This window comes from Emys orbicularis, chromosome 3 (assembly GCF_028017835.1).
Source record: "Emys orbicularis isolate rEmyOrb1 chromosome 3, rEmyOrb1.hap1, whole genome shotgun sequence".
In the NCBI taxonomy this organism is placed as follows: Eukaryota; Metazoa; Chordata; order Testudines; family Emydidae; genus Emys; species Emys orbicularis.
The window spans coordinates 138553937-139707369 of record NC_088685.1 but is presented as its reverse complement, the minus strand read 5'-3'; the positions used below and the strand labels follow the sequence as shown (position 1 = coordinate 139707369).

At 41.1% G+C, this 1153433-nt stretch overlaps 1 protein-coding gene and 1 pseudogene across 1 annotated transcript; one reads left to right on the top strand and one right to left on the bottom strand.

Annotated features, from left to right (window-relative positions):
• Window positions 1–599423: 599423 nt before the first annotated feature.
• On the bottom strand, window positions 599424–1126601 carry RYR2 (ryanodine receptor 2). The gene is made up of 107 exons (XM_065401458.1): window positions 1126593–1126601; window positions 1123973–1124092; window positions 1087555–1087659; window positions 1058200–1058220; window positions 1042676–1042690; window positions 1037667–1037741; window positions 1036770–1036848; window positions 1034828–1034940; window positions 1021836–1021935; window positions 1017928–1018024; window positions 991138–991212; window positions 985940–986096; window positions 968937–969101; window positions 966624–966745; window positions 962944–963127; window positions 961801–961936; window positions 955181–955276; window positions 927950–928068; window positions 927598–927731; window positions 925376–925617; window positions 919266–919458; window positions 917019–917235; window positions 913691–913795; window positions 908312–908415; window positions 902372–902455; window positions 890877–891036; window positions 887743–887838; window positions 879456–879603; window positions 871893–872101; window positions 869152–869326; window positions 859945–860153; window positions 857872–858224; window positions 856736–856850; window positions 855695–855855; window positions 853984–854143; window positions 853627–853713; window positions 851017–851243; window positions 848310–849111; window positions 845541–845741; window positions 844398–844503; window positions 841559–841702; window positions 836468–836741; window positions 829930–830044; window positions 829017–829149; window positions 826408–826511; window positions 824255–824390; window positions 823045–823231; window positions 821767–821869; window positions 819929–820049; window positions 814220–814389; window positions 811329–811549; window positions 809283–809373; window positions 803564–803704; window positions 801938–802101; window positions 797561–797639; window positions 796695–796784; window positions 795027–795164; window positions 790226–790303; window positions 788350–788425; window positions 781319–781445; window positions 778926–779041; window positions 771780–771844; window positions 770377–770498; window positions 767122–767171; window positions 758966–759026; window positions 757067–757305; window positions 753324–753405; window positions 749294–749424; window positions 747460–747780; window positions 744934–745174; window positions 744417–744504; window positions 738333–738425; window positions 735084–735254; window positions 731643–731702; window positions 728644–728778; window positions 719591–719647; window positions 718308–718420; window positions 716516–716612; window positions 709120–709223; window positions 708329–708380; window positions 708127–708180; window positions 707347–707370; window positions 695073–695172; window positions 693317–693396; window positions 687174–687250; window positions 682393–682466; window positions 669624–669704; window positions 668557–668645; window positions 665791–665919; window positions 662908–663012; window positions 660035–660116; window positions 656026–657329; window positions 653992–654059; window positions 650539–650686; window positions 648303–648389; window positions 646045–646263; window positions 642502–642632; window positions 635596–635638; window positions 633747–633880; window positions 625177–625237; window positions 622921–623067; window positions 619346–619480; window positions 614372–614528; window positions 606175–606239; window positions 604393–604493; window positions 602923–602974; window positions 599424–599519 (listed from the first exon to the last, which is right to left on the bottom strand). Exons 1-107 carry the CDS (start codon window positions 1126599–1126601, stop codon window positions 599424–599426), a joined length of 15009 nt encoding a protein of 5002 aa, XP_065257530.1.
• LOC135875647 (adipose-secreted signaling protein-like) lies at window positions 1101317–1101867 on the top strand (annotated as a pseudogene).
• Window positions 1126602–1153433: the final 26832 nt, after the last annotated feature.

The following is a 1153433-nucleotide window of genomic DNA, read 5'->3' as shown; positions in this document are numbered from 1 at the left end:
ATGTGATTATCAGCTTGCTCAGGCTTGGAGGAAGGATATAAATTAGGAATGGGAAGGATCCTTGAATTTATTCCCACCACATCACAAGTGCCAGGCACAATCTAGCCTAGGTGAATGGCAACATCCAGTAGTTATGTGCAGAGAATAAGGATACACAGATGATGTTTCTGAAAACTGTATCATTTTCTGTCACTTAGTAATTTGTTTTTCTACAACTTAATTATGCCAGGCTCTGGAATCACTGAAGATACTGGTTGCAATATACATTTGAATCTACATTAAATCTTACCTGCTTGCCAGATTTAGCTTTATGCTGGAGGCCTCAGGGTCCTGCCACATCCATCCCAAAGAGGAGCAGAAGAGACATCCTCCAAGCGGAAGCAGCCAATGAGGGAGGCTGCAGGGAGCAGCCAATCAGGACCCAGAAGACTCACATAAAAGGAGTTGCAGGGCCAGAATCAGTCAGTTGCTGCCTGTAGATGGAGGAATGAGGATTTGTGTTCCTGGCTGATTGACTGACTGATTAAAGGACAGATCAGTTGCTGGCAGGGACTGGGGGGAAGCAAGAAGAATCTCTTGCCTGGCTGCTGGGATTGAATAAGGACTGAGCCCAGGGAGGGCTGCAGGAAGACAGTAACATCAAGGAGAAAGCCCGGGTGGTATGGTACTATACTAGGGATGGGGCTATTTAAAGACTGAGCCTGAGGAGAGCTACAGAGAAACCAACAGAGGACTACTGGGATAGGCCCCTGGAGGACTGTATACACCAGAAGGTCAGACTGTGTGTGACTTGGCTGGAGGGCTGAGTCACTGAAGACCCACCTGAGAAACCACTGACGGGGGTCACCCAAAACAGAATGACATGCACATGCACCTGACCAGAAAGGGGTGTTTGTGAGAGATGGGAGCCACCCTATTACAATGTAACACAAAGAACAAACTTCCTTGATGGATATAAAACAGCAGTTTTGCCCTCTTATAGGAACTTTTTTCACAGCATGGGGGAAGAGGGGAGGAAGAGCTGTCCCTTTAAACTGGGCAGAGACACATAACTGCAGCCCTAAAGTGACTATGTTATAGGCAGTTGCTGTACCCTCGTCCTTGTGGAAGGAGCTTTTTTTTTTTTTTTCTGTTTTTCTTGTCTGATCCTGAGGAAAGGGCACATTAACACAGCACTGTTGTATCCTAGGTAGCCTGCAAGTGGAGGAAAGCTGTTTTGTTTTTAAACTTCTCATGGGCTGACAGTTTGGTGGAGGGTACAACACTTTTACTCTCTGGCAAAAGAAAAAGTTAATTCATCACTACACATCCGTTTGATTTTTATGAATGTTGTATGACCAAATGTCCCATAAATGCAATACATACTCCTAAGATATAAAAAGATAACTTGAAAGAAAGAAGCAAAGTAGGGTTTGAGCAATGTGTTATTCAGAAATGCATATGTGACTGTTTTTAAATTTACCATTGACCTAGGACTGCTGAGGATAGTGAATCACTGAGTAAGTTGTGATGGCTCACTCAGATTATCTTGTCTAACTTCTCTATACTATATTCAGGACAGGGTGTCTTTCTCCTTGAATAAATATATCTAAGATTCCAAGGCCAGAAAGGGCCATTGTGCTAGTCTAATCTGACCTCCTGCATAACACACGGCATAGAACACCCCCAAAACCATTCCTAGAGCAGATCTTTTAAAAAATTTTCAATCCTGATTTAAAAACTGTCAGTAATGGAGACTCCTCTATGACCCTTGGTAAATTGTTCCAATGATTAATTACACTCATGGTTAAAAATGTATGCCTTATTTTCAGTCTGAATTTGTCTAGCTTCAACTACCAGTCATTAGACCAGTCATTGTCTAGCTTCAACTACCAGTCATTATACCTTTCTCTGCTCTATTGAAGAGCCCATTATTAAATATTTGTTCCACATGCAGATACTTATAGACAGTATTCAAGTCACCCCTTAACCGTCTCTTTGTTAAACAAAATAGATGGCTCTCTTTGATTTTGTCACTATAAATCTTACTTTCTAATCTTCTTCTACTTCTCTGAAACCTCTTCAATTAATCAACATTCTTCCTGAATTGTGGGTACCAGAACTGGACACAGTATTTCAGCAGTGGTTGCACCAGTGCCAAAAATATAGGCAAAATAATCTCTCTCCTCCTACTTGAGTTTGCCCTGTTTATGCATCCCAGGGTTGCATTTGCCCTTTTGGCCAGAGCCAGACTAACGGCCCAGAGTAGGGGATAGTTAAGGCAATCGGTCCTGTAGTTCCTGTGGTAGCAATTTGTGCTGAAGTGCTTAGGGTTCAAACCTTGATGATGATGTGTTGTTTTTTACAGTTTTATAAAATTTATTTTTAACTTCTTAAAAAAAAAAGCAAAATTACATAAACTCCCCATCCCCTAATTTAAAAGAACATTATTTGGGGTACAAAGTCAAACACTTGAAAGTTAGGAAATGATTTGTTCCTCTGTCTCTTTGCCCCATTATGATACAGTCTTTAATTATATGATCCCATACTATTATTTCCACAGGACCCCTGCCTTCCTGAGCACACATGCTGGATACGCGAGGATCAATATACTTCCACTGAAGTCAATGGAACTTTGCTGATTTATACTAGCTGAGGGATCTGGCACATAATAGGCAAAAAATACTACCCTCCTTGTATGACTGTGTTGGTCATTGAGAGTGAGAAACACTGCTGGGAGAGTTTGGGGAAAGGTATAAAATCCCCGGGGAAGCTCACTCAACTATCATCACTCCCTGGCTTCAAGGATGGATGGTCAACTTTTTGGGAGCCTTCTTTCAAATTGTAGTAGGCAGCAGACACTACTTTTTGCAGCAACATAGATCTCCACAGAGCAAATGCATCCCGGGCACTTCCCATTCCACCTCCTTCAGTCTACCTTGGAGAAGCCAGGGTATGGTTTTTGTCATTGAGGCTTAGATATTTTTCCTGATAGTTTACTCATAATCCACGTGCAACCGGGGAGAAGGACCTTTGTCTTTCAGTGAATATAAGTGGTTCTTAATCTGGGGTGCACGCACCTCCTGGGAGTGCGAGATGCCCTTTCTGGGGATGCGAGACATGCCAGATTTTTTTAGAAGGTAAATCATCGAAAACACAAATTAAGCACAGGCACGTAAGTACAACTACACCTCTACCCCAATATAACGTGACCCGATATAACACGAATTCGGATATAACGCGGTAAAGCAGTGCTCTGGGGGGGCGGGGCTGCGCACTCCAGTGGATCAAAGCAAGTTCAATATAGCGTGGTTTCACCTATAACACAGTAAGATTTTTTGGCTCCCGAGGACAGCATTATATCAAGGTAGAGGTGTACTTTGTTTCATCAAACCTATGTATTTATTAACATTATACATTTATTAACGTTTACTGTAATATACAAACAAAAAATATATCTAGGTTTAAAGAACTGACCTACTTCAACAATTTTTGATAAGGGATGCGAGAACATATTTTGATTTTTGATAAGGGATGCGAGAACATATTTTGAGAACCAAAGGGGTGCAGGCTGCAGTAAAGATTAAGAACCACTGACTTAGACCAATAATGCCTATTTCCAAGATACATTCAGCTAGTGTAATGATCTTGCACTTTTAGCTTTTCTTTTGTCAGAATGCTCCAAGTCCATATGTGTCAGACAGAATTTAAACAAAAATTCAGAATATCAAATTAGCACAGCACAGGCTCTAAGGAGGGAAATTAGAAAATAACAAACCTATCCTGTCTCAGAATACCTATTACTGATATTGTAGATTAAGAAACAATTATATAGTTGCAGAAGAATCCACCACTCCATTTACACTTGACACTCCCAACTTTCACAAGCTCTTGACTTTTTTCAAAATACAGAACTAATTTTAATTCAGATTCAGTTTAGATTTTCCATCTATTTCTCTTCATGTGCAAAGTTTGAGGTTGTTTTGCCATGTACTTTATAAAAGGAGGCTAAACAGTTTTAAAGTTTTCCAATTTGATTTGAAAACATTAAGTTCAGTTTGATTTCTTTTTTCAAACTTCTGTTATTTTGAATTCACTACTTTAGTATTATTTATTTGAATGTACCCTAATAAAAGCTATATTATGGAGGAAAAAAGATAATATTGCATTTCCTCATAATGACATTCAACAAAACTAATTTCATTGTAATAAACTATATAAAGTTTTATTTGAATGTCTGCTATGCATAACAGTACAGAAATGTATCAGCTATTTCCTCCCTTTCCCTTTAAATAATTGAATACAATCAAGTAAACATATGCATCCCTGAAAACCACATACAAGAATCCAACAACATATCCCACTGGAAAAAAATTAGATGTAGTGTGGAAGAATCCTGAATTATAGGAGTTAAGACTGTAATGTTTGTCATAGAAGTCATGGATTCTTTGGTTTTCATGTTTTTTAAAAACATCTGACATTTGATCTTTTTGTGGCTCTTCTGTTTTCCCTACACAAATACAAAAACTCGTACACTATTTCTAGCTGACTTTTATTCTAGATAAAACAACAATCACATTCTAGATAAAACAAAAGCTGACTTTTGTTCTAGATTCTAAGGGAAACAACAGACATACAAAGAACAAATATATGATTTCCATGAGAAAGAAAGCAGAGTATCTCTGTCTGTCTGTAAGATTCTCCATCTTGGGCCCTTTCTCAGCCCTGCCTCTTGGTCGACAGGCAGAAGAATAGAGAAAATCCATTAGCAAAAAGTAGTAATTTCTGTCCAAAGACTTTTTAAACAAACTTGCAACGACTTATCACCGTACGCAGAGCAGGATGTGTGATTCCCTCTCATTAGCCATGATAGTGTCCTGCTAGCAGTTGAACAAGTGACTGCTGCTGCATAGTCCCATGGGTCTGGCTGCTTTTTCCGAATGGAATAGGAAATTTATGAACATAAATAATACAAGCTTCCTCAAATTGTTTTGCCACTTAGAAACTTATAGAAACTGTCTGTTCTCCCCAGAGGCAGTCAGGGCATTAACCTTTCATCATCTAGGGATTTCCACACAGCTGATTGGCAGTCTGGCTTATAAAGCTTTGCTAAACAAAATGTGCACTTTAAACTTGTTTATCATATATGAGAGTACCTCTAAAAAATACTCAAGATCAATGTCAGCAACATTCTTACTGACCCCTTGGAGTCTGATCCTATGAGGTGCTGGTTCCCATTGAAACATCTCCCAGGACTGTACCCTTCATGTAATTTCAGCTACTTTTTCTGTTTTTTCAGTCTGCCATAATGTACATGGATGGTACACATCACAGTCCACAGATCTCAAAGTTTAAATGCAGGTAATGGGTGGCTATAGACTATATATAAACCTCTTTGTCAGTTGTAACCTCTCTCTCCTTGCGCTGCATTGCATTAATACGGGAGGGATGGACTGCACATTCTTGATTCAGAGTTCTTTCCAATATTTAGTGCAATGATTTGCTTTCAACGCACTCTTCCTAAATGAGACTTTGCTGTGAAAATATGCATAATTTATGATCCTACCTTACATCTCTACAGAGTACCTCTATTTTACCATATTATTTAATTTGGGAAGAAAGTTGAAGATGGGAGAAAATTGCCTTTGAATAGGAAAAAGAATTTTTGTGACATTTCTCTTTGAGAGCTAAGATGCAGCTTCCACTTATTTAGCTTGAAGCAATTCTACACTTAGAAACATTACACCTGCAAAGTCATTAGCAAGTCAATGGTACGTCTGGGGAAATGAAAACCCCTGGGAGGTTTAAAATACCATTTTCTGGCAAGAAAATCTCAGTCTTACTTTTTTTGTTTTCAACTTACTTTTTTCCAAAATTAATATTAGACTAGAGTTGCATGGTAGCAACCCAACAAATGAATGCTTTGGCTTCCTGCAGCACAAAAGCAGAAATGCCCTTTCTGGCCAGTCCTGGATTCCTGTTGTACGTTGTGTCTATATGTTACTTTTATTTTCTAAACTGTCTGAAATATATTCTTTAAATTTCACTTTTGTAAGATTCCTAGCATGCATTAGGCTCTTCTGAGTCAAAGGATCTTAGGCCTTTCTCAAACTTCTAGTATAGTAGTTTATAGTGCAAAGGCTGTAAATCAGATGCATTGTTTCCTGGATGTAGGTCATGTTGGTTGGTCCCCTTGGCTGGTCATACCCAAAACTCCCATTAAAATTAGTGGGATATTGGGGTGTTAAGGAATGCAGAATAGTTTTCATCTTAGCCACAGATCCAATCAATGATCTTTTCCCCAAGGCTAATTTATGATAGTATTGTGGAAATTAGGAACTAATCCCTGATTTATGAAGCTTGTTATTCCATGAAAAATATTTTTTCTTCCTGTATAGGTAAAAAAAAAAATGTTTGAATGTTTATCATAGTTCAGGTAAAATTAAAAATAGAATTCTGTGCACGGACTTTTTTTATTTGGGTGAGCCTGGAAATGACAGTAAGCTTTCCAAACACTGACTTTCATAAACACGTTCATACAGTACACTGAAAATTACTTCATTTCTTTGAAATGCTTGAGCATCATCAAAAATGTGCAGACAAATGGAAGTTTTGACAGTCAGGAAAATTTTGGGGTACATGTAGTGGATAGCTCTGATCAGGAATTATTTTATGAAAAGGCTTTGTCAGAAAAAGCCAATTCATTGACACCAAAACTTATTATGGAAATGTATCAGTTTCGATGAAACTTTTGTTGGGAAAGTTTCTTGAGTTCAATATGGAATTTCTGGTGAGTGACTGAGAGAGACCCCAAAATAGATATATGGTTCGGGAACTCAGCCTGATTCAACTAGGGTGACCAGATGTCCCGATTTTATAGGGACAGTCCCGATTTTTGGGTCTTTATCTTATACAGACTCCTATTACCCCCCACTCCTGTCCCGATTTTTCACATTTGCTGTCTGGTCACCATAGATTCAACTGATTGAACTTCATGTGAGTTCTATAACCACTGGGATGATCTCTTGTTTTTCCACAAAAATTTTCAAGAGGTCAGTTTTGTTCCGTTGCTGAACCCGAAAAAAAGAAAGAAAAAGAAATCCATTTCCTGCCCAGGTCTAATACTAGATGTGTGGTAGAACTTGGGACTTAGATCAAACCAGCTAACCTTGGTTTAGTGTTCATATAGCTACATTATTGTAAGAAAATACAGCAATGCTGTCATTGTGCTGCCTTTTCTCTAGGTTTCTTTTGTGAGTATTTTCTATGATAACCTATAGTTTAATGTCATCTAACATTTTGATTTATCCTTTCCTGTATGTGATTGTATGGTACAGCACAGCCTTAGGGTGTTTGTTATTGATCTCATCTTGAAAGGAAATTGTACATTTGCTAAATAGTCTCTTATGCAGTGCATGCCTTTGGATCTAATATCTTGTGCAACCTTGTGCAATAACACTACTCTAACTGGAACTAAATGGGACCTTGATTGGCAGTATCAGCAGGAAGACCAAGGACTGAATATGTATAGAAATTAACCTTCTGGTGTTGTGGCTCATTGGGGGACAATTGTGAAGAATCTTGTGCTGATGTCAGTGGTGGATACTAGAAGGATTTTGCTTAAAGTTTAGCATCTTTTACAAGTACTAAACCGTCTGAAAAGCAATACATGAGCTTTGTAAGGAAGTTTCCCTTGTACATTTATCTTACTGTGAAAACATTGTTTAAATAAAGCAATGCAGTTATTAAAGGCAGAATTAATTAAAACAAAAGTATTTGTGATTGATGCCAAGTACTGTGCCATGTCTCTGTGTGTTTGTAGTTGCTTTTTTCTGCTGCTGCTGTTCTTTCTCCTGTTTTCAATTTTCTTTATCTAAAAATATGTGTAGCTCAAAGAATGAGTGAGGGAAAAGAAAGGAAGAACTTGGAAAGACCAAAAAAAGGCTCCTATTTGTTTTTAAATTAAGGCCAACCACTTTGCTTTTGTTTAAGGCCTCTTTGATTAGAGGAAGTTGAAAGGCACATTTAAAAACATAAAACAGGGACATGTGTACAAAAATATTTTGTGAAAAGTATTTCACCCAATTCTGATACTTAATTACTGAGGTACAGAACCTTTCGTTGTTAAATAATCTGTTGAAATGCACATATGGTCTTCATTACTATAGTATCTTGCATCCCACTATCTTTTAATGTACTGGAATACCACTGTGAGGCAAGGAAGTGCTATTATACCCCTTTTACAGATGGGGGACCTGAGGCATAGAGAGATTCATTGACTTGCCCCAAGTCACATAGGAAGTGCATGGCACAATAGGGAATTAAAGCCAGGTCTCCCAACTCCCAGAGTAGTTCCCTAATCATTGCACCATTTTTATTATAGTTATACGGACAGTGTAATATGATGCAGCGGGCATTTCAAACACTTAGTCCCTCTGTTACAACTCAGGGTCCATCTCTGGATGATGACATTCCCCCCCCCAAAATGTACCTAATGGTGCCATAAGCATACTTCCTGTGATGCTTTGATAAAGATCACATTTTATAAATTATGGTCCTGATCTCCCTTCCCCATTAAAAAAAAAAAATCCTATTAACTCCAATAGAAGCATGATCCTACCGTATGAAGAGAGAGTTTAATACTTGAAGTTATAATCATATTTTTCCAGAATCTTACAAGGGTGACCCAGCTTAGGCCACGTTGAAGTTAATGAGCCTTGCATTTTCAAACACAAAAGCAAAGATATCCATATTTTTATTTGAAAAGGAGTTAATTTCATGTATATAGGGTAAATGTTAGCCTTTTCACATTTTTTAATAATTCAGGTAAAACTATCATGATCATATTTTTACTATATTCGGATTTCTGTTGTATAAAGACTTTATTATCTGTGTAGATTTAAATAATATTAATAAAATAAAATCATCTTATTAATGCTATGAAATGCAATAGGAGAGGAAACAATAAGTCGTGGACTGGGGCTTAATTGAGTGAAGCATCCTTCTACTCACAGTTGTCACATTCAAGTTTACATATAGCACATGAAAATTGTAGCTTTTGTTAGTCTATATCCTGAAGCCATGTATGTCCCCAATAGAATTCTCAAAACTCTTGTACAGTTTGACTGTCTCCTTCCCTCCTCCCACTTCCCCTATGCTGGGCACGGTTCATGGGTCTACGCTGCTTTAAAATAATGCTTTCCCACACATAGAGCATGTGGATCATCTCCTGAAATGCTTCAACAACGAGCTGTTGAAATTTCTCAGACAGGAGATCAATGAAAGGGCACAACATGAAAAGCTGATCATACTGTGCATGGTGCCTGGGGAGACTTATAGAAGCACTACTATTGTAATAGGAATCACAGTAGGAGAAGATATCTCTTCACATTTGTTACAGGAAGAAAGAGTTATAAGAAGAATGGGTTAAACCAGTATTTGGGGGGGGGGGGCGGGGAATGACTATTTCTATCAGTTAGGGATCCACGTCTGAGATACAATTCCTTTCTCTGTGCTTCATCTAAGTATGCAATGGACTCATTATGTGGAAGTAATTTAAAAATGTCCAGAAATAAAGGAGCTAATCTTGAGAGAGTGGGTGGGAGTTTTAGGGACTCAGCAGGTTCTCAGCACCACTCAGGTTCTGTATCCATAGCTTGTAGAGCCTACAATAGTAGTGCAGTAGACCGTGGTAATGCAGTAAGAAAACCTTTATTTGTGGTGTGGCATTACTGTGTCAGTCCAATGATACCATCCAAATGAACTGCTCATGGGTTCAGATTTACTCTTTCCATCAGTTCACGAGACAAGCTCTGGATCCACCCTCATTTGAAATGCTCACATTATTCATATGAACAATTGTTTCCTCTTGGAGCTTATTGATATATATAGAGCTGTGTGAGTAAAAAAAGAATGCAACAGCCATGGCAAAGACTGGTTACTGAATCATTTTGAAATCAGAGGATGAGTAGCTATGTTCTACGCTAAGCATTCCGATTACAGATCACTATTTCCAGACAAAAAATTTAAGGGCATAATTTTCCCTTACACAAGAGAAGTGCGTGTGGGAGAATGAAAACTGCAAGTTTTAACTCATGACATTTTTCTGCCTCTTATGGAGGAGGCCGAGAATTCCACCCTAAAGATCTCTGGGGGTGCACTTGAGGCAACTCCTTTGTTGCTCAGCCATATCCCATCTCCTCTTGCTGCAGTACTGCTTGTGGAGGAGCCATGCTTCCAGAGCCTCCCCGAGAGCTGGCTGCTCCATGACCTCCTCCCTCCCTCCCTCCCACAAAGAGGGTGTTTTTTCAGATCAAAGAAATGGAAATGGTGTAAGTTACATAAGAAGTCTGCTGTACTTTATTCTAGCTTTCCTGTGTGTCTAGCCACTGGGTGTCGGCTGGAGGCCTTCCAGTCCTTTGAAACCCATAGAGAACAAACCCTCTGAGGTTCCTAAAGGGATGCTTCTATATAGCTGTAAGAAAGTAGGCAGCATGGATCAGAGGCAGCATTCTCCCTCCATCCTGCTTCCTCATGAACCCAGGGAAGATCAGTATGTGTAGAACTCCCTCTGTGTGCAGATCTTCTCTATTATTTAATCATCGTTCTCACCTAAAGGCCTCAGCAAGGTCAGGATTCCATTGTGCTAGCGCATAATTATAGTTAATCACTGTCACTGTCCCAAAGAGCTTCTAAAAAATGTAAAGTTGAGACTATACTGCCTTAACAAACAAAACTTCTCCTAAATGCTAGAAACTCATGAGTGCTCCAGTATAGGCTGAGTGGAGGAGGTAGATGGGGCTTTTATATCAATAACTGTATGGTGGATAAGGAAGGCTGTGAGCTCTTGATTACTTATTAAGGATTTTTGGACTCCACAGGTTTCAGAGACTGAGGGGAGGGCTGGCGGGTTTCCATCCAGATATATTTGGTCTCTGGTTTATAGAAGGACTTTAATTGGAGGAGGACTATCTCTATTCCCCTCCTGCCAGCACATGGATTTCACCCAGTCTTTGTTTAAAGGCAATGGTTATATAAAAGTACTGTTTTTGCTACCATGATATTCAGTTAATACAGAAGATTGGCAAGAAAATAATGATACTGAATATAAAGTTAATATCATACAAATAATGTCTTTGTTCACACCAAGATCTATAGCCTTCTTAAATTTCATGGAAGTTAGATTTAATATTGTTCATATTTGATATTATTGTTTCAATAAAAGTAAGAATTTTCCTACAATTTAGCTGTAAAGTTCCCCCTAAAGGATACCTATTCACTAACATCACAGGTAAAAAATCATTTTGGGCTGTGGTCTGTACTTGGATAGGAGACTTCTAATAAAAAACATATGGGCCAGGAAGTAGTGGTAGTGATTTGGTAGGTGTCACTCTTGTCTCTGAGTCAGTAGTGAATGAATATTTCTGTAACATATTAGAGGATACTGTGCTGGTTTCGATTTATTTTTTTCACATGGATATCTTGATCATTTGTGCTGACTGGTAGTCACTAAAAATCTTAAGGTATTTTCTGGAAGAGTGTGTGAATTAGTCCTGGTGTCCTGGCCAATTACATTCCACCTCTCAAATTCTCCATGTTTCAATAGGACATAAACATTTGTATTAGTGGTGCAGTTAGCTACTAAAAGCAGCTGCCATGTTGCACCACATTGCAGTGGATAAAGTGATTCCACTGTAATGATAACTATATGCTGTATAACATTTCTGGATTCTTCTGGGTAAGAAGCTATATATGAATGTAAATCTGTCATCATGACTATTTCCGAAGATACACACAGATGCTCTTCACCAGCAGTCTGATAAGGAGTCCTGAGAAAGATGACAAATGGGGTATGTCAGTTAGGGGATGACAGTTCCTCTAACAGGCACGGAACCCAGAAGTAGAGGGTAAAATAAGCACTACTGGATCAACACTTCATGGGATTTTTTCTTTATAAAAGCAAATAAGGACATACATTATCAAAGATCTACATTGTACTGTTCATTTTAAAACTAAATACAATACGAGTAATTGCCCCCTGAAATGGCAGCATTACTAATCTAAGATGTGTCTTGGAGCATTAGTGAAGAATATCGTAGTATTCTAGTAAGAGTGGAGATGCAATAAAGCTTGATGTACATGGCTCATCAGTGTATCCAGCATGAATTGAAGATATACTCATCTTTTAAATTTGTAAGGTTAATAGTTTGTATAAGCTCTTTGAGTACAGTACAGATGTCGGCATATATATATTAATATATTCAAATTAAAGCTTTAAATTTAAATATATTGTGCACACAGAGAGAGCAGTTCAAGGCACAATACAAGGCCTGGTAGCTGTGGAGGACTCTCACTTCATTTTTCATTTTCTCTGACCAACTACAGCTCAGGCATGAGGCAATAAACCTTGACTGTATGGGAGATATAAGATACAAAGGACCAGTAGGTTGATGTTTTGCAAGGTTTAAATTATGATTTTTAAGACAGGAGATAGGTTACATTCTTCTATACAAATAAAATAAAGTATAGGCCGTCTTTTGAAACTATTCCCAATAGTTGCTACCTGTGTCATCCTGATCCCCTCAACCATTCGGTAGCATAACAGGGTACTGGTATGGAGTAACTAACCCTGATTGGCCTTTATATCTGTATATTGCTAAAGGGATTCAGGGGGAATGAATTAGATCAGATTACTGTTTTCTCTAGTTTGGTATCATGCCTCCAATATTATAACTAACTCTCAACAGAAGGCAAACACTTAGTCAATGAAATTCCATGTGTACATTGTGCTGCCCAAACTTCCAATCAGTTTGAATTCCAGGGCAGCTGAAATAACGTACCATATTTGGTAAACCACCATTGTGCTGTTGACAAGAAAGCTTCTGTCAAGTCATTGACAAGAAATCTTTTGCTTTGAATCACAGCAGCTTAGACACAAATTAGTGTGTGTGTTGTGGGAAAGAGTTGTGAAGATACCAATCATTGGGCTGAGGCAAAGGAATAGGACATTTGAAAGACGTACATGCTTATGTGAACCAATCATACTCCACGTGATAGTCAATTTTATTCTATTTCTTCATGAGAAAATATAGGTAGCCTTAAAAACTTCCTACTCTGTTAAGATGCTACTGTGGAAATCTGCTGTGAAGCCAAATAGCATGACGGAGACGGTGACATATTAAAAGATGGATATGATTGTCATCCAGGTATATTAAGGGGAAAATATCAGTGAAAATGAACATGAAAATAATACTATGCAGAAAACGGAGGGAAGAATGATTCAATGAAAAAAGCCAGAAAGGTAGAAATATTCTGAATACAAATGGAGCAGAAAAATATATTCAAGATGATTTTTTTGCAGAAGGAATAATCAAAAAACTAAGAGGCATAAACAGTGCACAGGCAATTTTAGCCTGAAAGCCATCATATTTTAAAATCTATTTGGAAAAAGAGAGTGATGTATGTCTTACTATGGCAATATCCTCTGGTCACTTCAGCTGTTTCTTTCTGGCTATTCTGCAGAGATTTCTGTTTAAAGATCCCTCTAACTCTCATTTGGTTTATCAAAATCGTTACTTTCACATAAAAGCAGTGATTCTTTTTATAGAATCACAGAATCATAGAATATCAGGGTTGGAAGGGACCTCAGGAGGTCATCTAGTCCAACCCCCTGCTCAAAGCAGGACCAATCCCCAACTAAATCATCCCAGCCAGGGCTTTGTCAAGCCTGACCTTAAAAACCTCTAAGGAAGGAGATTCCACCACCTCTCTAGGTAACCCATTCCAGTGCTTCATCACCCTGCTAGTGAAAAAGTTTTTCCTAATATCCAACCTAAATCTCCCCCACTGCAACTTGAGACCATTACTCCTTGTTCTGTCATCTGGTACCACTGAGAACAGTCTAGATCCATCCTCTTTGGAACCCCCTTTCAGGTAGTTGAAAGCAGCTATCAAATCCCCCCTCATTCTTTTCTTCTGCAGACTAAACAATCACAGTTCCCTCAGCCTCTCCTCATAAGTCATGTGCTCCAGCCCCCTAATCATTTTTGTTGCCCTCCGCTGGACTCTTTCTAATTTTTCCACATCCTTCTTGTAGTGTGGGGCCCAAAACTGGACACAGTACTCCAGATGAGGCCTCACCAATGCCGAATAGAGGGGAATGATCTCTCGATCTGCTGGCAATGCCCCACTTATACAGCCCAAAATGCCGTTAGCCTTCTTGGCAACAAGGGCACACTGTCAACTCATATCCAGCTTTTCGTCCACTGTAACCCCTAGGTCCTTTTCTGCAGAACTGCTACCTAGCCATTCGGTCCCTAGTCTGTAGCAGTGCATGGGATTCTTCCGTCCTAAGTGCAGGACTCTGCACTTGTCCTTGTTGATCCTCATTAGATTTTTACCTAGTTATCACTAAACTGTACTGAAGGGTTCTTAAAATGTTATCTATCTTCAAGATAGTCTTTTCCATGCCTTTGTAAAAGAAAATCATGTATATTAGACACTGGATAGTACAGTAATATTTTGCAAGGAGTTATCGTGTGGATTTTCTAGTGACCATTTAAGGTTTTCTTTCCCGTAACTCCTTCCAGTGTTGAAGGTGGTAATTCCCGTGACTACTGAATCCCCAGAGGCATTAGATGGCACTATACCCATATGACTAATGTCCTGCCCATCTAATGGCAATTATTTCACTAGATTCTGCATTAAAGACATATGCCAGAGGATAGAGGATCCCTTAAGGGGATAGTATGGGTGAATTTTATGAGGAGCACTGGAATGAGAAACCACTAAACAGTTAAACATGGTTCAGGGTTTCAAGTACAGAGGCCTCAGCCTGCTTAGTTCCATGGCAACAATCACCGTTAACAATATTTTAAATCTTTTATTAAAGCTATAGTCAAAAGTTAAAAAACATTTAAAATGGAAAGTATTACGTAAAGCTTTTAGTTTTACAATATTCTTCTTTCCCTTTAAGTGTAGAGAGGTTTATAGGGAGCCCTTTCTCTCTCCCCCCTCTTCCCTGTTTGGCAGTTTTATAGGTGGTAATAACTGTCAGTTGTTGGGAAAAGAGAGCATGTTAGCTCTGGGTTGGAGCTGGCATTGCTATTAAGGCCTGATCCCGTTTTCTTAAAGACAAAATCAGGCAAACACATGCAAAAGGGGAAAGAAAAGAACAGCACAGATAGAAAATGAAGTTTCTGTCTCTGGTGCTGATACTTGCTTGCAACCTCACTACTGGAAAGACCCTGGCACAGCACATACTTTTATTTGCCACACTGGATATGTATACACTGAAACTTAAGCCCAGGGTTAGTGGGACTTGAATCAGCTGACCTGTATTAGGGAACAAGCCATGTCCCAAAGCAACCATATCCCAGGGTCCGTATTCCCCTCCCACCCAAAAATGTGGCCACTGTAGCCCTAGGACTGTGGTGCTCTGTGGGAAAACTTTTCTGCCCGCCTTGCACATTACCAGGAAACAGCTCACTTTGCAAAAGGCTTGATCATTTGCTCTCCATTGCAAACCCAGGAGGCTGTCTCATAGTGAGCTTGCAGATTGTTGATCAGAAGAGAATGGGTTAACGCTAACCTAAGCTGCTGCCATTCTGAAAAGGGCTGGTTTCCATTTTCAATAGAGCAGATTGTTGGGATAGAGAGGACTAAGAAAGTTGTCTCAAGGAATTGTGGGATACTTCCGGATGACTCCTGGGCCCCTGGGTCAAGCGGGGCTGTGTTTCCACTGCAGCTTAACTTGAGCTCAGACCCTCCAGGCCTGCAGGGTCTTGGGACCCTGAGTCTGAGCCCTGGGTTAGCATAATTGCAATATAGACATAAGGGGGGGTTAGAATCTATGATGTTCTGGCTAAGATGCAAAAATACCATCAACTGTACTATACATTTGTACTACACTTGAAAATTAATTTGGATTAAGGTAGGTTGTTTTAGGGAACCCTGGCCTGATCTAGTCAGGATCTCTCTCAGGATCAGGACAAGGAAGGTGCAGTGGTGTCATGCTGGATCCTAGGTTTGGGATATATGGGTTGGGAGGTAACAGCTATTACTCTACCTGTCCCATCATTTTGATCTCCACCCCAAGTCTTTTATTAAGGACCCCAAAAGGGGGCAATGATTGGAATAGCCCATTGCCTCATTATTTTATCCACCAGTTTTCGTCCATTGATTGTATTCTTTTGTTTACCAGTCACTTGAGCTGTACAAATAAAAGTTTTTTTGGTTTTCTGTCAATCCCAAAAAAACGAGAAAAAATTCCATTTGGGGTTGAACTGTAAATAAACTTTTGAAATGTTTGGCAAATTGAAAAGTTGAAAAAGTTTGTTCTGCTCAAAATGAGACTTTTATTTTTGATTTAAAGAAATAAAATCAAAGGAAATCTTGAGACTAAAAGTTGTTTAGGATTTAAAAAATATATAAACATTTTGTTTTGAAAATGTCAAAATGAAACCCTAAACAATTACAAAAATATTGACATTTATTTTCAACTGAAACAATTGGCAAAATCAACACAAATTCATGGAATATTTTGTTATAACTGAATCTAAAAAAGTTTTGGACAAAAAAATTTGCCCAGCTCTACCAAACATGATCTTGAGACCTTGGGTGATATCTGTAGGCCTTTTTGTTTCAACTAATCCAGTCTTCCTGCTTTTAATTTTTTGTTGACTTTTTATAAACAACTTACTGCACGGTCCTCTGCGCAACATGCTCATCTGTGAACATTTTGGTTTAAGTGACTTGCCCAGCATCCAGGAAAATTTCTCTTCCTGCAATCCCATGCTTCATTCACTACACATCTTCCAATTTCCATGAGACGGGGTACTACAGACAACACCAACTCTGTTTCATCTCCACAGCAGGTACATCATGTGCACATCTGCCTATAGTAGTGGTTTTTGCACTTTTCATTGAAGCATCTAGTGCTTGCCACTGTGCAAGATAGGACAGTGAAACTCTCAGGCAATTTTTGTCCATGTACGTAATGCAAAAAGCACACTTGCTCAAAAAGTACTAATTTTCACAATTTTTTGCTCATAGATGAACCCATTTATGCTTAGTGAAATTTTCTGCATATATGGACTTATTTTCCACTTTAATATGAAATCTATGGTAACTTGGATTTCAAGCAGTTGTGCATTTTTCTAAATGCATATTTCACCCACTTATAGGTCTCAATCCTGCAAGTGTGCTCACTGCAACTGAATGCAGTTACTCCTTGCCTGGTTACAAAAAGAAAGAAGGTGGGGACAATATAGGGAGCTGCACTCAAAGGAGTTCTAAGAGGAACTCACCTGAACAGAATCAGGGAGGAAAGGGAAGCAGCAGGACAAGGTATGGGGAAACACTTGCACAACATGAGCTTGGCAGAGGTATTTTTATACCCCATGCAACATGGGAGGAATTCTCTCTTTCTACCTTGGGCCAGCAGCACCAACCTGCCAACCGATGGAATCAGAGTAGGACCGGGTTTCTGGGGTTAGATGTGGGTATTATGCTGGTTCCCTTGTTCCTTTGGGGGTGGGAAGAAATTTTTCATGCCCTGCCAGAAGGGGTGTTTGTTTGTTTTTCACCTTCCCCATAGCTGGTCAGTGACCCAGTGGAAATAGGGACTGCTGTTAGGTCAGAAATGTCACAATAGGTAACAAGTTTGACTGATGTCCCATGAAGGCATTTGTTACAGAAGGGATATGGTTCACAGATAAACAGGAGTTGGAAAGGAGTTTGGGGAGAGGCATCCTCTCAGAAAATTGGAGAAAAAAGAGGATTTGGACTCTGAATGTCTGATAAAGTAGAGGGACAATTGCTTCCCTTTTTCCAGTCCCCCCCTTAACCCTCATATGAGGGGAGGGAGATGGGGTCTCAACAATCAGCTTCTGGGACCAGGATGGAAAGGGTAAGGACTGATGACAGCCCTCCAAAATATGTGTAAATGATGAAGGAAAAAATGACCTGCGTGGTATGATTTATTGCTGGTAAAGATATTTTAAGTGAATAGGGTCGCACTCCAATTAAAGCACATCCGTTGTGTCTAGTTTTTCTTTCTGCACAGCAAGGTCAATGCATGTGAGTAACTTTATTTTCATGACTGCAGGAGCAGGATCTTAGTTGGAATATTCATGGTAAACTAGTCAGTTCATTCAAGTTTTGCTGGAATAGTAAAATATGGATTACTGACTAGGAAGCAAGTGCCATCAGCAAATATTACTCCCTTCCATTCTTTTTCTCCATCTGTATTTTTATATTGATGTTTTTTTGTCTTATTCCAGTTGCTAGGAGCTCAGTACTAATGTCAAAAATAAGGGAAGACAATAAGCATCCTTTTCTTGTGCTGCTATTCAGAGGGGAATTGTCTTAAACAATTCTTTCAGACGTTACAGATAACAGCTGCTTCTGTGCTTACATATGATAATTTGAACCATTTGTAAAAATTGGCTTAGAACCCAAACTTAGTGAATATAATAAAAAGGTAACTGCAAATGACTTTATGAAGCACTCTTTCAGCATCCAGTCAAATCATTCTGAATTTCATTTCTATGCTGCATTATATTAGCTAGGTTGAGGAAGAGTTTTATATTAACACTTAACCTTTTTTAATGTCACTTCAGTTAAATCACTGGAAAAATGGTGAATACCCCCAACCAATACAAAATAAACAAAATTTGAAGCACTGATCACCATTCCAGAAGGCTCTTTATTCCTCTACCTAACATTAGTGAAATTTCATATGCCATGGTCAGAATGTTTCTAAATAAATATTAGCCTAATACTTTATCAATTCTTCCTCAAAATCACAGAAATGGAAATCCCATGCACCTACAGCTCCTGAATCTAGATAACTATATAACAACTAGTCCACAGGGCAATTTTTCTTGCTGAAGTATGTAAAACAAGAGGAAAGCCAAATTACTTCTGAATGTCAAAACCTGAATGAAAGAAATCATTGGAGAGGGCTCCAGACTATGAATTCATATGTACTTTTCTACTACTCATCGAAGAAACTGAAGGCATTGCTTCAAACATGTCTAAGGTATGTACAGTTATAACTGGATTGTTCCTTTATATAATTTCTTTATTAAAGGTGACCAGTAAAGAAATGAGAATGCCAGACTTGACATTCCTGACATTTCTAAAGTAAAAATCAACAAGCAGAAAATAATTTGGAGAGAGGAGGGAATCTATGCATTCATTGCATCCTAAAGAAGCAATAGTAAGTCCATTTAAAAAAAAAATCTTTTTGCTGCTCACCTTTAATGTTTCAAAGGATGAGACCCAAGAAACATCTAGCACTTTGTTCTGCCTAGAAATGAGCCTCCAAGAACACAAATGTTTCAGAAGGGAAGAACATTTTGCTGCTCAGTGGAGTTGCAAGCTGTATGTGTGAGTGGAGAGATTCATTCAAGTTCTGCAACTTGTAGACCAATAACATTTGAAATTCCTCTGGGCCAAAAAAAGGCTAATGAATTTTATCTTCCTACTTGATTTTAAGCTTAGCTGAGAAAATAACACAGAATGTCAAATTTAGTTCAAGTTTAGTTCTTGAAATCTTTTTTCCTTCTTTTTAACTTTTTAACTTCCTTAATAAAATCTTGGAAAATTGGCTCCTTTGTCATCTTTCCCTAGGGTAATTTGATTTATCCCCACTTTGCCAATTGCACTGCTTCCTCCTTTCTTAACTCTGTTGCCAGCCTAAAAGGGCCCGAGGAGGCAAACAGCGAGGTTCGTTGCCCGGTGTGCTTTGCACCAATAAAGACACCGAGGTGGAGAAACAAAGCAAATTTATTCGAGATCTCTGAATAGGCACTAGGAGACCAACATATCTCAAATCAAGTGCCGCACATACAAACAAATTTTCCCTTTTATATTCCAAGCAGTTTCTGTGCAAGCCTTTGTCTATTTTACTCTTACCCCTCCCTTCCAGACAACAGTTACAGCAGGTACACATTGTGCATGTTAGAAACTTTCCCATTCACATGCTTATCTATGGCCTTGCAAGGCCTGTGCAGCAGTCTTCCCCCGTCTTATCTCTACTGTTTGAGAGTGAGCAAAACAGCAGCTGTCTGCTAGAAAAGCTGACCATCACATATTTTGCTTTTTAGGCTGTCAGCACTTTAGGCTGGTTAATGTTCCCAAGATGGAGTCACTGTGGCTCATTTAGACCCAGAGCAGAAGAGCTTCATCGGCACTTCTGGCCTTCCACTCTCCTGAGTTACCTGGTAGCTATGCCTAGTGACACCAACAACTCCCTTTGCAATTTCACCAGAAAGGGTTGTGATTTCTGGTCAGTTGAAGACTGACCAGACTCTGGCATTGTGCTCACTCAGTTTTCTAAAGGAAGACATTCAGTTGGCATATTAAAGTCGTTTTCTAAGTGTGTTGTCTATTGACGTAATTGAATTGCTTTTTCCTACATCTTCTGGGAATCCTAAACTTACAGCATTATTTTGTCTTGATCTATTTTCTACAGCTAATCATTTTCTGAATGTAGACGATTTTTTTTCTTGGAATTTTCCACAGTAGATTTAATATTTTCTGTATCATCCTTCTCATTCATTGGCCTTATGTACACCGGTGGTGGTGTGTAGGGTACAAGTAGCTACATGCCACAGTGAAAGGCTCTGGCAGTGGAGAGGTAGCAGGGAAATGCTTGGATAGTAGGGGGCCGCCAGAGCCTTTCCCCACTGCCTGAGTCTGTCTCAGGGAAAGGCTCCGGCAGCAAGGAGGCAGCAGGACACTACACTGCTAAAAATAGTAGTGTAGACGTGGGAAACACTGCTTGGGCATGCAGACAGCTGTTTCGAGTATATAATTAGGGTTCAGGTGAATCTTCACTCTACTCTCCTATGTAGTCCCTCACTGTCTACGCTGTGATCTATACCCCTGATAGGGGGAGCCTGCTGCATCTGTACTCTACATCCCGCCATAAACGTAGACATTGAGACACTTCCGTTGTTCTGGTTATCAGATTTTATAGAGAGTTTTCAAATAGCTGAACTTTCAGTATCCCTTTTTGATGCATCTCCAATTATCATCTTTGTCTTTAATTTTTCAAGACAAACTTTGTTTTGTGGGTGGGTCCTTGCCCAGGGGAGTGACATTCTCCTTCATTGTGTCACGGTATACCCAATGTGGAGGGAAAGAAGTATGGTCTAGTTGTGCATTTCTTGCAAGTAGCTCTGCAAAAAGACTGTAGTTTTCCTATAGTGTCATAACTATACTTAAATGTGAATTCTGTCCTCCCACACCCAAATATTTAGTTTAATTCCATTTAATTAAGGGGAAGTGTGTCAAACAATTAAATTTGGAAGGCGCAATCAGGACTCCTGGGTTCTTTTCCGGGCTTTGTTACACAGTTAATATGTTGCATTGGACAAGTAATTTCAGTCAAAATTTTAAATATCACCATTCAGACAAGGCCTAAGAAATGAGCTGCACGATAAACATACTTTGGGCCCCCAGAAGTCCTCTAGTGAGAGCAGACGAGCAGCTCAGAAAAGTTTCTTATACATGTAAAGAAGCAATAAAAGGCATAAGCCCAATTTAAAAACAAAAAAACAACAACCTTTAGTACAGGTAACTATCTAATAACATTTAAACAGAATTAAACATTGTAAGATTGGAGATTTGTGCGTGGGGGAAGAGGGGGGAGAATCTCATACATGCACTGTTGCCGGCTCTCATGATTTCATCACAATATTTCATTGCAATATTTTTTTCTTTAAGCTTTCACTCTTGGAAATAAATTATGTTGTGAGAATTTCAGCTTTAATATATTAAAGTATGGTTTTGGTCTTCATAGTTGCAGCAGAAAGCCTGAAGAATAGATCTGGTTGAAAAAAAAAGTTGTCTGAACCATTTTGCATCAGAAAGTGCAGTTCTATAAAAATAAAAATACTTCTCCAAATCATATTGATTGTGCCAAAATTTGGGTTAGGAGAAAAAGCTGGAAAAGATTCTGAAAAGTCTAAATCTCCTATTTGATATTTTTTGGAATGAAATGTTTTGATTGTTTTGAAATGACTTTTTTAATATAATTTTTTATTTTAGAATTATAAAATCAAAATTGAAACAAAATGACTTTATCAATATAAAACATTTAGATGGAGCTGAAATAAACAAACAAAAGTTCAGAATTTTCTTTGGCAGAGAGCTTCAACATTTTTCAGTGTTGTTTCAAATTGGAATGAAGCAACATTTCAGTCTTTACATCCTTCACAAAAAGGCATTTCCATCTTCTGCTTAGTACTACTGCAGACACGAGTGTATCCCAAAAGTAAAAAACCCGGAAGGTGTTTATAAATAACCCCACATTTATTATTCTTTTAAATCTGATGATTTTTAACCCAATCCATGATAACTGTTGGTGGTATGACTCATGAGTTTTGAACATTTAGGTTTGAGAATTACAGGCATGTTTCACTGAATTACTATATACATCTTTGTGATTATAGATTCTAAATAGATTTTAAAATGTGTTGTTTTAAAAAAAAACACTTCACCTTTAAATCACTCTATTTTAAAGAAGCTGTTGGTATGATTTTTTTTTTTTTTTTGGAACAGTAAGATTTATTTTTTTATTTAGAACAGAAGCTTTGTCTATGAAGAATGACTCCAAATTTAAGATATAAATAATGAGGAAGGACAGTTTGCTGAACATCTGCCAGTAATTTTATACCTGACAAAAAACAAATTTGTTGCTCCTGCAAAATCTGGTGAATATGCTTCAAAATACACATACTGGAATTAATGTTATGTTTGTCTGGAGGAAATAAGTTCTGTCTCCATTACAAATGGGATGGAGAGATTTCTAGGTATTACATAAATGCATTCTGTGTACAAGGATGTTCTTTTTAATAGGCACAGCTGCTGCTCCTGGGACTTTCCATACCACTCACATTTTTCAGTGGGTTCTGATTTTGGAGGAGTGGGGCAGTATAAGCGGCTCTCCTCATGGATACACTAACTGCTGCTGTTGTTGCTTCCAAACGCAGCCAGTCTACCTAGCTGAAGGCATTGTGTTTATGCTTCGGAATGATCACAGGCACACACAAACATACGCTTGCTGTATTGGCTGCTGCTCTTAGTCCAGGCCAGGTATGGCAGGTAGGAAATTTGGCTCCAAATCAGGGATCAGGTTACAAAAGCAGTACAGCATTAATAACTGTTTAGTGTTTGAATACTCTATAGGAAGGAATGGAGGAGTATTAACAGCACTCTTCTTCCTCCTCTGGCTCCTGGCCTTTTCTGCTTTTACCACCTCTCTTCATACTGTTGCTGGTGAGATTGCAGCTACTGCTACTTTCTGGGTCACCCACATTGAAAGATGATGATAGGGTAGAAAGTGTTAAAATCCCCTCCTCCCCCATGCGTGCACACACACACACACTCATGTTCAAAGGCCAGCTCTGTTTCCTGCATCTCCAACTTCCACAGTCCCTCCAGATGATGTAAGAGGTGATGGTAATTAAAACAAAAGCTCAGTCCTTTGAAGACGCAGCTGCTTCTTTGGGGCTGCAGACTGTCCTGTCCTCAGAAAGGACATCAGGGGGATGAGGATTTGAATCTTCAAGCTTCCTTGAAGAGGCTGCTTCCAGCATTGAACATATTCAGCAGAGCGAGAGATTAAAAATTGCTGGTTGTTGAACAGGCTGCTATTACTACTGATGTGTGGTCTTTGCAAACACTCTTTTTTTCTTTCTGGGGTGTTGTATTTATCAGTGACATGGCTAAAGTGGGAAATATCTTCTTGACTTTGTTTCTTCTCTGGTCTGTAGAGTAAAGTTGATAGATATTCTATGACAACTAGCAAGTTTCATAACGAATGATTTCTTGAGCTTTTGTTCTCTCTCTCTCTGATTGTGTTGAACTGTTAATTTTTTAGATGATTCTCAAGACACCAGTCAAATAAAAAAGAGACTAGTATGGGAAGGGGGAAATTGGCATTTTGATCGTGCACATGTGTGTGTGTTTGTGTATGTGTGTGGGGATGTGTGTGTGTACACATATGTAAATAAAAATGTGGAGAGGAAAAGACATACAGTAGAACCTCAGTTTCGAACACTTAAGGAATGGAGGTTATTCATAACTCTGAAATGTTTGTAACTCTGAACAAAATGTTATGGTTCTTCTTTCAAATGTTTACAACTGAACATTGACTTAATACAAATTTGAAACTTTATTAAGCAGAAGACACGTGCTGCTATTAACCATCTTAATTTAAATGAAACATGCACAGAAACAGTTTCCTTACCTTGTCAAATCTTTTATTTTAAACTTTCGCTTTATCTTTTTAGTAGTTTACATTTAACACAGTACTATATATATATATATATATATTTTTGGTCTGCTGCTGCTGCTGCCTGATTGTGTACTTCCAGTTCCAAATGAGGTGTGTGGTTGACCAGACAGTTCGTAACTCTGAGGTTCTATTGTAGTTTACATGTGGAAGTGTTATGAAATACTGAAGCTTGACATAGGAGCAAGGTTGTGGCAGTGACAGGATTCGCAGGGCGGGTTATAAAGCCCTGCTCATTTTGAGCATCTCTTTAGCCCAGTGTTTCCCAAACTTGGGACGCTGCTTGTGTAGGGAAAGCCCCTTGCGGGCTGGGCAGGTCTGTGTACCTACCGCGTCCGCAGGTCCGGCCGATCGCGGCTCCCATTGGCCGCGGTTCGTTTCTCCAGGCCAATGGGAGCTGCTGAAAGTGACGCAGGCCGAGGGATGTACTGGCCGCCACTTCCAGCAGCTCCCATTGGCCTGGAGCAGCGAACCGCGGCCAGACCTGCGGACGCGGCAGGTACACAAACCTGCCCAGCCCGCCAGGGGCTTTCCCTACACAAGTGGCGTCCCAAGTTTGGGAAACACTGCTTTAGCCTATATACACACACATCTGGCACCTAAAACAAACTTTACTTGCTTCTTATCTTAATAATCACTTACCACTCTCATGAGAGTATTTTTTTTTAAATCTCTATTCTTAATCATGTTTATTGCATTAGTGCCTAGGGCCCAAGTGAAAACAGGACCCTATTATGCTGGGCACTGTAAACCCTCTGTATCTCTACTTCTTCCCCTCTTTATACCTCTTACCAGCCTTTGAAGGCCTTTGTTTTCACTGCTGTTCTTCTAGATGCAAAGGACTGAATGTTATTCACATTGGAGTCCGTGAGCATTGCTCCTCACATGGCTGGAAGATTCACTACTGAACAGCTTTCCCCCCCATCTTCCCTGCAAAGAGGAAAAAGTTCCCTTCACGCATTCCCGACCCCTGGCAGACCAAACTGTATAACCACTGTGGCTTTGTCTTGATTGGGGAAAAAGTTGTAGTTGGCATCATGTTAGGGGAGAACCTAGGTTCACCAGGACCAGCTAACATTTATTAAAAGTTGTTAACCTCTGTCTATACGAGGGATAAAGTCATGCTAGCTAGGATGTCAGTCACAACCTCTATTCTCAACTTAGATAAGACCTATGAGCGGTAAATCAAGACAGGTGTATATAGTATAAGCAACAGCTACTTCATTGTGTTTTTAAAATCACTTTAGTAAAGAATATTTTTACCACAAATATTTTCAATTATATATCCAAATAAAAGAGTTAAGGAAAGAAGTAGCAAAGTTTTATTGGTATTTTCCATGTACCTAATACAGGATGTTATGGCTGAATGTAAATGGTATAGGTACCCTTTTCGATACATGTATATTTTGCCATAAATGACACATCCCAGAACTTATCAAGTAATTTTATTAGTAGGAATATTATTTAAAGATTTTCCTTCCAGATGCAAGAAGAAGCTGATTCATTCCAGGACCAAGAATCAATGGATCTAGATCATCCTTACCAGACAGTAAAGTGAAGTTGATTTATTCCTCAAAAAGTTTGTAACTGTGAAACATACCTCCTCCAAAATTATTCCCGAATAGAACATTTGCACAATATAGGATCAAAGTTGCTTATTCTATCATTGTGACTCCAATATATGAGTCTGTTACCCAAAATATAGGCCTTTATTCTCTTCAAATTGAGATAAACAAACTCACATTGTGTTTAGAGACTTGGGTTTTTGTGAAGTTTAATCTTAACTCTTGAATTTCCTGTGTTTCTAATATTAACATTCTTGAAAGTTGGTGGATAAATCCTGGCTCGATTGAAGTCAGTGGCAAATCTCCCATTGATTTCAGTAAGGTCGGGATTTCACCCAATACTTAGTCAAACCACTGATCTACCCTTGAAACCTTTAACAAAGGTGTGGTGTGGGAATAGGTATAAGGGCTTGTCTACTCAGTATAAAGGAAAATCTTCCTTAAGCGTAAATGAGATATGTCTAAGGCTGAAAAAATTGAGAGTTCTGTTACAGCCCAGCGCTGTTGAGCTGAGTATTTTCAGCTGTAGCAATCTAGTAAGTCTGAGCAGAAAAGTAATAAGTCTTATGAGGGTGCAACTCCACTATTTTGGTCTGGTATAGGTACTCTCTACAAGATTTTGGATGTTTAATTAACCAAATACAGTCTGTACCCAGCTTAGTTAATTTTGTTTTAAAACACACACATTTGGGTAATAAAACAGAGTTAATTCTTGACAGAAATAGAATCTGGCTAATGTTCATTTTCAGAACAGTTATGCTGGTGAGGCAAGAAATAAACAGACTTCCATCTGTCTAAAACCTCCTCAGTATTTTGTGATGATGGGGCATACTTCTATTTGTAAAGGTTAGGGATTTGATCTGTGGTTCTTTTTGAACACCCAAATCCTTCATAAATGACTTTTCCCACTGGAGTACAAAAGAATCAGGTAACGTGTTTTTAACAGACTGAAAAGTAGAAGTAATTGAATCTTCTGTTTTATAATTAATTTTGAAACTAGAAATTTGCCCAAAGCTATTACATAAGTTAAATAGTATTGGGATCAGTAGTGGGCCACATTTTATTATTTGACACCTATAAATATTCCTGTTATTTCCTTGTGGGAAAATGGTTCCACTGAAATCATAAACTGTAGTCTGAAAATAGACTGTCTGTATTATCTGCACCAAACTACTTGATGACCTGAGCTGTTCTGCTTGTTGTGTCACCATGACCAAGTTTTTCTTTTAATGACACAAAAACAAACCCCATATTGCTTGTCTATTAATTCTACAAACCTTTTAAATACAGTAGTTATTTTCACTTCCAGGAGCCAACTGGGGAAAATGACTGTCTACAACTAAAGCTCCAGCTTGACCCTACTAAAATCTGCCAACATCCTAATGCCAAAGTTTTTGTCTCTGGGTGACCCATCCTGTTCTTTAACATCTTAGTAGCATGTGGACCCAGTTTTGAACCCTCTTTCCTCCCTGATTCCCCACAAATTATGAAGAAGTTCTGACTGTGCAGGACAGAGTGCCACCATTTGAGAAAGAGCCTGTGATAGGCTTGCATCAAGCCCATAAAATACTAAAGCAGATATCAAAAAAACAGATCCTGTTTAGGAAAATATCACCGCATATCTCTGAAATTAAAGTAATGACCAGGTTATTTTGCAGGGGCTATCCTCCATGATTACTGAGGCAGAAACTCCACTTTAGATGACAACGTAGGCTCTGTTAGGATCACTACAGATGAATGTCTGATCCAAAAGCTACAAGATAGAATTAATGATCTGGAAGGCTAGTTTACAAGAAATAGTTTCAGAGTGGTTGGGTTCCCTGAGGAATTGGCATATCTTTCAAATGTCCCACATGTTGTGGGACATCCTGCATCTTGTCCTGGTTTTTAAAGTTGTCCTGTCGTCTCACATTGCTATTGCAAACTCCCAGGCTGTTGCTGAGCGCTGGGCTTGTCTGCCATTCTCCTCAATATATTATTTTCTACTCCCTGTATCCTTTTCTTCCATCTCTGTAACACCCACCATTTCCAAACCATAGAGCAGGCAGGATCAAACACATGCAGCATACACTTCTTCTTTCGATTTGCCACTTAATTACTCCTGCCACCTTTTTCAGGGCTGCCCATGCACACTGGCTTTTACTTTTCAATTCTCCAGATCTCTCGCTGATGGCACTAAGTGTACTTCCCAAGTACAAGTATCAGAGGGGTAGCCGTGTTAGTCTGGATCTGTAAAAAGTGACAAAGAGTCCTGTGGCACCTTATAGACTAACAGACGTATTGGAGCATAAGCTTTCGTGGGTGAATACGTAATGACGAAGTGGGTATTCACCCACGAAAGCTAATGCTCCAATACGTCTGTTAGTCTATAAGGTGCCACAGGACTCTTTGTCGCTTTTCCCAAGTACACAAATTCTTTCTTCTGCTTCAGCTTCTCTCCTGAAACGTCAATCAACAGCTCTTGGTATACCTTCCATACTTGCATAACTTCACTTTATGTGTGTTACATAACTTCAAACCATGGTCTTCAAACACATATGCTCACTCTGATACCATATTTACCAATTCCTCTTTGCTCTCAGCCAAAAGGGCCAGATCATCAGTCTACATTAGTTTTCTCTGTGTCTCCACAGGCTTGGTTCTCCTGCTAATTAACTCTATAACTAGGATGAAGAGACCTGCAATCAGCATACTGCCTTGTCTCAATCTCACTGTCACCTCAAAACTCTCTGAAATTCCATGTATTGTTACCAACTTAGCTTTTGACCCTTGAAATAGCTCCTCTAACATCTCCACTTCTATAAGTCCCCGTCCCATCCATCTCAATACTCCAAACACCAGTGCGCACAGAAACAAGTCATATGCTTTCTCAAGGTTAAGAAACGCTATGTAGCACTTATGCCCTCTACTTATCATTCTTTCAAACATCTGTCTTATTGCAAATACTGTATCTACAGTACTCCCTCCCTTCCTAAAATCATAAACAACAAGGAGTCTGGTAGCACCTTAAAGACTAACAGATTTATTTGGGCATAAGCTTTCGTGGGTAAAAACCTCACTTCTTCGGATGCATAGAGTGAAAGTTACAGATGCAGGCATTATATACTGACACATGGAGTGTCATGGGAGTTACTTCGCAAGTGGAGAACCAGTGTTGACAGGGTCAATTCAATCAGGGTGGATGTAGTCCACTCCCAATAATAGTTGAGGAGGTGTCAATTCCAGGAGAGGAAAAGCTGCTTCTGTAATGAGCCAGCCACTCCCAGTCCCTATTCAAGCCCAGATTAATGGTGTTAAATTTGCAAATGAATTTTAGTTCTGCTGTTTCTCTTTGAAGTCTGTTTCTGAAGTTTTTTTGTTCAATGATAGTGACTTTTAAATCTGTAATAGAATGACCAGGGAGATTGAAGTGTTCACTTACTGGCTTATGTATGTTACCATTCCTGATGTCCGATTTGTGTCCATTTATTCTTTTGCGGAGGGACTGTCCGGTTTGGCCAATGTACATGGCAGAGGGGTATTGCTGGCACATGATGGCATATATAATATTAGTGGATGTGCAGGTGAATGAGCCCTTGATGGTGTGGCTGATGTGGTTGGGTCCTCTGACGGTGTCGCCAGAGTAGATATGGGGACAGAGTAGGCAACGAGGTTTGCTACAGGGATTGGTTCCTGGGTTGGTGTTTCTGTGGTGTGGTGTGTAGTTGCTGGTGAGTATTTGCTTCAGGTTGGGGGGTTGTCTGTAAGCGAGGACTGGCCTGCCTCCCAAGGTCTGTGAGAGTGAAGGATCATTTTCCAGGATAGGTTGTAGATCGTGGATAATGCGCTGTAGAGGTTTTAGCTGGGGGCTGTATGTGATGGCAAGTGGTGTTCTGTTATTGTCCTTGTTGGGCCTGTCCTGTAGTAGGTGATTTCTGGGTACCCGTCTTGCTCTGTCAATCTGTTTCCTCACTTCCCCAGGTGGGTATTGTAGTTTTACGAATGCTTGATAAAGATCTTGTAGGTGTTTGTCTCTGTCTGAGGGGTTGGAGCAAATTCGGTTGTATCTTAGGGCTTGGCTGTAGACAATGGATCGTGTGATGTGTCTTGGATGGAAGCTGGAGGCACTGGTTCTCCACTTGCGAAGTAACTCCCTGCTCTCCATGTGTCAGTATATAATGCCTGCATCTGTAACTTTCACTCTATGCATCCGAAGAAGTGAGGTTTTTACCCATGAAAGCTTATGCCCCAATAAATCTGTTAGTCTTTAAGGTGCCACCAGACTCCTTGTTGTTTTTGTAGATACAGACTAACACGGCTACCCCCTTATACTTGATTCCTAAAATCATGTTGCTCCTCTCCTCTCCACCATTCTGCACCTCAACCTTAACTTCAAAACTCTCCAAGGGACTTTGAAAGGCTGACTTAACAGGGTGATACCCCAATAAGTGTTTGGATCATTTGCATCATGCTTACACTTCCAAAGAGGCACAATGAAGTCCATTCTCCAGTCATTGGGTGTCCTTGCTTGATCCCAGCAAACACATGGTAATCTATGACACCACTTTATTCAGTATCTCCAACTGCATTGATCATATCAACAGTTCTCTCATCTTCACCACCTGCTTTACCATTCTTCATCTTATTCAGTGCTTCTTCTGCCTCCTCTCCAGAGATTGAGAGCTGTTGAGGCTTTCCCGTAATTGTTGGTGGTACTTTCATTTGCAACTCTCTTCTCATTTAACACCCTTTGAAACTGTTTTTCCCCTACTCTACTGTCTCTTTAGGGTTAGTCAACACATAGTTCCCATCCTTCACACATAGCGATGTCTTCATATCTGGACTTTACCTGTGTTTTGTAATTTCTCTTCTTCCACAAATCGGAACCAAATGAAAGTAGGCTGAGGGGACGCAGCATGAAATGGGGGACAAAGAACACTGGTTGAAATGGAGCACCCTGACATGGTTGTATTTTTGTTAATGTAGGCAAGGCCTTTCTTAAAGATGCTGGTGTTTTCTTATAAAATTCAAAAGATGTTTTTCTTAGAAAATGCAACTATATTTGTCCAGGTTTTGGAAAGCGAAGTCATCCTCCAAAGCTAGATGCCCAAATGCCCTGGGAATTTATTGAAAAAGAGGTGGTTGAGGATACCCAATATCTATCCTCCTTAATGTGCCATAGAACCATCTGTTACTCACCTCTCCAAAATCTGGCTTTAATGTAGTCCAGTGATTATTGTTAGGACCAAGTAATTTAACATTATACAGTAAGTAGAGCATTAGCACATAGTACAATCAAATATAGCAATATGCTATCCTTTATCAAAGGGAAATTTAACATGTCCAGTGTTTAGGAACTGCACCTTCAGGTATTTTATTTTATTTTTTTTACTTGGAAAATGGAATCTTATCTTACCTAATTGTGTTTATTCTAAATCATTGGCTTGGGATTTTTTTTTATATACTTTGCATGATCCATGTACAAAGTGCATGCACATGTACACTGTAGTAATCAGCTTACTACAGGTGTTTATCATAGAGAGGAGGACTCATGATTTTCTGCTACAATGACATTGTCATCTACCCTTGGTGTTGAAGGATCTTTCTCTATTCTTTGGTTTTACTTCCTCCTTTTGATTTCCAGAATTAGAGGATCATAAAGTGAATAAGTTGTTTCCCATCCTGTAGACAGCAGTAGTGATTCAGTACACACATATACAACTCAGTACTTAGAGCTTTCGTCCTTTCCATCTCCATTACTGTTCTACTTTACCATGTAATAATAATAGTGCTTTTCACATTTGTACATCTTTTACAAGACTCTCAAGGCACTTTACAACCAATTAATTAATAATCAACATCTCCCTATCAGGTAGGAGAGTAGTTCTATACCCATTTTATAAACTGAGGTACAGAGAGGTTAAATGACTTACTCCCAGGACCAGTGGCAGAGCCAGAAGCTGAGCCTAGGAGTCCTGATTCCTAGTCCCTAGTTCTAACCAGAAGCACAGTAAGGGTAAATATACAGTATGTATGCTCAGGAACGCATATTGATGAATAACAGCCTTTGTTTGTTTGTTTGTTTACCATCAGAGAAACAAGCTGTATAACTTCTTTTCCTGTGTAGTATGATGAAAGCCATGGAAGGAAAAAACTGTATCTACTATTCTTTAATTAGAGCTCCAAAGTCTTGTATTTCTTATAACAGTCATGATTTAGAAGCTCTAGGTTCAGTCTCTTTCACAACATGATTAACAACTCTCTAGGGTGCACAATATATGTAAACTTCTCTCCTTTTTCAGTCCAAATCTGAGTGAGACTGAATTTTGGTAAAGAAGGAAATTGAATTTAAAAAGTGGTTATAAATACGACTAGTAGAAATTCAGCAGCAATACAATATAATTTAAATTGTGTGATAATGTAGTATATAATAAAATTCATAATAAATACTTCAGGAATCTCTGTTAAAGCTGAAAATAAAATTTAAGAAAATGTAAAATGTGTTTTGTAAAAAACATGCGTATTTGAAGGATAAAATGACAATAGTTTTATTAGGAATCCATTTTCCACTTGATTACGTCCACCCTACAACAATGGTAACGGAAGTAGGAAAACATGAAATCAAGAATCTCTTTACATTGGCAACATTGATGAGAAAACCAACTATTTTTTTAACAGTGACTGATCAACCTCAAAGGATCTTCAGCAGGGCGCATAAAAAATTAGATACATATCCAAATGTGTTAGGTCTCTTTCTATGCTTCTTGCTTTGTCCAGGTTGCTTCCTTTTCACTCCTGTCTTCAAATTCAACCTAATTCTTCACTTAGCTATATTATTCCTTTTTTACTATTTCCCTCTTCTTTAAAATTAGAGATGGTTAAAAAAATGGGAATTTCTTTTGCCAAAAACAAACAAAAACTTTTTTTTCATTAAACAAATAAAAAAAAAAGGTGGATTTTCCCCCACCAGCTCTAATTAACAGAACACCCATTTTTCAAAAAAACAAAACAAAAAACCTTTCCCCACCCACCTCCTCGTACCCAATTCTCTAACAATGTCTCCTAGTGACAGACTTCCATATTGGGCCCATCATTCTGACAGGCCAGTTACAGCATGGGCCATAGGACAGATTATAAGAATGGGAGTGAGAAGACCTGGATTTTATTCCCAGTCTTACCAATGATTTGGAGTGTCACCTCATGCAGGTCACTTAACTTGTCTCATGTTTTATCAAGTACAGTAATGACACTTACTCCCTTTTGTAAAGAAATTTGAAATCTATAGATGAATAGTGCTACCTAGGTGGTAAGTGCTTCTACTTCAGTGCTATTGCTTCCTGCTCTCCCGATTGTGGAGAACTGTGGGCTGAATTTTTGCAGGAAACTATAGATGTCATGGAAGAAACTGTGCAGATTCCTATTTACATAGCACTTTATTTCTTGAGCACTTTCCTTATTTTGTTCTTAATCTCTTAGCTCATCCTGATAAGAATGAACCTTAATATTATGAAATGTGTTAAGCTATATACTATTTAACAATGGATATAAAAATGATTGAGTAACTTGAAAAACAATCATTAAAACTAGAGATCAATCAGTGGATTAAATTCTCTGTTGTTCAAATTGGAATTGTCTAAAGGCTTTAAAGTTTACAAACCCTCACCCCCTAAATAATAAATAATTTTGTTTATGATCGTTTCAAGAAAGAGCCACCTGCAAGTTTTTGTAACCATATTTTTCACTATTAAAACAAACTTAATATGGCAAAAATGTTGTGTACTGGATCAACATTTGTACTTCAGTTGTGAATTGTTTATAGGAAGAGACAAAGAAATGCAGTTGGTTCCACTGTATGTAACAGTGACTACGGTCATTGGTGACTGGCACATACACTAAGTGGCAGCTGCTCTTCACAGTTCTGAACTCTCTCCAACCCAACACTCCCTGCTCGGAATACACCCTCCCACCCCCCGCTCCCACACAATGCAGGCTCACAAAACTCATCCCCAGACCTCTTCCTCCTCCCTGACACCCAAAATTACCAGATTCAGAATCCCCTTCTTCCAGCCCCTACCTAGCTTGTTGCTGGGTATGGAGGTGCAGGAACTAGAGGCATCAGGGAGTATGTGCTTGTGATCCAAAATAGCCCATAAAAGGCTGTTTTCCTTGCTCAGTCCATGCTTTGTAAGGACTCCAAAGGCTGGAGGATGCAGTAAGTACCTGCAGACAGTCCTATATTCTGTGACTGTAGGGCTAGCCCTGCTAAAGGCTGTGTGACTCCTTCCTCTGCTACCTGCAGCCTGTGCTGCAAGGCCTGAAATCCGCTGATGGCAGTCAGTTGTACTGCAACCTCCGGAGGCTGGGATAACTCCAGCTCCGCCAGATATCCCCCACTGGCAGAAGATAGTACAGCGGCCTGCAGTACATCAGCCAAATTGCTGTGACGTTACTGGCAGAGCTTAGTCCCATTACCCTCTGATGACTAGCCACTCTGGCTGTTTTCCTGTGTCTAGCTTACTATTATTCACATCCTTTTCTGTAGCTCTACTGGCAATTGGCATCATAGTTCTTATTGCAACAAAAATATGTCATACATGAAAGGTGAAATAAAATGTATTTTTGCTGTAACTAAATGCATACATACACTGAGACTGATGTGTAATATGCTACCTAATCCTGTTCACATGGAATTTTTATATTAACTTCAATGCAAGAAGGATCAGTCCCATAGTTTCTTATGTAGTATATATGCTGGATGGAATTAGACCTGCTAAAATGTTGCATTGTATAGATGATGCATTTTTTTGGAAGTCAGTGTGTGTCAAAACATAGCAGCTTTTTGTTCTTGTACAGTGTGCATAGATTCATACAGCTAGTGATGGTAGGGTCTCGTGTTAACTAGCAATTGCTTATGCTAACAGAGTGCTTCAGACAGAACATATGGAGGAGAGAAGTTGGTAGGGAACTTGATCAACAGCAAGTCTCTTTAGTCAAAACAAACCCCAGGATTTGTTCAGTCAAAGCCTTCTGAACAAATCCAAAGGAAGAATGTAAACAGGTCAAATGCCAAGCTCAATTTTCAAACATGACATCTGTGCCCAGTGTTAGCTCTTCTCCATATGGCAGTGTTGCTAATGACTGCTGGTCTCTATCAGGACCAGTTTGCCAGGACTTAGAGAGAGAGAAAAGAGGAGGTACATAGTTGCCAAGTCAATTTAGGGTGTTCTCAAGTAGCACAACAGATTTGTAACATCCCAGCATTCTTTGCTTTCCATTCACTGAGATGGGGAGAGTGTCAGGGGCTGAAGCCAGAACTCCCAGGTCTACGCTGTCACAAATGCAGAAGAACTTTTATTTTTGGACAATGGCCATCTGTAGTCCCATTTGTGAAAACAACAAAGGAGTTGAGGGATGAAGGGAATGAGAGAGGCTGGCTCTGAGACAGAGAGCCTGAGCAGAAGCTGAAGCACATCAGGCTAGGTCTAGCTAATTATCCATAGCACAACTGAGAAGATCATTCAGAGAGGTCACCCACAGAAACCTACTCCCCTGAAAAGAGTGACTTGGGGTTGCCATGCCAGAAACAGCATGTAGTATAATTAACATGGGTATAATTAACATGTGTATTTATAGTGCATATATACGATTGCTAGTGAATGTATGACAGTGTGTTCACCAAAGTTAAGACTGCAAAATAGCTTCCATTATAACCTTCCATTTTCATGGGCTCATAACCTTCTACTTTTGGCGCTGACATTTTCCATGCTTTGTCTTCACCTCAAAGGTGAATGATTTTGGAAAGTTTGTGGAAAATGCCTTTATCTATACTTGAGTATTTACAAGGGTAATCGTGATAATTCAGTTCTAACATTACCTATTTTTTCCTAATTTTTTTTTCTTTAAAATGTAATAAATATTTTCTATAAAAAGATGAAATACAACTATATTAAATATAGTCTTAGGGTTGCAGATTATTCAAAATCACAAAAAAATCAGGAAATGCTTACGATTCCAACAGCAATGTTAACTGGGCTGTATTGCATATAGGTAGTATTTTCTGCTCCTCTTTTCTGGCTAAATGTGTATTTCAAAATATTGCTGTTTCTCATCAAATGTATGCCATGAATTATACAGGATGTTAAGTGCTGCTGAATTAACATTGCTATTGGGACTTCAGCTTTTTAGCATTTTCTGACTTTTTTGTCATTTGAACTATCCTACTTTAATACTGCCTTACCACAGATTTTTATATTCAGCAGTGTGTATTAGAACTGGGTGAAAACAATAAAAACATTTTTTCCCATGAATATTCATTTTAATTTCGAAGTGAATTTGTTCCACTCGTTATCAGGGATCTTTTGTGTTAGCTTCCTGTGACTACTCATGTGATTGAATTTTACAAGCACAAATGTTCACAAAAAGAGAATGTCCAAGTCACATGAATGACTATTCATTGACAATGCATTTTAAATTTGCATGCACGAGTGTTTGTGCTGGGAATGCTTGATCACTCATCCAGTCAGGGAACAGAAACAATATTTCAAGATGAGAGAGATCCCAGATGGAGTGAGAGGCAGTGACAGAGTGAGCACAAGGGAGTCAGGAATTAGAGGAATTTTAGCACTGAGGGTAATAGGCTTCTAAATGAGTTGTTAAGAGACTAAAGCAAAGAAAATCTGTTAAATAAATTTAATAAGTAAATAACCTCAGCATCTACAACAAGATAAAAAACTTGATCTGCCTAATGTCCAATTACAGAGTGAAGAAAACCAATAGAGCTAAAAGACAAGCAACAGTAAAAGCAGCCTGTGGTCCTCACAACTCAGGTAATGCATCCTGAGAGCAGAGCAGCTCAACTAGAAGAGCACAGAGAGAGTGAGAGAGAGATAAAATTATTTATAGAGATCATAAGACCCACCTTAAAAATGGCTGCCTCAATTCTCCAACTGAGGAAGCTGGTCTCATTACGGGTGGGAGGGGGGGGTCGCAAAAAAAAGAGACAAAACTCTCTTACGAGAGAAGCACCTCCAGATGGGAACACAGTGATAATATATAGGTTGTGGAGACAGGGGAGTCATTCACTAGAAATCCTGATAGATGGGTAAGATTTGGTGATTTGCCTGCCATATGCAAAGTTGGTGGCTCCCACCAGACAGACAAATTACTGAAAAGTGCTGGTGAAGAGGCTGTAGTTGTGGTATGTTATGGGCTTGATGAATGATTACTAGGCGAGATTCTCTGGCCTGTGTTAGGCAGCAGGTCAGAAACGATGATCATAATGGTCCTGTTGCAGGGCAGGGCTTCTCTCCAACTTCCAAACACACACTGATCCACACCGTCTCCTTTAAATAGATTTATGTTTCAAATGTAAGCAAAGCAAACCAAACACAAGCAGTTTCTCAGCCAGCTCCCTTTTCCTTCTGGAACACCAGCCCCAGGGCTGCCTCCCTGAGTTCCAGGGCCCCACCTCAGGAGTTATCTCCACTCCTCTGTAGCCTCATTTTGAAGCACAGTTTGCCCCATTCACTCTTTCCCTTCCTGTTCTCTGATAGACCCTTATAACCCCACATGTAGCACTGTCCCCTTCCATTGGCTCAACTTGTCCTAGCTGCTTGGACACAGGGACGCTGGGGCTGGTCTATTCACAGGGACCAGCTACCCTGTGACAGCTCCCTTCGACCCTTAAAATTGATGAATCTATCACATTGGTACTGATGAGTTAGGAAGGTGTAAAACAGTCCCTGGAAATAAAATAAAATCATTAGGAAAAAAAGTTTAAAAAAACCAACAAAAAACCCAAATAAACTATCATTACACTGAATATATGTAAAACAACTTTTATCCAAACTCATCTTATCTGAAAATGACCATTTCCAGGAATACCATGTGAACTGAAAAATAAATTCTTTTAAAAGGTTGTGAGCAAGACACGAGAAGTCATTCTTCTTCTCTACTCTGCTCTGGTTAGGCCTCAACTGGAGTATTGTGTCCAGTTCTGGGCACCGCATTTCAAGAAAGATGTAGAGAAATTGGAGAGGGTCCAGAGAAGAGCAACAAGAATGATTAAAGGTCTTGAGAAGATGACCTATGAAGGAAGGCTGAAAGAATTGGGTTTTTTTAGTTTGGAAAAGAGAAGACTGAGAGAGGACATGATAGCAGTTTTCAGGTATCTAAAAGGGTGTCATAAGGAGGAGGGAGAAAACTTGTTCACCTTAGCCTCTAAGTTTAGAACAAGAAGCAATGGGCTTAAACTGCAGCAAGGGAGGTTTAGGTTGGACATTAGGAAAAAGTTCCTAACTGTCAGGGTGGTTAAACACTGGAATAAACTGCCTAGGGAGGTTGTGGGATCTCCATCTCTGGAGATATTTAAGAGTAGGTTAGATAAATGTCTATCTGGGATGGTCTAGACAGTATTTGGTCCTGCCATGAGGGCGGGGGACTGGACTCGATGACCTCTCGAGGTCCCTTCCAGTCCTAGAATCTATGAAACTATGAAATGTAGGATCCTCAAGTTAGGCTCCTTAGTCCATATTTAGACATCTGAATCAATGGATTTGTTTTTAAAATTGCTGAGCACCAAGCAGCCTCCATTGAATTCAATGGGAGCTGTTGCATGCTCAGAACTTTTGAAAATCAGGCAATAATTTAGCTGCATAAATATAAATGTAGTGGTCTACCTTTTAGACTCCTATTTTTGAAAAATATTTCCCTTATCTGAAAACCATGTATCAAATAAATTCTAACATTTTGCTTTATATTTCAATAAAAAAGTCTATAAAAGATATAAGGATTTTGTACAGAGCATTGTTGCACTAGTATTCTCTATTACTAATCATTCAGTATTTTCTAGTTCTTACATTGAGGGTGTACATAGTGATAAAAGGTTCAGAAATTCTTATTTAGTTTTACTTTAAAGGTTTTAAACACTATCTCAGTAGGAGGGAAATTACATTAATTAAATGGATACATTTTCCCGCCAATTTGATATATAATGGTTGTATTAAAATCTTTCTCCTAGCAGAAAAGGAAAACCTTCAAATATTTCACAAAGGGATATTAATTCAAGCTGGCAATTCCCTTTTATTCAGACTTTAATAAATCCATATTCTGTTAATCCTGAACTAGGGGAGGGCTTAGGCAAGGATTTTGGAAGCATTTGAATCTGATTTGAGATTCAGGGGTAGGAAAAGTTTGTATCAATCAGCATTAAGGTCCAACAGATGAAAAGGAAATTGAAAAAAATCTTCTCTCAGAGGAATAAATTTTTGATTATCCCAATGACCATTATCAAGCCATAATTAAATCTCTCCAAGCATATAATGTGCTACTGCTCTAAATTAGTAAGTGCAGACACCATCGTGCACTTTCACTTGCCACCATTAGCTTAAAGAGGATTTTCCTGGGAAACGTAATATGTGTTAAATTACTTAGTGTCAGTCTTACATGAAGCAACGCTTGCACATTTCTGACATTAATGTTTCAATAGGTCATAAATATTTAGTAGCAATTTTTTTCTTTCCTTTTACCTTTTGTGAAACTAATTAGTTATTTTGAGGGGAAGGGTACATTTAGCCATAGATAATGGTTTGCATTGTTACATTGTCTTTTGATGTGATATTAGCACTAGATGACTGAAGTAGAGGCTTGGTATAGAGAGGATATGGAGCCTTTCACCTCCAGGTCCACAGATTTGAATCATAAGTGACCAAAAGTTGTTACATCTGGCAGCTGTTTGATAGTTTATATGCAATGTGTTGTTTATCTGTGGTATACAAACCACCAACTTTATTAGCTTTCATGAACATCCTACTTCAATTGATGGGTTTGACAGAGAAAAAAATTGATATATAGACTGAGCTGTCCTGTGACTTCTGGAAGTGATCATTCCAAAGCAGCAGCAGGGTAGCTGGAATTAGTATGTCTCTATAACAGAGACAGTGTAGTTGTAGCCATGTCAATCCCAGGATAGAGAGACAAGGCGGGTGAGGTAATATCTTTGATTGGCCCAACTTCTGTTGGCTAGAGAGACAAGCTTTTAAGCCACACAGAGCTTGTTGGAAGGCCAGAAGTGGGGGTTCAGGAAAGATTTTTTTCAAGATGGCATCCCCATCAAGTGTGAGTTATTTGATGATACCCGTAGGTGCTCCACTGTGGGGTGGTAGATGACAACTAGGGGTCTGCAGTCAGAGCGGAGTTTATTTCTATACTGAAGCAGGTTCTCTTGGGGTATTTGGAGGCCTGTTCCATTATCTACTTCTCTGGTTGAGTGTCCTTTTTAGTGAAGGCAGTCTTATTTGTGTTAAACTATATATCCCAGACTTTCTCCATGGAGCATATTCCGTGGTATCTGAGTGCCTGGCTGTAGAAAACAGATTTCTTGGTGTGCTTGGGGTGGTTACTGTGAAGGTAGGTGTAGTGATCCATGGGTTTCTTGTATATAGTTGTCCGTAGGGTTCCATTGTTGAAGCTGATTGTGGTGTTCAAGAAGTTGATGCCAGTGTGGGAGTGTTCCAGAGAAAATGTAAAGGATGGGTGGTGCTTGTTGAAGTTGTGGAATCTATGGGGGAGTTTAACATTTTTAAAGACGAACCTGGGAGCTTAAATTCATTACTCTGCTAGACACTAAAAATCATAGACTGAACAGAGACACTGGATTTATTGCTTACTACAACAATCTGTAACCCACTAACCTCCTCTTTTTGTCATATGACTGCAGAGGTGTTAATTGGCCACTCTACCTTGAATGATCCCTTACAATAAGTGCTAATTATTTCTGCTAAGCAATCTATTCTATCTTGCATTTTGCTGTAATGGTGGGAGTACGTTTTCCAGACCTGAAGAAGACCTCTGTGTGGCTTGAAAGCTTGTCTCTCTCTCACCAACAGAAGGAAATAAACCCAGTAGCACCATAGTTTAGAGCCAGATTTTTACAGGTTTTAGGTGCCTAAAGATGAAGATAAGCACCTAATCAATGGGACTTAGTTGTTTAGGTGCTTTTGAAAAATCCCACTAAGTGCCTAGTTGGTCCAAAGATATTACCTCACTATAATTAATTTTGTACAAAGTATGTCTTCTGAGGTATAATTTGAAAACTCAAAATTTGCTGATCATTATTGTCCCGGTAAAATATGTGTGGCAACATTTCACATAAAATTATAAGATTCTACTGTATAATATTACTGAGACATGTTCTAAGTTTAGAAAAGCAGGCACAAACCAGTTACTCAAAGACAAATGGCAAACTGATGCCTCAGCCAGGTGTCAACAGAATCAAATGGACTATCTCCTGGTTAAGTGGCCATTCTTTGGCAGGAAAAAGGGTGTAAGTGAGAAATCTACATTTTGGTAAACAAACAGCTGGAGGTTCCCACTCCCCCAGACCTTCTGTCTCCTGAACCTCAGCTGGAGGTCATTTTCAAAGAAAAAGGGAACTATAAGAAAGGGGAAGAGATGCCCCAAAATACTCCTCCCTTTCTCCCTGCCCATAGCATCAACAACACCTAAGGGACAAGGAAATTAACACTGAACTGGGGTAGGGGTCCTGGCTGAAAGGAAGCCAGCCAGTATGTGGTGAGAGAAACCTTCGCTTTGAATTCATTTAGCTTGTTAAGTTAGATATTACTTGTGTTTTACCTTTTATTTATTTGCAACCAATTCTCACTTTTATGTCTCATTACTTGTAATCACTTAAAAACTATCTTTCTGTAGTTAATAAACTTTTTTATCTAAACCAGTGTGCTTGGACTGAAGTGTTTGGGAAACTCCATTTGAGATAACAGGATTTGTGCATATCATTTTCTATTAATGAAATGATGGACTTTATATGAGCTTGTATTGTCCAGAAGGGTGCTGGACAGTACAAGATGCACATTTCTGGTGGAAAGTCTGGGACTGGGAGTTTGTTGGTGTTACCCTGTAATGTAATTCATGAGTGCCTGCCTATAACACTTATAAGATATAGCTGGGAGTGAATTACATGCTGGAGGCTGTGTGTGAGCAGACCAGGAGTGGTTGCTGTCACAGTAAAGCAGTGTAAAGAGGCAACCCAGGTTGGTGAATTAAGGGGACATAGCTGTCCATTAGTCCAGACTGAACACTGGGTAATGTCACACTCACCCATCTTGTCTCTCTAATATCCTGGGATCAACACGGCTACAACTACACAGCATATAAAATGTTATAAAGACATACTAATTTCAGCTATCCTACTACTACTCTGAAATGATCACTTCCAGAAGTGAAAGAATACCTTAGTCTATTTGCCAATTTTATTCTCTGCCAAACCAATCAACTGCCTAACATTTTGATCATTCAGAATCTCAGTGTTTTTATAAACCTTAGTAAATTAACTAAGTCTCACAGCATCCATGTACCACTAATGAGACTAGAACTCAGGCTATATACTTTGGATTGGTACTTTCACCTGTTAGGAAGAACTAAGGTTTCTGGTTCAGATCCATTATACAGAGAAGGATGAATCACAAAGTTCAAACACAGCTCTGGACTTTCCTAAAGAAAAGAAAGTTCTGCTCCACTATTCAAGTTTGGTCCCCTTCTTGTCTGCAGAAGAAAATTGTGCCAACTGTGCAGAATGCATGCAATTTTCTATTCAGTTAAACAGTCATGGCCTTTGTCCTTCAGCTTAATGAACAAATCAACCGACACGACCACTTTTGTTTCATGCAAAGAAAACAAAAAAACTGGATTAAGAAGAGAAAGCTAAATACAGCATTGCAAAATGGTAAAACATAGCAACAACTAATCAGCTGTTCTGACCTGACTAACCAGTGTCATTAAAGAAGAATTTTATACTCTGTAAAAATAAAAACTTTATTTCCTTATGTATGCTTTGTTACATTTATATAGATCCTCCCAGGCTATTTACACTGGCACAAAGAATACTCACTCTTCAGGATATGTCACTATCCCTGGGAGAATTCTCTATTTTGGTCTTTTCCAAAAGCCAGACAACTGCTTCCTTTTCCCAGAATGTGGTTGTCAAGAATAGCACTTAGTTTGGCGGAATACTGAGCAGGAAGAAAGAGACCAATGAACTGGAAGAGAGAAGTTAAAAGCAGTGATCCAGTGGGACTACAGAAACCACTGCCGAGATTGGGGAGAGACTGATAAGAACTGCTTTGTGGTCTGTTGAGTGGAGGCAGGATTTCTGTATTTGAAAATTCTGCATAGCATGGGGATTGTGACTGACAGAGACTGTGACTCATTGTTGATACCAAGGGCTGAATAGCTCTGGAAGATATTTGAATATGCAAACTCTGTGTGCAACAAACAGGCAAGTACTGACATAGTTCCCTCAGGAGGCTCTAAGAGGGAGAAACAGAAGCGTTGGGTCACTGACAAGGTCAAGCAATTGAAGACTCATGAAACAATGGGATAACAGAATGGATACCAAAGGAACCAAGGTAATTCAAAGTTATGTGCTGTTCCCTTTCCTGAATGAAAGGTGAGCTACATGAAGGGTGAGCCGACTTCATTTCTGGAGGAGAAGCAGCAGGAGCTCAAACAGTTGATATTCACAGTTGAAGTCACTGGGAAAAACCAAGGAAGTCCTATTAGACAGAATACAGGGTAACAGTCAGAGACATTACAGGCTGAGACCGTAGATTGTTATAGAGGAACAAGATGGAAGAATGCAGCAACGGGGAAGTGTAGCTGGAAGTGCAAATGACAAACATCTTTTGAGCCCTTCAATCTATTCAGCAAATATTCTATTCTGGAGAGGAACAAGATGATGGCAGTAGTTCTTTCAGTAACCCAAATAATAATATCAGTAGATCTCAAAGAATGTCAATATCATTATGGCCATTTTACAGATGGGGAAACTGAGGCACGGGCAGGGAAGTAACTCTTCCAAGATCACAAGGGCAACCAGAGGCAGAGCCAGTAATAGAACCCACCTCTTTTAAGTCCCCGTCTAATGATCTATCAGCTAGGCCACACTGCCTCCCTAGGAAGTGCTTAGAGAAAGGGAGAAGGAAATAAGCCCAGTGGCACCGTAGTTTAGAGCCAGATTTTTAAAGGTTTTAGATGCCTAAAGATGAAGATAAGCACCTAATCAATGGGACTTAGTTTTTTAGGTGCTTTTGAAAAATCCCACTAAGTGCCTAGTTGCATCTTTGCGCACCTAATACCTTTAAAATTGTGGCCCTAAGTGCGTTTTTGGATACTATGATGACTAACTGTTGAATGAGACTAATGCTATATTAATAGCAGAGTGACCTCTTTTCCTACATCATTCCCGCAGATCACTTTGGTTCACCACGGAATTACACCAGAGTGTGAAGGCAAAAGGTCAGAACAGTTCTTGCACAAATCCCAATCAGCCCAGTGAGATAACTTGACAGACAAATAGTATAGTAGTCAAGAAAGCAAAACAAATCTCCTTCTCAGCTTCATCTCAATGAGCCTACTCAAATGCTTAATGTTAAGCATGTTCACAAATTGTTGTAGGATCTGGGCCTTACAACAGAGAGACATAATCAGGCAATATTCTGTGGTGGTTACACCTGGGGACCAAAAGCTATGACTCAAGGCTTCTGTTCTTGATTCTGAGACTGACTTCTGGCCTTAGGCAAGTTTCTTGTCACTAGGTATAGCACAGCCTACCTCACTTGGCTGTTGTATGGCTTTATGTTTGTAAAGGGCTTGTAGCTCTTCAGAGCTCCAAAAGAGCAAAATATTATGATTAAATGAGTTAAAACCCACCTAAATCAGCATGTGGGACTTGTAGGGAGGTCCCCTTGGGGTGGGGTGACTCTGCTGCCCTTCCAGCATGAGCCAGGATCAGTAAGACACAGATGACCCCCATTTTAACATATAGGAGGCTGTCAATTCAGTTTAATGAAATTATTCTTTGCTGTTTATCATTATCTTTTGCTTACAGTCCTTCACCAGATTTCAGTCCATAAGAGAATGTTTATATCAAAGATTATTTGAATTATTTAGATTTTTTATATTAGATTATTTAGATTATATATATAATCTTTTGTGAGACTCTGCATCAATACTTTATTGATACCCAAATATATTATGTTCATTATTTCCCTTATGCAGTTCATTTTAAGAGCATGATGCTTTTAAAACGATCTTAAAATTAATCCAAACGGAAGAGGTCTTCCTCCAAATGAATGAAACTTGGCAGGTGTGCCCGGTAGGGGAAAAAATCATGAAAGTGATCTGAAGTCAAGGAAGCTTAATGAAAATTAATAAATTGAAGCAAGTATTATGTGACATTTGATATTCCTAAAAATATATTAATATCCATTTTTAAATTAAATATTTTTATTCAAAGTGCTCTTTTCCATCGTTATTAGTTCCAAAAGAATGTGGCTTACATTTAATGTGTGATACAGTGTACTGTGCGGTTCAAAATTTCTGACTTGTGGAAGAGAGAAGGCTGTGAGAAATGCTATATTTAATTTGAAGGTCTAGAAAATTCGAAAGTCCTGAAGTCAAAATGTTCAATAGAAGGCCACTAATTTTGAGTTTCTTGTTTGGCACTCCTAGGTATCTTCAGCTGGGCATTCAAAAACTGAAGCACCCAGAATTAGTGTTCTGTTCCTGAAAATGTTGGCCTTGGTGACTTTAGAGCTCGGAGAGATCTTAAGCTAACGATTCACAGGTATTCAAATTTTCTCCTATTTTTTGTTCTAAACTTTATCTGCCATTTGGCATCATAGGAGATAAGTAAAAACCTGAAGGAGTTTTAATCAGAGCCATATGAAATGGTGTTGGGGGTTCAAAGGGTTCCAATGAAACCAGGCCCATCAGAGGCCCATAACAACCACACCCCAACATTTTTTTTTTACATTTTTTACTTCTTCCTCTCGTCTTTTGTCATGGGACCCTCGCCTTCGCTGTAACTACTCCCTTCACTTGACCTTGATCGACCTTATTCCTGAGCTGTTCTCCTGATATAGCCCTGAATTTCACAAGATATTCTGTCCTTTCACCTAATATCTCTTAGAGTTTCACAGAGATATTAGTTAGATCTTCTCACACTAACCCCTACCTAGTGAGGATATTGATTTGAGTTTGTCAGGCTTGTTGGGTGCCACAGTCTCTGATTCGGGGACAAAAAGCTATCAGTTGTTTGCTACATTATTGTTATGGATGTGGCTGCTGGAATTGGTCTGATTATTGAAAGACTTGGCAGAACTTTGACTATAACAAAGGCAGATCTGGCTACTTGGACGCTAGTGATGGATTCTGTTTGTTGTTTTTTGGTAAAAAACTGTCCTGTTAATTTAGAGCAAGCCTTTTCCCCTAATGAATGCAAAGGAAGATAAGTATTAAAATTGTGGTTCTTTGTCAAAACTCCTAATGGGGAGTTATGCCAGCAATCTTAGTCTGACTCACTCTTGCCTCCTTTATTAGTTTGCTTGTTTGCTTTTCCACCCAAACTCCTCATCGTCCTTTGCAAACTGTAAAATAGGATTCGTGAACTTTGTCCACTTTAGTGAGTGAGTGAGTATGCCAATACAAACATTTGAAGGAATGATTGGAGGCAATTGCTCACTGGATGGAACCTGTAGAATGGTTGTAAAGGATTGGAGAACTGATGAAGGTATACAACCCTGCTACCAGATGCAGAAAGACATTTGGCACAGTATTTTGCATTGTCTCTTGGATATTTTGCAATACTTAGGTGAGAGATGTTTAGCTCTGAGAAGTTCAGCAAGGCTAGAGGAAATCCATTCAATACAAAATGAGGTGGAGGGTGTTCTTGACACTTTAAACAATAGCAAGGTTTCACACAATCTTACACCAGAATTTAAGTTGGAAGCTGATAGCTTGCAAACATTTCAGAGTTTTCATGTCTTGTTTTGGCCAAAATATGATATATTATCTTATCCAAAAGTAACATTGTGAGCAAAAAATTGTAGAGTCTAGATCTTGACATTCAAATGGTTCATGGTTTATTTAGTGGCCTTCAAGACACTTTATCAGAATTACAGTCTCCTGGGTTCATTGCATGTAAGGAAGCTGCTGCTACAGGCTGAAATATTAGGAATATCCATGCAGTTCAAAGAGAGAGGATCTCAAAGAAGGAACGTAATGCCAAGCGAACTTGCAAAGGACAAAAGGTCATCAGATCCCAACAAAGTTTCTGAAGAAGTTCTCAACCCCATCTTAAAACACATTAGAAACACAATTGGACAATAGGATGTGTAAGTATGAGGAGTCAGAGAAAGGTTTGCTTTTATGATGGTTGAGAAACTGAAAAGTCTCAGCAGCAAAGACCTAAAGATTCACACTCTAAACTTAGCAAGCAGCTAGCTTAAGGATTAAAATTTGAAAGTTTTGAGAACGAGACTTAGCTGTTTGCCAGTTTTTGCAAGTAAATTTGTCAGGATGACTTGGAAATGAAAGTGCTATGCCCATTGATCTCCTTAAATACATTCACAAAGATCTTTAGCTGTGTGTTTCCCTGACACAGAAACAGCACAGCATATTTTTTGCTGTCTTCCTGTAACCATGGCTGCTAATGAAAGGAGTTTCAGCAAACTGAAATTAATCAAGACATATCTGGGAATGTCCATAGGGTAGGAAACGTCAAGCAATCTGGCAGTTCTATAGAGAACTTGGAAGTAAGGCAGATAGACCAAGATGAGCTAATGAATGAAATTGTTTCAGAGAAGGCTAAGAAGGTCCCTTTGTAAAAGTACTTTGTGGTAATTGCTTGTTGTGTTGTTCTTTTTTGAGGGGAGAGGAAGTTTTGAGGCCCAGAGGAACAGATTTAAGTCTTTGAACCAGCTCAGAGCATCCTTGGCATGGCACTGACTTTAATGCAATGTATTTAGAATTTCAGATTGGGTTGGACACTTGGTGGAAGACACAAGGTGTTTTTTGGTGGTCTCTGATTAACTGAGCAGATTAATCTCCCATGATCAGAATGGTTAAAGAACTTTTCACCCAGTTTCTTGAATGGAGATATGGTGTTCATAATGCATTTTTTTTGTCTGTTAGTCTTGAGTATAAACAGAAACAAAAGATAACATTCCAACCCTTCTCTACTGTTTGGTTGTTCCACTCTGGCAGGCAGTGGCCTAATATCTGTTATTTTCTTATAACTCCCTAGTTAGCATTGATATTAGTAGTGTTAGTGATAGATATTTCTCATCTTATTATAGACTCTGCTCTGGCTGCTTTGTGCTACTCTGGCAGCACAAATCAGCTGGAAAGACAGCTCACTGGCCACCTGTTGACACCACAAGTTCCAAAGCCATGAAGAATAAGGCCCATTACCCTGCAGAGGCCTATTCTACCCTTGAGTAATCTCTAGTAACCTCTTAAAATCCATCTGTTATTAATGCCAGGTAAATTATTTATATTTTGAAGTATTTGACATTTCTATGCCTCATATTACAGTATTACAGTCTCAGCTTTACAAGGCAACACTCCCCTCAGAAGGAAATCTTTGTTGCATGATCCTAGACCTTCTTCCAACTGAATCCAGTGGGAGCTGGCCTTTGACTTGAACTGGAGCAGGTTCTGGTCGCTTGGTGGTAGAGGCCTAGTTCATAGATTCCCAATGGTAGAATGAGCATGCACAAATACTGTACCCCTAAAAAGCCTTTAAATAAGGCTACTGAACTTGAAGTTATTGTTTACTTCCCACTCTCTCAAAGAAAATTAAAACTCTGTTCACTCACTGTGACTTCTCAGTGTTGTCAAGCAAGAATAAATAAGTCAATGCATTTAAATGTGCTTCTTCCATGAAGTTATGCTTGCCAATACATTTAATGATTAACCACTTTGAAAGTATAATCTCCTTTTATATTAGAAGGATTGACAGAGAGTAATTCCCAGTTATATGGGAATTGAAAAGTTTATATATATATACTGTCTATAATATTAGAGGAAGCCAATGTAATCATGCACAAGGTCTAAGCTTTTGTTAAGATTCTTTTGGATAAGTCAAATTAACTCCAAATACTGGAGTTAACTGGATATAAACTGGTGCAGAAATATGCAGGACCACATACAAATATAGAGTATAGGCCAAATTCTGGCTAGCCCACCTCACATTCCTATAAAATTCCCACAGACAAGGAATAATTTGAATGAAAATTGTATGTGGGGCCCATTTCTTTATCTGGGAGGCTGCATATACATACATGTAAATCACACCCATTACTTCCTTGGCAATGCCTTGGTTTGCACCTTAACAAAGTCAGTGGAGGTGGCCCAGCTGGGCAATCTCTCAGAACATAGTTAAAAATCTCAGATACTTTTTAGAGGGGGGAGAATTGGAGCTGCCAACTTCAACTATTCATTCATGTTGCTGGCTGCGAGGCTTTCTATTGTGTGAGTAGGCTGAACAATACTCAGGGAGGTTGTGGAATCTCCATCATTGGAGATTTTTAAGAGCAGGTTAGACAAACACCTGTCAGGGATGGTCTAGATAATATTAGTCCTTCCATGAGTGCAGGGGACTGGACTAGTTGATCTCTCAAGGTCCCTTCCAGTCCTACGATTCTATAATTCTATGATCAGCCAGGATTAAGTCATAGAGTAGCATGTATTCTTTTATTTAGCAGTTCATTACCAGCAGGCAGACTTTTTACAGTTGTGGATGCCTCCAGCTGTGGCAGAAGAATTAGGACAACCCCTTCTCTGCCAATCCATTAACCCCTCTCTCATGGATTGGTGTTTGAGCCGTAACTTTCAACAGTGAGTATCTATTGAATTGTTCCGTTCTCATCCCCCTTTGCAAGGAAGTGAAAGATTTGTGGGTGGTCAAGTGCAGTTAATGTAATGTCAAGAAGCTCTGCATTTAACATGCACTAATTCTTTGCTTGTTGCTTTTTCTTGACGTGACAGAGTAGTTGGCCCCTTAAATGAAACAAAGCTCAGCTCTCCTGTTCCAGTGCTGGTGTGGTGGTGTAATGGGAAGGAAATGAGAGGTAGCCCAAAGGCAAAAATGAGTTAAAGCACCCAGAAGAAGAGCAGAATTTTGTTGAGAGCTTCAGGGAAGGGACACCCCTGAAAGAGGAAACAGTGAGAGTTCCTGAGTTTAGCAGTAGAACCGGGTCAGGCTGGTGCAAGCAAAAGGCAGTCAGGGGTTACCTACAATTTTCCCCAGGCTAGAGAGCAATGGCCAGAAAAGGCTAGTGAGGAATAAAGGCTGAGAGCAAAAGAGGCAGATGCTTGCTGGCTCTCTGAACTGGAGCGCTGAAGCCAGATGGCCGGAGAGGACTAAGACTGGGGAATGATGGAGGGGTGATCCCTCTGATCTCTCAAGGTGAGAGCTAGAACCAGACCTGAGGACGAAACAGGGTGGAGAAACACCCTAGCTAGTGGGGCTGAGATAAGACCTGAGCGATGCTGGAGCCGTACCTAAGGTGTGAAATATGGTGAGATGTTAGAGCAGTACGTGGTATGTAAGTGGACGGGTGGGACTTGAAGGATTGAATGTACTCTTTGAACTATGCTGGGGGATTCTGGACTATGGTTGTGTGGCTTTTTTATAAAATAACCTTGAAAAAGGCTTGCACGGGGTTAGTGAGACTCCAGAAGAGGGAACTTGAGGCAGAAAGCCACTTGCAGGGTCACCCTGAGGCCATGAGGGGACACCCTGGAGGCTGCCATGCTATGACACTTGGTTTTGGTCTTTCACCATTTTCCTTACCCGGAAAGCTGGAAGAGAAGAAAACCTTCTGCCATTAATAAGTATAACTAGTTTTCTCAGGCTGTTTAAGAGTACTGCAATATTCTTCTTCAGGGAATGTTTTGCTACATATTACCCTAATGACACTGGGTTAATGGATGAACAGTTATAGAAGTAGAAGCAACAGTGTATCTGACTAACCTTTGGTACAGAATCTGAAGGCGATCTGACTCGAGGTGATGGGTGTGGTCTCATTTTTCATTTAGTCTTTTTTTAAATATGTTTAAAAGTTTTGTTATGGAGGAGTAGCCTTTGGCTGTGAGTCACAAAAGAGACTTTCAATGAGAACAGAGCACAAAAAATATCTATCTCTTGTATAGCTATGACTAGGTGGTTTTGCTAATTTCTGAAATTCTGTAGGATAGTTCTCCACGTTAATTTCAGTGTAACCGAAATTGGGAACAGATTCAGTATATTTGGAAGTGTATGTTATGATCCGGGAGTAGGAGTAAGTTCAATAATTTTGCATGGGATGCCCCAAGAGATTCCACAAACTTGATAAGGATGTGTGATGAAGTTGGATTTTTTTTTTGTAATATTTTTGAGTCCTGTTTGTGCCTCAGTTTCCCCTATATGCTGCATTGTTATCCAATGGGTGGGAAAGGACTGTTTGCTCTCAGCTAGGCTAACAGACATAGGTGTGGGTGTCATTTAGCTGTATAGCCTTCAGTTGAGTATTTGAGAAGACAAAGGCAAACCTAATCACCCAGACATGGACACCTAGCATCCAAAGGCTTAGAGGGATATAGTTTTTCCCACCTCTCATCAAAGAAGTTGAGCAACATTTCCCACATGGAGAACAAAGGACAGGGAAGGTGTGAGGTGTGGGAATAAGTGTTGGCTTCTGGAAGGAGTCAGGGCCTTTACCTGGACTCTGACAAAAGAGGTCAGATGAGAGTCAGTCCTTGAACAAAGGAGTTCACTATAGCTTGGATGGGCTCTGGGCTAACCAGTATGCACTATGCTTTATCTTTCAGTTCTGTATACTCCCCTAAGCACTTCCTATGCCGTGTTACCTCTTAGTTCATGAGCAGTCATCCAATAGGGGAAGCACATGGACTGAGATGTATGTGAGGCTCTAAGAAATTTGGCAAAGAGCAATTCCAGCCACACTTTGGTTCCTGATCTGTTTTATAGTCATATTAGTGTGCTCAGCTCCTTCTTGGCTCCTGTCAAGCCGGGAATGTCTTGTTTTCATGGTGGAGTCAAGATCTGTTGTCCAAACCACAGAGCCTCTGTTCTGTTAAGATTGACCTAACAGAGCAGAGAATCAATCTGAGGCAACACTAATATAACCTCCATTAGTGATATGTGAGTCTTTCTGTCCACCAGAAAGACTGAAGCCCTGATTCTGTGCTATGCTTCTTAACAGGTGCAACCCGGGGGGGAGGGGGGTTGGCCTGCTCTCAGATTTCATTACAAAAATGTTGCACACAGGATTCTGGGTTGATCTATTCCCTAAGAATGGCTGCTCTAACTTACAGTTGATGCCCACAGCTCTACTGCCGAGAATAGCTGCAGTACAGCGATTTCTGTGCATGGTTCTGCATGTACACCAAAGAATTTCCTGCATCGCTCTTATGCCAGTGATATTCCCTGGCGGCCACAGCAGAACCTGCAGTTGGGCCCTGAGATTTAAGTGCTAACTCTCACTGTGAATGTGGAATGTGCATCTTCAGAGTCCATTCTTACTTCATTTGAAGACAGTGGGCAAAACTCATGGAGTGCAGTGGCAGAAGGGTTGAATCCTCAAGCAGCAAGTGTCAGTTTCTTATGACATTTTGAACTAAACCCATAGCGCTAATGTGTTTTAGTGCATTAATAGGATAAATGTGCACATCCTTTCCATGAATAACATGTACATTTTTACTTTTTGCATTAATAGTTCAAGACATTGTAAATATTGGTACCTTGTTCGCTCTCTCTCTGATAAAAAGAGTATGTGGTCACCACATTCTCTGGAGCTCAGTGAGGTCTGGATTATTAGTGGTACTCCTTTGGACCCAACTGGCTAGCTATAGTCTAAAGGAGTGGATAAAATGCACCCTGATTTAGGGATTCTCCCTTGCATGCATATTTCAAGGGTTACACTTGCCTCAGTTTCAGATTTGTAGCAAAACCCAAAGCAAGGAAAGCTTGGCCTGCTCTCAGGTTTCACGATGAAAATACTGCAGAGCTGTTTTGGAGCCTGTTGCTACAACGAGGTAAGCACAGAAGATTAACACATTACCAAAAAAGTTTCAGCCTGCAGCATCTCGCCCTCTTTGACAGATTGCTAGATATAGTTGCTTTTGAAACCTCCATAATTTATAGCTATTTATGTGTTAGTTCATTCAGTTGCTGCTATCTTGTCTCAGCTACCAACTGCTTAACCTGGAGGATAATATGTGCTATGACTGTCTCCAGTCATAATATTCTGAATATCACAATTAATGGGGTTTTTTCCTGTTATACAAAGGAGTTCATAATCTCTTTAATTCTTTTGTAAATAGAATAAAAATTGTTTTGCAAATTTAAAGAAATCTACTGTTGTTCAAGTGTCTTAATGTCTTTCTGTCAAGCTATAATTCATGTAGATGCTTATTCATTTTTGAAAAGATGTAAAAAATGATAAAAGAAAATAATAAAGAGGTCATGGGTATGATCGTGACCATTATAAAGATGGCCAAGTGAGATAATGTGTTCTGCAGAAGTTTTCTAGGTCAGTAGATTGAAATTCTAGATAAATTTAAGTAAATTAATCTCTCTCACTTTCTCAAAAAATGGAGAAAGGGACCGTACATACAAAAGGAGGCTGCAAGTAGCCCACAGGCAAATTTCTATGGCATTGGGCTATGCTCAGTTCTGTGACCCAATAGCCCACTTCAATCTTTTCTGCTGCACACATTCCCTCCTGCCTTATACCCCCATTCAGCAAAACACATGAGTAATTCCATCTCTATTCAGCAAATCATTTAAGCATGTGAAGTCAGTGGGACATAAGCACATGCTTAAAGTCAAACAAGTAATTAAATGCTTTTCTGAACAGGGATTACCAACTTGCAGAGCCTGTGCTTAACTATTTGCTGAATCAGGGCCTTAAAGGGATAGATACAGTGTTGGAGTAGTCAGCAAAAAGAGAGAACTTTGTTCTACTTCCTATAAAAATGACAATGAAATGGTGTCTCTTCTGATGATTCTATGATGTGAGATTACTGGAGGGGGAAATGGTCATGTTTTGAATCATGTGAGGAAAAGTGTTGCAACTATGGTACCAAAGAGATGGAAAAAACTCATCGTTTCTAAATCCTACTCTACCACTTTTCCAAATGTCTTCAGTTTGGGCATAAAATTAAGCTCTAACAGTACTGTAATGGTAACATTATCAGAGGGAGAGCACAAAAGGGAAACTTTTGTCGCTCTTAAGATAATTAAGAAAAAATGAAGGTCATTTGGTATAGAAAGGCTCATTAATCAATAGGCTGGAAATCACAGTTTGTTGCCAGATTTTAAGTTCTTCCATATTAGAAAAAACTAAATAAAAATAATGAGTAAAATGGAAATAAAAGAATATAGAAAGCACATTAGTGAACAGACCCTTTAAATACAGAGAAAAGAATCAGGGGTCCAGATTCAGCCATGTTTATTCACATTGATTAGTACCAGACTATAGTCTCACTGACATTAATGGGACTATCCATGGACTACTCAGCACAAGTATTGGTGGGAGAATTTGTCCTTCTATTAGTAATAATACCTAATTCAATAATATGCAGTAACAAATATCCTATTAAATCCACCTTTTTGAATAACTTTCTACAAAGTACTCTCTTCTTTTTCTAATTCAAAACTCAGTCTAGTCATTGAACATATATTTTCTTCCCCATCAAAACTATCTATAATTTAACAGGAGAGTCAGCTGCCATTTCTGCACAAATGTGAATTCTCTAACTTCTAAGTGGTAAGAATTTATGTCTTCAAGCTTAAGCTCCCCAGAAATATATGGATTGCTTCTGCAAAAAGGAGATGAGCATCTTTGTTCCAGCCTTCGTAAGTAACATGTACCTTTTCCCAGTTTTGTTGATGTCCCACGGTATATGGCAACAAATGTTACATCAAATATGAGCAGCCGAAAGCATTGAGAGGGATTTCAAAGAGTTTAACTGACTTAAGAACAAGGTACTTACGCTCCTAAATTAAGCATTTTTGAAAATCCCACTGTTAATAATTTTAATAGTAAGAACTGAAGTATATGGAAACTGATGGGAAGGCAACATATGGCCTTTACAAAAGAGCGATGGATTCAATTGAGCTGGGTACTTGCAACAGTATGAGCTAATGAATTTCACAATACAGATGGCACATTAGTAGAGCTGTATAGCATATGGAAAGGCTATTTTGCACAGGATTTTGAAATTTTTCATTCTGATTTATATTAAAAGCCCGTAATTTTGAAAATCTCTGTGAAGGAAAATTCTGAAAAAAGGTAGCTTTGGACTGACCAAAAAGTTTCATTTAGGCAAACTCAAATGTTTCATTTTGACGTCCTTGTTCGTATATAATATAATAAAAATCAAAATTCAAAATGACAAATAAAAATGTTTCATTCCAAAGATGTTTTGACATTTAGAACTTTTTTCTGTTTTTTCTCCAAAATGAATTAAAAAAAAAAAATCAATGAGTTCACGTAGCATTTTGATTTTGACAATCCACATTTTATTGGAAAACAAAGACCTCATTTATTTTTCCCAACCAATCCTAATTATTAGCAATGAAATATGCCAGCAGAATGGAAACTCTGGGCCAAACCCTACACTTTGATTTATTGGGCAATTTCCACTAACTTCTTTTAGGTGGAATTATCAAGTATGAAAATAAAAGCCATCATATACAGTATTGCAGTGTTGTATATGAAGAAAAACCCTTTCTGACCCCTGCAGCAAACAGTTTATGCCCAGAAGCATGAGATTATCATAGCATACATAACTACAAAGCATTATTCAGTTGTTTTTAAAATCTAGCATTTGATTGTATGACTACCTGCACCTACTAATTTCTATAGGTTTCATTGCCTGCTAACATATACTGAGAGGAAGAAGTCTTATTTCTTGCCCCCAAAACATGAACTGTAAGCAGAGAAGGATTATGATATACTTTTATTTGCATTTTGGTTCCTGAGCTGGCCCTCAAAATTCAGAACTTTATCGTGAGGCAGGCCCTATGTCATTGACTAGGGACAATATCAAGGCAATATATAAATTAGTATTGCACAAAATTAGTGCATGAATTGATATTTAGAATTGTAAATTATCTGAAGCATAACTACATGACAAAAGATCAATACCAACTGAAAAATGTACTGTCAATGGGAAAAAGAATGATTAGTGCACCTGGCTTTCCCGCCAGAACTAGAACATCATTGGGACTAATCCTGTGAGTAAGCGCTTGCCCACACGAGTTAAAATTGTAGAATCAGGCCCATAGAGTATTCTGGAGAACATCATCTCGTACAGACCAGCCGGATAAGGGTACCACTTTCTACACAGGAGTGAAACCATTGATCCCTTCTTCCGGTGACTTAGCCATTCCTGAACTTGCAATATTATTAAGCTATAACTACAGACGGCATTAGGCAGTGAATTTTATGACCTTGAAACTTTATCTGGATTTTCCAAGTGTATTCATTTTTTAAAATCTCTGTTTTTATTCTCTTATTTAAATCTCTTATTACTGGTTAAGTATATACCCAATATGGCTCAGTAGGTGCGGGGTTAATTTGTGTATGGCCTTCATTTATTGCCTCTTAAACTGAATCCCAACTTCATTACTAACTCAAGCTTCAGCAGCACTCAAGCGCTAGCCCTCCTCATCCCCTTGGCCCCTCGCCCCGCCAGGCTATCTATTGCCAGCTTAAAGCTCCAGTTGCCTCCAGCTAGACATTTTTGTGGGTGAGCAGAAGTCAGATGAGGGGGAGGACTCGAGTTATACCTCGAGGCAAACATGCAGTGAAGACAAGCCCATGGAGAAGAAAAAATCAATAATCTGTGTTTAATTTTCTCTGATGTCTTTTGCATGGTAGTCTAAGATATGACAGTTTAGTTTTATGACCTCATGGTGCCAGACACTGGAAAAGAAACAATGACTATTTTCCATGTATGACACTCAGTTGCCCTATATCATGTTTCTCATTAGGCTGGACCAGGTTCCCAAGTCTTTAACTGTAAATTCCCACTTAGGCCATTAAACACAGGGAATGTTTTCCTGCGATGCTTAAAAATGCATAATTCATATCCTATATTGGGGTAAACTGGACTGATGAGTAATGAGGTAGAACACATTTATTGTTATGTCCTAATTCATATATATTCATATATTTCGTCAAGCACTGGCAGTCACAGGAAAGTTGCTAGTTTTGTTTCTTTTTTTAAGTGATTATGTACTCCTGCTGGTTGAGTAAAAGTAAATAAACTAGTTTGTGTGTGTGTGTGTGGTGTGTGTGTGTATGCGCACATATGCACACATCTTAGAGATTTAAGGGAAATATAAATCCTGAATATTTTGCTAATCAGTGAATAACTGTCTAGAGATGTTCTGCTCTTGAATATGCTATTTCTCTGTGCTTTGTCTCACAGCCACAGATTTAGTTTTCTTTCTGCACAAATGACTACCAATTAGAGAGAGCGATCCAAGATCTTTTAACATATTTCCTCACCAAAAGGAGCTGCATATTTCTTCTCTCAAGTGAGCCACGTCCGACAGTTTTCCTGCACACTGCCTATCAGCTTGGAAAATATTATGGAGATGCAACATCAAGAAATCTATCCAAGGTAGAGAAATACCACCCTGCTTCTGTTATTCCACAAAGAAATAATCAGAAAATTTGAATATTATAGATTTAAGACTCCATGAACACTGGATAACAGGCTATTCACCAACCAGTTATTTATCTGCTCAAAACTATTAGCTTTATGCTATCTCAAAACACTGATGTATTAGTCTAAGAATCACTAGCTATGAAACTGTTTACAGCTAGAAAAATGGGAATTAATAATTTATCTTACACACATATAATAAATAATACATTTCCAAAACAGGAAACAGATTATGCAATGGTAACAAAATACTGCTCACTTGCAAGGTAACTCGGTCCTTTAAAAAATAAAATTGACAGGACTCTGTTCTCTAGTGTGCATTAAGTGATAACATTTAAGTATTAATTGTTAGCTATTATGAGGTATTGGAGGTTCTACTTCACCAGCAAAAGAAGAGTCAAAGTTTTCATCAGCTTAACTTAAGCTCCATTATAACTGTAGTCAGTGTTCCCAAACAAGGAAAGAGAAGTGTGTGTAAATCAGTCAGTTTAATTAACAGTCTTTGTGGTTGGCAGGATCGAAGAGAAAAGAATTTTAATCATAGTGAACCTAATGGGGTATTAGGTTTTGATATAATTTGCACTTCCGAAGGAGGTTTCTTCATAATGCATCTTTAATTAATGTGCTATTATTTGTAAATATTACCAAACACCTATAAAAAGTCAATTTTGTTTTATTTAAGTTAATTAAAGAGTGATACTGTTTTCAAATGCTCCATTTCCAGCTTCCACTTTGACAATCAGGCATTGTTCACATATTGCCTTGGTTCTTTTCATTACACATACAAATGTACTGGTAAAGGGGTATGTGTGTGTTTGTTTGATTTTAGTGAATTTAAGGCTGAGGAAACAGACTGGACTGAGTGCCCTAGAGAACTGAATTCTTTGATTATCCATGAAACAAGAATAGAATGAGCATTGGCAGTGCAAACTTCCCTTCATTTGTGCTCTGGGTTGAACATCTATAGGGGTAAGAGAGATTACTGTTCATGCTTCTGCAGAGATTGCCAATGACAGTGTCTGATGGGAGATTGTGTTTTTTATTGCAGGGAAACTTTGCCAGTAGGAAGAGGACTGAGACTCAGGATTCAAGCTGGGGGGAGGGAGAGGGGGCAAAAAGTAGTTATAATCTCCCAAACTTCTCCTACAAGGCAAACTCTGCTTACCTGAGATGTCAATATAGAGTGCCACTTGCAGTAGATTGTGCAGATATTGAATTGTATATGTTCTGCTGGGGTCCTCAGGCTGTACTCTCCACAAGTGAGGTTCAAACACACCATGATCCTTAAACTCTCCAGGGCTCCTTTGGTTTAGCTTCCCTGTGGTGGTAATGGGATGCCCTGCTGGGATCTTCACCAAGGGCAAGTCATGCCTGACCAACCTGATTGCCTTCTATGATGAGATAGTTAGCTCTGTGGATATGGGGAAAGTGGTGGATGTGATATATCTTGACTTTCGCAAAGCTTTTGATACGGTCTCCCACCGTATTCTTGCCAGCAAGTTAAAACAATATGGATTGGATGAATGGACTATAAGGTGGACAGAAAGCTGGCTAGATTGTCAGGTTCAATGGGTAGTGATCAATGGCTCGATGTCTAGTTGGCAGCCGGTATCAAGCGGAGCGCCCCAGGGGTCAGTCCTGGGGCCAGTTTTGTTCAACATCTTCATTTATGTGGATGACACTAAGCTGGGGGGAGAGGTAGATACACTGGAGGGTAGGGATAGGGTCCAGAGTCACATAGACAAATTGGAGCATTGGCCCAAAAGAAATCTGATGAGGTTCAACAAGGACAAGTGCAGAGTCCTGCACTTAGGACGGAAGAATCCCATGCACTGCTACAGGCTGGAGAGCTACTGGCTAAGTGGCAGTTCTGCAGAAAATGACCTGGGGATTATAAAAGCTGGATATGAGTCAACAGTGTGCCCTTGTTGCCAAGAAGGCTAATGGCATATTGGGCTGCATTAGTAGGAGCATTGCCAGTAGATCGAGGGAAGTGATTATTACCCTCTATTCGGCACTGGTGAGGCCACATCTGGAATATTGTGTCCAGTTTGGGGCCCCCAACTACAGAAAGGATGTGGACAAATTGGAGAGAGTTCAGTGGAGGGCAAAGAAAATTATTAGGGGGCTAGGGCACATAACTTATGAGGAGAGGCTTAGGGAATTGGGCTTATTTAGTCTGCAGAGGAGAGGAGTGAGGGGGGATTTAATAGCAGCCTTCAACTATCTAAAGGGGGGGTTCCAAAGAGGATGGAGCTAGGCTGTTCTCAGTGGTGGCAGATGATAGAACAAGCAGTAATGGTCTAAAGTTGCAGTGGGGGAGGTCTATTGGATATTAGGAAAAACTATTTCACTAGGAGGGTGGTGAAGCACTGGAATGGGTTACCTAGGGAGGTGGTGAAATCTCCATCCTTAGAGGTTTTTAAGGCCCGGCTTGACAAAGCCCTGGCTGGGATGATTTAGTTGGGGTTGGTCCTGCTTTGAGCAGGGGGTTGGGCTAGATGACCTCCTGAGGTCTCTTCCAACCCTGATCGTCTATGAGTATATTTGATTTGGGAGAAATGAAGTAACAGCTGCCCGAATTGAGCTTGACCACTCCTGAATTTTGAGGGTGTTCAAATCTGGAAGGCAGGTGCTAGATTCCCTTTCTGAATATTAGCTATATCTGGAAAGGAAAAGTCAATTTCTGCTTCCATGGCTCAGAAGTGGAAATCCTCCTAAATGCCTGGTACTGTATCTAAAGCTGCCCAGGTCCAGAGCCTCCCCTCTCTTACTTTTCATTTTAAATTCTAGTGGGATCCATGTACCTCCCTTGTTAGGCTTCAGATAGAGAGGGGCACTGTCCATTTAGTCCACCCAATTCCTTCTTTGGGGGCTGCAAGGTGAGGTCACACCAGTATCCCTAATCCAGTCTGGGGAAGTCTTCTGAAGGGGATATCTGGGGCAAAGCCTTCTACTCCTTGGGCACACTTGTTCCCCATTCACAGTGCCACCCCTTTCAACTCACAGCAAGCTGCAGCATGGCTCAGCTACCTCACTCCCTACCCCTCCCTTTCCTGTTGATAGCTGCCAAGGGATTGCTGGGAAATGTAGTTCTTTACCTGCTCCAGGGCTGGCTCTCTAGGCAGAGAGCTGGCCAAGGAACTACATCTCCCAGGGTCCAGTGGGTTCTCAGCTCCCATGCTGGATCCCCAGCTGCTCCGTGGCTCCACTTCTGCAGGGTTGTGAGAGGGGAGGAAGTGAGTAAAAAAAAAAGGATGGCCCGAATGCCGCCCCCTGCAAATGTGCCGCCCCAAGCATCTGCTTGTTTTGCTGGTGCCTAGAGCCGGCCCTGGGTAAGGGCGGCGGGAGCTCAGGCCTTGAGTCCAGCCCCTGTGAGCCGGGCACCCCCCAAACCAGAGCCCAGCTCCCCACCCAGCCCTGGGCAACAGCAGCACCACCCCCAGGCAGCGATAGCCCATTGACACCAACCATCACCATCACCCAGCAACAGCCCATTATGTAATGGCAAATGTATACATACCATTAAAGCATTTAATGTTTTTAAATAATGTATTTAGTGTATTTTCAAATTATTACAAATTAATTTTTGAATGTATTTCACTAGTTATTTTTTACATTTCCAAATACATGTTACTATAGTATTGCAACTTTTTTTTATGGAAGGGCCCCCCAAAATTACTTTGCCCCAGGCCCCCTGAATCCTCTGGGTGGCCCTGAAAACGGACCCTGCCAAACAGGAACAAATTCAAAATTTCAAATGTTTTCAGCAAATGATGTTCTCTCTCTCTCTCTCTCTCCCTCCCTCTGTTTGCCATGCTCTACCTCCAAGTATGTTGTTCTTCTTATTATTTATTTGTATTACCATAGTGTCTAGGAGCCCTAGTCATGGACCAGGACCCATTGTGTTAGGCACTGCACAGAACAAAGACAGTCCCTGCCCATTCAACAAGCACAACATACAACAACCCACAACTCCAGAATGTATCAGTTCTCTCTGATGGAATTTCTCCCAGTTCAGTGTGATCCATGCTGAGATAACAAACACATTTGTTGGCAGTGGGGTTGGGGGGGATGATATCCAGCCTCAATCCAGAGCCAGGGCACAAGACGACTGGGCAGCTCCACCTTAGTCAATATTTCAGCCAGTGGGCTAGGACAATGGCAGCATATCCTCTGTGTCATTTGTGCAGGGTATCTAGGAGACTTACACTGTATAAATATTAATCATCTGGTCTCTGCCCAGCATACCTCCTCTTGCCTTCGATGCTGGCCTACATTGGACTCGCGTGGAGATTCTTTCTCTGGTGCAAGTGTGAAGGCACCACTGCATCTTTGCTGTACCTGCTGTGCCTCAGTGTATCTCAGTGCAGGATGTGTGCCACCGGTGGGTTGATCACATTGTAACTGTGCCCATTGCCTTCTTTTATTAGGCCAGTTTATTAAGCAGCCAATGGAGCTGCTCAAAATTAGAACTGGTTAGGAACATTTCACAAACCTAGTTTTTGACGATTCACACAAACACTTTTTAAAAAAAATTTTTTTTTTTTTGGAAAAGCACAGATACTAGAACCAGTGGTTAGATGACCTTAGTTTCCATTTCCTGAGTTTAGAGAAGCTGTCTGTAAATATTGGAAGAGTTAGCTGAATACCATATGTTCTCTCCACCCTCACTGTGTCAATCTGCTTCTTTTGGGAAAATACTTTAGGGAGTTCCACAGCTCACCAACATTGAGATACCATCCAATTACACTAATTTTATACCATAGCAAATGAGGGTAATCTTCATCACTAGTTGACTGACATTTAATTATTTCCCTGTTCTGCTGAAGCAGAACTTCGCATTTCCCAGCTCTCTAACTCCATAGGATATTTTAACACTGTGTGAGGCAAGTAGGAAACACCGAAAACAAATATTTCCCCCTCCCAGATAGCCATCAATCAACCCACAGACACAGATGCAGATACAACATTGTATTATGGAAGGTCTCATTTAATGGGAAGGTTTGGTACCCTAAACTGTTTTGCTTGCAGCTCAGACTGTTTGATTTTTCACTGACTGATGCTCACTTTATGTGAATATCATTTGCTATCCACTCACTAGGAAAACAAAATATATGTTACAGCCAGAACACATTCTGGTATTACACTGTGGGATTTTAGCCCTAAGAATATCTAGCTGTCTCCATAGATTCAATAGACAAATTAAGTTATCATGGGTGAAAGTGAGCAAATTTCATGCTTTCCTGGCAGATAATTGACATTTATTTTCCACTAGTCTTACTTGCAGATAAAATAGATTTTCTCCAGTTTGCCTTTTAACACACAGCTATGGTAAATGTGGGAGACTCCAGATTCTTATTTGAACTGAAAGGTCAGAACTCTTTGAAGTCAAAAGAAGAATTATATAAAGCTCAGACTGCTATTGAAACAGATTAGAGGTAGACTGGCACGCAGGATATATATCCGCAAAGATTTCAACAATGCACATGGGGAAAACACTTCCCCATGTATTAAGATCTAGTGTTAAGGAACAAGGAGTGGTTTCTTTTGGCCCAGTCCAAAGCCCATTGAAGTACCCCCTGTACTTGTTGCTTCTTTCAGCCCAATAGAGGTACCTCATTCTTAGCAAGGAGGCCAAAGACTAGTCAATGAGAATGAAATACCCTTTTTCCTTAAATGTAGTCCCACCAAAGTCAAGCTGAAAAACATTGGTAGGATAGGAAAGCTGGAAGAGCCATCGGCAGTGCTATATCTTTTTTTCAGTAGATAAACAAAAATCTTCATGAGTTAGGGCTGTCCAGCCACCATCTTCCACAAATGATAACATTCACAGACAGGGCCTGGCAGGAGGAAAATCCCACCTTCTATTCAAAACTGCAGCCTGGACTTATACTTGAACATCTATTGCAATTGAGCATTCTGAGGTGTATCACATTACTTCGATTCAGTTACTTGAAGCCATGTAACAGAAAGTTATGGATCTCCCCTTGCGCAAAAAAATAAAATAATAATAATTAAGAAGGGTCAAGTGTTCACAAAGTGTTGCCCATTTGTGTGTGCACAACTTGATATGTGCACACACCCGGTGAATGTCCCTTTCAAACATTGACACCTGTCTAAATGGGTGACAGTCTACTACCTGAGGGCAAAGGTGATACATATGCACAACACATTTGGATAGTGGACCTTCAGGATATTGCTTATGAAGGCAACTTTTTCCAGCATTCTTAAACTAATGCTTGCCCAGGCCTGAATTGTAACCCTAAAATCCAGACTGATAAACCCTTTTGTTGAGGAAGATGACTTCCCCCTCTGCACTGGTGCTGGTGTGTTGGCTGTCTTGGAGGGCCCTGCTTGCCCACCTACATAACAGCCCATCAGCAGCTGCTCTCCCCACTGCACAGACCCCAATAATGTGGATAGCTCACACATGGGGAGTAAGGAAACTCCTTGTGCCCTTTAACTCCCCTGTCCAGGCTCACATCCGGGCTCATAATTCTCCCTATATAGGGAGAAACTGAGGAGGTGCATAATTTATCCTTAAATTGAGAGAATTTTGTAGAATTTGTTCCAGGTCCGGCAGAGTCTGATCACTGCCTTCTATATACAAAGTTTTGGAACAGTTCAGGGAATAAAGTAGTATAGACCTAAACCAAACAAGTCCAATGAAGCTAAATGTAGCTATGTGAGAAACCGTAGCTGTAATCCATCAATACAAGAAATGGAGCTTTCATTGTTAAAGTAAATTAAATTCTATTCTAGCAGAGGTAAAAGAATTATGGGAGGAATATATCAAATTCCTAATATTATGAAAGAGATACATACAATGAAGTAAAATATAAATATAAAAACAAATAACTAATACACATAGTGAAGTAATATGAAGTTTAAAGCATATTCTTATTTCTAAGTAGTTACGAAAAAATGGAAATAGACTTTTTATAGCAACCTATGCATTTTCCAGACCTTGAAGATGGAGTGATAACTCTATTGCCACAGTTCTTAAAGCTCCGTACACCACACATTGCACTTATACAACACCCAAGGAGGCACAAATGTTCTTGGAATCCATGGCTGAACCAGAGAAAGCCAAAGCAGAAAATAGTAAATCCCATCCCCCAGTAAAATGAGATGTGGAGCTTTAAGATCTGGTGCTGATTTAGGGTTGCCACCTCTCCAGATTTTCTCAGGAGTGTCTTTTATTTATTATTATTTATTTATTTTTGAGGTAGCTGTCCTGGGAAATCTGAACAGGTGCTTAGTACACACTGCCAGCAGTCCAGTTTTATGTGCTCAGGATCATCCCAAGTGCCCTGTTACTTTGGGCAATGCTACAATAACTGTCAGTCATTATGGTCCTCTAAGGTCTGGAACATTCTGAAGGGAAAGGTTCAAAACACTTCTCAGGTCTCAGTCAGTTACAGCTGGTGTCAGATGGAAACTGAACACAAGAATCAAATGGATAGGATGTACCTTTACTCAGTACCAAACAGATTCATTTTTGCTGACCCTCTCTCAAGCTGCTTTTTGCCCATCCTTCTCTCCGCAACCAGCATCTAGGCTGCAGCATCCAGTATGATGTTCCTGCTGTCTCATGAGCCTGATGTCCTCTGACCTCAGGTTATTTCCTTTTCCTGTTTTCTAGATATTACAGAGTCCTTTAGGGCAAGATACTGAAGTGAATAGAACAGAGCTTTCTATTGTCACAATTCTTTCCCTCCATCTTATTTGTGTTTGGGGGGAGGAACCAAGTAACAGGCCAGCAGGTTCATCACAAAAGAGTTCAGCTTTTATCCACAGAAATTTCAAGGGCATTTCTACCTTCTTCAAACCCTTGTTGGAGGTTGGTATTGTCCAATGTCATCCGTCCAGCTCGAGGCTGATCAAGCCAATATGCTTCCCTAGGCAAAATTTCAGTAAGCTGCCCCACCTAATCCTTTAGAAGTTTGTGTCAAGGATACATTCCCTATCTACCTCCTGCAACCCTCCCCAGCCTGCTCCATCCCCCAGGACCGAGCACCTTCTCCCCATCAACCCCCTGCAGCCCTCCCCTAGCCTCCCACACACACCCCTGGCCATCTACCCTTCCTTTTTCCTGGAGATAGCTCAATCACAAAGGGACCAGGACATCCTCCACCCAGACCCCCACACTCTGCATCCCCACCCTGTACCTCCCACCTGGCCCCATACACTCTGCACCCCCAGCTGATTCCAGTCCACACTACCCCTGCCCATCCTCCATCAACTCCTCACCCTACCTTCTGCACCTTTCCAGCAAAGTTCTTCACTGTTGGACTAGTAGCTTGGGCCACCCACATTGTGAGTCCAAGGTAGCAGTCTGGGCAGGGGTCTGGAGCTGCTTGGGTAGCAGGGTCCATGTGGTCCAGACATGGACATTCATAGATTCATAAATTCCAAGGCCAGCAGGAACCACTGTGATACAATTCCACATGGGAAATCATTAGTTAAATTGGAAAATATGGGGATTAATATGAGAATCGAAAGGTAGATAAGGAACAGGTTAAAGGAGAGATTACACTGGGTCATACTGAAAGTTGAACTGACAAGCTGGAGGAAGGTTACCAGTGGAGTTCCTAAGGGATCAGTCTAGGGACCAATCTTATTTAACATTTTTCTTAATATCTGGGCACAAAAAGTGGAAATGTGTTAATAAAATTTGCAGATGACATAAAGTTGGGAGGTATTGCCAATATGGAGGAAGACTGGAATACCATAAAAGAATATCTGGAGGACCCTGAAAACTGGAGTAAAATAAATGGGATAAAATTCAATAATGCAAAGGGCAAAATCATGCACTTAGAGACTAACAACAAGAGTTTTTGCTTTAAGCTGAGGACATATCAGTTGGAAGTGACAGAGGAGGAGAAAGACCTGGGTGTATTGGTTGATCAAAGGATGTTTATCAGCTGCCGTTCTGATATGGCCATGAAAAAGGCTAATGAAATTCTAGGATTTATCAGGCAAGGTATTTCCAGAAAAGATAGGAAAGTGTTATTATCATTATTCAAGGCACTGGTGAGACCTCATCTGGAATATTGTGTGTAATTTTGGTCTCCCATGTTGAAGAAAGATTCATTCAAACTGGAACAGATGCAGAAAAGGGCTATTAGGATGATCAAAAGAATGGAAAACTTATCTTATGAGAGGAGACTTAAAGAGCTTGGCTTGTTTAGCTTAACTAAATAAAATCTAAAGGGAGATATGATTACTCCTTATAAATACATCAGAGGGATAAACACTAGGGAGAGAGAGGAGTTGTTTAAGTTAAAGGCCAATGCTGGCAGAAGAACAAATGAATATAAACTGGCCATCAATAAATTTAGCCTATAAATTAAATGAAGGTTTCTAACCATCAGAGGAGTAAAGTTCTGGACAGCATTCCAAGGGAGTAGAGGGAGAAAAAAAATCTAACTTGTTTTAAGACTGATCTTAATAAGTTTATGGAGGGGATTGTATGGATGAGAGTGCCTCTAATGGCATACAGCCCATCCAGGACTGCTTTAAGCAAATATCTCCAACAGCCAGAGATGGGACATTAGATGGGGAGGGCTCTGAGTTACTATAGAGAATTCTTTCCCAGGTGTTTGGCTGGCATGTCCATGCTCAGGTTCTAACTGATCGCCATATTTGGGACCAGGAAGGAATTTCCCCCCAGGTCAGATTGGCAGAGACCATGGGGAGTTTTCACAGTCCTCGGAAGCATGATGATCATGATGGTCCCTTAAAGTCTGTGAATCTAAGAGCATGGACCACTGTGATCATCTAATCTGACCTCCTGTATAACATAGGCCATAGAATTTTCCCAAAATAATTCCTAGTGCATATTTCCAAGAAAAAACATACAATCTTATTGACTTAAAGGTGTAGCCAATTATTTGACTACACTTTCAGTTCGTTCTTAAAAATGATCAAAGACCAAATAACCAAACTTAGCCAAATTTATTGTCTAAAGACAAAGCAGAATACAAAAAAGAAGTATACATACCCTGCTTCTGGGAAGCAAATTCTCCCAGCATTTTCACTTTACACATTTCAGCTAGAGTCCTCCATTGTGTAAGTATGTCCCACATTTTTTGTTCCTAAATGTATACATTTACATTTAGCCGTATTAAAACTCAAACCATTTGCTTGTGCCCAGTTTACCAGGCAAGTGTGATCACCCTGGATCAGTGACCTGTCCTCTTCATTATTTACTACTCCCCCAAGTTTTGTACAAACTTTGTCAGTGGTTATTGTATGTTTTCTTCCAGGTCATTAATAAAAATATTAAATAGTGCAGGGCCAAGAACAAATCCCTGTGCAATATGAAGCTGGGCGGGTCATTCCATTTGTGGCCAAAACCTCAACAACACTCAGTACTACCACCAGAACCCCGGCCACTCAGTGCCTGAGCCCTGGCTGCAATCTTACCCAAACTGGAGGCAGGGAGCATCTGGGCTGGGAAATGGAGCCTTTCCCCAGTAGCACTGCATTGTGTCACTTTCTGCTCCTTGGAGCCTCAGCTGGCAGCTGCTCCCTGTCCTGGACAGTCCCTCCAGCCTAATACCCCACTGCCCATGGTCCCCTGCCACTCATTGAAGAAAGTGGGAGAGGTCCCAAAATCTATCACCCTAGGCAGCTGCCTAGCTTGCTTATAGCTAGAGTGGCCTCTGCCTTCAGTGTATCACATTGTGTAGACTTTTCCTCCATTGAAATGAGAACGGTAAGGATAGCTTGAAGGTGATTTTAGGCACTACTTTCACTCAGGGACTAGGGGTATTGCCTCCTCATTTATCTCACCCCTTGTCAAGTACTGTCTATTTTACAGGCACAGTAACACACACATGCAATAAACATACTTTCAACAAGAGGCTTTTAAGTGATTTGACAACATATATGTGTCATGGCAAAGTTGGGAGCTTAACATCTGAATATGTTTTCCTCCATATATAAACCTTCTACTAAAATATATATTCAAGATCTATAATCTTCATGCAACAATACCTAAGCATTTGCACACTTACAGTACATTTCCACATGCAATTATTGCAATTTTCCATGTAAATGTAGGTGGATAAAAGCACATGCATTTTTGCAAATGTACTTCATAAGTTTTGTCTTTTTTAATCTGGCCTTCATTATTACAGCTTTACTTTTGAGAGTGTTATTGCTTATCACATAAAAAGCACTGCATAAAAACTTAATTTCCACTCCTGTGAAACAGAAACACTCTTGTAGTTTAAAAAAAATCCACATAAAAGATTGAGTCTGCTCATAAAAAGTTTTGATTTAAAAAGTTATCTGAGAGAAAACAATTAGTTGAGAACATTTTTTCCACTGGTTTTCAACTTCAAGCTTGTGAATATTTATACTATAGATTCAAACCACTTTTTGAATTAACATTTTTATTGGTTTTGTCAATTACAGTTTCATGAAAGCAGATTATATCAAGTTCAGAGGCAAGAATATAACAACATTAATAGGTGATGCATACACTGGGAGAACATAGTGAACCAGGCAGGATAATGAAATATATTATATGAACAGTGGGTCCTGAAATGCATCATCATCCTCCAAATTAACATACCATATATGAATATTATCCATAACGATCAAGAATGGGAGTGGATATCATGAAATTTTGACAGCTCATCATCCATCAGAAGTAGACAGATATACTACTTTACAGAACTTCAATAGGAAGAAGTAATAATAATTTGAATAACAGTAAAATAATGTGAAGAATATATTACAGCAGGCAATAGTTGTACATGTTATAGTTAGGGGAGAACAACTTGAGTTCTAGTGTACTTTTTCCACTTGCTCATAACTTTCTCAGACTAATCCTTTTTTGGCTGAAATTTTCTATGCTTGATCTCAGCTCTGAGGTGAAATTTAGTTGGAATGGTTCACCAAAACCACTTAAGTCACTTTTGAATTGTGTTGGGGTGAAAAAACATGACTCAAACACATTTGCAGATATAACTGTAAACTTGGCTTCTTTTTTTAATCTCTTTGAAATCCAAAAAATAAGCAAATGTAAGTCTGCAAAATAATAGTTCATTGGTTTGACAGTTTTAAGTGTTTAAATTGGTAGATTTCACACATTGCTTAATACAATTTGCTTTTACAGGGATTAGGGTTTTTATCATATAAAGAAGAGCACTTTAAAATTAAGGGGACACTGTCACATAGTTTAACTTTGGATTTCTCTCTTCTTTGAGGTGGTCTAAATTTTGGCATAGGTGAGATGCTGAAGCCTTTGTCAAATGCAGCAGGGCTCCAGAAGTATAAAGACAAACAAAGACCTCCGTGTCAAGGAATTTTCAACATACGTAGGTAATTTGTTTCTTTTTCTTGCACTAATTTCTGGACCATCCAGACAACAAAAATGTTCAAAGGACATACCATGCAATAAACCCCCTAATATTAATAAAATATTTAGGTTGCAAATAAAGCACGTTGTAGCTGGGAAATGCCGAGGTACAAGTTGAAAGTTCAGCCATATCTTAGATCCCTCAGGCTTGTGACTTAAAACAAGGTCACTTTTTGCATGAGTTTAGCTGGACTTGACCATATTTTTCATATATGCAGCATAATAGCGAATGGAATTTGTTATATAACCTTACACTAAGTTGCAATAGAGTGAATACATTCTTCAGACTTGGTTTGACTTTATAAGTTTGAAAGAGAACCATAAAGAAAATTGCTTCAGTTGTTTTAAAGAAAATTATCATTTAAATTGATTAATGTTAATTAATGTGGGAGATCTCCTCCCTGTTCCCTTTTCCACCTGATTGTTCATTTCCACCTGAGTACAGTTTAAAACATTATGGGTTGTGAAGTAACTTCAGCTTTGCCCTGTGGCGTGTGTCCACCACGTCAAAGTTTAAGGAGAGGAAGCATTGGCTGATGGATAAAGCAGAGTAGTAGACAATCTGGGTTTCATATTTGGACCTGCAACTGACTTGAGTTGACCTTGCATAAATAACCTCTCTGTGCTATAGGTTACCTCATTGACTCAGTGTGGCTAGTGGTGATTTGTGGGCAGGAAAAAGCACAGATTGACTCTCAGATCCAAAGTTGAGGCCCCAAGGCTCAGAATCGGGGGGGAGGGGAAAACATCCTTTTACATAAAAAAAGAAGAAATTTGATCTGGAAGTCAGTGAGAGACAAGAAGTATGGAACTCCATTATTGTATTTTTACAGTCATGTTTCAATAGAACCATACTTCACACTGGTAGTGTTTGTGATTTTAATAGATCACATGAGAACTCTGAAGTTTTCATCTTTTTAACAAGGGTGCATTTTTCTATAATTTACTTTGTACTGGTGGCAAAACTTACATGACTTCAGTTATACATCACTGCTTTCACTAAAAATTGCAATGAATTAGTTATATTCTCACACTGCTTTTTACATCAGCAACAGCACTGGTTCCTCTTAGTCTTGTACAGAAATTGTTTTCTCATTATAGTATCACAAGTAATCTTTTTCCTGTATTGTAATGATCATAAGTCACTTATGATGTCAGGATCAGGCAGTCCAAATGATACAGATGGTGATTTTTGAAGCACATTGTCAGATTTCAATAGCAACCATGCTGTGGTGGGGCGGTTGCCCCACGCCCGGAGAGTGTGGGCTGCGGCAGGCCCGGGTGCCTGCATATCCCGGCAGCCAATAAGAGAAGGGCTTGTTGCGAGCCAATCAGAGCCCAGATTGGGGACAGCCAATCAGGGCCAAGCTTAGCCATATAAAAGACTGCTCAGGGAGAGAGCGGTCAGTCTGTCCCAGGCCTTCAGAGGGGAAGGTCTGTCTCCAGAGCTGGGAGGCCAGCACCACAGACAGCGCAGTGCAGGCCAGCCTTGGAGAGCGGGAGAAGGTCCTACTCCGTAGTCTGCCCGGCGGCAGGCCTTGAAGGAAAGGGCCTAGTGGGAATAAGGGCCATTGGGGAAGCGGTCCAGAGGAACAGACAGAGGAGGAAGGAGAAGGAGGACAGCGAGGCTGTCGCTAGAGGGCCTCTGGACCGGGACTCAGAGTAGTGGGCGGGCCTGGGTCCCCCCCCCCCCCCTTTTTCCCCTGGTCAGTACACCCAGCCATAGGCCGCAGGGAGCAGCCAGCAGAAACTACACCAGATCCTGGGCTGTAGGGATCGGACTTGGAGGTGTAGGACTGTTGATCATCCAGCCCCGGAAGGGGGTGTGAATGGACAAAGGGACACTGTCGGAGGGCAGTGTTCCAGAAGAGGACACCGTGCATCGGGAGCAACGCGGGTCCACACGCCAACCAAAGGCGGGACAACAGACGGGACACCACCAGAAGGGGCGCTCTACTGGATCAAACCAATTCCCCGAGACGACCAGTAGGAGGCACCGCGGTGGTGAGCCCCAACCTTGTCACATGTGGTGGAGAATGTGGGCATTGATCCGGACCTGTTAAAGGGTCCAGAGTGTGGGGGTTGAATCGGGAGTACCCCGCTGACCCCCAAGATGGAGGCCGAGAAGCTCCTGAAGTGGATGCTGGAAAAGCAACAGGAGCAGTCGGCCCAGCAGCAACAGCAGCAGGTACAAATGCTGCAACAGATGACTAGCCAACAGCAACTGCTGATGACTCAGCACCAAGAGCACCAGCAGCAGCTCCTCCGGGAGTTGGCCGCCCAGCAGCAGGCGCAGCAGGAACACCTGGTACAGCAGATGGCTGCGCTATTACACCCGGCAGGAGTCACCCCTGCCACACCCATGGGGACCGGACATGGGGATACTTTGGGGGCACTACCGGTACACCTCACTAAGATGGGGCCTGAAGACGACCCAGAAGCATTCTTGGTGACATTCGAGCGGGTAGCGACGGCTGCCCGGTGGCCACCTTGCTAGCCCCCTATTTGACGGGACAGGCTCAGGCCGCCTACTGTAGCCTCGACCCCCGGGAAGCCCTTGAGTACGCCCGAGTGAAGGCGGCCATCTTGGATCATACCGGCATTAGCCCGGAAACCTACTACCAGCGCCTCCGCAAGGAACAGTACCCCCATGGGGCCCGACCCCGCGCCGTGGCCCAACGCATCCGAGACCACTGCTGGAAGTGGTTGAATCCGGAGGGCTTGACGGGCCCCCAGGTGGTGGAGATGGTGGCCCTAGAACAGTTCACCCAGATCCTGCCCCCGGGAGGAAGGGCCTGGGTGCGATGACATCGAGCAGCTACCTTGTCAGCAGCGGTGGCCTTGATGGAGGACTACTTATCTGCCGAGGGGGCTGAGGCACCACCCCGAGCGGCAGGGAACCTTGGTCGCAAGGGCGGGACAGAAAAGGGGAATCTCCACGGGTTGGGACCCCCCAAACTGTCGGCGGGCACCCGGCATGCGCCTCCGAGGCCTCCCAACCCTGAGCCCAGACACAAGACACCCCAGGTGATGGCTCAGAGGGAGCATCAGCCCCAGGAGCGAGCAGGCCCCCTTGGGGGAGGCCCAGGGCCGGCCGAGACTTGAGAGAGATGCTGGGGTTGCGGACAAGAAGGACATTTTCAACGGGATTGCCCTTTCATAGACTGCAGATATGGGCAAGCCTGGGTGGCCGGACGAAGGGCCCGGAGGAGAGGGATAGGAAAGCTGGTGGTCCCTGTCCGGGTAGAGGTGACCCCCACAAACACCTTCGTGGACTCGGGGTGCAGTCAAACCCTCATACGGGAGGGGCTGGTCCTGAACCTTAATCTTTCGGGGCCCCTGATCCACCTACGGTGTGTACATGGGGACATCCGCCCATACCCCACAGCCTGGGTGAAAATAGAAGAAGGCTGCCGAGAGGAGGGTCTCCGGGTGGGAGTGGCCCCCAGGCTGGCCTACCCGGTGGTGCTGGAATGGGATTTTCCGGGCTTCGGGGAGGTTCTCCTGAAGTACCAGCCGCCCGAACCCCGACCAGACAGGACTAAGGCGCCTAGAGCGGGACTGCTCGGGCGCAGACCACGGAGTGACCCCGGCGAGGGGACCTCCGCAACCCAGGAGGCCCCCGCGGATCACCCCGGAGACAGGCCCCGTTCAGTGGAGGACGCCCAAGCAGAACTAGAGCGGGATGGGGACTTCTTACAGGAACAGCGAGAAGACCCAACCCTAAGCAGAGCCTGGGAGCAGGCCACCAACCTGGATACCGAGGGGGATCTGACGCCACGGCCTCCACAGGGCCCCCGCTTTGAAATATGGCGGGACCGCCTGTATCGCATAGTGCAGGAACCCCAGACACAAGAGACGTTCCATCAGCTGTTGGTGCCCCGGAGACTGCAGTTCGGCCTCCTCCAACTAGCCCATGCAAACCCTTGGGCAGGACACCTGGGGAGCGAGAAGACCCTACAGAGGGTGGCTCACCGATTCTTCTGGCCGGATATACACCGAGAGGTGAGGGACTATTGCGCATCTTGCCCAGAATGCCAGCGAGCCGGGCCGAAAGGGGTAGCCCGCGCGCCCCTGGTACCCATGCCGGTCGTTGTACCCTTCGAGCAGATTGGGTGTACCCTTCGAGCAGATTGGGATGGACCTCGTCGGCCGCCTCGAAAGGAGTAGGACGGGGAACCGCTTTATCCTAGTGGTGGTGGATTATGCAACACGCTATCCCAAAGCCGTTCCCCTAAAGACGGCGACAGCGCCGACTATTGCGAATGAATTATTAAAGATTTTCGCCCGGGTTGGGATACCCGGGGAAATATTGACTGAACAGGGTACGAACGTGTCCTCCAAATTAATAGCAGAGCTGTGTCGCCTCCTCCACATACGAACACTCCAGACATCGGTGTACCATCCGCAGACCGATGGCCTGGTAGAACGTTTCAATGGCACTCTAAAAGCTATGCTGCGGAAGTTTGTAGAGGAGGACCCTTCGCATTGGGATGCCTTGTTGCCAGCCTTATTATTCGCCATAAGAGAGATACCACAGGCCTCAACGGGGTTCTCGCCCGTCGAGCTCTTATACGGGAGGCAGCCCAGGGGGATCTTGGACCTCCTGAAGGAGGAGTGGGAAGCCCAGCAGACGCGGGTCCTCGGGACCACACAATATGTGTTACACCTCCGGGAACGACTCCAAACATTAGGGGCCTTCGCCCGGGAGAACTTGGAACGGGCCCAGGCATGCCAGGAACGCCTCTATAACCGCGGGACTAGAGGGAGGAAATTCGGCCCAGGTGATCGGGTGCTGCTCTTACTGCCCTCAGCGGAGTCGAAACTCCTGGCCAAATGGCAGGGCCCCTACGAAGCAATCCGACGAGTGGGGCCGGTTGACTACAAAGTCAGACTACCAGGGCGCCGTAAGGAGACTCGCATCAATCTTCTGAAGGCCTGGAAAACTCGGGAAGCCCTGTTCATTGGCCTGTCCACCCCAAACTCGGACCCCTAGCGGGAGCTACTCCCGACCCAAGGCCGGCCATGTTGGGGTCAGGCCTCAACCCCAGACAGCGAGAACTCTTACAACGATTAGTGGAGGAATTCCCGGATGTTTTATCTGCCCGTCCGGGCCGAACGACTCTGAGTCATCATATTGCCACCGACCCCGGGAAGAGGGTGAGAGACAATCACCGACCGTTACCCAAGAAAATGTGGGATACTGTCTGGCAGGAATTAGAGACGATGCTGGAGATGGGGGTGGTGGAAGAATCGACGAGTGAGTGGCGCAGCCCTATCGTCTTAGTCCCGAAGCCAGATGGGACTACCCGGTTTTGCATCGACTTCAGAAAGGTCAACGCCATCTCCCGCTTTGATGCATACCCAATGCCAAGGGTGGACGAATTGTTGGAGCGGCTCGGGGGAGCCAGGTATCTGTCAACCATAGATCTAACTAAAGGATACTGGCAGATCCCCCTCACGCCAAACTCCCATGCGAAGACGGCCTTCCCTACCCTTTTCGGACTCTTCCAATTCATAACCATGCCATTCGGGTTACACGGAGCAGCGGCTACATTCCAACGCTTGATGAACAAGGTCCTCCAACCCCACAACCAATATGCGGCGGCCTATATAGATGATATTGTGATTTACAGCCTCAACTGGGAGAGCCACCTACACCACCTGGCAGGGGTGTTACAGGCCCTCACAGCGGCCGGCCTTACGGCTAACCCGGCAAAATGCCACCTAGGGCAAGAAGAAGTGACATACCTGGGATACACGGTAGGAGGGGGGAAGCTAACACCCCTGATTAGCATGGTGCAAGCACTCAAAGACGTACCCATACCCAAGACAAAGAAGCAAGTGCGTCAGTTTTTAGGATTGGCTGGGTATTACCACCGTTTCGTGCCAGATTTTGCATCCATAGCCGCCCCCCTATCAGACCTGACAAAGAACTCTCCGCCTCAACAGGTACAGTGATCCGAACAATGCGAGAGAGCCTTTGCAACACTAAAGGAACGGCTCACTCGAGAACCTGTCCTACAACACCCGGACTTCACGAAGGAATTTATACTTCAAACAGACGCATCCGAAGCGGGCTTGGGCGCAGTGCTATCCCAAGAAATAGACGGGAAAGAACATCCAGTACTATTCCTAAGTCGTAAGCTGTTCCCCCGGGAGAGATATTATTCGACGATAGAGAAAGAGGCCCTAGCGGTACAGTGGACCATCGACGCCCTACGTTACTACCTGCTGGGGAATAGTTTTAAGTTGATCACAGACCACGCACCCTTACGATGGATCCACAGTATGAAGGACACAAACCCTAGAATTATGCGGTGGTACCTCTCCCTCCAGCCTTACGACTTCCGCGTGTTCCATCGCCCGGGTAAGGCCCATGCTAATGCAGATTTCTTCTCCAGGCCGGGGGAGGAGGGCGAGGAAACGGACTGATACGGGGGATCCTTAGTAAAGGGGGAGGTCTGCGACGGGGCAGCCATGCCCCACCCCAACTCCAGCGGCACCAGGCAGGTAGCCCTGACGGTGGAGGACTCGTCCCACTCGTACTGGGTATGCTCCAAGTGCACAGAGAGTATGAAGGGAGAGAGAGTAGCCCAGCCTAGGCAGGCAGCCATAGGAGAAGGACCTATCCGGGAAGCTCCGGTGGAGGACCAGCCCACACTCCTGAAGCCGCCAGGAACCGAGACTTCTCCAGGTCGGGGTGGAGCCTCACTGTGAGAGGAACCAGAAGAGGCAGCGGACCTCGAGCCCTGCGGAGAATCAGGAGACCTGTGGGATACCCCAGCGTCCGAACTAGTAGTAAGCAACCCGAGGGGAGTGATGGACTGGTACGTCGGACCCGGTAAGCCTCAGCATGTTTCGGTGGGACCGCTGAGACAGTGACTAGGTCGTGTTGCCCTGTGATGAGGGCTAATTCTCTAGACTTTGGCCCATAGGCCGTGTTGCCCTGGGACGAGGGCTAATTTCTTAGACTTTGGCCAGTAGGCCGTGTTGCCCTGGGACGAGGGCTATCTTCCTGGTTCTAGGCCACTAGGCCGATCAGAACCCCCCAGGGAGGGTTATTAAGGGGGAGGGTGTGTGGTGGGGTGGCTGCCCCACGCCCGGAGAGTGTGGGCTGCGGCAGGCCCGGGTGCCTGCATAGCCCGGCAGCCAATAAGAGAAGGGCTTGTTGCGAGCCAATCAGAGCCCAGATTGGGGACAGCCAATCAGGGCCAAGCTTAGCCATATAAAAGACTGCTCAGGGAGAGAGCGGTCAGTCTGTCCCAGGCCTTCAGAGGGGAAGGTGTGTCTCCAGACCTAGGAGGCCAGCACCATGGACAGCACAGTGCAGGCCAGCCTTGGAGAGCGGGAGAAGGTCCTACTCCATAGTCTGCCCGGCGGCAGGCCTTGAAGGAAAGGGCCTAGTGGGAAGAAGGGCCATTGGGGAAGCGGTCCAGAGGAACAGACAGAGGAGGAAGGAGAAGGAGGACAGCGAGGCTGTCGCTAGAGGGCCTCTGGACCGGGACTCAGAGTAGTGGGCGGGCCTGGGTCCCCCCCCCCCTTTTTCCCCTTGGCAGTACACCCAGCCATAGGCCTCAGGGAGCGGCGAGCAGAAACTACACCAGATCCTGGGCTGTAGGGATCGGACTTGGAGGTGTAGGACTGTTGATCATCCAGCCCCGGAAGGGGGTGTGAATGAACAAAGGGACACTGTCGGAGGGCAGTGTTCCAGAAGAGGACACCGTGCGTCGGGAGCAACGCGGGTCCACACGCCAACCAAAGGCAGGACGACAGACGGGACACCACCAGAAGGGGGCGCTCTACTGGATCAAACCAATTCCCTGAGACGACCAGTAGGAGGCGCCGCGGTGGTGAGCCCCAACCTTGTCACACATACCATTTGCAGCAATCTTCTTATAAGCAAGTAATACAGAAATACAGACTGAATTCCTTTAAACAACAAGAAATATGTAAGCTAATAAAACAGTTGCAAATGAACAAGTAAGTATTGCCTCAGGTAAGCAACTGATGCTATACCGATGACATTGTTTTTGACTGACATTTAACAACTTGGTAGTACAGCATGTAGAATATATTCTTGTGATAAGCTCACAATTTCAGTAACCTGACTCCTGTAGTAAAATCTTCATTATATTTGGTCATGGAATAACATGGGAATGATAATGTGCCCCAATAAAGTAAATTCATTAGAGATGTAGTATTCACTATGGAATCAGTTCCAGAACAAACGTGGTTTTGTGCCCAATGAGAGTATATTTTGACCTTGACTTTTAAAAGGGAATCAATTCACTCTCCAATTTTTTTGTCTAAAATTTTAATATAAAGGTCATTGGCAGGCACATTCAGACAGGTAGATACCTGTGAGCTTTAGAAAGTGCTCAAAGCTGTTTGCACCTGCAAAACTGTGGGTGTAATTATTTACAAAATAGGGTCCTTTAATTCTCATTAACAAAACTGTTAAAGTCTCAGAGCAGCAAAGATATCCAATGCCATATCTGATAATTTCTTCCTAGTTGAGTAAGAGATACCGTGATAATACACTCTGCAATAAACAAATATTGTGACAAAGTTCTGTCCTTGACTCTGTGGGTCCTGCATTTCCTGACGGATTTTGCTAGCCTCAGAGGCTCACTGTGACCCTCCACATAGCCCTTCTCTCTCTAGAGGCAAGGGTCACAGTCTACTGAGTCATTTACATCATAAACCAGCAAGGGAGGTGAGGAGAAACAACCCTCCCTCACACAGTCTCTGTTGTCTCCCAGTATCAGTGATTAATCAGGGAGGAGAAGGGGGAGCCCGGGCCTGCCCTCTACTCTGGGCTCCAGCCCAGGGACCCTAAACTTAGCAGCTATGGAAGCTGACTTTTTGGAAATAGGGTGTGTACAATTCCCTGGGCTACTTCCCCACAGCAGCCCCCACTCAATATCTTCTTCACAATTACCTCAGGGCCTCCTTCCTTGCACCTGATATGGATTCATACTACTTCGTTCCTCCAACAGCACAGCTCTCTCCTATAGCTCCTCACACCCAGACCGCACTGACTAACTGGGAGGCTTTTAACTAGTTCCAGACAGTCCTTGATTGGCTTCAGGTGTCCCAATCAATCTAGCTGTCTCTCCTGCCTTCTAGAAGGATCTTAATTGGCCCTTAATTGATTAACCTGGAGCAACTGCCATTTGGTTACCATGGTACCAGGGATTTGTTTAGCCTGGGGCTAACATACCTGTTCCTCACTACTTTACTGTAGCCATCTGGCCTTGCCCCATCACAATATGTATTTTTGAATGTCTATATTGTAACCTAGAATCAATTTATTTGTTTCCTATCTGTTGAGTCAGATATTGATTCATTACTACAGATATAATATAAATAATCAGATCACTATATTTAAGAGTTGCCCTTCATAATTTAACCTCCCTAATTTGCAATTCTTATGGGAAGAGTCAACGTAGCTTTTGAAAAGGGAAATTATGCCTCACCAGTTTATTAGAATTCTTTGAGAGAGTCAACAGGCATGTGGACAAGAGTGATCCAGTGGATATAGTGTACTGAGACTTTCAGAAAGCTTTTGACAAGGTCCTTCATCAAAGACTTTGAAGCAAAGTAAGCAGTCAAGGGACAAGAGGGAAGGTCCTATTGTGGATCAGTAATTGGTTAAAAGATAGGAAACAAAGGGTAGGAATAAATAGTCAGTTTTCACAATGAAGAGAGGTAAATAGTGGGGTCCCCCAAGGATCTGTACAGGGACCAGTATTGTTCATCATATTCATAAATGATCTGGAAAAGGGGGTGAACAGTGAGGTGGCAAAATTTGCAGAGGATACAAAATTACTCAAGACAGTTAAGTCCAAAGATCACTGTGAAGAGTTACAAAGGGATCTCACTAAATTGAATGACTGGACAACAAATGGCAGATGAAATCAATGTTGATGAGTACAAAGTAATGCACACTGGAAAACACAATCCCAACTATACATGCAAAATGATGTGTTTTAAATTAGCTGTTACCACTCAAGAAAGAGATCTTAGAGTCATCATGGATAGTTCTCTGCTCAATGTGCAGTGGCAGTCAAAAAAGCTAACAGAATGTTAGGAGCCTTAGGAAAGGGATAGATGATGTGGCACAAAATATCATAATGCCACTCTATAAATTAATGGGACTCCCACACTTGAATACCATATACAGTTCTAGTCGCTCTATCTCAAAAGAGAGATTAGAATTGGAAAAGATATGGAGAAAGACAACAAAAAGTATTAGGTATCAGAGGGGTAGCCGTGTTAGTCTGTATCCACAAAAACAACAAGGGAGTCCGGTGGCACGTTAACGACTAACAGATTAGTCTGTTAAAAAGTATTAGGAGGATGGAACCGCTTCCATATGAGGAGAAAGGCTGGGGCTGTTCATTTTAGGATTAGTGACTAAGGGAGACTGAGAGATCTATACAACCACAAATAGTACAGAGAAAGTGAATTAGGAAGTGTTATTTACCCAGTCACAGAACACACAAACTAAGGAATACCCAATGAAATTAATCGGCAGCAAGTTTAAAACAGACAAAAGGGAAGTACTTTTTCACCCATAGCACAGTCAACCTGTGGCACTCATTGCCATTGGATGTTGTGGAAGCCAAAAGTATAACTGGGTTCAAAAAAAGAACTAGATAAGTTCCTGGAGTACAGGTCCATCAAGTCAAGATGGTCAGGGACGCAACCCCATGCTCTGGGTGTCCCTAAATCTCCAACTGCCAAAAGCATCTGGTATTGGCCACTGTCAGGGACAGGATACTGGGCTAGATGGATCATTGCTCTGACCAAGGATGACCATCCTTATGATCTTAAGTTGTTATGAATATATATATGACTTTGAAAATAAATCTCAAAGGTCACACACTGAAATTAAAAGCTTAATTTTTCAACTAAAACTCATGTTTTTGAGGCTCTGAGTTCAGGGAACTTCTGTGAACCTGTGTGGTCAGGTTCTGGGGTGCAGCGTGGCAGCTTTGTACTGCACGGCTGGTGAAATCTGGCCACGTAGCCAATGTAACTGGTGCTGATAGGATCATTCCAGCATGGGCAATCTTTTATGGTGTAGAGCCAGTGTAATGACTTCCTTCTTCCCACTCCCAATTGCCAGTTTATGGAGCAGGCCCAGACTGTGGCTTCCCTATTCATTGCCAATATCTGGCTGCTGTTTCAGTTCCTCGGCGAAGTTCGTGGCTCAAGTAACTTATGGCAGTCTTTATGCTCCTTTGGGGACCAAATTGGCACACTGCCATTTTATAAACACATTGGGCCACATTCTGGTGGTTCTGAAAATCCACTCTCACTCCACTAATGTCAATCTCCACTGCAGATTTACAATGAAGTAACAAAATGTAAAATATGGCCTAGTTCATCCATGGTGTATCTCTCCTGAAGGAAATACACTTCCACAAGGCCTCAATGTAGTTCAATAATTTTTTTTCTTGTTAAGGTGCTCTTGTCTTATATAAAAAAGATAATTTATATTATAAAGTAGGAATCAAAATAACGCACATTCAAAAATATATAGAGCCTTTCTTTTGTATGGATTTGTGTAAACTCAAGGTCACAGTTAATGACAGTACGATAAAGATAAGTGTTACAATACTTTAAAAATCATGACTCCATATCAAGTTGACTGAACTAGAGTCACATGGGAGAAGGAAATGAAGTACTGATAAATTTCATAGTTAACATTTGAGAAAAGATTTATGAGCCATGAATATTACATCATATTTTACTAAGCAAATGGAATAACTAATAGCGCAGGAAAGAAATCACTGAAGCTTTAAATGGATGATAGTTTGCACAAAGCAAATAATCCATCTTTTTGATAAAGAAGCACTCTGACATCACCTTTTACTGTTTTCCTGAATGTACACAGGCATATCATGATTTTTTCACTGTTAACTATACCATAACGTATATAAAGTGGCAAAAATACAGTCTACAATCATTTCATAAAGCTAAGCTTCAGTTTCTTTTTTAAATGATAGAATATACACATTATTGAAATTTGGTATTGGATCCATAGTAAAAGTGCTATCACAGTTTTCCACTTCTCTAGCCCCCTCACATTTGTTCGGAAAAACAAAAAAATAGAATTGTTCCTTACAATGTCTGTGAATTTTTGAGGGTACTTTGGATAATTTGTCCTTTGCATTTTGCATGGTATTTCACCCAGTTTTGTACCTATTTATTGACTGCCATGTAAGCCACTATGTTGAAACTCTAGACACACATTCACACACTTCAGTCTGCTGGCTTTCCACTAAGACATTTCAGTCTCTCCAGTTAAATTAAAACACCAAAATAAAATGTTCAGAACATATGATAAATGAAAAGACTCACCCATTTAAAAAATCCTTGTTCAAAGTGGATTTTACTGAAAAATTCCATATATCATGGAAGACTCAGCAAAAGGAATTTGTCTGAGAAAGTTATGAACAACTGAAAAAGGGAAGTTATAGGATTTGCATTACAACACTAGTACTGCTTCAACTATACTAATGAGTTCTTAAAAAAAAAATCTAGTTTTGCCACGACTATTAAACTTTGCAAGCCTTCAGGCTCTCTGGCTAGATAAAAATTGTTATGCTGGAAAGGAAAAAAATACAAAAGTACTAACATGGAAAAGATAAGAATAGAATATCAAGGATCTGTCGCAATCCTGAATCATTAGCAAAGTTGTGAAACTATCTCATAACTTATAAGTATTTGAAAGTGGTTCATGTATATAGAGCCTGTGAGTCACCTCTCTGCCTCAAATATATAGCTTATCAATTTAATAATTAGCATGTAAAATGTTCAACTATATTTTTTGCAAAGTATCTGTTGATTAGCAATTCATAATGCTATAAATTGGTTCATTATTTTAGTTTCACTGGTCTCCTGCCATTAGAATACTTCTATTTTAGTAAATTCTCTAAGTCAAGAGGAAAGGTTAACCTCAATGTATTTACAAAATGTATGTCTATTACAGTTGTCATCATAACACAAGTACACTTAATTGATTCAGTTGTACACCTCTACCTCAATATAACGGTGTCCTCGGGAGCCAAAAAATCTTACCACGTTATAGGTGAAACTGCGTTATATCGAACTTGCTTTGATCTACCGGAGAGCGCAGCCCCGCCCCTCCGGAGCACTGCTTTACCGCGTTATATCTGAATTCATGTTATATCGGGTCGCGTTATATCGGGGTAGAGGTGTATTTGTATTTAAAATTTTGATATTTGCAGTATGAGCACCATTAAACATTCTGCCTTAGAGCTGAGAACTGAAAAGTTCAAAAAATCTTGTCACATACACAAGTAAAAAAGTAATGCTAATTGCCTTTAAGAATTGTTCTTGCCTAGAGTGAGTAAAACCCATCCTATTAGACTGGTCATTGATTGATAATTAATGTTCTGAGGTGTGGTTATTAGTATAAATAAAGACATCAAGGAAGAATGGGGCACTATTTAAAGATGACAAGACATGGGAGACCAGTAGATAGATATAAGTCAAAGACATTGAATCTGATCCACTGTAAAGTCCATAATTGTGTAAGTCATAATAAGTCATAGATGTAGATGTGGTCACTGATGTATCAGGAGCCTAACCCACTCATGGATTTGAAGATCAGAAGTGGTAGTAAGCATGGTATAAACACACATGTTATCTAAGCACCTTTCAACTTTTAAAGTTTAAAAGATATCTATCTATCTATCTATCTATCTATCTATCTATCTATCTATCTATCTATCTATCTATCTATCTATCTATCTATCTAACTTCCTCTTCCTCCTTTACTTACTGTTAGGATCCTAGTATGTCTCATTGTCCTCCTCCATTTTTTTTTTTTTTTTTTTTTGGTTATTGTTGTAGGAAAACTCGGCTGAAAAGATGAGTTTGCACTTTGTTAGTAAGGCAGTGAGGTTGGTCAACTGTTCTCTTGTGGAGGTTGTGACCCTGGCAGACCAGGTGTCAGCTCATGCCAAAGCCCCTAGGCCTCACTGAATACTGACAGATGCATAGCTGGAAACCAGTCTGGTTCACCTGTGCATTTGAATTGTTAAAACAAATGCTAAGTTTATAAGAATGTATTTAGTGTTTAGACTTTATGAAATGCTTGTAGGATGCTGCATATATTAATCTTCTTCCTTATAACATCTGTACCCCATGTTAAACACTTATATAAAGTGTTTACATTGTAATCCTCCATAATTGTGAAAGTCATCAAACAGTTAAGGAGAATTAATTAATCTTGAAATGCTGGGTTCTTAGAGAAGGTGTTAGGTCCTGCCCAACAGAAGGCCCATTGAAACTGAATGAGCCATTATAGAACATTAAAGAACAAAGACTTTGTTGATTTCAACCCCCTCTCCCAGCCCATGAAAGAAAACATGAAGGTGGGCTCGTCCCATCAGCTTTGAACTCTGGGGGAAGGGTATAAAAATCCCTGACAAGCAGGAACTGAATCTCTATGCTGCTTGAACACTGAGGGGTGAAGATTTCTAAGCATAAGCAAGGGATCCCCAGCTGTTTGGCCTGGGTTAGCTTTAGAGGACTTAGAGCTTTCATATTACAGCAACTTCTATTGCTCTTTTGGAACCTAAGACTGTAAGTCATTTGTGTGTGTATGTTTATCTGCTTAAACCTTGTCAATAACTCTCATTACTTTTTCTTAGTTAACTTATTATAGGATTGGCTACAAGCATTGTCTTTGGTGTAGATTCTAAGATGAAATTGACCTGGGGTAAGTGACTGGCCCTTTGGGGCTGGGAGTAACTGAACATTGTTATGATTTTTGGTGTAAGGGACCATCTATGACAAAGGCAAGCTTGCCTAGGTGGCAAGATAGATCAGAATACCCAAGAGAATTGTCTGTGACTATGTTCAGGCTGTTATAGTGCTTCAGAAGTTCACACTTGATACATGGTGAAATCTAAGTATAGAATTCACAACCAGTTTGGGGGTTGTGTCTTGCTTCTTCAGTCTGTCCTGTGGTTGGTACACTTGTGAGCCACTCCAGACAGCTTGACAGAGGTGAGATCCACAATCTTGGATCAGCTGCTGAAAATACTCTCTCTTGCACTCGTGAGCCTCAGCCTTGTGGTTGACAGTTCCACTGTTCCTGAGGAACACAGCTGTTTTAGGAGGTATGGTCATATAGCTTGATTCAAACCCATGGAGGACTTTGAAGAATAGGACCAAAACCTTAAACCTGACTCATTGACATTGGAGCCAGTCCACAGAGTTTAATGTGGACTGGCTTAATGTGATCAAGACTATCTGTGTTGCTCAGTGAATCACTGAGTTTTCAACCAATTGCAGGTTTTTCAGATTTGGTGAGTTGACTCCTAATTATAATGAAATCCAAGCCTGAAGGTTACAAGAGTATGGATCACCATCCTATGTCCAAATTTGATAGGAAGGGACAGAGTTTTCTGATCCTCCATAGACAGAAATAGCTCTTTTTAGCAGCCACAGTAATGTGAGTGCTACACAGCTGTGAGGATTTCAGAAAGTCCCCCAAAGCAGAAGATCAACCTGATGATTGAAGGGCAGATGCCCTTAATGGAGGGAGCTACTATGAAAGTTGAAAGTTCTCTGATGGACTTTTCAAAGTTAGCAGAAGAGTCTAATGTTAGACTTGATGGTATTCTGAGATACCATTTACAGGCATTGTATGATCATGAATTTCAGATGGGTCTAATAAATAATAAATATGAGAATAGGTGTAACAGGATTCTCTACACATCAAGTAGAGCTTGCTATTCATCAAAAGGAGCACATTCTTTACTTCTTTCTGCAAATTCTTGCCATAGTGCTCTCTTTCAGCAATGTTGGTCCATACTGCCCCTTACTTTGGACAGTGCTTTTTTGGTATAATTGAGCCTTAAATGATATTCAGAGCCTGGGAGCAGATAGTTTAAAAAAGAAAAACTTTCCTGGTTTTTCTTACAAATAAATCACTAATCCCTACTTGTTCTATGTTGCAGTTGGTGGCGATGGGCCATTGACATCATTTATATTAAAACTGTTCCTACACAGGAATATTTGCTGAATGAAGGCACTGATTAGCTGGAATTCGGATGTAATTCTTACAAGCCCTGTTTTCTCAGATTTCTTCTATTCTGTGGGTGACCAGTGGTACTAATAGGAATTTCTATTCTGGTTCATGTGTAGTTTTCAAAAGGATGAGAATGTATTATTGACACTGCACAAAAGACCATGTAGCTACACAGAATATAAATTACATTGGATTGTACTTCATTTAGAATCTTTAGAATCCTTATCTCTCAGATAATATATTGTGTGGATAATGTATTGTTGAAAATGAACTTTTCTGCATCTGTTATAAGGGTTTGATCCAGATAAGGCTATAGAAACTAATGCTATATTTTGTCTACTACGCTTGCCACTGGGAATTTCATATGAAATAGCCTTGAAAATTATGATAAAGTAGCTTCACCCTGTATAATTTTGTTCAGTAGAAACTTTAACTCAATCAGTGCAAAATTTCTTGACTCCATAAGAAAAAAGAGGAGACCATTATTGATTCATTTGGTTACTTCAAGGTACTCTATTTACTGGCAGCCTAAAAAAACAATAATTTGGGAGTTGACAATAGACACCACTGTCTCACAGATACAGCATGCCTTTCACTGCCTATCATAATCATAAGCAATATTCAAATGAAAGCAGGTGGCTAGTAATTAATCCCCCTAATTTTCAATAAATACATAACTCAATAAATAATAAACCTAGAGTCTTTATAAATACTTTAAAATGGCAGTAAGTGTCAATCACTATGATGAGACTCAAAATGAATATATCGTCTCCATTTAGTTGTTAATATTACTAAATGGTGAATATTGTGTATTTGACTAGATATAATCTGGTGTTAAAATCTGATAGCAAATATATACAAATATATCTGCAGGCCAAGAAGCCTTTCTTATCCTTTGAGGCCTCTGTGAAAGCTCTTTGGAGATGGTGGGGGTCAGCAGTTCAAGTTTCATACCAAACTCTGTGCTCAGATATGCCTGCACAACTCTCCTTAGCTTCAGTAGTTTTCAGTTCAAGGGAATCTGTGGGGACATATCTCAAGGCAGAATTTGTGTTTTGGAGAAGATAGCTAGAACCGTAAAAAATGACCTTCATTCGATCATCTGCAGATTCATACATTTTTCAAGCCACAAGGAGCCATCAGAACATCTAGTCTGACATCCTGTATATCACAGGCCATATAATTTCATCTATTTACACTGGTAGTGAGCTCAGTATCTTGTGCCTGACCAGAGCAAAAAGTTCTAAAAAGGCATCCAGTCTTGATCTGAAGACATGAAAAATCCACCACTTCTTTCGGTAATTTGTTTTAATGGTTAATCACCCTCACTACTTTAAAAAAAGTGTCTTGTTTCTAATTTAAATTTATCTGGCTTTAATTTCCAAAAAATGGCTCTTATTATGCCTTTTTTTAAAGTTCTGGGATGCTTACTAGTGTTGATGCGTTGGCAGATGGTACTTTAACCTTACAATGCCACAATACTTTCAATAAGGAAGTGCCTTTGCACAGTAGCTTAGTGTTATGAAATGACACTATGTAGAGCATGTGGAATTTTAAGTCTGCCAGTTACATGTAGGCTGGCAATAGATATTTTCTAATCTAGGGAACAAACTTTGATTATCAATTTTTCATTAGTTAGTGCTCTGCCAACGTATGAAACATTATGATAAATTGCCTCCTCTTAATAACTGCTAATAAATCTAATGACTAAATAAAGAATTTTGTCTGCCTTGTCCACATAACTTTTCTGAAATGAGCCAGAAACCATTGTAATTGGAAAAAATGTATACGGGAAAGCACTGAAAGAAAAACAAAACAAGAATAACAGGGTTTGGGGGAAGGGGAAAGTGGATATATTTTGGGAAGGAAACATTCTCAAATTTGCATGAAAAAGTTAGTTGCTGGAGTAGGACGCATCATGAAAAAGATGGAGAGAAATATAGAAACGTCAGAGGCTTTAAAGCAGCAGAAAACAAATAGCTAAATACACAAGAGACATACATACTAGAGGACAACATTGGTAATCAAATTAGAGAGAGAACTGTAAATAAAGATTATTTGAAATACAGTTGAAGGACATGAATGGAGTATAAAATATACTTTGAATATATGGATTCTAACCAAGAACATTAAAGAAAAACAAAGAATAAAAGGGAGGATAACACCTTAGAAAGACAGAGAAAAAGAGAATGAATACAAGATAGAAGGAAGATAAAATATTCCAGGTGATTGGGCAATGGCCTCTATTAATTTGGACTAGAGTAGTCAGAAGAGCCCAAGGGAGTTAGATACCCAAATCCCATTGAATTTCAAGTGGACAAGATGAGTGCCTAACTTCCTTAGGCTATTTTGAAAATACCAGCCTTATACTCTAGTTTAAGGTCTTGATCCAGTGCCCATTGAAGTTAATGGGAGACCCTCCCGTGACTTTCACTAGGCATTGACTCAGGCCTACAAGCTTATTCTGTATAGAAACGTCAGAGGCTTTAAAGCAGCAGAAAAAAAATAGCTAAATACACAAGAGACATACATACTAGAGGACAACATTGGTAATCAAATTAGAGAGAGAACTGTAAATAAAGATTATTTGAAATACAGTTGAAGGACATGAATGGAGTATAAAATATACTTTGAATATATGGATTCTAACCAAGAACATTAAAGAAAAACAAAGAATAAAAGGGAGGATAACACCTTAGAAAGACAGAGAAAAAGAGAATGAATACAAGATAGAAGGAAGATAAAATATTCCAGGTGATTGGGCAATGGCCTCTATTAATTTGGACTAGAGTAGTCAGAAGAGCCCAAGGGAGTTAGATACCCAAATCCCATTGAATTTCAAGTGGACAATATGAGTGCCTAACTTCCTTAGGCTATTTTGAAAATACCAGCCTTATACTCTAGTTTAAGGTCTTGATCCAGTGCCCATTGAAGTTAATGGGAGACCCTCCCGTGACTTTCACTAGGCATTGACTCAGGCCTACAAGCTTATTCTGTATTAAAAATAAATTGTAAATGTGCAATAGCCTGTAAATGGGAAATGGAAGAAGCCAAATCACTTATGATATTTAAAACTAGGCTGGCTAAACTGACCTAGGAGGCATTTGTAGAGCCCTTTACCAGGAAAAGAAAGTCCATCTATTAAAGGAATCAACACATCATCATCAAGTGACATACTCTTTATTTTTATGGACATAGTTTTATGGACATCCCCTTCATGTGGTATATGTGACCAGCAATGAGGCATAGAGCTCTTCATTTCTAGATCACCAGTTCAAATTCAGTCCTACATTGGCAAATGTCATCAGTGGGTTCCTTAATTATCATATTAAGAAGAGCAGCCATTCCAGCCTGAAAAATCCATGGACATGGGTGTCCCTGGTCTATGAGACATCATGGCTCCGTGGACAGGGTACTGGACTAAGACTTAGGAGATCTTGGTTCCATTACCGGCTCTCACACTGGCCTGCAAGGCACTTCACCTTTCAGGGCCTCAGTGTTCCCCTCTGTAAAATAGGGACAATGATATATACCTACTCTGTGCAGTGCTTTGAGATGTCTGGAAGAAAAGAGCTACATTAGAACTGAGCTATTATTGTTGTTATTACAAATGTCCAGAGAAACCCAGTTTCCATATAAAACCCGTGTGAAATAGCCTTGTCAATATACAGTAAACTGGTGTAAACCCAGCACTGGGTTGAAAAGTTGCAACTGATTTTTTCTGAAGACCACGGTTTCCCCGCCCCCATCGCCAGCCTCTCAGGCATGACATTTGAATCTGTGAAAACAGCGGCCACAAGTGGCTGAGACAGCTCCCCTGCTAAAACAGCCAATGTGACCTCTTAGTTGACTCAACAAGCTCAGGCATTCTAATCCCAGCTCTAACACTGACTCCCTCTGGATCCATTATCAAATCACAGCCTTTCTGTCTTAGCTTCCCAATCCATAAAAGGGGAATAACAACACTTCCTTACCTAACAGCTGGAGGTTGGGATTAATAGATTTTAAGGCCAGAAGGGACCATGAGATTATCTAGTCTGATCTCCGGTATCAAAGGCCATTAGAATTTCACCCAGTTGCCTTCATAGCAAGTCCAATAACTTGTGTCTGACTAAAGCATATCTTCTAGAAAGGCATTCAGTCTTCATGTGATGATATCAAGAGATGGAGAACTCACCACTTCTCTTGTTCCAATGGTTACCATTAATCACCCTCAGGTTTTTTTTAAGTGTTTTATTTCTAATTTGAATATGTCAGGCTTCAGGTTCCACCCATGGCTTCTTGTTATGCCTTTCTCCACTTTATTACCTGGTATTTTCTCCACATGAAGGTATTTAAATACTGTAATCAAGTCACCTCGCAATCTTCTTTTTGATAAGATAAACCAAAGGAGTTCTTTAGTGTCTCCCTGTAAGGCCATTTTCTCAAATGCTCCAAACACTTTTGTGGCTTTTTTCTGTACCCTCTCCAATTTTCAAACATCCTTGTTAATATGTGGACACCAGAACTGTATATAGTGTGACAGGTTCGATTGTGATCAATGATTTGAGATGTCAGATAACCAGGCTCAATCAGTTTATTAAACAATATTAAACAGCACCATGCAGAAAGGTTAATACATTACCCATCCAGGAAATGGCCTAACAACCACATTCCTTATTTGTCCTTTCTGGCACAGTACTTGGTTGCACATACACCACACTGGTAATTTCCTATACTTAACATAGCTGCAAAGTTTCATGGGACTCTAGTTCAGGTTTGGTATCTAACTCAGTTCCTCCAATTATATTACAATACTTGGTTATGTGGTTAAATTGCCCTATACAGCTGCAAATATCCATCATGCCCTTGGTATATTTCCATTCCCTTTAAGGGCATGTCTTATATAAGTTAATATGCTCAGAGTTACGTACTCTTTTCAGTTCCTCTTGTCACAACCGTGGGGGATGCTGGGAGCTATAAGCCTATATGGCAACAGCAGCATCCCTGCATTGGTTTCACCAATGATGTATACGGAGGTAAAAATCACCATGATGAGGTAGATAATGTTTGCAAATCGCTATACTTGTCTTGAAATTCATCTAAATACACACACCACCTGGCTGGGATCCAAGTGGCCTACAGAGCCCCAGTTTATCTGAATCCTCTTACTTATTGGTTCAGCCGGAGGATAGAACATCTGTCTCTCTTTATGTATCACCACTTAAATGTTCTCATTGTGTGTGTGGGCTCAGCTGATTGCAAAGGAAAATTTCAGATTAAAACCATGGGGGTGCAGCAAATAGAGATCTAAATTGATTTGTGTGTTACAATGCACAGCTGAGTAATTCTTATAGCTTACAAAATTCCAGCAGGCAAAACAAATTCTTTTCACCTCAGATCAATGAAAAGGCAAATTCTGTAGTGGTTAGTATATCTGTATAATTCTTTTAAATTCAGCTGTAGTCAAAACAGAGGTGTTTTTTATGTATGAAGATACAACTGTTTTAGATGAACCAGATTTTAGACTTCTGAAAACCCCCAGTATCACCTCTCTTTTAGTAAACACATCATCCACTATCAAAAGGAAACTGATATGAATTCACAATAAAAGAAACCCTAGAGTCAGCATGTACTATTATTAAGAAAGATATTTGCATTTCCTTGTCTTCATGCAGGCTGATGGAAATAGCATGTGAATAAATAAATTAATTAATTAATAAATTAATAATAATAATAATAATAAAATCCTGTAATGTATTACATGAACTTTTGAATTTGCTCTAATGTATCCAAAGCTTCCTGGATGCGATTAGCAGAGTAGAATTAGGCTTTGCCCAACATCTATTATTAAGGGTATGTCAGCAACAAGTGCCTGCTTTTAATAAAACTTCAGAGCCTCATAAATATTGGAGATGTGCTGTTAGAATTAACTACAGATAAATTCAGTTTCCTCTTAGAGATCTGTTTTGTTAAAAGGCCATCAAAACTTAATATTGAATGCTGGACCATGTAGGCAATCTAAAATATTTTCCTTGTAATCCATAAGGGAAAATATTCTACAATATTATTTAGTTACATGGCGCTCCTGTCCTGTTCCGCACAGAATTATAAGGCAGAAATCTAAACCCATTGTCTTTCATCCTCATAGTTTGTGTACATATATTAATTAGGTCACATCTCTGAAGATAATGCAGGAAGCACTACCAATTCCATGCAATAGCCTAATCCTAATAGAAATTGAAGTAGTTTAAAAAATAAAATACACCTTTTATATCCGGTAGGTCCTATCAGTTTGGGAGCATAAGGGGTTGACATAATTTGATATGATTTTACTGAAGTGGAAAGAAAACCCAATGAAGATCAAATATTTTCCCCTGCATCAAGCCCAAATATTACAGGCAGAGAGAAGGAATCCAACCCACTCAGGCTGTGAAGTGGTAGGAGACACACTTCACAGCTATTCTTGCAGCCCAAGCCTGCTGTAACCCTTAGTACTGCTACACCTATGCTCCTGCTCTGTGGATGTCAGTGACAATTGATATTGGTATAGCTCACCAAATCCTCCCTCACCCCAGTGGTCCACATTGCAGGGAAAGAAGGATCAGTGTTTGCATATGAGTGTGTAAATATATTCAGATAAATCACATGTGATCTACTGACTACAGGATTGGGATCCAGTAATTCCTATCTTCTAGCTCTGACAATTATTTCCTCTGTAATTATGAGCAAGTTGCTTAACATGTCTGTGCCCTAATTCCTCAGTTGTAAAATGGAGATAAAACCATATTTACAAAGTCACAGTGATATTGTGAGGATTGATTAGTTATGTTTGTGACGCACTTTGACTATAAAAAAAGCCAATAGTTTGTTTTACTAGTATCAACCATTTTATTGACAAGCATCTCAGCCAGCGAACAGAACTTTTAACAAATGGAATAGGCTCAAGTACGGGGTATAGATTTCTGACTAGATTTACTTTATCAAACAAAAGAGCCTGATTCTTGGCTTGCAATACAAGGCCCTGGGGTGAGAGTGGGGAGAAAAAAAAAAAAAACTTGGATGGATAATTGAATGCACCGTGACTGACCCAGTGTTCATGACCCCATTTGAGATTCATTGGATGTAAAAAATGCTGCTCTCAGGTGAATCAAATGCTTTGTTGGAGTTTGCAGCTCAAGGACTCAACCTATCACTACAGGAATATTATTGATTAACTCCTATAAGCCCTTGAGTGCTGAGACCTACTGTTCAATCAGGGACTGAATTATTTTAATCTATTTTCAATCATTTCAAACGAACATAAGGATGTCTGACATATGTTGATAGAGCCATAGAGGGATAGGTTTGTGGGATATCAGCTGTAAACCCATTGAGTACTGCAGCTGTTGCTTAGCAGAATAGATTCCAAAACTTTACCACATAGGAATATGTTTTCTTCCACTATTTTTACTGGCTTCTCCTCTTTGCAAAATAATTATTTTATGCTCAGTTTTGTTGGCATGGCCTATTCTTTATGGACCGCAAGTCCAGGATATTTGGCTTTTGCTTATGATATCTCAGACTGTTCTAAGAAAGACTTATTTTTTATAAATTAATTACAAATACAAAAGGGGGAAATTATTATATATTGGTTGAAAACTTCAAGATCCATCATTTGGGGTCCAGCCCTGCACTCAGGGAAATGCACTGCTCTTAAGTTGGGCAAGTCATTGTTCTGCTGTTTTCTATCATATAGTTCCACTTTATATAATTTCTTTTTTGTATCACTTTCTTTTCAGAAATTCCCTTTTTAAAAAAGAATGTTAATGCAAGATGATCCCCTCATGTTTATGAATTATAATTTGGGGCCTGATTCACCCCAGATTCAGTGAAGTTACATCAGCCTACAAATGCAGTAATCATACCCACAGTCTTTAGTTATTTTATGTAATAACATTATTCTTCCATGGTTTCCCCCTACTAACTCATTCACTATCTATCCCTTTCTCATCCACTGTATAATCTCCAATCTGCACAATGAGTGAGGCTGGGTTTCTGAGGGAAAAGAATAGTATAAAATATTGTAATGAAAGATTGTATCAGAATAACTACTCACAACTGGACAGAACTAACGTTACCTAGGCAGTCTTAACTTTAGACTTTCCTGGTTTTTGAATGTTTCACTTTGCAATCTTCCTATTCTTCAGTATAAGTTGTTTATTTCTGATTTAATTTCTTAGGGATTGGTTTGGTTTTTTAGAGAAACTGATAGAGAAAATAAGCTCTATACTGTGACACTATTTATTAGATAGCAATAAAATATTCTGTCTTGCAAAAGATCTGGCCCACTGCATAAACACACAATAAAACTGAAATAAAAGGAAATGGGAACACCAAACTGCACATGGCTACAAACAGAGTTTTTTAACCCCCTGACAAAATTCTGAATTGTAGCACACATGGAAAAAATGTAGTAGGTGCTCAACACCCACTGGCAGCCCCGACGATCAGCTCCTTAACCTTCTCCCCAGTATGTCCCACCCGCCAGCAGGCCCCAACGATCAGTTCCTTTGCCTCCCTCTCAGTGCCTCCTGGCTGCCGGTGATCAGCTGTTCAGCGGCATGCAGGAGGTGCTGGGAGGGTTGGGGGAGCAGTGGGGGTGATAACAGGTGGGGGGAGGGCAGGGCATGCTCAGGGGAGGGGGTAAAATGGGGTCAGGAAGAGGCAGGGTGGGGGGTAGGAGCTTGGGGCAAGGGGTGGAGTGTGGGTGGGGCCTGAGGCAGAGCAGGGGTTGAGCACCCCCTTGGGAACTCAGAAAGTTGGCGCCTCTGGTTTCAGCAACACATTTTATTTGCTTTAATAGCTGTTTAATCAACAGTGCACATTTCAAGCTTTGCTGTCTGTCAATTTTTTTACTCAACTCATTACTCATTTTGTCCTATGAGTGACAGATTGGAGACCATGTAGAGGAGGCAGAGAGGTTCTTCTTGCTCAGAAGATCCATGAAAAAAATCTAGCTCTAACCCCATGGAGCCCAATGCATGCCACACTGCTCTGCTCCCACGGCCACATCCCTCTGGCAGCCACTGCATGGCTCACTCCAAAGCCATGCTGCCTTCGGCTGTCTCCCAGGGAATGAATTCTCCTGGCCCCAGTGAGTGGGGTAGAAGACAATGGAGTGGCAGTAACATTAACTTCTGCTGATTTGGCTCCTAGAAAGGCTTCTTGCTTCCTTGGGGGACATAATGTGCAGAGTTGCTGTGATGTATCTCTGTCTGTGCTTTCTGATTCCCACGGAGTCCTAACATAACAAATGTTCACATATATGATACAAGCCACTGGAACCATGAGAATATTTAGTGACTCTTTAAAAAGTAATGTGGGCTCTTAGTCCATCTTCAGGGGCACTCCCTGTGAGTTAGTCCAAGATGGCTATTACAGAGATCCTTCATGTAGACTCTATATTTGCTCTTTTCTTAACTTGCTGTCATCTAAATTAAGTCATCCAGAGAGAAAGTACTTTTGCTCATTGTCTGTGGAAATATACAGTGACAGGGAGAGTTTCTAATGGCTCAGGGTGGGGGAGAGGTGAGCATGCAGTGTATTCATTTTTCTCCTCCTCTTATGTTTGTTTTCACACATTTAGGGTTCTGATTCTCCACTGCCTTGCACCTGGATAAGCCATCACACTTATGCAATTTCATCTGGTTGTAATTTACATCCTCTGCATGTTTGCTTTAGTAAGTGACCCCCAACGCAGTAAAGAATCAGACCCTTACTCTTCTCTGCAATATGTAACTGAGGCATGATTCTGACCCTCGGCCATGAATATCCATTGGAAAGGCAGCCCTTGGTTAGGTCTGAACACTGAGTGGGTGTTGCTGCACATAATTTAATGCATATAATAAGGTGTGATGCCAAAATCTGACACTAATTTAAAATCTTAGAGACATTGATTACTTTGCTCCAAGACTGGTTTTGTTTGTTGTTTTTTCTCCATAATCACTTCTGTTCCTGAGTGACAAGGCTCATCAATTTGATTACTTTCTGACAGTGAAGTGACAGCATGCCAGTCAGGCAGCTGCAAGCAGCTAGCTGGCCCTTTTGTCACTGTTGTCATTTGACTTGAAGCTGCTCAGATGCTAGATTTTTGACAAGATTTCAAGGAGGTACAGAACCCATTCTTGACACATCTAATATGCCATCTCTCAGCCAAAATGCATAGAAAGGGAGCTCTTTTCTAAAGCACTGTTGAATGTGTGTGTGTGTGTGTATACGTGTGTGCGTGCCAACTAGGAAACAGTATTTGGATGCAAAGAGTGTAGATGCCAGGTTAGTATGTGACATAATTTCTGATCAGAAGGGAAAATAGTTAAGTTAAATATTTAGAAGAGCCAAAAAACTGTTTTTACTTTGGAGCCATTTGAATAGAACTCAGAAGGATTTGGCATTGAGCTTTTAATTATTATTAAATACAAATGAAAACTAAGTCACATGTTCTGGCACTAGCTAAGAGACAATGTAATCTAAGGAGCATATGCTTGTATTCCATGAGTGCAGATAGTTATTTCACAACCCATCCAAGCATTATCTCACTACAGTGATGCTCCTGTAAATGTAATTAATACAATTAAAAAGATAGAATTACCACTGATCAAATTTATTTTTTTCAGCCAGCCTCCCAATCTTATTCCCAGCCACAGGTGAAGAAATATGTAATAGTTTTCTTTAAAATAAGCTGAAACAAATCGTTCATTGAATGAATAGGGTCAGTAGCTCAATCACCATGACACAGGTTTATTTGTTTTGTGGTGTTGGAAAATGACCGTAAATATCACACTGAGCTCTAGCATTTACAATTTAAAAGATTTTCATGCTGATAAATGGAGCCAAATGAGTTATCTGTAGCAGTTTATTTAACAAAGTTCATCCCTTATTTTTCTGTTCTCTAACAGAGTTGAATAATTTCAAATAAATTAATAAGAATCCAGACACAAAGCACAGCCTTCATTTTATATCTTTGATCTGAACTAAGATTGCAAAGTTAAAGTATATATTCTGTTTCCGTTCAACAGGAGGCAAAGCTTTCTGAATTTATTTTGAAAACATAAGACCTAATAGTTTTAAAGATGAAAAACAATGCCTGGTTTCTGACAGATTACCTCAAAAATACATTTGGATGTCTTATGAAAGCACGTTCTCTCATTATGTGGCTATCATTTCCTGCTTGTAGTTTCATAAGAAGTACCCCCGGAGCAGAGTTTTTAGCATCTTCTTACAGTTCGGGTGCTTTTTAAGGGTGTTTGGGTCCAAGGCAAAATCTGGAAGTAAAGAGATTTATCATAATTATGTTTATCTTAATTCCATACAATTTGTTCAAGACATTGCAGGATATTGGCAGTTTGTCACACTCGCTGTCCAGCTGCTTAGCCCCTGTAGGTGCACCACTGACTCTTCAGACTCCCCAACACAGCCTTCTTCCCCCGAGCTCCACCCCAGCTCCACCCGAAGGCATGAAGCTTCTGGTTTACAGTTTAACTTCCTCAGGGGCATGCAGCAGTTGTGAAGCAGTCAACACACATGCACACCTTGTATAGGCTAACACTTTTATGCACTTTATATTTAATCATGTAAAGCACCTAAGAGCACAGATCACACAAAACAATAAAACTTCCTAAAAACGTCCTTCCCTTGAGTCCCTGGGGATCATTTGTGTTCTGTCAGGCACTCAGGCAGGGTCCTCTGCCCCTTCCCTACTACGCCCATGCAGCAGGCTCCCTCATAGTAATCTGGTGCAAAACGGCTCTCTCTCCAGTTCCTGACTGTGAGTCCCTGTATAGACTCCTGCTATATAGACCCATCTGCTTCTTTCGTTCTCCTCCATTACTCCCAAACCCCCATCATTCCAGACAAGAAGAGGAAGTATGGTCTCCCAGCTAGAGCAAACCTATTGTCCCAAGGTGCTTTACTTTGAATAGAGGATTTTTGAATGCTGAGCTGGCCTGGCAGAGACATGACACAACCCTGGAAACTCAGAGTGGATCCACACACATATAGACTTCCCACGGCACATTATTTTCCTGATACAATTTGAGAAAGTCATCCATTATGCAGAAGTGGTAAAGACAGAACCACCCACCTACAAGTCCTTAAATTGTTAGTAAAATAAAACATACATAACTCCCCCCCAACACACAAACATTTGATATATTCCGAAGACTGATAATATATAATAGTAAAATTCTACATGTTAAATAGTCTCCGACAGAATCCAAACACTCTTTTCAATATCAGTATTACACCTCCGATAGATATTTAACATACTTTCAAGCTAAGTCTCTCTCAATGTTACACTTGCTCTTCCCTTGGTTGGCATTGGTAACCTGATTAAACACACACACAGAACCACCATCCCACCTTACAAAATTGTTTGGCTTAATAGCAAGCTAAAAAAAATAATTAAGCCTTAAATTAGACACAAAAGTACATCATTACAATGACCAGATGTACGCTCTAATTAAGCCTCAATTTCGAGCAACATATTTATGAGCTGATTTAAATACTAATGGCTTGGCAAGAATTCTGTGGCAGAATGGAAGAACAAAAACAATTATCAGAATTTTACCTGTGCTGTGAGGTTTCTTTAATCTAACAAGACTCCCGCCATGCTGGAGGTTAAATAGTAGCCAGAAACAGCAGAAAATCTGCCTCCCCACACAGCTTGATGAGACTGCATTAAATTTTCTCTCAACTAGGGACAGATGGGATTGGTCGGGCCAGGTTAACACTTGAATGGGAGGGTCACTGTGAAATACTCTGGGGGAGGGACACTGTAGGGAGTGCTTCTAATCATTCTGCCCTCTGAGTCAGCACTGAGCCAGTGCCCCATCACGGTGGTAGAGGACACTGTGTTGCTGCATTTTGGATAAGATGTAATACCAAGGACTTGGGCAGTTCAGTCCATTAAAGATCCTATGGCACTTGTCAAGGTGTAGAGGTGTTAACGTCAGTGTATTCCTAATTGGGTAATTTCATTCTTATTTCAATTCCCCTTGCATTTTCAATAAAATAACTTTCATTTTCTCTCCTAAACTCTTTTGTGCATTTATGTGCTATTAAACGGTTGTCAAGTTTTATCACATTGGTGACTGCACTTCAGTGCTGAGAAATGGGATTCATATGTGTGAAGTTTGCATAGTCACATAGGGCTTCTTCTCTACACAGTGCATTAATCTGCAGTAGAAGGGTGTAAACTCTAGTAAACACTAGTGTAACTGGTCCGTGTGAAACTTGCTGGCCCACACTAAAAATTCCCTACTGCACATTAATGTAGTAAATAGGACTACATTAACGCACACTAGAGAACTTTTAGTATATGACATCAGGGTCCACACGGGTCAGCTAGTGTGCAACACACTAGTGCCCCCTAGAATTTACACCCCCCTAGTGCGGCCTAATGCACCATGTAGACAAGCCCTTAGTAAAGTTTGCAAAGTGCATTAGAAGCGGTGTGGATGAAAAGAGCTATATAAATGCAAGATCATCATTTTTCCTTTTTTATTTTAATTCGACAAGATTTCAGAATTAAGGGATCATGGCACAAGTTTGAAGTTTGAATTCTCACTGTACATTTAATATATTCCTTCCCTATGAATAAAACAGATCTTTAAATGGGCTCATGTAGACAACGACTGGGTGGTTGGGATATCTGTTTATGTGCTTGCTAACATGTTCTTGTGTATTCCACTGAGATTAACACATGGCTAGGATCTTCTCTTGAGTACTTTTTATAGCAAATATTTACTAACTGTTATTATTCAAGATGACATCTCTTTTGATACCATTGCAACACCTTAGGTGGCAGCTGTATCCCTTACAAGTCTGAGAGCAATAAGCCAAGCCACAAAACAATCACTTCTAGTGTTTATATCTAGTCTATGACAGAGCTCAAATGTAATGTCTGACTTTTAGCAAGAGTTCCAAAAAAAAAAAAAAAAAAAAAAGAAGACGACAATTTTGTGCTCTCTAACTGAGTCTGAATCAAACCCCTGAATCCAATTATTTCTGAACTTTGTTGGAGTTTTGAATCTGGATCTGAACTCTGCAGCTTGGACTCATTTCTATTCAAACATTTATTGCAACAGCTTCTATGTTCAGTAAATATTCATGAGAGGATTCATACATGTCTCTCTCACTTATCAACTGCGTACAAATCAGCCCTCTGAATTGGTGATACACATTTTGAATACCACTTGTGAATTTAATCCTTTTTTTCTGCATCTGAAAACTTCATGTAGTGATCCTGATTAGTTATTTGTAAGTAGCTGCTGAATAGTTCATACAAGCAAATGACAAGTAACAAATATTCATTCTAAATGCTAAAATCTGTGAAACTTTCGGGGTTCACAACCATTTTTATGACCAACTGGTGTCTAAATACTCATGAACAATACTGTGATTTAGGATGTCCTATTATGCAAATAGAACTTGCTGCTTTTATTCACAAAAATATTCACTTTTTTTCATATTATTCAACCATCTCTGGCCCTGATAACCTTTTGTGCACAGAGGACACAAAAATAAAAGATGAGCTGAAAATGTACAGCTGTTGCCCCATGAAACTAGCACAAGGCCTTCAAATTGAAAATTGTACACTGCCAACATATTTCCATCAACGGAAGGAGTCCAGCCGATGGTTCTATGGCCATATAAGGTAACAGAACTGTTGATGGAAATGCCATGACAAGGCATGTATACATGGCAGGAGGTAATACTTTCAGGGGTGGGAAGTGTCCAGTGAAATAACCAGGGCTTTTAGCTAAGAACAAAAAGCAGGAGGGAGAATGGCACACACGGAATGGTGAAGATTTGGTTGTTAATAGCCATAATTAGGTGGCTGAAAATGCGGCACAGAGAAGGAGCAGGATGGTTATGGAGAGTGTGAAGCAGGAAGGATTCAGGATTGAAATGGTTTAGAAGGCCAGTTACCACAACTGGCCAGACACAAGCTAATACAGCAACAGTGACTGTTCTCCAGCAAATACCTGGAGGGGTTTGGGGGAATGACAACAAGTGCATAAAGCCAGGTGGTATGACGTCAGGCCAGATCCTTAGTTCTGGCTGAGCTGCACTCTAAGCAGAATCCTGGGGGAAGAGAAAAAGAGTTGAATATAATCCACCTTTCTCATTTCTTGATCCTGGGGTTGACTACAAGCAAAACTGGCCCCCAGCTTAACTAAAGCCTGCTTTAAATTATGCCAGTTAGAATGGTTGTTTAGAGGCCATTATGCCATCTGAAGATTGCCAGAGCCTACTCCACTGTGGCCAGGCTCCTGTGCTGTAGGGATGCAAGTAAACTACAACCAGCTGTATACCTTTCACAGTGAGGATAGTTAATCATAGGTACAGATTACCACAGGGTGTGATAAATTCACCTTCATTTGAAATTTTTAAATCTAGATGGGATGCCTTCATAAGAACTCATGGATGCTACATTGTTCCAGGAATCAGGTGAAGAGGACCAAGACTGGAAATGTAGCATCTCAGAGCCCAACCAGAGCTCAGATTCACCACCAATGCAGCAGACAAATGGAGGAGTTTCAAACAGCTATTCAGGCTCTCCACGCTGGCAAATGGAGCCACTGAGAAGGAAGATAAACAAAAGGTAGCTATTTACCTTAATATACCTGGTCCGGAAGCACTAGACGTATAGAATAGTGTTAAGCCAGGAAGAGGAAACTACTTATGAGATAGTGCCACAAAAATTGGAGAAGTCCCGAACTCCCAGAAAGCATGAGATTTTTGAAAGACACAACTTATATATGGGAACTCAAAAGGAGGGAGAAACTTTAGAGGAATTTGTGACTGATCTCAGGCTGCTCGTCCAATCTGTAATTATTGAAAGCTCACATATTCCCTAACTAGAGACCAGATTTTTATGGGGATCAGAGACAAAGCCCAGAAAGAGACCACTGGAAAATCCAGACTTGAATTTAGAAAGGCAATCAGAATTTGCCAGGCATCTGACACTACTCAGGCCAGATGGAAGCTGTTGGAGGGAAAACAATACACTGAAGAAGTGGACAGGATTACCTGTAAGCTACAGAAAAGTACAGAGGAAAATAGATTTGAAAGATCTAAAGAGAAATCTGAAAAAAAAATCAGAATGAACTTCCAGAAGGCAGCACAATTGTTGTACATGAGCTGCAGCAATGTCCTGCTTTTGGAAAAATGACGCAACAATTGCAAAAGTCTTAACCACTTTGTAAGAGTTTGCAAGCAGGGCAACATGGGCTCAAACAGAAACAAAGTGCGCACACCCTGTACCATGAAGAGAACAATACAAGCACCCATAAAGAAGATTTCATCATAGAAACAATACATGAAACAGTAGCACCAAGTGACTGTACTATTCCATTAGTTTCTAAAGTAACCTCTGGGCCTTTTAAATTGGACACAGGTGCACAAGGAAATGTGGTGCCAGAATCTATTATACAGAAATCAAAGAAAAAAACAAAGTACACTGGGGGGAAAAGAGGTAAAGCTCAGAGCTAACAGTGGGGAGCTGATTCCAACTCTTGATATTGTGAGCTTGAAGTAAAGGTAAAACACAGTGTGACAAGGATAATGTTTGTAATTGTGAAAGGGGAAAAAAAGTACCGATACTAGGTTGAAAACATGTCAGGCTGGGACTTACACAGAGAGTGTGTTCTTTAGAAGGGCAAGAGATCACATACACTGAGGACCAGTTTCAAGATGTCTTTAAAGAGACTGGAAAGCCTGTCAACAGACTATAAGGTAGAGTTGACTGAGCCCAATAATCCCACTATACATTTCCCTAGGAATGTACCTCTTGTCCTTAAGCAGAAATTCAAAGAAGAGTTGAACAAGTTAGTTATCCTAGACATCATAGAGAAAGTAGAAGAATCGACAGAGTTGATCCATTCGTTAGTAACTGTTGAAAAGAAAGATGGAACCATTTGTTTATGTCTAGATGCTAAGCAGCTTAATCAGTATGTAGAAAGGGAATATTTTCCTATACCTACAAAAGAAGAAATCTTTGGAGAAATGGCTGATGCCAAATGTTTATTCACACTAGATGCATCAGCTGGATTTTGGCAGGTTCCCTTCGAAAAAAGGAGCACATGTTTGTACACTTTTCGCACGTCCTTTAGGAGATACTGCTTTTGCAGACTACGTTTTGGGTTATGTTCTGCTCCAAGGTGTGCTCGAAAGGACTCATTCAGCAGGGCTGTAGCTAAATCAACAAAAACGTAAATTTATGGCCAGAGAAATAACATACCTGGGAGAAAGCTTGATGGAACAAGGGGTTCAGATTGACCCCAGAAGCATACATGTGATTACAAATATGCTGGCCCCAACAGAGGGGTACAACAAAGAAGGGGTACAAAAATTCCTACGAATAGTAAATTTTGTAGGGAAATTTGTACCCAAATGTGCAGATAAAATCAGTAACATGAGAGTCCCTCTGTGTAAAAATGCCCAATGGACATAGGAGGCCAATCATAATAAGAAGTTTGAAAACCTGAAAAAAGTAACTAAAGGAGGCTCTACTCCTTAGCTATTATGAACTAACCACTTGATGATGATGTATACAGATGCCTCCAAGGAAGGCATTGGAACAGCACTTATGCAAAGGTATGGTGAACAATTGAGACCTGCGGCATATTCTTCCAAGACACTAACAAAAACAGAGTTTCAATATGCTCAGATAGAAAGGAGGCCATAGCCTTGGTTCATGGATATAAAAGTTTCATGTTTTTATTATGGGAAACTGATAATAGCAGAAACAGATCACAAGCCACTAGTAGCTGTAGCAAACAATGGGTTAGCAGACATTCGACACTCCCCCTGGGATACAAGAGATTATTCTTTCAGTTACATGATTTACACATAGTATACAGGCTTGGAAAAGACCTTGTGGCAGACACATTTTCCAGACCTTTTGATAGAACTGTAGAGGAACAAAATCTTGATTTGGATATTGTGCATGGGAATATCATAGGAAAAACATGTCCAGTCTCAGACAAAATGTGGACTGTAATTGCTGAAGCCACAGCTGAGGATGAGATATTGCAAAGAGTCATCCAAGCTATATGCGCAATGTGGCCTGGGCTACCTACCTCATCCTTACGATCAGTTTAAAGGAGAAGTTTCTATACTGGATGGGATTCAAGGGCACATGACTAATTGTTCCAAAAGCATTACAGGGAGATACGCTAAATAGGATACACGAAGAACACTTGGGGATGGAAAAATGCAAAAGATGTTTTATAGCAGCCTCAAATGAGTGCAGACACAGAAGAAACCATTAGAGGTTTTTTAAACGTCAGAAATACAGACCTAGTTAAGCAAAGGAGCCCATGATGATTACTCAGCAGACTTTAGCTCTGCGGTATAAAGTAGGCATTGATTTGTTCACATATGCTGGGCGGGGGGGAGAGGGAAACTATGCACTGGGTTTGGATTATTTATTGCACTTTTGAGAAATAGCATTGCTAGAAGACACTACTGCAAAAAATGTAATTATGTGCATAAAGTCCATTTTTGCTAGATACCAAAAGTGGTTATCAGATAATGGACCACAATTTGATGGATATGAGTTGAGACAATTTGCTAACAAATATGCATTTAAACGTATTACATCTCATACTAGATATCCACAGTCTAATGGCTTAGTGGAAAATGGTGTAAAGATAATCAAAAGGCTGCTTAAAAATGCAGAGGAGTCTAACTTGTACCATTACTTAGCATTGCTGAATTATAGGGCTCTGCCCATAAAGCACAGGTTGTCACCAGCAGAGGTTGAGTTCAGTGGAAACCTACAAACAAAAATGCCTAATTTTGTAGAGATTGATGTAACAAACAAAAAAATGTATAAGAAAACTGACAAAAGATAAACAAAAAGTTTATTTGGACAGAGGATCATGAAAACTTGAGCCTTTACAGCAACATGATTATGTACATATATATGATGAAAATATTTGGTCACAAAAAGCAGTGGTCTCTCACAAAGTGGCTCCTAGGTCCTACGAGGTCCCAACTCCTGAGGGACTGATGTATAGATAGAATAAGGGACACCTTCAACAAATCCCAGGACAAGAGGAGGACAAGGAAACAAGAAATGAAACAGCAAGGGAGGTTGGAGCACTTGCCTGAGAAGTCATCTTCACCTGGTTCATGGATTTCAAGTGGAGATAGATGCTGAACTCTTTGAGAGAGGCAGAGCTTAGGACACACTCCTCTCCTTAGCATTTCCATTGGTTAGCTTAGGTGGCTCCCAACCTAGCATCCTGGCTTTTGTGGATCCCATTCTTAGGTGCCAATTTCTCCCCATTCATTGTATAGGGATCCTAGGCACCTAACTCAGGCTTTGTGGAGGGCATTGTTGTTCCTGTGATTTTCTAGGCATCTAAAAGTTAGGCATTATAATGCTTGGCATTGCAACTGCTAAGTCTGTGTGTGAATCCAGACCTGGGGGCCAGGATGTAACCCATCAAGTGTATTAGAAGGGAAAAACAGTAAACCACATAGCATTACTCTTCTAACACATTTCTCACACATCCCACAAAAAATGCATGACTGGCTAAGAGTGCTTGATTATGCTGACAACAGCCCAAAGAGTGGCATCTCCATAATGGGACAAGATGATGGTATGAGTGCCTCAGCATAGCCTAGATTCACCTATATTTGCCATGGCCTACATCCCTCTTTTACTATAACAGTTGTGTGTGCTACGAACAGCGTTCTTGATTTTGTCTGTGGTAGCTTCATATTGTATACTCCTTCTACTTTCTCTGTTCATGTGCCATCCAGGGGAGCATACTGTGCAGCTGTAGGTCATGGCCAAAAGCAGTCTGTGTCTTTGGCATGTCACTATGGCTATGCAGCATTAATTTACACCCTTCCCATTTAACATTCTGAAGGTACAGTAAATTTCACAGACTGAGCTTCGGTGCCCACCCTGAGATGAAAAACCTCTGTTGGTGCTTTCTGACTTGAGACCTCCGACCTGAAAAAAAATGAACTCGATGTGCAGAAGTGATGTCAACATGTATTTCTGGTGGGCACAAAACCAAACTAGATTTACCTATGACTGTAGCAGATTAATTGAACTAGAAGTTAGAGGTTCTGTCTCATAGTCACTGGATGAATGATAAAAAAACAAGTCTGTCAAATAACTTTTGAGCATTGACTTCAGGAATGGCAGTATTTAGCTGGCTCAGTAGTATGGGCAACGTGGTAACTGACATGGATAATGGTGTTGTCCCTTGGACAACTATTGCAACATCATTGTGTTAAATGTTACTCAAAATAACTGTGGTGCAAAAGAGCACTTGATCCAGATACAACAGATAGGAAGTCTGCACTAGTTTTATACGTGTAAAGCATTCTCTTAGCTTAGTTCACTTGGGACAGAGAGAGAAATAACTGCCAACCTGAAAGGAACTTACCTCAGAATTGGTTGGCTTTACTCTCACCTTTATTTCAGTTGCACATGGCTGAACTAGAACAAGAAAGTTGAAATGAGAAAGGTGACAAAAGAAGTGTCACTTTCATTTTGTTTTTCTCTTTTGATCTTTCTTTGGAATGTTAGTATCATGAAGGCAATGACTGAGTCTATATTACCTTGATGTGTAATATGTCTTGTTATACTTGCTGAAAAGCAAGCAGCAACAGACACAGAACGACTTGTCTGTGAAAACAAGATTTCCAGTTAATCCTTTTACAAACCCCTGGTAAAACCATATTCAGTGATGGACATCGGGTATTTTATGTTGGGAATGCAAAACTGTAATTCAAACTATTTGTGAGGCCTTAATTTAGAATCTCTTTATGGTTATACAGATCCAACCAGGGGTAGTCACAAAATATGACCACATCATCAATACTGACATACAATATAATTCTCAGAAGTACCACATTTCTGGGCAAAGATCCCAGCATTTTCTTCATAGGTAATATATTCAGTGGGGCAGGTATATCCATGTTCCCTCTGGGGTAAAAATACAAACCCAAATTATCCTGGAGGTGTGTGTGTCTTCCACAGCTACAGTCATAACCACAATAGTAACCTCAGTTTGAATCATGCAATACCTAGACAAGGCACATTGAGCCAGTTTTGTTTCTGGAATATAAGTACAGGCCTATTACTCAATAAATAGCTCATGTATTTTAATGAGTCTTCCTGGAACTTGGAGCCTTGAATGGAAAGAGATAACCCAGTTGCAAAGCCTTGTACCTTGTGCTCACAGTATAAATGAGTTAGAATTTAAGTAATTAGTCTGTGCATTAGATTACATAAATCAACATTTAGTAATATGGTTACAGGGAATGTTCTGAATATTGCTATGTATAATGTAATATAAGTTGTCCATCCTGAAGCACATAACTCTAGAAGCTTAGTGGAGTACTTCATTTACATATTGAAAACACTGACCGAGATCAAACATATATTCTTGGCAGCACAGATAAATGATGTGGAATTTGTAGCATATTCCATACTATCACTTGAAAATTAAATCATCACGACTGGCTTCTGAATCACTTCCACTAAGAGAAGGCTTTAGATATAGACACAGAGAGGTTCTGTTCCAGCGGAGCTACAAAGCAGATTTAGGGCCAGATTATCAGTCCCTATTTCCAGCTGCTTAGGCCTTGTCTTCTTTACAGAGTTGTACCAGTATAGTTACAGTGGTACAACCCCTAGCCCCACCTGGCCCCAGTGTGGATGCGGTTATACTAGTATGAAAGCACCTTATACGAGTATAACTATTTCCATTCAGGAAGGAGAATAAGCTATATGGTAGAAGGCGCATTTATACAAATATAACTGCATCCATGCTAGAGTATAACTTGTACCAATATAATGATATCAGTAAAAAAAAAATCACACACTAACTGATATATCAGTAAAACTTTTAAAGGTAGACTAGGGGCTTGTCTAGACTGGCAAGTTTCTGCACAGTAAAGCAGCTTTTTGCGCTCAAACTGCAGACGTGTACACACTGCCAAGCCACTTTGTGCGCAGAAACTCCTCAGTTGCAGCGCTGCAAAAAACCAACCTCAATGAGAGTTGTAAAGCTATTTGCACGGAGGGTCCAGCGCTCTATTGCTCCATTTCTGATAGCCCTTCTGTGCTGTTCTGATTTGCTCTGGGATACAAAGAGATTGCTGTGCAGAGAGCCCAGGGATGGAGGGGGAGCTGATGTTGGGGTTTCCCCCTGCCTCAGGACTGGTTTTGTCCTGCCACTGTCTGAACTTACAAGCCAGCATGCTGACACACTCTCTGTCCCCCAAAACATACTGTCTTTCCTCCCCTCCTCCATACGCACACACACACTCCCTGACACACAATCTGCCACCCTGCACTTCAGTTGAAAAGCAGCTGGCAATGTAGTAGGATGCCCATGGAAAAATGGGATTGGGAAACCTGCATCCTGTGATGCTATGCCTGCCCCATGAGGCATTGCAAATCCTTCCCAAAGCACCCTGCGGCCAGATGCACAGTGGGTCTTTGCCGTTGCAAGAGCTGCTAACGTGGATGCGTTCCAGTGTCACAAGGACCACAGTGTGGACAAGCAACAGCGGTTTAATTCCAGTGGTTTAATAAAAGTGGTATAACTTGTGGCGCAGAAACTTGCCAGTGTAGACATACCCTAGGCCTAGACAGCACAAAGCAGCTGGAAAGGATTCCCAGAGATAGCTGACACTCAATCTTCCCTTCCTTATAATGGTCATTGAGGAGGTGAGATTGCTTTATGTGGTATGATTTAGAGCAGCCCTTTGCATCTGTTAGCTCCAGATTCAAGGGAGTGTGAACTCAGCCCAGCTGAGGTTTTGACCCTTTCTGATTTAGAGCTTGATTCTCATCCACTCATACTGGTTTTATTCTAGTGTAATTCCACTGATTTAAATCGAGCTCCTCTTGCTTTACACCATTGTAAAAGTCACATCAGAATCAGACCTGATCAGATCCCAAAAGTAAAGAGCCTGCTCTGCCCCTCAGTTGTAATGATTTTACACTGATGGGACATCACTGAAGTCAGTAGAGTTATATCACCATAAAAAGATTATAACAGAGGAGAATTAGAGCCATATTGTGCATATTCCCTGTGTATTTTGTGTGTGTGTGAGTGTGAGTGATAGGCTGGGCCTTTCTCTGGGATCACGCTCAGGCAGTTTCAGAGTCTCTTCACCTTCCAAAGTCCTTTCCCTGCTTGGGAAACTTACTCTAGCCTTTCTGGGTTCTCAAGTGTGGGACTGTTCCATTTCTGAGTTGTCTATAAAGGTCTGGTTTGCTTATGACAGTCCGTCACGGCTGGACCCCAGGTTGTGGTTTATCTTCGATCCCTGGCTATGGTGACCATCTTGTCCTAGATCTGTTAAGGCCTGTGGGTGGCAGAGGCTTGCTAGCTGTTTCTTTCTTGGCGGCTCTGTAGCAAGAGTCAACTCCTTCTCAAGCACAACAAGCTTTCCTTCTGGTTGCCAACTCTTCATTCTTCTTCTTCTTATGCTTTATGGTGAATTATATTCATCTACTGAGTAACCACCACCTACTATATTCCTTGTACATTCATGCTCTCTTACCCTGTTCTATATTCTTTAAAAAACATAGTAGAGCTTTTCAAATGTTACCTTACTTTCCCGATACTCTCACTGAATCCCTCTTGGTATATTTTGTCACCTTAAAGCATCTGAATTCTTCATAAAGACCCTGTCTTTCCTGGGAACATTCTATATCAGGTAATCAACTGTTTCTTTTCCAACTCCTTTCTGTAAGAAGCTCTCCTTTTTAAGTTGCCTTCCTCCTGCAGGTGTGCCTATTTAGTATTGGTTGAGCCCAGAGGAGCTCATTAGTCTTCTCCTGACTGGGATGTGGGCATGCCTCATCCCAATGTGTAAAACCAAAAATATACTAAAAAAAAACCCCTACTATGGGCTACACTCAGCTTTCAGTCACACCGGTGTACAGCTAGAACAACTCCATAGACTTCAGTGCAATTACGATGCATGTTGTCATAACTATAAAGGGAAGGGTAACAGCTCTCCTGTGGGAATAGCCCTCCAAGATGGTGGGAATAGTCACCCGCAGTTGCTTTTTGCCTACAGGGCTGTACCACATCCCAGTTTAGGGTTTTCACCATTTGAACTTCTCCAGGAACTAACATTCTAGACTTTGTAAGCAACCTACAAAGCACCCTCCGACACTCTTTAGCCCTTGCTAAAGAAAACCTAAAGGATGCTCAGGAAGACCAAAAGTCCTGGTATGATAAACATTCCCGAGAACGGTCCTTCAAAGTAGGAGACCAAGTCATGGTCTTAAAGGCGCTCCAGGCCCATAAAATGGAAGCGTCGTGGGAAGGACCATTCACGGTCCAGGAGCACCTAGGAGCTGTTAACTATCTCATAGCATCCCCCACCTCCAACATAAAGCCTAAGGTATACCATGTTAATTCTCTTAAGCCCTTTTATTCCAGAGAATTAAAGGTTTCCCAGTTTACAGCCCAGGAAACAGATGACGCGGAGTGGCCTGAAGGTGTCTACTACGAAGGAAAAAGTGATGGTGGCGTGGAAGAGGTGAACCTCTCCGCGACCCTTGGACATCTGCAGCGACAGCAGATCAAGGAGCTGTGCACAAGCTTTGCACCAATTTTCTCAGCCACTCCAGGATGGACCAAACGGGCATACCACTCCATTGACACAGGTAATGCTCACCCAATTAGAACCCCACCCTACCGGGAGTCACCTCATGCCCAAACTGCTATACAAAGGGAGATCCAGGACATGCTACAGATGGGTATAATCCGCCCCTCTAACAGTGCATGGGCATCTCCAGTGGTTCTAGTTCCCAAACCAGATGGGGAAATACGCTTTTGCGTGGACTACCGTAAGCTAAATGCTGTAACTCATCCTGACAACTATCCAATGCCACGCACAGATGAGCTATTGGAGAAATTGGGACATGCCCAATTCATCTCTACTTTAGACTTAACCAAAGGGTACTGGCAAGTACCACTAGATGAACCCGCTAAAGAAAGGTCAGCCTTTGTCACCCAGGCAGGGGTGTATGAATTCAATGTACTCCCTTTCGGGTTGCGAAATGCACCCGCCACCTTCCAAAGACTTGTAGATGGTCTCCTAGCGGGATTGGGAGAATCTGCAGTTGCCTACCTCGATGATGTGGCCATTTTTTCTGATTCATGGACAGAACACCTGGAGCACCTGGAAAAAGTATTTGAGCGCATCCGGCAGGCAGGACTAACTGTTAAGGCTAAAAAGTGTCAAATAGGCCAAAACAGAGTGACTTACCTGGGGCACCAGGTGGGTCAAGGAACTATAAATCCCCTACAGGCCAAAGTGGATGCTATCCAAAGGTGGCCAGTTCCAAAGTCAAAGAAACAGGTCCAATCCTTCTTAGGCTTGGCCGGATATTATAGGCGATTTGTACCACACTACAGCCAAATCGCCGCCCCGCTGACAGACCTAACCAGAAAGAAACAGCCAAATGCAGTTCAGTGGACTGACGAGTGTCAAAAGGCCTTTAACCAGCTTAAGGCGACACTCATGTCTGACCCTGTGCTAAGGGCCCCAGACTTTGACAAACCATTCCTAGTAACCACAGATGCGTCTGAGCGGGGCGTGGGAGCAGTTTTAATGCAGGAAGGACCGGATCAAGAATTCCATCCTGTCGTGTTTCTCAGCAAGAAGCTGTCTGAGAGGGAAAGCCACTGGTCAATCAGCGAAAAGGAATGCTACGCCATTGTATACGCGCTGGAAAAGCTACGCCCATATGTTTGGGGACGGCGTTTCCAACTACAAACAGACCATGCTGCGCTACAGTGGCTTCATACTGCCAAGGGGAATAACAAAAAGCTTCTTCGGTGGAGTTTAGCTCTCCAAGATTTTGATTTTGAAATACAACACATTTCAGGGGCTTCTAACGAAGTGGCTGATGCACTCTCCCGGGAAAGTTTTCCAGAATCAACTGGTTAAAAATTGTTCTTGGAATGTGGAACATATTGTTAGTTTTTATATAATCAGTAGTATGTCTAAAGGTGCATGTGTCTAATTAACTCTGTTTTCTCCTAGAGCTCCAGGAAGAAATCACAGCCAGTGTGGAACCGGCTGTCCAACACTATCTGTGATTTGGGGGGCGTGTCATAACTATAAAGGGAAGGGTAACAGCTCTCCTGTGTACAGTACTATAAAATCCCTCCTGGCCAGAGACTCCAAAATCCTTTTACCTCTAAAGGGTTAAGAAGCTCAGGTAACCTGGCTGACACCTGACCCAAAGGACCAATAAGGGGACAAGATACTTTCAAATCTTGGGGGGGGGGAAAGGCTTTTGTTTGTGCTCTTTGTTTTGGGGGTTGTTCGCTCTTGGGACTGAGAGGGACCAGACATCAATCCAGGTTCTCCACATCTTTCTGAACAAGTCTCTCATATTTCAAACTTGTAAGTAAACAGCCAGGCAAGGCGTGTTAGTTTATCTTTGTTTTCTCAACTTGTAAATGTACCTTTTACTAGAGTGTTTATCTCTGTTTGCTGTACTTTGAACCTAAGGCTAGAGGGGGGTCCTATGAGCTCTTTAAGTTTGATTACCCTGTAAAGTTATTTTCCATCCTGATTTTACAGAGATGATTTTTACCTTTTTCTTTAATTAAAAGCCTTCTTTTTAAGAACCTGATTGATTTTTCCTTGTTTTTAGATCCAAGGGGGTTGGATCTGTATTCACCAGGGAATTGGTGAAAAGTTTCTCAAGGCTTCCCAGGGAAGGGAATTAGCTTTGGGAATGGTGGCAGCGGACCAGATCTAAGCTGGTAGTTAAGCTTAGAAGTTTTCATGCAGGCCCCCACATTTGTACCCTAAAGTTCAGAGTGGGGAAGCAGCCTTGACACATGTACACCAAGAAATGAGAGAGCAGAGTCTGTCCCTATATACTTGGTGTTTATCAAAATGTTTAACTTCATAAAGCTTATGCTGTTCCAGCCAAACAAACAAAATTATCACATACATATTGCAGTAACACACCAGCATTAATGACCACAGCTTTTTAATAAGATAATCAGTGGTATTAGCTTTTAGATTATATCTTCCAAATAATAATATTTAGCACTTCTACTGTGCTTTTTATCTTCAAAATCCTTTACTATTATTCATGCCACTGTAATAAATAAATATTATGTATCTCTGTGACATTTTTTGGATCACCCTGACCAATGAGGCATTCTGTCAATGCCTGCCTTGTAACTTTGGGTGAATTGAAAGTGAACCCAAACAGTTCAGTTCCTCAGAAAGATAATACCATTGAGCCAGAATACATACATTTACTAAAAAAAAATCATCCCCTAGTTATGCAGCCTCCCTAAAGTTTTTTGTTTACTATGACTCAAACTGACAAATGTGTAAATCAGTCATTTATTAAGTATGAATTGTTAAAATATTTAGGAAAAAGTCATTGATTGTATTTTTATCAAAATTACCTTGAGAAGAAGAAATAACCTCAACTGACATTCCTCTTTCATTTTCCATTGAAATACTATAGAATAAATGTAAGCATTGCCTCTTGGTGCCTCAGTTCCCAATCTGTAAAAATGGGGATAGTAGCACTTCCCCACCTCACAGGAGTTTGGGGAGGATAAATGCATTACAGATTGTGATGTACTTTGAGATCTACTAGGAAAAGCATGATATAAGAGCTAGGTATTCGTTACTATTATTGTGCATTACTGAAGGACATTTACACCATAAATAAGATGAATTTGGTTCAGTTACAAATCTGTAAAGGAGGAAATTGTGGCAGCAAACAGACAAATGTCCCAAGGCTCTGACTTTTAGAATGAAATGACAATTAATAATAAGCAGCGATAAATTTGTCAGGTCTAGGATTCCAGTGAAGCATCTCAAATTGTCAAATGCCAAGATAAATATCAATCTTGCGAATCAAGACAAAAATTAATGAAGTACATCACACAAAAAGGAGATGTCTGCGCTGAATGATATATAGGGCCCCTTTGACACCCTTCATAAATTTTAATTCAGTGGGGAAAAAATGAATCAATCAGGAAATTTGAAAAGCCAGACTGAACCACTTCAGGGAGAAAAGTAGAATTGACTGCAGAGAATTGTGTGAAAGGGAGTAGAAGAATGCTATAAAAGTGTATAGAATCTCAGCAATTGTATTTCGATTTTAACATAGTAAGCCATGAAACTGATAGTAGAGATGTGTGAGGAACTTGACTAAATAACTCCGAAACATGTTTCACTTGCTTTGGGTTTCATTACCAACCTGAAACTTGATTCAGGCTTACCAAATGGTTCAAAGGACATGCAGGCAAACGAAGACCAGATTTTAAGTCAGAATGGGCTGTTTTATGACTTCCTGTAGAAATATTGTGCATCTCAGTGTTGAAACCAGACACACTTGGTGATTTTGACTGGGTTTTTTATTTAGTTTTTTGACTTTCAAAGTCTTCTCTAATTTGCATCAGTTGGCAATGGTCTCAAGGTACTGTGCATGAAGATGCCCTGGCCACACCCCTTTTCCCAAGCCATGCCCCATATGTCATCTCTATACTATCAGTTGCTGACTTTGTGAAGCAGGGTTGGTTTGCAAAGTGGCTGCAGTGTAACCCAGAACCTGAGCCTTTAATTGGCATGCGTAGTTTGTTGCAATGTATTCTAAAGGCTAGCCACTGCCTTCCATTGGTAATTAAGGTGTCTGCTGTCAAGAAAGGGAGGATATTTTAATTGTTAAGGTACTGGCCTCAGATTCAGTTGAATTCTCTGCTCTGTCCTAGGCTTCCTGTAGCATCTTTGGTAATTCACTCAGTCTCTCTGTGCCTCTGTTCCCAATGTGTAAAATGGGGCTACTCGTACCTGCCTTCCTCAGGAGGGGTGTTGTGGGGATAACATTAAAGATAGTGAGGTGCGCAGTTGCTGTAGCAATGGAGGCCATTGTAAATAGATAATATGTATCTAGCCATCCCTCTGTGCTCGCAGCTCCCATGTGCTGCATTCAACTGTGTGGGAAGCTAACAGTGCGCAGAGCTTTTATTTCAGTAGCTTTACAAATTATTCAGCATTCATTATTCAACACAAGTTGAAGTGAAGAGGATCCTTTCCGCACTGTGTCACAAAATGCACCAATCATAAGCTAAAGAGAAAGGGCAAATTTTAAGATGAGATGTTAGAAGTAGATAATCATACGGGTCACTCTGATCTGGTAAATGATCCAGACAATACTTCAGTTTTATTCAACTGTAATTTTCAGCCTCTGAATTTCACATAAAATAAAACTACTCACATTGATAATAGTTTGCAGTTATATAGACAGAGCTGGTTAGAATTTTTTGATTAATTTTTTTTTCAGCAGAAAATGCTGATTTGTCAAAACTGAAATGTTTTGGTTTTACCAAATCATATTCAGGTCCAGGATAGAATTACAGAGCGAGTCCCTCCCACCCTAGAATAGACACTAGCCTGGTGGTTTGGGCACTCGTTGGGATATAGCAGACCCAGGTTCCATTCTGTGATCTGAATCAGGCAGAGCGGGGATTTGAATTTGGGCCTGCTACAGCCCTGCTGAATACCCAAGCTATTGTCCATTTAAAGAGGGGGTCTCTGATTACCAAATGGAATGTTTCTAGCGCAGGTGTGTGCATCTTTTGAACACTGCTTTTCTTTCTGCAGCTCCATTGGAATACTTGCATTCCCTCTTCTCCCACGGACCCCAGTCTTATTTCTTTGTAGTGTTTGTGGGTGGGGAGAAAGACTATGTAAACTGAGGAATTTCAAACAGTGAAATGAAAATAAATGCAGCTGGTCTTTGGTCATCTCTAATTTGTCATTCAGGAAAAGCCTCATGCCACCTGATAAGATCAGTGCAGAAATAAAAGGAGTCACTTTAGAAATAAATGAAGAAAGGAGCTCACATTGTGATAGGCTGCCACTGAACTATTTAATGGCACAAGGAAACAACCTATCAAGATTAGCATCAAACAGGAAATCAGTGTTATTGTAAGGGAAAACAAGAATGGTTGGATTACAGAGCTACTCAAGTCTGGATGACAACAGCAGGTAAAATGAACAAAATGCATTAGCTTCAAGAAAATGGAAATGCTTAGCAGCCACAGAACACCTGCCCAGATCAATTAACTGAGACACCAATGAAGGTCTTTGACTAAGAAAGATGTTTGAGGACCCAATGATTCAATCAGTAAATCACCTCAATCTGTTGGGGTGATAATACAGGCAGATAAAAGTTTATGCAATATTTTCTCCTTTGTGACCAGGTCTGGGTGCAATTACTTTGCAGCTGAGGTTGGAGCTATGAGAAGAAGTGAACAATGGCATTTTGAATGCTGCTATCTGCTTTTGATAAGGAAAAGTCAGATTTTCAATCAGCTCTTTGGCTCTTCTGAATATGGTAGTAGAAATCCAATCACAAGATTGCATCCAGCATAAAAGAATCAAATTGATACTGCAAGAAAGGTGGTGGAACAGGGATCCAACAGAATGCATCTGTAAGGCCTGTGCAAACTAAAGGAAATATGAAGGCTTTTTAAATGTATTTATTTTTACAATACAATCAGGAAAACTCCCAAAATTACTTGCCACTATAATGCATATTATATTTTTGACAAAATTGGTGATTAACTGAGACATTTTTCTAACCTACCCTTAATTTGTTCAGTGCCAGATATGAAATATTTGCTCCTACCTGCTAAGAGTGGAAAGGAGTGCAACTGGAATCTATTTTGGGTGGCACAGGAATTCGGTTCAGGTTCTTGTGAATTTGATTGAAAGCTCTTGTTTTAATAATGGCCGGATCCTCAACTGGTGTAAATCACCATAGCACCTTTGACTTCAAAAGTAAAATGCTTCCAGGAAACCAAAAGTTTGTACTCTAAAGCTGAAACTCAGGGAATTTGTTTGAAAAGATAATGGCAGACTGCTATTTGATTTGGAGGGATATAATATAATTGTGGTGTGATGCAAAAGTAGTTGGGTTCTATAGAAAGTTTTCTTCTGTCTTTTGTGTTCTTCATCCACTGAACAAGGTATTAATTCTACATCTTTCACCTGTGAAAATGACAGGCAAAAGAATGGATTTAAATTTTGCCCACCTACATGGCTTTCTTGGTAAAGGAGGTGGTGCTGCCTAGTGGTCAGAGCAAAGGAACTGGCATCAGGATGGCTGGTTTTTATTTATTATTGCTTTTGTCACTGGATTACTGATAGATTTGAGCAAATCACTTAAGGTAGTAATGTACTGACTGTTACTGTTAAAACATGTCTTTAAAAAACATGACTGAGGCCTGGTCTACTTTACAAAGTTAGGTCGATGTAAACATCCTTGCATTCACCTAGTTGTGCATGTGTCTACGGTTAAATTTGTTTCCCACCGATGTAAATGCTCCATTACTCTAACATATTAACACCACCTCCCTGAGTGGTGCTGAGCCATGATCGATGTATTGAGGTCGACACAACACAGATGTAGACACTGTGTTACCTATATTGGCCCAAACAATTCTCTAGAAGCTATCCCACGATGCCCAACTCTGACTGCTTTGGTCGCAGCTGTGAACCCTGCTGCCCAGAAACTGGAAGCCTCCCCCCTTTTAAAACGCTGTTTATTTTTGAAATGCCTTTTCCTGATTGTCTAGTGTGGTGTGCACACCTAGCAGCCCTCCATTGTTGTGCGCTCCTGCCCAGCTGACCATGCCAGCTATATGCTCCAGACACACTCTGTCTAGGAGTAGATAGGAAATATTTGATCTCCTGAGCCTGTGGGGAGAAGAGGCTTTCCAAGCGCAGGTGTGGAGCAGAAGTGTCAAGAAGCATGTCTTGTTTAAAACTATAGGGGAGCAAGGGAAGGGAGTTCTGAAGCTTAACTTTCACTGTTCATTGTGACTATTCTGACAGTGGTATGTCTGTGTGTTTTATCTGCAACTGCTGCCATTGTGGCCTTGAGAGATTCCCCCTCCACACACCACACAATAGATGAGCCAGATGAGGAGAAAGAAGAGGACTCGGGAGGACATGTTCAGCGAGATCCTGCAAACCAGTGCTGCATTGGACCATGAGCAGAGAGCCTGAAGAGAGAACACTGCAGACTGTATGGAGAAGGAAGGAGCGGATAGGAGAAAGGCCTAGCAGGAAAAGAAAAGGGACATGCACCAGAGCATAAAGGGGCTCCTCTGGCAGCAAACACTGATGCTGCAGACTCTTGTGGACATACATGTTCTGCAATCCTGGGCTCACCTCCCTTTGCCGTCCATGGAGAATTCCACTGCAGTACCTCCCAACACAGCGCCCCATCACTCTACCCCATGGGACATTAAGGACAATCACAGCTACACATACACTGACATGTGAGAGTCACAGTTAATGTATGTGCAGCTAAAATGGACATGAACATTCTTTTCCCTCCTTTAAGTTCTGTCCCATACATTGATTAAGGTTGTAATGTATTTGCTTTTAACTTGCACAAATTTTTTAGGGTTTTTGTTATTAAAACCCAAAAATATTTTGTTTGGAAAATAATTCATATTTATTAGTTCATAACATATGATTCACACTGACTAGTGGTAGTGAAAGCACCCACCTCTTGTTATTATACAGTGTGACACAACTTGTAGGATCAGTGACAGTGTAATAATCATAAATGTACAGCAAGCACTACACAATTAATAGGTGCTTTGCCAGGGTTATATTCGTAGCTGTACACCAAGCACCACACATTTGCTAACAGGCCTCCAAACTGCAGGGCCAGGTAGAGCTCAGTATGCCGCTGTTCACTACAGTGGGTCACTATTTAAGTGCTCTTTCAGAGCTTCACTGAGTCGTGTAACTCCAGGTTGAGCTCTCCTAATAGCCTTTGAGTCTGGCTGATCAAACTCATCTGCTCCACTTCTGCCCTCTACCCCGGCAGCACCTTTCCTGCCTTTGCTACGCACAGGACACAGCAGGCAGCTATAACCACTGGGATATTTTTCTCATAGAGATCTAATCGTGTTATTTAATCTACCAAAAGCACATTCAAATCTTCCCTTGGTACTGTTGAAGTGGCTGGTGTACAGCTTCATGAGCAAGGGGCAGGCTGGGTCCCCCAAGATCATTATTGGAATTTCAACATTGCCAATGGCAATCTGCCAGTTGGGAAAGAAAGTCCTGGCTTGTAGCTTTCTGAACAGTCCTGTATTCTTAAAGATTCAAGCATCGTGCACTTTTCCTTACCAGCCAATATTGATATTGGTGAAGTGTCCCTGGTAATCCACCAAGGCTCGTATAACCCTAGAAAAATAGCCCTTTCTGCTGATATATTCTGGGGCAAGGTGGTCTTGGGCCCAGAAGTGACGCTCCACCATCTGCTGATGCTCGGTGAACACCAACAACTTTCACTTGGTTCTTGCTATATCCCACAGAAATCAGTCCTCCAGGAAATCGTCACGTTCCCTATGGCTCTTCTTGTGGCTCTGCAACTACCAGTGGATTGTGCAGCCTGTACTTGCAACAGTCGTGACACTAGTGCAGTGCTGTGCAGGATCCATGCTTCAGGCAAAGTCAAGTCCCCTGTGGGTTATTGGGATTTTACAAGTAGCTTCAAAAATTATACGCTAGGGATGGCATTATGGAGAAAGGTCTTTGGAAACGTGACCTCACAGTCCCAGTCATCCCAGCACAGCTCGCTTCTGCCCCACCATGCATTGTCAAAACTTACCAAAAGACAATGTGCTGGAAGGTGACAGGTTGAACACGGGGATACAGGGTGTACTGCACCGTGCATCAATACAAGCACTTCTGGTGAATATGAGCAGAGCCGATGCAAGGAGCCCAAAATGCACACGTGTAAGCAATAGATTAACTGCGGCGTCTTTATACCGACGTAACTTGTGTCAGCAAAAGTTTGTAGTGTAGGTGTGGCCTAAAAAATAGAAGTTCTAAAACAACCTGCATTTTGAGAAGGATGCATTTGCAACATTTTCTTGTTGATAGAATGCATAATAAATTATGTGTCCTTTTGGCTCATTCAATAAACTAGAAAATTTTATACTGGCTGGAAAATATAAAAAATGAAGTTACATAAATCTGCTTTAAAGGGAAAAATCTTTTAGGTTTTTTTTTAATTAATCAGAACTCCACGGCATTTATAAAACAGTTCAGCTCAAGGATTGTCTACCTTTTTTTTTTAATTAACTCCTTTGTTGTTGAGGTTTTTTCATTTCCTTCATAAGCATCAGTACAGTGTGCTATAAGACTTTTGATCTAAGTTCATTCAGACCTCAGTGACTGAATGTTCCCTGAGGGACAACATAACATACTATGTCTCTATTGTCTTCTTACAACCTGTACATCTAATTTAAAGCGTGACATGTACATGGTCACGTAACTGCAAAACTAGAAGCAAAATGTAAGAAAATAGACTTTCAGGTTGCTCTGTAGAAACAAAATAATCACTCAGGCCTACATTTTCAAAAGTTTCTAGTGATTTGGGGGCAGGTGCTTAACATTTTCTGATAAGCATGCCACTCTAAGGTATCTGAAGATGGGGACCTAAAATCATTAATCACTTGAAAATAGAGCCCACAATACTTTTTTAAGAAGCTGCATGGAAACCTACATGTAGCCAAAATCTCTGTCTTTATAAAAGTGCCACAAATAGTACTATGGTTGCGCTGTCATGGCCCTCTAAATAAAGCTGTGTTAGTTGTTCCAAGTATCAGAGGGGTAGCATTCATCTGACGAAGTGTATATTCACCCACGAAAGCTTATGCTCCAATACGTCTGTTAGTCTATAAGGTGCCACAGGACTCTTTGTCGCTTTTTAGTTGTTCCAGGTGCACATGGAGCTCTTTGGAGGGTCACCAAGAAGGCATGGATTAGTGTTTACAATAAACTGATGCCATCCAGCTCTATCTCACCTTTATGTATGACCTGGAGGGTGCACTGGTGCATCTCTCACAATCTGTGTCAGCAGTGTAGGCCTAGATGAGAGCAAGCTGACTGACATTCGTCGCAGAAAAACCTGAGGTTTGGTTGATATGGTAGATTGGGCAAAGGCAGAGATTTTTATAGGTCCCTCTGATTAAGTGCCTGCCATTTGTCACTAAGCGGGTTTGTTGGACTTCTAGCTGCTGGTTTTGATGATCTAATGCAGCAGTGACCAAAACAGCATTTTTTTTCCTAACTGCATCTAGTCAGGAGGTTGTTGTTACCATTTCTGATGCAAATCTTGCTACTATTAAGACTTTGTCCCTTCAAGATAAGACTATTGCAATTCTGTCTACATGCAGTGGCAAATTAAATCCACTCAAACTGAAGCCGATGCTGAAAGCAGCATATGTTGCAGTGAACACATAATTTAGAACCCCTGTAAAATGTGGAATCACCAGTATCAGCTCAGGAAAAGGTCTGGGAAGCTCAATGAAGGCTTCTGCTCAATGTGCAGCTGCAATCAAAAGTGCAAACTGTGTTAGGGTGCAGGATAGAGAATAATATGGAAAATATTGTAATGCCATTATAAAGTAGTGATTTGCCTTCATTTTAAAATAGCCTGTGCCATACTGGTTAGCCCATCTTAAAAAGGATATTGCAGAAGCTGAGAGAAGGACAACAAGAAGGATTAGATCATGACAAACTTCTATATGAAAAATTGAAAAGGTTGGGATTCTTTATTTAGAAAGGAGATAAATAAGAGGGGACACGATAAAAGTATATAAAATAATGAATGGTATAGCACAGGTGGATTAGGAACTTCTGTTTGACCAGTGTCATTACACAAGAACCAGGTGACATTCAATGAAATTAAAAAGTGGTAAATTCAAATTTGATAAGAGGAAATATTTTTTCATTCGATGCATAATTAGACTATGGAACTCATTGCCACGTGAAACCATTAAGGCCAAGAGTTTAGATTTAAAGAGCAACTGGACATTTATATTGATAACAAGAATAGTCAGAGTTAATTATTTAATGTTAAAAGGGTTTTGGAAATGTTGCAAAACTTCATGCTTCAGGATTTAAGATACCCACTAACTGTTAGAAGTCAGGATGAGACCTCACAAGAGGCAGATTATCCCATCTTTGCCGGCTGTGGAATTCTGAAGCATGTGGTGCTGGCCACGGTTGGAGCAAATATACTGGACTAGATGGATGTCAGGTCTGATCCAGTATGGCAATCTATATGTTCTTATTCTAGTGCCCTGGAATCTGTGCTGCCTGCCTATTAGTTCTGACCAAATCAGGTTGGAACACTTCTTACTAATTTGGGAGATTAGGGTTTTTCTTCGCTTCTGACCAGAGAGCCTTGAAGCCATGACAGAATAAGAGAGTGATTCTCTCTAACCTGGTGGTTAGGGCGCGAGCCTGGTATGTTAGAGACTCAGATTCTGTTTGATTCAGAATGATCTAGGTTGAGAAAATCTCTATCCAAATCAGGCAGAGCAGGGACTTGAACCTGGTGTGACATACCAGGGTACAATCCAGACCAATGAGTAGCTATGTCACCCCTGCCCTCTAACCTGGGGCATCCTTTACAATACTTTGCTGCTCACAAACAGCCTCTCCTGTGTAAGTCACTCTGAGCTCTGTCTGTCTGTGTGTGCTGCAGCTCGCCAGCCACACCTTGGCTCTAACCAGCCTTAAAGTTTACCATACAGTGACCCCAACACACTCCCAATCTCAGATTTCCCCCCAGAAATGTATGTCCTGTACTGCCCAGCCCTCTCCTGGTCAGTGCAAATATATTGAGTCTGTTATTCCTTTAAGGGAATAATATGCACCCAATTTGTTACCCCAAATGGAGTTACCCAGATATTTCAACTTGAATATACTGGATTAGATAAAACAGTAAAACACATGTATTAACTACAAGGAGCTAGATTTTACTAGTACATGACAAGTAATGAGGCATAAACGTCATAAATAGTTAGAAGAAAAGTAAAGATAAAATGTTTACTAATATCTAACTATATTAGATTCAAGCACAGTTTTTCACCACATGCTCCAGCAGATTACTGACCAAACTCTGAGATCAGGGCCCTTCCCCTGGAGTCTAATGCCTGCTTCTTTTGTCTCTTCAGGTTCAGTTATTGTGATAGGCAGAGAGAGAGAGAAGGGTGCCCTGGGATGTTTGTCCCTCCTTTTTATAGTTTCAGTCCCCCTCTTGAAAAACATTTCCAGCTGAGAACCGGGAGCCACAGAGTCTATGTGGAAGGATGTTCCCTGCTGTTTTTTTCAGCTGTTTGAACTTCCTTTGTCTTCCTTCCTGCTTGATGACTCTGTTTACTACTTAAATGCAAATTAAGCAGAGCACACATTCCTTTGCTTAGGGCAGACTCGTTTGTCAACTTATGTTTGGGCAGGGCTGTGAGGTTTGGAACATGCGTACCGGGGAATTGAATAACTTCATGTTTACAATGTTGCCAACATATTTTACAAGACAATACTGACCATCAAATTGAGTTTTCAAATGATACCTCACAAGCCATATTTTGTACAAAGATTATTACAATAGCATGTAGAGTGTGAACACGAAGATGTATCCTGTCACACTTGGCACCAGGCTATCTAGTGTGTTTCTCTTGTGACTTTTAACCAGAGAGCCATGGACCATGGACCCAAAACAACTTCCCAAATCAAAAACCTCGGGTTTTGATCCAAAAATGAACATTTTGACAAAATTCCCTTTTGGTGAAAACATTAGAAATGTTGAAAGTTGCTGCAAAATGGAATTATTGTTCTCTGGACAACTCTAATTTTTACCTACAAACTTGCTTGTTTGAGTGACTGCCTCTCTCAGTGAGATTCTGTCACAGTTGAGATCTGCAAAGATGGTCAAACTGGAGTTCCCTTGGTTTATAAGAAAGGGAGCAGCTGGAAAGGTATGCTCTGTGAGGGCCTCTCAAATTACTCCTGGCCTTGGTACAAAATAATTGACAATTTGGGCATTCTGCAAAGACTATTTCTTTGCATAGCTGTTTGTGGAAGCATGAGGCTTGGTGAGGGAGGGTGGCTATTTATTTGGGGGGATTAGGGGTCTCTTTTATTACTTGCTTTGTCTCAAAGTGGCTGTTAGTAACTGCAACACTGGTTAGTTTGTTGGTGCTACTGGCCAAAACACAAATGTACACAATTACATGAACAGCTCACAAATAATTGTTCTTAATGCCTGAAAAAACTTGTATTGTAAGAAGTGAACAAAGTAGATTACAGTTGAAGGATGTTTGGATTAGGAATCATCCCCTAGTCCCCCTAGGAGTCATTTTCATTGCAAACCAATCTTTATAATGTCAGAATCTCAAGCTCCACAGTGTCACCAATTACAGCTTTCTGCAATAGTGGAACAGTGGACTCTCAAGGGATGTCAGTGAATATTTGTCTCTGTTGGCTACAGTGCTTTGTTTAACAAGTTCAAGGAGGCACTAGGAACAGCAACTGTGGAAGCCTAGCTTTCTCCCCAGGGCAATTCCAAAATTAGTGCTCACATTAGAGGTAGATATGACTCCCTACTGTGTGTGTTCTCTTGAGGTTTAATCACAGCATGGCAATACTAGTAAATCTGCTGCTGCCATTTTCTCTGGGGCACTTTCATTAGGTAGTATAACCCAGATCCTTGAACTCTTCCCTAGCAAAACAGCTTTACTAGTTTCCTTTCATTCATTTTAACACAGCTTTAACTTTCATCATCACCCCGAGCAAAACCTTGTAGTCAAAATTGAAATATGGATGTAATTGGATTATATGGATTGTAACTGGACTAAACACTTGCACTGAGGTTGAGATAGGAGTGGAGGCAGACCTGTTGAAAGTCTATAGGTAACAGCAAAATGGGTAAAAAAACAGGGTAATGTCATGGTAGGGGTCTAACTACAGACCACCTAACCAAGAAGAGATGGATGAGGCTTTTTCTGAACAACTAACAAAATCATCCAAAGCACAAGACTTGATGGTGATGGTGGAATTCAGCTGAGCAGACATCTGTTGGGAAAATAATACAGCAAGGCACAGATTATCCAACAAGTTCTTGGAATGCAATGAAGACAACTTTTTCTTGAAGAAGGTGGTGAAAGGGGAGAGGCTGGTCTAGATATGATTCTGATAAATAGGGAGGAACTGGTTGATATTTGGAAGGTGGAAGGCAGCTTGGGTAAGTGATCACAAAATGATAGAGCCCATGTTTCTAAGGACTGGTAGGAGGGAAAACAGCAGAATAAAAACAATGGACTTCAAGAAGGCAGACTTTAGCAAACTCTGAGATTTGGTAGGTAAGACACTGTGGGAAATAAGTCTAAGGGGAAAAAATGTTCAGGAGAATTGGCAATTTTTTTTAAAAGAAACATTATTAAGAGCAAAAGATCACACTACCCCAATGCATAAGAAAGATAGGAAGTATAAGAGACCATCTGTTTTAACTAGGAGATTTTTGAATGACCTGAAACTCAAAAAAGAGTCATACACAAAGTGGAAACTAGCTCAAATTACAAGTAACGAATATCTAAAAAACAACAAAAGCATGCAAGGACAATTGGAAAGGCCCAGCACAAAACGAGATTAAACTAGCTAGGTATGAAAAGGGTAACAAGAAAACATTTTACAAATACATTAGAAGCAAAAGGAAGACCAAGGATAGAGTAGGCCCATTACTTAATGTGGAGGAGGCGGGAAAGACAATAACAGAGAACACAGTAATGGCTGAAGTGTTAAATGCCCTTTTTGCTTCAGATTTCACCAAAAAGATTAGCAGTGATTGGACAATTAGCATAGTGAACATCAGTGTAAATGGAGTAGGATTTGAGTCTAAAATAGGAAAAGAACAAGTTAAGAATTATTTAGACAAGTTAGATGTTTTCAAGTCAGCAAGGCCTAATGAAATACTTCTTTGAATACTTAAGGAACTAGCTGAAGACATCTATGAGCCAGTAGTGATTATCTCTGAGATAATCGTGGAGGATGGGAGACATCTCAGAGTACTGGAACAGGGCAAATATACTACCTATCTATAAAAAGGGAATAAGGAACACCCAGGGATTTATAGATCAGTCATCTTAACTTCAGTATCCAGAAAGATAATGCAGAAAATAATCAAGCAATCAATTTGTAAGCACGTAGAAGAACATGGATTTGTCAAAAACCAATAATGTCAAAACAACCTAATATCCTTCTTTGACATGGTAACAAGCCTAGTGGATGGGGGGAAGTAGTAGATCTTAGTGAGGCTTTTGATACTGTCTCATATGACCTTCTCATAAGCAACTAAGGAAATATAGCCTAGATGAACATGCTATAAGGTGGGTGTACAACTGGTTGGAAAATCATATCCAGAGAGTAATTATAAATGGTTCACAGTGAAGCTGGAAGGGCATATCATGTGGTGTCCCATGGGGTTCTGTTCTGGGTCCTGTTCTTCATAAATGATTTGTATAATGGCATAGAGAGTACACTTATAAAGTTTGCAGATGATATCAAGCCGGGAGAGGTTGCAAGTCTATTGGAGGACAGAAATAGAATTCAAAATGATCTTGACAAACTGGAGAAATGGTCTGAAATAAATAGGATGAAATTCAATAGGGACAAATGCAAAGTACTCCACTTCGGAAGGAATAGCCGACTGTTCAAATACAAAATGAGAAATGACTGCCTAGGAAGGAGTAATGCAGAAAAGGATCTGGGATTTATAGTGGATCACAAACTAAATATGAGTCAACAATATAATACTGTTGCAAAAAAAGAAAAAAAACCAACAACCCCTAACATAATTCTGGAGTGTATTAGCAGGAGTGTCGTAAGCAAGACATAGGAAGTAATTCTTCTGCTCCACTTGGAACTGATAACACCTCAGCTGGAGCACTGTGTCCAGTTCTTGGCATCACACTTTGGGAAAAATGTGGAAAAATTGGAGAAAGTCCAGAGGAGAACAAAAAAAAAATGATTAAAAGTCTAGAAAACATGACCTATGAGGAAAGATTGAAAAAAAAAAACTGGGCTTGTTTAGTCTGGAGAAGAGAAGACTGGGGGGAGGCATGACAACAATAAAGAAGAGTGTGATAAATTGTTCTCCTTATCCACTGAGGACAGGACAAGAGGTAATGGAGTTAAATAGCAGCAAGGGATATTTAGGTTAGACGTTAGGAAAAACTTCCTAACTGTAAGGGTAGTTAATGACTGGAATAAATTGCCTAGGGAGGATGTAGAATCTCTGTTGCTGGAGATTTTTAAGAACAGGTTAGACAAACACCTGTCAGAGATGGCCTAGATCAGGGGTGGGCAAACATACGGCCCTCCAGACATTTTAATCAGGCCCTCGAGCTCTCGCCAGGAAGCTTTCCCCGCTCCGGTGCTCCAGCCGTGGAGCTGGGTCAGGGTCTCACCCCACTCTGCATGGCTCCCGGAAGCAGCAGTATGTCCCCACTCTGGCTCCTATGCACAGGGGCAGCCAAGGGGCTCTGCATGCTGCCCCTGCCCCAAGCACCACCCCCACAACTCCCATTGACTGGGAACTGCAGTTTAAATGCCAAAATCCATGTAGAGTTGGACCTTGCAAAGGGAATTAAAACTAATAGTAAAAGGTTCTATAGCCATATAAATAAGAAGAAAATAAAGAAAGAAGAAGTGGGACCGCTAAACACTGAGGATGAAGTGGAGGTTAAGGATAATCTAGGCATGGCCCAATATCTAAACAAATACTTTGCCTCAGTCTTTAGTGAGGCTAATGAGGAGCTTAGGGATAATGGCAGGATGACACATGGGAATGAGGATATGGAGGTAGATATTACCACATCCGAGGTAGAAGCCAAAGTCGAACAGCTTAATGGGACTAAATTGGGGGGCCCAGATAATCTTCATCCAAGAATATTAAAGGAACTGGCACATGAAATTGCAAACCCATTAGCAAGAATTTTTAATGAATCTGTAAACTCAGGGGTTGTACCATATGACTGGAGAATTGTTAACATAGTTCCTGTTTTTAAGAAAGGGAAAAAAAGTGATCCGGGTAACTACAGGCCTGTTAGTTTGACATCTGTAGTATGCAAGGTCTTAGGAAAAAATTTGAAGGAGAAAGTAGTTAAGGACATTGAGGTCAATGGTAACTGGGACAAAATACAACATGATTTTACAAAAGGTAGATCATGCCAAACCAACCTGATCTCCTTCTTTGAGAAGGTAACAGGTTTTTTAGACAAAGGAAATGCAGCGGATCTAATTTACCTCGATTTCAGTAAGGCATTTGATATGGTTCCACAAGGGGAATTATTAGTTAAATTGGAAAAGATGGGGATCAATATGAAAATTGAAAAGTGGGTAAGGAACTGGTTAAAGGGGAGACTACAACGGGTCATACTGAAAAGTGAACTGTCAGGCTGGAGGGAGGTTACTATTGGAGTTCCTCAGGGATCAGTTTTGGGACCAATCTCGCCGCCCAGCCTCGAACCCCTCGGTCCCAACCCGGAGACCCTTCTGCACCCCCAGCCCCTCATCCCCAGCCCCATACCAGAGCCCGCATCCCCAGCCAGAACCCTCCCGCACTCCAATCCCCAATTTCATGAGCATTCATGGCCTGCCATACAATTTCCATACCCAGATGTGGCCCTCGGGCCAAAAATTTTGCCCACCCCTGGTCTGGATAATACTTAGGACTGCTTCAGTGCAGGGAACTGGGAAAGATAATGTATCAAGGTCCCTTCCAGACCTACATTTATATAATTCAATGAACTAGCAGAACTACAAATCTTTGTGCTTGACTCTGCATGGTATCCTCCCAGGCCTCACCAAAATTTAATATTTTCTGCTGCTTATCCAAGTCTCTGGCCTTCACTGCCCACCTTATGATGTTGTCAGATACTTCTCCTGCTGTTTCCCGCTGAAAGACCCCAGTCCAATCTCTGACCCTCCCCCACATTCTCTGTTCTCTTCCACTTTCCAACCCTTTTCTACTGCTGCCCACCTACACTTGATCCCTGAGACTTCTCAGGTCCCTGACCTTCTGACACAGCTCTCTGAATGGATCTATATCCAAGATTACATCCTTTGTTGCACCTTCTGCTGGCTCTTTCCTTAGTTTTGAAGGTTCCCCATTTTTTCTAGTACCTGCACATGGAGAAAGGAAAGATTCTGTGCAACCATGCTTTTAATTTCTGCTGCTGTGCTCCCTCTGCTGGTGTTAAATGATCAAGCTCTGTGTCTCCTGTGTGTACAGAATGTAGATTTAATCAAATGTATTAAATAATACTTTATATTCATAGCACAATGCATCAGAGGTTCTCAAGAAGCCTTAGAAATGTTTGTGAAATCAAGTCTCACAACATCCTCATAAGTACCAATAATTACATTCTGCAGGAGAAGTTTTTGGCACAGAGTTCACCGCTGCTCCTCGGTCCCTCCTATTCTCTTCCTGTGACATGTAATAGTTTAGTCTCCTTTGGGCTATAATTCTTTGGTCTAATGTCAGTTGTTGGGTTTAGTGTGCAGGTGCTGGGTGAGCTGGTGGTGATGATGTACAGGGGGGCAGACTAGACGATCTAGTGGTTCCTTCTGGCCTTAAACTCTATGACACTAAAGGTATGTCTACAATACAATAAAAGACCTGTGGTTGGCCCCTGTCAGCTGACTCTGGCTTTCCAGGCTCGGGCTGCGGGGCTATAAAACTGTACTGTAGACTTTTGGGTTTGAGCTGAAGCCTTGGCTCTGAGAACCCGGGGGTGGAGGTCCCAAGAGCCTGGGCTCCAGCCCAACCTGAACTTCTACACAGCAAATTAACAGCACTGCAGCCTGAAACCCTGAAGAATGTTCATAGCAATTTTGTTGCCCACCAGCCTGAATCAGCTCACCTGGGAGGTCTTTTATCACAGTATTGATATACCCTAAATCACTTATTGAAGGTCACACAGGAAATCTGTGCCAGAAGCAGGAATAGAACACAGCTCTTCTGGCTAGCAATCCTGTGCCATAAGAATCAAACTATCTTTCCTCCCACCATAACATTAGGATAAGCAGACTAATACTCACAGCAAAATGATATAGGGCTGGGTTAAATATGTGCATCAAATAACTTATTTACCAGATTAGTCTTTCATATTTTTTCTGTTCACTTAGTTAACAATGAGCAAAGTTTGTTTTTTCCCCCCCATGAATGCTGGCTTTTTGGCATGTCACCTGCATTGAACTGGTTTTCCCCCTTCCCATTAGTACTGGTTACATATGCTTAATGGATATTCCCAAAGTAGGAGTCAAGAAAATGGATTTCTAACTAAGATACATCTATATATAGTATTTTCATGTGTCAATATTCTGTGAAAAATTATGCTTATAATTATATCTGTCCATTTTGTGTATGCATGTTACAACTTCTGCTGTGAGAATTTTTCTGTTCCTCCACAGTGTACACATTGTTCCTTTTCTTGTGAATGATATTCATCTGAAGCCGAAAATACCCACAAGAAACATGTTGACTTCCTCCTTTGCTACAGTACTCTGAGATGTCAGAAGAAAACAATTAAGGTAATGAGAGCTAAAAGGGGGATGTATATAGAGCTCATGTTTATGGAGTGTTACACCAGAGATGTGCTAAACCATCTGTGGAAAGAATTTAGTTGCCTAATGATACAGTGCAGAGCATCACCCAGTTCAGTTACTCATATGCTAAGCTTCTGTCTCCCACAGTACATTTAAATTAGACACAATGCAAATAATTTCAGCAATCAGACACGGAAGGAATGGTTTGCTTCAAACTCCTTATTCCTCAGTTTGGGTTACATCCAATAACATGTTATCTTGCATTAAAAACAGGCAATATTTAGTGTGAGACATTGGGCCAACAATATGGGCCATACAGAAAATATGTCTGGAAGATGATTAGCAAAAGTTATTCACTGATAATGGACATACAAGGTGGGTGAGGTAATATCTTTTATTGGACCAGCTTCTGTTATTGAGAGAGTTTTTCAAACTACACAGAGCTCTTCTTTAGGTCTGGGAAACTCAGGGCATGGCTACACTTGCAGATGTAGAGTGCTGTGAGTTAAACCAGCTGCAGGGAGCGGGGGTGTGGTAGTGCTCCGCCTGCATGGCTACGAGCGCCTGGATCGAGTCCGCTTGGTGCTCCATAATGCTTATCAGCTGCTCCGTGCTTTGGTGCTGGCGCTCCACATTCTGCTGGCAGAACCTCCTTTCACTCTCCCTTCACTCCTGCGCTTTTTAATTTTCATGAGGGGACTGCAACATTACTTCATGCAGCATGTCTTCTTTGCTTCTACGTGGCCTCTTCCTAATTCTTTGGAGTCTTTCGGATGGTGATAACACGGACGGTTGAGATCTCAAGGTTGCATCTGTAAAGGCAAAATGCAACACTTAACAGAGGCAGCATTGTTCACACCAGACAGAGCAATGATTCCCCCGTACTTAAAGACAAGCACAGGCTACACAATAGCAGAATTTGCCCATCCTAAAGCGAGTGCACATAACTCACAGGAGCCCCAAAATGGTGAGTAAGCACAGGGTCAAGGGGGACTGATTGTTTCACTGCCATACTGTCCTCTGGGTTTCTGTGCCTTGGGTAGAGCCAACAGTGGCAGGGGGCCCCTATACTGAACACTGTTCCCACATTTTCCACAGGAGTTCATCCTAGAAGATATCTCGCTGATGAGGGTGACCTGGGAAGCAAGAGAGGGTCTTCTACTACAATGCGGCTTCCGCCCTGGCCCATACGCAGCTTGCCCAATGGTCCCCCCGCCCGTCACGGCACCATGGCGCGGACATGTTAGCCTTACTGGGACAAGGACCACAGTAGTGCTCCCAAGGAACCTGCGCAAGCACATTGCACAGCTTCTGGATGAGACCTTTGAAGAGATCACTGAGGCCGATTACCGTGATGTGAGTGAGCACATCAACGCCCTATTCCACATCTAGGCATGAATGCAGTCCTAATCCTCCTTGCCCCAAGAGCCCACACCGAATAACTTCTTTCCCAAAATAAAAGCCGCTTACCAGGCACGTCCTCTGGAGTTTGTCCTTTCCCAAGCACCGGCCGCTGCGACGGGCTACCATCCTCCTGGCTTGAGAACAGCTCCTGGCTGCATGCATCTAGGGATGCCGGGGTGTCTTCCTCCTCCTCAGCACCCTCGGTCCCACTTTCCTCCTCCTCCTTGCTTGTTGAACTGAGCTCTGAAGTGTCCATGGTGGTCCTTGGAGTGGAGGTGAGGTCACTCCCCAGTATTGCATCCAGCTCTTTGTAGAAACGGCAGGTTGCGGGGGCAGCACCGGAGTGGCGGTTTGCCTCCCGGGCTTTGCGGTAGGCATTCCACAGCTCCTTCACTTTAACCCTGCACTGCAGTGCGCCCCAGTAATGGCCCCTTTCCATCATGTCCCTTGATATCTGCCCGAAGGTATCGTAATTCTGACGGCTGAAGCGCAGCTGGGACTGGACAGCTTCCTCCCCCCAAACACTAATGAGGTCCAGCACCTCACCATTGCTCCATACGGGGGATCGCCTGGCACATGGAGGCATGGTCACCTGGAAAGATTTGCTGAGAGCACTCCATGCCTGGCTGAGCAAACAGGAAGGGGATTTTCAAAATTCCCAGAGAACTTAAAGGGCAGGTCTGACTGTTGGTCACCTGAGGGCAGGGCAGTAGAGTTCAAAGTGATGACCAGAGTGGCAAGAACAGGCATTGTGGGACACTTCTGGAGGCTGATCAGAGCGCACTAACAGACCAGGGTGTCCCAGCCAGGGCGTACCAAGCGTTATGCCTCTCATGGAGGTGGAGTACCAGGAGTGGCTCAGCTGCGGAGTCAGAGCGCTCTATGTGCCTTGCCAGTGTGGACGCATTGTGAGTTAGAGCGCATGGGGCTGCTTTAATGAGCTCTAACTCGCAAGTGTAGCCATGCCCTTATTCAGAGTGTCACAGCTAAATACAAGATGAAGCAGATTGTTTAGCATAAGTAGTTAACATATATTTCAAGGGACTAGTCAAGGTGAAGTAGCCTTTTAACGCCCCTCCAGTCATAGGGAGAAAAGGAGCAGGGTGGGGAGGGGGGAGGAGGGAGGAAAGGGAGAAACTGGTGAGGGGGTGTTGTTAGTGGGTTATAGATTGTTTGTTTGTAATAAGCCATAAATTCAATCTCTATTCAGACAGATTCACACAGGAAGATTATTAAAGAAAAAAACACCATATCACCTGTGCATGAACAGTTTTCACAAAGCGATCACTGATATCTGACTTATCAGTCCTTGTCCTCAAAGGAAACCTGCACAACACTTTTAAAAGACAAGCCTATGAGCTTAAATTCATAACTTTGCTAGACACTAAAAATCATGGACTGAATAGAGACACTGGATTTATGGATTTTTACTAAAGCTATGAGTCAGTCGGAGAGGTCACAGATGCCATGATTTTGCATGATCTCTGTGACTTCAGCCCTGGGCAGTGGGGCTCGGGCTTCCATGATTTATTGTTTATTGCCCATGTCCTGTGCATGACTTTTAGTAAAAGTACAATGCCAAAATCTTAGCCTTACTTATTACAACAATCTATAAACTACTAACAACTCCCACAGCTGCTTTCTCCCCTCACCCCTATGATTGGAGGGGTGTTAATGGGCCTCTTCACCTAAAATGGTCCCTTGAAATATGTGTTAACTACTTATTTCAGTGGTTTTCAACCTTTTTTTTTCATTTGCGGACTCCTACAAAATTTCAAATGGAGGTGTGGACTCCTCTGGAAATCTTAGACATAGTCTGCAGACCCCACGTGGTCCCCAGACCATAGATTGAAAACCACTAACATGCTAAACCAGGGGTTGGCAACCTTTCAGAAGTGGTGCGCCGAGTCTTCATTTATTCACTCTAATTTAAGGTTTCTTGTGCCAGTAATACATTTTAACATTTTTAGACGGTCTCTTTCTATAAGTCTATAATATATAACTAAACTATTGTTGTATGTAAAGTAAATAAGGTTTTTAAAATGTTTAAGAAGCTTCATTTAAAATTAAATTAAAATGCAGAGCCCCCCTGACCGGTGTGAGTGCCACTGAAAATCAGCTCGCGTGCCGCCTTTGGCACACGTGCCATAGGTTGCCTACCCCTGTGCTAAACCATCTGTTCCACCTTGTATTTAGCTGTGACATTCTGAGTACATTTCCCAGACCTGAAGAAGAGCTCTGTGTAAGCTCGAAAGCTTGTCTATCTCAAAAACAGAAGTTAGTTCAATAAAGATATTACCTCACCCACCAGGTCTTTCTAATATCCTAGAACTGATACAGCTACAACACAGCATACAGTCACTGAAAATGGGTCATTTATGAGCAGATAATTACAACCTGTGGCTAATTTAGTATCTGCTTCCCTCTCCTCACATCTTCCCCCTTATGCTTCTATTTGTTTCTCAGTCCGTACAGAGGTGGAAATTCTTGTCATCCAGTACTAGCAAAAATACCAAGCTGCTTTAAAGTGATGCACCTTTTATATCCTACCCTGTGGAGCAATCAACAGAGACATATGCCTGACTCTGTGGGAGTGCAAGATACGTTGGCCAACAAGTTCTTTCATCTTAAAACACAGTGTGACATACAGGTGCTCATACAGCAGCTATTCTTAAGGGACCAGGCAACCTTTAAAACCACAGACAGGGTAAGCAGTTTTAACTGACAGATCACTGAAAGGAAGACTATGAATTATTTCAACAGTACTAAATCAGATGAATGATCAATCGAGATGGTTAAGTGAGGTCTTTAAAGACTCACTAAAGAAACACAAAAGAATTGGAAATCTAACAGCTGTGTGCGGTATTCTGAATATTGCAAAAATAGATTTCTTTAAATAAAAATCTGCCTTGATCATTTTTTTTCTAAAACAAGAAATGTAAAGAAGCATTAATTTTCACTACAACATCTTGATTTAAGACATGCTTTGTTCAGGAATGGTAGATTTTTCATGCTTTATTCTGCTAACTGGATGGTGTGAAATAAAAACTATCAGCATTTTTCAGATCCATATGTTTCCATATTTATTTTATTTTAATTCACAGAATACATCTGTAGCGGGGTGGACACCCACTCCTGCCCTAGGAAAGGGCTGTGGCAGGAGAAAACAGTCACTGGGCTGATTGGGGGAAGCAGGCGGAGCTGCGGCCATGCCCCAAACAGAGCCCAGCTGGCCCCTATATAAGAGGCTGGGAGCAAGGAGCTCAACAGTCTTTCTCTAAAGGGAGATTGGCCTGGCTGCAGCAAGCTAGAGACAGGGTACCTGAGTGGAGCAGGGCTGGGGAAAGGCAGAGGAGCTGGGGAGCTCCAGCCTGGAAAGCCCCAGGCTGCGGCCTAGCATAAGGCTAATAGGTACTGGGGGTTGCAGAGGGCAGCCCACAGGTAGGCAAAGGCAGCAGGTCCAAACCCAACCTTGCCTGTGTTGAGTGGCTTATAGTGAAGTCTGCCCCAGGGGTGAGTCCCGCGTCACTACAACATCCAATCAGTTTGTTCATATTAAAGATAGGGATTAGTAACTAGAGACACATACAGAACAGGAGTACTTGTGGCACCTTAGAGACTAACAAATTTATTGTAGTATAGACATCCAGGATGCTTATAGTGCCCTCCTAGTGCTTTAAAATTATTTATGTCCTGCAGAAAATGTTTCACTTGAATAGGAACACCATGATAGTCAATGGTCAGCCCCTTACAATCAGGAAACTCCCTGCTGAGCAGATGGGATTTTTTCATGGCACAGAATGGTTTCAATGTTTGCAGTAAAATCTAAAAAAGTTTAATTAACTTTTTTGTCTTTTAATTGTTTTCTTTATGATAAGTCAGCTGGTGCCTAATCCTGCAAACCACTACAAGCAAGTTTAATGCACAGGATGTGGTTAGCAAGAAGATCTAGAGGGCACACACCATTTCTTTTTGGAACAGCACAAAGATGTGCTCTGGAATGCCTCTGTACCCAGACACTATGTTACACTGTCCTGTCCCATCTAACTTTAAAGTGACCCTCTTCCTTTGTGAAACATTAAAGTGAGCCTTTGAGATGCCCAGTGCAAGTTCCTTGAATTGCTCTCCCTCTTCCCTGATTTCATTAACTCTTATACTTGTAAAAGAGGCAACAGTCTTCAGAAATATTTTTTCCTTGTGCTTAAATACAAATCCATGGATTTGATGTGATTGGAATAATAATGTTTTGCAGGAGAGACTCATAAGAGAAGCCCACTTTAATCATTAATGTAGAGACTAGGTATATACATCTGCAGCCTTTCAAAGTGAGTTAAATTATATCATTTGAAACAAGGGATGATTAGCTGATCCTGCCCTTGAATATTAAGTTGCCCTAACTTTCAATAAAGACTAGTTACTTAAATATAACTCAGCACACTGTGCTGTATTCATATTTTACATACTCGGTCAGCCTGCTCTGAAAAGATTATTGTCACAGTGTGGCTGGCTCTGTGCCAGAGCAGTGGCTCCAGTTAAGGGGGCAAGGGCTACACCTGGGCTATTAAGGGTCAGAGGGAGTTCAGCGAGTGCTAAGCTATAAGAGCACCGGTAGAGCGAAGCTGTAGGGAGAGAGACTCCTGTTGTTCCTGAGGAAGGGAGTTAGGGCTGCATAAGACGAGCCAGCTGAAAGTTTTGTTTTCCTTTGAAGAAGGTAGGCCAAGCAGGCTAGGCCTTGCATCTTCTCCAGGTGCTCTGAGAGCAGGGTGGGATAGCAGCTGAGGGAGGAGGAATTGTGCCCAGGTTAAGGCTGGGTGGAAGGTTTGTTTTTGTGCTTGATTATTTTTTTTTTTTTAAACTTTGTGTTAATAAAGAAACCAGATCCCAAGAAGGGTTGTGAGTGGATGAACAAGACTATGTGGAACTTTGCTTAACTAACCTGAAGAAGGGGAAAACTGGGCAGGGCACTGCAGAGGCACCCCTGGCCATGAAGTGGCATTTGAGTGGACCACCATGTTAACAAGACAGATTTCAGTGGTAACAAGTCAGAAAAAAATGGCACTTTACATGTGTAAATGTATTGTACCTCTACTAATACTTACCAATGTTCAGTTACTCTGCTGCTCTGACTAGATATAATATCTCCTCAAGTTGTTGTTCTTGTTCTTATTTGCAGATAATAGGTTCCTAAATGTGCTAGTCTGAGATCTCATTTCCATTGTGCTAGGCTCTGTACAAATACAAAGTATGAGATGATCTCTACCCCAAAGCACTTGCAATCTAAATAGGCAAAGGCCAAAGCGAAGAGAAGTGACTTACCCAAGGTCACACACAACAAATCAGTGATGGACCCAGGAACAGAACTTAGGTCTCTGGAGGTTGGTCTAATAAACTGTCTGCTGGACCACGCACTTTCTTTTTCTTTGCAGAGGGGACATGAGGGAAATTGGAGGGTTTAGACTATGAGAGCACATTATGGGGAAAAAATCATGCTGCTACTTCTGTAGGAAACCTGGGGGGGTGGGAGCAGAGAGGGAAGGAATCAAATATAGGCCAAGATCACTTGTACTGGAGTCTATTATTCCCTTACATTTTGGCCTGTCTGCAAGAAACAGTGGCCCTGGCTTCTGGCTGATCCATTCCAACAATCCATGTCAAGCACAGGAAGATACACAAAAATAAACACTGGACAAACTGAGGGTCATATCCTCAATGTGGAAGAGGAGGACAGTTCTGCAGAACTGGTTGCTGGTGTTGTGTTGTATTTCATCTTTTTATCTGTATTTCATCTGTGTGTGCGGGAGGTTGGAGGGGGTCGGGGTTGGGAGGTGTGTGTCCACATTTGTATAAATTTAGCATGTATTAATACTTAACTGGTATTTGCATAGCCTCTTCCCTGTTCAAAGCACTGCAGGCCTAATCCACAGTCCACTGAAGTGAGTGGAGACACACTCATTGACTTCAATGGGCTTGGGATCAAGACCTAAATAACTAAACTTCACAGCTCTCTGATACGTGTGACCCTAAGCATGTCTGTATTCACACTGTACACATTATTGTAATAGTCTTTGAACAAAATATGCCTTGTGAGGCAGCATTTGAAAACTAATAACTCACTGATCATTATTCATATATATTCTCGCATGATGTATGCATACAGTCGATATTAAGAGTTTATGGATAGATGCTGAAATTACGACTAAAGTGTGTTTAAACCAGGCATGTCGGGGGATTTGGTAAACAGGTCTGCTTTAGACAAAGGAATATATATTTGATTTTCTGACCAATCTAATTTTCCGTCAAAGACAATGAAGGTCCATTTTTACATATTAGGTAAACAAAGCTACTAAGCTAACAAGTTGGGGAAGAAAGAGCATGGAGCTTCCTTCACCACCCAACTCCTTGTCACCTTCCTTACTGCTTGAATGAACTTTACCTTGAGGGGTAAACTTCAGAAGAATCCATTTTAAAGGATAACTGGTCTATGAAGACAGGGAATCTGAACCTCAAGTGGTAAGCAATTGAATCAACCGATTGTATACAATATCACTGTATGATAAGAGTGTATATCTTGAGGTCTTTTCTGAAAGCAAATGACACAGTGGTGATTAATAGTATTGTGAAATGCATGTATTAGCACTATATGAGGAAATATGGGTACTTAATGATATTATGCTTTAAAATCTGTGACCAAACAGTGAGAAGCATGTTCCCTCCCAGACAGGGCAGAGAGAGGGCAGCTATTTTCCTGTCCTCTATCTAAACTAAGCATGGTGGCATCGAAACATACTGGGGGATGGGAAGCTCAGGAGGGGGTCATCTGCTTCTTGAAGCAAAGTCACTGAACTTTGGAAGAAATAATCAAAGACAGAAGCTATCTTTGGCATCAATCACTAGCCAGACATGAGGGACCAGAGCTCTTGCAAGCTGAAAGATGTGTCCTTCAACCAAACAGGGGTTGAAGTCTCTGGAAACTGAATAGAGGTGAGAAACCATCTTGACCAAAGCTTTTACCTTGATTAAATTTTAGACTTTTAGATGCATGTTTTCACTTTTATTTGCTTGTAACCCTTTCTAACTTCATTCCTTTTATGTGGTATCACTTAAGCTATGTCCTATTGTTAATAAATTTTGTTTTATTTTTACTATAACCAGCTCAACACCAACCAGAACTCCACTGGCCATCACCTACAGTCCTCAGCTTAAACCTCTCCAACGCATCATCAGTGATCTACAACCCATCCTGGACAATGATCCCTCACTTTCACAGACCTTGGGAGGCAGGCCAGTCCTCGCCCACAGACAACCCGCCAACCTTAAGCATATTCTCACCAGCAACCACGCACCGCACCATAACAACTCTAACTCAGGAACCAACCCATGCAACAAACCTCGATGCCAACTCTGCCCACATATCTACACCAGCAACACCATCACGGGACCTAACCAGATCAGCTACAACATCACCGGCTCATTCACCTGCATGTCCACCAATGTTATATATGCCATCATATGCCAGCAATGCCCCTCTGCTATGTACATTGGCCAAACTGGACAGTCACTACGCAAGAGGATAAATGGACACAAGTCAGATATCAGGAATGGCAATATACAAAAACCTGTAGGAGAACACTTCAACCTCCCTGGCCACACAATAGCAGATGTAAAGGTAGCCATCTTACAGCAAAAAAACTTCAGGACCAGACTCCAAAGAGAAACTGCTGAGCTCCAGTTCATTTGCAAATTTGACACCATCAGATCAGGATTAAACAAAGACTGTGAATGGCTATCCAACTACAGAAGCAGTTTCTCCTCCCTTGGTGTTCACACCTCAACTGCTAGCAGAGCACCTCACCCTCCCTGATTGAACTAACCTCGTTATCTCCATACTGATTTATACCTGCCTCTGGAGATTTCCATTACTTGCATCTGAAGAAGTGAGGTTCTTACCCACGAAAGCTTATGCTCCCAATACTTCTGTTAGTCTTAAAGGTGCCACAGGACCCTCTGTTGCTTTTTACAGCTCAACACCTTTCCCTTCAAACACAGTATTAAATTAAGTTAACTCAAGTTAATAAGCTGTGATGTGTTTTTGTGTCTCTAAAGGAACAAACAAACCTTATTACTTCTCTGAACTGTCCAGGGAAGGGCTGGAACTTAAAAATCCGGGACTGGAAGTGTGTTGGTGTCACTCTGCATGTCATAATAAAGGCTTGGGGTCACTCTGCATGTCGTAATAAAGGAAGCCAGACTGGGGATGTGGGGCTGTAGACAGGCTGCTGGGGTCAGAACTACTCAGCCAGGGCTGTCTAGCACTAATACTCAGGGTGTGACCTGCATGCTGGTAGGCTGGCTGTAAGCATCCCCGTCTGGGAGTTGCAGCAGCAAAACATTGTGAGACATGTTGAGAACAAAGTAGTAGATGATGATTACAAATAAATGCAAAAAAGCTGTACAATGTATTTTTTTCTATAATACCTTGCTGCGTTATAGGGGCATTGCAAGAGTTAGTTAGTTAGGTGTTTGAAAAGTGCACTGAGCTCCACAGGTGGAAATTGTGTTAGAAGTGCAACGTGTCCTTCATTATTAATAATAATGATAATTAATAATTCAGGATAGGATTTTCAAGGGGGCTTAAGACACAAAACTCTCATTGCATTTCAATAGGAGCTGGGCACCTACATAGCTCAGTTTTACATAGCTGGGCACCTACATAGCTCTGCCCTAAACAATACTATTCTATCTACATCCATGACCCCCTTCACTGTAATATTTGAGCATACCTGAAGAAATACAAAAGCTAAGTTTAGGCACATACAGTTAGTAAGTAGACATTCTAATTATGTAAACATTTCAACTCCATGCTGAGACCCATCCAACTATTGTGCTTGCATTTAGGCATGTGAACAATTTCATTGCCCTTAAGCATCACCTGTTAAAAATGTTGTTGTACATGCAAGTGCAATAGCATGACCTCCAAGAATGTAATTGCCAAACACAAGGGCATCCATTTGAATACTTTTAAGCCCATTATGTTCCAGTGTTATCAGTGCTATTTACATTTTCTATGCTAGAAAAAGGTTTCCAAATTTAATATTTGAAAGACAGTAAATTATGACTGTGTTTAATTTCTGTTCTGAACAGGGACACAGCTATTTTTACAAAGCAGACACTGTTTCTTTATTCACAGGCATGAATCATGAATCTATATATTTCATGGCTTGAAAAATTCTTTTTCAGATCTTGTTTTTTGTTTTCTGATCTGCAGTTCTTGTGGTTTTTTTTCCCCCCGAACCAAACAATCCAGTATCTCTAGCTATCACTGGACAGTATATTGAGCTCTTCTGATTCTCTTTTTTCCCAAAGAGAGAAAACCATGCATATGAATTAGGCTTTTCTTCTGCATTGGGGATACTGTTTGCCCCCAAGCTACTCTGATAGTCCTTATGTTAGCATTTGTGGAAACCAATAGGCCAGATTTTTCCTGTTATTTCTTGAGAACTGATTCATGTGTCTATGAGTGGCCTTCTGCTTGAAAAAGTCCCATAAATTTCAGGTGGCATTGCTTCCTTCATATTCATTCCAAAATAATTTGAGTCTTGAATTAATGATTACCTCTCCCTTAGTCAGTACTGAGCACAAAACGGGTACTTCCACTGTCCAGTGTTTATTACTTACAACTTATATTCCCCAGAGACTCAGGGTGAGAATATTTCAATGTGACTAACATTCAGCTTTGCCTCCTGGTGTCAGGGCTCTGTTTGATGTAGATGACAGACTATCAGAGGGGTGCTGTCTATGGTTTTGTCAGAAGATGTTGTCTTAAAAGCTAGGGGCCAAACAGTGGCATTAACGTAAGAATGTGGTGGTGTTACACAACTGCCCCGCCCTGAGCAGGCGCTACCATCTTGGTACAGCTTGGTACCTCTGTGCCCTCTAGGCTGGGGTGTAGGGTTCCATGGCCATGACTCCTCTCTGCCCCTCAGTTAGCATCAAGGGAACAGTCTTGCACTCCCTGGTTGCAGTGTCTGCAATTGCAACAGACCTTTGCAGGCTGAAGAAGGCAGGGAGAGGCTCCCCATGTGCTCCTTCTGTGCACAAACCTGTTATAATCTGGCCCTAGAAGTCTGTCACAAATAAATCTAAGGTGGTGAACTGCTAGGGTTGCTAAATGTGAATTGGCATAGCAGCTGTTGCACTGTCAGCCTTTTGGGCCAGTTTGCAGTTCTAGGCTTTGTGGAAATTAACTGGTGACCTACCAGGAACATGTTATTTCCTCATAGTTTCCCAGATGTGTTATTTAATAAAGCTGAAGCCTAATTAAACCACTTTCCTGGTATCTTGTATTTCTTCCTGCAGTGCCCAAGACAGTGTATGCATTTACTTTTATACTCTGCCCTGTGTTGTATGTGTATAGTATAAAATACATACAATCTTGTAAAACTGATCTACATTGAAATAAATGTATTTACAGTATTAGGTTTCTTTTTGGAACAAAGAAACCTTATTATCATTGCATCCTCCAGGTTATCTCCAGACTCAGCCTCAAATCAGGAATAAAGACATAGATCACTATTGTATCAAGTACGACTGCCATATTGAATGAATGTGATAGCTTCAATCTTAAAGCCTACACTGCTCAGGAGAACTAAGGCCTAAGAATTTATTCTTTGCTTCTTGATTCCGTTGTGTTTCTGCTGAGTTCTTTTCATGTCTATATATCCATGCTGTCAGAGTGCTCGGCAGGAGGATGAAAAGCACAGCATTTCCCTTGTGGTGGGAGTTTTAAAAGAAAGTAAAGCATTGTGAATCATCTGAAACAGGAAAGTATATAAAATGCAATTCTTGGCCTTTGTAGTTTAGCTGGTGATCCAACTCGGGGGCTATTTGAATACTTTCTGGAATGATGCCTAAAAAACCTTAATGCAATATTTGGTTATTTCTTTGTGACACTTTGGCTTTTTAAAATATTTTTTTATGATCTTCCTTCAAATAATATGTGTGGCAAAACATCAGCCATTTTCTGTTGCATACTATTTTGTGCACATGTGGATTTTTGTTTGTTTGTTCATTTTAAACAGTACTATAACAATTGTTTTCCAGGTGCCTTCAGGTCAGCTCTGGAGCTAAAGAATAAACCAGGTACTGTGACTACTTTCTTCCTTGCTCTCTCTGAAACTTTCATTGTCAATTACTGTGATCAAGGTAAAAACAAAACAAATAGGGTTTTCAAATGTTAAAGCTGCCCAAAGCTGCTATATTTCTTCCATTCATTTTCCATAATAGATAAGAAAAGAGATAATCACTATTTATATATGACTGATCATCTTCAGTACCACAGTTGCCAACTTTCATGCGGTAAATAAACACCCCGACTTTCACAATAAGCCAAAAATCAAGCTAATCCCATTTCAAAACAAGGCTGAAACAAGCCAATCCCTAAGAACCCCAACACTCTATGTGACTAGATCCCCTCAGCGTGCAGTCTGGGACTGTGGTGGGCCCGCTGTGCACCCCCGACTCTCTCCCCTAGTTGCCCCTGCGCGCCCACCCCTTGCCCCTGCTTGCTGGGAGCCAATCAAAAAAAAAAAAAAAGAAGATGAAACAAGCTGCAAGCCCAACAAGCAACTCACAAGCCAATTAAGCCAAAAAAAAGCCCAATTTCTGTGGTGTTTTTGTTTGTTTGTTTGTTTTTTTGGCGGGTTTGGCATGTCTGTTCAGTACCTGGTTGTTCCAGAGCCAGTCATCCCATTGCAGAGAGCACACATTAATAAAATACCTTCTTCCCAGAGCTTTGCTGAAATGTTAACATCCTTCATGGTAAGGTGTTTATGGATTATTTTAATCACCAAAGCAATATACATGTTAATTCCATTGAATTAAAACATGAGGAAAATGTGAGTGATCTAGATTGTTACCCAGGAATCTACATGCCAACAGGCTAGATCTTCTCCTAGCTAAGAAAGGTGGCAGGGGCCAGTGTCATGTCCAGAGTGTCATCCCTACCATCCCATGGACACTATATGCAGAAGGTGCCCTGCATAATACTGAGGGTAAATAAAAGGCAGAAATGGAGGTCAAGGAGCTGCTGGCATTGTGTCTCACAGTCCCACCACATTTCCATGTGAAAATCCAGCTGGGTGTTAAAACAGCACAAAGCTGTATTAATTTCTCCTGGGTCCCCTCAGGCATAGGTGCCAACTCCGTGGGTGCTCCAGGGCTGGAGCACCCACAGAAAAAAATTGTGGGTGCTCAGCACCCACCAGCAGCCCTGCTGATCAGCTCCTCCCTCTTCTCCCCCCCCCCCCAGTGCCTCCTGCCCGCTGGTGAGCCCTGCCGATCAGCTCCTCCACCTCCCCGACAGCATCTCCCGCTGGCCGCAGTCAGGTGTTCAGCGGCGTGAAGGAGACACTGTAGGGGAAGGGGAGGAGTGGGGGCAGAAAGAGGCACGGGAGGGGCAGAGCGGGGGTGGGACAAGGGCAGGGGGGGTTGAAGGAAGGGGTGGAGTGGGGGCAGTGTCTGGGGCACAGCAGGGGCCAAGCACCCCCAGGGAAATCACAAAGTTAGTGATTTCCAAGCAGGGGCCAAGCACCCCCTCTGCCCTCAGGGGCGTCCATGGAGCACATTCACTTTCTGTGTGGTTTTACTGTGAAAGTTTCTCACAAAGCACAAGTGAAGATCTTGTAGTTTCAAGTCTCTAGAGCAGGGTTTCTCAACCTGAGGGTCAGAAACAGCTGTCAGGAGATTGTGACCATCCTGCCCTTCCCACATTGCTAAATGGGTGGGAGATCCTAGCTAGATGGGGAGGGCTTCCAGGCATGGGGAACGTTGCGGTGAAAAAGTTGAGAATCACTGTTCTGATGTTTCCATAGATCCATAAAACAATCATGGGCAACAGTTAACAAGTTGACAGTTCCCCCTCTATACACTAAAACAAAATTGAGTTAAACAAACCAACACTGAATAAAACAAATTTTGATGATTTTTCTATTTTTCTAATTAAATGCTAACTGTGCAATTACTCTAGTGTGCAGTTAACATGAAAACTTACCTTAGGATTTCAGCAAAATTTAGCTTTCAGTAAGTAATTACTAGAGTCAGAGTTTTATTCTGAAGCATGTTTGCTTTACTAGGCAGTTTTCAAGTTCAAAGAATTTTTCAGCAGTTCTGCACAATGAAGTATGTAATTACTGATGGTAACATTGTCAATCTTGCTATCTCTTTACAGAACATACACCCAATGAAATGTGCGTCAGGAAACTGTATGCAGCTTTGGTTGTTGTTGGGTTTTGTTTGTGTGTTTGCAAACCCCCTGCAACAGCCTACCTGTTCTCAGCATGGTGACTGTGAACTAGCAGAATGAACTGGCCTTAAATGATTTATAAGAAGGAGCCTGGCTTCCTCGGGAATTGTTTTGCATGATGTAACACCGCACTTGTGATGCAATGTATTTGAGTTACACAACAGCAGCACATTGGTACAAATCCTGCTTTCATTTTTACATGGGTGTAAGTTCCACTGACTTCAATAGGAATTTCCCCATAGAAGGACAGATTTTGGCTCTCTAATTAGTCATCAAACTCGTAGCAGAAACTGCTCCACGTGACTTAGGTGACCAATCACACAACATGAGGTTTAATAAATATTCAAAACAAGCAGCCCACAGACAACCAATAGGCACATTACTTGTCCACATTATTCAGTGAAATTCATATGAATTATATGTTCATTTGCAGGAACTGGGACTGGTTGATGGACAATTTGCTAGCCAACAAGGGTCTAAATTTGTAATGATTATTGTAACAAGTAATATGACCAACTCTCACCATCATTATGCTGGTGTAAGCACCATTTACTTTTTTTTATTGTCGATTGTGTCAAAACATGTTGTAAATATTGCAGCTAGCAGATGATGTCCCCCTTTTAATTTGTTTTGTACCACCATTATCTAAAGTCAAAGATTGTTTTTGACTGATAATTTTATTGTTAAAGAATAAATCAAGATTAACTTCTGTATAGTAACAATAATCTACACAGTAGGTTGATCATTGGGTAGTGAAAACATGCAGAATGAATGCTTTTATAGATATGAAAAGTTTTCTGAAAGCAGCAAATGCTTCCAAAATGCATCAGTTCCTTTAGGTCAATGGTATAAGACATTCTTGCTATGCCCATTCAACCCACTACATCCCTGCACTGACTCCAGCTTGAAACGTAAGCATCTGCTCTGCACAGCTGTTCATAACTCTGAGGAATGCTATTAATCAAGTTATATTTTTCAGTTCCAAATAAAAATATTGAACTGTGAAATGGTCAATCATAGCTCAATAAACAAAATGACTGGGAGCCAACAGCATCTGACTGTATCCCTTCATTGTTCTTCCCTACGGTATCAAATACTCTGGGAGGAGTGTATTATGGCAGGATAACAATCTGATTCAAGAGAGAATGTTCTCACCTGGTTGAATGATTTAATCCTGAACTTTTAAGAACTCACTTACACAATTATAATGGCCCATGAGCACCTTGTTTGATAGGCTCTTTTTAATGTCTACATTTGTCTGTTTTACTGAAGTCATAGAAATTCACCCAAGCAGGAGAAACCTAAACTGGGGAGAGAGGTTGCAAAGCTTGGAGACCGAACCCTCTTTGAATATAAGGGCAGGTCTACACTAGAAGTGCTACATTCCACCAATGCAGGGTCTTTTTCACACCCCTGAGTGACGTAAATTAGATCAACTTAAGCGGTATTATAGATCTGCCCTAAGTAAGTACGCACAACAGGACAAACTGCATTCATGCAATCTCATACACCTATGCAATCCCATTGTCATCACTGAAGTGGTACTTTAAGTCCTGAGGCATAGTTCCCCATTCCAAAAAGTCGAGTGTTATCTACTGCTAAGTGAACAGAAGAGTGGTTAAGTGCAATGCACAGTGTAGAACACTAGAGTAAGATAAGAGAAGTCAGGAAGAGAGATTAACTTACATTGGCTGAATTAGCTATAGTATACTATTCATGTAATCGTACTTTATCGCTGTCAAAATACATCAGGGCAAACAGGAAAATGGCCTATAGCTGCATAAATAAAAGTAAAGAGGCACTATACATTCAAAGAGGGAGCTCAAGGGTATCAGATATGATAATATGCGGCAATGTCCTGGACAAACCTTATGGAATTAAGTTAAATGTGATTTAATTCAGTTTAATACTTTTGGGATCCATCATATCCCAAATAGTATTGTTTATATTATTGTGCAATTATATGGAACTTGTTTAGGAGACATGACTAATATGATCTCTGGGAAGTATTAGGAACTTCAAAGGATTTTTTGGATAATACGTCTGAAGTGGATTTCCTAGGAAATACTTGAGGTGAGGGGAATGGAAATGACCCACCTATGAGTCCTTCTTTTTGAAGCTGTACCTTGAGTAGAAATCTATTGTCTGGCTGATTACCTATACAAGGTCTCACAAACCCATGGGCATTCCTGTTCTGGGCAAAGGCTATTTATGAACATGAAACCAAATCCCTGTGGGGGTTTTGAAGGACTCTTCACCTGCTAGAGCTCATGCTGGAGTTGGGGTGTTCTCTGTTAAGTTTAATAGCATGCATGTAGGCTCTTCTATTGTTTAAATAAATTTTCTCTGTAATGCTTTTACCTTGAGACTAAAATGTGCTTGCTTAGAAAGAGATGTGTGGTAACTTATACCTGTGGCAATTACACTGTGTACCGTCTCTGAAGAGAAGGTGAAAAAAGCCTGTTTAGGCAACCTGTCTTTTTGTGATGTGCATTAATTAAAAACATTTGCATTTTATTTAGACTATTTGCTATTTATTTTAGTATTTTTTAACTTTAAAAAAATTTATTTTAAGGCTAGGTCACACTGACTATTCTGCTGTTTTCCACTCGCTTTTGATGTGAGCCCTGCTTCTACAGGTCTCGTGATATTAAGCTAAGACTTAGTTCAACAGTTGTTCTGTCTCTGACCCTTAAATGGCTCCACTTAAACCCTCTCTTTTTTTTCCTGCTTCCCCAGAAGAATGGCCACTTTTAAGTCTGTTACTGAGTGTCCAGGGAGATTGAAGTGTTCTCCTACTGGTTTTGGAATGTTACAATTCTTGATGTCTGATTTGTGTCCATTTATTCTTTTCCATAGAGACTGTCTGGTCTGGTCAATGTACATGGCAGAGGGGCATTGCTGGCACATGGTGGCATATATCACATTGGTAGATGTGCAGGTGAATGATCCCCTGATGGTTTGGCTGATGTGGTTAGGTCCTATGATGGTGTCCCTTGAATAAATATGCGGACAGAGTTGGCAACAGGGTTTGTTGCAGGGATTGGTTCCTGGGTTAATGTTTTTGTTGTGTGGTGTGTAGTTGCTGGTGAGTATTTGCTTCAGGTCTGTAAGCGAGGACTGGCCTGTCTCCCAAGGTCTGTGAGAGTGAGGGATCGTCCTTTAGGATAGGTTGTAGATCCTTGATGATGCGCTGGAGAGGTTTTAGTTGGGGGCTATAGGTGATGGCTAGTGGCGTTCTGTTACTTTCTTTGTTGGGCCTGTCCTGTAGTAGGTGACTTCTGGGTACCCTTCTGATTCTTATGTCAATCTGATTCTTATGGTAGATTCTCTGCTATGGTTACTCCTATAACAAAATCATTTTTCATGTACAACTTCACTCTAAGTAGAGGATTACTCAGTCCAAAATGCAGTCTGCACAAAAGGAAGCATAAACACCAGGAGTTCAATTTGGCTGATACTCAATGGTGTTGCATAACAGTACTTTGTGGATAGCCTTTCATATTTTTTAAATATCAAGGATTAGATTCTCTATTGAGAATACCCAGTGGTCCAGCCCTCAGGATCAAGGGGCTGTATTGGCTCCCTGACAACTTCACACCCTCCCTTTTGCACTGAGCAGAGATCAGACACAGGAAAAAATAGTGTTTGATGTTTCTTATGTTTCTGAAGAAAACTTTCCAATGCAGAGTTGTCATACTGAGTTCTACAGATAAATGCACTAATAGGTCTAAAGGAAAACCGAACAGCTTCCATTTATCTCAAAGGAATGGTGACTCTGAAGCCTAATTACAACACTTAAAATGTCAGTGTTGTTTACCATTTTACTGCTGATTATTTTAGCAGAAACCTCTACCTGCCCTAAGATTGTGGGAGGAACTACTCCTGACTCCTTTTGTTCTAATCAGATTCCTGATTGAAACAGCTTGGGATTTCCATTATACATCACTCTGCCCTGAAATACGTTACATATTAATTCACTGCAAGTGGTTTTCCTTGGATGAGGGGCTATTAGTTTAGTTTCAAATGTTCTGAAAGCTTTTCAAGTCCCCTGTATTGGAAAATGTCTCGGTTTGATCATAAATTATCGCGTTAGGGGACGAGAGCTAAGGAAGCGTTGTTCTAAGTCAGCCATAAAAATGTTGGCATAATGTGGGGCCATGCAGGTACCCATAGCAGTGCCACTGACTTGAAGGTATATATTGTCCCCAAATGTGAAATAGTTGTGGGTGAGGACAAAGTCACAAAGTTCAGCCACCAGGTTAGCTGTGACATTATCGGTGATACTGTTCCTGATAGCTTGTAGTCCATCTTTGTGTGGAATATTGGTGTAGAGGGCTTCTACGTCCATAGAGGCCAGGATGGTGTTTTCTGGAAGATCACCGATGGATTGTAGTTTCCTCAGGAAGTCAGTGGTGTCTCGAAGATAGCTGGGAGTGCTGGTAGCATAGGGCCTGAGGAGAGAGTCCACATAACCAGACAAGCCTGATGTTAGGGTGCCAATGCCTGAGATGATGGGGTGTCCAGGATTTCCAGGTTTATGGATCTTGGGTATCAAATAGAATACCCCTGGTCGGGGTTCTAGGCATGTGTCTGTACAGATTTGTTCCTGTGCTTTGTCAGGGAGTTTTTTTAGCAGATGGTGTAGTTTCTTTAGGTAATCCTCAGTGGGATCAGAGGATAATGGCCCCACTGAGGATAATGATACCACTGAGGGTAATGATCCAATTGAGGATTACCTAAACGCCCCTACTCTACTTGCGCTACATTGATGACATCTTCATCATCTGGACCCATGGAAAAGAAGCCCTTGAGGAATTCCACCATGATTTCAATAATTTCCATCCCATCATCAACCTCAGCCTAGATCAATCCACACAAGCGGTCCATTTCCTGGACACTACTGTGCTAATAAGCGATGGTCACATAAATACCACCCTATACCGGAAACCTACTGACCGCTACACTTACCTACATGCCTCCAGCTTCCATCCAGGACACACCACACGATCCATTGTCTACAGCCAAGCTCTAAGATATAACCGCATTTGCTCCAATCCCTCAGACAGAGACAAGCACCTACAAGATCTCTATCAAGCATTCTTAAAACTACAATATCCACCTGCTGAAGTGAAAAAACAGATTGACAGAGCCAGACGAGTACCCAGAAGTCACCTCCTACAAGACAGGCCCAACAAAGAAAATAACAGAACACCACTAGCTGTCACCTTCAGCCCCCAACTAAAACCTCTCCAGCGCATCATCAAAGAACTACAACCGATCCTGAAAGATGATCCCTCACTCTCACAGATTTTGGGAGACAGACCTGTCCTCGCTTACAGACAACCCCCCAACCTAAAGCAAATACTCACCTGCACATCTACCAATGTGATATATGCCATCATGTGCCAGCAATGCCCCTCTGCCATGTACATTGGCCAAAACGGACAGTCTCTACGCAAAAGAATTAATGGACACAAATCTGACATCAGGAATCATAATACTCAAAAACCAGTGGGAGAACACTTTAACCTGTCTGGTCATTCAATGACAGACCTGCGGGTGGCTATTTTACAACAGAAAAACTTCAAAAACAGACTCCAACGAGAGACTGCTGAGCTGGAATTGATATGCAAACTAAATACAATCAATTTAGGATTGAATAAGGACTGGGAATGGCTGAGCCACTACAAACATTGAATCTATCTCCCCTTGTAAGTATTCTCACACTTGTTATCAAACTGTCCGTACTGGGCTATCTTGATTATCACTTCAAAAGTTTTTTTTCTCTTACTTAATTGGCCTCTCAGACTTGGTAAGACAAGTCCCACCTGTTCATGCTCTCTGTATGTGTGTATATATATCTCCTCAATATATGTTCCATTCTATATGCATCCGAAGAAGTGGGCTGTAGCCCACGAAAGCTTATGCTCTAATAAATTTGTTAGTCTCTAAGGTGCCACAAGTACTCCTGTTCTTTTTGCGGATACAGACTAACACGGCTGCTACTCTGAAATATGTGGACATTGCAACACCAGTGGAGGCTTGGGTTAGCCACCTGAATTCAGGCTCATCTTATCCCCTGCCTCTGAGCTCAGGTGGCTAGCCCGAGCCTCCGCCAATGCCGCAACATCTACACGGCTATTTTTTAGCATGCTAGCACAAGTCTGTCTACCTGAGCTGGGAGACTCTCTCCCAGCAGCAGTGGACCCAGACTCTTAATAAAACTTATCTGCATTAAATGAAATTTAGTAAACTTTTTGTTATGCTTGAAATTACTTCTGCCTAAGGCCTTCGGCACATACTCACCAGACTTAATATTTTCTAATTTGCTCAAGCTAAGATCCAAAGTTAACTTTACCAAAGGAAAAGATTACAGTGGGTGAGTGAAAGGTATCTGTGTGTGCACAACCGAAGCACAAAGACAATAATTAGAGGCAATCAGTTCCGCCGACATTCCAAGTGGATCACAAGGTTGAGATGCTGATATCCAGAGGTTCTCAGGTTATCTTATAATTGCTGGTTTTGGTTGTAACAGCACTTGGAGGATCAAAAACCTAGCTATACGTATGCGCCTACCCCTGTGACATCAAAGCCTGTGCACTTTGGAGTAGTGATGGTCAAATTCATGTAGTTAATTTGATCCCCTTTGAAAGGGCATGGATTAAAATGAGTTTTAACAAACCTTGAAAGTACTTGTAATCTCTTATTTTTCCATTGCAAAATGCCACAAGAACTAGCAGAACTACTTCAGCTGCTACTATGGCATATTTAATAGAAAATGAAAGAGTGCATATATAGATGTATTCATAATTCCAGACTCTGGCTTCACACCAATATATATCAGGAGTAACTCCTTAGAAATCAATAAAGTTACATTGTTGTAAAGCCAGTGTGACATCAGAATCAGGCTCCTAATATTGTAAAGAGGAACTGCTCTGGAATGCATGAGATGAAAGTAAAATGCTGGTGTAGGGTCAATTAATGATGTGTTTGAATAAAGTACCATGCAAAAGAAATTGTCAACTTGAATAAAGCATAGAACAAGAGTTTCTAGGAGGGGATATTTAGACCAGGTTGGAAGGGAAGAAAAGGAGGAAATGGATAAAGCAAACGGAAAGAGAGGGGCCTCAACAGAGTAGATAAGAAAGGAAAGCTTGACAAAGAATAGCACATTTTAAAAACAGCACAAGATGAATACCAAAGGGACCAGGGTCAGATCTAAGAGTCATACTGTATGTTCATACTGGATCCTTGAGGCCTTAAAATCTAATTACCAGTGGTAGTAAAGTCAGCAAACGCTGATTGTTCAATCTGCCTGCAACCTGGTCTGTGACCAACGGGTTTGTTAAGCATCAGATGCTTCCCTCATAACATTTAGCCCAGAGGTTAGGGTAGTCACATGGGATGTGGGAGACCCACTATCCAAATCTCCCCTCTGCCTGATGTGGAGAAGAGATTTGAACTATCTATTGTGATTCATTGTGGCAATTCACAGTCACTCATTATAACAATGAATAATCCTTGGGTCAGGAAAAGAGAGCGTGAATTTTCTCTAGCCTGGTCGTGAGGGCACTCACCTAGGATGCTGGAATCCCAAATGCAAGAATATTAATTATTTATAAAAAGTGGAACAGCTTAAATAGGAGAAATTGAAGGAGAAACATATATGTTAATATTCCGTGGTTCAAGGCACACATGTTAAAGTTGGGAAACTCCTATTCAAATCCCTTCTCCTCATCAGGCAGAAGGAAAATTTGAACCCAGGCCTAGGATTGCCAGTCCTCCCAGTTTTTCCAGGAGACTCTTGGAAACAGTCCCTATCTCCCAGAGGCTACTAATTTTAGGTGCTAAAAGTCTGGCAGTGCAGCAGGGCTAAGGCAGGCTCCCTGCCTGCCCTGGCCCCGTGCCACTCCCGGGAGTGGCTGGCACATCCCTGCACTATGCGGGGCGGGGGGTCTCCAAGCATTGACTCTGCATCTCCCTGCCTTAGCCCTGCTGTGCCAACAACTGAGAGCCGCCCAAGGTAAGCGCCTCCCGGCCAGAGCATGCACCCCACACCCCCTCCTGCACCCCAACCCTCTATCCCAGCCCGGATCCCCCTCCTGCACCCAAACTCCCTCCCAGAGCCTGCACCTTTCACCCCCTCCCACACCCAATCCCCTTCCCCAGCCCTAAGCCCCCTCCTGCACCCAAATTCCCCCCCAAAGCTTGCACTCGCGCAGCCCTTCCTGCACCCCAACTCCCTGCCAAAGGCTCAGCCACCTCCCACACTCCGAAGCCCTCGGCCCCAGCTCAGAGCCTGCACCCCATCCCTCACCGCAAACCACTGCCCCAGTTGAGGGGGGAGAGCTAGCGATGGAGGGAGGGGGAATGGAGTGAGCAGGATGGGACCTCGGAGAAGGGGTGGGGCGGGGAAGGGGGCAGGCAAGGGTGTTTGGGTTTGTGTGATTAGGCAGCTGGAAACCCTACACAGGCCTCCTACATCCTAAGTGAATTCTCTAAAGACTGGGCTAAAGGTTATGAGGGAGTTCTCCTCCTTCCGATGGCTGTTTTGTTAAACTAGCCCTCCTTTGCTTCTCCCCCCCACCTTAAATTGAAACTAAGTATCGGGGGGTAGCCGTGTTAGTCTGTATCCTCAAAAACAACGAGGAGTCCGGTGGCACCTTAAAGACTAACCGATTTATTTGGGCATAAGCTTTCGTGCGTAAAACACCCACTTCTTCAGATGCATGGAATGAAAATTACAGATACAGTCATAAATATGCTGGCACATGAAGAGAAGGGAATTACCTTACAAGTCGAGAACCAGTGTTAACAAGGCTAATTCAGTCAGGGTGGATGTGGTCCACTCCCAAAAATTGCCAAAAAACAAAACAAAAAATCAGTCTGCTGTACCGCAAGTAGGGTGACCAGATAGCAAGTGTGAAAAATCGGGACATCTGGTCACCCTAACTGCAAAGCTTTTGATCAAGGAGAGCCTGTCTTAACTAGCTTCTTCACACTGCACCAATGGCTGTTCTCCTGCCTGGTAGATCAGGCAGGCTCCCTCTCACTCCTGCCTAACATCAGCCCTGAATGGATCTGCCCATGAACTGAGGCTAATGAAGAAGGGGCCCTTGTCCACAAGGGTTGTGGCCCTACCAAATGGAGGAGAGAGCAGGGAACCCTCCTGCTACAAGAAAAGGAATTAATGGGGGGAGGAGCCTAAGAGAGAGCAGGAAGGTCCCTGCTTGCCCTGAGCAGTGAGAGTAGAGTGAGAGGGGTTGAGAAAGGGAATAGGGACCCCTACCCGGGGAAGGGGCTTGGAGGGAAGCAGCGAGATTCCTTGCTGGAGGTTGGAGAGAGAAGAGAAGCCCAGGGAGCTATTACATGAGGCTGGGGGGAGAAGAGGAGCAGAAGGAGGTGGACCCTTCCATTGAGGAGGGGTGAAAAGGGAGCCAGGTGCTTGCTTAGGAGGGCATGAGTCAATGGATGGGATGTGTTGGAATGGAAGATGAGAGAAGAAATAGTTACCCTGCTACGTATAAGGGAATTACCTGCCTTAGATGAAGTGGTGAGGAGTAAAGTGGGGAGTGCCACTGGCAGGAAAAGAAAAGAAAAGAGAGGAGCTGGGGGAAGAGGAAAGGAGTGTATATGGGGGGAGGGGTAGATGCACAGGCTGCTAGGGAAGAGAGATTCATCTACCAAAGAGAAGAAAGGGGAATGGAATTCCACATCAGCTGGGAGTGGGGGAAGGGGGAGACATTAGGAAGCAGAGAGAGCAGGAGGGAAATGGAGAGGAAGACCCTGAGAAAAAAGACAATGAAAGCCCCAAAGGCCCCTGGGAATAAGAGGCAGAGAGAGAGGAGATGGAAACTCCCCTCAACCACAGCCTTTGAAAATTCTTAGATTCTGTGTCTTAAATGTTCTGTACCTGCTGCACAGCGGTTTTGTAAGGATTCCTTAGTTACTGATGATTTACTGGTTAACGTTTGTGCAGCACTTTGAAAATGTGCTGTGCTAGGGAAGTGTCAAGCATTACTAAAAGAACAATGGCGGGGGAAAGCTAATGATCCTGTAGCAAAAGAAAGGTGAATGTGGAGAGGTTTGATAGAGTGAGAGGAGGAGGGGAAGCTTGAGTAGGAGGAGATCAGAGAGGACTGAGTGATTGTAAAGAAATAGATCCTGGCAATGAAATAATCCTTGAAAGGTCATAGGACAAGGTTAGTGGGATAGATAAAAGCAATTATGCAGCAAGAAAAAGTACACAAGACGACAAAGCCGATTGAGAGCCCAGCAGAAGAATAGACTAGCAAAAAAATAAGCAGAACCAGCAAGAATGGAGATAGAAAATAAGGACAAAATTATCATATCTGTGTTGCTTCCTCAAGATCATGTTGCTGGTGGTGGAAGTTATATGGCATAATTATATAGTGTATGATATGACTATTGATTCAGTATGCATAGCATAATTTCAGAGGTTTATATCTTTCAAATCATGCTGGGCTGAAGTTTGCATAAATGCCTTAAGCTGTTTTTCTGTAAACCTCCCTCTCACATTTTCCTAGGCTTTAGATGAGATTTTTGTTGTTGTTGTTTGTTGCTGCAACATTTAAAGCTCCCTTTTCTTTCAAACTTACATTTTCCAGTCTGGTGGTCCTTCAGTGTGGATTAATTTATTTTGAAATTCTGGAAAAGATGGAATTTAAAACAGTTACTATTTATGTTTAAGCTATGCTCTCCAGGCTACTTTTTATAACACTTTAAAGCTACAAGGAATAATTCCCCATTCTCTTAGTGTCCCACTGTCCTGGCCAGACTCCAGCTTGTGTAATGACATAATGCCTTCTAATATTTAAACTTCAACCCTTTGTAGTCTCAACTGGAGAAGCTGTTCTTCACTTCCTCTTGTAAATCAACTGCTGTGTATTTTGGCTGACTTAGACTAGCATCTGACTTTCCACCATTACAAGTAGCTTGTTTATTTAATGGATTCTGCCTGGATCTTCTTAAATGAGTGAGCAGTGTGGAGGAAGGGACTTTGGAACTGTGTAGTGGCTGAGCAGAATTGCCCCTGTATTCAAGGGAAAGCAGAGGCATCTCCCTCACTACTATCCTTACATTTATAATAGGTGCATCCACCCCTGATTTAGGGTTACCACCTTTGAAATGCAAAAATAAAACCCGGTACATGCTCCTGCCTCAACGGCAGCCTCACTGCAACTCCAACCAGAAGGCAACTTGGCAACTCCCCCTAAATGACCACTTACGGTATCTAGAGAGAGAGAACACATACCGATAAGATTGATAACATCATTGATAACAAATGGGCGTTTGTTTTATCAGCACATTTTGCCAGCCAATCTTTGTAGTCTGTTTCCTTTAGCCAGTTGTCATTGAATGTGCAGTTTCTGATGTAAGCTTTTTTCTTTTTTTTTTTTCTGGCGTAGTAGTAGGATCACTCCCACCATCACCTCGCACATTTCCTCTCTTGTGCATGACTCAAACCCTCTCTCACACATGTGGTGCTCTTGGGTGTTGTTGGGCAGACAGCTGCTGTATTTTCAACAGTTTTGATCTGTTATCGCTTAAACTGCGGAAGTGGGAACACCGTGGGAGCATCTTTAGCTGGACACAGAAACTTTAAAAATTAGATATCCCAATGTATTGTGAAAATAATGCAAATCTTTAGACCCACATAAAAAAACTGCACAAATTAAATTATTTTTCTGGCAACTGGCAAATCCATTTTAAAAAAACCTGGCCGAGCCAGTCAAATACTGGCCACATGGTAACCTACTCTGACTCCAGTCCCATGTACGATAAACATATTACAGATCTTACCAAATACATAAATCATGACACCTCTTCACCCAACCAAGGTTTCCAAATTAGCAAAAATCATAGCACTGTAACTGAACCCACCTACGGGTGTTGCTTTGTGTGCTGTGCTACAACACCCTGCTAGATGCTTGATAGTGTGCTAGGTGTAACAAATGCTCAGAGTCAAGTGCTGTAGTGCTCCCAGCGCTCGGCCCTCAGGCTCCAGCTCTCAGTGGATCCCCCTAAACTTTCAGTCCAATGAACAAGAAAGGGCTGCTTCACTAGGGCTGCCAGAAGTAAACATTGCAGTTACCCTCGGCATGATGGCCTTAAATTATGAACAAAAGATCAACCAACAGTTCCTCACTCAGCCATTAGGGGCAGTGCTGTACAACGTATGGAGGGGGGGGAGGTCATCCAACCTGCTGCTAGGGATACTTGCTCCAAGCCACCCCTCTCCCAGAGGCAATCACGACCTGGCCTGCAGATCCCCCAGCCAGAGCCCCATCCTTTCTATCTCATGGTCCTCAGATCTGTCCTCAGGGTCCTCTTGTTTGCAGGCCACTCCCAAGTATCCATCTGTAATGGTTACCACTGACCCCTTTGCCAGCTCGAAGCTGATTTCCAGCCTGGCTCTTGACCTTTCAAGCTCCCAAACTGCCCAGCCTTCTCTCCACAGCCAGTTCCATGGCTGCTGCCTCCTGGCTACTTCTCCTATTCTTACATGGCCTCCAGCTCCCTCCTGAACCAAGTCCCCGCTAGCAGTACTTCCCTTTCCTTTACTGGATGGATTATGGAGCACCTGGCCAGCTGCATGTCACTCCGGGGATTAACAAAGAGTCCAATAATGAGCTAGCAGGTTCATTATACATAGCCCCCACCCTCAGCCCTACAGCAGAGACTCGTAAGAGAATTGGTCTCTTACCGCTATTCTATTTCTGCTGTGTGATTGGTCTATAACAATCGTCTTTGACACAAGGGGAAAAAAGTTGAATGCATCTCCAAATTAGAGCTCAAATGATAAAACCTATAAGCTTGAATTTCTGCACACTGAAAATCCTTCAGCTTTGTGGAGGCACTTATTGTATTGCACAGTGTCTAAACCCAGATATCTGAAAGGATTTCTGCGTTACAACAGCCATTTTGTGTGCACTGTAAAAACTCACACACCATTTTAAAGGGATAGGGTTGGTCTTGATGGTATAAATATTGCATTCCGCTCAAGAGAATTGTTTTAAATTAAAATGTTCTCCTTTTTTTCAGTAGACTATTCTTTTCTCTCTCTCTCTTTCTCTTTTTTTTTTTTTTCCTTTTCAAGGTGCGAAATGAGGGAATCTATAAAAATTAATGAAATCGCAGTACAAAGTGGCTGCCATTTAACAGCATTTGGAATACATGATGTGTCTGAAATATAAATAATTGATCTCAACCTGACACTTTGTAAAGTGACTAGTGATTTTGGGCAATTCAGTTTTTGGGATGCCAGCTTGGAACACCATAAAGGGGCCCTGCTTTTTCAGAAAGTGCCAAGCGCTGTGTGTCTGAAAATCATGCCCTTTCACAAGGTCTCAAATTGGGCACTCAAAATCAGTACTCACCTTTGAAAATATAGGACAGCTGACTTTTAAACAATGTGTAATGGAAAACGTGGTTCTAAATCGTACATAGGGAGAATCCATAATTAAAGTAATTTAGGAAAAGGCTAATGATCCTGCATGCTCCAAGTCCAATGAATTTAATGGGATTTTTTTTCATTTTCCTTCAGCAAACTTTGGATCAGGCACTAATTGTTTAGGATCTGAATGCCACAGACATTTGGGCAAAAAACATTCAGGGCCAGACTGCTCTGCTCTGCAAAGGGAAGAGTGAAAGGAGCTCCCTTCTTAACACAGCTGCACAGAATTTGTATGCACTTCCCTGAGCATAAGGAATGTTCTTGACTGGCCTCCATCAAATGGGTGGGAAGAAGGCAGGGTCACTGTTCCATCCTTTCTTGCCCTGATTGGAGCAGCTGGTTGGGCTCAGAGGTAAGCACATGCTGCAACCTCTAAAAAGTTAGTACACTTGTTGACTCTGGGAGACATTGTGCCTGTCCAGAGGCAAAATTCCTTCCTAAGCTCCAGCACCATCTCCAATATTTTAAAATCACAAGGGAATCCTCAATTCTTCAAACACCACTTGAGGGGTAAACTGCACAGGGAGAGACTCTTTCTTCCTCATCAAAGACTCAACAGTTTGCAGCGAGTTCACAATTCGCTACCCTTATCCACCCACCACCACTTCCCTCCTCTGCAATGCTTTTTCTTGTCAAGGAAAAAGGGCTTGGGGAACATTGTCTATATTTTAAAAACTAGCAGTTAAAGAATTAATGCATTGCCACACTGCACTGTGGTCTGGGTACACTAGGGACTCAGAAATGTGACTGTCCTCCCAAACACAGGGATAGCCACACAACTCTGTGCAGAAGTCATCCTCAGCTAGTGCTGGATTCTGACTTTAGGCACAGCCCCGAGCAAGGCATGATATGTAAGTTCCATTAACCCAGGTACAGCTGCGGGAAGCACTGTGACTCAGAGAAACCTCCAACTCTCACTTTATTCCTCATGCTCGCCTTGCTCCCAAGATAGTAATTTAGCAGTGATCTCCCTCTGACTAGTAAATGTTTGCATATGTGGTGATGGGGGGTCTGCTTTGGGGAGGGAGTAAGTGGATGGGAAGCCCTGCTTACTCCCAAATGCCAGGGGCCTGTGCAAAGACTGGAGTCTCCAGAGGTGCAAAGACAAGACATACAGTTTGAATCAGAATCTAATCCTTATCAACTTTCCTAATTTACCATGTGATCCAGAAGGGAAGGTCATTCGTTCAATGTAATGGAAACTGCACTTGTTTTGAGGCTGCCTTTGATTTAAAGCCACAAGGGAAGAAACAAAACTGAATTTAAAGCCGTGGCTTCCAAACAAAGATGTATGATGTATTATCTTTTCAAAAACACAGGGACTAAATAATCTCTACTGGTTTTGAGCCTCTTTGAGTTTAGGTAGGTATGTTTTGAGAAGTCTTGAGTGCTTATTTTCATGGATGAATTGATGCTATCAAGATCAGCCAGGTTGTGCAGTCTCTGCCGCTGAAAGAAGTGCAGATTTTCTGAGCTTTCCTGTATTTGGAAAGGTTGTGAACCCTATAGATACCATCAGTGAAAAAGGCATGGGTTCCTACTCAGAAGTTTGTGGATTTCTTAGTAAAATCCTACAATATTCTGTGGGTGATGGTAGGAGCAAGTCTGCAAAACTAAACACTAGCTATGCTCAGGGCCGGCGCTTCCATTTAGGCAACCCTGGCGATCGCCTAGGGCGCCAGGATTTGGGGGGGCGGCATTTTGCCTCCCTCAGCAGCAATTCGGCGGCGGGGGGTCCTTCTGCGCTCCGGGTCTTCGGCGGCAGTTCTGCAGCGGGTCCTTCACTCGCTCCGGGACCCGCCGCTGAAGTGCCCCGAAGACCGGGAGCATGGAAGGACCTCCCCGCCGCAGAATTGCCGACGACGACCGGGAGCACGGAAAGACCCCCGCCTAGGGTGCCAAAAACCCTGGCGCTGCTCCTGGCTATGCTTTGGCTGATGCAGCATCAGGGCTTTAGATGATAAACTCCAAGAAGAAGTGAGTTTATTATTCAATTACGTGAGTTACATGTGGCAATTTCTCTGTCTCTCTATAAGGTATAATTGGCCCAAGTCTGTGATATTGACAAGGGTTAGTGGAACAATACCCTTTTAATTTAACTTCCCATATTATTTTAATTCAACCTCAAATTGAATTGTCTTGGACCTAGCTGTTGTTAGAAATGAGGGGCCTTTTCAAAACGTCTCTCTCAGTCTTTTAACTGTCTTTTCAACAACTTGATAGCAAAGATTTCTTTTGGACAGCCTTTCAAACAGATTTTTCTTTTCTCCTTTCTGGCCATCTATATGGTTTCTTCTTTAAAAACTCTTGTCGTTGCTAAGCTATTTTAATACAAATAAAAATGTAATTTAAAAAGTTAATCTTTGAAGAGGTTACAGATGAGAATTCCATGAAAAAGCAGATGTTTGTTTTTAAATATTGGTGCATCCCAGCTGTGGGGAATTGAGTGCAGTGAAAAGCAGCAGGCATCATGCAAACAATTAGAGGATACACAGATGTAAACAGACAGCTATCAAGAGTAATCTCCTGGGAAATATTTCATTTGAAAATCTCAGGGAAGCAGAAGCTAGGCAATACAGGATGAAAAAAAAATCTTTATATAGATATATATGTCATCCAACCAGTCCTTTCTTGAGGATTGCACCTTGACATGTTGGGAAGGCTTTCCTGTTCCAATGACCCTGAGAGCTCTGCCCAGGGGAATTTAGTTCCTGATAGGGCCACCCAAGCCAGACAGGTCAAAGAACAGGGACCAGACAAAAAACAGTCCACTCACCCTTCAGATTAGGGTTTGAGCAATAGGCCACCAACCTATCCTCATAAAAAAACTGTCATAGAAACACAACAATGTAGGCATTCAGGCATGATAGACAGGGAATTTGGAGACTTGTTCATGCCCTGATGGCATGGGAAGGACTCAGATTCAGATGTCTAATAGGTCAGATTGTGCCTCGTTGCCTTATAGGAGAGTAAGGTCAAAAGATTTCTTATTTCTGAGTTCCCTTTTTGTCTTTTTTTAGTTGTGAATATCAGCTATTTTTATATGCTATATTTACTCTTACTTTGAATATCATAGCTACCCTCAATACACTTGGGTAATCAAGGTTTAAGATGTTCAGGGGTTACAGGGCATTTTTAATGCACTTAAATGATATTGGGGGATACTGCTCTGTTTAGGCTGTTAACAAGTCTGGGATAATTTAGATTTTGAATCTAGCTCAGGTATATATATATATAATATATATTTATACCTGTTAGTATTTGTGTATTAATCTGGTTCAAAATAGAAAAAAAGCCCTTCCCTCATCCCCTCCCCAAAAAGGGATTTTCAAGTTTGTTCTCTTTTAGTCTTTCACTCAATGTGTGAAGTGAGAGAGAGACTTGCCTGATCAGTAGCATTGGGAGCACATAACTGTAATATTAAAGAAATTCTTACTACAACAAAAATTGATAGATACATTGAAGGGCAAGTAAGAAAGATTTTGTTTGTTTTGTTACAAAGAAAATTCAGGAGGAAAGAGACTATGGAGGAGGGAGAGAAAATCCAAAACAAATATGGGAAAGGTGATGAGAAGAATCAATGAAGTTTGCTTGTTAGTTCCTAAAGAGAGCAGGCAAATGGAACCTTTTAGTAGATGAAAGATGAAGTAGGAAATATATATGTTTTGCTCAACAAAAGGTTTTTAAACTCTAGAAGATCTGGTGTGCAAGTTCCCATTCTGTTTAGTGAGCTCCCATTCTGTGTTCTGTAAAGAAACCTAGCAAGCATGTTTTGTGTGTGTTTGCATGGGTTTCTCCTCAGGTATAACTAAAGAGATGAATTGGGCCTTCGGAGTTTTGTCATGAATATAATTGCACAGCTCTGAGTACTACTGAATTTAAAAAAAAGAGGCAGAGAAAACAGTGGTATATTAATGTCAATAAAAGAAAATCAACAAACCCTCAAAGCTACAGCTCATCCCAACGTCTCAGCAATTCCAAACAACTTGATTATTTATTACTCTTCTTTGACTTTAGCTCTCACAGTGGCACCATCCAGACTGGTGAACCAAGTTTGAACACCAAAATCTAGCATCCAAGCAATGGGTGGAAACTGAGGGGAGAAGTCCAAGGTGTTTTGCACATGCATTGCATTCCTAGGATGAAGGGTCTGAGGCTCCTCTCACCTTGTGAAACAGGCATTGGTCAAGTGCCTCAACTTCTCAGCTGCTGTTTGCTGTTTTTCCTTCTCTTGGATATTCCCTATACAAAACTTATGTAAATAGCGTGTACATCTGTACGATAATTCACAGATAACATCTACAATAGCCCAGATCACTTACCGCTTTCGACCTGACTCTGAATTTCTTACCAATGAGAAGTTAAAGTAATCTGTTGCATTACATTAGCATATGCTTTTGTTTGTCTGTACCAAATTGTTTATTCTGTTTTCCTGTTGAGCCCGGAGCAATCTGTTAGATGCACTTTAAATAGAAAGTTTGCAAAAGAAATGTTTAAATCCTCATCATTAGGCCAGGGAAGCCAGTTGCAGGTACTCAAGAGAGAAGTCACATTCAGTGAAAGATCACTCCACTAAGAGCTCCCTCTGTAAAGTGAACTCTTACAACAATTTGAAATTACATAGTGCTCTATCATGTCAAGCCGTCTTAAGGTGCTTTACAAAAGATGTACAACTATTTAATAACACAGTTTGCAATGAAAAGCTGACAGTTGAAAGTAGAGGGGAAACAACTGGGTCTTCAGTTTTATATGAAGAATGAAAGTGGAAACTTCTTTAACATCTCTGTGGGTAAGGAGTTCTAGAAAGAGTGTTGATACTAAATAAGAACACGTGTACCGGTTTGGAAAGAAATAAGAACTGCACTGGTATATTCAAAAACTTTCAACCATTTCTGGAACCAAATCTTTATGAAGATTTAAAATGTTCAAATATATTTTTCAATTGTCCAAATTGCAGCCAAGAACCCAAATAACACACGAGAGAACTAGTCTCCTGGCACTTCCAGCCCAATTCTGCAGTCCTAAGACTTTTGGGTAAGCAAACAAAAATGATGATGTCCAACACTGTTAAATAGCAAGGTGTGTGAGCTTATTCAGACTAAGAAGTACTCAGTTTAAAAGTGGAAATTGGTCCAGGTGAAGCCAAGAGAAAAGCACATAAGCTGTAGAAGATTAAATTGAAATTAGGAAGGATCAATGGGAAATAAAAAATTGAATAGCCAAAGACCTAAAAATAACAGGTGAAATCCTGGTGCTTCTGAAAATTGCATGAGGCATCTACATGCATCTTTAGGTGCCTAAATACCTTTTAAAAATCTGGCCCATTGCCAAAAAGCTAATTGATTTATATGCACAATTTCTGCTTTTAAAAATAATTCTACATTTTATTTCTGACTTTGTGATAGGGACCCGGAGACCTTTCAGTATGAGGAAGTATCTGAATACGTATTGTTTTCTTTTTTCTGAAGTGGTTTTTCAAATATATTTTAGATGAGATGCTGTTGCTTGTCAAGTTCCAGTCTGCAGTGAATAATTGCTTGTCACTTTTAAGCCCCTGAGTCCTGACACAATCTTAATTATAGTTAAAGAAATGCTAATTATATCATAATAGCATATTTTCTCTCAGATGTGTAAAAATATATCTGATTTTCTTGTGTGACAAACTCTGATTCTAAAATAAGACTTCTAAGAACAGGAAACCCGTAAAACTTTGATATCACTTCCTAGCACCATTTTTGAGAGTCTCCTTTTTTTTTCATCACATAAGGAGGAACAGGAAGAGTTTTTTTGATTATTTCCCAGTCTATTTTAAGCACTGAGAACCCCTGTTAAACATTATGAAGATGCTTTACAGTGTTAAATCAGAGATTACACAACTGGAAAACAAATGTTTCGTTAAAAGCTGCCATTATTTGAATATATTAAAATAACTCTTTTGAACAAATAAAGATAAGAATGATCAGTCCACTGATATTTTCAGAGGGATGTTTCTGAATCTATGTTTCTGAGACTAACTCCTCCCTGATTAGCTGATAAAATGCTTTCCACAAAAACACAGGAAATCATACCAGATCATAATCCTCCTACTCTGGCAATTAGTCTGGTGTCCTACTCTCTGCCTCATGCTTGAAAGTAAGATGTTAAACCCTCTCATTGAACTGAACAGCAGTTCACAATCCAATGTAATGGCTAAGGGCTTGTCTACACTAGAAACTTGCATCGGCACCGATGCAGCTGCGCCGCTGTAGTGCTTCTGGTGAAGACGCTTTAAGCTGATGGTAAAAAGCTCTCCTGTTGTCTTAATAACTCCACCTCCATGAGAGGCGGTAGTTATGTCTCCCACCGACATAGCACTGTCTACACCAGCACTGAGGTCAGTATAACGACATTTCTCAGGGATGTGAATTATTCACACATTTGAGTGGCATAGTTCTACTACAGTAATTCTGTAGTGTAGATCGGGCTCAGAGATCAAATGCTATCCTTGGATGTATAAGGAAGGGAATTTAGAGTAGAAAATTAGAGAGGTGTTGTTACCACTTTCCACAGCATTAGTGAGACCATTACTGGAATATTGTGTTCAGTTCTGGTGTCCAAACTTTCAATAGGATGTTGACAAACTGGAGAAGGTTCAGAGAAGAGCTACAAGAATAACTGGAGGACTGGAAAACATGCCTTATAGTGAAAGACTAAAGAAGCTCAGACTATTTTGTTTAGCTTTACAAAGAGAAAGTAAGAAGTGAGTGGATCACAGCCCATTAGTACCTGGGGAGAAAAGTTTTGATAGTAGTAGAGGTCTCTTTAATCTAGTAGACAAAGACATAACAAGATCCAATGGCTGGAAGCTGAAGCTAGACAAATTTAGACTAGAAATAAGCTGCATTATTACTGTCCTCAGGAGCCAAAAAATCTTACTGTGTTATCGATGAAACCGCGTTATATCGAACTTGCTTTGATCCACCGGAGTGCGCAGCCCCGCCCCCCCGGAGCACTGCTTTACCACGTTATATTCGAATTCGTGTTACATCGGGTCGCTTTATATCGGGGTAGAGGTGTATTTATTATTATTTTTACAGTGAGGGTAATTAACCATTGAAACATTAACTGGGATGTGGTAGATTTTCCATCACTTGAAGTATTTAAATGAAGACTGGATGTCTTTCTAAAATACATGCTTTATTTCATCCAGAAGTTATGGGCTTGATGCAGGAATTACTTGGTTGAATTCTATGGGGTGTGTTATGCAGGAGGTCAGACAAGATGATCATAATGGCCCTGCTGGCCTTAAAATCTGTGACTTTATGAATGTATATTTGACAATTATGCAATCCCATGCCTATCAGGAAAGTTTCTTCCTACCCGAAGCACTTAGTGGTTAGCTTATGTTTGATCCTGAAGCGTGAGTGCTGATATCCATTATACATTTTAGCTTAGCTAGTGTAATTATATATATTACAATTAGTCATATAAATCTCTAAGGTTTTTGACAATATCTTCTGTCAGTGAATTTCCAAGGCTATTTATCTTACTGGGCAAAATATCTATTTTTTTTTATCATTTTTAAATTTGGTGCCTTTTAATTTCATTGTGTCCACTTGCTCTCATAAAACAATTTTTATTCCATTTCAATATTATCTGTTTAAAGTTTTAGGGCAACATTCTATATTTTACTGAATAATCTTATTGGTGAATGGTAGAAATAGCATCCCTGGAACACCTGATGTACGTTATAGATGATAAGAAAGCCAAATTTAGTGAGATTGACGTGTCCAACATTTTCCTACACTATTAACCCCCTAATTGTACCAATACAAGAAGACCAGTCAGTGCTGCAGTGAGGTGAAATTTTTCAATCAGAAAGCAATTTTTGAGACCAATATATTCAAAGAAAAAGAAAAACCACAAAAAGCATATAGATAACAGCAACTGTATCTATCCCTTACCAATTTGACAGTGTTACAAGTTAAGGAGCAATACAAGATTCAAAAAAGCTTGTTGCATCAATGATTATAAAATAGCAATGCACAATATGTGAACGCTTTACCTATATCTGAAATGTAGGTCAAAATAAAATAATAATATTAGATCTTGTCCAGTGCTTTCTATCTGTAGCTCTCTCAATTTACAAGAGAGGCCAAGTACCATTATCTCCATTTTACACGTGAGGAAAAATGAGGCACATAGAAGTAAAGCGACTTGCCCAAGGTCTCTCTCACTTCTATAGCCAGGACCAAATCCCTAGGTCTCACAATCCAGTGCCCTATCCATGTTGATCTACTATTTCAACACTAGCCCTATATTCTCAAATCCTTCTTTGTAACATGTTCCTGAAAATTCAGTGCATAGGAATCATAAAAATGTAGGGCCGGAAAGGACCTCAAGCAGTCCTCTAGTCCAATCCCCTGCACTAAGGCAGGACCAAGTAAACCTAGATCATCCCTTATTGGTGTTTTTCCAACTTGTTTTTAAAAGCCTCCAGTGATGGGGATTTCACAACCGGCCCTGGAAGCCTATTTCCAGTGCTTAACTACCCTGATAACTGAAAGATTTTTCCTCATAGCTAACCTAAATTTTCCTTGCTGCAGATTAAGCCCATAGCTTCTTGTCCTACCTTCAGTGGACTTGGAGAACAATTCCTCTATATAACAGCTCTTAACATATTTGAGGTTATTATCAGGTTCCCCTTCAGTCTTCTTTTCTGAAGACTAAACATCCCCAATTTTTTTAACCTCTCCTCATCGGTCATGTTTGCTAAACCTTTTATCATTTTTTGTAGTCCCTCCTCTGCCTGATGTAAAGCAAGGACTTGAACACAGATCTCCCATAACCCAGGAGCGGGCCCTAACCACTGGCCTATTGGGTATTCTGGGACTGTTCAGGTTTTTCCACTTTGTATAAATACTAATTCATTGGCCTGGGGGGCGGAGGGGGAAAGGTGGTTAGGACACTCACCTGGGGTCCAGTCCCTGCCCACAGCTGGGGTGAGTTCTCTAACTATTGGGCTATTGGGTAAAAAGAGGGCACTTCCTTCTCCCTTAACAGCAGTAAAGTCCCCTTATGAATCTAGGCCCTACCCCAAAATAATTTAAGCCAAAACTATCTGACAAATTCAATATGAGTTCAGAAATAGTTTCAGGTTGAGCAAAACTGTATTTTTCAGTGAATAAAATATTTTTCTGAAAATTTCACGCAGTTCTACTCTCAGTGGTGTTACTCAAAATTTACACTTGTGCAAATGAGAGCAGAATTTGGCCTTCAAAATCCCATAACCAAGCTAAAGATAATTGGGGACAGAATTGTATTAATTAGAATATATTCTTAATGGCAACTTTGCTAGTTCATGGAAGGCACAAGATATTTCAATACACCAGAAATTGGCTTGACAAAAATACCAGAGAAGGAAAACTGGGATAAGACAAAATCTATCAGAATAATAGAGAAATTATTTAAAAAAGGCTGGGTAAAATTATTGTAAGTATAATAATTTTCTCCTAGGGATAAAATAATTTTCAGTGGCTTTGCTTATAAATGTCCTAAGAAAGAAATGTCTTATTTCAGTTTGTCTAGAAAAGAAAAGAAAAGAAAAGAAAAGAAAAGAAAAGAAAAGCCAAACCAGTGGCATATATTAACTTTTTTATCTCTGATGCAACTTCTTTTCCTTTGATTACACAGTAAGACACAAGAATGTGCTAACTGTAAAACATAAAAATGAGGAATGTAGCTCTGTTAGTGTTCAGTCCTACAAATCATATACGCCATACTTATATGATTAGTCCCATTCATTTAGCAGGATTTGGAATTGAGGCCGTAACCTTAAACATTTAGGGCCTAATTCTCATTTACACTAAAACTCTCTACACCATTTTACCAGTGTAAAGCGGCCTTAAAGTGAGTTTAAATGCAATGCATACCCACTTTAAGGCTATTTTACACTCCCAAAGTGGTGTAAAGGGGCCTTAATGTAAAAGGACATTACTATGAATAAGAAAAGGCTTATTTGAATACCTAAACTATGCCCAAAATAATACACCAAAGCCTTACTTCACCTGTGGGAAATGTAACAAAAATTTATTGAAAAGAGTTAATTTTGTGACAAAAGAAGCTTGAATGGGATTTACATAAAATTACTTGTAGGCAGATTCTTCAACAATAGCATATCTCCTCATGTAGACTATTCAAATGAATCCAAAGCTGGAGACTTGTATTTATTTTGTTTATTTCAAATCAGGCATGGTGTTTTACTGTCTTTAGATGCTATGGCATCAATGCGAGGCATTGAGTCTTATGCACCACTATTGTGAAATAGCTGCTTTTCCATAAGAAATCCTGTGTTCAGGTTGGAGGTCATAGACTGTATGCTGTAAGCATATGTTCGAAGCTTAGGTGCTATTGTGGTGTGGATAATTTAAATACCTAGATAGATAAATGGATTCATGAACACTTACTGTATGTGTGTTTAACTTAAACATTAATATATTAGACCAAAATACAACAAACCCAGATATAATGAAATGCCTCAACATCTTGGAAATTCCTCAGGGGTTTATTTACTTTTCTGTAAGACTGTACGACTCCCATTGACATTCCTTTGTGTACCAAAATTGAAGAGTTCTGGAGTATTCGAAATGGAGATATCTTTCTGGATTTATTTCACCTATTTAGTGTAGGATAGTGCCCCATTAATAGGATTTAGAATTTTCCAAAAGTCCACCAGCTAAGGCCTGGTCTACACTACATAGTTAGGTCAACATAAGGCAGCTTACATCAACCTAATTATGTCAGTGTACACACTACAGCCTTGTCCCACCGATGTAAGTGCCCTACTATACTGACATAGTAACTCCACCTCCACAAGAGGCATAAGGCTTAGGTCAGCATAGTTAGGGCAATGCAGTGTCTGTGACAAGAAAGCCAGGCAGCTACGGTCTGGCTGCCCTGGGCTCCTTGCTCCCAGTGGGGCTGTTGCCTGGAGGCTCTCCACTCCCTTTCATGGAGAAGCCCGGGCGGCTGCCCCCCACGCCCAGCTGGGAGGGGGGAGCTGAGAGCTGGGGTTGGGGGACAGCTGGACTCCCACAGGGAGGGCTCTCAGCCTCCGCCCTTCTCCCCCCCCCCCACTGCCCCTCTTCAGTCGGTGGAACTGCTCCTGGTAAGGACGCGCACCACCAACAGAAGGAGGGTAGTGTGGACATCAGCCACCACCGTAATTACTGCCGTGGCTGTAAGATGACCTATCATAGGTCGACTTAGGGCTATAGTGTAGACATGCCCTTAGGAAGTGTTGGGGGGCGGGGTGTAGGCTGAGGGGAGAGAGAGAGCGTGCACATGAACAAAACACTCAGATTTATAAACATGCTTAACACGCCAGAAGTTGAGAGGTGATGAGAATCTCCCGTTGAAGTCAGTAGGAGGTGTTAGTACTTGGCAACTTTCACAGTCACACCCAAAAATGAGAAAATAGGTCAAAGTTTTGAAAATATTAAGAATTCAAGATGCCATAAAATGAGCAGGGTTGGGCTGAGTCAAGAGTTTTGAAAACATATTTCTAAGGAAAACCTTAGTGCTGTCAGAAATGTTTTGGGTAATTTGGTAGCTCACGGTGGCATTCTTTCCCTGAGTTGATACTATTGTATTGAACCAATGCCCTAGAGTAGTGTAGAAGAGGTCATATTGCAAAAGGCGTTATATCAGCTCCCGAATGGTGTTTAAAACTGGAATAATAAAGTAGCAAATCTGGCCCAATATGTATAAACAAAGATTCTTATTCACAGTATCATTCTTGTGGGAGTTAAAAGAAATAGATGTGAAAACTTCTTTTTTTTTTTTTGGTTAAGATTAAGAGAATCACTAAACAGGAAAATACAAAAGTCAAAAGTCAAATCTCCATGTGTCATAACTATAAAGGGAAGGGTGACAGCTCTCCTGTGTACAATGCTATGGAATCCCTCCTAGCCAGAGACTCCAAATCCTTTTACCTGTAAAGGGTTAAGAAGCTCGGGTAACCTGGCTGACACCTGACCCCAAGGACCAATAAGGGGACAAGATACTTTCAAATCTTGGGGGGGGGGAAAGGCTTTTGTGTGTGTCCTTTGTTTAAGGGGTTGTTCGCTCTTGGGACTGAGAGGGACCAGACATCAATCCAGGTTCTCCCCATCTTTCTAAACAAGTCTCTCTTATTTCAAAATTGTAAGTAAAAGCCAGGCAAGGCGTCTTAGATTTACTTTGTTTTCTCAACTTGTAAATGTACCTTTTACCAGAGTGTTTATTTTTTGTTTGCTGTACTTTGAACCTAAGACAGAAGAGGGGGGTCCTCTGAGCTCTTTAAGTTTGATTACCCTGTAAAGTTATTTTCCATACTGATTTTACAGAGATGATTTTTACCTTTTTCTTTAATTAAAAGCCTTCTTTTTAAGAACCTGATTGATTTCTCCTTGTTTTAAGATCCGAAGGGGGTTTGGATCTGTATTCACCAGGAGTTGGTGAAAGGAAAGAGGGGGGAAGGGTCAATTTCTCCTTGTTTTAAGATCTAAAAGGGGTTTGGATCTGTATTCACCAGGAGTTGGTGAAAGGAAGGAGGGGGGAAGGGTCAATTTCTCCTCATTTAAGATCCAAGGTGTTTGGATCTGTATTCACCAGGGAATTGGTGAAGGTCTCTCAAAGCTACCCAGGAAAGGGAATTAGCTTTGGGATGGTGGCAGCGGACCAGAACTAAGCTGGTAGTTAAGCTTAAAAGTCTTCATGCAGGCCCCTACATTTGTACCCTAAAGTTCAAAGTAGGGATACAGCCTTGACACCATGAGAAAGCACAGTGTAAGTCTCTTGTCTTACAATCTGTCCTGATGTGAATATTAAATGACTTCCAGTCACTGTAAGCAGCAGAGCTCTTAAGAGATTTTAAAGGCAAACTACACAGAAAAGGAGTCGTAGCTACATTATTATTTCACATTTACCATTCAATAATTCAAAGAGGCCCCAATCAAGTTTAGAGGCATGTACAAACATGTACCAATGCATGAGAAATTCACCATGTTGATGACGTTTTAAAATATACTGTCCCTTTTGTGTGTGTGTGTGTGTGTGTGTGTGTGTGTGTGTGTGTGTGTGTGTGTGTGTGTGTGTGTGGTCTCTCAGGCTCTTTCTGGTGTATGCTAGGAGATTTTCAAAGAAGGAAAACCTATGGTTGCAAATCAAGCCCCTTGGTGAAGGACTAATTTATTAGCAAAAGGGAAAACTCCTTTGCCAGCTTAGTTTATGGTCCAAACCTGTGTCTCTTATTCCGCATTCAGCTGAATTACTAACGTTAAATAGCAAAGGAAGGGGGGGAAAAACTAGATTTTTTTCTGCACTGCTGGATTTAGCTGACACCTCAAGACTGACAGTTCAGCAGATGGGCATGGAAATTCAAAGGATGTTGAAAACAAGTGTTATTCCCAGAAAAGTGTTTCTTTGGATAGAGGCTCTTTTATAAACTATCATTAGGAAACTGTGAGTGTGTGCATATCTGTACACACACACACATATTGGACCAGGGTAATGCAGAGTAACTTCATTGGATTTAATGGGAATAATCCAGATTTATACCAGTTTAACTGAGAACAGAGTCTGGCCAATTATGCATATACTTATTTGCTTAATGGGGACAAGTTTGGTCCTTTGATGCATTTTCAGCAATGCAAAGAGGCCAGTAACTGAGCAAATCTTGCCATGTGAGAATTCACCAACATGGAGAAGTCCTCAGATGACAGAATCAGTATAGCTCATTTCTATGTCCTTTCCCATGTAAATGGTGTGCCTGGCAGAATGATGTGGGCTGGAAAACTACCATGTCCTAGCTATTCTCAGCTGATGGATGGTCCCTTGGGGGCCATTATCAGGTGGCATAGGATACAGCAGCCCCTGGCATAGAACTAACCTGAGAATCAGGTAACCTGATGTAACACCTTCACTTTGAATACTCTGAGGAGTTCTGACTGCCTCATCCAGAGACAATGCATAACTGTTTTATTTTTGTTTTAGATGGGGCCAGAAGTGACATGTTGGGGGCACATGACCCCACTTTCCCCCCTCCATGCATTATCTCTGGCCCTATCTAAAACAAGAACAAAAAAATGTACGGCATAGCAGAAATAGAAGCAATCCAGAGATAGTAAATAAAAATTCTGAAAGGCCTTTCTCTTCTTTGCTACACTGCATTGTAAAAATACTGGATGCACTCTCTTTGAAGTCTGCCTATACATTAATTTCCATGGAAATTTACCCAATTTAGTGGACTTCCATAGTGCAGACATTTTTTGAATTTTCATGAAAAGAATTGATTTTGCTGTGAAATTCACCAAGAAAAATCAGCATATTCCATACAACACTCTTCATAGCGCACAATGAAGGTCAGATTTTCATTTTTTCCATTCATTCATGTAGGAGACTATTAAAATATAACCCCCACTGTAAAGAAAGTAACATGTAACATCTTCATCGACTGCAGAATACTGGCAATGGGAAAAATTGATTTAGAACAGATTCCTTGACTGTACTGGCTCACTTTCTATTGTAATTACCTTTTTGGCACAGTAGAAATTAATTCTTTTAAGTGTATTATTTCTTTTAAAGTTGAATGGAAAAACTCAGCACAGTAGTAAGTAATGCAAGTGAACTTATTTTTAAAGTCAACACATTCCACTGATGGTATTAGTTTTCAGGTTTTTTACTAAAATTTTGCAGTTCACCTTTTGTCTTATTTCATAATTCAAAAGATAATTCTGACATAGATCCTCTAAAAATTTCAGGATTAACTAATTACGATTACTTAGCTCTTTCTCAGATACAGTATTTGCACCTTCTTCCATTAACTTGGATGAGATAGGGTACTAAAAGCATCACTTATCAATATGCATGAAAACTTAATGTCCAATACCTTCTGCAGAGTATAATTAATTTCATAATTTAATCTAATTTCTGGTAAAGTTTACACATTATACGCTTACCAAAGATAATTCCATATGCCTATTGGTGAGTTTGGTTACATCATAAGAAGGATCCCTTATCCATTCTTTCACCTTTGCACTCCAATTAATGAGCACGCAATTTACATTTAGATTAATATATATTAATGGGGATTTAAATGGTTGGCCAAGTGGTGAAATATGAATGTATAACTGAACACATATACACCTCTAAAATGCTGAGGTTTTCAAAGTGCTTTACAAATATTACCAAACTAAGCCTCAGACCCACCCTCCTGAGGGACGGAAGTAATATTGTCCCTATTTGGGTGAAGAAGCTGAGGATAAGTGATTTACCACCCATATGTTGTGCCTAAGTAATACATTGAAAGGGCTTTTTTGTTTGTTTGTTTTTCAATTAGAAAGAAATAAGGCTATTTAAAAAAGAGAGGTTTTTCTTATTTGAAAATATGACCTTAAGTATACACAGTGCCAAATATCAGAGGGGTAGCCATGTTAGTCTGGATCTGTAAAAAGCAACAGAGAGTCCTGTGGCACCTTTAAGACTAACAGATGTATTGGAGCATAAGCTTTTGTGGGTGAACGCCCACTTCGTCGGATGTGGCACTGGGCTTTTATAGGACCCAGTTCTCCAACGCCATGGGACTTGAGGGTGCTCAGTATCTCACACATTCTCTAGTAAATTGGAATATTAGAACCATTTTTACTGTTTGTCCTTACAACTCAAATTGTATCAAAAACTTTCATCTTTCACTATCAATCCGTGTGGGGGAGCAGTTTGTAGATCTCCTCATGGAAGAGTCCTATAGAATTTAACAGGGATGAAACCAAGAGGGTTCTATAGACATTAATCTAAAAATCTATAGGAGTTAATAGAGGATGTGCTCCTTTCTGTAGGATTTTTGACCAGGGGTATGATTTCTTTTGTTTGATTGTTTTACAAAGAGCCTGTGGAAACTATATCATTTTCCATAAAGGTTTCCTGTGTGTATCTATACCACCGTACTTTCTTCCCCTTTCTATTAGAAGAATTGTCCTGTCCAATTCTGATTTAGACTTTCATGCTCTGTTTTTGAGTAATAATTCTCTTTGAATAGAAGCATTTTGCAGTTAGCTTTACATAAATATTTCATAACCTCTTTTTCTTTTAATGGGATTGTTCAAGTCTCTGACATTCCATGTAATTATGTTTGCACCTTCCGTATTAAGGGAATACTGAACAAAATCCCCAGAATATTAGCTTTCCACAGTCTTCTCTTTACCAATTCGTCATTATCAAAACCTTTCATAAAAATCTAAAAAATCTATTCTAAAATGTTTACATTTATTGTTTTCTATCCTATTTTCCACATTAACCTGGCTTTTCCCATGTAGTAAACTTTAGCTGGCAGCTAATATTGCACATAAGCTACAACATTAAAAGTGCCTTCCAAGCAGCATTAGCTCCACCTGTGCACTGAGGGTATGTATACACTGCTGTGTAAGGCCAGGGTTAGTAGAACTCAAGTTAGCAGATGCTGCGTTTGTTAATCTAGAGCTTGAGCATCTACACTCACTTGTAACCCCAGGTTAGAAATTGTTGAAACCTGGGTCCCAACCTGGGACCCCCAGCATCTACACTGCATTGTGCAGGCCAGAATTCAACCACCCATATCCCAGACTTCCTAGCTCTGGCTCAAAATGTGGCTGCTCTAGCCCTTTGTTCATGGGGAGGGTGATAAAACTTGACTATTCATCAAATCTGTCTGTCCTCAGAGGACAAAGAAAGTTGTCCCATGGGATTGTGGAATACTTTTGGCAGACTGCTGGAGCACAAGTCCAGTGTGGCCGTGTGATTCTATATGACTAAAATATGACCATTGATACCATTAATATTGCTACCGGTAAACAATTGCAACCAATCTTGTAAAAAGCATCTCATGTAAGGAGTCAATGGAAAAGTTATGGTTTGCTAAGTATGATTATCCTGTTTATATGCATGTATCATTTTTGTATCTGAAGTTATGAATATGAATATTGGCTCTGCACTGGTATCTTACGTATGTACTGTAACACCCACCAGATAAGATTTACATCAAGGATAGACACTTAGCTCTCACAATGGGCCATAGAAGAAACTTATTCCACCCAGATAGATCTTATTTCAGATGCCTCAGCCTCCAAGCGGCCAGTGGCTACCGCCTGTGAGTCATCAAGCCATATAAGGGCATATAAGATGCTCATGTGACCCTGGACTCCATCTTGTGCCAGTAACTTTCCACAAACTGGGCTGTGAGCTTTGTTTGAAACAGAAAATTTCCAAACACATGGCAAAGGATATAAAAGAGCTTTGGGGTGACTCCATTTTATCTCTTTCCTGCCCTGATTCTCTGGACTGTGAATTTACAACTGAAAGGAGCATATTGAACTATGGACTGAGGCCCTCCCAATCTTATGGAAGTTGCCAGAGAGACTTTATAAGCCAGCAGTCTATCATATCACTGCTGCAAACCTCATATAAGGATATTGCAATTATTGTATGTATATGATCTATTAACCATTTTAACTCCCTTATTCATTTCTTTTATTAGTAAACCTTTAGCTTTTAGTTACTAAAGGATTGGTACCAGTATGATTATTGGGTAAGATCTGAGTTATATATTGACCTGGCTATGTGGATGATCTCTTGAGATTAGAAGGATCCTATATGTGATTAAATTGGTTTTCAATAACCACTCATCATAAAGTCCAGTGTCTGGGTGGTGAGATAAGGACTGGAATGCCTAAGATGACTGCATATCCAACTTTTTGTTAACTAGTGTGGTGAAATAGAAGTTTATTTTTGTTACTGGCTTAATATATCTAATGATAGGGCAGATCACCCCCAAACTAGTGGTTATTCTATTTCTCAGCTATTTGTCCTGAATATGGTAGTCTCAGATGTGACCCACTAAGGTACGGTGATGGGCTATGTCTACATTGCAAAGCAATAAGGCTTGAGCCCTGGGTCCTGGCTTGATTCAGGCTCATACCCTCCATCCCTGTGCGGTCCTGGGACTCTGGGTCTGAGCCATGGCTTAGCACTATTTGTGTGTGGATGGAAGGAGGGGTGTGGTGTTAGGCTTGAGCCTAAGTTCCAAACCTGGGTTTACGTTGCAGTGTAGACATATCCAGAGGATCAAAGAATTGCAGCTTTTATATAGTGTAAAATTCACTACTACGCAGAGAGACAGCACAAGTCCTAGGCAGGCCTGATGTCACAATTAAGCCATGCATAGACTTGAGATACACAGGCCTTGCACTTGCCCTCTGCACAGGGAAGAATTCATCTATAGGGTCAGTCACCATGTAATCTATGGTGTTCTTGCAAATGGCTTCCATGTTGTGATGCCACTGACAGCCAAACTTGTCATTTTAAAATCCCCCTTCTGTAGCAATGGGCCTGTTTCCAATGTGGTATAATGGAAACATATAGGACACCATTACTTATTTAAATAAATAAAAGTACAGCTAGTAAACATTATAGGTAAACATTCTTATCAGCAAGGTCTACCGCTACACATACACAAATTAAAAATGCATGAGATGCACAAAACATTCCATATCCCCAGATATAATAATGTTTCCCTTTCCTTTCATTAAGGGTTAGATTGTGTCCTAGGACCCAGCCCACAGTAAAAGGTGGTACATTGTTGCATATGTCCAGGAGCATCCAAGGGAAGGCTTTGTGGCTCCGAAAATCACAGATACCTGATCTCTCCCCAGGCCCCCCATCATCCCCTTCTTGCTGCAGGGGAGTAGTGATTTGCTGCTGGCTTATACCAGCAACAAATTACTGCCCCTGTCCCCATTGCTGACTCAGCTCTGCCGGCTGGGATGTTGGTGGAGAGGAGCCTGGACTCTGCCCATTCCCCACACACCTGCTCTGGGGGCAGCATGTGCAGAGGTGTAAGGGTGAGAGGGGATTCTTTCTCCCCCTTACCTCCTGGTGCAGGCACACAAGCCAAGGGACAAACTAGCACTAAAACAAATTACTACTCAATGAAAACCAATTAGGAAAAAGAAAACTATGGAGCTCTGATATATGCTAATATAGCCTGGGACTTATTTTGCCTTTAAATCTTTTTTTGTATAATGAAATAAATGTCATTATTGTGTTTACTTGTCACGGAAAGTTCTCAGATACAACAGTGATGGGTGATCTTATAAAAACCTAGCTGGATAAATATAATTCTTTCTATATCTATCCAACACAGAACACAGCAAGGAGGCAGCATTAAGATTGGCTGGGGAATTGTACTGTCATAGGGTGAAGAAGTGAAAGTGAAGAAGGGATATACAGATTGAGGGAAGAGGCTGCATCTCTTACCTGTTCATTTCCAGACTTTCATATTTTGAAAAAAAAAATGGAAGTAGAAGAATTAGTCTGTGGAAAATCTAATACATTTTCTGTGTGTTAGGAAGACATCAATGATGCACACTTTAATCAATTATTGCCTAATGAGTTTTTGGTTTCTAGATAGACAAATATCTAAATGCTACCATTGGCTGGCTCACTAAGTAGTTCTGCTCCTTTTGCTATTAATTTTGCATCTGTAGCAAGGATAGGAAGTTCAAATCCTACTGACTCCAGTTGCTATGATGTTAATGTAATTGGAACCAGAATTTATCATTGCTCAAGTTGAGTTTCTTAAATATATAGGAAAGTTTGCATTTTGAAAAGAAAGTTGGGCAGCCATGACTGTGAAGCAAATGCCCTCAGAGCTCTGCCATTTTAAATCACAAGCCTACTGGTTTCCAGAATTTTATTTATTCCTAAAAGCACTGATCTCAAGATGTTTTTCCATGTGCAAACTATCCCAGACTAGTTTTCATTGTCTTTGCTGATCAAAGGATATTAGAAACTGCTCCAATTACTACAGTTCCTATTATTGAATTTCTTTGCAAGGAAAACAGAAATAAATTGAAATGGTAAAATAGTAAAATAACCATATTATAGAAGCCATTTTCTTCCAAACTGTGCTGTGCTGCATTAAGATTGCCGAGGAAGCATGATGGTATACTTTATATAGTTTTAATGACCTGGTTTCAAAGTGTTTCCCAGAATGCAAAAAGAATTAAAGAAAATCCTCACGATACCTTCCTCTTACATAGCACTTTTCATCCATAGAACCCAACGTGCTATCTCAAGGAGGGTAAATGTCTATCCCCCATTTTGCGGACAGAGACGGTGAAGCATGTGAGATGAAGTCACTTGCTCACTATCATATAGCAGGTCACTGGCAGAAACAAGAACAGAAACCAGTGGTAAAATGGCGCCAGAAATTTTACTTCAGGTCTCCTGATTCCTAGTCCAATCCCCTATCTAATATCCAAGAAATATTTTCTGAGGAAATCAACCACTAAAGTGACAATGAGCAATAATAAATAAATAAATAAAGAGAGAGAGAAAAAGAAAAAAAGAACCACGATCCTCAGTTGTTCATATGCAACCACACTGACTTATGGGGTTATACCGAATGAGAGCAAAATATGGCCCAACATACCCTTTATTTGGTTATGTTCACATCTAAAATAAAATGAAATTCAGATAGAGCAGTAAGAATAGAATTGATCACAATGGTATAATCTTCTGTCATGCCTCCTCCTCACCTCTCTAATTATAATCAATTTATGATCTCAAACCTGCTGGATCTCTGGCAAAGATAAATGAGGTAATTTATAATGGCTTGATTGTAACTGTATCTATCCATCCTGTGACCCATAGAAAAATGTAGTTTGTTTATTCTCTGCCTCACAATCACCATTCTGATGGTTCTTTTGTCTCCTGAACTTTTCAAGCATTTAAGAATGTCTGGGCCAAATCCAGCAGTCACCACCTTTTTTCAGGCAGAAAGTCCAATTGACTTCTATGTGTCAGCTATTAATTACATTAATTTTATTTGTTTACCAACTTAAATGAAGTCAATATTTCACCACTTCCAATGGAAAAAATAACTTTTTGAGATCAAATCTAATTCTAATTTTTTAAGACCAAATAATGAATTGACATAAATATCTATAAGTCATGTATCATTTTCACAGAGCTATCTCATCCTTTTCCTAGTGACATGTGCAAAGCTGGCAATCTATTTTCACAGCTCATCTGGAGACCGAAGTAGTTATGTGTAGAATTTTTAACAAATATCATATGGTTACCTGGGTGATATCCTGCCTGAATGCACAGAATTAATTCAAAGGAGCCTTAAGGGAGGAACCAACAGAAAATGAAACAATGGCAAACATAAGATAATAAAGTTTGGCAAGAGTCCATGAGGAAACAATGGGGAAACCATTCACTGGGGGAATACACCCTGTCTGCATTCAGCTAGTCTGGCAAGGTGTCTTCATCCCAGACCAAAAGCCCAGGATTAAAGGGAATACTAAAACTTTAAAGATGGGGGCATAAAGAAGAGGGGCAGGTTATCCTCAGATGGAGCCTGACACCTAGACTGGCTGAGGTCCATGCAGGGCAGAGAGCCTGAGCAGGACTGCTCTGCTTCTCCCATCCAGAGATGGGGGTTAGCTGGGTTGGGGGGAACTTGTAAATGCTTGCAAGGAAAGAGTGAGGTGTAGGTAATGTGTATAGGATGTTTTGCTGTTTTAACCCTTTGCTCTGCCTGCTTTGTACCTTTGGGTGAAAGAATACATAGTGCTTTGTTTTGAAGAAGCTGGTTTTCAGTCCCCAATCAGTTGTTGTCACAGGTTCCTGGGTGTAAAGGCTTACAGGTGCCAAACGCAGGGCCTGTCACATTAACACACTTGGGAAATAAGGAGATGGAGGCTTTGGCCCAGAGATCTTGTCCTGGAGTGACTAAACTGTGTGATTCCACCCAGAGTGAGCTGGAGAAAGGCAGGCATATAACCTGAGAGGTGCAACTGAGAGGGCCAAAAAGGGGTCTAAGGCGTGGTTCACCCATTAACCATCACAGGTCTATGGTGGTCACAACTTTGAGCTGTGGTAAATATATGAGCATCCTCTCTTTCTTTGTGCCGTGTTACAGACTTATATTCACTTTTCCTTCAGAGTAAGGGAGCAGGTGGATCATTTGCTTATCTATCCAGCTGCTAGAAAGCAGACTAATGGAGACTGAAAGGCTTTGCAGATTTATATTGGGTAAAAGAGCTCTTATCTGTAAGACATTGGTTCACAGGCTGCCATAGTCAGTAGTGATGAAAAGCTAGGGCTGTTCACAGGCCTACGGGGACTGAATACAATATTCTTAATGCAGTTCCTAGCGGATATATCCACATTCTTTATGCCAATATTCCCCAAATTTCTGAAATCTGAACACCTGCTTTATGGATAATCTGAGAGCTTCAGTTTCCAGTGCTCCATTCCAGCATTTTTCCCAAACAATAAAATCATACACATAAACATTGAGAGAGGGAAACAAATCCTAAACATACAACAGATAGATGAATGTCCTGGGGAAAACATTGCTCACTCCTCAATCTCATTTTCAGCTGTTTGTGAGATGTACACTTGGGAAGTTGTTGGCAATGCATTTAATGATAATTTGGAAGGCTCCTACAGTCACAGCTACTCAAGTATCTGAGTTCACTCATGTAAGCTTTTTCCTGTATATTTTTGTTCCAATGTCACATAGACTTTCATGGCCTCATGTAAGTATTTTAATAGCATACTACTAGATGTATGTATTCAAACAGAACCAAATGCTATGTTTTGTACTTTTTTAAAGTAAAAGCAATTTGTTATACTTGCCAGTAACTGATTACTAATTCTACAGTTAATTACCTATGTGGACCTCACTTAAAAAAAGTACTTCAGGTCTTTCAGCAAATTGAAATCTGATTCTTTGAATCAGAATGATATTACATTAAATCTTTTCTAGACATTGTACATTTAAAATTATTTTACTAGTGCTACACAATACAGTGATCTATTTTTTAATCTTGCTCACCAGGAAAGCCTTGGGGGTAGAACTGGCCAATTTTTTTCACCAAAAATGCCTTTTTGACAAAATGGAAACTATTTCACTAAAATTTCTTTTGTTGAAATTGTTCAGGTTTTCATCAAAAAAACTCAAACCAAAAGAAAATTAAATTCATTTCCCAACCAGCTCTAACTGTACAATGTTCAGTTCACTTTTTCTAGTATTCCACCAGAGTATGCTGATGGCATTGAACTGGTGCAATCCTCTACAATACCTGGACAACTGTGATTTGTGCCAATCAGCTTACCTCCCTCTTGAAAGGTCTGCACTAGGAATTTACATTTGTCTAGCTAAGCCAATGACTAAAAACTGTAGTAGAGATAATGCCTTAACTCTCCTCTCTCTCCTACAGGTAGCCCCTGTGGGTCATTATAGAAACACAGTGGGGGACAGTAAGTGAAACTTGTAGTTCTGCTTCCTATGCTGTATCACTTATGCGGACAGATGTCAGTCTCCACATCTGCATATCTGAGGCCTTTTATATTGCTATAAAAATGTAATGATTCTTGGGGTCAGAATTAGAGTACACCACATTTCCCCCTGCACTCCCCTTCTCTTCCTGTAAATGTTAGACTTAGATTAAATATATTTAAGTCTCAATGAGTCAAATCCTCAATTCTTTACAAAGGGCCTGTTTCTGTATTACATGCAGGGTACTATTCAACCAGAGAATGGGAAGCAGAATCAGGCTGTGGCGTTGCACTCTATATGATTTTATGAAAAATATGCTAATGAGTGTGAATATAATGTAACTGGAATATGCTTCATGCAAAAGGTCTCTTGTAAGGTATCATTACAAATCTTATAATCTACTGAGTGTAGTAATCCTATTTGTATGTATGTAACATTCTTGTATCTGAAACTAGAAATATGAAATATAACTCTGAGGGCCTATTGTAATTATGCAGAGTGTGGGCCATTAATGCTGGTTTGGAATCTTGATGGCTCCCATCAACCAGGACAATTGACTGTGGATGGCTCTGTTTGCTTGCAGGCTTTCCTGTGAGTCAGGCTGGGAGGAATGAAAGCTTGGAGTCTTACAGTGACATGTGATCATGTCACCTGAACTGGAATCCATCTTTAACCTGGTGCTTTTCCATTTAGAAGGAGGGGTGGGAACCCAGAGAGGGACAAAGGATTCCCGCCTTGTGCAAAGTTATATAAGGAGGTGGAACAGAACAAAGGATGGTGCAATCATGAGAAATCCCCTAGCTACCACCTGAGCTGGAACAAGGGCTGTACCGGGGAAAGGATTGTGCCCAGACTAGGAAGGTGTCCAGTCTGTGATAGAAGCTTATTGAAACATCTGAGGGTGAGATTTTATCTGTATTCAGTTTTCTTACTGTACTAGGCTTAGACTTGAGTGTTTTATTTTATTTTGCTTGGTAATTCACTTTGTTCTGTCTGTTATTACTTGGAACCACTTAAATCCTACTTTTTGTATTTAATAAAATCAGTTTTTACTTATTAATTAACCCAGAGTATGTATTAATATCTGGGGGGCAGGGGGGCAAACAGCTGTGCATATCTCTCTATCAGTGTTATACAGGGCAATCAATTTATGAGTTTATCCTGTATAAGCTTTATACAGGGTAAAACGGATTGATTTGGGGTTTGGACCCCATTGGGAGCTGGGCATCTGAGTGTTGGAGACAGGAACACTTCTTAAGCTGTTTTCAGTTAAGCTGCAGCTTTTGGGGGATGTTGTTCAGACCTGGGTCTGGGTTTGTAGCAGGCTAGTGTGTCTGGCTCAAACAGGCAAGGTTCTGGAATCCCAAGCTGGCAGGGAAAATGGGTTAGAAGTAGTCTCAGCACATCAGTTGGCAGTCCCAAGGGGATTTCTGTGATCCAACCCGTCACACAGGCCCTTAGTTCTTACTCAATAAAAACAAACACCCCCCCCCCCCAAAAAAAAAGTACTGAGTAAAAACACTGTAAGGATTCCAGGATATGGCCCAATAGTAATATAGAAAAAAGGTTGATTGGAACAAGCAGAAAAATCCACAATGACTACATGGACTGATAATTGTACATGGTGCATCATCTGTTCCAGAGAAGCCCAGTGTAAAACCTGGAACAGGAAATTGAAATGAATCTTATTTCAACACCTGATTTCCAATTCTCAGCTGAGCTTGGAAAGAAACAACATGTCCCTTAAGACTAGCATTGTCCCTAAGAAGCAGGCATATTTATTGAAGCAATGAGCCACTTGATGGCTGAATGAACAGCAGAAAATCCTGCAGATGTTCTTCTCAGCTGCAGCATACAGACGAAGGTCATGGGATTACAAGTTTCAGGGGAGATCAATAATGAATTTTTTGCCATCTTCTATTCTGGCTCTACAGCCAAATGAGTATTTTTTTCTGTTTTGTTTTGTTTGTTTTCTCTTCTATTCACAAATGCTGTTATTAGGACAGTTACTGCATAATTAGTATTAAAATTATTTGTACTAAGCTTTTGATTCGGCAGTAAGATTAGTGGGCGAGAATGGACTAACCTATAAATTCTTATCCTGAAAAATACTAATCTACGCAGGAGTAGGTCTTCAGAATTACACTGTAACACAGTAGATTTTATGCAATATCGTACTATACAAAAGAACCCAAAAGTATCAGATACATTTAACAGTCTAGTAAAATAAATATGACTCATAATGTTTATTTACAAGGATTCTTTAAGTTAGTGGATAACTGTGGCTACAGTGACAATTATTTGCACTTCCATAGTGCTTTCAATCGCAGACACTTCAGAAATACTAATAAAGTAATCTTCATAATACCCCTTTATGGTAGATACTATTATCCCAGTTTTGTAGAGGTGGAAACTGAGGCACCAAAAGATTAATGTCAATATTTTCACACTTGGTTGTCTAAGATCAGCTACCTAAATCCATATTTAGGTTCCTAAATAAGTGGCCTAGTGTCGAGAGATGCTGAACCTCTCTGAATTACTATTGAATTTAATAGTTGCTAATGGTCAGCCCTCCTGAAAATCAGACCATGTCTAAATATGGATATATGGGCCTGTATTTATGATCACAGATGTGAACATTTTGGCCTAAGTGATTTGCCCAAGATCATAAAGAGTAGCATGGCATGGTCTTTGCAGTAACATCACAATTACCTGTTTGATGCCCAAGACCATCTTTCTCTCATGCCTGTGCTGGCATCCTGTCCACAAAACGATTATGGTAATTGATTCAAGAGATGGCTGTATATAATTAGAATGACATTGATATGCAAAACTGGAAAAACTTCTTTTTAAAATATTTTTTCTAAAGAATCCATAGGCTACATGTTTAAACATCACACATCATTGTCAGTATTGCCCTACACAATCTGTTGTCTCTAAACTCTTGTGAGCCCTTGCTAGTGGAAGCTCTTTACATCAGACTATTGAGTTGCTGGTAAAATACCTAACTATGAGCTTTACTGAATTGCCTATGATGTAAAAATATCTACAACATTGACTATTGATAAAGATCTATTCCAGCATGCACTGGACAAGGTGTAAAATTTAGGATTGATTCTATGGAGCAGTGTCTTCTTCAGTTGTTCCAGTTACTAGGTCAGGAATCTGGGGAGGATGGCCTCATGTGGAAGGCCTAATCACCCAATGTAGCTATAGCAGTGTTGCGCACTGCAAAATAGTGCTGAGTAATTCAAATCATTGGCTCCATTTTAGGGAGATGAAATGCCACTAGGTACTATAAACAGAGATAGTGAGACACAATAAAGTGACCACTAGCAAGATCTTGCAGAAGCTGGGCAGTTTATATGACACTATTACTGTGACGTTGCACCCCATAATGCTTTATACAAATATGCTTATGAGTATAAATATGACATAACTGGAATATGTTTTATGCTAGATATGCCATGTAACATATCTCTGCAAAGGTTATGATCTACTGTATATATCCATCCTATTTGCATGCATGTATCATTTTTGTATTGGAAGTTGTGAATATTGGCTATGTACTTGTTTGATTTTAAGTAGCCTCAGTGAAGCAGTTGGTCAGCTTCTTGAGAAAAGACTATTCTCAGTAAGTGCCCGATCAAGAAACTCTTAAGCTAACAATGAACATTGAGAGACGCCAGTCCACATCTGAGCTTTCCTGGGAATGTAGCTCAGCCTGTAAAGTTCTGAGTCATGCATGGACATGTGACGTGCCCATGTGGCTCCGAAACTCCATCTTGCAGCTGGATTCTGCATAGGAGAGGGGAAGGGGTTTCCACCCACCAGAGAGAGTCTATTTAAGCCCCTCCATTTGAGCTTCATCTGGCTCAAGAGATAGCGTCTCCACCCCAAAGGATACCTGAAAGAAACCGGAACAAAGGACAGTAACTACAGGGGTGTGAGTGATTGCTGGACCCAGACTAGAAGGAGGCTAGTCTGTAAAAGACGCTTACTGGAACATCTCTGAGGGTGAGATTTGATCTGTAATCACTTTCTTACTGTATTAGGCTTAGACTTGTGTATTTTATTTTATTTTGCTTGGTAATTCACTTTGTTCAGTCTGTTATTACTTGGAAACACTTAAATCCTATTTTTTGTATTTAATAAAATCACTTTTTACTTATTAATTAACCCAGAGCATGTATTAATACCTGTGCGGGAGGGGGGAACAGCTGTGCATATCTCTCTATCAGTGTTATAGAGGGCGAACAATTTATGAGTTTACCCTGTATAACGGATTTATTTGGGGTTTGGACCACATTGGGAGTTGGGTATCTGAGTGCTGGAGACAGGAGCACTTCTTAAGCTGTTTTCAGTTAAGCCTGCAGCTTTTGGGGGACGTAGTTCAGACCTGGATCTGTGTTTGTAGCAGGCTAGCATGTCTGGCTCAAACCAGGCAGGGCACTGAAGTCCCAAGCTGGCAGGGAAAACAGGCTCAGGTAGTCTAAGAACACCAGTTTTGTTAAGTTTGCAATGTAACATTCCATAAAAAGTAGCATTCCTACCCATTCTAAAATTAAATCAGTCACTTATAGCAAATAAGCAGCTTCTCAGAATGTCCCCATTGGTTACGCCCATGAAACAGTGGCATCAGACAAATCCAGTAGGGCCAGGTAAACCAAAACTGGTGCAAGTTATGCACATGTATCTTTCCCAGCAAGGTGTCCATACTTCAATGGGTGTAGCCATAGTCACTGTCAGTTACTACAAATTGTTTTCTCTTCAGGACAATATGGCATTCGATTCATCTTCTTGGACAGCACTTGCAGTGTAAATATATAGATATGCAAACAAATGCAGCACTTAAAACTACCAGAAGTAAAAGAGATTAATATTTACTAGTTCCTATTTTTGCATCCATTTTTGTCATGTTTACTTTTAATTGAAATACAAGCTCTCCCCTAGAAGAAAATTAAAAAAACGTTTGGCTGTTAAATTTCAGGTTCTGCTTTTCAGCAGCCAAAGGCATCAGTTACTGAGGCAGCAAAAAGTCTTACATAATGCAAATAGTCAGACCCTTAAATACTACACAAAAATATGTAAACTCTCAAACAGAGCCCAATGGGACGGAATGAAAAGCTCGTGTTAATAGGGATAGTGAGAGCACAGTTAGATCACAATTATGCTTTCAGGTAAATGACTGGTCAATTAACCTATGTGATTGTGCTGTGACTGATGGAACTGACAGGATTGTGGAAAGTCACTGAGATGCTAGGAGGCATTGAACTTGAGGTCAGAAACAGCAACCTTCTGTCAAAGCATAGGCATTCCTAGAGTTACATTTCCAGTGGACTAAGAAGTCAGTCACAGGTCACTCCTTACAGTCTGCAAGGTGAATTAACAGAGTGAACACAATTATACTTGTTTGACACTAGTGCAGAGTTTGCAAGCCACAGTAGTTCTTTTCAACTGTGACAACTCCCAGATGGTCTATGTACATTCTTCGGCAGCAATGCTTTATTTTATTATATGCCATAAGCTTTACTGTATTTATTATGTGCCATAAACTCAAATACCCATTTTGTTAGAGCTTCAAAAATAACAGGCAGGGAAATGTTTGGTGTCCCTTTGGTCAGTTTTAAAATACTGTATAGTATGACCATGACCTGAGAGGGACACACTACAGGAAGTCTGTGCGAGAGCAATATCCAAAGTCAGTACTTACAGTTTTCTGAATGCCTTTGCAGGACAGTGAAAGCTTTCCCTGGATAAATGCATACTGGATGTCCTGTTGCATGTCAGTTTCAGGCCTGGTTCTGGAATTGTCCCACATTGACTCTGTTTGATGGGATCTGCTTATACTTGGGTTCTCCCAAGAAAAATAAGCTGGAACAGGGAATGTTACGGTATATCCGTTAAAGTTGGCTTGGCCGCTCTCAGATCAATCACATTGGCAAGGCGCATAATAAATAAGGGCTTTGGATACTTCCCTATAAATTGCACTGATGCTTTACAGGAAAAGTGGAATGAAATATTACCAATTATGCACTCAAGGGAGCCAGGTGCTTTTGTAATCCCTTTAGGGCAGGTATTCAAAGAACTCTGTCTTCCTGCTACTTGAAAAACATCAGTTAAATGTCAGAAAGAAGAGAGTGTCCATGTCACCAGGAGAGGAGTGCTGACAGGCTCCCCAGCACCCTACCAAGGGCTTTTCTGTGCGTGGTACCTGCCACCCAGACCACTGCGATCAGGGGGTATGGGCCACAGAAGCAGGCCCATGTAGGGCTTTGCCTAAAGCTCCAGATTGCCTTAATCCAGCCATAGCGAATCTCGAGGAGTTACCTTGGACTGTCAGCTTGCACCTGAATCTCCAGTAAAGCACTGCACTGCAGGTTGCCCCTTTCTTGCTTCCTCTACGCCAGAGGTTCTCAGCCTTTTTCTTGATGTTAGATAAATATCTGGGATGTTCTAAACCTATTGTTTATGTTTGTGTGTGCTTAAATCTAATAAACTGCAGTGTTCGACAAGAGAATGCTTACTTGGATGAATCTTATCAGATGGAATTGCTGTGTTCCTGTTGATTTATTCCTTACATCACCTGGAGTGAAATAGTTGCCCCTGTTGTGGGTTCTGAAAACCCCGGGTAACAAATACACCACACCTCCCCAGCTTCTATAGATTTCCCCCCTTTCACACCTGAAAAGAAATTGAAGAATGCTGGCATTAATAAACAGAGGGTTTTGCCACTATTATCCATATATTACGGATATAAACACAAGGGAGGGGTTAAGGAACTTACCCAAGGTCACACATAAGAGATCTGTGGCAACGTAGGGACAAGAACTTACGTGTGCTGACTAGCAGGGCTGTTTTAAATAGGAGACAGTCACCCTTTATTGTTTTAATGATGTAAATGCAAGATTAAGCATGGAGACACAAACTGGTATGAATCTTATATGAAGCAGGAGTGGCACAGGGAGCAATATATTCTGTAGGTAGAAAAGCCAGCTGTACTGGTTTTTAAAACTACTTTTTCAGAGGTGGAAAACAGGAGGGAAATTGTCAGTTCAAGCCAACCAGAACCATCCATATTATAGCTAGATTCCTCTGTCTGTTAAACAAATGTTTTGATTAAGAAGAAAAATTCAGATAAATGTTATAAGAGTCTCATTAATCACTGAAACCACTGCTATGCAGCAATCCATAGTGAAATGCAAGACACCAAAATCAAAGTCCACAAATGCCAACAGTCCAGCTATTAAATAGAATGCAAGGCTATTTTCAGACCCCGAAAGGAAATAATAAAACTTGTCATCTTGTTTATAAGTCGAAAAGTCTCTCTTTCCCCCGCTTCACTCTTCTGTGTGTGATCCAAGCCAGAACATGCACTTTAACATCCACTGCATTAAAATGAGCTGTAGAATCCCTCAGATTGACTGACTGTGTATGAATTGGGTTCTTCTGAAAAAGCGGTAGGTTTACTATAACATAAATAATTATAAATATCCTTTCTAAAGTTTTCCATTGTGTTTGAAATAGTTGGTAGAAAATATACACGAGCTAGCCTGCTTTAAAGCCTGGATATGGTGAAACTGCTCTAACACCAAGGCATTTCTGTTAAAAGCCTGCTCCATTACTGCCACATACTGCTGAGGTAGGATGATGCTTCAATCAGCACATTAAATCATGAATGGGCACAGCAGGCTTATGAGTAGCTTTTTTTCTAAGCTGCTGAAGAAGAGGGAAGAAATAACAGAGTCCAAGCAATCTCAAACCCATTGAACCATGCTGTGTGCTACTGGAGTAATGCCCTGCATGCTTCTGCTGTAGTGGAGATATTGAGCATATGTTATTCTCTGTCTTTGTTTCACATGTTTCATAAACTATTCATCTCTATCCTATTGTCATGAGCCAGCAACGAAGAGTGACTCAGACATTCAGGTATTGGAAAATGCACACTTTGTAGTCACATTATTTAAACAGAATTCCCAAGTAAAAAATAAAGCTCCCCAATGTTATCCAGGGCCTAAGTTGTTCAGTCTTCCTCTGTCCCAATGATTTAGTCATAGATCCCCCATGTCCGGGGATTCACCCTTCCATTCTCCTCTCTCTGAACTTCTTACGAGCTGATACCAATATGAGACCGCTGTATGGTGCCACCACCACAGTGGAACTAGACAAACTAGGAAAGAGCAGCTGCAATTACAGTACATTTGAATGCAAGAAAAGCCAGAGGTTAATTGAATCAAAGTGCAAAAGGAAGGTGGGCAGAGGGTGGGGGTAAGAATTTTGTCTAAAAACAGTCAGTTAATTATTTATTTTGTACATTTATAAGTCACCATAATGTCTGGACATATTTTACATAATTAGATGAGAATCCCAACCTGTTGACTCAAAACAGGGGACACCAGAATTTCTTTTAGTGGAACATTGAAACAGATGCATGTTATGGCATGACCCACCATTTACAATGACCTCCTTCTGGAACCCTGGTGGTCCACCCTTGAAGTAGACAGTGAAAGCTTTCTTACTTCCTGCAGGTGGGTCACAGAAAGATGTGTGTTCTGAGATAACTAGGATACAGATTATTTAGTGCTCTGGTGAACTTCAGGGTGTTGAAATTCAATCAGAAAATAGGTAGCCACTTCAGAATAGGGAACTCAGTTGTTGTTTGTTCTGCACTACTTAAAAGGCAAACATCTGCCCTCCTCAGTAGCTGAGATGATTGGGGTGGCCTCAAGTAGCCTTTAAAGAATGAAGGCATTAGGCATGGATAACTTTGGTTAGGTCCACATGTGAGGAGAAAGGATGCAATCTGTTGGCCAACTGGATGAGACTGTGATAGGGTGAGTACCTCATCACATTGGAGGTACTCCAACCTTCTACAGGGGTGGAAGTTAAGAATCAGGCCTGGTCTACACTACAGAGTTAGATTGAAGGAAGCCGCCTTAAGTCGACCTGTTAATGTATGTGTCTACACTACTGGGTACTTTACGTCGACCTAAGTCGCCTCTGATGTAGACTTCTGTAATATACCTCTGTGAGAGGCATAGTGCTTAGTTCGATTTTCATGGGCCAACTGCGAGGCAGTGCAGACTCAGCGTTGTGTAATTCGACTTAATTGGCCTTCAGGTGGTGTCCCACAATGCTCATCCAGCAATGCCAGCAATGCCCCTCTGCCATGTTCATTGGCCAAACTACACAGTCTCTACATAAAAGGCTAATGGACACAAATCAGACATCAGGAATGGTAACATACAAAAGCCAGTAGGAGAACACTTCAATCTCCCTGGACATTCAATAACAGATTTAAAAGTAGCCATTCTTCAACAAAAAAAACCTTCAAAAACAGACTTCAAAGAGAAACTGAAGAGCTACAATTCATTTGCAAACTTAACACCATCAATTTGGGCTTGAATAGGGACTGGGAGTGGCTGGCTCACTACAAAAGCAATTTTCCCTCTTTTGGTATTGACACCGCCCCATAAATTATTGGGAATGGACCAGAACCACCCTGACTGAATTGGCCTTCAACACTGGTTTTCCACTTCTAAGTTAACTCCCTTCTCTTTGTGTGCCAATATATATTTATAGCTGTATCTGTAATTTTCACTCCATGCATCTGAAGAAGTGGGTTTTTTACCCACGAAAGCTTATGCTCAAATAAATCTGTTAGTCTTTAAGGTGCTACCGGACTCCTCGTTGTTTTTGTGGATACAGACTAACACGGCTAGCTCTCTGATACATTTTTAACCAATTTCTTTAGTGAAACTAGCTTAGATTGCGTGTTTGGTTTCATTTGCTTAGTAATCTGCTTTGTTCTGTCTGTTATCTCTTATATTCACTTAAAATCCACCTTTGGTGATTAATAAACTTATTTCTTGTTTATAATAAAACCCAGTTTATGCAATTTCTAACTGGGGGGGCAGGGCAAGAAGTGTGCACATCTCTCTTCACATTGAGGAAGAGGGTGTATTTTTATGAGCTTGAGCTGTGCAGATTTTTCTATACAGCATAAGACAGTATTATTTTGGATTTATCTCCCAAAAAGGGGTGAGCACATGAGTGCTGGGGGAGGGAGTCCTCTCAGCCAGAGCTGACTTCAGTCTGTGTCTGCAGCGGGACGTGGCTGTACTTGTGTGTGTGTGCTGCAAGAGGCCGGAGAGCCTAATTCAGCAAAGCAGGGAGAGGGAACCCAGGCTGACTGAGCAGGGGAGGCTCAGTGAAATCCCAGTACATCAGGTGGCATCCCAGAAGGGGGGTCCAACCCATCACACTCTGCATTTACCCTTAGTGTAAATAAGAGCATATTTGATTGTATTGATCCAATTTCTTATGAAAACAATGAGGAGTCCGGAATTTTTACCCACAAAAGTTTATGCCCAAATAAATCTGTTAGTATTTAAGGTGCCACTGGACTCCTCGTTTTTGTGGCTACAGACTAACACTGCTACCCCTCTGATACTCAATTTCTTATGAAACAGCTTTTTGAAAAATAAATCATTTAAACTCTGTGGGGCTGATTGTCTTCTCACTGGCACTATTGTAAAGCAGCTGTAACTTCATGAATGTTAATGGAATTACAAGTATGAACTCATATTTGCTCACAGTTTTATCATTGTAAATCCAGAATAACTCCATGAGAGTAATCCGAGCATTCTGGATTTAAACAGATGTGAATGAAAGCAGAATTTGGCCCATTGTGTTTATGTGAGTGATAACATTTTAAGGCTTTCTCTCTATTTATGTAGAAAGTTCAGTGCTGTGTGTCAGTTTTTCTCTCGAGCTGACTCCTATTTCGCTTGCATGGATATCTGACATTAAGATATACACAACCTTTTCATTTGCATTTGGATGCTGATAAAGATAATTGGAAGTTATGGTATTATACATTTAACAGCATATGCCAAGCATACAATAGTAATATAAAAATACAGCTGTTAATTAACATTATGGCAAGGCTTCCACTATGGATAAAGGATAAAAATATTTAAATCAACTATGCTAATAAAATGTATAAGTACAGGAACAGAACAAAAATTAAAAAAACAATCTTATGGAAATTGTCACTATGGTGTGGCATAAAGAAATGCAGAGTATATACGTTGTAGATCTGTTTTGAGATTCAAGGTGAATGTGTTGGATTTGTTTTCAATATGCTGCTATGAGCTTTATCCTATAATGTTTCACATTTCTGTACAGAAATTAGAGACATTACATATAAATATCAAGCATATTAAAAAGGCCTAAGTGTGGGACACTTTCTGCAGAAGGTGTGAAAAAGACTTAACATTCTGTTAGTAGTGTCTGGCATGATGTGATACAACTTAAATGAACCACAAAATTCTAGTTGGCACTTGTTCTCAGCTTATCTTACTGTTTTCTAAGACTGGGGAAAATCCACCTGGTTTAAGTTTCATATATAGTCCAAACTTGGTTAGATTTGTATCATGCTCAGTGGAACTGGAGCCAGAGGGCTCATGCTCCCTGAAGGGACTGTAATCAAGGAGACGCCAGCAGAACAGGAAGTGTGGGCAGTTAGGCTGGAAGCAACTCAGCCACATGGGCAAAGAAGTGTGGGGAGGCAGTGAGACACTACACTACTGTTTTTAGCAGTGTAGACAGGGGAGGCACTGCTTGAGCACATAGAGAGCCCATGTATATACCCTGAGGGTTCAGGGTTGTAGGCACACTACTCTACTTAACTACATTGAGCCTTACAGTCTACACTGCTATTTACACCCGTGCTAGCTGGGCATGCAGTGTCCGTACTCCACATGCTGCCATAAGTGTACATGTACCTTTTGTTGCTCGTGCTCTGCTGGCAGTGTGAGCCATGGAACTATATCTGAAGTCCATCAGAGCCCTGCATTTTGCAGATACAAACCAAGCCGAGAGATGGATCCCATGGAAGGAGAAGTTTGAGGTGTACACAGACCTGGCTATGCAGGACAATGATGACGACAAACGATGATAACAACAGCAGGAAAGTAAAACTATTATTCTACTTTATCGGGGGACAAGGCAGAGAGGTCTGCAGCAGTCTGAATCTCACCACTGCCTCAAGCCTCACGGCAGTCCTTGGAGTCCTATTGTGCCCAAAACCAGAGAAAAGCTAGAGTGACAGATTTTTCACTACAGACCAATCTGAAGTGGAAGGGATAGACCGATGTTGGTGCCTGATGCACGTTGGCTGCTACATGCAGTTTTGGGGACTTGACAGACTCACTAATTCTGGATAGGATAGTCTGTGGCACTTGGGATCACCACCTGCAGGAGCAGCTGCTCTGGGAAGGTGATCTCACATTAGACAGATGCTTAGTCATGGGGTGTGCAGCAGAAGCCTCCAGAGAAAGGAGTCACAACACGCACAGAAGTATATACAGTGAGACAGCAGCACAGGAAAGCAGGAGGCCAGGGTTCCCTACCCATAGTGAGATGCATTTACTGTGGGAGACAGCATGAGTGTGTAAAGAAGTGCCCTGCACAGGATGCATTATAAGGCATGTTGAATCATTTTAGCAGCACGAGCAAAAGAAGGACTCAAAAAAATTCAGTCAGACTTGTACAAAGGGGGAGGGCACATCAGACAGTGGTGACGACATCATGATTCTCATCTTAAGAGCATTTCAGGTTCAGGCTGTCCAGACAGGAAAGCAGCAAGGGACAATACCTACCTCCGTGCAGGGAAACATCCTGTGTGATTTCAGCTGAGTAGCAGAGCTGAGATTCCTCTGTGTGAATTGGACTTCAACACACTTATTAAAGAGCAAATGCAGTCTAATAATGGACAATGAGTGCATAATGCCGCCTATAGGAAAATGTGACCTCACAGTAACTAACCCGAAAGTTAACAGATGGTATCAATTGAAATTTGTGGTGGTGGGTGATAAGCACCACATATCCCATTTAGGGAATACAGCCATGCAGCCTTGGATCTGATCAGGGTGCAGAATCAGAATTTTACAGCTGAAGTGTAAGATACAAAAGGGAGAGTCCCATGGACTATGAAGACAATTTTAAAGTAATATGGGGATGTTTTCAAATGCAACAGGTGCCTCAGAGGAAAACTGTGACTGGAAATAGACATCACAGTGGAAACTGTGTTGACCAAGAAGGAAAATTTCAGTGGCACTACATAATCCAATATGCAAGAAACTTGAAAGTCTGCAAAGCACGGGTATCATAGCACCTGTAGAGGCCAGTACAGCCTTGGTAAGCAGCATAGTTGTCATAAAGAAGCCATCAGACAAATTACACATCTGCATAAACAAAAAGACAACAACGCAGGTATTTAAAAGGTGTCACTATCCACTGCTCAGTTTTACATCTTGCCAGAACTCTCCAGTACCAGATTCTTCTCAATGTATAAAATTATGGAACCATGGATTTGCTGAAAGTTGTAAAAACTAATTAAGTAGTAAGGAAAACAAGGTTTTAAAAACACAGTTCTTAGCTTTTTCTTCTCACTTTCCTTTCATTGCTAAATTCATCAGTAAACATTGCTCAGAGGTAGCATCACTAATAATAGCTGGCATCAGTTTCCTGCTTCTCAGGGCTCTGCCATGGCTGTCTCTAATAATTTAACCAGTTTGGCTTGATCAGCATGGTCACAAAGGAATAGTGAGGCTGTGTGAATACTGCAATAAGTTCTTACAAATATTCACTGGCATTTGTAAACAAGTTCACTTTGACTGTGTTCATGTCTTTTCTGTTTGCCTTCTGTGAGTCTTCAAACAAATGTGTTTAATGGCAAAAATGCTTGCAGAAAGAGAATTTTAAGCAAATATTGGAGAATATTCATAGACTAAATGTTGAACTTGTAAACATGAATATTTACACTAGATGACTGGATTCTAAGAGTTAAGCTTATTTCATCAGGGAGCAGAAACATACCATGTGACCTATACGTCCAATCAAAACTCACCCACACAACTTGGATTAAAATGAAAGAATATTGAATACTAGCAACTGACTACTCTCAGACACAACTTAGAAACCCAAACTCCTTTACCAAGCTCTTTAAAGACCTGATCCAAAGCCCTTGGAAATCAATCTGAATCTATTTATTGATTTAAATGGGCTGTGGATTGTTTTGGCATAAACAGTCAAACCAAACAGTTGAACTTCTAAAGTCTTCAAGTGGAAACTTAAACAATTACCATTGTAATGGCAATCTAAAAATGTAATTTGGAAATGATCCCATGTGATATCAGCTATCAAAATCCATTTCTTTTCTCATTCTTTTGGCTGCCTGTAATAACATCTCCAGCAGCAGAGAGAATGAAAGCTTCAGTCCCAGAAGGATTAGTGAGGTTGGCCTCCTCATATAATAATGCACAATGAAAGCAAATTTGTAACACTTATATAACTCTCCGACATGGGAACTTAACTTGCATCACTATGATAGTGACAGCTCACATTCTGAATTTGAAATAATCCTTGGACAATTTCTTTTTATCCCTTATAATCTCAGCTGGTTGGAGGGAAAAGTTGCTTTAAAAATCCTGCAATAACTGTATTGCAGTAAATTGGATTGCTAGAACTCATCAGAAAAATTGATTATTTTTACCATGAAAAATTGACTTTTCAGTGAAACATGGAAAACCAAATTATTTTGATATGTTTGGTTTGGGGCCGAAGTATTTCCATTTGGGAATACTGCCATAGTGCCTCATGGGAGGTATAGTTTAGTGCCTAAAGTTCTCATTCTCCTTTATGGGCCAGCCTCCCTGATTGGGCAACATCTCCCATGATGCACCACTCTCTCCTCTCTTGGTGAAAGGAGGTGGTGTGTCTTGGGAGTCCCATAACCATGGTGCCTCATGAGAGACAAAGTCTGGCTGGGGAGCCTGGCCCTTAGAGGAGACAACCAAATACAATCCCTATGAGGCTGCGCAGTGGCATATCTTTTTGTATTTGGAGCTTTTTTTAAAATGTAAAGTTGAAATTTTCTGCAGACAGACACTTGACTAAATAAAATTTATGTAAAAAATTTTTTTTTCAGTTGAACAATTTTGACAGAAATTTTTCACCATCCCTAATTATTGTGCCTTATTCACAAAATATCTATTTAACAAGCCTCTCATATTAGAGTGAGAGTTTTTTACCTTCTGTAAGAGCAATCCTGTCATTCCTATATTATTCTTGCTTACAAACAGTTGCAGACAAACTAGTAAAACAAACAAAATATACTCTCATTTTTGTGTATTCTAAGCTGCAATTTAGTCCTCAGAGGTTTTCTGAGACGAATGTTTGCCCAAATTATAGAAAGAAATATCCAAATGACGTATAACATTCATATTGACTGTGTTGTGGTTAAAGAACAGCACTGGAAGTTAGGAGATTCATCCTTCTGTATCTCAGATTCCCATTTGGAAAATGGGGTTACTAATACTTAAAGTTAATATGTACTTTGAGATCTCTGACAAAAGAAAGATATTATATACGTGTAAATCATTCTATTATTGGCAGACACAATGATCATGTACGTTATTGGGCACAGAATTGTAATTTATTTGCCAAGGAATAAGCTGGTTTCTGGAATGGCCGCCCTATCATTGATAACTGTTTTGTCCTCTCTCATTTGATTCATAAATATTGTTCTCCTAAGCAGGGGAAATTGTATGCAGCCTTTCTTGACATGAAAATGGCATTTGATTCTACTGACAAAGGTCATCTCTGGGAGAAATTTGCAAGGGGCTGGCATAGACCCTCAGCTACTTTGTATCCTGAGAACCCTTCATAATCAAATGGTAGCTAAAGTTAGGATAGGACAGAAAAATATGCTAATGGACCCTGTCCATCAGGGTTTCTTACTACTACAACTTTTCTTTTTTAATCTTTATACTAATGAGGCAGTGACAGCTTTAGAAGGGGTGCGTGATTCCCTCCCAAATTTCTGAACCCATTTGTGTCGACCTTTCTTTATGCAGACAAAATGGTTTTGCTGTCCTCAACTCCCCTGGGCTTGAAGCATCTTAAAGGACTTTAGCTCTTTTTACCTGACCATAAACTATCAGAAAACTTAAGTAATTGTCTTTGGCTGCAGACTAAGGCTGTATAAATGGATGATTGATGGCCATTATATTGAACAGGTAATTTCCCCCCCCCCCCATGTGTGAATTTCTTGTATATGTAATAGCTAGTGGGATAATTATATAGAGGCAGTAAAGAAGAAAGCCTTAAATTCTATGGAAGTAGTGCTCTGTTTCACTCAGATCCATGGGGGGTAATCTAATCACTCAGGCTCTTAAATTTTCAAAGATAAAGTCTGTGTCCAAATACTACATGGTGCAGAAATTTGGGGCTGGAAGTATTTTAGCAAGTTAGAGGTTGTGCAAAACAAATCTATTAAGGAGAATGCTCAGCCTCCTAAATTATACAGCAGTTTTATTCAGGACAGAGATAGGGGATTGTGCTAGTACAAACAAGGCCCAATGCCTTTATATTAATTAGTGACTTCATATTTGGCATATGAATCAACAGCACCTTCCAAGGTTATGTCTGGAGGAACAGCTCAATAAGATATATACCCTAAAGTCCCCTTGGCTTTTGCAAGTATACTGTTCCACCATTCTTTGGGCTTTTCAGAAATTGACTTGGGTAGGACTGTAGGTAAAAGTATGAAAATGTTAATTAAGCTCAGAGCACAAGATAGCTGCAAACAACTGGATATGGCAGATGTTCATACAGCAAATATGTTTCCTTGGCTTTCTGACTTAAAGAATGTCCATGGTTATAGGAAATAATTGGATTGTATGTTAAGACGGTCCTTTACAGGTCTCAGTTTCCAAACTAGGCAGACAGCCTATTTGGAAGGGAGAAATGATGGTATTGAGATACAATTTTCTTTGTCTACGTGGGTCCAGCCAGATTATTTATTGTTTTGTACTGCCACCCAATATATAAATGTTTACCTCCATTCCTGTCCCAGACGTCTTTTACCAGACCACCTCAGAAATTAAAATACTTGCTACATAGTAAAAATGTTTCATTTATATGGACTGTTGTCCTATTTCCCTGGTCAGCCATAAAAATAAGAAAGAAGTATATGAAGGAGGGGCTACTTTTGACCATTATTTTTTATATCATTTTAGAAGTGGTGATTTTAAAGGTGTAACTGATTTTAGAGAAGGATTCATCTTGTTTTTCACTTTTTCTTAAAATTTATTTTTTTTTCCTGTTTGTTTTTGAGTTGTCAATTTAAAATTTGTATTTATTTATTGTATTATATGCAATGGCCTATGGCTAAGATGCTGTATTAATAAACATCAGTGATCACGTAGATTATCTTTCGGGTTGGTTAGGTGGTGAAGACAAAAGTAAGTACTGGGCTACCTGGCTATCCCCAGAAGAAGATCCCCAGTGGAGAGTGTAGAATCAGGACATTGGGCTGTTCCCTGAAGGAAAGAGCAGACTGAAGAGTGATGAGAATGGGCCAGCTGGTTGGATCAGGAAGATCGCTTTCTCATACAGAATGGCAGGTTGAGGGGTGTTGGAGCCTGTTGTGGGAACAGATGTCATCTGTTCAAGTTCACTTTCTGCAAACATAGCACACTCAAATGTTACTAAATACAAGTTACAGAAAAGCTGGTTTTTAGCTCCAGCACTTGAATATTGTGCTTGCCAAAGTGTATACTCACGAATTCAAAATTCGCATTGTGTTGGATAGAGGATTAGTCACATGGTAATGATTATTCCCAGGCTTGATGACTTACATAGCTAACCAACAGAGTAGGAACTGCAAATCAAGAATAATACAACTTTATAACATATTCAGTGCATTAAGGGCCTGCTTCTGTTCTCCCTGAAGTCAATAGGAAAGCTCCCACTGACTTCACTGAGAAGAGGATGAGACCCAAAATGGGTAGATGTTCCAGATGTATTTAGTTATACGAAAAAAATCCAAAACTTAAATGTAAGGGAGGCAAAGAAAATGGTCACTCACCAGCTACTATCAGACTGTACATGCAAAAATGTGTATAAAATTAATAATATTTAATCAGATGTTTAATAATGCAACATGTTTCAAAGTTATTTAATAAAAAAACCTCACCCTGTAAGTTAAAACAGTGGTAATATAACCACATAAAATATTAAGACACTGCCTGAAATGATATTAAATAATTATAAATTGCAAAATGGTCATTATGTTTGTATGGAAATCACATTTGTTAAATGGTGATTCATTAAATGCTGCCCCCATTCCTTGGTCCCTCCTACAGAAGTTGACATCAAGTATTACTTATGTTACCTGCTAATTGTTACATAACTAGGATATAGAACTATATTTTCCTCTCATTACCCTAGAGTTTTTCCCTCACCGCTCCAATTGCCTGTCATACCTGCTTGTTGTATCTTGTCTTAATTTAAACTACATAGTATTCAGGACAATTACTGTCTTTGAGACCTGGCCAGAGAACAACAATTCTGTTTCATGGAAGTGTGTGTTAGAGCACTCACCTTGGGAGATTCAAGATCTGGTCTTCCTTATTCAGAGCAGAGTTTTTCATCACAGACATTCTAAATAAGGCAGGTAGAATAAGGATGTGAACTTGGGTCTCCCCCATCTCAGGTTAGTGACCTAACCACCAAGCTATAGAGCTGTAGTCCCCATACTTTTCTTCTCATGCTCCCCTTACCAGTAATGGAATGTATCCATGCCTTTCCCCACTCTCCCGCCCCCCCTCCCCCGCCCAGTCCAGGAGTGGAGTTGCAGCCAGACTGGGGACCAGGAGCCAGGAGCGGGGGGATCGGGAGCGCAGCTGGGGCTGCGGCTGGGGTTGGGGACAGGGGTGAGGTTGGAGTGGAGCTGTGAGCAGAGCAGGGTGGCCCCACCATACCCCCACCGGATGTTCCTCCATGCCCCCCCTAAGGGGGCACATCCCACAGTTTGGGGACCACTGCTATAGAGTCAGTCTCTTGTTCTGTCTGTGACAAACTGACATTATACCTTATTGAATTAGGGTGAATGCCTTTGGGGTACATAAAAATGCTGTTATGTATGCATTATTATGGCACTGTATGTACTTTTCTAGTAGGGAGGGGTATGCTAATGTTCTTCCTCTGTTACCAGCCCTTTGAAGTCACCCGGGAGGGAGGGAGGGAAACACACACACAGACACACACACATTTCTCCAGGGACCAACAGACAATGATACCATATTTTGGATAAATAGCCTGGTTTTTAATTGGCTCATGGCCTTCTTCCTGATCCAGCAAATGGCCAGGATGCCTGTTTCATGTAAGACCTCAATGCTTTTGAAAGGGTTGGAAGTACTGGGCCTACTGAGGCGTCACAAGAATGGGTGCTTGTTCTGAACTGAATCTATTATGAATTTTGAACAAAAGGATTTTTCTGGGGTGGGCTTTTGAAGGATTGTTCCTGCCAGAATCCATGTTAGGGTTGGGGTGAAGTCTGGTAAGCTGTTTAACCTGTGTGTATATTCTTTTAATATGTTTTCCCTGTAGTTCTTTTACCTTAATAGGAAGTGCTGTTTGGTATTTATATCGGTAGCAATTACCCTTGTTACCCATCTCTGAAGAGGTAGCAAACAGGTGTGCTTGGGCAACTTGTGTCTGCAGGGAATAGCAAGTGAAGGCAGGACTTGTGCAGCCTGGAGATACACCAGTCAGAAGGTAAAGAGATGCACATCTCCACTCAAGAGAGGTGATAGCCAGGGGAGCCAGAAGCCGGAGAGCAGGTGCCCTTGCTGAGGAGGAATACCAGTGCATTTGTCCTGAACTTTGACACTGATTTTGCTGAAATTTAATACATACCTGAATTAATTAATACAAATATATTAATAGTTATAATAGTATTTGTATTAGCATCTGTGTTTATTATTAATCAATTTATTTTATCTTGTCGTTTGGACATTGGTTCAAAAACTGGACTGAAACTACCAACTCAACTCTCACAGTCTCAACTACTTTGAGTCAGTAGTGATTTGGGTCAGCAGTACCAACCTGGGCTAATTTGAGCCAATGAGATAAAGGTCCCCTATCCCATTACCAATCCTCTCAGCAATGCAGTCTCCTATGTCAAATTTACCTGTTTAACTGAAGTCCATAAGGATGAAAAATTGACCTGAGCTATGTAAGGTCTGAATCTTGATCCAACATCCTGAAGTCAATGGGAGTCTTTCCATTGTCTTCAGTGGGCACTAAAACACTTAAGTGTTGGTGGGTGATAAACTCAATTATAAACCAAATGTATTTTTCCATTTAAGACAGACACATGCCTCTAAATGGTAGCTTTGCATGCTAAGTTTCAGACAAAAGAAAATTGTATGTGACTGTCAGAAAAATCCCGAAGAGCCTGAAAACAATGAAAGTTACTGACAACTTCAGCCCTGTGAACAAACAGTTCTATTGTTGTACACAACTTTCAGTTTTGAAATCTCCTCTTGGAACAGAATTAAAGCTGTACTTGTGGAAGAGTTTAACATCAAAAGACTCCCCCTTTTGATATGGCTTCCAGAACACATTTTAGGAACAAATGTGTTGTTTCTACAGTGTTTCCTAAACTTTTTGAAGTTACCAAACTAGCCACACTGGGGAGATGGTGCTTGGATATCCGATATGACGTTGAGATTTTTAAACAATGCATGCCACTTACAGGTATTTGCATTGTCTGTTTTCTAAATGTCAGTAGCCTAATTAAAACTTTTATAATTATTACACAGAGTTTATACATCTGCTGTTTCTGCCCTTGCCATTTGAAGCTACAGTATATCATTGTGAGCCTCGCTGGCAGCCAGATTAAATCCCAAACCTGTTTATTGCTTAGTGATGTAGAATATGTAATAAGACATTGCATTAGAGCAGAGCACTGTGACTGGTACTAGAGCATTTTGGTAAATGACAGAACCATGTAGAGTACCTATCTTCCATTTCACATCTGGCATATCCTTAAAAAGAAATGTTGCACAATAAAGTTAAAATACTCAGTGTTGATTTTTGCCACTGATTCTCATTCTATTTTCCAAGTGTTAAAATAAAAATAAAATGTACTCCTAATGATGTTTTGTGCGGTTTTGTGTTTGTTAAATTTTAGTTTTAAAAGACCTTTTCTAATTATATACTTATTCATCTGTTTTTCTTCTCTTTTTCCTTTTTCTGGTCCTTTGCCAGTTTTAAATACTAAATTAAGCTGGTGTAGTGACCATCCCTGTGTAATCGACTTTATACAAAACAGCATTTGTTGCTAAGTGATGATGAGCGTGTAATGAGGCATCAAAAACAGCAGCAAGAATAAACAGATCATTAGGTGCTTATTTCGGATTGTTGACCCTATAGATTTGCTCTTTGCAGAGATGGTGCTCTCCTCATAGGTAGGTTGTGACTAAGAAACTCTTATTTCTGTCTCCGACCCTTGATGCCACTCAGAAGGCATAAAGAGATGACAAAGGGGCTGGAAATGGTACACCTTTTGGGTTCTATGGTTGGTGTAAAGCTGCCATAACAGCTCTCACCCCCGACCTCTCTCACTGCTGGGTTGTTTCAGGGGAGGGAGGAGGTGTGGGAGGAGCATGCTGTGGTTCAGTTAGTCCCATTTTCCAGCTGCCCCCCCACCCCCACCCCCGCGCATCACAGGCAGCTGAGTAGAAGTTTGAGAAGCCCAAAGGCTGCTTCAGGTTATGCTAGAGGCCAGGCAGTCTGTCAACAGGACAGAGAATGGGAGAGGCATAGAGAACATGTAGTTTGTGGTTAACAAAAATATTAAATAACCATTAAAATAAAAATGTTGATGAAAGGTATTGATAAAAATGCTGCAGAAACGTCTGCACAAAGACATAAAATGGGTCCATTTCAAACTCTGATATGCAAAGAGTTGTGAGATTTCCTTGTAAAACAGTTTTGGTTATAAGTCATTCTGTGTATGAATGTGCCAAAAACATTCTGACAAATGCCCTAATTCAGGAAAGTATCCCTATTCAGGGAAGCATTTAAGAGCATGATTGAATGTCACCCAAGTCAATGGGATTTAAGTGTGTGCTTAAGTGCTTCCTGAACAGGGGTCAAAAATTGTGATACCTTCTGGATATGCTAAGCAGTTGCAAGGATAAGTAAGACAATCAGCCAATATATGCAAGGTCCCTGCAGCAGTTTCCTTTCTAGACTCATCCACAGTGTTTACTGCTTCCTTTAGAACTTACTGTTCACATTTCCAGGAAGCTATTAGATAAACAACACTCATTTTATCTCCTGGAAAGTACAGCCACCTTAACCCCGTCTGTATTTCTAACAATTCCCAGAGCACATATGCAAACAATAAATATAGCTAGAGACAACTAGCTAGCAACATGTTCCAGAACCTCACATATCTACTTGTCTGGAGAAGGGGGGATTTGATACAGGGCCCGCTCGCAGCTGGGCAAGAGGGGCTCCCCCCTCCGGCCTTGGGGTGCCTCTCCCGGCCGGGCAGGCAGGGCCCCCGGGGGCTGCAGGAGGTGCTGGCTCAGCCACCCCTTTAAAGGCGGCTCGGCCTGGCCGGGCTCAGAGCGGCGCGGGAGGCGGAGGCCAGTGCAGGCGGCAGGGAATGGCGTGTCCTGGGGAGCCCGGCGGCACGATGAGTGGCGGGGATCGCTAGTTCCTGCCCCTTCGGGCCGGGGTCCATGCCCCTGTGCAGGGCTGGGCTGGGACTGGCGGAGCGTGAGGAGCCGGCCGGGGGCTCCGGAGCTGCGGACCGGGCTGCCAAAGCAAAAAAAAAAAGAAGAACCATGGCAGGGTGGCCGGACTGTGCCACCCCAAGATTGGCCGGAATGCCGCCCCTTACAATGTGCTGCCCCAGGCACGTGCTTTCTCGTCTGGTGCCTGGAGCCAGCCCTGATTTGATAGCAGCCTTCAACTACCTGAAGGGGGTAGGGTTCCAAAGAGGCTGGAGCTAGGCTGTTCTCAGTGGTGGCAGATGACAGAACAAGGAGCAATGGTCTCAAGTTGTAGTGAGGGAGGTCTAGGTTTGATATTAGGAAAAACTATTTCACTAGGAGGGTGGTGAAGCGCTGGAATGGGTTATCCAGGCAGGTGGTGGAATCTCCATCGTTGGAGGTTTTTAAGGCCTGGCTTGACAAAGCCCTGGCTGGGATGATTTAGTGGGGGTTGGTCCTGCTTTGAGCAGGGGGTTGGACTAGATGACCTCCTGAGGTCTCTTCCAACCCTAATCATCTATGATTCTATAGAGAGAGAAAATCAAACGCCTTAACTTGAAAATAGCCTAACAGAATATACTGAAGCTTCCTTCACTAACTGGTTTTGTGCCATGGGAAATACCCGTTTTCTCCTTTTTTAAGTACTGAATTACACATTAACAAGTATTTCCAGAAAAATCCTTATGGCAGAGAGAGAGAGAGCGAGAGAGAGAGTAAACTTATTTATAATTGCACTAGATTTTTAATGTAAATAAGAACTTGTTTATAAGAATATCATACCCGCATTCAGAAAAGTCAAACAAAATGACCTGGTTTATTGTAGGCTAATTAGCCTGATATAAATCCTGGGCAAATGAATGGAAAACTTGATATAGCAGTCAATCAATAAAGAATTAAAAGATGGTAATATAATTAATGCCAATCAACATGATTTATGGAGCCCAGATCTTGTCAAAGAAACAACTTTATGCAGGCCATAACAACAGAATGGGGGACTGTTTCTTATCTTAAAAAACAGTGGCTCTGAAAAGGAGTTAGGGGTCATAGTGAACAAACAACTGTGGCAAAAAGGGCTAATGTGATCCTTAGATGTATAAACAGGGGAGTAATGTCGTGAATAGGAATAGGGTGGGGATTAAGTGTGCCTCCATGGGACTCTTTAATCTATTGGAGAAAGGCATAACAAGAACCAATGCCTGCAAGTTAAAGGAAGACAAATGGAAATTAGAAATAAAGTACAAGCTGTTAAACAGTGAGGGTGATTAACCATTGAAATAAACTGCCAAGGGAAGTGGTGGATTCTTCAGATTTCTCTTGAAATCTTCAAATCAAAACTGGATGCCTTTATAGAAGATATGCTTTAGTCAAACACAAGTTGTTGGGCTCATAATAGTTTGCAGATTTGGTCTGTTCGGGTCAGTCTTTGCTTTCACAGAAACCAATGGCAAACTTCAATTGATTTTAATAGGGCAAGATCAGTTCCTTCCCTACAGTTACTATCCTACCATTGATGACTCTCCCACAAGTGGTCATTATTATGGCTAACATAAATGAAAGTGAACTTAAAAATAGCCAAACAAACAAGGTAATCTTCCAGATATCATTTATGAATCTCTTTCTTTTTTCTAGCTTCAGCATATTATAAACTTCCCACTTAAATATGCACAAATGCATTTTATGGATTAAATAGTTTTGGACTGAGACCTTGAAAATAAAGTGTATTCTCAGATTTATATCCTGAGGAAATAACTGATATGAGAAAGTGGGTGTAATGGGGGGAGGGGCTTGGGGGAGGTTATAGAAATGACAGCTTTACATTATTAAAATCTGGAAGATAAATATTTAATATCACTTATGTAATTTTTGAATTTTAATATCTATATTATAGAAGAATTCTAATTAGCAGTCCTTCTGATTCAAAATGTCCTGCTAATTTCAATATTAACCATAAATACATTTAAATAAAACAGATTGTATTGCGTGGAGTTTAGAAATTTCAGTGCGAAACAGATATTTTATATCATTTCAATATGTGTATATTTATTAGTGCTCCATCATTTTAAAAAAGCTGTTGACTGTAAATGGAAAATGAGAAATCAGTTGTATTTAGAGGTATTTCAGCCTATTTTATATTTTTAGCCATTCTTCTTTTCCTTATTTTTAATGCTAGGGTCAACAGCACCACAGCTTTGTTTCATAAGATTCAGTGTGCTCATGCTGCTTATTCCTCCCCTAATATGATTACTTTTCCCTCCATATCAACAGACCACAATGTCACAAATGTGACTTTAATGAGTTATTAAATGAAAGAATCAGGTGGACTGTAGAAAAGGAAGGAGCAGTTTTCATGAACATTTCTGTAATATAAATGGAAGAGAAATAGAGCAAAATCTGTAGACCAAATTCCAGACTCACTCACAGTACTTTAAAAGCAGAGCATTCCATTGTAATCAGAAGAGCCACACTCTGGATTTGCACCACTATAAAGAGGATTGGAATCTGGTCCAATAAATGTGAATAAAATTAGGTCTCCTAAACTTGTGCATGAAGCATTGTCAGCAAAAGCAAGGAGATACTAAAATACACATCCCTTAAGAGGAAAGTGTTTAAAAGATGAGGGTTTGATGCTCAGTTTTGTTCCACGTGTGTTTATTGTCTTTGCATTATAAGGTCCTAATTCTGTATTTTTTTGTGCAATCACAACTCCCACAGACTTCCTTACCTGACCAATCCTATTCTTCTTCTATGGGTCCATAAGGCCCAATGGACAGTCAAATCCTGCAGTTCTGCTGCGTGGAGAGAGGGGCAGAATGCGTGGGATCAGCACCCTCGGCATGCTGCACATTTTGCAGCACAGAGAGGTGTTTGGGGGGTAATGCAACTACAAGGTCCAGCTGCTTGAGACCTTCCTTACAACGTTTGCAATGCCTTCTCCCACCTCCACACCAATGGCTGGAGACCTTACTTAGGGTTACCATACATCCGGATTCCCCCGGACATGTCCGGCTTTTTGAGCTAAAAATAGCGTCCGGGGGGAATTTGTAAATGTCCGGACTTCCCCCCCCCCCCCGCATGCAGAGCACGTGCGGCTAACAGGGCAGCCGGCCGGATGGTGCCACTTACATGGGGCTCCGACAGCCAGAGAGAGCCCCTCCTCCACTTCCCCTGCAGCAGAGATCCCTCCCTCCCTGCATTCGCAGATCGCCTACGGCAGTCTGGAGCTCCTCCCCCGCTCCTGCTGCCCAGCGTGCCGGGACGAACGGCTCAGGCCGTTCCTGAGCAAGCTCACAGAGACATTAGGCGAAGGCCAACAACAAGGGGGCCAGGGGGTCGGAGAAGGGACAGGGAGGTTCTGGAGGGGGCAGTCAAGAGACCGGGGGGGGAGTTCGGGGGGGGCTTTCTGGGGGTGGGGGTGTGGATAAGGTTTTGGGCAGTCAGGGTACAGGTAGGGGGTAGGGTGCTGGGGGACATTGGGGAGGGTCTTAGGAGGGGGCAGTTAGGGGACAAGGAACAGAGAGGTCAATAGGGGCAACCCCTACCAAGATCTGAGCCTTTTCTCACACGCCCGTTAGAGCTCGACATTATGCTGTTTGGGACCCCTCTTCGAGGAAAGCCTCTGGATTGCAAGTCCAACCGCTACCTCCTCGTGGTGAGAGTCGGTAACTGGCTTGGATAGCCAGGCGGATTGCGGAGGACGAACCCACATCCCACATTCAGTGGGGTGTGGGACGGGGTTGGGCAGCCCCATATGGTGCCACATGGATGCCCCCCTGGTAAGGGTAGCCTCCCCCTGGTAAGGGTTAGATTCCCCCTGGTAAGGGTTAGATTCCCCCTGGTAAGGGTAGTCTCCCCCAGGCACGGGTTAGTTTCCCCCAGGTACGGGTTAGTTTCCCCCTGGAAAGGGTTAGTTTCCCCCTGAGAAGGGTAAATCTTTTAGCTATGGAAAAAAGTAATTTATATTTTTATACCGGATTGGCGCTGGACCGGGTTAATAACGCCCCCGCTGTTGGCTTTGATGCCCCGGCTGACAGTGTTAAATATATTAGGGGTGTGATTAGGGTCGCTGGACCAATGGATAAAATGGTGTGGACTATAATGAAGTCTCATGAGCATGAGAGTGAGAATCAAGTCCTCCCAGTGGAGCATGGAGAGGAGGTAGAGGAGACTGTTTGTGATGATCATGGTGAGGAGATTTTATCTATCTTACCGATGGTTTTTACAAGGGACACTTTTAATGATTTAACTATGGAAAGTTTTAATCCAGATTTTAAGTATTTAAGTACATTTGATGATCCATATGTTAGTGAATCGGGATATCTTAATGCTCATTTAGTTAATGGGTCTAGTTTATTAAATAGTTTTAGACCAAGTACTGATTTTAATAGGGATCGTAATAAGGATCTTAACAGTACTGGTAGTAATATAAATATATTAGAAAGTAGTTCGTGGAAGGATGGGGTTTTTTATTTAGAGTATCCCGTTGATAGTTTTAATTGTCCAATATGTCCCCAGATATTACCAACATTTGGTAAATGGGCCAAACACATTAATGTGGTTCATAAAAGTAAAGCCATACGAGTTGTATGTAGTAAATGTGGAAAATCTTCTCAATATCATAATATAGCTTGCCACTACCCCAAGTGCATACCCAAGAAGGAGGATACCCCAATGAAGAGCCATACGTGCTCGGTCTGTGGGCTTGGTTTTCATACTAGATCTGGATTGAGCCAACACTGTAGACATAGACACCCTGCTGTAAGGAATGAGCAAAGAAAAGAAGATATGGCTGCTAAAAGTAAGATCAAAGAGGGATCGACTAGATCTCGTATATGGACCAAAGATGAGGTTGCGCAGCTTATACAGTTGGAAAGGAAATATATTGGGAAAAGGAATATAAATAAATGTATTGAGAGCGAGATGAGGACCAAAACGAATAAACAAATATCAGATAAAAGACGAGAATTAGCAAAGAAGAAGTTAGTGGTAACAGGAGATAGGGAGGAAGTGACTGAGGTAGAGGACATTAGAGTAAATATATTAGAAATTCCGCCCCCAAGAGAGAGGATTTTCCCACTAAAAGGACATCCAGAAGTGGATTTAGTGGAGAAAATATGTAAACGGGGAAAACAAAGTAGGGAGGGAAGAGAAATAATAAATAGTTTAGGGGAAATTGAAGGATTATTAAAGGAGGATTTAACAAAAGCTCTCGGATGGGCAATGTTGGAAAAATTATGTTATTCATTAGTAGAGGGAAAGGACCCTAGAAATGAAAGTCAAATAGAGTTGAGGAATAAAGGAAAAGGGAAGATGAGAAAGGAGGGGAGAAGGAAGCAATTTAATGCAATTAGGAGATATGCTACAAAGAAAGCTAAGTATAAATTCTATCAACAATTACACTGGTCTACAATTTTTGAGAAGTCGTCTGCTTCAGAGATAAAATGTGCTATTTATTATGTATTTTGATGTGCTGAATTCAAATATGACAATTAAAACAACTGATTGGCTACTGTTTCTAAGATATTTAAGTTTTTACATTTTATGTCTATGTATATTGTGTAGATAGTAGAGTTTTAATCATAAATTGTAAACCTAGGTCTTTTCATGTGTTTATGGTTGCTTTACATGATAATATTTCACCTGTCCTGTTTAGGTAACACTTTAAAAATCAGCAAAAGGGTTATATAAATAAAATTTATTATGAAACAAAAGGCAAAAAACTATTCTGTACATAGTTTAGTCCTATTCAGTATCTACTCGGCGCTTCTTGGCTTGTCTCTTGTATTCATTAAATGGAGCATCTCTTGTCACTGTCCAGCAATAGTCTGCAAGCATTGATGGGCTCCATTTGCCCTGATAGCGTTTCTCCATTGTTGCAATGTCCTGGTGAAATCACTCGCCGTGCTCGTCGCTCACTGCTCCGCAGTTTGGTGGAAAAAAATCTAGATGAGAGTGCAAAAAATGTATCTTTAGTGACATGTTGCAACCAAGGCTTTTGTATGCCTTGAGGAGGTTTTCCACCAACAAACTGTAGTTGTCTGCCTTGTTGTTTCCGAGAAAATTTATTACCACTAACTGGAAGGCTTTCCATGCCATCTTTTCCTTGCCACGCAGTGCATAGTCAAATGCATCATCTCGAAGAAGTTCACGAATCTGAGGACCAACAAAGACACCTTCCTTTATCTTAGCTTCACTTAACCTTGGAAATTTTCCACGGAGGTACTTGAAAGCTGCTTGTGTTTTGTCAATGGCCTTGACAAAGTTCTTCATCAGACCCAGCTTGATGTGTAAGGGTGGTAACAAAATCTTCCTTGATTCAACAAGTGGTGGATGCTGAACACTTTTCCTCCCAGGCTCCAATGACTGTCGGAGTGGCCAATCTTTCTTGATGTAGTGGGAATCTCTTGCACAACTATCCCATTCGCAGAGAAAACAGCAGTACTTTGTGTATCCAGTCTGCAGACCAAGCAAGAGAGCAACAACCTTCAAATCGCCACAAAGCTGCCACTGATGTTGGTCATAGTTTAGGCACCTCAAAAGTTGTTTCATGTTGTCATAGGTTTCCTTCATATGGACTGCATGACCAACTGGAATTGATGGCAAAACATTGCCATTATGCAGTAAAACAGCTTTAAGACTCGTCTTCGATGAATCAATGAACAGTCTCCACTCATCTGGATCGTGAACGATGTTGAGGGCTGCCATCACACCATCGATGTTGTTGCAGGCTACAAGATCACCTTCCATGAAGAAGAATGGGACAAGATCCTTTTGACGGTCACGGAACATGGAAACCATAACATCACCTGCCAGGAGATTCCACTGCTGTAGTCTGGAGCCCAACAGCTCTGCCTTACTCTTGGGTAGTTCCAAATCCCTGACAAGGTCATTCAGTTCACCTTGTGTTATGAGGTGTGGTTCAGAGGAGGAGGATGGGAGAAAATGTGGGTCCTGTGACATTGATGGTTCAGGACCAGAAGTTTCATCCTCTTCCTCTTCCTCGTCTGACTCAAGTGAGAATGATTCTGGTGCATCAGGAACCGGCAGTCCTTCTCCGTGGGGTACTGGGCGTATAGCTGATGGAATGTTTGGATAATGCACAGTCCACTTTTTCTTCTTTGACACACCTTTCCCAACTGGAGGCACCATGCAGAAGTAACAATTGCTGGTATGATCTGTTGGCTCTCTCCAAATCATTGGCACTGTAAAAGGCATAGATTTCCTTTTCCTGTTCAACCACTGGCGAAGATTTGTTGCACAAGTGTTGCAGCATATGTGTGGGGCCCACCTCTTGTCCTGATCTCCAATTTTGCAGCCAAAATAAAGGTGATAGGCTTTCTTAACCATTGTGGTTATACTGCGCTTTTGTGATGCAAAAGTCACTTCACCACAAACATAGCAGAAGTTATCTGCACTGTTCACACAAGTTCGAGGCATCTCTGCTCACTTTGGCTAAACAGAAATGTGTCCCTTTGCAAAATCAAACACTGACAAATAAGAGAGCATGACACTGTATGATTTCTAGAGCTGATATAGGGCAATTTGTTCAGCAGAGTGATGTAAGCTTCATTATGATTGCATCATCCATGACTTCTAGGAATAACATGATGCAATTCATATCATGTATGACGCAATACCAGCTTCAGATTGCATCATTCATTGTTTTGCCTAAAAAGCAAGTACTGTCCAAACCCAGTCATAGATTTATTCATAGATCCAGTCAAAGATGTATTTTAGTCATTTCTGGTTTAAATTGTGATCCCTTCCCTTTATAACTCACTTATCCTCCGCCATTCCCAAGTCAAGGGTCGTATATACTGACCCAATAGCATATCTTGAAAACTAGAGCCAATCAACAATTTTAAGCATCATTTTCGTTCTCAGTGACCTAGAATTAGTAAAGTTTGACTACATTTATTTCAGAAGCATTTTGGCTGTAGAGCAGTGTTATTTGATAAGGATAGAAGAAGATTGACTCGCATTATAATGGGAGAGCCAGATAAGGCTAAGTGTGCTATCCCTATGAAAGAAATTGAGGAATACTATGTGAATATTTTGGGAACAATTGGACATGGTAATATGATAGGGTGGCCATCATCCACAGAGAATGCGGATAATGATATATTAATGAGTCCGATCTCTGTGGATGAGATTAGAATAGCTTTAAGAGAAATAAGAAAAGATAGTGCTCCTGGCCCAGATAAAGTAAAAGTGAGCAATTTGTGGGATATTTTTAATTTAGACTCCTTAATACTTACAAAAAATTTTAATATATGGTTTCTAAATAGACAGGTACCAGATGAATTTAAGAAAAATAGAACGATTTTAATACCAAAGACACAAGATGAGGAGGAAATGAAGAAGTTAACATCTTGGAGACCATTGACAATTGGGTCAGTTTGGATTAGAATCTATACCAAAATATTAGCAAAAAGACTGGTGGAAACAGTTAAGATATGTAGTAGACAAAAAGGGTTTATATCCGCCCCTGGGTGTGAGGAAAATATTGCTATATTAGATAATTTGATTAAAGGGGCTAAACGAAATGGGAATGAAATTGCAATAGTGTTCGTAGATCTGGCTAAAGCTTTTGATTCTGTGGGACACGGACATATAATAGCCGGGTTGAGAAGATTTGGTATAGATGAACATTTTATAGATATTATTAGGGACCTTTATGATAATTGCACAACTAGGGTATGGGTGGGTGATGAAGTTACTGAGTCTATTTTAATTAGGAGGGGGGGTCAAGCAGGGTGACCCGTTGTCCCCAATTTTGTTTAATATTGCTATGGATCCCCTTTTAACTAGATTAGAAGTAGAAGGAAGTGGTTTTTATGTTAAGGGCAATGGTGTCACGTCATTGGCTTTTGCCGATGATGTGGCAATTTTAAGTAGCTCATATAAAGGAATGATTAAAATTTTGGGTATCTTAGAGGAGTTTTGTAAAAATACTAATCTCTCTGTTAATGTGAAGAAAACGAAAGGCTTTCATATTTTAACTAAACATAAAACCTATGTAGTTAATCCTAAGGATAATTGGCAGATAGGGTCAGAGGAGATTGAATATGTTCAACCAGGGGATTTTGAAAAATATTTAGGAGCTAGAATAGATCCCTGGATAGGTGTAGGGGGACCAGTACTTAAAGAAAAATTGAAAGATTGGAGTGAGAATTTAATTAAGGCCCCATTAAAACCGGCCCAAAAATATTAATTTTACAGACATATATTTTACCGAAGCTATTTTATAATCTTCTTTTAATAGAACCCCCTTTTAATCTTTTAGACGATCTTGATGTGTTAGTTAGAAAAATAGTTAAAGAGATTTTACATTTACCTCAGTGTACCACAGATGGGATATTTTATTCTAGAGGTAGGGATGGTGGTTTAGCTCTCACTAAGTTTAGTGTGCAAATCCCAAATATGTTAATTCGTAAATGGAGGAGACATATTGTCTCGAGAGATGATTGGATGGACCTATCTTATCTATATGCAGGAGAAAATCTTGTGGATAAAATATTGTCATTTAGTGCAGTAACATCTCATCCCAAGAAATGGAGGGAAGAGGAATTTTTAAGATGGTCGGAACTGAGATGTCAGGGAATAGGGATAAAATATTTTAAAAATGATTTAATTAGTAATTCGATTTTTAGAAACTCTAGTAAAGTTAAATCGTCAGCGTATATCGCAGCATTGCAGCTTAGGGCAAATATTTATCCTACTAGGGAGACATTAGCAAGAGGAAGAGGAGGTATGAATGCTCTTTGTAGATGGTGCGGTAAAGTGCAGGAGACTGTTCCCCATATCTCAGGACAATGTTATAAGACTAAGAATGCTAGGATAAAAAGGCATAATAGAGTAGTGTCTGCAGTTGTAGATAAGGTTGGTAAATTAGGGTGGAAGGCAATGATAGAGCCCCATTTGAGAAATAGTAAGGGTGAGTTAAGAAAGCCGGATATTATATTTATAAAAGGAGATACAGCAGTGGTGGTTGATGTTACAGTGCGATGGGAGGATAATGCCGGAAGTTTGGAACAAGCCCACAGTGAGAAGGTGGCTTATTATCTTGAGTTAGAGGAAGAAATTAAAAACTTAACGGGAGGTAAAAATATTCACTTCTTTGGTTTTGTGCTTGGGGCGCGTGGCAAGTGGAGTGAAGGTAATAATGATTTGTTACAATTATTGGGAATGGACAGAAGTAAAAATTTTAAGGAGAGTATATGTAGACTTGTTTTATATTCCACTATTGGTATGATGGCTATATTCAGTGACAGGTAAAGATCCCGGAGTTTCCATTCCGTGTATCTTGCCAAAACTAAATTTTAGCTATTTTGGTTTCCATGCTCTAAATTTTCAAATTTTTAATATTGTTTTGAACATTAATTTATTTAGTGTTATTTAATATCTGTCCTTCAATAGAATGGTTTTAATTATATAATAAATACTTATTAATGGATGAAATTCCAATTTAAATTATTAGTTTATTTAATTACTGGATGTGGATGCGGACTGGCCGCGTATAATAACCAGGAAAGGGCAGGTAGTCACGCCTGTACATAAATAGGGGGTGGGGTTCTGGAGGGCAGTTAGGAGCAGGGGTCCCAGGAGGGGGCAGTCAGGGGACAAGGAGCGGGGGGGGGTGTTTGGGAATTCTGGGGGGGGGGGCTGTCAGGTGGCAGGGGTGGGGAGAGGGATCGGAGCAGTCAGGGGACAGGGAGCAGAGGGGTTTAGATGGGTTGGGAGTTCTGGGGGGTGGCTGTCAGGGGGTGGAGAGTGGTTGGATGGGGCGTGGGAGTCCCAGGGGTCTGTCTGGGGGTGGGGGGGTGGATAAGGGTTGGGGCAGTCAGGGTACAGGTAGGGGGTAGAGTCCTAGGGGGCCAGTTAGGATGGGGGGAGGGTCTCAGGAGGGGGCAGTCAGGGGACAAGAGGCAGGGAGGCTTAGGTAGGGGGTGGAGTCCTGGGGGGCAGTTAGGGGCAGGGGTCCCAGGAGGGGGCAGTCAGGGGACAAGGAGCGGGGGGAGGGTTGGGGGTTCTGAGGGGGGGGAAGTGGGAGGGGCGGGGCTAGGGCATGATGGGGTGGGGCTAGGGCAGGACAGGGGCGGGGCTAGGGTGGGGCTCCTCCCGTCCTCTTTTTTGCTTGCTGAAATATGGTAACCCTACCTTACTGTTTCCATGAGGCTGCAGCAACAGGTGCAGAGTTTTTGCACCATTGCTCAGAAGCCTGGAGTAGGGAAGATTCACACTCCGGCCATGTACCAGTGGGACTCTCTTGCAGAATGCTATAAGCAAGAACCAGGATTATGCCCTAAATTTAGCTTTCCTTAATATCACTTTGAGGGAATCATGCTGTCTACCACACAAATTTGGCTTTAAAATGCGTCTGTGAGAGCTCCCATGAGCTGGGGATGAGGCGAGGATGAAAACAAAACAATTTATTTAATCTGTTTACAGGGATAGTTAGTCTAGATAATTCATCATCTGATTTTTATAATGGCTGAAAAGTTCCTTTGCAAACTTGCCTGTTAAGTCTGTATTCAGGCTACGCACACCACTGGACTATGTAAGTTCGTATTCATATCACTGTTAACCTCATTATCCTTGCCCTTTCCCAAGTCCTTTACACTTGCTTGTTGGGTCTTGTCTTAGGTAGACACAAAGGTCACCCTGAACTGTTCTTTTTCCAGGATTCTGGCCCAGATTGTAAAATCCTCATGGCAGGTACCACGACTTAATAAGGCCTGGTCTACATGAGAAAATTAGGTTGGCATAACTAAGATGCTCAGGGGTGTGAAAAATCCACACCCTTAAGTGACATAGTCAAGCTGACCAAAGTGCCCACGTAAACAGCGCTAGGTTGACAGAAGAATTCTTAGAATTAGAACCCCTCCTGTCGGCGTGGGTAGTGTCCACAATGAAGCACAACAGTGGCGCAGCTGTGCTGCTGCAGCGTTTTAAGTGTAGACAAGCCCTAAGTCTTTTTGTAGCACTTAGCACAATGGAGTCCCAATCCTGAGTGGGGCTTGATTCTTCCTCTTCCAACACAGGCACATCATGCTGTCTGTTAAGGATTTCTGGTATGTAGTCCACTAAGCATATTTCTCTAATAAAAAGTGCTGTAATTAGACCTACAGATAGAGGAAATTAACACAGTAGAGTGAGAGTCATTCCTGTGCAACACCCACTTGTACCTGTAGGTTCAGATCCTGACAATAGTAGCAAATGTGAGTAATTTTATGCAAATTAAGTGGTGCATATGCCTTGTGCTAGCCCTTTGCAGTGAATTTTGCTGTGTTCACATATTACTACATGCACCACTGATGTCACAGAATATGCCAAAAAATCAAGGTCCAAAATTAATTATAATAAAATAACTTTATTATATTTCCTTCCTTTCTACCAGATAAACAATATAGATAAATATTTAATTAAAACATCTACATTATGAAATATACATATTCTAGTAATTTAGTTAGTACTTTGTAATAGAGACTGTCACATACATTATTTAACAGACATCTGATTCATTAGAACATAAGAACATAAGAACAGCCATACTGGGTCAGACCAAAGGTCCATCTAGCCCAGTATCCTGCCTTCCGACAGTGGCCAATGCCAGGGGCAACAGAGGGAATGAACAGAACGGGTAATCATCAAGTGATCCATCCCCTATTGCCCATTCCCAGCTTCTGGCAAACAGATGCTAGGGACACCATCCCTGCCCATCCTGGCTAATAGCCATTGATGGAACTATCCTCCATGAACTTATCGAGTTCTTTTTGAATCCTGTTATAGCCTTGGCCGTCACAACATCCTCTGGCAAGGAGTTTCACAGGTTAGCTGTGCGTTGTAAGAAAAAATACTTCCTTTTGTTTGTTTTAAACCTTTTGCCTATTAATTTCATTTGGTGACCTCTAGTTCTTGTGTTATGAGAAGGAGTAAATAATGCTTCCTTATTTACTTTCTCCACACGAGTCATGATTTTATAGACCTCTATCATATCACCCCTTAGTCGTCTCTTTTCCAAGCTGAAAAGTCCCAGTCTTATTAATCGCTCCTCATTTGGAAGCCATTCCAGATCCCTAATAATTTTTTTTGCCCTTTTCTAAACCTTTTCCAATTCCAATATATCTCTTTTGGGATGGGGCGACCACATCTTCACACAGTATTCAAGATGTGAGCCGTACCATGGATTTATAGAGAGGCAATATGCTATTTTCTGTCTTATTATCTATCCTTTTCGTAATGATTCCCAACATTCTGTTAGCTTTTTTGACTGCTGCTGCACAATGACTCCAAGATCTCATTCTTGAGTAGTAACAGCCAATTTAGACCCCATTGTTTTATATGTATAGTTGGGATTATGTTTTCCAATGTACATTACTTTACATTTATCAACATTGAATTTCATCTGCCATTTTGTTGCCCAGTCACCCAGTTTTGTGAGATCCCTTTGTAACTCTTCGCAGTCTGCTTGGGACTTAACTATCTTGAGTAGTTTTGTATCATCTTCAAATTTTGCCACCTCACTGTTTACCCCTTTTTCCAGATCATTTATGAATATGTTGAACAGAACTGGTCCCAGTATGGACCCCTGGGGGAAACCACTATTTACCTCTCTCCATTCTGAAACTGACCATTTATTCCTACCCTTTGTTTCCTATCTTTTAACCAGTTACCAATCCACGAGAGAACCTTCCCTCTTACCCCATGACAGCTTACTTTGCTTAAGAGCCTTTGGTGAGGGACCTTGTCAAAGGCTTTCTGAAAATCTAAGTACACTATATCCACTCGGTCCCCTCGGTCCACATGCTTGTTGACCCCCCTCAAAGAATTCTAGTAGATTGATGAGGCATTACTTTCCTTTACAAAAACCATGTTGATTCTTCCCCCAACAAATTATGTTCATCTGTGTGTCTGAAAATTTTGTTCTTTACTATAGTTTCAACCAGCTTGCCCGGTACTGAAGTCAGGCTTACTGGCCTGTAATTGCCGGGATCACCTCTGGAGCCCGTTTAAAAATTTATTCCTAATTGTAATTATTCATTTTTTTAATATTCAGGTCATCCAAACAGTAGTTATTATCGCCAGGCATTTCCTTGGATTAATGACCTATTGGTGTTAAAGTGTTTTCAGCTATATTTCACATCTAGTTTACAGGGTCATTAATCTGTATGATCATCATTATTGCTTAAAGAGTTCATTTCCAGTGTAAAATAAGTTCACCTGTTTGGAAATAAAAGCTGGAGCTCCATGAAACCACATGTATTTTAGTGCACACCCTACAACAATCTTCAATTTGGATTTCCCTTCTCATTATCAATAGGGTTTATTGTTAACTGTTTAGTCCCCCTGTACAAGTGGGCAAGGTTATTCAAAGCTTCTGTTGTGTCTGTTAACTGGTGGCCAGAAAACTTGACACTAGAGTGGATTTAACAGGATGAGCTAACAACCAGAAACCTATTAAGGCACAACCTGTTATTTAAGATATGCTTGGGTCTGAGCAATGAATGTCAGATCAGGATTCCTTACTCCCCATGGTTTGGTATGACTATGTGGGGAAGGATGTTTACATCTCTTATTCTGGCCTTTTCAGTCAGTAGAGTATAGACCATATATATTTGTTCCCAAAGAATAAATTGAAGCCAATAACATTTTTTGTGGGGAGAGGGAAGGAATGGCTATTGTGAAAAGCCATTCAAGAACTGGAAATCTTATAGTACTAGATCATATAGTACAGGTGATTGTTAACGCCTTTCAATCTAAATTTTGTAATATAATTCTAATTGATCTAATCAGGGATTAGATCAATTAATGATTAGACTAAATGATTTTTCAATAGAAAATGCAGTTTCTGTAAACTGCAGATTTTCCACAGGAAGATTTCAATTTTGCTGAAATTTTTCAGTTTTCCATAGGGGAAAATCCAAAGTGTTTCCTTTTGAGTCAGTTTAACATTAAATTACATGTGTCTAAAGTGCCATGGTGCTTCACGGGAGTTGTAATTTGATGCTTAATGCCCCCATTCTGTCCTATGGGCCAGGTCCCTTGTCTGGACTGCATATCCCATTATGCATTGAGGCCTCCCTTCTGACCACGGTTCAAAGTGCATCATGCAAAATATCATCCAACTAAGGAACCTGGCTGCTCTCTCAATGACACTTTATGACTCAATGGCGATTTTCAACTCATTTTTAAATGTGAAAGATAAATTAGGAATTTTTTGCTCCCATTTTATCTGTAATAGAAATAGATGTGAAAGGAGCCAGAAGGCAACAAATGGCTGCCAGAAAAGAGTTGTGGGTGTAAAGGAAAAGGAGGAAGCTAGCAGATCTAGTTCAAGCGGTCTGAAAATTAAGAAGATATGCATGGGTGAAGAGGAGGAAGAGGCTTTTTGGAGGACACTATGTAAATAGTTGTGGCTGGTGTATGATGATGATGGTTCATCAGATTCTTAATTTATGGATCTGTAGGTGTTATTCTTTATTAACATGTTCTGGAATTTGAATGAGATCTATTATCCTTAATGAACTAACCAGGAGTAGGGGCTTAAGAGCTGGGAGAGCCCTCACCATTGAAGCAGTGGTCTATTCAAGAAAGTGATTGTCTTGTGATAGCCTCTGAGCCCTGCAGTCACTTAACAGACTCCTCAAAAATAGGATTGACCCTGTCTGGGTTTTTTAGATCTTTGGCTGTGGTAAACTACTCTGTGTCTCTTTGAACTTCCTGGACTTGACACTTCATGCCTGATTACTCTGGCTGGCTGTGCTATGGAGCATAAGATACAGTTTTAATATTCATACTGATCAAACAAAGGCTGAAGAAACTAAAAATGAATGTTAACCTTGCCTTTTTTTAATTGTACAGCCTTTTCTGTTCACTGAATCTGACAAGCAACTCAGATTTCATCGGGAAACTCTGAGTATCACTTCAGACAACAAGCTATATTTTGGATCCATTTATTCCTACAAAGGTACCATATTTCCTCAGGAAATTTGAGTTAATCAGTTATGATCTGTTTCATAATTGCTGTAGAAAATACCACTGCATTTTTTTTTTATTTTATCCTTGGTTCAGGAGTAAACACCCATTTTGTGTTAGTGCAGTGCTAGCAACCATTTCTTCTTCCTTTTTCCAGGGTTTCTTTAACTCAGAAAAGGCAGGTGCCTCAAAGACTTTTCAATGATAAATCCTGTTGTTTTCAGAACACTTGCCACAAAAGAGAAATATACATTTTACAGATAGCAACTTGCATTTCTTTTAGAGCATGTACTGTAGTATTCAGCAAAAGTGGTACTGTTACAGAGTAATTCATGCATATCTATAGCATAACACACACTAAAGCCATAGCTACATTACAGAGCCTATGCTGACATGCCCCCCCGGTGTTGATGCAGCATATGCTAACAGAAGGAAGAGTTAGGAGGTGGCGTTCAGCTGCAGAGGCAGCAAGTACCTGCAGGAGAAGCAGCTCCAGCCCATCCCCCTCTGCTTCCAGCCCAGGCCTTTGCTTGAGGGGAGAGGGGGCAATGCCCCCACAAACTATGCCCATGGACTCCGGCCAACACTGCTGAGCCCAGTCCTGCAGGGTGTGTGAGACCGCTGGGCCCAATTCTATGCTTCCCCATTTTTGCACCTCTGCCGGCTCTGTGCCCTGGGCGGCAGCCCCTCTCGCCCTGCCTTAGTTACAGCCCTGACCAGGCCTATGCTCCACTGAGGTCCCACTTAAGTTCTCAAGTTAAATAGAGAAGATAAAGAGTAGAATCCTATCCTCATTTTACAGATGCTTACAGGAGTTTCATAGAGTTTAAGGCCAGAAATGGAGCTTTACATCATCTAATCTGACCTCCTGTACATCACAGGCCATTACATTTCACCCAGTTACAGGAGTAACTTAAGTCCAATAACTTGTTTGGTTAAAGTCTATCCTCCAGACTTGCTAAAGGTCATGCAGATAGTGCGTTGCAGAGCTCCTGAATTCCAATCCAGTGCTTTATCAAGACAGCAATCCTTCCTCTTCCTGCTTTTTTTTTTTTAAAAAAGCAGAAAAAATTATTTCTGAAATATTTAATTGATTGATTGCCATGATCAAAAGCTTATTTCTCTGGCAATCAAGATAGTATTGGGTGTTTACTCTCATTAGATTTTCAGCTTTGAAATTTAGATGCACCGAGGTAAATTCACTCAATTTTGGTTCCAAATAAATCATCCCACTAATTTAGCCTTTTCCCCCCCCCATTTATAAATTCTTCACAAATAGATCAATTTTTAATCATCTACTCACTATTCAGAAATGTTTGACTGTTCACTTGAAAAAGTTGAGCCTAGGGATTGCTTATGAACTGTTAGCTTCATCCAGTTGCGGTTCCGTATTCATGATGCGTGATTGTTCACTTAAATCACATGACATTAGTTATTCTCCCTGATTGAACATCATACCTTTTTAAATGGGAGAACAAACATGAATAGTAAGTGCCAAATAGCCTTGTTAAAAGAGCAGGGATGTCCCAAACATGTATGGACTTAAAAGTATTGCTGAGAACAATTGATATGCAGATAAAAACATCTTGATGATGCTGTATAGGGGACTAATAAAACCAGTTATAGATTATGGATGCTAAGCCTTTAACTCAGCCTCTAAATCAACACTCAAAAAATTAGAGCTGATCCAAACCCAAACTCTGAGAATCACAGGTCGTATGAGTATTATGACACCGTTCTGTGTGATGCAGGTAGCAACCAGAGAAATGCCTATACATTTAAAAATGAAATTATTAGATTTAACCTTTTGGGCTAAGGTAAATGGAAATAATGAAGACAAGAGTACTAAACAAATGTACAAGGACTATTGGGAATTAAGTACGCAAGATGTAACTGGATGCCACAAACTCCCACATGCTATTAAGGTCAAAAGGTGAGTAAAAGACTTGAGTAAAAAGGCAGAACTGGAAGAGATTAAAATCTTTAGTCATGGGAAATCAAATTATAGCTGGACAGTTGTCTCTCCAATTGCGGGTTTACAATTATACCATAAAACAAAGGGAAGAGCAGGACCATCAAATATGATGGATAAAAATGTCTGAGTTTATACATGGCAAATTGGGTCAGCATTGCCAAATCTACACTGAGCGATCTAAAGATGACGAGACAGGTAAAGCGGGAATGGCCTTTTGTATCCCTGAATTTGGAATTAGGAGATCTATCAGACTATCCAATTTTGTGACCATTTTAACAGACAAATTGGTGGACATGCTGTTGGCACTGACCTGGATAAGGGATGTACGCCCAACTACAGCTGCTATACTATCTGACTCTTTGTTGGGTATAATGGTGATCAGAAATAGAAGCTCGATAAGCAGGAATGACTTAATTAATAAAATATTGCTCCTGACTATGCAAATAGTACAACTAGGTATACATATAGTAATAGCATGGATTCCAACACATGTCAGGATATCTGGCAGTATACTGGCAGATAAAGCAGCGAAAAATGCCTTAATAAATGAGGAGGTTGATATAAAGATCCCACTGAGTGCACAGAACTTCAAAAGTTTGGTTAAGAGAGAACTTAAGAAAGAATGAAAGGAAATATGGGCCAAAGAGAAAAGAGGACAAAGGTTCTATGAAATATGTTCTAAGCTTGAGGATAATGTCATACTTCACACTATGACAAAAGAAGCGAAGCCCAAATGGGATGGGCCAAGATGGGTTGTGCAAAACATGCAAAGTTAAAGAAACAGACGGTCATCTGTTATGGCAATACAGAGACAATTCTACAGAAAGAAAGATTCTTTATGAAGAACTGAGATGCCTCAAGGTATAAGAATATGGTCTGAGAGGTAGGGTGAAAGTACCAGGGAAGTGGGGTAGCATTAAAAAAGCATGACTGCATTTTTTTAAGGATACAGGGCAAGATGAGAGGATATAGATTTTGATTATGTGAAAATAGTGGTAGGTGGTGGTCATAACTTCACATGCTGATGCTGATGCACCATAAAATGACAGGACAAGAAAGAAAGAATTACCTCTATGCACCATGTAAGTTCCACTTAAACTTTCATGTTAAGTGGTGGATAGTTCTTGTGCTGCCCCTTTACACAGGAATGAATTTCAGCCTTAATACATCAATGACTTTCCCAAGGACTGCAGATGCATGCACCTTTCTGTGTGAGTTTGCTGCTTCTGCTATTTTTTAATCCTGCATCTAAATAAGTCTCAGTCTGTGAACTTTGCCTCTTTTTGAAGTTGCATCACTCATGGGAATAACTGAGGGATGTTCAGTTATAGATTTGACAGATGGTTCACATCAAAAGGAAGTGATGCTTTGTAGGAAATAAGCAAGTTTTATGATTTTCAGGTGTAACAGGATACTGTATTAACTTCACAGAAGTGGTCTATATATAAAAATGTAATGTTTTGAATAAGATAGTATAAAGTGCAGTGATGGAACTAAAAAGCACAGGACTGATGCATGACTTATTTTGGGGCGACCACAATTAGTTTTATTGATGAAGCTGTTCCTTGCCTGATGGCGAAGTTTTATTTCTAGCATACGGCTCTATCTTGCCCTCCTTACTCAGGCAAAACTCTCACTTGGAAGCTCAGGATTGAGCCCTAACACAGTAAACACAATATAGGTGAATCTTCTTGAGGGGTCCTTTATGGTGATTCCCTCCCCCAGAAATCTCTCCCATGGGGGGGGGTCTAATCTGCCCTTCAGATTTCTGTGTGCAGTTTTCCACAACCCTTTATTAGTGATTTGAAAGGAAAGTTACATGAAGGCACAGAGAATATACCTAAGGTTTTACAGGTAACATGTAAATAGGTACATAGACTACACATGAAGTTATACAGGCAAATGATGTAAAGAGGAAGTAGCACAGTACACACTGGTATGTTAATGTTGAGCTGGTATATAATACTTCCCTTTGTAAACAAGAAACAGGCAGACATGTAAGTGAGCCTTTCTATAAAGAGAGCGTGGCATCAGTCATATGAGTAGGCATTTAAGGCTTTTGATGTGGATGTGCCATTATTCCCTGGAAAGCCTGATTCATTATGACTTGCTGTTTTAATATTTTAGTTTGGGTCCCAGCTTGTGTGTGTGTGTGTGTGTTCTTTCCTGTGGTCTTAGGAGTAGGTCCATCTTTCATCATACCATTCCTGGGGTTATCAGAGTCGTGCTGTAATTTGTTCCACATCTTGTATCTTCTCTAGCTATATTTTAAATGAAGGACTGTCATATGGTGATACATTTCCTTGCAGCTACCATTACATTTTTGAGTGGGTGTTCTGAATTATTTTAAAGGCTGTGAGCTATATTGCCCAGAATATAATAGATTAGATATTTGTCAGCCTGTGTGGTAAAATGTGTTTATAGACTACTGTGTATGTGTGAGCAGAAATTTTGGATCTGAGGGCAGTCCCCCAAAATATATGTGGGTTGCTAATTTATAGTCTGCAGCCTCTCCAGCAGAGATTGGAGGAGAGGGGTGTTGGATTCATTTTGTTTCGGATAACTGTGTAGAAGAAATGCATGATTAATATCCAGAGGAATTTTCCTGAAGAAGGAGAGGAAGTGGTGGTGTGAACCATTTGGAAGATATTTGTCCCACCTGTTGTCTTCTGCAAGACTTTGGAAGTCTAATTCCTATTTCTCTTGTTCAGACAGTGACTTGTCTGTTTCTTTATTGTTTAAGGTTGTATAATATCTTGCCATTAGTTGTTTAGTTCTTCCATGTTGTCTAAGTCTTCTCAACTCAGTTCCAAATTTGAACTTTGGTTGATGTATATTTTCCTAGTCAGCATTATTGTGAAGCTATTACTGCAACTGGAGATAGTTATGAAGATCTGATCATTCTAATTTAAAGAAATGATCCACATTTTAGAAGTGACTTAGGGAGAGGAGAAGACTATCAACCAAACCTCCAAATGAATAAAGTTTTGTATAACATAACAGCAAGACAGTGCCACAGAAATAAAGGTGGAAGTGTGAATTTTTCAGATTTGCAACAAATTCTTCTGAAACAATATCCACATAGTGTCTCCAGATCTAATATTTATGCTACTATGAAGTGTAATTTTAACATGTATGAATACAAAAGACCTAGCCAGTATCTATGGAGAATGGAACATAGATTAATGCTAACTGTCTGAAACTGAACCCAGAGAAGACTGAATTCATACTTGTAGTTTGGGGAAGGCAAACAGAAGAAAACAGTGTGACACTAGCAGACCAGGTGCCAGCTCATGCGAAGGCTCCAGGCCTCACTGAACACTTACAAGACACCAGTCTTGCTTAACTGTATGTTAGCATTATCAAAATAAATATTGAATGTTAAGCTGATAAGAATGTATTTAGTTTTTTATAAAATGCTTGTAGGATACTGCATGTATTGTTCTCATTCAATTATATCCCATGTTATAATGTAAAAGCAAACATTTGCATTTGCAAATGATGGTCTCTTACAAGAAGATGTTCAATCCTTTTCATTAAACACAAATAAGCCATTGTGCAAAATCAAAGATCAAAGACTTTATTAAGTGCTTTCCTCTTCCTCCCCTCCATGAAGAAGGGACCTATATGGGAACTGTTGCTGTCAAATTGGGTTCTGTGAGAACAAGCTATAAATATGGATACAAGGAAAAATTCTTCATCTCTGGACTGTTCTAACAGGGCAGAATAATCCAATGAGAATAAGGAGTTCCCCAGAGTTACTCTGGATAGACCTAAAAGACTTTTGGGAAACAGGCAGATTACTACATCTCTGCTACCTTTTGAAATTATAGACTGTGACTCACTTGGATATATATTTTTACCAGCTTTCACCTCTCAGTAATTATCATTCCTTTTTCTTAGATAATAACCCTTTACTTATTTTACTGTAGAATTGGCTATATTTGAAGTGAGATCTAGAATGCAAATTGAGCTGGGTGAGTGACTGGTCTCTTGGGACTGAATATTTTATGATTTGTGGAGTGACTATCACATAGTCCAGCTTGCCTGCACGACAAGATAGACTGGAGTGTCTAAGGGGACTGTCGATGACTCCATTGTAAGACCAGGGCCGCCCAGAGGATTCAGGCGGCCTGGGGTCTTCGGCAGCGGGGGGCCCCCCGCCGAAGACCCAGCACTTCGGCGGCGGGTCCCGGGGTGGAAGGACCCCCCCGCCGCGGGTCTTCAGGGCACTTCGGTGGCGGGTCCCAGAGCGGAAGGACCCCCCGCCGCCGAATTGCCGCCGAAGACCCAGAGCGGAAGAAGCTCCGGGGGCCCGGGCCCCGGGAGAGTTTTCCGGGGCCCCTGGAGCAAGTGAAGGACCCCGCTCCAGGGGCCCCGAAAAACTCTCGTGGGGGCCCCTGCGGGGCCCAGAGCCTGGGGCAAATTGCCCCACTTGCCCCCCCTTTCCCCCCCGGGTGACCCCGTATAAGACTATTGCAGTACTTTGGGAGTTCACATTTGGTACTGAGTTGGTGAAATCTAATTATAGAACATACCACCAGTTTGGGGTGTCTGTCCTGCTTTTGAAAGTCTGCCCTGAGATAGGAACTTATGGTCATGAGCCACTCCAGACAGCCTGACAAACAGTGGTGATTATATTTTCACCCTTGATTGGAGTTGTCTGCCCATCACTTGTTACTTGTTTGCAGTTTGGGGGACTTAAATCTCTAGCTAAGATTTCCAAGTAGCAATGGTTGGAAAGACCACTTTTAGCATTTGCACCTGGCAAGAAGGTTGTAATCTTTTTTTAACAGCTGCAGACCTTGCTACAGTTATCTGCCTACAGCCTAGAGACTGAATTACTTTAATGTGCTCTACATGGAGCTTCATCTTAAAACTATTATGAAATTGCTGAATATGGATGCCTACTCATTAAGTGGTTTTTGTAATAGGGAGCACATTAGCATCCCAGTGCTCCATTATCTGCACTGGCTGCATTACCAACTTAATTTTAAGGATTTACAAAGTCCTAAATCATTTTGATCCTGGTTACCAACCATCTCTCTGCTCCTGTGACATTACATCATGTATGACCGGGGAGCCATTCAAGCTAACAGATCCTGATTTAAATGGAACGAGGGTGGTGACAGGGTGTACATAGTGATGGCTCCAGGGTCCAAAATATTGAAACAAAGCCAGGATTTGGTGACCTTCAGGTCATGCTACTAGCTGCATTTATTCTCCTAGTATTTTCCCGGGACAGGTTGGGTGAGATTGAGATTGGGAAAGAGCTGAATGTGGGGAATAACATTTTGTAGGGTGGATGCGAGGATGTCCTTCTGAGCTAATGAGTTGTTTTTAACTTGCTTACAGCAGCCAGAACAGTGGAATGAATTATACCTGTCAATATATAAATATCAAGGAGACAAAACCCATGCACCATGTAAGTCTCACCTAAGCCCTCAGATAAAAAGCTTTAGGAGTTTTTTTGCTTGGTAAAATTTAAGCTTAAATTTGACAAACAAATAAAGTTCTGGTTCACAGATTGTGTGGGGTTGGTCCTCCCGGTTTTGTTTAACCAAATAGCAATTGGCATCCTACAAACCCAAGTCTTCTTCAGCTACAGTTGCTCTGTCAGTAATTTTATTCTGCCAATGGGAAATAATAAGTTATCCTTAACAGCAGGAATCCTGGGTGCACCTGAATCTAGGATAAATAATAGTGTGTGTATAATTCAACAAGTTTTTCAGTGAAAATACTGGAATGAATGTTGATCCACATATTGCATGCTTCTTTCCCTAGAGTACATAACCACCTATTAGTTTTGCATCAAAGAACATATAAAATAGTTATGGCCCTGTAAACTATTGTTCATTAACCCAACGGAGGACAAAAAATGTCCATTTAAATTCTGATAAATTCATCAAAATAGTAACAGTGCTTATCATATCATACTTCTTTATATCTTTAATATACTATACAAACACTAACTCTAGGGTGACCAGATACCAAGTGTGAAAAATCAGGATACTTTTCTGGGGGAGGATATAATTGTGCATATAACACAAAGCCCCTAATACTGGGACAGTCCCAATAATATTGGGATATCTGGCTAACTAGCTTCCAGTAACTAATCTTCATTGGTAGGGCAAGTAGAAGAGGGTGGCAACCTGGGCAGTGGTGACCATGAGATGGTTGAGTTCAGGATCCTGACAAAAGGAAGAAAGGAGAGCAGCAGAATATAGACCCTGGACTTCAGAAAAGCAGACGTTGACTCCTCAGGGAACTGATGGGCAGGATCCCCTGGAAGACTAATATGAGGGGGAAAGGAGTCCAGGAGAGCTGGCTGTATTTTAAAGAAGCCTTATTGAGGGCACAGGAACAAACCACCCCAATGTGCAGAAAGAATAATAAATATGTCAGGCAACCAGCTTGGCTTAACAGAGAAATCTTTGGTGGGCTTAAACACAAAAAGGAAGCTTACAAGAAGTGAAAACTTGGACAGATGACTACAGAGGAGTATAAAAATATTGCTCGAGCATGCAGAGGTGTAATCAGGAAGGCCAAAACACAATTGGAGTTGCAGCTAGCAAGGGATGTGAAGGGTAACAAGAAGGGTTTGTACAGGTATGTTAGCAACAAGAAGAAAGTCAGGGAAAGTGTGTGACCCTTACTGAATGGAGGAGGCAACCTAGTGACAGATGATGTGGAAAAAGCTGAAGTACTCAATGCTCTTTTTGCCTTGGTCTTCACAGACCAGGTCAACTCCCAGACTGCTGCACTGGGCAGCACAGTATGGGGAGGAGGTGAGCAGCCCTCAGTGGTGAAAGAACAGGTTAAGGACTATTTAGAAAAGCTGGACATGCAGAAATCTGTGGCTCCAAATCTAATGCACCCGAGGGTGCTGAGGGAGTTGGCTGATGTGATTGCAGTGCCATTGGCCATTATCTTTCAAAACTGGAGGCGATAGGGGGAGGTCCTGGATGATTGGGAAAAGGCAAATATAGTGCCCATCTTTTAAAAAGGGAAGAAGGAGAATCTAGGGAACTACAGACACAGCCTCACCTCAGTCCCTGGAAAAATCATGGAGCAGGTCATCAAGGAATCCACTTTGAAGCACTTGGAGAAGAAGAAAGTGATCAGGAACATGCAACATGGATTCACCAAGGGCAAGTCACTCCTGACAAACTTGATTGCCTTCTATGATGAGATAACTGGCTCTGTGGATATGGGGAAAGCAGTGGACATGATATACCTTGACTTTAGCAAAGCTTTTGATATGGTCTCTGTCACGAGGCGTTCGCTTGCCCTCGCAACAAATCATCCAGAGACCTGTACTTTTTATTTTCAATGTCAGTTCCCACCACCTTCTATTTACAGTCTGCTCCATACCAGCAACCTGGGGGACAGGTAGCTTCTCCAGCCAGCAGGGATGCACAGCCTTTGGCTCCTCCCTTCCCTTCCCACCTGCCAGCCTTATATAGCCCCCTGGCTAATGAGGCCCGCAGGTGCTTCTCTTCTAGCAATTAGGCTGGCCAGCACCCTGTTACACGCCTCCTCCCTTAAGAACCGCAAGGTCCAGCCGACCTCAGTCCCTCCGCCCTGTGCCCGGGGGGCTCCTCTGGGGATGTTCCCCGCTCTTGGCCAGGCGATCCCCGGCATCCTCTCCTGGGATTTTCTCCATCCCCCTCCCGCAAAACGTACACTGCTCGGGGAGTGGCTGCCCCCATAGTTCCGCCTCTGCCCATAGGTCGTCACACCAGTCGCACCCCGGCAGGCGTCCTGTCCCCTGTTCTCCCTTTTCTTTTGGTAGGAGGTCAGGATCCATCCCACTGTCCTGCGGGGCCCTCCATGCCTCAGTTTCCCCCGCACCACCCAGCGGGTTCTGGGTCCCCTCCCTGGGGAGCGGTGTTGTGGGGTGCTCCAATTGCCCCCTCTTCTCTTCCAAGGGGCTCAGGCTGCTCGGCTCCCCCATACACCCTTCCCACAGGTCTGCTTGCTCTGGGCTCTGTTGTCTAGGGTTCTCTTCTTTGTTATTTCTGGGACTTTGCTCATCTTCCCCACTTGGGATCCTCGGTTTAGGGATAGCTGCCCCTGCCTTTGGGGCACCCCTCCGCTTCTTTCTAGGTAGGGGGCCTCAGTCCCTACCTAACACCACTGGGTATGGTAGCCCTTTTAGCACCCCAACCCACTTCTATTTGAAGCGGCCCCTCACTTTGAGGGGCACTTGGGCCACCGGGAAGGACCTCTTGTCCCCATGGATACATTCGAGGGCCATCCTTGCCCCTGCGATCAGCCAGTGCGGCTTCACCAGCCCCCCCTGTACAAGAGAACAGTATCTATCAGGCCTGTTTGGGGGTTCCTCCCAATCCTCACTGGGATGGTGGACAGTTTCTGCCCCTCTTTTTGCCCTCCAACTTGAGTCCAACTACAAAACTCAGCCCACCCACATTCCATATCAGGGCAGTCATGTTTTGTGTGTCCCGGTCTCCCACACTGCCAGCAAACAAGCTTGGCGGGCCTCTCGGGTGCTCCTTGGGGCTCCCCCTTTCTCTCTGGGCCTTTCCCAGAAAAAGGTTCTGCCAGTTTCTTCCCCGCCTCCTTGTCTTTCCGGGGTTGGTCCTCCCTCCGGGGATCCTCTGCCTCGATATAGTCCTCGGTCTACCTGACCGCTGCCTCAACGGTGACAGGCTGGTGACGCCTCACCCAGACGCATATGTTCTCGGGGAGGCTCTGCAGCAACTGTTCTAGGACCAATGTGTCCATCATTTCTCCCACCGTGCACGTCTCCAGCCTCAGCCAGCGGATGGCCCAGTCCATTAGTCTCTGAGCGTACGCCCGGGGCCGCACGCCCACCGTCCATCAGGCCGCCCGGAACTTTTGGTGGTACCGCTCCGTCGACAGGCTCACCCAGTCTAGAATGGCCTCATAGTTCTGGGCTTGCTCATTGCTCAAGGCCATATAAGCTGCTTGAGCTTCTCCCGTCAGGTATGGAACCAGTCGAAGGGCCCAGGTTACCCTCTCTCACCCAGCACCCGTGGCTACCCGCTCAAAGGTCACGAGAAAGGCATCCGGATCGTCCACCAGGCTCATTTTACAAAGTCCCTAGCCTGGCGGTCGGGTGCCCTCCCCTACCGCAGGACTCACCACTCGTTGCAGGAGCTGCTGTTGCACACTAGTCAGCTCCCGTATGAACTCTCGCAGACTCTGCTGTTGCTCTTGCCGGGTCAGTAAGGCCTGTCTCTCAGCCTGGTGGGACTGCTGAAAACTTTGCAGGGCCTGCTGCTGCTGCTCCTGCTGTTTGACCAGCCATTGCAGGGTCTCCTCCATATCTGGGCTGCCAACCACGTTCACTGGCTCTTGGATCCCGGACAAGCCCCCACGTGTAACGAGGCGTTCGCTTGCCCTCGCAACAAATCAGCCAGAGACCTCTTCTGAGTGCAATCACTAGTATGTTTTATTTTCAGTGTCAGTTCCTACCACCTTGTATTTACTGTCTGCTCCAAACCAGCAACCTGGGGGGAGATAGCTAGCTTCTCCAGCCAGCAGGGATGCACAGCCTTTGGTTCCCCCCTTTCCTTTCTCTTCCCCGTCCCCTCCCCCCCTTCACTTCCTTCCTGCCAGCCAGCCTTATATAGCCCCCTAGCTAATGAGGCCCACAGGTGCTTCTCTTCCAGCAATTAGGAATGGCATACTCAGCCAGCCCCAATTAATACTTCTTAATTGGAGCTGGGCTAACAGGGGCCTGGCTCAGGACCTCCTGGCCAGCACCCTGTTACAGTCTCCCACAGTATTCTTGCCAGCAAGTTAAAAAAGTATGGATTGGATGAATAGACTATAAGGTGGATAGAAAGCTGGCTACATCGTCGGCCTAAATGGGTAGTAATCAACAGCTCGATGTCTAGTTGGGAGCCGGTATCAAGCAGAGTGCCCCAGGGGTTGGTCCTGAGTCTGGTTTTGTTCAACATCTTCATTAACGATCTGGATGATGGGATGGATTGCACCCTCAGCAAATTTGCAGATGACACTAAGCTGGGAGGAGAGGTAGATACGTTGGAGGGTAGGGATAGGGTCCAGAGTGACCTAGAGAAATTGTAGGATTGGGCCAAAAGAAATTTGATGAGGTTCAACAAGGACAAGTGCAGAGTCCTGCACTTAGGACAGAAAAATCCCATGCACCACTACAGGCTGGGGACCAATTGGTGAAGCGGCAGTTCTGTAGAAAAGGACCTGCGGATTACAATGGACGAGAAGTTGGATATGAGTCAACAGTGTGCCCTTGTTGCCAAGAAGGCTAATGGCATATTGGGCTGCATTAGTACGAGCATTGCCAGCAGATCGAGGGAAGCAATTATTCCCCTCTGTTCAGCACTGGTGAGGCCGCATCTGGAGTATTGCGTCTAGTTTTGGGCCCCCCACTACTGAAAGGATGTGGACAAATTGGAGAGAGTCCAGCGGAGGGCAACAAAAATGATTAGAGGGCTGGGGCACATGACTTATGAGGAGAGGCTGAGGGAACTGGGCTTTTTAGGTCTGCAGAAGAGAAGAGTGAGGGGAGATTTGATAGCAGCCTTCAACTTCCTGAACGGGGGTTCCAAAGAAGATAGAACTAGGCTGTTCTCAGTGGTGGCAGATGACAGAACAAGAAGCAACGGTGTTATGCTTATAAGAAGCACACAGGATCTTTTTCAGGGGGAAAGGCAATACGCCGCGTTTATTGAAGATACAATTAGCATATGCATTCAATCACACCACACACACACACTGTCCCACCAGTCAATGGTATAGTTACCAGTCCAGAGTCCGGATCAATCTAGTGGCCAGCTAGGTTGATCACAGGTAGGGAGGAGCTGGGTTCCGTTGGTCGTGACATGATGCTCCGGGGAAGTCTTGGCAGGACAAACCCAAAGTTTCATGGCAAGGCACCCTCTTTTGTATAGTGATCTTCCTTCATTGGGACCAATGAGTTTTGCATCGTCATGCTGTAATCAATTGTTGTTTGATGAGTGCTTGTTTTCTTAAATTGTCCTTATTTTTTATCACAGGTATCTTGTCCCCATTGATAGGTGCCTGTCTCATCTTTAGAGTCGTCAATCTGCCCTCCTCTGACATTTCAATAGGGGCGTGTTGCAGCCTCCTGGCACCCTTGTATCTGTTTCTGGTTCCTCCCTAGACCATCTGGCTCAGTGATGGCCTTCACGCTTATCTCTTTACACATACATTCCTCATTCACACACAAAACAGAATTAATTTACACAGAACATTTTGAACAGGAACATCAAATTGCAATGCAAAAGAAAAACAATCATTGCGTTCTTTTAAAATGCTAAACCTACAAGAAAATAGTGACCTTAAAACGTCTGTTACTGCCTTATAATCAGCCCAGACACAGATTCCATCTTTACCAAATGGCCCATTAGGCCATTCCTTTCTGCTATTCAAAAAGAGTGGCTGGCAGGATATGATCAAATCACACACCAATACATTTAATACATGCTACATTATTATCTCATTATTCTTTATCCTTCCTTCTAAATCATACAAGCATAAAATCCTACTACTACAATGGTCTCAAGTTGCAGTGAGGGAGGTCTAGGTTGGATATTAGGAAAACCTATTTCACTGGAATGGGTTATCTTGGCTTCTCCTTGGTTCATTCCTTCTGCCCCTAAAGTCAATGGGAGATTTACCTGATTAAGAACTGCTTTTTTGACCCATAGTTTGTAAAGAATTGGGGGATAAAAGGTGCTCTATGAGTGTGCAATAGATTCCAGCTTTAGCCCACATCCACCCAGTGCCTGTTGCAGGACAGTCTTCCAGCTGACGGGTTTCAGAGTAGCAGCCGTGTTAGTCTGTATCCGCAAAAAGAAGAGGAGTACTTGTGGCACCTTAGAGACTAACAAATTTATTAGAGCATAAGCTTTCGTGGGTTACAGCCCCCTTCTTCGGATGCATAGAATGGAACATATATTGAGGAGATATATATACACACATACAGAGAGCATGAACGGATGGGAGTTGTCTTACCAACTCTGAGAGGCCAATTAAGTAAGAGAAAAAAACTTTTGAAGTGATAATCAAGATAGCCCAGTACAGACAGTTTGATAAGAAGTGTGAGAATACTTACAAGGGGAGATAGATTCAATGTGTGTATATATATCTCCTCAATATATGTTCCATTCTTTGCATCCGAAGATGGCGCCACAAGTACTCCTGTTCTTCTTCCAGCTGAGGAAGGCTACTCCAAAGCACAAAAACCCTTTTGTCATTCAAAACAAATGTGTGAAAAGGATACAGCTATAATTGTATTACTAGTCACTGTATTAATTAGACGTATGCAAAACACAAGGTTCATTTGTGGATACTTTACAACAATAACAGTTTCACTGACACCAGAGGCGTACAATGGGACAAGTTTATTCAATCTAAAAACACATTAGACCTCTAACGAGTGCATAATTACACTTAGAATTTCCCCCCCAATTTATATTAGAATAATAATAGCTAGTGGGCCTCCTTTATCTACATTTTATCTAGATAACTACTTACTTAAGTAGGCCTGAAATTATATCTAGGAAGTAGAAATAAAGCAACTTCATAGTATTTTACTAGATGACTAAAGACCAGCCACATAGCAAAGCTTGCAACCTCTCTATTAATCCCAGTTCACTTGTGCTGCCACTGCTGTATATAATGATACAACACCATTTGTTTATATTTACACTGTGATTGTTAAATTGATAGGATAGTTGCCCAGAACACTGGATGGGAGCCTTACTTGTATTTTAAAATTTTGATCTGATAAATAAAATATAGAAACAGAATAGACTTAATGGAAGGATGGTCTCATTTTTAAAGGCATAGACAAGACTGGCAATCAGGAGAGTCTGGGGCTCGATTCTGATCTTCTTATGCCAGTATAAAACAGATGTAGAGCTGGTCAAACTATTGATTATATAATCTAGATTATGACTGTAATCCCTTTTTAATACATGATTTGCTCACAAGCCATTCCTGATTTTCTTTGTATGTATTCATTATTAATAAGTATTAATTGATTAGTTTAGATGAATAATTATGAGCCTGTGGGTGTTTACTTTGATTACTTGCCATTTGGTATTTGAGTTGTGTGTTTGGTAACCTAAGATGCATGATAATGTTTTTTTAAAAAACAGGAGAATGACAGACATGAAATAAGGGACAATGTACTTCAGGTACCATTATGGACAAATAGTCATTGAAGACAAAATCTGTGAAACTTTCATAACATATTCAAAAATAGCCAAAAGTTGACCAAATAATTGTGAATAATGAATAATATGATCCCTTCAAATCATAGTGAGCTAAACTCAGGAGTTTATTCACAAATCATTTTTTTAAATCATTCAACCAGGTCTAATTAGAATTAACTCTGCTGATGTCATCCGAGGTGTCATGGTTCGTTGGTAGGCTGAGACCTTTTCCAGTCACCCAAGCGTGCCTCTTTCACGTGGCAGCCTATACCCTTGCTTCTCTTCGGAGTGGGATCCCACAATCCACCCACTCTCCAAAAAGATCTCAGAGTTATTCCTCCCTGGGTGCCAACTGTGTTACCTAGCAGGCCAAACTGGGCTTGGACCCTGCCAGAGTGGCCCCTTCAGGAGCCTGTGGTCAGTAAGAGTGGATAGTTACATAGAAACAGTTTCTCCAATACAACATATGATTTATTTGCCCACATGGTATACAGAGCTTAGAGAAGTGGATTTAAAAATAACAAAGAGCCCTATATGCTTCTTGACTTCCCGACAAGCCTTAGGTAGCCATGACTTAACCTTAGTGTCTCCCTCCCCTCCTCTTCCTTCTCTCTGGGCACCAAGCTTGCTGCAGACCCTGGTTCTCAGTCAGCCTGCTTGTGTTTCAGTCTCACGGCCTGCTGACACTTTCCTCTTTCCTTTTCTGCCTTGACCACTCTGGCAGACCCCTTCGGGGTCTTTTCATCTCAGAATTAGCCTTGGAAAAGAAAAACATCTTAATCTAAATGGTGCCAGCTAGGTAGTCTCTTCCCACAACTGATGGCTCAGCCTTTGTTGGCTTAACTTCTTTGAAGCAGCGTACCTGAAAGGTTGTCTTATGTATGTCATTGTTTTACCCTTCTTGAGTTCCTTAGCAACGCCATTTCTACAACCTCCTTTGATTTGGCTGTTTACATTTAGGCAAGTAACAATCCCAAACTGAACAGGGAAACAGGATCATACATGATATTAATAAAAATAATACAAACATTTCCTCGATTTCTCACAGGAGGTAAAGAGGCATACAACTGATGCTAGATCAGAATCAGGCCAGTAGACTACATTCCTGGTTTGTGTTCCATGTGCCAGAAGTTTTTGGCATCACTCACACCTCCTTAGTTTTCCCACCTGTAAAAATGGGATAATGATATTTATCTACCTCATCAATTCCATATGTCACCTTGACCCCAAACACCAGAATGGTTTCACACTGCATAGTCACACTGGGAGTCAGTGACAGAGCTGGACATAGAATCAAGAAATTCTGACTTCCGGTCATGTACTTCATCCTTCCTCAGATGGGGTTAAATGTATGTACTATAAATTGACAACTTTTTTATATATTGAAATTCTTGCCTAAAGATGTAACCACAGACAACAGTTTTGATCTTGATTGTCTTAATTCACAGTTATATCTCCTTTGCTTATCACTTTATTAGGCCAAATATAGTAACTGGACATTAACTTACTATATGGAATCTAATTTTCATTGCATTTATTCTAAAACTTGAATATACTAATTATTATGCACATACATATCTGTGGATACATTATAGTTATAATGCGGATGAAGTTGGGTTCTATGTAAAGCACTTTTACAGTGCAAAATTAACCCTCGCGATAAATAGGTGCTTTTTAAAAAACTTGTCATTCAGCAATGTTAAAATGTAATCTCAAGCAGCAACTGATTTCAAGAGAGCATCTAGACTTTTATTATAGAACCATAGTGCCAAAGGACAACATGAGGGCATAGCAAACTCAAACACACCAGGCTACTGTTCTGAATACTCCAGATATTTTCCACCCAGATCCCTGGCTGTCATAAAGGTAGGAATTCAGCCTTTTCCTCTGTGACTGCCTGTTTGCCACCAAATTCATGCTCCTCCAGTAGTTGGTCCTTTAAATGTGGAAAAGACAAGCAGATGCAGTACAAAGGTAGCCATTTTGTACCTGATTGCTGTTGCCTGCACCATCCTTCTTTAAAAATGGTAAGCTGTAAATTGGTTCTTTTTTTCTTTTTGTTATACCTGAGGACTTGGCACTTCTTCACACAATCAGCTTACATTATGAGGTAATTCCTGCATTTGAGGTTACTGCTATCAAGCATAGCCTCCCTCCTGGGGCAACTTTGATCCCAAGGTTGGTAGGTTCCCTTATTCTTGCCTCCTCAGTAACCCACTTTAGAATTAATGGGCCCTGGCTTCTTTGCATGTGATGCCTCCACCTTGCTCAAATCTACTCATGAGCAGCCACTTGTAATGCCATGCCCATAGGCAGGTTATCAGCAGTGGGGACTGAGGTCAGAAAGCATAGGTTACACAAGTAATTCCCACACCATTGGTTAGACATGACTAAATAACTGGTAATTTATAATCTACTGAACAATTTGTGGACTTAATAGATTGCTGGCAACCAGGCCATGGTTTTTCGTTTTATTCATTATTTGTTGGTCTGTAGCTTGTTCATAGTGATTATTTATTTGAAATTTGAGCTGTTTTGATTGGATACTTTGGTCACATTCTATTTTTCTGTTCCCTATTGAAGGTAGTTTTGGTTTTTGTTTCCCCCCACCGCCACCTGCCCATTGAGTTAAATGGGATTTTGATCAAGGATGATGGTAACTCTAAATGGAGGACAGCAAATATGCAATAATTTTGTCAAAATGTAGCATGGGGGAGCATGGAAAAAATATAGAGGAAGTTTAGTTGCTTGCTTCTCTGCATTCCAGCCTTTGGTGCTCTTTTTAATTTAGTGCAAATGGCCAATTATAGCATGTGTGTTGGGTGTGTGTGTGTGTGATTGAGCTGATAAACACTAAAAAAAACAACCGCTAACACATTCTTAAAATATACTAAGGTCACAGCAGTAAAAATGCTGGCTACGATGATGATAATTGTTCAAAATATAACAAAACTTTTCTTAAGTTTCTCACCAGACATGAAGTGATGAGAATAATAACACAACAGAACAATAACACAATACTCTGGCATTAGCAAGTTGGGAAAAAAAGTAATCTTGAAATAGAGGGTTTTGATTTTTTTTGTCTCTCTCTTTTATTTTTAACCTCCTGGGCTTCTGAGGGCTTCTAGGGAGAATGAGAGAAATGTTTTATCAAGTCCCTCTGAGCCTGGAGAAAGGATTAAAACTCAGAATAGGAATGTTTAAAATCATCAAAAAGTGAATTTTACAGGATACCAAACAGTCAGTCTGATGTCTTTCTTCCTTAACTGATCTCTGTAACAGTCCCATTCCCACAGGCCTCTTGAAGTCTCCGCAGTTAGGTCAGGATAAAAGATCTTACCGGTCTTGAAAAACAAAGTGCTCCTTTTTCTTACTTCTCTCAAAACTTGCTCCTTCTCCTGAAAATGCAGTGCTTTAATTATTAAAGCTCTAGATCATTTGTCTTTGATCTAAGGGCTTAGTGTGCACAGTCAATTTCGATGACTGGTGTGTCTTCCTTTCTTCTGACCGGTGGTATTGCCAACCCCCAGAGTTCAAAAATCATGAGACTGGTTTTAAAAAAATAGATTTAAAAAATAATAAACCCTTTATGTTCTTTTCAATTTGCCTTCTCATTTTGAGCCGTAAGGGGTCATGTTTTCAAGCTTTTGTCTGCAACGATAAGGAAATTTATTTTATTTTTTCCAAATGAAAGCTGAGTTTCTCATAATCACCTTGTGACAGGTTGGATCCCCCTTTCCAGGATGCCATTGGATGTGCTGGGGTCCCATTGAGCCTGCCTGTCCTACAAGTCTGGGTTTCCCTTACTCTGTACTGCTGTGACAGCCTCTCAAGCCCCTTTCCAGCACACACACAGGCAGGGACACACCCAGCTGTAGAAGAACACAGAGTTTGTGATTCGCTGTCTATGGGAGGGCTTAGCTAGGGGAATGACCAGCTCTCCTGTGCACACACCCTCTGGAGTGTAAACCCAAAATTATATTGTCTTGTGCTGTATAGAGATCTACATAGCGTAAGCTCATAAAAATCACCCCCTCCCTCAATGTGGAGGGAGATATGCACAGCTCTTTGCCCCCACCCCCTTGTTTATTCCAAACCAACTGGGTTTTGGAATAAACAACAAATAATTGATTAATTACAAAAGGTAAATTTTAAGTGATTATAAGAGATAGCAAACAGAACAAAGCAGATTACTGAGCAAATAAAACAAAACACACAACCTAAACTTAATTCACTAAAGAAACAGGTTACAAATAGTAATTTCTTATCCTAAATGTTGTTTTAGGCAGGTTTCAGAGTTTCTGCAGAGTAGAGTTCCAGTTATTTCTCTTCACAGGCTAGACCCCATCTCAGCCTGGACTCAGCCTTTGCCTTTCCCAAACTTAATTCCTTTGTTTCTTCAGGTGCTTTCAGTAGTCTTCCTTCTTGGGCGGGGAGGCAATGGAGAAAAGCCCTGATTGACTCACTTCCCATCCTTAAATAGGATTTACATAAAGCGGGAATCCTTTCTTTCCCGTGGAAAAATACCAGCAGTGTCCAAGGTGGTACTCCGTACCAAGTGACATTATCACATGACTTTGCAGTGTTAAAGCCACCATAAGACAAGGAAGATTAGAGATCAGCACTTTCACAGACCCATTTGATTGTCTTTCCTAATTTCCCATTCAGGCTGATTGCTTACTGTCTGGTGGGCATTCCCCAAGTACACACACAGTTGTAATTGTTATATAGTCAATAGTCCTAACTTCAGATACAGAACTGATACATGCATACAAATTGGATAATCACATTCAGCAAATCATAATCTTTTCAATGATACCTCACATGACCCATCTTGCTGTAGTGAGGCGGTGTGGTTCCCCACTGCCGCGGAGAGAGACGAGTCCCTCTGGACACCAGAGTGGGCAGAGCCAGGGAGCTCTGATCCTGTGCCTCAGAGAGTCAGGCATTGCCCCGGAAGTATAAAGGCCCGACCTCAGGGCTCACTGAGAGAGCAGCCGCCAGGGAGGCCAGACGCCTCTGGTCTAGCTCGCAATTGGGAAATCCCAGCGGCCTGCAGTAAACCCGAGGACTGGCCCGACCTGCCCCATGCCAGCTACCCGGAGGAGCTGCCGAGCCTGCCCTGTGCCAGCTATCTGGAGGAATTGCCGAGCCTGCCCCGCACCAGCTATCCTGAGGAACCCATGGTGCTGGACCCCCCTGAGGACACCACCCTGACCCAGGTACCTCAAGAGGGGGAATCTGGAAGTAGACCAGGGGCAGCCGACCCTAGTCCGGCTGCAGCACTGCCAGAACCCATGTCAGTGTGTTGTGGCCAGGATCCCCACTGACACAGCAGCGGGTCTTCTGCCGCTGCTAGGGCCCCAGGCTGGGACGCAGTGAAGTGGGAGGTCCTGCGTGCCCCTGACACCCAACTCACGGGTGGCAGTCTCCCCCTCTCCCAGGCCCTTTGGAACCTGAAAATGTCATTTTGAATTGACATTTTGTTTTGAAAACATCATTTCAAAACAACTTTGAAATGTTTTATTTAACTCAAATTTTCTTTTTCATTTTGGCAAGAAATTGTTTTTAAAAAATCAGTTTCAAATTTAAATTAACCAGTTCTATTTTTATTATTTATTATTGTTTGATTCAGCCACCAAACCAAAAAAAATCAATTATTTGCTCAGCTCTAATTACAATTAAAGGTGAGGGTTACAGGCAAGGTTACAAGCAAAATGGCATCCACAAAACAAAATGGAGGTACAAGTTGACACAGACAAATGCCCCAGACAGTCACAACTTTCTCAGCATAAATCCTGATTATACTTCTTTATGCGAATGAAATGAATTTTACTCTCTGGAAAACATTTGTATAAACAGGAATGACAGTTTCTATTGTGATATTCAATGTTCAAACAGAAAAAAAAAGTAATTTGGAACTCCCACATACATATGCATGAGAAAGTTTAAAGAAAAAATGGAATTTTGAATTCATTAATCTAAAAATGGAATTTGAAAAATACACAATGTTTATAAATTGCTCAGAAGGGAACATGTAAATAATAAAGTACACAAGGCTCAAAAATAGATGTTTAAGAAACTCATTTACTCAAATTTCAAGTAGATGGATTAAGCCATTAACTTGAATAAAAAAATGAACTTTGAGTTAAGGTGAGATTCAGTCTTTATACAAACTTTTTTGGAGAAGGAAGCTAATAAATCTGAATGGCCAACTGCATCCATTTCTGTAGTGAGGCTCAACAAAAGAAGTCTGCTCATATATTTAGACAAAATATTTGGCACACAACAGCTCCTGTTGTAACAATGTGACACATTTTCAAAACAGCTTAGTTTTAAACATGCTGAGCTCTTCTAAAAATCTGGCCACTTATTTTGGTGTTCAAATCGGAGTTGAGCTCTTTGGAAAATCTGGCCCTTAATTGTCTTTTTGCCCATGTTCACATGGAAAATCTGTGGCTAAATCAGGTAGTAATCCCATATCTCCTATATCCTAGTCTAGCACTTAACTACAAGAATATCTTGTCTCAGTTATTTTCAGTTATGAAAACACCTTGCTGATCATTTAGAAGAATGGCATCAATCACTTAGTGAATTCCCCTATTGGGCTCTAACCAAAAGGGCAGCTTTTCCATTAATAAAGAAACTAAAATTTCTTCATTAAAGGAGAGGGTTTTTTTCAATAAAGCACCATTTTAATTAAATAACAAGTCTTGTAATGACTCCACGATCCAGATTTTGTAGTTTCAACCACCCATATCTATTTGTTTTTAAATGGACAGTTATTTAGTCCTCATTGCCCTCTAAAGTAATAAATGGGAGTTATGTTTAAATAATGAAGCTTGCATTACTATTCTGCCTTCGACTTGTTGGTCTCTAATTATACAAATATAAATTAAAGCTCACAGCATACCTGTGAGTAGAACTGAGTGAAAATCAGAATTTCCATCCTGTAGCTATTGCCAATATTTCAATATTTTTGTCTGAACCAGGACAAAAAGTTGAAAAAATATTTTTTCACGTAAAGAAAAGATCAGAAAAAATTTGATTTGGAAATAGCAAAACATTTCATTTTGCTATTTTCAGTCGAAATGAAATATCTCAGTATTCCTGATTCAAAAAATTTCAATTCAATTTGTTGAACTGATCCCAAACTTTTAAGTTTTAGTCAGCTCAACATTACACTGCATTTTCCTGTAGTGTTATATTGCCTCAGGGGCATTGTAGTTGGGTCCCTGATCCCTCCATTCTTCCATAGCATCCAGGCTCCCGACCCAGACTATGTTTCTCATTATGTACCAGCAGTCATGTGACTCCCATGATGTACCATGCAGCTTGATCAGAGGGGATACTGCGTTGCATCAAGGGAGATGTAGTTTGGCCCATAAGAATCACGACATGAGACATCTGAATTACGATGCCCATGAGGCAATGTGGCCCTATAGGGAAATGCAATTTAATATTGAATTGACCTGAAATAAAAATATAAGGTCTTTTCAAGACATAGAAATATTTCAAATCTGCTCAAACAAAATATTTTGATTAAATTTTTCCCAAAAGAAAATTGAAAAACTTCACCAAAATCAAAATCTTCTGGTGGAAAATGCTGATTTTTATAGAAACTGCATTTTCTGTCAAAAAAAAATCATTTCAATGGAGAATTCATGACTGGCTCTACCTGTGAGGTAGATATTTGTAATCTCTGGGAGACTGATTTCAATGGGACCAGAATTTCACCCCCTGTTTTTCCACAGATATAAACCAAGGCACAGAGAGGTTAAATTACTTGATCAAATGCTCACACAAACTTGTTGTATAGTCAGGAATAGGAGGCAGAACCCTTAACTTGAAGGCCTGTGCTTGAACAATTATCCCATTCTTCCTACTGTGATAGTAATCTCGGCACATCATGATGCTTGCTGCCAGGCATAGGGTTAACATGAGCCACACACAGAGGCAGGATGAATTCCCTGCCAACCCATGAGCATACTGTTAGGAAATGTTAGGATACAAAGGAGGAGTTTGCATTATCTTCTTGAGCACAACTGCTCAAATAGTAGAAAAAGACTATTTGTGAATATATTTCATCTCTTGGAAAAGGTCAGCAAATTGTTAGAAAAATAATTGTCTAACCATCTGTGGACATGCAGGATAATGGACAAATTACTCAAGTACACTTATTCATCAGATGAAGGGGTGGGATGAAGGGAATCACTAAACTATTCAAGGATGTTATTTTAACAGCTTTAATCTAGAGGAATGAGCAGGGATCATACATCAGTAATAATAAAACAATGCCTAGGTTTTATATAGACCTTTACATCAAATTGCTTTACAAAGAAGGTATGCATCATTATCCACATTTTTACAGACTGTGAAACTGAGGCACAGGGAGGTAAAGTAACTTCTCCAAGGTCACCGACCAGGCCCTTGGCTGAGCTAGGAATAGAAACCAGGTCTCATTAAGATCTTCTCATCTCTTCTTTCTTTATGTTTCTGTGCCCTCTATGCTTCAAATTATATTACAAATTACCATTTTAATGATATTGCAAACTATTTGCAAAACAGTTATTTAATTGCAAGGTTAAATAGACACAATTTGTCAGGATGAATGCAAACAATCATCAGGAACTGGTGAAACAGGGTTATCTTGTACCTTTTCACTCTGACCTCATTATCCCTTGGATTTAGATAGATTTAGCGCCTCAGCGTCATTAAAAAGAGTGAAATGTTCCACTTAGTGATTTATTTAGAGGACTTACAAATGACTTTGTACTAACGTGTGTGAGGCTTTTCCAATTAAATGCAGCAAAGAATGTACAGGTTGATTAAACGTCATTGATTAAACTACCCAGAAAAATGAAATTAATTAATAGGGTTAATTTAATGCTGGTGTATATCTGTCATAAAGGTCAAAGTTTTCCTAAAGTTTATCTGGGATCTGGACAATAAAACTTCAATAAAGAGTGCTTGTATACCAAAGCAAGAGAGAACTGGAAGACTAAATAGTATGTTAAATGAATGAATAATAATCTCCTCCCATTGAATACGTATTTATCTATTTAAAATGGGAAATAAATATAATCCAAATATTTCAGGGCATAAACTGGTTATAATTTGGGGTCAGGAAGAAAAACAAACAAATCATTTATTAGCAGAGTGCTTTAGCATTTGAAGTTGCTCATTTATCAGAATATTTAAAAAGGAAATGTCAGAGTTACAATGTCAAAAGTGTATTGTCCCTGGGGAAAATTTTCACCGAGCTCATGGGGGAATGATGTGCATTCCATTATGGCCTGCACACTTCCTGCCCCATACCCTAACATAGATCCCTGGGCCTCTAAGGAGTCCTATGCAGGAGAAGTGGGTGAATGCTGTCATGGAAACAACTGAGCCCCTTTTCACATGGGGAAAAGCGAGATCCACAGAGAGAGAGAGCATCACTTCTGGGCGTTTTATTTTTGTTTTGTTTTTTTGTGGCCCTTGACTATTAGCTCACATATCACCTCTTCAAAGAGGGTCGCACCTGTGTTAAGCTCTGGTAGTAATTCACTCTGACCCCTGGCAACATGAACAGGCAAATAGCAAAGTAAGGGAACTAAGGAAAAAATAAACAGTGACAAATATTTTTATTCCTGTGCAAACAAGTAATTCTAATGTAATGTCAGAAAGACTGTGAGACGTTCATTTTGGGCACTGTGGGGAAATTGATGTATATTAAATAAAGGTCACATATTGGCAAAGGGAAAGCGTTGCTATTGTGCCTCAGGAAAAGTGGAAGAATAAAAAAATGAATATAAAGGATGTAAAAATAGATTTTAAAAAGTCATTTCATTTATCCATGCTACTCTTGTATGCTGAAAGTCATGGATTACTTGTGGTGGATCAGATTTCCAAAGGTGTTTTAATTAGTGGGCAGCAGCACAATCTTTCTTCTTAGATGACCCTGTACCCAATTAAAATTTACTCCAATGACAGAAGAGTTTTACGAGAGAAACATTTGTGGCTCTACTAACAATTACCACCACCATAAATATAACACTGTTGTAATGAAACAGAGTATCGGTTTGGGAGTATTAGTTATGATGGGCGAACATCAAGGGCCAGATTTTAAACCAGCTGGCCAGATTCTGATAACCTTACTCATGCTCTCTCGCTGTCTGACTATTGAAGTATTCATCCACATAGGATCAGTCATTGGGCCAGAGAGATAGAGAAAGAGAGGATGACTCTGTAGTCCATCTGGTGGGGCAGGGGAGACTCCAGGGCCAGTTCACCTGCTCCAGTCACTCTTTATTTATTGATCCACAGTGCAAAAGCTTCAACTGGAGAGACTGAGGGAGCCCCACATCAAAATATCCCATATCTCAGTGGTTAGAGCACTCACCTCAGAGGTGGGAGACCCCTGTTCAAAGACTCTGGCAGAGATGAGGTCTCCTACATCTCAGTCAAGTGTTCTAACCACTGGGATAAAACTCATTACATGGGCACCACCACTTCCTTCTCTGCCAACCTGATTTTGAAGGGGACCCAATCTGGCAGGCATCCTCTGAGCAAGTCTACCAGATCAGATCCCACATGTGATTTAGGTAGCTGAATGCCTGTCTTCCTCTGGTTTGTCTATCACTCTGGGGCATAGGCAGGAGATAGGCCTCCAAACACCTACAGGGAGGCAGGGGTGTGCATGTCCAGGGGAAGAAACTTAGGCACCTAGGGAGCTTTTATCCTGAAAATGTAGGTGCTGAGTGAGTTTAGGCAACTAGCGAGCTTAGTAAGAATTTTATGGCTCGCACTGGAGTCAGTACTGGGATAAAAGCTCCTAAAACCAAAACTTAGGTGCCCTAGTAGCCCTCAGATATTACAGTAATGAGGGTGATATAAGAACCTGTATATAACAAAAAAGAATAGACTACCCTGTGCATTGTTTTGCATACATTTTGGGATAGTTTTGTTTGAAAAAGGATGAGAATGCCTCCTAAATCTAAACTTAGTTGTGAGCTGGGACAAAAATATAAAACTGAATATGTTGTAGGAGGCCAAAGAGAGAGAGAAAACAATGTTTGGGTTTTTTTTCTTTTTGTTCAGCCATTGATTCCAGGAACTGTGAATTTCTAATCAGAGAAATTCACTTATTGGTGGAAGGCCCTTACAACATCCACAGTCCCCCTGTACAAGGGTACAGTACAGATGGAGAGGCAGTACATGGGCCTAGGCACATTCACATAGTAGGCTGTGGGCTTTGTGCCAACTCTGAATAAGACAGCATAGACAGAAGCATTGGGTGGGAGAAGGGAAGGGCTGGATCTGCATGAACATGGATCCAGTGGCCAGAGACACCTCTTTAGGGTTGTGAAGGAGCAACAACTTCTACCACTGCTCACGCACTGCAATAGCACCCACATTCTGTGTTGTGGCCTCCCAGGCAGTTGCATAGCCTCTCCCTGGGCTGGGAGATTTAAATATCTCCAGTGCCCACAGGGGAGAAAAGTGTAAAGCTCAAGTGCCATATGTCTCCAATAGAGACAATACAAACAAAGGGAATTGGAGAATATTGCTCTGTCTCACAATCTAGGCCAGATAACTAATTAGGGATGGGCAAACCAGCTCAGAATGAATAAACTGGCCCAAATGTCACCCCAAATCAAAAACTAAAGCCAGAATGTTTGGGTAAATCTTTCCTCTACCTCTTCTAAAATCCCTTCCTGACATGTTGAGCATCTTCAACGTCTATCGACTTAAATGGGAGTTTTGGATGCCTTGCACCTCTCAAGATTAGGCCCTTAATTCATATATTTGTGTTTTAAGGACATGGGGAACATACATATTTAGCAGATACTCAACTCCCAATGAACCTTAAATATATATTCTGCAAAAATTGTTTCGCAAGTAAAACACAAGATCTGGTGACAGAAATAAATGTTGCATTTTCACATTTTTATGAGCTGAAGAGACAGATGCTGCCTAATTGCCCGAGTCTGTACAAAGTTGACTTAATTTGAGGGCCAATTTTGCAATAATTTTATCTAATGGATACACAGAGTGAACTGAAATCAATTCGCCTGTGTGGATCTAACCATGCATTTGTTAATTTAGACTTAATTAGTGTTGAGTGACTGTCAATTATTTAAGGTCCTTCAAAGTACACAAGGAAAGGGATACTATAAATGTGACCTGGGGGGTAAGGCCCACTCCACAAAGGTGCTTAGGTGCCTAAACCCCAGACGTAGGCACCCCTAACTCTCAGTTTTAGGCTCCACTGTGATCCACAAAACCCCCACTTAGCTGCCTAACCCTGTAGGTGCCTAAACTCATTCAGTGACTAAATTTTCAGGGTAAAAGTTCCCAAGCACCTAAGTTTCTCCTTCTGGACATGCACACTACTGCCTCACTCTAGGTGTCCAGACACCTATCTATAGCTTAAACCCCAGCGTAACCCGCAAACCAGGGGAAGGCAGGTGGAGAAGTGCCTATCTCACCCATGGTGCCCGATCTCCTAGGTTTGTTCAGAAGCCAGCTACCAAATCAGGTCTCATTCAACATCTGTGGTGGTGCCCACCTGATAACTTTTATCTCAATGGTTTGAGAACTCACCTGGGATGTCAGAAACCCAGGTTTAATTGCTCCCTCTGTCTGTAAGGGAGACAGGAGTCTCCCATATATCTCAGAAGAGTGTTATAGTCACTCAACTATGGGATATTGTAGTTTGGAGGTGGGCTTATTCAGTTTCTCCTGTTGACGCTGTTACACTCTGGATAACACTTAAAGAGTTATTGTATCAGAGAGAGAGAGAGAGAGAGACTGTGTGAGTGAAAATGATTCTATAGCCTGGTGATTAATGCACCCAGGTGGGAAATGCAGGATACAGTACAATGACTCTTTAATTATAATTAATAATTATTTACACACAGTGGAACTGCTGGGCTAAAAGTTTTAAGGTGGTTGTCACCACTACCACTTCCTCCTCTGTCCATTTTGTGCGGCATGATGCAGGTGCTAATTCATTCTCACAAGAAATGAGTTAGGGACCTAAGCCACATGCTTCCAGGAGAGGGATTCCCAGTTCATGGATCACAAGCAGAGATAGGTGCCATGCTGCAGCCTGGAGTTAGTCACCTATCTCTGTGACAATGGCATCTCCCACTGGCTCACTTAGGTAGCCTAGAGTGCTGGCTTTTGTGAATCCCATTCTTAGGTGCCTGTCTCTCCCCATGTATTGTATAGGAGCCTAGGCACCTAACTAAAGCTGTGTGGATGGCAATATTGTTCCTGTGATTTTTCTAGACACCTAAAAGTTAGGTGTTGCAATTCTCAGGGTTCCAATGCCTACGTTCCTTTGTGGATCTGAGCCTTAGTGTCCTGAGATGTCTGCTGGGAAAGGGAATGCTGCATCCCTAGAGGGAGGGCATCTCATTGCTCTCAAGTGACCAGCTTCATTCTTCCCAGTAGTGCAAATTGATGGGCTCTGCTGAGTACTTTGACATCTCACCTTGGCTGAAAGGATAGTCTTTGAAAATAGAAGGACTAGAGGTAAATAATAAGAGAGAACTTGGGAAAACTACCTGTACAACACAACAGTGAAATAGCTAATGCAGCCTTTGAGTAGGTTTGACTTGGCCCTTTATTTGTGTCAAGCAGCGTGCACTAGATTGGGTCTGTCAGAGTAACGAAGTAGCTATTCTAACCTTGTAAGTCTGCAGTTCTACATTCTCTAAAAATGCTGTCATTTAAAAGTTGTTTCAGTAAAAATGCCATGGTTTTTGAGTAGCCATTGCTCAAGTCTGCCACAGATAGGCAGCTTGCTGTGGCCAAAGATGCACATAAAAAAATAAAATCCTGACTGTTTCAGGCAACTCCCCTCATCAAGAATTCACAATAGCAAAATGTGGTTATCTATTTATCAGGTAAGTATAGGAAAAGAGTAGTAAAAATTGAGCCAAATGGTTATTTTTATAGGCTAGATAATGTTCTGTCCTTGGATGAGTGCACACAGTATTTCCCCCACTGCAGTCTCTCACAGGGGCCAGAGAGTGTTCAATCACTGAACTGTCCTGAGTGGAAGGGTTGCATCTGTTGTAACATCCCTAGGGGGCAGAGAGGAGACAGAACCACCATGCCCCTCCCTTTGCACCCGAGCAGAGCACATGCTGCACTATCTTTGGGGGTACCACTGTGGCTGAACTGCTATCTATCTAGGTAATGAGATGCCCCCCTTCACTGTAGTATCTCAGCATCGCGCAAACATTAATGAATTTTCCTCACAACTCCTGTGTGAGGCAAGGAAACACTGTCTCCCTTTTACAGATGAAAAACGGAAGAGAGAGATTGATTTGCCTCATGGAAGTCTGTAGCAGAACGAGAGATTGAGATCTCCTGCATCCAGATCAATGTACTGACAGCATGTGAGACCATCCTTCATCTCTGGGAAATTCAGCTGGTATTATGTCGTCTAGTGATTCCACACTGCCCCCACTGTGGCACTGTGCCTAAAAGACATGATAGAGCCTTCTACTCTATAATGATTTGATTCAAAACAAATTCTGTTTTCATGGTATTTGCATAACTAATATAAGGGAAATCAGTTCCTTTCTATACAAAATAATGTTACAATCAGAGGTCTCTAATTATAATTGACTTGCTTAGGGTCAACAAACTGTCATGTGGTTATTGTTAATCAGTACACTCATTTTCAAAGCTATTTGGCACTGAAGTTATATGAATGTAGGTTATTTTCAAAAGCATTAGTGAGTTCAGCAATTTTTTTTTTAAAACCTTATTGTTGCAGGTCTGTTTGATTTTTTAAACCCCAGGTCCTTAAGGATGAGTGCAACATGCCAAATAAATCCCAACATCTTAACTATTATTGTTTGTATTCTGGTAGTGCCCACTATATTATTAACACAGACAGAGAAATTACAGGACACATATAGTCCTTGGTGTGAAGAGTTTGCAGTCTAAGGAGACAAGCAACATATATAGAGTGGGGAAAATATGTACCATTTTTATAAAGATTATACACATTTGGTATAATGGTAAAAACAATCTCTTGGTTCATGTATATTTAAACAAATTTAAAAAGTATTTAGTTCCATTTGTTATGATTCTTGGGACCATACTATTTCTGGGAGAAGGGAGGACGAGTAGCCACTGAATAAGACTATGAATGAATAATCACAGAAGTAATGGTAAGAGAAGAACAAGGAGAAGACTGAGGCACAAAAGTCAAGAGAGGACAAGATTTCAAGGAGGGAGTGAGCAACAGTCAGAAATGGCAAAGAGGTTCAGGAAAATGAGGATGAAGTAAAGGCCCTGAGATTTACCCAGCAAAAGGTCTTTAGAAACCTTGGTGAGAGCAGTTTCAGTGGTGTGGGAAAATGGAAGCTGGATTGAAGGGAATGCAGATGGCATATGGAGAGATTGGAGGTAGAGAGCAAATGAGAAGCCCCAGCATCAGTGACGGGAATAAGAAGGTATTGAAGAAATGAGGGGAAGGAGAGAAGGGAGATCATGGCAGATCTTCCTCATCTTTTCTCTGAAGAAGTCAATGAATTTTGTACCAGGTTGCAGAAGCAAGGGCTTTAGGCAAAAGAAGGGCGTTTTTTGAGAGGGACTCTCAGTCAGTACCTACGGTTGTGGTCATAGAAGTAAATGAGGCCAGAGAAACAGTGCTGTATGATAGGGAATATGGCAGATCCTAAGGCAGTGGTCCCCAAACTTTTTATCTTGTGCCCCCTTTATGCCTTCCCCCCCACACACACACACCCTGAGCCAGGGCTGGGAGTGGGGCTGCGTCTCTGGGAAGGGGGGACACAGACACACAGACAGGTGCAAGAGGGCTGGGGCTGGGGCCACACCTGGGAGCAGGCATGGGGCCAGGAGTGGAGCTGAGGCCGGGGTCTGACAGCCGGGACCCAGGTGCTGGCCCAGGCCCCAGCCGTGCCCCTGAACATTCCTCCACATCCCCCTTGTGGGAGCTCACCCCACAGTTTGGGGACCTCTGGCCTAAAGAGAGGAGAATACTCTTGCAGATGGTAGGAGTCCATGTGATCATAGGAAGCTCTCTGGAAAGCTTCAGTGGCATGCAGGTAGAGGAAGCAAATGTTGGGAATGAGCTAGCTTTGGGGATTGGAAGGATGGACTTTTCAGAAGGAGAAAGAAGGTAAAAAAGTTCAGAGTCAGGGAGAGAGAGGAAGGAGGGGGCTGAGAGGGGCAGAGAAGACATGGACATAGCTGGACTGAAGATCAGAGAGAGGACAGGGTCATGATGATGAAGGAGATGAGGTGTTGGTCAGAGGAAAGGAATGTTGGAACTGAAAGGTTAGAGAAGGAATAGTGTTTAGTGAATGCAGTGCTAAATGAATGCCCATTTTGATGAATGAGATGGTTGCTCTATAGACTGCTGTAGCGGGGCGGTCATCCCGCTCCGGCCCTGAAAGGGTTAAAGCTAGTCCTGGGAGAGGGCTGGGGCTGAGAGCCAATAGGAAAAGCTGGGAGGCAGCCAATCAGGGCCAGGCTGGGCCCTATAAAAGAGCTGCAGGGCCAGACGGCAGACACAGTCTTACTCCAGCTTGGAGTGAGAAGGACCTAGCTGCCTAGGACCACAGGGTAGCGGGAGCACGGCTGGGGAAGGGCAAGAGCAGCTGGGGAGCTCTAGCCTGGCAACTCCCCAGGCTGAGGCCTTGTTAAAGGCCCAAGGAGGTACTGGGGCTGCAGAGGTGCAGTCCGGGGATAGGCAGGGGCAGCTGGTCCAACCCCCTTGCCAGTGATGAGTGGCCATTACAGACTGCAGTCTGCCCCAGAGAAAGGGGGCTAGATGATGACTGGAAGTATCCACTGAGGCAAGGTGGGCTTAGAGGGTTGGGGGTACCCCTGGAGAGGGAGACCCAAAGTGTGGGAGTACTGCTGTTAGCAGACCCCCAAGGGTAAGGGGCACCAGGGTCCGGGAGGGACATGGGGCCTGAGGCAGGCGAGACACCGGCCAACAGGAGGCACTCCAAGTGCTGGAAAAGAGCTAATTCCCAGACTGACCAGCAGGAGGCGCCATGGCCGTGAGTCTGTGATCTGCTACAACTGCGATCAAACAAGGAGGTGAGGGCAAGGAGATGAATGGCTCATGAGTCAGTGAGGACATTGAGGTAGAAGTTGACATTGCTAAGTATGAGAATGAGGGATTGTGAAGAGAAAGTGGGTCAGCCTGGTGTCAGCTCAGAAAGGAAATGATCAGGGAAGCAGTATGTGACAGTCACATGGACAGAGAGAAGAAGAGTTGGATGGATGTTTTGGTTATAGTCAGAGGAGTGAGACGATGGCATAAGGAAGGGTGGGGAGCATAGAAGAAGAAAGCTGGACTCCCCCACCTCATCCCTTTAGGGATAATGTCAGATGAGTGGTATGAATGAATGGGAAGCTGTATTTGCAGGCAGTCACTGCAGGGGCAGTGTCAAAGAAGGAGATCCAAGTCTTAGCAAGTGTCAGGAGATGGAGCATGTGAAAGATGAAGAGTTTGTGGCTAGCAGCAATTGTTTCTGAGAGGAAATAGGCATTACAGCGGAGCAGGAGGCAGGGGAGGGAAAGATGGGGATGGTTGTACAATCTTATGGGCAGATTAATGAGTTGGAAACTGAGGCTGAAGGGAGAGCCATGGACAGGGCTGATGTCATACCAGCAGTGAGGAGGTAGAGTAAGTGATGATGAGATGTGGATTTGCGCTGGAGAATGGGAGTGGGAAAGGAAGCATCTAGATGGTACACCTGGTGGGAACAGTTAGGGAGGGGAAACTGGAAAGGGGCAATGGGGAAGAAAAAAGACAGTGATGCATAGGAGAGGTGAAGTGAGAGCAAAGGACTAATAATGGCAAAGCATTGTTAAGTGAGAGCAACAGTGTGGTTGATAGGCGCAAACTAGTAATATAGAACAGAGCAACTGAAGAAATTTCATGGAACAATCAATTAGGTTGAGGAGGCAAGAGCACATAAGTAAAATAACGGAATAAAGCAATCCTGCACAGGCAAAAGAGATGTCATTTAGGAACTGGTGTGGCCAGTCAGAGGATTAGCTGAATTAACACTAAACTGAAGACAGTGTATTAATCAGAGAGTCAGAATTGGGCTGCAGATGGTGGGGCTGTGGTAAGGACAGCAACATACACAGATATTCACCGCAGGAATATAGTACACCTGGGAGATAGTACAAATGCTGACAGGGAATTGGGGATCTGAGGCTATGAAGAATGGGGATAATGATGCTTATTTGCCACTGTAAAGTGTTTTGAGATCTGTGAATGGAAAAGCTGTATGTAAGAGTGAAGTCTTATATCCATGGCACAAAGATGCTTTAGAAAAATAGATGAATACATATGAGGTAATTTATGAACAAATATAATTATTTATTTTTCTGTGTCTTGCCTGGATGGTTTATTTAAGGTTTTTTTTCCTTTTATTTTTTTTAAATACAAACACAAATAATGAATAAAAGCAAGAGAGTGGGATTTTTTCCACTATTTTGAAACGATTTTTAAACAAATTCTTGATTTATTTTTTTTTAATTTTTGAAATTTAATTGGAAATAAAAGATTTTAATTAAAATGAAATTTTTGTATGGAAAATGTTTCTAACAAAATTTTGATTGGGGCTAATTTTTACATTGACTTAATAGGATTGCATGGGGGAGTAAGTCAGTGCGGCCTTTGCCTTAGTACCTATTTCGATGGAATGAACGTGTATTCATGCCATACGCACTATTGTAATAAACTTTGTACAAAATATGCCTTGTGGGGTATCATTTGAAAACTAATAACTCGTTTTTTATTGGATCTAGACTGTTTTCAGTGGTACCAGATGACAGAACAAGGAGTAATGGTATCAAGTTGCAGTGGTGGAGGTTTACGTTGGATACTGGGAAAAACTTTTTCACTAGGAGGGTGGTGAAGCACTGGATTGGGTTACCTAAGGAGGTGGTGGAATCTCCTTCCTTAGAGGTTTTTAAGGTCCGGCTTGACGAAGCCCTGGCTGGGATGATTTAGTTGGGGATTGTTCCTGCTTTGAGCAGGGGGTTGGACTAGATGACCTCCTGAGGTCCCTTCCAACCCTGATATTCTATGATCCTCAGGAGGCTGCTTAATAAGGGCTGATTCTTCCCCTCACTACTTAAGAAGAATCTTCTGGAGGTCAAGATGTGTCCGTTCCTTCTACTGCATAGTACAGCAGGGAGCTGAGAAACACCCCTGGCTAAGCAGGGGCTAACAGACTCCATATAATCTCTCTAGCATTAGCTATGGAATCTTGTTTAACAGGTTCCTAACAACAGCATGCGGGTGATTATGGGGGATGTGCAATGAGAGCCATTCAGTCCCAACGGCCGAACAAGAGGGTACAAAGGGCGTCCTCCTGCAGACATCAAAGGGAAGTTGGAAGGGAGGTTGCCCACAGTCTAATAAGAAGGAGGAAGCTGGGCAATTTGTTGGGGGGAGGGGGGCAAAATTTCTTTTGGAGATTAAGATCCATTGGGATTGAATATATAGATTAATTGCCAAACCCTCTGCGTATGAACATACAGGGTTCAGTTTGCAGACCAAAACTTGCACCAGTCACAAAGGCTGAGTTAATGTTTCTATGTTCAGGGGTTGTTAATTCAGTCATAAATTTGCTCCAGTTGAAACTTGGAGTCCCAGCCCAGGAATCAACATTTACACAAAACAGTAGGGCAGAAGGGGGGAGGGAACATGGCACTTTGTAAAGGCAAACAGACAGTTGATTAGATTAATATTACTCAATACAGAGAAAGGATCTTTGTTCAGGGCACTCTAGCTGTTAGTGATGACAATTGTAGTAGGGGACATATTGAACTCTGAGTTTGGCAACTAAGTAAAGACTACTTGTTTCAGCTGGGATTCTGTATGCTTAGCACCAGCTCCAAAATGTCTTTGCATTTTTCACCTACCCTCACCACCCCTCCAGATATGTAATGACTTGTTTGAACAAATGTAATTGACACGTACACCAGAGAGCACTGGAGGAGTGGCTTGGAGTATTGGAGGCAGAATGTGACAGTTATCTCCATGTCACTTTGAAGGGCACTGTACAGGGGCGATGGAAGCTCCCTAAAAGTGGGGAGTCACTGGTGTCTGAACCGTGGCCCTGCCCCAGTACACCACCCCTTCTCCCCAAGGCTCTGCCCCCATGCTACCCCTTCCCCCTGAGACCCTGCCCTCACACTGTCCCTTCCCCCAAGGCTCAGCCCTTGCGCCGCCCCTTCCTTCCAAAACCCTGCCTCCCCGTTCCATCACTCACCCTTATGGCCGGTAAAGAGTGATGGGGCCATGGCCTCCTGTCCCCCCTGTTCCGGCACCCCTGGTACTGTGCCTGCCTCTTCAAATGACAAGGAGGGCAGTGCTTGGAAATGAAGTCACTACATATACTTGGAAAAGAAATAAGTCGGCAAAATACATGGAGGTTCAAAAAGAACACCAAAGAGAGACCAGGGAAGAAAGGGGATAGCTGAGGTAGCCATACATGATTAGAGTAGATCAAAGGAATCACCTGATTGTCACTAAGGACACAATTTGACCCTACATTGACAAGGTAGGCAGTGCTGAATGGCACATTTTGTGAAGCTTGGATAATTGAGTGATCAGCAGATGGACGAAGTTGTATGCTTGCCAACTAGAGATGACTATGGCCTTTTATTGTCAGTGTCTTATTTGGAGTCATAAACACCCCCAAACTTTACCCAATAGGGCACTGAACAGTTTTTAAAAATACCCATCCTGATGGCAGCCATATTTTGCTGAAGTTTTCTTTCCCTTCTATCCATTATAGTGTGCTTTGGTGAGGTGGCAGTGCACACATCAGGTAGTCTCATTAATACTCGTTAAGTGCATTATGCCAACAAGCAGGTCAGAAGATGGAATCTTATTAACTTTTAATATGCACATATTTACAAAGAAGCAGAGCAGTAGCACTAAAAGCAGTGCTGAGTGAATTCGCATTACAGATTTCAGCGTTTGTATTTACTGTTTGTGCATAATATCTTTACCATTTTGTACTAAGTATCAAAGGCATACCTGACATCCTGTTAAACATCTGCTTCTGTGAAAAGAACGACAGTACACATCTGAATTTTTTTGAAGATTTCTTAGAAATGATCAGCCAAAACATACGATTCTTCACCCCGTATTTATTACACTTGCCTACATTGCGCTCAGGCTAGCAATTAGACACCTTCTCTGAAGTCAATACATTATGTCCTTTAATGTCAGTATCATTCACTTTTGGGGCCTGCTCCTTCTTCAATCAGTCAATGGGAACACTTCCACTGAATTCAAAGGGAGCAACATCAGGAGCTCTCCCTGTATTCTATGTATTTTAAGACTCACTCAAATAGAAGATTACCGTATTTCAACTCTGAAGTAACTGATACCTTACTTGGATAAAGTAATACGCTGTCATGGAGCTATACTATCACATGGCATCTTGATAACATATACTGTACCTGGTGACAAAACTACAGAACAATTCTTCAAAGAACAATTGTATTGAAAGGTAAAGTTTAAATGGAAAACACATAATGCCTGCTGCAACTTTGATCCTGTCAACTTGATTTTCATAACAAGAGGGAACACAAATACTAGGATTTTCAAATACGTGAGTATCCAATTTGTGTGCCGATTTTTGACAAGGTGAACTCTAACATTTACAATTTCTTAAAATTGTTTTCCAGTTATGCTTATGTGCTTGGTGGGTCAAATGTCTGTGATGTCCCAAGATCTGTTCCTCATTTCTTTAGATAAATTAATTACAAATAACAGTGTGGAAAATACTCTCAGTATTTTGAAATAGCAAACAAAAATGTGCATTTCCATATTATCCTTGGTCTACCGTGTCATCTCTTGCCTTAGGGGATCCAGTCTTATGCCTATCTTGCTATGTTATTTGGGTCTTTCCTCCGTGTATGTCCTAGCCATCTCCATTTGTGTTCTGTAATTTCTTGCTGTATCAGTTTCTGTTTTGTCCTCCTCAAGAATGCTTCGCTTGTGATTTTTTTCCAGCCATCTGATATTGAGGGTTTGTCTAAGGCAGCTGTTTATGAAAACATGGAGTTTAGATAATTTCTTAATGAGGCTCCAAGTTTCAGTGCCATATAGTTAAGACCAACTTTACAACCGTGTTAAATATTCAAAGATTATTTTGGAAAGCAAGATTTCCGTATCTCCAGATTGGCTTTAGAGTTACAAAGGCATGTCCGGTTTTTGCTATTCTGGCTTCAATGTCTTTATCTGTTTCACCTGTTGTGCTTACAGTGTATAGGACCTCTTCTATGTGAGTCCCAGAAAATGTAATTGGTGTTTCTTTTTGCATGACAATTCTCATTACCCAATCCACTATCAGTAAAAAAAGATCATGGGTGACATAATAGTACACTAGGGTCACCTAAATGTAGGAAGCTATCTGTCAACAGGTACAAAATCTCAGCTGCGTTTTTAAATGACAGAAGCCACAGGGTACACATTGGATCAAATGTTCCTACTATACACAGTGCATTTCTATGAGCCACTAACTTTCTTGCACCATTTACATACAATATTTATTTAACTTTTTTTTTAATCCTCTCTCTTGTCTGCAATGGCCAGTGGCAACATAAGCTTGATTTATGATATCATGTATATCTTGAATGCTAACAAAGTACACCGATTGTTCATGTGGTCAAAGCATTTTAGTGAGTTTTTTCTGTCACCACACTGTAGGATCTCATTTCTGAAATAAATGCTATTTTAATTAAACTATGTATTCCTGTCAGAGTGAAAAAAGATACTTACGAACAGATTACTTTTTATGAAATTTGGTCATTTCCATATGAAAGTATTTGTTAGTTATACATGGGGAATAATAATTCCAAACAATATTAACGCAACCTAGACCTCAGTCTTCCAAACACTTATGCATGTGCTTAACTTTGTGTGGGAATAGTCCCACTGTAGTCAAAAGGGACTACTCACATGATTGCCTTTAAGCATGTGCTTAAATGTTAGTATGACTGTTAGTTGTATTTGCAGTTACCTGCTCAGTACGGCGGTCATTCAAAATGACACCACCTGCTGTTTTATTTGATTGTGTGGTAAATGTCTCTAACAACTCTGTCATCTGAAGGATTATATGGAGTGTTCATTTTCTGCTAAGGTGTAGGCCCAATATAAATATTTAATATACAAAATTACATTAAAGGACATTATTAAGATTATAAAGTCAAACCACTCCAAACGTGGGAAGTGCCAGAATGGAGGTTGCCTGTGCAACCACTTTGGCCACTTTTGTGCATAAGCATTATGATACCTTCTTTAATTACATGATCACATATTATTTGAATGAGAGTTAATTGATAATGCACAGATTGTGATAATAAGCAGACTTGGCCAAAACTGGTTGTTAAAAAAAGTGAAAATTCTGGCTACATTTGCCATTTTGTTTAGCCTTATATAAACTTGGCCATATTTGTCTATAGATTTAAGTGCTTAATTTTAGGCACCCATATTTAAAACTACTGGTACAGCAAACCTGTCTCCACCAGGATTAGAAATCAGATTGTCTAACTACTAAAGCCATGATTAATTCATTGGATTAGAGTGCCCGTCTAGGTAAATAGTTCAACCTTAGACTTTTTTCATTTATAGAATGGGGATAATGATGCTATTTTATAACTATTGTTTGCAAGGTATTATGCAAATTGAAAGTATTATTTAAAGTCAGTCAGTAGTAAAAGTGGAATAAAACTATGGACCAAATGGCTCTCAGCCATGATCTTAATCTACTTGAGTATCAGATTTTATAAACCAGCAACCCCAATACTTCTTTTCAAAATTCACAAGGGAGAATTTTCAAGCAACATGGCTTTTTGAGATTCACAGAAACAGCCTTTAAAATATTTTTCAAGAAATTTTCTCAAGAAATGTAGTAAAATGTCTCCAACTGTTTGGATATTTCATATATTGGAAAATTAGCAAATTCCATACCAAAGAAATTGTGATGAATATTTTGCCCAGCCTTCTGATGTAGCTGGTGTGTCTTGGGAAAAGGTGGTATACCTGGATTGTCAGTCAACTGGTTATTGTTGCCTGCCAGCATGGGCACTTAGAGCTATGGGCAGCTGAATGTAAAATGTTTCTCAACAACCAGTCTGTGGACCGGCGCCGGTCCCTGAGATCTCCCTGACACAGTTTAGGAAGGCAGCAAGCAATATCAAAAAGCATGGTGTTAAGGCATCCCTAGCCAGCTCTAAAACATATGCTTGGGGTTGAATCACCCACCAGATGACCAGGGCCGGCTCCAGCATTTCTGCCGCCCCAAGCAACAACAACAACAAAAAAGCGCCGCGATCGCGATTGGCGGCAGCAATTGGAAAAAAAAAAAAAAGCCGCGATCGGCGGCAGCTGTTCAGCGGCAGGTCCTTCGCTCCTAGAGGGAGTGAGGGACCTGCCGCCCCCGAATTGCCGCAGGTGCCGCCCCTCTCCCTTGGGCGCCCCAAGCACCTGCTTGTTAAGCTGGTGCCTGGAGCCGGCCCTGCAGATGACCCAAGAATATGAGAGGTGTAAAGTTGTTATAAACCTACTGTTTTCCTGCTTTTGAGCATTGCACCAAGCATTGGCCTGATTCAGTGAATGACCTAGACTCACTAGGTTAACTTTTGTCACTCATAATGTAACAGTTCTAAAGTGGAAGTTGAAAACTTAATGGTTACTTCTGTTGTGCCTGTGATGCAAAGAATATCCTACATGGGGTGGGGGAATCTAGTGTTTGGATGGCATAGAAAAAAAATGATAAAACTGCAGTACCAAGCAATACACAAACAAATAATCGCACCTGACTAGAAGCAAAGACTGAAATAAGATGGCAGTCCTTGACTCAGACAAAACTCCTCTTGCGTTCACTGGCAATTTTGCCTGAGTCAAGGCTGAAGGACTGGGCCTTTTATTTGTATTCACATTAGCCCCAATCCAGCAAAGAACTTAAGTATACGGAAAAACTTCAAGAACACAAGAAGTCACTTCTAAGTTAACAGTACTACTCAGGTGCTCAAAAGTATGTACAACGTGCTTAAGTGCTTTGCTTGGGCAGGACCACAGAAACCAAATCTATAACCCAGTTCTGCCCAGGTCAAATCACTCAGCACCTTTAATAGGAGATTTGGGAATGCACCACATTCTGGATCCAGCCTCTGATCTTTAGTTATTTTCAGACTTAAAACTAGAAATGAATGGAAGCATCAGGCAAAAGAAGATCTTTTTAAAAAGTTAGTGTTTCATGAGCATGCATGGCTAGTTCAGGTAGTTGCCTACAAAACTAAACGTTACTGTGCTGTGGGATGATTCCAGAGTGTGGACTGGGTTAATTTTAGAAACCAAAATAAAAATGAGATGCTAATTATTATGTGACAGAACAACAGGAAAATGCATGAGAATAGGGAAGATCTCTAAAGAACAAAATGTGTTCCTTTGCTTCAGAAGCCACTCTCTTTTTTGATGTAATACACGTCAACATGCTAGGCATGCAACAGGAAACATTTGCATACACCCAATGACCATAGGAAGGATGCATCTTTGAAAGTTTCAGCAGTGTGGTAGCATCAAAGCGGCCAGAGCCTGATTGTCTAGTATTTAAAAGAATGTAGAATTATAAAAACAATTTAAAAGAACTATGTGTCTCTTAACTTTTCTGTGCCTCAATGTACCCTTCCATACATATAATATTTACTGATTGCTAGGGTATTGTGAAGGTTAGTTGTTTTGTATAGCATGTTGATGTCCTGGGATTAAAGATACAGTATATAGCAAGAACAAAGTATTTCCACTTGATGGATAGGGAAGAATAGCATGAAAATGCAACTGTGGTAGTGAGCATGTCTGGTTCTATGTCTCTAGGTACAATAAGTTTGTGTCTGTCTACCTTCAACACACAGCTTAAAACTTCAATCCTGATTTGTATTATTTGGCCAAAAAAGTAGAAGTTAGGATTACTTGCTAAACCTTGACCAAATATTTCCAGGCTTTCAAAGGTTTGTTCTAGGAATGTTATTTTCAAATTAGATGCAGTTCTCTCAAAGTGTTTCGTCTCAATTCTTAACTTATTTTATGTCTTAAAAGGGAACTATTTTAACCCTGCTATGAAAAGATTGCACAGTTTGTACTAGTGGAAAGGACAAAGAGTCTGGAATCTGAGCACTAGATCAAAATAAAACAGCAGGATGATTAAGGTCCATGTACATGGGAGAGAGAGAGAAGGTCTAGTACAGTTTCAGTGGGTGATATTTTATTTAAACATAGGTAATTCTTAACAAGATCCTACAGATATTGATAAGTCAGGAAAAGAAAATAAGGAATACATCTGTGGAAATGGCTCATTACATAAGTGGACATTCTGTATGGAATTCACAGGTGATTTCAGAGCCTACATCCAACTAAAAGTAAATGAAGTTTAGGCTCCTCAGTCACCTAGGCACTTTTGAAAATTTTACCCTCTCAGTGTATTTTGTCTCTCTCGGATTCCTCCAAACACCTTGCTCTCTATCTTCAAGATTGCATTTTACCTTGCCAACTGCTTGTCAGGGATAGTTGTAACTAGTAAGGATCCCATACTTGCTGTTTCACCCACAGACTGTGTTGTTTGCAGGCTGCTGCACTCTGATGTGAAAGAACCTTCATGTATTGAAATATTTCATTTAGCAAGACATAACACTTCATGTCCATATTGTCAGACTTCATTCTGTGCCATGTGACTCAGTATAACCCAGTGGAACATGCTCTATGGTTTGAGTCACAGTGCACTGCAAATTGTATGGTCAGTCCCACCTCCAACATAGACAGATGCAAGAAGCCACTAGTGTTGTATAAGTGCATAAACAGATTACTTACGTTGTACCGGTTAAGCAGCTTAAAAGTGGTAATGAAAGGTTCACAGCTCGAATTAAACTAATGTTTTTTGTGTGTTTGTAGGCATTGGTGTCAATTTCTGTCCATTACTTATATATTAAAACAATTCTTTGGCCCTTAGCATTGAACAATTCCATGTCTGCCAGATGAAAGGTTATTTTTTGCCTGTTTAAAGTTCAACCAGGAACATATAGGCATAGAATCACATTTCTCCAGTGAGGCAGTAAAACTATGATTCTGTCACAGAGCAATGTCATTTTACTCACCCACAAAAGTAGTTCATAATCAAACAGTGAACTGTCCCCAGGGCTGACCAAATTGCCAATTTTCTCCAGCACAGATCAGAGGAAGGAATGTTGTCCCCCTCAGAGTCCACTTCAAGCCCTGCTTTTGGGGGCAGTTTATTAATATAAGTACAACCATCAGCAGATCCCTCAAAGTAAGATAAATCTCAAACCCACAGAGTAATACAGGTTAAAATGCAGCAGTTCTCTATCCCCACTACAAAGTCATCATCTTCAGGCCACCAATGCCAGAGTCAACAACTACTCCATTCCCCGGTTCCTCCACCCCTATTCCAGGGCCCCACTCTCCAGGCCATCTACCTGAGAGCTAACAGTCCCCCTTCTTCAATGTCTGTGCCACTCTTCCAGGGCTTCCATACTTCTAGCAATTCTCCATGCTTCTTGCAACTCGTCTCCAACAGCCCTCAATTCAGGGCTTCTGTTAGAGAATAGAACCCACAGTGTTCTATTCTCCTGTGGGTGATACCCCTGCTGAGCTCCTTCTCACGGGAACCTCCCTCCAGAATCAACTCTCTTGTTTTCTGGGCTTGGCTTGCCCTGACTGAGCTGATTCTCTCCCTTTTCCTAGGGGGCCTCTGTAAGAGCCTACTTCTCAGCAGGGTTCCCCAGGTCTGACCAGTTCTTTCCCAACAGCTCGCATATGCAGCTCTCAACAGTGCTCATCAGTTCTCTCTCTGCATTGGTTCTCTGCTCCCACAATTCTCAACTTCTGTTCTCTCATGCAGCTCTCTCCAAGCAACCCCCACCAACTCTCTACTGCTCCTTCTGACCGCCTTCCTCCCTTTCTCATCCACTGCTTGGGTCTTTATAGAGAACAAGTACACTCTATCAGGAGGCAACTAATTAGTCAAAGGTGAATTGGACCTATTCCCTCTTAAAGGGGCCAGTCACCTTATAACACTATGACATATGCTCCTCTGTTCAGGGTTTGACACTTTGGAACAGCTGTCTAGGTTGATCTGAAAAGCTAAAACATTCAATTAGATTATTTATTGTTAATTATTAATTATTATTGTTGTTGTTTGTTTATTGCTATTTAGCACCGAAAGTGTGTTAAAAGATTTAAAGACAATGGCCCAGATCCACAAAAGTATTTAGGTGCCTAACTTCCATGGATTTCAATGGAAGTTAGGAGCAAAACTGCCTATGAGGATCTGGGCCAAAGTCCCTGTCCAAAAGAGTAAGCTCTTGGAAAGCTGTAGACTTGGCTTTAATGCATGTTGGGAAACGGGTAGTGAGAGAGATCCCAGATCTGCTGTGCAGTGGAAGGCAGTGCTCCTGCTGCTGGTGGCCTAGAATACAACCCTTAAACAACAAGCAGGTGCCTGAGCTGAGGCTTCCAAGAAGACTTGGCAGGAGGCCCCCTTCACTCACCTGAATCAAAGGGGGAAGCTGCTCACACCTGTGAGGGAAAACTGTGGCCCAGCAGGTGATGAAAGGTTGGTTGGAGCTATGATTTATTTTGGACAGTAGTTACCCCAGAAAGATGGAGGTTCCTTAATTTAGTCAGTGAGCTAAAGTAACTGATCCAACTATAAGACATAAACTATCCAGGAGGAGGGCAAATTGAGGCAACAGACACATGATGCTGGATGAGGTAAACCACAGAGAACAAAGTACACAGGGTGATTTAATGTGGAAGCTAAGCACCTGCCTTAACACTGAATTAATGTTGTATATGTTTTTTTTAAGTGTATGTCGTTATCCCCAAGTAAAGGGGGAGAGGACCAAATGTTCTCATTGTTGCTCCTTGGTTCAGATTAATTGCATTAGGTGGTGCTGTTTCTGTTCCCAGATGGAATGGCTTTCGTAACTAATCACCACAGTGCAAACTGTGAAGTTGATAGCTGAGCATACAATTTGAAATTTGCTTTCTGCAAATGTTTGAGCTTAAAATTAGCTTTTCATAAGATTTCATGCTAGTAAATCCAAGCACTTAATGGCTTGTGGAAAGCAAATGTGAAAGTGTTGGCAATATAATAAAATCAAAACCTGCTTTTGAATTGGGATACTTTTTCAAACTGTTTACCCGACTCTTTTCCTAGGAAGTTTTTGCCACTAAAGAGAAAAAATTAGGAAGCAGAGTGTGTAGGATTCTCTTCCCCAAGACCCTTAATGGGCTAATGATTAATGATGGCACCTCAGGCCCACAAAACAGCTATTATCAAGAAAGGAATCCACATAGGGAAATTATCATTTTTAGCATCAGGGAATTCAGGGGGTTTTATCAGTAATGCAAGAAGACATTCAAAATAGCATTATGTTTTCCCTACAGTCCATCCTAGAGATCCCATTACAGGAATAAAACATTTTTATTGTGGATGTATTAATCTCTTTAGACATGAATATTACCCATTGTGCTGATTTTCATTCAATGAAATCTGACATTCTCCTATAAAAAAGAATTGTCATGCTACAAAGTTCCACAATGAGCATTTTGCATATGGAAAGCTGAGGGGATATGTATCTTCTACATAATCTACTGTGTGATATCTAGGAAATGTCAAAAGTGATTTCATATACATTTGTTCTGGTAAAAGATGGCAAAATAAAATGTGACAGTACTAATAAAAAAAACTGAGGCGTCCCATTCAAACACAGTCAGGCTGTCATGCTTTGGCTGCATTTCTTGTTGGAAACTGGTTGAAAAACACAAAACGTGTTTATTATTTTCTTGACAAGCCACATAAGTAATTAAATGCCTTTGCACTGGTTTGCCTAGAATGCTTCAATAGCTTTGACTTCTTTCAGGTATCAGCTTTTCTGTTGTACCAGTCAGCTTTTATGTTTCTGTGTTAGCAGGGTGATAGTATGCTGACAAATCACAATTAATCTTCTCTGCAAAGCATTGTGAGCCTTTCTCTCTTTGTTGCCTAGAGCTGCTGACTACCACTAACCTTGTGTCTTAGGTTTCAGAGTGGTAGCCATGTTAGTCTGCATCAGCAAAAACAACGAGGAGTCCTTGTGGCACCTTAGAGACTAACAAATTTATTTGGGCGTAAGCTTTCATGGGCTAAAACCCACTTCATCAGATGCATGGAGTGAATTCAAAGCACTTACACAGAATGTAAGGTGTGGATGTGAATCGAGCCTATGAAGTAGGGAAACTTAGGGCCCTTGTTAGAAGCCAAACCCAATTTCTGCCCCAAACTGAAACTGAACCTGAAATTAATTATTTTCAAACTTGATAAAGTTCAGTTAAGTTTTATTGTTTTGTCTTGTTTCCCAATGCAGTTCCTTGTTTCTGTCTGAAATGGACATGTCATCATAAAAGAGCCTGTTTTGGCAAATTCTTCTGCCTGTTTTGGGAATCTTGGGATGTTTATATACAGCCATACTTTGTGGTGTTCACCTGAACTCCTCGTCCAGAACTTTTGGGCTTCACCAATCACTACTATAAAATAGTTCCAAGAGTTCCACGCACAACAGTGACATTGCAGAATTAACTTCCTCACATCTTCATTGCAGCCCAATAAAACCAGTGATCATAGTACATCGACCATAGGGTGTCCATCTCTTGACAAGTCCTTATCATAATAATAGTGTTCACAATTAAAATGTGAGAATTTGTCACCAGTTGCCAAATAGAGGTATCTAAGATAAAACCATCTTTTTCTGGCCCTCGAATAGAAAGCATTTGTGGTAACGGTTGGCAAATGCTCAATTTTTAATGGTAGCCATTGTACTTATGTGGCATGTGCCAGTTGTTTATCTGAATGAATCCAGGAGCCCTCCATTGCCAGAGTCAGTTTGCACAGTAAGCAACATTTCACTGATCTCTGAACAACCTGATAACAACCAGATGTACAGGTCGACTGTGTGTTTGTGGAGCTAGTGGATTTCTAGTGGCCCAAGAATTTTCAATTAATTATTCAATGTTCTTATACGAGAGATGATTCCTTCTCCATATTTACACTTGCCTCCTGCAAATCAGCTGGACTATGTGAGGAAAATAGATATACCCTCTCCCCACAAAAAGAACGTATGTGCAACATCTCAAATGTTGCATCTTAATAAAAACGGGCCAAGTTTTTATAGCAAGACAGAAACGAGTGGCCAGAAGTGCACCAACTGACTTTGTGTTTACTTGTTTTTTTGTTTAGATTCATTCACTTATGTGCCCTTTCATCTCAAAGGGATAGATTAGTTTTGCACTTTTTAAATATGTATCTGAAAAATATCAAAAGAAGTGCATAACTGAAGCAATAAGGCAACAGTTTCTGTGTGTCTCTCTCGCCCACCCTCACATACCTTTGTAATCAACCTTGCGGAAAGAATACAAATTCTGAGAAAGGACAATGTTGCCAAGCTTTCTTCTGATGCTTTTCAGCAATAGGGAAGGCAATTAGTAGAAATGTCGCAAGTGCAGGATCCAAACTCTGAACAGTGATATTGGTGGGGAAATAACTTGTTTAATCCTCAAATACGAATGGTATTTTTTATGCTTTTATTCTTCTTAAATAAATAAGATTCTGCTCAGTATCAGGAGTCACTCTGTGGCATAAGCATGGGTACATTATTTAAAAGCCGGGAGGATGTGAAAACACTAGTAATTGTGATTTGCTGATATCGTGTTCAGACAAAGAGCTCTGTGGCTGCTATTCTAAGGACAGTCTGTAAGTAAAGCTACATATCTTGTGGCTAAAACACTTGCTGCAGCATTTCAGTTTTCAGTGGAAAATGTTGTTAGCTCTTACAATTGAAAATACCTAACTTTCTCAATGGTTTCAATGCAATATGAACTAATCGGGAGGTAGAAGAGCAGTTATCTATTATCAAATGGCTTGCTCCTGTTCTCACCGAAGTCAATAGCAAACCTCCCACTGTTCAAAAAACCATGTAGGATCAAGCGATATAAGGCAAAATTTTAATAGTGACTTTATACTCTCTTGTATTAACAGATCAACACAGGAAAGTATGAGGTTGCCATTAAGGTTTTGTAGGAGAGCACAAGGTTCATTAAGCTGGGTCCTGTATTGTTTTTTGGCCTCTGTTGGAAGGATGGAAGTGAATGTCTTATGGAGTGTGTAACTGACAATATTGTAGGAATTGTGAAAGTGGCAAGGAATTCTTGAGACTTTTCCCTTAACTGGGGGTAGGTGTGGTACATCCTAAGGCAGCCCTAATTGTCTAACCAAATTTTTGTTTTTGCTACTGCATTTTCATATTCAGCAAAACTTCCCATTTATGAATGTAAATGTACCTGAAGCTGCCTCAGAACTCAACACTGAAGTGCCACAGCAATCAGGGGCATTGCCACAGAATTTGAATCCACCTTGTTACATAGTACACAAGACCTTGCGTATGATACTACTTGGTCTTCATATTGACACAGCAGAGGAGGAGAGATGCAAATATGCTCTTTGCATTTCTCCAATCCTGGGGCTGCTCTGCATGGGGCCAGTATCCTAGTGCAGGATAGAGCAGTCTGACAGCTGCTCTAAACTGTGCCAGGTGCCAGAGGTCCCAAGGAGCCATTATAGCAGCCTGGATTACTGGGGAAAATGTGGGCCATGATCATGCTCCGTTTTCCTAGCCACACACCTCAAACTGGCAGCCAGGAGGTGGCGATGTAGGAACCACTACAGCAGCTCCACACCACCCAAAGAATGCCCAACAGAAAGGAGATCTTCCAGAAGTTGGCCCAGGATTGGAGAAGTGCAAAGCACCCAGGGAATGGCCCAAGTTTGGGGCCTTAGGCCTGGTCTACACTACCGCTTAAGTTGATGTAAATTACATCACTCCGGGGGGTGAAAAAATCATCTCCCTGAGCGACGTAGCTTATATTGACCTAATGCAGTGTCTGCCATCAACTTATTGCATCTTCACCAGACCCACTAAATTGATGCCGCTGCATTGATTGCAGCAGCGCCAATTTTTGCGTGCCAGTGTAGACAACCCCCTGGAGTACAACCTTTGGCATATGTCAATGGTGCAAATAGAACTTTATTGAGAATATTCAGAATTCCATATTGCATTTGTTGCAGGGTTGTATTTTAATCTGCCAATATAAATAATTATAGAAGATTTCTTATGTGCATTCAGTAGTCTCATTCCAGAAACATACTTTTCTAGCTCTTAAGAATCATATCTCCTCCTACCTTGCCATACTTCCATGATTGGTTTTGTTTCTTCAGAAACACAGTTAGGCCTTGTGGATAAGCTTTAAGCTTTATGTACCCCTCCTGCATACACACATTCACTTCTTTTCACAAACCAACACTTGAAACGTTGAGTACCACAATCTGTTTATTTTGAAGTGCTCTACAACTACTGTACTCTACACAATTCTGAACTGTTGGGATTAGTAAAAATACCTGGGGTGTAAGGACAAAAGAAGAAAGCACAAGGATTTATCAATAGCTGAAGATCATGACAAACTTAGCAGCTAAATAGCACTAAAGCATGCACTTAAATCCTACTGAAGTCAATAGGATTATTCACATGCTTAAAGTTAAATATATTCTTAGGTGTTCTGCTGAATCTGTGACCAAAGTCCTTTGATATATTCCTTCTGCCAAACGTATTATCAGCTTGTTCTGGTTTTGTTTTTTATTTAAGTGGAATATGTACATTCCTTGAATCTTCCTTTTTTCTTTCTAATATACTCCCATCATTTGAGAGCCAAAACATGGGGAATTATCTAGAGAACTTAAATTTTAAACCAAACAACTCTGAAGAGACTAGACTCAATTTTAACAGTCATTAATAATTTGTATACTAATTCATCATAACCTCAATGAGACTTGCTTGCATTGCTCTATTTTGGTGCAATTTGATTGATACAAGTCTTGCCTTGAAATTGTTTTGAATTTGCTTGATCAAATTACCTTCTGAAGGAAACGGAAAGGCTTTTTTCACTTGTTTTAGTTGGCAGCAATTTCTTCAGATGTTACAGTAAAGCAAATAAGTATGGTAGAGAGTCAATGGCTGAATTTAAACAAAGAAAAAAAAAGGGGGGGGGGATTCTATGGAGTTAGAGGACCAAAGATGAATCCAGATAATGATGTGACAGAACAAACTAAAAAGTGAACAAGCCCATAGTACATTAATAATGTCCAAAACTAATACTAGTAAAACACCATTTCAGAAACATCAAATATACTGATAATATCAATGCATAAGAATGAAAAGCTTTACAGGAATGCAGTGAATTTCTTCTTTCAGGACCTTTTAAGCTCTATAAAGTGGACAAATGTGTCCTTCAAACCTATTGGAACTCTGTGAAAAGAACATAGAATTGCTCTGCTGGAACAGACCAACGATGCATCTAATATATTATTATAGTCAAGTTTTACATAGATTGTGTTCCTTTGGATTGGAAACTCATTGGGAACCTACAAAAATTGTGACCCCACATGAAATAAAGGCGGTGGGAAAGGCTTGAAGAAAACCTTGTGGACTGAAACCATCAAGTTTTACATAGCTCTCCTTCCAAACACAGACAAGCATGAATTAGGAGAAGACTCTATTAAAAAGAAAATTCAGAGAAAAATTAATCGGTAAGAAGCTTTTCTCCTCTTATCTATTGTTCTTATCTTTGATTATGTTTGCTTATCTGTGTCCTTGTTTTTCCTTTGGCTCAGATCCGGGTCTCCTTAAATCAAACAGCTGAATAATCACCTTCTTTTCTTTGTATTGTGGGGCTGGGAAGGAGAATCAAAGGAGCTTGTTCCTCCCCAGCTGGTGCATTCTCAAGCCCTCTAAACTGCAATAGTACAACTGGTTGCTCTAATTTCAGACATCAGCATCTACAAGGAATGAATCCCTACAAAAGCACCAGCCAAAAATAGACTCGAGAGCATTGCTGACGAGGTTGAAATTCATCTGACCTTCAGCCTGCAAATTTGGATAAATCTAGCATTAATCTTGAGTGTCAAATGCTTTCCATCAGAAAGGCTGTGAATTCTATTAACCTGTAACATTTATTTAATCTCTTACTCCCTGAACAAAAAATTGAACATTTTATTGTCTGAAAAGTGTATTTTCCAAGTAAACATTTGACTACATTCTTCTTTTTGAGGGTTTACTTTCATTTTTGATACACCTTTAAACTATATGGACCAGATCCTCAGCTATAGTTCCATCATGTCCATATTGTTTTACACCAACTGAAGAGCTGCAAGTTTTATACTACCCAACAATAGGGTTGTAATAGCAGCATTTCAGTTAATCTAAAAGTGCTATTTTTACCCTTGATATTTCAGGCCCTGATTAGCAAGGTGCTTCTGCATATTGAATAGTCCCATTAAAGTTAACAGGATTACCCATGTGCTTGAGTGTCTTGCTGAATTGGGGCCAGGATTTTCAAAGGGGTGTAATGGAGGTAGGCACACTTGAAATTTTTAGCGCTATGACTGTTTTGATTAGGGATGTGAACTTTTTTTTTAATTATACTAATAAAACCCTTAGTGTGGACACAGTTATGCCAGTATAAAAGGTGGCTTATATTGGTATAGTTACTTCTTTCCCATAGTGAAATACCTATACCAGTATAAAGCACTTTTATACCACTATAACTGTGTGCACCCAAGGAGGTTGTACCACTTTAAATACACTGGTATAGTTAAAGCAATACAACTTTCTAGTGTACCCAAGGCTGTAGGTGCCTGACTCCCATTGACTGTCAACAGTTGAAAGTGTATTAATTAACAACTTGTATACTTGTTTCTTTTAGAACCAGAGTTCTAAATGTAAAGAAAATATATAGCAGTATGGATCGGTTCATATGGATCGGTTCATAGCTGTTCCAGTCGTGAAAGGTGCTGAGACCCAGATACTGTCCTGGGAGTCAGGTACCTGAATACTGCTGGGGATCTGGATCTTGAGTGCCTTCCCCACTTACTTACTTGTATGAGAGCTGAGAGTGCTCAGGTTATCTATCAGAAACTGGCTTCCCTCTAGAAAACCAACTTCCAATCTCACTTTTCCTCTAAATACATCAATATCCCACCACTTGGTATGTGCATTATCTGTCTGAATTTATCTGTGAAGGAGAAATTTTTCTGACATCAGAGGTCATGGTCTCCAAGACAATACAACATTAATGTCATATGGTGCTTGTGGTATTAAAAATGAAACTGTACAACTGAATTCTGCATGTAATGAATTCAAGGACAGTGAGTTATATAAATATAGTTTCAATGCATTTTAAATTTCTTGGCTGTGTCCACTTACTTAATATAGTCGGTTAAATGGTTCCACATTGTGACTGCTGACTGAACTGTTGTCATTGTACCTAGATTTGACTTTGAAGTCTGCCTATGCTCTCTTCCTCAGCTCCTTGCATTATATATTAATAAATGTTCCCATCCTGCTTCTTTCTGCAATCATGGAAGCCTGGTAGTACTTCTATAGATCATGTTGAAACACAGGATCAAATTTAGCTCTTCAGTTAACAGGTACATGTTCTTATGCTTCGCCTGAGTTTGGTTCAAAGCTTTTATTGTATATCACACTGGGAACACCTACCTTTAAAAATAGTTCAGGCTAAGAGGTCTGCTATCTCATGTTTACTCACAGGCCAGAGAAAGTTTGACACAAATCTGAAAAGTAATTTTTGATGTACATAACATAGAAAAATTACATTTTTCCACTTTTCAAAAATAGTTCTTTCACATCCATACCATGTAATTAGTGTGATCTGGAATGGAGCTGAATGAGTTATTCAGAGCAAACTATTTATCCGATGGTTGTAGCTCTTCTTTCTGTTCAAAAATTATCCATGAACAGATTTTGATCTTTATGAATTTGTTATCCTAAATTGTTCACGCTCTCTGTGCAAGCACATTTCAGTGTATGGTTCATGAACTAGTAGTTTCATCTGCTATGTGTCTTCAGTTACTAGCTATTAACTTATTGGGGTGTACTGGTCCTCTCTCTGACATGGTACCGTTTTTGCTCTTTGACTGGATGATTGAAATTATATGAACAGAAAGTCAGCACTTCTGGGATAAGTAGTGCACATGTGTTTTCATGTCGAATAGCTATTCTCCACCATTTCTACAATCAAACACACTTTCATGAATTTCACAGGAATACAGATCAAAAGGCTTAGCCCACTTAAAAACCAAGTTAGAAAGAATGAAAATGCTCATATATATATATATATTACTATTCACTCTGCAGCAGTATAGAAAGTTCAGAGTACACATACTAGTTAGGCCTCAGTGAGGACTAGTGCATAGCTGAGATTTATTAGTTGGTTTCAAATTGTTAGTTACTGAAAGTGAAGAGACTTATTGCATGAAAGACGGTGAGGTCTATGGGCAGATTTTTATTACCTCTTGATTTGAGTGGGAGTTGTAAGCACCTACCACCCATCAGGTTTTGGCCCCAAGGGTCTAGTGAAAGAGTACACTTGTCCTTCAGCCAGCAGAGCAACTTATTTGAGTTTTAAACTAGAAATAAAAGCTGCAGCACTCCAACAGTGCAAAGCATAGGCGTGGACTCTGTGGGTGCTCCAGGGCTGGAGCACCCACGGAAAATATTAGTGGGTGCTTAGCACCTACTGGCAGCCAGCTCCCTTCTTCCCTCCCAGCACCTCCTATTGGCCGGTGGCCTCACCAATCAACTCCTCCCCCTCTCTCCCAGCACCTCCCACCCGCTGTGGATCAGCTGTTCCATGGTGTGAAAGAGGTGCTGGAGGGGAGGGGGATGAGCAGGGACGGGGCGTTTTGGGGGAGGAGGCAGAACTGGGCAGGAAGAGGCTGAGCGGGGGCAAGAAGAGGCCGGATGGGGGTGGGGGCTTGGGAGAAGGGGTGGGGTGGGGGCAGGGCCTGGGTGAACGGGGGGCTTGAGCACCCTTGGGGCCCAGAGAAAGCCAGTGTCTGTGGTGCAAAGGACCAGTCTGCTAGATCAGTGGTTTTCAGTCTCTGGTCCACAGACCCCTGGGGGACCACAGACTATGTCTAAGATTTCCAAAGGTCAGCAACTCCATTCCACATTTTTTTAGGATTCCACAAATTAAAAAAGATTGAAAACCGCTGTGCTAGATACTCTCATCATATAATGAGATGACATCTCTATGGACAAAAACAAGTGTCAGAATGATCAGTCAGTCAAGCAATCTGCTTGGTTGAGTATTCATAGGAGCTTTACAATAATCCTTCAAATCTGTACATTTTTGGTTTTAATATTGGCCTGATCCTACATGCTGCTTGAAGTTTCTCTGATTTCAGGAGTTCTGTGCATGAAGGGGGCCACAGGAAATTTGTATAAAATCATCTTCCACTATTAAGGTTTAAGGATTCATTTAAAATTAAATATTACCAATGTCTTTTTGTTTTAATATTTTTCATGATTTAATGCCTTCCATCCAATTTTATATGTAAGCAATCAGCATGCATACAAAGCCTTGGCAATACTTTTCAGGTTGGCATGCTTTAGAACATCAAATAATCCATTAAGATATAGTCTTACAAATAAAAGAGGTGGAATGCCAGAGAATACCGGGTGTAGAGAAAAAATCAGATCACCAAATCTTAAATAATGCTCACATTTTAAAAGATAATGTCATAACCAAGGTGTGGCAGTGTGTTCAGCTGCTAGAAATCCTGATGTAATTTACAGAATAAATCATTAGACATTCAAATCAGATACTGCATATTAAAATATTAAACATGCACCTATTATCACCAATATATTATAAACACAGTTAAGATTGCCTTACATTTTCCATTATAAGACCCTGTTTTTGTGTGCTTATAACCTTGACAAGCATTGACAGTTTGGCTTGAAATTTTCCATGCTGAATTTGTTGGGAATATTTCAACTAAAATGATTCAGCATTTTCTGAGAATGAGACTGGCAAAAAATACATAATCTTGCCCATGTTAAAAAAAAATACAATCATTTAATTGAGAAACTCCACTGCCTCCATTCCGTGGAGCAAAATCTCTAAATTTGGTGGTGGGTGATGTCACCTGGGTATCCAAGATCTGCTCCTTTTGCCATCCCCATAAAAACTTGCCCATTTAGCCAAGTTATAAGACTGAAAAGCTCAGTTCTCATATGTTCAGTAGAGACTTTTTGGAGAATTTAGCTGCCAAATTCTTAAGAGTCCATCTGCACTGAGCATGCTCCAGCCCAAGTGTGCAGGGACTGAGTGGAACTTTCCCTGCAATTGTTCCTCAAGACTGCCAGAGGAAGCTGTAATGCTGGTCACTGAAACTGTGAGGAAGAAGCCGGGCTCTTCTGTGCTCTTAATGCTCTCCCTGCTCGAACCCAGGGAGTGAAAATTCAGGAAGCTGCCTGGCTGGAATGCAGAGGGGTGAGCAAATTTGGGTGTGGGAGCGGGATGTAACCTTAATTTTGGCATTTCCTAACTTTTGAGTGCTTGACTTTGCAAGCCTAACATTCTTTTAATTCATTGTTTTTATGTACTACTATAAAGAGAACGGCCAGTGTGGATACTCTAATAGTTTAATGTCTATTCAAGTAATGTACACGCGATGAATGTCCAACAGCTTAAATAAATCGGATCATATATTATTGTTCAAATGCTGCTCTCAGGTGCACACAGATTCTTTCACCACACCCTTTACCCATGGTATCTGAGTCCCACAATGTCCATTCCAACCATGCCTACAGATTTACTGAATGCTATCAAAACTTGAGTGAAACAGAGGGTGTACAAGTGATGACCTGAATGGTAGTGTACCTAAAATGCCCTTTCCCCCCATAGAAAACTCTATAGCAGCTGAAATTCATGGATTTGCAGCACCAGATAATGAAACCTGATTGTTATGGGTAGCTTGGAGACCTAGTTTTATTTTTCACAAGGGCTAGCCAAATACAATTATTTTGTTAGCTACAATACTGAAATATCCTGAGACCCAGGTGTTTACACCTGCACTTCCCTTCAAGCAGTTGTCTGTTCTAAAAGCTCAGCTCTCTCACCTTGAATCTGATATAATAAAAGTCTGCCTGAAAGGCAGCATTGATGGAACTGATCTTTCATTTTGATGGGCAAAGTAAGAAGGAAGAACCTCATGAGTTATAAATTCCCTTCTCTGAAGTGAATTTCTTTAAGATGCTCTTCCAATGATGTTCATTCTTCAAGCAAGGTTTCTTGGATAGGTTATTAGGTAACAGAAATATACAAAGACTTTGTGCTTCTTCTGAAAACAGTTAAGTACCCAAAAGCAGTAGTTCATCAGGCTATAGATATTTAAACAATCTCAGAACAATTTAATAGTAGCATAAAATAGCGTAGTTATGAGCCATAAATTGCTGTGTAGAAAACCTTTTACATAAACTCTGAGTTGTATAAAATGCAGGTGAGGGTGAACAATATATGTATATATTTACCACAGAAATGAGTTTTCAAAATTTGTAGGGTATTTCCTTAGAAATGACAGGAACTAACAAAGCTGCATAGTACATCTAAGCTCATTATAAAGCTAAATTCTTATGATGCAAACTAATTTAAAGTCTTCTGTAGTTCAGGGCCTGAAGTTGGCAATTTCCATACAACATGAAAACATGTTTTGGCTTCCAGGTACGTTAGTATTTTTAATCTTAAAACACATCCAGTGCATGGAAAGGCAAGTGGCATACCCATCTGTTTATCGTACTTTTAAGCATCCTTAATTTCCATATACCTTAAGAACCAAATGGTTCATGCAGCTTTTTGCTTTGTAATCATGTTTAACACTAAGCTGTATCATTTGAAATGGGGTGGGTGTTTTATTAGCAAAGCAATAATAATCTGTGTGCTTAGTGACGTTCTAAAACTATTATTTCAGTTTCTCAGCCTGCTTCTTTACATACATAACTCTATACTTCGTCTAACTTTATGGGCAATTCAAGCAGAAACAGAAGCTCTTTTTTTACTTTATTTGTTTTGTGTATTTTTATAGTTTATGAAACACAGATGTACAGTGTTCCCTTTTTGTATTTGCTCACCATTTTCCTTAGTGTGATTCCTCCAGCAGCCATGTTGTTACAAGTTGTCCTACCACCCATTTCTCCCCAGCCATCCTTCTCATGGGGGTCTCCCACATGGAGATAGCCTTAAATTACCTACTGTCTGTCCAGTACTGTGTCCAGTTTTGTGCCCCACACTACAAGAAGGATGTGGAAAAATTGGAAAGAGTCCAGCGGAGGGCAACAAAAATGATTAGGGAGCTGGAGCACATGACTTACGAAGAGAGGCTGAGGGAACTGGGATTGTTTAGTCTGCAGAAGAGAAGAATGAGGGGGAATTTGATAGCTGCTTTCAACTACCTGAAAGGGGGTTCCAAAGAGGATGGATCTAGACTGTTCTCAGTGGTAGCAGATGACAGAATAAGGCGTAATGGTCTCAAGTTGCAGTGGGGGAGGTTTAGGTTGGATATTAGAAAAACCTTTTTCACTAGGAGGATGGTGAAGCACTGGAATGGGTTACCTAGGGAGGTGGTGGAATCTCCTTCCTTGGAGGTTTTTAAGGTCAGGCTTGACAAAGCCCTGGCTGGGATGATTTAGCTGGGGATTGGTCCTGCTTTGAGCAGGGGGTTGGACTAGATGACCTCCTGAGGTCCCTTCCAACCCTGATATTCTTTGATTCATTAACTTTCCAGCTACAATCCTGCATACAGTAATCATCCCCACTTCCAGTTCTTTTTCCCCACTGTGGATCCTGACCATGCACAGATGGTATTGTGGAAAGAGGCAACAATGATTTTAAGCACCTGAGTTGTCCCATTGCCTTAAATTTAGGGGCTTGAAGTTCAGGCACATGCTTAAGTACCTTATTGAATCATAACATCCAAAATAAGCCTATGCCGTTCAACCAGTAATAAACCAGTTAACGCTTCATTTCCAAATACATAAGTTACAGCCACTATCTTTCATGATGCACACCAAAGCTTTTCTAAAGCAATGAATGGAGAAGACTTCCAAGTGAAATCACTTTGCAGAAAAGCTCACCCTGCTATTTTAATATTAAAAATCCATATGCGGAAATGAACGAAAGTGCATTTGCTCTTTCCTCTGTTCTTCATTACGCGGTTTTAGCTGGTTGCTATTTTCTTTTCCTCTTCCTGTCCTGTGGATCACAGCAGAATTTTTACAAGGTCTGTTCAGTCAGGCTGAATGCATCTTCACAAATCTCTCTTCTTCCCCTGTCACCTCAAGTAGAACAGAACACTAAGAAGCAGACGGCAGAGCAAGGCTGATCTCAGTAGCCACTGATTTCCTGGTTAAGATAAAGTATCTTTCATAGGCACTTGAGTTGCTAATCCTTTACTGAAAGAACATTTCCAAACATGCTTTTTTGCTCTGTATAGTCCTCCAACTTGCAATATGCTCCATGCAGACACAAGCCTGTGTTTGCACAGAGTGCCACTGAAGTCAACGCAGTGGACTTGAGAGTCAGGTCTGAAATCTCATTTTTTCTATATTGACATGAATAATAAAATTAAACAGAGAAATGAGAGAGAAAATAAAAATGCTGAAAAATACACAATGAGGAGAATAGAAAAAGAGATTGAGAGAGCATGGATCTCATTTTCAGAATGCCTACTTCCCTTCTCCTGTTTCCAATGTTAAAACTTTCCACCATGTCTTTGGAATGTGACATAGCAAAGAAATCAATCGGGAAAGCATGACAGGCTTTTATTCAGCAGTGTGCCTTTTCTGTGCCAATGGGAGGGAAAGGTTATTTGTAGGGGGAAAATGTACAAGCAGTTTGCCTCTGCATTACTCTTTTCAATCATGTCAACACATTGTTTTTCAAATCTTTCCTTGACCCTCTGGCTCCTCTGCATCTACATAAATATCCCTGTATACTGGACCAGACTGTAGAACATTCTGGTTTTCAAACAGTCAAAACAAACATTTTTAAGAGGGATGTGCAAAAGCCCAATTTGTCTTTTACATGTCTTTCTGTAATAGTCAAGTACTGTGTTTGCGGGGAGATGCCCTTTCAGCTGTATTTATTCAGCTTGTGATGCAATATATCCATGGCAAGTGAGAAAAGTTAAAGGCATTGTGATGGGGTATACAAACCCCACATTGGGCCAGAAAGGGTTAAAGGTCAGTAATGGGCCCAGGTAGCTCTGCCCCTCCAGCCCTTCTGAGTATGCTCTGACTGGGGACAGGGCTGGAAAGGGAGCAACCCAGCTCAGAAGGGGGTAGCCGGGGAGGAGTACAGATCTATTCCTGGATGGGGCTGGAGAAGCCCCCTGAGGGAACAGGACTGTCTGTTGAGTGCAGTTTGGACTGAGGCTTGCATTCTGTTTCTTTCTCTTTTTCCCTTATATGGGAGCAGAAGCTGAAGAAAGAAAGGAACGGTAGGAAGTTTGATCCAGGGAGGGTAACTCAGAGCGCCTCCTTGGAGGCCAAATGCTGTTGCCCATCCTAGGGCTCTGGGTTGTAGCCAGGTGGAGTGGGTGGGCTTGGGCTCCCCTACCACTGCCCCTACTACTGGGTACGTGCTAGCTATTAGGCCACTTAGCCGACCGAGGACCCTATTACAGGCATGCACTGAATATCCTCTGGCTTCTCAAGAAAGAGGTTCCTCAGCAATTTCTATTATTCAGTATTATTATAAGTTTTACTGTTACTTTATTTTCCCTTGTCCTCCATTATTTGACATTGGTTTCACCTGTTGTGTATTGTGTAAACCCTAGATTGGGACCACTCTGCAGGAGAGATGGGGTTTGTGTTATTTGCTTTGACAATGGGGCTCTGGTCCCTATTTGGCATCCTTCAGCACTACCACAATAGAAATAATTTTAAAAAATATTAAGAGTAGCAGATTAAATTTCAGTAGGAACAGCCATTTCAAATTACCATTTTACTTGGGAGAGTTCATAAAGGGGTAAGTGTTACCTAAAAAATTTAGTCCAAGACTGTATGGTCATGTTCATTCCTAAGATATAAATGCCTGTGCAAACAGAGGTGGCTGAATACTAAAAATATTGAATCAACTCCACCTTGCCAAAAAAGTGCCACATTTGACTAGCTATGCTTCATGGGGTCATATTAGTTGTTAGTTTCAAGCACCCTGCTATCCGACGGGGTTCATGAACACTGTCTGGAGGCTGAAAGTTTCACAAATTTAAACACATGATTATTGGTCTGGAAAATTGTACCAGAAAAGTGCATTGACATTCCAGTCACTGAGGTAAGAAGCAGTCATAGTATCGGGGTTCTGCTCAGTGGTGCAAGGAGCAGTGGGAGACTTTAGATAGCCTTTTATGCCTCCCAGTCTTTACCCTGGAGTCGATTAAAGCAGCACAGGGGCTATTGTAATTTATGCCACCTGACAGTGTTCTAGAAGAAAACACGTGCCTGCTGGGAAGAACCAGAGTAGAGCATAGCTCAGCCACGCCCCATCCCCAACATATCCCCTATGCTAGGAGCCCTGTACATATGCCATCTGAGCCATCTCCTACGCTGGTGATATATTCAGAGTCAGATCTGGCTGTTTTCCACTGCCTTTGAACTTAAAGGGTCTTGAACAAAACAGAACCTGGCCCTCCATGACCAACCACATAATGCAAATAATGAAGAGTGAATCATTTGTGAACAACCCATTGTCTGAAGGTTATTTGTCCAACTCATTTGGCAAATACTTATAAGTAACAAATAAACCTGAAGAAAATCAGGATCAAGTTATGAACACTTCACTAAACAAAGAGGAGTTAGTATTTGAGATGGTCAACATTTTTCATTTCAAATCTTTTTTGATAAAAAAAAATGGCTTATTTGTCAAAATGAACATTTTATTGGAAAATGTCTGTCTTTGGATACATTTTGTGAGTTTTTGTCAATAAAATAAAACCAAAACTGAAATTTTGGTTATTGGATTTTAAGTGAAATTCCAAAAACTTTTAAAGAATTTTGACACAAAATTTTTCATCAATTTTTTTTGAGGGGGGAACCAAAAACATCTTTCAAGCAATACTAGTTAATTTTATTAATAATAAACAGTTTGGCCAGCTCTAGTTGCAATAAACTCCTTTGCATTACCTGCCATTTAACTAGCAAGATATTCTTTCATATTTATTTTGCTTGAAGCCCCTATCCATACCTCTATATACTGGTGTAGGCTCTATATAGCAACTAATGTATAGTTACCAAAATATAAACCATTCTAAATATGTGAGCTTTGCATCATCCCTTGAAAGGTTAATAAATCTAGGCGCTGATGGACTAAGGAGGGGAATACATTCCAGAGGCAAGAACGACTCATAGAAAATATCCTGTCATTTCCTTTCCTTTTTAACTAGAGAGCTGCTAGCTGGGGACGCCTCCACTAACTGCAGTTATGACTCTGTCATATTGAGTGAGAGGAACTTGCAAATGTTAGGTAGACAAGTCCTAAATCTTTTAGAGTTTTATAAATTATAACCAATTTCCTATCCTACACCTTGAAATGAATAAGCAGCCTGTTCAGATTAGAGCCCTTTACATAAAGTACTGTTTAATTAATGAGCAGCCACATTCTGCATTAAATTAAGATTCTGGATTCTTAGTGTTGCTCCATGTGAACAGTTGCAGTAGCCTAGTCTCAAGGTGGCAAATGTGTGGATAACTGTATCAGGTAAATATCTGATAGAAAAATTGGCATTCCTCTTTCAGGTGCTGATGATAAACACCACTCCAGGCCAGAGCTGCTGTGTTAGCATCGAGGATTGGCCAACGATTGAATAAGTTTCCCACATTATGTTAAGTTTCCCACATGCATCACAAATGGTGGAAGTACTCCTTCTGTCAGATGCACTGTTATAATCTTCATAACTCTTCTGGTTGCTTTTCCTAACCCATTCAACATTACCTCAGTCTTATCACAGTCCTTAAGCCTTCACCAGTTAGTCTGCATGGAAGCACCAATTGCCATACCTCAGCAAAACTCTTATCTTCGCTCAGTCATCTCACCACAGTGTTCAGAGTCAGATCTCCTCATGCTACATAATTTTCATCAGGCAGAACTTAAAAAAGACTTCACTGAAGGCCTGTGACTCAAATGGATCTACAGGTTTAGCATTACCATAAGAGGAGGAGTCAATAGGCGGACTATGGGCCAAATCCGGACTGCCAGACACTTTTGAACGGATCCCAAAATCTTTTTATTTACTTAATGTTGTTGTTGTTGTTGTTATTTTCTCTGGAGTATGGACCTTGACTATACCTTGAGCAAGAAATTTGGACTTCTTTTCTGCTCTTCATGAAGCTAAATTTTATGTATGGGATTTTCAAAAGCACCTAGGTAATTTAGGAGCAATAGTTACTTTGAAAGTCTATTGAATTTGGGCTCCTAAATCACATAAGTGCTTTTGAAAACCTTACTCCCCTGTTTCTGTCTTAAGTGCACTCAACACAGTTTGTCTACATGGGAAAGTTATTACAGAAGACGATAGGGAGTAAATTTAAAGCATTATAGCTATTTCAGAATAATTCCATGTGCAGACACTGTCTCTTATCCCTTAATAAGAGTGTCCATATGGGGAGTGTCATGGTCCCTTGGTGTGTGCTTTTGAGGGGCCCCAGCTTTTCCTGACTGACCCTCCTTAGCTTGTCTTCAATCAGGTCAATTCCTGGACCCTCCCTCTAATTAAGGCTAGAAGTCCTTCAGTTTTAGGCTTACAGTCCGCTTCTGTTTCTTGGTTACTTTCCTGGAGGCTGCCTCCCCTTTGCTGTCCCAGGCCTTTGTGCCTCCCCTTTCTTTTGTCTATTCTCCCCTTTATAGCAAGCCTTGTTCCCTCTATTGGTTATAGTTGTGGGTGCCTGTCTCCTTGACTGGCAACTGTGTGGGGGTGTGGTCAAACTGCTTGCTTGTAAACACAAGAGGTTCTCCTTCTCTATCTGTCTATGCTCAGTATGGGTTTTTTAGACCCCATTACAGAAGTTATTCCTGACCAGCTCTAGTGGAATAGTTATTCCAGAATAGCTATTTTGGTCAATTTCTCTGTGTAGAAAAGCCTTTAGTTTCTCAGGAGACCTCATGTCTCCCTTACCCAACTCATTACCAGGTTGCTCTCTTCCCCCTACAGTGGATGCAGGGAAGAAGGTTAGTTACCTGAACAGCAGAGGTCAGCTTCATCACGCTTTCCTCTCTGTATAACACCCAGTGGAAGAAAGGAGATATTGTTGCAGCTCTCTCTCCCTCTCCCACTTCCCTTGCAGGATGGAAAATGCAAACAAACCATTAATTTTAATATTCCATTTTTCCTACAGGAATCTTTGCAGCCTTTTTTCATCCACTCCCTGATTTAGAGAAAGCTCTATTTACTCTGGTCAGCCAAGCAATAACCCTTATGTCATTTAAATCCTTCCTCATTTCTGCAGTGCTGGCCACCATAGATTAGTTGTTAAAACTCTCTCTCACTCTCATCTTAGTTACTTTGTTGTTGTTTAAAAAAAAAAAAAAAAAATCTTCCAGAACCACCAAAACATGCATACCCAAAACTGATTAACCATGTGATCACATTACTGCAAACCTCATCCTCCTAGCTTTTTCCCCCTTGTCTTTGCCACACATACTAATTGTGTCACATCTAAAATGTAGGTCCTGCTCCATTGACTTCACGGAGCCTGCATAGGTGTAAGTGTCTTCCCACTTGGACGAGACTGCAGTGTCAGAGTCCTGGACAGTAATCTTTCTGGGATAGGGGATAGGCTTTTCAGGTCTGATGTACAGCACTCAAACTGGTTGGGAAATGACTTTATGTGGCTTTGTCAACCAAAAACCAGAAGATTTATTTTTACAAAAATTGATTTTTGATTTTTTTTTTCCAAACGTTTCTATTTTGTCTAAAGGCCATATTCTATTTGAAAGGGGAAGAAAAGCTTTTAATGGAAAATTTTGACCGGCTTTATCTAACACACGTTTTTGGAGTTTAAAATAATATATAGTGTTATCACCATTGACTTTTTTTTTTTAAGAGCAAGATTGTTTTATTGCTTTATTGGATTTTACTTATTTTTAAATGTTTATATTTTACCTCTTATGTCGCCTCTAATTACAATTTTAAGCATCAAATAGTCTGTTTTCATGCACATAGATTTAATAATTCAGAATGAGGAATAGATCCACCCCACTGGAAAACATATTTATGTATCTAAGCCAAATTCTTTCTAAATAGTCTGGTTCTCCAGGTTTCCTAGAGGCATCAGTGCGTTTGTAAGCACAAATCAAATTGTTATTCACACTTTTTCTCCTCACTAGCAGCGCAAGTGTTTTTATTGAATTCTGTCATGGATAAATGACATATTATAAAAAGTAATTAAATATTTTTTATAAAAGTTTTTTGCTGAGTGACTTAAATCACTTTAAGTTATGAATATATGCTTTTATGTAGAGCTGTTTGGCTAAGAATAAACTGAAAGTGTGTATTCAGTGAATCTGTTCTGTTTAACAACCTGCCAACAATGTTAATAAAGGTATTTGATATTCATGTGGACAGTTAAACATAAGGCATTATAATTCTGATTGCTTAGGGGTAGGTGTATGTTATGAAGAAAGTACGCTTGAAAGATAATTTGATTCTATTACATCCACAGTCTGTAACAAACAAATACAGCAGCCAGGCTGCTACATTTTGTAAAATCTTCTCAAAAAGATTTACCTTTTGCCCTATAAAACCAGAACACACTTTTTGGAACAGAAGCTGTGACTTAAAACGACCATCAGAATTCTAGGTTTTGTTTTCACAAAGAACTTGATGAGAGAAAAAGAACCAAATGACAGCTGTTCCTCTCTTCCCTCTGATATGTTTATAGTATCAGGTTCAACGAATATTAGCTTCGGTGGAACTTTTGCCTGCGTAAGGACTGGAATATATGGTCTGTGATGGCAGAATTGTCAGTTGTACAATTGAATGGAAATTCCCTTGGAAAGATGGTTTGTGAGGTTGTCCTAAGTAACTACTTGGAACATGATGTAAAAGATAGTATTTTATAATTTAAGAGGGTTCTAGAAATTGTATAAACTGGGGATGTTGATATTCTGTGAGTATCTTCCTTTCTCCTCCAAATACTTTGCTTACCCATCAATACTGATGAGGAAACTACACCAAATTCTTCAGTCAGTTATGAACATGTAATTCTCATTAAAGTATGTGGGAGTTGTATGTACATACAGCTGTAGGCAGAATTTGGCCCAGTGATGATATATTATTCCTAAATGGCCAATAAATTGGTGTCAACTAGAAAAGAAGTGATTTTGAGACTGGACTAAAAGTAAAAAGCAAAGCAAACTTAAAATTTAGGATTAGAAATGCAAAAACAAATATGAAATTCCACTTTCTCCAGGTACCCTTAGAAGAGTTAATGTTCTTCACACAAAATAATATACAAACACATTGCAACATATTAAGGTTCAAATGTTGAAGAACATAAGGAGGAAAAGACAAAGGGTCCTATTCAGGAAAGCAGCTAAGCATGTGCTTAAGTCCCATTGAAGCCAATGGGACTTAAACACATACTTAAATGCTTCACAGAATTGGGGTCAAAATGAGAGGGACCTAAAAAGCTAATAAAGCGGAAGTCCCAGAATGATGTGGGATTACTATAGCATACAGACAAAAGCCTTTTCTATAACCTCAGTTTCATGTTTATGCCTTTGTGGTATCAGTATTATTATAATATCTTGAGATAAAATCAAAATGTTGAAAGATGGAGATAAGTAAAAATCTAAAATAAGTTACAGATCCTAAGTATGAATGTACTCAATAGGCTGTCTACAGAACTGAAAAAAGCACAAATATATTTACTGTGTCTGGAAATACCAAAAAAAAAGAGAGAGAAAAAAAAAAGTTGGGCAGCTGCATTCAACAGAGAGCGTTAGAAACAAAAAAAACAAAAAAGACAAAATACTGATGACCCAGATTATCATATTTCCCAGACCTTATCAGAAAATCAACAAAATCCCAACGTCTTGCCAGCAAACATTTCTATTTCTTTAATAAAATGAGTCTTCTGCTGAAGAGGTATCTGTGTGTATGAAGAGTGGTATCTGATTTTAAAATCTATGCAATTCTATGCTGGTTAATGTAATGACAATATGTGGCATAATTCCTCAGTTTAAAGTTTTTTGGGGGGAGGGTTTGGTGTGTGTGTCAGCTGGGACATCTGCTATCATGTGAAATGGCAGCTGTCCAACCTGAACATTTGAAGCAGATTGGAGCATCATGCATCTTTGGTGTCTGACTGATGCTAATTTATACTAAAATATTTCTTCTGCCTTTTTTGGTTTTGGAAGGAACACGCTGAAGCAATGCTGTCACTATCTCTCAGTAATCCACAGTAGAGAGCAAATAGATATTAAGCAGTGATCAACAACAGTGCTGCAATATCTTATGTCCATACATTATCATCATAATTTTGCTTATTATAATTGGGCACCAGTTGCAGGTGCTATACATAAAATTGCAAAACATCTTCTATTGTAACCTCTGTTTACAATCTCATAGACTTGTAGACTTTAAGGTTAGAAGGGACCATTGTGATTATCTAGTCTGACCTCCTGCACATTGCAGGTGACAGAACCTCACCTACCCACTCCTGAAATAGACCCCTAACCTCTGGCTGAGTTACTGAAATCCTCAAATCATGGATTAAAGACATAAATCTGCAAATGATCTGTGACCCATGCTGCAGAGGAAGACAAAAATCCCCAGAGTCTCAGCCAATCTGACCTGGGGGGAAATTCCTTCCCAATCCCAAATATGGTGATAAGTTAGACCCTGAGCATGTGGGCAAGACCTCCGGCAGATACCTAGGAAAGAATTCTGTGTAGTAACTCAGAGCCCTCCCCATCTAGTGTCCCGTCTCCAGCAATTGAGGATTTTTGAGTCACTCATAATTTATCTAACATTTCATCCTGTATGCTGAAATATTCCAGGTGTAGTTTCTATCTGAAGAGTTTTTCCCTTTTAACTTTAAGCAAAAAAAGTTGAGCTGTTTTTCACCACAAGAAAAGAGTTTTGAAACAAAAACTTTTATTTAATAGCCCTAGAGCCAAAACACCCAAGTTAAGCATCTGTTTAAGTGCCTTGCTGGAATGAGGCCATAATTTGGACTGCACAATTTAAGTGAATACATGGTTTCTTAATGAGAAGGAAAATTGAGTAGCAGAAAAAACACCAGTGGTTTTCTGCAATTATTTCAAATTAATCCCATGAATTATTATTTATTGGGATTGTGGTAGCACCTAGGAACTTTCAATCCAGAATCATTGTGCTGGGCATTGTACAAACAAGTCACAATAGAGACAACCCCTGGCTTAGTTTACAGGCTGCAGATAAGACAGATAAAATGTGATAGATGAACAAAACAGACAAATTAGATTTAATTACCACAATTAATTATCTCAGTGGGGGCAGCACATGTATTCAGCATTACAAATTATCACAATTACAGATTGTGATACCCTTCTTCACCTTACTTCATAAGTCCTTTCCTTGACTTCAATGCGACAACTCATGGCCCATGGAACTATTCAACATGAGTAAGAGGCTCACAAACTGGCCTTAATGCAGAGGGGGGAAATTTAATTATTTGATTTAAAATATTTGCACTGATTACAGTAAAGTTTTATAATGGTGAAAGAAAATTAATTCTGCAAAACTGACAATTTATGATAGGTTTCCATATACCTTAGCACAGCTTACTTGAACTTCAACACACCGCTTTCAGATGTACTGAGTACGCTTTTATATTGTAAGGTAGTCCCACAAGAGACGCTTTTTATATACGTCTAATTAAAAATAGGAAGGCTGATAACCATTAGTTAATTTGAACATCCTATGAAATGTTTCCCTCCTTTTCTTCCCCTTCTCGCCCCCCAAAATGAATATGGCCACAGTTCTTGTCACTGACTTAGTTAACCTCTTCTGCTGATCCTCTGCAGTAAAGCCCTGCAAGATTTGCTACTGCTTGTGAATAAATTAACTCCATGTGTGAGTCAAGGACATGAGTAGCATGAAACAAATATCATGTGTCTGTCTTGATTACAGGGAAATCTAAGTGAATTCCTTTGAAAAGCTTCCTTGTGAGAGACGGCAGGAGAGCTCTGTAGTGAAAACATGTGGAATCTCATTGAAACAAGGTGTTTATGTTCCCATTGAATATGTACATAGCTCAGTTCCAAAACAGAGCAAGTTTTTCCATACCTCTTAATAATACCTTCTGAATTAATTAGCTACACAATAATAAATGCAGCATGAAATGGAAAAGAACCCACAGACTAAAAGAAATTAGCTTGGTTTCATTTGTCCTGTTATCACTTGCTCGTTTTTGACTAACCTCCTTTACTAGCTGTAGTCTCTGAAACTGTCTCTTCAACAGAGAATTGAATGATTCCTAACTGAACCAGTGGGATAGAAATAGTTCATTGTGTCCATACTAACCCTGATGATTCATGTTCTGAACCACTGCAGGTTTGTCCCACCTCACCATTGGTGCCATTCCAAGCTGTTTCAGATGCGATATGAGCACCTTTCTCAAATTTCCTGGCATTGGTCCCTGAAGCAGATGTATAGTTTCTATGGTACATAGTGCACATTTGCATCTGTTCACACTTTATTGTTCTAAGTTTGTTTTTTGCCTACTTTAAATGGCTTGGTCCAGCACAAGGAGCCATACTTGCATTATGAAGGGGAGGGGGCATGCCCTACACAAGGGACAGTGGATCCCTTAGATCTCCTGCTGGACCAACTCTGGAGCTAAATATATTATGAAGAGCACATCCTGCCAGAAGGGGAAGAGTCTGATTTTATCATTTTTCACTCAGTCTATATTTTTGTTTTTTCATGTTGTTCTCTTTTATTGTCTTTGCTAGTTCTGCTTATGGATGCTTGGTTTTTTAGCTGATCTAACTGATCTTTTCTCACTTGTGTACCCTCCTCAGAGTCAGACTGGGGAGTCGCCTGAGTCCAGATCTGCTCAGAATGCATCCCTCCAGGCCCCTCCATGTGAACCATATAGTTCTACTCGCTTTCCTTCCCCTATCTATTTTGGCAGAACCCTGATATCAGTCCTGGAGAAATGAAGAGGGGCAACACATGAGTGCTGGTGCAATATGGGAAAGTAGATTCACTTGGGGAGAGAGAGAAGCATTGCTGTGATGCCCATTGATTATCCTGCTTTGGGATTTTTTTCTCTCTCTCTTTTTCAGCACTCTGGAGAGTAGGAGATACTGCTCAGAAAGGGTCTGAGTCTCCAGGGCAACCCCGAGTAAAGTCATTCCCATTTGGGTGGGAATGACTGTCTTTATGCATGTGTATGTGTGCTGGTCTACATGAGTGCATCAGCATGTCCATGAATTAACCACCTTTTGTTGTTGCTGTTTGTATTTTCCAGATGATCCCCTGTAGGATCCTAACTAAAAAAGTTTTAAAATTATTTCACAGTTATGTTGTTGCCCTCTTTACTTAGGGCCTCTGTTTAGGGGGCTTTATTAATTTCATTTTTGGGAGGGGGTTATTGTGAGTAATTTTTGAGTTTTATGTAGATGTCCAAAAATCAGTGATTTTCAGGGGTTTCTGTTTCTGTATTATATACATTTCTCATTGCAGTAGTATATAATTAGCATATACTTACACAGGCCATAAAAGAATTTGAAGAGCAACTAGCAAAAGATACAAAAAGTAATAGCAATTTTTTAAAGTACTTCAGAAGCAAGAAGCCTACCAAACAATCAGTGATTCCACTGGACAATCAAGGTTTTAAAGAAGCTCTCAAAGAAGACAAGGCTGTTGCATAGGGTTACCATATTTAAACATTAAAAAAAGAGGACACTCCACGGGCCCTGGCCCCACCACTTCCCTGCCCCCGGCCCCGCCCCAACTCTGCCCCTTCCCCAAAGTCCCCGCCCCAACTCCGCCCCCTCCCCTGAGCGCCCCGCATTCCCCCTCCTCCCTCCCAGCCATGCGAAACAGCTGCCCGAGTGCTACCGGCTTCACGGTTTGCCGGGCAGCCCCCAGACCTCCAGACCCTGCGCCTCTGGCCGGGCGCTTCCCCTCCCAGGCTCCGGCTGCGCTGGGGAAGCGCCCGGCTGGGGGCGCAGGGTCTGGAGGTCTGGGGGCTGCCCGGCAAACCGTGAAGCCAGTAGCACTCGGGCAGCTCGGCTCTTCAGCTACACAAAGCTGAGGTGTCTGGGGGGAGCAGCAGCAGCTGCTGCCGCCGCTGCAGGGAAATCCGCCTGCAGCTCGCAGCCTGCCGGAGCCGCTCTAAGGTAAGCAGGGGACTGGGGCAGGGATGCTGGCAAAACAAAGCTGGGAGTATTTTCCCGGACATGTTCGGCTTTTTGGCAATTCCCCTCGGACGGGGATTTGAGGACCAAAAAGCCGGACATGTCTGGGAAAATCCGGACATATGATAACCCTACTGTTGCAGAGAAGCTAAATTAATTCTTTGCATTGATCTTCACTGAAGAGAATGTGAGGGAGATTCCCACACTTGAGCCATTCTTTTTAGGTCACAAATCTGAAGGACTGTCCCACATCGAGGTGGCAGAAGAGGAGGTTTTAGAACAAATTGATAAACAGTAATAAGTCATCAGGACCAGACGGTATTCAACCAAGAGTTCTGAAGGAACTCAGATATGAAATTGCAGAACTACTAACTATGGTATGTAACCTATCATTTAAATCAGCCTCTGTACCAGATGACTGAAGGACAGCTAATGTAACACCGATTTTTTTAAAAAGGCTCCAGAGGTGGTCCTGGCAATAAAGGCCTATAAGCCTAACTTCAATACCAGGCAAAGTAGTTGAAACTATGGTAAAGAACAGACTTATCAGACACATAGATGAACATGATATGTTGGGGAAGAGTTGACATGGCTCACCACCTCACCAAGCTATTAGAATTCTCTGAGGGCATCAACAAACACATGGACAAGTTTGTTCCAGTTGACATAGTGTACTTGGACTTTCTGAAAGCTTTTGACAGGGCCCCACACCAAAGACGCTTAAGCAAATAAGCAGTCATGGGATAAGACAGAAGGTCCTCTTATGGATCAGTAGCTGGTTAAAAGACAGGAAACAAAGAGAGGAATAAGTGGTCAGTGTTCACAGTGGAGAGAGGTAAATAGCAGGGTCCCTCAAAGATCTGTACTGGGACCACTGCTGTTCAACGTATTCATTAATGATCTGGAAAAGGGGGGTGAATAATGAGGTGCAATATTTGCTGATGATACAAAATTACACAAGATAGTTAATCCAAAGCAGACTGTGAAAAGTTACAAAGAGTTACTAAACTAGGTGACTGGGCAACAAGATATCAGATGAAATTCAATGTTGATAAATGCAAAGTAATGCACATGGACAACGTAATCCCAACTATACATAGAAAATGATGGGGTCTAAATTAGCTGTTACCACTCAAGGATGAGATCTTGGAGTCATCATGGATAGTTCTCTGAAAATATCAGCTCAACGTGCAGCAGCAGTCAAAAAAGCAAACATAATGTTAGGAACCATTAGGAAAGGGATAGATAATTAGACAAAAAATATCATAACACCCCTATGTAAATCCATGGTACGCCCACACTTTGACTACTGCATACAGTTCTTGTTGCCCCATCTCCAAAAAATATGTTAGAATTAGAAAAGATACAAAGAAGGGCAACAAAAGTGCTTACAGGTATGGAACACCTTCTATCCGAGGAGAGATTAAAAATGCTGGGACTGTTCAGTTTAGAAAAGAGTTGACTAAGGGGAGATATGATAGAGGTCTATAAAATCATGAATGATGTGGAGAAAGTGAACTGGGAAGTATTATTAACCCCTTACACAACACAAGAATCAGGTGTCACTCAAATGAATAGGCAGCACATTTAAAGCAAACAAAAGAAGGTAGTACTTCACACAATGAACAGTCAACCAGTGGAACTCGGTGCCAGCAGATGTTGTGAAGGCCAAAAGTATAACTGAGTTTAAAAAAGAATTGGATAAGTTCATGGAGGATAGGTTCATCAATGGCTATTAGACAAGATGGTCAGGGATGAAACCCCATGCTCTGGGCATCCCTAAACCTCTTACTGCCGAAAGCTGGGACCGGATAACATGGGATGAATCACTTGCTAATTGCCCTGTTCTGTTTTTTCCTCTGAAGCATCTGGCACTGGCTACTGTCAGAAGACAGAATGCTGGTCTCGATGGACCATTGGCCTGACCCAGTATGGTCATTCTTTTACTGTAATGAGTAATCTCTTTGTTTCAAACAGAACTATGTTAAAGCACACTAGAGAACCTTTAGTGTGCAGCAGCATAGTCTACACAGAGCAATTAATGCTCAATGTGTTAGTGTGCTTTACAAATCATACCCCCGTAGTCAGCATTACTGCTCTGTGGAGACAAGCCCTTAGATACCAGTAACCATTTCTGTTGTTTTTCTGGTGTTTACTGGATAAACACAGATTTCTTTTTTGTTTTTTGTTTGTTTGTTTGTTTTGTATCAGGGTTGTTTTATCAGTGTTTACTAGTTAAAACTGAAAAGCAGAAGCCCTATCTTCATTGCACAGGAATTCATGTTCAGAGGGTAAAGGATTGGGTAGAGCCAGGAACAGCTGAGCTCCATGTCAGTTGCTCTTGGGCCTGGCTTGAATGGGGTACTTTAGGGGACAGGAGGGCAGAAATCGGCTCTGGGTCCTGCATGCAGCTAGCCTGACAGGTGACAGAGCCAGTATTCTGAGCTGTCCCAGTTGCCACTGAAGAATGGGCCAGAACATTCTGGGATATCCCTGGGAGGACGTCTGGAACTGTTTGTGCTATTATGACAGCTACAACCTGTCCACACTGACACTAAACCAGGGCAGGCTGAAACAGTTCTTACTGGTATTTAGTCCTACTGAAATAAAATCCAGTCAAACTAGTATACAGCATGCATGTAAACCATTGGAGGTATATTTGTACAGTAACTCCTCACTTAAAGTCGTCCCGGTTAACGTTGCTTCGTTGTTACGTTGCTGATCAATTAGGGAACATGCTCGTTTAAAGTTGCGCAAGGCTCCTTTCTAATGTCTTTTGGCAGCCGCCTGCTTTGTCTACTGCTTGCAGGAAGAGCAGCCTGTTGCAGCTAGCTGGTGGGGGCTTGGAACCAGGGTGGACCGGCAGCCCCCCTATCAGGTCCCCCTATCAGCTCCCCGCTCCCCTAAGTTCCCTGTGCTGCAGTCGCCCAGCAGTCTAGCAATTGCAGCTGTCCCTCCCCCCACTGACATGTGCTGCTCCTGCCCTCTGCCTTGGAGCTGCTCCCAGAGCCTCCTGCTTGCTGTGCAGAGGGTGGGGGGGAGCGGGAGGGGAGCTAGTATCAGGGTGTCCCCCTTCTCCTACACCCTGCTTACCCCTTCTTCTCCATATAGAGCAGGGTGGGGACACAGACGGAGAGAGACAGAGAGAGCCTGGGGCAGCAGCTGCTGTCTCAACTTCCTGATCCAAGACAATGCGCTTAAGAGTGGGTCAGCTTACTTAAAGGGGCAGTGTGCATTTCTCTGTCTCCCACACACAAGGTGTGTGTCTGTCTCTGTCTGTATGCTATCTTCCCTCCCCTCCATTCCTGCTGCCTTGTGGAGTGAGAGGCTACATTAACAACAATGTGTTAACCCTTGAGGGCTCAGCCAAGTGCTAGTTCATCATTAGCAGCAAGGCATTCCCTGGGAAATATCCCACCCTCTTCTACCCTCTAACTTCACCTCCTCAACCAAGCTTCACAATCATCATAGCTGTGAACAGTATTAAATTGTTTGTTTAAAATGTATACTGTGTGTATATCTATATAATATATAGTTTTTTGTCTGGTGAAAAAAATTTCCCTGGAACCTAACCCCACCATTTACATTAATTCTTATGGGGAAATTGGATTCGCTTAACATTGTTTTGCTTAAAGTCGCATTTTTCAGGAACATAACTACAATGTTAAGTGAGGAGTTACGGTATGTGGTTGTGAGGGGGAATAGAACTGATCTTTGAATTGTATATTTCTCTAGTGTAGACAAGGTCTGATTGTGTGGATGTTATCCACCAGCACAGAATTTGTTTCTTTTTGTCCCAATTTCAAAGTTTTACATTTCAGACAAGGGTAGGACAAAGTCATGCTAAGAATTGTAATATTTATTGATCCAAGCCTGAACATGTAATAGTTGATAGAGTTTAAGCATTTTACTGGCAGAAAATCAGAGATCACCTCACCAGTGACAACTTTCATAAATTCATAAGCATTCTCTTCTAGGGAATGTTGTTCATCATGACTTCCTGGCAGCAAGGCTGTAGTGATGATCAAATAGATATAACGTATAATCTGGCTGCCCCTCTAACTGCTGCACCTGCCTCTACCGCTGTGGATGGTGTTCTGGCAACAGACTTTGTGCGTTTCCCTGCACAGGGGAGGAGGGCAGGCTTTAGAAGACAGCAATAAATCCATTAAACGCTCTCTTAATATTACTCATTTGTGTGAGCCGTTACTGTTGATGGCATACAGATGTTTTGCAGTCACAAGTGGGAGATGGTGGTGCTTGCAATTATAAATGATAAGAGAACAACAAAAGTTTCCTAGAGTTTATCACACAACAGAGCCAGGGAAAAAAATTATCACCACTGAGTGACACGAAAAAAATACTACTGTTTTAATATCTCCTCATTTCATTTTCTTCCCAGTAAAAGCTGGAGAATAGTGTGACATGTACTTTGGAGAATTTTCTTTTTCTCATTTTATTACAATTGCTACTTAGTAATTGGATAGCAAGCTAGAAAGAGAGATAAATATGACTATAAACACAGCTATAGCAAATGAACTTCAGCATTGCTATGATGACACAGAACAATAACAATCTCCTGTTATTTATGGCATCAGCACTGCATTATCCCTCTGGACTATTATTGCAATAATGGACTATACATTTTACTTCAGCTTCAGTTACTTGAGTAATACATCAATATTTGCTACGAACGCCAAGATTTTCATAAAGACAAGCAGTGATAAATAAAGCACCCATTCCAGAAACACACATCAGGAGCATGGAGCTAAAAACTATGTGCTCCATTTCCAGCTGACTTAGGTGAACTTATTAAAAGGAATCCTAAAAGGAGGTGGTGCAAAAAAAAATGATAAATGAATCAGAAGTTTAGGAACATGAGATATAATTAGAATGTTAAATCAGCTTGGGACTATGTCTTAATATATAACTGTGATTGTCTAGTGTGCTATATGCTGAGAAGTGGAATTTCAACACTTTCCCACATGAGCAGTGGGGATAATGCAGTAGGGTGGAAGAGGAGAAGTGGGCTTCAGTTTGCAAGTACAGACCTGGGGGGGTTCTAAACTCAAATGACCTGTTTAAAGCCATAGCCCATCCTAAATCCATTACTTTTATCATATACTATGTGTCACAAACCCTTTTAACAGATACATAGTGTCTCTGTGTGTATTATACTAGTATATAAATATATATGTTAGTAAGTGCAATTTTGCATGATTCATGAAGATGGCCAAACTGATTCAGAGTAATTCAAATTCCTCCACACATAGGGCTGGTTGTTTACCTGCAGACAGATTCAGAGCTGGTTCTACTCTGTGCTTAAAGGGTGGTGTGGAGGCAGAAGGGAATCATCCTGTTCCTGGCTTTGTCAAGCAGCACCCCCTATAGCTTTCCCTCCTCCTTGTCTGGTACAATAAAAGTTCCTCCTCCTGTTTCAATCTACTTTAACCACTGACTCTAGTATATGTAGTATATTGTATTGTCTAGGGACAGCTACATGTTTGATGAATGTTGCTGGTGTGAGTGACTGCAGGCTATTGAAAGACAGACGTTTTCTAGTTTGCCTATGGCATATAAGTCCCTAAAGCAACATTCCCTCAGCAAAATTCTCTCAGTAGCCTCCTTTAGTATTTTTTTAGTAGGGTGCCACCCTTCATTTGCTGAAGCATTGAGCAACTCAGAGGTTGAACTACTACCAAAAAACTTTCAAAGAACCAATATGAGCCGGAGTCAATTGCTAAGTTTTCCTCGGCTTTAAATATGTTTTCCTTTAAATATACAGGCAAATAGTATAAAATGCTTTTCTCATTCCATTTAGCATCTCTGACAACTCTCATTCCCTCTTTCCATATAAAGTAAAAATCCCATTTATTTCAATGTGGAGTTTCAGAGGAAAATTGCAAGGATCCGTGGGAAGGGGAAGGAGCCTACATTACATTTGGGTAGAAACGTTTTGACCTGCATTTGACCTGCAATTTGAGATGTCAGATCAAACATTAAATTTTAATGGTACTTCTGGGAGAACTAAATATTTCAGTTCCTATAATCTGTATACCAACTGAGCCAAGCATATAATGCCTCTTCAGGCTTATGGAAACTAAAATCCTGACCCTGCACTCATTAAGTCAATAGCAGTTTTGCCATTGGCTTCCTGGGGAGCAACATCAGACCCTAAATGCAGAAATCTTATTGTTAGAGCATTGCAGAGACGTTTTCCCCAGACATGCCATCTCATGACTCTATAAATTGGTGTTACTCTGTTGTTCTGTTACTATCAAAACAGAAGGAAGAAATAGGGATAAAACTAAGAAACATAATACATCAAGAGCAGTCTTTTATTTAAAAATGTATTAATCTCAAAAAGTTCAAGAGTTTTAGCCCGTTCTTATATATGGGACTATACATATGGAAAGAGTCATATATCCATCAAATTCATACCCCAGGGACTGCTTCTCTGCAGGTACTACCAGAAATTAGAGATGAGCAATAATGCACAATGAATAATTTAGTCATCGCTTTTAGTTTGTTGCTGTGCTCATGGAATAGCCACAGATATCCAAATGAGAAACATATTTGATCTATCTTTTTAAAGTCTTTATCTGTGGATCAATCACAGAATATTCTAATGTTGAGCTAGATTAATAGGTTCAAAGACTATAAAACCCAAACGTATCCTTGTGACCATCTAGTCTAACCTCCTCCACAACACAGGCATAGGATTTCCCTGAACTAATTCCTGTTTGAACTAGAGCATATCTTTTAGACAAAACATCCAATATTTCCAGTGACTGAGAATCCACTACACCCATGGGTCAATTCCAGTGGTTAATTCCATCACTGTTAAAAATGTGTGCCTTATTTCTAGTATAAATTTGTTTAGCTTCAACTACCAGGCTCTTGTTATATCTTTCTTTCCTAGATTGAAGAGCCCTCTATTATCAAATTTCTGTCCCCCAACGTAGGGACTTATAAACAGTAATCAATCACTCTTTAACCTTCTCTCTGATATGCTAAATAGGTTGAGCTCCTTGTGTCTTTCACTACAGGGTATGTTTTCCAATCCTTTAATCATTCTTGTGGCTCTTTTCTGAACCCTTTCAAATTTCTCAACATCCGTCTTGGAGTATGGACACTAGAAATGGATGCAGTATCCAACAGCAGTCACATTAGGACCAAATACAGAAGTAATATAACTTCCCTACTCCTATTCTCCTGTTTATATACCCAAGGATCGCATTAGTCCTTTTGCCCACAACGTTTCACTGGGAGCTCATGCTCAGCTGATTATACCCCACATCTTTGTTCAGAGCCACTGCTTCCCAATACAGAGTCCCCCACCCTTCATTGCAATTGATCAGCTTAGTCACATGGTTTTGTCTGAGTTCCCTGAGGAAAGGCGCATGCAAGCATTTTTATACTGATTACTGAAATCCATTTTGAAATTTGTTTTCTGTGAACATCCTGTCAGAAAACCAGAAGAGTTGAATGTTTTGTCAGAAGCAAACACAAATGGTGTAAAAATGGCCAAGGTTAATTCATTTTAAGTTAATATTCGTGCACGTTATTTGGCTTTATTAACTCAATGTGCAAATCTAGATGACACGGTGATAAAAACAAATTAATTCTAATCTCCTCAAGAAGGCAAACAAACTCAAGCCATCTCCGCTAAGTCCCAAAACACTGAGTCCACCCTGTCACACTAGTGTCCTCATGCCTTCCACTTACTTTTTATAATGAACAAGTTGATGCAGAACTTAAATCCTTACTCATATAACCCACTTAGGCACTTATTTATTTATAAAAATCAGATTTCCTCATCTTCCAAAAGTTTATAATTTAATAGGAAACAACTCAAGCAAGAGGAGAAAACACTCTAATTCAGTCTTTTTTATATATAACAAGTGCATCTCATATAAGTATTATTAATTGGTTGATAGTACAGACTTAGTTAAGTAACTATTACAGAATTATTTATTTCCCTCTTAGTATTCTCTCTAGAAAAAAATGTAAGGCCAAATTCTCAGCTGATATAAATCAGCATAGCTTCATTGCAGTAATTACCGCTACACCAGTACACACCAGCTGAGGATCTGATCCAAAGAGTTCATAGCTTCTGGTTGGTGACTATGCTGTTGCAGAGTATGCTTGGTACTTCTTTCTGTTTCCATTTGTTTGCAATTTCACAGTGAAGAGTTATTAATAGATGAGAAACGTACCTCCAATTTTTATTTTCATAGTTCTCTTTCAGTGGGTGCCCTGGTAGGATAATCCAAAGCATATACAGCAAGTATGTACTTGTGGCTTCTATTGTTAAGGCTAAAGTAGTAAGCTGCTGCAAAGTATGAATCAAGAAACACAATTTGACTGGCCCCTTCATCCAAACAGTGTGGACTCCTGTGGACTTTCCTTCTCCCTCCTTTCACTTTTCCTGACTATTCTGGAGTGTAAAGCCTGACTCCCTGCCTTTGCCCAGAGAGATGACATACTGAGAAATGAATTGAATACATGCTGAGGCAAAATTTTCAGAGGCACATTTCACACAGAGATTTTCTGGGAATATCTATCAGGTTTCTGCTGAAAGGCATTACTAGTCTTTGGATCATGAAGATCTTAATTCACTCGCTGCATTTTTACCATCTATTGTCTGCCTAGATGAAAAGGTCAGATAATTTATCTTCTGTATTCCCACCATCCCTTATGCTGTCAGATAATGGTAAGGGATCTCTCACAGAAGCAGCAGCTGTAACATATCTGGAAGTAACTATAATCATGATACAGCCAGGTTCCTAACATATTGTCGTTGGTTTTTTTTTAAGATTTGGGGGCACAGTTGCAGTGCAGTTTGGGGAGAGCAAAGAAACAGGACTGGGCATCTGTTGTCAGGAAGACTAGAGGAATTTTAATAGTGAGGGACTTGAGAACAATGTTATGCAGGGATTGTGTCCTCCCATAGAGCAGCAATAGTTGCAAGAAAAACCCTGAATAAAGCACAACACTTTTATGAGGGTAGGAGAAGAGCCAAATGTGTGGGAAGCCTACAGGACAATGTTGCATTGGGAGTTCTCCCCTGATGCCAGATAAATGCCTCTAAGGCCTTGGCTACACTTGCAGCTGTACAGCGCTGTGAGGTAAACCTGTCTTCGTACAGCTGAGTAGGGAAAGCGCTGCAGTCTGTCCACACTGACAGCTGCCAGCGCAGTGGCATGGCCACAGTTGCAACATTTGCAGCTGTGTTGGGAGCGGTGCATTATGGGCAGCTATCCCAGCATTCATGTGGCTGCAACGTGCTTTTCAAAACGGGGGGGGGAGGAGTGGATTGTGACAGGGAGTGTGGGGGGAGAGAGAGTGCTTTTTGGAGCGTGTCAGCACTCTAGTTTGCAAGTTCCGAACTCCCGGCCCCCTGCTCATTCATTCACTCACTCACTCAAAGCAAACAGCAAACTGTTTGCTTTTTCTCTGTGGTACGAGCTTTGAAACCGGCACTTCCACATTCCTGCAGCCGGTCACAACAATGGAGAGGATTGGCCACTTGACAAGGTGATTAGTACAGCGCTGCAAGCGTTTACACTCACACCCGTGAGTCGTAGCCACTCCGCTGTATCTCTTATGCTTCTCGGGGAGGTGGAGTACCTGCAGCGGTGTACCCAGGGAGATACAGCGCCGTAAGTGCCCTGCCAGTGTGGATGGGGAGTGAGTTACAGTGCTGGGGGAGGCTTTACAGCGCTATAACTTGCAAGTGTAGCCAAGGCCTAACAGGGAGATGAGGAGTAATGCATGATGCCACCATGGCCCTAATGGTGAGACCTAGCCTCACAGTGGCATGATGAAAATAGATATTACACTGCATTGACTTCACTGGAGCTACACTATTTTACATTCGCTGAGGATCTGGCCTATTATTTTTATTTAAATGGATCTTGAGCAGGAGCAGCACGACCAATGCAGGTTCTGTTTTCAGGTGGTTATGCTTCTCAGAACAAATGTGAAACTTGGGGTTTAGCTCCATCATATCCCTCTACATACTGAAAATATGACATGCTCATTTGCACAAAATTTAGCCCTAAATCTTACCCTTGCAAGCAGTTTTAGGGGAAGCTGGGGTGCCGGCATATGCATACTGTGCTCCTCAAATCCTGCTTGTCTGGGCAAGATTCCATGCGCCAGAAAGGGGCAGAGGAAGCGCAATGGTTTTGTTTACTCTGCTGCTACTTTGTACTCTGGCTAATACATGCTGCGCACCACAGCATACAAGCTGGCTATCTGTGAGTGTGTAAACTTACCACCATGCCACCAACCTGGCAGATTATATAACCTGGAATCAAGGTTCATGGGCGAACAAGGGATTTGAGCTCTGAGAACTCTCTAGAGCATTAGAGTGGGATCATGCCCTGTGTCTTTCAATGGGGAGAGAGGAATCTCTATACCCTGTTTTCCCCACTCCATCCATGCAGCATAAGGTAAGACCTAGCTCTTAATCTTTTTCCATCCCTATCAATAAAAAAATGGGGTGGGGAAAAGACACCTGAAATATAAAATGACCCATGTATATTTGAGTGAACAGGCATATCAAATGTTATTTTTGTTTCAGGAAATGTTTTTTGTCCCCACCCCCCCTCATCTCGCACTCCTAGATTTGCATCTCTTTTCTTTGGACGGAGCTTTTCACTGAGTGAAATGTTTCTGTCAATTTATCTCCCAGATCCACTAAAGAATAAACAAACTGAAAACACATGATTCAGACTTGCTCATTTTCACCACAGGTTTGGGCTATAAACGCTATTCCCTGATGCAGCATGTGGTGAAGGCAAATAAAACAGGTCTATTTTAGTTTTACATGCTGCTTTCTGCAGGCTGTGTTACCAAAACAAACAAACAAAAAATTCAAAAACCTACTCATTTTCTCCAAGTGTAACCTAGAATACAAGCAAAACCAGTATTATGTAGAGTAATGCTTATTTGCATGAACTCTAAAGAATAATTAGTAAGAACTTTGAAATTTTGACTATCTTGTTAAGTGTAAACACACAATTTAGATTCTTAAAGACCTAATTAATAAATCCCTGATTGACATGTAATTGAAAGTGTGATCAGCTGAACATAGCTGCCGGTTGTGGTACCACTGAGCCATCCTAGTGGTACGGTACAATACATGGTATAAAACCATCATCATAATATTTTAGTGGTTATATGAAATACAATTATGCAAGCAAATTCCCAGTAGAACTGTCTGAAAGCAATTTCAAAGGTATTTTTATAAAAAGCTATTTTCTTCCAACTTGCTCATGTTATGGTGGGAGAAGCTTTATGCCTTTAAGGATTCCTGAATATAAGAGACAATTGTTGGGTATGTTGAGCTTTCCTCAGTTACTAAGAGCACATCTGACACTTCAGTGAGTCGGTTCACTCCTCTCCTTCCCACTGAATAACCAAAAAATAAAAATAAACAAAGACTCAGGGGGATTTTTCTGTCTTTGATAACTGGAAAATATTGATCCATTTCACTTTCTGTGTAGACACCATGTTACTATTCTCAAGAATGAACTGAACTGTATCTTCTGATCTCCAGTCTTACACCTTCTAATTAAAGGCCTGCTCCTGACAGATGAATGGAAAGCCCTCATCCAACTGAGCCCGAGACACTCAGCATCTATCAGGAAGCATTCAGAACCTTGCATGATCCAACCCTAAACAAATGGATGTTAGCAGACAAAATTAAAAGCATCAAATCTTTTGCTATTCTGATTAAAAAGTGGAGTTCGTAGTTAAAGGACTGGGCTATCTTTCTATTTAGATTGTTCATCACTGTGATAGTCACAGGCTCCTCTTCAAAATAAGTGCAAAGTAAGTTTAAAATGCTACAATTCTAATTTGGTGGCATTTTGCAGTCACTTTGCAGAGAAATCCATTCATACACGGGGTGCAAGGCAGCAGAGAATCAGGCCCCAAATGTGTAGTAGCAGCAAACGGATATTTCTTGGAATGACTGGAATTGTATCATTATTATTTATTTGCATTGCAGTAAGCACCTAGAGACCTCACCTGAGAGTAGTTGCTAGGCACTCTACAAACACATAATGAGAAACAGGTCCTGAACCAAAGAGCTTCCAATTTAAATGGACAAGACAGACAAAGGATGGGAGGGGAAACAGAGACACAGAGAGGTGAAGTGACTTGGTGAAGGTCACACAGCGAGTCAGCAGCAGAGTCAGAAACAGAATCCAGGTCTCCTGACTCCCAGTCCTGTGCCCTATCCACTAGAACACACGGTCTCTCTTCTAAGTTACAGGGGTAGACTGAAGAAAAGTCCTTAAAAATACAGATTATTGATTTTCTATAGCAAGTCTTATCAATGTACACAAAATAAGGGAAATAAATGTATGCAAAACAGCCTCCTGGGTTTCACAGCCCAAGCTCCAGCCTGTGCCTGAATTACTGCACAGCTGTTCTTCGAACTGTAGCACAAACCCCGTGAGTCCAAGTCTGTAGACCCAGGCTCTGAGACTCGCTGCCGTGGGTTGTAAAATGCAGTGTAGACATACCCTTAGAGCAACTGCATGTCTGCTCTAACGTAAGCCATTATTGTAGGATCCTTACACCAGTGGAAGATAAGTATAGTGGAGCTCTGCTTTGTCATCTGCCACATCCCACCCCAAACATCATATAATACATCCTCTGCACCCGACCCCGACCCCCTCCAACCCCCCGTACATCAGAAGCATTTGGAGCTGTCTGCCATGGGCAGTGTCACCTCTGTCAGTTTTGTACCATTCAGGGTTTTCCCTATGCCAAGAGAATTCCTTGCTGGCTGCTTATGCACCCCTTGAGTGGCTAGGGTTGACAACAGTCCATTATTACAAAGGACATCCCTTATTTCGTCATCTCTGTACAGGACAAGGAGTTGCTGAGTGCTGCAAAAAGCAGCAAGAAATACCCCTGGCAAATGTATGTGAGTACTGCTTATTATAATTAATGATATCAGGAGAAGGGGTGGGGCGGGGTGCAAAGAAAACAGTCTCTTATTTTTGAAATACAGTGTTGGCAACCCTAAGTGGCACAGAGGGATTTAATCAGTAGAGAATAGTAGAGAATCTGACCCTAAGTTAATTTTAGAATTCCAAGGACCCAAATTATCACCTACTGGCAGTGACTCAAACTATACTTGCCTCTGGCTGTACTCAAGTCACTCTGATGGAAAAGCTGCACTTTCCGGGTTAATTGAAACCTTTTTCTCTGCCTGCGGATAGATGGCGAGTGACAGCACTGGGAATGTCGCGTGGCTGGACACTTGTTATAGCAATTATACTCTAGAGCAGTTTGGTTTTAAATAACTCTATCAGCCCCTGAAAAGTCAGTTTGTCGTGTGTCAAGTAAACTGTAGAACAGGCGTCCGCTTTGTAATCTTAGGCAATGCCTTTGCATTTCTTTTTTCTTTTTTTAAATTATACGGTACACATCAACACATTGGGTCAGATTCCCTCGTAGTCTCTGCTTGCTTTGAGGTGCTCTGGCAATGTAAATGAGCTGTAAACCCAGTTTAACTGTCCAATTGAGCCAGGTTTATGAGCGTGTGCCACTGACTCAGCACAAAGCAGCCAGAGCATACCAATGAATCTTGATCCATTGTCATCGTGTGTTATTCCAGACAAGATCTCATTTTCCATCAGCCTCGATTTGCAGAGTGAAAATTAAACAGTGATGAAGACAGAACCAAAACATTTTACCTTGGTCACAGTATGTTTAATCCTTTCTCAAACCTGCATCAGAAAGGTGTTTGCTTCTTCAGAGGAAACAGCGACCCCAAGTCCATCTTTCACCATCTGCACCTTCCCCAATGTGATTGTGTGATTTCCACAATAATATTTAGCAATATTATAGATTAGCAAATGCTTTAGATAATAGCTTGAACTCATTTTAATTACTGGGTCAAGATGATTAGTGCTTCAAATGCCTTTAGTCCTGAAGTATAAAGATCCAGCAGGACGACATGCCCATTTTTATGTCCTGTTTTATGTTTAGAATCTCCTAAATACAATTAGATAATTAGCACAAAAGGCCTTGCAGAAGTACTTCAGCAGAGCTTTAGCTATATTAATGATTACCAAATGCTGTGCACAATGGTTTAATGAATCTATGATCAGTAGAAAATAGGGAATTTTTTTGGCAGGGTTCTCTAGCTTATTTTGGGATTGTGAACAGGGAAGTTACACAGGGATTTCCAGCCTATATATGGAAAGTGGATGGGGTAGATTGGGCCTTTTAGCTCATAGTCTAATGTCAGTGTCATTTTTCTAATAGTGATTGGAGGAATGGTGTTCTTTTTGGATTACAAATGGAGAAGAATATGCAATATATCATGGGATTTTGATCATGGTGAGAAGTTGGGATGGAGAAAGATTGCCTTTCTGGTCTATACATACGTAATAACAGAAAAGATATTGATCTTAGTTTTCTTACACTCTGCACCAGATGAAGTGAGAGGGTCAGAAACTTGAGCACCAAAGGCAGAAAACAAAGTTTTATACAGGCAGGCTGAAGCATAAATAATTTCTCCAAGACAATGCTGAGGTGCTGTATTACAGGCCTAGAGAACCTTCCTATTAGCCTCCATTGAACCTGTTCAATCCTGCCCTAAGGAGCCATCCAGGGTGATTACACTTGAGTACCGACAGTCCACAAGAGAATCAAGCACTACAAGGAATTGTCATCCTACTTCACTGAAAAGATCATGCACATTTGGGAAGGCTTCTCAAACCCCCTGGATTGGCCCAGAATTACATTCTGAGAGGTCCAGAATGACTGCAAAATTCAAGCTGTTTTTTAAAGAAACATTAAGTTCCTAGCTTTTAGAGTTTCTGAAAAATCTTCCAGGTGTAAAACAGTAATAGTGCCTTCCTGTCTGTAGACAGAGAGCCTGGAGCAATAACTCAAAGAGAGATGCCAACTTCGCATATTCATCTCAATGAGAATTTAACTTAAATGTCAATACTGCTCATAATTGTAGCAGAAATAACTATTTAATGTGCTTATATCCATTGTGATTGGATACTACAGATGTTAGAAAAGAAAAATCCTATTGAATATATTACTCATAACCCCCAGATTTGTTATCTCTTGGGAGAGACAGAGTATTCCTGAGACCGGGCAGAGTTGGAAAGGAAAGAACATCTGTGTGAGCTGATCGGTGGGTTGCTTCAGCAGCTGGGTGGGTTAGCTTGAGGAAGACATAGTTTGAAGGTAATGTTGCAAGCCTCACTACTCTCTGAAAATGTGATTGAGGCACTGCAAATCCTTTTCTTCACTTTTAACATCTGGTAAGCTGCTATTTTATGTAATTAAAATATTAAACTTTGGAAGGAATTGAGAAATTGTGCTTACAGCTGCTAGGGAAGGAGAATGGATGAAAGGCCTTTGCGTGAGGTTGGGGCAGAATAGAGGTGAAAGGGAACTATGGCCTTTGTCTTTATGAAAGGGTGGATAAAGTTGAGAGGAGGTTAGTGGAGAATGTTAGCAGAGGTTAGAAATTAATGACAATAAGGCTCTGTTCAGAGCAAATTGAATTGATGTGATGCAACATGATAATGACAACAATGTTGGCATCTGGCAGCCTGTCTGTACTAGAGCTCAGGTGAATTGGTTTTATCAATGGTGGAAAATGGTGGTGGGATATCATTGTTTGCTTGACTTAGGATGGGTAAATCTATCGAAGTAAATTAAGAAATGAACCAAACCTTTTAAGTGACTAATATCTCAGGTGTCCCCATAATTCAAAAATGTAGTGAGACCAAGGGTCTCTTATCCAGTTCCTCATAGTATTAACTTTGAGTTTGATGGAAGTGTCAACAGAGTGAAGTATGTAGAATTGGCCTACTACATAGATAAATAGATAGATATAAACGTTTAAAACTTCACAGCAAACCTAGTAAAAGAAGCATACATGATTATGACTGCCTGTTTTATTGCTTTTGTTGCTACTGTTGTGTTCTTTCTCTTACACTACAGTTTCTCATCTTTGTATCTTTCTGCATCTTTTTTATTTCTAAAAAGCAGTGACACACACAAGCAGTTACTTTCAACATTGGTTTAGCTTACCTAAATAGTGTCCAATTCTTTGATTCTTTGAACAGTAATCCTAGCCTCTCACTTGATTTCATTACCCACAAGTGCTTGTACAGCAGCATACTTCCCATATAGTAACAGCATGTGTGGACTATAATTCAAACAATAAAAGTCATGGAAGTTTTATGCACATAGGAAAAGGGATTGTTAGACATAGTTTGGCTCATAATTATAATCCATTTTTGTACAAAGTTGTTTTAGCATTAATTAAAACTTGGGTTTTAGCATAAAAATTGTATGTGAGGGATGTTTTGTTTTTAATTTGAAAACTATATGTTGATTGCAGAAAAAATATTTTAAATGCTTCTTGTTTTTTGGTTTTGTTTTTGCTGCTATGGACTGAACAAAATCTTTGGAGGCTTCCAGTACCTAATCCTACTGTTGTTTAAAATGTACAGGAGATTTTTTTACTGTCTGACCATTTGATACAGAAGAGTTGTGTTTATAAAATTAAGAACTAGCACCATGAGGATTCATTGTGTACTATTCTTGGGGCAGTGCAGCAAAATACAATGTGAAGAGGAACATGTGAAAGGGCTGCTATTTTTAATGGGATTGGAGCATGAAAATTAACCAGTAGGAGAGGTTTAAAAAATGTAATTTGGATCCGTATCTTGAACCATATTCTAACACACATGCAAAGTTAAGAGTTTGGATCTGAGATCTTGATGCTGCCGCTGGGTGACCTGCGACTCCCTTATCATTTTCAATAAAGATGGTGCTTAATAATTTAAAGAAGGATGACCTTGCATACAAAAGAAATCTTGATAGCTGTTAAAAACAAATTGCTGCATAATTTATTCTTCAGCAATAGAAAATCAAAAGTCAACTTAAATATTTAAAGACCTTATTCTTAAATTTATTTTAAAAATATTTGCACAGACAAGTCATGTGCTTTCGTGTGTGTGTGTGTGTGTGTGTGTGTGTGTGTGTGTGTGTGTGTGTGTGTGTGTGTGTAAAATCCTGATGCAGACTATACAGAATTTAGAGTAAAAGAAAAAATAATGGTTTAGTTTGCACAGTTTCTAGAGAGGTACACCATGAATTTAATGTAGAAATAAAAAATGAGCATGGGGGAAATACATTTGCATGCAGTTTGTGTTTTGTAGTTCAAACGGTTTCTATACATCAATGTATAAAACAGTCTGTACAAATCATTCAAATTATTACTATTTATTATCTGTATTACCGTAACACCTAGGAGCACTAGTCATGGATCCCATTATGCTAGGTGTTGCACAACACAGAACAAAAAGACGAAGGTCAATTCAGGATCACAGATTTCTTACAAATAAAAGCAGGACAACAATATCATAGTTGGCGTTCCTCTCATCAAGATGTATGGTGGCTGTCTTCTAAATATTGAGTTACACATTTCCCAGCATTTCTGTGGGTGTCGGAATGGCATGTCTCTGATTCAAATTAGTCATCCATTGCAGACTGTGACAGACATCTGGCATGCATTCTAAAGCATCTATTACAAGTAGCCACTATATATATATATATATATATATATATATATATATATATATATATATATATAATCTTCTCTCTGGGGACCACTAAAATGTTAGCTGTGCAGATGACAATTGGTGCAGGAGTATTTTAAACAATTCCTGTATAGCATCAAATGTAATTCTTTAGAGGAAAGGTTTCATTCTTTCCACAGTTAATTTTGTAATGGAAATCAAGAATAAGACAATAGAGTAAGATACTATATAATTCAAAGCAAATTGATTAATACAAAAATATTTTTTTAAATGTTAGAAGGACTTGAACCCAGCTCTCCCACATCCTGGGTGTGTGCACTAATTACTGGCATAAGGAGCGGCAGGGGGAAGTGAAAAAGCACCACCACCTCTGTGGCTGAGTTTGGCACCTTTCTCTCCTGCAGGGCCCAATCCTGTAGACATTCTCAGAGGCTGCCTCCTGGATCAGACCCTGATGATGAGATAGGAAGCTAGCTGGAGGATCCTTGCAGATATTAGGCACTGAGCAGTTTAGTGACATCAACACTTAGACATGCCCACTGGCAGAAATTTTGGTGTCTAGGGAATTTAGGTACCTACAGTATAAGGTGGCAGCTGAGAAGGGGTTTTGAGATCTAAATTTTGGACTTAAATGCCTAAAGTGGCAGTTAGGCCCCTAAATCTCTTCATGGATCTAGCCCTCAGTGTCTAAAATGAGTCAGTAGGATACTGAGCTTTTTTAAAAATCGGACTCTCTTTTGAGAGTCTGATTTTTAACCTTGTTTGAAAGGATTGCAGGGTCATTCATGTACAGATGCAAATATTATAGACATGTAATCCATAATCCTCAAATGTAAACCAAGCATTTATAATTCAACAGTGGCACAAAGGCCACGCAGAAATGATGTGGAGGTATGCCGGACATATTTGCTTAAAGTTGAATTATAAATGCTCGGTTTACATTTAAGGATTATGGATTACATTTCTATAATTGTATAGTATTTTAAGTCATAATGGTGATTCATTTTCCACAATGCATAGAATACAAGCAATAAAAGAAAAAGTGGACAGAAACAGTTAAAGTGTTGGATACACAAATATTTTCAAAAATTTTTGTTGGCATAGTAATTTTTCCCAGACTTAGAGTTGATATTTTAAAAGAAGATTGTATAATTGTACCAGCAGCTGAAAACGTAGAGTGTAGATAATAATTGAAATGAGCCTAGTTTTCAATGTAGAACAAAACCCTAACTACTTACAGCTAATGGGCAGCATTTATACTCTCTTCTCTAGCGCCACACTCTGAAAATTACCATCATCTAACACTTTAGGTATCATTACACTGCTTGCACCCACTTTTTTTAAAGTGTGAACCTCATTCCTAGGGGAACCATCATTTGTTCCAGCTTAGGAGAAACTGCTGGTTTTCAGGAGAGTCCTGGGCTCCAGGTCGGGATGGCTAAAATAAAAATCAATTCTTGGTGTTTGCTCAGTCCAGGACATACAGCCATGGAGCTCCTGTTACAGCTGTGCTGGCCTAAGCCACGGAAGGCTTTGCACTGCCAGGGCCTAGCTCAGCAGCTCCCACACAACCTGCCGTCCACTCCATTGCAGCACAGGGAAAGTGCCCCATACCCTGCCTGCTACAGTACAATTCATCCAGTGTCCACCTGGCACCGACTAAGCTGGGATCAACAGTTACTACTCTTCCCTTCTCAACTCAGCATCCCACACCTCCGATCTCAATTACCTCCTCCCTCCATTCAACTTCCTCCAGACCTCCCAACCCATCAGCATAAACTGCTTGTCACTACTGTGTAAACACCAGAGGACATCAGCCTGTATCCACCATTGCCAGCAAAAGCTGCAAAACACCCATGGACTATCCCTGTTGTTGCTTTGAGGAACAATTAAAAGGTAGGGGGACACCTAATGGAACTTCCATCAGGTGCTGGGGAAGGAAACTTGGTGAATCTAAAGGAGTTCAGTGGGAAAGGGTGAGGAATTTTGGAGAAGAAAGACTATGGAGTACATGTTTTTTTGGAGTAAGGGAGGGGAATATTTTACAGGGGGGATGTAACATGTATCACTGGAGATGGGAAATGTTTGGAGGATTCTCTTGTTAAACTTTTGCCAGTACATCATCAGTAGATACAATAAGATCCTTAGTCATTGCCATAAACTTTTACCTGTCACTTTTGCCTTCCTGCTTTCAGATGTCCCCTTCCTTTACTGTGTTAAAAAGGAAAGCTCCCGTTGTTGGGCCCAGTTATGCAGGCCCTTGTGGGGTGGGAAAATTGCATTGATTTCAACACAGGGAGGGTTTGTAGCATGGGGCCCATCATTAGTGTTTATATAGTGGCCAAATCTAGAATTGTTTGTGACTTGCATATGCATCTTAATCCTACGTTTTTAATCTAGAAAAAATGTCTATAGTAGCAACCCTTCCCCTGCTGGCCAACTTTTCTGATCTATGGGGCCAGGCTCTCACCCCCTGTTCCAGCCACTATGCATCACTTAGACAGTGCTGAGAGGCCGGTCTCTGGCCCCAACTGGTGTAAATGTCCACAGTGTTGGTGTGCTCTAAAAAAAATTACCACTATGCTTTGAAGGACTAGATTTGTATTGGTAAATGCCAGTAAACATTGATTTCACTGTACACACACAAACTAATGAAAAAACATTCCCATCAATAATAACTGAGATTTACAGATAGGCAAAGTAAGAAAAAAGCTGCTTGAGAACTTATGAGAGTTTGATTAAGGATATTTTCTTGGTATATGTTGACATGTGATGTTGACAGTTTGTGTTTTAAAGAGTCTAAAGCTTTAACATTTTGAATCTCAACATCTGTCATTAAATAATTATTGTCTGACTCCTCCCCATTGTCTGATAGCCCCATAATTTGAAAATTTAAAGAGATGCAAGTCATTTTAAAAATGTTTACAACTCATAATTTTGCACAGCTGTGAAAATGTAAATTGATAAAAATAGAAAAAATGCTTAAAAATAAACAGCAACATTATCAGTCAAAATTATATTAAGAAAATTTCAAATTCTGCCACACATAGTTACATCTGATAACTCCATACGCGCAATGGCCCAGGGAACATGTCAAAAGCAGGAGAGAGCATTTCATGGGAGGGTGTGGGGCAGAGTGTACCCATGATGCACCAGTTCTCAATGGCATATGGTCCCTTGTGTGGGACCAATATCCAGCTGGCACAAATTAGATCAAAACTTCAGATGCTTTAATTTATGCCAGGCCTGGGCAGTTTATGTTCCCTGATTGCTCCATCAATCTCCCCCTCTACTGTGTCGAGTGAATTTCTGTGCAGGGAAGAATCTGGGACTAAATATTTTGATTTTTCTAAACTGCTGATATTGTTTGTTAACATAAGAACTCAGGGTTCTGCCTGAAAAGAGCGACAATCTCTGTTTTCAGTCCTGACACGCTGCCTCTTTCCCTCACACTGACAGGTAATTTAGAAAGCTTGCCCTACCTTTTCTCTGTCTGCCACATAAATGAACACAGTCAAGATGGATCAGAATGTCAGAACAACTAAACCAAGTGAGAGAAGGAAATGGCACTAGAAAAGGGAAGAGGTTTGAGGTTCTTTAGTCACCAAGGATGATCACCTGCAAGGTAAATCCCTAACTCGAGAGCTCTTCTCCCTCCTGCAATATGGTCTATTATATACAGCTCACACTTTACAGTTCCATTTCTGGAGATCTGACAATCTTATAATTTTCTCATGAGTGTGATGTGCAAGAAACATTTATTTTTTTGAAAGTACATTTTCTACGTTCAAAAGGAATATAACCCAGCCTGAGTAGACAGACAGCAGGATTTCATGACTTGGATTTTTTCCTTGAAATATTTATTCACCAAAAATCTATTTTTAAGAATATGATTTTTATTTATTTTGATGCCCTGCCTCATCTTTTGTTTTTAGTTGCTGTCATGTTTTATGTTAACTTCTACAAGCAGGCAGCTGAAGTTATGTTAATGCAGAGCATGGGAACCAATATACTGCCTCTTCTAATAAATACTGCAGATAGTTTGGGAATGGGGTAGTGATTAAATTATAATCCTGTAAGAATTATAGGGCCAGGCTACGGTCTATTTTAGCTGTCACACACCTCACAAAGATGTTTCCCTTGAGACAAGTTTCACAAAGGTGATTCTTTAGTATTCTAATAAAAACCAGGAAGCAATAGAGCAGTACACGACTGAAATACTCTACTAGTGTATGTTGCTGCAACACTGAGATTGAAACAGATAGGGCGACACGGGGGTGGGGCCTCGGGGGAAAGGGTACAGTAGGGGTGGGGTCTGGGACGGAGCAGGAGTCGAGCACCCCCCGGCACCTTAGGAAGTTGGTGCCTCTGACATACAGCTAGCTGTACAGGTAGCTCTGTGACACAAACCATCTTGTTTCAGAAGCCCTGACTTTTGTTCATCTATATTTAGGCAGGATTTGCTTGTACCTGACTAGGGCTGTCTATTTTAGGTAGGACAGAGTGACAAAAAGAGAGAGGGCCTAATTCTCTACTGCCTTGAACCATGTCTAGTCTGACCTGTGGGTGTGGGTCACTACTGTTCAGATATGATAACATTCTACACCCGCTTTCCATTGGTGTGAACAGCTGAGCTTCATATGGTACAGATCAATGGGGAACCAGGCCCATGGCCACAAGCTGGCATGTGTTGAAGTTAGTGCACTGGTCTGGCAGTCAGCACGCCAGAATTCTATTCCTGACTCACTGTGTGACCTTGGCAGGTTGCTTGACCTCTCTATACCTCGGCATACTCATCTGTAGCATGGGTCTAATACAAAATATCTATCTTGCAAAAGTGGCGTGAGGTTTAACTAATATTGATAAAGCACTTGGAGATGGTCTTGTATTAAAGGCACTGTATTGACGCAAAGTATTATTCTTAAATGGCTAAGCAGGAACATCATAATTACCAAAAATATTCCACATTGATGAATTAGACTGCATTTAAATTAACTGCCCAAAGTACTGAATGTTATGGTATCATCTTATATGCAAAGTAATTGATAGTTTACTATTATTTTCTTAGAAATCTACATATTCCTTTTAGTTTTGATATAAGAAGAGCCTAAGGACATATTTACACCTTATGTAATTGTAATACACAGCAGCTACTATAAATATGAGTTAAATTTCCTTTCAAATAATGTGGGAAGTGGTAAAAGGAGTTCCTGTTTCCCCACAGCTTCCTCTCTACATGAAACTCCTTCACCTTGAACCCAGTGTTCCACTCCTTCCAACAGACTCAGGTTTAAATCTTCTGAGGAGGTTTCTCAAAGATATGTAACTTCCCCTCCTACTTTGATTTACTTTCTTCCGGGGTTGGTGGCTCCTTTCTTGCTCCGCAGGATCTTCAGGATGCACTTAGTCTCTGCTACCCATCTTTTGCCTTGAGGGTCAACCTGCGGATCTTATACCATCCCAGTCCCGAAAAGTCTTTTGTGGTGGCTGTGAAAACAGTGGACCACTATACAGCTGGCCAAAAATTTTTGTCTGAAATTTATTTCAGCAAAAATTGCAGATTCAGCTACACCAAAAAGTTTTGTATCAGTTTGACCAAACTGTTTCTGTTGAACCCGCACTCCTCAAAATTTCAAAAATGTCCAAACATTTTGTTTTGACAGTTTCAAGATGAAATGTTCCAATTTTTCAGCTCAAAGTGACTTTTTGTTTAGAAATTTTCTTCACATTTATTTTTTAAAAATAACACAATAAGCTCAAAATTGGAACAAAAAATACTGTTTTACCCAAATCTATTTTTTTTTATTTTTCAATTTGCCAAATGTTTTAAAAAAATCCATTTTCCATTTGACCCAAAACTATTTTTTTTCTCCAGAATTTCCAGCATATTTAAAAATCTTTTATTCACAGACCTCTAACCTAGTGAGGCTAAATCACTTGCCTTGTGGTCTTGGGAATAAGCCTATTAGCCAGAATACCTTGGTTCTAAACCCAGTCCTGATATTAGGTTGGTGTTCAACACTGAGCGTGTCACTGAAATATCGTTTTTTAAATGGGGTGTGATGCAGTGTAAATCCCACATAGGTCAACAAAGAAGGGTTAACAGGAGTCCCATTACCTTACTTTGTTGCACATGAAGGGTTTGTCAGGCTCAATTTAGTATCAGATACCAATGAGGAGGACTGGGTGACTGCCATAAAGGAAGGAGTTCAGAGCAGTACGAGGAGGAGATTCAGAGGTAAGGAGGTCCTGTGTCCTTTCTGTATGGAGCAGATCCTGAAGAGAAACAGGATAAAAATCTTCTTCTAAGTGGAGAGGCTAAAGAAGGACCCAGGTGTGAGATGATGGTATTTTTTTTTGCTTGATGTCACTTGGTGAAGACACAGGAAGAAAAGTAAAATCCCCTAGGTGGGGCAGAAACTTTTGTTGTTGTTCACTACCTGTGTTTTAACACTGGTGAAGGACATTTTTCAAGACTTTGATACCCTGGAAGGGACAGGGCACTAGGGGGACCTGGCTGGAGGAGATGGATAACAATGCCACCAGGGGGTGCTCTGCGATGGTAAAGCCATTATGTGGGGATAACGACACTTACCCAATTCAAAGAGGCACTGTGACAAGTAAGCTAAATAATATTTTAAAAGTACCTGACAGAGGCAGGAACATAAGTCAGGAGTTCCTGGCTTCTAGCTGTCTGCTTCATCAAAAAGATCTGGTGCCCTCTAGGGGCCAGCTGTCATCATTGTGTAAATTCAGTCCTGCACATTTTCAAGCAAAAGTGTCTTCCCCGTTTTGCATCTTTCAGTGTGAAGAAATTCCATTCTTCTGATGTTTTGCAAAAATAATTGAAACATTGTGGTTAAAAAACTCCATAGTATTTTTTTGCTCCACAGTGTTTCATTAATTTCATCCCACTGGAAACATATTGACTGGTCTGACAAGGGAGAGAGACCTGGAAGCACAAAAGGAGTTAGGCAGCTAACTCCTGCTTTAGGCACCTAACTCTCAGTTTTGGGACTACTATGATACACCACACACCCGCTGAGCCTGGTAGGTGGCTAAATGTACTAGGTGTCTACGTTTTTGCAGTAAAATTCTCTACGTGCCTATGTTTCTGCCTCTGGGCAGGGCTACTGCTACCTCCCTAGACACCCGGTCACCTATCTCCTGCCTAAGCCACAGAGTGTGTCACAAAATGGGGATAGATAGGCATTTGACCACCTAGGTTGCTTATGGGGCCTGATCTATAGAACCCTGAAAATCTGCAGTTATCCATGGACCATGTTTGTGGATCAGATGCAGATACTAATTTTGTATACACGGAGGGTTCTACTGATCCAGTAAGTGTTCTTGGGAGGAACCTACCAGATCAGGCCCCTCAGGAAAGCTCACACAAAACAGGTAGGGGGAGGACTTTGTCATAACTCTTAGCCCATTTGTTAGTGTACTCACATGGGATGAGGGAGACTCCTGGTTCAAGTCCTTCCACCCCCAGAGAATGATTTGACACCTCTCAGGTGAGTGCCCTAACCACTGGGCTATGGGATAGTCCCATATGGAGTTCCCTCGGTCTCTTGTGTTGAAGTTGTTACACTTTTTGGATAAATAATGGCAGAGAAATTGGAACCAGGGGACTGGATCCTTGGCCTTCATTGCCTAGATGAGTGCTCTAATCATCAGGCTATAGAGTCATTTCCATCTTTCTCTGTGGCCCAAGTGACTCTTTAACAGTGTCCCACATCAGACTATCCCATAGCCCAGTGCTTAGAGCACTTATGTGAAAGGTGGCAAATCCCATCTTCTCTCAAATGAAGGGGGGGACTTGAAACCTGGCTCTCCCGCATCCCAGTTGAGGAACCTAAACACTGGGCTACATATATGAGGGATGCCTCCCTTCCCTGCTTCCCTCTCTTCACCCTGATTGTTGCTGAAATGGTGCAGGTGCTTAACACCAAGAGAGGGTTTGCAGCTGAGAATCCCAAGCAGAGATAAGTGCCTTCTTGCCACCCAGATTTGAGTATCTTGCTCAAAGAGAAAGGCGGAGCTAAGCACAGACACGCCACTGGTCAGCATCTCCCATTGGGTAACTTAGGCAGTTCCCTGTTTTGCTTGCTGGCTTTTGTGAATTGCAGTCTAAGGCGCCTCTTTCTCCCCAGTCATTGTACAGGAGCTTGGGCACCTAAACCCAGGCTCTGTGAATCCCAGTGCATCTTCCAGGTGCCTAAAAATTAGGCATGGTGATCTCAGCATTCCAATGCACAACTCCTTTTGTGCATTCAGACCGAAGAGCCTAGTAACTGTGAAGACCTAGAGACAGATTCTGAATGTACATATAATAGTGTGAATCCAAGTAAATCTATTGACATCACCTGTCAATAGAGTTTACTGGTTTTACGTGAAAGAGAATGTAGGCTTTAGACTCTTGGCAAGAGAATTGTGTTTCAATGATGTGGCATGATGAAGTGCTTTTGCGATCTTGAACTCAATCTGCGGTCAGTGGAGTAAGACTTGAAATAATGGTCTCTGATTAATCAGCCAATGTTTGAATTGGAGTGTAGGTAATTATAGCATATCCCTATCACTTGTTGAGAAAAAGCTGAAACACATGAGTGAAAAAAATAATAATTTGGGGGCTGGAGTATACTGGGCATAAGGAGTAAAACTTTTGTGAAGTGTGTTTGTACTCATTAAATTAATTATTACAGCTTGGTGAAAATTTGTTAAAACGTTTGTATGTATCTTTTTCACTATTTCACACCCATGACATTTCTGTCTTTTGTAAAATTTCTCAAGATTGGCAATTTTCCTCATTTCAATCTCAGAAACTGAACAACAGGGTGGACTGCTGGCTTAAGATAAAAGAAACAGGAACATCCTTGTGTGAATAGCTTTTAAATGTCAGTATATTTAATAAGCAAATTGGGATTTGCATTTTCTTTACTGTAACTACTGATCTACGCTATAAAGTTTTAATGATAAAACATGCCTTATTTTCGCATATCTTTGACCACAACATAGAAAACACCAAGCTAAAGCTTGAATTGTACCTGTTTTCCAGCTTGTATGTACTTTAAGCTCTTAACCTCCGTAGCCAGACTGGCATTACCACTGTGCACTGGAACTTGATGGCTGAATTACTTGAATAAGTTCTCTGACAATGCTTGCTTGGGCACCGTATCAAGTTTAAATCTAAGAATGTGAGTATCTGAGCCAACTGACATGTCAGCAAATACTTAGAGCTTGTCTTCATGTACAGCGGCACAGCTGGACCAGTGCAGCTGCGCTGCTGGAGCAATTTAGTGAAGATGCCACTACACCGACAGGACAGCTGCTCCCATCGGCATAGTTAATCCACCGCCCCGAGAGGCGGTAGCTCTGTCGACGAGATAAGCTCTCCCATTGACATAGCTCTAGCTACACGGGGGGTTAGGTCGGTATAATTACGTCAGTGAAGGGTGTGAAAAATCCACACCCCTGAGCAGTGTAGTTATTCCGATGTGGGTCGGTTGTGTAGACCTGGGCTTAGTTTGTACATGCCTCGTTCCTTATTTGAGCACCGTTGATTGTATCAATACAGTATTCATCAGGATCAGAAACATTATCTTCTGCCACCTAGTGATCAATAATATGAATATATGTGGGATGGATCTGAACACATTTGGAGGTGATTGCATGTATTACACTTTCACATCAGTGACCTTTTGCAGGACCGTTTTCTGCATCAATAGCTTTTTGTGTTTTGTGATTTAATATGTTAGAAAGATGTTCCTTGTAGTTTTCGTCCCTGATTATTGCAAACAAGATGAACTTGGTTTGGCTGAGCGCCAGCGTTGTGTGATTCAATTTAAATAACTATAATCTACCAAAACTTATTTTAAACTTTCTCAGATTAGCATTCCTCTTAACCAAACATTCTAATTAGCACTTTGTGTTTAACAGCTGTTTTCCCTCCAGTCATCTTAAAAACCATAAGAGAAAACTCTTGTTTTCAAGTCATTTTGTCTTCAGATTTCCAACATTTAATTGCCTCTCTCATATGTTCTTCCTGTTAACAACAAGGCTACTTGCCTCTGCTTTCTTATTCCCTCTTAGCATAGTTCTAAATAAGATTTAAGCATTATATATTATTTTTAAGCATACAGTACTTAGTGCCCTTTTTTTTTTAATCAAATCACCTCAGCTTGGCCATTACTCTATTCAAATGAACACATAAGCCTTGAAGTTGGCCATCGAGCACATCTATTGTGTTTCTCTTAGATTACCCAGAGGATGTTGTTAATTAATTCAAAAATACTATATTACATTCCTATAGGTTCAAATGACAGGAACTGTTCAACAGCTCCTTAAAACACTAAAGACAAATACAATTAACATGCCAAAATATGATTTTTTTTCTCAACAGAAAGTACTGGCCAGAAAATTGCCCTTGGTAGACTGCATTCTGTCCCAAAGGGGCGAGATGAGTGAATTCTTATTTTGAATGTGATAATATCCACTGGCTCCAATGAAGTTTGGGGAGCCGTTGTGTTAGGCACTCTTCAAACACATAGTAAGAGACAATCCTTGCTAGAAAGAGATTACAAGCTATATAGACAGAGTAGACAAATGGTTAGAGGGGATACAGAAGTATAGAAAGGTGAAGTGACCCACCCAGAGTCAGATTGCATGTCAGTGGCAGAATTAAAAATCAAATTTAAGTCTCGTGACTCCCAGTGCAGTTCCCTCTCCACTAGACCTGGCTACCACTTCTAGCTTATTTTGAAAGCACTGCAATATGCAGAATGACAGTATCCGATGAAGAGCGGCCTGAGGCTGTGCTGGTACTGAGTTGATTATTTCTTGGAGGAGAATAAAACTGCACCACCTCCATATCGGAACTGCCAGTTGTTAAGAGGTGAGGTCTTCAACTGGGATTGCCAGCAAATGAATTCCAGATATCACAGTATAGTAAGAATTGATTTACTGTACCAGACACACTCATGCTGCAATGGGCATGTTTACACTGCAGTTGGAAGGTGTGATTTCAGCAGGTGCCGACAATACCTGAGCTAGCTTTGATCTAGCTGTTCGGAAGCAGGGTCTACAACACAATCAGTCTCTGGGCAACCTAACCAGCACAACTGGCTTGCAATAGGCTGCCTAATTGACTATATCATCTGATTGGTTAGAAGGTTCGGCCGACCAGCCATTAAGCACACCATCAGTTCACTGGCTGCTCACAGCATTTGCCTGTGGCTGAGATAGCTCCTGCCTTGGACCCGGCCTTGCCCCATTCCAGGTAACTGAGTTCTGGCCCTCAAATCTGATTCCTCACTTCTGACCCTTGGCTAGTGATGTCTGCTCTAACCACTAGGCATGACCACCCACAACCCAGTCACTGACAGTAGGGAGGATGGGACAAATTCATGCAGCCCCCTGTGCTGCTGCAGCTTTGTTGCTATTTCAAGAATCTGGCCTGAGATTTTGGGGGGAAACCCACACCAGAGAAGTTTCATGTAGTTTGGAATTTCATTGTGAATACTTCCCACAGCTTTACTAATACCGCCAATATTACTGAAAATGAAAGAACATTACAAATACTCATTTACTTTTCACCGTTGACACTGCTTGTTCTTGGGTAAGTTTGGCTCATTTTGGACTGTGAAATAACTAGGATAGCTTCACTTTCTGGTTCTCATGTGCGGTGTGCTGTAAGACCCAGCTCTCTACATATGCCTTTCCCTAATAGCTGCAGAATGGACCAACCACATTTCTCTGGTAAACGGACAACTGCAGAAAATATCCACTTGAGAAATCAATGGTGTAAGGATGGAGGCATGGAGAGCATGAAACTTTCAGACAGAAATTATGCTTTTTAATTATAGGAGTTCAACAAGACATAGAGGCACAGAGGTTTGATTCAACACCACATTACTCCAGGTTTATGCCAGCTATGATTATGGGTATATTATAAAAATGTAGGGCCCAATTCTGCTCTCATTTACACCAGTGTAAACCTGAAGTAATGTCATTGAGTTACCACAGACTTTCACAAGTGCAAATTAAAGGAAGAACTGGCTCATATTGCTAGTTGTAATAACAAAAGGTTTTGTCTGTGTTTCCAGCAGCACAGGGTAACGTTAAATAAAAAAATATTAACACCATCTCTTTAATTGACTTTTTAAATTATTGGAACCATTGCAATTAATATTATTACTTTGGGGCAGAAGAATAGAAACAATGAACTAAATTTTTTTAAAATAGTAAATAATGTTCCTACATGCTTAACAGTAACTCTTTTAAAAGTTATCAAACACATAAGAAATCATTCAAAAAGACTACTCCTTTCTGTAACTAAATATGTCATATTGTAGAACAAGTGACTCACCGCATTTTGGTAAAGTAGTTGAGGATTATTTTTATTGTCTCGATTTAATATTTGAGCTGCTTTTGTAATTCATATAATTTATTCCACTAAGCTATTTTAATATATATAATGATTGACATAAGAGTTATTTAGCAGAAGGAAATGAAAATAGCATCGATTATGAAAGTTGACTTTTAACGTTCATTATTTTTTCTTTTGGTGTAATTTACTTTTATATTTGTTTTGCTCAGTGCTGTAGTAGAGCTAATAATGTAATAATGGGGCTGATACATGCCAGAATGTTTCCCTATAACGAGGCTAATTTAACATTTTGTGCATTAAATAAATGGCATGTGACTATCTGTTTCTCATAGGTGTTAATAATATACTTCAATCAACATCCTGGGCTAAATGAAGTGAATTAATTCAATGAGTTATTCTTATTATCTGTCTGTGTTATTGTCTCACTATATTTTAAATGTTTGTCTAATTTCATATGAAGGCCTTGATCCAGCAAACACATATACATGCGCTTAGGTTTATACTTTGTGATTACTGTAATTGAAGTCAATGGTACTACTTCTAGTTCATAAAATTAAGCATGTGTAACACTTTGCAGGTTCAGGGCCTAAATTATTTTACAACAGTCCATCTTACTTTAAGTTCTCTAGACATAAGAGAGTGGCAGGGCCGGCTCCAGGCACCAGCTGAGCAAGCTGGTGCTTGGGGCGGCAGATTGTTCAAGGTGGCATTCTGCCCAATCCTAGGGCGGCACGGCCGCTTTTTTTTTTTTTTTTGTTCCGTTCCGGCCGCCCTGTAGGGGGCAGCGGCGCGGAGGACCGGAGCGCCCTGCAGGGCAGTCCTCTTCCTTCCCTCCCCGCCGACTGGAGCGGAGCCGTTGCAGCAGGCGGCAGGAGGCGGCGCAGCGCGAGGGGCCGTGTGGCAGCGCCCCTGCTGTAGCCCTGGTCGCCCCCTTCTCTCTCTCTCCTGCCCGCTCCCTCCCCCTCCCCCCCCCCCCGAGCCGGCCCTGGAGAGTGGCCATCCAGAGCACGCTATAGACCAGATCTTGCAAACTCTCACACACATGCTTAGCTTTATTCATGTCACGTAGACCTCAATGGAAATGTTTTCATGCCTAAAATTAAGCATGTGCATAAGTGTTTGCAGGGTTGAAGCCTTGACTGTGATACAAACAGCAAGACATATCTGCAGTTTGCATAGGTGTATCAGCCTCACAATGGCACTTGTACATGCAATGCATAGGTTAATAACACTTTAAAATAAGTATTAAATGTAGTTTTAATTTATTAAAACAAAAATTACATTCAGCAGTGAGGTCAGGCTGAATTCTGCAACATATGATATGATCAGAAGTCACACAAGCCCTCTGATAGCCAGTGCTGTGCCCTGTCCGCTGGATCATGCTGTCAAAAAAAAATTATTCATGCTGGGAGGGCAGAGAAATCAACAACAGATGATGCATTCTGGTTGAATTATAGTGAGTAAATAGGAGAGGAATTTAAGAACAATCTCTGAACTGAGGAAGCTAATCTCTGATGTGTAGGTAGTACTCACTAATTATTGTTTAATTTAGTAGAGTCTGGTTTAGGAGTTAATCACTGATAAATCCAACAAAACAGCAATTTAGGGAGAAAGTATTAAGCAAAATATCCAACAAATTATTTTTTTCTCAAATTTGGATTTTAAAATGTCCATGTTTCACTTTGACATTTTTTATTTAAAATAAAACATTTTGACATTCGGAAATCAAAAGGTTTATTTTCATTTTGTGGAATTGACCTGAAATGCTGGACCTGAAATGGTTGATTACAGAAGTCCCGAGCTGCCGCCCCATTCCTGCCCCCTCCCCCGCATGTGGGGCAGAAGCCCCGATTTCCCCCACACACACCCGGTGGCTGAAGTCTGGAGCTCTGAGCCCTCTGCCCCAGCTGAAGCCCCAACCCCCCTAACCCCCATACACATACACACGGCAACCAAAGCCAGGAGCCTCGAGACCTCCCTGCCTGGCCCTGGAATTTTTTTTAATATTTGGGGGGGTCGTCAGAACCAAAAGGTTATGAACCCCTGGATTAAACAATCTTAATGAAAAATCAATGCAATTCAAACTCTCTATTTTTAAATAGCTAGGGCCCAGTTGTCCTCTTATGTACACTAGCATAAACAGGGTATAATACCTTTAATGTCAATGCAGTTGAACTGGTGTAGAACTGCTTTGACTGGAGAACTGGGCCTTTAGCTAAAGTGCTCCTTACAGCTCTATTAAATAACTTATGAGCCAAACATTTCTTCTTACAGAAAGATTCTCTATGAATTCTCTTCTCTTGCCTCTGAACCACTACAAGCCCTTTTCTACTTTGTGAACAGAATTAGATGGCTCAGGGGACAAGGGCTGGCCTACAAAGCCTTTGATAACCACTGTGGTTCAACAATTCAAACTGGCTGACAGATTGGTTGTGACTAAAACTGTTATCATGTGATGGCTGTTTCATGGCATATGTGAAATTAATTGGTATGGTCCCTAGTGAAAAGTTCTCTACATCATATGCTCTACCATCACAATTGACACTAATTGGCATCCCTATTGGAACTTCAGAAGTCTCAGAAGAGAACTCAAGGACTGAACTAAATTTTCACCCTTCAAGGTGCCCCTCCAGGGCATAGAGTTGAGAATATATTGAAAGTGTACAGAGAGGGATCTCTGCATTGCTGTAACCCAGGGGTAGGCAACCTATGGCACGCGTGCCAAAGGCGGCACGCGAGCTGATTTTCAGTGGCACTCACACTGCCTGGGTCCTGGCCACCGGTCCGGGGGGCTCTGCATTTTAATTTAATTTTAAATTAAGCTTCTTAAACGTTTTGAAAACCTTATTTACTTTACATACAACAATAGTTTAGCTATATGTTATAGACTTATAGAAAGATATCTTCTAAAACCATTAAAATGTATTACTGGCACGTGAAACCTTAAATTAGAGTGAATAAATGAAGACTCGGCACACCACTTCTGAAAGGTTGCCGACCCCTGCTGTAACCTGTCCTATACATTAGATGTGGATAAACAGAGAAGTTCAAACTACAGGGCTGTCAGGGCACTGTTCATCTGAACTAAACACACAATAGATTTTTTTGGAGAGATTTTTGCCCTCCCAATTGATAATTCCAGTCACTTCTGTCTAAATTAGAAATTGCTAAGGATCACAATACATCAGAGTTTGGACTTTTTACACAGGCCTCACAGAACTGCTTAGTAGACATTAAGTCACTGATTAAATCTAGCAATCTGATTAAGAGAGGTGGTCACAGAGCAGAATACGCTTTGTCTCTGAATGAGTCTCTATTATTTGAGTGCTGACAGTGTGTTTGGTGGTGTATGGAACAAGTAGAGACAAGTAGAGACTCCTTGCTTTGGGGAGTTTACTGTCCAAGGATCAGATCATGTATAAGTGTAAAAGGGGCTGAGAAAGTCATCAGGAACTCTCCTACTGTATTTTTTTCCAAGAGTCATTCAGATTTTTGGTGATTATGGTCCCAGGCTGCAAGTGCCAGGGGAATCATAGCATGGCCTGTGACAGTAAAAGGTATGATGGGTTGCAGGTGGTGCAGTGGCCCCACCTCCCCTCCATTGCAACCAATGACCTGGGCTTGACCTTTGAGGAAGCACACCTTGCACTCTTACAGTGTGTGGCGGTTGTGTGCACTCCCCCGGTTCACTCAGAAGCATTCTGCTTGCCTGTCCCCTATGCCTCCAGGCCACAGCCACTGGTGCACTGCACTGCCACACACACCTATTGGCAGTGACTACTAGAGCCATAATCTGACCCCTAGCAGACATCAATACACACAGCTAGTGCCCAGTGTCCGGGAATATTAGCTTCTAATAGCCATTAAAGCAGATAAGCGAGCATGGAGATCACAGTTACTGAATTCTGGGTAAGACTTTTGAATGGAGTGTAGACCATGTGACTGGAAAGGCCAGTCTACAACAATGGATTACATCTGGTCAAAGTTTTGTTTGGAAAAACTATGCAAATATTTAATTGATGAAAGGCACAACTTTTCAATTTATTTTTAGATTTATAAAATATGCATACAAACAAGTTGACCAAAGGTAACTTCAGCTATAACTACCCAGCCAAACTTGCCCTCAGACAATGTATTCAGCACTGGATAGCAGAGATGTGCTGGAGAAGGTTCTTAGGAGTTCCTTTTTTCAATTCCACCAGCAAATTGAAATATTTTTATGTTCCAGAGATAAATCCTCTCTTGCAGGAATGATTTAGAGATACATAAATGGTGAACTTCATCAGAGTCAGTGAAATCACCCCACCAGAAGAGACTTATCTCTGGAGCTCATAAAAGTGCTTTTGAAGAGCATTTTTTCCCCCTTAGAGTGGGTCAGATTTCACCAAATGGCAGACATCCACAATATACAAGAATGTTCTAAACATAATATTGCACTCTTATGTTAAATTCATTTTCTGTAGAGCTTAAGGCACTTCACTGAGGAGGATAAGCATCACTGTCCTAATTTAATAGGTAGGGAATAGTTGGGAAAAGAGAGGTGACGTAAAATGCAACAATTATGGGCTGGGATTAGCTCACAGCTATCTTGACTCCAAGTCTAGTGATCTAGCCACTGGACCGCATTGCCTTCCTAAAGCAGGCTGAGTATGTTGCTACATTGCATTTCTAACTTTTGACACTTAAAGTTGCAAAGTGGAATTTGTTGTTGGTTGTTTTTTTCCAGCTACTAGTCTATATCTTTATTTAAGGACCTTTAAAATGACAGAAAAACTTAAAAAACAAGGCAGATTTATGGAAATAAGTGAATCGTGGGTGACATTTCAAATTCCAAAAGGGGTTACAAAATAGAACCACATTTTTAGTGGTTATTGTGAGCATTTCTGACAGCAGAAGGAAGAAGGAAGAAGTTTTGCTGAGATGTGGTATGTTTGTGTGTATTTAATCCATACTGGGAGTGGAATAATGATGATTTAATAGCTTAAAAAACAGACCAGTGGAGAATGTAATGAGAAAATGAGGGCAACATGATAACTATACAGTAATTATAAACTCATGCAGTATTAAATTTAAGCTTCTGCTAGCCTCTTGACCATGTCTTCTGATCTTTCATTAGTACTGTAATGGGACCAGCTTTATTTTTATAGTAAGTACTATTGAACATGACTCTATGCGTGTGTGTGTGTAGTGGCCTATATTCCCTCATCAATTTTTCTCTGAAAAATAGAGAAAGATAAGATTAGCAGTACAAATATATGATGTAATATCATCCCCATCAGGTGGTGTGCTAGCACTATGACAGATGAGTATACTTAAGAAAGCAATTATGATATAGCTTTTCATGTGGAATCTATAATGCAATACTGAATTCTCTCCATGTTAAGGGTTTAGTTTAAAGCAGCAGTTGTTTAGCTTCACCACATGATTGACTTTGAAATTATTTCAGCCAGATTAGTACTACAGGCTCCATTATCACCAGAAAAGATAAGCCCTCATAAACCAGATGGTGGCTTTTGCTCTTGCTGACCTCATCCTGTGCTTCAGATGCACCTCTTCCACATGTGAACCCCACAGATCAAATTTAGTGGGTAGAGATATTCCCTTTGTTACATTTTTCCCCCTCTTTATGGCACATTCAGAACTCAGGAGGACTGAAAGTAGAACCCTGCACAGACTCTTGACAGCACAACTGAAGGGCAAACTACATTATTCATAATATAGTGATTTTTTTCGATATATATGTGATTTGTGTTTACAGGACACATTTTCAAAGGCACAAAGGTCAATTAATTGTGAGTTGTTTCATTGTCAATGGGAGTGAGATGCCTAATTCCCACTTGTGCACTTGGAAGTCTCCCCCGACACCTTTTATATGGCATATAATGTTGACAACCTTAAAAGAATGACAGTTTTCAGGCCACATTCTCTCCTATTCTGCTTGGAGTCAGTGTTTCTGACTGTGCGGTGTGCTAGGATGTATAAACCCCACAAGGGGTTAATGGGCTGGCTGCTCTAGGCTCAGGAAGCTCCAGCCCACCACAGCTGCAAGGCATGCATAGACTGGAGGAGGAGCTTAAAAGGGGAGCACAGCAGTTTACTTGTTAGTAGGCTGGAAAGAGAACAGATCATGAGTCCTCAGCCCCTGAGGAAAAGTCTGACTGAAAGTGCTGCCCAAAGGCCCCTCCCTGAGGGAAGGGAGGATCAGATCCTTAATTTTCCCTGAGAGGGAATCAGTTCTCTCTGGTTCCTATTGACTTTGTTTATTTATGTTAATTCCCCTTTCTTTTTGTTGGTGGACTACTGTGGAAACGGAGAGACTTAAAAGTGACCTGGATGGAGGGCCAATCACAGGAAGAGACAGATTAGCTATTGGCAGCAGACACCCAGTCTGGGGAGCTGCAATGCTACACCCAGCCAGAAGGAGGTACCAGAGGTGAGTGAATCCCTTCACAGAGGTCAAAATGTAATATACAAAATGTGAAAGTGGTTATTAATAAGCAATATTTCCCAATTTAGAATATTAAACAATGGAATCTCAGGTAATATTGTGTATTAATTGTTAGTAAATATTGAATCTTTAATGGTGACCACTACAGCAAACACTAGTGATGATCATGCATTACATGTGCCATTGAAAAAGCTGCATGAGGTTGTTAAGTTGCATATGTTTCAAACTTGTATGTGCTAGTGTGGCAATGGGTCTTGATTACTGTGAAGAAGTTAGCTGCCATGCTTTCTTAATCACTTTTTCTTTTTCTGAAGTTGTTCAGTGTATGTATTCATTTTTCTAAGATTAGCACTCTCTCCCAGAAATGTAGAGTAGACTTTACTGGCACCTCTTTTTTGTTTTTTTGTTTTTTTTTGGTTAGTTTTGCTTCAGACCAACCATAGGGCTTAATTTTGATAAGCATCTCCATTTCTGCAGGTGTAGTCATTCAAGTAGTTAGGCATCCAAATGATAGTATTTATATTAACAATTAATTGTTTGCATAAAATTACAGGTACAGATATTGTAGGGGCAAAATCGTGCCCATAAATTGGAAATGTTTCAGAATAAAGCACATATTTTCAATGGTTATCACCCAGTTCAATGGGGTACATATCAAGTGAGTTGTGAAGCAATTCCAGGTATTACTTTTCATTTGTCAAAATTTCATCTGCCGTCATAATGCCTCATTGCCTAGCATTATCTTAACTATCCTGAATAATTTTATCATCTGCAAATTTTGCCATCTCACTGTCCACCCCTTCTTAAACACTAATAAACATACTTTAACAAGTTGTCCTAGTATGCAACCTCATGGCTTCCTACTGTTAACATTTTGTCAGAATACATGTTCAATTTTCATTATTACTCTTAGATTTCTGTCTCTTAGGGCTAGTCTAAACTGCTAAGTTAGGTCAGTTTAAATATATAGCTCAGGGCTATGAAAAATTTCATGACATAACAAAATTGGCTTAAGCCCCAGTGTAGACGCTGTTAGGTTGACAGAATAATTCTTCCATTGACCTAGTTGCCGCCTTTTGGAGAGATGGATTTACTACCGCGCCATAAGAACCCTTTCCATTACTGTAGTAACTATCTACACTCCAGTGGTGCCATAGTAGCATTTCTAGTGTAGACATACCCTTAGCCAGTATCTAATCCATAACAGAACTTCATCTCTATTTCTAGGACTACTTAATTTCCTTCGTAGCCTCTAGTAAGGTACTTTGTCAAAGGCTTTAAATTTTATTTACCAGCTTCTTTTACAATGTTTTTGTTGTCATGCTCAAAGAATGTTAGTAAATTAGATAGGCATGATTTACTTTTACAGAATCCTATGCTTGATTGTCCTAGTCATAGTGTTTTTATCTAGGCTGTTTAAAATGCTGTTTTTAACTGTCCCACAACTTTTTGGCTACAGAAATAAGGCTCACTCCTCTGTTATTCCTAGGATCATCCATAGTGCCTCTTTAATGACTGGTAGATAAAACACTTAGCTTCAATTATAGAACAGAAACTGATTTTTATAGTCACTTCTTTCTTAAGTTCCTTCATTACACTGGGATGTATATCACACATTAGTGTTGGTTGTTAACAGTGAATTTATCAATTTATTCTGGTATCTTCTCATATGACATTTAGTCTTCAATTATCCCAAAATTGGATTAATCTTAAATAAGGAAAATTTAAACGCAAAACAAATTTGTGAAAGTTACCAGCAGCTGAAAAAGGGAGTTAAAATGAAAATTGCCACTAAGATTGTTAGTGATCAGTATTATACCAGTATAGGAGGGAGTTGGTTTTAGAGAATATGGGAGTTACTGATGAAGGCAATGTTCAGAACTCTATGGAACCACAACAGGGTAATACTTCAGACATGTACAAATAAGAATTGGATATGAGCTGTACAAATGGGAGGGGGGGATCTTGCTAGGTGGATCCCTACTTACACTCTTTAATTATTACAAGATTTTTAACACCTATTTGTACTTATGAGCACACTCAGCACTGGTGTGAATCCTCATAAATCCATCTAAGTCAATGTTACAGTAATTTACACCATCTGAGGATCTGGTCCTATATTAACAAAGCTGGCTGAAAGGTAAATTTTATGTGTTATACAGGCTTTACCATATAATTGTAAAGAATCACAGTCAAGGAATCATTGGTACTCCAAATGACTTAATTAATATAGTTCTGCTGTCCCAAAATATATGAACAGTGGAAATTAATTCTTAAACATGTTTGCAAGTGATTTGTCTAAAACATCACCTAAAAGAAAACATCTGTGTTTTGCTAGAGGCAGATGCAACATTTCCTTGCTTTCATAATTATCTCTCTCAAGCCATTTATGGGAAGTGGGGAGGAATAATGTAAGAGTTTGGGGCATTTTGTTCCAGGTAAAATGCTCTTTGCTTTCACTCTTATAAACTAAAGAATATAAAAGCCTCCATTGTATCCTCTTAAATTGCAGCTTAAAACCTACCTTTGTTGTGATGCCTACAAATCACTACCTTCTGGCATTAGTTAGGAAAGTGGTAAGCTGTGACTTCTGCTTTTGTGCTAAACAGTTCATTTTATTTTTACTTCATCTTTTCAGGTGACCAGTCTGTCTGCTTTGCCTACCTGTTGCCTTATTTCTGATCAGAAGTTAGTGAGTTCTTGGGGTAAGGACTGAGCTTTCATAAATTTTCTATGTAATGCCTGGCACAACAGGGTGGTTCCCAAGATCTACCCTAATAGAAATACAGTATTATCTTTAGGGAGACAATATGTACTTCACTGATATTTAGCAGACAGGTCTTGAACTGTAGCAATTATTAGTGATTGGGGGGACTCTGGTTAGATCCCAAATCAGTGTAAATTGGCATAGCTCCACTGAAATCAGTGGAGTTTTGTGGATTACACCAGCTGAGTTTCTGGCACCTCATTTTCAGTTAAGATAAATACCTCGGACCTTTTCTGAAATCATGGCTCCAATTTTGATCCCAGTGAAGTCAATGGGACTCCTGATCCTCTTCACTCTGCATAATTGTGTTGGCAATTTCGTAATAAGTAGGTTAACTCGTGAGCCTTCCTGCCTCTGGTAACATCGTGAATGCCAGGAGAACAGCCTTTCTCACAGTATGTCAGTACTTCTGGCACTTGGCTGAAGCTAGGAAGTGCAGTGATGTGAAAATGAAAACTAATGGGGAGAAGGAAGTGTTACTCAATTTCTCAACTTCCAGAAAGGTTCTGGATAAAATCAGAAATGTCTTGAATCTTTCCCACAACTCAAACAGAACTTTTTTTTTTAAGGTTGGAAGTCTTTTAATTTATCCAAACTAGCTTGCAGATCCCTAGCAATAACCTTTTCTCCACTAATATTTCCTGCATGTTTTTTTTATTTGTTGTATAAATATGTTTCATGGTAGAATTCCAATGTATATGGGGGAAGGGGGAATCAGAAAATGAATTTCCTTCAACTGTTCTCCCTTGTGTTTTTATTTTATTATTAGTTTTGGGATGTGCTCTAATAGACATCTATTAAATGTTCCAGCTGAATACCTCATTTAGTAGCATACGTTTAAAAATATCCCCTTGATTGTCTTGTTTACACAGTACAGTTGCACTGGATAAATGAAACAATAAGGGTCATGACTTTGACTTCCTGTGATATAGTTGTTGACAAGGCTGGAGTCACAAACGGAAGATTAGATATCATATAGATCTGGTTAAATGCATACAGTATCTATTGTACCACATCAGGTTGATTGTGATTTAATAACAATAACAGTTTGAAAGTCTACTTTCCACTTCAAAATATTTCCTTTGTTCTAGCTCTAATGGTGCTCTCCAAGAGGAATAATGCATGTGAAGATTTTAAATTAAATATGCATGAACTTGGCATGACAAACTTCAAATACTTTAAAACTATTTGAGATTAATGTCTTAATCACACCTATGTTCCCTAAAAGTCTTTGTAGCTAGAAGGCAGTTCCAGGCCAGCAAGTTGAACAGTGGTTGCCAACTTTTTTTGCTGGAGCCCCTGTATTGAGATGGATTGCTCTCCAGTTACTCTAGTTACCTACTCGCTTCCCTGATCACCATTATACCCCTATGAGATAAGAGTGTTATTATCCCTCTATTGACACTGAGACACGGAGTTCCTGATTCAGCAAAGTACTTTAAGCATAAGTCAGAAACGTGCTTGAGTCATCCCATTGAAGTCAATGGGTCTACTCACATACTTTGCTGATAGAAGGCCAGAGAGATTAAGTGACTCATCGTGGTCACAAAAGTCTAGACTAGGCAAAGTGGGAACCCTGTATACAGTAACTGTAATACTTTACATTCATACAGTGTCTTTCCTTTGAGGACTTACCCATCTTTTAAAAGCAGTGTGATCTTCATGTCCATTTTTCAGAGGAGGCAACTCGGGCACAGAGCTTTTCATTGATTTGCCAAAGGTCACACAGCAAACCAGTGCTCAAGTCAGGAATAGAGCCCCAAAACTGTCTTAGCTCAAACTTCATTCCTCTCAAATGCAGGTTAGCTAAAAATTACTAAAAGGCAAGGTCTGTGCTGAGGAGAGCATAAGCAGGGGAGAAGCCACAAGGAAGGAGTAAAGTGGCCATATATTGGATGTTCCTCTTAGAACTGGCTTCCTCCCCTGCCAACAAATCAGTGTTCATCATTTCTGCAGCAAATAGGGATGCAGCCTGTGGTAAGGAAAGGAACCATATTTTTTTACTTTCTCCTCTAGGAATTTTGACCTAGAGCAAGTGGTGGGATGAAGGCATATAGATCTACTTCACTCCGATTTTTATCTTCCCATTTTGTCATTGAGAATGCTACAAATGTGCTGATAGTAGACTCTCCACTGCACACCACAGGGCATACTTTTCAAAAGAACACGGCATACCCAATGGGGACCAGACTTTCAAAACAGCTTAGATGCAAGATAGTCACCAGAAAAAGTGTGCTTCTTTCCCAAAAGATTGCAGCATAATGGGGGGCTTTTGGATGCTGAGCACTTCCAAAAATCTGTGTCTGAACTCTTTGGAAAGTCTGGCCCTAAGAGGTCTGTTTCTACCCAACCACCACAGCTCTATGTGGTCATTTCCTCTCAGTTAGGTCACATGGTAACTGGCCTAGCCATACTGCCATTGCTAATGAGAAGAAGGGAGTGAATGGGAGCACAGACTGAGAGTATCTCAACTGTGCATGACTATGGATCTGTGGGGTTTGGAACTAAAAATCGTTAGTTCCCTGGCTTCTGCAGATTTTGCTGGCCCTTCTCACCTTGGAATCCTTATGACGGCTGGGAGGCCTGGAAGGCAAGTGAAAACTCTGCCTTTTACAGAGTTAAACACCCTGCATGTAAGTTTCCCCTTTTTACAAAAAGAGAGTAAACAGGCCTGTGTATTGTTCTTGTAATTATAAAATGTGTTGAGATGGCAGAGTAAATAATAAAGTTTGTCCAGCACCTGGGGCTATGGGGTCTTAGTCCATGACTAGGGCTCCTGGGTGCCACACTCACACAAATAAATAATAAATACGGTAGCTCTTTCTTGCCCAACAACTTAGTCTAGAAGGTGTCTCTTGCTTATGAGAATCCTGCTGTCTCAGATTCTATCAGATCATTGCAGAACTCAGTCCTTCAAACCAAAGCAAAAAAAGACAGCAACCTATTAAAAATGCCTCCCTTGGACTTCTCTCTGACAAATCCAATCAATCATTCTATCCCCTAGAGATTCAGGATGTGCTGCCAGTTCAGAAAGAGAAAATGTTGTGGGAAGGGATAAGAGGAGAGAGGGTGAAGCCTTATAAGGGGAAAAACAAAATGGGGTTTTGCCCATGTGGGAGCTAAAATCAACTTCCTCTATTGTCTTCATATGGTAGGTACCTGCAAGACAGACTCTTCTGTAGATTCTCTAACTGTTTAGAGTCAGGCCATGAAAAATGTGGTTTCAACATCGCCCTTTAAATAAAGCTCTGCCAGTCATCAGGAATGAGATGCAAAAAATCAATTCCCCTTAGAGCCATTGTCTAATCAGTGTGTAATGGGAGAGAGTCCTGTGGATCGTCCCCAGGCCTTAGGGAAAGGGAAGCAATGAACACCTCTCATACCACTCTGGTACTTTGCCTCAGCAGTCACGCAGCTCGTGCAAACGATTTGTCTTCCACTAAGGCAGCCTATGAGGGGAGTGGAGCACAGAGATCCCACAATGTTCAGCAGCAAAAGCTCCTCTTAGCTCTGGCCTGGTATTTTCTTGTCTACGTCCCTCTATTTTGACAATTATTTTTTTTAAATGAACTAGCAATTTCTAACATTTTTATACATCACCCTTACATTTTAAATAATGGAAGGGGGGCTTGGGGGATTTGGAGGTGGGAGGTTACCTGTGCTTTGCAAAGGCAGCCCTTAGTTTTAGGAATATATCTCTATAAACACACACTGCAACCCTGTCACATTGTGAATCAATTCCATACCTTTATATATCCAAAATCACAAGCCTTGTTTAAAGCTGAAGGAGCAATACAACAAAAACAAATGCAATTACTATGGCATATAAATCAACACGCATGGAGAACAATGGCTAGAACTGGTTCTTCAACTCCAGGGGGGAAAAAATCTTCCAATTGAGCTAAAGGATGCCTCTAGCTGCTAGTAGTAATAACAATAGAATAATACCTAGCTCTTATATAGTGCTTTTCATCAATAGATCTCAAAGAGCTTTATAAAAGAGGTCAGTCCTATCATCTCCATTTTACAAATGGACATAGAGAAGTGAAGTGACATGCTGAAAATCACCCAGCAGGCCAGTGGCAGAGCTAGTAAAATAATCCAGGTCTCCTGAGTCCCAGTCCAGTCCTCTACTCATAGGTCCTTTGAATCTGTGGGCTAGCCACTAGAAAGCAGCCTTACATCTTCATCCATATTTGGCTTCTCCTGTCTTCAAATGTGTGCAGCCAAAGACCTTGTGGAAAAACCCCACCAGTTGGGTAGGTTGATCATTATACTGCTCAATATCCTCTACAGATTCTGAAATAAGTGTTTGAGTAGTTAAATTTTAAATACGTTAGTAACTAATACACACTCACAGATCTGCCAGCCATCTGACACTTTATTGTAACAAACTTTGCAATGCATGACAGATAATTTTACTGTTTCTTAAGACATTTTTGCAGCCCTTACTCCATAGCTTTAGGTATTTGACTATTCCTGTATATCATGCATTATCATTAATGAACAAAAATGTAAATGTAGCAGCGGATTCAACAAGCCTGGTCATGTGGCAGAAATATACCAGTTAAATACCACACACAGGAAAGAAGGGTCTGAGAATTATGTAAGGGGCATAGTAATTTATTAGAGCAAGATGATTTTTAGAACTTCATTATAGAATACTTGGGAAAGTCATTCTCCCTTTGTTGTGAAAAGACAGTTCTTTAGACAAATAGCTATGCCTCTGCATTTCAAATGGCTGAAGAGAGTCGGTTCCTTTACAGAGTAATTAGTAGATAACAAAATTATAATCTCTGTCTGGACCATCGAACCTTGTTAAAGGTGACTTAAGTAATCTCAGGGAAACTGAAAGCCTATTTAGAGAACAGATATTAAGCAGCAATAATTAAGTAACACAGTGGGAGTGCAAATAACACCACCATTTCAATTACTTGTGAATAGCCCCTATAGTTTTCTTCAACAGAAATCTACTGCCATTTGTGATCTCCAAGAACAGATTGTGCCAAAGAATATATGGTCTGATTCTGCTTTCTTGAAGTTAATGAAAGTTTTGCTATTGGCTTCCGTGGGAGCAGGATAGGAGCCTTAAAGTGTTGCTTGCACGCAAGTGCATCCCAGAAATTCTGTGCTTGTTTTCTATATGAAAAACAAATGGAAACTGCTTTTTCATTTGTCTTGTGTTAAAAAAGTTGGCGCAGTGGGGCATATCCTGTCCTGTGTTCCAAGCCTGAAGCTACGTCTATACTAGGAGTATTTTACCGGTATAGGAATACCAGCATACTATACTGGCAAACATCTCCTAGTGTAAGCACAGCTGTACCAGTATAATAAAACCACTCCCCATGAGAGAACATGCTATGTTGGTAAAAGTGAAGTTTTCCCAGCATAACTGCATCTACAGGAGAGGGTTCTGCTGGCCCAGGACAGCTACGTCCGTCAGGGATCACACCTCCTCACACCCCTGATCTGCAGGCACAGCTATACCAAGTATGTAGTGTATTCATAGACTGAGCCCCACTCCTTGGGGTAGGAACTCTATAAGATTCAAGAGAGGAATCCGCTCCAGCCACTTCTACAACCCATAAGGCTACAGTAGCTTCTGTCCTGCTGTGCATTACTCTGTTTGGGGGGTGGGGACAAGGTCAGTGTATCCACATAATCCTGCATCCACCAGGACCCACGCTTGTTCCTACCCCCTCCTCAAAATGACTCGCCACATCAGCATGAGAGGAGCCTTTTGCTAGGGTGGGCTCAACATGTAGAGCACAAATTCCCTACATGAAGGTTCCAAGCACCTTCGCTCCTTTCTGCTAAACAGATGCTGTGGATAGAGCTCTCTGTGGCTCTACTAGTATTTCCTCAGTAAGAAAAAATTACAGACCAGATTCAACAGTATGTGATGCAAAGTAGCCACAAACCTGGCTTAGCTAGACACTCTAATGGCAAATCTGGCCTGAAATAGGTTTAAGTGCAATAATTCACTGTTGCAGAAATAAATCAGAGCAGCAAACAGCAGCTGAACTGAAAATAATCAGACAGTGTATTTACCATTTTGCTAGAAGCTACAGCCACTGGCAATTTTCCCAGCACAAAACCAAATAGGTTTTGGACTCATTTGTACAGTTTTAATACAGGAAAACAGATTCCTTCTGTCATTAATAGCATTAATTGTATTTCCGCCAATGCACTTTACTTTTAGTCATACCAAAATAGATCTGATTAAAATAAATCAGTGTTTGGTGTATGGCTGTTTGCATGATGAAGTTGCTCAAGTGTGTTAGTGTATCAAGCAAATTCTGTTGTTTACTATTCAAGCATAAATTCTTTGCAATATAGACCACAAAACATACATAAACAGATATGAAGAAAATTTCATTATGGTAAGCTTAGCCTACAATTGCAGCGTGACACCTCACCCATATTCTTCATTGTGATATTATGATATGATTATAGCATAATTATGATGTATTTTATGCAATACGGGTTGTGTAAGGTGTCATGGGAAAAGTTATGATTTGCTGAATATGATCATCCTATTTATATGCATGTTTCATTTTTGTACCTGAATTTAGAAATATGGACTATGTAACTGTACTTCAAATGTAGTTACACTTTGGAAACGCCCACTAGACAAAAGGCTTTCAGTCTAGATAGCTGGTTGGGAAGGGCATATTCAGGGCAATGAGCCATTAGGGAAAACAATAGGCCTTAGGAGAAGCTTATCTCTCACCCGGTGAGCCTTCCTGAGAACACTCCAGACAGCCTGTAAGTAATGCCTGCTATGACTATACAAGGACATGTGACCAGGCCACATGATTCTAGACTCCATCTTGGGATGTCAGTATTTTTCCACAAACTGGTCTAGGAACCAAGTTTTGAAACAAAGGGTACCTGCCATATGCTAAAGCTATATAAGGCAGGGAGTGACATCATCTGTTGTTCTTCACTCCCCACACAAGAAGACTCCTGGAAACACCTGAGGAAAAAAGACTGAACTGGAGGAAGTACTTAACCCAGGCTAAAGGAATTTCTATTCTGTGTGTGAAAGACCTGGGAATTCCAAGATGTAAAGCCAGTGCACCTTGTCCCTTAAGAATCTGTAGCCTGCTTGTATCATCAGCCAGGGTGAGAATTTGCTAATTTCTATCCTATGTTTCTAATATCTTAGGCTCAGGTTGCGTTTTTGATTATTTGCTAGGTAATCTGCTTTGATCTCTTTGCCATCACTTAAAATCTATCTTTTGTAGTTAATTTATTTTGTTTTAATCTAAACCTGTGAGTTTGGAGTGAAGTGCATGGGAATCGTAGCTCAAGGGGCAAAGGCTTATGCATATTCCTTTCCACATAGAGGGGGAGGTGAACTGGATAACAAATTCATACTGGTTGGGGTTTGGACCAAGGCAGGACGGTACAGCTCTGGGGTCCAAGGCTGGGAAGCTGGTGGTTATTTTGGCTGTACCCTCTGTATGGTTGGTTCCCATGCAGTGGCTGGTCAGAGAGCCTGCATGTAACTGCAGCTGGTGGAAGTGTGGACTGGGAGCGAGTCTGCAGCTTGTCACAGCACCACAGTGAGAGAAGGAGCCCAGGCTGGTGGGTTAGAAGGCTCAGTGAAACCCCAGTTCCAGGTGGCACCCCGGGGGGGAAACCTGTCACATGCATAACAAACATCAGTTTGTTGCACTTCTTTCCCGACATTGCCGAGAAGTGGTTTTTTCCTATGACAAATTCAGATCTTGGAAAACCTGCTCAGGGCAAACTTTGACAAACATTTTCACTTATGAGACAGTTCTGCATTTCTCTCTGCCTCACCTGCCTGCGCAGGTGAGTAATGTCATGGGAACAACATTGTTCCTGTCAGGATCAGGATTAGTGTTCTCAAAATGTGCCCTATGATGACTTGACTTCAACTCTATGTTTGTTTTAATAGTATGTTACCAGATGTGCCCATTACTTTGGGGTATGCTCACTTATTCGGGTTACTCCTCTGGGGAAGGGGGTTCTGTAATCCTGTCAATGTACTGATTGTGTCACTTGTGTTTACATATGGAGCTCTACTTCTCCCTTCTGCAAGTCCCCTCCCAATGGAGCTATCCTGCAGGACCTAGGGTCCCTAGGGCTGGGTTACTCCCACCCCAGAACCGGATGAACACCCACACACCCACACGTACATTAACACAGCAAGTCTGAGCGGACCGGGTCAATCAGCACTGTCAAGCTGACCCCTTATATGTCTCTGGACTCACTGGGCTGGAGGAAGCAGCACTTTCAAGCTGTCTCTCCTTATATGCCCCTGGGCTCCATGGACTGGGTCAAGCAGCACTTTCAAGCTGTTACCCTTATGCATCCCAGATTCAGCACGTCCCTATCCCCACTCCCCCAACACAATTGTACTGGCAGTAACCTACTCGATGAGCAAACCCCACAGTATTTTGGGCGCTGAAGGGATCTTTAGCTTAGGTAAAAGAAGTGTTGCTGTAGACTGAATGGGGGAAGCTAAAAACACAAACGAGTAAAGTTCAGCAAGAAAGAGAGAAGCAACTAACTTAACCATAGAAGTTATTTATTGAATAATAGTAATAACTACACAAGGAGGACTAAACCAACCTAACATACATGATTAAAGGTTAATACCTAAGGTAGAAAGGAAAACAGAGAGAGAGAAAGAGGGGGGGATCTCACCCACTCCATGAGGCTTGAACTGGTCGGGGTTCCCAGGTGATGGTGGTAGCTGAGGGTCCTGAATGCTGGAGACAGGCAGAGCCCCCAGCACAATCAGTCGGAAGATGGAGTCCCAGTGGAACTGATGCATAGTTTGGATCTAAGCATCAGAACCCTGACTAGAGGGTGAGTAGGGATTTTTGTAGAGAAAATACAATGGTTCAAGGGAGAACACTAGATTTGTTTATAGGTAAACTGATGACTCAAAGGTTTTCTTTAGACTAGACAATAGGAGCTGATCACTCTTGGCTATGGGTGGTGTTTTATTCCAGGGAGCTCACAATACAACTAGGCTGCTTCAGTATTTGGATATCAATTAAGGATTCATTACTAGAATTGGTCTGATAACAGCTGAGCTGGGTGTGTGTGCAGGCGTAGGTTCATTAGCATCTGGAGCAGAGATTCCCAAGATGCAGTGCTTCCCTGCTTTTTCTGGTCCCAGAATTCAGTGTGGTTCTCTGTTCTCCATTCTGTATGTAAACTGAGATATCTTCCTGTCCCATCTTTCATGCAGATGAGGCTAGGGGAGTTGTCTCTGCTCTCCATTCTGTATGCTAATGGAGATGTCTTAATCTTGTCACCCTTGTCAGGAGGGGTCTAGGTGTGTCTCCCAACGCCCTTCACTGCTCTCTGCAAGTTTTCTTCCTCTGATGGGTTTTGGTTTAAGCAGAGGCTGGGGGGGACGGGGGGGTGTCTTTCATGAGTCAGGCTGGATACTGCACCCTGGTTCCCCAAGAACACAGAGGTGTCTGGTATCAAGTAGTAACTAAGCTATCAAGTAAAAACTTTAGGGGATGGGGTAGGGAATAGCGTTTCAGCCTTGCTCAGATGAATGGACTAGACGATGGGTGGATACACACTTCTCACAATCAGAGATATTAGAGATGGAAGAGCAGTGCTAGATTACTCAGTCCATCTCCTGCCACTGCAATTTGTTCTACAGAGCTAAGTTTCCTATAAGGTGCATGGCCGCACAGCAGCCTATTTAGCACTGCACAGGCACTTAGGGAACCTGCCCAGGGACCTGCCGAGGGTGGGGCACCCCTGATGCAGCCTGGATCAGCCATCGCCGGATCTGGCCCAGGTGCGGCCTCAGGCACGGCCGGGGCAGGGCGGCCCGGCACGGCCGGGGCAGGGCGGCCCGGCACGGCCGGGGCAGGGCGGCCCGGCACGGCCCAGCCCAATCCTGGAGCGGCCCAGGTCCGGCCGGGGCAGGGCGGCCCGGCACGGCCCAGCCCAATCCTGGAGCGGCCCAGGTCCAGCTGGGGCAGCGTGGCCCGACCCCAGAGTGGCCCAGCCCCAGGTGTGGCCCAGCCCCAGGCACGGCCTGGGCAGCCTTTCCCTGGCCCCAACCTGTTGGGACCGGGTGTGGGGCACTTATCCTGCAGCCCCAGCCCCAGAGCTCCCGCGCCTCTCCCACCCAGCCCAGGTGTTGCTGCGGGGAGAGAGTGCTGGGGGGAGTCCTGTCTCCCCGCAGTAGCCCCGGAGCACCCTCCTGCACCCCAAGCCCCTCATCCTGGCTCTACCCCAGAGCCCGCACCCCCAGCCGGAGCCCTCACCCCCTGCATCCAATCCTCTGCCCCAGCCCTGAGCCCCCTCCCACAAGAACCCTCGGCCTGACCCCCACCACATGAATTTTGTTATGTGCACTGATATGACAGTGATGTGTCCCACATCAGCTCCATATTGGTGCACATAACAAAATTCATTCTGCACATGGGTAGGAAAAATTAGAGGGAACACTGCTACATCATTTTTTTTTTTTTTTTTTTTTTTTTAGTGATTTATCCAGTTTAGTTCTTAAAAGTCTAAGTAATGGACCTTCCATTCCCAAAATCTTATGGGAAATTATACCATATCCTAATAGTATCAGGTAGCTTTTCCTGAAATTCAACTAAACTCTTCTTTCTTAATTTCACCCCATAATATATATATGGTATTTATATGGACCCCCATTACCATACTGTCTGAGCACCTCACAATCTTTATTGTATTTACCCTTATCGTGCACTTGTGAAGTAGGGAAGTACCTACTATCCCCATTTTACAGATGGGGAATGGAAAGACAGACTAAGACTTGCCTAATGACATACAGGAAGTCTGTGGTGGAGCAGGGACTTAAACCCAGTTTTCCACATACTAGGCTAGTGCCCTAAAGACAGGAACATCCTTCTTTTTTAGTCTTCTCTCATAGCTGTAACTCTCATACTGCAATGTGCTCAGTCCTCTTGTTGATGCTCAATAGGGGCCATAGCAGGGACCCAGAGGCTGGAAATACAACTCTCGGCAATTTTGCCTCCTGCGCTTATTTCCCCGTGGAAATAATGTGGCTGCACAGGAGGCAGTACAACAATGCTCACCTCCTATGCTCCCCACCTCTGATCGCTCTCTCCATCCTCCCCTGAATTCTGTGGTGCTCTGTGCTCATTGATCTCTACTGGAAATAGATCCATGCGGCAAGCAAAAGGGTAGTGATGATGCAAAGGGGGCACTGCCTATGTGTCCATTACACAGAAAGGATATCTGTGTGTAGAGGGCCATCTCCATGCATGGATCCAGGGAGAATCAGCCAGCCCACTAACTCTTCACTAGTCTCCCAGATCCCTCACTAGTACTCAGTAATATCCAATCAATGAAATTGTGTGATGCTCAGCATGGGGGACCCAAAACCATGAGCCACTCTGTTACCCCTCTCAGCCTGAGCAAGTGAGAGCTTTGCTGCTGCTAAGCTATGTGTCAGCTTCCTGACACACAATTGTTCATCTGCCCTGCCAGCAAACTGTTCAGGATTCTGCAAGGTAATGATCAGTGCACCCCAATTCCTGAGTTCCCTTGAGACTTCCCTCTGCAGTGTCCAGTCCCTCTCACTGGCCACTCACAGAAGTTATTACTAGTTTGGCTGTGTCCAAAGAGCCTCTATGGTCAGCTGGGGTTAGATTCTCCACCTTAATCCATGGTACTTAGATGATTTATTGCAAAACTAAGCATAAGTTGCTTGAAATTACTTAACTCTATATTCTTTGTCAATAAAGAGTGAAAGAGATATGTTTACGAACAAAACAAAAAAAACACCCTTTCTAGTGTCCACAATTCTAGTAAGATATAGCTTTACCTAACAGTTTCATACTCACACCAAATTATTAGCATTCTCCTGCCTGTTTTGCAGGAGGAACCATCTTTTATAGATAGGAAGCACTGGCTTCTTTGTTCTCTCAGGCGATGCATAACCCGAAGTCTTTCAGCCATTTCTTATATCCCCAAAGTTAATCTCTGTCTTCAAAGTGAGGAAGGCCTCCTGGGGGCTCAGCTTTCTGCATCCACCATGGAGCTGACACCATGTTAATTTTGTAGTCTCCTGTGATTTACAATGCAAATGATCTTTCTGCAGGCTCCGATGCAAATGAATACCTTTTGTCTCTGTCCTTGGCCACACCTGGCTTGATTTGCAATTGAGCCAAAGAGGTGTTTGTCTTTCTCCTTTGTCTGGGGGGGGAAAAAAACCTGTTTTGCCTTCTGTGTCTGTTTCCAGATTCCAAATCATAATATCACATATTATCCATAATTTCATGTACAGTGTTGTTACATACATTTCACACATTACATGACCAGCATGTTGTTAGTTTCCAAATAATATATTACAAGACCTTTAAAATAAATATCATGACAAAAGTGTGAGAAGTGTATTGAGCTGGTCAGGCCAGCTGAGATTTACTGTTACATGCGAGGGTGCCTCTTGCCATCTGGCACTGGGGTGCTCTTACGGTCATACTATGATAACAGGGTCTCAGTTCAACCATCATCTGTTCCTGAAGCTCCATTGACTCTAATGGGAATTTTGCATCTGAATGATTTAATATGACTACACACAAATTTAATAATAAAGACACGGAATCACAAATAAGTGATATTTAAATATATAGGGCCTGATTTTTTTTTTATTTTTTTATTTCTTTAGATGCCAGGCTCTCATGTTGTGCTTGCTACTAAATGTGTGTACAAATAAATATGGCTGGAGTTCATAATATAGATGCTTCACCAGTATATTTGAAGGTGTCTTTTGGTGTGTGTAACTATTATGAGTCTGCTTTTATGTGCTACACCTCAAAATGTCGAGGGACTCTGCTGTCTGCAAAGACAGGTAGCCATTTTGTGCAGTGCATTGCAGACTGCAATAGCTGAAGACACAGCAGCTTCTTTCATAGAACCATCGCTTCTGTTCTTTCATGCACTCACAATATTTTCTGAGTGGATATATCTGTGTCGTTTTTTGTATATGGAGAAACCTAACTTAAACCAGGTAGACAGACATCTAAATGGCATTCGTTGTAACAAATTTTATTTGCACTTACAGTTACTTGCTGTTGCAACATGAGACTGGGTTGAGGTCCCCTTCAAATTCAGCAACAAGGCAGATTGCATGAATGTTACAATAAATAATTTACCATTCATTACCCTTTAGGCAAAAAGGTGACATTCAGTCTCAAACCTATGCGTATTGTATATAATGTATTTCTTTACTATAAAGAGACTGTTCATGATAGTACATCACAATCACAACACTTTATTTATATTACACAAGCTTTCAAGGGGCCAAGAAGCAATTTTTATGACTCAGCATATTGTTCATAATGTATAATGTTTATTAGCCAAATAAAAAGGTTGTGTACTAGCCTATCAATACACCTACAAATATTTTCTGCACTTCACTATACAGTAGGGATGAAACTTATCCAAATGCAGATGCCCACATTAGGCTCTTGGCCTCTTATATGCCACACTCAGTACCCCAGCATGAGAGCATACAGGCAGAGTGACTAGGCAGAGGGAGTGTTTTCCTGGCTGCAGTGATGGATTCCATGATAGAAAGCCTCAGCAAGGCAATAACTCATGGAGCCATGGGGGACGGAGGGGCTGGAGGGTCACCAAAGGAGGGGCTAAGAGATCCAGTGGCAACAAATACTCATTCAAGGGACACAAGGAGACAGCAGCCACTGTTTCAGCCTACAGTGTAGGGTTACCATTCGTCCGGATTCCCCCGGACATGTCCGGCTTTTTGAGCTAAAAATAGCGTCCGGGGGGAATTTGTAAATGTCCGGACTTCCCCCCCCCCCCCCCAATGCAGAGCGCGTGCGGCTAACAGGGCAGCCGGCCGGATGGTGCCACTTACATGGGGCTCCAACAGCCAGAGAGAGCCCCTCCTTCTCTTCCCTTGCAGCAGAGATCACTCCCTCCCTCCCTGCATTCGCAGATCGCCTCCGGCAGTCTGGAGCTCCTCCCCCGCTCCTCCTCCACTGCTGCCCAGTGTGCCGGGACGAGCGGCTCAGGCCGTTCCTGAGCAAGTTCACAGAGACGTTAGGCGAAGGCCAACAACAAGGGGGGCAGGGGGTCGGAGAAGGGGCAGGGAGGTTTTGGAGGGGGCAGTCAAGAGACGGGGGGGGTCGGGAGTTCGGGGGGGGCTTTCTGGGGGGGGTGGATAAGGTTTTGGGCAGTCAGGGTACAGGTAGGGGGTAGGGACCTAGGGGGCAGTTAGGGTGGGAGGGGTCTTAGGAGGGGGCAGTTAGGGGACAAGGAACAGGGAGGCTTAGATAGGGGGTGGGGTCCTAGGGGGCAGTTAGGAGCAGGGGTCCCAGGAGGGGGCAGTCAGGGGACAAGGAGCGGGGGGGGGGTTGGGAGTTCTGGGGGCGGGGCTGTCAGGGGGCAGGAGTGGGGAGAGGGATCGGAGCAGTCAGGGGACAGGGAGCAGAGGGGTTTAGATGGGTCGGGAGTTCGGGGGGGGCTGTCAGGGGGTGGGGGTGTGGATAAGGGTTGGGGCAGTCAGGGTACAGATAGGGGGTAGGGTCCTAGGGGGCCAGTTAGGATGGGGGGAGGGTCTCAGGAGGAGGCAGTCAGGGGACAAGAGGCAGGGAGGCTTAGGTAGGGGGTGGAGTCCTGGGGGGCAGTTAGGGGCAGGGGTCCCAGGACGGGGCAGTCAGGGGACAAGGAGTGGGGGGAGGGTTGGGTGTTCTGAGGGGCGGGAAGTAGGAGGGGCAGGGGCTGGGCTAGGGCAGGACGGGGGCAGGGCTAGGGTGGGGCTCCTCCCGTCCTCTTTTTTGCTTGCTGAAATATGGTAACCCTACTACAGTGTGGAACAGCAAATATGGATGGGCTGTGCTACACCTCTGCATCCTGCTTACAGGTTACGGTGGAGTGAATTAAATTCTCTCAGCCCGTGGAGGGTCCCTCCCAAAATCAGATTATTCTGGCCTTCTGCAGGAGAGTTGAATTGCACCGCTTATCTTTTAAACTGATTCCTTATATACATTTAAACTACGTCATGGGGCCAGATACTCCTCTCACTTCCCCAAGTCTTTTCACCAGTGGAACTCCACTGACTTCAGTGGAATAACTCCTGATTTACACTGGTGTGAAATCAGGATTTGACTCTGTTTTGTGTTCTGCAATACATATCAGCCTCATTGCAACAATTTCACTTAGACATTTTGAAAATGCTTTTGAGGCTGGTGCATTAGGTAGAGTTCAGAGAAAACACGTATTAATTTTCAGGTCATCACATTCCAACAATCAATATTTTAATTTATTGCTAGATAAGTACCAGTATTTCCACTGATATGATCATGCTACATGTTCTTATGTTGCTTTGGTGTTATTTTATTTATAATTTCTTTTAGAATAGAAATTAAAGGACAAATTCTGTCCTGATTTACATTGTATTCAATTCCATTGGAAAGATGTAAGGCCAAAATCTGTCTCAGAGGTTTACAGCATTTTTAATATTTACATGCAGAACAAAATTTAGGAAAAAAGAAAATGTATCTTCCAATTACACTATTGTTCAGTTTGGGGCAGCTCCATTTGTTAGGAACTGCATCCAGATCTACTTGAACAGACAAGGCTTTGCCACACTCTTAAAGCTCCCACTGGCCTCTCCCCCTTAAGCAACCTGGGCTAGGTTTTTCTTTAACATGCCAGAGAAGAAGATGGAGACTTAACAGAATAAAATAGATCAGGCACATAATCCAAATCCAGGTGTTATAATGACCCAGGAATTCATTCCAGGACAAGAGGAGCTAAAAACCTCAACAAAAATAAGAACAAAGCCACTAAACTGGGAGGTGATGTAATCTATCTGACTCACAGCTATCTTGACACTGCCTTATCTTCCCCTTTAGTTACCTACTTCTATTTATGGCCTGTAAGAATTAAAAACCTGGGACTCATCAGATAGTTATAAATAGCTGTGAAAATTTAATTATGTCAAACATAGGGTAGACGGGAGAATCAAAAGCCTCATAGGTGGATGCATGCATATTATTACTGCTACCAGCATAATAATTAATATGGGTTATGCTCATTATATGGTGATCACCTCTGGTGCCAGAACAATTGTTTCAAAAGAACTGAAATTACTGCACTGGGAATTCTGAGGATACCCAAGGGTAAATACAGGCCTCTATAACTGAAATATCCATTTAATTTCTTGTATAATTATATATATATATAATGTCTATATATGTCTATGTATAAAATATGGACTTTTTTTTAATCTGATAAATACCAATAAAACACCCCCAAAACCAAAAAAGTATGAAATTGGCATTTAATTAATAAACACCTGAAATGGTTACCCATATCTAAGGGATTGTGTACACAAAGCAGTAATGCAGCTGACAGGGATGTGATTTCTAAAGTGCACTAATATTTTGCACATTGATTCGTTCATTTAGACCCTGTTGGTGTCCCCTTAAGTTTCCCTAGTGCGCTTTCATATAGTGCTGTTGAAAAGAGTTGTATGTTAAAGCTCACTAGGGAACATTACAAAGAGATTATTCATTACAGGATATACTACTGCAAAGAGTAATGTATATAAATTACTCATTACAGAATATAAAGAGCCCCCCAAAAAACTGCATGTAAAGTGTATTTTTGTACATAGCTAAAATGGTTTTTAACTATTTCCATGGCAAGCATAGGATTTTCCATGACTGCTCACCTGGCTGACTTTCTATGCAACCACTATACAGGGCCTTATGCTGGCTCTCAGCACATGGGGTGAATTTCATACTCCTGTGAGTAGGCCTATTAAAGTCCTTGGCAGTTTTCAGTTGCTCGCCAATTAAAGTGTTCTTCCGTCTGCCCCAAATTAATTAACAATTGCAAATAGCTTGGCAGAGGAAACAACTTTGCAAGTGTTGATTGAGATATAAAAAAGGAAAATGAGCAATCTCAATCCTACAGTAACTGGTTTTGGACTTGTGTGGCTGTAGTAAAGGTATGGCGTTGGTACTTAGTGGTAAGAGCAATTTGTATTGTGATGTTTTATGTGCTATGAATAAAAATTCAATCAAGTGACCCTGTTGTAAGACTAGTTTTCAGAATTCAGTTGGTATCTCACTAGTCATCTCTTTTAACTACTTCCTAAAACTAATTGTCACATATTTTGGTAATAGCTGCACTAACCCAGACAGTGATCAATTAACTAGGGACACCTGAGTCCAATTAAGGGCTGCCTGGGATCTTTAACACACACACCCTCCACACACACACATTTAGATAGGAAGAGGAGAGACAAGCTGCTGTAGGGCTAATAGTAGCAGTGAGAAAGGCTTCTCCAGGGCAGAAGGTAGCTTTCCTCCCTACAAGGGAAGGATGCTTTGTGGATGTCAGGAAGGCCATTCCAAATGTAGGAGGCAACATAATAGAAGAAGTAAAACTGAGCATAGAAAAGGAGCCTGATTTTGATATACGATAGCTGAGCAATGGAGAACCTAATTACAGCACAGAATTCCCATGACCAGTCAGAGTAAAATGAGTCCCATTCATTTACTAAGCAGCCCTTCTGCTGGGGGAAAAGATGGTTGTAGAGGCTGGAAGCAGCATGTGGGAGGGGGGTGTGAAGTGTGCTATGGCAGTAGCCACTATGGAAGCATCAGTGCAGTCAGAGAAAGGACTGCAGCCTGGGATACATGACCATCTTTGGGAAGAGTCTGGTAGGACAATTCATATTGAAATTCCATTAGTATTTTGGGAGTTTCTTTCATGGTTTTGGAGGGTAATGTTTAGCATTTCTTTCACAGGCTTTTGTGGGGCTTTACTATTTTTTGTAGGGATTTCCCCCCCCCCCCCCTTGAAACTCTATTAGCAACGCTGGATGATCTGATTTTATTCAGTGTATAAGGTGACTCTGAAAGTGATGCAATGACAGGAGAGGAGATTCTGCTTTTCAAAGCAAGGAGAGAGAGAATAAGTATAGCTGAGACTAGTCAACAAAACGGAAAAGCAGAAAATGTCACAGAAATGGTTAGAACCAGCAAGAAAAGATTAATCTTCTAGGAGTAACAAGGTCTGCAGTTTCATGCCCTAAATTACTTTAAATCATAGGTTTTCAAATTGTGGGGCATATATGCAGGGACCCGATAAGGTTATCGGGGGAACAGGCACCTGATGTGAATTAGAACATTCCTACATCCTTGCTACTTTCTGAGGAATAGGAATCAGCAGAGGTAACACGTTTCTGCAGGCAGTGGCAACAGCCAGAGCACAAAGGGAGGCTCCAGAAGGAGGGATTGGAGAGCAAGCCCACCCCTAAGGCCTGGTCTACACTAACCCCCAAATTCGAACTAAGGTACGCAACTTCAGCTACGTGAATAACGTAGCTGAAGTCGACATACCTTAGTTTGAACTTACCGCGGTTCAGACGCGGTCCACACGCGGCAGGCAGGCTCCCCGTCGACTCCGTGGTACTCCTCTCGCTGAGCTGGAGTACCGCAGTCGACGGCGAGCGCTTCCGGGATCGATTTATCGCGTCCAGACCAGACGCGATAAATCGAACCCAGAACTTCGATTCCCAGCCGCCGAACTAGCAGCTGGGTGTAGACCTGGCCTAAGTGCTTGTTATTTCCTTGTCCCCTCACACCGAATCTGCACATGCCATGGAAACTGGGCTGGTGACAGCAGATAGTGGCACAGGGAGCAGCAGTACAGAGGAAGCAACTGGAGCTAATGAGTGGAGTCAGCAGGTTCCTGATAGGGATTGTGGCCTGGCTGTGGGAAGAGTGGGGCTGCATGAGGAGGCAACAGGCTTGTAGAATGAGAGAAAGGGGGCTAGGAGGAGCTAATCAGGAGGGTGGGGACAGGGCCGGGAGATGGGGCGGGGGGGTGCACATGGGACATGAATCTCCAAAAGGGGATGCAGCAAAAAAGTTTATGAATCTCTTCCTTAAATACTTGCACGTAAATGGGTACCTATGGTTTTTGGGGCACCCATATTTTTTTTTAAATAATTTGATCCCAATTACAGTGTAACAAATTCACAAGGGAACATAGATTTCATATGATTTATGGCCCAATCCTTCAAGTTTTGGAAGCCATAGCAGTAGAAGGGTGCTGAGAACCTCCCAAGATTGAGCTGATAGATACTAGGATATTCTACCATTGGGCTATTGCAGTTCATCCAAAATCTGATTGAAGGATAAAAACGCGTTAGAATGGAGCCTTGTACACGTAAATATAGTAACAAATCTGTTCATATAAATGCAGTATTGCTGGCTGCATGGTATTGATTCTATGACTTAAATCATGTATTAGTAAATACCCCTGATTTCTTTTGTTCACTTGTCATGTACATTTCTCTAGGCTGGGGAAGTGAGCTTTGTTTATCCTGTTTTATGAACTATACTCAAGGATGCAGACATAGCATCAAAGTCAGATCTATTTCCTATATTTCCATCCTTTTTGTCTTAAAGTCCAAGCTCTTCTCTTGTGTGTGACCTTCAGCTATGCTGTTTTTAAGCCCTATGAAGCTATGACTCTTTGAGAACAGTTCATATTTTATCCACACCCACGTGTGATGACTAATAAGTTGTTTGATTCAAGCTTCATTCGCATTCTGTAAGCATTTGGAGCAGCAAAATTCTTGTTTTCTCTTTTCATATAATCTATTTGTCTAATTGCAAATTGTTACACTGAGAAGGTAAGGGTCACACTTAATTTTTTTTACTGAATTTGGACCAACAATTTATTTGCATACCCAAGGTCTTTAGTGCAGCTTAGCGGACCTATTCATACCTTGAAAATGCCTTAACAAATATCCGAAGGCGATAAAGACAAAGGACATTATTGTTAATCTATTTTTAATTATATTTCATCGCTGATTTTTAGTGGGAAGTTCTGATTTAAAAAATGATGGCATAACATGGCCTCAGAGATGGTTTAAGTAACTAGGAGTAGAGGCATGGAATTAAGAAACCTAAATATGAGAGAATCTTCCTGCTAATGAGAATTGTTAAATTGTGGAACTGTCTTCCAAGAAAAGGGGTGGAAGCTGCTGCCACTTGGAAATTTCAGGAAAAAAACTTGGACCACACTAGTCAATGTACAAGATGGAATAGGGGCCCAACCTTGCAGCCAGGAAAAACACCTTGATTTCATTGGGTACCATGTGTAAGGAAGAACTAATGGATTGGCAGAGAGGTGCTAAATGATCTAATAGGTCTTTTCTATGTCTTTCTGTATAGCCTGAACGTTATCCAATTCAGGCACCCTTCCCAAAAAAGTTTTTACCATGGATGTCTTGACCCTGCTGTGACATGGGCAGGTCAGGTGCCAGCTCATGCCAAGGTCCCCATGTCTCAAATGGACACTGACAAATACATAGCTGGAATTATCTAGCTCACTTTTTTTAATATTGTTTAAAAGATATTAGAGTTTATTGAATGCTTCAGGGCGGCTGCATGCATTAATCTCACTTATACGATCTGTATCCCATATTGTAAGGTAATATTTGAGCATTTGTATTATGAATCTCTGACTGTAAATCACCAGACAGGAAAGAGTCATTAAACTTGTGTAAGTTGCTGGGCTCCAACAGAAGGTGTTATTTCCTGCCCAAAAGAGATGGTCGGTTGACACCAGATGGGTTATTGTGGAACACTATAGAGGACAAAAGATGTTTGTTGCTTTTGCCTCCTCTCTTCCCCAATCCCCCGTAAAGATGAGTCATGCAAGTAAATTCCTCCCATCAGGTCAGAACACAAGTGAGGAAGGGCATAAAATTGCTAAGAAGGAACTGTATCTCTGCTGCTTGGACTCTGAGGGGCAAAGTTTCTAGACATAAGCAAGGGATCCTCAGGTACTTATGGACATATAGAGCTTGCTTATTATAGAAGCTTCTATTACTTTTTGAAATTTAAGATTGTAATTCATTTTTGTATGTGTGTTGCCTGCTTTAACCTTGTAAATAACTCTCATTTCCTTTTCCTATTTAACAAATCTTTATATAGTTTACTATAGGATTGGCTACAAGTCTTTCATGTAACTCAGGGAAAAAGCCCACTGACTTCTAATTGGACTGCAAAATCAAATCCACATTTAATCCATGTAGCTGCTAATGTGTATATGAAAAGGAAAAATTATTACAGACCTTATAAATGTAGCTTTTATCAAAAATAAAAGATCCTGTCCTGCAGTCCTTTATTCATTCCTTATTCAGGCAAAACTCCCATTGACTTACCCAAGTCTGCAGGATTTAGCCCAAAGTGCCTATACTTAAATTACTTTAGTTTTAATATCACACAAAAGTGAATGAAGATCATTACATCCTGTTTCTCTTTGTTCAGTTAACAAATGCAATACAAATGGGAAAAGCTTTATTCCAAAAATTACTAACATGATGGAAATATATTTTCAGCAAAAATGTAAAGGAAAAGGTTGACATTTCAAGGTAGCAATTACTTCCTGTACACATCAGAGTCTCAAATACCCTATTTGTCTGTTAAAAGCTATCAATGTTCTATAGAGAAGTCGCATTAGCAGAATCCTTTCCCACACAATACTATTATTTCAGCAAAAATCCATACAGTAATATACATTGTATTTTCATTTGCCCATGCAGGAAATTCAGCTTATTTCAGAACATAAACAAGATTATTTCAAATAACTTTTTGGGACACTTATCCTTGCAACAATGCATGCATACTTTTCTCTTTAAAGTTCTGTGAGGAAATATGGAACCCTTTCATTCTTAATATAGAGCATTCATCCCCAGAGATTCTCATGGATCCATAACTGCCAGATTGCTTACATGACAGAAAATTCCCTGTTAGCATATATTCTTCACCAATGTCATTACTACATGACACATTTGGCTAATGTAAAAAGATTTATCTTTCCGGCATCACTTGAACATTTTGTAAATACTTGTTTGGGCATTGTATATCTTACATAAAGCACATACAATACACGTGATAAACGTGGTGCATATATGTATACATTTACCAATGAAGGAGCAAAAGAAAACTAAGTATTTAGTGGTGCCTGGAAAAGGATAGGAGAAGACTAATTTAGAAATGGGGTTAAAGAGATTTGAGGTTCCAGGTCAGGGGTAAAATTTTCAAATGTGCCTAAGTGATTTAGGATTGTTATTTCCATTGACTTTACATGAAACTTTGGCTTATGTTCATATGTTCCTAAGTAACTTAGGGCTAGAATCACAAAGGGAGCATTTCAGCCTAACTTTTGGGCACCTTGAAAGTCACAGGAACAACATTTTCAAGGTAGGTATGTAGGTTATACATTTCTGGTGTGTGCGCGTGTGTGGTGCCTTCCTGCTTACTGAACACCGTGTTTTCGTTCCAGTGTGTGTGTATGCAGCATTAGGTGTGGGCAGTTACTCGGAGCATGCTGCTAATGCCATTTGGACTGTTATGTTTTGTTCAGAGTGTTGCTGACTTAACTGGTTTATGTGTATTGCAAGTTTTGATTAACCACCTACCTGCACGTCTTGCTTCAATTTCCTTGTGTTTTGGGATTGCTGTTCTGGGGTGTGTCAGAGTGAAACAACAGTGAATGGGGACAGATTCATCAAAGCCAGCAAGTTAAGCAGGCAACTACCTAAACTAGCCAATGTGAGATGAGGATCAGAGGGGTGTCCTAAGCCTCACCCCTCTGACAGAGATAGGGCCTAAGTCCAGAGAGGGGCCCATCTCTGCTAGTGATTCACCGCCTGGAACCCCTCTCTTGGGGCCAGATGGCTTAAGTGTATCTTATGAGAATTAGTTGGGCACCACCTCCAGCTGACTTTTGGGTGGAGTGAAGCAGGTACCTATCTTTTAACTCTTAGCCAGTAATCAAAGCACTCAGCTGGGATGTAGAAGATCCAGGTTCAATTCCCCCCGGGGAGAAGGGATTTGAACAGGGCTCTCCCATCTCACAGGGTAGTGCTCTAACTACTGAGTTATAGATTTCAGAGTAGCAGCCGTGTTAGTCTGTATCAGCAAAAAGAACAGGAGTACTTGTGGCACCTTAGAGACTAACAAATTTATTTGAGCATAAGCTTTCGTGGGCTAAAACCCACTTCATTGGATGCATGCAGTGGAAAATACAGTAGGAAGATAGATATATAGATATATATATACAGAGAACATGAAAAATTGGGTGTTGCCATACCAACTATAATGAGACTAATCTATCTCCTTCCTTGGAGGTTTTTAAGGCCCGGCTTGACAAAGCCCTGGCTGGGATGATTTAGTTGGGAATTGGTCCTGCTTTGAGCAGGGGGTTGGACTAGATGACCTCCTGAGGTCCCTTCCAACCCTGATATTCTATGATTCTATGAATTAAGGTGGGCTATTATCAGCAGGAGAATTTTGTAATGATTTTGTAGTGATAATGGGCCATCCTGATTATCACTACAAACGTTCTTTTTTTTTTTTTCCTCCTGCTGGTAATAACCCACCTTAATTGATTAGTCTCGTTATTGTTGGTATGGCAACACCCATTTTTTCATGTTCTGTGTGTGTGTGTGTGTGTGTGTGTGTGTGTGTGTGTGTATATATATCTTCCTACTGTATTTTCCACTGCATGCATCCAATGAAGTGGGTTTTAGACCACGAAAGCTTATGCTCAAATAAATTTGTTAGTCTCTAAGGTTCCACAAGTACTCCTGTTCTTTTTACTGAGTTACAGGACATTCTGATTCAGGGCTTCCTCAATCTCTCCTGTTGACATTGTTCTACTTTGGATAACTAATTAAAGACTCACTAGAGCAGAGGGACTGGGTCCTAGCTCTCCCAACTCCCAGGTGGGCTATAGAGTCATTCTGTCTCTCGCTCTCTCTCGCCCAGTGACTAGATTCATACCAGCACTTTTGTGAGAAAAGTATTCAATCTAGGCAGTGTAACAGCCAGGAAAAAGGAAATTCTCTGTCTTAAACCAGAGACTGACCTTGCCTTGAAGTGAATATAAATTGTGACTATTTTTCCCCCCTCCCTTTCTAAATTAATATCACCACATCCTCCCGAGGAAACCAGTCTTGTTTGTATACTATAATTGAATTCAAAACAAACCCAGTTCTTGTGTCAAAACACACACCTCCTGAGAACAATCAGAAAGCAATTAAATTACAAGGTGAATGTTAGCTCATCAGAAACATGACAGGACTTCAGTATGGAATCTCACTGAAATGTGTACAAACCATCAAAATCAATACAACCTTTTTTCCCTTCACGCTGAAATTGCCAAAGATGCCAATGCTCACATGGGGGGGTTAGTAAAATGACATATAGGGTGCAAATGTACTGACTTTAGTAGTAACCCTAGAAAACAAAGAATAGTCCTTGCAGCAGCTGAGCTTCCAAGAATAGGACGCACCTTATTGCAAATGATAATAAGGAAAGTCAAAGATTCTCTCTGGCCTGATTATGAACTCACTTAGCCATACCACCTATCCTGGCCTGTCCCCTGGCTTGGACCTTAAGCCAGCCAACACTACACCATCGTCATCATTAAGAAGGCTCAAGTAGCTTTGGAGCATAAATAATAATAATTAATGGAGATATCCCATCTCCTAGAACTGGAAGGGACCTTGAAAGGTCATCAGGTCCAGCCCCCTGCCTTCACTAGCAGGACCAAGTACTGATTTTGCCCCAGATCCCCAAGTGGCCCCCTCAAGGATTGAACTCACAACCCTGGGTTTAGCAGGCCAATGCTCAAACCACTGAGCTATCCCTCCCCCCACCACTGAGCTATCCCTCCCCCCATACACCACAGGTCTCTTCTGGTGAATGTTACTACCCTGCAGTATCACAACCCCAAGCTCCCAATTGCCATAGTGGCAAACAAAGATCACCATGTCTCCGGGTGTTAATAATGAATCTGGTTTGGAAACTCCCCGCCACACACACACCAGTTCTCCCCCTATGCTAGGAGCTGTGCACACCCTGTTCCTCCTAATTTTCTTTCGCTTCGCTCTCTCTTTCCTGGTGTCAGCATTTTTAAATACTATTGCGAAGATGGGCAGAACTGAGATGGAGGGTATTTTTATGTAAGCAGAGTCTGAATGAGCTCTCCAGTGATGCACTGGGAGAAAAGATTTAGGAGCAGACAATGTTTGCATAGATGTGTCTACTTTGCCTAGGTGCACAGCATGATGGAGCTCCTTTGCCAAAATGATCAATTCTGGCTGATCTCAAGTTACAAATCACTCTAGTATTCGAATGCAGAGTTAAAGAAATGTTATCTTTATTGTATGAGTAAAGGGCAGCAGAACTGTGCTTTGCATGCCTTGATTGTGGGGGCCCCAGTGAAGATGAGAAGGGGCATGGGCATGTATATGTATACCTACCTTGTGATGTGGATTCTGCCTAAAGAGGCCTGGACACCATTTGTCTTTCCCCTCTACAGTGTTTAAAGACAGAGCTGATTAGACTAAACTGAGTCATAGTTTCTGTTCAGTGATTACCAGAGCTGACTCCCTGATAAGCAGCTCCCAGGGCTATGCCTTAGACCTGGTGTAGGGACAGGGGTGAAATGAAAGACAATGCGGAGGCTGTACTGGAAGTGAGGTTCTCTGCTATGCAGTGAAATCATTAGGAGCTGAAATCACTAAAGACCTGGGTTAAGCGGTGGTGGAACTTTAGAACACGGCATCGCAGAAGTAGCAGTGAGTGTCCAACAGTGGCAGTCTTTGACCAGCAGCAGCAGGAAAAAGCAGTGGAGGCAGCAGCAAACAGCAATTGCAGAAGCGTAGTGACCCCAGAGACATTGCTCAATACCCCGTCCCCCCACTTCTTGGGTGGGAGATGAACCCCTATAAACACATCTCTGAACTCTGGGTCTTTGCTAAACAAGAACAGCCAACTGTAAGTGGGGTGCAGCGGAGGAAGAGGAGAGTGATATGTTAAAGCAAAGTTTGTTCATTGGACTTTGCCACCACAAGGTGGGAAACTGAGGCAAAGGACACTGCCCAACACGTTGTGGGGTAGGGTTTTTGCTTATGGTTGCATGCTTTTGAATATGGTTGTGATGTTTTCCCAGACTAATGCTTGGTTTCCTTTCCCTTTTATTAAAAGTTCTCTTTTGTTATACGCAGACTCAGTGCTTGTGAATGGGGTAGTATTGCTCTTAGAGGTGCTTGGGGTGGTAAATTTTCCCAGATTACTGGGTGCGGGCTTGAGCCAGTTCTGCTCTGTATTGTTAAAAGGAACCCCTAGATATTGAACCTGGCCCTTGTTGCTGTCAACTCCAATGGGGCAGAGAGGTTACTTTGATGTGAGAAAGTGTTAATGACTGCCATCAATCAGAGAGTTCTGCCCACTGATGCCTAGAACAGTCCCTGAAATATTGGAATTGATAAGATGTGGCATTCAAAAATCATCATGTTATAAACTGACAAATGCCATCAAGGTGAGTTTTCTTTTCTGACAGAAGGGAAAACAATAAAGCAGAACAGACAACAAATAACAAGAAATTATGACTTGCAGAACCAGCTGAAATTACAGAAACTTCCTTACCTCCCCCACCCCCAAAAAAACGCAAAAAAAGGGCGCTTCTCTTCACCTTCATCAAGAAGGGAGGCTGTACCTGAAAGTGTACCCTTGCTCCTCCTATTGGACTGCACTTACAGCCGCGTGCTGTACGCTCCATAATATTTGGGAAGGGTAAAAGCTTCACTCAGGGCTGGACCACTGAGGCTCAGTGCCTGGAGACTGAGTTTGAACAGCCAGAGACCAGGGCTTTTAGAGGGACACAGTGCGGGGGCATTAAATTCAGGGATGCCTTGAGGCAGCAATTTGAAGCTGAAAGCCACTAATATTTGTTGCTATGCTCGTAAGTATAGTGCTTGTAATGCTAGGAGGTGATTGGTGCAGACGATGAAGCATGTGGCTTTAACATAATAAAATGTTGCTTTGCAGGGCTCTTTTTGCTTTCAGTTAATAGAATTGTGTTGGTTTGAAAGCAGTCTTATTCTTTTATTAAAAAACAACAACCGGAGGAAAGAGTCAAACCAAAAAAAATCAGGGGGATGGGGGAAGGGAAGGTCCCAGGAGGAGGAGGGGTCCCAGGATGGCTAAAGATTTGTGTATGTCCAGGGATCATATCCAACCTTCTCCTTTGGAGTACAATGCAGCGGGTATTGTACTTCAGTAGGGTCAAACTGCAGAGGGATGGGTGTTGAGTGCAGTGAGTAGTGGGAGTCAGCATTGCTGGACTGTGAGGGGGGAGGAGTGGAATGCCGCGGGTATAGACTGGAGCCAGGAGGTTGATAAGAATGTGTTGGCGGTGTCTGGGGGGAGCATGGGAAAGAGTTTTTTGTGCTAGTGGCCGCAGAGAAGGGCGGGAGAGGAGCTGCTCAGTTTGAAGAGCTAGTATCGCCTGGAGCGTGTCCACTTGGCGCTCCATAACCTTTAAGAGCCACTCCGTGGCTTCATTCTGGCATGCAGCGGTCCCTCTTCTCGCTGTCCCGCCACTCCTTCGATTCCAGTTTCTTGGAATCGAAGGAGTGGCGGGACATCATAACATTACTCCTTAGGTATTCTTGGTCGCTTTCTAATTCTGTGCAGCTGTTCAGACACCGATAACAAAGAGGGAGGCTGGGGTCCCAAGGTCATCTCTGTGAAGTTTAAATGCAACATTTTACAGAAACAGTATTGTTTGCAACAGAGAACAGTGATTTAAAACACAGCCAGTACTCTACTGCCCTGTGACAGGTGAGAGAGTTCAAACTGATGACCAGAGAGGTGAGAACAGGCATTGTGGGACACCTCCTGGAGGCCAATCACAGCACTGTAATCGCCATGGTGTCTACACTGGCATCGCAGCGCTGTATCCCTGCTGTACACCTCTCATTGGGGTGGGTTTTTTACAGTGCTGCAACTGTGCAGTTTCTGCGCACTAAGTGGCTTGGCAGTGTGTACACCTCGTGCGTTACAGCGCTCAAAGCTTCTTTACTGCACAGAAACTTGCCAGTGTAGACAGGGCCTTAGGCTCTGTCTACACTGCCACTTTCAGCGCTAAAACTTTAGTCATTCAGGGATGTGAAAAAACACACCCCTGAGCAACAAAAGTTTTAGTGCTGAAAAGCTCCACTATAGACCACTACCACTGCTCGTTCGGGGTGGGGGGGTTTTATCGCCGGGAGAGCTCTCCCCTGGAGATACAGTGTGACTACGCTGCCCACATCACAGCACTGCCACAGCAGCTCTATAACATGAGCAGTGTAGACATACCCTTAGAGTGGTGAAAGGGGTATAGTTAAGTGTCATGGGATAAAATTAAACAGAGGACTGTTTGGCTGAACATACAGCTAAATGTTCTAACTGTGAGGACTATTAAGCTGTGCCTGCAAGATATGAGGTGGAGGTTTAATTGCTTGACGCTTAAAGCTGCAAGGCCAGAGTACTATACACTATATTGTAAAGAACACTCCTACACTGATTAGAGAGAGGAATAAGTGGGGAGACTGAATGAAGGGCAAAAATAGACATTGCATCAGATCCTCCATTTGTATAAATCTGTATAGCGCCAAGGATTTCTATGCTGCCTTCAATGGAGCTACTGTGATTTACATTAGGTGAGGATCTGACTCACTGTAATGTCTTTTTTTTTTTTCTTCTTCTTCTTCCAAAAACCATTTTATTTCACTTCACGTTGTGGGTGCTTATTTTGACTAAGTGGGAATACTTTGAGTCCTGTTTATGCCTCGGTTTCCCCTATGTGCTGCATTGTTACCCAATAAGTGGAAGGGGACTGTTTTCTCGCAGGCTGAGAGACATAGGTGTGGGTGTCGCCTAGCTGTTTGGGCCTTAGTCTCCATATCAGCGGAGCATAAGACAACGGCAAATCCAATTGCCAGGACATTGAACAATCCCCAGCTTGAGCTCAAAGGACTGGAGGGGTATGAGGTGGGGGATAAGAGCTGGCTGCTGGAAAGAGGAGGGGCTCTCACTTGGAGTCTGACAAAGGAGGCCAGGAGGGGAGACAAAACTTGAACCAAGGGGTTCGCTACAGTTTGGCATGGCTCTGGGCTAACCAGAATGGACTATGCTTTCACCTTCAGTTCTCTGTGCTAACATAAGGACTTCCTGTGCTGTGTTCTAGTTGACTAATAAATCCAACACTATCAGTTAGACTCACTGAAGGGAGCTCATGGTGTGAAGCAAGAGTATTGAAGGCCCAGAGGTCCATTCTGAGGAGGCGGTGAAACAACATGGCTTACTTTAGAGGAAGCATGAGACACATGGAAGGCTCTGGCACACTGAAGGGGCTCTTCGTAGAGTAGTGGCTCTCAACCTACAGGCTACTTGCGCCCAGTCAGCACATAGATGCTGCTCATGTGACACCCTCAGGGTCATAACTAGGGCAGGGCAGGAGGGGCACTTGCTCCAGGTGCAGAGCCAGCCAGGTGGGTGTGCAAAAATGGGGTGGCACAGGATCAGGCCCAACAGCATCAGCCTTCCCCCAGCAGGATCAGGCCCAGCACATCTGCAGGAGGCCAGGGTGCTCTGTGCCCCCGCCCCCCCCGCAGGATCATGGGTCCAGTGACCCCAGCTGGAGAAGGCTCCCTGGCACTAGGACAGCTGAGCTATGTGCAGCTGAGGTAGGTGACCAGCGGGCATGAGGAGGGGAGGTGCAGGTGGTTAGGACTGTGGGGAGGAGGGTGCAACTGGTGCATGGGGGGACTGGTGGCTGGGGGCATTCCCTGGATGGGGAGTAGCCCATAGGTAGGGGACTGGATGCTGGAGGGGGCAGTTCCGGGGGGGCAGTTCCTGGGGGCGGGGGTGCATTCTGCCCTGTATGGGGCACCCTGGTTCTGCAAGGCAGGCACGTATTCCAGCCCAGTGTTGCGGAGGGGGGCAGTCTCAGGTGGTGTGGGTGATGGGGGAAGGGCAGTCTGGTGACGGGTTGAGGGGCAGGCCTTGGTTGGGGGGAGTCTGGGTACAAGGGGGGCAGTCTCTGGCTGGGGGGCAGTCTGGGGAGGGGCTGGCGGGCAGTCCCTGGGGAGGGGTTCTGGGTGCATGGGAGGCAGTCCCTGGGGACTCATCTTTGCAGACAGACTCCGCAGCCACGCTCTCCGGGCACTGAGCCCAGCTGCTCTGCCATCAGTAATGTAGAAGTGAGGGTGGCAATACACCCTGCCATGCCACCCTTACAGTAAATTAATTAATTTTAGCAGTAAATGTTTTGATTTATTTTGCTAATTTAGAATGCTCTTGGTAGACATTTACCAGCATTGAAATGAAAGGTACTATATTGATTTGAATCGTATTCCTGTCATATAACAAATACTAAACTTCCTTTTTTTTTTTTTTTTTTTTTTTGGTAGATGTACAGGTAGTATATACATAGTGTAGATGCGGCCCAGATAACATACAGAGAACCACATATGTGGCCCACAATGGTAAATAGGTTGAGAACCGCTTTCCTAGAGACTGTTCCGAAGCTGGGGTCATAGCACCAATCCTGTGGATCTGTGACACTCCACATTTGTGAAAACCAGCCTACTTATCTTAGTATCTAATTATGGATTTATTTTCTGAATTTTAGGTACCTAAATGTGAAACTGTTGGCCTTGTATTAAAGGTAGGTAAAGATACATAAATACATTCCTCTCATGATGTTGTTCTAGGTAAGCTATTGCCTGTCCTTGCCCCAGGGATGGTCGGTGATTGTGAATGAGAGGGAAAGTAGAGCTATGTGAAAGTCAATGGAAGAAGAGATTGTCCACCTGACTGCAAATGACAGGGGAAGTGTCCACAGGATAATCTCTCTGTTACAATGTGGGGCCAGATTTACAAAGGCACTTGGGTTCCTAAAGATTCAGAAACCTAGTGAGATTTACAGATTCACCTAAGTGAGTTAGGTGCCTAACTCCCATTGACTTTCAATAGCTTTTTTAATAGCTGTGTAAGTCTGGCCCATGGTCCATACTATGAAAACATTTGAGAAACCCTGGACCAGAGGATCAGTTGCATACGTCTTTTCTTTCTTAACTTCTATGATTTTATACTTCGTCTATTCAATTTGACTATATGGCCCCCAGTATAACTCTTCTTTATAATGTAATAAGGTACATTTCCAGGGGACATGTGATTATACAAAAGAATCCCATATTGGATGGGGCACAAAAGGAAGGTGGCACAAACATGGGTATTGTTTGATGGAACTTCAGTCCGTGGAAGCAGAGAAAAGGATTAAGGGAATTTGAACGCAGATATCTTAACTTTTAGGAATAAAGTAGGAGTTAGGCTAACACTAGCTCTAATAACGTGAGATTTCAGGCAGGGCCTAGGCAAGTGGAAAGTGAGTGGAACAAAAAACTGTAAGAAATGCTGTTTTTCGACCTTGTGTTAGATAAGAATGGAATACAGACTGTAGCAGGAACTGCTGAGAAAAGTAAGATATCAGAAGGAATATGTATAAACAAGATGCGGCTGTTGATCATTATTGTCTGTAACAAAAGGTATAAATGCTTTCCCTAATTGTTTATCTAACGGAGACCCTGTCCGGGTGTACTCTCCCCTTGCAAGTGTCAGGAAAATAAACTGTCTCTGACTTGTTGCAACCAACCTGAGAGTGAAGACTCTGTTTTCTTCCACAAGTCTGCAAAGTGATCACATTCAACAGCACTATACTAACTGAATGTTTTTAAATTGGGAAAAATATGGAGGGATAAAAACCTACTGCATATCAGCTAATTAAAATTTCTCCTCATTTCTGACAGCCTTCATTGCCAAATGAGCTTACCTTAAAAAATCTTGAGGAAGAAGGAAATATGCAAAGAGCATCAATTATGAGGATTAAATATGTTCAGTCAAGGCCATCGGAATTAATTTCAAAAGTTTGAATGACAGACAGTGAAATGCTATGAAGAATGAAAGAGAAGAATTGATTAATCTGTGATCTGCATTCTTAAGTAAATATAAAAGGCTATGTGATGAGACAGATTAGTTTCCTTTGTCTGTCAGGGGAAAATCCCAAACTTTCCATACCAGCTTTTTTTTTTTTTTTTTTTTTCCCTGCCCAAAATCAATGCTAAGGGGAGAAGAAGGAAGGGGGGGGGGGGGGAAATATAACATTTCATTTCAAACTGATTTGCAATTAATGACTGAAATAGTAGATGTATCAACCACCACCCCCAATAGCAGTAATCTTACGGCATTAACCAACTCCCTGGTCTGAAGTGCTTACATGGAAGGAGAATTCATTGATCATCCAGAGCTGGTTAGCTTGTGAACAAATCAGAGGATGAGTTCATTAAAAATGGGAACTCTTAAAATTCCCAGACAGTAGTTAGAAATCTCTCCAGCCTGAATTATTCTTTTAAGGATGGGAGGTTATTAATTGAAGATTACCTATAAATATGGTTACAGGTTTAGATAAAAAAGCAGTTTCCTCAAAGCAAGAAGTTGGCAAAAAATTAGATAACTTTGATATCAAAATGCTGATTGACATCAGTGTTTTAAAATTCTGGCTTTCACCCAGTTGCTTGTGTTTAAACAAAACCATTAGCTTCCATGTGTAAAAGATGAACTTTAGGACTTCTGGAAAGGAAGGTATTTGCATGATTGGAGCCAGATTCACTCCCTGATACACAGTGTACACTAGCAAGGAAACCGGGAAAAACCACTAATAGCTACTCATCACATATCAGTCTGGCATGCCAATATTCCCAAAAATACATATTTGCTAGGACCAGCATCCCTGATAGGATTCAGCACAGATAAAAGGGCCAGTTTTTCATAGGACCAGCATCAGAGGAAAGAAACTGTTCCAGCGCCAAATACAGCAGATGTTACCAGATGCTGAACGCTCCCTTTTGATGTTTAGATGGGTACTCAGTTTGCCATCGCTCTTTTATCTCGTAACCTACAGAGGCCCAAATGGGATGTACAGGTATTTGAAACAGGCAGGGTTGAGACTCCTGAAGTTCAAGGTTTTGCTAGTTACTTTTATGTTTCAAAACTAGCTTCATTCAAGTCAGTGAAATTTTTCAACCCATGTTTTTCTCCAGATGTAGCGCATTTTATTTTTTAGTTATTTTATTTAACTAAGGAGAAGTCTTCACTATGTGCTAGTGTTAGGGACAGAAGAACAGTCTGCAAAAGCTAGGCAGACACAAGTTTGTGTTTTATGGAATAGATTTTTTTTTTTAAATTAGCCCTAAATGTCACAATGGGAGCTGGATACTGAACTCTTTTTAGCCACACACACACGAGATTTTTTATTTGATTTTTTTTCTTTCCCTTTCTCTACTTTTTTTTTAAAAATGCTCCTTTTGAGGTGTTTTTTTTTTTTTTTTAGTTTCTGCTTTATTTATTTATTTATTTTGTTATCCCAAAGGAACAGTGAACCCAACAATAATAACATTCTGTTTGACTTGAACCTTGTGTGAGTAAGTGTGAAATTAAATAAAAAGTAGTTGAACATGCCTACTTTTAAATCTGTGACTAAAGCCAATAGGCCAGATCCTCACTTGGTGTAAACTTGTGCCAAATAGATGCTTCTTACAGATTGAATTATTTAACAAGCAAGAAAGTTCCTTCTCCTTTCTAGAAGTGGCTGCTTCTGATCAGCATTTAAGTAGAGAAGTGCAGGAAGGTTTTCCTCCTGCTTTGACACTTCTGTGGATAAATAGTTTGCATCATTTTTCACTGCTGTCTATCTGGCACCATGAATAAACATTAAAAATAAAGTTCAAAGGGCTCACGCCCTTATACAACACTATTTCACATATGTCTACCCGAATATTGTCCCTTTTCACATAATTTCAGGACTAGATTCTGCTCCCACACTCACCCCCTTTACACATGTGTAACCCCATGGAAGTCTGTGGAGTTCTATCAGTGACACTGAGGGCAGAATTTGCCATTAATCACCTATCAAAATGGCTAATTATGAAGATTGGGCAATGCATTTTCTAAAACGTTTTCTAGAGAAGACAGGACTGTCATGCAACACAGCCAGTGACTGCAGCCAATATGATGGATGTGATGATGGTATATTGTTGCATGTCTAATTGTGTACAGCCTCTTCTGAGCATGTTCCCAGGTATGAGCTGCCCAGTTAAGTGCTTAAGTAGAATTTTCGGAGACTGAGATGGAAAGGCTCTTCCAGTTAAACTCCTTAAAGCAGTGGGAAGATTTGCCCAAGGAATTACTCAGGATAGCTTTAAACATTCCATGTGCTTTTTTGTGCCTAATAGCTCCACACATAGTCCTTTTATGTAAGACATATAAGCACACAGCCAGCAAGCTATCTGAAAAACAGAGCGTTAGAAAAATCAGACTTAAAGCTTTAAATCTTTGCCAGGTTTCAAACAAACAAGAAAGAGAAAAAGTGAGTTAAGGGCGACCAGTGTGACAAACTATCCATAATCTTGATGCTGAATTAAAAGTGGACCCAAAGTGCCAAATGTATAATACTCCTGCTCAGTCAATTTGCCTCTCTGTGTTCTTTGCTAAACCCATCACTGTGTTATCTGGTCTACCCAGGTGGTAACTGCCTGGGGATTCCTGGCAAAGGGATCCTCCCAAACAATAAGGAGATCTCACACGTACAATATTATCCAGTCAGCCACCTTTTACTCTATAAGGTATTTCTTGGTGATTCTTTAATCACTTTCCTACAATGCTTCTACTTTTCAGAGGCATAATGGGCAAAATCCTCAGTTGGTCTAAATGGAAGTCAAGGGAGCTATGCCAGTTTACATCAACTGAGGACGTGGCCTAATACCTCCAGACAATGACATACAGGAAGTGCAATTCCTTCTGCTCCACAGTGAGGCAGAGGGCCATAACTGAGCCCACATTCTGTAATGTAGTATATCCAAATATAATGAAAGGGTTACATAATTTTCATTACTAATGAGTGACAATCAGGTGGGAAAGAAATGAGACCCCTGAATTTCTGTGTAACCCCCACTTGGAGTTCTCCAGCTCCTAGAGTGTCAGACTGAGCCTCAAGGGGGTCCAACGCTATGGGCCACAACAATAATGGCTACCAGAGCCTCTGACAACATTGCCAAAGATATTTGGATTGAGATGGAGGAGAGGTTAGGTTCTGGAAGGGACGGATGAGTCTGATTCTATGATTCCAGTTGAATTGCCTCCCAGGCTTGTAAGTCTATTTCAGCAAACTTCTGATGTAGTAGAAATTCCAGCTGGGTCATGAGGTTTAACAACAGTGCAAATATGCTTGGTCCACATTTGTAGCTGACCAAACACCTCAATTCAGCAATATATAGAGGGGTGACCATTAGCAGAAAATCCAGTTGGCACAGACTGCCAGCGCTCATCCACAGGACAAATGCCTGGTTTTTGTCATCAAAAGTCGGGACAGCCAGGGCAGGACTTAAAAGGGGACTGTCCTGGCCAAAACAGAATGTATGGTCACCCTAGGCTGTGGTAAGAGCTGCCCAGGGAGCCCGGGCAGCTGTGCGGTGCCCTGGACCCTCCACTTGCCCTGGGCGGGGGGAGGGGTGGGATGCCCGAGAGCAGCCCCCGGCCCGTGTCCCTGTCCCCCCAGCACAAGTGGAGGCTTCCCAGGCAGCTCTTACCACGGCCTCGCTTCCGACCAGGCCAGGAGGTGGGACCATGGGGGAAGGGGAGGAGCAGGAAGCAGGGCCCTGTGGCAGGGGATTGGGCAGGGGATCCAAATGCTCTTTGTGCCTAGGGCCCCAATAAATCTTAATTCGCCTCTGTTTGCAGAGAACATATGCAAGTATGCACAGAGTCTAGTAAACACGTAAGCATGCCCGTGTACAGGGCCAGGCTTAGGGAAAATAGTGCCCTGGGTGAATGTGCATTTTGGCTTCCCACTCTCCCCACACCCTCTTCATCCCTAACCCCTGCACCCTTCACCTCTGCCCCGAACCCCTGCACTGTGCCCCTGTTACCCCTAACCACCCCTTCTGTGCCACTAACCCCTGCACTGTGCTCCCTTTGTCCCTAACCCTTGCACTATGCTCCCTTTGCCCTTAACCCTTGTCCCTCTCCTGCATCCCTAAACCCTGCACTGTGGCCCCCTTTGCCCCAATCCCTGCCCCCAACCTCTGCACTGCTTCTGTGCCCCTACTCCCAACTCCTGCACTGTATGATACCTACAGACAGATTTCACGATGCATGACAGAAAGTGACCATGACCGGGACTCACTGCAGTGCAGGGTCAAACTGAAGGAGCTGGGAACGCCTACCACAAGGCGCGGGAGGCAAACCACCGCTCCGGTGCTGCACCCACGAGCTGCCAGTTCTACAAAGAGCTGGACGCAATACTTGGTGGCGACCCCACCTCCACTGCGAAGGCCACTGTGGATACTTCGGTGGCTCGCGTTCCAGTCAAGAGTGGACTGAGCCAGGAGGAGCAAATCTTGGATGAGGATCTGGAGGGGGACCCAGAGGCAGAGGATGACTCAGAGGTCACAGATGCATGCGCCCCGGAGCTCTTCTCTACCCCAGAGGAGGCTAGTCAGTCACAGCTGTCGGAGCTTGGCGAAGCGCAAACAGGAGAGGAGGCCCCTGGTATGTGGATTTGATTTTGGGAATCGCTGAAGCGAGTTGTTGGAGGCAGGAGGGTTGCAGAAAGCAGGCTTGTGTCTGTATGATGCGCATACCACCACATGCCTAGTCTGAGCAGCAGAACAGGCTGTTGATCGACTCCCTCACTTCACGGGAATCTGCCTCAGAGATCTCCAGGAAACTCTCATGGAGATACTGGGCAATCTGCTGCTGCAGAATCTTTGGCAGAGCAGCATTGTTTCTTGACCAATTCTTGACGGTAACTTTCCTGCGCCACTCTGCCATCACTGGGGGGTGGGGGTGGACTATTGCTGCACACAGGTGAGCCACATAAGGGCATGGTGGAAGCCACAGTCTTGGAGAAGACCCTCCCTTGATTCCTTGCTCACCCTCAGCAGCAAGATATTTTCCGTAATAAACACATTCTGTGGAAAACATGGGGAGAGTAATGATTATAAGGCCACCCCTACAGTGCTGGCTCTCCTCAAGAGCCACGTGCCCAGTGTAGAATAGGGTCTGGGAACACTGATTTCCCCTGCCCCTGTGGTTACTCACCATTCTGGTGATCTTGTGGCTCATGTGTGCTTACCTGGAATCAGCCAGTTAGTGATAGGTATGTGAATAGTGGCTGTGTTTTAAATCACTGAATGTGATTCTGTGTGTTGCAAACAATACTGCTTCTGTAAAACGTTGCATTTTGGCTTCACAGATATGACTTTGGGAGCCAGCCTCCCTCTTTGTTATTGCCAGCTGAATGGCTGCGCAGAATTAGAAAGTGGCTACGAAGAACTAAGGAGGACTTTCTGCGTGATGTTATGATGCACTCCGGGTCCGATAAGCAGGAATTGAAGGAGTGGCGGGACAGCGAGAAGAGGGACTGAAAGGAGAATGCTGCATGCCAGAATGAAGCCACGGAGCAGTTCTTAAATGTTATGGAGCACCAAGCAGACGTGCGCCAGGCGATACTAGCTCTTCAAACCGAGCAGCTTCGCTCCTGCCCTCCCCTGCAGCTGCTGTCACAAAAAAGTCTTTCCCATGCTCCCCCCAGATACCACCAACACACTCTTATCAACCTCCTGGCTCTAGTCTGTACCTGCTGCATTCCACTTCTGCCCATTCACAGTCCAGTCCTGCGGACTCCCAGTACCCACAGCACTCAACACCCGTCCCTCTGCAGTTTAGACCTGCTGAAGTACAGTGCCCACTGCACTGTCCTCCAAAGGACAAGACTGTATATGACACCTGGACATACACAAATCGTTAACCGTCCCGGGACCCCACCTCCTCCTGGGACCTTCCCTTCCCCCATCCACCACAGTGCTGATGTGTTTTTTGGTTTGTGTCTCTCCTCCGGTTGTTGTTTTTTAATAAAAGAATTGTTTTGATTTGAAAGCAATCTTTATTCCATTAATTGAAAGCAAACAGAGCCCTGCAAAGCAGCAGGCAATTTTCTTAAACCTTCATAATGCACCGTCTGCACCAATCACCATCACCTCCTAGCATTACTGCAAACCTGAGCATAGCAACAAATAGTAGTGGATTTCAGCTTCAAATTGCTGCCTTACGGCATCCCTGATCCTTATGGCCCTGCACTGCATCCCTCTAATACCCCTGGTCTCTGGCTGTTCAAATTCAGCCTCCAGGTGCTGAGCCTCAGTGGTCCAGCCCTGAGTGAAGCTTTCACCCTTCCCTTCACAAATATTATGGAGCATAGAGCACACTGCTATAAGCATATGAATATTGTCATCAGCCAGGTCCAGCCTCCCATATAGGCAGTGGCAACAGGCCTTTAAATGGCCAAGTGCACACTCAACAGTCATTCTGCACTTGCTCAGTCTGTTGTTGAACCTCTCCTTAGTGCTGTCAAGTTGCCCCGTGTATGGCTTCATAAGCCACGGCATTAAGGGGTAGGCAGGGTCTCAGGATCACAATGGGCATTTCAACTTCCCCTACGGTGATCTTCTGGTCCTGGAAGAAAGTCCCTGCTTGCAGTTTCCTGTACAGGCCAGTGTTCCGAAAGATGCGTGCGTCATGCACCTTTTCAGACCAGCCTGTGTTAATGTCTGTGAAACGCCCACGGTGATCAACAAGCACCTGGAGAACCATTGAGAAATACCCCTTGTGATTAATGTACTCGGTGGCTAGGTGATCTGGTGCCAGAATTGGAATATGTGTGCCATCTATTGCCCCTGCATAGTTAGGGAAGCCCATTTGTGCAAAGCCATCCACAATGTCACACACATTGCCCAGAGTCATGGTCTTTTGGAGCAGGATGCAATTAATGGCCCGGCACACTTCCGTCAACACGAGTCCAACGATCGACTTTCCCACTCCAAACTGGTTAGCAACCGGTCGGTAGCAGTCTGGAGTAGCCAGCTTCCACAGTGCAATCACCACGCACTTCTCCAGCAGCAGGGCAGCTCTCATTCTCATGTCCTTGCACCGCAGTGCTGGGGTGAGCTCATCACACAGTCCTATGAATGTGGCTTTCCTCATCCGAAAGTTCTGTAGCCAGGGCCTGTCATCCCAGACGTGCATCACGATGTGATCCCACCTCTCAGTGCTTGTTTCCCGAGCTCAAAAGTGACTTCCACTGTGGTCCGCACCTCTGTGAATGCCACAAGCAATCTCATGCCGTAGCTAGTACATGTGGTGAAATCAATATTGCACTCCTCTTGTCTTTTAACTCCACTGCCACTCGTGACGTGTTAGTGAGAGTGAGCAGCATATTGGTCAACAGTTCAGGATGCATTCCTGCAGACCCAAGAGCCAGAGTGCGCAGTACACAAACCGTTGAAAGATGGCACCAAATGCAGATGGAAGCACAAGGACTGCTGGCATGCGAAGCAATACATCACAGGGCATTGGGACAGGACCCAGGATGCCCTGCAACCTTCTCTGCCTTCCCACAACTCTTAGCGGCAGAAGAGGAAGAGATGCTTTGTGGGATAGCTTCCCAGAGTGTACCACTCTGAATATCACTGCAAGTGCCGCAAGTGTGAACACGCTATTGCGCATGCAGCTGACAGTGTGAACACACAACAGCGCTCTCTGAGCGGCGCTGTAACTGACGGTGCTGTAACTCCGCCAGTGTAGAGATACCCTGAGACTTGTTGCCATGGGGGTGGGGTTTGCGGTGTAGGCATACCCTGGGAGTTCTCTGTGCAGAATAAGTTTCAGAATACACAACAGAAATCTACCTTACAGATAAGAGATCTGCAGTTCTGGGTTCAAATAGGAGAACCTTTATCTCAAAAGTGAAAAGGGTAAACTACTTGGCTCTCATGTCCTGCAGTCTGGATAACACAGTGATATGTGCTATTCAAAAACTGTACTAAGATTCTCTAATTTCAGTGCTGCGCTGTAGGATTTTTCATCATTGCATATTCAGAGTTTCAGCAGCTACTTGCAGTTAGGCAAGAACTCCATCTGCCTTTGGCCAATATTAAATAAGAGGAAAAAATACACCCAAGCAATTGTGGTGTAAAAATAGTCAATAGTTGGGGATGTAACTTTGTTGTGGGAAGACAGGTGACCCATCTTTCTGTAGCTGAAAGCTAATGGTCTAATTTCCCTCTCACTTACACTGCCACAGATCAAGAGTAATTCCATTAAAGTCAATGGAATTACACCGGTGTAAACTGACAGTAGTTTTCTTGAGTTGCCAAGTAGCAATAATTCTCAACTGTTCTTTAAGATTTGTTCTTCTGATGGATACACCACCAGGACTAATGAACTGAGAGAGAGAAAATGCAGAATGTCTTAAAATGATACCCATAACATCAACTGAGGCCAACTTTCCTTTGTGTGATTTAACCTTTTTATTTTAGGCTAAGTTCTTCACTGCCTTGCACTTTGTGCAGTCATTAAAATTTGTGTAAAGGTTATAAAATGCTACTATTCTGAGTAGATAAAGTTTTATACCTTCTTTGCACAGGTGTAAATTGTGACACTGGCAGACCAGGTGCCAGCGCATGCCAAGATCCCTAAGCCTCAACTAAACATTGACAAATGCATATCTGGAAACCAGTCTGGCTCACCTGTGTGTTAGTATTGTTAAAATAGGTATTAGGTTTTTGAAAATGTGTTTAGTGTTTAGACTGTATGAAATGCTTGTGTAGTTGCTGCATGAATTACTCTCACTTGTAATCACTGTATCCCATGTTATAAGTTAATATGTAAGTGTTTGCTTAATGATTGTAAAAGTGTTTGTTCTGAAACTGTAAACCCCCACAGTCAGGAGTGCAGCATTACCAAGTACAAAATACTACTTTACCACAAAAGGTGTTAGGCCCTGCCCACAAGAAGGCCCACTGAAACCAAATGAGCCATTGTGGAACATCAGAGAACAAAAGACTTTTTTGATGGCTCCTCTCTCCTCCCCAACCCCCCCCCCCCCCCACACACACACACACACACACACACCGATGAAGAAGAGACACGCAAGGGGATTTGTCCCAGCAGCTTGAACTCTGGGGGAAGGAAATAAAAATCCCTGACAAGAAAAAAACTACATTTTTATGCTGCTTGAACTCTGTGGGGCGCATATGTAAGGGGACTGTTGCCCCCTTACTAACATTCAGTGGGGTGTTTTGGTTGGCTAGCTCCCAGCACTAAAAGGGGAAGGGTCGATGGCAAATCAGGAGCCTGAGACTGACAGTCCCCAGGAACAATGGGGAGAGGCCAATGCTCCAGATCAGCCTGATTGACAGGCTAATCAGAGGGTCAGGAGGCCAGGGAGGTCCCGTCCTCCGTGTGAGCTGGAATTGCCTGGGTCAGACTGAGTGGGACCGAGCTAAGGAGAAAGCAGGGGCCCAAGCTGAGCTGGAGAGCAGAGGGGCCAGAGGCGCAGCCACAGAGCCAGAGACGCAGGCCAGGGAGAGCAGATCCTGTGCTGGGAGCAGAGCTGCAGCCACAGAGCCAGAGACGCAGGCCAGGGAGAGCAGATCCTGTGCTGGGAGCAGAGCTGCAGCCACAGAGCCAGGTGTGGTGAGCAAGTGGGGCCAGCCAAGGGGGGACCTTGGGCAAAGGGCCCAGCACAGAAAGACACCCCCAGACAAGGGCCCTTGCAGGCCAGACCGGGAGGGGGACCGTAACCTGACGGGGGGCTGACGCTGGGAAGAAGGGTCCCACCACTCAAAGCCCGGAGGTGTGTGGCCACCACCATTGCAAGTGTCCAACCCGCAGCATACCTGCAGCACAGCCAGGGCCTGAGACGGAAATCTGGGACCTACAAGGAACAGACTGTGAAGTGCCTGATGTCCAGAGACACTGTTTGTGATGTTCCCTGCCACAAAGCAGGGTGATGTGTTTTCCTTTAACCTTTCCCATTTTTCCTTATTCTTTTCTTTAGATTAATTGTTAATTAAACAACTTGTATTTGTTTTAAATTGTATGGAATAATCATATAATTATAATAATAATAAGTGGGTCAGGGAGGTGCCCAGTGCAGAGAGAGTACCCCGGAGTGGGGACACCCTAGCCCCTGTCCTAGGTGACCACAGCAGGGTTGGGGGTTGAGCCCCCCAGGAATCCTGGGCCCAGCCTTGTTGGGGTTACGAGGACTCTGCCAGACAGGAGAGTGTAAGGGGAGTCCTCAAGGGCAGGGAGGCCTCTGGGTAAAGGGAGTGGGAGCGAGGACTCAGATCCTTTCGCTAGCCCACTTCACCGGGGTAGTGCAGAAGCCAGGAAAGTTCCCCACAATAGCGGGACCATTCCCCCGCTTACACATAAACAAGAGATCCTCAGCTGGTTAGCCCTAAAGGACATTCAGAGCTTGCTTATTAGATACACTTCTGTTACCTTTTAGAACATAAAATTGCAGCTCATTTGTGTGTGCTTGTTTACCTGCTTTAACCTTGTAAATAACTCATTACTTTTTCTTAATTAATAAATCTTTAGTTAGTTTAATACATGATTGTTACAAGTGTCATCTTTGGTTTGGGATTGAAGGTGCAATTGACCGCGGGTAGGTGACTGGTCCTTTGGGACCGGGAGTAACCTGAATATTGTGGTGATTTTCGGTATAAGAGACCATCTAACACAAATGCAAGATTACCTGTGTGACAAGATGGACTGGAGAGCCCAAGGGGACTGTCTGTGACTCCAGTTAAGACTGTTATAGTGCTTGAGGAGTTAACACATGAAGGTTGGTTGGTGAAATCTAAGTGTGGCACTCAGAATCAGTTTGTGGTTTGCGCCCTGGTTTGTAACAGTCTGCCCTAAGGTTGATATACACACTCTTGAGCAACTCCAGACAGAGGAGAAGCGCAAACAGTACACATCAATAGACTGAAAGCTTCCCATGAAAGGGAGATGGTAGTGAATATGATTTGTTGTGCTGATGAGGGAACACTAAGGAAGAGACTCCTTTGGAGAGCATTAAGATTTGGGAGGGTTTGAGTCCCACCCAAAGGCAGGAGATGCTGGCCCTTTTGAAACACCACAGCAGGTATTTTTGAAGAGAGGCAAGCCAGAGACCAATGGAAGCTCACACATTGCAACTCATAGTACTGGAGCGGCAAAAGGAGCTTCCACAGCCAGGGCATACACCCGCCACCCCACCCCCACACACAATGAAATGTGTATGAATGGGATATAAAATGCTACCATTCTGACTAGATAAAGTTTTCTACCTCCTTTGCACAGGTGTCTATGACTACCCAAGATGCAACACAGCAGAGAAAAATTTCACAACTGTAGCAAAACAGGCAAATGCTGCTCAGAATTCTGCTGTCATTTACCTTGCTGTAAATATGAAGTAACTCCACTTAAGTAAATGGAGTTACTACAGAGTCACACTGGCATATGAGCAAACTGTGAGTGTTACATAGCTTTTTAATCACTACCAGACTGCCTGAACAACATGACAGGAATTCAGAATTTTTAGGATTGGTAAAGAACAGAAGTTTATTGTGTCTAAGTGCAATTTATTTCACAATTTTTACATTTACACATTGATATATGTTTTTTCATGCTAGCACAGAACAAAATATGTCTTCTATCCGTTGCTTTCTCCAGTTGTGCTTGCTGTACATTCTACTTCCAGTTTTATATTTCTACAGGTACACAAGTAGTTGGGAAAACCCAGGGAAACCGCTGTGAGAATAAAATATTGTATACCAGGATAAACTGATTTTTTTAAACCAACATGATGCAGTTGTAATTACAAAATTAGGACGTTTGTGGGCCTGATTCTCATTTCCATTAACTGCATCAGAGATACTTCTGATGCATACTGATGTAAATGAGATCAGAATGTGACACACTGTCTTTCCTGGAGTTCACAAGACCTCATTAATTTGGGATCTGATTAATTTTGGCCTCATAGGACCTAAATTAACAAGGCTTCATTCTAAGAGTAATCTGTCTGCCTCTGCTAAATATACTGGAGCTATTCCCTTTGTGAGCTATTAATGTTCTCATGGTTTGCCAACTCATGGCATTTTCATTTGGATGGTATTAAACAAAACACAGAGGCTTAATACCTATCACAGCATCCCCAGTGAAACCTGATGCCCACCCTCTGTTACACTGATGCACCTTTTGGCATTCACAATCAATATTTGTATTAATTTGTCAGCATGCGGATATCAAATTCACTTGATACATATCTCACTTTTAATGTGATTCTATGTGACGGGATTTGTTCTAAGTCTTACCTGTGCTAATCATAACTCCTTAGAATCGTTTTGAAAATCCAGTTTACAGTATTTTATGTGATTTTTTTGGTTTGTTTGTTCCTTTTTTCACATATCATCCAACTTGGAAAATCACATTAGAAAGATCAAGTTTTGGAAATGAGAGTGTTCAAACTACATGATAGTATCCCTTAAACCTATTTATTCTGTGGGGTTTGGGCACTTGGAAAGGTAAGACTGGCTCAATATTTAAACACACATGCAAGTATGCATTAAGAAAACTGATAGAAAAATTGTTATTTAACACAATAAGGTCAGATCCCAGCTGGTGTGAATCAACACAGTTCCATTGATTTCAATGCAGCTATGCCGATTTACATCAGCCAAAGATGATGGTCACCCATTCCACATGTGTGGGGCCCAGGCTTTAAAAAGCATTCAGGCTCCCACTCTCTGGTAAGACAAAGGCAGCTGGGAGACTGGGGGAGTTTCCCAGCAGAAGAAGGCAAGGAAGTTGGGATGTGTATTGTTTTCTTTTCCTTTCCTTTCCTTACCTTGCAGATACTCCACAAGGAAGAACCTGCAATGGGAGAAAAATGATGTGTTGCCAGCACCACTGCTAGCTCTTCCTCTACCTACACCTGTGGGGCCCTTAGGCAGACAGGGGCATCCTGACCCTGGAGGCTGAGAATAAGGCCTGTCTCTCCTTAGACAGAAGTGGCGAAAGCTTCCTAAAAGCATGTGGGGGGCCACCGGCACCAGAACTGTGGTTCCCCCCACGCTGCCCATTCCCCCCAACCCCTGCCCCCTGCACCACCTCTTTCTCCAAGCCCCCACCTTGGTGCCATCCCTTCTCCCTGAGCCCCCGCCCCCATGCCACCCTTTCTCCCGAGGCCCCATTCCCATGCCGCCTCTTCCCCCCCAAGACCCCTCCCCCCATCACTCACCCTTAGGGCCCGTAAAAAGGGGGGGCATGAAAGCCAGATATGGGATACCACCTTGTGCAAGTGTAATCTGTTGGTGGAGTTGCTCAAGAAGCAGGGTTGAGAGCTGCAGGAGGAGGTGGCTTATCTGCGTAATCTGGAAGCACAAGGACTTCATCAACAGGACACATGAGGAAGCATCTGGGCTGGAGAATGCTAGTTGACTACAGATGACACAGCAGCATCCCCCACCCAGGTCCCCTGTCCATGCAGGGCCGGCTCCAGGCACCAGCTTACCACGCAGGTGCTTGGGGCGGCCACTTCTGAGAGGGGCGGCACGTCCAGCTGTTCGGCGGCAATTCGGCAGACGGTCCCTCACTCCTGCTTGGAGCGAAGGACCTCCCGCCGAATTGCCGCCGCAGATCGCGATCCCGATCGCGGCTTTTTTTGTTTTTTGGGTTTTTTTGTTTTTGTTTGGCTGCTTGGGGTGGCCAAAACCCTGGAGCCGGCCCAGTGTCCATGGCAGTAAAGAACCAGTATGCTGTCCTGGCCACAGAAGTAGACCCCAGTGGCCGAGGAGGAGCAGTCTGCCCCAAAAGCTGATAGGCTCCCAGCCACCACACCCAAGAGGAGGACTCATAGGGTGCTAATAGTCAGGGATTCCCTTATGAGGGAAACAGCAGCATCCATCTGCCGAACTCACATGATATCCTGGAGGGTATGCTGCTTGCCTGGAGCCCACATCTAAGGTATTACAGAAAGGTTACTGAGGCTGAACCACTACCCCATACTACTCATCCACATGGGCAATAATGATACTGCCTACTATGATCCTGAGCAGATCAGCATCAACTACAGGGAGTGAGGATGAAGGAGTTGGTTGTCCATCCTCCCGGTTGAAGGTAATGGCCCAGGCAGGGACATACACATCCTGGAGATGAATGCATGGCTGCACAGACAGTGCCAACTTGAGGGCTTGGTCTTTCTTGAACATGGATGCTGTTCTGGGAAGAAGGTCTGATGGGGTTCCACCTAACTGAGAGGGGAGGAGAATCTTAGCACACTGACTAACCAATCTATAGGAGCAACAGGAGGGAAATCAATGGGAGAATCTGCTCAACATCTTAGATGTCTATACACAAATGCAAGGAATGTGGGAAATAAACAGGAAGAACTGGCAGTATTAGCATGTAAGCTAAATTATGACTTAATTAGCATCAGAGAAACTTGGTGGGATAAACCTCATGACTGAATATTGGTACAGCTTGTTCAAGAAGGACAGGCAGGGAAAAAAAGAGAGGAGATGTTGCATTATACATTAAGAATATATACACTTGTTCTGAGGTCCAGCAGGAGGTGAGAGACAGACTAGTTGAAAGTCTCTGGGTAAAGATAAAAGGGGAAAAAATAGGAGTGACATCATGGTAGAGGTCTACTCTAGACCAGCAAATCAGGAAGAGGGGGTGGATGAGGCATTTCTAGAACAGGTAACAGAAATATCCAAATCACAAAACCTGGTAGTAATGGCAGACTTTACCCACATATCTGTTAGAAAAGTAATATGGCAAACCACAAATTTTCCAAAGTTTTTGGAAAGTATTGGAGACAACTTTTTTGTTTCAGAAAGTGGAGGAAGTAGCCAGGAGACAGCTATTTTAAACTTCATTCTGAGCAACAGGAAGAATTGGCTGCTAATCTGAAAGTGGAAGGCAATTTGGGTAAAAGTGATCATGACATAATAGATTTCATGATTCTTAGGAAAGGAAGGAGTGAGAGCAGCAGAATAAGGACAATGACTTCAAAACAACAGACTTCAACAAACTGGTGGGTAAATGTTCATATGAAGAAAATCTAATGGATGAAGTAGTTCAGGAGAGCTGGCAGTTCTTCAAGGAGAAAATATTAATTGCACAACTAACAAACTATCTCAGTGTGATTGAAGGTTAGGAAGAATATGGCTCCATCACAAGCTCTTTAATGACCCGAACATCTAAAAGGAATCCTACAAAAAGTAAAAACATGGATGAATTGCAAAGGAGGAATGTAAAAGAATAAAACAAACCTGTAGAGGCAAAATCAGAAAGGCTAAGGAACAAAATGAGTTACATCTAGCAAGAGACATAAAAGGCAATAGGAAGACATTCTTTAAATACATTATGAGCAAGAGAAAGATGAAAGAAAGTGTAGGGAAGGAGAGCTAATAACGTTTGACATCAAGGAGGCTCAGGTGTTTAATGCCTATTTTGCTTCATTCTTCATTAAAAGGATAATGGTGACCAGATAGTCAACATAATTAATATTCACAGCAAGGGGGAAGGAACACAAGCCAAAACAGAGAAAGAACTTGTTAAAGAATATTTAGATAATTTAGATGTATTCAAGTCAGCAGACCCTATTGTAATTCATCCTAGGGTACTTAAGAAACTTTCTGAAGCAATCTTGGAACTATTAGCAATTATTGTTGAGAACTCATGGAGGATGGGTGAAGTCCTAGAGGATTGGAGAAAGGCAAACATAATACCTATGTTTAACAAGGGAAACAAAGAGGTCCCCAGGAATTATAGATAAGGCTAAGTTTTTGTCACAAATATGTTTAGTAAAAGTCAGGGACAGGTCGCAGGCAATACACAAAATTTCACGGAAGCTTGGGACCTAGGGTGACCAGATGACAAAGATGAAATATCGGAATGCGGGGGAGGTGGGAGGTAGAGGGGGGAAGGGGGGGAAAAAAAAGCCGGAGTGCCCCCCCCCCACCGCCGCCAGCCCCGTCTCCACCCAACTTTCAGCTCTGACCCCCAATACACCCCCAGCTCCCCCATCCCCTTGCTCCCGGGCCCAGCCTGGGCTCCGAGCTGTGCAGCCGAGCCACGCTCCAGGCCCCTCCTGCAGCTCCCAGCCCAGCCGCTCCCGGGCTCCGTCGCCCCGGCCCCTCAGAGTCGGGGCAGAGGGGGTGAGAGCCCCTCTGGGCTCCGCCTGTGCGCCGGAGCGGAGGGCAAAATTGCTTGTTTGTCCCGTGTCCCAACCGAACATCGGTCAGGATGCGGGACAAACAAGCAAATATCGGGACAGTCCCGATAAAATCGGGACGTCTTGTCACCCTACTGGGACCTGTCCCTGACTTTCACTAAATATATCCCTGAAAAAACTGGGAGGTGGGTTCAGCACCCACTGCTCCTGGGGCTCCCGCATCCCCCACCATTGTGGTCAGTGGGAGCTCTGGAGCCCCCTGCCACTGTAGGGAATGGGAGCTGCAGGGTCCTCCTGCCCACAGGGTTGGGCTGCTGCAGGGTCCCCTTGCCCCCATGGCAGCTGGCCCTCATGGGGGTCCCCCACCCGCTCACCATGGCTGGGCAGCTGTGAGGGGTCTCCTCCCTACCTGCTGCAGCTGGGCAGCTTCGCAGGGTCCCTAACTGCCTGCCGTGCCTGGGCAGCTTCGGGGAGTCACAACTATCCGCCGTGTCTGGGCAGCTGCGGGGGGTCCCCACTGCTCCCGGCTGGACGGCTAAAGGGTTCCCCCACCAGTGTGGGGGCTGGGAGCTGCGGAGAGCGGGGGAAGGGAGCTGGCTGAGAGGTCCAGCCCGGGGGAAAAAAATGTCACGGAAGTCAGTGGAAGTCATGGATTCCGTGACTTCTGTGACCTCTGTGACATAACCAGTCAGTCTAACTTTTATACCTGGAAAGATACTGGAACAAGTTATTAAACAATCAATTTGTAAACACCTAGAGAATAATAAGTTATTAGGAACAGTCAGCATGGATTAGTCAGGAATAAATTATGCCAACCCAATCTAATTTCCTTCCTTGACAGTGTTCCTGGGCTACTGTATGGGGGGAAGCAGTAGACAGGATATATCTTGATTTTAGTAAGGCTTTTGACACAGTCTCACATGACATTGTCGTAAGCAAACTGGGGAAATGTGGTCTAGATAAGTTACTATAAGATATGTGCACAATTGGTTGAAAGACCATAGTCAAAGAGTAGTAATCAATGGTTTGATGTCAAACTGAGAGGATGTTCCTAGTGGAGTCTCACAAGGATCTGTTCTGGATCTGGTACTATTCAATATTTTCATTAATTACTTGAATAATTAACTTTGCAGATAACACCTAGCTGGGAGGAGCTGCAAGTACTTTGCAGGACAGGATTAGAATTTAAAAGGACCTTGACAAATTGGAGAATTGATCTGAATTCAACAAGATGAAATTCAATAAAGACAAGTGCAAAGTGCTTCACTTAAAAGGAAAAATCAAATGCCCAACTCCAAAATGGGGGATAATTTGTTAAGTGGTAGTACTGCTGAAAAGGATCTGGGTATATAGTGGATCGTAAACTGAATATGAGTCAACAATGTGATGCAGTTGAAAAAAAAAGCTAACATCAGTCTGTGTGAATTAACAAGAGTGTTGTATATAAAACACGGGCGGTAATTGTCCCGCTCTACTAGTTACTGTTGTGACCTCAGCTGGAGTCCTGTTTCCAATTCTGAGCGCCGCACTTTAGGAAAGATGTGGACAAATTGGAGAGAGTCCAGAGGAGAACAACAAAAACGAAACAGGGTTTACAGAACCTGACCTATAAGGAAAGATCTTTTTCAATTATAATCACTACAGTTGCAAAATAAGAATACAAATATGTAAATCTTCTAGCTCTAGTTTAATTCATTAAAACTAAATTAAATGAAGCCTTCATTTCTTTTGCATTTAGTTATAGCTACAGTACCTGCAACAAGAAAATCAGATTTAATTCCACAAATCACACTGGATAATCTGAGGATAAGCACAGTAATAAAGGAAATGATACACAGTGGGAACTTAGTTCCCTATACTGAATTAGCTATTAGCTATAAAATGCTAATGAATACACACATTTCATTAGGACTCGAACGCTGATTCCCAACAATGGTGCCATTGAATTATACAACAAAAACAGCAGCGTTATCAGAAAGGACATATGGTGGACATGAAATCCCCAAGAAAGTTTGCCTCATTAGCAATATGTTGTTTCTATGGAAACACAATCATAACATTTAAAAAAAGTAAAGGGAGCTATAGTATTAAGTGCTGGCTATTCTACTATTTCCTAGTACTGTATGAAGGTATATATAAATAAAGCATCAAGGGTGTTACAGGTCAATGAGTCATGCCAGGTTTTTTGTTTGAATTGCATTTTTCCATTTTAAATTGGGTAAATTTAGGGTATAGTTTTGTGCATTTTCCATCAGGCCGATTGTACCTTTGTTTTGTTTCACTAGTTGTGCCTATAGTTCTGTGCACGACTACATGTTTTTCTGTCACTCATGTTTCATCCTGAAACTGAAAAACATACCTTACACTCAAAGCTTTTTAACTTCAAAAGTAAATTCTGATTCTGAATCAAATCATGTGTACATATCATCAATTGTCGCTGCCTGCAAAAAAAAAACCCCAGTTACTAATTACTAAAAATATCAAGAGGGTGAGAGATACAGTCTTATGTGAAAATAACAGGAGTACTTGTGGCACCTTAGAGACTAACAAATTTAGCAAGACCAATAACATCAACACTGTTATTTTTGCGGATACAGACTAACACGGCTGCTACTCTGAAACCTGTCATTATGCAAGGCACTGCATTTAGCCGTATGGAGTGGAAATCCATCAACTTCATGAAATTTTTTTAAATTTGTTAGTCTCTAAGGTGCCACAAGTACTCCTGTTATTTTTGCGGATACAGACTAACACGGCTGCTACTCTGAAACCAGTCTTATGTGAGTGCTTTATCTTACATACTTGTGGGTAAGTTAGCTATATTCCAGCACACTCACTGAATGCCACGTTTCTGCAAATTACGTGTCGCTGTACCACTACACCCTTTTGATTCCTCATTAACACCATACAGGTAGCTTAGGTCTGATGTACAGTAAAGAAATTCACACCTGTGAAACTATATCAGTATAGTTATACCAGTGCAAAACCATAACGTAGACATGCATCACTGGTGCAAAGTGAAGCTTACACTGCTATAGCTTACTTTGATACACTGGTGCATCCCAAACTACATTGATTGTTGCATACATGCAAATTTCCTTAATGTAGACCAGGCCTTACACTGTTTTTAAGCCACCATTAATTAGTTCCAGACCCTAGCATGGCAATTATATTGGCTTGAAATTGGCCCTGTGTCTTCATGTTGTCATAGCTATCCTATAAGAACTAGACTGATTTCCATCCAGAGCCTGAATAAAGCTCTTCCTGATCAGCTAGACCTATGGACGAATGAAAGTACAATGCTATCTGTGGTTGGCAGGGGTGAAAGTAAGTTAAAGGACTTATCGGTATGCCAGACTCCTGAGCAGCGGCATGGCCTCAACCAGAAGAGGCGGGGCCTTTACATCAAGATTTAAAAGCCCCGGGGCTCCAGCTGTGGCTGGGAGCCCTGAGGCCTTTAAATCACCCCCGGAGCTACCAGCCCCTTTAAATCACTGCTGGAGCCCTGCTGCCGCTACCCCAGGGGGGCTCGGGAGGTGATTTAAAGGGCCCTGCGCTCCAGCCACTGCAGGGAGCCCCGGGCCCTTTAAATCACCAGCCTGGGGAAGCTGGTCTGGGCAGGCATGGCGTACCGGCTCATTTTCACCTCTGGCGGTTGGTACAACTTCCTATGCTACTCTCATGCCTTAATGAAGCCCACTTTGTAACAGTAACTATACTCTGTAGTTAATATTCCATTCTGTCTTTGTTCTATAGTGTTACAGTTTACCTGTTTTTAGAGCCCAGTCCAATTCTATTCAGCAGAAGTAGGATTGGGCACTTAAATCACAAGCTCTTTGGGCGGGGGGGGGGGGGGGGGGCACGGCCCAGGTGTCGGGCGGCAGGGATGGCTGCAGTAGGGGAGGCACAGCCTCCCCTAGCCTATTATACCTGCCACCCATGCAAATCAGTAGATTTCCTCTTCCTCACTCTGTGCTTGAGGAGTGGCAACCTTCACACAGTCTTCCCTGTTAGGTACTCCAGCAAGACCAATAACATCAACACGGTGACAGACCGGCAATTGACCGCCTCGTGGTCTAAAAGCAGCTCAAACAACAATCATTGCTCTGTGCCTGTCTGTGCAAACTTTACTCATATGAGTAGTCCTCTTGCCATATGAGCTTGGCATGATCTATGGTCTTTTTTTCCACATTTCTGAGGGATTTCTTACTTTCAAAAAGAAAAGGGGAAAAAATCTTTACATATTCTCTCTATTGGCTAACAAACAAACGCCCACCTCTAAAAACACAGGTCGAATGGACAACAATACAGAGAACAGGTAATTTTCATCCCTCTGTAGTAAAATGCTGGTAGTTATTTCTCAACTTCTTTTTCCTGAAATGCACACACAAGCTCTTTGCTCCCCAGTTTTTCTAATGGCATATATGTGTGACAGATTGACAACATCCTGTAATATCCTGAACACATTTTATGAAATTAAGATGAACTTTATTGAATTAAGTTATATGTTATTGAATTAGATTTAATACCTTTGGGGTACATTGTATTAAAAATGTAATTACATATGTGTTATTGTGGCATTATATGTACCTTTTCTAGTAGGAGGGGGATGGTAATGTAATTATTTGGGTTATCAGCCCTTTGAAGACACCCCTGGGGACAAATACATATACTAGTTCAAACTGGATTTTCCAGAGACCAACAGCCAAAGAACAAATTTTTGGAAAAATAGCCTGGGTTTAAATTGACGCAGCGCCTTCTTTCTCACCCAGCAAATGGACAGGACCCCTAGTCCATTGAGGGCCCCAATCCCTAGGGTAGGATTGGAAGGACTGGGCCTACTAAAACTGTGTTTTGTTCTCAGTTGAAGCTCTCTTGAACTTGTAACCACAACAAAGCTTCTAGGCTGGGATATTGAAAGGCTGTTCCTGCCAGACCCATGTTAGGTTTGGGGTGATCTCTCGTAAATTTACTAGCATGTGTGTACGTTCTTTTATTGTTGTTAATTTGTTTTCTCTGTAATGCTTTTTACCTTAAGACTAAAATAGGCTTGCATAGGAAGTGCTGTGTGGTACTTATAACTGTAGCAATTACACTTGTTAACCATCTCTGAGGAGAAAGCAAGCAGGTGTGCTTGGGTAACCTGTCTGTGCCGGGAGTAACACAGTGAAGGCAGGGACGTGAGCAACCTGGAAATACCCCAGTCAGAAGGGAGAGCGTCACAGGTCTCCACCCAAGCAAGGCAACAGCTGGGGAGCTGGAAGCCTGGCAGTGAGTGTCCCTTGCTGGACCACTGAGGGGAAATACAGGTGCAGTTGCCTTGAAATGTGACATATATGGTGGCAGAGTTTGTGGGATCTGTAACAGTGTGAATTGCATAAGTGCCAAGAGCAGCAAAAAGTGTACTGTAGACCGAAAAGCACAAAGGAAAAAGCCTCGATAGTCTGTTTATGGGGGGAAATAGCAGAAAGAGGGAAAGGGGGAAATGAATTATGACCAGTTGAATTAAAATCAGGTGGTTGAGTTATGCTGAGAAGGACAGATCAGCCCTGTGGATAGAACAAAATCACAGCTAGTAAACTTCCTGTATTTGAACAACCAGTCAAGAAACCAGGGCTTTGGAGCTGTGCTCCGGCTCCGCTCCAGCTCCAGGCAAAACCCTGCAGCTCCACTGCTCCGGAGCTGCTCCGCGCTCCAGTTCTGGGCTCCGCTCCAAAGCCCTGCAAGAAACGATGGTCCAGGTTCACAAAGAACCTCCAGACGGCTGTCTGAGAGTCCAGCACACAAGGGAAGTCTTGGAGCCAATGCCCTGGAGGGAAGCAGGAAAGAGGTTGACAGATGCAGCAATTATATTCCATCCAGACCAAGCATATCACTGAAATAGGAATGGTGGACAGCTCAGTAGCTGGAGCAGATGCAGCTGCAGTTGGAGAGGATCAGTGTGCATCTGGAAATCCAGTAGCTTGAAGACTAGGAGCAAGAGAGAGCAGATCAGTTACCATGTGTTAGAACACACCTTTTTTTCCTAATGAAGATGCAGACACAAGGGCAGGACACAATCCAGGCATACAGCATGCATACAATATTTCTGAAACAGTCTCAGTGATCTCTTTCGTATAATACACATCATTTTCTTTGCACTGCTATGATAGTGCGAAATAAGTAGTCTGGTGGCCTGAGCCCAAGAGAAGCAGCTGTGTCTCCTGTTCTAATCCTAGCTCCCACAATTACTCACACTCTGTGCTATGGGCAAGGCACTTAAATACCCACACAAAGTCTTCCCCTCTGTAAAATGGGGATAATAATATTTACTTATCTGTAGGGAAGATGACTTACTTAATCTTTGTCATGTTTGAAGTTCTAAATGCTAAAGAACATTTAGTCAAACCCTGCAGTCCTCACTTCTGTGGAACTGCCTTGGAAATTGGTGGGAGTTTTGCCAGAGGGACTGCAGAGGTTGGTCCCCTTTTAGAAGCCCAAAAGCCATTGTCAGTAGCAAGTATAGTCCAAAGGACTATAAGGCAAATGCAGTTTTTAAAAGGCCCTTCTTTCTCACCTGCCATGTTTAACATGTATGACATCCTAAAGAACAGAGATGTGTCACTATTCAGGCAGACAGCTAAGCTAGCAATGCAGTGAACCTTACACACATAAACAGAGCTTGACCTCAATTAATTAATTATTCTTTAGACATTAGATAGTGCACCCCTCACTGTGAATCACCAAACTAATGAGGCGTAAAAGTGACAAACTCTTAATCATCCCAAGAGCTGTGGCAAACCTTAATGAGACAAAATGAACCTAGAGGAGAAGAATGTGTCACGTTGCTTTTTTGTTCCTTTGGGAATTAACATTTTTAAAATATGGCATGAAAAGAACGATTGTACAGATTGTTATACTGTCAGGTTATATTGTCTGTTCAAAGTCTGCATTTGTATGCAATTAAATTAGATGTAATAGAACCTAAATGATACTCATTAGGCAACTGCAGCTACCTAGGGCTTGTCTTTATGAACAGCACTGCAGTGGTGACAGTGAATTTTTCATACCCCTGAAAGATGTAATGATGCCGATATAGGGCTGTGGTGTAGACCTGGCTCTAGAGTCATTGGGAGTTAAGAGGAATGCACAGTGTGTGTTTGTGCAGTGTGTCTGAGACCATCAAAGAAAGTCAAATGGGCAAAGCAGGGCTGTTTGGAGTTTTACAATCAGTAGCATTTTCTCACCTTACCAAAACTCTTCATTACTAAGCAGACGTTTCCCACACGGAGTAATACATACTCACATGAGGAAGCCCAGAGTCTCCCCTAATACAGGCCCCTTATACCACTCTGCTTTGAATGCCAGGATATACACCCATGAGGCTTTATGCGGACAAGCTTTGGAAAAATTGGCCCAAAGTGTTTAGTTCTGCTTTGTTTTTCCTTATCATACACCAGTCAGTTCACGGTGGTGTAAAGTGAGAATAACCAAAAATATAGGCTGTGCACTACATGTCCCAAAACAAGATAATCTGCACCAAATGTGTGGGCTGGTACCTTCTTCACTGGAGATGTGTGGCACAGGAAAGGCAGAAGGGCAGCTGGGCTCTTCACAGGTGTGACATTATGAGTATAATATAATATCTCATTGAAAGATGACAGGGCCAGAAAGAGTTAATTAACTAACAGACTGACCTGACTCATGGGAGAACCTTAAGGACTGGTTAGGAAGATATGTAAATGAATAGAGCTTTGAAATGCAAGTCTGCATTGTTAGAGATGTCAAGGGTAGATGGTTGCTCAGGTCTTGTGATGTAAGCAAACAAGTCTTGTCTATTGCTATAACTTTAATTCAAAGATCAAAAAAGGAATATTAACATTTATGATGATACTTGAGTGAAATAGTATTATTGTCTATATGTCTCTTTGAAGGTTGTGGTAACCTGAATCTGAACTGTTTAATGGATAGATTACCCTGTGCTAATTGCCAGGATGTTTGAGAGAAGGAGAGTTAAGCCTATTGTTTTCTCAGGCCAAAAGGCTGCTGGAAATGTATAAGAACCCTGGGACATGATCCTATTTCATCTCAGATCTGCTTTGGGTTTCAAGAGGGGGAAACCTTAAGCCACAAGGATTGAGATCCCCAGTCATTGACTTGAGCCACCCTGAATATGGACATTGGACTATAACCTATGAACTATATCTAAAAGGACTTTTGGCAACTACAAGCTCACCTCTGCTATGCATCTGAACCTCAAGAATTGAATTCAAGTCTGTATGTATATTGATCTTTTAACCAACACACTCTCTCTTTTCTTTTTAATAAATTTTAGTTTAGTTAATAAGAATTGACTATAGCGTGTATTTTGGGTAAGATCTAAGTTATAATTGAACCTGGGTATGTGGCTGATCCTTTGGGATTGGAAGAACCTTTTCTTTTATATGATGAGATAAGATTTTCAGTAATCATCATCACATCTGACAGGTGTGTCTGGACGGAGGCCTGAGGCTGGGCACTTTAAGGGAACTGCGTTGTTTGGACTTCTGGGTAACCAGTGAGGTACTATAGAAGCTGTTTTGTGCTGGCTTGGTAAATCCAAGTATTGGAATAACCACCAGCTTTTAGGGTTTGTCTGCCCCGTTTTGTTTGCAGTTCACTCTGATTGAGTGACCTCAGCTGGCTCCCATGGGCAGCACCGTCACAACAGGCACACAAGCTGGAAAGTTAGCTTGGTAAGCTTAATAGTAATCATGCCTAATGATGCCTAGTCCAGCTCTGCAACTCATCTCTGAGGCCCAGATTGCTAAATGAATGCACTGTAAAGAAGGCTGAGACAGCTGTAACTCATGCTTGAAGTATAAGTGCTCAGCGCTCCTCCAGCACATGTGGAGCACAATTAAAAGTGATGTCCATGGACATGACCAATATTGCAGCAGCCAAAAACCCCAGGGAGGGAGGCAATGCAAAAAGGACTAGTGTCTGGCAACAGTATATATGAGTCTCCCCGGAACACGGCTAATGTACAGATTTCTCTGACTAAGGAATAAGGATATATTCCAGAATATCACTGTATGCTCCTGTACTTCCCAGAGCTAGAAGTCTTAGAGGAATGGAACTCTCTGCTCCCCCAATAGGGGAAAAGAGAAATGGCCAGCATTAGCCAGCTTAATTTACATGAATTATAATATTGCTTAGCCATAGTTTCACATTCTGTCTTTAGTTGGAATTTATCTATGTTCCTATGATATAAATAATGGATTGTTACTGTGAATGCACTCATAAAAGGCAATAGGAATTGTGCAAGATGTGCCTTGGAGTAAGTGGGTCACCAGGACTGTTCAGGTAGTAGATCCTGGTTTAGAAATGGGATTCAAGCTTACCAAGAGGGATATAGAGTGTTGTGTCCGAGTCACAAGGAATGCTATTTCATGGACTCCGGCAAAGGATCCAATTTCGCTCTGGGTTCCTCACATGGAGATTCTGAACCCTGTGTGGAGAGATTCTGTGGGACTGGACTAGGCTGACCTGGGAGCAGCAATGCAGAGGTGACTTTGCAATGAGGGCTAACTGGACCAGTAGCGGTGGCACAAATGATCTTGCCTGTCCCAGTTTAGTTCCACCAACTGAGCTGTGTTTCTGCTTTAATATCAAGGGGCAGTTGTGAACATAATGACTGCGACACCAGAGCCACATTCTGTAAACCTGCAGGGGAGCAGCTCTCAGTGTATAAATGATTCTTTAGAAATCTCCAAAGGTCTCTTGTTGTGCAACTACTAACATGTTCTATTGAATGTACAGGCTGTTCTTGCAATCTACGTACGCAGAGAGGCTTGGAGTTAGAGGGACAGAGCCACTTGCCAACTAAATGTGATTCATAAAGCCCACTGGAAGATACAGTTACACAAAAAGCTTATCAGAGGCAAGAATGGGGGATAATCTACTGCATAAAGGTGTACATTCTCCATCTCTTGATGTCAGGGCCGTCCTTACCCATATGCAAAGTATGCAGCTCCGTAGGGCACCAGGAAATTTGGGGCACCAAATTTCCTGGTGCCCTGCGCATCTGCGTGCTGCTCCAGACCCTGTTCCAGCTCTTCCTCAGGGCCCCTGCCCCACCCCCGCCCTTGCCCAGCCCCCACTCCCCTGAGCTCTGCAGCAGGGCCAGGGCTGCACTCACCGGCAGCGGGAGTGCAGCGACTCCGCCCCAACCACGCTGCTGGTGAGTGCTGGGGGGTGGTTCCCCCTTGCCCCCCAAGCCAGCCCCCCCCCCCATGGAGGCCTGGGGCCAGCCCCCCTGATTCCCCCCTGCAGAGGCCTGGGGCCCCACACACACATCCCATGGTGGGGGGGCTGTTGTAGGGCCCCAGAACAGCTAGGGACGGCCCTGCTTATAAAAAATCAAATCACGACCGGATGCCTTTCCGGAGGATATGCTTCAGCTAAAAGACAAATTATGCTTTAGTCAAACAAGTTTTGGGGCTCAGTATAGGAAATCAGACCAGATGTTCTCATGGTTTCTTCTGTCCTTAAATGCTATGACTAATTCTCAGAAAGGAGGTGGGTGGAACGGGAAATACCTTATACAAGCATCCTACCCCCAGATGGATTCTATGTTAAGTTTTTGCTGCATGGTACAATTCCGGTCCAAAGGAAAAATCAAATGCTCCTCAGAAGTATTTTAATGAGCCTTGGGGTGGGGGGTGAATTAGCAGGATCCAGAGGGTGGAAGACTCTGTCAGAGTCAGGGAGAACATCCCTGATGATTCCTTCAAATTTGGTGCTAAAATTTTAACAAGTGACTCCTAAGAGCCTCCTCCATCTCATAGAGGTGCCAAAATGATAGGAGGAGGAGGAGTGTATGATGGACTGATAGCTAAAGAGAGAGAAGGATAGGATTGAGAACTTGAAATGGAACCTAAGTTTGAGAGAAACTTTAAAACAATGAAAACTGGAGGGATGAAGGGGAATAGCTTTTCCCTTTTGGGACGCTCTGTACCTTGGGGGAACACCTTTCACCCCCATGTTCATCCTTTATAATATGATTGTGCGGTATCCAATGCAAAGTTTGTCATGTTGGGTGTCTTCAGAAGGCTCTGCATTGTTGTTATAGTAATGTTATAGGTTGTAATATCACATATATAGTTAAGAGGCTGAAAATGTGTCCTCGTGGCTTAAAACAAGCCCAGGCAAAAATTCTCCAAGAGCAGAGGGGCAGGCAAAACTCTCCAGGAGCAGAGGGGCAGTTCACACCTCATCAGGGCATGTATGGGACAAACCCAGCCCAGCCTCACAGGAACAAAGGACACTGGCCTAGGCAGCAACAAAGTATCTGTTGGACTCTTGAGTGAGTCACTTCCCTTCCCTTGGTCAGTTTGGGACTACGATGAGGTAATGCTCAACTGACTCTGAAGAGGGGGCGCAAAGCCAAGAGGGAAGAAAGTAATGATAAAAGGGAGACACATTTGCCATGCTCTCTCTCTTTTCCACTTCCATCTACAGACACCACCACCAAGTGACTGAAGCGTTGATCAAAGGGGAGAGCCTGGCTGAAGGGCAATCATCCAGTCTGTGGTGAGAAGCAGCTAAGTTTGTAAGGGCACTGAAAGTGTTAAGATCAACTTAGAATGTGTTTTGCTTTTATTTCATTTGACCAAATCTGACTTGTTGTTAAATTGATGAACTCATATAAGCTTGCAGCATCAAGCGGGCATAACTGGACACATAACTGCAAGACAGAGGTTCCTAGGGTGGCGTCTGGGCCCGGAGATATTGGCTAGTGTCATTCCGTTGCACAATCCAAGCAGCAGCTGGCCAAAAGTGCTCACTCACGTAGCTGGGAGCAGCTTACATGTGCGTGAACAGCCCGGGAGTGGTGGTTCTCACAGCAGAGCAGGGTAAGGCTGGCTCCCAGAGTCGAGGATTAGAGTGGCCTAGCAGATCACCGGTCCAGATAACACCAGGGGAACGTCACACCTGTTCTTTGGGATTTGGGCCACTTTTCCTGCTCCCTGCAACTCAGAGCTGTATCAGTCCCATCAATTGCTTCTTCCTTATTTCTCTGTTTTAGAAAGTTGCTTGCTCAAGGGAGTTGGCTTTGTGACAACCATAGACTTTGCTCCAGCAAGGAAGGCCTTGGTTTTTCTATTGGTGTCACAAGCATTTTATTGACTCAAAGCTTCCACTCAGGAAAAAAATTCTGCGATCACACACACACACAAAGAAAATGATCCCTGATTACTTAGTGTATTCAAATCAGAAGAGCGTTTGTAACGTATTGTAACAGACCCCTGTGTCTATCTGGCACACTTAAACATCTAGAACTGCTAAAATCATAATCTAAGATACAATAGGCTAGCTCCTGTACCCCGCCAAAGAAATTTCAGCTGCAGATGGCCCAGAATTGGAAAAGGACCCACTTAAGTTATTACACCAAGGAGTAAAATGTACAATATGGTCTTGCTATTTGCCACTGAGGGAGAAATACTAGCCATCTGTCTTTGAGGAAAGAAAAATGCCTTGATATTTCAAGGCCAGTAATTTAGGCTACTCTTTCGGTCCTCCGCTAATTTAGTAAGACTTACAGATGTGAACTTTCTTTAATATTAATTTTTAAATTTATGTTTGTATCATACAGGTTGTGCAGAGGAGTTCTGGGCTGGAATTAATGTGATCCTTAAAACTATCACACACAAATCAGTACGGAACTCAATTGCTGATAGTACTTTCACAGATAGCTAGCTTTTGTCCACTCATTCATGCTTAAAATTCTAGCAGTTAATAATATAAAGGGAGTGATAAAGGAAGGTTACTCAGATTTGTATATATTTATCAAAATAAAGGTTTTAATTTTGGGATTGTGTTTAACCAGGAAAAGAAATTGTGATGTACATCAACTGAATTTTAATTCTAGGACCATATTTCACCTGTCTGTCTTGCAGAAAGGGAGTGGTTTTTTTTTTATGGGAACTTAATGTTTTTCATTGGACAAAACCCTGTAAGAAAGGAGGAATTCAAAGGCTCCAGGGCTGTACATTATAAATAAATAAAATCTCTCCACCCAACGCAGCGAAAAGGTCTAAGCCTAGTGAAACAATCATGACATTTGGCTACAACCTCCGCAATGAAAAAAGTTGTAGGGCAAAGGCACATAACAGGGGTGAAGATCACCCATACTCTGCACACCTGACATATGAAATTTCCAATATTAGTCATGCTAGGCTAATTCATTAATTTTATTGACACATCCTAAGTTTTAAGGATAAATATAAATGTTTTCCCCACTACTGGGGCCTCAGGACACAATTAACATCTATTTTTCTTGATCTATAATTATAGAGCTAGACAGGAAGCATAATTTCAGTTTCTCAAACATTTTGAGTTTCCTGAAAAATTTTCATCCCAAATTAGGAAATAAAGCCAAACTCGAATTTCTTCATGGAATTGAAATTCCATGCTATTTTGTATCAGAAATACTGGGTAGCCCAGGAATCCAGCTCGCTGAGAAACAGAGTAGCCCAGGGAGCTGGCCAACTGGCTAGCTAGTCAGCCTATGGATACTTGGCTCCCTAGAAGACCGCTGGGTGGGGAGCCAGGCAGGCAGGGAGCAAGGGATTTCAGGAAGCTGGGATTCCACCCAATTGCCAGCCAGATAGTTGGAAAGCAGGAAATCAGACAAGTAGGTAAGCTGGCTGGCCAGCCTGCCTCCCTGCCTGGTTTCTGTCAAAAGTTTGGATGGAATTGATATGTTCCATTCTGTTGAACATTTCTCTCTGCCCATTGTATCTGCATCTGAGTGCTCGAATGGTCATTCGGTTGGAATTGCCTCCTTTCAGTTCCACTGCTTTCTGGCAAAATCCTTTCAAATCACTGGAGAAGAGTGAAAATAACTCGGTCTTTAACAATAACAGAAAGGTCAATCTTATTGTTTGAAAAGACGACAGGGATCCTCTGATTGTCATTGAGAGAGCAGCACACCATTGAGCCCTAGTGAGAGTGTCATTTCACCTGCCTGAGATTGCCTCAGGTCAGGAGAATCCTCAACTGGCCTTTTAGAGCAGCTTTCCAGCTGCTTTCCACTGCCTCAGCAATGGGAGAATACAGAATGCAGCTGAAGATCTGGCCAATTGACTGCAATGAGTTACACCTGATCTATACCGGTGTGAGGCCAGAATTAGGTTCATCCCAGTACCTTCCAACTTGGGTATCATTTCAATCAATGGGAGCTGCAGATATTCAGCAGCTTTAAAATTCAGATAATTTATTTAGGAGCCTAAATATTGATCTAGGTGCTGCACTTTCGGTTGCTAAATGAGAAAAAAATCTGCCTAGATAATTGAATAAGGATCACAACTTCATCTTTCTGTGTTATGTAAGCAAATGTATACATCAGAGCAAACATGCAATCCATTTGTTAACATCTGACTACAGCTGTTGGATTTATGCACAAATCAAACTGAATATGTTGATCCATAAACTCTATTTCCAAATCACTGGAGCACAATATGAAACCATAGTTACAGCAGTGGCAAACCTCAGCGTGTTTGCCTTTTTCAGCTCTCAGAAATGTAATGGTGGCCCTTGAGCTTACTTAGTATTTCATAATAATAAAATCAGAAATGAGAGAGACCTATTAACAGGTTTCAGAGTAGCAGCCGTGTTAGTCTGTATCCGCAAAAATAACAGGAGTACTTGTGGCACCGAAGAAGTGGGTTGTAGCCCACGAAAGCTTATGCTCTAATAAATTTGTTAGTCTCTAAGGTGCCACAAGTACTCCTGTTATTTTTGCAGAGACCTATTAGGTGATTCCTGTCTTAAGATTACTGGTCTAGCACATTGTCAAGACGATGCTTACCCACATTTGAAAAGCATTTGGAGCTTCTGGGATTGAGTGTGCTATATAAGCACAAAGTATTATTATTATTATTTTATTATGATGATTACTATTGCCTAGTACCAACCAGTCTTGCTTCTCTTCTCTATAGCATCATGTGTTCTCAAGTGTGAGCTACACCAACACATCCCAAGGTGCTAAGTTCCAGACCTCAAGGGGTCTCTTATCCTGCACTGCTGCTTTGAGAGCTTCCCCCCGCCCCCAAGGCTTGCTTGGCTCCCTCAGTACACAGGTGTTGGCCATTTCACACAGCCTAACTAAACTGATCCAATAAAGAATGCATGCTGTGCTCAATAAATGCTGAAATTGTTGCAAGTACTGGGGAATGAGATATGGGACTTTTCAGCATGAGGCATGTGTGAGATAGTGAAGAAAACAGATACTGAAAAGTCAATTCATAAAGATTAAATGAGTATTGTGGTAACTCAAATGCTTCTGATTTTTTGTCACTTTGGAAAAAAAACCCCAAATTATTAAAATATCTTCTATAGCTAATGAAAGACTTTTGCAGAACCACATACTTTCAGTAATACTTCATAACCAAGCTGAATCAACAAAATTATTTTAATATGTAAGAAGAATGTGTCTGGCAACACTTTATTTCAACTCCATTTAAATGCATAGATGTGTGCTACAGTGCAGACTTCTATTTCTAGCAAGCAACAGTTCTTACAGCTTTAAAGTTAATAGCTCTGATGCAGTTTGAGACAGTTTGCGTTAAATCCGTTCTTATACTTTAACAGAATGAATAAAACACATCAAGGTCGTTTGGGGCATGAGATTTGAGATGAGATTGCTTGGCATCTGGTTTACATGGTTTAAGATCAGACTTCCATTTAAAAGAAAAAGAAAAGGTAAGATCTTGCTATGCTCAGGAAAATTAAATTGATTAGCGTGATTCATTTTATACACCAATAAGAGGGTATAAATCATGTTGCATTGTTTAGCCACAGTTTCATTATAACTGCAACATGCAGACTAGCAGATTATCCTCATTCAAAAAGAAATCATTCCCGGTTCAAATGTTTGTTAAAATTTTTCTATCTTCATTATACTTTTATTTTGGATAGATTTTTGATTTATGGGGTTGTGACTTACAGTTAAATGCCTGATCCTGAAATGTGCAGAGCATCTAAACCCTGTCCCCCTGCCAACTCTCCAATGTCAGTGGGAGTTGCAGGTGCTCAGTATTATCTTTTCATGCACAAAAAGAAAAACACTTTGTGACCAATCCTAGTTCATGCACCAACTGCTTTGTGCCACTTCAGCAGCTCAAAGTCCCCTAACCTAGGTCCCCTGATCATATCACTTGGTGTAGGGAGCATTGTCAGATAGTGTAGAGATACCATAGTGGATTCTACACCCCCATCTCTGCAACCAAAATAAGCCATGTGTACATAGGAAAAGGGGCCACGGGGCATCCCTTGCACCATAATCCAGTAATCTACAGCCGCCGTAAAAGACCAGTGAACAGTTGGCTCATGAACACTGCTCTGGGTGTGGTCTATACTTTCATTCTAAAATTAGTTTTTTAAAATTTTAGATTAAGCATTAGCAAAAAGAACTAATGGGAGAGAGCACAATGTGTCTCTTCTACACACCCTGAGAAAAAAGTGAGTGCTGTTTCTGCAGACAGGCTGAGGTCTTAAAAATGTAAAGAAGCAAGAGAAAGAAATCAAATGCAGTACAGTTTCAAGCTACACACATTCCTTCGAGCCCCTCTCAGTATCAGGCACTGCACTGAGAATCAGTTCAACAGATACAAAACCCTGCACGATAGCACCTATAGAGCCTTAAACTGATTCTAAACATTCTTTTCCCCTCCATCCACCTACCTGCATATACATCTTTTCAAATGGCTTCTCCCAAAAGGTCATACATCACCGCATTAGTGGCATCAATAAATCTCACCGATTATGATTAGGAATTTCCCTGATGTCACTGCAAATTATTCACTCTCTAGGGAAGTTTGGTAGCCAAGTATTTGTCAGGTAGCTGCTGATTGCTGTTAACACACTAGAATAAGAAAAAAAAATGGTAAGAAAAATTGTTAAAATAAATCTTAAGTGTCACGAACGCATTTGGCCAATAGATAACAGTATTATGTATGGTAAGTAATAATTTAAGAGAACTTGCATTTATTGATCCAGAGCCTCAGCCCTGATACCATTTTCCGTTGCTCTGGGGGTGCAGAGGGGAAAGCTGCCCTACGTGGGCAGCCAAAGGTGCCCTACATTGGAGATCACTAGAGCTGGTGTAAAGCCACCTTGACCCATTTGTTCAGCTTGGACAGACCCAAAGACTGGGCCGTCGGGTTTGATTCTGCTCTTAAATCAAGAGAAATTCAGTTAGGTCCTTATAGTCTAGCGCTATTCATCTGAGAATCTTGGAGAATTTTACACAGGTCAGTATAAATAGCCACATGTTATAGGCAGGGAATCTGAGACACAGGGCATTAAGTAACATTCCCATGGTCAAACAGTACATTAGGAACAGAACCCAAGTCTGCTGAAACCCAATATTCTCTCCTATTCTCCATCAGCTACCTTAACTCTGCTCCAATCCAATATCAGTATGTTTCCAAAGTAACAGATTCCAGACACCTATGGTTTGAAATAGTAGGCCCCAAAGAGAGTAATTGGGGTGGGGAGGATATGCCATTTAGCTATCTCACACAGGTACGTTTACCATCCTCAGCATCTACATATAGCAGATCAGCTTGGTCCCATGGCTGCAAGTTGTGTACCTGGCCAGCTTGCTCCTGTCATGGTTCCCAGATAGCTTTCCCCTTCCAAGACCCTGTTCCAGGCCCTTGAGTACACCCGTCTCAAGTGGCTGGGCCAGGCTCAACATCTCTTTGGGGTTGTATCCTGCAACCCAATCACTCTCTGACAGGGTCCCCAGCCTACATCTCCCTGGGTGCCAACAGTGTTACCTAGCAGTCCCAACTGGGCTTGGACCCTGCCAGAGTTCCCCCCTTTGGGATCCTGTGCTCAGTAATAGCATGCATTGACACAGAAGCAGTTTCTCCAAAACAAGATGCAATTTATGTAACCAAATGGGACACAGCGCTTAGAAAAGTAGATTCAACAAAGAACCCTATAGGCATATTGTCTTACATATGCTTGGCATTCCCCTCAAGCCTTAGGTAGATATAACTTAGCCTTGATGTCCTCTGTTCTCTCTGGTCACTAAGTTACAGCTTGCTTGCTGCAGGCCCCAGATCTTCATTAAATATGTTCAACCCTTAAAGTTTAGACTCAAATTGCCCAGCTGTACGAATGAATTGTGCTCAATTAAACGAAGGTCGACAGTTGACAGCAAGAGTTGCCTTCTGTTTCTGTCCTCTGAGCCTAATTTCATTGCTCCTCAAGAGCCACCAGAGGAAGGGACCATCGGTGTGAGCGTCTCCTGTGACAAGAGAAAAAGGGGCTCCACTGCTGCTGCTGCACTGACCCCCGATCTTGGACCCAGGAGAGGATTTGTGCGTGGGGAGCAGGAAGGCCAGAAGGGATACACGTTGTACCCTCCATTGCAAACCCAGTGGTTAATTCATGCTGAAGTGGTACTGGGGTATATATATATTTGGTAAGTACATGCAAAACCTGTTTTTGTTTGCATTTTGTGTTGTAATGGAAACCAAGAGCTCTATAGGAAATCACGGAACTCACCCCCCCAATTTTTACCCAATATACTCCTCTCCTTCCAGATCTAGGTCATGGCTCCCTTTCTTTTGGGCAAGGAAAATTAAATGGGACTCCCTTCCTTTTTCTTTTATTTGCCAGAGAAGAACTTCCTCTTGCAATGGCTGAATGTACTAGCCCATGTTATTCTGGGGAGAATGAGAAATTGGACTCTACTAGGTTCTACAGGTTTCTTGTGCAACAAGACAGAACACTAATGGCAGAAATAACAGGGACAGTGGGACCAACCTGGAAGACATCAATTAATATCAAATGTTCGATGTTCTGAGGGTGTGGGGGGGGGTTCCCCCCAGAAGCAGTAGTTCTCTGGTGAAAGCAAGGTCTTGTCTCCACGGCCCCAGAGCACAGGCTACAGGGGTGTGAGTTGCAGCATACACTATGATATTGGTCTATAACTGCCCCCTGTAGACCCTGCTAGCACAGGGATACCTAATTCATATTAACATAGTCCCATTTAAAACAAGACTACGTTAATGCAAACTAGATACCTTTTAGTTCACACTAGCAGGGTTTACAGGGGGTCATTACAGCTCAAAACTTTAGTGTGCACTGCAAGTCATACACCCCCAGTCCATACTGTGGGGCCATATGGACAAGTCCTAAGTTATGTTTGCTATGCAACCTGCAGTCATGGGGTTGGTTATTTGTGTGAAAGAGGGAAAAGCACAGATGAAAGCTGGGGCATGCCCTACTCCCTTGGAAAAACCCAGAGGTGAAGGTTTTGGAGAGGAAAATGCTCTAGGTTTCCCCCTCATAGAGTTTCTCTTGAATCCTTCCATCAGGGATGTGGGGTTTGTTCCACCTATGAAGGATACAGGAACCCCTACCCACCTGAATTTGCAGAGATCTCTGTAGATTACTGGGATCTGCCAGGGGCCCAGGGCCACATATTCAATGGTTCTCTGTGCTAATACACTGGCTCCAGGGCACAGAATGTTATTATGTCTATCACTAATCAGAATTAAGGGCTCAGACCTGTAGGTTGCTGGTCACTTCTATCTCCCACTGACTGCCATTTTTAAAAAGTGTTAACAGGTGAGATGCCCATCACAGGTATGTTTATACATGTTCCCATGTTAAAGTGGCTTGTGAGAACCAAACAGAGAGCTGATCAGGCTTACAAGACTGACTAGCTGGTATCCACTAACGCAGGGATCGGCAACCTTTGGCACGCGGCCCGCCAGGGTGAGCACCCTGGCGGGCCGGGCCGGTTTGTTTACCTGCTGCGTCCACAGGTTCAGCCGATCGCGGCTGCCACTGACCGTGGTTCGCTGCTCCAGGCCAATGGGGGCGGTGGGAAGAGGTGGCCAGTACATCCCTCGGCCCGCGCCGCTTCCCGCAGCCCCCATTGGCCTGGAGCAGCGAACCGCGGCCAGTGGGAGTCGCAATCGGCCGAACCTGCAGACGCAGCAGGTAAACAACTGGCCCAGCCCGCCAGGGTGCTCACCCTGGTGGGCTGCATGCCAAAGGTTGCCGATCCCTGCACTAACATTTTCAAAAGTTCTGGATCCACATTGCTTATTGAAAGAAATGTGACTAAATATCTATGTTACACATTTTATTAAAATGCAAAGAATATATATCACCAAAGCTAAGCTCTTATTAATAATGTTAAACTAAACTAAAAATAAAGCACTACAACTCAAATCATTATCAAATTTAGGTCAAATCAAAGTATTGGACTGAAGATAAAACATCAAATTAGTAGAAAAATAATTAGTTCTTATATAGTTTCAAAGAAGGCAGCTGTCTAATTAGTTCTAAATCCCATTTAAAGAATTTTACCAAAGTTAGTCAAATCTGTAACTTGAATGGTTAAATATCTTAATAGTAAAACAACATTATCTTATGTCTGAACCACAACCTCAGAGCCAATTACAGAACTTCAGCCTAATATTTCTGTTCTTATGGAGTGGCTAACCCTTCCCCCAACTCCTCAAACAAGATATTATAATACAGACTTTAAGAGAACTCTCTTGATAAGCCGAACTAAGACACACTTTTATTTACCAAAAATTAGATGACAGTCTCAAATTTCTCACAGACATAGAATTTTCTCTGAGTAATTTCATGAGACACTATTTAGGGCTGCTTAAACCTGGGGAACTTTTCTCTCCAGTGCCTTCCCTGTGTGGACTTTATGGGTACTCACACATGCATGTGCATGCTCACAGCCACACTTTCACTTCCACACCCTTAAACTAAAAAAGGATAGAAGTGCTGGGCGGTCTCCCAGTTAATAAAAACAAAAGACAAAAAATATGAAGAGGAGGTTTCCAAACTCTTCAGCTCTTGGTGTGTCCTCAACTTTATTTATAGAGTAGGGGCTGGAACTGCAATCATGCAACCGGACAGTGATGATCTGCTAGCACAATGCTTCTTGCTAACGGGTCTCCTTCATGTGCAAAGAGATTGTCAAAGGCTGGAATGGCCTCGCTGATGCTGTTGTGACTTCCTCTCCCCAAGATGATTGGTCTTGGAGGTTCTGGAATTTCAGTCTCCTCTCAGGTGGCTTGTTGACATGCGTAAGCTCAAAAGCTTGTCTCTCTCACCAACAGAAGTTGGTCCAATAAAAGATATTACCTCACCCACTTTGTCTCTCTAATATCAAGATGAAACTCACTTAAAATGTATAATTTTACATGTTATATAATGCCTGTATTCCCATAAAACTATTCTCTCACAGACTACATACATATTACATTGTGGGATTCCCTGCTTATATCTCCAGTAACTCCATCTGATATTTGCTCAGTTTATAAGTAACAAATAAATAAATAAAAATATTTCTCCTAACTGCTGTTGCTGCAAACTCAGCTTGAGATCTGGAAATGAAGTGTTTTCCTTTCTGTGCCTCACATCATCACTGGCACTATACATATTTTTTTGTTCACAATTCAAGGAGATCAAAGATAACCTTACTCTCTGTGGCCTACATCCTGCAAGCATGACTGGAGGCTGCGGATGGGATCAGGTAAGTTTAAATACTAGGAGCCATACTCTGCACTAAGAATTAAGTTCAAGTTCCTCCTATACTCCTCCCTTCTGCTCAAGAGTGCAAGTGATAGGATGGATGCACCAAGCAAGTTTGAATTCCTTTTCAGTCCTCACCATCAAATAAGGAAGTCCTTCCTATCTGAACACCCTCCCCTAGGTAGTGGAGCACAAGTATGTGGGGGATGATGGAGCTTTAAACATCATTCTATACAATACCAAAGTTATGCACCAGTGATGCATCTACTGAATTGCTCTAAACTGTATTGAATTTAATTTGTTCTCTGTGGAGAACAGCTTTGAGATGTTAAATACACCATATAAAGAACTGTAGAGTGACTATAAAAGCTTAAATTCATCTATGATCTTTGTGAAGTTTGCCAGAGCATTAAACTAGAGGTGGTTTGAAAAGCCACTGACAACCCTGAAACTTAAATTATAACAATTAGTCTCTGCTGCCTATTGAAAGGCATAGGAAATTAACAACATACAGTTTGAAGACATTTACAGCAATTGAGTTGTAATGGTCAATCATTTTTAATGCATCAAGTTAGAATTTAAAATGCTTGATACTGAGCAGCTTTATAAATGTTATTCAGTAACTTTATAAATATTTATTTTACAGAGTATTATTTATTTTGCACAACTTATAAACCTATTTTGGGTACTAATCAGTGATGTGCCAACCAGTTCAGAGAAAATAAGAACCAACCCTGTCCTCCTCCCTGCTCTCAAACTGCATTTGGTGCAAGATTTGTGACTATTTTAAAACTTGTTGTTTTGCAGTTCTGACCAAGAGTGGAAGGGAGCCTGTTTATGCTGTATTTCCAGCCTGACTGGAGTAGAAAGTCACAGAGATATCACAAGATTGCCCATTAGTGCAAGTTAAAAATTTTCTGTCACTAGTGCTTTTCAACAGAAAGGGACTTTAAAAAAAATTAATCGGGAAAAATTCTCTTTTCAGAAAAAACAAATCTTTGATTCCTGGGGGAGGGAGGAGGTTAATGAAAACCTGAAATTTCAAAGAAAAAAAGATTTCATTTTGGTCATCATTTTTCACGGGGAGGAAAATAATAATTTCCCAACCAGCCCCATGGCCTATGCAATTTGCAGACTACAGAGGGGTTTGAATAAATGTGGCTAAACATCTGAACTTCTAAGTGCTTGATCCTTGGGTCAGGCTGAGCTCTGCTTAGTGCAGGACCCCAGGAAGGCAGGAACAAAGGTACATTGTCTGTATTGTGATCCAGGGATTGTCTGCCAGCTGCTTTCGCTCCTTGCTCAAATTGGAGCAACATGAGGGCTGCACCAACCTGCACTGGTTGGCAACAGCCTCCACAAGGGATCTTTCAGCAGCCAGTGATCAGCAGAGGACAGCAGCATTCTAGCTCTATCCACTTCCCTGGCCGTGCCCCCAACATGCCAACTTCAATGCAAAGGGAGGAGGAAGTGGCATACACCTCTTGGAGAACTTGCCTGTACTGGGTACATACTCAGCTGGTTGGTTAAGACAAGTTATGGCCTCTTTATTCCACCAGAGTTGTGAAAAGGGGCAATATTAGGGGCCAGAATCTGGCCTCAAATCTCTCATGATCATGAGACGGCTATAAGTCCCAATGATTTCAATGGGCTCTACGCAGAGCAAGGTACTACTCACAGTGAATAAGGGTGGCAGTACTGCGTCCCTCACAAAGTTCAATGGGAACAGGATTGGGCCTTTCATGACCCCAGAGAATAAGATAATACCCAGAAAGATTTCTTTTGTTTCCCCTAGAATCCATGAATTGGGATAAAGAGTCAGAATTTCTAAGCTCAGTCTGGAGATGTAATAAAAGCATTAAGTCAGTCTAATCAGACGCTGGCGATACTGAAAGTTATACTCATGTGGAAACAGTTTTCACAGGCCTTTATCACTTTGAAGCTGATTACAAAGCCAATTGAGGTAAATGGGAATCTTTCCACTGACTTCAATTGGCTTGGGATCAAGCCCAAATGTAACAGCATCCCATAGGTCTGGTTTTACTTCCTTTTTATTACTGTAAAATGTTTACACCAGTAGTGCTGGCTCATGAAGCAGAGAAGTGAAATGCTCTTTAAGAAAAAAAATGATTCCCATACCATTTTGAGCTTCGTTTTTTGACCATCATTTGATGTGGGTATGGGTACTTAAAAAATTGTTTTTTGAATGTTTATTTAAAGTTACTGCAAGTTTGTCATTTCACAAACTTAGCTGCTGGAATGTCTTTAAAAGCTTGTATGGGATATTAGATTACTCCTAATTGATCAAGCTTGCAATATAGTTAAAATCTATTGGAGCAGTAACAGAACTATTTAACATCCTGTCTTTTCAGAGTCGGCATGGTATTTATTCATCTACAGTGCAAACAGGACTTTTCAAAGGCTGACAGCCATGAAGCATCCATGCTGTCAAACGGAGAGCTTGGAGGTTGGGATGGAGCAGACACCCATGTTCCTGAGAAATTACATCTGGATCCAACGGGAGAGACAGGGGAGGTTCGACCAACCAGGATAGCAGGGTCAAGTACGAGTGTTGATGAGGCCAGGCCGGTGCTATAAGAATGAGGTGAGCATTGTCTTGTTTCACTTTGAAGACAACTCTGGAAAATAAAGGAATCGGAGGGAAAGCGTACAGGAGGGATTTCTTCCAGGATAGGAAACAGGCATCTGTCAGTGAGCCTGGGCTGAGCCATCCCCGGAAACAGAACTGATGACATTTTTTGTTGGTTCTTATTGCAAACAGGTCCACTTGGGGAGTCCCCCAAAGTTGAAACATGGACCTGCCTATGTCTGGGCATAGTGACAAGTTATGGTGATCAGAGAAGGATCTGCTCAGCTTAACCACTAATGTGTTCTGTTTCCTGGAAAGTAAGCAGCTCTGAGATTCACTGAGTCAGCTATACAGAAGTCCCAATGGCGAATTGCCTCCTGGCACAGTTGGTTCAACTGTGCCCCTCCTTGTTTATGTAAAACATGGTTGTCGAATTGTCAGAATTAACAATTTTCCCCCCCACTATGTTGTGGGAGAAGCCCAGAGAAGATGTGTCAGTGTCTAGAGTGAGGGTTGGTAACAGGAGGAGAAAGGGAACCCTCCACTCAAACTTTCAGAGGGTCCATCCACCAGTCTAGAGATGACAAAACTAACATTGGCACTCTAGCCAGTTTGTCTAACTGGTGATGACTCAGGGCATACATTGATGCTAGCCAGGCCCGCAGTTTTCTGAGGTGTAATCTGACCTGCTGAACTACATAAATACATTCTGCTACGTGACTGAGAAGACTGAGGCAGCTGCATACCGTTGTGACATCACTAAGTCTTGTAAAGTTTCAAACCTGACTTGTGGTAGAAAGGCCTTGGCCTTCATGAAGTCTAAGACTGCCCCCAATGAATTATATTGTCTGTACCAGTTGTAGAATTGATTTGTCTCGATTTACTGGGAGCCCCAGTGTGTCAAACGTTGACAGGACAGTTCATATGCTGGATAGGACTTGAGCCTCAGACTGACCTCTGATCAACCAGTCATCTAGGTATGGGAACACATGGACACATTATTTTTGTAGATAAGCTAGTACGACTGTCATGAACTTTGTGAACACTTGAGGAGAGCTGACAGACCGAACAGAAGCACTGTGAACTGATAATGGCAGCCATTCAGCATGAATCTGAGATACTTCCAATGGTTGTGGTGTATTCTGACATGGAAGTAAGAGTCCTTTAAGTCGAGGGCAGCCTACCAGTCCCTCCGGTCCAGAGAAGAAATAATTGAAACTAGGGTTAACATTGTGGAGTTTTATTTTCTTTAGGAATTCATTAAACTATCTGAGGTCCAAAATAGGCCTGAGACCCGCTTTTGCATTGGAGATCAGGAACTAGCAGGAACTCAAGTTCTTCCCACCGATGTACAATGAGACTTCATCTATGGCCCCTGCCTGCACACGAGATTGGACCTCTTATTGAAGAGCGATCTCATGAGGCCAAGTATCAGAGGAAGGCTCTGAGGACTTGGACCATTGACTACATTTAAAAATGTCCAAAAGCTCCAGCTCTGCACAAATATGACAAGAAAATGAAGCAAGAGCTCTTTTCAAATCTGTCCTTCCAGCAATTTTATTCAGCAGATTCTTTAACCTGGGTCCCCGATGAATCATCCTCCCTCTTGGGATTGTACAGGATTTCTTTTTTCTTGCAAAAATGAACTTGGCTGTCTCCTTGCCTGTAAGGCAATAGGGATAAAACTCTTGTTACTGCAGCTTCAGTGTATGATCCACTTTCTTTGAAGGAGCGAGATCAGGGGAGAAAGACCACTTGGGAATAAGAACGAGAGCTGCTGCCCTGCAGGTTGAGCCTGCTAGTCCCTGCTGCAGTGTGTGATGTACCACAGTTCATAAACTGCATTATGTGATGCAGTTCAATCTGCCCATAGCTGATGAGTTGGACAAAATGACTGGAAGGGAAATAGGCCATTTCAGAACTGTGACATTATAAAAATAAAGCTCATCTACCTTTCAAGCAGCTTTCCCCTGGCTTGTGGTAATTCCATTTTACACAACCATTTAGATGTGATTCTGGTCTTGCTTACACTGGTTTGACAACTGCATAACTCCATTGGACTCAGGGGTATCAGTCCTGATTTACAGTAGTGTCAAGGAGAAGAGAATCAGGTTTAGAGACTCCCAACTTGTAGAACATAGATGCTTTGTTATTGTTTTCATGCACCTGATTTGAGTAGTCTCTGCATACATGAGTTTTCTTCCCTAATTTGGAATCTTGGGGTTCCTACTCTGGCGCAAAATAGAGGGTGAATCTGCATCATACATTATGTCTCATAAAACTAGGGCCTGATTCTGCAAAATGCAGAATGCCTCCTGAAGCCCCTCAACTCCCTCAGTACAATGGGAGTTAATAAGAGCTACTTTACATCCCCTACTACATCTGCGCAGCTGCACTGGGTTAGCTCCTTGCATCAAAAGGAGTAATTGAAGCTTAAGTCCTTAAAGGTAATAATTTCCTATTTGGGTATATGAATTGTCACAAACTGTTAGAACAAAAACTCCTTATTGTATTTGGAAATAAATCACTTTATGTTTAAAGGCTTTAAAAAAGAGCTTGCTTCAGAATCACTGCTAAAAGAAACTAAGTCTATGATCAACTGAATAAATTACTGTATCATGTATAAATCCTATTGTAATCTTGGACTTCTTTTCATGGTTTAAAGCAAAGATATTTTTGTGGGTCAATAAACTGAATCTGGTGTAAACTCAGACAAGAGCTACTAGAATATAACTCGTTACTGTTCTCTGTAGATAACCAAAACACACACTGCTTCTCCAGTAACAATAATAAGCATGCAGACATACAATGTATTTACTTCATTTGGAAGAGGTACTTAACATACTATAACTAATGGTTCTTGGCTATAAACAACAGTGTTTATGAAGTAAAGGATACTATAAAACCCAATCCAACCCACTAAAATGAATTGGTTCCTTTCCATAGACTTTAATAGGTTTTGGATCATGCTCATAATGTACAACAGAAGGTCATATCTAACCTGGTGTAGTTCCATTGACTTCTTGAATGAATACAGCCCTTTGTTATAAGTAGGCTTGGCAGAACTCGATTTCTTTTCTTATTGCAACAATTAATATTGATTTTTATTTTTAAGATTTTTTTTCTATTTTTAACTATTTTTATTTTCCAGTTGCTGGAAATTATAGGGAAGTCAGGTTGAGGTTAGGACAGCTCTGACAGAAGGTGGTCACTGCATGGCTGAGGAGCCCAAGAAAGCCAGGCACAATGTGCAAGGCAGGCTGTGGTCTTGGCCCGGCAGAGCAGAGACTCCCACCATGGCTGCAAGGAGGAGAACAAGCCCCTGGCCATGGGGTGCTGCTGAAGAGTTCTTGGCTGGTGAGTGAGTGGAGCTGCATAGGGCTCCCTGCACGCCCGGAGGGCCAATGACATCTGATCCCTGCAGGCACAAGGTGAGGGGAAGGCTGCTGTCCTGGCTGGGCAGAGCAGAGGCTTCTGGCACTCTTAGCTGATGAGCGAGAGAGTAGGTCCCTAATAGTGGGACTGCATAGGGCTCCCTGCACTGCCACAGGAGCCATTCAGCAGCGGGGTGACCTACCCCGCTGCTGGAGGCTCATCCTCACCATGCCCCCACCGCACCTTGCACCTGCAGGGATTGGGTATCATTGGCCCTGTGGCTGTGCAGGGAGCCCTCTGCAGTCCCTCTAGGGTGACCAGATGTCCCAATATTATCGGGACCGTCCCGATATTAGCAGCATTGTCTTATATAGGCAACTATACCTCCTCCTCCCTGCCCCCCCCCCCAAAAATTGTCCTGATTTTTCACACTTGCTATATCGGGTCACCCTAAGTCCTGCTGTCACGCACCTGCTTGCTCACTTGCCAACTGGGGTACGCACGCTGTCTCTGGGCAGCAACCGTTCAGCAGCAGGATGCCCTCCTCCATGGCAAGGGGCTCCTCCTCTTCTTTGCAGTTCTAGCCAGGAGTCTCTGTTCCCCATAACTTGTACCTGCAGGGATCAGGTGCCACCAGGCCTGCAGCAGTGCAGGGAGCCCTCTGCAGCCTGCTGTCACAGACCCGCTCCCTCCTTCCCTCTCTCCTGTGACAGTAGGGCTGCAGAGGGCTCCCTGCATTGCTGTGGGACTGGTGACACCTGATCCCTGCAGGCGCACTGATGCTTACTGATTGATTTTTTGGGGTTGATTTTAGCGTTTCAGCTTAAATTTGTTTACTGACATTTATTGACTGAAATCAAATCCTACCAAGTCTAGTTATAAGGCTTTACTGCTTAAGCAAAAGAAACTATATGAACAATCAGACAGCTTTTTATTGGAAAAAGGGAGATGGTTTTACCCAATGGAGTCCCTCACACTTCTATTATCTTTGGGAGTGGAGATGATATTTTTTCACGAGGATCCTTATTTCTTATTTTAAACACTCTATGAACAGCAATGGGTAGCCATTCTTCCAATACTTCTTATGCCTTCTGTGACGTTGTGCAGTCTATATGGTTTTATAAAAATATGATAATACGTGAATATAACGTACCTGGGATATGCTTCATGCAAAAGGTCTCTTGTAAGGTATCATTACAAAGCTTATAATCTACTGAGTGTGATCATCCTATCTGTATAAATGTACCACTCTTGTATCTGAAACTAGGAATATAAAATATAACTCTGAGGGCCTATTGTAATTATGCAAAGGGTAGGCCATTAATGGTGGTTTGGAATCTTTATGACTCCCATTAACCAGGACCATTGTCTGCAGATGGCTGTTTTTTACCTGTGAGTCTTCCTGTATATGTGTGTGCTGGCAAGTGGGTAATGAACTCTTGCAGTGACATGTGATCATGTCACCTGAACTGGAATCCATCTTTAACCTGGTGCTTTTCCAGTGGGGGGGGGGTGGAAACCCAGAGGGACAAAGGGTTCCCGCCTTATGCAAAAGATATATAAAGGGGTGGAACAGAACAAAGAAGAGAGATGAGCCATCATGAAGAACCCCCTAGCTACCACCTGAGCTGGAACAAGAGCTGTACCAGGGGAAAGAATTGTGCCCAGGCCTGGAAGGTGTCCAGTCTGAGGAAAAAACGTACTGAAGCATCTCTGAGGGTGAGATTATCTATATTCAGTTTGATTAGACATAGATGTGCGCATTTTATTTTATTTTACTTGGTGACTTACTTTGTTCTGTCTGTTACTACTTGTAACCACTTAAATCCTACTTTCTGTATTTAATAAAATCACTTTTAACTTATTAATTAACTCAGAGTATGTATTAATACCTGGGGAAGCAAAAAACTGTGCATATCTCTCTATCAGTGTTATAGAGGGCGAACAATTTATGAGTTTACCCTGCATAAGCTTTATACAGGGTAAAATGGATTTATTTGGGTTTAGACCCCATTGGGAGTTGGGCATCTGAGTGCTAAAGATAAGCACACTTCTGTGAGCTGTTTTCAGGTAAACCTGCAGCTTTGGGGCAAGTAATTCAGACCCTGGGTCTTTGTTGGAGCAGACGGGAGTGTCTGGCTCAGCAAGAGAGGGTGCTGGAGTCCTGAGCTGGCAGGGAAAACAGGAGCAGAGGTAGTCTTGGCACATCAGGTGGCAGCTGCCAGGGGGTTTCTGTGATCCAACCCGTCACACCCTCTATGATTAACCCCAGTGGAAAAAAAAGACGATATATATATAAAAACATCATTAGTGTAAGCAGCTACTTGGAAAATAATTTGATCATAAGTAGTCTGTTATTTCACCAATCCTGCCAAATGATATGAAGCAAAAAAACATATGAAGAGGAACACCCACAACCTAACACTTAGCCTCTGCACCCTGCAACCTACAAAACTGTTGGTGTCAGAATATGGATGGGAGGTGAGCAGTCAAGAGAGAAAAGTCATAAGAACAATGAACTTTTAGTAACAGAACCATAGTAAGTCATTTGTTTTCAAGTACTCAAATTATAGTAGGATAATGTTAATTAGTAAGATATTTGAGGTATTCTCACCCCAGGGTCAGAGAAGTCTGTATTTAACTCAAAGATGGAAAAAGACCAGTTAGGTCATCTTGTTTCCTCTTCTATCATTAGCACTTTTAAGGAAAATAAAATAAATGAAATGATTTAAGAAGGGGCTTGGCTCAGATAGCCACATTTTCTCATCATTATCTCATCTTGCATGTATTTTGTTTCATTGTGAGAGAATGTGTTAGATGTCCCTGTGGACACAAATATCATCTGCAATCTATAAATGGCTAGAACCACAAGAAAACTCACTTCCACAGAAACCAAAATCTCATAATGGCAGAAAGGGGTGATCATTCACGAGCTTTCTCTCAACCCTACTGCAATATATCCATAAATCAATGCAACTTATAGTACAATGTTTAAATGAAATGAATTTATCATTTCAGATTGTAACAAGAATAGGTTACTTTTTCTGTTCTCTTAACACTCAGTGACACGAGAAAAGGGATTCATTTTGTGATGCTTTATAACCTCATCTCATAATCCCAGTAGAACTACAAGCCACTCAGGATGCTCAACTACGAATGGCTTAAAAAATCAGCTCCATCACCTGGATGGTTTGCCCCATTATTTTTTTAACTTATTGGAACCCCCCCCCCCCAAAATGTACTCTAGCCTTTGTCAGTCTTCTATGCCTTATGGACAACAAGCATGTTCTGCTGACTGAGGACACAACAGATGTCAGTGATCCCTCTCAGATAGTGGATAGTACCAGATGCTTCAGAAGAAGATGCAAGGAAACCTTGTCTTGAACAAATATAGAATGACCTGTCCATAGAGCAGTTTCTTCCTAGCCTTCATAAACTAGCATTTGGTTTATGCCTTGAAGAATGAGGGATGCTCTTCTATACTTACAGGTTTGATTTTGTCATTGTTTTTAGTGCAATATAATTTAACTGTGGATGTTCCTTAATTAAGTAAGGGGCCTAATCCTTTTCTTTGAAGCCTAGTACACACTTGGCCTCAATATCTAATGTCAAGCAGTACCATGGCTTAATTACAACACATTGTATAAAAGTCCTTGCTTTCAATGTGTTACCTTTCACGGGATGTGCTCTATTTTTTTATTTTTAAGAGGAAGCTTTCAGGTGTAAATAGCTGTTTGCAAGTATTTGTCAACAGAAACTTACTTGGCTTGAGTTTTAGCTTTTCTCTCTCCTTTGTCTCTTAATAAACATTCTCTGTCCTTTTGCCCTATTTTTTGTCTTCAAGAGCACTATGGAAACATAGTACAAGTCATTACTCTGTCACACTCCTACACTTCTTTTTCTTATCTTCATCAAAGAAAGTGAGTTACTTTTTTATTTGACAAAAACACAAATGCAAATTAAGCCATTTACCCTAATTAATTCACATTGTTTCTATTTCTCAGAGGTTTGACCTGAAGCTTCCCCCTGACCTTTCTCTGTGAGCTCTCCCTGATGAGAGTCTTAAGTGCCACTAATCACATAGTTAAGAGTCAGCAAGGAAAACATGTCACAGTAAGCAAATGGCCCTTTAACATTCAACTCTGCTCTGATGCACAGGTTTCTTCTTTGCTAAGCAAAGAACCCTTTTCAAAAACACAAGCACACCAGTGAAAAGCGGTCTTTTTAGTTGCCTTTTAAAATTTGTTTTCCTGAAGTTTCATAGTGCAAAATTAAACATACAGCACCGTACAGTAAGGACTATATGTGTACATGCAGCTACAAACTTAGACATATGCCTGAACTATACACACAATTAAGATTATCTGTTGGGATTGATCCTGCTCTCATTTATACCAGTGTAAATCTGGGGTCCACTAGAGTCAATGAGAGCAAGGTCAGAAACAGGTTTCTCTGATACACAGTGATCGATGATACAATTATGTGCAGGTAGATGCAATAGAAGTGTTTGAAGCTTGAAAGTGCGAATTAGGGGTGGAAAGGAAACGCTGCCCGGTGTATACTGGGGTATCTGCTACACCCACCCCCAGAATTATAGGGCCAGTGTTAATAGTGGGAACAACAGTATTTCATTCCTGTTTGCTGCTTTTGGTAAGAAGGAAATTCCAAAGTGGATCTAAGATAGGGGATAAAATGAGAGTGTTGGGGAAAATGGGTCAGCTGGCCACCACCCAAAGAAGTCAGGAGAAAAGAAATGGCATATCTGCAATTCCTCAGAGATATTGGATGAACTTGTAAAAGATCATGAAGCCGCACTTGCGCCAAGAGAAACTGCAGGAAAATAAAAAGGGTTGTAGACCTTTCACAGTGGCTTAGCTCCTCACTGGGAATGGCCTATTCCCCAGTTTCCCCATCTCGCTGTGCTTCAGTTTCTCTTGTTCTTGGGTGGTTTAGCTTTCAGGCCAAACTCAAAAGTCCTTCTTTTGGGGGTAAATAAAGATCCAAACCAAAAAAAATGCAAACCTCCTCCTCTTGGGCAAGGGCTCCATTTATTTATGTTAACTCAGTACTATCATACCCATATTGCCACCTCCGTTCCAGCTTGGTTTTCATGCAGTCAACATTCATGTTCAAAAATTAAGCTTTACAGCTTTACAAGAAAGAATAAATAAATGGCAAATGCAGCATTTAGTTTAAATAGACAATGCAAAGAAAAGAGAAAGCCGAGAAAGGGAGCTGAGAAACAAATTAAAGAGTTCTGACCCCATGAAATTAAAGACATGATCCTTTCCTGTTTTATATGCGATGCTTCACCCACCATGATAAGGAGCTATAATTCTAATCAGATGCAAAAAATTAATCATATTTCAAGGGGAAAAAAGAGCAAAAAAGTTGAATACACTAGGGCTGTCTTGGTTTAAAATCCTCCTGTGATAAATGTATATTTTATAAGGCATGTACTATACCATAGTTAACTTTGTAATTAAGTTCTAATCTTTATGGCTTTGTAGTAAACAAAGCAATAAACAGCTGCTGTGATTGATTAAATGCTGAAGCAATGCTGAGGCTTTAATCAACTTAAAAAAACAATAGCTTTTTCACATACAGTTGCATGAACATTTAAAATTAAGAACAAAATGGGTCAAATTAGAACCAAAAACAGTGGAAAATATTTGCCAATTTTTGGAAGCCAATTTATTGTCCTGGAATAGGAGGAAAAGAGAAAAAGACAGAAAGAGAAAGCTAGAACATAATAAAAGGAAGATATATTTCATAATGAGAACAGGTAACTTTTTTTCATTTGTCGAGAATATTTGACACTACAGTATTTTTCTACATATGAGTTATTGTTTGGCACCTTTAACGGTAGGTCTATGCAATGTGGTAGGGTAGGTCTATGCAGGCTAGACCTAGGGTAGGGTGGGTCTTATGCAGTGTGTAGAGTAAAGACACTGCTCACCCAGCTAACACAGGTATAAATAGCAGTGCAGATGGCAAGCCACTGCCTATGTGAGGGTATGTACCCTAGGGCCTAGATGGCTCTCTGCACACCCAAGCAGTGCCTCCCATATCTACACTGCTACTTTTAGCACTATAGTGTCTCAGTGTCTCGGGTCTGTGAGAGCCTTTTCCTGCCACAATGAAAGACTTTGGCAACGGGGAAAGGCTCTGGAAGAGAGGAGGTAGTATGGAAAGACTCCAGCAGTGGGGAGCTGCTGGGCCTTCTTCCCATGCCTGCCCCCAGTCAGAGCCTTTCACTGCCATATGTAGCTACAGATGGCAATGAGCGTGGACTCAACCTGCCTTTTATTACTGCATATAGCTACATGTATTATAAACAATGCCGAACGCGTAGACAAGACCTTTGAAGCATCAGGTGAGCATCCCTCACACCAACATTTGAAATTCACCACATCCTAGGAAAGGGGTCTTCTCTCCAGAGTAACAGATAACTCTCCAGAGTAACAAGAAGACATGAATGATACAAGTTGCTCTAATACACACAGGGCCAAAATCATACCTCTATAACAAGATCCAATGGCTGGATACTGAAGCTAGACAAATTCAGATTGGAAATAAGGCATAAATACTTAACAGTGAGGTATAATTAACCACTGGAACAATTTATTAAGAAATGTGGCAGAGTCTCCATCACTGGCAATTTTAAAATCAAGATTAGATGGTTTTTGTTTTTTTAAATATGCTCTAGTTTAAACAGGAATTAATTCAGGGAAGTTCTTTACAGGAAGTCAGACTAGATGTTCACAGGGGCCCCTTCTGGCTTTGGATTCTATGAAATTCTATTTGCCTCAACAATTTTAATACCCCCAAATGAGAAGAAAGACCACCATCGTACTACAAATTTGCATATATTTGGTCTTGGTTATATATGAATATAATTTAATGTTGCCAATTCATTTTACAAAATTAAAAAGAACAGTATATGTAAAATAGGTTTGAACTTTTGTATGGCTTCAAATGTTGGGCACTCAGGAAGAGACAGGAGGAGATCTTGAATACAGGGAAAATGAAAAATTTAAGATGGAAGCTTGGAGTTACAGGGATAGATCATGTTTGGAGTGAACAAATTAGGGAAAATGTGAAGGTGGTACCAACTATAGAAAAGCTGAGGGAACCCAGGCTTAGATGGTTTGGGCACGTGAAGAGAAGATCAGAAGAATATATGAGATACAGGATGTTAAACTTGGAGAAGAGCGTAAGAGAAGGGTTTGAAGACCCAAAATTAGATAGATGGATGGATGGAGGGATGGATGTCATACAAAAGGATATGACAAGCTGCAGAGTTTCCGAGAAATAGCTTCAAGACAGATTGTAATGGAGAAAACTCAAAGAGCTGACCCTATATAAATGGGACCATGTCTAGAAAAGAAGATGCACAATAGGAATTTAGAGTGGTAGCCGTGTTAGTCTGTATCAGCAAAAACAACGAGGAGTCCTCGTGGCACCTTAGAGACTAACAAGTCTTACCTCACACTTGGTAAAGCAACCCCCATTCTTTCATGTATTCATACCTGCTCCTGTATTTTTCACTTCATGCATCTGATGAAGTGGGTTCTAGCCCACAAAAGCTTATGCCCAAATAAATTTGTTAGTCTCTAAGGTGCCACAAGACTTCTCGTTGTTCTGCTAAAGCTTCCAACACCACCACAGTCTTCATCTACAAGAGAAAAAAAAATAACATCATACAGAGTGCACCATTTTAATAGAGCTGTTCCTTTTGCATCAAGTATTTTACATCATGATGCCCTGGAGATGAGCTATTTCCAATAGGGCTCAATTAGGTTGACAGATATAACTTAATAGCTTCATGGGAATGGTAACCATGTATAACAACATCACAGACACACATCTGGAGTACTGAAGGTTTTCTAAGCACTTTAAATGCTTTGTTCCTTGCTGAGTCCTTTTCTCGTTTGCATTTGGACTTGATAGGTTTGGAAATGTGCTAATCACTGGGAAGGTGCTCCTATTCAGTAGGACTAGATCACAAATGAATTCAAATCATCATAGTTTATGTAGAGTATAGAAATAAGAAATAAGGCTAACTGTACTGTTGCAGATATATTTGGAAGATGATAAAATAACTGGATTTTTTTCACCCTTGGTAACTTCTTTATATAACAAATAGATGGTAGTGTCCTCTCTCTCCGTGTATTTGGTGATGCACATGAGTTTAGGAGTACTGCAATATTTGGGGTTAAAGAAGAATAGCTTGATTTCAGCTGCAGATTCAAGGGCCAGAATGGATGAGGATCCCAGCCTTGCACTCTTGCACTGGGGAGAAGGTGCAGGTCTCTGGAGGAGAAGAGAGATGACAGACCACACACAACACCCTTTTGTTATGTAAAATTAATCAGAATTGCCATTCTGTGTTCTCTCCTTGCTCATCCTATGTCATCAGCAGAAGATGGAGTTATTTGCCTGAAGCCAGGAAAGTAAGAAAAGACCAAAATTCATCTGATGCTTCCCCAGGCCTTCCTAAATAACAAAGGATCACTTTACCGACAAACCAAACCCCCTATACAGCCACGTTTAGTGCGCTATGGGAAAGGTTTCACCTTCCTCTGAACCATTAGGTTTAGCCCACTGCTGCAGGCACAATAGAAAATCCAAAGACTAGTGTTCTTATGTGGTATGGTCAATCCTATGAAAAACATTTTAAATACCTGATACAAGTTTTCATAGTTTCTTATATGTATATTCATTCTTGATCTACAAAAAACAAGCTTTTTAATACCATTAAGTGCTACATAAAAAGACAGCCAGCACAAGAAGACATTAACATAGATTTTGATTGTTAATTAGGAGTTTGAGAAGTTGCCATCCAATTTACTACTAGTGGTCTTAGATGACTGGAACTCTCTCTATCCCATATGAAGTGTGTAGCATAGAATGAAGTATGTAATTATTTGTTGTGTTTAGTGTTTCTGGAATTTTAAGTTAACAACATAGCAACTGGCAAATGGATTTCTAGCATGTAATTAAAATTCAGTGAGTTTTCTCTCATTCAGTGATTATGTAATTAACATATAATGAGGCCTTATCATATCTAAATGAAGCATTATTGGGTTACAGCTTTACTGTTAATCAAACTAAATTAACTTGCCCACATGATCTGCAAATAGTTTAGTATACCATATTTTCCTCAAATCATTTTTTTCATTATTATTAGGTATAAGGAGTACAAAGGATACTCCCTCTTTTTCCTTTAGTTTTAACTTCTCCTCTTAGAATTTGCTGTCATCTAACTTCTTGCTATGTTGTCCCCATGGATTTATGTCTCCATAACATTACGTTCACAAGCATTCCCTCTTCAGTAGGAGCTGCTACATCCTACCTCTGATTCTTCTACACTTAGACAACAGAATCCAGGATGCAAAAACATTGGACAGGCTTCTGGCAAAAAAGGACTTGAAAAATCTGAATTTCCAAAGGAGGAGTTTTTGGAAATCTACTGTTATGGAGAGCAGCATTAATCTCGGTCACGAACAGCAAGGGTTAGGTATTGTAGGTAGTAGATCATTGCATGACTGCTCATTGCCAACCAAAACCCCCTGCTGGCTAAGCAATTTGACACCTGTGGGCTCAGCTGGCCTGTGCCAGCTGACTTGGGCTCACAGGGCTTGGACTACAGGGCTCTTTAATTGCAGTGTAGATTTCCGAGCTCAGACTGTCCCACCTACCATGGTCCTACAGCCCAGGCTCCAGCCTGAGCCCAGAAGTCTACACTGCAATTAAACAGTCCCGCAGCCCAAGCCTCACGAGCCCATCAACTGGAAATGCAATGTAGACATACCCTCAGCATGGGGAGGAGGAAGCACTCAGTGTTACTTCAACATCCACTTCTGGCTCGGAAGCTGATTTTTCTTATCCTAACCCCCCACCCTCCACCCCCACCCCATCTCCTCCAAACCAGCCTGAAAGCAGGAAGAGAGAAGGAAGGCATTATTGTCACCACAACTAGAAACTGGAAGAAATTCCTCCTACTTAAAATTATGATTATTCATACATTCTGATTTCAGCTACGATGTATACAGTGGAGCCATTGAACAAAAATTGACAGAACAATTTTCCATAAAAAATGCAGTTTGGTCGAAATCAAAATGTTTTCTAGAAATATATTGATTTAAACAAAATTTCAACAGGAAAAGTTTGTGTTTCATTTCTTTATTGTTTTAATTAATTTCATTTTGATCTTTATATTATATTTAATACTGTTTATACTATATTATTTTAATACAATGCAAACATTGAAAAAATGAATTGAAACAGAGTCAAAATGAAACATTTTCAACACTAAATAAACAAGCCAAGTTGATGGGTCCAAATGGAAATTTTGGGGAATTTTCATTTTGAAATTTTGACTTTTTATTCCAATTCAGGTTGACTTTTTTTAAAATGTCAGACTATCCCACAGAACAGAAATTCTGGTTCTCAACCAGCTGTAGTATACAGATTTGAGTTTGCTTAGCTCATGGATTTCTGAAGATTCATTTCCACTTTTGAGCATTGAGGGGGCCCCTGAATTTTTCAAGTGTAGCAGGTTATTCTTGTCAGACTTGAAAAACAAGGCAGGGATGCATACTTTTCTTGATTAGATGGATGGTAGAGTAAATCCTAACGAGGTCTCTGGAGGGTAATCTGTATCCCTGAAGGATTTTTTATGTCAATCTGTTATTCAACCAAGATCAGTTGCATTCTATTGTAGTCTGTGCACTGTTACCTAATTTGCACTATTACCCATGAACTACTGTCTCTCGCTCTCCATTCCCACTCACCTGCTCTGTTTTCGCTCTCTTCCTCCCCCCACCTTTGCCTTCATGTTGTGGTTTTTTTTTTTTTTTTGCTTCTTTTGCTAGCCTGCCTTCCTTTTTTGAACTTATAATATTGTCTGCACCATTCAGTTCTGGCTCCCAGCACTTGCAGCCTATTAAAATGGACAGGCATCATTATTTGTTAAGTGCTGTCCATTTATCCAGTGCATTCAGACACAATACAGAAGATTTTACTTTGCCAAGCTTTAACTTTCTGTGTGGGGTAGACAAGCAGTTACTTCCTTCCTGTCTATTCTGTATGAAGAATTTGGAAATGATGCTTTTGGGAATGATTCTACCACACTTACACTGAGTAGTACTTAAAACTTCAAGCAGTCTCAATGATTTCAATGGCCCTACATGTGGAATGAGGTACTACACAGCATGAAAGAGGAGAGCTGAAATCAGCCCTGATACTCCATTGCCTTGCAACTTGCATAGGCGTTCTACACCAGATGAAAAGTGAAGGGGTGTTAAATGCTTTAATTCTGATTGAGTAGGCCTTTAGATCCACTTTGCACATGTATAAATGACTACACAAGGTGCAGGGCAATGGCAAATCAAATGCCAGGATTCTAGTGGGCCAGATTCTGCTCTCATTTACATTGGAATAAATCAGGAGTAATTCCCAGTTTATACCAGTACAACTGAAAGCAGAATGTAGCCCAGCAAGTTCAAAATCAGATAACTTCAAGCTGTGCAGTCACCATGCACTGGGTTCATTTTTGTCATACTATTATTATTTATAAAGTTTTTGTTTGGTTGGTTATTTGGAGACTGCAAAAGATATTGACACTCTGTCCCACAGAAAGGAGATTAAAAATTCTGGAGGGTAGAATTTTGCTCTCAGTTATGACAATGTAAATGGGAATAACACCAATAGAACATCTCCAACTGAAGGCAGAACTTGGCCCTAAATATATGTTTATACAGCTGGGTCAAATTCCCAAGCTACACAGAGGATGCAGGTGGTTATCAGAGAACTTGGATTTCAACTTGTGAAAGAAAGAAATTCTTTCTGTAGCAGTATTTAACTTCTTGGCAGGCTCCTCAAGCCTTTGTGTTGAAAGCCAGGAGATTCCCTCCCTCTGGGCTGTCATGTGACTGAATCAGAAACAGCTCAGCTGTCTTGTCCGTTCTACAAGCCACACCCCCTACCTTTTCAGTCACGTTATGTCCTGAGACTTGTTTTACTTTAGCCTTTGGAAATGGAGTCCCTGTGTCAGATCTATTTATGAATGATGTATCAACTTTACTTTTACAGATCTAGGTGGAAAAAGGCCTCATTCACACATTGTGGTTTTCCCCAATCTTACTGAGTCCTACAGCTTCATTAACAGAATAGGTTGGGGTCTCAAATTTTACAGAAAATCCGATGCAAAGGAATGAAAATAGCAAAAGGAAAGCACAATCTCCAAATATTCCTACCTTCTTCCTCAGTAAGAACCACAGAATCATTATTGGCTGAGCTATTCCAAATATTTGCAGTCAACCCATCCTGCCTTCAACCCACCTCAGATCCAAGTGCATCCTGCTGTGAAGAGCTGTCATTGTACTTTACTACTGGAAAGATTAACATCTGAAATGACTTCAAGTTAGATCCTTACCCTGAATGGCTGGTAAAAGCGAGTGAAGAACTTCAATGCAACCTGAGAGTATAAATACCTCCCTCAAAGGGAATCTCCTAGTGACCCCACAGCATGAAATAGACTGTTTCTCAAAAAACACATAATTAACAATTGCTATTTCCTGTCCCTTCTCTAATCTCACCTTCTTAGGATGTCATATAGAAAGTGCTGGTGAATGAAATCGAGCAGTTCCTGATCTTGGCAACTGTGCTGGCCCACCCAAGCTAGGCTTCACATTTAGATAGGGCAGAGTCCAAGAGGTTGTTCTACTGAAGGTTCTTCCTGAGTTATGGGACTAAGGAGAAACATCTGTGCTACGAGGCATATCAGCAGCCTTTGGCATATTTATCAGGTTAATTGCTTTAAAAGTTGAAAAAAAACCCTGAAAATAAATAATCCTACAGCGTGTGGCTATCATTAACATTATCTACATTAATTTCACTCTGCTTCTTCAGCTTTCAACAAGAGTAAATATAACAAAATCCTGCTTATCTTATTTACATCACACAATGAACAGGGTTGTATGACAGGGTTGCCTGCAATCACAGGGGACTGGACTTGATGCCCCAAAAGGTCCCTTCTAGTCCAATGTCCCTATGACTTCAGTGGGATTATTCATGGGTAAAATCACCTATGGGTTAAATTCACACTTGTGCAAAGTGTCAACATGAGGTCTATAAACTAATGTCCTACACTGAGATCCTAAGTGGCTCTGATGTGATGGATAGTCCTAGTGCTGCCTTCCCCTTGCCCTTGGAACTATAGCCCATATGAATCTTCATTGAAGTAGGATTTGGTCACAGTTTGTAACAAAAATACCGTATTTCCACTTGCTCAAACTTGATTAAATATGTTCCCGGTCCAAATTCTGATCTCACTTTCACAGGTGAAAATTTAAAGTGATTCCATTGACCATGTATCATATTCTCTGGTTATCTGTGTCTGTTTTGTGTTGTCCCAGTGACACAAAGTGTGGTTGTACAGCTGCTAGCACAATAGAGCTAGGATCTTGGAATGAGTCCTCTAGGTGCTACAATAATATTCAATAAATAACTGAACTGGCTAGATGAGATGGGTTTGCAGCTTTTCTGTTCATAAGAGTAGTGAACAGTAGCCAGAGTATAATGGTGAATCTGCCTCCAAATGTATTCAATGGGGGGTCACTCCACAATTACACCAGTACAAGAGCCGAATGTGGTCCATTGTTTGATTAATAATCATAGGCTAGATGACCAAGTGTACCAGAGCAGCTCTTGGCACACTCTATGGTAATAGGACTTAAGGTCTCTTGGGTCCCAGAAAAAGGCTCCCAAGGAACCACTCGGCTGGTCCAGATCACCAGAATGCATCACAACCTAACCCCACCTCCTCACAACCCTGACACATCTGGGAGGGCTTGTCAGCTATCTGAAGTTTCTGCTATGCTAAAAGAAATCCTCAATTGTTGATTTAAGGCAGCTTTAAATCCCCTGAAGTACAAAGGGGACTTCAGAGGAGCTGAAAATCTTGCCCCATACATTTATAAAGAAAACTAGCATTTTTTACCTGTTACAAATACCACCTTGGACTATCAATCAGTAGGAAATTTTTTAATGGTTTATATTTCACAATTAATTCTGTCTGTTTGCATTTACATTTCATGTCACTAGAACAATTAAAACAAATTAGTACATGAGGTTTTTCTACAATCCCTTTTTAGTCTATTTTGCCTCTTGGTACTCATCAGTAGGGAGATGTTGCAAACACTCCTGGGATTGCTCATAGCCAAAAAATAAATGTATCACTTAAAATTTCCTTAAACATTTGTAATACATGTGATACAGCTTTAAACACAGCAACAAATAATCCCCAACATCTAAATTTTGGGCATAGTCTACTTGAAAATATCTGTTTCATTACAATTAATAATCTGTCCAATGCTATGTAGATGCCAGAATACAAAATTATCCTAAACAACATGAGAACAAGTCTAGCAACAGCTCAGCTGTTTTTATGAGTAGCATTACTATTTTGCCAGGTATTTTTTCTTTACTGCAATCAGGGCTTCAGAGTTTATTTATTATAGTCAGAGCTGGTAACATTACTTATAGTTAAGATTTCCTGACGCTTCATTATAAGACTCTGTTTTCAGTGCTTATAACTTTGCCACATTTTAGCTATTTAGACTAAAACTTTGCATGCTGGGCAGTCTGCCTAAGGCTGAATTTTTTGTGGAATGTTTCAACTAACATAGTTCAGCCATTTCTGAGAATGAGGTTAGAGAAAATATGCTGTTTATCCCTCATCTAAAAACCTTCCAACTGTTTCACTGAACAACTCCAGTGCCTCCCAGCTTTGGAACAGGGTTCTGAAGTTTGGCACAGGGTTGCCATTGTGTTCCCTGTGGAAATTCACCCATATTTCACAAAGTTATAAGTCTCTGATAAATGGGAGGGTGCTCTGCCTCTCATACACACTTCTTAAATCTTTATAGATTAATTTATTGAATTTTAAGCAGAAAAAAACCTTATCCTTAATTAATCCTATTTCCCAAAACATCAATGGGCCATATTCTAGCCTTACACACCTGGTCCCATTAAGAGTTTGCTCACTTATTAGAAGAGCTAATTTGACCCCTTTACTGTAATATCTGGTTCTGGATTAAAAATTTTGGGTAAATTTTTCCCTTCAGATTCATGCATATCCCTAGTGCTTGTTCTGCACTTCCCTCCCAGCATTCTGTGTATCGATGGCAATAGGAATTGCACAGTGAGCTGGAGAACAGAAAGTGTACTAGAAAAGATCCATAGCACAGATTAAAGCACAGAACGGTCCCAATTAAGTCAACTTTAGTGGTTGTTGTTTTTTCCAACGACTTGAACTGCTTTCAAGGATTTCAAAAGCAAATTCATATTTATTGTAAACTAAAATATGAGGCCAGATTCACAATTACATTCTGTCTGCTTTGTGCCACAAAGCAATCATTAACCCAGTGCAAGCATTTAAATAAGCTTATGGTTGCTTGCATCTCTGGAGTGGCAAAAGAAACTGGAATGTGCCAGTAAATGCGGCTGTTAATTTTTTTGTGTCAATATTTCTAGTAAAAAGATTTAGCACTCTCAAACATAAAACTAGACATGATAAAAATAAGCCCTTTTCTTACTAGATTTTAATGTAGGCATTATGATTGGTGTGATTCTTTTAAGCTCTCTGTATGTATGCATGTCTTCTGACACGTATAAAGCTTATTAGCAGACCCACCACGTCAGCCTAATAGAAGAATGCCCTCTATATTTTATTTATGCTTTAGTACATAAAGACTTTGGGTCAGAGTTCTCAGCTGATGTAAATGCTATAGTTTATGCCATTGCTTTACACCAGCTGAGGATCTGGCCTCTTATTTTTTTTTCAAATGGAGATTTTTATTTTTTTAAAGAAAGTTCTTTGTATCAGGGAAGCATAACAGCTACATTGTTTTATGTTTTTTAGTCTATTGATCAGCCTAGATTCGTTGATATTTGCAATAATAATTTCTCAAAATGCCATAACCTCAGGTCAGGTACTGGATTGAGCCAAAAGTGCTTTAGTGATGAAATGGAAGGGAGTGTGGCTTATGTCTCCCAGGAGGCCTGGTTTTTGTCACATGATCCTTCTGTGACATGACTCTGGTACTCATTTCCCCCCTCCCCATCTGCAGAGATAAGTAAAACATGTGGCAGCTATGACTGACCCTGAACCCCTTGAAGAATCAGCTCACCCTTTGACAGTGGGCTTCTTGGTAACAATTTGTTACTAGTAATTAAAGGGACACATCTTCAAAGAAATACACCTCTGTCTGATGACTTTTTACATACTATTGTTACAAGTGACCGCTAAATTTACTATTAGAAGAAAATATTTTCTTTATTTATCCATTTGCTTACTTTGTGAAATTGATAGTGCTATGTGCCAGCTTTGCTTTTTCCCCTGTACAGCTGGTTAGTCAGTTTCCTTTGTTTTTGGGGTCTCCCCTGTTTTTTTCCCCCCGTCGCACAACAAAGTGCTTACATTTATATCTCATATATCCCAATTTTGTCATAAACCTCCATATAGTGCCAGAATTACACACAGAATAAAGTGAAGTAATAAGATATTATAGGGGAATATAGAATATTTGGCTGCTAAAATATGCTGCCTACGGTGCTTTGATTTCAGTTAGCCTGGAGATTAGAGGGATTGGAAACAGGAGATCATCCATGACAGGCTTGATGTGAAGCTGAGTGAGGAGAATGGGGAATATACTCTTGGACAGAAAACCAGACTGGGAGTCAGGAGGCCTGACTAGAGCTGAGCAAAAGTCAAAATTTTCATCCCAGGAGAAATTCTGATATTTCAACATTTGTTTTCATTCCAAACAGTTATGAAAAGTCAAAATATCAGTTATTTTCACAGAACAAAAAGTTTCAAATAATTTTGATTCAGAAATGTCAGAACATTGTTTGATCAAAACAAAATATGTCAACACTCTTGAATGGAAACCTTTCATTTTGTTTTGTTGAACTGAATTGAAATATTTGTGTTTCCGGTCAGTTCATGATTAAACTGCATCTGCTTAGGGAGCTGTAGTGCCTTAAGGGAGTTATAGTTCAGGTGCTTCATGCTTGCATTCTTCCTTTCAGTTACAACTTCTTGGCTGGACTATATTGCCCATGATGCACCAGTCACCTGACCCTCAACTTGGACAGTGAGGAGTCCATGGTGCATCATGGGAGATGTAGTACAGCCCAGAAGCCCAGCAGAGAGGAGAGAATGAACTTTTACAGAAACTGGAGTTGGAATGTGACCTGATTTTAGAAAAGGTTTGACAGACAGCACAAAATGCTCAATGTGTGTAAAGCTAGCTAAATGATAAAGCCATGAAAGGACTGAATGTATGAAAAACCTCAATAAAAGGGTAAAAGTGGCAGTTCCTCCTCAAATTCAAAAGCAAGCCACTTATTGCATTCTTTATGGCATGAAATATGCATTTAATGCCCACTTCCTGCTCTGCCTAACAGAATGCTGTAAGTACATTAAAATGGCTTTGCTTTCATGAGTCATAGGGCAACTTTCTTCAAGGCTCAGTTGCCAGCTCAGATTATTGTAGTGCATCTTTGAAAGTTCAGAGTGAAACTTAAAATATAAGGTACAGAGTGTTGCCCTATCTATGCATGTCTGTGTTTTCATAGAGCAGTGCACATTCTGAGGTTATATCCTTAGCTGGTATAAATGGGGTTAGCTCTTTTGAAGCCATTGGAGCTCTGCTGATTTATGTGAGGCTCTAGCCTCTGATGTATATGTCTGGCCACAGCTACAGTTATTGCTGTTTTAGAAACCCTAATGGCCAATGCTAAACACAAGACTTTCAGGATAAGGTAGTCAAAGATGGAGGATAGATTTAATGCGGTTCATCCAGACTGACAACAATGGGCATCTGGAACCAACTGTTATATCCACACATACCTAGATAGTAAGCTGTTTGGGACAGAGTCCATCTTTTTGTTTAGTGTTTGTACAGCTCATAGACCATTGCGTCTGACTGATGCTCCTAGGCACTTCCATGATAAAACAAATAATACTGTATATTATGCAACAATAATCAAACTTGTTTGGGTGTTCCATGCCATGCATCATAGGCTTGCGTATCAGTGTGGTGCAAATACTTTGCACACACAATCCGGTTTATTTTGGATCTAAATCAGGTTGTTCTTGCCCTGCACCTTCCTTCATGAGTCTTCGCTGCTTCTATTCATCCCTTCAACTTCTTTTCCCTATGGCACACCACCCACTGGTTTTCAACTACACCCGGTCTGATTCCTGTGGTTGCCACCTGGAGCCATGTGTGGTGGTGGTTTAACAGATAAAGCCAGAGCCATCACAGACAGGCCAAAAATGTTAGCATGGCACTTGATGAATCCATGTACGGGATGGCCAACTGCTGAGTTGACACACTCAATTTACTTGTTTGTGCACGTTTCTCCCGCACTTTTCAGAGTATTTGTAGTGGATCAGTCATTTTCCTATTCCTCCACTCAAAGTCTGGAGAAGACAGGCTGAAGATGTCTGGTAAATGGAAAATCAGGAGAATGAGAAAGAAAGAAAGAAAGAAAGAAAGAAAGAAAGAAAGAAAGAAAGAAAGAAAGAAAGAAAGAAAATGTAGGCTCAATGCCTTAGTTCCGTGAAGGGGAAATTAGCTTCTTCTGTTATCTGGCAGCTGCTAAATGTCCACTATAAATCTCCATTTTAAGGCATATGTAACTTGGTCATAAAGAGTACTGCTTGCAGATATAAGAAAATGAACTCCTGAAAGGTTAGGGATGTGATAACTCTCTTTTTAACTCATCTGCTCTAATTGCCAGAACATCCATCACATTTCCTGGTATCTTAGGGGATATGACATACAGGGGGCGGGGGGGAAAGGGAAATCAGTAAGACTTGGCAGCAGGGTGGGGAAGAGAATGGATGCACCTGGAAACTAGAGGGACAGAGGAAAGGGCTGAAGAGACTAAATAGCAATAGTCAAAAATTTGAAAAAATGTTTTTGAAAACTTTTTGAAAGTTTCTAATTGAAAGTGTTCTCAAAGAGCCAATTTTGAACATGTTCACAAAATGTTTTCTGTTTTTCCTTTTCATCTTCCCCTTTTTCCTCTTATCTCTCCCCCATGTTTTCTATTTTGTCACTAAAAAAAAGGAAAAGGGGAGAGAGAAAGGGGTCATTGGGGGAGGAATGGAAATTTTCTAAAGACAAACATTTTTAAAGTGTTTGTTTTTGAAAAAGGAAATGTTTCATTCAATAGTATTAGAGCTTGTCAAAACCTAAGGGTCAAGAGGACAGCCAGAGAAGGCACGGGAGAGAATCTGATGGAAGGGAAAGGACACAGTCAAAGTCAGGTGTTCTAGAGATCCAGAAAGGCAGGGGAAAGATTCCCGCACACCAGGAAAGTCAGTGAATAGTGAGAGAAAGGAGGGAAGAGGATCTGATCCCCTGGGGGCTTGGAAAAGCAGCTAGCAGGGATAATAGAAAGACGGTATTAAGACACACCAAGGATCAGGAAGGGCTGACAAATTCTATTAAGGTAAGGAAGACACAGGAATGGATGGATCATGGATGTGGAATGGCAGCTGGGAGAGGAGAGAGGGAAATCACATATTTGTCTGGTGCTGTCCTTAAGAGAAGAGAAAAAAGAGAGAGAGAGGAAGAGACAGACAGGAAGAAAAAGAAAGGAGGTGGACCCAAAAAACAAATACACTCTTTAAGTAGCATAGTGACCCAGCAACTCAGCTCAAGGGAGTGCTGCTAGGACATTAGAGTTGGAAAGGTTGAACTCCCTGGCTTAATACCATTGTGAATGGTGGAGTTGTGCATAAACGCAGGCATAATCAACAATTTTATCTTAATATGCCAACTAACTGCTCCCCTGGATCAGTCAATTAAAGAATCCCCAGGTTCACATTACCATAATATACGCTAACTGCACCCAAGGAACCATTATCATGTAGCATACTGCAGTCTAAGGACTCCCCAAGTAGGCATTGTCAGGATACACCCTAAGGGCTTCATTCGAGCTATTATACCATAGTGTCTAAAATCTATGGATTAAACACTCCCATAATAGGCACTGATGTGATAGAATGTAGCAGCTACTGCCTATAATGTCAGTCACCCATGGATAATAGGAAAAACCAATACACTTCCAGTGAAATTGAAGAACCACAATCAAATCAAAGGAAGATACACAATCACTATCAGTGTCATTTGAAATTGTAATGGGAGCAAATTTTCCTACTAGGATTTAAAATGACTGAATTTGTTTTACATTACCATAAAAAACCTCTCAAAATAACGCAGACTGTGACAAAAGCTCACAAAATGGTACATTCATGTCTCTCTCAATCCTCCCATTGTACAAACGTGTGAGAGCCAACATTTTTATTTCTTGGGCAATTTTGCACCATCGTTCTACATTATCCTTAATTTCCTCACCCTGATTGTTAAACACAGGAAAAATGTAACCACCTCCACCCCAACTATGAAGCAATCCTCACTTGAAAACAGGTTAATTTTTAAATGGTTTTACTTCCAAAATGTTCTTCCACGTTTTGTTCAAAAAATTTGCCCCTAAAAGTGATTACTTATGCTAGTCCATAAATTGGGGGGAGGGAAGATTGAATACTTTTGCATTTCATATTTTGCACTAATCTATATTGCTTTTAAAAAAACTGTACATATGCAAGATTATATAGTGGTCCCCAGTCCGTACAACAGGACACTGTACTACATCAAGATGCTTTAAGAATGGAATTATGATGAGCACCATTCTAGAAATCAACAATTACATTTTAATATAAAACAGAACAAGACAATTTAGGTGCAAGCACATTGTGATAGCCGTCTCCGCCCAATACAGACTGCATCTACACACGTCTAGGGTAGTAAATATGACTGTGCTCTGTCCACATTAGCCCTCATCACCATTGCTACCATGGGTGAAACAAACTGCATTGGTAGTATTGCAAAAGTGGAAGATTCCACAAAAATGCTTAGATAAGGCACCAGAGTGCAAATGTATTTCTAGCTCTCTTCCCCCTTCCCCTCCCCCCCGTCCTCTGACAGTCCTAGCAGCTACAGCACTAGCTTTTGCTTCTGTCACAAAAGACCATGACTTTGGCCAGGTCTACACTAAAAAGGTTTGCCAGCATAGCTATACCAACACTCTCCTTGTCTAGATGCAGCTTCAAAGGGCAAAAAAGTGTTTTTGCCAGTGTAGCTTATACCAATCCAGTGATCAAAAGAAGCTATACTGGCAAAAACACTTTTATGTCCTTATAACCAGGGCCGGCTCCAGGCACCAGTGAAGGAAGCAGGTGCCTGGGGTGGCCAATAGAAAGGGGCGGCATGCCGTCTGTTATTGGGGCGGCATGTTCCGGTCTCCGGCGGCAATTCGGCGGCGGGTACTTTAGTCCCTCGCTTCCTCTTTGGCGGCAACTCCATCGCTCCGCTTCAGTCTTCGGCGGCAATTCGGCAGCAGGTCCTTCACTCCCTCCCTTCCTCTTCGGCGACACTTCGGCGGCAGCTCAATCGGGTTTTTCTTTTTTTCTTTTTTTTTTCCTTCGCCGCTTGGAGCGGCAAAAAAGCGGGAGCCGGCCCTGCTCATAATTGTGCCGACGCTAGTGTATTTGCTGGTATAGAAATGTCACAAAAGAGTCTGACCCCGAACAAAGTCACACCCCAATATTATTATACCAGCAAAAGTTTGGGTGGGTGCAGACCCAGCCTTAGCAAAAGAAGAAAAGTGCTTCAGCACAGTGGTGAATTCTCTTGAATGCCTCCAGCCACCTCTGCTGGGGTGGGGTGAGTCTCACACTCACCAGAGCCATCAGTAAGCCCTGAGTCTCCAAATATCAACTAGAATTATATAAAGAAAAGTATCCATTGCTGAAAAAAGTACTGCTAACCCCAAGCATTCATAGATCTGAGTCAAGCCTAAAAAAAAAAAAAAAAAAAAGCGTGATTTTTTTTTAAAACTCTGATGATTTTTAAACCAGTGATTTGGTGAGTTCTTTTTATTGCCTTCTGATTTTTGAGCTTTTAATGGTCATATTTTCAGGCTATTTCCTGGTAAAGGAGGATACTCATCACAAGTTCCCCCTTGTGGTCAGACACAGCAGAGCCACTTTTCTGGCACCTCCCCTGGTGGCAGCTACCATTACACTGCAGTGGTTTGCCTCCTTGAGCCCCAGTCCTCTGGCTAAGTCATGCCTTTCTGTCCACCACTTTCAGTAATACAGCGAGTTCTGTAATAGGGTAGCCCCGTTGGTTAGGTGATGAGCCATCTGTGTCTTCCCTTGCCCAGATTCTCCCGTTAAGGGTGGGGTTTATGCTTTCTGCATTCCCTCAGAGTTAGTAGAAAAACCCAGGCCTGCCCTCTCCACCAAGTTCCAATTCAGGGCCCAGTGGTACACAGCTAAGGCCTGTGCACAAAAAGTGTTATACAGCTAAGGTTGCCAACCCTCCAGGACTGGCCTGGTGTCTCCAGGAATTAAAGATTAATCTTTAAAGATTATGCCATGTGATGAAATCTCCAGAAATACCTCCAACCAAAATTGGCAACCCTATATACAACCCCTGGATCACTTTGCCTCCAGTCTCCTCTTTCCCAACAGGTAGACTAATGACCAATAACTGACCTGACTGTTACGAGTTTCTCCCCTAAAGGTTTGGTAAGGTGTCTGCAACCAGAGCCTTGGGCAGCAGGACCTCTTGCAGTGCTCCTTCCCAGGCGTTCAGCATGTAGATCAGTTCATCCCCACTGTCTGCTCCTCTATTGTGCTGGCCTGTTCTCCTTTCGAGCTCCTCCTCCAAGCTTTGCAGGTGTGGTCAGGGCAGGGCCACTTGGTCTTAGAGACACTGCTTAACCCCTTCTTTACCACAGCGGGGTTTGTATACCCTGTCACATCTCTGCAGCTAAGAGGGCTAGAAACTGACTTAAAAAAAAAAAAAGTATGCGAGACTCTCAGCATTTAATACATGCCTCCAGGAGTGGGGCCTTTAACCAAAGCACCAAATATCATGAGACTTGTGATAATTCATGAAATATGGCAGCAAGGAACCAAGGACCATTTTCAAGTTCCTTGGTTCCTCGGAGATCTGGAGGGAATTTTTATTTCACTACATTATATTGCCCAGCAGGAAGCTCCCCCTGCAGGACTCAAGGGACCTGCATGAATAGACTCTGCACTTTTCAGTGATTGCCTCAATAATTGGGTTCTCTTTTTTGTGTTAGTTTAATTATTTTTAAATTAAAGAGTTAACAGTGGAAGAAATGCATCTCTCTCGTGTTCTCTGCACTCTGAGCCAGAGTTTCATAGATTCCATGCTTCAGGACTTTGCCATCAAGTTCCACTGGAAATGTTGCTAAAAATGCAACACAGATTTTTATTTTGTTTCAATTTTAACCAACCTTGACCAGGAGTGCTCTGAATATTCTCAAGCCTCTTTAATCAGGCAGAGTCTGTGAAACATGTCAAAGCCAGGATGGCCTCTGACACTTGTGGAGTTAAAGTGAGCCATGCTACTTGGTAAATTAAAGGAAATATGTGGGTAGGAAGATACAGGCTGAACTTCTAACTTGAGCTGAATCACTGACTCGTGTCACTTGGGTGAATCACTTATTCACCTTATGCCTCAATTAGCGGTAAATCTGACTAAAAGAAAGGAAGAATCTCCCTGGAATCACCATGTGCCATTCTTAGCTGATTATCCTAGATAAATACATTTCATAATAGGAAAGCTCATCCAGAAACATTTGCTAATTGGCAAAAGGTGACATTTTCCAAAGTGCCTAAATGACGTAGGAGTCCAAGTCTTATATTTAAAAGTGACTTGGACAATTAAGCATCTTAGTCCCATTGACTTCATGTAGGGACTTTACAAAATTTTATCCTAAGCCCACATAAATAAATGTGTCAAAAAACCCACAAACCCTCTGACTGGTATTAGACAAAAATGTCTATGGACATGGCTACAAACCACAAAAATACCAAACAAGAGATCTTCATATCATAGGAGGAGATAAACAACGGGTGAGGGGAAATTTTTAAACCAGACTATGTGCTATAACGTCTGTTTATACTGAGACTTTAACTGAGACTCCATATGCAAAAGAAGTAGCTCAATTACTTGAACTAAAGGAGAAACTTAAATTAGCTCTGGCAGTCACACTCCTTTTCTCCCACGCATGCATGACTGCAGTAGGCAGCCTTTAGTGTATGCTTGGTCATGTCCCAGATATCATGCCTTGGCTGAGGTATGAGCAGTCTGTGAGATCACCTGTCTGAGCAGGAGGATTGGTATTTACTCAAAAGTATTTTGTGAACCTGTATTTTTTGCAAAACCTCTTATGATTAGCACTTCAGGGTCTATCAGTGCACACAAAGCTGCCCCTCACCAGTAGAAAGCCTGGCTTCCTACTGGCTGGAGGCCTAAAAAGGGAGTGTGACTACTGTTTCTAATACTCCTTTTCAGAATGAGATAGGGCTCAGCTTCAAAAGAAGCAGCGGTCTCAGTTCAAGGGAAGTCAACTTCTTTGGTCTTTCCCTCATTTGCCCAGCAGAGCCATAGCAATGGTGGTTCTGCTTTTTGGACCATCAACTCCGTAGCAATATTTGGTCCCTAGAAGGCAAGAACAAATGCTTAGTACACAGAGTGCTAACGTGGCTATCTGAACACCACAGAACAGAAATAGTGGGGGCAGAACCAAAGAGAAAACTTTGCCATTCACTGAAAAGTGTGGCACTTTGGGGCCACAGGTGAACATTTTCCCTAAGAATCCCAGCGTCACTGATCCCCTCACATCCAGGGCACAGAAGAGCTTGATTTCTGTCAGCAGTAACATGGTAATTGCCAGCAGCCAGGTTTTTGGGGGGGGGGGGGGGAGGAGGAGAGGAAGTGAGGGGGGGAGAATTAGGGAAGAGAACCATGATCTTTCACACATATGACAGCATGCAACTAGAGCTGGTCATACTTTTTTTTGCGGGGGGGGGGGGGGGGGGGGCGCAAAGTAAAATTTTCAGCCAAAAATGAGGTTTTGGCAACACACTTTTTAGTGGTTTTATTTTGTGATGAAATTTCAAATGAAAAAATTCTCAGGACTTTTTTGGGGGGGATCTGGGGGGAGGAGAACAAACCCGCTCTTACTCCCCTCCCCCCTTTCCACTGGAAAAGGTTGCAAAAGTTGAGAGAATTTGGAGAAACTTCTCCCCCTCCCACCCTCCACCCCACCTTCGCTTTCCAGTAGGGAAATGTTAAAAAGTGACACGGTGGATTTTTCCCCTTTAAAGAAGGGATGGGAGGAAACGGGTGGTGACTGGAAGGAAGGCCATGGAATGGGAATCAGGAGAACTGAATTGGTCTCCACTTTTGTCACTGACTTGCTATGTAACTGTGGGTTGATAACTTATGGCCTGATTTTAATTGTATCAAATTGATTTTAAAAGGAGCAGTGGGAAATCAGGCCATTATACTTCCTGTGGCTAGTAAAATGGGGATAGTGTTGCTTATGCATCATGGTAATTTTGAGGCCAATAGATAAAAGTGCTGAAGAGGAATGGAGAATTTGTGGTTTAACACACAGTGCTTGGACTCAATTCTCAGCTCTGCCACAAACTCCCTGTGTGACCTTGGGCAAGTCACTTAGGACCTGATTTTCACAGCTCCCAGTGAATTTAACTGGGATCTTGGGTATATACACACACACACACACACACACACACACACACCTACCTTTGAACATCAGGGCATTAGTTTTTCTGTGCTTTCATTACCCATCTGTAAAATGGGGATCATAATCTTCTCTTTCTCCAACACTTTCTGTCTAGTCTATTTACATTTAAAGCTCTTCATGGCAGGGACTGCTCTTATTATGTGTTCCTACAGGTGTACATTTTGCATACCATGGGGTTCTGATCATGTTTGGGACCTCTAGGCAGTAGTAATAATAATAATGGTTACATGTTATTTGACTATTATCCCAAATATGTGCATGACATTCAGTTTTCAATATTCAATCTTTGTAAAGGCATGAATACAAAAAATTCCAAATCACAAAATGCTGGGTTTTGTTCAGTTAAATTATACTAAGAGTATAAGTGAATTATGCCTTTGAGGCAGCTGCAAGATTTCCCTGTTGAAGGAGCTCAGGTATCCCTGTTGCATTCAATTTACTCTTTGGCAAAGACAGAGTGGACATTTGTTTTGCAATCTACTAAATTTGCAATCATTAAATGGTTGTGCCCTGTTCCAATTTGAGAAATGTAATGGTGCACTGCCATTATGAAAAATCATATATTTTGCAGGGAAGGACAGAGACCGAAAGATAAGATTTCATTTCCTGTGTTACTAATAGTTATAAAAATCTAGGGTAAGATTTTCAACAGGACTCAGCATCAGTCCAGTTCTTCTCTACTTGAAGTCAAATATCACCTTTGTAATTTTCATTAGTGTAGGCTACTTACAATGAGTGTAGCTATCTGAATTAAACAGGACTTCAGGACTTCACATGAATATCTTCTTGTGTGACTGTACAAGGTTTGATTTCATGAGCCAATTTTAAAAAGACTAAAGAGCCTGATTCCCATTTGCATTAATGTTCCTTTACACTGTTCTGGAAATGTAAAGAGACCTTAGTATAGAGACTTTAACAAACAATAACTACCCTCAGACCACATCACAGCCTGTGTGCCGAGTACCACTGATCTTGTGTACCCTGTACTCCAAAGGCTCTCTACACCATGAGCTAGCATGTAGTAAAAAGACAAAAGTAACCTCCTTCCCCCAGATTCTGTTGCTGCATAAAGGCAGGTACAATTGCATTCCTTGTATTCCAGCAGTGCCCAAATCTAGCGCCCACAATAACAATAGCTGGTGGGGAGGAGTGGGTGAGGAAAGTACAGCTGCCAACACACATGGAGGATCGTCTGCTGCACCCTTTCAAAAAGTGTATGGGTGCAGCCACTCTCACCCTGCACTGCAGGAGGCATTATATTGAGGGGATACACCCACCCACTATCAAAACTGAGCGCACTCTACAGGCCCTTCTAGATCCTTCACTGATACTGTAACCAAGATGTCTACCGCTGCTATAAAGGTCTTCTTCCATATGGCAGGACAGGAGGCTATAAACTCACCTGACACATAAGGATCTGGCCATGGTGGTCCGTGCATTTGTCACCTTCAGGCTTCACTATTGTAATGCACACTACCTGGCAATGAAAAGCTCCAATTAATTTAAAATGTATTAACCCAACTAGTAAGCATCACAAGCTTCCACAAATATATCAGCCTGGTGCTTCAGATCCTGCAATGGTTCTCCACTGAATAGCTCCTGGAGCTCTAGGGTATCCTGCTAATGCATGCACCTAACAGGAGCCATCTGAGCCTATATATTTGGGTTGTCTAAGTTTAATGACTCCAGCAATGGTGCTGCCTCTTACTCACCTGAAGATTATTCCACAGCCAAACAGATCCCACCGTCGTGAATAGTTAGCCTAAACTTTGCTTTTGTGCATTTCATCTCAGTATTCCAAGTTATCCCCCCTTAAACCTTGCTAATGAACTCCCCCCCCCCATTTGGTTCCTCCCTTTCCAGTTCTCAAGCACTCACACAAGCACCCTGGAGCCGCAGATGAATATTTTAATCTCCACGTAAAGAACACTTATTTTCATTGACTTTTTAAAATCATCATGCAAACATTTCAATGGCATTTAAAAAACCCTATTTCTAACAAACCATAAAAAATGGTGTCTTGTGTCATACTGGAGTTGTGAATGTTGTTTGTGAGTCATGGATGCCAAAAATATGGGCATGACAGAATATTGATATCCAGATCAAGTCTCCTTGATAGCGGACCAATAATAGATGTGCTGAGAAGTGTCTAGGGCCAATGAATGTTGTACTGTTCATATTAACAATGTGAAACCACACAGAGAATTGTATGCTACTAAATCAGGTTTGTCAGATGGGTAAAGCAGAATCCATTTGTGGTGTGTCAATGCAGTTGTGTCACATACATGAGTTAAAGACCTGATTACCAATTGCCTTACATCTTGTGAGTTCCCTTATCCCCGCGCAAAGCATGTATACCACACTACCATTGTGATTTAGTAGCATTTTATAGCCACTTTGCACAGATGTAAACAATGACTGTTGCAAGGCAATGGGGAATCTGGACCTATAAATTTGCCATCGGTTGTGCTTATATAGTAATTCAGGCTCTGCTGGTTAATTTCAAAAAGAAAAAAAATAAGCTGGCTCCTGGGCACTATATACAGTATTTAGGACACAGGTTGGCATCAGAAGCATGTAGGGACGCAGCAACTTTCAGTGAAATTCAAAAATACTTGGTGGGGAGGGGGAAGGAAAGCAGACTGCTACTATTGTTACTCAGCTTAATTAAGAACAAGAAAAGAAGACTGAATGAAATTCTCAAGGAAGGTGGCATCAAGGCAGTAACTTTGCAAAACCCAGCAAGCTCCAGATGGTTCTCACTTCACAGGGCTGCCTCAGCTGTTTGTGACATGAAGCGCACACTTGTGCCAAGCTTTCAGAAATAAAGTTTGCAGCGGTCAACGGGAATCACAAATGCTCTTTCTGAATGTACAGTATAGAGTGTCAAATGTGTTCTTAGCATTTTCTTTCTTGAGGCTACATTGCAAGATGTCAAAACACACACATCTATCAAAATGCTTCCTGGGGAATTTAAGTGATACAAGAATTATTCACCCTACAGTATGATTCACACAGGAAAATTGACCTAACCTGCTTTCAGCATAGTCTGCCAGGGGTGATCTCTCTCAAACACACAGTATTAAGAAGTCTCATCTAAGGATCTTGTTATTTTACATAGATTTCATGTACCATCCGAATGTGTTAATGAGTGATTTTTACAAGAAAATTCTTAGTATTGGTTTAAAAATTCCCCGATTGAGAGACATGGAAATTATCTACAGAATCTATACAGCATGGGCAGTAGCAAAACAAGTCTCCTTCAAATGATCTACCAGTATCTTTCATCCTGGACCCAAAAGGCCCAATCTGCAGGGTTAGCATAATTCCTCGTAGCTATGTGTGACAACAGCACTGAGTTGTGCCAGTCATAGATGCAATTCTGTGAAGGGGATAAGTACTCAAACGAACAGCACTGAGTTCCCAACTCATTCCATGTAAGTCACCAAAATGGTAATCATATGGTAATAAATTTTGGTCACTACCATTGCAGGATGGATTTAAAAAAGCAACCTAGAACTTCTTATAGTCTCTTTCCAAGCACCTGTCTTATCTTATATATATGTTCTAAGCATGGCCAACCAGTTCAGACCAATTGTCCATCTTGCCTAGTATCCTGCCTCTGACAGTGGCCAGAGGGAATGAACAGAACAAAGCAATTTGGAGTGATCCATTCCCTGCCATTCAGTCCCAGCTTCTGGCAGTCAGAGGTTTAGGGACACCCAATGCATGGAGTTGGATCCCTGACCATCTTCTATAGACTTATCTGATTCTTTTCTGAACCCACTTACACTTTTGGCCTTCACAACATCTATGATGGGGTGTTCACCAGAAACCAGCCCTGAAGGGCTTAAGGTGGCTCAGAAGTGGTCAATTAACCTTACAGGCATCACTGCTAAACCCTAATTGAAGATGAAGTCCAGCTGGGCAAGAAGCTGAGGTATAAAGCCAAGAAATTTTTCCCAGAAAGGGCTGGGTTGGGTTGGCTAGAGTGAAAATGGAGGATTTTCTGACCTTCAAATGATGATATCAGCAAAAAAAGCAAAGCCAAAGAAGGAAATAAACCAAAACATTATAATTGTAAGATCACTAGTCAAAGTAACATGATTAAGTGACGTTAACCCTATGAAAATTACAGTCTGGATTAAAAAAAGCATAGGGGATATAGTAAGAGCCATGAAGCTGCGAGATGAAAATCTTATAGTTGAATATAAAAACAAACAGCAAGCTGATAAACTGCTAAAAAATTAAAACGCTAGGACAAATTAAAATAAGTTGCCAGCTACCATAGGGAAATGAAAGGAGAAGTCTTTGGAGTGCTGTTAGAACGGAACAATGATGAGAGAACCAAAAGCATAGGAGGAAAATAAAGTGTTAGCAGCTAAGCAACTAACTAAACAAGGAGGAGAAAGCTAGCCATCAGTAGCAGTGCTGATTACATTTAAGGGAGGGACTCTACCTGGGAAAGGAACACTAGGGTGTCAGATGTTCAGAACCAAGCCATATATCCGTCCCATAAGGTGTTATATGTAGCTACTGCTTGCAAAGGGAAAACAAGATGCAGTAAATGTGAAGGAGTGCATTCCTATGAAAATTGTACAGAAGGGACAGAGGTCAAATGTAGTAATTGTGATGGTAATCAAAGTCCAGCATATATAGTGTATTGCAGAAAGACACGCTAAAGAGATATAAAAGACAAACACTGTTAACAGATATTATGCGGAAGTTGTAAGGTGACTCTCAAAGTATCAGGAGAGAAGGACGAGAAAATCAGCACAGAAAAAAATGGAACCACACACAGATTCTCATTCTATAAAGAATATGATAAACACTGTGGAAGGAATAGGCAATAATATATTAGTGGTGGAAAAAACGTTTATTGCATTTATGAGAGCAGTGATACATTGTACATCACAAACGGGGGGGGGGAAATCAGAAAATGAAAATTATATCAAGGGCAGTGGAAAAATACTTGTATGTTAGCCATTTGTCAATGAACTGTATTCATGCAATTTTTAATAAGGTTAATGGTGAAATATGACTAGTATGGGAATCACAATCTTTTGCTGGAATGTGTACAGTTTGATAGCACATGGTCAAGTACTAAAAGAAAATATCTTGGAAATGAAAACAAATCAGATGTTATATTTATCCAGGAAACTTGGTTGGTTGAAAAGCTTGCTTTTAAAATTCCAGGGGATATTGCCTTTAGGAAGAAGAGGAGGCATTTGTACTTTCATAAGGATAATTTTAAACTACATAGCAGTAGAGCATGAAGACGTAAGCCTAGGATATAATGCTGTTGAGTTCCCAGTGAAGAGAAATATTTCCTTAAGAATTTATAATATCTATAATCCATGTGGGAACTGAGAAATCTTGGAGCTACAAGAAATAGGAAAGACTGCTAAAAGACCGTATATTATATGTGGTGACCAAAATGGAATAAATTGTGGTGAAGTAAGACAACTGATTAAAATAGTGCATGCTTACAAAATAAATATAGTGGTTTTAAATGATAACACTCCAACTAGATCTAATGCAACAGATTTTTTTCCTGCTTAGACCTGGGAATTATAACAGCAGATGTTGCAAGTAAATGCAGCTCGAACATATATAAGGAAAAAGGAATGAGGAGTGATCATTTCCCTATACTTATTACTTTTCAAGGGCAATAAGGTAATGGGAAATTACCCAGCTGGAATTTTAAGAAAGCCACCTGGGAGCTATTTACAAGTTAATGTACTGAATTTTTGAATAATCATGTGATGACAGAGAAAATTTCAGTGATAATGTAATAATAGGATTAATAGCAGTAGCTACTGTAGCCATACTTAAGATGTTGAAGTACCCCAGAACTAAAAAACTCACTTCCGTGGTGGATGAGGTGTGCAAAATGGCAATTAGAAAAAGGAACAAAGCCTATAAAAAAGCAAAAAAATGCAATGAATACCAAAGATATAATGAAATATAAAAGTGGTAAGGAATAACAGAATTATTTAAAAAAAAAAAAAAATCAGAGAGAGAGTTGGAGAAAGTACTATGAGTGGATAAATAATGATACCATGACATCAGAAATATACAAGCAAATTTAAAAAATGACTGAAATTCAAACTAACAGTAGTCAAGTCCTAGGTCTTCTTGGGAATGACAACATAGTTAGAAGTTCTGATAAGAAAGCAGGAGTTCTAGCAAAAACTTTCTGAAGGGTGAGTAATGATGAAATCAAAGGTTTCAGAGTAGCAGCTGTGTTAGTCTGTATCCGCAAAAAGGTGCCACAAGTACTCCTGTTCTTTTTGATGAAATCAAAGTGACTTTTCCACCAGATTAAAAGGCAATTCATTGAAGAGAGTCATAATCTACTAGGTAGTTGGGATAAATGTGAAGCTACTATATTGAATGAATGGTTTTGTATGTGAGAACTTGAGAAAGCTATCGATATCAGCAAGAATATATCTGCAGGTAAAAATAATATATGCGACACCATATTAAAATCTCCTTGAAAGCAGTTTGAGGGTTCTCTTGGAATTATATAACATTATATAGGAAAACGGAGTCATAGCATTAGGGTGGAAACGTGGAGTAGTAACTCCATTAAGAAAATCAGGCAAACTATCCACCATAGTGGATGCCTATAGACTAATTGCCCTTACACCCTGTCTGGGTAAAATTACAGAGAGAATGGTGAATGAAAGACTGGTTGCCTATTTGGAAAACAATGACACTATAGATAAGGTGCAGAGTGGATTTAGGAGAGACCAGGGCTCCCACTGTCCATCATTTTCCCTCTTTTCTCCCCAGCTGGCAGCCTTTGGGGAAATTCTCTGTGGGCTACTGCCCACAAACCAGGGGTCAGCTTCTCTTCTTCCCCTGCTCCCCTTTGCGAGAGGAGAGGGTCTGGCTGGAACAAGGACCAGTCTCTCAGAGAGCCCCCGGCGAGTCAGCTCTCAGGGCTTAGTCTCTGAGTCTATTGCCCCCCTTTGTGGGGTTTACCTTCAGCCCCTCTTCCTGGGGCATATTGCTTTACTGTCAGTCAGGGCGGTTTCAGGAGTGGTGTATCTCACAGCAGTCTCCTTGTTGGCTGGACTCCCTCTGTTGACAGCAGTCCCTGGGCAGAGCAAGCTTCTTCCTGTTCACCAGGTAAGTTCCTCCCCCTTTAATCTCCTCCCACTCCAGGCTGAACAAGCCTTGCAGGTGCATCTCATTAGCTTAGAACAGGCCCAGAGGAGCTCATTGGCCTTCTCCATACCAGTGTGAGTGTTTGTCCTTTCACAATACACCACATTATTAAATTAGAAATAGAAATGCAAAAAAGTAGGAGGCACAAAGGTTTCGTGATAACTAACATTCTAGATATTGAAAAGGCATATGACATGCTCTGGAGGGAAGGTTTGTTGGACAAAGAATGGAAGAATGGATGGATGGATTAGAGAATTTTTGTGTAAAAGAACATGAAAGCGAGAGTTGGGAAAGCTATGCTGAATATATATAATATTAAAAATGATGCACCACATGGAAGTGCTACCATCCTGACCTTATCTAATATTGTGGTAAATGATCTCCCAAAACAAATCAGTTAGGAGTCACTCTAATTCCCAGGTGATTGTAATCTGTGGGTTCAGAGTAGGAATACTGCGTGGCAGAAAGGAAAAATCAACAAAGTGTTAGGAGAGACCTCTGACTGGGGAAATGCATGGGGTTTCAAGCTCTCCATTGCTAAATCCAAAGGATAGGCCTTTACAAAAAGGGGAGTTACAAAGAAATGCAAATTGTATCTATATGGAGAACAAATAGACAAGGGTTTAAATTCTTAGGGGTAATATCTGATACTAAATTACTTTGGAAAGATCATATAAATTACATTAAAGATAAATGTTCAGGAAGGATTAACCTGCATAAAAGCCTTGCTGAGACTAAAGAGGGTGAGAGGCAGATAAGAAAAAACTGCTGATAGTATACAGAGCCTTAATCAGACCAGTTATTGACTATGGATGCCAAGCCTTTGGGTCAGCATCAAAATCAGAACATAAAAAATTAGATTTAATACAAGCCCAGGCACTACAAATTGCATATTGTACATTTATTACAACACGTATATGTGCTACAAATAGCTGCTAGTGAAATGCCAGTGATACTACAAATGAAACTACTGAACCTTACGTTCTGAGCAAAGTTAATGGGAACTGCAATGATGAAAGGACCAAATATATACCAATGGATCCAAAAAAGAAAAAAAAAGAGTTAGTGATGACATATTGTATACCAAAACTGGGAATTAATACATCTAAAAGAATATCTGATTATGTAGCTGTCACGACAGCCAAACTTGTAGCAATAATGCTACAATTAAATTGGATCTGGGATATACACACAGCAGCATGGGTCATTTTTTTAGATTCAGTCTCAGGCCTGATAGCAATAAAAAAGGGTGTCTCGATATGCAGAAGTTATTTAATCAATGAAATGATATTTCTAATAACAGAGTTAGTACTGATAGGGACACATAGCATTAGCTTGGATCCCAGAGCATATTGGGATAACAAGGAATGAAATGGTGGACAAAGCAGCTAAAAACATTATAAGAAATGGAAGGGTTTTCACAGAAATACCCTTGAGTAAACAGGAATTCAAAAGCCAAGCACAGAAAAATGTAAAAGAGGACTGACAAAAAATTAGGATTAATGAAAGAAGAGAGAGATTTTTTCAGTTGTGCCCTACCGTTGAGGATAATGACATACTTCAGGGTCTGGGTAGGAAGAATGAAGTGCTTTGGTTTAGAGTAGTAACTGCCCATTGCGGCTTAAAAAAACATTTTCTAATAAACAGACACAAAGCTAGACTATGTACACCCTGTAACATGGAAGAAACAATTGTTCACTTTGTATAGGTGTGTGAGGGCTTTGGTAAAGAAAGGGAAAAGCTTTCTAAGGAATTCAAATGTCTTAAGGTAAAAAAAAAAATACATTGTGTTATTCAGTAAAAACATTGGGGAAATGAGGTATTATTAAAAAGGGGTTGTTACATTACCTGAAAGATACAGGGCAGAGTGAGAGGATATAAACGGCTAATTATTGAAGTTGGTGGTGGCTATAGACTATTCAGTCAAATCTGCTTTGCCATATTAACAAAAAAAGAAAGGTGCTCCAGGGAAAGTATCTGCAGTTGCTCTCTGGGCACAGAGAGGTGGGTAGGAGGAAACCCAGGGGGAGCAAATTCCCTGGGAGCCTGTCCCTGATGGAAGGAGTTTACCCAGAGGCATTGCAGGGAAGAAAGCCTGTGGAAGGCAGAGTAGGAAGGAGCCCAGGGAAAGAGCAGTGAATGGTTAAGACTGCATAGACCTTGGTGGCTGATGATTGGGTCCCTGGGCTGGAAACCAGAGTAGTGGATGGGCCCAGATTCCCCGGCCAGCTACTGGGAAGTAGCACAGACTGGGAATTGGCACAGAGGACAGCCTTGGCTGGTGTATGGACATTTGGTCGGGAGGGACTTTGATACACTCGAAGGTGAGGACTACAGTGACCAGGCCAGAGGGCCAAACCAGGAAAAAGGAGGGAGGGAGACCACAGGGCGAGCAACTGATGGGGGGGGGCAAACTGCGAGAAAGCTAATCCCCAGATGTAGCCACTTGGAGGTGCCACCTGCAGCGACGTGTCAACCAGTTTACAACATCCCATGGCAATAAGTTTCACAGGTTGACTGTGTGTTGTGTAAAGAAATACTTCCTTTTGTTTGTTGTAAACCTGCTGCCTTTTCATTTCATTGGGTGACCCCTGGTTCTTGTATTATGGGAAGGCGTAAATAACAATTCCTTATTCACTTTCTCCACATCATTCATGATGTTATAGTCCTCTATCATATCTCCTCCCCCACCCTCGTCATCTCTTTTGTAAGCTGAACAATCCCAATATTTTAAATCTTCCCTCATATGGAGGTTGTTCTATACCCCTAATAATTTTTGTTGCTCTTCTCTGGACATTTTCCAATTATAATATATCTTTTTTGAGATGAGGCAACCAAACTGCATGCAGTATTGAAAGTGTGGGCACACCATTTGTCTCTCGGTCAGCAGCACTCGTTAATTTTTACAGTCAATCATGGATGCAAATGGAAACAATGGATGCTTTTTTAACCCCTGCTGAGACCATTTGAAAATCGGAAGTAGTTTTCTAATGGTCACTTAGGACTCAAGAAGGGTGCCATATGGATATCCCTAGAGACTGAAATCTTCATTTTAACTACTAAAAAATACATCAGGTTTAGTAAGAGTACACACTTCCCCGAACTGTGTATTCCTCACATGCTTCTCCATACTCCAATTCTGGTCCTCCAAGAAGGGATATTCTTTTTCATACGTACTCAGTGTTGATCAGTGGAATACACCCTACAGAAAATCCCCTGCAGGACAGATGGAATTTTAAGACATTTTGGAATTGTGTGGAAATCTTTATGCCTTAATGTCTCCCCAATTCTAGATAAAAGACAGGTCTCTCCCCATGGCCCATTGGCTTTTCTGCTGAGGAGGATACCAATGCAATGGAAGTTTCATGATGAACACTTATCCATGAGGACCAGGAGCAAGATCACCAACTTATTTCACATAGGTTTCCAAAAGGATGTGTATTTTCTTTTATTCAGGGAGAAGAATATGGAGGAAATCAATGCATACTTTGAAGAGGAAGTAAAAGCTGATGGGAGAGTATATCCTTCATTTATACAGGCTGCCACAGTTAAAGATGAGTACATGCAGTTTAAATCATTTTTAAAATTAATGCTACACCCTGGTATACATGACATATGCTACTGTCTCTTCTGTAATCAGTCAGTCCAAGAGATAGTTCCTGACATGGCCACTTCAGTTTAAAATAATGACAGAGATCCCTGCTGTATTCTCTGGAGAACGTTTCTTGACAAAAATCATCTGAAATTCAGCCTGAAGTCTCCTGTAAGTAGAGCAGCACTGAATAAACTTGTGAGAATCCCCAGGCTCCTGATGACATGATGTGAATTGAGTTTCAGGAAAGGATTCTAACGTGGATAAAGAAGACTGGAGTAACCTCTTGAAGTTTGCTGCCTTGAAGGATATCTAACTAGACATTTATACCAAGCTCATCACCATCCTACCTGTGCCTCTTACAATTTCTAAAAATAAACAAAGCCAGGCCTCACAGAATCCCACCAATCTCAGTATTCAAGATCTTTATTAAGCCATTGGGAAACTTGGGGGGCAATAACAGACTATAGTGCCAGTAGTTCCTGGATGACACCCAGTTTTATGTCTCCTTTATGTTGAATGTAAAGAGCACCATCTCCTAGGTTTCTGGTGCCTAGTATAGATCAGCACATGGATGAAGAGCAGCTGGCTAAAGCTGGATCCAGGAAAGACTGAGGTGATGTTGGTAGGAAGAGGACTGTATTTTGAAGACCCCACTTCCTCTCTTAAATGCCCATCTGCCCTCAGCTTGTCAGTCTGCAGTCTTGAGATCTTATTGGACTCCTCAGTGTTACTGATTGCCCAGACAGTCATATCAACAAAAAATGCCTGCTGCCATCTATGATCAGCCAAATGATGACACTGTCTCTGGTTGGACACAGATCTGGCCATGGAGAGCCATGAAATTTATGACATCAAGATTTGATTACTGCAGCTTAGTATACCTAGGACTGATGGGCCACACTAGCTTGTACAAAATGCAGCAGCTCATCTACAGTAGTTGCACCTTAAAAGTTCCATCCACTCTGAAAACTGTTGCCTTCTTGAAAGGTATTCCCCACACCAAAAGTACTAGTAGAACTGGTAATATGTCAAACAAGCGGAAAATTTTAAAGCAGACCCACAGTAGTCACCAGAAAAATCACTGTGAAAACATCATTCTGATGCTCCTCCCTCTGCACTGGCTCCATAGTAAATACAGAATCCCTTTCAAGGTTCCTGTCTTGATAGCCAAATTTTTTCCTGGGATTAGCTTCAGCTTCCTGAGAGACTGACTCTCCCTCCAGGACAACGGTCTCCAGTGATGGCTATATTCCACACTATGATGGAACTTGCTACCAGACGAGGTAAGAATTGCCATGAGCCTTACCACATTCACAACTAATGCAAAATTCATTTCTTCAAACTAGCGTTCTCACAATAAGTACCGGTACTACTTTCAGGGCTTAAATTCAGCTGAAGCTGTCCGGTAAATATTTTCAAACTTGCAGGGCTTCAGCCCAGCCCTGGTGCCCCCTGTGGGGCTGAAGCCCCAAGTCCTGGGGCTCCAGGAAATAGTCTATAAAAATTTGAGCCCTAATTATTTTCTCTCTCTCTCTCTCTCTCTCTCTCTCACACACACACACACACACACACGAAAACCAACAGAACTTTATTTCTATTCAAGTATTTACTCCTACCTGTGGGAAGGAAGGATGGGGTGTTATTGCTGTCATTTTTAAATATTTGGAAAGTGCCTAGAGAACACAGTGATGGGCACCAATATAAGAACCAAAGTTGCTGATGATTGGTACTTTGGGGGACTTATCCATACTGAATCTCCTATCCTCTTCAACATTAATTCCTCATTCCTTGTGTTTCAGTTGCTATACAGAAATATTTTTATCATGCACAAGAATTCTGTTGGCTGAGAAAGAGCAAATGCAGTGCTCCCAATTAGAGGTTCATCTTTTGGTTGTTTCCTCTTTTATATTTCTTAGGAGAGTATGCCTGTGCTGGCTCCATAGATTAAGCTATCTCAAATTACACCTTTGTTTCTTTTCCCTTTTCTATATTTTAAAATTATTTCATTTCCTGCAGCAAAAACCTTTTCTTTGAACTGGCTTCTTTAATCACAGGACTCTGTATTCAGGAAACATTCCAAGGTGGGAGGTTTTATAATTAAAATTCTCCAAACTGCTGATGCTTTTTTTCTCCTAAAGAAAAGAAAATATCAGAGCTTTCATTATAAAAAATAACGAGCACTCCCAAATTTCCCATTCCCCTTAAATGAGAGTCTGACTGATTTGTACCCCTGATTACATTATGTGATCAACACCGCTAGTTGATTCTGCATCTAGGCAATATCATTTCTAAACACTTTTCTGCTTCCTGTAGTAGTTCTCCTTAGCGTGAACATATGAACTTTGAGTTTGGCTTAATAAACACAAATTTAATTTGTTTGGGTAGATGGTGAGTTTTCATCATACACTCCATTCACCCAGTCCTAGTCAATGATATGTTATTAATTTACTTCCCTGCGCTTCCACACAACTACCATCCCACCCCACATATGAGTTTCAAGATACCTGGAAAACTTTAAGTGAATTAGACTCCCCCACTGGTTAATTCATGCCAGCACTCCTCACTAATTGAGAATTTCAGAAGTCCAACAATAATTCTATCAGTGTGTCCCAGAATCCCTGAGATTTCTAACTATGGTGAGAGGTAAGGAGAAAATGAATCAGAGGCTTGGAGGTTCAGTTTAGATAAACATCCAAAAGTGCACGTTTTTCCAAAGTTGGCCCAAATTATTAGGAACATTTTAAGTCTCCCAACTGGGCCCAAGTTGCTGGCTTCCACACACCCTCCCTTCTACAATCTCACTACTCCTGCCCTACCTCACCTGGAAAATTGTTGGTTTGTGGGGGTGTCATCCACCCCAGTCCTCCCCTTGAATAGCAGGTCTGGGAGATGATTGACTGGCTCTCTCCCCCTCCTTTTGTGGCAGCGTGTAGGTGATGGGACATAGCATCTGCTCCTCTAGGTCCTATGCTTCTTCACCATTTATTCCTCTGCACTCTGAGGATTTCTTAGCATTTAGGGCCATCCAACAGTCATAATTTTTAACCCTAAAGACTTTCATTTCAGTGCAGGATAAATAGATGCTAAGCTGACTTCTGATGTATCATAATTAAGGCTCTACTTGGATTGCGGGATGATCTTCAAAATAATTGTGGGTGAGTTGTAGACAAGACATGGAAAATTGCAGAAATGTAATAATGGAGCTTTATTAATAGTGGTAATTTGGAAAAGCTAGAGTAGATTTATTTTGTTTATGAAAAATTGCTGGAACAATATAAACACTCAAGTATAATGTTATGCCTGCTAATTTTTTTTTCATAACCAGACATTTTGCTGCAACTATATTACATTCATTTGGGTGGGGGTGGGGGGGAAATGACGGTTACAATATAAAATTCAGAAGACTAAAAGTCTTAACACAATGGCTGTAGAAATTGAGTCCAGTCACTTTAGCCTTGTTCATTTTACAGGCATTGAATGTTAATGCAGTACTAATTGCATACTCAAAATGTATGCAAAATTGTAGTCTGTGCAATGTAAGCTATTTATAATCAAAATTGTGGTGGAAGCCTAATATTGCAGGAGCCACAATTTCCGCAATATCGCAAATGAAGTAGGGCCTTAAATATAATATATAAACTTTTAAAATACTGTACCTACAGTATAGAAAAACAACATTCAAAATGTTTCAGTTACATGATATATATTGTACTCTGATGGTCACATTCTACCTTCAGTTACACCCATGTCAATCCAAAGAAGTCAATGGGACAAATTCAGAGCTGATGAAAGCAATTGCAACTCCACTGAAATCACTGGACCAGATTTCCAGCTGGTGTCAGTAGGCATAGTTGTACCGAAGTCAATGAAGGTACACCAATCTACAGCCGCTGAGAATCTGTCCCACAGTATCCAAGTCACACATCCTCTGCACTTTGGTTTCAACCCTTTCACTGCTGCAATCTAAATTTTCAGTCCATGTAGGAATTAGCATTATAATACTTGAAAGGCAAGTTAGACAAAATTATTTCATTTAGCCTTCTGTGAACATGTATGCATATGCGCGCACACACACACACACACACACACACACTGTGGTTTGAGTCCTTTAATCTGGTAGTGGTGAACGTAGTTTAATTTCAGAACAAAAGATGATTGGAAGCAGTATTGTCTGAAGCTCAGCAAGTTAATGTAGCCAAATAGATTTATTTATTGGTATGGAGATTTTGTGACTCTGACATCAGAAAAAGCTGAATAACCAACTTTATTCATTTGCTTATTTGGTGGGAATTCACACAAGAGACTAGAAACAAGTCTCAGCACTATGTTTTGACACTATTTTATGTACCATAGTTAAAATCTCATCTCAAAGAGAAGTTATTGTGAAAGGCTCTAATTAAAAAAGAGGAATTTATAATTCAATGTAGGAAAGTATTTAATTATTCTCAAACCTTCCCTAAGGCTTTTTTTTTCACTTGTGTTTGTGTAATGATGATTTCCAATGCAAAATAATAAAGATCTCTTATTGATGTACTGTGCATGATTTATTTAGATGGAATATTTAGAGTTTTCTCTTGATCACTTTGAATTGTATACAACACAGAATACTCTGCGTATGTCTAAGCAAGGTACCTGACAATTTTTCACATTTTTATTGAAAAGCCTTTTTTCTTGATTCATATACTACTCTAATATCATGAATTTCTTAATGCTTCTAGGCTATAATTCAGACAGACGGGTCTATTTTTGCCGGCAGCAGTGTTCATTTGATATAACATTTATTAAGCTTGACAACTGTTTGTTTAGTCATAAACATAGCTGACCTTAAAGTTATTGTGACTTTTGTGTGCATTCCCCATTCCCCAGTAGTAAGAAATGATTATCCCAGGTTAGAATATGGGCCTATAGAACTATTTTTTGTTGTTGTTCTGTCATCTGAGCTACCCCTGTTGTAAATTAAATAGTTTGAGCCTGATTCTGTTCTCATCTATGCTGATTTTATACCAGTTTAACCCCCATTGGGCCAGATTTTCTGGGACATTTCAATTGCTTTGTTCTATTGCAGCAATGTGAAACAGTTTTAAACCTAGCTTTATTGAGGAGTTAAACTTGGTTTACAGCTGTTTTGTACCACCAGAATAGTACAAACCAGCAGTAACATACTAGCCCCTGCTAATCAAGGGAATGGAAATAGAGCCTAAGGGCAGGTCTACACTTGAAATGCTTCATTGATGCAGCTGTGCTGTGCCACTGTAGTGCTTTAATGAAGACGGGTTCTTCCATCAGCATAGTTAATCCACCTCCTTGAGAGGTAGTAGCTATGTTGGTAGGAGGAGTTCTCCCTCTGACATAGCACTGTCTACGCCGGTGCTTAGGTTGGTATAACTACATCACACAAGGGTGTGGATTTTTCACACCCCTGAGCAATGCAGTTATACCTGAGTAATTCTGTAATGCAGATCTGCTCTAATATTCAAACCCTTGTAATAAAGATTAGCTATATTAGGAGGATTTACTAGGCAAGTTTTAGGACTAGAAGAGTTTTAAATTATTTACCCCTATGTAAATCACAAATTGGTATCTACTTTGCATGTGAGATATTAAGTTTTCTATTAGTCATGTCTAGGCTATTAGGGTGACCTGAAAAGCTCAATCTAAAACAGCATCACATCTTGAGGTCTCTGAATCACCATTCTGACACTGCATTGCATACATTCAGGGATGCACAAGCTTCATTAACCAGATTGTTTATATATGAAACCTAGATGTCATTATGCTTGTTTCCCATAGTTTTCCTATTTTAACAAGAAGAGAGAAGAGAAGAGAAGCTAAATGAAACCACTCTTTGGTCTTGTTAGATTTTGGCTTATTTCTCCACATCCTGATGTGTTCTTTCCTCTTGCTGATCCACAATCTTCCTCTGGTGATGGGACGAATTGGCTGCTTTAAATAGTTCAGGAGAAATCGTGCAGTGCACAGCCAGTCCAGACTGGGGTAGTACAAATATGGTATAAAGCTGCTGGTAAGGATCAGAGCCTAAAGTTTTCTTCCCACTTGGAAAACTGCCCTTTCAATCCTTTATCCTCTCTGTATTGTGTCATATCTAGGAGTTTTATTTCAGTTCAGTCTGAACACTTGCATAATCTTTTCCTTCTATGTGAAGATTTTCATCATCTTTTACAAATTCCTCTGATGATCTGAACTGATTGGAGAGCTATTTCTTAGTACTTATAAATTGTTCAGGGATTTTGTATTTCAGTACATTTCTGGATGTGGGTAGCTCATTAGCTTCCATATTCAGACATTTACAACTTGAAACAGACTCTCTTACTCTGGAGGGAGTATCAGTATTAAATTCTTAATTATCTGTCATCCCTGTCAATGTATTCCCACAAATTCTCAGCCTGTCCCTCTAGCTTTTACTTCCTGATCTGTATAACCAGCTCATGTTAAACTTTCATGATTGGGGGAACCAACATCCTCGTCCTCCTTAAGTCACAAAGTCTTTCCTAGGACTCTCCCCTGCTTCTCTCTAACATATTACTATGGCATGGTTTAAATCTAATGCTTCCTTTAAGAGTTCAGAGGTCTCGTATGAGCTTAGTCTTTGGGATTCTCAAGCCAAATAATGTTGCCATATTTGGGTCTTCATGTCATGACATAGTATCTGAGCATGATATTACAACATTTTGATGTAAATATGGAGCAACGAATTGTGACACCCCCATGTCACCATAATGCTTAAGATAAAATTTCAGAATGGGTAGAAATCTTGTCTGATTTACTGCTCAATTAAGTTAAAACCAACACATATTAAACAATAATGAATTAACCAACACAAATTGAGTGCAGTTCTCCTCTGCACCAGTATAACCTCACTAAAACCAATGCAAAATGTCAGTGTATATCTCCAAATTGAATACAACTCAAAGACTTGTCTAAGACCTACCATGCACCAAGTACAACCGCACCATCCATCTAAAGTGACATATTACAGTCATTCTTCAGAGTATAGCCATAATGTGGGATTGCATCAATAATTTCTCTCAGCAGCTTCCATATCTGATTTCTTCAGTTATGAATAAAATTATGATTTTTGTAACTCTCAGCCCTGAAAAGTCACACTCGGGCATATGAAAGTCAAGCATTGTCATTTCTGGCTGGTACACAGGCACCAATAATAACAGTTCTGCATTATGGGGATTAGTTCAGAATTCCTTTGACTATGCAAGAGATTGGAGGCAATCCAGCTCACTCCTCTATAGCTGTACTGACTCTTCAGGGCTGCAGAAGTAATACAAATTTGTTTTTGTCCTTAGACTGAACAGATGGTACCCGGACTACAAACAGGAAGAAGATCTGTAGAATAAGGATGTGTCCTTCTTCATAGATTAATTTATGATAATAACGGCATGTGAATACCCACAAGAGACTGATTTTCATAACAGGCCAGATTACATCTATCCTTAATGACAGTGTGCAGGGGAGAAAGAGGGCAAAAGGAGTCACAATCCCTCCCAGAGTTTCCCTGGGGTGTTTTAATTCCATGCCATTGGCAGATTTGCCTACACCGAAGGAAGCTTCAAGTGGCTATTTCTGCTGGCATTAGGACTGATTTGAGTGATCTCTTGGCAAAAAGTGTTTGGAGAGCTAGCGCCATTGTGGACAGTGATGAGAGAGTTTTTTCTAGTAAATCAGGGAGACTCATCATTACAGGACAATTGAGGTTTTTATATTAACGTATAAACACGGCCACTTACAGTGCAGTTTGGGACATCTGAGGGCATCTGACAGGCAGACCCAAGTTTGATAATGGTGCCAAGACAGGCAGAGAAGCCACTGTTGAGTGATGAAAGGTTCCCCTCCCCCTCAGACTGAGCGCCTCTGCATTGCTCTCACATAATCAGGGAAAGTCATGAAAATATTAGTTGCTTCAGGGGGTTTTCCTTAAAGGGAGTAAAATTCAGCATATTATTCTATTCAGCTTTCTTCACCAGATAAAGCTGCTCCTTCTCCCTTTTCTAGACCGCTCATGCACTGGGTAATACTCAAGTAGAGAGCCTCTTTGAAGTAGTTTCTGATTTCAGACCTAACTCTTAAAATAAAGAAAAACTGTATATGCCTTGAAATATTTGGAGCTAGAATGTGGCCCTTTTACTCACTTTATGACATTTACTCATGCAAGCAGCCTCACAGAAGTCAGTGGGAGTAAGTGCCAGTATTACCCACACTGGATGTTCAAAAATCATGAGTCAGGCTCCCACAAAACCCAGGAGAATGGACTAAAAATCATGTGATTTTCAAAAAGTAATAAATGTTGAGTTCTTTTGATTTGCCTGCTGAGCCTTTAGGGTGCATTTGGGTCATATTTTCAGTCTCCTCAAACCTGAGCAACTTACACAAAAATATGAGATTCTCATCTAATCACACGATTCCAGGAGCTGGGGCTTTAAGTGAAGCATCAAATATCACAAGACTCTCAATAAATCATCCAGAACTGGCAACACTGAGATGTTCAATAAAATAAATGGAGTTGCACAATACAGTCTTTAGTTCATGTATGTTTTTTTCCCCCTAAATATGTTGAACTTCCTTCTAGGAGATGCTGCCTTTCTTGTCAATAAAGTTTCTTCCATTTCACACTTGAGAAAACAAAAACGATTCTCTGAACAGAAACAAATCCTGTTCCATGCCCAATGTGTGGTGAAAGAATAGCCTTTACCACAGTCTATGCTCCTAATACTAATAGTGCTATTTCTTTATATAACTTTTTTCCCCCTATTTTGACTTTTAGACTTACAATGTTGATTCTGATTGCAATCACACTGTAGTTTGACACACTACTATTACAACATAATTATACAGTTGTTATGCTTTGGGATATTTGTAATTGCCACTAATTCATATTAGCAGGAGATTAACTGTATGACTGAATAACTTAGTTTGAAATCCTAATTAATATATTACATTGTAATTACTCTGAAGTTATACTGTTTGACATGTGTACTTAGTAACATATCCTGAAACAAAAAAGTCAATATACGGGTTTCTTTTTAATGGACCAAACTCTCTACAGATGTAAATTGTAAAGTTCCATTTAAGACAATAAACCAATTTACACTGACAGAATATTTGGTCCAATAAACTCAGTGTGAATATAGCATAACTACAGTCATTATATTATGTTACCCTTACAACTGTACAGTTGTTATCCCATCCATTATTCTCATTTATTCAAGATGGCAAAGTTAATATGAATAAAACCATTTTACAGATTCTATTAGAGAAGCAGATAAGGACAACAGCAGCCCACACAGAAACAAATATAAAGCCAAGCTCATGTCTCCATAGTAAAACTCTGCATATCGACCTGGCTTTTGCCATAGTAAATAATTCAAAACACAAAGCTAGCTCTTAATCCCTTAGTCAAGGAGGTAGAGGAAGTTAGATACTAGGTAACATCTGTTATATGTCATCTGTCTAAGAAATGTAATCCAACCCAAATTCCACAAATCTTGCCTTCAAACTAAATTGGCAAATGAATGTCAGTATGTGTCCAGTTTCTGGGTTCACTTCATCTTTGGGAAACATTGACTGTTTTATATTCTTTTTTATCACCTGCAATGAACAATTTAGTACAAAATGAAATACTTTGATTAAATGTACACCTAGCAGGCTAGTTAATTTCTTACAATAACTGACCAAGAAAATTCTTAATTTCAATTCCTATTTTTAATACATTTCCTCTGCCTGTCTTCTTTCTGTTGAGCTATATTTACTCATATTATCACATAACTTCAAAATAAAATAAAATAAAATAAAATAAAAGGAAAAGGTTGATCTTTCCCACAGGTTTGCTGACAACTTACATTTTGAGCACAGCTTGAATCAAAAAACATTTGGGATCTTATCCATCTTGGCATTAAAAATTTTCTTTGAATGAAGGAATGCAGCTCTAGGGGTGTTGAAATAATACAGTGGCAGAAATCCTAAATACAGAATCATTATTAAGATTTTTCTGCTCACTCACATCACTGTATTACCATTCTTTAAAAATGAAACCCTCTGCACAAAAAATACATCAAACTTGCACTTAGGGGGGGAAAAAAGGTATTCCCTCTCCAAATCAATAACCAGAGGAAACTGTGGTAATTTCAGAGCTCACTGAGTACCCTTTGGTTATAAAAATGCTTTGGTCTACTCTTTTTGTGTGTTCTCTTCTTTTACAATTCAGCAAATGATGCAGTAGGAAATTCAGGTCACCAAATCAGATACAAATGTATATTCAACAGTCCATATTTTTTTCAAATAAAATCCCAATCAATTAGAAAAACCCTCCATCTGTTATGTTACCCTCTCAGATGTTTCAACAATGAGCAATCTATTATATGGCATAAAAGGGCACCTAAGCAAAGAAGAAAGTTAACCCTGTGTGTGCATTCTGTTTCACATCATTTAATTCTTTTAAGTCCTGATTCAGTGCTCATTGAATTCAATGGAAAGATTCCCATTGACTTCAGTGGGAATTTGATCAACCATTTAATGACTTCCTGAGGATTTCTTTAAAGAATCATTGTATTAAATTGTACAGTAGATACAGAGGTCAGTAGATTAAACTGCAAAGTCTACAGAGGGGCTCAAACCTGCAAAATATAGGTGTGAATTTCAAAAATGTATGCTTTTGAAGTATTCAAATCGGGAATTTTGATTCAGGCAAATCTCTGAGAAAGAAGTCTCAAAATATTTCCATAACCTGTGTTTCATCAATAATGGGCCTGCTAGCACAGGGCTTCAAAACAGTACACTTAGCCATTACTGCTCTGGCACAATGGCTTGTTTTCATTTTCTTTCCTGTGGCAAACATTTGGGGTAAAATCATAGCCCCATTTTGTACTCTCGGTGGTAGTTTTGTGAGTTTATATGTAGTGTGTTACAGGCATACCATGGAATTACAATGGCGGGTTTTAATACTCAAATTCTCTAGTGCAGACAGAAAATGTGTTCTAGGAAGGTTTAATCCCATTCAGCCTGGCCAGCCAAATTGTGTTAGAAACTGATTTAGCCACAACAAAATTTAAACTGTGCATAAGCATAGCAGATAAACTCACTTGAAAGCCTTGTGAAGATGGGGCATCACATTGCCTGAAGAGCAAATGCAAGAGACCATTGCAAAGTAATCAAGCTGGTCTCTACAGTGAAGTCTTTTCATCAGAATACATACTCTCCAACAGTAAATGTGTCATGACAACAAAGAAGAAAACTATTGTTCTGCTTTAGAATTTATTATACACTATGGCATCTTATACATGTATACATCTCATACATATCCTTTTTACTACATTACCAACAGTTACTTATTTTTATTGCAACAACCAACCATATGTTGGTTGTGATGAACTGTTCCTTTACACACAGCTAGATCAGGGTACAAATCAAAATCTGAATATTCCCAAACTTTGAGGGTATTTGGAATCCAAACATGGATCCAGATCTGAATTTTGCAGCTAGGCTCTCACTTTAAAATATGCTAAACTAAACCCAAGATTCACACACCCCTACATTTCGTAGGATTCGAAGTCTGGATCCTACTCTTGTAGCCTGGACCTGATTTTAGTCTCAACACCTGCGATTGCTTTCTTTATAAAATAATAATCAGCAGTTGGTTTTATATGCTTTGTTGCTAAACCTGTTTAAAAAAAAAGGCTAGTGCACTGATATTACCTTCGTAATTCCAGTGACTTTGAACCTGCTGGCTCTGATAGCTCTCAAAGAAATAGATTTTTCAAACTACAGCTGGTCTCCCTTAATCTGATGCATTCTAGAACTATTGGAATACCAGTTCCTTTGGTTTCTTTCATGCTTAGAATGGAATACTACCAGAGGATTGAAACTCTTCATTGTCTTTTATCAGTCCTTGACTTTTATCTTAATCAGGTTATCAAGAATTCCTTCTTGGGGATGATGATGTGGCCACTCAATGTATCGCTAGAACAGGAATATGAACACTTCTGATTTTTTAGCTCAAGTGAGTTCATTGCTACTTTAAGAAGACTGATGTGGAGTGGTGAAGTGAACAGAGAAGCTACTTCATGGATAAAATTGATTCTTATGACAGAGACATATATGAAAATAGGGCAAAAGCTTCTTCACCAAGGGCAGTAGACTTAGCCCAGTGGGACCTAACAAGGTAACAGAACAGAGACAGGAAACACTGAGCTTAATGTAGACATCTCAAGGAGTTGGACAAAGACCGCAAAGATCTACACAGCTTAGCTATTAACATGTCTCTTTCCACATGATTTTGATGGGATCAAGCTATTTTCAATCTCAAAAAGGTGCTATGGCTTGAATTCTATATATTTTAAGGCATGGAAACGATTTTTCAACCAACCATGTTACAATAAAACACTCTTATTGGTCCAAATCCTTACTCATTCTCTCTGTGGGCATGGAGCCTGGCCACAGCTCTATGTCCTGCCTCAGCTTGCCATGGAGCAGGATACATAGCCAGAGGGCACAGGATTCCTCATCAGCCATGGCTCTGTGCTTACCCAAACTCCATCGCTCCTCCAGAGGAGGAATCCCAGACTGCTCCCTGCAGTGTCATATATTTATGGAGTGGCACTGAGGGAGGCAATGCCTAGCCAATGACCCTGTGGGAGGGGGAAAGCAAAAGTGACTATGCACAAAGTTCTGTCAGATACACCAGGTAAACAAACTGAGAAAATAAGGTCTCCTTATCACAAGTTGGATTGGGCTCCCCCTGCTGGTCACCAACCTGACGGCTGTGAGGGGAAATGCAAGCCTCTGGATCCACAAGTGTTTTAAGCTTCCCTTGGTCTCAGGAGACTGCAGCACTCTTTCATCCCTTGGCCTCTCTGGCATATTTCCTGGGCACCAATAATCAATCAGCTACCCCATCATTGAAATGGACACCCTTATCCAACTGGCCTTGGGACCCCAGGATCAGCACTCACCCCAAAAGTACCCTACTAGCTTAAAAAAAAAAATCTTCCCCAGAATCCAACTGAAAGAGTGAGACTTTTGGATTCAGTTCATCTCTTTCAAGGGGCACATGGGAGTTTTAGCATATAACACACAGAGGGACACTTTCCACAGAGTCTAACACATTCTTTGCTTGTTACTTAATCACATGAAAATTACACAGATCCATACAAAAAATAATAAACCCTAGGTGCATTTCCCTTCACTGTACTCACCCGTCCGTTGGGAGTCCTTGGGGGACCATCTGTGTTTGGGTAGGTTCCCCCCAGCCATGGTTCATTCAGCTCCTGTAGCATCTTATCTCATCTTAACACAGTAGAAAATGTCCAAAAGAGAAAATACAGAAGCTTCTGCCCTTTTATAACCTTCCAATCACTCAGTCAGGTGTATCCCTTGTCAGCCTCAACAGGTGACCACAGAGTTCTACAAGGTGTCTTCATTGCTAAGTGACCTCTCCACTGACAAACTAGTTCCTCTGGGCAGAAGCTAGCCTTTTGTCTAGGGTGCTTCCTTCTTGAATAGAGGACCATCATGATTTAATAACCTCTATTGTTAGGCCTTTGCCACTAACACTGTTGCAATTTTAGTCCAACATGCAGGTGAAAAGAAAACAGAAAACAAAAGACTGCACTTTCAAAATAGAGTATGCAGCTTGGTAAAGATATTTACAGAGTTCATAATCTCATACAGAATTCACAAATTGTACAGACAGATTCCCCAGTTCATCACCCTCCTAACCTCTTTCAGGTATCATAAACTGAGGTGCTACTAGCAACAACAGAATTTAGAGCATTCTAAATACCACCACGTGATTACAGAGTTGGAATTATCCCTTTAACAGAACATAATATGGCACTGGCAACGCAGATTAAATATGACAAATAAGTAGCAAATAAAATTCCTGGTTTTATTTTTGATTTTTCCATAATATTTTGGTCTAAGATTCCTAAAAACATGCACTTGGAATTTCAAAAGTTGCCAGTTGAGGATCCTCAGAATCTCCTATTACTATTTTTCTTGCCTCAAACAGAACTCCACAGCTTCCCTGATTTTGTTTGCTACAGGCATCACTAATAGTAATGCTTCTGCATGAGGAGAGACATTATTAAGGAGAGAGAGAGACACACACACACAGAGGTAATTTGTTGTTAAGCATTCTTTGTCCATAAATTTCTTTTGTAATTAGACTTAACTGAAGAATGCAAAAGTGATAAGATAACAAAAGGAAGGGCTGTATTAGAGCTGAGTTGAAAGGTATATTATGTAATCAAATATTCTTATCCATAGGGATGTGTACAGAAAGTTATATGCGCCCCTCAAAAGTTGTTTGTCCGTTGCCTGTGTAACTATTGCACTATTTTTTTTAACTATTACATAACAATTATAGATCATCAGAGGATTCCCTGTTCAGAGCACTGTGGAATAAATTGCATAAACCTATGAAATCAGTAGCTTTAATTGTGATACACATTATATCTTTCTGGAGTATTCTAAAAATCAGTAGCTGAACCTTAATGCTGTTTACTCATTGACATTTTCTGTTTATTTTACAGTAGCATCCAGAGGCTCCATCTGAGATCATTCCCCATTGTTCTAGTCACTCTACATACTCACAATAACAGACAGTGCATCGCCAAAAAAAACCACCCTAAAAACCTAAAGAGAAAGAGAAACCAAGGGTAGAAGAAAAGGGATCATTATTTTCCCAAATTTACAGAATAGGGTTTATCAGTGAGACACAGGCTCAGATTATCATGGACACCAAGGCCCTTCTTTTCCACTACTCTGGAAATGGAAAGTCGCTTTAATGGGGGAGTAAATTACATTTACACCCACTTTAAAACTGCATTCCACTGCATGAGTAGTGCAAAGTGACATTTGGAGTACATGAGAATTCAAGCCTAAGGTTGTATCCTCTGAGGTATTTGGGCACCTAATGCCCACTGATTTCTTTTGAGAATGTGGGCCAAAGTGACTTGCACAATACCACATTGGAAATCTGTGCAAGAGCCTAGTGGTAAACCCAGATCTCCTGTGTCCCAGGCAGGCCAGCACCTGAACCACATGCCCATTCATCCCCCTTCCCCACTGGTGCCCCCAAGATGGCTATCTTTTACCTAAGCAAATTACCAATACAGCAGTCTAGCCCAGCCATGACAGATTGGTATGCTACAGATAAGAAATTTCACAAGTTTCTTGCGAGGTTTATAGTAAACCTTCTTCCAACACATATTATTTTTCTAAAATAGGTTTTGTTGCATTAGCACCAGATAGTGTGTCAGAAGAAATGCTAACACACTTGGCATAAAAAACTTTTGAAGACTGAAGTTAAAAGCTGCCTTTCAAACAACTCAATGAAAAACTCTCTGAGAGAAATCATAAAAATATTAGAAATAGCTAGTGTATCTTTACAGGGTCATGATTAATGCCAGACAATATTTTATGTTTGATGCATATTCAAATAATAACCAAGGCCTACCCCAAATCAGAGGTCTAATCAGATTCAGCGCTTACCTTCAGTTAAAGCTTTCTGAAGGTCAGGGTACATGTTGTTTCAATAAAGAACCTTGCATAGAAAAGTGGAAGAAAACTTTTACAGTCAAGAAATGTAAGAACCTGTTACCCCAACCATCATTTCTCTTTCTCCTTATGAACACATTGCACACAATGAGAAGCCGGAACCATTTGGTAACCAAGGCTAGAAGTTTTTTGTACTATGTATTCATAGTTTATTCATGTAATGTAGAAATGAGTTCACACAAGTGTTCTGTACATTCACTGACTTGACTCACCTAGCCTTCTTGATACTGTAAGCACGTTCATCCTCTGGGTATTGAACAGAAGGTCAAGCTGAATTTACTTAGAACATTTCAAAATATCAGTCCTTTCTTTTAAAATAACATTTCCATCCTACCTTGCTTACAGGGCTTGGTCCAGCAAACAGCCTCAGAACACATCTGGTCTTTCTTTACAAAGGAAGGTGGAGTATGCTTTCCTTTGGCCCTGATACACAATAGCCCAGTGTGTAGGGCCCTCACCGGACATTTGGGACACCCTGGTTCAAATCCCCACTCCATCTGATTTGGAGCAGGGAGCTGAACCCAGGCCTTCGACATCTGACATGAGTGTTCTAACCACTGGGCTACAGGATGTAAGGGGTCTGCCCCCAGCTGCACAGTCTCTCCCTCTTTTTTCTTTTTTGGTGAGAAAGAGCTGACTTGGCTTAGGCACCTAACTCCAGGAGAGAATTCACAGCTGTGAATCCCAAGCAGAAGGAGGCTTAAGCCCCACTCATCTCCTGAGCATTTCCAACTGGCTAGCTTAGGCGGCTTCCTGGTCAGCATGCTGGCATCTCTCCCCCCGCACTATATAGGGAGCCTGAGCACCTACTCAGGGCTGTGGATTCCCCTAAGTGGCAGAGCACCTAATAGGTAGGTATTGCAATACCCAAGTTTCATTGTGGGTCTAGCCCTAAGACCATAATCCTGCAACTGGGTTCTACTCATGCAGATGTGGTTGCAGGATTGGGACCTAAATTTGTTCTCATTACTGGATATCATAAAAATGTCAATTCAGCTTTTAAGTGGTGTATTTTTGAGTTGCAAATTGGGTATTGGTTGGATTTCCTCAGACAGAGGAAATCCCAGAGTATATCTTGAGGAATTCTGACTGGCGGAACGCACTCCATGTCCTCAGGAAGATCTCCACTCCTTGCTCCCACCCAGCAATGTGTTCCAAATGAAGCCAAGGGATGGGCCTACCATCCACCAAAGATACCTTGAAAGGACAGAAGACTTTCAGTCCTACCCTCCAGGAAGACAACATTAAGCCCGGGGAATGAGGGGTGCGTCATAGAATGTCTGTGGCCAGGTCTACACTACAAACTTTTGCCAGCATATTTGTTTTGGTCAGTGATAGGATGAGGTGTGATTCCTGGTTGATGTAGCTGTGCCAGCAAAAACCCCTTCTATACAAGCACTTATACTGACAAAACAGGCTGGGGACCAACTGGCTAAGCAGCAGTTCTGCAGAAATAGACCTGGGGATTACAGTGGAGGAGAATCTGGATATGAGTTATAGAATCATAGACTTTAAGGTCAGAAGGGACCATTATGATCGTCTAATCTGACCTCCTGCAAAACACAGGCCACAGAATCTCACCCACCCACTCCTGTATCAAACCCCTAACCTATGTCTGAGCTATTGAAGTCCTCAAATCATGGTTTAAGGACTTCAAGGTGCAGAGAATCCTCCAGCAAGTGACCCCTGCCCCACGCTGCAGAGGAAGGCGAAAAACCCCCAGGGCCTCTGCCAATCTGCCCTGCAGGAAAATTCCTTCACGACCCCAAATATGGCGATCAGCTAAACCCTGAACATGTGGGCAAGACTCACCAGCCAGATACCCAGGAAAGAATTATCTGTAGTAACTCAGATCCCACCCCATCTAACATCCCATTACAGGCCATTGGGCATATTTACCACTAGTAGTCAAAGACCAATTAATTGCCAAAATTAGGCTATTCCATCATACCATCCCCTTCATAAACTTATCATGCTTAGTCTTGAAGCCAGATAGTCTTTTGCCCCCACTGCTTCCCTTGGAAGACTGTTCCAGAACTTCACCAGGGCCGGCTCCAGGCACCAGCCGACCAAACACGTGCTTGGGGCGGCACCCTAGAAGGGGCATCCAATGTTAGGGTGGCGGGGGGGGCGCTCGCGGTGTTTTTGGGTTTTTTTTGTTGTTCGGTGGGGCGGCGCTCGAGGGGTTTTTTTGTGTGTTTTTTTTGTTTGTTTCGGCCGGGCAGCGAGGGGGGTGTTTCGGCAGCGCGGCGCTGGGGGGGGCGGGGGCTTCGGCGGCGCAGCCTGGCGCTGGGGGGGGGGGGCGGCGCTCGGGCAGCCCAGCTCCCGGGCGCGGCGCTCGTGGGGCGGGGGTTTGAGCGGCCCAGCGCTCGGGGGTTTGGGCAGCGCAGCGAGGCGAGGCGCTCGGGGGGGGGAGCGGGGGTTTGGGCGGCGCGGCACTCCGGGGGTTTGAGCGGCCCGGCGCTCGGGGGTTTGGGCGGCCCGGCCCGGCGCTCGGGGGTGGGGGTGGGGGTTTGGGCTGCCCAGCGCAGCGCTCGGGGGGGGGGGTTGGGGCAGCCCGGCGTGGCGCTTGGGGGGGGGGGTTGGGCGGCCCAGCGCTCCGGGGATTTGGGCGGCGCAGCGCTGGGGGGGGGGGGGTGTTACAGCGGGGCGGCATTCTTCTTTTTTGCCTGGGGCGGCAAAAAAGTTAGAGCCGGCCCTGAACTTCACTCCTCTGATGGTTAGAAACCTTCGTCTAATTTCAAGTCTAAACTTCCTGATGGCCAGTTTATATCCATTTGTTCTTGTGTCCACATTGGTACTCAGCTTAAATAATTCCTCTCCCTCTTTGGTATTTATCCCTCTGATATATTTATAAGAGCAATCATATCTCCCCTCAGCCTTCTTTTGGTTAGGCTAAACAAGCCAAGCTCTTTGAGTCTCCTTTCATAAGACAGGTTTTCCATTCCTCGGATCATCCTAGTAGCCCTTCTCTGTACCTGTTCCAGTTTGAATTCATCCTTCTTAATCATGGGAGACCAGAATTACACACAGTATTCCAGATGAGATCTCACCAGTGCCTTGTATAACGGTACTAACACCTCCTTATCTCTACTGGAAATACCTCGCCTGATGCATCCCAAGACCGCATTAGCTTTTTTCACAGCCATATCACAATGGCAGTTCATAGTCATCCTGTGATCAATCCATACTCCGAGGTCCTTCTCCTCCTCTGTTACTTCTAACTGATGAGTCCCCAATTGATGACAAAAATTCTTGTTATTAATCCCTAAATGCATGACCTTTCACTTTTCACTATTAATTTTCATCCTATTACTATTACTCCAGTTTACACGGTCATCCAGATTTTCCTGTATGATATCACAGTCCTTCTCTGTATTGGCAATACCTCCCAGCTTTGTGTCATCCACAAACTTTATTAGCACATTCCCACTTTTTGTGCCAAGGTCAGTAATAAAAAGATTAAATAAGATTGGTCCCAAAACCGATCCCTAAGGAACTCCACTAGTAACCTCCCTCCAGCCTGACAATTCACCTTTCAGTATGGCCTGTTGTAGTCTCCCCTTTAACCAGTTCCTTATCCACCTTTCAATTTTCATATTGATCCCCATCTTCTCCAATTTAGCTAATAATTCCCCATGTGGAACCATATCAAATGCCTTACTGAAATCGAGGTAAATTGGACCCACTGCGTTTCCTTTGTCTAAAAAATCTATTACCTTCTCAAAGAAGGAGATCAGGTTGGTTTGGCACGATCTACCTTTTGTAAAAGCATGTTGCATTTTGTCCCTATTACCATTGACCTCAATGTCCTTAACTACTTTCTCCTTCAAAAATTTTTCCAAGACCTTGCACACTACAGATGTCAAACTAACAGGCTTGTAGTTACCCGGATCACCTTTTTTCCCTTTCTTAAAAATAGGAACTATGTTAGCAATTCTCCAGTCATACGGTACAACCCCTGAGTTTACAGATTCATTAAAAATTCTTGCTAATGGGCTTGCAATGTCATGTGCCAGTTCTTTTAATATTCTTGGATGAAGATTATCTGGGCCCCCCGATTTAGTCCCATTAAGCTGTTCGAGTTTGGCTTCTACCTCGGATGTGGTAATATCTACCTGCATATCCTCAGTCCCATTTGTCATCCTACCATTATCCCTAAGCTCCTCATTAGCCTCATTAAAGACTGAGGCAAAGTATTTGTTTAGATATTGGGCCATGCCTAGATTATTCTTAACCTCCACTCCATCCTCACTGTTTAGTGGTCCCACTTCTTCTTTCTTTATTTTCTTCTTATTTATATGGCTATAGAACCTTTTACTATTGGTTTTAATTCCCTTTGCAAGGTCCAACTCTACATGGCTTTTGGCCTTTCTCACTTTATCCCTACATGTTCTGACCTCAATAAGGTAGATCCCTCCCATCTTCCACTCCTTGTAGGCTTTCTACTTTTTCTTAATCACCTCTCTGAGATGCTTGCTCATCCAGCTTGGTCTACAAGTCCTGTCTATGAATTTTTCCCCCTTTCTTGGGATGCAGGCTTCTGTCTTAACCATTCCATCACGTCTTATTTTTTTACAGTCTACCTCATCATTAATATACAATGCTACTCCACCACCTTTGCCTTTATTTCTGTCTTTCCTAAACAGCAAATACCCTTCAATACCTGTACTCCAGTCATGACTACTTTTCCACCGTGTTTCGGTTATCCCTATAATATCTGGTTTCACTTCCTGCACCAGTAACTCTAGTTCCTCCATTTTGTTACCTAGGCTCCTCGCATTGGTGTAAAAACATCTTAATTTTTGCTGTTTGGCTTCGCTCACATTCTTTACCCAATTAGGCACAGACATTCTACCACCAGTATCACCTATTAGACTGGTATCTACACTACCCTTCCTCCTTATGTCCATTCTCCTACCCACGGCAGTATCCTTTCTTACTTCGTTTTCTTCCCTCTCAATGTTAAAATCCAGCATGGAGATTACCTGGACATCTCCCAACCATCTCCCCCAAATTCCTAGTTTAAAGCTCTCTTAATCAGTTGTGCCAGCCTCCATCCTAGAAGTCTATTTCCCTCCCTACTCAGGTGAAGTCCATCCCAAGAGAACAGTCCTCTGTCCATGAATGCCTCCCATTGCCACCACTGCCTGAGCCATCTGTTGATCGTCATAATCTTGTCACACCTTTGTTGCCCTTCTCTAGGAACAGGCAGAATCCCACTGAAGATCATCTGAGCCTCAATTTCCTTAAGCGTCTTCCCCAGCTTGGCATAGTCTCCCTTGATACATTCCAGTGAGAATCTAGCCGTATCATTTGTTCCCACATGAAGGGCAATCAGTGGATTCTTTCCCGCTCCTGTTAGGATCCTCTTCAGCCTCAGGTCCACATCCCGTATCTTAGCACCCGGAAGACAGCACGCCCTTCTGTTCTCTGGATCAGCTCTGGTTAGAGGCCTGTCTATTCTTCTCAGTAAGGAGTCCCCAATCATGTAGACCTGTCTTTTCCTGGTGATGGTGCGATTCTCCGGTCTATCCCCTGTTCCCTCTGGCTGCAAGTCCTCTCGATTCCTATTCTCCCTTGCAATCCTCTGCAACCCATCCTGTATCCTCCTGGGGCTCATGTTTGGTGTTATCTCCATTGACTCTTCCCCTCTTCCGATAGGACTAGCTGCTTTTCTCTTCTTCCTTACCCTCTCACCTTCAGTGACCACCTGCTGTGCCCCTTCTTCATTTTCCAACTCTGCAAACCTGTTCCTGAGCTCTATTTCTCCTTCACTAGCCCATCTTTTCCTCTGCCTGGTTCTCTTAGTCACGTGCTTCCACTGTCCACTTTCCTTACCCACAGTCTCCCCTCAGAGTTCTTTGGTCCTGCTTCCATCTGCAAGTTTGAGCTTTTCCCTTCAGCCTCCTTGTGTCTTTGCTCCATCATCTGCTCGAAACCCTTTCTAAACTCAACCAGACTTTCCACCTGCATCCCCAATCCTCGGATCTTTACTTCCATCAGCTCTATCAGGCGGCACTTCATGCAGATGAAACTCTTTTCAGGTACCCCCTCCAGGATCATGTACATGCTGCAGCTTCCACATCCAGTCATCTTCATTCTGTCTCCCACTGCTTGGGTCACTACCACTGCTGCCTCTGTATCTGTCATAGGCGTTCCCACCTAAATCCTGTTAGTCCAGGAAACACAAACCAAACCAAAACACCACCACCCACAGCAAAACAAACCCCCAATGAGCACCAAAACACTGCCAGAACACCACACACTCCCTTCACTAGCCTGTCTGTACCTCTGCCTGCCTCTCTTAGTCTTCCCCCCAAACTCCCCTTGCAAACTCCCACTCAAACTCCCCTGTTTACAGCTCTGTTTGCTGGCTCCTGTGCTGCTGCAGCTGTCTGTGACGCTGCCTGACTGGCTGGCTACCTTTATCGGACCCCTAGTCAGAGAAGCCCCGCCCCCTAATCAGGGCTCAGCTTCTCTCCCAGCACACTGCCCCTACCAGCCTCTACACATACACATACAAATATCTACAAATACCTTCAGCAGTGTGCCCTTGTTGCCAAGAAGGCCAACGGCATATTGGGCTGTATTAGTAGGACCATTGCCAGCAGATCGAGGGAAGCGATTATTCCCCTCTGTTTGGCACTGGTGAGGCCACACCTAATTTATAATATATGGAGATATACCTATCTCCTAGATCTGGAAGGGACCCCAAAAAGTCATCGACTCCAGTCCCCTGCCTTCACTAGCAGGACCAAGTACTGCTTTTGCCCCAGATCCCTAAGTGGCCCCCTCAAGGATTGAACTCATAACCCTGGGTTTAGCAGGCCAATGCTCAAACCACTGAGCTATCCCTCCCCCCACCTGGAGTATTGTGTCCATTTTTGGCCCCACCCACTACAGAAGGGATGTGGACAAATTGAAGAGCGTCCAGGGGAGGGCTACAAAAATGATTAGGGGGCTGGGGCACATGACTTACGAGGAGAGGCTGAGGGAACTGGGATTATTTAGTCTGCAGAAGAGAAGAGTGAGGGGGGATTTGACAGCAGCCTTCAACTACCTGAAGGGGGGTTCCAAAGAGGATGGAGCTAGGCTGTTCTCAGTGGTGGCAGATGACAGAACAAGGAGCAATGGTCTCAAGTTGCAGTGGGAGAGGTCTAGGTTGGATATTAGGAAACACTATTTCACTAGGAAGATGGTGAAGCACTGGAATGGGTTACCTAGGGAGGTGGTGGAATCTCCATCCTTAGAGCTTTTTAAGGCCCGGCTTGACAAAGCCCTGGCTGGGATGATTTAGTTGGGGTTGGTCCTGCTTTGAGTAGGGGATTGGACTAGTTGACCTCCTGAGGTCTCTTCCAACCCTAATCTTCTATGATTCTATGATTAAAACTGTGTTTTTGGCAGTATAAGCTTTGCCAGTATAGTATACCTGTAAAGCGACACTGAATTGTCAAGGAAAAGGAGATTTGGTGGAGAGAGACACCACAGATGGGATCTGTTGAGAGTCTCCCTAAATCACTAAGAGTATGTCTACACTGCAGTAAAACACTCATGACTGGCCCATGTCAGCAGACTCGTGGGACAATGGAATTGCAGTGTAGACATCCAGGCTCAGACTGGAACCTGAGCTCTGGGAACCCATGAGTGGGGATGGTCCCAAAGCCCAGGCTCTGGCGTCTACACTGCAGCTAGAGCCCCACAGGCCCAAGTGAGCCGACACGGGCCAGGCACGGGTGTTTTATTGCAGTGTAGACATACCCCAGGGTGTTCCTGGTACATTTTCTTCTTATTGGATGAGGTGATGGGAAAGTGCCATGCGTGAACAGTGAAACTCCAGGTTACTAGGAAGACCTGGTGTCCTTCTCAGCCCTGTTTCAGGTCTATTGCTATTTTATATATTAAGGAAGACTTTTTCATCTATTAATTTTTCAGAAAATAGCTAGGTTAGTATGTTTGTTGGTGTAATAGTCCAGAAATTTTCATAAATCCTGTTGCAGAAATTTTAATCTGTACTGTGCACAATATTTAATTTAGATGTAGTCTAAGAATGTGATGAAAATTACTTTTTGATATTTGTTTGAATACCAAGTAAGTAGTTTGCAATGAATAACAAATACTATTATGAAGCATTTATGAGCTAGTGAGACCTTTTGACAGCAGGAAGATTTGGCCAATGGAATTATGTTTCACCAACAGTGAGACACCAGACCATTTTATTTGTAGCTATGGCACTCATCACTCTAGTATCTGTGCATTTTTCAAACATATTTATCACACTTCTCTGAGGTAGGGAAGTATCTCTCCCTTTTACAGAAGGGAAAACTCAGGCACAGAGTTCTGGTGACTTGCCCAGGGCTATATGTCACTTTGAGATAGGCAGGAACAAACTTCAGATCACCTCATTGCCAGTCCTGTTTGTAATTTACAAGGTAGTCCTCCCTCCTTTGGAATATAATAATGATCGGTGCATGTGTCCTCAGCAGAAGTGTGGCTGAGGTAAACAGTGCTTAGTGGAAATCCCATTCAGGACTGTTGCAAGTAAAGGTTAAATTGGGACACTTTATTTTATAGTAGACATTTAGGTTACACATGTGTCCTACAAGGTTGCCCCCAGCTTTTCTCTTCTTATTCCCCCATCCTGCACAACTAAGGAAGAAGATACTTCAGGACCATATGAAGATGGCAGCCTGGACTAGCTGCTCACAGCATCAGCCAGCTGCAAAACAGTTTAAAGCAAAAATTCCGTGGGTGCAGGAAATGAGATGCAGATGCATAGGCACCAGCTTCTAGTTTTCCCCAGGGCTGCTCCATCCCCGCACCACCCTGAGGCCCCACCTTAACCCCACCTCCCCGAGATGCTAAACACATGTGGCTAGTGGGTGCTGAGCACCCACTATTTTTTTCCGTGGGTGCTCCAGCCCTGGAGCACCCATGAAGTCGGCGCCTATGAGCAGATGCAACCTACATCCAGCTGTACTTCACTACTCTGAGACCCCTTCCATCTCCTCACTTGGCAGCAACCACTTTCTCCATCCCTCTCTACACAGCACTCCTTCAACCAACAGCAGCTTGTCCCGTCTGTCACTCCAACCAGCATCCCACAAACCACCCTCACCCACTAATTGCCAACAACCCTTCTGTCTTAAAAATTATAACATAACACAGAGATCAAAATAATGTAGTCAAAACAAAATATTTTGACCTTATGGGATTTCACCTTTTTGTCCTTTTGAAATCTTGGCTGGTGAGAAAGTCACACATTCTCCACACATGTTCAGTCCTTGCACTCAAATGAGAAGAGGGCTGATTATCTGGGTGTCCTTTTGGGAAATCCTGCATTTTCCTCATCCAACATGTCTTCCAAACTCTGAATATTGTACTAGTGTGACATCTATTGGAATACTGTGTCCAGTTCTAGTATCCACACTTCAAGAAGGAGGGCTTGGATTCAGGGTCTAATCCCCAAACATTCAGCACAGGGTTAATTAAATTGAAATCCATAAAGAAATTTCCAAGAATAAATAGATAATTCAGAAGTGCTATTTTGGTGCTGGGTTGCCAAAGTCACCTTCTGTCCTAAGTATCACAGACTTCAAGGGCACCTTGGAGGACCCGGCCCTCCCTGACTGATTTCACCCTTAGATGGAAGTGCTGAATTTAATCCTTTATTTATCCAAATATTCCTTTTTGTCCTCTGCCTAACTAGAAAATAGCAATGAGTGGTGCCAACCTTTCCATGAGAGACCACTTAAAGGAGAGAGACTTCATTCATCATATTTCGAGCACTGTGTCAGCCTCACTGCAGCACTACAGAAAAGATTAATTTCTTTTATTTTGTCTTAAAACATGGCTCTAAGCTTTGTTGAAAGGAGCACAGTGAGACATCACAGCTCAGTGTCTTTCACAGAGTAGCAATGGATTTTTCTCTTAGCCTCATTCAGCTACCGCTGTACTTACTCTAAACATGTTTTGAAGTTGGCAGGCTCTTGCTTCCTGTAGGAGCATCACTGCTGTGCCTCTTTCTACCTCCAGACTTGACAGAACAGTTCAGGTCATTTTTTGAAAGAACAGGGCTTTGCTTTACTTTAAGTCGGTAAAGGAAAGGATGTGAGATCAGATCCTGGTTCCATCCCCTTTGTGAATTTGGAGAGCTCCCCTAACATAGTTCATGCAAACAGAATCCCCAGTGGCATAAAATTGACTTAGCCAGCTCTATGTGACCCAATCAGAAGCAGTCTGAGGCAAGCAGGGGTATAATAGCAGGGGTGGAGCCAGAGCACACTGCACTCTGCCTATTGCCAGCCCACAGAGGAGTCCCTAAGGGAACACTCTAAATAATGTAAATTAGAGCAGCACTTAGGCTGCTCTAAATTATTCTTGGGATTCAGTTCAGCTCCCTCATTGGCCCAAGGATCAAGAATGTGGAAAAGCAGCTTAAAGACACCTTTCCCTCCCCATCCTAGAACGTGCACCAGGTGCAGTTCACCCAAACCCAGGGTTCTGGCCCATGGATTTACCAGCATCCATCTTCCCCAAAAAGGTTAGGTACAGTTAATGACACTATAAAATAAACATTTCCTCTGCCCCTAACAGACATATTAAAATCTCACTAGACAAATGTATATGTATATGGTCAATGTTTCCTGGAGACAACTATTTTTCATTCACAGATTCATAGTTTTTAAGGCCCAAAGGGATGATTTTGATGGTTTAGTGTAATCTCCTACATAACACAGGCTCTGAACTCTCTCCAGTTGAGTTGTGGACACAGAACTGGACACAGTAGTCAAGTAGCAGTTGTACCAGTACCAAAACACAGAGGTAATATAACTTCCCTACTCAAATAATCCACTGTTTATACATCCAAGGTTTGCATAGTCCTTTTGACCACACTGGTTGCTCATGTTCAGCTGATTATCCACCATGACTTCCAAGTCTTTTTCAGAGTCACTGCTTCCCAGGATCCTATAAGTATGGCCTGCATTCTTGATTCCTAGATGTACAAACTTGCATTAGCCATATTGAAATGCATTTAAAAACACATTTTAAAAAATGTGTATGCCTTAAATATCCAAGTAATTAAACACCATTTTTTCCAATACTCTCAATAAATTCATTTAATAAACAACAGCAAACAAATCCTGCTTGACTGATCTCCTGATGGAATTTCTGCGAAAGCAGACAGAATAGAAAATCTACTGCTCTAGTTTGCTTATGCGGTTTCAGTGTAGGCTAGTGAATCGGAATTTAATGAAGTTTAATATTTTACTAACTCACTTTTGCATTCTTTAATATCCTCAACACAATGAGACCCCTAGGAGAGAGACTCAAGAGCAACATTTTAGGGCTTTGGAAAATGCCACATCTAGACTTCCTGAGACAGAAGAACACGTTACTCTGACCTTTAAAGATGAGGATGAGGTGAAAATAAAGGGAGAAAAAGGGAGTGGTGATCTTCCTGAGGGGGAGGGGGGAAAGACAATTCGTCCAATCAGATTTCAAGGTTGTGCTATTTGGAAGTTCCAAATGATGAGGAGTGACACACCTGGAAACTTGATTAAGCTTCAAATGTGCCACCGTTGGCTGTATAATGAGGATGTCCACTGCAATCTGACTGTGCTTATAAGAATGAGAAAGAGGTAGGTTGGGGATGAATTACACTAATTAAGAGTGGCTCTGAGTGTATGAGATAACAGCTACACCAAGTTACATCTAAAAGAGTCCAGTGTGAAGGCTGCCAAGTTGCAGCATCATGTCTTCCTAGAGACTCTGATGGCAATAAATGAAGCTCCAGCTAGTTCATTTATTTTTATCAGATTTCTTCTCGGTGAGAGATTTTGTTATCAAACTGTTGCAGAAACATCCCAAAAGGCATCAAGATATTGACTTAGATAGACTGAGCAAAGATTTATACCTGACAGATGTTTGATTAAAAAAAAAAAAAAACAACCCCACACACAACCCTCTCCTCTCCCTAGAAATAGCTATAAAGGTTGAGGCTTCCTGTGGTTAAATATTACAAAATGTACATAATATTCTTAAGACATCAGAGGCAAACAGAAGGGTATTAGCAGAGTCCTGATGATCTGTCAATGATATAATAGGGCAAAAAGTTGCTTCATCAGCAAACTAAGCCAGGCTCAAGGGCCACACTTCAATCTGTCATTCATATCTAATTCTGATTTCACACCAGCGTAACTCCATTGACTGCAGTGGAGCTACTCTACATTTCCAGGGGTGTAAATTAGAGGATAATCAAGCCTTTGAGTCAGTTCCCAAAACACAGATGGACCAAGCTTGTTGAAGTTGTTGAAGAATCACATTTTAAAAACTGAATACATTTGGTCACTTCTGCAGAGACCTCTTGCCCCACTCCAAATCAGGTAACACAAACCTCAGGGATTTTTTTGTGGGGGAGGGATTTAGAAATTGTGGAACAGAAGAATAAAAGCAGAGAAGCCGACACTGCAACCCAGAGCCACAGAGGGATTTTTACACCTAAATCCCAGATTTAGGGCAACATTCTGACCCACAAAACCACCATTCAGCTGCCGCCTAGCCCTGGAGGTACCTAAACTCTCCCTTGGTCTCTCCTGCTGAAGCTGTTCCACTTTGGATAAATAATTAAACAAACATTTGCACAGGGGAATGGGGAATCTGGAATGTGGGCTTCCCTCCTCTCAGGCGAGTGCCCTACCCACCATGCCAGAGTCATTCTCATAAACTCTCTCTTTCTGGTCCCATTACTATTTAAATATTTAATCCAAAGGGGAACAGCTTCAAAGGAGCGACTGAGGGAGCCCCCCATCAGAATATCCCACAGCTCAGTGGTTACAACTCCATACTGAGAGGTTGGAGAGCCCTGTTTAAATCCTTTCTCCCCATCAGACAGAGGGGGGAATTGAAACTTGGTCTCCCACATTCCAGGTGAATGCGCTAACCACTGGGATAAAAGTTAGAAGGGAGGCACTGATACCACCACTTTCTCCTCCTCTGGAATTTCTTGCAAGCAAAGCCTAGGTGCTTAAGCCACCTGACTCCAGGAAAGGTCTTAGTCACCTATTTCTCCCCAGGCAACAAATAGGGAGCCTAATTCAGACTTTGAAGATTCCAGTGATTGTCAAAGCACCAAAACGTTAGGCATTGCAATGCTGAGTGCTGCCCCTTTGTAGATCTGGGCCCCCTTCCTTAGGGCCAGTGCCAGTTATGTCTGGCCCTTACTCAGCTTTGCAGAAAGAGGGAGGACAAAGGAGCTAACATCTTTCTTCTGCCCACCTAAGAATTAGCCCTGGTCCCACCCACTCCCCCGCAAATTGGGTGCACCACAGAGAGAGGCCTGCCCTACTCTAAAAGGCCTTGCAAGATACTGTACACGTGACCAGATGTGTGTAAAAAAAATATTAATCTCTGTCTCTCAACAGAAAGGTCTAGCTTACAAATCAATTGAAACTCACTGTGTCTGCTGGGCATTAGAACAGGTTTAATTAGTGGAGTCTCCATCCCAAACCAGTGGCTGGAATAAACATTACTGGTGACAAACTCAAACTGGGACCTTCATGATCTCGTAAGCAAGAATTCTATTGAATGAGCCAAAAGGACTCTTCCCCCAGTTAAGTCCCCCAGGAGCTCCTTTAAGCTTGTCCCAGCTGGAAATCACTCTTTGCATATATTAATATGCCAAGGCTTCAGGGACTATTGTTTTTTAAAAAGTCACACGCTGAAAAAACAAACCAAAAAAAACCCCCAACAGAGTTTAGTTTTACCTCAAGAAAATCAGCAACATAAAATCCCTTAAAGAAGAAACTGTAGGGCAGATCCTCAGCTGGTGTTAGTCAAACAGCTCCATTGAAGTTAATGGCGTTACACTGATTTCCACCTGCTGAAGATCTAGCCCACTATATTCCAAATATAGTTGGGCCTACCAAATCTGAGCAGTACCGAAAGAAATAGGAGGCATGATCTCATTTTTGCATTTACATCCTAATTGCTCAATTTAGAGTTCTCTCATTACATGTGCCATGTCCCATGCTCTGCTCTAGTACTGCAAAGGGGCTAGAAAGCAGCTGGACCTCACTACATGGAGATTCCCCTGGCGTGAGAGCATCCCCAGTTGGCAGATAGTCTGTGTGACGGGTTCTTATGCCACTTACCTGCATTCTTCAAAGAAGAAGATCTGTTCGAAGCTTCAGGGGACAGGGCCAAAAACCTACAGTCTATTGGAGACAATGGGAGTTGAGGAAGCTCAAACTGCCTTTGAAAATCAAGCCACTTATTTTGGTGTCCACATTATTATTATTATTAATTAATTATTTGCATCACCATAGAACAAAGTATGGATTCTGGTGCCTAACTTCAGGGATTTATGTTTAAAATTTTTGGCCACAGTTCACTAAAAACACTTTGCACAACTTACTCAAAATTTATATTACTTTTAGAGCTCCAGCAGGGAGCATCTCTCCCTGCCAGACTGCTCATCATATACACCTACACAGTTCCCAAATGACAGAAACCTCTCTCTTCTAACTCCACTCTAAACGCATTACAATTTCTTTTTAAGAATTTGTTTGTGGTTCTCTCAAAAATATACTCTACACATATACCTAGCTAGGTTGAATGCAATTCAGTAATACTCTCCTGGTATAACAAACTGCACCAGTGTTACCATTGTGTAAGAAAGAGACAGAACCATTAGCTACCTGCCCAAAGGGAGGCAACCTTCACAATGTGTTTGAAGTTAAATCCCCTGTTTATTTCTCATTACTGTCCATTCCTGATTGAGCGAGAGGTTGCTCCATAGTGGGATGCCATCACAGACATCTCTCTTACCCCACGGCTAGGCACATCACTTTTTGAAGTAAAGTCTTTTATCATCATTCCTGATCATTTAAAAAAAAAAAAAAAAAAAAAAAAACTTTTCTCACATTCCCTCTCCTTGCTGTCATTGGAGTATAAAGTCTCTTTCTTTTTTCAATCACATTGGTGGCATAATCATGTTTTCTGGGTTTGAATTGTGCTTTGTGTCTCCCAGAATTTGTCTACATGGGTAATTCAGAAAAGTTTATCCAAATTAACTAATGGTAGGAATTGAAAGTGGGTTAGGTAAACCACATTAAGCCCCATGTGGACATTTTTAGGCCTGGTCTACACTACAAAGTTAATTCAACATGTCACTTTGCATTGACCTAGTTTGGCATGTGTCTACACTCAAATTTGTCTCCTCCAATGTAAGTGCCCCATTATAGTGATACCAACTCAAGTGGCACTGAGCCACGGTCAGCACATTGAGGTTGATGCAGTGCAAGTGTAGACACTTCGTGACCTATGTTGACTCTAACAATCCTCCAGCAGCTGTCCCACAATCCCGGACATTGACCACTCAGGTCACAATTGTGAACTCCACTGCCCAGGGGTTATGCAGACTGGAAATCACACATCCCCATTTAAAGCCCAAAGTATTTTTGAAATGCCTTTTCCTGATTGCTCAGCTTGGTGAGCACACCTCACAGCTCTCCCTTGTTGTGAACATCTGCCCAGCAAATGATGCCAGCTTCATGCTACAGATGCCCTCTTGCCTGGAGTAGACAGGAGGTATTGGATCTCCTGGGTCTGCAGGGAGAAGAAGCTGTACAGGTACAGCTATGGGCCAGTCGTAGAAATGTGGACATCTGCGAGCAGAGGCAGGCAAAGGGGATAAGCAGCAGCAGGGCCGCAAGAAAGCAAAGGAACTGTGGTAGGTGTATCAGAAGGCCAGGGAGGCCTATAGTTGATCTGGTGCTGAGCCACAGACCTGCCACTTTTACAAGCTGCATGCCATGCTTGGTGGAGACCTCACCATCATCCCACAGGATGGGAGGAAAATGGGAGACGTGACACAAGGGATCCAGCTATGCCATGAGCCAGGACCTCTTCGAGACTCTTCTGCAGTCTAGTCAGTTCTGGAAGCTGAGCATGGGCAAGCCCGATGCAGGAGAAGAAACCTCGGGTAAGTATGTAAATGCATTTCCCATTGCAATGTTTACATGTACTGATGGAGCCTGACCCAACATAGCAGGACACAGGTAGCAACTTTTCATTAATTTACTCATACTAGAAGTAGCAGCAGTACAACAAACAGAGGTAGAGTTGGTATCTGCTTTTCATTCCCCTCTAGAGTTAGATGGGGTGGGGAGCATGTATGTACAGGGGATGGCCCTTGCAACCCCTGAAAGATCTCAATGAAACTTACATGGAGGTACTCTCCCGAATCCTCTCCCGAAGCTTTCTAGGGATGGCTGCCTTATTTTGTCCTCCACAGTACGACACTTTCCCACACCCCTGTTTGATGACTTTGTCAGGCACCATTACTATAAACAGGCTAGTGGCATACAGGCCCGGGCAGCTTCAGGACACCAGCAGCAGCTCTGCTCTCTGTGCCTTTGTTACCCTCAAGAGCAAAATATCAACTAAAATCACCACTGCCTGTGGAAAATAGTGCCTGTACTCAGGGCCATTGCCCTGCATTCATAGCCATGGAAATAGGGACCAAAATTGTATTGTTTCATGCAATTAAATGATTCCCTCCTCATTCACCACCACCCCCTCTCTCTCTCTCACACACACACACACACACCCCGCTGCTGAAAGTAGCCACTATTTGTTATTGCACAGGGCAAGAGAACTCATACAATCAATGACAAACACAGTGTAATAATTATAAAAGTACAGGGAACACTGCAAAATTAATAGGTACAATAACAAACAGTGTTATAATAAATATGCATAATTCCTAACAGCCACATCACATTACTGTGTTTGTCTGTCAAAGTGCTCTTTCAAGGCCTCCCTCAGCCACATAGCTCCAAGTTCAGCTCTTCTAATAGCCCATGCATCTGGCTGTTCAAACTCAGCAGAGATTTGATCCACCTGGGTGGCCACTTTCCCCCCTTTGCTTCACAGATATTGTGCAGGACTCAACAGGCAGCTATAACCAATGGGATATTTTTCTCACTGAGATCCAATGTTGTGAATAAGCAATGCCGGCATCCCTTCAATCCACCAAAAGCACATTCAACTGTCAATATTCTGCTCCTGCTGAGCAAATAGTTGGATTTTTCCTTTGTGCTGTTGAGGTGGCTGGTATATGGCTTCATGGGCTAGGAGAACAAGAAATAAGCTCGGTCCCCCAAGATCACTATTGGCATTTCAATATCATCAGTGGGAATCTGCTGCTTAGAATATCCCTGCTTGCAGCTTTCTGAACAGGCTTGTTTTCTTAAATATACAAATGTCATGCACCTTCCCTGACCAGACAACATTAATGTTGGTGATGCTTCCCTGGTGATCAACCAACACTTGCATAACCATAGAAAAATAGCCTTTCTGTTGATGTACTCTGTGACACATGGGCTGGTGCCAAAATAAGGAGATGTGTGCCATCTATTGCCCCACCAGAGTTCGGGCACTCCATAGCTGAAGAGCTATCCACTATGTCCCACACATTACCAAGAGTCACAGTCCGTATAACAGGAGAGGATTAATGACCCTGTACACTTGCATCACAACAGCCCTCACTGTGGATATTCCAATGCCAAAATGGTTTCCCAGTGACCATTAGCAATCCGGTGTTACAAGCTTCCACAGACGTGGTCCCCAAACTTTTTACCTTGTACCCCTCTCCTTACCCCAGTCCACCCCGCCTCCCACCTACCCCGGAGCCGAGGCCAGGAGCAGGGCCACAGTTCTGGGGGCGGGGGGGGGGAGCAGACAGACAGGGGTAAGGCAGCCAAAGCTGGAGCCTCGCCTCAGCCAGGGGCCAATGGCGGCAGCTGGTGCCACGCACATGGGGCCAGCAGCTGTGGCCAGTAGCAGAGTCCTGGGAGCAGGGCTGGTGGCTGGGGCCGGGCCAGGAACAGAGCTGGGCTGTTCTCCCTCCCTGACCCCCTTAGGGGCTGGCCCGGGCCCCAGCCATGCTCCTTCCCCCCTCCCCCAAACGTTTGCCCCACAGATTGGGGACTTCTGTTCCACTGTGTGATCACCACTCACTTCTCAATTGTCAGTGCAGCTCTCATTCTGGTGTACCTGTGCAGGACCGCAGGGCGAACTCAGCGCGCAGACCCAGGAATTAGCATTTGAAAGTTCTGCAGCCATTGCTTGTCCTCCCAAACCTGCATTATGATGCAATCCTACCATTCAGCAATTTTTTTCTCAGGCCCAGAAGCAGCACTTCACTGTCTGCAGCTGCTGTATGAATTGGGGTGCCAGAATGGGGAGGCAGGAGGGGGCAAGGAGCCATGGCCCATCCATTTTTTGCCACAGGCCTGGCCCCTTGTCCCTCCTCTTCCCCCCAAAGCCCCAGCCCCCCTTCCAGGCTGGCAGCAGGGAGCCCGGCCCAGGTAAGAGTGTCCAGAGAGCCCGGGCAGCTGTGGGGAGCGACGGACCCTCCACCTGCCCTGGGTGGGAGGCCTGGGGACATGGACTGGGGGCTGCTGTTGGGCACCCCCACCCCAGGCAGGTGGAGGGGCCCAGGCTCCCCAACCCAGCTTCTGGCTTGGCGGGGGGAAGGGGGTGGGGCCTCATGCCCCCTCCCCTTTTAGGAAGAATCCGTTGCCCCAGCATGAATGCCACCAACAATCTTGAATTGGTTTTCATTGTGTTCCACAGCAATGTTCCCTCCACCAAATCATCATGGCCCCTGCTGCTGCTGCTACAGTTCTTCTTGCAGCTCTGCAGCTCCCAGCAAATTGTTCATCCAGTGTTTGCAATGCTCATGATAGTAGTGTAAGGCCATGAGGGCTCCATGCTTCTGTCAGAGAAGGCGGGCGTCAAGAAATGAGACGCGGTTTAGCGGATTATTTTTTTAAAAGCACAAAATAATGGGATGTAGATGACATTATGGGATGGAGAAAGTTGCATAATGGGAACTCTTCCCTGGCTCCCAGTCACTCCCCGTGCAATTAGTTTCTGGCCCACCATGCATTACCGCAATTTCCCAAAAGACAGCACATCAGACCATGGCGAGTTGCACACTGGGATACCTACCTATGGTGCACTGCACTGTGCATCAACACAAGCATTCCAGGTGAGTATGCTCAGCGGCAACACAAGGAGCCAAGTATGCATGTGCACGAGCGATACATTGACTGTGGTGGCTTATGCTGACATATCGTGTGTCAACTGAGTGTAGCCATGACCTTATTCAGAATTAAAGTGGCCTTTATTCAGTTTAATTTGATTCATTTCCAAAGTGACTTGAGATAAACCAAATTAAGGCCACTTTAATTCTGAATCAGAGCAGCCACCCAGGGATTTGATGTGGTTTAACCAATACACTTTAAATTCACCCCTTTAGTTAATTTGGATGAACTTTTCTGAGACCCCCTTGTAGACAAGCCTCCAGTTTCTTCTTCGTCACTGATTCTGTGCTTGGTAAAAATCTGCCTTAGCTTTGTGCAGTTCATCAGCATGAAGTAGTCTGGTCATGTCTCAGTTCCTTACAGTCTAGCTTGTTGCTGGTTTTGATTTATTTCTCCTATTGCCTTTCATATTGGGATTTTAGATGTGGGCATAGTAGCTTAAGCAGAGAGGGGTAGAATCATTTGCTCTGCTTGTCTGGAGATTAGTGTTGCCAAGACGAAGAAATGATGTTTTCATTTGGATTTAATTTTTGAAGTGAAGGCAGAATTTGCTGTTTTGGATGAGCTGGCACCAGGAGCTGAATATTATTTTCCTATGTATGTTGAGTGGGATGGGAGAATAGATGCATTTCTGCTCAACGGCCGTTGTTGCTGGCATTCCCGTGTACATGTATTATTTGTTTGGGGAACTGAATATGTAGGGTTCGCGGAAAGAGACAAACTGTATTCTAGTTATCCCTGGCTGCTGGAAAAGCCACCACCGCCCTTGCCCTCCTAGCAAGTGAAGCTCAGTCCCATTTGAGAATCAGGCTCTAAATTCAATAGCATATGGTCAGTCACACTGCTGTCTTTTGCTGAGCTAAAGGTTCATCAACCTAGGAGGTCTGCTCTTGCTTTGCCATTACAGACCAAGACTTTTCCACTTACTTAGTAATTTAATTCCACCCACCATGACAAAGCTGTGAAAGTTCTGTGCCTTTATTTCGATGGGCTGTTGTGGAAAGGTGCATCATCTCCAAATATATGCTTATTCGGGGGTGGAATCTGGTTCTCTGCCTGTGCACATATTTATGTCTCCACAGATCTTTCTAGTGCTGGAAAACCAATACTTTCAATTTTAGGTATAACCTTGAACACAGCAGGGGGATTTTGTAGGTGGAAGATATCAGCGTGCAGAGAGTCTTAGGATATTTTGACCCACAGGTATGTGCTTGGCCCTTTTTTCAGTAGCAAGGGAGCATGATGTATTTTGCAAGAGGCCACTGGAGCTGGTGGCCCAAAGCTCCGTGAGTAGGGTAAGTGCATCATTCTCCCTGTCTAGGGCTGTTCTCCAACATTAAACAAAACACCATTGAATTTAAGACAAATTATCCTCACTTTTAAACACAAGAGCTGAAGTGTTGGCTACTAATGGCCCATTAATCTCTCAAGTATCTATTGTCCTCATCAATTAAGTCTATTTGATATTGAGCTAAGCAGATCTGAGCTGCTTTTAACCCTTCTGTTGCAAGAGGGAGACATCACAAATAGAAGCTTATCTAACAAGCTTTATCATTTTAATAAAAACAACAAGGAGTCTGGTGGCACCTTAAAGACTAACAGATTTATTTGGGCATAAGCTTTCGTGGGTGAAAACCTCACTTCTTCAGATGTATAGAGTGCACTGAAGAAGTGAGGTTTTTACCCACGAAAGCTTATGCCCAAATAAATCTGTTAGTCTTTAAGGTGCCACCAGACTCCTTGTTGTTTTTGTAGATACAGACTAACACGGCTACCCCCTATTATTTTAATGTTTTCCAGCTGCTCCCGTTACAAGGGCTACTCCTTGTAGCAAGGGCTACTCCTTCCCCATGCCACTCCCACATGGTGAACAAACATCAGCAGGTGGGAGGAGCTTGCTGTGGGTGGAATGCAGCATAGTCCAGTGGATTGGGCCCTGCCCTACAACTGAACTAGGTTCTGTTCGTGATTCTGCCACTGAATCACTGTGACACCATTTCATTTAACTTCTCTGCGCTCAGTTTCCCCATCTAAAGAAATGGGGATATCACTACTTACCTCTTAAAAGCACTTAGAGGCAGTGCATCCCACTGGAAAGAGCACTGGCCTGAGCTTTAGAGAACCTGGGTTCTAGTCCAAGTTCTGCTACTGGTTTTCAGGATGACATTAAACCAATCACTTCTAATTCCTGTGCCTCAATTTCCCCATCTGTAAAATGGGAATAATGATAGCAACCTCCTCTGTAAAGTGCTTAGAGAGATACCGATAAAAAGCGCTACATAAGAGCTAAGTATTAGAGATGAAAAGTGCCTTCTTTCCCAAAGCACCTAGTGTCTACAGGTACATTTTGCCTGCTGGCAGCAGTAGATTCAGTACAAACCTCTGTGGCCTTAAGTTTGAAGGAACCAATCTCAGAAATGTTGAAATAACCACTTATGATAATAATCCCATTTTGCTGACGTGAGACCCTTTACCATCAACTTTTGCCCAGCTATTTATCAATTCAGTTCATGAATTTAACCATCTATCATTATCTTGTGTAAAGTAAGATGAAATAGACCCAAGTGCACTAATCTCCATGCATTTTTGAGGCACATAAACTAAACTCCAGAAAGGAATGTTTTTTTTCCCCACTCAGATTTATTTTTTTAAGTAATAATGATATACATACATTTGAGTGTTTATGAGAAACTTAAGGAAGGTTATCTTAAATCTATAGAAAGGGATGTTATCAAATACTTATTACATGACTGGGTATCTAACCACAATATAATAATAATTAATAGTAAACTATAAAACATCAAAATATTCACCAAATCTTTACAAAGATTGTGGCAGAGGTATTGCTAAACCCTATAGTTTTTGTTGACTGTAGAAAACCAGATAAAATTTTTAAAAAAGCTTTAAATTATGCATTCAGGCTATCTTTGTTGCACACATTGATAGCGCAGCTATCACCATGTATCTGCTTGCACATTACATGGCTTAAAGCTGGGTCAATTAACATTTTTCCAAGTAAGAAGAGTAGACACACCACACTCCCCTGCAGGCCACAGCTTTAAAGAAAGACATGGCCAGTCTGCTGCGTTCCCAGGATTTCATGGTTATTTGAAAGCCAGAACAAAGAGATGCATCTTGCCCAGGTTCAATTCCCTTTAAAAGTTCTAAGTGACCTCACTACAGGGTGCTACACTAGTGTGGTGACACTTCGTCTTACTGGTAGCTACAAGTTTAAAGACAAGCATGGTCAGTGCTCCAAAAACTGTGGTTAAACTCCTGCCGTTATTGAGTTCCCTTTTCAATATACCACTGAGTTTCACAGCACTCAAATGCAGTGGGGTCTCAAGTTGTGTGCCTGTGGGAGAACTTGCTGGTGGTCCCTGGCAAGCTGGCTTCTCAATGTCCAGCTGCTAAATCACATTCAAGGAAGTCCCAAAAGCATTAAGTTTTATTAAATTTATATCTGTATTTTAAAGTTATTAATCTTCCATGGAAACAATTGGTGCAGCTTCATAGGAATGTTATGTGAACATAAATGTGAGGGACCCTAGTTCAATAGAGAGTCAATTGGATGAGATATGTCCATGAAACATTTTGTCCATTAACTTGTGGTCCACTCTATGAGAAAAAATATATACAAAATAACTCCTGCTCTAATCATAAAGCTGAACTGATCATGTTATATTCACAGCTTTACTAACACATGATCTCACAAATGCAGAATGATGATTTTCATTGAAGGATCATGCAGCGGAGGCAGCTGGGCTGTGAAGGAGAAAGTTATTAAAAACTTGAACATCTGACATAGTAGCAAACAGAATAGAAACAATGACTGCTCTGAGGAAATGACTTTCTATAATGATATTTTCTTGTAGCAAGATTTCAGTATGAAAGTTTCCCTATAAAACTTTGAGCTTAACTCATTCCCTTCTATTTCCTTGAAAGTAAGGGAAGCCACTCAGGTAGATCTTGCTGGGGCTGCAAAAGTGGAAGAGAGGTTCTATCTACTTCAGTGTCATGATTCCGCATGCCCTGCCATAACCCTGCAAAATCCCTTCTGCTGGCAAGCCACAGGGTCAGAGTTCTGCAGAGTTTTGGGGGGGGGGGGGGTGGTAGAACAGATCTTCACAGAATTCACCCTTATTTAGATAGAAGATATCCATGGGTCTACATTGCAATAGGAGGTATGATTGCAGTTCATGTAGACATAAGCAAAGTAATTTTAATCTACCTAGCTCAAGTACTGGACTCCGCAATATAGGCTGTACAAGCCCACCTGGAAGCCTGGTAAATTACTTGAGTGGCCCACCCGCACTGAGCCTGTATTGTGCAGCTTCATTCTTACTGGTAGCCGAGATAGCTAGATAGTTAGCTCAGGTCTGTCTACACAAGCTGCAGTCACATCCCTGGGATTGCAATGTAAGCACATCCAAAATGAATGCTTCTTAGAGTGGCATTAACCGCATTTGCACCCATCTCTGAGAGAAGTATTGTGCACAGGAGGAGACTCAGCAGGTATGCAGGGAAGGAGGAGTGGAGAAGAGGAAAACAGGAAGGAGACAAGGATCAATTATGCAGGGGCCATCCTGGGAATTCCAGATGGTTCTGAGGGAGGATACCCTTTAGGCTGGTTGGCTGTTCTATCAGTGGTCCGGTAACATTTTATAATCTTTTGGCATCTGTACCATAGCCCTTAAATACTCTTTTCCCTGGCATTGCTCTCTTCATTCACTAAGTGCTTGTCTACACTTGAAATGCTACAGAGGCACTGCTGCAGCTGTGCTGCTGTAGCTCTTCAGTGCAGACACTACCTATGCCGATAGGAGGGGATCTCCCATCAGCATAAATAATACACCTCATCGAGAAGGGGTAGCTAGGTCATTGGAAGAATTCTTTCATCAACCTAGTGCTGTGTACACCGGGGGTTAAGTCGGTATAGCTACATCTCTCAGGGGTGTGGAGACAGCTATGCCAATATAAGTTCCCAGTGTGGACCATCCTTAAGTATCAGTGATGACCTGGGTGAAAGAAGCAACAGGAAAGATAGCTACAATATCTATGGGGGAACTCTTGTGCTGAGTCTGATCATCAGCACCACCAAGAGGGGTTTCAAAATATTATAGCTAGATGGTGCAGGAGGCTACGCAAGGTTTTTCTGCCTTTACCATAGCATCCAAGAATGCTCATGCCAAGAAACAGTTCCAGGTAGTTGGTAGCTTGGTAAAGTTATGTTGCTTCCACTCATTTACCAGGTAGAGTTTTTCCGGTGACAAAGAAGGTTTCAGTAACTTTGTAGTAATTTTATTTTGCTGAGTCCGTTTGGTTATTTGCATGGGCGGTCAATGAAAAGTGTGATAGCTAGTTTAGAAATAGTGTAAAGCTACCAAGGCGAAGTATGAGTAATAAGAAGTATCAAAAATAATTTAACTAAATAGAGCCTTTGCAGAACTCAGCAGCCCTTCTTCTTGCGGATCAATAGGATAAGGAAACTCACTCCTCTGAGGGGTGGACTTGCAGGAAAATTTCTGAGAGATGAACCTTGCAGTTTCTTGTACTCCTCCTGTGGGTCTCTCTCCAGGAGGATACAATCTAGACCTGGGCCTTGTTTTATTTTATTAAAAATCAGGAAACAAAAGGTTCACTGCTTAGATGTAATATAATCAACAGATAACAATATAGATGCACGATCTCGCTTTTGTACTGCCGATCTTTCACATCTCCTTGCTTTCATTTTGCAGAATGTCTTCATTTCAACATGATCATCGAGGTCAGAACTTTAGCCTTAGCGTTTCTAAAAAGATTTAAACGTTATTGGCCATCTCAGAATGGTAAACCCACTACAGCACCAGGATCCTGGATGATCATTTGAACTTGTTTGAAAAGGTGGTCTTCTATGCATTTTATTAAGTTTCTCATCATTGTTTTTTATATTATCTTACCTTTATTTTCATTACAGTTCACAGAGCCTGGATGACAGTTGTTGGGGGTGGGGGGAAGGCTTCACAGCTATTAGTCTAAAAAGGTTTTGTGGGCTTCTTAAGATCTGCCATTAAAAGGGTCTGATTTTCTACTGGTTTTCACCTTGTAAGTCACAACTATGTAAAGTGAGAATAAATCGTTGCCATACAAGACTGATAGTACTGGTGTAAGTAGCTACACGAGCTGCAAGGCAATGAAGAATTAAGCCTCTTGTGTCTATGCTTAATACTTCAGATCAAATTCCTCAGTAGTAATTCATACAAATGGCTAGAATCTCATTCAATAACTAGAACTGTACAGCTTTAGAGACAAAGAGGAAAGTTTTCAGAAGCATCTAAGAGTCTCGGGAGATTTTGAAAATTTTACCCAAGCAAGAAACTAGCACTTCTAGCAAAAGAAGAAAAATATCTGTCCACAAAAGTATAGCACCATTACATTCCCAAAATTTAAGAAATGCAACCCTTCAATATTTTTACAATGTGTACAGTGAGCTACCATCATGGCAGTTAATTTAATATTCTATCAACCAACTAAACGTTTAATGATGCCGTTAAGTCCCATGCATTGATGGAGCAGAACATTAGATGGGATTTGCTATACAGAAATGGAAAAAGAATTTTTCCCCATAGATCAGAAGCCCTAAAAGTAAGACTTTCATATTGCTGTGGTTTTCCCAAATGCAAAAATCAGGCATGTACTTTCAAACTTTATTTAATATAGAGAACAAGAAATAACAAAAGTAAGGTCTTCAATACTGAGAGCCCACAATGTAAATCTCCTCTGTAGAAAGCTACGTGTGATCTCAGAATGGCAGGTGCCTCTGTAGCAGAAAGGGGAATCTTAATTTAAAAGTGTTGGTTGCAAACTCAAGTCATAATAGATTTAAGTTTCATATTCCACACAAATACACTTTTAGGAATCTACTTGTAGATTCCTAAAAGTAAAAAGCAGGTACAAAACTGTTAAGTTTGCTTAAGGAAACACCCACCAATACTAACCCCTAAACAAACAAGAAATGCCCAATTAAGATATCTTCTCACACACGTTGACCCCTACACACCACAGTCACCATTTTTAGTGACAGTCTCCACCCTTATAAATAGCTCCCATACACTTCTAACCTGTTGTGACATATGAGTGTACAAACCAGACTGAGTAAGGAGTGTCACCCCTACCCTGTAACCTGGGGTGCCCTTCACAGTGCCTTGCTGTTGTAGCTTTCAACCTGGACTGCTCACAAACAGCTTCCAACATGTCAGTCAATCCCAACTTTGTCTGTATGTGTGCTGTAGCCAGCCAATGATACCTTGGCTCTTACCAGCCTTAAACACACTTCCAGTCCCAGATTTTCCCCCAGGAAAGTATGTCCTGTACTGCCCAGTGTTCTCCTGGGCAGTATAAATAATTAAGTCCATTACTTCTTTAAGGGAATAATATGCACACAATTTGTTACCCCAAATGGAGTCAATTTAAACACACTGGATTAGATAAAACAACAAAAGTTTATTAACTCCCTCCCACATAATTCACCTAATCAGCACGTTAGATTGCCAGAGTGAGATTCTTTCCTAACTCCTCAGCTTATGCCCTGAGGCATGAGATTTGATTTCCCTTATGTTTCTCTGGATAATGTTGCCGGTAATAAAATTATTCAGTCATTTCTTCAAATCAAGCTCAAGTATTTGATTCGATGGCCTCCTGTGGCAATGTAGTCCAGAAACTGATGTCTTGTGTGAAAATGATATATTTGTAAGATGATATATTTGTTGTATATGCACCATAAAATTGGCTAGAGTATCCATGGAATAAACTGCTCAGCCATGTGATAAACTGTATTTATTATGCACCTTTGACCATGTTTTCTTCTGCTCTCCAATCAATCTGCTTCAGAGCTATTTCTAATATCTAATATTCTAACCCACTGAGCAGTTTCAAAAAGCGACCATTTAGAAAAACCCTGCCATAAAAGTGTTGCCCTCTTTCCCCCAAATATAGAATTACATACATTCCTAGAGACAGAGATTATATATACTCCACATATAGCACACTACACACTTATACCAAAACCTGATGATCCGTTTAAGACAGCTGGTCTAACCTATCTTGGTTATCGTGCACCATAAAGCATGCATTGTTATCGTTCTAACTCAGAATTTGCTACTTTTATCTTAGTAAACCAGTTAAAAATATGTGGCTGACAGTAAATTTACTGAAAAAAAATGATCTTGCTCTTCACCTAGTGCGGCTCTTAACTACCACTCATATTTTACAGCTGCACATCGTTTTTCATCCAAGTATCACAAAGAACTTTATGACTATGACTTGAGAAGCCTGAAATCAGAGGGAGTTTTTAGAGTGCAAGGGATGCAGTTACACCCCTGAATAAATTCAGCTTTTCACCCCCTCAAAGAGATAGAGAGGGAAAGTTTTGACTGATGTTTCTACAGGACTACGTAACCACTTACTGTTTGACTTCCTCTGGGGTATCTGCACTAAAAAACACAATTGTAATTGTAGTTCTTCCCATTCTGTAATTTCTATGTAAATTAGACAAAAAGTTTCAAGTTGTGAACTGAAAGAGTCCTGAAATTATGCTTTTTTCAGTGAATTCATACGACATGTGTCATCCTTAATAACCAGAAAGAAATCAAGGTCTCTAAAGTTATAAATATTTTGCCCTTATAGAGGAGGGTGAATATTCAATTTTTCTTCTTGTGTTTACACTTTTATTCTTTCCCCCCCCCAACACAGTTTATGAAGAAAAAGTGAATGCCATCATCATGTTAAAAAAAATTAATTGATGGTTGATTTTGTGCATAAGAAAAGAATAAATTAAAACAACTAATTGTTGTCAGAGACTGGGATGTGGGTGGTCACGCCTAGCGACTGGAGCAGGAATCAGTAGCCAGGAATCACAGTCAATGGTCAGAAACAGAGCTAGAGGCCAGATGCCAGAGCCAAGGGGCAGAGCCAAAGTCAGATGTCAGGAATTGGAGCTGAGGGTCAAAGCTGGGTTACCTGGAGGCTGGAGTGAGGCAAGGCAGGGGCAAGGCTAGAGCAGGGTTGGGTCCAGGGCAGGAGCAGGAACTATTTCAGCTGTGGTCAAATGCTTTGAGCAGCCACCGAACTACTTCTGCTGCTGGGCTTAAGAGCTGCTCTGCTGACTCTTCCCACCAATCAGGCAGTCTACTACAAACCAGCTGTGCTCATTCCCTTGCCCAGAGACTGGCTGTGCTGCAGGCCTGAGTCCTGACAATCGTTCTCCAATGAGCAGTTAAAAATTTTGTTTTATAATTTAAAAAAAAAAAAAAAAAATCAGTGTCCATTATCACACTCATTTTTGATTGTATGAAAATGATACTTGGGAGGTTTTTTACCCTTGTAAAGGCTTTTTGAGCTGTAAAAATGCTAAACACAGTGGAAATACATTTCTCGCTTCCACACTATAAAACAAGATGCTATTTCCTCTTGGAGGAATAATAGTGTCTTTGTGATATATAGAGATGCGCGAAATAAAATAGATGATTATGGACTTGGATAGGTCAGGAGCTTGGTTTTTATGTCAAAAGTAATTTTTAAATAGATATCTATGTCTGGAGGCACTCTCTATCACTTCTGTTCCAAACTGCTAAAAGTGCATCCATCATCCAACAAAATTGTTATGATACTGAGAGGCATGTTCTTCCTGTTTACCCTGAAGAAAATAAGAAGCACTAGTGAATAATATGGAAAGAAACCCAGTTCCATACTAATAAAGTTTAATTAAAGCAACTTCTGGAGTGCCAAAAGACTGAGTGTTCAGAGGTGTCAAAGTTTTTCTTTAACAGTTTCTACAGCAGGTCACAAAATCTCAGTGAAACATGAAGACCTGTGGTGATCATTCAGTGAGACACATGGTGGCTGCTATTTTATAGGTGGGTAGATGCTCTATGTTTATGTGGCAAGGAGGGAGTAAAATGAAATATTCATGCCTATAAGGATAAATGTAGCAATGTAGCTTGAAATCAAAAGTTCAGAAAAAAATAATGGGAGACAATTTTCACAAATATATAAACTATAGTGTCTTGAGATGAGGAGAAAGAAAAGGTATAACTAAAATAAAATGAATAGGCCAAATTTATCCCTGGGTAACTACTGGCTGCAATGGAGTGACACTTGGGATGTCTTTTGCCTAGCAATTATAATATTGATTTTTTTTTTAAATAATTAGTTATGAAAAGGTTTTGCAAAGAAAGAAATCGCACCAAAGCCATTTTACCTGCTCTAAACTCTGCATGTGAAGGGGAGGGGGAAAGAAAATATTAATATTTATTTACATTTTCACAACAGAAAATAAGCTGAAGCTTTTAATTGCTAATACTAAATTTATAACATTTCCTATAGTTATGAATTGCAATATAATTTTATTACTATTTTAACTAACATTAAAAAACATATTCATTAACTTTGTAACCTTTCTGGTAGGTGCTTCTCCCAACAAAAGGACCAAGATCACTAGAATATACCTGACTCATATCACCAAGGTTTCATCCTAATGGAAACAACCCTGCAGGGCCCTGAATCTTGGCTAACTACTCAGGGCAAAGGGGCAACAATAGCAACACAGAATTTAATATAGGACTAATTGAGAAAAATCTAATATTCTGGCCATAAATTAGCAGCTACAGCCTTTTCCAGCCACACTGCCTGTTAAATCTGCCCATGGGGTACAGTGGCTGCTTCCCTTTGAAGTATCTGCCCTGCAAAAGGGGGACAGCCACCAACCTGTTCCAAAGACAGAGGGATTGGGATATGGGAGGAAAAGATCCAGAGCCTGCCTGTGTTAAAACAGAAAGTCTAAAGAGACAAGAGCGTGGATTACACAGATAGGACATCAGGCATTTAGTGAGCAGGCACAAGTTCAAGTGACAGATCATCTACCCAGGACAAATCCTCTTCTGGTCTCAGGCCAGTTCCTTCTACTGGACATATTTACACATTGCAAAAAACAACATCAAAGTTGGCTGCCTGGACAGAGAGGGCAAATGAATGAATCGACATGGAAACTGAGGTATCCTGTCATGCCTACAGCGCGATGACCTCTTTAGAGCCAAGTAGTACAGCTTGCACTGCTGCTGCCTGTGATTTACCTGTTATTTTGGGATAGGGAGATGTACGTTTTTAGTGCTGCCAGTCAAGCATTAAATTCCATTTCCCCAAACATTCCCACCCCAATATCTCTGAACACAATTGTAGGCATTATAATTCTTATTTTCTCAATAGAAGATCAGAAGAAGAAATCATAGGATAAGCTTTATCAGAGAAAAGCAATCTTTTAAACTTGTAGCTCTTCAGCAAATACAGATCCTTCTTTCCCAAAGAACCAGAATCTTTTCCATCATTATAAATTAAATTTGGGGAGAAAAAGATAGATATGTTGTATGGAGAGAGGTAAAATGTGGCAGTACTGTCATGTTCTTAATTTTCTGTTCTGGGGGAAAATGGTATTTTGATTAACTTTAATTATTAAGACGAGCAGATTGTTTCACTCTGCCAAAAAGACACTGTAATATTCATTTTTCATTAACAGCATTTTTAATATAATGTGTGAGATATCCCCACACAGATGTTTATCAAATCAGTGCCTATGTGGGGGATTTTAATAAGCCTGGTCCATAGTATCTCATAGATTACATCCATTCATTATCTAATGTCTTGGCCAATTTGAATCTCAGTTCCCTAAACAATCTGCCTCCAGCTGTTATCCAAATTTGTCCTTGCAAAAGGTTTTCATCAATCCTGAAGAATTTCAGAAAACAGGCTAAATGTGTTGTAAGATTAGGATGGGCATAGATAGACAAGAGGAAGAAAGCATTTGTAGCAGAAATAGTAGAGACTTCAATTCAGCTATATGTAAGGCTTTCCCTGTTCAGTAAATCACTTAAGCATGTGCTTAACTTTACACAGATAGTTAAGTCCCTCTGAGGAACCTAGAGAGTGTTTAATTAATTTATTTTCCAAACAGGTCAGAATAGCAACATCATAATGATATTCTCTGGATTTCCCCCCCAAAATTAGTGAAGCTTGTACTTAGCCAATGCTTTCTAACCAGTACATTCACAGTCACAAAGCAACATTTCGGAAAGTCATTTAAATAACTGTATTCAAAATATGAAGGCTGAGCCATTTAGTTTGTTGTGATTCAGGAGAAGAATGCTACATCAGCTATTGGAGAAATGGGATATGGGCAGTAATTGGAAACCATTATACTTTTAGAGTCCAGAAGTGCTAAAATAAGATTAATGGTATCACCTTAAAATGTAAAACATTGCACTTAATAATATGCTTGATAAAGTGCACTTATGTACATCATATTCAACTTGACTAGCTAGGAATTCAAAGAAGAGGGTTGCCAAGAATTCCATGCAAGTGATGACAGGAATGACAAACTACTTAAAATAATGAGAATACTATAGTCCAAAATCCAAGGGAATTAAGCCATAAAATTGTAGATCCAGAAGATTTCTATTAGTCTCTTTGTTCCTATAGACAAAGTGGATAGCTACCAAATACCCTTACTTCTTCTCTAGGTCCCCCAATCTCTTTCAGTATTCAGACATACTAAAAGCTCAGTCCTTTCTAGTCCAGAACAACTACCTGATCTCACATACTTCCTTTCCAATTGCTTCTTCTCTCACCCCATTCACAAACTCTCTCTCCAGCTTAGTTTAAGTAGTTATTGGTGTTTTTGTCTCTTTAGAAAGAAACTATTTCACATTTAAAAAATTAGTTAAATGAAATGAGATTTTCTGCTTCTCCCAAAATAGAATATAGTTTAATATCAAACTAAATTTCCCTTTTACTGACAAGTATTCTTTGGCCACTAGGATTGGTGGATAGCAAGAGTGCTATGGGCTGCCATATTCTCAGTTACCCTGGCACAACCCCACTGCCTTCAAAAGGTTCTGAGAAACTCAGTGATTCACTGAATTCATATTGGTCCATCCCTTTAAATGAGATGAGAACTTGGCCCAGTGTCAATAGAAATATTCAGCAGTGATTAGAATGTGGTCATATTTGTTTATGGTGTATACTTATCATGTAACACACCAAATACTACTAAAGGGACTTGTTTAAAGCTTTAAGATTTTGATCTTGCAAGTCGCTGCATCACCATTATAGAAAGTCAACCAGGGTTCCACCCAGGTGCACCACTGCATCTGCATGAAATGAACTGAAGGAGTAAGATTTAAGATCATATTTCAATCCCCCCCTAACCCCCCCCCCCACACACTTTAACTAAATTAAACCAGTTCTAGGACCCTTGCGCCTTTGTAGAGCTCATTGGATGATTGGGACCTTGAAATCAATGGGGTTGGGCACCTAAATCTTTGAGGATTTGAGCCTTAGATCCTACCATCTGTGATGGGCCCACAGGCTGATACTACTGGCATTGATAAGGGCTTCTCAGTTGACATGCACAAAGTGTAAAACTCTTGCCTGACTCCAACCAAGTGAAAAAGAGCATTTCAAGAGATTATTCAAACGAGCCAAATTGTACTGACTGCATGATTGAACGTATTCACTGGGACCTATCTAGACCTATTGAAATCAGTGGAAGTTTTGACATTGACTTCAAGGGGATCATGATTGTGCCCTTAATCAGAAAGTAGCATGGCAATTTGTGGAACTTAATGAACATCTAGATACGTTTATGTACCGAGGTAAAGTAAAGAGCCCTTTTCCCAGCCACTCATTAATTTACAGGAAATACTTCACCTGGAGGTCACTGCTGTTGTTTAAAAAAGAAAAAGGAAGAGAAAAAATTAGTTTTGAGAAAAATTAAAGGTTAAAAATTTAGTAAATGTTGCTATGAATATGGTTTAATATATTAGGACCCTGTTCTGTCTTCAGTTAGATGGGAGTTAATTCCCATAAACTTCACTTGCCATTTCATTAAGATAACGGAGGGCAGAATTGGACCATTAATCTATTCATGGTAAAAGTGTGAATCTTTAACTACTATGAGAAAAGTAGAACTTCATTTTTAATGTTCCATTAGGTTCATAAATTGTATTATGCCCACCATTATTAACACCTTTATTACTGCCACCGTATGACTCAGTGCAGAAAAATATCGAGTTAACTTATCCTATGAATACAACTGCTTTAAAAAAATATTGATTTATTTAATTTCAAACTTTAATACTTTTGAAATGAAGGAAAACCAGCGTTAGAGTAAGCATTTAGATCAGAGGTGGGCAAACTACACAAGCCCATGCTGTCCAGCCCTTGAGCTCCCGGTCGGACTGCGGGGCTGCAAGCTCCTGCCAGGCAGCGTGGCAGGCTCCGGCCGGGCGGCACGGCTACCAGTCCTGGTGCTCTGAGCGGCATGGTAAGGGGGTGGGGACCGAGGGGTTTGGATAAGGGGCAGAGGTCCCGGAGGGCAGTCAGGGGACAGGGAGCAATTGGATAAGCGTGGAGTCCCAGGGTATGTCTACACTACGAAATTAGGTCGAATTTATAGAAGCCGGTTTTATAGAAATCGGTTGTATACAGCCGATTGTGTGTGTCCCCACATAAAATGCTCTAAGTGCTCTAGTCGGCGGACCGCGTCCACAGTACTGAGGCTAGCGTCGACTTCCGGAGCATTGCACTATGGGTAGCTATCCCACAGTTCCCGCAGTCTCCGCCGCCCATTGGAATTCTGGGTTGAGATCCCAATGCCCGAATGATGCAAAACAGTGTCGCGGGGGGTTCTGGGTACATGTCGTCAGGCCCCTCCCCCTCCGTCAGAGCAACGGCAGACAATAGATTTGCGCCTTTTTACCTGGGTTACCTGTGCAGACAACATACCACGGCAAGCATGGAGCCCGCTCAGCTCAGCTCACCGTCACCATATGTCATCTGGGTGCCGGCAGACGTGGGACTGCATTACTACACAGCAGCAGCAGCTAACTGCCTTTTGGCGGTAGACGGTGCAGCATGACTGGTAGCCTTCATCGGCGATCTGGGTGCTGGCAGCCGTAGGGCTGCATTGCACCAGCCCTTGCCTTTTGCCTTTTGGCAGTAGATGGTTTATTACGACTGGTAACCGTCGTCATCGTACTGCAGTGGCTGTCAATCATGGGCACCTGGGCAGACATGCTCAGTCCTATCGAACTGTCTTGACAATGATGGCTATCAGTCGTAGTATGCTATTTTCTGCCAAGCGCCCAGTATTTTCTGCTAAGCACCCAGAAGAGGCTGAGGGCGATCTGGGTGCTGGCAGACGTGGGGTTGGCAGACGTGGGGCTACATTGCTACACAGCAGCAGCCCCTTGCCTTTTGGCAGTAGATAGTATATTACGACTGGTATCCATCGTCGTCATACTGCAGTGGCTATCAGTCTTAGTACACTAACTGCCAAGCGCCCAGTATTTTCTGCCAAGCACCCAGAAGATGCCGAGGGCTATCAGTCATGCTGCACCGTCATCTTAAGATGTAAAAAATAGATTTGTTCTGTATTCATTAGCTTCCCCCTCCCGCCGTGAAATCAACGGCCTCCTAAACCCAGGGTTTTGAGTTCAATCTTTGGGGGGGGCCATTCTGTGTGACAGTTGTTTGTGTTTCTCCCTGATGCACAGCCACCTTTGTTGATTTCCCTGTACCTGTACGCCATGTCGTCACTCGCCCCTCCCTCCCTCCCTCCCTCCTTCCCCTGGTCCATCAGATACTAGTTTCGCGCCTTTTTTCAGACCAGGCGCCATAGCTAGCACTGGGATCATGGAGCCCGCTCAGATCACCGCGGCAATTATGAGCACTATGAACACCACACGCATTGTCCTGGAGTATATGCAGAGCCAGGACATGCCAAAGCAAAACCAGGACCAGCCGAGGAGGCGATTGCAGTGCGGCGACGAGAGTGATGAGGAAATTGACATGGACATAGACCTCTCACAAGGCACAGGCCCCAGCAATGTGGAAATCATAGTGTTACTGGGGCAGGTCGATGCCGTGGAACGCCGATTCTGGGCCCGGGAAACAAGCACAGACTGGTGGGACCGCATCGTGCTGCAGGTGTGGGACGATTCCCAGTGGCTGCGAAACTTTCGCATGCGTAAGGGCACTTTCATGGAACTTTGTGACTTGCTTTCCCCTGCCCTGAAGCGCCAGAATACCAGGATGAGAGCAGCCCTCACAGTTGAGAAGCGAGTGGCGATAGCCCTGTGGAAGCTTGCAACGCCAGACAGCTACCGGTCAGTCGGGAATCAATTTGGAGTGGGCAAATCTACTGTGGGGGCTGCTGTGATCCAAGTTGCCAGGGCAATGAAAGACCTGGTGATATCAAGGGTAGTGACTCTGGGAAACGTGCAGGCCATAGTGGATGGCTTTGCTGCAATGGGATTCCCAAACTGTGGTGGGGCCATAGACGGAACCCATATCCCTATCTTGGCACCGGAGCACCAAGCCACTGAGTACATAAACCGCAAGGGGTACTTTTCAATGCTGCTGCAAGCCCTGGTGGATCACAAGGGACGTTTCACCAACATCAACGTGGGATGGCCGGGAAAGGTACATGATGCTCGCGTCTTCAGGCACTCTGCTCTGTTTCGAAAGCTGGAGGAAGGGACTTTCTTCCCGGACCAGAAAATAACCGTTGGGGATGTTGAAATGCCTATCGTGATCCTTGGGGACCCAGCCTACCCCTTAATGCCATGGCTCATGAAGCCGTACACAGGCAGCCTGGACAGGAGTCAGGACCTGTTCAACTACAGGCTGAGCAAGTGCCGAATGGTGGTGGAATGTGCATTTGGACGTTTAAAAGCGCGCTGGCGCAGCTTACTGACTCGCTCAGACCTTAGCGAAAAGAATATCCCCATTGTTATTGCTGCTTGCTGTGCGCTCCACAATATCTGTGAGAGTAAGGGGGAGACATTTATGGCGGGGTGGGAGGTTGAGGCAAATCGCCTGGCCGCTGATTATGCGCAGCCAGACACCAGGGCGGTTAGAGGAGCACAGCAGGGCGCGGTGAGCATCAGAGAAGCTTTGAAAACGAGTTTTGTGACTGGCCAGGCTACGGTGTGAAACTTCTGTTTGTTTCTCCTTGATGAACCCTCCGCCCTCCCCCCCCACCCGGTTCACTCTACTTCCCTGTAAGCCAACCACCCCACCCTCCCCTCCCCCCTTCGAGCACCGCTTGCAGAGGCAATAAAGTCATTGTTACTTCACATTCATGCATTCTTTATTAATTCATCACACAACTAGGGGGATAATTGCCAAGGTAGCCCGGGATGGGTGGGGGAGGAGGGAAGGAAAAGGACACACTGCAGTTTAAAACTTTAACTCTTATTGAAGGCTAGCCTTCTGATGCTAGGTCAATCATCTGGGGTGGAGTGACTGGGTGGCCGGAGGCCCCCCCACCGTGTTCTTGGGCATCTGGGTGAGGAGGCTATGGAACATGGGGAGGAGGGCTGTTGGTTACACAGGGGCTGTAGCGGCGGTCTCTGCTCCTGCTGCCTTTCCTGCAGCTCAACCATACGCTGGAGCATATCAGTTTGATGCTCCAGCAGCCGGAGCATCGACTCTTGCCTTCTGTCTGCAAGCTGACGCCACCTATCATCTTCAGCCCGCAACGTGCTCTGTTCATCCCGCGATTCAGCACGCCACCTCTCCTCTCGTTCATATTGTGCTTTTCTGTAATCAGTCATTGACTGCCTCCACGCATTCTGCTGTGCTCTGTCAGCATGGGAGGACATCTGGAGCTCTGTGAACATGTCATCCCGCGTCCTCCTTTTTCTCTTTCTAATCTTCACTAGCCTCTGTGAAGGAGAAACATTTGCAGCTGGTGGAGGAGAAGGGAGAGGTGGTTAAAAAAGACACATTTTAGAGAACAATGGGTACACTCTTTCACGTTAAATATTGCTGTTCACATTAAATTTTGCTGTTCACATTACACAGCACATGTGCTTTCGTTACAAGGTCGCATTTTTCCTCTTATATTGAGGGCCTGCCGGTTTGGTGTGAGAGATCACTCACGCAGTGCCAGGCCACAGATTTCGGCTTGCAGGCAGCCATGGTAAGACACAGTCTTTTGGCTTTTTTAACCTTCTTAATATGTGGGAATGGTTTCAAACAGTAGCGCTCTCATTTCCCATACCAAGCACCCGTTGGGTTGGCCATTTGAAATGGGTTTGCAATGTAAAAGGAGGGGCTGCGGTTTCAGGGTTAACATGCAGCACAAACCCAACTAACTCCCCTCCCCCCCACACCCAATTCTCTGGGATGATCACTTCACCCCTCCCCCCCACCACGTGGCTAAAAGCGGGGAATATTTCTGTTCAGCAGAGCAGGAACGGGCACCTCTGAATATCCCCTTAATAAAATCGCCCCATTTCAACCAGGTGACCGTGAATGATATCACTCTCCTGAGGATAACAAAGAGCGATAAGGAATGGATGTTGTCTGCATGCCAGCAAACACCGGGACCATACACTGCCATGCTTTGTTATGCAATGATTCCAGACTACGTGCTACTGGCCTGGCGTGGTAAAGTGTCCTACCATGGCGGACGGGATAAGGCAGCCCTCCCCAGAAACCTTTTGCAAAGGCTTTGGGAGTACATCCAGGAGAGTTTTCTGGAGATGTCCCTGGAGGATTTCCGCTCCATCCCCATACACGTTAACAGACTTTTCCAGTAGCTGTACTGGCCGCGATTGCCAGGGCAAATTAATCATTAAACATTAAACACGCTTGCTTTTAAACCATGTGTAATATTTACAAAGGTACACTCACCAGAGGTCCCCTGTGTGCCCTCGGGGGATGGGAGCACGCCTTGGGTGAGTTCGGGGGTTACTGGTTCCAGGTCCAGGGTGATAAACATATCCTGGCTGTTGGGGAAACCGGTTTCTCCGCTTCCTTGCTGCTGTGAGCTATCTACATTATCTCCATCCTCATCTTCCTCGTACCCCGAACCCGCTTCCCTGTGTGTTTCTCCAGTGAGGGAGTCATAGCACACGGTTGGGGTAGTGGTGGCTGCACCCCCTAGAATGGCATGCAGCTCCGCGTAGAAGCGGCATGTTTGCGGCTCTGCCCCGGACCTTCTGTTTGCTTCTCTGGCTTTGTGGTAGGCTTGCCGTAGCTCCTTAATTTTCACGCGGCACTGCTGGGCGTCCCTGTTATGGCCTCTGTCCTTCATGGCCTTGGAGACCTTTTCTAATATTTTGCCATTTCGTTTACTGCTTCGGAGTTCAGCTAGCACTGATTCATCTCCCCATATGGCGAGCAGATCCCGTACCTCCCGTTCTGTCCATGATGGAGCTCTTTTGCGATCCTGGGACTCCATCACGGTTACCTGTGCTGATGAGCTCTGCGTGGTCACCTGTGCTCTCCACGCTGAGCAAACAGGAAATGAAATTCAAACGTTCGCGGGGCTTTTCCTGTCTACCTGGCCAGTGCATCTGAGTTGAGAGTGCTGTCCAGAGCGGTCACAATGAAGCACTGTGGGATAACTCCCGGAGGCCAATAACGTCGAATTCCGTCCACACTACCCCAATTCCGACCCCCTAAGGCCGATTTTATCGCTAATCCCCTCGTCGGAGGTGGAGTAAAGAAACCGGTTTAAAGGGCCCTTTAAGTCAAAAGAAAGGGCTTCGTCATGTGAACGTGTCCAGGCTTAATTCGAATTAACGCTGCTAAAGTCGACCTAGACACGTAGTGTAGACCAGGCCCCAGGGGGCCTGTCAGGGGGCGGGGTGTGGATAGGGGTCAGGGCAGTCAGGAGACAGGGAGCGGGGGTGGGGGTGTTGGATAGGTGGTGGGGTTCTGGGGGGTGGTTAGGGGTGGGGGGTTTCGGGAGGGGGCAGTCGGGACAAGGAGCAGGGGGCGTTGGATGGGTCGGGAGTTCTAAGGGGGGCAGGAAGTGGGAGGGAGCGGATAGAGGGCGGGAGCCAGGCTGTTTGGGGAGGCACAGCCTTCCCTACCCAGCCCTCCATACAGTTTCGGAACCCCTATGTGGCCCTCAGGCCAAAAAGTTTGCCCACCCCTGATTTAGATAATAGATTTTTTTGCTTTTAAAATTGATGTATGCAATTCTACCTCTGGATCTTAAAAATGCTGTTTCAAGTAGGACTCTGTTTTGTAATGGATTCATTATTTGCGGATCTGCCAGACATCAAGGAGTTTAGAATACCTGCTTAGCAGCATCAAAGATGATCTATTGAGTTGATTTCTTAGCATTCAAACAAATATTGTTAGCAAATTAAATACATGACTTGACTCAGTGGAAGTTGCTGTTTCACAGTCTAGATTTTGAAATGAAAATATATGATTGACATTTCATAAAAAAACTTGGATACAGTGGGTTGTGTGACTGGGCATCATCCTAACTAACAGTGTCTCATAAAGCAATACTCCTTATATTTTGTATTATCAACTTGCACTCTACCCTTACTTAAGTCAGACAGCACTCATGAATCTCAGGTCTAAAACAAACCATGCCCATTCTAATGAAACAATGCAGGGGAACCTGTCAGTTTTCCTCCACCCTGGACTTTGTTCTCCTGTGAGTTTTTAATGGGTGGGTGCAGCCTGGCTCTAAGCAAGCATTTTCAGATTTGCCTCCATTGGGTAGTGGATTTTATTTTATTAAAAACTTAGTTTCAAAGAGTTAATTATGGATCCAGAGCCTGCTCAGTTGTTCTGAAATGATGTAGCTCCATTGACTTCCCAGGTGCTATGCCAATTTACGCCAGCTGCGGATTTGGCTCATTCACTTAGTTATTGTTTCCAAGTCATTTTTTCTTAGGGTACAAGGTCTCCAACCGGGTCCATATTAATTTGTATCAAATCTGACGAAAATTCAACTTGACAATTTGTAATGCATGTATGGAAAGGAAGGAATTAAACTTGATGCATACTAGTTGCAATCATAGCTCACATTAAAATGTTTTTTATATTTAAATATTTAGTTTCAGACTCAGTCCAATAAAGAGATTCAAATTAGACTCAGTTATGCCTTGGCAATACTATTTAAGTCAGTATATTTGCATGCATGTAACTGATGACAATTTAAACTTTTTAAAATTGCCAAGCCACTTTATTAGTGTTTTAAAGCAGTTTACTGTGTACGCAGCAGTCACATTTATTGTGCAAAACCACAATTTTAGTGACGGCTCTATGTTAGAGTCTGATAAGATACTAAATACAAGATTTCATCTGATATCCATTATGTTTTCTACATTAAAGTGTTGTTTTTTTAAATGGTCTAAAACCGATGCAAACCAAAAGCTCTAGACTATTGAATAATGCATGTTTCAAAAAGCCTGCCATAATACATTTACCTGAGTAACAGCTCCAGTCAAACAACTGCTCTGGATGTTTAAAGGTCTGTCATATGTAAACAGTCTGCAACAGTTTTGAAATTGCATTTGTGGTCAATTTTGTGACTTCAGTTCTGTCATGTCACCACTTTTCCTTTGTTCTTTTGTGGGGGGGTTTCCTCCATAGTTCAACTAATGTAAAAGCAACATAGTTAAACCAGATTTAAGTATCTTGAGAATCTGATTTAAACCCAGAAAGGAACAATATTTTTTGATTTTTTTAGCTATTGATCCAGATTGGTGATCCAGGCTCTTTCATTCATAATGTTTTAAAAGAGCACATTGACCATTAGGATTACATATCAATTTAGATATATAACCATCATTTTGGTTGTTTAGATTTTCTAAATTTATGTCATACTCTGAACCACATGGTAATAGCTTGAGCTGGTCAAAAAAAGTGTGTGTCAGTTATGGGATTGACGGCACCTTCGACCCATCTCTGTCTTGAAGTGCACCCTCCTAAGATATCAGGCTCTGACCTTCACCCGCCCTGGTGTGGAATCTCACTATTTTCCCACTTTCGTACACTGAGTCCCTAGGTTACAACACTCCTGTTTACCAAACATGGTAAATCAACAGGCCCAATAGGATTTGGCTGCCCCTGCATGACTTCCCTTGGCTAGTGAGCCTGGGGTAACTTTGAACAGCTTCTGAGTCACAAAATAAAATATTATTTAATCTTAGCAGTAGGAACAAAGCATAACAAGAAACAGGATTTTAACATATTAGGCAATATGCATCTCCTACCTAAAGCTTAGCATTTCCCTGTAAACTTAGGCAGGTCTAGCTGCTTAGGATCCATACAGCAGGGCCTGTGTCTGTGTCACTCTGCTCTCCTCAAGTAATACCCAGAGTTGGTGGGAGGGGCCATGGTTCAGGTACCAGTGGCCCCCTCACTTTTAGGGACCTTCTGCCGTTCCTGGTAGCACCCCCACCAAGTCCCTCTCCCAGGTTTTTGGGAACAGAATTTTTATCTGTTTCAAAGCTCTTTGTTTCAGTTTTTCTACCTGGAATGCCCCAAATGCCACCACCTTGTGCTGTGCCAGATTGCTGAAACCAGCATGGATAGGGGTTAAACTTCAAAGACACTAAAACCTATATTGCCTTTTGAGCACTGCTGCTTGGGTTATCTATAGCCATTGTCTGGTTACTTGCCAGATATTCAAAAACTACCCAGGTCTGAATTAATCCCTAGTAATCCTGTAGCAAACTAATAACAAACAGAAATATACAAACAGAACATATAATATTCATTAATTATTAGTCATCTTCCAATTTCTTCACATTATGTTTCATTATTTTTTTTTTCATATTTTTTGTCCATTTTGTTCAAAATTTTTCATGAAACGTTTCATGAAATTTTGGTGGAGAAAATCCTCTGATTTCATTTTTTTTATTTCCCCCTTCCTCCCCCCTACAAAAATATTTTAAAAAGTAAAAAGGCATAGAAAGTGGGATTTTTCCCCACAGTTTTGAACATTTTGAAAAACAATGCATTTTTCTTGAAATTTTTCATTTCTAGTTTTCCTTGAAAAATTCTGTGAAAAAAAAAAATCATCAAAATCCCATTATTTTCAGTAAAAACAAACCTGTTCAAAAAAATTTCAATATGTTCTAATAAATGAGTTCCCTCTCGACCAGTGACAGTGCTAATAAATCAATAACCTTATTAACTATGGCCAAACTTTTGATGCCTATTTCATGTGAACACCCAAAATTTAAGGCAGTCAGAATTAAAAACCAGTTTTGAAAATGTGGATCTCTCTCTCTCCATGGCTATAATTGTTCTTATTTCGTTAAAGCAGGTAGGCCTCCCTTAGAAACAAATCTCAGAGGAAAATGTAACAGATAAAATGAAAAGCAGATATCTCCTTCAAATGAGAAGCGTTCTTCTTGTGGCCATCACTGCCACCCAGGTTAGCATGCACAGCCCTCCTGTTCACGATGAGTATCTTTGACACAGGTGGAACTACGCCAGAAGATGGAGTGGAAGAGCAGTTAGGAACACAACTGCTGAGAATGGAGATCTTCACATACTGAGTTGTGCAGTGGCAGCAATGAATTGATACCGGTTTGGGTTCCCTTTGCAGCCCACAGAGCATAGGGGGCATTTATATAAGTAGCAATGGGCCTCTAACCATGCTCCCTCCTGGCCTTCACTCCCACAAACCCATAATTCTTCTCCCCCCTCCCCTCCCCAAGGAATTTTCTCTCTTCACAAATGAACTGGGTCACACCTCTGCCCACCCAAACGTGGGCTCCTTGCTACCCACCTTGGCCCTGGTCCACAAGTTGCCCCTTCAGTCTGAGGGATTTGCAAAGCACTACTAGTTGTGAGCCTTGTCTGCTCCCCCATTGTGGCAGTTGTAGCCTGTGCTTCACAGCTGGGTTGCGAGTGGGAGAGGCAGTGTGAAGGAGCATTAATAGCCCCAAGGCTTAGATATCATCTGTCACACCCCTTTCTGGATCCTGGTTTTGTCTGGAGAGGATATGTGAAAGTTATAGCTTCAGTTGCGGGAGGAGTGCAGTTAGCAGCTGTGCACCTACTGCAGCTCCTCTATTGGTGACCAGCTGAGCCTCTCTCTGCTTTCCCAAAATCCCCATAGCCACCACACAGTTCAGCCTGCTTCCTTAGTTTAGGAGACTCAATGTAGCAGTATAACAATAAATACGGAGGGAATTCAAATTTAGGGCAATTTGTAAAGACAATTTAGCCTGAATAAATATTACAGGATTGGGCACTCCAAGCACCAACTTCAGCATGTCAGTAAAGGGATCTATGTCATCTTCATGTACTTTTCTAAATGTACTTTATAGAAAATGTTCAGTAGATAGGTCTCCTCAATAATTCTGACCCTACATCATCTCTTGCCTGTGATCTTTTGTCATTTGTACTGTATTAGTTTGAGTTACATTGCATTCTTTTCAAGGCAGGGATTGTCTTCTTAAATGTTTTAAAATACTTTCCATACCTCTGGTGCAAGGTACTTCATGAAAATCCTCTTACACTATATTCACAGAACAATTTCATTATAAGTGGAAACAAAGTATAACCGGAATTGTAATCTGCATATTGCCATACCCTAAAATAATTCCAGATTCTCATTTTACTTCTCTATAAACAAAATTTCACCCTATCCAAGTTTGCTGTGGATGAAATTAATTCCAGTTCAGAGGAGCCAAGCAAAACTTCGCATCCTACTTAAGCTCAAATCCTGAGCAGCAGAGCACAGCTTGAACATTTGGATCTGAGTTGCTCTAATGCGTTGGTGAGTGGGGAAGGTGCACTGCACAAGTTATGACCCTGCCTCCAGGAGCCTGCAATTTAAAACACAAAGCTGGATCAAAAGAATCAGAGAAACCGAAGGACGGTGATAATGTCAACTTTTGACAGATACATGGGAGTGGTGACAGAATTACGTTTATTTGAGTTAGGCCTGGTCTACCCTAAAAAATTGTCAATTTACCTATACTGCTCAGGGGTGTGAAAAATCCACACCCCTGAGCTACGTAGTTGAGCTAATCTAAGTCCTTGTGGAGACAGCATTAGGTTAACGGAAGAATTCTTCTTTCAACCTAGATACCATCTCGTTGGGAGAACCCCTCCTGTCAGCATAGGTAGTCTCTACAGTGAAGCACTGCAGCTATAGTAGTTCAAGTGTAGACAAACCCTTAGAATTTGCAGGTCTTAGACAACACATAGGAAGTTTTGTCATTGAATTCAGTGGGGTCAGAATTTCACCCAGAGATTCTGAAATGAAGAGAGGGTGAATGATTGGAGAGTTATGTTAAGGTGGTCATTTGGAGCATAGGGGTCTTTTGGGGCATAGATGACAGCAAAGAAAGACCTGAAGATGAGATGGAGGTAAGAAAATGAAGGGAGCAATGAGGCTTTGCAAGTGATTAACATTATTCTAGTAATATGTTGTCTCAGTGGTTAAAATAGGTTGAAGCTGGAGGGGAAGTACTCATTACACCAGCTATAGAGGACACTAAGCTGTGCACGAGTGCAATTTACCCAAGCCAGGGAGAGAAAGGAGAGCTCCCTGTGCTTTAATCCCTAGGTATTCCTTACACTAACTACAAAGTAAGATAGTGTTATCTCCTTGAAAAGGCCAGTTTTTTTAAAAAAGAAAGGTTAATGTTAGCCATTTTACACACAAACATTGGGCTTAACTGTTGGCAATGACTGCAGTAATCCCTGCCTTTGCAGGAGGACCAGGATTTTAATTTTTCTCTCCTCTGAGTACAAATCATTTAAAACGGTCTTATTGAATAGGGTCAGTTCAACTAATAATTTCCTTTATGTAACAGCTGATCCCTGAAATCACACCAATAGCCCATTAACAGCAAGTAATTAAGTAAGTGTATCAATGAATTCTATAGAGAGTGTAGAGTTCCAAAAGAGATGGCTGAATGAGAATTTACATCTTTGAAGGCAGGTGTTAGCATTTGTGATAGGTGAGCTGATGTGAAAGCCATTTCCAATGCTGTGTAACTGATCATTGTGTCAGTAATGGTGACTACCTTATTTTGGAGCTATGGATTTATTAACAGAAGACTTGCCAGGCTAGATCAAACCAGTGGTTCATTTAAACCAGTGCCTTGTCTTTGACAATGATTTTCAGAGCAGTGTTCGTGTCTACCTATGTATTTGTACATCTCCTAGCACAAAGGAGTTTCCAGTGAGCCCCAATTTGGGTTCTACCATAATAGATATATAAACAACATGTTTCAGAAGGTGTGAACCCCCATAACGTTCAGTTTGCAATAGCTTGCCTATGGCAGAAAGCACTTCCTAACCCAGAGTAATTGATGCTTTATGTCTTGAAGCATGAGGATTGATAAATACATTTTTATATCTAGGTAATGCAATTGTAATATTATTTTCCACCTCAAAGACTAATCTTTTAAAATGTTGTTAAACTCTTGGCCTTTATGATATGTAGCAGTGATTTTTGCAAGTTAATTGTGTGTCATGAAAAAAACCATTTCCTTTAATCAGGCTTACATTTGTTGCCTATTAATTTCATTAGTTGTACCCTAGTTCTTGTACTGAAAAAGGGTAACCCACTATTAACCTGCTTCTATGTTTAAAAACTGCTTCTATGTTTTCCCTTTCTCTTCACCAGCTCTTAATCCATGACCCTTACTCAGTGACTTAAGATGCCTGTACACATTACTTGAAAGTCTTTTCCTTCAGAGAATTGCCCTCACTACCACCAGCGAGAATGGTTTCCAGACCAGGCAGAAGATGTGTGCACTAGTGCTAGATGTTACTGCTAAATAAGGTGCAATCAGGCACACAGGCCTGCTGTAAAAACGGTCTTTGAAGCTATTGAAGTGGGTTGTTGTTGTGGAACCATTGGTGATAGGCTGCCAGTTCCAAGTTTTACTTGGACAGAAAAACAGCTACTAGAGGTCCCAAAACAATGGTCTACTGGAGGCTCGGTTCTAGCACTGACACTTCTTAATCTCTTCACAAATATCCTTCCCAACACCATTGCTGAACATTTTATCTATTCAGATGACATCTGTCTGGCAGTACAGGACCAGAATATTAGTCACCTTGATGAGATTCTGAATTCTGAAATGAAAAAGAGACGACTATTGTATTCACTATCGTCAAACATGTAGACTTAAACCTAAGACCAAAAAGACAGTTTCTGGCTGCTTTCATCTATACCACAGAAAAGCAAATAAACAGCTCAACATATTCCAGAATGGACACAGGCTGGACCACGACCCAAAGCCTGTATCTAGATGTTATACTGGACCGTATCTTGACTTTTAAGGAACACCTTACTAAGACCTTCCTGAAAATAAAAGACCAAAAATAACCTGATCAGCAAATCAGCTGGTTCTATCTGGGGAACCAATGTGTAGACATTAAGGGTGCGTTTACACTTGGAACTCAGGGTGTGATTCCCAGCTCGAGGAGACATACCTGAGCTAGTTCTAATCAAACTAGTATCTTACAAATAAAATGTAGCTGCAGCAACATGACAAATTAGCCACCCCAAGTATGTGTCAGTTAGAGACTCTAGGCATGGCTAGCCCATCCCACAAGCTGATGCTGCTGTGGCTACATTCTACTTTTAGCTCAATGAGAGCTAGCATGGTTCTGTCTCCTTATAGCTGAGAATTACATCCCTAGCTCCAAGGGTCGACATACTCTAAGTAAGTCTGGGTTTCCCTTCTGCTATTTTGTAGCTAGTGTGGCTCAGTTCTTTTCACACAGGGCTAGTAGATATTCAGCTGAATGAAACAATACATATAACAACAGGTACCATGAGATCAACCAACCTGTCCTGGCTGCTGATCCTATCCAATGTTGCCCCTCCTGACATCAGGTGACAAACTGCCCTGCAGAATCTGCTCTTGAAAGTGAAAGATATGTCACATCTACCTATGTTTAAAGATGTGTTTAATTTACTGAGCCACAGTCTCAGCTCAAGGCACCCCATTTTGAACAATTCCCCTAAGGAACCCTGATATCACTGCCAGGTGGCATACCATGTGGCAAGAACAAGCATAGTCAATGCCTATCTTGTGACAGATCCAACAGTCCAGACTCCTGGTTTTGACTTTTCACATCTTTGGGTGAAGTTCAATTGCTTCAGATGTGGAGAGATCCGATGCGCCACTAAGGACTATAAATGGGGCTTTTGTGAATTGCCTCTTCGCCGCTGTGACCAGTTAGAAAATGTGGGCCACATACTTTCAGGCTGCACCCATTGGCAAGAGCTGCCTGATTCCCTCATTGACCTGCATAACGCTTTCCTCTCAGCTATTGAATGGTTAGGACATTTAGACTAACACACTTGCCTTGATTGTCTATGTAGATGCAATCACAATATATGTATACATACTCAATAACTAATGAAATTCCTTTAACAGTGCCTTGTGAAGGACTTTATCAAAGACTTTGGAAAGTCCAGATAAATTATTTCTACTGGCTCTTCTTTATCTTTAATTATAGATTGTGAAGGCTTTACAATCTTGACTTTGACTTACTATTTGTTCTATTTGTTCTGGCCCACTTATGGACATTGTAAAACTAAAAACTAAACTCACTGTTTTATTGATTGAACTAGATCAATAAAAGTTTCAGTGGTATATGGAGAACAAAGTTATACGAGTACATGAAAGCTAAGAACATTTAACAAATTCATCTGCATAAAGTAACTTTTTGAGTCTCCTTGATTTTTTCCTCCAGCATATTTTATTTTGATTTTAACTAGTTTAAGTTTGGCAACCACATTATGTTAAGATAATATGGCACTTAAGCACATGCTTACCAACAAACATGTGTGCAGTCTCATTCATTTCTCATGGTTGCAGTTAAAACATGCTCTTAAGTGCTTTGCTAAATCAAGACCAATTTGAGGTATAATAATTTGTAATAATTAATAATAATTTCAAATATTCTAAGTTTTTGCAATATTTTTAAGCTATTGCAAATAAAATAAATATACAGAGATTGAGAAAAAGAGCTAAGTCTGATCACAAAAGAATCTATGAATTCAGTAATCCGTCCTACAGAGAGTATTTAATTTCCAGATATCAACTAGACCACAGTTTTACAGTCTTGTGGGCAATACAGAGCTTGATCACCTATAGAACGTCTTTATATTTCCTTTGATAGCATGAGGCCTGATGCCTTTTCCCCACTGTCAGGCAAACATGAGAAAATACCAATGAAACTGCACATGGCAAGCATAGAAGTTGAAGCACAGCAGCTCAGCTGCATCCTTTCCTCTTCCAAAGAGCTTTCAGAGCTTCCCCTCCCCCCCCCCCCCCCCCCCCACACACACACACACCACAACTTGGGAGGGATGAGGCAACAAAGATTGGAAGGTGACACACTTGGAGATCAGCACAATTCTCTGTGGCTTGCTTTCTTGGATTTCCACTGGAAATTTCACAGGAGAATTAATGTTGCCAGAAACTGCATTAGTTTCCCTGTATAGTTTTCCCCATGTTGGGGGTATTGTGTGTATCCTTAGTGCCAAGAATAATCTGGCTCCTGTAGTAGCCATGTTGCCATTGGGGAGGAGGGATATACAACCAGTGCAGAAGGTCACTGGAGCCATTTGGTTGCCATATGTATTACTGTGGATCCACTGGGTTTACAGGCCGTGGTCCATTCACTGCTCCATGAAAAGAGAAGCAGATCAAAGACTGAAATCTTTGTCTACGCACATTTGAAAATCCCACTAGGTGCCTATCTGCATTTTTAGGTGCCTAAATACCTTTGAAAATCTGGTTGTGAGGCTATTTGCCATGCATGAGGGTGAGTGAAGGAGGAGAGAGAATCAAGAAAGGAGGCTGGTGGCCTCCAGACAATTCTCATATGTCCGATAAAATAATTTCCCACAAATCCAGTTGGTGTGTTCCATATTTTAATTCCTTTACAAAATTCATTTGAACAATGAATTCATTTTAGGTTTCAAAGGGTTTATACACTTTCTTATTTTATGTAGGCCAATCCATCCACAATATACCTTGGGATTCAGATCTCCCATAATTACATGCCACTGTTGCATAATTTAATTGATACCTTACACCACTGGAAACCTTTTGGCCTATCATGGATGCCTGAATTAGTAGCTTGAAAATGAATATACTTGCATGTCTGCTATTGTGCCAATCATCTTCATTACAATATCTTTTTTTTCAAAAATTATCTACTATAAATTGTACAGTATTAACATCCTGTCCCATAACCCCTTCACACCACTGATTGAATATCAGATACATGGTTGCAAGAGTGCATAATCACCTTTAGAAGAAAAATCTTAGTGAACCAGTTCTAAACTAGATAACTTTCTTAAGTAATGCTATCATTGTGTCCTATTAGGAGATTCACAGAGGTGAAAACCTTTTCACCTACCACTCCACACGACTTAAACCTTAGGCAATTTATTGTGTACAAAAAAGACTTTCATCTACCAATATTATTTTGACTAGATAAAGATGAAAAGGTTGTTTATATTTGCTGAGAAACGGGAACGTTACCACATAGAAGAGGATGAACTTGGTGGACCCAAAATTCTTTAAATCAATGTATCAAATACTACAGTGATCAGTGAGGTATAAAAATCCATACAGAGTAGTATACCTAAACAAAGGAGAGTTAGGAGAAAACCGTAGGACCCACATCAGCTAACTCTTCGCTTAGGGAGTGATCCAAAGCCCAACTACGTCAGTGGAAAGATTCCCATTGACTTCAATAGCCTTTGGATCAGGCTCTTAGCCACTGCTTTATAAATAGATCTCTCATCATAGTGGACAGCAGTTGACAGGTAAATGAAGGGGTTGAGCATAAATAAGCAAAAGGCTGTCCTACTGTAATAACTTCAGTGTCACTCTCAGAGGTTTTCCTGTTAGAAGAAAATATATGCATTTTCTCTCATTCATACTGTTTGTGAGGCAATGCTTCCTCCATGACGACAACAACCACCTTTCACCCAAGTGGATCTTAAATTACTTACTTTACTGCTTGTACAGACTACATCCTGTGTTCAGAAAGCAGTTTGCTGACCACTGAAGTATAGTCACAAGAGGAAACTGAAGCAAATGGGAAAGCAAGTTAAGTGACTTCTTGACACAAAATGAGCTCAGTCTATTAAACCATTCTGTTTTTTTATAGACTCATAGACTCATAGACTTTAAGGTCAGAAGGGACCAATATGGTCATCTAGTCTGACCTCCCGCATGATGCAGGCCACAAAAGCTGACCCACCCACAACAGAATCTTCCAGCCTGCGACCCCTGCCCTATGCTGCGGAGGAAGGCGAAAAACCTCCAGGGCCTCTGCCAATCTACCCTGGAGGAAAATTCCTTCCCGACCCCAAATGTGGCGATCAGTAGAACCCCGAGCATACAGGCAAGATTCTACAGCCGGACCCTCATTTTACCCGCGATGGCACGTTAATGCCTAATTGACTAAAATCACGTTATCCCATCAAACCATTCCCTCCATAAACTTATCAAGCCTAATCTTGAAGCCAGAGAGGTCTTCCGCCCCCACCGTTTCCCTCGGAAGGCTGTTCCAAAATTTCACCCCTCTGACGGTTAGAAACCTTCGTCTAATTTCAAGCCTAAACTTCCCCACGGCCAGTTTATATCCATTCGTTCTCGTGTCCACATTACTACTGAGCTGAAATAATTCCTCTCCCTCCTTGGTATTAATCCCTTTGATATATTTAAAGAGAGCAATCATTTAAAGTGAGGTCCTCACTACTCACCAGCACCAAATCTAAAATGGCATCCTCCCTCGTCGGTTCAGCTACTACTTGATGAAGGAATTCATCTGCTAGCACGTCTAGGAACATCTGAGCCCTATTATTGTTACTAGCATTTGTTCCCCAATCTATGTCTGGGAAGTTAAAGTCCCCCATGATCACACAGCTCTTATTAGTTTTTACTTCCTTAAAAACTTTGAATAGTTCTCTGTCCACATCCAGGCTAGATCCCGGCGGTCTATAGCACACCCCAAGCAGTATCTCAGGGGAGGCTCTAGTAGTTCTTTTACCCAGTGTAATTATTGCCCAGACAGACTCCGTCTTATCCATTCCATCACTTATTATTTCTTTACATTTTAGCTCATTATTGACATACAATGCCACACCCCCACCTTTACCTTTTTTCCGGTCATTCCTAAACAGCACATACCCTTCCATACCTGTACTCCAGTCATGACTACCATTCCACCACGTTTCGGTTATTCCTACGATATCGGGTTTCATTTCTTGGACCAGGAGCTCCAATTCCTCCATTTTGTTACCTAGGCTTCTCGCATTTGTGTATAAACATCTTACCGTATGCTGTCTATCCTTTCTCCCATTAGTTATGCACTTTGGTACGGACCCCGTGGTGTCCATCCGCTCCCTCCTTCTTATGTCCAATTCCCTACCCCTACCTATATCTGTGCTTATCTCTTTGCCCTCTTTTTCAGTGTTGGAATCTGGCGTGGAGATTAACTGGACATCTCCCAACCGTCTCCCCCAAGTTCCTAGTTTAAAGCCCTTTTGATGAGATGAGCCAGCCTCCCTCCCAGAAGTCTATTTCCTTCCCTACTCAGGTGAAGTCCATCCCGTGAGAACAGCTGTCTGTCCCCGAAAGCCTCCCAGTGGCCATACATCCCAAAGCCCTCCTTATAGCACCACTCCCTTAGCCAGCTATTTATCCTCACAATTCTGTCTGCCCTTTGCTGTCCTTCTCTAGGAACAGGCAGAATCCCACTGAAGATAATCTGAGCCTCGACTTCCTTAAGCGTCTTCCCCAGCCTGCCATAATCTCCCTTGATTCTCTCTAGCGAGAACCTAGCCGTGTCATTTGTTCCTACATGAAGGACGATCAAGGGGTTCTTACCTGCTCCTTTTAGGATCCTTTTCAACCGCAGGTCCATATCCCGTATCTTAGCGCCTGGCAGACAGCACACCCTTCTGTTTTCTGGGTCCGCCCTGGTCACAGGCCTGTCTAACCTCCTCAGTAAGGAGTCCCCAATCACATAAACCTGCCTTTGCCTGGGGGCAGCGCAATCTACCAATCTATGCTCTGTTCCCTGCGGCTGTAACTCCTGTCTGTCTCTATTTTCCCTTATAGTTCCCCTATTGCCATCCTGTATCCTCCCGGGGCCGAGTATTGATGCTGTTTCCATCAACTCCTCCCCCCCTGTCTATTGGACTAGCTGCCCTTTAGAAGCACCTTGCAGGCAGGCAGGCAGGCAGGCAGGCAGGCGTGTGTGTGTGTCGGGGGAGGGTGGGAGGCTGCTTGATCCCAGAGCAGTTCATTAACTCTTGCCTGCTCAATGTGGGATTTATACACCCCATCATATTCACATTGAATTTGACCTCTATCACAACAAACAGCACTACAACATCAGGGCACTTCATTTCAGGCCCTTGGGGAATTCCTCTCTTTCAGCTGACTCCACCCTACGTGGCAAAATTGTAGTTGAAAGGCTGGCATAGTTGCCAAGCTAAGGTGTATTTAATGCAATTTTTGTAGTTGGATAAACAAAACAGGAAATGGTATTGGGCAAAGCTGAAGCGGATGCTGAATTTTAAATAGAGCAGTCAAACAATACAATCACGTTTTATCTTTGATCACTGACTGCAGGAGGATTTTAATTAATAAAAACCCAGCAGAAATAGTCAACTGCATAACCACACAAAGCAGAACACATTAGTTACATCATGGTTTTTGCTGTTTTATTGTGTTAATAATTTACAATTGTCCCCCAACACAATGGGCCTACTTCATCCTAGTCTCAGTCTCATTCCATGGAAGTCTGTAGAATTAGAAAGGAAGTGAATTAGATTAATTGTGAATAAAGCACAAGAAAGTGCAGACAGAACAACTATTTTTGATTAAATAGTCCTCTTAACTTCATACATTACTGAACACCATCCAAGGTGTGCTATAATCTTCCAAAAATTGTACTCGTTATCCTGTATTATTCCTTAAATAAGAGTGTTGCTAAAACCTGAGAGTAACAGAGAGAACTTACTTAGTAGTACTTTTTTCTTCACAGAAATCAGTAAATGAGGTATGTGCACGGCACACTCCATCCAAATTCCGAGGAAACCAAAAGAGAAAAACCAGAATGGAAATTTACACACTATATGACACCCATGCAATTAAGGAACTGGCCACTGCAGCCAACACAGAGGGGAGGGGAACATCATGCTAGTCTTTTGTTTTGTTCTTCTTAAGGATGTGGACTACTTTTAGTGGAGAAGAATATTTAAGTTTGAACAAGCTATTGTAGGTATTGGACTGTGGGTCAACTCCTGCCATGAATTGGAGGATAGGCATTAAACAGAGAAACCACAACTAATGGACAACATCAATCCTCATGATAGGCTGAAAGGCTTTTATTTAAAGTCTGTGAAACTGCATTTTGCTGGCCTGAAGTCTATTAACCTTTATTAGTGCAGGGGCTAGATGACTCAAGCGACTGAATTTTAAAAACACCCCTTAACACATTCACACAGTAGATGAGCTCCGAATGAAAGATGACCAGGTCAGTAAACTATATTTTCAAAAAACTATTTTGATCATGTACTTATTAAAATGCAGGAGATGTGTTTAAACTGTCTAAAACTCACAATCTGCCATTTATGGCCATTATTCACCATGAGCCTAGATTTGCCTAATATACAATCCAATGATACAATGTAATGTTTTTTATACAAATCATGGAGACTGTTGGAAAATAGGCTTATAATAAGATAAAGTTTAAACTAATGGTCAAAGACTGCTCAAGACAATCTGCCGCCCTAGGCAAAATTTCAGTGTCCCATCTCCCCCTATGCCCTTAGAAGTAAACGGCAGACCCCAGCACTTCTGCTGCCACCCCCCTCACCCCCAGACCAAGTGCAGGTGGTTGGAGGCTGACAGGACAGAAAGGGGCCTGGGGCTGCAGAGGGCCCTGGGCCCTGGTGACAGACTCCCCGCTGCCTCCGGAGTGGGAACAGTCTGAAACCCAAGCAGGCTGAGCCAGGCCAGGATGAAAGTCCCCTGGGCCTCAGCACTAGGCTTTGCCAGCTGCTGAGACTCACATCCTGATTGGGCAATCCCCCAGCTGTTTCTGCCCTTCTCAATAACCCTTTCCAGAAGAGCTGGCACAAGCTGCCCAGAGCTCGAGATTGGAGCACTCCCCAGCTCAGCACCCCTGGACAGCAGTAGTTCCTTCCTCGGGAGGCACTCAGCTCAACCCAATGGGTCTTGGGTACTGGCAAGGGGCAGGTCCCAGCCTGTCAGGCCCATTTAATGGGCAGCACAGACCCCCTCACCTGGCATAAAGCCACCCAGGCTGAGGTCACTGATCCCCCAAACACAGGGGCAGGCTCCTGTAGAAGAGTGGGGGTCAACGGACCTCAGCCCCCACACTTCCGGCCTGGCTTTGCACCTGGCTCTCCCAGCTCAGCCTCACATGTCGGCCTTTGCACCACCATGGCCTTTATACCACCTATTCTGCCCCCTGCTCCTGGCCTGGTCCTCAGCAAGACCCGCACCTCCCAGTCCACCCCACTGCACCTTTCCAGGTGAGCTCCTTGGTGATAGCCAGGGTGGTGGCAGTGCCTCCAGAGCCCAGACACAGTGGAGTTGAAGCAGCAGCTGCAGTTGCAGGCCAGGGGGGCACTAACAGCTGGGACAGGGTTCGAGGTCTGTCCAGGCAGCAGGGCTTGCAAGGGCCAGGTGCGGAGCGGCATGTGAAATGCAACCTAGATGGAGCTACTACAAGGTGGGTGCAAAACTGGTTGGAAAACCATTCCCAGAGAGTAGTTATCAGTGGTTCATTGTCATGCTGGAAGGATATAACGAGTGGGGTCCCACAGGGATCAGTTCTGGGTCCGGTTCTGTTCAATATCTTCAGCAATGATTTATAAAATTTGCGGATGACACCAAGCTGGGAGAGGTTGCAAGTGCTTTGGCGGATAGGATTAAAATTCAAAATGATCTGGACAAACTGGAGAAATGGCCTCAAGGAAATAGGATGAAATTCAATAAGGACAAATGCAAAGTACTACACTTAGGAAGAACAATCAGTTGCACACATACAAAATGGGAAATGACTGCCAAGGAAGGATTATTGCGGAAAGGGATCTGGGGCCATAGTGGACCACAAGCTAAATATGAGTCAACAATGTAACGCTATTGCAAAAAAAGCGAACATCCTTTTGGGATGTATTAGCTGGAGTGTTGTAAGCAAGACACGAGAAGTAATTCTTCTGCTCTACTCTGCGCTGATTAGGCGTCAGTTAGAATATTGTGTCCAGTTCTGGGCACCACATTTCAGGAAAGATGTGGACAAATTGGAGAAAGTCCAGAGAACAACAAGAAAAATGATTAAAGGTCTAGAAAACATGACCTATAACAGAAGATTGAAAAAATTGAGTTTGGGTAGTCTGGAAAAGAGAAGAGACATGATAACAGTTTTCAAGTGCATAAAAAGTTGTTACAAGGAGGAGGGAGAAGAATTGTTTTTCTTAACCGCTGAGGACAGGACAAGAAGCAATGGGCTTAAATTGTAGCAAGGGAGGTTTAGGTTGGACATCAGGAAAAACTTCCTGTCAGGGTGGTTAAGCACTGGAATAAATTGGAGGAGATTGTGGAATCCCCACCATTGCAGATTTTTTAAGTACAGGTTAGACAAACATCTGTCAGGAATGGTCAGATAATACTTAGTCCTGCCATGAGTGCAGGACACTGGACTAGATGACCTCTCAAGGTCCCTTCCAGTCCTATGATTCTATGCAGGCCCGCTGACAGCAATTCCAGGCCCCAGGGCAGAACAGTCAATGGGCCCCCACGCACGCACAAGCCACACCTGCAGTCCACCTGACATTTGGGCAGTGCTGCGCCTGCGCTGGCTGGTGCCCAGTGAGCTCTTCCGGCACTGCCAGGGCTTCCACATGCCTGCCCAGTAGGGTTGCCAACTGTCTAATCGTGCAAACCCAAATACCTTTGCCCCACCCCCTCCCTGAGACCACACCCCTGTCCCGCCCCGTCTCTGATGCCCCACCCTTTGCTCATTCCATCTGTATCCACAAAGGCAGCCCCTGGGTTTGTCTGGTTGAATTCCTCAGAAATGAGGAATCAAAAATTAGTGGCCACTATTGGAAAATCTGGGGCTAGAATCAACTTGAACTGAAATCGCGTAATGTTTCAGACTTAGATATACAACAAACAATTTAAACCGTATTAACATAACACTTCTGCAAAGATCATGGTGTTAGAAAGAACAGATCCTAGATGTCTCAAGAGTTCGGAGGGATGGTCCAGTGGTTAGGGCGGGCAGAAAGCCTGCCTTAGCCCTGCTGCACTGCCAGTGACGGCTGGGGCACCCGGGCCCTTTTCAATCACCTGGGCTCCATGGCAATTGCCCCCTTTTCCCCCCGCCGTCAGCAGGCCTGACTCTATGCCTGTCTCATGCATGTCCCAAGTTGCTTGACACTTGTGCCACACACACAGCCACCATGTTATCTATGCTGGGGCAGGGAGCAGCTGGGGAGGGGCAGTAGCATTTCCCCTAAAGCCTGGCTGGTAGCTGCTTCCTGCTCCTCAGAGCCCCAGCTGGTGGATGGCAACTCTCTCTCAGGCAGCCCCACCAGCCTCTTCCCCCACCGCCATGGAGGAAAGCTCAACTGGTGTGGGGGGTGGAGAAAGCCAGGGCACCTGGCTCTGAGCTGGTGCTGGTTTCCCCAAGCCAGGCTGAGCCCCAATAGGGTGGTGATGGGCATCAGTCATTCCCAGTGCAATCCCAGCTCCAGACTTCAGCAACTATAATGCTGCCCAGAGCAGGGTAAACCCCCCCCCCCCATTATCAACTCTGGAGGGAGCCTATGCCCAGGCTGAGGGGCCCCAAAAGCAGGAAGCCAGCCCCAGACAACAGGCTGGGTATAGGGCTCACAACATAGACCAAGCTATTGGCAGCCCTAAAGGCACAAGTCTACAGTCCCAGAAAACTGCCATCCTCAGAAATCTGCTGTCATAGGCAGCTGCTTAGTTTGCCTATAGCTAGAGCAGCCTGTTAATGACTGAAAATAGCAAAAGCGACTATGTCAGAAATTGATGCTAGATCTGAAAAGGAAATCTGGCATGAGTGTGAACAGAAACTTAAAAACCATCAGCTCAATGTGGAGCAGTGATTTAGAAAGCAGACACAACCAGGATGTATGAATAGGTAGGCAAAGCAAAAATCTGAAGAACACTATGGAACTCTATGACAAGTTACAGGAAACTCATATTCAAATAAGAGCTAGAAAACGGAAGGGGAAAAATACAGTAGAGAGGATGAATTTGAGAGAGATAAACAGGTAGGTGATCTTGAAAAGCTTCAGTCTACTAAAAACCTGAGAGAAAAAAACCAAAGTTAAAAATTATTTTTTCAAGTCGGTTTGAAGAGAAGTAGTGATTCAGTGACTGCAGGTGACATCCAGAATAGCTGGGGCAGCATAAGTTAAAGAAATGTGAAGATTGAAAAAAGACTGAAAACCAACACTAGATCCACAAGATACGGTGGTTCAGGATAATTTAAATATGATCTCAGTGATATTCTGTTATCTTTCTGTGTTTAGTGTGAAGTATCTTGCTAATATGAAAAAGTGTTTGTACAGCTCTGTGGGTACAATCACAATAGGCCTGATAGAAAAGAATGAGCACTTATCCCTTTTTATGAGAAGATAAACAATATTGTTTCCTGACATCAGCCTATAAATATTAATAGGATTGCAAATAGCAAGGTATGGCAGTTACTTGACATAATATAATCCCTGATTCATCAAGGCATTTAAGTACTTGTTATGTCCCATTGAAGTCTACTCAAGTGTTTAAAGTTAGGCGCGTGCATACTTATTTTGCTGAACAGTACTATAGTCTTGACAGGCAACACTGAGAATTCTCATTGTTCAATCTGATTTCTTTTCTTTTCCTTTTTTTGTCTCTAGTTTCTTCTTAGAGTCTGATTCTCTTCTCACTCACAACAGTGTGAGTGAGGAGTAACTAACTATTGGAGTTCATGGAGGTACACTAGTATAAAACTGATGTAAATAAAAGAAGAATCGGGCCCATCATGGGCTTTTCTCCTTGCATTTCTTTCTGTTCCTTAATATAGAAGCTTCCACTATTTTATTAAATTTGGACAGAGTTAAACAGTTTATAACGCTTTGGGAGCAGGGATCATCTTTTTATTCTGTGTTTGCACAAGACCTAGCACAATGGCGTCCTGGTCAAGGACTGGGGCTCTGAGGTGCTACAATAACACAAATAATAAAGAAGAAGAATATAGTGAAGAGGAATGAATGCCTAGAATTATTTCAATTCATTGCAATGTGCAAGTTGCAGTTCATGTGTGTGTCACAACCCAGACCAGTAAGGGATTGTGTCACTGCCTGCCCTGCACCTCTGGGTGCCTGAAATACCATGCTTCAGTGGCTCACAGCCCTGACACCAACAGCCAGCATACAAGCATGCAGGTCACCCCTTGGCTTCCGGAGAGGGAGTGTGGGCTCTGGGAGGGGGTGGTGGGTGCTGGGGGGGGAGAGGACTGCCATTACATGTGGCTTCCTTCCTCCCCTGCTGCCCCTCGCCATAGCCTCACTGGGGGTGGGGGATGGGGCTGCCCCTTGCTGCAGATGATCCTGTCTCCCACCAGGTGGGTGCCAGGGGAGGGGAGGGCTGCGTAGCACGTGTGTGCCTCCACCTCCCTCCCCCTCCTGACGTGCAGCAGCTGGCTGCCTCAGCCAGCTGCCTGCTGGCATCCTGTTGCCATAGGCAGCAGCAGCTTTCGTTCTGACAGGGACACTCCGGGGCTTTTCTGCGCCCCTCAGCTTTGTGCGCCCGAGGCAAGTGCCTCACTCTCCTCGCCCTTGTTACGGCACTGGCTTCCACCACCCCGTTACTGTTTGCAGGATGATCCCAACACCCTCCCAGTCCCAAATGTCCCCAAAACCATCTGCCCTGTAGTATCCTGCCCTCTTGCAGAACACTTACAAAAGGTATTACGTTCACTGCTCCCTTAGAGAGAGAGAACCCAGCAGCTAATTATTTTAAGTGGGGTTAACACACACTCAATTTTATTCAAGAGTAAAACAAGTGTATTAAACAAAAAGTCATAAATTTAAGCAATACCAAGTAAAAGAAATAAAGATAGAAAGGGTTACAAGCAAACAAAAGTAAAAATATGCTTCTAAGGCCTGGTCTACACTACGAGTTTAGGTGGACTTTAGCAGCGTTAAATCGAATTAAGCCTGGACACGTTCACACGACGAAGCCCTTTCTTTTGACTTAAAGGGCCCTTTAAACCGGTTTCTTTACTCCACCTCTGATGAGGGGATTAGCGATAAAAATCGGCCTTAGGGGCTCGGAATTGGGGTATTGTGGACGGAATTCGACGTTATTGGCCTCCGGGAGCTATCCCACAGTGCTTCATTGTGACCGCTCTGGACATCACTCTCAACTCAGATGCACTGACCAGGTAGACAGGAAAAGCCCCGCGAACGTTTGAATTTCATTTCCTGTTTGCTCAGCGTGGAGAGCACAGGTGACCACGCAGAGCTCATCAGCACAGGTAACCGTGATGGAGTCCCAGGATCGCAAAAGAGCTCCATCATGGACCGAATGGGAGGTACGGGATCTGCTCGCCATATGGGGAGATGAATCAGTTCTAGCTGAACTCCGAAGCAGTAAACGAAATGGCAAAATATTAGAAAAGGTCTCCAAGGCCATGAAGGACAGAGGCCATAACAGGGACGCACAGCAGTGCCGCGTGAAAATTAAGGAGCTAAGGCAAGCCTACCACAAAGCCAGAGAAGCAAACGGAAGGTCCGGGGCAGAGCCGCAAACATGCCGCTTCTACGCGGAGCTGCATGCCATTCTAGGGGGTGCAGCCACCACTACCCCAACCGTGTGCTATGACTCCCTCACTGGAGAAACACACAGGGAAGCGGGTTCGGGGTACGAGGAAGATGAGGATGGAGATAATGTAGATAGCTCACAGCAGCAAGGAAGCGGAGAAACCGGTTTCCCCAACAGCCAGGATATGTTTATCACCCTGGACCTGGAACCAGTAACCCCCGAACTCACCCAAGGCGTGCTCCCATCCCCCGAGGGCACACAGGGGACCTCTGGTGAGTGTACCTTTGTAAATATTACACATGGTTTAAAAGCAAGCGTGTTTAATGATTAATGATTAATTTGCCCTGGCAATCGCGGCCAGTACAGCTACTGGAAAAGTCTGTTAACGTGTATGGGGAGGAGTGGAAATCCTCCAGGGACATCTCCAGAAAGCTCTCCTTCATGTACTCCCAAAGTCTTTGCAAAAGGTTTCTGGGGAGGGCTGCCTTATCCCGTCCGCCATGGTAGGACACTTTACCACGCCAGGCCAGTAGCACGTAGTCTGGAATCATTGCATAACAAAGCATGGCAGCGTATGGTCCCGGTGTTTGCTGGCATGCAGACAACATCCATTCCTTATCGCTCTTTGTTATCCTCAGGAGAGTGATATCATTCACGGTCACCTGGTTGAAATGGGGCGATTTTATTAAGGGGACATTCAGAGGTGCCCGTTCCTGCTCTGCTGAACAGAAATGTTCCCCGCTGTTAGCCACGCGGTGGGGGGGAGGGGTGAAGTGATCATCCCAGAGAATTGGGTGTGGGGGGGAGGGGGGTTAGTTTGGTTTGTGCTGCATGTTAACCCGGAAACCGCAGCCCCTCCTTTTACATTGCAAACCCATTTTAAATGGCCAACCCAATGGGTGCTTGATCTGGGAAATGAGGGCGCTGCTGTTTGAAACCATTCCCACATGTTATGAGGATTAAAAAAGCCAAAAGACTGTGTCTTACCATGGCTGCCTGCAAGCCGAAATCTGTTGCCTGGCACTGCGTGAGTGATCTCTCACACCAAACCGGTAGGCCCTCAATATAAGAGGAAAAATGTGACCTTGTAACAAAAGCACATGTGCTGTGTAATGTGAACAGCAAAATTTAACGTGAAAGAGTGTACCCATTGTTCTCTAAAATATGTCTTTTTTAACCACCTCTCCCTTCTCCTCCACCAGCTGCAAATGTTTCTCCTTCACAGAGGCTAGTGAAGATTAGAAAGAGAAAACGGAGGACGCGGGACGATATGTTCACGGAACTCCAGATGTCCTCCCATGCTGACAGAGCACAGCAGAATGCGTGGAGGCAGTCAATGTCAGACTACAGAAAAGCACAATATGAAGGAGAGGAGAGGTGGTGGGCTGAATCGCAGGATGAACAGAGCACGTTGCGGGCTGAAGATGATAGGTGGCGTCAGCTTGCAGACAGAAGGCAAGAGTCGATGCTCCGGCTGCTGGAGCATCAAACTGATATGCTCCAGCGTATGGTTGAGCTGCAGGAAAGGCAGCAGGAGCAGAGACCACCGCTACAGCCCCTGTGTAACCAACAGCCCTCCTCCCCAAGTTCCATAGCCTCCTCATCCAGACGCCCAAGAACACGGTGGGGGGGGCCTCCGGCCACCCAGTCACTCCACCCCAGATGATTGCCCGAGCATCAGAAGGCTGGACTTCAATAAGAGTTAAAGTTTTAAACTGCAGTGTGTCCTTTTCCTTCCCTCCTCCCCCACCCATCCCGGGCTACCTTGGCAATTATCCCCCTAGTTGTGTGATGAATTAATAAAGAATGCATGAATGTGAAGTAACAATGACTTTATTGCCTCTGCAAGCGGTGCTCGAAGGGGGGAGGGGAGGGTGGGGTGGTTGGTGTACAGGGAAGTAGAGTGAACCGGGTGGGGGGGGCGGAGGGTTCATCAAGGAGAAACAAACAAGTTTCACACCGTAGCCTGGCCAGTCACAAAACTGGTTTTCAAAGCTTCTCTGATGCGCACTGCGCCCTGCTGTGCTCCTCTAACCGCCCTGGTGTCTGGCTGCGCGTAATCAGCGGCCAGGCGATTTGCCTCAACCTCCCACCCCGCCATAAATGTCTCCCCCTTACTCTCACAGATATTGTGGAGCGCACAGCAAGCAGCAGTAACAATGGGGATATTCTTTTCGCTGAGGTCTGAGCGAGTCAGTAAGCTGCGCCAGCGCGCTTTTAAACGTCCAAATGCACATTCCACCACCATTCGGCACTTGCTCAGCCTGTAGTTGAACAGGTCCTGACTCCTGTCCAGGCTGCCTGTGTACGGCTTCATGAGCCATGGCATTAAGGGGTAGGCTGGGTCCCCAAGGATCACGATAGGCATTTCAACATCCCCAACGGTTATTTTCTGGTCTGGGAAGCAAGTCCCTTCCTCCAGCTTTCGAAACAGAGCAGAGTGCCTGAAGACGCGAGCATCATGTACCTTTCCCAGCCATCCCACGTTGATGTTGGTGAAACGTCCCTTGTGATCCACCAGGGCTTGCAGCAGCATTGAAAAGTACCCCTTGCGGTTTATGTACTCGGTGGCTTGGTGCTCCGGTGCCAAGATAGGGATATGGGTTCCGTCTATGGCCCCACCACAGTTTGGGAATCCCATTGCAGCAAAGCTATCCACTATGGCCTGCACGTTTCCCAGAGTCACTACCCTTGATATCACCAGGTCTTTCACTGCCCTGGCAACTTGGATCACAGCAGCCCCCACTGTAGATTTGCCCACTCCAAATTGATTCCCGACTGACCGGTAGCTGTCTGGCGTTGCAAGCTTCCACAGGGCTATCGCCACTCGCTTCTCAACTGTGAGGGCTGCTCTCATCCTGGTATTCTGGCACTTCAGGGCAGGGGAAAGCAAGTCACAAAGTTCCATGAAAGTGCCCTTACGCATGCGAAAGTTTCGCAGCCACTGGGAATCGTCCCACACCTGCAGCACGATGCGGTCCCACCAGTCTGTGCTTGTTTCCCGGGCCCAGAATCGGCGTTCCACGGCATGAACCTGCCCCAGTAACACCATGATTTCCACATTGCTGGGGCCTGTGCCTTGTGAGAGGTCTATGTCCATGTCAATTTCCTCATCACTCTCGTCGCCGCGCTGCAATCGCCTCCTCGGCTGGTCGTGGTTTTGCTTTGGCATGTTCTGGCTCTGCATATACTCCAGGACAATGCGCGTGGTGTTCATAGTGCTCATAATTGCCGCGGTGATCTGAGCGGGCTCCATGATCCCAGTGCTAGCTATGGCGTCTGGTCTGAAAAAAGGCGCGAAACTAGTATCTGACAGACCAGGGGAAGGAGGGAGGGAGGGGCGAGTGACGACATGGCGTACAGGTACAGGGAATTAAAATCAACAAAGGTGGCTGTGCATCAGGGAGAAACACAAACAACTGTCACACAGAATGGCCCCCCCCAAAGATTGAACTCAAAAGCCTGGGTTTAGCAGGCCGTTGATTTGACAGAGGGAGGGGGAAGCAAATGAATACAGAACAAATCTATTTTTTACATCTTAAGCTGGCAGCCGACGGTGCAGCATGACTGATAGCCACTGCAGTATGATGACGATGGATACCAGTCGTAATATACCATCTTCTACCAAAAGGCAAGGGGCTGCTGCTGTGTAGCAATGCAGCCCCACGTCTGCCAGCCCCATGTCTGCCAGCACCCAGATCGCCCTCGGCCTTTTCTGGGTGCTTAGCAGAAAATACTGGGCGCTTGGCAGAAAATAGCATACTACGACTGATAGCCATCATCGTCAAGACAGTTCAATAGGACTGAGCATGTCTGCCCAGGTGCCCATGATCGACAGCCACTGCAGTATGATGACGATGGATACCAATCGTAATATACCATCTTCTACCAAAAGGCAAGGGGCTGGTGCAATGCAGCCCTACGGCTGCCAGCCCCACAGCTATCAGTCATGCTGCACCGTCTACCGCCAAAAGGCAGTTAGCTGCTGCTGCTGTGTAGCAATGCAATCCCACGTCTGCCGGCACCCAGATGACATATGGTGACAGTGAGCTGAGCTGAGCGGGCTCCATGCTTGCCGTGGTATGATGTCTGCACAGGTAACCCAGGTAAAAAGGGGCGAATCTATTGTCTGCCGTTGCTCTGACGGAGGGGGAGGGGCCTGATGACATGTACCCAGAACCCCCCGCGACACTGTTTTGCATCATTCGGGCATTGGGATCTCAACCCAGAATTCCAATGGGCGGCAGAGACTGCGGGAACTGTGGGATAGCTACCCATAGTGCAATGCTCCGGAAGTTGACGCTAGCCTCGGTACTGTGGACGCAGTCCGCCGACTAAAGCACTTAGAGCATTTTATGTGGGGACACACACAATCGGCTGTATACAACCGATTTCTATAAAACCGGCTTCTATAAATTCGACCTAATTTCGTAGTGTAGACATACCCTAAGACTAAAACCTGATTTAACAAACTAGAGTCTCTTTGTCTCGTTAGCACTGACCCCCCACTTGGTAAGGCAACTCCCATCTTTTCATGTACTGTGTATTTATACCTGCCTACTGTATTTTTCACTCCATGCAGCTAATGAAATGGGATTTAGCCCACGAAAGCTTATGCCCAAATAAATTTGTTAGTCTCTAAGGTGCCACCAGTACTCCTCGTTTTTATACAAGGAAGTGTTTTTCACCAAGTATCTTTTCCAGCTTGGCTGACCAGACTCTCCAGCCAAGATCCTTCCCAGAGCTCAAATGCTCAGTTCAGGGCCGGCTCTAGCATTTTTGCCACCCCAAGCAGGGGAAAAGAAAAAAAAAAAGCCGCAATCGCAATCAGCGACAATCTGGTGGCAGCTCTACTGCCGCTTCTTCTATGGCGGCAATTCGGCGGCAGGTCCTTCGCTCCGAGAGGGAGTGACGGCCCTGCCACCGAATTACCGCCAAACGGCTGGACGTGCCACCCCCCTCTTCATTGGCCGCCCCAGGCACCTGCTTGCTACGCTGGTGCCTGGAGCCGGCCCTGCTCAGCTCCTTTGTTTCCTCAGGTGAATGATGCCAAAATGGCTTTTCCTCTTTCCTTATATCTTCCCAAAGTTCATTGGCCCTGCTTCAAGAAGCAGAAAGGCTTCCTGGAGGTGCAGTCTCCACCCCTTCCCCCCCATCAACATTACTTTCCTCACTTGCTCTCTTGATGGCTTTGTTTACATTGCATGTAAATGTGCTTTTCTTTGTCTTTGGTCACACCTAGTTTAATTTACATCAGCGATGCATTTAAGCAGGGGGAACCACCACATTCCTTTGTCTGGAATGTATTTAGCATGGCTTAGGCACTGTCTGTCCGACACATTTTAAGAACATATTTCCAGCACATGTCTATAAAGTCCTTTCTGGGTTTACTGTACATACATCATACAAGAATATTAATGATCAGTGAGTTATTAGTTTTCCAGCAATATATTAAATGCCACCTTTTGAGTATATATCATGACAACAGTGTGCCAATGTGGTCACATAGCTATAATAGGAAGTTGTGTGAAATAAATGACATCACTAAGGGGTGTGTGCGCTACTGAATTTTATCTGTTTAACAGAAAACTAAAAATGCTAAAGGGACTGTTCAAATATTATGCTTCACCCTGCACATGCTGACAAGTTATGCACTTTGTAGATCATTGCTCTGTGCTTATTATAGCAATGGCATTTACAGCTAAAGATTTATTAAATGTTCAGTACTTCACAATATGTTATAACTTACAGAAAAGTGACTGGAAAATACAAATTGTTATCCAAACCTCTTTGCCTAGCACAGATATTAGTTTGTGCGGAAAAACACAAGATAAAGTGTTTTGTACAATGCTTCTTCTGCACTACAGCTTCATCAATTTTATAACTACAGTGTTTATACACACTGACACTATGATTTTTAATGATGGAATTTACTTCACTCGCACAGAAAGCTTTCCTAGTGCTAGATTACTGTCATCAGCCACCATCTTCCCCTGAATTATAGGTCACCCAAAGGGAGAGACAAAGATGGTCTTCTCATACCAAAATGCTTACTGATGAAAGTTCTTGTTCACATGGCAGAGCCATGTGCTGTTTGACAAATATCGGAGCTAAATACAAGATCCAGGCATTGGGATATCAGGAGTACACTTTAGGCAACAGTGGCTCTAGGCTTGGGTCCTTTATTTATTTACACTAGGGACAAGAACCTACATTTTTCTCCTACTGAAGTTAATAGAAATTGAGTGTGCAAGGAATGTAGATTGAGGCCCTGACGGACAAATTTGTTCTTTGTTACCTTCATCTGTGCATCCCTATTGACCTCAGAGAGCATCGTGGGTGCAACTGAGGCTAAAATATAGCCTGCAGTTCCAAATTCTGTTTCCATTACACCGTTACAACCCCAACCTAAATTTAGCAAGCCTGAAGTGATGGAATAGCACAGGTGACTTTCTGCCACCTTTCTTTCTGACCCTGGATGATACCTGTGGGCGATTCCAGCCCCTGGCACAAGTTAGAGCAGTATCAGTGCTATCTGTAGTAACTGTCCCCTAGAAGCAATCAATCAGCCTTGGTATTTATATCATACCCAATGCCATGGCTCTGAGTGACCATATGGTTGTGCAGTGCCTTTGATTCCATCTCTGAGAATGGGATGGGGTTGGGCAGTATTATGTAGTCTGAAATAGCCCCAGTTTATTGATCTTAAAGGTAAACGGCAAAGTCCATCTTCTCTCCCTAAGCTTTTGAAGAGGCAGGAGAATTATGCGAACGGTTAGTAGTGGTAGAGGGGATTGTTTCACTCTTAAATATGCCTGGTTGCTGATGGTTGGATTAGATGGAATTGCTGGAGCAGCAATGAATGGTATTTTGAGGACTGTATTGTAAATTATGTCAAGGGTGACTAGAGCCAGGGCCGGCTCCAGGCACCAGCTTAACAAGCAGGTGCTTGGGGCGGCCAAGGGAGAGGGGCGGCACCTGCGGCAATTCGGGGCGGCAGGTCCCTCACTCCCTCTAGGAGCGAAGGACCTGCCGCTGAACTGCCGCTGCTGATCGCGGCTTTTTTTTTTTTTTTTTTTCTTTCTTTCTCCCAATTGCTGCTGCCGATCGCAATTTTTTTGCTTGGGGCGGCAGAAATGCTGGAACCGGCCCTGACTAGAGCAAATGGAGGGAAGTTCCTGTTATAAATCTAAATACATAAATAATAAGCACTAGATGGCTGCCTTGGGTTGTTGCGTTTTCCTCCTCTCTCTGCTGAGTGCTGCTTAAAGAAATAAAAATTGCAAATCTTCTCTCTATATAATTTAATATACAGGGACTAAATCATCCCTTCTTGTGGAAAAAAAGCTATGGGAGGTGTAACATTGAGACAAAATGTCAATAGTTTTTGAGGCTGCAGAAATTCCATTCAGAAATCTTCCCTTCTTAGGAAGAGATTTGTGAGGACATTTCACGAGAAGAAAGCATGACTAATTATACATGTGCAATAATCTCTAAGGAAATCCCACAAGTGCAACTAAATGAAGGGCCTGTCCTTCTGTGCTGCTTTTTGGGCCCCTCCACGTGCCCTCAGAGCCCACTAATGAGCTGTAGCATAACTAATGCCCATGTAAGTTTTGAAGGTCTCAACCAGAAGACCCCAGCACCACCACCACCACTACCCAGTGACCTGCATGGAACTCAGTTTAATCACTTTGTGAGGATTAACAGCAGGAATTAAAATTGGTTCCATGGAATTAAGGGTTCTGATCTTGGTCTCACTTGCACTGGATTAATAGCAGTACATTTTCATTGCCTTTCGTGAAGATACACTCTGTCAATCCAGAGTTAATTGAAATCAAAATCAGGCCCTATGTATTTCAGACTTGATACTTGGACAGCAAACCACTGTGTGCAATTTCTCCTAAACAGAAAAGGTAGAACATTAAAGAGAAAAGACTCAGTCACAGCTTTTGAATCCTTGAGTGTTGATAAAATTCTTATAATGGATTATCCACAATTAAAAGGAGAGCTAAACCCTGTTTGTGCTTAATTTAAGTCTTAAAGAATTTTGGTATTATTTGTTGTTGTTATACTTGCATTGCTCATTTTTCTTGAGACATAATTGGCTTGATTCTGACCTCACTTATACTGGTTTTACCATACTGTAGGCCTAAACTTCCATCAGTGCAAATTGATTTAGCATCATTTATTTTAATGGACCTACACTGATTTACACCAGCTGAAGACCTGGGATCGTAACTCCATTAATTTTAGTGGAGTTAAAACTCATTTTCATCTGCATAAGTAAGATCAGAATCAGGAACTATATGAAAATTGATAAGATTATTTTTCGTTTGGTTGCTCTTTATTGTTTATAGTTTAGTAGCAGGGTACTTTTTTGAAGCCTTTGATTCATCAATATTCATGTAATATTTCAAAAATAACTAATACAATAAAGAAATTTCATTGTCTATTAACTACATTGATCTTTAGTCAGGTTAATGCTTTCACAATGAAAGCTCAGCTACAGAAGTCAAGCTTAAAATATTTCCACTGATCTGAGAGACATTTCCTTTTCATAAAGCATTTTGAAAAGTGTCTAAAAACTAGACCACAAAGGGACTTAGACTTTGCTATGCCCAACTTTTACATGCCTAGTAACCCAGTGGAATCCATAGGACTGAGTTAGGCACCCAACCTCCCTATACAATGCATAAGGAGAGAGAGTCACCTAAGAATTGGATCCACAAAAGCCAGCACACTGGGCCGGGAGCCACCTAAGCTAGCCAGTAGGAAATGTCAAGGAGGAGGGTGGGTCCTAAGCCCTGTCCCTCAAAGGGACTTAGGTGCCTAAGTCCAAGTCAGACTTTCCACTTGGGATTCACACCTATAAATCCCTAGGCTGGTTTTTGGCCCAAAAAAAAAAAAAAAGGGTGGAGAAAGAGGTGGTGCCCGTACCTGCCCTCCCCTTTATAACGTTTAGCCCAGTGGTTAGAGCACTCACGTGTGATATGAGAGACCCAGGTTCAGTTATCACCTCTCCCCAATGTGGAGAAGGGATCTGAACTTTGGTCTCTTCTCGTCCCAGGAAATATCCTAATTGGGCTCTCAATCTCGCCTGTTAGAGCTGTTCCACATGGTATAAACATTTAAACATGCATGGGTTGGAGAGAGAATGACAATGACTCTATAGCTCACTCTTTAGGGCACCCAATGGGGAGAGCCAGAATCCAGTCCTCTTAATCCAATTCATATTTAATTATTACATTAGACTACAGCATCTGTGCACATGTTCAATGTCAAAAACATAGGCTCCTAAGAGACTTTCACAGAGGAAATGTAGACACCTACTGAGTTAGTTGGTAACTAAGTGGAGGTTTTGATGCTGTCAGTGGTTCCTAAATGTTGGATTTAGACACCTCAAGTGCTAGAGAGCTATGTTCTTGTGTGGATCTAGCACTAAGTGATTTATCTTAAGTCCCATTTTCAAGAAAGACTTTGACCCTTAGGAGCTTAACTCATTGACAATCAATGGGACTTAGCATCCTAAGTAGAGTGACCATATTTCCCTACACTGAAAACAGGACACCCGGAGTGGATATAAACCCTTCTGCCCTAGAAGGTTTCCCCATCCCCTCCTCTGTCCTTCTCCCTGACCCACTCTGCTTCAATTTCCCTCATCCCTTGCCCTCTGCTCACCCCTCTGCACTGAGGGAATATGAGTTGCCTGGTGTAGTCACTGCTGCTCTCCGGCCGCCCAGACAGTGCTTAATTTGTGCTAGGGCTTAGCCCCGGAACCTCTTTCATTACATATTAAGCACTGCATGGACATCACAACTTTTTGGGGGGGCAAAACTGGGCTTCTGGACAAAGCCCAGTTTTGCCAAAACATCATGACATCCAGGACAGAACTTAAACGGGACTGTCCTGGCCAAAACAGGACATATAGTCACTTTACTCCCAAAGGCCAGATTTTCAAAGGTGTTTAGGCATGTAAATATGCAGATAAGCACGTAGCAGGATTTTCAAAAGGGCTTATGTAAGGTTAGGCACTTAACTCTCATTAGGATCATTTAAGAATTATTTGAAAATTCCACCAGTCACATATCTGCACCTTCAAGCATCTAAACACCTTTGACAATCTAGCTCTAAGTATCTAAGTCACTTTAGAAAATATTGTGGGATTCTAGGTATATCCCACATTCCAGGTGAGTGGCCTTACAACTGGGCTATAAGCTATTTTGGCCTCTGTCTCTAGAAATTCCATCCTGGACCTGAAGAAGTTTTGGTTTTGACAAATCAGCATTTTCCAACCAACCAAAAAAAAAAATTAGTCTAAAAGTACCCAATCAGCTCTAGCTGGCAATTCCTCATATCACAATAATGCTGCAATACTGCTGTTTCTACTCCAGGCACAAATTTGTTTAATTGCCAAGTGAAGACTGAGAAATGAAGCAGTTAGTACTCAGGTGTAGACCATGCCTCCTCGCAGTACTGCTAGAGTACTTCTCACAAAGAAAAGGCAAATTAGCGGTACTCAGTGTGCCCCAGCCTTCAAGCAGAGTGGAGCAGCAAACAGTCAGGGCTCTGGCCTGCAATCAGGCAGGGATGAGCACGAAGCAGTCTATGGGGCTCAGGCAGGGATGACTGAGGAGCACAGGCCTCCTGGCCTATGGAGGGGGTGTACTGCCACCCCAGGGTCAGCAAGGAATCCACCTGCAACACACTGACCATGTTTCTGGTCGCACCACAGCCAGACGGTAGTCTGGTTCCTCTGGGCTGCTTCCTATTCTCGCCCTCAGGTGTACCTGCACCCAGGGCTTGTCCTCAGTCTCCCTGGGATACACCACCAAGGATAGCAGTGGCAGCCCCTCAGCGTCAGGAGTGGCACAGTTCTCTGGAAGCTCATGCAGGTCCTCGGGGCAGCAGCAGTTCTCCTTGGCGTCCCACTCCAGCAGCGGGGAAGAAGCATTTGTCTCCTTTGGCAGCTCCCTCTCGCAACTGAGCTGCTGGGTCAGCCTTTTGTACTTCCTCTTCCTGTCCCACCCCTCTGCTTCTGGCATGGGGGCATGGCCCTCCTGGTTCCACCCACCTCTGAGGGAGGCCACGCCTCCTCACTACATCATGTAATACAGATTTAAGGCTGACAGCTCAAATTTACCTCTGCCTCCCTATGCTTATGCCTTAAAAGAAATTATCCCCTTAGACTATTCCAAATTATTGGCAATTTATAATTTCATACAAACGCCAATTTCAAATAGAACCTGTCACTACATGATTTACAGAATCATACACATTCCCCAAAAGTGGAATTTAATTGTGACTGTCTACCAACTCAGGGACAGATATATTTCTCTGTCACTCAGCTGTCAGTGGGAGGATTGCTATTTGACACATTTATGAGATCAAACATTGATTTTCCTCTCACAGGAGGAATTTCTTTGGATTTGACTCCCTGCCCTCTCTCCTTTCACTCCTCTTCAACTCAGTGAATTAATCCAAGGTGCTCTTAGAGACAAAGAGCTAGCTTTTGCCACTCTTCTGTGACTTGGACATCACAGGGCTAGATCCTTTATAGTACACAGCATGGTGACTCTCTAGCTGCTTGCCCTGAGAGACTAGGCGCTGCTGTCTATCCTCCATCGGGGTATGCCCTGTTCCCCCTCATAATCGACCTGCTGGTATAGACTGGACAGTCGCCAAAAGGTGAGTCCTGCTGTCTAGATTCAAAGCAGCAACTAGTTCCAAGGGGAAGCCTCGACCAGTTACTCTTATGGGCAATGTGAAGGAGGTTTTATTCAGCCCTACCCATTATGGTTATATGGAGTCTCTTTTGCATTACACGTGTGAGATTATGGGTTGTGAGCAATTCCAATCAGAAGAATTTTTTTTTTTAGCTCATGATGATGTCACTCTCACTATTAGAATTTGCATGGAATTGTTCTGCTAAGTGTCTTGGATAGGCTTGGACTTTCTGAGGGTCCATCCCCTCCACTCCCTCAGGATCAACTCCTGATGGCTCTGTGAGGAATTAAGCTCTCTTTAGTTCAGAAGGTGCCCTAATTAAATACCAGTTTCATGGTTTCTCACAGGCCGACTGGACAAAGGCTTAACTCAAGAGTAGCAAACTCCCCAGACACCCTATAGGAAACCACTCTAAATCAAATTCTGTATGACATGAATCCCCATCTCTTTCTGCTGTACTTTTACAGCCAACCTCACCAAAATGTTCACCTGAAGACTCTTTTCCACTTTGCAGCAGAACAGGTGGAATACTGAATTTTCTATATAATATCTTTTCACAAATCTGTCCTCAGCCCTACAAAATATTTCCAACCCCCTCAGTAAAGGAGAATTGCATTTTTAAATGAACAATTAATTTGGAACTTGTAAATAATGAAAATATACCAATATCTGAAAGAAAATAGATGTCCCAATTCTCTCCCATCAAATATGCCAGGACAATGGGCATAATTCCCAATTTATTAGCCCCACTGATATGCTATTAAGCACTCCAAATTTAAGGAGATGACTGATTCAGGTGTAGGACCCCAAACTAGCTCAGCTGTGCAATCACACTCGGGCTTTGCTGATTTGATATTCTTACTAGAGCTGGACTGAAGAGGAGAAGGAGCAGGTGTCAATCATTGTACCCAGCTGATTGACATGCATCCTCAGAACACTCACTCTAACTGTAGGGGGACTGAATAATCTATCATGAGGCCACCATCTCCTCTGAGAATCAGTCCAGTAAACAGTGATTCCATGCTTCTCAGAATGGAGCACCCATGTTAATCAAATGGTGTGACACTGATGTGTCAACTTCTGCTACAAGCAAGTTTCTGTGGAGATAGATTTCAAAGTCTGTCACTGAGCTCAGATTGCCAACTTCTCAATCAGATCCCCTTATTTGAACCAGTATGCCACTGGCATAGTTGAAGAAACAGACTAAGTCAGACAAAACCTTAAGGCCTGATGCAAAGTCTGCTGGAGTCATAGAGGTCTATAAAAATCAGAAAGACTCCCATTGGATTCAATGGGCTTTGGATCTGGACCATAGTGTGTTTCTTTTCACTATCCTATGCAATCCTTGAGTCTGAGTGCATAAAACTGGCAGTGATTTTTTTCTGTCTGAATAGTCTCAAAAAGCAGAGAAAAAACAAAACTAAACTAAAAGCCTTGTTGTTATGTGTTTGCTTGCTATACTATTACCACACAATGAACTTAGTTAAATAAGGGTTAAGGTGGCTCACATGCAATTAACATTGACACAAACCCTCAAAATCCAGTAAAGAAACCATTAAATCCCAATATGCCTAAAAGACTAAACAAACAGATACACATACTCTGTATAATACATCAGCACTTGCTCACCAAACATCCACACATCATCACAGTCACTCCCAGTCTTAACCGTGGCCACTGATAATGAGGTGGTTTTGGAACAAACTGATAAATTAAATAATATAAAGTCTCCAGGACCATATGGTAATTCCCCAAGAGTTCTGAAGGAACTCAAATATGAAATTGCAGAACTACTAACTGTGGTATGTAACCTATCGCTTAGATCAGTCTCTGTACCAGATGATTGGAGGATAGCTAATGTAATGCCCATTTTTAAAAAAGGCTCCAGAGGCTATCCTGGTTAAAAGATAGAAAACAAAGGGTAGGACTAAATGGTCAGTTTTCACAGCAGAGACAGATAAACAGAAGGATCCCTCGAGGATTTGTACTCTGACCAATGCTGTTCAACATATTCATAAATGATCTGGAAAAAGGAGGAAACACTGAGGTGGCAAAGTTTGCAGACAATAAATTACTCAAGATAATTCAGTCCAAAGCTGACTGCAAAGAGTTACAAAGGGACCTCACAAAACTGGGTGACAAAATGACAGATTAAATTCAATCTTGATAAGTGTTAAGCAATGCACACTGAAAAATATAACCCCAACTATACATAAAAAATGATGGAGCCTAAGTTAGCTGTTACCACTCAAGAAAGATCTTGAAGTCATTCTGGATAGTTCTCTGAATATATCTGTTCAATGTGTAGCAGCAGTTGAAAAACCAACAGAATGTTAGGAACCATTAGGAAAGGGATAGATAAAACAGAAAATATCATAATTAATATATAAATCCATTTAAGCCTACATCTTGAATACTGCATTAGAATTAGACAAAGTACAAAGAAGGGTAACAAATTATTAGGGGTATGGAACAGATTCCATATGAGGAGCGATTAAAAAAACTGGGATTGTTCAGGTAAGAAAAGAGATGACTAAAGGGGAATATCATAGAGCTCTATAAAGTCATGAACACTGGAGAGAAAAAGTGTTATATACCCTTTCACATAACACAAGAACCAGGGGTCACCCAATGAAATTAATAAGCAGCAGGTTTAAAAAAAACATAGGGAAGTACTTCTTCATGCACCACACAGTCGACTTGTGAAACTCATTGCCAGGGGATGTTGTGAAGACCAAATGTATAACTGGGTTCAAAAAGGAATTAGATAAGTTCATGGAGGATAGGTCCATCAATGGCTATTAGCCAGGATGGGCAGGGATGCAAAACCATGCTCTGGGTGTCCCTAAGCCTCTGACTGCCAGAAGGTGGGACTGGACAACAGGGTATGGATCACTCAAAAATTGCACAGTTCTGTTTGTTTCCTCTGAAGCATCTGGCACCAGCCACTGTCAGAAGGCAGGATACTGGGCTAGATGGACCACTAGTCTGATCCAGTATGGCCGTTCTTATATCTTGGATTGATAGTTGTCTCACTTCTTTCAGCATGAAATCTCTGTTAAGCAGAGCACTCTAAGAGGTGGAAAACAATGCCACTCTACTTACTACACTGGCTCCCCACAGAAAACCAGGTCAATTTCAAGGTCTTAGTCCTCTTTTTTTAAGGCTATTTTTGGCATTGGCCCAGCTACCTAAAGAATACCTTTCACCTAGAGATCACATGCTCCCCCTTCAGCCATGTTTCAGCACAGAAATAATTCAACCCTCAGCACCATGAGAGGGTTTGTACACTGCTGGCCCAAAAGTATGGACCTCCCTTCCAGAGGAAATGAGAATAACTATAGATTTTATTACTTTCCAAACTACGTGCAAAACACACTTCTTTAAGCTTTCCCACAATATAATCAGTGAGAGAAGATACGAGGAAGAGGAGCCATACAAACACAAACAATTTTTAAAAAATTCAAAGTTTAGCTACCTCCTAAGGAGAAATCTAGGAGAAATCTAGCCTACTTGTTAGATTAATTCTAGCATTTGGTGTGTTAAAATAAATTATAAATAAAATAAATTAAATTAATGGAGATATCCTATCTCCTAGAACTGGAAAAGACCTTGTCATTGAATCCAGCCCCCTGCCTTCACTAGCAGGATCAAGTATTGTTTTTGCCCCAGATCCCTAAGTAGCCCCCTCAAGGATTGAGCTCACAACCCTGGGTTTAGCAGGCCATTGCTCAAACCACTGAGCTATCCCACCTCCCTGTTTGTGAGGTGTTCAGATACTATGTTGATGAGTATTAAATAGATCTGGAGACAGGGTTTGAGTCCAGTCCCTCTGAAATGAAGGGGACAGGATAGAATAGTTTATAAACACAAGCAATGGCATATGAAGAAGAATGGCTTCTTCTTGTCACCCCATTCTCCTCACATTTTTTCTAAAACTACGACCTTGAGGCAGGCTGCAGCAAAGCTAAATTGCATCAGCACTAGAAGCCCTACATAAATCACACAAGCCATCTAAGTAACAGCAACAGGAATAAAAAAAAAAGAAAGAAAGAAATGAAAGCAGTGTTATTGATTATATCATCAAGATTTACATATGCTCCTGAGGCCCAATACCCAAGAAGCCGGTTTTAAAACTAAACATTTCTCAGTCACACATTTCTACTAGGCTAAGCTAATTGGCATTGTGGATAGGAGAATAATGGAACCTCAAATTAGCCTCCTCTGATAGCATGCCACATCTGTTTATCTGTCAGTGTGGTAATACACCAGGAGTGTTGAGTAATTTGTTTACAAAAGAAGAACAATTCACTTAAAAGTTTTGCAACTAAAGAAGTGCATCAGGAGAATAGCAACTATCCACTGATTGTATCACAATAGTAAGTGTGCAAACATCATTTGCAGACCATTAGTCAACATAATAGTAAAAGCAATGATGCTCTTTCAAAATGAACACAAGCTAAAAATGTGCTAACATTTACAATTGTTGGTTCTAGCAGTCACAGCATGTCCTTCTGCCTATCCCAATTCCTATCATTACGGCAGTGGTTCTCAACCCATGGCTTCCGGGCTGCTTGTGGCCCAATCAGCACACGGCAACGGTCCGTGTGACATCCTCAGGGCCATACAGTAGTGTGTGTGTGTGTATGCATATATATATATATATATATATATATATATATATATATATAGTGTGTGTGTGTGTGTGTGGATGTGGCCCACATAACACAGAGAGCTGTATTTGGTGCCCAGAATGGTAAATAGGTTGAGAACCACAGCATTAAGAGGTTTACAGTGATGATCCATGCCCTGAATTGTCAAAAGAACCAGCTTCTTTTGTCTCGCATTTTAGGCCTAGACTATATTAAAATAGATCCAGTTTGTACTAATATAGATCCATCTTATACTGGGAAAAGTGTGTGTTTCCTGGTATAGCATATACCAGTTCCCCAACCAAAATAAACTATACTGGTGAGACAATTTCAGGAAATCTGTCTATGTACAATTTATTAATTCTGTTTGAAACTATGAACTCTCTGTATGTTTAAGACTTTATGATTATCTTTGTGCTATGAGGGAGGAGCACCTGAGTGTCTCTGAACAGATGGTCATTAAAGACAAGCAATACATGAATAGATCTTGCAGAAACAGAACAGGGTGGCTGCATTCTAGGTGAAACCAGTTTTCTCCAGTTTCTTCTGCAGAAAGCTAGGATTTTAAGGAATGGACAATCCCCAGAAGGCAACAAAGAAACATGTGTGTCAGAGCTGGGATTTAGAGGCTGAGAAGTTGAGGAGGGACTCACAGAAGAACTCAAAAGGACAGGTTTCCTGAGCAAGAGGGAACCTTTATGTGTGATAGATCAGTTGAAGGACACTGACTGCAGGCGTCAGAGAAAGATACTCCATGATTTGGAGGAGAAATCATGAGCTGGAGGAGTGCAATCCAGCGGAGGAGACTTGGAACCCTGAAAGGACATTGATCCAAATCCCAAAGAACATTGAGGCAGGGAATGGCATAGATGTTTTTTATTTTACCTACATCTGTATATCTCATGTGCCCTCTAAAGTAAACAGTGATTGTTTTTGAAATCCTTCTGCAAAGTCTGTGTCTATTTGCTTCAACTATTATGTGTCCCTAAGGACTAAATGTAAACCAAAGTGCCCATCAGGGTGGAGCTCTGTGAAAGGGTGAGCTTAAACTATTGAGAAGTCTTGGGATTGTTCAGGACTAGGGCTGCTGGGCCCCACTTCCAGATGGGGTATCAGACAGACAGTCTGTGCCCAAGTATTGTGCTAAAGAGGCTGGAGTCAGACCAAGGAAAGCTTAAAAGCACACGGGCCCAGTATGTGGTTCCAAACACAGCAGCCTAGTGAGTCTCCAACAGGGGGAGCTCAACCAAGGCTGTGACAACTGGTAACCGCACTTTTATGCCGGTATAACGAGTCTACACTTGGGCTTTAGCCTGCATTGTTTAAAAAAAGTCACACCCCTAACTGACATTACAATACCAGCAAAAGTTTCTAGTGCAGACTTGACCTAATATTTAGACTGTAAGCTCTGCTGGAGAGGATTCACCTTGTTGTTACATGTCTATACAATGGTTAGTACAGTGGGGCCCTGACTGGGTCTCCTAAAGGTTACTAACTAATTATTAGCCTTTTCCACACTTGCAAAAAAGATATAGGGCTGTATTTCTCCTTTAAGATAAGTATAAACTTTGAACTGACTGAGTGACAAGTTCTACTGGAGGAAATCAGAGGATTTGATTCAGAAGCAGTTTCCTATATACAGTCATTTCCCAAATGAATAGCTGGTTCCACACCACAAAACTACATCTTATGGAATTTGGTATTTGGTCCTGCCATGCGGGCAGGGGACTGGATTCGATGACCTCTTGAGGTCCCTTCCAGTCCTAGAATCTATGAATCTATGAAACTATCATGCAAGTATCCCTTCTAATTAAGCAGTACGGAATCTGATAGAAAAAGATAATTATAGATTCGCAACCATATTTTAGAATTAAACATTAAATTAGAGTTAAGGTTGAGTACATATCAGTAATTTAAGGGTAAAAGTATTACAAGATGTTCACAAAAAATATCAAAAATGAGTATTGAGGATATTCAGAATCATTTTTTTAAAAAGAAATCCAAACTGTTTAAGGTATGGAAATGCATAGTTAAGGGACTTTAAGCGACCTTAATTCTGCTCAATAATGCCATGCAATAACCACATGGTTCTGATTAGTGCATAAGAGTTTGTAGTACCAGATTAGATTAAACTAATTTTCTAAAGACACATTTGATTTTTTCCCCCCTCATGACAACACTACAAGGCATAGTTAATTTTTTTAGAGTGCCTTAACTTCACATTTCTAAAAAGTAAACAGTGGGACAGATATAGACCTAGTGTAAATCTCTATGAAAGAGATACAATAATTATCTCCATATCTGGCACAGTTAGTGGAATATTGGAGCAACAGCAGGTGTGAAAGAGGAGGAGGTAAAACTCTGTCAAGAACAGGCTTGTGTGCAGAAGAGGGAAAGTAATACCAGGGACAAATTCATCTTTATTTGGCAAGTGTGCAAACATGCGTATATATACTGTGGCAAAGTTCCAACCTTGTCTCAATGGATCCCACACTTCCAGGTGGATTACACTAGCCTCAGAGTCTCACTGTGACCCTCCACATAGCCCTTCTCTCTCTAGAGGCAAGGGTCACAGCCTACTGAGCCATTTTCATCATAAGCCAGTAAGGGAGGTGGGAAGAAGCAACCCTCCCTCACACAGTCTCTGTTGTCTCACACTCTCTGTGATTAATCAGGGGAAGGGGGAACCCAGGTCCCCCCCTCTACTCCAGGCTCCAGCCCAGGGACCTTAATAGCAGCAGCTATTGGTAGCTGACTTTTTGAAACAGGACAAGTACAATTCCCTGGGCCACTTCCCCACAACAGCCTCCACTTCCTCAACATCTACTTCACCCTTACCTCAGAGCCTCCTTCCTTAGGGTTTGTTCTACCCAGTTTCTCCAGCAGCACAGCTTCCTTCTACAACTCCTGATACACACCCAACTGGCTAACTGGGAGGCTTTTAACTAGTTCCAGCCAGCTCTTGATTGGCTTCAGGTGTCCCAATCAACCTAGCTGTCTCCCCTGCTTTCTAGAAGGATCTTAATTAGCCCCAGGTGTCTTGATTAACCTGGAGCTACTGCCATTTGGTTACCATGGTAACAGAGATTTGTTTAGCCTGGGGCTAACATAGCTGTTTTTTACTACTTTCCTATAGCCATCTGGCCTTGCCCTGTCACAATACATGCACACATATCCCGTAAACAAATATCTACCATAAGAAAAAAGAAAAAATGAAGAAATATAGTTTTCATTGCCACTGGAAGACAAAAAAGGATTTATACTTTAGAAAGGGTTGCTTCCTCCTTTAGAATAGTGGGAGTTCCCAGCAGTCTGACACTTTTCTGAGCTGCACTTTCAGCTTTTCTCAGCTGCTCCCTTAAGACTAACTGAATCTTTAGCTTTGAATTATTTGATTTTTTTTTTAAATCTCACTTGGATCTAACAGACTAGAAAACCTTGCCCTGACAAGAAACTAAATTCTCTCTCTCTCTCACACACAAACACATACACATACACACACAGAGCGAGAGCAACAACTCCAGCTTCAGATACACAGCACGATCAAAGATTTGTTTCTGCACTAATACAAGAAACTGCCATTCAAGGGGATGTAGCCCTGCTGTGTTGTATGGTTTTGATTTTTGTTTCCTCCTGAGCTGGATAATACTCCCAGCTGCTCTTCCAATTGGCAAGGCAGAGGCTGTATAGACTGACTCCAGAAAACTGCTCCAGCCCCAAAACAGTGGTAGAATCCATTTGTTGCAAATATAGAAACCAAATGAAAATATCATGACTGGAATATGGTGTATGTATCCCACTCCCCAGCCGGGGGATCTTCCCTTGAATGGAGGGGAAATACTTGTTCTAACTCAAAAGGTGTATACAAACTAGGCTGTCACAGTTGGCAGGAAGGACCTGCATCTGGGCCTCATTAGAGATGCAGGCCTTTAAAAAGGAAGCATCCAGGAGATAATGTAAGGGCCCTTTGTTCCAGAGAGGAACCCAGACCCTCCCTGGGTCCTGGGCCAAGAGAGAATGCAGAGAAAGTTAGAGATGTATTCATTCTACTTTGGACTTGAAAGACTGTTTTGTGTAGTGCCCCCTGAGAGGCCAGGGACATTCACTGAGGCTTTGTCTTCACTACCCGCCGGATCGGCGGGTAGCAATCGGTTTTTCGGGGATCGACTTACCGCGTCTAGTGAAGCCGCGGTAAAATCGATCCCTGATCGCTCTGCCGTCGACTCCGGAAATCCACCTCGGCAAGAGGCGGCAGCGGAGTCGGCGGCAGCGCGGCAGCAGTCGACTTTCCCGCGTCCTCACCGCCAGGTAAGCCGACCTAAAATACGCAACTTCAGCTACGGTATTCACGTAGCTGAAGTTGCATATCTTAGGTCGGACCCCCGCTGCAGTGTAGACCTAGCCTATGTTAACCCTTCCAAGGAATCAGGAATAAAATCATTTTTCATGCTACAATTGTGCCATGCCTCACGATGTGAATCCAAAGATTAGCTGGGGCTGCTACAGAGACCTAAGTATTAGCAGTATCAGCGCCTCATTTCTCCATCACTAATTTTACCTCAGAATATGACCATATAACATACTCTATTTCCCCCTCTTTTCCGATTTCAAGTTGGGAACATTTTCTAAGTGTTTTTATTGTTTTAAATTCTGTGGTGTCACTATGCCCCCTTGATAACATCTGCAAGTTCATGACTGCTACTGAGTGATGTAAGCACAATAGTTTTTAAGGCAATACATACTTTACATAATTTTTTTTTAATGTTTTCAGGGTGTTTCATCTTGACAGGTTTTAAAATAACCTTTCTCTCTGAAGCTGAAGATTCCAGATAAGCTGTTTGACTTATACCCTGGTTCCACATAGACAGTTTATTGCAAGTTGTCTTGTTTGCAAGACAAATTATGGTATTGGCAATAAGTTGTTACAATTTATTATTTTGCTGATGGATGACAGCTGAGTGACTGGTCGTTGAAAAAGAATCCTAGCAATCAGCTATTTCTATAGGATCAAACTTTCCATGAACTGGTGACGTATCTCTAGATGTTTTCACCTGGAGAAGACCTTCCCAGTTTCCTCAAAAATGGTCTCATCCAGATTTTTGATAGTTTTGGGAGCTCACAGACTTACAGTCTCTGTAGTATGCAAGACCCCAAATATTTTTAAAATATTGGTTTAAATAGGAACTTTTCCTAGCTGATACTCACTGACAATGACCTAATTTGAACCTGAATGGATTAAGTTGTGTGGTTCCAAGATAGGCCTCTTTCCTGATTTGTCCAGAGACCTTGGAAGCAGGTGCTGAGAGACAGAGTAAACACATCTGAAGAAGTGAGGTTCTTACCCACGAAAGCTTATGCTCCCAATACTTCTGTTAGTCTTAAAGGTGCCAGAGGACCCTCTGTTGCTTTTTTAGAGTAAACACAGTTCACTAACCATAAAAATCAGGAGCAAGACTGATAAGCTTTGCCTTTTGGGTCAACAAGCCACCTGAGGGGAGGCTGACACTGAAGAATCTCCAAGACTAATCACAACAAGCACCACCAAGCCACTCCAGCCTCTCTATGAGCCTGAAGGAGTCCCATTAGTGAGAAGAGCTGTGCCAGCGGATCATTACTCTCTGGCTTGTCTGCAATTCCAGTTCCTACTCTACATAGGTCCAGAAGATGGTGAGAGCTGAAGAGGTCACAAACTCCCTTTTATCTTAAGTTTCTTTTTTCTGTTTTTGTCTTTTGTCTTGATTAGCTGGGAGATGTCCGAGACTATTTAGCCTTTTCAGTTTTGGGGTTTGGAAGTGAAAGTGTGGGTGTGTGCATGCGTGTGTGTGTACGTCCACCCATATACTCCACATAGGAAAGGCACCTGAAAGAAAAGTTCCCCAGGTTTAAACAGCCCTAAATAGTGTCTGTAAAATTACTCAACATTGAGTGTCTTCTGTGTTCTCTGTTACAAGCCCTAAGAGATTTGAGACTGCCATCTGAAATTTCTGGTGTTTTTTTTTTTTTTAAAAGGTGCAGGTGGGGGCTTGTCAATACAGTTCTATTAGAGTCTGTATTATAATCTCCCATCTTTTGCGGGGGGGAGGTGAGAGGAGGAGGGAGGGAAAGGGTTAGCTGCCACACAAGAATTGAAATCTAGGGAGGAAGCTCTATTATTGGCTCTGAGGTTGTTTCAGACATTAGATAACTTGGTTTTTAGTGGTACTGTATTTAATCATTCAAACTGTACATTTGATTGACTTTGGTAAAATTCTTTAGTTAGGACAACCAACCAGACGGCTACCCTCTTTAGAATTTATAAGGACTGATTAGTTTTAGGATTAAGGGGATTACGGTATTTATGTGATGACTTAGCTCCAATCCAATATTGAGACTAACTTGTTAATTTGACCTTGATTTCATATTGAATTGATAGTTGTATTGTTTTGTATTTAGTTTAGTTCAATATAATTAATAGTAGGTTAGCTTTGGTGATATATTTTCTTGATTTTATTTTTGTTTAATTAAGTGTTTTACTAAAATTTATAGAATAAATACTGACTCACATTTCTGTCGATAAGCAATGTGGGTCCAAAAAACTTTGAGGACCTAGATGGATATCAGCCAATCAACTTAAAAGCCTGACTGGCTCCCGCTAATTAGTCTCTGTTGTAGTCATAGACTTTAGGGCCAGAAAGCACCAGCAAATCATCTTGTCTTATCTTCTGATTATCACAGGCCTCTAAACACCACCCAGGACTTGCACATTAAATCCAACAACCAAAATTACAGCAAAGTATTACAGCCATCAGGAAATGAAATTATTGTGTGACAGGCAGAGAACAATATCAAAGTTCCCTGCAATGGCAGAGAATTGATTAAGTGAAAGAGAGCTTATCCTGGCAAGCACCCCACACTGCAGAGGAAGGTAAAAAACCCCAAGGTCACAGCAGTCTGACCTGAGAGAAAATTCTTATCCTACCCCATATATGAAGATCAGTTTGACCCTAATCAGGTGAGCAAGAACCAGCCAGCCAAATACTGAGGGAAAATTCCCAGGGCTAGCTCAGTACCGTATGACAGGGTGAATATCAGAAAGTTCAGATAAATATCAAAATGTTTGGGGGTGTTTATCTTTACCTCATCTAAACCATTTGAACTGGGCTGAATATTTTGAGGAGAGATTTCCTTGCAATGTTTTGATACTTCTTCCAGGAAATACAGAATTTCCAAACTGCAAAATATAATAAAAAGGAAAAATAACTGTTGTTTTTTTCAAACCAGATTCTGATTGAGTCAAGAGGGGAGATTATTATTTTATCTCAAAATGGGTTCATATCAAAATATTCAAATCCAAGTCCAAGTTTCCACCCAAACTTGCCCAAAATTCAGGGTATGTAGATCCAGAATTTTGCTTCAGTCTGAATTTTATCAAAGCCCCACTCCTATACTGAGATTTAAAATACAAGGACACAGACTTTCATGAGCTACATGGTGAATCAGTGGTTCCACTCCACCCCCAATCCAGCTCCATTCTATCACCATTCCATTTTGGCAGTAGAAGCCCTATTATAGAAGAAAAATTGTAATGCAGTGCAAGGGATTTTTTTTTATTTTTATTTTGCAAGAGTCAACAAATGACTAAAAGAGGACAGGACTGCAAGCCATGCACCTGTAGCACAGAAATGAGAGAATTATATGACATTTTGACATTCTTTTCTTTGTGTCATACTTTACAGCTAAAAACATAAGGATTAAATTCATAAATAGTCCTTCACTCGATAATACAGTAGAATAATACTTTAAATATGTTAATTAGCTAAAGCAATTTGTTTTTAAATAATGTGTCTTCTGCTTTGGGGAATTCTTTCTTGGATACATGCCCCCTTTCCCTGCTCCCCCCATCCCATTTCATAATCAAGTTAAAGAAAATAGAACAAATCCTGAAGCCTTTACTCAGTTTTCACTCACTCCTTACTCAAGCAGACTCTATTAAAATGAATGTGACCTTTGCCTGAGTGAAGTATGAATAAAAAACGCATAAGAATTTGGCCCACTGTTAAGATGAAATACCTTCCATTAATTTTCTTCAATCTATTAAAATGCTGCAGATTTGTATGGATGAGTTAAGACACACAGGAATGTTAAGATTTCTACCTCAGCCTGGTACATATTGCACTTCAGGAGTTTTAGTCAGAAACAAAACATTCCACAGTGTCAGTCTCCGCCACCGAAAGTGGGCCGAGAAAAAAAATCTATTCCTATTTATCTCAGGCTTGGTTAATCATCAGGAAATTGAATCAAACCCGGCATGCTCACCAATCTCCCCTGGGCAGATTTCTAGATGCAGTAGAATAATTGTATTATAAGGGTACTTCTATAGAGATGGATGTACTACTAGAGACTATCAGCTTTAACTTCAATAGGAAATAATATTAAACTTGGAAAAAATACCTTAAACACAGAATAATAGTAATCCCTAGTGTAATGAGATCTTGAGGATGCTTCCTAATTATAAAATAATAATTGGGCTGAATAAACTTCAAGGAGAAAGGACAACTGCCTTGCTGACCTATAGGGAAGTGAGGAATATCATGCCAGGAAAGGCCTGATCCTGCTTCCATTTGAGCAAAACTCCCATTCACTTTCATGGAGAACAACACTGGGGCCTGAGGAAACTAATGAATCAAATCACCCTTAAAAACTTTATTTAAACTCCTTTCCCTTTCTGCAGTTTGACAGCTTCACTTAGTTTTTCTAGTAGTTTCTTCCTCTCTCATTTAAAAATGATAACTTCCCAACAACTACCCAGAGGGGTGCTGACTATCATATGAAAACTGATGAAGGGCCAGAAATCAAGACCCACCAAATCCACCATTATGCCCGAATATCTGGTTCTGACAGACACTTACCCTCAGTCTCTACTATGCCTTGATCAGCTTCTATCTATGTCCCCAGAGCTCCTTAACCTGTTTGTTTTATTGTGTCTCTCTACTAACTGCAACGGCACTAACTCACATCCTACAGCTTTGATCACAGCTTCTACTGCTACTGACAGCAGGAAAGCTTTCTTGAGTGAAACAACACTGGCAAGCAGCAGGTGGAAATAAAAACAAAGAGGCTCAGGTGTTCTAGGGACATCAGTGACACTACAGGCCAGAAGACAGCAGCTGGAGTACAAACAGGATCAGATGCACCAGCAAGAGCAAGAAAACACACACATTAGTGACCTGCAATTCCACATATATATATATATATATATATATATATATAACAAGAAATAAGAGGGCAAATTATACAAGGATGCCTGTCAAAACAATTTAGCAGACTAATCCACTGAGACGCTAAGATAACTTATCCAAATCCTGGATACTGCCAAAGCTCTTAATACTGAACAAACAGATCAAGGAAGCCTCTTTCCTACAGTGCAGAGGCAGACAACACTTTCTGTAAACCAGTGCATCTTGGGAATGTCGTCACTCATTGTGCCAGCTTATCATCAGCCTCATTCCCAGCAGTACCACAAAGAATAGAGATACAAACGTAGTGGATACAATTGTAGCATTCACTATGTGCTAGGCATTTTTTAAACATTCAAGAAGGGATAATCCCTATTCTGATGAGTTCACAGTATAAAGGACAGGTAGACAAGCAGACACAGATTGAGGTAAAATAATTGTCATTGTATATACAAGTCAACTTGATTCACTATAAACAGCACCTCCGAAACAAGAGGAGGCTAAAGGTGGACAGATTTGGGGCCTTGTAGATAAACTCAGGGAACAACAATGGAATAGAGGGGACAGAAATGGTGGCTACACAAAACTCAAGAAAGATAAATAGGGAGAACAGTCATGTAGCGTTTTGAAGATAGTGACAAGTGCCTGGATCCACAAAGGCAGGTGTGAAAGTGAGCTGGTACTTTGTACCGGTAAGAACCCGCACCGGCCCATACCCAGCCCACATTAAAGCGCTGCCGCTTAAAGCACTACCGCCGCAGCGCTTTAATGTCTCTGCCCCTTTTGCCTCCCCTGTCGGTGGCTCTGCCGGTACGCACCCTACCGGCAGGGCCGATGACGGTGGCGACGGGGGGGGTGTGGAGGGGCAGCAACATTAAAATGCTGCCGCGGCAGTGCTTTAAGGACACTCCTTTGCCACGGCAGCACTTTAACATTGCTGCCCCTTCCCCCTACCCCTCCCGTTGGCAGCCCTGCCGGTAGGGTCCGTACCGGCAGAGCCGCCGGCAGGGGAGGCAAAAGGGGCAGGGACATTAAAGCGCTGCCGCGGTAGTGCTTTAAGGATGGTCCTTGGCCGCGGCAGTGCTTTAATGTTGCTGCGTCCCCCCGGGGGGGGGGGGGAGGCAAAGGGAGCAGCTGCCCTGGGGCTGGTGATTTAAAAGGGCCTGGGGCTCCGGACACCGCTGCCGCAGCAGTGGCATCTGGAGCTCCGGGCCCTTTAAATCAACATGGGAGCCCCGGGCAGCACGGGCCAAGGGCTGGCTGGGGGATGCTGACCCCCCCAACCCTGCCCCTTCTGCCCGAGGCCCCGCCCCTTCCGGGGGCAAGAGCCCCTCCCCCCCCCGTACCAGTAAGTGTCCTCAGTTACTTTCACCCCTGCACAAAGGTATTTAGGTGCCTCAATCCCAGACTAAGGCACCTGAGTCCCAGTTTTGGCTCCATTACAAACCACAAAACTCAAGCCTAACACCTGTGGGAGCCTTAACTCACTCAGCACCTAAGTTTTTGGAGTAAAAGGTCCTTCAGTGCCTATGTTTCTGCTTCTAAGACACGCGCATTGCAGCCTCCCTCTAAGCACTCAGGTGCCTGTGTCCTACCAGAATCCTGGAGTGATTCACAAACCAGGCCTTTGGCTGCCTAAGTGGCTTGTGGGGCCTGATGCAATAGGCATGCTCAGAGGTGCCCGAACCATTGGACTACAGAGCCATTTATTCTCACTCTCTCCCCCTCTGGCCCAATGACTATTCCACTGTGGAAAAAATACTTAAATAGTCATTCATTTTGAGAGAGAGAGAGAGAATGACTCTGCAGTCCAGTGATTCAGGCACCCACCTGGGAGGTGGGAGACCCTGGGTCTAGTCTTCCCTGCTCCAATCGCTCTTTCATTATTTATCCACAGTGCAACAGTTTCAACAAGCCCCACAGTTTATCATATTCCGCTGAGAATTGGAAGAACCCTGTTCAAATCCTCTCTCCCACTTTGGCTGGGGCAGAAATTGAACCTGGGTCTCCCACAACCCAGGCAAGTGCTCTTACCTCTGGGCTAAAAGTTATAAGGTGGATACCACTGCCTCCTCTTCTAGCTTGTTGCAAAATAGCATAGGCACCTAACTCTAGAGAGTGAATCAACTGTGAATCACAAGCAGAGACAGGCAGAGATAGAAAAGTGGGTCTTAGCACACAGCCCTTTCATCAGCGTCTCCTATTGGCTAGCTTAGGAGGCTCCCTACCTAGCATGCTGCTTTTTGTGAATCTCAGTATAAGGTGCCTATCTCTCCCCATTCATTGTATAGAGACTTAGGTTCTTAACCCAGGATTTGCGAATCACAGTGATTTTCCAGACAGCTAAAAGTTACGTGCTGTGGTACTCAGCATCATAATGTCTAACACCTTTTGAGCCTGCAGGAAAAGAAGTTCTGATACGATGTGGATGGCGTCATTGGATGGATTTAAATAGAAGAGTGAAATAATCAAACTGATGGGCGAGGAAAATGACTTTAGCAGTTACATCTAGAATGGACGTAAGGGGACAAAGGGTATGTCTGGGAGGCAGGGGAGCAGGATGTTGTAATAGCACAGGGGTCAGCAACGTTCGGCACGCGGCTCGCCAGGGTAAGCACCCTAGCCGGCCGGGCCAGTTTATTTACCTGCTGACGCGGCAGGTTCGGCCGATCGTGGCCCCCACTGGCCGCGGTTCGCAGTCCCGGGCCAAGGGGGCGGCGGGAAGCCGTGGCCAGCACATCTCTTGGCCCGCGCCGCTTCCCGCCACCCCCATTGGCCCGAGACGGCGAACTGCGGTGAGTGGGGGCCGTGATCAGCTGAACCTGCCGCGTCAGCAGGTAAATAAGCTGGCCCGGCTCGCTAGGGTGCTTACCCTGGCGAGCTGTGTGCCGAACGTTGCCGACCCCTGTAATAGCAGATGATGAGGGCCTACATGAGATATTTAGCTGTGAGGATGGGGGGGGGGGGGAAAGATGGTCTCTGGAGATCTTGAGATGGAAAAAGTAGCAGGATTTAGATGTAACCTGGATGTGTAGAGCCAGGAATAGGGGGGAGCCAAAGGTAACTCCGAGAAGACTGACATAAGACAGTGATAGGGAAGTTAGTAGTGTTGTCAACAGTAATAAAGAGAGGAGGAGAAGGCTGGGGAGGGTCTGGTCTGACCATGTAAAACAAAAGTTGATAACAAAGAATGCAAGAAGGGATATCAGAGAGACACACTGAGATACAGGGTTAGATGCAAGTAGACAGCTCAGTGCTGGAGAGATCAATTTGTGATTCATCAGCATAGAAAACATAGCTGAAGCCCCATGTGCTAATGAAATTGCCAGAGACAAGGTGGAGAAGAGGATGAGCAGAGGACCAAGGACAGATCCTGGGTACAACTACGGAGAGTGGAGGAAGAAGGAAATGGGAATAGTCAGAAAGAGAAGAGATAAATCAAGAGGACAGTCTTCCAAAACCCTGTGAGGACAAGATGTCAATAAGGAGAAGATGATCCAACTGCGTCTGAAGCAGAGGATAGACCAAGGAAGATGAGGAGGATGACTTATATGGAGCTTAATGCAGTCTAAAGGGTCCAGCAACAGAGATCCAGTTGCATAGCTGACACTCAACTTTCTGACCTGAATTTTGCCTAAGGATTTTAGAACTGGGCCCCAAATTGTTTGAGACCTAAAAGTAAGGGAAGTTATTTCATTCAAACATAGTAGTATTGTAAGTTACTATTACTCATCTAATAAAATGAAAATAACTGACATGCACTCGCATAAGGTTTTTCAAAAATCCTTTCTGTGATCATCATTGATTTATTCAGCCAGCAACCATTATTTTTCAACTGAAAAAAAGGCCGGCTGATAGTGCAATTACCCACTAAACAGAGTCTGCAGCGCAACTTTGTGATTTACAGCAAAGCACTTATGATGAATGACCGAACCACACAAGTATAATTATTATAGGGACCATAACAAACCATTTTGCATTCCAAAATAACTGATTAATATTGGGAAAACATTGCTGAAGCTGGATTCTAACTCTCCATGCTGATAAAATACATAATGTGATACCAAATTATCCAATTATTAAATGAAAAACATCAATCTTTATTTTTTAGTTCAAGAATATTTGAAAGGGAAGAATAAACAAATATTTTCATGTGATGATTAATTTTCTTGGTAAGAAATACCCTCAATGCATAGCAGAGAACTACAAAACTTAATACATTTAGAACTTCATTTGCAGAAAGACAGACATGAAAAGTCTGATTCTTATTTGACAATATAAAGGGGCCTTACAGGGGGTAATTTATATCCAATTCACACTGCCAGAACTGTGTAAAGAGACTTCAATATAAATGAGAATGAAGCTTTAAAACATTTGTTCGTAATTCTCTTACTGGCAATAAAACTCTCAAAATCTATTTCACAGTCTGAGTTGGCAAAACTTAGCATTACACACATACCATAAGCCAACATCAAATTCATGAAAATGTGCACCATATAAAAGTTACTCAGAAGGAGGGGAGAGAAAAGCATGATGATAACATGCTTTTGAAAATGGTGGGAGTGCTGTGGCTGGGGTTGATGTACTGGGTTGTATTGTATGGCTAGGATTAGTTGGTGGGGTGAGGCGGGTATAAAGTGAAGCATGTGTTTATGCTCCTCTGGGCAGGAGACAGAATTTTCTCAGGAGCTGGTCTAAGACTGTGGAATGAACTCCCCCAGGAACTAAGGACCGTCACAAATCTCACCACCTTTCTGCTCCAAGTGCAAGGTGCATTTCTTTGACCTTGACATCTCTAACATAACCATAGAGCAAGAGTATATAAACACCCTACTAAAACAAGACATTCCACTGCACATGCTTCTCCCATGGGGACCGGAGGAGCAAACAATCAACACATGACAAATAGGTAGTCATGTTGTTTAATACGCTACTGGAAGGCTCTCAGATATTAGAGTGATGTGCATTATATAAGCACCTACATAGAATAGAACAGAAATGCTGTCTTGAATAGGGTTTCCTTCGTGCATAAGGGCCTTTAGGGAAACACAATTACCCAGATTGGAATTTGGCAGGACACCAGGGTTCATACTTCTATTCTTACAATAAAAAAAAAGCATTAATATTTTTAATTACCTAATGTGAACAAGTTGTATGTTTCATCCAAAAGAGACAAGGATGTTTGCTGACCCACAGATTATTCAGATTTTTTTAACTGTCTCTTCCCCTGCCATTATGGGCATCCCTATATTGTTCACATCATTGCAGGATTGTGAGACTTGTCAGGGGCTCACCAGGCAGATGATAGTCCAACCTGTGTACAGGAAATCACCATCTAATAATCAAAAACATGTCTACCTCCACCATTTTCAATACATGTATAAATGGTATCTCTCGTGGTGTTTCATGGGCTATGCAAGGTTCAATTTCTGTAAAGCTTATTTCATCATATAAAAGAAAAGGTTCTACCAATCCCAAAGGATCGTACACATTACCTCCCAGGTTAATGAATGTTTCAGATCTTACCTAAATACACGCTACAGCCAATTCTTATTAACTGAACTAAAAATTATTAAAAATCATAAGAGAGAGAGTATGGTTAAAAGATCAATATACATACAGACATGAGTTTAATTCATTGAGGTGAGGATTCATAGCAGAGATGGTGAGCTTCGTAGTGAAAAATGTTCTTTCAGAAATAGTTAATAGTTTATAGTTCAATGTCCAAATCTCATATTCAGGGCGTACCAGCATAACTGGGACCTCAGTCTTGCGACTCAAACTTCCCCTGATGAAGCCTAAGCAGATCTGATATGACAGAATCAAGACCCAAGGATCTTTTATACAATTTCATGTCTTTTGACAAGTTGGAGTTCCTCAGGGAACAAAAGGTAATTAGGATGACTTTGAAGGAGGTCCATCACCGGTACTTAGCTCTACAAATTAACATAAGGCTCTTTGCTTTTTCGTCCACCATTCACAGTACATTTCAAAGAGAGATTAATATGGAGATATCCCATGTTTACAATTCATTTAAATGCTAGGATCTTCTTTTGACCTCTGAATTATCAGAATACAGCATAGACAGGGACTGTTGATTACATTGTCCACCCTACTCATACATATGTAAATACACAAAAACACAAACTCATGTTTTTTGAGGGTTATTTATTTTGCAGGATGTTTAATCCTTTCTAGCCATGCGTCACACAGTTTATTTGTGTTAATTCCCCTTGCTTTTTTGTTTATGGATTATGCTGGAAGGGGAGAGTCTTTAAAATGAGCTGGCTGGAGAGCCAAGTCACAGGAAGAGGCTGGTCACCACACAGGCAGAGTGGCCATCGGCAAGAGACACCCAGTGGGGAGAGAGAGGTTATGCCGTGCCTGGCCAAAAGTAGGTGCCAGCTGTGAGTAAACCCATTCACACCAATCTACAATATAGATGAATTAATTTAAGAAAATATCTAAATTTGACTTTGTGAGGAAAGACTGAAGAGAGTCACTGGGCTTTAGAAGTCAGACACCGAACAATCACAACCTGAACAAGAACTGGATCACCAGTATTCATAAACTAGCTTGAATACAGAGTGCATGTAAGCAAGAATTGACAAAGGACTTCTAGCAGACATGAAACTCATCCTTGATCCTCTCAAAGAAATATAATGAAGCTATATTACCGCTTAATCAGAGCAACTGCAGTCAGTCTAAGCTTATAATACAGCCCCATCTTTAAACTTCCAGCTTTTCACAGATTTCCTTAGTTTTCTTTGTAGTCGCCACTCTGTATCTAGAATCTTCCAGTTTTCAGTACTTCCAAGTTTCTGAACTTAGCATGCCTAGAGTTCTCCAGTTCCTGAATCCTGCAGTTCTTCTCCACTCCAAAAGTTATAGCCTCTGTATGTAAATGAGGGGTACACAGGCAATTATTCTGATTAGCTTCTAAACAACTCTATCCTGGGTGTGTCTAGGGCATCTACTGTCATAACACTTACTTGCCAAATACAGTAATTGAGAATCTCAAAGCTGTGCATACTGGACTCTGCTCTTTGCCTCTCTTGGATTTGGTAGCTCTTGCTTACTAGACTTAGTTTCTAGTCATGTGTTGTTAATCGTTCCTTGTCAAATCTTCTTAGTTCATGTTGTGGTTTCACTTTCAGATATCAGAGATAGTAAATGTTCTCTTCTTGTTTATACTTATGTTAGACAAACTTTTAAACAGATAGAGAGATAAAGAACTAAAACCCAAACCATTTTATGTTAACATAATTATATCCAACTAATGTGCCACAAATAAAACAAGGCTTAACCACACAAGAGTTGCATTTGCCCTGGATCAAAACACAAGTACTCTCTTGCTCCATCTAGTGACCTGGTGAGGTATACTTTAGACCTAAGCTTGCAGAGATTTCACCATAGCTCTTTTATGACAGCCAAGAATCCAATGTATGGATTTATGGTACTACTGCACCCATCAGTTCTTCTGATATGGTATTTTGATGTATAGCCCATGTGATATTATTGACCTCCATGTGGTTGTAGTCAGAGCTCAGTTTGGTCCCATGTCTGAGTTACAATTCGCATGGTGGTGTGTTTTGATGCATCTATCTTGGGGCGGGGGGGAATATACACACACACACACACACACACACACTTATTTAAATAGGCTTCATCCTTTACACAACAGTAAAGAAATGTAGAGTATTCAGATGGATCAGGAAGGTGTCACATTCTAGGGTGCAATCCAGACCACTGATGGGTTGACAACATCTGCCCTGTAACCTTGGGTGCCTCATAATGCTTTGCTGCTGTAGCTCCCAACCTGGGCTACTCACAACCAGCCTACAGGCATGCAGGTCACACCCTGAATCTGTAAATAGTTGCAGCCCTGATCCAGTAGCTCTGACCCAGCAGCCTGCCAGCAACACACCAGTCACCATCTGGCTCCCACCAGCCTGGGTTACAACCAGCAAGATAACCCCAACACACTCCCAGTCCCAAATTTCCCCAGAAACATGTGCCTTGAAGGGTCCAGCCCTCTCCTGGACAGCTCAGAGAAATAAGGTATGTTGCTACTGTAAAGATATAAAACCACACCACAGTATATTAACTTGACTGGGAGTAAATACAGAATTCCCTTCAAACAGAGAATTGGTAAAAATGAAATAAATTTATTAACAAAACTTACATAGGATTAAGTGAGTTCAAGTATAAGGAATGAAGATAGAAAGAGTTACAACAAAACAAAATACACTTCTAAAATTCTAAAACTTAATCTAGTAAGGTACAATCTTTGCCTAAGCAGGTCTCTCACCTATATTCAACCAAGGAGGGGTTGATATCGCTAGGAACTGAAGGCAAGGGCTCTGTACCTTGTGTCTGTCTACTGAAGGATGCCAAAGATGGCTTCAGTCCTAGTTTATATCTTCCAAAGTTCAATGAACTTGTTTCAAGAGGCAGAATGGCCTCACACATTTCTTCACTTCTTGTGGGTTTCCCATCCTCCTGTATGATTTCTATGTAAATGGGGTTCCAGTTTTTTCCTGATTCCACTATACTTATTTTACATAGAAGACAAGAAGATAGCAATGACATTTCCTCCTGTCTGGGCGGACTGTACATCCGATTATCAATGAGTATCCAGAATTCATTATAGAATGTTAATCCATACATTTCACTATATTAATTACCAGTTGTCATTAGCTTTCAGAAAAAAAACTCACTTATGCATTCTTATAAAACAGCAATATTGTATATGATCATTTGATTCAATTGCTTATCACTTGAGGTTCAGCCCCTGTCTTCATAGACCAGTAAACCTTTGAAATGGATTCTTCTGAAGTTTACCCCTTAAAGTCAAGTTTGTTCAAACCACAAGGAAGGAGACATGGAGTCTGGTGGTGAAGAAAGCTCCATGCTTTTTCTTCCCCCACTTGTTTGCTGAAAGGCAAATTGTTCTACTTCCTGCCATCTCCTTCCCTTGCTGTCTTGTTGGTCCTGTTTATATGTAAATACAGACCTTCATTGTCTTTGCCTGAATATTGGGCAGGTCAGAGAATCAAAGACACATTCCTTTATCTAAGATAGACCTATTTAACAACTCCCCCTGCCATACTTGATTTACACACACCTTAATGATAATTCCAGCATATATTCATAATTCTTAATACACTTCACATATGTACATCACGGAAGAATATTAATTATCATTGAGTTATAGTTGTCAGATGAAAACTGGCAAGGCATATTTTATGCAAAGATCATTACAACAGTGTGTAGGGTGTGAATACAGGGACACTTAGTGTCACAGAAGATACCTTGATTTTTATCCTTGGCTCTCCAACTATTTTATTGTGTTATCTTGGACAAATCTTTTAACTTTCATCACCTTAGTTTTTCCAAATATGAAGTGAAGATAATGATACTTACCCATTTTATAAAGTGCTTTTAAATCTACAAATGAAAGGCTAGTTGAGTGCCAAGTATTATGATTAGAGTCAAAAGTAATCTTACACATAAAATTGCATGCAAATTGGACCATACCTTCCAACAGCCTGTCTCCTCCCACCTGACTGCTGAAATTCAAAGCATCTCACTCACCAGCTGTTGAAAATGCAAAGTTTAATAGAGAAAAACATGAGTATCTTTTTATATTCCATTTAAGCAAAGAAAGCTTCTTATCTCTTTTGGAAAATAGGGACCTAGATGTGCATCTCCAAATTATGTTCTTGTCTTGCCAATGGCTGTGCTCTCCACCTGTACATGAATGTCTAAGGAATTAAACCAGTATTCTGAATATTTACAATCAATTATTAAATAGCAGTGATAATTAGAGCCAATGGGAAGTTTATAGAGATTGATTGCTGCTTTACAAAAATGATTTGCATTATAACAGGTGTTTTATTATAATGTCTGTGCAGCTTTCAAATGCAGGCACCTGGAACATGCTCTGTGGCTCCATGCCATCAGATTCTTCTAAATAAATGTATATGATTACAAAGGAGTACAACGAAGCCAGTGAAGCAGTGCAGCATGACCTCCATTTTGCCAGTGTACGAATCACTCATTCAGCAGTATCTTGGGCTGTGGTTGCCATGCCAAATGAGGTTAATGAACAGCCCGCTGTGTTTCTTTGCCTTTGCTACCATACGGGACAGAACAATACAGCGCCACTTGGATGAAGCAGGTGCTGAAATGTGTCCAAGTGAATGAGTCTGTATACCTGAAATAGTACATCATCTATTATGCTCAGTCCACATTTCACTTCCTTTTTAATTCCATCTCTGAATATTTGTTCTTTGCTTCCTGTGGTGCTCAGAGATCATTTGCATTTTGTCAACAGATTGCAGTGGAAAATCTGTTTAATTTCTTACCTCTTTCTCATGTGATATCATTATAGTAACTCCTCGCTTAATGTTGTAGTTATGTTCCTGGAAAATGTGACTTTAAGTGAAACAATGTTAAGCGAATCCAATTTCCTGATAAGAATTAATGTAAATGGGGGGGGGAGGGTTTAGTTTCCAGGGAATTTTTTTCACCATATATATATATCCATATATATATATATATACACACACACACACACACACACACAGAGAGAGAGTATAAATTTTAAACAAACAATTTAATACTGTTCACAGCTATCATGATTGTGAAGCTTGGTTGAGGTGGTGAAGTTAGAGGGTGGAAGAGGGTGGGATATTTCCCAGGGAATGCCTTGCTGCTAAATGATGAACTAGCACTCGGCTGAGCCCTCAAGGGTTAACACATTGTTGTTAATGTAGCCTCTCACTCTACAAAGCAGCAGGAATGGAGGGGAGGAGAGACAGCATAGCAGACAGAGACAGACACACACCTTGTGTGTGGGAGAGAGAGGGAGATGCACACTGCCCCTTTAAGTAAGCTGACCCCTTTAAGTAAGCTGACCCACTCTTAAGTGCATTGTCTTTTTAAGTGGATCAGGAAGTTGAGACAGCAGCTGCTGCCCCAAGCTCTCTCTGTCTCTCTCTGTCCGTGTCCCCACCCTGCTCTATATGGAGAAGGTGTAAGCGGGGTGTAGGAGCAGGGGGGAGGGGGATACCCTGACATTAGCCCACCCCTTCCCCCCACCCCCCACATGCACAGCAAGCAGGAGGCTCGGGGAGCAGCTCCAAGGCAGAGGGCAGGAGCAGCACATGGCAGTGGGGGAGGGCGGGAGGGACAGCTGAACTGCCCAGCAATTGATAGCCTGCTGGGCAGCTACTGCACAGGGAGCGGGGAGCTGATAGGGGGGCTGCCGGTCCACCCTGGTTCCAAGCCCCCACCAGCTAGCTCCAATGGGCTGCTCTTCCTGCAAGCAGTGGACAAAGCAGGAGGCTGCCAAACGATGTTAGAAGGGAGGCAGCGGAGGCATGGTTGTGCTGGGCTGAGTGTATATCCACCAGTTTCAGGCAGGTTAGTACATGGCATGGCTTAGACATGCTCCGCTGCCACTACCAGTGTATATACTCACTCTACCTCAATGAGAGCTAGAGCGAGCATGTGTATGTGAGCAGGGGAATCAGATCCCTAGCTCCTAGTGTAGACTAACCTTAACTGATGCATAGGCCTTGCACTTCTGCATGAGGTGAATTTCACCCAGTTTGAGCAGCCAGGTATAACTGGAGAGTTCCTCCACCGAGAAGGAAGAAGAAATCCTCCACCAGGCCACTGAATGTCAGCTCTTTCACAGTGACCAATCCATTGTCAGGGCTGAAAGTAGCCTCACTAGTGGTTCCCTTTCCTTTAAAACTCAACCACACATTGGAAGAGGGCTGCTGGATCGGACTACAACTTACACCGGATCCATGAATCCTGTCCACATGAAGCAGAAATACTCCTGCTCCACCACAAGATGGTCTTTCTTGACTACTTGCGCCTTCTGGGAAACCTTGATGCTAAGAACAAGAAAAATAAACTTTTAAGATAAATTGAGCCTTTATATGACAGTACTGGACTCAGTTTTTGAAAAGGGCTCTCCTAATCTGTATGCACAATTTCTGTAATCTGACACACCATTTTTATATATGAAAAAGTTATTTCTGATATCCGGAATACTACCAAATAATCTGGATTTCTCTTCCCTTATTTAAAAGGCAACTAATGACATCACTTCTTTCTATCTCACATATCTTCCACTAAAACTCAATTTGACTTTTATGGGAGCAGAATCGGGCCCACTGTATATTATCTACACCCATGAAACCAGAAATCTGTAATTACATTTTTATTTATAAACCAAGTCAGAGAATGTGTGCCTAATCATAAAATATCCAGCTCTCACTGTAGATTATTTGTTGATTCATTTTGTAACATGAAATGCCTGACAGGGTGTACAAGACAAAGAGGAGAAAAAATCACCGAAAGAAGAGATGTGTGATGGTACCTCACATAAGGCTTTATGGAAATATGCTTAGAATGTGTTTTATGCTACATATGCCATGTAACATATCTCCGTAAAGGTTATGATCTACTGAATGTATTAATCCTATTTGTATGCATGTATCATTTTTGTATTCAAAGTTATGAATGTTGGCTGTGTACTGGCTTGATTGCTAAATAACCTTAGAGCATTTGGTCAGTTCCTGGAGAAAAGAATGTTGAAATTAAGGACCTAATCAAGAAACACTTAAAGGACAATGGATCTTGGAATGCTCCAATCCACATAAGAAGTCTACTTGAGGACCTTCAAGGTAGCATGTAAACAATGGATGCTACCTGTAAAAACTGAGAGTCATGCATGGACATGTGACTTGCCCAGGTGACTTCTAAACTCCATCTTGGAGCTGGACTTTGCATAGGAGTGAGGAGGGAGTCTCCACCCACAAGAGAAAGTCTATTTAAACCCCTGGGAGACCCCTCCATTTGGTCTTCAGCTGGCTAAAGAGAGAGCCTCTCCATCCCCCCCCCCCCCCGCCCCGGATACCTGAAAGAAACTGGAACAAAGGACAGTGACTGCAAGGGGTGTGAGTGATTGCTGGACCCAGGCTAAAAGGAGATTAGTCTGTAAAAGGGAGCATTCTGGAATTGGTGAGGATCTTATCTGTATTCAGTTTGCGTGTTTTAGTTTATTTTGGTTGGTGACTTACTTTGTTCTGTCTGTTACTACTTGGAACCACTTAAATCCTACTTTCTGTATTTAATAAAATCACTTTTTACTTATTAATTAACTCAGAGTATGTATTAATACCTGGGGAGGCAAACAGCTGTGCATATCTCTCTATCAGTGTTATAGAGGGCAAACAATTTATGAGTTTACCCTGCATAAGCTTTATACAGGGTAAAATGGATTTATTTGGGTTTAGACCCCAATGGGAGTTGGGCATTGAGTGTTAGAGACAAGCACACTTCTGTAAGCTGTTTTCAGTTAAGTCTGCAGCTTTGGGGCACTTGGTTCAGATCCTTGGTCTGTGTTGGAGCAGACGGGCGTATCTGGCTCGGCAAGACAGGGTGCTGGGGTCCCGAGCTGGCAGGGCAGGAAAGCAGGGGCAGCAGTAGTCTTGGAACATCAGGTGGCAGCTCCCAAGGGGGTTTCTGTAATCCAACCCATCACAAGATGACTATAAGCAAGTTTAAAGACACCAGCTGACTCGTACAGTTGCCAAACATTGACTCTTCTTGGATTCTGAATAAGTATGTAGAGCCCAAAGATTGCGGATCGTTATAGACATTTTAAAGAGAAGAACAGAAGCAAATAAATATCGTGGAAACTTAATTACCAAAGCTCAATTACTGTATAATATTGATTCAGAAAATTATACTCTACTTATAAGCTGTATTCCTCATACATTGTAAGACCTATTTTTCCCATCGTTTGGTCCACTCATCTCCATTGAGGGGGAAAAAATCTATATTGAAAGCATAAGCAATATCTGGCAAGCGTAAGTCAGTTTCTGAAGTATAATGTATGTCAAATGTGATCATAACCATAAGATAAAAGCATAATTCAGATATGCGTGCACGTATACTCCTGGTGGGGTCTATTAATATCCCAGTGCAGAAAACTCAAGGAAGACTTAGATACTAATCAAATTCCTCTATAAGGACTTAAGTGGTAGCTGGTCAAAATGTTTCATTTAAAATGTTTATCCAATGAAAAACGCCTTTTTTTGTCAAAAAGGAAATTTCCACTGGAAACATCTGTTTCTGATTACATATTTTGTTTTTTCATTGAAAAACCAAACACTTAAAATCTGAATTTTCAGACAATAATCAATTATTGCAGTTTTTAACAATCAAATAAAAAAATTCAGCCAAAAATATGGTTTTCAGCTGGACATTTTCTGTTTTCAGGTTTCCAGTTTTTCAGCAAAAACATGAAAACTTTTAAAGAAAATGGTCAAAGAAAACAAATTTTTGTTTCTGTTAAACTTCTTGGGGGGGGAGGGGGACATTTTCCGATCAGTTCTCTTAAGCACTACTTAGGCTTTGTGCTGTGCTGGCTCTTCACACAGCAGTGAATTTCACTCAGCCGGAACTTCCACACACTAAGCTAAAAGAGGTGATTAGGCCCCTAGAGAGGATAGTTCCTTTCTTTTCCTTAGAGATGCAGATTTTAGTCACCATTCATTCTTTGGATAGATCCATTGAAACCAAAATCCTGGCTCTAGATTAGAATTGAAGTTCATAAATTTAATCTCTCTTCATAGTGGCTAAATCTGAATACTCTCAACTTTATGAAAGTTCAAAAGCTTTTGGATTCTAGGTTTGTGTGCCACATTATAAAGATGCAAGTCAGATTGAGATCTGGAAATAGGATTCTTGACTACTCATGCTATTGCCCAGACAAGGAAGTCAAGACACTAAGATTCTGTTCTTGCCTTAGAATTCAATACAACCCCTATTGAAATCAATGAGGAGCTTTCTATTGCTTTCAATGGGAGTTAAGTGCTTAACATGCTTAAGCACTTTTGAAAATCCCACTAGTTGGCTATCTGCATCTCCAGGTGCCTAAATACCTTTGAAAATGTGACTCACTCTCTATCTTTCATTTTCTCTCTAAAAAGGGGGTTAATAATATAGACTTACTCAGCATTGTAAAGTGATTTGATATCCTCACATAAAAGGCTCAGTGGAAATTATCATTATAATAAAAGGTAATTGTCTTTATGAGCTTGACATATCACCTACTGATGACTTCCTCATATGCTTCATCATATATCCAATTATGTTTTTAATCAACTTAATAAAAAAACAGCATCAATTATAATGCAAGTGAGCCTGTGACTTAGGTGGAATCACCCATTTGATAGCAAAGAATTACTATTTATTAGGACTGCATTAAAATTTTAAGAGTAGTTTTATAAGATCCCATAAAGTCATATATTCACTCCAATCATTAATCTTCTCTGGGCATCTTTAATCAGGGGCTCCTTCAGAGTCATTAAGTAAAACGTTTGCCCTCAGATCTTTAATTATAATGCCCAGATTCCTTAAAAAAATAATCAACATGATTATTGAAGGATTCCCAGATGCGAAGCTGCTCCCTGCTTCAAGTGAAGGATGACATATAAAATTCAGGTTCACCCTATACAAATTATAATATTTGGGAGTCTGGGAGGAAAAGACCACGGGATTATAAAATGGTGCCTCTAGAATTTAAAATGAGGTTGTTGAAGTCAAGAAGTCATGAGATGGATAGAGGAGGTTCCTCTAAAGGTGAAGAAAAGCACCAGGACTCAAACTTGTAACATCTAAGGTTGTCAGCTAAATTGTATGGAACAAAGAGATAGAATATAAATCCTGATTTAAAAACAAAACAGAGTGCAAAACTTTTAGATACCATAGTGATCGACAAATTGTAATTAGAGCTGGGCAAAATTTTTCAACCAAAACTCTTTTTCACTGAAAAATGAACATTCAGGTCAACATTTTGGATTTGGCCCAAACAACAAAAATTGGAAATGCCTAAATATTTTAACAGCTCCAAAACATTACATTTGACATGTGTTTGTGTGTGTGTGTGGGGGGGGGGGGGTCAGATTCACAGGGGGATTTAGGCACCATTCACAAAATGGAGGCAGAGGCACCCCCTGTTATAGCCAATAGCCCAGGGTTTAGGGCATTCACCTAGATTACAAGAGACCAATGTTCAGATCCACGATCTAGAGCAAGGACTTGAATCCAGCTCATACCGCTCCCAGAAGAGTGCCCTAAGCACAAGTCTATATTCTAAGGTGGGTATCTCTTGGTCTCTCCTGTTGAAGCTGCTCCACTTTGGATAGCATTCCTGAATAGTGACTGGGCCAGAGAAAGAACAAATAGGAATGACTCTATAGCATGGTAGCTGGGACACTCACTGGGGGGAGAGGAGGGGACCCCTGGGTTTTAGTCCTGCTCCAAGAATATAAGATCCAAATTATTAACATTGACTATAATTATTTACCTTCAAATACTCCTTTATTAGTGTTACTAACTGATGAGTTTAGAATTCCTAGTTTACCTTCCAGTTAGTTAGTTAATGACGATAATATTTTACACAACTATTCTAGGCAGCACTCCTGCTGAGTGCAGGACCAAGAAAGTGTTCCCACCTGTTTCTCACACCTTGCTGGTGGCTTCACTTAAAGTTGAAGAATCTCAGCCCCACTGAGGATCAGGACCGATGATTGTAAACTCTTTGGAGCATGGCCTATCTTCATTTTGTCTTGTTCTGAGTTGAGCATATTGTCAGCACTTAACGACTAATCCCTCCCCCTTCCAGAAAAGAAAAAAATGCAGAACAGTCATGGCAGAAAATCAGCACTGAATTCTTGCTCAAAAATGTATTCATCTTAAGATTTCTAGAACTCCCTGTTTGTTAGGTTGAAACCAGGGCCGGCTCCAGGCACCAGGCTGGCAAGCAGGTGCTTGGGGCGGCCGCTCCGGAGAGGGGCGGCATGTCCAGCTATTCCGCGGCAATTCAGCGGACGGTCCCTCACTCCCGCTAGGAGCGAAGGACCTCCCGCCGAATTGCCGCCGCAGATCGCGATCGCGGCTTTTTTTTTTTTTTTTTTTTTTTTGGCTGCTTGGGGCGGCCAAAACCCTGGAGCTGGCCCTGGTTGAAACTATAATAGTCTCAGATTGTATTTCAGCCAAAACAAGTGCAGAAGAACAGAAAAAGTTAGTTCAAATTTGAGTAACTTTAGAGATTCACATGGGGTCATTTTAAGGGCTGGGCAAATGTTTCTACAGGTCATTATTTTATTATCCAAACCAATTTCCCCACCTTTAAAAGAGTGACAGGATTATGTTTTGCTGCAGTATGTAACCAGGTGTGGTAACCAGCTCATATAAATGATCTGCTGGCTCATTTGGGCAAGTGTAAATCAGTTACCAGCCTGAACTCAACAGAGACAGGAGTAGCCCTCTAGCAGGGGGAGCTAAGGACAGCAACACCTTCTTCAGTGATTAAAAGGAATGACAAAATAGTTAATCAGTAATCAGTGTAATTCCCATTAGAAGCCTACATTTGCCTATTCTAACTATAGGGAAATAATGTAGTACCTCCTACCACTTTGTGTTAGCTGTTGGCAAAGGGAAACCATTATACAGTACTTATACAACAAAGGGAAATGCAAATGACATTTCAGACACTAATATGAGCTCATAGAGCCACTTGCAGCCCATTGCCTTATTCTGTATCGCAAGTAGAAGTAGTCTGATGCTGTTCCATTTTAACTGAATTAAAAGCCATTGAGACTCTCAAAGACTCAGGCTGCAACACAATCAAATTATTCCACATGTGGCAATAGATGTTTGTCTCGCAGCACAATATGCATCATGCTGAAGGTTATCAAAGGTCCTGAATGTTTGACAGATAATATTACTGCTTGCTCATAGATCAGAGGATATGTCAAGTGAAGACTGCAGTGATTAGTAAGATTATGAAACCCAAGAGTCAAGCATCACTAGAGGGTTTAGAAGAATAGCATGTGGTTTTATGCATTGCCCATAATAATTTTTTTCTGATAGACCTAATTCCCAAGCAGCATTACATGGAATCTTTTGCTACTAGTAATATGCTCTGCTGTGTTAAGTCTTGTCCTAGCATTATTCTCTGTCACCCACCACAGTGGACCTGCCATTCACCTTGGCAAAATTACTTTAGTAAGATATTAATATAGCTAATATCATTGGTAGAATGCAATAAAGAAAAAAGTCAGGAGGAATTGTGAGACATTTTCTCTCAGTAAAATGAATGCTAACATACGTGCTCTAGTTTACCTTCCTAGAGCACGGCCCCTGTTGAAAAATTCCTTCTTTGTGGTCTCTACTTTCTTCCTCTTGCCAAAACATTGAAGAAATTTAAAAAATTCAGTTTCTGTGTTTATCTTATTTTAAATGTTTCTAAATGAATTTAGTGCTAATGAAAGGCATGAATGGAGACTGACATCTTCTGTTCATCCACTGTATACTACAGGTACAGCATTGGCAGTAACTGTGCAAGCTTCCAACACAGGTCTGGCTTCATGCCGTCTGTCCACAGCTGAAAGGCAATGAAAGTCAGTTGCTAATCACCTGAGCCAACCGGTCTCTTCTAACCTTTACTTGCTTTTTTTTCCTGAGTTCCTTGCTGCCTTATGAAAAACATGCGGATCTGGCTCTATGTGTACTTTGTTGTTCCATGGGGCAGATCATCAGTGGATATAAGTTTTCTCTGTTCAATTCAATGGAGTTATGACATTTTATATTAAATGAGACTATTCCCCCTTTAAGTTTAAGCTTGTGGTGGAATTTCAAAAGCTAAAATTAATGAATGAAATTTGGACCATTGAAGTCTATCACAAAACGCCCTTGATTTCAGGGCCCTAGGATTTTATCCTGTGGATGTATCATTCCCTCTCTCCAGATTGAGGGAAATTGAGGGAAGTAGAGGGAGTAAAATAAGGCCTATTCAGCACATTCTAGCACTCAATTCTCTGCTATATTAGTATGTCATTAAGCATGGTGATTGCTTACACTAGGATGTCTCTAAAACTATCCATTTATTTTTCACATTGGTTTACATACATCAGAGAGGTAATGACAGTATGTGATAAAGAAAAGGGAAACTTTTCTGAAAGAGGAATTATTCATCTTTGAAACCATCAGGAACTCCCCACTCAGTTATTCAATATTAGAGCTGGTCAAGCTTTGTTTTAAAAAAGTTTTTCATCAAAAAATGCCCCTGACAACAACATCTTTCCCAAAAGTTTGTCATCATTGTCAAAAAGATTTCATTTTCACAAAATAACATACTAATTTTTACATCTTTTTCAAAATATTTATCAAAAAAGGGTTTCAAAATGTTTCATTTACTGAGCACTAGTCCTCAGTCAAATATAATTCATAAAAAGTTCAGTAACATTCAATAAAGCTTTTAAATGCCATAACATTGTGAAACATTTTGGGGAAAAAGATGTCCATTTTGAAAATTTCAAAAACAAAAACTTGAATTTTTTCCCTAAAACAGATTTTCATTATTTCTATTAACTCTATCTGAAATTAAAGAAAACATATGGGCAGAGAAGTTTTCTAAAAGTTTGACTGTTTAGTGCTTCTGAAGGTGCTGGTCTATTTGAATCCTAGAAGGCAGTGGGCGGAGCTCACCAAAGATCTTGTGAGGGAGGATCCACAAGACCCACGTGGAGGTGCTGGTTTTATAGATTTAGGCCAGGTCTACACAAGAAACTTTTGATGATATGATAATACCACATAAGGGTGTGATCTTTTATGACACTTTTGTACCAGAAAAAAAGCCCCCGTGTAGATGCAGTTACATCAGCTAAAAGAGTTCTTTTGCTGATATAGCTTATTTCATTTGAGGTTTGGTATAAATTATACCAGCTAAAAGAAATATTTTTAAAGGTATATGCTGTGTCTTTATCAGGGGGTGGGGGTGTAAGGAGTGTTTGCTGGCATAGGTATACCAGCAAACCCTTTCTAATGTAGACAAGTCCCTAGAGACTGAAGTCAACTTTTCAAAGTGGTACAGTCAGAGTAGCAATTATACACGTTACCCCACATCACCTAGTGTGCCTCGAGTCTGTTCTTGAGGGCCATTTTATGACTGAAAGGACAGTTTAGTTTCTATGCTGTGGCAACCCAGTTTTCTGCTCTGATTGCTGTAAAGGGGGCCAATTAGTGCTAATGGTAATGTGGAAGGTTTGGGGATATTGATGGTTAGGAGCTTATCCTAACAGATTAACTCTCTGGGTATGGTAAAAGCCACAAAGGGAAACCTAATATTTATCACTGGTGCTTACTCCCCCTTTCCTCTCTCACACATGCCTTCCTTTTTATTTGTTTTTGCTAATTTCCTGTAATTAATTCCTTACTGATTAGTTGTCTAATGTTGTGTCTTTAAAAATTACATCATTGATCACCATACTTTTCAACATTACAAACAACAAATTTCAGATCACAATATTGTTTCACTTGGCAACAACTGGAAAGGAAAGGCAAGTAATTATACACCACTGTTATCAAAATCCCTTAATTGGATTCTTTAATGTTCCTTGGATTGCTAGATGACTGAACTGTTTAGATTATACATTAATGTGACATTCTCCTATCTTCGTCCTCATTTACCACAGGTAATACATGCTCATCTTCTCCACCAGCATGTGCAATGTATGTGTAGAAAACAATTCCTTCTACTTTTTAATGAACTCTTAATGGGCACAAGCTGGAGAGGCTGCCTGTCATCAACTTATATTTATTACACATTTACCTAAAGTGGTGGTGAATCATAAGAATAACTCTTTAAACTGCAGTTCCAATCAATCTCCATCATCTGTGTCATTACCTCCTGATTTCATTTGTAGCACGACTGTGTCCTATTGCATTAAATGGCATTAGTGTGTGGGTCTTCAGTAAAACATTTTGGCCTTTTGCAACTCCACAGATTTATTACGTATTGATTCAAGATTTTATCTTTAGAAATGGGCAGAGATCAAATGTTAAATCTGCATTTCCAAAGTCCAAGCTTGTGTAGAGTTTTAGCTTAGGGGTCAGAGGTCCTAGATGTCAGTAACCAGTATGTGGGTGGTCATGCCTAATGGTTGGAGCAGAATGCAGGCCTACTAGTTGGAGCAGGAGTCAGGAATTGGAAGTCAGAACCAGAGCCAAGGCCTAGGAATCTGAGTCAGGAATCAAAGCCAGGGGTAAGAGCTGGAAAAGTGAAGCAGGGTTGGACCTACTGAGGCACTGGGGAGATCAGAAGCAAGGCGGGGAACAAGGCAGGCACAGGAGAGATTGCAGCAATGGGCATGTGCATATGTTGCTGTTGGGATTCAGAGCAGCACCAAGCAGGTGGAGTAGTCAATCAGGTCGCCCTGCTGTGGCTCAGCTGTGCTCATAGGCTGCCTGGAGACTGGACAGGCACAGTTGCAAGATCTCGCTACTGATACTAGAAGCATGAGGAAAAATCTCAACTAGCAATTGTCATCAGATTTCATCCTGATTTTTAAAGCAGCCACAACAAAATAATCTGAACCCCAAATTAATTGCAGATATAAAATAACACAACTTACAAAACACAGACCATTTCTGAATATCAAGCCATAAGCATCCTGTCCAGTATTGTGCTTCTCATGATCCTATCAATTTAAATATCTCATCCCAAAATATCAATGCACTAACCTTGAGGTCATCATTTCAGATGTATTTGGTGGGTAAGGTGTAAGAAGTATCCAATTTTTTTCTATGGAAGTGAAGTAATCTTTATCCTAATATTCAGCTGTACTTAGCTGCAGCTGCCTGTTGGGTCACTAATGACCCTTGATGAATCCTGAGCCTTTTTGTATTAAATATGGTGACAGTTTTCAAGCACTGTGCAAACATTAACAAATTTATATTTCCAGGCTTTCTATAAGATTAGTATTTTTATCCTTGATTTACTAATTGGGAAAATTTAGCAACAAAGATGTTATATGGCTTACCTAACACAAATCAGTGTAGCGTCAGGAGCAGAACTCAGGATACATGGCTCCCAGCACTGTGCTCTACCCAACACACGGTAATGTCTCTCCTGAACTGGCTACCACACAGCAACAGAGAACTCTTCTTGTGCTATCAATCAACAACCAAAAACACAATCAAACGAACAATCAAACCAAAACCAGAGCACTAATAAACAAGTAAGAATTTGAATGGAAACGCAAGGTGGATATGCAAAACTGAAGAAGAAATTAAACAAGTGAAAAAGTACATTCTAAATGTCAAATAGCACTCTAGAGGAATTCAAAAGAGGGATAATAACAGATAAATGAAAGAATCAGCTCCTTTATAGATAATGTGTCATCAAAGGAGTAGAGGAATTGTGGCCATTCATAATATAGTTTTTAAATCAAACAATCAGTCCCTTTGAAGCAAATTGAGAAGCGCTAAATTAAGTTCTCGTTCCATATTAATGAAGTTGCTAGGGATCAGAACATCTAGAAGTCATTACAAAAAAAAGTCCTCCAAACACAGAGCTGAGGCATCAAGCCATTTTCTTTGGTGGGAGCCCCCTAGAAATTGCTAAATGAGTACACAAGCAGTCTCCTTTATTCAAGTATGTCCCCTTGAAAGTGTAACTTCCTAAGCTGATGTGCAGTGGCAATGGGAGGGGTAAAATACATTTCATTAGGGTCAGTGCTATTGCCTTACCCTTATACTGAACCTCTATCATCCTTCATTCACAGCCAATAAGTGTGGGTAGGAAGGAGGGAGAGTAAAGGAAAAAGAGGAATAGAGGAATAAGATTAAAGAGAAAAAAAGGCAGCAAGGGGGTGGATGAAATTCTCCCTTTTGCTTAATGGGAGCCTGGGGAGTTCTGAAAGGGAGAGAGGGGCTTTTGGATGGAATGCTGATGCTTAAAGATTCCATGGCAGTGGGTGCAGATTATTGTGGGGAGCTGTCAGATGGAATGCTGATGCCCAAAGATTCTATGGCAGTTATGAGTGACAGGTTAGCTGAGTGAGACAAGGGAGGAGAAACTATTAAACTGTACTCTGGCAGCTAGGGGGCTCTTCTTCTCCCAGCCTGAGTGAGTGAAATGAAGTCTCACAGCACCTATGAGCACTTAAGCCGGGTGTGCAATGGGGTGTGTGGACTCCACATGGATGAGGAAGGTGCCAGAGAGGTCCTGGGGGTGGAGCTGGCCCTATCAATCATGTATAATAGGGAGGAAACTGCAGTCAGCATGAAGGGGTGTGTGGCAGTGATGGACCTAAGCAGCAAACTGCAAGAGTGACTCCTGAAGCCATGGTGGGAACTCTGAGCCCGGAGACCTTCAGCTGGACCCTACAGAGAGTGCAGCGAGCTCCCAGGGCGAGCCAGACAGACTAAGCCTGACTCAGCAGCCTAGCAGGGAGATATCTCAAAACACACTATGTGGGCACTGTATTATTGGCAGCACTGTGAACTTCCCCCCCCCTCACACACACACACTTTTGATGGGTCCTGGGAAGAAGTTGAATGCATTGAGATTTGTGACTTTCCTTTTGATCACTCCATCCAGAGAGACTTAATATGGCCCACAAAGGGCAGGGCCCCTTTGCCAGTAGGTAAGGAACTGAGGCCTGTGCTGGAGCCACCCAATGCAAATAACTGGGTGCAGTCAGGCTCTCTCATCATCTGGGGGAAGAACTGCAGGGGACTCGGTTACAGAATGAATAAGGTCAGGGCCAGACAGCATATCCCATGAACCCTCACCAGCATGCTCAAAGGGCAGGTGAGCAGAGTTAGTAACGGTCTTGCATCAATAGATTTCTCCCCAGTGTTATCAAGGCCAGTGAATTCACTTTCCTCTCAGTGCAGAACAGAGAAGTGTTTTCCCACCTCACAGCCACCTGCTGTCTCCCAGTATCTTGCTATCGCCCCATTATACAGGCACTTCCTGGGATACATTCACTCCTGCACTAGTGGGAACAACTGCACCTCTTGTGGTGTGACAAAACACATGGCATTTGTGCTACTTTCCTCTCCCCAGTTTCTACCAAAGCAGTTACAAAGCATTTTCTGGTCTCCCCAGGAAACTCAGTGCATCCTCCAGCCAACATTTGTGTGCACCCTCCCAAGTCAGCCCCATACATTTTTCTAGTTTATATTGTCCAACTCTGGGCTCCCATCAAAGCAGTGGTCACTGATTCATGCTGCTGATACACCCTTTCTTGCAGATTTTCTACAACTGGGGATTCGGTGTACAAAATGCTGTAACTGTTAGGATTTGTTTCCTATGTATTGTACTTTTCCATTCTTTAGTAGTCTGTCAGTCTGCAGGGCCAGTCCCCCAGGAAGGCACATAAGTGTTACTCTAGCTGTTTTATATACAGAGAAAACAGGCACAAACAGCAATTCAAGAGACTTATCTAATGTAGGGTTACAATCCGTCCGGGGTTCCCCAGACATGTTGGGCTTTTTCAGCTTTAAATGACCGTCCGGGGGGGATTTCTAATAAAGTAGAAATGTCTGGGATTTCCCCCTTCCCCTCATGCAGAGTGCGGCGCGGCTGATTGGATGGCTGGGCCTGATTGAAAGCCACTCGCAGCCACTGGGGCCTCTAGCAGCCAGAGTCCCTCCCCCTCCCCCGCTCCCTCCTCCCCCGCAGAGCAGCACGGCACAGTGTTTGGGTCCACGTGGAGCCCGCAGCTCTCCCTCTGCCGGGTGGGGGGGGGGAGCAGGGCAGGCGGGGGGGTGCAGAGGCTGCAGGGTGAGGAGGAGCAGGGCAGGCAGGGGCATAGAGGCTGCAGGGGCATAGAGGCTGCAGGGGCAGGGCAGGCGGGGGGCGCAGAGGCTGCAGGGTGAGTGGGGAGCAGGGGGCACAGAGGCTGCAGGGGCGGGGGGGTGCAGGGGCTGCAGGGCGATTGGGGAGCAGGGAAGCACTTAGCAACCCCGAACCAAGATCAGAGCGGGAGGGAGGAGGGGGAATGCGGGGTGCTCAGAGGAGGGGGCAGAGTTGGGGCGGGGCCAGGGGTGGGGAAGGGGCGGGGCCGGGCCAGGCCCCCATGGATTGTCCTCTTTTTTAAATGTTTGAATATGGTAACCCTAATCTAATGTCACACAAGTCAATTGTAGTGTCAACAATAAGTTCCCTGGAGTCATAATGTGCTGCTCTAGATACACCACATTGCAAACCATCAATATGACATAGTCCAAGATTAAACCTCGTGTGGACTTACTGAAGTCCAAAGAAGGCATTATGTGTAAACCTAATAAACAAAATGTTAATTTCCTAGAAGATCAAAATATAGGTTGAGCAAGACATGAAAATGGCTTTCATTTCAAACCAGAAAAGTTCTTATATTGTCAGTATTCAAAAAGGGCAAGCGGGCTGAGCTGGAGCAATTGACCTCAATCCAAGGCAAAATAATGGAAAAGCTAATATGGGACTCAATTAATAAAGAAATTGAAGGATAGGACTATAATTGGTGCTGATCAACATGATTTTATAGAAAATAGGTCATTGCAAGCAAACCGGATTTCTTTTTTTGAGGCGCTTACAAGTTTAATTGGTAAAGGTAGCTGCACAGATGTAATAGACTTTTGAAGGCATTTGAATTGCTACCACACCACATTCTTATTTAAAAAAATAGCACTAGACAGTGTCAATAAACCGTGTTAAATGGATTAGTAACTGGGTAACTGATAGATCTCAAAAAGTAGTTGTCAACGGGGAATCATGAATGAAAGGGGGTGTTTCTAGCGGTTTCTGCAAGGATTGGTACTACGCCAGATGCTCTTCAATCTTTGTATCAATGATCTGTAAAGTAAATACAAAATCACTGCTGATAAAATCTGTGGATAACCCAAAGATTGGTGGAGTGATAAATAATGAAGATGACAGGGCAGTCACAGACAGAACAATCTGGATCTCTTGGTAACCTCGGCCCATTCAAACAAAATGCAAGGTCATATATCAAGGTACAAAGAATGCAGGCCATACCACAGCATGGGGGGACTGTATCCCAGGAAGCAGTGATTCTGAAAAGGATTTAGGTGTCCTAATGGACAAACAACGCAACATGAGCTCCCAGTTCAATGTTGTAGCAAAGTTAACATGAACGTTGGTTGTATGAACAGAGGAGTAGAAAGTAGGAGTAAGGAGGTGATTTTTACCCCTGTATATGGCAGTATGAGCAATAATGGAATACTGTGTCCACTTTTGATTTTTTATTTTTTTATTTTACTTTCATTATATTATTTTAAATGGATGTTGAAAAATTGGAGTGGGTGCAGAGAAGAGTCACACAAATTATTTGAGAGCTGGAGAAAATGCCTTATGGTGAGAGATTGAATGAGCAAAATCTGTTTATCTTATCAAAAAGATGATTCAGAGGTGGCTTGATTACAGTGTATAAGTACCTTCAGAGGGAGAAACTACCAGGTACTAAAAGGCTCTTTAATCTAGCAGAGAAAGATATAACAAGAAACAATGACTAGAAGGTAAAACCAGACACATTCAAATTGGAAATAAGGCACAGATTTTTACAAGTGAGGGTGATTAACCACTGGAACAAACTACCAAGGGAAGCAGTGGATTGCTTGATGTCTTCAAATCAAGACTAGAAGATGTGCTTTAGTCAAACAAGGTATTGGGCTCAATACAGGGGTAGCTGGGTGAAATTCTACAGTCCTAGCATCCACTTTTACTGCCATTTCTTTGAGTACCTGTTCTAGAGTATGAGGAAGCTAAATTCTCATTCACTGGAGACAAGCTTGCACTCATGCATTCTGTCACAGCCACCTAGTATTGTGAAATGGGGATTTATGTGATGATAGGAAAGTGCATATGAAATTGACAACAGGCAGTGCTTCCAGTTTGAACTTATTATTAGAACTTTCCTCACTAAGAATTAGTATCTCAATTCCATACAGAAAGGAGTCCAAATCTATTCTACTTCAACCCTTTTGGAGACTTTCCCAGAACATTTTCAATGAACAGTGAATCAACTTCCATCAGAATTATACTGCATAACCTTCAATATTTGGGAGTTAAATGAACCGTGAAAGGAGCTGTCTAAGTACAAATAGGTAAATTACGACTCTTGTTTGTTCTTTTCTCTCCTTGTGCTTTTTTCTGAAGCGTGGCAAGGACTCCTATAAATGTAAATAGGTTTAATTGGCTTATATTTGAAGGTTTAAGTGGAAAATGTTGGAAAAGACACTCCACACACAACTAACATTAATAGGATGGCAAGGCTACACCATAGTCTACTGAAGCTGCATGTTTATTGCAGCTGAAACATGACAACATTCAGACTGCAGTGCTTGCTGGAATTAATATTGTACTGGGGAGGGAGGTGGGCTATTTGTTTTTAATTATTCACTTCTTCTTTGTCCAATATGCATTATACTGGCTATCAGTAGCACATATTTTTTCTTTGATGTTTTTGCTGTTAGGAGACTTTAATGTCTTCACATCTTAATTAAAAGATGTTGACTTTTGGCAATGAAGAAAGATACAATTGAAAACAATTTATTTTTATAGTATCTATACAAACGATATCCCAAAATACAGAGTTAAATACATGATACAAATAATTCATAGCAGCAAGAGAAAGGCAATAAGAAGTATAGACAAAGAAGATGTAGTTGTTTTCAGATGGGATTTGAAAAGAGGTTGGCAGTCAATGTTGCAAAAAAGCAAAGGAAGGCTCTTTTAGATGGTAGAAATTGCAGAGGAGAAGGCTCTCTCAGCAAAAGTAGCAAAATTATATGACATGAAAGAAAGGAGGCTGGTGTTTTAGAAAAGGGGATGGAACAGGAAAGGGAAAAGAGAATCTGCAAAGGAAATTGGTGGAAGTCCACTGAGGGCTCTTAAAATAAGGAGAGGCAATTTTGATCTGGATCCTAATATGACTTAGAGAGCTAACAGAGTCACTTAACAATATGGTCAAGCTTATTTTAACATGTTGAAAGCCAGGAAGCAGTAACCAATAAAATCTCTTGGCAGTAGACGGAGCTTGTATGCAGTAGAAGGACATTTTAATCAAAAAAACAATCAAGAGAAAAATGGTAAATGTTGTATAGTAACCTAAACTGCATAGATACTGATAATCGCATATAGCCAGTTTTTCACACATGTTGAGATGTAATCTTCCATAAAGCTCCAGATAGGGTTCATATTACAGGCTCATGTGAAACCGATGTTATTGTAGAATGATAACTCTTATGGGATTCACAAACAAATTGGTTCGAAACTGTTACTTCAGGTGTAAATACAGCTGTCACATCACACATGACTTGTCATTTCATAAATCTTGTGTCCCTAAAGACTGAAAATATAATGATGAGCATACAGAAGGTCTCATGAGATGTCAGCACTGAAGTTAGCTAGGGGAGAACACTTACCCCACAAAAAATGAAGTGGTTGTTCAAGAGGTATATTATTAAAAAAACAACTAAAATCTTCATCGTGACCCTGCTTCAAAAAAGCATTTAATCATATGCATAACTTAAAGTGTTTAAGTTCTTGCTGAGTAGTAATGAACCTAAGCACGTGCTTAAGAGCTTTGCTGAATTGGGGCCTGTGTGATTATGTATAAAAATTTTAAAGAATGGTGTGTTTTGCCTATTTCTATCCCTTCTCTATTTTCGTCCATCTCTGATTTGTTTCCATCTTCAACTCTTTTCCCATCATCCTTGTTTTATTGTCCTTCCACACCTTCTGTCTCACTTTTTCAACTCTATCACCTCTCCCGCAATACTTTATAGAATGAAAAAAAAATGAGTGAAGGGTTAAAAGGGGAGTTGAAAAATACATTAGTAGCAGGGTGTCAGGTTGCATTACTCCATCTGATGCAGGCCAGGATATCAGCCAAAGGGATTCTTGTATTCCGAGTAAAGCAATTCAGAAATGAGCCAGCTCAAGGCTCCAAGTCAGTGTTGTGGGGGTTTTATCCAATTCTTTATTCTATGCTGCCATTTACCAAAATTCCCCCTGCAGTGGCAATAGGATACAGTATTCTTTACTTCTCATCCTTCACTGATTTTTTTAAATTGCTAAGCACTGTTATGTGTAAAGGATGTGTAAAATCAAGGAAGAGAATCCAGATCTCCTGAGTCCTAGGGCAGTGCCTATACCACCAGTCTTTCCACTCATATCTTTTTAAATAAGTAGCATATTTCTGTTTCAGACATCTCATTAAGCATGTATGTAGAGCGCACTGATGTCTAACTCACTCTTTTTTTAAAGGTGATCTCCATATAATAATCTCTGCATTGATAGTAACACAGATATGGCTCAAATGAAGAACTGAACCATATCCACAATGTTTTTTTCTTTAAATGGGAATATTAGATACCTGGTGACTTCATGGTGTTTGTTCTTTTTACTAAGAAGTAGTTTTTTATGGTTGTCTTACTGGAGTAGTTATCAAACTAAAATCAGCTGATGAGGCTAAAAGGCTACCTGATGTCCAGTCATAACTATAAAAGCTATTTAGATATTCATATTTATATGGCCCCAATCATCCTCAAAGTTGGGAAAACACTCTTCATAGATTGGAATCTCTGGCTCACACATTCCTTCCCATGTTAACTCAAGAGAGGGAGCAGTTAGTAGGAAGTCTCTGCAAGGATTTCTTAATGGAGAAACCCAACATTTCCCTGTCAGGGGAGAGGGGGAATGTTCCCCACATCTCTTCCCACATGGTAAAAACCATGGCCCTGCCTTAAAACTTGGCAGATCCGTAGAAGGTCTCCACCTCTGCACTGGTTTGTCTGTTTTACCAGCCCTGCATGTACCTGGCAGTGAGGCTCCATTTGAGTTGCTCTAGCATGGATTCACCCTGGCTACTGCAGCCCCTAGAGCTCCAAATGGGGAAACTCTGCAGATAAATTAATCTGGCCTTGGTATGCATTAGGCCAGGGAGGGGGCAAAGTTGTCTTTTCTGTGTCTAACCCACTGGTACTGCCCATTTTTCTCTCTTTCATTGTGCAGAGCCTGTGACGGGCCTCTGTTGGGTCCAGGGTAGTGGGGAGGACAGTGGTACAGAAAAAGTTGAATACTCCTCTCTGCACAGATCAGATGAGGTACAGTTCAGTTTTTGCACTTCCTTATTTCAGCCAAAATCAGAAGTGGCACTGAAATTTCCCAACAAGAATGGAGTTCATGGTATATCTTGCTCTAACAAAAACAGCTGGTACCAGAAATCTTGCAAGAAAATCTGTTCTTATCAGATTTCCAGTCCCATTTTGCAGGATCAGATTAGTGTGATGCATTTATCCTATGCTTCTTAGAGAAAGAGAATTCTAAAAGTTTGATACAAAGCCTTTATTTTAAAGTGTTTTCCTTAAGGCAGCAATTACATTTTAGAGCCTTAATTACTTTATAAATGAGCTTTGATCTCTCGGTTGTGACTGCCTTCAGTTCTGTAGAAGATGTCTAATTATCTTATCTAAGTCATTAAATATGCATTTGCTAAAGTAATTTTCCTTTTCCCAAAAAGATGTTATCATAATTATTGATTTTCTTTCCTTCACAGATTATGATTTGAGTATTGTTATGTTTTACTATCTATTTATTTTTGTGACCAACTGAAGTCTTACCATCCTTCTTTAGAGACACTATTCTTATAATGTGAACACTTGAAGTTCATGATTGCAGAACAAGAACAACATGACAATCAGTGAATTAATACCAAAGCAGGATACCTTTTCATCAGCTTCTAAGCAGTACCAACACCCTGGATTTTTTTTTTAAAAAGGGCTGGGTGGACTACATGTGCTTATAGAAATCATCTTAGAAGGGAGAGCCAAGATCTTTTACTAAAGAGCAATGCTGAACTTGTTTAAAAAAAACACATGAAAGAGCCAAGTCAAAGTACTGTAAAGGAAAGAGTGTGTCACTGTGACAAAAGTTGTACTTTATGAATAGATAGCACTGAAAAGCCAGGATCCATTACTCACCTATTCGGACAGATTTTAAACGAGTCTGAGCTAAGCATAGTCAATAGCAGAAATTCCTATGGGAAAATACAGAAATGGCTAAACAGACGAAAAATACAGAGCATTCCATATCTTTAAATACTGTATCCCCTACAGAATGACTGTTCCTTGCCAGGTTAATTCATATGGCATACTTTAAATGACCCTCTAATACAGAAACTCCATCTTACGTATTTGCAAAATTATATTAAATTCAAAAGTGCTTCATAATGAAACATGAAATATTGCCTCCATCTACAACAGGTGTACTTGTGGCACCTTAGAGACTAACAAATTTATTTGAGCATAAGCTTTCGTGGGCTACAGCCCACTTCATCGGATGCATGCAGTGGAAAATACAGTAGGAAGATATATATATATACACACAGAGAACATGAAACAATGGGTGTTACCATACACACTATAAGGAGAGTGATCAGTTAAGGTGAGCTATTATCAGCAGGAGAGAAAAAGAACTGTTTGTAGTGGTCATGAAAATGGCCCATTTCCAGCAATTTGACAAGAAGATGCGAGGAACTGTAGGGGGGTGGGGAAAGCAAGGGGAAATAGTTTTACTTTGTAATGGCCATTCAAAAGGTGGACCTCAACTGACATTCTATTTTTCTTCACTGCAATTTCTCTTGATCAGGTCCTAGGCTGAAACAATGGCCCCAGGGAAAAAGCACATAATCAGCTTCTGGCAACACAATCTGAGTAGTTCTAAATACACTTTAGTTCCAGTAGTGCCACTGAAGATCCAAGGGAACTGCATGTCTAAGAATCACACACACGTCCAGGGCGGATACAGCGCCATGGAGAGATTCATAGAATTTTGTCAGCAGCACAGAAGTTAGTATTTTGAGCAAGCTCGCTGCCCATCAGTGTCATGAGAGTAGTGTTATATCAGATCTAGTGATCACATTTTTAGTGTATGAGACATTCACACCCCTTATGGGATTTGAGACACAGAACCTTGAAAACAAAAGTATCTACTATATCCCTTGATCTTCAAGAGAATCTGTGAAAGCTGTCAGTAATACTAGGGCTTATATCTTGTTTGCAGATATTGAGTCTTGGAGGGGCAGCTCAAGGCAGTGTGTTGCATGCTGATTAACACATTGGGCATGAGCAGCAGTTTCAGTCCCCCAGTCAACAAGAAATCTGAGAGGTTCCATTTCAGCAGTATTTTGCATAAAGCACCATGTCACACTACAGCACTCTAGAGAATGGTGATATAGCACTTGAGCAGCTTTGTCACATCCCAAACGTATTCACAGCAGCCTCGTGAAAGTCCCAGGACTGCTCTAGCAGAACCTATACAGCACTTATGAAGTCCTCCATGCTGTAAAGGAGTCTGCTGTCAGTGTCTCAATATGCCTTTAATAGCATGGAATCCTTTGAAATGGGGGTCTGCCTTTTGACTCAGTGGAAAGATTTTCAGCTCCTTTCAACTCAGGTATTGCTTAGGTGAAGAGCCAACTAATCCCAAAGGTGAAAGGATGATACTTAGTAAAATATCTTTGAATCTCCTTACAAATTTGGTTTACTGGGGAAAAATACAGGTTGATGGGGAGGAGTTAAGAAGTTAATATTTTGAACATATAAAAATATAATAAATGCAATAATAATTTTATCTGCCATCCACATATCTCTTGGTGCTTTACAAATATTATGGAATCCACTGGAACTCATATGAGTATTTCAAAATGAATATTTTGATGAGCTCTGTCTCTTTTGCTTTTTGCAAACTTTCTACACATAGCTAATGATTTTCTCACATTTTTTCTTTATATGGATTGTGATTTAAAAATAAAACTTTGTGTGAGCCTTTGTGCAAAGTTTAAGAAAAGAAGACTAAGAAGAAAAAGAGTAATACTATATAAAGAAACAATGTGTGCACTTAGCAGCACTCACTGACCATTAGATCAACTCCTCTTCCATTGCTGGAGAAAGTGATCTGCAAAACAAAGAGAAAGTGATCTGCAAAACAAACAATAGCTGACTCACTGACAGCTCAGATATAGTGTAAAGGAAAACCATAAGTCTAAATTGAAGACCACTTTGAACTCTACCTCCCAAATCTTTCCACCTCTCATGGGCACAGGGAGCTGGAAGAAAATGTCAGGTTGAGTGCTGATCCCTGGAATGAGTTTAATGAATTCTCCTTCTCTGGACTTTTGTATGGAATTTATTCTTTCTGCAAATGTGTATGTGTAGTTGTCATAACTATAAAGGGAAGGGTAACAGCTCTCCTGTGTACAGTACTAAAAATCCCTCCTGGCCAGAGACTCCAAAATCCTTTTACCTGTAAAGGGTTAAGAAGCTCGGGTAACCTGGCTGACACCTGACCCAAAGGACCAATAAGGGGACAAGATACTTTCAAATCTTGGGGGGGGGAAAGGCTTTTGTGTGTGCTCTTTGTTTTAAGGGGTTGTTCGCTCTTGGGACTGAGAGGGACCAGACATCAATCCAGGTTCTCCCCATCTTTCTAAACAAGTCTCTCTTATTTCAAAATTGTAAGTAAAAGCCAGGCAAGGCGTCTTAGATTTACTTTGTTTTCTCAACTTGTAAATGTACCTTTTACTAGAGTGTTTATCTTTGTTTGCTGTACTTTGAACAGAGGGGGGTCCTCTGAGCTCTTTAAGTTTGATTACCCTGTAAAGTTATTTTCCATACTGATTTTACAGAGATGATTTTTACCTTTTTCTTTAATTAAAAGCCTTCTTTTTAAGAACCTGATTGATTTCTCCTTGTTTTAAGATCCAAGGGGGTTTGGATCTGTATTCACCAGGAGTTGGTGAAAGGAAGGAGGGGGGAAAGGGTCAATTTCTCCTTGTTTTAAGATCCAAGGGGGTTTGGATCTGTATTCACCAGGAGTTGATGAAAGGAAGGAGGGGGGAAAGGGTCAATTTCTCCTTGTTTTTAAGATCCAAGGGGGTTTGGATCTGTATTCACCAGGAGTTGATGAAAGGAAGGAGGGGGGAAAGGGTCAATTTCTCCTTGTTTTTAAGATCCAAGGGGGTTTGGATCTGTATTCACCAGGAGTTGGTGAAAGGAAGGAGGGGGGAAGGGTCAATTTCTCCTTGTTTAAGATCCAAGGAGTTTGGATCTGTATTCACCAGGGAATTGGTGAGAGGTTTCTAAAAGCTTCCCAGGGTAGGGAATGGTGGCAGCGGACCAGAACTAAGCTGGTAGTTAAGCTTAGAAGTCCTCATGCAGGCCCCTACATTTGTACCCTAAAGTTCAAAGTGGGGATACAGCCTTGACAGTAGTGTTTTGGAAACAATAATTAAAATGGTATTCAAAATTCTACCCTTGTTTATACCCGTGCAACTCCCACTGAGAAGTGCACCATTGTAACAGAGGGGAGAATTCAGCTAATTGATTCCTATTTATCTATATTCCTATCATTTATAATAATATAATATAAATAATATATGGAGATATCCTATCTCCTAGAACTGGAAGGGACCCCAAAAGGTCATTGAGTCCAGCCCCCTTCCTTCACTAGCAGGACCAAGTACCGATTTTGCCCCAAATCCTTAAGTGGCACCCTCAAGGATTGAACTCACAACCCTGGGTTTAAGCAGGCTAATGCTCAAACCACTGAGCTATCCCTCCCCCCCTATAAAACAGGCTCCTCATACATATAGTGCAGATGCCCTGCTCCACAGAATTCCCCACCCACACACAATACAGAGCCCTCCACAATTGATACAGCCCATTTTACAAATGGAGAAACTGAGACACAGAGAGGTGAAGTCATACAGGTGACTAGGCCCCAGTGACAGTGCTGGAAATAGAACCCAGGTCTCCTGAGCCACACTTTAATGCACTAGCCATTAGGCCATGTATACATCTTGCATACATTTATATGAGCACAAGTCAGTTAAAGTCCAATTTAACTTTATGGAAATATATGGTCTTGATTCTGATCTCATGCCAGTGTAAATAAGGATAACTCCAGAGCAATAAATGGAGTTCCACTGATATCAAACCAGTGGAAAATCAGAATTTGGTTGTGTAATCTTATGATTTCAGAGAGTACTAATTTATTAGAGTTTTGAAGTTTATCCCCTGTACTACATAAAGCCTGTCCTTCCTTAGGAATTTTATTCATGCTAGTGGTTTTTAATTGTATTATGCAATATCATTAACTGATGAGATTCTCTGTAATGTACCGTGACTTGAGATGCTCACAATTTCCATTACTTAGATTATTTATTTACCATTTCAGCTGGTTGTCCATTTCAGATATAACTATTGAAAGGGCTATGATGAGATTTTGAAGTGATGGGTCATGGGATATTTCCTGGGAAACCACAAAGTTAAAGGTTGTGACAGAAGACAGAAGATGATAAAAGAATTATAGATTGTTTAGCAAATGTGTCACATAATAGCATTCTGTTTCTTCACCTTTCAAAGGGTGCTGGCAAAGATGTAGCTAGAATCCCTTTTGAGACAGCAAGGAACCGCAGTATAAACTTCAGCTGTGGCGGTCTCATGTGAAAAGTCATGTAAATTGCCCACTTCATTTTAAGTGGTATCCTGCAAAGCGTGTGAACCCCTTATGCATAACAATCTGTCCCACCTTGTGTTTAGCTTGAACTATCTGATTTCCTTCTTCGGACTTGAAGAAGAGCTCTGTGAAGCTTGAAAATTTATCCTTACACCAATAGAAGTTGGTCCAATATAAGATATCACTTCATTTGCTTTGTCTCTCTCATATGAAAAGGCTACAATGATAAATTACCTGATGAGAATAAGCAAGTCTTTTTTCCTGCATAGCTTTGGTGGAGATTTCATTTCCTTAACACAGGGGTCAGCAACCTTTCAGAAGTGGTGTGCCAAGTCTTCATTTATTCACTGTAATTTAAGGTTTCACGTGCCAGTAATACATTTTAACGTTTTTAGAAGGTCTCTCTCTATAAGTCTATATTATATAACTAAACTACTGATGTATGTAAAGTAAATAAGATTTTTAAAATATTTAAGAAGCTTCATTTACAATTAAATTAAAATGCAGATCTTATCAGTTTAGTGTGATCCTTGCCCTTGCTTTTCCTTCTGAGTTTTACAATGTCTGGTACATATTTGGATACTTTAAGCTGCACACAGGCTTCTGAGTGATCAGTTGTTAACCGGCTCCGAGAGGGACAGAGGACAGATTTCATGTGTGAAAATGCCTGTTCACACAGGTATGTGGATCCAAATGCTGAAAGCATTGCAAACGCAATTTTCTTCAAATAGTTAAATTTCACTGGCAGGGACGTCCAGCAGGTCAGAATAGAGGCCCCATGATCTCTCTCGGTAGCTTCAAGTGCACTCCGCAGATCTCCAAACTTTGATGCCCACAATTCTGAGTTTTTTAACTGAATGAGCTGCATTTCAAAATCTTCAACACCCATCCACTGAAATACAGACAAATCCAAGTCGCTTTCATTGAACTTTTCAGGTTTAATTAGAAAAGAAAGCATTGGGCCAAATCACTGGAAATCTTGAAATCTGTCAGAAAATTCTGATTCCAGTTCTTGCATGTACATTCCAATCTCATTGACACTGACAATGCAATGTGTCGATAGCTCTTTTATGCGTTGGAAGTAGCGGAAAGTCGAAGTTCGAATATCCAGAGAAAAAACTGCTAGTTTTACAACAAATGCCTTCCAGGTTTTATAAAGACCCAGAACCATTTGCCCTGTACCCTGGAGACAGAAGTTGAGTTCGTTTAGGTGAGCAATGATGTCAGTTAGAAACATGAGCTTACACAGCCATTTGTCATCATCCAGTTCGGGGTAGTTTTATTCTTTTTCTGACAAGAAAGCCTTGATTGCATCAAAACAGTTTACAAAGTGCACCAAAACCTTGCCACGACTTAGCCACCGAATGTTGCTGTAAAGTGGAATGTCGTTATAAGCACTGTCCATCTCTTCTAGCAGTGCTTGAAACTGTCTGAGTCAAAGCAGATTGAGCAACAAGGAAATTCACAATTTGCACCACTGTATTCATCACATTATTAAGCTCTACATTAGAAATTTTAGCATGCAGGTTTTCTTGATGGATGATACAGTGAAATTTGACTGTTGGGCAGCCAATTTGATCCTCAAGTAACTTTACAAATCCCTTCTGTTTTCCAATCATGGCAGGAGCACCATCTGTTGTCACACAAAATATTTTTCTGATGTCAACTCCTCATTCTTCAAAATGGTTTACAAAACTTTCCACTATATCTTCTCCCTTTGTTGTGCCATGCAGGGGTTTTAGGCAACGAAGTTCCTCTTGGATTTCATCGGAAGCACAATAACTTGCAACAACTGCCAAATGTGGGACATCGTTTATATCCACACTCTCATCAACTGCAACGTTAAACACTGTTGTGTCTTTTAATGCAGTCTGCTTTTCGTTAATGTTTTCTGCCATTTCGCTTATGCGTCTCTCAACTATTCTGGCAGAGACAGGAAGTTCTTTTATTCTAGATACGATCGTATCTTTATTTGGCAAATCATTGAACAAAACCTCTGAACTGCTGAGAAAAACTTCTTTTATATATTCCCTATCTATAAATGGCTTTCCATTTTTTGGAGTGCACTGTGCAATCTTGTAACTTCCTTCTGTAGCTTGATTTTTACTTACACTTAAGCATTTAAAAACACTGCTTTGCTTCTCACATCCTGCGACTACCTTTTTGATCGATTCAGTCTCGTCTGCTTTGTCAAGAAAGGTTTTCTTCTGCTTCATTTCAAAAGAGTTGAACACCTGATGTGTGACAAACAACACTTCCATAACAGAAAGCACAAACAGCATGGTCCTTCTTTTGAATAATCCAAATGTGTCTGTTCAAGAAGGCTGAAATGAACAAACATCTAACTTTGCTTTCTTAGGAGCTGGCATTTTGTCAAATGTACCTCTCAACACACAGCGGGGGGAAAAATTGCGACAGATGGCACATACAACATCAAACGCAGTGCGCTGCAGGGGGCCAGTGGCCGGAACTTCAGGCTGGCAGCGGGCTGAGCGGGGCCGGCGGATGGAACCCCAGGCCGGCAGCAGAGTGCCACTGAAAATCAGCTCACATGCCGCCTTTGGCACACGTGCCATAGGTTGCTGAATCCTGCCTTAACATTTCAGCCATGAAAGTCATAGGTGATTCCTATACTGTTGATGTTTTTCTGAGGACCCAAGGAATGACTTTTGGTAAAATTTTCAAAAGCACTTAAAGTGACTCAGGAGCCTAAGTCCTGTTGACCTTCAATTGGCCTTAGATTCCTAAGTCACTTAGGCACTCTTGAAATTGTTTTATAGTCCTGTAGTCTTAAAAAATTCCTGCAGTACAGGAGTGCTTTTTTTACAGGAACTCATTGGTATTCAGGACTGCAGCCTGCAGGGCAAGATCAATTTTCCAGGACTTTCTATTTAAGCATGAATTATAGAATGAGACTTTAAGGTCAGAAGGGACCATTATGATCATCTAGTCTGACCTCCTGCAAAATGCAGGCCACAGAATCTCACCCACCCACCCCTATCAAACCTGTGTCTGAGCCATTGAAGTCCTCAAATCATGGTTTAAAGACTTCAAGGTGCAGAGAATCTTCCAGTGGGATGCTTTTGTAAAGGACAAAGAGCATACTGTGTCTATGGAACAAGTTTCCCAAGGAGATCAAGTGAATCCAGAGCCTGACTGTCTTTAGGAAACCCTACAAAACCTTCTTTCTCAAAAAGGTGTATCCAACATAAGACAGACACGTTGTTGACATTGCCTTCCACCCAAAAAAACCCAACTGGCCAAAACAAATAAACCTTGAAACAAATCAAGCTTTAAAAAAATAATTGTAACCCTTTTACCAGATGGTGTAGGCAGCAACAGAAGCTGGGTTCAATATCTAGGGGTTCCTCTTAACAATACAAAACAGAACTGGCTCCATACACTCTGAGCATGGCAAAAATGTGCTGGTGGGTGTAGTGAAGCGGCCTGGCGCCCGACGGCCCCTGAGAGGGAGGAGCCAGAACAGCCACCCAGGTGGGCGGAGCCAACCCCAGAGGGGGAAGAGCCAGAGCCGCCACTCAAGTGGGCGGAGCTACCACCACCTGTTCCCGCCCCCCGGAAGTCAAGGGGCGGGACAGGAAGTATAAAAGCCCGGCCCCAACACTCAGTTGGAGCCGAGCGGCCGGAGAGGACAGACGTTCCGGCCCGAGCTCCTGCGAGACGGAGCCTACCCCGAGCCCGGTACCTGGACGCAGACGGGCCGAGCCTCCCCAGACCCAGGCACTCTAATACCCAGCGCCGCTCAAACCTCCCGCTTGGCAGGTACCCCGAGGTGGACTGGCCGAGCCTGCCCCGAGCGCGGTACCCCGAGGCGGGCCGACCGAGACTGCCCCAAGGAAGGTACCCCGAGGTGGACTGGCCGAGCCTGCCCCGAGCGCGGTACCCCGAGGCGGACCAACCGAGACTGCCCCAAGGAAGGTACCCCGAGGTGGACTGGCCGAGCCTGCCCCGAGCACGGTACACCGAGGAGCCACCCGGACCTGAGCCGGACCCGAGACCGGAGGAGCGGCCCGACCTAGACAACCCCCAGCAACCCGAGGAGCCCATGGTGTGGGACCCCGCTGCCGAGCCCAGCGAGGAGCAGGTACCCATGGAGGAGGAGGAGTTGGGAAGTAGCCCGGGGATAGCAGACCCCGAGCCTATGTCAGTGTGTTGCGGGCAGGATCCCCACTGACCCCGCGGCAGACGGACTGCTGCGGATAGGGCCCCGGGCTGGAACACAGTGGAGTGGGTGGGCCTGTGTTCCCCCCTGCCACCCCCACGTCGGGTGGCAGTCTCTCCTCCTCCCTGCCTGAGGGCCTGAGCCCCTGAACTGCGTGTGTGCTTGCTCAGTCCCTGCCTGAGGGCCTGAGCCCCTGAACTGCGTGTGTTGTTGCTCAGCCCTCCCTGAAGGCCTGAGCCTAGAACTGCTGTTGTGCTGCCCCGCCCTGCCTGAGGGCCTGGGCTTAAACCACTGACTTTGGTGCTCAGCCCTACCTGAAGGCCTGAGCCTAGAACTGCTGTTGTGCTGCCCCGCCCTGACTGAGGGCCTGGGCTTAAACCACTAACTTTGTTGCTCAGCCCTACCAGAAGGCCTGAGCCCAGAACTGCTGTTGGGCTGCCCCGCCCTGATTGAGGGCCTGGGTTTAGACTACTGACTCTGTTGCTCAGCCCTACCTGAGGGCCTGAGTTTAGACTGACTGTTTGCTGCCCCGCCCTGATTGAGGGCCTGGGCTGAATTACTGACTCTGTTGCTCAGCCCTGACAGTGGGCCTGGGCTGATTGTTTGCTGCCCCGCCCTGACCTAGGGCCTGGGTTGCCATTACCTGCCTGCTCACTCCCTGACTGAGGGACTGGAGTTGCTAAGTTTGGGGCGCTCAGCTCCTCCTGCAAGGACCTGAGCCCCCCCCCTGAACTATTGGTTAGTGCTCAGCTCCTCCCACAAGGACCTGAGCCCCTCTTCGAACCCTGGGGTATCACCCCGCTCTGAGCTAGCCTTCGGGCTTATTGAACTGTGTAAGTCCCCAGCTCCGGCTGAAGGAACCGGAGTTTAGGACGGGTCCACTGTCCCGCCCTGCCTGAGGGCGGGAACTCCTTGCAGCGGCAGGGAGCCTTTTGTTTAGCCCCTGCCAAAGGGGCGGAACCCTTAGACCTCCCGGGTACGAGGTCTGACTTGGCCGTGCAGTGAAGCGGCCTGGCGCCCGACGGCCCCTAAGAGGGCGCGACCCCCGCACCGGACTATTACAGTGGGGCATGGATCCAAAAGCATTAGCCAGATCGAGCCATGCTATGGTACATTGCCTCCATGCCCTCCTGGCCATGTCGATGGCAGTTGGAAGGACAAAGTTGTGTTTCTAACAGTCTTTGCAAGACATGATGTCCTTCTGGATGGAGCTGATGACCCCTCCCTTCATTGACCAGTCTATAATCCTAGCTGCCATGCAGCTGGCATACAGTTTGTACATGGTGGAGCGGAGAGAGATGGGTTTCCAACCCATCAGAGACTTCTTCCAGGAGCTGGGAGTATGACAGAACTGTTTGCACTTGATGAAAATGGCAGTTAGTACCAGGCAACCTGGATCTTGTTTTTTCAGGAAGTCATAGTGAATGTCATCTTTTCTTGGGGATGTGTTTTTTGTCTTCATAAGTCTGGCCATTATTTCCTGTGATGTAAAGATTTCTTTCAGGCCCCCTTCACAGCTAAGCTGGGACAGAGGATGAAGGCATCCTGCATGTCATTCTGGACTGAACTAAACTAAAACTAAAGAATCCTAAAGGCTAAGCTACAGTCGAAGGTTGACATGTGCATGCTGGATGCTCCATGTAATGCCATAGGGCAGTTGAGAAGGAACTGAGGGCGGTTAGCCTGCGCAGTTCTGTATATTCTTGGTGCAGTGCACGAGGAAGTCTAGAGTGTGTGTATGCAGGCTGAACAAGTACTGCTATCAAAAATATCCAGTTAAAGGTGCCTGTGTACCTCAACTGGAGCACCCATATGAACACTACTCAAAGAAACAGTATTTCCTTCAGAGATGTGTGATCTGTCTTTGACAGGTGTTTGTATACATGTGGTAGGTTCTAGTTACTGCATAACTGCAAAATGGCTAGGTTCAGTAGGTGTCTTCCCACAGTTTCATGGTTTGTCAATGGCTGTGGACCTGACCCTTTGGTATGGGGTAACAAGAGAAGGAATTCCTCTCAAGCATTTCTCCCTGAGAAGCAAACATTGAGCTGTGACTTACAAAGACTGTTATTGAGATTGGGCTTCTAGGGGCTTGTCTTCACTAGACTATTTCAGGCAGTTTGAGCCCTGCAGTTAAAAATAATAATAAAAAAATCATATATCGCCTGGATCAAATGTGTGGATCAAATTTACAAGCATGTTAATTACCTCAAGCTAATTGGTAATCAATTATCTCAAAGTAAAAAGCTTGGTGTAGTCATACTCCAATTCCAGGTTGCCCAGGGTTAGAAGGGATCTTAGATGTCCCCTGCATTTCTGTGCAAAGGCTAATCACAGTCCATCTCTTCACAGAATATTGACTCATACATATAAAACTAATTAAATCATGAGTTAGGGATCACAATTTCCCTACTTACTGGTTCTGTATGATCACACAGCACTGGGAATTCTCTAATTAGCCCAGACTTGCACATCATTTAGATGTGAAGGATGAGATAGAAAGGTCAAAATGCAGAGACACACAAAAAGCATGATTTCCATCTATTTGGATATTAGTCATAATAGCTTGTGACTCTCTAGGAGAAATCAGAGGGTCTCTATTATTATTTCTAAAAGCAAAAACTGAACCAGAAGAACAGGAGTCTGTATACAAAGTGGTCTGTTAAAAAAATTACATCATTGAAATATTTTGTCTTAACTAATCAGGAATTTTGGTGTTTTATTTTGGCTTTTTTGAATAGTTGTTTCAAAGTATTGCAGCATGTATGACATAAACCTACTTCTGCAGCAAGGCAGAAGTGTGGGTCAGTGGAAAGCATAAATCAGGCTATGTGCCTCGCGAATAAAGAATGAAGTAAAGAATGCAGGAGAGTCTCTTTCTAAGATTGATACAAAAAGGGAGGAAAAATGTAAGAGGACTTGCTCATTGCTTTATTGTCATAATATTTCAGACTTGTCTGGCATCTTCCACCATAGTTGTCAAAGAGCTGTAGGGAGCTGAGTTAATATTATCCTTATTTTACACATATGATAACTGAAGCAGACTGCTTGTGACTTGCCAAAGTTCACAGAATGTCAGTGGTAGTGAGAAACAGAACTTTCAAAAAGGATGTTGATAAATTGGACAGGGTTCAGGGACGAGCCACAGGAATGATTAAAGGATTAGAAAACATGCCTTATAGCAGTGGTTTTCAACCTTTTTTCATTTGCAGACCCCTAAAACATTTCTAATGGAAGTGTGGACCCCTTAGGAAATTCAACCTGTGGTCCGTGGATCCCTACTGTAGAAGTCTTCGACTGAAAACTGACTGAACAGAATTCAACTATAAATGCTGCATGTGCCCAACACGGCATTTGATGCTGTCATAACTATAAAGGGAAGGGTGAGAGCTCTCCTGTGTACAGTGCTATGGAATCCCTCCTAGCCAGAGACTCCAAATCCTTTTACCTGTAAAGGGTTAAGAAGCTCGGGTAACCTGGCTGACACCTGACCCCAAGGACCAATAAGGGGACAAGATACTTTCAAATCTTGGGGGGGGGGAAAGGCTTTTGTGTGTGTCCTTTGTTTAAGGGGTTGTTCGCTCTTGGGACTGAGAGGGACCAGACATCAATCCAGGTTCTCCCCATCTTTCTAAACAAGTCTCTCTTATTTCAAAATTGTAAGTAAAAGCCAGGCAAGGCGTCTTAGATTTACTTTGTTTTTCTCAACTTGTAAATGTACCTTTTACTAGAGTGCTTATCTTGTTTGCTATACTTGAAACCTAAGACAGAGGGGATTCCTCTGAGCTCTTTAAGTTTGATTACCCTGTAAAGTTATTTTCCATACTGATTTTGCAGAGATGATTTTTACCTTTTGCTTTAATTAAAAGCCTTCTTTTTAGGAACCTGATTGATTTCTCCTTGTTTTAAGATCCAAAGGGGGTTTGGATCTGTATTCACCAGGAGTTGGTGAAAGGAAGGAGGGGGGAAGGGTCAATTTCTCCTTGTTTAAGATCCAAGTAGTTTGGATCTGTATTCACCAGGGAATTGGTGAAAGGTTTCTCAAGGCTTCCCAGGGAGGGAATTCTTAAGATGGTGGCAGCGGACCAGAGCTAAGCTGGTAGATAAGCTTAGAAGTTTTCATGCAGGCCCCTACATTTGTACCCTAAAGTTCAAAGTGGGGATACAGCCTTGACAGATGCAATATGCGAAAGGGCACTAAACTGTGAGTTTCTATGGTAACAACAACACTTCCGTGTTTTGACCTGTAGGTGGTGGTATTCACATACTTTTAATTGATCAGAAAAATGGAATGCCTTTTCTGGGATCTGAAACTTTATTTTCATAGTCACCTTTCGTGGACCCCTTAGACATAGTCTGTGGACCACCAGGTGTCCGCGGACCACAGGTTGAAAACCATTGCCTTATAGTGATAGACTCACTGAGCTCAATCTATTTAGCTTAACAAAGAGAAGGACAAATCTAGGGTCTATAATTGCCTACATGGGGGAAAAAATTGATAATGACTCTTCAATTTAGCTGAGAAAGGTATAACACGATCCAATGGCTGGAAGTGTAAGCTACTCAAATTTGGGCAGAAAATAAGGCATACATTTGTTACCAGTGAGTGTAATTAATCATTAGAACAGTTTATCAAGGGTCATGGTAGATTCTCCACCACTGGCAATCTTTAAATCAAGATTAGGTATTTTTATCAGAGGTACACTCTGGGAATTATTTTGAGGAAGTTCTATGGTCTGTGTTACACAGGAAATCAGACTAGATGATCACACAATGGCCCATTCTGGCTTGGACTCTTGGAATCTATGAACTTTGGTCTCTGGACTTCCCATTGCATGCTCATTCCACTAGATCAGTTATCCTAAATAGCAGAGTGATTGTTGGGAGCTCTATGAAGGATATTGTAAATCCTTATATTTTAAAGATTTGTGGGCTCCACAGCAAAAAAACTAAGCATGTTGTATGTCATGTGACCCCAGTTTAAGGAGGGTGAATAAATTGCGTCAAGGTCAGCAATCTTTCTACATACTCTATAACAAAAATAACTTGGAATTAAGGCATACTTTAATAGTAACTGTTGTGGGCCATAAACATTTTAAGATAACACACTGAACTACTTAAAAACTATTCTCAGTAGGCATATCATATATATTAGGCCACTCACTGTAACATGTGCTAGAGATGCCTAGAAACTAACTCTTTCCTGTCGGTAAGTGTTAGTGTTTGAAATCTTATCAGTTGCAATGAAGGAAGTCAGAATCTATTTCCTACTACTACAGTGATGCCTGCTATGTTTCCCATCGCAACTTCAGTATTTTTCCTAGTTATTAGTAAATTTTCTCCCTTCATTGATTTAACAGAATTGGTGAAATGGAGTCAATGAATTTATACTGATGAAGAATATGGCTTATTGTCAACATTGAACAAATAATTGGCAGAAAAAAAGAATCGTGATGAATTTAGTCTTCTTTTTTTGCTCAGGAAGTGTTCGCAAGTATTTTAGTAATTTGTAGTCTGTTGCCAGGTAATAGACAAAAAGCAAATACAAATAGTCTATTGTCATCCTTTCTCTTGCATTGAAGAGGGTAAAGAAAACATTCCTTCATAGCTGGCAGCATTCTATCTGACTGATGCCCACTACCACAACACAGAATAGCAGCCACATTAGATGTCCCCGTAAAAGACAGCAGTACTCAACTATGCCATTTCAATTTTGTATGGTACTACACAGACTACAGGTGTAAAAAATAAGTATGTTCATTAATCTGGTTCATAACAAGCGATACCACCTTCTTCATAATTACTGCAAATGATCTCCTCAGTGATACTAGAATAGGTCACGCACCTATCCATCTTAAGCATATCCATGGCACATATTTTCCGAGATGGTATTTTATGCAAGTTTTATAATAATTTCAAGCTTCTTACCATAATTCTTCTCTTCCTTAAATAAACTATGCAAGAAACAAAATAGTGGTGACCTTTTGAGAACATTCTATCAGATATTCATTTTATTACCAGAACACACCAATGAGTTTGATATTAATGGATGTTACCTAACTCCACTATGTGTTTTACAGTAATGAGATTTTATAAACACTCAAAATTGAAATTAGCTACCTTAGAACACAATACCTACTTATCTGTAATATGTGCAAGACATCTCTAAACAGCTTTCACCAATCAAGTCATTTTCCTTTTAAATGTCTGTATTTCCATTAAAGATACTTTAATCTTTGTTTTCCATTGTTGTTGTTTAAGAATGCTATACAGGAAAAACTGCTGAAAATTTTTTCATAAGGGTACACAACAGCACAACAATATCAATATTTGTTAAGTATTGTGGTCAAGCTTGACGGCATTAGGGATTTTCTGATTCAAATTTGAATATGTGGATTTGATGCCTGGGTAGACTGGATCAATGTTATAAATGAAAAGTACTTTCATAGTAAGTCAAAGCTGGATGAAGCAATCACCTAGTGAGAAACTGTACAAAAACCATCAGTTATTTTCATGAAGTGGTACATTTATATTTAATCCCTGGAAACAGGAGAAAAATCAATATGCATATTTTCCAGTGGAATAAGACACTAAAGCTTTGCCTACACTGGCAAGTTTCTGCGCAGTAAAGCAGCTTTCTGAGCTTTAACTCCCGAGGTGAACACACTGCCATGCCACTTAGTGTGCAAAAACTGTGCAATTGCAGCGCTGTAAAAAAACTACCCCAACGAGAGGCATACAGCTTTCTGTGCCAGGGCTACAGTGCTGTGGTGCCAGTGTAGACACCCTGGTCAATTACAGCACTGCGATTGGCCTCCAGGAGGTGTCCCACAATGCCTGTTCTCGCCTCTCTAGTCATCAGTTTGCACTCTACTGCCCTGCCCTCAGGTGATCAACCATGAACCCTACCCCTTAAATTCCTTGGGAATTTTGAAAGTCCCCTTCCTGTTTGCTTGGTGACACATGCAGTGGTCTCGGCGTATATTTCCAGATGGCCATGCTCCAGCCGTAGGAATTATGATACCTACGGACAGATTTCACGATGCATGACAGAAAGGGGCCATGACCTGGACACACTGCAGTGCAGGATCAAACTGAAGGAGCTGCGGAATGCCTACCACAAGGTGCTGCACCCATGAGCTGCTGATTCTACAAAGAGCTGGATGCGATACTCGGTGGCAACCCCACCTCCACTGCGAAGACCACTGTGGATACTTCGGTGGCTCGCGTGCCAGTCGAGAGTGGACCAAGCCAAGAGGAAGAAATCTTGGATGAGGATGTGGAGGGGAAGGAGGATCCAGAGGCAGAGGATGACTCGGAGGTCAGAGATGCATGCAGCCAGGAGCTCTTTTCAACCCCAGAGGTGGCTAGCCACTCACAGCTGTTGGAACTTGGCGAAATGCAAATAGGAGAGGAGGCCCTGGTAAGTGGCTTTGATTTTGGGAATCACTGAAGCAAGTTTTTGGGGGCAGGAGGGTTGCAGAAAGCAGGCTTGTCTCCCACCACATGCCTAGTCTGAGCGGCAGAACAGGGTGTTGATTGACTCCCTCACTTCACGGGAATCTGCCTCAGAGATCTCCAGGAAACTCTCATGGAGATACTGGGCAATCCGCTGCCGCAGGTTCTTTGGTGGAGCTGCTTTGTTTCTTGCCCCATTAAGGGTAACTTTCCCGCACCACTCTGCCATCACAGGGTGGGGTGGAGGGACCATTGCTGCACACAGGCGAGCTGCATAGGGGCCAGAGCAGATACCGCAGGCTTGGAAAAGACCCTTCCTTGATTCCTTGCTCACCCTCAGCAGCGAGATATCTTCCATAATGAAAACAGCCTGTGGAAAATATGGGGACAGTAATGATTATAAGGCCCCCCCCTTACAGTGCTAGCTCTCCCCAAGAGCCACGTGCCCAGTGTACAGTACGGTCCCAGAACACTGATTTCCCCTGCCCCTGCAGTTACTCGCTATTTTGGGGGGTCTTGTGGCTCATGTGTGCTTTCCTGGGGTCAGCCAGTTAATGATAGGTATGTGAATAGTGACTGTGTTTTAAATCACTGAATCAGTGGTCTGTGTGTTGCAAACAATACTGCTTCTGTAAAATGTTGCATTTTGGCTACAAAGATATGACCTAGAGAGCCCAGCCTCCCTCTTTGTTATCACCAGCTGAACAGCTGCACAAAATTAGAAAGCGGCCACGAAGAACTGAAGAGGACTTTCTGCGTGATGTCATGATGCACTCTGTGGCCAAAAAGCAAGAATTGAAGGAGTGGCAGGACAGTGAGAAGAGGGACCAAAAGAAGAACATGTCATGCCAGAACGAAGCCACAGAGCGGCTCTTAAGGAGCGCAAGGCGCTACTAGCACTGCAAACTGTGCCCAACCTCCCCTGCAGCCGTTGTCGCAAAACTCTTTCCCATGCACCCCCCAGACACAGCCGACACACTCTTATCAACCTCCTGGCTCCAGTCTGTACCCACTGCATTCAACTCCTCCCCGATTACAGTCCAGCACTACGGACTCCCAGTACCCACTGCACAACACCTGTCCTTCTACAGTTTAGCCCTGCTAAAGTACAGTACCCGCTGCACTGTACTCCAAAGGATAAGGTTGGATATGATACCTGGACATACACAAATCTTTAGCCATCCTGGGACCCCACCTTCTCCTGGGTCCCTCCCTTCCCCCATCCCCCTCAGTGCTGATATCTTTTTTTGTTTGTCTCTCCTCCGGTTGTTGTTTTTTAATAAAAGAATTGTTTTGGTTTGAAAGCAATCTTTATTCCATTAATTGAAAGCAAACAGAGCCCTGCAAAGCAACAGGCAATTTTCTTAAAGCTTCATAGTGCATCATCTGCACCAATCACCTCCTAGCATTACAAGCACTGCTCTCCCGAGTATAGCAATAAATATCAGCTTCAAATTGCTGCCTCAAGGCGTCCCTGATCCTTATGGCCCTGCGCTGCACCCCTCTAGTAGCCCTGGTCTCTGGCTGTTCAAATTCAGCCTCCAGGCTCTGAGCCTCAGTGGTCCAGCCCTGAGTGAAGCTTTCACCCTTCCCTTCACAAATATGGAGCGTACAGCACGCGGCTATAAGCATAGGAATATTGTCATCGGCTAGGTCCAGCCTCCCATACAGGCAGCGCCAGCGGGCCTTAAAACGGCCAAAAGCACACTCAACAGTCATTCTGCACTTGCTCAGCCTGTTGTTGAACCACTCCTTGCTGCTGTCAAGTTGCCCCATGTACGGCTTTACAAGCCACGGCAGTAAGGGGTAGACAGGGTCTGCCAGGATCACAATGGGCATTTCGATTTCCCCTACGGTGATCTTCTGGTCCGAGAAAAAAGTCACTGCTTGCAGCTTCCTGAACAGGCCAGTATTCCGAAAGATGCGTGTCATGCACCTTTCCAGACCAGCCTGCGTTAATATCTGTGAAATGCCCACAGTGATCCACAAGCACCTGGAAAACCATTGAGAAAAAGCCCTTCCGATTAATGTACTCCATGGCTAGGTGATCTGGTGCCAGAATTGGAATATGTGTGCCATCTATTGCCCCGCCACAGTTAGGGAAGCCCATTTGTGCAAAGCCATCCACAATGTCATGCACGTTGCCCAGAGTCACAGTCTTTCGGATCAGGATGCGATTAATGGCCCTGCACACTTCCGTCAACACGAATCCAGTGGTTGACTTTCCCACTCGGAACTGGTTAGCGACCAAATGGTAGCAGTCTGGAGTAGCCAGCTTCTACAGTGTAATTGCCACACACTTCTCCAGCGACAGGGCAGCTCTCATTTTCATGTTCTTGCGCCGCAGGGCTGGGGCGAGCTCATCACACAGTCCCATGAATGTGGTTTTCCTCATCCAAAAGTTCTGAAGCCACTGCTTGTCATCCCAGACGTGCATGGCGATGTGATCCCACCACTCCATGCTTGTTTCCCGAGCTCAGAAGCGGTGTTCCACTGTGGTCAGCACCTCCGTGAATGCCACAAGCAATCTCGTGTCGTAGCTACTACGCGTGGCAAGATCAATGTCGAACTGCTCTTGCCTTTGTAGTTTAAGGAATAACTTACAAGTTTAAGGAAAAATTACAATGCAGATGACAGAAAGATGTGTGTCCAGTCCATGCTTATGGTATTACAGTGATTTCCAAATCAAATGCAGATTACAATTAAATAGTCCTTTCCTCCACCTTATGTCCTTCAAACAAACTTAGTTCTTAATCTCAATTGGGGCTCTTTCCATTTCAAATAATTACCGGTACTATAAATAAATGATATGCAGCTGAATTAGGACCTCAGTTGCACCTGTGCCCACTTCCAGTCTTCACATTATCCTTCCAGTGCCATCTGTGTAAACCCAAGGCCTACAATGGATTGCACAGATGAAGTTGACAAACTCAGTAAACAATTCTGTTGTTAATGTAGAAGGTGGAACAGAGTCTGGCTTACTCTCTGTGTGTTGACTGCCCTACCAAAAATACATAATTTTTATCATGGCAGTAGCTTAGACTCTGTATACAAGCAGGCATAGAACTGTTGAGTAAAAAGATGTTATTTTTACACCTTTTCATTTTCAGAGTAGGACCACACCTAATACCCAGTGCAGTTCTCCACTCTGCCATCTGAGCTATCAAAGAGCCAGGCTGATATGCATGCCAATGCAAGCCACAGCCAAGAGAATGAAAGGTATTCTCTTTTCACTAAATGGAGCCTGTTTCACTTTTCCTTAGTTACTTCACCCAGCTAAGGACACAAGGACATGGGTGAGGCAGATTCAAAGAGGCCTGTACCTTCTCAGCAGCCCTGTAAAATTATTATTTATTTGTCTATTATCATAGGGTCTAAGAGCCCCCTAGTCATGGACCAGAACCCCATTGTGCTAGGCACTTTTCAGGTGGGGTCTCCTAGAGTTGGAGAAGGGGTTCCAGGTCCCTGCCACATACCTCTGCAAAGACAACAACCTTACTTCCTGGGGGTGGAGGTGAGAGTTAGCTCCTGGAACAAGCACCACACTTAACAATAGCACAAAACTTATCTAACCCAAGAAAAGTCAGGAGAACACCCAGATAAGAATCTCTAACAGGGACTACAGAGACTCTGTTGCCCTGGCACAGCATACAGCAAAACACTTCTCCCTCTCCCCACCCCTCCCACCATGTTGGCTAGATACATAAGGACCCTTTGCCCCATGCAGTCACACACCTATGCAGCTCTGATCTGATGCTGGCATGCGGTGTGAGCTGAGGATGGTGAGTCAGTTACGTGGTCTCAGCTCCTGTCAGCTCCAAGCTGTGGGTTTATGAGTCCCCTTTAGCCAGCAGCTGGCTCTCCTCCAATCAGCTTCCTCTTTGCCCTATCCCAGCTATAAGCTGTTCCAAGAAGCCATGGTGATTTCCTTTTACAGGAAATAGAAACAAGGCTGGGAAAAGAGCTAATTAAAAGGATCCTACCTCACCTTCAAAGCCACCAGCCTTTCTAAGATCAATGGTTTGCTATCCTTTGCCATGATGCTTACAAATATCTTAACAATGGTTAGGCTCTTGGTGTGCTGAGGCTGTCTATCATGCTGGTCAATACTGTTTCATTGTTCACTTGTACATCCCTGTCTGTCTCTCTCATTTCTGCTGTCTCTTGTTTCATACTTAGATTATAAGCTCTTTGGGGCATGCACTTTTTTTTCCTGCTTGTACAGCATCCAGAGCTGGGATTCCCAGGGTGGAGAAGGGAGCAGCTTCCTCTCTGCCCCAGCTTATGGTTCCAGCCTCCTGCCCTGCGTCCATGGTCCCCACTTCCAGTCTTCCCTGGCCGGGTTCATTCATATGGAGATCATTGCACAACTGAGGGCCAAGAGCAGAATGTTAAATCCGAATTTGTTATGGAGGAGCCCATCTTGTGGTCTTCACAATGAAACATTTTGAGAAAAAAACAGCAGTTGGATCAGTGGCAGAGCTTATTGCAGGGTTTTAGTCTGTACCCGTGATTCTCAACACACCAAGGAAATGTCTATTCCACAATGATTATTTTTCATATTAACATCTTCTGTTTATCCTGCTAGCTCAAAATTTTCCATGTTTCTACTCTGCCCCTGGTGGTTCTAATTTTTCCAACAACCAATTCATTCGAGTCATACTGTTGCAATCCCATTCTGCTAGCAATGTGAAAAAAAAAGTCTTTTATTCAGAACTTTTCATTCAATTTAACTTCATATGATATGATCCAGCCCTATCGATTTACCTTCTTTTAAATTGTTCTTAAATCCACCTCTCGTTTAATGTATTCGAAACAGAGATGCAAGCAGTTAGGAACATCTCGGGAATGGAGGTTGTTCGTAATGCTGAACGAAACTTTATGGTTGTTCTTTCAAAAGTTTACAACTGAACATTGACTTAATACAACTTTGAAACTTTACTATGCAGAAGTAAAATGCTCCTTTCCCTTTTTTCAGTAGTTTATGTTTAACACAATACAGTACTGTATTTGCTTTCTTTTTTTCCTGTCTCTGCTGCTGCCTTATTGTGTACTTCCGGTTCCAAATGAGGTGTGCGGTTGATTGGTCAGTTTGTAACTCTGGTGTTTGTAACTCTGAGGTTCTACTGTATTATATGCAGTAATTTACCTTATACAAATTTGCTTTGGAAAGTAGAAAAGAAGAGGTTACTCACCTTGTGCAGTAATTGCAGTTCTTAGAGATGTATCCTTAAGTGTGCTCCACTTCAGGTGAACATGCGCCTCTTGAGGTGTATGCACACCTATAGTAGAGCACCCATAGGGACAGTACTTGAAGAAGGTGTCACGTCAGCAGACAATTACATCTTTCAGTTAAAAGAGAAGGATTTACACCAGGGATTAGTTAGGTCCAATTTGGTTTTGTTTCTTTTTTTACTGTCAGGAAATTTAAAGGCTGATATGTCAAGTGTATTTTGGCCCAGATCTTCCCATCCAATACCTGATAATATAGTCCCAAGACCATGTTGTTGTAGAGCCACCCATGGTTGTACTGGTGTGCAGGAAGCTAAGCTCCACACTGTGCAGACTCCTGGCCTCCATTTGCACAACAGATACATGAAATTTGGCTGCCGGAGAACTTCAGCATTGATAGAGAACGTTCCTTTGTCCACTTATGCCAGTCATGGGTTTGGTTTTTTTTTTTTTTTTTTTTTTTTTGCCTGCAACAAGATTCCACACAAAAAAACCCCATAAAGACAACCAGAAAGAACAGATAAATTGCACAGATAGGGGGACCAGATGTCCCGTTTTTAAAGGGACAGTCCTGTTTTTTGGAACTTTTTCTTATATATGCACCTATTACCCCCCACCCCCTGTCCCGTTTTTTCCACAGGTGCTATCTGGTAACCCTCACAGATACCATTAAAATATCACATGGACTACATAGAAAGATGCTAATTCAAGAAAGACATAGGGAGGAGACAGAAAACTAAATATGAGCTTTTAGTGCAAAGCTATTGTGAAAACCCAGTATTATTCTTGGATGTATTTGTAAATGATTACATGTAAAGTAAGAAGTACTAGTAATACTCTATTAGCCTGGTGTGGCTCCATGTGAAATATTGTATGCAGCCTTGCCCCCAACTTTTTAGGAAGACTGTAGGAAGACTAAGGAAAATACAGAGGGAATCAAAAACCAAACAAGGATAAGAGACTAGGAGACTATGAGGAGAGACCGAAGGAGCTACATTTATGAAAATTAAAGTTAGACATAGAACCGTCAGCAAACAAATCTACCCCTGCTTTCTGAAATGCCAGCTACTGTTTCTTAATTGAGGTTGTACCAGATATTAAACTGATACTACATTTGGTTAGTTAAGAAAGAAGGAAATTCTTATCTTAGATATATTATAGGCTAGAAAACAAAGGACTGGAAAATTATCACAGCCAAGAAATATTTCAAGATAATAGTGTAAATGAAGGGAATTAGTCACAGTCTCAGAGGATCATAGCAGTTTGTACCATTGGCCTGGAGCTGCAAATTAAAAAATTATGAAAGGCAAAGAAAATGCTACATTAGTAAGAGTAACTTGATGGTGGGGGTTCGCAATGCACCATACCTGCAGCTCTTCAAAAATGGCTTAGACAAGATATGAGAGGCAAAGATATAGGGAGCAATCTTGTAAAATACAGAGGGTGAGAGCATCAGCCTTAAAGGACTAAGTGGCCTTGTTCTTTCTGTGATTCTCTCATGTCAAAATCACTAATAAAATGACAGATGGATGTTCGTGATTGATAAAAGGAGACTATTAGTGCTTGTGAAAGGAGCTACACTGATGACAAGTACAACATAGACAGGGGCCTCCTAAGGTTCCTGAATCCTGACCACGAAAGACTGGTCTGTATAGACAAATGGTTATTTCAACCTCTACCCTCATTTACTTCCTATTTCATGTGTATTTTTTACTTCTCCATCATCATTCATTCTTTGACTTATTTGCTAAAACTAACCAGAATACATGACCACCACATATACAATGTTGGTAGCTTCCTTGTACCCAGCATGCATCAGAAAACAGCAGCAAATCCCCTCCAACATCTTATAAAGAGCGTGTCTTGAAATATTTTGTATAATTTGTTCATACCTTAACTACAAGGTAACGGCTGAAACATTTAAAAATGCAAATATTAATGTATGTACTTGTAAATGTAATTGGACCTTAAAATATCTAACGGTACATTAGGTAAGTACTGTAATTGAATTCATAGACATAATACAATAATGCTTTTTCAACTGGTGCATTGTCACATAGCCTTGTACTTCAGCCTGGAAGTAGCTTTCTCCCATGGCACACTTCTGACTTCATTTTAAAGTTTAATTCTTTCCAGACAGTTGCAAAAGAATTAATTCTCTGCAGAATTTGGCAGCAGTCATGTGAATAAGCTATTAGTTATGCTGCATTCCTTTTTACAACATCCCATTTCAGAAGCTTGCCAACAAAAATCTTAGGAAATCAGTTTGATCAGTGATATTTAAAAGCTATAACATTTAAAGATTTCGCTTCCTTTTTGCATGAATCCAAAATGCAGTATTTGAATAGCTTTCCTCCCTTTTCAGTATTTGACAGATTTGCTTGAAGGATCATACTTGAAAGAACTGAATGTCACCATTAGAATCAGAATGAGTTACTGAAAATACACAGTTTAATAAGAAAAACACAATACTCTCATTACATGTGTTTTCATTCTCAATTTTTTGGAGTTTTCTTCTGAATCTTATGTTTTGAATACCACATCCAGGTCACTATAGCGAACTGTGGGCTAGTATCTCAGTGGAGGGAGCAGGGGATGCAGGGCAAAAGACATTCACACCCATGTTCCACAGCCACTCCATGAAGCATACCTCTACCCACTTCCAACAATGCCAGCCAAATCTTGCTCGCATCAATGAACCCATTATCAGCTGGGAGGAGGCATATGTCCCTGTGAATGGCGGGTGGGCAGATTTATTCAGTAGGTGCAGATGTATATAATGAAATGGTAAGCATCTGTTCCACCACCAAAGATGGGCCCATTGTTCATTAACGTGGTTTCACACATATTGGGTGCTACAGAGTCTTGGGCTCAAACAGTAGAGAATGATGTGGAAGGTCTGATGTGGAAGGTCAAGATTAAGGAGACATCCCTCTTCTATTCATATATCTATCTGCAAAGTCCATATTCTTGCTTCAATAACTAAATTCAGAAGGAAGTACTTCATTGATCTTTAAAACTAAGTCAACATCATCAGCCTGGTGCTCAGGAGCAAAATCTATAACAAACCACTGTATGTGCATATGTGAGAGGGAAAACCTCTTCTGCTAAAATCTCAGGGGGGTAGTGAATAAGAAAACAAATCAATTCCTGGCAGCTGTTTCCTATTTTTATAATCATAATTATAAACCAAAATTCTGGGTTCAAAGAGCCCTGGAATGTTAGGGTATTTGAAATCTCAACCCTGCTCTGGACCCAAATTTCAGAATGGCACCTGTATTTCTGGTCAGCTGAACTGACAGCCTACATCTGAACAACCCTAGAGGTTGGGAGGGATTGAAATATGATTTTTGTGGCTTTTAAACACCATGTTCATAACAATTACTTCCCACTTCTCTTAGCTACAACTGAGTGCTAGTGAAGCTACTAATTTGCCTTTATGACCGGATAAAGTTGTGGACTATGAGTGAAAAAGATGCAAAGTGGGATCACCACAGAACACAGGAGGATAATAATTTCAACAAAAAGACGGCAGAGTGATCCTGACTGTTAAATCAAGTATTAACTAGCAAACTCAGTAAGAAAAGGCTCAAATGTTAGCAAAATCACCTTGCTTCCATTCTGAATTTCTCTTTTTATTTGTAAAGACTGCCATTACAATTGAAAAGGACTCAAAATGGAGTGATGTACACATCATTGGTGCTTCATGATGGACCTGATGGAATCCCTGAATGGATATTGCTTCAGCTTTGATTTTAAAAAATGGTCTAACAAGAAAATCTTTAACTCCACTATTGATCACAGGTGGCAAAAATGAAAGAAAGAGAAAAAGAAATTAAACCAAAACTACCGTTAAGTTCATAACATATACATTGTTGGCTGATGACACTGATTCCAAATGTACAATAAAGCCCACAACACTTTATTACTATGAGTATGATTATTGTGATTGTTTTTCTCATGTTGATCAACTTGCTTTTGAAGGTTGTTGTTTTTTGTTTCTTGGTTTTAAACTTGCATAATAAACATGCAATGAAATATTTCTTTTTAAAGTGTTTTTCAGTCTGTTTTCATACAAAGATTTCATAAAGTTGCAGTGTTGCATCAGAGCATTACCAAAATAAAAGCAAGAGCAAAAGAGGAAGGTAAATGTGAATTTAGCTTGATGAGAATAACCTACTCTTGTCCTGAGACACGCCACAGTCTTATTAAAAAGGTGTGCACAGTCAAACCCCTCCCCCCGCAACCTCACCAAAACACAAAATAAATATTAACTGGGAAGAAAGGGAGGGCACAAAGAAAAGATAAGATGATGTCATCATGCACTCATCTTCTGCATAGCTCAACCCACATATAGTAAGGCACTATTTCCCCACAACTTAGTGTCCAAAACAATCCTTTACAGTGCTCTGTGAACTATATAGTTTCTTCCAGGATGATGAAATAAATAGATTGAATGAATGTCACTACCACATTACCCCACGTGTGTTCTCAGAATCAAGGGATTCATCTGGCAGTCTCATAAAATAATTGCCTCTTCATGTGTGTGCATGTTATGTATGGGGATTTATGTGTGGGTGTGTGGTTTTTTTCCCCCCCATGAGTTGCTGTTTTAAGTTTTCGTTGTTCTTTACTCCATTGTTCTCAAAACAAATAAACAGGGAAAAAACCCAGCACAGTCAGGTAATCAGAAACATAGCTTTGGTGCTCCAAAAAGCACACAGCTTTGGAGAGTCGAGAAATCAGTTCTTCCCTAAAGAGTTGGGAGATGGATGGATATATTTTCAGTGGCGATTCGTATTTAGTTGAGCTGGTCTTCATACTGTTTTCGGAAGCAGTCACCAGCAGGGAAAAACTCCCAGCACCGTTCTTGATACATTTTCCATACATAGGATTCCTGCAAGACACAGGAGATTTAAATAATTAATCTGATTCAGTGAGAGTACATTAGTCATCCCTCATCTTTCAAAAAAAGACTACAGTCTGTTCTAAATTTTCTGATTCAATTCAAAATTGATCTGCTGTGTATGAACCTAGATGTGGAACACACTAACAACTTAGTTCATTTTAGTCTAGGCTTTTGGGTTTCTATCTCCTGGATGAAAGTATTATAGAAACACACATATGTTAGGCTAGGGAGTAGTTTAAAGAGACTCTTGAAGAGCTCAGGAATTTTGACCTTCTTTCTGGTGAAATAAAAAATGGAGACAAAGGGTACGTCTACACTACCCGCCGGACCGGCGGGTAGTGATCGATCTATTGGGGATCAATTTATTGCGTCTAGTGTAGACGCGATAAATCAATCCCTGATCACTCTGCCGTTGACTTCTGTACTCCATCGCGGCGAGAGGCGGAAGTGAAGTCGACGGGGGAGCAGCGGCAGTCGACCCTGCACTGTGGGGATGCGAGGTAAGTTGACCTAAGATACGTCGACTTCAGCTACGCTATTCTTGTAGCTGAAGTTGCGTATCTTAGGTCAATCTCCCCCTCCCCCAGTGTAGACCTGGCCAAAACAATTAGTTTTGCTCTTTTATGTCCAGGAGCAACTTGAAGCTCAAGTACAGTTGCCTGCAATACCAAACTGTAGCTAAGGATTAGTGTTTTAATGATCCTTAAAGGAACCTCCGCTGAATTTCTACATCAGCATTTCAAACATGCCTGTGTACAATATATAAAATAATACAATGGCTTTAATGATATCAGTTTCTGGTAGAATCCATAAATGGGAACAGTTTCCCCTAACTACAGGTTTTATCCCCACTTGTTTTAACAGATAGTTTACTGTCCAAGGGATCTAGTCTTGTCCTGATGTATAGCGCTTATACCAAATATATCCCTACATTCATTGAATCTGGTGTATTGCACATTTTAAGGGTAACTCTTCAGCTTTTGAATAATACAGTAAAAACAAAAGGAGACAGCATTTTATTGTAGCAAATACCAGTGATTCAGTTGATTAGATAGCTCAGAGGGCTCTCTCATTCCCCACATCTAAATGAAAGCATTGAATAACTAACCAGACTGGAGTGATTATTGGTAGTCACTGTCTGGACTCAGTGTATGCAGTGGGTCAACACACACAATAAGTAATGTCAAACAATGGAGCAAACATAAATGCAGCAGTATTTTTCCATAACAAATATTATCAATTTACAAAACAGAGGTAAACATTCTAGTCTAGTTTAACATGTCATTGTCAAAGGACAAAATAGATATTCAGAAATAGTAAAACAAGTTTATAAAATGTGCACCCAGTCAAGACTGACAGGCCGTATATAGACAGAACATGATTACAGTAGTTTAGTATATTTGTCAGATTTCAGAGAGAACAGTTTAAACAAACAGCAAAAATATGCTGTATCCCTGTGGTGTACTGTAATTTGTTGCTCTGTAAGCAATCTGTGTGTGTGTAGGACCTGCAACTACCAATCACTTTACCGATCACTCTTACACAGCTCTCAGTGGGAATTCCAGCTGTCTGAGCACGTTTGGCACACTTTTTTTCTGTTGACAATTGTAACTAAAAGGCTTGAGGAAGTGTCAAAAGGTTTGGAAGAACATTTCAAAGAACAGTGAAGGCAAGAAAAAAAAATCTTGGTAAAATAAATCGTTGGGGCTTCATTTTCCAAAGGGTTTACCTTCTATCTGCACCCAAAAAAGCATGTAGCCACCTACATCTGGACTCAAACTGTGAATGTTTGTAAAGAAAGCAGATCTTTACATTCCAGTTTATACAATTCATGCACATAGATGCTCATTCAAAAAAGGAAGCCACTGGAAGATATGGCCTGTGAAGACTAACAAGCACCCTTGCCAAAAATATGGTTTAGTTCTGGTTGCCCTTGTGAAGGTGTAAAAGGAATGAGGGCAAGGAAAGTCTCTTCTCATCATGTGCACCTGTGCAAGATGCAACCCATATCACGTTTGTGGGTTTTGAATGCAAGGAAGCATTAGTGCCAACAGTGTTTCACGTAACAGGGGTGTTGTGAGGAATAATACATGAATGATTGCTACAGTGAGGTGAGCCTTATAAATATGTAACTAGATAGAAAGACAACCCAAAGAGGGCATAGGCAGGGCTCCAACTCTCAGCAATGCAGCTGATCAGCACTGTGGGAGAATCTCTGATATACTTCCCAAAAAGAGAAGTAGGAGGAGGCTCTGAGTACACTCGCCTCAGAGGGCATTCTCTCTGGCCTCTGGCTACATCCCTCTGGTATGGTGTATCTGCTCACCATCCATGGCTGTGCCATCTAAAGCCCCTGCAGAGCCCACTGAAATTAACAAAAAATAAATGAGAGTCCGCAGTTCTTATCTGTGCAAGAGTGATTTGGGGGTGGTGTACAGCAGTGTACAGTGTCTCTAGACTGCTCCTTGTGCTGGATTGTTCCTTGGGTGAGCCAGCCCTATTCTGCATGCTGGTGAAAGGGAGGGAAGGGAATGGATCCATAGTCCTGCCTCCTTGCTCTCCAGGAAGGGGAGAGAAAAAGTGAGCATAGGGACTAATAGGCTGAGCTGAGCAAGTGGTTAGAATTTCATTTTGTATAAAATGTTGTGAAATTTAAGAAGCTTTAGTTTTATCTGTTCTCCTCTTAAATGGATGTCACCTGCCTGAATTTCATGTGTATCTGGGCTGTATGTCATTAATGGACACACTGTTACTCATTGTACATGAGCAAATTCTCTTCCCCTTGCCAAATTTGTGAATGCTTATTCCAATCTGAAAGTTAGAATCCAGTTTGATATCCTCGTTAAAAGGTGCAAGTCTCACTATAATTGTCCTTATGTCTAATAAGCCTGCCTCTTATGGAAATCACCAGCTTTCAATATTGCTTATACAGTACCATGGGAGAAAATGGTATTTTACAGAGATAGATGGCACTGTCCTGGCTTTGAAAAGAATACAATATAAATTACAAGTAACCAAGTAAGTAATAACAATAACAAAGGAAGCGAGGGAGATAGTCAATAGGAAAAAGTCAAGTGACTTGTTATTTTAATGGGATGTACGTATCTTGTTAGTTGCAATTTTCCTTTCATGCTTATTTTGGGGAGACAAGTTTTAAGAGTACAAAATCAGGTACCAGAACAGATGCAAAGGTGCTGAAGAGGAGGTTAACAATGAAACTCTGGCCAAAATAAGTGAGTTTTAAGGAATGTTTTGAATGAGGTCACTTGTTCCACAGGGAGAGCTTAACACAATTGGTTAGAATTCTTATCTAGTTGTGCCATACTGAACATTCCTGACTTTTATCACTAGCATTTTTTAAATAGTACTGGTGTAAACAGTGCTCACTTACCTGTCCTGTATGCTCTGTTTCATCTTTGTTAATGAGATACATCAGAAAAAATCTACAGACAAAGACATTTTCATCAGAAACAAGCACATGGAAATATCAGAAAACCAAGGAGAAATACAGACAGATGGATGTTTGCCATTATGTTTTATAGAATAAGAATAATTCTGTTAATGGATATACAATATACGCATGACATTTAGAATTTGATATATATATTAAACCACACACAATCTCAACACTTCTGAGGTTCACCCATCATTCATTTTTACTAGCTGACTACAATTAATAATGGATGACCCTCAAAAGAGTAAGAGATTCAAGTTTGGTTTACTATAACCATACAGCAGTTATGATGCTTAGATGAAGCTTTCCCAACCCTTCTAATTATAACTGAAATTTTCTTGTCCCAGACTAGTGAATTAGGGCTTTATTGTACACACTTACATTGGTGAATAGTCAAGGAGACTGTTTCCATTAATACACATTATTCAAGATGATTAAGGCTTTCAGAATCAGTTTATTAAACAGTTTATTAAAGAGGGTGCTTTATTAGATCTTGTGGTTCAAACTAGTCAATACAGATGAAAAAAATTTGACAGCAGAATATAACCCTGTGGTTTTATTAATACTCTAGGCTTGATGCTTTGGCATATTTACACACATGCTGATGATTTCATAATCTAGCTCATTTTTATATTAAATCCATTCTAGACATGACATCTCTCTCTATAAAATATAAACATAAAGCATGGCCATTAATTTTGGGTGCCCAATTTGAGGTACCTAGGACCAGATTTTTCAGAATACTTAGCATTAGATAGCACTTTATATATTCAAATGCAGCTTCCATTGACTTTAGTTGCAGCTGTGAGAACCAAGCACTTCCGTCTCAAGTTGGGCACCCAGATAATCAAGAATACACAATTAGTAGCCACTTGTGAAAAAAATGGTTTAAATGGCTTGATTAGCACCACACAGGAACTCTATAGCATAGACAGTGATAGGATCCAATTCTCCAGGGCAGCATTCAACTGCCTTAACTGTGCGGCTGTCCTTTTTATGCTATCTGTTCCCTACTTCATTTGCTATACACCTTCCAATTTCTGCAGCAAATAACAGTTTCTTTCACTACACAGCACTAATTCATTCCCAGAGCAGGGCTCATTCTGTGCACTGAATGAGACAGGGCCCATGGAATAAATACTATGCAATCATGTAATTAAAGTCTGCATCATAATACATATGCATAGTGGGGCTGAATTAAGGTTGCACAGGCAACCTTTAACCTGGCATTACCTATCACAATGAGAAAAATGGAAAGGAATCTTTCTCTATACCTCTCTTGTTCACTCATACAACATATAAAATCTATACAGTGGTCTTTCTCCCTTATTTTGTGGGACTGATTAGTTACTTGCAAGGGCTGATGGAAGTCATGAGTTATTGATGTTTGTGTGGTTCTGTACTTACAGATAATTGGCCAAGTTGTGCTCCTGCAGGGTGTGTGTTTCAAAGCCATGGGGCACTGTGTCAAAGTAGTCATTGCCTATCCCACAGATAAAGCATTTGGTCTAAAAAAATCCAGAAAATATACACATTGCTGAAATGCTCTATAACAGTGCTAGCTTCTTTGAAAAAAATACCCAATAAGCACACAACAATTTATTTAGAAATTCTGAAACATGAAATATACTATGTGCTTAATAAAGGCTTTTGCTTTAAGGACTCAGCCTAAGCCTCAGCCAAGAACATGAACAGAAATTTAATTGCTGTCACAATCACTTCTTGCTGTTTGGTAAAAAATCTTTGGCATCAATAACTGAATAGGAATAGATCAGGAGAAAGGAGGGCATGAATTAATCAGGGCTGAAAAGCAATTTTTCCTTTTTGTTCTCGCCAGGCTACTTAAATGAATATAAGAGTCACTGTAGTCCATAGCAATCTTTACCTCAAAGGTAGTTATGTTTACCCATTTGAAACTGAATACGCTCTCAGTTGAGATTACAGAACACAGCAGGTACCTGATACTCTTCTGAATTCTGACAGTCAGATTTAAACAAGAAAATGGGAACTCTGCAGGAACAGACTACTTTCACTTAGGATATCCAAAGAAAATACACAAGTGAGATTAACCATAACAGGGGACTGGACAAGATGACCTCTTCCAGTCCTATGATTCTATGATTTGTAACCTGGTTTCATTAATGCTGAATATTGGGAACCTCCAAGCTAAACTAAAAAAGCCTTCACCAACCACTGAGGTCAGTTTTGTTCTATTCAGCCACAGCTGACAAAGTTAAAATAAAATAAAATCCGTAGCATTAACATAAAAAGACACATAAAAATAAATTGGTAGGTGTTTTGGCTTAGTTTTGTTAGTTTATCACCTATAAGGAGCCAGATGTACCAAAGAACCAACTGAGATTGCAGGTAGTGGACAAATAGGTCTAAAATGTGTCAGGAGCAGAATATCAGTTTTGATTAACTGTGACTGTGTCCTGTGTGATTCTAACTGGTAGTGCCGAAGTGCAGTCAAAGAGCTCTCTCTCCACTGTACCCCTTTCACAGGCAAAAGTGGGCAACAGTGAATGCTATTCTGTAACCTGGCTGTTAGCAGAGCACTTTGATTAAAAGGAATTGTACTAAGACTGTTCTACTGAATGCTACAGAATTGTTTCTGTAGGCTTTTATGTGATATAATAATATATTTGCTCTAAGAAGATATTTAAAAAGTCATTCAGTCAAAAAAAGTCAGTTATGGAAAGTCATCTCAGTAGACCAGACTCTCAGTTTTATTTGTCAAGTATCAGAGGGGTAGCCATGTTAGTCTGGATCTGTAAAAAGCAACAGAGAGTCCTGTGGCACCTTTAAGACTAACAGATGTATTGGAGCATAAGCTTTCATGGGTGAATGCCCACTTCGTCGGATGCATCCAACGAAGTGGGCATTCACCCACGAAAGCTTATGCTCCAATACATCTGTTAGTCTTAAAGGTGCCACAGGACTCTCTGTTGCAGTTTTATTTGTGTGACTTCAATATGGTTTCACTGAGGGGTAACTGAGGACAGAATCTTGTCCAGTATGCTGTTTGATACTGAACACTTTGTTGTTCTGCTAACTGCATACTTTCCTGTCAGTTTAAAATTACTCTCTGATGAATCATCGCATTTGGATAATGAATGGACATTCTGGCAACCAGCACTTTACTTAAATATGCTAGGGTGAAGCAACTAGGAGCTTATCATTTCTTACCTCCATGTCTTCTTTAACTTGTTCTTGTTGGTCTCTTAATTCTCCAAAAGCATCAATAATTAAACCTGGTGTTTAAATAAAAATGATACTTAACATTCAAGAGTACAATATGGCGAAATGTGCATACCCATGGAAACCAAGGTTGCGCTCTGACGGAGTAAGATCAAATGAGAAGTTGTCTCCTGAAGTAGTAGAAACCTTCATATATTTTTAAAATTACTCTATTGTCTAAATATGTGAAACAAAGCTGACTACACAAAAAGAAAACAAGTCCCTCCAACTAGGCTGGCAGAGATTTTGTAACATACTTTTTAATTGGGTGTTTTGGGACAAGTGGATTCCTGTTTTATATGTACAGCCCTAGCCTTTTCTTTTATATAGTAGGTAAAAGGTAGACACACATTTGTAGGGTAATGGAATCTTTATTAAAAAAAAACCCAACCCAATAAAAGGATACTACTATATACTTAGCAGAGTTCATAGCTTTATTATATGAATACCATGGAGATGGCCAGGGGCTATGTGCATCCTGCAGCTCCTGCGCTCACTATGCTTGTCACTTAGTAATGGAATTCCATTAACAGAGCTCCGAAGAAGTAATGGGCCATTTCTTAGAGAAACAGAAAAGGAAAAAACATTCTAGGGTCAGAGACCTATATTATAAATACAAAGGGCCTGATTCTTCCCTCACTTGCACTGGTATAAATAAGACCAATGCCACTGAAGTTAATGGAGTTTACTGCTGTACAAATTGTGAAAGTGAGTTGAGAATTAGGCTCAAGTTTTACAGTTAAGACCTGTCAACTTATATTCAGTTACTCACAAACAGGGAAACCAAACTGGAAAAGCAAACAGCATGAGATACACTGCTTGAGGCTATCAAAACCTGGAATTCTGTTTTTTACAAATGCCTTTTAAAAACAAAAGTTTGCTTGAATCTTTGAGACAACACATCAGAATTGTAAACAATTTGCCACATAGCTGAGAACTCTTATCTAAACACACCTATAAGAAACTGGGAGGTACCCTCTCAGAGCAAAATTCATCATCTAACTACATGTTAGCTGGTACAAGACAATCGAAGATCATTATTTATAAAAGCAATGAAACCATCAAAGTCTTGACATGTGTTACTCCAAAAGGATGTATATATTGATTTGATTTTTTACAAACTATAACTGTAATAAAAGAGCATCCTCTCCAATGCTCTGGGCATCCTTGACAATTTTGCACCACCACACCTTCTCTGCTACTTTTAGCCTGAACCAGCTAGGTTAAAATTAGCATGGGTATGCCTACACAAGCTGCAATCACACCTTGATTACATAGACACATTGTAAACAAACCAAAGCCCTTTAATTCTCCTAGAACAATTAATACCCCAGGATCAGCATAAATACAATAAAAAATAAATGACTTCCCACAGTCTCCAGAGTACCAAAGCATCACAACTAGCTCTACCCAACTCCCCATCTCCTTACAGCAAAAAAGGAAAAGTGGGTCTTGCAGAGTGCTCTGAAGGCTGACAAATTCAGGTTGTTATGGACTTGAGGGAAAGCAAGTTCCAAAGACCCAGGGCCCTGTCAGCCACCTCCTCTCTGGTAACGATTGGGCTTATGCTCAGGCATCTCCACTGACTATCTTGGGATAGTTTGCCACTGGAAGAAAGGAAGTCTCTGAGGTAGGTAGGTAGGTCCCAGGCCACTTCGGGCTTATAGGTCAAAACCAACCATCTTAAAATCCAGTAACCAACAGTCAGCCAGTGCAGATCACAGGGTACAGGTTTACAGACTGGGTCTCAATCTACACCGCATTCTCTCTCAAATAATGAATAAGGCAATGACATCTCCAGCTGGGACAGTTTAAATGGAGATATAAAGCTACATGTCATCAGCACACTGAAGACATTGCAACCTCCTCACTAACCTTTCCAAAGGCCTCATGTAAACGATGAACAAAAGAGCTGACAAGATGGAAACGTGGAATTTCCCATTGGAGAATGCCCTCAGGCAAAGAAGCAATTGTCCAACATGTATGAGCAAAGCAACCTGACACAGTGACAGATGGCACTATATTATGTAGCCTTAATTGCAACATCCCACCTCCCAGAACCCAACTATTTTGGTTGCATGGCAAATCCTTCAACTAATGCTCTCAGTATGTTCATTCTAACAGGCACACATGTTCATCTCTTTCCATCTGATATTGCTTTTTAAAAAAGTAAGTTTAGCCTTCACAAGAGACAATGGTGAAAGAACAGTTACCTACCCATAACTGTTCTTCTTCAAGATGTGATGCAGACGTGTATTCTACTTAGGTGTGTGCACACCCAGTGCACCAGAGCCAGAGAACTTTGCTTAGCAGTACCCATAGGGGCGGCGCTCATGACCTGTCCCCTAAGCCCTTCATCTGGCCATATGAGGTGGCCTGACCCTCTCAGTTCCTTCACACCAAACGTCAGAAGTACAGACTCCAATGCAGAGGGGACAGAAGGTGGATCGTGGAATACATGTCTGTGCCACATCTTGAAAAACAACAATTACAAGTAGGTAGCCTTTTCTTCTTCTTCAAGCAGATGCAGCTGTGTAATTCCAGTTAGGTAATTTACAAACAGTACTTGTAGGAGGTGGGGCTCTGAGTCTCTTTAAACAAGGACTGCAGGATTGCCTTCCCAAAGTTTGCATCTGATCTGGATGCAGCAGTAATGGCACAGTGGCTTTTAAAAGTACGTACAGAAGACCAGGTGGCAGCTCTGCAAATGTCCAATATAGAAAGGTCATTGATATTGCCTGGGCTCTTGTGGAATGAGGAGACATAAGGAGGCCTAGTCTGGGCTACTTTGTATGCTGTCAGGATACAGGAATGTACCCACCTGGAGATCATCTGTGAAGAGACTGCTTGACCCTTCATTCAGTCTGCATATGAAACAAAAGAGATGAGGAACAGAAATGTTTGATCTTATCCAGATAAAAAGCTAAACATCGCCTGACATCCAGTGTTGAGATGTTGTTCCTCTGGGGTTGAATGTGGCTTAGGGAAGAACGCTGGTAAATATATAGCTCAATTCAACTGAAACTGGGAAACCACCTTGGATAAAAACTTAGGATGCAGCATCAGGGTTACTTTGGCTTTAGAAAACTGCATGTAAGGGTGCTCTACCATCAAGCCTGCAATTCACACACCCTCCTTGCAGACGTTATCGCTACAAGGAAGGCAGTTTTCTGACACAGAAGGGAGAAAGAAGAAGTTGCCAAAGGCTTGAAAGGAGGTCTCAGAAGGGCCACTAAGACAGTATTAAGGCCCCACAAAGGAATCACTCTTTAAACGGCGGATAGAGACAAGTGATTCCTTTCAAAAATCTCACTGCCATGGGGTTTGAAAACACTGACGTCCCACGGATTTGTGGATAAAACGCTGAAATCACTGCCAGGTGGACTCTCAATGAACTCAATGCAAGACCAGAAGACTGAAGATGTAACAGGTACTCCAAGGTTTCCTGGATACAATCCAGCTTCAGTTGAACTCCATGGGCTAATGATCATATCAAGAACCGCTTCCAATTGGCTGAATAGGTCACTCTGGTGGAGGGCTTCTTACTAGTTAGCAAGACTTGCCTGACTGCCTCTGAATATAGTTCTTCCTCCTCGTTAACCATGTAGCATCCACTCTGTGAGATGGAGGGAGGTGAGCATTGGGTGCAAAACCTGACTGTGTGGCAGAGTCCGGAGGTGGGGAGGAAGGGATATGGGAGGCTAAACTGATGATGCGAGGAGAACAGAGGAACAATACTATCTTGGCCATACTACAGCAATGATAAAGAGCTTGGCATGATCCAATTTCATCTTGAGAATGACCTGCGGGATGATCAGGATTGGATGCATTGGTGACAAAAGTCTTGGTCAGCGGGGACCAAGCGAAGGGAATGCCCTAGCACACATTGCCCTGAACCACCCACTATCATAAGGCATCTGCCAATCCTGAATTAAGTCAGACTAGTCTGTCCCAGCGATGATGATTCAGATGATAGACCAACTTCAGCCACATTTGAAGAGAATGAAAGTGCATTCTGGCAAATTGGACTACCTGTGTGTATGCAGCCAGATGACCTAATAACCTTAGGCATACATGGGCTGAGGTTGAGGGTTGAGACTGCAGTTTCAGACATAGGTGGCAAATAGTGTGGCATCAGTCAGTCAGCAGAAATGCTCTTGAACTTGTAGAGTCTACCAGGGTCCCAATGAACTCAATTCTTTGAGTTGGAACCAATGTTGACTACCCATTGTTTAAGATGAAACACAGACGATCAAGAAAATGTAGCATGAAGCGAACATGAGAGAGGATTTCTTCTATGGACCTGCTCTCAGGAACTAATAGTGCAGATATGGGAAGATATGAATGCCCTCTTCCTGAGATATGCTGTCACTACAATCATGCATTTAGTAAAAATCCAGGGAGCGGAGGACAGACCAAAACGGAATGTGGTGAACTGACAGTGCCAGTTCGCCATGACAAACTGGAGAAACCTCCTGTGGCTCAGAAGAATTGCTACATGGAAATAAGCATTCTGAAGGTCTAGGGCAGCAAATCAGGCATTATGATTTAAGGCAGGGAAGATGTTTGCTAGAGTAACCATACAAAATCTCACATATCTGATGTATTTGTTGAGATCATAGAGGTCAAGGATAGGTCTCAACCCTCCTTTGGGCTTGGGGATCAGGAAACACCAGGAGTAGAATCCCTGTCCCCGATGCTGCAGGGGGATCTGCTCTACAGCTCCAAGCACCAGTAGAGACTGGACCTGCTTGAGGAGCAGTGTCTTCTGAGAGGTGTCCCTGAAGAAGGATGGATTGGGGTGGGGAGGAGGGATGGAGAGGAACTATATGGCATAATCCAATCTGATGGTGCTTAGGACCCAGATGTCTGTGGTATTCGAGTCCCAATATGGGGGCAGCATTGGGAATGAAGAGGAACTGAGGATTGGCACTGGTGGTATCGAATGAGAAACACTCCCATTTGGTACTTGGAGTTTTGCCAGTACTGAGGCTAAAGTGGTATGAAGCTCAATGAAGGCATCTGCCGCCAAGACAACGATGGTGCTGAAATACGCACCAGTGTTTAGGGGGCCTTCAGTGCCAGGCCCGTGTTGGCCTCCATTAAACAATCCGAGGCCTGGGCAGCTCTGTGACACAGCCAGGAGGTGCCAAGGGCACAACAGAGGATGAGGCAGTAGAAGTGATGGCACCAGAGCGCTCATGAATCAGTGGAGAGTCTGGGACTGAGAGCAAAGGAGGTCTGGTGCCACCCAGTATGCTGCCGGGATGGAAATAGTCACTGCTAGTATCAACATCATGGATACTGGACTCAACAGATGCCCCACGGCCAAAACCAGAGTTGATAGTACAGGCTCTCACTGATTTCAGTCTGATACCAGGGAGAAGTTGGATAGACCTGCTCCATTCCACATGCCGGAGGGAGTATGGTGCAGGTCAGCACTCTTCTTAGGAAATGAGGAGGAGTCTCCCCAAGCCCTAGAATAATCCAAGTTCATTTTATCAGACTTCTTTCTCACTGTACCAGAGGAGAGTGAATGACCCCTCTTTCTCTTGAGGGAAATGCCACAGCCTGAACATGGAGTGGCATCACTTGTCAGATCCAAAAGTGACCACTTATCAGATGAATGGATGAAGGCCTCAGTGCTGAAGCAGTCTTCACGATCTGCTCTACCAGGTGCCAATTCAGCTGCAAGTCTCTCGCCACCAGAGTCCTTTTTGTGAATGACTTGCAGATGGATCATAACTCTCTAATGTCTTCTTCACTGAGACACAATAAATAGCTTGTGTGGGGATCACTGTTGGGGATGGCCCCCTCCCACGATGGACAATGCTTGAACCCGGCTGAAGGCACATCACAGGGCAGCTAACTACTCTAACTTAAACTTATACTATCATGAAACTTAACCAAAGAAAAAGTTCTCAGAAATGGAGAACAAATGTCTGAGGTGAAGATACTGCAAAGAGCTCCGACTCTAGCCATGGGTAATAAGAAGAAACTTATTGAATGGGTCAGGGCAGCACCGCCCTTATATGGCCAGGAGAGTGGCTAGGGCTAGCACTGCCCATACAGGTACTGCTGGGCAAACTTCTCCAGCTCTGGTGCATTGGGTGCACCCATGCCTAAGTGGAATACACAGTTGAATCTACTCAAAGAATGTAAGTGATAGGATTCTTACTGAAAATTTGACAAAAGCCAAGTATTGGATACTAAAAGCCTTGATTTTGTATTCCTTTTATGAGAGAGCCTCTCTCTTCATTGAAGAAAGATTGAAAGGCTTGTTTACTATGGGCCAAACACTCCCTTCTGCCCTCCTTTTCTGTGCCTTTTGAAGAACAAATCTATTGCCTTGCTGATCCTCCATATCTTCTCTTCTGTTGTATTAAACTTCTATACTGCACTCATTGTGCTAGTATGAGTGCCTTGAAAGTGGGACAACTCATGGAACGGATCCAGAAAGGATAATGGCGAAAATGGATTGGAGGTCAAGCTGTACTGGAGAGAATCTCAAGAGTCACTAGTCTTTTGCACTACAGGATCCTGCCTACCTGCATGTCCTACTTCATATCTGTGGCAGTGCTATGTGGTACACCCATCTTGTATGTGTAGCCCCATTCTCTGAATAGAAAAACCATGATGGAGGAGCTGGTATTGCTCTTAGCAGCAATAATGCATTGTGATTAAAGCATTGTAACTTGCCACAGACTTAAAGAGAAGCATGCCCCATTGTGACTGTACCTCAAAATGACACCCTGTACCCACATATTCACCGTTATATGATTATGATGTTTTGTCCAAAATATGCCTTGTGAAGTATCATTTGAGAAGTAATGACCCATTGAACATTACTATCCTATTGAATTGTATGTATTACCATTGTATGTGAAATTATGAAGTTTGCTATATGTTTGTTATTGAAGTATATTGTGAGTCTGGGAGATGCCCACAGCTGGCCTTCAAGTGGCAACAAAGGAAAAATTAACATCTCCAAGACAGATTTACATTAGGACTAGCCAGCCATGTATTAATGACCCATTAAAAAGAATCCACTCCCCCAGTGGACCCCTCCTGAAGCACATAGACAATGCAGGCCCAGTGTCTCAGCAGGGTATCTAGAACACATGATCCCTGACTCCATGTTTGAGACAGTATCTTTCCATTTAGATTGATTGGGGGTTATAAATTGGAGACCGTGACATCAGCCCCGGGCCTCTCTCCTCCCCCACCTACTCTGAAGGTAACAAGAACATTTGAATGAAAAGACTTTGAACTGGGGAGATTGGCTCCAGGCTGAGCAGGGAATTGAGCCTGTGAATTAAGAACTGTGAACTGCTTATAGCGTCTAATGGGGTGAGAAAAACTGCTTGATTCAAATCTTGCTTAGTCCGGTAAAGTTTAGAATTTAGATTGTTATTTTACTTTTATTTCTTATGTAATCAACTCTGGCCTCTATGCCTAACACTGATAATCACTTAAAATCTACCTTTCTGTACTTAATAAAGAAAAAATATTAAAATAAGTTTATCAGTGAGTTTGTCTAAAGTGTTTGGTGAATCTGCTCAGATTACAAAGGCTGGTGCATGTCCACTATCCTTTCATGAAACGGCAAACTAAGCAATGAGCTTACATTGTTCAAGAGAAGATCTTGAGCAGTGTAAGATGGTACGTTTCTAGGGTGCAAGGCTGGGAAGTGTGGGGGATTTTCTGGTGTTTCCCTGTGTATGGTTCATGAGTGGCTTAAAGAGTATTCCTGCAATTTAGCTGGGTGTGTCCCTGCATGTTGTTGACTGAGTGATTACAGCACCTGGAGGGGTCTGCTGCTTGTCACTAGCAAAGCATCATGAGAGACAGGCCAGGCTGGAGATTTAAGTGGGCACAGCAGTCCCACAATTCCAGGTTGTACCCCAGGTTGTCACACGCATCAAACTGTTTTCCCTCTGAATCCCCCTCTCCTTGCCCTGTCCTCACTCCTGGGGTTATGTGGAGTTGGGGGAAACATCCTACCTAGCTATTATCACCCCTCTTTGGTGAAATTTTGGTCTTTTAGTTCCCATTAACATCATGTATGTGGAGGGATGACTGTGGCACTAAGATTCCAGTGGTTTCAAATATCACTTCCCTGTGGCCACAGAGTATGAACACATACCTTGTATGATGGCTAGCAGAATGACAATTACAAAGAAGAAGAAAGTAATGTCAAAGATGATCCGATAGATCTCATATTCATCTCCTGCTGGATCCTCAATTTCATCACCAATGCCTCCGCCCGCCCGCACACCGACATACATATGAAACATGTAGCACTGGAAAAGCGAGAAAAGGAAAGAACACATAACCATTTAAAAAACCCATTCTCCAAGACTTTGGCTACTTATTATTACATATTTGTATGACAGTAGTACCTAAAAGCCCCAGCTCAGAATGGGATCCCACTGGGAGGTACTGCAGAAACAGAGAGACTGTTCCCGAATTGAAAAGCTTTCAGTCTAAATAAGCAAGGCAGAGAAAGGGCAAATTTGACTTTCTTATTTATTTAGAGGAGAGGAAACAGAGGCACAGGGGGTGAAATGAAATTACCCAAGGTGACACAGCAAGTCAATGGCACAGCTAGGAATAAAAATGAGGTTTCCTGATTCTCAGTCCAGTGCCTTATCTACTAGACCATGCTGGCTCTCTTCCCGCCCCCCCGCCTTTTTTTTTTTTTTTTTTTGAGGGGGGGTGTGTAATTTTACAGCAAGATTGGAAATGCTGCTGAGATTCAAGTGGCAAAATTTCATGTTTCCAATTGCAGCATAAAACAAAAAGGAAAGGGTATTACAACAATTTTATCTGATTGAAAAAACTGCTAACTGCTTGTAAGTTATATGCTCTTATTGTTGCTTAGCATGGCCTGGTGAAGTAAGCATGAGGTGACAATGCAGGCACTGCTATATTCTAATTCTGGCTCTGCAACTGAATTGCTGTGTCCGCCTTTGATACTGAAGAATCTGACTCTGTGTCTGCAGATATAAAGTGGAGATGATAATACCTATATCAAAAGGGTGTTACTATTTGCAAAGTTCTCTGAAATGTAAAGTGATAATTATTACTATTATTACAATTTTATTTAAAAGACAACAGATTATATTTCTTTATTCTTTCCCCATCTTCAGTACCTCAAAGGAAAAACAGCTCTTGAGAATCCTTCTTCAGAGGACATGTTAGAGATGCATGAGATAATTAAAGTGCACTTCCATTCTGAAGAGTGACTAGTAATAGCAATGTGAGGCTCCTTGTTTATCACATCACAATGATCTCATATCAAATGTGCTCAGTTTAAGAGTTAAAATCTTTTTTTCTGACTCCCAACCCTACAGACGCACTCTGGGATCTTAGGATCAAGCTGGGCTCTTTTCCTTTCCACAACTTCACAAGTCATGATGATTCTACAGTGCGAATGATGTTCTCAGTTATACTTGCACAAGACCTTACTGAAGGCACTGTGTCACCTGCAGGATTGTTATTGCTGCTGATAAGGCTGTGTTAGAAAGAGAAAGCTTGTCTTTTCAGAGCCCAGGTTGAGTTCTAGAGGGGGTGGTAATTTTTATTTGTAAACTGAGTAAATGGGATATCAAATCGGTGATACGTAATAAATACGGAACCCCAAAAGTGCCATTTACATAAGAATTTTTTAGAGTACAAATAATACTTTAAGAGAACAAAATGAAATTTTAAGAATGAGAAATCTGGATTAAAATACTGCATCTTTGAAAAGCAAATCAGGATGTAACACACTGATATTAACTCATTTTGGTCCGGAGGAAGGGGCAACAGTGAGAGGAGGTAGAAAAAGTATATGGAATTGTGCACTGTGCAGCCCCAAATGCACATGGGCAGGTAAAGAACATAGCTAGCTGTGTGCAAAAGTTCCAGCAGAGGGATTTCATGCCTGATTCTGTGACCATTGCTCTGAGTATTATTTTACTTCAGGAGTAGTCACAGTTAGATCGGGAGGTTATATGCAGACTAAGTTCCTACTCAACATACATGGGGAGAGGGATAGCTCAGTGATTTGAGCATTGGCCTGTAAACCCAGGGTTGTGAGTTCAATCCTTACAGGGGCCATTTGGGACAAAAATCTGTCTGGGGATTGGTCCCCCTTTGAGCAGGGGGTTGGACTAGGTGACCTCCTGAGGTCCCTTCCAACCCTGATATTCTATGATTCTATAAGGGTAGCAGAATCTGACCCTTTCTGATTAAGGGCAGTGGAAGAAACTGCAATTACTGTAATTTTTTTCACACCTCTTCAGAACCAGAAAGCTTTGTGGGCTTTCTATTAATTTGTATTAATGTGGGGATTGCTATTAATTCATAAAGGGATATAAATTCCCTACTAGATGACTTTTGATATTTTCTTCAGACTTTGATAAGGGAGTAGTCTGCAAGGGATGGGCAGAAAGAAATCTATTCTGTTCGGGTTCATATACCACCTTTGTCAGTTTAGTATCTGAGCGCCTTCCAGTCGTGCATTAAACAATGTCAGTAACATCTGTCACATGTGGTTCCATTTCTTTCTCATCTTCCCTGCAGGGAGGAAATTGTATGTGCAGGATAGGGTTTTGGTTTGGGGGTGTTTATTGAGTCATTACTCTCTTCTGAAGCTGAATTATAGGCTTACATGTGTCATGCTATCTTAGACAAATTGTTCCAAATCAGAGTTTTTTCACTCTTTGAATTTTTCATTTTTTGGATTATTTTACACTTTCCCCTCCTCTTGTACTATGATCAGAATAGGATCACATCAAATCTCCATGTTGCTATAATTAGAAATGTAACCTCAACACACATCTTAAAAAACATTCTTAATTTGATCCAATTAACTAGGAGCCACTCTGCAAACTGCACAGCTGCACAGTATTTCAGACAAATGGAACACCCTTGAACATTAGGGCTTTCCCAATCTGAAGCCACATTTGTAACTTGGACATACTACTGTAGAAGAGCAACAAACCCTGCCTCCTTATAAACTAAATTAGGTCCAGAATTATGTTGTTGGTTTTTTTTTTTGGCAGGATAGGGGTGGAATGTTTTTTTATTTTTGTGATGGACTGCTACTTGAGGAACCAGATTGTGTTTTTGCAGACTTCCCTGTATAAGTGGTGCATACGGTGCTGAAGAAAGACCAGTGCAGTAAAGACATCAGGCCTGAGAAAGTCATGTTTCCTTCCGTTGTCTCCGCTTTCTCCTTTGGCACTTTCCACTTGCAGATGACAACCCCATAGCACTTCCAGTTTAGTTGCATTGACCGGTGCATTAGGAGAGGTGGAGTCAATGTTCCAGCCATTTCCCACCTCTCCCCACACACTTACATGGTCATGGGAGCATCAAGTCCACAGTGACTGTTTACTGCTATACATCTAGACCCAAGTTCTGGGAAGGCCAAGCAGTTTCTTACTCGCCCTTGAATCCCAGTGTGGCCCTGTAGTACAGGCCACAATCTATCCCATTAGTAGTTTATCTTTATTCCTTTGATTTATCTTTATACCGAACGTGTCCATTCATTGCATCTTGCCTTGCCTTCCTCCCATCCCTACAACCTCCACTCTTGACTGGATCAGAGGATTCTGAAATGCAATCGATTCATTTCGCTCTGAAATCAGTTGGAAATTCAAAAAAGAATTAATTATGTCAAGCTACAAAAGTGCCAAGGAGATATTGTACTGTCAGTTATGGTGATTATACTTGCAAGTGGATGTTCTCTACTGACTAATTTACAAACCTGCTAAAGCCAAAAAGAAAACCCTTCCATTTCCTAATGTGTATTCCTAATGTATTTCACATCAAATGGACTTTAAAGCACAGAGAAAGCTGACAGGTACTGTCGACCAAATTCTGATCTTGCACTCTTGTAAATCAGTAGTAGCTCCATGGAAATCAGTGGGATTACACTGGCATAACATAGAAGAATCTGGCCCTGTATGTCATTGCTGTACAGCTAGTTAAATTCTGCTCTGGTTTGCACTGGTGTAACTCTGCAATATTTCCACTAAGTCAATTTTGTTCCTATAGTTTTCACTAGGTTTAAACCAGTGGAACCGGGAGCAGAAATTGATTCTTAAGAAGTATTCTGTGGAGAGTGTAAGGCTACTTCATCTTAATAAAATACCTGTCGTATGCACCAACACCAATAGCTAGGTGCTAAGAAAAGGCATAATAAATGCAAGAGCCATAATGCGGTATACGGTAACAGGAATGATCTTATAAATATTTTGTTCACAGATAGTTCACAGCATAGCAATTTGAGACTTACAAAGCCAAGGCCAAAGGAGGAAAGTGAACTCCTGTGGAAAATACCATAGCATTTTTATAAGGGTTTTTAGTAATGGTATTTTCTTTTACAATTTGTCTGATAATTAGGATTTTTAAAATATGTGGTATTGGTTGTTAGGAAATGAGATAAATAATATGTAAAAAATACATCAGAAAGTCACTACACTCCTGAGATTTTGTAATGATCTAGGCAACGTCTTCTGAATCAGCAAAACCTGACACTAACAGACCCTTTCAAATGGCAATTTAAAACAATTGGATAAATAAATTGTCAGACTACCAAGCACCAAAAAGTTTCCAGTGACAGAGATGTCAACGGAAGACATCTAATCAATCAATTGAGGTTAGTGGGAATCATTGGATATTCAGCACTTTTGAAAAACAGGCAGGTTTTAGAACCCTAACTTTAGGCTCCTATTTTTGAAAATATTGGTAACAGTTTACAATAACCACACAACTCTCTGTATGGCCTGTAACACTGCAGCATTCAGAAGTACTTTCATGCAACTTTTGCGAAAGCCTCATGCAGTGAAACAACTTTCTGACTTTGTTTGATTTTTTTAGTCTCAGATAAATCATAGCACAGACTAATGTCACATTATTTCATCTCATTTGTGGCCACGTTCTCTATCTCCTGCAGGTTTGTATTACATTTTTTATTCCTTCACGCTTCACTGATAATCTGCCTGTTGTGAGCAGCCATCCTTCTGGCTATAGGTATTATTCAGGAACCGTTGCATGAATAGGAGAGGGGGAACAGGAAATACAATAATAACTTAAGTAAAGATGAGCAAAAAGCAAACAGACTTACTGTTAGCATATCATCACATTTCATATCTGGCATATCTCCATCTTCACTCTTGTTGTAGAATTTACGGAAAAAATTGAATGCCACTACTGTGTACAAGTAGACTACCACTGCCAGTAATCCCACTGTTAACACAAGCTAGAAGAGAGAATTATATGATGGATGTATTAACACCATGAAAGCATGCAGTGCAATTTTCTTATATGATGGGGAAAAGAGAGAAATAACAAACTACATTTATTGGCAAAGATTAAACTCACTTTATTCACCCCCATCTCTCTCTCCCCCTCCTGAATCTGGCATTTTAAAAAGGAATTTTTGTTTTATTTTAGTAAAATATCAGTGTATTTTATGCAATGTTAGAGCATTTAAATTGGCTCATGAATGTTAAAATGTTCCTAGAACTTTGAGGCAAAAGAAAAAAATATATAAATTAGCAAAAATGTAAATTCATATCCATACCGATAATTGTTTACATACAGACAGAAAAGAAGATATTTCTATTCTGTAAGCTTAAAAAATACATTCCTGTTTCCTAGTTATAATATCAGTGCAGGTCACAAGTACATTCCAATGCAGCAATTATTAAATTAAATACCCAATGTCTGGGAAATTAAAATGGTTGTAAGTCAATTCTGTGTACATACAGCAGGTTTTGAGTTTGCCAGATACTCACTTTGAGCTTCTATCCAAGGATCTCAAAGTACTTTATGAACAACAATGATGTAAGCCTTAAACCTATCTACCATGGATTTTAATTATTATTTCCATTACATAGAATGGGAAGCTGAGATAGAGAAAGCTTAAGTGACTTGCCCAAGGTCACAAAGCAAGTATGCTGCAAAATAAGAAAAAGCCTCCAGAATCATATTATATATATATATATATATATATATATATATATGGAGATATACCTATCTCATAGAACTGGAAGGGACCTCGAAAGGTCATCGAGTCCAGCCCCCTGCCTTCACTAGCAGGACCAAGTACTGATTTTTGCCCCAGATCCCTAAGTGGCCCCCTTCACAACCCTGGGTTTAGCAGGCCAATGCTCAAACCATTGAGCTATCCCCTCCCCTAATTTTCTTGGCTTTTAATAAATATGTGGAACAGTAGAAAATATGAGATCTTTGCTTTTGTTTTTGAAATTTTAAATGAGCAAATTTTTAATGCATGGAAGACAAAATTTTCTGGAGTCTAGAAGTTAAAACCAGCTTTGGATTTACTGACCAATTAGATTTAAGCGTATGCTTTGATCAATCTGTAAATCAATGCCACTATTTGAAAGTGGTACTTCATCTCCATGCACTTCCACTTTGATGCAAAACTACACTTCAGAAGCAAATTGCACAGACCCAACTTGCAAAATTTGGTGCATCTTGGAGTTCATGTAGAAAAGTGGCATTTAAAAAGTTTGCTATCTAGCTTAATGATAATTTTATAGTGACACAGTTTCAGTTATACCTGAGGGGTCCTAGAAAAAACAGCACATTAATATTAGTATAATATCTCCTCTCATAAGTGGCAATAAATCCCCCCAAGTCCTCAATTGCTACAGCATTAAAATATTGCCTTGAGCCAGATGAAAAGTAGTTAGAAGTGAATTACAATTTCCTGCAGCAAATATTCGAAAAGAATGAATATTTTAACAAATAATTTTCATAACTACCTAACTTATGAAGTACTATATCACTTTACATTCCATGTACTTAATTTGTAAAGGCTTCATGTAAAAGCTACAGATCTGCTCAATCATATCTGGACATTTAAAAGGACATGCGTCTGGAAGGCTAAAATTTGACCAACCTAAAGTGCACATAACTCAGATTTGCAAGTCTCTCCAAACATGCATGCATCAACCTTGCAAAATTCTACCTGCCCATTGGTCAAGGACAACTATTTTTTTTTTTTTTTTGGACAGGCAAGTAAAAGATCATACTTTTTCTGTGTGATTAGTTGTCATTGTAATGGGCAAACAAATAGATATTGTTCTTTCCTTGGTAAATATGAGTCATAGTGAATGAAAAAACTTAGCACTGGTTTGTAATTGTCAAGTTGAAACCAGAGCAGGGTTTGCTTTTCTAGCATATAAATTATCATTGTTTGCAACCTTTTAAAAAAGCAATTTTCTAGGCCCTGCAGCTTTTCCAGGTCAGTGTTCTCCAACCTTCTAATTCTGTTGACGAACCTCCCCTCCCAACATCCCAAGAACCCTATTGCTTCACTCTCAAAATATTTAGTTCTGCAGACAGACTTGGTGAGCTCCATAGAGTAGAGTTTGAAAATCCCTTTTTTAGGTAAGAAACCTGATTAATAGCTTGTCAATGTGTGCGAATAAGCAGGACTCTCTACTGCCCATCAATATGGGGGGTGGGAGGGGGTGCGCCTCACTGCATAATTTAGACTATAAGCAGTGCCTCTAAAATTGGTGATATGGACAACACATAGCTGAGGGCAGGATTCACCTTGCATCTAATAGCTACTCACATCACAGTCATTCACACAGATAAAGATCTTACTAAAGACTTACTTTCTGATTGCATTAATTTGCTTAAAATAAAGCATAGTAGTCCATTTCTACAAATCACTCAACAATTAAATTGGAGCCAGACAGATGTAGTTTAAATTGAAATTTTTGTGATGCAAACTGCAGTCTGCCAGCTGATGAGTTACTAACAGCAAAATCATGGAATGCTGTTTTTGTGGTTTACATTGCTGTGGTCCAAATCACATCTAGCCAACTTGAACAGTGTTGTGTTTTGTCAACAACAACAACAAAAAACAGTGACTAATTTATCAGAATCTTTAATCCTAATGTGCATTGTAGGTGAAATTAACCCAAGCTCAAAGGGCCATATGTAAAGAATAAGCCATGCTTAAACTCTGCATTAAGGTACAAAATTTCAGCCCAGCCCCCCAACCTGTTTAATTTAGCTCGGAGCTGGATATATCCATGGCTTGGGAGGAAAAGAATGCTACCGAGTAAATACATTGCTATTCTGTGGCTATTAATACAGCTCAGACTGGAGTAGCCATTGGAGTTCTAACACACCCTCTGCACAGGGAGGCATAATGGAAGGATCCATGTAGCAGCAGATCCTCTGGCCCTCTCTCTGCTTCACCCCTAGCTTGGTGGTACACAGGGTGACACTGCAGAGCAAGCTCCCAAATCCTATCCTATCCCTCCTTGTGTAGCAGAACTGCATCAGCTGAGTTGCTAGGAGGGTGTCTGCACCCAGAGAACGGCCTGTATTTGCCCTGAAGTAAATGCTTGTGTGGCCTTTTGCACTGGTTAGACTTTCAACCTTGATGCATAGGAGTGCTGCTATAACAGAACTAAATTGACAGTAAAACTTGGTTATTTTCTTCAATATATGTCTGAAATATAACTTCGGATATCATGATTATCCTCCAGCCCAGCTTCCTCATCAATACAAGACTAAACTTTGCAATTAAAGAACATTTCTCCTTGCCATCCTTGAGAAAAGTTTCCTCCAGTCAGTTTGAATTCAGGCATGGGATGAACCTAACTGTGCATTCCTTTAGCAAAAAAGGGAGAGGGAGATGAAGCTTGATACCTGTTTGCCATTGTGGGTTACTGATGACAGAATAGTTCGTAGTGTCTTGAATCCCATTGCAATGTCAAGGAGATGAGCAGCAAAGAAAAAGTTGTTGTAATGGCCAAGGATTGACATAGTCATATACCAGGCTAGGTAAAGAAAAGACTATTAGAAAAAAAAGAGAGAGAATTGCATTAGGAAAACAGGAAATGAAATCTACAGCCTTTGAGTAATAACCAGCCTTACCTTAGTCACAAAGTAAAAGAGAGAATTATATTAGAGCTCAAACTTGCCTTTCTGTTGGGTATTCAGGTATGGTGGTTTACTACAGCGATGCTTGCTAGAGCTGGTTAGGAGTTTGCCGACAAAATGTTTTTTGTTGAAAATGCCAATTTGTCAAAACTCAAACCTATTCATAGGAAAGAGTAAGTTTTGACAAATTTTTCAACTTGAAATTTTTTTGAAGAAGTGAATTTCAAAATTCTCCTAACATTTAGTTTCAACATTCTCCAATCCAAAAAAAAAATTGTTCTTCTGATTCCAAATTACTTTTCGTTCAGAAATGTAAGCAAAATATAGTAAAGAAAATATAGAAAAATTTAAAATGGTTGAAACAGAAATGAAATATTTTGAAATTATCAAAACAAAAAGTTTTGATTGACCCGAACCATTTATTTATTTATGGATTTTCAGTTTGCAAAAATTTTGAGATTTTTACTTTTCATCCCAATTTGGGACAGGAAATTTTTTCAGTAACCTGAGAATTGTTATGGGACAGGAAAATCACTTCCCACAAAGCTTTAATGTTTGGATGTTTAAAGAAGGACTAACCTTAGAACAGGCTTGAAAACACATGGATATTTATAAAATAAGTATAGGTTTGTCAGGGTTTTAATTTTTATTCTGAATGCTGTTGTTGCAGATATTTGTGAGGGAATAAGAACTTATAACTCCACAACCCAACTATGTATGAGATCATAGCATTTTGCTCTGAAATGGTCAGGATTATAATTTCACCTTAGCATTCAGCAAGAGAAATAGATGGAATCTGAGGGAAGAAATATCTTTCATAGTTGGCAAAAGAGGTAAGAAAAAGTATGAGAAATATACAAGAAAATGGATACGTAGGCGGGCTTACCTCCAATCCAGCACTGGTCATGCCACTGCTTTGGTTTATCTTCAATTTCACATCAAGCAAACCACCACATCTGTTTTTTTCACAGTACTGCTCCCCTTCTAAGTGTGGTTTATTACCATAAAATAACACTCCAAACCTTCCAGCCCTCTTCTCTGGGCTCATTTAGTTCTTTCAATTTATGATGGACTTTAGCATCCATATAACCCTCCCTCTAGACTCAAAAGTCTTTCCAGTCCTTAATCAGAGCTTCCTCTTGCTTATAGTTCTCCCTTCAGGCTCACAGTCCTATGCACCCCTCTTACATCAGTGGTCTCTTGTTCCCTGCAGGTTCCTAAGCCTGGGACCGCAGGAGAAACTGTCACCTGCCCTTTCCCAGTAAGCTCCCACCCCAAACCCAGACCCAGCAGGCCTGTTTCTGAGTCACCAGTTCCCCATCCTTTGCATTCATTCCCTTCATCTGGGGAGGTGACTAGGCCTGGGATGGGGGAGGCTGATCCCTAATCCTCAAAGTCAAACTCACCCTGTGACAGGATATAATTTGAAGGTCTGGTATACTGAAAGGTTGGGTATTATTTTAACATGGAAATGAAGAGGAGTAGAGTTAATAAATCATATTCTGTGCCAAATCCTACTTCCAGATATACTAGTGTAAATCCAGAGTAACTCCACTGAAATCAACTATTGCTATCTGTACTTGTTCTAGTAATTCTCAGTGGCTACACATATAAAATGGAAATAGATCTAAGGCTGGCATGAGAAATTGTGATTAAAGTTGATACCCACACTAAAATAATTCAGATTCACTCTTTTCTTATTTTCACAAAATATCACACACAAATTGTTGCAAGTTTCTGTGCACAACAGAGGTACACAAAAACAAATCAGAGAAAGACCCAACTGAACTCTATTCAAGTCAAGGAAGTTTCTGCAGATTTTTACCTGTGTAACTGATAAGGGAGTTTGGCTTCCTGTCCAAGTTCACAGGTCAGGATTAAAAAGCAATATTACCTCCCGTATCAGATTAGTAAATTGTTATCAGTAGCATACAGAAGTAATCAGACCTCATACATTTCAACCAGTTCCTCATGCTTAGAGCTCTGTTTTATTTTACTAAACATGTAGTAAAATGAACTTACATTATCAGTGAAAACAACTCCTAATTTCCACATCTGATACTTTACATCAATGGAATTTAGCCTGCAAAAAAAGTAGATGCATATAAAAGCTGAGTGAGAAATCACACAGCATCCATTCTACCATAAGTGCATTATCCTGTAGGTGTAATAAACTACAATTGTCCTGTTTCTCCTAAAGTTGAAAGGAATAGTAGAATTCATATAGAGAACATGCTGTTATTGTGGGATGTTCCTATCTTGAAACAGAAGCAGGAAAATGTTTAGATAAACAAATCTCATGTGTCTTTGTCCTACTGAAACCAGGGATGAGGGCTATTGAAAGAAAGGGTTATAAAGATACTAGAAATGAAGCTGGGAAGTTGGTGAGGGAGGGAGATGAGAGGGTTTAATCATGGAGGAGAGCAAATTTAGTATGTTTAACAGCAGCAGCAACAAAATGAATGTCAACTCTCTATGGATTAGATTGTGCCATTCTGGCATAGCCCTGCACTGGGGGCAGTGTGGAGCTCCATGCCTGCCAGAGAAGCATAACAGAAACTATCTCAGAGAGGCACAATGCCTCTGGGAGTTCCCCAGTACACAGGGGCATCACGCAAACTGTTACACACCACTTTAAGGGCTACAGCATGTAGCTTCTCTATCAGGCCAGCCAGTTCCACTGGTCAGCTCAGCTTCCCATTACTCTCCACTCTCTGGTCTCTTAAGGCAACTGAAGCTATGAGGGAAGGAATTAGGCAACAGTTCCTTCATTGATTTGAGTGCCAGGGTTGTCATTCTGTCGAATCATTAGAAGAGCATAGAAAATTCTTTACTTCCTTCTTTACCACTACACACCCATTAAAGGCTAAGTCAGAATCTAGTCTATACTTGTATGTTGCATCCCATTCCCCCCACTCATTGTCTGTCTTTGTCTATTTTAGTCTTAACACTCCATAAAACAGGGACTAGGTCTTCTGTGTTTGGAGAGCTCCCAGCACACCTTGGGTTCTATTGCAATCTAAATAGTAATGATTGTGTTAAAACAGACACACACACACGAGAGATTTAAAATTAGGGATATTCATAGATAAAAATGAAATATTCTTTCAGAAATCTACACCTGTTAGTATTTTAGTAGAATTATTTCCAAGGAATTTTCAATTACAATTAGCATTCTATTACCAGTAAAAATTATTGTATACACACACTGCAGTATTTACTCATTTGCTGTATTGCTACCAGTTGCTGGCCGTCTTCATAAGAATGGCCATACTGGGTCCATCTAGCCCAGTATCCTGCCAGGTGCTTCAGAGGGAATGAACAGCAGAGGTAATCATCAAGTGATCCATCCCCTCTCATGCTGTCCTTCTACCATTCAACCCCTTCAGTGGCCCAGCATCACTTACCCGTGACCACTATGCTTTCTCTTTCTCTCCTTCTTCCCCCCAGACTGATTCTTACTTCTTACTCCAACAATCTCTTCCTCTCAACCCTGATGCTTCTTCACCCCAAAAGACCCCAAAACTACATTTTTCATAATACAAATAAACCATTTTTTGTAAATAGGAGAGACAAGGAACTATCACTAGTCATCACCATGGCTGCTTGCTTGGACATTAAGCCCTGTTACATGTTGAGACACTTTTTGGTTCTTTATCTTTATGGAGTGGAAACTATTTGAGCTGTCGGTGAAGTGTTTAGCAGAAATAGACCCTATTCTGATTGGGGACTTTGTGAACAATTATAATGTAGATAATTATATTAAAATATTATCCACCTTCCCCATGCAATTGTGAGCAAATTAAATGCTCCTTCAAATAAAGAGCAAATAACAATGATTAGTGTTAGGTATAGTGTAGACAGGTGTAGTGCCCTTGTCATCTCAAATTGTGCAGTAGTTCTCTGATGGCTGCTTATGAGAGTTTACCTAAGGCCACTAACATAATGTAATCTATTCGGGGCTTAAACCCAGGTCTCCCAAGGTTAGAGTAGGTTTTGTTAGATTCTCAATTTCATGGACAGAACAATTCACCAAAAATAAAAAAATCTCTCTGCTTTGTTTAAATGTTTACCATTCAGAGAAGATTTTGCCATCAAATCAGTTGAACTTCCATTAGAAGTATTATTATTTATATAGCACCATAAGTCTACAAGGAGATTTACAGGTCAATAAAAAGGCAGAAGACAGTTCTATCTTACGTACACTGGTATAAATCAGTAGTTATTCCACAGAAGTCAATGAAGTAACAAGGATATGAAACCTGTGTTAAGTGTGATCAGAATTAGGACAACAGTCTCTGTCCAAAGGAACTTACAACGTATTTTAATTGTGATTACGTTGATTTTACTTATAAAAATGCCAGTTACTTAACACACAGGAATTGTAAAGTTGGTGGTTGTCTGGATTAGTGGAAAATTTGTCCTTTGCACTCATTCTCACACTACTATTATAATACATATTTTTCACTATATAAATTTCACTCTACCACAGAAATGGTTTAGATGATACAGTAAATCATATACTGTATTAACACTCATTTAGTATCTTGCCACACGCAAACATCCATTGATTTCCATAGGACTGCTCACTGTGAGAAGTGGCACCATTGGGTTTTTAATAAACAATCTGTGATGACAGAAATAGAAATAGTTTTAACACAGAGAGAAGCATGGCCTAGTAGGCCACACAAGGGGACTAAGAGTATTTGAGTCCTAACCTCAGTTTTACTACTGATTTGGTGTGTGGTCTTAAGCAAGTTCATTGACCTCTCTGTGGTACAGTTTCCCCACTTGCATACTACATATCCAGTTCACAGTACTCGAAATCATGTGAAAATTAATGTTTTTAAGCAAAATACAAATGTTATTAATGTTTTTTAAAGACTGTGTTATTACTTATCTTCATACCCATAGCAATTTGTTTTCCATATCATCTCTTTACCCTATTTATTTCAAGTTTGCACATTGCTTGATACAGTTGAGAAAATTAATAGAATGTTATCATATAAAATTTACACAGGGCATGCTATTGCAGATGCAAATCAAACTTGTATGGTTATTAGTTCCCCTTGGAATATTATTGGCTAAGTTCACATTGTGTTCAATAGCCTTCTTGGCTAGAAAAGTTTTGTATAATGTAACTTTTTCTCCCCAGGACAAGCAAATTATGGTGTCTTTGTATCTGACCACCTCCAAACTGCTTAATGAGATCTCAAGTGTCTGTCATACTTGAATGCACATTTGTTGTCTGAAACATTCAAAAAGAATAAGCAATTGTTGCACTCCTATGGGTTTGAGAGCATCCTTGAACAGTACTTCTGACACTGGCCTAGAAGCAGACAGCTTTAGACGACTCTACCTGGAGGGAAAAAATAGATTCCTCTGTGGACTAGTTATTTTGGGTCTTGAGTCCTCCAATTCAGATGACTGCCTGAGAGTACTCTGCGCCTTATTACAGTGAGGCAACAATGGAAGGGTATTAGTCTAGATTCTGCTGCCATTTACCCTGGTGAAATTCTGAGCAACTCCGTTAAATCTGTGCCATTGTTTTGAACATATCCTTCAAAACTACAAGACTTGACCCCTGCAGAGGAGAAGAGCTGGGCCCTATCTTGACTGATCAAAATAACATATTGCAGTTTGTCTGTTGGGATGTGATCTGTTTTCCTTTCACAGTTGAAATATAAAATCTAAGAGCCAATATTATGGTTCAAAGCTGTTCAACTGATATACAGCCTGGTCTCTTGTAGTTTCCAGACCATAAACTGCAAGGTGACACTCCAATCCTAAACTGGATGAAGAAATGGGAACAGTAGAACCAAAAGGTACCACCACCATCTGAGGACAATGTATTTACGAATAACTCTCTTCACTGAGTGAAGATGATACAACAATATACCATGTAGGTATACCTGTAGGACCTGCATTCTTAGCTTCACAAAAGGGGTGACAATGATACAGGAAGGCCATCAGAACACATACTGTTATTTAAGATCTGACTATTCCTACTAGTTGACCTATTGACTTGACAATGGCTTTTCTTAAGCTCTCAAGTTATCTTGCTGAAGGAAAGCAGAATTCACTTTAGAGTCTATAATTGCTCCCAGAAAAGTTAACACTTATGTTGTTTATCCTGATATCTAATTTCCTGAATAGAGACCAAGTATGTGAAGGACATGGATTATTCTTTGAGGCAAACAAGCTCTGATGATACAGATGTCAAAATAACGGCGAACCAGGAGCTCGCTATGATAAACTGTTTTCAATTCCAGACACTTTGGGTTGGATTTTAACCTTACAATCCAGCTCAATTAAGGAGCAGCATGTAGTTGAGCAGAAGCAGGGCACAAACCAGACTGACATTCAAATTCCTAATCATTCCCTGCTTTTCTCTTGCTTGGGGCAGGAGGTGGCATGGGGTGGAGTAAGCTGTGCCATTCCACTTTCCACTCCATTCCACTCTGCATCAGTTCAGCTGTACATAGCCCCGCCCACTCCCTGTCAAACTCTGCAGGAGTGGAAGTAGCAGCCTAATGGCAAGGTGGGTAGCCTGAACAAGGGAGTAAGCAGCTCCTTACATCCCCCTTACTTTTCTGCATGGGCATGCACCCACAGAGGGCATGCACCTCACTCCTGAGGCCAAGGTAAAACTTGAGGCTCTGCAGATAAGGAACACTTAACTAAAAGGGGCTGTTGTCCAGTTAGAACATAGGATACCTATTGTGTGAATCCTAAAGGTTGGGAGCACTGAACCAGTCCTAAAGGAGGGGATTATGCAGACCCTAGAAGCAACATTCAGAACTGGATGCTTCTGATAACTTAGTGAGTACACCTCTCAAAATGCCCCTCATTTTAGTCCCAAAGTTACCTACATTTCAGAAAAATTTGGTGTCCTCTCACTTTTCACGTTGACATTTTTTTTTACATCAGAAGTAAAGAATCAAGAAAAAGAGGTTACAAAAGCATTATTTACACTACATGAATGAATCCTACAGCATTTTAGTTTACTGAGTGAATAATTTGGTTTCCCTCATTTTGGGTCTTTTTTACAAACTGCACCCCACATTTGGGCCTTGGCAGGTCAAGAGGCATTCTCTTTAATCCTGGAGGATCTGGTATTTTAAGACGACCCAGTTTTGGAGGATAAGGAAAGTAATGGCAGTAAAAACTTCAATTGCTTCAAGTCTTGTGTCCCTCTACTCTTCCTGCCTTGGATGTATCATTGGATTAACAGATAACTAGAGACTTTTCATGAGGAGAAGACAACTCAGTCACTTTCTTGAGGTGTATGGGAGACAGACAAAGTGGAGACCAAGTAAGATCTTTCTGTCCGCTACTGACTTGGAAAGTCATTAGAGCTTTTTGGGTTCTGGATTAGGGTGGTTACTCTTTTTGGTTTGTATTAGGGGTGACCTATTTGTGCTTAATGGTTGTATGTATATTTGAGAACACATTTGGTTGCTCACAGTCTTTTCATTCCTGTACTTCTACACTTTTGATGTGGTAACAATTAAAACACCTTACATTTTATAAAACAGATTAAGAGCTAATTCTTCTCCACAACTTTGTTTTTCTAAGAATCATTGTCACCACATTATCTAATAATTTCCTTAGTTAGAGAGTGAAATGGCATTATGTAATGATGGAAAAAATAGTTCTAAAATCCCCTCAAACGCAGAAAAGTAAAAACTAGGACTGGTTGTGATGGTAATTTTTAAAATTTTCAGAATGCTTAGATTGGTGGCTAGTATGCAAATACCACGTGAACAATTAACTGCTTCAAAATAGTTGCAGGATTTCTAAGACACAATGTATAACTGAACAAATGCACAAATCTACAACTCCATTAAGAAAACAGTTAAGTCTGGCGCTTTCACCTTAGTTTCAAGTGAACATTTGCCTAAACACTATGGAACACAAAAACACTATGGCATCAAGAGAGCCAAGTCTGCAATTGCGGGGATGTCACAGGTCATAGTACTGATGAACTGGCAGAGTAGTGCCCTAGCAGTTGTACAGAACCTGCCTGCACTATGTTTGGCAACCGCCTGTGCTATTAGTCCACCACCTTCAAAAGCACCAATATAGTCACAGTTTCTTTAAAGGTCCACTTCATTCAGCTACTACAAGCAAAAGGTTTTTCTTTTCCAAATACTACATTTGTTTTCCTCCTCAGGAAGTCTACTGATGCTGTAATGTTAACTGGAATTAGAACTCTGAACTTTTCTGCCTGAACCATCTTAATGTGCATTTATAAAAACTGTTCAAAGCACCTACAGGGAAGCACCAATTGCAGATTTATAAAAACAAGTTAGATCGGGGTGCCGGATCCTTCATAAAAGTGGAGGGCCCAAGAGGCCCCGCCGCTTCTGTGGCCCCACCTATACCCCATGGCTCTACCCGCTGATCAGTCCAGAAGCCGGGTAAGGTAAGAGCCACCCAGGGGGCCGGGGCTACTGTGGGGAGCCCTGGACCCTCCACACGACCTGGGCAGGGAGCCCAAGAGCAGCCCCCGGCCATGTTCCCCCCCGCCCCGGGATGCACCACTCAGGGCAGGTGGAGGGTCCGGGACTCCCCACAGTGTCCCAGGCCCCCTGGGCTGCTCTTACCTTGGCCGGGCTGCTGCTCTGAGGCCCCACCCTCTGGCCAGGCCAGAAGCTGGAGCCTGGCCGGGGTAACGGCTACCCGGGCCACTGTGGGGAGCCCCAGACCCTTCACCTGCCTTGGCTGGGGGGCCCGAGAGCAGCTCCCAGGCCATTTCTCCACCACCCGGGGCACTTACCTTACAGCCTGCCTGGGGGGCAAGGCCACAGGTGAAAGAGGAGGGGCAGGGGGCCAGGGCCTGTTCCTCCTCTGCCCCCACCTTCCAGCACCACTGGGTTAGACAAACACCTGTCAGGGATGGTCTAGATAATATTAGTCCTGCCTCACTGGAAAGGGACTGGACTAGATGACTTATCGAGGTCCCTTCCAATCTTATATTTCTCTGATTATATAAGTGGTAACAAGATACAGCAAGATACAGCCCCAAATCCACATTGATAGCCTTTGCTCTGCTAGGGCCATGAACAGTCTAGGTGTTTCCTAAAGGGTTTTGTTCTCTGAAGGCAGAACAGCAATCCTCAACATACATCCAGAGAATGGAATCTCTGGTCCTTATTGATAATATGAGGTTCAGGAAAAAATGCAGGTACGTGTACAGTCTGATTTATGTGGAAGTCAGAGACTACTCTGGGGATGAACTTAGGTTATAGTCACAATGAAACTATCCTGATGGAATACAGTTGTGGGTCAGCCATAAGGGCCACCAGCTCACCTTACCCTTCTCGCCAATGTGATGGCTACTAAGAAGGTGACTTTGATAGACAAATGGTAAAGTGAGCATGTTACTAGTGGTATCATCAAACAACTACAACCTATATTTGATGGCAACCCCATCCTGAAAGAAATTATTCCTAACCCCTCCCGCCCTCCCCCCATTTCTGGCCTTCAAACAACCCCCCACCCTCTCCAAGTTCATCATCAGAAGCAAGATCCCCACAGACCAGGACAACAATCTGTAACCTCACTAATCCCCTCTTTGTCCTATGACTGCAGAGGTGTTAACAGGCCTCTCTACCTTCAATGGTCCCTTACAATATGCGCTAACTACTTCTGCTAAACAATCTGTTCCACCTTGCATTTTGCTGATATGCTGGGAGTTCCTTTCCCAGACCTGAAGAAGAGCTCTGTGTGGCTCAAAAGCTTGTCTCTCTCATCAACAGAAGTTGGTCCAATAAAAGATATTACCTTACCCACCTTGTCTCTTTAATATCCTGGGACTGACGCAGCTACAACTACACTGCATAAAGCCAATTAAGCAAAGTTTCCAAGACTACACATCTAATTTTCTAGATTATACAGCATTCATGGCATTGTCTATTAACAACATGTAATTTCTTTTCACTTGTTTTTAAAATTGGAATGTATGATGTACCACACTGTCCATTTTTTCTGGCTGATTAGTATTGGATGAACCATCAAATGAAGATAATAAAATTTCCAGCAATGCTATCATTACGCCTTATTAAAACAATGGCAATATTATGCATTCAAACACTAATATAACAAAATAAATCCACAGCCATAAAATAATTTGCTGTTCTATGACTTCTCTGTCTACTGTACCTCTCTAACTTCTGTTTGTCCACGACATTCACTAAATCATAAAATCAAGAACATTTATCATGTACAGAATAAGCACAGCAAGGCGCAGACTTTTGTTTCCTCACGGGGCTGCTCCACCCCTGCTCCGCCTGAGGCCTCGCCTCCAAGGGCCCTGCCCTCACTCCGCCCCCCACTCCGCTCCCACCCCTCGAGGCCCCCACTAACCTGCCGTTCTCCCTGAGCTGCCAAACAGCTGATCGGGGGTGCCGCTAACCAGCTGTAGCTGGTGGATGCTGAGCACCCGCTATTTTTTCCCCTGGGTGCTCCAGCCCTATAGCACCCATGGAATCAGCGCCTCTGAAGCACAGCCACAACATTCAAAGCTAGATAACAAATTTCAAATGCTTGATTTTAATTTATACACAAAACCAGAAGGAAGTACTTACACCGCAGATAAGGAGCTATCTTTCTTTGGTTTCTTTTTTTCTCGGGCATCGCTAAAATCCAGAGCAGCCTTGTCCATTCCTAGTAACTCACTGATTCTGTCCCGGCCATAGAACTCCCCGTATTTATCCATAACCTAAAGATTAGAGGAATGTTTAACACAATCAGTTGGGTGGGAGAATGGTAATGTTTTCATTACTCTGATTATTCTTTTACATCTGATTAAATAAGATATAATTGTTTCCATCTTAAAATAAGTTACTCGAAATATGCTTAATATATCTGGTTAAAAAAACCTCGTTAACAGGACTAACAGTTGAAAGTGAGTTTCAGTGAATTCCAGCTAACAAACACCCAAAAATATTATATCTATGCTTACATATATTCTGCCCCTTTCACAAAATATCTGCAAACATTAAAATAGCTGGACATGAACAATTACAGGATGTAACCAGTCCCCTATCACTTCCGAATACTGCATTACTCACTCTTATCCCACAAGATTTACTTATTTTTAACCTTTGCAAAAATATACCCAAAGGAAAACATTACAGATTACAGGCACATAACTGAATAAGAAATAGTATAGTATAGTTGCCTAATAATTTGTGGTTTAGACCTGGGTGGATATTTTTTGTACATTTTGAGGCTTTTTTTTTTTTTTTTTTTTTTTGGGTATATGCATAAAAACAGCTCTGCATTATTGTGACTCAGACAGTACCCTGGGGAGCAGAAAAAGTGTGTAAAACAAAGAACCCTTCCTTAAAACACTGCATTTTGCCTCTAAAACACTCACGTCTGTTCAGAGTATTTCTCTACCCCAGCATACTAAACCAGGCATTCTACAGTCTGATTGAAAACATAATCCTTTCTTTTTCCCCTCAGCTTTCCATTGGCTACTTTTTAATAAATTTTCATTTATGAGCCCCTGATCAGCCTTCCTAGACAACTTTAGTGCAGACTTTCGCTATCTATCTATCTCCCAACAACCCCTTCAAATATACAAATGGCATCTTCCTCAGCAAGGCTAACAAAACATAATTTTTTAGCCAAGGTAATAATTATTACAAGCCAAAAAAGTGAGAAATATTTTAAAAGTCAATTTCTGATAAATTTTCAATAAAAAACATTACTTCTCTGAAATCAGTGGAGTCACACTGGTATGAAGCCTGTGTGACAGACAGAAAACTGACCCAACAACTTTAAAACTCTTTTTTTGATCTTTATCAAACTCCTTAGAAAGATTTTTTTCCTGTGATGATATTGTGATCTATAAAATTGTCAGGAAGATCAGGTTTTATTGGTGGAAACTGGAGAAGCGGTTGACAGTAATATTTATAAGAAACTAGCATCAATGTTCATATTTAAGCAGCTATCACAACTCCTTAATGTTATCTATCTGTTGATGGATAATCTTCTATAAATAAGTAGATATGTACGTACACACACACAAAAAACATATGGTTGCGTGTATGTAATATACACACACATACAAAATTTCACATGCATCTTACATTTCTGATTTTTATTTAAAAAGGCAAATAGACTTATAAACTTATAGACTTTAAGGTCATAAGGGACCATCATGATCTCTAAATTATGTGGAACAAGTTTTCAAAATTAATTGCCCAACTTGTATGCAAAAAATGTGTAACTACATGCACAAAGTGGGTGAGGAATTTAAAATAGTGTAGAATGGTAGACACGGTAATCTACAGTATATAAGCATATATATATATTTTAGAGAAATGTACCATCTTCTATTAAACCAAAAATCAGCACAAAATTCCAATAAACTTAAAAAAACCTGAAAAATAATCAAGCCTATTGAAAAACAATATAAAGCATTACCTTTCTTTTAACAAACTTATCCCAATAGTTGTTAGGAAATGATCTGAAAAATATAGATGAGAAAAGATACTTTGAGGATTATTGTTGTACCGAGTAGTATAAAAAAAAATAACAAGAACGAGAAAATGCACATACATTGGTCTGGTCTTGCAGTCCATAGACAGACAATTCCTGTTGAAGGCAGTGAAGTTCTCCTATGTATGGGCTCCAGAAACATTGTTGGAAAGTGATGTAGAATTCCTATATCTGCAGGGTTAACTAAATCAAATACAGAGCGTACCTAGCTGGAAATTAAAATGTTGCCATAAAAATGATGGTGGTATTCGCCCTGTATAATGTGCAGAGTTTATAAGGCTTGATCTTCCTCCATCAACATCCACATTAAGCCATTAGAGAACACTGTGATATGCTATGGGCTCACTTATCATCATTATTATTTTTATCTATTATTTGTACTACCATAGCACCCCAGACACTGTACAAACACTGAACAAAAAGACAGCTTTGCAGATGTTTATGGGGGCAGGAGGAGCTTCTCCTAAGAATGACGGGCAGCATGGGAGAAAGGACAAAGGTGCTTGTTTCAAAATTTAACAAGTGGGAATTAGAGGCATGATTAGAGTGGGACCTGACATTTCAGTATTGAATGACAGATAACAGGAATGTAAGGGATTGATGGTAAAGAGTCTTAAAAGTGAGGACCAGGAGCTTCTCTTTGATGTGATAGAGAAGGGGGAGAGCCAGTAGAGGGATTCAAAGAGAAGGGTGACATGGCCAATGCAATAGCACAAGAGAATGATCCTTGCCAAATCATTCTGAATGGATATAAACGGGGAAAGATTACATTTGTCAAGTCCAGAGAAAAGGCTGTTGCAATTACTGAGATGTGAGATGAGAGCTTGGACAAGAGTTTCAGTTCTGTAAATGGATAAGAAAAGCCATATCTTACATATGTTATGCAGAAAGAATCAACAAGGTGTAGACATCCTGGATGTGAGGACCTACAGAGAGGTCCAAATCAAAGATTAAGCCCGGGTTATGGGCTGGGGTGACAGACAAGGTGACAGGTGGTGTTGTCCATGGCTAGACATCCACTAAGATATCTTGAAAGAAACAGGTGCAGAGAGAGCAGTGGAGGAGGGGAGGGTCTGAGGAGACACAGGTAGCAAAAAGGTGGCTGGGATTGTGGACATGTAATTCAATTAATTTGGAGAAGTAGAGTTGTTTAGCTAGGAAGATGGCAGCACTGAGAGGAGGGAATGAATTTGTAGTGGAGGAAGTAACTATGGTCACAAGATTCTGGTAGTGATGCTCTGTGGGAACAGGAGTGAAAGACATCCTTCATATGTAAATGAAACACAGCTATACTAAATGCATCTGCCTCATCTGGAACAGAAATTTTTGTCACCACAAATGTCATGGATCACTTCTAATTCGGGATACAAGTCAGAAGAGGAATGCACTTTGTAAATCTAGCAGAAATCATAACTGTCCCCTCAATCTAGGGCCTCAGCACATCACCTTGTCAACCAGTGGGCAATCTTTGATTAATATTCAATTCAGTTCTAGGTCTATCTATGTATACATGCATTTACAGGGTCAACCACTGTAGTATCTAGGTGACAAATACAAGAATTTAAGCTTCAGCATTCACTGTGCAGGACTGCATGCTCACCTAACCTGCTGATGGTGTTGTATGCCATGTGATGTCTTTTCTTTTGGGTGGAACTCTATTGGGAGTGGAGAGTACTTTGGTTCATGATAGAGTTAGGTTAAGTGATGAGACTGCACTGCTCTGAAGGAGGAAAGGTCAACCTGATGTAGGAAGTTCCACAGTTAGACTTTTTCTCTGAAAATGACTTGTCTCTAGATCATATTAGCCTTGTTTTGGATATCAGTGTACCTGTTGATCACAATGTTTGCTGAATGGGAGAGGGAGAGGTGATCCATTAGGCAGTTGATCTCTCCCCCACAAGAGACTTTAAAGATGAGAACTAAGAAAAGCAACTACAAGAAAATAAAACAATATATAACAAATGGGAAAAAGGGTAAATTGATAGCAATGAATATAAATTAGAAGCTAGCAATTGTAGAAAATTGATAAGGGAAGGAAAAAGACACAAAGAGAAATCAATTGACCATCAGGTGCTGGGAATAGGTGATGGGGGATGGATCACTTGATGTTTACCTGTTCTGTTCATTTCCTCTGGGGCACCTGGCATTGGCCACTGTTGGAAGACACTGGGCTAGATGATACTGGGCTAGATGGACCTTTGGTCTGACCCAGTATGGCTGTTCTTATGTTCAGAGCAAGAAAAATAAGAAGTTTAAGTATATTAAGAACAAAAATGAGCCTAACAATGATATTGATCCATTGCTCTATGGAAATGATTGAATTGTCAATAATATTATTTAAAAAGTCAGAAGTATTGAATACATATTTCTGATCTGTGTTTGGGAAAAAGCCAGATTATGTATTCAGACCATAAGAAGATGATGACATACTTTCCATTCCATTGGTAACACAGGAGGATATTAAACAGCAACTACTAATGTTAGACGTTTTTAAGTCAGCAGAACCAGATAGCTTGCATCCAATAGCTTTAGAAGAACTGGCGAAAGAGCTCTCTGGACTGCTAATGGTTATTTTCAATTAGTCTTTGTACACTGAGGAAGTTCCAAAGGATTGTAGGAAAGCTAATGTTGTGCCAATATTTAAAAAGGGTAAGCAGGTAATTATAGGCCTGTCAATCTGACATCAATTCTAGGCAAGATAATAGAACGGCTGATATGGGACTCGATTAGTAAAGAGTTAAAGGAGGGTTATAGAATCAATGCCAGTCCAACATGGGACTGGTTCTTGACCCTGTGCTATTTAACATTTTTATCAGTGACCTGGAAGAAAACATAAAATTATCACTGATAAAGTCTGAAAATGACACAAGGATTGGGGGAGTCATAAATAATGAAGAAGACAGGTCCCTAACACAGAGAATCTGGATTGTCAAGTAAGCTGAGTGCAAATAAACAATATGCATTTCAATATGGTCAAAGGTAAAGTCATACCTCTAGGAACAAAGCCTGCAAGCTATACTTACAGGATGGGGACTCTATCCTGGGAAGCAGCGACTGTGAAAAAGACTTCAGGCTTATGGTGGATAATCAGCTTAACCTGAGCTCCTAGAGTGATGATATGGCCAAAAGGGCTAATATAACTCTTGGGTGTGTAAACGGGGGATATTAATTAGGAATAGAAAGATAATATTACTTCTGCATTTGGCACTGATGTGACTGCGACTGGAACACGGTCCAATTTTGGTGTTCAAAGTTCAAGAAGGAAGCTGCTGAAAAATTAGGGGGGTTCAGTGAAAAGCCACATAAATTATTAAAGGTCTGGAAAACATTGCCTTATAGTGAAAGACCATAAGAAATCAATCTATTTAGTTTATCAAGGAGATGGTTCTGAGGTGACTCCATCACAGTCTATGGGTATGTCTACTTTGTGATTAAAAAAAAGAAGGAAATCAATAGCACTGAGTTTCAGAGCCCAGGTCAGCTGACTCGGGCTCACAGGGTCAGGCTGTAAGGCTATACAACTGCAGTGTAGACATTCGGGCTCAGGCTGGAGCCCAGGCACTGAAACCCCACAAGGGGGGAAGGGTCTCAGAGCCCAGGCTCCAGCCCAAGCTCAAATGTCTACATTGCAATTTTATAGCCCCAGAGTCTGAGCTCAAGTCAGCTGACCCAGGCCAGACACAGCCATGCCACAGATCTTTCATTGCACTGTAGACATATCTTATAAGCACCTACACGGGGAATAGAAATTTGATAATAGAAGACTTCAATCTAGCAGACAAACATATAAAAAGATCTTATAGCTGGATACCAAAGCTAGGCAAATTCAGACTCAAAATAAAGCACAGATTTTTAACAACAAGGTTAATTAACCTTTGGGACAAACCATGAGGGTTGTGGTGGATCCTCCTCCACTGCAAATTTTAAATCAAGATTAAACAGAAATAAATTCAGGGAAGTCCTTGGCCTGAGTTATGCAGGAGGTCAAACTAGATGATCACAATGATCACTTCTGGCCTCACAATTTATTAATAAGAACTTGAACTGGCCCTGATACTCAATGGGGAAACCAGCATATTAGGAAGAGCACTAGCATGACATGTTCTCAGTTACTCTTATGCTTAGGAGACAGACAGCTGTATTTTGGACTAATTGCCATGTCAATGCAGCTTCCAACAGCTCTAGGAAACAGGTATTGCAGCACTGTAACCTTGAATTAGCAAAGGGGGTGATCTCTGTGATCAGGTTAACCAGGAGTGTGCTGAGTTTTCTTCTTACCTGGTGGTATAAAAACAAGTTCCCAGCCTCTTTATCAAGTTGGATACCATGGTGTAAAATTAGGTCAAGTGTGCCTTAACATCTGAGCATCTCCGCCACAGTACTTGGACTAGTGTTCTCAACTGAAGGGGCTGTCACAGCCATGAGCCTCTGCTAGATCTTTGAAATAATTTCATCTACTCACTACCATTGTCTTCCTCATCCAGACATGGACAGAAACACTTTTCTATCTCTCACAAGCAAGAAGACTGAAGACTGTCAGTTACTGATCTATGTCTGTGTTACTTCCCTGCTGGATTACTGTAATGAGTTCTACATAGCAGAATCATAGAATCATAGGACTGGAAGGGACCTTGAGAGGTGATCTAGTCTAGTCCAGTCCCCTGCACTCAAGGCAGGGCTAAGTATTATTTTCAAATGCCTGTCCTCTGAGTGAGATAGACACACAGGAATATATTACTGTACTTCAAGTCCCTGTGTGCTGCACATGGGTCCCATTGCATTTTAAGTATTTGGCTCTTATTTTCAAAGCCCTTAAAGAAACCAGGGGCCCAACCACCTCAAGAACTGCCCTTTCTTTGCTAAGACCTTCCCCTCAATAGAGGTAGCAATAAACTAACAGGTAAGCACTCTCTTTCTCTCTGAAAAAAATTAACACAACAAACCCACAAAGGAACAGAGAAGAGAGTCCTACTTGGATGATAAAGGGAATTTTAATTCTTCCATTGATGGCTACGTTTCATGATGATTGGCACACTACAAATAGATACATCACGGTATCTAACCTTCTGTTTACCACCATTCACCTTTCTATTTTCATATCCCTCAATTCCTTTCTCCTGTTATCTTCTCTTTCCCCCATGTCGTCCTCTTTCTGGACCCTTTTTAAATGTATTTTTCCCTTTGCTCACCTCTTTTCTTCACTCTTCCCTGCTTTTATATATTTTACCCTTTTCTGGTATCTTCCTACCACTTCCTTTCTTTTATTTTCTTTCATTCTTGACCTCCAGACTATTGAACACTCTGTTTGTAACCTAACAAGAGCCAGAAACTACTCTCCAGTTCTGGAGAGAGGCAGGCCATACCAGAGGAAGCTCTGTAGCTTTTTAATAACATCTGAACAATTTTATTATTAGATATCTGAGTTTTCCAGATACTGTATATGTCTTCAAGTGTTATTCTTATTCAGTTGAACAATGCAAATAAAGTTCCTGTTATAACCATTTAATTCTCTTTTTAAAAAACATAATGAGAAAATCAAGTATTCTGAGAAAGCAACATCTGTTTCTATTTCTCACTCTTTTTACTCTGCACCACAGTACATTGCAGTCTGAAGGCAGGCGTTAGCTAGCTTCATTGTGTGTGTCAAATTGAAGGGTTTTTTCCCCAACCTGAAGAAGCTTTATTTTGTGTGCATGTTTTTGCCCAATATTTTTCTACAGTTGTGTGTCATGGTACAGTGTTAGCACAACTGTGATAAACTGGGAAATAACTTTTATGTTTCATGAATATGGTACATACCTCTGTGTCTGTGTTTATGATGAGTTACTTGTTATAGAATTAGCTAAAAAGAGGTTGTTAAAGCAACCAGGTGGGAAAGATAAAACTATGATAGAGCACTCAGAATAGCCAGTTTTATAGCTGTGAAGAGGTGACTCCTCAGCCCCTGATGACACAGCTCGTTTGCCAAGGTTAAGAAGAGAGAGGTCCAAAAAACCCACTAAGCCACCGAGGCCTAGACAAGGTTGGGAGGTTAATGAGTGGCCAAAGGCGGCCCTGGAAGTGTGAGCAAGAGCTGACAGGCTGGCAAGGGAACACAGGGAGACAAAGAAAGACTGTCCTGCTCACAGCAGGCTGTTTTCTCCCAGCAAGAGTGGGGGATTAGCTGGGATGAAGGGAGTTTACAAAAATCTGGCAAGGAAAGACTGTTGTGTAATACCCATGCCATTTACTGTTTCTACACTTTGCTCTGCATGCTTTGTGCCTTTGGGGGAATGAATAAATAATACTTTGTTTGGAAGGCATTGTTTCTGAGTTGCTTTAGTCAACTTGACTGATCACAGGTCCCCGGAGCGAAAGGGCTACAGGTGCCAAATTGAGTTGGGTGTCAACACAATTAGGATTGATGTCCAGAGACCCAGACCCAGAGTGGATGGACCATGTGGTTCTGCCCAGAATGAGGTGCAGGAACCCGGGCCTGTCACCTGAGGGGCACACTCAAGGCGGTCTAAAAGGTTCCAAAGTGCAGTTCACCCAGTATCTGTGGCAGTCGCATTTGTTAGTAAATATAATACTTACCAACGTGAACTTTATTGTGCCTTGTTTTTTTTTGCAGGACAAGTCATTTCAGATTCAGGCCCTCAGAACACAGACTAATAATCATGATATACAATAATTCCTACAGATGCTTACAGTCTATTGGATTATTTTGCTGGAAGCCTAATCCCCATCGCCATCGTCCACTTCTGAGAAACTTGAGAGCTAGCTATATACAATGTGTGTATTCCAGAAAATTCTGTACACAGCTATAAAAGCTAAAGTAAAAACACTCACTGTGTGTTGATGACGAGTCTGTCCCACTGCCCTTTAATATCATCTTCTGAAGGCTGTTCTGTAATGTACAGCCCATCAAATTCCAATTTCCTTGCAACTTCCTTTTCACGCTTAAAAATAACCAGTGGAACCTGCAATAGAAAAATAAACATATTAAAAATTAGTTCAAAATCAGTGACAGCTCTGGGAGCTGCTATCTTTTAAGAACAGCTAACTGCTTATAAAAATTGAATGCACAGATTGAATGAAGCTAAACCAGCAATCAGAAGGAAAAATTGCATACTACACATAAGCTACAGTAGTCTTTCAAACAGTCAAGTATTTGACTAATGCCAGGAACCTGGGTATGTATAGATGAATGAGGCCCAGATCCTTCAGTGCCATACAATGACTTTGCACTGCACTGTTTCAATACTGTGGCCATTAACCCAAGAAGGCTCAGACAAATGCCAGGGGGATCCTACAGTGGCACAGAGCCAATATAAGGGTTTGTAGACCACACACCTTCCCTGCTGTCAGCATAGCAGGGTGAAAAGGGGCATGGCTAAAAAGTGAGCAGCACATTGGGCATGCTCCTATGTCAGGCTCATCTGGGGTTGCATAGGGTTACCATACGTCCGGATTTCCCCGGACATGTCCGGATTTTTGGTCCTCAAATCCCCGTCCGGGGGGAATTTTCAAAAAGCCGGACATGTCCGGGGAAATAGTGAGGCATAAGCCAGGGTCTGCCCGGCCCCAGCACGACCCGCCGGGTCCGCAGCGCAGCCCAGCCACCCTGGCTACATTGTAGCGAGCTCGGGCGGGGGGAGGGGGAGGGCGCAGCCGCAGAAGGTGGCAGAGGGGCCGCTGCTGCCCCCGCAGGCCGGGCGGACCGCGCGCCCCAGCCGAGCCCGCAGGACCACGGGGAGGCCGGGCCCAGCCAGCGGCTCGGGCTTCCCTCGCGGGCGGGGACCCCCCGGCCACTGGGTGACCCTTCCTGCGGCCCCAGGGCCGCGGGAGCTGTTTCCAGCGGGGAACGTGTTCGGCGGCGGCAGGAAGGAGGCTGCAGCGTGGGGCGGGGAGTGTGGCGTATGCCGGGGCTGCAGGGACCCGCGCCGCCCCGGTCGCCGCTGAGCGTCCGAAGCCTCCGCCAGGCAGAGGCTGCTGGGTGAGCGGGGGAGCAGGGCAGGCGGGGGGCGCAGAGGCTGCAGGGCGAGTGAGGAGCAGGGGTCACAGAGGCTGCAGGGCAAGGGAGGGTGCACAGGCTGCAGGGTGAGTGGGGAGCAGGGGTCACAGAGGCTGCAGGGCGAGTGGGGAGCAGGGGTCACAGAGGCTGCAGGGCAAGGGGGTGCAGAGGCTGCAGGGCGAGTGGGGAGCAGGGGTCACAGAGGCTGCAGGGCAAGTGGGGAGCAGGGGTCCCAGAGGCTGCAGGGCAAGTGGGGAGCAGGGGTCCCAGAGGCTGCTGGGGCGGGGGGCTGCAGGGGCTGCAGGGCGAGTGGGGAGCAGGGGTCACAGAGGCTGCAGGGAAAGGGGGGGTGCAGAGGCTGCAGGGCGAGTGGGGAGCAGAGAAGCACTTAGCAACCCCCAACCAAGATCAGAGCGGGAGGGAGGAGGGGGAATGCGGGGTGCTCAGAGGAGGGGGCAGAGTTGGGGCAGGGACTTTGGGGAAGGGGTTGGAATGGGGGCGGGGAAGGGGCAGAGTTGGGGCAGGGCCAGGGCCCCCGTGGAGTGTCCTCTTTTTTCAGTGTTGAAATATGGTAACCTTAGGGTTGCATTAAGGCACCTGGGGCTGTTAAAGATTGGCATGAATTAAAGTAGTACTGAGGCTGCTCTTAAGACACAGCAGGGGAAACAGCTGCACTGGGATGAGAGTAATGCAAAAGATATCGTTAAAGTACTTTTGCACACCGCCTCCTTGAGTTGTGCTCAGTGCACTTTGCCTGCCCCTGAGGATCTGGACTGCAAGGCTCTGGAGGCCTTCCCTAGGACAGAACTCTCTATAATGAGCTGGGTGACTGACATTCAAGAGAAGTGCCTCCCATTGGGGCTGGATGCGGCTGGCAGATCTTTAAGTTCCATTTGAATGGACTTTCCTTAGAAAACTGCTACTGACAGAAAAGTAAATTCTGGTTGCACTAAAGCGTTAATTACATACAGAGGGCTGTTTTATTGGACTTTTATTTTGAAAAGTGATTCTGTTAGGCTCCCAGCATTATTTCTGAATTTCCCCAAATTCACCTTTTATTTATCCACTCCACATCAGTGACTCTGCACCTAAACCACAGCCTACAGCTGGACAGCATTATATTGGAACAATAACAATTAAAACTATATTACTTGATAATAGGGTGGATATTACACTCGATATAAAAACTGTAATTCAAATATTATTTGAAGACAGCTTCATAAAAAGTTTTTAGTGGATTTTACTCATTCCCATTTTAACAGCAATTTACAGACACAAATCTTGCACACAAATAAAAAGCAATACAGTTGAAATGGATTTTTTTTAAAGCAACGTGTGTCTACAGTGGCCACAGGTCGAGACTAGAACTGCCCCTTTTAAGGACAATGTCTTCCATTCAGGGCATCAGAAACTGTGGGAAATCATTATGGCAAACAGTTACTTCAATAGTTTAATTCATGTCTACCAAGAGGATAAATATAAAAAGTTATTTTTTGAGAGACATTCCATAAAACTCACACAGAAAAAAAAAAGCGTATCTCAAAAGCCAGGACCTGGAGATGGTACTGCATATATCACCTGACACCCAATCATGGAAAATGTGTTTCACTATTTATTGGTGTTGTGCAAGTATTTAAAGTGCATAAGGAAATCAGCCACTTGTTAATCATTTGCCTTCACTTGGAAAGCAGATCCTGTCTCTGTGGCAAAGAAAAGGTAACCGATTAAAGATAGGATGAAAAAATAACTAGAAGCCAAATAATTTCCTACTGCATAAAAACCTGTGCAAAGAGAAATGCTATTCATGTGCCTCCTTTGAGCAAGCTGCTGCTATGTTGCATTCCACTTCTGATAAAACAAGACTAACAGAGGTATAAAAGGGACAAGAGGAAGGCCTTGTCAGAACATCACCCATGGGAGATCAGTCAGAAACTCTAGTCCAACTACCACACACCCTTGGCAACATACACTTCTTGTGCAGCACAGCCAGCTGACATGCAATGTTGCCATTGTAATCTATCCTCCTCTGATCACATGTATCCCCCTCTACTTGTATTTGAAAGCCACAGGTGGCACCTCAGCCAGAACAGGGCTGCATTAATGTACATGGCAAATGGCCATGTGTTGAGTCTATGAGAACATGCCATATGGAGGGATTCCACCTCCCTCACATGACAGGCCTCACTTTCTGAATTCTTGTGAGTTCATCACATGCATAACTTATATACAGGGGAAGCCAGCAACATAGTGGCTCTTCATGGGGGTCCTCACCCTGTTTGTGAAAAATTTCTGTGATTTTGCTCCACTGCACATCACTCAATGGAAAGGATCAAAGGGGTCTACAAAAACAAACAGTGTTACATTCCTCGACCTCTTACTTTCAAACAGTAATATCCAATGATGCAGAAAAAGGAGATGACTGTGTGTAGGATGGCCAAAATCCGCAGCGTGGGTTCCATATAGCCACTGCTTTCTTCAAGGACATAGTGCACAGCGATGATCCGATGGGAGCCACTTTCCAGGCTGTTTAACTTGGAGTCTTCCTCAGCATTTACCACAAGAACTTCCTTTTCTTCTATCACAGCAGAGGTGGAGACCTGTTCAAATCACTCACAGTCAGTGGGAAAACTATTTAATTTGACAGGAGTTTTGCATTTCTACATGCTATGTACTATAAATCACAGAGACAAACAAAAATGTAAATGGGGGGAAGGGAACCTTTTTTTGTGAAGAAATCGCCACTAGAAATACCTCTCAGAGATCCCTCTACTTTATTCCACTGGGATGACTGGTTTTGCCATTCCCTCACTATAGAAAAGCTACCATGAACTTGACAGATCACTGGGGATCCATGGGAGGTCATGACCATAGAGTCATAGATTTTAAGGTCAGAAGGGATCATTATAATCATCTAGTCTGACCTCCTGCACAACGCAGGCCACAGAATCTCACCCACCCACTCCTGTAATAAACCCCTAACCGATGTCTGAGCTGCTGAAGTCCTCAAATCATGGTTTAAAGACTTCAAGGTGCAGAGAATCCTCCAGCAAGTGACCCCTGCCCCATGCTGCAGAGGAAGGCGAAAAATCCCCAGGGCCTTTGCCAATGTGCCCTGGAGGAAAATTCCTTCCCGACTCCAAATATGGCCATCAGCTAAGCCCTGAGCATGTGGGCAAGACTCACCAGCCAGACATCTAGGAAAGAATTCTCTGTAGTAGCTCAGATCCCATCCCATCTAACACCCCATCACAGGCCATTGGGCATGTTTATCGCTAATAGTTAAAGATCAATTAATTGCCAAAATTAGGCTATCCCATCATACCATCCCCTCCATAAACTTAGCAAGCTTAATCTTGAAGCCAGATATGGCTTTTGCCCCCACTGCTTCCCTTGGAAGGCTGTTCCAGAACTTCACTCCTCTGATGGTTAGAAACCTTCGTCTAATTTCAAGTCTAAACTTCCTGATGGCCAGTTTATATCCATTTGTTCTTGTGTCCATGTTGGTACTCAGCTTAAATAATTCCTCTCCCTCCCTGATATTTTTCCCTCCGATATATTTATAGAAAGCAATCTTATCTCCCCTCAGCCTTCTTTTGTCCAAGCTCTTTGAGTCTCCTTTCATAAGACAGGTTTTCCATTCCTCGGATCATCCTAGTAGCCCTTCTCTGTACCTGTTCCAGTTTGAATTCATCCTTCTTAAACGTGGGAGACCAGAATTGCACACAGTATTCCAGATGAGGTCTCACCAGTGCCTTGTATAACAGTACTAACACCTCCTTATCTCTACTGGAAATACCTCGCCTGATGCATCCCAAGACCACATTAGCTTTTTTCACGGTCACATCACATTGGCGGCTCATAGTCATCCTGTGGTGGAGGCCTTGTAACACACACTGCAGCTCTGACCAACCCTGCTCTGAATCCCTGATAGCACAGCTCTGCCAGGGATTCGTCTAGGTACGGAAGCTTCCAGGGACAGGAGAGAGTCATCAGTGGAAAAGCGAATATAGCTTGGAGCAGCATTAACTATCTTCTGCAGGACCGATTTATGTGCTCCCGCCACAAATTACACTCCCTTGTTAGTCTCTAAGGTGCCATAAGTACTCCTGTTCTTTTTACTCCCTCTGTTGTGCAGTCTCTGAACTATGCAGACCAACTGGGGCAGGGTCTAGTGTGGGGGAGGAGAGGGGCTGTGCTCTGAGATGGTCTTCTGCAATGAGGAAGGTGAAGACCCCGCAGTGTGCAGGCCCAGCAGGCTCTAATTAGCCTTGTGCCTTATTGAATTTGACTATTTAAATGGTTAACTCTTTCCTGCCATGACTGTGTGTAGAGAGGTCAGGCATATAGGCTTTTGGTATGTGTGGCATGTTTTACATAAGATTCTCTATTTTTTTTAGAATTGTACTGATGGAAAAAATACTAATAGACATTTTAATAGAGGTATAACTTTAACAAGGTAAGCACTCAATACATTTGAAATATTAAGCAGACCCTTAATCCACTAGGCTATGCAGTCTTTGGCTAGTTTTAATTGGAAGTTAGAGTGTGTTAATTTGGCTACGCAGTCTCCCATGTTTTTCAGATTCATGCAATTATGCAATACAAGGGTTGATTAGTAATAATACAACAAATTTACCTTATAGAAGAGCAGGATGAAATTGATGGCAAAAGCAACAAACAAAGCCAACATCCTCATGTTATAAAAATTGCGAGCAAAATAGTTCTGAAAATAAAAATAAAAAATACAGTTTATCTATAAATTATTTTATATATTGATTTAGTCAATATATATTGATTTGGTGAACTCATAAAAATTACTTCTAAGAACCTTATGTTATAAAAAATATTCAAAGTATCCAAATCTAGAAAGCTTGTAGAGTTTTACTGTTAAAAACCCTCACAAGAACACCTCTTCCCACAATCTCCTCCAAAAATTGCTTGCATGTTTACCAAGGTTTTCAGTTAGAGTGGGAGAATCATAAAACGAAGCTGAATTTGGAACCAAATCTTAGACCTTGTGAAGAGTGAAAAGCTTGGATAACTCGATCTTGAAATTAGTTTTCATGTTGTTAGGCCACTGTACTTTCAAGTTCCAACTGCAACAGGATTGAAAGTGGAAATATGGGAAATCCCATGAAAATACTGTTCCCCTAAGGTCTGTAGCCGGACGTGGTTTGAACAGTTCAGGTAAGTTTCAGATGTGCAGCTAAACTTGTATGCTAACTAAAACTTTTGGATCTTTCCCATAGCTAATTTTTAAAACATTCACAGCTGCTGCTTTTATCTCTCTCTGCATATATATACACAAGCTTACACACACACACACACACACACACACACACACTACAATAAAAGAATACTAAAGTTGCAAAGTGAATCACTCAAAAAATCACTCAAAAAGTCAGGGAATGTTGAAGATAAGGCTGTATGCATAACCGTAACTCTCCACCCCCTTTTGTGAATGCATTACAATTTACAAGCTGGCATAAATATGTATCTAAATTGGGAAAGAGGGAAATTGTATTATTTGAGAAACATGTTCCTTTAATTAGTCTTATTTTCCATAGATATGGGCTTTCAAGACAGTTTTTAAAAAGGTAAATATTTCATGCAAAATATAGGACATCTGTTTTATGCAGATTTACATCTAGATATGAAATTTTATACTAAGTATTGGGTTTTCAAAAATTCTTTAAATTGGTTTGTCACATGCCATTTGTGCTGCTCTGAAAGGTCTCATATACAAGGGAAATTATTTATCACTGCTCTAGGGGCTAGAAAGCAGAGCAGCAGTGAAAGGTGACCCTGCAGACTCTTGAACACTATGGCCTTAGCGGTAGCTCTTTTTACAGGAATATGTGTGGTGGAGTTGTCATGCAGGCAGGTGCAGAGCCAATGGGTTAGAGAGTTGCTTGGATCCATGGGAGAGAGCAGAGGAGCCCTGACTTGTGGTAGTTGTCATGGAGAGGCTCCGTAGCCACTACCACAGGTCTGAGACCAAGATTTCATTCTTCAGCCTTGTGCCTTTCAGATATTGAGCAAAGCCTCTGAATGGTGCCTCAGCCTGAGAGACAAATGTAATTTACCTGTGAGAGAACTTCTGAACTCACCAAATTTTGCTCTCAGTTCTGAGATCTCTCCACTCTAAATTTTCCCCTTCATAGATTCCAAGGCCAGAAGAGACCAGTGTGATCATCTAGTCTGACCTGTTGGATAACATCGGCCACAGAACTTCCCCAAAATAATTCCTTTTGAATGTCAGCATATCTTTTAAAAAAAAATCCATCTTGATTTAGAAATTGCCAGTGATGGAGAGGCCATCACGATCCTTGGTAAACTGCTCCAATGGTTAATTACCCCCACAGCAGGCTCGTGCTGCTTACTAATAGGATTTCACAGTCGCAATGCAGCTATGAACATTCGTGGCAAATTATTTTCAAGAATGCATATAATTCTTCCACCCCTTAAAAATACAAAATACATGTGCATCCATTCCAGCCACAAACCCCCACATTTGCATTCACAAATTGGGTAACTGCATATACAAGTACCAACTTGTGCAAAGAAAAAAGCAGCATGGTTTTGTGGTTATGAAGAGTGTATGTGCTTATTTGAAGGCAAACGTCACATGCAGCTTTGAAGAAGGCCCTTAAAGTTTGTTTTTTTAAATGATTATTTTGCCTAGCACATTGGTATTTTCACTGTCATGTTGTTTTTATGCCTTTTTGGGGGGTGGGTTAAGGGCAGAGAATGAGTGAAAGTTGCTACAGCTTTCTCAGATGCACAGACACTCTGTAGGCCTTTGTAACAAGTTCCTGGCTAACATTCAAGTACTGAGTCCAATGTAGATAACATTGTAGATAACATCTTACAAGAAGTTTCTGCTGGTATGCTATGATTTTCTTCCAAAAGGCTGATTCCTGGACTTCTGGTTCTCCATATCTGTGTGCATGAAGCTGTCTCAGCTTCTGTTTCCCTTTGTCTTCTTTGGCTTTTTCTTCCTTTTCTCCATCTTCTCCCCTGAGAAAACAAATGAACCCATAATGTGTGCTGAGTCACTGAAGATAACCTAGAGATCTATTGTAAACTTTTTTCCCACCCGGATGTTTACAGTCAGGGGTCGGCACCACCACATTGCACGACGGACACTTGACAAAATTTCCATATTTAGTGACGGACATTGGGGGTTGGGGGGATTATGTCATTCAGTCATTCAATGTTTTGAAAAATTACCATGGATCTCAAAATTTTTACCATGGACACATTGCTGACCCCTGTTTACAGTCCCACCACATTAAGGGGGAAATCCTGTCCCCTTATGAAGCCACAATAGCCATGATTCGTGCAGGGAAGAGACGTGAAATGAAGAGGAATCCTCCCTCTCAGGCCACAAAGAAATGGCAAAAATGTTCTGTGGGTGATACTGCAGCCACTGCATTGCAGTAACCTCTCTTAAATGAGGATATTTGACTGGTGAATCCAGGTAATTATGGATCCACCTGCTCCACCCTTCCTATTCCCAAGCCCCACTCCATATTTGTGTAGTTAGTACCAACAGAACTAAGCTCTGTAATGCACTTCGGGTAGCTCCCCTTCAGCCTCATGACTACACCACATCTGCTGTGATGAGGGCTCCAGGATGCAGAGAAAGCAGCAGGATTTGGCCATAACAGAAAATAGTTGACTTAAAACTTAAAATACATTTATGTTTTGAAACAGAATAACTGAAAAAGCATTTCCTCCTCTATTTATGAACCAAGTCTTGAGTTCAGGATTCTGCATTTCCCCTCCAACAGTTGTGGATACCACAAGCACTTACTCAAATGGAGGAGGGAACAAGAATTGATTGTTGCACTTTCAGGTGTTTGTGACGTATCAGCTATACAAAGGAAAACAAGGAATCCTGAACTATGGGATGTAATTTCACTCTATTTTACCAGTTAAAACCAAACACTGTATTTTGTATTCCATTACATTTATTTGATTTTTAACTCGGACCTTAATTCTATTACTAATATGGGACCTAAAACAGTGTTGCATTAATTTAGAAAACCAAAAACAAATCAAAAACAAAAACAAAGAGAAAGGCTGAGTTGCACATTGAAAAAACTGACATTAAAGTTTGTGCTGCATAAAAATCTAAAAGCACTGAACTGTAATCCTGCAGTGAGCAATGCCCACACAGAATTTTGCTAAAGGCAAAACAATATTGGACTGACGAGGTTTGTAAAATCAAAATCACCCTGGTTTACATACCTAGCAGCTGCACACAGTGCATTCAGTGAACCTGTAGCCGAAGACTTTGCCAAAGACCATACACCTTACTATAAAATTGTTCTCTGGAACCTATGTGGTGTGTGTCTGTGTCTATGTTAAATGCTTCTAGCCACTGTGTTTGCCAAGAAAACTTTAGACATATGGACTAAATAACGCTGGTCAAACATTTTCTGATGGAACCTTTTTTTCCATTGGAAACTTCTGATTTGATGGAATCAATATGTGCTGTGGGAACATTTTGACTCTGTCAAAACTTTTGATGGAAACCAGGCAGGCAAGCAGATTGGCCAGCCCGTCTGGATTCCTCTCAGCCTGCCTAAAAGCTGACTGGAGGGTAGGCATGCAGACTGCTTGGGTCCCCAGCCTCCCAGAATACTGGGCAGCCTGCCTGGTGATGGCTCCCTTAGTTGCTCGGCTTCCTGGGCTACCCGGCTAGTCAGCTCCCTGGGGTGCCCATCTGGCAGTTGGGCTCCCTGGCGCCATAATTTACATCCAATAGAAAATTTTAATTTTCAACTTTTCATTCCAAGTCAAAAGAAAAAATATTTGGAAATGTGACATTTTTCATGGGACAGAAATTCTGGTTCCGGCACAGCTCTAGAGCTGAATGTAAATCAAAGCATTTTCTTCCTAAGGCCTGGTCTACCCTAAGTGGGGGGGATTGATCTAAGTTATGCAACTTCAGCTACATGAATAACATAGCTGAAGTCGACGTACTTAGACCTACTCACCGTGGTGTCTTCACTGCAGTGAATCAACTGCTGCCGCTCCCCCATCGACTCCGCCTGTGCCTCTCATGGCGGTGGAGTACAGGAGTCAACGGGAGAGCGCTCAGGGGTCGATTTATTGCATCTAGACTAGATGCGATAAATCGACCCCTGCTGGATCGATCACTGCCCGCTGATCCGGCGGGTACTGTAGACATATCTTTAGTCAGCAGACAGCCTGGAACAATAGTTCTAGGAGGGATAAACTCCCTCTTCCTTCTTAAAGGGGTTTTAACTCTGAACCTTAAAGATAACTATTAAATATCAGGCATGTTAGCTTTTGTACTGCCAGTCATTTTAATACAATCGTCCAGCTAAAGCTCTTGTCCCACAATCCCACTCTGCCTCTCAAACCTGTTCAAATGCCAAAGGCCCTAACTATTTTCTGCCCAGCTGCCAAAACCTCCAGGTTCCCCTTGGTGTGTGAGCGATAACGTGTGTGGCAGATTGAAAAGTGAAATCTTTGGGACAGCCTAAAATAAATTGCATTCAGTATCACAAACAAATGCATGCAGGGGCTACTTACATATTTAGACTTCTAGTTTTAAATTCAAATGCTCCTGTAACTAGGAGTTCGGTGGCACCTTAATGACTAACAGATTTATTTGGACATAAGCTTTCGTGGGTAAAAGGTACCACCGGACTCCTCGTTGTTTTGTGGATACAGACTAACACAGCTACCCCTCTGATAAATGCTCCTGTGGAATTTTCCATTTTCTGCACCAGCATGCTATAGAAGCTGGGGTTGTTGAAGTAGACATTAGGTTCAGTTTTATGTGGAGTACATGGGGCCTTGGACGCAGGAGAACTCAGTTCCAAGTGATATTGGGAATTTGTCTGTTCAAGCAGCCCAGCCCCGGGCTGGACATACAACTCTTAACTCTCCTGGGGAAGGGAGGGAGATAGCGTGAGACAGTGTGTAAATTCTAGTCATCAGAAGACTTATCATAGAGCAGCACTATAGAGAAGGCTGACTGCTATCCCAGGTGTCATGTAAATACAGGGATCACAGCTGGAAATGGGACTGGGAAGGATGGACTGGAATAAAGGAAGGCATAAAACCACCATAATGGCATCAATTTTATGCTGGTTTCACTGCACTGGGACTGTGAGGGGCTCCTTTGCCAGCGAGGATGATGTGTGATGGGGAACCTACATTCAGACATGTAAGATGTCTCTATGACACAGAAATGAAGGCGCAAGGGACTACCTGTAAACAAAACTGATTTCTCAGAAAAACAAACTACAGTTCTTAGGGGCAAGGTTTACGGTTATACCTACTCTGCTTTTTCAAGTTCCGATTTAGTTTCTTCTTTCTCCTCCTTTGCATCGTCATTCACTTTCTGCTCCTTGAATGAGTCAGATAAAAAAATGTCATAGAGTTTAAGGCCAGAAGGAACCATTAGATCATCTAGTCTGACCTCCTCTATATCGCAGACCACCAACACCATCTATCACCCACACACTGAAGCCAACAATTAAAGTGAGACCAAAGTATTACAACCTACATGAGACTAAATTGTTAGGTGAAAAAGGCAGAGAATAGGAAGGGCTGAAATGTACCAGTGATCCAAGCCCTGCAATGGCAGGAAAATGATTAAGTGATACCCAGATAATCCTGGCAAGTGACCCACATCCACAGGTTGCAGAGGAAGATGAAAAGAACCCAAGGTCACTGCGCGGGACTCACCCCTGCAGCGCCTCCTGCTGGTCATCTTGGGAATTAGCTCTCCAGCCTCCAGAGCGCCCTTTGCAGGCCGGTGTCCCACTGCCGCTTGGCCCCATGTCCCTCCCGGACCCCGGTGCCCCTTTAACTGGGTGCTGTCCCCTGGCAGTACCCCCACAGTTCTGGGTCTCCCCTTCCCAGGGGAACCCCACCCATTATCCCCACTTCGCTTCAGTCTTGGCTACTGCCCAGTCTCCATCTAGCCCCCATTCACTGGGGCAGACTGCAGTATAAGCCACTCATCACAGGCAAAGGGGTTCAGACCTGCTGCCTCTGCCTAGCCATGGGCTGCCTCCTGCAACCCAAGTGCCCCTTTTGCCTTACCCTAGACGTGCAACCTGGGGCTTTCCTAGGCTGGAGCTCCCCAGCTCTCTTGGCCTTTCCCCAGCCCTGATCCACTCTAGGCACTTGGTTAAGCTCCCTGCAGCCAGGCCCTTCTCTCACTGAATGCGGAGAGAGACTGTTGAGCTCCTGGCTCCCTGCCTTTTTATACAGGCCAGCTATGGCCTGATTGGGGTGTGGCCCATCTGCGGCCGCTTCCCCAATCAGCCCAGCTTTTAGAGCTGCAGCCCTCTCCAGGGATGCTTTTACCACTGCAGCCCTCTTTCAGGGCTTATTTCAAGCCCTTCAGGGCAGGAGCAGGTGTCCACCCTGCTACACTGCCAATATGACCTGGGGAACAAATCCTTCCCAACCCCATGTATACTGATCAGTGAGACCCTGAGCACATGAGCAAGAACCAACCAGTCATCCAGTCATGCACGTTGATAAAGAGAATGCTCGGTGCCCTTCATGTCCAAAGTCCCATCTCCAGCTGTGTCCATTCCTGATGCTTCAGAGGAAGGAAATTAAAAAAAAAAACCCTCCCAGAATACCCTGCCCCCTGAAGATACCTAGATGAAACCCTGACGCATGAACTTTAGAAACATAAGACCAGGGCCGGCTCCAGGCACCAGCTGAGCAAGCAGTGCTTGGGGCGGCCAAGGGGAAGGGGCGGCACGTCGGGCTCTTCGGCGGCGGGTCCCTGTCCCTCTCGGAGGGAAGGACCTGCCGCCGAATTAGAAAGCGGCGCGGTGGAGCTGCCGCCGATCGCGGCTTTTTTTTTTTTTCCCGCCGCTTGGGGCAGCAAAAACCCTGGAGCTGGCCCTGCATAAGACAAACCAGAAGTGAGCCCCAGGGCTGTTGAGATCTGCCCCTTACCAACACAAGCAATCCCATCTAAAAGTCTAAGCAGTATTATACGGTATGCAGCCGTCAAAACATGGCTAAAAGGCAACAGTCATAGTGCTGAACATCAAGGCATTTTTTATTAACCAACGCTACACTGAGGGAAAATGACATTTCCCTTTGCATTTACAAAAGACAAACTGAATTTTGAATTTAAAAGCAAACCAAATAACATGGACTAGTCTGAGCAGCTTCAAGCTCATGATCCCAGAAAGACTAAACTTTGGTAATTCACTGTTATTCTTTAAAAAGCATGCCACACTTAAGAAAAAAACTAAAATCACACAAACATAGTTGTAAGTTTTATTTCTGGCCCACACAGAACAGACTGAAACATGGTGGATAAAAATATAGTTTGTTACCTGAATTTTTTCCTGCATCTCAGGTAATGGGAGTAAGGAAGATGTGCTCAACAAATCACTCAGACCAGCATTTGGATTATGAGGAATCAGCTTATACTGGCCTCCTTCTCTTTTCAAGTCCAAGCCAAATATGTCTGAGAGTAGGTCACCATCATCTGATAAAGCTGTCAGATCGGTCAGATCTTCTGCTGGCAATGCAGCTTCTGTGGGTTTCCTTTCTCCCTCTTCCCCTTCACCACGTACCTCATCCTGAGTGGGATCTGGCATATTAGCTAAAAGTTCAGCCACCTTGATCTTCTTAGCCCCTTCTACCAGGCTTCCTCCGAGTAGCAAACTGTACATGATGCGAAAGAAGCCCCGGAAAACACTACAGGTGAAATGCAGTAAGCCCATCAAGATGCTCCAGTAGGAAGAAAATAAAGCCATGAACATGTCCTTCATGGTCATTTTCTTCATTTTCTTCATCTGCTTCTTTAGACTCTTCATGCTGAGCACTTTTGTAAGAGTCATTATATTATACTTGAGGGCTACCAAGGCTGCCTTGACAGTCACAAGGGAGAAGAAGCCCCTGCTAGGGTCCTGTTCCTCAGGCTTATCTTTTTCATTCTCTTCTTTATTTGTGGACCTCTCATTCAAATCTGACTCAGAGATCTGGGCAGCTAGCTGCATTTCAAAGATGGTATCCTCACAGAAATTAACAAAAAGTTCCATCTTTTCCTTCTCCCCTCCTTCGTTTACTACATCAAAGATAAACTGCCTCTTTGACTCTTTAACCTGAGGTTTCTCCCACTGAGTCCGACTTGACTCACTTATTTCAAAGTAAACTCGTTCAATGCGCTTTGCACTACCCATGATTTCTATGCGTCCAAGGAAGGGCTGAAAATAATTCAGAACGCTCTCTGCTAGCTCAAGAAAAGTCTGCAACCGAGTATCATGGCGCATGTGCTCTGAAAGGTTGGTCAGAAGAACAGCAACATTGAAACCAATGTCTTTGGCAGGCTCATGGAACCGTTTCACAAATTCCTCATAATCCAGAGTCTCATTCTCATCTGTCTCAGCACAAGATAGTAGAAACTCAGTTTCAGACTGGGTGTAGTGCTTATGGCTTTCCATGGCCTTCTGAAAGTCCCTCTTTGAAATTATACCCTTACCATCAGGGTCATATTCCTTGAATGCATCAGATGAAGTTAAATCCTTCAACTTTAAGAACATATCAAAAAACTTCAGAATCATTTCCACATTGTTGGAAGACTCCACTAGCATGTCAACCATCTGCTTGCCAATAGTTCCATTCACAACATTACCTAAAGGGGGTGACATGCAATAACAAGTCATTGGTGACAATGAACATTTTGGCAAATAAAAGCATTTAATAATGACTACTGAAATCATCACATGGTAAGATTTACAAACTGCTAACTGATCTGGTTGCATGCAAGTCTTCAGTGTATAATTATACAGGTTATCATTTAAAAATACTATACCAAATCAAGATCTATAAGGAAGGATTGAAAAAATTGGGTTTGTTTAGTCTGAAGAAGTGAAGACTGAGGGGAGCCATAATGACAGATTAAAAGGTTGTTACAAGGAGGAGGGTGAAATTTTTTTTCTTGTTTGCTTCTTTTCCTGTCCTCAGAGGCTATATGTTTAAATTGCAGCAAGGCCGATTTAGGTTGGACATTAGGAAAAACTTCCTGTCAAGGAAGTTAAGCACTGGGACAAATTGCCTAAGGAGGTTGTGGAATCTCCGTCACTGGAGGTTTTTAAGAGCAGGTTAGACAAACACCTCTCAGGAATGGTCTAGTTATTACTTAGTCCTGCCTTGAGTGCAGGGGACTGGATTGGATGACCACTCAAGGTCCCTTCAGGTCCTACACTTCTATGATTCTATAAAGATGCAATAGAGAAGTAATAAAGAAGTAATTATAAGCACTGCTTTTGAAAGAAGGAGATAAATGTCAGTATGTATACATCTAAGATTTCTTTCACATTTAATAGAGTGCTGAATGGGAGATAGAATTTAGGAGCGACATTGAGACTTTTCTAGCCTCTCCTCTGAGGAGCTTAGATATGCTATGGAGATTAGGCTTGTTACGTTGTGCAGTCTATATGGTTTTATAAAAACTTGATAATAAGTCAATATAATGTAACTGGGATAGTTTTAGAGAAAATACGGTAATAAGTGAATGTAACGTAACTGAGATATGCTTCATGCAAAAGGTCTCTTGTAAGGTATCATTACAAAGCTTATAATCTACTGAGTATGATCATCTGATTTGTATAAATGTACCACTCTTGTATCTAAAACTAGAAATATAAAATGTAACTCTGAGGGCCTATTGTAATTATGTAAAGTGTGGGCCATTAATGATGGTTTGGAATCTTGATGACTCCCATTAACCAGGACCATTGTCTGCAGATGGCTGTTTACCTGTGAGTCTCCCTGTATATGTGTGTGCTGGCAAGTGAGAAATGAAGTCTTGCAGTGACATGTGATCATGTCACCTGAACTGGAATCCATCTTTAACCTGGTGCTTTTCCAGTGAGGGGGGGTGGAAACCCAGAGGGACAAAGGGTTCCCGCCTTATGCAAAAGATATATAAAGGGGTGGAACAGAAGAGGGGGGGAGAGGAGCCATCATGGAGGATCCCCTAGCTAACACCTAAGCTGGAACAAGAGCTGTATCAGGGGAAAGAATTGTGCCCAGGCCTGGAAGGTGTCCAGTCTGAGAAAAACTTACTGAAGCATCTCTGAGGGTGAGATTATCTGTATTTAGTTTGATTAGACATAGATTTGCGCATTTTATTTTATTTTGCTTGGTGACTTACTTTGTTCTGTCTGTTACTACTTGGAACCACTTAAATCCTACTGTCTGTATTTAATAAAATCACTTTTTATTTAGTAATTTACTCAGAGTGTGTATTAATACCTGAGGGAGCAAACAACTGTGCATATCTCTCTATCAGTGTTATAGAGGGCGAACAATTTATGAGTTTGCCCTGCATAAGCTTTATGCAGGGTAAAACGGATTTATCTGGGTTTAGACCCCATTGGGAGTTGGGCATCTGAGTGCTAAAGACAAGCACACTCCTGTGAGCTGGTTTCAGGTAAACTTGCAGCTTTGGGACAAGTGATTCAGACCCTGGGCCTGTGTTGGAGCCGGACAGGAGTGGCTGGCTCAGCAAGACAGGGTGCTGGAATCCTGAGCTGGCAGGGAAAACAGAAGCAGGGGTAGTCTTTGCACATTGGGTGGCAGCTCCCAAGGGGGTTTCTGTGATCCAACCCGTCACAAGGCTTTCTGGTTCTGAGGGAGAAAATAAGTATCTTTGGGACCATCTTTGTTTATTCAATGCCTAGCACAATGTGGTCCTGGTCCTTGACTGAAGGTCCCAGTGGCCACTGCAAATCAATAAATAATAACCATATTTTACAATGGCCACCTGCTACTGGGTGAAGTTGAGGTGCAACGGTAGCTGTTGCAAATGTTAAACAGGACAATCCCCCAGAGCCATGGTAGACCTACCCAGGTGAATTCAAAGCCCATTCTTTCATGGTTAAGGTAATTGTCAATACAAAAAAGTGTGATGTTAAATGCAGCACACTGAAGTTGCTAACACACAGTAAATAAAACAACTGATAAATAGTGAAGCTTCCTTCTGTAGCAAGAACCTTGGATTCTAGCTTCACCACCAAATAGCATCTCATTTGAACCAAAATAGAAGCCAAACACATGGAAATAAGTAAATCTTTGTAATGATTCAAACTGAGCTGGCCTGTGCATAATTAACATTGATTTAATTAATTCTTACATTATCGCTCACCATGTAAATTATAGTTATAATAATTCCCATGGGCCTTTAAAGATCAACAGCTCTTCTAATAATAAACAAATTAACTTTAAAATACTAAAAAAGGAAGAGACATTGGTTTTGCTGTGAAAAAAATGTGCAGAGGAAAAGACACGGTTATAATACTTGCAAAATAAACTGTTAAAATAAATTAAAATTACCTTCCAGCATAGAGAGCAACATGACCACCATATCCTTCTGAAGATCCATTAACTCTTTCAGTAATTCAATTTGACTGGAATCCTGCAAACATGAATACATTGTAAATAAGACTATTTTGGGCCAATATTTCTATGAACCTCAACTCAGCCTCTGATCTTGCATGAACATATTTTGCACAAATAGGAACTTGCACTTGTAAAACAGGTATTTTACACATACAACTGCCAACTTGAACTAATGTTTGTGTTTGCATGTGTAGGTTTCATTTAGGGAAAATCAGACTGAGAAGCTGAGAGGCCATTAGTGTATTTGGCCCTTTATGTCAGATCTGAAAATAAAATGAAAACACATTTATCCAACTATTTACTGTCATACAGTAGCAAAACACACACACACACACACACACACACACACACACACACACACACACACACACGTATTTGTTTAGAAGAAACAGCAATTTAATACAGCCATAGTGCAAGTTGAGCTACTATGGAGAATAAAGAAAAGAAAAGCTTTTCTGATAGTATGCAGCTGTGTCAGAGTTGAAGAGATGATGCCTATATAATACTTTATGTCTGCTAAACTGATGTTAGTATTGCGATGATCAGGTTCTCACCCACACTGCCAAAAGAAAAGTGTCATAACAGCAATAGCATTGAATTACAAAAAGCTCAAATAAGACAAAAAAAGTGACAGATCAGTCATAGTTGGGAATGTTTTATACGAGGTAAAACAAAGTTATTCAACTTCAATTGCGTAGAACTTTGTCAATCTTTAACTATTTAATCTGAAATTTCCCCATGTTTGTTCTGTGCCTCAGGCATATTTTTCTTAAAATTTCTCCATAAACAGTTCAGTGGCTTCAAATCTATTTCCAACCATTCTTGGAAGAGCTCTAGTGCCAGCCTTTATGATGTACACCAAAGAGGTGTCATTTGCCAACCCCAATGAAATCCACCCAGATTTAGTCAATTCAGAAAAGACTCTGAAAATCAGTATTTACACTTGTTCAGATGAATTTATTAAAAGTTTGCTATGAAAATACCTGAGCATCCCATCTGCATTAGGCATATTCAAAGCCTCAAAGATCTCCCGATATGTCAACTATTCTGAGATACTGAACATGCTCCCAGGCCCCAAGAGCTTGAACTCCAAATGGGAAAAAGACATTGCACTGTCCCATAGACTAGGAGGAAACCATCAGGTCTAATCTAGCAACTAATATTAATAATCCTATGAACTTCCCTCACCCTATTATTGAGCAAAGCCTCATAGCTGTCTTAGGAGGCAGGCAAATAGTCTCTCATTTGACAGATGTAGTAAGAAAAACATTGTGCAAGGTCACTTCAGACAGATCTGAGAATACAAACCTGTAATCGCAAACCCAAGTCTCATCCATAGCCATACTGCCTTTTATAATGAATGTGCCAAATCTATGCACTTAGGTGTGCTATCTCTAACCACTAGACCCCATTTCCTTCCTAAGCCAGGAACAGAATCCAGGAATCCTGAACATCAACATTACCCTACTGTCTAGCAAACAGTTGGCAAAGTGTGTGTCAAGCCCTCTCTACTAGCTGATCCACATACAGGATGAGAAGATATTACTGCTATCTGTCACTCCTCTAACTCAAGTGGTGGAGGTCTGTGCTGTGGATCCAAAGGTCCTAGATTCAAACTCTGCCGATAACTCATGCTGAGGGTCAATATGGCTTCATAAGATGGAGTATTTGGTGGTGGTGGGTTTTTATATGTTTTTATAATTTATGAAATTACATACAAAAAACTATCATACAAGATGAAGCAACCAAAAGTTAAGAAGAGCCAGAATTAAGGTTGCTCATGCACATTTAATTCTGTCCCCTCATAAGGTTTTATGACATAACATGATCACCTTTTTTTTTTTTTTTACCATAGGACTCCTGCCTCATTCAGTGCAAAGGATGAACAGTGAATAAAGCAGAAACTTTTAATAAGAGAAAAGCATGTCTTCTCATATTAAAAGCACTACACTGGGACCCAAGAGGATTTTACTCCTGGCCTGGCCACAGACTTTCCACATGGTGTTGAACAAGTCTACTTTTTCATTCTTAAAATAAGTATATTTTGGTAACCATGGCAATATGTGTAGGCTATTTGTGCACCTCTATTTTGTATGTGTCTCCTCTTCATCATTTAGGAAAGTCTGCATTCACTACAATGCTACCTGCTGTGAGAATGCCTGTTCATGAAGACAAAGAATGTCTATAGCACTAAGAAGTTCAGCAGAACCAAGAAATCAACCTTCACTCAACACTATATCCCAACTTTCATCTCTGTGGCACATTCAAAGACTGGATTCTTGAATCATATCAGAATCTAAAATAATTATAAAAATCTCCGTCTTCAGAGCTCTATAACTCTATAACTATAACTTTAAATATTATAAAAGTAACAACAGAGATTAAAAATAATGATTACAACAAAAAAGTATTTCCCACTTGTCTGGCACCTGTAATCTGAGTACATCAAATTATTTTTCAAATACTCCACCACACCCACCTGAGACAGGTAAGAAGGTAAATATGACTCTGCTTTACAGATGGGGAAATTGAGGTACAGAATGTTTGATGTGCCCAAAGTTACAGAGGAAGTTGGTGTCAAAAGAAAGGGTTGGATCATAGGAGTTGCTGTGTCATTCTGTAATCATTTGGCCAAGTTTCTCTCCCACTAGTTCACAGCCTATACTGCCTCAATTCTTCTGTATTCCCTTGCATTGTTGTTCTGGTCACCCTCTCTTAATATGAAAATAATTTGTTTGGGCAACAATTCAGCTAATGTATTGTAAAAAATTAGTAACTAAAAAATAAGAACAAAAAGTGCATGATACCTGAGATAGTTTCATCTGCATGTGGGCAAACACATGAAGAAAACCAACCACTGCGTCCCATAGCCTGCTGTGTGCCAGACTCTGCTGGTTCCCTGTACATGGACCCTACCATGCAGATGACAAGAAAAGGAGAACAGGGTTTATATGCAAGAGAATTACATCAAACATTAGGATAAAATTAGAATCACGGTACCTAAAATATGAGAGCTGCTACACAAGCATTTTAGGAACTGTTAAGGAAAGCTGAAACATAAATGGAATGACAATTTCATTTGATAACACATTAACAATTACTATAGAATATCCCTACCACTTCCTTTGCTTTAAGGCAACTAAGGCCACATTTTCAAAGCTCTGTATAAAGAGGGAGCCGCAAAAAATGGATCTCAATGTTCATGGAACAGTACCAGTTTGCACCTTTAAATTGGAATTTCATGAGGGGCACAGATGTTTAGTCTAATTCTCCTCTACTTAAGCAAGTGTAAACCAGGAGTAACAATGATGAGGTTGAGGTAAAATTGTTTTAAGAAGAGATGAATCAGGCCCCTTGTTTTTTGTTCAGCAAGTTTCACCTGTTGTAAAACACTGTCTGGTGTTACAACGGTATCATATTTTTACAAACATCAGATGATATTTCAAAGGACAATGAATAAGATAATTATTAACACTGTGAACAGAATAGTTTGGGTGTAGCAGGCCAAATCTGTTAGAGCTGTGTGTATACATTTGCATATCACCAGCTTCTATTAATACTTATTCAAGCCAGTACTTTCACAATTCACTCCTATGAGCTCTAAAATAATACAGATTTCCATAATGAGGATTTGAATGTGAATAAAAAAGTACAGTCTGTATGCTCCGTCTTTAAATAAATCCTTCCCAAGAGAAATTACAATGATTAGAGGCCTGAATCTTCACTCGTATAGGTTTCATATCTCTGTAAGTCCATTTACTTTCAGTGGAGTTACTCCAGAATCTGGCCCTATTTTTTAAACATTATTTTTGGGGATAATTTCTCAAAAATAGTTATCAGATAAAGCTACTTTTTGGCTTATCAAAATTATCCTTTGGCTGATTAACATAATTGCCATTATTTCATATAGTGGAGTTTTGAACAATCTCCTGACAGTTGAACCGCAACTTCCATAATGAAAATATTGTGTAATCAGAAAAAAGGCCCCAAATTATTTTTAATCACTTCATATTGTCATAAGCAGCATTTCTCACTTGATTATTTTACATGGGAAAAGGCTAGTATATTGTAGCATACTGGTATGTGACATTCACTAAGAAATAAATGAATTATATGGGACCTCAATCTGCAAGTAGTGTGTCTACTTATGGGGAAAGAAGTTCTGTACGTGGATAGAGGATCCAATATAGTATAGGATGAATGGTAGTGAACCATGTTAAGGCTGCCTAACACTTTCCCCTAACATTTATCACACTTCCTTTTTTAAGAGAACAATAAAGGGTACTTTAAAATTAAAACACAGGAGAATTTGATTCTTTAAAAATTCTAGCTAGTTACATAGAAAAGAAAAACTACATTAAACAATGTTATGAAGATTTCAAAGTCAAGTACTCAAAAGTTAGGAAATGCCAGAATTCAAGTTTTTCCATAGGACCAAGCTTCCAAGGGAGTAGTGGTGACAAAAAAAACCTAACTGGCTTCAAGACTGAGCTTGATAAGTTTATGGAGTGGATGATATGATGAGACTGCCTACAATGGCATGAAGCCGATCTGCAACTGCTAGTAGCAAAGATCTCCAACGGTGGGTGACGGAACACTAGATGGGAAGGGCTCTGAGATACTACAGAAAATTATTTTCCAGATGTCTGGCTGCGGATCTTGCCCACATGCTCAGGGTCTAACTGATCACCATATATGGGGTCAGGAAGGAATTTTCCCACGGGTCAGCCTGGCAGAGACCATGGGATTTTTTTTCTTCCTCTGCAGCATGGGGCATGGATCACTTGCAGGTTTAAACTAGTGTAAATGGTGGAGTCTCTGTAACTTGAAGTCTCTAAATCAAGATTTGAGGAATTCAGGAACTCACAGAGTTTATGGGTCTTTTACAGGAGTGGGTGGGTGAGGTTCTGTTGCCTGCAATATGCAGAAGGTCAGACTAGATGAGCATGATGGTCCCTTCTGGCCTTAAAGTCTATGAGTCCCCTTCCCTCAGTCAGTGTACAGAATGAATGGTTCTCACGAATGATACAGCTATTCAGTTTTTTTCTTATCTTTCAATGTCTGGCTCCATATTTTATTTGTGGCACCCCTTCCAAGCCCTGGACTCAGTACAGAATTATTAATTTCTTCTAGAACTTTTCTATGGCGCTCATTACATCCTGCCAGCAGTTTCTTCTTGATTATTGCAAAGAGGGTCCAGGTCAAGCAAGTCTCTGCAGATCTGAAACGTGGCAATATGTCATGGGGAGAGAGTTTTTTCAAGCAGTGTATTTAGAGCTTTATAATCAGCCCTAGCACCTTACGCTCCAGCCAGAAACTGACAAGAAGCCAGAGCACTAATTGAATATGCCACATGATATTCCACTTACTAAGCACACAGCCACATTCTACATTAGTTTTAATTTTCAGATAAAGTAAATGTGAAGAATGCATTAGGATGCATTGCAGTAGTACAGTCTTGAGGTGCAAAAACAAATTATAATGGCAAGGTTCCAGTTGGAAAGAAAAGGACACAACTGGCTACATACTGGGACACAAGCAGTCTTGGTTAGCAAAAGAGGAGATAATTCAGTGATACCTGGGAATCTGCTAGATTCTTAGGTTGCAAAAAAATAACAAATGGCTACTACACATATTTCAAAACATTATTTCTTACTAATTTCATGCAAATGACAATGTGAGCAGTTTACCTGAATATACTCTGTGAGAGTATTGAAGACCTGTTTTGCAACTTGAATTGCTTTGGAGAAATTACGTTGTCCTTGCTCATCAATAACATCCTTCCCAGAATAATACCAGTAGAAATCACTAATTGATTCCTATAAAACAGATGTAAGAAACAACATATACAAGTCAGATATTCAAACTGCCACTCCTGGGTTCATCAGCATTTTCATAAAGTAGACTTAAAAAACAAACTTAGTTGTAAGCAAAAAAAAATGTTCCATTCATTCATATGGATTTAAAATAATCTCAGAGATTTTCGGTATCATCAACATAATGCATTTTCTCTCTCATTGCCAGTGAAACTCACAGGGAAAAACAAAACAAAACCAAAAATCCCTTCAAAATCTAACTTTTGTCTAGATACCTGGCCTTTTTGTTTATTTCAAGCTTCACACAAACATAAGGGTCCTTAAACTGAATAAATCATTAACACAGTGCTGTGTGCTGTTCATGTGAACTATGTGTCTTTATACTGTCTTTATACTCTCTGTCTGTCAGCTAGCTAAATCAAGGAACTGAATATTCTTTGTGCACAGAATTCTTTTTTCCATCTCCTTTAAAGAATGCCAGTTGAAACTTCATCAAAATGAGCTACAAAACATCAAAGGGTTTATTGTTGTTATTACGACCGAGCCTCTAAAGAACTTGCAAGGTCACACAGTAATACAGACAACAGCAACAACAACTAGAAAAGGATTGATTTTCCACATACTGGAATTTTTAGAAACAACAACAACAACAACAACAAATGCTAAAAGGAAATTTAATTGGTTAAATTAAAAAAAAGATACAGTGAGGTGTGCAGTAATGTGGATTTTCAGACAGATGAGACAAATAGGTAAAATGATGAATATGTTTACTGCAATACATCTTCTATGTGCTTCATGCACTTGGTTCAGAAAAGGAATTAGATGTTCTGCATTACCCTTTGATGGATTATGACAATGTGATGCTTTCCCAGAGAAATGGGATTTTGATATTATTTCTTTAAACTAAAGCTAATTAGCACAAATTGTTCAGAGGCTCGGTTTGGATAGGAACCCCAGATCAGATGCATCCGAAGAAGTGGGTTGTAGCCCACGAAAGCTTATGCTCTAATAAATTTGTTAGTCTCTAAGGTGCCACAAGTACTCCTGTTATTTTTCCAGATCAGACTGAGGCCTCCTAATAGTACAGAACATTGCAGCACATCTCCTCAGCAACACAAACTATGATGAACACATGAAACCTGTCTTCCACTCTCTACACTGGCTCTTGATAGAACATCAAGTCAAGTTCAAGGTCTTGGTCCCTATCTTCAAGGCACTCTATGGCCTGGGCCCAGAGTATTTAAAAGATTCCCTAAAGCTCCAGGATGAAGACCATGGTTGACAACTATGCTCCTCTGGCACAATGAAACTCTCTACAATAAAGGTAAAGCTTGTTTGAAGGAGACAGAACTTTCTTGGTCTGTGTGTGTGGAATGAACTCCCCCAGGAACTAAAGACGATCACAAACCTCACCACATTTAGCTCCAAGTGCAAGGTGCAGTTCTTTGATCTTGCCTTCTCTAATATATATGCATAGCAATGTGTGTGTTCACACAAACACATGCACTCGTTGCTAAGCATCTGAATATACACACACAAAAAAACCCTCCCCACTGTACAAGATGAGAGAACAAACAATATGTTGACAGATGTGTACTCATGTCACTAAACACTGCTGGAAGGCGCTAAGATACTACAGTGCTGAACACAGTATAAAACCTATATGGAATAGAATAGGATTATGTACTTGAAATGGATAATCTCCAATATCCAGTAACCTGTGGTAATTCCACATCTTGATGCAAGGAAATGGGTCAAATGGTCACCACAGAGAATACAGAAAATGCATACTGTGATTGGGCAAAACCACAGGTTAGGGCTGAGCAGGTGCTGAGAACATATGAGCAGCAGAAAAACCTGTTCTTGGTTTAAGTAGTAGTACTCAATTTTTTCATAGTAGGACCCCATACTATCTAGCCAAGAACTGCCTCCCATTTAACAATATGGAAAATGTTTAAGTGTCTCCTTTTAGCCTGTCTCTTCTGTTGCTGCTGTGGCTGCGACTTCTGGCGAAGGAGGCATAAATGAAGTCAGATGAAGGGAATTGCTTCTGGAAACAGACCATGAACCTCCTTCTCTAGCTCGGCTGTAAGTCTGGTCTTCCCATCAAAGTTCTGTTGTCTCAACTTTTCCAACCTTGCTAATTATCTCTTGCTGTCAGAAAGGAGATCTTGCACCTTGGATTGAGCTTCCCGAAAACCAGAATGTCAGTGGGCAGTGATGTCAGACATCACAGTTCTCACCAGTGTATCCAATGCACCATAGGAAGATAGAGGGCCTAGCTGGGAACCCACGAAATGCCCAGTGATAACATCTTTTGCTGCCATCTTCTGCTCCCCAAGGAAATGATTTAGCAAACGGAAAACCCAGTCCCAAAAGCTGGAATCGATATCAGACTATCTCCAAGAAGCAGCTCCAGATCCCCTTTTCAGTGTTTCCAAAAATGGAGTATGAGGGATATTCAAGTGCAGCAGTATTGTGATGAATGTGTAATGTACTGGTAAATGTAATGTAGACTTAGTTTACTCATAATCAAAGCAAACTAAAGCATCTGTGTGTTAAGGCGCATGAGGTATAGATGGAAATAGTAAAAGGCAGCTACCTGTATTTATTTGAAATTAGTATGTAAGGTGGGTTTACCTGAACTCTCAGTAAGTAATCCACAGTGGAGATGATAATATTGACAGTTGTGTTGTTACCAGTTTGAGTTCTCAAATAATTCTGAAAATCTAAAAATGAGAGGACGAGTTCAAGTTAAAATTTCTTTAAATCTCAAATATTTTCAGAATTATTTATTAAAATAAATTCTGGTATAATCCATTGGTCAAAACCTACTTTAAAGAACTGAAACATCTTTTAAGTAACTTTCCTGTTTAAAGCCATATTTTAATTCAATGAACCGTTTACCTTTTCCTGAATGGTACCATCTTATTGAGGAGATCATGTAACAGTTTACAAGTTCTAATATCTGGTTTCTCCTGTGAACATATTATAAGTCTGACTTTGATCTCACTTATATCAATTTTACACTGATGTCGCTACATTAATGTCACTGGAATTATTCCCGATTTACACTAGTCTAAATGAGATCTGAATTAAATCTTATGCCATTACTGATGACAATGATATGAATATTTGACAGCTATAAACTGGAATCTTTTTTTATAATGCCACAAAGTATATGAGTAAGTGAACTAATATTAAAAATACTTTAAAAGAAATGGCTAGTATTTCTTGCTTTTATATATGAAAAATTATTGTTCCTCCTTCAATGAAGATCTCCCATATGCTCCTGGAATGACATTTAAGCCCCTTAACCACATTCAGTGACAATCAGAACTCTAAAAATACTGTGCATGCCAAAGTATAATATGTTCACTGCAAAGCCCTCCTTTGAGATTTTCCTCTCATTTAGTGATCAGGAGCTAAAACTAGAGTACACTTCATTTTCTATTTAATTTACCTTTCACATAGTTCTTGCTCCAGGAGTTATCATTTTGTGAGCCATTTTTTTCTCCCAATGTTTAAATGAACAAGGAAACTTGACATTTTAACTCCACATAAATATTTTTCTTTCATGTACAGTTCAGCTACTCAGGAACCTTTCATAATATTTCCTTAAAACTTGCCAAGCCTTCAGCACTGATGAGCTTTTATCCCTGGTTACCATCACCTTGGCTCAGCTGACTGGCAGCCTGCCCACAAACCTGAACTGTGTCCTTCACAAAGCAACTGGAGGAAGCGGAAGAGGTCACAGGTGAATTCGTCATCCTGCATTACCTTTTCTCCTGTGGAAAGCCAGATGGAGGGACAAATTATCACAGACTGTCAACTAGCTCCCCACTCCCTCTTACCAAATCTCCATATTTAATCTGAAGTCACCATTAACAAACAAACATACAAAATGCAATTTATAGCCACTATTCTATCTGAAGCATGGCATGTGGCTGGCAGATAGGTGCTATTTCTCTTCCATAAGAAAAGAACATTTACATTTCAAGACACAAATTTCTCTCTATACAATGTGGCAGCATGGGCGTGGCAACATTTTAGAAAAAATCCATCATTTACACTCTTCTTTTGTTTTTGTTGGCATGAAGTCTGCATCATGTACAAAGGTTAATACTGGATTTACTTTGTTTCAATGTCTGATAAATATTGAAAAGCCCGAAAAATTAATCAAGTATTGCAGAAAAGAGACCTATACAAATATATATATATTTTTAAAGCAAAATTAGCCAACAACTTTATAGACATTTATGTTCTCAGAAAACACTTAACCTGGGATTTTCAAAGGAGTCTAAAAGAGTTAGGCAACCAATTCTCATTGAAAGCCAGTGGATACGAGGCACCTAATTCCCTTAGTTCTGGTTAACCAAAGCACTAAGCATGCGCTTAAGTGTTTTTTCTGAAGGGCTGGACTTCAGCGTGTCCTTAAGGACTTTTGCAGAACTAGGCTCTATGGCCTAGTTTTTCTGTAGATAGCAGTTATCCAGGTGTTTAGAGCTTTAAAAGATCTCCAGAATTGCTTAAGAAAATCTGGTACACTAACATGGTCTCCATTCAATTAATGCACCTCTACAATCGTATCAGTACAGAGAGTCAATCTGGAAGTTTAAATGAGAAAAGGGGAAGCATTAGTGGGTCTAGGAAAGATCAGGGATTAACAAAGTTGAACTGGAAGCTCGATAAATTGGCACAGAGGGAAGACATAATAGCAAGCAAAACTACACTGGGGTATTAAAGGCAAATGATTTCATTATTAGGGCTTTATACAAATAGTTTGGGGACAAATGGTGTCTTGGCAAAAATGGAAACAATTTTTTTTTAAATACAGAGGATTTGAATGTGCAATCATTTGTTACTTGATGATGGCATGAAACTAAAAGACAAAAATGCAAGTAAATTGAAAAAGTACAGTATATTAATTCTGAAAGTTTTCTTAAAAATAGGAGGCATTTTGGACTGGTACCTGAACTTCCAAATCCAATGTGATATTAAGAACACTATCCTTTTCAGTTGGTGAATAAAAGAAATAATGAGAGTTAAACAAAAATATAAAACTTCTCACAGACTGGAAGTGCTTGAATTAGAGAGACAATATATATGCATATATATATATAATGTATAAACAGGAATATGGTTGGATGTTTACTGTACATAAAAATTATGAATGATTACAATTACAAATAGCCAGTGGACTTACCAGTCCGCAGTCTGTGACTTTCAAAGTGAGAGGCTTCAGTATAATGGTAGGGTTAGGAAGCAAAACCATTTTGAAAACTAATGTGAACATTAAAAGAAGTATATAAAATCATTTCACTCTTTTCCCTGTTGGCCAGCAAGACACAATATTTGGTGACCAAACCAAGTATCACCAGGTATACATAAAAATGTGGCAAACATAGGGAGACTTAAAATGTTTTTTTCCTCCCCCTAGTTCTTGCTGCATTCTCACTGAAATGGCAAAAAGAAAAAAAAAATGCATAGTCCTCTCCCTGACAATGAATCAAGTACTACAGATGATGTTTAACACAATTTGTCTCTGGGTCGGACATTTATACCAGATATATAGGTTTTCAACTGTACAAGATTGAAAATCCTTACAACTAATTAAATAACGAAACACAAAAGACTAAAAGAGGATCCTGTGCACACAAGTAGTATATAAATCAACAGTACTATATATGGGTTAAAGATGCTTAAACACTTTGCTGGACTTGGAATGTTCAGCATCCTGCAATATCGAGCATTTTATTTTTATAACTCAATTGGATTCCTCATGTTTTAATATTAAGTATGTGCTTAAATGCTTTACTGGATAGGGGCCAGAATGCTAAGAACCTTGCAGAATCTCAATTACCTTTATGGAACCTGAGCCTGCAACAACATATGCATGTAAATGAGACTTCAATGACTTCAAGGGGATAACACATGTAAGGAAAATTAATCATACATAAGTGTTTGCAGGATCAAGCCTACAAAAGGCCTAACTACACATTCCTTGAGTATCCAAATCTCTCACCGACTTCAGTGGCAGTTTGGCATGAACAAAGAACACAAATCAAGACTATTATGGGAATGTTAAAAAAAAACTGCATTAATAATTTAGATTTCAATATTCCAGTAAAATTGATCTATGTTACTCTTACAGTTAAAGATTGTTTCAATATAACTTTTTTTTCATAGAGCAAATATTTCACATGTATTTTATTTAGGCCCCTCCCACTCCCTATTTAAAAAAAAATGTTTGCCAGGTGAATATTTTCTTTTCTTCTAAAGGAAATTTAACTCTGCCATGTGGCTAGCTGACCACTTTCACTTGGAAAAGGTGTGTGTGTGTGGGGGGGGGGAGCATAAAAAGTGACAGGAAAAATAAATTCAGTAGATGCAGCAAAATTAGGACCTCCATTGAGGAAAATATTTAAATATTTAAGCACAAGAACACTTCAGCATGCTTTCTTGAATTAGGGCCTAGGTGAGGTGAGAGTGTTAAAGTAGTATAGTCACAAGAAAAAATGGTGGCTTTTTTAAACAAACTACTGTACAAAGCTTGGCAGGAGCTTTGAACAGCACTTAATCTGCACTGTTTTCTCACTTTCATTTCTCACTTTCGTTCTCACTCAAAAAGTTTCTCAGAAACAATTAATATTCATATTGAACTTGATAACACAAGGTGCTGAGCACTCCAGCCATGAATTTTAATGGAATACTCATGTGCTTAAATAGAGCACATACTTAAGTCCCTATTTCAGCAAAGCACTTAAAAGCATATGCTTGGTTGAATCAAGGCCTAAGAACTTTGCTGGGTCGAGACCATAGTGCTTATAACCTGGCAATATTGAGTGTCCTATGCCTGACTTTTAAGTGGTTGTGTGTGTACTGAATATTAAAAATATATATATTAACAGTATACATAAAAAAAACACTAGATACAAGTTTGGTGCTATTAAAAACTTCAGCATCACTTTGACCATGGTGAGAGGGAAAGTCCAAAGTAAGAGGAATGGTTGAGGAAGCCTTTAAAAATGTAAATCATTTGATAATGTCCTTTAAAGTGGCTGAAAATATTTATTTTTATTTCCTCTCCTACCATTCACCTCCCTCTCAATACCTCTCCACTTTTGCTTTTCTTTCTTTTCCCCTTCTCAGCTTTTGGAGACATTCAGGGAAGGTGGGGAGGGACAGGAAAGCCTTGAATTAAATGATAGCAATATTCCTTTATAATGAAATCATTTCCTGACACATCAACTTCACTATAAGAATCAGTTTGCTGAAAAGAAATTGCAATTTGCACACTGCAAAGCATTTGGTTCTTTCATTCAATGTCTCTATAGAGATGGTTTCATAACCGCTGAGTTACTATAAGTGGGTTTTCATTGAGATAATGAAAGACTGTCTTTTGAGGTTTTGTTATTTCAGTTTTATCCTCCCTCCTAGTATATTGGATCTGATCATTCACAGTACCTCATGGAAAAATGTATTTACATCTGTGTAAAATGAGTACAAATCATACACAAAATTATACCAAGTCAGAAAGGTAGTGTTGTATGCCCCCTATCACAAGGAACAAAGGCAGTGGTGGATCAGACCCATAGATTCCTTTTTAAAAACAAACTATTTATATGTTTCAATGTTAATCACAAGCAGTTTTGAGCAGTATGCCTGTACTGATTACAGAGATCAAATTCTTCTGACCAATAAAATATCTGAATCTCTTTTATAATGACAAATCCTTGGCATTAAAAAAATAGACCATAATCTGACTCACAAACAAATGCTGGTCCATTAGCATTTTTTCAGGATACAAACACTATTTAATGACTACAGAGAGGTGTCTCTTTGGAGACTACAAGTTACACATCTGGAATTCAGATTCATTTCTTTGCTTAAAATCTAAGCAAGCCACTTTTGGTGTCACGTACACAAATTCATGCCTCCACACACAAACATTTATACATATAGTGTACTTATAAATATACGTATTGCATATAGCATGACTTAGGGAAGTGAGTCACTGCTTAGGTTAGCTTCAATTGATGTGATGTATATACTATAGTACATTTGCTTAAACATGTAACTATTTGGTTAAAATGCTGCCATTGCCCATGTTGCACATAAATGGTATGGTTACACACATGAATGGCTTTATGCCTACAGTGTGTGCAGTTGCGAGTCTGATTCTGTGATGTATACAAACAGAAGCAACGTCTGCAGTAAAATAAAAATAAGATTGAATGTAACAAGCATATGTATCTCCTTGAAAGTGTTTGAATCTCGGTTCATTAATTCTTTCCTAGCCTCCATTTTGAAATCCCCACTGCTATTAATATTTAAACAGATTTGTGGGACATTATATATTAAAAAATATTTACCATTCTAAAAGGCACAAGGGCCCAATTTTGATGAATGCACAACTGTCAAACAGCAAAGATCTGCCATAGTAACACCAATTAATTTATTTCCACTAAAAGATCCAGAAATTGTTCCGCTGAGTTACCAGTGCCACATGTCTGTCATTGTCTCTTTATTGCCCCTCAGTTACAATAAATCTCATAGGAAACGGATCATTCAAGACCTCAAGCCAGATAAAGTAACCTTTTCCCCCTCACTGAGCCATGCACAACTACCTCTGCTAGCGCAAGCTAGTTTCGCTTGTACTAGCGTAAACACAAGTGCAGGGTCCTCACAGGTGGAATCTCTGCTAGGGAGATGTGAAGATGGAAAGGATTGCTACAGCAGAGGCTGAAGCAGGCAACTCTCCCAAGCAACAGGATGCAGTAACGCTAGCTGGAAATACACTAATTCAGAACACTCCCATATCAGCTTCAGCAGCTTATAAATATTGCTAATATGAATTTAATTTCAAGATGTATGTGACTGCCACTAACACGAGGTAATGTCCTGCAAAGATTTAAGCACATGCTTAATGTTAACTGCTAAAGCAGTGTGAATGGACATTAGTGTAAATGAGAATCCGGCTCAATGGAATTAAAAACATGCTTAAAGTTAAGAGAATGCATGTTTTTGCAGGACTGGGGCCTATTTAACTATTTTGTACTACTATTGCTTTTTAACAACTCTTCTATGTTTTATTCTATCTGTGTTATCAAATGGAATGTGTGCCAGGCATGCAGATTGGTGAAAGGCTAATCTTTAAAGGGATAACTGTCAGGTCACATTTCCCCCTGTATTTAGATTTTATAAAAATAAGCTTTTTAAGAGCTAAGACAAACAGAAATAATTCCATTACATTAAAAAAATCTAACTGAAACCACACTTTATAAATCAACATTTCACTGCAGTGTTTTTCCCCCAAAGATTTGATTTTGATTTGAATTAATTGAAAATTGATTTTCAAACTTACAATATCCCTTTAAGAGATGTCAGCAGATTATAATATTAGATACTTTGCAACTTGTATTTAAAGGCATCTTTTAAAAAGTGGAAGTTAAATCTTATTGAGGAAAACAGAATGGAGCATAAACTCTGGCAAGTGAAGTGTAAAACTATAATTAGGAAGGTCAAAAAAGAATTTGAAGAACAGCTAGACAAAAACTCAAAAAGTAACAGCAATTTTTTTTAAGTACATCAGAAGCAGGAAGCCTGCTAAACAACTAGTGGGGCCACTGGACGATCATGATGCTAAAGGAGCACTCAAGGAAGATTAGGCCATTGCGGAGAAACTAAATGAATTCTTTGCATCGGTCTTCATGGCTGAGGATGTGAGGGAGATTCACGAACCTGAGCCATTCTTTTTAGGTGAAAAATCTGAGGAACTGTCCCAGATTGAGGTGTCATTAGAGGTGGTTTTGGGAAAAAATGATAAATTAAACAGTAATAAGTCACCAGGACCAGATGGAATTCACCCAATAGTTCTGAAGGAACTCAAATGTGAAATTGCAGAACTACTAACTGTGGTATGTAACTCATCATTTAAATCAGCTTCTGTACCAGATGACTGGAGGGTAGCTAATGTGACGCCAATTATTTAAAAAGGCTCCAGAGTGATCCCGGCAATTACAGGTCGGTAAGCCTGACTTCAATACCAGGCAAATTGTTTGAAACTATAGTAAAGAACAGAATTATCAGACACATAGATAAACATGATTTGTTGGGGAAAAGTCAACATGCTTTTTGTAAAGGGAAGTCATGCCTCACCAATCTACTAGAATACTTTGAGAGGATCAACAAGCATGTAGACAAGGGTGATGAAGTGGATATAGTGTACTTAGATTTTCAGAAAGCCTTTGACAAGGTCCCTCACCAAAGTCTCTTAAGCAAAGTAAGCTGTCATGGGATAAGAGGGAAGGTTCTTTCATGGATCAGTGACTGGTTAAAAGATAGGAAACAAAGGGTAGAAATAAATGGTCAGTTTTCAGAATGAAAAAGGTAACTAGGGTGTCCCTCAGGGGTCTGTACCGGGACCAGTACTGTTCAACATATTAATAAATGATCTGGAAAAAGGGATAAACAGTGAGGTGGCAAAATTTCCATATGATACCAAACTACTCAAGGTAGCTAAGTACAAAGCAGACTGCAAAGAGTTACAAAGGGACTTCACAAAACTAGGTAACTGGCAACAAAATGGCAAATGAAATTCAGTTTTGTTAACTACAAAGTAATGCACATTGGAAAACATAATCCCAGCTATACATAAAAAATGACGGGGTCTAAATTAGCTGTTACCACTCAAGAAAGAGATCTTGGAGTCACTGTGGATACTTCTCTGAAAATATTTACTCAAGGTGCAGTGGCAGTCAAAAAAGCTAACAGTGTTGTGAATCATTAGGAAAGGGATAGATAATAACACAGAAAATATCATATTGCCTCTCTCTATAAATCCATGATACGCCCACATCTTGAATACTGTGTGCAGATGTAGTCACCCCAATTCAAAAATGATATACTGGAATTGTAAAAGATTCAGAAAAGGGCAACAAAAATATTAGGGGTATGGAACAGCTTCCATATAAGGCGAGATTAATAAGGCTGGGACTTTTCAGCTTGGAAAAGAGGCAACTAAAGGAGAAATATGTTAGAGGTCTATAAAATCATGACTGGTGTGGAGAAAGCAAATAAGGAGTAAAGTAAATGTTATTTACTCCTTCTCATAACACAAGAACTAGGGGTCATCAAATGAAATTAATAAGCAGCAGGTTTAAAACAAACAAAAGGATGTATTTCTTTACACAATGCTTTCAACCCATGGAACTCTTTGCCTCAGGATGCTGTGAAGGTCAAGACTAACAGGATTTTTAAAAGCACTAGATAAGTTCCTGGAGGATAGGTCCATCAATGACTATTAGCCAGGATGGGCAGGGATGCAAAACCATGCTCTGAAGAGTCCCTAGCCTTTGTTTTCCAGAAGCTGGGAATGGGCGACAGGGGATGGATCACTTGATGATTACCTTTTCTGTTCATTCCCTCTGGGGCACCTGGCATTGGCCACTGTCGGAAGACAGGATACTGGGCTAGGTGGACAATTGGTCTGACTCAGTATAGCCATTCTTATGTTCTTAAAGAACACCATTCTAAAAGTTAACAATTTTAACAATAGTTTTATGCATATCTCTAAACCTCATTCCATTTTATAGTTTAAAAATGAATGGATTATTCAATACTGCTGAGAAAACATCTATATATTGTGAGCTTCAATTACGAGTCTATAACAGAATGCTAGCACTCTGAGTTCAAGTAGAGTTTTGCCTGTGAAGCCCTCAACTACTGTTCAAGTGTCCTTTCTGTATAAATGCTGTTGTGGAAATTTATGAGTCTTCTGAAGATAAAAATCAACTGGCCTTGAACCAAAGGTGACATTGTAGCACATGCAGGGGCGACTCCAGGCACCAGCGCAGCAAGCGCGTGCCTGGGGCGGCAAGCCGTGGTCGCTGTGAGGGCAGCAGTCTGGCTGCGTTCAGCGGCATGCCAGCAGGAGGTCCGCCGGTCCCGCGGCTTCAGTGGCAATTCGGCGGCGGGGACGCTGAAGGCGCAGCACTGGCGGACCTCCCGCAGGCATGCCGCCGAATCTGCATGACTAGCGGACCGCCCGCAGGCACGCCGCCGAAAGCTGCCTGACAGCCGTGCTTGGGGTGGCAAAAAACAGAGCCGCCCCTGAGCACATGGCAAATACTGTCAGGCATCAGAAATAAAGTATTGTTATCCTTTGTAATTTAAAATTCCATGGCACTATTCCAAAAGTGTCTCTCAAGTGAGATCAGTCAAATGCAATTATAATATTCCTCTAACAAAGGGCAAGATTCACAAAAAGTTTAATGAAATGAAAAAATGGGTCTAAAAATCTATTTTCAATTAGTAAAGAAGTTCTTCTAAATCTTAGTAATTTTTTTCAAGAATACTAGTATTTAGTAGATTGTAGAGATTGTATTAAATGAAGAATATTAATATTAACTCCAATTAAAATAAAATCAATCTCAGATAATTGTAGTAATTCTATGTTTTTTAAGGAGACTGCTAATCAATCTTCTATTGAAACTCTTAACAGGATAGCTGCACAGTCTGACGGTTAAAGGAAAAAAGTGGAAGTCAGAATTTCTGGGTTCTTTTCCCAACTCGGTTAAATGACTTGCTATGTCATCTTGGGGAAATCACTTAATTTCACTGTTTTATTTATCCATCTATAAAATGGGTATAATTATGGTTACCTATCTTACAGGGGTTTGTGAGACTTAATTATTTGTAAAGCAGTTTAAATTTTTCAAATAAAAGGTGTCAAGAGTATTATTGTTAATAATATCAACAGATTTTAAAGTGATTAGTATCTCAGGGATACTGTATTTGGCTAAAGCAGAACTCCAGTAGCCTGACCCAAACTCTCTTTTCCTTGCTGCATAGTAAGTTTGATCTATTTAACCATACATCACAAACAACGATAATGATTTTATGCAAACCACGCCAGTCATATAGGAGGGTATGTGTTTCAAATGGCAAGTACCGGTAATTTTTACAGAAGTTGCCTCACCAGCTAATTTAGGAAAAATCATTCTGACCCAAGGACGTATTCAAGTTTCTTTTTGAAGTCTTGTTAAAAGAAAAAAAATCCTGTACTAGAAGAGTGCCCAACAATAGCAAGATAATGCAAGTGTAGATTAAACAAATGCATTCCATTATCTGTCAACTAAAGTAAGGGCTTGTGGAGGAGAGAAACATTGCACTTTCAAGGTTATCATGATCATGGTGAGACAGCATAGACAGAGATAGTTAAATGAAAAATGGAAAACCATCAGATGGGATAATGAACATTTGTGCAACTTTGATTTTGAACCTTTTTTTGTAAAAGAAACATGACAATCAAAACAAATATACATACAGAAAGATACAACATTAAGTACATCACAAAAACAAGTAAGAAACACATTTGCTGAAGAACCATCAGTGTTTTTACCAGTGGGGGTTCCAGGATTTTGTACAGGAAGGTGGTATTAGTGAAAGGGGAATCAGGACAAGGAGCTTAGATGGGGATAGCACAAAGAGAAGGTTGGAAAGGGGCAATAAATCTTACATTCATCTTGACTCACTGCAGGGTTTTCTGCTAATGCCAATGTGGAGATGGGAAAAGAAATCAAGTTTTATAGAACACCACCACTACTAAGAGGTCAAAGCCTACTTCCATTGAAGTCAACAGGAGTTTTTACAACTGACTTGAGTAAAAACTGACTCAGGCTCATAGTCAGTAATAAGTTAACAACTCATTGATAAATTCCTGCATCAAATGTAGAAATAGCAAGGAACAGGTTATAGTGTGTACTCTGGACCTCACTCCATTCCCCTAACAATCAACCACATGTTCCTGAATCTTGGAGTAAGTATCTGTACTGTAAAATGGAATGGAAAAAAATATATTCTCCCTGGGTCACCCAATCTAAACTTTGGTGCTCTCTTGGAATGACTTTTTAGATAGGTATTTGTAGGATTGCTAGCAGTTATGTGAGCTCAGCTATCCCATACAATCTAGAATGTCTAGCAATCATTCACAGCAGGATCTATAATTTCTCCTCCAGACACAATGGCTGGGCTTTCATAATGCTATCAGGCATTAATACCAATGGCATTGGGCTGCCTATAACTCATATTTAGTGAATTAAAATGAGTGTGCTCAGTGACAGATGAATTATTGTTATCCTTTGCCTCTAAGGGATACACATTTTCTCTGTTGTATGAAAAAGCTCTCAAAGTGCCAAAATATCAGGAATAACTAGTAACATCCTGATGTAACCCTGAAAAGAAACAGCAGAGGTGTTTTTTTTTTTTTAAACTACCAGCTACTTTAGCAAGTACTGTAGTAGAAAATGAATTCTGACTGCATAGTGTAAACCTAGCTAGTGGCAGCCAACATCTCCTTTCTATCCCAACCTCCAGCCCTCTCTGGATCCACCACTGATTTCCTGTGATTGCACAAAATCAATGCAGCGATAAAGCCACATTAAATGCACAACAAAATAGTACAGGAGGACTACAGCACAAGGGTTTGTATATACAGATATATATATTTTTTAAAAACATCCAACCATTGCAAATACTGGGCCCACTAAAAAAACCACAACCAAACCAAAAAAAAAATTAAATAAATTAAAAAAAAGCTTGCTGCTCTTACATCTAGCGTGCCAGTTACTGTGCAAATCCTGAGAAAGGGAGGAAGAACAAAGAAGTGGGGAAAGTTGGCATAAAAACGGAAGAGTTTGGAGTACACAATTATAATAATAGAAAAGAATCCACTTGTTTAAAAGCCTCATAGGAACAAAAAAAACTCATGGTGTTCAGGAGCTGTACAGTGCTGACACAAAGCTAACAACAGGAAAAAATAAATAAGAGGCAGCTTGTTTTTAATAATTACCACGCTCATGACTGATGACTGAGGAAGGGAGGACAGGACATTTAGTTCAAAGAAAAGAAAACAGGAAAAAAGTAAAAAAAAAGTTGAGAATTTGTTTTTAGCAGATACAAAACACACTCAGTATTGGTTTTGGCAAATTAGTTCTGCACTAAAGAGAAAGATCAAATACAAACAAACAAACAAACCAAAAAATTCTCAGATGAGGAAGCATGAAAATACCCTACGTATGAGAAGAGTCACTTATGCAGTTGTCAAAAAGAGTCGTTTATAGTTGCTTGCAAAATTTGTAATTTCTAATAACTTTGGTAGATGATTAAAAGAAAAATGATCCTGTATCAAAAAGCCCATTTCAAAAGCCAAAATTATTATTAATAATTTAAAAATATAGATTAATGGAAATTATGCCCAGAATGTCCAAACATTCTGGAGAATAATTTGCAGAGAAACATGAAAGCAATGGTCAAGCCAGCCTATGCCTTATAAGACAGACAGCACAATCCAGAGTAATGGGGCCAAAGTTTACTCATGTAAATTGACTTGAATGAGATTACTCAAATGAGTCAGGCAAGAAGGATATGACCTACAATTTATTAAGCTATGGGAGCACTTTTGGTGAAAGAGAATAATTTTAGAAAAGTACGTGTGATCTGCCTTAAAGGCATTCACTCAAATTAAACAATGTGATGCAAGCACTTGAACAATCAAGAAATATGTCATGTAAAACAGCTACAGGCACAGTAGCCAATGACATATGCAGTGAAGCAGGTATGAATTATGAACTCCAAAATACAATAATGAATACGCAGTCAAGCTTTTTTTCCTTGTTTTTAAGAATAAAAACATGTAAAAGGATTAGTTAGTTGTAGGATTTAAACACACAAAAATATTATGAATGAAGAATGTAATTGGGAATAGAGAAAATGTGCTTTGGTAGCTCTATTAATCACATAAAAAAATTAACCTAATGGTTCCAGACAACCACACTAATAGGATGACAGAACACATTATGAGACAAAAGAAAGAAACTAACAATGAACTGACAACACAGAAGGTAGAAAACCCAAATTGTTTCAAAATCATAAGTAAACATAAAATATCAGAATATTTCCCAAAAAGACAAATTACACAGAAATACTTGTAAAACAGAAACTTTCACAACAAATGTCTTCCAAACAGCAGCTACTGTTCCCGTGACCTCTGATATTTAATTTATTGCTTACTAAATTGTCTAAATTCAGCCGGAGACAATTTAACAAATCAATTGGGAGCCCTTCATTTTATTTTATGCTGAAACTGGTTAGGGATTTCTAAGTTGTTTGACATAAACACTGCTGTTTGTGATTGGAATCTCCTTTCAAATTTACTCATAATATTTTCTTTGCTACTTCAAAATGATATACTGCATTCCTCTGAGACATTCCCTCACTCTCAAACGTGCTCTAGTGATCTTTTATTGTCTAGTACTGTCTAAAGTAGGCCAGTTAAATTATAAACTATCTGAAGAAATATCATCTTAGCTTCACCCTTAAACATCTTGGTGCAGATTTACAAGGGTCCTTAACTATACAGTTTTGATGAAGAACAGTAAAAAGGAAAAGATTATTTTCATAAGATGATAATACCTGATCCTTCTTCTGTCACCATGCCAAGGCCCTCTGCTTTGTTTTGGCGTTCAAATGCATTTAGGTCAAGAACGCTGCAATGAGAAAAGCAATATAGCATTTAGATTCTTTGATAAATCCAATATTTTATCATGTTGATTTTCAAAATGATGGAATTAAACTTAGAAATATAATTATCATCTTAGCTGGAAGATGGAAAATAGTGTTTAGGAGATAACTGAAATGTAATGTCACTAAAGCCAGGTACACCATTTTTTTTAAACAATGGGCCAAATTCAGCTCTAAGTTACACGGTTGCACATTTAGAGAAATTCTATTAAGTCAATTCTATTACACTGGATTCACTGTGTAAATGAAAGCAGAATGTAGCTCATTATGATTTACTGAAAAAGAAAGTACGTGTATATTATCTATATATCTCACATTTCATAAAAATAATACATTATTATGTGAGTGTACACATATTCCCCCATTATCTACTGGGAAATTACATAGTTGTGTAAGCCCAAACACAGGTCACTGTCTGGCCATACCGAAAGAAGGACAGGAAACATTTTAAATGGGTTTAATCAGGCTCCAACTTTATTATTGGATGTCTGGGACTACCTGGCAGATAAAAGTGTACAGTGCAGGTAACCCCATGTTTATGCCGTAATTACCTGGGGAGCTTCCCCCTTTCTTACTGTTCTGCTTCCACCTGGAGCCATGCGGCTGAGACATGCTGAAGCGCTGTGTGCCTTCCTGCTTCAGCCTGCTCCATGTAAGGGAGGGTTCAGGCAGAGGTGAAAGTAAGCCGGTACGCCCCGGTACGGCATACCGGACCAGCTTCTCCAGGTGGCAATTTATAGGGCCTGGGTTTCCCAGCAGCGGCTGGAGCCCTGGGTCCTTTAAATTGCCGCCAGAGCCCCGCTGCTGGACCCCCCGGGTAGCGGAGGTGGCCGAGACCCCAGGGGCTCTGGTGGCGATTTAAAGGGCCCAGGGCCCAGCTGTGCCCAGCTGGGAGCCTCTGGCCCTTTAAATCACCATCGGAGCCCCACCGCCGCTACCCCAGGGCTCCAGCAGCAGGCCTCTGGCAGCAATTTAAAGGGCCCGGGGTGGTAGTGGCGGCCAGAGCCCTGGACCCTTTAAATTGCCGCCAGAGGCCCGCTGCCGCTACCCAAGGGCTCTGGCGGCGATTTAAAGGGCCCGGGGCTCCGGTCACCACTATCGCCCGGGCCCTTTAAATCGCCGCCTGAGCCCTGCTGCTGGCGTCCTGGGGTTGCGGTGGCAGCCGGGACCCACGAGGCTCCTTCGGCAATTTAAAGGGCCTGGGGCTCCACTGCAGTAGCAGCAGCTGGGAGCCCCGAGCCCTTTAAATCACCGCCCGAGCCCCCAGCCGCTGCTACTACCCCGGGGCTCCGGCAGCAGGGCTCAGGCGGCGATTTAAAGGGCCCTGGGCTCCACTGTAGTAGCAGCGGCCGGAGCCCCAGGCCCTTTAAATGGCCCTCAAGCTCCAGGGCTCCCAGCCGCCTCTGCAGCTGGTAGCTCCGGCAGTGATTTAAAGGGCCCGGGGCTCCCAGCCGCCACTACTGCAGCCGGAGCCTGGGGGCCCTTTAAATCTCAATCTAAACACTACCCCCTTCTGGTTGAGGCCCCGCCCCCTGCTCAGGACTCCAGCGAACCAGTAAGTCCTTTAAATTACTTTCACCCCTGGCTTCAGGTGTAGATCTTCCCCTTTTAAACCCTACATTCCTAGGGAATGAGTCAGTAACCACACTGACCCTTTTGCAGCAGTTTTCATCCCCCCCGCCCCCCAGCCATAAAGCACTATTCCCTTCATATCAACCAATGAATTTTTACATTTTCCATTTATTTTGGTTTATTAAGATGTTTAAAGGTCTGTAGTACCATGCAGATGTACTCTGATGCACTGGAAAATCCAGTGCCAACATCTCTACATTGTTGTGGTAGAGATGATTAGATATATTTTTTTTTACTGAAATATTTTTCCATCAAAAATGGGGTTTATTTTTTTTTTGGTGGCGAAAATGTCATTTTCTATAGAATTTTTATTATTATTGATGGGAAATTAAACTTAAATTTGCATTTTGTTTCTGTTGTGTGTGTGTGTGTGTGGGGGGATTAATATGAATGGAAAGAAAAAATATCATTTCATTTTGAATTTTCCTAGGAAAAATCTAAACATTTTGAATGAAAATTTTCAAATAACTTTGAATTAAATATTTTTCAATGGGTTGTGGAAAGACGCCCGTTTTGCTGACAACCTCTATTCTCTAGGCTGCTTAATCCCGAACAGCAAACTCCTGAGGGATATGTGCTACCACTAGCACCTCCACCCCACCATCTTCTGCAAAATAGACAAAGCCAATTGTAAGTTATGGTGGTTTTGGAAGTATTTACTATCATGTGGATTTCCACTCGTCAATCTGTAGAGACCTGAAGGAAACATTCAAGGTAGAGAAGCTTTTCACTAGCTCCACCATTGTCTTCAGGGTGCAGAAAGTGCCATGGAATTCTATAGGTTTGGGGAAGAGAGAATTCATGCCATAATGCAGGAGTAGGCAACCTATGGCCCGCGTGCCAAAGGCGGCACATGAGCTGATTTTCAGTGGCACTCATGCTGCCCAGGTCCTGGCCACCAGTCCGGGGGGGCTCTGCGTTTTAATTTAATTTTAAATGAAGCTTCTTAAACATTTTAAAAACCTTATTTACTTTACATACAACAATAGTTTAGTTATATATTATAGACTTATAGGAAGAGACCTTCTAAAAACGTTAAAATGTATTACTGGCACGCGAAACCTTAAATTAGAGTGATAATATATAAATAATAATAATATATAATAATAATAATAAATAATAATAATAATATAAATAATAATAATAATATAATAATAAATATATAATAATATAATAAATATAATAATAAGTAATAATTAATGGAGATATCCCATCTCCTAGAACTGGAAGGGACCTTGAAAGGTCATCGAGTCCAGCCCCCTGCCTTCACTAGCAGGACCAAGTACTGATTTTGCCCCAGATCCCCAAGTGGCCCCCTCAAGGATTGAACTCACAACCCTGGGTTTAGCAGGCCAATGCTCAAACCACTGAGCTATCCCTCCCCCATATTGAAGGGATAAATGAAGACTCGGCACACCACTTCTGAAAAGTTGCCAATCTCTGCCATAATGGCTCCATCTCCTGCCTTCCCTGGATTTAGTTCACTGTGCCCTACTTCACAACCTGCTCTCCTCTGAGCCACACAGAGAAGAAATTATATGGTTCCATTTATCATAAGTCTGTATACCTGGTTGATGGCTCATCTACCTTGGTGCAGGGATTCTCATTGTAACAACTATTTTGTTCTTTGGATAGCATAACAAAGGTGGTGATCTGCAATCCCAGAGGGGTTGTAACTTTCTGACAAAAACTTCATATTTTATTTTTTTCTTTGCCAAATTGAGCTTTATATTTTTCAAACACTTCATAACCATTGTTATCATACCAAAATATTCTACTTTTAATGAAAAAATACTTTAACAGCTGTTTTTGTTCAGGAAGAAAAAAATAATATAGTAGTTAGTCCAAGTTCTAGGACATCTGTCATGCAGCAGATGGTGCAAAAGGGAATCTTCCAGCAGCCAGATAAATCAGGATTAGGGATGTTTTTCACCAGCCTGGAACATAGCAGTCATAATGTAACAGTGAACTGGGCTCAATTTTAACTTTCTATGCAAGTGTCTTTATACAATTATTGTATTTATTTACGCACTGCATACTTATTACAGACACATTCAGAAACACGAACCTGCAAAAAGACCATAGAATGTCCTCCTGTCCACTCCAAAACAAATGACTTAATTCCCTTCTCCACCTTCCAAAATTCTATTAACTCCCTCCCCACACAGAGGCCTCCCTGGAATTCTTGAGGAAATGACCCTTGTAGAGTTCCTTGAAGGTATTCAAATCTGGGCTCTGTTGGAGGATGGGAGTAGATGAGTTCCAGAGCCAAGGGCCCCTCACTGACAATGCCTTACCACTAACTCTGCAGGCTGTTATCTTGGACACATCAGTCAATTACAAATGTCATTTCATCATGTGAGGAGAGAGGTTGTTGCTAAGGTAGACAAGACCCAAATCATGTGTCATTTATATGTCAGAACCACCACTTTAAATTTCACCCCCAAATCAAATCGAGTCCAATTCACATCACAGGCCACAGGTGCAGTGCACTCTTTGCACAAAACATCCAAAAATCCAATATCCCTAGACTGTAAACGTGAGTGGGAAATGATGAGCAGACATTTCCAAATGCTTTCACAGCCTGTAAACATCAATGGGATAAATCAGGAAATAAGGTACTATTTGTTGTAAGGGAGGCAGAATTGGGTACACTGAAATCAGGGAATAAGTCATGGCAGCCTGCAAGGTAAGTAGCTGTGTAATTAGTCATAGGGGCTCAAAAGTGGGGTACAAATATTCAAAGACAATGGTTTACGTAATCCTGCCTGAAAGCTGGAGATAAGCATAGCCCCAGGACAGTCCCACTATCATAGCATCATAGAAGTTTATTGTTGTTGAAACCCTAGGAATATGAAAGGAAAACAATTGTGTGTGTGTGTTTGTGTGTGCGCGCGCGCGCGCACGCACACACACTCCTGGCATATTTACCCTTCCTGTCTCACCAGGTAATTCTTCCGACATTCTACTGATATTACAAATCCTGTAGAAAAGAATTTAGATACGAAATAATAGATGTATTATAATAGATATTTTCTTACCTACATGACTGCATAAGACCAGCAAGGCTCTGAAAGAAGCCCACATCCTTTTTGTCCTTGAGGTAGTCGAGCATTTTCTACAGCAAACAAACCACATAGTATAAATGTTAAATCATTGGGGATCTATTATTCTATGCCAATTAGACAGTCTTGTGAAATAATTTTGATGGCATTTATAAATCTGATAGAACAGACCAGTTGACAAAAACCCTCGTACCACAAGTCAGGCGGATATTTTGTTACCGACCAAACCTTCCAGAGGAGGCTGCCACCATGACGTGGACACTTTTTAAGGAATTATAGGAAATAACAATCACTAACCTCAGCACATTCAGAACTAAATGCAAAATCTAATCTTTGATTTAGCTTTCTGCTAGTTCATTCTACACATGCACACACACAAACTATAAGTTAATCTATTTCTCTAACAAGCTGGAAGGGAAGAAAGAAGGAGAAATTGCTATTTCTTTTTAAAAGTATTTGGAAGATTCTCTGACATTTTGGTGATGACAGTTTCAATAGAATTACTGATATGAAAAAATAATTGACATGGAATGATATTGCAGTGTTCCAAATTCAGATTGAATAACTTCACAAAATGTACCCCTCTGTCTGCACCCTATTATAATCATCTTTGTACAAGGTATGTCTTGTAAGGTATCATTTGAGGTCTCACAATCTGCTGGTCAATATTGTCCTGATAAAATATGTGTGGCAACATTGTATGTAAAGTTATAAGATTTTCCTGTATGATGTTTTTTACATATGTTCCAAACTGAGATTGGCAAATAGGTCAGCCTCAAACAAAAGAATGTATTCTCTGCTTAACTTGCATTTAAGCAGTAATCAGAGCATCAAGCAGGAAGGGAGACAAAGGGAGTTCAAGCAGGTAAGAAAACCGGCAGGGAATATCCTTACATATAGATACTCTGTCTCCTGACTCTCAGCTGGAAATGTTTTCCAAGACGTGGACTGACTCTATAAAAAGGAGGAATAAATGCCCCCAAGGGACTCCCCCCTCCTTTCTCTGTCCGTCAATTTACTGCACAAGACAGGACAAAAGAAGCAGCCCTCAAACAGAAGAAGGGGTCCTGGCCCAAGAAGTTTGGCCAGTACGACTGTTGAGAGCATATAGTAAGAAAAACATGGCTTTGAATTTACCAGTTTGTTAAGTTGGGCACTAGTTGCGTTTTGTCTTTATTTCTCTTGTAACCATTTCTGACTTTTATGCCTCATTATTTGTATTCACTTCAACACTCTCTCTTTGTAGTTAATAAAAACGTGTTTTGCTATTTTATTTAATGCAGTGTGTTTAAATTGAAGTGTCTGCAGAACTATTCGAAATAACAAGTTGGCATATTTTTATTTTAAGAAATAACAGACATAACACACAGTATTTGTATTGTCCAGGAGAGGGCTCGGCAGTACAAGACATATGTTTCTGGAGGAAAAGCAAAGACTGGGATTGAGATGGGGTTACCCTGCAATATAGTCAAGGCTGGGAAGAACCAGAGTGAAACCCAAGTGTGGCTGGCAGGCTGCAATTATGCACAGGCACTCAGGGTGTGCCTTGCATGCTGGAAAGCTGTTTGTGAGCAGCCCAGGTGGGAACTCCTTCAGCAAGGCATCATAAGGCAACCAAGGTTACAGGGCAGGGGTGACACAGCTACTCATCAGTCTGGATTGTACCCTGGGTATGTCACAATGACCATGTACTGTGACATTTTCAGAAAAAAATAGCATTCAGGAGGTGGTTTTTATGGAAATGACATCACAAGGTAATTGGTCAGAGAATGTATTTTTAGAGTTTATGAGTACTGACAGGTATTTCCAGTCAATCCTATCACTACATATAGGATGACAGACTCAGAAGAGACTCATTTTTTGGGCCTTGATTCAATACCATATTACTTCAGTTTCACTGGCAGCTACTAATAATTATAAGTGGCAAAGGGGGGCTAATCCTGCCCAACACTTTTTGTAGCAAAACTTCCCCCTTTTCTCCAGCAGCACAATGAAGAAAGTAGCAGAGCTGAGGTGGGACAAGGGGAGGATTCACCCCAGCAATATTCAGCCTTTTCAGTGCAACAATACACAGTGCAATCAGGGGAGGGGGGAGGCAGCTAGGGCTGTTAGAAGTCTAGAGTCCCACAAGAGCTCCTCTTTCCATTGAAAGTACCGTTGCCCCTCAGGTAAGGGGCAATCACTTTTAGGATCATGCAGAGGGTCAGTTTCTGTTGTTGGTGAAAAACTCATGTCCCAGAGTTAGGTCTGGGGTAATTTTCACTTTCATGAATGTTTTTATCTACACTGTGTCTTGTTACTGTTAAAATCAGATAGACCCAATCACATACAGGCAACCCTGAAAACCCCAGTTCAGTCACCCTGAGCTATCACCAAGAACAGTTGCCTTGGTCACTGTCCACATCTCTCGAACCATCCCCCTGCTACACTACTGTCCCACACCCTTCTTGAAACACTACCACTCTCCACTGAGGAGCCAGAAAAGCATCAGCAGATTCATCACACTACCCTTTGCTGACCTATTATTGTTCAGAAGATTTATTATAGGTAGTGCAGGAAACACTACCTCTCTTAAGGTTGCCAAACACTTTCCTTTATCAGACCCAGTGTTTGGTTGCTTATAACTTCACCAAACTAGAACAGTTCAGCATCTCAGAGAATGAGGTAGACTTTAAAAATATCTTACCACTGTTTCTTTGAGAAGCTACATCTTCATTCTTGGGAGCAGGGACTTGAAATTTGGCAGCAGCGTCACAGAGGTATCAGGGACATGTGTTTTGCCATCCATACGAAAATTCAACCAAATTTGACCAAATTGTAAGCATTTGCTAAGTAGAAACTTATTATAGGATGCTAGATAAATCATGTGGATTTTGTCCGCACTGCGCATGCTCCATCCTCTCACAGCTACTATGTGTGGACTGGTTAACATGTGCCATCCCCACTATCAAAGTGTGTGTCTCCAAACCCCACTAGTGGCAGGTCCACACAGAGGATAACAAACTGTTATCCTACAAGTTACTCTGTTCACTCAAGTTGTAGAGGACTGTGCTGTGATTCTGAACATCCCAACCCTGCTGAGGATCCATGCTGGGGGGACAATATGGTTCCCTAGGATGAAATGGTTATGTTTTTAATGTAGGTTTTTTGCACACGCAACCTTAATTCTGGCATTTAATCAACTTCTGGGTGCTTGATTCTGCAACCTTAATGTTCTTGTAACACAGTTTGTCTAGATGTAATTATAGCGCAGTACTCAGACTGACCCATGCTCACAGGCTTCCTGTTCAATTCCTTTTAGGGCTAAAGAACTTTAGATGCAAAGAGTATAGAATATAAGTGCACTTCCAGCTCAGAGCTCCTCCTCACCTCGAACAGCACCAGGGACCCAAACAGGGGAAAGCTGCGGGTGAGGGAGTAAGGAACTTGCCAGTCTGGGATTTCAAAGAGGCAGCAGGTAGGTACCTGTGACTGAAGAGGAAAGGCAAAGCAAAGGAGTCTCTGGCCTGGCAAGGTAGGATTGAAAAAGGAAGCAGGAGTCTGGGGGGAGGGGTAAAAGGGAGGGGGCAGTGCAGAGAATGGCTGCTTGCTCATTTTCAAGAGGAGCAGGGGACCAGTGGTTGGAATGGCAGAAGAGAAATCATGGAGGGGATAGGGGGCAGAATTTATGTATTGAGGGAGAGGGAAGAGATCTCAATTGTTTAGTTAGCTGATTTTATTTGGGAGGTGGTGGGTGAAGGTCAGTGTAACTAATGGTCAGCCACAGCCACATCCACACCACTTATTTTGGGCACCAGACACCACTGCTCCAGTTTTTTTTTTTGCAAGGGTAACTCCATTTAAATCAATTGGAACATCTGGGATTACACCAGCTGTAAGTGGAATAATACAGTGGTGAATCAAGCCAGTTAAGTGTAAAGGAGTCATGAAGTTCAGAGGCAAAAAGAAGCAAAATATAAATATAAGTGACACCCTTAGGTTTGAATAAAAACTGAAATACTACAGCCCTCGCCACAAACCAGTATTGCTGTTAAAAGTACCCATCTATATCTAAAGTTGAAATTCAATCACCTACTAACCTAATGCTAACAATGTATAGTTTCTGATGATTCGAAATTATATTCATTTGTCAATAAACCTCTTAGAGATCCTTTCACTCATTTCATCATGTAAAATTAGAAATTGAAATCTTTGTGTTAGTCTTCTCTCTCTTTTAAAGGAAGGAAACCTAACCCGGATAAATTGTTCTAACCAAATACTACCTAGTGCCAAAGCTCCAGTTCCCGAGCAAATAATGAGAGAAGCTAGCCAAAGCCAAACTACAAGCTCATCTAATTGAAGTTAATATTCTAGACCCAGCACACTCTGGATTCAGGCCAGGTCATGGAACTAAGACTGCTTTAACAGCACTGATGGATGATCTTCTGCTATCAATGGAGACAGAGGAGACATCCATTCTCATCCTTCAGGACCTCTCTGCAGAGTTTGACACTGTCAACCATCAGATAACACTTTCTTGGCTGAGAAGGGGGGGGGGTAGGAATCCAGGGTAATAAATGACTTCAGTCCTTCATGAAGGGACACATCCAGTGAGTAGTTATGGGACACTACACCTCCATCACTAGATCCCCTCTCTTGTAGAGTCCCACAAGGATCAATATTCTCTCTGGTCCTTTTTAACATCTACATGAAGCCACTAGGTGAACTCATCAGTTGACATGGACTCAAGTGTCCTCAAAATGGAGATGACATACAGATCCCCTTATTTTTCACCACATATGACCACTCCACCACCATCACGATGGCCCAGTGCTTGAACTAGCTCAGATCATGGAGGAAGAATAGCTGGTTGAAATAGAACCTGAGGAAGACAGAGGTAATGCTAGTGGACAGACAAAAGCACTTTGAATAGCATGCAGCCACTGCACAGTCTCCATTAGATGAAGGCCCACATCCACAACTGGACAATTTAATCTGTAGTTTAGCAGTACTCTTGGATTCCTCACTGATGCCAAACTCTCACATAACAGCATCCACAAGTAACACTTTCTACCTTCTTTAGTTGACCAGAAGAGACTGTCCCATCATGGCAGGCAGTAACGTGGCCTCAGTTATTCACACTTTCAGCACTGCTCAGTTGGATTACAGTAATGTGACATATTTGGGAATGAAACCTTTTGTGTTTAGGAAACTAACTAGTACAGAACACTACAGCGCATTTCCTCAGCAACACTGACTACCAAGAGCCTATCAAACCCGTCTTCCACACTCTACACTGCCTTCTCTAGAATTTCAAATCAGGTTCAAGGTCTTGGTCCTATCTTCAGGGAGCTACATGGCTTTGGCCCAGGATATCTAAGGGCTGGTCCACACTACCCGCCTAATTCGGTGGGTAGAGATCGATCTTCTGGGATCGATTTATCGCGTCTCATCTGGACGCGATAGATCGATCCCAGAAGCGCTCCCCCGTCGACTGCGGAACTCCTGCTCGCCGAGAGGAGGAAGCGCTGTCGACGGGGGAGCCTGCCTGCGCCGCGTGGACCGGAAGTAAGTACTTTGAGTTCGATATAGGAAACGTCGACTTCAGCTACGCTATTCTCGTAGCTGAAGTTGCGTTTCCTATATCGATCCCCCGCCCCAGTGTGGACCAGCCCTAAGACTACCTAAAGATCTGGGATGAAGACTGTGGTTGACAGCTACACTCCTCTGGCACAATGAAACCCTCTATAATAAAGGTAAAGCTCATCTGTGTGTGGGATAAAACTGTCTAAGGGGGCCAGTCTGAGACTGGTTAATTCCCCCAGGAGTTAAGGACCATCACAAACCTAATTGCCTTCCATTCCTTTGACTTTTCCTGCTTTCACATAAACACGCAGCAACATGTACATTTAAAAAACAATCAAAACAACAACAAAAAACCCCTATCAAAACAAGAAACTCCACTGTACGCTTCTCCCCTTCAGGAGAGGAAGGCAGAACACATAACATATGACAAATGTTAGTCACATCACTTAATGTGCTACTGGAAGGCATTCAGATACTACAGTGACAAATGTCTATTAAGAACCTACATAGAATAGATTGGATAGAATGGAATGGTTTACACTCAAACACTTTACCTGTTGAACTGTAGAATTTCCTCCATTTAAGATGGCAATCCCAAGCTTTAAGGTGGCGGCAACCATGGGACCCATCTCACCTTGAAAATATTAAACTATTATTTTAAGTTCATATTTAAAAAACAAACAAACCAACCTATTATACTAACTTACCCTGCCTTAGGATGTGCACAGCATGGAGTCATTTACATGGCAGTTTACAGGAGAGGATCATTTAAATAATCTCTCTTGTAAAACAGACATACATATTTTCCTTCACCATATCTACTGTGTGATTTAGGGCAGGTCTACACTACTGCTTGAGATATAACTTACATCGCTCAGGGGTGTGAAAAAGCCACCTCCCTGAGCGACGCAAGTTACAACAACCTAGGTACCGGTGCAGACAGCACTATGTCACGAGAGATGCTCTCCCGCTGACATAGCTACCACCTCTTACTGAGGTGGAGTAATTATACCAATGGGAGAGCTCTCTCCCGTCAGCATAAAGCATCTTCATCAGACATGCGATAGCAGCGCAGCTGCATAGATGTAGCGCATCTGGTGTAGACTAGCCCTCATACTTTCTAAGAATACATAGATAAAGACTGTATAAAAAAAAGGAAAGAAAAGATGAAAGACATGAAGAATTGTCATCAAAGAATATAAATTACTCTTCAGTCATGACAGCCTTGAGCAGCTGGTTCTGAGGTTGGATGCACAATTTAAAACTGACTTGTCAGTTTAACAATGTGTTCTTACTGTATGTCCACACAGACAAAACTTTGACAGTTCCTCAAGGACTAACTGTGAAGTGAAGAAGTTAAATATAGTAGCAAGAGGAAATTGGTTAGTTCTGCTTATGAAGGAGAGAGTTGTTTAAGTAATAGTGCAGTAGACACAGTACAGAAAGGTAGGAAAAATGATTGGTGCAAGATGGGGCCTAATCGTAGGTGTAGTTTGACTTCTATTTTGGTGAGGCAGCTCCAGTCAGCCAAAGGGCCACGCATGGGAGGGCAAATTCCACATCTGCCTGAGACTTGCAGTTTGGGGGAGGGGGGGCAACACCCCTCTACTCCCTCCCAAACTGCACCCATAGGCCTGATGAACAGAAGCCTAAAAAGTTATACTTCTTAGCAATATAAGGTGAAAGGATATGGACGAGGCAGGGGATGAACAGATTATAAATGGGCACGGGTGAACTTGTTCAGAAAAACAATCAGAGCCTGTGCTAAGTGCACAGACACGCAACTCCTGGTAATTCTGGAGCCTCACTTTGTCATTACACATTCCCAGTGCACAGCTATGACCGCCCCGCCATCTTTCACTCATCTCTACATCATCTGGGCTCCAGCCAGGGCCAGGAATGCAAAAATACCACAAGAAAATTTCTTGTGATTGTTTTTTAGCAAACTTTTGCAGGATCAACTCCTAATCATCACCTAAATTTGAGGTACACCCCTACCCCGATATAACGCGACCCGATATAACACGAATTTGGATATAACGCGGTAAAGCAGTGCTCCGGGGGGACGGGGCTACGCGCTCCAGCGGATCAAAGCAAGTTCGATATAACGCGGTTTCACCTATAACGCGGTAAGATTTTTTGGCTCCCGAGGACAGCGTTCTATTGGGGTAGAGGTGTATTTATTTGAAAATGAACCTAATTTAAGGTGTAGCCACCAATAATTACAAGGAGCAAGATCTAGAGCCAACAAATCTTCAAAAAATAATCCCAAAGAAGATTTTATATGTACATAAGCAGTAGGTCTTTTACCTTTGCTGGCACTGATTGTTTGAAGCACCATCTCTGCAGCACCCCGATCATGCAGTCTTGCTTGCTGGTACAGAAGCTTCTGTTTTTCCATTTCTTTTTCCTGAACAGAAATTCCAATCATTTAAGTTGAGGACTTCAATGACCATCAGCTCGCCAAAGATTTTTTGTTATCTCTTAGTATATGGGCTCTATTGCAACATCATAGACCTATTCAACGCACATAGAATGCTACTGAACAAATATTTAACATGTTCAATATTTCCCTTTGTGTTTTTCTTTTTATCCTTTTAGTCCTTTGTTTATTGGGAAGGAGTTCTCTCAATTGTAAATCATTTGGTTAGTTCAAAGCCCATATTCACAGTATGTATGTACTGCATGTATCAAACTTGCACTTCTGTGCTATGTTTTTGTGCAACAGTTTATACTCTCTTAATAATCTTCTACAGCGTGACCATAACTTGATACTGCTCAGTACACGGCTCTTGAGGTGCAAGTTGTCCCTGAATGACAGAATAGCTTCATCGGGAGTTTCATTCATCTGGGAAAATTTGTTTAAAAAATAATAATAGGCAGCGTTGTACATTTCAAGTAAGATGCTGACTTATAATATAAGATAGGTTTCCCCAACCCACAACATATCCCAAAAGGATATTAGACAGAATACATTGTGCCTTTATATTTTGCATTCTCTAGTGGCAACAAACGGTACTGCATGGTGCTGCTTGAGCAGTGGCTGAAGTTTGTTCTTCATTATTTAAACTACTGAAAACATAAAGAGAAAACATAGAGGCACAGCTAATTCCAGGTGGGTATGAGCTTTCACAAGCTTAACTGAAGTTTGCTGGAGAATTGAAAATGACTAAGCAGTGTAAGTTGCAAAATGGAAGTTGCATAGAGCCCTATGACTGCGAGTCCATCAGATGGCGTGGTAGAAAAGCGTAGTCAATGGGGCATGACCTAAGAGCAGGAACAGCTGCAGCAGAAGTAGCCAGAGTGACAGCTTTGCTGCCATAAACTTTCCATCCAAAGTACAGAAAATAAACACTGGAAGATGGAAGAGGTTTAAAAAATGAAGGCTTGCTAGATACAGACTATGAAAACTAAAAACTAAAAAGAGGTACAAAATAGAAATGGGTTCAAATGAATGAAAAAAGAAACCTTTAAATCAAAAGCAAACCAACACAGACATTTATGCTGTTACCAGAGAGTTCTCGCTGAGGCTGGCAAATTTGTTTCGTAAATCTTTGATAATATCGTGCTGCGGAAACAAAATTCATCACGTTTTTTTTTTCATACTACAGTTAGAGCTCCTGTGGTTAAACCTTCCCCTTAAATTATGTGATAAGTCGAAATGGAGGCATAGAAAAGAAAAAGAAATATGGCAGCTTTGCTTTATGTGGAGCCATGCTAACGTCTGAAAGGTTTGCCTTCATGTTTAAACCTCTTCCGGTGAATTAAAAAACAGAACAAAACCATACACGTACACACAAACAAATAATCATTACACAAAACCAAAGAATCATTACAACACAGTTTCAATAATGCTGCAACAAAATATTTTCATCTGCTTCAGAGGTCATGGAAACTCAATGAACATTTGATTTTTCCTTTACATTTTCCTTTCTTTATTTTTAGACCCAACAATCTTTTCTCTCTCTTCCATTGCAAGAGTCACTTATTTACTTGTGTCTTCAGGCCCAGGGTTATTATAAAAGGACCCTTTGTTGATGAGGAAAGCACAGTAACATGGAGCTTTCCCTCCAGCATCTACAGACCAAAAGAATGGGTAGGCCTGATGCCTGCAGTTACACAACAAAAGAGAGGCAGGAAGAAGCCTGGTCAAAAGGGTTTAAAACCAGGTTGGAGAGAAAGGAACTTCAGGGATTTTGTACCTCCCTCTGGGAAACACAGCCATTTAGATAGTTGCCAATGGCAGAGTGGTCCAGCAAAAACAAGATATGAAGATGATCAGTCCTTGGATAAGAGCTTCCAAAACTCATATTTCCCCTCTCAGCCAGGCTAAATTTTCTGGTGCACCTTTCTCTAGACAATGAAGGAGCATATGTGTACATGGGCTCAGGAGAGAAGGCAACCTGCCAGGAGGACAAAAAGTATGCTAGACCATTAGGTGTCCTGTTTAGGTATTATCACTTCTCTGTGGTGTCCACATTCCTAGTTACAGTTGCTACAACCGAGCCAGCTATAAGGCTGGCAGTTGTGTTTAATTGTGTTCAGTCAGGCTGATCTGAAGGAAGCTTGATAAGGTATTAGCTTAATGAGTTAATTTGATCTCATTCATTACACCATCACAACCACACACAAAAAATCACGCTAAAAGAAAAGTCTGGTATAATAAAAAAAAAAAAATCAACATTTCACAGAAAGGATATTTTTAAAACTCTGACTCTAAAAAAAAAAATCAGTTTGTTGTGTGATCTTAATTTATATCATAGAAATGAATCGTGAACACTGAGAAGTGTACATATGTGGATTTTCACCCTGAAGGCTTTCCCCAGCAAGGCTGTGCATGAGCTAGGAGGCTCCTTCGTCACTATCTTCATCAGAAGTAGAGTCTGTTCAAAACAGACATTTTTTCTGTTTCAGTCTCATATTTTAATAGATAAAAAGCAAACATATGGCAAAGGCAGATACTAAATCTGTCCTGTATTTGTATCACAACTAAAAATTAATTTACTTATAGTCACGCTACAGTGACGTCTGATATATTGTACTTTTACCTATCTTAGAATATGTAATAATTACAGTACAACAAAATATTACAGGTTTGTAATTGCTGGCAAATGTTGACATTTTTAATGTTAACAACCAGCTTTCCAGTACAGGAAGACAATTTGTATTGTCTAAATTTTACATGCCTATAAATATTGTCTGTTGGTAAGTGTATAAGTGTATGCCCAAGATTTATGATGTTACTTGCTCATTTCTTTGGATTGTGTGCTTGGCTTGTTTCTTTCTTGTACTGTGGACTATAGCCATTCAGAAGACTAAGATAATCCAAATGTTCTATTGCTTAGTGCAAGCAGTTTTCTTCGGTCTACACTTAGGGCACATCTTCACTACCCGCCGGATCGGCGGGTAGCAATCGATCTATTGGGGATCGACTTATCGCGTCTAGTGAAGACGCGATAAAATCGATCCCTGATCGCTCTGCCGTCGACTCCGGAAATCCACCGCGGCAAGAGGCAGCAGCGGTCGACTTGCCGCCGTCCTCGCAGCCAGGTAAGTTGACCTAAAATACGCAACTTCAGCTACGCTATTCACGTAGCTGAAGTTGCGTATCTTAGGTCGACCCCCCGCTGTAGTGTAGACCTAGCCTTACACTTCAAAATATCAAGAGGAGTTTGCTCTTTTGTGAAGTAGCTAGTGATTTTGGATTCCTAATTAAGGAATTATATTTTTATTCACTGAGCTGGATGCTAGAAGAAAGAAGTCTTGTTTAAAGGCCATTCACATATTTCAAAATTAGGATGTGGCACTGCAATTAATCTGTAAGAAGAATGGCTATTTGCAAATGCTTTGGGACAGGCTGGTTTTAGAGTATGAGTTCTAGGTCCTTACTAAAGAGGTTGACCAGAATTATTACTAAGAATGTTACTTTCATTTGACTTTCCCTCTTAGTAGTGGCATTGGTCATTGCAGGATACGTGCCTCAGAAATCTGTGTAATCAGCAGACAATCAGCAGACCCAAGGTAAGAGGTCTGGATTCTATTTTCATTTCATTTTGTTCTCACTCTCTTCCAAGGACCACAGATGTGACTGAAATTCCTAATTCATGGTTTATTAACTTTCCCATTTTCAGTAGTCATCTTTCAAGCCACTGGCACTGCATACTGACAAATGGTCTTGAAAAATCCCATAATTTCTCTGGTTACTTACCTATTATCTGAGAGGAAAGACTGTGATAGATGTTATGTTGTTTACAGCAGCTTGTGGATTTCTAAGGGCTTTACAACTTTATTTTCTTCAGGAGGCATAAGACAGTCATTTTAAATGATAGTGTAGCTGACTGAGCCCAACAGGAAGATATACTTACGCTTCTCTCTCTGAATAAAGCATAATTTATTCTTTAGTAGTTCTATGACTGCTTAAGCCTAATTCTTTGTAGTTGTTATCAAGGGACAGAAAAGCAAATTTGATCTGATGCAGTTTTTTTGTAAATAAATCTACAAAGCCTCATAGATCTTTCAATCAAAGATCTGGGGTCATAACTGGGATTAATTTGGACCAATCTTTCATATTTGGCGAACAAGGGTGTGGTAAAATTTTAACTTAAAATATTCAAGCAGGAAGGTACTGTAGGGAGCCAGGTGATATTACACATGAGCAGGAACTGACAAGAGTGGAGCTCTGGAATATTATATACTAACACAGCATGGCTCTGTCTCTTTCTAGTAACTACCTCGCATAGGAAGGTTGGAGTCTACTACTACTGCCTTTGAGCTAATGGAGCTGGCCCGTTAGCTCAAGCAGTTGACACTTGCGCTATTAGATCCAGAGGCTTAGCTTCAAGTCCCAGAGATAGCCAACTAGGAATTTTGTTATAGTAGCAGGAGCTAAGTACCAATAATTCTATAATACTTTATAAAAAGTTATGAACACATTCTGAAAGTCTGAAATAACTGAAACACATAAATGGAAGATTAAAATAGAATAACCTGAGAGAAGACAAAAAGGAAAAGAAACAGTTACTTCCATCTCATTCTGCAATGATCACATCTCCTTTAATTTATCCTCATGTTATCTGCTTTCCAAGATCTCCTCTGCCATACAGCACTAAAGGTCTCCCCCATCTTGTATGGTGGAGACAAGCCAATGCAGAGAATAAATCCTACTGCAGTGCTTACACAAGCAAAATGTTCATTTATTTCAGGGGTTGCTATGCGGGGGGGGGGGGGAGGTGAGGGGGGTGTCTTAAAAAAATCTTTATGTTAAACCTTTAAATTTGCTTCATTCTACATTATGTTCTCTGGAGTAAGTCTGTTTTTAATTCTAAATTACACATGTTGAAATATACACAGGGAAAGTAAATGGACTATAACACAGTGACTACTCAAAGCTTAAAATGTAGGCTTCAGAAGTGTGTGGGTGTGTGTATGCATGCATGTGTGAGATAAAATAAACTTTTCCCATTCTGCTTGACAAAAATAATTTAAGTATTGCAATCTCTTGCTGCTGGAAGTCTGGTCCCACCAGATTTAGCTCTTCTTCTTGTTAAAAGTACATTATTGAGATAATACTCAGCTGAGTTGAAACATCTTTTCTACATTGGAGTCTTGCTAGCATTATACAGAATAACATAACACAAGGAATTTTTCAAAGCACAGATGACAAAGAATGAGAATGAGGGAGGTAAAAGCAAATTCAGAGACTATCTAATTAGCACCTACAGGCAGGTACATGTATCATTAAAGTACAGTAGATTCATCTTGAAAGCGAACTTCATAGTAAAAATATTTTCCGCAATTATAAAAAATGATGTCCTCCTCTACTTGCAGAGCTCTCTTTTTTATACTTTGTTTAAATTCTTCCCATCTTTCCTCCCCAGAAAGAGAAATTATTGGCAACCGCTCCAAGATGTTGAAATCTTGATAGAACTGCGGGGTGGGGGGAATGTCACTAAACATGTAAGTTTCAGAATATTGGTACATGCACTATTTGTGAGTCGGTGACTGCCTCAAACTTTGAAGACGTTCCTTTGGGATTTTTAGTTTGATCTGGTGCACTGTATACAGTATAAATGTGGTAGGGTATTGGGTACTGTACACATATGATTTGTGAACAATTCAATTATCATGACTGAGTGTATGTATATGGCAAAGAATGACAGAGTTATATGTGTAAAGTGGAGAGAACTCTTCAAGGTTACAAAGACCATTCTTATAAGCTTCTTGGAGCACAACCATGTCTTCCTTTGTATTTTTTGCCACACATGCTGACACTCAACAAATATTAATGATAAAACCAAAACGTGGCTAGTCAAGGTATTTATGCTAAAATGGCTACTTTTACCAGGTGTGCTGAGAATGCCTATGTGCTTGCTTTCCTGGGTCCTAATCTGTGGTAGTTGCCAGGAGATGAGAAGGGAGAAAATGAAAAAGAATATTGGGTCATAGGATAGGAAGAAAATTGGGTTGGACTTTCTACTCCTGAATTTTTAAATTTTGCACCTAAAATAGCAGCAGAAAGATAATACTTCTTTTTATATAGTAGAGAAAGGAAAGAGACTACAGTGCCAATTATTGTGTGCTAAAAAGTTATATGTTTTTAAGATGTGTGTTGACACGCATCAACCAGCAGTACTTTGTGTGTTACTAGTGTCATTGGCTCTGTCGATCCTATCCCACAAAAGATGCATTGATAGAAAAAATGTTATATTATATTATATAGTTAGATTTTGAGAAACAGTATGTGATCATGCATTTATAGGTTGTATAGGAATGCACCTGACGGCAGAATTAGGGTTGCATAATCAATCAAATCATTAGCATTTCTGGATTTTGAACAATTAAACTGAAAACATTTTATTGCCTAATGTTACATCTATATTTAGAATATATATATAGTGTGTGTGTGTGTGTGTGTTTGTATAGATACTTGTAATTTAACAAAGAAGACATAATATTAAACAAAATACTATTCTGTGTTCAGTGAGCATTAAAGCAGAGCTAAAAATCTACAGGAACAAGGAAATTCAGAGTTAAGACTGCCACTGCACACTTAATTCAGTCCCATTTTGCTGTAATGTCTCCATGTAGACTTGCCTCAACATCTTTATTGCTTTCATTTTGACATTAGCATTGTCATGCCATTGCAACCTCATCCCCATAGACTTAAATTGTTATTGTTTTGTTTCAGGTTTCCTGCCTCCATATACTTGTTTGCAATGTTGTAGCAGTGTTATATTTGCAGTGTTGGTCTAATAAGATCACTCAAAACACTCATTCCTATTCAAATAGATAGGAACAGACATGATTACAAGCATGCTCTAAAAAGAAAAGCACTTGCTAGCAAGCTTGCAAAGCTATGTCTTCTCTGTTCCAGTATTTTTTTCCTAAAATACTGAAAAGATAAATTCCCTTAAATAACTTATAAAATTATACATTATTTCAATTAATCTCTTTGTTTACACCGTGGGGGAGGGGGGATAGAGTGACATCTTTGAAATAGTTGCAAATTATGTTTTTTGCTGCTGTATTATTAAAACAGTCCATTAAAAGATTTTTACAATCCAAGTTGAGAACCTATTTAGCAGATCTGGCTCTGCGGTAATTTGAAATGGTTAATATCTTAATCTCTCCTTCCAAACTGGGGAAACGGAAAACACTCAGAAAGTTGGGATATGCTCGGTAAGATAATTACGTAACTATTCTGTTAAAAATAATCAGGGGACAAATAAGGAATTTACCAAACTCATCACTTGATTATCGTGGCATGTTTGTTTGCATCATCATGGAGGGGCAATTTTTTCCTCTTTTCTTTGACCACTGAGGGCCTAGCCAGAACCAGTTTGGTTCCTTTGTTCTGCAGCAGGGGGAGTGCATAGGATTCGAGAGCCCATATAGAAGGTTTGAACCACCAATGCCCCGTGCAGCCCAGCTTCACAGGGGATCACTCCATGTCCCCTCACTCAGTGGCATGAGGTAGTCAGGACTGGTGAATTTTGCATATTCACTATCTGTTGCTCCCCATGCAGCAGACAAACAGCAACAATAGGCCTCAATATCAGCTTTGGAGTCACTCCACTAATGTTGTCTAGCCTATGACAAAGAGATCTCTTCCCCTACTACTCCTTCCCCCACCATTATTCAAGCATGTTGCTAGGGTTTGGGGATTGGGCTATGACAGAGTAAAACTATTGGTCTTTTTTGTCAGCTTGATCTTGCATTTGTTATACAGGCAAAATATCCATTGGCTTCAGGAGTTTTTTCTAAGTGCCAGTATGCAATATGGAGTCCTTCATTTAGAACAACTTAAGGATTAAACTGTGCATAAAGCTATGCAACAAACGTATCCATTTTTCACTTCAAAATTTTTTCATGCAGACTCAGAATGCTAAATTCTGCATTATCCCTTTGACTGTAATAGGAGATGTGAACATTTAGTAGCAGATTTTTGGCTCTAGATTTATATAGGATTTGTAGGGTGACATTTCACCATTTCTGTCAGTGAACACAACTTTGCTCAGAAATTCAAATCTCTTGCAACAAATTACAAATTTGCCACACTATTTTTTCTTCAAGGAAAATTGGTTGTTTTCACAGATCCATTTAACTGTAGAATTTGGTAGAGAGAGGTCCATCAGGAAAAACCCTTGAAACAGCTACACACAGAGGGGAATCTTGAGCTGGAATTTGTGTTATGTTGATATTAGTTTCTCTGTTGATAAAGTCAAGTCCCCAGGATTGGGTGAGTTTGACTCTATCAAGTGTGTGCAGACTTTATTTGGAACAGGGCTGTATCTAGAATGTGTGTAAAACTGATGAATAAATCACTGAACCAGAAAGAGAGATTTTAGAAAAATAAAATTGAATAGATAATAAAAGTGACAACTGGGGATGTCTAAGTACCTTTAATTTCTATATACAAAGCCTCTGGCAAGAAATCAAATTCAATGTGTGGATCATTTTAATGGGACGAACCTTAGTTACATAAAATAAATTTGAGAGAGAACATCTTTTTAAACATGCCATACACAAGTCTCAGGATAATGTCTCCTTCAACTATCATGATAATCAACAAGGGAAACAAATTTTCCTCCAGATATGCATACTGGGCTCACATTGAAGTAGATGGAAGTTCATCATGCAACATGGGAAGGCAGAATTTGGCTATTAGTTTTACAGCTTTTAACGAGGCAAGTTTTCTGCATCTTGCTCTGTTGGCCAAAAATCACCAGCATTCTATTAACTAATTGTCAGAAACAATTTGAATTATTTTTGTCTTCATTTTGCTCTTTAAAAAATAAATTAAAAACTCTTCAAAGGAGCCAAGCAACTGTTGTTTTGTAATGCAGGTCTAATAGGCTACTCAAAAATCTTCAACTTACCAACTAAGGACCAAATGTTGACAAAAGTGTCCTCTGAAATTGTGCCTGCAACAATGCAAGAAAACAGTATTTGCACATGCAAACAGGGTAACTGAGCAGTTAACCATCCTGTTTGAGTGTGCAAATGCACATTTTGTTCATAACATATGTATCTAACTTTCTGCAGGTTCAGTTTTAGAGATTATTTTTGGAAATTTGGTAGTAACTATTAAATATGTATAAATGACACTTTTTTTCATTTTTTCATTTTTATTTATATTTTTAAATAGGAAGGCAGTTCCATGTTAGGTTTGGAAAACACAACTATTGTGCCTCTAATCCTGAGCTGTTCCGGAGACTAATATGTATCATAGAATCATAGAAGATTAGGGTTGGAAGAGACCTCAGGAGGTCATCTAGTCCAACCACCTGCTCAAAGCAGGACCAACCCCAACTAAATCAAGTCATTAAGTCAGCACAGCCCCTGTGTTCGGAGAATTCTCTGATAGCTTTATCCATGCCCTTTAAGGAACCTTTACTCCTCTGGAGCAGGGGAACAGAATGTGTCCTCATATCCTCCAAGGATGACTTTTGCCTAAGCTTTCCCACTGAGGTCTGGAAGTGATGGAGGCGCAATTTCAGACTTGGATTCATGTCCCTCACGACCGGTGAAAGCCAATAACAAACAATGATTTAAATTTTTAACATATCTCTAAGAAATGGTTCTCGCTAGATGTCCGTGATTCTCGGGTTTCCCCTCATTGCTCTGACAGAACCCGAGTTTCTTGACTTTCAGGACACAAGGTACAGCCACTCTATTTACATAAGCTATTCCAAAGGACCACAATATTGATGATCTCTAAAGAGCAGGATCCTAAGCTGAGAGTCTCACTGAATTATTAGATGTTATTAAACAATATAAGTTTCAGTATATGTGCCCAGCAACTGGGTGATGTGCACATTGCGAAATCTAATAGCTGAGTGGTGCCATCTTTTACTCTTCTTCCCTTTTCTCCTCTTCCCAGATTCAACTGATTTATTTTATGAAGTGGAACTGTGTTTTTGATCCTCCATTTGCACCCTGACCCCATCCATATTAATAGCACTAACATATAACATGCTTGGTGAAGACCAGTTTGTATTCAATCCAGTGAGGCACTTTGATTGGAAGCACTTTTTTATCAAATAGAAGAATCAAGGACTCCACAGAGTTATTTCTATATCTTTATAACTGGGTAGTTAGTGATCTTAGAGACAAACAGCAAGGAGGAAAAATAATCTTACTAATGAAAAATAAATACCAGGGGAGCAAATGCATGAGGTCTGTACCCCAATATTGCACTAGGGTGCAGACAGGCACATACTAAGGCCTGAACATCATTACTGTGGGTTTATATTCTGACTTGTGTGCTGCTCACACAGAGGCCCCAATATGGATTATTCGTGCCAAAAAGCAAGAGTAAACTGCACAGGACATGGGCTGACCATGTCCCTTTACTTAAAGCCTTGTCTAAGAATGACTATTCTGAGGTTCTGATTGTGAAGAAATTGCAGAAAGTTGATCATCATACACATTAGACTGTCACTATTTTTTAGACCCACAGAACATGGAATAAGTGAACGGCATTCAACATTGGGATTCTAAACAGACAATTGTATTCCTGAAGCCTTAACATTTTCTCCTGTCCTGCAGGAAAGGAGTGTGGGTTTTTTAGAGCTTATTGTTTCCTTGCTTGTGTGGGTTTGGGTCATGCATGTTGTATGTGTATCAACTGCACCTGCTGCCACACAATGTTTTTTGTGTATTAGTTTCCTAGGCTTTTTTAATGCTTCATTTATTGGTGATTAGATAAAGGCCTTGCAGACTTGTGGGAGGAAGAAATGCAGCTCATCATGGAGTATATTTTATCTGTCAGCACCTATGAATAAACCTTCATGTATCAGCAGCTGCACAAAAACCTCCCTCTTTTGTAAGATAAAATCTGACAGAAAAACATAACTCCTGATGGAGCAAGTTGTATGTGCTCTTAGTCCCATCATGTGGCTGGAGTCTTGTGCCTGTTGCCAGGAGCCCAACCATCAGGCATGTGCATTCCTAGTCCCAATCAACCATCAGGTTTGTATGCACCGTGCATAAACTTGCAGTTATCAGGAGAACAGCAATTAAAAATGGCCCTAAATCCAACAATCAAACTACCTCTTGCACTAGATCTATTCTGGGCACACCAATCTAGCAAGTTTTTTGTAGACAGACAATTTTTTTTTTTTAAAATAGATATCAGTCAACAATGGAAAGTAAGACTGCCAAGCAAAAACTTCAGCTGGATCTGAAATTCAAAGGCTTCTGACGAGAAACCACACAAAGCTTATGTAGGAAATTCAATGGGCATAAAAACTAACTCTGTGAAGTTGCACACCACCTGGCTACATGCTTTTTGAGAGAAACAGAAATAAATGCCCCATTTTAAGCCCATTTTAGATTGCAACCCTAACTATAGAGTTTCTACCTGGTGCCCCATAATGAAGACTGAAGATAATAACAACCAACCATTTTCATTGAACATGTTACAAATATTTTAGATTAAATGACCAACGGTCACTTAATCTACAATTCTATATTTAGATCTTTAAATTAGTGGAAGACTTTGGAAAGAGTGTCAATCTACTCCAAATAATTTAAATTGCAGAAAAGGTAACACACTTGATATTAGGCTGTGAAGAACACTGGAACTACGACTTTGTTGGATGGATCAGCAGCATGTTCCTGGATTAATATGGTGCCACACAAAGTTGGCTTGTTAAAAGAAAGCAAAAGTACGACTGTATTCCCTTCCGATCTGAAGAAGAACAGTTTCAACTATAGAAATGAAAGAGTGATAACTGGCATTTCTTGGAATAAGTCCAGCAATCATTTTTTTAAAAGTACCGTTGGCAAGAATATTAAGAGAATATGAAAAAATAAGTCAAAGGTTATTCCATTTTCACTAGAAGGGAAAAATGTTTTTGTATTTAATGGGGTCAAAAAGTTTCATATTATTAATCCTTGGAGTTTTAAGACGAATACATTTTTGTTCAGATGAAGGGTACTGTGAAGATAAATTATGCAAAAGCTGAAAATAGTTAGAAATATTTTAAAGACCCTTTATATGAACTTATCCAAGATGTTGGGTCTAAAAGCTAAAAGTCACAAAATTAGACCCAGACAAATACACACATTTTTTTTTTACCTTGCTGCGTTGCGATCCTGTGACCTTAAGAAAGGGTGAGGACAAGAAGTGAAATAGCAATAAGAAAAAATATCCAGAAATATTTTGCAGATAAGAGATTGATCAAACATATATGTAGATCTCCTGTCTCTCATTTCTGTGCTTTAGTCACAAGACCCTGTGCCCTCTCATATAGTGATCACTATTACAAAGTCAACATTAATCTACAGTAAATGTAGAGTAGTGTCTGAGTTACTGCAGTTATTTCCTATTCTAAACATCGGAAATAACGTGCTAACTGTGGATAAATATTGACCTTTTCTTAACAGTCATTGCTCTATAAACAGAGATGCAAATAATTGATTAATTACTGCTACTGTATATACAATATCATTGCAATAAACACTATTCTTTCAATATTTCTTACCCATCCAAACTCAGTCACCATTGGAAATCTTGTCAGCTTGTTCTCATCAGATTTTCAGAATCATTTGTGGTTCAGGATAGCAATTGAACTGTTATATGTTTGTCCAAACTGACTCTTTTAAGGTTCACTCATCAATTTTATATATAAGTGTGTGTGCATGTATATATATATATAATTATGTAACACTATCTTTTCTCTCTGTTTTACTACTATGAATCTGATTATTCATATTTGTCAATCCAGCTTCTGACATGCAGTTCATTTACATAATAAGTTGCAGGAAGCCATGAAGCAAGAAACATAAATGTCAGTTAGAAGCTATGGAATAATGTATAATATGAAACAAGAAACAAAAAAGAGGACTTCAAACTTACTTCAAAACTCTTCACTTCTTCTTCACCATCATCATCCTCTTCATCATGACAACTCTGAGACCATGTAAAAACAAAACATTCACAAATAAAGTTTGCTTTAAAAAAAAAAACATGGCCCCAGCTCGATATACACCAAAACTCTTTCAATCTCCCTTACATTCTCTTATTAAAAGGTAAATGCAAAAGATGGGGAAAAAGTTACCTTTGCCATAATGTCAGCATATGCCATATACAAGTAATCTTCCTCCAGTTTGCTAGGGAATAGAAGGGGAGAAACACTGTAACCATTAATGTAATACAGCATCTCCATAAACAATTGAAACCCTCAAATATTCAGAAGAGGACCAGAAAATTGAACATTTTAAATAATTCTAGTTTCCAACAGCACACCTTTTAAATAGGATGTCCTGAATTTTGTTTTTAACCTCCTTTAATTTTTTTATAAGGGTATTTCTGTTCCCCTATTAATTCTAAGGGTCTTTTCAGGAAGGGAAGAAACTAATAAACTAATACAGGCTGAACAGTGAAATTGACTACACACATAGAGCTGAACAAACTGAAAATAGATTTTTTTTCTAATTTCTTTCAGTTGTAGGATTGTTAGGAGTTATCTGAAAATGCTGGATTAGAAGTAACACAATTTTCAAGCTGTGGGTGTCCCTTTCAATGTGGAATACGGACATTACTGAGGACACCACGGGACAGATTTTCAACAGCAACCATAAACGTGGCATTGACATTTGTAGGCAGAACTGTTTGCTGCAGAAAATTCCATGTACCTGCTTCTCATTTATGGTAAGGCCCCTCTATGCCACTCTGCCAATGTAATTAAGAATCAGGCCCTACATGTGCAGGTACATGCAAATCCGTTAGTGCTTGCTTAGCTACACTATTTGCATATGTGACATATTGCATGGCAAACCGCTGCAATTTAAAAAATGGAAGCAGCTAGACAATTTGCAGAAATTTTACAGCCCCTCCCACCAACCTTACCATTTTTCAGTTAAGGCTGTTCGACTGAAAAGCAGAATAAGCTGATGCAGCGGATCAACTCTTTTAATGCCTTCATCCTCCTCTGGTGGCTCCTCTCCAGGTTTCTGTGGGGAAAGAAAATTGGAATAGAAAAAAATATATGCATTCTACGTTATTTGTTGTGAAATCTGTCAGACTGTGAAACTTGTATTAGATATACTATAGTAATACATATCATTTGGGCTCTTTGAATTTCCTAGATAACGAGGATTTAGAAGTCCAGCTCCACGGAGTACCTTTGGGAACAGGTAGGCTAGAATCCTGAACACACTCAAACCATGAAAATTTACCCTGCATCATCCCATTCCTCATAATAGCTACTCCCCCTCTTCCCTGGATACCACCCCAAACCCTACCACTACTGTCTTCAGGATTAAGTTGGGGGGGTAGCCTGAACACAGTATGGGCTACCACCTTAAGGCTGACAAGGCACTAACTATCTGCTCCTACCTTACTGTAACAGCCTGCCTCAGCAGAGTGAAGAATTCTTCCCTGCTCCTACTACTTTATGGTGCCTATTGTGACCTGCCAACCATGCTGCTTCTTGCTCCCTAAAGAGCCTGATGCATTGTGCGGTGGGGGAGGGGCTGTAACCCAAACTTGCAGCCCTCCTCATCACTTTAAGATGGGGGATTTCATGTCTACCAATAACAGTGTTAAAGTTGGCATGGGTGGATCCTTTGGACAGTCCGCATTTTTACTGTTAATGTAGAATTTTTTTTCTTCTCACTTTAAAGCTCTACATTGGCCCAAGTTTTTCCATACTTAGAAAAGAGCATCTTTGCTTGGTTGGGTAATTTTTAATTTTAGGTTTACAATCCTCTAGTTAGGGCTGACTTCTCTTTTTACAATGATTAATAAAGTGGCAATTGACAGAGCACCCCCTAAAGGTTTGGATTTGAAAGTATCTTCAAAGCATTATTTTTAACCTGGTCTTATGAGCCTCCATGAATTAGTAGAAAGCCAACTTTCATATGACAGCATAGTACTTCAGATAGTTTCAGTCTGCAAACCAGGGGTCCCCAAAACTGTACTATGTTGACCATCAATGTTCCAGAGAACACGTGGTGGTGGTTCCAGGAGAACTGCCTAAGCACGTGGTGCTGGCTCCTCCTCATTTCCACCTGCCCAAATACATTAAAATACAGATAAAAATATGCCCAATGCATAGCTGAGATTAATATTCCATGTCAACAATTGTTGTCACAGGCATGTTATTTGATCACAATAGGAGGGGGTTGGCCACATGACAATTGCAAGGAGATTAGGTATTCAAAAGTCCTGTTAATAAGTGGCACACATTATGAAAAAGTTTGGGAGTCCCTGCTTTAAACATCAGGAAAGAAACCCTCAGGGAAAATACACTGGAACCCTATTGTACTCTGAGATATACATGTGCAACTCCCAATGAAGTCAAAGAGAGGTGAGTAGCCATTGGGGCAGAACACAGCAAATTCTATTTTAAACAACTTTGATTATATATGAGCACTTTCACATTTCCTTCCTTTGGTCTTTATTATTGAGGGTATCTGCTGATAATTAATCTACTCCTGAGATTAATAAGAATTTATGTACCGTAATTCTTTTTTGAACCCCATTATACTTTTGGCTTTTACAACATCCCCTGGCAATGAGTTCCATAGGCTGACTGTACGCTGTGTGAAGAAGTACTTCTTTTTGCTTGTTTTAAACCTGCTGCTTATTAATTTCATTGGGTTACCCTGGTTCTTGTGTTATGTGAAGTAGTAAATAACACTTCCTTATTCACTTTCTCCACATCATTCATGATTTTATAGATCTCTATCATATCCACCCTTAGTTGTGTCTCTTTTCAAGCTGAAAAGTCCCAATCTGTTTACTCTCTCCTCATATGGAAGCAGTTTCATATCCTCAAACATTTTTATTGCCCTTCTCTATACCTTTTTCAATTCTAATATCTTTTTTGAGATGGGGCAACCAGAACTGCACACATATTCAAGGTGTAGGATTTATATAATGGCATTATGATATCATATGATTTTGATATTTTCTGTCTTATTATCTCTTTCCTAATGGTTTCAAATCCTTATTCCTTAGATGAATGTATAATCCTCTCTTTCTGACTGTGAAGCATGAATTCAGGTGGGGAATAAGGAACAGTAACCATTCTTATTTTTAAAACAAACGTATCCAGTTTTAAAATGTTTTTAGTCACAAAGTGTAAGGAAGAGAGACACAGAACACACAGGATACATAAGGAATTTAAATGTAATTAGAAAGTATTTCAAAGTTACTCACAAGGAGTCAGTTGTTCACTTTTAACTTTTCAAAGAAAATAGGGACTTTCCCATACTTACAAATTAATGCAGAAATTCACCTATGAAGAATTTCAGCAAGAGGCTTAAGGATCACTTGAGATCGCTTAAGACCTCAAAATAGGTGCTGGTCGTACACACAAAAGTGAATTTCACTCAGAGAGCGATTTCCCTCACATAATAATATAGTGAGTCACTAGTAGCTATATTTTCTATAACTTTATTGAAAAGATAAGCATGCAGGATAAGTCTTCACTTCACTGAATTGCTTTTAAAAAGAGAGTACATTTTGTAAATTCCCACAGATAATTCTGTTTTTCTAAAAGGAAAAGTGATGTAAGATCTAAACTCCTTTGTGAATTTCTTCCTGAAGACCTTACTCAGGCAAAACACCAAATGACTTTCCATTGTAAGGACTAAGGGTTAAATCACCCTGTCAGGAAAAGGCAGCTAAGCCTGAAAAAGGACACCATATTAAATCCACAAACAACAATTCTCAATTTTCACTCCAAGAATCTCAAAGTACTTAAGCACATCCACTGCTTATTTGTCATCCTCATTATTCCTGTTTTACAGATGAGGAAACTGAAATATTAAAAGATCCTGGGTCAAATGATCTGATCTGCTCCAGTCTCTTTGCAAAGGAGCTAGAAAGCCAGCTTTGAGGGCTAGCTGTGGATTCCATACTCATATGGCACCGAGATGGCTTCTAGGCTATCCACTTCTAGCCCTTCTGGTATAGAGGTTGTAGCTAGAGTGCTGCTGCAATTCCTACTATCCCTAGCTAGTGTACCAGGTCCTTTGGGCAATAGCTAGCAGGTGTAGTTTAGAGCAGATCTAATACTGCTCTGAATTGTGTGAGTGATTGGATCAGTATTGAACTGGGCCAATTATCAGAGAGCTACAAATGGCTCATTCACCCCTCCCTCTCCATTCAGCTGTACCGAATACTTACTGGATGAAGCTGTGGGTTTGGCTCCTGTCAGATATGGCAGTGCCTGTCTCATAAAGCCTTTAAATTAGCCCATTTTCAGTGAAATAAGTCACCATTGTTATTATCCAGGACCAGGAGTGTGCACAAACATTTAGGAATACAAGTCAGTGCTTACAACAGATAATTATGTCTGAATAATGCAAATTATAATTGCAGTCATATTTGATCATCATAGCGGGCCCTCCATGGGCTCTTTATTCTCTTTAATTAAATGACAACTTTCTATAACCCATGATTTCATCATCCAAAACACTTGCCTAACGTTATAAAAACTGATCAAGCTAAAGAGTGGAAGTTGTGTTAATTTTTTAATCCACGATATTGGATTTCAAAGGTCTACTTCAAATTAAATGTAGGAATCAATTTGCCAATGACTGTGTTAAATGGAATTCATTGCGTTATTATACTCTAGCATGGCAATGAGAACAAATGGGTTTTCTGGTGTTTCTGGAATGCAGGGGTTCTTAATTTTCAATTTATTAATTAATAAAATTTTGATTTACATTTATTTAAATGTAAAATTCACTACCTGAACAAACTTAACAAAAGTGGGCAAAACAAATGCTCTGGGAATTATTTTGGGGGAGTTCTATGGCCAGTGCTATAGAGGAGGTCAGACTAGATGATCACAGTGGTCCCTTCTGGCCTTGGAATGTATGAATCTATAAAAAAATTAATTGGGAACATTTTTAATTATAGTGTTTCTAAACATTGAAGTGCCACACAATAGAAGTTGAGTTACACTAACATTAATTGATTCAGTATCATTCCTGTTAAATAACTGCACTCAGTAATAGTTTCTCAACATAGTTTACTGCCAGAAGTTATATTATATCAAGTGTATCCATATGAACTCAGGTGCATATATAATCTCTGTCTTTTTATTAAATATAGGAACAGTGTTTTTTGTAACAGAACATTAAAAAAAGGAAGGCATGGTAAGCCATCTGATTTAATTTCAGATAAACCCCCATTATTGTAGAGCACCATAGTCAAAATGTTAAAAAATAGATTAAAAATCTCAATTTATTTTTGTGATACTTTTCAATAAAAGTAAACTTTTCCATGCTACAGCGTGACCCTGGTGAGAGACTTCAGGCTGAAACCAACATTGTCCTTCTCTTTGTGAAGGGAGTGGCACCCTGAAATGTATTGATGCTGGTATCATCACCTCATACATTAAAATGTGACAATGTTGAAACATTCCCAAGAGGAGAAAATGCAGCTGTGGCAGAAACCCACCAAATTGCCTTTTCAATGTACCAGACTTGGTAGGGCTTTCCTTTTGGGTTTAGCATGTCAGACTGAAATAATCACACTTTGAATAGCAAAATGTTGGCCCATAGGTGGAATTTTGAGAAGCCAGGGAATAAGGGGCAGGAAAAGGTGAATTCCATTTCTATTATTGGAGGAAAGGACAAATAAAATAGAAATAATGATTTCCTTTCATGAGAAATTTTCCAGATTACTTTGGTTTTTATAGCAAGTGTCTGACACCCTTGGCTGTCCTTCTGCATGTGAACAGGGTGCTTGACCCTGCAAGGAGCTTCTAAGATTGGGAGACTGTATTGTAATCTATGGTGCTAACTTCAACAGTTCCTTCCTCCTCCTACACCAGCCATCAGAACAGAGCTGGCATGGAGGGAATGCATGCTGCCCTCTATTAAAGGGCACTGCAGCAGCCAATCTGCTTTGTGTTCCCCAAAAGGCATACTGGTGTGAGACTTCTAGCCATCTGCTGGTACAGAGTTTATTTTGATCTTCCCAGAACATACATACACATCATGCTGAGATGAGGAGGAAAGGTGACTAGATAGTGAAGAGAGGGCCCTTCATGTTATTGTAAGTTAGTTACTGTACCACGTTTGCATGCACACCCACACCCTGCTGCCACAAAATTGTCACTTCTTGCAATTTTGGGGAATGCCTCTGGGGTCACAAAGTAGTTCTGACAGCCAGGGTCAGTGTAAAGACTTTCTATTATATTTTGGTTAATTTATCTATGAACATTTTGTGTTTCCTTTTTCAAAGCCCTTACAGTTATTTTTTATTTTCCCCTTCTTTTCTCGAGGCCACTGAGCCCTGCTTTTTTAAATTTTTGAAGATACATGGGGGTGGATATCATAGAAATAAACTCATACATGAAATAAATATCACGAGGGTGTGTCTATTTCTGGTCTCTCTCTCGGTCAATGTATGAATGGTGCAGCAGGAGGCCCCCACTCCGGCCAAGACTATGAGCTTTTGTGTGCCCTCCAAGATGCAAGGTTAGTTGCACATAAGTGGATTCTAGTTTTAAAGATTTTGCAGGAACAGTGGATGTCAGCGCATAGCATGTTCAGGAGTTCAGAAGTTGAGCAGTCTGAAATTAGGCTGTGTGTATTGCTATAAACAACTATAATAATTTATCCATTGTTTACTTCCAAAGATCAGGAACAATTCTTTAAGTGTTCTTGTTAGAGGTTTCTATTTGTAAACATTTTAAAGAGGCACTAGCTGCTATTAAATGCATTACCCTCTTAGTGTGTGTGAATTTATTAAGTTATATCTGCAATAAAAAGATTTTTTTTTAATGAACTCTTCTGTGCTCTCATCTGTCTAGGGGATATAACTAACAGCATGAGGCCAAAATAGACAGTGGAGTCACATAACACTATACACACAAGGGAGAAAAAGCCCAACATCATGCATAGGTGGAGGAAGCAAGGATCAGTTATGCATGGAGAAGGGTCTAATTATGCTCTAATCACTGACATCTTCTACTCTTTAGTTTATGTCATTTTCCAACTTCTCATAACCCCACTAGATCCTACCATTTAAAAAATAGGGAAAGAGAAATGCCGGACATTAAAGTGTTAAATTTGTTATACTTGAGCACATGACGTTATATAAGTGTTTAGACTCTGAATAGACTGGCTGTCTAATCCTCACAAAATCATAGTTGATCATGTAATAAATTAAGGCTTTTTGTTGGGTTAATATCTTAATATATGCTTCTATTCATTTCTCTTTATAACAATGTTTCTACAATATTCTGTTTCTCAAATTCTAGATGATCTTCAGAAATCTTCAGAATTGCTCAAAGCTATTAAAGACAAAATCTATAAAAATCATTGTTAAAATATGCTTTTCAACTGTATGTTATCTTTTGACTACATTACAAAAAATGGAGAAATTTAATTTGTTATAATAAAGTTGCTGAAAGCTAGATTCTGAATTGATTATTTTTAAATAGCCTGTTGTAAACAATTATTGTAGACAGGTAAGAACAATGTTAAATATTTTCTTGTTTTTATAACCGCTGTCCAGTTAATCGAATTCTAATCCAATCAGGAAAATTGTATTTTACGCTGACAATGTAATGCATTGCACAAAAAGAGATCTACAGAAAACTGACTTCAACAAAACTAACTGGTTTTTAAAACTTAGGCAAAAAACAATTATCCTGCCTCCTACTAGTAGAAATCTCATTGACATTTTGTCAATTTATTGATCGTATTCCCTCTTCTGTTTCAATCTTTGTCTGCTTCAAAACAGTTCACAGTCTCTCTCAGCATAAACTCAAAACAGTTAAAATCAAATTAAACATTTTGTTTTTTAATAATAGCAGCCCAGTTTTCCTCCCCTACCTTTGTGTATGGAGGGGACCCTTCACAAAATGCTAAGACTCAGACCTGACTTCAGTGTGCACTGAACTGGGCCCGCAGTGTGAAAGGTGGGGCTGAGCCATCTCCTCAGGACTCGTGCCCTTCACCCAGGCCCTACTGAGTGGGAGGAGGCTCAGCAGTAGACAAGAACACAGAGCCTATTTGCCAATGGCTCCCAGGATCTGACGGGTTTGGAGTAGGAACCATGGCATTTTCTGCAGGGCTCAAGCTCTACCTCCCTAATAGATTTCCTCCCCCTATGCAACTTCTGCGGGTGCTCCTAAGGGAAGGTCTTGTCGGGGCCAATACTAATACCCTGGTTTTATATTTTGTTCTTTTTCCTTAAATATCTGTCTGTTCATTATATATGATTATCAATAAATATAATCTACAATCCCATTATCCCTGCACCCAGAACATACCGCTAAATCTTCGATCAGTTTATCTTCAAAGTAATGCTCTTCTGTTTCAATCCAAGACTTTTCATAACCTTGAAGAAAGAGATTGACAGCTCGATGCCTAAAAAGAGAATATTTAAAACAAAACTATTAATCTATAAAAAGAAGATTTGCTCAATATAAATTCATTTTATTCAGAGAATTTTTCAGCTATTACAACAACCACTTGCACAGGGGAGCAATATTTCCTGGTAAGACCTGTAAAAAAATATCCATTTGTTTAATTAAGTCTGCCCTAGAATTTTCACTGATGTCCCCTATTCAAAAGTGTCTGGCATTAAAAACATCTACGCAAACTAGTGTCAGAGTTTAATAAATTATTCCAAGATCTAATCATTCAAGTATCTTTTGAAGCAATTAAAAATAGTAATAGAGAAATACAATCCTTTCAACGATGATGATCTTGTGGGATTACATTAGTGTGTTTCATCTTGACTGTAAAATTTTCATTTAACACTATACTGCTGGGACCACAGCCATGGATGCCTTTTTGTTTGGACTGATGGCCAAGTAATTGTATTTTTAATTTTCATGATTAAATTTGCATATTCAAAATCATAAATTAATTTATTTCAAAATAAGCAAAATTAAATCAATGCAGAGTAAAGTGAATTTAGGACCATGTTTTTATTTCAGAGATACTTGCAAGATAATAAGCAAAAACAAACTTTTCACATTTATAATTGAATCAGTGGAGTACACCTCAATAGAATAATCTTATTAATCCTCATTCATTTCAGCAATCATTTTCAAATGTTTGGGGTGAATGAAGAGTGAAACAGAATTAATAAAAATATACAACTCCAATAGGCATATATGCAGAAACACATTGAACCACTTTTAAAAAGTAAGAATAACTAGTGGCAAAGGTGTCTCAATCCCTATATATAGCAGTAGTTTCCTTTTAGAAGCAGGTACATAAGGCCAAAATCAATCCAATGTGACAGCCCAAACCACTGCCACCTTCCCTGCGGCAGAATCACAGACTCAACCTTGGCAATTGTCATGGCTTTTGTGCTTGATACAGAATTCCCTTTTCCTGACTGAGGCTTGGCAACAGGCCAAATGATCTCTTGGAGAGAGTAGCATGTTGTACAATGGACACACACATTCTAGCAATACTTTTTGCTAGACTGGGCCAAACAGCAATGTGTCTAGGGGCAAATCCAGCCCCTTCCTCCACAGCCACTGAGATTTCTCGGGTCGTGGATTCTGTACTTCTGCTGCACAAGGAGGAGCAGGGACTCTTTGTGCAGCCTGGAGGAGCAGGATGCAGAGGGAAGACATCATGTAGAGAGCTTCCAGGGTGGAATTATGGGAAGATTAGGATTCATTACTATTTGAATAATCCCAGCCCTCTGTCCTGTGACAAGTGTGCACCTAATAATTACTGTGGCCCCACAGCTGATTCATGGCCTGAGAGATTTACTTCCCCTCATGATCATGTAGTGGTTTCTGGGGTGCACAATCCTGTGTTTGGGCCATGAGCTCGAGCACTGCATTTGGATGTAAATGCAGACCAATAGGAAAGAAAATGTATACCAAGAGGAACGTAACAGAAGGATTTACAGAGAAGAGAAAATGCCATGATCAGCTTTTTTCACTTAGCACTTTTAGCAGCTCTTTTCAAAAGACAGACGACAAGAATGTAATAAATCATTGTACATTTTCATTTCGGAGATAAAAACAGAAAACAACATTATAGAACCTGGGTATGTGTATTTCCTTCGTTTGACGCTCGCCACATCATTCTTACCTTGGCAGATTATATAATGGAGCCATTCTAAAGCAGGCCACTACTGCTCTTTTTCTCTGTTTGGACAACAGTTTGTGCCACACTGCCTTTTTGGACCTCTGAGGATGCTCAACCTGGTAGACAAATTACACAATGAAAAATAAACAATGTGTCTTTTCCTTGACTGACTTTTAATAAAAAACTAACCGGGGCACAGTCAGAGAACAGATAACAGAAAGTAACTGGCAAAAATGTTTTCTACACATTATTCAAGTGACCAGACAAATATTATGTGACCCGCATGATTTTCCTCCTTTACTCTTACCCTAACCCTAGGCCATTTGAACTAGAGATTAGTATGTCACTGAGGCCATCTCTCATGTAGTACTGGAATTCAATGAAAAACAAATTATTTTTTACTTTTTTTTTAAAATGTCTCTTTTTATAAGAGCCAGAACAACCTTTTTAATTAAGTTATTTTAATAGTACTAACTACACATGCTGTGGCAGGCAGCATTGAAAAGTGATGAATTTATCTATCTATCCCAATAACCCTGTATCTCCTTCCTTAAGCATGTATCGTCAGGATGAACATAAGGTGATCTAAAACACCTCAGTTTTGCCTGTGAATGCTGGAAACGAACATAGTTAAAATTTTCTCCTAAAACAATTCTTTTATTCTACTCAAAACTACGTAATTCTTACTCAAGAATCGATTTTTTTTCCCCTTTGGACCACCAATTCAGACAGAGTCATCATGCTGTTTGACTGTGCTCCAGTGTACTCAGATTCTCTACCTCCCCACATCATCAAAAAGGACAATGGAAGTTAAGTGTAACCTTAATGAAAGGTTTGATGCTCTCATTCATAATAAAGGAAACCACAGTACTTTGAAATACAAAACAATGAGAACATTTTTAAGGACACAAAATTGAATTTAGGGAATGTAGTTATCAAACAGTATTTTATTAGTTTAGTGACCCATTCAAAATAAATAAAACCCACAAACAACACACCTAGGAGCCGTGAATGGAATCACTTAATTAAACAGGCAAAGAAATTACAGGGCATCCACAGCACAGTGGAGAAGAATTAATCTCAGTGAAAGACAGATTAAATGCCACAGCCCCCTCCAAAAGAATGAGTAAAAGTGAACCAAAGTTGTTATGAGAAAGGGTATGAAATAAATCACTGTATAGCATTCATATTGAGAACCACAAAACAAAACGAAGCCATCAGAGCTATTAATACTCAGCCAAGCACATCCCAAAGTGAAACTCATTATTAATATATTTACAAACTACTATAAAACTCTCTATACTTCCCAAACAGAAAAATCTCTGGCGCATTTTAGAAGATCTCTGGAAGTAATAAAAATAGAAAAAATTAGACATGCACGAAAGAGCAAAACCTGATAGCACCTCTCTGCAGATGAAATATGCAAAGCTTTCAGCATAATGACACCTGGAAAGCACTGGGTTTTGCTGGGCTATAACAAAGTACCATAAAAATTAATGGAACTGATTGTTCCCATGGTTAATATTTTTCACATAAGATTAAAGAAATGGAACTACCCGGTTCAATGAGGGAAGCAAACGTATATGAAATACATAAAGAGAATAAAATACACAAGGCCATATAATGAAACATAATATGAATTTAAAGAGAAATACATTAGAAAATAAGAGAGCAGGGATGTATGCAGACTGGTCAGATTAAAAAAAACACAGATTTCTTTTAGGGCTGAATGGTAAAGGGCAGCTACTGGTGTGAAGGAGTGAGAGGCTCAAATAATGATCTCAGCGGGTCCAAAATAGGATGTGGATTTGGGTTTTACAGTTACTTTAGTGTAGGAGTGTTACAAAAATTTAGTAACAGAGAACTCCAATTCAACAAGGTTCCTTAAATCTCTTGACATCCATGGGACTATTCACTTGTTTAAAGTTAGGCATGTGTTTAAGGGCTTGTGTACACAAACATTTAGTTTGTGGCAAGTTGCAGTACGAATCTACCCTGCACTAGTTTGACATGGAATGTCCACATAGACCCTGCTGATACAACAGTTTGTTAGTGTGCTTTGATCTTCTGTTTCAAAGAGGACTAGATCAAAGTGAATTAACAGATTGTTAAAAGGCAGCAGCAGGGTCCATGTGGACCGTTAGTCCACAGCAAGCTAGTGTGAGGCAGGTTCACACCCCAGCTGGCCATGAATTAATTGTTTGTGTAGATAAGCCCTGAGTAATTTGCTGAAGTGGGACCAGAATTCACATCAACTAGTAGAGTGTTTGCAGGATCAGGCCATAAATGGATACAGATACTAAAGCTAACTAATGTGCATCCTGAAACCAAACTCCTGAACAAAGAGAATTTGTTGCTAGACATTTATGGCCTGTTCCAGTCAACGCTGTACAGACTGAGCGGTGCAATGTACATTTAATGGACCAGAGAATCTGACCATTTATATCTACTTTAAACTGAGAGTGGTAAATTAGGTGGGGGAAATAGACTCTCAAATATAATCCAGTGAATTGTCTCCTAATGTGTGAAGAGTTCATATTTAGAATTTTCAGTTACTCCTCTTGCCTCAGCCAGGAACAGTGAGACTTTAGTGACCACCCAGTCCACCTCAAGATTGGGTGGATATGAAAGTGGTGGAAAGCCACCTTTTCCTCCCTCTTGGGTCCTATACCACGCACAGCTTGACCTCACTAGAGAACCTGGGCTATAGTCTATTATCTATTACAATGTTAATAAAAGAGGTCACATGAGCTTATAATATAAAGCAAAGTACTAGAAAACAAGAGAATATAAATACTGGTTGGATTCTAAGGTGGGAAGATCCCAATGGTGAATTGTGTGACTTTGCACTTGTTGCTCAATCTCCAAGGGCACCATCAACTCAGCTAAAAACAGGAAGAAGACAAGACCTTGAAGAAAACCAAATTTGCATCTGTTATGTTTGCTGCAAAATTTTTTAAAATATTATTGAAAAAACAAGGGAAAGTTATTGTGGTTAAATTTGAAATGATGAAAATTCCAAAACTTTCATGAGAAGTCACTGAGATAAGTCATCACAACCCATCATTTTGAATTATATTGTAATAAAGAAAATTACTTACCCGTAGTTGTTTCTAATAGCTGCCTCTATGATCTCAGGAAATTAGTTACTATAACAGATGCCCACCTTTGGGTCCAATTTTTCAGAATAAAGCTACTGAATACTCTCCTAGTTCTAATTTTAAAGCTACTACACTGCCTCATCAACAAGTAGTATCTACTAAGGAATGGCAATGGTCCCAAATGCCTTTAATAATCAGCTCATTTTCTGAGGAAAGTAATCAAAAATATTGTCAATGTTGCAGGGAAAATAGATGGGTGAAATGGGTGAGTAACTTGGCTCCTAGTATAATAACTACAATAACTTCTGAGAATAAATATTACAGGTATTTTTCCTTTTTTCAAAGGTAATTTTTTCTAATATAACCCTATTCCTGGGATCTAAAAAATGCAAGTAGTGCCCTAATACATGTTGCTATTAAACATAATAATAATAAAACTGAAACCAGAAACAGACATATTTTAATTGCATGTCAACTTAATGAATATATCACTAACAGAAAAAATAACAAGAGCAGAGGATTTTTATGAAGAGAATTATAAAACACTTAACAGATGTAAAAGATCATAGAATCATAGAAATGTGGGACTGAAAGGGACCTCAATAGCTCATCTAGTCCAGTCCCCTGCACTGAGTGAGGACTAAGTATTATCTAAACCATCACTGACATGTGTTTGTCTAACCTGTTTTTTATAAACCTCCAATGATGGAGATGCCACAACCTCCCTAGGCAATTTGTTCCAGTGCTTAAGTACTCTTACAGTTAGGAAGTTTTTTCTAATGTCCAACTCAAAATGCCCTTGCTGCAATTAAAGTCTGTTTCTTCTTGTCCTATTCTCAGCAGTTAAGGAGAACAATTTATCACCCTCCTCTTTAGAACCTCTTACATACTTGAAAACTGTTATGTCCCCCCTCAGACTTCTCTTCTCCAAACTAAATAAACCCAATCTTTCCTCATAGGTTATGTTTTCTAGACCTTTAAGCATTTTTGTTGCTCTCCTTTGGATTTTCTCCAATTTGTCCACATAATTCCTGAAATGTGGTGCCAAGAACTGGACACAATACTCCAGCTGAGGCTTTATCAATGCTGAGTAAGGTAGAAGAATTATTTCTTGTGTCTTGCTTACAACATTCTTGCTAATACATCCCAAAATAATGTTGGGAGGGAGTTGCAACAGAATTACATTGTTGACTCATTTTTTGTGATCCACTATTACCAGCAGGTCTTTTTCTGCAGTACTCCTTCCCATGCAGTTATTTCCCATTTTGTATTTATGCAACCTATTGTTCCTTCCTAAGTGTGTACTTTGTATTTTTCCTGTGCTTTGGATGATTGCTAGTTGTTTAAAAAAAGCTTTGTCCACCTCTTCTTCCTGGTTAGGTGGTATATAGTAGGTCACTACTGTTACATTACCATTCGTTTTTTACCCCTTTTATTCTTACCCAGAGACTTTCAACAGGTCTGCCTTCCTCAACCTCAGTGCACATGTATACATCTTTGATATACAAGACAACTCTACCTCCCCAAACAAGCTGTGCCCTTCTATACCAATATTCCAGTCTCATGAATTACCCCACCCAAGTATCTGTGATGACATTTATGTAATAATTGTGATTGTTCACTAGTATTTCTATTTCTCCCTGCTTATTCCCCATATTTCTTTATCCATATAAAGATATCTAAGACGTTCATTAAATCTCCCGTCCATATTCCCTCTGGTCTCTCCTTCGTCCCTGCTACAACTGTCCATGTTCCCTCCAGATTCTGATCCTTCACCCAGGTCTCCAGGCCCTGGACTCACCTGTGGGCTTGTCTCCCGTTGAACCTAGTTTTAAGCCTACCTCACCAGATTAGCCAGTCTGTATTTGAAGATACTCTTCCCCTTTTTTGAGAGGTGGACCCCACCTCTGCTCGGCAATCCTCGGAACTGCATCCCACAGTCAAGGAAGCCAAAGCCTTCCTGGCAAAACCATCCGCACTCACCTCCAAGACGTGTCTGTCTGTGCCTAGGCCCTTTGCCTGGAAGGATCATGTGAACACCGCTTGCACCCCCAACTCTCTCACCCTCACTCCTGGAGCCTTGCAGTCACTTCTGATCTGCTCAGACTCATATCTCACAGTAACATTAGCGCCTACAGGGATGAGCAGAATGGAGTAGTAGTCAGAGGGCTGGATGATCCTCAGCAATCCTTCCATAATGTCTCAGATACATTCCCGTGGCAGGCAGTACAACTGGGAATCCAGGTCTGGCCGGTAGAGGGATGCCTCCGTCTCCCTTAGAAGGGGTCACTGCCCACCACTATCCTTCATTTCCTCTTGGGAGTGGGGGCTACAATCTTCCCAGTCGTGGGGGTACATAGCTTCTCCACCACCTTTGGTAGGGCAGCATATCAGTTTACCACCTTTTTGGAAGGTGGGTTGGCTTCAAGATGGAGCACTGCCTGCTGCCAGAAGTACCAGGAGCCAGTTTCCTGCCTGTGAAGGAGCAGTTTCCTCCTCCCTGGTGGTGCTACTGCAGTCTTCTCTAGCTAATGACTAATCACAGACGCATCCTAAAAATGCATTAGCAGGGTACGATCTGAAAGAGTTGACCTACTTCTGGAACCAGGATTCAAGCCACGATGCTATCCAAGCAATAATTCTTTGTAATTATATAGAGAACTGTATGTGGTTTACCTGTAACTCTTCCGGACAGAAAGAGATCTGAGATGAGCTACCAACTCTGAAACACCTTTGTGTGCACATTAACATACCCTCTAGTTTCAGGCCTGTGAGAAAACTGCAATGACTGATGCAGTGAGACTGCTATTTAGACATGGTTTCCCTGTATGCAGCTTGACCTATTGTAAAAGCAAAACAAAACACTATGTGGATTTTAGTGTAGGAAACTCAAATAATTTTTCAACATCTAATTCATAAAGAAGGACCTGCCAGATTATGCATGATGACTTGGCCAAACTGTTGGGGTTCATAGGCTGATTAAGGTGAAATATCATCACTCTCTTGGGAAGGAATTTGAGATGAATCTGTAACACTACCTAATTTCTGAAATTTTGCATAAAATCTATCAACTTGCAGGAGAGAAGCCCTCCCTGCCCTTTCAGGGAGCTGTGAGATCCCACCCCTCCCCCAGCCTCGAGTTCAGCAAAGAAAGATACTGCTGGGAGAGTACTCCCAGAAACACAGCCATCAGGAGCAGACACAAGCAGCTGCAGGTGTACGGCTGCACTATAGGGAAAAGAGGGGAGCTGAGACCCAGCTGGACTTACCAAGGTTATCTCAGGACCCAGACGCAAAACTGTGCAGGGAGATGCCCAGTTCTGGGACAACAAGGCCAATCTGGACCCACTCCTTCTCACTAGTCATGGGAGCTTGCGGAAGAAAGAATCTCCTCAGAGGGGCCTCCCAGAAACCTGGCCAGCAGGAGCAGAGACAAGCAGCTGCAGCAGGGACCTTTGGACCCCGATGACCTCATCAGTGCCTGATTGATTATTTCAGTTTTCACTCTGGACATCCTTTTCCCCAAGTGGCCATTAGGTACAACTCCTTCCCTTACAGCCTCCTCACTTTAGCCTTACTCCATCTGCCTTCCTTCTTCCCCTGCTCTTCTCTTTTCTCCAAGTCCCTTTACACCTCACTTCCATGCACCTTCTCCTTTCCTTTGCCTCTTTGTTTAGCGAACATTAAATTTGTCAACCATCATTGTTCATTCTGCTTGTATGGTATATTCCTTTTCTCTTGTCTACTTAGACTGCTCTCTCTTCAGGGCAGAAATTGTCTCTCACTGTGTTTTGTACAGCGCTTCTCACGATTTGTGGAAAACTGACAAGGGAAGCCAAGTGACACAAGGAGAACTCTACAGCCTGCAGAGAATAAGGACAGTAGGAAGGAGTTTTCAAAATAGTTTAGGAACAAAAAGAATCCTGACAATGGTATTGGTCTATTACTAGATGGAAATGATAGAATTATCAATACTAATTCAGAAGAGACAGAAGTGTTCAATAAATATTTCTGATCTGTATTTGGGAAAAAGATGATATTCTCATCATATGATGATGATGATAACAACACTCTTTGCATTCCACTAGTGTCTCCAGACAGCGATAAACAGAAGCTACTAAAGTTAGCCATTTTTAAATAAGCAGGTCTAGATAACTTGTATCCAAGAGTATAAAAGAGCTGACTGAGGAGCTCGCTGGACCGTTAATGCTGACTTTCAATACGGTTTGGAGCACTGGGGAAGTTCCAGAAGACTAGAAGTAAGCTAATGTTGTGCCAATTTTTAAAAAGGGTAACCAGGATGACCCAGGTAATTATAGGCCTGTCAGTCTGACATTGACCCTGGGCAAGATAATGGAGCAGCTGATACAGAAGTCAAGTAAGAAAGAATTAAAGGAGGGTTATGTAATTAATGCAAATTAACATGGTTTATGGAAAATAGTCATGTTAAACTAACTTGATTTTTTTATGAGGTTACAAGTTTGAGTGATAAAGATAATAGTGTAGACATAATATACTTAGACTTCTGTAAGGCATTTGACTTAGTAACACACCTGTTGATTAAAAAACAACCATGTAAAATTAACATGACACACATCAAATGGATTAAAAACTGGCTAACTGATAGGTCTGTAAATGGGGAATCATCATCAAGAAGGTGTGTTTCCAGTGGGGTCCCACAAGGATTGGTTCTTGGCCCTATGCTATTTAACATTTTTATCCATGGAAGAAAACATATCATCACTGAAAGTTTGTAGATGACACAAAAATTGGGGGAGTGGTAAATAATGAAGAAGATAGTCACGGATTCAGAGTGACTTAGATTGCTTGGAAAACTGGGCACAAGCAAACACTGTGTGTTTTAATATGGCTAAATGTAAAGCTATGCATCTATGAACAAAAAATATAAGCCATACTTACAGAATGGGGGACTCTATCCTGGGAAGCAGTGACTCTCAAAAAGATTTGGGGGTTATGGTGGATAATCAGCTGAACATGAGCTTCCAGTGAGATGCTGTGGCCAAAAGAGCTAATGCAATCCTGGGATGCATAAACAGGGGATTCTCAAGGAGGAGTAGAGAGGTTATTTTATCTCTGTATTTGGTGCTGATGCGACCACTGCTGGAATAGTGTGTCCAGTTCTGATGCCCACAATTCAAAAAGGATGTTGAAAGATTGGAGAGGGTTCAAAGAGCCACGAGAATGATTAAAGGATTAGAAAACATGTCTTATAGTCATTACAGTCAATAAATATCTACATGGGGAACAAATATATAATAATGAGCTCTTTAGTCTAGCAGAGAAAGGTATTGTAAGGACCCTGGGATTCATTAAATAAGAAACCAGTGAATGAGTAAGGAATAAAACTTTTATTAAAAACCTAAAGAGCATCCATGCTGAACTAATGTACACAGTTACCCTTTGTTCTCAACCCCTCTGCTTCCAGGGCACATTTCAAAATTCCTAAATTCATAATACTGCCTCTTCTGAGGGAGCCTCTCTAAATTATAATATTTCACAAACATACCTCTAAAGATATAACATGATCCAATGGCTAGAAATTGAAGCTAGATAAATTCAGACTGGAAGTAAGGCATAAATGTTTAATGGTGAGAGCAATTAACCACTGGAACAATTTACCAAGGGATATGGTGGATTCTCCACCTCTGACGATTTTTAAATCAAGACTTGATGTTTTTCTAAAAGATCTGCTTTAGGAATTATTTTGGGGGAAGTTCTATGGCCTAGATTATACAGGAGGTCAGACTAGATGATCACAGTGGTCCCTTCTGGCCTTGGAATCTACAATGGGCCCCAATCTCTATTGGGTTCCCTCAGCACTAAAGTAATGCAAATAATAAAAAATAAATCAGTCAGTAAACCTTTAAACTCATTCACTATGCAAACTCATATTTTTATCTCTAAGTGTAAAGTCTTCCATATTACAAACTGGAAGCATACAGCTCAAGAGGGAGGCTTCCTTTGCTGAACAAAAACTATGTGTAGTGTAAATTATCCACAACACCATCTACTAGCATTGAGGCCTCAGATACCTTTTATTCTTCCATGTCCCATCATTTGAAGTTATGATCTAGGGGCATTGAACTGTACATCTGTCCAGCATATACCCTCATTCTATGAGCTTTCTGGACCAAACTCACCCAGAGATACAAGTGGCAAAAAGTCTACCAATGGTAGAGGGAGAAAGGACAGGTATATGACTTAAGGAAGCCCCCAAAATGGGAGGTACTGCAATTAGGGAATAAGGGGAATGCACTCACTAAACACATCCCCTAGGCACTTTGCCAGTGGGCTTCTATGCAGACCCCGGCAGACATTCTCACTTGAATCCCCACTGGAGTGCAGCAGGACAAACTGGCACTCAACAGTGTAGTCTATACCCATTTCTGTCCTGTCTATTGATTCACAGTTTGTTGAATTATTGATATCAGAACATAGCTTGTGTTGCCAAGCAGTTTGGATAACCAAGAGTTTATGGTATTTCACAGGAAATTTAATTATTTTTAAATGTACGTATATTTACCCAGATTCATTTTACCTGCAGCCCTCACCTGGATTTTGAAAGTTATAACAGATACCCTGTTGATAAAGTATCTCTTTTAAAAGCTATTTGAAAAAACAGTTTATAGTAATTAGTTCCTTAAGATTACAACATGACAAGAAATCTGTTAATAATCTGAATAGCCAAATTTCATATTAATATACAGCTTGTTACCAAAGGTTTGGGCAGTTTGAGATTAAGTATCCTTCTACGTAAAAAATCTATTGGGTCCAGGAAATACTAATGGGGACCAAAATGTACTGATCTTGAGAAACTTGCATATTTTGTTATTTAACACAATGTTCCTAAAATCATAGACCATCAGAAGTCTGTGGAGCATTTATTGGTGGTGAACAGACAGCTGGCTGGTCCAATGGTGCCAGTTAAAAGGCACTAAGAGAGTTTAAAATATACTTTCCTAATAATACTTTTCCAGGCAAACAATTGCTGGAGTTGCTGCAAGGATTTTATGTGATCACGAATGGTGAAGATTGCCAGAAGCTAATCTGTCTATTAAGATATGGTCCATACTATGAAAACATTTGAGATCCTCTGGTCTAAGCAGAGAATTTTTTTTAACCCACAGTTAAGAGTGTGAAACATTACCCGTGATTGCAAATACTTCCCATCATCTGCTTTTTAAAGTAGGATGTTATAGGACTGAAAAAAATCAAACCTGTTCCAGGTGGAAAAGTACATTAGCTATATGCAGAACTCTTTCCACGGTCTTCTCTGGATCTGAAGTATCTTCGGTCCTGTTTGGTAAATCTTTGTAAAGGGCCATCTGCCACCTAATGGCAGGATCCTCGAGCTGCAAGAACAAGATATTTCAAACATAATCTAAACAAATTTCCAAACACAAGGGACAAACAGTTTATGAAGTATTATTAACACTGCTTCTAAGACAACAGAAGGTCTTTTTCTTTTGCTAAACCTTTCCTTTTGAGTGTCTAACTGTAGCAGCCGGTACTGCTGTAATGTGGCACTATTCCTTGAAAAGCAATGGGACGATGTATGCAAATAGAACTACTTGGCTACTGATTTGCTGAAAGTTTGTTGAAGGGGTCTAAAGAGATAATATACCAAGGAGGATGCCCAGTCATTAGGAACAAATCATCACCAGAAGAAAAGGTGAGAAGCATTGTTTATACAGGATGTACAGCAAAATACTATGTTGTAGAGAAACTTTTATATGTTTATATCTCAACATTAAAGAAGAGCTACCAAGAGGGATTTTACAGCTAACTGGCTGGCTGGGTGTCCATCAAAGGGAGCTCTCCCCACTTTATTTATCACACGCCCCCCAAATCACAGACGGTGCACTGGCCAGCCTGGTTCAGGTTGGGTCCACACCAGCCGGGATTTCTTCCTGGAGGTTTAGGAAATAGAATTAATAAGATACATGCAGCTCTAATTTTACTAATAATGACATGAAGAACTAAACAGTACTTTTTACATTTCCAGGGCTACAATGACTTAGAATGCAGGCACATTTTTACCCGACTGATACTGGGAAACCTTCCCGGGAGAGTACATCAGCCACTTTGCTAGTCTCTTTGACTATGTGAAGCCACTTCAGTGCAGCATGGTCAGTCTGCAGGTGGAACCGCTGTCCCCAAATGTATGGGCGTAGCTTCTCCAGAGCATACACAATGGCAGAAAAAGAATGTTACGAGACTGACCAGTGGCTTTCCCTCTCAGAAAGTTTTTTTGCTGAGAAACACAACAGGATGGAATTGTTGAGCTGGTCCTCCCTGCATTAAAACTGCTCCTACACCACGCTCTGACGCATCTGTGGTTACAACAAACGGTTGGTTGGAAGTCCAGGGCTCTCAGTACAGGACCGCCTTAAGCTGGTTAAAGGCTTTCTGACACTTTTCAGTCCACTGAACTGCATTTGGCTGTTTTTTCCTGGTCAGGGCTGGCAATTTGGCTGTCGTGTAGTACAAATCGTCGGTAATACCCAGCCAAGCCCAAGAAGGATTGGACCTGCTTCTTTGACTAAGGGACAGGCTAATTTTGGATAGCATTTACCTTAGCTAGTAGGGGGCTGATAGTACCTTGACCCACATGGTGTCCAAGGTACGTTACCCTGTTTAGGCCTATTTGACACTTTTTGGCCTTAACGGTTAATCCTGCCTCCCTTATACACTGGAAGACAGTTTGGAGGTGTTCCAGGTATTCTGCCCATGAACCTGAGAATATAGCCGCAGCGTTGAGGTAGGCAACTGCAAATTTCCCAAATCCAGCCAGAAGGTTATCTACCAATCTTTGGAAGGTGGCGGGTGCATTTCGCAGTCCGAAAGGGAGCACATTAAATTCATACAGCCCTACATGGGTGATGAAGGCTGACCTTTCCTTGGCCGGGTTATTTAGTGGCACTTGCCAGTACCCCTTAGTTAAGTCTAAGGTGGAGATGAACTGGGCACGTCCCAGTTTCTCCAATAGCTCATCTGTGCGTGGCACTTTATTTATCATAGCTTTCAATAAGACAAGCTTCTTACATGACTTTGGTACATAAATGCCTAAGTCCCATTGACTTTCAATGGGATTTAGGCTCCTAAGCACCAAAGTTGTTTTAAAAATGAGATCTAGGCTCCCAAATCCCTGGGCTCTTGACTTTTTTCTTATGTGCCTAAATTACTTTGAAAATGAGATTCTGGCTCCTAAGTCACATTCATGCTTTTGAAAATTCATTCCAATCATTTCACAAATGTGACAAACACTTGTTCTTTCTCTGTGCCTGAGTTAATGTTAAAAAAACCAAACCCTTCAACTCACTGGGCCAAATCTGCTGTTCCTTGGGGAGGGAGGCAAAAGTGAGTTTAAATCAAATTTGAGCCTTCAGCCCTGGAAAATCTTAGAGCATCTCAAATCTACTGTATGTTGTGTCAGTTTGTAGCTTCTCCTGGGCCAATATGCTCTAGCCACACTTCCCTTCTACGATCACACCCTCTATTCCAGGGACTGCAAAGTAGGGGCAGTGTAGTGTAGTGTCATTGTGGCAACACTTTACCAACCGAGGAACTCCTTTATACTGGGAGTAGTCCAAAAGGGCTGGTTCCTCTTTCTTTATACCCCAAAATGTCATAAAGAGGCCTCAGCATTCTGCAGATTCTGGCCAAGGTACCGGATGGCAGATTACAAATAGAGGAGCTTTTTCAACCTCAATTGTCACATTGTTATCCACTCTGAGCATATCACACTGCTCTACACTGCATCATTTAAGGCAGTGGGGCCCCTGGGGGTCTGCAGACTATGTCTAAGATTTCCAAAGGGATCCGCATCTCCATTCAAAATGTTTTAGGGGTCTGCAAATCAAAAAGGGTAGAAAACCAGTGATTTAAGGTGTCAGTGTGATGAAATAAGAGATTCACCCTAAAGGGCCATGCATTATTATATACCAGATACATACTGTTAATATAAATGTAGCAGCTACCAACTAATCTGAATTTCTGGCAGAACATTTGCAAATAGTCTCTGAGCAAACTAGCTGGATTTTTGGGTGCTTAATTAGGAGTAATATGTAGGCAACAGCAGATAAAGCTGAGACACTTGACAGCCCAGAGAAAGGGTATTCTAAATACACATTGGCTGGTCTTGAACAACTGAAGGGTTCCTGTTAGTTTTATGAAAAAAGAAAAAGAGCATACTTAAATATTGCATTTAAATTACCTTGCCCTGCAGATGAAGATTACTGTGGATAATATCCCTAACTTCATCCTCAGTGTCTTTCTGTGAAGGAAAAATACATTGTATCACATACATCATACAGAACATGTACTTAAATAAAGCAGGTTTCAGAGTGGTAGCCGTGTTAGTCTGTATCAGCAAAAAAACCGATTAGTCCTTGTAGCACCTTAGAAACTAACAAATTTATTTGGACATAAGCTTTTGTGGGCTAGAGCCCACTTCATCAGATGCATAAAGTGAAAAATACAGGAGCAGGTATAAATACATGAAAGGATGGGGGTTGTTTTACCAAGTGTGAGGTCAGTCTAACAAGATATACTTACCAACATGCCTCCAGCTTTCATCCAGATCACATCACATGATCCATTGTTTACAGCCAAGCTCTAAGATACAACCGCATTTGCTCCAATCCCTCAGACAGACACAAACACCTACAGAATCTCTATCAAGCGTTCTTAAAATTGCAGTACCCACCTGGTGAAGTGAAGAAACAGACTGACAGAGCCAGAAGGGTGTCAAGAAGTCACCTACTACAAGACAGGCCAACAAAGAAAGTAACAGAACACCACTAGCCATCACTTACAGCCCCCAACTAAAACCTCTCCAGTGCATCATCAAGGATCTACAACCTATCCTGAAGGACGATCCCTCACTCTCACAGACCTTGGGAGACAGGCCAGTCCTCGCCTACAGACAGTCCCCCAACCTGAAACAAATACTCACCAGCAACTACACACCACACAACAAAAACACCAACCCAGGAACCAAACCCTGCTACGAATCCCGGTGCCAACTCTGTCCACATATCTATTCAAGGGACACCATCATAGGACCTAACCATATCAGCCACACCATCTGGGGCTTATTCACCTACACATCTACCAATGTGATATATGTCATCATGTGCCAGCAATGCCCCTCTGCCATGTACACTGGCCAGACCGGACAGTCTCTACGCAAAAGAATAAATGGACACAAATCTGACATCAGGAATCATAACATTCAAAAACCAGTAGGAGAACACTTCAATCTCTCTGGTCACTCAATAACAGACCTAAAAGTGGCAATTCTTCAACAAAGAAACTTCAAAAACAGACTCCAATGTGGAACTGCAGAACTGGAATTAATTTGCAGACTGGATACGATCAGATTAGACCTGAATAAAGACTGGGAATGGTTGGGTCATTACAAAACCTAACCTTAATTTCCCCATTACTAATTTCTCCCTACTGTTACTCACACTTTCTTGTCAACTGTCTGTAATGGGCCACTCTCTTACCACTTCAAAAGTTATTTTTCCTCTGTTGGTATCCTGCTGTTAATTGATTTATCGTGTTAGACTGGCCTCAGACTTGGTAAAGCAACCCCCATCCTTTCATGTATTTATATCTGCTCCTGTATTTTTCACTTCATGCATCTGATGAAGTGGGCTCTAGCCTACGAAAGCTTATGCCCAAATAAATTTGTTAGTCTCTAAGGTGCCACAAGGACTCCTCATTGTTTTTAAATAAAGCAATTACTTGTGTCAAACAGGGACGTTCTAGGCTATGCATATCATGTTACGGAGCATTCTCTAGGGATTAAGATGGGGTCAGAACTCCAGGATTCTATTCCCAACTCAACTGTGCTGACCTACGCAGCTGATAGCCACTATGTATCTCAGTTTAACAAACTGTACACTGGGGATAACAATATCTGCCTATCCAGCGGGCAGGTGGTGAAGGTTAAGTATTATTCATATCAAGTACTTTGATATCCTCAGATGAAAAGCACTGTATAAATGTAAAGTATTATTTTGATGATGTGTTGTTCAAACACTGGGCAAGATTGTGACTTTCACCCTTCTCTAACGGTGACTTAAAGGGAGCTGCATACCAGCTGAAACTCCTGAACATATTTTGTTGGAGACTGGTACAATAACTGTAAGAATTTGGAAAGCAAGAGCATAAGGTGGCCCCTACATACACCCTTTCACTGGTGTATGCTTTCTTTGCATCTGCACAGACCCAGCTGTTCTTGTCAGTGTGGAGGAAGGAGAGGCATTGGACCCTCCTTGTTGCTACTCTCTTTGGGGTGTCTAGCACCACTGTCCACATTGGTCCCCTCTCCTCTTAATTTTTTACACACCAGGAGTGGAAAGACCAGGCTTGTGTCTGGACCCTGCACCAAGTGCAACTGAAAATTGAGGTAAGGCTCCCGGGGCCTACCTCTTAGGTATCTGGGCATGGCTGACAACATTCTAGCTCTCTGGGAGTAGGTCTAGATGTCATCATTTATATCTGCAGCTACATTTATATCTACCCATAGTCATTCAGCCCGCTGCACAATAATCTGCATTAAAATCATCATCATCATCATCAATACAGTCTGGAAACTTTTGCCCAAATCGGTGTAATGAATGGTAACATATGGAACTCTTTGTTGCCCACTCACCACTAAACAGAAGGAGGGTCTTCTCAGACTTGAGTTCCCTTCCCCTCATTAAAAACCTGTCATTTTTAAACAGCATAGCTGTCTGAATGACATAAAAGCATTGTAGCTTCACTAAATTGTGATCATACTGCCAAACAAAGCTACTTGACTGTGGAATCATTCCTAGAAGTACCATCTGTATGACAGTGAAACCTCTAGGTGAATATAAAACTATGTAACCAATTGGGAGTGGTGAAAGTAGTACTGTATTTGGGAATCGGTTATGTTAGTATATTTATAGTTTCTATCTGTATTTCTAACTAACCAAAGTTTGTTAATATCTATTACTGGCAATTTTTCATGAAAAAAAAATCAAACGAGAAATAACCCTAACCCTAAGCTAGAAAAAATACACTTAAAAAAGCAACATATCCAAAAAACATTTTTTTCAGCAAATCAAAATAAAATTAAGTGGTGTAAATAAATAACCATGGTGTTCATCCATGATAGTTTTTTACATAAGACTGTACTGTACACTACTCAGTTATCACTGGTAATCCTTACAATTATGTCCACAAATCAACATTAAAATAATAAAAAATATGTTAAAGACAGAACAGGTTTTAATGCTTTGCATTTAATTTTAGTCATAATTTCTTACTCTTTTGTCTGCAGGGTTGCAAAGACAGAACTCTCTCTATTCAGCCCCAAGAAAAGAGTTTGAGAATGTCTCACATTTCTTACCGATCAGTTCTGGAATGCTTTCATAGTCCTCTAAATTGAGTTTCATCTAATCCTTTTAAGCATGATCACTAGGGCCTGATCCAAACCCCACTGTGGTCAATCAAAAGACTCAATGGGCATTGGGGTCAGACCCTGAGGGTAGAGGGGATTAAACCAAGGAAAAGCAGGGAAATCTCACAGGACTCTGTTAGAGGAATAGTGTAATGTCACTTTTCCACTGCCCCAGATCTAGGAAAAAAAACAAACAAACACATGAAGAGGACCTACCATGCTGAATCTGTTTTTGGCCAGTGCAATTAACTCTTGGTCTCCGGGTGCACAAATATTTAGACCAATAGGTAGTAATCTCTTCAGTGCTGCTACAATGAGAGATGTCTGTACAGAATATCGGTCCCCTTTTCGCTTCATTTTCTTTCTCTCCTGATCAGAAACAGCTCCCTAGAGCATATAACAAACAGATACTCTATTATTATTATTAAATATTTACTCCTGCAATGACATTTTAATTTACATTTTTCTACTGTTGCCTAGTTCTGACTATTTCATTACCACCTATCCAGCTCCATCCTCATCCAAAGGTATTGCTCACTATGCTACACTGTCTTGTGTTTCATGCAAATACTTCATAAACATGAATACTTCCTAGAACAGCTGTCTTTTGACTTGACCCACACACTCATTTCCCTTCCTATATGTGACTGGACGCCGTTCTTCAAGAGACATACTTGTCAATAGTTCTTTTATGTCTTTCCTCTTTGCAAACATGTGACATTTCCAAGTTCCAGTCTCTGAGTCCTGCCTTCTCTGTTTTTGTTGCTGTTTGTTTAAATACCACTACCTTTTGTAGGGGAATCACCATAGTTTAGAACACCACTGAGTTCTGGCTGAAAAAGTGATGACAGTAAACAAAAGTGTCGGATGGAACCATGGAAAAAATTAAAGTAGCTGTAGCAGAATTTTCTGAACTGAACACTAAAAATCATAAGCACATTTCTTCATAAAACACAGCATTGTCTTCTGGACTGAACACAGTATTGAGAATCAGACATTCCAGTGCCAGTTCTGCCACCGGTTTACACGCTGTCTCAAAGGACTTACTTCGGTTTACATCAGTGTAAAGTAGACCAGAATGTGGCCTTCCTCAGCACGGGGGTGTTTTCAAAATGAATTCATTAACATTCATTTCATGCTTCGAGTATGTAAAGTGTTATATAAATGCTGAGTATTATTTTAATTATAAATCAAAAAGTGGAGTTGTGATTGGCTTTTGTTTGATGAGATTTTGCCATGTAGGAAACAGCAAGGACATATGCAATTAGTAGGTCATAGAAGCTGGATTGTTTAGCTGTCTGGAATTTCAAAGAATCATGTGCATTTCAAAAGACCACATTCAATAGTTTTCTCCTGTTTGAAGACAAACACACAAAGGGATACATGAAAAAATAAGCTAATGGGTGAAAAATAAGCGATTGTATGAAATGTTTGACTATATATATATGTGAAAAATACAACTTGATTAATTAAATTCGATGTTTACTAGTTGATATGCAGCTTTTTCAAAAAGAACCCTTTGAAGTGACACTTATTTAAGTGACTAAAAAGGAAATGGAGAATAAAATATACTGTTTCATCATAATAATGCCTTGTCTGAATCGGGGTTGACAGATGAAAAGCTGTGCATCCAGTTTCATGTACTCAGAGTATACTGGTACATTTAGAAACTTCTGACACTTCCAGAGCAATTTAACTCTGCTGTAACTGAGAGAACCCGTTCACATTTACATGTTTGACCACAACGTAGTCAATGGGGTGGCATGGGTACGACTGAGATCAGAAATTGACAATTTCTGGGAAAACTTGTTCACATACATTAAGTTTTTCTGTTATAAAACAAAAACTATAAAATACAGGATAAAACTGTATAGTTATGCTTAACAATTAGACAATATCAGTCTAATATTTCTACTTTACTAATTAAGGGGCATTAACATATACTGAGAATGGGAGACAAGAGGACAAAGTATGTAAAATATCCTGGAAACAGAAACTGGGTTTTAAAATATATTGACTGTGTGTCCAAGGAGATCTGACTGACCCAAGCAAGTAGATGCACATGCTGTCAGTAGAGGTGATAGAGGGTACACTATCAGCATTTCTCCAGAGAAGACAGGGTATTTGGACATTTTATCTGATTGAGTGAGGAGAGAAGATGAAGGAAGATCACTAAGAGGCATAGGAAAACAGGATCATACAAATTGCCATATTGGATTAGACTAGCGGTCCATCTACTCTGGTGTCCTGTTTCTGACATTGGCAAATATCAGATGCTTGAACAAAAAATGCTAGAATCCAAGGAAAGGATAAATATGTAACAACCTACAGGGAGGAAAGGGGAAGTTAAATGAAAAGTTAAGTTAAAAATTTTGTTTCTATTCTCTGTTCAGGTTCTGATGCAGCCCTCCTCACTGTTGTATCTCAGCACCTTGCAGAAGTGCATTAAGTGATGTGACTAGCAGTTGTCAGATGTGACGCTTTCTGTCTTCCCTGTATTTTCTCTCCCAGGGGAAAATTATGTGAGGTTTTACTGGATGGGGAGGAGTGTTCACGGTTTTTTTTTAAATATTTAATGTCATGTTTGTTATTGAGGACCATGTCAAAGTAGTGAACCTTGCACTTGGACCAGAAAGCTGGGATGTTTGTGGGAATTCATTCCATAGCCTTGGCCTGGCCCTGGAAAAATCTCTATCTCCTGCACCATGAGCTGATTTTCCTGATCCCCCTAGTTAGTGATTTGCTTATGCCTTTAAGGATGAGGGATTATGTCCTTTATGCTAGGGACGAAGAGTCTCCCTGAGTTCTGCTCAGCACAGGACTCAAGGGCTGGGGAAGCTAAGGAGGCATTATACCATCTTTCTAAATCTCCCTCTCTCCCCTCCCCACACGAGTCTGGCTGCTCCAAGCTGTGGCCAGCTGAAATGCCTGCTCTCTCTTACCTTCATCCTGGTAACTACAGATATTCCCTGTAATTATAGTGGGGAATAACTCTAGAAATGGAAGACACACACACACGCACACACACTTTGCCCACTGTAGTAGGCACAATTGCATTCCATCATGCACCAGTGGCCAGATCCTGCATTGTTTGCCTACCCAAAACTCCTGTGGACTTCCATGGGATGTTGGAGTGCAAAACAATTAAGGATCAGGTCCAATACCAGGAAAGAAGATGGATCAACTACTGTGGTATGTGCAGCCAGTGATATAATAATCACATGGCCTTTAAGCACACCTGATATTTCCATCCACTCTAGCCAAAGCAAGTAGCAGCAGCACAGTGCACCTTCAGCACTACTGGAAGGACCATCATAAATGGCAGGACCCTGAAAGTTCACAGGAACATTGAATTTAAGGGGTTATAAATGCGGACACTTGCCATTAAAACCTACAAAGCTAAAACACTAAGAGGAGAGAAAGCAAGATGGGATAACAATATTTACACTTTGCAGCTTATTGTACCTTAGACATCTTGGATTTGGTGTCAGTAATAAGGAAAGACATGTTGTTGATTTCATTCTGTACCACAAAATTCTGCTCTTCCCTTTTGAAATTCTGAAATGTTACACAGGAGATTTCAGTTAAAAGCACTTATTACATGTGAGAAATCTGTCCGTACAAGTCTTAAATAATAAATATGGGTTCACTGGAACTCTGTAGATTCCACAAAGTTACAGTTTCTACGTTTTTAATGGATTCTTGAGAATGTGTTAAATTCTGGCATTATTTACATTGCACAAATCTCAGATTTTTATCCACTCTGAACATAAAGTGGATCTACAAACAGACATCCCCTTTTAAATGAAAGATGTATTTTTATTCTCGGAAGGGTCAGGTGCATCTTTGAAAATCTACTAGGGAAAAGAGAAGGAAGGCAAAGAACTACTAGGAGCGAATGATGTCAAAAGATACGATTGAAATTTTAGCCACAGTGCTTAGAAAGCTCTTCAGAAACTATTGTTGTGCAGAAGAATCTGATTGTGCAATATAATTAATTTGTATAAATGAAGTGAGCATTTTTATATCTGAAGTGAGCTTTAATTTCAATATTTTTTCTCTAACACCTAAGGAAATATAATTTGCAATATGATATTAACATTTACATCTGAGCACAATATTTCAATAACATGACTCACTGAACTTGAACTTGCCCCTTTTCACATATGCAATAAGACTGCCATTACCAGCTTCTTGAACTGACAAATTCTGTTTTTGGTGGTTGTTGTTTTTTAAATGCACTTTTCATTGTGAACAACAGCCCACTGTGGATATTTGAAATTCCAGCTGTTAGTTGTGATGAATCACATAAACCAGCAGTTCTCAACCGGGATCCGCGAGCCCTTTCAAGGAGGCTGCAGGGCCCTGCAGCTGAAACCCAGTCCCCGAGTCCTGGCGACCCACGCAGGGCTGAAGCCGGGAGGCGCGGGGCTGAATCCCCGAGCCCTGGTACTCCATGTGGGGCATAAGCCCTGAGCCCATGGGCAGAATTGGGAACATGGAGGGCATTGCCCTCCCCCCAAACTGCAGCGCAAGAGCATGGCAGTCCCGGGGGCAGCTCCACACCTCCCCCCACCCCCGATCTCCTCTCCCTGCTCCCTGGCCAGGTCGGAGGTGGGAAGCCGGAGCCAGGTAGTGCGGGACAGCTGCTGCTCTGGCTGGTGCCATGGAGCAGGCAGCAGCAGTGTTTCTTTTCTCCTGCTGGTGCTCCGGGTTGAAGCTGCTCCTCAGCTCTCAGCCCCATTTGCTCCTGCAAAGGCAGCCGGTAAGAGCCACCCAGGTGGGGAGACCCAGCTCTGTGGCTGGCAGACCCCTCCAGGAACAGGGACCGCAGGGGAGCCCTCCCTCCACACAGCCCCTAGCTACCCCCCTCCCTGCCCCCTGAACTACCCCCCTGCCCGCACACAGCACCTAGCTACCTCCTCTCTGCACCCACAGCCAGTGTTCCCTCTAATTTTTCCCACCCATGTGCGGAATGAATTTTGTTATGTGTACCAATATGGAGGTGATGTGTGACACGTCACCTTCATATTGGTGCACATAAAATTCATGTGGCGGGGGTGGGGCTGAGGGGTTCTTGTGGGAGGAGGCTCAGGGCTGGGGCAGAGGGTTGGGGCTGCAGGATAGGACCCACCAGGTCTGGGCCGGGGGAGGGCCGGCTGGGCTGCGCCTGGGCCCGATCCAGCTGCGGCTGGGTCCGGGCCGCTCCGGGCTGCAGGGTGAGTTGGGGTCAGGGGAGGGGCACTCCTCCCCTGGCAGGTCCCCGGGCGGGTTCCCTAAGTGCCTGTGCGGCGCTAAATAGGCTGCTGTGCGGCCGTGCAGCTTACAGGGAACTTAGCCCACAGCTACCCGATGTGTACACAACTCCTAGCTACCACATCCCTGCACTGTGTGCTACCCCCGTGCCTGCACACAGCCCCTAGCTACTCCATCCCTGCACCCTAAGTTGTTTTCAAACTTTCTAAGCTAAGCCCCACAACTTTGAGTTATGATTTTTGGTTGTGTCTCCCCCCAACCCAGAAAGGCTGGGTGGCCTGATGAAGTGAGTCGGGGGTGGAGGTGGCGCTCCCTCCCTGGACCGGACCATGTGGAAGTGGCTCGAGCCCCACTGGCCCCTGCCCTCCCAAAACAGAAGTCAAACTATGCCTATGCCCAAGGCCCCTGCCCTGAGGGCCCCTCCCCCCCACTGGGCCCAGGAATTTTTATAGCATGTGAAGGGGGGCCTCAGAGAGAAAAAGGTTTAGAACCCCTGACATAAACCACATGGTTTTACTTCTGTCCTCTGGCTGAACTAGCGTAATTTTTATAATTTGGAAGAAGGTTTAAGGAAGCCACTTTGTCTTTTAATCTCCTGTAGAGGTATCAGTTGATAGAGAGGCATCATATAAACAGGATTAAGGAGTTTTAGAAAACTAAACACTTTCTACTCTTGCCAACACTAAGTTTGGCTCCAAACATCCTGCCAAAAAAGTCTGATTACTGTAAAATATATAACCCGAGTGCAGAAATTAAATTAAATTTTGTCTTGTGACATTCACACAAAGCCATTGTGTTTACTGAACTATAATTCTATGTCACTAAATAAATGCATGTGTATACATGGTCCAAGCTGTGTAAGTTGCCATCAGATCTTTATCTAACTTATTTAATTAACTCTGTGCCATGGCTCTAGTGAGGGATATTTGGAACATTGGATAGTATTTTGTACAACAGGGAGGCAATCTCACACTATTAGTGTGAATGATAGAGTATGTAAGCTTCCAAATTCACTCTGTGAGCATTCATGAGAGTGAAACTTGATCACTGAAACATTCAAAGGAAGTGAGCACAAAAATAGATGCAAGCACAGCCAAAGTAAACTCATTTTAAAGTTTGTGTGAGTATTCACAAAATTGTTCTCTTTATTCTCTAAGCTCTAATGATATGACAGATTTGAATTATATAGATAGGAACATTGTAGATAGATATAAAAATACAATGTTATTATTAGGGCTGGCTGGAAAACAGGAGTATTTTGTGAAAACTTTTCAGGTTTCAATATTTGCTTTTGTTCTACACCAGGACAACACCAAGACCCTTTGGAAAAACAGAGCAAGATAGATAAGAATATTTGATAGCCCAGTGATTATGGCACAACCCTGAAATATCAGACACTCAGGTTCAAGTCCCTTCTGTTCCTGATTCAGAACACGCATCTTTGTGAAAAGTTTCAGTTTTTACAAATTAGCATTTTCCAACAAAAAATGTTTTCATCGAAAATTTCCAACCAATTCTAGTAATTACACATGTATTGAATTCAAATATTAGAAAGTGTTCATATTGAAAAAAATCATGTAGCCTTGATTAAGCACTATAAAATACTACAACAAAACTTATATATATTTTACCTTAGCTATTTTTGTTCATTTTACATCAAATATTGTAGTTGAAAATAAAAAGATTTTACAAAATATGCTGTTCAGTTTGCACACCTTAAATGATTTTCCACATAATAAAATAACTAGCTAACCTAGCTAAACTTTGATGCAAACCTCCAAGGCATAAAATCAATTACTGATGGCAATGACTTTGCTATACTCCACTGCTTACCTGCAGGCAAACAAACTTTCTAAACTCAATCAAAAGTCTTTACATTTGAAAACTCTGACAGATTACAATAAAGCGTAAACTTATCCAGTTTCCATTTCAAATATGAATTATATTAGATAAAGGATTGTTGCCTCACATTTACATAGTGGAATGGCATAAAATGCAAATAGCATCACAATTAGATAAAAAATAATTGCCTAGATATTATCATACTGGTAATTCTGTCTATCTTAGGTTTTTCTACAGTGAGCATCACTAGAGTACCTGATCCAGCAAAGAACTTAAATATGTGTGTAAGTTTAAGCATGTGAGCAATCCCTTTTAACTGGCATGTTTAAAGTTATTAACATACTTATATGTTTTGCTGACTCAGCGCCTAATTGTTGAACAGGTATTTAGGCTGTGCCTGGTGGGCTGCATAGATAATGTTAGTTAAAATACCTCTAAGTACAGAAATGCTACAATACTATCACTCAGACTTGCAGGACTGTGGTTATAGTGGGAAATGCAACTACATAAAGATGACACTTCTTCACTCGCCTATTCCCTGTGAGTGTTCAGTCTCATCTTATTTTATTAGCAGTTTTCTTTTAGTAATTTTACTGCTTTTTACTCTTGCACACATTGTGAGCCGCGTTCTATTCTAAAGCACGTATCATCAGTGAAGTTCATAGCTTAATTCTTAATGCACAATCTTTGTTGCTGGTGCTGGTATACAAGCCAGAAAAAAACCAGGTTGAGATCCCAGGACGAGTTTTACAGGAATGGCATTAAGAGGAAATCCCCTAACTTGCAATTTAGTGAACCTCAGCTTGAAGTCACCAAGGGTATGTCTATACTGCAGTTAGATACCCATGGGTGGCCTGTGCCAGCTGGCTCGGGCTCACATGGCTTGGGCTGCAGGGCTGTTTAATGCAGTATAGACGTTCCAGCTCAAGCTGCAGCCTGAGCTCTGGAACCCTCCCACCTTACAGGGTCCTAGAGCCCAAGCCTGAGCCCAGACACCTATATGGCAATTAAACAGCCCCGCCGCCTGAGCCTTGCAAGCCCAACTCAGCTGTCACAGGCCAGCCGCGGGTGTCTAGCTGCAGTGCAGACATACCCTAAGAGGCAAACATGGAATGCCAGGACGTCTTTTTCAGAGCATAACCCTGATTTAAAACATGCTGAGCTATTTGTCTGTCTGCTCTGTGCACAGAAGTCCCATTGGCTTCAGTGAGACACCTTCTCATGCAGAGCAGTTACTGAAATGGCAAAATAAGTGAAATGCTTTCCTTTGAATTCTGTTAAAGAAACAGAAATCTGCAATGCAGCGTTAAGTCAGTGGAAGTAAAGTTACACATTCTCTTCAAAGAACTTCTAGATTTCAAGTCTGCCAGTCTCGCTGAGGACTCTTCTATTACATACGTTGTATCATAACCATGCCTATAGACTGAAGGAGGCCGGATGTCCAGTTGTGGTGGGTAGATTTTACAATTCCGTGGTGAGTTACATCAATTTAAACTAATTGATTAGCTACATATTCAGACAAAGAAGGGAGTGCAGGGGGAAATAAAAATATAAGGCTGGTGGCAAGAACTCAGTAATGACTATCTGTACAGGAGCCTTATGAAAGAAATACGAGTTCTCATGAAGAAATACATATAATCATAGAACTACAAGACATCACCGTATTTCTTCAACTTCACAGAACTTCAGGAGTGGCAGGAAATTAACAGCCATACACACCTCCTTGTCCACAGACCCCTCTACATCATTATGTATGTTTTCCCATGCAACCATTCAAAGATTATTACTGGTAGCAAACCGGAGACCCAAATTAGGACTACTCGTAGGCCTCGCAGCTGTCAAGTGGAACAGACTGGCTACAAGGGATGACATATTTAGGATCTTATAAGAAAAAGAGGATGGCAAACTCCTCATGATGAAGCACTTTTATCTGATTAATGGGGAGAAAATAATGCTAGCCTGAACAGAGAAAGTATGATCCATCCTCATAGCCAGAAAAAAAAGTGTCAATGGTGATTTATGAGCAAGGAGGATAAACTGTGTTTGAGTCTATCTTGGAACATTGCAAAAGGAAACCTCAAGTAAGGCAATCAGAATCGGCTTCCCCACACATTGTAGGATTGTGACAAATTATCCCATGATGGTCCCCCCACAACCAGTTTTGCTTGAACGATGCACCCACCTGTATGATCCAATATAACTGATTTACTGTTTGACTGATGCATCAGTAGAGCTATATTGCATTGCACTATATAGCTATCCTTTTTGTGTCATATGGTTAAAGCAATCAGAATACTGTTAAAGAAAAAAAGAAAAAGGAAATCTACCTGGGCGGGGGGCAATGCACCACTTGCACCTCCTTCTCAAAGGATGGACATTGCTTTTAGTTAAATAACTGACCCATCTGACAAGAAAACCACAGTAAAATAAAAATTGTAAGAATTTACTTACATGGGATTTTGACCAGTAAATGAATACCTCAGCCACCATGCGGAACAGTTCCTCTGCTTCCGGGTTGGGTTCTTTCAGCCATTTTGCCCTAAAATTAGGTAACAAGAAGAAGAAAATCTTGGCAATGATCCTTTCTGGTTTGGATAATGCAATTTTAACATTTTGCTTTGAAATCAATTTTTAACATGGTATCACCAGGAAAAAAGCAGAACGACGTGCATGTGTTTTAATTAATGTTAAAGTGGCCTTTTGATGCCCTACTTCAACATCTGAATACAGTTTCCCCATAATACCAGGTAAAATGCAACAGGAAATTATTTTTTGTGATTTTTCTCCAAATCCTTTCCCTAAAATTGCAGTAAGTCTGCAATAAGGTACTGTTAATGTCACTTTAAAATTGATTGTGTGAAGAAAAGTTATTTACATTCAGTGTAGAACATAATCAAGACACAAAATGAAGTATCAAGAAACATAACTAGGTTTTGAAAGGATTCACTAAGTTGTTTTTTCCACGTACCTGTTATAGTCCACAAATCTAATCAACAAAGGGTAGAAGGCATAGAGGTCCCGTGCCAAAATGGTGAACTCATCTAGGATAAGCAGTTCAGCCTCAGACATGTCACCTCTGCCTTCTGCTCTTAGATGGTCTTCATCTGATACAACCATTGCTGCTTTTTTCTTCAACTTATCCATCAGTGGCAGGAAGTGGGTCTTTAAAAGCTGGGGCTTCACTTTGCTTATGATAGGCTGGGAAAACACTATTTAAGGCAAATCAATACTATAATAAACACCTGACCACAAAGTGTAATCCAAAACCTTTACCTTTTCTCTCCCATATTTTATTTTAAAGAACGAGGGTGAAATCCTGGTCCCATTTAAAGTCAATGAGAGCTCTGCACTGACTTCAGTGGGGCCACAAGTTCATTTTGTTAGCGTGAAAACAGGGATTCAAATTAGCTAATACCTTGCTAAACACTTAACACCATGAAACTTGTCTTATATCTACTCCAGCATTTTGCCTTAAGGAAAAGTAAAAAGTTTCATAAGGTACGTAAATGTTGTGCAGTGACGTATGTGGGTGCAGTGACGTTCCTGAGCTCCGAGCTCTTCCTTCGCACAGTATGGTTTGGCTTGGTTGAAAGGAGAAAGTACTGGAAATCTCATTTGGGAGCTTGCACTAGTAATTGCCAGACCCATTTTGCATTTGCACAAGCCTGGATAAGTTATGAATACACATTTGAACTTTTGGGATCTCACCTAGACTAAATGAGCCTCTGAAAATGTTGAGAGGCACCCATCACTCAGCCACTTAAAGTATCCGAGGGCAGGTTTTCTGCAAATCCACTCATCCAAAGGGTAATCCTTAAGGAAGTATTTAGCCAGTGTTTGTTTAGATAACAAACACCTACAATACATTTAGTAGATTGTAAGTAATTTGCAGCAGGGAACATGTTTGCCTATGTTATTTTACAGTGACTATCAAAATGGGGGTCCAGACCTGTATGTTACCAAAAGCGTAAGCATCAAAAACAACAGAAAGAAGACAATAAGCATTGAAAAGTCATGTGAAATTGAATCAGAGGACAGAAGTGACTTTTCCAGGGAGATGATAAAGTTTTACAGGGCGACAAATCAACAAATCAACTGTGTTTTCAGCCTTTCACCTTTGTGATTTTCAATAAGACCCAATGTAGTATCATCTTTCTTAAAAAACAAAAAAGCCTAAAAGTGAGCTATGAACTGCCACCTATCTCAAAGGAGTGTATGCTGAAGTGGAAATTCTGATAATATTTTTATGATTCCTATGAGGGCCTCAGTTTCCCTGTGCTTTGCATTCCTATGCATGGAGTGTAAAAAGCTGCCCTTGGGGCAAAGCAGAGGATATGAGGTGTTGAGTCATGTAACTGTTTGGGGTGGTATGAATGGGTCATTAAAGGATTGGCTGGAACCGACCCATATCAGTGGAGGATCCAGAAAGACAATGGGAACCCCATTGGCCAGGACATTCACATCTAGCAACCAACAGCCAAGAAGAAGGAGATTCCCCCCAATATCTCTTCATGGAGAAGCAGAGCAAAGGCTACAGCTGGAGAACAAAGCAGAAAGGAGTCAGATGGCTGGGTTAAGAGCTGGCCTTTGGAGAGACACAGGAACACACACACCTGGGACTAGGAACTGAGACAGAGAGAGCGCCTAGATAGCTTTGATGGTAGCATGGCTCAAGGGAGCCCTGGCCTAGCGTTGGCCATGCTGAACTCTTAACCTTTGCTTCTCTACCCAAACCTAAGGACTTTCAGATGCTGTATATCAGGTGACAAATAAATTGTTGCCTTGTTTGGAAAAGGCTGCCTGGAGTCGCTGCAAATAATCACTAAGAGCACTGAACCCTGAAGGGACACAGCACAAGCCTTCCGCAGGAGTCTGGCTTTGGCTGGACTCGCTGCAAGGAACCATAGAGACAGACAGGGTTTGTTGGTGCCTGAAGGCTCAGTTCTGGATTCTTGGAGGCCACAGGCCTGCCTCTGTGGAACTGTGTTCATCCTTGGGCCCCAAGCACACTAAAGGGGTCACACTCCCAAGGAACTAGTTAGAAACTGGGGCATTGAACAGACCCAGTGGAATGGAGACAGGGTGTTAATCATAAAGCCTAATGACAACACTTCAAAAACCAGATTTTGTAATAGCACGCAACTGCCTTCTGTACGTATAGATAAATGGGTGGCACAAATATAAATCTTTCAGTTCAGTAAATGGCATATTACAATGCAGGGATAGCCATGCTTTTGAAGGAGGGAAATGTATTATGAAGTTCAATATGATATATACCAATTATTTTAAAATATATCATCTCTCTTTCAAAGAACGCTGTCTTATTGTCTCATTTAATTAGACTTTATATTATTCAAAGAGGCTGTAAAATATGGGCTTGATTCTCTTCCAACTTCAAGTGGGGTAAATATAGAGTAAATCCATTGAAGTCAATGTGAACTGATGTAAGTGAGAAAAGAATCAGATCCAAATTATTCATATCTTCAAATCTTACCTGCTAATCTCTTCATCCAGGCTCCCTCATCAATACCTAGGTTGTTATAGATGATTTTCAGTATGTTACCCAACAGAGTGTTCATGTGCTCTGAGGTCAAGGCTGTGCAGCACATTTCAGCCTTGTCAGGATTGTTTTCTGGCCCATGTTCCCACCAGTGTGACATGTAGCTACACAGCATAGGCAGTATCACTTCCATTATATGTGGCATTTGTGTGTAACGAATACCAGACTCTGCCAATTCCACTATTTCGTCCATTAACTTCTCCAGGGAAGGAATTTTTGGACAAACCTCTTCTACACTGATTGGCAAATTAAGAGCTAGAAAATAATAAAAATAAAATGTATCACAAAGAGAAAACACATATAAAATATTTATATCCAAATGTTTTTCCATTCTACTTCTATTTTCTCTTTCACAAGATGTCCATCTGGCTGATAAAGCTTTAGACACAAAGAAAGAGTGCTTTTATGGAACTGAGTAGAGAGTTATACATCAGCTTCAATGGAAGTGTCAACTTGTGTAGTAAGATTAGTGCCAGTACTGAAGTTGGAGCCAAATTGTTTGTATCTGCCTATACTCTGGGCTGTTTTTCAAAATCAGGCTACGTCTCATTTTAACACTGAATACATCATACATATTTGTTCATAGAGCTGCATTAATGCTTGCTTTATTGAAGTTTGGAAAGCATTTTGAAATCCTCAATAAAAGTAAATTCAAATTATTATTATTATTACTATTAATAAAAGGATATTTCTTTCCACAAGACATAGTATAGGCTACTGTGGATGTACTAAAATTACCAGAACATATTACTTATTAATGTAGACACTGACATTTGCCAGATAGACTACTGTAGCTCTATAGAAGAATGAATCAGTTGCTCTTCTTTTAAAATTGAGTGGGTGAAGTTATACATAAGATGCCATTAAGTAACTGTTGTATACTATAGCATAGTGTTTTTCATTGTTGCCATATTTGTGGTATGCATTATATTAGAATGAGAAATAACAAATTAAAATTATATTCTACTACTATGAAAGGTAGCTGCCCAGTTTTTAATTTCACCCATGGTAGTTTAAAATAATACAAGTTAATCAGTAGAACCTCTAAAATATTTCCAATAGGGAACAGCATAAGGCACAGTGTTAATTCCCCAACTATGTTTTTATTAAATAGCCCTCTGAAGGGGCGTCTACATGAACAAATGTTTACTTATTTGTATTTGCCTTTGCTGTGGTATTTCCTACACTTAAAATACCACAGCAAACAATTTATGTCATGCTATCCTAAGGGCATGTTAAGGGCATACAATGTATCAAAATATTTAGCCCCAATTAAAGATACAGATAAGTCCCAGAAAGAGTTGAGGCTGAAAATGAGAGATAAGGAAATAAAACTGTTCATTAAGATATGCTGTTTTATTTCATGATAGTAGGCAGTATTAAAATCTCTACCTGTGTTTGACATATAAAATAAACCTTATATAAAACCACTTATTTATATACAATACAAATAGCTTCTGAAATTACAAATTTATTCCATTTTGCAATGTATCAACATGATCAGAATGAGGTGGAACTAGTTTAGCAAGTTAATTCCAAAATAATATCATCTCCATATGCAACATTGGGCAGCTCAAAAAGGAATGAAAAACATTGAGTTTTGCAAGATTTAACCTACCATTCTAGCAAATGAATACAAACAGATCAGTAAATGAAAGGGAGGATAGTTGTAATAGAAAATGTATGTAAATATGCAGTGAATAAGACAACCACAATTGTGTGTGAAATCCAGATGTTAAAATGCCTGCCTGTGAGGTTCTGAATGTACCTGCTCTGTCTCTTGCAGACTTGGTGTTGTAGATAGAGTAGGTATTATGTTTGTTCAGATGAGTTTCCAAAAAGGCCACAGGGAAGGCACCAGCAAAAGCAGCCAAACATTCTCCTAAGGCTGAGCGCTGCCTGTGAATTCACAAATGCTCATGGTTATATATACACACAAATTTTTTCTGATTGAATATACTCAGAGCTAGTTCAGTACCATCCTTACTTTTATTACAAACTATAATCTTCACAAAGAGAGAATCTGCTACATGATTATAACTACTAACATAGTAACAGAAAAATACATTTAACAGATATCTGAGGATATCAACTTTCTGCCATTACACAAATAAAATGTTATATATAAAATGTCAAAGCTGGGCCTACTTATATTTGCCGAGAGCTATCAAGGAGCATACAAGGAAAACACAGCACTAGTATAGTAACAATAATGATAGTAATCCTATAGCTACCGAATAAACTGATGGATCAAGAGGCCAAATGTTACCACCATTATATCTAAATGATAACTGGAGGGCATTTCTCCTTTTTATGAGATAAGTAATAACCATCTCCTGGGCTTGCCCAAAAGCCAAAGTCTGATATAGACAGGATATTGTTATTACTGAATTATTCGGATATACTCTCAAGTTTTTATTATGCTAAAACTTTTGCTGTTTTCCCATTCCTGTAAATTATAATCACCCAGTCTGATTCCTTCTGATGTAAAAGAAAATGTGTCAGTCTATGCTACCTGAGACATGTCTCCCCTCAACTTTGGAACCCAAGGCTCATCTGTGTGGCCTGTCACATAGAAAAAAATTGTCACAGAAAAGAAATTACTCCCATCTCAAGGAGGCAAAGAAATCCTGGTCCCACAGAATATCTTAGAACCAAAAGACAGTTGACATAAAAACATGTAGGGAGTATGTTGTAGAAAAAATGATATTGTTTAAATTGGAAAAAAAATCTTTGTGGTTACCAATTTTCCTATATAGAGGATAAATTAGATCCCACAGTCAAGTCAATTTTATTGTAGCACGTGATTCTCAGAATGACTATCAGGTGTTGTACCATTCTGAAAAGCGTGTGGGCAGCTTTAAATAAAGATGGCTTAGTACCAAGAGATGAACAAGCCATTTCTAATTTCTTTTGGACTAAAACATGCATAAGGAAGTAAGAATCAAACTGGAGAACTTGAGGAGATTCCTAGAAGTCACAGAAATTCTGCAGTTTGGTCAAAATCCTGCCTTCCTTTCTGACCCAGGAGAAAGGAGAAACCTGGAGTTTCTGCTGTAACAGAATGCCATTGAATTCCCAATCCATAATACCCACAATAAACACAGGAACTTCAGCTTCTGACGCCATCATATCTCTCATAGCTATTTCTCCTCCTGATTTCCTCCCTGACCCACATAATGTCCATGTGAAAAGAACATGTTTCACATACATCTATAAGACAGCATGCTATCCGCTTTCTATATGCATTGATGCTTGTGGACTATAATAGATGAAAGAGAGCACTTCACTTTCACAATAGCTCTTGTAAGAGTCAATATATAATTTCATATAAGACCAATATGTAAAATATGCGCCACTTGGAGAGCATTCACTGAAAATTGCATATATTTTTATTCCGCATTGGAGAATAATTATTTTTAAATTTAATTCTATTCGTGATTAGACGGGGTGACAAGTGGGGGTGAGGTCAAAGGCTGAGGTGGCCATGTTTGTTGTGAGCACAGCGTTATACATAGATAGCAGTTCTGAAGGCAGTAGCCATTTGGAGTACAGTGATTATGCATCTCTCTCTAGAGTTACACATCCTTCCACTCTTATTACCTAATAATGGCTCTTTGATAGAGTACAGGGTTTTCCAGACTAAGGGCTACTGAGAAATAACATCAGTCATCATGCAAATCGGAGCCCTTTTACCAGGATGCAGTGATTTGTAAAAGAAACAAGTTTACATAGTACAGAATCCCTGAATTTTGATAGCTGAAACAATGTAACTTGTATTGACTTGTTGCAACCTTACATTCTGACTCCCAAACTGGTTGCCAGGCGACCGGTTTTCAACCGGAACGCCCGGTCGAAAAGGGACCCTGGAGGCTCTGGTCAGCACCACTGACCTGTCCGTTAAAATTCCAGTTGGTGGCGCAGTGGGACTAAGGCAGGCTCCCTGCCTGGCCTGGCGCTGCGTGGCTCCCAGAAGTGGCCAACATGTCCCTGCGGCCCCTAGGCGCAGGGGCGATCAGGGAAGCTTTGTGCACTGCCACCACCCTGAGTGCTGGCTCCTCAGATCCCATTGGCCAGGAACTACGACCAATAGAAGCTGCAGGGGCGGCACCTGTGGGTGCGGGCAGCGTTCACTGTGCAGAGCTGCCTGGCCACCCCTGCGGACATGCCATCCGCTTTCGGGAGCCACAGGGAGCCTGCCTTAATCCCGCTGCGCTGCTGACTGGGAGCTGCCTGAGGTAAGCATTGCCTAGCTGGAGCCCTCCCTGCCCTAAGTCAGAACCCCCCCATGCACCCTTACTCCCTCCCAGAGCCCGCACCCAATCCCCTACCCCAGCCCTGAGCCCCCTCCTGCACCCAAACTCCCTCCTGGAGCCTGTACCCTGCACTGCCTCCCACACCCCAACCCCCTGTCCCAGCACTGAGCCCCCTCCTAGATCCCAAACCCCTCATCCCCGGCCCCACCCCAAAGCACCCCCCCCCCAGCCGGAGCACACACACCCTCCCACACCCTTGCCCCAGTCCAGTGAAAGTGAGTGAGGGTGTGGGAGAGCGAGCAATGGAGGGAAGGGGGATATAGTGAGTGGGGACGGGGCCTTAGAGAAGGGATGGGGCATGGGTGGGGTCTGAAAGAAGGGTGGGACAGGGGCGAGGCGCAGGTGTTCGGTTTTGTGTGATTAGAAAGTTGGCAACCCTAACCATATACAAGGTATGAGAAATAATGGAAAGGGGTAGAGAACTGACACCCTGGCAAGGAAGTGGTTGTTACACTCCTCAGTGTATTCTGGGTGTGCTACTGCTTTGCTGTGACCTTGAGCAAGTCACTTGATCTCCCCTATTTGTCAGTTTCCCCCTCTGCAGACTGTAGATAATTAAACCTACTGGGATGTTGCAGAGTGTTGTAAGGTTTAATTAGTGTTTTGATGAAAGTGTGATATAAGTACAAAGGGTTATGAATAAAGTTCTCTCTCTGTCTTGCTTTATGGCCTGTTTGACTGATTCTGTAGAATCAATGATTATTTTCAACAGTGATTTTTTTGAGAATGAGTCCATCCAGATTGGATTCAAGATTCAGTCTTGAATTTTATAGCTCAGATCCACCTCTACTTGAAGTACAAATTGAAAAAGTACATTTTTGATGCATTATGATTTTTTCATTTGATTTGTTAATAGAATCATGAATGACAAAATTCAGTAATTCTGAACGGATTTCTTACCCATTAGAATGAAATTGCAAAATGAATATATAACATTTTGTTTACAAAATGTGAAAACACCAAGTTTTTTATATCAGTCATGAACAAAAATAAATGAGGGATAACCATAAAATACAGTACAGTTAATCAATCTACAAGCAACAATTATAAAACTAATTGTAATGAAAATTTGCAATTTCCCCTTCTGGAACTCATAAATTGTCTAAGTTCCCCATGCAATTAATACTGTTTGTATTATACAAAAAAGTCAGATCCTGCAGTCCCAATGCAAGGAAGAAATATCATATTTTAGACTAAGAACCTTTTCAGTTCTAATTGAAGACTATCTTTTTACACAGTTCTATGTAAATGTTTTTTTATAATAAATCCAGTATAGTTATTATCACAACTCCCTTTTCTATTAAGGGGTACTTGATTTTTTCCCTCCCCTCCCCTCCAACTTCTCCCCACACTCCTTTTTGTGCTTTATTAAAACTTCTACCTTGGAAAACAACATTCTAATAAAGAATGCACATGATGTCTCCATATACAACTAAGTGTATATATGAAGATTACAATTATGTACATGATTTTTCATCTTACCGCTCCACATAGATACTCTTGCTGGTTCCTAGAGAGTACAAGCTGGCCAATATTCTGTAACAAGAGACCTGAACATCTTCCACTAAGGGAAAGGGGCAGAGAAGTAAGAGAAAAAGGTTTTACTGCATTCCATTTTAGTACTACATAGTGGGCTTAAAATATAGAGACAATCTAATTATATTTGACTTGACAACCTGCATACTGATGAGTACAAGCTACCAAACATCATCTTTAGAAATCACTGTGTAAATATAAAAAGTAGTCCGATGGCCAGATGCTGACATAGCTTTTTATGAAAAATTTCCACTTAATTCAATAGAAAGCATATACTAAGAACAATATCATATTTAATGCACCATTAGCGTGCTCTATTTTTCTGTGAAAAATGGCAAACCATCTTTGTTAGGATAATGCATAGTTATAGAAGCGGAGATTTGATTTATTAAATAATCTATGCAATACGGTATACTGAAACTTTTCCAATTGCTAGAAGTGCTTTAAAGGCAGGGAATTCCCACAGCAAATATCTAAAGTGTTAAATGAGTAAAAGGAAATTATAATCAGGGAACTAACCAATTTAAGAATGCATTATGCTTTGTAAAATATACAACAGTGGAAAAATACTCTTGCTGAACAGCTTTTTAATTTTGTAAATTATATTTAATGATATTACCTCATATTTAGACAAAGCTACAGGTAAATAGCATCTAAATGATGTATTCATTAGTCAGGCAGGGGAACCAAAACAAAATGATCACCTGATCCCCACAACAATTTTTATCTTCATTGCTTGTTTTAGGAATAACAATCATCACATTATGAATTCTAGTGTAAAGAACAACATTGTTTTTCCATGTGCAGCTGTAAAAAACTGAATTGATCGAATTGGGGAGAAAAAATTGATAATATGCCTCCCTTCCCCCCCAAAAGTGATTACATTACAACTTTTACTCAGTTTTCTATATTCTTTTTTTCAATTCCCCTATGCTATTTTTTCAGCTAATAGCATTGAGAAATTGGGGTTATGTTTTTTGAAATTTCCCATGAATGAGAAATTCCCCCTAAAATTGTTTTGGAAACACTAACATATGGTATTTCTGAAACAAAATATACTCCAGGGACTGGCAAGAGCAGTGAAATGGACAAAGAAGCTAAATTTCAGTCAGCAGCTGCTGAGGGCCCCAGAGTCTGTGGCTCTGGCGCAGCCTTGCCCTGCAGAGAGCCCTGGTGCCAGGGACCACAGGGCTTCCAAACTCCTGGGTCAGCTGGCTCCAAAGACTGCCTGACTCTCAAGGAAGCTGGCTCAGCAGGCTTTGGGTTGCTCTGGAGCCCTGGATGTTGGAAGAACATCCCAGGACCTCCTAGCTCTGCAGCAGGGAACCTAGAAGCGGGAGAGGCCCAGCTAGAGTCCAAGTTCTCAGGGCTTCCATGCTCTCTACGGCAGAGCCAGTTTTGCCAGGCTCCCAGTTCCATGGCAGGGAGCTTGGAAGCCCTGAGAGCCCCCAGCTCTGGGCTTTCAGGCTCCCAACTCCATGGCAGGGGGCCTGGAAACACTGGCATGGTGCTGCTGCCCCATAGCCAAAGACCCTGGAAACTAGGGCTCCCCAGCTGCCCGCCAGGCAGAACTATGACTGTGATTCGACTACACTTCACTCAACCCGATTCACATTCACGTTACATTTCAGGCTCAATGAACCAGCATTTTCTGACAAAACTCTGTTTCATTGGACATTTTCCAACCAGCTCTAGTTACAACTGCCTGCTAAAGGGCCTGGGGTATTTTTTAGCTCAAGCTGTAGAGATTCATGCTTTTAGCTCTGGGGTCCCCAGTTCAAGATGGAGTACATCACACAAGTGGGAGCTCATCCAGGCGTTGAGCAGATGTGGGCCTCCGACACTCAGGATGAGCATCTTCTGTCCCGAGGAAGTACGTAACCCAGTAGTCTCTGTGCTACATGTCCCCCACTGTGTCCAGTCTACAGACAATCTGAGATTGTTACCATCCCAGCTACAGAGACTGGCTTTTTAGCTCAAGCTACTTTCAGCTCTGCAGGTCTTCTGTTCAATACCCAGTGTCAGCCAAGGTGATGGTCATTACACTAGTATAAATAACGTGATTGAGAAAATGTGTCTCATTCACCCAAACGTTTTTCATTCTGGTAGGGGGATGGGACCATAAATTCAGTAGTGATGGTTTTTCAGTCCCTCACACTGCATGAGGCAGAGGCAGATATTTTTGACTGGCTGGGCTGACACTCTAGTTAACTCCTCCCACTGAAGAGCCATTCCAGAGAGTCTCTTCTAAAGCCAATAACGGTCATACCTGAATAAAACACTTTTTCAAAATTTATTAACAACAACAACAGATAAAACTGCCCAGCGCTAAGAAGTAACTGTCCAACTGAGGGGAAAAAATACACAACTGGGATGACACTGCAGCGAAAAGGCTATTATTCCTAGAACACAATGTGAAGAGAAGTGCCGCTCTTGTGTATTACGTAAAATAGGTAAGTACAGTTCAAATTAACCAACAATTCAAACTATTAGTGGGTTTATAATAACTGAATAACAATCATATAGAATAGGTGTTTAAAATCATGTAAGTAATAAACTATCAGAGGCTAATGATGAAGTTCTATTTGGATCAGAAAACAAAAAGGAGTAGAAGGAGTATACCTGATCTTCTATAGATGGCATATAGTCCCACAGCTTTTTAGTTTTGGATTATGTTTTTAGACACTGAAATTAAATGTCTTCAACCATAATTGATAAAGAAATAAAAATTATAGTATAGCATCACCCTGTCAAATTATAAATATCAACAACCATTTTCCACATAGCTATTTTATATTTTCTCAGACATAGGAAATGCAGATGACTGAGTTTCAGTCTCTTTTTCTAGATCCTCCCTGGGTGGATTCCTCTTTCAACAATTCTCCATTTCTGAGCTGGCCAGCTTTGAGGAAGAATTGCTGCCCACAATAGAGGGGGAGCTGGCTATTAGAATTCCTGTGGGGCTTCTAAACAGTACAAGATTGAAACTCTGCTTTGTGGACTGTAAGAGGCACTGCAAGAGAACAGCTTTAGTCCCACCAAAATTAGGTGATTTACAAAATTTAGGCTCTGCATCAACTGTGCTCCTGCACTTCACAGAAATGGAGTTCAGAAGTACCTCCCCACATCAGCCCCTTGCAGATTTCTTCAGCAGTTCCTCCTGCTCTGCCTCATGCACCCATTTGAACACCCCATCGATTGAAACAAGGTCATGTACGTAGCTAAAGTCAGGTGACATAACCTTGCTTGAAAAGTTTGAATGAATGAGGTTGCATTACAACAGCTTTCATGAGAGAACTTCAAAGTTCTATAAAAAAATTAAGTTTGCGACACGCCTGTGTGATAAATATTATTATTCCCATTTTACAGATGGATAAATTTATGCAGAGTGAGATTACGTGATTTATGCAAGATCACATAGCAAGTCTATGGCAAAGCCAGAAATATAATCCAGATTTCTAATCCTATCTTCTAACCACAAAACCACACTCCCTCCCATATTTTTACACAACGGGATAAAACCTGCAGACCTTATTCTAAGCTTAAGACAAATTCTCATTTAAATCAGTGAAAATTCTGGCAGAGTTTTGTCAGGGTTTGTCCCCATATATTAGAACCCAAACTGTAATAACCCTCAGTACAAAACAATAAAGATCATTAGCTGCCTGGCATTTCTAAATAATACATACATATTAGATCTTCTCCAAATTGATGCTGTCCAATATGTTCAAATAACGAAGAGAGCACTGGCAGGAGAGCCACTGTGGTGTAGTTAATGATTTGTGTCACCCCCTTTGGTTGATTTCTTGTGTGTGTAAACTGGCCTTGCTTAAGATTTTCCATTGTCATCTCCAGATCTTCTGCAGCATTATCCAAAAATGCTCTCAATGCCATTTTAACAGACTCCAGACCAGTCTTCATCACAGTCCTGTGCATGACATATAAAAGAATTAAAGATCATATTCTGTTAGAGAAACCATGAAACAGTCTACTCTTGGATGATATAAAAAGATACACAAGATCTTGGGAAAACCTTCCTATTGGGTAAAATCCTCTTTCCCTAAAGAAAGCACCTTCCAATTGAAAAGCAGTGTCAGAGTGTCACTCTGCAGACAGGAAGAGATTTCAATTAATTTTACATTGACAAGGCTTCTTAAGGAAAGGCTTAAATGCTTCATAAAAACAAGGAATGAGGAAGCCCGCTAAATCATCAAAATAGGAAGCTTATGGTTGTTTAAACTGCAACCCAAAATGCCTATCCAACCATCATAGCCAGATTTTGCTTCAGCAATTTTAAAAATCAGAGTGGGTTTTCTGAAAGCCACAGTTAAAATCTCTAGTAGAAACAGAGCAACATGAACATGTTGGTTATAGAACTACAATCACTTGTATCCAGTATTGTAATTCAGTGTCACTGCCTTCAAACAGAAACACAAAGCTAGCTGAGTTGACTGTAGAGGTCCTCTATTCATAGCAAAGTAAAATTTCACAGAGTTTTCATTTTAATGTGTGAGAGAAATCAGTCCAGGTGAAAAATGCTTGACAGCCCAGGAGACTAAAGTAACCTATTTTATTCACAGAATATGTACTGCATAGGTGGCAGCAATGCAAGCTTCCATATATAGCTATACAAATGTGCCTCAATCCTGACCTAAAAGGACCTTTCCATGGGTATGTCTTCACTGCAGAGTTAACTTGGGGGACTGGCACCTGGGTTAACCTAGCCTTGGTGTGGGCAGCCATACTGCAAAGCCATACTCAAGTCACTATATCCTCACTGCTACTGCACTCGCCCATGTGTCACCAGGACATCTGGGGGGCACATTCCATGGTTCTTAGCACTGCTGTAAGTGAGCTGCTCTGTGATTCTTCTACCTAGTGAATTGTGGGAGAACTTCTCTGTGCTTCTGGACATGTCAGGGGAACTGTGGGGAGGGCATCCGAGGACTATCAGCACTTGAGTGGTTTAGCCTGCATCTTCCTTGCAAAATGGGCACTTTACTGGCCTGAACGAATGCACCAGCCACACTTTAGCCTATAGACCCACCTGAGTCAGCTAGCCTGGGCTGAAAACACCACTAAACTCAGGTCAGAGTTTTTGTGTGTGAACAAGTGAGAGGTTAGAAGCAAATCTCAAATAACAGCCCGAGTTAGCTCAGCAGTGAAAACATACTCAAAGAGTGAAAGCACACCTCACTCGATGCCCATTCAATTCTTGGCTTCTCTGATCATGAGGTTGTAAGCAAAATAGTGAATTATTTCCAATAGCTATGACAGTTTTTGAGACACTTATCCACTCGAGACAAAACTCATAAATAGCCAGCAGTTTTTGGTCACTACTGAACTGGCCTGGAGTTGAAACAGTGAGCTAGAGATGAAAAGCTCTATATTGTATTACCAAACCCTCAGGTTATCAAGAATAATAATGAAGCAACATTCGGTATAGGAACTTTTTCAGCAGGACAACCCTTTTTTATTTTAGAAATTCTGTGGCCATGTACAGATAATCAGCCCCCAAATCCTACTATATATGTGCTATTCGGTTTTAAGTGATTTTTTTATACTTTAGAAAATGTATTCAGCATTACCTTGCATCCAAAGTCTGGCCAAGTATATGAAGACAGTTGACTATTGATGTTGCATCATTTCCTAAACAGGAAGCAAAATGATTCACCAATTAAAATGAGTTTGCATTAAAGCAGTCCTATTTTTGTTAACATTTGTCATTTTCAAAGAAGCAACGACACAGCAGAGGCACAATTCAGCTTCTGCATGATTTTAACAGTCAAGTTAAAAACATGCGGTTTGTTGCATTAACTGTGTTTACACAGACAATAAAGCATCTCTCATCAAATAGCTGAGGCATTCAAAGCATCTCTCCCTCAAACATCTGATGTGAAGTTAATTAGAGCTGCAGTGTACTATTTGTATTTCATTTAAGTTGTTGAAAATTTCACTTTAATTGATTCCAGTTTATCTGAGCATTTATTTTCTCTCTCTCAGATAACAAAGGTTATCTGATACTCTCAGTCTGGTCCTCCCTCACTGATACAAGAGACAAGCATTCATATAAGATGACAAAGATGTTAGACCCTGAACAGCTGAAGTGATCCACTACGGGATCATTGAAATCAGATATATTTTCCTGAAAAGCAACATAAATACTTCTCACAATTCTTGCAGTTCTCCACCTAACACTTTATAAAAAGCTTTCTTATGATGAAGTATAAAGCACAAATTCAGACATTGGCATAAATGGATGTCATCCAATGAAATAAGGAGTCTCATTAGTTAACACACAGGGCAGAATTTGGCCATACATACATGATCCATATATATTATTTCACTGTTTTACAGTTAATTCCCCCACCTGCTTACAAAGGTGGAATTCTCTCTCGCTTTCCTTTCTACACTTCTAAAATTAGTTGGTCTTCAGTAACCAACAGTCGAGTAGTACACCTCTACTCCGATATAACACTTTCCTCGGGAGCCAAAAAATCTTACCGCGTTATAGGTGAAACCGTGTTATGTTGAACTTGCTTTGATCCGCTGGAGTACGCAGCCCCGCCCCTCCGGAGCACTGCTTTACCGCGTTATATCCGAATTCGTGTTATATCAGGTCACATTATATCGGGGTAGAGGTGTAGTATGTTTTTAAACACTGATTTGTACATACAATGAAAAAATATTTTTTTCAGTGAAATAGAGATTTTCAAAAGGCAGACCATAGAGAAGTAGAGGCAATGGTGGCATTTGGGAGGGCTTCTTTACATTACTCATAATTAAGGATACAATTTACTCACGGAGATCACAGCAATCATGGATTCCATGACTTTACTGGACCTCCGTGACTTCTAGGTTTTCAGGAACAGGAGGCGGGACTGTGCGCCCCTGCCCTGCAACTGGGGCTGGCTGGAACCAGGACCCTATAAGGTCCAGCCCTGCTGCTTCCTCCAGGGAACTGCAGCTGGGGCCGGGAGATGTAGTCAGGGCCGAGGGCCCAATACCCGCGACTTCCACTGGAGGTTGCAGCCAGGGACATGTGCCCCATCCCCGATGCGACCCGGGCTTGGCGGGGGACGTGCGTCCCAGCCCTGATGCATTGTGGGCTTGGCGGGGGCCAGGACCATGCGCCCCAGCCCCGCAGCTTCTGCCAGCTGCAGCCGGGACGTGTGACCCAACCCCATGGTGTCCGAGGCTTGGCGGGGCTGCAGCTGGGCCATGCACCCTAGTCCCATGGCATTCCAGGCTTGGCAGGGCTGCAGCCGGAGCAGTGCACCCTAGCCCCGCAGCTTTTGCCAGGGGCTGCAGCTGGGGGCGCATGCTCCCTTTGCAGCTTCCCAGTCATGTGCCTCCCCCCGCTGTGGCCAGGGCTTGGCGGGGGCTGCAGTGGGAGCCGCTCACCCCTGTCCCACAGCTGGGCCAGCTCTGGAGCAGGGGCTGTGTGCCCTCCATGGTTGGGGGCTCGGCCTGTCAGTCGTCGTCCCCCCCCCAATGGGGCTCCATTCCTCCCCCCTACCTAGCCCTGCCCCCAGTTATTTGTAGTAAAGTAGCGGACAAGTCACAGGCTCCGTGAATTTTTGTTTACTGCCTGTGACCTGTTTGTGATGTTTACTAAAAATAACCATGAAAAAAATCTTAGCCTTACTCATAATCTCACAGTCTCTTATTTACATTCACAGGAAGAGTCATGTGCTTTGTCAGGGTCAGCTAGACTATATAGTGAAGGTCAGTAGGGTGGAGCCAGCAAGTAGTCTAAACATGCTGAAAACTAGCCAATTTTTAGGACTACCCCCACAGGAGATGTGTGTGCGTGCTTTCTTTCTGATAGTAAAAATAGGATAAAACTTCACTGGGACATATAAGACTTATACTGAAGTAATATTAAAAGATTGAGAAACTAAACAAAGTTTAAAAATTCTAAACTTATTAACAGGATTAATTTAGCTTCAGTGGGACCATTCACATGCACAAGTCTTTGCGGGAACTGAGACTTAGGTAGAAAAGCCAACCTTAATTCACTACTCTTCATTTAGTTATTGTAATATAATCACGATCCATTTGGAAACCTCTGCCCAACATGTATTAAACATGTTTAGGCGACAACAGTAGTTAGAACACTGATGATCTATCTACACTAGCACTTCCACTGTTCCTACTACCGGTGGGGCCGTATATTTTTGAGAAAGACATCCTGTGTAGACATAGTCCATGATAACTATATTTTTGGAACAGAAAAGGGTGACTTTAAAAAAAGAAAAAGAAAAAGAAAGAAAGCTTAGTAATTGTGGAGAGAACTAAAAATCACAAGATCCGTATCTTTTTGACATCTATACATTTTCCTATTCCTAATGGTAAGCAGAACATATTTTTGGAGGATTGTGGTGTATGTGCTTCAGTTCCACTCCTATAACCGTCCTCATGCAAATTAGCACAGCAGCAACTGAAGGGTACAGCCTTCCTCCACAACTATGTTTTCCCAAATAGACCATAGCATCACCAATGTCTACTGATTTTTTAACTTCAAATAGTTTAGATATTTGGAAAAGCATCTGAAGTTCAGATCCTTATCTGAACCTCTTTGGTCTGGAAATGTGCCTGGAAATTTTGCAAGAATGAGGTCCATTATGAGATTTCCAGTACTTCCTTATTTTGTTTTGCCTGGAAACATTGTGAGAAGAAACTTTCATGAGGTATTTTCAAAGCCCTGGTTCTGATTCTGGGTGTAGCCAAAGAAAATTGAATTGTTAATACTGTAAAGAGCAAACTAAACATTTTTGAACTTCACATAGATGTTTTGTTTGGACCTAATTTGGAGAAAAGTATTCAAAATACCTCAGTCCTTATTACACTCAAAGTTATAGTAAAACTATTGCCAGTCATTGGGAGACCCATTACAAATTAGAGAATTTTGTGAATTAGCATGTATGCTCCTTTCCTCCTGGATTGTCTGCCCTAGATATGTCAGGAAAAATTATGCTCTTACTCATATGGGTGAATTTGGCCCAACATCTTCACAGCACTATTTGCTTCTCAAACATAGAAGCAGGGACAGTGAGAATTCTGGGCTTTGCACTTCTTTAGACTTAGAGCATTTAGTTGTTTCCACTGTGTTTTCAACACACAAAAGCACACAAAAAAATTGGCGTGCCCTCACTTTTAATTTATGTATCTATGCCACTAAATTAATAAAGACCAGACCAATCTTTTTTATTTCAAAATGTGTGGAAACTATTTTGCTCCTATGCTGAGACCAGACCACATATCAAGTTATAAATACCTGAAATTAGGAGTTTCTAATTAAGTGAATTCTACTGATGCCACAAAAAGTTCTTCAGCGGTAACACAGCTGTGGCAGGTCTGCCCAAACAGACCTGTAGCCAGAGCACAGTACTAGAGCCTAATGCAGAACACATTCTTCTAATCCGTAACATAGCCTTTCCATTATAAAACACTTTAAAACAACAGGGTACAAATCAAGGCTAAGAAACCACTATACCTTAAAGGAATTGTATACATAAGTAACTGCTAAAAGAACAATAAAAATTTCAAGTACAAAAACATTGTCATTAAAAGAGTTCAGGCTAAAAACATGCTAGAAGCTAGTGTGGTCACTATGTATCTGAATGGTTGTTCAACCCTGGGCTACAATCACAACAGATCTCATAAGCAAAATGATTGGGTTTAATCAGCACTTGGATGGGAGACTTTGAGGAAAAAATCCTAGATACTTCAGGAACTGATGCTGGTGATTAAATTCAGTGTTAACACCCTGCACTCAAAATCCCATGGATACTCATCTCCAGGATGCCTTAATGGAGGGATTTCTACTAGTTCCCAGGAAGTGGCGAACAATCAGGCAGAAACAGCATTCCCTCCCACTTTATATCACCACAGAGTTTTCCTCCTGAGTAATATCCTCTCTATTCATGAAAGTGAATGGGATAAATCTGGTCAGCTAGCTGCATGGCTAACATTTGTTTCAGACTGTATGTCACTTTGTCATCAAGAGTGAGACTAAAGAATTGGGCTGATACACGGATAGCTCTGAAAATAAAGAGAAAGCATCTCATACCAGAGTTAAACAAGATTGAAAAGTAAATTAAACTATTCATAGAAATTTTCTTTTTAAATGAGGAAAATATAATTTCAAAGGCTCATTCCACTGCAAATAATTTGTGAAAAATTCAACCCATTAATAATAATGAAAGTGCATAAATGTACTCTCCTGAGTGCACAAACACAGCTCTCAAACTGTAAATTATCATTGTTAAACCTCAGTTACCCAATAATCAGCATATAATAATTCCATGCTGAAGAATAACCTTAACAAAAATATTAGTAATTGTGACACTGGCAGACCAGCCAACCTGTATATGACCCACAACAACTTAACTAGGCATTACAATTGTATCAGGACAATTCACTTGTATGTGAATTTCGAAGAGACGTACTAGACCAGCAATCGTTAACCCGTTCATTTGCAGTAATAGAAATCAAGGGTAGATGCTATCCTGTTAGAAGTTTAACAATGTAACCAAATTAGCTTGTAGATGCTTATTCTTTTCATGTCTTAATTGCCTTTACATTATGTATGCAACTGTGTTCAGTAGACCTTAAGATCAAAGATGTGAGACACTGCATGAAATTAACAATATTAAATATATTGTCTTCATCTTATTTATCCATGATATAATCTCTGATCGGCATTCGCTTTACATTCATCAGTATAATTAGATTACCTGTGTATGCACAGTAAGTAGAATGTTAACTTCAAGTGATGGGACAGTGTGTGCTCAACAAACAAGAATCCTCAGTCACATGCTGTGCTCAAAGCACTTGAAAAACCTGCTTCAACTATAAAGAGAAACCTCCGGCCTGATCCTTTCATCTCTAGTCTGCTCAATTTTGAACAGGGAAAGTTTAATCCGTGGGACTGAGATTTTCCAAGTAGTTACATGGAATACTCTGGAAAAGGCATGGAAAGACTCTAGCAGACTACATCTACGCTGCATTTGGATTCTAACCTTTTAGGATAATTCCAAAGAGACTTTTGCAAGCCAGCAGATAGATCAGGATCACAACAGTGATGTTATATGAACGCTGAAAATCACTTGTATGTATATGATTCCTTAACCATTTAATAACTCCCTTTTCTTTTATTAATACATCTTTAGTTAGTTTACAAAGGATTGGCTGCCAGCGTGCTATTTGGGTAAGATTTTAAGTATATATTGACCTGAGGGTAAGTGTCTGATCCTTTGGGATTGGTAGAACTTTAAGTATGATTAATAGAGTTTTCAGTAACCTACCACTATATTAGACTAGACTGAAATGCCTAACGGGGACTGTGTTTGGCTTCTTGTTAACCAGTGTGGTACTGCAGAAGCTCTTTGGTGAATCTAATTATAGAATAAAACACCACTTTGGGGGGTTGTCTGTCCTATTTCTTGCAGTCTGCCCTGAGTGTGGCACTCTCAGTGTGGTCCATCCAGGCACCCAGTCACAGTAATCCAGTATGGTTAAAACATTTCAGGCTCTTCTGTCTGGCAAACCATCATGCTTAGCTTCTGATTTTGTGTGGCCCTTTACACACAATTAAGGCCACACAGCTTTTACAAATGTCTTTCCTTTTACTAAACACAATATACTAATCTATCTTTGGGAGTAGTGTACAGATCCCATAACACTCATAAGAATGGCCAACCTGGGTCAGACCAATGGTCCATCTAGCCCAGTATCTTGTCTTCAGACAGTGGCTGATGCCAGATGCTTCGGAGGGAGTGAACACAACAGGGCAACTTATCAAGTGCTCCATTCCCTGCTGTCCAGTCCCAGCTTTAGCAGTTGGAGGTTCAGGAACACCACTACCGCACATGTAGTTAATGTCCAGCCAGTAGCAAGTCCCATACTGCGGCTACAATTAAACTTGTTTTGTTCATTCAAACACACATTCCAAAACACATAAGAAGCAAAGTAAATTCCTAGGACCTGACTGTATCCCCTAGATTTGCATGTGGAGGATTCACCCTCATGTGGAGCTCTTCCTCTTCCAGACAGGTCTTGTCTTCACTAGAAAAAAACGTGAGTTCTTAACTAAAGTTAGCTAACGTAAATTTTAGTGAAGAGAAGGCAGTTTGTCGTTTTCTCATGAGTTAGCAGCTCAAGGTGACACTCTAGGCTCCTCCAGTCTTTAATTCAACCTGCTAACACACATGAAAACTACAAAGTGCCCTGTATAGTCATGAGGATTTTACTTTGTGGTAGTTATCATATGTTAGCTAACGCAGATTAAGAACCAACTGTTCTTCCTAATGAAGATGCACCCACAGTAGTTAGGCTCAGCTGCTTCTGTGGCTCCTATACCCTCCATCACATAGATCCAGCAAAGCCCTCTCCACAGAATCCAAGAATGGAGACTGGCTGGGCTGGGATGTACAATGCAAACTGTCCTCCGTCTAGCAACACAGACCTTATATGAAGTTCCCAATCTCAGTTTTTGCAGTTTGCCCATTATCAATCCTAAAAAAATAATCCAAGAGATTAATCCATGAAAGACTATTCCTGAAAATATTTCCCCAAAATCTCAAATAATATAATACTGAGCTGGACAATCTGTCAAATCATGCTAACTGTCACTGACTTGGTAGGCACCAAAATAAACCAATAGAGGTTGTAACATTTTGTGGGAAAGCAGCCACCATACATGAAGAGCAGTTGTGTGACATACTTTACACTTTACTGACACTATGCCACAAAAAGCAATTTCCCACATTTCGGGCAAGTAATTTCATTTCTCTCATGGTCTTGTAAAATGATTAACAGATGAACTATATCCACTTTGCTTATCACAGAAGTCTGAAAGTTCAAAACATGATGCCAAATTAATTTCCATCTTATTGATTACAAGAAGGGTTTATAAACTTTTGGAATATCACAGTGCTGCAGCAAACAGGTATTTTCCCTTCAGATAGAAAGGAATATATGGGAACTGGGTTAGAACTGTATTTTTTAAATCAAATTGGAATCATCCAGATAATTATCCAAATGGATAATGATGGATGCTGAAGTCCCCACTGCTCCCATTACAGAAGATATGTACATAGGGACATATTTTCAGCTAGCCTTCCATCAGCATGACGTTAGAAAAGGCTGCAGAGAGTGAATGATTGTACCATGGGTCTACAATAGACAATTAAGTGATTTTCACCAGGCAGAAATTAAGGATGCACCCCACCACTTTTATAATCAAGTGACGTCTGAAACATGATAGACATGCAGACCTAGAGTTAAGCACATTTGGGAGTATGGAAGAATTCCATGGAATATCAGCTAAGCATTTCAGCCCACAACAGACTTTGCTTTAGTGACTTTCAGAGATAAAAAATGTGTAAATGCTAATCTGTTTTGACTTTAGCAGGCCAGTACTGAATAGGTATAAAGCAACAAATACTTTTATAATGATCTTGTTTGAATTCTGTTTCTTGTTAGGACAATGAGCCTGGGAATCAATCTTCTCTTAATCAGATTTACACACACTTCTTTTTTATTACTACAAAAGCTGTTTACTCCAGCTAAAAACTGCTGTGATCTAAGAGCCTAAAGGATCATTAGTAGCCCATGAAGACCATGCATTCAGCCATGCAGCCATGCAACATGCAACAAGGCAGTACATAACACAACCCAAAAATGGCAAAGAAAACCAAGTGATGGCCATGCTAGTATTTGTCAAGGGTCTCCTTACCAAACAGTGAAATCCTATGCCTGACAAGAACTCCAAGTTTGCAGAACAGGCTGAAGACAAAAGAAAAATAAAGAGAAGAAGGGGGGAAAAGAAAAAAAAAGGAGAAGAAAGAAAAATAACAGCTGATATATGAGCAGGAAAAAGCAACATGATGTCACGCAGAAATTCTCTGAGCAGAATGTGGGACTGAGAGTACTAAAGAAAGAGATTTAAAGTGCATATCCTTAACAAACATGGTTAAATAAGCACATATTCTAATTAAAGAAACAAAAAACTGAAAGCAAAGCTAAGTAATATAAAAGCGTTCTATATGAAAAACCACAAGGAAATAATCATTGAAGTTTTACAAAATAAAATGCAGTCAGTGGGCTATTCAGAATATCATTGAAAATTTGGGGGGAAATGTAAGGAAATCAGATTAATTGAAATGTCTGATGGTAAAGGCTTAATTAGTCCAATTTGGATCTCATCATATTTAATATATTAGATAATTAAAAAGAAATCTTGTCCATTAAAACATTTAACTTAAATGATTTAAGATTGGAAATAAATAAACAATAGTTTAAGTGGTTAAATCAAACAAAATATGGATATGACCAATGGTTTTGTTTAACGTGTTTAAATTAATTTTAGCACTGATGTAAGGTGCCCAATTGAGAGCAATGGATAATGAAGTTTTATGTTTATTCATAGACAAGGGAACAGCAGTGCAAGCTTCCCCACACTGCCCCCCAACCATTGACTCAACCTTCATCTCAATCTCCACGGAGAGAGTAGTTCACTCTTCATGGCCCAATTCAGTCCTTTGCATCGCTTAGGAGAACATCACTCAGGGTGTATATTGGTGTCTACTGTGGTGTCATTTTCTGCGGCAAGGACCTTAGTCCATTAGAAACTGTATTAAGAATATCATCTCATTTTACTTCGACCACCAGCATCCTGGGCCTAATTCCAACCAGTGATATCAAAGGGAAAGACACTATATGTCCCATTATCAAGCCCCTGACCCTCTAGTCCACCATGAAAAGTTTTTCAAAAGTATGTTATCACATATAATTCATTTTGATTTAAACAGTAACACATTAAATAGAGGTCAATCTATTTCTCCTGTCAGTATATGAGCACTACACTCATCAACTTGAGTAGAAGCTGTGCTCACATAGTTGAGGGTGGAATTGAGCTCATGAAGCATGTGCAGCATGCCTAGTAGGACCCATCTGGCAACAAAGCCAAGGGCCTGATACTTGGGCTCATATCCACAATCGATCCTACTAAATTGCAGTACTAAGAGGAGCTGCTTTGCTAAGTGGGCTGGTCTTAACAGAGAAGACATTAAATCAAAGCCCATTACATCAGACTCTAGTCACTAATCAGGTGGAAGTTAATAATTCCATTGTACTTTATATAAAATGCTGGGGATAACCTCAATGTCTTGACCCACATGCACTCAAATAACACATCAAGATTTAATGTCCAAGGCCGCGTGTGTTTGCTGAGCACCAAGTGGTTGTTGGATTTGCCTGCACAATCACTACATTGCCATTATCAATTCAAAACTTGTCTACTTTACTGCCAAAAAGAAAATGTCGGTTTTGTTGGGTGTTTCAAAAGACAAACTGTCTTTCCATCCTGGGAAAAACCTACATGAGCCAGGGTCTAAAGGAAACTGAAAACAATTAAGAAATAAAAAAACAGCTTTGGTGAATCTCATACCCCTTCCTAAGCTCAATATTGAAATTAAACCTTCCCTTTTGAGTTTTACCTTGCCTTTCTCAAAGCCCCTAAAATCTTCAACAGCCAGTAGGATGGTTCATAGCAGAGGACTGTAAGATGGAGTTTCTATAGCCCTTGAACATTTAGCATCAAGAATTAATTTTGCAGGCTAGTAATGGATGGTTGGTCAGGTGTGTTACGGTGTCTTTTAAATTCCTTAAAGAACTCCAGACAAAGCAATGTTAGAAACAAGATGTCAGACTAAATGGGCCATTAGTTTGCTCTAATATGCCAACTATTACGAGTTATGTCCAATAAGGCTACCAGAGAATAGCCCTCATGTAAACATGTCAGCCCTCTGTATCTGTGTCACCTACTTGTGTTTGTGTGTGTTACAGCCTTCCCTCTGTGCTGATCTGCAGAGATCATCAATCTGTGAAAGCCCTACCTCGTGAACTTGGGCTCAAACTGTAGCAGCTCATGCTTGCAGCTCTGGAGAGCCCCAGTTCGTTCTCTGGCATCAGCCAAGATGGTGGCTGGATATGCTGACTGATTCCTGCTGACGCATTGTGACTGGTGTGGCTTTTTTAACTCCACCCTTAGTTTAGATCAGCAATCCCCAAACTTTTGAGGGTCACACCCACCCTTACCCCGTCCACACCCTGGGGTGGGAGGAGGCAGACAGAGGTAAGGGGGCTGCAGCCAGGTGCGGCTCCACTCCCGGCCTCACCCCAGCCTTAGCCTCGGGCCAGGAACTGAGCCATGGCTAGCGGCTGAGGGGATGGGAGCAGAGCCACACTGAGTCTGGGGATGGGGCCAGGCACAGGGCCAGGAGCCAGGAACATGGGGGGGGGAGTGGGGAGTTGCTGTGTGGTGCTCTCTCCCTGCCCCCTGTGGGGGCTGGCTTGGGCCTGCCACATCCCCCCTATATTCCTCCACGCCCCCTAAGGGGTGTGTGCCCCACAGTTTGGGGACCTCTGGTTTAGAGGTGGTGGAAGTAACAACAGGAGTTTACATAAGACAAACAGGTATCTGGAGGTAAAGCCTAAGAAGAGACAAGTTTGGGGAGAAGGTTGGGCTGAGACTTATGTTGTGTTACTATTATTAAGAAAATCCCTGAAAAGGTGTGAGTCTATATTATACACAGAACATCTTGACTCTTCTCAGAGCAGGGTGAGAATATGTTCTCACAATCAGCCATGGTTAAATTTTGTTCTTGAACATATTTATGAAATTTTGCATGAATAGCAATTTTTGCACAGTCTTAGTACATGTCTGTACTGTATGTGAAAGTAAATTTAGATTCCTGCCCACCTGAATAACAACCACTGCTTTTTAAAAAGTAGTATTGGATTCAGAGTCTGAAACACACACATACTTTTGTGTGTGTGAATTCTCCCTTCTAACATCAATGAATCATCTTACTACAAGAAAGAAAATGAAAAACGTTAGATCACTTGTGTTTCCATAAGGCTACTTTACCTCCCCTAACTAAGCTAAAACCTGCCTAAACATCAACTACTGTTCTTTCTTTATTTTTACCTTGTCACCATTTCTTTCTCCTTGTTAGAGGCATGTCCCCCGCTGCTGAGAGGCCTGCTTGCTGCAGATAGGAAATACAGCCGATGATTTTTGAAATACTGATCAATTAAAGGGAGCACAACCTGAAATACATCAGAGAAAAACAGGCATGGTCAGCTCAGGGCTTCTTGAGCTCCAGTTCATAATAGTCATTTCACATCACAGTTTCATGGCATCAGGGATTTCTTAACACATAACATGTTTTTTTCCTCTTTAAATTCTGTTTATCTTTAAATTCCCCTTCTTTTTAAACAAGTATTTAGGATGTCAACCAAAAACATGCACTAAAGTGAATTTCTACTTTACTCCAGGAACTTTGTCCCTGGATTTTTAGGAGGGATATGAAGGGGGAAAGGTTATTTATTTATATTTCTAATAAAATATATCTATTATTACTCTGGATGTGTTTGACAGAGCTTAAAAAAAAATCGAATCAAAACAGCAGCCAGCCTGACAGCAGCTCCCCACAAAACTCCAGAAAAACTAACTGTTCTCCCCAACCAACATCTTTTCCCATCATTCCCTCTTCTCCCCCCAAAACCTCCCATGCCACCAAATGGAGTTTAACCCATGAACAGAGCCTACTGTTCAGTGCCTATGGCTGATCCATCACCCAGGCATGGATTTAAAAAAAAAAAAAATTCCAAACCTTATTTCATTTAGGAATAATTTTGAAAGGAAAAAGCGACATGAGTTCCCCAGTGGATGAAATTGCAGATGGTGATATATTTTGTGACAGTACTTTATAGCACAAAGACTATAATTTACTGCTAGGGAATCAGGGTCAGAGAATATTGCAACACCTGTCTGCTTATTCATTAATGGATTGAAAAGGCACCTTGAATGTGCACACACCAGGCAAGCTTATGAGAGCCAAAGGTGTAAGCAAAATTTCCTAATGTATAAAAGATAAATCCTTTTTGGTACAACCAGACATCAAGAGGTTTTAAAACAAGGAAAGAAAGAGGGAAGGTGACATTGGGAAATATCTAGCTGTGTTTTCTCCAAGTATAGCTCATATTAACTGCCTAAAGATTATATAATAGATACACAGTCTACCCTCCTTCACAACTGGGCTAAACCAGTACAGGGATAACGTGGGGAGGTTATGAATACCTAGCATGATATGCTGTATACTGTAAAGAAAGGAGATAAAGGGAATTTAAAGGAGAAAAATGTAATTTTTTCATAGATGTATTTGATGTGATAGTCTGTTCAAGCTGTGTGGCTTTTCGTTTGCCAACAATATAACAATAAAATTCTACACACATTTAATGTAGACAAATGCAAATATAACAAGAACAAACATGCTTCTTAACAAGCAGTTTCTGCACTGAAAAGGGATAAGCAAAGATATACTGTACTTTGGCAAAGAACTTGATTTCTTGCTCATAAGGGAATTGTTCTCCTTTGCCTCTGCTGCCTCCATCTGTAAGTAGGAAGAGTTTAAGATGCATACTGAATAAACAAAATTAGATGCTGTTCTATATTTTAAAAATGAACACTTCAGAGGAAGTAATTTGTTTCTCTTCTTCAGGGCTAGGTTTTAATATGCTTCAGATAATATATTATTAGTTACATACGTATTTTAAGACTGCTTCATCAGATATAAGATACATTATAAAAGGAGGTAAAAATAAGGAGCCAAAACCTCAGGTGGTGTATATCAGTGTAGCACCCTGGAAGCCAATGGAGCTATGTCTAGTCAAGAGTCTGGCTCAGTGTTCTTATTTTTGTAAAAGTTGGTAACGTATTATAAAGACCCTGCTAACATAGTGTGACAGACCCAGATCAGTGGGGTACAGGAGTCTGGTAGAGGGCAAATATACTGGTCACTGGATGAGTAGTTTTCTGTTCCCTGAGTGACCAGACCTATTGGGATCCAGGAAGTGGGCGGGCAAAGCCCACTGCCAAAGGATCCCCCCCAGCCTAAGGGGGGGTCCACAGGACCTGGAGACCAAAAAATTACGGGGGACAACTAATAAAAGAACAGGGACAGGAGTGAGGTCAAAGGGTCAAACGAAGCGAACCAGACGGGGACACCGAGCAGAGAACCCCGGACAGCGCCCACTGCTCCTCAAAGGCGTCAAGGGAGCCAGTGGACGCCGCCCAGAGGAACTCTGCCCGGATACGTGAAAGAACGGAGGACCTGAAATACGCCCCACAGTCACAGGAAACTCCATCGGCCAACCTCCTCACTCTGGTTTTATAGATGGCCAGTTTCACTAGGGCCAGAAGGAGGTTGACCAGGAGGTCCCGCGACTTTGTGGGGCGACAGATAGGGAGTGCATAAATAAAAAGGTGAGGAGAAAAGTGCAACCAAAATCTTAACAAAATATCCGTGAGGAGCCGGAATAGGGGCTGCAGCCTGGCGCACTCCAAGTAAACATGCGCCAGGGTCTCCCTCACGCCGCAAAAGGGGCAGGTGTCTGGGATGGGGTAAACCGCGCCAAGTACACGCCCGTGCTCATGGCTCCGTGAAGGAGCCGCCAACTGATGTCCCCGGTGGGCTGATGATCCTCGGGATTAGAGCAGAATAAAGGCTGGCCCACCGGGGCTCCTCACCCTCCAGAGGTGGCAGAAGGTCCCGCCACTTCGTATCGGGGCAGGACGCGAGGGTGAGGACATGAAGAACATGGAGCACGAGCATGTATAGATGTTTCCTTGGTGCGGTCCGGAACAGAACCGGCTGCAGATGGTGCAGCCGGCTCATGGCGAATGGACGGGGAGGGGGCTGGTTGGGTCCACGGGGCAGGGGCCCGATGAAAAAGTCTGGAGGGCTCGGAGTGGAGGGTGGGCGGGGCGTACCCTCTCGCAGGACCCGGTCGAGATAGTCCCGAGCAGCGGGCGGCAAAGCGGCCCTCACCTCCTGAAGTACGCGCCGGGGAGTACGAGGTCTGGAGAGCCCCATGCGCTGAGTGAGCGTCAGGGGATCCAGCCAGTCTCCCCGGTCGTAGTCCAGGAGGTCTCCGACTTTGGTGACTTCTGCTAGGACCAACCTCTGGCGCACCATGGGGGACTCCGCCACCTGCACACGAAGCTGGGGGTTGTGTAGCAGGGGCTCCGCGAGGAGATCTGCCCCCACGGTGGCCGCCACGGACCTGGTCACTGAAAACAGTTTCCAGGTCCGGAGGAGGTCCTGGTAGAAGACCGGCAGCTCGGAGAGGCCTCGCGGAAGACCTCTCGGATGGAGACAAAGGAGCTGCCGGTCATATCGGAGCCCTCGGAAGCGGCGCAGGAAGGCGTGCGCCAATATGCTCCATGCCGGACTACCTGCACCATAAAGGAGCCTCTGCAGGGCCTGGAGGCGGATGACATGGACCTGAGCGTGCAGACACTTCAGGCCCTGCCCTCCCTCCTCCAGGGGTAGATGGAGAACCCCCGCAGAGACCCAGTGCAGTCCTGACCAAAATAACTCCAGAATCAACGTCCGGAGGGTGGTCAGGAAGCCCGGGGCCGGGACCAGGGTGTTGAGCCGGCACCAGAGCATGGACAGGACTAGTTGATTGAGCACCAGTGCTCTCCCTCGAAGGGAGAGACACCGGAGCAGTCCTGTCCATTTCCGGAGCCGCTCCGACACCCTGCCCTCTAAACCTAGCCAGTTCTCCGGCGGAGACGGATGCGTGGCAGAAAGGTAAACGCCGAGATAGAGCAGTGGACCCGCGCTCCACCGGATGGCCTGAAGCGCGGTGACCAGAGCAGGGGCTGCACTAGAGTAATCAGGAACCTGCTAGAACCAGTTAAGGCAGGTAGGCTAATTAGGACACCTGGAGCCAATTAAGAAGAAGCTGCTAGAATCAATTAAGGCAGGCTAATCAGGGCACCTGGGTTTTAAAAAGGAGCTCACTTCACTTTGTGGGGGGAGTGTGAGGAGCTGGGAGCAAGAGGCGCAAGGAGCTGAGAGTGAGAGGGTATGCTGCTGGAGGACTGAAGAGCACAAGCGTTATCAGACACCAGCAGGAAGGTCCTATGGTGAGAATAAGGAAGGTGTTTGGAGGAGGCCATGGAGAAGTAGCCCAGGGAGTTGTAGCTGTCATGCAGCTGTTACAGGAGGCACTATAGACAGCTGCAGTCCACAGGGCCCTGGACTGGAACCTGGAGTAGAGGGCGGGCCTGGGTTCCCCCCAAACCTCCCAATTGACCTGGACTGTGGGTTCTCCCAGAGGGGAAGGTCTCTGGACTGTTCCCCAACCCACATGGTGAGTCTCTGAGGCAAGAAAATCTGCCAATAAGCACAGGACCCACCAAGATAGAGGAGGAACTTTGTCACAATAGATAAATAAAGCTAAAAGTAACAAAGAGAGAAATCAGAGTAGCTTTTAATTGACTTCACTTGATACAAAAAATCCCAGCCAGAATTTGGGACCCCTACTTGATTTAGCCAACTTTTTCCCCATTATAAAAGCCTGTTTTGGGAGCCAATTAATGACTTTTTCTGTGAAAAGGCTGTGCTTAGGACAAGAGTAGCAGGAAAGGAAATTTGACTGTGTTTCAATCACAGATCTAGCACTCAATTATCGTTGCCTGCTGTTGTGGTTCTCTTGTTCAGTAGCAGTGCTCAGTATGATGCATACTGAGTGTAAGTACAGAAAAAAAACATAAGAAATCAAATGATAAAGGAGAGAAAAATCTCTCTCTGAAATCACATAACTAAATTCCACAGAAAGAATTAAAGTTAAATTAGGGAAGGTCAATACCTCAAAAGAGTAAATATATACTACAAAGATTATGATTAAACCAGCTTTCCCCTGTAATTTACAAAATTATTGGATTTAGATTGCATGGTTATGAATTTTTCTGTCTAAAGAGTGCAATTAATTAAGAAAAGTACCGACTGGAGAGTAAACTTACTTCAATTGCCACACTACAATGAAACTCAGATACCATTTGATAAACACATCTGTTGCAATCTTCAAAATCCTGATAAGCAATTAGTGTTAGACACATGTCCAAGTGAAGCAAAAAACCTGTAAATTTTCCCACCCCATTTATTTTGCGAAGAGGAAGGGAAATAAATCATTCTTTTTTTCAAACAGTTTGAAACATTTACTGCGATCAAATGAGCAACAACTATTCATTGCACAGAAATAAAACACATGCTGTTTTAGAAGGCTCTGAGCAGGTAAGAGTCTTCCTCACTTCAACAGTCCAAGAAGTTGAAAAAATTTAACCAGGGGCTTTTGATGTTGCACAACCAGTGTGGCAAATTACGCTCACCAGGAGTAAAACCTCTGATAATGTAAGAAGTTATATGAATGAACAGAATCCTTTAAAAAATTTATTAGTGTGTTTTCACACACGTTCAGGGTTGGAATGCATCTTATAGGATCTGTCCTGTATAGGGAACATTGAAGAGCTTTACTGTCCCACTGGAAGCACAATTCCTCCCAGACCTCATCTAAATAAGCATTTTTCATCAAATTCTCCCAAACAGTGTGGGGGGCTAAGTTGAGAGAAGAAATTATGGGAGCACTAGTGTAGACAGGGTACCTGGGGGGCCTCTGGTATTTTAAACCACTGTGTCCTCCAGGCCTTGACCATGGTTAAGACAACACGGCAGTTAAAATGCTAGCAGTTACTACCCCTGATGGAACTGTGCTGGTGGTATGTCGATGATGGGAAATTGGAAGAAAAATGCTAATGCAAAGAGGATGGATGACTGGGCACTAACCTGGGACATGGGAGACCTGGGTTCAATTCTCTACTCTGCCACAGACTTCCTGGGTGATCTTGGGCAAATCATTTAATCTCTCAGTTCCCCATCTGTAAAATGGGGTCTACCTCACCAGCATGTTGTGAAAATAATGCTAAAAACAGTGAGGGACTCATATACTATGGTAATGGGGGCCACTGAAGTGCCTAACCTAGATAGGTAGATAGCCCTAGAGCTCCTGGTGAACAAGGGGAATGCCGAGGGGACGCATCGCGAGAGGATACAACATGTGCTCTCCTCAATAGATGCCCCAAAACTAGGGGAACTTGTTCCACCCTCCCACTTTACAGACTTGTGCAGAAACCTCTATCTACGATCAAATTCACTCCAGTTAACTAACTGGGTAAAGTGAAATCAATGGGAAATCACCAGGACTGATTTGTTTCTAAGGCCTTGTCTACATAGCCCCGCAGTTCAGACTACGGGGGCCTGAATTGCAGTGTGCACTAGCCTGCAGCACTAACTCCTCTGTGTGGACTCTATGGGCATAAACTAAAAGGTACCTAGTTTGCATTAACTTAGTGCTGTTTAAATAGGACTACATCATCATGAACTAGGTACCTTTTAGTTTGTGCCTACGTTGTCCACACAGGGGAGTTACTGCAGAGCACACTAGTGCTTACTGCACTATACCCCTATAGTTCACACCCCTATAGCCCAAATTGTGTGTAGACAAAGCCTAAATCTCAATTCCAGACTACCAATCATAAATTAATTTCCTTCTCTCTACTTGTCTACTAATGGAAATCTATTCCATAGAGGTGCATCTCTAATCTGTCACTATTTATGCATCTTTCACTTACATTGTGCAAAAACTAGCATGAATTCTTTTTCTACTTAAATGATGTCAAACCTTTATTTTCCTGTTGGCATAACTCCATCTTGCTGGAAAGGCATGCTGAGCTCACTTTTTATGGCATTTCTGGGGTTATGCATGCAGGGCTGAACACTCAAGCCCTGTGTTCAGCCTCAGAAAATGCTTGGGGCAGGGGGAAGAAGGACATTCTTTTCATAAGCTCATGGACGTTTCAGAAGCCACTGTGAACATGTTCCACTGCCAGTAGGATTTACATGGCAGTGCAGGGCCCTAGCTTGATTTGCTCCTTTAAAAGCAGATTACAGTGAACCTTGAACGACTTGGACTCAATCTGGGTTTGAGATTCACAGTGTTTTGTGAATCGAGGAGGAGGGAGCTTACACTTCTTCATCCCAGCTGGCCAGCCCTCCCTCCCTCTCACCAATAGTTGATTCCCTCTAGGCAAGCCCGAGAACTCTCTACTGGGCTCTTCTATGAGGGCCTGATGTCTCCTCCCTCTCCCATTGTATCCCAAATGAATCTTCCCTAGGTTCTATGACTGCTAAATAGGGCCAATACACCTCCCTAATCTCCAAGGTTATTGTGGAAGGGAGAGAAACTGGCCAAACTCGGTCAGGTATGGCATATGGCTCTGTAAAGCAAACAGAGCCCTGAAGAAATAGTGGAATACTGTAGCTAGCAAATCCTCAGAGGCTCCCTCACAATCAACACTAGGAAGTGAAGCCCCATAATGTCCTTTGTGGTTGCTAGAGAAATCTTGAATTGGGACACTAATGCCATGTGGAAACTAAAGCTAGCCATGAATGTGATGGCTTGCTTGTTTAGTGGAATACATTGGATTAAGCACAAGGAATCCGAACTTCCATGATCTACGCTAGTTGCCTGTGGGGTTTTGGGTAGAGTGTAAAGTATTGGTTTTCATGTATAAAATTGTAAATAACTCAAGAATGTGGTTCACAGTGTTTTCCATACTGGGCCCTTCCCCACTCCCCAGAGCCTCCCCCTCACCTAGCTGGGATTCCTCTCACGTTTAGCAAGATAGAAGGTGCAGGGGAGTCATGACCTCCTGACATCTGGCTGTGACCCCCAGGTTGGCTTTGGACTTATCCACCAGAGACACCACTTCTCTTCCCTTGACTTACTCCACAGATGAGAACAGCAGACCCACTTGAACCAAAGTCTCATTGATGTAGGTGACACGTGGATGCTGGTTCTCTGTGAGGGACCCATAGCTTTGGAGTTCACTCCTCCCCACATGCTCTTGATATAAAATAGCCTGAACTGGATGGCCTGCAGGGCACATGAAAGAGCTCATTTTTTTTCTAAGCTTTTGAAAAGGGGGAGGAGATTTTGAGGGAGGAGAACTGATGGAGAGAGAGAGGCAGTTTTCATTTTTATTTTGCCTAGTTTGCTGATTGGGGATTACATGATTTAGAAGTAATATTACAAATCTTAAAGATGATATGATTCAAAGAATGTAAGTTGTTATATGGGTAGGTTGAGAGCCTTTTGTCTCAAACCTATATCTCAGGAGTGACTAGATGAAGTCTGAAATGACTATCCCACAGATAAGATGTTAAATCAATGTCTACTATGCTAAAAGCAACAGAGGGTCCTGTGGCACCTTTAAGACTAACAGAAGTATTGGGAGCATAAGCTTTCGTGGGTAAGAACCTCACTTGAAGTGAGGTTCTTACCCACGAAAGCTTATGCTCCCAATACTTCTGTTAGTCTTAAAGGTGCCACAGGACCCTCTGTTGCTTTTTACAGATTCAGACTAACATGGCTACCCCTCTGATACTATGCTAAGTTCTGTTATAGCCATTGTACTGACACCTTCCAAAAAACATAATGTCCTTCAGAAAAAGACCATACACTCTAAGAATATGATATTTTTGGAAACTATACATTTGTTTTTTAAATTTCACTGCAACTTTCATCAGTTAAAATATTTAGTAAAAATGTAAGTAGGTACTATACCAAACTCCAGAATGTACTGATGGGCTTCATCCACATATCTTATCAGCTGCTGAAGGAAACTGTAAGCGAATCGTTTCTCAATGGAAGGTGTGTCTAACTCCAGGTCCTTTAATCCTCTGAAATAAGAAATAAATAAATAATTTCCCACACACTAAAGGATGACTCAGTGCAGTCTTAATTCACTAAATAGCCCAAAGCTACCTACTCTGGTACTTCTCAACTGTCTGTTAGGATGAGAAACATTTCTTATTTGGAGCCAGATTTTCTTCTGTCACACAAATTTGTCTTATTTATACCTTTACTTATACTTTAGCCAGTTACACAAAAATACAAATCCCTCAAATAAGGCTTATAGAAATAGGGTTTTGCAGAAGATATTGATCCCACATTTTAAGCTTCTTTCTCAGTTATGCGTTACTGTCTTACATTGTTCCTCAAGCTCTGACTCCTCCAAGATGAGTAATTATGAAGCTACCAAAATATTCATATTCACAGAAAAAACATTCAGTAGTAACAGCGTATCAAAACTCAAGTTTTATTTAATCTTTCTCGTCGAATTTTTGCCAAAATGGCACTAAAATTTTGTCAGCAGTTCACTCTTTTAAGTTAAAAATCATTTGCTAAAATGTTCATAATTGGATGCCTGAGGTTAGACACCCACATCCATATTTATATCTTGGATGGTTTAGACACAACAAATCCTGCATGTAGGCAGAGAGTTAGACTAGATGACTCTTGCGGTCCCTTCTAACCCTATGATTCAGATAGCTAAATAACACCCTTAATTTTCAGAGGGAGTTAAGTGAATAGGACATCTGAAGATCAGGGCCTCTTATTGAATTGTGATCCCAATCTGGGGCACTCAATTTTGAATTGTTTTACCTTTGACCATCCTATATAGTATATGACTACTTCCCAATGATTGTTAACTACAATATAGTAGTAAATTTTATCTAAAATACCGTATATTCAACTACAATGGAGTTTGAATTTTAAATGCCTCTCCCCATCTCAATGGAGAGAAGTTTGGTTGGATCAGCAGGAAATGGCTAACTCCTAGAAAGGAAAAGGGAAAGCTCATGCCAACATACTGGAGGTTAGCTTCTTCCTGCCTCAAAATGCACGTGGGAATGTGCCTCAAGGAGGGTAAGAGGTTTTTCTGCCTCTCATCCAGGGGAGATGAGGGGAGGTGACTGCCTCTCTCAGCCAACCCCACCTCTATTTAAAGCCTTCTTGGGTCTCCAGAGACTGCTATTTCTGCAGAACAAACTGCAGCAATGTCTGGAATGAAAAACTGCAGGAGAGCTCACAGATGCAGCAGCTAGGGATAATTCTGACTTCCCCATGCCCACAGGAGAAGAGGAGGCAGGGCACCCCCACTCCACGAGTTAGGGACTGGGCAGCAGTAGTGGCAGCTAGAGCAGAGGCCAGCCCTGAAGCAAGAGGTAGAAGATCAGCAGCAGCAGCTGGGGTTGAGTGGAGACAACCTGGGGGAAGCAGGGGGTCAGTTCACAGGCTACTTCCAAGGCACAGAGGAATCTAACCAGGTTTTCCTAGAGCCAAAGAGAGCTCTGGCCAGCTGAGGTGGGCAGACGCAATTCCTTGGTACCAGGGGCGGCTTCAGGCACCAGCGCACCAAGCGCATGCCTGGGGCAGCAAGCCATGGGGGGCAGCCTGCCGGTCGCCGTGAGGGCGGAGGTCAGGCTGCCTTCGGTGGCATGCCTGCGGGAGGTCCGCAGTTTCGGCAGCAATTCGGCGGCGGGTACGCCGAAGGCGCGGGACTGGCGGACCTCCCGCAGGCATGCCGCCGAATCCGCGTTACCAGTGGACCTCCCGCAGGCGTGCCGCCGAAGGCTGCCTGACTGCCGTGCTTGGGGCGGCAAAATACATAGAGCCGCCCCTGCTTGGTACTGGGGGATGAGGGGAATTGCAGGCTTGAGGCCTGTTCCCCCTAACCCCCCGGATAAGACAGTCTCTCAGCATCCCCAGGGCAGTGGAAGGGGCTGGGAGTCCTCCCCTGAGTGTGGAATACAAAGTAGAAAGCAGGTGATGGAGCAGGGGAACCCAATGGAGCTGCCAGTACTCAGATACAGGGGAGCTTTCTGAGGAGCACTGAATAACTGATGCAGAATACCTCCCAGAATTCCCCAGTATACAGGGATTAGAATTCTGCCTGGGCTCTGTGAGCTAGGTTGGGGAAAGTTTCTGTTTCTGTTCCCCACCCTGCCCTTACCATGTACTCATCATGTAAGAGCCAAGCAGAATTGTTCCCTCATTATCTTAAATAAACCCCTTAAGCTTAACACTCCTTTAGATCCTTTTATATTAAACAAGCTATTAAGGAGGGTTAATTATCTGCTGTGAAACAAATTCTGTATTGGATTTGAATTTACCTGGAGACAACATATCCATTGATCTGTAGAAACTTGAAAATATCCTGTGCTTTCTCTCGGTCTTTGGCTTTTTCTTTGGCTGTCAGCGTGTCATAGGGAACCAGCAGAGGATGGTTGCCTCCTCCTACTACAAAATGTCAAGAAAATGACAAAGTAGTTGGAAAACATGTGGTGAGATGGCATGTCCTTGTTTGTAACAAGCCTGTGATAACATGCAGTGCTTTGTAGATCACTCTAACAACTAGTAAAATACATGATAGGTTCCTCTTTACTAAAATACCAATAATATAGAATGTCAGGGTTGGAAGGGACGTCAGGAGGTCATCTAGTACAACCCCCTGCTCAAAGCAGGACCAATCCCCAGACAGATTTTTGCCCCAGATCCCTAAATGGCCCCTTCAAGGATTGAACTCACAACCCTGGGTTTAGTAGTGCTCAAACCACTGAGATATCCCTCCCCCCCCCTTTTCTGTTTCACTAAGCACATTGTTTTCCCACACAGAGTATCTGAATATACATTTAAAGTATATTTATAGACCTGACTACACACGTATTTGTAACGTAGTCAAATTATCCCAAGGCCTGCAAATTTCATGATAGAAAGAAGCATCAACATCCTAGATAAAAAAAATTCTAGTAGGGAAAAAGCACTTAAAAAGTTACAATTATGACTTGACATTATGCCAGTGATCACGCTTCACAGCACACTATCACTCCCTCACTGCTAAAACTTGTGTCTAGTTAGATTTTAACTCACATTTTTGCTTTTTTCTCCTCTTTCTACTCACTGTCCAAAAGAAAATGTCCAACATGACAAGCTATAGTTATCTTTAAAAGCTCACTATAGTATAATTATCAGGGGGTAGCCGTGTTAGTCTGTATCTACAAAAACAACAAGGAGTCTGGTGGCACCTTAAAGACTAACAGATTTATTTGGGCATAAGCTTTCGTGGGTAAAAACCACTGGCCATCACATACAGCCCCCAGCTAAAAACCTCTCCAGCGCATTATCCACGATCTACAACCTATCCTGGAAAATGATCCCTCACTCTCACAGACCTTGGGAGGCAGGCCAGTCCTCGCTTACAGACAACCCCCCAACCTGAAGCAAATACTCACCAGCAACTATACACCACACCAGAGAAACACCAACCCAGGAACCAATCCCTGTAGCAAACCTTGTTGCCTACTCTGTCCCCATATCTACTCAGGTGACACCATCAGAGGACCCAACCACATCAGCCATGCCATCAAGGGCTCATTCACCTGCACATCCACTAATGTTATATATGCCATCATGTGCCAGCAATGCCCCTCTGCCATGTACATTGGCCAAACTGGACAGTCCCTCCACAAAAGAATAAATGGACACAAATCGGACATCAGGAATGGTAACATACATAAGCCAGTAAGTGAACACTTCAATCTCCCTGGTCATTCTATTACAGATTTAAAAGTCACTATCATTGAACAAAAAAACTTCAGAAACAGACTTCAAAGAGAAACAGCAGAACTAAAATTCATTTGCAAATTTAACACCATTAATCTGGGCTTGAATAGGGACTGGCTGGCTCATTACAGAGGCAGCTTTTCCTCTCCTGGAATTGACACCTCCTCATCTATTATTGGGAGTGGACTACCTCCACCCTGATTGAATTGGCCCTGTCAACACTGGTTCTCCACTTGCGAAGTAACTCCCTGCTCTCCATGTGTCAGTATATAATGCCTGCATCTGTAACTTTCACTCTATGCATCCGAAGAAGTGAGGTTTTTACCCACGAAAGCTTATGCCCAAATAAATCTGTTAGTCTTTAAGGTGCCACCAGACTCCTTGTTGTTTTTATAGTATAATTAGTATATAAATAGTATAATTTAAAACCACTGCTACTAAATACTGTGTGTCATTGGCTAGTCATACTGAAGTCACTGGCAGAAACTTCTAGGGGGACCAGAATTTGCCCCTTTGAGAAGCAGAGTTCTTTGCTTTTTATAAATACAGTGGTAATAACAAAGGGCTCACATTTTTAGCAAAATAAAAGCGTATCTAGATAAATATCAAATTGTGATGTGGATCTATTTTATAGTAATAAAAAAGTCAATACTACATGGAAAAATTTGCGAAGCATGATCTTCAGGGATAATTCAGACAACTGATCACTCTGACCAGCTTTTTGTGGTGGAGAGAGAAAAAAAGATAATTAAGGGGAAAAATTTAAAATTTTCCAGAAAAATGGCTTTTTAATTTCTCACTGGTTGCAAATACAGCCTTTTCTTCATGAGGATAAATCCATAAGATAATTATTACTACTACCAGTGTGCATATTTGCATAAAAATATTGTCTCTGAGTTTTGCTTTGGAGTTAAGAATTCATCAGCTCTCAGTACCTATTTCTCACCTGAAGTCACCATTCTCTAACAGACCAAAATTAATTGCTGTGGAAATTACTATGAAGTCACAAAAAATGATAACTTCAGGTAAGTATTTTGTTATCACAGCAAGTCTCTGATATAAATATAACAGTAAGGAAACAAATCCAATTCAGAAAACACTACAAAGAAGAAGAGATGTTTTCAAAAAGGAGATTCTTTAGAATTTTCCAGGAGGTCTGAGTAAGCTCTTTAAAATGCATGAAAAATTAAACCCTGGCAGGCAAATGTATGTTTTCTCCATTAAAACAAATGGGTGCAGATACTAAATTAATGTCAGGTATTTTTGGTTTTTGTGTCATGTTTCACACATGCTGCTGAGTTCTCAATGCTATGCCTTTAGATAGACATGAAAAGCACATACAAAATAAATAGACATGAAAATCCTATGTAAATCATAAGAAAGAAAAACAGCCAACTGACTTTTTCATTAGTAAGAAGAGCTTGTGCATTTGAGGGAGATTTGCATACGTGAAAATTGTTTAATAAAATATAAAAGTGTACTGTCTTTGACGAAAAAGTGTCAACATTCATTATATAGCTGACTGCATGAATATCTATTATAGATCTTGGGTAAAATCCTGGCACCACTGAAGTCAATGGCAAAACTCCCATATACTTCAACAGAGCAGGGTTCAACCTTTATATCTAAGGCCCCAATCTTGTAAACCTTTAGCCATGTGAGTGGTTCTTATTCACATGAGTATCTCCAGAGAAGCAAATGGGACACCTCACGTGAGTAATGATTACTCATATTTATAAGAGTTTTATTTACATGTTGCTACTTTTATTTTTACTTTCTTACCATTCAGAGAGTCAAATCTCTAAAATGGATGTTTTGTAATTTATTATTAGTTTGTAGACTTCATACAAACTTTTTACTTAACTTTCACATTTAAAATGCTTATCTATACTAAAAAAAACAAGCCCAGAGCTTCATTAACACCCTTATTGTAAGAACAACTCAAACACAAAATTAATAAGAAAATACGCCATACCAAATTTACATCCGGCACCATCTTTCTATATATTAAACTGCCACAAGTCAGGAAAAATGAAATTCTTTGACCAAGTTCCATCAAGGTTTGCAGTTTGAAGTCAAGGGGATTTGTGCTTCTAAGTCACTTAGGTGCTTTTGAAAAGCTCACCCTTAGGCTAGGTCTACACTGGGGGGGGGGGGGATCGATTTAAGATACGCAAATTCAGCTACGCGAATAGCGTAGCTGAATTCAACGTATCCTATTCGACTTACCCCGCTGTGAGGACGGTGGCAAATCGACCGCTGCGGCTCCCCCGTCGACGGTGCTTACTCCTCCTGATGAGGTGGGAGTACGCACGTCGATTCGGGGATCGATTTATCCGTCTAGATGAGACGCGATAAATCGATCCCCGAGAGATCGATTTCTACCCGCTGATCCGGGCCGGTAATATAGACTAGCCCTTAGGTACCTAAATATGAGCTTAGAAGCCTAATTTTAGACTCCTGGGGGCAGAGCCTCACCAAGTATAAACTGTACTGTACCATGTACTGAAGCAGAGGATCTTTCCTTTATTTTTGAAAATTTTGAACTGTGTATAAAAAAGTTCACAAAAACTTAACATACAGAAAGTATTGATAACTTTTCACATTAACACTGAAGCAATTTTGTTTTGAAGTGGCCAAGATTTTGTGTCACTAAGACAGAAGTTTTTAATGACAATACAGTTTTGGCCCCTGATGCTGCAACACTTACGAACATGCTTAAAGTTTGGCAACATACGCAGTTGCACTGTAGTCAGTGGGACTGTTCATGTGAGTAAAGTTTTGTACAAGCCTAAGTGGTTGAGTGTCAGCGCCTTCACTTTCAACATTTTTGTTTCCTACAGCAGTTTTGTAATATTCAAGATAGGGACATTAAAAAAAAAGAATCCAGCATTTATGATTTAGTTAACTATGAATTTATATCTACAGTTGCAATAGCACACATTTGAATTAGGTTTATAAGGTCTCTACCTAATTTACATTAATTTTTCAATCAATGATTTAAATTGCTTTACCTTGAATGAGATGCTACATATTCTGTATGCAATGCATGGAGAATCTCACTGGATAAAATGCTCTATAAAATTAGCATTTTAAAGCCTCCCAGAAAAGCCAGAAAACTACAGCTTTTTGGAATCATGCATTTTCCCTCTGTGAAATAGCAACCCACAGAGATATGCCCACACATCAAAAAGACTCCTATTTCATAATTGGAGACAGTGAAAAGATCCACATGTACAAGGAGAGAACTCTATAAATAATATTATTGTACTGAATACACCTGACCATTAGGTGACAGCAGAGGATCATAATTTGAAAGATATTTCTGCAAAAAGAATTAAAAAACTATACAAGATAATATAACCCTGTGTATACACATGACCGGTATCATACATCTAAATTATTATTCTGCCATTTTCATCTGTGGGAAAACAGATATATTCACTATATCACAAAAAGGCAAATATACTGGAAAATCATAACAATTTTTCACCTGCCAAACCAATCCACACTTCTTACCAAGTAGCACCCAGTCTTCATTCATCATAACTCCCTGTAAGGTTTTCAATAAAAACACACCCCTCTTTATGCTGCCTTCCTTGCCTGTAAATCCCCTTATTTAATGAGTGCACAGCGGCAACACTTCTGCCTTTTCAGGAGCCAAATACACCTCCCTATTCCAAATGTCTAATCTTCCTGCAACATTTTTCAGAAGACCAAATCCCCTCCCCCCAAACTGGCTACTTAGGTTAGATACATTTTATTTAAAAAAAAAAAATCACAAAGAAACTGAAATGAGGGGAAACATAATGGAATATATGGAAATTCACTCTCTTATTCATCCAACACAAGGTCAACCAGATAAGGCCTTACTGCTCAGTAATACTAAGGCTTCATTTACACATTCACTGACAACACTTTCAAAATTCTGCCTTCAGTCATATGCATGCAACCCCATTTGAGTCAGTAGGATTGTGTATGATTAACACAGTGCAATCTGGCAAATAGCCAATATCTATAGAGTTCTAGTTTAAATACGTGTATACTGGTGTCAAGCCACCATTAAAACACTAGCTACCACTGTACAGTAAATAGAAATTGAGGTAAAAAGGAAAAAAAAACCAATTTCCATATTAGCTCTTTGCCTTGACATCTTTGGGTCAGAAAAAAACCCTAAATTTCAGTCAGGGAAATGTCCAATGCCATCACTATTTTTCTTCCATGAAGAAATTAAACGATTATAACATCTACAGCGGGGTGGGCAAATTACGGCCCGGGGGCCGCATCCAGCCCTTCAGACCTTTTAATCCAGCCCTCGAGCTCCCGCCGGGGAGTAGGGTCGGGCTTGGCGCATGCCGTGACTCCACACAGCTCCTGGAAGCAGCGGCATGTCCCCCCTCTGGCTAGGGGGCTCCTCACGCTGCCCCTGCCCCAAGCGCTGCCTTTGCAGCTCCCATTGGCCGGGAACTGCGGCCAATGGGACCTGCAGGGGCGGCGCTTGCGCACGGGGCAGCGCATAGAGCCGCCTGGCCGCGCCTCCACATAGGAGCTGGAGAGGGGACATGCTGCTGCTTCCGGGAGCTGCTTAGGTAAGTGCTGCCCGGAGCCTGCACCCCTGACCCCCTCCCGCACCCCAACCCTGATCCCTATCCCACCCTCTAAACCCATCGGTCCCAGCCCAAAGCCCGCTCCCGCATCCTGAACTCCTCATTTCTGGCCTCACCCCAGAGCCCATCCCCCCAACCAGAGCCCTCACCCCCTCCCACACACCAATCTCCAATTTCGTGAGCATTTATGGCCCCGCCATACAATTTCCATACCCAGATGTGGCCCTCAGGCCAAAAAGTTTGCCCACCCCGATCTACAGAATAAAATATGTTAGCATTAAAGCAGAAAAAATAAAATAAATAAAAACCTTAACATTCTTTAACACAGAAGAAAACATAACAGGTAACAACTATCATGTATAGTAATATTTACCATCTGGACCAGAAGATATTAGACAGAGTACACTATTCTCCTTGTGAAGCCAAGGAACTAATCTAGGATTAATCGCATTTGTCAATTTAATGTGTAATGAATATAATTCTTGATTAATACACTGCTGGATAACTTGGCAATATGTAGAGTAGTGTGAATGAAGTCTAACTCCTGTGACCAAGTGTCTGGTATCACAAGGGAAATAAAATAAATAAAAGAAACCAAATGCAACACAACCATCAAGATGTTTACAAGTCTTAGTTAAACAAGCTCTTGTCTTCTCTTTTTCCTTATTGAATTAGTCTAAATTCTCTGGGGTATGGACTGTCTCACTCCGTATTTCTGTGAAGTCTTTAACACTCTTCTGGATGTACAAAAATAATAAGGATCACGATAATAAAGTAATTTGAAAATTGTGATCACTTGTTTTGTCTTGATGTCTGATTATTGGGTCAATTTTAAACCAATGGTTTTATTTCTTTTTTAATTTGACTTTCTTTAATACTGCATCATGAACACATAAGCTAAGTTGTGTCACTCTCAACTTAAAATACCTCAAAACCCCCCAAAAACAAACAAGCAGAAAAACCCAGAGGATTACCTTTTGCTTCCAGTTCCATTTTCTTTTTCTTTGCCCATATGTTATGGTAGTTTTCAGCCATCATTTCAGCCATTGCCTTAAGAAAAATGTTATAATAGCTCATCTCAAAGAAAGGTAATTTTTCAGTTTATATTTAATATCAAGATATTGTAATGTAGGTAATATATAAAATTACATTTAAATGTTCAATTGCAAACTATCATTTTTATTGAATAGTCAAACTGACAAATCTGGAACTCAACAGCTAAACCCAATACAGCTATTTCTTCTGCACTGAATTTCTCCCTCAACCTTGCACAAAGACCAAATAAACCAATTTTGTATGAAGTACTACATCAGGCTGGGGGATGGAATCCATCCCCCAAGCTGCAGGTAAGCACAGAGTCTCTGGCCCTATGTTCTTGCTGCTCCAGCACTTCGTCTGTAGTGGGTCAGCAATGACTTTGCACCCCTTACATGGGTGTTTCTATTCACTGGATCCAGGTAATTGTGGATCTACTGCCACAATCACAATTTCACTTCTCATTTCTGTTAGGGGACTGGAGAGCTCCCATATAGGCTGTACCCTTAGATGCTCCTGTATCCGTGGGGTGAGGCAAATTTGCCCTTCTTGTTTTAATGTCCGTCTCATCACTGTTTAATTCAGAGAATAGTAAGAAACATTATGAATAAGTCAAAGGGATATAACTAAAATACAAACAAAAACCTAATTATGTGTAGAGTGACCATATGACAGGCAAAGGAGAGATGATGATAATCTACAAGTGCTGTGTGTCTGACCTGTGTTCAGTAAACTCCAGAGCAGGAGAGAAAATACTTAGAGGAGTCACAGGGGATATTAATTAGAAGTAATGGCATGCAATTAAGGGGGGGAAATGAAATAGCAACAAATCATATATTTTAAGACCAATAAATACTCCTGTGTCAATACTTGTTATGAAACTTACATACATTTCTGCATCCCCTGTTGTATCAAAGATACATAGGAGGCTTAAGTTATGCTCAGAGAAAGAGGGATGCTGAGATTGTGGATGTGGTAAGTACCACCACTTCTCTTTTCCATTTCTACAGTGTTTCAAAACCTTCATTTTGTTATTAGAATTGCTGGGCAAAGAGAGTCTTGAATTTCATTTCACAATGGAAAAAAACTAGAGCACCTTGTTCTTGGTCAGCAACTTCAAGCAATCAACCTGGTGACTAATCTGGATATGAAACTTACAGGAAGTTATTTCTAAGGGAACTGTGTGTGTGGTGGCCATCCTGATTTATCAGATGATAAACAATATTGACTTGGCAGCTCTTAATAGTAGTGGAAGCATTGGTAAAGATCTGTAAATCAACCACAGCTGATAATATTTCTGTAAAAATAAATACTTTTAAAACCTCACTGTCCGTTTATTTATCACTTCAAAAGTTATTTTATTTTTACTGGCTACTGATTATAAATCTGATGAAAGATTCACATTTAAAATCATGCCCCCAGTTAATTTCTCTTTTTTCTTCTTCATAAATACAAGGTGGTTTTTCATAAGGCTGACTCAAGACCTGGCATTTATTTATTTTAGAAAGAAGAGTAGTGAGGCATTTATTTTGAAAAACAGCATACCAGGAACTTTGTTAACAGCTACACATAAAAATAAAAGACTGATCTTGCAAGCCCTTGTACGCAGAACTCCCATTAAAATCATCAGATGGTTTGCACACAGGGGATTTCCAGGGTCAATTGTCCCCTAAGTAAAATGTTAGGTTTTCAGCCTTAACAGTGCCTTTTGAACTAACTAAAACTACAGGACACTGAACTTTTGTTTTACATAAATCCACAAAAGAAAATTTAATGCATTTATATTTTTTTAAACTTAACTACAATAAGACTTACATGCAGATCTCTGGAGAGGGTAACATTGCTCATGTCGATAGCTCGAGGGCTGTAACCATGGGCAGCGTCTACAGACACCTGAATGACCGATGTGCAAAAAAGCAATGAAGTTACAAATACTAGGTCCTAATAGATTCATGTCACCTAGATATTCTAGGCAATCAAACAGCTAAAGAAAAAGCAAACTTGAGGTAGAAAGGAGCATTTAGATATACACTGGCGGAAAAACAGAGAGCATTACATGACTGTTACTTGAGTTTTCTTTTCTTTTTTTGCCTGACAGCAGTAATACTAAAAATGGAACAGATTAACTGGAACCAGGGGTAGATTTAAGAACGCAGATTAGTCAGATAGTTACAATGCAAACATTGCCAGTTATTTCCAGAGAAAGGTCACAATCAGGCAAAAATCTCTTTTGCTTAAATGGAAGTTTTGCCTGAACAAAGATTTCAGATTTGAGCTCAGTGTGAAAAATACTGTATTAAAGAATTACGACCAAACCACCAAGTTTTGTATAGAATTTATTCTAAAAAAGTAGAGATGGACCTGAACTAAAACCACAGATCCCAAACCATGGGGGAAGTTCAGACACAGATCTGGGTTAAAACTTTGCAGTTCAACCCCATTTCTACAAAAGACAGTGAAACCCAAACAAGTAAATCCATTCTGTATTTCTCTACTCAGAAAACATTATCCTCTGGGAAATTCTCTCCCCTTTGTCATAGGATGTCCTATAGGACATCTTCAGAATACAACGGCTGATGCAAGACGTGTGGTTGGGATGTCCTATGTCTTGGCAATCCCTGGCAACCATATCAGCTCCTCTGAGCCGCCTAGGGTGACCAGACAGCAAGTGTGAAAAATTGGGACAGGGCTGGGGGGTAATAGGGGCCTATATAAGAAAAAGATTAAAAAAATCTGGACTGTCCCTATAAAATCGGGACATCTGGTCACCCTAGAGCCGCCAATAGTGTAAATTACAGCAGCTTTTAGGGTACTCTAATATACCCCAAGAACTAGCCCGGCACTCAGTGGCCAGTACTGAGGGAGGAGACAAAAGGAGACATTTATATCACAACCCTGCACCGAAGCTATGCCAAGCACTACTACAAAGCTGCCAAGGAGCCTAGCCTGTATGCAGAAATTGGTATTGAAGCTATATTGTCATTTCTACCACCTTTTGCATTGACAAAATACTGAATCCATATTAACATTTCACAATGACAAAGGCTAAATGCTTAAGCAGTATGTTTAACCAGAACTGAGTTCTCTCTGATTACCCAAGCATGACTTTAGAAATGGACTTCAAAATCTGGATGAATTCAACAATGTGTCGAAAAGCCATGATATTTTCTCTCAAACTTGTGTTCTAGGACAGCGTATTTGATTCTGAAAAGACCAGATTTTAGTACTGATAAGAGATCTGCTTTCTTAAATTTTCTTCAAGGACACACTAACACAAAGGAGATAAGGCCAGACAGTGAGATACCAGTAACTAGCTCCATGACCATGCTTACTAAAAGTACAGTATTGTCAGAAAAAGAAAAATCCTCAGTACTATTGTTAGAACCTTTAGACTAGGAATGATTGAAAATTTTGCCACAAGTGTTTTTGATGGAAAACTGAGTTATCAAAAAAAAAAAAAAAAAATCCCCAAAAGTGTCTGCTTTCTATGAAAAATTTTAACTTTTCATCAAAAAAGCAAACATCCAAAATATTTTAATTTAGAATGTTGCATGGAGACTTATGTAAGTTGCAGTTTGGTTACCCCTTGTCCCTCTCCTCCTATGTGAGCCAGATTTGCAAACTACATCTCCCATGATGCACCTCCTTTCTAAGAAGAGAAATTGTGGTGCATCATGGGAGTTGTAGTCCAATCAGCCCAGCTTATAGAGGAGAATGCTAGCATGAGAGACTTGAACTACAACTCTCCTGTGGTACTGTGGCAGTATTTCCAATTCAAAATATTTTGGTTTTCAGATAAATTGTTTAATGTTTTTTGGTTGGGTTTCTGAATTTCTGCCAAAAAAAAAAATCAATTTTCCATGGGCGGGAAAAGAAATTTCAATCAGCTCTGCTGTAGAGTACTAAGGCTGATTCTCCATCACCCTGCACCTTATGAAGTCATTACCTCCATGTAGAATTAGGGTAATGTGAGTGTAAAATGCTACCACATCTCTTGTGCTGATGTAAATGACTATTCATAGGGTAGGGCAACACAGAGTAAGGCTCCTACTTTCTGCCACATGCGTTTCTATTGAATCAGGCAAAATAAATACATCAGAGAAAGGCAGAAGTATGAAAATAGTTTGTATTTTACTAATATATCCAAGTCAATGTCATCTAGCAGTTTTACAGGCCACATGTCTTTTTTAAGTGAGAGTAGAACTGAGATCATCAATACTGGTCTTTCTTTTAAAATTATTTTTAATTTTAGTTTTGGCTGTCATGGGTGTCCCAGAGTCTCTTCTGTGGCACATTTACAGGATGGCACCCCTCTCACATTTCCTAGCTCATCAGAAAGAAGCAGCACCTGGGACATACTGACAGTTTAAAGACAACAGACTGCTTCTTAAAATGGCAGCTTCAGCAGCCTAAGATGCCCCTGAAAAGATTTTGGCAGCATGGGGAACCAGGGAAAATACCCCTTCTGCCACAAGAGGCAGACAGTTTCATGGGGGGAAATCAAAGCTAAAGTGCTGTCACAAAGTAAATAGAAGAAAAAATTGATCTATATTTCAGATTATTTTCTTTCAGTTGCAGTCAATGTAGGTGTTACTTGTACTATTGAGAGATAAAAATATTTCCAGAAAGAGGCATGATTTTTAAATTTGCAAATTCTATTTAAACAAAACAAAGTTTCAGCTTAAATTTGCCATTTGTGTGGGATAACGTGAAGGACAAAAGGAAGCTGGTTAACTGAGGCATGTGACCATTTATCTATTCTCTTTTCCTTCCCATAGTCTACATACTGTTATTTGACAATGGCATTATTTCCACTAGGTAGATTTCCCCATATTCCTCACTGATTTTTAAAAGATATGCTTTATGCAATTAGATAACTTTGCCTCATGGCAGCACTGACTCAGATTTTCAAACGTGAAAGTTAAAAAAAAAGACAGTCATTTATGTGATTGGGTCTAAAATATCATCAGTCTTCATAATGACACTTACGTCTTCTGAAAATATTTATATTTATGTACTGGAGAGTTAATGGACCCCCCCTTTGAAAAATGCCTCCTGTTGATCCTTAAGAATATCTTTCAGGACAGTGTATTTAGAATTATACACACAACTCCTATGAACAACAGACTGAAAACATATTCCTTCATTTCTCACTGACACAAAATAATGTTTTTCTAATGACAACAGTTCAAACAGCACTGTACATAAGAATGGCCACACTGGGTCAGACCAATGATCAATCTAGCCCAGTATCCTGTCTTCCGACAGTGGACAGTGCCAGATACTTCAGAGGGAATGAACAGAACAGGGCAATTATCGAGTGATCCATCCCCTGTCATCCAGTCCCAGTTTCTAGCAGTCAGAGGACACCCAGAGCATGAGGTTGCATCCCTGACCATCTTAGCTAATAACCACTGACGGACCTATCCTCCATGAACTTATCTACGGTAATTGTTTTTTGAGCACAGTTATTCTTTTGGCAACATGTTCCACAGGTTAACTGTGCATTGAGTGAAGAAGTACTTCCTTATGTTTGCTTTAAACCTGCTATTATTTTCATTGGGTGACCCCCTGTTTTTTGTATTATGTGAAAGAGTAATTAACATTTCCCTATTTACTTTCTCCACACCATTTATTATTTTATAGACCTCTATCCTATCCCCCCCCTTAGTCATCTCTTTGTGAAGCTGAACAATCCCAGTCTTTTTAATCTCTCCTCATATGAAAGCTGCTTCATACCACTCATCATTTTTGTTGCCCTTCTCTGTACTTCTCCAATTCTAATATATCTATTTTGAGATGGGGTGAGCGGAACAGCATGAGTATTCAAAGTGTGGGCATACCATGGATTTATATAGTGGCATTATGATATTTTCTGTCTAATTATCTATCCCTTTCCTCACATTCTTAGCTTTTTTGATTGTTGCTGCACATTGAGAAGATGTTTTAAGAGAACTATCCACAATGACTTCAAGATCTCTTTCTTGAGTGGTAACAGCACATTTAGATCCTATCGTTTTGTATGTCTAGTTGGGGTTATGTTTTCCAGTGTGCCTTACTTTGCATTACATTATCATAAATAGTATCATAACTGACTCTAAACAAAGTGAAAAAAATCATAAATTGCATTAATTTTTCAATCTCAATTTTTAAAAAATGTTTAATACCAAATTACGTGGGAAATACATCATAGGGAGATCTAATCAACTGGACATTTTCAGATTGTTGATTCAGTCTTTTTGAGAAGTTTTCTTTTTTTTTTTTTTTTTTTTTTTTTAAAACCACAAGCATTTTTTTCACGCTAGCACAATTTGTAAGCATGGTAAGAGATTTTGCTTAGACTTTCATGTTTGGGCTATGGCCAAACAGGGAACATTACAACTGAAAAGGAGAGTTTTCAGGAAGTTTTGAGCATGTGAAACAAGAGGTTAATAGAGATGTAAACTTTAGCTTCAAGTGAGTGCTATAATAAAGGCAGATGGGGGAAGCTCAAGGACATCCTGAGTAGATTTTGACACTTGCATTTTAAATACACCATCCCAGTAAAAAGACAGGCACACACGTAATATCAGTACAGTCATTAATAAAATGGCTTGAAGCCTGACACAGTACTCACCTGACTTGTCTGAGATATGCGACGTGTCCGATTATAAAGGGCCATACTATCTCCTTCCCTTGTCCTTTCAATCCGCCATCCCCAAGCTAGCATGGTTTTCAAAGATTCTTTGATTGGCCACCGATAAATTTCTTTTTCCTAGGGCAAGTACACATGGGAGTGACTGATGATTATATAACTGAGTGGAATAAAATCTGATGCATTATTACTAGCCCTTTGCCCTGTTGTGTAGCACTGCAAATTTACATCCATTGAGACAAATTGCAAACAGTCTGCTGTGGGATAGAAACAGCAAAGAAACAGTCTATGCATAAATAAGGAAGCCAATTAAGAGAAATAGTAAGGGCAACTATTTATTCCCGAACCACTTATGCGAACCAAATCATATGGACATGTGATGCATTAACTTTTTCAGTATCATGGATGAGTAAGGCTACGTTTCAGTCACCGGTATTTTTAGTAAAAGTCACGGACAGGTCATGGGCAGTAAACAAAAATTCATGGCCCGTGACCTGTCTATGACTTTTACTGTATACCCCTGACTAAAACTTGGGGAGGGCTGCCCGGGGGTGCCATGGGTACTGGGGGAAGGTGGCCTGAGTGCTCGGGGTTGGGCGTTGGCCCACGGCCCGGGACCCCTGCTGGTGCTGGAGGGGGAGAGGGCGGTGGTGCATGGCCCGGGACCCCCACTGGTGATGGAAGGGGGGTTGGTGGGGCTGGCAGGCTCCCTACCTGGCTACGTGCCCCCCCACACTAGCAGAGTTTGGGTGTGGGAGGGGGCAGGGGCCCAAAATAGGGTGAGGTGGGCTCTGGGCAGCGCTTACCCGGGGGGCTGTCCGGAAGTCGTGACACCCCCCACTCTCAGCTCCTAGGCGGAGGCATGGCCAGGCAGCTCTGCGTGCTGCCTCCCCCTACAGGCACCGCCCCCGCAGCTCCCATTGGCTGGAAACTGCCCCCGCAGCGGCTGGTGTGACTGGCACAGGGGCTGCCTGAGCTGCCCCTGAGCCAGGCGCACTGGCCGCAGCAGAAGTCATGGAAAGTCATGGAATCCATGACTTCCGTGACAAATTTGAAGCCTTATGCAGAAGAGGTTTGGCCCTGCCGTGGCCTGAGAATCAGAGGGCTGATGATGATAATGACAGTGCATTGTGCTAGCATGCTCTAATATGAATATAAATGTGACAAGAATTGTTAATTATCATGAGTACCAAGGTGCTTTTTCTAGTCTTTGAAACAAACACCAAACCAAACCAGACAAAGGCTATGTCTTCACTGATCAAAAAGGCATGTTTTTATTGTGGGATAACGAAAACACGTTTGCTATCACACATTGTAAAAACATAGTGGAGACAAGGCACTTTAGTTTTACCACAAGGTAAACTCGGTGAGGTCAACTATGATTGAGGGCTATGGTGCTGACCTCACCTAGCTACCTCGCAATAAAAACTACAAGTGTTTTGTCTCCACTTAGGATTGTGAGGTAACAATCACATTAGTTATCTTGCTGTGTAAAACAAAACAAAAACAAAAACAAACAAAAACATCTTTGTGTCAGTGAAGACAAAGCCAAAATGCCAAATTGCACAAACAGACAGTTGCCTCTTATCAAAGATAGAGAAACAAATGTTTAGAAACATCGGTGTAATGAAGAATGAACAAATTCCTCACCTTTTCTGATAATAGTTTATATTGTTTCATTAATGGCTGCACCTTGGAAGACTCAGAATATGTTTCACCATATATCCATCCATTTGCAAACTGAAAAAAGTGAAGGAAGAAAGGAAAAAGCAGCGGGAATATGAAGAAAGAATAATCAGAAATCTTATATTTATTTACTTATGAAAAAGAATTGGGGTAATGCTCCTGTAAGACTCTTTTCTTATTCAAGTCCAAATCTTTTGCTCCCTTCCCCACTAGCCTCTCACAACCTAACCTCCTGCCCCCACCCCTCGCGCACGCACACACACACACACACACACACACACAGAGGAATCAGTTAGGTACAGTGTCATTTTTACTTCTGAATGTCTAGATTTTTGTTATTTTATCACAACATTTATGTTAACTTAAAGTAAATACATTTGAATATACTTTCTTATTTACTATTCTGCCAGGGTGTCTGTATGAATAGGGACAACACTCTTTGAGGCATAGACAGCAGATTTTAACACCAAGCCTGTGGATTTTACAGAGATATAAAAGATCTTTTGAAAAAGTAAAACTTAAAGTGTGAAGTAACAAAACTACTTAAAAATCTACCAGTTACATTTTTCTCAAATACTGTAAAAGTTAAAACACACACACACACGAAATGCTGGCATGTTCAAGATCTGACCAGATGAGTGCAGTTATAGAACTCTTGAAAAAAGCAACTCTAAGATAAAAATGATGATACAGTCTTAGCCAGACATCACTGATGTAATGCTACAACAACCCCAAAAACTTGAGTAAAAACTTAAGTAGAATCCTTAGAAAATATAGGTAGATCCATAATATTCTGAATGCACTTTGATATGAAAATAATGTAATGTTACCTTTTCCATTGACCATTTATCATGAGAATGTTCTGCATATTTGTTAATGAAATATTCTAGCTTTTCAGGAATTGTAATACTGAAAAAGAAAAGAACAAATTTCAATACATTATATATGTTATAATTTGAAAGGGTTCTTTTAAAAGAAAATTTCTGAAAAACTATAGAGCACTATATACTGCCAATTAGAGTGGATTGTTGTGCTGGCTTCCCCATACAGATTCTGATACAAAGCCCACTGAAATCAGTGAAAAGCCTCCTATAGGCTGGAGACATATCAGTTGGAAGAGACAGAGGAGGAGAAAGACCTGGGTGTATTACTTGATCACAGGATGACTATGAGCCACCAATGTGATGAGGCCATGAAAAAGGCTAATGCAATCCTAGGATGCACAGGGTATTACCAGTAGATACAGAAAAATGTTAGTACCGTTATACAAGGCACTGATGAGACCTCATCCGGAATACTGTGTGCAATTCTGGTCTCCCATGTTTAAGAAAAATGAATTCAAACTGAAACAGGTGCAGAGAAGGGCTACTAGGATGATCCGAGGAATGGAAAACCTACTTTATGAGAGGAAACTCAAAGAGCTTGGCCTGTTTAGCCTAATCAACAGAAGGCTGAGGGGAAATTTAGAGAGAAGGCTGAGGGGAAATATGATTGCTGTCTATAAATACATCAGAGGGATAAATGCCAGAGAAGGAGAGGAGTTATTTAAGGAAAGTGCCAATGTTGATACAAGAACAAAGGGCAATAAACTGGCCATCAACAAGTTTAGGCTTTAAATTAGATGAAAGTTTCTAACCAACAAATGAGTGACATTTTGGAACAGCCTTTGAAGGGGAGCAGTGGGACAATAAACTTGAGCTTGATAAGTTTATGGAGGGGATGATGTGATGAGACTGCCTACACAACTGTGAGTGGCCTATCAGCAACTGCTAGCAGGAAATATCCCCAATGGCTGGAGATGGCACTCTAGATGGGGAGGACTCTGAGTTACTACAGGGAATTCTTTCCCAGGTGTCTGACTGGTGGGTCTTGCCAATGTGCTCAGGGTCCAACTAATTGCCATATTTGGGGTGGGAAGGAATTTCCCCCAGGCCATATTTTCAGAGACTCTGAGAGTTTTTCACCTTCCTCTGCAGCATGGGTCACTTGCAGGTTTAAACTAGAGTAAATGATGGATCCTCTGTAACCTGAAGTCTTTACATCATGATTTGAGGACTTCAGTAACTCAGCCACAGGTTATGTGTCTATTACAGGAGTGGGTGGGTGAGGTTCTGTGGCTTGAGATGTGCAAGAGGTCAGACTAGATGATCACAATAGTCCCTTCTGTCATTAAAATCTATGAGTATAATGACTTACAAAATGTACTGAAGTTTTCTGATATGGGTTTAGATTATTAACATCAACTTATTTGTGTTTTAAAATATATTTCAGTTCCTATTTTCCAGAAATACGGTGCATATTATATACATAACGTAAATTCACTGTCAACCACCTCTTGTTAAAGCATATTATAAACCTGTAAATTTCATTATGTATTGAAATACTGCAGTTTATAGCCACTCAAAAAGGTACAAATTTCAGATCCCACTGAATGCCTAAAAACCATTCAATATGAAAAATAATAAAATCAACATGAAAATAAACTAGCAATCTTTCAGGTGTGCAAGAGGGTACTGAAGTTGAAGTTGATTTACGACTACAGGAAGAGCAGTAATACTTTTCTTCCAAACAAAAACAAATACTATAGAACAGTGGTCACCAACCGGTCAATCGTGATCGACTGATGGATCCTAGAGGATCTCCCAGTCGATCGTGATCTCTGGCGGCACAGCAGGGCTGCCGCGAAGACAGGCTCCCTACTACCTGCCCCGCCCCCACACTGCTCCTGGAAGCAGCCAGCGCGGCCCCATGGGCAGAGGGCAGGGCTCTTGCAGAGAGGGGCAGCACGTGGAGCCACGTGCCAAACGCCCTCCCGCCCAGGGGCCACAGGGGCGCGTTGGCCCCTTCCAGGAGCGGCGTGGGGCCGGGGTAGGCAGGAAGCCTGCCTTAGCAGTAAGTGCTGCCCAGCAGAAGGCCGCACCCCAAACCCCAGCACTGAGCCCCCTCCTGGAGCCAGCACCCCAAACCAGACCTGAGCCCCCTCCCGGAGCTAATACCCCATACCCCCCCCCCCCGAACCCCGAGCCCTCTCCTGCACCTCAACCCCAGCCCTGACCCCCCTCCCAGAGCCAGCACCCCCACTCCCTCCTGCATCCAAACACTCTGCCCCAGCCCTGACCCCCCCCAAGCCAGAATCCTGTACCCCCTCCAGCACCCCGACACTCTGCCCCAGTCCAGAGCTCCCTCCTGCACCCCAACCATCGGCCCCAGGCTCAGCCCAGAATCCCCTCCCACGCGAACCCCTCAGCTCCAGCCCAGAGCCAACATGTCTTCCCAAACCCCAACCCCCGACCCGAGCCCAGTGAAAGTGAGTGAGGGTGGGGGAGAACAAGTGACGGGGGGGGGAACGGAGTTAGTGGGGTGAGAATTTGGGGAAGGGGCAGGGCCTCAGGGAAGGGGCAGGGAAGATCCTGGGTTGCCCTTAAATTCAAAAAGTGATCTTGGGCGTAAAAAGGTTGGATACCACTGCTATAGAACATTTTTTAATGAACAATTTATCATACAAAGCAGTCTCCTACACTTGTGTTCTTACAAAAGAAAAGGAAAATTGCTTACTGATAATTGTTTGTCATAGTACCCTCTTCTCCCATTCTCTGACAGCGGATTAAGGGATAGACAATGCCATAGTGCCATCTACTGGGAAGCAAGGAGAGTCTGTCCTTTAATCCTTTGTCATAGGATCAGAGAAAAGAGAGATGTACAACAGTAATTATTCCAAGTAGTTAACAATTAGTGTAGTACTGTGCAAAAATGTATCCAGGTACGAAGTAGGAAGAAGCCACAAAAAAATCATCATGTGTTCTCAGCAGGATTTTTTTTGTTTTTTTTGGGGGGGGGGGGGGGCACGATACAGACTCTGCATAAAGTCACAAATATAACAGATTGCCGCTGTTCACCTATAATCACTTCCAAAGAGGGTTAGGCATGGCTAGTACTTAGATGGGGGACTGGCAGGTAAACAGCTCATGACGGAGGTGATATTGGTAAGGCAGTACTTTCTCTTTTGAACCAATACTACACCAATGCCTTAGTATGGCGCTAAGGGAAAACTGTGATGCTTGAGATGATGTCTTTTGAAAGAGGTTAAAAACCAGTCTTGACAAATCTTGGTCCTTGAAAGTCCCATAACAACACTTTTTAATAGAGAGGAGTGTGGCCACCAGAGAGTTGGGCAAACTCTAATTATTTGGTTATTTATATTCTGTCTACCTAAAATTCACCCCCACAATATCAACTGGATAAAATAATCTTCATTTCATGTCCTAAATGGTTGTGTAAGTTATGTAGTTAGACACTTAGCACATTACACCTCACAGGTGATTGTACTTTAGTGGTGAGCAACATGATTCCTCTATTCAGGGCTAGATTGTGGCTTTTGCAGCCATCGTCACATTATGGGTGCATGTGTGCATAAGCCCAGTGCACCAGTGGCAGTGATTCGAGGTATTCTGCCTGTTGAGTGCTGAGATAGACAGAATGTCTATAAGGGTGCTTGCACAGCCATGCCTAGAAGTGATCTTGTGGAAGAGGTAGTGTGTGGTCTTATTTCTGTCAGGTTTGTATCACCATTGTGTGTACAGAAGTATGGGGCTATGGCCACATCCAGGATGTTAAATCCACTTGGGCTTTGTGCACTTGGGGTGTATAGAATCGCTGGATGGTGCACTCATAGGACACAAACAGTGGGATTCTGGCTGCCCATTGCAAAGATGTGGCAAGCTAAATAGAGGGCTCCTTCTGCCCACTTCCCCTCTTGGCACAACTATGCAAAACAGCCAGAACGTGGCCTGTAGCTTGGAATCCTTCCGGATAAAAAGGCATTACATAAATGTACAATCACCACCACATTTTGCAGAGTAAAATTTAAGTGTCAGTCGCAGGAATTTAGTACTTGGCTCCCATTAACTATTAATTATTATTTACTTTTACAACTCCCAAAAGTGTGCTAGGTGCTTCCTAGAACAAATGGGTTTGGGTAGTTTAATTTCCAGGCTGAAAATTTATCTCATTTGTGGTAAGGTGCCCAAGGAATATATAGTGAACCACTTGTGGCTTTCATGTTTTACAACCAAACAAGCCCCCCATTTTATCTTAAGGATGGTAATTCAAGATGGGCATGTACTTATGTGTTTTCTGTACTACCATATTTCAATTACAGGCTTAAACTGTTCATGGTAAAAATGAGCTACAACAGAAAAAGTTCATACTTTGAGGTATCAACAGGTTGTGGGTTAAAGTTCCCATCTGAATCCATTGAAGCCTGTTTTTCCATCATACTGACATAATTGGATTCCATGTAGTCTGGGGGTAAAGCTCCTGCAACTGCACTCAGGCAGGGCAAAGCCAGTTTGAACAGTTCCTGTTCATACTTCTGTGGAGAAACATGGGATAAAAAGACACAGTGTTGAATGGAGATTGTTTCCATTATTGCTGAAATTGATTCATCATTATAGCCATACATGAAACCAAATTGTCATGGAACAACTTTTTTACTCAATGTGAAATAGAATCTCAGTTCTGAAAATAAAAGAAACTGACATCTGAACTACAATGAAATACTACTGAATACTGAAGCTAGACTTAGGACCAAATCCTGCTTTCACTGAAGTCGATGGAAAAACAATTATTCACTTTGGTGGGAGCCAGACTGGTCCCTCACAGGGTGCCAGAACAGAGTAAAGCAGAGGAATATCCAACACTTGTCCAAGAACCTGGATTTTCTATACCAAATGGCTTCCCATCATGGTGAAATCCTCATCAGGTTGGGGGAAAAAAACACTATATAATGTCCAAATGTATTATCTAGTCTTGTTGAGCTAAGGTATAGACGATATTTCAAAGATAGTTTAGCTGATGTTTAAAATTTTTAAATAATCATGAAAAAAATAGCTGTAATAAACATTTGTGTGATTTAAATTTATTAAATTACCCAATATTTTTTTCCTTCCAAGGAGGAAAAAAGCCCTGAAGAGATAATATGATGGTACTTATAACAAATTAAACTTAATTTCTAGATGCATTTCATTAGTGCTACTATAGTGTATAATATAGGGCCTGATCCTACAAACTCGTACTCATATAAGTCGTCCTTATTACAGTAAGTGGGTCCATGGAACTGAAAGGTCCTATTGTGTCAGCAAGGATTAATTATGCTTCCCATCTTAGTCTATAACGGCCATTGCAAAGTTAACCTTTGTCCTGATAACCTTCAGGACACACTACAAGGCCCAATTTTCCCCCTTACCTGTGATGAGATAGGTGATGGGGAGGACTGAATAGAGGTGGGGGAGGACTCTGGTGGGGATTTGGTGGAGAGGTGAATTAACATTTGTTATATTAATGCTGTTGCTGCATTAATTGATTTCATCTGTGGTAACAGATGGGTCTATCAGTGTGTTTTTAAAGATTGTCAAGGGCAGATCGTTGGAAGGGCTCTCTTTTACTGTACAGTAATAAGTCATATAAACAAAAAGACAGATAAAATGTAAGGGTATACAAGATTGGACCCACACAGGATTGCATGGACACCATTTTATTTTTTTAATGATTATATTTATCATGGAAGCAGCATATTCCTTGACAAATTGTTAAACCTAAGCATGTTGAGGATCTTATATGTATACACTATTATTAGCTATTTGATTAAATAGTATTAAAAACACATAGCTTTAGCACATGCTGTTTGCCACATAATCTGTTGTGCATGTAATTGATGCAGAAGAATTTATAATAAAATTACATAATTTTGATGTCATTAACTCAAGTTGAAATATATACTTTGATTAGAAATGATCAGCCTACATTGTGATCATGGAGAACTACATAAAAATTACCTTTTGAGACAGGGCATCAAAAATACCCCAGAACAACTTTCTGGATAAATGAAGTTCTTCTTCTGATGCAGCACCAAAGTTGCCCCACCCACTTGGCAGGCAATAATACTTCCAGCATCTTTCATAATGATTTGTCAGCAACTAGAACACAAAATATTTTGAAAGCATCCAAAATATGTAATATAAACACAATCAATTATCTATCCTGACATTCAAACACTATACGATCCACACAATAATGACACTAGAACAATCTCTCAATTAATTCAAGGAGTTCATGTTCTAATATACTATTTGCCTTTAGAATCCAATACAGAAAATTATTACTAATAATTACAATTTTAAAACGGTGGCTAAGCATTTTAAAGTTTTCCCAATTCTTAATAGTCTGTAATTTTTTTAGATTTCAGATGAATGTTACCGCTTAACCTTAGATGGCACATCTGTTGTCTAGTGCTTAAGCATGAGAAAGAAGATGAGGTCCTCACCCTATTGAAGTCAATGGCAAAGTTCCAACAGACTTTAATAGAGCCAAGATATCACCCAGAGTGTTTGCATCCTGCATTTTATTCTGGACTCTACCAATGACTGCTGCAGGAAGAAAAGACAAGACTCCAGGAATGAGATTTAACTAGGCAGCGAAATTATTAAGCAATACATCTTGGAACTATCCAGCAATAACTCATTCAGTGCAGGTCATCCTTCCTTCTGTAATCCATATAATTTGGTAAAAGACTTCTGTCAACCCCCAACCCCTTTCTTCTGCCTGGTTCCAGAATCCCCTTGTATGAAGGATAAGTGGGTAGGGAAGAAGGGGTTGTCTCCTCACTGTACTAGACATTAGGAGTTCCATCCCCATTCTCCACCTTCTTTAGGAGCTGCTTTCTCCTAATCTGCTTCAAATCTAGTTTTTCAGGGAACCAGACTGTCTAGTGAACAAGCATTTGCACTGGACACCTGCAAAATTGTGATCAAATGAATTTAAAAACCTAATCTCTTTCCACCAGCTCCCTGGCCTGCTGAGAGGAAACTGAAAAAAACCTACATTGCCCACGCCAATTTGGCACTAAGGGAAAAATTCCATCCCAACCCCCAAAATACTGGCAGGCCCAAAAACCTGGTCTTCCTCTAATTCCAACTGGCAGAAATGGGGAGCTTTTTCTCAGGGCACAGAATGGTGCCCTGGACAGGGGGGAAGGGTTTATAAGCCCTCCCTTGGGTGGACAGGGGCTAGTAAGTTTATGTTGCCTCCTTCTGACCCATCCATCAGCCAAAGAGTCCCCCTCTTCCCATCCTCAAGTCCACAAAGAGACTGGGTTCCCATGAGGAGGGGAAGAAAGAAGTAGGAAATCTTTAAAGGGGCCAAGGGATTTATTTTCCTCCCTGCTGGTCCAGGCAAAGCCTTCCCATCTCTGAGGCTGAGGAAAGGGGAGCATTTTGTGACCTTTGTCGAATCTGTTCACCTCTGAGGCACTGAGTTTACCCACCTGGGAAACAGGTATAACTAATACTTACACCTTGTGTATCTCAAAGGTGTATTCTTAAACTTAATTGAGATAAACTGCTTTGAGAATTTAGATGAAAGATGCTATAAAAAGGATAAATACTTATTGTAATCCTTCATGATTCTCTTAAGAACTGAACATTAAAGGTGCTCAGAGAAATAAACTCCTTGAAACATGGCAATTTTTGCTTTTAACTTTAACATTGATTGTAAAAGTTGAAAACAGAAGTGTGATAAATGAACAAATAGTACAGAAATCTAGGAATGACAGTCAGGTGTACAGCCTGCCTTTCTGTTGGGTCACCTAGATGTGCACACTCCACTCCCAACAAACCTATACATTCACAGCGAAGGGAAAACAGAGTCTTTGTGTCAAAAATGGCTAGGGCTGCAGGGCTGTCACGGCGGTGGTCTTGGCCCAGCTCCCCAATCTGGGCATTGTGACCTGAGGCAGATTTGGCAGACTACTGAGGAGAGATTTATGTCAATTGTATTTAAAGAGGTACAGATCATTGAATTTTCATATCCATGACTTTACCCACCATTTCCCCTGAACTTCTAAGTTTACTAAATTTACCATGGCAGTGCCGTGATTTTTGATAAAGAATGCTGTGACAAATCTGCAGCGCTAATAATGGCAACGGCATCATTAAATATTCCTAAGAGCATGTACGGGTGTGTTTTAGGAAGCAGTACTGTTACAGATATAGTACAGTAAAAACTTAACTAAAATATTGCACAATCAAAATGAGTTATGTGACAGATAGGAGGAGACTAAAAATAATTTGTATTAAATAATAAGTATTTTTGATAAGTGGTCCGAAACATTAAGTTCAACACAGGCTGCTGGAGATTATTTTATTTCTGCACATAATTTACTTTCTATACAATATTTTTTTCTCAGAAACCCTGGGGCAGTCTTAAATCTAAAGAAGTTATTTATGTTGAGAGCAGCATACCATTTATCATCCTGAAGGCATACTGATATGCCTGTTCTATGACAGAAGATACGTTGTTCTATGACAGAAGTTCTTAACCTTTTCCATACCATGACCCTATCTTACAACAGCAAAGAGTTTCAGGACTCCCCTTTCCATCTGGCTATAAATGAAAGGAAGGGTGGTCAGAGTCCCTTGAACCTGATTGCCCCACCCTGAGGCTCACCCCTAGGCTGAGAATGTATGTTCTACGAAACTTTTGTGAAAGGCAACAAAAGTGAATTCTTGATATTTTGAAATTGCCTTCACCAGAAGGCCAGCACCTATAAAGTAAAATTTTTGTCAGCACTGCAAAAGTTGCTGAGTCAGACTCTTAAGAGCAATAACAGAGCACCAGGGAGCTTCATATTTTTTTTAAATTATCAGAAAGAAGAGAAGTGGCATTATAAAAGCATGATTCCATTGTGTCTGGAATACACCTTTTGGAAAGCTCTTGGTCCCTATTTTCATTCTATTTTAGTCTTCTGGGCTGGAATCCTGAGATTATTAGAGGTTCAAAATAATATCACTCATGATGTATTGTCACTAAAGTGGAGGACTCTTTAGAATATCTAAAGGACAGTTCTTGGCATGGAAGTTAAACAACGGATATATCATTCTCTCTTTTCAGGAGAGTTCCAGGGCATAAAAGAAAAATACTAAGCTAGATTTTTTTTTTAATTCATCTATTTCAACAATCCTGCAGAGAGAAAAAATGTTCCATAGATAGATGACTCCACCTACCGTAAAGTAAACAAACAAAATATTCTGAGTTACAGCCAGTATACGAGGCACCAGACCTTCATCTTCTCATAAGTCAGAACAAATCACAAGACACAAAACTGAAAATACATAGTACATTATAATAGAGATACTAAATTCAAAGTTATAACTCCCTGGAATCTTCAGAAAGTCCTGCAGGGGTGGGAGGGAGGGAGGATTTTGACCACAACCAAAAATGTAACTATATATTTGTAGTCCAGGTGTACTGCTCCCATGGATTTAAAAAGCGAACCCAATGTTGTAAGTATTTTCAGAACTAAACAAAGATCAAGATCGGGGGAGGGATAGCTCAATGGTTTGAGCATTAGCCTGCTAAACTCAGGGTTGTGAGCTCAATCCTTGAGGGGGCCACATAGGATGCTAGTGAAGGCAGGGGGCTGGACTTGATGACCTTTCAGGGTCCCTTCCAGTTCTATGAGATAGGTATATGTAATGGGAAGCACCTAAATCTTCATCACACCTGTAGAATCATAGATATGACCATTTCCTTCCATATCCTTGGGAGACCTTATTGAATTAAGTTTAAGTATCTTTAGCATCCATTGTATTAAATGAATGAATTAGTGTTATTGTGGGGCAAGACTGTATGTAACCTCTTGAGGAGGGAGATGTGACAGATGTGAGAACTGGGGGTTCAAAGGACTACATTAAACCATGTGCCAGACAAGAATGGACTTTTTGGAACAAAAAGCGTTAACTGGTTTTCCTGGGGAATATCTAGTGGGAGGTGAATGCAAATCCCTCAACTCCAGTTATGCAAAAACCCAGTCTTTTGCAGCTATGCCCTGTGTGCTGCTGATCTATTACTGAAGACCAAGATCAAAGGCCTGAGCTGTAAAAAGAAATGGCTGCTCTGCCCAACCTATGTGCAGGTTCTGAATCTGAGACAGACATGACCTTGTAATCTCTGGGACAACTCAGCTATGGGTTTTGAAGGACTGACACCTACCAGAGCCCAAGTTTGGAGCTGGGGTGATCTCTGGTAAGCTTTTAGAATTCATGTAGGGGTTTTTTTATTATTTTTAATACTTTTTCTCTGTAATGCTTTCACCTTAAGAATAAACCTGCTTGCTTATAATGAGCTGTGTTGTTACTTGTAACCGAGGGCAATCACATTGTTCATAACCCCCGGAGAAAAAAACAAAACGCAGACACATGCCTTCCATGCAGTCTGGCGGGCTGAGGATACCACAGTGTAGACAAGAAACTCTGCAGCCTGGAAAACCCCCAGTCAAGAGGGAGAGAGGCATAAGTCTCTACCCAAGAGAGGAGACAGATGAAATTAAACATGACCTGCTTCTTATAAAAGGAAGGAGAAAAGGCAAAATAAAAGGAGAACAGCTGAAATGTCTTGCCGAAAGCTGTGTTCGGAAATCATCAGAAGCGAGTTTTCATAGTTCACTAAAAAACAGTAGGATATAAGGTGGTGAATGATTCAGTTCTTGGCACACTGAGGCTTTACTCTGAGGACTCTGTGTTGAGGATCTTGTCTAAGTAAGTATATAAGTGTATCCCTTCATGGAGCAGAGCCGCAACCAGCATCAACAGGAGACGATAAAACCTTTGAAGCCTGAAGACAACTTGAATGGTAGGAAAAAGATCTGGATTCCTCAGACATCCCAACTATCAGGCCTCATCCTCAAAGGAAACCTGCACAACACTTCCAGAAGATGAGCCTGGGAGCTTAAATTCGTAACTTTGCTAGACACTAAAAATCATGGTCTTAATTAAGACACTGCATTTATGGCTTATTACAAAATTCTATAACCCACTAACCTCCCTTTTTGACCTATGACTATAGGGATGTTAACAGGCCACTTCACCTTGAATGGTTCCCCTTAGAGTATGTACTAGTGACTTATGCTAAACTATCTGCTCAATCTTGTATTTAGCGGTGACACACTGAGTTCCTTTCCCAGACCTGAAGAACAGCTCGGTAAGTTCAAAAACTTGTCTCTCTCGCCAACAGAAGTTGGTTCAATAAAAGATATTACCTCACCCAGCTTTGTCTCTCTAATATCCTTGGACCAACACGGCTACAACACTGCATACAGAGAAAATGAGTCCGTTTTCTGGGAGGAGAGAGACTAAACACGCAGAGCCCAAGCTGGAGATCCTGGGGAGCCACCCAGAAATTTACATGACCTTGCTCTATTTATGCCTTGGAATCATCTCTCTCACCCTCTCTCCATCTTGTTTCTTTTTTACAAGGGCTTGAAGAAAGGACAGAATTGGAAGGAGAGTCAGAGATGAGGCATGAACTTTATGCTTCCGTGTGGACTGATCAGAAGTGAGCATTAGTGGCTGTCACAAAGAATATTCTTTCTCCTTGCTTCCTGCTAGAGTGATGACATGATATTGTTTCCTCTACCAGATGGAGGCAAGGCAACATACAAGTAATAGTACATTGTATACAAGAAGATTAAAATATACCTTTACTGTAAACCACACATACCTTCAGAGGCATCTTTGCATGCTCATTTAATAGAGGAACATCAAACACTAATCTCCTCAGCAAGTGTTGCATCATGGAAGGCCTCAGTTGGCTGTAGGTAGACAGACAGTTTCAACAGAGCATACAACTAGCTTTTATGCAATAAATAGACAATGCATTAAAGTAACCACACACTCCAAGGATCTGTGCCAATTGTCCTACTCCTTCAGATATTCCCAAATCCATAAAGTGATGTAATTTTGTTGGTGACACAGCAGATTAAAAATGTGTGGGAAGGAAATGGAGAGCAAACAATAACAGAGGCATTCTAAACAAAACTTCCAGAATATGCTACTTCCAGCTATGTTCCAGTGTGAACAACATAAATTACAAAAAAAAAAAAAAAAAAAATTGTGAAAACACAAGCTCTGAAATAGAGAAGAGGAGGACAGGTGCAAAACAGAAAATGTAATATTCCGATACTATATTTGATTATCACCATGCATACTGCAACACATAAAAAAAGCACATAAGAATAATATTTTGCCAATATTCTTGCATTGAAGAAGCCATATAAGCTAAGTTTTGACACTGTGGATGTACTATACTAGGGCCAAAGAGTATTGGGCATCAGCTGGAAAGAGAACAAACAACAGTGATTTGTCTATATGCCACTCTATAATAGGCAGAGAATATACATATAAAAAGTCTCTCAATAACAGCAAACTGTGAACAGATACAATATTGACATTATCAAGATTAAAGTATTGTTATTAACTAATATGAACTAAGGTTTAGGAAATATGACCTTTGAGAAAAGGTTAAAAAAACTGAGCATGTTTAGTCTCGAGGAAAAGGGGGGACCTGATAACAGCCTTCAAATATGTTAAGGGCTATTAGAGGGAGGAAAGTGATCAATTGTTTTCGATGCTCACTGACAGTAGGATAAGTAGTAACTGGAATTATATGCAGCAAGAGAGATTTAGGTTACATATTAGGAAAAATCTTTCCAACTATAAGGTTAGTTAAGTACCAGAATAGGTTACCAAGGAGTGTTGTGGAATCCCCATCACCTGAGTTTTTTAAAAACAGATTAGACCAGCATCTGTCAGGGATTGTCTAGGTAAAATTGGTCCCACCTCAGCACTAGATGATCTCTCATGGTCCCTTCCCACCCTATATTTCTATGATTCTATAATATATAGCATAAAGAATCCAGTACACTGCTTTTATTTGCCCTGAACTTCAAAATTACCACTAACAATACAAGGTGTGTCACTTTTGAACTGACTAGGAGGTTAATTAGGAAAAATCATGTGGGTTAAAATTTTCAAAAGTGCATAAATGATGTAGGTGCCTCAGTCCCACTGAAAGTCAGTGGGACTTAGGTTCCTGAATGCTTGCACATTTTGAAAATGGAACCTGGGCATGTTTGAAAATTTTGCACTTGGGCTGCTAGACTTGAGAAGGGAGAACATAGGCAAAATTTCCAAGATGGAAAGAGGGTGGCACTAATGCAACTGATAGGTTGGAAAGTGTGCTGATCGTGAACTACTATGTAATTAAAGATCAGCTAGGATTTAAAATGTAACTGATAACTGAATAGCTTCAGCAAGCAATATAACCTTCTATAATAAATCCCCACACAGTACTATCAGTTTGCAATGTTAAAAATGCTCTTAAAAATGATACTCTATTATGTTCATAATTCCTTATTTATATAGATTTTTGTCCCCAATGCAGTGTGTTCTCTTAGTTGCTTACTGTGGTTAATTAAGGAGAATCTGTTAATAGAACAATAACTGAAAATTGCATTTACATGTAATTACCAGCTGTGCAACTTGAATATAGTCAAGTATATATTTATTTAATATATCTTTCCCAGACTCCGCAAAAATGGAAAAATACAGTATCTGAAGAGTGACAGTGTATTAAATAAAATCCATAACCATGCTACTGATAAAAGGTGACATGTAGTTAGCTACTCTGCCTTCATGCTCTTGTATATATCACATCTCAATATAACAACTCATCTTTCTATGGAGCCAGGGATATTCACTGACTTACCCACAAATAGAGAGTAAACATTCTTCAATGGAATCCCGCTGAGCTTTGGTAAGAGAGCAGCCCTTGGAGAGTCTGTACACAGTATGTAATAAGGAATCTATGAGGGAGGCATGGTGCTCTGTGCCAGCAAAAAGAGGAGCACATCTGGTCAACAAAGGCAAGACTGCAGTACAAAGGTATCGATTCAGAGCCAAGGCCATGTCTGTAGCACTCAGAGCAGCCTATGAAACAAATTAAACACAAACAATGAGACTTGTTTAATAAATATTGTTACAAAGGAAAATAACTACATTTTGCAGTTTTTGCTTTCATAGTAGATACAAAAGGAATTAATTTTCACAGGCACAAAGGGGAAACTCTCCTCCCTACATGCCATGTATGATACATTTACACACTATTTTTTCAAATATTCTATAATTATTTTGTGGAAAATGTTAAAGAAGAAGGTGAAATTTGGAAAAGTAATGAGACTTAATACAAGGAGAGACAGACAGACAATATACATCTTACAGCATGTATATTCCATTCTAACCTCCTATATTCAGTCACTTGTTACTTTCCAAACATGTCACTTACTGTGTAGAGATTTTTCCAGGTGAAAAAATATCTTTTAAAAAATCCAATTATATATACTATTTTCCCTGAAAAACAACATGCTATAGAGAGATGCCAAAAATGGGGATCTACAAAATGTTAATGATTATTCCACTTATAAACTTTATGATACATAGATACACAGATATTATATACAGAGGTGGGCTCAAGCTGCAGAAATTATTTTGAACTGTCTAAAGTTCATGAAGCATTTGACATGGTGTTTTGGGTCAGCCATCAGAAAGACTGGTGCTGTTTACAAAATTCAGATGCATTTTTAGATTTTGAACACACCACATATTCAGGTCCAATACAAGGCTTTGTTTCAAGTCCATTCTCTCTCTTTTACACACACAATGGAGTGTGTTTAAAGTATGACCTCTGGATATTCACACCTCTGGCAATGTTGAGCTTTGGAACCTTCTGGAAAATAAAGGCAACTGAGGCACTGAACAGTCAAAGTTGAGGTTATAGTAGGGCTATGTGGCCTCCAATTGCCTTGATTCCTTCTGCAAAACTCAAGCATCCTATGAAGTCAAAATTCCTGGAAAGGTTCACTTCTTGGAATTGATGTTCTTGGTGTTCATATTAAACTTGGGCCCTACAGCTCCAAACCATCCAGTACTGACTTGCCTGACATTTAAGTAAAAAGCAGCTTGCCTTGTTTCCTCACAAAAAATCACTTGTTTATACTTCATTCACATTTGCAAGTTCTTTTCCCATTACTAGAAACTTTTTTTTTTAAATGAAAACAAACACTACAAAATCTGATCATGTCAAATATACATCAAGTGGACTATGTTTCTGATACCTCTGCTCTAGGGTGAGCTCTTACTGTTGCCAGCACAATTGTATCTTATCTGTTTTCTGTAACTATAGAATGATGATCTGCTTAAAAACAAGTTTAAAGTTCCTGAAATAAGACTACTGACATATAGTACATTCTCGTTCAAAGTATCTGCTCTGGATGTAGAGTTATAACTTGCTGATTAATGACAAATATTTTCCCTTTTAGCCTTGCAGAACCAACACAGCCAAGAATAATATGGATTTTATTCCTTATCCTTCAAAAAAGGGCAAAAATTCTGTGCCACAGGCAGTCATGCCCACTTCTCTTCTGACTTTTTTGCCTCCTTCCATCTGGAATCTTGAAGCCTAAGGCTCAGCCCTCAGACTCCCATTTTCCTTCTGGCCCATATAGGAAAAATTACAAGGGACAGATGACTGAAAATAGGACAGGTGATTCCAAGGCAGAAATAGGACAAAGTCAAGAGAGTTCCAGAGTAAGAGGCAGACTCAGATCACAGACTTCTGGAAAAGAAATCCTTTAGCCCAGTTCCCTAGGGAGAGGCCCTTAGTTATATCCACAGGCACCTGATCTGATTTTAGATCGAGGACTCAACATAACATAAGAACATAAGAACGGCCGTACCGGGTCAGACCAAAGGTCCATCTAGCCCAGTATCCTGTCTACCGACAGTGGCCAATGCCAGGTGCCCCAGAGGGAGTGGACCAACAGGCGATGATCAAGTGATCTCTCTCCTGCCATCCATCTCCATCCTCTGACAAACAGAGGCTAGGGACACCATTCCTTACCCATCCTGGCTAATAGCCATTAATGGACTTAACCACCATGAATTTATCCAGTTCTCTTTTAAACACTGTTATAGTCCTAGCCTTCACAACCTCCTCAGGTAAGGAGTTCCACAAGTTGACTGTGCGCTGCGTGAAGAAGAACTTCCTTGTATTTGTTTTAAACCTGCTGCCTATTAATTTCATTTGGTGCCCCCTAGTTCTTGTATTATGGGAATAAGTAAATAACTTTTCCTTATCCACTTTCTCCACATCACTCATGATTTTATATACCTCTATCATATCCCCCCTTAGTCTCCTCTTTTCCAAGCTGAAGAGTCCTAGCCTCTTTAATCTCTCCTCATATGGGACCCGTTCCAAACCCCGAATCATTTTAGTTGCCCTTTTCTGAACCTTTTCTAGTGCCAGTATATCTTTTTTTAGATGAGGAGACCACATCTGTACGCAGGCTCTGAAAGTCTCTTTGCTGGGCCTCTGCGGGTTGTGGCCCTGGGCTTGAGGTGTGAAGTCTCTATAAGACAAGCATTAATCTGGAGAATATGCCTCTTTGCTGCTTTTCAAGATGTTCTTAAAGGTCAGCAGCACCAGGGGGTGCATCCAACAAGGGGGAATGGACAGAGGCCACCTTGAAAGAGAAGAATGTTATTTTGTGCAGTGCTTGACAAACTGAGGGAATTGACAAATCAAAGAATTTAAATCTTTACCGTATCTAAGGAAGCAGCAGCACGGAGATCTGGCAGAAAGCCAACTTCAAGGAGATGTAGAAGGAAATCCTGGTCCTCAATTCCATAGACTCTGTCAAGGAACAAAACCATGGCTGCCTTGTGATCTGGGCAAAACCCCGCTGACATGTCAGGTTCCACCACAGTACCATCTAAAAGGAAGCAATAAGGCTTCAATAAAAAGGATCATTCTGCATAGGCAAGGGTATTGAGCAACTGTTAATATCTGAACATTTTCCATGTGTTCATGTTACACAAAGGCAACCAGTTCATAGCTTGACTGAATAAAATGCATAAGGCAACCTAAATCCAGGTAAACCCTATACTATAAGTAGGTGGTCTCATTCATACTCTGCGTGTCAAAGCAGTCACACTACCTGACTCTCTTATGCAATGTAAGAAAAATCCCCTGTTATATATTGTTTTCACTAAAAAGGTCCAATGAAAAGTGAGCAGCAGAATGATTCTGACTTGTATCACCCTGCAATGCAGCACCAGTGAGAATACCTGAAAGGCAGGTTCATTAACAAAAGGAATGAGAGCAAGAGATTACAAGAAGAAAAACTCAAAAAGGACCATTTACTAGAAGATCTTAAAAGGTGATGGAAATTCAGAGCTATTTTTTGAGCTTTAAGAAGTTTATACATGAAAACTATCCTTTGATGACACAATCAAGATGCTGTTAGTGAAGGATCTGTACAGTTATGTTTGAAAACATAACAGAAATGTTAATCCTTTTGATACTTTCTTTCCAAATAATATTTTTTATTCCTGTATTTCATAGAGTGCTGTTTAGTTACAACTTCTGTCTATAATACGTTCTTATTTGTAAGGTAAATTAGCATCGCTGTGTTTGTAACACTGTATTAGAATCAGGATATTCTTGTGCTGTAAGTGCTGCAGCGAGCCACGCTGCACACATGCCTGCAAATGCAGTGATAATTCTGCTAAATGCCAGCAACATGGGGCTGACCCTGCTCCTGCCAGGAGCCTTATGCAGGCTGACTTGGAGTCCCATTTAATTTATTGGGTCTCTGGTGTGACTGGAATAACAGAGACTTGGTGGGGTAACTCACATGACTGGAGCACTGTCATGGATGGGTATAAACTGTTCAAGAAGGACAGGTGGGGGAGAAAAGGTGGAGGAGTTGAACTGTATGTAAGAGAGCAGTATGACTGCTCAGAACTCAAGTATGAAACTGGAGAAAAGCCTGTTGAGAGCCTTTGGGTTAAGTTTAGAGGCGAGAGCAACACGGGTGATGTCGTGGTGGGCATCTGCTATAGACCACCAGACCAGGAGGATGAGGTAGACGAGGCTTTCTTTAGACAACTAACAGCAGTTTCCAGATAACAGGCCCTGGTTCTCATGGGGGACTTCAATCACCCTGATATCTGCAGGGAGAGCAATACATTTTTGGAGAGCGCCGGAGGAACCATCTAGGGGCCATGCTCCTCTTGACCTGCTGTTTACAAACACGGAAGAATTGGTAGGGGAAGCAGAAGTGTGTGGCTACCTGGGCAGCAGTGATCATGAGATGGTTGACTTCAGGATCCTGACAAAAGGAAGAAAGGAGAGCAGCAGAATACGGACCCTGGATTTCAGACAAGCAGACTTTGACTCCCTCAGGGAACAGATGGGCGGGATACCCTGGGAGGCTAATATGAGGGGAAAAGGAGTCCAGGAGAACTGGCTGTATTTTAAAGAAGCCTTATTGAGGGCACAAGAACTAACCATCCCGATGTGCAGAAAGAATAGCAAATATGTCAGGCGACCAGCTTGGCTTCACAGAGAAATCTTCGGTGAGCTTAAACACAAAAAGGAAGCTTACAAGAAGTGAAAACTTGGACAGATGACTAGGGAGGAGTATAAAAATATTGGTTGAGCATGCAGGAGTGTAATCAGGAAGGCCAAAGCACAATTGGAGTTGCAGCTAGCAAGGGATGTGAAGGATAACCAGAAGGGTTTCTACAGGTATGTTAGCAACAAGAAGGTGGTCAGGGAAAGTGTGGGACCTTTGCTGAATGGGGGAGGCAACCTAGTGACAGATGATGTGGAAAAAGCTGAAGTACTCAATGCTTTTTTTTCCCGCCTCGGTCTTCACAGACAAGGTCAGCTCCCAGACTGCTGCACTGGGCAGCACAGTATGGGGAGGAGGTGAGCTGCCCTCAGTGGTGAAAGAACAAGTTAAGGACTATTTAGAAAAGTTGGACATGCACAAGTCCATGGGGCCAGATCTAATGCATCCGAGGGTGGTGAGGGAGTTGGCTGATGTGATTGCAGAGCCATTGGCCATTATCTTTGAAAACGTGTGGCAATGGGGAAGGTCCTGGACAATTGGAAAAAGGCTAATGTAGTGCCCATCTTTAAAAAAGGGAAGAAAGAGAATCCGGGGAACTACAGACCAGTCAGCCTCACCGCAGTCCCTGGAAAAGTCATGGAGCAGGTCCTCAAGGTATCCATTTTGAAGCACTTGGAGGAGAGGAAGGTGATCAGGAACAGTCAACATGGAGTCACCAAGAGCAAGTCATGCCTGACCAACCAGATTGCCTTCTATGATGGGATAGCTGACTGTGGATATGGGGAAAGCGATGGATGTGATATACCTTGACTTTAACAAAGCTTTTGATATGGTCTCCCACAGTATTCTTGCCAGTAAGTTAAAGAAGTATGGGTTAGATGAATGGACTATAAAGTGGATAGAAAGCTGGCTAGATCATTGGGCTCAACAGGTAGTGATCAACAGCTCGATGTCTAGATGGCAGCCGGTATCAAGGGGTCAGTCCTGGGGCCGGTTTTGTTCAACATCTTCATTAATGATCTGGATGACGGGATGGTTTGCACACTAAGCTGGGGGGAGAGGTAGATATGCTGGAAGGTAGGGATAGGGTCCAGAGTGACCTAGACAAATTGGAGGATGGGCCGAAATAAATCTGATGAGGACATGTGCAGGGTCCTTCACTTAGGACGAAGAATCCCATGCACTGTTACAGGCTGGGGACTGACTGGCTAAGTGGCAGTTCTGCAGAAAAGAACCTGGGGATTACAGTGGATGAGAAGCAGATATGAGTCAACAGTGTGCCCTTGCTGCCAGAAGGCTAATGGCATATTGGGCTGCATTAGTAGAAGCATTGCCTGTAGATCGAGGCAAGTGATTATTCCCCTCTATTTGGCACTGGTGAGACCACACCTGGAGTATTGCGTCCAGTTTTGGGCCCCCCACCACAAAAAGAATGTGGACAAATTGAAGAGAGTCCAGCAGAGGGCAAAGAAAATGATTAGGGGGCTGGGGCACATGACTTATGACGAGAGGCTGTGGAAACTGGGCTTATTTAGTCTGAAGAAGAGAAGAGTGAAGGGGGATTTGATAGCAGCCTTCAATTACCTGAAGGCGGGTTCCAAAGAGAATGGAGCTAGACTGTTCTCAGTGGTGGCAGATGACAGAACAAGGAACAATGGTCTCAAGTTGCAGTGGGGGAGGTCTAGGTTGGATATTAGGAAACAGTATTTCACTAGGAGAGTGGTGAATCACTGGAATGGGTTACCTAGGGAGGTGGTAGAATCTCCATCCTTAGAGGTTTTTAAGGCACGGCTTGACAAAGCCCTGGCTGGGATGATTTAGTTGGGGTTGGTCCTGCTTTGAGCAGGGGGTTGGACTAGATGACCTCCTTAGGTCTCTTCCAACCCTAATCTTCTATGATCTATAGTGGTCCCACATGTGGGTGCAGGGCTATGCCAATGAGTAGTTCGTTGCAGGATCAGGATCATAGTGTACGTCTAAACTAGAGCTGAAAGGTGTAAATTCCAGTTTGAGGAGATATACCGGCTCTAGCTCAGATCAAGCTGTCACACTAAAAATAGAAGTGTAGCCACTGTACACAAGCTATGGGAGGGACAAGCCGCCTCAAGTACAATCCGATCCGAGACCATAGGTACATACTCAGGGCAGCTAGTCCCTCCCACCTCTGTGGCTACACTTCTATTTTTAGTGGGGTACCTCAATCAGAGCTAGTGTGGGTATGTTAGAATTTTAACCTACCTTCCAGCTCCAGTGTAGGCATACTATAAGTTAGTTCTGCTAGAGATAAAGAACAAACAACAAGATTGTGGTGCCAGAACTAGGGATTAGATTACCAGTCTCTCAGGAAAAGAGATGGCGAGTTGGATTTAAAAAATTTTTTTTTTTAGAAAAATAGAGAAAATATATTTGTGTGTATAAAGGCATGGATTGTCCCTACGTACCCGTGGTGGAGCTGCCAATGTGCCACACCTTAATTTCCCCTGATTGGGACAGCAATAAATTCACTTCAACAGCCCAGGGCAAGGACAATCCAACACACACTAACAAAATAGCATGTCCCTTCTAACAAGCTTTCTGGATAGGAGCCATCACAATAAACGGTTTGTAAGGTTCTCACCTCAGCACTCTGGTTCAAAACTCCCAAATGATTGAAGTCGACAAAATCTGACTTTGGTGAGGTTAGTCTGCCAAAAAAACCACCACCCACTGCAGCCTGTGTGGCTCCTTGTCCCCCCACCCTCCCTGGCTCAGTTAAGCTTTCTGTTGCATGCTGTTTAATACAGCCTCACCCTAGGGCAGGGCAGGTCAGGTCCTGATTACACCCCAGGCTGTCAGGGTTCTATGCTCTAGTTTGTCCTTTAAAGGGGCAGCACACTCCATCACAGTGGGATTATTTTAAAAAACAGTCTTAAGGGGTTCTTCATATCTATATTATTTTCCAGAAAAAAAGAAAAAACTCTATCTGAAACCTACCAAAAAACGACAGCCTCTTAAAGGCTTAAAACAAAAAAGTTTCCTTAAAAAGTGAACAGAATAAATAGTATGTGCTAAAGTGGGGATCAAGCTCCAGTTTCTGGTGTCAGCATCACAACACTACTGTCACCCTTCCCCTCCAGCAACACTAACATGGAGGAGCATGAACAACCTTGTGATACTTGTGCCCAGTGCACATGCTTCAGGAGAGAAGGTGTTCCCAGTGCTATTATAGATTCAGAAATGGTAATGTGTGGCATTGTGATAAAAGTAGGGCTCTATAGTAAAAGCTGAGGGGCTTGTTCCATTCTCTGCGTCTCAATATATTCTGAAAATACAGAAATTTTGTGTTTAATTTGCCAAGAATGAAAACAATAAATAACGTCCATGATATTTTAAATGGAACGGTTTAAATAAAAAAATCAGATAGACTTTTTTATAAAAGCCAGACATGAACAATGGAACCTGTCTTAAGTGGTACCACAAGAAGCCAGCTAAGTTTGAATAAATTGCACAGGAAACCTTGAGGATACATTAAACTAGTTCCTTAAGACAGAGGGTGCTTAGAAGGTGATCCTTCATGGAACTTATCTTGTTTTATTCCCTGTAATTAGCCTTCTCTACTTTCCCTCATGTGCACCTTCAAAAATTCCCACTTTGTCTACCATTGTTAGATCTGATGGCCATTCTGGACCCAATGATGATCCCACTGAAATCAGTGGAGGTTTTGCCACTGATTTAAAAAATGAATGTAGAATCACTATCTATAAAATCAAAGAAAGTGGTATGACTTTTCTAGTTCACATCATGAATAATTAAATTCCCTGGGAAATATGGATATAAATATTCACATATTAATAGCCAAATTCAAAAGAATGAGTTGGCGGGGGGAGAAAGAAATGCTCAGCAATCATCTTACCTTTAGCTATTGTTGGCATGTGGAAAGGAATGCTAATTACACCCACCAAATCTTCCAGGGGAATCAAAGACCGCAGAATTGACCTGATCCTAATGGCTTCCCCTTTGCCAGCATGGATTAGCTAATGAAAGAGTAACAAAATTCAACAATAATTTTTTTTCCTGTAACTATATTTGCCTGCATACTCTAGAAACCTTCAGAAGTACATTTTACAAGAATGAGTGGGGAGTCAAATGATAATTAAATATACACATTTTACACAATATATATTTCATTTGTTTTGATCCAGATGCAAATTTGTGGGACTTAGAGCTATGAAGATTTTGTTTTTAATGTAGAATAACCACATTTTCATGGTGAAATGCTGAGACACCTGGGGAAGAGGTCAGGATGTCAACATGTAGTAGGCTTGGTGAAAGAAAATCCATGAGATGCTGATGAGTTCAGCTATTCTATTGTCAGCAGCTTCACTGTCTTAATTGGCTTATGGCTCTTCCAGGGTGACCATGGGTTTATGAAAACTAGGTCAAAATAATGTTTATTCTCCAAACAAAACAACACAAAAACACATACCGAGAACTTATAATATAGATACTTCCAGTTTTTGAGGATGCCTAACCCTGTATAAACCTGACATTTGGGGGAATCTGTGCAAGACAGTGTTATTTTAGAGAAATGAGGCCATAGTTTGAACTTCAATGAGCATAAGTGGTTCCTACCTCATACTTCCCACTCCCACTTGTTAGTTTGCCTCATCCACTTGTTGCATCTAGTCATAACCCAGGCCCCAGTCCTGAAAAAAATTACATCCATATTTAAGTATGGGAGTAGCCCTAATAAATTTGGCGAGACCACTGACATGCATCAAGTTAAGCACGTGCATAAGTCTTTGCAGGACTGGGGCCTAGACTGTAAACTCTCTGGTGTAGGGTATGTCTAATTATCATATATCTGTTTGGCTCCTAGCACAAAGGTCCCTGATCATTGACTAGTATCGCTAGGTAATGCTAATACAGCCCAAAAATCATGATGGAATACCACTGTATATTTCTGGGTGTGGAATTGATTGTTCATGTTTTAATGGAAGGCAACATCATTTTTACTTTCTTTTATATGTGAGTTCAAATGGATGTAATGAGAGTAAAAAAATACTGCTTGTTGTTTAAGAAGTAGTTTACAGCTGTGAAAAAAAGAGGGCAGTTTCGTCTGGATAGTCTCACTACCACATGGGAGAACTTTGTTCAAGAGTATCTTTTTGATGTTGAAGGCAACTGTCTGAGATATTTTCAGTCTCCTGGTAGGGAAGGAGGCAACCTGACATTTTGCTTTGTGCCTATTAGTGACTGCAGAAATGCACAATGGGTTACAGTGAGAGAAAAAACACTTATTCAGGGGATCTCCAACATTTTTCTTTGACTAAACCTTCTATTGTATTCGGGCAAAATAGTGATCTTAGAACCATGTGGTATATCTTGACTGATTCTCTGATTTCCCTACAAGCCCAAACATACTGGTACACCCACTGGAAGTTCTGCACAGGTAAGAAGAGCAAATTACTGGAGCTCAGATGTGCCACACAGATTCTGAAGGCAGAATTTTGTCTCTGCATAGGTTACGTGGAAATCCTTAAAAAACTGGAAACTGGACATTGGTTTTAACTATCATCAAAATGATCCCACATACAGTTTATTTAAATCATCTGCACATTAAATATTATACTGGCATAACATTGTTTCAATACCTAAGGGATAACATGTATTGCAGTGAAAAGGCCAATGAACTAACACACCAGACTATCAGTAAGAAAACAGCAATACTTGCAGAGACAAAAAACTTACATGCATTTCAGGGGCACAGCGTCCTAAGAGGTCAATCAAAGCAGCGTAAAAGGTCATGATGGCATTTCCCATGTGGATGGTGTCATCTTCTTCTTCCATCTCCCTTTTATTTATTTGTGAAAGGAAACAAAATATTAAAAAAGACTTGAGACTTTTTCATAAGCTATGAAATCAACACATAGTTGATTGGCGCCAAAGTCAGCTCACATTTACACTGGTTCAAATCCAGGGAGACTCCATTACCCTCAGAGAAGTTATTCTGGATTTATACCAAAGCAATTGAGAGCAGAATTTGGCCCTCAGTGATCATACTGACATCTCCATTCTTACTTTTTAACCTTTAGTTTTCTACTGTGCAAGCTATGTAATACAATTCCAAGCACTCCTCTTTCAACAGGGACAGCATTGCATCATGAGAATAACAAGGAGTCTGGTGGCACCTTAAAGACTAACAGATTTATTTGGGCATAAGCTTTCGTGGGTAAAAACCTTACTTCTTCGGATGAGGTTTTTACCCACAAAAGCTTATGCCCAAATAAATCTGTTAGTCTTTAAGGTGCCACCAGACTCCTTGTTGTTTTTGTAGATACAGACTAACACGGCTACCCCCTGATACTTGACATCATGAGAATAGTAACTAAAAAAGAGAATCTGTGTATATGGAGTAAAGAGGCATTTTTTTAAACCTGAAAGTATCTGAGGCAGCCATGTTAAGGCTTGGGCTGGTGCCCTGGCTCTAGGACCCTGAGAAATGGGAGGATCCCAAAGCTTGGGCTCCAGCCTGAGCCCAAACGTCTACACTGCATTTAAACAGCCCCTTAGCCCGAGTCCCGCAAACCCGAATCAGCTAGCATGGGCCAGCTGTGGGTGTCTAACTCCAGTGAAGACATACCCTAAGACTCTGTCCAGCCCTAAGGTGTTTGAGGAGAACAATAGGGGAAGCACAAGCTACATGCAGTCTCTCCCTAACTTCACAACAGGAGACTGGTTCCTACTACACCTGACTGATGGGAACAAGAAGGAATCCTAAAGATGCTGTGCAAATTGAATATAGTCACCCAGGCTGACAGCTGAGAGTTCAGGGACAGAAGCAGGGGCCTCACTTGGTTGAAGATGCACATCTAATGGAATTTTGGGAGGAGGAGAAAATATTTCCTGCCCTACGTAGTCAGATTATGTGATAATATTTTAAAAATATGGTAAAAAGAAATACTTAATTCCACAAATAGGATTATAAAACAAAAGGTGTAGGTAAATTAAACAGCCCATTGCACCTACAGTGTTTTACTGGATCCATTACTTGGGGAAGGTCCATCTCTAGTAGAATCTTCTGATATTTTTATAGCTTCCTCCATGGCAGCAAGTAACCCGTTACCTCCTTCCCCTCTCAATGCTGGACCAAAGCACTCAGGACGACGAATAAGTAGCCTGACCACAACATTAGCATTCTCTTCAACACTCTCTCCTAGCATCATACAGAAAAAATATTGGTAAATGGATCCATTCAGTATACATCCGAGATATGATCTAAGGTGGGTGATGAAGGCACATTACATATGTACCTCAGTACAAGACAGACTGTACTTAAATATCAAAGACAAAATTCAACTTTATTCAGCCGTTCTTAAAAAAAAATCAGATGTATGAAATTGTGTAATGCCAATAGAAGGAAGCAAAGAAGATTAGTGTTTACATATTTAGATTCTTTCACTCTTCTGTGGTTCAATGCTGCCTTCAGAAATTTCGTATAATTAACACTTACTTGATATTGTGTAATCAAAGAGATGGAAAGTGTTAGACTGTGTGTGAATTTCATCAGCATATAGTCTAAAAGATGTATAAATGAAGCTCAACACATCTAGTAGCACAGTTATAAGCTATTAGCTCAATAGGATGAAGCTGAATTTTATATTACACACACATAAGCACACAACTTCTGATGATTATTGCAATGAAAGTTAAGTATACAGTAACAGAATATTTATTTGACTTAATTTTAAATTAAGTTATGGTCCAAAAAGTTATTAACACATGTCATTCGCCTGTGGTAAAATTCATACCAGTGCCAGATGGCCAGTGCAAGAATCAATGCACCAGTTAAACACTTAAACCAGATCTTATATAGGCTTCCTGAGTCGCATAAGTTTACTTTGTTCACTATGTTGCATTTTAACTTTTTGCTATGTCATGACCTTTGACTGTATCTGTAATTTAAGTGCCTGTCTGTATGGTGATTTAGTGCCCAGCAAGCTGGGGCATGAACCTAGAGCACTCTAGTCTGCTGTGTACTAAGTGGCTGTGCGGACCCTGCTGCTATGCACTACAGAAAATTTAGTGTGCGATAGCAGTCCATATAGCGCCTTAGTGCATGGCAAGCTAGAGCACTGTAGAGTCACACCTCAGCTTGCTGTGCAATAAATTGCCATAGAGACAAGCCCTCAATGACAAATTCTACATATACAATTATTTAAACATTACAGAACAGTACCATTGCAAAAAACTGCAAAGCGAAGAAAATCCAGATACCGCTCTCCTTCAACTGGATTCCAGCCAATGTCTGGATATCCCTTAGAAACCAGCAAAGGGCAGCTTTGCAAACCACATCCAGCCAAATAGCGAACTACCTAAAAATAAGGTAAGATGAAAAAAGACAAACATTTATTGTTGAAAAGGAGAAAGTTACTGTTTTTAAAAGGTATTTTACTCAAATTCCCTCCAATCTGGCTTCCACCCTCTAAGCTTCACTGAAATGGCTCTAACTAAAGTCTCGAACGACCTCCGCTTGACCAAATCTAAGGACTAGTACTCCATCCTTCTCCTCCTCCTCAACCTTTTGGCTCTGCCAAACATGATCTACATCATGAAGTCTTGTCATCTCTGTTCTCTTCCTTCTTCTCTCATCATTCCTTCAGCACTTTGTTCAGCACTTCCCATTTCTGCTCCAACTTTCAGTGTCCCCTCCCAATGACTCCATTCTTAGTTCCCTCCTGTTCTCCCTCCGCATTCTATCCTTATTCAAAAATAGGTTTCCAACTAGTCTCTTTATGCTGACACCTTACAGATCTGCTCTTCCATTCTAACCAATCTCCTTCTGTCCAAACTAAACTGTTGGCCTGTTGTTTTTTTGTTGGACATTTGCTTACCAATATCCAGCCAACTTACATTCAATGTACCCCAAAATGGGCTCTCAATTCCCTCCCATCCCCCAACCCTAGCCTCTTCCCACTTCCTCATTTCTCACTCACCATGGACAACAATTCCATCATCCCCGAGACACATGCCTGTCACCTTGGTGTCATCTTTGATTTGGCCCTCCCTCTAGACCCACAAATCCAGGCTACATCTAAGTGATCCTGCTTCTTCCTGAACATCTCTAAGTTCCAGCCTTTCTGTAAGTGCAGATAAAACTCCCATCTAAACCTTCTTCGTCTCAGGTCTTGACTACTACAATCGCTGCCTTGCTAGCCTTGGCAAATGCCATCTTGCCCTTCTTAAATCCATTCTTGCTGCTGCAAAGATCATCCTCCTGACTTGGAGTTCCAGCTATCTCACCCTCCTGCTTCTCTCCACTAGTCCCCCTCCTTCTCCACATAAAGCACAAATTACCTGTCTACACTTTGATGGCCCTTCAGAACAGAGCCCCATCCTACATTTTATGATATTGAGATGTCCTCTCTGTTTTATCACCAACCTTTAATGACCACTAGTTCAATCTTCCTTTAAACACATTTGTACTTTCTCTCACGCTGCCCTCACACATGAGAGGAACTCCCCATAAAAATCTGCAAAGCCCTTAACATTTTCTTCTTCAAGGGCAGATCTACCCTAGAAAATTTTGCCTGTTTAACTACACCAGAACATTTGAACCAACGAAACCCTCCCAGCGCAGACACTGTTATATCAGTATAAAATTGCTTATACTCTTACGGCTTATGCCAATTCAGGGAACTGTCATGAGCACTTTTATACCAATATAACTATGCCTACACTAAAATGAGGAGTCCGGTGGCACCTTAAAGATTAACAGATTTATTTGGGCATAAGCTTTCGTGGGTAAAAAACCCACTTCTTCAGATGCATGGAGACTACACTGGAGCCTACACTGGAGCTTTTACTGATATAGCTATGTTGGCAAAAAATCACTCCCTTATCCAACATAACTACTATGCTGGTAAAACTTTTAAGTGTAGATTATGTCCCAGTACCTCTTTAAAACTCACGTCTGTTGTGATGCCTATAAAACACTTGACAGCGGCTAGGCAGCTGAAGTGCTGTGATAGTTAATTGTTACTTTGTGCACCCCCACATGTGTTATCTTTTGTCTCATACTTTAAAATGAAGCTCTTTGGGACAGGGACTGTATTTTTGTACTGTGCCTAGGACAATCTGGTCTGCGCCAAGACTGGAGTCTCTAGGTACTACTGCAAGGCACATCAGAAATTTTTTCCACTGAGTAAATTTAAAGTTTTCAAATTGAAAATGTTTGAAAGCCTAGTCCAGATAATACAAATAGAAGTATAACATCTCCAGGAAATATATGACTTCAGGTAATCCATTACTTGTAGTTATAAATGCATGTTGATTCATATTTTATGTTCATACACACACCCTGGGAAAATGCTAGAAAATATTGTCATTAACCTTCTCCAGGTCAGGCTCCCTTAAAGCTAGTGCAAGTTCATTGTTATCCATCACAGATGCTGCTGCAACATCTAGAGGGGTTGATCCTCGCATAGAAGGGGAAGCTGTTAATAAAACAGTTGCCAAAGTTAGTCATTTAAATACAAAATAATAAAGATGCAATAGCGTATAAAAATACAAACATGTATCCAGAGGACAAATATATTTACCATTAAAGTTATAATAAACTATGAGGCAAACATCTGAGGTTTAGGCATTAATAACCAACTAGTAGCTGAAAGCCCATGCAGTTGTATGTGTATAATTTGTAATATCATGTGTGGGGAAAAAAAGAGATGGCTGACAACTCAAAAATTTGATGCTAACAGACCACGAACCCCAGTGATGACTGAAGCTGGTGATATTCTAAACCAAAAGAGCTCTCAACTGTGCCTGCAGTGAGGGACTATGCATGCCCTTTGTATTATTTGCCTGTTTGTGTATGCTGGTTGTGTTGTTGTGTGGGTGGTTGCGTTTTGCTGAGAGGGTTATATGGCTGGCGAATGAAGCATGTGTGTTGCCATGAGGGACTGTGTGCATTTGGGGTGATTATGTGCTCTGTGACTGTTGAGCCAAATAATGCACCTCTGTGCAGTCTCCTTCATACAACCAATGAAATTGTTGCATAAAATTAGCTGCAGAGTAAAGGTGGTGATTGGTTGACTTACCTCTGATATCACAATGGTCTAGGACTCTTGGCATGCACAGATACATGCCTTACTATAGCTACACACTGAATGAATATAATGAATAAAGACAAAATGACTCAACTTAAAAATTGGATAGTAACAAATTGTGAAACCCAGTGATGATACAGCCTAGTGATATTCTGCACTAACAGAGCTCTCAACAATGCTTGTAGCTGTTTCTATCACTTCATACTGACAAACAGACATTCTAGACACACTCAGGGGACAACCCCAGAATTTTATTACACAGATACCACTTCACTATTTTTTTTTTACCAGTACCATTATTAACACTATAATATAAGCATTCATGGTACTGAACTTTCCAAGTGTGAGCCTCATATCAAGTTCCCTTGTGTTTTCGTTCAATGAGAACTTTATGCAAAATTATCTTTTTAGTCTACAAATATAAATGTTTCATTTCAGGTAGAAGATGATTACTGTTTTAAAGGGGAGGGTGAGTAGAAAGTTTAAAGAAAATCCATTTGGACATTGTTTGAGTTATGGATAATTGGAAAAAGCAACAGAGGATCCTGTGGCACCTTTAAGACTAACAGAAGTATTGGGAGCATAAGCTTTCGTGGGTAAGAACCTCACTTCTTCAGATGCAAGTAATGGAAATCTCCAGAGGCAGGTATAAATCAGTATGGAGATAACGAGGTTAGTTCAATCAGGGAGGGTGAGGTGCTCTGCTAGCAGTTGAGGTGTGACACCTGCCTCTGGAGATTTCCATTACTTGCATCTGAAGAAGTGAGGTTCTTACCCACGAAAGCTTATGCTCCCAATACTTCTGTTAGTCTTAAAGGTGCCACAGGACCCTCTGTTGCTTTTTACAGATTCAGACTAACACGGCTACCCCTCGGATAATTGGAAAACATTTTTCAGCTTTAAAATAAAAGGATTTTCCCCCTTTTCTTAAAAAATGGAAATTAAATGCAACTCCCCCAGTGTTAACATAATATTAGCAAAATTTCTCCCAGTAACATTAACTAACCCCAGTAGAAACACAATTTAACTATTTTCACTCTAAACATACTTTTGGGCTATGCTTCTGACATGCAAAAATATGCTAAACATGAAAAATATGGTAACTACATTTTTAAGCATGAAAATAATCAGATACAACTATGTAGTCCAGAAGAAAAGCACTAAAATTAAACAAAAATGGCATTTCACATTTCTGTGCCTCAGGATAAGCATCATGGACAAGTTAATGTTAGCATGAAAACCTTAATTTAGGATTCAGTTGTGAACTGCCTACCACACCTATGCAAGTGAACAAGCACTGGCTACTCTCCCATTCCCCTTGTACAGATGGCCAGACCCTTCGCTCTGCCTCTTCCCTGTACAACCCAGAGCATCTTGGCCTGCGTGCAGAGGGAGAAAAGCTGTACCAGGAAAATCTCTGTAGAAAGGGGGAAGCAGGCATTGAATGGTGACTCTTACAGTTAAACTGTTCTGTAAAAGATCTTCAGCTCCTGGAGCAGCACGAATAAACTCTGCCCTTTAGATGGGGGGGAGAGGGTAATTATAAGGTGCAATCCAACCCAAAGACATGAAATGATATTCTTGCTGAAATTTGTGTCCATAATTTTGAATTCATGTAGGGTGGGCAGCTGTTTGTCTATGGGGCTTTCTGCATTTAATAATACAGTTGCATAAGGTCTTTTTCACATTTAATAATATAGAAACATCAAGTTTTTTGTTTGTTTTTTTTAAATCATGCTGCCAAGCAGAATGTTGTGGGAAGGACTGTTTTAAACATGGGGTTTGGAGTTTTTTTGTACTGTTTTTCTGTTTGTTCATAACTTATAAATCAATGAAAACGTTTTAAACTGTATTTTACACACAATTTATGATAGATTTTATGTTACTACTTACCAAGGCCAACACTGCTGTTTTCCAATAAGTAACTAAGATGATCAAACATAGCCTTTTGATTCTGCCTGCTGATGCGACAGAAATAACATAGAAAACGACAGCAATTTGCCACCATCTTAGGGAAGGTGATTTCCTAGACAAACAAGACTAAGTTAGAGCTGCAAAAATGTATAAAATCACCAAAAAATCATTGTATGCGGGTCCTTTTACATATTTATCTTCGGGTATTTTTAAAAAAAACACAATTAGGTACCAATCCTGCAAAATAATCTTCCAAGGGCAGACCCCATTGAAATCAATGGGGCTCTGAGCAAGTGCATGGTTCATTAAGTTTATTTGCACAGATTGTGGCCTTAACAAGAAAGAGAACTGGATTCACACCTAAACCCTAGATTCAAACACTGAAGTATGGGAAAGTTCAGAAGTAGAGCCTGATGTTACGGCCATCTCTAATCAGATGTTTCCAGAAAAATGTCTTACTTTAAAACACTCTTCATTTTGGAAATCCCTAAATATACTTTTTGCTTATATATATATATTAGAATCTTTTCCACATACCATGCAGATCAAGAATCCTTTGAAACCAATACCTATAAAATATAGTAGGCTATAAATGCTTTTGGCTGTCCTTCCTTTCCCATGTGAGAATACTGCTCTTATTCTATTCTAAATTCACAAGCAAAAAGGGATCCTTGTAATGTAATATTATTAGAATAATAATTAGAAGATACACAACTTTTTCTATAAAAGGTGATTCTACTCACTAAGAACTTGGCCCTATATTGTGCCAATGGGAAAAGAATGGGAGTTTAGGGCTCTCAGCACTTTCATCAGTTTCTGAACACCTTGCAGGATCAAAGTTTTAGAAGGCCACATTCTAAATTCCCTCTCTCCTGCCAATGAAATTCTTTACCTTGGATTCTCCTCCGCCAAGTACATTTACCATCACTTCCATGACAGTCTCATGCATTCCTAGAGCCCTCATAAGATTAGGATGTTGGTAAAACACTTTATTATTCATGATGTCTCTATAAAGAAACATAATAAAATAGATTAAAATGTACTGTTCAGGGAACATATATTAATTTCTCTGTCACATAATACTCACACAACTACCAGTCTGAAGAACAGGCCTGCTCTTGCAGTTCTTACTTAGGTATAACCCCCAGTGTTTGCACAGGGACAGAAGGACTGGGCACAAATAAAGTTAAGTGTTAGAAGTTATTGAATTTTATTGATTGAGTTCAATCCTTGTAATTTAATGAAATTCTAGAAAATGCACAAAGGGTTGAATGCTTATTTCACTGTATATTACCGACATGGAATGTTCTCAAAGCCACATGATAAAGAGATCATAAGTGAAGTTAGAGGCCTTACTGCAAATCCAGTGGAAAATAGCTCGTCATGATGATGGCATGACATTTCATCTCCTAATAGGTTAGCTGGGTTTCAGCACATTCATACAGTTCATGCATTCAGTGCACCTGAATTACATACATACCAATCTGATAGAATAGAACTCCAGGGCTGTGTTCAGCAAAAACGTCATGCGGCTTTCGTACCAGGTGCTCAAGATTCCCTCCTCAACCACACACACTGAACAATTTGGGAGATCTTGTCTGAGTTATAAAAGCCGCGATAGTACAGAAGGTGGATGGCATTGGATTTAGTCTGGCCCTGAGGGTCATGCCATCCCCTTTACTATGTGTTGCAGAAGGTGAAAAAAATTGCAGGAAGGGTTTTGTTATGGCCCAAAATCTGTCAGAGGGAAGGGAGTAGAGCCAAAGAGGCATCATTCCACCAGCCCCTGACTGCTTGCTGGACACCATACAGCCCATGGGCTGAGGGGTAATGTGACTGGATGGCATAGACGGGGGTGACAAGTAGAGATATTCTCTGCAGCATCATTCCATATAAAACCCACAAGGAAATTAGCCAAGGGGCAGGCAGACAGGCATTTGGTTCTGAGTGGGTGGAGGAGATACCCAAGGGGTCATGCAAAGGTCTAGCACCTTTCACAAAAGCCCCAGGATTAGTAGCATTTCCTCATGGCTTTAGGACAGGGGTCAGCAACCTTTCAGAAGTGGTGTGCCAAGTCTTCACTTATTCACTCTAATTTAAGGTTTCGCATGCCAGTAATACATTTTAACGTTTTTAGAAGGTCTCTTTCTATAAGTCTATAATATATAACTAAACTATTGTTGTTATGTAAAGTAAATAAGGTTTAAAAATGTTTAAGAAGCTTCATTTAAAATTAAATTAAAATGCAGAGCCCCCTGGACCTGGGCAGTGTGAGTGCCACTGAAAATCAGCTCGCGTGCCGCCTTTGGCACACGTGCCATAGGTTGCCTACTCCTGCTTTAGGACATCCATAAGGTTAGAGGGCCATGACCAAGGACATGGTGGATTCTCCATCAATTGAAGTCTGGATGTCTTTCTAAAAGATATGCTTTAGCTCAGCCAGAAGTTATGGGCTTGAAGCAAGAATTATTGAGTGAGGTTATATGGCCTGTGTTATGTAGGAGGTCAGACTATATCATCGTAATGATCCCTGCTGGCCTTGAAATCGGTGAATCTAACATCTCCCTGACATTCCCACTCCACAGGCATGTGCCACCTCCTTTTTTTTTTGTTAACTAAAGCCTAAATCTGATATTTACTCTAATTTATTTTCCTGCCACATAAATATTGCTTAGTACTGTATACGAAGTAATTTACATAGATGTAACTAATATGATAATTCATAAATATAACATCCTGGATTACCCCTATAAAATTGGTCAGGCTGCTAAACGTGTTTTTTAATTAAAAAAAAAGAGATGTTAATAAATAAGAGTCATAGTGGAATAAAAACCTAATATGGTTATCTCACAGAATAGCAATAAGATTTCCACAAAGAGGAAAACAATGCAGCAAAACAGGAGCTGTGTGTAAATGATATTAATAAATTAACCAGTCTAAGCCCAGTCCTGCAGTCCTCACTCCCACTGAAGTCATCGTGAGCTCAGCCTGAGTAAAGAATGGAAAATGGAACCCAAAGTGTTGTGAGAATGAAAGCGTCAATTAACCATTAAATAACAATTATTCTGCAGTCAGAGTTTCTAAGATTCATTCTGTCTAATTAAAAGATTGTAGTATACATGACGGAAGTGAAGGAATTTTTTTTTTCCAGTAGGAGAATGCACATTTGCAAACATTGTCCCAAATAACAGCACTAGCAGTACTGATACCGTAGAAATGTGCCTGATACATCTCCACGCGCCTTAGGCATTTGCCTGTGGAATCTCCTATCAAGATCAAGAAAAGAATTTAGAGTCTGGGTAGAAAAGAGAATTTACGACATGTCTACACTGCCTCACAGTTTGGACTACAGAGGTGTGAACAGCAGTATTCACCAAAGTACTGTGCTGTAACATCCCGTGTGGCTGCTGCAGGCATGAACAAAAAGGTTCCTGGTTCACATTAACATAGTCCTCTTCAAACAGGACTACATTGATGCAAAATAGGAACTTTTCAGTTCATGCCTGCAGCCGCGACACACGGGAGTTACAGTGCTATTCACACCCCAATAGCCCCAACTTCAGGGCAGTGCAGACATGTCTTTAATTCCAGTTATCCTCTTGTCATCAAGTATTAGCCACATAAAGAACAATAATCATAACAACAATAAATGTTAACCTAAATGAATTACTGCTCAAGAGCACATTCTTTCCTTTCTACTGCACTTCAGCCATGCAGCTTTAAACATGAGCACCAATTTTGAAAATTATGTTGTCAATATTATTTTACATAAAGGCGGAGATGTCTAATAAACATGAATATTTTTTAAAGTAATTACAATTTAAAAGCTGTAGCAAGCCTTCAAATTATATACAACCTAGAAATAAATTTGAAAGCAATGTGCCTCAGGTCAGAGGAAAAATGACTAGATAATTATAACTGAGGCAACAGTATAGTTAAGTGTCCTGATAATATTGGGAGTCTTGTGATATTTGTTGTTCCTCTTTTAGCTTCTGCTCCTGGAGTTATTTGATTATGTAATTCAGCTTTAGTTAAAAAATGGTTGTGAAGAAAAGCTTGAAAACATGAACACTACAATCTCAAAAACCAGATGCATCAGCCACACTACACAATCTCTGTAGTGTAGCTGACAACTGTCATATTACTAGTAGTGCTTAATTCTATTAGCCCCTAATGACTTAGGTGTCCCCTCTTCCTGTTCCCCAGACAAGCCTTCAGGTCAAAGTTACTACGGGATCTGTACCTGGAATCTCAACCCAGGAAAGCTGCTCATGCTATGTGCCACTCCCCACATCTACTCTGTGTGCCCTGGGCCATGACCTGTTCATTGGGAACTGAGCAGTCCTGAACATGTAAGACACTTCAAGGACTGGCCAATGGTATCAAGAACAAAGACTCTTTGAAAGCATAACTCTTACAATACTTGGCATAATTACTGAGCATATTATAAAGTGTGACAACTCAGCAAGACTCTGCAGTATTTTGTGAAATAACATTATGATGAAAAAGACCTGAAGAAGAGCTCCGTGTAGCTCCGTGTAGCTGTTGGTCTCTTTCACCAACAGAAGTTGATCCAATAAAAGATATTACCTCACCCCCCTTGTCTCTCTTGTTATGATGAAAAAGAAAATTGTGACTTTAAATATGATTGAGCAATGCTCCCATTTATCCACTGGAAGAGAGGGATCGTTGACAATGAATTCTTCACAAGACTTGGCACACTTATGAGAATGAAAGTGAGGCTTGAGCAAAGATTAAATATCATCAGCCTTTTCATTAAGCCAAATATCTTGGTCTGAGCTCTCAGATGGTCAAAAGCTATTTTACTGTTAGCTGTACGCCCCGGATACAGGAATGGCTAGAGACAACAGAAACATATTTGTATCTTCTTTACTGGTGGAAAATAATGAGAATGGAATTGTTTTCCTTATTCCTTTTAAACATCTAGCTATGATATATCTGCCTCATACTTATTTGAGATAGAATGTAATTGGTCACTGTACTTACAATAATTGATACTTTGCTTTCTTTCAGTGAGCAGATATTATGAACTCTGCAAGTGTTGACTTCATGAATCAATTAAATTATCATCTCTGGTTTTCAATTGCATAATTTAGTTAAATACTAGCCAACTATCAATCCCACAGAGGTGCTATGTACATGGCCATACAGTTACCTCTTGAACTGTTAAGACAGGGTACTTTGAGCTCTTTGCCATGAGAATAGATCACTTCAGGGCTATCTTAGCAGTGTGTGTGGATTTAAGAATGGATATAAGGTGATACATAGAAAAAAATGTTTAGGGCAATTTGAAAATGTATACTCCGAGTTTTGGTAAAATTAAACTAATCCATCAGATGTGTCATGAGCTTAAACTTGTACTAGGATAGAACTTTTCTGAAGAGTCTGAGACCAGTCAGACACAACATTTCAAAAATATAAGAGTTCAAAATTGAGCTGATTTCATTTGAGATGGTATCACCAAGGGCAGCCCTATAGGCCCTCATAGGAGACTCCTCAAACAAAGATAGGTGGAAGAGTCAGAGGAGATCATGGCCTGACTCGTACCAGAATATGATGGGCAAAGTATCAGACCTCCACACCAAATATAGAGCATGGAATGCTGCCTCCACGAGGTCTTGTTCAGAACCAGGACAACATATGGATACAGGAGAACTTCCAGGGTAAAGGGGGGAAAATGACACATAGATCACTGACAATGAGTTGAGGCATCCCCCAGTTCCAACCTTTCTTGGATCTGGAGGCCTTCTTGGAGCAGACGGGTGCCTGGATCTGTGGCTTTTATGATACCTACAAGTTCCAGCACCTGGGCCTGGGAAGCATTCTTGGATCTATGCCACATTTTTCTCTTACGGCAGAGGGGAATAGATCTGAGGACTCCCTATGGTTATTAATCATAAACCTACAGAGAAAAGGTCAGAGTTTTAGTGGCTTACTAGGTAATTCAAATAATTAAAATAGTACTAACTACATTATGAGGGTTAAAATGATTAAATTATATACATAAAGGATTTCATTATGAATAATGAAATGCAAGTATAATTAGACCTACACAGAATTACAAATTTCAGTGGAAGAAAATGTAGGGAAGTTCTGATTCAAGTAGGCAGATGCTATCTCATTAATTTAGAATCACTTTTGCCCATACTTCTCTACTGACTGTCATACTCTGGAAGGAATCTCACTGCTGCTCATAAAAGTACATTGTAATAAAATAATGCCACCAAATATATAATGCTTGAAGCCACATAAAAAGAGAGAAAATGTAAGAGGCAAGCTGACCAGCACTTCCTGTGAGGTACAGAGCATGCTCAGCTCATCATGCAGAATCAGAGTTAAGAGATGTGTACAGAGTGTAATTGCTACTGAAAAGTCAAATATATTTCAATAGTTACCACCAAAGGCATTTCTGAGGAACTAAAATGTTCCTGATGTGTCAAAACAATGGTGCAACTTCATACATAAAGTTGGGGTTAGTTAATCAGGACTGAAAATGCTCTGGGTCCATAGTCAACATGAGGGGGACATAAAGAGAGGCTAGTTTTGGATGTGCATTCTAGGTGTGCTCTGCTAGATGCAAGGTCTAATAGTGGGCAAGCTATGGGACTGGTAGAGGAATCGGTGTGGGGATTAAGGCTGGGTAAAAACTTCTTTCTTGTTCTCCTACACAACTAATGGCCGTTACATAGCATTCAGGGCTATGCTCCTTCAAGAGGAGAAAAAACACTGCCTCAAGCAACAATAAAAAACTGAAGTGGAAAATCCAATTTTTCCCTTTTAGTGAATTCAGAAACATGAATTTGTGCTGGCAGTTAGAAGATTTATGGAATATACTGGGGCTGAGTGCAATCATGACTCTCCTGGTAGCTGGTTCCAGCAACTACAAAGCCCATTAACATCTCACAAATAAATGTATTCTCCTTAAACTTAAGTGGATGAAACCTCTGGCTTTTGGTGTTGAAAGTCCCAGGGTGACCTTTACTGATGGCTGGGCTATTTATATGCGTATGCAGCCTCTATCCTTTCAATTTATAGAAAGGTCTGAATGCTGATCCTGATTTTATCCTTTAAAGTGAAGTTATAGTGTTTCAAATATGACTGATATATTACTGTAGGACTGTAAAGCGCCTCACTTTTGCTTCTCCCCGCTATGAATTTTCCAAAAAGATAAGACTTATAGTGCAGTTTACTACTATTCAAAAGACATCTTTGTTAACAATGCTTCAAAGCCTAGATCTTAGAACTACTGAAGCTCCTATCTCAACCCAAAACTTCTTTTAGTCTCCTTAAACCACAGACAGACATATTTATAGTCAAACAATATGCATAACCCAAGTGATAACAATGAGACAAATAATTGGAAAGTAAGAGATCTGTCAATCAAATGTTACTGTACTCCAGTGATTTACCCTAATCCACGAATCATAAGCTTCTCTTCCTCCTTGCCCATTCTGACGCTGAGCAAGGAACGGATCTGGCCCAGGGATGCCAAGAGGTTGATTGTATCTTCCACTGATACACCATTTATGGTGTAGGTCTTTGGTAAGCTTCGAACCAGACCACCGATACCATCATACTGCCGATGCAGCAATACAAACATGGCCCTCACTAACTCTGGATCCTCTATTACTGACTCCTGAGCCCAGCGTACCATGGTCTCTGAAATCAATTGCTGAAGAGTGGCTAAAAAAGAGTGAAGAATGAAAAAAATCAAAATTAATTTCTCATGTTTCTAATAACAGTATCTTTGAATGCATTATGCAGCGTATTAGAATTAGCAAATCTAGAAAAAAAAAATTCTTGTTTTCTTAACAGGCTGACGTACAATGTAATACATTGTGTCAAGTGAAAAATATGCCATTAAAGGAAAAACAAGGAGTAATATTTTGCTGCAAGAAGCTAGCTTTAAAATTACAGATATCACTTCCGCATATGACAGTGTAAAAGAGCACGAAGATATACTGGATCCTCACTGGAGAGCAACTGTACAGCAGTGGCCAGCTCCACTTCCAGATACTTTTTCCATGTGTTTTGAAAGCATGAGTTTTAATTATTATTTTTTATTATTATTTACATGGTGTAGTATCACCATTGTCAGCTGCTGTTTATTTGACCATTAATTTAGGATACAGCGATTAATTAATTGACCATTAATTTAGGATACACTGGTTAGGAAGACCCGCAACACCTGTGCCAGCACTGCTTCTGTCTCCTCCACCTGCGCCTGTAGCCAGACAGAGCACCTGAGCATGGATGCTTCTACCCAGATCCTGGTGTGGTTTTGCAGAGACTGTAACTTGCAATTTCCACTTACTGATATCCAGGCTGGGGGGACCATCCAATGTGAAAGGTGCCTGCTGGTGGAATCTCTCAGGCAGCAGGTGGGAGTGCTACAGGAGGAGGTGGCTAGGTTGAGAAGAATCCGAATCCATGAGCAATTCCTGGACAGTGTCCATGTGGAGACAGCTGAGGTAGCTGTCCCAGTACACAGGACTGCTGATACACCACTGGTGGAGGAGGAGATGGCTCAGGGTGGACACTGGCAGCTGGTTACTTGTGGCAGCAGGCAGTGCTCCACCCCTGCTCCGAACCCTCCCGCTGTGGTAATAGGTAACCGTTATGCTCTTCTTGATACAGGAAAGAAGGCATCACCCCCTACAGTAAAGGAGGAGAAGCCTCGTACCCCTAAGGCTGGGAGGTCTGCTGCCACCACTGCGAATAGGAAACGTAGGGAAGTGGTGGTCGGAGACTCTCTGCTGAGGGGGACGGAGGCGCCCATCTGTCGCCCTGACATTTCATCTCGGGAGGTATGCTGCCTGCCGGGAGCCCGTATCCGAGACATTACGGAGGCATTGTCGAGGATTATCCAGCCCTCTGACTACTACCCCATGCTACTCATCCATGTGGACACAAATGATACTGCGTGGTGTGACACTGAGCGGATCAAGAGTGACTACAGGGCTCTGGGAGTACGGGTGAAGGAGTTTGGAGCGCAGGTGGTATTCTCTTCGATTCTTCCTGTCAAAGGTAGGGGCCCGGGCAGAGACAGATGCATCATGGAGGTGAATGCCTGGCTGCGAAGATTGTGTCGCCAGGAGGGCTTTGGCTTCCTAGACCACGGGATGCTATTTGAGGAAGGACTGCTAGGCAGAGATGGCGTTCACCTTTCGAGGAGGGGAAAGACCCTATTTGGACACAGACTGGCTAACCTAGTGAGGAGGGCTTTAAACTAGGTTCGACGGGGACAGGTGAGCAAAGCCCGCAGGTAAGTGGGGAACATGGAGACCTGGGAGATGGGTCGGAAACGAGAGGGAGGGTGGGCTATATTGGCAGAGAGAAAGGAGGGTCAGGACAAAACTGGGAGGAAAGATCAAACCAGTATCTTAGATGCCTATATACAAATGCAAGAAGTATGGGTAATAAGCAGGAAGAATTGGAAGTGCTAATAAATAAATACAACTATGACATTGTTGGCATCACTGAAACTTGGTGGGATAATACACATGATTGGAATGTTGGTGTGGATGGGTACAGCTTGCTCAGGAAGGACAGACGGGAAAAAGGGAGGAGGTGTTGCCTTATATATTAAAAATGTACACACTTGTACTGAGGTAGAGATGGACATAGGAGATGGAAGTGTTGAGAGTCTCTGGGTTAGGCTAAAAGGGGTAAAAAACAAGGGTGATGTCATGCTAGGAGTCTACTACAGGCCACCTAACCAGGTGGAAGAGGTGGATGAGGCTTTTTTTAAACAACTAACAAAATCATCCAAAGCCCAAGATTTGGTGGTGATGGGGGACTTCAACTATCCGGATATATGTTGGGAAAATAACACAGCGGGGCACAGACTATCCAACAAATTCTTGGACTGCATTGCAGACAACTTTTTATTTCAGAAGGTTGAAAAAGCTACTGGGGCTGTTCTAGACTTGATTTTAACAAATAGGGAGGAACTCGTTGAGAATTTGAAAGTAGAAGGCAGCTTGGGTGAAAGTGATCATGAAATCATAGAGTTTGCAATTCTAAGGAAGGGTAGAAGGGAGAACAGCAAAATAGAGACAATGGATTTCAGGAAGGCGGATTTTGGTAAGCTCAGAGAGCTGATAGGTAAGGTCCCATGGGAATCAAGACTGAGGGGAAAAACAACTGAGGAGAGTTGGCAGTTTTTCAAAGGGACACTATTAAGGGCCCAAAAGCAAGCTATTCCGCTGGTTAGGAAAGATAGAAAATGTGGCAAAAGACCACCTTGGCTTAACCACGAGATCTTGCATGATCTAAAAAATAAAAAGAAGTCATAAAAAAAATGGAAACTAGGACAGATTACAAAGGATGAATATAGGCAAACAACACAGGAATGCAGGGGCAAGATTAGAAAGGCAAAGGCACAAAATGAGCTCAAACTAACTACAGGAATAAAGGGAAACAAGAAGACTTTTTATAAATACATTAGAAGCAAGAGGAAGACCAAAGACAGGGTAGGCCCACTGCCTTAGTGAAGAGGGAGAAACAGTAACAGGAAACTTGGAAATGGCAGAGATGCTTAATGACTTCTTTGTTTAGGTCTTCACCGAGAAGTCTGAAGGAATGCCTAACATAGTGAATGCTAATGGGAAGGGGGTAGGTTTAGCAGATAAAATAAAAAAAGAACAAGTTAAAAATCACTTAGAAAAGTTAGATGCCTGCAAGTCACCAGGGCCTGATGAAATGCATCCTAGAATACTCAAGGAGCTAATAGAGGAGGTATCTGAGCCTCTAGCTATTACCTTTGGAAAATCATGGGAGACGGGAGAGATTCCAGAAGACTGGAAAAGGGCAAATATAGTGCCCATCTATAAAAAGGGAAATAAAAACAACCCAGGAAACTACAGACCAGTTAGTTTAACTTCTGTGCCAGGGAAGATAATGGAGCAAGTAATTAAGGAAATCATCTGCAAACACTTGGAAGGTGGTAAGGTGATAGGGAACATCCAGCATGGATTTGTAAAGAACAAATCGTGTCAAACCAATCTGATAGCTTTCTTCGATAGGATAACGAGTCTTGTGGATAAGGGAGAAGCTGTGGATGTGGTATACCTAGACTTTAGTAAGGCATTTGATACGGTCTCGCATGATATTCTTATCGATAAACTAGGCAAATACAATTTAGATGGGGCTACTATAAGGTGGGTGCATAACTGGCTGGATAACCGTACTCAGAGAGTTGTTATTAATGGTTCCCAATCCTGCTGGAAAGGCATAACGAGTGGGGTTCCGCAGGGGTCTGTTTTGGGACCGGCTCTGTTCAATATCTTCATTAACGACTTAGATATTGGCATAGAAAGTACACTTATTAAGTTTGTGGATGATACCAAACTGGGAGGGATTGCAACTGCTTTGGAGGACAGGGTCATAATTCAAAATGATCTGGACAAACTGGAGAAATGGTCTGAGTTAAACAGGATGAAGTTTAACAAAGACAAATGCAAAGTGCTCCACTTAGGAAGAAAAAATCAGTTTCACACATACAGAATGGGAAGAGACTGTCTAGGAAGGAGTACAACAGAAAGGGATCTAGGGGTTATAGTGGACCACAAGCTAAATATGAGTCAACAGTGTGATGCTGTTGCAAAAAAAGCAAACATGATTCTGGGATGTATTAACAGGTGTGTTGTGAGCAAGACACGAGAAGTCATTCTTCTGCTCTACTCTGCTCTGGTTAGGCCTCAGCTGGAGTATTGTGTCCAGTTCTGGGCACCGCATTTCAAGAAAGATGTGGAGAAATTGGAAAGGTTCCAGAGAAGAGCAACAAGAATGATTAAAGGTCTTGAGAACATGACCTATGAAGGAAGGCTGAAAGAATTGGGTTTGTTTAGTTTGGAAAAGAGAAGACTGAGAGGGGACATGATAGCAGTTTTCAGGTATCTAAAAGGGTGTCATAAGGAGGAGGGAGAAAACTTGTTCACCTTAGCCTCTAAGGATAGAACAAGAAGCAATGGGCTTAAACTCCAGCAAGGGAGGTCTAGGTTGGACATTAGGAAAAAGTTCCTAACTGTCAGGGTGGTTAAACACTGGAATAAATTGCCTAGGGAGGTTGTGGAATCTCCATCTCTGGAGATATTTAAGAGTAGGTTAGATAAATGTCTATCAGGGATGGTCTAGACAGTACTTGGTCCTGCCATGCGGGCAGGGGACTGGACTCGATGACCTCTCGAGGTCCCTTCCAGTCCTAGAATCTATGAATCTATGATACATATCTTATTAAAAAAAATAAGTGTTTTGGCTGACATTTCAGACAATACTTGGGCTGAAGTAAAGATCCCATTGAAAAACCAATATTGTAAATACCAAAAACTTCAGTTAAGCCTGCTTTGAGTTCGAGCCATAAGATTAAAGGTACACACAGATGCTTCCCTTAAAATCTAACTTCCTCTGACACATAACATATACGGAGCTGCCAGAACTTTTCACCCCCTACCCCTTCAGAGCAGGACTACACTGGACTTTAATTTAATTTTACTTACAGGGCTTCTTAGCATCATTATCAACTGGTTTCTCATTTTGTTTCTTCTTTAAATATGTGACTTTTTCTACTAGGTACATGAGGCGACCTCTAATGGTTAAATCACTGTTTCCATCCAGGGCTCCATCTTCATCTAATTCAATTCCTGAAAGCAACAAATATTAAATCACTAAAAAAATACAATTAAACAGATGACAGCTGTGCTCAGTGTGCAAATGTGAAAATATAACCAAACTGATTTTGTTCTGCTCTGTTAGCTAAGTGTACTACAAACAAATAAATATATAGTACTGCTTCAAAAGTGTTATATCAGTTTAAAGGTTAGAGTAGAGGACTGGGAATCCTGTAGTCACAGTCTGCTTCTGTCATTTATTCACTGTGTGACTGTGGGTCAGTCTCTTAGCCTGTGTGCGCCTTAGTTTCCCCATCTGCAAAATGGGATAATACCTGCATCCCAGGGGATTTTGTGGCACTTGACTGAGGTTTGTAAAGTATTTTGAGATCCTCAGTGGAAAGGCTTTATAGAAGTGAGAGTATTGGCAAGGCTGTTAATTCATTTTCCAATTTGTAGGTATGAGCAAGTAACTCCATTCATTATATCATGGCACATGTGATAGGCAGCTATTAGGAAAAACAAGGTGTGAAAATCCAAAATATGTTGATTTGATGCAAGATTTGTTTTTCATTTTTATGGTTTCATCTAAAATACTGTCACTGAAACCTAAGGGTTTGGTCCAGGCTCATAATTAATATTAAAATTTTATGACTATATGAGTTCAAAGTGAAAATGCCATTTAGTATTTTTTTTAAATTCAGAATTATTCAACTTTTTAAAAATATGATGGTCACTTTTACAGCATGATTCTGCCTCACATTAGATCATTCTGCTGACTCCTTTGGTATTTTTGATAAAGAAGTTGGGTTGTTTTTAAATTTTATTTGCCTTTTTTCCATTGATCCTTATGTAGGATGTGATCTATTCCCTTTACAGGCTGTTTTATTGCATTTCACACTAAGGAAAATGTTAATGCATAGGTCATTGATAAGACTACAATTAAGTCATGGTATTTTTTAGTAAAAGTCACCTGTCCATGACTTGTACTATAAATACCCCTAACTAAATTTTAGCTGGGGGCTACTGCTCTGGGGAGCCCCCAGGAGACTGCTGCCCTGAGGGGCCCGTGGGGCCAGCCCCACTGGCTGCTGCTCAAGATGTTCAAGGGGCCAGCAGCTTGTATGGAAATTGCAATCTGATTGGTGGAAACTGCTTTGAATTGAAGTAATTAACAATAACGTAACTGAATTGTCTAATCCAGTTAGAGTACAGAAACACTCTATACTTATTGATGCAAAAATGCCAGTTCCATATGTCTGATTTACAGAATATCAAAATGATTATTTCTTAACCAGTACACAACATATGAATCCCCAAATTATGACTGGCTGACAGTCATCATTAGCCAGTCATCTACAACCTAGAGTTGCATAATCTGTTTGTTTCCATTTGACTACATAAATCCATGTACTCTGCCCTACTATAATCCGTCTTCTCATGGGCTTCTGCATAGCTCTTTCATTTTTTTGTAGCTTTTCTTTTCCATTTAAAATTGAAATATTTAATTTGAAATGTCATAACAATAAGAGTCCTTGAAGGGCCCTCCTGTTTAAGACCCAATCCTGGAAGGAACTCAAGGCAAAAAAATCAATTGGGTTCTAGACAAGTCTGAAGGCCTGAGTTAGGAAGCCCCTTCCAGGATCAGGTCCTGAGTTAGAGGGGAAAAAAATAATCACATGACTCAGCTCCAGCTTTCTCCATGTAGGGGGTGAGGGAGTAGAATTTAAATGTGGAGCAGCTCAACTGCCACCTCCCTCTGCTGGTTGTCAACTGCTGATTCCTTTTACAAATTGAGCAGCTAAATTTTCCTGTTTTCTGGTGATTTACAGAGGAAGAGGTGATTTACAGAGGAAGAGGGCATACATAACTTTAAATAGAGAAGTGGTGATTATCTACAGCTTTGTCTTATCAGTCTCTAAGAGACTGAAGCAAAATTTAAACAGAAGGAACTTCTTAACTGGATCTGCACTGTCCACAGATGCGTGTTTAACATTTGAAAAATTATTTTGTTCTTGGTTTGGTTTCTTTGCATTTACTTTATTTTCTTACAATGTTCAACATTTTGACACCAAAGAGACTGTTGCATTTCATGTAATTATTGTAACAAAAATATTTGGACTGAGCTTAAGCACCATTTTCCCCATCTGTCTTCAACAAAACCCCAAGCCTCAAAGTTTCAGTAAGTGAACTAGCATGTTTTTTTAGCATGTTCATTTTTCATTTTCATTTGTGTTTGGAGAACTGGAACAGCTGAAGTCCATCAGCCATTTTATTGTGGTTAATAGGACCGTAGTTATCTTGATAGAGTGAAATTCACCTATTGGTGAATGGGAGCAGTTTACCTATGGTACTGGGGGAAAAGAGGAGCAACAACTGCTATTCTAGCCCCAGAATATTACTCAAGAGCTATAGAGCTTCCCAATACCCACGGGAGCTAGATTTCATTCACTAACCTCAGAGGAGTACCACACAAGTTCCATTTATTTGGCGCTTGTATGGGAGGAATAAAATTTCCTCTTGTCGAATAAAATGTAACGTGTTTTCTTGTATTCTGATCAGATGAGAGGGTGCACTTATATTATAATGACTGAGGAATCCACACCCCATTGTGTATTATCTAGCTACCTGTTGCTGACATAATTTAATGGGTAGCTTGGTTTTGCTAAAGTTATTGAATCTGGCTAATACAATTTCAGAGACAAAAACATTCAAAAACAGGGTTTACCACAATGTGTCATTAAGTCCTCATGGAACTCCAAGAGTTGATCTCTAATTTCTTCAGAGCAAGGACAATCACTTTTATCATCCTTAAAATTCAGAAGCATGTTAATCTTAAAAAGAAAGAATACAAAAGAAAGTTTAAAGCTTTGGGAGCATCTTTTTGAACACTTTGCAGTAGGCTAGAAGGGAATATGTAAAGCCAAGGATGCCTGGAATCCAAATATGTACTTAGAAGACCAATAAAGTATCCACAAGGTTTACAGTTAATATGCAAATACTGCATTTCTTTTTGCTCATTATCTCCATAAATATGTGCAACTAAATTTTAAAACAATTATAGAATTTTTTTAGGTAAACTGAAATACACAAATACCAGAAGAACTATGATTTCTGAAGAGGAAAAAAAAATCAGGCATTTAAGTAGAGTAGGTAAAAAAGGTAATAAATGAGCATCAGTGTGAACTGGTGGCTAGAGCAAAGGATAGAAGTCAGGACCCCTGGGTTCTGTTTCCAACTCTGCCACTAATTAGCTGTGTCACCTTGGTCAAATCACTTAATCTCTCTGAATATCAGTTGCTCTATGTTTAAAATAGATTAAAAAGGGTGTTGTAAGGTTTAATTAATGAATGTTTGTAAAGCATTCTGAAATCCAGAAACGTATGTCTATGCTAAGTTTTATTATTACTGCAGAACCTCATCTGAGAACTGCCTACTTTCCTATAATGTCATTGTATACATAGACATAAGAGCATGGCAAGGCTGTACTCTAAAAGCTTGTCTACGCTGGGAAATTACACGGCACTAAACAACATTAATGAATACATATTACTCAGTGTAGATAAAGACTACCAAGTTTAACATCACATCCTGTGATGTCATGTCATGATTATCCCTAGTGTGGACCTTAGGGCTAACCACAACCAGCTGACTGACACAATGTTAAACATGACCTATCCTTGACTGCACTGAATACTGTACATCATGTAAGTTTAAATACTTGATTTACATAGAGAAGGGTGAGAACCGAATGAAAATTTGAATGTTAGGACACAGCACTCTGACTGGGCTGGGATCCTACATCCCTGCTTTGGCTTCCCTGCCACGCTCACAGTCTGGAAAAAGAATAACTGCCCATTTTAAGTGGTACCTGCTCTTGAGGTGGAGACCGAAACTCTTTTGTTTTCCTGGCTGTCAGTGCGGCAGACATGTTTAAGGCCTGCATAACTTCATTATATCGGAATCGCTGATTCTCTTGAAGCTTAGCCACAAAATCATCAGAAAATGCTACAATGGCTTCTATCCGATGACGTATCTGGCAGTCACAGAGGTACTGGAGTAGGTAACACATCTGAGAAAACACCAGAAAAAGGGCAACAAAAAGTAGACAAACTTTTAAAATATTCTCTACGTATTCTGTTAACATATAACTGAGTGTGGGTACTGTAGACTCCAAGTGATAAGGCAGAACCTGTTATCAAATGAATTGACGATAATCTGCGATACAGTCATGCTTGAGTTAGTGTTAGGGCTTATAAATTGCCATCTGCAGGAGATCCTTCTGCCTCAGAAACATATACAAGGACATGGGAATTGTGCTAGAGTAAAAAGATAATAATATAGATTTAGACCTTGTCTATACAGCAATTTAGTGCACAGCAAGCTGAGGTGTGAATCTACAATGCACCAGCCTGCCGTGCACTAAATGGCTGTTTGGGCCCATGCTCTTAGTCTCTATTTCCAGTGGGTCGTCTTTTTCATTTGTACCTGGAAGCTGCAGAATGCCCTATTAAATTAGTCCCTTTTAGAAGTTAATTCTGACCAGATAACACAGTTGTTGCTAGGCTGACGGCTAATAATAATACCATTTTATTAGCAGTTTAACTCCATGGTTTTACTACCAGTAAAAATCCCCCTTAGGCCCAACTAATAACCACAGGACAGCTCAAATGAGAGAGTGCAACTTACATTTCTGGTTTTTTGTATTTGGTTAAATGTTTCATCGGCACCCTCTAGTTTTTTGTTTCGGGAGAGAGTGTGTACATGTGCAAGTGAGAGATCATGCCAAAACTGTTGAAAATTCTGCTGTCTTTATGTAACATTTTTTGCTGACAGCACAGTAGATTTAGAGGAAGAAATGAACACACTATAACACAGATTCACAAGCAATTGTGATAGTAAAGATTTATTTTATCACCCAGTGCAACCCCTGACACTACAGGATTATACTTTGCAATATTTTTTCTAGTGAGTTGTCAATTCTACTTCTAAACTCTCTTTTTAAATATCTCCATTATAGTAAACCTCAGAGTTACAAACACCTTGGGAATGGAGGTTGTTCATAACTCTGAAATGTCCGTAACTCTGAACAAAACCTTATGGCTGTTCTTTCAGAAGTTTACAACTGAACACTGACTTAATACAACTTTGAAACTTTATTATGCAGAAGAAAAATGCCGTTTCCCCTTTTTTTTAAATTAGTTTACATTTAACACAGTACTGTACTGTATTTGCTTTTGTTGTTGTTCTTTGTCTCTGCTACTGCCTGATTGTGTACTTCTGGTCCAAATGAGTGTGTGGTTGACTGGTCAGTTCATAACTCTGGTGTTCGTAACTTTGAGGTACTTCCCCTTGGGAGGCCACTCAACAGTCAACCAAATTTCTCTGTTAACGTTTTTTTTTTATACCATACTGAGCTTATATTTTCTTTTATTCATTTCATTCCATTCCCCATTGTTAGATTTCCTGTACCATGCTTCCTCGATGTTTACACCCTTCTACTATTTGCCCCTCTTAAGTTATTACTTACAAGAGCCAGGCTATACATATATAATTCCTTTATCTTTCTTTATAAAATAATCACATCCATCTCTTATTCATTAAAGGTGAGGTCACCCAGATCACAGCCTATGCACCGTTTATATCCCAATTAATCTAATTTGATGGCTTCCAGGAATTTAAGTGGTACCTAGGCCTTGTGCTCTCTCTCTGCTCAGGGATGAATTTCATCCTAGAAACTACATTGTGCCATTTAAGATAGCTTATAGAAAGGGGTATCACACAGTCACACTGCTTCAGGGCAACAATCGGAGGCATTCTGCGTAAACTGACAAAATGACTCCCACAACTTCTGGGCATGTGGAGGCAGAATGACTATGTCTGCTATTATTCCAGTGCCGGTTCAGCCTTTTGTTGTTGTTGTTATTTGGTTGGTTGTTTTTTTCTCTCTGCTCTGTTGATTGGCCAGCCTTTTTTTTTTTTTTTTTTTTTTTGGCTTGGTCGCTCCAGGGGGCACCAAAAATGGCCAAATGCCTAGCTGTTCCTAAATAAGCTCCATGTAGACAAGCCCTTAGTCCAACCTCTCCCATGCCCCATATGGGTCTCCTTGTGCCTAACGCCGCCCGCCCCCCCCCCCCCACACACACACACCCCCGACCAGTCACGACTCAACTATGTAACAGCCAGGAAGAAAATAGCTCTTAGAAGCTGCTCTCACTTGGGTATCTACTAATAGCCACAATTCTCCAAAGAAAGTTGAAGGGAAAATGTAATAAATTATATAGAAGTCTCTGCTTCTAAATTTATAAAACGACAATTTTATTTTTTTATTCAGAAGATATTTCCTACCTAACTATGTTTTATTTATATCAGATTTGGTTCGAAACAGGTCTCACAACGTCCACCAAGGCTACTGTTATCATAGGGCAATAAAGGGGATAATGCAAAATTATATCATCAATAGCAATTATATTTTTAAAACACAATGTAAAACAGCACTAAACATGCACATGTGCCTGCAAAAAAGAGTGTGTGGCTTGAAATATGCTGCAAGACTGCTGTGTTCCTTGAAATATTTGAATGAAAGGAAGGAGGGAGTATAAAATATACGAACATCCACTGATACTGTCGCAGTCATTACCTGTAATTTTACTGGTTCAGGAAGTTTCATTTGAAGAAGACCTTCCTTCAGCACCCGCCCCCCTTTGACTTCTTCCTCTCCTCCTTCTGGCTTTAGCTCTGCTGTACTCAACTCCTTCTCTGGCACTTCACTCTCATCCTCCTGGCTCATGCCTTCCTTGAAAACGCTGGGCTCAATCAGCTGCAAGATGTGTTTCAGATCCCCATTATGGAAGACTCCCATGATTAGCAGGGTGTAAAAAAGCTTGATGAGAGGGACAAATAGAAACTCTGTAGTACCCCCTACTGGATCTCTGACATGGAGGTTGCCCTCTTGAACAGCCTCGGTCAGCATCTCGATAGTTTTGGCCTTTAAGATATCCAGAGGAAATTCAGGGCTAAATTGATAGCACTCACTGCTAATGCTTACAAAACTGGGAGAGGAGAACTGGATTCTAGGTCGTAGTGAAGTGCTGAGTCCTATACCAGGGAGGCCATGTTTTTTGTTCTCATCAGGAAACAGAGTAATGCTCTTGGTCTCATTCGTCATCGGAACAATAAATTCGTTATTCATCATTAACCTGGCCGTGGCATAGGTGTTGAGGTGGATGTCAATGAGTAAGTCATAATAGCCTGTGCGAAGCAAGCCTGGCATATACTTATTCTCAATGCCATAGAGAAGCTGAGATTCATCCACATGGCTGCACATAGCATGTGCCACCCGGTTGTTCCCTAGAGCACAAACGGCTGAATACAATCGGAGGGTATGATAGTGAAATTTCAGCAATTCTTCCTGTTCTGTCAGTTCTAAAATATCTATAGACCTGTAGAGAAAAATGGAAAATAGAGGAAGTTCCATATCAGTGCAATAGCTAGGAACATAGGACCCAAAATGCAAAAAAGTTATTCAGAATTCTACAATTGTGCAACATGGGCAAATTAGCCATTGCTCTGGACCTTGACTTTTTTGACTTCCTGACTTTCAGATATTTAAACTTGCAATTTTATAGACAACGGACGGCTTAAAAATTATGACCCAAGCCTTGAAATTGTTTAGACTGAATAAAAACTATCACTTCAAAAAACTCCAATAGTCTTCAGTGGGAGCAGGATTAGGCTGATTTATTTAAAACAAATTTCCCTTTAGATTTAGATTAGAAAAAACAATTTAGATAATTGAGAACATAAAGACAACATTCCAATTTAAATTTTCACTAATCATGCTACATATTTAGTTTTCATTTCAGGTTGGACAATGAAAATAGACTACTCACAAATACTGCACGGGAATGTATTACATTTTTTGAGGTTTTATTTAAATGTTTCCTTTAGAATTTAACATTAATAAAACCATGGAAATGCTTCTATTGGTCACAAGTTTTGTAAAAGCTTACTTTTACAAAAAATATTTTGGGGCTTTTCATAAATATAGGTTGGGGTTTTTTTACATTGCTTTCAATTTCCTTCTTTTTAAAAACAAAAACAAAAACAAATAAAACCTATATGCATTGGAGTTGAGTAACAGTCTTGCAGTCTTCCAGGTTTGAAACACAACAGTAATGGAGATTTCAAAACCACCTAGTTCATGAATACCTCTTGCTCTCATCTGTACATTTTAAAAAGTGAGATCAGATCATAATACAAGCTAATCACTTTTAGGGCTAAATCCTCCTCTCAGTGCCAAGACCAAGGAGTCAGGCATGCACAGGGAGATTTCAAAGGGGCAAAAAGAGACACCCTGCTCTGCTGCCAGCATGCCCGTCCTCAAACTTGATTGGTATCTGAGCTAGCCTCTCTGGCACACAGGGGGTGTGGCTGCTCCTCTCCAGCTCCCCAACACCAGACCTGCTTCCTGTGCTGTGGAACCAAGTCAGTTCCACTCCCTCTGAGGCCCTTCATAGCCCTGGAAGGAGGAGCAGGATTTACCCCACAATATTTTTTAACAAATATACTCAAGCTGCACATGATATTTAGGTTTTTCACTAGGGACCACAATGCACTAATTCTCACTCTCCACATATCCCATGCACAGGTCTGAAGAGAATATACGTAAAACATAATCAAAACAGGCGGTTTATTCTACCAAGACTGGGTTTTGAAGAGCCTTAAAGCACACAGCATATCAGAGTTGTTTGATTATTGCTAACACAAAAATCCAAGTAAATTACTAGACTATAAAAAACACTGAAAGACATTGTACACATTCACAAGCCACAACTGAGGCTCCCTCCCTTCTGACCTATCTAATGCTTTGTAAGGATTAGTTTCAAGATGTTACCAGCAGCTTTGTACATATTTCCCCTCTCAGCAAAATAATATACAAAACAAAATCAGGCATGCATTGTCTGCATCTCTATGTAGTGCTGGCATCCACAGAAGCACGTGCTTCTCCCTGAGGAGAAAAAACCCAAATCTGTCATAAATGCTAATTGGCAATGTCTCTTTAATTCAAGAGATCTCTTGTTGTTGAACACAACTAGAAACAGTTTAATAAAACCAGTGATGATATTTATGTGACCCAGTTAATAATTCACTAATTGAATTTAAATGAGGCCTGCAAAAAGGGGTTCCTTTCTAAGTCAGAATATATTATTTGTATTTATATATATTATACATATGCAAGAGAGAAAGGGAACTGATTGTCTAGCAGATTATTTTCTTGCTACTTGTCTGACCTCATAAAACCCACACCTACTCTCATTCAATTTATACATACAAACAAAGCCAACCTGTTTTCTTCTGGGATATGGAGGGACATGAACTGCAAAGGATCCAAGCACTGTACCATCCAGCCTTGACGTTCACTGACCCGTGAGATATCAACCTTCAGAAAGTGGTTTGGCATTCTGCTCCACAGCACATGGGTCAAAAACTGGACATGGAGTCGGGGAGGGCATTGAGGGACTGGGTTTTTATGCTCGCTTTTGAACAAGCCAGCAGACAATGGCATTACATTCTGGAGACAGCAAGAGAGGAGACAGTCAAGTTTTATAATCACTATAGGACAATGCGGTGTCTGATAATATACAAGACGAATGTGCTGCAAACAGATATGAAATCAATGCAATGAAACAAGCGTAGTATGGTAGGAATGTCGCATTTTACGCAGCTCCCACAAAACAGGCTGGGGACTGCTGGCTCTCAAAGCAAAATATAAAACACTAAATAGAGCTTGCCTAAGGGGATGTCTTAGAGGTTTAGTAATGAGCTGAGGGGTGAAAACATTATCTAGCTGCCTTGAAACCAGAGATATGAAATCCAATAATCCTTCACCCACTCTGAAACCTCAGCCTTTCATTCCTCCAAGACAGAGTTCAAGTTCTGTGCAATTCAAGTTCGCTAGAAGCAAGCAGTTTGGGTGAATCCTTGAAAACTGAAGCCCAATCTCTTCTGTATGGACATTAATGATCCCATGGCCCAATTTGTAAGAGTAAGGGTTTTCCCTGGCGTTCAGACCAAAAATTGTACCCCCATCTCCACCATCACAAGTTATTTATTATGTCTGCCTCCTAATTCAGAAGAAGCTAATTTCAGCATGAAGAATAGGATTTAGAGGCCTCCATGGAACCTTAAAAACTCTGTGTTAGTTCTTCTGGGCTGCAACCCTTTTCATGAGACTACACAGTATCCCATACATATAAATTGACTCTGAGCTAAAACAGACATCAGTGCATTGGATATATTTAAAAATGAAAATCCTCACCTTTTTTACCTATACAAGTGTACATTCGAATTCTATCAGTTTTTGATATTATTTATACTACCAATACTAATTGTTTATATTGCAATAGGATAGAGGTCTAGGTCAGGATCAGGACCCCCTTGGGCTGTAAAAACACATAAGTGGCAGTTCCTTCTCCAAGAAGGCTTGTCGCTCTCTTCTATTACAAAAAATCACTTCTGAAGATTTGTTGCTCATTATTAAAGCCAAACCAAGGCCTTAATAAAGGCATTTTGAGCTTCAGAAAAATAGGCACCGAAGGCTAGATTCGGCTCTGGTCCTCTATAGATAAAAAGGGCAGTAAGGCCTCTACCGCTCCCTGCCCAGCCACTTAGGACATGCCCAGATCGTGCCTCTGAGCATGGGATGGGAGAGAGAGCAAGGGCTGCACAACCTATACATCCAGCTACAAGTATATGGGCAGGGAATGGACATGGAGTGGATGAGTCCTTAGTTTGCACAGCTAGCATTACACCAGTTAGAGTAGCTGGCTGAGCAGACAGATATGGACTATGCTACATTGCCAACACTATTTTATTAAATTACTCCCTGCAACAAGAGAAAAGATGGAAGAAGAATCGTGCCTCTCGAAGACACAATTTGTTCCTGATGCTCCTCCTGAGAAGGCACAGCAACTTGCTGCCTCATAGTAAGCCTGGAGACTCAGGCCATGTCTACACTAACACTTATGTCGGCAAAACTTTTGTCACTCTGGGGTGTGAAAAAATGCTCTCCCACCAATAGAGTCTGTTGAGCTGGTTTTATTATGGTGATGGGAAAGCTCCCTCCCATCAGCATAAAGTGGCTACACAAGCACTCCTACAGCAGCACAGTTGTATCGGTACAGCTGTGCCATTGTTACCTTGTAAGTGTAGACATGGCCTCAATCCAGCACTAAATATCCCAAATCATTAAATTTAGCTAATACACACAGTAACTTTTGTGATACAAATATGTATATAACCATCATAACTGTTCTTTACTACAGAATGACAAAATATAATCAGGTTCGGGGAGTGAAATAATGAGAGTTATAGAATTTGACTAAATTTGCAATAGTGACAGATAAAATGAGCACATAGTCCCTTTCACAATGTGAATAGCACCTCACGCATTCGCACTGCAGGAATATGTGATTTTAGAATTTTTTCACAAAAGGATGAGATTCTTCCACAATGTTCACATTTATTTTAGCTGTGACTACCTTATATGTTCATACCATATATGTGATGGCTTCAGAGAAGACATGATACAATCTAATGAATAAATAGTGCATACTTTAAAATTGACCTAGTCATTTTATTCATTGCATGACATACAGCATGAAGGGTGACAAGCATAAGAAATAAATATTGCATTTACAGTTTGGAAATATTTAAGTTCTCAGATGCAATCTTATGAAAATTGTTTTATCCTGTGCCATAAGATAAAATTTCCAAGCCTACTTGCAGGCAAGAACCAAAATATGTGCCTTACAAAATGCCATACTATACAACTGCACCAACAAATATATCCCCAACACCAGAAACATACTTATTTAACAAAAGAGCAATAATTGGATGTTATCTGATATAACAATTAAGCTTATAGAGAAACGAATAAGTGTGGTCTTATTTACCTTTATCCTTCCCAACTCAAACTGGAAAACACTGGGGCTTGTAGCTTGTGCAAATACTGCAGGAAATAACTTAGTACTTGGTTCAACCTAAATCACAAACAGAAATACACAGTGACTGAAGATAGCAAAACGCCATCAATGCTAAGAAATCTATCACTTGTGTCAACTGCTTATAGGCTGAAACTACTGCGTGAAACTCTAGAAGATCATAATTGGGGTTCAGAAGAGAGAGAGGATTACAATCGCATCAGAGGCAATAACTTTTCCTTTCATTTCTATTACTAAATAAGGATAGTAAAATTCAATCTACTAGCTTTTCTCATCTGGATGAGGTGACAAAACCAAATAAATATATACCTGATAATAGGTGCTCAGTTCCTTGCCATTAGCAGTGAAGGTTAGCAGACCACTGGCAGCATCGACCACGCAACCAATCTCCAGTCCATTGTTGTTGCGTCCTTGTCCGGGGCTCATGCTCTCTCCAGCGCACACCATATAGCAGTTACTACGTTTGATACTGAATTTCAAGAGATACATTTGTGACTAGCATGTGAGTTTGTATGGGATGGTATTGTTGTAGTCTGTTTATTCAAATTAAATTATACTGTTGCAGTGATCAGGGTACTGCTGAAACTGGCATGTTGTATTAACGCCATGGTTGGAATCCTGGCCTCATTCATAGCAAAACTCCCACTGATGGCAATGAAGCCAGAATTTCACACCATGGATTTTCCAAAGTTCTGTAAACTATTTCCAACAAAACAAGAACCAGCCCAAACCTTTACATGAACCAGACAAAAAAGATTCCTGGAGTTAACATTTTACATCGTTTATTTTTATACACCCCTCAGGGCCGGCTCCAGGCACCAGCCGAGCAAGCTGGTGCTTGGGGCGGCAGCTTGTAGGAGGCGGCATTCCGCCCAATCCTAGGGCGGCATGGCTGCTTTTTTTTTTTTTGTGGTGTTCCGCTCCGGCCGCCCTGTAGGGGGCGGCAGCATGGAGGACGGGAGCGCCCTGCAGCAAGCCCGGCAGGGCAGCCCGCGTCCTTCCCTCCCAGCCGACCGGAGCAGCGCAGAGCCCCCCCCCCCGGCTCCGTCCCCCCTCTACATCCATGGATCTTGACTTCTCATGTTTCCAAACAAAATAAGAATAGCTATACTGGGTCAGACTGTTGGTCCATCCAGTGGTTCTCAACCTTTCCCGACTACTGTAGCTCTTTCAAGAGTCTGATTTGTCTTGCATATCCCCAAGTTTCCCCTCACCTAAAAACTACTTGCTTACAACATCAGACATAAAATACAGAAGGATCACAGCACACTATTACTGAAAAATTGCTTACTTTGATTTATTTTATAATTATATGATAAAAATGAGAATTGGAATATAAATATTGTACTTACATTTCAGTGTATAGTATATAGCACAGTATAAACAAGTCATTGTATGAAATTTTAATTTGTACTGACTTCGGTAGTGCTTTTTATGTAACTTACTGTAATACTAGGCAAATATCTAGATGAGTTAATATAAGCCCTGAAAGACCTCTGCATACCCATTTGAAAACCACTGATCTAGCCCAGTATCCTGTCTTCCAACAGTGGCCACTGCCAGATGCTTCAGAGAGAATGACCAGAACAGGTAATCATCAAGGGCCCCATCCCCTGTCAGACACTCCCAGTTTCTGGCAGTCACAGGCTAGGGATATCCAGAGCATGGGGTTGCATCTCTGCCCATGTTGGCTAATAGCCATTGATGGACCTATCCTCCATGAACTTATCTAATTCTTTTTTGAACCCAGTTATACTTTTGGCCTTCACAGCATCCCCTGGCAATGAGTTCCACAGATTGACTGTGCATTGTGCGAAGAAGTACTTCCTTTTATTTGTTCCTGGTCCCTATTAATTTCATTGGTTGACCCCTCAACATTTAAGGGTCGGATTCTCCTCTGTAATACCCATTTTATACCAGTATAACTAAACATTACTCTCAATTTATACAGGTGCTAAATGTTTAAAAACATATCAAGTATAAAACAATTCAATGAAAAAGAAAAATAATTGGAACCAACCTCTCATGAACCTTTCCTTTTTCATCCCCTAGTGTCACTGTAACAGTGCGTACTCTGTCCAAGTCAAAGGTCATGTCATATTGATGGAAGTCAGATGTAATCCAGCCCACCCAGACATTAGCAGGTTCTTGCCCAGGAAATATTCTCACCGAGTAATAGTACTGTCAATAAATTAACAATATCCCATGGTGTTAATATTTGGTTTATATGTTATAATTTTGATTCAGAATTAATTTGTTGCTTTAAAATCTTGTAGTTTATTTTTCACAATCTAATTGGGATGAATCAGCTTTTGTGAACAGGTATAGTCTTGTTCAAGAGTAATTCATTAGTAGAGCAATGGAAGAATGATGTCTTGTATTGCACTGACGTGTCCTGCAAAAAAGGGTCTGATTTAAACTGAAAGACAAGGAGGATAAAAAAAGACGCATATTTGTTTAACAAAATACATGCAGATACATTAGCGGTATGTTCACATTACAGTGAGTAGAGGATGAATAGACATACAGGTGCATGATTATGCCTGCAAACACTGGAAACACAGTCAACTGAGCAGATTTAAGGGGCTGATCCTGTCACTGATCCATGCACAAAACTCCCATTCATTTCAATAGGACTTCCACATTTCATACTCTGAATCAGGATCATGTATTTAGTTGTTGACTCTTTAAATCTCTACGTTTGAGTAGCTCTGGGCTTGACTAGCTGTTTCAAAACAGGGCCATATTCTGCCCTTGTTCTGTTTGTTCTGTTCTTATTCTGTTGCCCATGGATGTTCTTTTAAGCACAGATCCAAGCTAAGTTACGGCTCTTCAAATAGGAGTTGTTTTGGATTTGTTGTTAAGTAGGAGGCATGTCAAAATGGAATGAGTGTGGTGATCTCAAGTTTTGCTACACAGTACTACTACAGAAAATTGCATAAAAAATATGGCCCTTGATAAAAGGGAGAAAAATTGAATGTGTTCACTTAGACTTTACTAGCAAAAGTAAGCAAATGTTAGAAAAGCAAACAGCAAAAATATGAACACTCTGTTGACATACCGTAGAAGTATGCATCAAGTAATCATAGTCATCTCTGTCATCTGCCAGAACATCCTCTGTGAGCCGTGCAGAGTGGCTTGTGCTGTAATCTGGCTTTGTCCTTCTGAGCATAAACCTGTAATACATCAAAGTACTGAGGACGGAGCAAAATCACGATCTATATCAATTTAGAGCAAATCAATATACACATACAGGAATTCTGCAAATATAAATTAACCTAAAAGATTTAGTTGGGTCCAGACTGTTATTTATTGTTCACATCAGGTAAGGGTGGAACAAGAGCTTTACAGAAGACACAGGGTAAAATTTTCAAACTTGCCTAAGTGGCTTAGAAGCTTAAATTCTATTCTCAAAAGTCATTTAGGAGCCTAAGTTCCATTGACTTTAAATGAGAGCTTGTCCTTTAAGTACTTATGTCACTTATAAAAATGGATTTAGGCTTATCCACTGCCCCTATTCCAAAAGTTTACAATTTAACATGACAAAACAAGCTAGGAGATAAGCAAAAGTAGGAAGGGAATGGAAAGATAAAGGTTTCAGTAATATGTCTGGACAGTTACTAAGTTTGGGTATAAGTATCTTGTGGATCAGATGGGGAAGGGGATGGTTAGTTTGATTACCTATGAAAATGAGGAAGATAAAGATATAACATAGTGAATATTCTTGCCTCACTTAATTGGGCATGGGAGAAGACCATGAAAGTTCAGATATTCACCAAAGCTTATCTAAATATCTTTGGCCTTTGCTGGAAGACTTGTGAGCACAATTTTCTGAAGAAATTTCCAGTATTTCCTAGTTTTGACAGGATCAGAAAAAACCCTCTGGCGCTTTTAGAGTGCCTTTCATCAGAGAATGTCAAAAGACTGCATTTAGCGTCACAATACCCTTAGAGGAAGGCTTCTTTTATAGATTTCTGTTTCTTCTATTTAACAGATGATGAAAGTGAGGCACAGTGTTACACAATGATTCAGTGGCAGAGCTGGGAATAGAACCCAGGAGTCCCGACTGTCAGTTTAGCACTACAGAAAACTTTTACGGGTGATATGGGGAGGGATTTAAAATGAATTTTCTAGTAATGTTTAAAGTGAACCCAACCCACCGTATTATGACAAAAACAGATCAAATATGTTACTGACCTTTGTTTAAGACGTGAAGGTTTCTCTTGAGTGTAATCCTTGTGGTTATTGAACTCCAGTTTTGTAGCTTCTTTTTCTTTTTCTGCCCGGTCAGGCACTAGGTGACCATGAGCTGTCTTCATCAGAACCTCAAAATCAGAATCAGCATCAAAATCCTCCAAGTCACTTTTTGGGCCAAAAAGACCAGTGCCTGGCAACCCTCCTGCTGATGTTTTGGAGAATACTTCTGCACACTCAATAGGCATGCTCAAGCGAAAAAACATGATGCCTGTTTTGCTGTTCTGTGAGCCAAAGGACTTCTGAGTGACCTTCAAACAGGGGGAGCTGTCTGTGGTGCCATCTATTCTCATCACCTATCAAATATAAAAGCTCATTTATTATAAAAGTAAATGTCTTCCCCTCCTACACCCAAATGTTCCAGTTTTATTTTTAGTGTAATATATTTAATGTATTTAGAGTTACAAAATGATTAAATGTTACAATATGGCAGAGATATTTAATTAAACATCAGCATGCACTATAGCAGCAAGTGCAGGTAAATACATTGACAAGTGAATGAAATTGCTTCCTTTTAGCACTTATAAACTGGATATTCAGTCAAAGACTATGCCCACTATTTTTTGCAATAGTAATCCAACCTTGGCCAGTCTGATCCATAATAACTCAAACACAAGGCACAAAGAAAGAGAAAGAACAATCTTTCTTTTTACGTATGCTTCCTGATATATTTCAGTAGGGACAGAGTTTCAGTTTCATTCAAATATGACTTTCATGTAGTCTGGTAAAAACTGATTGCAATTTTATAGAGTTATATGTATTTTGAAAATGTATGCATTTGTACAGATTTTTGTTATTAGATAAAACAAACAATCTGCAAACAGCCTATTGTCTATTCACGAGAGTGAATATAAAAACTGAGAAACAATTTCCATTGAACACATGAACTTAGGGTATTACATTGAATTTGTGCACGCAAGCATAAAAAGGTGACCGGAATTTCAGTTCCTGTATTTAAATGCCTGTGGAGTAGTCAGCAACAGTACATGTAGAACTCTGAAGTGTCTTTATATATTACAGTCCATATTTTGAGAGAGAGAGAGAGAAATACTGTTAAGATCGCAAAGGTGAGGTCACAGAAGTTAGGAAATACCAGAGATGAAGGTTACCAAGGCAATCTTAACTCTGCTCCCTTGTGCATATGCCTTATGATACAGGGTAACATTTTCAAAAGAACCTAAGTCATTTAGTACCTTAAGAGCCAGATTTTTAAAAGTGTTTAGGTGTTGCTTTGCTCAGCATTGTAACACCTAGCTGACTTAGGAGCCTAAATCCCTTTTGAAAATGAGACTTAGGAGCCTAAGTCTCATTAAAAGTCAATGAGAGACTCCGAAGTGCCTGCGTCACATTTTAAAATGATATTTAGGTGTCGCAGTGCTGATTAGAGAAAGGTCTACATACCTCTTAAAAACGGAGCTTAAGTCACTTAGGTGCTTGTGAAAACGTTACTCGTAATCTTTGACTTTTTTTTTTTTTTGTAGAATGCTTGTCTCGTTCAGTGTGGAGTTTGTATGGAGTGCAGTATAAAACTTTTGGGACAACAAGATACAAGCAAGTATTAAAAATTTACCTCACACATGGAGCACTATCTGATTTACACTATTGAATGAAGCAGGAATCTAAGTTAAAAACAATATAATTAAAGATTGTTTCATAATGTACTCATGCAAAGGGGTAGCGTTAAGGTTGTGGAAGCAACCTTAACTTTGGAACTTTCAGGCTTTTGACAGCTCAACTTGGCAAGCTTAATATATGATTTTATTTATTTATTTAGGAGTCTAATACATTCATACTCTTCCAAGAGATCACTCATTGGCTGACAGAATTAATTACCATGTTCTCATTGAGCTACAATCATAGTTTACCAGGGTGAGTGAGTGCATGTCAGATGCCAACACTGATATCATATTCAAAGGGAAGGCTGAAATAGCAAAAGCGGCAAGTTAACTGTAAAGTTCATTTAATTAAAACAAATTCCTGAAAAATTAACAGGAAACATTAATGTAGAACGCAAACCTCAATGTGTTCATGGTTTGGTGGCACTGGGAAAAACTGAGGGAGTCTCTTGCTCAGCCACATGGTAATGTCTCTGTTTGTATTAACAGCAAAGGGTTCATAGCCTTCTTGTAAGCCACAGATAGTAAAATATTTCAGGGAGCTGACATCTTTGCCAAAGTTCATTCTTCCCACTTGAGACAAGCCCAGGCTGCACACAGGTATAAATCCTATAGAAAGAAAGAAAGAAAGAAAGAAAGAAAGAAAGAAAGAAAGAAAGAAAGAAAGAAAGAAAGAAAGAAAGAAAGAAAGAAAGAAAGAATTTATGCATCTTATATATTATAGAAGTGTTTTCTTGACATAACACAGGCAGAAATGGTTTGGGATAAAAATGCCTGAATCCCAGAAAGTAGAAACTCCTGTACTAGTGTGTAGTACGCTACCTCCCAGGAATCAGCAAGCAGCACATCTCTTTTATTGTTCTGAACAGAAGCCTCTCTAAAAGGAGATGCAGCAAGAAATGCTATCACATACCAGATAATTCACTCTTCAGAAATATCAGACAGTGATTGCCATATTGAACATAGGGCCAAATTCTCTGCTGGTGACCAGTGCTGCCAGTGCTCATGATTTAAAAGTCTTACAGTATTTGATTTTGCTCATCAAGCTTCAGCTCAGAGTTGTGTGGTTTTTTTTGTTTTGTTTTGTTTTTAAAACAAGAACCTCACCTTTCCTTTAAAAAAAAAAGTTTCTAGCCCTAATGGCTGCAGAGAAAAACTTGAAAACATGTCCCAAAGGTAACCTAAAGGTTCAAAAACAAGAAGGGCAAATAAAAAGAACCCACATTTATTTTTTAAATCTCATTATTTTTACACCAATCTTATGATATTTTGGGGTCAGATTCACGACTTATGAATGCTTAGGGTAGGCAATACTGTACTGTAACTTCCATGAAGTTGATGGATGGGGTTGTCCCTGTGTAGCATCAGGTGCAAGTTTGGGGTACAACCCTAGAACAAGACTGGTCTCTCGGTACTTCACTTCTAAGAGAAGACCCTATTCATTAAAGAATGAAATTCACTCCTGTGCTGAGTCAACACAAGACCTATGCACCACTTCAAAAATTACATTAAGACATCTCTGGTTGTTAGGTTCAGCCTGTTATTTTAGAAAACGTATTTCCTTCTCTTTCTCCTATTCATCCTTCTTGTTCCCCTTCCATCTAACAATACTATTGAAAACTTATTTGACTTGTCTGCTAAAAAAAATAATCAATTAAGTTTAAAAAAACTGTCAAAAAGGTAATTCCCTCCTTGCCCCACAAGAAATGTAAATCTGGATGCTCCACTCCATTACGCTGGTAGAGGTGAGTAGAATCTAATGGAAATGGGGGAGGAGAAATGGGAATGGTCAGCAGGCAGAGCAGCTGGGTCTTCCCATTCTTTGGGGCCCCTAAAATTAGGGGCTATGCAGGATGGGAAGGAGCAGAGCCTCCATTCATGACATGCTCTGCATACACAAGTAGAAGAATGTCACAGCCAAAAGCCACAGTGGTTAATGCTGTTCTGCATTAACTTCCAGACTTCAAAACTTCCTTTGAATATTTTATTACAGATAAGAAAGATTCACTGTCATTTACATGTGTGTTAAGCACGATAAACATAAGGCCAGAAACTACAAGCCGCAGACTCTAGTCTGTAAGATTAATGTCTAGATTTCTATCTTCGTGGCCAGGCTTTTAGTAATGAGACATCAGTTTCACACACAGATAATGAGATTGCTCAGTTAGTATGATTTATGACTACTTTTTATTGCAAATCCATTGTTAAAATATAATACAAACCATTTGTCAGCAGAATAACAGAACTAAATGGGAAAAATCATATTAAACAATTTATAACGAGGGGAGTTATATTTGCATAAATCAATATATATTTAAATTAATATCTGCCTCACAGCTTAACTTACAGGGAAGCTAACATGCACCCTGCAGAGTTCAATGAACCATGAATGATTGCAAATGTTTTTAGGCAAAGCCAAAAATCACAGCTCTGTCTGCAGTAGGATGACAGATCTTGATGCATCACTCAAGAAGCGTTGTTCTTGGGAGCAACTGTCCCTGGGGGAAGCAGTTAGCGTAGTTAGAGGAAGGGTGTTCAGAGAAGACAGCATGGACCTCTGTAATACAACTCATCACTTGCAAGTTTCCACTTTATATATGGTGGGAGAAAGCCAACTAGATATAAATTTATCAGACTTAAACCACATGCCTGCCTGCCTAACACCTTGTCTCCCTTTACCTCTGTTTCTTATTGATCTAAAGCACTTTGAGAGTTCTTCAGGATGAAGGACAACATATGAATGTCAGTCATTCTTGGGTAGAACTGCCCAGCGCTGAACAGACATTCAAGAGGAAGAAGGAACAAAAAGCCTCCCTTCCTCTTACAAAAGGGGAAAGCACAATTGCAATTCTTGTGCTAAGGGAGTACAAGGACCGTACAAAGGGAGCTACTGCACAGTAGCATTAATCTTTCCAGAATGGGTGGTATTATAGCCCTGCCCCACACTCCACAATGACATGCTTGTAAAGAGGGGTGCCAAGGTTATGCTCCCCAGGCACTCTAAGGAAGTAGGCACTGTAGGAAGTGATGTGTCTGAGTGACTCAATGTCTCCAAGAGCTCTCAATGGAGTAGTACAGCCCTGCACCATCCTCAATATAAAAAAATCTTTAAGGAGCATTGATATAACATACACTTGACACAAATGACTCTGGAAACAACATGCAATATTCCATACAAACATTCTGACTTCATTTTTTTAATAGCATTAGAGATTGGAAACTATGAGTGCATGCCATGTTTGTATGAGGAGTTTTGGAACAGTCAGAATGCTACTGAAGTTATTAGTGACAGCATAGAGGAGGCATTTAAGAAACTATAGGTGTATTTCTTTGATGTAGATAGGATTTTGTCTCATAAAGGAAAAAATATATACATTTAGAATGAAATTTCAAGAAGTCCCTGTCATCCTCTCTGAAGAAAAAAAAATGTACATGGAAAAAAAGAGCTCCAAAGTTTACTCAAAAACAGGAAAGTGGAAGAATAAAATGCTGTCTGCATCAAATTCATGTGAATTTGCAATACAAGAGCAGCTCGTTAAGGTGGGTTTTAACAAGGGTCAATGTTTCATGTAAGTAAGTGGCAATATTTTTACCAAATTCTGTATCTACAGCTATTGGAGATCCAACTCACATGAGCTAGCCCCTTACTACAACAATCAGCTCATATATGAAAGAGCTGAGTATTCATAATACAGGTAGTGGCAGTTGCTGTGATGAGCAGAAGCAAGCAGCAAAACAGTAGGCGTGTAGAAGCTGAGTATATAATGAAAATGCAGTCCTGCATCTCAGGAGAGATCATCACCCCTAACAAGAAAGGGAAATGAGCTGTGTACAAGATGACACACATACACTATTAATTCTACTATATGCATGCATGTCTGTCAGATCTGGAGTAGTATTCTCACAGAGGCACACATTATTAGAAATATAGTATACAGTTGCTTCTCATCACACGTTCACTAACATGGTAAAATTAATAGAATCATAACCTTAGCAGATACTGTACCTGCTTTTCAGACATACAGATGTATTTATTGTACTAAGGTAAATTGTCTTTAAGTTACACATATCTGACCAAGCAGCCTACGTTGCAATGAATTTTGGACTAAATCCTCACCCAGGAAATTTTTTCACTTGACGTCAATTGGCAAAATGCAGAAGGTTCTCATTAACTCAGTAACCAGTCAGTGTGACATGGAGATGACAATCCATATCATCAGCCCAGTTCCACCAACCAGATTAATCCACCAGATTAACCACCAACTCATTCTGCAATAGCCAAAATCCCCCAAATCCCCCACACTGGACCAGTATTTGCTGTGGTGCCTCATACATTGAGTGAAAATGATTGAAGATGCCTGTGGCAGCATTAATTTGCTCCGTAGGTCAAATCCTTCCCTGACTGACATGCAGTGCAACCATACCAAAGTAGATGCAGTTGCACAGGGCATGAGTCAGGGTAGGATTTGCTCCTCCCCACACCCCTGGGTTTCTTTTGGCAGATGCATATTGAATAAGGGATTTGGTCCTGAAAACAACTCCATCCACATCCAAGGTGAACCACATAATGCCACCCTTTGCTTAGGGCAAAAGGATAGGGCAGCATAATTTCCATGTAATTTATACTCGTTTGGAGAAGACTGGGTGCAACTTGTAACCTTTTTGCCAAATATACAGTGCAGACATGAAAATCATGCTCTGAAGTTGCACTGGTGTAACTGGGGACAGAATTTGAATCATACTATTTACCTGGCTGAATATTCAGAATTATGCATGAATACACCATACCTCCTGCATGAAATCTCTCTTGCACAATCATATATAATGTGCAATTATTAGTTAATAGTTATGTTTACTACTTACAAGAGTGATCTCTCACAAGTGGTACCGTCTGTCATAATTCTGTGGAACTCTTCTTGTTGGCAGCAGACCCTAAAATAGGGGCCTGTGAGCCTGATTAGTAACTTGGCAGAGAGCCATATTCCCTTTTCCCTGTTCGTAAATATGTTATAACACCGGCACTGGCTTATAAGTAGGCTGTGTCCTCTGAAGCAGGGCAGATGGCTCTGACAAATTGTTATTTTTTGCCTGAAGTGAAAAGCCTCATTCTGCAGCAACCTAAATCTCCAACTGCCTGAAGCTGGGAGTGGACAACAGGGGATGGATCACTCAAAATTTCCCTCTAAAGCATCCAGTACTGGCCACTGTCAACTTCTCAATTACCTTATTGGTTCAATGGTTGGGGGGGGGGTTAGGGGTAGAGAGATAATTCTTGCCTGCTTTCTGAGGGCAGGTCTACACTACAGCAGGGATTGACGCTCTGAGATCAATCCACCGGTGGTGGATTTAGCAGGTCTAGTAAAGACCCGCCAAATCGACTACAGATCGCTCTCCAGTTGACCCCTGTACTCTACCCCTGACGAGAAGAGTAAGGTAAGTCGACGGGAGATTTTCTCCCGTCGACCCCCCGCAGTGTAGACCCCATGGTAACTCAACCTAAGGTTCATCAACTCCAGCTACGTTATTCACTTACCGCGGTAGTGTAGACATAGCCTGAGTTACAGCTATAAGGCCTTGTTCAGTAATAAGGGCTGTGAAGTTCACAGAATTGTGAACACTAGTAGGTGGAAGCACGAGTCTTCTACTCACACCCACCACATCTTCCCTGAGTGGGGAATGTAAATGAAACCAGGAGCAGCTCTGGGGCAGCACTGCTCTAGAAAGCAGGAGACACGAAAATGAGCACTTCCTCTTCTTGTAGCAGAGCTGGGGAAGCTGATGCAGGAGTAGCCATTTAACATTCATCAGTTCTATTAACTCCACATCCTACTAAAATAGAGGCCAAAGAAAGTAAAATGTAAGCTGTTATTAAAAACTATAATTTTGAAAGCACAGTAACATACTCTAAGAGATGTGTGCTCATCAGTCAATGCAAGTGTCCTTAGCATGTAGAGACACATGCCATTTAAACTGACAAATGCACGTGCCACAATGTGCTGTTGCATAATTACATCAACTTACTTACACTCTGTGGCACAGAAAATATTTACAGTAGGGATGAATGCACACCATAGCAGACTAGAAAACTGAAGCTTTTTTTTTAAATTAAGAGAGAGAAATAAGAATTTATTTTCATGACCCCATAAAAGTGCTGTTATATTCAGCATCAAGGCCCAAAAAGGAAAACCACTATGGCTCCATGACATGAATATGGGACAAGCAGCAGGGAAGTCATACAAAGAGGATTTGATTCAAAGCCAATTAAAGTGAATGGAAAGACTCCCAGTGGTTAACTGGTATTTTGATCAGACACCTCCTGCATTCGATGAACTGCTCCACAACAGTTCTATGACAATGTGGAGAAGAACTTGTGCACAGGAAAGGACTATCTATTCTATATATGTTTCTACTGCAATGGGATCACACTCAGTGCTCTATAAATAATTAATATCAGGCAAGGCTTGAGGAAGCCCATTGTCTCTTGTATGTCTGCAGACGCATCTCTCAGAGTTGCTTCAATGCCTTTTTGAAACTGGAAACACAAATTGTGTCGCATAATACTGCAAATGCTGACAGAATGAAGCAAGTTTTTGTTCTACATTGAATATTTTGAGGGTGAAATTCTATTGGGCAATACAATCATGTTTCTGGCAAGTCATTTAGAGATTATTTAGCAATATATTCAGAAAAAAACAGAATACAAACTTTCAAAATATGCAGTGAACAAACACAAATCTTCATTAACAGGGACCTGTCAAGTCTGAGATTTAAAATTCCATCTAGCAGTTTTATTTTCGTTTGTGGGTGTGTGCATTTTTCTGAGCAGCGCATTGAATTATTCAAAAACACTTCTATCAGACATTTGCAGCCCCACAGGAGTTCTGCAACTGTAGCTATTAAAATCAATTCTTAATTCTACATCCTGTCACTGAAGCAAACTTGAGATTTAGGACTAATCCAAAGCCCACTGAAGTCAATGGAAAAACTTTCCATTGTACAAATGAAAATCAGCGCTCATCTTCTTTGCACCAACAGTTCATTTACCTTCATTTTTCTTTTGAGGGCCTGAAGCTAAACCTCAGAAACAACCCCCCCAAGTGCAAGTATTCTTACACCCAACAGCAGTTTGATTACTTACGGGAGTGCTAACGATCTGCAGCCAATTGCCTAGAAATGGGACAGCAAGATGCACTGTTTACCTACCATACAACAGTATAATGGCATGGGACATGCCTATTTGAGAGTTGTCTTATACAAGAATGCCCGCACAGTATTGCCACAGCTGCAGTCAGTGGAGGTACTTGAACTGTAGATCTCTTCGTATACAAGATAGGGTGCAGCTTTCTGCAGGAGAGGCCCACAATTTTGGAACCTTTTCCTGTCCTTTGTACAAAACTGATTAGATTTGTTGCCCTTCTGGACAGACTGAAATGTTTGTTTATTTACTCAAGCTTTAGATGTGACTGAAAGTTTTCTTTAGCAGTTGTACCTTTCATTGTTGATTGGCTTCTCCCAAAACACATTGTCTATCACATAAACTCTTGCCATGATCAGGTGCAATGGGTATGTGGTGTTTGCTTTGTTTTTATGTTATATTGGCATTGGGATAATATTTAGCCATTATTTATATTGTAAATGAAAGTTTATGCACACAAGCCCCGTGGATGGGAGGTGGGTGCACATAAGCCCAACTAGTTGATGGGGGAAAGAGAGGTACACATGAGCCTGGTTTGATGGGAAATAGAAGCACATAAAACCTCTTCATCAGGAGATACACTTTTCTGTCGGATTCTACCCTATAAAGAAGGGCTGCTGACACATAAGGGATTAAACAGATTGGATAAACAAATTGCCTTCTCCCAACTCCAAACATCCACAACTACTAGTGTTGAGGATAAAAATAATTTGGCAAAGGGGCTCATTCAGACGGGCGAAAGGAGGATACAGTTAAGATGGTGGAGCATGGTCCGTGGCATACAGTAGTTGTGGTACTGCTAAGGTGTGTGCCTCTGGGTGAGGAGTGGAGAGTATGTAGTGTTAAGTGACTTTACTTTTCATTTCCTGGCTTTTGTGGGTTTGCCTCAAATACGTGTGTAGCAACTCTAACTGCTTTGCAACAAATGTTTTATATAATTAAATAATATATTACATAAATAATATAAATAATTACAGTAACTAGTCGTTGTACTATCACCCTATGGCCAGATCAACACTAACGTTTTTGCTGCCTTAATGAGCAGATCCTTAAACTGCAAGTAAAATGAAAGGTTACTCGAATATAGGACAATGGGTGAGGCAATGTAAACACAATATTCACAAGTGAAAAACATAGGAAAGAGAACAAACAGAGGCATGGGGAGGCCTGTCAAAAAAGATTTGTGTGGGAATAGTTTAATTTAAGGCTTTTTAAACTAACTTTAAAAAAACATGGGATCTAGCTCATTAATAACAATTATCATTGTAAAATGATATAAAATGATTTTTCTTCTCTCAGCTAATACAAATCTGCCTGTCAGAATCTTGCTATTTTCTTTTATGCTGAATGTAACTATTAGCACTCAGACCAATCTCCTTTTAACCTACAGCGGAGGTCACCAAAAAAAAGTGTATGATATTTCTCTTGTGAATTTACCACTGGATTTCTTGTAAACCAGTATTGTCTACCCTGAGGTCCTCCAATGTATTTATTGCATGACAATTAAACTTTTTGGTGACTTCCACTGTCCTTTCCTTATTCCAAAGTTGTGGAAAAAGTTCTGCATTGAAGATAAAGTTGGTGATTTTTTTTAATCTTTCCCTTAAGGCTTTTTAAAACACATTTCTGACATTTAAAAAAATGACTCCCACACACACAACACATGATGGTATTACTGGAATGTAATATCTGAATTTTGGGTTGAATGATTCATCCCAAATCTACGTTTCTTTCTTGAGACCAAATGAAAATATTTACACATTAAAGGAGGAAGAACTTTCCCTCCTCAGCAGGAGGGACAATCCTTATTGTCCTTTAAAATATTTTGAAAAATAAATGAATTGGTGGTGAAAGGTTCCATATTGCGTCCTCTGTTTGGCCACAGAACAGGCAGTAGCAGTATAAGCTTCCTGCATTTTGAGTGATGAGGTAGGTTGATTTTATTTACAGTCTTATTTCTGCAACTTCAGCCTTTCCTTGCTGATGTCATGGAGATAACAAGGGAATTCAAAGGAATCACAGAATCCCAGTAGTCTGTGAAAAACTAAGTACTTCAGCCATGACTACAAGTTCTGAAGAAGTGCCCCAGTACTGTAGCAAAATGATGAACCAAGCTGTTCTATTTGCGATCACTAGTGCTCAAGATCAGCATCATACAGTAATTACTATTCTATTTCCACTGATGCACACCTTTTTGCCCTATGCAGTTCTCAGCTAAATGAGAGAAAGCAAAGTTACTGTAAAGCAATGCTAAGTAACAAGTATTTTTCTGTCAAATAAACTATGCTATGCACATGTGACAAAGCTGCATTCTCATCTTCTCGTACACACACAAAGAGCATGGTAAAACCCACAATAGGCACAATCTAGCAACAAAAGCAAGTTAACAGCACAAAGCGTGCAACCACTTACCATCACCAACCTCAAAGTCCTTGAATGCAAGCTCTGAACCTGAGTCATCGAGCAGGATTTCACCGTTCAGGGTGAACATCATGGTGTGCTCATTCATGTCAACCATACATCCCACGACATCCCCTGCCAGCCAAGAGCGGCCAAAATGCTCATTACCCTGGTGCCACCGCTGGGCCTGAAAGGGATTTCAGAGAAAGATAAAAACAATGAGAGTATTTCTCTCCCCCTCAGTGATATGACTAATAATCATCCCCCTCAATTAACACAGCACTAGAATTAATACTTTTACAGCAACTCATTCTGAAACAATGCTCATGAGTATCACAATTACGCTTTGAGAGTGGCAATCCTACAATTAATTTTGTCGAAGCACTCCCAACATCAGCATTGTAAAATGAGGCCCAGTGAATAGACAGGGTAAATTGATATTTCAGCATATTAGTACACATGTAAGAACGTATTTTATTTTTATTTGGAAGATCTACAAAAGGTCTGTCATGAAAATAATATGGTCTCAATTGCAAAGTTAAATAGCTGCTTTATAGTATTTTTTAAATTATTTTCATGCAATTGCTTGGCCTCTAAATTTTATGCTTCCAAACATTCTTCAAAAATATGTTATTCTAAATGCATTTATTTAGATTTATGCAACATGCCTGCCATGCTCTCTTAGGGCCTGTACATGCAGGGTGTTGAGCAATTCTTGGAAGTGATGAGCACCCTCAGTTCCCACTTGTTTCTATAGAAGAAGTTGAGGGCATTCATTACCTCAAGGAGTGGCTCAGCACCTTGCATGACTGACCTCTAGAGGAATAAATATTGCAGGTTTGGATGGGTGCCCTTTGTTGTGGAATTTGCATAAGAGCAGAATCTAAATAAATACATACAAATTCTTAGTAAATTTACAACAACAACAAAACCCACTATCAATGACTAACTCTTCCTAACATACCCATTCTATCAGGACTAAGTTTCCAATCCTTACTACCAACTCCTGAAAAGCCTGGGAGAACACGGGAGCCTTGCGGCATGCCCTGAAAGTCAACAATCTCAAGCTCTCTCTGACCAAGGGGGATGGCAATGAATTCCAGAACTGAAGAACCTTCATCTAAAATCCCTCCTGTAAACAGCCTCCCAAATAAACTGGAAACTGTTAGTTCCAGCACCTCAGCTGATCTCAACTGCTGTGGTACAGTAAGAGGATAGAGCCATTCTTAAAAGGTAGTCACAGCTAAAATCCTTAAGAAATGTATCAGTCAAAACCAACATCTTATACAGCACCTTGAAATCAGATGGGAACCAGAACAGAGCACACATCAAGGGTAAAATGTGCTTCCTGCAAGAAATACAACTTAAAAGGGGGATAACGTCCATTACATTAATCTTAGCAAAACAAAAAGTATTACTAAAATCCCATTATTGGCTTACAAAGACTGATGGAGTTTTTACCTGAGATTGTATTAGCTTGGAAAACTTGACTGATGACATGGTTTACACCTAAAACAAGGCAGGCAGTGGCATTCTCACTGCTGCTTTAGGGGTTAGTGATCTTACACAGTTGCAAGGAAAGCATCAAGGCCTCAACTCAGGATTTAGCAGGACAATTGATTCTCAGCTTTTTATTATTATCATTTTCAAATATATTCAGTGCCCATCCTCTGCTAATGATAGGACACTGTGAATGGTTATTTCATTTGACCAGTAATTTAAAAAATTCTGACTTTTCAGTTCAATGTTAAGGCATCTCAATTTGTATCATACAACACTGTCAAATAAAAATGCAGTAACAACAATAAAATAGGGCTGAGGTAGGCTTGGCTTGACAATCTGCATTTCTGAAAATTGAGTTTATGAAGAGTAATGGTAACTTCTGTCAAGTATTATAATAACAACAACATAACTGAATTCCCCAACTCCAGACACATAATGCATTTAATATGTATTTTTGTACTAAGACATGAGTCACCACTAGTCTAGATCGCAACTGTTATCATGGCAGAGATTTCACATGCCTACACACTAAAATTATTTTTTTCTGCCACACTTTAATGCGTCATTTGACTCTTGTGAAGGATCAAAAACCAGTGGCATAAAAAATGTTCTGCTTATCTATATATTACCCATACAATTAGATTTTAATCTCTCATTCTCTCTTTCTTACCGAAGTTGGAGCTAGAACTACATGCTTTCTCATACTACATGCTATCAGAAATTTCCATTAAAAATTAGTCTTCATTTTCATAACTTTTACATTCCTATATTCTTAATCAAATTCAGTCCAATGGAATTACTGCTGACAATGAAAATTACATTCACTTTCTTATATATATGTCCTATAGGGAGATCACTGCACTAGGATTCAGGAGAAATGGGTTCTAATCTCAGCTCTCCCAATGACTTGATTTAGGGTAAGTTACTTAAGTGCTCTGTGCCTCAAATACTCACCCAATTTTGTACAGCGTTTTGAGATTTTCATATGAAAAGAGCTATGTACGTGCCAAATGTTCTTACTGTATTTTTGCCAAGTCATACGGTTCTACATTCTAAAATATTATTTTACCTTTCATTTCACCCAGACCTTAAAGAGGATTCTTAATATTTTCAAACCCTGAAACAAAAGCTAAGGCACAGAAGGGTATTAAGCTGAAACAACTAGAATAGGAAGAAAAATTAAGTGATTTTTGTTAACAACTTACTGTCACTACTTGCAATCAATCCCGTCAAAACAAACCTATACAAACCTTGAAGCCATCAAAGACAAAAGCTTGATCATCTGAGCCAAGTTCCTGGTCTGGCTGGCAGCCTGGCCTGGTCCACCCAACTCTCATGTCTCCTGCAGTGACTGCCTCAAACTCAAAGTACCATTTTCCAGCCTTCACTGCGTAAGTCTTCTCAGTGCGGAATATCCGGAATCTTTCCATTATCCCAGTGCACACGTCTGACCTTGTAGCTGCGACGTTTAAAAAAAAAAAAAAAAGACCCTTATGTTTATCTGATAACAAAATGAAAGCAATGAAAATAAAAGGAGATTACTGTATAGTATCCATACTTCTCAATCTTATTGAAAAATATTAGGAAGTAGATAATGGCATTTAGCAATGATTTACTGTAGGCCATGAGGGGAGGATAGCTCAGCGGTTTGAGCATTGGCCTGCTAAACCCAAGGTTGTGAGTTCAATCCTTGAGGGGGCCATTTAGGGATCTGGGACAAAAATCTGTCTGGGGATTGGTCCTGCTTTGAGTAGGGGGTTAGATTAGATGACCTCCTAAGGTCCCTTCCAACCCTGGTATTCTATGATCATGATGCTGCATAGTCAAGAATTGAAGCCCCAAAAGCTCAGTTAATACAGTGAGCTAGTAATGCTACCAATGATTGGTAATGCACAAGAGAATATCATAGACTCAGATTTTAAAGGCCAGAAGGTTCATTATGATCATCTACTCTGGCCTCCTGCGTAACACAGACTACAGAATTTTTACTCAGTATTCCTACTTCAAGCCCATATTTTATGGTTGAGATAGATCATATATTTTTGAAAGACATCCCATCTTGATTTAAAGACTTCAAGAGATGGAGTTAACACTACATCCCTAGATAAATTGTTCCAAAGAGTAATTACACCTCACTGTGGGGGGAAAAAGTGCTTTATTTTCAGTCTAAATTTTTCTAACTTCAACACCCAGTCTTTGGATCTTGTTATGACACTCCTTGCTAAATTAGAGTCCTCTACTATCAGAAATCTTCTTCCCTAGTTGGTACTTCTAACTGGGATCAAGTCACCACTTAATCTGATCTTTGATATGCTAATTAGATAAAGCTTCTTAAATATCACATTGTAACACTCCTGTACAAATATTTATTTACTGTAATGAGGCCTACCCACAGTTATATGTGCATAGCTAAAAGCACTTGGACCATGTAATTTAAGCATCCTTTTTCTGCAGTGGGAGGAGTGGGCAGAAGGAAAGGATACATTTATCTGCATGAGTCTCTAACAGCTGTACACACCAGATGACCACATTTCTGCATTAGAAAAAATATCAACTTCCGACAAGGAGAAAGGGCAGAGGGTTTGAAAAAACAGATGCCCTTTAAAATACAAGTGTAGGAAAAATAACGGGCATTTCTTATTATAATAAGACTGACTGATTTGAGGTTAAGTGGGTGAGGTCATATCTTTTATTGGACCTACTTCTATTGGTGGGAGAGACAAGCTTTTGTGAATACACAGAGCTCAAGGCTGTAAACTGTTCAAGGGTAAAAGAAAAATCAATGTTTTGATGATGCTTGAAATCAGACCCAAAGAGGTATTTAGAAAATATTGCTAGATACTGAAATAAAATATAAGATTCCAATTGAATAGACTATCCTTATTCACTTTCCATCCTAAACTGTTGTATAGATATTGTGTCCTATTAAACAGTTGCCCTGATTGCAACAGCTAAAGAACACCACACAAGTTTACAGGCTAAAAGGTTACTTATAAGTATCACATTTTCTGCCTTGAATATACTTTTCCTTCAAGACTAATATGGCTACATAACAATTTACTCAAGAGGGGCTCAGCATGAAACCCGATTTAAAAAATCTCCAGTAGAAGGACACATTAATCTTACTCTTACCACTGACATTATTATGCAAACACTGTGTCATCTTGATCACAACAGATGTAAACTCCACAAAAAGATTAGTGGTACACTGCATAAGTGAACCATTACGGCTCCTAATGCACCAGAGAACAGTGGAATGGTTGGGAAATGCATAGGTTTAAAAAATAATCTGTCAGTAAATAAATTGTATTTAGATTTTTAAAAGGAAAGAATGTGCATGTGTCACTTTGGAGTGCATGAATACATCTATTATTCTCTCCTCTTTTTCCCTTACAACTGACACTGAGGTTTCACACTTTATCTCTAACCTCTGACCCTCTCCACCTACTCTTCTGAACCCATACCTGTCCTGGCCTTCTGCTTTCATGCACTCCTCTTCCTTCCTCCTCAACCTCCAACTCTTCTCTGGCTCCACCTCCTCAGAATGTAAGTATATTATGGTTTCCTCCACAGATGAAAAAAGCCAGCTGTTGATTTTGCCTCTCTCTCCCATTATGCCACCACTCCCTTCTTCCCCTCAGCTCTAACCTTATTCAGCACGTAACCTACAACCATTGCCTCGAGTGCCTTATCCTCTCCAACTTCGCTTCTGTCCACCTCACTCTAACGAAACTGCGCTCATAAAGTTTTCTAATGCCCTCTTCTAGAAAATATCTCAAGGTTTCTACTCCACCCAGAACTTTCTTGATCTCTATGATGCTTTTCGTACCTTCATTCATACCCTTCTTCTTGACATCTTATCCTGTCCTCTTCCTATCTCTCTGGCTGATCCATGGAAAGAGAGAGAGAGCAGGGGAACCCACCAAAAGGGAGAACCCAAAGGGCTCTCATGTTGGCTGCCTCCTTTTCTCACTTTACAACCTCTCTTTCATCCTCTTACACAGCTTCAACTACCATCTCTAAGCTGATTACTTGCAAACCCTCCCTATTCCTAACTTATCTTCCCCCATCCAGTCCTGCATTTTATCTGTTTCTGACATTTCCTTCCAAATGTCCCGTTGCCAAGTTAAACTTAATACAGTCACCCTTGTGCAAACTGGGTGTAAATGGCAATGATCACATTTTACAAAGATGTAAAGGACTACAAGGCACAAGGAAGAGGAGAAGAAGAAGAAGATGGCCCCTTATTGCCTTCCCAATTCCCATATTCTCTGTCATTATAAACAATGTCACCATCTTACCAATCAGTCAGGCCCACAACCTGGGGCTCATCCTTTAATTCCTCCATTTCCCTTCTCCTGCACATCCAGACACAGTTGCCAACTTTCATGCGGTAAATAAGCACCCCAATTTTCACAATAAGCCAAAAATAAAATTAATCCCATTTCAAAACATGGCCAAAACAAGCCAATCCCTAAGAACCCCAACACTCTATGTGACTAGATCCCCCCGGCATGCAGTCTGGGACTGTGGTGGGCCTGCTGTGCACTCCTCTCTCCCCCCCTTGCCCATGCTTACCGTGAGCCGATCAAAAAAAAGAAGCAACAAGCTACAACAAGCAACAAGACAAACAAGCAATAAGCTACAAGCCAAAAACTAGCCAACAAGCAACTCACAAGCCAATTAAGCCAAAACCAAGGCCAATCACTGCGTTTTTTTCACGGATTTGGCATGTCTGCATCTAGATTATGTCTAAATCCTGCTGCTTCTTTCTCCACAAGATTTCTATAATTCATTCTTTTACATACAGCTAAAACTCCTATTCAGAGACTCTTTCTCTCATCTTGATAACTTGATCATCTCTGATCTTCCTGTTAGCTCCACTGCTTCCCTTCAGTCTGTACAAGACATAGCTTCTAAAATCACCTTTCTTCCCTGCTGCTTTGACCACGTCAACAACCCACTCCCCATCTCACCCTTCCAATCCCTCCACTACCTCAAGTTCCAGCTACTTGTTCAAGCCTTGAAGATTCTATGTAACTCTCTCCTCGGTAATTATCTGTTCTTGTCTCTTTTCCTGCCTTCCATTCCCTCTCCTCCACCCTGCCAGTGATGCCAGCCTCAGCAAATCTGCCCCTGAGCTTTCTTCCACACAGCTATTTATATACTGCATTTTCTATCCTGCCTGCTCTACGTGCCCATTGCCCTCGCAGCATTCAAATGCCTCCTGAAAACCCCTGGTGTCATAACTCTACAAGAAATTAGCTGACTACTAATAGCAAGGTTGAACAGCAGTTGGGAATAGTGTATATATCTAATTTTAAAAAAACCTAATCATCACCCAGCAACTTGTATGTTTCAGCCATTGCCCCTACACTTTGTCTGATTCACTGTATTTTTAGATTCTAAATAGTTCTGTATCTTCTTCTTCTGTTTGTACAGCACCTAGAACATTTGGGGTGCTACTGGAAGCAATAAATGACAATTAATAAGGATACAGCTGAAGATACTCCATTTGGTTAACCAAGGCTAAAAAAAAAAAAAAATCATGAACCAAAAACCAGAAAACCACTAGAGGTCTCTAAATCCTTTTATAATACACTTTATAGAATTTGAATGATGAAGAGGGGCTTCCCAAAATGTTTCAAAGGAAAACATCCTATGTCAGACAAGAAAACCTTGGAAAGCAAAGATTCTGCAAAAGAATCACTTTTTAAAGACGATAACTATAACATAGCACTTTAACTGTCAATTCATAGTATTGTCAGACTCTAAAAATGAATAAAAAACCCTGCCACAAGCTTTACAAATACCTTGAACATATTACTTAGAAAAATTCAAATTTTATTAAGTCTAGGCACTAAATTAAGCATTTAATACATTGACACAAAAGCTAAGTAATATGCAACTAGAAACACCCAATTTAGTACAAACATAATAAAATAACTAAAATACAGGAGCCGCTTCTGAGACACTTATGCATGAATGTTAGGGCTAAAAGCATCTCAGAACTGCGGTATTTGTGCGTGTGAAGTGTGTGTGTGAGAAGTGTGTGTGTGTGTGTGTGTGTGTGTGTGTGTGTGTGTGTGTGTGTGTGTGTGTGTGTGTGTGTAACAATTGCAAAGTCGACCCCAAGAAGGGGTACCCCAACATACATCACAGGAGAGTCCTCCATGGCAGTATAAATCTCCACACTACATTGCAGAGGATGCAATATCCAATGTACTCTAAATAAATAAAATAGTAGGATATTGATAGGGTGAATTCAATATAAAATTACCTTATTTCGCCTCATTTAGCATATTCCTAAAAAAAACTAGTGAATATGAAGATATTTTGCATAATTTTCTCCATCCCAGCAGGCCCACATATTAATTGCAAAAGAATTTTTATATGCATGCATAGTCTTCCTCACATTAGCTTTATGCCCCCACCCCCTTGCAAATTTTATTCCTACTAAGAACAGGAATATTTTGTGTGTGTTTATGTGGGTAATGACCATTCTTTCTTCTTGGCGGCTTCAGATGTACTTTGACCTCACCCACTTTCCCAACACAACACCCTGTTAAGCTCCTCTGCAATGCCAGTCAAGGAGAACCCTCAAAACAGTTTCTCCCTGAATTCTCAGAGGAGAACAATGGAAGTAACCAGGCAATTTTTCTTGGGCATTACCATTTCTGCTCTCAAAATTTCTATTTGAATCAGCACCCAAAATAGGGTTCTGAATGTTTAAGTCTTATAAATTAGGTTTAAATAATGCTTTCTTTTCCTTCAGGAATGTTGTAAACACAGAACACTCTTTTTAATAATACCGAGGAGAAGTTAATAACTGAGACTTGTGAGTTTCATTCTACAATTCTACCATAGAAACACAGGCCACACATCTTGAAAAATAATTAGCTTTCGGCCCTAATGCAATCTACTACATAGCTGAGAGTATTGTTATTAAAACATATGCAGACTTAAATATTTAAGTGTAGTGAGAGGCATTCTGTTGACTTTGACATCTGTTATTTAACGCGCATTACTAGTGGGACAGTGGTGTACACTACATACAGCAACTCTCAGTCCTTAGTTTGCCATCTAAAATGGACTAAAAGCACATTTCAGACACCAGACATTTAGGGGTAATCTCAAAGTGGTACAGGTATACTGTCTTAATGATTTCATTATATACTTATGTTTTGATGAAGTTAGGGACGTCTTCTTAACTATCACGGAAGCACACAGAAGAGAACACCATGCACCAACATGCATACTTAAACCTATTAGTTTATTTCCAAAGCCATGTATCCTAGAGAAAGCTTTATAATACATAATAATGAAAGCTTCCCTAAGAAATAGTTTCTCTGTGTATATCCAGTTTATAATTTCTGATTTTTTCCCATAATGTTTTTTCCCTGCAGCCAGTATCTATTTTATTTCTTTATACAGCTGATTTCTTTTAAGAAGCAATGATGAAATAACATCTCCTCTGAGTGGCAGGTTATCTCCGGTAGGTATCAAATGCCAACTAAGGAAATGGTGCAGGAAGTGTCTTCACACTCTAGATGTTCTGTGATTAGAATACTCGTGTGCAAAACTGCACAGTCTGTTCATTATCTGTAAATTCAAACTGACTGGGAAAGTGACCATCTTTCAAATGAGGGCACTCACAAATTGATCAGAAGTCCTTTCTAATGGCTCCCTACCATTAGAGCAATCATCTAAAAACTAGCATAAAAATGGTGTCACTAGAGTCACAATTTACAAGAATTTGTCACCTATTTTCTTGTCTTTGAGATTAGTCCTTGCATTGGACATTAACCAGTATGAAACACTGGACAACAGCTAGCTTCCTACTTGCATAAAAGTAGTTGAAAGAATATATAAGTTCATTCCTTCTTGAACACATGTGCGTAACATCCGGTACTGCAGCCTTAAGAAAAGTTATGCCCATTCATTAAGAAAGTAAACAAATCCTCAGCTTTTAGAGAAAAGTATTTCAGAGCCAATGATTTCACACAGACTAAGTTAAACTGATGTGTAAGAATAAAACAAAAGTTGTCTACAGCCACATGAAGTCTCATTGACATTCAGGTCCACACTAAAGGATCCTCTGAAGTACTGGGAATTACATTACTGTATTACATTTCCTACATACAATATGTGTAAATTGGTACTGAATCTGACTACGACCAAGCAAATTCACCAAATTCTGAGGTCCTTACTCAGTTTACACTGAGTTCTTTTACTCTGTTCTTCAACGGCTCTGCTGTGAGAGTTTGATGTAGAGGTTGAGGCAATGCTTGATTCAGACACCAGTCCTTGGGGAACACTACCATAAGGCTGAAGGACTCAGAAGATTGATTAGCATAACCCAATGGCCTGGGAAGACTTAGCAGAGTCCCTACATGCTGAGGTGTTTTTGGACACAGAGCCTTTCTGGGTACCCATTCCCATCTCAGGAAAATGAGACATGGGCTGGATGCAGGGTCATCAGGCAGATCAGAGCTGGAAGACAATAACCTCATGCCACCTCTAAGAAATGAAGCTTAAGGCAATTTTCCTTGGCAATACATGTGCTGCTAGTGAGTGACTTCCCTGATTTGGAATAGACATTTTACTTGTTCATCAATGAGAGATGGGCACAGCCTGAAGCCAGTGGATTTGGTCATCCTCAGCAGCCCTGCAATGGCTCAGGAAACAGTTCAATAGGATTAAAAAAACCCTACCCCTAATAAACTTAATAACAAATAAATATGCCTACATCATTACCAATACCTATTGAAAATTACATGGATTCTTGAGATTAAAAAAATTGAATTAAATACCGTGATCTTGATCAGGAGCCTCCAGGTTGTAACCATAGCCAAGAAGGGTGCGGACGGCCTCCCGGAGGCTATCTTTGTTTGACTTCTTGGTACGATCATCCAAAAGGGCATACGGGACAAGGCGGGGGTTTCTTCGATTCTTCACATCCTACATAAGGATATGTTATTAAAAATCATTGCAGTTTCAGAGAGACCAAGCTAAAATGAAGCATTTTTCTTACAAATAAAATTGCAAGGACAGATAAAATGTACAGTAGCATCAGTTTAAAAAATATGATTTGCACAAAGTGAAATGAAGACTTGCATAACACCACACATACAACAAGCATCTTGCAGAGGAAACTGAAGTTTTTGAAATCGATTTGGACACTGAATTCAAAAGAAGCAAGTTATTCACAAATATTGACATTTAATGGCGTAAATTTTCTTTCATTTTCCACCAAATAATTTAATGGAAATATGTTCAGGCAACACCAAGTGTGAAAATCAAGAACAGAAATGAATTGTTTACAATCTAAGTTTTTGCACTCTCTTTAGAATGGGGATCATGTTTTTCTTCTCTGTGCACACCAACTAGCACAATGGTGTCCTAGTCCATGCCTGAAATTCCTAGGAGCCGACATAATACAAATACTTGATAAATAATAATAGTGCCAATCTTGCACTACCCAAAGTGGAAGATTGGAATGGAATGGAAGCAGGATCAGTCACAAGATTCTTATCTTGATGTAGAAGAACAGAAGTGTCACAACACCAAAATCTAAAACAACGACTGCTTCCAACGTGAAATACTCAAGGCATATATTTTTCCAAAAGAAAATATTGGATTTTACAGTTCTAGTAAGAAAATGTCCTTCACTCAGTGTGATGCTCTACTGTGGAATTTTGTTAGCATAACATAAGATAAATGCAGCTCTCTGCTCCCAGTGGAATGAAGCTATTAAGTGAGTTCAAGTTTGTTTTTAATATAAAATTCTTTTTTTCCCGTTGCTAAGGTCATTTCAATTGCAAATGTTGCTTATATGGTCTATTTAGTTATACATTATGATAATTCTAGTAAGTATTATAAATTGCCTCTCTACATTTTCACTTCTGCACTTAAGAGAATCTATTGGCAGTGGCAGAAGCAGTGCAATAGATCTCTCCATATCCTTGCTAGTTGTGTAGAGACTATTTTTTTTTTTAAAGTTCAAGGTTGAATCTGCCATAATAAGTTGACTATTGTATAGGAACAAAAAGCAAAGACATTGGGAACTTTCTACTAATGGGAGATACCAACAATTGTGAAAATGAAAATATCACAAAATATTGTCTTAGTATTTTATTTTATTATGGTTCTGATTTTCAGAATTTTTCAGCTTTGCCCCTGTACTCTCTCACACACAATTTTGCATCCTCAAGCAGCAGATACATTTTGGTACTACAAATACTTGTGGCTGTTTTCCTTCATTAGCTATGACATATCTAGCTATCTGATATAGTAGCACCCTGGTAACTAGACTCTTAAGTGTACTAAAATGTGGTTTTTGCCTGCCAAAAGGCTCAATTAATTCTCAGTGCAAAAGGGAAATTTGATCTTTCAGATGTACTTTCTTACTAGGACAAGCCACAGCATAAAAATGACATAACCTGGATGTTAAATGTGCCATCAAGGTGATAGCAGCCTATGAAGCAGACACACAAAATGTCAGGTGCTGCTCTCCCCAAGAATGTTACAGGTCACACAGCTGGAGGAGCAGTGACACTGTTGGTGTAGAGATCTTTTTTATGATGAACTATAAAGAGCCCTTTTGTGGCTCTCTATCCACACATTCTCAAACCATTTTAAGGATGACATCCTCTCTTCTCTAGACACATCATTTGGTACATGAGTGTTGCAGAACATGGCACCTCAATAACCTTTAAGTTCCTTTTCAATTTATACGTAAATTCAATCCTCCTTACTCCCCTAAGGACTAATGTAATGTAAAGATTGCTGGGACAGAGAAGGGAAAATTTGGTCTAACCTGTGAATTTTCTTTCTAGAATCTTCCAGATTTGACAGTCTGATTCTCCATTGGAGGACTGCATTACGTGCAGAGGTTTTCTAGTAATTACTTGCTTTTTAAATAATTTAAATGAGATGAGTAGGTTTTCTTCAGGGAAACCACTAAATTTCTTGTCAACTCTCTGCTGCAAATGGTTTGAGTTAAACAACATTTGTTAACGTTTACATATAGTTAGTGTTTTTCAGTTTTGGAAGTTATCATTCTATCAAACACAACATTAGTAATTTACACCTGAATTCTGGATTGCTTAAGGAAAAAAGCATGGGGACTAGAAAAGTACCTGCAAATATATGCAGGGAACAGAGCAGAGAGATATAGGAGGACATGAATTAACATGTTTGAGCAAATATAGTGGAAATGTAGGTTCTAAAGGCTCATATCAGGCAAACAATGCTCCATACCAGTGACAGCTATCAGGAAATAGGCAGAAGGGATGGCCTAAAGAAATGCACACAAATAAGAACAATGTGGGCCATCTAAGAGGCTGTTAAAACTCCTATTAGAAACAAAAGGATCAGGCCCAGCAACCCTTCACAGTTGAGGTATGTTATAGGTATGTGGCAGGCACACAGAACAGATAAATGATCCAGTGAGGGCACATCATATATAAAGAGACTTGGTATGAGAAATGATAAAAGATAAAAGATAGTATGTGAGGGAGTCAGGCCGCAGAAGCATCCACAGAGCATTGCCCGTAGCAGCACAGAATAACAGAGTTAAACGGCCAATTTGCACAAGCAGCTGTAAGGAAAGCAACTATTTAAAGGATCCAAAAGGAATCTCACACTCAGAGTTGTGCACTTTAGAGGTAAATCAACAACAAAGTGCCATTTTCCTATATTATCCCCTATTAAACATCTTCCGTAATGACATGCAATAACCCAGCTTTCAATGCTGCAAGGTATGAAACAACTTATGAGTATGGTATGCAATTAGGTTAATGAACCTATGCCTTGTTGTGCTTGGACACTGTTGTGGAGTTCAACAGAAGTGCAGGTCATCATCTAAGTGGTTTAAGGAGAAGACAGACAACTAGACACACATTACAGTGCTTCTCAAAGAAGAGGAAATAAAAGGAACAACCATAGAAAGCATGTAATAGGAGGAATATTGGAAAGACATGGATAAGCAATTGACATGGTCCCAAGCTAAGTGATTTAGAACATCAGGTATTTATAAATATGTTTTCCACAGGGGACCTAATTATTTTGTTCTCATAGCCATGGATGCTGACAACATATGGATCAATAAATGATTAGCAGTCACCTTCTATCACTGAATTTAAGGAAAATTCTCTTGGAAGTGGATTCTGTTCAGTATCAGAGGAGCTATTCCAATAAAGTACTATGCAATACCTCTTCATTTGGCACTGGTGCAACCACAATTAGAGTACTGTTTCCAGTTCTGATACCCACAATTCAAGAAGGATGTTGGTAAATTGGAAAGGGTTCAGAAAAGAGCCATGAGAATGATTAAAAACTATTTCTTATAGTGATAGACTCAAGGAGCTCAATCTGTTTAATTTAACAAAGAGAAGGTTAAGGGATGACTTGATTACAGTCTGTCGGTACCTATATGTGGAACAAGTATTTAATAGTGGGCTCTTCATTATGTCAGAGAAAGGTATAACATGATCCAATAACTGGAAGCTGAAGCTAGACAAATTCAGACAGGAAATAATGCAAATGTTTAACATTTTCACCATTGGAACAATTTACCAAGGGTCATGGTGGATTCTCCATAACTGACAATTTTTAAATCAAGATTGGATTTTTTTTTTAAAAGATATGCTTTGAGAATTATCTGGGGGGAGTTCTATGGTCTGTATTACTCAGGAGGGCAGACTAGATGATCACAGTGGTCCTTTCTGGCCTTGGAATCTATTAATCTTGTGTTTAGTTCCCTACTCAAGACCTTGTCTAAACTGCTCTTTCAATACCCTCATCCCTGTTGAAGAACACATTAAGGAAAGCCAATGATTTTGACTAACTGCAAGTATAAGCAGTATGATAGATGCTATAGCAGTCTGGCTATTAAGCCTCTCCCCTTACTCATCACTAGTAGTTGTAAATTGTGGCATGGGACTTGCAGGAGACAATGGTTAAATGGGGTAAGATTGCATTCAGCTATTGCATAAATAGGATCCTGCTCCCAGATATCTTGAGTAATGTCCCCACTAATAGTCCTTTAGCAGGCAATACTAGTACTATAGAAGAGAAGTACTGGGATAAATGATCCTGCTCAGAAAATGCATTTCTCCACATATGATCCAAAGAGAGACAGTCCTGCAAAAGGTGTGTAACCCAGTTACAAATTCACCCCAGGGGTTCACACAGAATAGTACCTTGAACCTGCACTCCATTACTGTGACATGATTATACACGAGCTTCTCCCACGAGTCCTGCCTGTGGCACAAATGGTGTCTATGCAGTTTCTATGCTAATCCCCATTGGCATGATTGTCTGCAGTTCTATCACAACCATGGCACATTAGGCCTGTGCACAGCACACTGAATGAAAACTGAGTAGTTTATTTGCACAATACAAAAAAGCTTTCTGGTTCAGAGTAATACATGTGCCCTATACTCCACATTTAGAAATATTCCAGTTCACCATGCCTGTTTGCCCACAATGTATGGTGTCATTGTAATTACTATGTTGCCTTGGTTCTGAAATTTGTTTAGTCATATAATTCCTATATATGGTATCTGTATACAAATGGTATTGTCACTGCCACCGTTGGTCATGTTTGATCTTCAAATACCACTCTACACTTCCAAGACATGGCATATATGTCATCTGTCTTTTTATGATGCTATCTGGGCAATTCATTCCACTTCTGAGAGTTACCACTTTTTCTACTCTTACTAACAAGAATTTACTGTTTTATATTGTAATCTTATAACAGAATTTGGCCCTTACTGATCTAACAAAACAGCAAAAAAGGAGTGTGAATACATTTGTATTTTTAGAAGATACGTAAGTATCAGCTCCATCATTTTTTCCCAGTAGAAGCCAATGACTGCCTCTGTTCCTCTTGTGGTGTCACGGCACTAGAATTCTGTGTATCTCGGTATCCGTCTAGCTAGTTATATATACCTCCTCCCCTCATCACCAAAATATCTAAACACCACGTGACGGAGGAGGACTTGATACTCCTATTCAAAGGAATTAATTAGCTTTTTGTCTTTTCAATGCCTGTGCCATAAATATGACACATTGTTGTTTAGAGGTCTTGGGGGTTGATATTTATAATGGCCATTTTCCTTTAACCATAAACTAAATTAAGATATGATTTTTTTCAAAGCCATGGGAAGTGGTGTTCTAATTAAAGTCTTGCCAAAAGTTATAGCTAATTCTGTTGAAAAGTGTCTCAGATGTATTCACCTCAAAAAAGAAACCCTATTCCTAAATTCCACTTTAGAGGCTAAATTCTGCTTTTGGAGCTATGTCTGCAGCTCCCATTACCTTTAGTGGGAGATGCACATGAGTACAGGATGCAGGACTAGCCCCCGTTGGTTTCTAACTAAAGTAAGTTACAAATACAGCAGTATAAATAATGTAAAATGTAAAGTCATGCAATTCTAGTAATTTTTAGAAAACACACCTCTGTATACCTTAATAAAGCAAAATCAATTTTCACAGTTTAAAAGAAAAATAAGTGACAAATTTTGAGTTGGAGGTTTTTTCCTACGTTTCATTCAGCTGTGTGTTCTATCAATTCCCCCTTCTTGTCTCAACAGGAGGGAAGTTTGGTCAGACCAGCACAGGGTTGGCCAACTCCAGATCAAACAGTGGTTTAGAATATTTTATATACTGTATGTGACTGAAAATGGTTTGGCCCTGTCTTCATGCAAACCCACAGCTGACACCTGTTATCTACCATGGGTAATTTTTCCTACAATACACGGGACATGGTAACCTATGCTTCATATCAACTTTAAAAAAATGTCCTATCTACATAAGGTAGCAAGAATTTATTTCATGAAAACTACTTTTTAATAACTGTTTTCTAGCACTCTCATTTTTGTGAAGTAGTGTCTTCAATATCTGGGGTCCTTCTGCAACAAAACATAATCAGCCTGAAGAATGAGAAGGATGCCTTGCTGCAAAGTTATTAGATGAAGTAATGTACCATTTCTACTGTCTTTGAGGTCACACTTAAAAAAAAAAAAAAAAAAAAGCTACATGTACAACATAGTGTATATAACTGAACCCAGTGTCTCTAATTATAACATGAATGTGGCCTAAATCCTACTTGTTATAGGCAAGCCTGCCCTATACCCCCACCCCAGTGTCCATAAAGGGGGCTGTAGGTGTTCACTGCCTCAGTTTCCCCTCACCAGAGTTTTTTCTCTCTCAGGGATTCCCATGGCTCAAGGCCTCTGGCAGGGTCACTCTGAGTTTAATCCCGTATTTGGGTAACAAAAAAAAATAAAAATCCCAAAGAAACAAAAGGTTTTTCCTCCCTGCTTGGGCTCCCCTTCAGCCTGCCCTCTGGGGTCAGTTCTCAGTTCCTTCTATGTTACCTTTGAGTGTGTCTGGCTCTGAGATAGAGCACTGACGCCCAGACTACTTCACTGGAGTGCTTCCAGACCCTACTCCCAATGGTTTCTCCTTCAAATTGAGTTGAGTTTTCTCAGCCCCTTCATGAGGTCCAGGTGTTTCAGGCTGTTATCTGGCCACAAGTAATCCAGCCCCCTTCGGCTGATAGGCAGCTAATTACGGCACAGGTGGGACCGAGCGAACAGGGCTGGTGAGCCCCAGGCCTCTTGCACTTTAGAGTGGCAAGTAGCCTGGTGGGCCCAGAGGTCCAAAAAGGGAGCAGAACTAGTGTAGTACTGCTCCGCAAAGGCGTCAAGCTAAAAAGAGCCAACACAGGAGCTATCAGCAGCCCCAAGCATGCTACAGAGCTCTACGTCATGAGCATCCATTTGTGCTAGTGCAGAGAAAGGTCTTAGAGGTATGGTGTACTGGAGAAGGGTCAGGCCATAGCAAGTATACCCATAAGTATGTGGCTAAACTACGTGGAGCATGGAGCAGGAGAGAGTAACAACTGTGTAGGCTGTTATAGTTGACCTAGAGTATGTTTACACTGCAATTAAAAGCCCATGGTTGGCCTGTGCCAGCTGAATCAGGCTCGCAGGGCTCAAGGTTGTTGAATTGTGGTACAGATATTCAGGCCTGAGATGGAGCCTGAGCTCTAGGCTCCTATGAGGGGGGAGGGTTTCAGGGGTTGGGCTGCAGCCCGAGCTGAAACATCTACACTGCAATTAAACAGCCCTTGAGTCTGAGACCGAGCCCTGCAAGCCCAAGTGTATAATTGCAGTGTAGATATACCCTTCGAGCATAGCTCAGGGCTTTGCAGGATAGATTCTGTCTCCCACCCTCCAACTCCAGCAGAGAGAACCCAATATTACAAACCCCAAGCATTTGATAATCATGAGTCAGTCCCCAAAACACCATCAGACTGGCTTAAATATCATGAGATTTTAAAAATAATGTATTTTGAGTTCTTTTGCCCTCTGACGTTTGAACCATTAGGATACATGTTTTCCATCTAATCTCTGCAACGAGGGCTAGAAACCTATTCTTTTTTTTAAATGAAAACTGAAGACCATCTATATTCACATGACTCCAGAGTCTAGGAAGTTAGGAAAAGCACCAAATATTGCAAGATTGGGGACAACATTACAAGAGCCCATTTTTTCAGTAGGATTTAGACATAAATGCACCCTTACAAACTGAAATAAGTTTATTTTTAATCAGTTTCATCACAAATATGGCTTGAAGTTAGAGAGATGGTGAAGTACTTAAAGACACTTGGGACAATGAATTATGACATCTCCTACATCAAACACCGTAGACAGATAGGGATAAAATGACCCATAGTACAATCCTAATTACTTTTACTGAGTTTACCAGAGATCTATTTTGTCCTGTTTGCCTTACCTATTCAGGTCACAAAGAACTCCCTCAGTTCAGAGAAAATGATCAATCTGAGAGCAAACATGTTCTTCCTTAAAGGGACACTGTCAAGTATGTTTATATATATATATATATACACACACACATTTGTTTTTCACTTACCATTGATATTCACTACCTTTCCATAAGATAAAAAAATTATATTTTTCCTACTTGTTTTGTCCTTTTTCATTTCATAAACACTCATTTGTGCCTCCTGCCTTATTTATGAAGCACAAGCTAATGTGGCTCTGACTTATTTACAGTACTTACTTGTTTGTGATCAGTGTCAGCATTGATGTCAGCACAGTTCTGGGAACAGGATTTATTAGTTAACTTGTGCTCCCTCTGCTGGCTGGCTGGTTGGCTCTGCAGCAGCACAACAAAAATACTGGGTACAGTCATGCATAAACAGTGCTATCATTTGTTAAAAATTTCCTTGTAAGCAGTGGTGAAGTTAGGAGACGATATGTAGAATCTGGAGGGCATTTCCCCTCCACATTATAATAAAAAAAATAGGTTATGTTTGGAATGTAAACTACTTGACAGTATCCCTTTAATTTGTAGCAGTTTTAGAATCACAGAATTTTAGAAATTAGAGATAGAAAAGGCCAACTATATAATTTAGTCCATCTCCCAGCACAATTGTTCAGTATAATATATTTTCCAATGATTAGTCCAATCAACTTTCAAATCTCTCCAAGCAATGAGTTTTCCTTCTCCTGGCAGACTATTCCACAGAACTATTTGATCTCACTGTGCATACCATCACATTACCTTATGCAGTACTGTAACATGTCACAGTAACATGATGAGATGACAAAATGTAGCCCATGGTACAACCCAGTGTGAAAGCTAAGCAGAAGCACATATTAGCACAGATATCAGTTAGCAGCTATGTTATGTGTATGACAGAATTAAATGAGAAGGTTTTGGTTTTGTTCCAATCTGGAACAAAAACAATTTTTGAAACCTCTAAAGTTACTGCTAAATGAAATTGTCATCCTCCAGTCAGCTCTACTTATGAGGAATAAGTGCCGTACCACATCTATTCTTTACAAAGTGGAGCCTTCCATAGCTACACACGGGCACAAAAACAGAAACGCACAGAGAGCCTGTACAAATGAATAATCTGAATAATGCAAAGAAACTGTATCTACCACCCATTCCTGCTCTGCTTCTTTCCTCTCCTCCCCAACACAACCTGATAACATATAAGAAATTCTTAGCTGGCTTCATTATCACTAGGTATCTCAGTAATTCGAAGAGTATATAATTTGGTTGCAAAGTTCATTGTAATAAGGTTGGCAAAATTAGTCATTCTACAGAAATTCAGATGTACAAAGTAAGCTCAATTGCTCTCAAGGCCTAAGGAACCTCAACCTTTACACCTAATTTACCTTGGATTGTGGGTCTATATTTTGCTAATACATTACAGTTTAAACCACTGTGTTAATTAGCAAATATAAACATACATTTTTGATCTATTGTGTTCTTAACTTGTTATTAACTGGTCCATTGTATATGCATTACTACATTCAATTTTAGGCACAGCAAAACTACCAATGATTCTACCAAAGCTATAAGAATACCCCCATTTTTCACTGACTTTAAATCCTTTCAATTTCAAGGCCACAAACTGCAACCATTTGGATTCTGGCAGAAGATGAAATTATGGGATGCAACCTGGAAATCACTGATAGCATTCTATAATTTGCCAGTGATGTTGCAGGTGAGCATTAAGAAGCATTCCTTCATTCTAGGCAATGAATGCACTGCCTTCACAAAAACTACATGTGAAATTGTGGATAGAAAAGACATGTGTCCGCTTCTCCTATATGGCAATGTAGGGAACTATTTCTCCCATAGTCCATTAAGCCAACTCTCTATCAGGAACATAAAGGCACTTTAAAATGTCTGCATTAACACTGCATCTGTGATTGTAAAGTACACGATGGAATTTCACCAATGCTGAATATGGCCCTGAATGTCTATACAAAGAATATCAGAGCCCATATTAAAAATATCCAAATGTAAACAAATATATTTGTTGTTAGTTCACAAGCTGCTTAGGCCCAAATATGGAAGACAGGTTTATACAATGACTTGCAATGCCCGAAAATGAAAGATATCTAACGAGATACACTAATTGAGGGTGCTGGAAATGATATGTAGCATATTTCTTCAACATAAACAGTCTGTCAAATGTGATGAATGAAATTTAGTGATTCACTTAAATAAAACCGTAAAAACAGCAGGTTGTTTATTGACAGGAAAGCATTGCACACAGAATTAGTTTTGTTCTTGCATGTCAAACAAAATTCAAGATGTACCGAACTGCACTATATAAACTGAATTCTTGACAAAACCAAAATGCAGATTTTGCAGGCAGAAAACAGTTGTGTTCCTGCAAAAAAGCTGTTTTCCTTTAAAAATGTCTTTTTCCCCCCAGCACAAATCCATGAAAACGCCAACTTTTTCCCAGAGGGTGGATTTTTCTATAGTTTCACTGCGAAATGCTACTGTACATTCTTTGGCAAAAGTGAAAATACCTGTCCTAGTTTGAATTCACAAATAATCACTAAAGCGTTGGTGGATGTGGTCCACAATAGAAAACTGATACAGTGGTTGTCCTGAAAATGTTAATAGTTACCGCAGTAGATTACATTGTACATCAATGGGATTTTTATATTTATTTATCTTTGTATAGAACAGCTAGAGATCTTGAATTTTGCTGCTAACAATCCACCATGCTTTATTTTTACTCACTCCTGACACATAGCAAAAACTCACCACCAGAACTGGCACTTGAAACCCAGGTTGCTAGCCTCAGTGAAGGAGCAAAAATTTGGATGGGCCATGGAGACTGAATTACCCTCCAACCCTTAACGGTGGTCTCCTAGACCAGAGATGATGCATATTGCAGGGTAATTAGTAGAAGTTTACACTGTTGTTACCTGGGGGCTTTAAAGAAAAATTGAGTCTCCCGGATGAGGATATGTAAATTATTTTCCTACTGTAAATGATTGCCTACACTTCCTAAAGGGATCAGAGAACAGCATTTCAGAGGCAGAGGGGAGCCCAAGACTTAATCTATATGCTTTAGACAACACACAAAGAAATGCCACATCCCTTTCCCCAAGGTAGCTGTCCAGAACATGCAAAGACACACCACACATTTCATTATGGCTACCATAGAGATTACTCTACTTGTAGAGAGTAAATCATTTATTGCTGGCAAGCTTAGCTATATTTATTAACAATGTAAACACAGATGCCAATGGTTTGCCCTCTTGACTGAGAGGCTAACGTTTTGTCAGTGGCTTCCTCTAACCTCATATCCCAAATTCAATTGTACAATACCTCAATATGTGGGTGAACTTTCAAGTGTCCAAGTTTGCTCTTACCTGCTGGATACCATATGTCCAACCCTGCCTGATACGGTCCCTTGCCCACACATTATGAGCATTCTCTGCTAGTTTATCCACCATGGCTTCTTGAGAGGGGGTCAACTTGATAAAGCTCAGATCCATGGGAGCAGGCTTGTATCCACTTGACAACTGGTAACTGTCAAACAATGTAGAATGTGCAATTGGTGATTTTTTTTAAAAAAAAATTATCACATATTTCACTGAGAAAACACTAACAGATATTACATAGGAAAACTACTGTATCCACTGATAAAACCACAGAAATACAAATATTAATAATCCAGCTAAGATCTAAGTTATAAGAATAATGCATGGAAATAATGCACAGAAACTTAGCTTTGGTTTCTATTTAACTAAACCTAGAGTGACTGAAGAAGTCCATTTCATTAGGTAGTAACATGTGACACTGGATGTGTAAGTGACTGAGAATTACCTACATCCAAAAAAGCTTTAATATACACATTGTGGCATTTCTTCGCATGCTTAAAGCAGTGCGGAGATTAAAGCTGATATCTATCTAGGTACTACATGGTCCCCCCATCACAGTATCTATGCACCTCACAATTATGAATAGATATCTACATCCTGGGAGGTAAGGAAGGATATCCTTGTTTTACAGATGAAGAACTGAGGCACAGTGCAGATTAAGTGGCTTCCAAATAGAAACACAGGAAGTCTATAGCTGAGCATGGAACTGAACTCTGGATTCTCCTGGCCACTAGACTATCCCTCCAGCCCTCAGATTCCTATGGCTTAAATAGGAAACACCGTAAGTAGAGCTCTGAAAACTGTCAATATAATGAACCTTGAAGGTGTCTGTGTTATTTTATTGTTTCCCCATTAGCATTATTTCTATGCATTTCCCACTCTGTCAATGTTTCCCTACATGGGGACTGAATTCCAATAGCATTCAAAGTAGTATTGTGAGGCCCATGCTCAAGAACCAACTCTTGACATTGACAACCTGGCTAACGATCTATCATTTTTAGGGAAGGTCATCGAAAGCCTATGATAGGCAAATTTGAACGTTTCTTGACATTTCCTTGACCCTGGTCAATCCTGCTATAGGGCTGAAGAGGGGACAGAAATTGTATTGGTTGTATTAGTTGTGATTTCACTGACCATTGCTAGGAGGAGATCATCAAACTGTTGAAGAGACTATTTCACTGGACTGAAGTGTCTACCTTACAGACACTACAAATGATGTAAAAAATCATGAATGCTAAAAAAAACCCCAATCATTAATCTAATCAAACTATGAGGACCTATTGCCAGGAAATGGGGGGGGGGGGAAATCACATGTATTTTCAGTAAAAGAAAAAAGGTAGAAGAAATTATTTGTCCCTACTACTTGATCAGTGTCAAAAAGAAGTTTATTGTAGACTTTGTAATAGAATCCAGAACTCCTAACTTTTAGTCCTGTGTCTTTATCTTGTTTGTACCAGAGACACTATTACAGTCTATAGGGAGAATTGGATGGTGGACCTCTCCTGTAAACTGTTATCATCACAAAATGAGCTATGTTCACTCATTACGTCTTTCTTAAAAGTCTTTAAATGTGATTTCTGATAAAAAGTATAACAGGCCTCTATGCAAAAATGGGTATCATAGCATGCATTTAATTTGAATTCGACAGTAATTAGACCCTCAAAGGGCCAAACAGAACACCCCCACATCTTTGTTTTAATCTTTAGTTCACTTCTGCTGATACTGCACAAGAAATCAATTTTCAGTGACAGTTATTCCAGATTGTTTTTACTGTGCCCTCTATGTCATAAAGATGCTTCAAAGCATTATGCAAATCACTGAAATAGTGCTAGGAAAATCTCATACAGTAATTTTGGAACTGGTGACTTAAAAAAAGCAGCTAGTTAATATAGCCTGATTTTTTTTTAAAGTAAATTGAAATACTGCTATGCTGATGGTTAGAGTACAGAATAAATCACTTACCCAACATAAACAAGCTGTTGCTGGGTTTTTTTTTAACCTGTCATGTAACTCATAACTCTTAAGATCTGCCAACAGACATAAAAGAGCTGAAACTGAGTCTTCATTCTAAATTTTTATTTTATGTGAATATTCTCACTGGTGGGCTGGTTAAGATTCTATCAGTACAGTCACTTGCTCTCCACTAACTGCTGCCTGTAGTTCAGTCCACCTGTATATGGGTAAACCATTAAAGAAGATGCAGCACAGCAGAACTGGATCAGCCTATTATTTTGTTAAGACCTTCTTTCATAAGGAGTCTGTTAAACTGAACAGCCAGTTAAACAGAGAGATAAAACAGGCTGATTAACAGGTGAGATTTTTTTCACCATGAGCGCAGATAAAACGTACCATTTTGGTCACAAAGGTATGTTGGTCTGTCAGAAAACACAGTTCTGGTTTCACAGAAATTATACATACTAAAGACCTGCCAACTGACATGGGAAAACAACAAAAACACTGAATTCAGACAGTTTAACTAATCCGGATATTTTCTTGTATCTCCCTGGACTAGAGAATGAGAATACAATATTAACTCACCTTTTTTATCCTAAGATCCTAAAATGCTTTGCAAACATTAAGCAAGCCTCATAATACCCTTGTGAGGTACCAACTGCATAATTCACTTAAGTAACAATTGGGGACATAAAGGGAAGAACCCTACAGTCTAACAAAGACTCCTACACCCACATACTAATAGTTATTTTGAAAATAATGTCTTGTTCAATTTATTGCCCATGATCTGTAGATGCTTTTCTGTGCTTGTAAATGCTGTAAAACAATAGATTGGAATTAAAATGTTTTAAACTTTGCAACTATTTTAAATTGTATAAGCCCTAATCTATTCTCCCTCCATCTTCCCTTTTTGACCCTCCTTTAATTTCGCTATAGTCAACTGAAGTCTTATTTTTTCAAATAATCATGACAAATAGGAGCTAAGAGGAAGGATAAGTACGGCATGATTGCTGGAATATGAATGATAGAACCTTTTGAAAACAGAGGTTTGTAATGAAGACATCACACAATCTGAACTAATTTATAGGAGGCACAAACAGCATCATGATGATGGTAAATGTAAAACACAAAATGTCCCAATCAGTTTTCTGTCCAACTATAAAAATACATTTTAATAACTTATCAGCAACACATACTCACATGAAATTTATGTAGTCTCAACAGTTATCAAAATGGATTTCTTTTGTTAATTAATTAGCTTTGTCTGGCAACTGTATCAATTATATCTAATCACTGGCTTCTGTCAATCAATTTGTATTCATAAGATCAATTTATAGTCTAACATTTCATTGTTCTACACACAAATCATCTTCTCAGCATGACTTACTATAGAGCATTTTAACACTCCTGTTTGGGGGAATCAGTGAGGTGGCAAAATTTGCAGATGATACAAAAGCACTCAAGATAGTTAAGTCCCAGGCAGACTATGAAGAGCTACAAAAGGATCTCTCAGACCTAGGTGACTGGGCAACAAAATGGCAGATGAAATTCAATGTTGATAAATGCAAAGTAATGCACATTGGAAAACATAATCCTAACTATACATAAAAAATGAGGGGGGGGGTCTAAATTGGCTGTTACCACACAAGAAAGAGATCTTGGAGTCATTGTGGATAGTTCTCTGAAAACATCCACTCAATGTGCAGCGGCAGTCAAAAAAGCAAACAGAATGTTGGGAATCATTAGGAAAGGGATAGATAAGAAGACAGAAAATATCATATTGCCTGTATATTAATCCATGGTACACCCACCTCTTGAATACTGCGCAAAGATGTGGTCATCCCATCTCAAAAAATATATACTGGAATTGGAAATGGTTCAGAAAAGGGCAACAAAAATGATTAGGGGTATGGAACTGCTGCCATATGAGGAGCGATTAAGAAGACTGGGACTTTCCAGCCTGGAAAAGACACGACTAAAGGGGGGATATGATAGAGGTCTATAAAATCATGACTGGTGTGGAGAAAGTAAATAAGGAAGTTTTATTTACTCCTTCTCATAACACAAGAACTAGGGGTCACCAAATGAAATTAATAGGCAGCACATTGAAAACAAACAAAAGGAAGTATTTTTTCACACAATGCACAGTCAACCTGTGGAACTCTTTGCCAGAGGATGTTGTGAAGGCCAAGACTATAACAGGGTTCAAAAAAGAACTAGATAAATTCATGGAGGATAGGTCCATCAATGGCTATTAGTCAGGATGGACAGGGATGGTGTCCCTAGCCTCTGTTTGCCAGAAGCTGGGAATGGGCGACAGGGGATGGATCACTTGATGATTACCTGTTCTATTCATTCCCTCTGGGGCACCTGGCATTGACCACTGTCGGAAGACAGGATACTGGGCTAGATGGACCTTTCGTCTCACCCAGTATGACTGTTCTTATGGTCTTATAAAGCAAAATTTCTTCTCAGAAAAGATTAATGCAATGGTAGTTGACTACATAAAATTAAATGTCAAAGAGCTTTTGTGTTTTTCTACTGTCTTTCTATTTTTTATACTTATTTTCTGATATAAAGTATGTAACACACACACACATCACAAGTGCAAGATATGATTGGTAGTATATTTTAAATTTAATTTCTATTTAATCTGTCTTTAGTTATACAAAAAATGAAATAGTATTCTGTTTATTTTCTCAGAAAAACATAAATGTTGTCGATTGTGCCTATGAAAAAATGCCGTGTACGTCAGTGAAAAAAAAAAAAATCTGTGTAGCTAAACACGACACAGGTTTTTTCCTTTGAGTTGTACCTGGAGCTTTAGCACGAATCAAGTTAAATGGAGCTGGAAAGTCATTACGTTGCAAATGATATCAGGCAAACATAAGCAGTTTATGACCAAGTTCAGTGGATGTTAGCTGTAAACGCCATTTCTAAATCTGCTATTCAAGCACCTCAGAACAAATGGGAAAATCTCAGTTGACTGCACAAAGAAATATTAAGAATGGTTTTTGTTGTGAGCATGTCTTTAGAAGCTGAAAAGGGAGTGAATTTTCAAAGAATATAGTTCCTTTTGTCTTTCCTTTCAATTTGTCCTCGTCTTGTAGAGGACCAGGCATTTCCCCCTCATTGTGTGTCTCAACAACGAAGTCTCAGTGATGACAACATGGTTAGGGAAAACTGTAGCAATCATTTATAATATCTGAGATAGTTAAATAGTCTACATATTTAATAGTGTACATAATTTACATATTTTTTAGGTTTACCCACTTTTTAGGAAAACAAATGACAAAATTATTCTCAGTGAGTAGTATTTAAAGAACCTGTGTTGCACTAAAAATGAATGTTCAAAATAAGACTTCAGGAATATTTGTCACCGTTTCACTAAATGCCAGCATAAATAATATTCATGTCATTGCATCACCGCTTCCTGATGTACATCTTCTGCTCTTTTCTTGTGATACACTAAACCCCAATTGTCATGCGACCTTTTGCCTCCCAACATCTCCAGAGATGGGGACTCATGGACCCTCCTGGATCTCCTGCCACTACTGTCTACCAGTTTGGACCTGATGAATAAGCAGGCATTTGGGAAAACAGATTCGCCAAGCAGTGCTTTGCGGGGGCTCCCCAACATATTTGAAAATGCACACAACCTTGACTACAGAAGACTGAGTAGGACAAATGACAATTTTATTTCATCACGAAAAAGAGGTGGCTGATCATACGTTTCTCACAGTTTTCTGTAACTACTCAGAAAATAGATACTCTACCCTCATAAGGTAAAAATCATTGCATAGCTATTTGCAAGATCTATTAAAGAATTTTCATAAATCTTGTGGTTACACTAGCTCTATATGAAAGCTCTATATGAAAGAATAGAAGCTCTTTAATGTTACAGGAGCATAAATTATCTACATATCACTTAAAAGTGAGAATATCAGCTGCATCGGTATGCCATTACTGATACTGCCCTCCAATAATGATATTAGACTGGGAAAGACAGAAAACATGGGATCCAAATTCTGGCCCTCAAACTGATTTTAATGGGGTGTAAATGTTTTCACTGAGGGTAGGATTTGGCAAGAGGGTTTTAAACTAACTCCAGGAGCTCAGGCCAGAGAGCAAATGGATATTTTAAAATGAAAACCATGGAGCAAAGTCAAAGATAGTATGGATCTACCTCACTAATGTCTAAAATCTTCCCTCAGATATGCATGCAATTTTGTGTTATGTGCATGTATTTGAATTGTACTAATTACATAAAAGAACAACAGTTTTGCCCCTTTTCCCAAGTGGTTAGTCAATATTTGGGGCCTTGATGGAATCTTTCCATTAGGAGGAAAAAATTATTATACAAGTCAGGTATTTCTTTGGTGCAGTCCTGTTTATTTACAAAGAATGTATATGAAGTCCTGTTTTCCTGAATCCAGTAAGAACAAACAGGAGGCAGTTCCCTTGCTTGCAATTTCCAAGCCTGCCCTTCAAGTGAGCATCCTGCCCAAAAGAAGTCCCCTCTGTTAGCTTCCTCACAGAGCCACACTCACACTGCTTCTCTTGCTGTCCGCTTGCTTCCCGGTTGCTTTCTGTTTCTGAAACACACACACGCACACACACACACACACCCCTCCACTAATCATTATCCCAGCCCCTGTGACTGCAATATGTCCCAGGGAAAGCCCTCCTATTTTCCCTCAGTTGGTTCTTTGCTCAGGCCTTCTCATGTGGCCCAGCACTTTCTGAGTGATTTCTACTATTTCAGCTATCCTACACCATATGGAGAGTCTTACTCCATAAAAGAGCTTATGTGTTTCTTTGAATAATGGCTAGCACACCCACCAGTTTCAGTGAGGTATGTGATTGCCCACAGACCAAAGACATGCTTGCTGGCAGCCATCAATACCCTCTAGCACAACAATACATTATTTAATTACACCTCTGACTTGTGCAGCATCTTCCATTAAAGGGACTCAAAAGTGGCTCATAAACATTAATGAATTAAGCTCACACCACCATTGAGAGGTATTTAGGCAGTTTTACAAAGGGGAATATTAAAGCATAGAGAATTAAGTAGCTGGTTTACAGAGTGGTTTGACCACACTCATCTTAAAATGAAGTCAGCGGGAGCTTCCTGTGGTGTAACAGGTTTTATTGCAACTTGTTTGTTACACCTCTCTGAAAAAGGGCCTAAGTAACTTGCTCAGGGTCACGCAGGAATTCTATGACAGAGCCAGGAATAGAACCCACCCCTCTTGGCTCCCAAGTCTGGTGCTTTGGCCATAAGACAACTCTTCCCATTTCTGTTACCTTTAACTCTACAAAGCTGTAGAGGAATGGGAACATTGCTGATAATCACCTACATCCCTGACTCAATCTAAAAATCTTAGAAACACACAGTGGAGTAACTAGACAGCACATAGTGACTTTGGAATTAGAGAGAGAATAAAATAGGAGGTGTGTATCTCTTCAAATGGTGACAAAATTGCTCTTTCAACAAAACCACCATGCACATCATGGCCATAACTAAAGGCAAATTTGACCCTGAAAGATGATAAGATAGGAAAAATACCCGAAAGATAAACAAACAAGTTACAATAAAACCTGTTACACCACAAACTGAGAGCTCAAGGAGCTGACAGAAAATCACTACAGCACATCCAATTATTATAATTTTCCTTTGACTTGAGTCTGGCCATTCTGGCAGGTTGACTATTCTGCGAGCATCCATCCACCTTCAAGCATAGATTACCACCCATGAGAACGTACACTGAGTGCCTACTCAACCTACATTGATCAAAATGTGAAACACTACCACCCTCCTGGATCATTATGAGATAGAAGTACGTGAAAAAGAATTAAGTTTAAAATAGTTAAATATGAAAAACAAAATGAATAAAAAACAATATTAAAGTAGCAACTTGAGTTTATTTTTCTTTGAGCCTCACCGGGGAATCTTGATATTTTTGTCATTAGTAGCCAAATGCACAAAATGTTACACTAATAGTACATCTCAGTATCCAAAACAGTTACAGAAACCAACTTAACATTAATAATATTGTACCACTGATCTATTGGAATGAGTCTATTCGTGAAATAAGCTAAGAAACCTAAAACGAGAAGACTGTTGAGGTACAAATGAATAATACAACAAAACAGCCATTACAGTTACAGAGACTACACTATTTCTTGGCTGGATACATCTGGAAAACAGTACAGGTTTACCAAAAGCCTACCAAAACTGAGTTTACAAGTGCAACCAAGCTTTGACAGCATCACTGAGCAGAGCATATGTAATATTTCCTGCAATAGGCCACAAGCTTTCTGTTGTGGTGGCCATTGTTTCCCAGTAACAAAGTGGGTCCATATTGCAAGTGAGTAGTTGGACTGGGTTTAGTATTGTCTTGGTAGTGACTGTACTTGTCCAGAATTAATATTTGAGGTAGTGGGAATTGGGTCCATGCTTTACACATTTATTTTCTGGACTCCAGAAACAAAATTAAAAGAAATGTCATCGTTCCAATACAAAAAGCAGAACACAATCAGAATGTCACCATGTGCTGACACCTGTTGGCTTCATCTGGTGTCTTTGTGGCATGGTACCTTCATGTTAAAATTGTGTTACTGCAGTAATCATAAAACCTTTAAAAGCATCCAGAACAGGTGAATGAATCTTCCTATCAGGCTTGATAATCGTAATCCAGCCATTCTAGCTATGGTAGCATGATTTTTCCAACATGGCTCAAGTCTCAGTGTATGATTCAGTTTTATATAGATTTTCACACATTTCAGAATCACCACAACTTCACCAGGTATTACTTTTGTATCTAACCATATTTCATTGGCCATTTTTCATCCACATATGCTCAGTGAACCCCACCAATTACGTATTACATTTCAATGCATTTCTCAACTAGTCAGATCAATCCAGAGTAGCAATTCATTTAATGTATTTTGCATGAATTCTGAACATTTTGAGTGCCTAATCGCCCATAACAAGTGGCAATTCATTACAAGCTTTTGTAACTGATCATGCTATTAACCTGATCTATTCATTCTGCAGCCACTGAAATCATGGGAGTTCTGCATGTTGAATGGCTACATGATTGTGCCCTATAATGCCACATCTGCCAAACAAAAAAGCTACCAATGTACCACTCCAAGTGTTAAATTGGGTTCTCATTTAAAAAAATAATCTGGAAGACCAGTGACTTCATTGTGATTGTATGGTTATAACTGACAGAAGAATTCGCTCATCTGTATTTTCTACCAGAAAGGCTGTCAGTAAGTCTAGGCACATATGAATTGATCCTTATTAATTCAAGACATCATAATACAGCAGTGACCTCCTCTCCCACTTTAATACAGAAATCCTTGTTGCTTAGTAGTAGCTCATAATGTTTTGGCAGAGTTTCAATGAATTCTACTAGTTGAGTACAAAAACCGCATCTCTATCTCAACCGTTATCATTCTCAAGTGTTATAGCAGGTAAATTAAAATGATGGTCAGATTAATTCAAGATTCCTTCAGAAGGCCCCAAATAAACCTGATATAGAGTGTAGTCCAACCTAACACCAACATAGCTAGTTCCTAATCCTGAAGTCCTTACTCAGCTCTTAGTCAGACACAACTGTCTCTTGATGTCAATGGTAATTGTCACAGTAATGTTATTTTACTATTAATTTTCTTTAGAATTTATTTTTTTAGTTTTTTTTCTCCCCACATCTCAATTTAATAATAATAATAATAATAATAATAATAATAAAGGGTCATTTGTTGGGACCTCCGTTTTTTTCAGAGGCAGTGAAGTTATGGTCTCCAGTCCAATGGAATTCAAAAACACTGAACATTGTCATGGATAGAGTGGCATAGTTCTTGTATTACCAAGTATGATTTCTTGTTACTTAGATATGGTATATGCACTTTAGTTAGTTTTAAATCCCCCTTTTTCAGAATACCATTACTGAAGAAGAGTTTGGGGAAGTTTATTCCAATTCCTTATTTTTCTTTCTTTATTCTTGCAAAGAAACTAGATGTAGCCCACAGGAATCAGCAGATAGTGACATTCTAACTGTGATCATCTTTTTTGAGTTAGAAACGTATTACAGTCCTTCATCCCCTTTAATTTTATTTTCTTGACTCCAGAAAATAAGTACAAAAACATAGGCCCGAGTATTCAATGGGCTGTATGTCATGCATGTTCATATTACTGAACATCATCCCATGACTTCCACTGGATCTTGTGCTCCTAACTCCTTAGGTGCTTTTCAAAGTCCCACCCAGAGTGACTACAATACAAACTCCATCTATAAGGGAGCCCAGGAACCATTGATCAATTGCAAATAAGTTGAATAAACTGTAAAAGTCAGTATCCATTACAATTTTTACTGTTTGTCTAAACACCAGATCTTAGTTATTCACATGAAATTATATACAGTAAAAGCTGTGTTATCCAGCCCCGTACCAATCGGAAAGCTCGGAAAGCTCTATAAACTGGCATTTCTAATCTTCATAGAAAGTCCAGTTTATAATCCGGTTGGTGTGGGGCCGGCAGGCTCCCTACCTCCTAGGTGGAGGAGCAGCCACAAGGCGTATGGGAGGGTGTGCAGGGCTGGGGCATGGGAGGGGTGTGGGCTCTGGGAGGGAGTTTGGGTGCGGGAGGAGGCTCGGGAAAGTGGGTTGGGGTGTGGAGGGGGGAGGAGTTTGGGGTACCGGATCCAGGGGGCGCTCACCTCGGGCGGCTCCCCACAAGCAGCAACCTGTCCCTGCTGTTCCTAGGCGGAGATGCGGTTAGGCAGCTGTGTGTGCTGCCTCCACCCGCATGCGCTGTCCCCACAGCTCCCAATGGTCACGGTTCCTGGCCAATGACCGCTGCCGAGCCAGTGCTTGGGGCGGGGTGGGGACAGCACGCAGAGCCACCTAACTGCAACTCCACCAAGGAACAGCAGGGACAGATCGCCATTTGCGGGGAACCACCCGAGGTGAGCATCCCCCGGATCCAGCACCCCGCACCCAAACTCCCTCCCTCTTAGCTAACAGGAATTTTTAACTTACCGGCACCCCACATTCCCCCAACATGCTGGATAAAAAAGCTTTTACTGTATAAGTATGTATATGAGGGGGATTTTGAAAAACACCTAATGAGTTAGGAGCACAAGACCCAAAGAATGTCATGTGATGATTTGGTAATATGAACATGCATGAGATACACGCAGTGGAATGGTATGTTTGGACCCATGTTTTATTCACTTATTTTCTGGATACCAAATACAAAATCAAAGCAGATGAAGGTGGTCTGGAATACATTTCCAAGCCAAAAAGCTGAAGATCACAGTCAGAATGTCACTGCATGCTGACTCCTGTGGGCTATGCCTAGTGTTTTCTTTTCTCCCTCTTCCCTCCCTCACCTCCACACACACTTATTAGAACTCAGTCTCCTCACTCTTCTTCCCTCATTAAACAATAAAATAAAATAAAATAAAATAAAATAAAATAAAAAATAAAAAGGATGTGTTTGAATTTTGACTTACTTCTTAGGAAGTTTCAGTTTTTTCACTTTTTCTTCAGCATATTCATCAGCAATTCCAACATGACAACCTAATGCCAACAGGGTTCTGGAAGGCAAAACCAGTGTTAAACTGTCACTTATATATATTGGTTTCTGTTATCATATATATAGAACAGGACCCTTATGTCAAATTAGACCTACAACATAAAATTCCTTCTTTATGTAAAGATGCTCATTATACTTCTTTTGAGAGATATGTTATACACTTCTGTGTACTCTTGGAAAAATGTATAAGGGTACTTCTAAGTAGTCTATTTAAAATGTTAGATCAGACTTGTTATTAGAATGGAGCTTTCATGTGGGTAAAAGTTTCAAATACATCAGACTAAGATAGTTGGGTGAAAAACACTTCCCCCACAAAAAATAATGTTTATTAAAAGTAAAAAATTATATTGGTCAAGTACATTTCTGTTTCCATATGTGTTCCAGAAAAGGCTCCTCAGGTAAGCAGAGCAGATACTGAATGCTCTCTTTTGAATTAAATACAATATAAATATAATACACACAGCTGTAAATTGACTCTGAATAGATTGGTAAGGCCTTCTGAATTTTTCCAATATACCATCTAAAAAATCATGACTATAAACTGACATTCTTTTTGTATTTCCTGATGTCTTAAGACAATTAGCAACTCTTATTTTCTCCCAACTCACGATCAAGGAGTCCATGCGACACAGACTTCACTTCCAAAAAGGAGGACTATAGGTGGTTTCCTCCAGGTTGTCAATACGCTCCTTTGATAGGCCAGAGAACTTGGTGGAAGAATGAAACAAGGTGTTTCTTTCTCTTAGAGACAGAGCATACTACCTCTGCAGTGATCTCAGACTCTGGCCAAGCCAAACAGCACACTGATACTCTATTTTTTCCTTTCTTTCTTTAAGCACTACTCCCATTTTGGCTTTTAAAAAAACAGTTGGCACCTTTGTCAGATCAAAGGATCAAATACTAGCAGGAGTCAAAGATCAGAAATTCTAGGAAGGTGCATTCAGTTTATTTCTTTAGAAAATGTTTGATTTTTAAATGCCATTGTTTTGAAACACCACCACATTACACTTTTTTCAGCATGGAACCACATAAACTTCTGCAGCAGTATGTTATATATCATACACGAGTTTTTACTCAACCAATGAATCACAACCCCCAAGGGTTTCACAAAAGGAAATTGGAGGGGTCATGAGTCATTGAAAATTTTAGTACGATCTAAAAAAATGAAAACCTCACTACTCTCCCCCTGCCTTCTACACACCTTTCTCCTTGAAGATTAAATATTCTCCATCAATCTCTCAAAATCTACACACAAGTAAATTATACAGGTTTATCACTGATACATTTTTACAATTACTTTTATTGTAAATTTAAAGGAGTCCTGAAATTTTTTTATTTTAATGAATGGTCAGCAACCTGAAAATGTTGGGCAACATTGTCCTACGCTATGACCATTTTATCTGATGTAATCTAACATCTACTAAAGTATTTTACAGTCCTCTATCACAGGCTGAACAGACAGGTTATTCAAATACAAGGGCCTACAAATGATCATATGTTGGCTTGTGAGAGTAATGCGTACAATCTGAGGGTACACCGTTTTTGTTCTGGTTTGCCAAAAACTGTGATTACATTTTCTTGTTATTATTGTTAGCCTATAGCTATCAACTGAGGAAAGACCAACAAGTTTGTGATAGACTGAATGACTGTTGTTGTACATTATAATATGCTGTAAAATTCAGATAGACACATTTTATCGACTTTTATCATGCAATCTGAGGGCAGGAACTTCTCCCTTTTAAGTACTGACAATTTACAAGTGGGATCACTGCTCTCAGTCAACATCTTTTTAGGCTGTGTTGTTAATTTCTAAGATGATGAAAGGAAAAACATCAGAAAATGTTACCTGTCTTCTTTAAAATGTGATTCATTTAGAAAGAGAGACTTCAAATATTTTAATTTGCAACCAGTGGGCTTATCTGTGCTAGAAAATATTTTAGTTCATATTAGAGGGGTAAGTGTCAGACCCTAATTTTTCCAGTGTCAGAGTTACAAATTTGCTGTTAGTAAGATGGCTGGATATGTTTTAGTTCTGTTAAAACTACAGAAGTGTATAAATCCTCAAGTTTGGACCCAAATCAGAACTTTCCCCAAATTTGAGGGTGTTTTTATCCATAACTTTGGCTCAGACTGATTAAAAGAGAGACCCAAGAGAGATGAAATTTGGATTAAGATCCCAATTTTTCCATCACTCAAAGGGGTTGGGATGGAAGGTTTGATTTGAGCTGATTCTAGTTGTACCATTCTTTCTTGATTTTACTTTCTGGTGCATACTGCCACTCAGGTTGTTATACAATACCAAATTTATTTCTCCTTGCAGATGAATCATATGCTTCAACTGACTCTTAAATCTTATTTTTTTCCACTGTATGTAAAATGAATATTATTGTTATCTATTATGAACCCAGACTTTCTATTGTTTATTTTTAAATAAGGAATTATGTTTGTTGGTCTATTTTTTAAAACTCATGCTCAGTCACATAAATTCTTATATGTTTTTAGAGAGAAATGCAGTATCAAAAAGAAAAAATAAGCTTTGAAATAGAACTAATTAACACGATTTTCAATTGTTGATGCACAATACAAGACTAGATGATGAACCGATTTATACCACTGACCCTCAGAAAACAGAAATTTAATACAGGACAAGGGGCTCAGTCTTTTACATTGCCTCCATCTTGCATATGCAAAAATATTCTGACATTGCACAGATAACTATGAAATACTGTATTGGTGATTGACAAGTAAATCTTCAGCTCTCAAAGTGTATAAATGTCTATATTTGACAAGATGCTCAATCCTTTAATCACATCACTATCTTCTATCCAGGGTAAGACTAGACACTAAGACCCAGATTCTCTATGGGCTGGGATAATTTAGTTGGGGATTGGTCCTGCTTTGAGCAGGGGGTTGAACTAGATGACCTCCTGAGGTCCCTTCCAACCCTGATAGTCTATTTAAAGGGGGAAGGGATAGCTCAGTGGTTTGAGCATTGGCCTGCTAAACCCAGGGTTGTGAGTTCAATCCTTGAGGGGGCCATTTAGGGATCTGGGTCAAAAATCTGTCAGGGATGGTACTTGGTCCTGCTGTAAAGGCAGGGGACTGGACTCGACTCGACTCAATGACCTTTCAAGGTCCCTTCCAGTTCTATTAGATAGGTATATCTCCATAATATAGGGAGCCCCATATAGGGAGCATCTGCTGGCTTACAGCTAGCACTGTATCTGCCTCCTATGCCAGCACTCCCAACCACCACCGAGGGGAGGTGTGTCATGGGAAGGAGGTGGCATGGGGAAGTTGAGTTCTGCTGCACCAAATCCTCCCTGGTATAAGAAGAACTTACACAAGCAGAGTAAATCAGAGCAGTAGCCTTCCTGCTCTAATTTGTATCCAGACCGACTGGCACTGAATCAGGGAGCCAGAAAGGGAGAATTGGGGCCTTGAGTCAGACTATAATCACCCTTAAGTTTACAGTTCAAATAGACCCACTAAAATCACTTGGGCCTCTCACAGACTAAGGTGCTATGGCATGAAACCCAAGTAAATATATTTTAATATTATACCATTTTCAGTGACAACTCATTCTTGAATTTTGACATTTTGTAGTTTATATTATATTTATACTTCATATTTGTGAAGGTGCACCATAATACTATCAAATATACTGAAATAGAAGGATAATGAAAAGAAAAGATGTGGCATATGATATGATTCAAGACTTTTTTGGTTTCTGCATCTCTGATCTAGTAAGGCTGGCAGAAAACTGTCAACAACACAAAAATTAATTAAAGTGCAGAGTTATTCCTCAAACCTCGAGACAGCTGTTTCAAGTTTTGAACGAACATTCTGGTGAAAAATATGAAGAATATGACGTTGTTGTGGTAAGGATTATAAGAAGCTTAAAAAAAAAAAGGATGTTTCCTTTCCCTCTTTCTCCCCCGATTGAAGTTAAGTACTAATAAATTTAAAAACTCAGTTAAAAGGACTATTCAAGCTACACTGAAAGTACCTTCAGATTCAAATCACTACAGGGGACATTAAGAATGGATTAATGCACTATTCCTCCACTTGTATAGACTAGCAGAAATGAAAGGAGTCTGATACGCTCATTCTAGTCCCTGGTGGATAAATGTCTACATGACAAAGTCACCATGATACAACACAACTACACTGTGTGCTTAAGAAAGGTCCAGTATTAGAAAAGTAAGGCTCTTGCAGGACTGTAATCATATGCATTATTAAAGCTGCAGGGCAGGCGAACTGCTATACAGTGGCCCCCCATTCACTTAACTAGCAGATTCTATATATATTATGTGTAATAAAAATATTACAATAAAAACAACTAATTTCATATTATACATAAACAAAATGACTTATGTTTTTTCCCCCAGGGTCAGATTAGAAGGCTATGAGGACCTGGGACTGTAAAGATGTCAGGACACCATAAAAGCCATGATGGGTATTCAATGGGACATTAGTAGTATACATTAAATCTTATGAGAGACTGTGGCTTCCTCTATTTTAGGGAATTGAGTCATGGTTCTATAAGTCCCACAATTAATCTGGCCTTGAGACTGTAGGCAAAATTGAAGGCATCACCTTATGTAGCTTCACAAACTGGACAGAGATTATTTTGGAAACCAAAATGACAGTGCTGTACTGATTGAGAATCCCATGAGCTGTTCTTGAAATGTTGCCACCTGATTTCCCTGCATTGGATGCAGTTCACCTTATAAGTGGATATAGCCAAAACATTCTTGCCAGAAAAAATTCATCACCAGTGCTCATAGAAATGTTTCTGAAGAGCAATTTTTTTTAACCAAGTATCTGGTATTTCCAAAACCTGTCCTGGGGAGGACGCTCCAGGCCCCCCAAAAGTTCTTTGCACCTACACTCCATGAGTATACACCGAGTTATACTCTCAATATACACAGCATATTTTTCTTAGAGGAAAGTAGAAACATTTCCATCTAAGTGCCACTTAAAATGTATGTTGATTCTCCAGTGTCGTCTCTTTTCTAAATTAAGGTTACAAAAAGGGCTATATATTTAAATTGGAAAACAAATTAATAGACTGCAGAGAAGAGTCAAACCGATACACATCCTAGTCATGGTGTTTTTATAACAGGTAAGGAGAGAATTTTCAAGGAAGCCTCTTATTAATATATTGGCAGCATCACACTGCAGATGGAGGATGAGTAATAGTGACCAGCTGAAATATTCTAGCATTCCAAGTTGAGGGAGGTTCTGTAAAATCCACACATACATGCGCTCATCGGCAGGTAGGAGGCGGTGGCAACCGTCCAGATAAAGAATGCTGCAGTAAGTCTTATCCAGCTTCTCATGACCAAAAATCACTGTTTATTGCAAAACTGTGCCTAATGAATGAGAACTAAACAACGTTAAAAATAAAGGGTTCCTCCTAGTTCTATGAGGTACACTTTGGACCCACTTCTCATGCCTTCTGTCCAGGGGGAAAATGGTTCTCCTTGTCCTTTCATCATTATCAAAATGTTGTGTTGGTGTGATAATCTCAAACATACCAAAGCAGGCAGTGCTAGTCAGTACTAATATGAAGTTGCTTTAAGGCAGGAAGATAATTATTGTTATAATACCCTGGAGAGTTTAAAATTCCCTGGAGACTGAGAAATGGACTTTCAGAACCACAGTTTGTTTAGCTAGTATGGCTCTTTCTAGTCTCAAGTCTATTATTCAGCAATATACCGTAGTTTGTAATTTTTTTATTACCACCCTACACATTAACAAACTTCACAGATTGGATTAGAATTTCTAACACCACAGCTGCTTAGTTGCATGAAAAAGACTTGCTGTAAGACTTTAGATGGTAGAAACTTACTTCAGCGTCTCAAGTGACATTTGTAAATTATAATTTCGTTCCTGCTCTGGCAACTTTGAAAACTCTATCAAGCACGGGTGTTGTCTTTTGTTGTCATCTCTAACCTGCAAGACAATAAGGGAGTGAGTTTAAATGTGCCTTAAGAACTGTAGTAATGATTTTTTTTAAAAAAGACCCTCAAAACTTGGGGCTGATTGTCAGCCCTACTGAAACAGAGTATTTCTTTGATCCAAAAATAGCCCCAATTTCAGAGCATAAAACATTAATCATCTCAAGTAAGATTGGCAGAATTTGGCTCTCAGTAAATAAGACAAATCCAAAACGTAATACATTTTAAACATGAGCATCAGTACATCTTATTCAGTAGTTCACAACAGGTACACTCTGAAACAAACATACTGAAATAGACTTAAAAATATTATTCCAAGGTAACCAAGACCTTGAGGATTGCATAGAACTCAGCATAATTTGACAGACTGCACCATAAAAAGTCAGTTCAAATATCATTTAGGGATTGTCTGTTCCCATTTTCAGTGTAGTTTGTGAAAATTTGTGGATGGGACTTCCATGGCCCAACTGATGTGCATAATACTGAAAAAATATTCCATACAAACAAGGATATTCAATTAAGGCTAAACCTCCCCTTCTCTTAGGCTAGGTCTACACTACCCGCCTGAATCGGCGGGTAGAAATCGACCTCTCGGGGATCGATTTATCGCGTCCCGTTGGGACGCGACAATCGATCCCCGAATCGACGCTTACTCCACCAGCGAAGGTGGGAGTAAGCGCCGTCGACGGGAAGCCGCAGAGGTCGATTTTGCCACCGTCGCTACAGCAGGGTAAGTCGGCTGCGATACGTCGAATTCAGCTACGCTATTCGCGTAGCTGAATTTGCGTATCTTAAATCGACCCCCCCCCCTGTAGTGAAGACGTAGCCTTAATTCAGTCAATGTTTGTTTCAGAAAATGACTAAAAGATGGCCAGCAGCATACCAGCAGACAGAAATTGTATAGCACACATACAAGATTGGCATAAATAATGTACTCTTATTAGTGGGAGGTAGAGTCAAGAAGGGAATCATACAAAACCCTTTCATTTCATCCAGTCCTAGCTTTGCCAAAAATATTCCTTTCAGGCTGAAACTTTCCATTCTTAGCTTCATTCTGACATCAGCCTCAATCAGGGAATGGAGCCTCTAAGAGTTAGAACAATAGACAGGGTGACAGATGTTGTGGGTATTATCTCCAGCTTTGCCACTGAATTGACAAAGCAATAACCACTGTGGTCTCAATTACACCATCCATAAAAATAATATAATACTTCACAGGGATGTTTCAAGACTTGATTAATTAAAGTTTGCTTTGTAATTATTAGCTAAAAGGTGCTGTGCAAGTGAAAAGTATGATAATTGCTGAACTGAAAGTACTTTTAACTAAACAGATTTAGTTCAAATGTTTTTCAATAAAGGGCTAGAATGCTGGGGAAAATGGATGCATATTTTTTCCTTTGGCACTCATATAAGTTTGTTGTTGAAACATGAATTAACTAGTAAGCATGAGAATTTAGGTCACCAGTTCTGCAGAAACGTCCAGCTCTGGAGGAGAAAATCGCTGAACACAAGTTGAGGATTGTTCTCCTCTCTACTACCCTTGCACCTGTTGGAAAAAGCTGCAATACCTACCCCTAAACCCAACACATCCTTGGGAGGGTCAGGTAGCTTTCATTCTAAGGCCCTGAGTCCTTGCAGCAACTCAACCCCTTTCAATCCCTGATAGCATGGCTTCATTGGATCCACACTATCAGTGACTCCCTTGGCTTCCTTCTGGCTCCATCCCAAACTACCAATCCTTGTGCACTTCTGTAGGATCTGGAATAGGGGTGGTACCTTAGAGGTAGATGGCTGAATGCTTTGTTCCATATGGAAGTTGGGGGATTCCCATCTGTGTGCAGATACCCAGGAAGCAAAGTATGGTCCTTAGTAACTTTCTTTCATTTGGTCGTCTAAATTTTGAGACTCTCAGAAGTATTGATTAACATTTTCCAGTTAGTCATGTTAGCTTTTGTTAAATGGCTATAGGCAAACCAGGGTAGGGAAAGGGACATGTGGCAGTGTCTCCTCCAACTATACAACTCAACTGGCCGAAAGTTGAACAGAGATGTGTAATGAGATGCAGCTACCCTACAGTCTGGCAGCTGCAGTAACCTCCACACAGTGGTTCTGCCACTCTCTACACACTGGTTTCAGGTTGAGAATTAGGAGCATCCCATTATCTCAGAATAGAACCTCATATGAAGCCAGTTCACTCAGGTGTTTTGGCAGAGAATGCAAATTTAGCCCTCAGTTATGTAGGAGCTTTGTTAAACAACAAAAGAATGTCACTATATAATATTTTACCCAATAAGAAGTCCTTCATATTATTTTAATACACATTTTTAATTTACTATTCTCCCCTCCTCCCCCCCCACCCCCCAGGGAATGAGAAAACGCAGTGGGGAGACTACTGTGATATTCATAATATTTGTGTACTTAGACTGCCACAAGCACATAGGGGCCTGATCTCAGAGGTGTATTCTGTTCCCTTGATACCAGTGGCACTTACATGGGATCACGATCAGACCATTTATCTCTTTGTGCCTCAAGGTTATTTCAAATCTATAAAATTAGGATCGTAATACCTACCACATGGGGCTGTTGTGAAGATAACTTAATTAATGATTTTAAATCACTCAGATCTTTTTGCTGCAAAGCAAAGTATTACACTAGTTGCTATTAAAAAACAACATTAATATATTCTTTAAACTGGATTTTTTTTTACTTAAAGCTATAATAGGTTTTTGTTTATTTATTCTAAGAAAAGAAAGGCCCTTAATGAAGTGCAAATAGCAAACCATGTACAATCAGTTCCCAACTCTTAGCCTGATCTGCTCTTCTAAAATGCTGAATTTGCAGGAGCAGATAAAAAAATAAGAAAGTCTGTAACAGATGTGTTGGCATGAAGGTGCTGCCACATCAATTTTCTGGACCTCAGAAAAAAGTCATCTACTATATTTAAATTGATTGCCTGGCCCAGCATGTTGCATCAAATCTAGGAGCTTTTCCCTTCAATTTTTATTTAAGTTTCTTAATGAAAAAAAGCAGAAACATCATAATAATAAGTCCAAATGCAGAATCAAATACTATAGATTTTTTTTTTTAAATCTGTGTTCTTTAGCAGATGTGGTACTGCTAACAAGAAATGTGTTCTCTCATCTGTCTCTCTCTCTCTCTTATATATAGTAAGTATCAGCTCACTATCTCCTATGTATCAATAAATGAAATGGACACCATTTGCCATGGTACTTACTTACCATAGCTTTTTCACATCTGCCACAACACCCTCACAATATCTTTAGTCATTGTTTCTGACTGATTTCTTTTCATTTTTCTGTCAGACTCCGTGATAATGGTTATCAAGCTGAACTGAATACAACAGGTTTGTTTTTTTCTTTAACATGAGCGGAATCTACAGGGAATATTTCTTCAGGTTAGATGGATTACATAATGTTCTTTGGCCAGACAATGGGAAGATTTACCCATTCCCACATGGAGCAAAATCATTGGAAACTGATTTGTACTGTTTGAGATAGAGAACACTGAGATAAGAATTGGGTGGTTTTTTAAAAAGTATTACTGAAAGCTTTCAGAATTTGCTCAAGGTATATAGAGATCTACATGGGAAAAGGACTCAATACACGCTCCAATGAAAGTCCACGCTTCAGTCATGTATTGAATTTAGTCTTGGATCACAGCTTCAAAATATTACTGTAAGATTCTTCTGCTCTACAAAGTGTAAATATTATTTGATAGTAAGATTGTGTATTCAAAATATGTTTGTAGGTTGTATGTATTTTTTTCTTTTTGAAAACAACAAAAACTTTTGCATTTTGAATATGTTGCTCTCCTCTGGATTTTCTCCAATTTGTCCACATCTTTCCTGAAATGTGGCGCCCAGAACTGGGCACATTACTCCAGTCGAGACCTAATCAGCATGGAGTAGAGCAGAATAACTACTTCTCGTGTCTTGCTTACAACACTCCTGTTAATACATCCCAGAATTATGTTTGCTTTTTTTTTGGGGGGGGGCAACAGTGTTACATTGTTAAGTCATATTTAGCTTGTGATCCACTATGATCCCCAGATCCCTTTCGGCAGTACTCCTTCCTAAGTAGTAATTTCCCATTTTGCATGTGTGCAACTGATTGTTCCCTCCTAAGTGGAGCACTTTGCATTTGTCCTTATTGAATTTCATCCTATTTACTTCAGACCATTTCTCCAGTTTGTCCAGATCATTTTGAATTTTAATCCTATCCTCCAAAGCACTTACAACCTCTCTCAGCTTGGTATCGTCCGCAAACTTTATAAGTGTGCTCTCTATGCCATTATTGAAATCACCGATGAAGAACTGATCCCTGTGGGACCCCACTCAATATGTCCTTCCAGCTTGACTGTGAACCACTGATAACTACTCTCTGGGAACGGTTTTCCAACCAGTTATTCACCCTCCTTATAGTAGCTCCATCTAGGCTGTATTTCCTAGTGTGTTTAGGGAAATACATACACAATAAAATGCACAGTTTAACATAAGCACAAAAAGAATATAACTCACATAAGGAGTTGGAGATTTCCTGGCAACTCTCATTCCTTGAGAGTCCACAGAATTATTTTTTTCCATGAACACTCAGACTGGGACTCTAGCAGGTGCATGTTGATCAAGGGAGGCAGGGCAAGCCGAGGAGCAGCTGTTCTGTATGGCTCATTCCCTTGGCAACCCAGTCAGTTTCCCAACACCAGTCCATCCAAGAGTTAATCCTGGTCTTTACTTCATTGACTCCGTGACCATGATTTCTACTTCTCGTGGGGAGGGAAGATAGTGCGGGAGATAATGACAGCATGCCCCTGACATGTTAGAGGAGCTTTACGGCTGCTTTACATTGCACTGCCCCGACCTCCAAAAAGCTGTTTTGCAGCCAAGACAGACATGGTGCTCCAACTGCACTCCTTTCTCCTGACTCCTTTCCTGCCCAAGTGCAAGGTGAAAAAGAAGAGCCAGCTATGCTGTTTCTACACCAGCTTGGGAATCCACACCTAGACTGACTTAAAAACTCACCATAAAGCAGCCTTCATGGATACCAGGATTTGGCCCAATATCTTTGCTTTTTGGCTATATGAATATCGTTGGTTTCCAACTATTGGGGGGAAGGTTAAAATCTACCCCGTTTTAGCAATGGAAGAAATCCAGTATGATCAGAGTGGTGTCAGCACACAGTACAATAAGATAGATACAATTTTGCTATCTAAGAGAGTAATTAACAGAATGTGAAATTTAAAAAGGTACTTACAGGGCCATACTGCCAGCCAAGTTCAATTTTATTCATAACCCAGAGTTCATGGATGTTCTCTGCTAATTTTTCTCTAATTCTTTCCAGGTGAGGAGGCAATACAATCTAAAGATAGAAGAGAGATAGACTATTACAAATAAATTGTATTACTGTGCAATCCGGTTACTGTAGTCTCATAACCAACATTGTTAACATAAATAGTCAGTTAGAATAAATTAGAGATCTCTCAAGCCAACCATAATGAAGTTTGTGTGTTTTTCAAGTGCTCCTTTGACAGATACACATTAATCTGTGCATTTATGAGTATTTTATGGCTCTAAAGATGGGCCAGAAAGGGCAAATGGAGAAAGAGATGTAGACACGACATTAAAAGAAAAATTCCTCCAAAATATCTAAAAGCTGTCCAAACCTACAGTATTTCTTCAGTTACATGATAAAACACTAACACAAATGTTCATTTTTCAGCAAAATGCTTTCCATAATAATTGGTTAAGGGAATATAAATACTACAGCCTCCTCCACTGGTGCAGGAACCCCAGCCTGCCTCAGAATCAGAGAGGTTCTGATGTTTTGGTGATAGATAGGGCATGTGAAGCCTGGGGAGAGGGGAAGGTTCTGTCCCCAGTATCCTCCACAAAACTCCCCAGTGCACAGTGCAGCTGCTAAGGCAGTGAGTGCATTGGCGACAGAATTGGAGTCTAAAAGTTTACCAACATGTTTTCCTGAGAAAGCATTTTGTCATCTTGCCAACACAAACTTAAAAATTCAACAGTTTGTCTACAAATGTACGGAATGCAAAGAAAAACTGAATTTTTAGGCAGAATTTTGGGGAGTCTCTAACTCCTGCAACACATTACAGATCATGAAAATAGGTCATCTTTCACTTTTCATAAAAGCAGTGACTTGCTCTTGACCAAAATGTCACCTCTCCTCAATGTTATTCAGTGAGCTTTGTGCAAGTTTCTGTCCTCAACTCCAGTCACATTGCTCTCATACCTGCTTCCTAGCTCCCCTCTCTACACCGAGTAGGGAAGAGCCAGTAAGGTCACACACACAATTTAAGTGCCTTGATGAGAAGTGCTGTATAAATATTTACAATGCATTTTCACTCTCTTCCAGAGCTTATACACTATTTTAATTGTGGCCTTATAAGAATCTAAATAAATGTATAGATAAGTTGTGCTCACAAAATATATCTCACATTACCCACCAGCTTCAAATGGGTACTGAATCTAAAGAAAACAATTACAGATTCAATATGCTATATAATCATTGGTACTATTTCTCTAGAAGGCTTCCTTCTCCCATGTAGTTTTGCAAAAACAAGCTACGTTTTTGGAGACTGAATTCTTAGGATATCTTTTGTTACTGTAAAATAGAGGCAGTGGTAGTCTGGGGATTGGAATTTAAATTTTTACCCCATCTCATTTAGATGTTAACACTGAACCCTAATGATAATGTCATCAATGTGAATATTGTTAACTATTTTACTGCTGATAATTTTAGTATAAGCTGCCAGTGAATGTCCTGGTCTAGAACAGAAGCAGCCACCTTTTCACACCAAATACACCATTTTACAGGGCAATGCTATAAATGGTGGAGCCCTTACAAAGTTCCATGGCCTGTCCTTAAATTGCATTCTCTGCCCCCGACTAAGAAAGGTCGGGGGCAGGGAGGAAGAAACAAGCTGCCATTGGGCTTCTTTCCAAGAGTAGGGATTGGGTTGTGGGGGGAAGTTCCCCTTCAGTTTTGTGATTAGCAGGTAATTCTGGTTTGTCCTCCCTTCTGCTGATCCACCTTGCTGCTGCTTCTCTACTCAGTGCAGAAAGGGTAGCTAGGAGGCAGGTATGAGCGCAACTGGTGAGATTCAGAGCAGGAGCAGCACTGATCCAGGAGCCTGATGGAGGGATGCATGAGAAAAAGAATTTGCTGCTGAAACCACTCCACTGTATCGGTGAGATGAAGCAGAGGTGCTGCCAAACAAACCTGCAGAAGATTACTCTTTTGGGGCCTACTTTGAAGAAAGAGTAGGATTGGGAGGGGACTGGGTAAAAAAAGCCCTGTAAGGGAAATCAGGAATACAAGTCACCCTAGCTCTCCCCCAAATCAGCTCCACTCCTGCTGCAAAAAACAAACCCCGGAACATAGTGCTACATTATTAACGAGCCTGATATTACATTACTCACCGTTATTACATGACAGGACCCACAAGACGGAAGAGTTATATTTATTAAACATACAATTCTCCAGCAAGCTGTCTCAGAGCCATTACTTTATAAAAGAGCACTGTCAAAATACGTATGCCTCAGCCTTAGTCTACCTTTAAAGCTGCATATTACATAGTTGGACATGTGCTGTCTGTTTCAGCGGAGGATTTGTTCTTTCTTGTTCTATCATTTTATGGCTGAAAATTCACTAAAAGTGAATGATCCTGTACACACTGAAGCCAATGGCAACATTCCCATTCATTTCAGTGGGAGCATGATCAACAGGCAGAGGCCATTCATCCAGTTTTAAGCCAGACAGTCCTGGTTTTGGAAAGGTTTGTCCCTGCCTGGTGGTATTGTGGCGAATGCCATATTGCAGTACTCCATCCCCACTGTTGCGACCTCATGTGTCTGGTGTGTGTGAGGTCATGGCAGTGGGGGCGAGCCCACATCATTCCAGAAGTGTAGCAATGGCCAGTATTCTGGGGATGCATCAATGGCCACTCTAAGGATCAACCCAATTAAACAGACTACTTGTTATCTGTTGTCATAGGTGGAGCTAGAAGCATATTTCTCTTTAGTGTTCGCCTTCATTTGTCAACTTTTCTATTTCTCCATGATAAATACAGATATGCAATAAAGCACAAGGATAATGCAAGTTTAATTTATACCATTTTCTGTCCATAATGAGCCAAACTCTGCTCTGTCACACGGCAACCCCAGTAAATAAAACAGGATTAAACGTGGCCCAATGCATCTAACATGATCACAAGCCTTCACCTTTAAAATATTATATCAATAAAAAGTACAATAATAGAATACTTGTATCATCTCCACTAATTCAAAGGTCACTCTGTTTTACTCTAGTTTCACTCCAAGGATAGAACTACATGTCCTAAGGCTCACGAATGTGAAATAAATAAAATTTCTAATAAGTAGCAACAAGTTCTTTACTGTGCCTTTCATGTCCCAGTATTCTCAATGGTTAGCAATAAAATGTACCAAAATCAGCACAGAAGGAAAACTCACATGTTTGAGACAAGTTGCAAGCTCAAACATGAAGCTAACCCAGGCCTGCAATGTCTATGGTTGAGAAAGAATGTGGTTGTTTGGTTCCTTACCTGGCTAGTGTCTATGGGAACTGGTGTGAAGGCTGCTTGGGATAAAGAGATGGTTGGACCCAATAGGTCTCTTGTACAGTGGTGATCCTGTTTGTATTCTCGGCTATGTTCCACTTTTAGCTTCTCTTTTGGCAGAACAGCTTCAAAGCAAGGCGCATACCCAGGTGGAGGCAGGAATTTGAACTCTCCATGGCGGCCTCCAAGCAGAAAACGTACCCTGTAAATAGCAGCAGCAATTTATGCAATCATAACACCGCCAGTACAAATCCGTGGTTAGTCTTTCGCCCTCAATGGCAATCTAAAACCATCAGTGCTGCAACTTCTTCACCATATTAAACGCTTTCCTTTCAAATGTAACCTGGTAATTAGCACTGGAGATTGTGGGGAGGAAGAAGGAACGAAGAAGGAACAGGTGTATAATCAGAAGAGATTTAGCCACCCCACAAGCTAATCTCCACCTTTTATTCAAGAGTTTTAGAGAGATGGAGGATAATGGAGAAGAAAGTGAGAGAACACGAGCTTGCTAAAAATGCCTAGAAGGCAATAACCTTCCTAGCATCCAAAGTTTGGCCAAAACCCTGGACACAGACAGATTGCCAATCAGAGATAAAACCAGGCCCAGAACCTTTCCCTCTGACATCCTTGAAGTTAGGGAAATTTGAAAAATTAGACCCAAATTCCACATTTCCATGTTCTGTAGTTGTACAATGATGCCTGTCATTTCTGTCACTGCAAGGCTCTGAGTACAGAGATGAACATAAATTAGTGATACAAAACTGAGAAATTCATCTCGGTGTAGTGTGATTTGGAAAAAAAAAAAGGGGGGCAATTAATCCCTAGTGTAACTGCAATGGCTTCAGTAGAGTTACACCACAGGAGAATGTTGTGTATTCCATTCTATTCTATTCTGGTTCTTATATGGCCCTCATCCCTGTAGTATCTCAACACCTTCCAGAAGTCCATTGAGCTATTTGACTAATATCATTCACATATGGTTCTTTCTTTCCCCTTCTCCTCAAGGAGAAATTGTGTGGGGAAGTTTTTTTTAAATATAATTTGTTATATGTACATTGTATTATGTGTATATATTAGCAGAAGTAATGTGGAAAAAGTACACTTTGCATTTGGAATGAAAGGTATGGTCAGCGATGGTTAATTCCTGTAGGAGTTTGTTCCACAGTCTTGGAGCAGCTACCAGCAAAGCTTTGGGCTTGCATAGATGAGCTTTAGCCTTGTCGTGTGTAGTTCCATTGTGCCTGGGCAACGGGTCTGCGGACGGTACTCTGGATCCCAAAATGTGAAGCAATCTTTTCATTATCATGAGCCCAAACCATTGAGCACCCTTGAAGAAGAGGACTAAGACCCTGAATCTGAGTTGCTAGTCTATTGAAAAACTGCATTGTGAGCAGAGTACAGGTTTCATGGCTTAGCGGTAGCCTGTGTTGCTGAAGAGACAAGCTACTGCATTCTGTGCTAGTTGATGTTCCTTGGGGGCCCACAGCTCCCTATGCAGGAAGGTAGCATTGCTGTAGTACAGCCAGAAAGTGACATGAGCAAGTAGAACTGAGGCCAGATTATAGATGCTAGAACATTTTACTGGAGAGACAAGGTAGATGAGGTAATATATTTTTATTGGACCAATTTCAGTTGGAGACACACAAGCTTTCGAGCTTACACAGAGCTCTTTTTCAGGTTTCAGAAGAGCCAGCTTTTAGTTTTAGTTAGAACATTTTACTGGTAGACAATGCTATGAGAGCTTAGCATTAGCAAAAAGTCCCAGAGTGCATCCAATTGGCAGACAGAATTGACCAATTGTGCTTGTGTATCTTCAACTAACAGAGACTACACTGCCACAGGCGCATTATGGAAAGTACATTATTTTGCATTGCAGAAATCAGAAAAATTCATGTACATAAATTGATGTTTTTCTTTTAGTTTGGCTTAAAGGCTGGCCTGGCAGTGAATGCTAGCAATGTGTGTTGTGTTGGCAGCTAAGAAAGGAGACAGAAAATGTTTTTAAATCCTAAGTGGAGTATATTAGTGAACTACCTGAACATGTTCGCATGCCGACAAATGCCAGGTGCACTATCCCTTCAGGACTCCTTTCAGCTCTTACCTCACTCCACCTTTATGGAACAGGCAATGTGCCAAGAAGGCAGATGTCAGAAAGGGAAATGAGGGGGAAGGTAGCAGAGGAATAATTGGCCATGTTCACTGAAAACAGGAAAAACTACAATCAATGCTAACTTTATTCCTGCAGAGAAGCTGACGACTGGAAAGAAGAGGCCATCTATGTTGAAATTCTCAAACATCCCTTGAACTGGTTGACCATTTATCCGGAATGAGATGCTTGGGGCACTTAGATCCAAACAGCAGCTGATGACATCATCCGTTCTTAACAAATGTGGATTGGGAGAATTCACTGTCCGTGCAATACAGCCTATGGAAAAAATGAAATACATTTCGAACAACTTTAGAGAGTCACATAGAAAAGGTTTCACTAAAACCTGAAAAATTTACTTAAAAAAAATAATAATGAGGTAAACAGATGGAGTACATGTGCCTGGATTCAGAGACATCAATACTAGATTATCAAAGAATTAATAATAAGCTTGTAATAAAGTGCAGATATGCACCCAATGCTATCTGCAAAAACTATTTTAGTTATTGCACATTTGTGCTTAATGCATCTGGAAATAAATAATGGTCCTGTTTTAAGGCTCAAAAAAACTCATAAAACTGAAATTTTACTCCCATTTACACCACAATTCCAAATTGCAAAAAGTGGGTTAAAACCTGAAGGAGAAAAAAATTACACCTTCTAAAAAAAATGCCTACGTTAGCTGGCCAGGGTCTTACCTTGGCTCTCTAAGGATTCTTCTGAGCCACTGACCAACAGAAGATCAGTATTTCTGACTTTCAGTGCTTGTTGCCAGCAAGTTTGGAAATAAAAGTCCTTCATATCACTATTGACCATCCAAATACCACAATCACAACAACAGGAGCTTGCGTCAAAAATTCCTTCCCTTTATGTTCTATGTAAATATTGTTTAATGTATACACTGAATGAACCCAACTCCCCAGAACATTCATTGAAGATGCAAAAATGCACGTCACATGCTTGCGTTAGAAATGTATATTATTTTGACTTTTGTTTCAGTTATCAAATTCTATACGAAATATGAAGAGTGCTGAATACCTTAATCCTAAAAATAAAATTAGATCTTCTCTTCTATCATCAATGAGCCCATGATAGAGTGTGGAGTAAAATATATCAAAATGCTAATCTATAGTATGTCTCATTATCCAAGATAAACATAAATTTTTTCTTTGTAAAGTGATTTGAAGATGTAAAATCAGGAAGTATCATTATTAAGGGCCAGACTGTGGTACCCCTGTTTACTTTGTGGAGTATTGTACTATTCAGCGTAAATAAAAGGTCTCATAATCAAGCTCTAAAACAAAAAATAATAAAGATTAGTAAATACTTTTTCACCATAGATGTATCTGTTACTTTGCTCTGACTTCAATTAACCCTGGAATGTATCATTCTTCCCCCCCACCCCTATTTAAATAACACATCTCATTGTATTACATATAAAATTTCTAATCCCTAAGAAAAGTCATCAACAGAAGAAATTGGAAGCAAGAAATAACACATTTCTGGCATTTAGTTTATCTATAACGTGGGATATAGGAAGAAATATGCAAGTGAAAAACCTCTGGAAATGGATTCTAAGAAGGAGACCTATAATTTTTGGAATATGTGGGGCAAATCAGAGTGCATATTAAGTACAGAACACCTACAGCTAAACTATGTCAGACACTTACCGCGTCAAAAAGGGCTAATGTGACCCTTAGTTACATAAACTGAGTAGTAAGTCATAGCAGAAAGGTGATTTGATCTCAGTATGCTTCATTGGTAAAACTGATATTAGAATACTACATACAGTTCTCATCAGTGGTGCAAGTGTAATCCATTCCTTACCAGTGTGTGTGTGTGTGTGTGGGCGGGGGGGCATCAGATAACGGGAGGCACATGACCTCCTCACATGACCCTGCATGTGACTCCTCCCCACCCCACCCCCAGCCCGATGCCCCAATGCTCTCCCTGGCCCCTCCCCATGATCCACCCTCCCTTACCCTGGGGATAGGTGGGGCTCTATCCTCCTCCCTCCCACTGGAGACTTCAGAACCACAGCGTCGAAAGGAGCACAACGTGGCGCCGCTGGATGGCCCCATGCCCGCAGCTCCTCCAGTGTGGCTGTACCACCCCAACCCTTCCACGCAGGGTCTCCTCCGGCTGTACAGCAGCCCTGCCGGAAGACAGGGCTGGGGGCAGTACAGCTGCTGGCGTGAAGAGCTGCCGGTGTGGGGCCACCCGTTGGCCCCACTTTCTGCTCCTTTCCCTACTGCGGTTCCCAGGAGAGCCCTGTGGTTCAGGGCTCTCCTGGGAACCGCAGCGGGGAAAGGAGCAGAAGGCCGGCAGCTCCTCCGGTGGCTGTACTGCCCCCATCCCCGTTTTCCGGTGGGGCTGCTGCTGTACAGACAGAGCCGGAGGAGATGCAGCTCCGTGGAAGGGCCCTGAATCGCAGGGCTCTCCCGGGAACTACAGTGTGGAAAGGAGCAGAACATGGCGCCACCAGGCAGCCCCATGCCAGCAGCTCCTCAGGCGCAGCTGTACCACCTCCAGCCCTGTCTTCCGGCGGGGCTGCTGTACAGATGGAGAAGACCCTGCATGAGAGGGTTGGAGGCGGTACAGCTGTGCCGGAGGAGCTGCCGGGATGGGGCCGCTGTCTTTACGGTATGCCGTACCAGCTATAAATATCTTGCTGGTACAGCATACCGGACCGTATCGCCCTACTTGCGCTGCTGGTTGTCATGTCCTCCCTTTAAAAATAAGGTTGAAAATTGGATAAGGTGAAAAAAAGAGCCACAAAAATAACTTGAGGACTGGAGAAAATGCCTTACAGTGAAAGACTTAAGCTAAACAGATTGAATTCTTTTTCAAAAAGAAGATAAGCCCTTTCTGTCCCAATGAGCTTCAGGAACCTCCTGGGAAAACTGCTCAGTGGGACCTCAAGAGCACCCATCACCTTGGAGCACTGAGATTACAATAGGTTGTGTGGTCCCCAGATGTCTCTTTTCCTTCCTTTTGGTGGCAAAATGTGGGTATAAGGACCTTTGCTCCATGTCCCAAAAATTTCACTCTGTCTTAATTAAAAAAAAACTTCCTTTTTTGTAAGAGCAGTTGTGATCGAGACAATTTTAAATTAGCTTTAGATAATATTAGGTCATTTGCGATGTTAGTTGTGCAGTTTAGATTCACAGATCATCTCTGGCTGAGCTCTGAGGAATCATTTCCAATACAGACTCTAAAGACCTGGATAAAAAGTTCAGGTTTAACAGTGTATGTCATGCCCTTCCATTTTCCTGGAGTCAGGTGCCCATACCTGCTGCCTGATGTGTTCTGAAGATTCTACTCTCCAGAATCTTGTTTGATGTTCAAACTCCATCACTTTTCCCAGGCATTTGGAGAGTGAGTGGTTTGAGGGGGATTTACTATTGGAGCATGCGGTGGAAAGTTGGTTAGTTTATTACTTTACATGATGGTTCTGATCAGGCTATTAGTTGTGGCATGAGATTACTCGGTCATTTTAATTTTTCTCATAGCAACGATAAAATATAAGTGACTGTTAATTGGATCTTCTTTTTACTCAATAAAAAAATAATTGCTACTAATCCTGGAAATGTTCTCAACAAAAATGGAAAATCAAAATCTGAATGTACAAATCAACTTTTAAAAAAAATCAAACATGACCTCTTGTTATCTTCCTCTACTCAACAGTGGCACAAGTCACAGGATCAGCTGCAGGTCTTTCTCCATGTATTAAAGAAGAAGAATTTCTCCTCTGTCTTGTTTATGGTAACTGGCACTCCTTCCCTGACCTTTCCGGGATCAGCACTAAGAAGCAACAGCCTAATATGTTACTAGATATTTGAATGCAATTTATCATGGACAAAAATACGTACTGTACGTTACCCCTGCTGGGACAAAAACTGCTCAAGGAGATGATGTTACATTTCACTCTGGAAGTGCAACAGCAGCATTAGATGAAAATGAGATTACTGGATCCTGGGAGAGGAACAAAGTACAAGAGGACTCTTGAGATAGAAAATGTCTATTGTTTTCTCTCAAAAAACAAAACCACTCTCCCCAACTCCATTCATTTTATATTTAAGTAGTTTCTGGCTCCTAAAGTATTCTCTTGCCTATAGTACCTCCTGCCCATTCCAGAGTTCCCTTATTGCTGCATCTCTAAGATATTTCATTATGATTCCTTTGAAACTGAGCTCGCCAGGTCTCAGAGCTCAGGCTCCAAGCCAAGCCCAAACATCTACACAGCTGTTTTTAGCCCCGTAGCACAAGCTTGAGTCAATTGATCCAAGCTCCAAGACTCACTGCCATGGTGAGGGGTTTTTTTTGGCACTATGTAGACATATCCTTAGAGTTCAATTAATGCTCAAGTGCATATCCTATCAGTTCAATCACTTAAAAACATCAGTTAGGGCAACTAAAATCCAGACCAACCTCAATTTACATGCCTTACCAGATCAGAATATCCAAATACTCTCACACACACCTCGATGCCACAAAAATCCCTTTCACTTCCAACATACAATGACCTATAAGGCCTTTATCCAATTCTTCACAATCACACAGCTTTAATTTCAACCCCAGCTAAATAGAGAATTAAAAACTTGTAGCTCTGCGGAGGAGAAGGCACCTTCTACATCTAGCAAGACTTCTTTAGTTCACCAGTCTAAGTCATTGGGACAAGAACTCCCACTGGCAAACTTATTCAGTTTGCAGGAGACTCAGAGGGAAGACATGCCTGGGATAGAGGTTAAAAAAAAAACAACCCTCAGCTCACGGGATGCATATGAGACACAGATGAGGAAGAAAGGGAGACAGTGTGAGAGAACAGAAATACACCTCTACCTCGATATAACGCTGTCCTCGGGAGCCAACCGTGAAACCGCGTTATATCGAACTTGCTTTGATCCGCCGGAGTGCACAGCCCCGCCCCCTCGGAGCACTGCTTTACCACGTTATATCCAAATTCGTGTTATATCGGGGTAGAGGTGTATATGGATACTGTGCTATGCATAGGCTTTCTTGGCATAAGTTTATGACAAATATGGAGAACATCTTTTTCTCTGTGATAGCTTGATATCACCACAATGGCCTCAGTCAGCAATAGAATAAGGTTTTTGCAGAAGAAAAAACAAAACTCAGTAATTCCAATTGTATATCCAGTGCTTCTCCTACTGTTAGCACACAATACTTCTCTCCTGTAAGGGTAAAAACTATGATTTCAGATTAATTCAATCCTGGGCCAGTGACACTTTTACGATTGGATTTCCAAACTAAACACACAAGCCATTCATGAGACATGCAGTCAATCTAAAGTTCTGCAACTAAAATATTTATATCACTGCTAAATATTCTCTCTTTCTTCCATCTTCCCTACTTAGTAAATATCATAGTATTGTATTCTATTAAGATAACACATTCACACACATCACATGCATACATACTTAATATCCAATGTCTAAATTTCTCAGAACATATCCTGTAATGGCATCTACAGGAGCGGTTTACACATTTACACTGAGATTTTTCAAAGCTGCTTAAGGATTGTGTCCATATCACCTGGGTGGCTTTGAAAACCCCACCGTCAATGTATTCCCATCTATGTGAACAGAAACACAGAGAAGTACTTTTAAAATGTATGATACAAAAGTTTTCTTACTACATATTCAAACAAACTCAATATGCATCACATACAGAGAATGGATAGGCCAGTATGCTTACATAAGTCCCCATTGTCTGGCTTTAAGAATTTCTAAACTTTTGAACTAAAATCAGTAGCTCAAAGAAACCCCCCAAAAATCTATATGACCTAAATCTCTCATGTTGGTCTTATAATATCACAGAGGGATTAGAAATCCAGTCTACCACCGCGAGAATGCTTGTCAGACTTCATTTTCTGTACCTTTGAAGTTTTAAAGCAAAGCTTTGGAGTGCACTGTTAAAAAAAAAAAGCGTTAGGTGGAACCAAATTATGATTCCATCTATAAATCGCATTGTTTCGAATAAAACTGTCTTTTAGATGAGAGTAGTCAACTTAAAAAACCCCAGGATGGGACTCTGATTCTGCATTTTAGCCCAAATGGAATCCCCTCCTAGCATTCATCTACATACATGATTTATTTTGATGCTGCTGGATACCACAGACTTACTGGAAATGGCTGTTCCACATCCCTTTATCGAGAAATTAAAAATGCTTTACCTGACCACAGATGAAGACCATCAAATCCATAAGAGTACAGGTCATCGCCAACACCATTTCCACCCCATTCTTCACCTCCCCCAGGGTAGGGTGAATAGCCCTCTGTTGAAGCCCAGCCCACTCGAAGATGAGTTGCTTCTGCTGTCACAAAGGGCTCCACGTAGTCCACCATAAGCTCATAGTACCATTTTCTGTATTGGGCGGAGCCTTCGCTGATCCCAAGGAAGATATTGGGTCTCATGCTTAAAACAAAGGGGAAAAATGGCTAGCCATAAAAACAGATCAGAAGAACATGTTACAGTAGTTAGACTTCTTTTTGTCAGTTTGTGTTTACCACTTATTGAATGTATGTCTTGTTTCATTAAAAGTGAAGAACAAAATTAAAGTTCTTCAAATTTCTGGTGGAAAAGCTTCCCATATGGCTCAATCAAAATTGTAATTTTCAGCAATTAAACCAGCACTACTAATCAAATACCTGTAATAATACTTTGCACTTTTAAGTACAGTAGAATCTTGGGAATAGTGGTTGTTCGTAACTCTGAACAAAACATTATGGTTGTTCTTTCAAGTTTAAAACTGAACATTGAGTTAATATAGTTTTGAAAAACTTTAGTATGCAGAAGAAAAATGCTGCTTTTAACCATCTTAATTAAAATGAACCAAGCACAAAAACAGTTCCTGTTCCCTTAATTTTTTTTTAGTAGTTTTCATTTGTTTCTGCTGCTGCCTGATTGCATACTTCCAGGTCCAACTGAGGTGAGTGGTTGGCCAGTCAGTTCGTAACTCTGGTGTTTGTAACTCTAAGGTACAACTTTTCTAATTCACATTGCACATCCCCAAATTTGCACATACAATAATGACAGCCTCTTTCCCCCCCACCCCCATCAGAAAAAAGTATAGTGAGTAGATACTGTAGAGTGGTCTCATACTGCAGTACTAGGACTTTATTACACGTATAAAATGTACTACAGAACACTTTACTGTGAAGTGTTATAACTAAAACTACAATAAATTTGTAAAATAAATGTTCACTTATTCACCAATTTGTAAAATCGAATAATTCACAATGATATACCAGCCATTCATGCAAATTAGCAATACAGATCACTAAAATGAGGTACAGAAGTTCATTCATAGATTTTAAGGCCAGAAGGGACCATTGTGATCATCTAGTCTGACCTCCTGTGTAACACGGGCCATAGAACTTCACCCAATAATTTCACATCAAGTCCATAAATTTTGTTTGAGCTAGAGCCTGTGGTGGTGGGGTTTTTTTTAAGGAAGGTATCCAATCTTGATTTTAAAAGACTTTTTTAAAAAGTCTGTTATCACATTGTTATCATTCAAATTTTTATATTTACATTTTTCCTCCCACTCAATGATTAAGTGACTTACTTGCTGGGTATAGGACCCTTCACTTGAAAGGCCAAATTCTCTCCTGCACAAGCATATGCTCAGTGCAGGAATGGGGGTGTATCAGGGAGCCCTTTAGAGCTCCCTGATTCTCAAGCTACTGCAACACTGCCCCAGAATTAAGTTTAGGGTTGCTTTTACTTATGACAGCTGGCTATTGTCCCTGTTCTGATTCTTATGGATATAATTTATCAAAGCCAGGGCCGGTGCAAGGAAGTTTTGCGCCCTAGGCGAAACTTCCACCTTGCACCCCCCCCCACCAGCCCTGTGGCAGCTCCCCCCCCCCCGCAGCAGTTCCCCTCCCCCGCCCTGAGGCACCCCTGCGGCAGCTCCCCACCCCCCCCGGCCTGGGGAGCCGAGTGGCAGCTCCCCACCCCAGCTCACCTCTGCTCCGCCTCCTCCCCAAGCACGCCGCCCCCGCTCTAATTCTCCTCCCCTCCCAGGCTTGTGGCGCCAAACAGCTGATTGGCGCTGCAAGCCTGGGAGGCGGGAGAAGTGGAGCGGCAACTGCGTGCTCAGGGAGGGGGCGTAGGAACGCTGTAAAAAAAAAATTGGGAGCACCGCTTTTTGGTGCCCCCAAATCTTGGCGCCCTAGGCAACCGCCTAGTTTGCCTTAATGGTAGCACCAGCCCTGATCAAAGCCATAATATGCCAGTTAACGCATTGTCTTTACAAAAATTCACAGAGCTGATTCCTGTGGTGTGGTTAAATAGATTTTTCTCTTAATGACTGCAGATATCGTCTTAGCACAAGAACTCAAATTCCTTTTGCTTTGCTAATCTATATTTAAGTAAATATTTTTCTTTTACCTGCTCACATGGTTCACAAGGCGTGTCTGTAGGAGGAGATCTCTTCCTGGTAGGAGATTGTCACAGATTAGATGTTGATTAGACCGCACTGCTACTCCATGGCATACACAGAGAGAGCACAAGACATCTAAAACCTATAGAAGAAATTAAGTTATTTTCACTGTAATTTTCTTTTCATATTAGAACATTAATAATCAGCATGGACTACTGAAAAGAACTGTATTGATACCCCATCCCTTTGAATGAGATACACATTTTACACATTAAACCATTTGGAATTTCACTTTTACAGATAACAACATGCTTTTCTTATTCACTGCAGTTCATCTATTCATTGAAGTAGCTTGCGCACCTTATGGTTTCTTCCATGTTTGTCCAAAAGACAGATAATCGATTTAATATGTCCTTCCTTAATAATGTTTAGAGCTTCTGGACTTTCCACCAACACACAGTGCAAAACCTCCAGAATTCCTGAGAAAATAAAAAAATAGTAATCATATATTGATTATATAATATCACTAGCTGAAAGCCTGTACTATTGCCCTGGTGAAATCTGTAGTGTCATGTGATGCAGAAGTGACTGCTGGACAAAAATATTAGGAAACAAGCATATGAATGCAAAACATGTAAAAATTGCAATTTTTGATAATGTGCATGTGACAACTTCGGTTCACTTCACCTAACTCAAACATACCAACCTCCCTTCCAGTTGTTTGGACCCGAAGCACCATTTCCCTGACTCCCCCACTCTCCAGCTGCTCTGGGGTTTCTCCTCTGCCCAGGTCCCAGTAGCACCACTTCCCAAATTCCCCCTCCCCCACCCACATCGTACTGCCCCGGATCCTCTCTCTCCTATAGGGTATTGCATGAAGGCAGGACTCAGTGACAGGACAGGTCAGTATCCTCAGCCCCAGAGCTCTAGCACAGAGTTCTGCCAACATGGCCCCTCCTGAAGACTGTAGGAACAGAGAAGCTTCTTGAGTCATCACTACAATCCCGTGACTTGTGATCAGTTTGTGAGAGCTGGCAACACTGCAACACTGCCTTCCCCTGGCTGCTTGGAGGGGACCCCCCCTTACCCACCACTACCCCCAGGCTGGGGGAGCTGCTGTTCTACCCCCTTCATCATCCATCCCCACCACTATCCTCTGTGCCCTCTCCTGCCCCCAATAACACAGCACCCCATTCCCCTGCAACATCATCAGCCTCCTGGTCCTCCCCAGCACCCCACTTCCCCTCATTATCCCCATTCACCTTTCACAGAGTCTCTACTGCGCCTCACTTTCCCTGTGTAGTACATCAATGATAGTGTGGCAGCCATTGTGTGTGGGGGGATGGCTTCAGTCGCATTGAAAACAGTGGGAGGAGGCACCCAACCTCATTAAGGGCAGACTCATTTCCACATGCGGATAGACTGTAGGGAAACAGTGGGCACTTGCTGGCTTCAGGCCCATTGACCATAACAGGAGAGGGGTAATCCACTGTCTGTCCAATCACCCTCATACAACCAATAAAATTGCTGCATGCACATTAGCTGTTAAGTAAGGGTGATAATTGGTTGATCTACCTCCAATATCACAAAGGTCTAGAACTCTCGGCATGGCACAGATACATACTTTATACCTGTGTGGTGTACAGCTACGGTAATTCGTAAAGTCAAAGTGACTGAGAAATTAAAAAATTGGACGGTAACAGACTGAAAGCCAAGATGATTCAACCAGTTGATATTCTGAACGAAAAGAGCTCTCAACCATGCTTGTAGCAGCTTCCATCACTTCACCCTGACTTAGACAGTTTAGGCTTCAGAGTGACAAAGAGAGTGACATCCCTGTAATCGTATTATATAGATTACTCCACATGGGCTTCACTGCACATTGCATTTGCCCAGCAATAGACAAAGTTTTAAAATTGCTGCCTATACAGTGAACAAATAAAATAAAAGAATATCATGTTGATATTGTTACTGGCAGGCTTAGCAGAACAAGTGGATTTAGGGGAAAGGTTAACAGAACAGTAGTATATTGCAATTCACTTTGATCTCTGCAGATACATTTGATAATTATTGTTCACAAGCTAAAATATGAGAAATATCCTGGCCCCACTGAAGTCAATGGCAAAACTCCCACCAACTTCAAAAGGGCCAAGATTTCACCCTACGTACGTACTACACACACACACACACACACTGTCTCTGTGTGTGTTTATATTTCTCCCCAGGATAATATTGTCTGAAATATGTAAAAAAAAAAATTCAGTCACACTAACAATGCGCTAAAACTGGAACTTTGAATCCTGCCCAATGCTGGAGGAGGGGCAGAGGTGAGATTCCTAACACAGTGACCCAGTGTATGTCACTGTTTTGGAGGGAACATTCTCGCAGCTGGAGCAAGACATCCTGAAGCACTTCATACTCTTTGTGTATATCACAGCTAAGCAGGGACTGAGAGCTGCTGTTGTTTAAGGAGCAAACAAATAGAAACAGCATGAAATTGAGTCACACAAAGAACTAAGAACCACTAAATCACTTGTAGCCTACCAATTAAATGTAATTATCATCCCAATAAAGCAGCAGTCATTGCCATTAAGAATCATTAGACTTAAATCCGTTCCCTACAATGGTGCAGTAAGACAGGATCCCATGTGTACTGGGTCCAGGCACCATTGCTTCAGGGGGCCTCCAAATTTGGCAGCCACAAGCATCACGCATGCAGTTAATTGCTACTAACCGCTGCTGTTGCTGCCATCAGAAGAAACAAGTCACAGCACTGAAAAAGAGGGCTGAGAAGCAGTTTTGAGCTAGCAGTTACACAAGGTCCAGTGTTAGCCCTGTCATGTCATGTCTCTTGTGACCTTCTGCCTCTCCCCCACCCCTTGTCTCCAAGATCACATCCTGACTCTCTGAGTGAGATACATGCCCCATGCCATGCTTTTCCTGTAAGAGGGCAATGGTAACACCACAGCATCTATTCCCTCTCTTCTATGGAAGGAAGCCTCAGCCAGTACTTCTCTGCAACTCCCAGCTGCATTAGAGATGTCAGATCTTTCCTGTTAGTACATGGAGTGAAGGGAGGAATAAACCATCAACTACTACCTCAGGGGGGAAGGACAGATCAGTGGTTTGAGCATTGGCCTGCTAAACCCAGGGTTGTGAGTTCACTCCTTGAGGGGGCCACTTGGGGATCTGGGGCAAAATCAGTACTTGGTCCTGCTAGTGAAGGCAGGGGGCTGGACTCGATGACCTTTCAAGGTTCCTTCCAGTTCTAGGAGATGGGATATCTTAATTAATTAACCCGGAGCATCCATCACACCAAGCATCAGAGAGGAAGAGGAAATCCCCCATCTTCTTGCAGATACGAATGGAGGACGTATTTGCTGACCTCCCAGAAACTAGAAATGAAGGATATTCTCATTCACTAGTATGTCAGGAGGAAGGGGAAATGCCTGCCACCATTCCTCCCTGTAGCTAAAAGGGCAGAGTTACACTCTCACTCTTCTCAGCAGCTAGGATGAAGAAAAGCAAAAATAATATCACTCCCATCAATCAGAACTCCTAATGCCAGATAGGTTGGGGTCCTCAGTGCACATGATGGGCAGTGTGTACTGAATGAGTTAGAGGACACTTACTAAAGAATAAGGATAAAAATAAATACTGTTCATCTGACACATTCATTACACTTCATCTGTCATGCACACTGAGGGCCTGAAACAAATCCCACGCAAGTCAATGAGATTTTTAACACTGACTGCAGTGGGCCTAGGATGAGGCCCTGACTAAAGAAGAAATTATAGCATGTGACCATGACATTGAAGACTACAGCATGAGGGAGCAACTGAACAACTGTCCTCAGCATATAAAATCTAGAACAAGTTTCTGTCAAAACTCGGCAAGCTAGCTAGCGTTTGCCAGAGAAGTGTAGGAAACATGCTTCTGTGACTTTATGAACATGTTTTTATTATTGAGTTCCAATTTACTCACAATAAAAACACAATCTGGACACACAAAAGAAGTATTCTTCAAGTGACAAAAGGTTTACTCTGATTTATTGATGTGAATTTTGTTGCTGCTGTGAGGAACAGAACACCCAGATGAGAGAAAAGAAGCAATCTAAAGCAAGGCTATTACACCAACCCTCCAGTAAGGATGGAGAGAGCAAAACAAATTGAATACAACATGCTGACATCTTTTAATAAGAAAAATAAATGCTTTGGTGGACAATTCAAGAAACAACAGAACATAGTCTGGCATGCAATAAGCTGTTTGTGGGGACTTAAGGAATTTAAAAATACTCTAAACTATCTAACAAAACGAAAAATAACAAATATCTAAAGAGAACGAATCATTATAGAATCTGTGGAATGCCACATTATGCAAAGTAATTAGTGTTTCTGAAAATAAAACAAAAAGAAGAAAAATTTAAATACAGCAGGCATGGAAAGAATTAATAATAATTAGTATATTTCAAGTGGCCTTAAAATGAACCCACTTGCATTAACTAACCAACTTCTTCATGTATGAAACAAATATGGAATAATATTATAAGCATAAGTCAGGAATCCACTATGATAAAGAAATCTATGTTCTCTATAAAAATACCATAAAGTTCCCTTCTAGAGGAGTTGCAGATAACTTCTCTAGAATGTTTGTATGGTCAAAGCTAAATAACTTAATGCTATTAATAGCTTTACTGTAGGAATAAGCCGCAATAGGCATGTGTTGGTAGGCTATTGATACATACTTCTTTGTGACATATAAAACGGAAGGCCGAAAACTTCAGAGAAATCCATCAGTATCTAACTCCTGGTGTGGTTTATTGCTTTTAGATAATGCTACAGTTTTAATTTTAAAATAAACACAAACATTTTACATTAATTTTATTTGGGGAAGATGTCTAGGTAGTGCAATGCATCATCCTACTATGAAAAATAAATGCTAGTAGAAAGATAAAACAATTGCAAAGAAATTATTATGGATACCTTTTATTCAATTTTTGTTAATAAAAAGGTTTTTTTGGCCTCTACAGACTCCGAGCTCCACCCACTTATCCTCAATGAGCCAGGGCTGCTCTGTCTGTAGCAATCTATGGCACAACAACCAATTTCAACTCATTTGATATTGAAAGCCCAGATTAGTTTTATTCCACAATAAAATGTGAGCTAATAATTGTCACTGGGATTTTCACGGACTTCAGTGAGAACTGGATCAAGTCCATAGTACTGTTGAACAGACAGCCAAGCTCATTGAATAGAGGAGGGTAAATCTTAGGGCCAATGGCAACCACTCCTCTTAGAATGGAGTGCTAGTCTGTGCACTATTAAGCCTGGAAATTTCAATGCACATAAGTCAGTACATTCCAACACAGTATTAATTCCAACACATCTCACTGCCTCACTATAGTGTACATTTAACAGCATGAACAGTAAGCCAACAGTACTTCACACGTCATGAGATCCAGTATTACTAAATTAGGGTTACTGTGGCAACCATAACATTTGAATTCCCAGGCTTGTGTAATAGAACAACACTAAGATTATGGATTCAATCATAATATTTAGAGTTTATTTTCCAAGATTTTGATTTGTTTTTAATACAGTTAAAAAAGCCTATGTTGAAGAAGTAAATGATGTGGAATGAGCAAGTATTATCTCCTAGACTCCATTTCCAAACCAACCAGCCACCTCTCTATCTATCACACGTTATCACTGCAGCAACTAAGCCCTGGGTATCAAACACAGAGAAAACCCTACAGATGCAGATGCTCTCCTGGCAGTCATATCCTGCCACGGACAAGTGCCCTGCGTTCTTGGACAACACCTCTGAATGTGCAACTTGATCACACATTGATTGAAATATGCCTATTTGTTTATGGTAAACCAACTGGCCTGTCCCTCTCTCCTTGGAGCTGCCTAACAGTGATCTAGTCAGGTAAAATGTGTTTACTGCTATGAGTTCCTCTAACAGAAACAATGGAAACACACAAAACATCACACCAACAACTCTATCTAACACAAATTTGAAACCAAGGATGTTTCTTCTTTTACATGATCTCTTCATCCACACAAGCAACAGTGGGATGTGGAGGGTTTTAATTATAAATGCTGGCAGGAGATTCTATCTTAATGAGTCAACATGAAGTGGAAAAAGAAGCCTGAAGACTAGCAGATAATTTCAGTCAGATGCAGTGATCCCTAGTGTATGAAATTTGAGACACCTAGAATAAAAATAATTGTTGTTCATGTGTGTCTTTAAAAATGATTTCTCCCTTATTTACTCAAAAACTCATCTCTGCTGTTTCCTGGAGACCATCATTTAGAAGATTAACAGATTTTCAGTCATTTTCAGTTTGCACTTTACACGTTTATCCTGTAAGCTACTGTTTCTTTAATTTTTTTAAAGGATTGGTTAATATCAGCTGGAGTTTATTCTAGAATGAAACACTACACTTGTTTTAATTTATGCACTGAAGAGACAGAATATTTGCATTTTCCACTCTGTTTCTTCTGTGATGTTTCAGTGCTAAATAGGTCCAATCCCAAACACCTTCTTACTCACACGAATTCTCATCTTTTAATTTTGCTTCAGTAAAGAACTCCAGATCAGGACAAAAATAAGGAATGGTTTCCCGGTACTGGTTTCTGTTTTCTTCAGTTCTGGTTTAATGTTTACCTAGTTTGTATCCTAGATTACTTTTTTACATATATGTTTGACTTTCATAACACTGGTCTACAATTTTTGAGAAGTCGTCTGCTTCAGAGATAAAATGTGCTATTTATTATGTATTTTGATGTGCTGAATTCAAATATGACAATTAAAACAACTGATTGGCTACTGTTTCTAAGATATTTAAGTTTTTACATTTTATGTCTATGTATATTGTGTAGATAGTAGAGTTTTAATCATAAATTGTAAACCTAGGTCTTTTCATGTGTTTATGGTTGTTTTACATGATAATATTTCACCTGTCCTGTTTACGTAACACTTTAAAAATCAGCAAAAGGGTTATATAAATAAAATTTATTATGAAACAAAAGGCAAAAAACTATTCTGTACATAGTTTAGTCCTATTCAGTGTCTACTCGGCGCTTCTTGGCTTGTCTCTTGTATTCATTAAATGGAGCATCTCTTGTCACTGTCCAGCAATAGTCTGCAAGCATTGATGGGCTCCATTTGCCCTGATAGCGTTTCTCCATTGTTGCAATGTCCTGGTGAAATCGCTCGCCGTGCTCGTCGCTCACTGCTCCGCAGTTCGGTGGGAAAAAAATCTAGATGAGAGTGCAAAAAATGTATCTTTAGTGACATGTTGCAACCAAGGCTTTTGTATGCCTTGAGGAGGTTTTCCACCAACAACCTGTAGTTGTCTGCCTTGTTGTTTCCGAGAAAATTTATTGCCACTAACTGGAAGGCTTTCCATGCCGTCTTTTCCTTGCCACGCAGTGCATGGTCAAATGCATCATCTCGAAGAAGTTCACGAATCTGAGGACCAACAAAGACACCTTCCTTTATCTTAGCTTCACTTAACCTTGGAAATTTTCCACGGAGGTACTTGAAAGCTGCTTGTGTTTTGTCAATGGCCTTGACAAAGTTCTTCATCAGACCCAGCTTGATGTGTAAGGGTGGTAACAAAATCTTCCTTGATTCAACAAGTGGTGGATGCTGAACACTTTTCCTCCCAGGCTCCAATGACTGTTGGAGTGGCCAATCTTTCTTGATGTAGTGGGAATCTCTTGCACGACTATCCCATTCGCAGAGAAAACAGCAGTACTTTGTGTATCCAGTCTGCAGACCAAGCAAGAGAGCAACAACCTTCAAATCGCCACAAAGCTGCCACTGATGTTGGTCATAGTTTATGCACCTCAAAAGTTGTTTCATGTTGTCATAGGTTTCCTTCATATGGACTGCATGACCAACTGGAATTGATGGCAAAACATTGCCATTATGCACTAAAACAGCTTTAAGACTCGTCTTCGATGAATCAATGAACAGTCTCCACTCATCTGGATTGTGAACGATGTTGAGGGCTGCCATCACACCATCGACGTTGTTGCAGGCTACAAGATCACCTTCCATGAAGAAGAATGCCTATAGGATTGGCTACCAGCATTGTCCTTGGTGTGAGATCAAAGGTACAAACTGATCCAGGGTAAGTGACTGGTCTCTTGGGACTGGGAGCGACCTGAATATTTTGTGATTTTGGATGTAAGTGACCATTTATCACTAAGTCCAGCTTGCCTGGGTCGCAAGATAGACTGGAGTGCCCAAGGGGACAGTCTGTGACTCCATGGTAGGACTGTTACAGCGATCAGGAGTTCACATTTGTTACAGGGTTGGTGAAATCTAATTATAGAATGCACTACCAGTTTGGGGTGTGTGCTGTGATTTTGACCGTTTTCCCTGAGGTTGACACTCATGATCATGAACCACTTCAGACAGCATGACAGTTGGAATTTCTGTTTTTCCACTTTTCTATAAGTTTTAGAAGTATGATCAGGAGACTAAAAATTGGGTTTTCCATGATGGCTATACCCTATATGTACAGATCACGTCCTTTATAAAAAGTTTTTTTTTATGTTTTTCTGGGGCTTTTTGGTGGGTTAACTATTTTGTATGCACAATAAGGTCATTTCAGATATAAGATGCCGTGTTTCATTTTAGCTGGTCACTTTCCTTAGCAGAAGGCTGTGAAATCATAAAGCATGCATCTTATAGCACTGTAGGACAGAGGTTCTTAAATGGGGTGACACAGAATATATTTGGGAGTGGGGGACAAACTTTAGGGAAAAAAAATTATACTATGCACATTCTGAGTTAGGTGGCCAGAGAGTGGCGGCTGCTGGCCATGCGCCCCACTCTGAAGGCAGCACCACAACTAGCAGCAGCGGAGAAGTAAGGGTGGTATGGTATGGTATTACCACTCTGACTTCTCCGCTGCTGCTGGCAGCAGCACTGCCTTCAGAGCTGGGCACCCAGCCAGCAGCTGCTGCTCTCCCCTCTGCCTTCAGAGCTGGACAGCCGGAGAGCGGTGGCTGCTCAGACAGCGGTGGCTGCCGGGGGAGCAGGTGAGGGCGTAAACCACTACAGACACAAAGAAGGTGGACGCGATGAAATAAGCTTGAGAACCACTGCTGTAGGACACACAGATCCATGCACTCCACATCTCACACAAAGTCTGTTATTTAAAGATAAATATTTGTCTGAAAGTGAAATTAACTTATTTTCAGTTTTAAAGATTTCGATTACTTGTATTCCAACCAAATTCTGTCTCATATCTACTTGGCTCCGCAAACTACATCCAGTAAGCCCGAGGGAATATAAATTACATATGGGAGTTTTAAAATGACTTTTATATCATTTTTTAAACAGAGAAGAAAGAATCTAAATGGTTTATCTTTAATTTGATTTTCAGCTCAAAACCCAAAGGCCAATTAGAATTCTAAGTGAGAGATTTGAGAATGACCTACTTCACATAGATATCTTAAATCTGGGGATAGCTAACATTAAGGCTTCCTAGCTTTCTAAATCATGATGGTACCAGCTTGTGATTTATAGATATTTACAATCATTGCTAATTAGAATAAGAATAAAAATAATTTAAAATATTTTATATATTAACAGATTTTCAAAAAGTTACTGTTTCTTATTATGAGAGATAGGATCAAATTCTGTTAATCTTATTCACATGAATACGTTTATTGTCTACCATGCAAATAAGCAAGCACAATTTTGCCCAAAGTGTAAGTCATTCTTAATAAGGAGACTGAAATGTAGAACTAAACAAAGCCAGGGTGATCTTGGCTCTGCAAAATCTCAACAGAAACTCTTTTTCCCCCCAATCAAAACCAAAACAAGGGGTGATCTAAAACTGGATCCTCATTCTATTTAAACTCTAAAGTTTAGACAAATTATTCTGGTTCCAGACTCTCTTTTCTGAGAATGTTTTGCCAAGTAAGGTGTTGTGGTGTTTTAAGTGTTACTGTTATTATAACCGAACCGTCTGACACGAGAGAGGATAGACAATTCTATTTTAGAAACCTTGCCTGATTTCCAGGCAGAAATGATCACACTCCCCTGACATATTTTCTAAGTGGTTTACTTGAAGAACAAAGAGTCCACACTCGATTATAATTGACCTCAAATAGCTTCTTCCTTCTGAAATCTCCTTTGTAATGCAGTTGGGATTTAGAGAGGAGTGCTGAAAACGACGTATGCTTCAATTTGGTGAGTGAGAATACATCAGGGAATCACTGGAAATGTACTTATTATGGTCCCAAATGGTTTCATGCTATCATTTCATGTAGTGGTGCTTATAATGGGAATATTAACAGATTACCATTTATGGTCTTAGAAATGGCATTTTGTATCCTAACTACTCTCCATTGAAAAGTATCACTGAAGAAATGGATGTTCTGCTTAGAACCATACACATCTTCAAGTCCTGTGTTCTTCTTCACACAGCACACAGTCAACTTGTGGAACTCCTTGCCTGAGGAGGTTGTGAAGGCTAGGACTATAACAGCGTTTAAAAGAGAACTGGATAAATTCATGGAGGTTAAGTCCGTTAATGGATATTAGCCAGGATGGGTAAGGAAGGGTGTCCCCAGCCTCTGTTTGTCAGAGGGTGCAGATGGGTGGCAGGAGAGAGATCACTTGATCATTGCCTGTTGGGTTCACTCCCTCTGGGGCACCTGGCATTGGCCACTGTCGGTAGATAGGATACTGGGCTAGATGGACCTTTGGTCTGACCCAGTACGGCCATTCTTATGTTATGTTTTTATTTTCACTGGAAGAAATTCAAGAAAACATTCACTCTGGGGACATAACTTAGAAAATTTCCATAGTGAAGCTGAATTAAATTTCAATCTGGCCAAGAGAAATTGCTATTTTTCCTTTACACATGGCACTTTAGAAAAAGTAATTGATTATTTTAGTGGAATACCTCATGTAATTATACTTTGGTTAAAATATGTAATTTCAAGAATCATTTATTCAAGAATCATACATGTGGTATGTATACTTTCTGGCACCAATCCAACAAACATAAAGCTTAAAGTTAAGCACACAAGTCCTCTTAATTTCAATCAAACTATTAACATGCTGAAACTTAAGCATATGCTTAATTGTCTCAGAGGTCAGAGCTCTTGGCAACTTGCAGAATTGAGCCCCAGACATTATTCAGGAAAACTCAAACGTAAGAGTGAATTTGCAGATCATGTTGGAATCAGGCAGCCAGAACTAAAGTGACCTACTTCTTATAAGACCAATTCAGAACAACCTGCATCCGAACTCTTGTACCACAAATAACAATCTTCAAAACTTCTGTGGCCTAGCACAGAAGCTGGATGCATTTGATTGATTGATTGATTGATTGATTGAAGGTGGGATTTTCAAAAGCACCTAAGTGATTTAGGAGTACAAATCCCACTGAAAGTCTATTAGGTGTTTCTGAAAATCTCACCCTTAAACTTTTATAAAGTGCTTATCACTAGCTCCAAGCACATCATAAAAGCACAAAAGTTAACATTTTAAAAACAAAGATTTCAAAAATCTTTCCAGCCTCTACTAAGCTCCTCAATAGAATGAGCCTCATTATGCAACAGAATTGCACAGCCAACTTTCTAATAAAGACTCCTTTACAACCCATATAATATACATCTGACCCTTTACTACATTACCATAAATATGAATTTTCAAAGCTAAATTTTCAAAAGTGGCTAGTGATTTTGGATCACAAAAACATGATGGTTGGAGAGTGCCCAACTTGAGATAAATTAAAGGGACCTGATAGGTGTCAGATACAGACAGACATCATCTTCCTTTCCAAATGCAAGCAGATGGACATCATACCAAAAGGACTAAAGGTAAAAAATCCATTACAATCTACATATCACACAGACTATGCTGAGAGACTGTGTCACACACTCTCAAAGAAACTGCGAAACCACCTGATCAGCATCCTATACAGCAAACAGGGAAAGATTAAGAATGAGCTCTCAAAACTGGATACTCTCATAAGAAACCAACCTTCCACACAAACTTCCTCATGGATAGACTTTACAAAAACTAGACAAGCCATTTACAAAACAAACTTTGCCTCTCTACAAAGGAAAAAGGACACTAAACTATCTAAACTGCTACATGCCACAAGGAGCCACAACAGTAGTTCCCTTAACCTACCCAGCAATATTGTTAATCTTTCCAGCTATACTCTTAGCCCAGCAGAAGAGTCTGTCCTATCTCGGGGCCTCTCCTTTTGTCCCTCCAGACCCACAAACATGATACAATTCTGCGGTGACCTAGAATCCTACTTTCGACGTCTCCGACTCAAAGAATATTTCCAACATACCTCTGAATAGCATACTAACCCACAGAATCCCCCCTACCAGCACTACAAAAAAAAGGATTCTGCGTGGACTCCTCCGGACGGTCGAAACAACAGACTGGATTTCTACATAGATTGCTTCCGTCAACGTGCAAAGGCTGAAATTGTGGAAAAGCAACATCACTTGCCCCATAACCTCAGCCATGCTGAACACAACGCCATTTACAGCCTCAGAAACAACCCTGACATCATTATCAAAAAGGCTGACAAAGGAGGTGCTGTCGTCATCATGAATAAATTGAAATATGACCAAGAGGCTGCTAGACAGCTCTCTAACACCACATTCTACAGGCCATTATCCTCTGATCCCACTGAGGATTACCTAAAGAAACTACACCATCTGCTAAAAAAACTCCCTGACAAAGCACAGGAACAAATCTGTACAGACACATGCCTAGAACCCCGACCAGGGACATTCTATTTGCTACCCAAGATCCATAAACCTGGAAATCCTGGATGCCCCATCATCTCAGGCATTGGCACCCTAACATCAGGCTTGTCTGGTTATGTGGACTCTCTCCTCAGACCCTACGCTACCAGCACTCCTAGCTATCTTCGAGACACCACTGACTTCCTGAGGAAACTACAATCCATCGGTGATCTTCCAGAAAACACCATCCTGGCCACTATGGACGTAGAAGCCCTCTACACCAATATTCCACACAAAGATGGACTACATGCTATCAGGAACAGTATCCCCGATAATGTCACAGCTAACCTGGTGGCTGAACTCTGTGACTTTGTCCTCACCCACAACTATTTCACATTTGGGGACAATATATACCTTCAAGTCAGCGGCACTGCTATGGGTACCCGCATGGCCCCACAGTATGCCAACATTTTTATGGCTGACTTAGAACAACGCTTCCTTAGCTCTCGTCCCCTAACGCCCCTACTCTACTTGCGCTACATTGATGACATCTTCATCATCTGGACCCATGGAAAAGAAGCCCTTGAGGAATTCCACCGTGATTTCAATAATTTCCATCCCACCATCAACCTCAGCCTAGATCAATCCACACAAGCAGTCCATTTCCTGGACACTACTGTGCTAATAAGCGATGGTCACATAAATACCACCCTATACCGGAAACCTACTGACCGCTACACTTACCTACATGCCTCCAGCTTCCATCCAGGACACACCACACGATCCGTTGTCTACAGCCAAGCTCTAAGATATAACCGCATTTGCTCCAATCCCTCAGATAGAGACAAGCACCTACAAGATCTCTATCAAGCATTCTTAAAACTACAATACCCACCTGCTGAAGTGAAAAAACAGATTGACAGAGCCAGATGAGTACCCAGAAGTCACCTCCTACAAAACAGGCCCAACAAAGAAAATAACAGAACACCACTAGCTGTCACCTTCAGCCCCCAACTAAAACCTCTCCAGCGCATCATCAGAGATCTACAACCTATCCTGAAAGATGATCCTTTACTCTCACAGATCTTGGGAGACAGACCTGTCCTCGCTTACAGACAACCCCCCAACCTAAAGCAAATACTCACCAGCAACCACACATCACTGAACAAAAACACTGACCCAGGAACCTATCCTTGTAACAAAGCCCGATGCCAACTCTGTCACATATCTATTCAAGTGACATCATCATAGGGCCTAATCACATCAGCCATACCATCAGGGGCTTGTTCACCTGCACATCTACCAATGTGATATATGCCATCATGTGCCAGCAATGCCCCTCTGCCATGTACATTGGCCAAACCGGACAGTCTCTACGCAAAAGAATTAATGGACACAAATCTGACATCAGGAATCATAATACTCAAAAAGCAGTGGGAGAACACTTTAACCTGTCTGGCCATTCTATGACAGACCTGTGGATGGCTATCTTAAAACAGAAAAACTTCAAAAACAGACTCCAACGAGAGACTGCTGAGCTGGAATTGATATGCAAACTAGACACAATCAACTCAGGATTAAATAAGGACTGGGAATGGCTGAGCCATTACAAACATTGAATCTATCTCCCCTTGTAAGTATTTTCACACTTGCTTCTTATCAAACTGTCTGTACTGAGCTATCTTGATTATCACTTCAAAAGTTTTTTTTCCTCTTACTTAACTGGCCTCTCAGAGTTGGTAAGACAACTCCCACCTGTTCATGCTCTCTGTATGTGTGTATATATATCTCCTCAATATATGTTTCACTCTATATGCATCCGAAGAAGTGGGTTGTAGCCCACGAAAGCTTATGCTCTAATAAATTTGTTAGTCTCTAAGGTGCCACAAGTACTCCTGTTCTTTTTGCGGATACAGACTAACACGGCTGCTACTCTGAAACCTGATAGGTGTCAGGTACTCAGGCCCCTTTAAGGGGATTCAAGTTGTTAGGTTAGTTCTCATACTGTCTTTCGGTCAGCGAAACAGCCACCAAATGCATTGTGTGTCTCCTGATGTCCTGTCCTGAGCCAAATCTGGTATGTTACTAGGTAGGATGCCTGTGAGAGACAGGTGTCCATTGATGACATCCAATGATTGTGTTTTAGGTCTTACGAGCGAATGGGGATCTTTTTCAGTGGGATTCAAATTGGACTCACCTCCCCACAAAAAAAATCAAGGGACCCAAAATCCTAACCTGTTTCTGAAAATCATAATCCCAGTATGTTACATAAAATGTGAAACAAACTTATAAAATTATTGCATTATCGACTATTCAAAAATGCTTTCAAAAGAACAAATTGGTACTCAAATTCTATGCAATTTCTAAGTTGTGACAAGCAACAGAGAGTCCTGTGTCATGCGTCTGACGAAGTGGGTATTCACCCACGAAAGCTTATGCTCCAATACATCTGTTAGTCTTAAAGGTGCCACAGGACTATCTGTTGCTTTTTACAGATCCAGACTAACACGGCTACCCCTCTGATACTTAAGTTGTGACAATATTTCCTGAAGGTGGAACACATCTGGAAAGGAATCTTAACTGTGGCTCTGTCAATTTTTAAACGACTGATTCTCTTTTCACCTCTCTCAGACTCAAATGTTCATGAAAGCAAGGCGTTGAAAGCACCAACCCAATAGGTATCCCCAAAATGGTGCCAACAACTTCCATATTGTGCTGCAACATCTCTTACATGTAAAGGACCTTGTCTTCCTTATGTGAAAGCACCCATGTTCTTCCAGTACTGCCAGCTCCAGTGATATTCCCCAACCCTTAACTGCAGCATCCCTCTACTAGGCATCAGCGCTATGGGGAGCTGCCTGTGCATGCACTAAGGCATCAACGCTGGGGAAGCCCAGGCTGCAGCACAGAGACCTTAGTGCAACCTTAGCTCCATATATAGTTGCTGCCTCAAATCCCCAGCTGCACCAAAGAGGAGTGTCATGAGGAGCCAGGAGCCCAGCCATATAGGGGCTAGGTGAAATCAGCACTGCTGTGGGGGCAGCAGGCAAGTGTGGATGGAGACAGGTGTATATTAGCATTTGTGCTCCCCCCACCATGCTGCACCTTCAGATCTCCTGCCAGAACAGACAGCATCTCTGTGTAGAAAGAGAGAATGGAAGTAAGAGAGGGAAGGAACTGACATGTCGGGGGCAGGAACCGTCACAGTGGGGCTCTGTGCAGGTATGCATGTGAGAGGGAGGGTCAGCATTGGTGCCCTGGAAAATAGGTAAGAATTATTTTAAAATTTCAACCAAGTTATGCACCCACCTTATAGTAGCTCCATCTAGGTTGTTTTTCCCTAGTTTGTTTATGATATGTCATGTGAGACAATATCAAAAGCCTTACTAAAGTCAAGATATACCACATCTACCACTTCCCCCCTATCTACAAGGCTTGTTGCCTTCTCAAAGAAAGCTACTAGGTTGATTTGCCATAATTTGTTCTTGACAAATCCATTCTGACTGCTACTTCTCACCTTATCATCTTCTAGGTGTTTGCAAATTGATAGCTTCATTATTTGCTTCATTTTCTTTCTGGGTATTGGCCTTTCTAATTTTGAATCTACATACTTGTTTGCAATTTGACCTAGTTTCCACTTTTTGTAGGACTCTTTTTTGAGTTTCAGATCATTGAAGATTTCCTGGTTAATCTTGGGTGGTCTCTTGCCATACTTCCTGTCTTTCCAACACAGTGGGATAGTTTGCTCTTGTGCCCTTAATAATAGCAGTTTTTCAAAGAGACAACTCTCTTTAACTGTTTTCCCCTTGACTTGCTTCCCATGGGATCTTACCTACCAACACCCCGAGTTTGCTAAAAGTCTGCCTTCTTTAAATCCATTATCTTTATTATGCTGTTTTCCCTCCATTACTGTAATACAAGCAATAATTCTGCCAGAGAATCCCACACAGAAATATGTACTCAGCCACAGAGAACCAGAGTCCCACAAAGTATTCTGACAGCCTGGAAATCATCCAGTTACACAGGGAATCCTATCCTTAGCATAGGATTCCAGAAGTTAAAGAATCTACATCCTAACTTCAGCAGCAGCAGCTCCCATCACCAGTCTTTGGTGCCCTCTGCAGAAACGCCAGGTACGGGGGATGGGAAGTTCTGGGCTGGGCCAGAGATAGGAGGGGACCAACTCAATCTTGGCAGAGGTGGTCTTAACACCTTAGTATTTCCTCACTCCACAGACCCAATAGGAGTACTGGGTGTGTACTGTGGGCCAAAACAGCCCCCACAATTCCAGAATCATGAAGGCACAAGCCACCTCCCTTCAGTCCCAGTGCCAGCCCTAGCACCAATATAGGGATGAATTTGCTCAAAGATTGTAGCAGAAAGACACAGAAATTCTTTTTCACAATGAAGAATTCCATCTAAGTAAAGAATTACATATGAAACTGATGAAATTCCTGAAATGGATTGTGGGAAATCAAGACTATTTTTAAAAGCTGATACTAAAAGACAGAGCAATAGAGGTGATTTTAACACAGGTGTCTGCTTTCTTACACCAGGAGTTCCCCTCTTTTGTGAGCTCCTCATCAAAGGCAGTATTAAACATCACTGCATGAGGAGACCAGCATGGCTCAGGGTCCCAAAGTGACAACTCCACTTCCCTCACTAAAGAGAATCAGACTTCTAAACATTGGCATATAGTGTCAGAATACCTAGTAAAATGGTGGAAGCATCCTTGCAGAATCATTCATATCAGTTGTAATCACCACCTGCTGAGACATGTCACTACTTGGTAAACGTTGTGACAGCTGATCCCAGTTCCTATGGTGAGAGCAGTGCTTGCACTGACATTGACTGAATATTTTCCCTTGGCGTCTCAGGGACAGAGAGTAGTGGTGAGGGACGGGATATGTGTGTGTTTCTTATTACAAAGCTGGGGGGAAAACAGACAAATCAGTTGCCTAGGGATATGTCTGCCTCCACGGCTGCTGCTGATCCTCTGAAGGCTACTGAGGCAACAAATTTAACAACTTATACCAAGTGATGATCCATGACTGACATAACCTACAGCATTAAGGAGGGCCATTCAGCAATGGAAATATGCTGTTTTTACATAGGAGTACCACAGAAAAAGGCTGAAGAGAACAAAAATGTTGTGCCTGTGACATGGAAACGTTACCTCCTGCTGTGTTTTCAAATTTCTATGAATCTGATGTATCTGATAAGCGTTGTGCAACATTCAGGGCACAAAGGAAAAGCACCAGTGCACTGGTGGCACTTTTGCTTTAATACGTCAACTGAAAGTATATATTGGCATATGGGAGAGGGAGAAGAAACTATTTATTGGTGGAAAGGAGGCAGCAGAGGATGGAGCACCAGGTTAGAATTCTGATCAGTCTTCTCACAAGACATTTAGAATCAATGCAAGATGCAACTGAAAGGTGGCTGATTATGCTGCTGCCAGTTCATAGAACGTGTTGCTGGTACCACAAATAGTGGTACTGTGTATTTGATACATTTTGTTGGAGCCCCCTGAAATGGCTTGCACCCCAGTACTGGGACAAATAAGATCAAGTTGCCCTGTACCCTGGAGGGAAACAATGTAACAACCAAATGACAAAACAACAAGGGTTGAAATATGACTCAAATCAACCGTTTAAAAAATGCAACCAAGTCACTGTTGTTATTATTGCTGTGATCACTCTAAACCTCTTCGGTTCTTAAAGCTCCTGACTTCAACATGTTGCAGATTAATGCACAATAATACCAGAACCGCATGTAGATTTGTGTGAAAAAAGTGGACACCTTGATGACAAGTGCAGTTCCAGGTTTCCATATAACCACAGATTTGTGAACAAGTAGGCAGGGCAAATTGAAAACATGACATGACTATCACAGCACACTGAATGTTGTTCAGTTCCATTACCCTTCTGCTCCAGCCCAAAAGTCTTACACACTTCCCTCCCAGAGATACATTGCCTAAAAGCTATTGCTGATCCCACTGCTAATGGTCAACTCTCAGAGTGCTGCATTATATTACTGTAAACGCCATTATGTCCATACTCATTGTGAAAAAATAATGAAGAACACACTCAAGAACACAGGAATTGCCATATTTTATCAGACCAGTGTGTCACAATCAGGACATGAACAGTCTGACCTACTGACCGGAGCAGGAGTCAGGAGTCAGACAGGGTTAGGTTCAGGGGTGCTGCACACACCCCAGCTTGAAGTGGTTTCCACCATATACAGAGGTTACAGTTTTGTTCAGTGGCTTTCAAACCCATACTATACAAATTGTTCCAATGCCACTGGTTGGGTTTCCAGGAAATCACAGTCCGAGACAGGCCAGAGAGCAAATCAAAGTCAGGTGTCAGTCAGGGTCAAATTACCAGGAGATCAGCAGCAACCAGTAGGAGCAGGTATCTCAGTGGAAGCAGTCCAAAGTAGGGACAACCTAGTTGCAAGTACTTCCTCCTGTTCCTGTGCTAGGTTTATATAGAAGCTGCCAACCAATCAGGACCCCCAGCATTCTGCCAATCAGATTCCAGGACTGGAGTCCTCTATGGAGTTCAGTTCCTATTCTGACAACAACTAGCAGGTCACTGAGTGGCAGGTTGGCGCTTACTAGTGCTAACAAGCCCTCTGGACCATGATGGTTCCTGATACAGTGGTTGTCAATGACAGTGGCTAGAATCAGATGTTTCAGAAGAGAAAGTGCAAGAAATCCAATACTAGACGATTATATAATAACCTGACTACAAGAAAAGTTTTTTTCCCCAACAAAAAATAGTTGTTGGTTGGCTTATGCCTTTAATAAGGTTAATACAACTTATACATTTTAATCTATGTTATGTAACTGTGATGTTGTTGTTATCCATATTACACCAAATAAGTGTTAATAGAATAAGTTAAGACTGTTAATGTTGCAATGTCAGACAACCAAATGTAAGGAAATTCTAGAATTAAGATTGCCTGTACAACTGTAATTTGGCCCTCTTGTGTATATGCGTTATGATACAGTCTTTAATTACATGGTCACATACTATTTTTTCCACCGAACTGGTATTTCCTAACATCTGTATTTTTGACTTTGCAACTTTAATGTTCTTTTAACGAAGATTTGTGTAGGCAGTGTAATAGGTAAGCTGAAAGCAAACTGAGAAAAACATATTAAATCTAGTGGAATCGTACTGATTGATCATCAGTGGAGTGGGAACCTTTAGCTCTACAGCACAGCCCTCTGCCATGGGAGCTAATGGAGTGACTAATGGAGTCTTCCCCAGCCAGGCTCCTTGTCCCATTCCCCTTGCCCAGCAAGGTCCAGACTCCTCAATACTCCCAGTTCCTCATTTAATCTCAACCTCCCCATCCATTGGTTCCCAGTCTCCTTGCTAAGCCAGTCTCCCTCACTCCACCCCACCAGCTCACAGTCCTTCATCCCCTGCCCACCAACTCTCAATTTGTCGCCCATCCAAATGTTTGTCCCAATGTACTCCCCGTGCGGCCCCAAATCCAGCTCTTGTCTCCTCTCCATATTAGTCACTCTTCCGCTTCACTGCATGGGCACCAGCAGGGGAAGCATTAAGGAGTAAAAGAGGGAGTCTCTCTGCTCTCTGTTCCAGGACAGTGCAACAGCCACCCACAGCAGCTGGAAGAGTCTACTATGTTCAAAAGCCTTGAGGAAATAAAAACCCACTATATACTAAATTCATATCATATATATGCGTGTGCCCCTTTTGTTGGCATTAATGAATGCCACGTATGCTTCTTTTTAAATTTGTTTGTATCCATTTTTCCTTTTTTAGTTAAAGCTGAAATTTGCAAGACAAATGATTTTGTCAGAGAACAGAGAAGTTAAATAAAACTGTGCTATTCTTTGCTAGATTGTTAAATTATCTACACTCATGAAAAATAGCTCATGAAAAAAATGGGAAAAGAAAGATCGATTATATTGATATCCATTTTATATTTTTTCCTCAGCTCACCTGTTTCTCAGCTCATCCTCTCTGTCTTATGACTCACTCAGTTTGCAAGTTATGCACCAAAAGAACTCATTGCCTAACAATCTTTAACCAAAAAAAATAGAAGTATATAAATTTTTGTTCTGCATTGCACATGGAATTCTGAGCAAATCTAAGAGGTACGGAATTAATTTGTATGAAGTGTACAAGACAGGTGTCATAGCAGTACTCTTTTCTTCCCATAAATACTTTATTTAACCCACTACATTGAAAGGGGGAAAGAACAAGAGGCTAAGAGGTTATGGTCATTTTTCTTTGCAATATTATCTGTAATAGTCATCATATTACTTTGCCTTCAGACCAGTAATGTGACTGTCAGCATGGAAAGCATTCTTGGGAAACAGTCAAAAATCAATCTCAAATGTCTAGACCCAGCCACTCCTCCCTGATCCCAATTTATAGCTGTTAAGTCAAGCTTTTATTACAATCTACCCAACTGCCTGTGTGACATCATACTGGTACATTCTCAGGTTGACATAGATAATTTTTAAAAGAATGAAAAATTCGTATTTAGAACAGAAAGAAAAGATAACAATTACATCAGCAAATTAAAAAAAAAAGAAATGGATTAACAGCCCTTAAATCAGCATTGTAATTTATAGAAATGCAACCCTGATTTCTGACTACTGGCTTGGGATACAAGAGATTCTCTAATGCTAGAAAATTTGTCTCCCATATATTGTCTATTGGATCAAACTAAAGGAGGTGGAAAGAGGCAAAAAAAATACACTATCAAATTTTTAAAAAACGAGAGCTTTGTAATAAATAAGCAAATTGACTGTTTTAAACTAGTGGGAAGTGAGACACTTTGGTAAGACAAATAAATATCTTTTAAGTGGTGCCCAGATTCCCAGGGATGGACACTTCAGCTCTATAAAATAAAATGTCTTCAAATATTTACTGTATATCTCATCAAGCCACTCAGGCCAATAGAAATTTTGTTTTGACTTAGTGGAGTTCTAGAAATATTAAAGTCATGTTAAATATGCATAGCTAAACAGAAGAGTACTGCTGAGCATCCTACATACAATTATTTATTATTCTGCACAACTATTCCTTTTCAGTACAGTCCAAGGTACTACTCAATCAATTTCCTAGTTTTGTATGTTCGAAGGCAGTGGTTCTCAAACTTATTTGATCGTGCCCCCCGTCTTTGAGCCTGTAATAATTTATGTCCCCACCCCTGCCACACAAGTACATATACAGCCACCTAGCTCTGAAGGCAGAGTGGAGAGTGGCGGCTGCTGGCTGAGCACACAGCTCTGAAGGCAGTGCCACTGCCAGCAGCAGTGGAGAAGTAAGGGTAGCATGGTATGGCATTACCACCTTTACCTCTCTGCTGCTGCTGGCAGCGGAGCTACCTTCAATGGCAACACCATACCATGCCACCCTTACTTCTCCACTGCTGTTGGTGGTGGCGGCACTTCCTTCAGAGCTGGGTGCCCAGCCAGCAGCTGCCACTCTGTGGCCACGCAGTTCTGAAGGCAGAGCAGCTTCTCACACCCCTCGCCCTCTCCAGAATACATTCCACACCACCTGCAGTTGGAAAACCTCTGTTCTAAGGTTTTAAAAGAATTACCCTGAATGCTGGTAAGTTAAAAACAAAAGTATGTTGAGCCGGAAGAGTAACTTTAATGATAATGTGAATCCCATGCTTAGTTTATTACTTCCAGGGGAGGTAGAAGCAGGGATCCTTAGAAGCACAATTCAGCAATCAAAGGTGCCAAGGTCCATCATTAATAGCTTCTCTAGAGAAAGTGCCAGTTGGTCACCCCAGACATCAAGATGTGCTGGGCATCTGGCACAGGGCCTAATCAAGATAGTAAGGAAATTAGGTAATTACATGGGGAATAACTGAGATATACGTGCTTTGCTAGATTGTAAGCCCTGCAATTTATGACCCACCCATGCTCCTTCCTGTTCACCTTGTACAAGGCTAACTGTGAGGGGTGGAAAAATGCTCAAAAACAGAAAGGGAAAGAAGTAGAAAATGTATGTATCCAAGATAATCCCAGTGGTTAATACTTACAATATCACCTATGTCTGTGTCAATTTATTAATTCCATTTGGTTCTGTGAATGCCATGTTACATTTCAACCTTCACTTTGAATATAAGCTTTAATGTGGCCTTGAGCATTTATTTTTAAGCGGAAATTTAACATATTATGGAAAGACTATACGTGGGAAGCTGTGACAGAGCAATCAAGAGCTATCAACACTGAATGTGCCTACCCTAGTGGAACAATTGATTTGCTACCAGCAGAAGCTCTGCCCTCTTGGGCTTTTACACTGTCTCGCTGTACTGGGGTAAGCTTCACCCAAAAGAATTTGAGCAAAGCAAACACAACTTAAGTCACAGGTGCTTAAAGATAATTCTTAGATGCATGAGGGATTCAGTGGTTGGAGAAGAGTTAGACTTTTTATTAATGTTTTAATTATATTATTTAGTTATTTTGAAAAGCAATCAGCACCTTTAAATGTGGAAATAAACAGTATAACAAAAACATACTCCTTTTAGACAAACTTACTTGAGGGCCATCTTTCATGATAGCATTCTGCACCCATACTCATTGCATTAACATCAGCCACTTTAAAGTTCTTTAGTAAACTCTTTCCCCGCCCCCCTCTCCATCACCCAAATTAAATGGATAATCTGACCAATACCAGCATTGTTGCAATTTACATAATACAACCAGATTTTGGATTGCCAAGATCTTTTGGAGCTGTAAAGCCAGATAATTAAAATACAAAAATAAGAATTCTTCAGTTTCACATTTAAAATAAAACTTCATTTTGGCTTTAAGTATGTTGATAAAAGTAATATTCCCAATAACCAAAACCAGAGTTTCAAAACAGGCAAATGTATTTTATGCAGAAAAAATGTAACCAATAGTTAGAGCCTTCTGACACCACACATTCAATGTACATATTAACCAATCTACCAATGAACTTTGAAGGTATTGTCCTACCTTCAGTGCAACAGCCACCCACAGCAGCTGGAAGAGTCTACTATGTTCAAAAGCCTTGAGGAAATAAAAACCCACTATATACTAAATTCATATCATATATATGCGTGTGCCCCTTTTGTTGGCATTAATGAATGCCACGTATGCTTCTTTTTAAATTTGTTTGTATCCATTTTTCCTTTTTTAGTTAAAGCTGAAATTTGCAAGACAAATGATTTTGTCAGAGAACAGAGAAGTTAAATAAAACTGTGCTATTCTTTGCTAGATTGTTAAATTATCTACACTCATGAAAAATAGCTCATGAAAAAAATGGGAAAAGAAAGATCGATTATATTGATATCCATTTTATATTTTTTCCTCAGCTCACCTGTTTCTCAGCTCATCCTCTCTGTCTTATGACTCACTCAGTTTGCAAGTTATGCACCAAAAGAACTCATTGCCTAACAATCTTTAACCAAAAAAAATAGAAGTATATAAATTTTTGTTCTGCATTGCACATGGAATTCTGAGCAAATCTAAGAGGTACGGAATTAATTTGTATGAAGTGTACAAGACAGGTGTCATAGCAGTACTCTTTTCTTCCCATAAATACTTTATTTAACCCACTACATTGAAAGGGGGAAAGAACAAGAGGCTAAGAGGTTATGGTCATTTTTCTTTGCAATATTATCTGTAATAGTCATCATATTACTTTGCCTTCAGACCAGTAATGTGACTGTCAGCATGGAAAGCATTCTTGGGAAACAGTCAAAAATCAATCTCAAATGTCTAGACCCAGCCACTCCTCCCTGATCCCAATTTATAGCTGTTAAGTCAAGCTTTTATTACAATCTACCCAACTGCCTGTGTGACATCATACTGGTACATTCTCAGGTTGACATAGATAATTTTTAAAAGAATGAAAAATTCGTATTTAGAACAGAAAGAAAAGATAACAATTACATCAGCAAATTAAAAAAAAAAGAAATGGATTAACAGCCCTTAAATCAGCATTGTAATTTATAGAAATGCAACCCTGATTTCTGACTACTGGCTTGGGATACAAGAGATTCTCTAATGCTAGAAAATTTGTCTCCCATATATTGTCTATTGGATCAAACTAAAGGAGGTGGAAAGAGGCAAAAAAAATACACTATCAAATTTTTAAAAAACGAGAGCTTTGTAATAAATAAGCAAATTGACTGTTTTAAACTAGTGGGAAGTGAGACACTTTGGTAAGACAAATAAATATCTTTTAAGTGGTGCCCAGATTCCCAGGGATGGACACTTCAGCTCTATAAAATAAAATGTCTTCAAATATTTACTGTATATCTCATCAAGCCACTCAGGCCAATAGAAATTTTGTTTTGACTTAGTGGAGTTCTAGAAATATTAAAGTCATGTTAAATATGCATAGCTAAACAGAAGAGTACTGCTGAGCATCCTACATACAATTATTTATTATTCTGCACAACTATTCCTTTTCAGTACAGTCCAAGGTACTACTCAATCAATTTCCTAGTTTTGTATGTTCGAAGGCAGTGGTTCTCAAACTTATTTGATCGTGCCCCCCGTCTTTGAGCCTGTAATAATTTATGTCCCCACCCCTGCCACACAAGTACATATACAGCCACCTAGCTCTGAAGGCAGAGTGGAGAGTGGCGGCTGCTGGCTGAGCACACAGCTCTGAAGGCAGTGCCACTGCCAGCAGCAGTGGAGAAGTAAGGGTAGCATGGTATGGCATTACCACCTTTACCTCTCTGCTGCTGCTGGCAGCGGAGCTACCTTCAATGGCAACACCATACCATGCCACCCTTACTTCTCCACTGCTGTTGGTGGTGGCGGCACTTCCTTCAGAGCTGGGTGCCCAGCCAGCAGCTGCCACTCTGTGGCCACGCAGTTCTGAAGGCAGAGCAGCTTCTCACACCCCTCGCCCTCTCCAGAATACATTCCACACCACCTGCAGTTGGAAAACCTCTGTTCTAAGGTTTTAAAAGAATTACCCTGAATGCTGGTAAGTTAAAAACAAAAGTATGTTGAGCCGGAAGAGTAACTTTAATGATAATGTGAATCCCATGCTTAGTTTATTACTTCCAGGGGAGGTAGAAGCAGGGATCCTTAGAAGCACAATTCAGCAATCAAAGGTGCCAAGGTCCATCATTAATAGCTTCTCTAGAGAAAGTGCCAGTTGGTCACCCCAGACATCAAGATGTGCTGGGCATCTGGCACAGGGCCTAATCAAGATAGTAAGGAAATTAGGTAATTACATGGGGAATAACTGAGATATACGTGCTTTGCTAGATTGTAAGCCCTGCAATTTATGACCCACCCATGCTCCTTCCTGTTCACCTTGTACAAGGCTAACTGTGAGGGGTGGAAAAATGCTCAAAAACAGAAAGGGAAAGAAGTAGAAAATGTATGTATCCAAGATAATCCCAGTGGTTAATACTTACAATATCACCTATGTCTGTGTCAATTTATTAATTCCATTTGGTTCTGTGAATGCCATGTTACATTTCAACCTTCACTTTGAATATAAGCTTTAATGTGGCCTTGAGCATTTATTTTTAAGCGGAAATTTAACATATTATGGAAAGACTATACGTGGGAAGCTGTGACAGAGCAATCAAGAGCTATCAACACTGAATGTGCCTACCCTAGTGGAACAATTGATTTGCTACCAGCAGAAGCTCTGCCCTCTTGGGCTTTTACACTGTCTCGCTGTACTGGGGTAAGCTTCACCCAAAAGAATTTGAGCAAAGCAAACACAACTTAAGTCACAGGTGCTTAAAGATAATTCTTAGATGCATGAGGGATTCAGTGGTTGGAGAAGAGTTAGACTTTTTATTAATGTTTTAATTATATTATTTAGTTATTTTGAAAAGCAATCAGCACCTTTAAATGTGGAAATAAACAGTATAACAAAAACATACTCCTTTTAGACAAACTTACTTGAGGGCCATCTTTCATGATAGCATTCTGCACCCATACTCATTGCATTAACATCAGCCACTTTAAAGTTCTTTAGTAAACTCTTTCCCCGCCCCCCTCTCCATCACCCAAATTAAATGGATAATCTGACCAATACCAGCATTGTTGCAATTTACATAATACAACCAGATTTTGGATTGCCAAGATCTTTTGGAGCTGTAAAGCCAGATAATTAAAATACAAAAATAAGAATTCTTCAGTTTCACATTTAAAATAAAACTTCATTTTGGCTTTAAGTATGTTGATAAAAGTAATATTCCCAATAACCAAAACCAGAGTTTCAAAACAGGCAAATGTATTTTATGCAGAAAAAATGTAACCAATAGTTAGAGCCTTCTGACACCACACATTCAATGTACATATTAACCAATCTACCAATGAATCTACTTTGAAGGTATTGTCCTACCTTAAACCCAACACAAAGATTTGCTGGCAGGATATGCTGTTTGGGGGCTATTCATGTGAGCAATCCTGCTTATGTATTTTGCCCCAATTGGAAAATGGAGATGATAATATAACCAGGTAACCAAGGATGAGACCAAATGCAAATGTTACTCAAAATAGAAATAGAAATGAAAGAAAAAGGGGGAAAAAACAACCCTAATTCATTAATTCATTGCTTTCGATAATCTGTAGATAGACCTAGTTTTTATCACTATACAGTACTAAATACCAAAAGAGTATCAAAAGCATACCTAGAACTACATTGATGACCAGTGAAAGTTATGGGTCAAATCTTGCTTTCCCCACTCCAATCTATTTTCCCATCAGCACAAAAAAACTCAAAACAGCATGACTGAATGAGTGCTTGATCAAGTCTTTATACATTTTTGAAGAAGAAACTGGGAGGGAAAAAGAGAGATAGAATACTGAAAAACGTACCAGAGGAGGCTTCCAATCTTTCCAATCTGCTGATCAACCAGTCAAGAGATCCAGAAAATTGAGCACAGTTTTTACGATTCCCCCTAATAAGTGCCGCTATTAAAAGAAGAAAAACAGAAAAAAAGTTAATAAATATGTCCAATTCACATTAACAGAAACCCCATAATTCCTGTGATAAACCATGATCCAACCAACCAGATGCAAAACAACTTGGCAAATCATTGAATAGTAAAATTTGTAGGATTTTGTCATCATATTGCCCATCGCTGTAAAAAAAATTATCTAAAGCCAACAGTCATCTTCCTAGATCCCTATTTGAATATCAAAGTAGTCCATTTTGAAGCAACAAAAAGTAAGTCCATTGGTATTCCTGAACAAATCCCGATATAGCATTACTGTTGGAGGAGCAGGAGGGTATTGGAAAGGAGGAGGGGGAACACACAAACCTAAGGGGACAGTGGGATTTACCTTGTGCTGGCAAAATAAGTATGGTCAAGAAAGAAAAAGAAAAAAGATGACAACGAATTTTATGTTCAGGTAATGTTTGTCAAGCTTTCTGCCCTTATGGGATTTGTACTTCACAGTACTGTACAGGTATGATGTTAAAAAAAAAATCGATCGGGAACAAAGGAACTTCTACATAAAACCTAAATGGAAGAATTATGTTACCATCACTTACCTCTAAATTAAGGAGACCAGAAGAGGTCTCTGATGGTAACAAGGCTTCACTGTTCAAAATATCATGTCTTAAGATAACACTGTAAATGCTTCTTTTAAGCTATCACAAGTAGGGTTAAAGTCATCCAAACAAACAAACAAACAAAAATAACCTGGGCAAAATTCATCCTTGGACAGAAATGGAACTACAGGTGGAGAGAAGTATATAGTGATGATTTTAGGACTTGAAGAACCTCTCCTTCTTCCCAGGGGGAAAAAAACATCAGGGACTAACAATTCCATCTAGAGAGTGGAACAGTGCCAACTGCTGTTCTTATGCAAGCTTCACATGCAGCTCTACCAAAGCATCAATCTTAATCAGAAACTTCCCCTGCCATTCTCTTCAACAGAGATTGCTGATCACACTGGGAGACAGTATGGTTCAAGGGCTAAGGAGTATACCTGGCTCTGCCACTAATTCACTGTGTGACTTTGGGCAGTCACCAAATCACCCTATACCTCAGTTTCCCCATCAGTAAAAGGGGCTAATAATGCTTGCATAACTTCCTAAAACAGTTTGTGAGCTACAGATGAAAAGCACTATATGATGGCTAAGCATTATTGTTTGGTTATTAGTTATGTTATATTGTGCTATGGTTTTGTGATATTGATTCATTTCCATTAGGAAATGCATTTAGACCCTTAGAATTGTGGCCTCAGTATGATTTGAAGCTGGATCTGCTGCAGACATGAAAGGCCAGGGTATGAATCCTTTACATCACTAAACCAGTGGGTTGACAGAGTAGTTTTAGGGAAGCAGGGGAAGAGAGGCTGAAAACCTAATGGTCTGCGACAAATCATCTTTCTCTGCTCCTGTAGAACCACACTCTGAGTGGGAAATGTTGATCAGAGAACAGTTCCACTAAAGCTTTATTTAGAAGCATTCAGCTGTAGCTGTAGATAATTTTACTACTGTTCAGGTAACCAGCACAACTAATCACAAAGCACAGAGAATTCCTAAGGGCCTATTATGGCAGAAGGGATGTAGAAGAGATGCATTCCTAAATCACACATTTGACATATAAAATTCATCAAAATTACAAAAGCTCACATTACACATAGAAGCTAACTCATTTAAATATTCTATTTTCTTATAAGGGTCATTCTTTGTAACAGTGAATTATAAGACCATGTTTTGAGCTAGTATATTTAAGAGACTATCAAGCATTTTGATGACACATTTCATTTTTCAGAATTTCTGAGCCATAGCATTTTTAATGTTACTTATGACTGAAAATGAAACAAACTTTTCTCAGTATAAACCTATTTCTGATTTTATATGACTGGAGGCAATCAGCACTCTGGGTGGAAACATTTTATGAAAAATTCTCTCTTTCAGGTACTTACAAGGCCCACATAACCATAATATCACAGTGCCTCGCCATTTTTATACTCACAACACCACTACTGAAATGAATGCAAAACCCTTAGACTCTCTGTACCTTATTTTGCCTCACATCTCCATCTGTAAAATGGAGACAATATTATAGTTCCCTATCTCACTTGAGTGATGTGAGGATAAATTCAGTAATATTTGTGAGGCACCAAGAAGGGTCTGCAAAAGTCCTTATACCATGTAGTGTAGTTTAAAAAACAAAAACAAAACAACCAAGGCTACACTCCATGGGAAGATAAAAGTATTGAACAACTGCTACAGAATTCCTCTGGAAAAAGAACTATGTGATCATGTAATAAGATATTATAATGCACGCACACACACAAGGGGGATGAATTAAGGTTTCACAGGAAAACTTATTTTTGACATTTCCTAACTTCTCAGTGCTTTCTTTTGCAACCTTTTAATGTAGAATTTTTGTATGGACTATTACAATGAATTCCAATTAATCAACAATGCCTATTGTATATTAGATTCAATTTTATTTTATTATAGGTGGACCCGACCTTAATGCTGGCATTTCCTAACTTCTGAACACTTGTATTTGCACCCTTATTTTGAGATATTTTAATGTAATTAATTTAATGTGATTCATATGTAATTTTATGGTCATTTTAATATTTTTTCCATTTTATAATAAAAATGATGCTATCAAGGTGTCAAATAACCCTATTCAGCACGTACATAGGTTAAGTGTCTCCTAGCAGGTAGCATATAGCAACTATAAAGAACTCCAACAATGACAGCAAGCAAAAAATAATAAAAATAACTATTTGAAATTCTACCATTAGTCTCAGAGACCTTAAAGTTTCTCTTCTGTTCCTCTTCTATGGTGGTGACGAACTGCATTTTAAAATTTACATTTTCAAGGTTGCCTTTTAAGGCTTATAACAATGACAGAAAACTAACAGGATCAGCTTGAGCGGTATTATCAGGCAGTGAACAGATAATCAGTTAAAGAAATAAAAGCATAAAATAAAGATCCAATTTCTAGGTCCGCATTCGCTGGAACTTGCTGTGTCATTTTAACCTTCCCTTTATCCCAAACCATGTGTTCCCCTCTACATTTCAGAACAGATACAAGTGATAATTGTACAATCACATTCATTTTACCATATAAGTTATTACCCTCATAGTAAACAGCATAAGCTGAGGACATAAATGGCCACTGGGATTAAGTATTCCAAAGAGCTACTTGATAAGCATTTGCTACAAATAGTACAAAGAAAAACAGAAATGCAAATATATGTAGTAGCCACTCCATGCATTTACTAGTGATAGATCTGGTTTCTCCGATATTGCCACCATATACCCTATTTTGACACTTGATGCTCTCTCATTTCCTCATCACAATCTACCATTCACCCACATTCTCAGTGACCTTATGTTGATTTTCTGTCCAACCTGATAGACTTCTGTCCCCCCCCACTCCCGTTCTCCTCATTCAACTTTTAGCCCTGGATCAACTCCCCCACTTACCAAAATGGCCACTCACTTCACCTTGCCTTCATTAAACAGCGCTCCTTCTCTGATCACTCAATAATAGAGTTTCTTTTCTCTGAACACCATCCACTTCCTCCTTCTGCATTTCATATTTTCCCTCTGCTGCCCTCACCTGGCTCTTCTGTGACCGTCAGTCCATTGATATCCATGACTGCTCTGCCTCTCCCAGCCTCCACTTCTCCACTATTGATTCAGTATCCTCCCTACCTCCCAGAATGCATTTGCCTCTCTATTTTACACCACAAAATACTTTCCATTTATTCCCAACATCCAATTCCTTTTTTCCTTGCTGCCAAATGCCTCTGAATAAAGTCAAGACACTATGCAGACTTCCATCCATTACAACTTTGTACTCTCTCTTGTTAATTCAAACAATCTCCTCCCCACTGACTCATATACCTACAAGCTTGGCTGCCTGTTCACAACCTTCAGCTCCCTTCCCCTTAAGCCTTTCAGATACCTCTTCCCTCCTCACACAATATCCCACCAGCTTTCTGCAAAAAGACTGATCAGAACTACTGTGATCTCCCTCCTCTTTTCGCTGCTCCTTTTTCCCCTCATCCTCTGAAGTTTCCCACCTAATCTCTACCTCCAAAACCTCTCTTATGCCTCACTCACCCAGTTTAAGATGCTGTGTTATCATTCTACCAACAAAACATAGCCATGTGCTACCTCAGCCCCTTCACTTGTATGCAGTAACCCATCCCACTACTCTTTATGCTTATATTGACACATTACGATTGGGAGTTTCTGGGGATGGGCAGCATGATTTCTAACATGTCTGTACCATGTACATTATGGATACGAAAAAAGAACTATATAATAATTATATATAACTATATAACAACTATAACTAACTAACTAAATAATAAAACAAAGCAAAACTAACCATCCTACAGCTTAGCAAAAGTGCAGCTCTGGGGAAATGACTGCCTTTAACTAGTTTCAATACAAGATTCCATTTTTATTCACTTTTCCTTGGTCTCTAATCCTGCATATGAAGCTGTGAAGATCAGCATCTCGTCACTATTTTGCAACAAATCAAATGAGGAAAGATTAGTTTCTCGTACCAATATATGACTGTATAGCAAACCAAGACCACCAGAGAGTCTCACTCAGTCAAAGGAGTGCCCATCCTAATTTGTGATACCCTAGTAACATGATAGAAACACTATATGCTCACAATGACTGAATATATTTCTGATAGAGAATGCACACACATTCTGTAGCTCCTCTGTCAGGAAATACACTGCAGTCATTTTTATCGATGAAACACAAGACAATCTCAGGTAGAGGTTTGTACATTTCCTCTCTCTTAAGGATGAACTATATGCCACAAACAACAACAAAACATCTCAGAAACCATGAATGATGACAATATCAACCACTTTGATTTACATACACGCTCAATGTGAAACTATGGTTTGTGGAAACAAGGCAAAGTAAATGATATCTATCTATCACCTAGGAAATTACTGAACAGCACCTTCATTGTTCAGTACAGCATAGTGAAAAAATCTACCATCCCCAGATCAAGACCAATGCGCTTAAGAATTACCTACCAAAAAAAGATATAGTAATTACACGTCAAGCCTGTTATATAATGGTAAAGATGTCAAAACAAAAACCTGCAAAATACATTTTGCTATGCAATTACAACATTATGGAAACCAATCATGGGTGGTGGAGGGGAGACAATGGGTGGGATGAGAGACTGAAATGGAATGAAAAGCTTGGGGGGAGGGGAAGAAAAAGAAGGGACAAGGAAATTGGAACTGGTAATAGCTCGCAAGGAGACTGGGACTCTGGAGGGAGAGACAACGACTGACTTGACAAACAGACTGGGACTGGGATGAGGAGCCTGAGGAGTAGAGACAGGACTGGTTAGGTGAGGAAAATGGGACTGTAATGAGGAGTCAGGAGTGGGGAAGAGACAGGACTGGGGCACATTTGGAGGGGGGGGGGGAGAGATGGGTAGAAAGGTCTGTGCCCACTAGAGAACACTCCCCTCTGGAGCCTGAATGAAACCCAGGATTCCCGAGTCTCACCATTCCTGTGTTGCCAGCAAATATCTGAAACCCACTGGCAAAGTGTGTGCAACCTCCCCCTCCAGAGCTGGTCTACATGTAACGCGACATGATTTCATGTAGCAAAATCTCTGCTTTTATCTGATCCACATTGCGAGGGAAAGAATGGAACAGTCCTGTGGCAGGTTTTCTCTGTTTTATTTGAAGAAAATGGCAGCTATTTGAAAGCTGCTCACAGGGTAAGGAATGTTTAATTAGTTCTGGCAGAGTATGGGTGAGGCAGGAAAATATAGTAAAAATAAATGCAGTTTATGATGGTGATTTTGAAGTTTATTCCCTTGTTTTAGAACTGAAGGATTTATTTTTATATAGTCATTTTGCCCACAACTGAAGAGCAGCCATCTCTGGGATGAAAATCAGCCAACAAGAGCAGCGTATAGTAACAGAAATACCTGTTATAGGCAGGAAGTGAAGAATACTGTATCCAATTGAAATTATTGGGGGAAATGTTCAGGAAACAGAAAGCTACTACACAAATGAACGTTTGGCCAAGATACCAAGACCCTTACAAAGAAGGTCACGGGAACTTTAATAACCACAAGTAGTCAAGATCTTAGTTTTATATCATCCAGAAAACAGCACTCCCCACACAGAGACTGTACCTTTATGCATGTTTATACAGAACCTGACAATGTTGACTGAGACCTCTATGCAAAACTACAGTATAAATATTTTTTCCAACCATGTGCAAGACACAAATGCAAAAAATCATGGATTTGTCAAGATATCCATTTACTTTAATCAAGGCATACTCACTTCATTTTATCCATAATCATTCTTCCACACTCACTGAAATGGAAGGTCTTCTCCAATATAGTCCCTAGATAATTTCAACAGTCTTTGGTTTAAGATTTTCATTTCAGTTGAATAGGTTAGTTTCCCGTCAAAAAATCCCAGACAACCACAATATGTCTTACCTAGTAATTCATACAAAGAATTTAGAATAGATTTCCAAGTCTCTCCTGCTTCCTTCCCAGCTACGTCAGCAAAATGGGCTGCACTGCTGTACACGTGCAAGCGATCAATGCATTCAAGGACAAGGTTGATCATACCCTAGAAAGAAAAATTTCAGGTTTTCAAAGAAGAAAGTATCTCTTCAGTACAAAGATGTCAATGTAGACTGAAAGAAGACATGACAAAAAGAAAAATAAATGTAAAACACAAAGTAGATATGTAGCAGATGCAGCCAGCTATCTCTGGGGGGAGTTAGTAAGGAAAATGATGAAGAATGTTTTACAATGCTTTGCTACTAGCATATTTGCTCTATGAGTCTTCCAAAGTAAAATTAAATACCTGAGTTCCAAGATCAATTACTAGTGGCACCAGTAAAGTAAGTGGGATAACACATGCTTAAACTAAGGCACGTGCTTAAGTACCTTGCTGCATCAGGGCATAATCCAGTATAAAGAGAGGGAGCTAAAGCGTCTTTTATGACTGTAATTACTAATTACATTTGAGAGGAGATCATAATTCAGGGATCCTGAATGGCACTTTAGTAATTCTGATGTTCAGAAAATGGTATTTTTTTTAAAAAGGGAAAGGAAATAAAACCTTTAATTTCCCCTCCAAAAAATCCAAATAAGTACAGATCACAGGCAGGAGCAGACCCTAAAAAACTAATGGATATCCCACATAAGCAAGGCTAGGATCAGATGTGCAGCCATCTCAAAATAAAAATAAATTTTAAAAAATTACTGAAATGATTTATCAGCTTAGATTCTGACAATTGATGTATTGCAACAGAAATTTACTAAAACTAGGCTCAGCATTACAGATTGCCAGTTACATGAATCATCCACGAAACTCACACACAAAAAATTAGATTTTCAAAATTATGCTATTAGTGCAGATAGTTTAATATCAAAATGTCCTCCCAAAAGCTATTTTCAAAATTGAAAGTGTCCTTTCTACCATACTGAGCCCCATAGTTGCTCCTAAACCTGGGTTTCCCACAAGACACCCAGCTACCTATAATGTTATTGTTAGGTCAAACCAGTTAAAAACCCTACTGGTGTACACAATGTGGGAAGTACAGTAACAACGTAAAGAAAAAATTCTACCTCTTCCTGGAAGAGATTTTGTCGATTCTTCAGTGCTCTTAGCCTGTTCTGTTTGTCTTCATGTTCTAAATGTTCATCTGGCAGGTGGAAGTAGCCGATCAAGTCCTGAAGGCTCAGACTGACTGACTCAATGGGAAAGTCAACTGTGGAAGACTTCACTTTCTTGCTGAGAGCATCAAGGCCCCTAAAGTGAGTTGCAAACACTTCTCTAAGTTTTGAAAATGAATTGATTTGTCATTGTCTTTTTTTCTCTTCACTGCTTTAAAATCAGACCTGAGTTCTCTGCTCTAACACACTGTCCTCTCAATGTTCCCTCCTCGCCAACAATAAGTCAAATGCATTGGGAAAAGAGAGTTAGTAAAGGAGACTTATATCACTTCCATTCAGCTTTTTTAAAATAACCAGAATAGATATTTCGTGGTGTTTCACCTCCATATTTGGAGTGATGAAGGAAATATCAGGGACAAAACAAAAGAAAACACAACTTTTACACCTGCTCAGAGTGTTTCTGTGTCGTCACCTCACTTGCACGCTAAATGAAGAGCTAGAACTAGAAAACATTATGAAGGAATCACTGTAGGAGTGGGAGGAATAGTTACCGATGAAGAATGAAGGATCTCAGTTACAGTAAATAACTCAAAAACATAACTAACACTTATTATGGCCCTGCTCCTCCTTCCGTTGAAGTGAGCTTTGCAACTGACTTCAGCAGAAGCAGGATTGGGCTCTATTCAATAATCTTTCTATTAAGGTCACCAACTATTCAGGTCGCAGGCTTCGAGTAGCAAGATTCTTCAGAATGTACCCAACTTTCAGCATGTGAGCAGTGCCATTGAAGTCAATGGGATTGCTCATAGGGTCAAAGAAGGGCACATATTTAAGCCACTTGTTGAACTTGTGGTCTACAACATGATTTATTTTACAATGTGAAACTCTCAGGCAGAAATAACTAACATAGTTCTTTATCCTTTTTGCAACCTCTTATTCAAAGTCAATACACTACAGTATTTTCAGACAAAACAGTAATTTGTGGTTTTACTTACCTGAGTGAGCTAGAAAGAACCAAGCTACAAAAACAAAATCTCCATATTTTTATTTAAACAAACAGAACGAAATTCCTTGCGGGAGAAAATGTTAATAAATAGCACACAATCAATTTATTGCCAAATAGTATGTCAACATACACAAAAATGGTGAATTCTCAGAATTATTTCCAAAAGAAATCTAAGAAAGATGCTGCTTTAAATAAACTCTTAAATAATGCTTTGAAATACGATCTAATTCAATTTGTGCTTCTTGGAATAGCATCATGCTAAAACTGGGTTGTTAGAATAGAAATATGGATGCCACTTGTACTTCTACATAATTTCTCCTGAAATTCAGCGCTACCTACATTTTTAAAATTGTTACCATAACAATACTTTTTCTCCCACTTTTCCCTGTATGGTATTCTTAGGAGCTTCTAAGATAGTTTCTTTTTTGTGAAGACTATCAAGGGCTTTACTCTACATTCTTTATTTTGAATGTCACACAATAGGCAACTCTTCTAGCAGGCACTTCTGCCTGTCACATCATGAGTAAATGGAGATTTACGTTTTCAATAAATTAGCATATCTGTATATTATGGGTGAACATGGATCCAGGCCAGAGACACTTGAAACCAATATCTCAGCTCTCTTTTGGCTTTGGGAAGGAAGTAGCATGAGACTCACTCATCATTTTGCTACTTCCAGCTACAGTCAGAAACAATACAAGAATGTCCTTTTGTGAGCTATTGGGTTAACAAAGAGGTTCAGGAATTAGGCTCTTACCAGTGCCATTTAAGAGAGGATTCAGAGTGGGAAAGCTTACTATGCCCTAGTTGCCTACAATTCTCATTCTCAACAGGCCAAAATATTAATTGATAAAACAATTTTATACACTCCAAGATATTAAAGAAACAAATAATAAAAACATAAAAGACAAAAAAGAAAACAAAGGGAGCATAGTGGAAAGGAGAAAACTCGGCAAAATAATGATCTAATGGTGTGATGGGAAGGAGGAGGAGTCAGGTTTTTCAGAAGAAAACATTTACAGCAAAATACTGAGATTACGAAGAAATAAAAATAAAAGCTTTTTAAAAGATATAAATGATAAGTGGAGATGGCAGAAATCATGACTATTTTAATGGTTCTAGAATTCCAATTCTTGGATTATTTTAAAGCAGAAAAGGGAAAGAGATATGTTCTCTGAAAAAAAAATTCCCAAAAAGTTCTAAAATGTTTTTGCAGAACCCCTCATACATTTCCAAAAACTCTAAAGGTCTTATTTGTAAATCCATATTTGTCCAGGTTTGAAATCTCACAATACGGCAAAGAGTAAGCACTTAAGCCCTGATCTAGCAAAGCAATCAAGGTCATTTTCACATGAGTAGGTCCTTTGGCTTCTTCTGGATCTACTCATGAAGGTAAATTTAAGCATTACTTAAAAGCATTCCTGGAACTGGGCCTAAGTTTGCAAAGTAAAATGATGCAGCAAGACAAGGAGGAGGAGAGAAGGAATGGAATTAAATTAAACATTTTTGAATTTGAAAAATGACATCTCTAATTAAATATTGTGATGGAAAGGGCTATATCCTGCTTAACCGTACATAACTATGTAAGGAGCCCATAGGTAATGAGGTAGCGAAGGCAGATATCTTGCAATGCAAATGAGGACATGGCTCAGGTGTGATCCTGGCGTAGCCTGCTAAGGACACTAGCAGCAAATATACCATGAAGGAATGTAACTCATGCTCACAACCCAAGGTTGAAGATAGAAGTGCTTTGCTTGTTCCAGTGTTACTTTTAACCAGCATAGAGCAGCAGTCTGGACACCTGGCAAACTACCCATAGCATGGTCTTGAGCTAGTGGTATAGTTGAAAATGTAAAATGAGATTTTAGTGGAGAAATAAGAATAAAACTTATATTTTGTGCCACTAAATATATATTTTTTATTTTTCTTTCATGTCTTCACAAAATGAATTTTGAAGACCATGGTTTAGCTAACAGCAAGTTTATGACTTCACTCTCTAGTGTTGATTAAAAATCACTTAGTTTGGTCATAAGGCAATAAGAATAATATAAAAACATATCGGCCAAAATGCAGTCTCACTCAGTATTTTATTACCCACAATCAGTACAAATAAACAAAATCATAAAAAGCTCTAAGCAGGAAGGATGATTGCCATAATTGGTGCCCATCTACAACAGTTATTGTACTGTACTGCTACAATTTTATGCAATGACACTATTGTTTCATTTTTCCTGGCAAAAGCATCAATTTGTTTGTTGATATTATCACATTTTAACTACAGTTAGAAAATAAAGCACCTTATGGCCTGCTTGATAGCCTCACAAATTCTGGCAGGTGAAATTTTTCTTTTATGTTTAATTTGACCCTGAATGTCAACATTCATGTTTATAAATTTATATCGAGGTTGAAAGAGAAGAGAAGATTAGAAATGGAGAAAATAAATGGACTGTAATTCTTCTGCAGATTCCCCTTTGCTGATTGTTGATAAAGAATTACAATGCCTGTTATTACAAATATTGGTCTATTTTTTTGAAAAGCTAAATTGCTCACTGTGATGTCAATGATCATTTGGGGTGGGACAGGGGAAAGGAAAAGGACGACAAAAAAGGACCACATTAAAACATACCTTATAAATCTGTTGAAAAGGAAGACACTACTACGGATGACTCGTGCTGTATGGGATTCTTCGTGCTGAGATCTGGACAAGGTCAAACCATCATCCATGTGGCCTTCATGGTGCATTATAGCCTGCAATACAAAGACAAAGACCAGCCATTGCAAAGAAAAACATAAGGAAATTCCATGTTCCTTATTTGTAAAATATGTAGCGAGAGGGGAGAGGTGGAGTAAATACAAAAATACACACTGAGAAACCAAAGTTAATTAAAATCAGATTAGCCTGTATTTTACTGCCTGGTACCCAGTTATACACTGGTATTAATTAAAGCATGTCCAGTTCCATGACAATTTTAGTACTACCACTTCTGAAAGGCTTACTTACAAAGTCATCAGAAGTCAGCATTTTCCACATTAAGGTCATATCTGGAATGTATATGGCTTTACCTCCACAGGAAAGTAAATATATGGGCATAAATTAGGAATGAGAAGGCTAGTTCTGAAACATAAGAACTATGCTGAACATCAGCTCTTTCCCCTTATCCACCTGCACATAAAACCTTCTAAAATTTAGCCACATCCAGAAATGGGCTCTCTGCTGACCCTGGCTGCCAACCTTTTTACTGGCCTTCTTTCTTAATACACCCAGGATCACTAGAGAAAAGCCTAGATTTGATCATGACTAGCTACTATGTTTTTAAAGGTATTAAATCCCATACACCCTAGTGTATTAAACCATGTTAGTTAACACATTCTTAAACACCACCTATGTTCTACTGTAAATGTTTGGGGATACTTTTTATGTGATAATAAAATTGTACATACTAAACATAAATAAACCAAACACTTTTCTTAACAGAGCTGTGTTTATGTTGATCAATGCACTGTTGTGCTTAAGATCTTACATGCACAAGAATAAAAAATCAAAGTTATGGTTTCCCATTACTTGGCTGCATTAGGCCTGATCCAATGTCCACTGATTTCAGTAGTAGTCTTTCTACTGAGTTCAATGCATTCTGGATCAGGCTCTATGTCCAAGTTGCTGTGCAAATTATAACTTCAAATTTCCTGAGTGTGTGAGAGTGTAAAATCTTAATCATAATATTACATTGTTGTTGTTGTTGCCACCTTCCTGGTTAAATATTTAAAGATACATTTAAAAACAGAAAGACAAACTGCTGGTGCGTTTATCTGATGAACTCATTCAAATAAATTGCTATTTCAGACAAACATTCAAAGTGAACGCAGAGTTTATTTTATCTCAGGCATTTTCTTCATTAAGAAATAATTTCATGCCATGTTAGAAATTAAAAAATTTAAAAAAATGTCTCATATAGCATCTGAAACATGGCTCAAGAGTGAAAAGCACTTTCCCCCTCCTTTTCAATGCTCAGATAACCACAAATAGAATTATCATACTTGGGGTGAGGGAGGGGGATACATCTCTGGACTGAAAATAAGAATGAAAAATTTCTGCACAAAAGGTAACATTTTCAAAATATTGCTAAAACCTGAAAGCACAGACGTTGAATGCAAGTGCTTTCTCAACCACAACTATAGAACATTGAAGACCTGACTGTTCAGGGGGAAGGATAGCTCAGTGGTTTGAGCATCAGCCTGCTAAACCCAGGGTTGTGAGTTCAATCCTTGAGGGGGCCACTTAGGGATCGGGGCAAAATCAGTACTTGGTCCTGCTAGTGAAGGCAGGGGGCTGGACTTGATGACTTTTCAGGGTCCCTTCCAGTTCTATGAGATAGGTAGATCTCCATATTACATGGTACTGTGAGTATTCTCAAACTGTTATATGGTTCTTTCCTGCAATGAGCTAAACAGTTTCCCTTTGAGTACTATCAAATTCAAGAACATTTGTAAGCTAACAGCAATAGTTGGATTTAGTTTTTAATTTAAGGTATTGATGCATACTGCCATCTTGATTTTTGAGACATGACTACAAACACTTTAGGATAGATCTTCATTGCAAGAAATGATGTCTTCTTAACTCAGGTTAGCTAACCCTACTTATCTTACTCAGGTTAAAACAACAGTGAAGACACATCAACTTGACTTTCATCACGGGTTAGAGGCTTGAGTTAAAAGCCTATAGGGGAGTCAAATTGCTCTGTCTTCACTGCTATTTTAACCTGAGTTAAGACCATACTTTTATTTTATTTTGCAGTGAAGACAATCCCTAATATTTGATATAAAGGCTGGCTTAAAATATTTGAGATGTAGAAATTAACAGCAGGCTTTGATTTTCTTCACATTTTTCTCATGTCGCACACAGTTGTGAGTGAATGAAATGTACCCTTATTCACAGTCTTACCTTGCGTTGCACAGATCCCATTCTTACAGACTTTGCATCCACAGACTGGTACGTGAGCCACAGGCCTGTGTCTGCATGTTGTATGTAGCATACTGAGTCACCATACTTTATTTCAGGTGCTCCCATTCCATCAACCTCTTTTCTCATCCCTATATCCAGTTTTTCCTAAAGTGAAAAAAGGTGCAAGCATAATTAATTAATAAACACAGCTACAAACATTGAATGCTGGATGTTATTTTCTTTGATTGAAGGAACTGTAAGAACTCTGTAGACATTGATGTATTCCCTCATTGCTAAAATGATTAATAAAGGGGGAAGCAATAAAAACCACTAGCTTGTTAGCCAAATACTTGAGTGAAGAGAGAGAGATCTTGTCTACACAAAATCCAGCTGAGCATTATTGAAGAACATATTTTATATTCTACGATCTGATTTTCCAGTCAGTTTAATCCCAGTGAGCTAGCATAAAACTGGTATAAACAAAATGGAGAATCAGACCTTATATTGGTTAATCAGATTTCAGTTTTACTAGCCTATGCTCTCTGCAGAGCATTCCTCAGAGGTACAAATTCTGCTCATCTTACTCAACCTTCAAACAGCAGGAGTTTTGCACAAGCAACACCAGTAGGACAGATCTCAAAGTAGTTCAAGTTAAGAAAACAAGAAAGTCTGCTCCAGTATACAACTGTCTCTCTGAAAACACTAGACATAATAGGCATACTGGGTCAGACCAATGGTCCATCCAACCCAGCATCCTGTCTTCCGACAGTGGCCAAGAAGGAATGAACAGAACATGGCAATTTCCAGTGACCCATCCTGTCATCCACTCCCAGTTTCCGGCAGCTGGAGGTTTATGGGTACCCGGTGCATGGGGTTGCATCCGTGACCATCTCAGCTAATAGCCAATGATGAACCTATCCTTCATGAAAGTATCTAATTCTTTTTGAACCCACTTATACTTCTGGCCTTCACAACATCGCATAGCAACAAGTCCCACAGGCTAATACGCACCATGTGAAGAAGTAGCTCCTTTTAAACATGCTGCCTATTAATTTCATTGGGTGACCCCCGGTTTATGTGTTATGTGAAGGGGTAAATAACACTTCCATATTCACTTTCTCCACACCATTCATGATTTTATAAATCTTTCAAATCCCCCCTGCCTTAGTCACCTCTTTTCAAAGTAGATCAGTCCCCATCTTTTCAATGTCTCCTCGTATGGACGATGTTCCAGACCCCTAATCACTTCTGATGTCCTTCTCTGTACCTTTTCCAATTCTAATACATCTTTTTTTGAGATATTGCATGCAGTCCTAGTTGTCCTATTTGAAGTGTGCGCGAACCATGGATTTATAGAGTAACATTATGATATATTCTGTCTTATCTATCCCTTTCCTAATGGTTCCTAACATTAGTCGTCTTTTTGACTGCCACTGCACATTGAGCGGATGTCTTCAGAGAACTATCCACTACAATTCCAAGATCTCGAGTGGTAACAGCTAATATAAACCCTATCATTTTGTTTATATCATTGGGATTATGTTTTCCAGTGTGCATTCCGTTGTACTTAACATTGAATTTCACCTGCCACTTTGTTGCTGTCACCCAGTTTTGTGAAATCCCTTTAAGTCTTTGCACGCAGCTATGGACTTAACTATCTTGAATAATTTTGGATCATCTGCAAACTTTACCACCTCACTGTTTCCCCTTTTTCCAGATCTTTTATGAATATGTTGAACAGCCAAGTCCACGTACAGATCCTTGAGGGACCTCACTATTTCCCTCTCTCCATTGTGAAAACTGACTCCTTTTTTCCCACCTTTTGTTTTCTGTGTTTAACCAGTCACTGATCCATGAGAGGACCTTCCCTCTTACCCTGTGTTTGCTTACTTTGCTTAAAAGCCTTTTGGTGAGGGACCTTGTCAAAGGCTTTCTGAAAGTCCAAGTACATTATACCAATTGGATCACCCTTGTCCACATGCTTGATGATTCCCTCAAAGAATTCTAATACATTGGTGGGGAATGAATTCCCTTTACAAAAGCTGTGTTGATTCTTCCCCAACATATCATGTTCAGCTCTGTCTCTGATAATTCTGCTCTTTACTATAGTTTCAACCAATTTGCCTGGTATTGAAGTTAGGCTTGCTGGCCTGAAATTGCCAGGACTGCCTCTGAAGCCTTTTTAAAAAAAAATCAGCATTATGATACAGAGGCTGATTTAAGTGATAGGTTACATACCGCTGGTCCCTCATCTCCAGCCCCAGCCCTGAGACGAGGGTCTGCCCCAGTCTTGACCACCCTGGCAGATTGTAAGCAGGCCCTGCAGCCCAGTGGGAGCCTTTCCAGTCGCAGTTTTGTTACCTCTGGCTATGCCCTCATAGCCCCAGCCACTGCTAGCCTCAGTCTCAAGGAAGGAGCTTGTTTCAAAAGGTCTCTTAATAGTCCCACAGTCCAGTTCTGCCTTGAGGAATTTCTCGATAAGGTATGCTGCCTCCTCCAGGCACGTTACCTGGTAGCATATGACAAAACTGCTCCTGCACCACCATCTCCACAATTTTCTGTGGGGAACATACCTCAGGCTTTAACCAACAAGAGCAGAAATCCCATAACTGTTGAGCCTCTGCTCAAAGCCAAGAATCAGGGACAAATTCTTCCAATCATAACTGGCAAAAAATCCTTCTTTGCTGGCCCCAAATAGTCCACATGACTGCATTCAATGCTCTATAGGCCTTTGGGGAGGTCCCCTCCATAGCGCCATGTGCAGTCTGGGCCTTTCCCGTCAAATAAGGGGTTTATTTTGATGGCCCACACATCTTAGGGCTATTGGTGGGCACCTGCCCCCTGTTCAAAGATAGCCAGGGAGGCCTCAGGGTTGTCCTCCAGCCCCATCTTAGCTCTGGTCTACACTACGAGTTTAGGTCAAATTTAGCAGCGTTAGATCGATTTAACCCTGCACCTGTCCACACGATGAAGCCATTTTTGTCGACTTAAAGGGCTCTTAAAATGGATTTCTGTACTCCTCCCTGACGAGGGGATTAATGCTAAAATTGACCCTGCTGGGTCGAATTTGGGGTAGTGTGGACGCAATTTGACAGTATTGGCCTCCGGGAGCTATCCCAGAGTGCTCCATTGTGACCGCTCTGGACAGCACTCTCAACTCCGATGCACTGGCCAGGTAGACAGGAAAAGCCCCACGAACTTTTGAATTTCATTTCCTGTTTGGCCAGCGTAGCGAGCTGATCAGCACAGATGACCATGCAGATCTCATCACAGAAAGTTCTTGTTCTCAAATATGACTGGATTTCTACCTCCAACAAAAATTATAAATGCATTTTGAAAGCCTTGAAAAAAGCTCTAAATTATTGTTCACAGAGAATTCTTAAACTTAAGTTTGGTAACATTAGGCATCCTAAGAAAATATATTCATTGATTCACTTTATTAAATTGCTTTTGGTGCAGATGCTAATCTTGCTCAGTTTGAATTCCTGAGATGATTTAAATTCTTTTCTTCTTCTAGTCAATTATTTGATATACTGTAATAGTTGATTTGTTCATGCATCTGATACTGATTGTAGAAATATACTTCTAACTCATTGTTAATTCATGAGTGTTTGCTATAAATATATTATTTGTTCATATCATTTCTCTTAGTGTTGTATTACATTACATTATTTTAAAATGTAATACAAATACGTGGCGATAACAAACATGTAAAAATGCAAAAGCTTAGGAAGTTGTGTGCAAATACTGATGCAAGAATCACCACATTAGGTCCATTGTTACTTGAACAGATGACTGCCTTGCACTGTAAGCAGGGGGGCCATTGTCCAGGCTTGCTGGAGGAAGGCAGTAGTGCTTTATGGTGTGTGTGTGTGGGGGGGGGGGAAACAAGGTCAGAAACTGCTGCAAAAAGGTGGTGTTGGTCAGCTTTGCAGCACTGATTCACCCCCCTTGGAATGTAAGGGCAGAAGGCTTTAAAGGTGCAAGCTCTGGCGCTGGAAACCCCCCCTTTCTCCACACAGCAGGCAAGGTAGCAAGTTGTGTGCAAATACTGATGCAATAATCACCACATTAGATCCCATTGTTACTTGAACAAATGAAAAGCTGATTTCAAGCTTCTGAATTGCCAAAAAGCACTTGTCTTTTTTAACTTTTTTATCCATGTTAGTATGCTGTACTTCCACAGTCTAAGATTGTCTTTTTCAGTTTGGCTTCTCTAAGACTTTACTACAAACTTTAAGCATAGGAAGTGTTTGTCTCTCTCCTGTGAACAAGAGGTGGAACACTCTAACAAAAACACAATTTGAAAGAGTGGCCATCTCAGGTTCTGATGTCCAGAAACAGATAAAAGCAGTATTATAAAGAGGACAGGCTCAACTGAACATGGGTAACTATGGTAGAAAAAATACATTTACATTTGTCCCTACTAACATAGGGCATTATAACACTCACTGCATTGTTCTGTTAATTCAAAATGTGTATTAATAAATGTATTCTGTAAAGTATCATCTTAACATGATATATATGGAAAGGGAACGGAAAGTTTAAATTAAAATATTCAGTACTTACTTTAACAAATATCAAATTGTTAAAGAGAATAAAGACATGGCTAGAACATATCTGAGGCGGAATGGAAGCTTCAACTACAGTTAACATCATTCACTTACTGTATAAAGTTGCATGCTGACAATGTGAAAAGCAGGATCTCAGTCTCTACCCCAATCCAAAGAACATTCCTTGGCAACTAACAAGTCAAGTTTTTGTTTAGAATGAACTGAAACACATTCAGCTTAACTCTTTCCATAAATTGTTATCAGTGTTACAAGGCACTCTGAGACCATCAGCTATTGCCCCATATAGGTCATTCCTATATCGACTGTATAGTATTTTGAATTCTATAGACAGCATGATGTTGTGTGAAGAATATAGAGGCTAGGAAAGCAAGGGAGTGAAGGATGGACTGTGGCAGATGGGAAACTGGAAAGGAGGAGATGGTGAGAGGAGGCATGGGTATAGGGGAAAGTGGAAGTAGCATGGCAGAGAGGAGGCAGTTGTGTGCTGGGCTGCACATGAGGGTAAGAGGAAACTGGAGGGTGCTCCAGGGAAAGTCAGAGCAGGTCGATGCCTTCCGGGTAATACATTAGGATGACCAGACAGCAAATCTGAAAAATTGGGACGGGGGCGGGGGGTAATAGGAGCCTATATAAGAAAAAGACCCAAAAATCAGGGCTGGCCCTATAAAATCGGGACATCGGGTCACCCTATAATACATACGCAGACAGTTTAAACAGGTACAGGGGACTCATCACATGATCTAATATAAACCAGCTCATCAGAGAGGATTGCTGTCTGAGAAAAGGCTGCAATTATCACACTATGATTTGGTAGTGGTATGATGCATGCTGGGACAGTCTCCACATTGTGAAGGACCCCATGCCACTTTATCTGTAATGATACAGCCCTTAATTACATGATCACATGCTATTCTCCCTCCCTCCCCCGCAACAACTGGACATTTTTCCCAGTGTGATTAACTTTATTACAGTTATAAAGCAAGAGCTCTGCATAGTTATATCTCCACCCTACTGAGATCACACTTGTGACATTGTCAGCACACCAACTTCTAAAGGACGCTAAAGTTCAGAATTCTTCACAATCCATATATTAAATCAGAATACAAAGAACTGAATTCACTGGTATGCTCCACTCCAGTGAAGTAAAGCAACCATAAACCCATCTTAACTGGACAATTTTAGTTTGAACAATTCTAACAGAATCTTCCAAAATTGAGCCTGGTGCACAACTCTCCCCAAAAGGACATCATAAATACAAGTCTTTTTCTGTGCACACCACTTCGTACTTTTAAAGGCTAACGTAATAGAATTGTATCTTAATATCAGTGTTGAATGTGCAGGATTCAACCTACTTAGACTTGAAAGTATGTTTTACTTCAATATTTCTATATAGTGCCTGTGCAATATGCATACTAAAGATTCACATAATTAAGTTTTACTCTTGGAATTTTACCTTTTATCATCATCCCCTTCCTGTAATTTTTGTGGCATTTCTTTGACATTGACATTCTATCAGATGTCAATGAATAAAAAGCTAAAGTATGACTTGTGTTTTCAAGTGACATTTTAATGGATTTCCTGAGCTTTTTTAAAAAGAGAGTCAGACTGGATGCGTAATACTTACAAGTGTATCATAATGCAGCATTTTATTAAAATTGACATATTTCAGCCCACTCAAAAACCTGGGGGTGTTTAAAAGTTAGTGGGAGAAAAAGAAGAGACTTTTGTATGGAAAGAAGAAATATGATAAAATTGAATATTTATTATGTAATGATATTTTTCCACTACACAGAAAGAAAATGCTGGTTATACTTCAAAGTCTTATTTACAATATACAAACCCCACACATTCAAACTACTGTAAAAGACAAATGTTATGGCAGTTTTGCTTCCTTACTTAGGGCTGCAATCCTGCAAATTGTTCCACTCTGGCAGACTCTGCTCCCAGAAGCCAAAAGGACATCCACATGGAAAAGCTTGCAGAAGCAGGGCCTATGAGATTGTTCAAACCTCCCTTACTAAGAACCTGCCAACATGTCTCCAATGTTCTATTGACTGTGGAGTAACCAAACTTCTGATCATCCAAATGTATTTTAGTTCCCTCATGCATTTCAATAATCTGAATCCCACTACAATTCCCCTTTACATATGTGTTTAGCCTCCCCTGAAATTAAGGCTGTCTGCTGCAGAGTTTGTATTTTGTTTAGCATGTCCTGAGAAGGATATTTCAAGCACTTCTTGGGATTCCAAGTACTCAGTGTTCTGTGCCTAAGTACCCCCTAAAGAATTTTCAATGGGTTAGGAATGCAGCAATTTTTAAATCAGCCTATCAAAATAAATCTACTTTACATGATCAATTATTGGATTAAAAGATGGTATTTACATGAATTAGTTTTTTATTCTTCTATGGAAAATGCTAGAAGTAATCCTAGACAGCTGTGTGCTACAGTGCAATAGCCTCTACATTCTGTCAGCCTTATTGACAATTAGAATTGTTTGCTTAAATTATTTCAAGAGAAAAAAATTATATTAAACTTGTGTTTTACATTAATGTCTGACTCCTTACTCAATAGTTCAGTTCATTACTATAGGCTGATCATTGTTTTATACATTTTGATGGGGACATTTACACATTTGGACATGGCATCTGACAAGGCAGAGTTTAAGACCCAGTTCCTGGCTATAAGAAGCTGTGTAGCTACAGTCAACAATCCAGCAATTCGACTAATAAACCATGGAACTCCTTCTGCTTTATCAAGTCTGTTTAGAAACAAGCACCTGACTCCTTAAAGAGCTGGGGAATTTAAAACAGCAGCCAAAAGAACATCTCCTCAAGCATCTAGATATAGATAGATGGGTATACTTCCATATTCTCTCCCATGGCAGATTTTCAGTTACAGCATTCTTTAGTTACATCTTCAGTTTGCACTATAGCGGATAGAAGTTTTAATTTCTCTTTTGAGCTGTGATTGGGGGGAAAAACCCTTAGGCCTGGTCTACACTAGGAGCTTATATCGAATTTAGCGCCGTTACATCGAATTAACCCTGCACCCGTCCACACCAGGAAGCTACTTAGTTCGAAATAGAGCTCTTTTAAATTCGACTTCTGTAATCCTCGAAAACGAGAGGAGTAGCGCTAAATTCGAAATGGCAATATCAAATTAGGCTAGGTGTGGATGGAAATCGACGGTAATAGCTCCGGGAGCTATCCCACAGTGCACCACTCTGTTGACGCTCTGGACAGCACTTCGAGCTCGGATGCTCTGACCAGCCACACAGGAAAAGCCCCGGGAAAATTTGAATTCCTTTTCCTGTCTGGCCAGTTTGAATCTCATTTTCTGTTTGGACAGCGTGGAGAGCTCAGCAGCACTGGCAACGATGCAGAGCTCTCCAGCAGAGTTGGCCGTGCAATCTAATAGAAAGAGGGCCCCAGCATGGACTGATCGGGAAGTCTTGGATCTCATCGCTGTGTGGGGCGATGAGTCCGTGCTTTCAGAGCTGCGCTCCAAAAGAAGGAATGCAAAGATCTACGAGAAGATCTCTAAAGCAGAGAGAGGATACAGCCGGGATGCAACGCAGTGCCGCGTGAAAATCAAGGAGCTGAGACAAGGCTACCAAAAAACCAAAGAGGCAAACCGACGCTCCGGATCCCAGCCCCACACATCACGTTTCTACGAGGCACTGCATTCCATCCTAGGTGCGGCCGCCACCACTACCCCACCAGTGACCGTGGACTCCGAGGATGGGATATTGTCCACGGCCGGTTCCTCCTCGGAAATGTTAGGTGACGGGGAAGATGAGGAAGGAGATGAGGAGGACGAGGCAGTCGACAGCGCTTGCACCGCTGATTTCAACGACAGCCAGGAGCTCTTCATCACCCTTACCGAGATCCCCTACCAACCGTCCACAGCCCTTACCCCGGACACCGAATCAGGGGAAGGATCAAGCAGTGAGTGCTTTAAACATCTAAACATTTCATTTTAACATAAGTGGAATATTTATATTGTTAAGAATGGGCTTTTCAGTCACTCATTTAAACATAGAAACTTTTATTTATAACAAAACAGGAATATTAACTATATTAGTAATTTGTTGTTCATGATTTAGTTGGCTTAGTGAACTATTTACTCCTAACTATGTATAGAAAATCAAGTACTGTCCGGATATTCATGATTAGTCCACCACAGGACGCTCCACTCTGTAGTCCGTAATGCTGAACTTAAATGAAAAGGCGGTCAATGTGCCCGGGAATGGACAGACAGTCCTCCTGGGATAGCTCGGCATAGCTCTCCTGCAGGTACCGCTCCAGCATGCGCACGAGGTTCAACGGCAGGGCGATCTTGTTTGGTCCCCCGTGGTAACACACGTTCCCACGCCATGAGTCCATCAGGTAGTCGGGGATCAGTGCGCGGCACAGCATGGCGGCATACGGCCCAGGCCTCTGCATGCTTTCACGCAGCATCCTTCCCCTCTCGGTCTCCGAGATCCTCATGAGTGTTATGTCACACATGACGCCCTGCTTTAAATTAGGGAGGGGAATGTTAGTATTGGGACTGCTTTACAGCCACGCTGTGGAGGCGGCATAGGGGCAGCATACAGGGATCTTTCCCGGGGACAGCCGCGAGGTGGTGGGACAGGGGTAGAGCTCATGCTTCCCTGATTGCTGCCAGCAGAGAGTGGCCTTGCATTCAGTGCGAAAGGAGCCCAGTGCTACTATTACATGTTTAAGCTGCCACAAGTCTACGGCTTACCATGTTTTCCTGCAGCAGAAGTAGAGGTGTCCTGCAACGCTTCTCTGATCGCAACTGCAGGACCCCAGACACATAAGGCGAGGGCCGAAAATTCGACCTTGTCCTGAGTGCGCATGTGAAAGGTGCAGTGCATGGTGTTGTTCACAGAGAAAGACTATGCTCTTTGTTAGCAACTTCATTTATCTGTCTCAGGAATTTACTCCCTTTTTCCCATTCCCACAGACACATCTGCGACTGTCTCCCAACCCAGCCTGGCATCACACTCCCAGAGGCTAGCGCAGATTAGAAGAAGGAAGAGAAAAACTCGTGAAGACATGTTTTATGAACTTATGGAGTGCTCACGAGAGCAGGCAGCCCAGACGACACAGTGGAGGGAGAACTTGTCACAAATGCACAGAGCAGTCATGGAACGGGAGGAGAGGTGGCGCCAGGAGGACCAGCAGGCTACTCAAACCCTGCTTGGACTAATGAGGGAGCAAACAGAGACGCTCCGGCGCCTTGTGGATGTTCTGCAAGACCGGAGGCAGGAGGACAGAGCACTGCTGCTGTCTATCTCTAACCGCCCTCCCCCGCCACCAAGTCCCACACCCCCCTCACCAAAAGTACAAAGAAGGAGGGGCGGCAAGGTCCGTTAAAACTGTCAGTCGGCCACTGCACACTGCTGCAGCAATGGAAGGCTCTCGTTCCAAAGTTTGAAAAGTCCTTCTCTACCCATCTCACACTAGCCCATGTCCAAGTTTCCTCCCCCCCCCCCCTTTTCATGTGCGGTTCATAATAAAACATCTGTTTCTGTTAAGTACTGTTTCCGAGAGTGTCTTTTGGAGGGGATTCTGTCTGAAGGGGGGGAAGGGGTTTGTTACTTGGACAGGACAGTCATCTGTAGCAGGCTACAGAGGCGGGGGCAGGTCCAGCATCTGGACACATACACAGCACAGTCACCAGTTACCCTGGTCAGTCTGGGAGGCGGTTTTCTTGTTCTGGGGTGCGAGGGGGTTGATCTGTGACTTTGTGTCGGGGGAGGGCAGTTAGAGATCCTATGCCGCGGTCCTTATCCTGGATCACAGAGCCACGCAGCAGGGGATCTGTTACCCTCCGCCCCCTGTCAGAAAGTCACTTGGCCGACACATACATCCAGTCCCGCCCAGGACTGCTGGCAGGCTGCGTTGAAACAACCAATCCAGCACTGCGGAGCCTGTCATTCCCGGACTTTAGAAGCATCATTTGCATCAAAACACTAAGCCCGCCCCCCGCCACAGTCTGCGTCCCCGGTTTAAAACATTCCCGCGAAAACAGTAAAAAAGAGAACCTTGTTCATTAACAGAACAGAACAGATTTTATTTGTTGGGAAGGTGGGGAAGGGGGTATGTAACTTGGAAGGATAGTCAACAGTAACTGGGTAAAGAAACGGGGGCAGGTTCAGCATCTGTGTCCACAAAGTAAAAAGTCACTGGAGACCCTGTTCAGTCAGGAACCTGGCTTTCAAAGCCTCCCTGATGCACAGCGCGTCCCGCTGTGATCTTCTAATCGCCCTGCTGTCTGGCTGGACGTAATCAGAAGCCAGGCTATTTGCCTCAAGCTCCCACCCCGCCATAAAGGTCTCCCCCTTGCTCTCACACAAATTGTGGAGCACACAGCAAGCAGCTATCACAATCGGGATATTGGTCTCGCTGAGATCACAGCGAGTGAGTAGGCTTCTCCATCTCCCCTTGAGACGGCCAAAAGCACACTCCACCACCATTCTGCACTTGCTGAGCCGGTAGTTGAATAGTTCTTTCCCTGAGTCCAGTGCGCCAGTGTAGGGCTTCATGAGCCAGGGCATTAGCGGGTATGCAGGGTCCCCGAGGATGACTGTTGGCATCTCCACATCCCCAACAGTTACTTTGTGGTCCGGGAAGTAAAGACCTTCCTGCAGCCGTCTACACAGACCAGAGTTCCTGAACACCCTAGCGTCATGAACCTTGCCAGGCCATCCAACGTAGATATTGGTAAAACGTCCCCGATGGTCCACCAGTGCTTGCAGCACCATGGAAAAGTAGCCCTTCCGGTTGATGTACTGGCTAGCCTGGTGGTCCGGTGCCAGGATAGGGATGTGAGTCCCATCTATAGCCCCACCGCAGTTTGGGAATCCCATCTCGGCAAAGCCATCTCTGATGAGCTCCACGTTTCCCAGGGTCACTACCTTAGATAGCAGTAGCTTGACGATTGCCCTGGCTACTTGCATAACAGCAACCCCCACGGTAGACTTGCCCACGCCAAACTGGTTAGCGACGGACCGGTAGCTGTCTGGCGTTGCGAGCTTCCAGAGGGCTATGGCCACTCGCTTCTGGACAGTCAGGGCTGCCCGCATCCGGGTGTCCTTTCGCTTCAGGGAAGGGGACAGCAACTCACACAGTTCGAGGAAAGTCCCCTTCCGCATGCGAAAGTTGCGCAGCCACTGGGATTCATCCCAGACCTGCAGCACTATGCGGTCCCACCATTCCGTGCTGGTTTCACGGGCCCAGAATCGCCGTTCAACAGTATCAACAAGACCCAGTGACAGCGAGATGTCCTGGGCGCTGGGTCTCATGTTCTCAGAGAGGTCGGAGCTAGTGTCCGACTTCATGCCGTCATGGTAGTGCCGTAGCCTCCTCTCATGATTGATCTGCAGCTGCCTCTGGTACAGGTGGAGGAGAAGCTGCGAGGCGTTGAGAACTGCCACAACTGCAGCGATGGTCGCAGCGGGATCCATGCTCGCACTGCTGTGGCGTCCGCGCTGTCAGTAATCAGAAAAGCGCGCGAACTGATTTCCCGCCGGCGCTTTCAGGGAGGGAGGGAGGGAGGGCTTGAGTGACGGACGGATGACGACAGGCGCCCAAAAGCACCCTCGACACATTTTTTTACCCAGAAGGCATTTGGGGCTCGACCCAGAATTCCAATGGGCAGGGGGGACTGCGGGAACTGTGGGATAGCTGCCCACAGTGCACCGCTTCCAATGTCGACGCTTGCCCCGTTAGTGTGGACTCACAAAGTCTCACAAAGTCGAATTACTGTCCTTAGTGTGGACACACACGTTCGACTTAGTAATATCGATTCCACATAGTCGAATTAACTAAAATCGAAGTACTCTCGTAGTGTAGACAAGGCCTTAGAAAGACCCAGTCAACTTCTAAATCACATTTCCAACTGAAAAATTTGTTCTTGCTATTATAGCAAGCACCACTGAAGATTACCGCAACTCAAACAGAAAATCTCTTTTTTCCCCAGTTTGTTTGCCTTGTGAATATGTATAGTTAGCTTCCCTGGTTTGTCATTGGTCAGGTGTCCCGCCCTCATATAGAGCTCTCACGTGAATGCTCCTCCCCAGGCTCTGCAAGAGCATTTACCAGTGACAGCAGCAAAGCTGAAACTGAACAAACTCCAGGCCGGCATGTGCACACAAAGGTAACTGGTGGTCCTAGGTATGTTGGATGTTACTCCCAGGACCTCCCAATGATCCTTATAAAACACAACAGTGAGCAGAAAGGCCCAAACTTATTCTTTATTTATTTATTTAAAGGAAGTTTTAAAACATCAGGACAAACTATTTAAAATGTGCCCTCTCTGAAAACTTGAACTTATCCCTTTGACTATGTCTATGTCTATGCCCTTTGACTATGTCCATTGCACAGCTTCCACAAGCTGGTGCTAAAAGCTACAATATTGACCAACCTCACACAATAAATAGGAGAAATTCCCATTAGTCTTGAATCTGTCATCCTTAGTTAGTAGAGGATAGTTGCATATTCCCGAGCTACATTAAAGGATGTAGTTATGGCATTCAGCAGCCCATAAACAGATGCATATAAAAGATTTGACCATTACTGAATTCTGCATCAGTACTGGTTTGAATTACTAACTTGAAACAATTGTTTGTGAGAAATATTAAAGAAAGAAATAGAGGGAACTGACAAAGGTTTAGATACAGTATATAACAGAAATGGGCATAAAACAAACCCACTGATCTGAATGCCTGTGAACTTTACATATGGATCAGAACTAAGTGGTTTGGACAGTATCTCACATATATTGGTGGCCTGGGTGTAGGAGGAGAAATGGTTGTACATTTAAAATAAGAAATAAACTATTTTAAAAACCTAATGCATTTTAGTTCGGTTTTATTTAACATGTATAATTCGTCAAAAACCTGACTTGCAGAAAATAATCCTTCCCATGTGAAAATGCTATTTATTGTTCACAATATCAATTTTCAAATTAAAATTCTAACTAATGTGTGATGAAGTTTTGGGCATCACATTTCTTTATTTTGCTGAGATGTTTAAAGAACATTAATACAAGAGAATATTCTGATCTGTTTATTTTTTTATTCAGTTCCTTCTGTCAATCAAAACTGGATCCTGATGTCTAAACTGTAAATAGCCCCATACATTTTGTGTTTAATTCACGACACAAGCCATAACAGTGCTTTCTCAATTGCACCTGCAGTTAGTCATTACCCGCAGAGGCGCAGGTGTGTACCTCAGAGGCATTATAACCAAAGAAGCACTGGAGTGAGGGTGAACAGGACTTGATGCACCTTTAGGAAAAGTAAAGTAAAAGGCTGAGGGGGGATATGATTGCTCTCTTTAAATATATCAAAGGGATTAATACCAAGGAGGGAGAGGAATTATTTCAGCTCAGTAGTAATGTGGACACGAGAACGAATGGATATAAACTGGCAATGGGGAAGTTTAGGCTTGAAATTAGAAGAAGGTTTCTAACCGTCAGAGGGGTGAAATTTTGGAACAGCCTTCCGAGGGAAACGGTGGGGGCGAAAGACCTTTCTGGCTTCAAGATTAGGCTTGATAAGTTTATGGAGGGAATGGTTTGAAGGGATAACGTGGTTTTAGTCAATTAGGCATTAACGTGCCATCGCGGGTAAAATGAGGGTCCGGCTGTAGAATCTTGCCTGTATGCTCGGGGTACTGCTGATCGCCATATTTGGGGTCGGGAAGGAATTTTCCTCCAGGGTAGATTGGCAGAGGCCCTGGAGGTTTTTCGCCTTCCTCCGCAGCATAGGGCAGGGGTCGCAGGCTGGAAGATTATGTTGTGGGTGGGTCAGCTTTTGTGGCCTGCATCATGCGGGAGGTCAGACTAGATGACCATATTGGTCCCTTCTGACCTTAAAGTCTATGAGTCTATGAGTAAGTATAGTTGGCTCTCCTGACATATTCCTCCTGCTGATGTTTGTCACTGTAGAGGTAGTCAAGGCCATGTCCTACTCAGATACATTCCTTCTGAGCTGACTAGTATTACAGGCCCATGAGCACAAAGCAAAATTACAGCTGCTTTCTCTATGGGCATTCAGGCGAAAGAGACTCCAGACTTCCCTCCTCTAAAGAACTCATTCTGGGACAGCTATGATTTGACCATACTTAAGTTTGTTACCATAGAGCAAGATATCTGTAAACTTTGGGTTAATTTTTCCCCCACTGCTAAATCTGAGGCCTGACAACTCTATTTCACAGCAAAACATGACATAATTTAACAAGTTCTGAGTCGCAAACTAAGTGTAATGAATTCATTTTCAGCAATTAAGTGCAGACGCCCTATGGTCTCTCCCCAAGCTCTTCCACAGTCGATAGTTAAAACGGTCTGATTTTGGTCTAAAATTTGAGGATCACAAAATTAACATCAAGTCAGAGGTCATCTCCCAATGTGACTTTTCCAGCAGGTTGTTGGGCTATCCCTGAAGCAGCCCAAGAAGGAGACTGACTAGGGGAGTCACAATCGCTTTCTGTTCACCCCACTGCTCCTGGGAAGGAGTCAATTGTGCCAGCTCTATACCAGCTGCAGCATATGCTCCCCAATGTGCCATTATAATTAGACAGACAGATTCCAGATTTTTCCTAGTTACGACTCCTTCCCACACAGCTACATGAAGTGGGGGAGGGGGCTGTAAAATATGAGGAGCGGATTCCCCCCTGCTGCCAGGAAGCAGTAATAGTCAACACAAGAACAAGAGAACATGTTAAGCCCCGATTGCTCTCTTCAGGCAACAGACAAGATGGTCCACAATCTTGCCCTTCAGTAACAGTAATAATGATAGATGCTCCTCTTTAACAACAGATTATCAAAACGTTTGGCCTGAGGCCTCCAAAGATTCTAAAACTTGGGTTGCCTCTCAAATAATAGCTTAAAACCCACTACTAACTACCAGCCAGACTTTAAACTCTGCATTCATAACAACTGATGCAAGCTTACTGAACACTGGGATTAAAAATAAAGGAAGTAGCTCTCAAGAAATTGGATGGTATAAACCTTAGAAACTCGAAGATTAAAATGCCTCAATAAGCAGAGTACTTTAACTAATCAAGACACATGAAGCATTCCCTAGGCTGAAGCCTTCACACAGGTGTACCTTCTACTAAATTAAATGGAATTTCTGCCCATGTAAGGAATACAGGATCAGACCACAGGACCTTTTTCTCTGTCTAGAGTGGCAAAAAGGGGCAAGGTTAGACATGAGGATCTCAACCAGAGTGTAACTTTTTCAAAGCCCACAAGCTAGCTTCTCTTCCACCCAAATCATCATTTATCTGAAGCTTTTGAGTATTCCCCTAAGAATTCTGTATAAACAGGATTTCACTGTTTTTCCTGCAATGTTTGAGGATTCTACGGTCACTCTTTTTCACAATGTTTTTTCTAATTGGGAGAGAGAAAGCCATTGTCTGAGCACCCAAACTATAGCCACCAGATCTAGCCAACAAAAATCCCCAACGCCAGATTACACAAAAAAATATATACCCGATTTCAGGTGCCTGATTATTGTTTATGACCCTGCGTGTACAATGGAAGAAATTATACAATGTCTAAGGAAAATTCCCACAGAAATGTTAATGAAATTGTTAAAATTTGTAACAAAAAGCAAACATTGTAAAGGATAACTAACAAAGTACTAATTTCGGAAAACTAAAATTTTCAGTGATATTAGGCTGCAACTGCAAACACAAATTGAGTCATAGCACATTTTAAACTGTTCACCCACCACACAAAAAATTTACTTCCCTAATTTGAAGTACCTACAAAAAATTTTAAAGGAAAATGCTGAATACATAATTTCAGCTATCCTAAATGTAGATTAGCTTTACAGATAAATCGTTTAATTCAATACAATTGATTTCTTCATTTAATTTAAAATAAACAATCATGTAACTGCCTCTCATCTCACCCAACCAACTAAAAACAGTGAAAGAACTACTGAAGTTCCCAGAAAAATTGTTAGAGACACCTGGAGATTTTTCAAAATTGGGTAAGCAGAGTAACAAAAGCACAAAGCAGCACTACCCAAGGCAAATAATGTAATATCGCTTTTTGGAGTTAATCCTGTTATTCTGAATTTCCTTATTTATAGTGAAAAGGTAGGAAAATAGGAAGGATTCAGCTAAGTCATATAGTGGAAGATGTATAAATGCCACAAGGAATGGACAAATGTCATTCAGTTCATAGAAAGCCTAAGGTGCAGCATTGAGGCTAACTAAAAGCTTGAACACAGAAGCAGAAGCAGATAATAGAAGAGGCCCATAAGGAGAAAAATACAATTGGATGTTTGGTAGCACCTTCACTTCATTCATTTCTCTATTTTTTCCCTAAATGTATTTGAGTGCTCATTAAAAGAGAAATCAAACATTGCCAGGCACATTAATGCGGCATTTGTTTTGTACCTTGGAAGACCGAAAACAAAACGCTGTAGATTTCACATCAGCTTTCTCTTTGTCCGTAAGAAGAAGACTCTTGTCATCCATGAGGCTTAAATATTTCCCTGTTGTTATATGTCTTAGTCTGAATAGCTGTCCCCATCTAATGTGGCTTCCACTCCACCTAATAAGGCAAGTTCAAAGGAGGATTCTTAAACAAAATGTTTAAAATTTAATGTTCTAGACCAAACAAACATATTTAAAGATTCATTATTATTCAGATTAGTTGCAAAATCATTTTAATGTGTTGGCACAGAATGTCAAAGTCCACCCTTCATAGTACAGTATTAACAGAAAAAGCTACAATGTTTTTGGCTATCTGATGTGGTATCACTCCAATAGGTACAATAAACTCATGTTTAAATTAACCTGTTAATAAAAAGTATTGCGACAAAAGAAAAAGGTCAATGAATTATGATTTTTTCCAGTCCCAAAGAAGTGGAGACAGGGGGGTTTGATTAGAACCATGAACACCATCAGTACAGTTTAACAGGAGGAGTTGTTTTTTTAATCTTTTCGCTGGTAGAAAAGATTACTTCTTTGAGCTGTATTTTCTGCACCGACAATAGGAAATACCATCCGAACGCCTTGAAACCTGCATATGCAGTGCCTCTCCCCTGTGCCACTCTGCCATAGCTCAAGAGAAGTCCTCTCAGGTATAATGAAAGGGAGCTGTCAGCGGGATATTTGAGAGGAAGTTTAGTTCCCTTTGGTTATACAAAAAAAAATTCAGCTGTTGCAGAAATGGCTGCTTACCGACAGAAAAACAGAAATTATCCACAGATGAATTTCAATAACTAGAGGATTTTACAGACACCCTATTGCATCCAGGAGAGGAGATCTCAGCTCCAAAGTATGAGCCAAGACCAACTAGGTCCTCACTTCAACATTTTATCCACTGGTAGCTAAGTTCACCTACCTTTCCAGAGCACTCCTCTGCTCAGCTGTCTGTGCCCTCAGATACAGTGCTCACAAAATAATTATAAAACCAATCAACAGGAGCCTGCCCATATGCTTCACATTCTACAGGAGATAAAGGGGAATAAGAAGGGATGCTCCCACTCTGGAGTTCCATTCACAGTGGACTTCAAATTGAGGCACAGAAAGAGCAGGGTTCCAACTCCCTGCTTCAGACTGAGCCCCCAGTACTCCAGATGTGTCGAGGTACTCCTCCATCAGTGGTCTCTCAGAGGAGCTCTCAAACTTTACTTAGACTGGAAGCTTGGGAGGGAAGGGACCATTCTTTTGTTCTGGGTTTGTACAGTGCCTAGCACAATGGGATCCTGGTCCATGACTGGGGCTCCTAGGTACTACCACAATACAAATAAATAATATTCCATTTTTGTATGAAACAGCCCAAACTCATCATTTATGGGTCAAATATGACTGACTGGTCTTGGTGAACCTACAGATATTCTATTTCAACTAAATCTAAACTATCCCACATAGCAGAAGCTTGTATTGCTGCCCCTTTTTGCTTACATGTAAATTCTTATGTACTTTTAGAATGAGCCCAAGCACAAAATTCCAAAACAAATTAAAAGTTTTTCCCTGTATGTGTTTCATATGCATCTGTACACTAGCCTAGGTCCTATTCAAGGCACATCACATACGTCATTATCGCTGTAGACTAGTGTAACAGATTTAGACTATTATCTGTGCAATAAAAATATCCATTTGTTTAAGCACCTCTTCATAAGTACTAAGTATACTGTCAGTGTAAATCTTGAAAACACATTTGGCAGCCATTTTCACAATGTAAGTTACCTCTTGGCTTCCATTTTCTTAAAGAAATTGGGGAGGTTCTTGGTTGTTTTAAAACATGCTAGAGAGACAGGGTTTATTTCTGTAGCCTACTTTTTTTTTTAAATGACAGTAAAAATATTGGACTCTGCTGTGGGATTTTTTGGTGGGGAGGGAAGGAGGATTTATATCTCATAAATGCATTCTCCTCCTCCCCCCATTAAGTCTTCTATATGGCAAGGTGAGCACCCACTACCAAAACACATCCAATACATACAACTGTCAGCTGGCATGAAAATTCCATCATTCAACCATATAAAGACCCAGGGCCTGATTCTCAGTGATCATGTTGCAGCACTTGGGCCAGGGAAGGCAAACGTGGCTGAATATCTTTGCACTCCTCATTATGGAGCCATGCAGGATCCTACCTTAGCGCAGACTAGGGCTGCTCTAACTTACACTCTGCTTCACATTCTGCCCCCTGTGGACTATAGGAAGAGAGAATAGCTGAAGTGTAATGCACTCCAAACACACTTCCAATTTGTACTTGAGAGATGGCAGCAGAGCGTGTACTGCCCTTATACTAGCTCTAACCAGTCAAGAAAGCCTTCTGGGCAGTGAATATTCTGAGGAGACTGTTTCTGACCACTTAAAGGCCTCCTCTGCACAGTCAGAATGGCATAAAAGCTCTTTAGCATAACAGACTCAAGCCCACAGACTACTGTGGGCAAAACAATGATAAACACTACCATCAGCTGCTCTGTAGCAAAAGATTCCTAACAGTTTGGCGTGAATTTACACTGAGATTGGCTACGGAATCAAAGCCATGCAATGCTTCAGGGGGTTCTGTGCTAGTGAAGAGAATTCAAAAACAAGAAGCCTTTTGTATGGTAAATCCCATCAGCACAGTTTGTGGGAGGAAGCTGGATAGCCAGAGCACAAGTTCCAGGTTGTAGTGGGGTGGGGTGGAGTGGGAGGAAAGAGTGATTTTAAGAGAAAAGAGAAATTGGGAAAAGGAAGGAGGACTGGGGAACAGTGATGGGTAGGTAGGTGACAGGGCATGCACAACTGTAAAAAAAAAAGGAGGGGGGATTGATTTATGAAGCAATAGCAATAATAGTCTTATAACCAATCTTATTAAGAAATATTCTTCTAAAGAAAAGATGAATAGCATAAAACAAGATCTTTCAAGAGCCCAAGATTCCATAAAATACACTAAGCTACTCCAATTCCAATGGATTTTCCTTGCAATTACTCAGGCCTTTGTCTCATTTCCATCTATCACTTGATCTTTCCTTTTCTAGTCACAGCCGTGCTATCCTTCCCCCTCTGATTATCCTTTGCCTAAGCCCCATCTTTTTGCTCTGTCCAAGTCTTCCTCTCCTATTCTCTTCCCAGAGAAAATACTGAGTCCACTTTCTGTTGTCACAAGCCCCCTCCCTATCCAGGTGCCTGTGCCAGGGTTTATATCAGTGGAAACACACATAGATCTGGGCTGTTGTATATTTTCTCTATGTTGAATCATAAAAACTCCCAGATTCAAGTAACCTTTCTCAAAGTTTCAAGAATGAGTAAGAATGCACATGCATATTATTTTACTCCATGTAATGTACCAGGAAACTCTGTGACCATATCTGCACACAAAACTGTGTAGTATACTCAAATGCTTACTAGAGCAAGCCTTGCTCCCCCAAAAAAATCTTACAATCCAAGCCTGGAAAGACATTAATCTAAGTAGCCCCATGACTTCTATGGGATAAAGCTAGGTATGTGCATAAATCTCTACAGGACTGGAGCCCTAGAATGTAAAATATTGGGTTTACTCTCACTAATCAGCACAACTTATCGTGGTGTTTGCAAGTCTGAGTCATTAGATAGAGAGATTTTCAGGCCAGGAAACAGATTTTAGTCTTTATTTGTTAAACATGTAAGTGTTGCACAATATAGTGTTGTCTAATAGTAATAACAAACGTACATACATATTAGACTGATTTGTCACAAATCATGTGCCCAATTCAATACATTCAAAATTTACTTCTAATCACTGATGCACATAAATTTGTCTATTTAGCAATAGGCTTTAAGAGGTCATACATCTGAGCACCAGCTGGAAAGTTATAAGCTGACACCTTTGCTAACAAAATAAAACATCTGAAATTTGGCCATAATTGTGTCCCACCCAAAAAAAAAAAAGTTTAACATTTTGATAGTAACAGTCATGTTCCTTGTAAAGGAAGATTACTACTGTCAGAGCTGACTTGTATTGCAGATTCTTTTGACAAGTTCTCTAAACCTGCAGTCTGTACACATTGCCTGTCAAATTCCAGAGATGGCATAAGGCTATCAAATCGTAACATAACTCACTGTTCCTTTGCCATTATTTGCCAGGTGATACACATTGATGGTAAAATACTACCCTGAAACATGTGAAGAGAAAAGTTTGGGAAACAAAAAGGCAGAGATTCTCGTGTGGTTTCACTGCTGTCGCTCAAGCACAATTTAGTCCAAAAGCAACTAAAGGGGAGTGGAGGGAATCTCTCCATTCCCCTTATATGTATTCAATGTCTTTTAACATCATCCCGTTAAATGACATGCACACATTCAACAACATCATTACAGTGTAACATTTCCCCACAGCTATTGTCATTTAGTCTCTAAAATGATAATTTGTCATTTCACATTTTATCATAACTGTATACTTGTGAGTGAAACTTTAAGGCATGTTTGTATATTACAGTCACAGCTAAATAAGGCACAATTCCCAGCAAGCACTCCAACTTTACATCATCCTTTTGCAGATGTTTTCCTTTACAATACAGGCTGTCTAATAATTTTTGTTCTTAACATAAAAGTGACTATTTAATACCATTTTTAGCAGTGCTATGTATTTGGGTAACAAAAGAACCTGAATACAACTATAACTATAGAACCAGAGGAAACCAGAAGACAGCCAAAGAAACCTGGGTGTGTATTTGTGTGAGTTTTTCAGTTTATTTGGGGCTTTTTTAAATGCATCAGAAAGCCATTTATGGGGACAAAGCATAGTAACATAAAATCTTATTGGAATATTACTACCATGCAGGAGCTGTCCATAACCATAAATGACTGGGAAAAGGGAAAATAAAACCACAAATATTTGAAATTAAAATAGAATAATATAACCTGGATGTGATTCAGCAACATATTTAAGCACACACCTCTCTTTAAGTACAAGTAGTCCCAGTGAAGACAGTGGAACTATTCATGTGCTTGACGCTAAGTACACACTTAAGTACCTTGCTGACTCAGGGCTTTCAAGTTCGCCTCTAGTTTTTACCTACTGTGCTATTGATTTAGAGACCGACCCTTCTCTGACTGAAGTCATACAGCTGATCAAGTTTGATTATATTGTCCATATTTTTTCTTAGCGTATTGTTACTTACGCAACTCTTAGAGTCTCTAGTCGCCAAAGGGAACGAGCATGAATCGACACAGCGCCACCTTCATAATGGACAGTTCTGTAAATCAAACAAAGCAACATTCTGAGATGAACATTCTGATATCTCTTCTTTAACTTTCAATTTGTTCTGTTAATTGAGGATTTTTAATTTCAAGGTCCCCAAGACAATCCAGTTGTTAACAATTATGGTTATCAACTCAATTATGGTTATCAAAAATAACTCGTCCCTTAAACGTTCTGATCCACTTGTTCATACACATTATTTTGTTTTTAAAATGCATAATTTTATCAAGTCTTTCTTTCCTCTATCACATTTATACCACATTCAAAAATTTAAACCTCAGTGTTTTTAAGGCTCAATTTGCTAGGAGAAAAAATATATAATCTGAAGATTAAAACATTGCATAGTCCTAACAGCAAAATTCAACACTAAAATAGATATTTCAAAACCAGAAGTAAGATGGTGGTGTCCAAATTTTTCATTAAAAACAATAGAATAATACAAGAAGTTACAAATGTGCCAAAATACTTATTTGAAGATAAGGAAGGACTAGTTCCAACTCTAAGGCGTTAACGAGAGACAAATAAAGCATAAGAGGAGCAATGTTAAAATATTAATCCAGGGCTAAAAGATAAAGCTAAAATGTTGGGGAAACAAGTTAAACAGAGGGAGCCACATTATTGACATCCTAAATGAATGAGGTTTCAAATTATGTGAGAAAAAAGTAAGTCAAAATAGAAGCAAAATATGTTTTGTGTAAATTCAAATAAAAATCATTGACCCAGATAACTCCCTCCAAGATCCATGCACAGGCAGTCCCCTCTCTGTGTGCATCTACCTCAAGAAAAGGCGCATGGGCAGTTCCTTAACATTGGGGGTAAAATCCTGGCCCTCTCAAGGTCAAAGAGAGTTCTGCTGTTGACTTCAGTAGGGCCAGGATTTCACACCGGGTTTTTTGTTTGTTTGTTTTTTAAATGGGATTTTAGCTAAATTAGAAATAGGCTTTTAACCATTTGCTTATTCGTCTGTTAGTATCATCTATGCAATATGTTAGGATGGCATTGCTGATGAGCCAAACGATGGACCTGATCTTGGAAGTTCTTACTCAAGCAAAACACCCATTGACTATTTACATTGTAATTAGTGGATGGTTTGCCTGAGTAAGGATTGGGATGATATATCCAAATTCATGTTATATCAGGCCGCGTTATATTGGGGTTGAGGTGTACCTTTAGAAATGCATGTAGTGAAACTGAAAGAATGGGTCCTTTCTGGTTGAACTGATTTGTTTTATGTCAACATACATCCTCTTTCGTTCTCAAGATCATTCAGATATCCTAAGGGCCTAAACCACTGGCTGACCCACTAATGGGAAGGACGAGTCCTGGAATGCTCACGTGGGAGGAATTTGGAGACTAATGGGAGAGGAAAGCAGGCTACAGGAAAAAAACTGGGAAATGTAAATACAGTATTTAGGAGCCTCCTACTGGAAAACAGCTTCTAGCACATTCTCACCCATTTTCTCTGAATGAATATGGTACCGTGGAGTAATCTCTCTTTGTGCTGTAACTTGTCCATGAATGATGCTTTGCAGCACTGCAAAGTGAAACTGAGTGCTTCTACCTTGAATGAACTGTGAATGAGTAACTCCATCATACACAGAGATCTACCCTCAGGGAACCATTTGCATTTAATAAAAGAAAGCTACAAGATAGGCACAGACAAAAATAAATAACGGATTAGCCAAATAATGAAAGTTTATTTTATTAACATTACAAATATTATTTCTCTGTGCAATGTGAACTTCTAAACAAAGCACACACAAAAATCTCCCAAAGCCAGGAACATTTGTTCCACGGCCAGTCAATCTATTCAAGAGAAAGGGTGGCCTGCTATATGTACAATAATGAACCCTCAAAGCCTTTATATCTGGGAGTTAGGAGGATATTTGTTTGGAGTGTGAGGGTGAGGAGTAGACAGAACTAATGTAAAGTAAGTTCCCCACTAGTCTAGGCTCAAGAAGAACAGGTCCTATCCAACCTACGGATCATATAATAAAATTACCTTGTAAATGTGGTGGTGGTCACCCCTAACTCCCAGTCAATAGAGAGGAGCAGGGATGTCACTACCTTCTCTGCTGTGGCAGAGGTCTCACTGAAATTCTACAGTCAGTCTCCCTCACCTCATAACTGCCTGCAGCAAGTTGCTACCCGAACCCACCCCATTGTGCCCAGATGTGGTGTTCTGGCAGCTGTGCCTCAATTTCCCCCCGCCCTGCCAGACTGTCCTTTGGCCTACTCCAGCCATAGGAGTGCCTACCCCTTCTTTACAGGGTTCTACCCCTTCTGGGTCCAAGAGTCCTTTAGTAAAGGACTCAAGTAATATATACAAAATCCAAACCATCAGCATGGCTGGGCTCAGCTGCCAGCCACCTTATCGCAGGAATGCCTCTGATGCTTTAAACTGTCCTTCTGTCCTTCAATCTACCACATGATCTAGGGGCTGGCCCACTTCTCCCCATAGTCATGTATTCAGGGAGGCTCCAACTAGGTTTCCAGCTAGCCCCTAGAGAAGCCTGTCTGGTCTTCTCCCCTTTTTCTTCCTCAGCCTTCCAGGCAGTTCCTCAGAGAGAGTGTGTGTGGGGGGGGGGGGAAACTCCCTCACCTCCAACTTTCCTTCTCCCAACTGGGCTCACCCAGCTCTTTAGGGAAACAAGCCCTGATTTCCCCCAGCTGGACTTTGTTTCTAATTAGGCTAGGCCACCTTCCAGGTGCAAGCAGGCAGATTAATTGGCTTCTCAGATCCATATTAATACTTTCACAGCATGTGTGGGGCAAACTCCTCATCACACTGCTGTTTGGTTTCAAAGAAAGGCAGAGGGAAATCTGTGGCCAAACAAATTGTATTTCTTCCAAAGTAGATTTAGCTTTTCTTAAACAAATTGCAGCATATATAAAACCTAAGAGGCTACTATCTTCAGTTACATCAATGCAACCTTGCTGAAATCAACAAGGTTACACAGATAGGCAGAATTTGGCTTGAAACTTAGAATGTTAGACAGATAACAGATGTGTGTGTGTTAACTTGAAGTCTAATCTTCATTTGTTACCTTCTTCCATCCCCAGAAAATAATTATTAGAATTTACTTTATATCAAAATAGCTTTCAGTGTTCCATTTGATGTACCCCATTTATACCATTTATCTAGTACTTCCAGCAGTTCAGAGTCCAAAATGAACTGTGTTTCATTACATTTTAATCCTTACTGAAGGAGACCCAGAGTTTTTACTTCTAATCCTTAACAGCAGATGACATTACTGGGCTAAAACACTCACTGCTTTCCGTTACACCTGTGCAAATCTGTAATAATTCCTTTGGCTACAAAGGAGTTATTTCAAATTCACACTGGAATAATGGAGAAAACAAAAATACAAGCTGTTAAGTGCAATAAAGATTCATATTACTAAGTGAAGAGTAGTACAGAGAAACAAATCCTGCAGTAGTTTATATTATTCATATTTTCATGATAAATACAGACAAAAGTAATGACAACAGAAAATGAAGAGGGGGCAGGAGCCCACACAACAAGCCAGGCTCCTACCCCTAAAAGAGGAGAAAGAGAGTATAGTCAAGGCCACAAAATACATTCCTCTTCCCCTGTGAGGCATTCCATAAAACACTCCTGCCATTTTCCTTTCCTTTTTCCAATACACCCTTTAAATATTTTTTTCTAAGCTCACAGACCCATGCCATTAGGCACTTTTATTTCAAGAGAACATAGTTGTAATAAAATCAGAGTCCTCAAGAGTCTGACGTTCATCTTTACTACAGATCTTTAGCTTGTTCAGTTAGTCTGTATAACGAAGCTAGAAGGCCAAGGTGGGTGAGGTAATATCTTTTATTGAACCAACTTCTGTTGGTGAGAGAGACAAGCTTTCAAGCTTACACAGAGCTCTAGGAAGACCTGAAGAAGAGCTCTATGCAAGCTTGAAAGCGTGTGTCTCTCACCAACAGAAGTTGGTCCAATAACAGATATTATCTCACCCACCTTATCTCTCCAATACCCTGGGACCAACACAGCTACAACAATACTACACACTATAATGAAGCTGTCTTTTGTCTGACCTATGGCTGTTTATTAAGCCTAACACAACCAGTTCTTCTTGATCATGACATTAATCTATTTAATTCCTCCTAATACAAAGTCACTAGGGCCTAGAATTTGCTAATTTGCTCACTAATTCCTTGGAGTTCACATACTGTAACTACAGCACCAAGGACAGATCATCCTTTCCTCCATTCTTCAGCTCTCTAAACAATTCTTGGCTCCACACTGCACAATTCTTGGCTCTAAGTGACATTACTGGGACACAAAAGTAGGGGCTAACCAGAATTAATCATGTTCCCACTTGCTGATTCCTAACACTCTTGTGCTTATCTTTGTGAGATGTACAGCAGGAATTTGCACTGCATGACAATTGGTAAATCTCAAAAAGGCAGCAAGACAACTGAATATCCAATTACAATAATGAATTAATTACAAGGGTTAAAAATAGATTACTGTATACCAACTTCCCCCAGAGAACCATTAGCCAATTCATATTCTTATTACAATATTGCAGAGCAGTGTGGGGAGACAGCAGCCACACCAATTAAATTCACTAACTGCTATGCAGGGCACTAAATGAGATAATCTATACCATTTTGATATTGTAGAAATTTACCTGATTCAATAAAGAGCAAATATTAAATTATACTGTGATGAGATAATGAAGTACAACCAAATGATTTGAAACAAATCTAGATGTCACAAATGTTAAATGCTTTTCTTTTTATTTCTCGATGTCGAAAATGTTAAAGTCTTATCTAAACAGCTTTCCTTTTTATTTAATATTTTTAATTAACAATTCTTTTAGTTTTATATGCATAACAGCATGGTGCTTTGCATGGATTATAAATGGATTAATAAATAAAATAAACTTCAAGGGCTTAGTTATAGTTCTTAGAACAAGAACCATATTGGGGTCACTAGGAGATGGCATACTGCCTAAGTAAAGGTGGCTGGAGGCTTTATGCCTCCAGAGATCAAGACCAGACGTAATGACTCTGGAGACATTGGAGGAAGCAGGCTCATCTATGAGCTTTGCTATACTTTTGAGAAAAAATTAGCTTGTATCCTCCCAACACAGAAGTTCTGCTGTACAGGGAGATTGGAACTATGGCCATAACCTCATTTCACCCTCTGCGGCATGGAGCTGCTCCTCTTCTTCTGGGAGTCAGGTAGCACAGACACCTACTGCCTCCTGCTCTGGAGCACTAGAAAACGGAAGGAAAGCCCACATTGTGATCAAGGAGGCAGAACTTGCCCCAAAGAAGAGATTAGTTAGCTCAGTTTGAATTGGCAGCCATTTTATTTAAGAGTAACATGAGTTTATTGTAAGTGTCTAATCAAGTTGGTATCATTCAAAAGTTAACTCTGGTGTCCTAGCACAATTCTAGTTCAGATAATGACATTCAAAGTTACACTTAAAAGCCAATTATATAAGATAGTCTCTTCATATCCTGCTCAAACCTGCTGTGTGTTTTCTCTGTACTCAAATAGTGGTTGCATTTCACACACAGGTGGCTACACACTTCAGTGATGGACAACGTTGTTCTGTGTTTAGTTTATGAATCCACTGGTAAAGTGGGTAAAGAGCTTGGGATCCTTCTGAATGAATATATAAATGCAACATTGTTACCCATTAAGATTGTGGGGGGGGGGTTAAGAAATCAAAGAAATTGTCCCTTGTCAGTGTGAATTTTGTGAGCTCAAGCCTTAGTCAAATAATCCTTTCCTTGGGTCAGATATTCACCTTTTCTGGGTATAATGCACATTTGTGCAGTTATTAATGCTGTATCTAAGAAAATGTTTACACTTTAAAGAGACTGATATAGGTTCCAATACCTGTAACAAATAATTTGCCTTTTTGGATTGTTGACCCATATATGCTAGGCTAAGATAGATATATTAATATATGTGGTGTGAATTTTATATATATCTATGTAACATTTCTAGCAGTTACATAACCTGAATTGGCCTATGTCTCTCTATAATTCTGTTCACTTATGCTACATATGCCACAACACCTTGCATTAGCTGAAAAAGTAAACAGGAAAACTGTCAGGATCACGACATATGGGTGTTTACCATAGAAACAGGTGGGGAGTTACTTTCACAGTACTGGAATGTCCCAAAGGCAAAGGAGAAGATACATGAGTGTTCTATGCTGGTACAAACCAAGGGGGTGCCTTCATCCCCTTGGTACTTGGAATGCATGTGTGCAGAACACAGAGATAAGGGTAACACCATGGTACCAGAAAAACAAAGCAGAAAGCTTCTAGTTTCAGATGACACACACAATGCATTTTACCTGTAAACATTGACTAAAAAAAACAAAAAAAAACAAAATAGCTTTAGGGGTATAACTTCAGGAGCACACCTTTTGTATAAGGTAAATTTAACAACACTGCATGAGACTGCTTCCCAAAAACTGGTATCTTATTGAATCTTTCTTCATATAGTATAGTATTATTGACTTTTAACAATAAACCTGAATAACATATTTAAAAAACCAAATAACCAATATTACACTGGACCAAAGTGTGATCAAGCAATTGACTACACAATGTATCAACAGGATCTAATCTCTGTTCAGCCACCTTGAATATGAGTTTCATTACTTCACACTCTGCCTATCCAGTTCTGAGTCTAGTAGAAAGTCCTAAACCTCATTTGCAAATCCTTAACTGAGCAGGGACCTAGAACACTTTAGCCGAGAGAATTCCAGGTACTCCTCAAAAGGTGGGGGGGAGGCAGAGCTGTTGAACCAGCTTCCAATGTAAAGTAGGCTGAGCCTAATGCAACTCTTAATGCAGGAATTTTCCTACTAGATAATTTAGGCACCTAACAAACTGAAGCCTGACCCCTCTAATGAGATCCTATGTAGAAGTCAGGAGATCTATGATCCCTCCCAGGGGCACGTGTTATATAAGATGACATTTGTGGAAGAATCCCACGGTGCAGGATACTTTAAAAATGCATATAACAGTCAGAATAGTAAATTACTTGCCATCTGTAATATTTTAGGTCCTAATCCTAAACTGAGAACTCTATGGGTAAACTTCTGCACCAGCACAGAGCCCCACTGAAATCAAACTCCCACCCCAGTGCCCTGTGCTGGACTGGCATTCCATTTTATATTTCTGCCTTCTAATAAAAGACAGCTGTTCATTCTTTTCAGAGGATAATTATTATTGTTACAAAGAGTAACAATTCTAGCTCATTATTATGATCATGGTCTTTTTGATGAGTCGGTGATTTTTTATAATAAGCACCTTAGAATTGGGACATAAAGAGGAGTTGGAGGATCCAGCATAGTGACCCATCTCACCAATAATGCTGCTGTAGATTGGATCCCAAAATTCAAAGATGGGAAAAACAATTAAAATAATAATAATATAGTTATTGTAGGGCTGAAGCCCTCTATGCAAGTCCTTTCTGTTTCTCAGTCCAGTACTGTATTTAGGGAGACCAGATGTCCCGATATTATGGGGACAGTCCCGATTTTTGGGTCTTTTTCTTATATAGGCTCCTATTACCCCCGTCCCGATTTTTCACATTTGCTGTCTGGTCATCCTAACTGTATTAAGTGTCCTCAACTTTGCTGACTGCTTTTAACTTTACTATCAGCCCTTGTTGGACTGACAAAACACAAGTACAGGAGGAAATTTCTCTCTTAATTGTTTACTTCCTTAGACAACATATGCAAGAGTATTTCTCTGATTACCCAGACAGACTACAGGAAAAGTGATTATTTACCATTCAAAAGACAGATAACTTTTGGGTGGGTTTTTTTTGTTCGCCCACCCAAGACCTATAGCATAGTGTCCCCTACAGAATTTTAGTTTTGAAGAAAAAGCAGTTATGATTTTGAAATTCAAGGTCACAGTGGAGAGATTTCCATATTTCTGAATAAACACTCAATCGATTTACTGATTCATTTATTGGCTTCCTATCAAGATCAATTGTCCTGAGAGAGATATAAGTTAACTTTGTCCTTCACTCAGTGAATATTTGCCTGTTGATGCAAACAAAAAACCCTTATATTCATCTCAACAGAAACTGATATGACCACATCCAGCCCCTTTGAATCTTTTCACTTGCTTCTTTCTTTGTCTCCTGCATCAAATTCACCCCTCTCTCCTCTTTCTGCTCCCTTTTTCACTCTGCTGAAGTCACACACATAATTACTCACTTCGTGTCCTTCAACTGCTCTCCATGCCTTGTCCCATGTGGCCGATCCCTCTAGCACACCCTCCCCTCTGCCACAGATCACTCTCCTCCTCAAAGTCCTGTCATAAAACACACTTTTTCCTACAAATCCTAAACCATGAAAGAAATGCTAACAAGAAGATAACAAACGCTTATTCAAAATTAAAAAAAAAAAAAAACTCATGGAACTAACAATGCACATGATGAACTTCAATGCCCATTCATTTTGTTTTGCTCTTGTATCTTGTATCCCATACATTAGTACATTACCTTTTTTTATAGATTGTTAATTTATTTTATTATTTTATTTTATTGGGTGAATACGTAAATCACCTTGTGCATTCTTGGTGCTATATAAACTAATATATATTTTTGTTTGTTTTCCCTATTATAGGCTTTAACTGCTCTTGAGCTTCCCACATTTTCACCAGATAAATCATCCCCTGCAACAACAACAACAACAAAAAGTCTACCCTAGTTTCAAAGTGCTCATAGATTTAAGCCTACATACATTCTTCATATATTAAATACAAGTGCAAAAGAAGAATTTGATTCCTTCCTTACAGAGATCTGCAAAGACAATTGTGCTTCTAACTACTGTGAAACTTTATGAACAATTACTAATTTTACAAGAGTAAATACTTGAAATTCAAGTGTCAGTTCCCATCCACCATATGAAGATAATTCCATGAAATCCTTGTATTGTGATAACACAAAATGAATACTTGCACCCCATAGCTTTTGTTGGAATAAAATCGGTGTGTATGTATGTCATCTTTAACAAAATCTATTGCCTATTCCATATTATTCATTACATTATTAATGTTTGTGCTTTAACAAACATATTTTAAGCTGATATTTGAATTATTTCCTATCCTAATGTTCCTTTGGGGCTTTTGCCTTGGTCTGAAGCCTAATGCAATTGGTGTGAAAGAGGCAGAATTGTTTACTAGATAAGCCATTGGTTTGATGTAGCATGGTAACTGTTGTTGATAAATTGTATAATCAGTTCTGTGATCACACTTTGGTTTGTAATGAAATATGTTCAGGAGACAAAATAACCAATATCACTCAGAGATTTACTGCTAAAAGCCAGTAAGAATATAGTACAGGAAAAGGGTTCAATATGATACCAGTCTCCAGGAAGCTGTCTCATGCAGTGTTGTTAGTCACCTTACACAGAAGGTGTGCCCCCAAAGTTACACGTGACAGCTGGCAGTATTTATAGGATAATTTTATCAGTTACACATCTCTTTACATGACAGTAAAAGACAAGCCATCAGTTCATCACATCTCCTTAACTTGTTGTTCGGTTCCTTTCCTTATCTCTGTTTTGGATACTAGCATTCAAGGTATTGGTGCATGAAAGTACCTCCTATGTTTGTACCAGGGTAGAACAATCATATATCTTGTCCTTTCCCTTTGGGACATTCCATACTGGCCTGTGAAAAACTCCCTACCTGTTGCTAAGAGAAAACATTCATATGTACTGATCCTGGCAGTTTTCCTATCTACTTAAGCAAAAACTTACTTCAGCTAATGCAGGGTATTATGGCATAGTTAGCACAAATGAACAGAATTATAAAAGATATAGGCCAATTTGGGCTATATAACTGTTATTAATATTATGGGCTTAATACATTCATATTCTCTCTCTCTCTCTCTATATATATATATATATATATTCATTCATAGATTCTAGGACTGGAAGGGACCTCGAGAGGTCATCAAGTCCAGTCCCCTGCCCGCATACACACACACACGGTGCAAATAATACACGTTATTACTATGACAAAGACATATGAATGTTTAAATACTTTGGGTCTTATAACAGCATTGATCAATATATGCTGGGCATATAATGTTAAACTCCAGAGAGATGGGCCTTATACAAGAAACCAGATAGATTAAATTTGACAAATACAGTACAAAGAAAGAAGCTATAAAACCTATGCACAACATGATCAGGACTCAAAATTTCTGAAACTCCTTATCTCCCTTCACTCCCAAGCAGAATGTAATAAAGCCATATGAACTTTAATTCATATGATTTCTGCTTTTAGATAGGATAGCCTTTGACATCTCATCAGGGTCGTGAGCCGTGTCAGAGGAAATATGCATTCTCTAATTCTCGTAATACACATTTTTCTACCCTTTGGCCACTCTGTCCCAACTAAAACCATAGAGAAAAATAGTTACTAATTTGATGCCACATTCCATTCATACTGTCAAAGTTGCTATTAGATTATTTGTCCACTGCAACTATATTCCTGAACCCTACCAGGAAAGACCCAACATTCTATGGGCAGTAGACAAATTAGATGATTCTAAATGTTTCTTCATTTCTCAAAGCTTTAATAAATGGCATAATATCCACAATGGAACTTTCCCCCCTATCTTTCCTTGATATTCTTCTCTACCCCAGCAGAGACGTTCAAAATAAATGAATTTTCTTGGCAAGCATTGTTTGATGATATATGATGTGGCATCTGTTTTTCCTTTAACAACTCGTTGCCCTATGGATGTTCACTACACAACTAGAAATTATTTTAGCCATATCACAGAACATCCTCAAGTTCCATGCAACACAATAAGCAACATCAGAAGCTCCAAGACCCTTCATGTGCAGCACGAAAGGGTTTACTCAGAGCACCTATTACTGCACCAAAATCTTTATTTCTAATAACAGTTATTAGCTGAAAAGCTGGTATAGACTTGACTGGCTCTTCTGCAGCAGCCAATATCATTTCCAAGTCCTGTAATTTTTCAGTTGAGCAGCCTCTCATTTTCTAAATATACAAAGACACACAAAAAGAGTCTACAACATTATACATGATTCCATCTCATCTAATAATGCTTTTAGAGGTACAGATTTAACAGATGGGGAGTGCCCAGAAACCCATAGACAAGATTAATTATTCTCCCTGCTTTTGTTGTGCTTTAGGATGAAAAGGTAGAAATCTGCTATCTTTTCTTGTTTTTCTCCTGTTTCTTCCCATTTCCTTCCTTTTTTTTTCTTTTTTTCTCTTGCTGGATATTACTTCATATTTGTAACTTCCATCAAGCATATCTGACACAGAATGTCAGAAACATAAATCAGGAAAGTATTACAGCTTCAGAGGCAAGTGAAAGCTATAGCTAAGTTTGCAAACTTTTATTACAGCACACTATTTCATTTACTCATAGCTTTCTGAAAAAAAATCCTATTGGGCTTTATTCTTAGCCTCAGCCCAAAGACAAATGTTCACAGAGAAGAAATATGGTCCAGCGGTTAGGGCACAAACCCAGAACTTGGGAGACATCAGTTCAAGTCCCTCTTCCACTGCAGATTTCTTGAATGACTTTGGGTAAGGCCTCAGCTTCCTATTTATAAAGTGGGGAAAATACTACTTCCCTACCTCACATGAGGTATTGTGAAGATAAAGAATCATTACATTTCTGAAGGTCATACAAGTACCTAAGATAGACATAATTGAAGAAGATGTGTTCATCCAGATCGGAAGAAGGGAATTAATATAGTTTGGAAAAGATGAAAAATAAATACTTAATGTTTTTATTTTAAGACGTGGTTATTGCACACAGACCTGATGCTTGACAGTTGAAATTGTGCAGCTAAATAGTCCGAATACTCGGTCATGCCCTTGCTTGGTTTGAGAAAGAAAAAATATGTAAAAATACATAAAGATAACGGATTGAGGAGTCACACATGAATGTGCTCATGGAGCAACTGCTAAAATTTTAGCAGTCTAATTAAGTCCCATACCCTTTTATACATTCCTCTTGCTTTAGTACTAAAAGGCTGGGCCAGCACAGGGGCTGCTGCTTTCCTGCTGGTTCTGGGTACAGTTTTCAAGAGGGACTATTTGTTACTATTTCAGTGAAACACTCACAAACCAAAAGTCCTCCAACAAATTGCCATAACATAGTATGCCACACTATGTTAAAGGCATAAAACACTATGTCTGCTGGTGTGAAAAAGTTATGTATTCCACCAGTTTTAAGGCCTCTAAATTCCTCCTGCATTCTGCAATATACTGAAAATGTCAAATAATAATTTGAAACAATGTAATTTTCTATTTTTTCCACTGCAACTATACAGCCAGCATAATGTATTGATACGTTGTTATTTTGTTAACCAAATCTTGCAGAAAACACTGTCTGCAGCCAAACCAGGAGCCAGGTAGGAACTCATCCTCTTTCCCTGCATCCCTCTTTACCTCTAGCCATGTAGCCTGAGGTACAAAGAAATTCCAGGGAAGGAGAAGCCAGCCTCGAGGGCCACACCTATTCTTTAGCCAGCAGGGGCAAACATAAGCAATAGCCTTAGGAGATTCAAAAGCACAAAGAGGATATGGAGCACAGCCAGGATTACTCCTTCCCCTGGGAACTCCCAGAACTATACAGGATTGATTCCACCCTACACTGGAGATACTAAGGCTTTGTCTTCACTACCCGCCGATCCGGCGGGTAGCAATCGGTTTTTCGGGGATCGACTTACCGCGTCTAGTGAAGACGCGGTAAAATCGATCCCTGATCGCTCTGCCGTCGACTCCGGAAATCCACCTCGGCAGGAGGCGGCAGCGGAGTCAGCGGCAGCGGTCGACTTTCCCGCGTCCTCACCGCTAGGTAAGCCGACCTAAAATACGCAACTTCAGCTACGGTATTCACGTAGCTGAAGTTGCGTATCTTAGGTCGGACCCCCGCTGCAGTGTAGACCTAGCCATAGACCCAGGCAGCACCTTCCCCCTGCTACTCCTAGCCATGTGGGCTCAAACAAAGAAATTCCAAGGAAGAACCAGCCCACAGGGCCACAGACACTCAAGCCAGCAGGAGCAAAGGCAAGAAGCAGGGACTGCTGAACAGTGATGTCAGATCAGGCCACATTTCCACAGTTTTGACTCAGGACATTCCCATAAACTGACTGGACATTTCCTTCCCTGCTGCTCCCTCCCTACAATCCCATCAGCTCAGACTTACTCCACAGGTTCTCCATGCTCCCAACCTTCCTTCCCTGCTGAATGCCCTTTTGCTTTCCTCTCTCCCTTCTCTCTTCCTTTTTCTTTCTATTCACATAATCCCAGTTTAACAAAACTCCACCTAAAGATTTTGAAAACAACGAAGAAATCCACCAAACTCTACTCCTGGAAAAAAGAATTGTGGCTCTAACATGATGTTTGCAAACTGTAACTCACTTCCTTCTGCATGAGCATTCTATTCTTTTCCTCGATGTTGCATCTGTTTTACCTAAATTGGGGCATGAACTCTAGGTTAACAGAGTTCCTAGCTGGGTTCTTGATTGGGCTCTTCACTCTGCCAAAATACAAATAATGATACAATCATAATGAGAACCCAACGTCAGAACCTAATGGGAAATACCTTTACATAATAACAAACAACAAGAGCAATTTCAACATACATTTGTGGTATAAGGTTGGTTTGTTTTTAAAAAGGACAAATACAAAAAAGCCACCTTTACATTCATGCAAAGTTCCAAAACAAGGGAGTCAGGAAATACAAAATTTATAGTTTCTACCGCAACACTAATTTGGCCGTATTGCACATCATGTGTATTTTATCACACACCTTCAAAAACATAAAATTAAATAATTAAGTTGTACAGTTAACAAGAAAAATAGGAACATCTGTTATGTGGCTGGGTAACATTGCTGGAGGAATCTTAACATGTGTATTTCCTGACTTAAAAAAAAAAGCTGTACAACCTTAATTTAGTATTAACACAGCATCTTGCTTTCAGCTGTTTAATTAAAAGAAAGAATTCTATGTAATTTCTCATATGCAGTTCAGTGCATGTCTGCTCTAGACACAACTCGCCCTCTAATTACAATAATTTTAGATATGCCCTTGATGTTTATGAATTCATAAATAAAGCCTCAAAAATATAATCAACAAATAAAGAAAAAATGCAGTGCTACAATTTCAAGAGAAGACACAAAACACAATGCAGGGACCATTTCAAGCTGCTTGGAATCCAAACAGTGATTTAAAGCTTCTGTGTCAGACAATTCTCCAAAACCAGGATTCAGAAAAGTTGTTAACAAATTACTCAAGTTTAAAGAGGAAAGAGATGAGAAGGGATTCCCTAGCCATTACTTGAGTTTATATTTTTTTCAAAAACACTGGTAAGGAAACCATTTAGCCACAGCAGATTCTTGTTAACATCATATTTAGATCATGCTGATGACTTGAATTAGACAGCAGGTTAAAAGGTCATTTTCTGTATGGTGACTGCACAAGAAAAGAATGCATGAAATCATGGCCCTGTTCAAGTCAATGGCAAAACTCTTGTTGACTTAATTGTAACCAGGATTTCACCCATTCTTTTTCTTCTTAATTTCCATCAGTACATATTCACAGTGGATTCTGTGCCTCAAATACTGCTACAGTACAATACGTTTCTGTTACCACACGCTGTAGTACTCCCTAGGGATAAAGGCAAAGAAAGTCAGAGAAAATCATACCTATAACAGTGTGGGGGGGGGGGGAAGCACATGGCAGGGGAAGGAAATAAATCAGAGGAAGAGTTGAAATCATTGCAAGTTGCACGCTTCAACAAATTGCATTCAAGGAATGGCCCATTTTGTTGTGAGATGCATAAGTTCCACTGTAAAATTATGAATATGTGAAATATCTTGGATGCAAAACCAGACCTCTGCCCAAATATTCTGCTAAAGAAAGGGGAATAAGTAGCAGATAGCAAAGTGGGTCTAAAGTAAACCAGGGACACACAAGGAAATGGGATGAAATAAGAATGGAAAACGTAAAGGGCATTTAAGAGTGTTTCCTGGGACTGCAACAGAGAGTCCTGTGGCACCTTTAAGACTAACAGATGTATTGGAGCATAAGCTTTCGTTGGATGCATGTACATGTATATGCATCCTACGAAGTGGGCATTCACCCACGAAAGCTTATGCTCCAATACATCTGTTAGTCTTAAAGATGCCACAGGACTCTCTGTTGCTTTTTACAGATCCAGACTAACACGGCTACCCCCTCTGATACTTTCCTGGGACTATTTGTCTTAAGAATGTAGAGGCCTTGAAAAGAATTGTAATCTATGGAGTGGAGGGTCAAATATGACCCAAAATTCAGGTTTGGTAAAATCAATATTTTACAAATCTTACATCTAATAGAAATGTTTCTGGAAATAAATTTTAAAAATGGAATGAAAGCACTTTAAAAGATAGATAGATAGATAGATAGATAGATAGATAGATAGATAGATAGATAGATAGATAGATATTCTACTATTAGGGTTGCCAACCCTCCCAGATTGGCTGGGAGTCTCCCAGAATTGGAATTGACCTCCTGGTGGCTACTGAAACCAATCTGGGAGATTTTAATAGGCCGCTAAAAGTCCGTTTGGCATGCTGCCCCCACCCAAGCTCCAATTCCACAGCTCCCATTGGCCAGGAACCACGGCCAATTGGAGCTGTGAGGGCTGTGCCTGCAGGCAGGGGCAGCGCACAGAGCTGCCTGGCCAACCCTGAGCCTAGGAGCCGGACATGCTGGCTGCTTCTGGGAGCCACCCGAGGTAAGCGACACCCAGTTGGAGCACGCACCCCAAACCCCCTCCTGCACCCTAACCTCCTGCTCCAGCCCTGAGCCCCCTCCTGCCTCCAAACTCCCTCCCAGAGCCCACACCCCCTCCCGCACTCCAAACCCCTCGGCCCCACTCCCCAGCCCAGAGCCCGCATCTCCTCCTAGCCCCCTGCCCCAGCCCAGTAAAAGTGAGAGAGAGTGGGGGGAGAGCAAGCGACAGAGGGAGGGGGTAATGGAGTGAGCAGGGGCGGAGCCTCAGGGAAGGGGCGGGGAAGGGGGTGGGACAAGGGTGTTTGGGTTTGTGCAATTAGACAGTTGGCAACCCTATCTACTATATCATTATGCTTATGCATGAGAAACTAAAAGTGAAAACAACTAGAAGTGGGTCTTAAATAAAGAGAAATTACCATAATTAATTTTCATTGTTGTCCAAAGTTAGAGAAATGAAAAAATATTTCAGCATAAACAAGTAAAGGTTTAAACTAGTGTAAATGGTGAATTCTCTGTAAATTGAAGACTTCAAATCATGATTTGAGGACTTCAGTAACTCAGCCACAGGTTATGGGTCTATTACAAGAGTGGGTGGGTGAGGTTCTGTGACCTGGAATGTGCAGGAGGTCACACTACATGATCATGATAGCCTTTATGGCCAGAAGGGACTATGAGTCTATATCCGATATTAAAATTTGTTCCTATTGTAATAATCAAAGGAATTATCATTAACACAGAGATGAAGAAATGTGCTTTTAAAATGTATGATTTTTAACTGGACATGCTGCCTTCAGCCATGGCAGTTATAAAGGATATTAGAGGAACAGGATTTATTCCAAAGCAATATTCTTTTCAAGTTTTAAGAGAAAATAATACATCAAAGTGAGTTTGGTAAAGGTCTCTGTGGTTTTTCTTGGGAATGGACTGCTGGTAGCTACTGTGACATCTTGATCCCACTGACTTTTATAAATGAGATCAATTTGTATAATAATTGTTTTAATATTTTGCTTTCTTTCAGTTAATCTCATATCAATGATGTATTCGTCTTTTGTGGAAACCAGCTAGCCTTGTTAGATCTTATTATTTAATATATTTTGGGTTTTTTAAACACACAATTCTTTGAATAGTAAAATCACTGATGTCCAGGTCCCATTAAGGCTACATCCTGCAAGGTGCTGAGCTACTCTTACCAGATGCTGGGTTCTTTCTGCTCTGATTTAGGGTGCTCAACACCACAATTAGTATAACTCTTTATTTATTTTTCTCTCTGCTTACCTTTGGATTCATTTCACCATTAGGGAAAAGCCAGCCATGCCTCATTTGTGTGTGATCATCTCAGGTTCAAAATTTAACTTTAAATATATGCCCAAACTGCAAGCCTCCCTATACACTACTCAGAAGGGATTCCACTTACCATCACCCTGGATGTGAAAAGCTACCACTCTATTCCTCTGTATCCCTCACTAAATAAAGAGGATAGGTAGCTGTCCTACTCGTATTGTCCCTCCCAGAGTCTGTCGTCTCCCACCTGCCTCTTATATTCACTTGCCCCCCACAGTTTATTCCCTTCCCCCGCCTCCTGGTGTTGACACCCCACCCGGGTGTTGGTTACTTTCCTTGCTGTTGCCTCTGGGGAGCTAATGTCTGGCTGATTCCCCAACTTATAGTATGTTTTAGTGACCACCATACAGCACAATTCTCATAACTTCATATGCATTAATGATAAGAACATAAGAACGGTCATACTGGGTCAGACCAAAGGTCCATCCAGCCCAGTATCCTGTCTACCGACAGTGGCCAATGCCAGGTGCCCCAGAGGGAGTGAACCTAACAGGTAAAGATCAAGTGATCTCTCTCCTGCCATTCATCTCCACCCTCTGACAAACAGAGGCTAGGGACACCATTCCTCACCCTTCCTGGCTAATAGCCATTAATGGACTTAACCTCCATGAATTTATCTAGTTCTCAATAATATGATATACATATATGGATAGAGAAATGACTTTCAGCAGGTCATAACCTTTCCCCTGATACATATAAAGCATGCCTTGTAAGGTAAGATCAAGATTATATAATAATGAGGAATATGGGGGTTCCAAGATGCTCCCCAGAGGTATAGAATGTCACACCCTGCATCCCTTTCAATCTACCTCCCACATTCCCTTGATTCCTCATAGTTGCCTAACATATCCCAACTCCCTGCTGCCCCCATAGTCTTAATCCCTGCTCCTCCACATTCTCTTGCGTCTTGTCTGGCCCTCACATGTCACAGCCTCACTTCAGCCACATTAAAAACAACAGGAGTTGGCAGCCATCTTGTTGACTTCAGTCACATTGATCTATAATGAAAGGTGGCAGCCATTTTGGTTAAGGATAAAACTTCACAGGGGTGAAGGCAGAAATTAGATATTCATGAGACGCCTTAAAACAAAAACTAAGTTTCACATGACTCAAAATGAAATCATGAGAGTTGGCAGTGCTGATGTTTCAAGATTAATTAGTCTTTTAAAAAACACATTAATATATTCAATTGAATGGTGCTAAATAATTGCAAATTAATATTAATAAACATGGTCCAATAGTCCTGTCACCAGTATTTGAAAGAGCTGGCTGAGGGACTTGCTGATTGATTAATGTTGATTTTAAATAAGTCTTGAAACACAGGGGAATTTCTAGAAGCCTGGAGGAAAGCTAATGCTGTGCCAATATTTAAAAAGGGTAAACAGGATGACCCGGGTAATTATAGGCCTGTCAGCAATCATAGAGAAGATAATGAAGCAGCTGATATGGGACTTGATTAATGAAGAATTAAAGGAGGTTTATGGAAAATAGATATATCAAACTAACTTGTAATCTCATACAAAAAAGATATCAGGTTTGATTCATAAAGGTAATATTGTTGATGTAACATACTTAGGCTTTTGTAGGGCATTTGACTTGGTACTGCATGACATTTTGATTAGAAACTATAAAGAGATAAAATGAAAATGGCACACATTAAATGGTTAAAGACTGATAGGTCTCAAAATGTAATTGTAAACAGGGAATCTTCATAAAACAGGTGTGTTTCTAGTGGAGCCCCAAAGGGATCAGTTTTTGGCCTTATGCTATTTAACATTTTTATTCATGACCTAGATGAAAACAAAATCATCACTGATAAACAGATGACACCCAAATTGGGGGAGTGGTAAATAATGAAGAGGAGAGGTTACTGATTCAGAGCGATCTGGATCACTTGGTAAATTAGGCTCAAGCAAACAATATGCATTTTAATATGGCTAAATGTGTATGTATGTGTGTGTGTGTATATGTGTGTATATATATATATATATATATATATATATATATATATATATATATATATATATATACACACACACACTCACAGGAACAAAGAATGTAGGCTATACTTACAGTATGGAAGATTCTACCTCGGCAAGCAATGACTCTGAAAAAGATTTCAGGGTCATGATGGATAATCAGCCATAGTGACTAATCAGCATGCCACTATGGCCAAAAGAGCTACTGCAATCCTTGAATGCATAAACAGGATAATCTCAAGTAGGAGTAGAAAGGTTATTTTACCTCTGTATTTGGCATTGGTGCAGCCACTGCTGGACAACTGTGTCCATTTCTGGTGCCCACAATTCAAGAAGGATGTTGATAAATTGGGCAGGGTTCAGAAAAGAGCCACGAGGATGATTAAAGAAAAGCTTGCTTTATAGAGACAGACTCAAGGAGCTCAACCTATTTAGCTTAAAGAGAAGGTCATGATTACAGTCTCTCACTACCATCATGTGGCACAAATATTTAATAACGGGTCACAGGTGCTGGCTTCCACTGGGCCCTGGGGGTGCTCAAACCCCCACCAGCCTCACCCTGCCCCGCAGCACCTCTTGCACGCCACTGAACAGGTGTTCCGCAGCATGCAGGAGGCACTGGGAGGGAGGGGGAGGAGTTGATCAATGGGGCCTCCAGCAGACGGGAGGCGCTGGTGGGGGGAGGGGAGGAGCTGGCTGCTGGTGGGTGCTAAGCACCCAGTAATTTTTTTCCCAGGATGTTCCAGCCCTGGAGCACCCCCAGAGTCAGCGCCTATGTAATGGGCTCTTCAGTCTAGCAGAGAAAGGTATAACATGATCCAGTGGCTGGAAGTTGAAGTAAACACATTCAGACTGGAAATAAGCAGGAAATTGTTAAGAGTGAGAGTAACCATGGGAACAACTTACCATTGGTCATGGTAGGTTCTCCATCACTGACAATTTTTAAATCCAGATTGGATGTTTTTCTAATATACATGCTCTAGGAATTATTACGGGGAAGTTCTATGGCCTGTGTTACACAGGAGATCAGACTAGATCACACAATGATCACTTCTCACCTTGGAAACTATGAAGAATCCCAACATTCACTTTTTCATTTATTTTATGGCGCACACCACATTTTTGGTTTTTGTCATCAGGGTAAGTTAGCTTCAAAACGAGACCAGAAAATAGTTGTGTCTAAATTAACTTATTTTTAAAAAACAGCTTTAACCTCCTTTCCCACCACCCCCTAAACAAGCGTTTTGCTTACTATTAGTGCAACTGTAAACTTCATGCCAAATACACAGCCATGCAATTGGCTGCAGAATCTGTCCCTAGCCACAGAAATGAACACAGAATCTAAGCTTTCATAATAAAAATGTTACAGGCCTGACTCTCCACTCTATAAATGTTTTACACCAGTGTAACTCCTTTGAGTAGGCAATAATATATTTTTGTGAAGAAAACCTTCCAAATGTTAACTGAGTGTAACCAATGCAATGATGTCTGACTTAGTCTACAGGCAGGCAACTGTGAAAGGTATAAACTCTCTCTCATTCTCCTTAAGTGTTAACTATGATCCTAGTGATGGAAATGTAATGTCAGTATTGTTGACTATTGTACTTCTGATCATTTAAGCAGACAAATTCAGCTAATATGCTTATTCATCACTGCTGAATGCAGCGGCCAATAGAGGGGTGGGAGACTGGGAGAAAGCTAGTTGCTGTCAAGGGTTGCTCAAGTGCGGAACTAGGAATTCAAGTCCTGCCAAAAACATATAGTCTCTTCCAATCCAGCTCACAAGGAGAATGAAAGAGAAGATGCATTTTCCTATCCCATGCCAAAAACCTCAGTCTCTTACTATGATGCTTTCCTCAGGAACCCAGAACCATAAGTCATTGTGTTACCTTTCTGCCTCAGCAAGAGTGAATTGTGCTGGAAATTAGACTGTGTGTCCAGTCCCCTGCCACACTAGTCAGTACATCTCACCAGCAAACTCCTGGAGATTCTGACAGTCTATATCTTGCCCTTCAGATAACAAGGAGTGAACCCCAATTCCCAAATTCTTCAGACACACCTCTCCGCAGTGTCTAGTCCTTCTTACTGCGCACTCACAGAAATTATTAAGTTTGCTGCCTCCACACAGACAGAGCACACACCAGTCTGTTAGCTGAGGACATACACTTTACTAAATAACAGCACCGAGATGGTTTATAGTAAAACTAAGAATAAGTTTATTAATAAAGAACAGAGACTTAAGTGATAATAAGAAAAAGAAACAGATTTGTTTACAAACAAAAACAGAACATGCTTTCTAATGAGTAAAACTTAAATGTTAACACGTTGCAATCATTGCCTAAGCAGTTTTCTCACTTACATCAAGTTACCAGCATCACTAGCCCTCTAGGCTGGAGGATCCAACTTTCACAGGCTGAGAGGGTGCTGTACCCTATGTCCCCAAAGTGATGGATAACTAGAATGTCCTTTTCCTCTCCCTTATATTTTCCAAAGTCTACTGTCTTTGTCTCTGTCTAAAGAGCCAGGAAGGCGTCCTGGGATTGCACTCTGTCCCCTGATGTACTCACTGGTTTCCTCTGCCACTTATTAGCTTGATGGCTTTATTAACCTTCTATGTAAATGTACTTTCATTTACCTCTGCCTGTAATCAAGCTCGTCAGACAGGTAAATCCACATTCCTTTGTCTACAGCAGACTTGATTTATGCACTGCCTCCAAAACACATTTTAAGAACATATTTCCAGCACACATACATAACTCATTATACACAACCCACACATATATCACGCTATGATATTCCTAACCAGCCCATCACCAGTTTACAAGATACCTTTTGGATATATATTACAACAACAATGTGTTAGGGGTAGAGAGGGTGTCAGGCCTAATATGAGTTACATTATAGTGGGCCCTCTGCCAGTGGGCATTAGGGGACTCTTAGAGTCACACTTAGCTACCAAAACCTCCACTTTAACCTTTAGTAATTTCTACAATTCGGTTACGCGTCATCACTACAAAAATCTGAAATATGAAAATTAGGGGACAGCATAAAACAATGAATTTAATAACTTGAGCAAAACAAGGACTTTTGAACTGACTGTATTATTCCTTCTCTTATATAATTCTATTAAAAAAAAAACTTTTTTTTTTAAATTTACCCTGAAGCTGCTGCAGGATTTCCAGCCTGCCTCATTGGAGTACTACAAAAATCAACTCTACATACTTTAGGTCTAGCTTGCTACAGATTATACACAGCCTTGCTTAATATGCATATAGGTTGGGGGGGGGGGAGAATAGTAAAATACAGCTTTAGGGCACCATCCCACTATGTGCTGTACCGTCTGACCTCAATCCAACACATGCTTAGATTAAGTAGGTGTGAAGCCCCATTTAAGTGCTCTTGCTGGATCAGGGTTGGAGTGCTCAGCTCCCTAAGGTCAAGTCATAGTATCTATGAAAAATAATATTGTTGCCTCTAAAACACCATAGTATTATACCAGTTGAACTAAGGTATCATCACAAACAACTTTTTCCATCCTCCTCACCTCCCACTCTCCCACCCCATTCTGCCCTCCAACTAGTTGTTAATTAGTAGATGGGTTAGGTATATACAAGTTCAAGATGAACCTGCTTAAAACTGCTCCCTCGTTTGGATGTATTGAGGCAGACTAGTCTGTCTCCTATGACTACATTATTAAAGCTACTGAAGCCTATTTTATGAGCAGTCGTTCCACCTGGCATTTATGGCAAAGATACTGCTCCCAGAAACTCTATCCTACTTTACTGCATTGATTTTTTTTTCTAAATTACTGAATATTGTCAGAACACTTAAATGAGCTCTCAGAGTTTCCTCCCTTCTCCACATCTGTACTTTTCAACAACCTACACACATTTTTTAATGGTTTTAAACAATTTTGAATAAGGGACATATATCACCACAAACAATACAGCCAAATTCCAATGATATTACACTGAAGGATTGTAAGGGTTTGAGCGAGAGTGTCACATGTTGCACACAATGCTTGTATTATTATTGATTTTAGTAATCTTTAGAAACCTACTTAACCTACCTACATGCAAATTCAAATAAGTTTAACATGCACTAGAACACAACAGAAAAATAAACTATTTTTAAAAAGCTGTCTAGTACAGAAACCGTCATACTTAAATGATTTATTCATTACAGACATTTGATGCCAGGCAACAAAATCCAGTAAAGTTGGTATTTTGGGACTATCTAATCTTTTGCCTATTTGAGAAAAAGGTTTAGGAGAAAAATATCTTTTTATTTGCTAACTGAGCAAATCTGATTCAGAAATCAGTGAGTCAGAATGGATATAGGATCCCGCAATGCAATTTTTATGCTGTCATTTTGCAAGGTAGAATTGGTCTTTGAAGACTTCCTGAAACAAAACACAATTCTATCTTTATGACTAAAGCCTGCCTTCAGACAATTCCAAAAGTTACCTGCACAGATGATGCAGAATAAACATACCTCCAAATATAGCCCAACTTTAGTATATACGTTGTGTACAAAATGTCCTATATCTAAGGCAGTGATACACAGACTGAGGCTCATGAGTCGCAACTGGCACTGATCTAGGGAGATGAAATGCATGAAAAATAAGGGCAGGGCAAATAATGAATCCTACAAGGCAAATAGTGAATCCTACAAGTTTACCACCCACCAAAATTGTCCAGGCCTGTGTGTAGCCCTGTCAGTAGCCAAATGCCACATGTCAGATATAAAGTATGCATACATTTCTAACAACTGAAATTAGGCTCCACAGAAATCTCCCAGAGATGAGTGCATCCTCCTGTCAGACACATGGGGGGGGGGGGGGGGGGGGAAGTACTAGTCCGCAATAAGATCTAAAAAAGATTTTGTGCAGTAGCTAAATTTGTAAATATTTCAAGAGGAGAAAAATGTGAGACATGTTAATGTGTTTCCTAATTTCAGAATGCTGGACTTTGCATCCTTAGGCTTTTTTTAATGTATGGTATTTTTTTTTATGTTGTATATTAAGGTTAAGAATAAATGTTATTGCCTATTGTAAAGGTACATCCCTATTTTCTTCTTTAATTTGTGTTTAATTTAAAGCTCATTAAATCAGTGCTTGATGCTGCAAGCCCTTATGTGTTATCTCACTGCAGATCCTCCCGCTACACTTCATTCTATTCACAATAGCACTTCTGGAGGGAAGCAGTTGTAGCAGCAATAAATGCTACACCATATGGGCCCATTATATAGTATCTACATTTAATACATGCAGTGGTCACACTTCAAAAATGTTCTCCATCTTGAAACCATTCTAGGGTTCAAGAGATATTCCATAAACTTTAAATGGGGAATACCACTGAAACTGGTAAGATCTGTCAAAAAAAAAAAAAAAAAAAAAACCTAAGTGCAACCACTGTAATTCTTTTCATTAGCCTAAAAAAAAAAAAAAAGAGTGCTATATATTTTACACAGCAAGGGCTGTCTAATTTCTTTTAGCTATCTTAGAAGACAACTTGGAAGGGAAAAGATCTTTTTAAATGAGCAAACCTAATATGGAAATCGATGAATCACAAGGAATATGGGGAGAAATATTTTTGAAACACTAAGAGAAAAATAATTCTCCTGTTTCTATTTTCCTATATCTAAGCAGCTTTTCACATCTGTATAAGTGTATATCCTATCCTGGCCTACTTCTCTCTATAGTGCCTCTGCTTGCATTAACAAACTATGTAAACTTTTTTTTTTACATCTTCACTTTTTCCCCCAACTTTTCCAACTTGCAAACAAACCAAAAAAAAAATCAGTTATCTGCCCTGCTATAGTGCCTGAAACTAGACTCACAAGTCAGTATTTAGCCACCTAAATCTGAGCTCAGAAGCCTAGCTTCAGTAAGCCTTTTATTTTAAAAAAATCTTTGACTTATTTATTGTTTTTAAGTGCCAGGAGAAACAACCCAGAAAAGTAAACATGAAAGGCACAAACCTTAAATCTGCAATGCTATAAGCAAGAAAGAAGAAAAACATAATCAAGGGATCTCTGGGCATATCTAGCAAAATGGCTACCCTACAAACCAACTGGTAGGTTACAAACAAAGCAATCTATATTGTCTTGAGATAACAATTTACTATGACTGCTTAGAAATCAAACAATTATTAAAATATTTCAGGAGTTATCTCCTCCTCCACATACTAGTTTCTATAATCATTCAGTTAATTCAACTGAAGAAATAATCTGTCCTGATAAATCAGTGAGAAAAATCACATTTTCATACAACATAAAAACTAAATTTTGGAGTGACAGAGCATACTATTAATTTATAGTTCAGTAGCATCACCTGCCCCAGTCATGGACTAGGACCCTTATTGTGCTAGGCACTGTACAAAAACATAACAAAAAGATGGGTTTCTGCCCCAAAGAGTTCACAATTTGCAGGTAATACTTTTGAACATGAAAAGTTAAAATTTCCAATACTTCAGTAACTAGAAAATATGTTCCTTCTGCCCAATTTTCATTAGGGTGAAAAAGAAGAAGGGAGCAGAAAAATATATTTATGTAAAATGTTTTCTCCCAAAGGACTTTACAAACAAGATAGACAAAGAAAGCACTTCATTCTCATTGAAATGCAGCCACTTATGCTATAACATAGCAACTCATCTGATATTAATGCCACAAAACTACTATTTAGGAGCTGAAGTTAGAAATAATTTATATGATTTAAAACTACACCAAGGCAATGTTTAGGAAAGAATAAAAGTTATCTAAATTAGCATTTGGCCAGAAAACAGATTAATGCCATACTCTTGAGAAAAGTTTAATGGGCTCTTTAATTACCTCAAATGTACACAATTTTGATTTTACCTCCCATTTGATTCATCCATATGACTGCTCATATGAGAGACACATATTGAATCACCATTACAAATTCCTGCTGCATTCTGGATTTCCTTCAGTCTCCTATCAAAGAAATAAACTATGCCCCCCCGAGCTTGTAAGATCTTGCTATATCACCTCCTGAGGTAGTGTGTATGCTACAGAATGGATCAGTAGTGACAAAACTGATGAAGTTTGCCTATAGGTCTTTGGGGACATTAAAGAACCAAATCAATCATAAGAAGAGTACATAGTTAATCCTGCCATTCTGTCCATCACAACAGCTCACTTTCTAGCACAGTGGGCGTGGAGGTTTCTTGGCATTTATGCTCCCAGATTCGGTTTTAGGCTAACAACACAAGCAAAAAGGTGACTCACAAGTCATTAATTTAAAAGTTGCAAAGTGATTTAAAGTGAATTTGTTTCAGTTTTCTTCTGATTTCAGTTCACTTGCTTGATGTTCCTGGATTAAGTCCACTTCTAATAGAGTTTATTACTTTTGCAACTGTAAAGGAAGTAAGGTTAATGAAACTGAAAAAGGAAACTCCAGAGAAGGCTGTAAGTTTCATACCAAGAGTTAATCCCAAAGGGATCTCTCTTTAGGATAAGCGATGTCTGTATCAGTCTAACATGCTGAAATATTGTAATATCGGTGAGTGTCAAAATTAATTCAATAAAGCTTGTTACTCCTGTATGTGTTTTAGGCTTCAAGACCTACCTTCGCTGTTCTTCTCCGTGTTCCCCTGAAGGGACAGTAAGGCATTCATCCATGTGCCCATGCAATAGCCTCAGCACATCACCTCCTATCAGATATCCTGGAATGAAAGGAAGAAGAGAAAGTCATGTATATTTGTCTGAGCTGAACCACAAAAAAACCACATTCAAACAATGTTAAAGGCTCACTTTCTGGCTGGCCTCAAAACAGTCTCCAATTATTCAACATATCCACACCATGGGTGCATATACAGATCTGAGACCCGCAAGCACACACAAGTGTGCATGGTACACAGCACATGTGAAATTGAAAACAGCAGTAGGAAATAAATCCCTAATGACCGCACTAAAATCTCAGCAAGTGAGAACATCAGGAAATTGGAACCTTTTCTTTCAGCCCCATTTTGCTTGTGTATGTGGTACTAAAAACTGACAATGTTCTGATAGCCTCACAATGCTTCCTATAATAGGATGAGCTAAGAGGACAGAGATTCAGTCAATTTCCAATTCAATTCAATGAGATTTTATTAGCCTGAAAAGCTATACTAGTGTTGCCAACATGTAATAAATTCAATGCCTAACCCTGAATTTCTCCTTGCTAGTATGGATTTATATCAGGATCTGCATCTGTACATGATTTGAGGGCTTAATTGCCTTGGTTTTACTATAGTACCAAAAAGGAAAATAAAATTGTCATTGGCATCCTACTGGTATAAAATCTTTGTATCAGATATTTTGTCCTTGGATAGAAACAGATTTAGCCACATTATGGAGCCAATCCTGCCTTTATCTCCCCAGGTGCAGTACTAGTGCCTGCTCTTTCATAAGAGAGGGAGCAGGATTTGGGTGCATGCACCTCTGGTGCAGCACAGAGTCCAGCTTTTTGCATGGCCATGCTCCATGATCCTGAAGTAGCCTCCACAGATTGGTTCTACTGCCACTATGTGACAGAGGTATGTGAATTCCTCGCCTCCTCTTGCATGGATCTTCCCAATGTCCTGCCGAGATCCTCAGTCTAGGCACTGGGGACTCAATTTGCCCCTTTGCGAACCATTCTTCACATGTATTTGATGCACAAGTTATATGTTCATAACCCACTTGTTTTTCTTCCAGGTTTTTAATTCAAAGGGCAGCTGAACAGGTAGATGCAGGTGATGGGAACGTTTTCCTTAACAGGAAAAAAAATGGTTTTTGTTTTATTTTTTAAATGAATGGGGGGGGGGGAGAATGTCTCATACTCAAAAACAGTTATTCTACTTTTGTTCAACTTTTTGAAAAGACATTTCTCTTTGGGTACAGAATTCAGTCTGAAAAGTCTTCATTCCAAAAAGTTATGAACATGTGAAAATGGGATGCTAGAAGGGAAATAGTTATGTAATCTTGTAACAAGAAAGGCTCTGACTGCTATTGATAATTTAGCTATATTGCAAAGCAATTACAGTGTACAGAATTTCAAATATAAATGTTAAAAGTAGCACATGTATGCATATTTGAAATCTAAGTGTATGCTAAGAAAAAATCCTTTCAACCCTATATGCTCTTGAGCAAATTCAGTGCCTTCATTTAAGCTTCAATATTGGATTAGCATTTGGCTTTCTTCTCTTATTTTGAAATATCGCAAATTTACTTGGGGAGTTTTCAAAAGTGAATTTTTGATTTGTAGGTAAAGGATTTTGATATGATAGCTTATTATGATTCCTTCAGAGTCATTACCAGATACATTTTAATTTTGTAATATGGATCCATATTGGGGTTAATACAGATGTGTATTCAGACTTGTGCCCATCCTCAGAAGGCAAAACGCTGCACAAAGCAACTCTTTTTAAACTGCCCCCATACAATTTACAGTACAGTCTTGTTTGACTTGTAGTTAAAGACCCACTTCCACTAATCAACTTATGTTTGCTGATTCCTTAACACAGGTTTGTGAAAAATAATGCAACCAAGTTTTACATAGTAACAAATTCATTTAAGTTTTGGCTACAAATTCTGATTTCACATCATGGACTTATGATCTGTACATTTTTACTTAAATAAAAGCTATTGTTATGTTACTGAAATGTTTCAAAAATCTGACACAAATGTCTTCTTGTTTCTACAAACTAATATAAAACAAAGGGCTAAAGTTGTAACAGTATTTTTTTTAAAAAAGAGAATGGAAAATTTTGATCCAGAACAGGTGTTCTCTGGAATTACATACACCTAGAACCAATAACTTTGTGGTTTGCATTCAACGATGTCAAAGTATTTTATAGACATTAATTAAATTAATGTCACCCTGAACTCTGGGATAACAATTATCCATATTTTAATTATAATTATAGATAAAATAAGGCACAGAGACCAAGGTGATTTGTCCAAGGTCATACACAAAATCAGTGCTTTAACTTCAAGATCATCCTTCCTTCACAAAGGACAGACTTAATTACAGTAGTGATTGCAGGCTTTGCTGTAATAAAGTCTTCACTACTAATACTAATTGTTCCCGACATTACCCAGATGATCACCTATGCAAGGGAAAATGCTGCTCCCAAAAATTAAGTCAATTAGTTAAAAGCCTGTATCTATAAAAGAGGCAAAAAGGAAAAATTGTATTGACTTGAGTTTCAATCAAATGCTCTGATACAAAAATGTAAAACTGGCATCATTTTCATATGATCTTCTGTGGGTATGAACACCTCATCTGCTACTACTTTTCAGTCATGCACTGATAATTGCCTAACAATTCACTGTAGCAGACACCATTTTATTCAAGCTCTGAATGTGTAAAATGGCTCTGTTACCCTCACAGAACAAAGAAAATGAAGAGAATCGGTGTTAATGACAGTGCTAATCAAATCAGAACAAAACCAATGGCAATACCTGCCAGAAAAATCTGTAAGTTACAAAAATTTAAACTGGTGTGTGTTATTTTGTTGTTTTTTTTAAAAAAACAATACACACCCTGCAGTAGATTGGGAAAGTAAGGATGTTTGTGAGTTTGCTAAAAGGACTGTCAGTACAGTATTTATAAAAGTAAATCACAAAATTTACTTTCTACAGAATTACAAATTATTGAGTTTTCTGCCATAAAAGATTATTTTGTAAGAAGGATCCCTCTTTCTCTTCTGCCCACAAATGTACTAATATATCACGGTGTTGAAATTCAGGAATCCTTTGCCCAAATTCACTTCAACAGTTGAATAAAAATTCTTTCTAGACCCTAAATATAACAGACCCATTCTACAGCCTGTCCCGTCCTGGCTCTTCCTCGTCCATGGCCCATCCCAGTCCCATTCTCCTCACACAAGCAGTCCCATTCTCCTTGCCCAGCAAGTCCTAGGCTCACCCTTCAAGACAGATGCAGGGAATGAACCCAGGCCTTTGGATTTATAAGCATGAACATCTACTGCCTGAGTTAAAGAACAAGGCCCTTAGCTAGAAGCAGTAGCAAACTCATAATCCTCTAAATGTGGTCTAACGATTAGAGGTGGACAAATAGCCTCACTGTTAGTGTGGGCTACACACATATATAGAAATCGTTTGGTAACCTAAATACAGGTGTCACTACCAGTTCTCCCTATATGTATTGCAACCTTAAGATTGATATGAGCGAGTAATTTTAAATTTGGACTGTAAAGTATTCTATCATTTATTTTCAACATTAATGTGACTTTAGGATAAAAATATTTACTTCATTTTTTTCCATTCCTTAGAAATAACTGTGTAGAAAATCATTACTATATCCTTTGGTACAATTTTTAGTCTTTGTTTTTGGAACATATTTTTACATCTATTTGTGAGATCAAATGTTCATGCAAGAGAAACCCCCTTGCTACAGTACATGAATCATTGGCAGATTTTGGGGGGGGGGGGGATGTATTTAATTCACAGTCCGGAGGACTCTAATAACTAAAGTCAAGTCAATCTTACCTTGGGCTACTTCACTTCCTGAGCTGATTGGGGCTACACTCCAGAGTGTTTGCTGGAAGGCTGCATCAACATGTAAGCTACCGTTGCCATAAGACAGATGCTACACAAAGGAGAGAAATTAGATATTTATTACAGATTTTAAAAATTCCTATCAGATTTTAATTAAATCACATGGAAACATTCATTCAGTATTAACACACAGTAATAGTCTCCATTGACTTTCACAGGCCAGGTTTACAGATTCAGTACATTCTATCACAGGGACGCATGTACAGTAGCTACAAAAGAAAAATAAATCCTCTGACCCATCCAAAATTGTTACATAATCCAAACCGGATTCATTTAATTTGATCTCTATACATGAAGCCAATCAATATGTATCTAGGTCCTCAGTTCACAACCTACAAGCATCTGCTCCTGTCCTATAACATTATAGTTTTTATGTAGGGTCTGAAGTAAATCTATCTGCAGATCCTGAAGATGGGCATTAGCAATTACCACAAACGAAATACCAAAAGTCAGGGAAGCTACACCCTATAAATGGCAGTTACAAGAGAAGTCCAATGAGGGGAGAATTACAATAATCTAGGCTAGAGGTGATAGAGGTATGAGTGTCCCACATTAGTCCACATTAGATAGAAAAAGATAATCCATCTAAACACCACAGAAATGGCAAAGTCTGCCATAAAGTTAGTTGATCTTAACTAAAAGCAAGGAGAAAACATCCTAGGTGGGAAGGATTAGTCTTATCAAAATGGAAATCTGCCCGTTTTTTATATATATTTTATATCACTTCCTCTTTGATACTCCCAAAATGATTTTTCAAGATATTCAAAAGTCTCTTGTAATTTTATTTAGCAGTATCCTGGACCATGAATCCATTTGATGACTTTCTGACACCTGAAAATGAAAGGTGGTTTAGCCCTACTCAGTATAGAACATCACTGGAACTTGCACTTGTTATAATTTACAGGTTGTCTATACTAGAATAGAGATTGTCTATGGCTTCTTCCTAAGAGGGAGGCAGAAACTCTGGTGCCAGTTCATTGCCTCTTTCACCACTACTAACATCTCCTCTGAGTGTTTAGACTCAGTGGTTGCCTATTCATTTCAATCTGGGAGCAGATTATGGATTTTCTAAATTTGGCATTGGTTTATTCATCCTCCGTGCTTCTCAATGCACTTGGGGGAGGAGATATACTTCAGGGTTTCCATCTCGTGAATTAACTGTATGTCTGAACTGCATTCACCATGCCAATCTATATCTGCTGCACCAATCACCAAGTTTACTCTGCAGAAGTATGATGCAGATACAGGTTCTCTCTCATACAAGTAAGGTACAGGTTATACTGAGTCATTACAGAGGAGCAAATATGTATGTGGAGGGGAAGTAGGCAGAAAAGGGAGGGAAATACCCTCTGAAACAATTGAGTGAATAATAGCATACCTAGTCACTGTTTCCAGGGAGTAGTGGAGGCAGCACTAGATTAAAACCCATAACAAGTCTCTGTTTGCATTAGAAAGGAAGTCATATAAGTGATTATGCAGAACATAAAGGTTCTTGGTGCTTTGGAACAAAAAACAGTTTCTAGCCAACCTTTTTGGTGAGATACAAAACCAAAAAAGTCTTTTAGCACTTCTGCCATTTCCACATTTTCTGTCATTGTTCCCCCTCTCTCCCCATTGAGTAACAGACCTATGCTGTCGTTGGTCTTCCTTTTGTTTCTTATGTATTAGTAGAATATTTTCTTGTTATCCTTTATGTCTCTAGTTAGTTTAATGTCATTTTGTGCCTTGGCCTTTTTAATTTTGTCCCTACATACTTCTCCCTTTTTTTTTATAATGTGTAGTCTGTTTTGCTAATGTACTCTCTGCTATCTTGGAGTGAGTGCCTAATACGCTTCCTCCTTCTCAGTTTCAGTTCTTTATGTGCCCAATCAGCAACCATCACGTGGCTATCTTTTAAGTCTGTCTTCTTATCTGTTTTTGCTGTTTTTCTAAGTAGTGTGAAGATATATTTTGCTGTCTCAGACATTCTACTATTAAAAGATATAACTTGCAGTAATCCTACAAAGCCTGCACTCTACATTGTCAGAATCGGTTCCATTAATATGTATTTGGGGACTTCTGATATACTGTAAAGACTACAGAGGAGCAACTGAGAACTGTCCGGTAAATAAGAACTTAGATTTTTAATTATTATTTATTTTACCAGATTAACAACTTTTCACATATAGTATCAAAAGTGTATTTTAAATTATTGGATTGTAACAGTGCTTAGATACCAATGTAATGAGTGCTTTAGAAAATCCTAAACTAAGTTACCTAGATCAGACATGAGGAGCAATGGCAGATCCTTGACTTTAAGCTAGTACTTCAATTTTTTTTTTTAAATTATATCTGACATACACTCAGATGGCTGGGAGACAGTCTACAACAGGTAATGACTAAAATAATAGAGTGTCAACTACCAACAGCATAATGGCAGTATGTCATCCCATCTTTCTGTTTCTTGCCTGGTCTCTCTCAGTGCATATGTTACTGCTATGGCATTATACAAGCATTGCAAATCTGCCCACTGACCTCCCAGCTCATTGAGATGGATCAGGTAATAACCATTAATGTGAATAGAATGATATCTCCTAGTTATGCTATCTTTTTCCACAGGACACCTGCCTCATTCAGTGCATAGGATGGCTTGTGCTCACTGAATGAGCAGGTACTTTATATTTTGTTTTCTCTTCATTGTTCAGTGTGTGGCCCCATGTCTGGCATACTGCACATTATTCAAATCTTGCTCTGAATACAGAATTATTAATTTCTTTATGGGCTTTTCTATACTGCTCATCACTGAATCACCTGAATGCTTCACCAACATTAATGAATTTATCTTTCCAACACCCCTGCAAGGAAAAGTGAAATAATTATTTCCATTTTACAGATGGGGAACTGAAGCACAGAGGCTATTATTAATCTGTATTACCATAGTGCCTAGGAGTCAGAGGTGGATTACTGTTTTGTGGGGCCCTGGGCCAGAGCAAGTGGGGGGCCCCCTCCCCATACCTTCCACCTGCAGTCTTGCCCCCATTCTGCCTCTTCTGCCTGCAGCCTGCCCACAACTGCACACCATTCTGCCCTTTCCCCTCACAGCCCCTCCCCTGTTCCACCCCATTCTGTCCCCCCCAAATGTGGCCCCCGTTTGCTCCTTTCTCCCCCCCTCCCCCACTGCAGCCCAAGACCGGAGAAGCTCTGTCCCCCCTGCCAGGGCCTTGGGACTGCAGCGGGGAATGAGAGCTCCTCCAGCCCTGAGGCTGCAGCACGCAGCCAGAGCTCCTCCAATCCCGGGGCCGCAGCTGGGGTCTGGGGGTCCAGGCCCTGGGGCTTCCCCTGCTGCCCCATGCTTCTGCAGGGGACCAGGGTCGGGGCTTCTCCCACTCCACCCACCCGGTGCTGCTGTCAGGGAGTGCAGCATGGCCTTGCCCCACCCCGGCACTTGTCGGCTGGGGGCGGGACACCCATTTTTCTGGGCCCCCGATTGGCCAGGGCTCCTGAGCACAGGCCCTGTGGGTCCATTGGCTAATCTGCCACTACTAGGAGCCCTAGTCATGGACCAGAATCCCACTGTGGTAAGCACTGTACAAACACATGAATATGGCCTGATTTTTCAGAGAACCTAGTATTTTATAGCAGTTTATTTCACCGCTCAGCTCCCATTGACTTCAGTTGCAGCTGTCTGTGCTCAGAACTTCTGCAGATCAGATCAAACGTATCTCAAGTTGGGTACCCAGAAAATTAGCAACATATGTTTACTGGCCACCTGTGAAAAATTTCATTTAAGTGACTTGCCCAGTATCACATAGGAACTGTGTGGCAGAGATAGAATCCAGTTCTCCAGGGAAGCATTCAACTGCCTTAACTATGAAACCTTCTTTTATCTTCTTGCAGCACCCTGCCTCATTCACTACACACCTTTCAATGTCTCAACAAATGAAACACAGATCCTACAGACAACAGCCTCATTAACTATCCAACTTGTCTCACCCCCTTACCACCATCCATCCAGTGCTCTGAATGGGTGCAGAGGTCCAGTGGAAAAAATAGAATGTGATCATGTAATTAAAGATTATATCATGCTGTTCACACACAAGTGGATCAAATTAAAATTATGTAGGAAATCTTAATTCTGGCATTGCTTAAATTTAGAGGGCTTGACTTTGCAACTTTACAAAAAACTGCATTAAAGAACAGTATGTAATTGCCTGTGTTTTTAAAAAAGCAAATTGAAAAAAAAAAAAAAAAACAGAAATTCCATCCTATGGAACTATACTGATCATCAGGGTTAGAAGCTTTAGATGCAGAGCAGAGGCCTCTGCCATGTGACATAACAAGTAACAGAGCAGTAGCAGGCTGTCACCTCTGTATGGACTGCCACTACAGGAAGAAGAGGCATACATTTTGCCAGTGGATTTTACAGTTATTTGCAGACAGGAGAGGAATGTTGAACTTAGGATTCCTGAGTTCTATTCCAGGTTCTGAGGAAAACCCACCCTCGTCTACCTAGTCTGACCCTTTCCTGCCCCATGTCTTCCAGGCAGTCCTTGTCCCAGTCCCAGTTTCTCCACCCTCCCTATTTCTCTCCAGGTTCCAGTACCCCATCACCACTATTTCATCCCAGGCCCCACCCCCCACACTACCCTCCTTGGCTTCTTGTCCCACTCTCCTATCCACCCCCAACCCTTTGTCCCAGTCTCCCCCATTGCCATTCCCTCATCACTCTGCATTCAAGTCTGGATGTTTTCTCCTTGCTACCTGAGAGCCATCAGGGAGACAATGACAGCAGAAGACAGAGAGTCTCCCAGCTCTCAGTTCCTGCACCTGACACCGCAGCCCCAGCTCCCACTAGCCAGGTGGAGCAAATGCAGGTGAAGTTCTGCTCAGCCCTTGCAGCTTCAGAATGGAGCATGCTCAGTACAGACAAATCTTTGGAAAATTTATCAGTCAGACTTTAAGAAGTCTCTACTGAGTATGTGAAAACATTTTCAGGGGCTGATAATTTGGATACATTTGGGCTGATTTTCACAGAGATGGCAGAAGGTACATCCTTACAGGGAACTAGTTGTAGGAACTTTTTCAACATGGGCAAAACTACATATTTTCCCCCTAACCTCATTCTGAGAAACAGCGGAACCATTTTCATTGAAATTAAAAAAAAAAAAAAGAACAAAAACAAACAAACAAACAAAAACACCAGACTGAGGCAGACACCCATCATGGAAAATTTCAGCCCAAATTCTTTGGCAAACTAAGCAGCAACTGAAAACAGTGTCTTGTAATGGACAGCATCAGGCAATCTTAATTGCTAGCTGCACCCCTTCTAACAAGAAAGGAATCAGACCCTAAAACAGCTATTAATAAGAACATAAGAAAGGCCGTACTGGGTCAGACCAAAGGTCCATCTAGCCCAGTATCTGTCTACCGACAGTGGCCAATGCCAGGTGCCCCAGAGGGAGTGAACCTAACAGGCAATGATCAAGTGATCTCTCTCCTGCCATCCATCTCCATCCTCTGACGAACAGAGGCTAGGGACACCATTCTTACCCATCCTGGCTAATAGCCATTTATGGACTTAGCCACCATGAATTTATCCAGTCCCCTTTTAAACATTGTTATAGTCCTAGCCTTCACAACCTCCTCAGGTAAGGAGTTCCACAAGTTGACTGTGCGCTGCGTGAAGAAGAACTTCCTTTTATTTGTTTTAAACCTGCTGCCTATTAATTTCTTTTGGTGACCCCTAGTTCTTGTATTATGGGAATAAGTAAATAACTTTTCCTTATCCACTTTCTCAACATCACTCATGATTTTATATACCTCTATCATGTCCCCCCTTAGTCTTCTCTTTTCCAAACTGAAGAGTCCTAGCCTCTTTAATCTTTCCTCATATGGGACCCTCTCTAAACCCTTAATCATTTTAGTTGCTCTTTTCTGAACCTTTTCTAGTGCTAGAATATCTTTTTTGAGGTGAGGAGACCACATCTGTACACAGTATTCGAGATGTGGGCGAACCATGGATTTATATAAGGGCAATAATATATTCTCAGTCTTATTCTCTATCCCCTTTTTAATGATTCCTAACATCCTGTTTGCTTTTTTGACCGCCTCTGCACACTGCGTGGACATCTTTAGAGAACTATCCACGATGACGCCAAGATCTTTTTCCTGACTCGTTGTAGCTAAATTAGCCCCCATCATATTGTATGTATAGTTGGGGTTATTTTTTCCAATGTGCATTACTTTACATTTATCCACATTAAATTTCATTTGCCATTTTGTTGCCCAATCACTTAGTTTTGTGAGATCTTTTTGAAGTTCTTCACAATCTGCTTTGGTCTTAACTATCTTGAGTAGTTTAGTATCATCTGCAAACTTTGCCACCTCACTGTTTACCCCTTTCTCCAGATCATTTATGAATAAATTGAATAGGATAGGTCCTAGGACTGACCCTTGGGGAACACCACTAGTTACCCCTCTCCATTCTGAGAATTTACCGTTAATTCCTACCCTTTGTTCCCTGTCCTTTAACCAGTTCTCAATCCATGAAAGGATCTTCCCTTTTATCCCATGACAGCTTAATTTACGTAAGAGCCTTTGGTGAGGGACCTTGTCAAAGGCTTTCTGGAAATCTAAGTACACTATGTCCACCGGATCCCCCTTGTCCACATGTTTGTTGACCCCTTCAAAGAACTCTAATAGATTAGTAAGACACGATTTCCCTTTACAGAAACCATGTTGACTATTGTTTTTCTATGTGTCTGACAATTTTGTTCTTTACTATTGTTTCACCTAATTTGCCCGGTACCGACGTTAGACTTACCGGTCTGTAATTGCCAGGATCACCCCTAGAGCCCTTTTTAAATATTGGCGTTACATTAGCTAACTTCCAGTCATTGGGTACCGAAGCCGATTTAAAGGACAGGTTACAAACCTTAGTCATAGTGTTTAAATCAAAGGAGATTTAACACAATATTTTATAAATATATGTAAAACTCTGCAGCCTATCTATAATTTCTGAAAAACTGAAATCTCCCCTAGCACAGCAGGTTCTCCAATCATTTGTAGCCCCATTTAACATAATATATATTGGCCTCAAGGAAAATAATCTCTCACAATCACAGCTCTGTTCATTAGTGTTCACTGCAGAATCTTGTGCATTCTGATTTATTGAAATTCTTAAACATGAGAAGGATATCTCTGCAAGAACCTTCAAGCCATGCCTCTAGTACCACAATTACATCTAGAAAACAATAGCTCCAAATGACTAGCTCATTTTATTTTAAATGCAGCACTCAAGGCATGCACAAACGCTGACACGAAAGAAATGCAGAGTGCACTGTGGAAATAAACAATATATTTCAATCCACACATTTCTGTCACTCAAGGAAAAACATACTTAAATGTACCTAATGTTTCTGTACTGAAGAACGTGCTGGTGTGCAGAGAGCAAAATATTAAGAAAACAAAAAGCCTGCTGGAGGCTTCCTTACAGCTAAGCCATGTCAGTGCTGATATCTCATCTAGTTGTAGCTGATAATTATGTGCTCTTTAAATTTCTCAGCCTTTCCCAAGTAGCAAAAAAGGCTTCCTTTCTGGTGCAACTTGAGAAGTGTATGTTAAAGATTATACTGCAGCTATTAAAGCCACTGCTGCACTGGAGGAGAGAAAGGGGTTCAGGGGGCCACCACATCAGTAGCAGTATCTGGAAATATTCTGCCTGCAAACAATGCCTCCTAGGGTGCTTCAGGACTCTACATGAAACCAGCAATGGCATCATCATCGAAGCAGGATCAGTATCAGCCAGTGTAGGAAATGGAGGTTACAGATTTGCTCCAGCTTCTTTGAAGCATGTAGACCCTCCAGTGGGGCTAACACCTTTGCCCTTTTCTTCTCTTTGCTTAGAGCAAATGGGGGGGCATGCAACCCTGTTGGAGCACAACGAGATTATCAGGGGGCATGAGGACCTGATAGGGTCACACTGAAGAGCCAGGGTCAGGAGGGGGTTCTGTTTGGCGAGGCTCTATGCAGTCAGTATTAGCTGCTTGGACCAGGCTCCCTGCCCATCTTACTCCCCCACTGCTACAGTTACCTTCCTCTGCTGGGGAGGCCAGTGGGGACACTAAGTGGGGAGCTGAAAGCTGCACCCCAGGAGTACTCATCCCCTGGAAGAGAGACCCCCCTCCTGACCCCAGCCCTTCAGCACAGCCCCATTAGCTTCCCATGCACAGGTCGGGCGCGAGATAGGCAAGGAGCCGGGTCCCGGCAGCTGAAACTGCCCAACTGCTGCAGGGAGCAAAAGGCTTCCTCAGCTGCACCGGGTAAGTCCCCCCCCTTAGAAAGAGGGGGGCATGCATGGGACATGAATCTCTGATGGAGGGCTCAGCAAAAAAATGTTGTGGAACCTCTGGGTGAGAGAACACAAGTAGCTGAGTCTTGCCCTCCAGGTACCCTCTTTCTCCCCAACTCCTTGCACTCCACAGCAGGATCCAGAATATGGCTCTAAATGAGTATTAACCTTTTCAGCCATGGGACAGAGGGTCATTTTTTATTTCTCAGATAATTACCCTTGCCAGCCAACCAAGCAATACCAGTAGGTTCCAAAACATGTCTTGAAAGGACCTTCCTCAAAAAAGCTGTGCCTCTGAGAAGGAATTCAATGGAACAGAAAGGATGTCTCCACAATTTTGCTTAGTTCTCCTTACAGAGACTGGGATCGGGCAAAGGGAAAGCCCAATGTGATGTAAAATAACCATGTTATGGCTATTTTTATGCCAGGCAAGGAATCAAAGTTCACATAACTGTACCTACAGCTAGTTAGCCTCATGCTTTCTGTTCTCTTTATGCTGCAGGAGGGAAGAACATTTGATTTTAAGACTATTTTAAAGTAAGCAGTCTTCAGAAAAAGCTTAAGGGGGAAAACTGGCATAGTGCCTTCACAAACAAAAACACTGAACAGCATCCTTCCTGCTAATTTGCCACGTATAACTTCACTTCTGACTCAACTTGTTTTGTCCAAGTCAGTGGACATACATGATACTGACAATGGTGGATGCTGTCAAAAAAGCATTTAGAAACGATATTTGCTTACAGGAAGGAAGAGAGGAACAGGGAGGGAAAGTAAAACCCTTAAAATTGTAGCTGTGTAAAGTTTTCATAACACAGCTAAAAACTTGACAGGTTTGGATACAAAAATGAAATGGAACCCAGGATCACTAAAAGATCTCTGAACCTTTTGAGCAAACCTGAGTTGAGCATTTTTTTGGAGGGGGGGGAACCAGCCCCTTGCATTCTGTGAAAAGAGCTGAAAATTCCAGGTTTTGATCCAAAATTAGGCAAAACCCAAGAAATTTTAGTAGGATTAAACACTTTGCTAAACCCTAGTCCCTTTGCACCCATCTGATGAAGCAAAGCAGCCAGAAAGGTAGTGTAAACAGCCAGCCAGGGACCCACGGGGCCAGGGTAAGTCCTTAGCTGGTGTAGAGCTGGGACTGCTAGCTATATACTACCCCTTTCCAGCCTCCCCCATCTACATATAGGGAGTGTCAGAGCGGGGGGTTATAGCGTGAGTCTACAGGCATATAGGAAATGTCACTCTACATCAGACACAAGGTCCGACTAGTCTTCTATCATGATAGTGGCTATTTCCAGATACTTTAATAGGCAGCAGGTTTAAAACAAACAAAAGGGAGTATTTTTTGACACAACACACAGTCAACCTGTGGAACTCCTTGCCAGAGAATGTTGTGAAGGCCAAGACTATAACAGGGTTCAAAAAAGAACTAGATAAGTTCATGGAGGATAGGTCCATGAATGGCTATTAGCCAGGATGGGCAGGGATGGTGTCCCTAGACTCTGTTTGCAAGAACCTGCAAATGGGCGACAGGGGATGGATCACTTGATGATTACCTGTTCGGTTCATTCCCTCTGGGGCATCTGGCACTGGCCACTGTCGGAAGACAGTATACTGGGCTACATGGACCTTTGGTCTAACCCAGTATGGCCATTCTTATGTTCAGATGAAGGAGAAAGAATGCCTCAGCAGGCAGATGTGGGATAATGATGAAGATATTAGCCTAAGCTCTAATAGTTAGACAGTTTAAACCCTGAAGTATGAGGTTTAATATCCCTTCCAAATTTTCATCATAATTAATTATGATTACATAAAAACACTGTCCTAAAAAGGAACACTATTAAGGTCACACGGTCAAACACTCAAAAATTAGGAAACACCAGAATTGAGGTTGCCTGTGCAACCTTTATCCAGCACATACAGTCTGTAATTACATGATCATATATTATGTTTTCCATATAACCCCTGCTTTGTTCAGGGCACAGGATGGATGGTGTTCACTTAATCAGCAGCTATTTAATATTTTGTTTTATTCTAATTGTTCAGTGTGTGGCCTCAGGACTTATTTACTGCATGCTATTCAAACCCTGCTCTGAATACATGGGCAACACTATGTGTTCTTCCCTATCCGCATTCTCACAAACGGCTTCAGCCCAAACTGTTAAAGTTTAGCCAAATCATAAGCAAGTAAAACTAGGGTCTCTCAATGGGAAGTGTAGGGCAAGCTTAATATTAAGCTGCACTTCCAACCCCACCTATAACAACTTTGGTTATTCCCTTGCGCTCCAGAAGTCTCTGATTGCATGAAGGCTCTTGTATTCAAGGCCCTCTTCTGGCATAAATAAAGATTTAGAGTGAGTACCTTTCCTATTTCACAAGCAGCTGTTCCTTTGTCCTGGGAGGGTGACAGAAGTCAGCTGCACTGTATTAGAAAATCTTCTTCCAATTCAAGATACATAATCTTTTTAAAGGAATTTCTCCCTGCCCCCAATCAGTCAACAATGCTGAAACAATTTCAGGAAGAAACTTCCATTTCTAATGATATCAGAGTATTAGTTTCCCGTATTTTAAGTCATTGTCATCTTGGATGTGAAAGAGAAGCAAACCTCAAGCCTTCTTAGATTTGCATAATGCAGTTGCAGACCAGCATTATAATCAGTATAGTAACTATGTGTCTCTTATGATGTAGAAATTATTACACTGTATTGAACATCTCTGCACTGAAATAACTGCAGTTTTCAAGTTTCTAAATTGATTTTCTAACACATTACTCAGCCTGAGCATCACTGACCTCATTGCTACTAATTCTCATTTTATTTTCATCATTCCTCTTGTATTTCATTTTCAGATCTATGTAATTTGTTCTGGGGGATGTTTAAAAGACTAACAATTCATTGTGATCCAGATCCTTATTCACTTGAAATACACAAAATGTTAACTGAATGTTAAAAGATTGGCATATTCGAAAGCTATCAGTGGTGAGCTCTGCTATCAACCATACATATTTGGCACACATGAGTGCAGCAGCAGTTTTTAAAAATACACATTAGATGGTGGCACATGCTGGCAACATTGAGACGTGTTCACAGAACTCTGTTGCCCCAACAGAGGAAACCGATTGGTTATGGGTCCAACCTAATGGCCAGTAATATTTAGAAGAGAACATCATTTTGATCTGATTGGGTTAGGCAGAGTCATACTCTGTCCTTGAAAGGAAGTGGTCACAGCCCAGTGCAGATATTATAACAACACTTAGCTTTTATGGAATGTTTTTAATCAGTACGTCAAATCACTTTAAAAGAGATGCGACACGTGCCGGCCTATAGTGGGGGGGGGGGGGAGGGGCGGAGCGGAGTGAGGGCAGCAGCTTCAGCAGTGTCACAGCACTTCGGGGGGGGGGAAAGGCAGGACTATAACTCAGGTCTCTTGATTTACAGTCCATTGCTCCACCTACTAGACCATGATGGCTCCCTATCAATGCAGTAGTTCTTCCTTGGATTCGGGAGCAGACTGTTCAGCTGTTCAGCTGAGAAAGCTTGTCACATATTTTATTACTGCTGGTAAAGTTATTAATTCTCCACACTCACTTTTTACACTGCAAATAGAAAGCAGCCTATGGCAAAAGAGATCTGGCATTCTTCCGCTCTACTCTGCTCTGGTTAGGCCTCAGCTGGAGTATTGTGTCCAGTTCTGGGCACCGCATTTCAAGAAAGATGTGGAGAAATTGGAAAGGGTCCAGAGAAGAGCAACAAGAATGATTAAAGGTCTTGAGAACATGACCTATGAAGGAAGGCTGAAAGAATTGGGTTTGTTTAGTTTGGAAAAGAGAAGACTGAGAGGGGACATGATAGCAGTTTTCAGGTATCAAAAAGGGTGTCATAAGGAGGAGGGAGAAAACTTGTTCACCTTAGCCTCTGAGGATAGAACAAGAAGCAATGGGCTTAAACTGCAGCAAGGGAGGTCTAGGTTGGACATTAGGAAAAAGTTCCTAACTGTCAGGGTGGTTAAACACTGGAATAAATTGCCTAGGGAGGTTGTGGAATCTCCATCTCTGGAGATATTTAAGAGTAGGTTAGATAAATGTCTATCAGGGATGGTCTAGACAGTATTTGGTCCTGCCATGCGGGCAGGGGACTGGACTCGATGACCTCTCGAGGTCCCTTCCAGTCCTAGAATCTATGAATCTATGAATTCCACAATTATGTTAGGATCTTCTATAGTATGAATTCATAATTACTATTTCATTTTCATATAATTAGTAAATTTATGCAAGAACAAATAATATCAATATCATTATCCTTGCAAGAACCAATAATATCAATATCATTATCCTATATACCAATGTCACTACTTCCAGACCTATGACGTTTTGGTTTATGTCATGATATCAGTGTTGGCTCTTATGCTCAAGCAGTATTAACAGCTATTCATATCTTATCAAACACTGAGATTGTATTATTTAATCTATACTTTAGAGAAAAAATTGCAAATCAAACTGTAGAGCAATAGCTTTATTAATTTCCATGTCATTTTCTGGAACATCATTTCTATAAGACAAGCACAATCTATATATTCTTACTGTAGCACTTACTAAGTATCTTTCTGAAGATATACTAACTAAGATGAGGTCATCTCCAACACGCACTTTTTCTCCCTCTGATCGCTGTTTGGAGGCAGGATGTATGGTCCACCAGCAGGCCTCACCTGTGTTGTCATGGATTAATGAAAGACACATTAGAAAGGAAATGCTTGGGATTATTCTTATTTCTTCGGTTTTATTTGGATTTTTAAAAAAATTCTTATTAATGTCCATATGTACTTTAATGCCTTGTATATAGTTAACACTTTGTTTGACATACCTTCCTGAGATATGATTCATGACAGTATATTCATTGGCTAAATCACTAGGGGAAGTCACTTAATCTCTCTGATCTTAGTAATGCATCTATAAAATGTAGACAATATTTCCTCTCCCCCATCCTAGGAGATTGAGTTATAAAGATATTAAAACCGGTTATATTTGAATGTATTTCTTAACTTAAATACAAGTTCAAAGGGTTTATTTTTAATTATTCAAAAGGTCTGAGCCCTGATGTGCTGACCTCGTTTTTACTCACTCAGGCAACCCCTTCCCTCCCCACCTTCTCCCCCAGGCTTGAGAGTCCAAGCTCCAACCCAAGTCTCAATATCAAAGCACCGTCTACACAGCTAGTTGTAGACCACTGGCCCCACTAGCACAAGTCTGTGGACCCGGGCTCAGAGGCTCGCTCCCAGATGTAGTGCTGGCAGACCCAAAGTCTATGGCAGTTTTGACTAGCTAAGGACAGAACAAGCTGTCCTTGAGTTATCGTTCCTGCATTACCCCATTAAAAAAACCTGTTATGGCCCAGAGGCTTGTATCCTTCTCTATCAGAGATAGGAATACTGAAGAGGATACGTGCTCAGCCAACAGAGTATAGGAACAGCTCACATGTGTTGGAATAACGGTCTGGTAGTGATCAGTGATGACAAGATAGGACTAACAATTCTAAGCTCTTTAGGAAACGCAATCCAGTCTTCTTTCACTAAGGGACCTTCCTTGTCACTATGTCACAAGGTTTTGAGTAAGAATGGGGAAGAAGAAATTCTCCTCTGAGAACGAGGGCATAGATATTGAGGGGAAATCCACCAATGAGGATGCAAAAGAGATTATCAAAAATCAACCTGTTAGTAAAAGAAAGCATCGTTAAATTAAGACTATAGTCAATTCTTTGGTCTAACGCCACTAGAAGGTACTGTACATGTAGCTTTCATTCATAATAAGAGTACTTGTTAATTTGTTTGCAAATTAGTTTCCATAATGAAGCCCGTTTTCAGATACTCATGGCGTTTGGAAAAAATTGTTCCTTTTCAAATATATATTATAAAATCTTGCTAATTAAACAATTTTGTAGCCCTGTGAGACTTGTAGGAAATTGTCTCCAGTCAACAGCAGCAGCAAAGGAGAAACCTCATCCGTACCCCTCACCTAACTTTAGTAAGCACAGGTGATCTCTCTCTCCCTCTTTCAAATAGAAAGAAAGAAAGAAAGAAAGAAAGAAAGAAAGAAAGAAAGAAAGAAAGAAAGAAAGAAAGAAAGAAAGAAAGAAAGAAAGAAAGAAAGAAAGAAAGAAAGAAAGAAAATCGAGAAAAAGCCAAACCACCTACATTATTGCAACATTAATGATGTAGAATTAAAATTTAAAAAATGTACAAGATAAGGATTTTACCGCAACAATAACTTGGGCATGTGCCATATCCTTAATATTCTACATCATACATTTTACAGCCTAAAATAGACACATTAAACTACATATTCGGTATGAAAAAATGGAATATAAAATATTGCATATGTGCAACATGGCCATGGTAACATTGTAAGAATCTTAATTTCTGTGCCTTTAACTTTGTAGTCACACCTTTTTAAAGTAGTTTGCATTTATATCAATTTAATCTAATGATTAAACAAAAGGAATCCTCTGTGGCATGGGGTTCCTTAAGAGAGAAAGTTTTACCTGTTGTGTCTTCTTGCAATCCCACATCAAATGCCAATTTATCCATCGAAGACCGTGAGGTGGAGAGGCAGCAAAGATACTACCAAAAAAAAAACCAACATGTCTCAGTAGTTTTTCTCATGCCTGATTTCTTATTCTGAATGTTACAAGCCATCAGCCTGCTATTATAAAACTTTTTATCACTTCTTGAACAATCCTAACCACTCTCTTTTAAAGCACCAGGATTTTAACTGCCTGTTAATGAGAACAGCACTTGAGCTAAGATTAATGTTCTGAAATATGTTGTCAGTCTTCGTCTACATCAGCTTTTCAGTGAAAAACAGGGAGAGCAATGCTGACAATAACGGAATGATTTCCACTGGAGTTTAATTTCTAAGATTTTGATGGGTCTTTTAGGAAGCTTTGAACCTGGACGCTCCAGAAAGGTATTGAAAATGGCAAGATTTCTGTCTGAAGTATATACAAGTTTCTGTCTCCTTGTCCATTCAATCTTTGCTGGTGTTCAAATTGCCAACCAGACGGCAGTTGTGGCAATACTGTAATTTATGTAATGTGAACAATTATCCCATTGGGAAAGGAAATGAGAAGTCATGAACCCATTTAACATAGGCCAACAGACAGGGATCAGATATTAATTATTTTTGGTCTGTATCAACATGGGCTGGATTTCAAAAGAGAACCTACAAGTGAAAGACTCTGTTTCCTATTACCAGTCTCCTAACCCATTTTGTTGCCATAATTTCAGTGGGAGAAACACTTCTCTCATGTGAATAATTCACAGGATAATTTTAAATGGCAATAGTTTGAGTGTTATCACTTGTAGCTACAAATACTGACAGAAAATAGATACCAACACTAGCATCAACACCTACACATCAAGGTAAAATTCATACATACCATGCCACTGTAGGAATGGCGCAGCAATATTGCATGTCCATAGAGAAGCGTTCGATGACCACCACCTTGTGCAGTCTGTACAGATAAAGAAAATTGGTTGATGGGCAGGTTACATTAAAATTAGACCCTTCTACCAAACATAATCGGCTCCCAGGTAACATTTCCTCTTTATTTCCATTCAACACCCTCAAACCACAAAGGTATCTGCCCCCTGCTAGTTAAATCAATTTTTTGATACAGATGAAGTTCGATGATTTGGCAGTAGTTAATATTGCCAATGTGTTCTCTTTAGCTGTGTAATCCAATTAAGTAACCTTTGCTGCTTCTTACCATAGTGAAATTTTAATCAGAATGTATTACTTCAGTTGGACACTTCTCAGAAAAGACTTGGACAAGTGATTACTGAATTAAACTGTCATTTCATATCACATGTTCTTATTTGACTGATACGGGCAAAATTATGGACTTTGCATCCAGCCATACAGAGATTCTTTGTAGAGATCTTCAGGGAGATAAAAATCTTTCCCCTTAGGCTGAAAATGGAAGTGAAGCCACTCTTCAGGCCTCAGGAGTGATGTAACTTTGATGTGTGTTGTGTTACCTTCCATATGGGAATGGGGAGGCAGAATGGTCAGTGCATCTGTGTAGCCACAGATCAACAGGTCCTGTCAACCCCCCTCCAGCCCCAGACTCCTGAAATATTGCCCCCCATTTCCCAAGCAGTATAATCACACTTCTTCAACTGCATTCAGAGATGTCCAAACTCACAGGTGTTTGTCGCCTGGTGTCCAAATGATATCAGACAGCTTGCACTGTCTGACAGGAAATTAAGGCCAAAATGCTCAAAATTGCCCAATTTTTCATGCCCATCCTGAGAAACCACAAGCAAGTTTCTCAGAAGTACTGAGTACCCAGAAACTCCAGTGAAAGTCAAAAAGATCTGTGAAGGGTCAGAACATTCAGAAATCAGGCCCAAGGCATCTGAAGTTGGGCATCCAAAACTGGGAACGATACGCTTGAAAATGCCAACATTAGTGCACATGGTCTTGATGAAAATGAAACTAGCCAAGTAATAAAATCCATTTTAACACAAAGAGACTGCAGTAAATGATTTTTTACAACACTGAGATGTTTTGTTTTATATATAATCAGAATATTCACTGCCTGCCAACAAAACCTAATAATTTTTGTTACAGCACTAGTCACTTTTTAATAGAGTGAGCTTCATTACAGTGCACATTTATTTTCACAGCTTCATGTACATTAAGTATCATCCATATGTAAATATGTTTTAAGTGTATAGCTACAATGGTTTTATATAAAGATCCATCAGATCTTAGACTTTGATATAAGAGTATTCCCATTTAAAAGCCCAAGTTTTTATTTTCCCATCTACAGCATTTCCCACTTCTCTTCCATCAAGGTGGAGTGAGTTCTTAATTGACTGGAGCTTCAGAATAAAAAAAGTGTACTGTGCCTAGCTAAAAAATGAATTGGCAGCAACAACACGCCATTATCTCACTGGCAGTTTGATAGCAATGCTGAAGCTCAATCTCACTGAATTGCTACGGTGACAACTCACAATTTTTCCTCAAATATCAGTTTTGTCTCTCCTAAGTTTTACCTACCACAATCAAACATTCTATCATGAAAGCAGACAGTTTGTAAGGACAAACAACTCAAAAGTAATAATTTTGGTGTTTTTAAGGAAGATCCATGGATCATGGCACATACCTTAATATCAAGTTTTTGGTTTTTGTCAGAGTATCCTTTATTTTCAATAAAATAAATACACTACACTGGGCATATATAGAGGTACATTTGTAAAAATTCATGTAGGATTCTCACTCAGTAACATGTTGTTTGGGACATCAAAGACCGTGAATTCTTATTACAATAAACCCCAAGTCATGGTTTCTCTCACAAACACAGAGTCTTTATTATTATATGTAAAAACCTAGCTGGAGACACTAATTGTCCAAAGTCACATGATGATTGGATGGTTGGTACTTTAAGGATGTCACACCTGTGTCTTTTCTACTCCATAGCCTTGCCTATATACAGAAGTTGTACTGATATAAATTCCATCAGTTCAGTGAAATTGATACAGATATTTGGGTGGAAAGCATTCCCACAGTTGGGCTTACACCAGTGCATGCTGCAACACCTGTGTCCACATAGCAGCACATTGAACCGATGTAAGCCTAGTGGAGTATGGAATGGTGTTCTTATTCCATGGACCCCTGAACTACCTGCAGGCTCACTGCTAGATGGGAAGTTTCGCACCTTAGGGTACGTCTTCACTTACATCCGGGTCCGGATGTAAGCAATCGATTTTCTGAGTTCGGTTTATCGCGTCTGGTTAAAACGCGATAAATCGATCCCGGATCGATCCCGGAAGTGCTCGCCTTCGACGCTGGTACTCCAGCTCGGCGAGCGGAGTACGCAGCATCGACGGGGGAGCCTTCCTGCCGCGTCTGGACCGCGGTAACTTCGGACTAAGGTACTTCGAATTCAGCTACGTTATTAACGTAGCTGAATTTGCGTACCTTAGTCCGAAGTGGGGGGGTTAGTGTAGACCAGCCCATAGTGCACAATTCGACTGGCATTGAAGGGAATTGAAGGAGTAGAGATCAAACACCCATAATCTCTTTCATTGTATCCTGGAAGGCATCTGTTGTCTGCCCCAGTCCAAGCTCTTCACTGCGCATGGGATGAAGGACAGATGAATGCAGCTCTCGTATCCATTGTTAGATAGGAAAGCCAATCCTGTTATACTGGGGAGGATTCCAAAGGCAGATAGAATTGCCAGAGGATAACCGGAGTATTGGTGCCATTGAGGAGTTCCTGGTTGCCAGACAGGTCAGTTCTTCATTGAATGGTGCAGTGTCGGATAGGAATGGGAGGACTTCTTGCTCCAGTGTTACTACATCAGTATAAGTGCATGACCATATTGCCACTACCTCGATTTAACTAGGGATGTAGAACTATGCCAGTAACAACAACAACAACAACGGAGGAAGAACTATATAAAGTTAACTCATTGATCTATTGGTGGGAGACAGATGTGTGTAAATGTATGACTGCTCCTACCCAAATGAGGAGAGTTATATCAGTGCAATTTTTCTATGTAGAATAAGTCGTAGTAACTTCTGATACTCTTTGGAGCATGACAACAGAACTGTAATGCTTCAACATCTGAACAGAAGTCCTAACTAAAACTCCTTTAATATATAAATATTCAAGCAGTTGCAGTCACCAAAGCCAGCAATTAACAACATCCCACAACTGCTGAATGTGTCAAAAGAAAGCAAGAGCTAAAGTGCACTGTAATGAAGAATTATTCACTAAAAAGACTCTGAGTTTTTAAGAACAAGTCAACAGCTTTTTTGCAGCTGCAAAAACTAATTTTATGATGGATACCTCATGAGAAGGGAATTATGGTAAATGGTAAGTGCAATTATTGGAATTGTAAGGAAAAATTGTTGTGAAGCTCTAATAGGAGTTAAAGTTGATTAAAATAATAAGTTATGTCACATTCCGTTCCGTATTAGTACCTTCTAAAATATGGGCCCCATGATCTACATTAAATGTGGAAAAACCCAAAAATGCTACAGATGTTTGGCTGACATTTGTATAACACCTAAACTTTTATTTTCAGTAAAAGCAGTTATTAAGTACAGAGAGAGAGTGGTAATACCTTCCTTTGATTTCTCCAGCAATGTCTTCTAAAGCAAAGATTTACAAGATACAGTAGTAACTGTTTCAAATGTCGATTTTTTTTAATGGCAACTACTCTAATGTTTTTAATCCAATGCTTGTAATCTTTAACACAATGTGTACTAATGTTGTATTAAAATGTAGTATTCCTCTCATAAAAACCTGAGTCACTGCATTATTTCCAAAGCAAATTGGGCCCTCAAGGCTGCAGATAATTTATTACTACCATAGGCTTAAAATGCTAAAATGTGCTTTAAAACTGCCATCTGTAAAAACAAAATAATGACTAATACAGTAAATAGGGATTTATGCACAAGAACACTGTTGACTACTCTTTTTTCTAATGTCAGGTTATTAATACCTGTCAAGTGTTGATGCTGGGTAAAGCCAGTCATTCCACCAAATATATATGATTTTATTGTAGGAATTGTGGTTGTAGTTGGTTGAATTCCTTTTTCTCCATACAGAGTAGTGAATGGAGGATACTTCAATGCTGTAAGAGCTATTGCAACGACAACATTACACAATTCTTGTAAATCCAAGTTTGGTGGGATCTTGCTCTTTAACCTTCAGGTCACTGATGTTGCTCAGTTTTACTTCATTCAGAATCAGAACGTTTAGTTCATTAGCAAAATAATACAAATAGAGACTATAAAAGTACTGTTTCATGTTACAGAGGGAATGGAGGCTATTAATAAAAACAATAAACGTGAACAAATATATTGATGGGGAAAAGCTTTCCATGCTTAGCTTATCTATGCTCCACCTACAGATTTAGAGAATTAGTCTAAAAGGAGGAGATTTTCAAAGGCACAGCTAATTTGGGAATCGAAGAAACTGGCCAACCATAAAAAAAAGGTGATACAAAGAAAGAAGAGAGACAACAAATATATAAAAGCTAGAAAATGTATCAAACGTTATCTTTTTCTAAATCATTAAAATACATTGTAGCAAAGGTTAGGAAGGTTTTTCACCTCTTTAGACAATTGCTTTAATATTTTAAAACAATAGTTAAGAAAAGGTTTATCTGCCACTGTTAAAGTTATGCCTTCAAATACTATTGCTCTACATAGCCCAGAGTGCCTGCCTCCGCCCATCCATGATCATAAAAAAGCCTTAAACTAAGTTCGTGTGGTTTCTAAATCCATAGCTTTCAGAAGTCCAAGAAGTAAAAATCTGGTGAAAGTTTGATATTTACTTTAAAAAATAAAAATAAGAGATAAATAATGAATTAAATGAAATAGTCAAAAGTCATACAAAGTACAATACTAAATTTTTAGATTGCTTACCTTCATCATAAATTTCTAGAGAGCCATGCGGCGCAGGAGGGAAAAAGAGAAAACATACAATGAATATTTGCTCTCAGTCACTTAAAAATGTTTTCCTTAAAATGGTGAACAAGATGCACTGAAGTAAAATCATATTTAAAAGCAGAATTTACCATAACAATTATACAATTACAGTATGTGCTAGAAAGCACATCTGCTCAAAACAATTATTCATAACTTCTGTACAATAATTTCCTCAACTTTAGAGTATTATATTAAAGCATACATCAAATTAAATAGTTTTTATTGTGTAAATCAAAATGGAGTGCAGTGAACACAGGGGTCACAGTTGAAATATTTTAATAATGTGCTCTGCAAATGCTTACTAACTTCACTGCAGGATTCCACATTCAAAAATGCAGTGATCCGGACAGCAACACAACTGATAGCAGTGACTATGTTATAAATATGCATCTACATAGTAAACTAAGAAAACAGAATTGCTACTGCTATTTCTTGCATATTAATTCTAAAGAATTACTCCAATGCCATATGCACTAGAATGCCAAAGAATTATGGAAATCCATAATATAGTTTTCAAATAACTCATATATAAATTAAGTGGGCAGAAGAATTCTTCTAGTTCTAAGTAGTTAGAATATGTGGTAACTACTTATGCTAAACTACTGTTCCATCTTGTACTTAGTTGTGATACTCTGAGTACCTTTCCCAGACCTGAAGAAGAGCTCCAAGCCTGGGAGGGAGGGGGAGCAGCGGCGTGCGAAACGGCCGCTCGGGATCTCCCCCTCCCTCCCAGGTTTGAAAGCCTGGGAGGGAGGGGGAGACTCCGAGTGGCCGCGGCGCGGGCCCCGCTTCTCCCCCTCCCTCCCAGGCTCTCAAGCCTGGGAGGGAGGGGGAGCAGCGGCGCGCGAAACGACCGCTCGGGATCTCCCCCTCCCTCCCAGGTTTGAGAGCCTGTGAGGGAGGGCGAGAAGCGGCGGCCGGCGCACATTTTTAGGGGCGGCATTCTGGCGCCGGCCATGCCGCCCCTAAAAATGTGCCGCCCCAAGCACCAGCTTGTTTTGCTGGTGCCTAGAGCCGGCCCTGATGGCAAGCACCTATCTGCACACAGTGCCTTCTAGTAAGGGGCACAGCTGCACAGTGCAAGCCTTAGGGGGAACCTCTGGACACATCCCACACAAATTGATACCACCTCAGCTATTTACCTACTGCTAACTGAACAGAACTAGAGCATTCTAGATACATCTGCCACTCCCTGGTGAGAAAAGGTTCTTAAAAAAAAAAAAGTGTCTTCAAACTGCATCTCCTGTATCTCATTCACTGCAAGAGGAGAATGCTGACTTTCGACAGCATTAACACACAGCTGAAAAAAAATCTGACATTCAGAAAGGGAAGCGTGCTATGTATAACAGTTCCACAGCTATCGCAACATCTCCCCACACTGAGACACAGAGCCACCACGCTACTGAAATATCTGAAAATGGCTTTGGTGGACTCCCGGGAATGGAGGGGGCATACATCGGAGGCACTACTCCATGTATTCTGATGCTCAGGCGCGGGAGGCTGGAAGTGGGCACACCCTTCTGCTCCATTATATTTGTTCCTCTCTATGCCTCACAGTGCAGGCAAACACAGGGCTCTAGGCTAGGAAAAATAATCCTGAATTTATCTTTGGAAATTAACTACACAGAGTTATACTATGAGATATCTTAATGCCATCCTAAGCAAGGACTTCAATACTGACCTTGAGAGATATTGCTTAGAGACAGAATTATATTGAAGTTTTAAAAAATACATAATATAGATTTATAAAGGCATGAAGTCTAACAGGGGAACAGATATTAAAACAATGAGTAAAATATCATCACCCATAACTAAAAAGCAAAATGAAAGAAGAGAATTAACAGTAGGGAAAAGTTTGTTATAAGTTACATGCAACTCCATTGGCCTATCAGTGAAGTTGCAATAGTGTAATTGAGATCATAGTTTGGCCAAACATGTTTAGTCACATACCCCTATGAAAAATGACTATGTTTCCAACAGAGGGTCCTGTGGCACCTTTAAGACTAACAGAAGTATTGGGAGCATAAGCTTTCGTGGGTAAGAACCTCACTTTTTCAGATGCAAGTAATGGAAATCTCCAGAGGCAGGTATAAATCAGTATGGAGATAACGAGGTTAGTTCAATCAGGGAGGGTGAGGTGCTCTGCTAGCAGTTGAGGTGTGAACACCAAGGGAGGAGAAACTGCTTCTGTAGTTGGATAGCCATTCACAGTCTTTGTTTAATCCTGATCTGATGGTGTCAAATTTGCAAATGAACTGGAGCTCAGCAGTTTCTCTTTGGAGTATGTTTCCAAATCCATTAACATTAACAAACCTTACATACAACATCCATTGGATGCCACAACAATAAGCTCTATATTATAGGCATTAAAAGTCTGAGGAGTTATTGATTTTCATTTTAGCCATTAAGGCACAAAATAATATTTTATTATACTCTGAAATTTCAGGATCCATTGTAGATTTTCCTAATATTTAGAGGCATGGACCAGAAGACAGACTCAGTTCTGATGATACTTTGAGTTCTGAGATATTTCCACAATGAGAATTAAAGACTTTAGGACAAGGGTAGGCAACCTATGGCACGCTGGCCGAAGGCGGCACACAAGCTGATTTTCAATGGCACTCACACTGCCTGGGTCCTGGCCACTGGTCCGGGGGGCTCTGCATTTTAATTTAATTTTAAATGAAGCTTCTTAAACATTTTAAAAACCTTATTTACTTTACATACAACAATAGTTTAGTTATATATGATAGACTGATAGAAAGAGACCGTCTAAAAACGTAAAAATGTATTACTGGCACGCGAAACCTTAAATTAGAGTGAATAAATGAAGACTCGGCACACCACTTCTGAAAGGTTGCCGACCCCTGCTTTAGGATAAAACCCGGCCCCACTGAAGTCAATGGGAGTTTACCATTGATTTCAATGAAGCCAGTATTTCTCCCCCTAGATTCACATTGGAGTTCATCACTATGTGTTATAGTTTAGAACACATTCAACTGGTATTTCATCTAGTAACCAGTTTATTAAGAAGATTGCTATAGTTGTGACTGTAATTTATAATAAAATATATTGGTCTGTAAAAAAACCAGATCATTCTTAAAATGCCTCCCTCTATCCAATGATGCTTCACAGTTCTTTTTTTATTCATCTTTACATTGAGACTGATTCATATGGCATTGAACTGTAGTTCTCAATACAAATTAAAATATTTTGAACATTTAACACGTTTTGGTTTTTCTCTGAAGATTTGCACATATGGATTTCCATAGATGTGCTGCTTGGTAGAAGGGCATTACAGCTGTATACAGAAGCTTTGAAGTTTTAATGTTTTTCCAGATGCAATATCATACCAAGGTCCTGACCACTTGAAAGAAATGAAGTATCCTAACCTGATTCCAGTTTGGATAATCCCAATATCCCGGCCTAAATTCCCTACATTCAACTGCATATGGTATTTAATCTCTTGGGGCCAAATCCTGGGAAGAGAATCAAAGCCTAGGTAAAGGGTTTTGTTCCACATGAATAGTATCTCGCTCTGGGGAACAGAATCCTCAGCCTCAAGCAGCCAGGCTGTCTGTGCTGCTGGACCACAACAACAAAAAACACAAAACAGAGAGTTGGGTCCTTATTCTCCCTATAATATGGATTTGGCCCACTAGATGGGTGCAGCATACTGAACCACTGGCCGCTGACCTAACACAGTACTGGCACTCCCACACAGTCCTCCCACAGACAGCTTAAGGCAGGGGTTCTCAACTGGGGGTCGGGACCCCACAGGGGGTCACGACGTTATTACATGGGGGGGTCGCGAGCTGTCAGCCTCCACCCCAAACCCTGCTTTGCCTCCAGCATTTATAATGGTGTTAAATATATTAAAAAGTGTTTTTAATTAATAAAGGGGGTCGCACTCAGAGGCTTGCTATGTGAAAGGGGTCACCAGTACAAAAGTTTGAGAATCACTGGCTTAAGGGAAATGCAATGCAAGTTTCTCTCTGGGGATTATAGGAAGTGTACAGACATTTCTGCTTCTGCTGCCCCTCTGTGAAGCAAACACACAGCTTTACAGCTGTTTGGAGCATTTTTACCCCAATTGTGCCTGATTTTTTGGTGCTAGGTGAAGTGATTCCTGTATATGTAGTTTACAAAGTGCTCTGGGTTCCCCTGATGGATGAAAGCGGTGATATAATGTAAAACATTATTTGATATTATCTACTGAAGTAGTTGCCATTTTCATAATTTAGACCACATTTTAGTACAGAGAGTGTTTCCTTACAATACCCCTTTTATTCTTTACCGTGACATGCCTGTGACAGCTATAGTTATGCTTACATGAAAAACTAATATTAGGACTGTCTTCGGTGCATTTTTAGCTAGGTTATATTGTGGTTTAGCTGCTGGGAATAAGTAGAAATAGGTAGTCCAATGGGAACAGAGTTTTCTGCAGTCCACTGGTGATGCATGGATGACAGTTCTACAGCAAAAAGTTGAATGATAAAGGGGAAAGGATTCATAATAGAATATTAGAAAGATATTTCTACTGTTGCATACAAAAATTCAGACCTCACATCAATTCAGCCTTGGAGAGAGAAGTGCATTTAGGCAACCACCACATTAATTTCCCTTAAATGGAACTAAGATACAATCCCAAAAGTAAAGAGCTTCATCAAATCACATAATCCATAATACTCTTAGATTAATTTAAAATAATTATTTTTATGCAGGACTTTCAGCCCTTGATTAAATTATGCCTTTAGGCATTGATATGTAAAACAGTAATTCCATATTAAAGACAACTTTTAGTATAACTCTTCATTTGAACCTCATGTGGTTCTCTCTCCCACCCTTCTCTTAATTTTCACTTAAGTCATGGAGATGTGTATATGCCTAAATTGGCTGACCATGTGGTGACATGGCTGAGACCCTTGTTCTTCCTCCATTTGTCATCCTTATAGTTCAGGTGATGGCCAAAATAAGAATGTAAGTTCTTCAAGGCAAGGGCAATGTCTTTGTATTTGTTCGGGAATGTTCCTAACGTGCTTCTGCCCATAACGACATAAAATATCTATATTTCTATACGTGTATGTACTTAGTGATATAGTGCACACAAGAAAATTCTCACAGAACATTCACATTCTCAGATGACTCGTTAAAAACATTTGAAACCGTGGTAATTAGCCCTCCTAAGCTATGCAACTAATTACTTTTAAATGATATTGCAGATGTATTATACCCTTTGCTGAAGCTTAGCATTGTATTATGCTTTGCTGAAGCTTAGTTCCTCACTGCCATTTTAACCTCTGAGACACCCCTAGTTTCTTTTTTCTACTCATCTCCAAACTGTATTTCCTAGAGGCCAGCTCTTCTGTTTCATTCTGTTCAACTCATTTCCTGTTCCTCTCACTCCAGATTCTCTGTTACCTAACCAAGCTCCATGTGGGATTTGAAAGTAAGTGTTTTACAAAATATCTAAAATGTGTCCCTCTCTCACTCTAAAAGATTTACTTGCATACTGATATGAAGAATAGCCTTATCACCAATGTACATTTGGACTGAAACAAACAGAACTCATTTGAGGGAGAGAAAAAGGCTAGTATTTTATTTCAGCAGAAAAGGTTAATCAATCTGATTTTTCCTTAAATATTTAGAGCACAAGTGTACACCACTGAAGTCAAAGGGAATATTGTCATTGACTTCACCGGGTGCAGGATAAACCACCTACTCTTCAGCATTTTAGCATTTTAAAAAAAATATTTCTTGCTTTCTGAAGGTTATGTAAAGGAAACATTTTCATGAGAATTAGCCACATGGATTTAAAAAAAAATCACACCTGGATATATGAGGGCGAAATTTTCTGAAGAGCTAAAACGTTACCATTGCTTTCAATGAGCAACCCGGAGCTGTAGGGTGCTGAGCAATTTTGAAAAATCTGACCACTATATTTCGGTCTATATGGGAGCTAAGCTCTTTTGAAAATCTGGAGCTAATTGTGGGTGCTGTGCACTTTTCAAAATGTGGCCACTAATACATAAGTCAACACCAAGTTGTTGAGATGCTACAGACAGATCTGGATGCAGGAATTTTTAGCACTTTCAAAGCAACAAGGAATAAGATTTATCTTTATTTCACATGTTTTAAAGGATGTTAAAAAGGAAAAAGGAAATAAAGGAAAAAGGAATGAGAGAAATGTCTTGCATAAGAGGAGGTTACCTGTAACTGGAGGCCCTTCGAGATGTGTGGTCCCTCTTTGGATTCAAAACGTGGATGCGCATCCCAGCCACGTGCCAGAGCTGGAACAGTTTTGTAGTAGCGTCCATTGACCCTCACATGCATCATCTGCATGCTTGCATCCAAGGCTATAAGAGGCTGTGTGGGTTGACACCGCTCCAGTATCCCTCTTACCACTACGCAATGTAGCCCGCAGCAGAGGGGATGAAGGGCAGGTATTGGAATCCAAAAAGGGACCACATATCTCAAAGAACCGCCAGTTACAGATAAGTAACCTCCTCCTCTTCTTCAAGTGATGGTCCCTATATGGATTCCAAACGTGGGTGATTAGCAAGCAGTGCTCAGCGTGGAGATGGGTGCAAGGACTTGCAAGAAGTTACAATCTGAAGGACAGTGTGGCTGACTGCCGCATCCCCTGCTCCTGCTGGGGCAATAGCATAGTGAGTGGTAAAGGTGTGGACAGAGTGCCACGTGGCTGAATGCACCAGTTCTAGAGTTGGACAGCTTCTGCACATAGAGAGGAAGACCTGGAGCCACCTTGCTTGTTGATATAGACAACTGCTACCATGTTGTTGGATAGCACGAGTGGAAAGAATGCCTGACAGACAAGACCGGCAGTTCTCAATTCCAGGACATTAATGTGCATACTGGCCTTTCTCGGTGCCAGAGGCCTTGGGCTGTATGACCATCCAGGTGGACACCCCAACCAATAAGGCAGGAGTCTGTGGTGAAAGTAGCCCGGGGGCTGGGAGATGTAAACAGGGTACCAACCAGGACCTTGCACGGGTTGGTACACCACCTGAGGGAGGCCAGGACGATCTGGGGGAGCAGGACGGACTTGTCCAAGAGGTCTGGTTGCAGTTTGTAGATCAACCTGAGCCATAGTTGGAGACAGTTCATGTGGAGGCAGGCATAGGGCATTATGGGGGTGCAGTCTGCCATGTGGCCAAGGAGGGAAGGACATTGACGGACACAGGTTGTGTGGTCTGCAGTGTAAGTCTATAATGAGATGAGTGAGAGCGGCAAATCGGTCCACCGGGGAGAAAGCCCTGGCCACAAGAGTGTCCAGGTGCGTCCCAATAAAGGTGATCCAATGAGTAGGTATGAGGACTGATTTTTCCTTGTTGATACAAATGCCCAGATCATCAAGAAGATTCCAAAGGGCCTGGACAGCTGAGAGGAGTTGGTTGCATGTCATCACAATTAGAAGCCAGTCATCCAGGTAGGGAAACACGGAGTGGCCAAGGCACCACATGTGGACTGCAATGATGGCGAAGACTTTTGTGACTACCCAGGGAGTGGTGGTGATACCAAAGGGGAGCACACGGAACCGATAGCGGGAGTCACCAACAGTAAAACAGAGAAATCTCCAGTGAGCTGGGTGAATGTTGATGTGGAAATACGCATCTTTCATATTGAGAGCCACGAACTAGGCTCCCTGGGAGAGGAAGGGGATTATGAGGGGGAGCATGACCATCCAGAACTTGAATTTTCATATGAATCTGTTGAGTAACCAGAAGTCCAGGATCAGGCAGCGGCCACCTCCCTTTTTCAGAATAAGGAAATATGTTAGAATAAAAGCCACGGCCCTGGTAACACAGGGGGACTTGCTCTATGGCAGCCTTCCTGAGAAGGGCCTCTGCTTCCTCTTGGAGGAGAAATTCATGTGAGGGATTTCCACGGCCACTGTGGAGAGGGCAGCGAGTGGGGAAAGAAGAATTCTATAGCGCACCCCCAGTGAATGATGTGGAACACCCTGAGGTCCATGGTCATCTTGCCCCAATTGTGGGCAAAGAGGGCAAGACGGCCCCCAAAGATGACCTGGAGCCCCATGGAAGGGATAGGAGCAGTTTCACGGTTCTCGATGGAGGAGTCAAAACTGCTGCTTCGGTTGAACGTTGCAGGAGGGTTGATGGAGCGGAGGTGGTAGTGGTGGAGTAGCAAGACTGCTGAGCACACTGGTGATGGTGGGATGGCTCCTGCTGTCTTTGAAAGTAGGGCGGGTAGGGGGTGTGGGGGCATAGGCAAAAGGACGACCTCTGCTGCCTGCGTAATGGGATGTAAATGCCGAGCGACCACAGCATGGCACAAGAATCCTTCAGTGAGTGTAGGGAGTCATCCGTCTAGTCACTGAAAAGTTTATGGTTATCAAAGGTGAGGTGCTCATGACTGGTCTGGACATCCTTACAGAACCCAGACAATTGGAGCCAGGTGTCTCCGAATACAACGCCCATCACCAAAGAGCAGTGTTGACGACATCCACAACTGCCTAGAGGCTCACCTTGGCAACCAGTCTGCCTTTGTCCAGCAGCGTCTGGAAGTCTCGCTGCTTGTCTGGAGGTAAAAGAGCCTGAAACTCCGAAAGCTTGCAGTAGGTGATAAAATCGTATTTCGCCAACAGGACCTGGTAGTTGGTGATACAGAACTGGAGTCCCACGGAAGAGTAGACTTTCCTACCCAAAAGGTCCAGCTTTTTTGCCGCCCTGTCTGGAGGAGTGGAATTGAGGTGTTGTTGGCAAGTGCATTCAGTCACCACATGATCTATCAGCAAGTTGGGGTGTGGGGGAGTGCGTGGGTGGGTGGAAAAGGAAGTCCATGCCCTGAGACGGAACAAAGAAATACCTTTCTGCATGCTTAAGAATAGGGCCACAGGAGGCTGGTGTATGCCAGACTGACTGTACCAGTTGCAGGATGGCCTCATGGACAGAGAAGGCCATCTGGGAGGGTCCCGGCAGTTACAGAATATCCAGGAGCTGGTTTTGTGGGTCCTGGATCTATTATACCATGAGGCCAATGGCTGCAGCCACTCGCTGAAGCAGGTTGTAGTATTTTGCCTGGTCATCAGGAGGAGAGAGGGAGGGTGGAATCAGTGCCTCGTCCATCGACAAAGAGGCTTTGGTAGGGACCAATAGTACCGACGGTACTGGTTGCACTATGTCTTCCCTAGGGTTGTCATAAACTGAGGAGGGCATGGTGTGGGCAGGGGATGGTCGGTAAGATGTCACTGGCGGAACCCCATTGTCCCAGTACGGGTCCTAGGGAGGCCACTAGGTTGAAGCGTACAGATCATCAGTGTCAGCAGGCCACGAGGATAGTGGAACCATGGCTCAGCAGTAGGGTCGTATGTCGGTGGATAGGGCAGTCGGTGCCTAGGATCCAGTCTGCAAGACTGAGTAGGGGGAAAGGAGGGATCCAGCTCTAAAAAGCACTCTGACTCGGAGGATGGTCCGGCAGGGGTGGAGCTGACGGTGCTGGTGTTGCAAAGTGGGCAGAAGAAGGGCATCAGTCAGCAAGGAGCAGGAGAGGTTCATCCGCCGGAGAAGGCAGGACTGAGGTGCCTGGGGGATTGGAGAACAGCGGGGAACCTGGGTATGGGAGCAGAAGCTCCTCAGGAGGCATCAGCAGTTCCAGGTGGCCGGACATATGGGGAACTGCACGCAGCAGTCTAGAAGGGCCCGGCATCATCGACAGTGCCAGCGGTACCAGCGGATCACATTGGTGCTTCGCCTTGTGTTCGGTCCAGGGCTTCTTGGGAGTTGGAGCAGCCAGGTCGGTGTGTGACTTTTCACCCAACCTGGCTCAGCTTGTGGAGGCAACGCTGTGCTGTGGGGCGGTCCCCCTGGGGGAGCTGCCCTTATGTCTCTGCTTCTTATGCTCACAGTGTGGCTTCACAGGCTATGGCAGTATCTCTGGAGCCTGGTAGGAAGATGGAGGGGCCTCACCGGCAGTGATGGATGCCATTCTGGCAGACCCACCAGTCTCAGATCCAACTGCACATGTGGGCGCAAAGTCTACTCCATTAGAAACTTGCAGAGGTGAAGTTCTCTAGCTTCTCGTGTCCTGGGCGGGAACAACTGGCAGATGGTGCAGCAGGAAGCGACGTGGGCTTTGCTGAGGCAGTAAAGGCACCATTGGTGCTCGTCATTCACAGAGAAGGAACGCAGGCACGAAGTACCGTTTTTAAATCCGACTTGCCAGGTCATAACCCCTGGAACGGGGGGAGCTCCCTGATGGGGGAAGAAGTCCAATGGGGAAGCCTAATGAACTGAGTCGATCAGATACTATATGCAACTAATACAACTATAAACCCTATATACGAGGCGGGGGGGAAGCAGACATTCAGCTCTTTTAGCAAGCTAAGAGCACCGAGGAACAGGTGTTCTGACTCTGGCTATGCGGCAGCAAGAGGGGACAGGAGCAGCGTCGACCCGCACGGCCTCTTACAGCCTTGGATGCAAGCACACGGACAACGCACGACGCAAATGTGGGTCAGTGGACACTACTACAAAATTGTTCTGGCTCTGGCGCATGGCACACCTTTGGAATCCAAATAGGGACCATCACTTGAAGAAGAATATATTATTTTCTTTCATCTCGTTCTGTCACTATTTATACTTCCTTCCTCTTAAAGAAAACATACCAGGAAAATAAAACTCCTACATATTCAAGTATGGCGATGATATTTTTCAAGCAGTCGGACCCTGTGGTGCAGTCTTGAATTGGTGGCAAGGTCTTGGGGCCCTATCACTTGACCTGCTGTCCAAAATTACACAGAAGCTTGTCTTTTGTGAACTCCAAAAGTATAACTGGGTTAAAAAAATTAGATAGTTCATGGAGGATAGATCCATCAATGGCTATTAGCCAAGATTGTCAGGGACACAACCCCATGGTCTGTGTGTCCCTAAACCTCCAACTGCCAAAAGCTGGGACTGGATGACAGGGCCTGAATCACTTGAAATTGCCCTGTTCTGTTCATTCTCTCTGAAGCATCTGGCATTGGCCACTGTCGGAAGACAGGATACTGGGCTAAATGAACCATTGGTCTGACCCAGTATGACCATTCTTATGTTCTAAGAGGAAAGATAAATCATGAAAAAAAATCCTTTTACATGCTCTATTCCCTGGATTTATACATTCAATTTTTTTTTATAGCTTGCATTTTCATTTGCATTATTACTGGTGGAATGCATAGCAACCTCTATATTAAGATAGCCCAAGCATTTCCATTCTGAAAAGGGCATTTTCAGTCTCTTTTTAACTTTGCATCTTTTCAGTTGAAATTTGGTATACTTGTTCTCAGTTATCTTTTTCCTGAAAGTTTCACCAAAAATAGTTGCGCTGTTTTCAAACATGAAGGAGTATGGGGAAAAAGAGGCTTTTATATTATTAATCTTTCTGAACTTTTTATGAGATGCTCTTAGTGCCTAAGAGGATGGTAATGGAAAGATAACATTTTGCAGATACATAGACCCTGATCCAGCAAAGCATTTAAGCATATTCCTGTTTCTCTGATCAGGGCCACAGAAAGCCTTTCTCTGATCAAAAGCCCACTTAAGACAATGGAAAGACTTCCATGGGCTTTGGATCAGCCCCATAGTTTCTTGATTACAGATATGACTTTCAGTGATCCGATAAAATCATACGTATTTGGCAGAATAGAAATAGATTTTAAAAAATTCACCCATGTGCACTGGTTTATGTTTTACAACAACAACAATCTATTGGTGTCCCATGGCTATGCACACCTGCATAAATAAAATGAGTTGAATTTTCCAACAAGTAAATGATCTCTCTGCATTCTATATGATTTTTCATACATAAGGAAGCTGAATGGAATTTCAATTTCCTGTGAAACAGTCTGTGAATGGATATATGGAATGAGGCAAGGGGTCCAGCCCACATATTCAGTATATTGAACAGCTTTCTGCTACTGTCTAGCAAATAGTTGCACATTTCTCATGCGATTTTCAAGTTGCTATGTTCCTTTAATATTAACTGAATTAATCCAAAGTAGAGCTGGGTGAAATTTTTTGGACAAATAATTTATTTGCCAAAAAAATGTAGTTCCAGTTTAGTCAAAACTACTCACGAATTCGACAAATAGTTTAAACTCCAAAACATTTTTGGGGACTCGGATGCAATTGATACCCTTACAATTTTTACCCCAGTGGTTAGAGCACTCACCCAGGTTCAATTCCCTCCTCTGCCTGATGTGGAAAAGGGATTTGGACTTGGGTCGCCCACATTGAAGGAGAGTGCCCTAAACTGATGGGTTATAGTATGGGTCTCTTGTTTTTTTTGCAAAGTGGAATAGCATCAACAGATCAGTGGAGGAGGGATTTGAACATGGGTCTCCCAAATCCTAGGTGACTCCCCTAATCACTACACTGTAGAGTAATTCTCTCACTCTGGCCCCAGGACTATTCATTGTCATTATGAAAGACTATGAAATTGCCACTATGCATGACAATCAATACTCATGGGGCCATAGAGAAAACAAGTTTTCCTTTGATTTTTTGGAACCAAACCAAAAAAAAAATCTGTTATTTACCCAGCTCTAATCCAAAGAATATATACCAAAAAACATACTAAAGGCCAGATGCCTAGCCTTGGTTAAGTCCTCTTAGCAACCTCCAGCAGTGCAAGGGCCACTTAAAACTACCCTAAAGTTGGGGATTTTCCTAAAGCTAGAGGAATTTCACAATGATTTAAAGCTAGCACAGCTGGCTTTATACCACCTACGCCGCACCCTCCAGACAGGAAGCATTCCGAACTGGGCTATAGCAGAAATGGTCAAGACATTGGTATACTTAGTTAAGCACTGTGACTAATCTAACTTTCACCAGGGGTCAGTTCAGTCCCAGTATCCTGAGAGACGTAAGGTAGCTTCGAGTCATCTTTCCCACCCCAGCTACACATGCTTGGCACAATAAGGATCCAGCCCAAGATTTCTGATGTTATGAAAAACAGGACTTAGCAACGTGAACTAAACTTTTCTCCAAAGCAGAAATACAGAGAATGCTCGGATATCTGGCTTATTCTTATAATTGGATGAAAATCTTCAAGAATAAACCAAAATTATTATTTTGGTTAAGCAGTAAACAGTGTCAAAATGTGCATTATTGGGCTTCCAATTCACATCTCAAGTGCTTTGTAAAGCACAAGGGCCAGGGCCAGGGCCAGATTAACCTGTCACTGAGTTCTAGGGTCCTGCTTTCTTATGGCTAACAACAAACAGCCATGCAAGTACACCCACCATGGCCAGGCTGCAAATTTGCTGGAACCAGCTTCTCATCCTGCTGCTGCTCAGGGCACTGCTCACCAAGCCGGAGGGGCAGCCACGCCAAATCTGAGTGAGTGGTGTTATGACCTGGTGCACTGGATTGCAGAACAACGAGATCAGCTGTCCATCCGTCACAGTGAGCAACACCCTGAGCAGCAGCAGGATGAGCTGCCAGTCCCAATAGATCCATACCATAGCTAGCCCAGTCACAGTGCGTATGATGCTTGTTGCCACTCCCTCCCTTCCCCCCACGAATATGTGTCTTAGCCAAATGCCGAGTTTTTCTATGTGTTAATCCGACCCTGACAAGGACAGGTGCTTCAACAGCTGAATACTGCATATCCTGGTGTGGCATATTACAAACAATGTATTTATCCCAAATCCCAAAATTTTCTTATGCTGAAAAAATACTATTTACTACTATGCCAGAAAAACAATGCCGGAAGTTGGGGCAAAGTTGTGACATCACTAAGAGATTCCAATCAACTAATAAGAACATGACTTTAGTCGTGGCCCAAGTTACCTCTCAATTACACTGATGCAATGCCAATAAAAACAATGGAGTCACATGGGATAACCTGAGAGGAGCATTTGGCCCTCGCTGTTTAAAAATACACTCCATTCCCTAACAACACATAGTTTACTAATGCTTGTATAAAGCATTTGAGATCCTCAGATATAAAAATTGTTCTGCTACCCTTATATTAAGCACACACTTAGAATTAGACTGTAACAATCTATAACTGTTGAATTAATACACCTCTACCCCGATATAACGCTGTCCTCGGGAGCCAAAAAATCTTACCGTGTTATAGGTGAAACCGCATTATATCGAACTTGCTTTGATCTACCGGAGTGCGCAGCCCCGCCCACCCCCCCATCCCCCCCGGAGCACTGCTTTACCGCGTTATATCCGAATTCATGTTATATCGGGTCACGTTATCTTGGGGTAGAGGTGTATTTATTAACTAGCTATTAAATATGTATTAATCCTCTATAAATGGAGCCTTAATAAGATGTGTCACTATAGAACTCCTATTGTTCCCACTTACATACAGAAACAGGATGCCACAGATGTTCCAGACTATTTGCAGATAAAATTAAGGACTGATGCATCATGAAGGCCTTTAGACTTTCTGGGCCAAATTTTCAAAAGGGCCTCTACCTTCTTTCCATTTGCATGTGCATAAACACCTTCACCCCTAGGTGGGCAGATGATAGAAATTACATATGATAATTACACAGGAAAAAACTATTTGTGCAAATGGATTTTTTATATAGAAATTATATCACATGTTTGCACAGAGACCCCCGCCCTGCATTTCAAATCCTGATACAGGCTGACCCTTGTAATGCCCTGGCTGGGGCATCAGCAGCAGGGATAGGACCTAGGACATCTGATCAAAGCATGACCTTCAACTGCCTGAACTAAAAGATCCAAGTCTGATAGCTCAAAGGCTTTATCAGATTCAAGCTCATATGTGGTCCAGCCATTAGAGGGGGAAAAGGGACAGAGAACCACACTTTGTAAGCATGGATTACACACTAGTGTTGAAGGCCACTTTTTGAAAGTTTGACCCGACTGGCTTGAAATAGTTCAATACATTACATTTAGTAAGAAATGATGTCTGGAACACAAAATAAAACATTTGTGCTGAGAGATTTCTTCCAAAACATCTATAAACCATTTAAATTTATATATTCTGTAGCAGCTGTTCACCATTTTAAAATATTCAGCACACAGAGAATTTGGAGGTGCATAAAATGACACCTATCATTTATCAGTATTAACAATTATCTTATTGCCATGCACTGCAAAATTACAATGTGTGCATTGGAAAAGACAGTGAGGTTTTACAGGATGGAGTTAAAACATTAGATAGCAAGGCTCAAAATTATAAGGCAATAGTCAGAATTTTCTAGGGCTTAATACTACAAGAGAAGTAATAATTACAAAAGAAATAATAATGAAAATCATTTCTGTGTGTGATTTTCGATGGAAAAATGATTCTGAAATCACCGGACCCTGCCTGGTAATGTAATAGCCTCTCTTTTGAGCCTTGCAAGTTCAAGTGTTATGACACACACAGGATACCAAAACAGACAGATTAGAATTAATGGCAAACATGGAATATTTTTGATCAAGCAAATAAAAGAGAGAAGCACATACCCATTTTTCCACATCAACTAGCTGTAGAAAGAAAAAGCAAAAAATCAGTCATCTATATCTTTGAGTATAGTGAACCACAGTTTCAAATTTTCAGAAATCTCTAACAGGGATGAGTAAGAAGCCATTTCCTATTTATCTCCCCTCCTCCCCCATATACCAACAGCTATTTTTTTCTGAATATTAATTTCTGCAAAGTACTTCAAAGTTTGAAAGCCTAAAATGTCGACCATAAAGTCTGATAACTAACTACAAGATTAACACACATTTGGAGTTCAATTAATTCAATACTACATTCTAGAACACAAATCTAACTGGATTCTGAAGTACGCCACAGGCTTTCACACTAAAGAATCTGCCTGTTCTCTCCTCTGTGTGCTCAGCCACAACAGCACACATTTTGCTTCTGAGGGTATAATGGCTTCCCTCCAATGTTTGTCACTTTAAGGGGTGCTATTAGATAGAAAACTAATATGAGAGGAGGGTATAGCAACCCTAATCTCTGCAGCACTGTCACCTGGAACATATAATTCCCAACATCAATGGACATTATGTGCAAAACAGTAGAAAACAAAACACCAAAGTGTCATTTTATACACTTTTGTGGGGGGGGGGAGAGAAACTGTCTTAGTCAATCAGTTTCAATGTTTAATAAGGTAATTCGTTTAAAAATTATCACCTCGTAAAATGTTTGGGCCCTCTTTATAAAGTTCCAGAAAGACAAAGGACTGTCTACCGAAATACACTGGCTGCCACTAAAAAAAATTAGTATTTCACCAAACTACCATGTCTAAGATAGTTCTGTATTTCCTTATACTTAGAATAAAAAAATACTGCAATACAGTATATCATATGCTCTAGTGTTTTACTCCTAACTAATGCTGATCTTTTGTTAACGGAGACCACGGTAGTAGCTCTTTATAATTTTCACTGGATGCTTCAGTGCAAAATATGAGTAATTTTAAAAAAATGTTTCGGTTCCTTATTACCCGAGGGATCCCTATGATATAATGATCGCTCAGGTCCCAAATGTAGGTTTTATTATAAAAGCTGTTTAATAAATATCAAATGTTTTCTTTTTATTATATATCATTTCAATTATTATAGAGTTTTGGATTTCCAACACTACCACATTCCACTAGTGGAGAAGAGAAACTGTTATACAACTTTCAACTTGTCAATCGTCGTTCTTAGTTTTCTGGGATTTTGACTGTTTGGATTGAGATTCATTATGACAATTCTATGAATTGTCTATAACATGTATTACCTTAACCCTCAGTTGAGTTTGTTATCTGCCGCAGTCAACATTAGAGAAATCCATTCAAAATTAAGATTCAGATGTTTTTAAATAAATTAAGATGAATAAGAAATAACGACAAGCCATGCTATAAAAAAAAAAAAACAGGTAAGGCCTAAAGCCAAAAGAAAGCAATAAGACAAAAGATATCTTACTAGATGAAAAGGAATAGTCAGGTTAATTTCACTTGAGAGTTTGCCATTCATCATCTTGTTTTCTTGACATCCCTTATACTGAAATTGTACGTGTGTGCTATTTTGCTTCACAATCAGATGGAAAGTTGATGCAAGAGAGAGCTAAGTTAATTAAAGCTATATCATGTTGCCATGGTTCTTTTGGAAGTTTTCCTGCTAATCCAAAATTTACTTAAGTGATTTAGGCAGCCAGAATTGTTTTTGGGAAGGCTGTGAATCCACTTAAAGCTCAAGCTGCATTATTACTTGTATTAATCAATTGCCTCCTTATTGCTGACTTGTCTATTTGTTTTAGCAGACAGCAAAAACATTTTACAGTTTCAAGAGTCAAGCTTAATTTTAGATCATGTTCTCAGAGGCTCTCACAAAACCCTACCTTTGCAAGTACTTACAGGCTTTTGAACATGCAAAAAGGACCTGTACAGACTGGTCTATGGGTGGAATTGCTTGAGCTGTACACATATGTATATCAAGTTTTGCAAGCATAATGGCACATGGGCAATTTTGTGGATGCACCCTTTGGGCCTACCTTTGAGGGAATGATCCTTAATCTAGTGTAAGAATACACATCCTTCCACTGGAAACCCTTCCATTCTTAACTATGGCCAAATCCTGCAGCCTTTAGTCCGTACTCAGGCAAAATCATCACTAAAACCATATTACATACACTGATTATTCTAGGAAAGCCTCTCGTTCTTGCTGTAAATAGTGAGAATGCGAGGGTGAAATTCTGGTCTTAATGAAGTCAATGGTCAAACTGGTATTGACTTCAAGAGGGTCAGGAAATCACGCTATTGTAGATATTGCAATATATTTTTCACAGCATGGTGATAAACACACCAGCAGCCATTCTACACTAATGCTGCCATATTTCTAATGCTGGTGATGTCAAGGGAAGCTGCTGCAGGCTCAGTACTTTTCAAAAATCAAGCCACTTATGTAAATGCCTCAGTACTGCCTTAAGATTCTAACTTTTAAAAATCTGGCCTGTTAATGTTGACATTTTCCTCTACCATTATTTATTACACACGACAACAAATGCCCAATGAATATGGAAGGCAATATAAGTAGTGTTACATAGACTCTGATGTCTATATTACAACTTTTGCCAAAAGAAAGAAAATAGCATTGGCTAAGACTGGATGACTAATATGCAAAATGCTTAACTGACGAAGGAATATTTCTTGAATGTATGTAGGGAATGAATGCTATTACAGTTATGAGGACACTCTGTCTGAATTAGAAGTACAGTACTAGTCCATTAGAGAACACTCCCACCTGCAAATTAAAAATAAACTCATCTGATTGGAGATAATTACCTTCAGGAGGCCTACTCTAAGGACAGGAATATACGACCACCTCCTGCCGGGATTCAATATGTGTAGTGCTGTAAACAGCAGAATGAGGTTCCAGGGTTATATTCTATGACTTTGTGGGGTTGGAATTAGAGCTGGACAACATTTTTTGTACAAAAAAAATTTTCAGTGGAAAATACAGATTCAGCGACACTGGAACGTTGAGCATGAGTCCGTTTTGCTGAACTGTTTTGATAAAAAAAAAATCAACATTTTTAAATGAAATATTTTGATTTTTCAGTTCAAAGTGACTTTATTTCAAAATGTCTGTTTTTAATGAAAAAAATCAAAACCATTAAAAATTATTAAAATTGAAACAAAACCTTTCAATTTTGTCAAAATAAAATATTTCATTCAACCCAAAAATAATTTTTGATTCACCAAAGAGTTTTAAAAAATTCATTTTCAGTTCATCCCAAGTGATTTTTTTCACAACTGCCAACAAGGCAAAAAATATATATATATAGGTTTTTCCACACAGCTGTAGTTGGAATAAGGTTGATATTCCCATGAAGCATATAACATTAGGATTTGTACAATACTTTCTTTTCATGACCATACTGACAACATACTACAGAGCATTCACCTTTTGCTTGGACACACTTGTACAAGCACACTAAAGCTCTCCTGAAGGAACTTAAGGCTGTTTTACTGGTTTAACATGGTAGTTCGCTGCGGACTTTGCACCAGCCAATGGAATAAGTTCTATTTCTTGGCTTCTCTTTTGGTGTCCATGAAAGAAATCATCATATTACCCAAGTATTCATTTTAAATCTGTCAGGTCTCAGATGAAGGACTGGTTTTGCAACAGCAGACCGCTGTGAAATCTCAAGATTCAATTCTAGGTTAATCAAGCCTGAAAGCAATAGTCTCTTCAGACAGAAAGGCATAAACAGTGTCACTGCTACTGTCTCATTCCTATCTTTTGTATTGCTGTGAATAGCAGTGGAAAAGGTGAAAAGACATACAGCAGGGACCTTGCCCATTTTGCAAGAGGTCATTCTCCATCTCACCTCCTGGGTCTTGAAACAGAAAAACAACAGAGCACTTTATTGTTTCCAGATGCACACCAATAAAGAACCAGCCCACCAAACTGACTTCCCATGAGTGAGATATTTCTGGGTATAGGAGTCACTCTGCTAATCCAATTATCTAGAATTTAATTTGTGGTGTTCATCTTCTCCTCAGTGAGAAGTGCACATCCAGAGAGGAAAACTTTGCTCCACCCAAGATGGAACTTCTCTTTCAGAGGTAAGGCTGATCACATTGTTCCTAGCGATTTATGAAAACTCTATCAGACATGTTGACTGCCATGACCTACACAGGTCTGTTATCTCTAGAAGGGATACTGCTTCAAGACCACAATGTATCATTGTGCTCTAGTGGTTGAATGTTGTGCTCTCTCTCTTTTTGGTATTCATTCCCTGACATGAATTGGGAAGATCCCTTAAAAAATGCATGATTCTCTGCATTCACCAGCTGAGAGAGTACAGAATATACAACTAGAGCTGGATCTCTTCTAATGGATGAGATAGGGTGGGATGCAGAGGAGAGACTTGGAATTATTGGACAGAACTCATATGAACTCTAGAATATTGAAGCATGCCTGTGTGTGAGATCAGAAGTCGCAACAGGCTCCAACAAGAATTGATTTTCTGTTTCTGTGACACTACTTGTTTTCCTTTATGGCCATCTTTATCTTCTGTTAACATTCTTCTGAGATGGGATCTGGTACCTGATAGCATTCATCCTCAGCCCAGGCCTAGGACTGATTTCTCTGGCACCATGTGAGTGTTCATCCTGAATCCAAAAACTATATCACTGTATGTGTTTGTTTCAGCTTTTTCTCTGTACAGAACTCTGGTCAAAAAAAAATTGTCTGGGAAGAGATAGATGAATTTTCTTCTTCACTAAAGCTAATATTTTTTGCTACCATGTTCCTGGATACCCCAGGAGCACATGTAAGACCAAATGGCAATAATCAAAGCTCGGAGTGGGAAAAAAGGAAGGCTCCCATCCATCTGCCAAACAAAAATAATTGTCTGAGAATGGTGACATGGGAATGCTTTGAAGGTAAGCCTCCACTGAGAATTTATTTAGCTGTTTCAGAGAGGGCCCTGCTCTGTTTGTCCCCAATTCTGAGGGTAGAAATAGGATGTGGAGTGGGTTGTAATGATCTGATCTAAAGTAGATGATGGATGATTTCATTCATGTCATGAATAAAACCCCTTCCATGGGTTGCTGAGACTGGGGATGGAGTAACCCTGTTCCTGTAATTCTTCCACAGTTCCATAGGGTACCCTCCTTGAACACAAGAATGTAAGAACGGCCATACTGGATCAGACCAAAGGTTCATCTAGCCCAGTATACTGTTTTCCAACAGTGGCCAATGCCAGGTGCTTCAGAGGGAATGAACAGAACAGGTAATCATCAAGTGATCCATCCCGTCACCCATTCCCAGCTTCTGGCAAACCTCTAGAGGCTAGTGACACCATCCCTGCCCATCCTGGCTAATAGCCATTGATGGACCTATCCTCCATGAATGTATTTAGTTCTTTTTTGAACCTTGTTATAGTCTTGGCCTTCACAACATCCTTTGGTAAAGAGTTCCACAGGTTGATTGCATTGTGTGAAGAAATACTTCCTTTTGTTTTAAACCTGCTGCCTATTAATTTCATTGGGTGACCCCTAGTTCTTGTGTTATGAGAAGGAGCACTTCCTTATTTACTTTTTCCACACCAGTCATGATTTTATAGACCTCTAACATATCCCCCCTTAGTCGTCTCTTTTCCAAGCTGAAAAGTCCCAGTCTTATTCATCTCTCCTCAGATGGAAGCTGTTCCATACACCTAATCATTTTTGTTGCCCTTTTCTGAACCTTTTCCAATTCCAATATATCTTTTTTGAGATGGGGCAACCAGATCTGCACACAGTATTCAAGATGTGGGCATACCACAGATTCATATAGAGGCAATATGATATTTTCTGTCATCTTATCTATCCCTTTCCTAATGATTCTTACCCTCATTTGATCAAAGCTATAGGTAGCTCTTTTTGTTCCCAGACTGAAAGGACTTGGCATTAATCTGAAGTCTAATTCTGACAGCTGCCCTCTACTGCCTCAGAGCTATTAGCATTGCACTTGTTCTAGCTATGACTTGAAACGTAGTATTTTTTTCTTGTTGCACTTCATTGGAATGCTTCAGTCTGCCATACGACTGTATTCCTTTCTACAGTATCTTGCAGAAGTCGGGACTGTATGTCAATTTTTCTGACTCTGAATAGCCTCAGCTTGCCATAATGTTCCCCAGTATATCACTAGCTAGAAACTGATGTGTCTGCGTTTTGGACCCCAAGGACCAAACCCCATATACCTGCATGAAACAGGTTTGAATGCCACTTTTTCCCCCCCATGCACCCAGGGAGAAGTCTTTACTATCATATGTTTTTTAGGTTAAGGGACCATACCTGTATCACTGTCCTGTCCACCCATATTAGTGTTCCTTGTGAAAGCATATGGAGGCACTTGCAGTGTTAGATGACATTTCATATTTGTTTGTTTATTGCTGGCCTGAAGCCACCTGAAAGTTTTCATGCCTGAAGAAGGGGGCTGAGGTAATGCCTGCCTGGACTCAGCTGCCCGAGAAGGGCCTGCATCGTGAAGAGTCCACTCTTTCAGGTAAAGCTTCCCTGACTAGGGGAAACAGCCACATTTATGGTGGGTACCAATTCCGGTTAAATTTGGACTAGTACAGAGACCCGTTACTGCTCTCTCTAATGTTAGCAGCATCTGTGCTATATCCTGTGCCCTCTCTCCATGGTGTGCAGGGAAATGAAGCGCAGCTGAGCACTGCAGTTCGAGGTGTGGTAGCTGGTGCAAGCTATCGGGAGATCTTCCATCTGGTGTGCTGCCCTTCTGGCTTCACTCCCCTCATGGAGACAGGAAGGAGCTGCTTGGCCCAGAGCCAGCATCTTTCCAATCCTACCCACTTCTTTTCCTTCCCAAGGAAAGGAGGTCAAGGCAACCCCACCCAGACTGGGCTATGAGGGAAAACTTTGCCCACTGAACCAACTGAGCTCCCCAACAAGACACTCGATTAGTCAGGGGGAAGCAGGATATGCAGACCCTTGCTTTTGCTTCCGTCTTTCCTCGGCCCAGCTCGCTCCTCGACGGGACATCAGCCTCGTCAAACTCTTCACAACAGAAAGGGGAACTGAGAAGACAATCTCCCCAAAAATCAAATGCAGCCCTAGGACACAGATCTGAATCAGACTGACACCGAACTTGTTAGTCTAAGATTTGAACTAAAGTTTGGAATTTCTCTGAGAAAAGTTCTGCAGCAGGAAGGGCTGGCTGAGCTTCCAGCTGTTGCGACGGCATTAAAAACTGGAGAGAATTTCATGAGGTGGGACTGTCTCCTGCTGCTAATGACTGAAAGGTCTGGTTCTGTCCCCAAGGCTGAAGTACCCGTGGTAACAGAACTGTGGGCATTACCACAAAGAAGAATGGAGAGCAGATATAAATCCAACCTACTCCTATCCTCCACTGTTTTCAACTGAACATAGCAGCTTTGGCAACTGGGTACTGCACACTGCAAATAAAGTCTTCGTATTCATTAGTTTGGGGGCGGTTATCAAAAGAAAATTAGAAAACTCAATGTTTTCCATTCTGATAGTCATGGAAACTAGGATTTTTTTCACACATTGAAACAATGAAAGACTGCCAGTTCTCTCCATATATTTACTAAAGATGGAGCTGATTCATGAAGTTCAAATCTGGTTAAGATATGAATTCAACCTTCCCCCAAAGGCTTTGGCTAGGTTTGATGCTTCAGTTCAGCTCTTTTTACAGACAGGCCCAAAATACAAAGTTCAGGGTCTTCTCTAATAATTAACTGTAAATGTTCTAATAATTGCATGACCTTCTCAAAACACTCCCGTTAAGAAGCCTGAAAATACAGGGGAAAGTCTATTCCATTCCCCTCAGAAGTCTCCTCCACAAAATCATTTTTGCTAAGACAATTATGAAGAGATGCAAAAGAGCAGACTTCTACACAGTGAAAGTGACAAAGTACATTTCAGACAAGATATCCAGGTCTTTACATGAAAGAGACCATACAGGCATATCAACTCCTCAAAATTTAGAGAGCTAGCCAAACACAGCCAAGCGCTGAGCTGCTATTATTCTGAGCACTATAATGGGATTTGATCACATGGATTGTTATCATTAGTGGGAGTAATGTGGCTAAATCCTGGCATACAAAGCTAAACATGTACCCTTTAGACTTGATTACGAAATGAGCGGCTTTTAAAAAAAAACAGAACACATTTGTGAAAAAAAGATTGATTTAAATTTAAATCAGACAGTTGCCAAAGTAAGAAGGCTATTTGTGGTGGCCCAGTAGGGTTGGGTAACAGAGCTAACCTCCTTCCCCTTGCTGCAGTACCAGGGCTGTCCCATCCATGACCCCCTAAAGTCTGGGGTGGGGACAAGGGTTAGCAGACAGATCTGAAATATTCATAAAATCATCAGCTATACTTGTACCCCTTCCTGAACCAATCATTTCCCTCCATTCTAAGGCTGTGAAGGCTGAATCCCCACTCTGTCACTTTGAGTACAGAAGGTGGGGGCCCGCAAGGATTTTAAAAATTAATACTTGCCACTCAGGCTTTTATTAAGCTCCCAACAAGGTTACAGCTTTTCTCTGACCTTGGCTTGGTAAACGCTGCCACCACCCAAATGCAAAAAAAACCCCTTGGATCCAGGAAAGAGCACTTGGGAATTCCTTCCTATGGGGTAATCTCAAGTCCTTTCACCCCCCACCCCCTCGGGGAAGAGCTGAGAAAGAAAACAAAGGAAATTAGCTGTTGCTACCACTTAATCAAACAACATGCACAAACCTCTTAGGACACCAAATATACAATCCTGTTCTTATAAAAGGTAAATTTTATTAAAAACAAAAAGGAAGACAATACATCTGGAACTTAGGCTTTTGCTAGATTTTAAAAGAGCAATTCCAAAAATTAAGCACCCAAAATAGCTTTCTTGGGGGTTATCTTAAAGATTACAAGCAAACAAAAGCACCTGGGGTTAGCACAGAGGAGTCCACAAGCCTTAAAAAATAAACAGAAATAAACCTAATCACATCTTCCTAAACATTCCTAATTTACTTACATATTTGGGTTGTTAAAAGTAGTTCTAGATATGATCTGATGATTTTCATATCTGGTTCAAACTTTACACAGCATTCCTGCTGCCCATCTCTTCAGCCCAGAGAGAACAACAGACAAAGGGAAAGTTTCTTTCCCAATTTTAAAAAGTTCTAGCCTTCCCATTGGCTCTTTTGGTCAGGTGCCCACTTTTTTTTTCTTTACCTGGGGGACTTTTTAACCCTTTACAGGTAAAGCAAGTAGAGAACAGCTACCAAGAGAGATTTTACAACTAACTGGCTGGCTGGGTGTCCATCGAAGGGAGATATCCCCCCACACTTCATTTATCACAAAGGCATAGAAAGCCATTGAACTGAGTTTTGCTGCATACAGGGAGTTCACATAGGGTTTCCTCAGATTTTTCCCCCTCAAACACACAGAGAGGAATCCAACTGACTTGACTTCCTACTGAGCCTTAAGTGACCAAGGAAGGGGGTCAGATTTTCCCCTTTGTACACAGGCTACCCTGGAAATAAAATCAGACAATAGTTTCCAGTTCAGTGGTGTGAAAAACAAGTCTTTTTTAAACAGGACAACCAGGAGATGTGATTAATTAGCCATGACTGGATGATTAGCTGGGAGTTAATAGGCTCATAATACAATTAGGTTAGGACACAGTTTTAAATGATGGGTGGCCATATAAAGCATTTGCCTGAAAAACTAAATGCTCTAGGAGTTGCAGTGAAATCTGTGAAATTAAAATTTCAGTCCTCTCCCATGTTAGGAAAATAGGTTACATTTTGTATGCATGTCCATGTACACTGTGGGCAATCTGACTTTGACATTCTGTTAACAAGGCCTGACATGGATTAAAGAACGTGCAAGAAGAGTCTGCCAATATTACTCACAGCATCAAAAAGGGTGAAGATATGCTCACACATTACAATTAGGACACCTTATTCAAAAAGTCACTACATGAGTTTATTCTATGGCTGGTTAGCTTCTCATGTAGTCCAGAGACTATAGTTTAATGCCCTGCTTTCAGAGCTCTGATTCTCAATATCTTAGGGGCATGAAAAAAGATGACAATTTGATTAGTATAGTTTACTACAAAATCATCATGCTTTTTATAGAACAAAACAATGGCATCCTGGAGATTGGAAACTGTTGCTATCAGAGGGGAAAATTCTGGTCTCGGATCCAGAGAGCAGACCCTGACTCTGCTATTCTGCTTAGCTCTATGTTAAGAACTGCTATCAATAACAGTTACCATGTATCAATATCCAAAAACTATCAATGCCACTCGGGGGGGGCGGGGGGGGGGGGAATGTTACAAAAGGTATAACCAAAAATAATGGGATGAAATTAAGGAAAGCAAAATTTAAGCTAAACAAGGGAAACTTAGTTTTTCACACAGACAGAGAACGATTGTGTTTGATACAAAAGGAATTCAAAGTTATATTGTTCATCACTGAACCCTGAAGTCAGTGGTTGTGTCTAATATAAATAGGTTCAGGTCATCCAATGAGAGTAAGCAGAACCTTTTACAGTTAGAAAGGTGTGACTAACTGGTAGCACACTTTGATTTATTTGTTTAAGACTGAAAACCGCTGGTCTATGTCAGTGCAGCCACCTCTGGCAGTGGACAGCAGCAGCTGATCATCTCCACCTAGCAACAAAAAATAAGAGTTTAGAATATGAAGTGAATACTGTATCCAGCTGAAATTTAAGGAGAAATTTAGATGAGTGGTTTTGATCTGCCTAAGTTGGAATTTAGTAGAACGTTTCATGAAAAGTGCCACAAACGGCCAGGTCTATCAGTGCAAGTCTCATCCAAAATGTACACCTCTCACAGCAGAATGACACTGAAGCATCTTAGGCAGAAATGTTTAAAAAGAGAAAAAGCTGCACCGTTGGTGGCTAATGTGTCAATCTTGTTCATATGGGGAAGTCAAACAAAACGTTCTAAGGTTCTTTGACACAAGCGCAATACAAACAGCATGTATTTGTCCTAGTCAGTTCCATTTAGATTTCCATACTATGCTCACCATTCTAGTGTCTGCATGGACATGTATTTCAGTTCTACAGGTCCTTTCATCCATTTAAGAAAGAGGATTTCATCCAGGGTTAGTTCAAATTTTATTTGCATCACCAGTTAATTACATGCAAAAATCCTGCTTAAAAGAACATTATTAAGGTTGCAAAGTTAAGCTCTCAGAAGTTAGGAACTGCCAGATTAAAGTTTTCCCCCTTGTGCATGTGCATTACAATACAGTCTAATTACAGAATAATGTAGTATTTTTTCCCTGCTGACAAGAGTAATGGTGAGACTCAAGAGATCTTGGGTTCCATTCTAGGCTCTAAAAGAAAGTGGGTTCTAGTGGGCACAAACTCTTCTGCCCATTTACCCCATTTCTTCCCAGTCCCATTCTCCTCACCTAGCCAGTCCTAGTCTCCACTCCTCAGGCTTTTCATCCCAGTCCCAGTCTCCTTGCCAAGTCATTCTCAGTCCTCCTATCCCCCGTACTCCTCATCTGATCTGTCTCTCTCCCCACCTTGCCTCTAGTCTCCCACCTTGCCACATTCCCTGTCCCCTGTAGTTCCCAATTCCAGGCTCCTTCCTGAGGTTCCTCATCCAAGCTGTCTCTCTCTCCCTCCACCATTTTCTTGTCCCAGTCTCTTTGCCCAGCCAGTTCCAGTTTTACCTCACATCCCAGCTCCTCATCAGATCAGTCTCCCCTCTCTCCTGACCTCCTTCTCCAGCCCCATTGATCCTCAATCCTAGGCTATTTACCCTGCTAGTCCCAGTTTCAATCCCAACTCCTCATCCAATCTCAGTCTACCCCTGGTCCCCATTTGCCTCCCCAGTCCCACACTTGTCCAGCCTCACCCTCTGCCTGCCAGTACCAGACTCAGTCCCCTCTCCCTCCTACCAGACTCCAGTCCTAGTTTCTACTCCCCTCAGGCTGTTTATCCTAATCAGTTGCCCTTGCAAATCAAGAGCATCCCAATGACAGAGGACAAGGGGGTACTCAACACAGACCACTCAGTGCATGCTTATATATTGGCTGGGAGCATCGACAGACACACAGACTACAGCCACAGAGCATTTTAAGGCACTCAGGGTTCCAGGACAATAGGTGACAACCTCTCACCGGTTTAGGTTGACCCCCAAATATGACAGCCCTCTATCCTTTTGAATCAGGCAGCTTCTTCCTCCACATTAACCAACCCCAGCAGGGGTGACACAGACAGCACAGGAGAGAGAGTTTCCCTGCTCTCAGTTCCTGTGTCCAGCTTTGACTTGGCCCACAGCAGACCAGAGCTACAACTGCAAGGAAAGTCTTGCTCAACCCTGCACGGGAGGATGTTCAGTGAGGACAGAATCACCAGGGAAAATAGATGCTAAAAGAAGTTGCTACTGATCATGTGCATACTGCAATTTTTCAAAAGCTTACAACATAGTGAAACTTGGGCAGATTTTTATTGGGATGGAAAAAGCCACAGCCTTGACACAAAGGCCACCGCCCCAGCCAAATGGCAAGCCCCTGCTCTAAAGCAGGAGAGTACTAGTTAGCTTCAAATAAAAGGTTCTCCGAATTCTTTAACATGAGCAAAACAATGTGTTTTTCCCTAGCCTCATGCTCAGGAACAGCAGAACCATTCTGACTAACGATTTTCCAAACAAGTTCTGCCTGAGGCACATACAAGGCTTGGACAAATGCAGCCCAAACGGTTAAAGTTTGGAAAAATTATAAGCAACTGAAAAAAGGGTAATATAACTGAAGGTTTCAGGTAACCTTAACACTAGGCAAAGCTACCCTCAAGGCTTTCATGATAGCTCCTCTGTTGTCAATATATCAAATCATAAGACCAATTCAGAGATGAGTCTAAGAGTCTTGGTTGGATCCATCAGTGTGTATGTTACACCATTTTAACCTCCCTTAAACCTTATCCATTTACTAAAGTGTAACTTACTCACCCTTACCATATCCCCTCTGAATTTGTCCAGTGAGACAGTGTACAGGAGTCTAAATTGGTGTAACTCTCAGACGAATGGCCCAGAGGAAGGAAGTAGCAAGAAAAGCATCTAATAGGAGGTGTACAATTTTGTGGACTAAAGTAGGCCACCACCATTCTGAATTTAGGCCAATTCCTGGCTCCTCAGCAAGTAAATTACCTGCCTTTAGACTCTTTTATACCTAACTTGCACCATCTTACATATCACCTCTGAATTTGACCTCGAAGCTTGTCAAGAAACTGGAGAAATCCAATAAACCAGGAAGAAACCAGTACTATTAAGCAGATGGAATCGTAAAATCTGTTCTGAATTGGGAGGCAAAAGGGCCACAAGTTCAACTCATAAAAACCCACTTTTACAGCTATGAGAGTTGGTCATGAATCCAAAATCCAAAACTCCTTTAAATACGGTAAAAAGACAGAAGATAAGGCATTTGGGAAATTGTTCCTATTGCATAAAGCATTGGTTAATGTTTGCAGCCTCCAAATCCTCAGGAGGTTTGCATCCCGTGTTAAATCTAAAACCTCTAAACCCTTTGTTAAGTACAAAACCATTTCAAAGTGGTTTGTGGCAGATTTAAAAATGATACATTACACAGGAGATCTGTTGCTAGAAAGAGAGCCCCCTAATGCTTTCCTAAGTACTCCAGTATATGACAACAGAAATTTCTTTTGCCTCACTGATGAAGAGAAATTGTATCAACTGGAAAGTGATTATCTTTAGATTGTGAATACTGCTCCCCCTTCCCCTCCAGTGGGTAAGTGTCCTGAAGAGTCTAGGTGACAGAGTGCAACTTTACCTATTGTGCAAAAGAGTCTTCTGTTAGAGGATAATTTTTATAAAGAAGATTTGGTTTAAATCTAACAACATGTGTGAAAAGTCACTGGGGTTTCAGACAACAGTGGTAAACAGGGGGCCTGACAGGCACAGAGAGTTTCTTGTGTGTACATTTCCCCACACAAACTCCACAATACGGTGTGTGCTGTGCACTGTAGTCTGGATGGCAAGGAGCAGGGGCTTGAGCTACAGACAAGTGCACACACACACACACACACACACACACACACACACACACCTTGTCGCCACTGGTGGTGGCAGCATGTAGGGTACATACAGCTACATGCCACAGTGAAAAGCAGGCTGTAGATACCCAAGACAGTGAAAGGTTCTGGCAGGAGAGAGCTGCCAGAGCCTTTCCCCACTTCCTCCCCAGGCTTTGGCCACACGGCTTTGGGCTCCGTTCCTGGGTCCTGTCCCCTGGCCGTGAAGCTTTGGGTTATGGCAGAAGGGCTTCAGGCTCTAGCCCCCTACTGCTTCCCCCGACCTCCATCCAGGGCTTAATTTGTTGCCAGGGCTGAGTACAGCTGCTGTGAAAAGTGATACTTGTATGTTTGTTGAAAGCACTTTACATAATAGACTTACTAGCTAGCAATAAATAAATTACAATGATTTGGGCGTGTATATGTGCATATTTATTTGGTTTTCCTAAAGCTAATTAAGTATTTTAGGAAAAAAGTGTGTGAACGGCCACCAGAAAGAGTTGGTGGCGGTATTCTGAGGCCACCAAAAAATTTGTCCTGAGAACCCCTGGGCAGACTCATCACATTAAGAGCTGAACATGAAATACAACCATAATAATAATAGAAATGAAAAGATCAGCAACTCATTATTTTCTGAACTTTGTTTTTTTAAGGCCTGAATTTGGAAGATGCTGATTTCAATGAGAGTTAGAGCATTCAAAACCTTGCAAGATTGGGCCCTTATGAGTAAAGTAGACAAACTTATTCAGCAATATGAAATATTGCTGGGATTTAGCAAGCAATAAAAATAGATCTGGGCAACCAACAGTCTTTTCTACTTAGACACCTCATTCACTTGTGGTAGGTTGGCAGATAGATTACTCCCTTGTCTCCTCACAACAGCCTCTTGCACGGTTATGGTATCACCACCTCTTTTTTTCTGTCCATTTTCTCTCTCTTGTCCTGTTCTGTCCTTTTTTGTTTATTGAACTTCCTTTACAAAAAGAATTACTCTTTATTTGACTTCCTTTTCTCTTGTAATTCCCTTTCTCTGTTCCCCCACAATATACTGCGCAGAGTGGTAGCTTTCATGAGGTTGGGTCCCATTTGAACTCAGCTCTGCTGGAAGAACAGAAAGCATAGGCCAGCGTCCTATCGCATGAAGGGCTGGTCTACAGTACAAAGTTAATTTGACCTAATGACATTGCTGAGGGCTGTGAAAATTTTCATGCCCTGTGCAACATAGTTAAGCTAACCTAAGCCTCAGTGTAGAATTCTTCCGTCAACCTAGCTAACGCCTCTCAGAGAGATGGATTTACTACACTGATGGAAGAAACCACTGAAGCATCTCTAGTGTAGATGTACCCCAGCTCCTAACATATGAGTTGCTCCTATGACTGGCTGTCATCTTACCTGCAGCTGTGGGAGCATGTTTGCAAAGGGAAGCAAAGTGGCACTTGGGCACTTCCTCCTTACTCCTCTTGCCCTCCAGCCGGTTCCCAGGTGCTGCCCTCTCTGTGCTCGCACCACCAGACTTGGAAACAGTGCTCCAACAGAACACTCGTGAACTGGTGTGAATCAAAAAGCAGTGATGGGCAACCTAAAAAACTTGGTTCTGATAAGGACCTAAAAGCAACCAAAATAATTTAGGGACAGTGTCCAGACTTTTCTAGCCTCTAAAAAGCTTCAGTTTGGAGTTTTGGGAGAAGGTTGAGGTCAATTCTTATTTTGGCCTGACTGATTTGTCCAACCTTACAAATAAATTGAGCTATTAACATAATGCTGTGGGTTTTAGGCTCCCTGCAATCAGATCTGTGTGAGTGGGCCCAAGCACAGCCCCAGTGACTTCAGTGAGGCTCTGCACAAGTATAATGGTCTGTCCACAAAAATCCAATTGCAGGACAAAGGTCTTAATCAGGAGAAAGGCCATTCTGGCTGCTGAAGCACAGAAGTGAGAGACAGGAAAGCTGAGTTCTATTCATGACTGCCAAAAATCTTGTGGCCTTGGACATGTTCCTTAACCCATCTGTCCCTCACTTTCCTCATTTGTAGGATAGAGATAACACCAAGAAAGGTGCTACAGAAATACAGAGTACTATGTACAGGGGAGAATTAATTTTCCTCGCTAGAATACAGTACCGCAGCCATTTGAAAGGTGTTTGTAACCCTCACTTGGAATTTGCAAGCAGGGCCGGCTCCAGGCACCAGCCTGGCAAGCAGGTGCTTGGGGCGGCCACTCCGGAGAGGGGCAGCACGTCCAGCTATTCGGCGGCAATTCGGCAGATGGTCCCTCACTCCCGCTCGGAGTGAAGGACCTCCCGCCGAATTGCCGCCGCAGATTGTGATCGCGATAGCGGCTTTTTTTTTTTTTTTTTGGCTGCTTGGGGCGGCCAAAACCCTGGAGCCGGCCCTGTTTGCAAGCTCCTGAAGTGCCAGACTGAGCCTCTAGGGGGCCCTACCAAAAGACTACAACTACAATGGGCCAACAGTGAGATTTCTCCTTGGGGTGATCTGGACAAGCAGTCCACTGGCCCAATGACAGGACTTTACTGTTCCCCAGCACGGGGACAGCCTGACTTAGAAAGACGACAGATTTAGTTTCAGTGTTGAGTCTGGAAGATGAGAGCAACAGCACAGCTCAGCAAGTCATTGCTGAACTCCCACCAAAGGGAGTTCTTGCACTGCCATGAGATCTAGCTGCACGGATCGGGCAGGTCCTGCCCTGCAGCGACCAGCATCCAGCAGAGAAAGATCTGACCTGGCATTGGCTACTGAGAGCCAGCTGAGACCCACACAGGACTCCAGATTAGGGAGCCAGCAAGCCAGGAGAGGACCCTGCCCCACCCAAAGGTGAAGATAAAGCAAGGGCACCATTTTCATTCCTTTGCTGGGGCTTTTGTTTACGTATTTTATTTATCCCTTGTGTACTGGGCTTTATGCTCCTTGCCAGCTAGTTGTATTTATTTTCTCTAGGGACAACACCCTCTTTATGGCACAGCGAGGAGTCATCTTAGGTGGAGGCATCAGGAGCCAAAAAAGAACACAGGATCCAACCCATGAGAGGAGAAGGGAAAAGCTGCTCCTAATATTGGTGATTCCAAGCTTCCAGGAGAGAGAAGGGAGGAGGCTTAAACCACGCCTCAGGGAGGGCTACATTTGTTATTCCCATTATACATTCAGAGAATACCCGTATTCAAAGAATAAAAACTTTTTAACTGTACCCACTGTTGGTAGTAACATCAATGGAAATTTTGTATCAACATCAGCACAGAGGAAAATTCTTACCACTAAGCCTATAGTGGGACTGCTATTACTGTATTTGAGGCACTCCAAAGGCCAAATTTTGCAGGGTCCTAAAATATCCACCACATCCTACCATGCAATGATTCTAAGATGGTTGTTTTGGGGTTTCTTATCAGAATCATTTTAAAAGGTTTGCATATAGATTTTAAACCCTGCTTCCTTACTTTAATCTTCCTCCAAAAAATATACCCTCCCACACACACTCTTAAAGGGTTGCCAACCCTCCAGGATTGCCCTGGAGTTTCCAGGAATTAAAAATTAATCTTTAATTAAAGATTTCCACGTGATGAAACTTCCAGGAATACATCCAACCAGAATTGGCAACCCTATCTCTCTCTCTCTCTCCACACACACATATTTAGCCAATTAAATTAAAAAAGAATTAGAAAGTCATTCTAGTTGTGAAAATTAAAAATATTATCCTTCATCCTGCCCTACTTCCTATCTATCCTTAGATTTGGAATAGGGAAGTGTCAACAGAATAAGAATAAAGCATTTAAACATCCACTCCCATCTTGCAGGTTTGTGTGTTTATTCTTATTATTGGGTCCAATGAAAGAAAGTGGATAGCTCTCTAGGATTTCCCAAACAAATAAAAAATTGAGTATTAAAGAATAGCCACACATCAAAGAGCGCTCTCTGACCACACAAACCATTGTTAAGCAGGGTATAACATATGTTCTCATTGGTCCTGTCATTTCATTTAAGATATTGTAGATTTAATCAAAGGTGAAGTTAGTATGGCTTCAAATTTCATGTTGCAAGTGGAAGCTGCATATCTGCTGTTTATATTACAAGTTTGTGTGTGCGATTGCAGCATGTCTTCCATCTTTAAGCTTTTAATAACACTTCAGAGCTGCTCAGTGACAAGTGCCTGGAATTTTTGCAGGTCTTTCAGATACAGTCAGACCCTACAAGCTGTGCAGGGATGGACTTCATTCCTTCCCAGATTCTCCTCCCTTCTGTTCACCATACCAGACCCTTTGTCACACACACAGCAGACTCCAGTGCAGCTGTGACAGCAACAGGCTGTATTCCAAGAATACCACACAACTAATGGATGAGGTCCCAGGCAGCTGTTGCGTTGAGCGGATGCTGGCTGGCACTCGCAGAGTTCTTATATAGCTGGTTGGGCATCCTCTGGTGGGCCGCAACCAATAGGGGGTAAGCTATACTAATTCAATTACAAGTCCTGGACAGAATGCATGAGTTCCTTGCACAAAGTTAGTGTGAAGTAATACTTTGTAAAGCGAACAGCCTATAGCTGCAGGCATCACAAAATTATACTAAGTGCACATACAACTGATCAGTTTATATTTTAACTGCATATTTACTTACATTATTGTCAAACATTTTCCCTTAAGCTTATAAATATTTTGTTTTCATATTCTAAGAACAACATTTAGCTATCTACTAAGTTCTCATCTTCTTTCTTGCCACTTCCCTGTTCAAGATCGGCAACTTTTATAGCCTTCTTCCGAAACTCATGATCATATGCCAGGCTGTCATGCAGATTGCTCTCTCCAAGATCTGCCAATATCTGGTCCACATACTGAGCCTTTGGTCTCCCCATTGGGCATCTCCATCCACAATCATTGCAAGAGCAATCCTACCAATAGAACTCTCTGATCTCTGCTGGACATGCCTATACCAACATAGCCTAGCTCCACCCCCACCCCACAGCTTGTCTTCAGTTGGAGCAACCTGCATTAGGTCCCTTACAAGCTCTTTTTGTTTCCTATCATGGAGTGTCCTTAATGTTCTTTTAATGTATTTTTATGTATTATAGAAATTATATGCACAATTCCTATTATACAGTAAAAATACATTAAAAGAACATTAAGGTTGTAAAGTCAAAAGTTAGGAAATGCCAGAATTAAAGTTGCCTGTACAACCTTAATTTGATTCACTTGCACATATGCATTATGGTACTTTTTAAATTACATGAGCATACACCATATTTTCCACAGGACCCTTCCACATTCAGTGCACAAGATGGATAGTGCTCACTTAGTGAGCAAGCTACTCAATATTTTGTTTTCTCCTTGTTGTTTAATGTATGACTCCATGTCTTATTTACTATAACTATTCAAACCCCTACTCGGAAGACATGAATTTCCTCATAGGCTTTTCTATGGTATTCATTACTATAGTATCAGAGTGATTCAAAATATTAATGAAATTTATTTTTACAACACCCCTGTATGACAAGGGGCTTGTAGTCTCCCAGCTGTACAGATGGGGAACTGAGGCCCAAAAGCCCAAATTCACACAGGTACTTAGGTGTCTAAAGAGTCATTGAGCCAGAGAGGGAGAAAGAAAGCCTCTATAGCGGGGTGGCCAAGCTGCAGCTGATGAGCCACATGCAGCTCTTTTACAGTTAAAATGTGACTCACGAAGCCCCTCACACACACACCCATGCCCCTCCCCGGCCATTCTCCGCTTACCAGACTGGAAGGGAGGAGCATAGGCAACGACTCCGTGGGTGCTCCAGAAAAAAAAATAGTGGGTGCTTAGCACCCACCAGCAACCAAGCTCCCCACATCCACCCCCAGTGTCTCCCACCCACATCAATGCTGATCAATTCCTCCCCCTCCCTCCTAGAACCTCCTGCATGCTGCGGAACAGCTGTTCAGTGGCATGCAGTAGGTGCTGAGAGGGAGGGAGAGGAGCAGGGACGGGGCATGCTCAGGGGAGCAGGTAGGGCAGGGGTGGAAAGAGGCAGGGTAGGATTGTGGCCTTGGGGGGGAAGGGGTGGAATGGAGGCAGGGCTGGGGGCAGAGCAGGGGCAGGAAGAGGCAGAGCAGGGGTGGGGGCGTGGAGGAAGGGATGGAGTGGGGGCAGGCCTGGGATGAGGGGAGGGTCAAGCACCCCCCGGGTAGAGGGGAAGTCAGTGCCTATGGGGGGGAGCTCAGGGCTTCTACCCTGCAACAGGGCAAAGGGCTTCTTCCAGAGACGACTGGTGCCTGCTGAGAGTGGGGGAGCACAATTTAAACACCCCCCGCCACAATGCCCCCTCTTACCCTCAGCAGCCTCTCCCTGAAACTCCCAGGTGTTAGCTTCGTGTGGAGAAGCAGTGGCAAACACCCGGGAGCTGAAGGGAGGAGCCGTTGCTTTTGGTCCATGGGCAGAGGCAGCAGCAAAAGCAGTGGCACTCCCTGCAGATCCCAGCTGTCTCTACCTATGGCCACAGCTCCTGCTTGCCAGCTCCAGCACCTGCCATGCAGGGAGGGGGCCCGGCAGCACCATGTGACCAAGCGGGGCCAGCAAACCCTGGCAAAAATATGGAGCGGACACATGACCCCACGTGCCCCACCATGTCATCATTGGCTTCTGCCCAGCGGGGAGGGGGTCTTGGGGCTTCAGCCCCACAGGGCGCACCTGCCGGGCCTCAGGGCTTCAACAGGAGCAATGCTGAAGCCCCGAGCCCTGGCGGGTACGCCCCAGCTCTTGAATTTATGAAGATTGTCATATGCAGCTCTGAGGGTCAGTAAATTTGGCCACCCCTGCACTATAGCCTGGTGCTTAGTGCACTCATGTGGGGAAGTGGGAGACCCAGGTCCAGCCCCCTGTTCCAAAATTACTCTTTCATTATTTAGCCATAGTGGAACAGCTTTAACAAGAGAGAGAGAGAGATCCCCACATCAAAATACCCTATAGATCAGTAGTTCAAGCAGTCTTCTGAGAGATGGGAGACCACTGATGAAATTATTGCAGACAGAGGGGGCATTGGAACATGAGTCCCCCACATCCCAGGCGAGTGCACAAACCACTGGGCTAAGAGTCATAAGGTGGGTAAAATGATCACCACTACTACTTCCTCCTCTTCTTCCAGTCATTGTGTGTGTGTTGTGAAGGTGGCATCTAACTCATTCTCCCAAAATACAGCTTAGGTGCCTAAGCCATCCTCCTCCAGGAGAGGGGTTCCCGGTTACTGGATTTCAAGCAGAGAAAGGCACCTCCTTGCACCCCACACTTACGTGCCTGTCTCCGATGAGAAGGGCAGGACTTAGGACACACCCTTCTGGTCAGAATCTCCCATTGGCTAGCTTAAGCGGCTTTCTGCCTAGTGTGCTGGCTTTTGTGGATCACCTTCTAAGGCGCCTCTCTCCCCCCAGTCATTGTAGGGAGCCTAGAGGCTCAACTCAGGCTTTGTGGATTGCAGTGTTGTTCCAGTGATTTTCCAGGTGCCTAAAAGTTAAGTATTGCAATGCTCTGCATCACAGCAGGTAAGTCCCTTTGTGGATCCAGGCCAGAGAGATTAAGGTCAAAAGTTTCTACTAATTTTGGGTGCCCAATTTCAGACACTGACAACCTGATTTTTCAGAGTATTCAGCATTATATAGCACTTTATATGTTCAAAGCACAGCTCCCACTGACTTCAGCAGCAGCTGTGAGCTCAGCACCACTACAAGTCTCCAGTCAGGCAAATGCAAGCTCTGGAGAAGAGCGCTCTCTCATGGACACAGACTCTTGCTCCTTCCACCCAAGTGTGATCCAATTCTGGCCTATCCCCTCCAATATGTCCCTGTCCCAGTTCTGTCTTGTCCCGATCACTGGCTCCTTGGCCCAGTCCCATTCTCCTCACCTCACCTCGCCAGTCCCAGTTTCCATTTCTCAGTTCACTCATCCTGGTCCCAGTCTCACCCTTGCAGCTTCCCCTTCCCAATCCCAGTCTCCCTGCTAGTCTCTTGCTCAGTCATTTTAGTTCACCTCCAATCTTCCAGCTTCTTGTCCTCAGTCTCCTTGCCCAGCTAATCCCAGTTTTTCAACCAATTTGTCTTTCTCTCCCTCCTCCCGCCAAGTGTCCAGTCAATATCCCTTACCCACATTCTCCAGTCCCAATCTCCTTTGCAGAGCTCCTCACCCAATCTGTGTCTGCCCCACCCAGCTCCTTGTTCCAGTCTCTTTGTCCAGCCAATATCAGTTCTTTCCCCACACCCTGCTTTCTCATCAAATCTGCCTCTCCTCCCTCCTAACCTTCCTCCCCCCACTCCACTTGTTCTCAGTCCGTGTTTTCTTGGCGAGCCAGTCCTCGTCTCCTGCCTGGCTCCCAGTTTCCTTGCCAGCCAGTCTCAGACTCCCTCCATCCCAACTACTAGTTCCAGTTTCCCACTGTCCTGCCAGCCTCCAGTGCCCGTTCCTGCTCTCCCCTTCACTCTGCAGCCTTCCTGTCCCAATGTGCTCCATTCACATCTCCCACAGGTCCAGCTTTTGTCCTCTTTGCATTTGAATCAGGCAGCTTCCTCCTCCATGTCGTCTGGGCCCAGCAAAGGATCAGAGTATAGGAGAGAGTCTCCCTGCTCTCAGTTCCGGAACCAAGATGTGGACCTCACCTGTTCGTCATCAAGCCAAAGATGCAGTTGCATGGAAAGTCCTGCTCAGTCCCAGGCAGTGAAAAGAAAGGCCACACCCACCAAGTTTCAAGTCCCTGCTCCAATGCACAGGGGCGATAGAGTTTTTTAAATAAAAAGCCCACAAGAATTTTTTTATGTGGAAAACACATTATTCTCTAGCCTTGTTCTCAGAAATGGCTGACATTTTCAAAAACAGAATTCAGCCTGAGGCAGATTCCCCCTATGGAAAATTTCAACCTAACCAGTTAAAGTTTAGCAAAGTTATAAGCAGCTGCAAACAGGGTCTAATAATGTGAAGTGTTGGGTAACCTTAATAGATGGTGGTACCTGCCCCTACTATAATAATCACATGTCCTCTTAATAGTGTCGTTTTTACTCTATATAGTCCTCTTTGTGTAGAACTTTTTCCATGACTCTAATCATCCTTGTCAACCTAATCTACATTGGATTTCATCTGTCACAGCGTTACCCAACTGCGTAAGCTAGTTAGGGCCTTCTTCAGTTCTTCATAATCTTTTCTAGTCATGACAAACTCTGTCATCTGCAAATTTTGCTACTTAACTTTTCATCTTTTTCTTTAGCACAATAATGTTAACCATCTAGTGCTAGTAGGAATCAATGGGGCTTCAGTTTCCCCAAATGTAAAAGTGGGGGGAGGGGAATCTACATCACATAGATGTTAGACTTTATTCATGGTAAGGAATTTGGAGATCTTTGTTTGAAACATGCTTTTTAAAGTATGATTCATTTTTAAAAGGATTTTTTTTGCTTTCACAAGACACTGGCTATTGACAAATTTATTTGACAAGCAGCTAGTTTCATCTTTCATTGTACTGCAATGTATTTATTATTTTAAAGAAAGATCAAATAAATATCTGATGAACAAAAAGTGATACACAAAATTAAATTAACCTGGCAACAAAAGATACTTTACCATAAGTGAACATGAGCAGAAACATAGCCTTTATGCTGGCTAGAACAAAAACCTGCTTCTCTTGTGGCTGAATTAAGTTACATTTGTCCTTTGCGTTGTGTTTCCTGAAACAAACCCAATTATACCATGATACAAGTCATTTGCTCTCTTTTGTCCTATATTTCTTCTACTCCTCTGTATTTAAGATTCACCTAAATGAGGCCTGCTAACCTAGTACCTTAGAGTTATATATTAAATGCCCCCCAAAACAAGTGTAACCAAAGTATACACAGTGTAACTGACTTACAACTTGCCAGTATCTTTTTATGTGAATGTGTGTGAGAGAAAGATCAGTATGTACTATACAGGTGATGTCTGTCCATCACAGATATTCATAAAAGTGATTCAGGACAGGAGTATTTTCTTTGATAGCAACATTAGCTGTGTCTGTCACAACAACACGATGCATTCTCTTCTCACTTTGGCCTGCAAGGAGGAGCACTGGCCCTGGTCACTTTTTCGTGTTTTGGTAAAACAGTAGTGTCTAGACAGAGGCACCAATCAGAATCCTATTATCCTAGGATATGTAGAGTGCAAACAGAATGGGAGATTCTCTGTCCCTGCTCTGAAGCGGGCTTATTTCAACACCTCTGGAATCCCCAGCTCCTGAACAGGACCTAGTTCTGACAACCTGGGAGGGAGGGTAGGAGGAGTGTGTGTGTGGGCATGAATGTCGGTCATGGATTTGCTATTCTTATCAGAAAAGTTGAAGAGAATCCTCCACAGCAGGATGTGGTCAGGTTTGGGTTTGCAAGTGACTTCTGAGTCAGATCAGCTGCATTGGTTGAGATCTGGCAGATGCTGTAATCATGGAGAGGGAACAGGACAGGTCCATGTATATTCTTTATGCTGGGGCTAGTTGGCTTTGGGGTGGGTTTCCTCATGACCAGCACTCCTGCCTTATATTTCAGTTTTTTTACTTTATTAGAGAATCACAGTTACTAGTGTAAATGTAGGATGACTTTGGGGGGCTTGGGTGCCACTTGTAGAGAGCAAGTAGTGTACATATACACATATATATACACATGCACACACACATGTATGTATTTATATAGTTTGTACAAGATCATTGGCTAACGATGAGATAAGTTAGAATGATGCTGCAAAATCTCTGTCATGGTATATTAACATGACCTTATACAAATACTCAGGAGTCCACACAGTATCTGCTTAGTATCTTCTGAATGAGACATAATGAGAGTGAACTTGAAGTACATTTGATAGATTGCCATATCTTCCCAGTCTTCATTACACATAAATATTTTTATCTCAGTTTCTCATTGTCCTCGATTATGTGGCTCTAGGGATATATTTGTTATAGTTAAACAAACAATAAAATTTTGTAGAATTTAATTTAATGTTTCCTGTCAAGTGATCTTCGTTACTAAATTTCCTAGTGAAATTTTCAAGTAACAAATAAGTAACAAATTATCTCTGGAACTAACACTTCCCTTTCCCAAATATAAGGAAATGGAGTTATTACAATTAAATTCTGGCAACACTCTGGAAGATATAGTGTTTTATACATAAACATAAAAATATCTCTTCTTGTAATGCTTAAAGAAAGCATAGCAGTCACTAAAAGTTGAAACTTGCAGCTTCTACAAACAGCTACTAACACCAGAAATTAAGCTTCTTAAATAAGGACCTATCCCATAGCATTCAAGTATCTAGAAGCTGAAAGGGGTCTTGGTAAGTTATGTAGAGTATATATGGACATTGAATACGCTCCAGCTAATTTATCAGGAAGTGTCACATGCATTTATTTTACAGTTATTGCTCTTGGTTTTCAGAGATTTACTGAAAAGAAAATTAGTGGCTTTTTTTTAGTGTTATAATAATTATTAACAGATATATAGCACTGATTTACAATCAGGCTTAAGTTCTGCTTGGAGATTAAGATAGATTCTGCTCTGATCCCAATGTATCAGTCTCCTGGATGGCGGTGAAGACCACACAAGCAGCATCATAATGCACCCCTGCAGAAGCCAAGCAAAATCCATCCCTAGTGATCCATGGGATACCAGCATCATTACTAGGGCCCTACCAAATTCACGACCTTGAAAAATGCATCACGGACCATGAAATCAGGTGTCCCCCCCCGGAATCTGATCTTGTATGCTTTTATCCTATACTATATAGATTTCACGGGGGAGACCAGCGTTTCTCAAATTGGGGGTCCTGACCCAAAAGGGAGTTGCAAGGGGGTCACAAGGGTGGGGGTCACGGTATTGCCACCCTTACTTCTGCACTGCCTTCAGAGCTGGCCAGCCACAGAACAGCAGATGTTGGACGGGCACCCAGCTCAAGCAGCTTTATTTCTGGACAGCAAGATCTGATTTCAGCCTTACTTTGTGTAAATCCCACACAGAGATCTCTGCCTAAGGTACACAATTCTCAATAAGGATAATGGACTTCTTACAATAGCTGGACAAGCCTTACACCTGATCTGGAATTCTTTGCTCACTCAAATCTGCAGCTAAAGTCCATGGCATTTTTCATGTGTAAGGAAACCAGAATCAGGCCCTTTTTTTTGAAGATGATGTATTGCTGATGTTTTTCTTACCCGTATCAGAAGTGGGGACACTGAAATGCTAACTACATTTCATAACCAACTGCAATACGACATGTGTCACCATAGCAAAACCTTGCCTAATCCAGTCTCAGTCAGGCCCTCTCTCCTTTTTAGGGTCCCCAGTGATGGCACATAGACTTGCATTTCATTCAAGTATATTCCCTTCTTGAGGTTCTGGTTTATTAAAATAGATCAGTGTCATCTCAGATCAAACTCATCTTTCCCAGACTCTACAGTCTTTTAGGCCCTTGCTGGGCTCAGTAGTTCCTTCCCAACACCCAGGCACTGCTGCCTGGTATTTTTTAAGCTTCCATTTTTGTATGGATGCCCCTCATGGCAATCAGCTCCAACCAAGCCTTTCCAACTCACTGGTATAGCGAATCCCTCCCCAGGTCATCAGTGACCCTGAATCTCCTGCACAAGCCTTCCCATTCTTTGTGAGTGTCTCTGAGGCCTTGGCTACACTTGAGAATTCACAGCACTGCCGCGGCAGCGCTGTGAAGCGCGAGTGTAGTCGCGCCGCCAGCGCTGCGAGAGCTTTCTCGCAGCGCTGCAAGTACTCCACCTCTCCGAGGGGAGTAGCTTGCAGCGCTGCGAGCGAGCGTGCAGCGCTGCAGGCGCTGATTACACTGGCGCTTTACAACACTGCACTCGCTGCGCTCGGGGGGGGCGTTTTCACACCCCTGAGCGCAGCAAGTTGCAGCGCTGTACAGCGCCAGTGTAGCCAAGGCCTCAGATGCTCTGCCTAGGCACTCTGGAGAGTTGCCAGTAACCTTCCCTCTTCCCAGAAGACTCGAACTCCCACTGATTGATCATAGGCTTGCCTTCTATTGCTCATCAGGCCTGATTCCTAATCATATGTTCTCATAATGTACCTCTGGACTGAGAGATAAACTAATCACAAGTGCGCCTTCAAAAGGCCAGCTTGCCCTGTGATTGCCACTTATAACTAAAAAAAATTATGGCTAGACTGAAAGTTTGCCAATAGAACAAAACACTGTAAAAATACTAAGATTAAGATCAAAAGAAAAATGTTTAATACTGGAATTAAAAACAATCCCTTCTAGTGTTCTGTTGTGGCCCTTCTGAAACCAGAATAGAGAAGCGAATCTTATTTTTTCCTCAGCGTGGTACAACATGCACATGCTCCCTTCCCCCATGTGCTGCAGCTCTGGATCCCTCTTGGATTCACCCCAATGGTACTCCTGCTATTGTTGGCCCAGACCTATCCTTACTGGGGGCAGAATGAGAAGTCACAGCAATACAACAACTGAGTTCCTCAAATATTGTTAAAAGCAACAAAGAGTCCTGTGGCACCTTATAGACTAACAGATGTATTGGAGCATAAGCTTTCGTTGGTGAATACCCACTTCGTCAGACGCATGTAATGGAAATTTCCAGAGGCAGGTATAAATATGCAGGCAAGAATCAGTCTGGAGATAACGAGGTTAGTTCAACCAGAGAGGGTGAGGCCCTCTTCTAGCAGTTGAGGTGTGAACACCAAGGGAGGCGAAACTGCTTTTGTAGTTGGCTAGCCATTCAGTCTTTGTTTAATCCTGAGCTGATGGTGTCAAATTTGCAAATGAACTGAAGCTCAGCAGTTTCTCTTTGAAGTCTGGTCCTGAAGTTTTTTTGCTGTAGGATAGCTACCTTAAAATCTGCTATTGTGTGGTCAGGAAGGTTGAAGTGTTCTCCTACAGGTTTTTGTATATTGCCATTCCTAATATCTGACTTGTGTCCATTTATCCTTTTACGTAGGGATATATTGTTGTGGACATATTGCTATCACTACAGTTCCATTGCAGCATCTCTGGACATCCTTTGCAATTGCACAGTTTTTGGGGGGGGGGGGGGGGGTTGGAGCGTTGTTGACAGCTCATGCTTTTTTGGTGCAGAACTGCAGTTCAAGCTTGAACTTCTGGTGTATGCTTTCTCCATGGATTTGCTTGCTATTAGTTGCAGTACTTGCAAATTCCAGAAAGAGTGATCCCTGTCTGTAAGTATGTATTTGCTTATTCCAATATTACATGCACATCTCAAACATACTACTCCGTGTGCTGCTTTTGCAGTTAGTCCTTGGAACAAATGCTCAGTGACACCACATGCTCTGAAGCATGCATGGGAATGTTCCTGGATTTCATATCCCAACTATCATTTTTTAGGCTCAGTGCCTGACATTTTCTGGGACTGACTACAGCATATTAGTTTGGAGCTTGCTTTCTCTCAGGCATTCTCAGAGCTTCCAGGGGGTCTGTTTCTCTCCTGCCAGCTTTCTTGAGTGACAGATTTGCTATTAATCCCTTCCTCTGTTTTGTCTCTGTATGTTACTCCTGTACCACAGCCACTCTTCCTCAATTACAAGCTGTTTTCAGGATATGGTCCATGCAAAGGATGTGTGCAATCCTAAACTACGTGACTGTAAACTAACTGAACTACACCGTATACACAAAATTAATCATACTACTATTATTTATTTGTAGATAGTTATTTGCTACTCAGAGTTGCTACTCTATTTCCCTCATCACTCATGAATGCAAGGATGCCTAATTTCCATATTCATCTAACACCTCTGATTAATATGACATCTTCAATTTTAAATCTGAACTAGTGGACATTTTTGCTCAAGCAACATAGAATAGTGTCATCTTTTAAAAAGAACTAAACATGCCTGATTCTGCATTTTAATATTACCGAGTATTTTGATTTGATACAGTGGTGTTTATATGCCACTAGGATGCTCTACAGTAACACAGCCCTGCATTTGGATAGGGGCCTTAATTCTTCTTAAGGCATGATTTAGTTATGTTTCTAAACTGTGATTATTTTGTTATAGTGATAGTAAGAATGCATGTGCCCTCAGCGACCTTTAATCATAATTCCTCAAATCCTACTGTCAGCTCACTAATTTAGGGCCTCATCTTAAGAGGTGCTGGACTCCCACAACTCATTGACTTCAATGAAAGTTGCAAGTGCTCAGCATTCCTCGGGATGAGGCCCTTTCTGTACTGGAGAATGAGACTAAAGCTACACCAAAAGGAAGTCATTGTGTTAATACTGTGGAAGAAATGGTATATATCCCCAGTTGATCAAAAAAGTCTAGATTGGATTACTTACCCCTTCTGCTTTCTCTTCAGTGTTAGCCAGCATTTCCTGAAGAGCTCGCACTGACAAGGATTGTTCCAGCACAAAAGTACAAATGGAGAGATCCGGTGGAACATTCTAATTGAAGAAAGAATACAAGTTTACATTAATGATGTGATTGCCACCAGCCAAAAGTTGCTATAAAATCGCTTCCCCGTTTCACTCTTAATGTCTCATTGAATCCGAACGGATCTACTTGGAAAGCATGAACACAGGAAACCGAGTGATTATTACATGATTTCTAAAACAGGTGTGTATACACAGATCTATTTTATCTTTAAAAAGGTTTATATATTGTACAGTATTCCACACAAACAGAGCTACACTGAAACATTAAGGTTGCAAAGTTAAACACTCAACAATCAGGAAACAACAAAGCCAAGGTTGCCCATGTATCCCACTGAGTCAGTGTGTGTTATGCATCCCCCTCTGTTCCTGATCCACAGAGGATGTGGCTCACGCTGTAGAGACTCATGCATTTAGCTCTAGAGGTCCATGGTTCAATACTCAATATATCAGCAAAGATGGTGGCAACCAAACCTACATACCTTACCTTTCCTCCCTAATGTGCATGCACTATGATGCAATCTTTAATATCCCAAGCTGGATAGATAAAACAGATCAATAGCAATCTACAATATAGGCAGATACAAGTCTAAATGCAGTTTTGCAGGTTTCGGAGTGCTATTGCTTTGCACATCTTCACAAATAGTGGCTACTTTATTTACTGCTTATGGTTATGCTGGTCTTTTTTTCCTTTAAACATATTTGCTCATAAAAATACCCTACACACAAATTAGGTTCCTTATCTACTGTCTTGACTACTGCAACCTCTTTCTCTCTGGCCTCTCTGAAATCCGTGCCTCACTCCACTCGGGTTTGCTTTTCTCACAAGCACTGTTGTGCTTTCTTCTAAGCAACCTTTTACTTATGGAACATTATTTATTAGCATTACCGTAGCACCTAGGAGATCTAGTCATGGGGCAAGACCCCACTGTGCTAGGCACTCACCCCAAACTATCTTATAAAGCCACTATCTTCTTTTGAATCCCTCCCTTCAGATCCACTTCTACTATGATTACTAGGAGGAACTTCCAACTGTCTTCATAACACTGTAATGCCCTCAGCACAGGGACTCTGCTTTCACGCTGTGTTTGTCCAGCACTTAGCATAAGGAGGCTCCAATGCTGACTGGGCTCTCTAGACGTGGCTATATGAATAATTAAAATAAGTAATACATTTATTAATTAGCAGATAATTATTAATTGAGAGATTGGGAAACTCAATTTTTCAGTGAAAAGCAGGAACATATTTTTCACAAAACATTCATGGGGAAAAATTCCTATTTTTGGACCTACTCTAGTTGGTTAATTAAGAATAGTACAGGAAAGAGAAAAAACACTTGAGTTTTGGGCTTGTGTATTCCATATAGATACCATTTGGGTAAATATGATCGATACAGGATGTAATTAACTAACTCCTTAATACTCTAAGAAGCTTTAAAAATATTACAAATATGCATTTAAATGGCAGACCAACACATCTTCTCTATTTCTATTTTAAAAAACCATTCAGGAACATTTGCAAATATGTAGTAGGCTTGGCATAAGAGATTCAGGACTACGATAGTGAGAATCTGACTCAACTAGAAACTTCTAGACACGTGTTGGCGATGTCCCATTGCAAAATAAATATATATATTATCAATCTATACTAGATTAAAATGGCCAGAGTAAAAGTCATCAAATACCTGTCATTTCCGGTTTGTGTCCATGATCCTGATCCCATAAATTGGGGAATAAGAGCCTATATGTAAAGCCCTGTACCATCCTATGAACTTTCCCAAATAACGAGAATCTGTCATCGGGAGAGAACATCCTGTCTGAAGGCGTCTATACTACAGCATAACATCAACGCTGCTGCACCGATGCAACTGTGCCACTGTAGTGCATTTTCACCAGAAGCACTATGCAATGAGAGAGAGCTCTCCTGTCAGCATAACTACTCCACCTCGGCGAGAAGCGTGACATAGCGTCAGTCAGGACAGCACAAAACTTGCGTCGCTTCAGGGTTGGGAGGCTTTTTCACACCCCTGAGGGACGTAAGTTAGATCAACTTAAGCGGTAGTGTAGACCTGCACTGAACGTGTTACTTCTGTATTGCTGTTGTTCAGCTGAAATACAGTGGCAGTGGCCCATACAACTCTGATAACCTTACCTTTGTGTTGCCAGGGAATGATTAATATAAACAGAAGGTGAACAAGCCACATATATTTATAATTATGTGACTAGATACATGCAACACCATGAGTGCAGGGGCCTGGACTAGATGACCTCTCAAGGTCCCTTCCAGTCCTATGATTCTATGAACACTGTTTTTAAAAACTAAGCATGTTTATATCCACACCCCATTTTACTCTGGATGTATTTTATTTCCTACTCTGAGAAGGCACCAATCCTTTTTATAAACTTAACGAGGCTCACCTTTCCTTAATTGTATCAGATTCAGGAAGTAATCCAGCTGCTTTCATTTTATTCCACCCACTCACTCTCATGGACCAGGGAATTTAGTTGTCAGTCTCCAATTTTCCCAGGGAGCAGCAGTTTGGGTGGAATCCACAAAGGGCTTAGGCGTTGCTATGCATCACTCTTTGGCCTCATGACTGTTCCACTGTGTATAAATACTTAAATAATTTATCTGGCCAGAGAGAGACAGAAGGAGTGTGTGAGAATGACTCCGTAGTCCAGAGGTTGGCACACCACTGGGCTGAAAGTTATAAGGCAGGCACCATCACAACCTCCATCTCCAGCTAAATTTTGAACTGAACCCAATCTGGGAGTAGTGCTGAGAGGCTGCCTCCCAGACTGGGCCCCGCATGTGACTTAGGCAGCTGAATGCCAGTCTTTCTTCAGTTTGTGAATTGCTCTGGGGCTTAGGCAGGAGACACCTAGAATGGGACACAGAGTGGGACAGCAATGCACATACCCCAAGGCCTAACACATAGGTGCCTAAGGTACTTTTACAGTGGAAAGTTAGGTGCCAAGTGAGTTTAGGCACCTAGGAGGTCAGGTTGCTGCCATGTGGGAGATTTGTGTATTGTAGTGGTGCTGAAGAGGGGAAGTTAGGCATCTAAACTCCAGAATAGGGCACCCAAGTTGCTTTGTGGATAACACCCTTCATTTCTTAGGGCACTTCTAGTAGCCTGAACCTTTCTCTGTGCCACTGTCCAGGTCAGAGTGCATTCCCTTTAGTGATGAAACAGTGATCGTCAAGGCTAAGAAAGCATTTCTTGGCATATAAAGGACTTGTATGCTTTATCACAGTCTATTGCTACTAACCTTATCTAAAAGATATCTAATATAAGCTTTTATAATTGCAAAAAGTTGACATTGGAAAAAAATCATATTCACAGGCTAGCATAAAAATGGATCACAAAATTAACTGAAACAGTTTTGTATGAAATAGTAATGCCTAAATTACAAGCTAAGAAAGAAGAATTTGATTGCATGTGGGGACTTTTCTTATGTTAATCAACGTACTTCTATTCATACTCCTACACCTTTCCTTCTTGTATCCAGCACCTCTCTTTTCCTTTGTTCCTGCTCTTTTCTTCATACTGTATATTAGTTGTGTAATTTAGTTTCAGGGATATTTTACTGAGTATTGTAAATCCATTTTACACCATATACTTTTTGCATTAAAAGACTGTGTTCACTGCAAATTCAGGGACTTTTTAAAAAAAATAAACCCTTAAATATAAAAATTAGATGTCTGCAAATTCATTTTCCTTAAGTATCATTCCCTCTATGAAAAAAATGTTAGTGTATCTGTAATACACAATACTCATTAAGAGCTAATTAAATGTTACTTATTATCCCAAAGCTTAGAGCAATCCTACTCTGTTTTATAATGAATACACATTTCATTACCCTCCAGGATTTTTTTTAAATAACCTAAAAGCAATTTAGCAAAAGACATGGTAGAGCCCCCATCACTGGCAATTTTTAAATCAAGATTGGATGTTTTGTAAAAGACCTGCTCTAGAAATTATTTTGGGAAAGTTCTATGGCCTGTGTTATACTTGAGGTCAGAGTAGATGATCAGAGTTGTCCCTTCTGCCTTGGAATCTATGAATCAAAATATTGCTTGCATTTTAAAGTATTACCCTACGCTAAGAAACTCAAAGTTGAGCAAATGACACCTTGTTTTCTTACTTGGAAGTATAAAAATAATTTAAGTAAAAACATGTCATCACCCTGGTCCATGGCATATATTAAAAACACACATTCGGTCAAACTTCCAACACCAAAAAAACATAAGTATGTATAAGTTTCATTACCACTCTCCTTACTATGGTTTCTCAATAGCTTCCTAGATATTAATATGGCCTATTTCACCATAGTATTAGAGCACCACACAAAACTTTAATTTGTCCTTACAATGCACCTGTGACAAACTGCATAGTGAGAGAACTGAGGCACAGAGAGTGAGGGCTCAAATGTAAAAGAGATCCACTTTGTAAACACTTAAAGTTTTCCATTCGAATTTAATCTCATAGAATTGAGTTGCCTGTAACATTCTAATCCCCCCACCAAACCTTTCCAGCTACAGTCAAATAAAAACTCAAAGTGTATTCCACTGTGCTCAGAAGTCAGCCATTCCGGACGTGATACACTACTCTTTTTACTGCTTGCTTTTCAACATTTTATATATATATTATATATAAAAATAAAAATCAGGTTAATGGTTTTCAAACCTCTCTTTTTACTTTATCATCAACTCTTAAAAATAACTTTCCACTTGTTATCCTCACTTTTTCACATCTACCCACATGGGAATTGCATTTCCTAGCTGCAGTGTAGCCACACTCTGCCTTCCATGGGAATTGGGGCTCTCAACTCACAGGATGAGGCCCTTATTACATAAGGGCCCAATTCACAGCCCACAGAAGTCAGTGGGAGTCTTAACACTGGCTTCAGTTGGCTGTGCATCAGGCACTAAATGAGCAAGTTTAGAATTATATTAGGAACATTTTGCTACAAAACCATCACTACCCACCAACTCATCCCTGCAGGGCCACACAAAGTCACAAACACCAATAACCAGTTGAAAATTTGCAACCGCTTAACAGTAACACTGAATTCTTTCTAAGTTCCATGAAGGATAATTGCTACAGACACTGTATCAATTATTACCTTCTGTATTCAAGCTAGAAGTCAAATATCACTGTAAAATCTGCTATAGTAATTGTTGTATTCATATCAATTTCTTTGAAGGTTATTTCACATACATTTGCAGAATTGGATAATGTGCAAATAATGGCCTTTAACATGAAATATGGCTGATGACTTCAAAAGCAGCAAGTAACGTCTTATAATTTGTTTCCATCTGAAGCATTTTTAAAGTACTATTGATTTTCTTTGTTCTTGTTTGATTATGTGCAATCTATATTACAGAAATGTTGTCTGGAAAACCCAATCAGTCATAATCATACACTAACATGCATATAAAAACTTAAACAAGTAGGTTTTCCAATTATCAGACTACCAATATATTACATTTCAAAAGAAGATGCAGTAGGGGTAGGGGAATGAAAAATAATCTATTTTGGAATAACTTCAGTAAACTTTGCGTCATTGATTACGATATGTGAATTTTGAGGTCAGTAACGTTAACCAAATTCATATATTTTAACTCATTCAACTCTATTCAACATTTTATAAGGGAAATATTATATAACTGTCTTTAATATTTACTACAATCGTTGGGGTGGTTTTTTTGGCTTTTTTTAAAGAGATAATTACCTACATTCTAGAGCTCTTTGTATAATAACCTCTCTAGGCATTTTATACTATGCTATTGCCACAGTATCTCTGAACTAAAACACTCCATGTTAATATTTATGTAGTAAAATGTGCTTCACTGGCACACCTCCAGGGCAGCCTGATATGCCAGTTAAGCAACCATTCCCTTTATTAGAAGCCTATTGAACTAGGCTTTAGCACTACTGATCATGAATAAAAGACAATGGGTGGATTTTTTCCATATTATTTCAGGAACTCTAATTCTGACTCATCACAGAAACAGCCCTGGAAGAAAATAGGCTCATATTCAGGACCGGCTCTGTTGATTTAAAATAATGCCAACAGCCACACTAGCCTAGGCTGGCAATGAAGGCCATGGACTCAAAGCTGTCCCTTGGTATCATTATTCTGCTGGTCATTCAGTAAAACTTAGCCTCATGGATCTATGATCTTTTCATATGAAGGGGGTTATAATCTTCTTGCACAAACAATGCTGACCTCAATGTCTCATGAATGAGTGTGTAAAACTGAAGCACCATCATCCTCAGCTGTAAAGACGGTTGTCTCTCTTCTGCTTTCTCTCTGTTATAAGTTATCAGCAAACTCTCTGGTTCCTCTGCTGGAGCCCATGACATTGCTTTTGCTGTGACATCCTTCCACTCCCAATCTTAGTTGCAAAGGGGAATTGACTTGATGTTTACACAATCTTTTCCATCTCTAGGCACTATAACTAAAATGTTTAAACTTAGATACCTAAAGTTGGGCTCCTTATCAAGTGACCTGATTTACAAAATTGTTGAGCATCCACATCTTGCACTGACATTAACAGGCATTGTTGCTGCCCAGCACCTCTGAAAAACTAGGCCACTTAGGTGCCTAGCTTTGAGAACTGAGGTGGAACAGTGGGAATGAGGGTTTAAGCCAGGGGTCTCAAACATGCGGCCCGTGGGGTTATTTCCTGCGGCCGCCAAGCTCCCCTCACCCGCCGCCCCCCTTCCCCCCAGCGCACCGCATCCCCTCTCCTCTGCCTACCTCCAGCTGTTTGGCGGCGCTCAGCGCTTTCCAGGAGGGAGGCGGGAGGAGCGGGGAGCCGCGCGCTCAGGGGAGGAGACGGAGAAGAGGCGGGACAGGGGCAGGGATTTGGGGAAGGGGTTGGAATAGGGGCAGAGGGGGTGGAGACTTTGGGGAAGGGGTTGGAATGGGGGCGGGAAGAGGCGGGGCCTCATGGAAGGGGTGGAGTGGGGGCAGGGCCTTTTGTACCTTTATATGAAAAGGTGTCAGTAACGCGGCCCTCGGGCCAATGTACTAGTCCTTATGTGGCCCTTGTGGTGATTTGAGTTTGAGATCCCTGGTTTAAGCAGAACATCTGTAACCCCTGTTTGTGGGAGTAGACTGACAGAAATGGAATGAATTACCCACTTTCAAAGCTTCTCAAACTTCCAGAGCCAAAAAACTCTTTTTTCAGTCCTACTTATTCTGCCTTTTTTGAAGGCTGGTAGTGGAAAAGAGTAACTAGCCCCTTTCTGCATGACAGAACAAGGAGTAATGGTCTCAAGTTGCAGTTGGGGAGGTTTAGGTTGGATATTAGGAAAAACTTTTTCACTAGGAGGGTGGTGAAGCACTGGAATGGGTTACCTAGGGAGGTGGTGGAATCTCCTTCCTTAGAGGTTTTTAAGGTCAGGCTTGACAAAGCCCTGGCTGGGATGATTTAGTTTGGAATTGGTCCTGCTTTGAGCAGGGGGTTGGACTAGATGACCTCCTGAGGTCCCTTCCAACCCTGATATTCTATGATTTTGTGTGGGTTTTTTTTTTTTTAAAGAAACTAAGACATAGACCATATCAACTTTTAAAACTGAAAGCAAACAGGGAATAGCAAGTCAAAACTGTTCCCCAGCCACAACTGATCCCATGGATTATCTGATGATTAATGGTTCCATCCTTATTAAAACTGTACAATAGGTGTAAATGTAATGGGTAAGCTCTTAAGTGATTTGCACATAAAGGCTGAAACCATGGGGCTTCCCCAACAGAGTATTCACTCCTATGGTGTAAGCACTCCCGTGGTCCCCTGTATTCATCACAACCAAGACAGCGAACCATTTCTTGCTTAAGTTTATGAAATGAAAATAATGATTTTTTAAAAATATTTGTGATATAATTTAAAGAGATTTTATAATACTGACACTTAAAGAGCTTGCTGGAGCTGGTGCTAGGTGCTTTGGTGCCCTAAGCCAATAGAGGATGTGATGTCTTTCATTCCATTGTTTCCTGTTTACCTTCTCCTAACAACCAAGTCAGCCCCCTCAAAACATCATTCATTTGGGTCCATCCAGTTTCCAAATACTCTTGAAATTTGCTTCAGGGGGACTAGTGGATATATAAGGCACTCAGATGTTACCATGTAATGGGAAGTCAGTTTCTAGGATCCTGTATACAGGTGCATAGCTCTCTCTGGACTCAAACCTGTTATAAAGCACTCAGATTGTGAGTAGAAACACACAGCTCTGGCTGCTGGGGGAGTCAGTAGAAAATAAGATATTAGATATAAATCCAGAAATATAAAATGTTGGAGTGTCTCTCTGCAGCAGAAGGCGCTAAGAGCAGGGTTAGAGGAGTCCTTAACACTGCAACCTGAGAAAAAGCAAGTTCAAGAAGCAGCACAGGCTCAAGTTTAAAATTTGTTATTTAAGTTACCAATAAAGGAACCCAGGAATGGGGTAAGTTTGGAACTTATCAGTGCACATATACTGAATTAGGAGGAGGATGGTCTGACAGGAACCCATTGGGTATAATTAGAAATACGTAAAATCATGTGGAGGAACCAATGGCTTTACAGATACCATAGATACAAAGATCAGATTTATTAAATACTCTGCAGTTAGAAGATGGTGGTTTAGTAATAGCCTAGTGACTGGATGACCATACAGTTTTCTATGGTGTCTCCTCAGAAATGAAGTACCATAAATCAGATGCCTATTTAGGTCATGCCTAAAGATGCCCTTAGATTGTTTTGTTTCCACTCTTCAGTAGCTACCTAGGTGATTACCATCTCAGCTTTCTGTAGCTGTTCTCACCGTCTAAGAACACCATACACTCACAGGTGTCTTGTTGCCATTTGGAGACTAGTTAGCATGCCTATTTTTGAAATCAGTTGTTGCAGTTGTAATGGTCCAATGTCAGGGTCTCAATCAGCCTTCAATTAGCATAATGTTGCTTCATCTCTCTATTTATCATATCTCTGATATAGTTCCTCTACATCCATAATGGGAAGGAATATCCTGAAGTGTGAGGGCTGTAATTTCAAAGCCCTATCCAGATCTAAATCACCCTGAGGCACATCAGCCTTAAGAAGGAGCGTATCTCAGGTTTTATAAGGATCCATGTTCTCTGCGTCCCATCTCAGACAGTCTTCATAAAGTGTCTGGGTTATTTTGACATTAGATTTGTGCTCTACAGACTTCCTATTCATTTCAGATCACTGAAGGAAACTTGTAGAGTTAAGTGGAGAAAAGACGAATAAGTGGATGTTTGACACTACAGTTGTCAACTAACAGAGCACCTTGATTTCCCAGTATTCCACATTTTCTACTGCAGAATCCCCTCCTAAAACATCTAGCACTAGAAAAGTTCGACCATTGATGCATTAGCAAAAGGTATGCACAGAGAAAAATATAATTGTCCTGGAACAAGCAGTGCAGTAGTTTGTCTCAATTTATCATCAGAAATCACTCTTCCATTCCCAGAAAGATTAGCATGACAGTAAAAAAGACTGAAATTCTCTCCTTGTCTTAATTCCAGATGGTGAGCATCATCATCTACCTCATGACAAGAATTGAATCAGGATGGGCAGTGAAAACATTCCGTTTGTTGACACTGAAAAATGTTATCTGCACTATAATCAGTGTATACTGCAAAGACGACAACGTATCAAGATACTTTGATCTTGATTTTCTTTCTCCTGATAATTCCCTTTAAAAGTCACATACTGTGTTTCCAATGGCATGGTCACATTAGTAAGACATTGTTTTTCCCCACATTTGTAGGCAGCTCCTAAGCCTTTACTGTAGTTTTTGTTGTTGTTACTTCCTCATTTCTACTTGGGTATTGAAAACCTGCACTTTTGGCATGTTCGCCTGTTAAAGCCCCAGGTAAGGTGTATTTTCTTCTGACATTTCTCCCTGTCCTCCCCAATGGTGCTGACGTTTTAACACTGGTGAGCCACTGAGACAGAATGATTTCCCTTTGGTGGTTATGTCTCCCAGTTTGGTCTCTGAATTGTTAAAACTCTTAGCAGTAGATAACAGCGACGTGGCTGGGGATTCACACGCCTAACATTTTAACCTTTTAGACAAACTCGGGTCAGTCTGCTTGGCTGCCATGATAGCAGTAGGAACTGCCGATGAGGGGAAAATTCAAATGGACAATATCTTGTAGTACATCACCATAAAAACAGTACAAATGTGTTAATTTTGCGAGTAATTAGGAAAACCCCATTCCAATCAGTCAAAAATAGAATCCTGTACAGTGGTTCACAGGCACATATACAAGTTAAACATCTTGTTTAACTGTATTCTGATCAAATGGATTCTACTGTATTCTGCGAATCTCATCTGAGCAATTCAATTTTTTGTACAAATACAGCTGACTTTGATTTTTAAAAAGTATTAGCTCCTTGGTGACTTGCATCTGCCACATAATTTGCAGTCTGTCACATCTGAGAGGTCTGTAGATCCCTGATGCAGGAAATATAAGATCTTGCTTATGGATACAAAGTCACATTGAATGTCTGAGTCCTGTTTCATTTTGTAATGCTTTCAGTTATTTCTTAGACATTCAACACTTGTACCCTGCTTCAGTGTGGGTGTGATGATCATAATGTAACCTTGCTTGTTTTTAACCAAATCAGATCAAAATACCTAAACCATCAACAAAAATTATATTTTTGTCAATGTCACACCTCATATAGTAAAATGAAACGCTTAAAAATAATATAATGGCAAGAAATTAGCTGAAAAACAATATCCTGAAAAGTATCAGAGGGGTAGTCATGTTAGTCTATATCCACAAAAACAATGAGGAGTCCGGTGGCACCTTAAAGACTAACATTTATTTGGGCATAAGCTTTCGTGAGTAAAAAACCCATTTTTTTACTCACAAAAGCTTATGCCCAAATAAATATGTTAGTCTTTAAGGTGCCACCAGACTCCTCAATATTCTGCAACAGGCCAGAAGGATGTTTGAGAGCTGTGTAAAGTGGCCATAATGAGAATAGGGCTATTGCATTTTGCTTCATTTAGACAATATGATTTGATTGGCCTGCTAGTTGAGTTCTCCTCAGTATTTAATGGCTCCTGCCTTTGACAAACATTAACATTTCATAACACATGTTTTTCCTCAATGGCAAAACAGAAACACTGCATCATTTTGCAGCAAGCTACTACATGTGCAAATCAAAGTTAAGTACAGACAAGCCAATAAATATGAGAATTTAGGAGTCATTGCATTGCTGTGGTGTTTCTTTTTTTTTCTTGCCTCATCCTTTTTTCTTTCCTTGTCATCTCAAGATAGCATACAAATTTTACTTATCTGAAAAATCAGTGTGGCAGGAAAACAAAAGGCAGTAACAAAGTTATCTTTTGTCAAATTTTTAAATAGGTATTGGGTAGTGAATGTGAAAAACTATTTACTCACGCTTTTCCAATGTATAAGAAAAATGGAAAGGGGTGAAAAAAACCAACTGATTTTACTGCAGCAAGCATTTAATCTTTCATGGGTTTTAACTGTTTTTGCTCACTAATGGCTCCAGACAGCCAAAAACTGCAGCCATGACTATTGGCCCATGAAAACTCCATAGAATTCTCCTGCTTCACAGCTGTGAAAATTAAGGATGATTCCTAGGGGAAAGTCTTGTCTCAGCAGAAGCATTTCATGTCTGAGCCAGTCTCTTGATCAGACTGTCAAGATGGAGGTTTTCCACATGACTAATTATTCTTTTATATTATGATTTTTAAAAGTTTTACTAATTAGAAATAGTGAGTGGAATATATTTTATGTAAAAGAAAATCGAAAGTTTTTGTGCCAGCTTTTTTATTTTAAATTCTCAAGTGAAATGACCATAGCAGCACTTTTCAAATTCGGTTTTACAATGGAGTGCTCTGTATTTGAGATGTAAGCAAAAAACAAATATTTTTTTGGAAAACATATCAATACATTTATTTATTACTGTAATAAATTTAATCACTCATTTGCAGAGCAACACTTCAGAACTTTTAGGAAATTAATTTCTGGTATAGCACAAGCAAATTATCTATTTTGTTTTCATGGTGATGAATTAGTTTTGTTTGTTACCCTGGATATATTTTGCTGCTTGAAACATGAATGGAATCATTTCAGTCTATACTGCCTACCTAAGAAGTCTGAATAAGGAAGAGTATAAACTGGCCACAAGAGCCAATATAAACAACTGAGTTAATAGTAGGATTGAATATTTACGGCTCTGATCCAGTCTTTCAATTTCCATTCACTTTTTTAAAATCAACATCAATGTAGGAATCACATTATACAGTGTCTTCTCCTGGGTTTGGGGGAACAGATCTCTTAATAAACAACCAAAATAGTGGTTTATTACAGTATCACACTAGCAATCCTCTATTATCTGTGCCTTAACTTCCCTCTAAATTACCTTTTTGGAGTTAAAATTTCTCTTGCTTTTCCTCAACTCAACAGCAAAGCATACTTTAATATGCAGAGTTCTCCTCTCAAATCTACAAAGTGGATTTTGATTCCAATTTTCTGCTCTTTGCACAGGTACAGATTTCCCATTGACATCAGTGAGAGATTCATTCCTGCAAGGAGAGCTGAGATAGAGATCTATTGTATGGAAAGGAGAATCTAGCCTTAAGCTTGAAGGAAATTTGTTTAGCTGATTTCAAGTTACGAGCATAAAAAAGTTGTTTAATCTATTACAACATTATTTAGGCCCTTTTTATTTTTAGTTACTTTGTATTGACTTTTACAGTCAGTCATTCACAGTTGGGTAGAAGCACAGTAGGATAAAAAAATTACCAAGCAACATTTTCAGCTCAATATATATGGACAGATGAAGCTCAGCAGCTTCCCTATGAATGGAGAAAAGTCACTTCACACCAACTTATAAACTACACAGAAACTCAACTGAAACAGATTTTTATAATCAAATATGCTAAACAAAAGTAGAACACAGATGATTTTTTTTTGCCCCGATATGTTTAAAATTAAAGGGCATAAACTGGTCCACTGAAGGAAAAAACCCCAAAGATTAAGGTACAGCAGAAGATACAGACAGTCCTAATCCCCATTCTGATTAGTTAGTTTGGCTTTCTCAATATCACCAACTTCCAGCAGAGAACAGCTGGGACCTCATCACTGAAAGTCAAAGCAAAAATCTCTATTCCCTTTGGCCAAGATCAGACTTGTTGCAAGCAGGTGCATTTCCAACTAAACTTGATAGGAGATGTACTTTTTTACATCAGAGTTTAAATTGTCTTAATATATTACATGTGGAAGGGAAAAAAAGTCAGGGGACAAAGCTAACAGAGGCAGGCTGGCTAAAGGGAAGGAAAGCAGATGGAAGGGCGGGAGGACCGCCCCAGGAACCCGAGAGCCAGGTGCCCTTGGGCTGGCAAGCAGAGCAAGAACAGATCTCAGCAGCATTGTGGAGCTGAGCATACTAGAGACTGAGTAGGAGCTGTCTGTGCTGTGGAGGCACTAGCTGGTTTGCTGCTGGAGAGAAGGCTTTTCAGTGTGATAGAGGCAGCTGGAGAGCAGAAAAGCAAAGCAGAGTTCACACTGCACCTGCAGCTCTCGTTTTAAAAAGGTATTGTTGTAGAGGATGGCCTTCTGCCAATTTCTTTAAAGTTTAACAGTGGGATGACAGCTTGTGGGATAGATAGATGGCTACAGCTAATAAGGGTACAAAGCCTAAAGTTGGTGGCGGGTCTGCTTCTCCAACAGCCATCCCGTGGAAGGACCACACACCCATGTGCACTTGGATGAGAAGCTCCATGATTCGGTACTCTTGGTCACCTAGGAAAAGGATGGAAACTTCTTGGTCCAGGTAGGATATCTGAAGATGCTGCTCAAATATGAAATCACATTTCTTCTGCCTCCAGTGCCAAGACTCAGGAAGGATGTCTGTGCCATTCTCCTTCCAAATAGTAACCTTAAAGTGATTATCATCACACTAGTATCTGAAGGGTACAGTGCTAAGTGCAAGCACATTTCTCACAAAGAAGGGGTCCTGAAAGAGGAAATTATGCTATCTAGGGAGACCAACAATGATGTCTGAGTCAAGATAGTCATTCAAGCCCGGATCATGGATCACTATCATGGTACATCCTTTCTATAAGGAGTCCGGTGCATCAGCACAGAGATGGAGTACATCTCAGAGCAGAGAGACAGGCACAGGTTCAACTGGAGGCCATGGACCACGTTGTCCTCTTAGTTTGTAAATTTAAGTTTGAAATTTAAGGGGGGGAAAAGTGTTCACTGGTTGCAGGCTTCTGAATGTTCTAGTTTTGTGGTCACCAACAGAGCTTGTCTTGCAAGACCTGGGCACTGTGCTCTCCTCCCCCCTTCTCCCCTAAAATTCAAATCAAACCATAGGCCACTAGTTGTAAAGGGTTTTGTGACTGTAGCTAAGAGCTGACAGCAAATCCTAGTGATAGATTAGGCCAGGAATTCTAGTCACCTCTTCATCCTTAAACTAAACTGCATGTGCATGGATGTACATGCTGGCATACAAAGGCATGTTCAACTTCCCAATTAAGTGTCACTTACTGCGCATAGATCATACCAGATTATCTCTCATCATATAGGATTGGTTACGTCTTCCCTTCTCTTTAGTGCCTCAGCGTCACATGTTATTTACTTTGTCCAAAGTTTCTACAACTGCCATTTAGAAACAAAAAACAGTGGATATGTGTTACAGTCTCCAGTGTTGGGATTCAGGGTGGTGGTAAATACACCAGGTGTGATGCTGTAAACTTTAGCTATTTAGTTAGTATTTAGTCTCAGAAGTATTTCAAAAACAAGGCATCTTTTGCCTTCCCTATGATACAGGAGCAATCTCTTGTTGCAAGCCATAAAGTATCTTGAATGGTGAAATCTGGTTCCCTCTGTTGCTGCTGCTGCTGCATTCTTTCACGAAGAATGTGTAAATGCTTGGAGCTGGATTCTGATCTCAGCTGCAAATCTGGAGTTGACTCCACTGTCTTTCAGTGGTTGGTTCCAGATAACTCCACAAAACCAAGTGAAGTCACACTCCAAATGTACACCACTGTAATAGAGCAAAATCTGTCCCATAAGGGTGAATTCTGTCTTTAGTTAGTTATGCAGATTTAATTGCCTTTAAAAAAAAAATTGACAGGATTGGGTACATGTATCTGAGTGTAGAATTTTGCATTTGGGTGGGGGTATTCAGAGGCATCTAGTAGAGTTGGGTGCTTGGTTCCAATGGGAGTTGGGTGCTTCACCCCCCATAGATGCCTTTGAAAATACCACTCTGAATTTTCATTTCTTAACCATTGTCTTTTTTGGTGGTGTTGTTTTAAGACACAGGGTACCAGGACTAGGAATGTAGTTCAGTTTTGAAAGCAGCAGCAGGATTTATGTGCCTATATATACACACAAGTTGAGCATTTGACCACTGTTGTTGACAGGAGGGTACAGATACTCTAGGGCAGTCGGAAAAAAATAGATCAAAAATAGAAAAAATTTAAAATACTATTCAAAATAGATGGGACGGTTCTCTCTTGTGTCTCTATAGGGAACTACTTGTCACTGAAGGATATAGTGCAACATAAAATCATCCAAAAATTTTAAGTAAAAGTTTAATTAATGAGCCATTGTTCCAGTAGTGATCAGATCTGTCAGGAGGCATGCATATTAGTATTAAAGTGCTACTGAAGCACAGCTCCAATGGCTGAATGCATTTGGCTTTCCTTCTCACACCACACACGCAACAAAGGCATGCAGCAATATCCAACTAATGCGCTCTACCATGGCTCATTGCTATGCTACCATCTAACAAGCTAGCTTTGGGATGGCATCATCCTTGGGAAGTAAAAGTTGGTATGAGAGCACTTAATGGGCTTCATGCTAAGTCAGAGTTAAGACTGAGCTTCAGCGAAATGCAATGCCCTCTCCAGGCTTCCGGATGCAGGAGAGTAATTTGCTCATGGAAAGTAAATTTTAAATTGTCAATACCATTATCCCACCCCCCACCCCCGAACATATCTCAATTTGCTACAGAGCTAATTTCAGGCAGGACTGAGGCTTTCAAAGGAGTCCAAGCTTACTGATCATTAGCCATTCTTCCAGAGTCCATGGAAGGAACAGGAAGATTGCATTTCTATAAATTTGCTAATAGAGAAAATCTACATTGCAGCACTTTCCCATTATTCATGCTTGTCTAATGGATATTTAAATGATTTTATAGGCAATCCCTTTCATACTTCATATTTCAGAAAGTATAATATTTTGTTTTATAAAACCTCATACAATCCTTTTCACATAAGCAGGGCCGGCTCCAGGGTTTTTGCCGCCCCAAGCGGCAAACAAAAAAAAAAGCCGCGATCGCAATCTGCAGCGGCAATTCGGCGGGAGGTCCTTCGCTCCGAGTGGGAGTGAGGGACCGTCCGCCGAATTGCCGCCGAATAGCTGGACATGCCGCCCCTCTCCAGAGTGGCCGCCCCAAGCACCTGCTTGGCAAGCTGGTGCCTGGAGCTGGCCCTGCACATAAGTTTTGTACCCAGCCGTTCTCTTCTTTTTATACTATACTTCTGCTCCAGAAGTCAAAATATTGCAGACCTTGGTATTATAACAGTTTGGCTCTGCTCTTTGCTAATGATCAATCCACAGCTTAGACATTTAATTCATCATAGCCTAGTTCATTTTAAATGGGTTTTGATAATTTATGTGGTTATCATCAATTTTGATTCACATCTCCCAGAATAATTGCCTCATTTATTTCCGGTCGCAAACATTCTACAGTTGAGTCATAACTTAGAGGAACACCAAGAAAAACTGAAGTTTTTCCAACCTTTACTACCATTAAGTGACATTCAAATTGGGGTGGATGGCTCATAGGATTTGTATGGGAGCACAGATCAAAGCTGGCCTAAGTTTGAATCTTTAGGAAGTAATTGTTTCTTATGGTTATTTGGTCACATGTAACATAAGGTGGTCCTAGTGGGAAGGTAATCACAGATTGTCCCTTTGTTTTCATATCAGCAAAGAGATGCAACAGCTTGAAGGCTCAACTACCCTCTCACCCCTAAACATCTTCCCTTCAGTAGAGGGCTAGGATACATGGATGGGGAAAGCTTTCAATTCTGCTGCTAGGCTGGAGACTATAACCTGCAGTGGGGCTCATCCAGGACCTTCCACAAACACTCAATTTGTTTATGAGAATTTATTTATTAGTAAAATAACAAAGCCTGTTGCAAAGTCAAACTGGCAGGGAAGATTAGATAGTAGCTATCAGTACAGGCATCACCATACTATTGTGACATTACACACTTCAATTCCTTTTAGTGACAAATTAATCTCAAAAGCCCAATCTGGTGAATTGTCTGAACTTTCTGAAACTGCCAGGAGACCATCAGTAGGACTGACTTGCTGTGAATTTCATATCCACACATACATAAAGCTCAGCAGCTCCAATGTCCGCCAGGTTACACCTGAATAATTTAATTTGGGCATTCTAAGGTTATGCACATAGCCATCCAATCAGTGTGCAAAACCAGGGCTCAGACAGAAAGGACTATGAAACTCACTTCAGCCTATAACTGAAATCTGGAAGCTTTGGAGAAGACCCAAGAACTACAAAGATAAGAGATTAGAGAAAAGACCAGCCTGAGCTATCAATCAGGAGAAAAAAAATAGAATTTGGCATTTATATAGAATCATAGGACCGGAAGGGACCTCGAGAGGTCATCTAGTCCAGTCTCCTGCACTCATGGCAGGACTAAGTATTATCTAGACCATTCTTGACAGGCGTTTGTCTAACCTGCTCTTAAGATTCCACAGCCTCTCTAGGCAATTTATTCCAGTGCTTAACTACCCTGACTGTTAGGAAGTTTTTCCTAATGTCTAACGTAAATCTCCCTCGCTGCAATTTAAGCCCATTGCTTCTTGTCCTATCCTCAAAGGTTAAGAAACATTTTTTCTTCCTCCTCCTTGTAACGACCTTTTATATACTTGAAAACTTATGTCCCCTCCCAGTCTTCTCCTCTCCAGACTAAACAAACCCATTTTTTTCAATCTTTCCTCACAGGTCATGTTTTCTAGACCTTTAATCATTTTTGTTGCTCTTCTCTGGACTCTCTCCAATTTGTCCACATCTTTCCTGAAATGTGGCGCCCAGAACTAGACACAGTACTCCAGTTGAGGCCTAATCAGCGCAGAGTAGAGTGGAAGAATTACTTCTTGTATCTTGCTTACAACACTCCTGCTAATACATCCCAGAATTATGTTTGCTTTTTTTGTAACAGCGTTACACTGTTAACTCATATTTAGCTATGACCCCCAGATCACTTTCCGCAGTACTCCTTCATAGGCAGTCATTTCCCATTTTGTATGTGTGCAACTGATTGTTCCTTCCTAAATGGAGTACTTTGCATTTGTCCTTACTGAATTTCATCCTATTTACTTCAGACTATTTCTCCACTTTGTCCAGATCATTTTGAATTTTAATCCTATCCTCCAAAGCACTTGCAACCCCTCCCAGCTTGGTATCATCCACAAACTTTATAAGTGTACTCTCTATGCCATTAGCTAAATCATTGATGAAGATATTAAACAGAACCGGACCCAGAACTGATCCCTGCAGGATCCCACTTGTTATGCCCTTGCAGCATGACGGTGAATCATTGATAACTACTCTCAGGGAATAGTTTTCCAACCAGTTTTGCACCCACCTTATAGTAGCTCCATCTAGGTTGCCTTTCCCTAGTTTATTAGACGGTCATGCAAGACAGTATCAAAAGCTTTACTAAAGTCAAGCTATAGTGCATTGCAGCTATAGATTTCAAAATCGTTTTCTAAAGGCAGGTAAGCATTATTCCTATTTTACAGATGCGGTAGAGATGACAATTCTACAGGGCAAGAATGGTGGTGGTGCCAGTGTGGTTTGTGTGTCGTGCACATCATGTATACCTATATAGATTTTAAAATCTATATACACCTACACAGATAAAAAGCCCACTTTAAGTAATCATGCTGGTGGTAGACGCAAATAGTCTTTAGTTATATAATCATACTATTTTTTTAATCAGGATCCTTAATTTTTGAATGCATATTTGTCCTCAGTGAGATAGCTATTTATTAACTTTGTGAACCCTAACATTATATTTTCGCTTGTGTATTTCAGCCCCTCTCCATCATAGTTGGGATATTGTTATTTAAAAACAGCTTGCATTTATTACTAAATTGTATATCCTCCTATCTCAGCCAAATCAAGGCCAATGTTCATTGGAGCAGTGAAACATCTTTCCAACTTAAGGAGATCTCTCCCTACCCAATTTTAGGTTTCTACCCCAAACCACTGAAAACCCTGCACTGTCCAAAATATGGTCGCAACCCTTTTCTTTGTGGTGGCAAAAGTGTATTTTCTTCATTCCCTTTGCTGTCAAAATAGGCCAAATGCTTTTTGTTCAAACTTTGAGGGGCCAGGGGAGGAGGATAAGGTGGGGAATAGTCTTTGGGCAAAACCCAGAATCTGGAAACTTTCAACTCAAAAGGTGAAAGTTTCAGAATGGTATAAGCAAATGTAAAAGAGTTTTTGGAATGGAAAAAAACCTTAGGCTTAATTACATGTAAAATGAAGACAATCTCAGACGGATACTGGGAGAATTTATTAATTCATAGGCCACCTGATTCGTGCAAATAGTTCCATTGGCTTGGAACTATTCACACAAGTCAAGTGAACAAGATTTAACCCAATGTTTTGTAGTGCTTTAAAAGTATTCAGTGTTAAGCATTAATCTCAGTTTTACCATGGCTACATAACCAAATGAAAGCTGTTACTTTACAGGACACTTGGTTAAAGGGCTTACTGCAAGTTAAACACTTGTAATTTCATGTGTTCTGAGTTTAAAATATACAATATTATAAATCTGTCAGTGATTCAAGGATCTAGGATTTTCAGCTACATTATCAGCATAATTAAAATGTAAGAGTGTTTTTAGAACTACTGGACATGTAGTATTAAAATGTATTCTGCTCTAAGCCACCAAGAGAAAATTAAAATTTCTTAGTCCTACTGTGAAAACTTCGTAGAATATGTCACTGCAACTTTTCATTAGCAGTTCTATGACAAAATAAAATTTTAAGCAGGACTACAGTGGTATTGTACTTACAGCCAGCAGCCACTATTTTAAAAAGCAACTGAGGGTCCTGTGCCACCTTTAAGACTAACAGAAGTATTGGAGCATAAGCTTTCGTGGGTGAAGCTTGCGTCTGATGAAGTGGGCATTCAGATTTTTACAGATTCAGACTAACACGGCTACCCCTCTGATACTTGACAGCCACTATTTTGTTACTTTCATCAAACAACCGTCACAGAGCTGGGGAGGGAAATGTCTTTTGTCTAAAAAAAGCTCAGAATGTTCCTACAGTTACTGCACTATGCACAGTCAAATCATCTATTGCAAGTCCCGCTGCACCTTGTCCCAAGACTTGGTGCTTTTGTACTGAAAGACAAAAAAAAAAAATCCAACTGAATTTGCAAAGGCTCTGTTTTGAACAGGATGTGAAAGACTCCCTGCCATTGTTAAACAGATTAACTTGGTTAAAGCAGAACATCACAAACTATAATGAAACAACAAACAATTGTTTCTAACAGGAGAACGACAACTCAACAGGAACGTAAATCAGAGCAAACAAGTGGATTCCAGAAACTAGGTGAATACTCACTAATTCAGTTATGGGGTTGTACGGACTGTCAGATTTGGCAACTTGACTTTGTTATATCAGGTTGCTCTTTTCATGGCAGTATCTCAGTCAGGATTCTCTAGCATCATAACTGATTTTCATTTTGACTGATCAGATCCATAGATGTATAAAAAATAGCAGAGCTAAACAAATAGAACAATTTCCCACAAATATTTGTTCAGATTGGAAAGTGAATTTTCATTTGACCGTATTTATGAACCTTTCATGTTTTGCCAAAATCTGAGTTCTCTAGATCTCCTCTAGTCCATTCAATTTGTGCATCTCCATGCCATGTTACCAGAAATATTCCAGAAAAAGCATATTTTTTGAAACCATGAACCATGAACACTCAAATATTTGCAAAAAAATAAACTACAAATAGTAGATTATACTGAAAATTCACAATTCATTCAATACTGGTTAATTACATAAATTACATATTTTTTCCCCCGACTGGATGACTTATGCAACTAACCAAAGAGTAACTTCAAATTTAAAGTATCACAATCAAATATGCAACTTGAGTTGTATTCTGTGGTGGTTGGTTAGTTAGTTACGTATATTACATAAATTAACAGATGAGAAATTGTCTATTTGATTTTAACATTTACAGTTCCAGTGGTCTGCACGCAAACAGTTATGCAAAATTTAGCAAATAATTTAAAATATCAAACTGTCCAGACACTTCAATAATGGGTGATGGGGGTGGATCAAAGAAGAATTATATGTTGTGAATTACTAGATATAAAGAAAAAGCCTATTAGGTCTAGTCTATTCTCCCTGTCACAGTCAGGATGGCTCTCTACATTAGATTTTCTGGTTTTGTCCAGTTTTTAATGTGTCACGCAATCTTTTAAAAAATAATGGAGATGTCCTATCTCCTAGAGCTAGAAGGGACCTTGAAAGGTCATCGAGTCCAGCCCCCTGCCTTCCCTAGCAGGACCAAGTACTGATTTTGCCCCAGATCCCTAAGTGGCCCCCTCAAGGATTGAGCTTGCAACCCTGGGTTTAGCAGGCCAATGCTCAAACCACTGAGCTATCCCTCCCCCCACTAATGTTTCAGTGTTTCCAACACCTCACTTGGGAGGCTCTTCTATAGTAGCGTTCCACAAGATTCCTGTAATTGCTTCTGCTTCAAGCAGAACATTACACCATTCAGTGAAATTCAGCATTGGTTATAGGTATGCAATATTCCGAGTATTTGGCTGCACAAAACCTTACTCTCATTCCCCATGTAATTCTTTATCCTATCTCACCATCCATTAACATAGACTATCTTGTTCACATACCTTGTTATCAATGCCAGGATACAATGCCTGAATTTCTCTCTGATATGGAGAATAGAATATCTTCAACCCAGCAAAAGCACCTGAAGTATTTTAAAGGTACTTTATTAAAGTTCTGCAATGTATACATCACTGATCTGAACCTTAAAGGATTATTACTGAGAAATAGAGAAGATTCTTTTGAAAAATATGCCCTTGAAAGTGCTATATGAACTGACCTATAGCAACATAATATTTTAAAGTAATAGGGTAGGTGGTTGGGCTCTGAAAAGGAATTCCCATTTTTTGCTGAGTGTACACTTTGTGCCTTCATTTTTTTTATTGAAAAAAAAGAGTGACATTTATAGATAAACCTCAAACTTAAAACACATTTATGCTATTAACTAACAAGGTAAGCTCTCCCAGATAGCAGCCAGTCAGAGACTCCAGCCAAAGCAGGGACCTCTGGACATTCCAGGCAAAACTGGATAGCATTCTCTGACTTTCTCTGCCCTGTGCTGATAGGCTGTTTGCTCCAACACTCCCCTTTCTTCTCCCTCACAGTCTCTTCACCTCAGTTTCACTCCACACCTGCCCCTCTTACTTTACATAAAATCATGACTGGTGTGGAGAAAGTAAATAAGGAAGTGTTATTTACTCCTTCTCATAATACAAGAACAAGGGGCCACCAAATGAAAGTAATAGGTAGCAGGTTTAAAACAAACACAAGAAAGTATTTTTTTCATGCAACGCACTGTCAACCTCTGGAACTCCTTGCCAGAGGATGTTGTGAAGGCCAATACTATAACAGGGTTCAAAAGGGAGCTAGATAGATTCATGGAAGATAGGTCCATCAATGGCTATTAGCCAGGCTGGGCAGGAATGGTGTCCCTAGCCTCTGTTCGCCAGAAGCTGAGATTGGGTGACAGGGCATGGATCACTTGATGATAACCTGTCTGTTCATTCCATTTGGGGCACCTGCCATTGGCCACTGTCAGAGGACAGGATACTGGGCTTGATGGACCTTTGGTCTGACCCAGTATAGCCGTTTTTATGTTTCTTCTTCACTGCCCTGTCCCCCTCACCTCCCTTTCCTTGTCTATTCTTTTTCCCTCCTAAGTAAACCCATCCAAAAAAAATCAATAAATAATTGTGAACATGGCATTTGCTGCCACCGCATTGTTCACTCTGCTTAGACCCTTCCCTCATTGTGAATCTGTCTCGTCTACTCAGGCAATATTTTCTCATTGTTCCCTTGTACTCCCCCGTCTGCCTGTATCCATCTATCGCAGGGGTGGGCAAACTTTTTGGCCCGAGGGCCACATCTGGGTATGGAAATTGTATGGCAGGCCATGAATGCTCAAAAAATTAGAGGTTGGGTGCGGGAGAGGATGAGGGCTCTGGCTGGGGGTTCCGGGCTCTAGAGCGGGGCCAGAAATGAGGAGTTCAGGGTGCGGGAGGGTGCTCCAGGCTGGGACTGAGCAGTTTGGAGGGCAGGAGATGAAACAGGGCTGAGGCAGGGGGTGGACCATGGGAGGGGGGCAGGGGTGCAGGCTCAGGCTGTGCTTACTGCAAGCAGCTTACAGAAGCAGCAGCAGGTCCCCCCTCTGGCTCCTACGCGGCAACACGGCCAGGTGGCTCTGCGTGCTGCCCTGTCCGCAGGCGCCACCCCTGCAGCTCCCATTGGCTGCAGTTCCCGGCCAATGGGATCTGTGGGGGCAGCACTTGGGGCGGGAACAGTGTGCAGAGCCCCCTGGCTGCCCCTACGCGCAGGCTGGAGGGGGGACATGCTGCTGCTTTCGGGAGCCGAGCAGAATGGGGCAAGCCCCTGACCTTGCTCCCCGGCTGGAGCACCGGAGCGGGGCAAGCCCCAGACCCGCTCCCTGGTGGGAGCTCGAGGGCCAGATTAAAACGTCTGGAGGGCTGGATGCGGCCCCTGGGCCGTAGTTTGCCCACCCCTGAACTAGAAAATACCTTACTCACTGTTTTGTGAAGCAGGGGGGAAAAAACTAAAAGTGTGGCAAGCCTGGGAAGTTCTGGGAAGAGTCTTTAGTGGTATTCAAATAATTTTAATCAGCTAGAATGTGCCTTCGCTGTATGATGCCCTTTATTATTTGGATTTTATATGCACCCATCATCAGCTCTAGTTGCATAAACAATTTACTCTTAACAGGACATTCAAGGAATTGTAATTAACCAGTGGTAAAGGTTTAGAACACTTCCCCATCCCCTCTAAATTAAAAACCAAACTCCTTGGATTAAGCAGTGTCGCACTCAGCCACACAGCAGGGGTCGCTGTGGACTCAGTGATGGGATTAAAGGTAGGGTTACCAACTTTCTAATTTCAGAAAACCGAACACCCTTGCACCGCCCCCTTCCCCAAGGCCCCTGCCCTGCCCTTTCCCCACAACCCCAACCCCACTCACTCCATCCCCCCTCCTCCATCACTCACTCTCCCCCACCCTCGCTCACTTTCACCAGACTGGGGTAGGAGGTTGGGGTGGGGGGGGGGTGAGGGTTCTGGCTGGGGGTGCAGGCTCTGGGGTGGGGCCGGGGATGAGGGGTTTGGGATGCAGGAGGGGACTCCAGGCTGAAGCCAAGGGGTTCAGAGTGTGGGAGGGGGCTCCGGGCTTGGGGTGTGGGAGGGGGTGCAGACTTCGGCTGGGGGTGGAGGCTCGGGGGTGGGGCCGGGGAATGAGGGGCTTGGGATGCATGAGGGGGCTCCGGGTGTGGGAGGGGTGTGCGGACTCATGGAAGGAGTTCGGTTGCAGGAAGGGGTGTGGGGTACAGGCTCTGGGAGGGAATCTGGGTGTCTGAGGGGGCTCTGAGCTGGGGTAGGGGGTTGGGGCACGGGCTCTGGGCAGCTCTGGCTGGTGCGGTTTCCGGGGACTCCGGGAGGCGCTGATGTCAGGCAGCCCCTTAAATAGCAGCTGCACCAGCACTGCCCTGGGCTGCTCCATCTGCCATTAATCCTGGATACGTGGCTCAGCCAGTGCACTGAGGACAGAAGTTTTTCCTGTTCTCTGGAATGCAGGGGGGAGAGAATTTCCCGCAAGTGACAGACACCCCTCTGCTGCCCCTGGCTTCCCGCTCCCCCAGCATAGCCCAAATCACAGCAGCTCTAGGGAGAGCGCTGCTGAAGGCACCCTCCTCCTCCCCCCACCATTTGCAGTGACCCCCAGCCCCACCACTGGCTGGGGCCTCCGCACCCAGCTGCTGCCAGACTCTGCTTGGACCCATCCTCGGGGAGAGCAGCCCAACTTTAGCCCCATGCTTCCGCGCAGCCCATTCATCCCCGGGAGAAGACTGACCAGCCCACAGCCTTTACCTGCTGGCCGCATGGTCCTGAGACAAACCCGGGGCAGCATAAAGACTATGAGCACTAACCCTAGAGGAAGCTAACAGCTTTACTTCAAATTATAGATGCCAAAAGTCAGGGCCGCCGGCTCCAGGCACCAGCAAACCAAGCAGGTGCTTGGGGCGGCACATTTTCGGGGAGGCATTCCAGCCAGCCTTTTTGGGGGGGGGGGGGCACTTGGGTGGCAAAAGCCTAGAGCTGGCCCTGGCAGCAGCAGCACGTCCTGCACTGGGGGCGCCCTGGGGCCACTGCAGTTCACGTCGGGGAGCAGCGCCCGCACCTTATGGCCGGGCGGGCTCCGAGCGCGGGACACTCGGGCTGGGGGCCGCCCCTCGGGGCACACGGAGCCACCTGCAGGTGCCGCAGAGCGGCCGCCCCCCCAGTGCCGCAGCCGGGGCTGGGCGAAGCAGCCAGAGTCGCCCAGGGACTGCGGCAGGGAGGCCAGGAGCAGCAGCAGGAGTGGGGCCATAGAGGGCGGGGCGCTGCCGTGCGGGGCCCGCGTCCCGCTCTCCGGGGCTCCGCTCCCTCTGGGGCAGTCCCCCGGCTCTGTCCTCCCGCGGTCCCAGCCAGTCCTGGAGGCGGAAGCCCCGGCTGGAGGGACCCTGGGCTGAGGCGCGGCCAGGGAGCCCCGCTGCTTACCCCGATCCTGCCAGCACTGGACTGGCTGGAGGCGAGGGGGGAGCGGGCGGAGTCAGTACTGGTGGGGGGAAGCCCAGCGCTGGGGCGGCAGGGGGTGCGGGTGGGGTGGGGGGAAGAGCCCAGCACTGGGGTGGCAGGGGGTGCCGGTGGGGTGGGGGGCAGAGCCCAGGGCTGGGGTGGGGGGCAGCCAAAAAAATTTTTGCTTGGGGCGGCAAAAAACCTAGAGCCGGCCCTACCAAAAGTCAAGAGATCTATTCCCTAGGAAGCATGAGTGCAGTTTAGCAGGCAAGTGTAATGTCTATGTATGCATACAGTCATGGATCATTACAACATGACTGAGCTGAAAGAGCACAGATCTTTCCTACTGATTAGCTGGGGCAGGAACAGAAACTGAGAGGGCTGCTGTTAGAGAAAAAGGCAAACAGCACAACACAGTAAGTAATCTCAGAGGATGGAGGGAGGCAGCATCTTAGCGCTCTGCTCTGCACTCACTCAGAAACACAACATACGTGCATGAATCCTATTCATGAATATAATCCTTAATGCTCAGTTAAGGATAAACAAAACATCAGCACAGTACAAAAAAGATGCCCCAGAAATATCAGGCTAAACCACTGTTAATGCACAGCACTCTTAAATATTTGGAAGCTTTCATGCTATGTTATTACTTCATTTACAACATCAATAGCTGCTTTTCAAATCAGACAAATATAGCAAATTCCTCCTACTCAAAACATAATTCACTGAGCAACTATCACGGCTAAAAAGTTATATGATGAGCTGAAAAAGAAACTCAGAAATTAGTGGAAGTCGGAGACTAAAATGGTAGTGAGATAGTGACCTGGCTGGCCTGTAGAAAAGAAAAAAGAAAAACCTACTGTGCATCAGTTTATGTGCAATTGATAGAAGATTAAATCCTTGGATGAATAAAGGGACATTTCACATTCACTACTTGCTAAGACTACGTATTTAGCTCTTGTGGACATTATGGAGTGATTATTCATGTAACGCAAGGCACCCAAGCAACACCCCTCCAAAAGAAGGAGATTCTTTTTTGCCATTCTCCTTCCCCTGCAATCCTTAAAGTTATTTCAGAAAGCATGCACTGTCGGTTAAACAATGCTACATGAAACATTATTTCTGTAACCAGAAATCAGCCCCAATAGGCCTCTGTTCGTTCAGTTTCTGCTTAGTGAAACCTAAAGGTGGTCCATGATTTTCCAAAACAATGGTAACTCACTGGTAAGTGCAAGGTATGCTTTACATGATAGACACCTGTCCAGCTCCCCCAGCTACCATGGGAGTCATGTGTGTGCATTCATGGGCAGGAAGTGGCCCTCACATTGTGAGAATATTATTTTTTTTTAAAGCCTGCCCTTAATTAAAGCCTTCTATCTTCATAACAAAGCCATCATTACACCTAATTGGTTAACATTATGCAACAAAACAAAAATGCACTGCATCAATCCCACTCATTCCAGAAACAAGGACAGGCATCTGACATCAACTTTCAGCTCAAAGAGCAAATGGCTAAGAAAGACAACTCCAGTTACTGCAATAATGTCAACAAATTTATAATTAAGAATCTAATTTTACTATACATATTCAGGAACATTAAATACTATGCTCCCTAAGAACAAATGATCAGCTTCTATTATGTCTACTTTAGTCACCTGACAAACGAGGCATTTTCAAACTAAATGCTCTGATGAGAGCATTTTAAGGGCTAAACCTAGTTATAAACTAACTTTTATATTACCTTAAATAAAAAAGATATACCCACAGTGTTTTTATTTAGTACCATCCTTCTGCACTCTATAAGCTCCCAATATGGAAACAAAAATATGGAGAAGCCCACCCCAGAACACCAAATATTTTTCCAAAAATGTGATTTTTGTCTGACAACTCAGTAATTGCTTCTGAAACCTTTCTAATCAACCCCTCTTCCTCCCCGCATTGCTACCATTGCTGGTGGATGAAATGCAGAACACTAGCATGCGCTGAATTTGTTGAAATATTTTCCCTTTGCATTATTAACACACCTATTTGCTCCACTTCAACCTGTAATTTACTCCACAAACTTAGACCACTTTCCTAGAAATTTACAAAAGAATTTAAGTTGCCATAAAATGTTCAGAGCATTAAGTGGCTGTAGTGGGGCGGCTGCCCCACTCCCTGAGAGTATGGGCTGCGGCAGGCCAGTGGGCCCGCGCAGACGCACAGCCAATGGGAGAAGGGCTTAGTGGGAACCAATCAGGGCCCAGATTGGAGGCAGCCAATCAGGGCCAGGCTCAGCCCTATAAAAAGGCTGCTCAGGGAGGGCGCAGTCCGTTTGTCCCAGGCCTTTGACAGGGGAAGGTCTGTCTCCAGAGGAGGGAGACTAGCACCGCAGACAGCGCAGTGCTGGCCAGGCTCGGGGAGCAAAAAGGGAGCTCTAGCCTGAGGCCTGCCAGGCTGCAGGCCCTGAAGAGAAGGGCCTAGCGGGTGCAAGGGGCCATAGGGGAAGCGGCCCAGGGAAGTAGGCAGACGGAGGGGAGAGAAGGAGGACAGCGAGGCTGCCGCCAGAGGGTCCCTGGGTCGGGACCCAGAGTAGAGGGCGGGCCTGGGTCCTCCCTTTCCCCCCTTCCAGTACACCCAGCCGTAGGAAGTGGCCATTATAGACCACGCCAGATCCCTGACAGGAGGGATTAGACTTTGGGGTGTGTGGTTGACCACGGTGGCTGGACATAGAGACTGCTGATTGACACCCCCCCCCCAGAAGGGGGTGTGGAAGGACTAAGGGGCACTGCTGGAGGGCAGTGGTCCTGAAGAGGACACCGCGAGTTGGTGAGCAACGTGGGCTCAGAAGCCAACTAAGGGCAAGACAACGGGCGGGATACCACCGAGAGGGGATGCTCCACTGGACTGAGCTAATTCCCGGAGTAACCAGTAGGAGGCGCCACAATGGTGAGTCCCAACCCTGTTACAGTGGCAAAAACAAAACCAACAGATGGAGATGGTGGTGAAAGGGGACATGGGTCAGCCAAGAAGCCGATATTCAGACTTCCTCTTAACATTTGTATGACTCCGCTCTTCAAGCTTTGCTGACACAAGAAGTAAGATCACCATTTATTTCTTCATTCTGTGATAATTACTGAGTTTGCAAATTAGTGGTTTAAGTAGTAGTGAGGTTCTACTGTAAAGTTCAGAGACCCTACAGCACCATTTTATTCCCTTTATATGAATAATTCACAACTCTCAACGGGGTTCTACTGCATAAGGGTGTATTTCCACCTTAAGCAATATGCACTAAAAGGCTGAATTTGGATACTTGTGAACACAAACACGACAACCAGTGCAAAAACATTCACAGCATATGCAGCTTGTCCAATTAAAATACACCTCTACCCCGCTATAACGCTGTCCTCGGGAGCCAAAAAATCTTACCGTGTTATAGGTGAAACTGCGTTATATCGAACTTGCTTTGATTTCCCGGAGTGCGCAGCCCCGCCCCCCCGGAGCGCTGCTTTACTGCGTTATATCCGAATTAATGTTATATCGGGTCGCATTATATCGGGTGTAGAGGTGTACAAGAGGAACATTGCTTTAGTTTGCTGTAAAGCAGTATATCAAATACACATTGGGTCAACTTAAAAAAAGTGCTGGTAAAATGTGTACATATGCAAAAATAGATAACTGAGCATGCACACATACACTGCAGACTGAAAATGAGTTAAATGCTGACCCAACTTCTGTATATTTGTGCTCTCAAGTGCTATTACAGTACTTATTTGCAAATAAAATAATCTGCAGACACAGCTTAGACTCTGGCTTTTTTGACTCATAATGGCAATATTTTCATTGTATGCTAGTTTACTTAGGCCATGCTTGTGACTTGGCACAACACTGCACAGAAGTAAGGAATAAGGACCCTGCCGCAGACCCTGTGCAGCTGTGCCAGGCTTACCCAGATTATGAGCCTCAGTATGAGAGGGCAACAAGGGTTATGCACCTGTTAGTTCCTCCATGAACGAGCGAGTGATATAAACTGTGGTGAAGGTGGACGCATGGCTTCTATCCCCTTATGCCAGTCACACGATGTTAGTCTAGTGACAGATAGTCAAATCACTTAATGAACAACTGGAAGTGCACAGGTGAGGACCCAACAGAATAGACTAAGCTGGAAATGAGATGAGAAGGAAATATGCTATATCTACTATTGGTCCAATAATGCCTTCTCTTCCCCTCCCAGCACAAGACAGAAGCTCCAAAGGAACCGTAACTCATGAGGTGTCTGAGGGAGAGATCTTTTCTGGAGCTCCTCCTGGCGCAGCACAGCTACTCACCACCCCCTACAGAGGAGAACAGTATATTCTCACAATCTAGTCTTATAAATTTCATATACAAAATTCCACATATAAATAGAATGTATCTGCTTGTATTTTAAAATGCTTTCCCTCATGGCAACATACTGGCCGCTCAATGTAACTGATGTATAACGGTGTATTGAAAATGGAATGTTGCCAAACTATTAAACTGTCTCTTCATAATATTACTGTATGTCTAAATGATAGCTGTAAAGTAAGGAAACAAATATACACGCAGCTATATGTAAATTTACTAAGTACAGGTTGAACCTCTCTAGTCCAGCATCCTCGGGACCTGACCGGTGCCAAACCAGAGAATTTTCCAAACCGCGGGAGGTCAATGAAGAGTGTCAGCGTGGGTAAGTACGGATGCATGGAGTACTGCAGCACCCCCCGGCTTGGCGCCCAGCGTGGCTTCCCCGCCCGGGGGCTCCAATGCCGGCCCCAGGTCCCAGACACCAGCCCCTCACTCAGGGTCCCAGCCGCTGGCCCCAGGTCCTCTCCCCCGGACCTTGAATGCTGCGAATCAGTTGTTCTCAGCGCTCTGGAAGCGCTGGGAGGGAGGAGCAGGAGTAGTTGGTAAGCGCGTGGCTGCTCTGCATCCACTAACTTTTCCCCACGGGTGCTCCAGCCCCGGACCACCCACGGAGTCAGTGCCTATGCCGGACCACGGATGTTGCCGGACCAGGGAGTGCCAGATTAGAGATTCAACCTGTACTTTTTATTTAAATTATTAAATCAAATATTGCTCTAAATATCTCTGCTAAGTGGAGTCCTCTGACCACTTGCATTAGATTCACAGAATCATAGAATATCAGGATTGGAAGGGACCTCAGGAGGTCATCTAATCCAACCCCCTGCTGAAAGCAGGACCAATCCCCAGACAGATTTTTGCCCCAGATCCTTAAATAACCACCCTCAAGGCTTGAGCTCACAACCTTGGGTTTAGCAGACCAATGCTCAAACCATTGAGCTATCCCTCTGCTAGTATTTAAATATCAAGATTTACTTGGCAATATGGTTTTCAAGGAGCACACAGGATAGTGGCCACAGCACAGCCATTCTTTTCTTGTTGATTTTTTTTTTAAAAGGCCAATAATGCGAGCATTAAGAAATATCCAACAATTGGTGCAAATCTCCAGAAAAACTAGAAAGGATTGCCAACACAGATTTTGGATTCCATGAATTAATTTGCCGATGAAAGTCAAAGAAGAAAAAACTTTAGTTGGCTTCTAAACACGATGCTAGTAGGTCTGGTGTATATATATATATATATATACACACACACACACACACCACAGGTCAGAATCAGTTCTTGGCCTTATTCACAGCAAGTATGGAATTAACCAACCAAAAAACTCAATGCATAAGCACTGTCCCTCAGTGGGAGCCAAGGAGATAATTTATTATATTAGGCACAGACATGCTTGGTACTATGCAAGACAAAAAAACAACAATCCCTGCCCTGAAGAACTTACAGTTTATAGCACTCCCCAGAATTAGTTTACATGCCACCTTCTTAAATTGTTGTGAAGTGTACTGATTAACATCAAGTTCACGTACCACAGTTTGAGAAGCCTGGCTAGAATACAGATGCAGAGAAGGCAAGATACACATGTCTTGCCCACATGCTCAGGGTGCAACTGACTACTATATTTGGTGTTGAGAAGGAATTTTCCCTCAGGTCAAATTGGCAGAGACTCCGGGGGCACAGGGCACTAGCAGGTTTAAATTAGTGTAAATGGGGGATTCTCTGTAACTTGAATTCTTTAAATCTTGATTTGAGCACTTCAGTAACTCTTCCAGAGGTTATGGGTCTATTACAGGAGTGGGTGGGTGAGATTCTGTGGCCTGCAATGTGCAGGAGATCAGACTAGATCAGAGGTTCTCAAACTGGGGGTCGGGACCCCTCAGGGGGTCATGAGGTTATTACATGGGAGGTCGTGAGTTGTCAGCCTCCACCCCAAACCCCGCTTTGCCTCCAGCATTTATAATAGTATTAAATATATTAAAAAGTGTTTTTAATGTATAAAGTGGGGGGGGGAGGTTGCACTCAGAGGCTTGCTATGTGAAAGGGGTAACCAGTACAAAAGTTTGAGAACCACTGGACTAGATGATCATGATGGTCCCTTCTGACCTTAAAGTCTATGAGTCTAAAATACAAAAATAAAAGGAAAGTTATTCTGTTCTAACTCACTTATTCTCTAATGAGATGTTGGGGGGGAGAGATTGTTTGATGTGGGTTAGTGTCTGTGTTTGTGAGCTTCATAGAAGAAGTGAAACATGCAAAAGGATACGATTGAGAAAAGAGGAGGAGGCCAGAGCAGAAAACAGCATGATATTCTTATTGTTACCTCTCATCCTCTCTCCTCTTATTTTTAGGTTTATTACAGGAGTATCTAGGGTCCAACAAAGACCAGGGCCCCACTGTACTACACAATGTATAAACAGATTAGTAGACAGTCCCCATCAGTAATTCATTACACCCATCATTGAATCTTCTCTTAGGGGTAGTGACTGAGCACTGCCACAGTATAAAATAATTATAACACCACCACTTGAAGCGGGAGCTCCCTCACCCTCCCGTCATGCATAGCACACCTAAAAGCAAACAAGAAATAAAGAGAAGGAAATGCTCACTCCGGGCCTGGGCCTGCTCCCAAGGAAATCAATTCCACCTCTGTTACTGGTTTCAATAGGAGCAAGACTGAGCCCTTTGTCACTGACCCAGCTCCCTTTGAAATCAATGGCAAATCTCCCATTTACTTCAATGGGTACTGGATCAGGCCCAATGTCCTCAGAGTCTGACAAACACTCAGACCCCCAAGCTATCAACTAATTCCAAAAATTCTGGAATCTCGCTAAATACTTAGGAATGCCCGAATTAGTGGAATCACCATGAGGTGGGTTACCCCAAACAATGTTACCCCAAATAAGTGTTAATAAAACCTTCACTCCATATTATCCTACTTTGTTTATGATGTTTTACAAAAAAACCTAACTTTAGAATGATTTTTAAAATCTTTGAGACTATTTTTATATATATTCACTATTTATAAAGCCAAGATATCTTAGTTCCATGAGTCCAAAATGCAGAGGGTTCAGAGGGATAGAAAAATTATAAACAGTACATTTTAAAAAAAAAAACACTAAAAAGAGATATATAATAGTTCTATAAATCATAATGTCATGATATTTAAGGTCTGCCAGCAAGAGGAAAAAAATCCCTTATGCCATTAGAAAAGAGGGATTCTTAACTCTCTAGTGACAAAGCTGGCATTTCTAGCCTTGATGATTCATGAAACATCAAAACTCAAATCCAACAATAGTGGAGGGCTGAATATTTCCAATCCTGCACTCCTGACTACTGTAAGGTTGTGTTTGGGAAGGGGGAAAGGAGTTTCACATTTAGGATGAAAAATATTTTTGGAGGGCTAATATTGGAAAGGACTACTCCAGTACCATGCATTTAGATCTTAAGAAGAATGATTCACTTTAGAAAGCATAAAGTTTTTGATAACATTTTTTCCGAATCACTGAGATTTGTATATACAAATAACGACCTGGTTTTCAAAACAAAGAAACAGATCCTATTGGCAACAGAAGTGGATTAAATGTCCCTTGGTTCTATAAACCCTAACTAAGGTCTGGGTTTTCCACGCAAGGAATAGAGCTGGTTAAAAATGCCCCCCTCCCCAAAAAAGTGAACTTTTTTTGCCAAAATTTAGAAAAATTTCTACAAGCTCTAACACCATGAAAGCTACTTAAAATTGAATTCACCTACAAAAGAAAAAAAATAGGTTTGTGCCTTAGGTGTCACGAAGAAGCAACATAAAGTAGGATTGGAAGTTTTTCCATTTTCTCCTTACTTGTTGAGTAAAAATTCAAGACTTGTCTATCCTAGGGGTTTTTTCTTTTGTCTCCTGTAAAACTCTGGAGAGCCGCTGGAGAACTAGAGGATGACATGAGTGCCAATAATGTGAACCTTGAGCAACCTAGGGCTTGTCTTGACTAGGGTGTTTCTCTCACGTTATTTGATTGCGGGAGTTACCATGTTTTCAAATTTATTGGCAAACACTAGTCTGGACACTCCCCAACATTGGTTCAAGGACACAAATGTCTGTGCTGACTTGGATTGAGAATAAAATGTAGCTGTAAACATTTTTCACTTGAACTATTACACACCTATAGATGAGATCCAGAGTGTTTTTTCTGGCAAGACTGATTTACATTTACTGATAGTTGACTTCTAACTTTTTTTTTTATTCTCTACCTTGTCTAGTCTCTCAAAAGGTGATTATTATTATTTGTATTACTGCAGTGACTAAGGACCCCAGTCATGGAGCAGGACCCCATTGTGCTGGGTGGTATACAAACAGAACAAAAAGACAGTCCACAATATCCACAAAACCCTTTTAAATGCTCTTGCCTAAACAACAAAACATACTTAAGTATCGTAGAGATAATGTTTTTGCCTGCTCATAATGCCTCTCTCATTTTCTCTTGTTCCAGTCAGCTTTGTGTTGCTGTCTCATAATTCTCTGGCTCTCTCAACACTTCATTTCTCCAGATGGGCTTATTTTAGGATTTGTGAGCCTTTGAAAAATTAAAAACGACGGCCTTCACTCTCCCTTCCCCCACCCCCCCAACTCTTACAGAGCTAACAGAGTAGATGGTGACTTATTAGGCACCTGGAAAAGATGGTATCGAAGAAGAAGAATTGGAACTGCTTTGAAATGTATACATTATCTTCACAGTTATAACATTTTATATGGGATTGGATGTTTACGATCCAAAATTATTGAATGATAATTCACTCATTAAATAAACTAGATTTTCTGGCCTTTGAGGCAGCTAATACAGTACTGCAGTTCCTTCCATCCTGAAGTATTTTTATAATTAAAAAGACTCACTTAAAATGGAACAGCATGAATGAATTCATCCAGATCATTGCTATTATAATGAATCATTAACATTCTAATAAAAATGTTATAATGATGAATAATACAGTCAAAATGATGAGACATGGAAAATAAAGCATTACTCTGCAATATATGAGAGATGATGTATTTAATGATAAAGTGATGCTATGGAAGTTGGTAGGCTTCTTTTTTCTTTTTTTAAATGACCTCAATACTAATCCCTTCTGGAGATCTTACTTTCTAGATGCTTTTCATACATTTAATTCGCTCACCAAATATTTATACTTGATCTGGAGAAAAAATATTTATAAAACTAGAAACACATGCTACTTAATATCAATAAATAAACATCAGTTAACACAAATAGCTGTCTAATTTCCTCCTTTAGAAATGGCTCTTTTTGATTTCAGTGAGAGATACCCAAGTTTATGAATGCAGAACTGAATCTCAGTGTGTGAACACTCATTTGTTGAACAGCAACCTTCATTGTAAAAAATCTCTTCTCACCATTACTACACTATATGTACTATATTATAGAAAACCATTACGTAGGTTGGATACAATTTATTTGATATTTGCACCAGGATTGTGCATCTTGTAACATTAGAAAGATTCAAAACAAACAATTATCCCAAAGCAAACAGCACAAAATAAACCCTTACTTTTATCACATATGCCCACTACTGGTGGGATAAATATCCTCTGGCAACTGCCTCAATGCCACACTAAAGAAATGCATCTTTGCACTGCATGAAGTTTGCTCTGTAGCACACCAAATTAGCGCACTGGTGAACTGGCAGTAAGGAGCAAAATCCTAAAATGAACTCCCTCTGTCAGATGGGCTTCAAAGGATAGCCCCCCCATATATTCCAGTAATCCAGCCTGCAAGTGACAAAGAATTCAGCCTGCAAGCGTCATGAGGGATTAAAACCTTCATTATGTATTTGGGGATTTATTTGACTTGCCCGTGCCTTTAGATAACTTGTTTACTATATGTCACAGCAAGCAATATTGTACCAACAAGAAATCTTCCTCCTTGTTAATGACATTACAAACAGCACTACATTCAGACAGCTTGCTATACCTTAGAATTTGAAGTGGATTCCAAAAAACAGAGCCTGTTGCCAAATCCTTCTGCAGCAAGGCACAGTTTCTGTTGCTCCTTGTGAACGGTGGCAGTGCATTGCAGAACCACTTCATCATCCTACAAAAAAAAGACAAAAATTGAACATGGTTATGGTTTCGATCCTATAGGTCTTTGGGAAGCATTTACAAAGACATAGCTAAAAATCAGAAGTAATCAGCGACAAACAGCAACAGAAGTGAATCCCAGGGTAGCTTTCATTCATGGAAGGGAAAATTTGGATGATTCAGAGGGAATCATCACAATAACGTGCTGAGATGCGTGATGTTTTGTTTGTTTTTAATTATATTGAACATCTCATCTATTAATATTGATTTTTGTTTCAAAGGATAGACACAACAATGATTGGGGCCCCTAATCCTACTATTACTGTAGTCAAAGGAAATGTTGCCCTTGACTTTCACAGGCCCTAATTTAGACCCCAATCCTGCAAAGGAATCTGTTCCCAAAGTCTTTCAGATGGCTCCCTTTCCAGTTTTGGGGCCTTAGATGCTGCAGTAAAACATTGCTACAATGTGTTTATATTCGAACACCACATTTCTTTTTAAGAACTACATCACAACAAAAATAATGTACTAATGTAATGTAATAAACACTAAACACTTTGCTGACTCTGATTTATGAAGCAAATGATAGTTTTTCCATAATAAATGTCATTCAGGTGACTATGAAAAGGTCACACCTAACATCAGGTGCATAAAATATTACCAAACAAAAATGTGGATTGATGAATGCAACCAGAAGCAGGTAGGAACCTGTAAATATGAAATTCATTTTTATGGTCATCAGTGCAGTTCTTAGTTAAACACAAGCCGCTGCATTTCTTCTATGTCCCATATGTATACCAAGCATTTTCATCAGATGCCAACAATAAATGACTGAGCTTCAAGTTGCTGGAGATAATGATGTATGGTAAAGTTAAGGGGTGTTAATTCCCAGGAAATTCTATGCATCTCAATCACTCCTGTGAAATATTTTATTGACCCAAGAAACTCTTTACTTACTACAGTGGCTCTTTGTAGCTAGACATGTGCTGCTTACAAAATAATTTGAATTAAGTATATAATATACCTGTATGTAACCATGTAATAACATCTGGGGAAGAGTCACTTAAATGTGTATTAAACTCACAAGGAGAGAAGAACTGGAGTGGGAAAAATGAAAATTCTTATCTACTCTGCTCACAAGTTTTTACTTCTATGCAAAGGAAGGTTGTATACACTATGTGAACCAAGGGACTTTTCATTCTTGGCATCAGTCTATGGATTTCCAGGACCCATTACTAATGCATTTAACATGCCTACTTGGCACTGAAAATTCAAGAATTTGCTGAAATATCTTACTGCCCAAAAATAAATAAAGTCTCAGTACAGCAGTAAATTAACTTCACACATAAAGGAGCTGGGAGATCAAGTATCTAGAAACTAGTACCTCTCCTCTGGGTGAACTCTTCTTATACCCTGTATCTATCCACATGCGCCTCTTGAACACCAACTTTCAGTACTTCAGAGCTGCTTTGTTCATTGAGGCACAAAAAAATCATTTCTAATAAAGCCTTAGTTGTATAATATTAAAATAAAAACGTTAATGTTAATTTTAGTTGTTACCAGACTGGAAACTTAAGTCCTCTCTTTCTCCACAGAACACATTCATAGAACCTTTCTCCTTTTCCTGTCCCCTTCCCCTAACCAATCCAAACCCCACTAGAACAGCCGCCACTGTTACCAGCTGCGATTGTTTCAACCCACTGCCTGCAATGACCCTGCCCACAGGGTTTGCAAAGCACAGTGGCAGTGTAGCCTTGTGGTTACGCCAGAGGCAGGGAAGTGAGGAAGTGCAAGTTCTCCTCCCAGCTCTCATTGATTTGTGATGTTTCTTTGCACAAATAATTTAATCTCTCTGAATCTCACTGTCCCAGTCTGTATAATGGGGCCAGCAATGACAATCCACCTTTGCATAGCACTTGGAGATAGAGTATGAAAAAAGTCTTGTGTTTGCGCACCATCCATCGTTATTATTTGCTTAAAGCAGCAACAACTAAAAGGATTCTTTGGCAGTTCCCTGACATGCAGTACCACATTCCCAGATTACTGCTACTTCCACCTGGCCATGCCCCCATTACTGGCATACATCCCAGAATACATGTTGGTGTGGAGGAGATGCTGATAGTTACAAGGTAGGAGAAACCATACACTGTAGCTGACTCACCCCTCCACACACTCCCTTAACCCATTTTATACAGATTTTCTCTGATTTTGCTATCTTGTGCAGTGGAACATGTGGTCCGTTGCCCTTAAATTTGTAGCTCAAAAAGAAAGCATGCTATCTTAAAAATAAATAAATAAATAAATAAATAAATTTAAAAGGTTTGAATAGCCCCTTGCAAATGTACTTCCTATGATTCAATACGTTGCCATGAGATTTTCACTATGACTAGAATGTGAATCAGACATGTTTTGCAATATACACAGATTCTTATAAATTTGAAATACATGCTGTACAATCATGGAGTGGTTGAGCCTCTCATTTTAGTTAGCAGCTTGGGCTTGATGGAACTCACGTTATCCATATTGTCCAAAACATTTGATGTCTTTGTCAGAGTAAATCAGAGTCAGATTTAGTTAATTATAATGCTCAGTTGAGTTAATTTTCATTCTTGTGCGCACCACTAGAGAAGCGTCTAAACAGTAATACCCTGAATTCAATCTTCTGCTTTTGCTGGCTGTATGTTTAGAGGAATCTGACATATTTGCACCATCACTGCACTGCAGAATTGGACTCAGAAAAAAAATCCCATTCTTTTTCTATAGACTTTAGAACAGTGGTTCTTAACCTTTACTGCAGCCTGCACCCCTTTAGTTCTCAAAATATGTCCTCGCACCCCTTATCAAAAATCAAAATATGTCCTTGCACCCCTTATCAAAAATTGTTGAAGTAGGTCAGTTCTTTAAACCTAGATATATTTTTGTTTGCATATTACAGTAATCGTTAAAAAATGTATAATGTTAATAAATACATAGGTTTGATGAAACAAAGTAGTTGTACTTAGGTGCCTGTGCTTAATTTGTGTTTTTGATGATTTACCTTCTAAAAAAATCTGGCATGTCTCACACCCTGAGAAAGGGCATCTCGCACCCCCAGGAGGTGCGTGCACCCCAGGTTAAGAACCGCTGCTTTAGAACATTAAGTAGACCATTTTCTGAGTATCAATGCATTTTTCACACCTATTTATAGATCAGGGTATGTTCTCCCATTAACATATTCCTATCACCATAGGTGTTAAAAGATAGAATTTCCTTAATTGTAGTTGTTATGAAATCACTACAAAAAGACCTTGTGACTTCATAACAGACTCAGGGCAGAGGGCTAGGGGCACCACCCTGATATCTAGCAATAAATTTCAGCTGGCATGACTAGCCCAGTGTACCCCAACTCACTATTGTTATAATCTGTATCTAAAAGGTGTCATGTCATTGAAAAGCTCATAACTCACTGGTTATTAATACCATTGTGTAATGTAGGTGCAAGCAATTAATGCAAAGTGATGGATATACATTTTAAGAATTGTAATTTCAGTGTGTCTTGCCATTCAAGCAGGAGTTACCCCCACCTTAAACAAAGGAATGTGGTTTTTCCACTGGGCCTCTACTTACAAGTACTTTGACACACAATAAGAACATATTAGATAAACAAAGCTATGAAGCTAACAAGTTGGGAGAAGAGACAATGTGGCTACACCCCGCAGAGAAGAGAAATGTATCTCAGCTATAAAGACAAGGGCTCTAAACCTCAAACAATCAATTGAATCAACGGAGTGATGCAATATTAGTGTATCATGTAAGGTCCTTTACCTATGCCTGTAACATGCCAGTGATAATGCATACATTTCACAAATGATATTAAACACTATAGGAGGAATTATGAATACTCACTGCTATGTTTTAAAGTGTGTAGCTGAATAAAGGAAGGAACAGTTCCCAGCCAGACAAGAGAGGTGGCAGCTATCCACCTGTCTCCTACGTCAATTAAGCATGGTGTGACCAGAAATAATGGAAGCGTCATCCTGCCTCTTCAAACAAGTTCACTGCACTTTGGTGTATATATAAGCAAGGACAGGAGCCATCTTTGGCATCCATCACCAGACAGACACAAGAGGTCAGAGCTCTTGCAAGTTGAGAAAGATGGATCTGTCAACCAAGGGGTGGTGGCGGGATTTGAAGTTTCTGGAACTGAATGTAGGCAAGAAATCTCCTTAGGCAAAGATCTTCCACCTAAGACTACAAAGGACACCAGCACCTTGTACTTTTGTGGAAAGTCCTGACTGATGGAAAGTCAGACGTGGCTGGAAAGAGAAACTATCTATCTTGAACAAAGCCTGCACATTGCTAGATTAAGTTTTAGACTTTTAGATGCAGGCTTTCACTTTTGTTTGCTTGTAACCCTTTCTAACTTTATTCCTTTTACTTGGTATCACTTAACCTATGTCCTGTTCTTAATAGGTTTGTTTTATTTTACTATAAACAAACTCAGTGCTGTGTTTGAAGGGAATGGTGTATTTACTCCAGTTGAGTTAAAAAGTGTGATGTGACTGTCTCTTTACAGGAGCAACAAATATTTCTCTGAGCTGGACACTTCAGGGCACACAGTTATAGAGAAATTCAGGATTTGGAGTGTGTTGGGTTCATCTTACTGGCAATGGCATTGGAACAATTTGTATAGTGGGGGTGCTAAGAGCCATTGAAGAAAACTAAACCCTCTATATGATGGAAACCACTTCAAGCCAAGGGGTGCAGCAGCACCCCTAGCTCCAGCACCACTGCTTACTGGTTGTAACCAAGGCTGGTGGGAGCCAGAATGGGGCTGTGGGGATGTAGACAGGCTGCTGGGGCCAGAGCTGCTGAACCAGGGCTGTCTATGCAGACAGACACTCAGGGTATGTCTTCACAGCAAAGAAAACCCACCGCTGGCCCATGCCAGTCAGTCAGCTCAGGCTCATGGGGCTTGGACTGCGTGGCTGTTTCATTGCTGTGTAGGCTTCTGGGCTCAGACTGGAGCCCAGGCTCTAGGGCCCTGCAGGGCAGGAAGGTCCCAGAACTCGGGCTCCAGCCTTAGTCCAGAAGGCTGCACAGCAATGAAACAGCCCCATCCCCACAAGCCAGAGTCAGCTGGCACAGGCCAGCCATGGGGTTTTTCTTTGCTGGCTAAACATATCCTCAGGTTGTGACCTGCAAGCTTCTTGCTGATTGTGTGAATCCCAGGCTGGGAGCTACAGTAGCAAGGCATTGTAAGGCACCCAGGGTTGCAGGACAAGTAGAGACACCTCCACACTGGATTGCGCCCCCCAAACCCTGACTGGACAATGAGACCTATTTCTAATTTCCTCTCAGCCCTCATGTAAGGAGGACTGCAATATGCCGTATCCTTACTATTTAATGGGCACTTAATGTACTTTTCAAATATATTCTTAAATATTTAATTAGGAAGTTTCCCAAACTGGTTCCATTCCTTCTTTAACCTTCTGAGCACTTTTACACCCCATCCATTATGTAGAAGAGGTTTTCTGTCATCACAATTTTAGCTGTCAGTCACCTGTCAGGTTCAAACTGATAAAAAGCACTTTATGTCTCAGATGGGTATAATTGCATCCTTCTAAAAGTTAGGTAATCACATTTTATTAAATATTCCTATTACTTTTCTCCTACCCTCCCGATTTGTTGTTTTAAAGTCCTTTGGCACAGTCAACAGTAGTTGACAAAAACACCTTAAAAACAACAGAGTCCTGTGGCACCTTATAGACTAACAGATGTATTGGAGCATAAGCTTTCGTGGGTGAATACCCACTGTTGAAGTGGGTATTCACCCACGAAAGCTTATGCTCCAATACATCTGTTAGTCTATAAGGTGCCACAGGACTCTGTTGCTTTTTACAGATCCAGACTAACACGGCTACCTCTCTGATACTTGACACCTTAAAAACAATCATTTTAAGAATTCAATAATTCCAAATACCTCGTACACCCTCTAAGTTGTCCACAGTCATTTGAATGCCCCATGTCCTCTCTCCTCCTGGAGAGAATCTGCCCTAAAGGTCACAATACCCCCAGTGAGGTTGGGAAATATTGTTATCTCCATTTTACATAAGGGAAACAATCATAGATTGAATCACCTACCCCAGGTCACACAGTATCTGTGGGATAACAGGAATTGTATCTAAATCTCTAGTATCCCTCATCACAGTCTTAATAACAAACCATCTTTCCTCCCAAGCTCACAAAGGAACTTGTATCCCTGCAGTACCCACCCACAAGTTCACATTTTAGAAATTCATGAGCAGGTTGCAGTCTAATCCACTTATCCAGACTTGACCTCAAATGTCAGCCAGTATCTAAATAAATCATTAAATTATAATGTCTCTGCCAACGGAAAGATATCCTGCTTTGTATTACGGCAAACAACAACACTGTCCCACAGAGAATGGAGAGGATGCAACAGCTGATTATGTAACAGTGTGACATTCCAATAACTTCTTGCATCTTTCTGGATTATAACTGGATTGCTCATTTTTCAGTGTGTTCCTTAAAATAACTTGTACTCTTCAAGCTGCATTTTTGAAAAATGGATAGATACTGTGTACTCCAGAAAGTCACTCTTGTTTAAATATCCAACTCTGAAAAAGCCAGGACTACTATTGAGGCAATAGCAACAAGTAATCTAAATAATAAGATTTCAGTAGTGTCACTCTGTGTGTCATCCTGAAGTCTAACATGTCTGAAGCAAGGGAAGCAGCTACAAGCATGGTTGAGATCTCTCTGTTCAGAATGTCACGGTGTTGAATCATCAGAGTTTTGTGGTCTGTTAACATCCAATTTTTAATTTCTCAGCTATTTTGACTAGGAATTACACCCATGCAATGTACAGATTCGGTAAGACATAGCTATGTCATGCCAAGAGTCCTAGACCACTGTGATATCAACAGTAACTCAGCCAATCACCACTCATACTCTACAGCTAATTTGCATGCAACACTTTCATTGATTGTAGAGAAAGACTGTAGAGACGGTGTCTATCTTTGCCCAACTGCCACAGTTCTTCAAAACCCAACCCCACACAACAATCCGCACACACAATAACCACAAACACAGAGACCCTCTCCATAGCACACCCTCCTCACTCATCACCTGCATAATTCTCTCAGCACAACTCCAAACACAAAACCCAACCAGCCCCAGCACACACAAATCAACACAGCCAACCCTCCTTCCCCACCTGCACAAAACACACAAAAACCCCAGACACAAAACACAATCAGCACACAAAGTAATCCCTCACTGCAGCATACACCCTGCATTAACCACCTACATAACTCACCAGAACTATCCCATAGCCACAACTCAACACAAATCTCCCAGCACACCACACACATTTGCTATAAAACAAACCAGAGCAGCAAAGCCATGAGTCATCACTTGTATGATCTTAATATGCAATATAGCTGTTCATTATAAGCTACTTAATTATTTAATAAAACATTTCTACTTGGTGGAACTACACAGGCAACTAAATGATTCAGCAGAGAAAAGAATCCAGTATCCATACAACTCTATTAAAAAAAGGGTCCTAAAAAGAAAACTTTGCCAGTTCACAGCACAAGACATGGCAAAAGTACATGCTCAAAGTGACACACCAGAGGGCCAGATTAAGAGAAGAAACTGTTTGCTGTAGGTAGTAAAGTATTTAAAAAAAGCCAGCTAGCATGGCCTATAATAAATCTTTATTTCTTCTGCAGCACTCAAATAATCTCCGTTCTCCCATCTAGTCTCTCCTGAGAGGCACACATTTCGTGTAAAGAGTGGCTGATGGCACATTTAAAAATGTTGGCATGCTACCTTTTATTATCAGATCATTTCTCTTATTGATCATTTTTAAGTCACAGCTGAGCATGAATGATTTCTTTGAAATAATCATACTATTTTGATTTTGCCCCTTTAAGGCCACGAAAAGTAACACTATGTGAGTAGTCAGACTTGACCAGGGCTTGAAATCAGCCAGAGCTGTCCGGAGCGGAACTCCAGTAATTATTTTCAAACCCCTGGAGTTTTTATAGCATGTTGGGGGAGGGGGGTGGCTCCAGGCAATACTCTGAGAATTTAAGACCTGGACTTGACTGATCCTTCACCTCCTCAGTATATTACAACTATTTAAAGGATTACAGCTGGCTGACTGAATTCCCACAGATCATTGCTCAATAGGCTTAGTCGACACACGTACCCCACCAGCCCCACTATTGTCTTTCATAAATGCTCCATCAGCAGTGGGGTAGGGACCAGGACATTTGCATTCTGTGTATTTCTGACATACTGTTTGATAATAGTTTTTGAACAATCCTGCCTCATTTTTAATTCTGCATTGAACTTTAAGCATTATACTTTTCAAAATGTTTATCAACCATGCCCTTTGCCTCTCTCATCATTCATAGGCTGACATTCATCTCATAGTGGCTAGACTCTACACAGCTTACCAAATACGGTGTCAATCATTTAGCATTGAAACAGTGTCAGTGATCCATCCAGATATGTCTCAGATTTTAAAATAATATTCACTTTAATAGCACACATTTCACCCAGGGATCTCAAAGCATTTTACATACATTAATTAAGCTTCATATCAATCTCCTGAGAAGGAAGGAATGTGGAGGAAGTGTTCACTAAACAAGTAAAATGCAGTCTGCTCTTAAGTGAAATGCAGCTGTTTTTCATAACCCCCAAGTTGTGTAGCTGGGTTGACCTAACTTTTTAGTTTAGGCCTGGCCTATGGTTAGTAAATTCCCTTGCTAAGCCAGTGTTTCTTGTCCAACTATTTTCTCTGTAATTAACTAGCTCTCTTTATTACTGGACCCTTCCTTTCTCTCTGTCAATCTTTCTCCTTCCTGCATGCTACTTGTCCACCCAACTCAATTCTACAACCTATCTGTACAATCTTCTTTCTATCTTTTTTGTCCTTCTCTGTGCTGGTAACTCTACGGTTTAATGGAAAGAGTTGATTAAAACATCACACAGTCGGTTTGCAAGTCTGCTTTAAAAGGAGAGTATCTTTAGTTGAGTCTCACAAGGGTCTAACCACTGAAAAACTTCAAACCCAGGACACTTGATTGGGCTCAAAGCAATAGTTATTGCCACACTTCCTCTTTTGCAGATTATTTTCAGTCTGAACCCTTTTAACTAAAAGAGAACAGCTAACTATTGAATTGGTAGGGTGACCACCAATAGTACAAAAAGAAAGAGAGAGAGAAAAATGCATGTCATACACACTGCATATGACGACATTTCCTGAAAATCCGTTAAATTACATGCTTCTCAGATTAAAGTAGCTACATTTCAAATGTGAAAACCCAACATCATTGATTAATACATATTTTCATAGTGCTTAATCACTATTCCATTTGTTCATCAGAATAGTTCAGTTAAGATAAAAACGAAGGGTATCAAATTGTTTCTTCCTATATAAAGTTACCCTGGAAAAGAAAGATAAGGGAAATAATGTTATACTGTATAAACTACAATCCATCGGAGGATTTATTCTGTTTCTATAAAATGTAAAATAAACTTTTCTTCCATATGTCCAACCCCTTCTGATTATTAGCTCCAAGTTTGTTGCTTTAACTATGCAAGAGAAAGAATACTGTAGCTTCTACTACTAAGGTTTTTGCATGAAAAGTTGATGATAGATAATCTAGAAGTTTGTTGCAAGTGAACAGTTATTTACAGGCGTTATATATATCTCTATCTATATAGCTGGCTACAAGGTGTTCCAACTACCTTACAACCCTGACACCTGTGCTCTGTTTCCACTAAAAACAGGCCACATTTTTCAGATATTTTATTCAATGTACTACTTTTCCAGATGCTTCAATATTTTACAGGATTTAATAGCCCCCAGGAGGATATAGTAAATAAACATGCAATATTACTGCTTTAAAGGTTTAAAAAGTGGTTTGATGTAATTATGACATGCTGATGTGGTAATCATGTTATCCAATACAAACCCCATCAAAATGAAAAATCTGATGCAACTTTAACTATGGTGTTGCTCATGCTCCATCATAGTACTACTTTATTCTGAAAATACCATATAAAATACTTTAAGAGATTGTTAATTCTGCAAAATTAAGCACCCAATGCTTGAAAATGTCAAGTTATGGCTGCACATGCTAACTTAGTTCTGTCCCTTGGTATTTATGCAGACAGGGCTTGATCCAGTTAGTACTGTAGTCAATGGAATCTTTCCATTGATTTCAATAGGCAGAGAATCATGCCCACAGCGCAACTTTTAATCGCGTACCATTATTTCTGCAGAGCTGTGTAACATTCTGCAGCTAGACAGTGTGCAATGAATGACGAAGGGGTTCACACATTTGTTTTAAATTAAGGTATTACAACAGAAATTAAGACAACTGCACACCACACACTTGTTTTCTGCCTAACAAAACTTTAGAATAATTTATGCTTTACAAACTTTGAGTTAGCCTAAGACCACCCAGGGGAGATAGGTATTATCTCCAGGAAAAGATTAAGTGACTTGCAAAGAAGGCAAAGGAAGTCTGTGGCAGAAGCAAGAGAAGAACCCAGATTTCCTGACTACTAGACTTGTGCTTTAGCCACAAGCCCACCCTTTTCCCCTTTAGCAGCACAAAGCTGCATATAATTAATACTAATAGTAAAATTCCATTTACACAATAAATATTAGTGCCTGCACTATGCTGAGTGGAAACAATCCTAGAGATGTTGGAAATGCTAGAGCTAGAAAAAGAAGCTGTCACTGGCCTACCCAGGATATATATATATATATATATATATATATATATATAGTGTTGATTTTTTAATAAATTTGCCTTGTTCTGTATGAAGAGTCATTTTCATAGGCATTAGATGTTATTCCACAGAAATCATCCCACAGGACAGGAAATCACCTGGAGTACAAGTGAAATTTTGAAGGCTACTGTAGTAGATGGTAGTTTTGTTGCAGTAATCGATACAGCCTCTAGCAGCAGCATAAACCACTTGGTTCCACTCCCTTTCCCAAATTGCTTTCTCTAATTTAGTCATCTTATTAATTTATAAGTTTACAGTTATATCATGCTGATCCACAATACCAGATTTATTTGGCAGTAGAGAAATTGAATCTCAGGACATTTAGATTCGTAGTTAGTGCATGGCATAAAATCTTTTTGTGCCAGAGCAAGGATACACTGGGCCTACCAAACAAGCCCCGAGTATGAGGCAGAAAACCTTTGTGCACCTCTTGAACAGAGCAACATTACATGGCAGAGCAGAGAGTTTATCTAAGCATTGTATATTGACATAGCACAAACTGAGTTCTAACATGTCAGCAGACAGATTCTAGAGCTGCCAGAGCAAAATGAAGAGAACCTTAGTAGGCTTCAGCACAGCACAGAACTGAGTAAAACTGGGCAAGTGGTTCAGCACATTTGGGTAACAAGAAGATTACCTTCTGTGGTCAGCAGAGTGCTTTCTTTTCAATCACTTTGAGTTAAGTGTCACCAGATCCTGCCAGTGCAGATCAAAGCCTGCAGACTTCTCTCCACTGCTACAAATGATCAATACTCCCACAAACACATCTTTCCAGATCCATGGGTCTGACATACCCATCACAACAGGTGGTATACCTCATCCAATGTGCTAAACACCCCCAACAACTATGTGGGTGAAACCAATCACTATGCTCTCGAATGAACTCGCCCAGAAAAACGATTTTTAAAAAAACCCTAAAAACTAAAACACCACATCAGCTGTGGGAGGACACTTTTCACAAAGCAATCACTATATCTGACCTATCAGTCCTCGTCCTCAAAGAAAACCTGCACAATTCTTTCAAAAAGACAAGCCTGGGAGCTTAAGTTCATAACTTTGCTAGACACTAAAAATCATGGACAGAATAGACACACTGGATTTATATATATATATTACTTATGGCTTATTACAACAATCTATAACCCACTAATGCCGCCACCACAGCTGCCTCCCCCCTCTCTTTCTTTTTCCCAGAGGAGTGTTAATGGGCCAGTTCACCTGAATGGTCCCTTGAAATGTGGGTTAACTACTTATGCTAAACAATCTGTTCCACCTTGCATTTAGCTGTGATGCTGGGAATATGTTTCCCAGACTGGAAGAAGAGCTCTGTGTAAGCTCAGAAGCTTGTCTCTCTCACCAACAGAATCTGGTCCAGTAAAAGATATTACCTCACGCACTTTGTATCACTGAGTTAAAACTGACAGCACTGCTCTTCAATCACAGCTGTAACCCTCAATTGTGGATCCTTACAAATCCACAGTTCTCTAGTGACACTAATGGTGCATGGCAAACTGAAAACAGATTTCTGCATATGCGTATAGTCATATTATACAGTTTCCTCCATAGACTATCATATTGAGTCAATATGAATCAGTCTCAAATTTGGTTCCAGGATGCAATGAGCTTGTGTGTGCGAGTTCTTGATGGATTCCGAATATAAATATTCTTGGAAGTGATAAATGAGTCATCCCAAATGAAAATGTTATTACTTTTCCACTGATTATCTTTGTGGCCCTCAAGCTTGGAAATGCCAAGTTCAGTTGTCAGTTTCTAATGACAATTATTATATATGTCTACAATCATTGTTAACAATGGCAACCCTGTTATCTAACTTTGTTGACAGATGTGGTGGAAGATATTTTCTATAAAATATATTTATCAAATTATACATGAAACCAGCTGCAGGATTGATTTCAGCTACTGAACAGCCCTTCTCAAAACATACTGGGTCAAATTCATCACTAGTGTAACTCTGCTCATGACTTCAATGGAGAACTCAGTTATTTACATGAGGAATTAATTTGACACACTAGCCTAAGGGCTTATCTACATGGTAGGGTAACATGCTGCACAGGCGTGTGATTTCTGATGCACACTAACATGTTGTGCATTAATTAGCCCATGTAGACCCTGCTGGGGCACTTTAACACAGTGCTGGGTGAAACAGTACTACTTTACAGCACGCTAGTGTGCACCAGCAGGGTCTACATGGACCAATACATAACATGTTAATGCAGTTTAGAAATCATATCCCCGTAGAGCACATTTCCCCAGTGTGTAAACAAGCAACAAGTCTTGCTCCACCTCCACTGAAGTACTTTCAGACTGAAAACAGATGATCAGGTATTAGCAATGGTTGCTATTCTACTTCTAGAATAAAGCAAAAGAATAACAAACAGCCCACAAAATTATGGTTTTCTATTGAACTAAAAAATGCAATTAAAAGACGACAAGATTTAGAGAATCACAGTCTTCATCTGGCTATGAAAAAGAAGAGCAATTAGAATAAGTCAACTCACAGAGTGCTGAATCAGATTTCACAATTAAGTTTTCGAGATGCAGCAGTCAAAGGGATGTAAAATACACAGTTACAAGTGTGGATCAGAATTTCTCTTCTACATTGCAGTAACGTGTTAGAGGGACATCTTGGGATTCCTGGGTACCTCTTGCGAAAATCTGCCACAGCATTCAATGCAAGTTTGGAGTGATTTTCAAGCTTCTAAAACAATCACCATCTCTCCAGAATCTGTTGAATCATTCCTGTCAGAGATGGACTTATCCCCAAGGCTCATAAAATAATTTTTAAGAGCCTTTGAAATGGGCCAGATCGTTCCAAAGTGTCAGGTATTCCCTAAACATTTTCTAAGGGGTGGAACTTTACAAATTCTTCATCCCTCCCCTTCTTACCAGCAGCTTCAAACTAAACCATCTATCTAGGAATGGCCTTCATTACTGTAGTGTCTGGGAGTCTCAACTACTGAAGGGTTTTATCCTCAACATCTTTATGTAGGGTTGCCAGGTGTCCTGTTTTTGACCAGAACACCCGGTCGAAAAGGGACCGTGGTGGCTCCAGTTAGCACCACTGACCAGGGAACTAAAAGTCTGGTCAGCAGCACAGCAGGGCTAAGGCAGGCTCCCTGCCTGCCCTGGCTTCACGCAGCTCCCGGAAGCTGCTGGCCTGTCCCTCTGGCTCCTAGGTGCCCCCGCCCCCAGCACCAGAGCTCCCATTGGGCTGGAACCGTGGCCAATGGGAGCTGTGGGGGCAGTGCCTGCAGGTGCTGGCAGAGCCCCTGGCCCCTTCACCTAGGAACAGACATGCCGGCCACTTCCGGGAGCCACCTGAGGTAAGCGCCGCCCGGCCTGAGCCTGCACCCCTAACCCTTTCCTGCACCCCAACCTCACCCCAGCCCAGAGACCCCCCGGCACCCTAACTCCCTCCCAGAGCCCACATCCCTCACCCCCTCCCACACCCTAAGCCCCTGCCCCATCCCTGAGCCCCCCCACCCAAACTCCCTCCCAGACCCTGCACCCCAACCCCTTTCTCCAGCCCTGAGCATCCTCCTACACCCCAAACCCCTCATCCCCAGAGTCTGCACCCCCAGTCAGAGCCCTCACCCCCTCGCCAGTGAAAGTGAGTGAGGGTGGTGGAGAGCAAACGACGGAAGGAGAAGGGATGGAGTAAGTGTGAGGTGTGGCCTTGGAGAAGGGGCAGGGCCTCAGAAAAGGGCAGGGGTGTTCAGTTTTGTGCAATTAGAAAGTTGGCAACCCTATCCTTGTGAGATATGGAACACTATCCCTATTTTACAGATGGGGAACTGAGGCACATAGTAGATCACCAAAAGAAAACACAGTCTGTGACCGAGTTAGGAATTGAACGTAGGTCTCCGGAATATCAGTTCAGTGTGCTACCTACTAGAATATAGTTCCAGAAATTGACACACTGTGCTTTGTTTTGAACATCGTAAGTACAGTATAGTTTTCAGGAGCAAAATATAAACATTTCCAACCAAATTCACTTAATACAACTTTGTTTGGAAAATGGTGCTGCCTCCTCTCGTGGCTATCACTTATTTTAATGGCAAAACTAATTAGTAGATTCCATAATCCCTTAGTCCTCTGCCCTGTGGGGTTAGCACATACTAATTATTGTAATTTCCTGGAAATCCCTTCAGATCACTGCTATCTAGCTTTGTCTAGCTACAATGGCAGGAGTTTGTATTAATCATAATTTCAGGGGATGAGGAGCAAATAAAAGATATGTATACAATAGTATGTGTTAAATTGATTAGCTTGTAGGAAAGTTTGTGTGTAGATATTCAGCTGTATGTTAGGAAAAAATAATGTTACTATGGAGATCAGTCCTTCTGACTAAAAACTGGGATTATTTTGAATACAAACGACTAGAACAGTTTTAAAATTCCTTAAATAAACCTGAAATGGAATACTTTCCCTGTGAGACACTCACTCACTGTTGTGTGCATGCTCTCGTTTCTTAGAGTGAAATTAAAGTTAAGAGCTCTGTCTACACTTCAGAACCTATGCCAGCGTAGCCATCTCGTGGAGACACATTTAAACCGACAGAAGGCATTTTTCTGCCAGCGTAGGAACACTACCACGCAGAATGACATTAGCTATGTCAACAGAAGCACTCTGTTGGCATAGCTGTAGCTACACTGGGGTTTTGTTGGCATAGCTATGTTGGGCAGAGATGTGGGGTTTTATGCCAATTCAAAAAAATGTAAGTGTAAACCAAGTCTCAGTCTAATGTCCATCTGTTTTCAGCACTGTACTGCACTGTCAATATATTTACCCTTCTTTCAATCTGAAACTGCCTTATTTAATGAAATTAAGTGCTCCAGTTCATCCATTTCTCATCAGAGGCCTTCTCCTTGCTACGAGAAAGCCACCATACCTTTGATGACAATTTCCTTCTTGGACTCTAGTTCCTTTGGAAAGTACTTTGGCTGGTTTCCTTAATTTCCTATTACTATCATTGACATGCAGTCTCTTCTCTCCTCCAGAAATTAACAAAAAGATTACATATGAAAAGGTCAAGATAGCCATACATGAATAATTCTACTAGGCATGTCAACAATTCAATTTCCAGCCAGGTTGAAAGGCCACAAAAATGCCATCACATTTTAACAGCTTTCCCTCACTACCTTCCTGGTCTGGATTTGAAATGGTAACCTAAAAGTGTACCCTATTACAAATCCCCTGAGCAATCTCAACCCTGATAACACAGTTCGTAAGCATTTCCACCATGAGAACAATTGAAAGAGACAGGGCCGGCTCTGTCTCTTGTTCATGAGAACAATTGAAAGAGACAGGGCCGCGGGGGGGGGGGGGGGGGCGGAGCCGGGGGGGGGGGGCGGTGAGCCCCGGCGGGGGCTCCGCTCTCCCGCCGGGGGGAAGGCGGCCGGAGCCCCAGGGCGAGGGTGGCGAGCCCCGGCGGGGGCTCCGCTCTCCCCCCCCCCCCGGCGGCCGGAGCCCTGGGAGGAGGGCGGCGAGCCCCGGCGGGGGCTGGGCGGCGAGCCCCGGCGGGGGCTCGGCTCTCCCCCCGGCAGCCGGGGGGAGGGCGGCCAGAGCGCCGGGGGGAGGGCGGCGAGCCCGGCTGTGGCCCCGCTCTCCCCGGCGGCCCGAGCGCCGCGCCGCCCCCCTCCAGGTGCCGCCCCAAGCACCAGCTTGGTTGCCTGGTGCCTAGAGCCGGCCCTGGAAAGAGATAACCCATTAAAAGGAACAGTTTCCAGCCCAAACCCACCTCCAATCAGATGATTTTCCCCATTCCCCCACTAATCAATAGAATAAAGATTATAATGTCTTAAAATCCTGGTTTGAAAACGTCATAACCAAAAACACAAGCCCAAGAATCCAGCTATCAGGAAAATAACCACACACTATACAGCAGAGGTCTAGTGGTTAAGTCACTAGACCAAGCCAGGAGGTTCTGTTTACAGCTCTCCCACTTACCTGCCATGTAACATTAGACAAATCACCTCCCTGTACTTATGTTTCTCCTCCCTTTTCTGTTGAGACCGTACATTCTTGTGAGACAGGGGCTGTCTCTTACTATGTGTTTGGTGGTGCCTCGCACAGCGGGGCCCTGATCTCAGTTGGGGCTCCTAGGATATCCTAACAGCAGCAATAACACAGCACCATACAAAAAGAAAGGACTAAACAGTGTGAAATATTTCCTTGTGCCACATGAAGCACTTTAGCTGGAATTATAACAGCAGTTTGAGTGACCATAAAGGCTGACAAACATTTATATCTCTGCCAAACTTGGACCTGTTGGGATTCAGATGTGTGATTCACAATACGCTGGATATTACAGCAAGAAATTAAGCTTGTTGGCTAAATTGTAGATTTCAGATAGTTAGAACTAATATCTCATGGAGCATTTAGAGAAACATATTTAATACCTCTTCTCCCTATCTTTCCACACCGATGTGGATCCAGGCCAACCTGTGGATCAATGTGGACATGCAGTCCATTGACCTTAAAAATCATATTGTTGATATTAAATCTGCTATTTGAGATTTACTGATAAAAATTTGAGATTTACTGATAAAAGCACTATACGTACACACACACTATTTCCCTGAAGCATTTTAGGGCTTCTGGTTTTGGGGGTTTAACAACTTAATTTTGGGGGAGGGGAGGAGAAGATATCCAAAAATCAGGGGTATTCAGGGCTTTCTTTGTATATTGTAATGAGTAGTGTAACAACATACATTACTCCTTATAATATATGCTCCTTTACCATACTGTAATGAGTAATGTCTTTGTAATGCTCCCTAGTGCGCTTAAACGTAGTATTGTTTCAAAGAGCACCATGTTAAAGCACATTAGGGAATCTTTAGTGCGTACCAGCAAGGTCTACATGGACCAATTACCGCACAACCCTATAGTCTGCATTACTGCTCTGTGCAGACAAGTCCTTGGATACATGTAACCATTTCTGGTGTTTCTTAGATAAAACACCAATTTTTAAAAAAACAGGATGTTTTATTGGTATTTATCAATTAATGAAAATCAGAAGCCTTAAGCATTGGCAACATGAAACTCTGTTAATGCATGAGAATCTCAAAGTAAAATTTATCAAACTATAAAGGGAGAAAAAATACTAGTCTTATTTCCAGTGTCCGAGCGGAGAGAAATTAAAACAGCATAGACTAAAACTTTTTCAAATTTTCAGGTTTAATAATCAGATGTGTTACTTGTAACAAAGGTAAAGCACTTGTTTAAACAAATAATGTTAATCTTATTGCGTCCCTTTGAGTGATTCCTGCTACAAGAAAAAAAAATAGGTTATAGATTGTAGCAAGGTTCTGTGTGCCCTGCTGCTGTTGAATTTACCAGGGAATCCACTTTATTCCACCCTTTCCCACCGACATGTGCTCCAGAATCTAAGCTTTCAATTTAAATCAAAATGTTGCTAGTCATAGTGATTGTGAAGATGATTCAAGTATGAGCAAATTAAAAAAAAAAAAAAAAAAAAAAAAGTTGTCTGTATAGCCTAAAAACCAGTAGCCATGAGAGGTGTGAACTGCATTTGTAAGTATTTTACCATTGTAGCAGATAATCCTAAAAAACCACCCCAATGCCTCCAACTGCCCCATACCCAGCTACCAAATGTTCAGCTTACTCCCTGGCAACTTCTATGATGCAGTTGTGCCCTGTCAAAAAAAAATTGTATCACAAAATAAAGTACATACATTTAATATGAAAAACACAGGGATTACTATTTTGACTGCTTTATTCATTTTCACATATGGGTTTTTATAACAATTTTTTTCTTATTCAATTAAGCTGCCACAGAATGTTCATTCTGCCAGAGTTCAGGCTGTAAAATTTAGGTCCAGCTTGTCAGGGAGTGCATGAGGCCATGGTTGTAAGTGTCAGGGAATCTCTGTTTCAAAAAGTGCTGCAACTGGATTACCGTTGACACTTAAGAATGCCACACACACACACAAAAAATCATCAACTAGAAATGAAATACAACTGTATAATGTCTGAATATTTTCTGTTCAAGTTTTATTTTTCAGTCTATGAAAGAATGTCAGTAGTAAAAAAAAAATAAAAAAGGCAATTCAAGATTAAAATATTCACACCACTAGCATTATATGCTGGTCTGCTCAGATCTATGTAAGAAAACAAAGCAGGCTGCAGTAGAAGACTAGGTTATTATATACTATGTATGTCCAGTTATTAGCAGAACATTTAATAAGCAGATCCCAATGCATTCTGTGCTAAAGCAGTCTTGTAAAATAGTAAAAATGTATGAGTTACTAAAAGATTCTTTTTACCCCTCCCTGCAGGATACTTTTAATTTTTAATAATTTCTCTGTAGTCCTTCATAGCATTACTGCAGAGCTGAATGCTTCACAGAAAGCTGCAAGACTCCACTAGCACGCTGCATATTGCGGCAATTCTAACCAAGAAAAATTAAGGGGCCTTCAGATACATAGTAAAATGGTTTCCTAACATGAGGTGCTCACACCTACAATAACCCTTTGCAGCTTCTAGTCAGGTACAGTACGCAGGCAGGCAAGCAGAAGCTGAGCACAAAAAAAAAAAAAAAAAGTATAGAAATGCAAAAATCTTTCACGCTTGTGAACATGATGTAATTTTCAAACAATGTTTTCTACTTCTTCCCCAGAACAAAAATGCAGTGGCTATCATAAATGAGCCAGGGAATGGAAAATTGTCACTGGTAGGTATTCAAAACAGCAGGATATCTTTCATTTATTATTACTATACATTGCATTGGAAATCTTCATGTACATAGTTAGGTAAAAGTACAAAAATCAAACCTTAACAATCACCTATTTTAACATATTTTCTTCTTCTGACAATATTTACAGGATATGATGTCCTTAACTTTCCACTCTCCCTCAAAAATAACACACACACAACAGAAAAACTTTGCAATAGTCATATAAATGATTGCAAAGTGGACTTTCCAATGCTGTAAAATAAAAAATAAATATCAGGCAAAGGTCAAGTTTGGACCAATCATAATCAGAAATGCAAAGTATCAAATGCAGGCATGTTAACATGTTGGTCTCAAATTATTTTCAGTATTACATATGGAAGGGAAATTTTGTCATCACTTCATGTGTGCTCTGACCATCACGGCACTAAGAATGTCATTGTGCATAAGTAGAACTTTAAGCTTCACTTAAACAAGCTTAAAGGAGTCTCATTCAAGGAGACAGTCCCTAGAAGTTCTCACCTCTGCTGCTGAAGTAGACAGCTGCTTCTCTGTTTTATTAAAAGTAAAAATTAAATCACTACTAAGATTAAAACATATGAATCAACCATTTTCCAGGGGCTGCTATTTCTGCCCTGCTTGCTTTGATTGCACTGGTACATTTATTAGATGCAAGAGAGATCAGTGAAAAGTGAATGAACATTTTAACCAGGAAAAGTAGATTCAGAATAATGGTTTAATCACAGGTGAGAAAACATTAGTCCAGGGTAAATTTAAAGTGTAGGCTTTCTATTAAATAAAGCTACAAGAATATTTTTGCTAGCTTTCCCAAATACTCTTGATGCCTGAACAGCTGCATCTTTCTAAAGATTAAAAATTGTAAAGTGTAGTGCTTAGTTTGAGAAAAAAAAAAAATTGTAGACAGTCCAAATCAGACGCTGAACACTAGTGTGCCTTCCTCTTCCCAAGATTAGCTTGCACTAACCTGTTTCATTCTTTCTTGCAAACCCACTGTTGTAACATTAAACATTCAGAAGTAGGAACAATACATGGCCCTGATCCTGCAAATGCTTATGCACGTGTTATTTAAACTATGCAAATAATCCCACTAAAGTTAAACAAATGCACAAAAGATTTTGTTTGTAAAGGACTGAGGCCTGTGATTATATTCCAACACTTGACAACAGAAGTGTGAATTATTCGGTTTACAGCAAATGTTAACCCCATTGCTTCCCAATTATCTAATATAAAAGGGAATGACAGCAGAGTTCCATTCTTGACTACGACACTGGCTCACTGTGTTACCTCAAGACGGTTTCAAGGCTTCATTAAATAACACTTATAATAGGATCCCTCCAATATAAATACTAATACAGCATAAATTCAGTTTTAAAGGAACCTTTTGCAAAATTTGAGTGGCTACTGAAATTAGGTATGTTGTGAATGATGGAAATATCACATCTCTTCCATAATGAGCTTTTATGTTCCATTATTGCCCATTACCTTAGCCAAGGAACAGATAACTAAGGTTGAGGGAACAGTCTGGCAAACTCGCTTGAAGTTGAACTCGCTTGGCCCATGTGAACAGCTGTGTATTCAGATTAAACTGCTGAACAGTTATCCCAGTCCTACCTATAACCCAAAGATCCCTGCATCGCCAACCATGACTTCAGAATTTGGCCTTTTATACAGGAGGTTTTGCGCTCTATCCCATTTCTTCTTTAATCTACATTGCTGTAGACACGCTGCATCTTCAGTCCCTGCTTGGATCATGGGATAGCAGACAGCTGCTGTGGACATCATGTTAAGAGGGAAGTAGCAACAGGCATTTAGAGCCAGGACCTGGCTAACTGATGAACCATTTCTAAGGCCTGGTCCACACCTAAAACTTAGGTCAACCTAGCAACATCTCTCAAGGCTGTGAAAAAATTTCACTCCCTGTATGACTTACTTAGGTTAATCTAACCCTGGTATAGATGCAGGTAGGCTGCCAGAATAATGCTGTCAACCTAGCTACCGCCTCAGAGAAGTGGATTACCTATATCAACAGAAAAACCCCTTTCCAGTGATGGAAGACCAGTCTACACTACAGTGCTACAGCAGCCAGGACCAGCTCTAGGCACCAGCAAAACAAGCACGTGCTTGGGGTGGCACATTTCCAGGGGCGGCATTCCAGCCAACATCTTCAAAAATTCCAACATCAAGCCCCAGCTCTCCTCGGGCAACAAAGTGCCCAGCAACTGCCTGGATGTGGCGGGCAGCGACCCTCGGGGCTACTGCGACAAAGTCTGCCTGACCCCGGAGTCCGCCAAGAGTGACTTCATGTTCCTAAAGCCCTACAGCCTGAGTCCCCCGAGGAACAATGAGAAAGCTGCCGAGAACTTACCAGGGCCGGGAAGGAAGCCCCGAGCGGCCAAGAACACCGTCAGTGCCGCCAGCCAGGTAACCCTGCCCTGCTGTACAGCTGGTGGGGCTCAGTGAGATGCACCGGGAGACAGTGCCATGAAATACCCCTTCAAGGGTTAGCCCAGCTTTCCCCCTTCTTCTCTCCCTCCCCCACCCCTTTGGAAACGAATCTGAGCTGGGAGAAATCCTTTCATTCAGGCACAACTTTTTAAAGATAATGACCCGACCCTTTGATCAAGTGGCAGTGTCGGAATTAGCACCTATCAGACAGCAGGCAATTCTCCAGCGCGCTCCTTACCCATGTCAGTTAATGATTTGGGGAACGTCAGGCTCATTTTTAATGAGCGAAAGTAGCAGAAAGCCCTCAGAAGCAGCAGCCCAGCTCCTAGTAAGACTGAAATACGGCGCGTGCCCAGGAAAGCCAAGGGCTGTCTCAAGAGATAACTGTCCCCTTTTGAGAGCTCTTGCTTAGCCTCCGATCGCGGTTGCACAACCCCATAGCCTTCCTTCAAGAGACCCAGGCGTGACACGGGGCAGCAAAGCACGCGGTGATTTAAGCCTCTTGAAATGTCCCTCTCTGTTCTGTATTTCCCCTCCGCACATATCACAGGCGGCACGAGTTACTCAGGCGCTCTAGTGGCCCATGGGGCTTTTCAGCTCCTTTGTCTCAATAAGAAATTCAGGCAGATACACCCGGCTCAAGCAGTTTCAGATGCAATCGTTGCCCAATGCTGCATCAGTACCGCACCCAGAAAAACAAAACAAAACAGCAAAACACTGCAAAGCGCAAACGAGTAAAAGCCAAAAAAGGGGGAGGCGGGCAGCCAAAAAAAATTTTTTTTTGCTTGGGGTGGCAAAAAAACTAGAGCCGGCCCTGACAGCAGCACAGCTGTAGCTGTGCCACTGTAGCACTGACATGCACCAAGATATTCCTCCAGGCACTTTAAAATGTTGTAGTAGAGAGGTGGTGAAGACAGAGGAGAGAAAATGCTGTAGGAGCTCCACAGTGCTTGCTAGCTTCCTCAGACAATAGTAACAGACTAATGGTATGCTGCCAGGCCAACTGGCTTTCTCCCTCCCTGCTCCCTCTCCCCCCCCCCCCCCCCATAATGGCTTAATATAGAGACTATTACACCATGATTTAGGTTAGTACTAAAATTTCAATATCTGAACAGTTTTTCTTTTCAGACTTAAGGTTTAAGACATAGGAACATTAAGAAATTGATCATGCTCACAGCAGCATCACAGCAGAGAAAGGTGTTTATTATAACAAGAACTTTGGAAATTTCTAAAGGGGTAGAACATATTGTTCACATTATAGCATACTGGCCAAAGTTAGTGCAAGACATTTACATATATATTTCAATATGAGATCACCACTGAGAATTAGAAGCTATAATTCAATGTTTCTGGTTTTACTAGGCCTCCATTCACCAATAACGCTACTTCAGTAGCAATTAGATATAAAAAGTTTGCCATTTCCCATCTGTTACCATATATTTTAGCAGAATTTATGGTTACCTAGAGATTCTCATAACCCTTTTTCAACAACCCAGGGATCTTAATACCAGAGATATAAAACAAAAATAAAACAACCCACTTTGGAAGGTAAAGGTGTATATATTCCATGCAATATTGGGAAAAGGTCAACATTTTACACCTGAACTTGGCTTACACATTATACTGCATTGTGCACAGCATCTATCGCAATATCAATTAGTCTTGGTATGTTCATTGTAATGCACATTCTTAGAGCAAAAGCTACAAAGGCAGTAAAAAACAAGTAGGAGCCAAATCTCAAGCTTGCACTTTGCCACACAGAGAGAAGGCAGCCCTTTTAGGTCATTATCACTGAAGTTACTGTAATATGCAGGAGTCAAACCAATTTAAATCAGAGAAGCCCCAACACAGCTGAGAATCAAGACATGACAGCAGTAATGAATAATCAATAGTCTCAATGCCTCAGAAATAACACTGGAGAGGTCAGGTCAAGAAACAATTAAAAAACTTGATCAGCAATGCCCATAGCAGGGAAATGTAACACAAATCTCGGAAAGAGGTATGGAAATAGACATTAAAGGTGAATAGTAAGTTAATAACCAACTACTGGATTTTATCCTTCCTTAAGATTAATATTTACCTACAATCAAAATCATTACAAGGATAAACAATTTAGACAGTACAGTGGATGGGCAGGCAGTGATCGATCCAGCGGGGGTCGATTTATCGTGTCTAGTCTAGATGGGATAAATCGACCCGTCGACTCCTGTACTCCACCGCCGCGAGAGGCACAGGCAGAGTCGACGGGAGAGCAGCAGCAGCCGACTCACCACAGTGAAGGCACTGCGGTGAGTAGGTCTAAATATGTCGACTTCAGCTTCATTATTCACGAAGCTGAAGTTGCGTAACTTAGATCGATACCTCCTAGCCCCCCTTAGTGTAAACCAGGCCTTAGACCAGTGGGAGTTTAGTGATTGACTTAAATGGGAGCAAGATCAACTGCTACTACAAGTAGTTACTTGTGATCTTAGCAGAGCAACTACTCATTACTAATTAGATACCTGTTTTGGGTATCTTGTAGACAAATTCTACTTAAAGTGAATAATTTTAAAACCAATCAGAACAGAGTATGATAGTTTATTGGCAAATGAAATAAATGTTATGCTTAATAACAGCTTGCTCCTGAAAGATGCTCAATATACCCTCTACTTCAATTCCCACTGGCTTTGAATGCAGGATCCCCATAGTCATTTTGTACCCTCACCTCACTGATATCATAACAGGTTCCTCCTAGCTCACTTCCCCATTTCCACAGTAATCCTCTGGATGATTAGGACATACATATCATTGGTAGTGACTACTATAGTTAAGGATGCAAATTCACATGCTTATAACTTCTCAAATAATTCACAATTTGAGCTAAAATATCCATGCTTCGTCTCTACTCAAAGATTCACTTTTTTTGGAAAGTTTTATTAAAATTCCTTCAGCCCTTTTTGAGTTCCATGAAAGTAAAAAAATACATATTCTCTCATTTAAAAATAATCTAAATTCACATGTGCATGGAAAGGGCTACAGTGAAAACAGCTGAAGTTTGAGATTTGAAATCTGATGTGGAACTAGTCCTCACAGGATTAGCATTTTTGCTTGGCTTGAAACAAAAAACAAAAACAAAAAACCCTTTTGCTTTGATTCACTAAGTTATAATAGTTTCAAATGTACATATTGAACATATATCCCGTAAAAAACATTCACGTGCAGAGATGCTCATCGCACATGGTTGATTCAAGAAATGTACACACCTCTTTGGTAAAGCTGATGGGCTTCTATGCTCCATAAGGCTGCAAGCAGCCCTGCTCCAGTCTAAGAAACTTACAATAAAGCCACATGAGTTAGTAAGATGTGCAAGCCAAAGAGAGTTTAATTTCTTCTATTTCTAAACCTATCTGCTTTTTTGGGGGGGTGGGGGAGACTAGGAAATTAAAAACACCAATAACTGCAATGTTAAGCATGCAAAGGTAAAAGTTACAAAAGAAGTCAGGAAATGCAAAATTTAAGGTTCTAAACATAACTGGGCTGCAGTGCTCATATGTTCTATTTTTTAATTTTTTTTCTATAAATATGTAAATTAAGATATTGCTGCCTATGCCCAGTCCCTAAAGGTGCTAAGAGCCTGTGCAAGATGTTACTTCAAAGGGAAGAAACAGAATTCATCATACTGTAAGGAACACTCAGCACCTGGTGGGATCAGTCCTGGGTCATGACTGAAGGATCTGGGACACATTGTGCTGAAGGTAGTTCCCCTAATCAATCACAGAAGTAAGTCCTAGCAAAAAACACCTTTAACTGAAAATATTGTAGTATGATATTTTTTTCATTTATTTTCAGAAGCACAGAATATCCGCTCAGGTGACTATATCTGTTCCAGCTTCCCTGCATTGAGCTAGGCTTCCAATTAGTTCCATTCAGCAGCTTTAAAAATGAAAGGGGGTAGGGAGGGAAATCAAACACAAAACTAAAAATCTTGTAATCTATTTTGATGCTTGTGTTGACTAATGGTTCAGGAACCACCAGTCACACATTTATAAGAATCCATCAAACCATTGATATACTCTTTGGCATGAAGCCTGTACACTGCCTAACTAATTGTTTATTAATAAACATATTACTTTGTTTTCCCAAAATGTCAATTTAAGCATAGTAGTGCATGCACTGCTGATGGGTAACACCAGCACACATGAAGTATACTAAGGAAAAGAGACAGTCAAATATCTTTACCAAAAAAATATTTGGGGGGGAGGGAGGGAAAGGAGGCTAAAAGGGTAAAGAAGATGGTTATATAATGAGGGCTGTATATATATTTATATTTGTTACAAAGTTACCTGATCTTGCTGGTGGCTATTTGTAATTATTATTAAACACATATTGCAGCAACACCTAAAGGCCACAACCAGGTTGGGCCCCACTGTGCAAGGTACTACTGAACGAATATATTAAATGAAGGCTGCAGTCTCCAAAAGCATAGCAGCACAGTCAGTGAGAGCCAAGAGCTGCTACTTATCTTCAGTGTCCTCTTTGCAGGCTGGAGCCAGAGGTCCCTTTATAATGGAAGCATAGCCCAAATGCTGGGGGTTTTCAATATCTGGTGGAGCCATTTGAACTTTGACTTTAGTCTTGTGGCCTTTTGGGAAATGGAGTTTAGTAACTGGAAGCTGTTTAGTTGCAAGCAGTGTTGATTTTTTGCTTGAATTAACAAAGTGACTCTACTAACAAAGTTTTTGTATTGTATTAAAGATCAGGGAAGAGTTACCTGGTCTGTTTGCAGCTCCTGGGAGATAAATGGTTTCTGGGGGCAAACATGGTGTTCTTTTTTAAATGGAGAAGTTGATTTTAATTCTTTTGGGTGAAAGGTTAAGTAAGTTCATACTTTACTTATGACAGCAGCCAGTGGCTAGTTGTAAATTGGAAAGACTCCTGTTGACATCAGTGGGGCCAGGATTTCACCCTAAGTGAGGAGCACAAGTAATTGGCTTCGGTAATTGTTTCTATGCAGCTGGATGCCTTTGCCCACACAGCGCTCAATTGGCATCAGTGGGATCTACACAGGCACATGGGTTCTCTTACACAGATCCAGTTGTAAGACCAATATAATAAAGTATAGTAAAATCTTGGTCTCATGGGGAAAAAAATTCTCATGTGATTTGATGGAATCACGATTTTGTCACAAATTAATAAGTCGTCTTAAACTGTTAGTAGTAACTACTTGTATTTTGACCATTTTTCTTCTTTTTTTTTTTAAATAAAAAGATTTATATAATGCTTTCCTAGTTTTCCAGTGAGGGATCCCATCTGTTCATAATATTATATTTGGTTCTCTTGTATCAGTCATGTACTTGGATTCTGAAAATATGATGCATTTGTGTATGTAAATATATGCCATTTACACCTACGTGTGTCTTCTCCATCAGCAAAAGATTTTCTTTAAAGGAAGATCATCTACCTTTCCAATTGATCTAACCAAATCATTCTTTTAATACTTCCCCTTCACCACCACATAAAATTCAACCTTCATGTCCTTGTCGCCAAAGCTCTGCATAGCTCATCCCACTTCCTTCTTGTCCAGCCTAGTCTCTTAACAGGTAAACCCCTTCCACCCTCCTCTGAACAAACAATGTTCAAAAGCACAAGTACATCTTTGTCACAAGAAAAAGGTGAACATGATAAATACCAACTATTTTCAGAAAATGGAGCTAAAAGTATCTATTTAAGTTAGAGGTGCACTTAATTGTATTGAAGGAGGTAACTCAAAAAGACAACAAATCCCTCAGGCCCAGATGGGTATAAGAAAGCAAAGGTAAAAAATTAGCCTCTTTGCTAATTAGATTATGCCAATTAATACTGAGTGTAGGACCCAAACATCAGGGCCGGCTCCAGCATTTCTGCCGCCCCAAGCAAAAAAAAAAAAAAAAAAAAAAAAGCCGCGATCGCAATCGCGACCTGCGGCGGAAATTGGGGGGGGGGAAAGCCGCGATCGGCGGCGGCAGTTCGGCGGCAGGTCCTTCGCTCCTAGAGGGAGTGAGGGACCTGCCGCCCCCGAATTGCCGCATGTGCCGCCCCTCTCCCTTGGCCGCCCCAAGCACCTGCTTGTTAAGCTGGTGCCTGGAGCCGGCCCTGCCAAACATGCAGGTGCTGAGCATCCTTTTCAGGACATGATTAATACTGTCTAGTAGCTGCAAAATACAGTCTATGGAGCTACCAACTCTTGCGCTGCTCCACGGAACATTTTATGTAAATTTGATTAAGTAATTGGCTTACTGTAAATAACTTGCCTATAACCACAAATTCAGCTATCATCTCTAAAAGTGGTGATTCTACCTCTCCACTCCTCCTTCAGGCCAAACTAAAATCTTGGCTTGTCTTTCTGACATCTTTCCATGAATGTCCAGCTGTCAATTTAAGGTCAAAATAGCCAAAACAGAGCTCTTACACCCAAGCTCTCCCAACTCCCTATGGACAGCACCACCATCCTACTACTGACTCATGTCTAACCTGTGCACCAGCTCTGATTCTGCCCTCTCCCTTTATCTTCACTTCCAGGCTATGTTTAAATCTTGCAGATTCTTCCTGCCTAACATCTTTAAGATATGCGCAGCCTTTCCTCTCCATCTGCCTAGCTAAAACTCTCATCCAAGCTCTCACCATTTAGAGTCTTAATTATTGCAGCATCCTCTTCTCTGACCTTGACAAATCTAATCCTGCCCTGCTCATGTCCATTCAGAATGCTGCTACAATGATCATTTCCCTAGCTCATTGCTTTGATCAGGTCATCCCTCTTTACATTCCTCCTCTGGCTCTCTGCCTCTACCATACGCTTTTGCTGCTGATGCCACCTGCTCCTTCTCATGGCTCCAGGAGGTGGAGCAGGGAGACCAGAGGCAAAGAGGCCATCTGGCTTCTTGCTCAGTAAGTAAAATAGTGGCTCCTGATGGCTTCCAGCAGCCACTCTGCAGGCCATCCCTACAGCCCAGATGAATGTGTGACATCTCTGGAATGGCTCAGAGATGCAAAATGTGAGATCGATATGGGGCTGCTATTACCATGCTCCAACCATAGCTAATCTTCTACAGCAGCAGACCACATAAAAACTCTCAATTGTGCAGACTTAAATCAGATATTAATTAGAGTAGATCACAAAATAGTTTTTCACCCATTAAAAGTTTTGATGAACAAAAATTCATTTGCATTTTCTTTTAATTTTTTCAAGTTTTTTTTTTTTAAAAAGCTAAAAATATTTGGGTAGTTGCCAAAAAAAACCCACTATTTTTCACAGTTCAGGCTTTGTTTTTCAAACACAAATGTGTATATTTTCAAAGAAGATGGAAATATTTGTGTAAAGATTTTGTGGGAGAAA

Coding starts and splice junctions, on each gene's coding strand:
- RYR2 (XM_065401458.1), bottom strand. Junction 1,034,941..1,036,769: donor ATTGCAAGAAGACACAACAG/GTAAAACTTTCT, acceptor ATGACAACACAG/GTGAGGCCTGCTGGTGGACC. Junction 925,618..927,597: donor CTTGTGAACCATGTGAGCAG/GTAAAAGAAAAA, acceptor CTTTGTTTTAAG/CATGAGACCCAATATCTTCC.